The following is a 1,148,623-nucleotide window of genomic DNA, read 5'->3' on the forward strand; positions in this document are numbered from 1 at the left end:
TTTTGAGCATAATGTCCTCCAGCTCTGTCCACGTTGTTGCTAACAACAGGATTTCCTTCCTTTTTGAGGCTAGATGATGTTCTATTGTGTATATGCACCACGTCTTCTCGATCGGTTCATCCACAGAAGGACATTTAGGCTGTTCCCGTGTCTTGGCTATTGTGAATGATGCTGCAGTGAACATGAAGGTACAGATATCTCTTTGAAATTCTGATTTTAAATCCTTTGGATAAATACCCAGAAGTGGGATTGCTGGATCATAAGGCGGTTCCATTTCTAATTTTTCGAGGCACCTCCGTACTGTTTTCCATAGCGGCTGCACCAACTTACATTTCTACCAACAGTGTACAAGGGTTCCCTTTTCTTCACATCCTTGCAAACATTCATAAGCTTTTGCTTTTTTGGTAATAGCCATTCTGAGAGGTGTGAGGTGATAATCTCGTTGTGGTTTTTATTTATTTATTTTTGGCTGCATTGGATCTTCGTTGCTGCGCACAGGCTTTCTCTAGTTGCAGCGAGCGGGGGCTACTCTTCGTTGCGGTGCGCGGGCTTCTCTCTGCGGTGGCTTCTCTTGTTGCAGAGCACGGGCTCTAGGCGCGCGGGCTTCAGTAGTTGTGGCTCGCGGGCTCTAGAGCGCAGGCTCAGTAGTTGTGGCGCACGGGCTTAGCTTCCCCACGGCACGTGAGATCTTCCTGGACCAGGGCTCGAACCCGCATCCCCTGTGTTGGCAGGCGGATTCTTAACCACTGCGCCACCCGGGAAGCCCCTCACTGTGGTTTTGATTTGCATTTCCCTGATGATTAGTGATGTTGACCATCTTTTCATGTACCTGTTGGCTATTTCTATGCCTTCTTTAGAAAAATGTCTACTCAGGTCCTGTGTCTGTTTTTTAATCTGGTTATTTACTTGTTGCTGTTGAGTTGTATGGGCTCCTTGTATATTTTGGAGAGTAACCCCTCATCAGCTGTGCGGTCTGCACATACTTTCTCCCATGCCGTAGGTTGCCACCTTTTCACTGTGTTGACGGTTTCCTTGGCTCTGAAGAAGTTTCCCGGTTGATGCCACCCACTTGGCTACGTTTGCTGGCCAGCTCTTCATCCCTCCACCACACACCCACTAATCAGGATTTCTGAGGATCTCTCTCTCTCTTTTTTTTTAACATCTTTATTGGAGTATAATTGCTTTACAATGGTGTGTTAGTTTCTGCTGTATAATAAGGTGAATCAGCTATACATATACTTATATCCCCATATCCCCTCCCTCTTGCGTCTCCCTCCCACCCTCCCTATCCCACCCCTCTAGGTGGTCACAAAGCACCGAACCGATCTCCCCGTGCTATGCGGCTGCTTCCCACTAGCTATCTATTTTACACTTGGTAGTGTATATATGTCCATGCCACTCTCTCACTTCGTTCTGAGGATCTCTTGAAAGCAGTGGGCTCTGGTTTCACTTCTTTCTTTGAAAGGATCCCTTCCTCCCTAGCAGTAGAGTCTAAAAGGATTCAGGGCCAATAAGCTCTTCAGCTCAGAATGCCATCGACCTTGCCGTTGGCCAACCCCAGGGTAAAAGAGGAGGGAGGGCAAGGAGTTGCCCCAGAGACTCTGGGTCTGTATAAGGACTGGTCAGCCGCCACTTCCCAGCCCCCAGAGTTAGGCAACTACTCCCATTCATCCAGGGGCTCAGAGTTTTATTATTTGGAGAAATTGAACCAGGGAGACTCCAGACTGGCAACCAGGTGCATGGGAGGAAGAAGTAAGGTGCAGTTAGGACCAGCCAGTTAGGACCCAGGCAGTTAGGACCAACCTACCAGCCTTCCCCGCTCCCTGCTGCTCCAGAAAGGAGCATCCGGCGTTGTACCCTTGGGGCGGGAGCCCAGAGCATCCTACTCTGGAGACACTGAACTATACAGAAAAAGAGGTACAGATCTTCACCTCTGGGGGTTTCTGATGAAAGAACACAAATGCCACCAAATATGGAAGCAGTTTTCTAGGGACGAGCCCACCTTTGATAAACCATCTTCCCTTCACTCACTGAACTGCCAAAAGGTTTTTTAGTGGCTTATTCAGTTGAATGGACAACCAAGAACATTATGGGATGCTTCTAATATGATAGAAAGAGGTAAAAACAAGTGAAATGCTAAAAGGACCTCAAGAAGAAACAGAGACAATGGAAGGAGTGGAAGAAAATTACCAAAGAAATGACAAGCTCTTCATAGTAACGAGATAAAGTACTACAGCTTTAAGGTACAGGAAAGGGATTTCCCTTGTGGTCCAGTGGGTAAGAAAGACTCCATGCTCCCAATGCAGGGGGCCCAGGTTCGATCCCTGGCCAGGGAACTAGATCCTGCACGCATGCCGCAACTAAGAAGCCCACCTGCTGCAACTAAACATGCTGCAGTGAAGATGCCACGCGCTGCAACTAAGACCTGGTGCAGACAAGATAAATAAATAAATAAATATATTTTTAAAAATCCATTAAAAGAAAGAAAGAAAAAAAAAAGCATAGGAAAACTATAAATAAAAGTCAGAGAACAGGAAAGAGAATAATGAACACGCAGATAAGAGAAAAGTTGAAAGAATTCGCCCAGAGAGTCTGCAGACACAGAGAGGTGCTCAGAGAGAGACTAGCAAGACCAGAGGGGCACCTGGGAGCCCAGTCGCAGACTCTGTCTCAGAAATACGAAGGCAAGGAGTGAATAATCAAAGAAATAATTAAGGAAGTTTCGCAGAACTGAAAGATTCAGACGAGTTTTGAGACTGAAAGGGGCCCTTTCAATGCCCCCACCTGGTGTGAATTTCAGAATATTAGGGGTGAAGGTCCTAAACGATTCCAGAGAGAAAAAACCCACAAAGTTGGGACTTCCCTGGCAGTCCAGTGGTTAAGACTTCACCTTCCAATGCAGGGGGTGTGGGTTTGATCCTTGGTCGGGGAGCTAAGATCCCACATGCCTTGGGGCCAAAAAAACCAGAACATAAAACAGAAGCAATATTGTAACAAATTCAATAAAGACTTTAAAAATGCTCCACATTAAAAAAAAAAAAATCTTAAAAAAAACCACAAACCACAGAGTTGTGCGCAAGGGATTGAGGTCAGAGGCTCCTCAAATCGTCAAAACCGTCATGGAATCAGTGTCCCACATCCAACCAAACTATTATATTAGTCACACGAGAGTGTCGAAAAAGACATTCACAGACATTGACGACCTCACAAAAGCTATTTCTCTTGTATTCTTCCTTAGCAAGCCATTGGCAGATGCTTCCCACCCAATGAGGGGTGAGCCAGGCCAGAGGAGATCACAGTCTTTCCGGAGAAATGGCTGTGAAGCCCCTGGAGACTTGTGGCTTATGGGCGTGGCTATATCAATAGCTCCTTGGGAACAATGGGACATATTTTATAGGGCCATTGGAGGTGAGGACACATTTCAAAGAAAAAGGAATGTATAAAACCGTAGACAGTTATTAACTCTAGGAAAAAAAGTGACCTAAGAAAGGAAATATATATAATCGTAGTATAGATTTATTGCGCTGTCCAAATGATAGCTGCGAGACGAGAGTGGCTATTTAAATTTTAATTAATTAGAATGAAACAAAATTCAGTTCCTCATCTGCATCAGTCACAAAAGCTGACTGCCACCTATGTCTAGTATTAGCTCGGATATAGAACATTTCCATCAACGCAGGAAGTTCTCTGGGACAGCGCTAGCATGGAACTTTGGGTCAGCAGAGACAAATATTTATCATAATGATGAAAACACTAAGCATGGCTGTAATATAAAGTTGTGCTGTATCTGTCTGGGGAAGATGGAGGAGGGCAAAGGGTATTGGAGAGCTGAAATCCTCATCTGTAATGTCATGTCGTCACGATGTCAGCGTGTTGAAGACTGAATCGGGAGCTCTCTGCATATGCTCCTTACACAGAACCAGAATTGAAAACTAAATGAACTGAAGTGGCGACCCCTCGGATTGGAGGTTGAGGCGGGGGAGGGTAGAGACCTAATTTAAAAGAAATGCAAAAAACTTTACATATTTAATGCATAATGTCCCCCAGGTTTGTTAGGGGAGACACTGACTGAAACCACCCACCCTGGCTAGGCACCACAGTAACCACTTATGCATGAGTTATCTTTCAACAGGAGGTCCTAGTAAGGAACGCGGAACTAACAAGCCACGACCGACCGGAAGAATTCGGGAAACGTCAAAAGGAGAGAGGAGACTCCAGTCCATATGTCCTACCAACCTCCCAGAATCCTCCTCGCCGGAATCCATCTTGGCTGAGAGATGTGCACGCCACCAGGAAGGACCCTGAGTCAGAGTGATTGGCCAGAGACACCCTAGAAAGTAATCCCATCACCATAAAACCCGAGACTGTGAGCCACGTGGCAGAGCAGTCCTCCTGGGTTCCTTTACCCGCTGCTTTCCCAACAAAGTCTCCTGCTTTGTCAGCACATGTGTCTCCTAGGACAATTCATTTCCAAGTGTTAGACAAGAGCCCACTCTCGGGCCCTGGAAGGGGTTCCCCTTCCTGTAACAGGTTCGTCCATGATGTCACAAATGACAGTATTGCCTTATTTTTAAAGGCTGAAAACATCCCATCACATATACGTATGTGTATAAATACATACATATGACATATACAACTATATATATATATCTATTCATTCATTGAAAAATGAATGTGAATAATGCCCTCAATGAACTTGGGAGTGCAGATAGCTCTTGGAGATCCTGAATTCATTTCCTTTGGGTAAATTCCTAGAAGTGGAATTGCTGGATCATTTGGTGGTTCTATTTTTAAGTTTTTGAGGCACCTCCATACTGCTTTCCATAGCAGCTGCACCAATTTACATTCCTACCAACAGTGCACAAGGGTTCCCTTTTCTCTACATCCTCAGCAGCACTTATCTTTTTTTTGGTTTGTTTTGATAATAGCGGGACTAACAGGTATGAGATAATATCTCATGGTGGTTTTGATTTGAATTTCCCTGGTGATTAAGTGATGTTGAACACCTTTTCATACATCTGTAGGCCATTTTTTAAAAAAAATTTACTTTGGCTACGTTGGATCTTAGTTGCGGCATGTGGGATCTTACTTGCGGCGCGCGGGCTTCTCTTTAGTTGTGGCGCGCGGGATCCAGAGCACGTTTGAGGCACACAGGCTCTACAGTTGAGGCGCATGGGCTCAGTAGTTGCGGTGCTCGGGCTTAGTTGCCCTGCAGCACGTGGGATCTTAGTTCCCTGACCAGGGATTGAACCCGCATCCCCTGCATTTGGAAGGCAGATTCTTTACCACTGGACCACCAGAGAACTTGCTGTAGGCCATTTGTATGTCTTCTTTGGAGAAATGAGTATTCAGTTCCTTTGCCTTTTTTTTTTTTAATACAGCAGTGTTAATTATATTTATCGTGTTGTGCATTACATCCCTGGTACTTGTTTATTTTGTAACTGGAAGTGTGTACCTTTGGAAGGCCTTCATCCAATTTCCCCTCCCCCACCCCCATCTCTGTAACCACAATCAGATGTCATTTTCTATGACTTCGTTTGTTTCTTTTTGAAGTATCATTGATCTACGACACTATGTTGCTTCCTGGTGTACAACATAGTGATTCGTATTTCCATACATTTCAAAATGATCCCCGTGATAAGTCTAGTTATGACGTGTCGCCGTACGAAAACGTTAGGTCGTTGTTGACTGTACCCCCTACTCTGTACATTCATCCCTGAGAATTAAGTAATTATTCTTCATTTCTTTGGGTGTGATAACAGGACTGCGGCTATTACGAAAAAAATCAGTCCTTGCCTTTTAGTGATGCATCCTGAAATGTTTACGGAGGAAACGATACAGTGTTTGGGGTTAGCTTCAAAATAAAGGCCTGGGAGGAGGATGTGGGGGAGGGGAAGCAGATGGCCTGCAGTGGAAGCAAGGTCAGCGATGAGGTGATAACTGTTGAAACTGAGTAACTGGCACATAAGGATTTCTGATATTTGTCTTTCTACTTTTGCATATGTTTATTAAAACTTCCTCCAATAAGAAGCATTAAAAATTTCCATGATGTCACCTGGGCAGATAAAACAGTAATTCATTGCCACTTATTTCCAGATCAGCGGCTAAGACTAGGGATCTAGGAAATCGGGGTACAGGACAGATGCCCTTGACAGAGAGGACTTCCTGGCATTGTCTGAAGAGAAGCAGACCTCTGGCCAGGGCAGTACGCTCCCGGGGCCCTGGGCAGGCAGCCTGCTCAGCCAGTTCTTGGTGTGCTTTGCTAAATGTCCTCCCAGTCCTGAAATGCAAGGAAAAAGGTTCGCTTTGAAACATGATGGAGATAATTTTAGGATAATAAACAAAGGCATCGTGATATTAATGTAAAGAATGAGAACTGGAATTTGCACCCATTTGGGTAATTTTCTTGACTTCTCTGAGTTCAGATTTTCCAATCTGTGAAATGAGAGGGTTGGACAAGATCCATGGCTATCAATCTTTATTCTATTTAATATTGATCTATTTAATATCTGTATGTCAGTCTTTGCTCCTCAAAAAAAAAACATAAAATATTTTAAAGTAATCACATTTCCTCAGGAAAAATACAATCATAAACCTACTTACCAAATTTAATTTGAAAGATGAGCCACAGGTGGGTTAAGGGAGCTTGCTTTCTAGTGGGATAGTCATGGCTCTGCATTCATTTATTATTATACTTTGGTTTTTGTGTAGAAGTGGCTGTAAAACCCAGATTCCAGGATATGATTAGCTTGTCATTTGAAAATTTCAAGTTTAAATCTCTATTGCACATCAATTCCATATATTTTTCTTATTACAAAGTCCCAGGACTCATGCTCTTAAATAAACTGTGAATCAGTCACAGCTCCAGTTTGAAGACGAAAACATCTGTGCATCTGAGGCCTTGCATTGCTTTTCTCCACTGAGCCAGTCATTTTCTCTTTTTCCTTTTCTTTTTCTTTTTTTTTGGCTGCATTGGGTCTTCATTGTTGCACGCAGGCTTTAGTTGCGGCAAGCGGGGGCTACTCTTCTTTGCAGTGCACGGGCTTCTCGTTGCGGTGGCTTCTCTTGTTGCGGAGCACAAGCTCTAGATGCACGGGCTTCAGTAGTTATGGCACGTGGGCTCAGTAGTTGTGGCTCGCGGGCTCTAGAGCGCGGGCTCAGTAGTTGTGATGCACAGGCTTAGTTGCTCCGCGGCATGTGGGAATCTTCCCGGACCAGGGTTTGAACCTGCGTCCCCTGCATTGTCAGGCGGATTCTTAACCACTGCACCACCAGGGAAGTCCCTGAGCCACAGTCTTGCAATTATCCTCTGAGAAACTGCCTTGGGTGGAAAAGCAGTCACGTCAGCCTTTGTTTTCTCACGCGTACAAGATTTCATGTTTTCTTTGTGTTGCTATGATTTTGCCATAACAGAGAAGGTTGTCTTCACAGTTTAGTTTTAGTCAGCTCCTAGCTGTGTGCCCAAAGGAGCTGAAAATAGGGACTCAAACATGCTTGTACACCAATGATCAGAGCGTTGTTCACAGTATCCAGGAACAAGGAAACAACCCAAGTGTCCCCCAATGGGTGAATGGACAAACTAAGTGAGGTCCATCCTTACAAGGGAATATGATTCAGCCCTAAAAAGGGAGGAAATTCTGACACCTGCTATAGCTGGGATGAACCTTGAGGACATTATGCTCAGGGAAATAAGCCAGATACAGAAGGACAAATACTATATGATTCCACTTACACGAAGACCTAGAGTGATCAACTTCATACAGACAGGAAGTAGGTTCCCAGGGCTGGGGGAGGGGAGGGAGAGTTAGTGTTGAATGGGGACAGAGTTTCAGTTTGTTAAGATGAAAAAGTTCTAGAGATGGATGGTAGGGAAGGTTGCCCAACAACGTAAATGTACTTAAAGCTGCTGAGCTGTACACTTTAAAATGGCTAAAATGGTAAATCTTATGGGTCTTTTACCACAATAAAAAATCATGAATAAATAAAAATTAAGCTTAGCTCATTCATTGGACTCTAGCACTTCTTGATTGGAGGGTGTGTGGAAGATTCTGGAAGAGGGACTGGAGATTTTTCTGTGGCCATTTTTAGACAACAGCCTGCCACCTTTGCATTAACTTGTTTGTAACATTGATAGACAGTAGCTCCCTCACAGTAGAAATACACTGAGTATAACATTCAATGGTTTGTTGCTCAGAACAGTCTTGCTTTTAATTTAGAGTCTAACAGCGGGCCGGGGGAACAGCTGACAGAATCCCGTCCTCTGAAGGATACTCATCTACTGGTTGAGAACGTGTTGGCTCCATTGGGTAGGATCCTGGCTGAATTAGCTAACCAGACAGTGGAGAGCATGGCCTGCATTTTTTGGGACGTGCAGAGGTGAGGAAGGGTCCGTGAGCCTGAAAGAGATGGAGGCCTGTCGACTCCGAGGCAGAGGTCAGCATGTGCCCAGGACAGGCCTGGAGGGGGCTGGGGGGGGGGACAGGGACAGCCTGGAAGTGGGCCCCACGGAGAGGCCCGACCTCAGCAGGGAGGGAGTGGGTGGGAGGACGTCCTCGATGGAACCACCAGCAGGTACAAAACCACCTGCAGTCCCGACACCTGCTGTGCGGCGTCCCAAGAACACGGAGTTGCCAGGTTTGAAAGAGGTTCCAGGACATCTTCTCCCTGAAATGCAAAGCCCCAGTGGAGGTCTGTGCGGAAGGTGTTTTCCTTCATGCTTCTCCGCATGTGTTCCTGTGAACCCTCCATGTGATGGGAAGGGAGCAGGGTGCCCTTCTCCAGCAGCCCGAGAGGGAGGGTTACTCACTTGAGCAGAGCTTCTCCTATTCATGCTGCAAACCAGAGGACACCAGCTCTCGAGCCATGGCGGTATAGTTTTGTTATTCTGGGCCTGGACAATATGTTAAGGGAAAAAACTGGGCTCAAAATATGGCACATGTGGCCATGTTTCAATTATGTGAGCAAAGGCAGACAGGGAAGGGATGGAAGGTAAGACAGGCAGCAAAACCAGACAGGACACACGGACACAGACTCCCCTGCGTGCCAGCGTCCTTATTAGTCTTTTAAAAGTAACTTTTTCTGATAAAATGAGATTGAAGATTCACAACAGCTAAGTGTAATGCCTGTTCTTCAACTGGATTCCGAACCAGGGAGAGAAGAACTCTGCAACTTATTCTCAAATGGCTCGGAAGATAATCACAGAGAAGGATAGACAATGAGTGCCTTGGGGTGAATGGCAAAGAGGACTTCTTTGTGCTCCGCTCGCAACTTTCCTGTAAGTTTGAACATTTTCAAATAACTTTAAAAAGTTAAAATTAATCCAACCCACTCTGAGACACATTGTGTCCACGTGCCCACTCCAGCTGGTGTGGAAATCTTGGGTGGCTTTGCACGTGTGACAGATGAGCTTTAACTGACCCATCACTGTTCGTTGATCAGAGTCACTTATGACCAGTGGGATTGGAGGTGAGTTGAGAAGAGCAGGCATTTTAGAAGCTGTTGAATTATGAAATTTTCACTCCTAAAAGAACAGGCTTTGGCCCCTGAGTGTCAACATGGCCCTGCGGTGACGCATGTCACAGTACAGGCTTGGAGGCATGTTTGTGTCTTGTTCAGACCCTCCAGTTAAGGAGGGCTCTGTGGGCACTCAGCCCCCTTCTCAGTCACCGCCTGTTTCAAGCCAGGTGGACATCTTTAGAACAGAGCAGAGCATGGATGTGCAGTGTTCCAACCCCAGCGCATCCATCTGGAAGTCTCTGGAAATGACTAGAAATTGGTGCTGGCACTACCTCTGGAGACTTGTATATCAGGCTCTAAGGACTATAAGTGGCACTGCCAACATCCAGCTTGAGTGCTTCTCCTCATGTCAGACCCAGAATCCCGGCCTTCTTCACACCTCACAGACACAAATTTGTGTTAGTAAAGTATTGCCAGCTAACAAGCTGCCCAACACTTAGTGGGTTAAAACAATAAGCATTTAGTGTCTCAGCGTCTGTGGGTTAGAAGCTCGGGAGGGGCTTAGCTGGGTGAGTCTCCCTCAGGTTCTCCCGGGAGCTTGCAGTCAAGATATGGGTTGGGGGAGGGAAGGATTGGGAGTTTGGGATTAGCAGATGTAAGCTTTTATATATAGGATGGATAAACAACAAGGTCCTACTATAGCACAGGGAGCTATATTCACTATCCTATGATAAACCGTAATGGAAAAGAATATTAAAAAAAGAATGTGTATATATGTATAACTGAATCACTTTGCTGTACAGCAGTAAATAACATAACATATCATTGTAAATCAACTATACTTCAATTAAAACAATAAGTTGTGGAAACAGAAAGAGATGGGGGCAGCCTCACTGAAGGCTCTACTTCCAAGACAGCACCTGGTCCAGCTTGCCAGTGCGAGGATTCAGTCCTCTGTAACCTGATGCTCTGACATCTGGGGCCCCCATGACCCTGGACGGACTGCCTGCCCCAGGTAGCCAGTTCCTAGAGAGAGTAAACCTTTGTCCACTTGTGAGTGCACTTCACAAGTGCAAACCGGCCAATGTAGGGCCCACAGCCCTGTCATCACCTCCTCTATCAGGTTCTCACACCCCAGGCCACTCTCCACCTGCCCTAATCACTCAGGACCAGGTCCCAACAATGAGGGGCGGCCCCTCTGCCCCAGAAGCAGCTGAAACTATTCACACCAGCCAGTCCTGCACCTGTCGCCGCTGCCCCACCCATTTCTTCCTGCAGAAACCACAGGCCTGGCGCCCCCCTCTCCGCCCCAGACCTCCTGACTTGCCCTGGTGCTTCCCCTGTGGCCCTCCTGTGGTGGGGCACGCCCCCTCCTCTTGGGATCTAGCCTGACTGTCCATCTCCTGAAGACACTCACTGCGTGTTGTCGCAGACCTCGGTGAGGGCATAGCTGGAGGCCTCACCCGCTTAGATCTTGTTCACATTGCGGCCGATCGTGTGGCCGGGCGGCACATGGCGAGCTCTGAACAAGGTGTCAGTGTTTCTGGATTTTCTTTCAGGCTCATCATGCCTTAGAACCTTGGCTCTCAGATGAGTTCTTTGTATCAGAAGAGATTTACTACCCTAAGTATACCTGTATCTCAATTTAATGAAAATGTTAAGGACGCTTTGATGGTCCTGCGCCAGTGTAATTTTAAATAAAATGTCTTCGTTCTTTGGCAGCACACACGGCCCTGCAATTTTACTGTCGGGAGGCACTTAGGCGGAATGCTCTTTACAATATTGTCTTTACAACACTGGCTTGTTTTACTGCGCTTTTTTTTTTTCCCCGAGTAAACAAAAAAAAAAAAGTTTTATGGAGATCTTTGAGGCGAAGTCTCATTTATGTTGCTAGAAATTAAACCCGGGCTGACTGTAGATTATAAAGTGATGTGCTTTAGGGGAAACGCCAGGCTTTGGAGTGACACAGGAGCTCTGAATTTGAATGCTAGCTGTGCGCTGACCAGCTGTCAAATTGCTAACCCTCTTCCTGTGTCCACTCTCCGCATCGGTCCAGCGTGGGGACTGACATTTGCATCACGGGGCTGCCGTGAGAAGTAAGGGAGTAAAAGCCTGGGTAGCACAGAGTGTAATACCTGATAGAAAGTGAATGCTCAGTAAAGAGTAGCTCTCATTTTCCACCACGGCGTTGCTGTACTCCAGCACTTCATTATTTTAGGTGACTTTGAACAGAAGTGTAATTACATCTTTCCAAAGCATAGTTCGCTTGGAGATTTAACGCTTGAGCCGAGCTTCGGGAAGAGGAGCTCTCCTTGGCCATCCCGGCGGCTCACGTCTCTGCAAGGCCTTCTGGAGCTCTTGCAATTTGGCCTCCTGCTTCCCGCAATGGACTGGCTGCCAAGCACACTCTTAATTGTCTAACCTTTTAAAATGATTAAAATGATGATGAGGATAATGCATAAAAATAGTATCAGTAGAATGTTAACAGCATATTAATACTCGGGGTTGCGATATTGTTTGCTGTTAAAAAAAGTTTTTTTGGCCTATGAACTTAGCAAAATGCTACAGACATTTCGTGGGAATAATCATCATCTGAAACGTCTCAGCTTATTCAACGTGTTTGTGTCACCAAAGCAAAGGCCTCGAGGGCCACGTGGACCAGGCCTGTGCCTTCAGGCTGGGGAGCATTTGGCCCACCTGGCGGATGAATTTGGTGAAGGTCACTGATTGACCCAAAGTCACACAGTTAGATAGGGCGGGGCTGGGACCCAAACCTGTCTCTGAGCAGTGCTTGACCACGAGAACACACTTTTGTTTTTTTAAATTTTATTGAAGTATAGTTGATGTACAATGTTGTGTTCATTTCTGCTGTACAGCAAAGGGATTGTTATACATACATACACATGTACATGTACGTCCTTTTTCATATCCTTTTCCATATGGTTTATCACAGGATATTGAATAGAGTTCCCTGTGCTCTACAGTAGGACCTTGTTGTTTATCCATTCTGTGTATGAGTTTGCATCTGCTCATCCCAAACTCCCAATCCTTCCCTCCACCCTGCCCTTGGCAACCACATGTCTGCTCTCTATGCCTGTGAGCCTGTTTCTGTTTTGTAGGTATGTTCATTTGTGTCGTATTTATTTTTTATTTTATTTTTTTTGCGGTACGCGGGCCTCTCACTGTTGTGGCCTTTCCTGTTGCGGAGCACAGGCTCCGGATGCGCAGGCTCAGCGGCCATGGCTCACGGGCCCAGCCGCTCCGCAGCATGTGGGATCCTCCCGGACCGGGGCATGAACCCGTGTCCCCAGCATCGGCAGGTGGACTCTCAACCACTGCGCCACCAGGGAAGCCCATGTGTCGTATTTTAGATTCCACATATAAGTGATATCATATGGCATTTGCCTTCTATGAGAACACATCTTAAACTTCACTTTCCTTTGAGTGTTGAGAGCAAGCGTGGATACCTGTGACTATTGCTTAACCTGCCATGGACAGTATGAATATGGTTTTACTGAAGAATAACAGAGCATCTCTATAGTGTACCTGGAAATGATGAGGACGCAGGCCATTTTGTATTGGACATAGTCCAGTTTTTAGTAGAAAAGAAAAAATCAGTCCTTCATTGTAAAGAGCTTTATGACAAAAAGAAGAAAAGGTAACCACTGATGAATGCAAGCCTGCACATGTGGAATCAGCTTTCTGGAGCTTCCCTCTCCACAGCACCTGCCTCCAACCCCCGTGTGTCCCGTCCGCCTCGGCTGGTCCTGCACCCCTGCGCCTCCAGGTCCACGCTCGGCAAGGACTCCTCTCTCCATGAGGTCCTGGTTTCTACATTAGGTTATAAATGCACCTCCGAGGCCTGGGAGCACAACACAGGCCTTGGGCACAGGGTCCTCCCCAGGGTGGGGCGCTGGCGGGGCCTCGGCACGTGCCCCTGGGCTCCGGAGCAGCACGCTGAGCCTGGGCCCAGTGGGGCTGCGTCGCTCACAGCCTGCAGGGCAGCTGCGTCTCGCAGCTGCGCAGCCGGCTCTTGCTGCTGCAGGGGAAGACAGCGCTTGTCGGGGGCCAGGCGAAGCATTGGCCTGACCTGGTGACTGCCGCCGACGGTGGGTTTGCCCCCATGTGAAGGCCGCGTGTCCCAGACCGTGCTGGGGCCTGCAGCAGGTGAGACCCTCTGAAGAGGCCTGGCCCGGCAGGGCATCTTAGCCCCCCAGCCAGGGTTCTGGGGAGGAGGGCCGTCCAGCAGCTGCTGCCGTGTGGCCTCGACTCCAGCGCAAGGCGTGGACTATGTTGCGTGGAGGAGGACAGACAGAGGGAAGGGCTCCTGGCAGCTCCCGCAGAAGCTTCAGCTCGGGAGTCTCAGCTGCACCCAATGTAGGGGAGCAAGCGCCTTCCCTAAGCGAGCGGCCCGGCGTGGACTCTGGACGTCCATCTTTGTGAACCCCAAGGCTCCTCTACCCGCCTCTTAAATGCCATCGAACTCCTGCTGTGGGCTCTGGTCTGTTACCTTGATTTGCGCTCACCTCACAGGACTTTCTGGTTTCCCTTTTGATTTCTGCTTTGACCCAGGGGCTATTAAGAAGTTAATTTCCACATTGGTTAAGTTTCCCAATTTTTCGCTTTCATGGGTTTCTGACTTCATTCCATTGTGGTTGGCGAACCACTTGGTACGATTTCTGTCTTTCTGTTGCAGGACCCGGCATGGACTCCATGTGCCCCTGGGAGGAGTGGGTGCTCCGATGCGGGGGATGGGCATGCCCCAGAGTCTGTGAGGTCAGTTGCTGAGAGTGGTCTTTAAATCTTCTTTCCTTGTTGACCTTCTGTCTAGCTGTTCTAGCCAGTATTCAAAATGGGTATTTGAAGTCTACAACTATTATTGTCAAATTGTTAATTTCTCCCTTCATTTCTGTCAGTTTTTGCACATCCTGATTCTTTTGGACGTTAATCTTGCAAAGCGATTTAATGTTTGTCCTCTAACGTCCCCTGGAATATGATAATGGAAGAGGAGTGTATGTTCAAATTAAGGGCGTTTTACTGTTGCCATTTTATTAATGAATGTTATGGACTGTGTCTCCTCCGCCCAGATTCATATGCTGAATCCTAACCCCCAATGTGATGGTGTTGGGAGGTGGGGCTTTTGGGAGGTGATGAGGTCATGAGGTGGAGCCCTCATGAATGGGATGAGGGTCCTTATAAAAGCGACCCCAAGAGCTCCCTCATCCCATCCCCCAAGTGAGGACACAGAGGGAAGGCACTAGCTATGAACCAGGAAGTGAGTTCTCACCTGACACCAAATCTGCCAGGCCTTGATCTGGAACTCCCAGCCTCCTGACTGGGAAATAAATTTCTGTTGTCTATAAGCCACCCAGTCTGTGACATTCTGTCAAAGCAGCCTGAACTAAGACAATAAAGCTTCTTTTTCTGAAAGAAATTGATCATTAAAATTATTATACACACAGAAAGTATATTAAACATATATCAACATTTTAAAGAATAATACAAAGCAAACACCCCTGGGAAGGCCATGCAGGTTGAGAAACAATGCTGCCAGTAACTTTGAATCTTCCCTCCAAGGTCTTCTCCCATCAGTAACTACTATCCCCCCTTTTTGTGTGAAAATTTTCTGTATATTTCTTTATAGTTTTATTCATTGGAATTTTCTTGGTGTTTTATTATTGGAGAATCTAAATGGGATCACTTAACCACATTGCATGAGTTCTAGTGAATTGTACCAGACAGTGTGTCAGGCATGATTTGGGACAGTAAAAGGAAGGAGTGAATTTCCAGCCTTGGGTGTACAGCGGCCTTGGTGTTAATTTAATGAATATTCTCTTGGGACCCACTCCAGCGTCTCCGGAGGCAACAGTTACGTGGCTCACCAGCAGCCCCAGGGTGATCTCAAAGGAGAGGGGGTGTATCCTCTGGGGACGTCAAGGAACAGACCCATCAAATGTAAGCCTGCTGCCCTGCAACTCAGCCACGATGCCTTAGGGTGTCTTTCCTGCAGAAAGAACTCATTCCTGTGTGTGAGAATGTGATTGCAGCAGAATTTGTAACATCAACAAAATGGTGTTAACCTAAGTGCCAAACAACAGGGGAATGGTGAGATAATAAATGACGGCCCAGGAGGGACATAGCCCTGTAGACACCTTGATTTTAGCCCAGTGAGACTTCTGACCTGCAGAGCTGTAAGATAGTAAATTTGTGTTGTTTAAGCCACTAAGATTGTGGTGATGCGTTACAGCAATGATAGGAAACTAAGACAGATAGATAGATATGTTCTTAGCCAATTTAGAAAATTCGAAATATACCCAGCAGATGGAGGCAGCACACCTTAATTACCAACAAAGCTGATATTGGAGAACTAGTTAAATGGGCTTTCCTGCTCCTCACTCCTGGCCTGGACCTTGGAAGAGTTTATTTGGGGCAAAATCTGAGACCTCAGAGTAGAGTCACTTACTGAGGGCACATACTGGATATTACCAATATTTTAAATCTTTGCTCATCTGACAGGTTTAAAAAAATGATGATTTGTAAAATCTGTAAAATTTAAAAATTGATAAAATTTGTGTATTTTTGATGAATCAAGGATTTCTTGATATATCAGAGTAGCTTATGTGTTAACTGGAAAACTGCACTAATCACTGGCTTTCAAAGGTTTTTGATCCTGACAACTGTGATCTAATTCTCATATATATATATATGAGAATATATATATAGTATGTGTGTGTATGTGTATGTGTGTGTGTGTGTGTGTGTGTGTACATGCAGGATGTTTCAAACTGAGATTGAAACCCATTAGTGGGTTGTGAAATGTACGTACTGGTTTGCAGCTGGTATTAAAAAAAAGACAACAGAGTAAAAAAAATAGTGCGTCCCACATAGTAATGAAAAACAGTTTTTATGATTTTGATTTCAGTCGTGTGTATATGAAATATGTGTGCATATATCTATTTACGTATATGTGTACGCGATATATATTTCTCTGTGTATATGTGATATAGATGTATGTATATATGTGTGTATATGCTATATATTTGTGTATATATTGATGTGCATGTGACAGTTATGTTAACTGTATGTATGCATACATGGTATACTTTTATACATGTGCATGTATGTGATATACATTTGTATCTATGTGTGTATGATATATACGTGTATATATTGAAATATGTGTGTATGAAGTTCACACATAACTGGGTCACAACGTTAAATGATGCACTCTCTACGGGCATTAAGTAATAAAGCTGATATTTTTCCCCCCAGATCACTCAAGTTTGGTATCATCGAAAGCGTGGAGCCCGCTTCCCAGAAAAGTGCACAAACAACATCCTAGTCGCACCGGCGCGCAGGCGCCCACCGACCCCTGCAGCCGCCCTCGGCGCACTGTGGAGACGGGATTCATCCACACCACTCGGGACGCGCACGCGCGCCTGCCCCTCCGCGCGCCCCCTCCCCGGGCACCAGCGCCCCCGCGGCACCTGCGGCCCCCCCTCCCCGGGCACCTGCGCCCCACCTACGCGCCCCGGCCCCGCCCCTCACCCCTCCCGCCGCAGAGCCTGGCACCGCCGCTTCTTCCCACGCTCCGACGCGCCGTCGATGCGGGCGCGCGCACGCGGGCGGGGCGCCGGGAGCAGCGCCGCGGCGTCGGTGTCGGGCGCGCGCACGCCGGCGGGGCGGCGCACGGCAGCGGCGGCGGCGGCGGCCATTTTTCCTCCCGGCAGCTGCTCCGGGTGCAAGTGTGGGGTCAGCGGCCCTGCCGGCGCTCGGGCTCGGCCGGAGCGGCGGGGAGGCGTGGATGAGGGGGGAGGTGGCCGAGGGCTGCCCCCAGTGTCGCCGCCCCTCCCCCCACAGGGCAGTCCGGGCGGCAGAGCGCCGGCGGGCGCGGGCTCGGGGTCACTTCCTGGCGCGGCCTCGTCCTCGCCGCTCCCCTCCCGCCGGGACCTCCCCCGGTCGCTGTCCCCGCCGGGGACCCTCCCCCGGGGCCCGCCCGCGCTCTCAGTGTCGGGCCCTCCCAGATGGGATAGGCTGTAAAGATGTTTAGTTTTGAAGGGGATTTCAAAACCAGGCCCAAGGTGTCCCTGGGAGGCGCGAGCCGGAAGGTAAGAGCGGCCTGCGTGCGGCAGTGCCGCGGGACTGGGCGGGGCCAGCCGCGGACTCCGGGCGGGACGGCGGGCTGGGGGCCGGCTTGGGGCCGGGAGGGGTTCATCCCGGCGGAGGGACGCGCGAGGGGGCGGGCTGCGGGGTCACCTGCTCCTACGGCTCAAAGCGGGTCTGGAAGGAAAGCTGATGGGGAAAAAGGGCTTTGTGGACCGGAATCGCCCGGAAGCTGCAAGGATGCTGAGGGTGGACGGCCTTTTATACTTAGGTAGTGAAAAACTCTGGGCAAAGGACACAGTGTTTCTTTCAGAAATGAACTTTAGATACTTTATCACACTTGACTGATGGTGATTGCTTTTAGAGTACTACGTGGGGGTCTTGTCTGTTGTAGAAAGTAAGTAGAATGTATTTGTTCATGACAACAGTCTCTGAAGTTGAGGCGGAACTCGTCATCATAGGCCACGTGTTTGAATCCAAGGCCATGAAAGTCGTCCTTTACCAGCCTTGGAAACGCTTCTGGAGAGACTCTAGCACTTTTTTTCTGTTACAGCTGGTCGCATGATTATTCTTAGGATAACAGTGTAGAATAAGGGCGTACAAACTAGTTACTGTGCCATCCTCTCTGATGACAGGCATATACTGATGCGGTGGAATTGCTGACAAGTAGTTCAGCGTCAGTGTTGCTTCATTTATTTGCTTGCTTTTTACCACTTCTCCACTGGATCCCTTCCCTGCCTGTTTTAGTTTTATCAGACTAAAAATAAAGTGGGGTCGCCCTTGCTTAGAGTGTTGGAAAAGTTCAAGTGAGTATAATTAGCAGATTGTTTACTAAATAATTTTCTAAAGTGTTCTTTCAGTGGTTCGTCTATTCTTCTGTGTTAGTGTATTCTGTATGTTACACTTAACGACGGGGTTGGCACATGACTGAGCAGATGCTCGAGTCCACGTACGAATATCCGCTTTAAATTGTACTATGGGGGTATGGGCATAATGGTTTCTGAGGGTCGAGGAGGGGAACCCAGCAGGGATTTGGGCAGGAAGTGTGCTGATAACTTACAAGCTTTAGGTTTTGCATGATGGTGATTGGTTGGAGGCTGCAGAACTAGGTGCTAGACTAGGTGCTGTGTAGGTGTCGTGCAGGGCTGGCGGGGGTCACATTCAGTGGCTTGGGTATTCATGAAAATTCCAAATGAGATCAAAGGACTTACGCCATTGGAAGAACCTCTGGGCCAGATTTAGTTTACAGGTGGGATAAAGAGCTGTTGAGTGATAGCACAGCCACATAGCAAGCTGGGGGCCGGTCACCACCTTAGAATCCATGTCACCTCACTTACGTAGGACTTTGTGACTTCTGTTACAGACAGGAGTGCCCTGGCAGGTCCTGCTAGGGTGTTGATCCTGTTTTCTCACCAAGTAACACACCTCTTCTTTAAGGAAAATAGTTATCTGTTGATCAGAATCTCAAGGGGAGATTGCACGTCTTGCTTTTCAGCTGTGCGAAACAATTTTTCCCCCTTTTTACCCCCCTTTTCATTGAGGTTTAGACTTAACATACAGTCAGGGTCACAGACATTAAGTGTCTGTGTCTTAGGCCATGTCCCTTAGAAGCCTGAGGAGGAAATCCTTGTGCAGGTGAAATTGAGGAGGGAAGAGGAGAGGGCAGGGGACAAGGGGTTTTCTTGTTGGAGTTTATCTTTAGCCGGATCCCACCGACAACTCTGGAGCGTGGCTGGCATCACAGAGTTGTCCCGTCTTGAGGTGGGGGGGCTGGCATTTTGTATCCCCGTGTCATTTAGTCGTTGTCTGCAGGCTGCCCCTGGGGTGGGTGGGAGTGTAATTCTCCAGAGAGGGTGGCAGTAAGGAGCCCACCGCAGTCACTCTGCAGTGGCTGGGGGGTGGGTGCATTGGCCTGGTACCGGAATCTGGGCAGGGAATTAACTGTAGGTTCGGCTGGAAGGATTTTTACAGCCCACCACTCCCATCAAATAACATGCCCAGCATTCCAGAGGCCCCCATCTGCACCCTTCCATTCTAAGCCCTCCTACCCAAAGGTAACTACTATTCCGACCTTTATTACCACAGATCAGTTCTGCCTGTTGAACTTCTTGTGCATAGAGGCCACCCTTTTTGGACTGGCCTCTGTGGCTCAGCATTTGGTCTGAGAGGTGGGATCCATCGTCTTATTCTGGTTGCATCGTCTGAACGTACATAGCCCAGTTGATCCGTGTTTGTTGTATGTGCCTCTGGGTGGACACGTGCTCTCACGTGCTGCTCACACATTGCACGTGGGTTTAGCTCCAGTGCACTCTGCCTCGTTCTCAGCGTTTCAGTGGCTCCACTTCCTTGCCAACACTTAGCGTTGTCAGTCATTTTAATTTGGCAGTTCCGGGGGGTATGTAGTTTCATTGTAGTTTTAATTTTGTTTCCTAACAACTAATGATGTTGCGCACCCACATATGCTTATTTTCCTTAATTCTCTTTGGCTGCAACATAAGTCCTTTGCCTCATTTAAAAAACAAAAACTTAAAATGATCTTTCCCCCATGTCTTAAATTATTGTTTGAAATTTTCCCTTCTTAAGTTTAGTGGAAACTGAATAGTTGCTACTTTTTGGATAAATTCATCTTCCCCCCCCCCCAAAATTAAATGAATATTTAAAATGTTTATTTGTAAAGATTCTTTGAAGGATCTGAAACATTGTAAGGAAAAGTTCATGCCCTCATTGTAATCTTGTTGGGGAGATAAGACTTACACAGTTAAGCATTAAATAACAATAGAGAGAGCAATTACCACATTCTGGGTTTTCCTTGGGCTGATTCAGGAAAGAATAGAGTTGGTTGGGGCTTAGTCTTGAAGGATGCGTGGAATTAGTGAGCTGGGAAGCAAGGGTATTCCAGGTGGGTGGAAGGGTATACATTGAGTAGGTATATACTGGATTGGGTAGGTATATACTAAGTCACATAGGTTTCCACTTTTTAATATTTCTGAAGTCAGGATACATGGTGGCATGATAGTTTATTGGCAGTATTTTTTTCTATTCTTGGTAGTGCATAGAAGAATATCTTAATGGTAATTTGATTACAAGTATAGAAATCCACTGTTATTAGCATCTTGCCTTAATGTGGTTCATTTGTTACATTGGTGAACCAATAGCAATACATTAAGATTCATTCTTTGTGTTGTGCTTTAAGTGGGTTTTGACAAATGTATAATGACATGTATCTGCCATTACAGCATCATAGAGAATAGTTTGTTGCCCTAAAAATCCACTGTGCTTTACCTATTCATCTTCTCCCTTATCCCTCACACACCGCCGCCCTCCTGCCCCCAATCTCTGGCCACCACTGATCTTTTTACTGTCTCCATAGTTTTGCCTTTCTAGAATGTCATGTAGTTGGAATCGTATGGTGTGTGGCCTCTTCAGATTTGCTTCTTTCACTTAGCAGCATACATTTAAGGTTCCTCCATGCCTTTTCATAGCTTGCTAGCTTGTTTTTTTATCCTATTTTTTATTAACAGACTATTTTTGTAGAGCAGTTTTAGTCTTAACAGAAAAAACTGATGGGAAAGTACAGAGAGTTCTCACTCCATCTTCCTAGCACATTGTTTTCTCTATTATATCCATCTTGCCATAATGTGGTACGTTTGTTACAATTGATAGACCAATATTGATACCTTATTATTAAGTCAGTTTATGTCAGGGTTCAATCCAGGTGTTGTACATTCTGTGAGTTTTGATCTTTTGAGACTGGCTTCTTTAACTTAGGAATATGCTTTTAAGGTTGTTCCAGGTCTTTCCTGGCCTGATGGCTCTTCCCCCCCCCGCCCCCCCCCCCCCCCCCCCCCCCGCCACTCTAAATTGCTGAATACTGTTCCATTGTCTGGATGTACCACAGTTTATTTGTCCCTTCACCTGCTGAAGGACATCTTGGTTGCTTCCAAGTTTTAGCAATTATGAATAGAGCTGCCATAAACATCCACGTGCAGGTTTTGTGTGTGGACATAGTTTTCAGCTCCTTTTTGTAAATACCAAGGAGCGCGATCATATGGTAAGGTTATGTTTAGTTTTGTAATTAACTGCCAAACTGTCTTCCAAAGTGGCTGCACTGTTTTGCGTTCCCACCAGCAATGAGAGTTCCTGTTGCTCCACATCCTCGCCAGCATTTGGTGTTGTCATTGTTTAAATTTTGGCCATTCCAATAGGTATGTAGTGGTATCTCATTGTTTTAAGTTGCATTTCCCTGTTGACATGTGATGTGGAGCATCTTTTCACATGTGCTTATTTACCATCTGCGTATCTTTGTTAAGATGTCTGTTCAGGTCTTTATCCCATTTTTTAACTGGGTTATTTGTTTTCTTACTGTTGAGTCTTAGCAGTTCCTTATACACATTTTCAATGTATTTGTATATATTTTGCAGATATAAACTCTTTTCAGAGAGGCCTTTTGCATATATCTTCTCCCAGTTTTGAGCTTGTCTTTTCATTCTCTTAGTCTTTTGCAGAGCAGAAGTTTTTAATTCTAATGAAGTCCAGTTTTACCAGTTTTTTTCTTTCATGAATTGTGCTTCTTATGTCGTATCTAAAGAGTCATTGCCAAACACAGTGTCACCTGGTTTTTCTCCTGTGTTAACTTCTAGTAGTATTACAGTTTTGTATTTTACATTTAGGTCTGTGATCCATTTTGGGTTAATTTTTGTGAAAGGTGTTAAGGTCTGTGTCTAGATTTATTTTTTCTTTCTCTTTTGGCCTGTGGATATCCAGTTGTTCCAACATATTTGTTGAAAAGCTGTCCTTTCTTCATTGAGTTGCCTTTGCTCCTTTGTCAAAAGATCAGTTGGCTGTATTTTTGTATGTCTGTTTCTTGCTATTCTGGTCCGTTCATCTATTTGTCTGTTCTGGATTGTTTTGTTTTGCTTTGGTTTTGCCAGTGCCATACTGTCTTGATTTCCGGAGCTTTATGGTAAGTCTCAAAGTCAGCTAGTGTCAGTCTTGCGACTTTGTTCACATTTTTCTTCAGCATTGTGTTGGCTTTTTTGGATCTTTTGCCTTTCCATATCAACCTTAGAGGCAGTTTGTTGATATTCACAAAATAACTTTTATATATATGTGTGTATATATATATATTTTTAAGCCACTGTATTTTAGGTGTATTTGTTGCATTTGTTTTTATTGAAATATAGTTGATGGTACAATATTACATAAGTTACAGGTGTACAATAGTAATTCACAGTTTTTAAAGGTCATACTCATAGTTGTTATTAAAATATTGGGTATGTTCTCTGTGTTGTACAAACTTATTGGGATTTTGATTGGGAATGTGTTGAATCTGTAGATCAAACAAGTTAGGAAGAATTGATCTTGACAGTATTGAGTCTTCCTATTCAACATGGAATGTCTCTCCATTTGTGCAGTTCTTTGATTTTATTCATCAGACTATTGTAATTTGCCTTATATAGACCGAAGTATTTCTTTTTCGGGGGGTGCTAATATAAACAATACTGTGTATTTAATTTCCAGTTCCAAGTGTTCATTGTTGGTTTACAGGAAGGCAGTTTTGTTTTGTATTTACCTTTTACCGATACCTCCCTACTTCCCTCACCCCTGTCCGCCCAGCCCCTGGCAGCTACTTTTTTACTCTCTTTTTTGACTTTGACTTGTTTTCATTTTTTTTAATATTCCATGTATAAGTGACACCTACAGCATTTGTCTTTCTGTGGCTTATGTCACTTCGCTGAAGGCTCTTGAGGTCCATCCATATTTCTACACGTGGTAGAATTTCCTTCTTTCTCTTGGCTGAATAATATTCTGTTGTGTGAATGCACCACATCTTTATCTGTTCGTCTGTTTGATGACCACTTAGGTCTTCGTATCTTTATTATTTTGAATAATGCTGCAGTGAATATAGTGGTGCAGATATCTTTTCAATACCTGTTTTCATTTCTGTTGTATAGCTACCAAGAAGTGGGATTGCTAGACCATAAGGTAGTTCTATTTTTAATTTTTTGAGGAATCTTCATATTGTTTCCATAGTGGAAATGTTATTTATTTATTATTATTATTATTTTTTAAATTTCAAATTCCAGTTGTTCATTGATGGAATATGGAACAGCAATTGACTTTTGTATGTTAATCTTGTATCCTGCAGTGTTGCTATAATCACTTATTAGTTCCAGGAGTTTTTCGTTAATTCTTTGGGATTTTCTACAGAGACGATCATGTCATCTGTGACCAAAGACAGTTTTATTTCTTTCTTCCCAATCTGTATAGCTTTTGTTTCCTTTTCTTGCTTTATTGCATTAGCTAGAGCTAATGATGTCAAAAAGGGGTGGTAAGAGAAGATATCCTTGCTTTGTTCCTGATCTTAGTGGGAAAGTTTCTAGTTTTTCACCCTTAAGTATGATGTTAGCTGTAGGTATTTTGTGGTGGTTCTTTATCAAGTTGAGGAAGTTCCTATCTATTTCTAGTGTGTTGAGAATTTTTGTCGTGAATGGATGTTGGGTTTCTTTAATTTACTTTTAATTTTTAAATTTTTATTTTCTTTTTTGGCCACACGGTGTGGCATGTGGGATCTTAGTTCCCCAACCAGGGATCGAACCTGTGCTCCCTGCGGTGGAAGCACGGAGCCCTAACCACTAGACTGCCAGGGAATTACCTGGGTGTTGGATTTTGTCAAATGCTTTTTACTGTGTGATCATATACTTTTCCTTAGTCTGTTGATGTGATGGATTACATCAAGTGTTTTTTGAATGCTGAACCAGCCCTGCATACCTAGCATAAATCCCACGTGGTTATGATGTATAATTATTTTTATACGTTGTTGCATTCAATTTGGTAGTATTTTGTTTAGGGATTTTTGCATCTGTGTTCCGGAGAGAGTAGCTTTTATTTCTCGTGGTGTCTTTTTCTGGGTTTTGTATTAGGGTACTGCTGGCCTCGCAGAATGAGTTTCACTGTAGAGCGTACCGAAACCAGCTACTGTAATTTTAATTTCCCCTTTCGGTAAGTCTAGAATACTCTTAGGATTGTAAGCACTCTGACTCGTTAGTTTTATGTAACTGCCCTCTATTGTGTAATTGGAGGTCTTACCTAAAATATCTTAACCTGAAGAAAAGTCCATGCTGTTCCGTTTTGAAGAGCTGGCAGTTGGTATACATGTTGTCATACGACTCTGTGTATGTTGCAGTGGAACATAAACTGTTTTTTACGTGTCTGACATGAAGTAAAGTAGAAACATTTTCCAAAATCAGATTTTAAGATTTACTGTCAGAACTGGTATCATTACCTTCCTGTTTTATCTAGCAGCCCCACATCTGTTCTCTTGAATATGATTTTCCATACTCTTCACATACGGGACCAGAACACTGTAGTTCTCTGTAGCATATAAGGTCAGGAATTCTTGATCTGGTTCCTAGGGAAACCAAGCAGAATGGAAGGGCTGAGACTTTGTCTAATTCTCTTTGGACTTCTAATCAGGGTCTAGGGTGAGGCAAGCAAGGCACGTAGGGCACAAAATTTAAGGAGGCTCTGACTGGAGATGCATAGGTGCAGGTTGCTTAAGGTGGCACTCGGGTTCATGGCCCTGAGGTGAGTGCCTCCTTAAATTTTGTGCTCAGGCACCTACCTGGCTTGCCTTCCCTAGTCCTGTCTGGCTTTGCACACTCCAGCGTGTGCTGATTTTCTGGAGTTACAGTTAGTTGTCAACTAGGTCTCTTAGCTAAGGTAATAAACAGGTCACCTCATAGGACTGTAGAAGAGCCCTCAAAAGAGGTTATTGCAAAAGCAGTAAAGAGTTTTCCTCTGTCTCTTCCCCTTTTTTCTTATAACTTTAAAGAATGCGGGCATCTAGGAGTTTGGAAGTTAAGCATTTTATTCTTTGACCATGACCCTTATTTCATTCCGCTGTGTCCTTGTTCTCCGGCCGCGGCCTCGTCACGCCTTCTGTTGCCTATGGCGCTTGTGAGCGTGAAGGCAGGGGCAGGAGCTTCCTTCTGGCCGGGTGTCTCCGGAGCCCATCACCTTCAGTGGTGACCAAGTTAAAGTTGGAGACGCCTGCTGGGGGGTGTGGGTGGCAGCGTAAATCAGCACAACCTACCTGGGGGATGGTTTAACAGCACGCATCAGGAGTCGTCAACAGGTATGACCCCTCTAAATCCAGTAAGTCTACTTTTAGAAATTTATTCTAAGAAACTAATTTGACAGGTGCATGGGATAGATGCATGAGATAGAAAAGATGATGTTTGTGGCATTACTTGTAGTATTGAAAAATTCAAAACAATCTAAATGTCTAACAATAGGAAATTTGTTAAATGGTATAGCAGTGCGGTGGGGCACTATACAACTGTTTAAAGTGGTCATGATCTATATTTGTTACTATTTATCATTTATTGATGTCTACTCATTCTATGTATTAAACTGTGTCATTGTTAGTGGAAATAAGTAGATTGCAAAACAGCAGTCTGCATTTAAATTATGTTAATCTGAACGGTCATGATCTCTGCTTTACCAGTGTCCTAATTTCCGATGAACAGAGGTCTAGTTCTCTGTGCATCTAGTGGCTTAAGCAGCACAGTTTTGTCCTCTCACTCCGCTCTGTGGGGCAGGCATCCGACAGCAGCGTGCAGGGTGGTTCTGGCCTGGGGTCTCTGGAGGCTCAGGCATCGGAAGCCTTGCCCGGTGCTGGGGGAGCCACTGTGGGACCGGCTCATGCCTGTGCCTGGAGGCCAGTGATGGGTCCTGGCGGGAGTTGTCAGCTCCTGCCACTCGGACATCACCTTAGGGCTGCTTGAGTGTCCTCCTGACCTGGCAGCTGGCTTCCCCGGAGCCAGTGACGGAGAGCAGGGAGAACGAGGCAAAGCCTGTTACGAGGGAGTCCTGAAAGTCATACGTTGTCACTTTTGTCCTATTTTATTTGTCAGTCCAGTCCACACTCAAGGTGAGAGGAATCAAACTCCACCAGTTTGGAAATGTAGCAAGGAAAGAAGTTGGTAAACTAGGAACAGCTTAGAAAACTGGTGAAATAGAGAACTGACTTAAAATTCCCTTCTCCCAGGTGAGGCTGCCTGACTGCGAGCTGGCCTTTCCTGTGAGCTGTTAAGCTCTTGCGTTCCTGCACGGTCTTACCTGAAATGTTATCTGTTAGGCAGTTTATTTGAGTTAAGCATCTTCCTCAAAAAAGCCTCAGAATCCTGAGAGGCTGCCATTTATTTGCAGCCATTTGAATTCACTTAGATCATTTACCTTTTTTTTTTTTTTTTTTTTTCATTTACCTTTTTAATCCAACCACCCTTGGAGAAAAGGGGAGAATATACAGGGGAGTAAATAAATGGGAATGAAAGTGTTTGGCTTGTCGCTTTGACAGCCATAGGGCAGGAGGTAGATGCATCAGGCCATTGGAGAGAGGGAGTGAAGTAGGAGAGCATCGAAGTAAATTTCTGGCCATCTGAGAGCTGCTCGGGGCGCCTTGTGCCGGAACGGAGGGAGGAAGCCTGTTTCCCTCCTTTTCCAGGGCCCCGGGCGGGCAGCATAATGTCAGCGCCCTCGGCTCTTGTGTGCTGGACTGCGCTTCTTAGCACTGCTTACAGGTGGAACGCTGTTGCCACCAGTTAGGAGGATCCGCACGGACAGAGGTGTCCACCCTGGAGAGGTGGCAGTCACCTACAGACTGCAGCTGGCTGGAGTGGGGGTGGGCCAAGAGAAGGCTGGGGAGATGGGCAGTCAGGGGCCAGGTCATAAAGGGGCACCTTGGGAGCCACTGACGGCTTTTGAAGCAGTGAAGTGACCCTGAGCAAACTCAGGTTTTAGAGGGACGATTGTGGGGCAGTGCAGGGGCTGGACACCAGGCGAGAGACAGGCAGCTGTAGTTGTGCAGAGGAGTAGTGAGGGCCTGAAGCAGGCAGCAGGAACTGAGTGGAGGGGTTCAGGGCTGTCGAGGAGCCAGAATTGATGAGCTCTGGGGGCAAGCATCACGTCAGGTGTCAGTCTGGGGTGACAGGAGTGGACAGTGACCCCATAATCCAACACGATGCTGAGTTCCTAGGGATGTGTTCAATGTAAAATGCTTGGGTTTGCTCAGTAGGCAGGTGGGGCGCTAGTCCGGAGCTTCAGGTAGAGACTGGGAGTCCGTGGGTCCATCAGTAGGTAACAGTTGAAGTTGTGAGATGCTCTGGAAAATGTTCTGCTGAGAAGACATGTGGGCTCAGGACAAAACTCCGAGGGACGCCAGCGTTTACAGAAACAGGAAGAGGGGCACGCAAGGGAGAGGTGCTGCTGGGACCAGTGCGTGGCCAGCCAGCAGGCGTGGCAGTGTGCGCAGACAGTAGTACTGACTGAGGCCCTGAGCAGAGCAGAGCTCATTAGAAAAGCAGGGCTTGTCGGAGGACCTCAGACCTTTTGTTCTGGTTTTGAGGTTTTATTTGCTATAGCTGTGACTGTATCCTGTGTACTGACCATAAGACATTTATATAAACTTTAGGTTATTCCAAAGCTGAGGATCCAATCGTTCAGTCTATTTTCTAAAATTAAAATTTCGTTTTCTTTTTAAAATTACCATGCATGTTCTTTGTATGAGCTGTGTATGATGAAGTATACATGTTCATCCTTTACTTTTGGACATTTAGGTTGTTTCTATTTTGTTGTGAACAACATCTTTATAGCCAATGATTATAATTATTTTTTAGGAAACATTGCAGAAAGAAGCTGAATTGCTTGGTCAGTGTGCACATAGGCTTCTGATATGTTTTGTTCTCTAGAAAAAATTATATCAATTTCCATTCCCTGGTCTTAGCAGTTAAGTGCTGCCTTAGCATCTGTGCAGTTGCAGGGAGCCTCCGAGGGCACTTTGTCTCCAGGGTGTTTCTGTTTTCTCTCCTTCTTTGTTAGTTACCTACACTGCACCCCTCAGGGTTTGTCCTCCTGCTTGTTGTATGCTCTCACCTCTTCTTGACTCCTTCTCTGTGAGGCGGAGGTGTGGCATCCCGTAGAGGAAGAAATCAGGGCTCAGAGATTCCAGATCATTTAGTGGAGTGTGTGAACCCTGGTCTGGATGTTGGATGTTGTGTAGCCTGCACGTCTTGTGTTGCTTCTCGCTTTGCTTAAGCTCTCCCTTAACTGCTTGACAAGTTGAGGACCATGTCCTGCAGGCACTGAAAGGATGGCTTTAACAATCCTCTGTCTTTTTGAATTAATTTTTCTTATGATATGCAGCTTTAGTGCTCTCTTTAACTTTTTTAGGAACATTAGTAAACTCCAGTGTGTTGGCAGGCAGCACAGTTCATAGCACATCTTTACTGTGAAAGGTGAAATGTGAAAAGTAAAATGTGGGCTTGAAAAAATGCTTATCTTCCTAACCAATTGTCTGCAACTTATTCATCTCTTCTGGGCTTCTCGTTTCCACATCTTGTAATGGGAAAGTCATAATTCTTGATAATGAGAAAGTTAGATTATCACTAATCTTCCTTGGTCTAATAACGTTTCCATTTCTAATCTCCAGTCAGTGGCCTTTAAAACAAGTTATCTTTTTTTTAATTGAAAAAGTTATAAAAACAGACTCTTTTAAAGGGCATATAATGAAGTTTTCCTCTCACTGAGACTCCAGACGTCCTCATTCTTACCAGTTCCTCAATCTTTTCAAAACTAGATTAAATATAAATAAACATGTGCCCCTAGCTTTTTAAATAATAGTGAGAGCTACTGTTCTCCTCAGCACTGTGTCTTAGTGACGATTCCACACCAGCACCTTTAGATGTAGTTTCTCTTCATGGATGCATAATATTCCACTGAATGGTTTGTATCATAGAACCACTTTCCTATTGATAGATGTATATGTGCAGGTTGTTTCCAGGGTTTTGCTAGTAAAACAGTGCCATAATTAATACACAGTTTTGGTGTAGGAAAAGAAGGTCTTTAAAAAAAAAAGAAAAGAAGGTTTTTTGGAATTTATTGTAATGAGATATAAACTATTGCATTTTATTTTGGTACTTTATTATTATTTTAATAAATAAATTTATTTATTGGCTGTATTGGGTCTTCATTGCTGCGCATGGGCTTTCTCTAGTTGTGTTGAGCAGGAGCTACTCTTCACGGTGGTGCGCGGGCTTCTCCTTGCGGTGGCTTCTCTTGTTGCAGAGCACGGGCTCTAGGCACGTGGGCTTCAGTAGTTGCAGCACGCGGGCTCAGTAGTTGTGGCTCACGGGCTCTAGAGCACAGGCTCAGTAGTTGTGGCACACGGGCTTAGTTGCTCCGCAGCATGTGGGATCTTCCCAGACCAGGGCTCGAGCCCGTGTCCCCTGCATTGGCAGGCGGATTCTTAACCACTGCGCCAACAGGGAAGTCCTTTGGTTTTTAAATGAGCTCTTTTCACATTTTATGCTCTTTACACATGTTAATATGTGTATAAATTTTGTTCTAGTCTTTTTTCTATATAGTGTTTGAATTGGGAATCATATTGTACATTGTTTTATAAATATGATTTTTAGTAACTTATTACTGTATTTTGATGCACTTTTAAATATTTGCATGTATGTGAAGTTGGTTGCTGTTATATTTTCTTAAAGTTTCTTTTTTTTTTAACATCTTTATTGGAGTATAATTGCTTTACAATGGTGTGTTAGTTTCTGCTTTATAACAAAGTGAATCAGTTTTACATATACATATGTTCCCATATCTCTTCCTTCTTGCGTCTCCCTCCCTCCCACCCTCCCTATCCCGCCCCTCTCCGTGGTCACAAAGCACCGAGCTGATTTCCCTGTGCTATGCGGCTGCTTCCCACTAGCTATCTATTTTACGTTTGGTAGTGTATGTATGTCCATTCCACTCTCTCGCTTTGTCACAGCTTACCCTTCCCCCTCCCCATATCCTCAAGTCCATTCTCTAGTAGGTCTGTGTCTCTATTCCTGTCTTACCCCTAGGTTCTTCATGACATTTTTTTTTCCTTAAATTCCATATATATGTGTTAGCATACGGTGTTTGTCTTTCTCTTTCTGACTTACTTCACTCTGTATGACAGACTCTAGGTCCATCCACCTCATTACAAATAGCTCAATTTCGTTTTCTTTATGGCAGAGTAATAGTCCATTGTATATATGTGCCACATCTTCTTTATCCATTCATCCGATGATGGACACTTAGGTTGTTTCCATCTCCTGGCTATTGTAAATAGAGCTGCAATGAACATTTTGGTACATGACTCTTTTTGAATTATGGTTTTCTCAGGGTATATGCCCAGTAGTGGGATTGCTGGGTCATATGGTAGTTCTATTTGTAGTTTTTTAAGGAACCTCCATACGGTTCTCCATAGTGGCTGTACCAATTCATATTCCCACCAACAGTGCAAGAGTGTTCCCTTTTCTCCACACCCCCTCCAGCATTTATTGTTTCTAGATTTTTTGATGATGGCCATTCTGACTGGTGTGAGATGATATCATTGTAGTTTTGATTTGCATTTCTCTAATGATTAATGATGTTGAGCATCCTTTCATGTGTTTGTTGGCAGTCTGTATATCTTCTTTGGAGAAATGTCTATTTAGGTGTTCTGCCCATTTTTGGATTGGGTTGTTTGTTTTTTTGTTATTGAGCTGCATGAGCTGCTTATAAATTTTGGAGATTAATCCTTTGTCAGTTGCTTCATTTGCAAATATTTTCTCCCATTCTGAGGGTTGTCTTTTGGTCTTGTTTATGGTTTCCTTTGCTGTGCAAAAGCTTTTAAGTTTCATTAGGTCCCATTTGTTTATTTTTATTTCCATTTCTCTAGGGAGTGGGTCGAAAAGAATCTTGCTGTGATTTATGTCATAGAGTGTTCTGCCTATGTTTTCCTCTAAGAGTTTGATAGTTTCTGGCCTTACATTTAGGTCTTTAATCCATTTTGAGCTTATTTTTGTGTATGGTGTTAGGGAGTGATCTAATCTCATACTTTTACATGTACCTGTCCAGTTTTCCCAGCACCACTTATTGAAGAGGCTGTCCTTTCTCCACTGTACATTCCTGCCTCCTTTATCAAAGATAAGGTGACCATATGTGTGTGGGTTTATCTCTGGGCTTTCTATCCTGTTCCATTGATCTATCTTTCTGTTTTTGTGCCAGTACCATACTGTCTTGATTACTGTAGCTTTGTAGTATAGTCTGAAGTCAGGGAGCCTGATTCCTCCAGCTCCATTTTTTGTTCTCAAGATTGCTTTGGCTATTCGGGATCTTTTGTGTTTCCATACAAATTGTGAAATTTTTTGTTCTAGTTCTGTAAAAAATGCCAGTGGTAGTTTGATAGGGATTGCATTGAATCTGTAGATTGCTTTGGGTAGTAGAGTCATTTTCACAATGTTGATTCTTCCAATTCAAGAACATGGTATATCTCTCCATCTATTTGTATCACCTTTAATTTCTTTCATCAATGTCTTATAATTTTCTGCATACAGGTCTTTTGTCTCCTTAGGTAGGTTTATTCCTAGATATTTTATTCTTTTTGTTGCAGTGGTAAATGGGAGTGTTTCCTTAATTTCACTTTCAGATTTTTCATCATTAGTGTATAGGAATGCCAGAGATTTCTGTGCATTAATTTTGTATCCTGCTACTTTACCAAATTCATTGATTAGCTCTAGTAGTTTTCTGGTAGCATCTTTAGGATTCTCTATGTATCGTATCACGTCATCTGCAAACAGCGACAGCTTTACTTCTTTTCCAATTTGGATTCTTTTTATTTCCTTTTCTTATCTGATTGCTGTGGCTAAAACTTCCAAAACTATGTTGAATAAGAGTGGTGAGAGTGGGCAACCTTGTCTTGTTCCTGATCTTAGTGGAAATGCTTTCAGTTTTTCACCATTGAGGACGATGTTGGCTGTGGGTTTGTCATATATGGCCTTTATTATGTTGAGGAAAGTTCCCTCTATGCCTACTTTCTGGAGGGTTTTTATCATAAATGGGTGTTGAATTTTGTCAAAAGCTTTCTCTGCATCTATTGAGATGATCATATGGTTTTTCTCCTTCAATTTGTTAATATGGTATATCATGTTGATTGATTTGTGTATATTGAAGAATCCTTGCATTCCTGGAATAAACCCCACTTGATCATGGTGTATGATCCTTTTAATGTGCTGTTGGATTCTGTTAGCTAGTATTTTGTTGAGGATTTTTGCATCTATGTTCATCAGTGATATTGGCCTGTAGTTTTCTTTCTTTGTGACATCCTTGTGGGGTTTTGGTATCAGGGTGATGGTGGCCTCATAGAATGAGTTTGGGAGTGTTCCTCCCTCTGCTATATTTTGGAAGAGTTTGAGAAGGATAGGTGTTAGCTCTTCTCTAAATGTTTGATAGAATTCGCCTGTGAAGCCATCTGGTCCTGGGCTTTTGTTTACTGGAAGATTTTTAATCACAGTTTCAATTTCAGTGCTTGCAATTGGTCTCTTCATATTTTCTATTTCTTCCTGGTTCATTCTCGGAAGGTTGTGCATTTCTAAGAATTTGTCCGTTTCTTTCAGGTTGTCCATTTTATTGGCATATAGTTGCTTGTAGTAATCTCTCATGATCTTTTGTATTTCTGCAGTGTCAGTTGTTACTTCTCCTTTTTCATTTCTATTGATTTGAGTCTTCTTCCTTTTTTTTCTTGATGAGTCTGGCTAATGGTTTATCAATTTTGTTTATCTTCTCAAAGAACAAAGGTTCTTTCTTATAGGTCTATAAAAGAAGGAAAAATCCACAGATCATAGGTTGTGCATTATTTACAAATAAAACGTTTGGTAACTTTTAACATTTTAATTAACTCAAAGTATTTTACTTGAATATTCTTCAAATTGTGTAAAACTATTAGTATTGTGTTAGTGCATGAGAGTGGGAAAATATACTAACTTGAAACAGATGTGAAACTGATTGTTCTATTTACATTGGTAAATGGAGTAAATTGCTAGTGGAAAATAATCCAAATATTTTGGAAACAAAGGAAATCTCACAGTTTTTAAAAAATCAAGGTATTAATAAACATGCTAAACTTATTTTTATAAGTGGTTAGCAGTCAATTTGAGCATTTGATTTTATGGAAATTGTCATGTTATGTACATTTACTTTGACCTATACTCAAATTTTTGACCATAAATTTTTTTTTGATTCTGATGGTTAATGAAATTAATTTAAACTACATATGGCTTACTTTTTAAAAAACTTCATTTTGTTCCCACTAAATTCATTTGCATGAAGAAAGCATTTTCCTCCCTTTAAAAAACATCTTTGTTAATGGTATTTGTGAAGTTTGGCCATATTTAATTTTCAGAGTAGATAAGATAATGTGCCGAAGGCTCAAAGATCAAATAGAGAAGTTTGCTGTAATTTACTGTTGTTTACATATTGATGAATAGGGTTAGTGTCACAGCTGTGGAGGTGAGAGATTAGCATTGAAAGCAACAGGTTTGCTATAGGAACAATAGGTTTAGTCATTCCAAAAACAGTTGATTCAGTGTACTTTATGAAACCGGTATATAACTGGGCTGGGAAACCCTAACTTGTCTAGGCCTGTAGACTCTAAAAGGTAAAAGCTATTTTCAATTATAATAAATTGAAACCAAAAATTTGTTAAGAATGAAAATCTAATTGTGCGTTTTACTGGTACCCTGTTGTTCTCTTCCTCCCAGCCACTTAATGAATGACTTATTCTTGGCTTTGTTGAGCTGTTTTTAAAAACTTACATTCTGGAGTAGCTTCGTTGGTATCTTATTCTAAAAAAGTGAGAAAGTATTACACGTACTTGGATAATAATTCAAGCAGTAGAAAATAAAGATTCAAATAAAATGAACATCTCCCTGCCTTTCACCCCACTGCTCACTCCCCCAGTCCCTGATCCTTGTAATGAGTCTGTGTTCCCAGGTGCTTCCCTGTCCTCTCAGAGCTGTTTTCCGCGCGTGGAATCACTGAGATGTGCACTCTTCTCTTGTTTGAACACACGCTAGAGCGCGTTGAATAGACTGCTGTGCTTCTCCCTCCAGCACTACGTCTGGGCATAGTTCCAGATCAGTACAAATAGATCTACTGCATTTTTCAAAAAGCTGTGTATGGGCTTCCCTGGTGGAGTAGTGGTTAAGAACCTGCCTGCCAACGCAGGGGATATGGGTTCGAGCCCTGGTCCAGGAAGATCCCACATAGTGCAGAGCAACTAAGCCCGTGCACCACAACTACTGAGCCTGCGCTCTAGAGCCCACGTGCCACAACTACTGAAACCCATGTGCCACAACTACTGAGCCCATGTGCCACAACTACTGAAGCCCTTGTGCCTAGAGCCCGTGCTCCACAACAAGAGAAGCCACCGCAGTAAGAAGCCCATGCACTGCAACCAAGAGTAGCTCCCACTCGCTGCAACTAGAGAAAGCCCGCGTGCAGCAACAAAGACCCAGTGCAGCCAAAAATAAATAAATTAAATAAATTTAAAAAAAAAAGCTATGTACAATACTCCATGTAATGAGGGTTCTGTTAAGTTATTTAGCTGTCATGTATTTTAATGGCCATTTAGGTTGTTCTCAGCTTTTTTGCTAATTTAAACAGCACTGTGGTGCATATACTTGTATATGTGCCAATAATATTTGTAGGTTAAATTTCTAGCAGTGCTAGGTCAAAGGCTATTCTTATAGATATTTCCAAATTGCCCTCTAGGGAGATCATATCAGTGTAAGAAAGTGGCTGCTGTCCATCTTCATCTCAGTGTTATCTGAGGTTTAAAGTTTGCCAGTTAGATGGGTTAAAAAGCCTGTCATTGTGTTTTTATTGCATTTTTTCCTAAAAATGAGTAAAGATGAAGTTCTTATGTTTAAAATATATTTTTGTTTATTTCCCTATGTACTGTTTATAGCTTTTGCTAATTTTTCTATTTGTTGATCTTTTATTTTAAAAATAAATTTATTTATTTATTAACTTATTTTTGACTGTGTTGGGTCTTCGTTGCTGTGTGCAGGCTTCCTCTGGTTGCGGCGAGCAGGAGCTACTCTTCGTTGCGGTGCGTGGGGTCCTCATTGCAGTGGCTTCTCTTGTTGCGGAGCGTGGGCTCTAAGGCGTGTGGGCTTCAGTAGTTGTGACTCATGGGCTCTCTAGTTGAGGCATGCAGGAAGTTTATCATTCTTAAATAAGTTAATAGACTTAATGTGTAGTGTGATATTTCTTTCTTAAAAAAGTCTTCCTCCACACCGAGATTTTAAAAACAATCCCCACATTATTTTCACGCATTTTTATTGTGCTGTATCTGTGTATAAATCTCAGGTCCATCAGGAATCTATTCTGATGTGAAGACTTAGGGATACAGTGTCATTTATTTAGGCTACTCAGTTGTTGTGACACTGTTTATTGAATAATACATTTTTCTCTGCAAATTTGAAATGCCTACTTTATCAGCGGCTGAATCTCCTTGTTTGTTTATGTCTCCCCAGAGACCCTCTGACAGTGACCTGTCTGCTCCTGCTTTAGCCTTATTAGTGTAGGTCAGTGTTTGTCCCAGAGTATGGAGTGGGATGATTCCGGTGGTACGTGAGAGAACATTTAAAAACATGGTAATTTTTTTTTAACTTTTTTTAACAACTTTTTTAAAGTTGTTAAAACTTTAAAAAAGTTTTATTTATTTGTTTGTTTGTTTATTTATGGCTGCGTTGGGTCTTCCTTGCTGCGCACGGGCTTTCTCTAGTTGCCATGAGGGGGGGCTACTCTTTGTTGCGCCGTGTGTGGGCTTCTCATTGTGGAGCTCTAGGTGCGAGGGCTTCAGTAGTTGTGGCATGCAGGCTCAGTAGTTGTGGCCCATGGGCTCTAGGGCGCAGGCTCAGTAGCTGTGGTTCACGGGCTTAGTTGCTCCGCACCATGTGGGATCTTCCCGGACCAGGGCTTGAACCCGTGTCCCCTGCATTGGCAGGCGGATTTTTAACCACTGCGCCACCAGCTAAGTCCCATAGTAGTATTTATTTCAACACCCAATAGAAAAATCGAGCTAGGACATCGAGTCTGTGGCTTCCCTGGAGTGCTTGTTCTTTTTTATTATTTATTTTTATTTTCTTTTGGCTGCGTTGGGTCTTTGCTGCTGCTTGCGGGCTTTCTCTAGTTACGGCGAGAGGGGTCTCCTCTTCATTGCGGTGTGCGGGCTTCTCATTGCAGTGGCTTCTCTTGTTGCGGAGCACGGACTCTAGGAGCGCGGGCTTCAGTAGTTGTGGCACCTGGGCTCTAGAGCGCAGGCTCAGTAGTTGTGGTGCACGGGCTTACTTGATCCGCGGCACGTGGGATCTTCCTAGACCAGGGCTCGAACCCGTGTCCCCTGCATTGGCAGGCGGATTCTTAACCGCTGCGCCACCAGGGAAGCCCTGGAGTGCTTGTTCTGATGAGGCAGGCGTGGGCGCCAGGGATGGACTGCTTCTCTAGCCCTGGTCCACACGGCTAGGGTGAGTTCCTGGATGCTGACTCCCATTGTGCACTGTGGTGGGTTTGTTGTTTTGCTCTTTTAGCAGCCTGGTGAAATTTCACTTTGAGAAATTAATAGTTATTTACTGGTTCGAGCCATGTGTAGGCACTCAGAATTGCGAGTTAGGATCAGGCCTATGCCTTTATTTTTCCCACCTGACTGCTGGGCCTGACATACTTTGATCATTCATTACTGCTGTTTTAAGGGATTGGGTTTGTTTTGTTTTCATATTTTCTGCTCTTCTTCAGAGTAACCACAGCCCGACTGGTCCTGTGGGGCGTAACCTGCTGAAGAGTGACCTTCCATGGCATTTGGTGGCCACATCTTTGAGGATGGTGCCCGTGTGGCCTCCAGGATTCTGACTAGTGCAGATACAGTCGTTTTCTGCATGTTGAGCCCCGTGTGCTGGGTTCCCGTCTGTGAACGTGAACTCACCTGTTCATTGTGGGGAGGCATAGGAGTTGAGGTCATCTTCTCTTCATGGAAGAGAAGACATTTAAGCTGAGTCTCACCTAAGGCGAACTGGGGCTTGCCAGGTGTGTGTCAGTGCCAGGAGGGAAGGCCCGGCTGGGGAGGGGTGGGGCGTTTGAGACTTGAGGGTAGTTGGGGGGCATGCCGTGCTGCTGGCGCAAGAGAAAGAGGAGGAGGTGTTTGACCGGAATATTCCTGCGCCAAGGCTGTGTTTGAACTTGACCCCTTAGAACACACTGGTCGTTCTCCAATTACGGTCTCAGATAGGCTACCATGAAGTAGGAAAATGAGACCAGCGTGGTAGGTTTTACATAACTTTGGTTCATGTAAATAATTGAGCATTGAGAAGAGATGGTTCCGTCTAGTGTCCAGTGGTCTTTTAGGAAATGAGTAGAGTAGATATTGCAGTTTTTGTTTGCTTTAAAGGCGTAGCAGCCCCCTGTGCAGGTAGAGGGTGGGAAGCCACCGAAGGAGTTTAAGCTTAAGTCATGGGTGAGTTGCACTCTGAATTTTCAATCCATACTTCTTCCCTGTTCTTTATTACCTGTTGACTGACTTGTCGATCCCAGAGATGTCTCAAGGTCAGTGAACTTTAACTTCGTCGTTCTCTCCCTTCCATCCCATGCTGTCTTGGTGTATGGCTCACCTAACCAGAGATGGGGGTCTCCCGTTCCCTCTCGATGCTGGCCTCGAGGTCAGCCCAGCCTCTCCCTCCAGCCCTGCTTCCTGCCCAGCGCCCCCTCTCGTGCCTCTGCTGGGATGCTTTCCATCTTGTCATCCTTCTGAACACAGCCTTCCAAGATTTCTTTCCAATTCACCTTTTCTTCCGAGAGTTCTCTGGGTCGCGGAGGCGGAGTGCCTGTCCTTCTCTGCGCTGCCTCGTCCCCGGTGCCCACTTGTATTGAGGTGTGCACTCCCAGGGGCTGGGCCGCTCCTGCTGACTCTGCTTTATTGCTAGTGTCTAGAATTGTGTCTGGCTCATGGTGGGTGCTCAATTCATTGGCTTCTTCTGCTCCCACCAGACTGTGTGCTCTTTGGGAACAAACGCTTTTATTACTTTTAAAATAGCCAGTGCCTAGCATGACGCAAGAGTTAGCCAATATTTGTTGAGAATAAATTCCTGTCCTGTGCCTCGTTTGAATGTCTTTTGCACAGAGACGGTCTCTGAGTTGGGGAATATAGGAAGAAGCTCCGGTTCTGATGTGGAATTTGGTTGCTAGCTCAGGTGCTGCATATGATAGGGTACATAATTAATAGACAGCGATTAAGTGCTCTGTCACACTTTTCCTTCTGTGCTGAAGGGGCTTTTTGTGGCCACCTCTGGGTCCCAGGCCTTTGCGATTGCTCACTGCGCCTTTCCTGGGCACTCGGGGCCCTTTGTCGCTCACCCCCTGCTGCTCCCCGTGCCTCTGAACTCGTGGCACATTTGGGTGACCCCAGTTTTTTTCTGTGGCCTCTGCTCCCCACCAGCGTCCTTTCCGATATATCTTAGGGAGCGTGAGTGCTCTTTGAAAGACGTTCACATCATTTTAAGCTACAGTTGAAGTCATGTATAAGGGTTTCCGTATGTGTGTCCAGGACTTCGGATTTGCCTGCTGTGCTTATTTTATAATTTTTGAAATGAGCTGTTTTAAGTAGGAAACTTTACAGCTCCCGAGCACAGGTAAGAGAAGTGACCTTCCATTTATATGGTGTCCTCTGTCCAAGGATTTTAATCTATAGGTCGTCAAAGGGTAAGGATGTTCATCCTCAACATTCAGCGTTGCCTCTGGTGCGTTCATAGCCATCTCATAGCGTATGCTTCAGATTTAAAGTATTCACGGAGAATCCAGTTATGCTTCTTGATAATTGGTACCTATTTTGATTTTTAAAGTACTTCGTCCTCTGTGCTGTGTTGCAGGTATTCAGAAGTGCTTTTCAGCTGTTATGGTTACTCCTTTTAGACTCCTTTGCTGTACTTAAAGGAGATGTTCATTCGTTCATTTTGTAAATATTTCTTAACTCCCTACATGTGGCAGCCATTGAAGCCAATGATAGGGACCTGGTGGTCAGACAGGCCAGGCCCTCAGACCCCAGGGCTTTTACATTGGTGACAGCCAAGCTTATGTGTGAAGTCACTTTGGGGACTGCTTTGCTGGCATGTACCATTGTTTTAAAAGTAAAATGTGGGTTTAATTTCAGACATTAAGTATATTTTCTCATAGTTGTAACAGCATGTATCATTTTAAGAAATCTTAGCTCTTTAACTATAACCAAGTAATGAGCATATATTAAATCTGATTAAATGGAATAGAAGGAAGAGAAACTACAGACATATATTTACCTCCTATTCATAAAGATAATGACCAGAAATATGGCTGTATTTTTATCTAGAAGCTTTCCATAATTCTGAGCACTTTTTTTTTTTTTTTTTGCGTTACGTGGGCCTTTCACTGCTGTGGCCTCTCGCATTGTGGAGCACAGGCTCCGGATGCGCAGGCTCAGCGGCCATGGCTCACGGGCCCAGCCGCTTCGCGGCATCTGGGATCCTCCCGGACCGGGGCACGAAGCCGTGTCCCCTGCATCGGCAGGCGGACTCTCAACCACTGCGCCACCAGGGAAGCCCTCTGAGCACTCTTTACTTTAGATTTTTCCATTGCTCCTCATCCTTTTAATTAATCAGTTAAAAACAAAATACTTTTCTGACCTTTGACATGTGATAGATAAAGACTTTTTATTTGAGTTCAAGAAATGAAATTCTCTGTAATGGAAAATATCTGGAGGATTTATTTCTTTAGCTGAAAATTTTGTCAGAAACTTTTCGCTCTACACGTTATGTATTCCCTTCACATATCAAAGTATTATTTTAAATTGTCTTCATTACTTTCTGACTCTATTCTGATGAGTTGTATGTTTGTGTTAAGAAATTTAGGTTTATTAGTTTTTCTAATTATTTATATGTTGATGTCTTAGGCCTTTAATTTTATTTTGGATTAAATTTACAAAAATAAAATGCCCATACAGTATAGACTGGAATGGTTCTGGGGCGGGAGGAGGGTGGTCTGTAAGTATTTTTATTTTATTTGAAATGTTTAACTTTCCCATTTGTTATTTCACTTCCTTCTACATATCAAGTAATTTTATTCGAAATATAGTTTTACTTATGATGAAAAGAATTTTTAAAATTTTGATAACAATAAAAGATTGATTTTTTTCACTGAAATTTTTGAGATAATTGTCGACTCCCATGCAGCTGTTAGAAATGATCCAGAAAGGTCTGTTGTTTGCATTGCCTAATTTCCCCTGGGGGTTGTATTTCGCAGAGCTGTAGTATGTGCTCGCAAGCAGGATATTGACCTTGATACAATGCCCTGATCCTTACTCAGGTCTCCCCGGTTTTACCTGAACTAATGTGTGTGTAAGGAAATCAGATTTTATTCTTAGAAAACAACTGAAATACTACAATTAGATCTGTGCCCCGGGGGTGGGGGTGGGGGTGAGGGAACCGTTTAGCCTGTTGTGCCTCAGATTTCTTACGAAGTCAGACGGTTTGATTGGATGATCTCTAGAATCCTTTGGGTCACAACATTCTATAATTTTTGTATGAGAGTATTTTAGAGTTTGAAATTATAACCTTTATCTTTTCTCTCTTTTTTGTGTTTAGGAAGAAAAGGCTTCTCTTTTACATCGTACTCAGGAAGAAAGAAGAAAGAGGGAGGTAAGAACAGCTTTGTAATAGTCCCTGTAGATAAACGTTTTCCATGCCATCTAAATAAGTCTTGGTTTTCCTGTTTTATATATTAGGTACGTGTATGTTATATGTGACATGACTTAAGTACTTACATGCATGTTAAATTTCAGAAACATTTCTGGATTTGTTGGATTTTATGGTAGGTCATCTATTCTGGAACCAATGTAGGAAAGGTGGACTAAAAGAGCAGTTTCCAGAATAGAGGGAGAAAATAGGCTTTCAGTTCACTTACTTGCTTACGATACGGCTTCCAGAAGGTGTAGAAAGTCTTCGTGTATAGTGTTCATGTTTTGTCAAGCAAAAGGAGAAAACTCCCTGTCAAGGCAAGTTATCTTAACTATTTGTGAAGAAGCTGAATAAATGAAAGGAGCTGTAGTGACATTTGGCATTTTAGTCTTTATTTTACATTTTATCTTTCGGAGGTAATTTCTTAAAATGGCTTTACTTTGTTGATTAATCAGCAATTGTGGTGTCCTATGGCCTGCTTTTCTAGGTCATTTTTTGTTTTGTTTTTTAATAATTCATCCATTCCTTTAACAAATATAAATTGAGAGCTTGCTATGTTCCAGGTACTTTTCTGCTGGCTGGGTATATAGACAGGGAATGAAACAGTGTGTCTGCTGCTGGGCGGTGGAGCACAGGTGTTCCCCAGGATCCGGAGGTGGGGACTTGGAAGGTCGGCTTTGGATGTAGGGTGTGAGGGAAGGTGTCCCTGAGCTGGTGAGAGCCCAGCGGATTTCCGAAGGATGGAAAAGAAAAGCTGTGGAAAGCTGGAAGAAGGGCATTCTTGGTCAAGGGAACAGCAGACGCACAGACGCTCAGGCAGGGCTTCTTAACCTTCGCATTTCTGACATTGTGGCCAGGTCATTCCTTGTCGTGGGGACTGTCCTGCACACTGCAGGGTGCTTAGCAGCGTCCCTGGCCTCTCCTAGATGCCGGAACACTCCCTACCCCTGCTGAGACAGCCACGATGTCTCCAGAAGTTACCGAACGTTCCCTCGGCGGGAGTTGCCCTTACTTGAAAACCACTGCTCAAACAGGAGAACTGTGTATTGGTTGGTGTATTTTATCTTTTCTGGAAAATTCTCAATCAGCCACCTCTCCCAGTTGTGTCCCTGCTCCATCCTCGCTCTCCTCCTCCTCTTGGACTCACATGACAGAGGTGTTCGACCTTTGCATTATGTCCCGTTTGTCTCCTGTACTCTTTTCGGTATATTTATTCTTTTGAATACCTATGCTTTGGTTTGGCTATTTTCTTTTGTTCTAACTTCTGATTTACAAATTATCTCTTTTAGTGATGTCTGATTGTTAAGTACATCCATTGAGTTCTGAATTTCAGTTTCTATTTGCGTTCTAGAATTTTCTTTGATTCTTTTATTTCCCAGTTCTCTCATCTTTTCATTTCTTGCACGTAACTGTAGATTTTTAAAGATAATGTTTCCTCTCCAGTGTTTGGAATTCCTGTGGGTTCATTTTTATTGTTTGTCCTCTTGATTTTAAATTCTTGTCTTTGCCTCGTTATTTTGGTTGAATACCGGACATTGTATGTTCCAAACTGAAGCGATATCTTCAGGCTTAGAATATGGCCTCTTCTTTTTGGAGAGTGTTGCATTTGCTTCCGGCAGGCAGTGGGCGAGGGATGAATCCCCTTTAAAACAGGGATGAGCTAATGTGAAGCTGGCCTCCAGGCCTCGTGAGGACTCACTCACCTGTCCTCAGCGCACCTGCCAGAGAGCGGGAGTGCTCCTGAGACTTCCCCAGCAGACAGCTGAATGAGTAAAAATAAGTGTTTTGAAAATGCATGGGATGTTATATGAGTGTTTAATTAAGTGCTGTTAGAGTCATCATAGTTATGAATAGATTCCCAAACTAGGTTTAAGCTCAAGGATTCCCTTGTAACCATTTGAAGCTCAGAAAGTACACTTTTGTGACCTGATGGTATGTTCTCTAATCCCAAGATTGCGTGAATGTGTATGTGCCTTTCAAGCCTGGTAGGTGGCATTCATAGAAGATGTGAAACATTGTCATGTGATAAGACAGTACAGATTTTCGTGTCACACCTGAGTTTGCTCTCTGACTCATATCTCTTGGCATCACTTAATCTTTATGGAAGTCTCGGTTTCTGTGTCTTTAAAACAGGAGTAATGCTCACCTGTAAGGTTATTGTATGAATGCATGTGAAGTGTCTCTCTTAGGGCTGGCACATAGTAGGCTCTCAAACACTGTTAGCTGCAGTGGTTATAATGGTGATGAAGAATATATATTTTTGCTGGGTCACTGAAAGTTTGTTTTTTTTTTTTAACATCTTTATTGGAGTATAATTTCTCTACAATGTTGTGTTAGTTTCTACTTTATAACAAAGTGAATCAGCCAAACATATACATATATCCCCATATCTCCTCCCTCTTGCATTTCCCTCCCACCCTCCCTATCCTGAAAGTTTTAAAGACAGAGTCGAGTTGATAAAAATTGGAGTTTTCTGCTTGGAAACAAAGTGACCTTTAAAATAGGTGCTTCTGTTGTCTGTATTTTTTTTAAATACTTAAAACAAAAACTTTTAAAAAAAGAAGTCTTTCTATGCTGGTAGAATTGTAAAATAATGTAGCTGTTTTGGAAAACAGTCCAGCAGTTCCTCAAATGTTAATTCCATGCCTAGATATACACCCATGAGAAATGAAAACCTATGTCCCTGCAAAAGCTGGTACATGAATGTCCACAGCAGCATTATTCATAATAGCCCAAAGTGGAAAGAGCTCAAATGTCCATCCGTTAATAAGTGGATAAACAAAATGAGACATCCGTATTGTGGAACAGCCATAAAAAGGAGTGACGTACTGATACATGGTACAGCGTGGATGAAGCTTGAAAACATCATGCCAAGTGAAAAAAGTCAGACACAAAAGGCCACATATTATGATTCCATTGTACATCATGTCCAGAATAGGCAGTTCCATATAGACAGAAAATTGGTTAGTGATTGCCAGCAGTGGGGGGTCGGGGTGGGAGGACAGAGAATGAGGGATGACTGGGTAAAACCCCTGGGTACGGGGGCTTTATTGGGGATGGGTGATGAAAATGTTCCAAAATTAGACAGTGGTGATGATTGCACAACTTTGAGTATATTAAAAATTGGTGAATGGTACACTTAAAAGAGTGAATTTTGTGGTACGTGAATTATGTAGCTGTTTTTTTTTTTTGAGTCTGAACTAGTATTTGTCATTTTCACTGATCCTGACCCATTGTTCCCTCCTCCCTGCATTATTCAGGAAGAAAGACGAAGATTGAAAAATGCAATAATTATCCAGTCATTTATTCGAGGCTATAGAGACAGAAAACAGCAAGTAAGTTTGTTTTTAGACTGAGAAGGAATTAGAAAGGTATGAGAGAGCTTATTTTATTTTATTTATTTTTATTTTTTAATAGATTGATTGATTGATTGATTGATTGGCTGCGTTGGGTCTTCCATTGCTGTGCGTGGGCTTTCTCTAGTTGCCGCGAGCGGGGGGCTACTCTTTGTTGCGGTGCAAGGGCTTCTCGTTGCGGTGGCTTCTCTTGTTGCGGAGCACAGGCTCTAGGCGCACAGGTTTCAGTAGTTGTGGCACGTGGGCTCAGTAATTGTGGCTTGCAGGCTCTAGAGCGCAGGCTCAGTAGTTGTGGCCCATGGGCTTAGTTGCACCGCGGCATGTGGGATCTTCCCGGACCAGGGTTCGAACTCTTGTCCCCTGCGTTGGCAGGCGGATTCTTAACCACTGCGCCACCAGGGAAGCCCTGAGAGCTTATTTTAAATATGGCCTTGGATTCTTAGAAGTGGAATTCATTTTGTATGTGTTTTTGTGTGTACTTGTTTAATGAAAGTTAATGTGGATAATAGTATTTTCCCCAATAGTTAATTGTATTAGTTTATATAAAGATTTATAGACAGATGAGTTTTTTGGTGATTTTTAAATTATTAAATGCAAACATAGGCCAAACCACGGCTAAAGCTCACAGTAGAAGGAGGTGATGGAAGACTCCTGCATAGGGCGTTCATGGCTCTGTCACTACATTCCAGGCTTTTCGGGTTTCATTAACCGTTTACCAATGATAACTTCTCAGTAACGGAATCTTAATTGTCCGTTTCCACTACTCCAGTTTAAACACTGAGTGACCATTTAGACCATACGATCATGTGATCCTGTCTTTATGTCTTGTTTTGTTTTCAGTATTCCATCCAGAGGAGTGCATTTGATCGCCGGGCCGGCTTGTCCCAGTCCGGTGGCGCTTTCTCCATCGCCAGTGGCCCCACCCTCACCCTTTTGGTGAGGCAGCTTCTGTTTTTTTACAAACAGAATGAAGACTCAAAACGCTTGGTGAGTGTTGGCTACATTTTCACTAACCCTTGTTAACGTGTTTTCCAGCTTTTGGTTTAATGGGATCAGAAACCCCTCCAGCGCGTCTCACCCTTGTGACTTCCTCAGCCAGCGGTGATAGGTCGTCTTGGTGATAATGTTTTACCTCTTAAAAATCGATACAGATTTTCAGTAGGCTTTTTCATGTTTTCATTAAGGCAAATTTCACATATAAGAAACAGTAGGCTACTCTGTTGTGCTGCCCCCATTGCCCAGTCCGCACGGGCAGCACCTTGTTTTGCACAGAACCCTCCACCCTGTGCCTGCATCCCTGGGACGTGCATCCTCAGCGTCATAGCCTGTTTGTTACCTGTAAATACTGGAATGTAAATCTCGGAACTCTAGGGCCTCTCTCTTGAAACATCTAAAATATAATTGTGTGACTCAAAAAACGTTCTAGGTTTTGATGTTATCAGTGATGAGGACCGGTGTGTGTTAACGGAGGAGATACGTGGGTGAATCATCTTTATAAAGTGGAACTTGTTACTGTGTCCACTTTCCCAGGAAATACTGAGATTCATTAGGTTAAATATGTATTTATTCTTAGACATCCTTATTTACCTGGATTAAAAATTTCTAATTAAAACATGGGTATACAGTGAAAAGTAAGTCTTCCATGCTCCAACCGTACGTACTAGAAGGATCCTTGTGTGGACTGTAAGTACAGAAGACATAGGAATACTTTATCGCTTATCTGGTGTTTGGCTTTAACACCCATCGTTGCTTCCTGTATTGAGCTGGGCTGGACCGTGGGAAGAACTTTCCATAAATCTTTAGAGGCAGTAAAGATGGCTTTCCTTAAATGCAGGCTCTTTTTGAAATTAATTAATTAATTAATTAATTTTATTTATTTTGGCTACATTGGGTCTTCGTTGCTGGGCACAGGCTTTCTCTAGTTGCGGCGAGCAGGGGCTACTCTTCGTTGTGGTGCATGGGCTTCTCATTGCGGTGGCTTCTCTTGTTGCGGAGCACGGGCTCTAGGCGCACGGGCTTCAGTAGTTGTGGCACTTGGGCTCAGGAGTTGTGGCGTGCGGGCTCTAGAGCGCGGGCTCAGTAGTCGTGGCACACGGGCTTAGTTGCTCCGCAGCATGTGGGATCTTCCCGGACCAGGGCTCGAGCCCGTGTCCCCTAAAGGCAGGCTCTTTCTAGGCTTTCTATCTGAAGCCTGTGAGAAGAAGAATGAGAAACGTACAGCAGCAGGTCATCTGGCTCTCTTTCTGGAGCAGTCTGTTCCTTCCTCATGTACTCTGACCTTGCAGATTGAAGGTCAGACGTGGAGCACAGCCACGTGGCGGTCAGAAGGGCCGTCAGTCCTCTGTCTCTCCAGAGCACCCTTCCCTTTGGAGAACTGCTTCTGCCCCACTCTGAGGTCTGGTCAGTGGTTCCTGCATGCTTTCTGGACGTGGCGCAGCCGCCCAGTCCTCCAGGCCCTGTGTAGGATTAGAATTAACCAGGTCCTCAAACCTGGTTTATATGAGAAAAGCAAACTGGATTGTTTATTTAGTTTGCACAGAAAAATGCAAGAACAATAAATCAGTCATATGTGGAGGGAAAGTCTCCTGCCCATCTTCAAGGACCCTAATTCCTACTTTAAGAGCAGGCGTGATGCCACTTTTAATAGTTTTTCTAAGGTGCTCTGTGCAAAAGTGTGCGTATATGGCTCTCCCTTCCTCACCCACCCCCTTATTTTTTATTGTAATGACTGTAAATATGGTCGCTAAAATAGTGTACCGTGATTGTATTTTCTTTTGTGTACAGTTTTCTTGAGTTACTCTAGAGTGAATTGTTGTGTCATTTCTGTTCAATTATCTTTGAGTCTCTTTATGATAAAGTCTTCTTCCACCTCCTGACAGTAAAATAATTCTCAGTACAGTTTTCCGTGACTAGAGAGAGGGTCAGGTCACTGGTGCTCTTTCCCCGCTGAGCTGTTCCTTCTGCGTCCTGGAAACTTGCTGCACAGTTTGGAGTGGTTGCTCTCCATGCCTGCCATGTTCCTGGGAAAACCTCCGCTTTGCTTTGCTTCCGTTTCAGTTCCTCTTTCCTGATTCCATATCTTTTTGCTTTCTTGGTTTACTCCCTTGTTTTATTGATATATAGCCTCAGTTAACTTCCTGAGAAAGGATGGATAAGATGGAAAGTTTTTGAAACTGTACTTATCTGAATTTAGTAAATAACAACAAAAAGTTAGGCAAAGCAGATGTTTAATGTACTTAGAACTTTTGGGATGATATTGGTGCATTTGTCAAGAATGTAAAAAGCAATATCAAAATCCAGTCCACTATAAGGATATATTGTACAGCACAGAGAATATAGCCAATATTTTATAATAACTATAAAGGGAGGGTAACCTTTAAAAATTGTGAATCACTGTGTTGTACACCTGAAGCATGTAATGTTGTACATCAACTATACCTCAATTAAAAAAAAAATACCAGTCCAGAAAGTGTTCAAATAAAGTGCTTTGAGGTTTTTTTTATGTCGTTGAAACGTAATTACTTGATTAATGTATTTACAGCCTTATTCTTGTACTTCCTACAGTTGGCCTTCAGATTTTTATAATGTTCAGTTACTGTACATCCTAGTTTTATTTGTTAATGGGTATTCAGTACAAATTCTAGAATGAACTGCGTGTCACATAGTGCAGAAAACATTTGTATGATACTGGTTCCTGAGAAAATAGGAACAAGTAGCTCCAAATACCTCAAGAAGAAAGATTGTGTGTAGGTAAATTAACATTCGGATTGGGTCTCAGAGTTATTTCCACCCGAGTTAGGACACACTCGAATTTATCATGCAAAACACATGTGTTAGTACTTTAATTGTTTGATAACATTTTATATCAAATAAGTGTTACTCTCAGAGGAGAAACTCTGTAAAAATGACAGGTAAAGAAAAGGTTCTGTGGCACATTTAAGAAGCTGTCTTAATTTTAACGCTTCTAAATGGGTCTCATGAAATGAACAAATAGCAACAAAAATATCGTAGAGGAAGTATAAGAGATGCCTGTTTGGTATTGTGCTTTCAAAATCACTTCCGGTAGCTGTATCCACACTAGAGAGGCCTCCTGGATGGGAGCTCGACAGAAATCTAACTCAGCATTTGCCCACCGCGATGGCCCATCACCGTGTCCGGGACAGCGGGGGTTCTGGTCATCCAGACGCGTCTCTGACCTTTTTTCCCTCCAGCCGTGTGGACGTATAATTGACAAATAAAATTATAAGATACTTCAGGTGCGCACTGCGATGGTTTGTATAAACATTGTGATAGGATTCCTCCTGTCTAGTTAAGTGACACATCTCTCGCCTCACATGCTACACACCTGGCCTTTTATCGGGAATAGTGGGACTGAATGATTGCCTTTTCTACCGAAATTTCATTGAGTTAGGGAAGGAGAGTATCCACAGGAAAGGTGCTGGAAACTCAGAGGAGAAAGGTAAAAAGAAGGAACTGTTATCCTTCGTAACTTATGATTGAGATTGTGATTCTCGTATGTTTTTATTGTGGTTTGCTGAGTTTTGCAAATGAACTTTCTGCTTCACACTTACATGAGTTTTAAGTACTTTTAGTGATAAATGTAGTAATTTAACTCCGTGCCAATGTGCTTTCTTAAGGTGGAAGGTTCAGGACGTGTGTGCTACTACCTAAAACCTGACTTAGAAGATTTACTTCTTCTTAGCATGTTTCGATTATTTTGATTAAGTATTTACCAATTAAGGAAATTTTGGTATGTTTGTAATTAGTAAATAATTAGCTTTTTATGGACTGAGAGTTATAATTGTATGTTTTGCTGTTTCTTTCAGATATGGATGTATCAGAACCTAATTAAATATAGCGCTTTGTTTGTCCAGCAGTTGGATGGATCTGAGAGACTTACGTGCTTATTTCAAATAAAGAGGTTGATGAGCCTCTGTTGCAGGTAAACCCATCGTTGTCAGCAACTTGTGCAACGTGGTGGTCACTTTGTCTAGAGGAATATACCCTTTGGTCTTCAATGTCTGTGACAGTGGTTTTCCCCTTTTTTTCCTTTTTGAGACTGGAATGTTCTATGTATTACAGTTTTCACTCCTGTGATTCTTCTCCCTGTAGAAATTAAAATGTAGGTATAAATACCTTCCAGATGATGTTTTCTTTCAGGTAGGCTCTGGAATTATCTTGTGGCGTATCAGGGGTCCTGGTTGCTAGCGAGTGGATGGGCCACCTGGAAGGACTCCTGCTGTGAGGAGGCGGGCTCCCATTCTCCTAGGGTCGCTACCCTGGGGACAGGCTCTTTAGAGCAGGCCTTTCATCAGGCTCTTGTGATTTATGTGTGGACTTGAAATAAGTCACTTCCATGACTTTGCTGGATTCAGTTTACAAAGCACATTTAGGTGATGTGAGCAGTAGTACCTGAATGAGAAAACAAATTAACATCTTCACTGTTTTTCTCAAAATTGCTGGTATCTGCACAGTAGCAAACTTTCAAATGATTCTGACCCTTTAATATAATTTCAGCTAATTTTCTGGAAGTTGCATGTAGTAAGGTTTATTTAGGATTGCTATCAGAGCTAGGCCTTGTTAACTGACTTCCAGAATCCTGAGCTGGACTAAAGGTAGAGAAGAACCTTTATGAAGAGAGAGAGTCTGGAAGATCACCAATCCCAAGAAATCTTATTTTTTTCAAACCCCTTTTATTTCTTGGAAAAACTTTTACTTTGAAAAACACATTGTACGCATTGATTCGCTGGAGCGGGAGTCAGCAAACGTTTTCTGTAAACACCCAGATGGCATGAAGTGTGGCCTCTCTTACGCATACTGTGTTTTTTCTCACAAGCTTTTAAAGGTGTCAGGAGCACCCTTCACCTGAGAGCCACGCAGCCTGTGGCTGGTTCCGCGCACGGGTTGTAGTTTGTGGACACTTAATGTCCTTTCGAAGGTATTCATTTAGCAAGTAATTTTAATAGATGATAAATCCAAATGTAATTTCTCCTTGTTTTCCCCAACTTTTTGTTTTGGAAAATTTCTAACACCAGTAAAGTTGAAAGAATACCATATATCCTCCACCTAGATTCAAAAGTTACCATTTTGCCACATTTGCTTTTTCTCTCTCTCCACACGTACAGTGTGTTGTTTTTCTAAAGCATGTAAAAGTAAGTTGCAGACATCATGACGCTTCACCCGATTCACTGTGCTTCTCCTAAGAAAGCACACTCTCTGATAACCGTAATGCTATGTTCACATCTAAGAAAATGAATAGTAATTCTCTTAATATCATGTGGTATACACACTCCATATTCACATTTCCCCAGTTATCTCAAAAATATCTTCTCTGTTTTGATGATCCTAGGCTCCATTTGTTTCACTTATTCCTTTGTCTCCTCTCTTTCCTTTAAATTGGCTGTCAGTTCTAGAGGAGAGTTTTTCAACCACACCGTCTTCATGTTTGGGGCTGAACCATTCTGTGTTGTGCACGTGGTCCTGCGTGTTGTAGGGGTTTAGCAGGATCCTTGCCCTGCACCCGCTTGATCACACGCGTCTCCAGACACTGCCGAGTGTTGCCCCCATGAGAACCACTGACATCGGGCTGTACTTGATTCAGTTTAAGCGTGTTCAACAAGAATGCTTCATAGCAGATAATTGTGAGAGCCCTAGTGCCTCACATGAGACACAGCCCATTCTCAGTGAGGCTGAGTGAAAGTAAAAACTCCTCTCTCTATTGTGCAGGTACATTTCCTTCCGTGTCATTAGAGTACCACCTTTCACCCAGTGGTTTGTTTTTGCATTTGATGATCTACGCCTGAATCAGCTGTTATATCCATGGTTTATAAAATGCTGATTTTTCTAATTCTGTTGTTTCTTCAGTGTTTGTTAGTTGGCTTTATTTCTGAAGAAGACCCTGCCTCCTTTTCTCTTTAGTCTCAGTCAGGCCTCGTGTATCTTTAAATGCTGGGTAGAGGGAGCCCTTATCAGAGCCCCATTAGTGTTTTGAAGCGTCTTTGCTTTCTGGGACCACACCGTGTTGGGCCCTATTTAACACCTCCCCTGAAAGCCCCGGGTTGGGGCTGTTTTCTCTAAGGAAGCTGGTTCCTTTAGAGGAGGAATGAAGTTTTAACAAAGTAAAATTAGAATAGAAATCTGTTAGAAACTATTTCACGTGTGTGAAGTTAATAAACCAGTGAATGGTCTTCCCTGCTGCGTGCAGGGCATTGAACTTCAGGTGCTTTGGCAGGTTGCCAGAGGAGGGGGCGTGTGCTTTCTTCCACTCTTTTGGTCTCCGTGGGAATTTAAGATAACTTTTTCAGAGCTAGAAAAGTAGTTTCATGTGAAAGAGATGATGTACCTCATTGTGTATAAAATACGTGAATGAACAGATAACACGGAAGTCGATGGCACCTGAGTTGAGGATGAGTGGAACTCGGGTCAGTACAGTAATGAAGTAGAGGTCAGGAGGCTGGATTCTAGTGCTGCCTCTGTGTCCTGCTAGCTTAGGGCATGACGCAAGTTACTGGATCTCGTTTTCAGCTTCATTCTAAAGTGAGGAATATTGGATGAGACTGGTCCTTCCAGGCCCAGTATTTCAGTGCTCTGCTGGGTGGTTGGACTGATGGGTACACCTCTGCTTAAAAGCAAATGGTCTCCTGGTCACCTCCATCCTTCAGAGCCGTCTTTTTGCCTTTCCTTGGGCACTGGAAGCACCATTGAGGGCTCAGGGCTCTAACGGTGCAGAGGTCATTGTTGGCATCTAGTACAGCTCTCAGAGTACACACTTTCTGTCATTTTTATTTAGTGCTAACACTGTTTGTAAACAGCTGCTTATCAACTTCAGTAAATTTATTTTGAAAATAAAGATAATTTTTTTTAAAAGTAATGAATACTGACATTACTTACATTTTTTCTTATGTGAGCATCCATTAGGAACAGAATTGGGATTGGCTAATCAGTTAATAACTTCGTTGATTAAAAAAGTTTATGGGCTTCCTCCTAAGTGCTTGGCCCAGTTCTCAGCACTGCATGTGACTGTGACAGGCAGAGAAGGGACCTGCTCTCCTGGAGACTGTCTTCTGGGAGACTGAGAATAAGCAAGAATAAGTAACATAGGAACATCTTTATGTGACAGAAATAAACGGTAAATAATGAGGAGGATAAAAGGAGGAAAGGGGGGTTGAAATTTGGGGGTGTAGTTTGACTTTGGAGAGTCTGGCGGGAAGGGTGGCCCTGAGCGGGGAGGATGGACAGCTGTGCAGGGACCAGAGTCTCCCCAGGCTCTGGTGGGGAGGCAGAGGGAGGACCCTCTGGGCACATCCCAGGATCTGGAAGGGACTTGCTTTTTTTTATTTATTTATTTTTGGCTGCATTGGATCTTCTTTGCTGTGCACGCGGGCTTTCTCTAGTTTCGGCGAGCGGGGGTGGGGGGGTACTCTTTGTTGTGGTGTGCGGGCTTCTCGTTGCGGTGGCTTCTCTCATTGTGGAGCACAGGCTCTAGGCGCGCGGGCTTCAGTAGTTGTGGCTCGCGGGCTCTAGAGCACAGGCTCAGCAGTTGTGACGCACGGGCTTAGTTGCTCCGTGGCATGTGGAATCTTCCCGGACCAGGGCTCGAACCTGTGTTCCCTGCATTGGCAGGCGGATTCTTCACCCCTGCACCACCAGGGAAGCCCTGGAAGGTACTTTCTTTAGGACTTGGGCTTTCATGCTGAGAGAGGAGAGAAGCCAAAGCAGAGTTCTGAGCCAAGGGTGACATGACTGGAATTTTCTTTCTTCCCTGACTCTTACAATGTTTTTATTATGAAATTTTCAAACATAAAAGAGTAGAAGAGTGGCACAGTAAGCGGTCATCTGCCTGCCATCCAGTCGACTGTTTCTAACATTGTTGACCACTGTTAACATTTTGCCGAGTCATTTCAAAGTAACATAGTGACTTCCCACTCCCAAAATGCTTCAGTGGCCATCTCCCCAAAGGACACTCCTGCAAACAAGCGTTTCACTAGTACACCTTTAAAAATGGTTGAGAGTAATATTAACTGTCACTAGGAAACCAGTCTAGTTTGACAATCCCAGTAATAGCAGCCCTTGTACTTAGAGATGACTCAGGTTGGTCTAATACTACGTCCATTTTCAAATTTCTCTTGTTTTCAAATTACATTGAATAGCTGTTTTTCTTTCTTTCTTCTTTTTAAAAAATAAACTCTAATTGACCACACATAACCTTGGATGTCTCTTGAATCTTTTCATCTGGAATAGCCCCTGCCACCCTGCATCTCCAATTTATGTTTTTCTAGAACGTTCTCACTAGTGTGCTGCAGAGACGGGGATCCGTAAGAGACAGCAGTGGTCCATTCCAGAAATGATGGTGTCTTGGGCCATGGTGATCGCAGTGGGAGTGTCATGAAGTTGGTTGGAAACTAGAGTGCACAGGATTTACAGACTGGATGTGGGGTTTCAGAAAATAAAGCCAAGGATGCATACCAGCTTTTGGTTTGAGCATTTAGAAGGAGGAAGTCGTTTTAGACACTAAGGGACTTAAACACGCGTGAGATTAAATGAATTGTGTAGAAAGAGAACCAGAGACTGGTCCCTGGGGTCCCCTGACATCAGGATGCTGTGGGGAAGAGGGGGAGCTGGTGATGGAGGAGGAGAGTCCAGGGCCCTGGCATCCAAGTAGGGAAAGCACGGGGGAGGGGGGAGGGGCGGTCAGGAAGTGGCCACCAGCATAAACAGAGTCAGAGAGTTGATCATTGAGTTGGTAATGCTCAGTATTGTTTTCCAGGAAAGGTAAAATCAGGATTCCCTCTCTGTGAACATGTGTCAGTAATTTTATTTAACTGGTTAATTAAGGAGGGAACCGAGATGTTACAACTGATTCAAATAAGGATTTGCCTTAGGGAATTTATATTCTCTGGCAGAAGCCTTTTGCATTGCCAGGAACAGGAGTAATTTGTGTCGCTCTGTATGGGAAACGTTTGCATTCCTGTCAGTTTTCTACAAGTTAGCTTCTGTCTCTGCGGAGTTGTAGATCAGCCTGGTGGAAGGCGAGGATGGAGGGTAACACAGTGAGCGAGCTGGGCTGGCCACCAGTCTTTTCTGCCCAGTTCACAGTCTGGCGGTTTTCCCCGCCGTAGCACCGTTGGTCATCTTGATGAGAGCAGCGGTGGGGAAGGGCCGGTTGGCTCGGGCTTAAGAGGAATTGTGAATGGTGAAGAGCTCTGCACAGGGGCAGGGACGTGGGCCAGGACTGGGTGAGGCAGTGGGGTCTGGAGACTAAGGTGGGAAACCTGAGAGTGCGCTTATCCAGGATCCAGGTGGGAGGGGAAATGGGCGCCGGGGAAGGGGTTGCTGGAGCTCGGTGGAATGAGGGCCAGGCGGTGCGGCCTGGGTGGGCACAGACAGTGTTCTTGGGTTTTCAAGAAACAAAGGGCCCACTTAAAAGGTGGAGCACTTTTGAAAAGCAGACACACAATGAACAATAAGCACTTGAAAAGGTACTCAACATCGTAAATAATCACAGATGCAAATTCAGGTCACAGTAAAGTTCAGTAATGCAGCCGTTAGCTTGGCTAAACCTTGAAAAAGGGTTAATACCAAGCGTTACCGGTACGGAGCAGCTGGGACTCTCACTAACTGCCCTTCACACTGGACGGTTTCTTGTCAAGTTAAATACTGTCTGGCCAGCATGTGACCCAGTGGTTCCTCACCTAGGAATGTACCCAAGAGAAATGAGACAGGTCCACACACGCTACCCTTGAACGTTCATACAGCTTTATTTATAACGAGAAAAGTCTGGAAACGACTCGTGTCCATCAGCATATGAATGCATGACCAAAACATGGTCTTCCCATGCTGTGGAATGCTACTAGCAGTAAAAGGACCGTGTTTTTAACATGTTGGATGAATCTCAGAAAGATGCCGAGTGAGGAATCTGGACATTAATGTGTACATACCGTACGGTTCCTCGTGTATAGAATAGTAGAAAATGCAGACTAGTCTATGTGACAGAAGAACTGGGTTGGGGGTGGGGGAGTTGGAGGGAGGAAGTTACTAGAGAGGGCCGAGAGGAAGCGGTGGATGGATGTGTTGTGTCCTCATTGTGGGGTAGTGTCGGGGCTCATTGCGTTGCATACTTCAAATGAGTGCAGGTTATCATGTGTAAATTGTGTCTCTGTAAAGCTGATTCTAAGAAAAGAGGGAGGGGGGTTATATGTTTACATATAGCTCTTTGTTGTACAGCAGAAACTAACACATCATTGTAAAGCAATTATACTCCAATAAAGATGTAAAAAAAAAAAGACATTCTCTGTTTTTAAGTAAGACTTAGTTTTGTGACAGCTAAGCCTTCCTTTCTGCCTGTAGTTCTCATAGTAAGAAGGGAGTCTTTAGTCAAAATGCTAGATGACTTAGGATCAGAAATATACTAAGTGTTCTTCTTGGGGGCCATTGTGGGCATGGAAAGTCTTGCAGACACTTGTGGAAAGATGCTTATCTGAGTTGTAGTAGATGTAGCTTAGGTCAGTGGATCATACCCTTCCCACACGGCATTGGCGATCTTTGATTTTCCTTGTCTGTTTCTCCCTCTCTGATGGTGCATTTTTCCTCTCTAAACCAGGCGCCATCATTCTATTTGGCACATAATAAGGACTCAAAACAAGTGTCAGTGACACGATGCTTGGTTATTTCCTGTCTGTCTTGGAGTCGCGTCTGTTTTCAGGGATATTGTAGTGCTAGAACAGAACGGCTCGAACACTTACCGTAGCAAAGAGAAGAATTTGACGAAACTTGCGGTGACACTTGCCATCTAGTAAGTATGTGAATACTTTTTTTTCGTTTTTACAGGTTACTGCAGAACTGTAATGATGACAGTTTGAATGTTGCACTTCCAATGAGAATGCTTGAGGTGTTTTCCTCTGAGAACACCTATCTGCCTGTTTTACAAGATGCTGGCTACGTGGTGTCCGTGATTGAACAAATTTTGCACTACATGATTCAGAATGGTAAGTAGCGGTATTAAGAACGGGGGTGGCGTGGTCGTGAGCAGTCGGCACCAGCCAGGGCCCCTCTGGGGTGGGAAGCGTTGTGTGAGTCACAGATTCTAACGTCTGTCCTCGTCTCTACCCACCCTCAGAATTTGGAAATGTGCCTTATATCTTTACCGCACTTTTCCTGTTGCTTGAAAATGAAGTAAGTTAGTGTCTGCTGTCGGAAGTTGTTCCAGGTGCTCTGGGCCCGCAGTGCAGGCCTGGCTGCCCTGGCTGAGTGCCGCGGCCCGGGTGGTGGGCACAGTCACGCCGCAAACACAGTGCCACACCGACCCGGGAAGAGCCTGTCCCAGGAATCACAGTAGTTCAGTAGAGGAGAGGAAGGTGCTCAGTTTATTTGAATTTTCTTACTAACTCGGTGACACACGTCTTAAAGTGACTGCATTCTGTCAGGTATAATAACCTAGATCTGAAATTCCTCTGAGAACGTGTTAGTGTTGCCGGCAGAAAGACCATGAAGTGCATATGATTTTTAAAACTTCTATGATAATTAAGTAACATAAAGTAAAAAATTTGATTCCCAGGGAATTCCCTGGTGGCCTAGTGGTTAGGACTCTGTGCTTTCACTGCCGTGGGCCCTGATTCAGTCCCTGGTTGGGGAACTGAGGTCCTACAAGCCGCGTGGTGTGGCCAGCAAGGACAACAACAAAAATCTGACTCCCGGTGTTCTCACAGGTGGAGAAATCAGATGCTGCAGGGCTCCTGGACTTCCGGAGCATTAACGTTAGAATGGGTATGTTATGAGTCGTAAAAGGAGCTATAGGATGTTCTAGAAAGCAACAGTGACTGATAAAAACATAAATAATCTTGCTTTTGTTTTTTTTTGAAATGGACTAATCTGTTGACTGGTTAAATCTAGCTAATTTAATTCTCAGGATTAAAACTAGAAATTAAATTCTTATACATCCAACCTTACTGTTTGGTTTAGGTTTAAAAAATAAAGAAACCCTACTTAGTTCATTGAAAAATTAGGGAAACTACTGAGTTAATTAAAAGTAAATTGAAATTTGTGGAATTTGATCTTCTAAAAAGCAAATTAATGGGCTTCCCTGGTGGCACAGTGGTTGAGAGTCCGCCTGCCGATGCAGGGGACACGGGTTCGAGCCTTGGTCTGGGAAGATCCCACATGCTGTGGAGCAGCTGGGCCCGTGAGCCACAACTACTGAGCCTGTGCTCCGCAACAAGAGAGGCCACGATAGTGAGAGACCCACGCACCACAATGAAGAGGGGCCCCCACTTGCCACAACTTGAGAAAGCCCTTGCACAGAAACGAAGACCCAACACAGAAAAAATAAATAAAATAAATTACTAAAGTCCTACCCCCAACATCTTTAAAAAAAAAAAAAAAAAGACTAAGCATTCAGTGAGAATTTTTACCCTTCTTGCTTTCAGAAGTGTAAAGATGATAACTAAGAAATATGCGTTATTTTAAAATGTGTCTTGAACTAGGAGATGCTTCAGAATCTTACACAGAAGGTGCTGCTTCCAGTATCTGTGGTATAGCCATGTTTCATCTTTTTTGATAAATTGCTTCCTGACATTACTAGTCTGTAATGTTTTAGCATCGTGTTCATTTACTAGTTCATGTTATTGTGCACTGTATGTTGACTTAACATGGAGCTTTTTAACAATTGCAACTAAACTACTTAATGCTCTGTTCATGCTGTCAATCTACACATATTTGTGTTAATATATTAATAATACGCTACTTTAAAATTTTTTCTTGATGTATTTACGTCTTTTCAGTTTTATAGCGGAAGAGCTTTCAGGCTTTCTTGTTGTGCCGTCGCTGGTGATCAGTGTGTGTGAGGTTAGAGCTGGGGTGGTGGCGGAGCAGGTCTGGGGACCCGTGCGGAGACTCTCCGTTCAGCGACCGAACGTCGGGTGCAGAACTGGAGGGAGCAAACCAAGCAGGTGGAGAGCGTGTTAGCGTGAGCTTACAGTAACGGGATGCCTGCAGACTACGCCCGAAGATGCTCTTACTGCCGTGCAAGAAGGGGGCACACGCTTCTATAGGACTGCGTGACATGAGTTGTTAGTGGCGGCAGAGTTATGTTCACCATACCCCTAGAAAGCCCATCAGCAGCTTTGAAAGGCCATGCCAGGTGTTTCTGCTTCATAGAGGTCGTCTTTAAAACATGTGAATCCCTCGGTGCCCACATTGTGGTCTCCAGAGGCATCCTTTCCTTTAAAAGGGATTTAAGAGTCCCTGGTCCTGATTGGGAGATGGGAAGGTGAGACTGGGCCATCTTGTCCCATCAGGAAGCAGAGATGCTCACCTGACTGCAGCCCATCAGCAGTACGATGATGATCACGAGTATCAGCAAGGAGAACAGCTGCGACGGGTGCAAGTCTACCCCGGGGTTAAAGTCCTGGGTTCAACGTGATATTGTTTAAAAAACCACAGAACGACTTAATTACTTGAAGGATGCTTAAGAGACATTTAAAAAATCACAATGTATGGGATTTACTTGGATCCTGATGCAGGCAAACTAGTTAAATAAAATTTATAACATGAGTCAATTGGAGACTTGAACACTGATAGGTATTTGTGGTATTGAAGAATTACTACTAATTTATTTTAGCTGTGACGATGGTAGTTTTAAGAAAAATAAAGTCCTTTGATGATATACTGAGATAATTATATCTTGGATTTGCTTCCAAATGAGTGGAGGCATAGATGACTGGCTGTAGTTGATAATTGTTGGTGCTGGGTAGTGGGTACGTGGACTTTATGCATCACTTCAAGCTACATGGGTACCTAAAGGTTTTCTTAATGAAAACTTGAAGAAAAATTAGCTTGAAGTTGTACCTGTGGAGATTTGTAAAAAGCATTTAAAAATTGACAAGTTTTTTTTCCCCTCCTTATAAGAAAAGGTATGAATTGATACAAATTATAAATATGTTTTTCTTTTCTTTTAGGGTATTATAGATCTCTCTATTTGTTAATTAACAGCAAACTTCCATCAAGTATTGAATATTCTGATTTATCTCGAGTTCCTATAGCAAAAATATTGCTAGAGAATGTTTTAAAACCATTGCACTTTACTTACAACTCCTGTCCAGAAGGTGCAAGGTGAGAATGGAATCAATTTATTGATTTTGTAATTTCACAAGATCGTCTGTATCCAACAATAACTTTGACATAGGATGCCCTGTTAAATATAGACTTGAAAGTCAAATTTTTGCTTTATTAGTGTGACTCAGTTTAAAGAAAAATGTACTTTTTCTGTCTGTCCTGCACCCTAACATAAATTTATAATTCTGATGACCTGGTTATTTTCTTGCTTTCTAGTAGCTATCAAAAGTTAGCAAAAACACGGCCGAGTTTTTTTTATAGGAAAGACACAACATGAAGTTCAGGGTAATCTAGTTGATACTGAAAGCTTAACATTATTAGGAAGGTATTTTGTGACCAGTGATTTGAATCAATGATTTTGTGAACAGTGTGTTTTGGTTTTATTAAAAGCTTCCATTTTTCTTTTTAAGGCAACAAGTTTTCACAGCCTTCACGAAGGAGGTCCTGGCAGCCCCCTTCACGGAGCAGGTCTTCCACTTTGTCATTCCTGCCTTGGCCGACGTGCAGACCGTCTTCCCCTATGAGCCCTTCCTGAATGCACTGTTGTCCATAGAGGGTCCACGCTCCAAGACCAGTGGTGGAGCGCCGTGGCTCTTCTACTTTGTTTTAACTGTTGGTGAAAATTATTTGGGTATGACATGCAAGATGTGTCTTACGCGAACTCACATGGAGGTGGTATTGGCGCGTAAGAGCAGGGGGTGTGGTGGCGGGTGTCCCGTTGTCGAGGTGGCCTCTGGGGTAGGGATTTCTGGAAGGGTGTATTTGCTGAAGGACTGTGGCCTGGGCAGTGTCCCTGGGGAAGGTTTCCAGGCACAATGAAAAAGTCTGCTTTAAATACATATTATAAGGCCACACAGATTACGAAGAATTTTTGAGTTGAACGGGAGAACTCCTGGGAGTGCGGGGATGTTTTCCCCATTCATGCTAAACTGCTCATGTGCCTATTGTAGAATTTTGGTATCTTCCTCTAGTATATTTTAATGCACACATCTATATAAGTCCTGGTCAGAAATGCCTCCCTGAGTACAGGAAAAATGTGAACCTGAGTTTTCCAGTTTCTTTTTGATCCCTTTTAATTAACGGTTGTAACTGATTGTTTTACAAAGGGACCCTGTCTGAGGAGGGACTGCTAGTGTATTTGAGCGTCCTCCAGACCCTCCTTTCTCGGTTGCCGGTTTCACCTGCCAACACAAGCTGTCAGGATTCAGCCAGTGACTCTGAAGATGAGAGTGGAGAGACAGACACGCAGACAAGTGCTCCAGTAAGCTCCCGGGTCCTGTGCGTCCGAGCCCAGCTTCATGTGACATCGGAAGTCAAAAGCTTGTGTCCGTCCTTATTTCTAGTTATATAAGTAATACATCAAGACATTCTTATTGTAAAGCCTTCAGCTGTAGAGATAAGGGCCCCTCACCTACACTGCCATCGTGCCCTTCCCCAGAGAGAGCTGTCCTCGTGATTGGACACGAGCTCTTCCATACCTTTTCCTTACGTCTGTGCAAGGTTATGTGGAGACACATGGTTTTGTGTTTGGTTTTTAATGTAAAATAGGTCATCCTGTATATTAGTTCGATCATTACTAGGACGTAGTCCCTAGGAGTGAAATGATTGGGTTAGAGGGTTGAGCTGCTGTAGTTCTCAGGAAGCGCACCTACTGTGTGTCAGGCGCTGTTCTACGTTTTCTTTTTGTAAAGAATTTTTAAAAAATAACTTTATTGAGATACACTTCACCATAAAATTCACCCTTTTCTTTTTATTTTTTAAATATATTTTTATTTTTATCTATTTATTTTAAAAAATATTGTTGTTTTTTTTGGCTGCACGGCATGTGGCATCTTAGTTCCCCAACCGGGAATTGAACCTGTGCCCCCTGCAGTGGAAGTGCAGAGTCCTAACCACTGGGATGCCAGGGAAGTTCCAAAATTCACCCTTTTAGAGTAATACACAATCCAGTGACTTTTCGTATAGTAACATAACGGTGCAGCCGTCCCCACTGTCTAATTTTAGAGCATCTTCATCACTCCACAGAGAAACCCCAAATCCATTAACAGTCAGTCCCTTTCCTCCTCCTCCTCAGCCCCTAGAAGAAAAAATAAGGTTCAGTTTCTTCTTACCCTGGCTTGTGAACAGCACACAACATCTTTTGTCAATTTTCGCAAATTTTATAGATGATAAATACTATGATTGGTTTTTAAATTCATTTTACGAACAGTGTCACATATTATCTCCCACTTCTCACCGAGCGTTGTTTACTGTGCATTTTCAAGGAATAAAAAGCTTTATGTCACTTATACGCACAATTTGCCTGCCACTGACGTCTTTTTCTCTTAATTACACAATGGAAATGGCTTGAGGTGTGGCTGTACTAGGTTTTAGATATATATTTTTTTGGTTAGGAAATTTCTCTTCGGTTAATAACGAGCCGAGTCTAGTCCCAGGAGCCGTACACTTGAGAGTGACTCGTGCTGTGTGGGGTGGGAGCTGGGGGGTTGAGTGAAAGGGCACAGGGCTCCCTTAGCAGAGATGAAAAAGCCATAACAGGAGGTCAGGGGGAAACAGATGAGTGGTTGCCAGGGCTTAGACCAGGACAGGGTTGATTACAAAGAGACAAAACAGAGTTTTGGTGGGTGCTGGAACTCTTGCATCTGTCAAAACTCAGAACTGCACACCAAAAAGTGTGAATTTTATTGTATGGTCAAAAAAAGTGGGATCCTGTAGATGAGACGTAGATAAAACTTCTGTTTTTAGAAGACAGAGAATCTGAAATTTAAATTTTATTTGTACGGGCACACCTCATTTTATTGCACTTCTCAGATGATCCACTTCTTACACATTGAAGGTTTTTGGCGGTTGTTTGTTGGCAGGTGATGGTGAGCATTTCTTAGCAATAAGGCATTTTTAAATTAAGGTGTGTACATTGTTTTTTTAAAAGACGTAATGCTATTGCATTATGTATTTAATAGGCTACGACAGAGTGTAAACATAACTTTCATATGCACTGGGAAACCAGGAAATTCATGTGAATTACTTTATTTCCACGTTTGCTTTATTGCGGTCTGGAACCAAACCTGCAGTATCTCCCAGGTGTGCCCGTACAAAATGCGATTTGTATCTTAAGTGAAGAGAGAGATATATATATATATATTAGATACACCGCTAATACAGTTTTATTTGGTAGATTGTTGTAAGTTACATAAATTATATTCATCCAGGTTTCCAAACAGTACAGTCAGTAACACCCAGTGTTGTATATATAGTCATTTTTATATACTCATATATATGTACATATATGAAAAAAGTATGTATCTTTGGTTAATATCCCAAATAGGTAAACTGCATCGAGTATTAGCTCAGCTTTTAGTCGGTGAGTCAGATATTCTAGGGACGCTAAGCTGTAAAATAACAGGTCTATGTATTTCATTTGATGCTTTTTAAGTTCTTTAATATTCTGACGATTTTGCTTAAACTGTGGTATCTTAGATAATTTAAAATGAAAGTTTTATCAGATGGTAATACATTTTCACACATGTGTGCTTAGTATAATGCAATCTGAAAAATATGAATTAAATTTTTCTTAAATTGTAAGGACTAAACATACTGTCACATTAAAGCACAGACTGAGTGTTCACAGTTCTGTGTTGTCATGCTGGGCAAAATTGGCACCTACCATGGGTAATGACTTAGGGTCTCCAGAGGATTTCAGCTTACTTTCACGGGGGACTTGGTAGAGATATTGATATGTTCGTTGTGATGTGGATAATTTTTAGGTAACGCCTTTCTTATGTTTTCAGTTGAAGGAAAATAAGATTTTACATTATCTTTGTAGTGTTGAGCTGAGTTCTAATAGAATATGTTTAACTCAGACTAACCCATCTGGTGTGTTTTAGGAGGATGGTAGACTGTCAGTACCGTACATAACCGAGGAATGTCTGAAAAAGTTGGATACGAAACAGCAGACCAACACCCTGTTAAACCTGGTCTGGAGGGACTCAGCCAGCGAGGAGGCCTTCACACTGATGGCGGCCATCTGCCATACACTCATGGTGCAGCACCGAGTCATGGTACCCAAGGCCAGGCAAGTCTCCTGGGCGTGGGTGCCTCGGTCCCCGGCGGGTTCTCCTCCCTGTGCTGGCCATGCGCTCCCTCCAGCCAGTGTCATGGAAAATGAACGTTTGTTTGTTTTTCTTTTCTAAACCAGCTAATACTGTTTAAGTCCTTTCCCTGGTCTTTGACATGTTAACCAATCCAGGAAGGTCCTCTTGTGTGCTGTCTGGGGTGAGGGGAGCTTAGTCCTGGCCACCCCTTTAAAAAGTCTGACTCGTGCCTGGATGATAGAACCAACGTATTACTTGTCTCTCTAGGCTTTTTCATAGCACTCTTTTGGTCAGAGTGCCCTTGACAGTTTACTTTGGTACCTGAAAAATTTTTGTTTTTCAAAACTTTGAAATGAACTTTTGAGACGGACAAGAAACATAGGAATTTAAATGTGGCTGATGAATGTGACAGTAACCTTAAACTATTGATATTTTTTCCCTCTATTTTGAGTGATAGTTGAGCAGTTTCCTAGAATTTAACAGAACAATGCTCAGAGGAGCGCAGTGAGCCCGAGTGTAGTGGTTCCACTAGGAACTGAGGGGCCACCCTCTGTGATGCGCGTGGGTGCCTGAGTCCTGTGTGACCAGACAGAGCCCCTCTGTTTGTAAAATGCTATCCCGTAACATGAAAAGAGCTGTTTCTTTTGCTAGGAAAGCGTTCTTTGAAACGGGCTGTATGCAGGGAGCGCATCACCTGCAGCTGCCTTGTAAACACTAAGGCAACCGACTAATGAGGTGCTGTCCTCGCTCGCTGGTGTTTATTAGCGTCGGACGCAGCAAGATGCCGGGAAACTGCAAGCCCGGGGTTAGGCGATTAGCTCTCTGGGGGCTAATTGCGTCAGAGCAGGATGTGAGATCTGAGGATCTTGCAGCTGAACTAGGCCCCTTGCTTTTATTGGAGCACAAGGTCCATTGCTCTGGGTGGTAATGACTGGGTTTGATGCGTCGCTGCCCTGGCCTGGGGTTTACCGGTGAACCGCTTCCAAAAGGTGTTTAATGGTAAAGGAGCTTTATATGTAGCCTTGATTTTATGAGTACAGCACCTATTTCCTCTAAGAAAGTACTCCAGGAATTTTATTTATGGCCTAAATATATTAGGTTTTGAGTATTTAGAATGTTTTTCATAGCTCATAAAAGAGCAAATAGGCTTATTTTAACTGTTGTAGATTTTAACTACTTGCAACTTTTTTTAAGGTGTTTAAAAGATGATTAGTAAATTCCTAGGCTGATAGCTCACTCTCAACTCTTCCCAGGCTCATATTAGTCCCTCTTATTTTCAGGGTTGGAATTTGAGGTTTTAATTTCTGTTTAACATTGATTGTCAGGATGTATAAAGGAATTTGGAGGCCCTTCCTACATTGATATGGAAAGATTTCTAAGATATATGTTTAAGTAAAAAAAAAGGAAGATATAGAGCAGTGAATATCTCTTGTGTCTGAAAGGTGGAAAAAGTAAGAATGTGTATTTGCATAAAGAAACTTGGAAGCGTTCACAAGAAATTCATAGAAGCGATTACTCACACGTCTGGTTCTGCTGGGGAGGTTGAGGGAGGAGGAGAGGATGGACTTTGAACCATGTACTTTTTAATATGGTTTGAGCTTTGGATTATGTGAATTATTTTAATTTTTAAAAATTAAGCAATGGACTGCCATCTCCTTTTATGAAAGAAAATTTGTAAATCTTACCATTGAACTTGGAAATCTGAATAAATTTTTGGATTAAAAATTCATATTCACTAATTTTAAATATGAATAAATATTAACTGGTTGTATTGTGGGAGGGGAGAAAAAGGCAGGCACTGTCCCAGTATCTAGAGAACTAAGCCTAGAAAGTGGGATATTTAAGTAGACCCTTGAGGACAGCCTGTGGGCAGGCGCTCAGCTTTACCCCTGGCTGACTCGGAATCAGGCTTAGCGGGCAGGGCTCTGGTGTTGTGTTGGGCGGATCCGTGCTGTTAGGAAGTGTTGCCCACGCTGGACGAGGGCCTCACTCACTGCGCGCTGCCGCCCGGTCCCCTGGGGCCTCCCGCTGCTGCCGGGGCCCCTGCGCCCGTCTGCCCCTCGTCCTCGTCCCTCTGCTTGAAACCCTTTTGCTTAAGCCACGGGATTCTCGAGAATTTCCTTGTCGTCACAGGCTTCTCCTTCTCAGTGCTTTCTGTGGCTTCTTCTTTGTCTCTGTTACAGTGTTTCCTAACCCTTAGACTTCTCTTCCTGTTCAGTTCCTCAGTTCCTTTCTGCTCAGAGGATTCTCTGGGTGATCTCGTCCACACAGGCGGCTTCACCTGCTTCCCGGAGCTCCAGACTCCCATGCAGCCACTGATTAACAGGGGCCGTCCTCACGCTCCTTTCCTGCTGCCTGAAATTGAACTCCGCATCTTTCCCCTAACCCTGGGGGTCACGCTGGGCCTGCAGTGTCACTTTAAATTAACTAGAATTACATAAAGGTACAAACCCAGTTCCTCAGTCACACCAGCCACATTTCAAGTGCCCAGTAGGCATGTGTGGCCCGTGGCTGCCACGTTGGGTAGCACAGTGTGGACCAGTTCCACCATCACAGAAAGTTCTGGTGGACAGCGTTGCCTGCGAGTTTAGGCTCTCTCCGTAGTTCCCTGTATGCATTGTCACCGTGGTATGTGAGTGCTGCGTACTTTGTGTTGTGTTGCCAGACTGAATTGTCAGAAATGTAACCCACGTTATTTCACCCTCTTGCTTGAATCCCTTTGGCTCAGGACAGCACTCGCATCTCCTTGCCTGGTGCTGTGCAGCGCCCTCTCCTAATCCAGTGTTTGGTTACCCCTCTGACTCCGTTTCCAGCCATAAAATTAGGGCTTTTTGCCCCAGCCACGCTTCATTACTTCCGTTTTCTTGCTATTTTTTACGCCTCCAAGGTATTTCATGCCTCTCTCCTTTTGCCTGTGCTGGTGTCTGTCCAGAGTGCCTCTGCCCTCCTCCTTGTCTTTTCTTGGCTGAATTGTCTCTTAGAGTCATGCACAGGTGATCATCTTTCAGAAACCCTCCTGAGTTTATATCCTGAGATTTCGCCTGTAATTACAGCTTCTAGTGAAATTTTCATTTTACGGTAGGTACTCCCTTAAAAGTTGATTTTAAGGAGTTTGGGTTTACACTTCAGGTGGGTGGATGAGCTATTCTTTGGGGCTTGGCTCTTCTGTTTCATTAACATCTAGAGACTTTGAAATGGAATTTTAAAGGTAGTGTTTTAAGGATCGGAAAGGTTGGTGTTACAATTTTCCTCTAGTTCTCTTGTTCATACCTCATATGGTAAGCCATCAGAATCAGTTTTATTGTATCAGGTGCTTGATTTTTCTACCAAAAATTAATAGAATGAGCCAGCTTAATTGTGTCTTGTGTTATTAATCATTGTGATTTGGACAGTTGTGTGCCCTGGGAGCGTATAGCCGCTTCCTCATCTGTTTTCTAAGCACTATTAAGTAAATGTGAAAATGAGTACCCCCTTACCTCTTTGTTTGTAAGTTCATATCTTTAATCATTTGAGATAGAATGATTGTGCAAATGACTTCAGCGGAGAAAAATGCAAATTTGTGTTACATGGGTATTCCAGGAGTACTACATACTGTTCATGTTTTTGTAAACAAATTTTTATAGTATTTTAGAAAAAATACTGAGAATGTACCTACAGAGAAACTATTATTATTATTTTTGCCTATGGTTTCATGCTTGCTTTTATTATCAGTGATATTTTTGGTATAAACAATAGATTTAAGCAGCTATTGCTATAATTTGCATTCTTAGGAAAGTCAGATAAAATTTGTGAGCTTTTTGACATTTCAACACAATGACTTTATTATTGCCTATCTTGAAATCATATAGATTATAAATGAATTGGCAGTAGTTATTGTTAGAGGCATCAAATTAATAAAGCAGGCCTGCTTTAGTCAAATTTAGGAATATAATTTGTAGTGAGTTTTGAAACTTCTAAGAATTTTCTAAACTTTTGAGGATGACAGTCCACAGGAAATACGAGTGAACTTGGAAAAAACATTATATACACACAGGCTGTTTAAAAGTTTTTTCAAGTTTTCTTGAAAGAAGTAAAACGGAAGGATATCAAGGAGGCATCTAAGGTGGCGAATGCTGCTTCCTCCCATTTTAGTTTAAACTAATATGAGGGAAGGTACGTTTTTTGAATCGGTTCATCTTAAAATTAAAGAAAATTAATTATCAGGGGAAAGGGAACTGTCTGTTTACCCTGGTCGTGGTTTCAGCACTGGGATGTTAGTTTAACACAGCTGTATGTCTGAAGCTTGTCTTCTGCTCTTAATTCCTAGTTTGTGAAGAAAATATGCTTTAGGTTGCTTCAAGCTGAAATACGCCTTAAAATTTTTATTATCAGTAAGGCAATTCGGAGCTTACTTTTAGTCTTGCGTTATTCACAGGTGAAATTTATATGTGTATTTTAATATTGCTTTTGCCAAAAAAGTGATACTTTCAGCAGGAAAACACAAAGTATCACATTTGCACTGTGTGCGGCAAGAGCAGAATGGTCTTTGGGTGGGTGACTTGTCATATTTCTCTTACGTGTGACACCTTTACATACAGAGGAAGTCTCTGAGAAAGCCTTGCTGTCATGACCTTTACTGCCTGTGTGTGAGCGGGAGTCTTCCACTGTGTTCTCTTTAATAACTTGAATAGTCCTTTACTAATTAACTCATAGGGTTGTCTCAGCTAAATAAAGCTTAATGGGTAATTTTTAATATATCCCAGTATATGTAAAGAATACTTCACTTCCTTACCTTTTAGCAGTAAAGTCCCAAATAACCTTTATTAATTTATAAAAGGTTTAATAATTTGTTTTATTATTGCCTATTGAGTGATTAATTTAGGAACTGTAGTTGTTTCAAAATTAACTAGAAAAAAATTAACTTGAAATATAACATGAAACGTGTAGCCATTAGAATAATGTTTCAGAGCTGTGTATATGTATTCATGTGGAAAGATGTTAGTTACATTGTACGTGAAAAACTGTCTTGTAGGAGAATGTATTGGGAGAACCCATTTTTGTTTACATCTGTCCACCGTGTCTGGATGGTTTATTCCAAGGTATTAACTGATTATTTTTGGGAAGATGGGATGAAATGTTGCTAAAGATCTTTTCCCTGTGTTGTTGTTGTTAAAGAAAAAAGAGCAAAGGAAACACCTACTTACAGTACGTTGTTCCTCAGACCTCTGAGGTGCCAAGTGTTAGTATTTATATTCAACACAAATTTAAGAAATCGTGTCAGTAAAATTATACTAGATAGTACCCTCTTTTAAAAGACCTTAATTTCTTAATTAAAGAGAAAGAAGGCAAGCAGATACTACCTTCTAGAATTCCTTCATGTTGAATGTTCATGTTTTTTATAGCTTTGTTTTTATTCTGTTTTCCATGGTTTATTTAATTGATCTCCTATGATTTATTGTGTTCTTACCATTTTTTGTTACTCCAATAATTTTTGTTTTAATTTCTCAACCTAATGAATTAGTATAGTGTTGTTACCATCTATGAAGTATGTACTTGTGACAAACATAACTCACTTTTGTAGAATCCTCATATTTTTAAGCTGGAAAAGACCTTAGGATTGATGTACCACAATCCCCTCGTTTTCTCATAAAAACAGGTTGCTTTTGGTCTACATGACACTTGAAGAGTGGTTGGGCTAAATGATCTAATAGATTCTTTCTAGCCTAAGATTCATGATTCTAGGTAAATTTCACATATTCTTTTATGCTTCCACTATTTTTTAAATGATTATGCTTTTAATGCCATTTGAACATCTCAAAATGCACCACACTGAAATTGGATTGGATTTTTAAAAACCAGTACTCCATAATCACTGTTGTAGACCTAGAAATTGCTAATGCTGAAGAACGTATCTGGTGTTTTTGATGGAATGCAGGAAAATAAGCAATTAAATTCGAGACTTTTAAATTGAAGAGTGACTTATTTATCTAAACCCTATTCCTTTCTCTTCCACTATGGGCATTTAAATTAATACACTTTTTGCAAAATTTAGTCTATTAAAATCTTTTGTATTATACTCAGTACAGTTTACAGTAACTGTGGTAATTAACTCCATAGAGAATCGGGATACACACTGCATAGTGCTTTTATTTAGTCAGATCGTCCAGTTACTATTAATGGCCATTTCTCAGGAAAGGACCTGGGGGTGGTCTCAGGAGACCCCAGGGCTGGTGGTCGCGCTGTTGAGGAGACAGAGGCGCTCTCTCCTAGCTCCTCAGGAGCCTGGGGGCTGCTACGTGACAACTTTGGGGGTCAGACATCCCATAAAAAGTAGATAGGACTAGATGATACATGGGTATTAAAAACACGGGATCCTGTCCTCAGAACACTTTGATCTTCAGGTTTGCATTCCAGGATCGTTCCTTGTGCATTCTCTAATACCACAGTGAAAGCTTCTGTGCTCTTTAGTCCTGCTCGCTAACCAGCTTTGTCTTTGCCCTTCTACCTTCTTGTTCTTCTGAGATGGTTCTAAAGTAAGATCACATCCCTTTCTTAAAACCGTATTTTCCTACCATCCTAAACCTTTTTTACTGTGATGTAGTCTCATAAGTTTGAAATTTGATTTTTGACTCCTGCCCTTCTAAAATTACACTAGATAGTACCCTCTTTAAAAAAGAGTGTAAAAATGTTTTACACAGGTTTTTTCTCCTGATTATAACTTTGTGACTAAAAATTATATCCTATTACAAAAATGCAGTATACTAAGTAAAGCTAGTTTAAAGTTAAACTTGGTTACCCACAAAGTTCCTTAGCCTTTTTAATCAATTTGATATTATACAGGAGGGGTCTTTAAAGCCTTTAAAATATATTTTTAGATTTAAATTAGTTGTGAGATATTAGTTAACATTAAAAAACACATTTTTATGTGTTTGTTTTAAAGGGGGGATGTTAAAATCAGTTAAATATTAAAATATTTTTAAATTATTTAATATAAAGATTATTAAAATATTTCTAAAATTTTAATGTGTCTTGGTAGTAATAATACATAATATTGTGATGTAGTAATGTGTTGTGATACGTACTCAGAGGGGCAGCAAACTCAGCTTGTGCTTGAAAACGGCCCATCCGGTTCTCTTTGGGGTTGGTCTCATAGGCACAGCTCAGGGCCAGCTTAGCTCCGTAACAGTAGACAGTGGCTCTCACAGTTGGGGTGCACGGACTAGTTCTCATTTGTACTCCTTAAGCAGCCTGCTGTAGGAAGGAAGTGATTTGTGGTGTTAATACAGATATTTTCTAAATAGTACATTATCTTCAGTTTATAGCTTTCTTCTTTTTGAAGAAATATATTGAATGAATATTTGCTAACTCTTTCTTATTTCCCCTGTTCCTTTTTAGGCTTCTCTACAGTTTAGCCTTCAATGCCAGGTTTCTGAGACACCTTTGGTTTCTCATATCTTCTATGACAACACGGATGATCACAGGGTATGTGTTATACAGACTTAGAAATTGAGCTTAAGGACATGGAAAGTGGCGATCTAATAAAAAGCACTGTAAGAAGGTATTTTTAAGTACTGCTTATACTTAGCTTATTTCATATTAGAAGAAAAATTCTAGATGGTCTCAGTTTCACAAAGTGAAAAAATTAATGCCTAAATTTACAGTTGTTTATCTGTGTATATTATTAAGAGTATAGCTTTATCTGAGGGTAAATTTGTTTTAAAAATCCTAGTCGGGACTTCCCTGATGGCCAGTGGTTAAGACTCCTCTGCGGGTGGCGTGGGTTCAGTCCCTGGTTGGGAGCTACGATCCCGTGTGCTGCGTGGCACAGCCAAAAAAAAACGAAAACAAAACTAGTCATGTTTTGAAAATCAGAAACTTGAAATTTCTTTGCTTCATATGTCTTTTCCCTGCTTTTGATAGTGAAAATATAGATTTGAAGCAAATTTACCACGAATACAAACATTAAAACATATAAAGTATTGTAGAAATTGGTTTCTAAACCTTTTTGTTGAAATAATTCGATTTTTTATGTGAATCATGTAACTTGAAAGCTAAAATCTTTAATATACATATTTATTGAATGCATAATATGTAGAGAATTTAATATTCAAAAATCCTTCACGGTAAATGGACGGAGGCCATTACCATGATGAATTTCTCCTGTCTGGGGTCTGAGCCAGTCCTTCTGTACTGTAGTGTGAAAAGAAGTGTGTGACTCAGTTCACTGGAGACTCAGCTTCTAAAGTGCCCTTGCACGCGGTGGAGATCACAGCCAGCACCGTATTGCCTGCAGCCGTGAACCAGCCTGTCCTGGGAAGGAAAGCACTTCTTTGTTTTAGGGCCAGCCTTTGGAAAGAAGAGGGTTTCCGTTTTTTTAATATATGTATGTGTGTATATATATATATACACACACACACACACACACACACACACACATATAAAAATATTATTTACTTATTTATTTATTTTTGGCTGCGTTGGGTCTTCGTTGCTGTGTGTGGGCTTTCTCTAGTTGTGGCGAGCGGGAGCTACCCTTCGTTGCAGTGCGCAGGCTTCTCATCGCTGTGGCTTCTCTTGTTGCAGAGCATGGACTCTAGGCACACGGGATCAGTAGTTGTGGCGCATGGGGGCTCCGCAGCATGTGGGATCTTCCCAGACCAGGGCTCGAACCCGTGTCCCCTGCATCGGCAGGCAGATTCTTAACCACTGCGCCAGCAGGGAAGTTCTCCTTTCCTCTTTCAAACAAATTTTATATTCTTTTGAGACAAGAAACAGAAAGCCTTACTGGTGGGTGAGTTTGGGGTGTCCAGCATTTCACTGTGCATCCACCTGCAATCTCCCTTGGTCTGTGACACAGTACACATGTGGTGCTCTTTGGGTCTCAAGCTTGTCACTGTGGTGTGTGGAGGACGATATGGTCCCGTTGCAGCACCTTCGGGTGGGTCCCAGCCAGCTCTGTGCCAAAGGAGCCCAGGTCCAGTCCTCTTCCCACTGCTAGAGGAAGGGCAGGGTACTCATAGCGTAACTTTGAGTTACTTTCATGTTTTTTTCATGTAATTTTAATGCATCTTACATGACTGAAAGGAGTCTTGAATGACAGCACGGGAGCTGATGCAACGCAGAAGGGTGGAGCCATGTCTCTCGTCTCAACAGTGAGCGGCAGCAGTAGAGAGGAGAGAGAGATAACTGAAGGTCTAGAAAGTATCTTTATATCCTGTGATTTTCAAATTAAGATGTAAGGTTTCTAGGGTGTGTGTGTGTGTGTGTGTGTGTGTGTGTGTGTGTGTGTGTGTGTGTGTGTGTGTGTGTGTGTGTGTGTGTGTATTTCAAACACTTATGACTATGCCCGCCTTGACATTCATGAATGACAGCTTTGTTTAGGGCAAAAAAAGATTGGGGATCACTGGAACGGGAAATTATCCTTGATCTCCAAGTGTCTCAGCTTAGCAGCAGCGGTCCCGCCCGGGCTCTGCCTGATGATTGCCTGTTTGTCTATGGCATTTGCATCCTGGTGAGGAGATGGAGTCATGGCGTGTGAAAAAAAAAATGAGATAGTATTGATTATATTAAATTACTAATATTATAAGTTAGTGAAGGTATACAAATTTTTAAAAACTCATTATTTCTTAAAAGCTCATTTGAGAATGAATTTCTTTGTGATTTAATTTATTAAAATAAGGTCCCTCAAGAAGCTTACAGTGTATTAACACATTCCTAATGTGTATCTGATCATATTTACTATTGGAATAAAATTAAGATGAAATGCCTGATTTTCCTGAAAATGGCGTGAAGCGTAACTTGAAGATATCAGTGGTTTCCTAGCGGGACTTACGCAGCTGGGGCTCCTGAGCTTCAGGGAGCGTAAGGCTCTTGAGAGGAGTGTGTCGAAGTGTAGACTTCTTGGCCCCAGCCCTGGGGCTTGGCTTCGGGGCCTGGGTTAGAAGCCCGGAGCTGTGGCCCCTCGGTGATGGGGATGCAGGTAAAGCTGAAGGAGAGTCTGGGCAGCTGGTTTCTGTTTTCTGATAGGCCTCCTTTACCAAAACCTAACCTGAGGGTGTTTTGCCCTGCCACGGGCCTGCGTGGTGAGGCTGGTGTGGTTCGGTTATTGTCTTTAACTCACTAGGGCCTGTTTTGAGAATATCCTGCCCATTCCTTTTCACATTGGCTCCAGTGGTTAGTAGTACTTACAGTGGCCCTCTTAAAGCTTTTCAAGGCAAGAATGCATTCACTAGAAGCTTCTAGAGATGACGAGAAGCTCTTTCACTTCAGGGGGAGGGGGGCAGTTGCCCGGCCCCCTGTGGAAACCCCTGTTCTGAGGGTGTGTACAGAGGTGAGCGTTTGTCCGAGGTCTCGTCGGTGCCCCTAAGCCAGCCAACTCTCTGCGTCGCGAATCGGTGTCTTTCCTTTCATTACAGTAAATTGCGGACTTTTTATTTGCACAGAAGTCTTTGACCTGTGTTGAGAGGAGTATCTGAGTCAGTGTTGATGGCAGGAGCAGTCAGCAGAATCAGGAGGCATGTTTCATTCCAGTCCCAGCTGGGTGAGGCCCCAGGCCCCAGCTGACCCTTCTTGCCGGTCGCGCTTCCTGCCATTGGCGTGAACGTGGTTGCTTCCTTCTGCTTACCTCACAGGGGGTTAAAGAGAACAAATAAACTAATGTTGCATAAGTGCCCTAATCTTTTTTTTTTTTTTTTGCGGTACGCGGGCCCCTCTCTGTTGTGGCCTCTCCCGTTGCGGAGCACAGGCTCCGGACGCGCAGGCTCAGCGGCCATGGCTCACGGGCCCAGCCGCTCCGCGGCATGTGGGATCTTCCCGGACCGGGGCACGAACCCGTGTCCCCTGCATCGGCAGGCGGACTCTCAACCACTGCGCCACTAGGGAAGCCCAGCCCTAATCTTTTCTTAGGGAAGCAGTGTAAGAGTTTTATGCGTCCTGACATATACGTGCATAACTGACGCCGATGCTGAATTTAGACCCGAGGACTATTGACGGGTCGCAGCTGAGAGCGGCTTTGTTGTCCCCTTAGATTCAGGAAGTACTTTCTCCACATTGCAGCTGCTTAACTCCACCTGTGCCATGTCCCCCTAAATAGTGTTTGTTTGTCAGTATTATCCACTGTTTTTGTACTTCTGCTGTTAGTGACAAGGGAACTAAAAGATACAAACTATTAGTTTTACCAGTATCAGCAAAACAAATGACCTTACCCTTTTGTTCTGCTGTGTGGATGGCACAGGGCTAGGCTTGGTGGGGGCGACCTGGGGAAGATGGGGGCTTCTGTCCTCTTGGGACTTGGCCACTGCTGTGCGATGCCCCAGGCACACAGCCTTTTTCTGTGGTCCCCAAGTTGGCGAGGGGGGAAGACGGCGTGCTTGTCCCTCTGTGTCTGCCCTCACTGCACTTTTACTTTGCATGGATGGCTTTCTCTCAGCGTGGTGCTCTGTGCTGAGAGCTGGGGCCGCGTGGGACACTGGCCCGAGTGTGCTGCTCCTTGGCGGGAGCTGCACCCAGGCTGCACAGCCGGGCCCTGCGCTTCAGCCCCGGTGGTGGCATGCTGTCCCCTGTACTGTGCCCCGTGGACACCCTAGAGCTCCAGGTGGCTCATCCGAGCTGACCAAAACCCCCAGTGAGGACAGCGCCTCAGGCAGGCCTCACCTCCTGCTCTGCTCGCCCATGTGACTTGGGGCAGTGGTGGGCCGGCCCCTGGGGAATTTGCGGCCGTGACTCCTCATCACATGTCGCCTCCTAGATAACTGGTTTGGGGAAAATTGATGTTCGAGGTGCAGGTGCGGATGGAGGAAGATGAGAGATCGATCTTGCCCACAAGGTCTGTGAACCCAGGACCACCCGGACATACTGGAGAGGCCGCGGGGCTTTATCGCTGGGGAGGAGCTCACGGGGAGCCTCTGGGAGCTGAGTGTTCAGCGAGAGAAGGAAACGCATTTAACCAGGAGGGAGAAGTAAACGTGATAGCTGGCAGCTCTTGGGAGGGGAAAGAGACCAGCTCGCTTTAGAGCTGCGCCAGGCGGTCTCGGGACTCCTCGTAACAGTTACGGGGCTGGTAGGTGGAAACAAGGCCCAGTATCTAAAGGGGAGACAACCTGAAGGTTCTAATTTGGGCTCAACATTTAACTGTTTTGAATGTTCCTAAATGTAAGTGGCTGGATAAATTTTTCATGAGACCAGACCCATCTGCCTTCGTAGAGGGGAAAGGGCGTGGTTTTCAGCATAAAAGTAAAGTGTGTGTCTTTAAGAGTGGCGTTACTTACTCTCTGTTCTTCCGGTGAACCTTGGGACCACTGGTTCGCTCTCAAATTACTAAGCTTATCCAGTTGAAGATAGTAGCAGGAACATTAATAAAGAGTGGTGGCTTGGTGGCCTGTTCTTTAATTTATGTTATTTGTTAACCTGTATTGTTAGAATGACTTTGCCTCCCCTGGAAGTAGTTTAGTTGCTAATGTAAACGTTATTTTCCCTGATTATATTTGTCTGATGTCATGTCTTAATTTGTTCCCAAACTAAATCATTGTGTTTTTTTTCCTCCTTTTTCCCAATTCTAGGTCTATGGTACCATTGCTTCAGGTGATATCAAGGGGTTCTCCTATGTCTTTTGAAGATTCTAGTAGAATCATCCCACTCTTTTACCTTTTCAGCTCCTTGTTTAGTCATTCACTGATTTCCATACATGATAATGAATTCTTCGGTGATCCCATAGAAGGTAAGAATTTTGAGGAATTGGTTTGTTGCTGGCCTCATGGCCTGTCCATTTTCATAGGTGATAGAAAAGTTTTAAGCCTTTTAAGTCTTTCAGTGTGTTAAGAAATGAAAAAGAAACCCAAATGTGATAGAAACTTGGTTTATGTTTTCCAGTTGTAGGTCAGAGACAATCATCAATGATGCCTTTCACTTTAGAAGAGCTGATAATGCTGTCTCGGTGCCTTCGAGATGCATGCTTAGGGATCATCAAGTTGGCTTATCCAGAAACAAAACCAGAAGTTCGAGAAGAATATATTATAGCCTTTCAGAGTATTGGCGTTACCACTAATTCTGAAATGCAGCAGTGTATACAGATGGAGCAGAAACGGTGGATCCAGCTGTTTAAGGTAACGAGTGTATGAAGAGCTTTGCTTACTGAGGTGAAATGATGTGCAGGTCTTTAGAAGAACAGAAATAAGGTTTGTTTCAGGCACAACTGTTAGTTTGAAAAACTTTGAAGAAAAGTCATTTTCATTTTCCATTTGCCTCCTTCTAAAGCCTTGTTTCTACGTTGTTACATGTATCTTTTATAAATCGCCCCAGGTACTTCCAATGACAAGGTGATGTATAGTTAAAATTTTTTTAATGTTTTCAGTTTTATTTTTCACTAAAAAATCTCTTACATATTTTATGTATTTAATCTTCTAAGAAATTGAGTAACAAAGGTAGAATAAGATCATTAACTTGATGCAAGTTGAATATAAATTATTTTAAAATATCTTCATTTTTAACCATGCAGAAAGAGAAGTTATGAGTTACTGTGGCTGGAATGTTGGCAGGAAACCACCACCACTGAGAATAGAACTACTGGGGCAGAAAAAAAGAAAAGAAAAAGGGTGCTTGACTTCCCATGAAATTTCTGCAGCAAACACATCTAGTCAGCTAAAATCGCTCATTAAAGGAGTGAGAGCAGAAGAAATGCATTTTCCAAATTGAATGCTAGATTTACAGTCCGTTTAATACTAGCGACCTCTCGCACGCTAATGTTCAGTTCGAGTCATCAGCTGTCCCTTTAGGTCTTTTATCACTGCTTTTGTCAAGCTATCTATTTAATTGAAAGAAGTTAATTGAATGAAAATGATCAACTAAGCTTGTATTAATATTGCTAATGGAACTTTCTTCTTGGCCATGTTTGGAGAAAGATGTCAAGCTAGACTTTAGGAAGGGCCCATTAATGCTTGCACTTAACCTGATGGGCTAATTACGGACTGCTTATTCATCCTAGGAGCACACGATAGGCTCTGTCCAGCCCATTCTGCCCGATTTTACAACACATTTCACTTATGAGCACGAGCATTAGTAGCAGTGAGAGTAACTGATAATGTTTTGATTGCACTGAATACAGTGCTAATGCATCCCTGAATTTATAATTTGTGCAGATTGATGTAATATATGTTTGCACAATTTATTTTAATTACCTATCTCTGTATTTCTAAGTAAACTTTTAGGGTCACTTGTTGAGCCCTTTAATATATCCTTGCTTAAAGACTGACACTTCTGCATCTTTTCTAAGTTAAAAATAAGCTATATTGACCATTTAAAACTTGTAATTCTTATGTAAGCTTTTCCTGGATAGGGGTATTAATGGTAGCATGTATGTTTTTCTTTTAAGTATTTAATTAAACTCTGGGATCTTTGTTAGTAAAACTTTCCATTATGTATGTTATCAGGTTTTGTGTACAGTATCAGATAATTTCATTATTTTATAGCACCTATACAGAATTTCATAATTTTCATGACAGGCTTATCTTTAGGACCCAGAAATGTCTGAATTTAATAATGCTGTATAGGGCTTCCCTGGTGGCGCAGTGGTTGAGAGTCCGCCTGCCGATGCAGGGGACATGGGTTCGTGCCCCGCTCCGGGAAGATCCCACATGCCGTGGAGTGGCTAGGCCCCTGCGCCATGGCCGCTGAGCCTGTGCGTCCAGAGCCTGTGCTCCGCAACGGGAGAGGCCACAGCGGTGAGAGGCCCGCGTACTGGAAAAATAATAATAATAATGCTGTATAAGGTGTTTTTTCCCTGGTCCTATTTTATTTTGCTTAACCATTAGATGAAAATTTTGTAGTGAATTTTTTCTTATGACTCATTACTACTTTATTAAGGATTGAGGGGTTTTTGTGGTTGGTTTTTTTTTTTTTTTTTTTTTAAAGAATTAGGGTAAAAATTCACCTTTTTTGGAACAGGATTGTTTTAGGTTTGAAATTGAGTTGTTATAAAGATCTTCTGAGTTTAGAACAGACTTATTTGAAGACAAGTTTCTGAATGAGATTCCTGTTCTTTGAAAAAGATTTTTTTTTTTGTACTGCCTGCTATTGAGCTGAGCCCAGAAAACGAAACAAAACAAAATCAAGGCAAGTCTTTGAAAGGATTCAGCTGCTATTAGTTTTTCTTTTAAGAAAAAATTATCCTTAATATGAAATAATAAGAATTTAACCCTCAGTGGTTGCTATGTTTCAGACAATATTCTAAGGGCTTTACATATATTAGTTCATGTAAAGCAGTAATTCTGTGAGGAGGATACTATGATTATCCCCATTTTGCAGATGAGGTCACATAGCTGGTAGATGATGGAGGCAGCATGTGAACTCAGCTGTTCCTCTCCACTGTCCCTCTGAAAAGTACGAAAATAAACGTTTAGCATTTTATGTATATTTCAGTGTCAGATTTTAGCTGAAGGATTCAAGGTAGAATCAACCAAAGAAAGTAGTAGCATTTGGCCAGTGGCTTCCTGCCTTCTGGTGATTCTGCCAGAGCTGCACATGATGAGAGCCGACTCCTTCAACCACCAAAACCACTTTCATTTTTCAGCCTCCTGGTGGCCCCTCTCAGACTGATTTCTGAGAGAGGCCCTGGGGGCTGGTCACAGAACACAGACTTTTAAGTGGATGGAGTCATCTTTCTTGTCACTGAAGAGTTGAGGCCAGTCTCCAAGCCCTGCACTGACGCTGCGAAAACAGTTTACGCATTTATCAAATTTGTAAACTCCTCCTGAAGTGTAATTTACAGCTATAATCGCTTTAGCCCTGTGAGGCGATGGGAGCCCCTGTTGGATTTGCCTTCTGTGTGCAGCTGCCAAGCTGAACTGGAGCCGCCTGAGAGAAGGGACTGGGAGGGAGGCCTCACACCTGCCTTGCCTGCGTGCGCCGGACAGACGGACACACAGGGCTGCAGTACGAGGGAGTTTCGCTTTCCTGGTGGTTGGTTTGCATTTTTCAGTTTTGAAAAGACTCTTTAAAAGAGTAAACCGTAAAAAAAAAAAAAAAGAGTAAACCGTGAAAGCCACAGCAGTGCCTCGTTGGAACGGAAACGTGCTGCTGTTAACCGTCGGTGTTGGCCAGTGAGGCGAACCCAGGCTCCCTCGGAGGTGGCAGAGCTGCCCCGTGTCCTTCTCTGTGTTTGACTTCAAGAAATAATTTTGTAGTGTTTTAAACATGCTGCAGAATACTTTGACTTTTAAAATACACCAACTTTAACAAATAGTCATGTTGACAGCAGGAATCCTTACACTTAGTGACTTTTATAGGCTAGGGTGTCGTTACTGTCAGTATTTAAACACCCACTGTGTTTATCTGAGAACATTGGCTGCACCCTGTGCTGGGGAATCATAAATGAAGTCAGACAGAGTCCCTGTTCTTTGAGTATCACTATATAATGAAAAAGAGAAACTTTCAACTGATGATGTTGAGCGAGAACAAAGCTAAGAGTACGCAGGATGGAAAAAAGAACGGCTAAAGTCATTCTAAACTTTGGATTACACTAGGAAAATCGTCATTCTGGCCTTTTATGAGATGATAATCTTAAGAGCTGGTACTTTACTGGTTTTTCTTGTATTTCTTTTTTTTTTTTTTTTTTTTCCCGGTATGCGGGCCTCTCACTGCTGCGGCCTCTCCCGTTGCGGAGCACAGGCTCCGGACGCACAGGCTCAGCGGCCATGGCTCACAGGCCCAGCCGCTCCATGGCACGTGGAATCTTCCCGGACCGGGGCATGAACCCGTGTCCCCTGCATTGGCAGGCGGACTCTCAACCACTGTGCCACCAGGGAAGCCCGTATTTCATTTTTAAAAAACATTTATTTATTTATTTTTGGCTGCGTTGGGTCTTTGTTGCTGTGCGTGGGCTTTCTCTAGTTGCAGTGAGTGGGGGCCACTCTTCGTTGTGGTGTGCAGGCTTCTCATTTGCGGTGGCTTCTCTTGTTGCGGAGCACGGGCTCTAGGCCTGCGGGCTTCAGTAGTTGTGGTGCGCGGGCTTAGTCGCTCCGTGGCATATGGGATCTTCCTGGACCAGGACTCGAACCCGTGTCCTTTGCATTGGCAGGAGGATTCTTAACCAGGGAAGCCCTGTATTTCATTTTTACATATTCTTCATTATGAAATCAAAATCGAAAAAATTCTTTATTGTATATTTATCACATCACACATTTACCACACTTAGGTACCCATAAATTATGTGCTGTGTCCTATGCTTTGTTTTGAAGTTTTAAAATAATTACCTAAGATGTTCGAACTTACATAACCAAATTTAAGACAAAAAGATTATTACAGTTGCCTTTCAAAATTTGGACTCTGTATTTTTTTGTTGCAGTAATAAAGCTAAGTATCAGTGGTCTCCATTCAGAAATATCACAGTTGAACATTTAAAGTCTTTAACTTGGACCGTTGTCAGGTGGGATTTTTATGAGTCATCTGTGTGCTTCTAATCAGTCATCTGCTTGGTCCTTTTAACATTGGGGTTAAGGGAAACCTGCTTGTAGGTGTCACCTGTTCTGTTTTTTGTTGTTTTTCTTTGGTCTGCGCGGCTTGTGGGATCTTAGTTCCCCGACCAGGGATTGAACCCTGGCCCTCAGCAGTGAAAGTGCAGAGTCCCAGTCCCTGGACTACCAGGGAATTCCCTGATATCACCTGTTTTTTATTTCAATGGCAGATAAACACGCATAACAGTTTTGTGCATTTCTGAGTATTTGCTTCAGTAATTTTGTTAGTTTTTGAGTATTAAAGTTTACATCCAGCGCGGAAGAAGATGACATGGGAGATAAGAGTTAAACGTATCATGTAAAATATAACACTAATATGGTTTATAACTGTTAAAGTCTGCCAAAACTGTGTACTGAGTGAGGGACATGTAGTTATCCCAGTGTCTGCTTGTTTGCTGTTTTATTTCATGTTTCTTAACACACTGGTTCTCAAGTCTCACTGTGATTCACGACCTCCTAGGGATCAGTTAACAATTATTGACGGGCTCACCTCAGGTGAACTAAGTTCAGTTGCTGTTGGTGGTGCCCGTTGGGGTGTTTGTCAGCAGGAGGTTCTGAAATGCAGCTGTGTTGACCCACAGGCCTGACCGTGTGGTGAATTCCCTTTGGGCAGATCTTAGTAACCTCTGATCTCAGATTGCAGACTTGCACCCCAGGACTGAAGTTAATCCTGCCGGTCTCTCGGTGCTGGTCCTGTCTTCTGTAGTAGGCATGTCTGTGCGAGGAGCTTTGATAAAATTAACTGAAAGAGAAACTGTCTTTTGATCTCGACACTGGGCGTCTGTATTGATCCAGTATAAAATCGTTACTTCAATTTTCTTTACCTGTGACACTCTTCAGTTTACGTGGTTTTTTAACAGTTACCTATGTAAACTTTGCGTTTTCAGTACTAAATATTCCTAACAGTTTGTGATACTGAAAATGGATGCAGAGGAAGGGAATGTGTTTAAAGGTGTTCTGAAATCACAGAATGGATCCAGTTAAAATTTTCATGGTTACTAAAAATTTGTGTTTTTCTCTAAAACTTAGAAGAAAACTAGTTTAAAGGAGAAGAATGCTCTTAGGGGATCTGACATTTCTAAACTATTTGGGGAATTGGTCCAGGGCTCATATTGCCAGAATTAACACGTAGAAGTATGTGTCACCCAGTTAGACTTGGATTTCAGATAAACAGCAAATGCATTTTAGATACAAGTATGTCCTGTGAAATATTTTGGATACATTTATGCTTTTTAAAAACAATATTTGAGACATATACTTTGAATAAAGCAATATTTGGGTCATATTTATACTAAAAAATTCATTTGACGTTTATCTGGAATTCAGGTTTGTCTAGGTGTCCTGTATTTTCTCTGGGAGTCCTAGAGACTGCATATATTGAAACTTTATAATGTTTCATTTCACAGTAATTTAAAAGAGGAATGTAAATTATGGCATTAATTACCTCTTAGATAGTTTGATAATGTTTGTGACCTATAGAAAAGAAATGTCCTCATCAGCATAGATCGGATCGTGGTGAATACCGGGAGGTGGATGACAGCCTGCTCCTGGGGGTTAGGCACCTGTGAACTTGAGCGTGTGCAGTGGGGATGGTGTCAAGAGTCTGGGGGATGTGTGAGAGCCATAAGTTAATGGGTGCAATTAAACAAACACACATAAGTGTTTGTCAGAAAGCACGTCTTTTGTCAACAGTTGTGGTGTGTTGTGGGTAAATTTCAGCACAATGTCTGTTAAATCCAAATTTACTCAAAATACCGATGTAATTGGTTAGGTAAAAGGAGAGATAAGACATAATGTGCGTCCTGCCACAAGACTGTGCTTCACTCTCCACTGTTGAAAGAGCATCTGTTGGTGCGAGCTGCGTGGACCCGACTGAGTTTGTCTCAGACCCAGAGAGCACATGGAATGAACTTACTGGGATCTCGTCTTTTCTTCTGAAGAGCAGTACCGAGAGACTTCCCAGAGTTGGTGCCGTAGGTCAATGGCCTTACTCTGTTTATGACCAGCGGTTAACCAGATAGAACCAAAGACTAGGCCTTTCTCAGTCTACCACAGCTGCACTTAAAATCAGTCATCGTAAAACATTGCATGTGTGTAAGCTGACCCCTGAGCAACTGATTGCTTACCTATGCTAGTTTCTGCTGATTCGAAAAGGACAGTACCATAGTATTACAGTAGGCTTTAAAATACCACAAGGTAGACGTCACAGCTAAATTGGCAAGATATATCCACCAGTGTACAAGCTGTGTTCTAGATCTTGAGAGGTTTTTGCTAATGTGGTTTTGTCTGGATGGCCAAACCGCTCAAGCATTACTTTTTCTCTGTCACTGGGCAGATCATCCAACCAGTGTTGGTGTCATAGTGGCCTGAGATATCAACCAAGGACCCTTTCTTACCCACTTTCGTTGGACACACAATGACATTTCCTAGTTCTTTATTCAAATTATATTTTACTGAATTAGAGGCAATGTGTACAGAAAGCCTGGCTGACTTTTTCAGAAAATACCATCATAGTCATTAACTTCATAGTAGTTGTCTGATCAACTCCTGGTTGTAAAGGTTTAAAACTTTGGTTTTACAACTTTGTGTTGGTTTATCTTTGTTTATTACAAAACACATTTCTATTTAATGTATAACTTCATGTCTTTTTTAAATAGACAGTACCATTAAGATCTCTTTAATCGTACATCACAGAATTTATTATACAGTCGTCCACCATCAGGTACCTAGTAGGTTTCTAGGTAGGTACTTGGGTTCTGTTCATGGGGGGCTTACCACACAGCCAGAGAGGGAAAACAGCAGTGAAGGACTAGGCTGTGATAATGCGGTGTGGGGGGTGGTAGCCAGAGCGTGCGGGGAGGCTTTCTGAAGGACTTTACGCTGAGTTTGCGTGGAATTGCACTGGGACGCAGACCTAATTCCAGAGGCTTGTGTAAGGGAAATACTGAAATGATCTTTCTTTTTGGAAGGTTGACAGGTGTGTCTAGGACACTGCTTCTCACCCCCCACCCCTCTCCCGCTGCCAGCAGCCTTGAATAGAGTGTTTTTCAGAAAAATAAGAAATGTGTTTTACCTTAGGGAAATTGTTGTACTTGGAGATGTCTTTTATTATAGCTCAAATGGGCTAATAGGTTTCCCCATTTGTGTTTTAAAACTTAATTACTGCCTCTCTTGCAGTTTTTAAGAAATCAGCCCTTGCACACATTTGTGTTAATAATTTTTCTCTTTGCCGGTAGATATTAACCGCTTTGTACCTAAAGCTAACTCCTGTAATCACAGAACGAGGTGCTTTTCTGCAGACAGACCTGGTGGCGGTCTAGCCAGCTCTTCACCACGGAAGCCCGCGTCCTCGGGCACGGAGGTGAAGTGGTGCCGTGGCCTCTCACTCCTGACCGGAAGTGTTGCCGTAGTTCCCGAGCCTGCGTGTGACGTGTTCCTGTTCTCCCTCTCAGGTTATCACCAACCTAGTGAAAATGTTGAAGTCCAGAGACGCAAGGAGAAAGTTTTGTCCTCCCAATCACTGGCTGTCAGAGCAAGAAGATATTAAAGCAGATAAGGTGTCATTTTTAAATCTTCTAAATATTTTTCATTAAACATATTTTTTCAGCTTTTATCTTTTGGGGGAGAAGAATAAATCCTTTAAAGTTGTTTAACTTATTATGTAACTAAACATTAACAGTAAACTTTTGTGTTACTAACTCTTAGGTCACCTAGTAGAACGTAGAGCAATATCGTTGGCTCCCACATGCATCCTGCATTTGTTGTTAATCCTAATTTGCTCTTAACCACAAAGTATGTTGAAGCATAATGGGGTTTTGGGGGGTTGAAAAAAAATTTTTGCTTTTATTGTTATTTTCAGTATATATTTAGTACTTAAGAGGTGGAACTTATTTCTGGTTTTCTAAAGGGACAGAGAGAAATGTGAATATTACTAAGATCTAGATCTAAAGTAGATTAAATAGTATAATCTATTTCAAAATAAATTAAGATAACATTAACAAAGGACACGAGGTGTTTTCATTGTTGTTTGTCAGAGAAACGCATGACTGGATTCATCTCAGAAACTTGAGGCTGGGGGCACAGGGTGGTGGGTACGGAGCAAACAAGATCACAGAGATGTTAAAGAAAACAGGGCTGTTTTAGAAGCATCGCTTTGTCCGCATGGAGTATTGTCTCTTTGAGTTAAGCATGTGGCTTGAGCTCTGCCCACTGGCCAGGCTGAGATGCTGTGGCAGGTCCTGTAGCAGTGCAAGCCTCTGGGGCCGATGTTGGGGTTTCTGAACATCTCCCACCGAAAAGAAAGGGTCCTCGGCACAGTGGTTCGTGGTAGGTCCAGGGAGGAAGTGTGCGAGACAGTGGCGTGTTCTTTCACCTGAGAGCGGGGGCCACGGGAGATTGTGTGAGGGCCGGGGGCCGCCTCAAAGGGCTTTAGCAGCCAGAGGTGGAGGCGAGCGCCAGCAGCATAGGTGCAGAGGACTAACCGTCAAGTGTGTTTGAATCTGTGAGTTCATACGGATGCTAAAAAGAAGAACTTCATTCGCCATCTTTGTGGGATGCAGAGGAACCACCCTCGTTTTAAACACTGGTAGGAAGAAGGAAGTCATCACACCTTTAGCCCGCCTTTCCTTTGTGAACTGTTCGTGGGCTAACCGTGGAGTCGATGCTGTGAGAGCCTTCTCGACGTGGAAGTGTTCCAGCTGACAGCACGTGAAGACGGTGTCTAGCCTGCCTGCTCTGATGAAGTTCGGTGTTGGCCCCCCGCTGAAGTACAGTGGATACGTGGGCCGGAGGCCTGGGAGACGAGGGTCTGTGCTGCTGCTGTGCTCCAGGGAGACGGTCAGCTGAGCCAAGCAGTGTGTCTGGTGCCTGTTGACAGTTGGCTGCTATTTTCCCACCAGTTCCTGCTCTCATCGCTGACCTGCGACCAGCGGTGCTGAGCACGCGTGCCTCTCGAGGAGAGAACACCGTCCACCTCCGAAGTGTTCCTCCCGGAGACCAAGCCTGGTGAAACTTCCAGATGTAACGACAAATTTATAGGAAATGGAGGGGCTAGAAGTACATGTTGACACCATGATGCTGCAATTAGCAAAATCCACACAATGGGGAAGATTACGGGACAAATGCTTCTGCTTCCTCATCAAAGTCACAAGGGCAGAAATGAGGGCTGAAGGGACCTGACAGATGAAAAGGATTCAGAGACAGTACACACTATACCAGCCTTATTTGGATGCTCATTCAGACAATTTTTTAAAAAATTATGAGAGTGAATATTTGGTAATAGTGAGAAATTAATTTTTTAAGGGTGATGTGGTTTTCTTCATAAAGCAGTCATATTATGATGATTTACTATGTCCAGATATTATACATCGTTAACTAGAGCACCAGCATGGGACAGAGGTTATGAAGAGGTCTCCTGAAAAGGACAGGAGGTGGGAGAGAGGGACGCAACTAAATAAATGTGAAACACCGGTGCAGCTCGAATGAGGCAGGGTAGGCGTGTGTGCTGGGACACAGGGAAGGGCTGACTAAGCAGGGTGTCTGGTCCCCACAGGTCACCCAGCTCTACGTCCCGGCGTCCAGAAGTGCTTGGAGGTTCAGGCGAATGGGGAGGATCGGCCCCCTGCGGTCCACCCTGGACGGTGAGCTCCCTGGGGCCTCGTCGCTCTTCTAACTCGAGTTTACTGAGGTGTAGTTCACATACTGTGAAGTTCGCTCTTTAGTCTGCTGGTCTGTGATTTTTGACCATGATCGGCCAGATAGAGGAGTTTCATCGTTCCAGAAAACACCTCATGCCTTGTAGCCAGCTCCTTACCCTGGCCCCTGGCAACCACAGGTTGGGTTTTTTGTCCCTGTATATAGTTCAGCTTTTTCCAGAATGTCTTTAAATTGAACCATACAGAGTGTAGCCTTGTGAGTCTGGAAAGGAAGGTACGTACACACAGTAACGAAGGTTTTAAACTGTGTTGCAGTAGGTCTGGAGTCCCCGCCACTGTCTGTGTCTGAGGAAAGACAGCTCGCCATCCTAACAGAGTTGCCCTTTGTGGTTCCGTTTGAGGAGCGAGTAAAGGTATGGAATTTGGTTTCTTTCCATGTGTTTTGTGGTTATTTATATCATCTCAGAGTTAAAAAGTAACACCAGGCTTCCCTGGTGGCGCAGTGGTTGAGAGTCCACCTGCCGATGCAGGCAGGGGATGCGGGTTCGTGCCCCAGTCTGGGAAGATCCCACATGCCGCGGAGCGCCTGGGCCCGTGAGCCATGGCTGCTGAGCCTGCGCATCCGGAGCCTGTGCTCCGCAACAGGAGAGGCCACAACAGTGAGAGGCCCGCGTACCGCAAAAAAAAGTAACGCCAATGGAAAAAATCTCTATAAAGTTGCCTAGTGCCTATCTCATTAAATAATTTATGTTTTTCTTATTAGATTGTTAATAGTTGACCATGATTTATAAAAGCATAATCCAATCAAATACCTCTTGAAAAAATGTTTTGTTTGTATTCACCAACTTATTTAGCAATTTCTAAAAACTACTACACTTCTGGCTTCAAGAGGGTGTTTTTTAGGTCTGCCCACTCTTTTCACAGGATGAACATTTAAAGCTATTGACATTTCTTCATTAAAACACATACACACTCACGTATACACATGGTGTTGCATAATTCCTGAGTGCCCTCTACTGGATTTTTAGCATAAAAAAATTACTTGAATTTTATCACCATAGAGATATTCCTACTAATATTAATGTACAGCTTTCCAAAGCTACTCTTCTTCCTGCCACCATCTGGAGTTTTATAAAAGGTTTCCAAAAGGAAATATTGAAAATATGACATAGCATGGGATTTTTAAAATTTGTTGTAAAGTGGGGAAAAAGAACAATATTACAAATATATAAATAGTGCACGTTCACTGATAAGGCATAAAATCAGTATCTGATACCTTGGCCTTTAAAATTTGTTTCAGAGTTTATGGAGATAACAGAAGGTAAAGTGAAGGTTTATTTTGCGGTTTTTCCTTTTGGTTGCTTATGTTCATAACGAAAAATCTGTTGTTTTCAAGTAACCTTATGATTTCCCCTCTGTTAGATCTTTCAAAGGTTGATTTATGCAGATAAGCAAGAAGTTCAAGGAGACGGTCCATTTCTGGATGGAATTAATGTCACAATAAGAAGAAATTATATTTATGAAGATGCTTATGACAAACTTTCCCCAGAAAATGGTATATATAATTCTCTCTGTATGTGCACCTGTGGCAGTGGGAGGCTGGGGGATTATAGGAAAAGGTGATCATTAAACAATTAGTGTTGATTATCTTGTTCTGTAATGACTGTTCAAAACAAATGTAGTAGGTCAAATTTGGGGGATGTATATTATCAAATAATAATTCTAAGATTAACAAATAATTATTGCTCCAGAAGCCTTTCAAATATTGATTTGTTTTTTAAGGAAAGAGCTTTTCTTTCCCCCAAATGTCTGTCTCTAAAATTTAGTTGACAAAAAAGCTATGATTCTAAAAATGTCGTATATAACAGTCTATTTATATAAACATCATAAATTGTAAGCCAAGTTAAATACACTAATATAAACACCATTGCAATCCAAATTTCTTTATCAAAGGTTAAGTGTGCGTCAATGACACTGCTATTAGATAAAAGAGAATTATATTGTAACAATAATTGGGACAGCATTTAGAGGTCAGTGACACATTTTGTCTTATGTTAATCTTTGACACCCAGTGTTAAAAGTTTTAGTGTTATTAATATGTATATTAATAATTTTAACTTTACAATATGGTATCCGTGATATTACATTAAATCGGTGTTATATCAATGCAGGTATTAAAAACGAAAGCCTGGCAGGCTCCAGCTCACGTCTTTGGGAGGTGCTGGCAGGTTGTCAGATACAGAATAACGGTTGCCTTTTCTTCCAGGGGAGTAATTTCATTTTCTTCTAGGAAAGCAAAACCTCTCATTTTGAATACTTTTCTTTCATATTGTGGAACAGTGGAGGAACGCTAACGTCACTTGTTCCCTTACTCTGTTCCAGGTTTTGTGTGCAGAATTTTTGTCTTTAACCCAGCTTAGTTTGGTCGTTTAATCTGTGCCATTGCCCTCTGAGGTCAAGTATCACAGACTGAGACAGAGTTTTAACTCAAGTCTGACACAGGCTGTGAGCTCTCCTCTATCCCAGGTTACTGTTGCCTAGGATGTCGTGCTTTCAAAACTTTTTGTATGAGTGGGGCAGATATCGGGTATTCTGACACCTAGTCTAACATATTTTTGGGGGAAAAAAAGTTCTCCCTCCTTTGGGATCTACAGTCCTTCATAATCAATTATAGTAGCTGTTGTATTGTGTTATGTGTTACTGTGTTAGCAGTTTCTGTGTCTGTGTCTCCCACTTGACTGAGGCCCTCACGGTCTAAGATGGGATCCTGAATCCTTGTTCCTCCCACCCAGCTAGCTAGTGCTCAGTAGATGTTTGTTGAATTTGTGATTGAAAACAAGAAAGACAAGAGCTCTGACGGAGTCATAAGTTGGCAGACGGCTGGCATCTTCAGAGAAGAGCTGAGACGTGCTTGATGCTGGAGGGCTTCCTCAGATGCAGGGCGTGAGCCAGGTCTTGGGAGCCGTGTCTCCCAGGCTGGGTCACTGCGAAGGGCGTGGACGTTCACAGCCGACCCGGTTCTGCACCTGGTGGGCTTGGGCTTCCTGCAGGTCCTGCTTCCTGCAGGCTAGTGTATGTCCGCGAGCTCTTCAGCCAAAATGAGAACATGTGCTTAGCAGCGATTTTCAGTTAACTTTATTTCATGGAGATTAAGACATTACTGCTCAGTGATAACAAGCCCCAAATTTCCTAATGAACCCTTAAGCTTAAAAATGATTTAAAAGTTCATCACACTCCAGCTCTCTAGTTGTGCAGGCTGATAATCTCATTGAGTTTAAAGATTTTGGAAAAATCTTACAATATTTATGTTATAATGCCTTAAATCTTTACAAGTGTTCTCTCAGTCAGGCCTTCTTAATAAGAATTTTTAAACCATATGTCAAAATCGTTTGGTATTTTGCTATGCAAATTATAAAATTAAATATCATCTCAGAATATTTAATTTACTTATGGAAAATTGGTTTGAAGTGCTTCGTTGACTGATCATTTACATATAATCAATTAATAGGATTATTCCATACATCATCTAGTCATTAAAGCAGGTCCATTCTTTATGGGCTCTTATATCTCGTATCATCTCAGAACAGTTTTCTAAAGTGTGGGTTTCGCCCCATCTGGCAAGTGAACTGACCTGGTGGAGCTCAGAGAAGTTGAGTGACTTCTTTTTGCAGTAGGGAGCTAAGCAAGCAGAGTGGCACGGGTCCTGGTGCGGTGATGCCACGCACGCGCTCTCCACCGTGCCTCCACCCGGCAGCACTTTACCTGGGGGAGAGCGTGGCTTGTTCATCTCTCCTTGTGGTGACTATGGAGAAGGGACCGTATTTGCTCTCAGGAGTGTTGTGAGGGTTAACGTCTCGGTGAGCTCTTGGTGCCATCCATTGTCTGGGATGAGATTTGCTAGAGCTGTCGGCTCTGAGCTGTTCTGGACTCCGTTCCTGAGAGCCTCACTTGTGCTCTTGTATGTTGGTTCGTTGGATTCTGTCTTGCTTAATGGGCAGGGTTTATTATGTTGTTTTTCTGAAGAAGAAGTGATAATAGGGTAAAATCAAAGTACAGTTGACCCTTGAACAATGCAGGTTTGAACTGTGTGGGTCCACTTATGCAGATTTTTTTCAAGAAATATATTGCCAAACTTTTTGGAGATTTATAACAATTAGAAAAAACTTGCAGATAAACTGCGTAACCTAGAAATACTGAAAAAATTAAGAAAAAGGTATGTCATGAGTGCATAAAATATACGTATTGATAGATACTAGTCTGTTTTATCATTTACTGTCAGAAGCATACACAGATCTATTATAAGAAGTTAAAGTTTATCAAAACTTACAGAAACACTTGCAGACGGTGTGTGGCGCCCTTCACAGTTAGGAGAAATGTGAGCAAACATGCAGGTGCCTGTAGCGCACGCTGTCCTGCTTCAACGATCTCTTAGCCGCCTCCCGTTGCTCCTGCGCTGAGTTCAGTGTGGTGTGGACCCCCTTGAGACAAGCGTGACCCTCATCACCTCCGCCTGAGCACACGTCCCCTCCAGGAAACTGCGAACCCAGTAAAAAGTGGTGGCTCGTGGTTCTTGTGTATTTTCCCTTGTGTCTAGTGCAACCCTGTGAACCTTAGCGAACACGGGGGACCAACACAAAGTGCTGCAAGTGATGCTGGACGTGCTCCCAAGAAGCAGAGAAAAGGCGTGACGTTACGAGAAAATGTTGGGCTGTTTGATGTGTACCTGCAGCTCTGGTTACTGCCACTTCAAGACAAATGAATCCACCGTGAGGACTGGTGTAAAAAATAAAAAATAAGAAAAGGAAATTTGTGAAGCTGTGGCAGCGGCTACACCAGCAGCACAAAAACCTTGTACTTTTTGTGACGTACCTTTTTATTTCATATTGAAAATGCATGCAGGATTGCTGTAAGAAAGGCACATCTATAGACTTCAATATGATTTGAGGAAAAGTAGTCTTTCTATATGACTTTTTTTTCTTCTATACATGTTTTATTCTCTAAATGTTTAATTTCCAATGACATTGATGTCATTGAAAATTAGTAAGAAACTGTGATGTATTATTTTCGTAACATAATATTTTAAGTTTACATATTTTATTTATACGAAAGCCAGATATGTTTTCAGTTAATTTACTTTTTCTAAAAAATTTTCAAAGTCAGAAAATGTATCCATATGTTTTGTTAAAGGTTTGCATTTCCCTTACATACTTTCAAATTTACTTTCTCTTACTGGTCGTAAAAAAAAGAATAAACCATCTAATAACCATGTTACTTTAAAAATTGTCAAGGGGCTTCCCTGGTGGCGCAGTGGTTGAGAGTCCGCCTGCCGATGCAGGGCATGCAGGTTCGTGCCCCGGTCCGGGAGGATCCCACATGCCGTGGGGCGGCTGGGCCCGTGAGCCATGGCCGCTGCGCCGGTGTGTCCGGAGCCTGTGCTCCGCAGCGGGAGAGGCCACAACAGTGAGAGGCCCGCGTACCGCAAAAAAAAAAAAAAAAAAAAAAAAAAAAATTGTCAAGAGTTTTCAGGAGAGCCTAAAAATTGTCAAGAGAGCCCTAAAATTTATTTCCAGTTTGTTCAAAATAGTGTGTTATACTGCTACTTCGTATCTCTTATGACAACTTAAAGCAAAAGGAAGGTGAAGGATCAAAAGCTGAAGAATTTAATGCCAGCAAAGGATGTTTTGATAATTTTAGGAAGAAGTGTGGCTTTAAAATTGTCAAGATAACAGCAGAAACACCAACAGGCAGCAGATGAGCTCCCAGACGCTGTTAAGAAAATCGTTGAGGAGAAGGGACATCTGCCTGAACAGGTTTTTAATGCAGGTGAAAGTGCCCCATTCTGGGGAAAATCTGCCACAGAGGACATTTTTTAGTGAGGAGGAGAAGTGAGCACCAGTATTTAAGCAGGAGGGGCAGGAGTGCAGCTGGGTGTATGGGCAGGACTGCCCTCATCTAGAGAGCTGCTCACCCCAGCCTCTAGGGGAAAGGTAAGCACCAGCTGTCTGTCTTTGGTTGGACAACAAGAAGGCCTGGGCAGTGAGAGCCCTTTTTCTGGATTGGTTCCATCGGTGCCTTGTCCTTGACCTCAGGAAGCACCTTGTTGGCAAGGGATGGCCTTTACAGCTCTTTTGATATTGGCAAAATGCACATAGCCACCCAGAAACCCATGAGTTCAACACCAAAGGCATAGAAGTGGTCTGCTGGCTCACAAAACACATCTCTAATTCAGCCTCTAGATCAGGGGGCCATAGGGACCTTTCAGGCTCATTACACATGGTGCTCCGTGGAAAGGCTTGTCAACTTGGTGTCAGAGAACCCAGCAGAGAGAACATCGTGAGAGTCTCCTACCATTGATGATGCCATAGCTGTTATAGAAAGAGCCGTGAAAGCCACCACGCCAGAAACAGTACAGTCCTACTGGGGAAAAGTGTCCAGATGCTGTGCATCACTTCACAGGATCTACGTCGGAGCCAATCAAGGAAATTGTGAAAGAGATTGTAAATATGGTAAAAAAAAAAAAAAAAAAAGGTGGGGTGAAGGCTTTCAAAATACGGATCTTGGAGAAAAAAGGCAAGAGCTAGTAGGCACCAGGTGAGAGGAGCTGACAGAAGACGAATGGGTGGAGATGAGAGCCTCTGAACCACAGCCAGTGATGAGGACAGGATGCAGAAGAAGAGCACCTGGCGGCAAGCAGGCCACCTGGCGGGAGGGTTCTGATTGCTCGACGTCGCTCCTGACTTTTACGCCTTGGACCCTTCTGTGATGTGGGCACTGGAACTAAAGCAAACAGTGGAAGAAGGAGTGGTTCCGTAGAGAAACAGTTCTAGAGAAATAAAAGAGCAAAAAAGTCAGGCAGAAATTATGATCTGTTCCCGTAAAGTCACAGCAAACGTGCCTGCCCCTCCTGCCTCCCCTTCCACCTCCCCCCCGCCAACGCCTCCTCCTCGGCCTAATCAGCGTGAGGACGAGGACGAAGGCCTTTGTGCTGATCCACTCCCACTTCGCAGTGAGCAGCTTAGCTCTTGTGTGTGTGAGTGTCTTCCTGGGAAAGTCTAAGAACCGTGTGAGACATTTCTGTGTCATCATCATCGTGGCCCAGGTGTTCATTGTGTAGACAGATGACAGTTCATCGTGTGCAGGACTTGTACTGAAGTGGACAGCCCATGCTTACATAAGTGCACAGCGAGCGATGCTAACTGTAAAATTAACGATGTGATAGCTTTCTTACTCTCAAAACATTGCTTTCAAAGTAACGTTACCGTACAGTATGCCTCCCTCTCTCTTGTAATTGGAGAAACTGCTTATCGGCCTATCATCACAGGTAAGTGATTTTTAGAAACATGTAACAATGCTACCAATACTGTATTATGGGTATGACTAATGGTGTATGCCATAAACATGCTGTAAGCATTCATTCCTTAGTGTATAGGCGAGGCGACCGTCAACAGTCATGTTCTTGACGCTTTGTTACCAGGGCACGAATCGTTATACCTGTAAACAAATAGGAATTTCGTTTTCACGTTATCTTTTCATTTTCGATGTCTAGTGTTAGTAATGTGTATAACATCTGCAGTGTTCTGTATCGTGTAAACAGTGTTGGTGTAGGTTCTGACAGCCAGGCGATTCATCTTGAAAGCAGATGATGTAAACTTGACATGTCAATTAATACAGTACAGTACTGTGAATGTATTTTCTCTTCCTTATGATTTTCTTAATAACATTTTCCTTTTCCTAGCTCACTTTATTGTAAGAGTAGAGCATATAATATGTATACCATACAAAATATGTGTTAATCGACGGTTTATGTTGTCGGTAAGGCTTCTGGTCAACGGTGGGCTATTAGTAGTTAAGTTTTGGGGGAGTCACAAGTTACAGCTGTGTGATTTTCAACTGTGTGTGGGCCCCTAAGCTCTGAATTCTTCAAGGGTCAACTGTAATATACGACTTAGGTCCCCCCACCCCAACCTTACTGTGTAAGTAGATACTTTTAATCTGTCTTTTGAATCAAGTAGTGGCAAGATACCTAGAAGACTAGATTTGCTTCTAAAAATATGGTGCTATTGTATATTGCTGTTTACAGAAATGAGCTTCAGGGAACCACAGAATCTCAGTTCTGGCCGCAATTGAGGAAGTGACATCTGTGAGTGGCTGTGGAGCCTCTGAGATACAAAGACCCGCCCCCTGCTTCCCCCCCCACACACACAGAAGATTAGTGCTGCGGTTTGAATGAGAGGGTTAGCGGTTTGGGTGAGAGGGTCAGCGGTTTGGATGAGGGTTAGCGGTTTGGATGAGAGGATTAGTGGTTTGGGTGAGAGGGTTAGTGGTTTGGATGAGAGGGTTAGTGGTTTGGATGAGAGGGTTAGTGGTTTGGATGAGGGTTAGCGGTTTGGATGAGGGTTAGTGGTTTGGATGAGAGGGTTAGCGGTTTGGGTGAGAGGGTTAGTGGTTTGGGTGAGGGTTAGCGGTTTGGATGAGAGGGTTAGCGGTTCGGATGAGAGGGTTAGCGGTTTGGATGAGGGTTAGCGGTTTGGGTGAGAGGGTTAGCGGTTTGGGTGAGAGGGTTAGCGGTTTGGATGAGGGGATTAGTGGTTTGGATGAGGGGGTTAGCGGTTTGGATGAGAGGGTTAGTGGTTTGGATGAGGGTTAGTGGTTTGGATGAGAGGGTTAGTGGTTTGGATGAGGGTTAGCGGTTTGGATGAGAGGGTTAGCGGTTTGGATGAGGGTTAGTGGTTTGGGTGAGAGGGTTAGCGGTTTGGATGAGAGGGTTAGTGGTTTGGGTGAGAGGGTTAGCAGTTTGGGTGAGAGGGTTAGTGGTTTGGATGAGGGTTAGTGGTTTGGATGAGAGGGTTAGCGATTTGGATGAGAGGGTTAGTGGTTTGGATGAGGGTTAGCGGTTTGGATGAGAGGGTTAGCGGTTTGGATGAGAGGGTTAGTGGTTTGGATGAGGGTTAGCGGTTTGGATGACAGGGTTAGCGGTTTGGATGAGGGTTAGTGGTTTGGGTGAGAGGGTTAGCGGTTTGGATGAGAGGGTTAGTGGTTTGGGTGAGAGGGTTAGCGGTTTGGGTGAGAGGGTTAGTGGTTTGGATGAGGGTTAGTGGTTTGGGTGAGAGGGTTAGCGATTTGGATGAGAGGGTTAGTGGTTTGGGTGAGGGTTAGCGGTTTGGATGAGAGGGTTAGTGGTTTGGATGAGAGGGTTAGTGGTTTGGATGAGGGTTAGCGGTTTGGATGAGAGGGTTAGCAGTTTGGATGAGGGTTAGTGGTTTGGGTGAGAGGGTTAGCGGTTTGGATGAGAGGGTTAGTGGTTTGGGTGAGAGAGTTAGCGGTTTGGGTGAGAGGGTTAGTGGTTTGGATGAGGGTTAGTGGTTTGGGTGAGAGGGTTAGCGATTTGGATGAGAGGGTTAGTGGTTTGGGTGAGGGTTAGCGGTTTGGATGAGAGGGTTAGCGGTTTGGATGAGGGTTAGTGGTTTGGGTGAGAGGGTTAGCGGTTTGGATGAGAGGGTTAGTGGTTTGGATGAGAGGGTTAGTGGTTTGGATGAGGGTTAGCGGTTTGGATGAGAGGGTTAGCGGTTTGGATGAGGGTTAGCGGTTTGGATGAGAGGGTTAGCGGTTTGGATGAGGGTTAGTGGTTTGGGTGAGAGGGTTAGCGGTTTGGATGAGAGGGTTAGTGGTTTGGATGAGAGGATTAGTGGTTTGGATGAGGGTTAGTGGTTTGGATGAGAGGGTTAGTGGTTTGGATGAGAGGGTTAGCGGTTTGGATGAGGGTTAGCGGTTTGGATGAGGGTTAGTGGTTTGGATGAGACGGTTAGTGGTTTGGATGAGGGCTAGCGGGCGGGCCTTGGCGGAGCACCACCGCTTACAGAATGTTTACACTTTGAATTTTTCAGAAACCTGCCGCTGCTCACTGTTGACGTTCAGTCTGAGAAATACTGTACATGACAAATAAATGCTTGTAGTTTATCCTGAAAACTGAGTGTTGAGAAGATATATGTAAAGGCCACAGAGAACCAACTGTGCTTTTGTGTTGCATCCGCGGTTGTCTGCTTAGAATTCTTCCTGCATTTAACCTAGGCCTTGAGGGTGAACATGCTTGGTAATTGTATTGATCAAAATAGATGCAGATAACACTGTGGAATTTAATCATCAGTGAAAAGCATGTTCTTCATTTAAGTGTAGTTAAATTTTAAAAATAAAAGAATGTGTTTTAGTAGGAAAGAACCTATGCTTTGTAGGTGATAGACATGTTTTAAAATTACAGTACTACCCTTTACAATATTAGCTGTATGTCCTTGGGTAAATCATTCAGCCTTCCCTGTCCTTGGATTTCTCACACGAGAATGGGGATTATTCTTAACCCAGAGGTTGTTAAAGGGTTGGAAGTGATTAATGTATGTGAAATTCCTGGCGTGAGTTCTGCCAGCTCGGGGTAGACGTCAGCGGTGGTTATTCCCTCACAAGCACGAGCGCAAGAGGGCGCTGCTGCCGCCTCTGGTCGGGTTTGTTTACTCCTGAGAGAGGTGTGGGCACTGCACTGCCCTAGAGGAGAGCTCGCCAGGCACAGCTTTTGTCCCTGTGGCAGGATGGGTGGGCGGCCCTCTCCTGTGCAGGCGCCGTGGGCCTCAGTCCACACGTTAAACTGTCGGCCCTGTTTGAAGGGTAGCATAGAATATTCACACCCCAGGTCCTGTGACCTCAGTACTGACACTCGCACATCACAGTGCTGGGGTTCAGCTGAACCGACATTCTGCTAAACCCCTTTCCGGGGTGTTTTCTAGAGCTCACCTGTCCCCTGAGATGCTTTGGGTCAGATACGTGTGGGCGACTGCACACTGCTGGAAAGACAGCTACAGCGTGGACCCGGGTGCGGCCCTGCGACCTGGGTTCAGTCGCCCTCCACCTGCGGCTTTTGATGTGCAAAGCACCGAAGGACATTGGTGGGAGACGGTGAAGGACGTGTCAGTTACTTTGTCAGACCTGTTCCCTGATTAAGCCAGGGAGCCCCTGGTTTTGACTTGTGGTAGAAGCACGTCTACTGGCCCGTATTTGGGGCCTGTGCCCTGAAGCCTGTGTCGGAGGCTATTGCATTCATTGCAAGTGAGTCCGGGGCCTGACATCCCTACTATTCAGTGCTGTCCTTATGAGGACCTGTGTGGAAATGCCCCTCACGTGCCAGGCAGACTTCAGCAACTTAAAAATTGCATATTGTGGCACATTATGTAACCAAAAATGTCCCCCATTTTTCAGCCGAACATCGTTTTAACTGATGCAGATTCTGGTGTTCTGACTCGTGTCCTGCGCCTCTTTCCAAGGGTCTTTGTGATGTTAACTTCGTTGACATCTGCTTTGTTCGTTTATCTTTTTGCCTTTCTTGGTAATAGTTTTCTGTTCCAGTATTATCCTTAGGTCCTCAATTCCGTTCCCCTCTTCCTGGTATTTGAGTTTGTTACATCCTTTAGCATATGTGGGATAACTGTACTTTCTGCCAAACACACCTCCCCCGCCTCACTCCATTCTTGGTCTGTCAGTATCAGTGCAAAGGAACGTCTCTCTTCTTCCCATTGTGGGCTCTGAGGGAAATACTGGTCAGTCTGTCTCATTGTCTCTTTTTAATGTTGATTTTTTTTTAAGTCTTGCATTAAAATATTTTTAATATTCTTGCTCCCCTTACCTAACTTCCTGTAATACCAGCTTATTTTATTGCTTTTTAAAAAAATATTTTCTCCTTGCCCCATCCCCCCTCTTTTAACAGAGCCTGATTTGAAAAAGCGGATCCGTGTGCACTTACTCAATGCACATGGCCTGGACGAAGCTGGCATTGACGGTGGTGGTATTTTCAGAGAGTTTCTAAATGAACTACTGAAGTCGGGGTTTAACCCCAACCAGGGCTTCTTTAAGACCACTAACGAAGGGCTGCTGTACCCCAACCCAGCTGCCCAGATGCTTGTGGGGGAGTCCTTTGCCAGACATTACTACTTCCTGGGCAGGATGCTTGGAAAGGTAAAGTAAACTTTATATCAAAACGGGTCTCAGACCGCGGGGTGAGGAAACGCGGTGCCTCTGCGTGGCTACGCCTGTCTCGTCGAAGGTCCTTGTTCAGAATTGCTTGAGCCATTTTGATGAGCCCCTGAACCGTGTTTTCTTACGTAATAACTGCTTTGTAGCATCATGCACTTCATACACAGTTACGCACATTTAAAAGCTATTGATACAGCGTAGAAAACATGGGAAGCATGATATAAAATTCTGTTTATCTGCTAGCACAGGTATGAGTACTGTAAATATTTTGTCTTTCCACAGTTGCTCTTGTTGATAATCAGTGTTAAAAGTGATTCTTTTAAGGTTCTATAAAATTTTCAAAGTGCTGTGAGGTGGAAGGCCATAGTTACTCAGTGTAGTTTGTGTTATATACGTTGTATGCAGATTCTTGAAAATTGGCCACTTAAGGATATTACGGTAATGCTGTAGTAACCAGAATGTTACATCTGATGGTATACACCATCTATACAAACACACCTTACCCTTCATTGTAAATGAAAGGAAAACTTAGTTATATAACGTAGTGGAAACTTCCTAGTTAATGGTGAAACTTTCAAAGCACACCTTCCCATGAGAGTCAGAGCAGGACGAAGGTACCCACTGAGGCCAGTCCCACTTACTGTTGAACTAGAGCAGTGCTGGCCTTAGTCTGTTCAGGCTGCTGTAACAAGATCCCACAGACTGGGTGGCTTACAGACAACAGAAATTGACCTCTCGCAGTTCTGGAGCCTGGCGTCTGAGATCAGGGCACCGTGTGGTTTTATCTGGTGGAGGCCCCTTTCCTGGTTCAGAGCTGGTGCCTGCTCCCTGGGTCTTCACATGGCAGAAGGGGGCGAGGGAGCTCCGTGGGGCTTCTTTGCAAGGGCTCTACCCTCGTGCCCTAAGCACCAGGGGCCCCACCTCCTGACGCCATCACAGTGTGCAGGGTTTGGGGGAAACGCAGACGTTCAGACCGTGGCATAGCTTGTGGGCTGCCATAGGCGGGGCGTAGGAGGTGGGGCTCCAGTTACGTTGGGAGGGGCTCTTCCCCACAGCTCGGGCCCAGTCCCCCAAGAAAGGGATTCTTCTTTTTTTTCTTTTTAATTGATTACTAGCATTTTAAGTTATGGAAACATTTACATATAAGGTTATTTTGTTTGCTTCTTTGCACTTAAATAGTGTTGATAATTACTAATCCTAACAGGATGTGGCTGGCAAGTATCCCACTAAAATCAGTAATTGAAACTTATGCTGTTGCAAGTGAGGTGGAAAATCATCTGGTTATTCCCATAGGAAATTGAAAATGAATGATTCTTGGTTTTTGAATGAATGAATGAATGAATTCGTTCCACCAGTCGTAACTTACAGAGCATGGTGTGTTTGGGGACGTGTGCAGGGATTCCCCGGTACTCAAACTAACTACCAAGTACTCACGGTCATGACAGACAAAAAGTTTTACCCCAAGTCCACCGTCTGAGTCAGCAGCCCATTGCAGTGTCTAGTGGGTGGAGGTGGGAGGATCGTGTGGGTGCTGCGGTCCAGCCTCGGGCCTCCTGGCCAGCCCGCCTCGTCAGAGTGAGGAGATGTCTTCTGCCCCCTTCCTGGCTCCCAGCACCCACTTCTGCCAGGCACCGGGCCCAGTTCAGAAGATCCCTTCCTCAAGTTAGTTCCCGTTTCTCTTCATACTGGGATGTTTCTTGCAGTATAGAAGGAAGATGTAACTTCTCCCTGGTTCTGGAAAGTATCGTGCACAGTGCACACACCGTGGCCACTAACTACTGAGATTGATGATAAATGAAGTTCATGCTTTATGTTGCCCAAGAACCTGGGTGTGTTGTTATACAGATAGGTAAACATTTTTCATGGTATTTTGGGGAAATTTGTTAGGGTTTTTGGATCGTCTAGGAATGCATTTTTATTTCCACTGTTTGAAATAGTAGAATAGGAACGCCTGATATTTAATATTTACTATCCAACACATTTTTAGAGACGGGCTGGATTATAACACAAGGACTGTAATCAGTACGGCTTCTGAAAGTCAAAGGAGTGACCAGAGGTGACAGTCTGAACCTAAGGGCAGCGAACTACAGCCCCTGAGCAAGTCTACCCGCCTATTTTATTGTTTGTTTGTTTTCTCTTTTTTAAAAAAAAGGCTTCACTGGAATATCATTTCCATATTGTCTGTGGCTGCTTTCCCCGGGGGCAGAGCTGAGCAGTGCTGAAGTATGTGCTGCTGGGCCCTTTCCAGGACAGGTTTGCCAGCCCTGCCGGGGGGCCAGCCGCCAACCAGACCATAAAGGGCCGGTGTGTCCCATGATGACAAGTTGGCTCTTCATCCCGTGGGTCGTGCAGAATCACTGTGTTCAGCAAATGGCTGAGGTGACAGACTTTGTACATTTTTAGGGAGACCCTGTGGAACCCATGCGGAGAATGGCTTTTAGAGACGAGGACAGCAATCCGGTCCTGAGTGACGGTGCCCTGATTACCTAGCGTCATGCTGTGAGGTCAGGTCAGCTGAGGACTGAAACGTGACCACTGGATTTATCAGCAAGTGTTTGTTTTCTGGGTGTTTTTTTCTTGTAACGTTTTATTGAGATAGAATTCTCAAACCGTGCAATTCACCCGTTTAAAAGGTACAATTCAGCGGTTTCGGTGCATTCACAGATTTGTACGACTGTCACTGCAAATTTAGAACCTTTTCATCACCTGTGTCCATTAACGGTTACTCCTCCCTTCCCACCCCCAAGACCTAGGCGAACACTAATCTACTTCTTGTTGCTTACTCTACTATTAATTAATCTGTTAAGGTACCGTTTGTCTCTTATTTGTGCCTTATTCTGCACATTTCCCGTAAATTGAATCATGACATGTGGCCTTTTGTGGTTGGCTTCTGTCACTCAGCATGTTTCCAGGGACCACTCACGTTGTGCCACGTGTCAGTACTTCACTCCTTCTATTGCCAGTTAATATTCTGTTGTAGGATGTAACCACATTTATGTAACCATCCCTCAGCTGGTGGACATGAGGGGGGTAGTCGGTGGTGATGTTTTTAGTGGGGTGGCATGATAGACATGAGTTTGCTTTGGGGTGAGGTAAAGGAAATGGAAGGGTTACAGGTGGAAAGAGTGTCGGTGGCCTTTTCAGCCGGCTTGGCTCCCGAGGGAAGGAGAGAGAGGATCTCTAGAGAAAGCACAAGTTCCAGAGAAGAATGGGTGGGTGGTTTGGTCGGTGTTCAAAGATAGGGTAGCAGTCTGCGGTGAAGTGTCCATGGGTAAAGAACCAGACGGGGGGTGGTCTGGAATCCTGGGAGAGGCACAGCGAAGAACTGATGAGCAGGTGTGACCCAGAGCTGCACCCCCTGCAGGAACTTGCTGCGATGGCGCAGATGTTGTCTGGCTGCCCTGGGGCTGGTGCAGGGAATCTCCTTGTGATGTCGTCGTTCTCATCAGCTTGGGTGTCAGCAGCCGCTGTGGCTCGGGGCTGCGGCGTTGAGCAGCCCTGGGGCTGGTGGAGGGCCGGGGGCCATCTCTGCTAGACGAGGTGAGAGGGGGCAGCCACTGGTGAGCGCCCGGCTGGTGCAGGGCTGCACTGTGGTGTCTGGAGAGACTGTGCAGAGTGAGCACATGGGGAGGAGGGCCCAAGGAGGTGGAGTCTCAGTAGGGAAGAAAGTGTACCAAGGAGGAGGAGTGAGCAATGTGCTGAAGGCAGCTGGGAGGTCAGGAAGGTGGGGCTACGAGGGGCGCAGCTCTGCTCGGGGCGGTGACACTGAGCCAGCAGCAGGCGGAGTGCAAGCCATGCTCAGAGCTCAGTGTCCAGGGGTGATTACTCAGCAGCTTTACCGTCTTTGAATAAGTAAGTAAGAGACTAATGTTGCTACGTAATCATTTTCTATAAAAACTAATCAGAACTGTAATCATTTTCAACTTTACAATTAAATTCCTTTATTTGTAGTTCTGTTCTCTGTGGTACGTATTATGTTAAACAGACCTTCCCTTGAAGCTTAGTGTATGGAGTTGCCCATTTGAGAAGCACCTTAATTAAAAATTGATGCCTGCAGAGTAGGTGACGCTCTTGTGACTTATTTTGAAGTAACAGTTTTTTTGAAGTACAATTCACATTCCGTAAAATCCAGCCTTTGAAAGAGTACAGTTCAGTGGGCTTTAGTACGTTCACTGAGTTGTGCAGCCATCTCCACTGTAATTTCAGAACAGATCCTAAAAAAGGAAACCCCATGTTCATTAGCAGTTGTTCCCCATTCTGCTCCAGTCCTATCAGCCCTGGGCCACCACTAACCTACTTCCTGTCTCTGTGATCTGCGTGTTCTGGACATTTCATATAAATGGACTCACACAATATGTGGCCTTCTGTGACTGATTTCTTTGCCTCGGCGTAATGTTTTCAGGGCTCCTCCATACTGTAGCGTATATCAGCACTTCGTTCCTTCTTTGTCTCCTGTGAATACGTGCTGTAGTTTATCAGTTCGCCATTTGATGGATCGTTGGGTTGTTTCTGCTATTGGCTCTTATGAGTAATGCTGCTGTGGACACTCATGGACAGTATATTTTCATTTCTCTTGCCAAGAGAAATACATACCTAGGAGTGGAAGTGTTGGGTCATATGGTGACTATATCAAAATGTCCGCACCCTTTTACAATCCCACCAGCAATGTATGCGAGTTCCATTTTCTCCACATCCTTGCCAACACTTACTATTGTCTGTCTTTTTTTGGTAACACGCGTCCCGGTGGGTGTGAAGTGGTGTGTCATTATGGTTTTGATTTGCATTTCCCTGATGATTAATGATGTTGAACATCTTTTCGTGTGCTTCTTGTCTTCTGTGGAGAAATGTCTATTCAGGCCCATTTCCTAAACTGAGTTGTTTGCCTGTCATTAAGTCCTTTATATATTCTAGTTTCAAGTCCCTTATTAGGTACGTGGTCTGCAAATATTATCTCCTTTTCTTTGGGTTGTCTTTCATTTTCTTGATGTTCTCCTTAGAAGCACAAAAGTTTTTAATTTTGTTTTTCTTTTGTTGCCTTATCTAAGAAACCATTGCCTAATCCAGGGTCACAAAAATATATACCGGAGGGCTTCCCTGGTGGCGCAGTGGTTGAGAGTCCACCTGCCGATGCAGGGGATACGGGTTCATGCCCTGGTCCTGGAGGATCCCACATGCCGCGGAGCGGCTGGGCCCGTGAGCCATGGCTGCTGAGCCTGCGCGTCCGGAGCCTGTGCTCCACAGCGGGAGAGGCCACAACAGTGAGAGGCCTGCGTACCCACCCCCAAAAAAAAAAAAAATATATATATATATATATATATATATATATATATATATATATATACACCTGAATGTTCTTCTAAGAGTTTTGTAGTTTTAGCTCTTATATTTGTCTTTGATTCTTTTTTTTTTTAACATCTTTATTGGAGTATAATTGCTTTACAATGGTGTGTTAGTTTCTGCTTTATAACAAAGTGAATCTGTTATACATATGTCCCCATATCTCTTCCCTCTTGCATCTCCCTCCCTCCCACCCTCCCTGTCCCACCCCTCTAGGTGGTCACAGAGCACTGAGCTGATCTCCCTGTGCTATGCGGCTGCTTCGAGTTTATTTCTGTAGATGGTGTGAGTTAAGAGTTTCCTCTATATTCTTTTTCGTATGGATGTCCAGCTGTCCCAGCACCATTTGTTGAAAAGACTGTCTTGGCACTCTTGTTGAGAGTCAGCTGACCACAAATGTAAGGGTTTATTTCTGAACTCTTGATTCTATTTCATTGATCTCTATGTCTAGCCTTATGCTAGTGTGACACTGTTTTGATTACTGTAGCTCTGTAGTAAGTTTTGTGTTGTGTGTGTGTGTGTGTGTGTTAATGACAAATGGTAATGGAACTCCAGGCCTAACAAAGCAGCGGCGTAGTGAGAATCGGTATGTCCTGGATATAAAAATCATGCTCCTTAAAAAAAAAAAATCATGCTCCTTTATTTGTATCTCTTTGAGATGCATCATTATAGGCCCAGTTATTATTTATTTGTTCAGATTCCAAATGTCGCTATTTTAATAATACAGACTTTAAGCGTTCTTCAACTTTAGTAATGGGCTTCAGCCTGACCTCACCATTTTAACAGTATGTTTTCTTCAGGCTCCCCTTATTTCAGTGACAAATTTCAGACATTGACCTGATGTTAGATTCCTTAGCATAAATTTCAAACAGATCATTTTCTCGCCTTAATTCATTTTAAGGCATAATGTGTCTCTCCCACCTGGAGCTGTGTGCTGTCCTTGGTGTCAGTTCTCAGGGAGATAGTATCCCTCCCTGTCAGTGGTCCCTTTCGACTCAGTCTCAGCTTCCTCCCAAGGATGTCAGTTTCATAACCCATTGCACGAAAATCTTTGAAAGGATGAGCTGTCGTTCTTTCTGTGAAGATGAGCCTTTATTTTGATAGCCTAACCTGAAATACTCCCTAAATTCAGTGGTTCTTATACAGTGCAGTGACAGACAGCAGAGTAATTTTATTTGCATAAATTAAAACTTATTACCGTTCTATATTATTTTTCCTTCCTGAGTGTATGAATTGTCCAATCTTGATTCATGTAGAGGCAGGGTAAGTACGAGATGATCCTGGCTCGCGGAAGCCTTCTGGCTCACTGGTAGCTCTGTGCGTCGCTGGTCAGTGACGTGCTGCTCGCATTGAGAATTGTCCTGACGACACAGTCTTGGAAAGTGCTGTAGATTCAGAGGGGATAACAGATCGCTCTCACTGCTGTACTCTGGAATATTTTCTTTTTTTATTTTATTTATTTATTTTTGGCTGCGTTGGGTCTCTGTCGCTGCGCACGGGCTTTCTCTAGTTGCGGCTAGCAGGGGCTACTCTTCGTTGCGGTGCTCGGGCTTCTCATCGTGGTGGCTTCTCTTGTTGCAGAGCACGGGCTCTAGGCACGCGGGCTTCAGTAGTTGTGGCTCGTGGGCTCTAGAGCACAGGCTCAGTAGTTGTGGTGCACGGGCTTAGTTGCTTCGCGACATGTGGGATCTTCCCAGACCAGAGCTCGAACCCGTGTCCCCTACGTTGGCAGGTGGATGAATAACCACTGCACCACCAGGGAAGCCCTGGAATATGTTACCTCTTTAAACCAGATTCCAGGGAGAAAAATTTGGCATCTAAACCTTTCTCCTAAAAATGAAGTTTGTATAAATTCTATCTCAGAGCTCTTTAAAATAATGAAGTTTAGACAAAACCAGTAACAAAACTATAGTTATTTGAGGATCGTACTTAATTTAGTTCCTCACTTTAAGGATTTTACTCATATAATTTTCTGCATGGAAATTCCTAAGGGAGCAGTAGTTTCTAAAACATATCTGATCACAAATGGTTAAACTTTGTACCAACATGTTAAAAATTGTCCAGATCTAAGTGAGTGTAATAGTATAGCACTAATAGTGTGGTATCTGAACATTAAATCTTTAAGAGAAGAAAATTGTATATTGATTGATTATGATATTTATTGGGTCATAATGTATTTAAATTTTCTTTAATGCATATGTTAGTGATTGTTTACTGTGATGAAGTGCAGAGAGGTCTTCAGGAGCACTCCTACATAGGAAGAATTACCTCATGTCACTGGTCACTTCTCCATTAAAAGTTCCATTAGCAGATGATTCCTGCTTTGGTGTGGGTTGTGATTGCATTTTATCGCCTGTAAATCAGGCTCTAGACAGGGAATAAATAAACAGCTCAAGGATGTGGTAATGTCATCTTGAACTTTTTTTTTTTAACAGTTAGAAGCACCTACGTCCATTTAAGCCGATTAAGTTCAGAATATTTATTGAAGGAAATCTTTCATCGTATTTGAATTCTATTTGGAACTAGCTCTTTTTTTCTTGCTTCAGAATATTGATTTAATTGAAACAGAATGCCTGTAAATCAAATTATTTGATAATATCTTGATCATATATTTCAAATTTTTAATTAGCAGATGGTGAAACTTCAGCATAGTTTATAATTTTGTATTGAGTAGAATTCAGCACTTACTGTATCATAGAGTATAATATTGGCAGTTAACAGTTTATCCTGAGATTTTTGAGAGCTGGGAGAATTTATTTTTCTATTCGTTAGAGTCCTTTTATAAAATGCTCACAGATTTGCAGAGGCTTTAAAACTGTTGATTGAGGTGAGTAGTAGTCATTTAAGTTACTTTGGTCCTCAAATGGCAAAGCTTCTCTTTTGTAATATCTTGTTTTGAACTCTCAGACTCATTAAGGGTCAGCATCCGATTGTCATCAGACTGAGTGCTCTGAGCCTAAAGTTAATATATCTTCCCCTTAGGTCTTCTTAAACATAACGTTCAGTAAATAGTTGGGCATTCTGTGCTTAGCACAGGCCTTCCAAACAATGTTAAGACTTTTTTTCCTTTGATGTCAGCAAATTTCAGAAGCAAGCTTTCTCTGAATCTCCCTGTTAACCACAGGGGACGATTCATCACGAGTTTGCTCTTGTTGACCTTCAGCTTTTTTTGGAAACAGAAAAATCAAAGATCATAATTTATAAATATGAACAACTTATAATTTACAAATGATTATTTTGTTTGAACCTTATCCCTTCTGAGAATTGTACCTGCTTTTACAGCATTCTAATCACAATTTATATTCTTTTCCATTAAAAACAAAGCACTGCCAAATCTGGAGATGATTCTTCTTTTTGCTAGTTAAGGTCATCGTTTTCTATGTAAGTTTATTTCTTCAAAATTAAACATGAGGGCTTCCCCGGTGGCGCAGTGGTTGAGGGTCTGCCTGCCGATGCAGGGGACGCGGGTTCGTGCCCCGGTCCGGGAGGATCCCACATGCCGCGGAGCGGCTGGGCGCATGAGCCATGGCCGCTGAGCATGCGTGTCCGGAGCCTGTGCTCCGCAACGGGAGAGGCCACAGCAGTGAGAGGCCCGCGTACCGCAAAAAAAAAAAAAAAAAAATTAAACATGAAATTAAAATAGTTTACAGTAAAAATGACAGGTGTATTCCAGAATTCAGTTGATTCCAGTACCAAAAATATTATTGTAGTTTTAGCCATTCTGAGATACTCACCAAAATTCTTTCTGCTCCCACATAAAGTAGATCTTGCTTACTATTGAGATATCCCTTCTCATATTTTTTTAAGCACTCCCAAACACTAGTTTAACATGGGTCACTATTAACACTGGGGCCATTTTCCTTTTTCTAAGCCATGTTAGATTCTCACCAGGAAAATTAGGAACACAGACTCTTGCTGGTGCTGCGTAAAGTGTATTGCATGTCTTTCCCTGCCTTTATTTGTGCAATAAGGGCAATAATTATCTAAAAATAAATTCGGCCCATTTAAATCCTTCTAAACACTTAAAATGAGTAAATTTCCTTTATGAAAAGGTAGCCAAGTGAAGATGTATATTGCTGCTCTTGTTTCTAAAATTGGGATAACTTTGTTTGGGAGATAGCAGTAGGTTGGTGTTCTCCTCCGTGAGTGAGACAGACCAGGCTGGGAGTCCTGGTTCCAGCAGCGGGGATCTGAGCAGAGGAGTGATAGCATAAGAGTTATGTTTAACAGGCCTCCTGGCCTCTGCTGTTAGTAGCCCAGGGCGTCCCTGGTGGCGCGGTGGATAAGAATCCACCTGCCAATGCAGGGGACACGGGTTCGAGCCTTGGTTCAGGAAGATCCCACCTGCCGCGGAGCAGCTAAGCCCGTGTGCCACAACTACTGAGCCCACACGCCACAACTACTGAAGCCCGTGTGCCTAGAGCCCGTGCTCCGCAACAAGAGAAGTCACCTCAATGAGAAGCCCGTGCACCGCAACTAGAGAAAGCCCGCGCGAAGCAACAGACCCAACACAGCCAAAAATAAATAAGTAAATAAATAAAAAGAAGTAGCCCAAGTGGCAGCAGGAACCCAAGGACTGGGTGATGTCACCCAGGAGTGGGTGTGGCTACAGAAAAGGCCTTTCCGAGACTTAGAGTTCAGGGAGTGAAGGAGAATTTAGCAACACAAGTTCAGAAGAAGCAGCCAGAAAGGTCGGGAGAAAACCAGGAAAGTGTTCTTTTGGAAGGGTTTATCTGGAAGCCAAATGAAGACTGTTTCAAGGGAGAGAGAATGACACGTCGGGTCAGGTGCTACCCGTAGGTCAGGTAGATAAGGACCGAGAGGTGACCATTTCTGCCAGCAGTGTGGACAAGCAGCTTTCCTGGAGTGGTGGAGGCCAGAGCCTCTGCACACGGGTCGAGAAAATGGAAGCCGTGTCTTCCAGAAGTACCTACCTTATGGTGTCCTGGAGCCTGTATCCCTACAGAAATAGTGCGTATACTCGGCAAAACACACGAGCTGGAGTGTTTATAGCAGCCCGATACTGCACAGCCCGAACTGCAACCCGCAGGGGCCCCGGGGCCTGCCGGCCGCGCCCGGAAAGTCGCGGGGGTTGAAGGGCGTCTCGCGGGGGTGGGTGGCAGCCGGGCCACCAGGGTCGCCGGCCAGGCAGGTGCCTGCGTGCTTTTGCCCTGGGTGGGGGGCTGGGCTGCAGCCTGTCCCACAGCTGGGGAGGGGCTGGGAAGGGGGGCCGGCAGGCAGCAACCCCCAGTCTTCTAAGGGGTGGCTGCCGGAGGGAGACGTGAGCCGTGGCTTCAAGGGCAAGGAGGCAGAGCTGCTGCCCTGGCGGTGGGGAGGGAGGGAGGGAGGGAGGGGAGGGGAGGGGAGGGGAGGGTCGGTACTTTGGAGCAAGGCTGAGCTGGCAGGGCTCCTGGGCGGCAGTGCACAGCCTGGTGCCCAGACGGGCGCGTCCCCGCTCGGGATGCCTAGGGACTCTGAGAGATGGAAAGCAGACCCTTGACTGCCCGGGGCTGGGGGTGTGAAATGTTCAAAAACCAATCGTGGTGATGGTTGCTCAACTCTGAATATCTGAACCACTGGATTGTTCGCTTTAAATGGGTGAATTGTCCGGTACGTGAATTATATCTCAGCAAAGCTGTTACTAAAAAGTAGTGCTGTAATATGGTAGTTTGGTAGAGCCTTAATGTCAGAGGGATTAGGGGAGGGGGAGGTCAGTGTGAGGTGGGTTCGTGGGTGGGGCATGTCACAGATATCATCGCCCTCGTTAGTTAGCAAGGGTCCTCAGTACCTGGCAGTGACGCCTCCTACCTTTGAGGGACACCAGGATCCTCACAGTTCAAAAGTCTAATATTTTATTATCCTGCTGGTGAAAGTAGAATTTTTAAACCTGCAAAATGTGTTCTTTTAATTACGGAGAAAAGTTCTTGGTTGTATGGGGTACCTTAACGAGTGTCTTTCCAGGAGCAGGAATATAACAGCTGCTCTAGAACTCCCAGATATTTACTTCTTTTTTTCTTTTGGCCGCGCCGTGCGGCATACTGGACTCTAGTTCCCTGATCAGGGGTCGAACCCGTGCCTCCTGCAGTGGAAGCGCAGAGTCTTAACCACTGGACCGCCAGGGAAGTCCCAATATTTACTTCTTGTGGGTAGAAATGGGAGTGTGGGTTTTGTCACTTTGGCTGTGGAGACGTGAGTGCTTTATCGTCTGGAGACCTTCTGGTGGGCCCAGTGGGAGGAGCAGAGCAGCCTCTGTGGAGCCTGAGCTGGGGGGAGGGGCCTGGGGGGCGGCAGTCGCTGGACAGAGTCGCTGTCACACCGTGGGTGGGTTTCTGGATACCCAGTGAGGAAAACAGGATTGAGGTGTGAACTCTCATCCCCTACCCGTCTAGCATCCTCACAGGATTTCAGGAGTGAAAGAGCTGTTTTTGAAAATAAAGCTGTCAAACCCTCCGTGAGAGTTATCAGTTGCCATGAACAAGTAAAAACCTCTCCTTCGCTTCCAGGGCTGGTGGGACACCTCGTCCCCCTGGGTGGCAATGGCGCAGGTGAGACCCGACACACAACGTGTGCCGTGTTGCTGAGGGTCAGGCAGCGGTGTGGACAGAGGGGTACAGGAGTAAGCGGTGCGGAAGGGTTTGAAATGAAGCCCCATACACATAGTTTTGCATAACCTGAAATGTCTCAAAAGAGAATAAATGGTTTTTTGCAAACAAGTTCATGGATGCAGAATTCCATCCTGCAGATCAGCGGTCCCTAGCACACAGTTGGCATTTGATAAATCTGCCAGATGACTAGGCGCTGTGTGTTGTACGTGGACTTGCACTGAAGATCAGATGTGTCTCCTGCCCTGCAGGGGCTTATCATAAAAACCAATAGTAGCCCCAGAGACCATGTTTTTCAACTCTCAGTTATTAATTCTGAAGCCTAGTTACTAAATTAAATAGCATACTGCTGTCAGCTTGCATTCTTATTTTACATACCTTTTATTTTTCAAACTCCAAGGCTAGCATGATCTGAAATAATTAAAATTATCTCCTTGCTCAATTAGAGTGGCTTTAAAACAAGACATCTCTGATATAGTTTTTAGATTAAGTTATAAATGTTCACTTTAGAACTACCTGAAGATTGATAGAGATGCATTTGAAAAGCATTATTTTTTTTTATTGATTCTTAATGTAGTAAATTACTGGAGTTATTTGGCCACAAACAAACGGCCTGAGATGCGGCTCACGTTGACTCTCCCGGTAGGGCCATGGTTTGCATTAATTGCATTGCGACTGCACTTACTTATATTAAAAGGCTTCTACCGTAATTAATCCTTTTTATTTCAAATCATTTTGGCACAATTTCTAGCTATAAACACTCATAAAGGACAGTTGAAAAATGCGTTATAGGGTTTTTTTCAATATACCTATTGCTATTTTTTCATGACAAGTAGTTATTGATATGCTTCTAGGAACAAGTGTGGTGCAGCTGACTGAGAATTAAGGCCAGTATGAAAAACGCTAAGTGGATTATTTTGCATAAGAAATTGGCAGTTTTGAAGTTGTATAATTAACCTGTGTTTAGAAAATACCTTGATTTATGCTTACATTTGTATCTCAGTTGCATACATTATGGAAATTTAATTTATAACCCATTTAGCTGATGCAATCATAGTTTTTAGTGCTATCATTTATTAGTGCTTGTATATTAAATGCTCTAAGGGTTTAAACCTGCCTCGTGTAAAAAATTATACCTATGCATTTACATTTTATGAGTCACAGTGGAATTTCTGTTTAAAATTCAGGTAGCTCTGATAGATTTAACAAACTTCACAGGTTTATTGTTACTAATGCAGAAATGGCAAACAATGACCTTATATATTGAACATCGGATGATTTACACCTTGAGTTTACTTTACAGTCCACTGTACAAATGAGGCTTTTCTTCAACACCTGGGATCAATCACGTCGTCTTCTGCAGAATGCTCTCCTTGGCTTTGAAGGCATCATTCATTTAGAAGTAATGGGGTTTATAAGTGCTTCAGGTTAATAGTATTAGCCATTCTTAACTTGAAGCAAACCGTGGCTTCTCCAAACAGCTCAGTCTTTACATTATCAGTAGATGACTTAAGTGCCAGTTGCCATTTTATTACTCATTCTCTAATTAAGAAGTCCCTTTATGCCATCTTTTCAAAATTAATTGGGTCATCATTAGTCTTCAAATCAAATAAGAGCACAGGGACATAACAGTCCAGTTTCCCTGGCACAGAGCATCTGTGGTCTCCACTGGGGGAAGATGGGGAGCCTGGCCTCCTGAGACGTGGTGACGCGGTGACGTCCCTCGGGAGTGTGGCTCATGGTGCCGGCCAGTAGCTTCTGAACCGAAGCCAGTGCACTCTGGGTGTTTACTTCTGGGAGGATGTTTCATAGCTGTTTCCTAGTTTCCTGCAGTCATATTAGGGGGTGAGAGTTTGAAATGTGGGTCTCGGGGGGTATCTGAGCTTTCTCTGGACGTTTAGGGGGAAAGGGGGAAGCATGCATATGAGTGCGCAAGGGTCAGTGATTATAGACTGCCACCCGAGTATGAGACAGAACAGCGGTCCCCAGCCTTTTTGGCGCTAGGGACCAGTTTCGTGGAAGACAGTTTTTCCACGGGGCGGCGGGGAGGAGGGTATGGTTCAGGCAATAATGTGAGCGATGTGGGGAGCGGCAGGTGCAGCTTCGCTTGCTCGCCCATGCGCCACTCACCTCCTGCTGCGCGGCCCGGTTCCTAACAGGCCCCGGACCGGTACCAGTCTGCAGCCCGGGGGTTGGGGACCCCTGAGATAGAGGGTTCAGCAGTGCAGTAGTGCTGGAAGCTGTGACCATGGAAGGGTCCCTCCCACGGTGCACAGTGGCACAAGGCTGCCATCTTTAATGTGGGGAAGGTGGGAGGGGCAGTGCCAGCTCACTCTGGCATTAGTTACGTCACACAGGTCTGTCTCACTAAACCCTGTGCTTAGCCTTTAGCGTGTGTGGGTGTGGCCAGGTGGGTGGCCTCTTGGAAGAGTGACTTCTGAAGTTAATTTCATGGCTGAGAGATCACCCCTTAGATTAAATTTTGCTTTATTTTAGTTGCATGCGTAGCATCATAGCACTGAATCCTCACACGTGGTTTAAAGAAGATCTGAGTGTGTCACACAGCATAGCTGATGGTAGGGGTCGCTAAGGCAGAGTTAGTCCAACCCTCACACCCTGTCTGTCCTTCTGGGGTCACAGACGGCCCTGCAAACAGAGAAAGGTCCCTGATCCCCCGTGCTCAAGGCGACGCTTCCAGCTCTGCATTTACCAAGCGAGGGACTGACACCCCTTCTCCCCTGAGAGCGGGGGTGACTACAGTCATGGGAGCTTCTCAGAGGATCCGTGTCTCTGCAGATCAGATGTATGGTAACAAAAATGGCCTTTGTGGGGGAAATCCAGATTTCCCCTTGACTTGCACGTAAGAATCACTTACCTTACAGTCAGTCGGATCTTCCAGGGGCCAAATGGAAATGCGGTCACTGATGCTGCCTGCTTAGCAGAACGCCTGTTACGTAGCAAGCGTTCCATAAGCGGTAACTATTTTCATTAGAACATTTTTGACAAGAAAGGTTTGTTGGGGCTTCTAAGTCATCTGCTACAATAGAATAAGAACGCCTCTGAGAACCACAGCGCGCTTCTGATGCCTTGTCGCATTCTACAGCCTCGGGCCACAGGGGTACTTATCGTGCCAGGGGAACCCGGACATTATGTTGGAAAACTTTATATGATTGTATTTCCTACCCTCCTTTGCTGGAGAATCTCTGGAGATTAATATAGTGATACTAACACTTAGTGTAATCCACACTGGTCATCAGGGAAATGTAATTTAAAACCACAATGAGATTAGATTACCCCGTTGCACCAACCGGAATAACTAAACCTTAAGAGTGACAGTACTGATAGTTGGTGAGAATGTAGACCAGTTAGAACCTTCCTGCATTGCTGGTCATGACGAAAAGAAATTGTGTTTTGGAAGACAGCATGTCAGTGTCTAATATAGTTAAACCTTCCTTGTGCTCCAGTACTTCCACTGTCACCCAGCCTGCTCAGGTATATAATAAAGAGAAGTCAGAGCACAGACCCACAGAAAGGCAGGCCAGTGACTGATATAGCAGCGCTATGATCGTAGCCGAGACTGGAGACCACTCACCTGTCCATCGTCATGTGACTAGGTAGAGCTGTTAACAACGGTAACATAGGTGAATCTCAAAAACAGTATGTTGTGAGAAGACAGATATGAAAGGACACATACTGTATAGCCCCAATTATGAAGCTCCAGAACTGGCAACACTTATCTGTGGTGACAGTAGAGTGAGGGTTAGCTTGAGGGAGGGAGGGTGTTGACTGAGGACTGAGGGGGCGCTAGGTTTGGGGAGGGGGTGTAAGTGTTCTCTGTTGTGATCTGAACGGTCGTTACACAGCTGTGAGCAAGTACTGGCGTGTTGTACATTTCACTTTATGTAAATTATACCTTAATATAAATAGTTGCAAAAATCATGACACATTGCCATCCTTAGACGTAAAGGTAGACAGTAACTTACAGGGAAAACACTGATCTGGGCATCAGGGAATCTGGGTTTTGACACCAGTTTTGCTGCCTACTAACTCAATACTGGACAATCTCCTGAGTTCTAAGGCCCGATCTCTTCATTTTACAGTATGTGTTGGCAAACTACAGCCTGTGGGCCCGTAGCCTGCCACCTAGGTTTGTATGGTCACCGAGCTAAGAATGCTTTTTTTTTCCCCCATTTGATGGTGAAAAAAAAATCTAAAGAAGAAGAATATTTCTTGACATTGGAAATGACCTGAAACCCAGCCTTGGCACACATTGTGCTCCTTTTGTGCTAAAGGGCAGAGTGGAGGGGTGGCCACCGACGTGGTCTGGCCTGCCGTTGTGGGTGGAATTGTGACCCCCCCCAAAGATGTGCTCAACTCCTAATACCCTTACCTGTGATGCGACATTCGGAAAGATGGGTCTTTGCATATGTAGGCAAGCTCAGGTGAGGTCATATTGGGTAGAGTGGGTCCCAGAATCCAGTGACTGGCATCTTCATAAGAGAAAGGAGAGGGACACACACAAGGGGAGACCAGCACGTCCAGAGGCAGAGGCTGGAGGGGCACAGCAACAGGCCAGGGCCCAGCAAGGTGCCGGCAACGCTGGAGCTGGAAGAGGCAGGAAGGACCCTCCCCTAGCGCCCGCCCCGAGAGCGTGGCCCTGCTGCCACCTTGATTTCAGGCCTTCAGACGGGGAGACGGTAAGTTTCTGTTGTTTGAAGCCACCCGGTCTGTGGTGCTTTGTTACAGCAGCCCTAGGAGACTGATGCACCTGCAGAACACTTCACAGAAAGCACCTGGCAGGCTCCTGCGGCATGAAGGCTGTGGCTCTTAAAAACTCCCATTGGCGTTTCAGCCCCAAAATCCTTTGGTAGTCTGTTCTAGAAGTTTCTACGTAGTGAATGTATGCATCGAATGCTTAAACTGTGGCCTGGCACGTGGTAAACGCTCACCAAATACTAGCTTCCACCGTCCTCCTCATGGAGGAGAATCGTCTGCTCTCTTAGGATTCTGTTAAATATCAAATTGGACATACGTTTTCTCATTTTTAGGAAGTATGAAGAAAGAGTTCTTATGAAATGCTAATCAGTGGTCTTTGCTCTCATTTGAAGGCTCTCTATGAAAATATGCTGGTGGAATTGCCCTTCGCTGGCTTTTTCCTGTCCAAGCTGCTTGGAACCAGCGCGGACGTGGACATCCACCACCTGGCGTCCTTAGACCCCGAAGTGTATAAGAATTTGCTGTTTCTCAAGAGCTACGAAGGTGACGTGGAGGAGCTGGGGTTGAACTTCACTGTGGTGAACAACGACCTCGGAGAGGCACAGGTGGGTCGGGGCTCTGGTGTGCAGAGACGTTTGCGTTCGCGGTATGAGCTTGTGCGCATCTTCCTTGGAAGAGTCCCGGGGCTGAAAGCAGAGCTGGGGGAGTTCTGGTGGTGAGCGCGGCCCTCGCCACCCCTCGTGGTGCCAGGCTGCCAGGCACAGCAGCCGTCCTCCTGTGACGGTCACTCGCGTGGCTGTGGGCTAACCTTGCCTCTCGCCTCACTTCTGGAGCCTCGGGGGCGGGCAGTGCTCCTTTGTCCTCATCCAGCCGGGTGGCCCTCGGCAGCTCTTAACGCGGGTCGCAGGCCTTCACTGTCCACCTGCGTGCTTCTGTTGTTTTTATCCTTGAGAAAAGTAAATAACATACCAGAGAGTCAAGCTAAGGTTTTGAATAGCTGCTTTATTGAGATACGATCCGTGTACCATGAATTCCGCCCTGTAGCCTGTACAAGGTGGGTTAGTACGACCAGCTCCAGCATCCACGTTTAGGACACTGTTATCACCACGGAGACACCGTGTGCCCAGTAGCACGTCCCGCCCGTCCTCAGTCTAGGCGAGCACTGGCCCACTTCCTGTCGCTGTGCACTTGTCTCTTCTGGGTGTTTTTCACACCTGGAACCTTAGGGTGTGTGGCCTCTGGTGCCTAGCTTCGTTCACTGGGTGCTGCAGGTGTACTTCACTCTCTTTTCTGGCCAATTGATGTATGTGATGATGTATATGTGGAAGTAGCACATATCCTTCACCAGCTGATAAGTGTTCGGGGTATTTCCACTTTTTGGCTCTTAGGAGTAATACTGCTATGAACACTCATGTACACCGTACGTACTGAACGATTTAACACCCAGGATTTGCTTCGGATGTTGTGAGAACCTGAGAACCGGGCCGGCAGGTGAAGGCACAGGTGGCCTAGATTGGCCACGAGGTGGAGCTTACTGAAGCTGGTGGTGGAGGTGGGCGTGGGCGTCATCGTACAATTCTGTCTACTTGAACACGCGCGCACGTGATCCCACAGTCTGCAGACCTTTAAAAGATGCACACAGGCGAATCGAATTGTTTGAGCACTTTGGAAGTCATATTTGTTAATATCTCGTTGGATTTTTGAAGTAACCAACTGTTACTATAATGCTGATTGGGTCTTCGTGTTTCCGGTTACTTTTAAGTGCCTCTTGCTGCCCTGTGCAATAATAATAATGTCCAGTTAATTCTGGATAAAATAAGGAAGATAATGAGTGACCCTAAAGGTTAAGATTTAAGATTGTAGAGCAATTTTGACTAACGGAAGGATAAAACGTAATTTTTTCTCCCTGATTAAAATAGTTCCATGTAGCATTTTCGCTTTATATTTCTCCGTATCAATGAATTTCTCTTTTCCTATTAGTTATACTCCATCACCAGTATTCCCATTTTCGGAAGTCTTTTCTCCGTTCTGCCATTTAATATGAACGCTTTATTTGGTAAGAGTTTAAGTGAACTGTGTACATCAAATATAACTATATTATGTTACAGTTTCATTTAACATTCTAATGAGGATGGATTGTGATGGTCATGTAATATGTTAATGAGATACACTAACATACTAGGAGAAACGATAGAATAAAAATCAAATGTTTAAGAGTAGTCGTGACCTGATGTCTATTTGAAACTTTAATATTGTCTTACTACATGTATATTTATATTTTCAGTCAGATTAAAAACATTCCAACTCTTAAAAAAAAGAGTAACCAACCGTGCTTTTCTGACTTATATTTGGTTTTCATAGAAGTTGTCTCTTTCGCAGGAGAGATGCATCTTTTCTGCTGTTCTTACGTAGATTGATAATCTTTTCTGAATCTAGTAGTTGGACTTTAACTATGAAAGTATTGTTATCTTTAAACTTTGTACTTGCTTCTCTAAGCTTCTGTTACTCCTTGGTTTCTAGTCCAGGCTTTCCAAGGTTGTCGGCTTTGCCAGCTTAGAAGTATCTGTGTGTCCAGCAGGTCCGTAGTGTCCAGTCCAGGCCGCGTGGACCACGCACTGACCCCACGGGTGACTGAGCCCTGTGGCGCAGCGCTGACCCCGTCTGGATCGACGCGGCTTCGAGTGTTTCCTGTGGTATCGCCTGCTTGCCTCCATGCCTGTTTTTCCCTCCTTCATCGTTCAGGAGGGGTTGGTGGCGCTCTGTGCGCCGGCCAGTGGGCTGTGCGGAGGAGATTGCCTTTAACTGTAAGCGCATACTCATTCTAACCGGAGGCAGATATGATCTGCCTTGTGAGATCTGTAGTTAGTAGTAGCTCAAAAGGAGTGCTCTCATCCAAGTAGATCAGGGAGGGCTGCCCGGAAGAGGCTCTGGGTGGGTGATGAGGGGTCACCAGGTAGGTAAACAGATGGATTTGGAAGTGGCTGAAGTTTCACAGGCTTGGAGGAGGGTAGGTAGACAGAGCCAAGAAGTCTGGGCTTTATCCTGTCGTCCATGGAGAACCGTTCAGGGCCTTGGGCTTTAGGAAGGCTAAACGTACGCTCAGGAAGAGAGCCGGTGTTTCATTTAGCTGATTTGGGGGTGTTTCGGGGTAAGAGAGCCTAACAGGTGCGTTTCAGAGCTAGTAGGAAAACTAATAATAAGACACTTGCGCCTCCTGTCAGCGGAAGCTGAGGTTCTGGTTCTGTGAGTCAGGGCGGGTCCTGGGTGTTCTCTGGGTCAGGTGGTTCCAGGATTCAGAGGAACCACAGTTTGGTTAGGCAGTGAAAAAGCTTTTAACGAGAGCAGTTTGACTGTAATTTTCATTTGTAAAATTACGTTCTGTGGGTCAGTGTCTTGGACTAAGTAGATTTTATTTGAGTCGGACAAGGGGTGGGGCAGGCAGGACATTCCAGAGTTTCTTCTTTTCCAGACTGATGAACATGCTATTGTTAGGTGTGTCACGTTTGTTTATCCATCTGTTGATGGACATTACAGTTGTTTCAGCTATCGTGAATAACGATGCCATGGCTGTTGCTGTATAGATATCTTTTGGGATCCCTGTTTTCAGTTATTTTGGGTGTATACCTAAAAGTAGAATTGTTGGGTCACATGGCAGTTCTGGGTTTAACTTTTTGAGGACCCTCTGTACTGTTTTCACATGATGTTACATTCCTGCCAGCAGTGCACAAGGGTTCCGATTTTTCCACATACTTGTCTGCACTTGTTGTTTTCCGCTTCCTTTTCTCTCTGTTTTTTAATAATAGCCCTCCTAGCGGGTGTGAAGTGCCGCTTCACTGTGGTGCTACACATAGTGCACAGTGCTGTGCTGTAGTACCGGGAGTCCCTCAGGAAAACTAAGACTTAGTGTCTTTTCATTGGCTTCCCCCCTTGACTACAGAACTGTTCTGTGGTTTATTCTCCATCGTGATGTCTTCCAAAACTGAAGCAAAAAGCGTACACAAGGGCTTCCCTGGTGGCGTGGTGGTTGAGAGTCCACCTGCCGATGCAGGGGACACGGGTTCGTGCCCCGGTCCGGGAAGATCCCACAGGCCGCGGAGCAGCTGGGCCCGTGCGCCATGGCCGCTGAGCCTGCGCGTCCGGAGCCTGTGCTCCACAACGGGAGAGGCCACAGCAGTGAGAGGCCCATGTACGACAAAAAAAAAAAGCTCCCTGTTTCAGAAATAGGTGACTAAATCCTGAACAGGAATAAAGGAAATAGTGCTTCCTGAGACCTCCTCCTTCCTCCTGCTTGGTCGCCTAGGCATCTTTGAGAACTGGCATCGATGCTGTGAGATAAAAGGATGAGGGGCTGAGAACCAGATTTCATTTGCTTGTTTTGTTTTGACCTCTTCTTCCATCTCATAGAGCTGAAATTTCAGCACTGCAAAACTGAGATGTTTTTTTAGAGATGGGATTTATTATTGTCCGAAGGAAATGTCAACATGCAGACAGTGATGCTGCTGTTGCCTCGCTCCACCTAGTGGCACAACTTAGAAGAAACGAAATAAAAGCTTTGGGGCCGTCGCCGAGGCCTTTGCTAATGGGGGTATTTCCCATTTTCCTTCTGAAATAGACGGTAATGGTGAGATGTCGCATATGTAAGCGTTCCATTAAAGCGCCACTGATAATACTGGAATCTGTTAAAAGCAGAAGTGTGAAGTCAGGATGTTCCAGTTATTCATAGAAATTCCCACTGAGTAGAGAGATTATAGATGATAATGCGTAAGAATAATTATACTAAAGAGTCTAATTGGAAAAATTAAAGTCACTGGTAAAGTACCTAATTTGGGGAGAGATCGTATGGATTTCTGTAGAAATATATGTAAAAACCTAGTTCTCATATACAGGTTTAGGTTTATAAAACATCACGATTTAAAGATATGTAATATGCAAATACTCATTATGCTGGCAGGTTATGTTAATGAATCCTCCCTCTTAAAATAACGTGTTGCTCTCCAGTTTCTTCTTTAGTGTAATCAGTGTGGCTGCTTGTTAGCCTACTCAGAAGTGAACCTGAGACTTTAGATTACTAACTTATGCACGTGTCTCCCTTGAAGAAATGCTCAGGGTTTAAGATGGAGCCATAAATAATCGTCTGTTCTGTAGACGAGCACTGAACTTGCATCATGCGAGCCTGGCTAAAGCCCTGGTTATGCTGCTTTGCTGTGTGACCTTGGGCGAGTCACAGACCCCGTGCTCGTCTTCAGAAGGGGATAAGCTGCCGTGAGGATGAAATGAGCCCCTGTGCTGAGTGACGGCTGCGGGGGGCGGGGGCAGAGCGTGCGGTGCCTGTGCACTCCCAAGGGCCGTAAGGTGTAGACGTCCAGGGCGGCAGAGAGGAGAGCTCTTGCTTTAAAGATTCCGTGTTTAAAGATTTAAATATGCCCCTCAAAACGGAACTCTGAGGACAGATTTGACGTGATTTAAACATACATAGCTTTTTAGGTGTAGCCTGAGAGAGGAGCTTAAATTACCAGCGTAACCACTTCACAGTTACTAGAAATGTCAGTGCTGTCTGATTACTCAGGTAACGGGGGCTTTGGAAGCTCTTTAAACGATACCTTCACGGGTCCTTTTTCTTCCAGATCACACAGTACATCATCATTTATTATCTGCTTTTAATCCACTTAAAGGAAGCGGGGTGGTGTCTTAGCTGTGGAAACAGAACCGCAGCTCCTGTGGCTCGGGTGACGGGAGGCCTGTCAGGAGAGCGGCACAAGAGACAGCGCGGCCTCGCCCCAGAGCCCCTCCTCGGACCTGGCGGTTCCAGCCCTGAGAACGCGAATTAGTGAGCAGTGAAGCGTCATCTGACACAGCTGCACAGCTTTGATAGCACTAGATGGTTGTATAACCATCAGACAGAGGATAATTTAAGTAAAGCCATCACCAGCTCTTAAAACAGCCCTTTCTGTAAAGTGATAAAACAATTGGGGTAAAATGGCATCACCCCGAGGGAGGGGGGTGTCCTTGTTGCACTTGGAATATAATAACTACCAAGAGCCTAAAGGCTGTGAAGGAAATCACGGCGGGGGGAGGGTATCGGTCATTTTCCCATGGTCCATAATCTAAGCATTCCTCTGCCTTTACCCCCCAAGTTTGCGCTCTACTTACTGGGCGTATTGAGCCTGTTTTGAATGTTACCCAGTTTCCACTGGCAGCAGTCCCTTACTGAATAGCTCCTCCACTCTGGAACGTCTTTGTTCGCTATTTCGGATGTGTTTATATTTCTTTATACTTGGCATACATTACCTCATCCACACGCATTGAGAATGCATTTCTTCTGTCTAAGCACTAGTAAACGAGGATTCCGAAGTCTACTCTGGTAAATTAGGCTTACGTATTTGTAGCTGTCTGTGGAGTTTTGTCTAGTCAGCTTTGCTTTTGTGAGTTTACATAGTCACAATTCCAGGATGGACAAAGCAAGTGTCACCGTGCCACAGAGTTCAGGGCCGGGTGACTTCTCTGTGGCACACAGTGAAGTGAGGTGCGGGGCACCCGAGTCCAGGCTCCCCATCTCCGCTGCGGCTCATTCCCCCCAACGCTCCAGGGATGCTTCCCAGGGGTTCCTGACCCTGCGATTTTCTGAGTGTCGTTACACAGTGATAAAGAAGTTCTTTCTAATGCTTGCAGATACATGAGAAATGGAGTTATTTCTAGTGATTACCACTACCCTTTATATCATATTCAAAGTACTTTATGGTAGTAATATGGAAACAGAGAAGTATATGCTACCTATATGTGCAAGTAAGAGTACTCATTTTACTACAACCTTAATTCCTTAAGCTGCGTTTTCTCCAAAATGAATCCCTTCTGACTTGTGCTGATCATTCGGTTCATATATTTATTTGCACTTTGTGATTTCTTTTTTGTTTAATTAATTTTTTTTTATTGCCCTGTGTGATTTCTCATTATTATTTTTCTAATGGAATTGCCATGATTACATTGTAGCATCATTCCTTGGTACTTTGGAGAAAGCCAGGGTGGTTAATGATCTTAAAGACGGAATAAGATGCCAAGCTTTGGAGGGTCCAGAGGACTCTTCCATCTGTGAGGCCACATGTACTGGTTTTCACTAAGATTGTCGTGTATAGAGCAACACAGTCAAGTTCCCTTGAAACAGTTGTTCTTACTCTTGTTTTACCCTATACTTTGAGAAGTTTTTGACTCTTATTTTCATATTCACAGGTGGTTGAACTAAAATTCGGTGGAAAAGATATCCCGGTGAGCAGTGCCAACCGGATTGCGTACATCCACCTGGTGGCCGACTATCGGCTGAACAGGCAGATCCGCCAGCACTGCCTGGCGTTCCGGCAGGGCCTGGCCAACGTGGTGAGCCTGGAGTGGCTGCGGATGTTCGACCAGCAGGAGATCCAGGTCCACTTCTTGCACCTGGGGACACGGGTGTTTCCTGATGTGAAAGGCCTTCTTAAAATCTGCCTCCAGTTTTATAACCTGAACTTTTGTTTTTTCAGGTATTAATTTCTGGTGCACAAGTTCCCATAAGTCTGGAGGACTTAAAATCCTTTACAAACTATTCAGGTATGTTATCACTACTAGTTATCCATCCCTGAAATGTTACAGATGGTCATGTTTCCAAAGTAATTTCTAACTTGCTTTTTTACATGGGTAATTCATTCATGATTTAAAACCCAGGCTGTATGGGGTTACAGTGAACTCCTCTTCCTGTCTCATTTCTCACCATCCCATTCCTCCCCTGCCCGTCCCCACCAGGAGTAACCACTGTTCTTGGTGTCTTTACATATTTACATATAAATACAAATTTCATTCTTATTTTCCTTGTTTGTATACACTATTCTGCAGCCTGCTTTTTTCTCTTCACAACTTCCCTTATTAAGCCTCTTCTTATGGCCACTGGGTTGCCTCCAGTCTTCTGCTTTGAAAAATAGTGCTAGACCAAAAAATAGAAGAACCTAAAAACTGAACCTCATCAAAATATTTACTTTTGATTAAATTAAACTTAAAAGTTTTTACTCTTCAAGAAAATGAAAAACCAGAAAGAAGACATATAAATGGCCAGTAAGCACGCAGAAAGATGCTCAGCAACATTAGTCATTAACGAAATAGCAAAAGCGTAACTAGGTTGTTCCGAGTTGGACTGGTGTACTCTTTGGGCGTTTGTGAGGTTTTTTTGTTTTGTTTTTTTTCTTTTGGCTGTGCCGCGTGTCATGCGGGATCTTAGTTCCCCAACCAGGGATCAAACCCGTGCCCCGTGCAGTGGGAATGTGGAGTCTTAAGCACTGGACCACCAGGGAAGTCCCATAAACTTTATTTTATATACTTGGGAGCAGTGGAAAGGAAAAAAAAAATCATCCTTAAAACAACCACTATTATTTCGGTTTGTTTTCCTTAACCATAGTCTGTTATTCTGGTATTTTCAGGGTTTTTGGTAAACATCAGCAGACTGGTTTTAAAATTTATATGGAAATGTGAAGGACCTAAAGCAGCCGAAACATAGAAACAAAGTTGAAGGATCATCACCCTGATTCAAAGCTTACTGTAAACCACGGTAACTAAGACGTTGTGGGACTGGCACAGGGATAGACACATCGATCAGCGGAACATGATTGGGAGCTCAGAAACAAATCCTTAGATTTACAGCTAATGATCTTTGACAGTTCAGTGGTACGAGGAAAAGAATGAATTTAGACCTTGACCTCACACCATACGCAGAAATGAATTCAACAGGATCAGAGACCTGTAGGTAAAAGCCAAAACTGTAAAACTTCTAAAAGAACATATAGGAGAAAACCTTCGTGACTTCTGGACTAGGCAGAGTGTTTAGCTGTACAGCAAAAGCATGATCCAGAAAAAAGAAATTGATAGAAATTTGGACTTTCTCAAAATTAAAGGTGTTGCGCTTCGAAAGATACCATTAAAAAAGTGAAGAAACAAGCCAGAGATTAAGAGAAAATATTTCCAAGTAATATATCTAATACTGGCTTATGTCCACAGTATATAAAGAAGTTTTGCAACTCAGTAATATGAACAACTGAAGGTTAGGGCATGGGCAGAAAATACAGTGTTTCGCTTCAGAGGGTGTGTGAGAATGTCTGGTAAGCAAATAAGCACATGAACAGTTGTTTTAGCACCAGTAATCATTAGGGAGATGCAAATTAAATTCTGATGAGATACCACCACATGCCCACTAGAATGACTGTTCTCAAAGAAGACAATGCTAAGTGCTAGTATGTGAAGACATTTGAACCCTCTTGCCTGGTGGCAGTGTTAAAATGGTAGAACCTCTTTGGATTTTTGCAAAAGAATGAGGCTGTACCCCCCCCACACCATATGCAAAAATTAACTAAAATGGATCAAGAACTTTAATGTAATACCTAAAACCATAAACTCTTAGGAGAACTGGGATAAATCTTCACGGCCGTGGATTCGGCAGCGGGTTCTTAGATACGACACCAAAAGCAGGAGCACAGAGGAAAGTAAATAAATTGGACCTGATCAAAATTACAGGCTTTGTGCATCCAAGAACATTATTAAGAAAGTGAAAAGACAGCCTTCAGAATGGGAGAAGGTGTTTGCAAAGCATATGTCTGATGAGGGTCTGGTATCCAGAATGTGTAAAGAACCCTTAGAACTCAACAAGAAGACAAGCCGGTTCAACGACGGGCAGAGTGCTTGAATAGACATTTCGCCAAAGAAGATATTACACATGGCCAGTACGCTCAGAAAGAGGCTCAGCGTCACTAACCACTACGGAGATGGAAACCAGCCCAGAGGGAGATGTATTCACATCTCTTAGGATGGCTCTCCTTACACACACACACACACACACACACACACACACACACACACACACACACAGAAAATAACAAGTGTTGGCAGGGATGTGGAGAAATTGGAACCTCATTCACTGCTTGTGGGAATGTAAAGTAGCCAACATGGAAAGTGGTTTGGTGGTTCCCCAAAAAGCTCAACATAGAATTACTATGTAATCCAGCAATTCAGGACTTCCCTGGTGATCCCGTGGTTAAGACTCCGCCTTCCGGGCTTCCCTGGCGGCACAGTGGTTGAGAGTGCGCCTGCCGATGCAGGGGACACGGGTTCATGCCCCGGTGGGGGAAGATCCCACATGCCGTGGAGCGGCTGGGCCCGTGAGCCATGGCTGCTGAGCCTGCGCGTCCGGATCCTGTGCTCCGCAACGGGAGAGGCCACAACAGTGAGAGGCCCGCGTACTGGGAAAAAAAAAAAAAAAAAAGAATCCGCCTTCCGATGCAGGAGACGTGGGTTCAATCCGTGGTCGGGGAACTAAGATCCCACATGCCTCACACCACAGCTAGGGAGTCTGCGTGGTGCAGCTACTAAGCCCGCACACTCTAGAGCCCGTGCACCACACTAAAAGATCCCACGTGTCGCAGTGACGATCCCACGTGCCGCAACTAAAACCCGACGCAGCCAAACAAATAAATAAATATTAAAAAAAATAATAATCCAGCAATTCTACGCCTAGGTCTATATCCCGAGGGATTGGAGGCAAGGACTGAAACACCTGTGTTCATGCAACATTGTTCACAGGAGCCAAAAGGTGGAAACAACCCCAGTGCCCACCTACAGGTGATGGATAAACGAATGTGTTGTAGACATACAATGGGAACATTATGAAGTCTTCAAAAGGAATGACGTTCAAATGCACGCTACAACGTGGATGAATCTTGGAAACATTATGCTAAGTGAAATAAGCCAGACACGAAGGGACAGATACTGTATGATTCAACTTCTGTGAAATACCCGGAAGTGGCAAATTCCTAGTCACTGAAAGTAGATGAGAGGTTACCAGGGGCTGGGGAGGGGGCACAGGAAGTTACTGCTTAGTGGTTATAGGAGTGCCTGCTTGGGGTGATGAAAACGTTTGGGTTGGAAACAGCAGCGATGGTTGCACAACAATGTGAATGTAATTAACACCCTTGGGTTAAACACCTGAAAATGGTTTAAATGGTGAATTTTATGTTACATGTTTTACGACAATTTTAGAAAGAAACCTATCCAGACTCCTCTGTTCTGTGGAGTGCTGTTTCCCAACCTTTCCTCCAAGGTAAATTTTGAAAAGGTTTTGGAAGTGGATCGTAGTGAAAGTTGCACGGTATCGTGAGTGTAATTTCGTTCAGTGAAACATCTTTAAGCGCACACTGAGAGACAGACCAGATCGTGGTTGTCTATGGGGTGGACATGGGGGTCTTTTGAGGAATGGATATGTTTTAAAACTGGATTGTGGTGATGGTTTCAGAACTATAAATTTACTAAAGTAAATTACGTATATCCATGTGTGTATATCTATATGTATATAACTGTGTGCCTGTGTCTCCCCTTTCTGTAATTAATTTGTATTGCTCTAATGAACTCTAATGCTTCTGTAAAGGCAGGTAATACCTAAGGTCACACTGTCCTCACTGTCAAGTCGTCTGTTGAAAAGAATGAAATCAGTCCAAGCTTTCCTTGCCAAGGAAGTGGTCTTGGCTTCTTTGCATTATCCTGTCTGCACTGAAAGCGTATGCCTTTAATGATCCTAGCTATTCCTATTCTAGTAAATAGCTTTAAAATATTACCATGTTCATTTCGGTGCCAATTAATGCACTTAAGATATTTTATTGATGGTATTTCTGTAGTATATTAACAATGAGGGAACAACATATAGCAATTATTTCCGTTTTAGGAAGCACTTAACTAGATTAAAAGCTGTAGGTAGCAGATATCCCACTTCAGAACAGTGGTCTAATTGAGTGCTGGGGTGGGTTGGTAACCATGGTCTCTACCTTGTTGTCGGAAGGATGGGTGATAAATTTAGATACTAAGATGTGTTGGCAAAGTAACTAGCTCTATTAAAAATAAAAATCCCAGTGTTTCTGCTATTTCTAGATGTGTGACCATCATGTAAATCCTTTGTTATTTAGGGTTTGCTACTCAACAGAGGCTGATTTTTGACCCCTAGCAGAGTTCTTAAAACTCAGACCCCTTTGCAGCATCTTTTGCTGCTAGGGTTCGCCTTGTAGCTGCAGGGTGTTTGTTCCTCATTCTGGCCTTTGGTACTCTACCTTCTGAAGCTTCTCTCCCTGCTGTGTACTTGCCCATCATCTACCAGGACAGAATAAAGGTGTTTCTCTAGAGTTGGCTTTCAGCCGTGAGCTGAAAGAAGAAAAGACTGTTCATCACTGGACAGGCACGGCGAAAAGGAATCCCTCTTAAAAGTTTGTTCCTCTGGTGCCTTTAGGAGAATCTTGCTTCTGCAGTTACCTCGTTTTTAATACAGACGTCTGTTCCTTTTGTCATAGGCGGCTATTCTGCTGATCACCCGGTGATCAGAGTCTTCTGGAGAGTCGTGGAAGGCTTCACGGACGAGGAAAAGCGCAAACTGCTCAAGTTCGTGACCAGCTGTTCCCGCCCCCCCCTCCTGGGGTTTAAGGTGCGCAGGCTCGCCGGGCCTTTGAACACCAGCTTGTAACTAGGAGAGCCAGCGGGTAGCAGGTGGGGCTGGACGAGGCAGTGCGCACACATCGTCTTCCGAGAATAGCGCTGAGGGTGTGTCGCAACACCCGGGTTATTAGTTCGGTACTGTTCTTAGCCTCATTGACTGAGTATTTCAGCTCCATCACTGAAGGATTGGTTATTATCTGTGTATCCTGGTGCTGGTTTTATTTGGGGTTTTTCCCCTGCGTTCACAGCGTCGACCTATTGCTGTGAGGGTTGTCAGTGTGTTGGGGGTTAAAAGCGAAGAGCTGCTGCAGCCGGGCGGGCGCACGGTGACGTGACTGATTAGTACCACGCGTCTGTGCAGCTCAGGCTGGTTTCACTTCCGAACTGAAGAACACAGGCTACGAATGTTGACGGCGGGTGTTTGGGAAGAATGATGCATGAGCAGTAGTATATTTTTTCCTAGTTGCTCACTGTTACTTATTTCATGTTACCTGGCCTTACTGTGTCGTTTCTGGTAATTCATGTTGATCTCCTATAAACTGGCTTAATATTTTTAGCAATTAAAATTGGTCATGGGGGGCTTCCCTGGTGGCGTAGTGGTTAAGAATCCGCCTGCCAGTGCAGGGGATATGGGTTTGAGCCCTGGTCCGGGAAGATCCCACATGCCGCGGAGCAACTAAGACCGTGCGCCACAACTACTGAGCCTGCGCTCTAGAGCCCGCGAGCCACAGCTACTGAGCCTGTGTGCCTAGAGCCCGTGCTCAGCAACAAGAGAAGCCCCCACAATGAGAAGCCCACGCACCGCAGTGAAGAGTAGCCCCTGCTCGCCACAACTAAAGAAAGGCCACGCGCAGCAACAAAGACCCAACGCAGCCAAAAATAATAAATTTATAAAAAAGATAAAATAGGGCTTCCCTGGTGGTGCAGTGGTTTTAGAATCCGTCTGCCAATGCAGGGGACACAGGTTCGAGCCCTGGTCCAGGAAGATCCCACGTGCCGCATAGCAGCCAAACCCGTGAGCCTAGAGCCCGTGCGCTGCAACGTGAGAAGCCACCGCAGTGAGAAGCCCGCGCACCGCCACGAAGAGTAGCCCCTGCTTGCCGCAACTAGAGAAAGCCCATGCGCAGCAATGAAGACCCAACGCCGCCAAAAAAAAAAAAAAAAGCTTGATCCCTGGTTGGGGAGCTAAGATCCCACATGCCTCGCGGCCAAAAAACCAAAGCGTAAAACAAGCAATGTTGTAACAAATTCAATAAAGACTTTAAAAAATGGTCCGCATCAAAAAAACCTTTAAAAAAAAAAAGATAAAATAAAATTGGTCATGGGACAATTTATGTTTTTCTTATTAATAGTAAAAGAAATAAAGCTATATTTAATAGTTTAAAGAGGCACACAGTGGTGTATATATAACATAAAATAATAGCAAGTTAGGTAGCATTGTATATTGCGTCTGCTTGTGGAACCTAATGGATTGGCATTCCCTTTCCAGTAACCTTGCATTGGACACTGAGTTATGTATTGCTTGTTCTTTTCTTCAACTTTTACTTTGAAATTATTTAAAATGTATAGAAAAGTTGCAAGAATTGAACAAAGAACTTATTAACCCACTTTGACCCATCGTTAACATTTTGCCACATTTGTTTTATCATTCTCTCTATGATATACATATATTTCTTTCTGAATCATTTTGGAGTAAAAGTTGAAGACATCATGTTTCTTACACATTTTTCCTACCACCTCAATGCTCTCTTACACAGACACAGTTAAGTGATCAAAAGTAAGGAATGCACAGTGATGTACTGAGCTTCTCTGAGCCTGTGCTTCAGAGTGTGGTCCTGAGACCAGCAGCTTCAGCACCACCTGAGACCTTGTTGGAGTTAAAACGTTCTCCGGCCTCGCCCAGACCCCCTGAGTCCACTCAAGGAGGGGGTTCAGCCCTCCTGTTTCTACCTGCCCCTCGGTGTCCAGAGCACCTGCAGCGGCCCAGCCGTCCCGCAGTCCTCCGTGGACTTCGACTTCCCTGGTCTGCAGTCCAGTCCGAGGCTGCACACTGTTTACTAGCCGGTTTCCTCCAGTTGTGGCTCGCGGGCTTCAGTAGTTGTGGCTCACGGGCTGTGGAGCGCAGGCTCAGTAGTTGTGGCTCATGGGCTTAGTTGCTCTGCGGCATGTGGGATCTTCCCAGACCAGGGCTCGAACCCATGTCCCCTGCATTGGCAGATGGATTCTTAACCACTGCGCCACCAGGGAAGCCCCCACAGGGATTGTGTAAATGAAGTTTTTGTTTGCCAGTAGAGAACCACGTGAAGACTGATGATAAGAAGCATGTAAGTCTCTGGAGTCAGCAGTTCGTGGCTGTGCTCTCGCTGCTCGGTTTTGCCCACGTCATAAACTATGTGCTAAATTCAACATGTAGATGAAACAAGATCCAGTTGAAATGCAGTTTCGGCCGTTTGGGCACCTGTTGTGGGCTGATGTGCCACGTGCTCGGGGTCCCAGTCAGGGCAGGAGCTGCACTCCTGTTTTGTTCTTTCTTTTCCTCTACAGTGGTTAGTAGGTAATTATTTTTTATGCTATTCTTTTTTTTCCTTGTAACAAAATTAATGTTTTCATTATAGAAAATTGGAAGTTGTGGTTTATAAAGAAGAAAAAAAATACCTATAATTACTCCCATTCTAACCATTATCGTGTTTGTATGTGAATGTGTGTTTGTATCTATCTATCTATATATATATACATATGGGCATGTGTTTATGCAGATAGATATGATTTTAAAATATAACTTAAGCTGTATCGTGTTCAGTTTTACAGGCTGCTTTTTTCACTCAACATTACATCAGGATCATCCACATATTAAATAGTCTTTGAAATATTTTTAATAAACTTCATAATGTCCCATCATGTGAGTCTACAATTTACGTACTTTTTTTTTTTATTAGTTGTTTACAACTGTTCCTTCCTAATAGTGCCGTCAGCATCCTTGTGCCTAAATCGTCTGCATCTCTGATTACTAGGATCCGCTCCTAGAAGTAGAGGCCGTGGTGAAGGATGTGAATGTGTGTGAGTTCCTGCTGCTTCCTGCCAGGCTGTCCCCACAGAGTTACCAGGTTACACCCACAAGAGGAGGATTTGGAGCCAGTGTCCGCAGAGACCACTGAATAGACTCGCCTCCGCAGTGGCATTTGAAGCGTTTGCGCTCCTGTCACAGCTTTAAGGAGGGAGCGTGCTAGTGTAACGGGCGCCGACCAGGCCCACGGTCCTGGTTCTCACTCCTCCCCAGGCACCAGCTGGGCTGCCGTTTTGCTCTTCTGTCACCGTTTTCTGCGTACATTTGGCAGAGAAGTTTAACTAGCCAGGCTTCTGAAACCGTGCAGCAGTGGAAAGGCGAGAGCACACAGGCCCAAGAGCTAGCAGACTGAGGCTGTCTGGGTAAAGACAGTCCCCACTGCATTGTGCTCCTGCTGGAAGGGAATGTATACATCACATCTTGTATCTAATGATGTTCATGTATCACAGAGAGAGTCACTGGTTATCTGTAGCCATCAAAGGACCTGGCGTGTTCGGTCTGGAACAGTGTCTAGGAGTTCAGCCTGCAGATACTTTTGCCCAATGTAAAATGACTTGAGGACATGGTTACTTATTGCATCATTGTTTGGAAAAAGTGGAAACTTTTCCACTGGGCCCCGTGCAGCTACAGAGAAGCTGGGGAGACCAGCTTGCTGTGGGAAGGCCACAGAGACGCATTATCAGATGGAAAACCGTCGAGGTGCAGACGGCGTCTATAATGTGCTAGCGCCTTATGCTTGTTAGGTGGAGGAGGGAGAAAACACTCTTGTCTCTGTGGAAGGTCCTCAAGACACCCACAGCATTGCTGCTCATGGGGTGGGAACTGGGCAGCTGGGGGCATTTTTACACTATAGCTGGAAAAAATAGCCAGAACGTCATTATTATGTCTAAAAAATGACAGCGGATGCCCGACGCCATCCGTGCTGGTGCTGCGGACAAGCCGCAGTCCAGACGCTGCGTCTGCCTGGGCGTCTCTCTAGCCTTTTCTGGCCTGCAGGCCCCGCCCTCCTCAACTCTGCCTGTGGTCCAGTCAGTGGGGGAGCTGGGTTGCTTCTTTGCGTGTCTTGTAAACTGGTCGCTAGAGGCTTCACCGGATTCTAGATGTGAATGTTCCCTTTGGCAGTAAGGCTGCACAGACGCTGTCGTGATGCTCACGTCCTCTGGCTCCAGCATCAGACCCCGTGGTCGTGAGTCGTCTCTGCAGCGCGGCTCCGTCTGTTTCCAGCGTCCTGGCTTTCTGCATCTGGGCGTCTGAGGGGCTGAGCGGTCACAGAGCTGCGGTCGCCGCCTAGATCCATTCTTTGCTGTGCTTGAAAGCAGCCATCTTCCAGTTGTATCGTTTCTTCCTTTCTTAGCTGATTTCTCTATTACGAAAAACTTTATATTTTCTCATCAGCTCTTTGGTTACCCTGAGGACTGTTTGTACAGCCAGGATACAACAATCAAGGAACTCTTGATTATTCCTCATTTACAAGTTATCAGAACATTGAGGGGGATAACTGGCATCTTCTGAAGTACATTTTGGTTCCTTTCTTATCATTATGAACTTTTCACAGTTGATGTGTTTCAGTCCATTGCAGTCGCTCTTTGATAGTGCCCCATCCGTGGGCGGGCGAGGGCCTCCAGGTGGGCTCCAGGATCCCAGGTAGCTTTGCGTCGCTTTCTTGCTTTCTGGTATGAGAAGATAGTAACACTTGTCACGTACATTTCCTGGCCCACGTCTGGAATCGGATGTTTTCCCAAGAAGCCCTGTTTCCTTTCTTCAAGAATAGGTTGGTAGAGACCAAAACCCAGGCACTTGATCTGTTCATTGTCACAGGTGGTCATTGTGTCCAGGCCTTTTCAGTGGACAGAGCTAGGAAATGGGCGTTCTTTTGTCCCCAAGAGAAAAATTCATCACAAGTTCAAACTGCTATTTCAAATTGCAATTTAGGCGTATAAGGTTTCTACCCCTTTGATTTTTATATTGGGGTCTCTCTGCCTATGAAAACCGTGGCTCCTGTTAGTTCATTTGCTTCCTCTGATAAGTTCTAGGGCCCTGCTCTAAGTTATAGTTGTCTCTAATACTTACATAACAGTGGGGCTTCCCAGTGGCACAGTAGTTAAGAATCTGCCTGCCAGTGCAGGGGACACGGGTTTGAGCCCTGGTCCGGGAAGATCCCACATGCCACGGAGCAGCTAAGCCCGTGCGCCACAACTACTGAGCCTGCGCTCTAGAGCCCGCAAGCCACAGCTACTGGAGCCGCATGCCACAACTGCTGAAGCCCACGTGCCACAACTACTGAAGCCCACGTGCCACAACTACTGAAGCCCACGCACCTAGAGCCCGTGCTCCACAAGAGAAGCCACCGCAATGAGAAGCCCGCGCACCGCAACGAAGAGTAGCCCCCGCTCACCGCAACTAGAGAAAGCCCACGCACAGCAACAAAGACCCAACACAGCCCCAAAAATTAATTAATTAATTAAAAATTAATAGCCATAAAAAATACTTATATAACAGTTATACATCATACTACAGTGGTTTTAGAACAATACCAATAATTTGCTGTGACAAAACCGTTGTGAGATTTCTTTGCAATTCTAAAACACTGGAAATATTCCTCTCTGTGTGATTAAGCCACCAATAAATAGGTTTATTTGTTTCATTTTGCTTTCGATATTTAGAGATTGCCTTTTTCTCTCCTGGATTGAAATTGTTTTACGTTCACTGTTGCTGCATCCACGTGGCCCCTGAGCCTGATCCACACGGTGTGGTTCATTTGGAGAAGACGGGCTTCTGCCCTTCCTGTGGTTTGGTATAAGCAGAGGTTTATATCTTCAGCTCTTCACCCTTGTACCTTTCTGAATTTTAAACACATTTTTAAAAGACTAAAAAAATAAAAGCTTTAGAGACCCTGCTCACTGACAAGGCTATGTCTCCCACGAATTAATGCTATTCTTTATCCCTTTTTATGCGTGGAGCCCAGGGTACAGGATTTGGTAGAAATTTAGAGCTGAGTCTTGAGCGCAGTGCAAGAGCGAGTGTCCTTTTGGGGAAAGGTGACTAGGGGCGGCAGCTTTTGCGTACGAGTCTGGAAAGCTCATTTCAGGCCGTGCTTGTTAACCTTCTCCTGCACACCCGCTGTCTTCCAGGAGCTGTACCCCGCGTTCTGCATTCACAACGGGGGCTCTGACCTGGAGCGGCTGCCCACGGCCAGCACCTGCATGAACCTGCTGAAGCTCCCCGAGTTCCAGGACGAGGCACTGCTGCGGAGCAAGCTGCTCTACGCCATCGAGTGCGCCGCGGGCTTCGAGCTGAGCTGAGCTGAACCGGCGCGGCCGCGGCCCACCCTTGACGGCGAAGGCCAGGGCCTCTGCGCGGCACCTCCGGCCAGCAGGGCGCCCAGGCTCTCCTGGGTCCCTCCCCCGCCACCCCTCTTCCTGCATTTTTAAATGATTTATTAAGTTGTGCTCTCGTATTTAGATGGGCGTTGCTTTTCAAATAACTTAAAATAACAAATGTTATGTGCCACGTGGCTAACTTAGTAATTTTGCCAAGAAGAGCACAGTTTTAAGACTGGTGGCAACTCAGTGAAATTAACCAAAGATGAAGCTTTGGCTTTGCTGGTGGAACCGAGCGCGGCCTGGGCTCCTGGCAGAGGCGCTGCTTGTGGCTCGGCCCAGCTCCGGGTCTGCAGAGAGACAGGCCTGAGGGCGGAGAGGCTCGCTCTGGGGGCCACTGCTTCTTGTGTGGTTGAATTGTTTACAGGCCTAATTGGTAAAACTAAAGGCTCCCCCCCCCCCCCCCCCGCTGCCTTTTCCCAGAGTGGTTAGGTTTGGAAAGTAGATAACAACGGTAATATTTTATTTGTGTTTTTTAAGCCATTTCCCCAAAACGGGACTAGCATGCTTGTTTCCGGCCTGCCGCTGACCTGCATCTTGATGGTTCGGACGTTACTGTGTGGGGGTGTGTGTGAGGCGGGAACTTCCTTCTGTTTCCATTTCTGTCTCCACCTTGTGCCTGGAGAGCTTTCAGGGGAGGGGGTCCCGGTCCAGTCCCTGCGGCGTGTGTGACCCACGAGGGCTCGGGGAGAGGAGACCCTGCAGCGCCGTCTCAAGTCACTTGAACCAAAGTGGTCCTGTGCCTTTGCACTGCGGCCCGGGCTCCGCGGGCCGGTCCTCCTGGATGTGCGGGGATGCCGCGCTCCCGCACCCTCTGCCCCCCCATCGGTGCTGCTGTGTAGGAGGGGCGGGCGGCCCAGGCGCCTGGGGCCTGGGTGATTCTCTCGGGATTCGGCACTTTATCAGGACCTGGGTGGTTTCAGTCTCCACAAGTCTCCAAAAGCGGAGAGCGTTTCAGAGCATCACCTGTGGACACAGATGCTGGGGCCGCGGAGGACTCTGGACCGTGCGCGACTTCTCTCCCACGGCTGGTGTTTCGCTGCCACTGGAGCTCTGAGCTGTCGTGTTGAACTGGCCAGAATTAGCAATATACTTCTAAATGTGGGAGAACTGAATGACACTTTCAAGACCGTGACCGTCATCGAAACAAAATGTATAATTTCTTAATTTGAAGAATAAATTAAGTGTTTAAATGCTGTTTGTAGTCTTGATATACAGAAATAAAATAAGTAGGGTTTGTCCTTGGTTTTATTTTTATTTTAGGTCGTTTTGTGTTGAATGTTCTGTAGCTTCTTACTAGTTGATGTGTATATTTTATCATCAGTATTTTGGAGATGGAATACCTGGGGCTGAAGAGAGCTGGGCAGTTACTCTTACTCGGGTTGCTTTCCTCAGCTATTCTGAGCATATTTATTTGTGTGTTCCAGTGGCTAAATATTTGCATTAAATTTTTTCCCAAGTCCATGTTGGAGTCGTACCCCAGATCATTGTAATTAGTTCTATTCTGCCCTAGTGAAACCACAGCTTCTGAACATTAGTTTTATCAGGCTTGTTTAAATGTCATCGGTTCATACAGGGTACAGCCACCTGTGCTTCGGAGGAGGTGTACTAGGCAGTAACGCCTGCCGTCTGAAATGCGCTGAGCGAGGCTTCGAGAAGGTTGGCCTGTAACAGCCCTTCCCGCACGTGCTCTGGTGAGAGCCAGGCCCTCCAGGAGTGACCCTCACCTTGCCAGTTCTCATCACTGAGGAAACTGTACTTCAGGAAGGTTCTCCTTTCTCCATCGTCTCGTTTGCCGTTCCTGGTTCTGTTCTGCTCTGCTTGGCGCTGGTAGTTTTGTGCTCACACCATGGGAGAGGCTGCAGACATTTCTCACAGGCTGTGTCTGCGAACAGACTTCTGCCTGGTGTCCCAGGAAAGCTGATTAGGGCAGTGGTATCACACCGCGGTGCTCACGCCGCCCTGGTGCCACTCTGATACTGGCGATGTGTTGGTTCCGTGGCTCTTGGGGGCGGGGGCAGGTGTGCATCTGCGTGGCTCGGCCCTGGGTACCGCGGGGGCCCAGTGAGGTGGCCCCGGGCGGACCAGGCCTGCGGTCTTGTTAGTCAGAGGCAGACAGTCGTGCTGATCACAGTGTGACCCGCACAGACCTGTGATGCTCGTGGGCTTGGAGCCCAGGCCGGGCTCTGCCAGGAGCAAGCTTCCTGAAGAGCGGAGTGCAGAGGTGGAAGTAATTTAATATTTAAGAAAGAAAGTAATTTGATATTTAAGAAAGGTAAACAGCTAGAGGTGCACATTAATGCAAATAAAATAGAAATTTTATTTGAGCTAGCCTAAATGAGCTATAGCCACACTAATATTTAGCTGAATTCCTACAGTCGCCTCTTGCAAACTCGTCTGCTCCCGGTCTGAAAGTGTTACGTATAATAGCTTAGTAATCTGTGCCCCAAGTAACAGCCACGTCTGCGCCACACAGGTCAGCAGATCTCTCCTGGGATTTGTTTTAGGGGCATCACCCCCACTCCCCAAACAAAGGGTGTCACTGAGCCCGACCTTGGCTTCCAAAGGCTTCTTCGTGACACCACAGTGGTGGCTGGAGTGGACGACCGGAGGCCGGGTGACCAGCAGGTCCAGGTGGGAAGTTGGGCGAGAGCTGAGAGGATGGAGGCAAGGTCCAGCGGGGGCTCCTGTGGCCTCAGAGCATCCCGGACCACCCAGAGGTCTCTGCTTCCAGGAAACTGTGAGTTCTTAGCCTGAGTACTTCGTGCCTCAGCTTACACATCTGTGAAATGGGGATAATCTAGATGCAGGTCTCCCCCATTAAGAAGGACTCACTTCAGTACCTGGTTTTGCTAGCCAAAAGAAATTTGGAGAGGATTGGCACTTTTACCAAAAAAAAAAAAAGGTGAAAAGGGAAAATCTCATTCAGCTCAGCGTGTTTTGCAGCGAGCGCTACAGAGGCAGCGCCCACCCCAGCAGTGAGAGCGGCCCACCAAGCTCCTTCCCGGAAGCACACTCAGCATCTCAGCGTCAAGCTGCTACAACTGTGAACCGTATCGGTGAGCACCTGTGCTTCCTCTCGATTGACTTTGTGCGTCCACGAGCAGGACGGGTCCTCAGGTAACTGCTTCTTGGCCGCATGCCTTTTCGGCTCAGGAAGGGTTTCCTCGGATGCTCTGTTTTCGGAGAGTGGTGGAACCTGTACTTTGGCTTCACAGGGATGTTATACCTGTTTGATGAGAGTTGTGAACAAGCTTTTGATGTCAACATATTATAAACCCACTAGAACCTTATTTTAACTCAGGTGGTTTGATGTCACAGGTTGCAAATGTCACATTTTGACATTCGTGCCTTAATAATAACATCGTCGGGACTTCCCCGGCGGTCCAGGGGTTAAGAATCCGTCATGCAATGCAGGGGACACCGGTTCGATCCCTGGTGGGGAAAACTAAGATCCCACACGCCACGGATCAACTAAGCCTGCGCGCCACAACTGCTGAGCCTGTGCGCCGCAACTAGAGAGACGCCAGCGCACACACCACAACGAGGATCCCGCGCGCCGCGACTAAGACCTGAGGCAGCCAAAAAATAAACTAACAAATAATTTTTAGAATGATCGTAACATTGTTGCCCGTAGGCCATGTCATTCCTTTTTCCTCTGCGGAGATGGGCAGAAAAGTCACCCTTCAGCGCGCTCCTGTCCCCTCCCCCACTCTCGCTGTGAAGGGTAGTTGTGCCTGGTGCCTGTCACGCGCCTCTGCGGCTGGGCCCCTCCTCCATCGCCTGCTGCACGGCCGTCGGCTTGTGTGTGCAGGCTGATGACTCGCTGTGTCGTTCCCGAGGTGCCTTCTTCGCCTTGGAAACGTGGTGAGCTGAGGATCTGCTCACCTTCCCCTGCGCTGCAGTTCGGGGACCGGCGCCCACCCTGGCCTCCTGGGCCTGCCGAGCCTCCCCCAGAGGCCAGAGCCACAGGGAGGACTTCGCCTGCGGAGGGCATGCGAGGTCGGGCGGGCGGTCCAAGCACGGCGCTCAGTGCAGGGGCCGGGCCTGGCTCAGGATGGCGGCATCAGGACGGCGCGCCAGCTGGGGACGTCCTACAGCAGCTTCGGCTCCGATGCAGCACGAGGTGCTGGCCAGGGCCGTCTGGCCGAGGAACCAGGAACCGCAGGGACCTGTGAGAGCCCGAGCCGGGGCAGGGCCTGGCTAAAGGCATTCACGTTGTGTGACGTCGTTAGCTGCCTGTGGCTCTCGCGGCTCTGGAGGCCGTAAGTCTGAAATCGAGCGTCAGAGGCCCCGGGGTGGGGCGGCACCCGCGCCCTGCCCCTCCCGGCCCCGTGCTCCCAGCCCTGCCGTCCTGGACACGCCACCGCCTCTGTCGGCGTCCCACCTCCCTCTGTGTTTCTCCTATGAGGACGTTTGTCTACTGGCATCAGCCCGCATAACCCACAATGACCTCACCTCCAGGCCCTCAGCTGAGTTACATCTGCAGAGACCTCCTTTCAAGTAAAGTCAACTCGTGGTTCTAGGGACTGGGCCGTGAACATAACCAGGGGGTCGACCGTCCCCCCACTACACGTGTATTTCTAAGAGGCAGAGGCTACCACGCCGTCTGAAAACCGGAGCAGCGTGGAAGGTGGGCCTGCTCGTGGGAAGTTGGGGCCGCCTCATTCAGGCTCCACCGTGGCCACATGGCCTGGAGTAGGTGTCCTGATGACCCTCCGTGAGATGAGGAGGCCACGCCACGTCCATGTTCCCCAAAGCTGCCTGAAGATGTTCCTTTCCCTATGGTGCTGGGCTCATAAGTCTGTGTCTTGAAAGCGTCCCAGGCAACCCTTCCCAGGTAATTATTGGAAAACAATTAGGTAACCTCCAAACCTCCAGTCAGAGGCAAAGAACTTGCCAGGCGGAGCCACACAGCATTCCAGCCCCGGGAACCGATCCCTCTGCTGGGAAGTCCTGACCCTCTGCCGCTGGGGCAGAGCCTTGCCCCCAGCTGAAGTGTCTCGGCCCCCTGCAGGGTGCGCAGGGCCGGGCTCTACCTGCAGCCGCAGGCACCCAGGCGCCTCTGCCCCTGGGACTCGTCTTCCAGGAGCTGAGTGCGGCCCACGGGCTTGTGGCTGCAGCAGGAACTGCCCTGCACCCCCCATCCACCTCTGCACCCCACGCTGCACCCCTGCCAGCCCTCCTGAGGACACGGCCAAGGCTGACAACTCCTGGCCACTTTCTCGGCCACCTGCACGTCCCAAGCCATCACCTCGGGGTTGCCTGGATCTGCGGGGTGGCCTCCAAGTGTCTCCCACCCCCGACCTCACTAACCTTTGGTCTCTTCTTAACTCAGAGCCAAAGGAAGTCCCTGGCCCCACGTCAGCCCCTGCCACTCCTCTGGCAGAACTTGCCAGGGTCTCCAGCTCAGGAAGAGCGGGAGCTCTGAGGATTCGGCACCCAGCGCGCGCCCTCCTGCTAACGGGCTCCACTGGCCGCCTTGATTTCCTCCCCGGCCTCGGGGCCTTTGCACACACTCCTCCCCTGGGAAGGCTCTACCCACAGACGCTCAGCTGACCTGCCCCCTCGCTTCCTTCTGGTGCCCCTTTGCCCAGTGTCACTTTCCCTTCCCACCGTGTTAAAAGTGGTGACTTGTCTGCTCCCTGACTTACACCTCTCTCCATGGCACTAACTCTGTCTGATCCAGCATGGATTTCACTCATTGATGTTTTTTCTCCCCGCCCCCTAGAACGTGAGTTCCATTACCAAGCTCCTAAAGTAAAGCCTAGCGCACAGTGGGTGCTCGCTCATTATCTGTCACATGGATGGGTTTTCCTGCGCAGTTAGCTTTGGCTAAGCAGGGCGAATGTTAAGTTAATGTCTGTACAGATGTTCAGATTCTGAGCCTCCGGGCCGGACCAGAACCCTTTGCCCACGTGGTAATGAGCCTGCTGCCCCGCGCTATCCAGCCCCACCAGTCCAGCCAGGGCGGCTTTCCTGCCCTTCCGGTGCGTGACGGCGCACAGGCTCCAGCGGGTGGGGTCCCCGGGGGCAGCTGCGGCCCAACAACAGGTCTGTGCGACTAACACCGTGACAGGTGGGCCCCGCCTGACCTGGCCGTGAGTCGCCCTGTTTCTCTGGGTGATCCCACCAGCCAGCGGCTCCATCAGGACAGCGGGTGGCCGTGCCCAGCCGGCCCCAGCACTTAGCGCCACGCCTGGCGTGGGTGGACGCAGCTCTCTCTAAGGAGAGAAGGCGGTGGGAGGGAGGCTGGGAATGAGAGAAGAAACATCTGTGAAATCAATATGTTGAGGAATTTATATTTTACTTTTTAAAGGGTCAAACAAATGAAAAGTCGTTCATCCTGGAGTGCGGTCACCTGAAGAAGAGGCCCAGGCCGTCTGGGTAAATAATTGCTGTCATCTTAACAGACCAGATGGATGGCTTTCCTGACGGGCGAGCATCTCAGATCCCACCTCCAGGACAGACCTCACAGGCACCTTCCCTTCCCCACAGCCATGCCCACCCTCGGCCCACGGCACCCCAGGCAGGCCTGACCCCCCCGGAACCCTCAGGAGGCCAGGCTCACCGCGGGGAAGGGTTAGGGTTAGGGTTTCGGGGAGGGGGGAGAGGCGCACAGTGGGACCAGAGGCCCAGCGCCAGCCTCTGGGGTCCCCGCCCGGGGGCCGCACAGCACAAGCAGGGCTGCCCGGGGAAGCTCACTGGAGTCCAGCGGCCAGGATTTCGGCGGGTCGGTCACGTGGGCACACAGCACCCCCATAGCTCCCCTGACATGCGCCGCCTGCGGGTGCAGAAGTGGCCCAGGCCGGCCCGCAGAAAGGGGCACCCAGGCCCGGGCATGAAGGCTCGTCAGCCAGGATGGTCCATGAGCCGCCTCCTGGGCACACGTGGTCTGCACACCCGCCGTCCACACCCAGGGCCCTCCGGGGACCCCAGCCTGGACTCCACAGGCGGCATGGAGAACCTGCTCTCTCTCGGGGGGGTCTGGGGCTGGGTCGCAGCCGGCAGGGAGGGGAAGGGTCTGCCGGTTTCAGTCGGGATGTAAATACTCCCGCCCTGTTTTCAGGCTGCTGGCGGGACGGTACGCACCTCCCTGCGCTCCTGGAACTGGACAGACCCTCGGGGGGACACAGCCCAGCCCGGGGGGCTTGCACACACCGGGACATGGGGGCGGGAGGGGCTTCTGGCCAAGAAGCCAGGTCAGGCTTCTGAGGAGGCTGTGGGGTTTCAACTGCCGGGCTGGGAGGGGAAGCGCTCCGGGAAACGGGGACCGCTGGACGGGGCCCCTCCAGGGGTGGCCCGGGGGTTCGGCTGTCTCGGTGGGAAGACTTGGGGCCGTGTTGTGTCGGGAGCCCCGCGGCGTCTGGGCGGAGAAAACGAGGACCGGGTGGCACTTGTGGCAGGTCAGCATCACCACCCAGACCGGGGCGCCCAGGATTCACAAAGGGCTCTCCCCTGGGGGGCGTCTCTCGTGACAACGCCCACCGTTCCTTCCCCGCGGGTCGGGGGACACCTGGAGGCGACTCTGATGGAGGCAGAGAAACAGCTCCCGACACTGGAGCAGGAAGGCGGCTTGTGTGGGATGTGGGGATGGAGGGCCGGTTCCCAGCGGACCCTCAGGGCCCAGGAGGGAGTGATGACCTCTGCGTCCCTGGTCCGCCGAGCCTCGGGGAGGACTGCCTTTGGCCTGTCTCAGGTGAGATGTCCAACCCCAGCTCATTACCCATGGCCAGAGGGGTGGGTCACATCTCACGACGGACTGCTGGAACCCTACTCGGTCATGCCCACGACTGAGGGGACCACCACTCCTAGCTGCCCACGGACACCACTTGGGAAGCGGGTGGGAGCCCAGCCCAGGCTGGGGCAGCACTCGCTGGACCTAAAGGAAGGCCGAGGGTGGCCTTGCCACGGCCCGGAGAACAGCCCAGCTAAGGCCCCGGAGGGTAGGGCCAGGCCTGCCAGCCCCCAGCGTGCCCGCGGCTTCACCGGGAAGGGGAGGCAGCGAGACGAGAAGCACAAACGCCAGGGTCAGGAAGGAGAGGCGCTGGGCATCGTGAGGGACCACTGCCCGCAGCTCACGCTCAGGATTTAGGGCTTAGAAGTGGAAGCATCACAGTTCTTGAGCTTCGGGAGGTATCTCTACCTGCACCTGTGTTCCCAGCTTCTCGGCCTCACAGAAAACAAGGGCTTCGGAACAAAAAGGGAGCCCACAAGTATGGGGCAGTTCTGGACGGAGCTGGGACTGGGTGCATCCGAAAACCCGGGCTCAGGTCCAGAGGAACGCTGTCACCCCAGGCAGGGCTGCTGACCGTGGGGGGAAGGAGGAGACCCCAGGGTCAGGCGCTGGGGACGGTTCCCCGCGCTAAGTGCCGTGCTCTGCGGGATGAGCCCGGACCCCCAGAACGTGCAGTTGGCATTGCTTCTGTGGGACCTGGTGAGGCAAGGGGGAGCCTGGGGCCGGCGCCCGCTATCTCGGCCCCTGTCCCAGTTCCGGGGCCCCCCAAACCATCGGCACAGAGACCCAGCCCACCTTTCCCTGGGACCGCCAGCCCCCCCGGGTCGCCAGACCTGGGTCACACGCCGCCATTCCCCATGTGGCCAGCAGGGGCCGCTGTGGCTGCACACAGCACACACGGGCCCAAACACACAGCGCCCAAACGTATGTACATGCGCACACTCATACACAGTCACACGCAGAGCGTGGACACATGTATGCACACACCTGCCCCTGCGGAGCCAGCCTGGTGGCGGGGGTTGGGCGGTGGAGCTGGACGAACCCCTTCCCAGGCCTCAGTCCTGGCACATGGGACCACTGACCAGATGCCACTACCCACTTCTGTGCCCAGCACAGCCGCCCCGGGCCACCCGAGCCCCCTGCGGGTGATGCAGATGGAGACACTCCCTGAACTCTGTCCTGGGGGGCCCGAGCCCCAGAGCCTGGGAATGGCAGCAGGAGGGAGGAGATCCCTGAAGGGAGGGAAGTCTCAGCCCAGTGTGGGTGTGCAGAGGACCGACGGGGACAGACAGGGGACAGATGGGACAGGCCAGGGGACAGGCCAGAGGACAGTCCAGAGGACAGATGGGACAGGCCAGGGGACAGGCCAGAGGACAGACAGGACAGGCCAGGGGACAGGCCAGGTGACAGATGGGACAGGCCAGGGGACAGGCCAGAGGACAGATGGGACAGGCCAGGGGACAGACGGGACAGGCCAGGGGACAGACAGGGGACAGACCAGAGGACAGATGGGACAGATGGGGACAGGCCAGGGGACAGGCCAGGGGACAGACAAGACAGGACAGGGGACAGACGGGACAGGCCAGGGGACAGGCCAGACAGGAGACAGGCCAGAGGATAGGACCTGGCCTCCTCACCCACCTCCCCTCCCAGACCTGAGGACAGGCCCACGCTGCTCATGGCTGGCCCTGCCCTGGACGGGTAGGCAGTTCCCTGAGGGACACCACTTTACCATATGAAGTAACATTCACAGGTTCTGGCATGAGGGACATGATGCCTTCTGGGGCCGCCATGCAGCCCACCACAGGCAGCCCTGATACATATTTTTTGGGGCCGCACCGCGAGGCGTGTGGGATCTTTGTTCCTCGACCAGGGATCGAACCCGCATCCCCTGCAGTTGGAACCTGGAGTTGGAACCAGGCTGGCCGCCGGGCTGTGCTTCCTTTGGTGTTTAGGCCCCAAAGACGGCATTTCCGCTGGGCTACTCCTGGGGGCTCCCGGCTGGCCCGCGGAAGGGTCCCACCGCCAAGGACAGCGTGGCTCGGTCTGGCCTTGGAGGGAACACCCCAGGCCCAGCGAAAGTGGCCTCCCCAGACACGTGTGCAGCGGGGTCTCTGCCGTCTCAGGCACGGAGCGGGGTGTGTCGTCCCCCGCCGCCCGCTGGCCTGTATGCCGCTAGGCCAGAGGCTCTGCGGTGCCCCCAGGAGACATCTGGCACCGTCTGGGGACATTCTTGGTTGTCACAACCAGTGGGGGAAGGGAAGCCCGACAAGAGGTGGGTGGAAGGCATGGCCGCTGTGACCCGCCTCCCAGGCTGGGACGCCCCGCAGCCCAGAGCAGTGGAGGCGGCCCGGCCCCTCTGATGCACGGGTGGCCGCGTGCCTAAACGTTTCACGGCAGAGACACTCGATCTCAGGTCTCATCCTGCCAGCCGATACCCTCCTCCGAGGTCGCCGGCTCGTGGGCGCCATCGACATTCAGTTTTTATGAACAGGGGGCACCGGCCGGGCTGTGGGGTCTGTGGGACACATTTCCTCTGTCAAGTAACTGAAGTCTTAGTTTCAGTTACTCACATCTCCAGCAAAACCATCGGCCGTATTAAGTGATCTGCCGTCTGTGCAAACACCTCTCCCCACAGGACGGCGCAGGTGGCCCAAAGGAGGGTGGAGAAGAACGCGGCTTCTCGGACCCTCGGCCGGGGCCCCGGGAACCAGCCACACGGGGAGGTCACAGCCGCCCCAGACCAGCGCGAAGGGAATTTCAGGCTGACAGTGAGTAGCATCCCGGAGCCCAGGTGGGCCCCGGATCGTTTGCCGGGACGGTCCACCTCCCCGAGTCCTGTGTTTTCTCTGGCAGCCAAAGCAGGGGGAGCGCAGTGTGTCCACAAGTCAGCACGGGATGCGCAGGTGGGTGGGGTGGCAGCCAGGATGACCAACCCCACTGCCAGCCTCTCCGGGCCGCGTGGCGTCTTCCAAGTCCTCCTTTGGGTCACAGTGGGGTCCGGGGGCAAGGAAGCTGGCCTGACTAGGAGGGCCCCAGCTCGGCAGAGGTGGGCAGCGGAGGGCAGAAGTCATCCGCCCAAGGTCCAGATGCTAAAAGAGCCCAGGGTCAGAGGTTGGGACAGAGCATTCGGGACAGGGTGGACTCTGCCCTCTGCCCTCTGTCCTCTGCCCTCTGCCCCAACCCCGCCCTGGGGGCAAAGGGCCAGAGCCTTAGAGGCTGGAGACAAGAAGGAAGGTGAGGGCTTCCCTGGTGGCGCAGTGGTTCAGAGTCCGCCTGCCGACGCAGGGGACACGGGTTCGTGCCCCGGTCCGGGAAGATCCCACATGCCGCGGAGCGGCTGGGCCCGTGAGCCATGGCCGCTGAGCCTGCGCATCCGGAGCCTGTGCTCCGCAACGGGAGAGGCCACAACAGTGAGAGGCCCGCATACAGAAGGCAGGTGAGCACAGCCCTGGAAGGGCGGGGCTGCGCATGGGGAGAGGGCAGGCCCCTGAGTCACCTCCAAATAGCACTGGGGGCTGCCAGCTGGGTGGGGGTCGTCCCCTCCACCCCCGGCACCCACGCCACGGTGCACACTCCACTGTCCCGAGGACTCACGTGGGAACTGGACGCCGCCCTCGAGACGGCTCCGGGTCACCCAGGCAGGCTTCACCGCCGGCCAGGTTCACCCTGTGCCAGGGTCAGGGTGGCCGAGAGGTCTCAGAGCCACCTTCCCGTGAATGACCCTCTTCCCACCTCTGACCGGCGCCCTGATGCCCCCGGGCTGGCAAAGCCTCCTCGGATGTCAGCCTCCTCGGATGTCACCCCAGCCTTCCCAACAAGGGTGAGGTGAATTCACATTTGCGCACACCTGTGTCTACACCCGAGGCAGTGCTACGGATCCAGCTGTGAGCTGCTCTTCCCATCCCTTCCGAGGGACGCCGGGAGCCTCTGGTCCCCGCAGCGAAGGGCCCTGGCCTCCTGAATGACGCCGTGTGCAGGATAAATCTGTACAGGGGAGACCTGGGCAGAAGGAAAGAGCAGGGGGATGTGGAAACGTGACCTGGGAAGTCACCCCTTTGCTGCCCCTCCAAGATGCGCTGGGCAGGGAGCGGACTGGGGGGCCTGCAGAGTTGGGGGGGGAAGACAGGCTGCAGGAGGGGCCCAGAGGCCAGAGGCCCCGAGTGGAAAGTGCTGGGATCTGCAGGGAGGGCTGGGGACCAAGGCGGAGGAGCGGGCCCACCGCAGAGACCTGGACTTTGCTCCCTCACCACGGAGCCTCTGCGCCAGCCAACGTGTGTGCCCAGACGCCCCGAGTGGCTGTGCCGTCGGAGCCCTGGTGGTGGGCGCGTGGTGGCTAGAGGGGACTGCGTGCACGCCCGAGCTGACGGACCGGCCCCCGAGCCCGCCCACTCATGTTCTGCTCCCCATGACCGGGTCACCTGCCTACATGCCCACCACTATCGCTGACCCCCAGTAAAAGCTCTCCTTAAGAAAAAGAACGAAAAAAAATAAATTAAAAAAAAAAAAGAATAAGAACGTCTTGTTACAAACCGGAGCACAGACGTGGGGCTTGAGTCATTACAAAGCGAGTGTGGGGTAACGGCTGCCAGGCGCCGGGTGTCTCAGCACGCAGAGCCCGAGGGCTGTCCCCGCAGCCCCGCCTCCTGCCCGGGGCCGCCATGCCACTGTTCTGGCAACTTCTTCCCTGCGCGGGTCATCACTTCTGCTGGTGTGAGTTGTTCACATCCTTCATTCTGAGGGATCCTCCCCTGTCTCCCCAGATTTGCTGAGGAATCAGATCCTCTGACCTGTGACCCCAGGTCAGCCCAGCGGATCACAGCCTCTTCTTCCCGGAGAGTCAAGGCTGCGGGACGGAGCCCAGGGGGCCGGTCAACACCCTGTCCGAGAAGGGACCCAGGCCAGGAAGCAGGGCCCTCGTCCTTGAACGGTCTCTGCTGGGGGCGCAGAGGGGTCCTGACGGTCCGTGTGTGAGGGTTTGCCTTCCGTGCACTCCTCAGGAAGGAGCCTGGGCTTGGAGCCAGCCCGCCGGATAGCCCCACCCATGCTGTCCCCACTATCCGCACCGCTTAATCCTCTCAGCCGCCTTGTCCTCACCTGTGATGAGCTGCGTGCCTGCGACATGGGACGCCCCACCAGCAGAGATGCCCCGCCCAGCGCCGTCCCTGAGAGCTCAGACTCCACCTTCGAGATGCTCTCTCCAGCCTCCCGGGAGGAAAGCCTGGGCCCCTGGGTCTCTCAGGGTCCCCCGGGAGCGCTGGGGCCGCAGAGGGGCTGGGTTGGACGGGGTGGGGCGCTGGGGCTGAGCTGGAGGCCAGCCAGGGCCAGGGACGGGGAGCGGCTCTGGGGCTGGGGGCTGCCAGGCCGCCCTTGGAAGTGCTCCATGGGGCACTAACTGGTACAAAGCCCAGGTAACGACAGGGATGCCCACCCTGGAGGGCCGCCCCTACCGGTGGAGGCCTGCGAGCTGCCACCAGCCCCTGCGGCAGGACCACACCCAGGGTGGGAGCCACGGGCCCAGCCACCACCGGGCAGGTGCGGGCCCCCCGCGGGCCTGTTGTGAGGCCCCGTGGAGCTGAGCCTGGACACGTGCATGGCAGTTGTTCCCACAGTGGTCGCAGGAGGAGGTCCACCCCCCGACCTCACCAGGCAGCCGCTCACCCTTCAGGCTCCCGGCGTGCCGCCTCACGTGAATCAGGCTGCCCAGACGGGTGGGGCCCCAGACTTGATGACCTAAGGGTGTTGTCTCTGATTGTGCGCACACATGCGCTGTGCACGCGGGTAGGCCCGGCCCACGGGCAGGAGGCGGGCGTTCCCAGGCTGTCTGCCGGTGGTGCCGGGAGGGCGGCCCTGGGCCTGGAGCTCTCGGCGCTGACCTCGCCCCTGCTCCCCTCCGCCCCTTCCTCCACAGAGCTCCCACCCACCCCACCTGGGACGCACCCTCCTCTCAGGCCAGCCTACCTGGTGCGTCTCCTTGGCCTCTTTCTCTGGGCAGCAGTAGATAACCCATCCCGCTCTAAACACCTGTTCACGGCCACCCCTGCCTGTGTGCCCTCCTGAAGGGCGGGGCCCATGTCCACTCACTCTGCATACCAGGGCCCTGCCCTGGGCATCGTCAGAGTTCAAGAAACGTTTGTTGAATGAACAAGGGGCCCGATATAGCTGGGGATGGGCAGGAGGTGGGCTCGGGCTGCCCGTCCTTCATCCCAGATTCCTGACAGGTTTGATGAGACGCGCACGGAGAGGACAAATGTATGGATACCAAGGGGGAAAGGAGTGGGGTGGGAGGGACTGGGAGACTGGGACTGACACATTTACATTATTGATACTATGTATAAAATAGACAACTGACGGGAACGCACCGTACAGCACAGGGACTCTACCTGATGCACTGTGGTAACCTAAATGGGAGGGAAGTCCAAAAGGGAGGGGATATCTGTATGCGTACGGCTGAGTCATTCTGTTGTGCAGTGGAGGCTAACGCAACACTGCAAAGCAACCATACTCCAATAAAAATTAATTAAAAATTAAAAAAAAAAAGACCCGGGATGAAAGTCAGAATTCCTGATAATTATCAGAAATTCCTGAAATCATGAATTAGTCTGTACTTGTTCTATAACACTTTATTTCCATGTCTCTGATATTGATTGGTTAAAACGAGTGACTAATTTTCCTATGATAGGGTCATGTTAAAAGTTTGGGGGCTTTTCTTTTCTGGGGTACACGGGCCTCTCACTGTTGTGGCCTCTTCCATTGCGGAGCACAGGCTCCGGACACGCAGGCTCAGCGGCCACGGCTCACGGGCCCAGCCGCTCCGCGGCATGTGGGAGCTTCCCGGACCGGGGCACGAACCTGTGTCCCCTGCATCGGCAGGCGGACTCTCAACCACTGCGCCACCAGGGAAGCCTGGCTTTTCTGTTTTATTTTTATTCTTTTTGGCCGTGCCGCGTGGCTTGTGGGACCTTAGTTCCCCGACCAGGGATAATTCCAGGCCCTCAGCAGTGAAAGAGCCAGGGAATTCCCTTTCTGTTTTGAAAACATATAACAATAAATGCTATGATCTAGTTGATTTCTTTTATCATTCTTAAAATACTTGCACCATCTCTCAGACTCTCTGCATCGTTACGGATCTCTAAAAAGTTCCGTTTAATAAGGAATATTAGGTTTAGCCGCACTTACAAGTGTCCACAGCCCACAGCAGACCCTCGAACGTTCTCGGGGAGTGCTGGGATGATGTGACGCTTGAGCGGCCAGCGAGGTTAACACCCGACACTGACCGGGAACCAAAGGCCTCCCAAGTACACTACTCCTCAACACCTCTGGCAGGATTTGAACAGTGCGCTGGGTGTGTGTGCTGACTGGTGTGGATTTTATACGCAGGAATGACTCACTGCCAGCAGCGCCGGCCCTCTCGCCTCTTACACCATGACAGCCGCTGGGAGCAACGCCGCCCCATCTCTCCCACACGCCAACCACAGCCCTGTTTCCCAGATGAGCCGCTCCACCGTCAGCACTTCCAGCTTCCGACTGGACACCAGGGGCTTCCCCAGCTGGCGGTGTCTTTGTGTTGATTAGTAAGTTCTAACTCTTGCAGAAGAATTATAGTCGTTTTTCCTGTCGTGCCAGTTTCTCGACTGCTTTCTCTTGGGATTCAGAAATACATATGTATTTCTTGAGAACTGCCTGGAAGGAAGTTCTTCAATCAGGTTTAGCCACTCGCCGGCCAGGTTCAAGTTGATGAACAGGTCGCCGGGGCCAGCACGGCGTGGGGGGGCAGGTGGGGCACAGCCGAGTGGCCACGGGAGCTGGGGGGGCCCTTCACCTGGGTCCCTCCTGGCCCAGGGACCAACAGTTCTCCTGTCGGGTTAATCAAACAAGTGGGCACTGAGACATCTGTTTGGCACAGGGAGAAAAGAGAGGTTCTATTCAGATTTAACTTTTTAAAAAAATATTAAAAACGTAGGCTTTATTGATATTTCACAAATAGATCGACTTTAAAAAAAAACAAAATTGGCTACTCATTAGCACGTCAGCTCTTAACTGGGGACAACGCTTTAGCTTGGGTTTTGAAGCTGTCAGCAAGGAACGCCCGTCTGCTCCGAGCCTGCTGGGGCTTCACGCAGCGTAGACTTTACAGACGCGCGTCATGGCGCGCACACCCCTTTTATCCATCGGGGTGTCAGACACTGGAGGTTTGACCACTGGCCAGACCAGGAGCGGCAGAACACTGCCGCCAGACCCGGGACGAGCCACGCCTGTCGCTGAGGGGCTTTGAGAGCGCAGGGGCTGGGGGGATGCCGCCGGGTCCACCAGGGACCCTGCCCGGCCTGGTACTGGGGCCTCGGTGCCCTGCAGGCTGGTTTTGGCCAGGACTCGTGGGGTGTCCCTGGCTTTGGGGCCACCAACCGGTCCTGCTGAGGCAGCGGGCTCAGGCAGGGCCGACAAAGAGAAAGTAAAGCGCTCACTAAAGACCCAGCTTCCCACAGAAGCTGTGGAAAGTGGATGTAATTTCCCTGAGACACTCTCAGAGGCTCTGCTCTACAGGCTGCTCAGGGACAGGGGCGTCCCGGGGCTGGGCTTCCTCTGGGCGTCCCTGAGCTCCCCTGCCCCTCCTGCTGTCCTGGCAGCTGTCCATCTGGAACCTTCGGGGGACCACACTGTCCTTGTTTTTGTTAAGGGCCTTCTTAGGAGAAAGTGGTTTTTGTTTGTTGAGACTTCTCCCCTGGACACGCCCGCGTTTTAGAACAAAAGGACAGCGCTTAACCCAGGTGACCAGACCTGGGACAAGCCAGAGGCTTCACCCTCCTGCAGGCTCACGGGGCACCAGGGCGGCACCAGCTGACCTTTGTGCCCAGCAAGTCCTTCTGTGTCACCAAGGCTGGCGCTGTTCAAGCACTGTGAAAAGACGGCCGGTCGGAAGCAAAGGCAGCCAGTGTCCCCGTTCACAAAATGGGCAGAAACCTGAGACCCACGCGGGACTTGGCCCCTGACAGGAGGAGCCGGGGGGACTAAGCAGTACATTGAAGTGAACTGGAGGTTTCTGTTAGGCAGTCACCTGGAGGGGACATTTGGGAGGCTGGCCCGCTGGGCGGTCAGGACTGGTCCCCCGCGCCGCCCCCCCGGGCTCACTCAGACTCACAGAGACCATGACGTCCCGGGTCACAGGGCGGCCCTGGACGAAGTGGGGGGAAGCAGGCCTTGCTGCCGGCTCGTGCCGACCCCGGGGAGCGGCCCGGAGCAGGGCAGGAATCCTGAGAAGCCCTTCCGCCCTGCTTCTCCCCACCTGCAGGCCTCTCTCTGGGAACCTGGGGCCTTGGGGCCGGGCCCCTCCCAGCCCCGCTGTCTGGGAAAGAATGGTCCCTCGGCCCTGAATGGTGCCTCTGTCTCGCCAGATATCTCATTGGCACAGATGCGTAGCCAGCCGCAGCCTCGGGCCTAGCAAGGCAGCCTCACCAGAGGGTTTCCTCCAGGGCCGCCCGGGGGATGCTTCTCCCCCAGAGAAAGTGTGCGGGGGTGGCCGCCTGGGCCGGGGTGGGGAGGGCTCGGGGGCTGGAGCCCCCCTGCCTGTGGGTGGCGGCAGAGCCGGGAGGAGCCTAAGAGAGGGACGGGAGTCAGGCAGGACGTCGGGCAGGGGCCAGAGAGGCATGGGCGCATCGCCCGGCAGAACAGGGCCGCCTGAAAGGGCTTCTGTCCCCAGCCATCGCCCCATCTGTGGGCCCCATGCCCGCCACCCTCCCCATTAGTCCTGTCGAGCAAGGCCTCAAAGGCTGCCGGTGAAAATGGCAACGTGTTCCCAGAACCAAGGTGAGTGCCCAGGGCCCAGTCGGTTACCTGGGGTGCCTGTGGCCAGGAGGGCGTCGCCTGGGTGCCCCAGGGAAAGTTCGGGAGAAAGGCCAGGTCTCCTGGCCTCCGAGCCTCCCAGTGAGGGAGGGGCCCCTGCAGCACGTCCGCCCTGGGATGCAGATGCTGAGGGGAGCAGTGGGTGTAACTGCAAAGCCCTCAGAGCAGCTGAGCGACAGATAAGAGTCACTTGTTGTTTCATCGTCCCTTGCAGTGAGCCTCACCCCTGTTTGGGGCCCAGGAATGGGAATTCTGAGTTGAATTCTGCAGTGTCTGGGAGGGGGGCCCCTGACCCAGCACCAGGTGGGCGTACAGGGGGTAAAGGAGAAGGGGAGCCAGCAGGCCCCTACCTTGGGTCGCGAGAGCCACGTGGGAAAGAGTCTGAACAATAATTCCCAAGTTATTCAGCCTCAGCAAGGGAGGAAATCCTGACACCTGCTGCAACGTAGATGAATGATAAGGACGAGAAGCTCACGGAGAGAAGCCAGATGCAGAAGGGAAAATATGGTTTGGCTCCACTTATATGCGGCCCTAGAGTCGTCAGAAAGCAGATGGTGGGGGCACAAGGGCTGGGGAGGAGGACGGACAGTCGTGTTTAATGGGGACAGAGTTTCGATTTGGGAAGATGAGAAAATTCTGGAAATTCTGGAGATGATGACGGTTGCACAACAATGTGAATATGCTTAATGCTCCTGAGCTGTGCACTTAAACCTGGTTACAGTGGTAAATTTGTAATGAGTATCTTACTGCAATTAGAAAAAGAAGAAAAGAAAAAATCCAAAAGTAAAGATAAAAAACATATCTGCAGGGGCTTCCCTGGTGGTGCAGTGGTTGAGAGTCTGCCTGCCGATGCAGGGGACACGAGTTCGTGCCCCGGTCCGGGAAGGTCCCATATGCCCCGGCGTGGCTGGGCCCGTGAGCCATGGCCGCTGAGCCTGCGCATCCGGAGCCTGTGCTCCGCAGCGGGAGAGGCCACAACAGTGAGAGGCCCGTGTACCGCAAAAAACACCACCACCACCACCACCAACAACAAAAAACATATCTGCAGGCAAGGGCAGATGAGAACAAACATGGGGTTCGGAAGTAGGGGGTCAGGAAATGGCACTTTGAGAGCCTGCTGTGAGCAGGTCTGGGCCCCGTGCCAGCCTGCCTTCCAGGAGGGGCAGTGGTCCTCCCGTGGCAGGTGCTGGCTGGGCTGCCTGAGGTCAGTGGCCCTGATAGATAAGGGAAAGGACAGTGATTGCCTTTGGGGTGGAGGACTCATTCGTGCTGTTTGAGTATTTACTTTGGGCTTATGTTAATGTCACAATTTAAAGCATTATTTTTAAATGTGACATTTAAAAATATTTAATATTAGTTATTAAATAATATTTATATTATTAACTAATATTAAAGGTTAAGATGCTGGGACTTCCCTGGTGGTCCATTGGTTGAAACTTCGCCTTTCAATTCCGGGGGCACAGGTTTGATCACTGGTCAGGGAGCTAAGATACCACATGCCATGCAGCCAAACAAAAGCAAAAATATAAAACAGAAGCAATATTGTAACAAATTCAATAGAGACTTTAAAAATGGTCCAGGGGCTGCCCTGGTGGCGCAGTGGTTAAGAATCCGCCTGCCAGTGCAGGGGACACGGGTTCAAGCCCTGGTCCGGGAAGATCCCACGTGCCGCCGAGCAGCTAAGCCCGTGCGCCACAACTACTGAGCCTGTGTGCCACAACTACTGAAGCCCGAGTGCTCTAGGGCCCGTGAACCACAACTACTGAGACTGCCTGCTGCAACTACTGAAGCCCGCGTGCCTAGAGCCCATGCTCTACAGCAAGAGAAGCCACTGCAAGGAGAAGCCTGTGCACTGCAACAAAGAGTAGCCCCTACTCGCTGCAACTAGAGAAAGCCCACGTGCAGCAACGAAGACCCAACATAGCCTAAAAAAAAAATGGGTCCACATGAAAAAAAAAAAAAGGGTCAAGATGCTCCATTGCCGCAGGTCAAACATCTTCTTTGTCCCCAAACCTTCAATGAAGGGCGATGTGATTCACTGTGAGCAAGCATGCGTGTGGAGTGAGTGTGTGTGTGTAGGAATGGGAGTGTGTACATGAGTGTGCAAGTGTGCATGTGTGTACCTGTGGTCCTGCAGCACCACTGGCCCAGGCCTGGCCTGGAGGAAAATCGTCCACGGGGCACGGGGGGGTCTCACGCCTGTGAGAGGGGCTCGCTTCCCCTTGCCCGTGGCACTTGTGCCCAGAGCCCCGACCTTCCACGTCCACACTGCAGAGAGATGGGCCTCGGCCAGGCCCACAGGGGGACTGGCAGGAAGGGCTGCAAGGCCTTGGGTCAAGGCAGCGGAGCACCGCCTGCAGCCCCGGCACAGGTGAGTGCTGAGTAAGGCTGGCTGGGACCTGCGGGCTCAGCCCTGGGTGGGGGACGGCAGGGCAGGGCTGCCAGGCGGCTAACTCCAGGTCAAGCCCTAGAAAGCTCCGGGCCTGCGCTGGACTGTGGCCCAGGTCCCCGTGGGTGAGGGGGCAGCCTGTCCACGGGGTGTGGCTGGGCCTGCCATCAGCAGGTGAAACCCAAGGTGCGCAGTCTCCTGGAGGCTCACAGAGGCCCACGGGGTCTTATCAGGACCCTGCCCTGTACCTGCTTCAAGCTGTGTGCCCCACCCCCCACCCAGGAGCCCTGACCCGGGCACAGTGGGCCCTGACCTCCACCTGAGCACAGGAACCTTCTGGAAATGTTCTGATCCATGGTGGAGCTGGGGCCCAGGTGAGCGCACTGTTACCTGGGCTCTGAGGGCAGGAAAGCCCTTCCCACAAGAGGGACGTTCGTCCCCACTGCCCCGGGGGCACCGTATTTCCAGGGTCACAGAAATAGCACGAGTCCGTTTCACGAGGGGTGTTTTGTCCTGCTCCAGGGGCCCTTCTGTTAGGACTCACCTCTCCAGGTCTGAAGACATTTAGGCCAAAAGGCAAAAATGTCCAAGTTGCAAAGACGAGTCATTGATCACAGTGTGAGCATCCCATTCAGTCATCAGCCTAAGAATTGTCTCCCTGGTTTGTAGCCCAGTCGCTGCGTGGTGACAGCCTCCCGCCATCTCCTGGCCACACATTCAAGTGCTTGTTCATCATTTATCCATGCAATGGCCTCCTCTTGGGCACCTGCTGTGTGCTGCCCTGTACCGGCTGCACCACACGGGTCATGCAAAGCCCCTGACCTCACGCAAGGACAGCGCAGTGGGAAAGGCAGACCCTGCGCTCGTGGTTCCACCAACAGGCTTCTAATTAGAGCTCTGGAAGGTGCCACGAAGGAAACCGATGGTCTCAGCTTGTAAGGATGGACCTAACTGTACTGGACCGAACTTGAGTCTGCTCGCCTGACACAGCAAAGCCAGTCTTCTGACACCGGATTGTGGTGAAGGGAAGCGCAGCGTTTATTGTCGGTGCCAAGCACAGAGAACAGGCAGCTCGCGCTCAAAAGACCCAAACTCCCCAGTGGCTTTCCGGGAAGGGGTTTTAGAGGCGACACTTTTGGGGAGGGCTGCGGGCCGTGCACTTTCCTCTGATTGGCTGGTGGTGAGGTAACAGGGTGGCGGTTCAGGAATCTCAGTCATCAGCCTCTGGGGGCTATAGTGCTTGTGGTCAGCTGTGGCCAGCACCACCCTTCACCTGTTTCTGCAGATCAGCTCAAGGACATGCCTCAGGTTGTTATGCGTATCCCTTGAGGAGGAGCGAGGACTGTGTTGTCACTGAATTATTACCATTACTTCCTTGCTTCACTGCTTCACCTGTGAATCTGCATTCCCTCACGTCCGTAACTAGTAACTGCTTGAATCTGCTCTTTGGAACTCAGGGAAGGCCTAGGAGACTGAAGCCTTTCTCTACAAGCAAGAAACGGGGGATCACGGAGGGGCTTTTGTACCCGGGAGAGCCTCACAGGATCCTGCTCAGTTTCAATCCCCCTTTTCTTTTTGAAATTTATTTATTTTTATTTTTTGGCTGCGTTGGGTCTCTGTTGCTGCGCGCGGGCTTTTCTCTAGTTGCGGCTAGCAGGGGCTACTCTTCGTTGCGGTGCTCGGGCTTCTCATTGGGTGGCTTCTCTTGTTGCAGAGCACAGGCTCTAGGCACATGGGCTTCAGTAGTTGTGGCATGTGGGCTTCAGTAGTTGTGGCTCGTGGGCTCTAGAGCGCAGGCTCAGTAGTTGTGGCGCACGGGCTTAGTTGCTCCGCGGCATGTGGGATCTTCCTGGACCAGGGCTCAAACCCGTGTCCCCTGCATTGGCAGGTGGATTCTTAACCACTGCGCCGCCAGGGAAGCCCCACTTTTCTTTTTTTGTTTGTTTGTTTTTTTGGCTGTGCCACGCAGCATGTGAGATCTTACTTCCCTGACCAGGGACTGAACCCATGCCCCCACCTTAGAAGCAAGGAGTCTTAACCACTGGCCTGTCAGGAAAGCCCAATCCCCCTTTTCTTTGATATTCCTCAATCCTGAGGGGAACAGGGACAGGAATGAGGTTTTGGAGAGGATGATTATAAATCCAGCAGAGGAACTCGGTTTGAGGGAGACCTGGCTTCATAGCCTGTAGAAGTGCTAATAATTTGGACTGAACTGTGAGAAATGAGGACCTGGCCAGGCAGCGGAGGAGGGCTCCAGGCAGAGGGAGCAGCCTCTTAGAGGAGGGAGTGAAGGCAGGAAGACGGAGCTCCAGACCTCAGGAGAGCGCAGGTGGGGGCCAGCCGGCAGGGCAGAGTCCGGGGCATCCCGTCCCCGACTGGGGGGCCCCTCCCTCCCAGGGCCCTGTCTCTGTGCGGGGGGGAGCCGCTCCTGTGCATCACACAGGGAGGCCCCCGACCTGCCCCAGCAAGCCATCCGTGGGGCCTGCAGCGGCCTCTCGCTTACCTCATCGCTCTCGATCCCCAAAGGCTCCCTCTACGCTGCCACGTCTCACGGTTGCACACAGAGCCCCTGTCACAGCCAGCAGGTCCCAAGTCCTTGGCGAAAACGTCTGTGGACTGAACGGAGGCGAGGTGGGCTCCGGTTTCACAGACAAGCGCGAGATGTGGGGAGTCAAGGGGGCATCGAGGGGGTTGAGGGGCGCGCGTCTCCAATGGGGCCGGCCCAGGGCCGTGACCTCACGGCCCCCCTCCTCTAGCCCCTTTCACCTGAGCCTCCTGACTTGGGTGCACAAGAGGGGCTGCAATTCCCTTTCGGTTCTCATTGATCAATGGCCATCAATGACCCAATCTGAGGGCATTATTTCCCCATCTCCCCATTGGCAAGCTTGGAATTCCCCAGAGGTGCCAGATGATGTTTCTGTGAGGCCAAAAAGCAAAAACATCTTCCAGCAGCAGAAACCCCCAAGGCTCTGACTGGTGAGAATAGCTCTCCCACAGTAATTGTACCTGGGCCGGATGTCCTTCTCCCAGGTCAGGCACCCACTTAGGAGAGGAACTCCTTTCTTATGTAATGTGTGGGTTGTCCTAAAGTGTCAGCGTTTCCTGTTGACACCCTTGCGTCACCTCCTGACAAACAAAGGCCACGTGGGTCTGCCCTATGTCAAGTCTGGGGCCCCCGGCCCCATAGCAAAATGTTCAGTCATCCTGCTAAGGCATCGACAGGGTACCATATTGTTAAAGAGAAAACCAGGCCCCAGAGAGCGTCACTTGTGCTCAAGCCCAGGGCACCTGACCTAACAGCAGGCTCGACCTCCCCAGGAATGTAATCTTAATCCACCAATCTGGAATTTTCTTTAGCACCAATGAGGTCATCTGTCCCGGGGCCTCTCCATCCCCCGAGGAAGCAGTGTGATAGAGCCGCCACCTTCCTCCAAAGATGACGCCTGGCCTGAAACTAACCTGCTTTTCTTTCACTCACAACTCCTTGCCCCACCCTCCTGCCTAAGAAAACCTTTCGTTTCGTATGCGCCCCCCTCGGAGGCCCTGCTGTTTATCGGCGGCGGTGCTGCCCATCTGTGAATCGCTTCGCAAAGCCAGTTAGGAATCTTCAAATTTACTGGGCTGAATTTGGTTTTGTTAACAATATTTACCTTTGAAATTGAACACAACGGTCATGGCTCGTCCATATTCTGAGTATGGGAAGCACGTTTGACATCAAAACCTGACTGGGACCCCTCAAGCAGCAGCAACTATAATTTGGTTATTTACTGTAGGAGAGAAGTTCAGGAGCACTTACAATGAGTCTTATTTCACTAATCAGAGCCGCATACACGCTTCGTCTCGTACAATGCTAGGAGCCGTACTTTTCATCTACATCCGAGTTTGCTGTGTGCACGATGTCCCGGGGCTGCGGTCCCCCAGGAGGAGCCCCTGACCTGGGAGGTGCAGCTTCAGGAAGGAAAACCGGCCACCTTTACCAGATATCGGTTGTTGGGGGTTGAATTGTGTCCCCGCAGAAAGAGATGTTGAAGCCCCAGGACTTGTGAATGGGGCCTTATTTGGAAATAAGGTCTTTGCAGAAGCAGGAGAAACTCTGAGAACAGAGTAGAAATTTACCCTTTTGTAGGGAAATTTACATTTATAAGGGAAATCTCCATTTCTAACACATCTCCCCCTCTGTACCCGGAAAAGGAGGACGATTCTAAATCACAGAACTGCTTAACCTTGGAGAAGGCAGCAGACTGAAATCTGCATAACAACCTTACCCTTGTTTACTGCGCTTTTCCTTGTAACCTCCCGTAACTGGCTCCCCTCCCCCCTTCCCCCTCCCCCAACATCTTTGTCTTTATTTAAAGATGGTGTTTAAAATGATGGCTTGAATACCTCCTGGAGTTTACTAAATTTTCCTGGTGTCTCCCATGTATACCTGCGGTATACATGTTAATAAACTTGCATTTGTTTTTCTCCTGTATCTGTCTTTTATTATAGGAAGTCTTAGCTAAGAACTCAAAAGCAAAGAGGGAAAAAGATGTATATGTTCACACACACACACACACACACACGAATACGATTTTACAAAAATGGGATCACTATATCAATAACGCATCTTGGATACATTTGATGTTAATAAGTATAATTACATTATTATTTTTATGGCCTGCAGAGTATTCCTGATAAGGAGGAACTGATTACCTGCAAAGTTGTGATCAATAACCTTGCATGTACTTTTTTCTTTCATTCTCTGTTCTTGCATTTATTGCCTCAGGGCAAATTTTTACAAATGTTATTCTTTGATCACAGATAAATTTCGCAGTAGAGCAGTAACTGCTAAACTGTCTCAGTTTAGCAATTATTCGGGACCTTCACCTTCGGTTCCTGGACTCACAGGTGGGCTTGGCAGGATGTGTGTGCGTGCACGCCTGTGTCTACAAATTTTCTATCACTTGCACGTTTTGCTGGGGAGAAGTCCATGCCTTTTGTCAGTTTCTCTGAGAGGCCATAACACAGAAGAGCTGTGATTTACTGAGTATCTCTATGTGCCAAGCACGGAGCCAAGCACATACAATTAACCTTCACATGAAGCCTTTATCCCCATTTTACACACGAGGAAACAAAGTCACAGAGCCTCCCTCCTCTTCCAGACATCCTGCAAAACACAGATTCGTCACCACCTGGCTTCCCTTCCCTGCCAGGTAACAGCCCAAGGCCTTTCCAACTGTCTTCCGAGGCCAACCAGCCTCCCCACGTCTCTCCAAAGGCCTTGCACTCCAGATCAGATCCTTGCGGTTCCATGTTGAAGCGACTTCCACTGGAGTAGCGTTTCCAGCAGCACCGCTATCTGGGCTAACGCTAACTTTGGAATAAGTCTTTAATCTTTGACGATCTTCTCTGTTGTCCGCAAAGAGCTCCTTAAATATGGAGCATTACCTAATTTTCAGGGTGTTTGTTCCCCCGAAACGCCGAGAGACGCCTTGTTGGTACTGGTTGGTTTCTCTCCTGACACAGTTAACTCACTGCACTGGCAGACGTTTTAATAAATAAATATTTATTTATTTTTTGGAGGAAGACCAAGCTATTTGTGGCTAGTCTACTATTTAGACTCCAAGTCTCTGTGCTGTCTGCATACCGAGGTTAGCTCCCAATTGCGTTACGTAGGGACTCATTTAAATGTGAGCTGTCACACGACAGCACTGTCAACGCCGGGAGGGAAAGAAAACCCCGGGGACCGGCTGGCAGGTAGGGTTGCGTGCGGCGGAGCCAGGTGCTTAGGCGCTGCAGGAAATTCCAGCCCCGCCGAGGTCATCTCAGCTTCACCAGGAGTTGCTAACACCCAACACCGCTGTGCCTCCCCTGACCAGGGATTTCTATAACCTACCAAAGGAGGGAACGAAGAATTGACTCCGAATAAAAGTTTTCTTTTGCTAACTGGTCACGTGCTGGTCACCTGCTAAGAAGTAGGTGCGTAACACAGGGAGGGTTTACACAAGAAACGGCTCCTGAAAATACGGTCTCTGATCTCAAGTGGGAAGAACAAGACCCACGGCCCCCCCCCCCCCCCGGCTCTCCAGGGTCCCAGGCGAAGGGCGGGTCAGCGGCCCACCCCTTGGGCCCCGGGGACACCCGCCAGCCGCGCAGACCCACCGACAGGACCCCACGCGCACCGCCGTTAAGCGCCGGCGACGGGGCCTCGACTGCGCACGCGCGCTGCCCGCTGCGTCCCGGGCCACGCAGAACCTTCGGGAAGGCGGGGGCGGAGGGGGCGGCCGGGGCGGGGCGCATGCGCGGCGTCAGGGCCGGGCGGAAGTGTCGTAGCCGCGCCGCCGCCGCGTGACGCACTTCCTGTTTGTTGTTGGAGAAAGGAGAGAAAGGAGAGAAAGGAAAGCGCGAGGACCGTTGCAGCGCAGCCGCCGCCGTCAGCCGCGCCGCAGTGTCGGAGCCGAGGAGCCCCGGTCGCCGCTCCGCCGCGCCTTACGCCGCCGGCTCCCGTGTCCTCGGTGAGGGCCGCCAGCGGCCGGGGGGGCGGGCCCGGCAGCCCACCTGACCCGGGCCCTGGCCGCGGCGGGCCGGGGGCCGGGCTTGGTGTGAGACCGGGGTTGGGGGCGCGGGGGCGCAGGGGGCAGGCCGGGGGCCGTGTGTGGGGCCGGGGTCCAGCTCGTTCCTCGCGGCCCCCTCCCCCGGTCCCCTCCCCCTGTCCTGGGGGGTCCTCTCCTCCCCGCGTCCTGGGGGCCGCGCGCCGGTTGTTGCGGGCGGGGGCGGCGCTGCCGCGTGGGAGGCTGGGTTTTCACTCGGTTTTAAGGCCCCACATAGACGGCCTTGAAGCCAGGAGGAGGTAAGTGTGCAGGAAGAGTAGAGGTTCGTGGGAGGCCGCGCTGCCTAGCGCGGAGACCGTGAAGCGGGCGGGGGACGCGAGGCCGCGTGTCGGGAACTCCCCGCTGGCTTCTCCGAAGTGTGTCGGAGATGGAAAGGAAACGCCTGGCTTTCGGCCTACTTAAAAAGCCAGTTTGCTGGGTTTCGCTTCGGGGTGCACCGCAGTTTATATAGCTGAAGTTTCTGTCAACTTTTGCCCAAGTAAGGAAAGAACCGACGCAAGAAGTGGAAATTGGAAACTTGTGTTGTCTCGCGAAACGTTTTCAGAGCGTGTGGGTCGCTTGTCGGACGTGTACCTCTCCCGGCTACGCGGAAAGGCCACGGCGGTGGTGAAAAGATCTCACCACCACCCGGGGGGCTGCCTGGGAAGGGTGGACTGAGCGGCGCCCTTTGTATTCTCAGCGTTTTTAGTTCCGTTGTGGATTCGCAGTAAGACTTTATGGCTAGAATCTTGTAAGGCAGGTAATTGACTTAGTGGAAGAGTTCGGCCGAATGACCGAAAAAGGAAAGAGAAACAAACTCTTAGCATTTGAACTTGTGTGACGCTCGTTCAGGTTTTACTCTTTTTCTTATAGTTAGGCACATAGGAATGTTTTCACGATATCTGAAAGGCATTTTGTACTTCTTTCCTCCGCCCTCTCCCTAGACCACACCCTCCCCGGATTCCATCTGGGAAGTTTAATCCAGACTGTTCCTGATTCCAGAGACCTGAGCTCCTGTGAGTTTAGGAGTTGAGTATTTGTACGGGATGTAGTAGAAATATGAGTGCCCTTTGTGCATACTATCCAGGGAGCTGTGGAATTTTGGGGGTTATGCAGAGTCATGAGTTTGGGGAGTGAATTGGCTCGGTCTAGGTGTGGATGACTTGACAGGAAGTGGGAGGAGAACAAAAGGGGATGAGAAGTTGGTTTTTGAGATTTACCTAAGCAGGCTTTGTGTGGTGCTGTGCAAGACTAGGAAGTTGGGAATTTAAGGGCTTTCAAAGACTTTGACATGTGTTCAGCATCCTCTTCAAAGTATCAGTGTTTTACATTTTTCATGACCTCTAAGTGGTAGATTTGGAAAGTATTTCTGGCTGCAGGACAGAGACTCACCTGGAGGGCTGGGGTGGCATGCAATCGCTTTCCTCTTCAAGCAAACCCATTATTTTTTTAGGTGTTAAAATCCAGGGTAGAACCATTTTCCCTTGTATCAGCTCTATTTTGGACAATTCCAAACAAATATAATTGTACTCCTCACCAGCAACGACAGTTTTCAGCCTAGCAAACTCAAATACCGAGTTTGGGATGGAATGGTCTGTGCATTTTGTAGTTTTAAAGTGGGCACGGTTATTTTCAGTCCGGCTTTTCAGCATCGCAGTGTAATCCTGAGCGTGTCATCTTAGTGACGTTGGTGTTACCTCTTGCTTTCCACTGGGGTGCAGTCTGTATGACTGCGTGTTCAAGGTCAGCTGCTACCTTGGTTAGCGCTTAAAGGATGATTAGATGTCACTTCTGGTGTCTGTTGATAAGGATTGAATGAATGCAGTCAGCCTTTTGATATTTTAAAGAATTTTTAGAAAACTTTTTTTTTTTTTGGCCTTTTCACTTCGTTGGAAATGATCTAGAATTTAGGATGGTGTTCTGTGTTAAAATCTTTTTTGCTTAGAATTTGTCCAGGACACCACCCAGTGGCGAGAGCAGGTTAACTGCAGGCTTATTAGTGAATTAGGAAGGGATCAGTGGCAAGATTTAAGAAGTGCTGTAGTTCCTCTTGGGTGAACAGAATTTGAGAGAACTTCAAACTTGAAAAAAGTGAGGTAAACGAAGAAAAGTGAAGTTGGTGAAGGTAAGAATAGTGTATAGAAAGACAGTTTTGAAGCCTCATTGGAGAAAATGGCTTCTGGATATGTCAGCTAGAAAAAAATTTGAGGCTTTTATTGTAGATTATAATGTGTTTTTCAAACTTTTATATTTTTAGGGAGACATACAAAAAACAGTTGCTTCTTTTTGTTTCAGTATCCTACTTAAGAAAGAAGTAAATTTTGGAGAGTGTGCTTTAGAGTGTGAGCTCGCACCTGTCCATTCTTTGATCAGAGGATAAAACTTTTGTTTCTGAACTGAGTAAATCTTTTTAAAAAATACGTGATTTTTAAGGTGGGGGAAATTTCTGAAAAAAACAATGAAAGTAGTAGAAGGGTTGCAATGTACATCAAAGTAGAAAAGGTTCTAATTTATATTCCTCACCTTATTTCAGAAGTTATGTTGTTTAGGCATAGTTTGGTTTTCTCTTAAAATTGTTGTCCTATATAAAATTTGTAAGGACTTAGGCCATTTTAAGTAAAAGGTACCAACCATTGCATATGGCCGTGAGGCAGCAGAACTACTGGCTGTATGTCCTAATACTCCAGGTATTTTAGGGTTCCTAAGCTCACTTGCAAGGATCAGTTGTCCCTGGGATGGTGATTTCCTCGTGCAGCATGTGATTCTATGCACTCTGAAATTTTCATTCTGCCTTTTACCAAGAAAGACATTTAGAGCTTGCCTTGTGCGTGTGATGGCGCACTGGGGCCTTCCTGTGAGGTCCTTTGGGCAGGCCTGGAATTTTAATTGTGTGTGTTTGTGACTGTGGCATTGTCCTGGACCCAGAGTACTCAGAAAATATTGGTTGAATTGGATCCTTTTTCCCGGTTTGTCTGTTCCCTGATTACTCTCTGTGGTTAATAATGGAATCCAGCGTTTAGGAAGGTTGGACAAAAATACAGATAGCATACAAATTCAGTTCACAAGTACCAGGACTGAGTACTTGGCATGTATTATTTTATTTTAATGAAATGAAGTTAGTCATGCCTCCACGTGCCTAATAGGTGATGATTGCCAGTTGAAAGAATGGTCTTGGATCCTGAGTTATAGAGGAAATAACTTCTCTTGTTTGTTTCTTTTTTTTTTAATTTATTTTTGGCTGCGTGGGTCTTCGTTGCTGTGCGTGGGCTCTCTCTAGTTGTGGCGAGTGGGGGCTGCTCTTCGTTGCGGTGCGCGGGCTTCTCATTGCGGTGGCTTCTCTTGTTGCGGAGCATGGGCTCTAGGCACGTGGGGTCAGTAGTTGTGGTGCGCAGGCTCAGTAGTTGTGGTGCACGGGCTTAGTTGCTCCGAGGCATGTGGGATCTTCCCGGACCAGGGCTCGAACCCATGTCCCCTGTATCAGCAGGTGGGTTCTTAACCACTGCACCACCAGGGAAGTACCCCCCTTGTTTGTTTCAGGAATGCTTTAAGGCATATTGAGTAAGAATGAACTATAAGTAGATGACTTAAGTTCATGTGATAAGGATTGGTAGTTCACCTCTGTTTGTCCCCCTACCTCTGTGTGTGCGGGGAATTCATCAGATAATGAAATGACATATAGGAAATGTGGCCACATTTATCATTTATTTTTCTTTAAATTTGCCTCCTTCCATTCCATTAAGCAAGTAGTATTGCAGAAAATTAGTTTCATGACACAACATGAATTCAACATTTAAATGAAGATCTTTACTTTGATTTGTCTTTTTCTAAGTTAGAAGTAATGAGTATTTTGATTTGCTGGTTTTTTAAGCTAAAGACAGGGAATGTCTTCAATGGACAAATTGCATTATGTAAAACCGTGTGCAATATAAATAGCGATCTATGGGGTGGATAATAATGAAAAGCTTTCTGGAAGGAGGAAGGTTGTTTTTCCCCCTTCAGCTCCATTTTCAATATGGAGTCTCTTGGATTGGGAAGGAATGAAGGAGGATTTTTATTGCAAGCAGAGCAAGGTTTCTTAGATGTTAGGTGGAGAGATAATTTGAGAACAGACTCTTGGGTGGAAAGATGGTTATTTTTAAATTTTTTCAATCTTTTTAAAATACTCGGTTGTGCCAGGTCTTAGTTGCGGCTCGAGGGCTCCTTGGTTGCAGCAGCTGGGCTCCTTGGTTGTGGCGTGCGAACTCTTGGTTGTGGCATGCGTGTGGGATCTAGTTCCTTGACCGGGATCAAACCCGGGCCCCCTGCCTTGAGAGTGCGGAGTCTTCACTGCGCCACCAGGGAAGTCCCTATTTTTAAATCTTGTATTTGGCTGCGCTGTGTGGCATGCAGGAATCTTAGGTCCTCCACCAGGGATCGAGCCCATGCCCCCTGCAGCAGAAGCGTGGAGTCTTAACCACTGGACCACCAGGGAAGTCCCAAGATGGTCAGTTTAGCCCAGGTACACAGCTTATTTGTGTGCGTGGGCAGGGTTTGGGACAGAGTAGCCAAAGGTCTCAGGATTACAACAGTCATGTTGGGCACGTATATTCTTTTTTTTTTTAATTTTAGAATTTTATTTTATTTATTTTTTTATACAGGGAACATATATTCTTTAAGTGTTGTTAAGAACATGGGGCATGTGTAATGACTTGGAAATTCCCCTTTAGATAACTCATTAAAGTCAAAATTTTATAACTTAAAAAAGGGGCCAGTTAAGCTGTTCAAAAAACTTGGGTTCTTAGAGCTGACGCATCGTGGAGCACCTCACACTCCAGATGGATATTTGTGTCTGTCACCTGAGGTGCTTGTTGAAAATCGTCTATGAATATTTCAAGAGGAGGGAAGTAAACGCTTCTGCTGAGCTGTGGCCATTTGAAGTTGACTCTACTCGTCCATGCTGACATGCTCCACGGGGTGGGCGCCGCCTCTGATTCTTCCTTTTGTTGTAGAAGTGAAAATCCTGTTCGGATTTCTTGGGCTGGCAAAAACGAGGTATTAATGTGGGTCTTTTTAAAAGGTGAAGTGTTGTAAAGAGAACTCTGGAAAAGCGGGGGACACCTGTATCAGTAAAGTGGTTAAGGGGTAAGAGACTGTGCAACGACTGCATGTTAGAGATGATGTTTACACTTAACGACCACCTCTTTGTCAGTTGTGGAGAAAACTGTCTAGGCTCTCTCCTTCCAGTGTACCTTGAGATGTTAGCTAGCTATGATATGAAACCGTAATGCTTGGTAAGTACATACAAGTATTCTTAGTTTCATCATTTATAATTTTATTTTTGGTTTTGATGTACATAGTAGTAGTTCAGGTACAGGCAGACCTCGTTTTACAGCGCTTCTCTTTATTGCACTTCTTAGATACTGCCTTTTTTTACAAATTGAAGGTGTGTGGCAACCCTGCATCGATCAAGTCTGTTGGTCCCATTTTTCCAACAGCTTTTGCTCACTTTGTATCTCTGGGTCGCATTTTGGTAATTCTCGCAATAGTTTGGATTTTTCCATTATTATGTAATGGCGATCAGTCATCTCTGATGTTACTGTTGTAATTGCCTTGGGGCCCTGAAAACCCCGCCCAGCTAAAACAGCTCGTGTTCTGTCTGCTCCACCAACCTGCCATCTCTCTCGCCCTCCTCTGGCCTCCCTGTTCCCTGAGACACAACAATGTTGAAATCAGGCCAACTAATAACTCTACAATGGCCTCCAAGCGTTCAAGTGAGGGAAGAGTCGCATGTCTCTCAGTTTAAATCAAAAGCTAGAAATGCTGAAGCTGAGAGAGGAAGGCGTGTGGAAAGCTGACGGGCTGAAGGCTAGGCCTCTTGCTCCAAACAGCCACGTCGTGAAGGCAAAGGAACGTTCTTGAAGGAGATTAAGGTGCTGCTTCAGTGAGCACACGAATGGTAAGGAAGCAACACATCCTTATTGCTGTTGAGGAGAAAGTTTCAGCGGTCTGCATAGACGGTCAGACCAGCCACGACACTGCCTGAAGCCAAAGCCGAATGCAGGCCAGGCCCTGACTCTCTTCAGGTCTGTGAAGCTGAGACAGGTGAGGAAGCTGCAGAAGAAAAGCTTGAAGCCAGCAGAGGCTGGCTCACGAGGTTTAAGGAAAGAAGCCGTCTCCATAACAGAAAAGTGCAAGGCGAAGCAGCAAGTGCTGACGCAGAAGCCGCAGCAAGTTACCCAGCAGATCCAGCTCAGATCGTTAACGAGAGCGGCTACACGAAACAACGGATTTTCAATGTAGACAAGAGAGCCTTCTAGTGAAAGATGTCAACTAGGACTTCCACAGTAGACAGAAGTCAATGCGTGGCTGCAGAGCTTCGAAGGACAGGCTGACTCTCTTGTTAGGGGCTAATGCAGCTGGTGACTTTAGTTGAAGCCAGTGCTGATTTACCATCTAAAGATCCTGGGGCCCTTAGCATTGCGCTCCGTCTACTCTGCTTGTGGAACGACAAAGCCTGGTTGACACCATCTGTCGACAGCATGGTATACTGTATATTTTAAGCCCACTGTTGAGGCCCACTGTTGAGACCCACTGCTCAGAAAAAGATTCATTTCAAAAAACTACTGCTCCTTGACAGTGACGCAAGAGCTCTGATGGAGATGTACAGTGAGATTCATGTTGTCTTCATGCTTGCTAACACAGCATCTGTTCCACAGCCCACGGATCAAGGAATAATTTTGACTTTCAAGCCTTGTTATTTAAGAGATACATTTTGTAAGGCTGCAGCTGCCATAGATTGCGATTCCTCTGATGATCTGGGCAAAGTCGATTGAAAACTCTGGAAAGGACTCACCGTTCTAAATGCCATTAAGAACATTTGTGGTTCATGGGAAGAGGTCAAAATACCAACATTCACAGGAGTTTGGGAGAAGTTGATTCTAACCTTCATGGATGACTCTGAGGGGTTCAAGACTTCAGTGGAGGAGAAACAGCAGATGTGGTGGAATCAGCAGGAGAACTAGAATTAGAGCCTGAGATGTGACTGAATTGCTGTAATCTAAGGATAAACTTCCACAGAAAGCATTGCTTCTTATGGAGAGCAAAAAAAAGAAGAGGTTTCTTGAGATGGAATCTGCTGCTGGTGAAGATGCTGTGAAGATTGTGGAAATGACAACAAAGGATTTAGAGTAGGACATGAGCTTAGTTGAAAAAGCAGCAGCAGGATTTGCGAGGATTGAGTCCAAGTCTGAAAGAAGTTCTGCTCAGGGTAAAATGCTACCAAACAGCGTTGCATGCTGCAGGGAATCCTTATGAAAGGAGGGGTCGGTTGATGCGGCAAACTTCATGGCTTCGTTTCAAGAAATTGCCACGGCCATGTAGCCATCAGCATGGAGGCAAGATCCTCCACCAGCAGAAAGGTACTGAGAGCTCAGGTGATGCGTAGCATTTTCTTTAGCAATAAAGGTTTTTAAAAAATTAAGGTATGTACATTGTTATTTTCGACGTAATACTATTGCACCCTTAGCAGGTATAATGTAAAGTAACGTTTTATGTGCACTGGGAAGCCAGAAAACTGTGTGACTCACTTAATTGGCTTGATTGTGGTCTGGAGCTGAACCTACAATATCTCTGAGGTGCCTGTATGTAATTTATAAGTATGTGCACATGTCCTGGGGAGGTGCACACTTTTCTACTCAAGTGGTCCGCACGTGAGTTTAGGTACCATGAGACTTAAGTGTGTGTTCTGAAACTCCTAACATTGAAGGCGAATAAATTTATTGGAAGAAGCAGGGTTTGTTTTTGTTTTGTTTTTTTTGGCCGCGTTGCGTGGCTTGCAGGGATCTTAGTTCCCTGACCAGGGATTGAACCTGTGCCTTCGATAGTGGAAGTGCGGAGTCTCAACCGCTGCATGGCCAGGGAAGTCCCAAGAGGCAGTTATTTTTGGTTAATGGGTATTAGGCTACTTAGTGGCTTTACTAAAGAGGCAGAGTTAAACTTTTTTGACTTGATTAGGCCTGTTTTGTTGGAAATTGCATAGATTAACAAACTAGTCCTAAGAAACATTCTTTTTCTTTCTTAATTGAAAATCTGAAGCATTGGTTTCCTCCAGCTTCCTTAACATACAGTAGATTGCGTCAGTGGGAAGTTCAGAACTTTGATAATGGTTGTTCGAAACGAGCATCTTCCCACTCCTCACCCAGATTCCCTTTAAGTCTGAATCGATTTCCCACACTGGTCCTTTCCAGGGTGGGTGCCAGTAGTCACACTGGGGGCTGAGCCCTGGAAATGGGGCTTGTGCGGCTGAGGGGCTGAGTTTCCAGTGCTGTTTAGTTTTAATGACTGTAGGTGTAAGTGACTGTGTTTGGCTTGCGGGTCAGGCAGCTCGGTTTGAGGTGGTGTTTGCCAGCAGCAGTTGCCACCTGCCTGAAGTCCTCGTGGACACTGTGCTTTGAAAAAGGCTCTGTCTGCGTTTCCACGCAGCATTCTGTCACAGAAACTGTGCCTCGTTTTCTGCGGCTGAGGGGGAGATGTGCTGACCCTGGGGTGCGGGGTGTGGAAGCGCGCTGCTCCCTCCATCCAGGAGTGATTGAGAAGGGAGGGCAGGTCGAGTGGTCTCAGTCGCCCGAGGGCCCGTGTGTTCTGGTGTCTGCTGTCCCCTGTAGTGCCAGCTGAGCACGGAGATGACAGGGGTGGAGGTGGGCACTGGAAGTGTTTGCAGAATCCAGGCGCTCTCTCACCCTCCAGCCTTACAGTTTTCTCTGGGGAGCAGGACACCTGGCCAGTCTTAGGGGCTAGGTGACAGCCACTTAAAATATTTAGAAATACTGAATTCTGTAGAGAAATTCCTGATACAAGTGTGTAAGTGGCTTTTTTGTTTTGTATTGTTTTTTTTCGCTTGTGGGATCTTAGTTCCCCGACGAGGGGTTGAACCCAGGCCACCAATGAAAGCATGGAGTGCTAACCACTGGACCGCCAGGGAATTGCCATTAGTGGCTTTTTATTTTGTGTAAAACTCCGGGGTTAGTCAAAAGTAATTTGAATGCAGTTAACCATTTTGTCAAAACTTAGATTGTTTCTTTTATGCCTGATTATTCTGAAGCAGCAAGAAATGAATTAATCTGCGGCTGACACTGCATGGTGGTGGTTGTGGGATCAGTACTGAAGCCGACTTCTCAGGTTTCCAAGGAGGTATCCTCGGGATAAGGGACCTCATTTGGTCCTCTGTTTCTAGACCTTGGGGTATTGTCACTTTATTGTCTCTAGAGCACGTTTTAATTTGAGTTTGTATTAAAATTTGTTAATCTTATTGGCACTGGTTGAATACTAAAAGGATACTGTTGATAAGGGAGCGTGTCCATAGCGTCCAGTGCTTGAGCCCTGCCCTCGTGGCAGGGCTTGGTGGCGCAGGCTGACTCCATAACCTCTTTCCTGGCCCCACTGTCTCCGTAGCCTCTCCCCAGCACTCTGTCGTACTTCCTTAATTGTATGTGCCTAACTTGTTTACAGGTTTGTTTTTTCCTAAACTTGATGACGTGGTCCCAAGAGTATCATGATTGTTTTCAATATTAAATTTATGTAGTGAAATTCACTCAGAATTACATCGTCGTTTTTACTGAGCGTGGATGCGTTGATGGTGTAACTGGTATCCCAAAGGGTCGGTCATTTGGGACGATGGGCCGCCACATCCAAGGTGGAATTTATGGGCAAAAGCTGTGAACTTCACTTGTCTGAAGAGCCATAGTCGTACAGAGTGAGTAATAGGAGGCAGGACAGTGACCGCAGGCTCAGAAAGACCACGGCTTAGCCAAGTCTATGTTGGTCATTGGGTTCTGGTGTTTCCTAGGGGAGTCGAGAGGGAGGGGGGGCTGCGGTGGTCTTACTTTTTGTTGGTGACGGCTGGAGCGTGTCCTCATTGTCAGTGTTGGGTTCTGGGTACCAAGGAATTGCAGCTCTGGAGCTTGCTCTCGGCCGGGACCAGGGTAGTGTTCTTAGGAGTTAACTGCAAAGAAATGTGAGGCTGTGTTAGCCTAGAGAGTGAAAACTGCATGAAGGTAAAGCCCTTGAATGTTTGAGGACATCTGTGTGGAAGAGAAATTCAAATGCCTTATGTAACCTGAACAAGGACCTAGAGGGACAGTTCCCTGAAGGCTCCACTGTTCAGAAAGAAGAGGTGGTCGTCCAGAGCTAAGGTCTGCGCCCGGAGTCTGTTGGGGCAGAGAGAGTGTGGATTCGTTAGTGTTCATTGTAGTGGGAAGGCTTTATGCGGTGGTTTGAACTCGGTTTCTTAAAAGGTCATTTTTGTTTAACAAGATCGGGTTGATGCTGCTGGGCCAAGTCTGTGCTTTGAGAATCACTGTGTTGGGGGGTTTCAAGATAATAGTGTTTTCAAGTTCTGGCATTTCTTCTGCATTTGTCTGCTGGAATTCATCTATAAAAAGAAGGTTGGCTCATCAGCTATTTGGTTTCACGTGTAGTTTGCATAGGAAAGGCAGTGCAATAAATGCTTAATGTTTTTAATTTTATTGCTGTTACGTATGCTTTTAAAAAATTTCTTTATTTTTTTTGGCTCCGCCTTGTGGCTATGCAGGATCTTAGTTCCCTACAGTGGAAGCTCGGAGTCCTAATCACTGGACCCCTAGGGAAGTCTCTGGTATGTGTACTTAAAATGCACAACAGTCGTTCCAGTCATAAGAGAAATAAGTAGTAGGGATTTGATGTACAATATGAGAAATACAATTAACACTGCTGTGTGTTATGTGAAAGTTAAGAGTAAATCCTAAGAGTTTCCATCACAAGGAAAAATACTTTTCCTGTGTCTTTTATTTTGTATCTATATGAGGTGATAGATGTTCTCTAAACTGATTGTGATAATCGTGTCATGACGTACGTAAGTCACATTGTCATACTGCACACCTTAAACATGCACAGTGCTCTATGTCAGTTATATCTCAATAAAACCGGAGGGAAAAAATGCATGGCAGCCATTCTTTTTGAAACTCAGAATCCCTTCTGATCTGTGGATGTTTCATCAATTTTGCTCCGATGTCATTTTGACATGGTTGCACATATTTTTGACTGACTTTTGAACTTTTTACTTTGAAACTACTGTATATTTACAGAAGAGTTGTGAAGATAGTACAGGAGTTTTCCTGTATACCTCTTACCTAGCTTTCCATAACATGACAAATGTAACCCTGGTGTTTATCAAAACTAAAAAATTATGTGGGTACAGTGCTGTTAACTACAGACTTTATTCACATCCCACCAGTTTCCCCCCAAAGTGCTTTTCTCTCCACAGACACCAGCCCTGGAGCCCAGATGGCACTTAGTTATCACCTATTCTTAGTCACCTCCAAGCTGGCCCAGTTCCACAGTCGTGTTTTTCTTGACCGGGCCTGTGCTTTCTGCTGGCATCTTTACTTTGTTGATTGACAGCATATCCTGGGCTCATCCGGTACCTTTGCTGTCCCAGACCTAGCATTAGCTAGCGCAGTGAAGTGTCATTCCGTGACTCCCCAGGGGAGCCGACCGTGTCCTTTAGAGCTGGTTTGTTTGCTGCTGGACAGTAGGTAGTGTCTGTTGTGATAGCATCTGCATATTTACAGCTCATCTTGGCTGTGAGAAGGAGGCTGCCACAGTATTTCCGAGTAGGGTATCTGGTGCCACTGAAGATCAGGAGAAGTGAAGGGGTTTGAGGTATTTTGCAGGTAAACCAGGCAGAACAGTGGATTAGTTTGTTGTGTGTATGTGGTGGCGTAGCAGTGTCGGTGATGGTGAAGGTTTCCAGCCACGCAGCTTGGGGCAGAATTAATAGGGAAAGGCCAGGTGTGGGAGTGAGGAGGGCCGGGAGTTAAATTTGGTCATGTTCTATTCGGGATGTCTTGTCAGACGTCCAAGTGGCTACGTCAGTAGCCATCTGTCTGTTTGTGTCTGAATGCCAAAGTGAGATCTACGATTGGAGCTAACATCAGGGAATCATTGCTACATAAATGGTATTTAAATAACAGTGTGGATGAAAACACAGGAGTAGGGCGAGAAGGGGGCTTTGAGCCCCCGGCGTTCCCACTGTTTATTCACAGGCTGATTGAGGGGAGCAGGCTGGCAAGAGGTACGCAAACCAGGAGACTCCACAGCCAGAAAGCCCCTGGGTGCTTACGGCTTTGGGAAGTCAAACAGCGTGAGCCCTGAATGTGCGCGTTGGACGTTAATTGCGGAAGCTTTTCCTTTTGACTGTAAGTCAGAGTCAGCTTCAAGTGGTGGGCTGGCTGGAGCTGGACAGGACTGTAGTGAAGGCAGCGTTTGTGTCCAGAGTTGGCTGCAGACTGGGCGTCTGATGGGCCTCACTCAGTTCATCTGCATTTCCTTCTGAAGTCTCCATTTAGAAAGGGAGAAAATAGCCAGCATCCCAGCGTGGCTTGTGTCCCAGGCGCTGTTAATTGATGACGCTCACGTGCTCCCTCAGTCCCCGTGACGGTCCTGTGGGACAGATGAATCTTCCCGGGGGATGTGTTAGGTGGTTAAGCGGTCACAGCGTTCACCACTTGGCGGGCACGGCCAAGTCGAAGCCCATCTCGCCATGTCTGCGCCGACTGCGTTGAGGTTCTTGCTTTTCGCCACGATTGTCTGCACAGACACTGGCACATTATTGCAAATATAGGACAAATCGATTGGACTTAGGAGAACATGAGCTTTGAACTGGGAGCAAAGATGTCTAAGCAGTGGCATCTGACACACTGGTGACCTCTGGTCACATGTGGCTCAGGCAAGTGGTTCAACTCTTAGGAGAGGGCGGCTTCATCCTGCGACTTCTCTCCTTGTCCCATTGGTGACAGTGGTCTGGTAAGGTTTCCCCGCATTTTTGACACTGCTGGGCACTAAGATGTCCCCATGCAGCAGTAAGTGGAGCTCAAAAGTGAAGATACCCGCAGGAGTTAATTACTAGCCCTTTGCAGTGCAGATGAAGGGGTGCAGATTTTCTGCTGCTTTGCGGGTGTTCTTGCCAGTGTCAGGTTTGTGGTTCCAGGAGACGTGAGGTTGCTGTGCTCCTACGGGCCGTCTCTTCTGGGTAGGAATTTCCAGGCTCACTTTGCCTTGTGCATCTTGCCTGCCCGCCCCAGGAGTTTGAATTGTTTTTTGTCTCTCGAAAGAGTGTACAGTTGATCCCTGAGCAACGTGGGGCTTAGGGGTGCTGACCCCTTGCAGTTGAAAACCTGTGTATGACTCTTCGACTCCCCCAAAGTTAAAGTCTATTGTTGACCAGAAGCCTTACCGATAACAAAGTTGATTGATTGGCATGTACTTTGTATGTTATATGTATTATACCACTGTATTCTTACAGTAAACTAGAGAAAATATTAACAAAGTCATAAAAAAGAGAAATTGCATTCACAGTATTGTATTTATTGATAACATAAGTTTACATCATATTTTTACAAGATGAATTGTCTGTCAGTGTGACAAAAATGAAAAGATAATGTGAAAACAATTCACGTTTGTTTATAGATATGATAATTCGTACATCGCTAACGAAACAGCAGCAGTATGATTGCTTTACGGTAGCCTAGTGTAATCGATAGGATTGCTTCACGATAGCCTAGCCTATACACTAATGAATGAATCATAAAATTTTTATGACATACAGTATTACACTCATTCATAATACAGTATTGGAAACATTGTTACATTTTTAAAAAACCACTTGTGATAAGCTGATACTGGAGGGAGAGACATACTGTGTGGTTATGTAATTCTTTGAAAGCAAAGTTATAGAACAAAAACTAAAATGTTACTAATTTTGGATTAAATATCACTCACCTTATACCTATGTAAGGATGGACTGGTGTATATCTACATTATATCTTTTTCATTCGTGGTTTACCTAACTTTTTCTTAATTTTTTCAGTATTTCTAGGCTTCATGGTTCTTCTGAGTTTTTTCAGATTGTTTCAAATCTCCAAAAAATTTACCAATCTTTATTGAAAAAAATCTGCATACAAGTGGACTTGTGTAGCTCAAACCCATGTTATTCAAAGGTCATTTGCAGTTTTTTTAAAAAATTCAATTTTAATAAAATTAACATGCACGATGCACATCTTAAACTTACCCAAGGTTGTATGTCAGTTGTATCTGGATGAAGCTGGAGAAGCAAACCAAATTCAATTTTAGGATATCTTTGATCTTAATTTTCTTATTGTTTTACTAAAGTATTTGAATTAAATGAGTTAATGTTTATAGAATACTTAGAATTTAAACACTTAGAATTATGCCCACTATACCTGTTTTGTTAAATTTAAAAAATTTTAAAGTCCTGTTTTGTGCTTTCTCACAAAGATGCCTGTGCACTCCTCCCTCTCATTGATAAGGTTACATTTTATTTTTAAATTTTTATTAAAAAAAATGAGATATAATTGATTTGAGACATTGATTTCAATCATTTACGTCTTGCAACGGGATTGCCACCTGAGTTAGCTAACACCTCTTACATTATGAAATCAGCATTTTTTTTTTTTTTTTTTTGCGGTGAGAACGTTTAAGATCTAGTCTCCCAGCAACTCTGTGTATATGACACAGTATTGTTGGTGGTAGTCACCACGCTGGGTGTTAGATCTCCATAGCGCATTGAAAAATATCCACACTGGTCAGACGTACACAACGTGGGTTGTAGAGATACTTGTTTCTCCAGCACAGCTCTTTTTGCCTCCCCACCCTGGAATAGTATTTGGTGGTTTTGGAGCTTGGAAGCATTGCAGGTTAATGAAGGTAATGGGATTCCATTCTGCAGTTCCAAGGCTTAAGGCTTCGATTCTCAGGGGTGTTCCCTTTCCTCTCTCTTGCAGTTCAGTGGACAGTTTTTCTCGTCTCCCTTTCTTGCAGTTACAGCCTTTTGAGGAGACTAAATTATGGATTTTCATTGCAGCCATTAGTGCCACAGAAGCAAGTCTCGTCCTGAAAGTACAGCAACAGCCCCGCCCCCTCGGGGTCACCGTTCTTGGTGTAATTAATTCTCTGTTTCTGGCACTTTTAACTGCTTCAGCTCAGCTGGCTCTTCAGAGGTGTTGGTTGGGTTTTTACCTAACATTTCTAGAGATTTTGAGGTAGTAGGAGGGGTTTCTATTTTTGATTCCCCTGTGGTATGTTTGAGTTGTTTCTTGCACGCAGTCCCTGGACTGGCATGGAGGGGCCTTTTTCTCTGTGTTCTTCCTGACCCTTGTATGTGGAGTCCTCTGTAAATGTCCGATGAGGGCTGCACAGGCTGACGTGCGCACCTACGTGCTGAGTCGTGATGCAACAGATTCTTTTTACCATGGGTTGCTCCCCAGTGTTGAAAAGTAGGAGTATAATACAACGGTGCATCCTGTTTGAGATGGGGATATTTCCCAGTTGTGACATTACTTAACCCCAGCAGAGTGGCCTCAGGGAGGTCGTGATCTCATGTATTTGTTTACAGTCAGAACATTCCATTTGAAAATCTGTTCCTAGAATTTGGGGGAAGGCTATTGAAAGCCTAGCTTCAGTTTTTTTTTTTTTTAAACTACGCTAATGGTTTTTTGTTTGGTTTTGTTTAATATTTATTTATTTAGGCCGTGCCAGGTCCTAGTTGCGGCATGCAGACTGCCAGTTGCGCCATGCAGGATCTAGTTCCCCGACCAGGGATGGAACCCGCGCCCCCTGCATTGGGAGTGTGGAGTCTTACCCACTGGACCACCAGGGAAGTCCCCTAGCTTCAGTTTTGAGCACAGCTGCTTGATAGAAGAACTTTGCTTTATTGGGTGAAGTTACTTTGTACTCTTGTGTGGAATAGGCCTGTTTCTTGTAAGTTTTTGGTCACTGGCTTGATGAGGTGACTTAGTCAAATGTAAAGAAGTAAATTCGTTAGACTTCACATCTTAAGAGGGAGCAGATGTGTAGGTTGTGTTCAGTCTGTGGCACCTGAGGCTCGATCCTCGTAGTGGCGGTGGAAGCAGCAGGGATTCGTCATCCTGCGCTGTGTAGTGATGGGGAGAGCGCACCGCAGGTGTGCCCTGAAGGCCTGCTTTTGGGTGCCCTCTCACTAGGACTGCCAGCAGGGGCACCGTGTGTTTCTTTTCATGTCTGACGGATGGGCATGGGAGGCCAGAGGGGCAGTTACAGGAATAGCCCTGAGTCAGAGCCAGGGGCTGTGGGAGGATGTTGGCTGGTCAGTAGCAAGGGCTGCCCGGCTGTGGAAGGTGTCTGCCGTTCCTGTGTAGCGTCCCCAGGGCAGGGACAGCATGTTTGTCAGGTGGCCGCAGGCTTGTCCAGTGCCTGGCACAGGAGTGCAGGGCGTGAGGAGGGGACCGATGCTCTGGGCTGCTCAACAGGGGCCTGGCAGCTGGTGGCCGGCGGGCCCCGAGGCTGGTGCAGAGTCACCTGTCGGTTTTATTTAGTTGAGACTATTCTTAGCTCATTTCAGAGCGTTTTTTCCTACGTCGGGAAGGGTCTTAGGGTGTGAGCCTTGGAATCGGCTCCCAGATGAGGCCCCGGCCCAACAGGCTGGTGGTTAGTGCCCAGGCAAGGCGACACCCCTCACCCCTGCTCTGTCCGCCCCTGCCCCCAAGATGAGCCCAGCCTTGGCAGTCTTGTCACTGACCGTGGATTTCTGATTGCAGGACTCGTTTCCAGCAGCCGGTTAAAACATGGTGGATTACTATGAAGTTCTAGGCGTGCAGAGACATGCCTCAGCCGAGGATATTAAAAAGGCGTAAGTAATCGCACTTCTGAATGCGTCAGTCTGTGCACTAGTGTGCAGGTCTTTTGCAGTGTACCTTTATATCGCCCCTAGAAACGGCACTTCAGGTGGTGTGAGTCTCTGACTGCTGCAGGCTAGTTTGAATTGTAGACAGCATTTAACAAGTTAGCTTTTGCCTCAGACCTAGGCCCACCTTACCACCTGTCATTCAGGGAGAAGAGGGCACTTGGTTTCCTCTGTCACTTTGTCTGGGGACAGTGGATTCCATTTCTGCTGGAATCAGATCAAAAACTTGCTGAGGATGTGAAATCAGCCCAAAGAACTTTGATGCTGGACTTGGAAGTGGAGCTGCCTTGGTGCTCGTAGGGTTGTCGCCATAACATCCTTGGTGTAGTTGCTTAAAGATCCCCGTTGCATGACCCTGTCCTGGTCCACGTTCATGCTTGAGCCTAGCACTACTGTCTGTCCTTGCTGAACCTTTGTGACCAGGGCCTGGCCCACGGGAGGCATCTGAGGCAAGTCTCAGGTCATGGGCAGCTCTCAAGGTAAACTGGGATCGATTCAGTGTTAACGTACAGCAGAAGGTTGATAGATTTTTTAGCCTAGCTCCAGACTAATGCGTAAGCCTGGAATAATAGGGAATCAGTTTCCGGTTTGTGTTGTAGGAACTAGCTTTTTAAGGCTTAATGAAGTCTATACTACTAGACTCAGTAGGTGTGCAGATGGAAATGAAGGATTTTTGAACCAGGTTGTTCTTTTAAAAATGCTCAACTAATTCAGCAGGTTGACTGCTGTTGGGCATACCTGAAGGTGCTTGCAGAATATCCCTGTGTCAGACCTTGGCCAAGAAACAGTGGGGACCAGGCGGCCAAGGACGTACCTTAGAGCTGTGTCACCAGTGGGCTGTGGGGTTCCTCACACTCGCTCACGGTTACAAGCAAGAACAGTTTGGTACAGTTGGAAGTAATTGTACTGTTCTTAAATAAGTGTAATATGTGCACAGTACTTATATTAACTGATGGAAAATCATGCCTGTGTTGTGCCAGACACGATTCGAGCACGGTGTCTCTGGGTGACTAAAGCAGTGGAGTGCAGAGGCGAACACATGGTGCCCCGTAACTCGCTGTGTTACACCTTGAATCTGAAGGAATCCAGCAGCCTTTCACAAGGCGTAGATAACTGAACCTTATTCTGGACGCGTGTACATTTCTTCACTTTCACACGAGCATGCTAGTGCAAACCAGTTGTTTTTTCTCTCTTTATCCTTTCGTAGGGTTTGTCATTTTTAAATGGAGGGTTTGTAGCAGCACTTGAGGGGTTTTGGTCTGCTACTGCATGGTTAGGTCCACAGTGATTTAATGATAAAGTACTGTTTTATCATTAGATTCCAGCTTTAATCCGATTTTAATAAGTTAAGCTGAGGTTTTTGATTAAAATGCTGAAATTAAACTGAACCACAGCAGCCTTACATTAATAACTTGCCAAGTGTTAGAAGGACTGTTCGGTTCGTATTCTAGTCTTAGATTTTTAAGGAGCACGCCCTCTCCCCGTCTCGTGCCCCCCCCGCCCCGAAATGTGTTTAGCTAATTAGAAAAGAGGATTTTTTTTGTTATTTGGAAAGCATGTACTTGTTAATGTTAATTGGAACCATGGAGCAGACCGACCTTGGTCATGGAATCTTTTAAGTGAATCTTGAATTCAAATCTGAAGTCGTGAAAGATGCTGGAATATTCCACTGTGCTGTGGCCAGTGGCCCACCTTCACCCACTGATGCGAAAGTAATGGGCTGGTCAGGCGATGGGGACATAGGGATAGGGCCAGTCACGTTGGCTCCTTCCTCAGGGAGCAAGGCCTTTGTCTGCACACGCTCCATTTTCTCAGCCTTAGCACCATGAGTGCATGCTGCCCATACTTTGGTCCTCACACATTTTAAAAACTTTTTTTATCTCTAGATGTGGGTTTGTATTATGCTGTCGAGTTTAGAACCTTTTTTTTTCATTCTGGCAGAAAGGGAGATGTTACAATAGAGACTAAGGTTAATCTCGCTAGTTTGTAGCTGTCATTTTTTTGCTTAGTTATGTTTGAAAGTCCACTGGCTTTCTGGACATTGGATTGATCAGGACCCTTTTACTCCTTTTAAGATATAGGAAACTGGCACTGAAGTGGCATCCAGATAAAAATCCTGAGAATAAAGAAGAAGCGGAGAGAAAATTCAAACAAGTAGCCGAGGCGTATGAGGTGCTATCGGATGGTGAGTAGCCCAGCGTGGGGTGCGCCCTCCCCAGGGCCTGCGGACGGAGGGGTGGCTGAGTGAGCTGTGGGACAATGAGAAGGGTCTTTCTTGTGCACACTTGACATTCCTGTTCCTGGCAGCCACCTGGTAGGTTAGCCGTGAGTGCTGTGGGCACCCTGGCCTCTAGACTTCTCCTAGGGTGGCTCTTTTAAAGCAGTCCTGACCCCTGGTCTGGGGACTGACGGGACAGGTCAGGTCGCGGGAATCTGTCTGGGTCACTGTGGGTGCGGTGGAGGCCACCTGTGTAGTTGGTGTCGTGACCTCTCATCCCCGTTGCCCTACTGAACACCCTGTGTGAATGTGCTGGCTTCTGCTTGAAAGGATCTCCTGCGCGTCAGGAAATCAGGCATCACGCGTACAGCTGAGGTTCAGGCTTCGCAGCTTGTAGGTTTCCCTCCCCAGGTCTAGAGCTTAGGTATTGAATGGAACTGAAAGTCAGATCTGCTGGCTTAGTTTCAGGGGTCATGCGGAAGGTAGCTGTCAGCCAGATAGATTCCCTGGCTTCTTGGTAAGAGAAGCGTTGTGTGTGGGCCGTGTGATAGGGAGAAGACTGGAGAACTGCTGACACCACCTTGCCAGGAAGCAGTACAGGAGAGCCTGGTATGAGTCGAGGCGGAGACTGTAAAAGATGAGAGGTGGACTCACCGGCCACAGGGAGTGGACCCTTTGCTCCAAGTGTCACTACATGTAGCCAGGTTCACTGTTAAAAGAGAGTTCTGATTTTAGAACCAGCTCCATGTGAGCGTCACCCGTGTTGACAGCTGACCATCTCATCCCGTGGTGACACCCGTGTTGACACGGGACCATCTTGCTTATGTCCTAACAGCCCCTCCCACTTTATTTTGAAGGAAGGCCTAGTCGTCTTATTTCACAAGTTGCTTTTGTCCTTGTTGTCCTTGTCATTGTCCTGGTGTTCGTGTGCTGATTCAGCACTCCCAGATCTGCGGATTTCACGGACCAGGGACACTAGAAAAATGGAGGACTAAAGTCAAGCTTGATTTCTGGTAGAAAGAGAACCTTTAAACTCCCATAAAGATGCTGCTTTTTTGTTTTTTTGGTGAGGGGGAGTGTGTTTTTCACGTTCTCTTATTCAGCCTTCAGTCCCAGGAGTTACCTTCACAGATAGACAGTTACTGTTCTTACAAGTCTCTGATGACCAAAAACGGGCTGTAGATGCTTTGCTTCTACACTTGCTTCCCCGTAAACTCCTGTTATCTTAGCACACGGTTTTGTAGGACGTGAGATTTTAGGGGGACGCACATTGTGTATCAAAAGAACCTGTACGTCTGAGCAGGGCTGCATCGTAGTTGTCTTTATTCTAGAACACAAATGATAAGATGACCAGGGATAGTAGACCATCATCAAGGCTTGGGTGGGCTCTTGCCTTAGACCAGGGTGATCAAGCTGTAGGCTTTGGGTTGGCTCTTACTCTGGCTGTTACTTAGTTCGTCTCCTTTCTGACCTCACCAAGTCCCTGTCCTGTTCCTCTTTGTGCCACAGATCTTATCCCCCAGTTGGACTTTGTAGTAAGAAGGTACATGTGTAGGGTTGGAATCGTTTTGCAACTCTGTGGTGGGGTTTTGATGTAGTATTCGTGGGCGCAGTGAGCAGTAGAGTGAAATAAATGTTTTAAACTTTACAGTACTTAAAAACATTTCGAGTTGTTTTTAAGGGAGAGAAGCACTTAGATGTTCCCTCTTTTGCCTTTTCATCTACAGTAAGGGAGGCCTAGCTCTTTAAAATTGATCGTGGAAATTGAGAACCACAGCGGGTCTTTGGGTTTACAACTTTGGAAACACTTTATTGAATTTTGAGGGCAAAGAACAACTTGGTCTTTACTGACTTGTCTTTTTAAATTTATAGCTAAAAAACGGGACATCTATGACAAATACGGCAAAGAAGGATTAAACGGTGGTGGTGGAGGTATGTGTGTACACGTTGGTCTTTCTCTTGGCCTTGTAGTGACAAGAGGAGATGGTCTGACGGCAAAGGGTCTTATGGGGGTTCAGTGTGTTATTCCTCTTGGACACTCATGTTTCAGTAAATACAGATGCAGCCTGGAGGGTGGGCTGGATGGGGGAAGGGAGGAGAAATTGATAACACGGAAAAAGCCTATTAAAAATCTCGTTATACTAGGAAGTGTATATTGGTGTACATTTTGTAGATAGGAAGTACTGTAAAACCTCACGTCATGAGTTGGTACCCTGAGAGCAGTACCTGGTATGTCAAAATAGCCTCAGGGTTTAAAAAAACAGATTCTTTCACCAAAGTAACTGCCTCTGGTGGTGAGGCCTAGACGTGTGTATTTTTGATGAAAAGTTCCTGCAGTGATCTGCTGTCCTGCCGGCTCCACAGTGAGCATTTAGACATTCACGCTCCAAACTGACCGTACACACGTATGAGTGAACGTTTATGTGCTTGGCTTACATGAAGTTTCACAACAAAGAATAAAAATAGTGTAATACTGTGTGCTGATGACACATTTAGAGATGGTGAGACAGCCCTCGGGTGCTGTGTGCAGCTCAGGAACGCTGACGTCCAAGCACATTTCCCAGCTCTGGGCTCAGGTGGTTGTGATCTCGGTAGGCCTTGAGAGAACCTCAGGTTTATGAAATATTTTCCTTTTTTAGATCATGATTTATACTGAAATATAATGTTCTGTAGACAAGTGATTGTGTGTCAGCTGCGAGCAGGAATCCGTAACAGAGCTGTGCTTGCTTCTGTAGGTGGAAGTCATTTCGACGGTCCGTTTCAGTTTGGCTTCACATTCCGAAACCCAGATGATGTCTTCAGGGAATTCTTTGGTGGAAGGGACCCGTTTTCATTCGACTTCTTCGGTAAGTTCATCATCTGCGTCATTGGTTACATGATGTGTCCGTGACTCACGAAGACAGACATACCCGTTCTGTTTAATCACAGTTGTAGCTTGTCCTTAAACTTGCTGTCTGAGCAGTGCAGGAGTTTAACTAAACCCCTTTTCCTTCTCCCTTCAGAACACTTTTCTGAATTTTACACCTTGCGTCTTTACATAATAAAGGCTTTAATGTACTCATTTCCTTGGCTGTGTTTGGCTCTGCTGAACTACCTCTGCAGTGGGAAGGATGTGGACACTGGGGGCTCAGAAATGCTGTTCCTGGTCGGACAATGAATTCTGTGTGAACTTGCTGTGTAATAGTCTGGTTAAAAACACTAAGTATCGAGGCAGATATTGTTCAGAAGACATTTGATCTATAAACGTGTTTTTGTTTTTCTAATTGTGGTGTTAGGACTATTGAGTTTGCAGTTTTTGAAAAGAAAGGACACCTCTAGAGCAAGGCATCACAGATGTTCGTCTTTGAGCGAATAGCTTTGCCAAAGGAGACCGTCCTGCTCTAGCTGCTGTTTCATTGTAGGAGAGGGTTTCCCATCCGCTGCACCTCTTGGTCCTGGTGCCCGACTAGAGGCACAGTGTCGGGAGCTCATGTTAGGGTCTGGTGTCGGGAACGTCTGGTGTGCTGGGCGACTCGAGAGGTCAGGGTTCATTCAGCGTGTGCTGCTGAGGCCACTGTTGTCTTTGGCTCCTGGAGGGGGAGACATACCCTGTGTTTGCTCCCTTCATTGCCTGGAGCCTGGTTGAGAAGACTGAACGCCACCTGCAGCCCCTCAGGAGGGAGACAAGAACAGCAGTTCTGTCTGCAGCTAACACGGGAACCAGTGGATCCTGCCCGTCGCAGGCACGAAGAGGAGTAAGGCGCTACCGTGTCTGGTAGGTGTTGGGCCTTTTACATGGCGCAGTCCTTCAGTTTATTTCAGATGGGGATTCAGAGAGACTGTCCTTATTTATTTATTTTAACATCTTTATTGGAGTAAATTGCTTTACAACGGTGTGTTAGTTTCTGCGTTTCCTTATTTTTTTACTGTTGTCTGGCTTTACTTTTTAAGAAAGCAGCTTATGGAGGAAAGGTGTGTATGTATAGTAGCGTATGTTAGCGTTTTCACGGACAAATGTAACAACAAAAGCTAAGCAGGGGAGTGTTCCAGTGGGATGGGGGAGGAGACTCTCATCTTTTTTGAAGACTTTATTTTTTGCATTAATTACTGCTACCATAAGCAGAAATATGTATTGGGAAGGCTCCCTATAGATATGATACGAAACATAATTATGTCCTTTATTAATTTTCCCTTATATTGGTAAGATATCTTACTGTAAGAAAAACACAGTTTTAATGATCTTTCCCGTCTTAAAATTACCTTGTGTCTCATTACAACCTTTAGCAAGCTCCAGATGTGTTATTTTGGGGGAGCAGGGCAGTGCTGGGTGAAATTGGCCCGGTCTCTGCCACCTCGAGCTGCGATGGGGGTGGCAGAGAAGGCAGAGCAGGCTGCCCTTGCCAAAGGGCTGTGGCGGCGGCTCACACACGCTGCTTCATCACTTCCAGGGCTTCTCAAGGGAAGAGGCCCTTAGTGCTTGAACAGTAGCCAGGTTTTGTTTTCCTTGGGAGAAAAATCTGACAGGCCAGGCTTTCTCATGGAAAATGATTTTCCTTGAGCCGCTCTTTCTAGAGTGAGGAAGTAGAGATGATAGCCAGACGTGGGTGAGTTAAGTAGCATGTGGTTTTCACCCATCGTGAGTACTGATCTTCACACCTTCTAAATTGAGATTCGTGTATAGAAAGAAATCTTTATGTGCGTATGTAATTGGCTTAGAAGAGTTACAGATTGCAGGACGTACGGTGGAAATTTCTTCCGTTGGATTCAGAGTCCAGTTTAGGAGAGACCTAGTCTTCCTGTAGCTCTAGACTCTCGGGACCTCTGTTTGAGATACTGCGTTGCTCACGTTGTAGCACTAGGCGTTTCCCGTATGTTTCTCATGATTAGTGTGGCAGCGATAACTTGTCCAGTCCATTCTTGTAGGTGTTCTAGGTGACTTCCATTTTTAGGCTCTCAGGGTTTACAGACAGGAAGAGAATCTGCGCCACGGCTACTGCATGTATGAAGTAACAGTGCGGCCCGATGGCGGTATGTTCAGTGCAGATCCGAGTGAACGCAGGGTTGGGGGTTTTCTGCTTTAGCAGGGATTTAGTGGGTGTTTCTCAGTATCCAGATCAACCGGGTTATAACGTCCATTTATAGTGGGTGTGTTAGTTTTTCATCTTAATTTTTCACACGGCCAACTTTTTTCCGCTCCCGTTTTCCAAAACAAAAAGAGTAGCTCAGAACCTGTTAAAAGACATCCTGAGCGTCGCTTTGCGTTCATCAGAGTATAAAACTCTGACTTCAGACTCCCCAGATGAAAGGGGGGGAGACTTGAAGAACCAGAGCTGGTGGGAAGGACTGAGGCCTGAGGGGTGCTGCACAGACTGCCACGCTGCAAGGAATGTTATGTGGTGGGAAGAGGATGTGGGCCTGCAGGCCTGCAGATAGACGCAAGCCTCCTTGACAGACGCCTTCCCAGAGAGGGAGGGGAAACCACTTCTAAGACACTGAAGACTGGCTCTGCAGTGGGGGTGCAGGCCGACCTTTCAAGGCTGACTTTCCCGCATGTAGAGCATGCACAAAACTAGCCTTAGGAGCGTGTGAATTGGAAGAAATTAATGAGCAAGGATTATACTAATGTGAATCAGGGCGATCCCTTCATTTGTTTATTATTGAAGGATGCCGTTACTTGGTAGAACGATGTTCTAAGATAGAAAAGCTTTGACCATTACAGGCCTAGCAGGAAATGCTGTCTGGGAGGCCTTTCTCCTGACTCGTACCCTCTGGTTGGATAGCCAAAACCAGGCTCTGAAACCGAAAGCCTCTTCCCGAGCGAGAGTGAGTTCTCTTCGCTTGTGTCCCATCCATGTGGGCACGGGTCCTGCGTGGGCACCCGGCCGAGGAGGGGGCGTGGGTGCAGCACAGGCAGGCGGAGCTGCAGAGGGAGGGGCGCAGCCAGGCATGGGGGGTCGTGAGCCGGTCGTTTTGTTCTCCTCCAGGGTCGCGGAGGCAGCTGGCGAGGAGCTGGAGCCTGGGGAGGAGGTGGTGGTGGAGGCCAGTGAGGCCCTGGGGGCGGTAGCCAGCGAGGTGACGAGGAGCCTGGTGGGGTGGGGTGGGGCTGGGCGGGCTGGGCTCCCCAGCAAGGGCCTGGAGGTCACCTCCAGTGAGGATGGGCCCCCGGGGGCCTGAGGGGTGTGAGGACGCGGGCCCGAGCTCGAGGCCCTGCTCCTGCCCCGGTGGGCTGTGCGGTGAGCAGCAGCCTGACTCCCTGCCCACAGTGTGTCTGGAATAAAGACTTCCTGCTGCTAGTGCCTGACGGTCCTTGGGCAGCTCCCCGCGGCCGTTGTGGAGGTGAGTGGAGACGCACAGGGGCCTGGGACGCCCTGCAGACCACCCTCCACGGGGAAGCTGTGTCACAGCCCGAGGCAGCACCTGTGCTAGTGTCCAAGCTGCGGGAACAGCAGACCCCGAGGTTGGAGCCTGAGACAGGGTGCGCCTGGCTGGGTCCCTCCCCAGGCCTCTTCCAGCTTCTGGTGGCCTCAGATGGTCCTTTCTGTGTCTTCACATTGTGTTCCCTCTGCGTGTCCAAATGTCCCTTTTTATAGGGACACTAGTGACATGGGATCAGGGCCACCCGAGAGAGCTTGTAACTGGATCGTCTGCAGAAGCCCTACTTCCCACATGAGGTCACGGGTTAGGAAGGCCGCATGGATGGGGGCCCCGTTGACGGTATAACGTGTGAAGACTTGTCCTGCGGTTTAGGAGCAGCACATTTTGAGAGGGGAAGCCTTTGAAGTCAGGCGCGCCGAGAGGAGCTGGACGTGGGAGAGCGCAGCTGCGGCGGTGGGAGAGGCCCTTGGGAGAGGCAGGGCCCGGGTGGTGACCCCCCGGGTGGGCCTGAGACCTGGTGGCCAGCGTGCCCCCGTCCCGTGCACCCAGGCTCCACCTGCACGGACCTGCATGCGTGGAATTGGAAAGGCAGCAAGGAGTAAGGCTTCAGGTCCACACCAGCAGCGTGTGAAGTTTCCTGCTAAAGGAGTTAAAAGAAAAACACTTTGCACGAGACTTAAAACGACTACGAAGCCCCTGGTCCCCCACGCTGGGGGAGGGGTGCTGTGGCCAGGAGGACAGGAGGGTGGCTCTGTCCGTGTTTGGGAAGTCTTCTGTCGGAACGGGCAGCAGGCGTTCGAAGATAGTTGGGCGAGGGTGGGTGCCGTGCCGGCGGGCCTCGTGTTCCTCTGAGCCAGACCCCAGCCCATCCCCTGCGGGAGGGGAAAGGGTTTCCTGAAAAGGTCATGCTCGGTGGTTTTCTGGGCCACAAGAGCAGCAGCCCTGAGGTTTGGATCATCTCCCCCGGGGAAGCCAGCACCTGCCACGAGTTGATTTTGAGGGTTTAATGGAGCTCCCGGTGCCACCCAGGGCAGAGCTCCCCGAGTCCGTGTAGGGCTTGCTCACCTTCTCTTCCTCCTGGAGTTGTGCTCCCCCGGCCTCAGGTGCAGGGCGAGGGCAGAGTGCTGGGCGGGTGGCTCCCTAGTGGTTTGTGAGGGGGCGCGTGGCACCAAGAGAGAGAAGGGACCCTGGCGAGACGGGCCACACACTGACCCTCACAGACTCCTTCTGTGAGGGACAGAGAGTCTTAGGGAGCCCCAGACCTCCGCTGGCGTCTGAAATAGGACGGTTTGGGTCCAGTGTGTGTATTTGGGATCCTGAGAAAATACAGTACTCCTGCGAGACCTGTGATGAAACTAGAAATTGCATTTCGTAGCACAGTAGTTGCGTGCAGAATTGAGAGCATGCTGTTCGCTTGGCGTACATTTATTACCTGCTTACCGTTCAGTGCCAGCCACCGCCCAGATGCTGGTTCAGCCCCGGAGACGCGTCCCAAACCCATCCTCCCCAGGGTTCCGATCTCGTATCACGCTGTGGCTGTGTTTCTGATTTGTTCCCGTTTCTGTTTCAGATTCTTTTCAAATACGTTATTTTCTACTTCTGAATATGTGAGAAGAAAACATTTTAAAACTTGGAGTTGTCGTGAAAGGAGTGTTTTGGTTTTTATTTGTGGTGTTGGGATCAGCTGGGAGATTATCACGTTGAGATCTGTCTGCTCCCCTCGGCCTTTGAATTCCAAGTGTTTCCCCTTTCCTAAGGGTTGCTGTAGTTGAGCTTTGAAACTGTAGTACAGTGTGATTTTCCTTTGTTTGAAATGCCCAGGATGCTTTTTCGAGTTTATGGTGTTATCCTTTTTTGTGCAGTTTTTTGTGTGTGCCTGGGAACTTGATGGTGTGCGGCTGTAAGGGAGGGACCGGCTGCTGCCCTAAGTCACCAGCGCAGGCCTCTCCCTCGCTTGGGTTTTGTGTTCACTGAAATGTTTCCGTTGGGACAGAGGAAGAGTGCTCGGAATCATGGCACTTGGCTTTGCGTCTGTTGGCGTTTGGTGTGGATTTCAGTATTTGCCTTGAGTTGGTTTCAGCCAACCATTGTGGTGTGGTTACTGTTCTGTCAGATACTGAATTTTGGTAAAATTTAAGAAAACGTGTGTCTCTAAACGTCTTTGCACTTAGTTTTTTCCTTAAGTCTTCCTCTGTGTATGTATGCGTGTAAACATTTGTCCCGTTTTGCGCTTAATTTTTCACAGCATTCAGTGCAGTGTACTTTTTGTCATAAGTTTGACATCGTCACTTAGGGTGTTGATCAGTTTAGTGTTTTGCAAATATCACCTTCACGGATTGCATTCAGTACTTCTGAGAGAAGAGCAGGATCTTACCAAGTTGTAGAGGTGTGTTTGATCCAGGATGCCTGAGACACTGAAAAGAAAGAGTTAAATCATAGGCTAGGCATGTGCCTGTTTCCTGTAATATTTGTATCTCACAGCACAGCATTGTTACGGGATAAAGACCTGGCTAAAGACCCTTCTAAAATGACCAAGGTTACAGAATTTAGGAAGTCTTTTAGAAATGCATGTAGGTTGTCCAGAGAGACAGATCCAACAGGGTGTGTATCTCTCTCTCTCTCTGAAGAAATTTAGTGTAAGGAATTGGCTCATTTGATTATGAAGATGGACACTTTGAAAATCTGCAGAGCTGATGTCCCGGTTTGACTCCATCAGGCTAGAAGTGCCGTCAGTGTTCCGGTTCAGAAGCCATCAGGCAGCAGAATTCTCTTGTGTTCGGTGGGGGAGAGGGGGGGGAGGGTTGGCCTTTTGGTCTATTCAGCCCTTTAGCTGATGGGATGGGGCCTGCCCACATTGGGGAGGCCAGTCTGCTCTCCTCAGCCTACTGATGTGAACGGTCATCTCACCCGAGAACACCCTCGGAGACGCACCCAATAGCTGGTGCTGTGGCCCCTTCAAGGTGACACACAGAAGCTGTCCACTCCCTCCCAACTCGGCACCCACACTCGTTATCTCCTTAAACCATGCTTGATCTCCAAATAGAGACAATAGCAAGATCATAATCGTGCCTAACGCGATGGCTGTCCTGCATGTAATCGAGAATGCGCTAACCTTTCTCCCAAATAGGAGGTAAGGTCCTTGAACTTACCTTTCTCCTTGTTGTCCCACTGTGATGCAAAGCCTGCATTTGATGTGATGTGATGTGATAAGGGGGTAAAAGAGGCAAGAAGATAAAGCTGTGCTTAGTGTTTATGAATAACATGTATGCACGAAGTATTCGTAAAGAAATAAGGAGGAAATACACTCGGCACTTGCAACCCTTGTTTCTGTAACAGGGCCTGTGGTCGTAGCTGCTGTTTGTAACTACCTCCTTCTTCCACCTGGTCCATATTCCCTTTGCCCACCGGGCACCTTGGCTGGCTGTGTGGTTCTGTATCCCTGGGGGAGTGAAAGTAAAAAAGTACTCGGTAGAATGTTTGGTTCTGTTGCCATGTCTTATTAAAACTTACAGCAAGTGCAGTATTTGCCCCTTTTAACCTCAAAAATAATAATATAACACAGACTCAACGTAAGAAATTGGAAAACATAAATGAGATTAAAAGGAGGGAGGGGGAATCAACCTTTGTCTTACCACCAATTGAAAGTCCACATTTTTCAGATATTATAGTTGGGATGTGTGTGTGTGTGTGTGTATATATATGTATGTTCTCTTCTGCCTTTTTCTAAAGCGTAAGCTTGATGACCATTCAAATACTTGCATTTAACATGCTCTCCATTCATTTACTCTTTTGGAAAATTAGGTAAGTTTCAGTTTTCACTATAAATGCTTTGGACTCCTTTAGTATAGTAAGTTATTTCCATGTTTGATGAGTTGATTTCCCTGAAGTAGAATTGAATTGCTGGATTGAAGGGTCTTTAAAAATGGTATTTAGCTTGGGGGCTGAAGATCGTGAAAGCTCGTGGTCCATACTCCCCAAACCAGCAGCAGCCAGTGATGGGAGGCCTTAAGAAGGGTTTGCCTGACCTCACGGTGGCGCCTGTTAACAGCACATCACTACAATCATGACATTTTTTTTAACGTGTTGTTTGGTGTCACCATGACTGTTGCAAATGAGACTTTTCATTTTTAGGGTTAACTGTAATATCTGAAATTACACGTTAAAATACGGTGACTACTTGAATTGTAGAAAGTCATATTTAGGCTGTATAATAGAAAAATATGCAAGATAAAAGATTTTAAAAATAAAAATACAAAAGTACAAGAAAATGTAATTGAAAAGCTAGCTGGCCTTCTTACAACATACTACTCAACCATCTTTTGAAGTAGCTTCTGAAGAAGGTGATTTTATAATTATGAAAGGCTTAATTTAGCTTCATGTGAACAAATTAAAACCGTTTGTTCAGTGGTGGTATCACATGGACACTGGTTTAAGTTGGTCTCAAAAGCCTTGTGAACAACCTTTAAAGATTTAGTTGCTGTATGAACCTTAAATTGTAACATAACTAATTGTTATGGCAGTAATAAAAGGAACATTGCAGAAGGACGCAAACAACGTGATTCAGTGTAAACTAAAACTTTAGAGCATGTGCAGAACAGCACATCGTTTAGGAACTCATGGATAGTGAAAATCTAAAGCTGGTCCTGTAGGTTCTTCTTAACGGCTACTGCTTGAAAGAGAAAACTACTGCACTGTGAGTTTAAACTGTACTTGTCATATTACGCTTGTGTGTCTTAACGTGGGTGGTTGTAACATAAGAATGTTAATTATCTGCCATCTTGTAGCTCGGATCCATAGAGAATGTGTCACTGCAGGTGTGTAGGCCACGATAATAAGGTAAAAGGTGACTTAGTAAATAGAACACTTGTATTTTATTTGAACAGGATGAAGTCTCTGAAGAAATTTACAGAATGTCTCCAGCTCTAGATAAAGTTTATGGTCCATTTTTCTACTTACACTTCTAAATATGGTAATAATGGGACTGTAAGCCCTGTTCACAAGGTAGCTGGTAAATGAATTTCTTAAAGTTGTGTTTGAAAACAGTGGCGTTTACTGTGGAACGTGGGAATTAAGCGCAAGACCAGCAGGCCCTGGAGCTTTCTTGTTCACAGCAGAGGCCCTTGCCCAGTGCTGCGTGGGGCTCGGGCCCCCTTTGGGGCGGTGGACCTGGTCTCTGTGCACATGTTCACTCCTTCTCCCTCTAGCATTCCTTCTTTCTGGTCTATCAACAGGCCAGCAGTGACCAGGTTTTCTAAATGTTCGCTTCTTCAGGCCTGTTTTCGTGTACTTTGCATAGCTCTCTTATTTAAGAGAGGCCTTGTAGGTTTTTATTTTTTAAAAATTTTTTATTTATTTTTGGGTCTTCGTTGCTGAGCACAGGCTTTCTGTAGCTGCGGCGAGCGGGGGCTGCTCTTGTTGCAGAGCACGGGCTCTAGGCGCGTGCGGCCATGTCGTTTGGCCACCCCTTTCCTCGCCCCCATTCTGAGTATTGCTTAAGCTGCCTTGGCCTTGCCTGGCCCTTGGTCTTTCCTCAGGGTCTGTGAGCAACAGTGCACGTAACCTCTCGCACATCCTTTCAGGTCACTGCCAGTTACCCGGGGGGTGTGGCACGCTGCGCTGGTCACATTTGTCTGTAAACACGAGTGCGCCGTGAATCTCAATTTCTACTTGGTTTTGTGCTCACTGTGTGTTTATTTTTCTGTTTACTTTTATTTCTTTCATTTCACTACTCAAATGCATTAACTTCCTGCTTTGGTCACTCTTGCCTTGTCTTAAAAATATGCCGTGCTGATTCTGTAGTTTGTGTGTCATGGGTTGCTTTTCTCTTTCCCCAATGTGCATTTCTAGCTTACTCATCCATCAGGAGTCCTTGTTTTCATTTCTTAAAGAATTCCCGTTTCCTCGAAAAAAAAGTATAGCGCTGATTAATTTCATAGAACCTCAGTGAATTTTTTTAAAAGCTTGTATAATTCATGTTTTCAGCAGGTGCTCACTGATTGATAATAACAACCAAAAAAAGCTCCTAAAGTGTCCAGGCTAATCTTATTTTTATTTTCAGGAGCATTTTGGTATCTCCAGTAGTAATATGATGCCTATTCACGTTAGTAATTTTCTATTAAAGTATAATGTAGTGTCTGCCAGTTAACATTTATTCAGATTTGACTTCAGCTTATCCTTCCTAAATTTTTTTTGAGATGTCAGGCTTACAGAAAAGTCAAAGGGATTCCTTAGCGCCTGGCTCAGAGTCACCGGCTGTTCAATTTTGCCTCACTTTGCTACAGCGTTCTCTTGCGTTATACGTAAATACGGTAGAAAAATCCATTTTTGTTTTTATTCCTGAATGACTTTGGAGAAGGCAACCCAGACTCCATGCAGTACGACTGCTTAGGTGTGAAATCCTAACCTTTTAAATGGCATCAGCTGGGACAGTGTCTACCAGAACTTTCAGTAAAAAGCTGTGTTAAAACAGCTCTCTGTCCAAGTCTGTAGTGCAGATTGATGGCCTTGAGTTTTATATTTATAGTGTTGTGTTTTTTTGTTTGTTTGTTGTAAATCCCTGATGTATTCTAGCTTCAGTTGCGTTAAACAAGTAAGTAAAACTGCTGGTTAGATGGACTTCTGGCTGCTCTGTAGATACGCTACATTGTTGTAATGTCTTGGTAAGTTTTTTGTTCCTAATGGAACAGTGTATCATAAGGCATTAACCCTTATTGAAGCTCTCCTGTGAAAAAGCCAAATTGAATCAAGATTTCACAAAGCACTTTTGTTTGTTTTTAGAAGACCCGTTTGAGGACTTCTTTGGGAATCGAAGGGGCCCCCGCGGAAGCCGGAACCGAGGCACGGGGTCGTTTTTCTCCACTTTCGGTGGATTTCCCTCTTTTGGAGGGGGATTTTCTTCTTTTGATACAGGTACTAAACGTGTGATCAGACATCAGTGCGGTGCTCTTCTAGTTCGGGCACTTTGCAGTAGGTGTATAATGCCTTTTGGTAGAACAGCTTAGCAGATTTGCCAGTATTTTTTATGTGTACAAGGCTGTGCTTAGTAACCTACATTTTTTCCCTAATCTTCCCAAGAATGTTATACTTGAAAACCTACTTCTGATCTTAACTGTTAAAGGTGGCCAGCATTTAATGAAATTTCTGGTTAAAAGGAGTAAGGTGTTTTGAGATAAATAACTGAAATAACCCGCTTAGACAATCTCACTAAATCCTTTTTTATCTAACCTCAACAGTTAAAAAAAATTCCAGTATCTTAGGCGAGTCCAGGTTGATGGGGTCAGGAGGTGGGGCTTTAATGCGGTCTCTGTGTGACCAGAGCCAAGCTGAGTCCCCAGGTGAGGCGTGGTCACTTGTGTTCGCGCTGCCGCACAGAGCTCAGCTGTTGATGTACAGGCCGTCCGCCAGCTGCAGTCATGTGCACACGGCCTGATGCAACCCTGTGTTTCACCTGAAGAATTGTAATCTTAGCTTTTCTTTGAAGCTCACCCAGTTCCTCTTAACAGAGGAGCTGCTGTGTTTCTGGTGCTCATTTTTGTGTAAACGCTCTGTGGTGAGAACTGGCTGTGCTCCTCGTACAGGCCACCCCACACAATGCACCTGCGAGGGCTCTTCTCAAATGCCGCTGGACTTGACTACACAGGGCACGTGTCGGTGCACTTCTATCCAGCAGATCCTTTCGTTAGATGCCATGTAGTGTGCTCAAGTGTGAGGGAGAGTAAAATAGAGCTGGTTAAAAATATCACAACAGTACTTCATTTAAGAAATGTGTGTGGGACGCAGTCCTTACCTTTAAGGAGCCTCAGGAAGAGTTGTTAGGGAGTGTGCAACGTGTGCTGTGATGTGGGCCTTTTGGAGTGGGACAGGTAGGTAAGTTCTTTGAACAAGCAAGCAGTCTCGACATCGAAGTTGGCTTGCTTTGGTGTGGCTGTGGAAGTCAGTGTCCGTAGTCGATCACCATGTAATTGAGAATTAGTCTGTGAACTGCAGACCCGTGCTTTTCCAGATAAGTCTTGGTGGTATTCTTTCTAAAATTGTTTCAGCTTTTTAATAATTCAGATTTTTATTCCCTGTGGTCACAATTACAAGGGGCAAGTCAGAAGCAAGTTGGCTTTGCCCATCTGTGGCAGGAACTTCGCCCCATTCCTGTGAGATGCATGGCTCCAAGTTGCTCCCCTTCAGTAGGGTGAAGTGCAGGGGAGCCCAGCAGAGCCCTTTGGAAAGGGGGGGTTCCTCCTGCCCTGCAGCTCTGATGGAAGTGTGTGCATTAAATCAACAGTGGACATACCAGTCTCTAATCTTTCTTTCCTGTTTTCCTACAGGATTCACTTCCTTTGGTTCACTAGGTCATGGGGGCCTCACTTCATTCTCTTCCACGGCATTTGGTGGCAGTGGGATGGGCAACTACAAATCTATATCAACTTCTACTAAAGTGGTTAATGGCAGAAAAATCACTACAAAGAGGTACAGTGATCTTCTCTAGTTCATATTTCTAATAAGTAGGTATGGTGTTTCATTGGTGCCACATTTTCTTTGCACACCCTCCAGTGTGTGACATACGGGTTGTATGTTAAGTCTGTCTGGTACCATGAGAATCTTAATCTCCGATTTAGAGCTTTTCCTTCTGAATTTTTGCTCAGTGTTATATATTAGACATCACCCTTACTTAGAGCCATGTTCACGGGTAATAGTGTGTTGGATGGTAAAATGGAACCATTCATAGTGAAACCGGGACCGTTCTGACTGCTAGTGCCTGTGCCCGTGTTCAGTGTCAGATTTTAAGAAACGTCTGTCCTCAGCAGGTTGGCTTCAGCCACAAAATTCGTAATTGCACGTATATCTGTGGCAAGTCCTGTAAAAATATGCATTTATATTCACATACGTGTTTACATATTTGATAACAAGATTGTAAAATGCCTCTTATTCCGGCCCCCCCCCCCCCCCCCCCAGGATTGTCGAGAATGGTCAAGAGAGAGTGGAAGTCGAAGAAGACGGCCAGCTGAAGTCCTTGACGATAAATGGTAAGGAGCAGCTGCTGCGCTTGGATAACAAGTAGCTCGCCGCACGTGCGCAGCAGAGCGTCCCCTCTGGCGCGCGCCACGGGAGGATTGGCAGGAACATTTTTTTGAAGATTTCACATGAACTCGACTCTCAGTGTAACTGTACTTAATCTAAAGTATTTATACACAGCTCATCGGAGCCCTGCTTGTCATAGACTTTTGAGTTTATTGTTGGGACCACATGATAGGACCATTTTTTTTTTGTCTTTAAAATTGTTGTAAATCTCTGTATGCACTTTGCTTTTTTATTAAACGTAATCCAAGGTGGCCGTGACTCTTCCGTACACTAACACCAGCACGGACCTGCTTTTCCATTGTGTTTGAAACATGAGCCAAGTAGTGTCAGCTGCTGTGAAGTTAACGTCGCCAGGGCGCATCTTCCACAGAGTAATTTCAAGTTTTTTCAGTATTTAGTAGTGAAAGATATTAATGAATTAATGGTAATACATTTCTGGTTTAATATAAATTGAGGATGTTTTCTAGTTGTGCATGAATGCTGGCAACTTAGTAAGTTTTGACGATTGTTTAAATATGTAACGTGTTAAGCTTAGGTTTAAAAAGTTAAGCTGGTAAACTGGGTCTTTGTCATTTGCTTAAAAAAAAAAAAGAAAATAAATGCAAATGTGTTTGGTGCATTCTTTCCTGAGTGGGGCGAGGCCTCCTGCGTGTGTGTGTGTGACTTCGTGCCTGGGCTGCCAGAGTCCTTTCATTCCTGCTGTGTCCGGTCGCTGAGGCCGATGCTGGACTTGAGTTGCGTGTGTTCTTCAGTGTATTTGGAGGGCGTATGAAAACTTTCCTGTCAGTGTTGAATAATGATTAGCAATTTATTGAACATTTCTTTGGTGAGGGAGGAAACGGCTGTCCAGTTTTCCATTCTTCAGAATATGTTGCAGTTTTCGAGGTTATGTTTGATGCCAGCTCGTTTAAAGATAATATGCGTAGTAAAGTCATGGAACAATACAGATGTGGGCACAGGTAAAGGTATTTCTTTTGGTTTTCAATCAGTATAATCTGTCACGATAACCATTGATAACTGGAATTCCAGCCAGAGGAATATTAAATAAGAGTTTGATTGTATTTATACTACCCCACTCGAGTTTGTTTTGGGACTAAGCAGTGTGAGACTGCTAGAAGAAGGTGTTAAAAAAGACATTGCAAACTTGAATGTAAGTATTGGAAGACAGCTGGACCCAGGAAGACAAGGAAAGGGGCTTCCGTGTGCCCCGCCGTCTTAGCTCACGGAGCCTGTGGAGAAGGTGTAGGCACACCACACGCTGGGAAACCACATTGTAGAGTCTCCTTTCACAAACTAAAACCCTAGTACCAGAAAGTCTGCTTTCGTTGTTGCTGTCAGGATAGGTGGTTTCTCTGTTACTAAGTGAGAAGCTCACAGGAACGGCTGCCAGTTCCCTGACTTGGAGATTATATTTCTCATTGGCGGGTGGAACGAACCATTCGGTAGAACAGGCTCGATGGCCCCCTCAGGACACCAGGTAAATGAAGAGAAGTCTCGTCCAGCCCACAGTTGTTGGTGTCCAGGAAGCGTTTTATTGGCACCTTGGCTTTACACGTCTGAGTGTGCTGGGATGGTCGGGTTTAGTGCAGCCCCGGCTGTGAGCAAGTCCCTCCACTTGAGGGCGCAGGTGGAAGATGAACCTCTTCTGGGGACATGTTTTGAGGGGAGCGTCACAGTCACACGTTCACCATTCCCACTTTGAAAATTGCCGTTATTCTGCACGTCTGGTGATAGGAATGTTAATTAAATAGGAAAGAGAACTTGTTGTCGGGTCTTGTTTGCTGAGTATTTGGAAGCAGTCAGGTTCGTTCCCGCAGCCTTGGGTCCAGTGTGCTGTGAAACAGCTGTGAACGGTTAGGTGAGTGTTGCTGCAGCACTGATAGTGACACCACGTAAGGAGCGGCTTGGGACAAGAGCATTTAATTCACATTACAGGTCTGGTCACTTGTTAGTCCCTGTGCTTTCCGATTAAAAAACCAAAAGTCTTCCTGTAGCCCTGAATGCCTTTGCAGCGGAGCCCCACCGTCTGGGAGAGCCTGCCGCGGGGCTGTCACATCATGTGTGCGCTCGTCTCCTCCATGCTCGGGGGGTTATCGTAACAGTCGCTCAGGATGGAGGTCTTCTGTTCAGCTCCCCGGAGCACAGTCTTGAGGGGGCAGCAGTGTGCTGTGCTTTTCTCACTTATGCTTTGTTTTCTCGTTCGCTGCGGTTTGCACCTCCGTTGCTTTGATGTAGTTCATTGATGGCCAGTTGCCTCATTCCTGCCTTTTCGGTTCAGGTTCCAAAGGTTCCAGGTTTGCTTTTAGCAGCCCAGGTACTGCTTCTTTGTGATACAGATGATACCACTGGTCACACCTGCCCCGGTAGCTCATCTTTCTTCCTCTTGAGGGTCCACAAAGGGCACATTGTAGAAGTTTGCAGAGGTAGCTTTAGACTTCCCTGAAGTTACTCTTGTAACCTGTGTATCTGGCCTGCTGGAGTCTTCAGTACAGATGTGGGGAAGCTCCAGGGACATTATTATAACTGACTTTCCAGTCAGTTTTCACTTTGTTTATTGTCTACTACAGCCGCACCGTTCCTGCTTGATTACCCACTAGCTGTCCTCAGCCTCTTCAGGGACTGCTCTGGTTTCTCCTTTCAGCACTACATAATCACATGAAAATATTTTTATTTTTAGAGAATCCAACAGTAATTTGTAATTCATTTAATTGTCTCTGCTATTGCTTCTCAGTGGTTAGCCATCAGCAAGTTTAGTAATGGGATAATTATTACTATTTCAGGAGGCTGTCAAGCCCAGAATTGTGGAGTGAATTTGAGCACTTGATATGGTGTGGTCAAGTGGAGGTTGCCCTGTACGACCCAGTGGCCTTTTTTTTTTTTTTAATGAGGTACGAGATTCTGCCTCCTTTTGAGTTATTTTCGAGGTGATTGGTACTTTCAGAGTGGGTGGTTTAATGCTGCAAGTCTAGAAACATTTGCTTCAATAATCAGATTCTTCCTCAGTCACCGTTTCTTGCGTCCTTAAAGTCAGTCTAAGGCTTCTGCCTTTAGAGCTGGTCACGGGTGACTTGTCTCAGCACCTCTGAATCTGCTGTTCCTTGCAGTTCTGTTCTAATTAGATGGAGATTTGGTACTGAGTATGACTGGTGGTTAAAATGGGGTAAGACAACTTTTGTTCTTTCTTTTTTTTGGTGACTAAATTAGTTATTTCATCTTGCTACTTGAAAAGGTCAGAGGAGGGAAGGTTACAACAGCTGTTTCTCTGTCAATCAGAAATCTAGGAATCATGGTGATCATGGATTTCCAAAGACTAGCCCTGGCTGGGACTTTGGAGAGAGTCTTGTTTACTAGCAGTGGAATTGGGCGTCAGAAGACCCGGTGCTTGCCCTTTGCTTAGGTGCATCTCTGCTCCTTGCTTCGTGCGCTCTGTAAGTTGTTCTTACCAAACTACATACAAAGGCATTAACTGAGGTTTTGGACCCGGGTGAGTTCTGCACTTTGTGGAGAGCCATGACTATTTCTCCTTTTCCCTCTGGCCCCAGCATTCAGGGAACAAAGACTCCTCTTCTGCAGTCCAACCTCCATAGGAATACAGACCCCACGAGGGCAGGCTTTGCCCATTTTCTTGCTGCTTCTCCCTAGCCCGTGGTGCTGGAAGCATTCCCTAAGTATCTGTTGTATAAATCATCCCATGGCACTCATTTCCACTGTGCCCCTGGAATGCTGCCTGTGAGCCTGGGAGCACCGTGTCTCCCAGTCCGAGAGTGCCGAGTAGCCACTAGGTCTGGTTTGGGAGGACTGGGGGGTGCATCTTGGTTCATGACACTTCTTTGTTCTTTGGACCACTGAATAGTCCATGGTGGTGGAGTTTCACAGTCTAGTAACTATAGCAGCTTATTACTTGTCCTTTTCTATCCCAGTAGGATTGATTTGCTTCTTGAAAGGAACACAGAGCACAGCAGCATCGTGCTGTTCTCCCCACCCCTTCCCTCGTCCTGTCCTGGTCCCCAGAGGCATTCAAGGCATCGGTAGGACATCACGAGAACAGGACTTTCTTACCTGGAGCACGTCCCAGGGCTGTAGGACCCAGAGCTGGGCCTGCTGTAGCAGAAGCAGCGTTGCATCTTTCCTCCCGTCGTCTCGTAGGGAAGACCACATTTCCTTAGCGTGTGATGCGGGGAGTTCCCTGCCCTTGCGGAGCTCCACTCAGCTGGACGGCAGCGCGAGCCCGCGGGCAGGGTGTGGACGTGCCTGAGAGTACTGCAGGCGGTGAAGCCGGGAGGGGGAGGTGGCCTCTTTGAGGCCTTCCTGGAAGTAGTGGTCAGACTTCGGTCCTTCCGGGGGCCGTCCCAACGTTCTGGTGGCCATCCCTCCACCCCAGGTAGGTGCAGCGGGCAGGCACAGTGTGACCACGGTCTTAGGAGACTAATACTAGGCTTGTTCCCCTAATTCTTTTTCAATAATCGGGATTTATTGGTTTTGAGGATCAGTACACAGGACATTCCAGTTTGCACACAGTTCTTGATGTGTGTACCAAAAATCTAAAAATTCATGTAGATATTTTTCTTCTTGAAACAGTAATTCCAGCGACTTTCCAGCTTAAGTTCTGGAGGTAGCATTTCCTTAAGAGGATGTCAGGTACCAGTATCTTCAAATGTGGACAAAGCTGTTACACCCCGAGTTCCACTGTTGCACAGTTTACTGTCATACACACTGTACCTACATACATACATATGTTAGCCGACTCACTAGGGAACCTGGTTGGACGGCCACCAGCACAGGTGTCTGAGGGCGCTGAGCTCTGACTGGGACGGCCAGCATCAGGCAGAAGCCAGCGGGGAATAGGAGTCATTTACGGTATTCAAGACGCGTGAACTGTATGAGTGGGTTTATATCCAGTTGCCGCGTGATGTGCCGTGTACTACAGCGTGTGAAGACCACCCCCAGCATCTTCGGAGTGTTAGCTGACACCCATTCAGAAACCACTCTTTTCTGGTTGTACCAAAAAAATACCGCCAAATGATTTCCCCTCTCTGAGTCGTTTATACTTGAAAATGGGATGATGTGGGATTTCTTCCTAATTAAAAATGTTTCTGGAGCTCCTAAAAAAATCTTGCATTTACCAAAGAGGTGATAAATACACCCCTGTGATTGCACAAGGGGGAAGATGGGGACCACCCACGGGGCGCGGCTGTGCCCCTCCCAGCGCGAGGCAGCCAGACGCCCGAGCTTCCTGGTGAGCCCCTTCATCCACTGGGCTTTACACCTCCCTCTCACTCTGGTTTGCATTTGCTTCCCGGGAAGAGTTACCCTTTCCTGCTGCCGTCTTTCCACTTTGGGGGAACATTTTCCCCTCTGCCGCCCCTCAGTCAGTGGCAGTGAGGAGGTGCCCGGAGCCTGCACCCAGCTGGGCTGCACTTGCTGCTGTCGGCCCCAAGCCGAGGCCGAGGGCTCTCACCTGACACACCGGCGTGCTGGAGGTGACGCCAGGCCTCTGGTAGCACGGGCTCCAGGACCGGGCAGGCGGGCAGGCGAGGCGGTCTCCGCGCGTGACGCCTGTGCTTCCCCGTGCCGCGGGCCGCCCGAGGGGACCGTGCGCAGTCGACCCGTGCTCGCGTGTTGGAGGAGCGTGGCGGAAAGGGTCCTGTGGAGGCCCGGTGCTGGCTGCTGGCCGCCCTGCTGGGCAGGGTCTGGGTTCCAGCTGCTTCTGGAATGGCTGTGGTCCCGTGCGCCTGGCTGGGGCAGCCGCCCAGCCCGAGGTCTGTGCCTGGGGCTGTTGGCGCCCGTCGCACCTCTGGCCTGAGAGTCTCGTGCAGCCTGGGGAGCGTCGGCGCTCCTTTGTTCCCGTGACTGTTGAGGTGTTGGCGTGCGTGCGTGTCCTTGGAGGAGGAGTTCTGTTGAATCGGGTGCCTAGAAGAAGTTGAATAGTCGGGTGGAGAAATGTGGGCATTTAAAGCTGGAAGCCATAAATTGCTTTCCACAGAGAGTATGTGCCTACCAACGTACTTGTCAATACTGGCTGATAACAGTTGTTAAACTTCAAATTTCTGGTTAAATTTCTGGTTACTGTATGAGGTGGAGCCTCTTGGTTGTTGGCGGCATCCCTGTTTTTCTGCAGTTGTTCCCTGATTTCACAGGCCCCTGTTACATCATTGTTCTGTGAGTCCTTTGCTTGCTCTGTTAAAGTGATTTTCCTTTTCAGTTGTCATGTTTTCATTTGACATACTGTGTGTTTTTTTGGGGTGGCCTTTTGTTTAATGTCCTACATGTTCCACAACTAAAAAATTTTCATTTTTAAATTTTTTTAAATTTTTTTGTGGTACTTGGGCCTCTCACTGTTGTGGCCTCTCCCGTTGAGGAGCACAGGCTCCAGACGCGCAGGCTCAGTGGCCATGGCTCACGGGCCCAGCTGCTCCGCGGCATGTGGGATCTTCCCGGACCGGGGCACGAACCCGTGTCCCCTGCATCGGCAGGCGGACTCTCAACCACTGCGCCACCAGGGAAGCCCAAAAATTTTCATATTTTTTTATGTACTTTCACTTGTATGTCTGTTTGCTTCTTTAATTTACTTGGAACGTTTGTATGTGTTAAAAACACCCAACTTTCTCCCAGATTTCTTGCCAGTGTTAATACCTACTATATCTCATTCAACACACAACTGTTCAGGACTTGTGTTCTCTTGTCCTTTGGGTCTTCTTTTCGGCCCGGGTTGCACTTTGTCATGTGGTGTCCGCTGGTGGAGTGCTTTGATGAAACAACTGCGAGTTCATGGCACATGGCCGCTTAGTCTACGTAATACGGTTTTTTAGTAAGTCTTTAACGGATGTCAGTATCGAGAAGAAGCTAGAATCACTCGAGATTTTTATGTGGATTAAACTGTGTCTTTAGGAAAATAAGATTTTGTGAATATAAGACCCTACCAAAATTAGAATGTTTATTCTTTTTGATGATTTATTTCAGTTATTGTTTATTACGACAGCCTTCGGTCATTTTTTTATTTTTGGCTGCGTTGGGTCTCCGTTGCGGTGCACGGGCTCCTCATTGCGGCGGCTTCTCTCGCTGCCAAGTACGGGCCCTAGGCGCTGGGCTTCGGTAGTTGTGGCGCGCGGGCTTAGTTGCTCTGCGGCATGTGGGATCTTCCCAGACCAGGGCTCGAACCCGTGTCCCCTGCATCGGCAGGCGGATTCCTAACCACTGAGCTACCAGGGAAGCCCCTTCGGTCATCTTGATGGAAGTCGTGCTTCAGCCGCACGGTCCAGTCCCTGCAGCCTGAGTGAGGACTGAGCAGGAAAGCCTGGTGGCTCGCGCCTCGGGGCGGGCCTGTGTCCCGCGGGTGCTCAGGGCATCAGAGCATTACTTTGTCCTTTACGGAGCGGGTGGTAGGAGTGCCCCCGACAGCACACAGCCCTCGCCCCTGCTTCCTCTCCGTAGGTCCTGATCCTTACCCTGCTGCTCTCGGGGCCTTTTTCAGCCAAGCGGGCACGTGGCCCCAGAGACGGTGGTCTCTGCCGGAGGAGTGTGGGCCTGGGGCTCTGCGAGCGCGGCCTGCTGGGTTCCTTCTCCCTCTGCTGCTTCCCCTTGTGCCGGGGGCTCGGCGGCTCCTGGGCAGAGTGACGTGCCGGGGTCGGGAGGCCGGGGGCAGAGGCTGGCTCTGCTTCTGCCTCCCTGGGTGGGTTTCCATGTCGTGATTGTTCTCGAAGCGTACAACCCCCGGGGGTGTGTGGTGGTGAGATCCGAGCTCCAGGCGCTGTTGGCCAGAGCTGTGACACCCCTACTTTCCGGGTGAGTGTGGGGCCCCATCCGCCCGAGCCCGGCCGGCCACGCCCTCCATCCCGGGGTGCTGTGATGCCTCAGGAACTCCCCATCCGAGGAGCAGGTTGCTGAACTGCCTGCCCCGCAGCTGTCTCCACAGACGTTAAACGAGTGAAGGGAGAGGCGGGCGCATGCGGGGCTGGCGGGTGCCTCAGAGCAGGTTAAGGGGCTCCACCCTCTGTGACGTTACCATGAAGGACGCTCGCAGCCGTGGTGCTGGGGGGAGGCCAACCCCACCAGCCCCTGACGGGAGCTTTCGACCCTTGGTGTGGATTCTGTGCAGGACTTAAGTTCAGAGGGGCTCGGACAGGAGAGTTCCTGCTGTTGTCTCCTTGACCTTTACCCTCGGTCCGTGATCCTGCCGTGTCCGCACAGCCGCAGCCAGCACCACCGCCCACCTCCTGCCAGAGCCTGGGCCCCTCCTGACTGGGTCCCCCTTCGCGTGACCGCCTTCTCGGTCCGTCTGATGGTCTGTCTGACGCGTCGCCACCGTGTCGCCTGCCCGCAGTCTGGCAGCGAGAATTAAGTCGCTCCCTGCTTAGAATCTCCTGCGAGGTGCTGGCGACTTGGCCGTGTGCCCGCTCTTCCTGCGTCCTGTCCCATCCTTGACGCCTGCCCTGCCGCACCCGCGTCACATCGTGGTCTGTGCCGCCTCCCGAGGCTTCCCCGCGAGCCTCTGTGCCTGGCTTTCTTCCCCATCCTGGGAGCGGCGCCTGCTCTTCCTCGTCTCTGCCCCTGCTTTTGTCTCCGCGTCCTCCGCCTTGTTGTGTCATGGTTTTCTGTTTGCGTGTGTCCAGCACTGAGTCCCTGAGAGCGAGGCAGCATCACGTGTGTCAGGCACTTATCAGGCCCTAAATATTTGAATCCTCTCTTGGGCCGGTGATGCATTTTTGGATGTCTGAGTCATCTACATTGGTGTCAGTGGTATGCATGATAGGAAGGAGTGTGGGATTAACCCCTGCCCCGACCCCTCAGAGAAAGGACGCAGCAGCCACCGCGCGGCCTGCTGGGTTGCGCGTATTTGGAAAGAAGCGGCTCTGTTTTTATATGAGGAAGTTTGCTCTCATTTGCGTGTTATCAGCCAGATTCCTGCTGCGCGTTGGGGCTCCACTTGGGGAAAGAAGCGGAGCACGGGGGTTGGTGGTTGTGCCCGAGGGACGGCGGCTGGAACAGCCCTGCATAGTTCCTCGGTGACCTCAGGGAGCTTTGCCACAGGGGCACGGGTGGGTTGCGCTTTGTTTTGAAATTTTATCTAACTTGGTGCTACAAGGCAGGATGTTTTCTGTTTCCCAAATGAAAAGGATGCTTGAATTGTATCCCACGTAAACTTTAGTTAAATTCATGTGCGTTAATAACTAATTTCTGCAGAGGAAAAAGTTAGCAGAAATTATGCCAAAACAGTAAATTCTGTTTGGGTTGTAAGAGTGGATGTGACTTATTTATTTTTCTTCAAGTCATGTGTTTCGCCTTTATATGGTAAATCGCTGAAACAATTAGTGAATCTTCCGTAGAAGAGGACTCTTTCAGCAGTTACAGAAACGTATGGAGATGTTGGAAGAGGCTGTAGAAAGAAGCCCAGAATGTGGTTGGCTGTCAGCAAGCGTGATGTTGGGAGTGGGGGGGTGGGATGGGAGTGGCGGTCATCTCTTCTTGGCGTCAGCTCTTGGAAGTTTAGGTTGTACCAAGAGGCCCCACGTGGATCTTTGACGGCGGGTGTGGGTGGCCTGCGTGGGGGCCTTCTCTTCTCATGAGGGGGGCGCGTCCTCCTGTCCTTAGCAGGTGCTGGACGTCGCTGTCACCTCCTCTGACGGACTCAAAGCGTCTGCCGTGTGGCGGCATTTTGTGTCCCATGACCCTTGGTGGGCAGCGCCCTTCTTTTGGAGAAGGTTTTTGTTCAGAGAAGAGCCAACCCTGGGACGCCCACTCCACCATCCACATGGGGCCGGGGGGCGGTCTGGAGGCACGAGGGGTCCTGTGAGTGCTAAGACCACCCCTGCCCCTCCCTGAAAGTGGTTGCCGCCGATGCTGAGTTCAGCAGCTGAGCATCGCAGAGCCCGAGGCTCCTTCTTTAAAGTGGAGGAGCACTGGCTGCAGGCGTTTTCTTGGGCGGGTGGTGGAGGCACCTGGGCTGTTGTCTGGGTGTCAGAGGGATCCTGTCTTTAGGGAAGAGTGTCTCGCTGAGGAGCGCCTCTGTGGGCCTCCCGGGCAGCGTCCACCATCTGGGAACCTTCCTCTCCGCTTCGGGAACCACAGGCTCAGGAGTTGTTTTGGCGACGGGGCTTGGGGCAGCGGTGTCTCCTCACGCGGCTGGACTCACAGCCCATCCTCTGAACCTGGAATGGAGCTGGGCCAGTGGCGTGAGTCCCTCCCTCCTGCCGTCTGAAATCAGGGCCCCACGTGCTTAGCCAGGGCGGCTGGGCCTCAGAGGACGGATCTCCGCATCCAGGACCCCCTTGCCCGAGGTCCGGCCTCCCTGCCACACCCTCGAGGCCCGAGGTGTCTCTGCTGCTTCAGCGGTTATGTCCCATAGCCAAGGGTGCCTTGCTGGGGGCTGGGGAGGAAGGGGGTCTGAGGGCAGAGCGTGGCACAGTCCGGCTCAGTCCTCCCCACGCCCACACCTGCAGGGGAGGGAGATCCCGGGCTCTGCTCTGCCTTCAGGGAGAGGCCTGGTTAGTCCCCTGTCACGGGTCACGTGGTCCAGCCCCCTGGGCCTCCCCGGACGAAGAAGCCCTTGGAGCTGGGGCGGGTCTTGTGGGAGGACTCGGGGCGTGAGGGACGCTGTGAGAACGAGGAGCCCCAGGCGGCACGACGGGGAAGCCCTGGAACAGACTGGGACGCACTGGAGCCGTCAGAGCGGATGCGGGAGAGGCCGCCAGCAAGGCCTCTGTGGAGCCCTCACCCAGGCGTCGGCGTCTGCCTCTGGAGCTCCGGCGCTGCTTTTCCCGGGGCCTCTCACGTCCCCTTGAGACGCCTGCCCTCCGGGGGAGGGGCTCCCCCTCCACCCAGGTGCTGGGCCGGGCACTGGCGTCCCTGGCCCCGTCTGCCCTGAAGGCAGAGCCACCTCTGCCCTTGAACAGGCCCGGGGGCGTCTCCGGTGCCCGGCTTCGGGGTGCACACGACAGCCGCTGGGGGCCGTTTCCAGACCTCTGCCATCTGCGTCCTGGAGCAGCTAGGGCAGCTCCTGGGGCGAGCCGGGCTGCGGCGCGGGGAGACGCGGTAGAGGCCTGTGTCGGTTCTGAGACGTCAGCTGGGCCCGGGGACAACGGCGCTGGGTCGGGGCAGGACGGCCTCCTTCCCTGCCCTCCAGGGCTGCCCGCTCTCCTTCTCCCGCTGCACGTCTGCCGAGCCTCCTGTGCCCCTCGGCTTCTCGTCTCCTGCTCAGGAGCCGTGGGACACAGCGGGCCGCATCGGTCCGCTCACCCCCGCTGTGTGCAGTGAGGCCAGGTCCCTGCAGGGCAGGCACCGTCGTGAACACGTGACGTGGCAGGAGTTGGCTGTGCTGATGGCCTTATTCAGAGCGGCAGCAGCAGCGGGCCGTCTTCTCGGACCAGGGGGTCCCGTGTCGCCCGCAGCTGGTTGCGCTTGTGGGTGTGGTGACCGCCCCTTCTGTCCGTCTGTCAGTGCCTGCTGGTATTCTGTGTGTAGTGCAGTGGGTTCAGAATGAGCGCTTGAGTGAACACAAGGGATTCCTTCCAGAAGGTGTCCAGCGGAGACGCTCAGATAAGCTTCTCAACAGCCATCTTTCTTCTTTTCCCCAAATCCTTTTCCCGGCACTTGAGAAATGGAGGAGCTTTATGGGGGGGCCTTGTGGGGTCTGTGGCTTGACCACCCTGCTCCAGACCCAGGGCCTCTGGGGCTCGTGATGTTGGAGGGCGGGCCTGGGCCACAGAGGTGACGGTGTAGGTGACGGTGTCCACCAGGGCCGGCTCGTGCGACAGTGAGGCAGGCACCCAGCTGTGTGTCCATCGCAGCTTCTGAAGGGCTCGCCTCGGAGCCTAAGCCCGAGAGTCCGGCTCTCAGCTGTGGGCCCTGCATCCATCCCTGGACAATCCCTGGTCCAGAGACGGTGCGGCTGGGCCCTCAGGGAGGGGTCTTCACAGAGGTGAGGCCGGAAGTGGGAGGGCGCCAGTATTTGCCCGGGGCGGCTGCCGGGGGAGGGGGTCCCCAGGACCCAAGAGTGTCCTCACCTTCACCCACAGCGGGTCCCAGTCTTCGGGGAGGTCACCAGACCCTGAAGGCCTGGAGTGTATACTGTGCTGTGCACTGGGAGTTGTTCCGGAACGCCAGGAGGAACGTCTTAGTGACCGTTTCGTCCTCTGACCAGACGGCAGACACGGAGCGTGCCCAGCGGCCCTGAGAGCTGGGGTGGCGGGGGCCTGGGGACGGGCTGGTGTGTGCAGCCGGGGCCCCGGGGTGACAGCACGGCTGAGGGGGCACGCTGGGCGGATGCGGGTCCTACGGGAGCCACCCGGCCTGTGCGCTGGCGCCGCTGAAGACCGTCAGGGAGCAGGGCAGGTGGCCGTGCCCTGCGCGGGACGCAGCCGGCGCTGTCCGTTCACCGGGCCTCCCGCGCCCGCCTGGCAGGTAAGTGTCGTCTGTGCCCACGGCCGTGTGGTCCTGCAGGTGGGGTTTCCCTGGGCGGAATGGGGCAGGGGGAGCACCACCTCTTCTGAGCGGCCGACAGGGACCCTGTGGGTTTGAACTGACCTGAGGTGAGTAACATAGCGGCGGGCCGGCCCCCGGGGTGCCCTTACCTCCTGGGATGCCCACCCCTACCACGTCTAGGCCCGTCGCAGTCACGCAGCCACTCAGAGTGAACACGCTGATGTGTGTTGTCCAGCACCTGGGATGCTCAGGCTACACCTGTGGGCAACGTGTCATCCTTAAGGTCTCATCAAAGCCACGGGGCGTGGTTGCGTGGTTGCGCCTGGAGCCCGGGAGGGGCCGGCTGCTCACCCTGGAGGCCTCCCCAGGTGGAGACAAGCTGAGCCTGTGGCTGGGCTGCTGGGTGCCGAGCTCCCTGGCCCTGACGCAGGGGCCGCGAGCCTGCAAGACCCTGCGGCCATGCTGGGGCTGCCCACGCTGCCCCACCTGCCGCGTCCAGTGCGGTCAGGTCGCCGTGGTGGTGTTCTGTTAGCCGCGGCTCCGTGGGGCCCCCTCCCCTGGGAGGGCTTCGTGGATGGGGGAGTCGTACCTGTGTCTGGACCCCGCAGAGCCCCCGGGGGGTGGAATGGCCCTGAGTGCCCCCAGCCCTGGCCCTGCCCTGGGACCCTCGCTCGCACACGTTCCTCCTTCAGACAGGCGTGTTCTGGGAGCGCTCTGCTCTCGAGTAAAGCCTGCGTCCAGTCGGTGCTTGATGACCCCCCTCGGCGGGCACAGGGGCGCCCCTGCTCGAGGGACGGGGAGCAGATGTGACGGCCGCGCCCGGGGCCTGCTTCCTCAGCTCAGCGGTCCGTTTGACTCTGAGAAGCCGCCGTGATGGTGGCCATAGGTCCCCAGGGGACTGCTAGGGGTGGCATCTGGTGTGACGGTGGTCAAGGCCACGTGCGCCGACCGCCAGGTGCTCTCTCCGAGCGCTGGCCGCACAAGCGGCTCGCGCACGTCTCTTGGAGGGAGGGGATGTGCTGTTGGGAAAGACGATGAGCCCGGGGCACCCTGCCGAGGAGCAGTACTGGGAATGTCGGAGGCCCTGCAGGGCGAGGAGAGCCTTAAAATGCACGCCCGGGGTCACCATACTTCTTTGCGGTGTCAGAGGAGGTATCCTCTGCGGAGCGGGGGCGCTGTGAGCGCGGGGTGGGGGGGCTGGCGTGGGTGACTGGGGGTGGGGTGAGCTGATGTGGTGAGAGGGAGTGCGGTGAGCGTGGGTGTGGTGAGCTCGGATGCGGTGAGCGCGGGTGCAGTGAGCGGGGTGTGCTGAGCGGGGGTGCTGTGAGCTCTGTGAGCTCGGGTGCGAGCGTGGGTGTGGTGAGCTCGGGTGCCGTGAGCGGGTGTGCGGTGAGTTCCGGTGCGGTGAGCGCGGGTGCGGTGAGCGGGGTGTGCTGAGCGGGGGTGCAGTGAGCTCGGATGCGGTGAGCCGGGTGTGGTGAGCTCGGGTGCCGTGAGCGGGTGTGCGGTGAGTTCCGGTGCGGTGAGCGCGGGTGCGGTGAGCGGGGTGTGCTGAGCGGGGGTGCAGTGAGCTCGGATGCGGTGAGCTCGGATGCGGTGAGCCGGGTGTGGTGAGCTCGGGTGCGGTGTGCGGGGGAGGGGTGAGCTCGGGTGCGGTGAGCGGGGTGCTGTGAGCTCGGGTGCGAGCGTGGGTGTGGTGAGCTCGGATGCGGTGAGCGACTGTGCGGTGAGTTCAGGTGCGGTGAGCGGGGTGTGCTGAGTGGGGGTGCTGTGAGCTCGGGTGCGAGCGTGGGTGTGGTGAGCTCGGATGCCGTGAGCGGGTGTGTGGTGAGTTCGGGTGCGGTGAGCTCGGGTGCGGTGAGCGGGGTGTGCTGAGCGGGGGTGCAGTGAGCTCGGGTGCGGTGAGCGGGGGTGCAGTGAGCTCGGATGCGGTGAGCGGGGTGCTGTGAGCTCAGGTGCGGTGTGCGGGGGAGGGGTGAGCTCGGGTGTGGTGAGCGGGGTGCGGTGAGCGGGGGTGCGGTGAGCTCGGATGCGGTGGGCGGGGGTGCGGTGAGCTCGGGTGCGGTGAGCGGGGTGCGGTGAGCTCGGGTGTGGTGAGAGCGGGTCGGGGCCAGTACTTGAGCTCAGGTGTCTGGAGGAGAGGGAGGGGAGGCCCCACGCCTGTACCCAGCACTGAACTTGGCGCTCAGGGTCGTGTAAATGGTGCGGAAATGATTGTAATCGCGCACCCCCATGAGAGAGCAGGTCTTCGTTACAGGGAGCATCTCTGCAGGGCTGTCGTCCTCCGCGTTGGCGGGGTTTGGGGGGCGGGGGGGGCCCGGCAGCGATGGAGGGAGGGTCTGCCTGGGGAAGAGCTCGAGTGGGCGAGCACCTCGGGTCACACTGGCTGTCACCTGCTTGGGGCTCAGCGGTGTGCGCCCTGGACGTCGTCGTTTGGGTGACGGGCCTACCCACCTTCCGGGGAGCAGGGTTGTTGAGGCACAGGAAGGCTACCGTCTGGTGTCACTGCTCCCATCAGACGGGTTGTGTCCTGCCTGCATTGTTACCAGGTTTCTGACAGCCTTTCCCTTAAGCCCTGCCAACCCGCCGTGTGACTGCTGGTCAGAAACCCCCCAGAGAATGAAATTTGAAGTTATTCGGTAACTATTATCATTCGTTTTTAATTTTATTGCTGGTTTCCACCTAATGTGCAAAACTTCTGTTTTTGGAAAGACCGAGAGAAACACGATGTGGAGAGCAATGAGCAATGTTCTTGGCTGTGTGTCTGGTGAAGGGGACCGTGCGTGCGGGTCCCCGGCCCAGAGCTCGCAGCCGCCCTGTGGCACGAGCGGGCGGGAAGCAGGGTGGCCGCAGGGCTGTGCAGGTCCTGGCATCACAGCTGCCTGAGAGAGAGACCAATGGCTGGCCCGGAGCCCACTCCTCCGGGGTGACACCCTTGTGCCGATTCTGAGGGTGAAATTTGTCATGGGGGCCCCGTCCTCCTCCCTCCTGAAGGTCGAGTGTGCTTTCAGGATTCGCTGCCGACCCCCTGGGGGCCGGGTGGGGAGCTGCCGCTGTCACTGGATTTCCACGCTCCTTTGGTTTCCTCTGTTCTCTCTGGGAAGATCCGGTTGAGGCACCAGGACCTCCTGCTGTGCAGCTCATGCCCGTCTCCGTCCTGTGCTTTCAGGTGTGGCCGACGAGGACGCCTTCGCAGAGGAGTGCCGGCGACGAGGCCAGCACGCGCTGCCCGGCCAGCCCGCCAGCACCAGTGCCCGTCCTCTGAAGTCCCAGCGGCCGGCCTCTGTGCCCAAACACGCGCCCCACCCCCCGGGTGAGGGCGAGGACCACCGGGCCGGCAGCAGCTGGGAGCCCCCGGCCGCGTTCCCCGCAGGTGTGCACGGGGTGTCCGCCGCGGAGCCTCCCCGCGGGGCTGCCTCCCGGCCTTCCCGGGGCCCCCGAGGACCGAGATGGCACCTGTGTTGCTGCGTCCTGGCCTGACGGACGGGCAGGCGGGTGGGGGGAGGCCGCGTGGAGCCCACATTAAAGCGGGGTGCCGGTCTCCCACCACGGCATGCAGTGTGTTGTTGTGGGCAGCAGCTGAGCCCCTTTGTGTAACTTCCAACTTCATACTGGGAGTCTGATCCCGCAGAGCGGCCCGCCCAGCCTCTCCTGGGGGCCCTGCGGCTGCAGCCATGCCTCCCTGCCTTGCTGTTGAGTTACAGGCAGAACCTGACACCCGCCCCCAGGGGTCCTGTGGTCAGGTGGATGGGTGCTGACCCACCCTTACCCCAGGGGAGGTTTCCCACCTCTGGATGCAGTGAGGCTTCGTGACCCCCTTTCTCCAGACCCTGCTCTGCCCTCTTCCAGCTTCTTGACCTGTAATTTCTTAGCCCAGATGGGTCTTCGAAGTGTGTTCCCTGTAGAAAGTTCTGGATTACTTCTGACGGCATGGCTGTGCATGCAGGCTGACCCCGGCTGAGTCTAAAGGCCGATGTAAATCTGGTTTGAGTTACTCATCAGTTTGAAGCGTTTGTGCCCGTCTTGACTCTCAGCCCTGGAAGTCGCCAGATTGACCACCGCAGGTTATGTGGAGGAAGAGGTGGATCCTTCCTTGGTCCCTTGTTTCAGGGTGACGTCTCTGTGTACGTCGTGAGGTTAGTTCTGTGAACCTAGGGCAAGAAAGCATCGTCTGCACGGGGAACTGGAAGGATGAGGTCTATCCCTTTCTTCTCCCAGAACTTTCTGTTGGGAGCTCTGTCCCTTCAGTCCCCTTCTGGTCCTTTTCATGTGGAGCAGGGTGTGTGTGTGTGTGTCTTGAGGAGGACAGGGGATTTGTCCCATCCACCCCCCGGAAGGCGGGTGTCCTGGGTTCTGAGCCAGGGTGCAGAAACCCGCGGGACTGCGCGGACCTGGCCACCGGCTGCCAGGGAGCAGTGCCACCCGAGGCAGATGGGCCATTTGGGAACGTTAGCCTCTTCCTGGGTAACTGAAAGAAAAATAGAGGTGATTGGAAGGGCCGTGTTCTGCCTCGAATGGGCGTGTGGCTGTTCTCCCCAGATTTACCGTCACCTCCTGGTCCTGGCCGCTCGTTGGCTGGACTTGGCGAGGGGCAGGGTTGTAGATGCAGTTTCCCTGAACAAATACGATTTGAACAGGGACTTCACGGGCTGTCCCTTTGGTTGGAAGGTTACCATAAACCTGGGTGTCTAAACTGGGTGCGAACATCCCAGTTCCCAGGAGTGAGGCACGTGGGCTCAGGCCTGCCCGGAGGAGCCTTGTTGAGACACCTAGCTGGCTTCCTGAACGGGAAGTGGACCTGGGGTCACAGTGAGGCCCGTGCTGCCTCTCAGCGCCAGAGACCAGGGCTGTGGACGGAAGGAGAGTAGCCACTGCTGGGGAATCAGCAGAAAAGAATTCTTCTTTGTGAAGTCTTGTGCCTTGTCAGTTTTTACCATCAGGTCCCTCCCAGGTGTCGTCTCCAGGTGGGGAAACTGTTGACTTACGAACCCCGCACATGCTCACACACGAGGGCGAGCAGTGGTCTTGTGCGTTTGCCGAACGCTTCCTGCCCGTGTTCCACAGCGATGTCGGGCGGCCAGGGCTCGGCCCGGCAGGTGCTGGGCGCTGCGGAGCACACCTCTTTTTTGTGTGTGGTTTGTTTCCTTCTTTCACATCAAGCTACGAGGCCTTCAAAAGAGTGTCAGAGTGAATCACCAAAGAATTAAAGATACGCTTTTTACATGACTAGAGTGAGCTCGTTTGACTTCTTATCGAGAGACGATAGAGCTGCTCCGGAGGAAGACTCCAAAACTGGGACAGTGGAAAGGCTGCTGGGGTAGCAGGGCAAAGCTAGGTGCCCGGTGGGTCAGGGCCTCCAGGGAGCAGAGTGATGGGCCCCCGTCCTGCCCCGCCACGCCTGCCCCTCCAGCGGGCACTCTCCGCGTGGGCTGGAGGCTCCCGCGGCCACTGCCTGCCAGGCTTTCACATTGCGGGCAGCTTTCTTAGAAGCGTGTGGTGAAGGGCTTGGTTCCCTACAAAGTGTCCGGTGCCCCCAGTTGGTGCTTCAGCCATGTGAGCAATCGCCGGGCTAGGTGCCCCCGGGGCTGGCGGCGTGGGCAGTGGCCTGGCGGGTTCTGAGGATTTTAGGCTAAAAACGAGCTCTCGCTTGTGACGCGCTCAGGCCGCAGAACATGGGCTTCGTTGCTCCTGGGAGCATCTCCCGTGTTGACGGTGCGGCCCGTGTGGTTCAGGGTCCGGGTGCAGCTGGGGGAGCCTTGGCCCGTCTGCGGGGGGAGTTCTGTGTTCAGCCCGACGGTGCCTTCTTGCCGGCATTCACTGTGTTGTTAACCTGCTGTGAGACGGGGTGACCGCCCCGGCTTTATTTCAGAGGACGCATCGCACGCCTCTCGGAGCCCGTAAATTAGACGGCGAGATGTGGATAAAGGATTAGTGTTTTTCATTTATGGATTCCACACACGCTGGAGGTCTATCGAGAATGTGCAACTGTGAAAAAGGAAAAATTATTCAAAGTGAAAAAGAAATTCACGAATGAAAGGATAACATTGATCCTTTAACTTCCCAGCTCTGCCCGGTGTGTGCCCGGGGGCCCCTTCTGGCTTAGGAGGTTCATGAGTGGAGACGGGGCCGGGGCCTGAGTATGAGGCAGGAGAGGGTCCCGGCGCCCCCGTGGCCCCCTCGGTCGGTCGTCGTGGTCGAGTGTGAAAGGGACAGCTGAGAGGAGCAACTTCTGGCCGGAGCAGCCTGGTCACAGGGACGGGGCTGCCGTGTGCTCGCGGTGGGTTAGCAGGTGTTTCTTTTCCTTCCTTTTGGCTTATTGTGCAGGTAGCTGAGGCAGGCAGGAGGACGCTGGGCGTGAGGACCTCCAGGGCCCCTGCCACGACCCCCGTGTCAGGGCCACTTCCGTACAGCACGTGACCCGGATGGCTGTGCTGCTGGGAGAGCAGGCAGGACACAGGCCGCAGAGCCCTGGGGGCCGCGCCAGCCTCCACCCTCTGCGAGCGGATTCCCAGAGCGTTTGAGTCGGTGGTGAGGCCGGGAGGCCCCGGCAGCCTCGTTCTGTTGGAGGCATATGTGTGTCCTCAGCTTCCCCCCCGCCCCACAGCGGGCATCGTGATCAGGTCCCGGTCGGCTGTCGGCGCCCACCTAACTGACCCCGGGCCCGGGCCACCCAGGGGTGGTGCTGTGTGGACACATGCGTGTTGTGAACAGACTGGGTCTGGGTTCCGTCTGGAGAGAGACCGTGTTCTAAAATGGCACCTGCCTCAATTTAAAATCTCGAGGATGCTTTTATGTGCTCTTCTCAGCAGGCTTAGGGGCCCACGTGCATGAGGTCGCAGGCCTGCCATGACCCTGGCCTGGTTCTAGGCTGACGGTTCAGAATGATCCTTTGTTACCAAATTCAGCATCTCGCTCCGCCCACATCTGTGTGGACTAACGCAGCGCAAGGTCCTGAGCTGTGTTTGCAGAAATAACCTGGAGCTCTTCTGGCTCTTTGGACAAAATCTCAGGAGGGTGAGCAGGTCACACCCGCCTCTTTCTCCCCTGGCTTCGGGCAAGCACACAGCACAGGGGAAAAGGTTGGCGTGGGGCATTGGTTGAGCCCCGGACCCTGTAACAGCTGGGCTTCTCCCTGCAGAGGGGGCCCCGGGGAGGCCCATGCCCCGAGGCGGAGCCTGCCCTGCCTTGTCTCCAGGTGACCTGGGGCTGGGTCGTGGGGACAGATGATGGGCGGGCCCGCGGGGCTGGGATGCTGGTTGGATCATGTTAGAGCTTTACATCCGCCAGGTTTGAAGTCCGTCCATGTTTTTGTTGAGCCTTCGATACAGAGCAGGTAGGAGTGAGGACACATAACTTTATCGCGAGGTTGGTTGGTTTTAACCGGGGGGATATCTAGAGACACGTTTGCCACTTGGTGGGGCCGCAGCTGCTCCTCTGCAGTGTTTCACACGCCTGTTTCCTTAGGATTCAAAGAAGGTGGCAAGAGGAAGAAGCAGAAGCAGAGAGAGGAGTTGAAGAAGAAGAAGTCGACCAAGGGCCGCCCGTAGACGGGCCGCAGTGGAGCAGCGGGCGGCCAGCCGAGGGGCTGCACACACGCGCTAGGTGCCGTACCTGCTTCTCCACCGCCCCGAGACCACACCTGCTCGGTGCTGGGGACGCTGGGGGCACACCGGTCAGGGCCCGGGGGGCGGGAGCATGGAGCCGCCGCACCGTCCCTGCTTCTCCAGCTCTGCGGCCGAGGCCACCCCTGCTTGCCTGGTGCGCACCTGCGGGGATGCTTGCAGCTTTGGCCGTGTGGCGCTCCCGACGGCGCGTGCATGCTCGCGACACGGCCTTCGCTCCTCCGCTGAGTGTATGAACCTAGACTCAAGCACAGGGCGACGTAAAGGTGACTTCTGACCCCGGGTGACCTTCTCTTCAGTTTCGGGGGAGCCAGACCTTCACTGTGACCTGGCCGCTCGAGGTGTGGAGCCCCCTCACGGTTATGGTTTGACTTCTAATCTTCTCGAATAGCCCGTCTTTCCTTGGATCCGTAGTTGTTTGGGCAGGGACACAGGAGTCTACAAAGTTCTGTTCAGTAGTAGCACCTCTGGCTTTTAGGTTAGGCTCAGGCTGGGGGGAAGCAGACGAGCCCCTCCCACATGCAGCTCGTGAGGTACTGAGCACGGGCGCCGAGCCGGGTACGGGCTCCAGCACCGGCTCCTTCAGAAGAATCGCTTCCCTTGGGCCGGGGTCTCCCAGCTTCCCGCAGCGACTCCTCCGCAGGATCGAGGCCCCCAGCCCCCTCCCCGCCTGCCGTCAGGGCCCCTCCTCTCACTCCCGCACCCGCCCGAGTCCCCTTTCCCTTTGCCTCCGGGCACCGAGGGCATCGTGAAAAGCTTGGATGGGGTTCTCAAACGCCAGCAGCTTTCACCCAGCAGTGTTGGGAGCCCGGGCACTGGGGGCATAGCTTTCATGGCCGAGCCGCGGGCTTGGGCGCCGGGAGCGAGTGTGGCGCGTGTGATTCTCGGGTGACTGTGCAGTTTGCTCCGTGTGCCTGCTTGTGGTGGAAGGTGGTGCGGACTCTGGTGTTGGATGCTTAGTGTGGACAATGTAACCATGAAAGCGTAACGGATTTTAAGTGCTACCCACGTAAATAAACTGTAAGCGTTATTGACTGACACTTGCCATCGTTTATAAACGCCAGTTATTAGTAATTAAAAAGAAAAGCAGTTCTTCTCTGTCATTTCAGTTATGAGAGATCAAGTGATATTCTGGGGGCAAAAGTCGATCCTGAGATGCATTACCGTAGGCTGGAAATGTTGTTTTAAAGATGACGGTGCCACTGAATGTACGATGTATGAAACCAGCGGCCTTGCTGACACCATGGGAAGCACGGAGATGAGCCGGGCGTTCCTCCAGACTCTGTCTTGGGCGAGGACAGTGTTCGCGTCCCGGGGCCGTGAAAGGAGGCTCCCTCCTAGACCTCGGAGCCTCTCCGAGTGGCGACCACCACGCACGACGCCCTGACATGGTTCAGCTGCTCTCAGCCCAGCTTCCCTGCTGTGGGGACCCAGGGGGAGGGCTGGCCCGACGCGAGGAAGGTTTCAGGTCCTCAAGGCCGGTCCCCCAGGATAGGACAGACACAGTGTCCGTGCCATGGGGCGGAGCCCCGGCGGTCATCAAGCTGCTGGGGACCGTCTTCACACAACCCTGCCCTGCAGGCCGCTCCTGAGTGAAGAGGGGAGGCCCCTGGAGGGGAGGCCCACAGGTGGGTCCCGCTTCGGAGGAGAGGGGAGAGGGGGCAGAGCCACACCAGCCCAGGGGTGGGCACGGAGCTTGTGGGGCCGGGCCACCTCTTCCCCCGTGCTAGGAGGGTTAAGGGCTGCAAAGCTCACGGAAGAAACGATCAATTTGAAATGCATACACTTTCATAGGACATGGCATGTCCCGTCCCCAATCTGATGTGGGGCAGCATTGAACCAGGAAAATGCTGTGGAAACATCCACAGGGAAACTCTTTCAAACTCCCGTTTGGAGCCTTCAAAAAGTGGGGCGTATGACATCAATAATCACACCTGATTCCTTTTTCTTTCGCTTTTGCCAAAATGAGGTTTTATTTTGAAGGTCGTTTGACAGTAGGGAGACCCAGGATTCACCGGGCTCGGAACCCAGGTCACGTCTCTGCTCACGCCGGTGGTGCTGGTCACCCCCGGTGGCTTCCGCGGAGCTTCTGCACCAGAAACTGCCCCCCCCCCGGCGCCGGCCCCTCCCTCCTTCACCATCTGAGTCTAACACCCAGAGGCCATCCTTTCCGGTCGTTTGCTCTGCAGTTGCCCACGTGGAGGACCCCTCCGGGCACACCCCTGTCTGCCGCGCCCTCTGGTCCTCACAGGTGTCCTGGGAACCTGAGGATGGCCTGGGGCCCGAGTGGACGAGGACCGCTGGGGCTGTGGCTCTGCCCCTGCCACGCCGCCCCCTCCATCCGGCACGGAGCAGCCGGGCAGCTTCGAACACCACACCGGAGGTGACGAGTGCGCATGAGAGGCAGCGTGCCCCCCTCCTCGCGGACAGAAGAGCGGACGGCACCGCTGAGCTGACGGAGGCCCGGCCGCGGGACGCGGGTGCCCGGGGTCGGGAGGGGCCGGGCAGGGCAGCCCCGCGGACGGCCCTGGCTCCAGGTGGGCAGGAGGGAAGGGCGGCTGCGGAGCTGCGTCTGCCCAGGAGGGCGGGTGGAGGCCCACTTGGTCCTGCGGGTGGATGGGCCTTTCCCCCGCCTGGTGCGCAGAGATGAGACCGGGTTCTGGAGAGTGCGGTGTGTTCTTGTCATCGCGCTGCCCCCTGGGGCCCTCCCTTACCCGCGGCTGCTGCCTCGGCCCAAGGACGGTCCACCCGCCCTCGGCACCCTGCCACCTCACGGAAGAGCCCGGCTCGCTCGGGCCCCTGCAGAGCCCACTGTGCTGGCCGGGCCCGGGACCTGGGGACAGCCCCCCCGGGATTGCGGGCTCTCCAGGGGAGGTGGCCGGTGTTCTCAGCCGGGTGACTGCTGTGAGCTTCGGGGATGCCGCAGACGTGTCACCCCAGGTTGAGAGCAGGGGCCCGTGTCCCACGCAGAGGTCTGGGCTGCCGGCCCCCGCACAGAGGCCTTTTGCCCACACAGAGAGGGGCTGTCCCTTGGGACTCTTCCCCCACCCCCGGGAGCCGCTCCCGCTTGGGTTGAAGCCTGGAGCGTGCAGAAGATGCTCGGGACCCGCTGGCCTCCCCCTCACGAGGCCCCGGCCTTGGCCGACAGCTGGAGACCACGACAGCCCTGCCTTTATCGCGGAGACGGCGGAGAGGGGGGCGGCCTGGCCCGGGGACCCTCCCCGGCCACCAGCGTCCAGCCCCGTGCTTGGCAGGGAGGCTGCTGAGTACGCGTATTTTGAAGAAGTGAAGGGGTGAAGAGGCTGAGGAGGGGGCGCCGGGCTCCCGGCCTTTGGAGGAGCAAAGTCACGGGAGGCTGCCGTGGCCCCGTTACCGCCTGTCCCCAGCTGTGCCGTGAGCTGCCTAAGATGCCATGTTTTTTAGTGCTGGTGAAATGCAGAGAACATGAAACGGACCATTTAAACCATTTTTCATTGCACAGCTCAGGGGCGTTCAGCACAGTCGCACTGTTCTGCCAGTATCACCACCACCATTTCCAGCACTTGATCTAATCTTCCCAAACTGTCCCCGTGAAACATGACTCCTGTCCCCGCCCCCCCATCCTTCTTCCTGTCTCTGGTTCGGTGGCTCCAGGACCTCGTGTGAGTGGGGTCACACGGGGTTTGTCCTCCTGTGACTGGCGTGTCTCGCCCAGCGTCCACGTTGCCGTGGGCGTCAAGATTTCTCTGCTGAATCACATTCCGTGGTGGGTGACCACGGTCCCCGGAGGGGCGGACACTTGGGTCGCTGCCGCTGTGCTGCGTCCGGCCTGCGTCCTGCTGTATAAGCAGCAGAGGGTCCGACCCTTCGGGGAACGTCCCATCCTCTGGCGAGGCGTGTGCTGTGTCAGCTCCCGCCCCGCACGGTGCGTGGCAGGGCTCTTCTGTTGTCTGGGGGTCGGGAGGCAGCGGGGGTGGACGGGCCCGTGGCGCGTCTCGGGTACCAGGCGAGCCCCAGGCTTGGCAGGAGCCCCAGACACAGGGCTCCTGACCGGGCGCAGCCGGCGGAGCCTTCGCTGCCGCTGGGGCTCGGGGCCTGCCCGGTGCCCGCTGCCTGCGCTCCGCTCCTCAGGCCGCCGCCTCCCAGTTTCGGGCGATCCTCCACGGCAGGCCCCCGACTTCCTGCCCACCTGGAGCTGCTGATCAAGGCCGGGCAGGAAGGGCGTCCCGGGCCCGCAGCCAGGTGGCTTTGGGTGGACGTGTGGCACCAGGCCCCTTCCTGGGCCTGCCTCCCTGCCCCCTGCAGCTCGCGGGCCCCGTTGCCAAGGGCCCCCTGGGTTTTCCGTTCACTCTTGCCCGTGCCTGGGCCACCTGGGCACCTCCTCACACCTGCCACATCCACCTGGCTCTCAGCTGAGTCTGCCTGGGGTGGGGGTGATGGGAGTGGACACCAAAGGCACCCCAGTGTTGGGTGGCTGCAGGACAGGCCCTGGGGTGGGTGTTAAGGTCTCACCAGGCATGGTTACCGCCCGGGGCCGAGGCCCTCGGCCCAACTAGAGACCCACTCTTGGTAGAGGCCACGTGAGGGCAGAGGGGTAGTCCGGCTTGGCACCTGCACCAGGCCGCTGCCTCGGACCCCGCTGCCGGGCGGGCGCCCAGCTTCTCAGGTTGAGCCCGACGCCGTGAATATTTGTCAGAAAATGGCTCAGTGTTTGTTTCATCCGAATTCCCGACTTCTTCCCCAGGAAGCCGTGGAGTCGGTGTGGATGGCTGGCGGGTGCCGGGGGCTGGGTCTGGAGGAGATGCCGGCGCCGCGTGCCTCCCCGCCTGGCGCTGCCCCCGCCGCTGCGGCTCCCCGACGCGGCGCGGCGGACGCGGCTCGTCAGGGCCTGTTGGCAGCCGCTGCGTCAGCGCATTCCTTGCCTCTGTCTCTGGGGTTTTCATAGGTTTCGCTTGATCAACAGCATTCATTCTTAGTGGACAAACAGAATTCAGTTTTGTGGCTTAGAAATTATTGTGTCTCTGGCCAAGTAGCCGTTTAAACAGTGACTGGGTGGCCCTGGGAGACCAGGACGATGAATCTGCCCGTTCCTGAGAAAGCCAACGTCGTGCGTGGGTGTCGGCCAGGCGGCTGGGTCTGGAGTGAAGGCAGGCCTGGCAGAAATCCTGTCAGGAGAGGGCGGGGCTGCGGGAAGCGGCGAGCCCCTCAGTCCACCGGCCAGGCCTCCGAAACACTGCCCGTCCCTGGGCCGGCACTCCCCAGGCCCCTGCCTCTTTCCTTGTTCTCCCCTGAACCCAGGTCGGGGTCCAGGGCTGGCGCTGCGATGCCCCCGGATGGGACACCCAGGTGCTCTGGACTGCTGGTCGTCAGGTGCCTGGCTGTGTCCCTGTCCTTTTACAAGGAGACCACAGGCTCCAGGATGTCAGATATGGTCCCTGATGTGCACAGAGAGAGGAGAGGTGGGCTCTGAGCGATGTCTGTCTGACGTGAGGTTTTTATGCCCCGACCCACCAGGTCACGCTCAGCCAGGGCCAGGGGTGTTCCGTGCAAAGCTGGGCCAGCTCGCCTGCCTTCAGGGTGGCTGGGGGCACAGCCTCCCCGAAGCGTCGGCACCTCTTTACGATTCCCTTCCGGGCGGGGGTGGTCCTGGGGGCCTTGAGCCACCTGCCCTGCCTGGGATGCCGCCCACTGGCCTCCCCACTGGGCGACGCCCGGATAGGCGGCCTGGGCCTTATCAACCCAGCCCGGGTGCTTTGAGGGTGAAAAGGGCTCAGGACTAACTTCGCCAGGGTGTCGGGCGTGTGTGCTTGGTTCCAGGCACCTCACGTACCAGTTGCCAGGGAGCTGAGCATCCTGAGTTCGGTTTGGCTTTTACGGTCTTAACTTGGTAGCAGGGAGATGTTCCTACAGAAAAGCAGCTAGATTTGACAGTCGTGTGTGGGTGTGCGATTTGCAGACCATTTTAAAGTAAATCAAACACTTTGTTCTTAAATACTTCATATGCATCTCCAAAAATACCATTCTTTGCACAACCTCGATACCATTATCACACCTCAGAAAATTAACAGTAATTCCCCAATGCCACGAAACTCCCAGTCATTTTCAAAATGATTTTTATAATGTTTTAAAATCATGCTTCACTCAAGACCACATCCTCTTTTGTGGTTATGTCGCCTAACTCTGCATTCTTACCTTGTATGACGAGAAGTCTCCGTCACGTGCAGTGTGTATTTGAATGGACAGAGTACATGGCACCTGTCGGTCTGTCTGGTCCAGATCCTCCCTTCAAAGCCTGACATCCTCTCCTTTTGCCTCTGAGTGTCCACCACGGTCTCCCTCTGTGCTCTCAGCTGCAATTCTGTGAATGCGGATTTTCCCAACCCCACTCTGGGACCCTGAAGTGCAGTTTGCACAGAAAAGACCTGATAAATGTGGTGTCCTTTCCCTACTTTTCAGTTCTCAGAATAATGCTTGTTTTCCGACTTCCTCCTCGGACACCCAAGGTGACCAGTTACTTTCTCTTTTTAGTCTCAGATATCTGTCTTGTGTTTTGTCCATTGAAGCCACGTCCCAGGGCGCTCTGGGTGATTCTGAGGGATGTGTGCATTTAACCAAGGGTCATCCCAGGACTCAGAGTAACTCTGGGGTGCTGGGCTAGGCCTGGTGTGTGTGTGAGTGAGTGACAGAGACAGAGACTGAGGCCGAGATGCCGCAGGAAGCTCTGGCCTGTGGACTGCGTTCCTCAGGAGGGCACCGTGGTCCCCCGCAGAGACGGCAGAGGGCTGGGGTGCTGTGCTGGGAGAGGGAGGTCCATTTGTTATCAGGGCCCTGAGATGTTAAAATCCTTTGGGAAAAGCTCACAGGGCTGAACGGATGGGATGAGAAGACAACACGGCCTCTCCCGTGGCCCAGAGTAGCCCAGGTGGGAGGAATTGCAGGCCTAGCTTCCAGTGACCAGCAGAGGCCGGGCCCAAGGCTGCCCTTCTTCCGTCCTGGGCCGGCTTCTGCCACCAGCTCCTTCCAGATTCCCACGGCCGTTGGTCGTGGAGGAGAGGCCACCAATGGTGGTTGGTCCACCCACCCCCCATCATCCATCCACCCACCCACCCCCATCATTCATCCTTCCATCATCCTTCCACCCACCATCCATCCTTCCATCATCCTTCCATCATTCATCCGTCATCCATCCATCCATCATCCTTCCATCATCCTTCCATCATCCATCCATCCATCCACCCATCATCCTTCCATCCATCATCCTTCCACCCATCATCCTTCCACCATCCGTCCATCATCCTTCCGTCATCCACCCATCATCCTTCCATCCATCCATCCATCATCCTTCCATCATCCTTCCATCATCCATCCATCTATCCACCCATCATCCTTCCCTCATCCTTCCATCCCTCATCCTTCCATCCATCCATCCGTCATCCATCCATCATCCTTCCACCCACCATCCATCCAGGGCATACCAGTCATGCGTCTGGCGTGTGCAGGCTTGTTGGGGGCACAGCTGTGCGAGCTGCAGCCTGCCCTGCAGATGGGACCACATGCACTGTGCACAGGTAGGAGGAGTCACCCCCGGTCCTGCCTTCTCAGGCCCCATCCCGGCAGGGGGCTCAGACAGTGCAAGAGGAGCTCCGAGGAGGGGCATCTGCTGCGGGGGGATGGTCCCGGTGAGGAGAACTCGTGGGAAGGAGGGTCTGGGCCGAGTAGGGCGGGGAGCAGTGGGCTGGAGGAGCCAGGTCGGGGCAGCTTCCAGGACAACAGAGTCTGGGCTGGGCGCTGAGTCCAGCAGAGCAGGCCTGGCCTGAACACGGCCGTCCGGAGGAGAGGGCGCCGGGCTGGCTTCTGCCACCTGCCTAGGCCCAGGCGCCCTGCCGATGGGCCGCGATGGACCTGTCCTGAGGACCACGTCCGCCCATGGTGGGCAGGGAGGCTCGCCCCATGAAAGCCCCTCCCAACGTCAGAGCAGGTCCTTTGAGCTCAGGCCTGACCTTGGACCACGGAAGCAGCAGGAACCAGGTCTGGGGATGGGTGGGGGGCGACAAGGTGACTTCCCAGGTGCCCGCCCGCTCTTGCAGGAAGTGGCCGCCGCTTCAGGACGGGCGCCATCTGTGTCTCCTGGCAGCCTTGAAGTTGCCACCTGTCACCTGGCAGCTCACCCCTGGCTCCAGGTGCGGGTCCTGCCCCCAGCCTCCTCTCCTCGGCCGTCATCTCTGGACGCTGTGAGAGGTGCCCTCTCCCCACCGTCTCGTCCACCCTCGAGCGGCCCCGAGCAGGCCTGAAGGACGCGTGCACAGGAGAGGAGTCCAGAGGGAGAACGGGGGTGTGGGGCAGCACCGAGGACGCCCGCCGGGCAGAGCAGCCCGGGCACAGGACCAGTCAGGCCACGAGCATCCTGTGGCCCATGGCCACAGCTGACTGCCCGGCCCCGCCGCCCAACTCCTGGAGACCCCACGTCCCGGCAAGGGGGTCCACGTCCTAGACTGGAAACTGTGAGGAAATCGGGTCTTTGCAGACGCCGTATATCTAGCTAAGGACCTGGTCTGGCGGGCTAGGGTGGCCCCAGTGCAGGGGTTGGCGTCCTCTAAGACAGGGAGGATGCCTGAGGCACAGACATGCTGGGAGGAGCCGGGCGGGAGCTGGGGGCATGGCCGCCACAGCCTGGGTCACACCCTGGCCCCATCCGTACATCAGTCCATCCATCCATCCATCCATCCATCCATCCATCCATCCATCGCCTGTGGGCACTGCCCTGGGAGATTCAGCTTAGGATGCGGTTTCTGTGATGTAGCACTTCAGCATCTCAACTTAAAAAACCCACATCAAGTATTTTCTGAAGATTCCCGTGTGTCTGTGCAGTTTGGAGGGAATTTTTCCTTATCCAGGGTCTTCAAGGAGAAAGGTCCGCGTGGCAAGATGGCCTTGTATGGCGCAATATTTTCTGTGGCCACAGGAGGGCGACCCCATAAAGGAAAACAGGACTGTGGGCAGGAGCCCCACCTCTGCCCCCTCCCACATGCACCTGTACACGCCTGCACACACAGACATGCATACCTGCACACACGTGCACACAGGCACACATGGTAGAGTAAATCGGTCGTCCTTAACCTTTAATAATGTTGAAAATAATCAAGGCTAAAGTGAGTTGGAGGGGGAGGGGACCAGAGTGGTTTCCTCTCTCCTCGGTGGAATAAAACAGCTTTACTGGAGAGCTGGAAGCTTTTCTTGTTCAACATTTACCATCTAGTCTCATCATGTTATAAATAACACGTCAAAGGATTCACAAGAACACAACTTTCAAAGATAAAATTAGGCTCTACCAATGGCTCCAGATTTTTTCCTACACTCACACACCAAGAACATCTCTACATCTTTCACTCAGATAACATCTGACAAATGGTGATTTGTAGTTTCCTGGGATAATAGAGAAAAATAAAATCTGTTGTTAATATTTCTAGCACCTTCTGGCTAAAATAATCTCATGACCTGCTGAAGCCTGCACTGGTCCCCCACTAGTAGGTGATGGGGAGGAAACGTCAAGCCTGCCCAAACTTGCACCAGAGCCCCGCCATCCCGGCTGCCTGAGAGCAAATGGGAGGCATTGCATCTCTGCCCTTGAAAAAAACCCGTCTGGGAATTTAAAAAAAAATTTTATTGGAGTATGGTTGCCTTACAATATTGTTAGTTTCTGCTGTACAGCAAAATGAATCAGCTATACGTATACATATGTCCCCTCTTTTTTGGATTTTCTTCCCATTTAGGTCACCACAGAGTACTGAGTAGAGTTCCCTGAGCTATGCAGTAGGTTCTCATTAGTTATCTATTTTATACATAATATATACGTACATAGTGTATATATGTCAATCCCAATCTCCCAGTTCATCCCACCCCCCTTCCCACTTGGTATCCATACGTTTGTTCTCTTTGTTTGTGTCTCTTTCTGCTTTGTGAATAAGATCGTTTATCCAATTTTTTCAGATTCCACATATATGTGTTCATATACGATATTTGTTTTTCTCTTTCTGACTTACTTCACTCTGTGTGACAGTCTCTAGGTCCATCCATGCCTCTACAAATGACCCACTTTTGTTCCTTTTTATGGCTGAGTAATATTCCATTGTATATATGTACCACATCTTCTTTATCCATTCATCTGTCGATGGACACTTAGGTTGCTTCCATGTCCTGGCTATTGTAAATAGTGCTGCAATGCACATTGGGGTGCATGTGTCTTTCTGAATTATGGTTTTCTCTGGGTATATGCCCCGTAGTGGGATTGCTGGGTCGTATGGTAGTTCTATTGTTAGTTTTTTAAGGAACCTCCATACTGTTCTCCACAGTGGCTGTATCAATTTACATTCCCACCAACAGTGCAGGAGGGTTCCCTTTTCTCCACGCCCTCTGCAGCATTTATTGTTCGTAGATTTTTTTGATGGTGGAGAATTGTTTTTGAAGCTCTTGGTGCGAACATGCAGCTGTTTCATTAATCCTGACTTTTACAATGAGTCATTTCTCCAAGGTGTGGTTTAACTTTCTAATAACTAGTGGAAGTCTTCCTGTCCCCTAAGTGTGATGTGACACTTTGTGACGTCAAAGAGGGTGACATCTAGTGTCCCCCGTCCTCTACTCCCTACCAGCCTGTTACTGAAACCGAGGTGAAAACCAAGCTGACGGAAGAAATAAAACAAAGGGGAAGAAGACAGCGGCCAAACCCGAGCTGCCCCAATCCTAATAACGCCCACGAGAAGTCATCGCCCCTCCCCGTCGGTCCCCATTTAAAACGCACAGGGGCGAACTTGAAATACGTGCTGTGCTCTGACATGCCTGCTGCAGCCTCTTCCTCCAAACGACCCCCCTGATCCAACCTCGGACCTAAGAAAACCTCCGGGGTCACCAGCCAGTCTAGGAAACGACATCCTCCTAATGGACTGGCTTCCATTCTGATGCAAAAGTCAGTTGATTTCTGTGACTCCTTCGTGAACTTCAGTCTTAGGCGTAAAGGGGTTATGGTTTGCGTTGGAAGGACAGCGTATGACAGTAAGCGCGGGGTTTCAAGTGTCCTTCCATGTAGTCGTAAAAACCTCGCGTCAGTCGGGGGCTGGGAGACTTTACCGACACCACACCCCAGCTGAGGCTCCAATCAGACGTTGAGAGGGCGGCTGTGACAGTCACACTGCCCTGTCGCCCAGATTTAGGAACTAGGAAATACAGGCACGGTCTAGAAGAATTCATCTCTCCACCCCTTTTATGTGCCCGTAAATCTACTTCCTTTTCATTTTTAGCTGCATTGACAAATACTTCGCTGTAAGTGCAAGCTTCTTGGGGGAATATAAATATTATTAGATCTGCCTTTCATTAGAGCCAGACACCCAATTTCATTTCAGAGTAAGAGGCTGTCTGCACGTTTCTGGAATTCTACTTTTTATATACAATCTCTACCGCTTACGTATTTTTAATGCAGTGTCCGTTGTCAGGTCAGAATAACAGGACCGACCCGGTGCTGATGACTCTGTGGAAGTGAGTTTCCTCGCGTGTGGGTCTAACCTTGGGCTGTGCTGTGGATTTGCCGGAACTGACATTATGATCTCCTCAGCACCGTTTATATTTATCACAGCCAGTTTAGAAAGAGTTGGAATTAATTAGGGAATGTTTCAAATGTCAGATCGTTAAATGAAACTGTAAAAAGTAAATTGTGGTCTTTGGCAAGCAAGAATTTCATAAAATAAGATCCCTGGAATGAAAGGGTCATTGCTCTGAAATATATGGTTTTATTACCACTTTTAGGGACGCGGATCAACAATCCAAGAGTTTTAGATCTGATACGAAGAGTGATGTATTATAGCTGCCACAGGAAGTCATGGGGTTTGATGTCTAAGACATCACCAGAGACTCGAGGACGTATTCAATCAAAACGTGGCGTAGTTAGGGGTGTGTGTGCGTGGGGGGGCACCTGCCGGTTGTTCTTTGCATTTTAAAAGTCAGTTACAAAGCGCTCAGAATGATAGATAACGTAGAAGATATTGACAGCTGAAGTTAAAAATACAGGAATCTTCTTTGAAACCAATGATCAGGCTGCTGGGAGGTGACCTGGGGCGTCCAGCAGGAGGGACGCTGCCTGTACACCGGCTGCCTCGCCTTTGTCACATGCCATCTGTGGTGACTAATGAGGACCACGGGTACCAACAACTTCAGAAATTCCCCCAAACTGAGAATCTTGTCTCCTTCCTAAATGTGGTTCTGATGACACAGAAACAGTTTCTGTTTCGATGCGTTGATGTTACTCACAGCGAACAAGCTGTGACAAGTAAGTCTGTCGGGGAGCACTCCTGATTTTTCTCTTTTTTTTCTGGTTGTTTTTGTTGAAAACGCTTTTTTTTTCAGTGTGGAAGGAGCTGGTAAGGAGGTATGAACAGCCAGCATCTGTGAAAGCTGCTCTTGAAGCCGGGAGCCAGGACGTGAATGTTTGCTGGGTGGTGCACACGGTCTGGGGGCGGCAGGGGCCCCGAGGCTTTTCACAAAAATGCAGACAGACGAGGCTGAAGCCAAGAAACCCTCCTCACGGTCAGAGGGAGAACTTCTGTCCCTGGGGGGCAGCGTGCAGACTTCTACGTGGAGACCGTAAAGCCCTGGTATGCAGTCATGTCTGTGATCAAATCCGTCTGGTTGGTCCGAGCCGACGGCCGCAGCTGAAATCAGTCCACTTTCTTTCTTTTTTAAAATTATATATTTATTTATTTATTTTGGGCTGCGTTGGGTCTTCGTTGCTGCGCATGGGCTTTCTCTAGTTGCAGCGAGAACGGGCTACTCTTCGTTGCGGTGCGCGGGCTTCTCTTGTGGAGCACGGGCTCTAGGCGCGCGGGCTTCAGTAGTTGTGGCACGTGGTCTCTAGAGCGCAGGCTCAGTAGTTGTGGCGCACGGGCTTAGTTGCTCCCCGGCATGTGGGATCTTCCCTGACCAGGGCTCGAACCCTCATCCCCTGCATCGGCAGGCGGATTCTTAACCACTGCGCCACCAGGGAAGCCCTCAGTCCACTTTCATGTACGAAGTTCTCACGCTCCTCGGGGGTCAACCCGACACTGGCCTTTGGCTGCGTGAAGCGGGCAGGTGGGGGAAGCGCACTGCAGACAGCACGCCGTTGCCATAGGGAGCCGTGGTCCCCGCGCGGTCACTGCTGGGTGCTTCCGGAGGCTTCTCTCTGAGATGGAGCAGCAGGAAGCCCTGGGTTTCCCGCGGCGTCTCTCGCTGCGCTGCTGCCTGGACGAGAGGCGCTCACAGCCCCTGCCGGTCCCAGCCCGTGTCCGCGTGTCTCATGCGCGCACACGCAGTCACGCATGTCACACATGCAGACGTGCTGCCCTCAAGGCCGCCACCTTGGGAGGGGATGTTTACCTGGTGATGCACCAGGAAAAATGCTGTGGGATGGCATGGGGGGTCTCTGTGCTTTGCTGAGAGTGTTTGGTCCTGGGAACAGCTGGGAGCTCATCAGGGGAGCCTGGTGCGTGGAGGGGAGGGTGCGGCCGGATCGCGTCCGGGAAGTGGCCGGGGAGGGTGCGGCCGGATCGTGTCTGGGAAGTGGCCGGGGAGTCACGTCCGGATGAGCTGTTGATGCCGTGGGCGCTCAGTGGGGTGACCCGTGACGGGGAAGCAGAGATCTGACCTGACCTGATCAGCCATGACACTGGCTTCTGCAAGACGGTCCCTGAAGTAGGAGCCCACAAGTGCCTTGTGTCCCGTGTCCACCATCCGCCACGAGGGCCACTTGTGCAGGAGAGCACATCCTGGTGAACACCAACAGGTGTCAGATGTTCACCTGATGTGTCACAGTCGTGGCTCAAAAGTTCAGCCACATGCGTGTGCGTGCACACACACACACACATGTGCTCTCACTCCTGGTGACTCTGAATCTTCTCCCTTCTGCAGGGTCTGGAGCAGCGCTGCCCACCGGGGAGCCCCCGTCACAGCATCCTGTCTGGAGACCAGCTCAGCTTCACTCGTCCCAACCTTCCTGAGTCCTCATTTACCTTCACAGACGGTCCGGGCCAAAGACAGGTGAGAAGAGCCCCCGGCAGGGCCCCCCGGGGGAAGTGACTGCAGGGCTGGACGCTGGCCAGGCCTCCAGACCCTGGTGGGGGGGGACAGGTGGGCTGCCATGGCCAGCGTCCAGCGCCCTGGGTGCCCCAGGCTCACGGCAGCTGGGAAACCAGGTGGCCGCTGGCTGGCCTTGGAGTGGGACCTGGCCCAGGGGTTTAAAGCCCTTTTCATGGAGGAGCGATACCCACTCCAGAAGCACCCTCGGCAAGGGTGTTATGGTGACTTTTCACGCCCGCACAGCCAGCACCTGGCCACCCTGCCCAGCTCCCGTGGGACTGCCTTCCTGACACCTGCCCCTGCCCTTCGCTGCGTGAAGCTCGCGCTCACACCCACACGTGTGCCCCTCGCAGGCCGGGGGTGAGGGGTCGGGGCTCAGCTGGGCCCCCGGGCGCGTGGAGTCTAGGTCTCCAGGAGGACGCGAGGCTGTGGCTGGCCCTGTCCCGCAGCCCCAGGACAGGTGTCCCACTTTGCCCCCAGAGGCCACACAGTTCCTCCTAGTGCTTCCCCACGGCCCCTGGCAAGCTGGCCTCGACCTCCCAGCCTCTACTCCTGCCCCCCCCACCCCAGCCCGAGGAGGCCGTTGGCCTTCCAGGGGAGCGTCCGTGGCCCCTCCCGCCCGCAGAGCAGAGGCCCTTGGCCTGGGGTCCGCAGGCTCCAGCGCTCAGTGGTAGATGTCCCTGGGGGCGTTATTCCGTCACAACCGCTACGTCCCCGTGTTCGGTCACCGCCAGTTGGTGCTGCACACGTTCCCAAGCGTCACTTGGTGGAGACGGGACTCCTGCCGGGCGCCGGCCATCACCTGGGGGTGGGCGGCCCGTCTTCCGTCCTGGGCAGTCACTTCAGTGGGGAAGCGGGGGGCCTGGAGCAGCGTGGGTGCCGGACAGGTTGGGGAGAGGGGGGCGGAGGGGCGGGGGGCCAGGCCCACGGCCGCAGCCGGGTTCCTGAGGGACCCACGTGCGGCCTTCGTCAGCTGCCTGGGGGCAGCCCTGCACTCTCCTTCTGCCACTTTGGAAAGTGTAATGATGGCGGGGGGGAGAGAGAGAGAGGAAGATGGAGGTGGTGGGGAGAGAGTGAGGGGGGCAGAGGGGGGCTGACTACAGGACCCGAGGCTGGACTTGGTGGGTCAGGCGGCTGGGAAGAAGCCTCTGCACCCCTCTTTGCTCCTGAACTGTGGATGCCACCAAGGGGGCACCCAGCGCCCTTGGAACGGATGCGCCCTTGAAATGGAACCGTTTTCTTAATTTCATTTTCAGATTGCTCATTGCAGTTGTGCAGAAATACAACTGATTTTTGCATATTGATCTTGTATCCTACAATCTTGGTGAGCTCATTCATTAGTTGTAATACTTTTTGAGTGATTCCTTAGGGTTTTCTATGTTCAAGATTATGTCATTTGCAAATAGAGTTTTATTTCTTCCTTTCCAGTTTGGATGCCTCTTATTTCTTTTCTTGTCATATTGCCCTGTCCTGACCCTCCAGCAGGACATTCAGTAGTGGCGGTGAGAGCAGACTCCCATGTCTCGTCCTGATCTTAGGAGGGGAGCCTGCAGCCTTTCACCACGTGTGATATCAGCTGTGGGTTTTTTCTAGATGCCCTTTATCAAGTGGAGGAAGTTCCCTTGCATTCCTAGTTGTTTTTTGTTTTTTTGAGTATTTTTATCATGAAAGGGTGTTGGTTTTTGTCAAATACTTTTTCAGTAAATAAGATGATCATGTGATTTTTGTTTTTAATTCTGTTCTTCTGATGTGTTACATTAATTGATTTTCGGATGTTACACCAATCCTGTGTTCCTGGGATAAACTCCACGTGCTCATGGGATGTTCCTGGGATAAACTCCACGTGCTCATGGGATGTTCCTGGGATAAACTGCACGTGCTCATGGGATACGATTCTTTTTCTATGTTGGTGGACGTGGTTTCTAGTACTTTGTTGAGGACTTTGTTGTCCATATTCAGAAGAGATATTGATTTGTAGTTTTCTCGTGATATCTTTGTCTGGTTTTGGTATCAGGGTAATACTGACTTCATAAAATTAGGCGTATTCATGAAATAAGTCTCCCAGTCTGTGAAGTGTCTAGAATTTTGCTGGGGGGTCGACATGAAGTGTGCAGGTCCTAGAATCTTCAAGCCAGCTTTTTGGCTTAGAGTTTCCATTTGCAGATTAGCTCTGTCACCTTGCAAAGACTTCCAGAGTGAATTTAGACTGAAATAGTAGAACTTTGACCGTTGGAGGTGCTACATTTCACCTCATGTCCAGTGAAATATTTAATGAATGAATGAACGAGCTCCCCACCCTCCTCTGCAAATTCCAGGGTGGTCAGCACTCCATTCACTCTCCCAACTTTTTGAGACTTCTCCCAAACTGAAATTCCGTGTCTGCCAGATGCCTGTTTGTCACGCTTTTAGTGCCGCTACTAATGCCTCGTGGTCACTCAGCGCTTGCTGTCTGTAAACCTCTTGCACACGTGACCTCTGCAGGCGCACTTTCACTGCCTCCGTTTTCTGGACGAGGAAACTGGAGATGGCGGGTGACCTGCCACCGCCCCTGTGACGTCGGGTGACATCGGAGGGGACATGCGGACGGTCTGCACCCAGCTGGGGCTGGCCCACAGCTGCCCCGGCCTCCGCCCTCGTCACCCGCGCCTCTGCCTGCTCTGCTCAGAGCTCTGAGCCGCCGCAGGACGACCGTGTCCCTTAAGGAGGAGGAAGCGCGGGTGCTACCGAGGCTTCCTTGGCAATTTTTTCTTTAATCAAAACCATCACGATTTGCGGCTCCATCTTGATTACGCCTCTCCCGCAGGCACCCCTGATTCCCTGCCTCATCCTTGATTTTTTATTTAAATTTTCCCCACTCTTCGTTCTGATTTCTAGGTCAGAGACTTTGAGACTCATCCTTGCTTCAAGTGGGCTTGGCGGTTCTGCCCGGCGTGAGCTTGCTCGTGAGGGCGAGGGACGGGGGTGTCCGGAGGGGCAGTGGGCGGCCCCTGCGGTGCAGGCCAGGGGCCCGGGCGCCGTCTTCCTTGACCCCTCTCTCTCTCTCTCTTTTTAATAAATTTATTTATTTTTAGTTTTGGCTGCGTCGGGTCTTTGTTGCTGCGTCCGGGCTTTCTCTAGTTTCGGCGAGCGGGGGCTACTGTTCGTTGCGGTGCGCGGGCTTCTCATTGTGGTGGCTTCTCTTGCTGTGGAGCACGGGCTCTAGGCGCGCGGGCTCAGTAGCTGTGGCTCGTGGGCTCTAGAGCGCAGGCTCAGCAGTTGTGGCTCACGGGCTTAGTTGCTCCACGGCATGTGGGATCCTCCCGGACCAGGGCTCGAACCCGTGTCCCCTGCACTGGCAGGTGGATTCTTAACCACTGCGCCACCAGGGAAGTCCCTCCTTGACCTCTCTTGAGCCCTAACCCCTGCCGAGCCAAGGGCTAGGGGTCATGTTCTCAGCTTCCCTGGCCCAGCCAGGCTCACCCAGAATGCTGGGAGGCCCTTGACACGGCACTGTCCCGGGCGGCTGTGGGAAGTGGGGTCTAGGATCCCAGCATCCGCCTGTCTTGGGAGGAAGGGCTCCTGGGGCCTCCGGTCCTGATGCAGGAAGTCTTCCTCCTGCGCCCCCGGGGTCAGCTCTGAGGGAAGCGGGAGGAGAGAGAGGACAAGATCCAGGGCTGTCCTGGGCGGCGCATCCCCCTTTGTGCCTTTGAAGGAAGAAATCAGCGTCTGCACCACCGGTCACATTGCCGCCCGTGCGCAGGGTCAGCGAGGGTCACTTCTCCTCTCGGGTGGGGGACGGTGTTGTCTGACACCCTTTTCCGCTCCTTCTGGGGGAGGCGCTGACGAGGGGCCACCACCAGCCTCTTTCTCTGACGGGGATATTATCCCAAGGCTGCTTTTCCTTAGCAGAATCTGAGGGGTGGTAAGGCCGTGGGGCGCTTGATGGCCGAGATCCAAGGCCCCCGGTGGCCCACTTCCCTCCTTCTGCCACAGCCCCCGCCCCGTTGGTTCCCAGTCCTTCTGAAAGTCCCAGCATCCGCCAGAAGCTGCTCTCGCCACCCCCCTACCAGGCCATAATCGCTGGGACTTTCTGACCAAGTTTCCTCACACCCAGCCCTTGGTTAATGGCATCACACAAGTGCTCGTTCAGGAGAAGCTGGAAAGCACAGGAAAGTTGGAGGAAGGCTGCAAGAGTCTCTAATCACCCATCACTGAGAGGTCAGTGTCGTAAGAGCTTTCGAATATTTCCTTCCTGTTCTCTGACTAGTTCGCGGAGTTTGAGTGCGTACAGCTTTCATTAGAAACAAAAGTGAAATCCTCACATAGACTCAGTTTTGGGTCCTTCTTTCCCACTTAATAGTATGTGTCCTGGTCATTTTTCACATCATCAACACTTTTCAAGACATCATTGAAATAGCTATAGAGCCTTCCATCCTTTGGAGGTGTTACAGGGTGTTTGGTTCTTGTTTTTTTAATTTGTAAATTTTTACATTGAAGTATAGTTGATTTACAATGTGTTGGTTTCAGGTGTACAGCACAGTGATTCAATTATAGATATACATATACATACTTTTTCAGATTCTTTGCCCTAAATATGGAGTATAGTTCCTTGTGTTATGCAGTAGAAGCTTGTTGATGATCTATTTTATATATAGGAGTGTGTATCTGTTAATTCCAAACGCCAGATGTACCCCTGCCCCCTTCCCCTTTGGTAACCATAAGTTCGTTTTCCATCTGTGACGGTTCCTGTTTTGCATATAAGTTCATTTGTGCTTCGCTCTTGTTAAAGCTCAACATGGAAACAGCTCTGAACGTGGCCAGTTCTCCCAGAAACGTACTTCCAAGACGGGAGCTACACGCCCTGCAGGCCCCCTCTCTGGCCCACGAGGCCGTGGACGTGATCACCTCGAGGCACTAGATGTGTGTGCATGCGTGTGTGTGTATCTGCGTGTGTGTGCCTGTACGTGGTGTGTGTGTGCCTGTACGTGGTGTGTGTGTGTGTGTGTGTGCACGCGCTCGCGTGCCTGAGAGCAGACGCGGGCGCAGAGCTGGCGACACAGAAGTCCTTGCCTGGTTCTCTCTGGGGGCAGGAGGGTCCAGGCTTGTCTGGACACATGTCACAGCCACTAAAAGCCGACGGAGGTGATGCACGTGGGCCACAGAGTCCCCTTGGGATGGAGGTCACCGGGCGCGGCTGAGCTGGGTAGGGCCGCGGGCCATGCCGTGGTTGCCACGCCTGCAGACTGTGGATGAGAAACACGAACTGGGTAGCAGAGGCCCAGCAGAATCTGTTTCCCGTTTGCCATCACCGGGTGGAAGGGGGCAGTGGGGACTTTGGCTGCGAGCAGTTTCCAGTGTAAGGCTCACCCTTTCCGGGGAGCTGTGGCCTGTCTTTGAATGGTCGCCTTCACCACGTTTCGTCACGGACTACGCGCGTCCGAACTCTCCGCTCGCTGTGTGATCTCAGGAGGCTGCTCCGCTCACTGTATGATCTCGTAATGACAGGAGCTGCTGAGGATTATGTTGCTGCCCAGTTTTCGGGTCTTTGTTTCTCTTTTAGGGAACACATTGCGATAAATGAGAAGTGTGTAATGTTATTTAAAGTAACAGGTATCTTGGGATTCCTACTATAAGTTTTTACCAATATGAGAGGAAAACAAATGGACTAACTTTAATTTTGTGCTCCTAGTGGCTCTTTAAAAGCATGCTTTTCCCCAGAGGATGCCTGCAGGAAGCAGGTGCGGTGAGAGCATCCTTGGAAGCCAGTGTCTCCTCCAGCCACGCGGACCAGAGGGTCCTGGGGTTACGTTAATAAAAGGTCAGACCTGCTGTACACAGTCTTCCTTCCTTTGTGACTAATTGCAGGGCAGAAAAGATAGCTGCATGCCCCGTATACCGATGTCCCCTGCAGCCTCTTGCGTTTCCACTGCAGTGAACGTCTCTGAGTGTGTTCGTGTGCTTTTCTCTTTAAAGCACGATGAGCTTTGTGGAGCCCACTTGAACTCTGCAGAAACGTAATGTGGCTTTAAAGCTAAATCATTACTGAAGGAGACGTTTTCATTTGACTTGATGGGAAGCCACCCATTTCAACAAAGAAAAAAATACCACTTACTCTTCAGAGATGAATAATTTTTGCAGTAATATTCGAAGACCCATCGGCATGAATTGAGGGAGGGGATCACCTCTCATGAGATCTACTCTCAGGACAGTTTCAAAGGAGAGATCCTCCCACCTTCCAGAGGGGCTTCTAGTGGGACGGGGACTCTGAGCACCTTGCAGGTTCCTCGTCGTTCCTGGCAGCTTGCCCAGGCTCTTGCTAATTCATTCAATTCACTAGAGTTCAACGTGGGGCAAGGGGTCCCCACATATGGCTTGCAGCATCCGCAAGAGATTTTTTCGTCGCTCCCAGCACCTGAGCTACGCGTGCAGGCCTGTGGGACACAGAGGTCTGCCGGTGAGGGGCTCTGGGCTGTCCCCAGATCCGGTGCAGATCAATGAGCTCTTCGTTCAGGTAGAAGATAAACGCAGAAGGTTTCCCCTGAGCCTATTCCACGGCCAGCATGCCCGTCTGCAGGGCGTCAGACGGGCCCCTTGGAAAAGTGCTGTTTATGGCATGAGGCTGCTGGGTCGGCTTCTTTGTGTGTCTTCACGTGGGACGGGCACACTGAATGCTCCGCCACGTAGACAACACATCCTCGTAATGCCTTCGAGGGGAAGGAAGAAAAGGCGTCTGTGCGTGTGATTCGGAAGCTCGGAGCTGCAAGACTCGACAGCCAGGTTCTGCTGCCGGGTCCGGAGCTGACGCTGAAACAGAACCCTTCCTGCTTTCCAGAGAACCAGTGAGGACTGCACGGTGTGAGCTTAGCTGGTACCCCACTGAGAGGCGGCTAGACACCAGACAGTCCTGCTGCGGCGAGGGCGTCGTCCTAAAAGACAAAACCAGCCCATCACCTCCACGGCGAGACTCCCGCCTTCTGGATTTAGCGGGGGCTCCCTACCTGCGTTTCTCCTGGCCCGGGGAGCAGGTAGTACCACGCCCGTGCGTTGGTGCAGGCCCAGCCCAGACGAGGGGTCGGAATTGAGTGGTTCTGGCTTGGGGGTGGGTATCAAACAGTTAAGGGGCCACGAGCACTTCTCAGCAGTGTTCTGAAAGCAGACTGTGATTTGGAGATAAAGACGGAGGGTCAAACTAAGCTATTTTCCCACAGTAGCCCCCCCCCCCCCCCCCCCCCCCGCGTGCCAACAGAGCTCTCTCTCAGATCGGCAGTCGGGAGCCTTTGTCGCAAGTCACATTATTTTCGTGAAAACTGCCTTTGCTAGCGAGAGATGGCGTTGTCTTACGTTTAGCGACGCGGGCTTTCGCGGCCACCAGCTAGCGTGGCAGCTGCTGCGGCTCTTCGGAAAACCCAGGTCTCGCCCGGATTTTCGCTGATACTTTATGCAGCTCCAATTCTCCTGCCCGAGCCCGAGCCCGTGCTGCTCCCTCCCGAGTAATAGTTCATAAAAAGCCGATGCAGACGTGTGCCAGTCGCAGGCCCACGTCCTGTCACCGTCCCCTTCTCCCGCGGGCGGGGAGCCCGGCCCGGATTGGCTGCGCCGCGTTGCCAGGACTCCGTTGCTAGGATGCTGCAGCCTCCAGGCCTGCAGGGAACGCGTAATGAATTATGGATGGGTGGTTTTCTCCGAGAGGCCTGATCTGTAATGCAGATGAGCTCCAAGTCACCCCTCTTCTTCTGGCTTCTTAAGGAAGAAAAGAAATCAGCCTTTTAAATCAGAAGCTGGCTTTTACGAAGTCCCAGTTGCCACTGGAGAGGCTGGGCTGCCCATGTTAATTCTTATGCAAAGAGAGGGCTGGGGGTCAGTGTCTGTTATTTGTTCTGGAAAAGCTTGTAGGATTTTCACTGAACTCTGTGACCCTTCGGGGGCATCCTTTTGTGCATGTGTGATCAGAGACAAAAATGGGATATAAACACCAGAAGTGGCATTTTCTGAATATGAGACACTTTTCCTCTGGGCCTGCGGTGGCTGGGCAGTTATAGGACTCACCTCTCCCCCCGCCCTCTCGCTGGACCTCCGCCCCAGAGGCAAAGGAGACCCAGGCCTTTCTCTTCTCCGCGGGGCGTGGCTGGCAAACGCCTCTGTCATGGCCCGCCCTCCATCCGTTTGGGTTGCGTTGGAGAGGGTCCTCGCGCCCTTTTCGGAGGCTGTTGCGTTCGCAGGGGCCTTTGTTGCTGAGACGCTGTCTGCACGGTGGTCTCTGTGCTGCCCACTGCCCGGCCTGTAGTGGACAGAGGGGGACCGGGGGGACAGAGGGCCGGGCCCCCCGCCTGCCCCTTCCCTGCCGCCTGGCTCAGGCACTGGTGCTCTGAGCAGCATCTAAGGGCCGCGTGCTCCATAATAAAGAAGGGGAGTGTTCCAGAGTAAATGCCTCAGGGTTAGAGACCCCTCCTGCCCGGGGAGGGAAGGCTCCACCTTGGACCCTGCGCCCCAGACTCACGTTCCCGCCGCGTTCCCACGGCTCCCCTGCCCAGGCTCTTCCTCGGAGGCAGGAGGTGAGGCTCGCGAGGACGGACGGACTCACAGACACAGGAGGCGAGGCATGCGGGCGTCGGGGCTCAGCGCTCAAAACAACGAGCCAATTTTCTGGAGAGGCACTGAGCTCAGCGAGAATACCTGTTATTACCTGCCTCGGCCAGCAGGTCATCTCTCACCACCGCAGAGAGACCCACAATTATTACAAGGAAGAAAGGACAGAGAAAGAACTGTATTTCCAAGAGGCAAAGCCTTTATTCCAGAACGATGGAAAAGCGGTTTAGGTGAAAATTACATTCGTCACCCCCGTATTAGTGTTTATTGAGCGAGGCCCGGCTTGGCCCCGGAATTTCACAGAGACGCACGGTCCCAAAGACCAGGGGTCGCCCGAGACTCCTTCCCCAACGTCGTGTGTCTGAAGTTTGATCTCTTCCGTCTTCTTGTTGAGCGAATGGCGGGTGTGTGTGGTTTTCAGAATTTCGGGGACGGTTTTAATGAAGAGCCATGGGTCACCTGTTCTGCTCAGGGTCACCTAGAGACCATCACTGGTAATAGCAATTGTCTAAGAGTTGAAAAGACAGCAAAACAGAAAAGCCAGGGGGGCTTGGATCTCACCCCGTCCACCTACAGAGGTGGTGGGAAAACGGAGGCGGTTAATCAAAAGACGCCGCCAAAGTCCCAGGTGACGGAGGCAACGTGCCGGTGGCTTCCCCTCCCCCACCGAATCCTCCAGCCAGTTCCCTTCGCTGTGCCCGTGCAGCCGGCCTGGCCTCCCCGCAGGAAGGTGGAGGCAGGACCGAAGTCTCCAGGGGTTCCTGCAGCTCATGGGACTTGTGTGAGGGGCTGACAGCGCCCCGAGCTGGAGGGACGTGAAGGCTTCTATTTGGGAACATCTAATGCAGATGCGGCTTGTAGGAAAATGGTGTTTTAAAGAATACGTTTTGTGCCATCCAGTCTCTTTACAAGAAAAAAAAAAAGACAAATAAACAAACGCCAAGGAGAATTCACCCAGGATGGAGACTCAACCCATCTGCTAGCAGAGAGGTGACGCTTTAGCTGAAACAGAAACAAAGCCAGAAGTGCCTCTGCTTCTGCATGAGGTGAACTCAGTGCCGCTTCCAGGAACTAGTGATTCTCTTTGGTTGACCAGATCCCAGTGGTTTTTAATGCTTTATTAATTCCGTGGACACTGGCTTGTCGGGGCCACTGAGCAACGGGGTAATTGCTGGGAGGGCGGGGTCATCGCACCTCACGCCACAACCCAGACGAGGGGAGCGCACAGGACACGCCCGGAGTACGAGGACGGGCTGGGTGTGGCGGGCTTGTGCATGTGGCCCGAACAGCCAAGGGTCTTCTTAGCAGAGCTGATGACACAAGGAAAGGGAGGCTTTCCGACAGAGACTCTGGCTGGCTGCAGGGGAGCCTGCATCCGGGGCCGCTTCTGCTTGAATCGACGAAGCTGAACATGCAAGGGATGACTGAGATATTTGCCAGCTACCCACATGCTGTTCACAGGGACCTCTGGACACCTGGGGACCCGAGGTAGCCACCTGTGTGGGCGTTTCACGTCGAGGAAGTGCCGTCGAGGAACAGGGTGAGCGGAGGGGAGGCCAGAGCCCCTGCGGCCGCCGAGGTTCTGCCTGGAGGCCGGAGTCACGAAGATGCCCAGCGTGCTTTCAGGACATGACGGGACAATTACTTGGTCTAATTTTCCACACCGGCCCCTGCTCCCCTCGGCCCCGTCCATGCTCTGGCTCTCTGGGTCCACTCTCCGCACTGGGGCGTCCTCGAGGGTCACCTGGGTTTCACCTCGTCCCTCCGAGGGGCTAAGCCCCGGGGCGTGTCCTCAGCCAGCTCTTGCTGAGCCCACCCCTCCTGTTCCCACAGGACGCGGCCCTACTAGTGACACGGTGCTTTGTCATCTCCCAGGACAGCGCAGCCCTCCGTCAGGCAGGCTCAGGACAGCTGAGAGTTCGGCACAGGCACCTGGAGTCGAGCCCTGACTGGCGCGTTACTTGCATATTTTATTTAATCTTCCCAGCACCCTTATCCCCATTTTGCCCATGAGGAACTGAAGCACAGAGAGGTGGAGTAACTTGCCCATGGTCACACAGCAGGTCACCAGGGAAGCTCCAGGACCTGCATCCCGCCTGCTCGGCTGCGTTGCCTACATCAGGGAAGAGCAAGGACCCGCAAGCATGTCTTAAAGGGGAGTGGGCAGAGTGGAGACGGACGGCGTGGCTCCCGCATGACAGCAAAGACACAAACGAGAAAAGGAAATTGAAGTCCGGAAGCCGCAGCCTGCTCTGCGCTTCCTGAGCGACCGTGCGCACTGCTGACCGTCACTGTCTAGAGCCCCTCTGCTTCTAGTAGGGGCCAGACTGGGAACCCGGGGGAGACAGGGTGGGGACCGACTTGCCCCCTTGATCTCGAGGGTGGTGCTGACCTACCCCCTTGCACGGACCTTGCTCTCGACTCCTGCTGGCTTCAGAGGCTGCTGCTACCCTGACCCCATACACACAGTGGGTCTCAGCCACACAGGCCAAGGTCTGGTGTAGGCTCTCGTCTGGTAGGAGGAAGAAAAAGCGGGCATGTCCTGGATGCTTCCACGTGGCTTGTGGGTGCCGGCCCCAAAGGGACATCTGCAAACAGCCCGACTCAGAAGTGGCCTCCAGAGACCACCTGCAGGAGAACTGCGCCGACGGTGGAGCTTTCCCTGTGCACCTGTCAGCACCTGCTGGGGAGGCAGCCTGAGGTTTGAATGTGCGTAGATCACGGAGGGCAGGTCGGGAAATTGGGAAAGGAGTCTGGGCTGGGAAGGTGGCTGGACACGTGTGAGTGGACACCAGGTGTGGTCCCCCTGCCACAGAGTAACGGCCGCTGGACAGCATCCCCCATGGGAGGAGGACCAAGCAGCCCAGACGACCTGCCAGCAGTGGCCTCTGAGATTTGCCCGCACGGCGGGCCCTGGAATGAAGTGGCCACGGGGATGGACACGTGAATAAAGTGCCCACGGGTGTCACAGCGTGGACTCCAAATAGCCAAGGCCACCTGGCCACTGCTGACGGCAAAGCTGAGCCCCCGACACGGCGCCATCCCTCCCAGACGCCGGCCTGGACCTCGTGGGGGGCGGCCATGCTGAAGTCCTGGGACGTCCGGTCCGACCTACCGGCTGTCCCTCCCCCCAGCTCACAGGCTCACTTCCTGTCTTCCCAAAGGCCCCGCCCTCTGTTTAGCTCACTTCCTGTCTTCCTGAAGGCCCCGCCCTCCCGCCCGCCCTCTGTTTAGCACCTTGGCCTTGTCTTCGTTGGCCCCATCCCTGGTCATCTAGGACCCGCCAGACTCTCCGTCCTCAGCATGATTCCTCTCGGTCTGTGGTCCCTTCTCTGACCCCCCAGGGCGTGTCCTGTCACTTCTCTTCCCGTGGGGGTGGTCTTTCTGAGCAGGGCGTGTCTCGCCCTCCACTTGGACCGAAGACCCCGCGGGAGCAGGGCCGCCACGTGCCCTGTGGGCCGTCCCGCCGCGTTCCCCTCCGCAGCCGCTGGGCCATGAGGCGTCCTTCACACCACTCACCTTCGTCTCCTTCTCGGCGATTTCCGCCCTGACACACGGATGGCGCTCCTTCCTCTCCTCCCTCAACACGGAGTCACCTCTGCGTGTCACAGACGATTTTGAATAGAAGGTTGTCTACGGCATCCTCAGAAATTCTCCAGACCAGAAAACAGGCGGCCGTGCAAAACCCTGATGGAAGAGCCGGCGGTGGCTTCTCGCCTCCCCTTCCCTCCATCGCGGCTGGAGCTGCTCTCAGAACATGGGGTGCGGGGTGACGACCCCTCCGGTGACAGCTGCCCCTGGGACCGTCCACTGCAGTTCGGGTTCTCGGTCTCCTGCTTCCCACTGGCTTGTCCACCTCAGTCCAAATTCCAGGACAGAAGTTCTCGCCCCCTAAACACCTGTTTAGGAGGCAGGTGTTGGTCCGTGGAAGCTGGACGGCTGTGCCCCGTCTGTGGGGCGTGCAGCCCAGTGCCCACGCTGCCTGCACCTCCGGCCTCTGGGGGCTTACAGGGCCCTGGTGGTGGAGCTGGTGTCCGGGCGCAGTGGGGGTCTGCCGTGAGAGCTGCCGGTCCCAGGCCAGGCAGGCGGCCTCTGAGGGTGGAGGGGGTCAGGGGGACGTCCCGGTGCCTGAGCAGCCGGTGGGTGTCGTCGGCCACCATGGAGGCGAGGGTGGGAAGTGTGCGGTCGGTCTTGTGTTAACCTCTCTGCTCTGTGGCCTGGAGAAGTGATGCTCGCCTTGCTGCCTCTGGCCACGCAGAGCACAGACTGCAGGCTGGAGGTGAGGCGTGGAGGCCCCCGGGGCTGACACCCCCTCCATGCAGATTTCAGGAACCAGCGTCAGACCCGGTGGCTGAAGATGTGGAGGTGCTGTGGATGTTCTTGTAGAACGTGGGCTCCCGTCGGACTGCAGGCGGGCCCAGCCCAGCGCCCCGGGGCCGTGGGGACCAGGATGTGGGCCAGGCTCTGAGCAGCTCGGCGGCTGCCGTGGCCTTGGGCGGGGACACAAGAGCCGGTCCTGCGCGTGTTGAGAAGGGCCCGGGACACACCCAGCTGGGGGGGGGACGTCGCACTGCTGGGCCAGGAGGAAGGCCTGGCATCCGTCCTGCAGGCCCTGCGGTGGGGGGACAGCGCCGGCAGAGGAGTGCAGTGTGGACGGAGGGACACGAGCTGGTGTGTGTGCAGACGGGGTCCCTTCCTCCGGCCCCTTCCCATCCCTCGTGGAGTGGGTACTGGCAGCGTCTCTCGCCTCTTTACGACCTGATCCCCCATCTCTGGTCTCGGGGGATTTAGTAACTTACTCTCTTCTGGGAATGGCCCTGATCTCCCGCTGGCTCTGTGCTTTTCGGGGGACCGGGCAACATGTGTTCTAAACTTGGGGTTCCTATCCCAGGTCTTCACTGTGCAGCACATGCCTGGTTTATTTTTTGTGTTTCTCTACTTTCGGTTTTCAAACCGTTTCATTTTAGACATGTTCTTATAAACTGTATCTGTTTTCTTTAAGCTCCAATTTGAGATTTGGGATTTCTCTCTACAGTCTTATTTTGTGCTATTTATCATGTTTCTTTCGTTGCTTTTTCCCCCTCCCGCACTGTTTGCTGTTGGATCCATCAAGTTCCTTTATTCTTTTTATCCCCTCCAGGACTCCAGTTCTTCTGGAGCTACCTTCAGTAATTACCTATTTGAATTACCTATACTGAAGGTAATAGGATGTAATAGGATGGTAGCAGGTAATAGGATGCCTGACCCACACGCCTGCTGTGACGCCCCCTCCTCTGAACGCACAGGCCTCGGGATGGCTTCACTTTGATGGCCCCTGCCCTTCTCCCATGTCATTTTCATCTGACATTTTAATCCCGTTTTGTTTACAAGCCTACCCTAAAAGTTGGTCATTACGATCATTGCTTTTTACAGTCAAGTCTCCCTGAGTTCCTCCCTGGTTTTTACCAAGGTTCCTGTGGCTTCTGCTTCTGTCTCTTTGGCTTTTCACCATCTCCTACCGACGTGTTGTCTTCCTTTTAAATTTTATTTATTTGTTTGTATTCTCTTATTCCATTTTTTAACTTGGAAACATCGCAGACCCACAGGGAAGCTGCCCAATAGCGGAGAGACCGTGTTCGTGACCTTCGCCTGGGCTGACGCCGTCGGTTCCACCTCTCTCTCCGTTCTCTCGCTTCCTGATGTGTTTCCTCACAGGTGCATAGTTTTTTAAAAATTATAAAAGATGCCCTATATTTTATTATTTTTTTATGCTCAACTCTCATTTGTCTTTATTTTTTAAACTTTTGTTGGAGTATAGTTGATTCACAATGTTGTGTTATAATAGTTTCAAGTGTTCATCACAGTGAATCAGTAATACACATACATGTAGCCACTCTTTTTTTTTTTTTTTAGATTCTTTTCCCATATAGGTCACTACAGAGCACTGAGAAGAGTTCCCTGTGCTGTACAGCAGGTCCTGTAGTTATCTATTTTATATGTCCTAGTGTGTATACATCAATCTCCAGTTTATCCCTCCTCCCCTTCCCCCCTGGTAACCATAAGTTTGTTTTCTACATCTGTGACTCTATTTGTTTTGTAAATATGTTCATTTGTACCCTTTTTTTAGGTGCGTAGTTTTTAATTGGCTAAACCATTCGTGAGATGCGGACATTAAGACACTTGTAAATACTGGAATATGTATCTCTTAAGACAAGGTGCTGCGTAACCTCAATAAAATTATTGCATGCAGGAAATCTAAGATTTTACAATACACTTGCCATCCAGCCACAGCTAAAGTTGTGCAGTTATCTCAATAACTTGCTTGCGGTTGTTTAAAATCGAAGATTCAGTGAAGCCTTACTTAGTTTTCACGCCTAATCAGCACATTGGTTCCTTTCTTCCGGAACGGGTCACTCAGGCTTGTTTTCCTGCCTTCGGTGACAGTGACATTTGGAGAGGCTCAGGCACGTTTTCTAGAGCATCCCCTCAAATTGACCTCACGCCCCGGCCTCTCCGTGTTTCAGGGCCCGGGCCCGTGTTCTGGCCGTGAGTGGCCGGTGCAGGAGGGACCCGGCTGGCAGGGGCATCCGGCTGAGCGCGGCTCACCTCCTGCATCCCCCTCCCTCCACTGCGGGTGTCCTCACCTCATTCGCGCCTCAGCAGAGCACTGAGTAATGCTTGTATCGTTTTAAACACCTTTCTAGGCGTTTGTTAGCAGAAAGCTTTCCAGAACTTCCGTTTTCACAAAATGGGAGTTAAACTCTATTGGTTTTGTGAGACTCCCTGGTGTAAGTCCTGTTCTCGCCGGGATCGGGGTAGCTGGCCTGGGTCCCCGTCCAAGTCCTTTTCCGCTGGGACCAGGCAGTGGCGTCCAGGCCCCGGGTCAGCCCCGTGCTGCTCTCACACTGGCCTGTGACTGCAGGGGACGCCGGGTGCCACCCTGAGCCTCTCTCCTTGCTGTGTAGGCGCTGTCTTCTCCCCATGTCCTCACACCGCCGTCCCCCTGTGCGCGTCTGCGTCTTGGTCTCCTTATAAGGACACCCATCGTATGGGATCAGGGCCCACCCACGACCCACGGTTTTACCTTAATCATCTCTTTAAGGACCCCCATCTCCGAACGCAGTCACATCCTGAGGTCCTGGGGTCAGGACCCCGGCACGCGACTCCGAGGGGACACAGCTCAGCCTCTAACAGGCACAGGCCTCCGCGCTCCTCTGCTCAGCCCTCCGGGGTTGCCAGCGGCCACGTCACCGGGTCGGGCCGCGCAGGCGCGGTCCGCAGGTTCTCACATCTCCGCCCCCGCCCCCTGCCCCGACGGCTTCCCTGGGTGCCGGGCCTCCTGAGGCCCAAAGGCGGCTCCGGAGCGGAGCGCCCTCCTTCCCCCTGAGGGAGCCCGCCTGGCGGGGCCGTGCCCTCCTGTGGACGCAGGGAGCCGATGTGGGCAGCCTGGCTGCGGAGGCCGCTGCCGCTTCATCACAGGTGGCGATGCCCCGCAGCCCTGCGCCTGCCGGGGGTCGGGGAGGGCTGGCGTCGCCGGCGCCCGCTCCTACCTGGTGGATTGCTGGTTCTATAGAGGAACACAGGTCCCAGCCCCGCGTTTGTCCAGGGAAGCGCCTGGTCCCTTCTGCTGCTTTAGCCGGAAGAGCAGCCTGCCCCTCCCCCGCCCCTGCCCCTGGACGCAGCAGTCAGCGCACTGCTCCCCCAGGAGGTGACTTCCCGGCCATCTCCACCTGAGGCTTGGGGTGGGGGAGGGCAGGGTCCCCGGCCCCGCTGGACCCTGGTCCGGCAGGAGTAGCCGAGGCTCCTTGCACTTCTGTGGCCCCAAGAGCCCCTGAGGGATCATTTCCTGGAGGGCTTTGCAGAGGCCCTGGGTCGGCTCCCTTGACGTCTGCAGGTGTCACAAAAGCAGGAGGGAGGGAAGGGGAGAAATAGGAACACGTGGATGGTGTCTGAGACCCGAGGCCCGACCTCTGGTGGGTGAGGCCTCCCCAGGGTCTCCAAGGAGACAGGGCAGCCGCTGCCCGGCTGTGCCTCTGCTGGCCCAGAGCTGAGACCTGCCCCTCCTGAGTGTGGGGTTCGGGTGGGTGCCAGGGAGGGGGGCCCACACACACCGACAGACCTGAGCATCCTCCCTCCTCCCGCCTGACAGATGCGCCTTCATCTTGGCCGAAACCAAAGGGGTACATGAACAGTTAAGCTTTTTGTAACTGAAATTCGCAAACGTCAGGGATGAATCATTACTACTTCGTGTGTCCGATGATCTGTTGATGGGCCAGAGCTCTCTGGGTGAGACTTAGGAGACAAGTATCATTTATAAATTGTTACATATTTATTCCACAGAGTTATTTTTCTTCCCTTTATTTCAGCAGAATAAGGAATTATCATTTCATAACATTTTTCACAGAGCTTATAGTCTATTGACAGTTATGATTTAAAGAACTGAAACATGAAATGTAGTTATAGTTCAGTGTATAAAATTTGAGTTAAAAGTGTAAATGGAAGTAAATGTAAAATTTAAAGTATTAAGATTATACATATTTTCTAAAAAGCTTTTCGTTCCAGAGTGTTAAAATTCTCTCTTAAATCTGAAAGGCTCCATGCAAACTAGAATTAATAAATATAAAAAACTTTAAATCAAAATTATTTTCAAAAATCTCAAATTTTATTTAATTTTAAAGCACTTCAATCAATTGTATGTCATTCAGCATTGTTGTAAAGATACAGCTCTTCTCACTTCTTGCCCGACGGCCGTCTGGCTACCAGCGTGAGGGACCTGGCAGTTCACACGCGGTAGGTCTAGAACCGCACACGTATTCAAAGCTGAGAGTGACGTGATGTCACAAGTGTCTTCAGCTGCCGCGTGCAGCCACTGCTAACTCAGGGTTCATTTGTCACGACCTCTACAACCGCACGTTGGGGCACAAGGGAGCTCCAAGAGGAAGGCTGCTTGGTCCTGCCGAGAGCACCCTCCGAGTGCACTGCACGCCGGCCGTCTCGGAGGGAGGCTCAGACGATGAATCTGTGCGGGTCTTCCTCAGGTGGCGCCTGGCGTGGGCACGGGTGCAGCCCCGTGGTGGAGCGGCGGGGGGAGCTGCTCTGGGCCTCGTTCCGCAGCTGCCCTCCCTCCTCCCGCCTGAGACCCCGACTGAGGCCGTGCTCTGCCCATCCCTTTCCGCCTGTTCTCAGCTCTTGGTTTTACTTTGAGGGTTTCCTCCGCTTTTTCTTCCAAACGTTCTATTAAAATTTTTATTTCACAGGAGCTCTTTTCGACTCTTTGTTCTTTTCTGTTTTAAATAGCATCTTGCTTCCCCCCCCCCCCCCCCACCCATGGCTGTGATATTTTCTCTTATCTCTCTGGATGTTCTAATTGTATTTTCTGTGAACTTTTCTTCTGCCCGTAGTTTCTGTTCCATAACTAAACCCCCCAGGCCTGGGCAGCTCTGCACGTGCGTTGGTTTGTAGAGTCAGGCTCTTCGCAGCTGGCTCGGGCAGGTCCCGGCCGTCTCACGGCGGGGCCTCTGACTCCATCCCTGCAGACTCCTTCTTGGGAGGCCGGAGCCCTTGCAGAGCGGCCCGGTCTTGTTGGTGTGTGAGCCTTGCTGCTCTGTCTGGATGCCGAGGGCCAGGCCTTTCGTGGACGGCCCCCTCCATCAGGGCTGGCCCCTGCCCTCAGCTGGTCCTGGTGTCTCGGGCCAGAGACCTCTGGGTAGCCCTCCCCGGGGTGAGGCTGTCTTGAGCTGGGTTGGGGAGGGTGGGCTCCTAGCTGTGCAGCTGGACCGGGGGGCTGCAGGGACCCCATCCCGCGTGGAGGAGGGCTGCTGCACAGGAAGCGCTGGGGGAGGCAGGCGCGTCCCAGCCCTGTCTGGAATGTTCTCAGCCCCTCAGGGCCGCAGCTGTGTGTGTGTGTGTGTGTGTGCGCGCGCACACGTGTGTGTGCGGCCCCGCCCTCTCGGCCCAGCCTGTCAGCTCCGCGGGGCCATCTGGCTCCATCGCTCTCTGCTGGGCCGGCGGGGGCTCCAGTGAGACTGCACGTAGCCGGCCTCTCTCTTGCCTTTCAGGGTCACTGGCCCCAGGGTCACCCCCGTACATGTCCTGCCTGCTCGACTCCCTGGGGAACCCAGCGGGCAGCACCCCACCCCCGCCTTCTAGCCCTTCCCCCAGCCTTCAGTCCCGAGACTTCCCGTGTCTGTGATTTGAAAACAGCTGCACTGCACCCACTGCACCCCTGCACCCCCCAGAGACCCTGACACCCACCGCACCCGTCTGTACCAACTGCACCCACTGAGGGAGTCGCCTGGTGCAGTCATTGCTCTAATGAGTCCATTCCGACGAGTGGACGAGCTTTCCAGCCTCCAGAAGCCCCTCCCCCGCTGTGTGCAGCTGTGTCCCCTCCCCTCATGGATTAAACCCTCACAAGAACCCTAGTGCTCTTCCAGTGCTGTTCTGAGTTGCCCACTTCACATGTTTCTCCAGAATTCACCACAATTCACCCCAGGTAACTTTGAGGGTCATGAGGTTTGGGAACTGGGGGTGCAGGGCACTGCAACCCACAACCGAGGGCAGTGCAGGATGGAAGGGGAGACTCTCCGGTTGTTGTGGTGTTTGGTGTTGTGTAGACGGACACGGTGGGAGGTGGATAGCGGCGTTCACCCTGGAGACACAGCCCCAGACAGCGGGCTTGTGCGCAAGGGGTCACCGGGAGCCGTCCCTGGGAGGGGGTCGCAGGGGGTAACTGGGAGGGGGTCGCAGGGCAGTCCAGTGTCTTGGGACCGGTCTTCCCCCCGAGCAGGAACTTGGATTTACCCAGATTCTCAGCTGTCCAGCAGTGGGGCCGGGGCCCGCCCTTTCCCAGGCTGGTGTGCAGGGTGGGAGAGCTGCTGCAGGGCCACCGGGACAATCTCAGCCCCTTCGGGTTTGACAGGTGCTTGGAGATGTGACCCCCCTTCCTCAGGCTGGATTAGACCCAAGCTCTCTGAGACGTTCCATCATGTTCTGTGTTTGCCTCACCTCGTTCTGTCCCATATTCCTGGAATTAACACCCAGTTGTTAAGTCATCCATCCAATAAATTCCATCTTGTTCTTTAGGGTTTAAATGGTAGCGTTTTCTTTTTCATGAATCTGGGGCCAAATCCTGAAGGTGGGTGTGTCCCCCGCTTCTCCGGGGAGATTTGTGGATCAGGCGAGTTTGGTGACGATCTGCCCACATCTGAGGAGATGCAGGTGGTTTAAACCAGACTTGCTCCCTTTTAAACCAAGGTTGCAGGCGTGCCAGGTGGGTGCGCCCTTCGGGATGGAGTCTCTCGAGCGCCCGGAGGTGGGAGGGGTGACGGTGGCAGGTTCACGTGGACCATCAGGGGCTGGCGGTGGGGGGCTTCCTCTCCCAGAATCTTCATTCCCCACTTCCCTCGGCGGAGAATGACAGTGGCAGTCACTCCACACAGGGTCTGGGAGGAGTCAGGAGGGCAGGCATCAAACACGGATGCCGGAGCGCAGACCCAAGGGGAAGAGGCCCTACGACGGTGGGGTTGAGGCCACGCACGGTGCACGGACGCCCAGCGCCCTCTGCAACATCGCGGCTGAGGAAGTGCCACACGTTTTGCGGGGCTGCAACGTGCAGACGCGTCAGTGGGAAAAACACAGGAATTCCTTCAGGCGAGAACACACAGCTCAGTTCTGCAGACACACACGTTCGATGGGAAGGACAGCTTAGGATTACATACGGTGTATGTGGATTTTTTTTTTTTTTTTTTGCGGTACGCGGGCCTCTCACTGCTGTGGCCTCTCCTGTCGTGGAGCACAGGCTCCAGACGCGCAGGCCCAGCGGCCATGGCTCACGGGCCCCAGCCGCTCTGCGGCCTGTGGGATCTTCCCGGACCGGGGCACGAGCCCGTGTCCCCCGCATTGGCAGGCGGACTCTCCACCTGGATTTGTTTTTTAATCGCGGTTGAAGGTAGTGTTTTCCCAAAGCCCTCTCTGTACGACAGCTGGGGCTGTTGCGTGTGGTCCGAGGGACCAGCAGGCAGACGCCCGCCGTCAGGATGAACCTCTGCTGGCTGCCGAGGACCCACCGTGTCTGTGCCGCATCCTGGCCTGGGCGGAGGGGGTGCGGAGCAGCAGGGGGACAGCGGAAGTTCTGTGGGCCCTTCAACGGATACAATAACTAGGTTAGAACACGACGGATACATCTACCTAATGAACCAAATTGCAATACTGTCCCGAAGCCATTGTAACCAGATGTAAGATCCCGTTTCCGTCTGAGCACAGCCCTGTCCTGTGGTGGGAGACCGGCTGCCCCTGGAAAAACCCAGAACGAGCTCTGCTCCCCCTTCTTCGATGTGATGATTCCACATCCGATCACGCAGGGTGTTATGGGCAGGGTCTACCGGCAGGTGACCGCAGACTTTGTGTTTTGTGCAGGCTGGCCGTGGAGTGTGTGTGTGTGTCTGTGTGTGTGTGTGTGTGTGTGTGTGTGTGTGTCTGTGTGTGTGTGTGTGTGTGTGTGTCTGTGTGTGTGTGTGTGTGTCTGTGTGTGTGTGTGTCTGTGTGTGGCTGTGTGTGTGTGTGTCTGTGTGTGTGTGTCTGTGTCTGTGTGTGTGTGTCTGTCTGTGTCTGTGTGTGTGTCTGTGTGTGTGTCTGTGTGTGTCTGTGTGTGTGTGTCTGTGTGTGTGTGTCTGTGTGTGTGTGTCTGTGTGTGTGTGTGTCCCTGCAAGATTTCTCTGAGACAGGCTGCCGTTTCTCTGCATTCAGATACCAGCCTGATTAATTTTAATATCCGGCTGACTGTGCATCTAAGTCAGTTGGAGATGCGTCTCAAGAGGAAAGCTCTAACAGGCTTTGTGCCAATTTGCAGTTGAAGTAAAGGGTGCCTCTAATAGGAGCTGAAGGCTTTGTACTAACCCCCAACAATGGAGAGAGCAGCCTGGGTGCTGATTGCTTAGCCAGCCCCCAGATGCATTCACAGGCCTATTGAAATTCCAATCACTCCTTCCCACTCTTCCCACCTATATAATTGTCAACTGGCCCTTATCATCATTTATTATGCAAAATTGAATTTTTTGAAGCGTGGAGAATGAAGTAATTTCATATGCAAACAGTCAAAACTCTCGTGTGTATTCTGCTTCTGTACATGTTGATAAATTCACTTATGATGAGTGACAGTGTGAGATTTTGGGGTCGGGCCGGTCAGTCCGTGGGAGACACTGATGGAAATGATAAACTAAATGCCAGAAGTGTCCCCGACGCGTATTGGGATGAATGTGCAAAATGTCAGTCTGGCCGACGTCTATTAATAACTAAATATGATGGTGTGTGATGAGCAGAGATCTCCATGGTGATCGAAGGAGGGTTTCTTCTGCTCCTTCCAGCTGCGGCTGCTTAGAAATTCCTATCGCTTTTTTAATGCTATTTTGCATAATGACCTTTAAACCTTTTAACTCTTAAAGCTCCGGTTCTTTGTAGCCCCCGAGTGGAGCTGGGGGCTCACGTCCCCTGCACATTTGGGGCCAGCGGCCTAGCCTTTGTCACAGGTCCCTTTGCCCCATGTTCCCCGCCACACCCTCCTGTCCGAGCTCCAGGGTGGACGGTCCTGGACGCCTGTCTCCTGTTCCCTGGGGCCGGCTGCTCTCAGGGCCCGAACCGGTGTCACCTGTGGTCCCAGCATCTCGGGACACGGTGGGAGGGGAGGCCCATTCTAGACGCTCCCTGGGGAGAGCTCGCAGCTGCCTGCGAACCGGAGAGGAGTTCACGGAGGCCAGTCTCGCTGCTCTGGCGCCTGAGAGGAACTCAAAGCTCACCCCACACCCTACCGGGGCAAGGTGAATGCCAGGAGGGGCGGAGCTGACCGGCTTCTGGAGAAGCACAGGTCCTCCGGGGAGGAGAGCCCACTGGGAGCTGTCAATCAGAGCATCTCTGTGGTCGTGGACGAGGCACGTTTTTATCCGCATCGTTCCATGCTTGTGAGCTGTCAGTCCACAGATACTTTTTTTTTTTTGTGTGGTATGCGGGCCTCTCACTGCTGCGGCCTCTCCCGTTGCGGAGCACAGGCTCCGGACGCGCAGGCTCAGCGGCCATGGCTCACGGGCCCAGCCGCTCCGCGGCATGTGGGATCCTCCCGGACCGGGGCACGAACCCGTGTCCCCTGCATCGGCAGGCGGACTCTCAACCACTGCGCCACCAGGGAAGCCCTCCACAGATACTTTTATGGAGCATCTGTAAATGTTCCCAGTGTGTGCTGGGGGCAGGAAATACGCAGGTGATGCGGGCAGGGTCCCCCCTCCCCAGGACAGCAGACATGGAGCAATAAAGGCAGCAAAATGAGGTGACCAGAGTGGGGAGGCCCTGCCTCTGCTGAAGACCTCCCCAAGGGCTGATAGAACTGAGGGTGCTGCCTCCCTTCATCTGATCCTGCAAGCCCGGGTGGTCCCCGCTCTCAACCAGACACCCGGTGCTCCTGACGCCCTCGCTGCTCTGGCCACGGCGGGAGGAGTGGCGTCTTCCCTCCACCTTAGGGTGGCACTTAATTCTTGAAACACCCGTCCTAGGGCACATTCCAGGTCCAAGTTCCAATACAAAGTAGGGAGTAGACCCTTCAAAATGCATGTGTGATGCTCGATGTTGGTACAATGAACATTGTTTGATGAAAAAAAGAGAAAAACTTGAAAAGTTAAGCACAAAGAGATCCGCGAAGGCGAAGCCAACAAAGCAGGACACGACAGGACCACAGCCAGCGGAAGGGCGGGTGCTTCGTGGTGACGCAGCCTCCCTCCCACAGGTGCCTGCGAGGACAGAGGAGAAGTCAGTAAAACACGTCGCAAAGGCAAATTCCTGGGGCCAGTTGGGGGCTGGATTTTGTGCCCCCCCAATATATGTTAAAGTCCTGACCCTGTACTTGGAAGCAGGGTCCCTGCCGTTATCACTGAGTTAAGAGGGGGGCGTCCTGGAGGAGGGCCCCAGTCCGATACAGTCATCCCTAGAGGAAAGTGGAGATGCAGACCTGCAGGGGACACCTGGCGATGGGGGCAGGGACTGCGGAGACGCATCTGTGAGCCCGCCATGACCACAGAGGCAAGGAAGCCTCTCCCCTCAGAGCTGCAGAGGGAGTGTGACTCACCCACCCAACTGCACACTTCTGGCCTCAGAACCGTGCGGGACTCCGTGTGCACCCCAGTACAGCCCTTGCTACAGCAGGTTCTCAATTTCCATAAGGAAGTCAGCTGGGATTCTGGTAGGGATTGAGGTGAATCTGCTGATCAGCCTGGGGAATACTTCCGTCTTCCCGGCGTTACGTCTTCCAATTCATGAACATGGGATGTCTTTCCATTTATTTAGAGCTTCATTTCTCTCAACAGTACTTTGTTGTTTTCAGAGTCTATGTTTCATCTGTTAACTTTATTCATAAGTAATTTACTTTTCTTGATGTTATTGTGAATGTAACTGTTTTCATAATTTCATGTTTTAGATTGCTCATTGCAAGTGTAGAGAAATATAATTGATTTTTATATGTTGACCTGTATCGTACTCTTCTGCTGAACTAACTTATTAGCTGTGATAATTTTTTAGCAGATTCCTTGGGATTTTGTACGTACCGTATCATGTCACCTTTCCCACGTGGACGTCTTTTATTTCCTGTTCCTGCCTTACTGCCCTGGGTAGAGCTCCCAGCACCTTTATGAATGGGCAGGTGAGAGTCGACATTTGTCTTCATGATTTTATGGGGAAAGCGTTCAGACTTGCACGATGAAGTGTGACATTAGCTGTGGGTTTTCCTTTAGATGCCCTTTGTCGGGTTGAGGGATTTCCCTTCTATTCCTGGTTTGCTGAGTGTTTTTGTCATGAAAAGGTCTCGGGTCTGTCAAGTGCTCCTTCTGTATGTGTTGAGATGGTCGTGTCGTTTTTACTTTTTATTCTATTGATTTGATGTATTGCCTTAATTGATTTTCAGATTTCAGCCACTCTTGCATCCCTGGGATAAATCCCACTTGGTCATGGTGCCTAATTCTTGCATGTTGCTGGATTCAGTCTGCTGGTGCTTTGCTCAGAATCTGTGCGTCCATATTCACATGAGACGTCGCTGTGTAGTTTTCTTGAATCTGTGCGTCCATATTCACATGGACATCGCTGTGCGTCCATATTCACATGGACGTCGCTGTGTGTCCATATTCACATGGACGTCGCTGTGTAGTTTTCTTGTCTTGTGGTGTCTTTGCCTGGTTCTGGTATCAGGCAACACTGGGCTCATAAAATGCTGCGTACTCTTTAATAACACGAATACTCCCAGTCTGTCACTTAATAAAGTGCTTTAGAATTTTGCTAAGGATCAACGTGAAATTTGCTAGTATTGCAGCTGCTGAGCCTCCAGTCCTGGGACCGGGGGCAGAAGATGAGCTGGGAGGTGTCCTTGAGGTTGTTAAGGCAACGGTCAGCTGACGTCTCACGGCAGAAATGGCCCACCTGAGCGGGCGCCTGGTGTGGGACTGCGGGCCCTCCCTGGCTCCGTGGTCCTGGCCCGCCTCTGCCTGTGGGGGTGTCCCTGGGCCCACGGGGGTGTGCTGTCTGCTTACCGTGCTCAAGCCCAGAGGCCCCCTGTTTCTCTCCTGTCAGGCTGGTCCCACATGGGCGCCCCTCCAGGTGCGACCACATCCTGTTAGGAAAAGGCCAAGCAGCTGCAGGGGTGCGCTGGGGCCAGAGCCTCCGGGGTCCTGACGGTGGAGAACCCGGGACGCAGGGTGCAACCTGGGATGAGACGTGGCAAGCAGGACGGGCCGACTGGTTCCAACCTGTCCCGCTTCCCGCCTTCCCTGTGCTGTCTGCACATCCGGCCGCAGGAGGAAGAGGTGGCCACCCAACACCAACTTTGCCTGATTTTCTCCTCGAGGGCGATCCCACAGAGAGCAAAAAGCTGGGAATATGGCAGCCTTTTCGTGGGAAAAGAGCCTTGGAGGACTTCCCTGGTGGTCCAGTGGGTGAGACATCGCGCTTCCAGTGCAGGGGGCCCGGGTTTTCGATCCCTGCTCAGGGAACTAGAGCCCACATGCCGCAGCTGACACCCGGCACAGGCAAATAAATAAATAAATATTTTTTAAGAATTGGGTTGTTGGGCTTCCCTGGTGGCGCAGTGGTTGAGAGTCCGCCTGCCGATGCAGCGGACACGGGTTCGTGCCCCGGTCCGGGAAGATCCCACATGCCGCGGAGCGGCTGGGCTCGTGAGCCATGGCCGCTGAGCCTGCGCGTGTGGAGCCTGTGCTCCGCAACGGGAGAGGCCACAACAGTGAGAGGCCCGTGTACCGCAAAAAAAAGAAAAAAAAAGAAAAAAAAGAATTGGGTTGTCTTTAAAAAAACACACATAAAGTGCCTGAGGAGCTCTTTGTCTCTGAGATAAGTGGCCTCCTAGACTGTTCTAGGACCTGGCATCCCGCAGCAGCCCCACCCCGTCCGCGGAGCTGATGAAACGAGAACACTGACATTCGTGCTGGAATCCCCTGCTCGTTGCTCTCCCACCACACCCACCGCCCGGCCGGCAGCTCCACGGTCAGGGTGGTCCTGGGTCTGACCACGTCCCAGCACCTGCACCGTCCCCTTCAGGGGCCACCTCCCATCCCACCTCTGGGTCCTGACACCTGGCCCGCCCTCCGTCTGGGAAGCTGCCCCTGTTCCCCGGGTAGGCTCGGCCGCATCCTTCCTCCTCGTCCACCATCGCCCCAGCCTCCCCACCTGCTCCGGCCCCTCCACAGCTCCGTCACAGCCTCGTGAACGACTCTCCCTGCCCCGTGCTGAGTGTGACGTGGCAGGGTTTTGCCCACCCTGCTCACGGCTGCTGTGCCCCTCTGTCCATACAGTGTCTTTCAGGTAAGTATCCCAACAAACGCTTGCTGAATGAGTGGACAGACAAAGCAGAAACTGTCAGCGCGGCCCTTCCAGACCTCTGCTCCCTCAACCCCCTCCCTGGACCCTCCTGTGCGGTGGTCTCTTCAAAGAGGCCACGCGCATCCCTCTTAGCTGGTTTGCTTTAAGACGAGCAGCTCCACCCAAGTGGGCTCCCCTGCCCTCTCCTGTGGGGCAGTTTCAGAATCCCGGAATCCCAGACATGGGAAGATCTTGGACGGCATCCCGTCCAGGCCTTCTTTTTACTGGGGATAAATGTGGGTCCTGGATGCTGGAGCTGGCGGGTGGTCGCCAGGACCCTCCCATCACTCCCGCTTGGCCGGAGTTGCTGAAGTCTCTGGGAAGCTGGCCGTCTGGGATGGACTAACTCCTTGGAAAGCGTTCTCAGGATTCAAGGTGGGGATGAACAGAACTGGTGTCGTCAGCAGCTCTTCTTCAAGGAATGGATAAGAGACTTCTTGCCACCTTCCTCCTGGGATCATGTATAGACCATGGGTAGTTTTTGCTCGCACCCAAACCTCCCGTAATCAATGAGAAAACCTGAGCTTCCTGAGGATGTCTCGGGAGAGGCTGGACGTGGGGCTGAATGCATCCCCGGCACTTACAGCTGGATACGTATTTGTTGGTCGAATGGATGAATTTATAATTTTAAGCCTCTGGATCTCTTTGCTAATCCAGGAGTCCCGGCAAATGGGTCTTTGTGAAGTTTTGATCAAAGTGTCTTTAGATCCCTCTGGAACAAGGCAGGATAGAAATAATAAGAATTGTAAAGATGGTGGATGTCAGAGCCAGGGGAAGGGGAAGAGCTCATGGTTTCCCCCATTCAACAGACATTCACTGACTGCCTGACACATGAGGCTCTGAGGATGCCGAGAACGGGAGTATCCTGCCATAAGGCAGTTTACAGTCTCATGGGGGGAGAGGTGTAAGGAAACCCAGGACGGCGCTGTGGAGACGGATGCACGAGTGGTCGGCTGGCGGGCGGCAGAGGCTGGGAGGCTGAGGTCCCCACACTGAGCCCGTCTTTAAGGATCAGCAAGGGGTTCCTGGAGGGAGCGGGGGGCGCTGCCATCGTGGAAACAGCGTGGAAGAAGTGGGGGTCCGTGAGCTGAAGGAGTGGAGCACGACCAGAGAACAACCTGCACCGGATTGGGGGGGGTTGAGGGCCAGCAGAAGGGCAGCGGGAAGGGTGTAGAGGGCCTTGGATGCATTTATCAGGGGACGGGGAGCCGCTGACGGCTGAAGTGACACCATCAGATTTGCCCTTGGAAAGATGGAGCCATGGCGGCGCGGACGTGGATGAGGGGCCGAGGGAGACGGTGAGGGGCGGGCTGTCCCGTAGACACAGCAGAAGCAGCGAGAGGGTGGCCCCAGGCGACGGCGTGCGGATGGAGGGAGGGGGTCTGGAGGAACTTAGGATGGGGGGCAATGAGGAGGTTGGGGGGACAGAGAGGAAAGTCCAGGAAGACTTTCTGTGGGTGTCCTCTACTTTGGAGGCAAACAGGGGGCTCACGGGTAAGATGTTGAGTTTTGCCACATAGAGTCGGGGGTGTGGCAGGTTTTAGGTGGAAAAGTCACGTGGAGCTGCAGGTCGGGGAGATGTTGGGCGAGGACGGACGCTCGGCCAGCGTGTGTGTAGCATCAGCAGCTGATGTGGGGGCTTTCCGGGTGAAATGTAGCCAATTTGGAAAAAGGGAGACGGTGCCTGTGGTGGATGCCTGAAGCCGTTCCCAGAATCTCTGTCCACATCACAACAGCTCGTAGACGCAGGTAACGCCGTTCCGTCTGCACAGGGTCCCGCACACAGTGTTTTACTTGTCGCTGTAATTCGATCGACAGATGTGTTTGCATCCTTCCCGTAGCGCGATCCATCAATCTCCCACCAGCCCTTCCGTGAGAAAGGACCGCACTTGACAAGACTTCTCACACGAGTGAAGATGAGTCTCCCTGCCTGGATCCCCGGGAGCTTCCCAAGACGCGACCACCCTTCCAGGAACCTGGGGTGGATGCCGGGAGCAGAGTTGTCAGCATAGTGAAATGATTCGATTTGTGCTATCCGGAACGATACGGGAGCAGAGGAAGATAAGTCAGGAGAGGTCAAGGGCATCCCAGGCAGGGTAGATGTGTGAAGGCAGTCAGGAGAGGACCGCCCAGGTTGGGGGGCCGCTGGCTCATGGGAGGGACACGCCAGCCTTTCAGCTGTGGCCCCCCCGGCCCCCCGTGTTGTTTCTTCTTTGTCAAGATGGCTCAGCCCAACAAGGCCGTGTTGTTTACTGTGTCAGTCATCTCTGGGTAGGACCCTTAACAGCTCCCGATGGCTCCAGGAAAACTCTAAGTCCTTAGCCTGCTGCCAAGCCCGTTCCCTGTTGGAGCCGGTGCCCTGCTCCGACCCACAGGTCTGCCCACGTCCCCTGTGTCCCTGCTGGGGCAGCTTGAATCTCTCCCCAGGTGAGCACCCCTTGGCCGGACTCCTGCGCTTTTGCTGCCCAATCCCCTACCTTAGTTTTTAGGACACTTTTGGGTGACCTGCTCTGTGACCACTGCTGTCACTTTCTGAAGGGCAGGACCTGTTTATTTCACTTTGAATTCTGAGAAGGTGCTTACCTACAATGAATTAAAGAGAAAAAACCCTTTAGTCGTTTGGACACATTTCCCTTCTAGAATGAAATGTGTTGTGTCTTAACGGGAACTACTCTAAAGAGGGGCTGCTTTGTTTGTTTTTTTTTGCGGTACGCGGGCCTCTCACCGCTGTGGCCTCTCCCGTTGCGGAGCACAGGCTCTGGACGCGCAGGCTCAGCGGCCATGGCGCAGGGGCCCAGCCGCTCCGCGGCATGTGGGATCCTCCCGGACCGGGGCACGAACCCGCGTCCCCTGCACCGGCAGGCGGACTCCCAACCACTGCGCCACCAGGGAAGCCCAAAAGTGGGGCTGCTTTTACAGTCCCTCATGGGAGAAACGGGGACTGAGTCACGAGCAGCGTGGCCGCTGGGTCTGCACCACGGAGCAGTCTCAGCGGGGCCGCGCCACCACTGCCTGGCCGTCGACCGCCATGGACACACCTTCTGCGGTTCCCAGAGGGGAAGAAAAAGTGGAAAGAAAACCCCGCAGACGCAGACGGAGGCAGATGGGGTCGTGTTCGAGAGGTATGCATGAGGGGCAGTTGCACTCTTTTTCCTTTGATTTAGGGATGTGTGAGTATTTGGGGAGAAGGAGGGACAAGGGAAGGATGGGAGGAGAAAGACCCAGTCCTGGAAGGCAGGCCTGCAGCCGCCGTCAAGAGACACAGGGCCATGCCGCCTCTGGGCACAGGCGGGGCCGGGTGCTCCCTGCCTGCGCTGGGGAAGGAACGCAGCCGCCGGCGGGTGCGGGAGGGATGTGTTGGGCAGGGGCTGAAGCTCTCCCGGCTGAAGGCATATTAGCAGCATCAGTCACCGTGGTGTCACTTCCAAACGCCCTCTCCTCACCTAGTTTGCCAACCCTAATTCTTTATCGTACCCAGAAGCTTGGATGAGAGATGGGTGTACTAATGAGTGCTGGCTGGCGGGCTCTGCGGGCAGGACAGGGGCTGGGAGAAGGATGTCTTCTCCACCCGACAGGATGAACTCCTCCCTCCTGCGGGCATCTCTGCACGCCTCGACCCAGCCAGGGTTTGGCAGCCTAAGTGAGCCCCGGGGTTCTTCCCGGCCTCTCCAGAGGCCCGGCTCCCAGTGGCTCCCAGGCTTGCACTTGGAAGGCGCCTTTGCAGCTCAGAAAATCCTGGCGGCAGTGTCCCCTTGCTCGCTGTTTATGCTGTTGGGAAAACAGAAGGGAGGTCCACGCGGGCTCTGCGGGGATGGTTGGGGGGAAGTGGGGAGAATCCCTCATGGGCACAGTTTATGGTATCAACTCACATCATTGACCCTGCGAGCACTCACCGGCCTGTGTGAACCCCAAACAGTCTATAAAATTAGGAAAGATCAGGGGCCGTTGAAAACCATCACGTCTGACTCACCTGCCGTAGAACCCAGACTCGGGGAGTGCAGAGCCACTCTCGCAGCCGCGCCCACCCTGGCTCGGCCCCCAGCCCTGGCTTGACCAGATCCACGTAAAACAGCAGCAGAAAAACAGAAAAACTGCAGAGAATATTCGTAATGGCCGGGGTCCTGGGCCTCCGCTGGAAGTGACCCTCAGAGTCCAGAGGGGGAGCCTTCCAGCAGCTGACCCCCAGCAGAACGGACTCCCTGGGCAGTGTTAGCCGGCACAGCGGGGGACATGGTGACCCGGGCTGAGGGTGGGCAGGGCGGCCCCACACGCGGCGTCCTCGGGCTCCCGGAAATGGAGGCCGACGTTCCTAGTCTCCTTTCTGACAGAAGAGCAAGCGTGGCCAGGCTCCAGGTCAGATTTTCCGTGTCTGGGGACAGCAGAAGCCTTAGGCCCTCAGAAGTCCCGGAGGTTTGATTCTGCACAAAATCAGACCAAGCTCCCTGAGGACGTGAGCAAAGGAGGCACATGTGAGCTTCCCCTAAAGGAAAAGACCCAGCCCCCAGTGCGGTTGTGCTGGGCCAGGAGCCCACGGCCTGACCAGGTCGGTCTACACAGCCTTCGTTGCTGGCTGTGTCTACAAGGCCTGGGAGCCGGAGGGATCTGGATAGAAATGCTTTCACCGAGTCAATGCACGTGGGGCAGACTAGCTGTGACTCGGCAGCTGGTGCAGAGATGTAGCCGGCAGTGATCCGGGGAGCCGCCCAGATCTCTGCTCCTCCCAGCGTCAGGTCCCCAGCAGCAGGCTCTGAAGCGGGCGTGCCTGGGTCCAGCCGTGGTGTGTGCGTGGCCACCTCTGGGACGGGGCAGGGCACGTGCCCACCTGCACGGCGGGCCCTGCGTGTGCAGAATGAGAGCCGCTTCCTTTGTGTCCGGTGGACGTCCCGACCTCTCCTGAGCTGTGACCGGCCCCACGGGCCGTCTGGGGGCCTCGCAGGGTCAGAGTCGCTCCCACTGGCTGGTCCGTACAGCTGATTTCTCTGCAGAATCGACAGCTGACTCTCCTGTGTAGACATGTCATTGACCCGCCAGCCCTCTTCCTGGGGCGTTTCCATGTTGGGAAAGGGGGCCGCAGGCCAAGTGAGAAATCGTATGGAGTCCAAGTCTACGGGATTCTAACATATTTCTAGGCGATGGAGGACACCTGCAAGTTGCTACCTCATGGCTTCACACCTGTGCCTTGGAGGCCTGGAGGCCTTGGCAACAGTAGCTTCTATTGAGTGAAATGGTCGGGAAATGGGTCGTTTTGGTGAAATGAACAGCTTGGGGACCTGGAAGTTACTGCATTTACTACACGTGGAGCACAAGTCTCCAAAGAGTTAAAGTGCAGCTGGTGCCTTATTTCCAAACCGCAAATGTCTTAATAAGTCAGTTGTTTGAAATTCAGAATGTATTTCCTTCAGAGACAACGTCACCTATGGTGCTGCTGGCTCGAAAACACCTTTAGTGGCAGAAAACAACACTGCTGAAATATCAGGAATTGGACAAAACCAAAACCCACGGTGTAGCATGAGATTTTAAAAAATTCCTTTGATCCCTGGTGGGCAAAGGAAGGATGTTGGATTAGGGGGTCTGTGGGGCGGGGGCGGGGCAATGCCGCAGGGCAGTCTGGAAGCAAAGGGCTTTTGAGGGGCAAGTCCCCGGTCCGCGGGCAAGCCTGGCGTAACTTCAGATCTATGGCTTAACTTTGCTCTGTGTAAATGATCGTTAGCTTTTCAGCAAAAATTAGAGAGGTTTTCAATTTTCAAAGGGGATGAAAGGGGAGAATGAAATGGAGCAACTCTGTATGGACGGCGATTTCCCCGAGTGCAGAGGTCAGATCAGCAGGGCAGGTGTGATTAGGAAATTATGGCTGGAGAGACGGCCTCTTCTCAGCTGAGTTCACTGCCGGTCCCCCTCTGGGCGCTCAGGAAGCCCATATTTTCCCACAACCTCCCGCCTCCCCAGCCTCCCCAGGGCTTTGGGTGGGGCCCGGCCCTGACCTCTGGCTTCTAGAAGGTGGACCCAAGTCCTGGAGGCCACTTCCAGGCCTGTCCCTAAAAGTGCCCGTGGGTCCCTGGGACCCACAGCAGCAGTGGGGCTGCAAGGAGGTGGCAGGTTGAACCCACTTCCCTCTCCAGAGCGGGTCATTCTTACTAAACATGTTCAAGGTATTTCGGCAGGTTGACCGTAATTCACCCGGTCAAGTTCTTCTTTGCATCTGTCCAGCCTGGGGCTCCTTGAGTTTCTTGAAACTGTAAAATTGTGTCTTTCATCAAATTTTGGAATCTTTTTACTATTGAGCTTTGTCTCTTTTGCCCCCTTGTCTCTCTCCTCTTTGTCGGGCACTCCAATCGCGTGAATGTTTGACCTGGTGATGTGGTCTTGCAGGTTCCTGAGGTTCTGTGTTATTCTCTTCTTCCTCATGGCAAATGACCCCCAAATGTGGTATTGATAGATGAAAACAGTGGGCGAGGGATACACTAGGAGTTTGGGATTAACATATACACACCACTGTATATAAAATAAACTACTGTACAGCACAGGGAACTATATTCAATACCTTGTAATAACCTATAATGGAGAGGAATCTGAAAAAGAATATATATATATTTATATGTATAACTGAATCACTTTGCTGTACACCTGAAACTAACACAACATTGTAAATCAGCTCTACTTCAATGAAAAAAACCACAGGAATAATAGTGAGTTATTATGTCTGCACGGTCTCTGTGGGTGAGCAGTTTACACAGGGTACTGCGGGGACCACTTGCCTCTCTCCACTGCGTCCAGCGCTTCAGCTGGAAGATGGAGCCTGGACTGATCTGAGATGCCTTCCCCGCACGCCTGGCCAGCAGTGATGGCTGTGGGCCGGGGCCTGGCTGGGCGAATGGCAGGTCACCCACGCGTGGGCTCCCCTGGCCTGGACTCCCGCACACACAGTGACTGGGTCTGTGGGTGACCACGTGAGACAGAGAAGAGGGCGGAAGTCACCTGGCCTCCAGCGTCACCCCTGCTGCTTCCTTGTGGTGGAGGACCTTCCGAAGGCCAGCCAGGCGCCCGCCCAGCCGGAGACTCTGGCTTTCATGTTCCCGTTCATTTGTTTCAGCAGCAGCTCAAGGGTTGACCTCAGACTACAAACCCTGCCCCTGGGGCGGCAGCTCCAAACCCAGATCAGGAGCTCGTCCTCGGTGGGGCTGCTCTGAGCCCCGCGCTTGCCTCTGCGGGGGCTGCTGGGGATTGGGGCGAGCTTGAAGGCCCCCCTTGCGGATCCTCCCTCACTTTTCAGAGGCTGTGGTTGCCCTGGATTCCGGGATCTGCCTGCTCAGAACAGCTGCAACTGAGGCAACAGCTACCAGCTGCCCTTGGGATAAAATGAGGAACTCATTCTGGGCTGTTCTCTTGTTCAGGGGTCGACCCCCTCCAGAATTCTGCCCGCTGGATTTCACTATCTACTGCCGTGGGTAGATTCTATTTCCCCCCAGGGTTTGCAGTTAGATCTGCAGAACAGTCCACGTGGTAGGGACTCACGTGGCCCCAACGGAAGCAGAGTCCAGCGCCTTCCTCCAAAGACGGGGCCCGTGAAGCCCGCGCTCCAGCTCACGTCCCCACTCACGACCCCTCCCCCTCACGGCCTCCCCTCCCTGCCACGCTCTCTACTGGCCTGGTCCAGCTGCCCAGTTCAGGGGGCACGTTGACACTGCATGATGGGAATTGTGCAGTGCACAAGCTGCGCTGCTCTCTGGGTGGCCCCGCCCACGTGCTGTTCGACCTCCGGAACCTCCCTCCTGCTTCCTTCCCCCCGGAGGCTAACCCCAGACTTCAGCCAAGTGGCGGGTCTCATCCACCCTCACTTCCAGGCTGGGGCCCTATGTGCTGCTCTAATCCCCGCCGGCCCCACCCCTCTTATTATCCGACCACCTGGGAGTAAGATCACGGGTCCTGGGCCAGGCGGCCTGAACACTTGCCCCATCTACTGGCCCTGTGCCCTCGGGCAGGCCCCGCTCTGTGCCTCGGGGTCCCCGTCGCTGAAGGGAGGTGATAACGGGCGCACAGTGGCCGGATGCTCCTGTTACTGCCTCTACGCGCTCCCACCCCGGGGGCCGGGCCTCACGCCTCCCGGCTCGCGGTGTCTCCAGGGCCTGCTGTTGCCCTGGCTCAGCAGAGCTGGACGTGAACTGGGAGCACTTCCCGGGCTCCCGGCCGCTTGCCGTCCATGCCCTCGAGGGTCCTCTCCCAGCCGCTGGCACCCCGCGGTCGGGGGGTAGAGCGGGTCTCCTGCTGCCGCCCGAGGGCCCGGCCCTGACGCACACAGAGGCCGTTCTCACCGTGTCTGCTGAGAGCTGGTGACACACGGGCAAAGTCTCAGGGTAGGGGCTCCGGACCACACACCTGGGTGGTCTTCCCTCCCTCCCCCTTCTCTCATTCCCAAACCCTCCTTGGCCGTCTCCAGGCCCAGGTCCCTGCTGTAGGTGCCACATGGTGTGTTGTGGCCACACACGTGTTCTGTGTGCATCTCGGCTCATAGCTGGCCTTGCCCAGGATCTGCTGGAACCAGGGTCATCATGGGGTGGGGAGCGACAAAGGCATGAGGGACCTGGCAGGGCAGGTCACTGTCTGGGTCCATCAGGGCTTTGACCAGATGGACAAAAAAATACCTTCTGGCCAAACGGCTTATGACCAAACATTATAATAAGAGTCAGTCCATGTTGAGCAGAAGCCAAACAGCTCCATCACAGAAAGCGCTTTGGACCAATACTTCCATAGTTATAACTTTATTATTAGAAATCAAAGCAGTCAGTATTAAAGTTGTAAGAAGTTTGCATAGCAAAGCAATTATATCTCAGCACTGCCAGCTGCTGGCCCGTGCCTGCTGTCCCCGTGTCGCACGTCTGTCATGAGAGAACCTTTCCTCTGACCCAGGTCCATGGGAAGCAGGAGACTTTTGGTCCCTCGTACAGTTTTCTTTTCCTCATAATCACTATATGTTTCACATCTGAACCAAAGGTGACGTTTCTCTGGACTTAATTGGATGTCAATCTGGACATTTTCCTATTTGTGAAATTGTGAAATTGCAGAGTTGACATTCAGCTTTCCATTCGTTCTCAAAAGCTGAGAAGTATTCTCGTTAGAATTGTTTTTGACGTTCTAACACAGGCAGATCATTGAAGATTCTTAAACGTGATTTGGCTTTACTTTTATACTTGTACTCCAAACATTTTTATAGAGACGATACAGACGACCTAAGCTGGTCTCTGTTATTCTGCCTCGTGTTATCATTCATATTTTTATGCATATTTTTTGACCCCCCCCAAGGGATGTAATATCCCCCCGAAGTTTCCCCACTGATTCTCTGCCTGTTCACCTAAGTGTCAGTGGTCCCCGGCCCCCAGGCTGGCAGATGCCACGGCCTCCTTGCAGGACAGTCCCTGCGGTCCTGCACCCCAGTCCCCTCCACCCCTGCTGGTTGATAAGCTGTGACCTGCGTCTCGCTGGGGCGGGAGGGGTGTGCGGCCTGGGAGGCCAAGAGCTGCCGGGAGAAGACGGGCGTCTCCCAAACATGCCAAGGGCTTGTGGGCTCCGCCTCTACTTCAGATCAAAGAAGACACTTTTGATTTCCTATTTTTGTTAACACTAAATTGGAAGGTTGACCTTTAAAGCGACTTCTGTCTCCTGCTCAAAATGTCTCTGCCTCTTCGGGTTCCGGTACTGAAATCAAAGTTTAGTGAGTTGTGTGGAAGGATGCAGTCATTTCCGGCTTGGGCCAAGCGCCCACTGCGCTGGTATATCTTCTCTTACTGTCCGACTTTACTGCCCTTCGTCCAGTTTCTGGCCTTTCAGATGCTGTGATGATCACGTCTCCCACGATCGGGGGAGCCTGGAGCCTGGAAACCAGAAGCTCCCCTCTTGGGCTCACGGGGCAGGGGTATCCCTCCGACTGCACTCGGTAATCTGGGGGGACCCCCTTCCTGACCTTTTGTTTCAAAGGTTTCGATGCATAAACGTCCCAGCCTGGGGCTTCGCTGTCGGCCTGGTAACAAGAGGAGGTCTTTCCCCGCGGGAATTCCTGGTCCCCGCGGGGATCCCTGGTTTGTGGGAAGACGCCTTTGGGGGTGCTCAGCGGTAGAGCACAGGCAGCGGGGAGTGGCGTGGTCGGGCCGCCCCGTTAGCTGACTGCTCACACAAACTTAACGCACGACATTTCTGGGAAAGAGGCTTGTGCGCACCATTCCCCAGGCTGACCGAGAAAAGCTCCCCCAGAGCGAAGTCACCGTCTCGGCTCGGGGCCACCGCCACCAAGTCCCGCAGACTGCGGCAGAGGAGTGCTCTGCCCTGCGCGCCGCCACACGGGGTGCTCCCTGCCTGCTGGCTCCCCTAACCATTCAGGAAGGAAAGGGGAGGGGCAAGAGGCGCCTGGGTTTTGTGCCCCCCCCTACCCCCGGCCAAGCCACCTCGTGTGGAGCGGCCCAATGGGCAGAGGCAGCAGCAGACCAATAACTTCAAGGCCGCGCAGCCGTCCCTGGGGAACGTGTGCAGCTGCCGCAAGGGGCATGGCGCCTGGGCTCTGGGTGGGTCTCTACTCTTGAGCCCACAGATTTGTCGGGGTACAGCATGAGAGGAAGAGGGGCCACCACGGACCCCATCAGATCGCTTGGGCATCTGCACGTTGCAGCTGCCGCCATGGACACAGGAGGACCGAGGGGGCCACCGGGAGACTGGCTGTGGCCTCGTAAGGTCTGGACGGCAGCTGGACAGCGCCAAGGCTGTCAGGGCGCAGGCCCGGGCTCCAGGGACTTTACGGGGCATTTCAGGTGCACGAGAGCGTGTGGGAGGCGTTGGTCCCTGAGGGTCGCAGAACAAGGACCCATATCCGTGTCTGTCTGAACTTACCATCTGCTTCTCAGCCCTTCTGGGTTTGGGGACAGGACTGGGACGTGGGGTTGGCTCCTGGTAAAGGAGTCACTTGCAGACAACCAGCAGACCCTGGCGGGGGTGGTGGTGTCAGGTGGCCTCCGGAGCACGAGTTCTCTGTGTGATGGGCGTTGTCTCGAAGTGTTATTTCAGTCTTTTATCTTGTTCCAAAATAGAACTTGGAGCAGTTTGCAAAGACTGACACATGGAGGGGTCAGGGAAGGGATGACGGGGTGGGGAACGTGGCCCAGGCTGTGCGCCCCTGGTCGCTCGTGCGCTCTCTGCGCCCGTGTTCCCACCAAGCCCGAGGCTGAATGTTTCTCCAGACCTCGGACCCTGACGCTCCTGCGGCACTTGTTAACAAACCCTAGGTGCCCAGCTCCTCCCAGGCCCCAACTCAGTACGCTGGGCCCTGGAATCTGCCCCTTGGCTTCCCCATGGCCCTCACAGCTGGACAGGGCTCCCGTGTCCCAAGCCTGGACAGCCGGCGGGGGGTTCTCTGTGCCATCAGCTCTTGGCCACCTCCCTGTGCACGTCCAGCTGCTGGTCAGCCTCGTGTGCGGCAGACCTGGCAACATTGCTTCCTGCCGCCCGAGTGCAGTTGTGCATGTTGTGCGCTGCACAAGGGCCCTTGGCTAAGGGGACAAACTGGGGCTGAAATCCAGCCCTGGCCATGGGCTGCACGCAGCACACCAGCTGCCCTGGTGCCCGAGAGTCGTCCACGTTGCTAAGGAGCTTGACCACAGCAGAGGCCTCGTCAGCCTCCAGCACAGGGGCCCCGGGGGCCAATCCCACCTCCTCCATCGCCCACCCGCTCCGCTCTGCAAGGATTTTGCACTCTCTGCTGGGCCCGGCTTTCCTTGGTGCCTCCCCGACCCTCCCTACTGCTGCCCCCAGGGCCCCTTTTCTGGGCCTCTCCGCCCGGCTTCCCCTGCTCTTCTCCACCTGCTCACACTGACACACACGCACGTGTGTGTGCGCCCCGTCCCGCCTGCCAACCCCGTCTTCCTCCGCGTTCCCCCATCCCCGGCAGGGAGGTCTCCTGTGAGGTCAGCTTCTGAACGGGGGTCTCGCAGCCCCTTGGACAGCCCCCGTCGGGGTGTCCCCCAGCCCTGCAGAGCCAGCCTGGGCCTCCTGGACACAGAGCCCCCGGACCTGGAGGGCTCAGGGCCCGCAAGCCTTCCATTGGGTCCCGTTTGCTGTGAGACTGTGGGAATCGTCCATGAATCCTGATTTCAGGATTTGGGAGTTGTGACCAAAACAGCCTCGTTTCTCCTCAAAAATTTCCTTGTTTCTCAGGGATAAAGTTTTCTGATAATAAACAATACACACCTGAACTTACAAAACAGTTATCAAACGCTAGTAAACAGGGCATCGGCTGTCGTCTTGGGCGAGGAGTGGGGTGTCCTCACGCCCGCCACACGCCTGCCTGGCCACAGGCCCCCCCGGCAGCCCCTGCTCGCGGCCCGGCACATGGCGGGCACCGCAGGGGCGCCTTCTGCCTGCAGGACGCTGGGGAGGCCTGGGGAGACCCTGGTCCGCAGGGAAAGGCCCCCAGGGCCCTACTCAGGGATGGCTGCGGGTCCTCCTCTATGGGGACCGGCCAGTCCAACTGCTCATGGATCGATTTTCTGATTTCCGTGAAAAGGAAAAGAAAAAGAGGATGTGTAAGGCCCTCAGAGGCCCGAGGAGGAAACAGTCTGGGCAGCTGAGAAGTGGAAGGGGGAGCCCCTCAAGGGCGGGCAGGTGGTGGCAGAGGGGGTCCAGGCGGCCCAGGAGGAAGCTGACCCCAAGCTCGTGTGGCCGAGGCGGGTGAAGGTGGGCCTGCCTGCCCGGGGCCGGGCTGGAGACGTGGCCGAGCCCCCGTCCTCCCGGTGAGGAGGTGACGATTCCCCCATTCTGTCTCAACGTGGGGACAAACGAAGGGCTCAGGCTGCAGGCAGGGGCCGGGGGTGAGGACACAAGAGGCTGCAGCTTCGCCCTTCAGCGGCTCCCACGTTAGCAGACGTGGGTGGCTCAGCTCCTGGTGAAAAGAAAGAGCCCCAAGTATCGGGCCGCCAGGCTTATTAAAAAGTCGGTCTGATGGACGCGGGGTTTGACAAAACTGCATCTGTGGACGGGAGAAGCTATTTCCAGTGACCCGATAAATTAAACAAGTTATCACTATATTGTAATTACAATTATGTCAGGAAATAAAATAGAGATGGGAGGAAAGGTTCAAAAAAGATGGTTTGGAGTTAGAAGCTGTGCCGTTCCAAACCCCAAGACTTGTGTGTAAGTTACTCCTTCAACGTAGACGCCCCAGGAGGGAGGAGAGACAGACAGAGGACTGAGCACGTCCCCCAGCAGAGGCAGCAGAGGGAAGGTGAGCCCCGCAGGCGTGAAAGCGAAGTTCAGGCAGAGGGAGGCAGCTGCTCCGCCAGGCGTCTCCATCCTGTCTCTCTCCCCCGAGAACCGGCCTCCTCCTGCCTGGTGGCCTCGCTGGAGGCCAGGCTTCTCTCAGAGCCAGAAGCAAACCCGCCAGCCCTCGGCGTCCCCTGAGACCGTGCAGGGCGGACTCTGGAAGCTTCCGTGCCGCTCAGGTTCCGGATGGGAGGGGACTGTGCCTGCGGGTGGCCCTCACCGCGTCCCCTTCCTGCCCCGGGACCGAGTCTCCACCGTGGCCTGGCCCGTCCCCGGGGACAGGCGATCACGGCCCCATGGGAGGGGAGGGCGTGGTCCTGGCCTCTTGAGAGCACCGTCCAGAAACGACCACAACATCCATCCAGCACGTTCAGCTACGAGGACGGACGACACACGCCATATGGTCTGTCTAACAGAGCGACCTAAACGGCGAAGAACAGTCTCGAAACAAGTACCCCGAACAAAATGGAAACCAGCCGTGGTTTAGGAACAAGCGTCATCAAATGCTCATTTCTATCCCAGCAACATCTGAGTTAGCGCCCAGCCCACTAATGACGAAGGTTTTTATTAGCGTTCTACTTATTAACAAAGCGCGCACCTTGCGTATAACGCTGCTGTCATCCCCCTGGGGACGCACGCGGTGGTTTCTCGATCGCATTTGAAAGCAAGAGCGAGAGGGGGAGGTGGCTGGGAGCACAGAGGGAGCAAAACGGCTTTTTAGAAGTATGACGTTAATTTTGTAAGAAAAATAAAGCTTCTTAGACGGATCCTATCAGGTTACACCACCCAGTAAAGCAGAGGAACAGCATCGACTCACACGGCAGGGCCCAGCCCGGCGGCCTGGAGGCCGCGCTCGACAGCGCGCCAGGCTGTGGCCGAGGTCTGGGGGGAGGTTGTAACCCGCAGCGTTCACTTCGGACCCTGCAGCGGAGACGCTGCTCCCAGCCATGGAGACGGAGCGGGAGGACACAGGGTGGACACGGGGGTGGACACGGGGTGGACACGGGGCTGGACACGGGAGTGGACACAGGGTGGACAGGTGGGTGGACACGGGGTGGACACGTGGGTGGACACGTGAGTGGACACGTGGGTGGACACGGGGTGGATATGGGGGTGGATACGGGGGTGGACACGGGGGTGGGCCCTGAACCCCGGCCGCGGGACCTCAGCCGGCACAAGGCCGAGGTGGCAAATGGACTCAGTGTGGGAGGAGAGGGCAGTGCTGGCTCCCCGTGACCTGGGGGTGGGTCTCAGGAGAGGATGGAGAATTTGTTCGAGTGCCTACCGTGCCCGCCCGAGGGCAGGTTGCGGTGCAGAAACGATGCAGTTAGTGTGGGTGTGGGTGGGGCTGGAGGCTGAGAGCAGAGTGTGATAAGACAGGCCCAGACTCGTAGAGTCAGGCTGTGGGCTGCCCCAGGGACCGCCATGTCCCCACACGAGGGCTCAGAGCTCCCAGGAGAGCGAGGCATTTTTAACAAGGCTTGATCTGCCAGCTGGTGCACGGAGGTGGGCCCACGTGTGCGTTCTCCAGGAATTCCAGGGAACCCACTCCGGCCCCGACACAGACTCACGGTGTCGCGGTGGAGAGACACACTGAGCACGCCGTGACGTGCCTAGGTGACAGAACTGCAGCACGTAGAGCTTTTGTTTTCTCTTTGTAAGATCACATCTAACCGCTTGTAAAATTTACCTTGGTCTCAAGCAACAATTTCATAGGAACGCATCCCTAAGTCGCTTGACGGTTAAGCCCCGTGGTGTCGCAAAGGTGAACGGTCAGACCTCCCCACCTCAGGACATGCTCTGTGCCCAGAGAGACACGCCGGGGGAGTGGCCGAGGGTCGGGACGAATTCAGAGCCTGTGCCGTCCACGTTCGCTCTGAGAGCCACTGGGCCCCGCCCCCTGTGAAGCGGGGTGACTGTCCCCTGCCTGTCCCTCCTCACTGGCACCTGGTGAGGACTCGGGTCCAGGAGGCCTCACAGGCTGCCCCGTAGCCTCCCGAGTCCCCGTGTTTCTAGCTGGTCTTGAAGACCAGGGGCGGTAGCTCCCGCTGTACCCGCGCCCCCCTGAGCGGGGTATACCCTTGGTGCACACTGTCAGTATTGTCGGGGAGGAAAGCCCTCCTGTGGCTGGGAGATGCACAGCCCGGGTCTCTGGTGCCACTTGAGAAGGAAGTCTCATCTCAGTAATAAAACTTCAAACAGGTGCCCACTGCGGGCTCTGACCGGGAGCTCCCGCCGGGATGGGTGCCGAGGTCCCAGCTGTCCTGGCTGAGCCGGGCCTGGGACGGAAGCGCCAGGAAGCGGAACGGGCGCCCTGCCCGCCGAGGAGACCGGCCGCTCCTCAGACCCTCGGCGCCACGTTCAGGTCGCGCCGTGTCTGAGCCTCTCCTGCACGTTCTCACCTCGCGTGTCCAGCTCCGCCTTCCGGTCCACCGTTCCGGCTTCAGCGGCTCCCAACCCTCCGTTTCACCCGGACAGCCTGTGTCTCGAGAGCGAGCTCTCCTTCGTTTCCCAATAACTGCTCCCCTTGGGTTTCACCTCTAAAAGTTTGGTTGGGTTCTTTTACTTTTTCTTTCCCGTTTTATTGAGATATAATTTACAAACAGCATGGTGTAAGCGTAAGGCGTGCAGCACAACGATCTGACTCACATCCATCACGCAACGACGACCGCAGTAAGTTCAGTGAACAGCCCTCATCTCAGGTAGACGCAAAATAAAAGAAATAGACACATCTTTTTCCTTGTGATGAGAAGTGTCAGGATTTACCCCCTCAACGATCCTCCTCTACAGCACACAGCAGCGTTAACTCTACTTCTCGTGTTGTACATCACACCCCTAGGACTCATCTACCTTATGACTGGAAGTCTGTGCCTTCTGACGGCCTTCATCCGACTTCCCTCCCTCCCACGTCCCGCCCCTGGTTACCGCAAATCTGATCTCTTTTTCTGCGAGTCTTTCGGTTTTCGGAGTATAGCTGACCTTCAGCGCTCTGTAAGCTCCTGTCACACAACACAGTGATTCGACATTTCTGTACTTCAAAATGATCACCACGGACGTCTAGTGACCACGCGCCACCATACGATGACGTGACCTAGTTCCTGACTGCACTCCCCACGCTGTGCGTTTCAGCCCTGTGACCCACTTACTTTGTAACTGGAAGCTTGTCCCTCCTCATCTCCCGCACCCATTGCTTTCTTCCCCTCTGGCAACCACTCGTTTGCTCTGTTTCTGTGACTCTGTTTTGCTGTTTGTTGGTTTTGTTTCAAAGCCACTTGCTCTTTCGCGCTGTTCTTCTTCTTTAAGCCATTTAAGATGCTTAAGCCCATCACCACCTCCCCTTGTCGTGTTGCCGCGGTTCTTCACAGCAGTGACCCTCGCCAACTGCGCTGCATCTCCTCCTGTGCTTTGCGACGTTTCATTAAGAGCTGATTGTCATGCGGGCATCTCCTCTGGGGGTTGCACAGGGTCCATCCAAGTGGTTTTGCCTCCACTGAGGTTGGGAGCTCAGGGTTTTGTCGGGGTCGGATCAGATTTTCACCCCGCTTTTCAGCGAGGACTCCCTGTGCCCCGTGGACGTGGGGAACCAGCCCTAGCCCCGCAGACAGCGCCTGTCTTCTTCTGGCTGGACGGCGGGGCCGGCCCTTCTTCAAACTCCTCCCTCCCTTCTGTGGCTCCGAGGCAGGGGCATATCACAGCCAGCTTGTGTGCACTTGCAGGACCAGACTGTTAACTTTTTAGGACTTTTATGAGCTGGTTGTTAAATATAGCCACTATTAAAATTCAATCATATTAACTGACAAACTAGATTAACACACAGGTAAGGAATACTCAAAACTTATCGCTTCCTAATTGTGTGAACTACATTTCACTCTCACGACTCTATAGCTGTCTTCTCGTGTAATCCTTTTCATCTAGGGAGTCCACATTAAAGTCACTCATAGTGGGTGTGTTTACATCACAGAAAGGAGCAAATATGACAAGTCAATGCTTTACGTTTGTCCGGTTGATCGTCTAGACTTGAAGTAAGGGCTGGAGAAGACACCGCTAATGCGATTAGACTTAAACGCGAGTGGTGTCTGCAAGGGTCACATCTGAACAGCACACGAAAACAGAGGACACATTCCTCCAGGCCCCAGAACCACGATCCAGCTCCACGAAGAGGTAGCTGGCGCCACTGGTGAGCAGGGGAGTTCTGACCACACCACCTGTTAAGGTGAAAACAACCCGTGTTCAAGCTGGAACCACGGGTCGGCCACGGACGCAGGAATCCCACAAAACCGAAGCCGGCCTCCCGCGAGGATCCGTTAGCTCCGTGGCATCCACAACAGGGAAGGCTGTGTGTTTTTACTGGTGCCGGTTGCAATGCATTCCCAGCACCCCCTGCGCTGACCCCAAGTGGACCGCGTGGACCCGGGCCTCCGCCCCCTCGGGTTCAGCAGCGATCACGCTGCCCACACAGGTCCTTCCATATCCCACCTGTCTTTAGAGCTGCCTACGCACAACGTTTGCAAGGTCCATTTCTCCCAGCGTCCCTCGATATTCCTGGCCGGAGGGGCATCTTTATGTCACATGCAGATTCTGACACGTGTTTATCACGAGAAGTGTCACCCATTGCTATGTGCGCTTGTATGAAACAGTGACAGCAACTTTCCAACACACGGAAAGCAGAAGCTTCCTGGATGCCTGGGCAGGATTCTAACAAGAAGCAAACTCGGGCAAGGAGATGCTGGAGGGGCCGAGCTAGCAGAGTGCAAGTGGACGCCCATCGGTTGAGATCGGGGGTCGGATTTCTTGAGATACAAACACCAGCATTTAGTCGGACACCACAGGCCACGTGTCTTGCTACTGCCAGCCGAGACAGACCAGCACAGGACAAGAGGGAAGCTGCCAGATCACACCCAGCAGCGCTGTCCTTCCGCGGCCAGGGTTTGACTGCTCCCAGCGTGTTCTCCAGTTTTGAGGCTCCTGGGACAGCCCGTGTCTCTGTGAAGTGGTGGAGGGCCCCCTCTCTTCTGAAGGCAGCAAAGAAAGGGCCACCGCCGCTCCCCGACACTCCCTGGGCAGACACGCACTAGAGGGGACAGGGACGCCCAGAGCACAGACCACTCCCCACTTTTGACTGAGATTCTTTAATCACTTTTTTAAAAACATTTTTCATTTTATTTATTTTTTATTTTTTTGGCCGCGCCGTGCGGCATGCAGGATCTTAGTACCCCGACCAGAGATCAAATCTGCACCCCCTGCAGTGGAAGTGCGGAGTCTTCACCACTGGACGGCCAGGGAAGTCCCCTGTTTAATCACTTCTTTTTAAAAATCACTTTTTAGTGAATAAAATCTCAGCGACACTCGACACCCCCCTGTACACACCCAGCTCTGCAAATAAAATACCAACTCAGTATAGAGTTCTAAGGAATGCACACACGTTGTTTCAGGAATCCAAACGCCCGCACCTTCGGGAAACAGGATGGGAAAATACTGCTCTCTCATCCCAAATAACGACCATTCAAATGTGAAATCAGAAGTTTAATCGGACACAATTAAATATATTTATATATCTCACACTGAAGAAACATAAGAAGTTAGAAATTACAAGTAGGTATATGCTTCCTATATTCAGATAAACTAGTTTCTATTAATTATTTAGATTCCAGATAGAGAGAAACAACGTTGGGAAAGAAATTATAGATATTAAAGCAGATATACATGACAACACCATTTAAAGACACAAACAACATTTTGGCATTTTTCTCCCCATTCAGCCGGCCGCTTTCCCTATTCCCCTGTCTTCTGAGACGTAACACCTATTTAAGATGGAAAGAACGGTGTGCAGCACGGGAAGCAGAGGTCCCAGGGTGACCGGGGAGCGTCTTGTTCCCTAAAACGAGACCAGCGACACCCAGGGCCGCCTGCACACCTTCCCAGATGTTTACGCGTCTTCAGTTTAAGGAAGTGTATTCTCTGTTTCGGGGCGGGGGTGGTACATTTGGCGCTCAAGTGGTATTTTGGCAAATCCAGATCGTTGCTAGATGTGTGTGTCTCCGTGACATCAGACAAGGGGTCAGGCAAAGAGATGAACAGTCTGGGCCCTGGGGGGAGCCCGGGCCATCCCTCTTCCCCAGCTGCTACGATCCCACATGGGTAAAAAGCAAAAAAAAATGCGGGTCTCCCTGCGTTCCTCCCATGGTGAAAGCACCCCTGGTCTTCTCTGGACGCCAGCAGGGCCCGAGCCTTCCCGGAGAGGGGACCACGGGTGCTGCCGGGAGCTGGCCGAGTGCCCAGCTTTGCCCCGCACCCCCTCTGATTTTGGTCGCCCTGCAGGGAAACGTTTAGCTGCGTCTGTGTAAATCCCTATTTGTAGTTCATAACCGTGTCTGGAGTTTGGGGCTCGCCCCCTACCTTGCCCAGGTGAGGCGTCCCTGCGGCGGCTGGCCTGGGAGCAGGCACTCCGGGTGGGAAAGTGTTTGCCCCCAGCGGCCCTGCCCATCCTCGGGGGTGGAAGGTCGGGAGGGGCCATCGACAGTGCTGGGCGGGGAGGCTGTTGAGCGGCGGGATCAAACGAAGAGCTGGGACGACTTTCTTATTATCTGCCCCAAAGCTGCAGAACGTCACCATCCTGTCCACCTAACTCCTGAATAAGCCGCGGTGTCTCCAGTGATAAACGGTTGGCGAGACAAACGCCGACTGAGTTTCTTACAGCCGGTGGCCTCCATGCGGTGCCTCATGGCCTCTCCGGGCCCCGCCCTGCACAGCTGACACTCCTTCAGGAAGCGACAGGTCACGAGCCAACTCTATTCCGGGGCCCACGCTGACTGCACCATCAGTACGACATGATTGTGGTTAAGGATGTGGATGGGTGCTTTAAGGAAAAATAAACTTTTTTTTCAAGAAAGTGAAAATAGATGAACTGATTGCCCCCGGTAATTGCATCTTCCCACAGATCTCTCTTTATTATTGTCTGGTTGAACAAAAATACACATTGTAACTGCTAAACTGCACTGACTACAGAGTCGTAAGGACCCGATTACGAGGCAGCTGCACTGGGAGACGTGGTTAAGTCGTCCCGTGACTGCAGACGGCTTTCCCCGGGGCCTCGGGAAACGCACTCACTGGGGAAAGGCTTTGAGGATGGCGTTCACCTCCTCGGCCACGGCCGTCAGCGCAAACTCGAACTGCTCCTGGAGGGACAGAAGGAAGGAGATGTGAGCGGGGGTCCCTTCTACGCCAGCCTTGGGCTCCCGTGTGTTATTCTGCAGAAAGAAACTGTTTAGGAGAAAAAGGGAAAGGTCGCAGATTTCCGTGGAAAGGAGAACAGGGCACTGGTTTGCAGGATGAGACCCAATGCCGACGGGCCACACTTCTCGTGTGGGAAAGTCTCGTGCTTTATGGCTGCAAGAAGCTGCCAGTAGACACAGGAGCGGGACAGCGGCTGCCTGAGGCTCCACGCACCCCGCCAGGCTCCTTCTGGCGGCAGCGCCCAACGCGCGGACCCCCCGATGGGTGGGGCTGGATGCAGCTGCCGGTCCTTCCTAGACTCACCACGAAAACGGTCACAATCACGACCCCTCGGGGTTTCCTGGCCTCAGGATGTAAAGGGTGGTGCTTTCGCTGCTCTGGAAATCCACCCATCACCCAGCTCAACCCGATTCCGCTCCGTTTGCTAGGAACCCTCATGTCACCCTCAACCGTCCCAACTTAAGACATGCGCGCACACGTGCTCACAGACGCCAGCGCACCATGGACGGGACACGCCTCTCGTGCAGCTGAAACCTGCCAGGACTGTTGGGTAGAAACGAGGGGCGAGTCCAGGGTGTCGGGACCGTCCGCTCCTCCAGAGACCAGGGCGCGGCAGACAGAGGATGAGCCCACCTCTCCCGCAGGGCTTCCCGGGCTCCTGGGTCCACCCCTGCTCCCAAACTCTGCATGAAACACTCAAAAGTAGTGTTATCAAGCACTTCCCACTACACCAAAGAAGTCACAAAAATAATAAACTATGCAAATGATCACCTAGCTAAGGATTTTTGATGAAGGAAAGCCCTACTGATGGCTTAAATACTTGATAATTCCAGTCATAAATAGACTTGAGTCCAAAGCCCAAAAGAATGATCAGTTTCCACTTCGAATGGCCAGTTTGTAATAGAAACATAGAAACTAGCTCCAGTTGAAACAGCAGACACAAAAGAAGCAGACTCACGTATGTAGAGAACACACTTGTGGATTCCAGCGGGAGGGGAGGGGAGGGGCAACACAAGGGCGGGGGTGGCAGCTCCATCTGCTGGGTGGAAGGGGCTCAAGAGTGGACCATACAACACAGGGAGCAAAGCCAGCTCCGTCACAACTGCAGGTGGAAAGTAACCTTGAAAATTGTGTAACAATTAGAAAACTGACAGTAAATAAATAAACTAGCTAAAAACATAAAACAGCGGAGGCAACCTAATGTAACGCTCACTTTGGGTCAAAGGCCAGTTTCTCACCAGTGCTCCCCTGACCTGACACTGAAGGGATGATCTGCTGGGTTCTAACTCGGAGCCTCTGCTGGCGGCCACGAGCCTCCCACGGACACGGTGGACCCTCCCGCGGAAGAGCCTCCCGGCCCGTGTGCAGGGACCCCCTCGGGGCTGGCGCAGCAGGAGGCGCGCCCACGTGGGCCCAGCACACCCCAGCACCGTGTTCCCGCACGGACGGGCCCTCTCCTCCCCTCGAGGCCTGGTGCTCAGGCCTGCTGCCACCAGGACCGACGTGCCCTGGGGAAGCCGCCCCGCGCCGCCGTCTCTTGAGCCAGTGGTCGGCCCAGCAGGGTGTGTCACATGCAGGACTTGGTCCAAGACACGGGAGCAACCCCATCGGACGCCTCCTCCCAAACGATGACTTGCCGATGGGCAGACCAAGGTCCGTGATGACTCAAAAATGTGAAACCATGAAGGGGGCTCTTTGGGAATCTCACTGTACATTTCCCACGCGTGTTTATACGGGAATCCACCCCAGAGCTTGTCTTCAAAGGGAGAAACGGACAAGCAAGAGATACGCACTGTGGCCTTGCTTATACAAGACACCGGAAAACACCCAATGCCAAAGAGAAGTAAATTATTTTATAGAAAAGTGTCTAATAAGAAAGCCAGCACTCCTGCTACCACGTGAAGTGACAAAGGCGGAGGCAGACCTGCCCCTGTGTCTTGACTGTAATCATTTAAACACTCTCCGTTCACAGGACCACACAGAGGACCGGGCTGTGGGACGAAGCAGGTGCAGTTTACGCCGCTGCTGGGGAGACCGTGGGGCGGAGGGGACGCAGGTCCGCGGGGTCCACGCGATGGTCCCCGCTAAGCTACCGAGAGGGCTCTGACGGCAAAGCCCGGAAGGCGGGGCCCTCGGGGCTGGGCCGCGGCGAGAGGGGCTGTCAGCGCCCGGCCGTCATCCTGGAAGCTTCTGGCGCCAGCTGCCCCCCAGCTGCTCCCCTGTCACAGGTGGGGACTGTGTGTGGCCCACATTTTGAGCAGCGTCGCCTTAGCTGAGATGCCTGGGTGGGGACGCCAGAAATCGGGAAGAACCTAGCGTTTGAAGTCCTTTTAAGACAGAAATTTAAGAAAACCGTTAACATAAAGGCAGAAGCTGCACTTAATGAATGCAATTCAGTAAGTGACAAGGTGACCATTCTGGCCTGGACTCAAGCTCAGGACAAGAGCCGCCTGAGCAGGGAGGACTCGGGGCGTCCTGGCTGTAACACCTCTGAGCTGGCCGCGTTTGCAAGGATAGGACATCAGAGAGAGGGCTGGGGTACTCTAAGCAGGAAGATGTGCTAAACACAGGAGACCCGCGGGACACGGTCCGCTGTCTCTCCCAGGGTCCCTGCCCCTCCGCGTGAGGAGCCGCCGAGGCAGGACGTCCGAGTCCTGCGTCCACACAGGACTGGGCAGTGCGGCCCTAAAAGGGGTCAGGACGGAATGCCCTCTCCCAGCTCCACCCCTGACCTCGGACACCAGAGACAGAGATGGGGCACAGGGCCCACGTGCCGTGTGCACGTGTGTACATGTGTGTGCACGGGGAGGGTGGGAGACAGAGAGACAGAAGTACAGAGAGGGATGAAGAGACAGAGACAGAGACAGAGAGACAGACAGAGACAGAGACAGAGGGAGAGACAGAAAGAGACAGAGAGAGAGACACACAGAGACCGGGAGGCGTAAACACGCCTCCAGGAAGGGGAGTAGGGGTGTCAGGGGCAGACCCGAGCAGCGGGAAACACAGCGGTGAAGTCAAAGTGCAGAAAGGGGACAGGTGGGGGGGGGAGGCAGTGCACGGAGACCACATGGACACACCTGTGTGTATCCCAAGGGGGCAAACGTGACATCATTACTTGGAGGTGACTGAACACACAAGTCGAATGGCTTTTTTTCTAAGCGACAACTGTAAGAGGAAATTTTATGATGGAAAAGCAAGTGTCAAGGCCTTTGATTAAAAGGGCACGTTTCTTTCAGGAGATGCACTGAAGGGGAAGGAAGGAGTCTGTTTACAAGACACACACGGAGGACAGCTTCACTCATCTTCTGAAGTGTGTTATTTTAATTGCAGCCCCTGACTTCACCTCTCTTCCTAAAAATGAGCGTTTTGCTGGGCCTGTCATGGACGTACAGTGACGGGGTCGGGTGGACGTCACGCACCCACGTGACACCTCTGCCTGATGTCCTCTTGCCCTTGTGCTGCCTCCACCCGCAGGGCTGGGTCTGTCCTCTGAGTGTCTGACGGGGCACAGCCGTCCACCAGGCATCCGTGGTTGGTTTGACTGAGAGCTTGCTTCCGGGTGGAAACACAGCTCTCTGTGACTTTTTCCAACCTAATGAAGTTCTGTGCCCGGCTAGGCGTCGGGGCTCCGTGGCTGCCCCAGGCCCCAGCCTCAACGAGCTCAGAGCTTGTTAACTGTTCTGACCGTATTCAGCTCAAATGATGCGATTTGACTAAATGGGTTCAAATGAACAGACCGTGGTCGACCTTCTCGTGGCTCGTGGGAAACAGCATTCAGGTTTACGGCGCCGTTTTGTCTGAGGAAACCTCCTACGTTTTTGTTAAACTGAACTTCAGGGAAAGCTCAGTTTCACGGAGTGAGATGCTGGGCAGAGCAGCCGTCGATGAAGAAAGAACGGGGGCGCCTGTGTGTTTACTGTGCGTTACCCCTGAGGCTCCAGGAGCTGAATTTCTGCTCTGCCCGGCAGCCTCAGAGAGCTCGCACGCAGCCCAGGAAAAGGGCGGGTGTCCGGGGCAGTCCGTCCACACAGGAGGCCACAGCTTGCCAGCCTCTGCCGTCTGGGAGCACCAGAATGTCGGGGCAAAATCCTCTGGCCACTAGTGTCCCTTTGTCACTTAAAGAGATCAGAATGTTAGTGACCATAAGGTACGTGACGCTAACACAGGGCAGGGCCCCTTCCTCCAGGCGGGGCTGGAAAACCACCCGTTTGGGCTCGTTCTGGCCAACGGGCTGCAGACCACAGAGGGCTGAATGGGGTTTGTAATGTATTAGGAAATTTTCTGTTCTGTTTTAGAGAGAAGCTCCTCTTCTCAATAACTCTGCCCAGATCCATCCCAGAGTCCGTGTGTTTTGAGGACCCTTGGGCCCTTGGGGGGCGGACGGGCCCGCCTGGGAGGGGCCCAGCTGCAAGGAGGGAAGCGACGGGTTTGAATTCAGGGTCCTACGCACTATTCACACAGCAGTCAACGGTGTGACATGGAAGGCAGATTTGACCAGAGATAGAATCAGCTCTTCATTCCTGGCTGTAAGTCGCCCCCGCTGCCCCAGCCCCGGTTCTGGGACGTGTGAAGCTGTGCAGCTGCCGGTGGCCATGTAGGGCCCAGACCGTCCAGGACAGTGAACCAACCCCGCATTTCTGGATGACCAGGCCACTACCCCCAGCACGGTCAGTCCCACGGGCGCTAAACCCGTGGGCTACGGGGCACTGGGACGGCATCGCGTGTGGTAAAGCTGAACCGCAAACAAACAGGTGTGAGCAGGGTCCAGTTCTCCCCGGGACGCCACCACTGCCAACGGAGAAAGAGTGACCAGCGGGGAATGCTGGCGGCCGCGCCCTGAGCCCAGGGGCCGAGCTCACCTCTCCAGCGAGGTCACACACCTTCTCCGGTACGCTCCTGTCAAGACGCACACCCGGACCCCATCACAGGACCACCAGACACACCCCAGCCAGAGACAGTCCAAGAAGCACAACCAGACCTGGCCGGTCCTCAAGGCCACGGTGCCGTCCACCAGAGGCGGCGAGGGGGACGTGACCAGTGAGCGCACCGTGTGCCTGCTCCTGGAAGGGACCCTGCTCCAGAGAAAGGCCCCTGGGAGATCTGACGCGGGCCGTACGTGAGTCAGCGGCATCGGATCCGTGCCGGCTTCCTGGCCTCGCTTGTTCCCCGCGGTTACGAAGCGTAACCGTGGGAAGCTGGTGAAGGGCACACGGGAATTACTTGTATTTTTTCTGCAAGTGTTTGCAGGTCTGAAATAACTTCAGATTTCAAAAAGTCTAAGAAAACATGCAGTGTGCAGTGACTCTCACAGGAGGGTCTGGTGACAATGCTGCACGTTCTAGGGCCCGAAATAAAGCGGAGGGACAGAGGGGCCGTCGGTGCTGGTGTCGTCAAACCACTTCCCCCCGCCCCAGCCCAGACGCGGGAAGAGATCAGGGCAGCTGTGATCGCCAGCTGGACAGGGCAGGGCTGGGCAGAGATCCTGACCACGGAGTGTTTCCTCTGGTCCCACTCAGAAGAGGTTTCTGATTCTACAGGAGAATAAGCTGGTTTTGCCTCAGTGCTTGGGGCTTCGACAACGCGGAACCAGCCAAAGGGCCCTTGCAGTGATCTCCAAGGTCACAGCGTGCTCGCTGGACTCACCAGGCTCCTGGCTTCTCCCTCCTCAACGGAGTGGGCGGCACTTACTGTTCTCTCTCCCTCAGGCTCAGACACTGCACTGTCCTGCTTGATTTCGCACAGTGACAGCGAGGGAGGGACGGCGTAGAACTGCTTGCCCTTTGTGGGGGACAGTGAGACCCCGAGGCGGGATGACTGGGGCCCCAGAATCGTCACCACCAGGCACCAAAGCACAGCCCAGCTTGATCTCACAGGAGAGCTTACGGTAGCTTGAAGTCTCCTCAAGTACAGAGCAGCGGTTTTGCAAGGGCATCTTGCACGATTTGTGGCCTTTGGTGGAGGCGCTAACGGCAGCGGAGGGTCGGGACTCCACACTGAGAAGAAGATTTTCTATTTTACGGCTGCAGGGTGTGTGGGAGTGTTTGTGGCTGGACACAGATATGTCTGGAATGCTGAGAGAATGGGTCATCACAGTGACCTGTTTCTAGCTCTGGTTAACCCCAGGCCAACCAGGAATCTTTTGTCTTTGCTCTTTTGCTGCAGACTTGGCCTTTTTAATAAGTATGCACACGAGCTACTCAGGGTGCTCAGGGACCCAGCAGCACCTGGGACGTTCTGGTGACCACTGTCCTGATGACCGCACGGCAGAGCTGCAGCTGTGGGAGCTGGAAATACGGGAGGTGGGCAGAACGTTGCATGAACGCAGAACATTCCACGCAGGGGTGCCGGCGTTTATCACCGACCTCTGACTATAAAACTGCAACGTTCTCCCTCCCTCCCCAAACCTGGCACATGGAGAGTTCCCAGGGCCTGAGGTCCGACTGCACCTGCTCAGGCTGAAATGTGTGGCTGCTGCCGGAGCTGCCCTCGACCCTGCAGGGAGGCGCTGCCCGCGTCCTGCCCCGTGCAGCCCTGGCCTGGGGGGGGGCCAGCCGGCCTGACCCTCGCTCCTCTCGAGAAAACCTCCACACAAAGACCCACCCCCGCAAAGCCCTGGCAGCCCCGAGGACTGGCCGACAGTACCTTTGTCTGAACCATGCGTGGCCTCTGGTCCCTCAAGTGCTCCAGCGTCGCGGCGATGTCGATCTCTTTAGCGCCTGCAACAAACACAAACGGGGCTCAGCCCAGGCACAAGACAACCCGCGCTCTGCGTCCCTCGCCTGCTGCCGGGTCCCTCAGGGCCCAGCGGCCAAATGACAACGACAGTCATCCCTCAGCTGCCCGGCTGGCAGGCAGTTTCAGGGTTCACACAAGAAAACAGGGCAAGGCGGCTTTCATTAGCATTGATTCAAGAAGGCTGGGCTGAAGAATGTTATCAGATGCCCATATAGGTACCCACAGCAAGCTGTCGCCAGGAGCGACTAAGGCTTTCTTGGTTGTTTTGGCTGCGCCGCGCGGCCCGCGGGATCTCAGTTCCCCGACCAGGGATTGAACCCGGGCCACGGCTGTGAAGGCCCGGAATCCTACCCACTAGGCCGCCAGGGAACGCCCACGAATTTTTTTTTAAAGATATTTTTGATGTGAACCATTTTTAAAGTCTTTATTGAATTTGTTACAATATTGCTTCCGTTTTATGTTTCGGTTTTTTGGCCGCGAGGCATGTGGGATTAATTAATTAATTAATTCCCTGACCAGGGATCGAACCCGCACCTCCTGCATTGGAAGGCGAAGTCTTAACCACTGGACCATCAGGGAAGGCCCCCAACAATGTTTTAAGTCATAGGAAGTAGCATATAAACTTTAATTTCTATTGCATAGGATTTTTGTTCAGAGAACTAATCTTATACATCTAGATGTTGGCTTCTAAAGGCAGAGTTCCCTGCCTGTTAGAAGTGTGTTCCAAATGTTAAGAAAAGGTCAGGACGCCCCACGTGCTCACGGGTTAGTCGTGTGGCCTAGATCCCCTCCTACAGACGCACCCACCTGACACCAGGTGACTTGGGTGCCACAGAAATGCTACTATTTGAGTTTAAAAATGTAACCTTACGGATTCCGCGTATGTTCTTGCTTTTGCATCTCGCTAGGCCCTCTGGTAGCTGGACAGCAAACGAGACCGGGTCCCGAGCTCGCGAGCTTCTTACGGTTCGAGGGGAGCATCCCGCGTCTGCTGCGCAACCCTGTCAAATGCTGGGGGCTTGGGCGGGGCGCACCTCTGAAGTCAGCCGGGGCCCCCACCAACCCCCAGTAAGCGCATGTCACGCACAGCATTTTGCCTCATGCTGCCAGAACTGTCGCCACTCCCTGTTCAGGGGAAGCTGAGGCTCGTCCCGGTCACGCAGAGCAGGCAGCCATGCTCATCGGACCCAGATGTGGAAGCGAGACCGGGCTGGTGGCCACCAGGACGGCTCTGGTCTCCCACTTCCATCCCACCTGCGTGTGCACAGCCCTGCCCTTGGCCGGGAGCTGGGAGGCGCGCCTGAAAACGCCCAAGGCCGCGGCAGCCTTAGTGCCCTGGTTCATCCTGGAGGCCTGAGGCCCACGTGGGTGACAGCTGAGCCGCCAGAGCCTTTTTCCAAGTGGCAGGGAGATGCCGCTGGGGACACGGACGAGGGTGGGAGGGAAGGTGGGGGGACCGCACACTGTCTCAGGGAGAGGGTGCCTGAAGTGGGAGGGGCTGGCGGCTGGAGGGAAGGTGGGGACGGCTGGGAGGGAACACATTCCAACCAGGTGCTGTGCTCGCATCAGGGAAACTGCCACGAGTATTGGGAATCCGGCAGTAAGTCGCTGAGACCGGGAGGCCAGGATCCGGGCTGACCCCCCTCGGCCAGCACGGTGGCCAGTCCGAGTGCCTCGAAGTGTGGGGACAGTGTGGCATGAGCTCATCACATCTAAGCTGGCCATCCTTCCAGACAATGAACGCCCTCCGTCAGGTATGGGAACACCCCAAGCCCCCCCGACTCTTAAGTCAAAGTCTTTCTAGGAAGTCTTTCTTTCTGGGGGATCCGCCGAGAAACTCGTCCAGGTGGAAGACAGGGTCTCCTTCTGTTCGCCTGAAGGCTCCTCTGAAGGTGTCAGAAGTTTTCGAAAGCTGACAAGGTCACAAGATGTACAGTCTTGTTTGGGGGGGACCTGTGAGCCCAGAACAGCCTGAAACAGTGGGTGAAAGAGGAGCTACGGGGGGGTCCCCCGGCCACGTGTGCAGCGGCCCCCCGAGGAGCCCCTGTGCCAGGAACCTGCCTCCTCATCTCCCCAAAGGAACACGGAAATGGGCTTCTTCAAACCACAGGTTTGCCTTAAGAAAGTGAAGTCCTACGTGGAGAGCGAGCAAGGGAGGGGGTGTCTCACCCGAGACCTGAGTTCTCGTCCCCCCAGAAACACCCAGCTGCCGGGTCAGGGTGGCCCCTCTGGACGCAGCACGGAGCTGCTGCTGCTGCAGTTTAATTCCAAGCGTGAAGAGGCCCGACTGTGGGCAGGACACAGCAAACTCCACCTGGGCGCGTCCGGGGCGGGCGCGAAGCTCCAGTGGGAGCAGAGCAGCGAGGGGCCTCGCGGGGAGCCGCGAGGCAGCGCGTGGTGACCGCGCGATGCACAGGACGTATCAGCTGCTCAGTGAATGTGACCCCGCGGATTCTGTGAGCAGAGCCTTCTGGGAGAAGTGCTATCTCTGGGCAGCTCTGTCCTCCCGTCCCGTGGACGCCAGGAGAACGAGGTGTGGAGTGGAGGTTGATTCATCAGCTCAGAGACGATCCTAGTCCTTTAAAAACAAAATCTGAGGGGTCCAGACTTAACCCCCCACTTTTTAAGGTTGCTCAGGGCAGCGTTTTTAGTCCTTGAAACTCGTTTGAAAGACTCTTTCAACAGCCCTTTTCCTCCGAAGGGCTAGTCTGAACAAGAGAACCAGCATGACGTCCCGAACCCCCCCGTCCCTCCTCCGTCACCCTGGAGCGACTCTGCAGGGCTCTGCCTGGGGCCACGTGCAGGTCCCCTCTGAAGGCAGCTCCGTGGGGAGACTGCAGGGCCACCGGGTGACGCTCTGATCAGGTGCTACGGATGAAACCTCTCTCTTCGGACGACCGCTGACAGAGGAAGGAGAAGGCCTACTTAGGTTTTCCCTAGACAGGGTCTGGGGAACGCGAAACGCCCGGGGACCACGTCTCAGATCACGCTTAGCCTGAAGCCAAGGCTCAACAGTGGAGGGAATCAAATTGAAGCTTATGAAACCGTACGGCGCTGCAAATAGAGAAGCAATGGATTCATCAGGTAGATCAGTGTCCGGCGTGGACGGCCGCTGTCTCCCCGCGTGTGAGGATGGAGGAGAGTTAGTCATCTGAAGTGTGTGTGGAGAGAGAAGTTTTAACAGAACACACACGCAGGATCTTCTATGAGGGGCGGGAGGCACGGCCCTGCATCCTGTTCGGTGACCCCGGCAATCCTGGTAACGCTGAGGTGCACGAGACACACAGTCTGCGTTTGTAAACCAGAGCCTTGGGGCTGCAGGGAGGGGGGTGCGTCCTCTTCACCTTATAACAGGCTTTACTGAAGGCAAAAGGATTTATTTAAATCCCCCAATAGCTAGGAAGCTCCCTCTAGTGCTTTTAAAATGGAATGCTCTCTACAAATCCCATTCTGCTGATCGCATGTCAAGGTCCAGGCGAACAGACACATGAGGTGCGGTGCTCAGGTCGAAAAGCATGTGACTAGTTGAGGAATTACTTATAACAGATGCAAATAAAACCCGGACAGAAGATGGGGTGTGATTTCAGGGAGAGGTTTCTGGCATTTTCTACTGGAGAAGCTATTTGGATGCGAGAGGAACGTATGTGCTTATTTAAGTCATCCTGCGGTCGGTCGAAGCTGATTCCATGAATGTACAGCATAGACAGAGGCAGCCTGAGCACTTGGGCCCAGCACCGCACAGGGCGCCTGTGAATCAGTCTGACCCACCTTTCCCAGCACCAGTGACCCAGCAGGTGCGCTGCAGACTCGAGGCCGGAGTGGCCGGCGGGGTCCTGAGAGACACTGGCCCGGCGCCACCCTGAGCACCGGCCAACACACACGAAGGGCTGCCGCTGCGGCTTCCCAGTGTGCTCGGTGCGGTGGGGGGCATTGGCGCCGAAGTTCACGTTATTGGTTAAATACATTTTTAAGACAACAGGGGTTTTTAAGCTTTAGATAAAAAAGTATTCGTCATCAAACAAGAAACACTGAAAGAACTTAGTATTAGCACAATATTAAAACAGTTTCTTAGGATGCGAGAGCCAATTCAGAGTGAAAGAAAGCCAAGCGAACGGGCCCCTGGCACCTCCTACGAGGCTTGCTCTGACTCCCCCGGTGACTGCTGGCTAGTGCACGGGGCGCCCTTGTCTCTCCCCGTCCTCTGCGGCCACAGCGTCCTCAGCAACGTCACGTAATAAACAGAAATACATTTCGTTGCAGAGTTTTTACCAGAAGGTCTTGCAAACCGCAGGGATGCAATGTATCCTTTTTTCTTGTTAAAAAAAGCCCTCATGCGTCAAGCGCACGAGAGAGAGAGGCCTTTATTTTGCAGGAGGAAATTGTCTCAATTCCACCCTCTGGGAGAACTGAGGAAAGCTCTGCTCCTTGCTAAACACACCTAAAGGGGCGAAGGAAGAGCGGTGACGGTCGTGAGCCCGCAAGGGGCACCGCCTATGTCCCAGGACGAAGCCAGAGCTGTCTGGGCGCCGAGCTGGGTCCCGAGAGTCTGTGGTCTTTGGTCGAGCTCCGTTTGGGAAGGAAGGGCTGAGCAGGGGTGGGCAGGGACAGCGCGAGGCCTCACCCCTGCAACCGGCAGGGCTGGATGTCACAGCTGGGGCTCCCTCTGGGTCAGCAGGATGACCGAGCCTTGACCCCAGGCACCGCGAGTCAGGGAGCACCACAGCCGGAGGGCGGCCCTCCTCCCGCCTCTGGGTGTCTCTGGGTGCAGGTGCCGCCTCCAGACCCTGGCCTCCCACTGTGCACACACGTGGGCGCGTTCCCACACACTCCCCCACGGTGCGCACGCACACACGCACACGCACACACTCTGTCCTGGGTCTTCCGTGCCGAGCAGTTTCTACTTCATGTTTCCGGATGCTCTGAATCGACTGAAGAGTCATCAAAATTAAAAAGGAAGACTTTTTGCTGGCTTTCTAGATTAATGATCATCTCCCTTTCACAAGGTTTCACTGGGATCAAAGGAGACAAACTGGCATCATATCCACTTGAAAATCAAGTACCTCAGAACCCAAACAAACTAGGTATTTTTCATGTTTTTAAAAACAAATTCGAAATCATTTTTCAGGAGAAGCTAGGATGCCTCCAGATCTTTCTAAAAAAATACAAGGAAACAAAAGCAGGACTGGGTGTACGCCTGTAAAGTTGCCATCACTCACGCTCCAGGCGGCGTCGGAATTGTGTGACGCATCCTGAGATGTTCAACGAGGCGCCAGAGCACCTATGACGCTGCGCAGGTACCGGCAGCATCGACGCTGAGAACCACCCGGCACCCAAGTGCATGCGAGTGCACAGCGGTTAAGAAAGAGGGCGTCAAAAAAAAAAAAGAGGGCGTCAGGAAGGGGCGACCGTTAAACTTGTAAGAAGAGATGGACGTGACGGCCACGAGCACGCCGTTCAGATCACCACCCGCCCCGGGAAGGCAGGCGTCGTGGACACAGCGCGTGCATGGGAAGCTGATGGCGGGGACCTCACTACCTCCCGGTTCCACCCACGTGACAAGGAACCACGTAGGACGCACAAGCCCCAGGACACACTCAGGTCCTCAGTGGACGGGTCAGAGTTACGAAGGGGACGAGGGGTGGGTCATCCGGGTGATGTCCGTGGCTGCAGGGAAGAGGCTGGGAGCCCACAGTGACACGGGAGTCTCAGGGGAGCAGGGGGGCTCTGAGGCGGCCCTCCCGTGCCGCCCAGGGTCTTGCACTTGGGGCCACAGACACACTCCTGAGCCCCCATATGATCAGAGCACAGGGGCAGGAGGGCGGGCAGGCGGCCGGGCCTCGTGGGACCGATGGCCGCCCCGAGGGGCTGGGCCCTTGTTACCCTTGAGCCGAGGCCAAGTGCTCCAGGGGAGCTGGGCTCTCAGCCACTCACAAAACCCCCATCGAAGGCTCTCGGTGCCCCTCCTCCCACCTCGGCCCCCGAGTCTACGTCTGGTTCAGAAACTGAGGGTGCGGCCGGCCCCGTGGCCTGGCCGGGACGGGGCTACTTAGTTACCCAGCTGACGGCAGCACGGGGACCACGGTCCTTGGATTCCTCGCACCGCCTCCGCCCAGGAAAGGAGAGGCAGGGTCCGGGGAGGCCTCATCGGGCACCACGAGGTCATAAAGACGACACAGACGGTCAGCACTTGTCCCAGACGCTCTAACACAAGTTCACGCGACTGTGGCAGGAGTTTTCGGGAGGGTCACTAATGCAAAGTGACAGAGGCGTGGTCCTCAACGCCACTGCCCACCCGCAGAGCGCGGCCGCTCAGCCAGGGCACAGGCCTCAGGGTCCTACTTCACAGTGTTTGAGCCGTCGCTGCCCCACGACCGGGGTTGCTGTGCACGGGGACCTCCTGCCACCAGGGAGGGACGAGGGGTCTTTGGCAGGAGAGGGGATGGACCCTCACTGTCTGGGGAGGAGCCGCGAGCTGCTGCTGAGAGGGGCCAGGGCAGCTTTGCTGGGCCTCCGGGGCCTCCGGGGTAGGGAGACTCTGGGGCGGCGGGCAGCCAGCAATGCTGAAGGACTCTCGTGGCCTCCAAGCCGTGGCGACCCTGCCAAACATGGCCAGCCAGGGGCCAGCAGGACGGACGGTGGCGATGCTCACGGGGACGGGGTGGGGGGCCAGTCTGGGTTTGGGGACCAGAGAGAGGAAAACCTGGGCGACAAGCTGGCTGTCGCTCTTCCGGGCAAAGGAAGCGCGCATGGGAGGGACGGCCCTGGACCGGCATCGGGTGGGGTCCAGCCAGGTCTCCCGGCTTCTCATCGGCCGCGTGGGACCGTGTCCACGGGTGACTCAGGAGGGAAGAGAAGCCACGTGAGCAGATCTGACCCATGAGATGCAGGGGGTTCCACACCGGCCAGGAGTGCCCCCTGCGGTGCCAAAGTCCACGGGGCCCCTGTCCGCCCATCAGCAGGTCAGAGAGCACAGAACCGTCAGCTTTACCTGCCCAGGAATGAGCCACAGGATAGAGACCATTTAGGAGGCAAAGTGTGCGATTACGGGCTGCACTGTGGTTCACGAGAGGACCCGGATAAGACGGGCTTAGGATGTTTTCCAGGAACAACTGTCCCATTTTGTCTCGTGTCTCGCCTATTAGTCCCTCATCTATTGTGTCACCGGGCCTGGGTCACACCCCCAGCGATACTGCTCCCGGGACCCCTGTCCCCACCCGAGCCTCAGCTCCAACTGGCCAGATGAACAGACCAGGGAGGAAATATCCACCCGTCACCTCATGGGACACAATTTCTCCAGGTAAAGGAAAGGCCTCCCCACCCCACCCTGTTCTGGACACTTTTTTCAGCCTGAAACCTGCATGCGCTGAAGACGAGGCGTCACCACCTGGAAGCCACGCTGGAGGCAGACTGGTCCGTAGAATTCATTCTCTGCTGGGTCTTCATGTTTCAGCCACAGACATAAAAACAAGACGTTCCCCCTCGACGTGCCTTGCTCTGTGCAGCCTGCTTCTCCCAGTTAGTCTTGTCTGTAGAAGCGCCGTCCACGTGCACGGTCATGGCCAGGGGCGGGCTCGGCCCTTTGTGCAGACCCCTGTGCACATAGACCCCTGGGGTCCTGCCCGCTCCAGCCCTTGAATCCAGCGGCACCAAGTCGATCCTGCTGGGACCCACTGCACGTCCTCCTTCCCCAGCGGCTCCAGATGGATCCGGTCAGCGAGCCTGTGGTTCCAGGTCCCCGTGGTCTGACCTCTGTCTCCCCTCCCTGGCGGAGTTTCTGCTCCGCCCCTGTCCCCAGACCGCGCAGCCTGGCCGTGCCTCTGTAGTGCCGCCCCCTAAGCTCTTGGGCTCTGCCATTTGCAGAAAGACCAGGCTCCGCATCAGGCTGGCCAGCTGGTTGCTTTCCGGCACGTCACCAAACCTCTGGGGATCTGCTTCCTCAGTTTGCAACCGAGTGTCGGAATAAATGAGCCCTCAGGGCCCCTTGGGGCTGTGAGGAACGGGCTACAGACGCGTACGGGGCTCTGTGACAGGCGTGGGGCGAAGTGACCCTGCCACTGCCCCTGCATCCCGGGGCCCCAAGTCACAGCTGCAGCCCCCACCTGCTTCTCCGCATGGAGTGTAAAGCCCAGGAGGGCAGATCGTTCCCTTGCTCACCATGTATTCTGGGTGCTCAGTAAGTACTAGGCTGGAACACACTTCTGTGGTTCAGCCCGTATTTGCCAAAAGGGGGAACGATACCGCGATGGTGGCCGAGGGGGACAGCAGGGTCCACGAGTGGGGAAAGGGAGTGGGGGGCACGTCCCCCGCAGACCAGGGCCGGGTCCTGGGTTCTGCAGGAAGGAGCCGGCGTGGCCCAGAGAGAGGGGCTACGAACACGTGGGGCCTCCCGAGATCTCTCTCTTTAACATCCTGCTGACCGCTGTGTGCAGAAGAGACGGGCACAGGAGCGAGCGGGGAGGCCAGTCCAAGGCCACAGAGGAAGGGACGGAGGGAGCAGGGCCGAGAGACAGAAGAGATGGAGGACCGGACACACGTGGACGACCACCTTCAGCTCTGCTCCCTGGAGCACGGCCACCCAATGGGACTTCCCGTTACGGGCGCGTTTTCCGTCTGCACCGCCTGTTTGGCAGCCCCCGGGCACCTGTGTATTGGGGCGCCTGGCACGTGGTCAGCGTTTCAATCTTATCATGTAAGTTGCCACACGTGGCTGATGGCTAATGCCCTGAACAGTGCAGCTCTGGGGGAGTGCTGGGTTTTAAAAGTTCAACGAGCCACGAAGTGTTACTTCTCCCAGAATGGGAGAAAATATTTGCAAATCACACATCTGATAAGGGTTTAATATTCACAATATATAAAGAACTCCTACACCTCAATGACAAAAAACCAAACAGCCCAATTAAAAAATGGGCAAGGAACTTGAATAGACACTTCTCCAAAGAAAATGTCCAAATGGTTGACACACACGAAAAGGTGCTCAACATCTCTAGTCCTTAGGAAAATGCAAAGCAAACCCACAGCGAGATGCTGCTTCCCAGCCATGAGGATGGCTACTATCAAAACCCCAGAAAATGACACAAGTGTTGAAGGGGGTGTGGGAACTGGAGCCCTTCCTTATGCACTGTTGGTGGGAATGGAAAATGGTGCAGCTGCCGTGGAAAACAGTACGGAGGGTCCTCAAGAAATTAGAAATAAAACTGCCATGCGATCCAGCAATTCCACACGGGGTGTATAACCCCAAAGAACTGAAAGCAGAAGCTCAAAGAGATGTTTGCACACCCACGATCGTAGCAGCATTAATTCAACAGCTGAAAGGTGGAAGCGACCCGAGTGTCTACAGATGGATGACGGATAAGCTACCCGTGGTCCCCACCCCTGCAACGGAACGTCATTCAGCCTCAGCAGGAAGGAAATCCTGCCACTGGCTCCAACCCGGTGCCCCTTGAGGACGTGATGCTCAGTGACATAAGCGAGGCACAGAAGGGCACACACTGTCTGATTCCACTCATGTGAGGTCCCAAGAGCTGTCAGAGTCACAGACACAGGAGGCACGATGGAGATTGTGCATGAGGAGATGCTTACTGACGCCACCACGTGACAGGGACATAGTAAGGAAGACGAGCTTCCTGAGGATGGAGACCGGGAGCTGGACAGACGGCCACGCGGGCGCTGCACATCCCTTCACACTCCGTGCTGAGACCGCTTAGGACGAACTCGCGGCCGATGCAAGCTTAAGAGGCGTCTCCAGGCTCACCTGCCGACTCGGGCCGGCACCCCACGTCACACCATGAAATCCCAGTCCTGCTGCAGTTCCTGCCAAACGACAGGAACAGGCCCCCAGGACAGTCCAGGCCTGCGGACACCCCAGGAGCCGGGAGGCTCAGGGCGGCACGTCCAGCTTCCCAGAGGTGGGGCTTCCTCCGTGGCCCCCGGTGAGGGACAGCCCGTGAGGCCACCTCCAGGTGACCCAGCACATGTGGTCCTCGGGAAGCCCCACCATCCGCCTGGTGCTCTCCATTTGTTTGAAAAATTGTGGTGACCCTGGGCAAAGAGAGGTCACGGACAAAAACGTAAGAGGCACAAGCTTGGAGAATATCTCGGCTGCAAAACCAACATTGCTACGTCTGAGCTCAGTCCCTAGGTGAGAGAGGAACGCTACCGAACCCTGATTCTGACCCAAAATATTAGCCCGAGTTAGACGCGTGTTCGCAGCCACGGGAAAAACGTGTGGAAGAATTTTACAGGTTGACCCCTGACTTTCCCGCCACAAACCCGGGCAGAGAACCAGCCCCCCAACTCAGACTTCCAGCCGCATCCTGTCTGCTCGCTGACAGACCAGACGGTGCCGAAAGCCCCTTATGATTCCTGCTGCATCAAAGGCTTTACTCCCCGAAGCCCGTGTGCCCGGCCCAGGCTCCAGGCTGTGGCTGGCTGGGCTGCCCGAGTGTCCCCGGCCAGCCTCAGAGCCCAGGGCCGACGCAGGCGCCGGGCTGCAGGACAGCTTGGGAGAGGCATTCTTCGGTCCTCCTGCAATTCATTCCTTTAAGAAAAAGGGAACAGGAAGAAAGGCTTCGTGTCCAGGCCCAGAGCCTTTGATCATTTGATGAACGCGGGCCGGCAGCACGGGCCTCCGGCTTCTCAGGCCAGACAAAGGTGGCCCTGGCCGCCCGGCCCCGCGAGCCCGGCCCAGAACAAAACCCCGGCGGCCGCTCGCCGGGGCGGCCTGGGAAAGGCCCACCTCGCAGGCCGAGGGGCCGCCCTGCCCTTTGATCTGGCCCGAGACTGCAGCCTGGGCCCCGGGTCAGGGGGTTTCACAGCGCGGGCCCCCGGGCAGAGGGGAGCAGGTCAGGGGCAGAATGAGGGGTGACCAATCTCTGAAAGAGCCTGGAGACCGCCCTCCCGGGTCAGTTCCACATGGCTGGGCTCGCACTGTTGCCGCAGCCGAGCCTCAAGTGGGATTTGACAGGACGGGGCAGGCACCTCGGGCCCAGGGGCAGGCGGGGCAGGGGGCAGCCGGGATGGAGTCGGCCCCGCCCCCGGGGCTGCGGCACTGTCCTGCTCCAGGTGCCCTCACACCTGCTGCGTGGACACCCGGGTATTCCCCCCGCCCCGGTACCGGTACCGGTACCGCTGGGGCGCCTGTCCTTGGGACGAGCCGGGCGCCATGCCACACGGTGTATACGCAGTGGGTTCCTGTGTCACTTGCTTACACACAAAGGCGGCACCTCAAACACGCAAGGGGATCTGCATACTCGGAAGGCATTTGGTTTGATAGACGGGGAAACGCTACATGTGACAGCAGACAGGGGAGCAGGATGGGGGAGAAGCAGGAATTCCGCTGTGGGCTGCCGGCTCGGAGTGACGGCGCGTTTGCAAATGAAGAGACAGATACAGTCGATGGGACACAGAGGCATTACTGGACGAGGAACAAATGACCTTTCCGCCAAAAAAGTTAGCTTTTTGGATCTAAGGCCAAAACATGTTATTAAAAAGCACCGTCAGAGCATTTGCATTTGCTTCGTTGTTTCTTTGTTTGCACATCACAGCTCAGAGCTACTTCAGGGCGTGAAATACGGTCTCTGGTGGTGTGAGCCCGGCCCACCGTCCCGCACCCCCGCCTCCCCGCCCCGGAGCCGGCAGGGAGCCTGCGGCACAAGGGGGCCAGTCCTGGGTCCCGGCTGGTCACATGCTTACCAGCTGTAGGGCTGGAAACGCTCAAGCTCTCTAGTCCTCGTGTGTAACACAATGGCTCTTATTTTATCCTCACACGTCGATATCCTTGGGCTAAAGATGTGTTCTGTTTTTCTTTTAACCAGGAGAAATGGAGTAAGAAAGATGCCTATTTCAGAGCTGCTGGCAGTGGTGTGGCGATGTATAGATATCCATCTCTGTAATCAGTGTCTGCTCTCACCGCAGGCACAGGATGAGGGGTGGGCGTCCTGGAAGGTGGGCGCCCTAGCTAAGAGCACACGTGTGCGTGTGTGCGCGAGTGTGTGTCAATGTGGAGAGGAAGACGTTTTCACAGGTGGGAAGGAGACCGTAAGGCGTCACTCATCGCAGTGTTTCCTGCCCAAGTTCCCTGGAGGCTGACAGGCAGCTCAAGAACAAGGAAGCGCCTTTTCAGGCCAGGCTAGGGTCTCCCTGCTGACGGGTGCGTGGTTCTCCCAGAGGCGGGTCTGAGAGAATCTTCTCCCAGTTGACTACTGGCCTCTAAGGGGACACCTCACGGGTTTGTCCTGTGGACCACGCCTGGGGAGCCCCAGCCCCGTTTGGTCCCTGCACTCTCATGGGTTAAACTCCACCCAAGCCATGAACTCATCCCAGGTCTGTGCTCAGATCACAGCACTCTAACCCCAAGTCCCCGGACACTGTCTTTAGGAGGGAAAGGCCCAGGACCACGGAGAGCGATTCATGTGCTAAAACGATGTTACAAAGGGGCATCCAAAGGTGACCTATTTTAGAGACACTCACTCCAAGAGATTTTAGGTGGCTCTGAATTTTGCAGATATAGTTTGAATAACAGGGAGGATTTAAGGCTATTCTGAGCTGCTGAAACACTGGAAGATCAGGGCTGCCTTCTCCTCACTCCTGGTGTTAACACAGGACGTCCTCAGCGAGCACTCACGCGTCACCGACTGTGCGCTGAGCCCAGTGTGCGACCCCGGGCGGAGGTGACGAAGGAGGAACCTTAGAAATGGACGCGCTTTGCCGCAAACAGCCTTCCTGCGGCTCAGGCTAATTTTCCCCGAGGATTTCTGTGACTGCTGCACCGAGGTTGCCATGGCAACCCCAGCCGGCTCTGAGCCACACAGAGCAGCCCCGCTCCGAGCCTTACCTTTGGCCATCTTATTGAGAACCATGTCGATCAGGATGTAGGTGCCGCTCCTGCCCGCACCGTCACTGTCAATAGAAGGAGAGAGATGAGGACACACGCACCACGCTGTCCCCACTCCCCACACGCCAACGATGGCACCTTGCCTCTGTGCTCAAGGGGGGCCCATGAGAGGAGAGGAGGGCAGGGTGGAGAATTGGAGAGGAAGAGAAAGAAAGGGGGTGAGGGGGGTCAGGGTGGGAGAGGGGAGGAGGATGGGAATGGAGGGGGAGGGGAGGGGAGGGGAGGGGGAGGGGAGGGGAGGGAGGGGAGGGGGAGAGGAGGGGGAGGGGAGGGAAGGGGAGGGGAGGGGGAGGGGAAGGGGAGGGGGAGGGGGAGGGGGAGGGGAGGGGGAGGGGAGGGGAGGGGAGGGGAGGGGAGGGGAGGGGAGGGGAGGGGAGGGGGAGGGGGAGGGGAGGGGAGGGGAGGGGAGGGGAGGGGGAGGGAAGGGAAGGGGAGGGGAGGGGGAGGGGAAGAGAAGGGGAGGGGAGGGGGAGGGGAAGGGAAGGGGAGGGGAGTGGAGGGGAGTGGAGGGGAGGGGGAAGGGGAGGGGAGGGGGAGGGGAAGGGGAGGGGAGGGGGAGGGGAAGGGAGTGGCGGGGGAGGGGAGTGGCGGGGAGGGGGAGGGGAGTGGAGGGGAGGGGGAGGGGAGTGGAGGGGAGGAGGAGGGGAGTGGAGGGGAGTGGAGGGGAGGGGGAGGGCAGGGGAGGGGGGAGGGGAAGGGGAGGGGAGGGGAGGGGGAGGGGAAGAGAAGGGGAAGGAGGAGGAGGGGGAGGGGGAAGAGGAGGGGCAGAGGGGAGGCTGGAGCGCTTTCAGCCCTGAGCTAACAGTGGTGCGGATTAGCTGTTGTGCCTGTGTTGATTTGTTCCTTTCTTCCTTTTTTCTCCCCTCTTTGGTCAAAGATTCAGCAAATTTTGTCAGAAAAAAAATGAAATAAAGAAATGCCTAGCAGTGTCAGAGTTGATGGCATTTGTATTCAAAGTGTCTGCAAGAGGCCAGCTGTGAGCAGGGGAAGAAGGACGGGTGCAGGTCTCGTGTGTCCACACCCTCGGGGGGCCGTCTGTCCGTCCCTCTAAGGAGCAGGGTGCACATGTCCCCCGTCACTGCAACGGAGCCTCTCTTCATCCCCCCTCGTCCCCCAGCTGTAATGGGAATAATCACCACCTGGACGAGAGTTGTAAGAACGTTCTGAATTGTGGCTCGACAATAGCCAATGAGGGAAAAGGAAGGTGCCTCTTCTCGGAGGAAGTAGCCCTGCATCGCTCCTCCTGCATCATGTGCCCTGAGATGGTCCTTAGGTCAAGCAGGCTGTCCTCACGCCCACGGGCAGCATGTAAGTAAGAGGACGGTGTTACTCCTGGCAGAATCAGCCAACCTAAGGAGAAGACCAGCGTCTCCATTTCAGGACTTGGGGAGCCGTGTGAACGTGCTCTCAGTCTCGGGCCTGTGGGCCGGCCAGCGGCCCGGGAGCCTGCCGCTTATCCTTTCACAGCAAAGAGTCGCTGAGTTTGGCCTCAAACAAACGGTGGAAAAAGCCTCGGTTGGAAAGAGAATGATTCCGCATTGCGCTGTGCCCACCTGCGCTCCAGAGGTGGGGATGCCGCCATGCCAGTGTCGCCGACGCCCAAGTGACCGGCCTGTGGCCGAGGGTTTCCTCAGTTCCCTTCAGCTCACGTCACACAGCTCTGCCCAGATCTGCCTCAGAACTGGAGACGGTTCTCCACGGGCGGGTTAAAGGTGCTCTGGTCCAGCTCTCGAGGTGCACCCACACCTCGAGGGGTGCAGACCACACTCTGCACACCTCGTCTTCTCTCATGGCCCGACACAGAAACACACACACACACACACACACGCAGGTGCACACACACAGGCACACACATTCCACACCCACACACTCAGATACACACACACTCATGCAGGTGCACACACAGATACGCACACACAGACACACACACTCTGACACCCACACACTCAGACACACTCATGCGGGTGCACACACATTCCACACCCACACACTAAGATACACACACACTCATGCAGGTGCATGCACACACAGACACACAGGCACACTCATTCCACACCCACATACTCAGATACACACACACTCATGCAGGTGCACACACACACACACAGACGCACACACAGGCACACACACTCCGACACACACACACTCCGACACATGCATGCACAGACTTCTTGACTGACTGGACAGACTTGGTGTTTGATCTTTGGAGACCTGACTCCTTTTGATCCCAGGCAGAAAGGAATACTCTGCGAGACAGTTCTAGACAATGGAGCACACTTCTTCACCAGAAGAGGTGGGTAGGGAGCCCGGGGAAGAGCTCGCCCTCGGAGGGAGTTTTCTTCCAGTGGATCTTTCTTCTTGGTTGGGGGGAACCCACTCGAGGACACTTGAGCCACTGAACTTTCACCCGAAGGCCACTCGTTTGATTCCAGGTCTGTCCTGTTCATAACTGGCCCCAGCATCTGCGCAGGTTTCCAATGTCTGCGAGGCGTGCTGGGCCGAGAGCCCTCCACACACCACACACACTGTCTCACAGCGTTTGCGCAGCGGTCCCAGGAGGGTTTAAGACAAAATAAGTTTATCTCCTCGGTTGCCTTTAGAAGTACCAGTTAGATATACTTATTAAGCAATCAGGAGGTTCAGTTCCTATATTTAATAGTGGTTACTTTTGAGGTAGTGAACACTTCTTAATCCAGGTTAAAAGTTGTACTTGCCTGCAGTGGACAATTATTGGACAAGAACGGCCCCTGTAGCACTTGTTTACTTTTCTGAAATAAAGAGAGACACAGAAGTTATGATTATGTACCAGACTCTGTAGCAGCCATCCCAACAGCCCATACGCCAAAGCAAACAGACCGGCTCTTGGACATCATTTTGCAATACCCTGTTTTGACAAAGAAGATCAAAATTATGCACACATTTTCAAAGGTTTATTTTTCTTTTCAATATTCAATTCTTAAACAGAGCTTTGAAAACAATTCTTACATTTTCACAGTTTTCTTTTTCCCTTTACAAGTATGAACTCTGGCCTGAGGTCAACAGATCCATCAGTGTGAGCCTCCCCACTCCCCACCCCTTGCTCTGGTTAATTTGACTTCCGTTGTTGTTGTGATATGTCTAGATTCTTCACTTAAATTTTTGAGTTTTGCAATTTACACTCTGCGTTTCTTACAGTCTAGACGTCACATTGGAATGCAACATTACTGGGATGTCTCAAGACAGCATCTTAAAGACACTTCCTGATCTGTCAGCTTTGTAAGGATATCTAAATTACAGAGAAGCCTCAATTATGTCCAAGACGCATATTTCCGTTTTTATAAATCTGATTATGTTGCAAACAACTCGGTTGTGCAGATTTTAGGTTAGAATTTATGAAAATTAACAAGAAGCGTTGATTAAGATTTTGTAACCAAATCCTAAATCACGACAGAGCACTGCTAGGAAATTCACTGTATAAGCTTGATAGTTTTTGTAATTCAGTGAAACAACTAATCATGTTTACAAATTATATCCAAATTCTCAGTAAAATCTTTCTAAATAAAGAAAATTAAAGACAGAATTTTGGTTAATTGGAGGGAAAAATGTGTGAGGGGGGTGTGCTCTAAACTGTGCTGAGAATTTCTATGATATAAGACGCGAAGTTAAAGTTTAAAAAGAATGACAGTAGAGAAAAGTCTTTTCCTTCATATGCCGGAAATGGGAAAATGTCACATTTCTCTGCAAAGGCTCGTCTGCTCAGCATGGAAATAGTTGAAGTGGAAATTCAATCAGCGGGTTCTGTTGCTACGAACCCCTGAGACGGTGTGGGATTGGGAGGGAGTCGGGTGCTGTAGCTGACGGGTGAGCTGAGCGGGTATTTTAATGTCACATAAAATGACATTTATTGCCCAAATGTCAGAGCTCTGTTGCTTTCCTACTTCCGCTATGGAGTGAACAGAATAGGCGCTTCTGAAGGGAGACTCCACCCCCAGAACGGCACCAGGGAAGTGGCAGGAGGTGGCCGTGCGGTCCACGTAAGATGTGCCCGGAGACGGACACGCCCGGGGCCATCGGGGCAGCGGCACGTGCTCTGTGGCTGTTCCCCGGCTGAGAGCCAGGTTTCAAGCCCGGACCTCAGGGAGCCTGGGAGGTGAGGACCCAGAAACCCGGGTACAACAGGCGGCCCAGCGTCCTCGTGGCCACGGCACTGCTTCTGCTGGAGCCTATCCTTGCTTTTGACCTACACCCCAGTGTTAGGGTTTAAGGGAGAGGAAAGGGGAAGTGATTAAGTTGAGGGAACGTCTGTGCCAGGATTCCTGGAAAGTTCTCAGCCCTTTGAGAAGAAGAGATTGGAAAAGAGATCTACCAGCTCCTTCTAAAACCTCCCATTCTCCGGTCAGGTTGTCAAGGCAACGGTGAGCTTTAGCTCCGACAGAATAGATGCCAGGCCCCAAGGACTTGTCTCCAGCGTGAGCAGTGGGGAGCCCGCCAGCCCGATGAAGGCCGTGTGCGCGTGTGCGCGTGCGTGTGCGTCCAGGCGTGATGCACGCGCTGTGTGTGCGTGTGCGCAGCACGGAGCTTGCTCGCCCGTGAGGCCAGAGCCGGGGTGGCTTACTTTTACAGGACTTGCGCCTTCAAACAGAACTCTCTCCTGGACGCTTCTCAGTCACGGAATCTTTCAGGTGTGAACCACCTCAGCTCGGCACCTCCAACACCCTGTTATGTTTCCCACCTGCCGGGCCTGTCTGTGTTTCTAAAGGCTAAACTCAACTTTCGGCCAATGCCCCGGTTTTGCTCATTTTTTCTGATGGGGCCAAGCACAAAAAAGGTACATTGAAAAAGAAATAAACACAACAACAAGATGCCCTTCTTTGAAACGTGCTGGTTGCAGGAAAGGACAGCATAAGGAAGCAACAGACCAGCCGTGCTCCATGTACAGCCGGCCGGTCGGGCCCCCTTTGGCCAAACGCAGTAGGAATCACCTCCCTGGCTAAGAAATGTGGCTAGAGAGCAAATTACTGGCTACTTTGGCCGTGACTTGCTTCTCCAGACTGCAATTCTGGTCTCTATCGTACGACGCGTTTGAAGTGTTCTTTTCTCCAGCGTGCTGTGACCGCTGCCTCGGCAGGACCCAAGAAGGTTTCAGTGTGATTTTAACACCCGTGCCAGCCCCTCCCTGTGCTAAACCTATTTACCAACAGCTACAGCAGTCAAGGAGGCGCGAGTGGAAATCCAGGTGCGGCCATGGTTTCGAGTTTTATTTACACAGAACCAGTACTTGTATTGTTACCACATAAAGCATCACAAGGAGAAAAGCAGAGGCATCACACGGTCCACCAAAGCGTTCATCTGGTCGACCCGAGAGAGAGCTGCGGATTATTCATGAAGATGAGGAATGCACAGCTGTCTGGTTTTACTTTACTGGAACAAATCATCAGTATAGACTGCAACAGGAGGCATTCGCCGAGAAAGAACGATTAGTAATACAAACCAACCCATGGGTCACTGAGTGAGAAGGAACGCCATGCAACCAACAGCAAGCCAAGGTCAGAGGTCGTTAGAGGCTCAGAAAGGGGGCTTCCCACTCTGTCCCTGCAGTACAGTCACAGTTTCCAATGATCACTTTTGTGACTATGCAACTGGGCTCATATTACTAGCTGCAACATCACAAAAATGACACTGGCCACCGCTCATTAGCTGGCAAAGTAAGGGTTGTCCATTTTTACAGTGAGCAGCGTTAGTGGATGTCATTGCACACAGCCAGGAGTGAGAGAGTAGCAGAGAGAGAGAATTCTTCTACCGCAAAGCCCTCACATGTGATGCTAATTATCTCTTAGCTTAGCTGTTTCTCTTTAAAGTGTAAATGTGCTCCCTCTGGGCGCCAGAAATATTTAATTACACATCTCGGTGTCTGACGAACGCGCTCGGCCAGAACGGGAACGAACGCGGGTCTATTGTTCAGAGGGAGCTGAGCTGCCCCGCTGCATTGAAATGACCAGTGTCTGCAGAAGCCGGCTCGCCTTCCGATGGCTGACATGTGGGGCTGCTGGACACAGAAAACCACCGAGCAGCGATCCGTGTCTGAGCGCGATGTGCTCTGAGAATGTGATCGTACCCACGGCCCAGGTAGTACATGAGAGCAACCTTGTCCGCTAGTGAGGGCAGGACAGCTTTCTCTCTAACGAGATGCTCAAAACCGGGTCTGGGGGTTCGCGTTCCTTTGTATTTACCGAAACCTTCTCGGGCCCTATCTCCTGGGACTCTGGAGAAATGGAATTTGGGGAATCAGATCTTTCTTCCTGACGAACTGTAAGCACAGAGGGTGGGTTATGTATTGTCCAACTCCATATATGGATACGGAGCTAGAAACACGCCCATATGCATATATGTACAGACACACTGGATGAGCACCGACACGGCAACGGCCGTGTGTGTAGCTGCATCCGTTTTGCCAGTAATGACTGTTTCTTGAAGAGTCTATCTCAGGAAATGTGCCCTAAGTAAGATTTTTAGAAATAAATTCGTATTAAGGAAATGTAAGTGATGGTCAGGCAATCGGGATGGAGTGGGTCTGTCCAAGAGCGTCCAGGACCCCCTGCCGCTCGCGCCCTCTGCCTCCCTGGGTAGGGGGACAGGGCGACAGGCGAGATGCCAAACTCGCGTCTCTGCTGGAGCTGTTTCACATGCTATTTAACACACAGGGCTATTCAAATAAAGAAATTTGTTTTGTTTTTCAAAGTGGGCTAAAAGGCAAAAGAAATAGTATCAAAATAACCTTCTGTAAGAATCTGTAACACAAATACAAGAAATCCAGAGTTATACCCGAAACCCCATCTTTATGACAACACGCCGTTTCAACCTCCCTCAAGTTACGTACCCGTGACTGTTCAGATACAAATCACTTTACGAACACGTGCGATTAAAGTGGTTTAAAGAGCGTTTTGCCTTTATTCTCTAATTCCTTGTTTTGAATATTTATCTGTTTTCCATACTTGCTAGGTTTCCACTCAGCTAAACGTAAGGGAGGTTCCAGAAAGCTCAGAACGTGGTTATGGGTGGCCTTCGACACCTTCATTTTCTCTCTAGATATTTTTAAACTGTCAGCTTCCAAACCGCACCACAAATACACGGTACTGTGGGAACTCCAGCCAGGTGTTCATTCAAGGTCACCCATTTCAGAAGCTGGGCCTAGCTCTCATCGCCATAGCTAACCAGCTGAGCACCCAAACGAAAACCGGGCTCTCTTCACCAATAGCCTGTGAAATTCACACCCTAGGGTCCTTCACCACTTGAAGAACCTTATCGAAAACAATGACCACGTTTCCACAATTCTAAGGTACCCATTCCGCCCTCACATCTTAACACCTCTAAAGCCAGAAGGCGTCTTACAGTCAACACGTGAGTTAACGTAATCTCCCCTCCCCTCCCCTATACACAACATAATAGATGTATAACATACAAGTATTAGCAGATGACACGTCTTACAGCAAACGGCCCCTGGGACCCAGGAAACCCCTTCTCTCCGTGTCCGCACTCAGCACGCTACCCCGCCGGCGGGCCGTGGGTCTTACCTGCGGAAATCCAGAAGGGACCTCGTGGAGGCAGGCACTCCCTGGTCATACCAGCTCAGGAAGTGGAACTGCGTCACCGTGCGAGTCTCGTTGGTTTGAAGGTTCTTCAGATAAAAGCTCCTCACGAGGAAATCCTCGCACCAGATGTGTTCAGAGACCAGATGCACCTGGGCGGGGGGAGAGCGGACGGGGGTGTGTGTGTGCAGAAACAGGCGTTGGCTGGGGGCCCAGCTCAGCTGAGCGCGGAGCCACATTGTGGAGAGGGGTGGGGACCGCGGGGCACGTGGCGGGCGGGGGATGCTGGAGAGCAGCCCCGCCTACCTTCCCAATTTCAACGTAGGTTACGCAAAAGATCACTTGGTGTTTTTTTTGTTTTTTGTGTGTTTTTTAAATGTCACTCTGGGGCATAATAGTCAAATTACTGGAAAAACCTGTTACAATCCAAACGATTCATTTCTGTCTTTTCTAAGCCAGGTAAACCTTCAACAAAAATCACCCGAGAAAAATTATACTTTTGAGCACAAACGCCACACGAGGTTCCACTCTCACTGACATGTCATCAGGGAGGTACCACCTGGCTGTAGAAAGAGGAAACCAAAGGCTTACACAGATGCTGCCGGGCCCTGAGCTTGGAAGCCCAGGGCAGGGACCCCAAGGCCACGACCGGCTTAGGGGGAACCTCTGTGCTTCTAACGTGGGTCCTGCTGTGGGACTTTGGCATTCTGAGTAATTTTCATGCAAAACAGGGTCAAAGGACACACTCCAGTACTGGTTTAACTGCCCAAGTTTCCTTAGTTCCTTCTTGATGTGGGCAAAAATCCAAGAGAAATGAGCTTGCCTGCAGGGGACCCTCAGATAAAAAGGCCAAGCACCGTGGACACAGACCACCGGAGAGCAGCAGGGGCTGGGGTGCAGGCGGGATGCTAAGAATTAGGGACAGTGTCAACAGAGGCTTCTTTCTGAAAAAGGACCCACTAGGGGCCTGTTTTCCAGAACCAGGCTCAACTGACCACCCAGTGAGGTCATTTTTTGGCCCTTTCTGTCCAAATTTGGATTCATAAAATTAAAAAACTGAAAACCATTTCTGCCAGAGTCCCCATGGCATAGATGACTGGAGGGTCTTGGTGTCTGTTGACCACGGGCCTGTGGACACCTCCTATGGGGACCGACTGCACAGCAAGGCTTCAAGGGACAGTGGCTGGCGACCGCACACGGCAGGCCTGCCAGTGCCCGCCACAGCCCATGGCCCCCAAGCCCACGGCCCACGGCGGCCACCCGGGGAAGTACCTCGTAGACGTGGTAGAGGTTGGAGCCCTCGTCTGGCCAGTAGTGGTAACACTGCCTGACGCCGTTCTCCGAGAGGGGGGTCAGCATGACGATGACCACACAGCCGCTCTCCCACACCATCTGCAGACAGACAGAGACCAGTGTGAGTGGCTGAGCCCCATGACATGCGTAGTTAGTGCCCCAGAGACACAGTCCAAATCTATTCCATGCACAGGAAGTTTATTTCATTTCCATTAGACAGCGGACTCTGCAGCTGCCTTTGCATCTCCGGATATGCTGGCCCCATAATTTGCATGTTCCATGGAATATTAAAAAAAGAATCTAGTAAACTCATTCCACACCTTGTAAAACCTCCTCAGTTGTACATTCAGCTGCCTGACTCCCCCCGTGTTGGTCTGTAACGCAGGACAAACAGGTGACTGGTCCCACAGTGGGGTGGCTGGCCTGACTCGGACACATCACTTCTCCGTGGGACACAAACAGGAATTAGTGGACGTGTTCGTTTTCCAGTACTTGTCATTACTTGTGCGACTAGACAAACAGTTTGCTTTGTGGAGCTGCCATCCTATCGGAAACAGCCCTGAAAGTACTTCTTCCCAAGTGCGTTACAGCCACGAGTCCCCACCGGCATTTTGTTTCCTTCTACCAAAATACAGCAATACTGCCCAAAGGAAAGCGCACCCCAAACCGACTTACTCATGCATAACAGCCACACCAAAACCAGCTCCGAGACACAAGAAACAGACGGACCCATGTTTAAACACCAGACGTGGCAAAGACACAAAGGCTCTCGAACTTGGCTTCTTTTCAGACAAAACTCCCAACGTGCGGCCGTGAGCCTACGTGCTTGGAGCATTTTTGCTAAAACCGCTGATTCTATGGGTTAAACGTAAGGGATAGAAATAGTCAACATTCTTAAGGCCCCTCTTTGTGTATCATCTATAGTGGAATTCAAGGGGACTTGCTGCAGTGTTTACAGAAAAGCCCACATAAACGTGAATTACGCTCAAACCCACATGCTTTCCTTCTCTTTAGTGCAAATCCAACAACACGAGAATTCAAAGCCAGCCTTCAAAACCTCAGGCCTCCAGACCTACCCGCTGATCTGTCCTCCTAACGCGTAGCAGTTTAATGTGCCTGGAGAAGGTGCAGAAGCCTAGTGAAACCATTACGAAAATAGGAGAAACACAGATTTTATGAGTGTAATAAAAATACAATGATCCAGGCCATAAACTAATCATCGAGGCTCTGCTTGTGGCCCCCAGGAGTGGCGTTAGGAAGGCCCTCCCCCACCGAGGTCCTTCCGTCTGGGGACCCGCCTGGCTCTCTGAAGGTTTGGTTAAGAGTGAATCTAAATGAAATAATTTAAACGAACAGCCCCAAAGGCCCTCCTGGGGATAATACTTCTTCTGAGGTCACTGTGTGAAAGCAGACAGGGGAACTGACTAAATCAAACCGATCTCAGCCCGCGTGGGCACCAGCATCACAGGGCGGCTCCCACCCCGCCAGCCCTGCCCGTGGCCTGGAGCCTGTGCGCGGGGCGACAGCCGCCTTCGCCACCTTGTCCGGTCTCCCACCGCGCTGCCTGGCCAGCTGGACCCCCGAGCACGCCGGGAAAGCTGCGGCGGGTTTCGGAGGAGCTGGTGGAAACCCCAGCTGAGCAGGTTCCACTTCTGAACAGGAGACTGCACTCCCACTCTCTTCCTTGGCCTGGTTTTGCAGGGTCATGCCTGGCGTGAGGAAGACGCGATTTCTGTGCCCAATCTCTGAGAAACCTACTACATCTTTCTCTTCGAGGAAGTAAATAACGACCCGGATTCCCTACCAGATCTTGCTGCGGTCCACTGAAGCCAGCGCTCTGCTGAATTAAGGTGCGATGGTTGAATGCCAGGAGTGCTGCTTCCTAGCACTTTCCGTTTGGTTCGATGTCAGACAACACAGCATGCGCGGTCGCCTCCCGGTTCACTGGGCACCTAGCACGGGTCAGGCCATCAGAGGCCACGGCAGGGGTGGGGAGAGAGGTCCTGGCCATAACAGTCCTTTACTGGCATAAAGTGGGTTCCTTTTCCCGAACAGGAAGCAGGTGCTGTCAGCCCTGGGTCAGAAGAAAGCTGTCAGCGTGGATTAAACGTGGCCTTCCGTGTGGGATCCCGAGGATAAGTCCCTGGTGCTGCGTTTGGAGAAGAACCGGAAATGCCCCCCTTTTCGTGAGCTTCTCCTAGAACGCACCAGCACAGGCCAGGGAAGCCCACCCTGAAGACACGTTATCACCCCGCACACAGGGGTTGTGGGCAGGAGTGGCGGGACCACCGGTGGTGACGTGCCCACCGACTTCTTCACCGGTGGTGGTGTCACAGGGGTCGGGGTGGCCATCTCCGAGGTCCTGGGCTGTCATAAAACACTCCAGCTACACCCCGCCACCCATGCCTGTGCTCCCAGCCCCGAGTGGCACTCAGAGGCCACCCAGAGAAGGAACACGTGATGACAACGCAGCTGGTGCAGCTGAGCCTGGGAACCTGTTCATGGTCATCAGACCCAGGCGAGTGGAGAAGGTCACACGCAGCAGTAGTTCAGACCGTCGGCCCAAGTGACGTGAAATACATACTCTGGAGGCAATTTGATCCAACTGAGTAATTTACAGATTGGTGGTTAAAAAACAAACACCGTATCGCTCTTTGCAACCCCGCAGGGGTTGAACTTTGTCCCCTGAAAAGACATGCTGACGTCTTAACCCCTGGCACCTTATGAATGCGGCCTTATTTGGAAAGAGGGTCTCTGCATACGTCATAGAATTAAAAAGACGAGGTGATTCTCCGTCAGGGAGGGTCCTAATCCAACACAAGAGGAGGGAAACACCATGTGAACACGGGCTGGGACTGGGGAGACGCCGCCAGGAACACTCGGGGCACCTAAAAGCTGGAAGGTCCTCCTCTCAGAGCTTCCGACGGACAGCAGCCCTGCCGGTACCTGGATTTTGGACTTCCGGCTTCTAGAAGTGAGAGAATACACTTCCACTGTTTCAAGCCACCCAGTTGGTGGAAATTGGTTACGGCAGCCCCAGGAAAGGAATACACGCACTGATACCCGCCCTCTACTCCAGCCCCAAATCATCCACAGGGGTTGAAAGGCATCAGCACCAAGTTCCTTATATTAAGCTAATTAGAGCAGATGGAAAGAAACCACAGGGTCTCTTCATTCCAAGTCTTTCCTGAGCACCAAGTGTTTAGCAAACAAAACTCTTCCAAAGCCCCGCTGAGACCCGATTAAAGGCAAGGCAATCCACCTGAACGGGTAAAAGGCCAGGCTTTCTTCTGCAAAGCACTCTGGTCTCTCCCGGCAGGAAGCTTCTCCTCCCTTTACCTGGATCTCTTGTGATGAGCCCCTTTCCACCTTGTACTGGTCTCGTCTGTGTTGGCACGACTTTCTACTACCAGACTGTCATCTCCTTGAAGACTAGAGCCTTGTCTGGTTGCCATTTCTACCTCCAAGGCATCTGGCACGGGGACTTATTACAGTTGATGCTGAGTTGAAAACAATACATATTTTAAAAAGAGATCATTTGAATAGTTCTGTAAAAAGAGAACTCAAAGAAAATGCTGTCAAAGGCTCGCCTGACAGAAGTGCTCCTAGGACTCGCTCAGTGCAGAGAAAAGTGGTTTCTTCGAAGCGCACGCGCTGTCTGCACGCCCACCGCAGCTGCCACTGCAGGAAGTGGGGCAGCTTTTCTCCAGACCAGGCCGAGCATCCTCGCCACCCCGCCACACGACCCATTTCCGCTGCCAACTTCCTTTCAAAGGTTGAACGGAGATCAGCTTAAGCCTGGCGATGAGGTGCTGACAAATTTGAAAACGGTAAGGACTCAAAGAGGTCTCGGAGCACTTGCATTTTGTGTCCGTCAGCTGCGACCGCGTGCTCTGAAGTCTATTAAAGAAGAGAAGCAGCAGTGTCTATGGTGCCTTTCGCGGCGCAGACGCCCAGCCCCGCTCTCGCCCCGTCCAGAGGACGGTCGTAAGAAACGTGCCATCAAGCCCTTCCAGACTCTGGTCTGCTTTGGCTACACAGTCACAGGCCCTGAGTCAAACTGTGAACGCCGGGGGCGGCGGCCTGGCTAAATGAGGACGAAGGCGCTGAAATCTCGATCACGTCTTCCAGGCGCGACTCACACCCACCTGGTTTGCTTCTCAGTAAGCAAAGCTGTCAGCGTGGGCCTCCCTTGGAGACAAAACCCTGAGGTAACGGTAGCAAAGCCGATATTAAATGCTGACACCCAGGAAGGGCTGAGCAGGCAGGAAGGCACCTCCCAGCTATTAAGATCGGAGCCCAAGCCAGTCTCGACTCTGGATAAACTGCGGCAGCCACCTCTGGACGTTTTCCACCAGCAGGAAGGAGAAACCGTCTCCATGAGAGGTACTTGGCGTTTCACTGGAACCGAACAAAGACAGAACAGCCTGCTTGTGCGTCAGGCAGAGGCGATGTGGCTGGCGTGGCCATTCAGCGTTTCCACAGCGAGGCCACTCACACACCAAGTCGCCTGTTCATCCGAACTTTGTGCCGTTGCTGCAGAGGTGTTTATGTCAGGTATCTGGCTGTATGGGGAGACACCTGGGCCCGGACTCTTGTCCCTTAGAATCACTTACAGCTCCCTGGCCTGCGTTCGTGTTTCAAATTTAATGCGCACGTTGACTTCTTAGGTGAAGAAAGTGCTCCTTAGGCTGCCATCCTTCTTTTCAAAATCAGGACCTGATGTAAATGCATCAGGAGAAGGAGGGAGGAGAAAAAAGAAGAGAGAAGAAAAAAAACAAAGAAAGAAAGAAGAAAGGAAAGGCAGACTAAGGAAGCAGTAGTACACAGAAGAGCAAAGCGTTCTCAGCTGAGGTCCACAAAAAAGGAAACTCAGGCTGTGTTTCTTACCCGAGCCTGAGCGAAGGCTCTGCCCCGTGTCTGGTGCGAGGACGCCCGGCCGGGCTCACCATACACGACCGCGCACAGCCCTGCGCAGAGCACGGTCTCCAAACCCACGTTTACACGAGATGATCTGACAAAGGTTTCCTTTTATCTTTAAAGGTTTGTGAATTCATGTACGGAGAATTCAACCAGACTAAATATTTGAGGCAAAATATCCTGGAAAATCTAGGGCACGTGGTTAAAGTACTTGTGAACGCGTGGAAACGAAAGATCAGGTTTTTCCTAAGAAATTCACTGTCCTCAAATCCTGCACTCCTTTAAGTTAATCAGATGATGTGCTTTAACGTCGAAGTTCACAGGGCTCCTGAGTACATTTCTGACCACAATCTCCTAACACTCCAGAATCAGTAAAGGCTGCAAATCCTTCTCTTTCCCATCATTCGCTGCCCAGGGCTGGCGCCGGATGAACGTCCGGCAGTGACTCAGCATGAGCTGCGGGACGGGGACTGGAGGACGTCCTCCTACTGGGTCCCGCCTCTTAGAACACCCTGACATCACGAGCCCTGACGTGACCAGGCGTCCTGCCGACTGGGGGGCACTGGGGTGTCTGCACGGGCACGCCCAGCGAGGGTCACCTCTGGGTGTTCCAGGCTAGGCTCCTGGGGGCCTGGGTGACGCTGGCTGTCAGCTGACCTGCCCAGAGGTGGGAGCCCGGGCGCGCTATGGAAACGGGGCTGCCACCTTCCGGCTCCCTGTCTGCTGGACCCAGCGTGGCCCCGGCGCACGGCTCACTCCTGTAATTCGTCATGACCTTTCTACTGCATTTCTGCTTCACCCCCCTGCGCAGCAAGTCCCTGGAGGAAAAATCTTTATGTTCCTTCGGGCTTCCACGGTACTTGGCTCGGGCTTTTCCTTGACCATCCTAAGAACGATGATTGATGGGTGCTACGGAATAAAAACACTTTATTTAAATCAAGCCCATCCGTTTGGAAAAGTGCACTTCCCCAGTTAAGACTTCATAGCAGAATATACTTTCAGAAGGTGGGAAACAGAAATCAACAGGTGGACTACTTTCCTGGTAAAATGTTAATAATAATAATAAATGTCGACACTAGTTGGGCACCAGCTGAATTGCTGCGGACCTCAGCAGGCCTCTGCCCTGGAGTCTGTGGCCCAGCTCTCCAGCCTCTGATTCTGTCTGAAAGTTACCAAAAAGTCTGTCGAACAAGGTGGGCCAGGCTGGAAATTCTAGAGCGTCTCCCCTCACCCAGCCCCCAGTGAGCGGGGAACGGCCACCAGCCCCTGCCCTGGAAGGGCCCCGGCCCTGAGCTCAGCCACCGCTGGCTGGCTGGGGACCTCGCGCGCCGACCGTAGGGTCCACATCCGCAGGGAGTCCTCACGCACCTGAACCAGCCACCGCGCTGCCTGAATTTCTGCTTTGTCCGAAAATACAGAAGGAGAGACGGCAGACAGCCCACGGCCCACGTGGATGGGGCTCCTTGGAACGCGGGGGTGGGATGGTAGGGCCGGGGCCGGAGCAGCTCCAGGACCAATGGGTGATGCCCACCTGGACAGCCCAGGGCCGGGCAGCCTGCGCCCGGGGCTCGTCCTCCCACCCTGCTCACAGCCCAGAGGCCGCTGTTCTCCGGGAAGGCTGTCCCCAAGCTCCTGAGGCACCTGGAGCTCGTGTGTGAGCCCAGCGGGCCTGGCTCCTGGCGGGTGTGCAGGCCTCGCCTCCTTGCAGGGAAACCTCGGCTCCTGGAGAAGCCTCCCCCCAGTTCTAGCCTTGGACACACGCACGCACATGCACACGCACACCTGGGAGATGTAGCTCACACCCTCTGTGCCTGGAGGGGAGGCACCATGTCCCCTCCGTCACAGCAGGGGGCTGGCCCGCGAGAGCCGACAGTCCCCACAGCGGGATGGCCTTTCTCTCCTCTTCACGGAGACACACCTGCCCAGTCACCGCCCCCTCCTCGCTTTAAGGCCAGTGGGGCAGTAAGAAGCATTTCAGACCATACAGATCCCGTTTGAAACCCGCCTGCAGCTGCCGCGTGCATTTGGGGGGGTCGTTTGGAATCCCTGGGCCTCGGCTTTTCTGCTGGAATTGGGGTCCTGATTTTCGTTTATTCTAGTGAAACATACATAACATAGAAATACCTTCTTAACTAGTTTTAAGTGTACGGTTCGAGGGCTTTCAGGACGTTCACCTTGTGCTACCATCACCACCACTGTCCCCAGAACTTTCTCACCTCCCCAAACTGAGCCTCTGCCCCACCAAACACCAACTCCCCGACCCCTCCCCAGCCCCCCACCAGCCCCCTGTCTCTGCGGGACCCCGTCTGGGGGGGATCACACACTCGCGACAGCCTTACCCCAGGTTGTCGGGGGCGTCGGGTGAGGTCACGCACCCCGAGCGTCTGCCCCGGGCCCAGCACACGGTAAGCGCCCAATAGCTGTTGTCTCCCTCTCTCCTGCTTCTTTCCTCACGTGAACTTGGACCCGGACGTCGGCCTGCCTTCTCCCAGGGCTGCCACCTCAGGTCCCGGGGACACGTGGGGCTGTGTCCACAGGTCAGAACATGTTTCTACAGGAAGGTCGTGGGTCGGGCGTGCATTTGGTTTGGAATCAAATTCTTAGAACACGTCATGTGAATTCAGAGAAAGAATTCTAATCGCGGGACGGCGAACGGTGCTGTGTGTCCCGGCAGAGCCCTTGGGGTGGGGAGTCAGGAGTGAGGGTCCTGGCTGGCGCAGGAGCCCCCTGCCTCGTGGTGACCGCAGTCAGGGCGGAAGGGCTGCCGCTGAGTCACACCTACGATGGAATGCTCCAGAAATGCCGTGTCTGTGTGCAGACGGAGTCTCCCCGATCCCTCCTCTGCATGTTGCCCCTCAGTCCCGAGGCTGCCGATGACCTCGGGCGTCGCTGCGTATCCCTGGCCCTCCTCCGCCCACCTGCCCGCCCTGCAGCCTCCTGCTGCGGCCACCTGTCCTGTTGCGATGCTGCCACGTTCGGGGCTTAGTGTCTGTTTTCTTCTTTGCCATCGTATTGGGTGGAATAATGTCCCCCAAAGTCACGTCCACGAACCTGTGAACGTGGCCATATTTGGAAACAGGAGAAAGAACAACCTGCTGTCTTCAGCTCCCAGCCTGGGCTCCTTTGTCCCGTGGGAAAGGGGACACCGCCGTTCACGTGAACCCGCCTCACAGGCGCCTTTCCTATGGGAATTTGCTCATCACAGACACAGAATAAGCCCCCGTGAGCTCGTCCCTGGGAGGGGCTTCAGAGCAGCACCCACGAGCTCCAATAAGAGGAAGACGCTTCGATATTTTCTGTAACAGGTGCTGAGCTCCTGGGTCAAAACTTATCAAAGGCCACGAATCCAGACGTGATGAGACATGAACCCTTGCCCAGGGGTTTCCGTTCAGCCTATTGCCTTGGACACAGGAAACTTCTTACGTTTCAAATCGGGTTCTCTTCTCAAAAGAGCTCGCACCTCACTGTGGCTTTTGAGAAGTTCTGCAAGGAGTTTTCAAGGCCGGTGCTGTTTCCTCCTCGCGCTTTCTGCCGGGCCCGAGGCGGAGGGGGCAGCTGGACTTGGAATGTTTGAGGATGTCGAGCCTGTGACCTCGTCCAGTTATTAATAAGAGCCATGCTTGCTAGATGCCCACTTCTAGAATATGATTCAGAGGCCAACCCAACCAATGTGACTGTGCTGGGAAGCCAATCACAAGCGATGAAGCCCCTCCGTCCCAAGGCCAACACGTCTTCCCTGCGTTCTGCCTGCATCCGGACGCCCGGAGGCCGGGTGTGGAGACCATGCGTCCCTCCCAAGGGCTGTGGAGGAGACAAAGTGAGGCAGGTCTTTCTGCCGCAGGACGGCTCCCAGGCTGTGACGGGCTGACGAGCCCCAGACATCCCGGGAGGGCCAGCCTGTTGGCCACAGAGTATCTGCTCCCACCTTGAGGGATGCCATTGCTTCCCGGACAGTTTGATAAATGCTGACTGTGTCTCAAAGTATCCTGCACTTCATCTCACCTTAACGCTTTTCTCCAGCTGTGTCATTTAGGGATATTTTCTTTCCATTTCGAGAACGTATGCTCCTTGATATCAGACCTCCATAAGTGCTCTAGAATCCTATTAGTATAAACACTGACAAATACTTGTCAGTATAAATACTGACAAATATTGATTATAAATACTGACAAAATGAATTGTCCCCAACAATGGCAACTACTCAGAATAAGCAGAAAGAAAAACATACCAGTGTTCCTGCGTACCAGCCACGGGCGCTGGGGCAGAGTATGAGCCTCTAGTCTCATGACTGCCAAGATTACAGGACAGAACGTGTAAAACCCTCGACACACGGCCTGGTCCACGGTAAGTGGTCCACGGATGTGAGCAATGAGTACGCCGAGCATCTCTACGCCCTCAGACACTTGTGATGCTGTTGGCAAGAGACGTTTTCACGCGTGAAGTTACAGCCGGGACCTGAAACCGATAAAAATGGACCTTCCCCTCTTTGGGGGCACTACACGCCCCTCGTAACTGTGCACGTTGGGACGCTGGGTCAAAGCACAGTCGAAGCTGCGGTGACAGTGGGATTCTGTGCGTCCCTTATTCTGCCGCACGACTCGGGATTTTCTTTATTCTGCTTGTCTGAGCACGGGGAGCCTGGGGTTGCCCGGGAAGGGGGCTGAGCAGACCCTGGGCCTCCACGGAATTCCAGTGACGCTCTGCGGGCAGAACCAGGACCAGCGGGCTCACGGCTCGGGAACACAGCTCCGCATGGCGTGAGGAAGACTCTCGGGCCCGGGCCCCAAGATCCCCTCCCGGAGCAGCTCCGCCTGGGCTGCGTGACCCCTCGGCAGGTTAGGTGTAATGGGGAGGAGACTCAGCCCTCAAGGGTGGAGGGACCAGCTTGTCCTCAGACTGTCCTCACGCCACAGCCTGATGGCTCTAGGCCATGACCACAGGGTTCAGCTCGGTCTTTTTTTTCTAATAGCGTGAAGCCACCATGAAAGAGCAGGGCCACGGAGACGTGTCCAGTCTTGGTTTCCTACTCGCTGGGTGAGTTATGCAATCTCCCAGATGCTCGCTTGTCTTGCCTGGGAACTGGGGATGTTGACACCTGTGCATCGATACGCTTACAAGGCAATGAGCCCTGGGACATTCAGCAAATCCAGGATCCCTTCCTGACTCTCTGGAAAAGCCTGCAGAGACCGTTCTCAAGGGTGGAGAGGAACACTGTCCCTCCTTGGGGTGCAGAGTCACGAGAGGGTTGACTGGAAAGTTGGGAAAGCGACTGTCAGACCACAGGGAACAGGGAACACGGAATTTGCTAACTGCAGCTAGTCCCTCTGTCGGGATGCACAACCGGGTTAGAGACGGCATGGCCACGGGACCCAGACAGCCCAGCTCTGTGGACCACACGCTGCTCCGGCCCCATTATCACCTGTGCCCCGGGACCCAGAAGGCACATCTTCCTCATCTTGTCCTCAGGGGCCCCTTTGTACCGGTTCCGGGGACACCCGATGTGCCCGACACACAGGAGGGGGTTGTTACAGCCGCCGAGCAATGACGTGACCTCACGCGCACACCCCACGGTGCCACCTTCCAAGAGCTGTTCCTACGGAGCTCTGCCATGCTGTGGACAATGGGGAAAAAGAGAGGGACTGGGAGAGGGAAGCCCACCGGCCTCCTGGTTTTCCTTTTATTGGCCAGTGTTGACAGGAGTTCTCAATGTCTGAGCCTCGTCTGAGTGTTTAGGATTTTGCTGAATGAAAAGAAAGAGACCAACCTGGCCTGTAAGATGCATCATTACAGAGTAGCCACAAAGAGAGAGACTGTAATCTGAGCGCCATCTTTTACCGTCATAAAATTAAAACTATAGACGAGAGATGCATTTGAATAAAATACAATAATTTAAACATTTATTATTTCATTTCTTTATAGTTCATAAAATAAAGTGGCTAAAGTAAAGTGGCTAAAAAGGTAAGAGTCTTTAAAGTATTAAATCTCTCAAAGGGAATTTTTCACACTCACGTTTTGGAAAAAAAGATGGATAATAAAAAATATGAAAGGGCTCATATAAATTCTGAAATCAAGGCACATCTGATGAACACCTGGAAACAAATCTCAATTGGCTTAATTGACTCCAAGGCGTTATTCATGATCAATGTGTTAAGATCTTATTTTCAGAACAAAATTTCATTTAAAAAGATTCACCTGCCAGAAGTCGGCCACGGTTGCAGGCAGCGGTCCTTGGGTGGCGATGTACGCGGGCTTCCTGGGGTCGTGGTCCATCTGCGGAGACAAGACCGCAGAAGAAAGATGAGCTGAAGAGCCAGGGAGTGAAGGGCCGGCTGAGGGGAGGGGCGCGGCGTGTCCTGTGCTGACAGTCCCAGCCCTCGACCCACACGTGTGCGGAGTGGGAGACGCCGCCGCTCCTCCCCACGGCCCCTCCTGACCCCAACCTGCCTGCGCTTTAGGCGGGGCCTGGGGCTCCCCGGCGCCTGGAGCCTGGCGATTGGGGCTGAATGTTTTCCTTACCCCGGGATGGAGGTAACTGAGCAGCGTCGGTAGGAAAGGAGGCCAGTGACCCAGAGACCAGATACCAGAGCGTTAACCCACGCACAGGCCGCGCTAGGCAGGGTGGTGGGGACGAAGCGAGGGCACCCGGGGCGGCACCCCGGCCACAACACGGTGACCCGTCCACGGACGCGTGTGAGCGCAGAGGAGTTCGGCCAGTGTGCGCAGGCTTCACGGCCACCACTGGCCATGCGCAGGGTTCGAGGTAACGCGGCCGAGGTTAGCGCTGAGGGCACTGTGCTGGGCAGAGGGCAGGGGCACTGCCGGGGGCCTGGAGGGATCTAGCAACAATGCCCCCCAGGATGAGTTACTCCCCTCCCGTGCGGGCTTGGTTCTCTCTACCCCGAAAGGGGCTAGGGCCCAGAGTCCTCCTGGGGCCTGAGAGCCAGCGTGACACACGCTGCCTAGTCTGCCAGCAGCTGACTCCCTGTTCTCTTTCCACCTCGCCAGACAAGGACCGAAAACAAACAAAGGAGAAGGCCGTGGGGGGTTACCTGGCTAGGGGATCTGTCCGAATGCAGCCTGCTGGCTTTGAGAGAGGGAGTTTGGCTTAAAAGACCTTCATTATAACATCTAATTCAAAGACTAAGCAGAAAAAAAGGAACATGAGAACGAAGGCTGGAGAAGCAAACAGGATTGCATCAGACGGACGGGGCTCTTTCCCCTCACGCTGGCGTCCCAAGAAGACAGGAAGGGACCGGGCGAGGTGTTATAGCCAAGACGCCCTTGCTGTCCCCGCCTTGAGGCCCGCAGAGGCCTCCCCCAGAAGGGAGTGGGCGGGTCTCCCCTTGGGGGCAGGCGGTTGCTCACTTATCAGACTGCACAGCATCCTTCATTCTTACCCATCCAGCACCAGCTTCTACGCTGCTGACACCAGCGTTTGATGAAAGATTTAAAATGCTCCGCACTTGAAGGTACTTGTTAAGAATACATCTCCCAATACAGTGAAAAACACAGAGGGTGCGACCACACATGATTCTACGGCGACATGTGAGGACGTCAGCTGTAAGCCCCGGGTCACCTGAAAGCCCCCTCCGAGTTTGGGTGTGAGAAGAGCCTGCATGAGGCGCGTCCGCCTTAACACGAATCCCGTGAACCCTCCCGCAGCGCCCGCCCGTCAACACTTTTGGGGCCGAGGGGTGTCAGCGTGAAAGGATGCCCCAGCGCACCTTATAATTATGTGCTCCATGAAAGGGGGAAAGGGCACAAAAGAACAGGTGTAAGTTATTGTCACAGAACAACATCTGACGCTAGCTGGGGGGGGAGGGGCAGGAGAAAAAGCTTATCGTGCATCTAATGTAGTGAGATTCATGACTGAAACCGGAAGTGCACGACACACACAATACAGGTAAAATTACGTTGCTCTGCAGCTGAAAGCCCCAATTAAAATGTTTCAGTAGAAAAACGCTTGGCAGAAATAAGGAGTTTTATGTTCAAAATATGCATTCGTTGGGGGTGACAGCTATTTATGGAGACCCCATCTCTTCCCTGCAAATAGTTCTGCATGAAAGTAAAGCCCCGCCTCCTTCTCAAGTGTGCTTTTCTGCCCAAACAATTCAGAGAGCAACACAGTTTAACATCGTGAGTACGTTCAGCCTAGCACATGTAGTGGCTTTCACAGTGAGAAATATGCGATTGAAAGTAAACATCGGAACAGGGTTTCGGGAGGGTAGATAAGGCCCCCTGTTGCGGGAGGTCCTGATGTCATGGTGTTCCCATCTTCCCCATCCACTGCTCAATCCGACACCGGGACCGGAGGACACGGGGCTGGGGTGAGGGGGAGGGGGGCGCTCATGGCCCATCACTCCCCTCCCCCTTGGCTGTGTCACGTGGCTGCCTCTTGGAAGGCAGTAAGTGATCACAGAGCGGTGACGTGCCACCAGTTGAACAGTGACTGAGATGACCACACCACCATCGCCTCATCCCGTGCACATCCTGTTGGACAGAAAATAATTCTGGGCAGAAGTACTCTGTGCGTGTAGCAAAGATGAGGCCACGGGAGCCTCAGCCCAGTTCTGTGCAACTTTGAATGAATGAAAGTAAAGCAAAAATTGAACTAAAGGCACTGAAGTCTTACTACACTTAGGATCTCCAAGGTGGGATAAGCGTAACTAGAGGAAATCGCGTCCGTTTCTACGGACACGACTTCTCCATCGGGAGCTCTGGCTGCCAGCCCAGCGTGGTGGGTGATGATGCCTCCACCTCCAGCTCCTGGTGGGGATGAGCATTGGCTTCTGCTGACATCTGAGCTGAATCTTCCCCCGTTCTTCCTTGTTGTTTCCCATGTCTCTGTAGTGTACTTTTTATCTATAGGACTGTTGTGATTATAAACACAAGGTCCAGCACTGTGAATGAAGTCAGGGTCTCTGGCCTCAGTCTTAGTGTCTGTAAAATGGGTGGGGCAGGGGCGGGGAGGTGGAACTTGGTCTCTACGGGCCCTTTAGCTCTGGGATTCTGGGATTTTTTTCAGAAAAAGCAGACCCCCAAAGTTTGTGTTCAGTCTACTGTTCATGTGGCTGGCTGAGTCTTATATGAAGATACCACATGAACTAGGTATCTTATATGAAGATACCACATGAACTAGGTATCTTATATGAAGATACCACATGAATTAGGTATCTTATATGAAGATACCACATGAACTAGGTATCTTATATGAAGATACCACATGAACTAGGTATCTTATATGAAGATACCACATGAACTAGGTATCTTATATGAAGATACCACATGAACTAGGTATCTTATATGAAGATACCACATGAACTAGGGGGCCCGCAAGGTATATCCCTATGAATTTCTAAGTGCATGGTTAAAAAAAAAGCTAGCGATTTGGTTCAAGCTGTGGAATGACAGTTATAAGTGAGCATGAGTAACTAGTTCTAATCTGCATTAAAAAATGTAGCAATATTTCCCCAATGTTCCAAACAAAACTCATCCTAAAAACTAAGCCTTCAGCATGTTAAGACCAGGGCGCCTGTGTTCTGAAGCCTTGAAGGGTGACAGGCGGGGGGGCTGCCGGCTGGTGCGCAGGTGAGGGCAGGGCCGGTACTGCCCCCGGACCACCTGGTGGCCCAAAGTCTCAGGGGAGGTCTGGGCCAGCCTCTGGTAGGGGGCCCACGGGGGTCACGTCTCCTACCCTGCAATCTCACTCAAGGTGAACACGCAGGTTATCTTCCTGTATTCCTATCTGCCCACCTTACACCTGCTTTTCCTAACATGTAAAGCAAATTCCACAGATACTTTCTTAAAAACAAGAGAACATCAAGCCTGAGTTTTCAAGTCACTTTCCCAGACACCAAGTCTTAATGTGAGAGTTTGCTGGGAAATGATAGCATTAGTAAAATCAGTGGGAGAGAGTCTGGCTTTTTCTTCATATTCTTATGAGTTGAGATTTACTTAAGAAAAGTATAGGCTATAAACCAGAATTATACACATACAGATGTTTGCCTGTAAATCCGGAAACCAAGGAACCGGCCCCCATTTTGGCCAATTTCTTAGGACGTTCAGGGCATCTGAGCAGCCATCCTTTTCTCAAGAGTCAGTTTGTATCTACTTAAATTTGTTAAACGCATTCTGAGTTTAAAAATGAAACCATTTCCCCCCTTCATAAACAGAGAAATGAAGAGGAAGTTTACTTTCAAGTGCTGTTGGGATGTTCAGACTTGCCCCTGGTAAGGGGACTCGTGTGCTGCTGTGTTGACGCCCGCCACCCCTCAGTCCACGCCTGGCAGTGACCAAGCTCCGGTGCGGCTGACGGAGTTCTCCCGCAGACGCCCCACGCGGGGAAGCAGACTCCCTGTTTACTTTCATGACCTCTCACTTCAGAGCAGAGGTTGCACATTATTCACTACTGGATGGCTTTCCTGAAATTTAGTGACGACTAAGTACAGATATGACAGACGTGGTTATCGTAGTTTTATTCTGCAGGGTCACGGGCTTCTTGGGCTCTCGTTGTAAGCTCCGCACTCAATTCTGCTAGGAAACTCATCAACATCGGACCTTCAGTCGTTTCAGGAGGAGGCACCGAGGATTTCTTCTAGCTCATGCTTCCAACCCAAATTTGCACAAAAAAGAACTGTGGCATGAAATAGAAGGAGCACATAAAAGACACCGAAAGATCACTCGCCTCTCCTGGCCTCACCTTCTGACTCAGGTCCCTGCCCCGTCAAGCCTGAAAGGCTGTTCTGAATTTCTACCAACAAGAGAGAGACGGGGAAGGCACAGGAGTAGGGGCTGCTGGTGGGCGGCTTCCGGGAGAGATGCAGTTTCTCACCAGCACCCTGTCCTCATTGAGTCCTAACTTTAGCCTGAAATAGCTCCAACGTCTGGAAGCCGGAACCCATAACATGGGGGAGGGTCGGGCACCCCCCAACACTGAACCCCCGTCTCTGAGACGTGAAAAGGATTGCTTTATTGCTCATTCTGGCCCTGTCACGGGGTTCATCCCAGGGAAGGAGCCCAGCAGGAGAAGGCAGCTCTTTCCCTTCTACAGACCATCACCACGACCCCTGTGTAGGGACCAGGTCCAGGCAGCTACAAAGCCCGCCCTCAGCAGGTGAAAGATGCGTAAATCAATGGGGCTTTGCCTTGGTTTTTTGAATTTAGAATTGATGGAAAAATACCAAACTCAACAAGTGTGTTTATTTAGAAAGACTGATTGAACGGCTCCAGTTAGGCCTCTGAACACAGACGGAGCCAACGTTTGAGGTCTACTCTGCTGGAGGGAAAGGAGTGCGTCCTTAAAAATAACCCCAGAAACAAAGGTCTGAGCTCAGACGGGTGCAGACAAGATGCTGCCCCCCGAATCCCTTTCGCGCCGCAAGCGTGTTACGCGGTGCCCTCGCTGTGTGGTTGTGCGGTGTCAGGAAATGGGGCCGACCCACGGCACGCTGGAGTCATGACAATAAGGTTTATACAGCAGATGCACTGAAAAATGGAACCACCATGATGACAGCCGTCTATCAGCGGTTCTGCTTGCGATCAGACGGCGAACTGTCTCAGCCAAGGTCACCACCGAGGACGGCAGGGTCTGTCGTTCACCCAGGGCGCTCTCACGAATCCAGAGATGACCCCATAACCACCTGCCCCCTCCCTCATAACCTCACAGCGCCGGAGCCCCCAGGACGTGCTGCGTCCTACACGCCCGTATTTGACTGAAGCCAATGTGAGAACTTACTGAGCTGCCCTGACGCTCCCCGGAGACCAGCGTCAAGAACCACGGTTTAAGGGGGACACAGCCCCACCTGCTCCTGCCTCTCTGCTTTGGGCCCAGGTGCGCCCACCACGTGCCCTGAGAACCCCTGGCAGGTTCCTCCCACCAGCTGCTGACCTACATTCACCCCCTGCCAGCCCCTCTTCCTTCCCCTTGGGCGGCCCCCGACTTTCCCCTGCGGCCTCTCCCCGGGTGCAGGGCGGGAAGCCGCGAGGGAGCGGCAGGCTGTGGCCGTGAGGGGCTCTCCGGAGGCTGGGAACACCTGCCGGCCAGAAGGTCTCACCTGCCCCCGTCCTCCATCACACCCGCTGCCAGAGAGGCGCTGCCGCACCCCCTCCCTCGAAGGGAAGACCCCGCCCGCTGCAAAGACCGGAGGAGACCGGCCTGCAGTTTCCGACCTACTTCTACGTCATCCATCACTTCAACACGTGCCAGGGTTGGGTCTGGGTTTTCCTGTTTCCCCCGAACAGGGAACAAGGGGGCCTAGGAGCCCTTTACACAACCAGCTACGAATTTCCCCAAAACCTCGGGTTCCAGCAGTAACTCGTCAGGGCGCTGTTGCTGGGCCCCTGGGGTGACCGGGCTCAGCATCCCGGCACCACGTTCCCTTTGCCTGGGACTCAGCCTCGCCTGGGGACCAAGGCATCAGGAGTGGGCAGGGGGCAGAGCGCCAGCCCTGGTCCCTGGTGGAGGCCGGTTACCCGGTGGACACAGACCGGCTATCTGCTATGGAATCAGTGCCCGGCCGGCCCGCTCCCGCCCGCCCCCCCGGGAGCCTTGGTGCGTGGCGGGCAGTACTCACGATGGGGCTGGCGTTGATGTAGTCAGAGCTGCCGTGGCTGTTCTCTGATTTCAGCCGGATCCGGGAGTGGTCGTCTGCAAGCCCCAAAGCAGAGCGTTAACCCGTGCAGGGCGTCATCCAGGGCCACCGCTGCCCCCTGCCCCCAGGTCCCGCTGAAGGCCGTCACCGCACCTCCTCCCTCCCTCCCTCCCCCACCGAGGGTCCTTCAGCCCACGAAGTGGAGCGTCAGGGTGTGCAGGGAACCTCGTGTTTTTCTTGTGTCAAGTTCCAACGCCAAGGCTGGGTGCTCCTGGGCAGAAGCTCATGTAGTGTTTGCCTTTAAATAACACGTATTTGCTAACACAGAGAAAAGAAACATCATCGTGCATATGAAGCTATTAGACCATCATTCAGTACATACAATTCTGTCGTCTAGAGAAGGTGAAATACTCGAGATTACAAGAATGTAGCTTTACAAGGAGAAAAGAGCAAAAGAAAATGCAGCGGAAGAGGGTGCGGGGAGCAGTGTTCACTGGGGACTCACCGACACAGAAACGTGCCTAAAACGGGCAAAACAATTTGACGGGTGTTGAAACCAGACGCTCAGAGGGGATTAAGGACATGTGATCGGTCACAGCTTAATGTGTTTGCTATGTGACTCATCCCTGACTTTGGTTCTGGACTAACCACCCTCCTGCGGTCAGTGACAGCTCTCTGCCCGTTTTCAGGAGCTTTCACGGCCAGCAGGGCACCCCCGAGAGTCCCCGTTTCTCCCACCTTCCTCCCCTTCCTCCGCAAGGTGCAAACTTGAAAATGGGACGCGCCGAGCTCCAGCATCTTGTACGGCAGGGAAAGCCTTCCGGCGGCCCCCATACCACCCGCTTCTGCTGAGAAAGCCTGGCTGCAGCCCCAGAGCTCAGGGTTTCCACGGCGATGAGTGTGTTACCCCAAGTCCAGGTTCCCGGCATTTCAGCCGCGTCTCCCCACTTCCTGCTCCCAGCCCTGGGAGCAGCTCGGCAGTGGGGTCAGGAGAGCACGCACGGGGGCTTTGCTGTGGTTTGTGTCTCCTTCCTTTCTCTGGGAGATCTTACTTATTTACTTATTTTTTGTTTTAAACAGTTCTGGGGCTTGGGAAACTTGGCGAGGCCTAAACTGATTGAACTTGGAAGGTATCGTCCACTGGAGACTGGACGCCATCCTATCCGTCTTATTGAGGTGTTAACGTTGGCTTTTTCCCAGTAGAGACAAGACAGGTAAGAAACATCTAGAGACAGGGAAGGGGTTCACGCCTGACATGTTTACCTGATCACAGGTGACACGGACCAGACGCTGTGGAATGTTCTGAAGGTGTTTACAATGGCAGCGGCCAAAGCCCCCCGCTAAGGTGTGACCAACGATTCAGAAGTCCCCTGGACTCAATGGCTTTGGGGTCCTGCACAGATCTGTTCCTGAGAGACTGAAAACTGGCTGTGGCAGGAAGTTGAAATAAAACCCACGAGAAAAGTCGGTCAACTCTGACATTCCAAAGCGCTACAAACACTCACCCCAAGATGGAGTTCAAGAGGCCCAGTTTTTCAGTGTATGTGTGTGGGGGCGTCCAGACATGTCAAAGCCAGAGACGGTGGGAGCCGCTCAGAAGCCGGGCCCTTCTCTGAATGGGGACCATGCCTTCTGCCTGCACACTGAAGCCTGGATACACAGAGCAGGGCTTCTAGCTGATTCCAAAGGGTTCCCGAGGGTCTCCCAGGAGCCCCCCTCACTGCAAATATTCTCCACAAGCCCACTTCAGGTGTCGCTAACAGCAGCAGTTGGGCTGCTCCCAGTGTCTGAGAACCCGTTACCCAGGGCAGGGCTGCTGGCCATCGCGACGGAGGGAACCAGGGAGGAGGGCCCGGAGCTTCAGAGGGTGCCGTTCACACCCAGGGCGGAGTGGCCCCCTGGTCGCACTGAACAGGCCCAGGACTGGGGGGCTGCCGGGTCCCTCTCATCTCCACAGGGCCCTGCAAGCAACCAGGCTCAGTAAACAAGGGCCAGCTGGATTTTCTAGTCGGAAAATCAAGAAAACGTGTCCTCAGTCTGGGAGTCTCGGTGAGCTTGAACCCCGATGGTTCATGGGAAAACCTGTTTTGAGCAGAGACGGAGCCTTAGCTCGCTGTGAGGACAGCTCCCAGCGTCCTGCGTCCCTGCGGGCACCGGTCCAGCCACCTTCATCCCCGCAGGGCACTCTTTCCAAGATGCCACTGAGCCTGGGACAAGGGCTTCCAAAGCTCAGAGTTCTACCTTCCCATCACATATTTCATATTGCAGCAATGTGTCGATTTAAAAATTAACAGTGGGGCTTCCCTGGTGGCGCAGTGGTTGAGAGTCCGCCTGCCGATGCAGGGGACACAGGTTCGTGCCCCGGTCCAGGAAGATCCCACATGCCGCGGAGCGGCTGGGCCCATGAGCCATGGCTGCTGAGCCTGCGCGTCCGGAGCCTGTGCTCCGCAACGGGAGAGGCCACGACAGTGAGAGGCCTGCGTACCGCAAAAAAAAAAAATTAACAGTGAACTTTTTTTTTTTTTTTTAGTGTGGGACCATCTTGAACCTCTCTCTGAAACACTGGGGGCCATCCCAGAAGGGCCAGAGTCCGGCGGAGGGTCGGCTGATGTAGCAGGGACGGTCCAGTGGACATTTCACTCGGCCGGGCAAGTCTCAGCCATTCTGTGGTTCACTGTTCCTGTTCTGAGGGTGGCTGCTGTGTTCTTTGTGATGCACAGGGGAGACAAGGCTGCCTGGCGGGATTACCGGTTCACTCAAGGTCAACAGCGGGGTGGAGGTGAAGCCAGGGCGGGGCTCCTGAGCAAATAATCCCCCCTCCTCTGTGGATCCGCGAATACCGTTCCTCTGTCTTCTCCGTTATAACCACAGAGCAAGAAGTTTTACAACTACAGCGCTTACATTTTAATGAAGAGCTGGGTGTGTCCTCCAAGATCCTGTTGTGAGACTTCAGTCAGACGCCAGGAAGCAAGGAAATTCAGGTAGTGTCTCCCGCTGTACCTGGCTCTACAACCCAGTTATTTTCCTCTCATAAGACCCACAGTAGTAAATTTTATCGAGGCGGGAAGGAGAAAAACACCTACTAAGGAGAAACTTGCTGAATTAACCCTCTGTGCCTGTTCCCTTTCTGAAGCCCTGAAGAATCTGTGTACCGTCCCCGTGTTCAAGAGCGGTGCTTGGAATGTCTGTAGCTTCTCCCTGTCCTAATGTTTCACGTGTATCGTCCTCCTGCTTCCTGGAACACTGTGCCGTAGACGGAACAGAGTCCCTTTTCCCCATTTAGGCTGAGAAACTGAGGCTCTGAAACATCCAGTAATCGACCTGGCAAAGACCCAGAGCTCAGGGTCCAGGCTTGACCCAGCCTGGCCACCTGCTGGCCCGGTGATAGTCGGGTAAATGATTCAGTATCTGGAAGTGTCAGATTTGTCACCTAAAATGTAGGAAAACGATATCTAACTCACAGGCTTGTTGTGATAAATGGCTTCTATAAAGTGCTCACAGAAGGCCTGGCAGAGAGCAAGGGATTTAGGAACCAGTTCAAAAGATGACAGAGGGACACACACCGAAGTGACAAAAAGTCAGCTGAACCGGCAAAACTCATTGTGTGGTATAGGACGAGTTGTAGTAAATAAGGATGGTTTTCATAAATGCCAACAGAAGGAGTAAGGTCTAGAACTGCTTCTTGATCATGACGAGGGCAAAGGAGCCTGGAGCGAGGGAGACGTTGGAGGACACTGTGGCTTAACGATTCAGGCTTCTTTCTAGCCCGTGCCGTGCGTAGCCCGTGCCCACGTTCCACCAGAACCCACCCAAGGAGAGTGTGTGGAGGCCTCCCCCGCCTGTGACATCGTCTCCTAACATGGATCTTTAAGGATAGCGTTTCTTTAGCCTCCCTGATCGTGTCCCTCACACCGAGTGCACCGATACGTGCATGAGTCAACATAGGCGAAGTCATTGATGCTGCCGGCGGTAACGCTGGCGGTAACACGAGTTAGGCATCTGCAGAAGCCGTGGGTGGACACTGGCACCTGCCATGGGATTTTTTCATCCAAGAGGTCTGTCAATATTCCCCTGGGGCCCTGCAGCTGTCTCAATTTTCTGTTAAGATTGAGATGAAACCATTACACTGGTTGATGGCATTTCCTCTACTTGGAGGGTATGGCTGGTGCAAGCGTGCGGTGCGTCTGTGACGGGCCAGCGCTCTGCCGGGAGGGCTCTGAGTCTTTCTTGGAGACCCCACACACCGGGCTGTGCTCACAAATGGCCCCAGCGCCACCACTTCTTTCCTGAATTTCCTGGGTCCCCTGACGGGTGAGCAAACCACAAACATCACCTGAACTTCTCCACCAGCTGTTAACGCCAGACGCATGTTCCCAGCCAGTGACACCTGGAAGCCAGTGACACCTGGAAACGTCTTCATTGACTTGGCCTTGTCACAGCTGAGGCAAAGCCATAAATGTTTGTATCATGTCTGTTGCAGGACTCTGAGAAGCTAAGTGTACGACACGTTCCTCCACAGACCCAGGAGCTGGAGGATGACGGCGTGAGCGCGAAGCACTTTTGCTCTGAGGCGGTGAGTCCTCCTTGGAGTTCAGCTCACACTTCTTTCCACCAACGCCCCTTCCTCAGGAAGCCCGTGAGCAAGGGCTCTGCTCCCGTGAAGAAACCCACACCTCAAACCACAGGACCATCAAACGTTTAAGGAGGAAAGCAGACACTCGTGCTCTGCGCCTCCACGGCTCAGTGCCGGGCAGACCGGGGCGTCTGGGGCCCAGGGTCAGCACACCTGCCGGCGCCCCGGCGGCAGGAAGACAGGCTGGTTCCGTCCCTACCCAAGAAGCTGCCCCGCAGGGGACGGCCCACAGCCCGAGGCTCACGGCTGGCTTCCTGGCTCCAAACACGCCCGAAGCAGGTCCCAGAGGCACACGCATGGCCTGAAACGTGGTCTGAAGACTTCATCTCGTGTCTCATTTCTTACTTTCACCAGCATCTCTGTGGATCTCTCAGAAAGCAATCCCAAAATAGGCTCGCCATGCAGCTCGGCGGGTGACTGGCCGTACAGGCGGGTGACGGGGCTGGAGCAGAGCAGGAGCCCCTGTTCCAACCTTGCTGCTCAGCACGTGCAAGGAAAAGGTCCCTCTGGGCTCGGCCTCCGTGCCGAGCAGAACAGGCCCAAAGGTTTCAGGAGGTGGCCTGGCACCGCCCTGCCAACCACTGAGCCGTCCAGGGGCGCCTGGTGTCGAAGGCTGAATTGTGTCCCCCCCAAAAAAAGATGTGTGGGTGCACTAGCCCCCAGGACCTCGGGATGTGGCCTTATTTGGAGACGGGTCTGTACAGAGGGGATGGAGTGACAACACGGTCATGTGGGTGGGCCTCAGCCCGTGCCTGGCGTCCTTATAAAAGGGGGAGTTTGGAATCAGACACAGGCAGAGGAAGGATGACATGTAGACACGAAGGCCGAGGAGAGGGCCTGGGACAGACACCCCCTCGAAGCCCTGAGGGGCCAGCCTTGTCATATCCACCCTTGTCCTGGACCCCGGCCTCCAGATGGTGAGGACACAGCTCTGTGGCCTGGACACTCCCGCCCCCGGAGTCGTGCCTCCGTCTGGGCCTGGCTTTCTCACAACGTCCTGTCTGCCCTTTTCACATGTCTAACGTCTTCCAGTTCCCTACGTCTTCAATGATGAGGCTGACCGAGATGACCAGAAAGTTCCTACCAGATAAAAAATGTTAGCTTTCTATGAGAAAATTAGCCAATAGGTGTGAGGTGGTCCCTCATGAACCTGGGAGAGGGAGGGGAAGGAGGGGGAGGGGGAGGGGAAGGAGGAGGAGGGGAAGGGGGAGGGGGGAGGGAGGAGGGGGAGGGGGAAGGGAGGAGGGGAGGGGGAGGGGAAGGAGGGGGAAGGGAAGGAGGGGGAGGGGAGGGGGAGGGGGAGGGGGGAATGGAGGAGGGGGAGGGGGAGGAGGGGGAGGAGGGGGAGGGGAGGGAGGGGAGGGGAAGGGAGGAGGGGGAGGGGGAGGAGGGGGAGGGGAGGAGGGGGAGGGGGAAGGGAGGAGGGGGAGGGGGAAGGGAGGAGGGGGAGGGGGAAGGGAGGAGGGGGAGGGGAGGGGGAGGGGGAAGGGAGGAGGGGGAGGGGGAAGGGAGGAGGGGGAGGGGGAAGGGAGGAGGGGGAGGGGAGGAGGGGAGGGGAGGGGGAGGGGAGGGGGAGGGGAAGGAGGGGAGGGGGAGGAGGGGGAGGGGAAGGAGGGGGAGGGGAGGAGGGGGAGGGGAAGGAGGGGGAGGGGAGGAGGGGGAGGGGGAGGGGAGGAGGGGGAGGGGGAGGGGAGGAGGGGGAGGGGGAGGGGAGGAGGGGGAGGGGGAGGGGAGGAGGGGGAGGGGGAGGAGGGGGAGGGGAGGAGGGGGAGGGGGAAGGGAGGAGGGGGAGGGGGAAGGGAGGAGGGGGAGGGTAGCTCTGCAGAGAGGTCCCAGCAGCCCTGGTGACTGCGTGGGAAGAGGCTCCGGGACCCAGCCCTGGGCCATGGTGGGTACAGCGGTGACACCAGGGCACCGTCCTCGTGCCTGGAGGGCAGGATGGCGTGCAGCACAGTGTGCAAATGTTTGCTGGCAGCACGCGTGTTGCACACACACAAGAACAACTCTGCATAATAAGAGCAGACACCAACCAAGCAAAACCGTGCCACCTGCACCGTTCTACCCAGAGACCATCAATCAACGGACCTCTGTTACGCATCTTCTCTGAGTGAGGGCCTGCATCCCCACTGCCCCCCCAACCCCGCTGAGCTGAGGAGGGCCGGACACAGACGGCAAAGGGCGTGGCCTCGGAGGGCCCCTGTGGGGGGCAGCTCACACATGTTGAAACAACGTGACAAAAGTCTGTGTTCTACTGAGCACAGTGTTGTCACCAGAAAGCAATCCCGGTCTCCATCTGTGCTGACCAAGGGTGGACGGGGGTGGACACAGGTGTCACCTTCAGCTGACAGTCACAGCACCTGACGGGGACCCAGGCTAGTATTGCTACACGTCTAAACTGAACTCTAATAAGGAAAGAATTGCTCGGTTGATGGTAACCTTGAGAGAACAGTGGCCAAACCACCTTAAAGTTTTGAGTTGCCAAGAAAGAGAATGCTAGGCATTTAACACATAACCAGATGAGGGAATTCTGTTCCAGAGACTCCAAAAGGGCGCTGAGCCAAAGAGATGGGAAACCCTAAACGTCAGAGTTCTGATGACACAGTGGTAAATATCCTGAGTAAGAAAACGAGAAAGACATCCAAAGAGACCAGGGTGGTCCGCAGTGTGAAAGACCACGTACGGAAGACGGAAGCGCGCACATAAGCCAGGATCATCAGAAAGGCTGACGTCCCGGGTGGGATGGTGCAAAATACACAGGGGATAACAGGGGAGTCTGTGCACCTGTGTTTGTTTAAACCGAATGAAGCCTCTGTCTGGTGTAGGTGAAATCGTTTTGGTAGATAACAAACAGAAAATCTACTCAATTACAGTTGCGCTGTGGCCATCTCTATCAGAGAATACCTTTTCAAACCAGCAAGGACAGAGAAGAGACAGTTAGGGGGTCGACAGACGCTGGGGGCCGATGCTCACGGGCAGGTTCTGGTCTCCGGTCCCGTGACCAGAATAGGTTCTGCGAGTCCTCTGGGTGCAGCGGCAGCGGGTGCTGGCCATGTCCATGGCGTGTCCTTGGGATGCACAGTCTGGCCACGGCTGGTTTCGACCTCACTGTGTCCCTGGGCCTCTGGGTCTCAGGTGCGTGACCAGAAGAGGGGAAATAGCGGGTCTGGGAACCAGGCAGTCAGCTTCCCAAGGACCAGGCCAGCCTCCTGACTGGAGAGCTTGTGAGGGTTTCGAGGGAGGGTGGCCGCCAGGAGAAGAGGAGCTTATTAGGATCAAGTCACGTCGGAAAACCAAGGGGGTTGTTCTAAAGTTACAGAGGCTAGAGAGACGCGAAGTCCAAAAGGCAGTTATGAACCTTGACTGCATCTAGTTAACTAACCGCTGTAGATGATATAACTGGAATATGTGGGAGCATTGGAAGATGGAGTGGAATGAGCGGCTAATAGGGGATTCCTGATTTTCTTAGTCGCAACAGTGGGGTCGTAGTTACGTAGGAGAAGGTCTTTACTTTTAGGAGACACAGGCTCACGTATTTAGATATCACGATGCCTAAACCCCACTTTGAAATAGTTCAGCCAGTAAAGAAGTAAAGCACACACACTGATCACACAAAAAAGGCAAAATACGGAGTGGCAGCTGTGCGGACTCTCGCTGGTGGGAACGTAGGCGATCGTCAAATGATCATCTCAACCCGAGCATTTTAAAACTTTTGCGATAAAAAGCGTGTGGGGGGAATTATGCCAAGCTGGCGACACTGCTTCTTTGCAAAGTGCCTCTGGACTGGCCGGCAAGGAGTCCCCCGGGGTCAGGAGGGCAGGGGGCAAGCCACGTCGCCCCCTGACGCCCCGGCTCACCTCTGGCTCCAGGCTCGTGGGTGATGGTGTAAATGGGACACTGCACACCTGGCCTTTTGCACGGTCTGCTGTGCGGGGATCTCCTGGGCTGCACGGGAGGGCGGCAGGCAGAGAGGGGCTCACGGAGCAGCCCCTGGAACAGTCCTTCCTGGATCCGAGTCTGCCTGAGGGGGGCCTTGGTAGGCAGCGCCCTGTATTCATCCCGTTGAATGTGGCTCTGTCCGTGACTCGAAGGCAGGTAAAACGTGTTTATAAAACGTGCGGATGGAAAAAGGCTGAGGGTGACCGTGGTGACCAGAGGTCAAACTCCCCTTGACTTTGAACAAGGATTCGTTTATCAGCAGTGAATGCAGAGTTCAATTCCGTATAAGGATGGACGGCTCGGGGCTGTGCCCTGTGATGTGCCCATTGCACGATGAACGGAAACCGGAAACGTGCAGGTCAAGGAGGAAACACAGCCCGTTGCGGCCCTTCTGAAGGCTGTGATCGGCCTCTGGGCGCAGAAACCAGAGCGGGTTCAGAAGAGGGGCCCAGCCCCGGCTCCCGCCTCTGCGAGCAGCATCGGAATGGGACGGGGAGAAGCACAGACACCCGGTGACAGGAGGTTGGATGTCTTACACATCCAGTGGCCCAGCTTCAAGGAAAGGAGTGAAGAGAGGGCAGAAGCTGAACCTGAGTGCTGAACTGTGCAGACGGTGGCGCGGCCCCCAGCCCGCAAGCAGCCCCTCTGCCCTGGGGAGGCTCCGGCGGGGCGCTCCCACAGCCCAGGGGCCCACCTCCAGAGGCTCCGCACATGCACAGCCCCACGGGAAGGCCCGGGCGCCTCCTCCCCGTGTCCCTTAAAAGCTCTTCAGTCTCCGGCAGCCCAGCTTCTGCTGTGATGTAGCAAAGGAAAAGCCTTCACAGAATTGGCTGGATAGTTTCTTGTCGCCACCAACACACCTACAGCCTTCCCAAATCCAGAGGCAGTTACTCAGCTGGTTCAGAGGCCGAAAAAAGGGAGTGACAAAAAGACAGCCAAGTCAGCAACTTCTCTGGACACTTAGCTTCTCGTGCAGCCGCTTTACGTGAGGGGAAGAAAATCCTGCTTGCTTGTTGGATTTAGGAGAATTTCCCACGACTGATGGCTAGAGGCTGAGCAGGTCACTCAGATGGGGCTGAACCAGAATACTCGCTGCGGGGGTTCTGCTGGGAGTTGGGAAAAATATGGAAACCAAAGGTTTGTCTGGAAGTAGATAGTTTTCTGTGTGTTTCAAGGGAAGCGATGCTTTGTCGAGTACCGTGGGCCCTGGATGTACTTTAGACGTTCCTTCTGTGGAGGTTCGAAGTCTGTGTTCCTGTTCCCGACTCAGAAAGTCTCAGGTGAGTCCACGAAAGCACAAGGGGTTGGTGTCCCGTCAGCACAGGGCACCCGGGCTCGAACCCCAACACCCTCATCTGCCCGACGGGGGGGAGATGCAGGAGGGCTGGGGGGTGGGCCCGGGGCGCTCGGGGGCCGCACTCGATGTGCTCAGCCTGGCCGCTGGCCTTTCTGTCACACGTGGCCGAAGCCTGGTGCCACCAGGTGGCGTGGCTCCCGGGAAGAGCCGGGCCAGAGTCGCTCTGACCCTCACCCGGCCCGTCTTCGGGGCAAGGCGGGGGGCCGAGCTGTGAGCTGGGTGAGCAGCAACGCCCGAGAAAGCTGAGCTGCGGGAAACGGCATCACAGACCCTTCTGTCCATCCTCACGTGCCTGTGTCTTCGGCTATACGTTCTCTCTGGGTTCATGTCTAAGTATTCCTGTGTCCGTGTGTCTCTCTCTTGTTATTGTAACTCAGAATCACAAACATTTTTCTGTTTAAGATTGCACACCAAAATAGCATCATATTCCTGTTTTTAATTTAAAAAACAGATGAGCGGAATATTGCATAATTCTTTTTAAAAAGGCAAAAAAAAAGAATTTAAAAATTAAATTCTTTAAACTTCTGAGCTATAGAATTAGACCTAGCGCATGGCCAGCCAACATCTCATGAACGCTAGCTGCCTTGTCCTTTGAAAGACAAGTCACTTGTAGCTAGAATCTCCGGGCTGTCAGCGATGGGAAAGTCGCTAGCCCGGCCGCCCTTGAATTTCCCACCAAACTGCCAACTGGGACGTCTTCCAGCCTCAGCTGGAACGGCCCTCGTGTTGGCGGAGGTGGGGGGAGAGACGTTTCGGGGGCAGCAGACGAGCAAAGATGTGGAGGGGCTGGGAGGAGGGGAGCCTGCACACTGCCGGACTGGGCGGGGTCCAGGTGGGTGGCCCGGGGGGCCGCTGACCAGGGAGCCAGGCAGTAACTCCCCTCTCCCGGGTGGAGGATGGACATGAGGAGAAGCGGGGCAGGAGCAGAGCTGCTTCATGGAGGGAAGTAAAGGCAGGAAGGTGGGGTCCAGCCAGGGGTAGGGGGGAGCAGAGTGGGCCGGTACCGTCAGATCCAGAAATGAGGGGCCTCGCTGGAGGTGACGGGAGAGGATAAGGGCAAAAGGAGCAAATGCAGAGAGAGATGGCCCCGGGGTTTCCATCCCAAGCCCCGAGTGAGGCTGAGTGACACGGGTGGGTGCTGTGGGGAGCACGTCGAACACACGACGCTGTCGTGCACACCCCACTGTCCCCGGCTGGGGCGTCGACGTCGGCTTCAGGGAGCGGGGCACGTGGAGGCCACCCTGTCAACGCCCTACGCTCCATCACGGACCATTTCTGCGCCATAAGGAGTGAACAGCCGGACAATACGGAGAGGTTTCAGGAAGAGGCGGCGGTTCTCCCTGGTGGAGTTTGGCGAGACCAGTAAGAGTTTAAGTGAGGCCATCGCCGGAGGGTCCTGCCTGGGAAGAGATGCCGGTGGAGATCTGAGGACAGGATTTCCTCTAAAAGTTAAGGAGGCAGGAGTGTGGAGGACAAAGGTGGGGACGCACTTGCCGGGACTGGACCTGCGCGTCTGGGGAGGCTCTAACTGCCCGCTTGTCTCTGCAGGGTACTGGCCCCTACTTCCTGCAGGACCCCGGACAGGCGACAACCTAGGTCAGGCTCTGGGACGGCCATGCCGGTCAAGAACAGTGGCCTGTCTCTAACGCCCAGCGCCAGAGTCCAGCCAGGAAGGCACTTCCCCTTCAGAGCCCTGGCTCCGGCCCACGTACAGCAGGCCCGAGGCCCTGGTCCCCGCGGGGCTGAAGCACCACCCCAAGGCTGAAGACAGGACACCCCACGTGCCTGAGGTCCTGGCCTGTGGACCCATCGCTGACTCGGCACAGACGGAGCCCAGCGGCCGGCCGGGCTGCAGGGCACGTAGACGGGAACGTGCCGTGTTGTGGTTGGCTCGGTGGAAGGGATGCTTTGAACTTGAGTATTTACCCTACAGGGCCTGACACCCGAGGAAGCCTCCAGGCCTGGGAGCACGCTGGATCCAGGCTGATGGTCTGCCCCCAACACCACATTATTTAGGGTGTAGTTGGAACACCCTCGCACCCCCTAACCTGGATCCTCTCTGAGGACAGTGGCCAAGCTTGGTTGACTGGGTGACCCAGCGTCTGTCAGCAGCTCTTGGCACAAGTAGGTGCTTAATAAACATGTGTCAGTTACTGTCTTTTCTGCTAAACATAAAACTTACAAATCGCAACAGCTCCTATTTTTAGAGCTCTTTAGGGAAAAGGCCCTCAGACGTCACAGAACTAGTCTGAACACTGACTAAACAGTTAGAAAAGACTTACACCCAGAAGCAGCGCGTTAAGATTTTACAAAGGTGTGTAATTCCCAGGCTGGGGCTAGAGCAGCACAGGAGTGTGTCTCTGCTCTCGCTGTCCCGTGAGCAGGCGTGGAGTCGCTGCCACTTGCTACGAGACAGGACATCTGCTGCTGCGTCTCCCAGGCCGGGGGGCGTCGGAATGGCAGCCCGGCCGCGCCTTTGGGTGGTGCCAGGCTGGTCCCCACTGGCTCCACAAGGCTGGGACGGGGCTTGTGACCCCGGGCGTGCTTCCCTGCGAGGGGGCTGGTCTTGCCTGTGAGCCCCAGCGTGGCTCTGCTGAGCCCTCGAAAAGTCAGCCCACAGAGTTCCTCCTGCCGTGTGTGAGGTCTGCACGCATCTCTCCCGTCTTCCGTCACCACGACAGTCACTCGTGCAGTCGGCATTTACGTCAGACACTTTGGTCACAGACACCCCCCAGATCCCCTCCCCCTGCAGGGGGATGTGTAGTAACCACAGCCCAGACCGGCCTGGAACCTGCTAGGACACAGGAGGCTGGTGTCTCTAGTAAAGTGACAGGAGGAGAGGAGGTGCAGGTGGGTGGGAAGACGCAGACTCGGCCCGCCCCTCCTTTAGTCCTCCGTGGGCCTCCGCACCTGTAGGTCACTCGTCACCTCACGTAGTGTGAGACTGCAGGGCTGGTACCTTCCTGTGTCCCCATCTCCTGGCAGTGACTCCTGGCCATGCTGGTGACACACTGTCGGGCTGAAGGCTGCGGGGGCACCTGTGTCTGCTCCTGCTGTGCCCACAGCCTGCCCGGCCCACGTGACTGCCTGTCAACTCCTCATGGCCCTAAGTGTTCAAGGACTACGGTGTGAGGCCAAGTACAAGTGAGGATGAGGCTCCAGGGTTCAGAAACGAGCCTCGCATCCCAGAGCAACGGCAAGTGCTCGCTGGGATCTCTGTGTCCCGCCCGTGGCTCCAGGACTCGGCCGCGGGGCCGGAAGGAAGAGACGGCTCTGTGTTTCGAGGCTGGTGTCGGGGGCTGGCTCAGAGGGTGGTGGTCTCCCTGCCCTTTACGTGAGATGAATGGATGGACCCAGACATCATCATACTAAGTGAAGTAGCTCAAACAGAGAAAGACAAATGCCATATGGTATCACTTACATGTGGAATCTAAAATATGACACAAATGAACTTACTTACAAGACAGAAACAGACCCACAGATATAGAAAACACACTTATGCTTACCAGAGGGCAAGGTGGGGGGATAAGTTAGGAACATGGGATTGACATGTACACACTGCCATACATAAAATAGATCACCCACAAGGACCTGCTGTACAGCACAGGGAACTCTACTCAGTGTTTTGCAATAACCTGTAAGGGAAAAGAATCTGAAAAAGAATATCTATCATCTGTCTATCTATCTACCTATTTATTATCTATCATCTATCTATCATCCATCTATCATCTCTCATCTATCTATCTATCTATCATCCATCTATCATCTCTCATCTATCTATCATCTATCATCTATCTACCTATTTATTATCTATCATCTGTCTATCATCTATCATCTATCTATCATCTATCTATCATCTATCTACCTATTATCTATCATCTATCTATATATCATCTATCTATCATCTATCTTATCATCCATCTATCATCTCTCATCTATCATCTATCTATCTATCATCCATCTATCATCTCTCATCTATCATCATCTATCATCTATCTACCTATTTATTCTATCATCTGTCTATCATCTATCATCTATCATCTATCATCTATCTACCTATTATCTATCATCTATCTATATATCATCTATCTATCATCTATCTTATCATCCATCTCTCATCTCTCATCTATCTATCATCCATCTATCATCTCTCATCTATCTATCATCTATCTATCTATCATCCATCTATCATCTCTCATCTATCATCTATCTACCTATTTATTCTATCATCTGTCTATCATCTATCATCTATCTATCATCTATCTATCTATCTATCATCTATCTACCTATTATCTATCATCTATCTATATATCATCTATCTATCATCTATCTTATCATCCATCTCTCATCTCTCATCTATCATCTATCTATATATCATCTATCTATCATCTATCATCTATCTACCTATTTATTATCTATCATCTATGTATCTATCATCTATCTATCATCCATCTATCATCTATCTACCTATTTATTATCTATCATCTCTATATATATCATCTATCTATTATCTATGTATCATCTATCTATCTACCTATCTACTTATCTATCCATGTATAACTAAATCACTTTGCTGTACATCTGAAACTAACATGACATTGTAAATCAACTACACTTCAATAAAATTAAAAAAAAAAATGAAGTGAGAGGACGTTTGCTGGCAGAGAGGGCAGACGGGCAGGAGGGGAGGACGCTGCAGCCGCGCGAGCGCAGCGGGAAATCCCGGGGGGCAGGTGCGGCCCATCCCTACCGCCACCGGCCGCCCTCCCGGCCAGAGCCCCGGCGGTACGTACAGGTGAGCACTGCGGGGCAGCGGTTCTTGGGCGCGTTCTCCTCCCTCTGCGCCACGAGCGAGCTGTCGGGCTCGGCCTGGTAGGCACACAGAGCCTCCCACTCCTTCTCCAGGCGGTTCTTGTTCTTCAGGTGGTCCTCCATGTAGGCCTGGAGGGAGAACGAGAGTCAGGAGCGCCAGCCGGGAGGGCGCGGGCCCCTGGCGGTGACGGGACGCCGGGCGGCCCGTGGGGTGCTGCCCACAGTTCCCCTGCTGAAGGGGGGTAGGGCTGGCTCGGGGCCTGGTGCAGGGCCGAGGGCTAACCAGACGCAGGGGGTGCGGCAAAGGCTGCCCCGTGCTTTGGTGGTTGGTTCAAAGGTGGTCACGCTGCGTTTGCCGCGGTGCCAAGGGGGGCGGTGAGAACACCCAGAGACCGTGAAAACAGACGCACACACCGCAGACCAGGTCTGATGCGCCAGCCCAGAGGTGGGATGTGTGTCCAGCCAGGAGCGAGGTCACGGGATGGGCGCAGTCACGGAGGCTTATGGCGCCGCACTTTGTGGGAAGAGGTTTAACACAGCGCGGGGGAGGGGCAGGCACGCGTGCAGGTGTGTCCGGTGCGGCTGGGGACAGAGAGAGCCCAGGGGCCCTGAATGTCTGGCTGGGCATCCAGGCTCTGAGGTCAGGAGTAAGGGAGGTTTGGGAGCCGGGTCTGCCTCTGTGCTTGGAAACACGCACAGGAGGACCCTGCTCTCTGCATCAAAGAAGGAACGTGCTCAGATACACGAAGAAGCTACCACCGTGCTACACGGAGGAAGCGAGCTGGAGCTGGGTTAAAAAGCAGGGCCCACAGAAACGTGTTTGTCAGTAACTTCAGTCTGAGAAAGCACCTCAGTTGTCATGCTCTGCACTCAGTCTCATTTTCTTTTTCCCCATCGCAGAGAACCACTGCTTACCAACAGATACTATGATGCAATAATTGTTTGAAATATTTTCAGTGAAAACTACGGAACACACTGTTTGAAAACTATTGTATTATCCAAGCAAAATCGTGTCCAAGTGGTTTCTCTTGGACAGAAACGGAAACCACACCCTCCCAAGATCCTCCAGAGCCTGGGCCAGGCGCTCAGCCAGGGGTCCCGGTGGGGACAGCCAGGAGGCGGGGGGACCCTGCCCGGCACCATGGCTGCCGTTTAGTCCCCAGATGAGGGCTGCCTATGCGCAGGCCCCAGTCCAGGGAGGGAGCACAGGTGTCACCAGCGGTGACGACAATCCCGCCACTCGCCACACAGTCGAGGGCAGGGAGCTCAGACGGGGCCTTCGCTAGGGCTGCCCCCGCTCCCGTTTCTGTTGGCACAGAAGTCATTTTTCTTGAAATTGGCTGGCTTTTCTGAACCCACCGGGGGTGCTGCATTTAAGACACTGGGCTGCTCTGATGTGCGCAGCGTCACGTGGCTGGCAGTGTTAAAAAACAAAAACAACAACCCGAGTATCTGACCCACAGCTGCTCTGATCTTAATTTGTCAGGCACTTGTCTGTTGGCAGCGATACTAGGAGGACTGGATGGGGAAACAAAGGCCTCCAGAACGTTCCCTCCACAAAGACTCCCAAGCCAGTGCTGCCTACTCACCTTATTGATCTGTTCAGTCCAGAAACGACTGTGATTTTAAGGAAGAGCATTTCAAAGGACCAACCCGGGTGGCTTTATCGCACCCAAAGGAGATAGTGGTCCCATCCTCTAACATCTTGCTTGTGGGTCTTCAAACATGCCCGCACAGCAAAATGAAACACACACACACACACGAGGCCAGGTCTCCAGCGGTCAGGCACCCCGATGTCCGGCCAAAGCTTACACCCGTCCCACATCACCCCGACCCCTCCGTCAGCCCCCTCGCCCACTCACTCCAGCTGACCACCCGGCTCGGATCATCCCCCCCACTGCTCTTGGCCACTCCGGCTCATCGGCACCCACTCCAGGGGACAGAGAGGCATGAGAAAAGGAAGGACAGTCCACCAGACAGTCGTGCTGGGGTCCCACACTTCTCAGGGAAATGTTGACTACAGCGACTTGAACTGTCTTGTATTATTCACTCAACAAACACCGACTGTAGTCCATGTTGGTCTGACTGGTGTGTGTATCAATGTGCGTGAGCTGAACCAGAGCTCGGAAGCCGGGTGCCTGGTGGGCGATGTTCCAGGGGAGAAGTCACCCTCGGGGCCGCCTGGCCCAGCAGCTGAGGGCCCCCCGGCAGGTATGGCTCCGGGAGGGCCAGCGACGGGGCGCTGGGTGACGGTCACATATCCCTCAGCCCCCTGCTCCAGCCGCTTAGGGAACCAGCAGATGGTCTTCTATGCAGAAGACCGAGAACTGTGACCATGAACCCCTTTTCAGGCACAGACCGTGAACCTCAGAAGCTCACCCTCATCAGGAACAGAAACATCGCAGCAGTTCTAAGTGCCCGACCACTGCCAGCCCCTGGTGCCCACACAGCTCACAGGTTTCTTTGGGTGGGGAAGAAGCAAACTTAAGGGCACAATCTAGAACATGTAAACAGAGAATGCTTTCTTTTGGGACAATCATTATGGAATATCAGATACATATTTCTTGTACCAAAGTTACCCTAATAAGGATGACACTTAAGTTTGGGGAAATACCAACTAGCTTATTATCTAGCTTAAAATATGGTGTGTGCGGGGGTCCCCGGGAAGGAGGGGTAGTCTGGGTAAAGTGTACAGTCTCAGTGCTTCTGTGGTTACTTTCCCCAAGACTGGTTAATGTACAGTCTTACAAATGGATGTAAAACTGTTTCTGGCAAAACGATTTGGGATCCTCACTTTTCTTTGGAAAATACTCTGTTCACAGAATCCATCATGAATGAATGAGCTTCTTTCAATAAAATGTGATGGATTCTAAAATGATAAACCCTGGCAGGTTGAATCAGGTCTCAAATGTCGTCTGCAAAAGGGGCATCGGATATTATCTTAATTCCTGTAAACTGCAGCTGTTTAAATTTTCACATTTATCTTAACTGTGGAAAGTGAAATCATGCTGCAAGTTGACTTGAATTTCTAAACTTACGGCAAGAAGCATCAACTGGGACTGCAGTACGCAAGCTTGAGTGACACAGGGAGGAAACAGTCGTTACGAACATTATTACTTTGTTTCATTGAGAATGAGCTCATCTAAAGATACACTTGATTATATGAAAACTGACATAAAGTTTTCATCCTCTCAGCACGTATTGCTACATTCGTCTGTGTTTGCCCTGCTCCGGTCATTTCAATTTGACCTATTCGTTGTTTCCCTATTAGTATTTTTACAGAACATCACTCACTGTGTTCAATGGACATGATTCCCATCCACGTCTGAGGAGCTTTTGCTCTTCCTGTTTGTGGATTAGATGTTTTTCTTCTGAGACATGAGAGTATGTTTCATGTTGTCTGTCAGGAAGCTAGGCCTTGGTAGTAAACTAACGTGTTTTATACAAATACAAAACCTGCCACCATAGCTCAATACTACGAGGCCCCTTCTCGTCAAGGGTGTGAGAACAGGTGTAGCGATCCTCCCCAGACACCATCACCGCCCGGAATAATTAGGTAAGTTAACATGAAATTTAAACACGATGCACGTTCTTCCCCCAGACTGTAGGTGTGCTAAAAGCTGACATTTAAAATACTTTCATTTAACGTGTGTGTGTGTGTGTGTGTGTGTGTGTGGTAGGAATGGGAGGAGGGCTTAGTTTAAAAGAACAACAACTAACTTTTTATTCCATAAATAGCACATGTAGAAAACGAAGGAAAGCGGAATGAAAACAGAAGCTGCTGATAACGTCTCCACCTGGAGCCAAACAGCAAGGCCTGGGATAAACTCCACCATTTCGGGCACATGTGTGAGCTGCTTTTTTTCTGTTCTGACAACCGTTGCTTAAGCTTTGGACGGCATCAATATTATAGACTTTTCTTATTTAAGTTGAAAAGATGCTGAGATGAGGGTCTTATAGACACAGAACTGCTGGTGTCCTCCTGCTGCCGTGGCCTCCTCCTCCATCCTCCCTCACATCCCCTTTCTGGTTCCTTCACAGGCTGGCATTTCTGGTCACAATACCACCTGCTTCAAAAGCCACCAATGGTGCCCAGATAGCATTGTCCTTTGTCCAGACTTCACTTGACTAACCTGCGACTCCGTCCCAATAAGAACACGTCCCACTGTTTGAAGCCTCCCCCGTCACCATCATTCTGGACGCCTTCTTCATGCCGATTGTGCTGTCATGAACCTACCCAGAAGTCCAGGTCAGTATGGATGTGTCCTCCTCCTTCACGCCCACCACTGCCTTCTCTCATCTTGCTTTCCTACAACCCACCCCCACCTCAGACACTAGTTTAAAAGCTGCATTTCCGTGACGTGGACCCCAGTCGGCTTTGTGGGCACCAGGCCCCCCCTCCTCTCATGAGATCACTTGTTCAGGGTGGGGCCCGTGTCGCATGCACTTAGCACACAGTCAACATGTGTTGAATGACTGATGGTAGCCTGGAAAATTCTGTAAGAAATTTGTGCTCCAGGTAAAAATTGTATATTGATGGCTGGCATGCCAAAAAGTTTGCCAATGAATCTTCTGAAACTTGGAAGAACTGCCCCCACAAGTACTAAAGGACTTCGGAACGTTTCATTAAATACTTCCTGCTGCTTTCCTCCTTTCTGCGTTAGCCAACAAACAGCTTCACAATTCATGTCGACGGGTGGCTCCAAGTCCTGATGTTCCAGTGACAGCCCCAAGGTCGCGGCGGTCTCACAGACCTGGAGGTGCAGCCCCAGGTCAGAAAGCGCTTCTCCCAGACTCTCCTCCGTTTTGGTCTTAACCATCCTCAGGGTCCAGGTCTGGCGCTGTCTCCCTGAGACGCTTCTGTGGACTCCTGTGCCCTCAACGAGTGGCCCTCACTGGGGACGTTCCATGCACTGTCACTAGTGTAAGAAGCCTGTCTTCCCCATGGGTCGTGAGCTCCTGGGGGTTAGGGACCCGTCTTATACCAACATCGTCAGCCTGCACAGAGGAAGCTCTGGGATACACAGGGCAGAGCAGGACGAATCGCCAGCACTGTAGCGGGGGGCCAGCCAGGTGAAGGGGATCCCCCGCCGTGTCCATGCAGAAGACCTCTGTCAAGTGGAGTCAGGGCTCCGCACCAGTTGGTTCAAGTTGAAGAGCTTATACAGATGAGCTATGACAGCTACCCTGGTTCTTAAAGAACGTCTGGAAGTAAGTCAGTCTTTAATGTTGAAGAGTTACTCACTCCACTCAGCTAGATTCTGGGTGACGGTGGTGGGGACTGCAAGGGTTCTCGGCTGGAAGGACACAGCGTTGTTGTTTCCATGCTCCTGGAGCCCGTCAGGGGAATTTCACTCGAGCTAATTCCAGATGAGCCCTGAGTGCAAAGGTTTCTAAAACCTTCTTGAATTGCGATACTTTTCAAGGGCCTAGGTTTGATGTACTTGCATAAAGATAATCCCCATATCCCGAGGTCTCAGAATATGGGTTTTCCAAGTTTGTAGCCGAACCGGCTGACACTGACCTCGTGACCCCCGACCACACAACACCATCATTTACAACAGGCTGAAGATGGACCTGCATTTCTTCTGAGTTTCTTGCCCCTTGAGGATCGCGTCAGCTTTCACAAGACCCATTTTATGAGCTGTTGACTCAGTCTAGGGTTTTCCTCTTTAATCTGCCTCTCATCTCCGACTTCATCCTCCCAGCTCCGCAGCTCACATCCCCTTTTCTAGCCCACACAATTCGACGGTTTGGGTAGGAAAATGACCAACAGTTTCTGGGGCAGGGGGACCACGTACCACCTGATGACTTTTCAGGAAATGCTCTCACGTGTTGAACAAACCACTGGCTTCCAGGTTCACTGGAATCATTTTACACAGAATCCCAGAACTTGTGGAACAAAAGTGTTACTGCCATTATAAGGTGGAGACTTGTGTCCACAATTTGTTATTATCACTCAGATATATTCTGCACTGTCTTCTGATCAAATTGTCAGCATCTTCAGGTCAAGAAAGCAATTCCTAGGAATATGGAATCTGGGTTGTGGAGCACAACAGAGTTTTGTTAATCACAGGAGCACTTTGTGTCTTTGGGAGGTTAATTTCACCCATCACTCACAGAGTCTCTGTGAGTGCCTGAGGGAGCTTCTCCAATAGGAAGGCAACTCTAATAAATGGAGAAGGCGTTCGGCTTGATTCTGAAAGACTTAACAGTGTGATAAACAAAGAGGTCTGGTGCCCACACGACGACTTTTTGGGCAGACCGTCTAACCTCACTGACCCTTAATTTACTGCTGCATAAAACCGGGAATCATAGCACGTATTTCTAAGGTGGTTCTGGCGCTTGACTGAGTCCATGTATCAACTATGCTTTGCAACTATAGAGTATACACGGATGGAAGGGATGGTGATTCTCACTAGAAAACCTCGTAATGTCTCTTCTGTATTCTGTGACTACACGGCTCTGGGGACATTGACCATTATCTAATGAAAACCATTATCTGATGAAATGTGATGCGTTAAGTCCGCAGCTTGAGTGGAGAACTTGAGGGGCGTCGCCGTGGACAGACGTTGCTGTCGGTGTGGTCAAGCTTGCTGGGTACTATTAAAGCGATGAGAAGCAATGCCACTAAGTACATAGCTTGTGGTTGCAACACTGCTTCTGATCCACAAGGGACAGTGGTCCTTCTCACAAGCCCGCAGTTTCCTCACCGCGTGGATCTCGCGGATCCGGCCCTGGAGCTCGTCCCTTCTACGTGCTTCTCATCGCTGGTTTAATAGGGAGGCGTTTCCTGACCAGTCTCGAGGAGTCACTGGAAATGCCAGTTTAGGAGATGATGGACGTGAAGCTGAGCTGCTGATTTCTGGTGTGGAAAGAGCTCGTGATGCCGTGTGGGGCTCTGCCCTGGCACCTCAGATCATGTCGGGATCTGGACTGTTTCACAGGCACCATTTTACTAGCGTCAACATCAAGGATCAGTTTTCAGGGTCACAAGGAAAGAATCCCACTTACTAAAATCTTCTATTTCACCACATGTAACAAGGGCTTCGGGCCATGATTGCTCTAAGAACAGCTGAGGGCACCTGGCTCCGCGGCCCCCCTGGCCGCCTCCGTGCTGCAGGACAGGCGTGCTGCTGTCCGCCTCCGAATGCTGGGAGGATGGGTCTGGAGAGCTGTGCAAGTTCGTCTGAATCCAGCCCGCAGAGCTGGGATCCCGGCTGCCAAAGTGCTCAACCAAACCCACGTGGGGGCGGCCGCGAGAGCCCGGGTGGACCACACGGTTTTAGCTCTGTTAAAGGGCACAGAAATGATGTATGCTGGCATCTCTTACCAACGAGAGGGTGACATACTGGGAGGGGCAAGAGGACTTATTAAAGAGAATAATGAAAATAACCTTTTAACACAAAATACTAGAACTCATAAGGATGGTGGACCATTGCTGAAAACAAGCAAACTAAGATCCAGTTGGAACCACGTCGCACTGCTCAATACAGCTGGAAACCAGTAATGTCGGCATCAAACCGTGTCCGCACAGATCTTGGGAGACTTCTGTTGCTTTGTGAGTCTTCAGACGTGAAACAAGTAGAAACTGTCCCAGTGAAAGTTCATTTCACAATGATGCTGCCAGGAACAAGCTTCTTCCTCTGAGGAGCAGGTGTAGTAAAGGAAGGTGGGTTTTTGGAAGATCCAATTATTATTAGGAAAGCGTTGTCTCTATTCCCTTCTCGGGTTGGGTGCCTATTACAACAATCAGACCTTTTGTTGGAGTAAGAATACAGCCATTTACGTTTCCTTTCCTTGTGAGGGGACCATAGGCTGGTGTTTCAAAGTCAGGCAGAGTTAGATGAATGCTTTTAAAAGCACCAGTAAGCTGATTCTGCTGCCATCTGGGGAGACGATGACCTTTTTTCCTTTAAAAATAATCATTGTCACCCGTCTTCATTAATACATTGAAGGGAAATGTTTATGCTACATGTTTGAATGCCAAAAGTAAGACATTTAAATTCCAAGCAAAAAATATGAAAAGATGAAAGGAGAAATTAGATGGGGTTAATTGTCTGGGCTTAGCACATATGGACACAGAGACGCGGGAAGAGCAAACTGCTCGATGAAAAAGGTATTTTGGTTGTCTCTAGATTGCTGCATCTGGCACATTTTAAATGTTATTTATTAATATTATGCATCAGGCAGGCTAAGATATTTGGAATTAGAAATTCAAAGTAGTCCGTTCAAGCTCAAGGAAGGACAGATACGGTTAAATGATCAGAGGGTAGTTTTGCTGTTTCTTAGCTTAGGAAAGATTTGCTTGAAATGGAATCACAAACCATACAATTGTATTCGAAACACCATCTGACTGCAATAAAAATAACAAGTGAAGCTCCGCCCCCGGTGACTCACCCTCTGTTCTCACACCTGCCCAACCTGCCCAACGTCTCACCTGTCGTGGGGCTCCTGGTCTCACCGGATAGTTAAACACGCACCGCTTTATCGCCTTCAAACGAGGAACTTAAGATGCAGAGCAGCTATGCACACATCACATTAAAAAAAAAAAAAAGAGGGAGGGCTTCCCTGGTGGCGCAGTGGTTGAGAGTCCGCCTGCCAATGCAGGGGACACGGGTTCGAGCCCCGGTCCGGGAGGATCCCACATGCCGCAGAGTGGCTGGGCCCGTGAGCCATGGCCGCTGAGCCTGCGCGTCCGGAGCCTGTGCTCCGCAACGGGAGAGGCCACAACAGTGAGAGGCCCGCGTAACGCAAAAAAAAAAAAAAAAAAAAGGAAAACACGCAGACCCAGACCAGGCCAGCTCAGCGCACGGTCCTGCGTTGGCAGCGTGGGGTCACGTGGGAGAAGTCAGCACTGTTTGGAATCCAGCCTCTGGGTCACGTGTGCTAAGCCTAAAGGAGCACGAACGGGAGCAAAGGAATCAGAAAGAGTAAATGAAAGACCTTCACGCGGCCTTTTCTCTTTTTATTACATTTTAGGTATCACCTCCGCGGAAATTTGCTTTTGAGGAGGAAACACTCCCACGTGAACTTGCAGTGGGCAACTCGCTTCCCTTATCCTAGTGAATTGGGACGTGGTTAGAAACAGATGAAATTGACCAGCAAAAGCCCCGGGCGTGGGCAGCAGAATTGGCTTCGCTGATAAATGGGAATCAATGCCGTTTCTTCCAAATCCTTCCCCCGAAAGCTCTGTTTCTCAAGCTGAGCTGTTTTGAAGACCGCCTAGGATCTTTGCGGGCCCAGCGACCCCTGAAAACTGTTCTCACGCTGCCTCAGTGTGATTTAGAAACGTGCTCCCGTTCTTTGTGTGGTAACCAAGCGGGCTGTGCAGTGATAGAGATTTTAAATTGTTAAAATAGTGGAGAAAAGTTCATATGCTTCCAAATGCAAAGCCTTTAAGAGTAAGTCCCCAGCTTAACACTCATTTTAGGCGGAGACAGTGAGCAGGAAAACCCCAGGACAGAGAAGCAGCATAGAAGGAGAAACAGAATACGCTGCGCTGGTTTGGAGGCTGTGAACCGTGGATCATCTTGTTTTGTTTAAAATCCTTTTTCTAGTTGAAAAATAAAATATGTGGAAGAGCTAAGAAAACCAATAAAAGCTTTAAAGCAGCGGTCCCCAACCTTTTTGGCACCAGGGACCAGTTTCGTGGAAGACGATTTTTCCACGGATGGGGTTAGGGGCATAACATTTATTGTGCGCTTTATTTCTAGTATTATTACATTGTAACATATGATGAAATAATTATACCACTCACCTTCATGCAGGATCTGTGGGAGCCCTGAGCTTGTTTTCACTTGCCACTCACTGATAGGGCTTTGATACGAGTCTGCAAGCAGCTGATTTATTATGGTCTCTGCGCAGTCAAACCTCTCTGCTAACGATGGTCTGCATTTGCCGCTCCCCAGCGCCAGCGTCACCACCTCAGCTCCACCTCAGATCATCACGCACTGGACTCTCGTGAGGAGCGTGCAGCCTAGATGCCCCGCGCACGCAGTTCACAGTAGGGTCCACGCTCCTATGCGAGTCTAGTGCCGCCGCTGATCTGACAGCAGGTGGAGCTCAGGTGGTCATGCGAGCGATGGGGAGCGGCTGTAAATACAGATGCAGCTTCGCTCACTTGCCCGCCGCTCACCTCCTGCTGTGCGGCCCCAGCCCCTGACAAGCCACGGACTGGTACTGGTCTGTGGCCCACGGGTTGGGGACCCCTGCCTTAGAGAACACCACGTGTTTTTACAAAGTACTGCTGGGACGGTTTCCCCGAGAACAAGTTCCTTGCTCCTATGTGGCACTGAGACGGGGTGCATGCACCCCACGTGCTTTTGGAAGAGTGAAGAGAAGGAAAAGGCAACTCCTCGCAGAGCAGTGAGTTAAGAGGACATGAAAACGAGTTAAATCTCTATTTTGTAGAGCTTAACTAATTGGAATCTTCAATTACTATATTTTTATTATAATGATTTTGAGTTTTGGTATTCTAAGTCTAGAAGAGTCCAGCCTGTGAGAAAGCATACCGATTGTAAGAGACAGTTTTCTGAATGACCTGCAGGGTGTTTCCTGGGGTCAGGAACCCCTGAGCCTACCCTCCAGGTCGTCTCCGTGGAGGGCTGTGCCTGTGAGAGACGCTCTCAAAGGCCCTCGTGCACTAAATCACGTGCCCATCAGATCTCTTTGTGACCGGCACTCGACTTAATTTATAGATTTATGGAAAAGGAAAATCACAATTTTATGAAGACTCACAACTGAAACCCTGGTGGAAAGTGTTAATAATGGACACATTCTGTTCCAGAAATGTTCTAATTAGTAAACTTTAAAAAATAAGTAATTTTGTCCTTACCACCTCCTCTTCCTAAATAAGGGAAAGGCTCGTTCTTTTATACTACTGAGAGCTTGTTTCATGCTGGGTACTTCAGTGCGATATAATTTCGGGTGTGTGCATAGGAGAGGGTGACAAAGGTCTTCTGCAGAAATGCTGAGAGAGAAGCCACGTGATAATAGTAACGACAACAATAACTTCACTTCGTACTTTCGGGCTGTCATTTTCAAGAAGCTCAAAGAATTTTAAATGAGCAATTTGATGAACCTTATTATCTTAGTTAACATCTTAAAAATTAAGGTTATATGAACATAGGCAAAATATAAAGGTGAATACTTATAAGCAATGGAAAATAATTAAGAGACTTATACCCTATTTCCATAAATGTACAGCTATTTATATTTAAACGGAAGACAAAAGAGGTTTGCCTGGCATTATGAGTGAAACCAGGATTCCGCCTCTAATTCGGAAGAGAGAGTTAAGAGTTGCAGTATTATTTCAGGCTCCCGCTCATTTGTTGGTGGGTTTGGCCATTTATTTGTTCATTCAACTAACTTCATCAAAAGCATATCGTATGAGCTGGGGATGTCGTATGTTCTGAGGATCCAGCAGGCAGCTGGTCGGAAACACTGTCCTCATGGGGCTGATGCTTTGGCTGGAGAACAGACCACATACCAGTAGCTAAACAGAAAGATAACTTCAGACAACAGTAAGTGGTAAGAGGGTGTAAAACAACAATGTAAAGGCGACTGGGGTGGAGGGTGGTTGAGGAGTCCAGGAAGGGAGGTCCCTCCTGAGAGATGGGAAGGGCCCGGAGGCGCAGAGGACGGTGGGTGTGTTCCAGGAGAGAGAAGGTCCTGGGGGGGAATGGGTCCAGCAGTTGTGAATCAGAGAGGAGGCCAGGGTGGCCTGGGCCAAGGGAGCTTGAAAGCCGGGGTGGCTTTCATACAGGGAGGGCTGTGAGGCTTATTTCAAGAGCAACGAGAAGCCCGCGGGGAGCTTCACGCAGAAGAGGCACGTGACGATAAAGATGCTTTGAAAAGGTCACGCCAGCTCCGGGCAGGGACTGAAGACGCCAGCTGGACGTTCCCGCAAGGGAGCTCAGGGGCTGGGACCTGGGGGACAACAGTGCAGGCAGAACTACCAGGATTTACTAACGGAGCAAATTAGAGGATTTGAGTTGGTTTAATACAGATCCTGTGCATTTCGTTATCCAGCCTGATTCCTTAACCTCCTAAACGTCTGCAAACTTAGCAATTGTCTAAACCCCCGACCCCTCACACAAGCACAATGAGGAAAGGCTTCACCTCAGAAACAAGGTCGCAGCTTAAATTCACCAGAAGTCAAAAATCTGGGTAGAAATCTGAAAATTCCATCAACAACCCTGATATTTCTAACAATCTTCATGCTTTGTTGCCTGGATGAAATGTTCCGATATTTGATGAGACTCGTTTTTATCTTAGCTGTTCTACAAAATCTCATTGAAGATCAGTTTGCCCAAAGTACCACAGAGAACTACCAGCCAGTAGCTCAACCCAAACCTAACGTGTAAACTCAAGCGAACAACTAAAGCAATGTGGAATATTCAGATCTACTTAGACAAATAAGGCAACTATTGAAATACAAAGGTGTGCGAGCACGTGTGCATCTCCAAACACAAACACAGCCACGTCAGAAGCACGAAGTAACCAGTCACAGTCCTGGGAGCAAATTCTCCCCGGTGGGTGGGAAATACTGATCAGCTCTTTCAGATCACCTGGGTTCCACGTATTCAATTCCCACAGCAATCATGGACTGGTTCCCAGATGACAAAAAAACAGCCTCTGAGAGAGTCGCACATTGGAGTAACATAGGCCCAGCGCGTTCAGACATATTCAGATGAAACCAAGATGATCCTAGGTTTGAGAAAACGAGGACTTTTAAGGCACGACAAGAGCGCACACCTGTACAGTGTCATCTGCTGCTCGCTCCCCTTGGGTGCCGCGTGGGAGGGAGCCCAGCGCTCCCAGAGAACCACCCGGAGCTCGCGCCCAGCTGCTCTCTCCAGCCTGCGTGGGGCTCCAGCAGGACCGTGAGCCCAGAGCACGCGTGGGATCCGCCCCAGGCCCTAAAAGCGACGTCCCTGCCAGACCAGCCTTCCAGAGCTTCTGGAGATCTGAACACTGCTTTTCTCCTGTTCACAGGACACCGGGCTCTAACTGGGTGACGCTATAAACTGGGTATTATAGTCCCTGCCATCAACTCAGTGGGAAAAACCAGGACAAAGAAATAAAGGTAAGATGCGTTTCCAGGCGCTGACAGTGCGCCCGTTGTTTTACCCCTTATGGCCTCTCCAGCATCTGGTGCAGAGCCTGGCACGGCCTAGGTGCTCAAGAAACGCTTCCCGGATGGATGAAGGGTGCGCCACCCACTGAAGCCTGCCTGGAGAAGAGGCTCAGCTCCCGCAGCCTCTGACTCAGCCCCGGAGCCAAGGCCAAGGCTGCACGGCGGACATGTGGGCGTAAGTGACCACCAGGGTCACCTTGAAAGACATGGAACCACGGAGGCCCTGCCAATGAAACCCTTTTGGAAAAACGGGTCTCAGGGCTTCGTTTTACAGTTTTCCTCAAGAATATTTACTGTTTACAATCTTAAATCGAATGAGCACTCAGCAGGGGGAAAGGCAGACTTCTACGCTATTAAACAAATTTTAACCTCTTGCAGAATACTCTCATAGATTGTCTTTTTTCTGCCTCGCTGTTTTCTCTGGCTACCTTACCAACCCTCTCACCTTCGCCAGGATGTTTGGGGATATTGCATAATCTATTCCTGGGATGCACGAGCAGCTCTGGAGCCTATAAAATATTCATTCGCTTTCAAAAATATTTGCACCCTGCTGTCAAACGTGGACACATTCATGTGGAGTATCGGAAAATGGCTATTTTAACGGCAAATGCTTTCCTCAGACCTCTCTTGCCACTAAAACATTTTCTTCAAAATTATTTTCATAAGATGAACCATTTCAACATTAGCGGCTAATCCCATTTCATTTAAAACTCTGCTGATAAAATTCTTTGCTTGTCATTCAAATAGTAAGTAATAATTATAGATTCGAGGCTCCCATCTCTGGATTCATTAATGGTAAATTGCATGGAAATCTGAAGCATAAGGCAGCTTTGATACATCTCAAAATGCAATTTCCATAGCCTCCCTTGGCCATGTACAGTTAATTATACAGTTAATATGGGAAACATGTTAATGAAAGAAACATTATTCATCCAGACCACCTGCCTTTACCAAATATCTTTTGTGTGCGTCTCTTCTTTTTGTACTTTTGGTCTAAAACAGTAAAAAAAAAAAAAAAAAAAAACCCTCACAACTGATAATGTGGTGATTTTAAGCATCAGTCTGCCAGGCTGCAGCTACTTCCATTAACACAAGTCGAAAGAAAAATTCGTTCAAGTTTGTGACATTTCTACTAATTTCTGCCTTCTAGCAGTTTAAGATGTCTATCCATGGCGTTTTAAACGGCTGAAATAGCTGTTTATCCAACAAAAAATTACTATTAAGTTGTCTTATTCCTACCAACGATGTACTCGTCTTCATAGATACACAGAAAACACTGGAAAACTGAGAAGAAACTGCAAGAAAGAGGAAGAGATAAACCCCAATCATTCTGACTAGATTAAACTCTCCTAAATCATTTCTCATCCATTGTGAACCTCTGTGTTTAACAATAATTAAATCCTCTCTTCTTTGGATAATCAAAGTTCGTCCATAGATGGTTTAGTGCAGAAGCCAATGTTAACCTTTACAAAGAAAAGTTAATGTTTCTGAGACTTTGATGTGGAAGAGAAATCAGAATAGTTTAACTAGAAAAGTAAACTCTCTGGCTAAAGCTACGTTTCTGTTTCCTTTTTATAAATTAGTCAGACAGTATGTAAAAATGAATTTGCAAATATTAGTTTTACAACACATTTTTATTAATATAGATTAATAAAAAGTCTTTATTCAATGAGGAAATAAGAATTTGATTCCAACCTCCATCATGTCTTTTTGACATATGAAAAATCCTTTCAGCCATGAGTTATTCAGAAATCCCATTAATGTTCAAAATGCAGCTGGAAACCAACCTTAGATTCCAGAGTTGACAGGAAATAAGAGGAAAAAAGAATCACGATAAGGCAGTTTTAAGATCACCAACCCTCAAAGATCTTCTAATACAGAAACAAACTGTAGGAGACAAAAGAACCTCCAAATCGACCTCCCTGCTACCTCTAGCATGTGGGGGAGGAGTGGTACCTGATGGGTAACCACCCCAGACAAGAAGCTGAGTGATGAAGAAATCATTTACATTTTCACTGTCGTTCAGTGAAACATTGGGCAGTGTTTCCTTAAGATCTTCTTGAAAAGCAGTTTTGAATAATGTTTCTGTATGTGTGTACCAGCAGATCCATGTGTTTAAAGGGCCATCCACCCATGCCTCCCCAACCAGATGGTCACCTACAAAATTCTAGCAGCCAATTCCAAGTCACAATTATAAGAGCAGATCCTCTCTAAGACCCAACACCTTCACTATCACCCAACTGACACGAAAAAGCCCAGAGGAGACAATTTTCAGTCGAAAGATGACGACAGCGGTTTAACAGGGAAACCTTTCAGGAAGAGGAAGGAGGAGGGATGGTTGCCTAGCAACACACAGACAGCATCTCGCGCACCACAAAGCAGTAGGTCTTTTCTTAGCAGCAGCCTTTTCTGTTCTGTACCGATGATGTACTCATTATGATTTTCTGATGAAGTTTTGAGGAAGAACAAAGAATTCCAGCGAGTGCGGTAAAGGTTACCTAGGACAGCAACACAGGCACGGATTTTCTCTTCCATATCCATACGGGAAATTCTGGATTCTACAGCACATTACTGGAAAATATTTGCAGACGTTCTAAAAGTGCCCTTTGGAAGTAGAATGTTTGGTTTTTAATTTCCTAAAACTAACAGGCTACATGCTCGTGAGCAGTAAGACGAGAATGGGGGAATAGAAATGGCACCAAACAGGAAAAGCTCATACAAGACACACAAATTTATCTTCTCTTCACCAAGCAAAACCGTTAAAAGGGAACGAAGCCTAGATGTCCATCTCCTCTCTTTTCCCAGCCCTTCCAACCAGCAGTGAAACAGCTAAAATACAGTGAAGAAAAAGGGAAAATGAAGATTCAACAGTCAGCCACAACAGCCAGGAGCTGGCTGACAAGCGTTCTTTGCGCAATTGCTTCGAAATGGGGAGTTCAAAGTAGAAGAGAGAAGAGTTGATCTATCAAAAATTATTTTCACTTTTTAGGGTGAAAAGTTAAGAGATAAGACTATCAAATGTATTTTTCATCTCTCCCCAGTTCAGCTGCCAATCATACTGTGTGCTGCCCAAGTTACACGCCCACGAGTTCTCCAGGTTTGATGGGTGAAGCGGGAGGATTAGCAGCTGTCACCCATCTTGCTCTTCCGTTCCAGCTACAGAACTGGTACCCACCCCTCCTGACAGCTGCCTTGAGCATCACTGCGGAACACGCACCACTGGAATCTCTCCATGGCTACCAGCCCCTAGCATTCGGGCTCCACTCACCTGCCCACCTGCCCGCTGACCAAGGTGCCTGTCAGTGCACATCCACAGACAGCTTATGCTGCACACTCGGGTGCACAGGCACCTCCAGAAGCAAGGTGACCCCTTTGCCCACGTACAAAAGGGAAGTGTGGGAACCGGCCTGAACGAGGTGGCTGACCACTCTCTTTGATCACAGGGACCCACCTTGAGGTGTCTTTCTTTATTATGCAGAACATGAAGTTGGGTCTTAGATATGACTGTCAAGGGGACATGAAATTAACTGGTAGCAGCATCTGCACTGTGTTTAACCTGCGATGAGTCTCACGTTCCCGGAGACAAGAAGAACCGGGTAAACTGAAGGGCCTCCTCTATAAGATGTCTAGAGACGCTGTGTAAATGGCATGGTCTGCCTTTCACAAAATTAAGGGAAATCCCCAGGAATCTACATGAAGAGGGAGGCACGTGACCTGAAGTCACTCAAGCCTTTGAGGGAGGGGGAGGGGCAGGGCTAAACGATTTCCTGTACCTCAGCCCTGGGGGTCTGCGCTTCCCCTGTCCACGTGGGGCCTTAGGGAAATCTGGCATGCAGGAGTCAGGGGGCTGGATGTGAGACCACACACGATCCAGGACCCTCAGAAGACCACGCCGTCAGTGGAAACATTTGTTCAGGCCGCAAGAAAGCTTACCTGTCTCCACGTGGATTCAAGATGGGAAGACTTTTGGACCCTGGGCCTCCCCTGGGACCGAGGGTCAAATTTACAATAGATACATCATCTGCGAATCTCTGAGTGGGGAATTGATGTAAAGATCGTCCTGGTTTCATGTCAGCCTGGGGTGGCTAGAATATCAATCTCAAAACCTCTCTTTTGAGGTTAACACAAAATTCCGAGAGATAGAGCCCCACTCACGAGGAGCTTATAATCCGACACTACAGAACCCACCAGACGGCAAACATACCCACGAGCAGCTTTCGAGTCACAGGAACTAAGAAAACAGAAGTATTAGATGGAAACAACCAAATGGACATTTCTAGGAACTGAAGATGTTAAAGGAGGATTGACAAGATAAGACAAGAACAACATAGCAGACATTTAAAAAAGAGGAACAGAACAGCTGCAAATGAAAAATGTCCTCCTGGAGATTACAGACACAGTGGATGGATTACACAGTAGACTAGACCCCGCCGAAGAGAAGCAGGCGTACTGGATGACAGGTCTGTCTGAGGAAATTCGCTGCAACGCAGGGCAGAGGGATGAAGAGAGAAAATAGGGAAGGCAGAGTAAAAACGCCCAGCATTCTCTACTGGAGGAGAGAACGGAGGGAATGGAAGACAGTCAAATTTAAACTGTAAATGGTCTGTCATTTTCTAGAATTGATGGAAGATAGCAATTCTCTGATTCGGGAATCATAGTTAAGTCCTGAGCCAAAAACAAAACGAACTGAAAATCAACCCCTCCCCGCCCGCAAAAAACCCACACAGAGTAAAATAGGTCCACACCAAGGCAAGGCACAAAGAAGTTCCAGAACAGCGGAGGTGTAGAAGTCAGGAAGAAGTAAGAGGACCCACGGAGGAGCAGCCCCTGGACCAGCAACGAACAGCCTTTTCAACAGCTACGGCGTCAAAGGCAAGAAAACAGGATTTTTAAAGTCGTGAGAGAAATTAACTAGAATTTGATCTTGTCTAATCTATCATGCAAGTGTGAGGACGAATTAAAGACATTTTCAGACAAAGACAGGGAGACTTTCCTATTAAAAGACTGAAAGAAGGATATAGTTTTGGAAAAGAGGAGATTTTAATCAAAACAAAGAACTGAGAAGTAAGGCGTGACGGTGATGAAAAAAAATAACAGTCAATCTGAACAAGTGCTGACTATGCAAATCAGTAAGAAAAATGGTTAATTTAAGGGTATAAATGTTAAGGTGAAACTAAAATACCGGGCAATGACAATACGTGTGTCAGAGGGAGATGCCGGGTTCAGAGTCAGAGATTCTGAGTTTACTTGGGAGCAGGGCAGAGCTATGCTCGGCAAAATGATCAGGACAGTTATTAAATTATAACTGCTGAGCCGGTAGAGGGGAAAGAGGGGATAAGGCCAGCGCTGTCACCCCAGCAGTGGTTAGGAAACGAGGCCACAGGCACACCGTGATACCGGCACCTCACCTCCAGCATCTCTAGTTCTGAGGACGTCTGGACAGCACTGAAGATCCTGAGCGACTCTCTTTCCCCAACAACCGTACGATCACGTGGGCTTTGTAAGCCGTCATGCTCTATGGTGGGGAAGCCCGAGGGGACGGTTTTGAGCCGCCCCAGGTGGCACCCTGGGGAGCAGCCTGTGCATCTGGGACCACCTTTCATCAGTGTCTCTGGGTCCCTCCCCTCTGACTCCGGAAGAGAAAACATCAGAGGACAGTGGTCGCGACCCACTCAGTTCCTGCTTGTCTGCCACCAATGCCCTCACCCTCTGGCAGACGCACTCGAGTAAGTGAACAAACGAATAACCAGGTGCCACTTTTCTCGTTCAAGAAGCCGCAGTGGCCACACACGGATGGAACACAGCCCCTCATGCTGGCGCTCCAGCCACCCAACGTCTGGCCCAGGGTCACAGCCACTCGAGGCTGCGTGCATGTCCTGTTTCTCCCACAGACTCTCACCCTGTGAGCGGAATCAGGGTTCCTGGAGGCGCCGTGACCTTTCCTGCTGTCTCCTGCCCGCCCCAGGACAGCTGCTCCTCCCCGACCAGGAGCCCCAGGATGGAGACGTCTCCCAGCAAAGGAACGTGATTGGCACTTCGCTGAGTCTAGTGTGTTCTAGCCACGCCCCCCTCCTCGTTTCAAGTAGATTGAAAACTCCTCAGGGGTAACACGCCGACCATCGACTTCACTCAGGCACTCAGGAAACTTCTACTGAAAACCCCCTGCGTCCAAGAGCTGCGCCAGAGCCACGTGTGGAAAGGTGAGCAGAAGTGGCCCATGGATGAATTACTGGTGAAACGCCTGTGCTTCAGCGCAATTCCAAAAGCTACGTGTTATATACTATCCATTCTACGCACGAGTCTGTGCAGGAACGACCAGATCATCTGCCCTGGGTCTGCACTGGTAACTGCTCTCACTCAGTTCCCAGGAGCCCGAGGGGCTGGAAGAACGCAGCCTCTTTCCTGGGCGTCCCATCGGGTTTACCTGAGGGGTCCCCGTGGGCCACCGCGCACTCCGGAAGCGTTCCTTGTCCATATGTATGAACGGACACTTTCCAAGTGCTATTCGGACACCAGTTTCAATTGTTTCCCCTCAGAAACATTAACTCACAGACTTGCTACCAAGTCTAGTGTTTGGTTATTCCATCTAATTCAACAAATACCAACCGGATGCTTGATCCCACTCTATCTGACCCTATCTTCTCACCAGCAGAAGGTCTAACGTGCAAGGAAACCATTCTAGCATCATTCTAGCACTTTAAACGATAAATCAGATTTTTAAAAATAACACGGCAAGTTACATCCCTCACCAAAAATATAATAAGTAGTTCCGCACCCCCCAAGACTGGGCAGTGGAAACGGTACTCGCTGCCTTGTGTCAACACCAAACTGTCAAGAGTCACTGACGTGGCAGATGCCAGAGGAGCCCTGGTGCCGAGGGGCCGGCCGAGTGTGGGCAGCAGACACGATCACAGCCCCGCAACACAGGCTGCACCCCAGCGGCCAGGGCCCTCAGGAGGGGCTGCAGGTCAGCTCTCCGAGTCCACGGCTGACTCTCACGTGTGGACTAATAAATGGGCACGGAAGACAGACAAGAGTGAACTAGTTTCATTCCGACACCAAGTTAGTAAACTCGCGCTGGCATCCGTGGTTGGTGCCGTGTAACACGGAGAATCCTACCCCCGGGGTGGGCGTCCCCGCGGGACACTTCAAAAACCATTCCTGGAAGGAACAATAAATGGCTCCCCAAATTATGACAAGTCACACACGGCTAGAGAAATGTAAACTAAACTACTCTGAAATGGCGTTTCCACTCACCAGTGGAAGATCAAAGCTGGCCAGTACCCGGGCCTCAGGAGGGTCTGGGGGTACAGGGCCATTTTCTGCACAGCTGGTGGGAGCATCGATTAGTCAAACGTTCTGGCGGGAAGCTTGGAAATGCCTCTCAAGACCTAGGTTCTTCCAGAAATTCAGCCCACAGCTATTTTTACACTTGCTGTGATGCTGCGGTGGCCACGTTTGAAAATTGCCTACATGACCTTTACTACCATACGATAAATAAGTGACTGCACGTTGAACAACAGAATAATATAGACCGTTAAGATGAGCAGAGTCACACACACTCACGTGGAGCTGTGTCCTAGACACAGCGTCGCGTGAGGGACAGTGTGTGGTTCCCGGTGACAGTGTTGCCTGTCGGGGGGGGCTGGGATCCCAGAAGTCGTCACATGGACGGAGGACAAGCTCTCCACGGCCTACCTTCCCACCAGCTGTGCAAGTCGTTATTAAAATGTTTCCATGAACACAAACACAAAACACAGTCCTGGAACCTGGGTGGCTGGGACTCAAACGACAGGAAAATGCTGAGAGAATGGTCAATGTAGGTCACTGTAAACTTGGTTTACGAAGATGCAGGATGCAGAGCTAGTTGCTGCTCTCGATTTGGGGATTGCTGGATGACTACCCTCCCGTGACGATGAAGATGGGCGGCCACCCGAGAACTCCAAGGAGGCAGAGGAAGGGTCCCGAGGACTGATTAAACGCCTGCTGTGTGCCAGGCACACGCTGGGCACCACACACACACACACACACGCGCAACTGTCCTGTCTGAGTAGCTGGGTCCTCCTGGAACCTGGGGGGCCGTCAGCAGAGTCGGAAGTGGGTGCCGAGCGGTTCTGGCCCCCAAGCTCACCTCGAGGGCAGGTGTTTCCGGGTTGCAGACGTAGTGCCCGGGGTGAGGAAACGCACGACACGGGGCCTCTAGAAAAGCCCCCCCGACGCGGGAGCTCTGGGTTAGGGCCTGCCCGAGGCCTGCCGAGGCCGCCGCCGGGGGTCAGATCAATTCTACGGGAGTGGGACTCGGGTTCACCGCACGACCCCGCCAGCAGCCCACCCGAGCGGACGCACCTTCCTCTGGCCTTGACTCCATCACCTCCTGCCCCGTCTCCCTGCTCTGGACAGTCAGTGCAGCCCTGGACCTCTGACCACATGCCCTGTGTGGCTGGCCTGTAAGGTTTCCCACGGCCATCCCCAAAGTTCTGGGAGGGCTGGCGGCCGAGAGCATAGCGTTTGATGCATTTGAGCCATTTTACTCCCAGGACGGCTTCTGTCTCAGCCTCAGGCAGGGTTCACGTGGCAGGAAACAGCTTCCATGCGAGTTTGCACTCCTCCAAGCGCAGACCACGGAGAGCAGCACCGCGGGCGGGAGCCACGGCCTCAGAGCTCCGGGTGCCTGGACGTGGGTCCCCGTCTCAGCTGGACCTGACACCCTCGAGCAGGCACATGGCCGGAGGAAGCCCGGCCACTGCGTCAACTTCTCGGTGGCCCCGACACCCTCACCACGAGGACAGCGGCCAGCTGAGTCTCAGACGCACATTCGGGTCACAGAGCAGGACCAGGGTGCACGGCAAGGACGCTGGGCGACACTCTGAGGAATATAGGTGCTGAATTTAAAGACGAAGAAAACGGGGTCGCCCCCCCGGAAACAGACCCTCGGCCTCTGGGGAGACACGTTGCTTCCTGGTTGAGCATTTAACTTACTATACCCATGGGTATAAAAGTACCAGCTAAGGAGGCTGACGCCAGATAGAACGAGAGCGTCCACCCGGTGCAAATGTCCACCGATCAAGGAGCGCAGGAGGCGGACACCGTGGAGAGGCCACGAGCCCTGCGGGTTGGGCTGTGAGGTCGGAGGTAGCCTGTCTCCTTTGTGGACACAGCATCCTTCACCCCTCGCAGGTCCAGGGCAGCTGTCTGTCACCAAACCCTTCTGCTTCCGTAAGTTTCCTCCCTTCTGTGACGATGGGCGGCTTGGTCACATTTTGCAACGTGGTAACTTCCCATTTTTCAGGTGTTTACATCACTGCTCTTGGTTTTCTTGTCTTCGTCTGTGAAATGGGCTGAAACCAGTTCCTACCTCATGGTTTCTCAGGACAGTGCTGTTACATAAACGCTCCGTGACGCTCATTCCTGTTGTATCGTACTTTGCAAGATCCAGTCCACACCCTCGCCTTCAACTTGGATGAAGGCGTGGCCCCTCCGTCTACACAGCTGCGTGCCGTGCACTGCCCCTGTGACCAGCGGCTGGCTTCCGAGGAACCAGGAACCAGGACGGACACCTGCTCTTGCCACCACCCACAACGCTGCCGTGCTGCCACGCCAGCCTCTGGAAACAAACGTGCTCCGGAAGCAGGTCTTTTCGAAGGACAGGTTCAAACGTGATCCTTTACCTTTCAAAAGGACGGACGGCAGTTCTCATGAAGCTGAGTCCCACCACTCAGCTTATGTAAAGCACGATGTTGACAATAATTCCATGGAGTCCCTGGAACGAGGCCACCTGTTTCCAGAGCTCTGCTCTGAGCCTGGTCAGGCCTGGCCACGTTGCCTTGGAAAACGTGTCTTCAGAAGCCGACCAGGTTCACAGCTGAGGGTGTTTCCCTTCCCGTCTCCCTCCTCTCCCGGTGACGTCGTTCCTTCTGCAAACGTCCGGGGGCTCCTGCCTCGCCCCAGGCCTGGGCGCCGCATGGCTCGGGGAGCCTGTCAGGCACAGCCTCCCGGGCACCCCCTTCCTGGGCTTGCAAATGCCCCCAAAGCACCGTCACCGTGTGCCCGGGGCTGCAGTTTCCAGGGCATGTGCCATTTTCCCTGTGGAGGCCCTTTTCCCCTTAGTCTCATCAAAGGAGAACTGGTTCCATTTTTTTGCCACGATCCTTTCAGCCTTCATCATTACAACTGTAGGTTCCACAGATGCAGCATCTCACACTCTGTCTCGTTTAACCCTCACAGGGATCTCGAAGGAGGCGCTATTACTAAGCCCGTCCTGGGGATGAGAAAACGGAGGTCGAAGGATTTGTCAGGGACGTGGGACCAGGAAACCGCTGAGCTTCCAGCTTCACCCCGGTTTCTGGGCCGCAGCGTCCGTGCCGTCAGCGGCATGCTCCCATCTCCAGACCGACCCCTTGGGCCCTGGCAGCTCGGAGGCCGTGCTGGTCTCGGCAGGAGGACGTGGCTCCTGGGAGGAGGGGCTCTCGACGGCCGGCCCTGCCCCTTCCCACGTGTCCACCGGGCAGCTGCCAGGACCTCCCCCTCCCCACTTCCCGGCACCGGCCGACACGCGTGTCCCTGAGACCTCAGTGCCTCTAGGCCTCAGTCAACACCTGCTTCCCTGGCCGCTTCCTCTGTGTCTCGTCCACCTGCTGGGATCCCTGGCTCAGCGGTAATTAGGTCCCTCCCTGCGGTTCAGCTACGCCCGGCCTCCACCGCCGTGAAGACCGCCCGGAGCAGCTGGGCTGGCGGCAGTGGCTTTGTCATCTGCACAGCGGCCTGCGACCTCCCGCCAGCCGGAGACCTTCGTTCTTCCACGGAAAGCCCTGCCTCCTTTCCAGGGGAGGGCGAATTCTGCTCACCCCTAGGAGAAGCGTCTGTTCCGAGAGTCCTGAACCACGGCTCCCAGCGCGAAGCCACAGCACGTACACCAACATGACACTGCAGTGGGCGGAGCGACAGCGAGCAGGGGAAGGCGCTCGGGGCTCAGGGCGCCTCCCAGGCCAGCCCCCGACAGCCCTCCAGCGACAGGTCAGTATCTGGCTTCTCGGCTTCCTACGCCGCTCGTTCCTCCAAGGCACCTCCATCCTCTGCCGAGGAGAACGTTCCAGTTCTGCACACTGGCCTCTGAGCTACTCCTCGCTTCCACCCAGTTGTCCAAACGTGAGTAGCTTGGCGGTTGGTTCCACCACGTCTTTAATTTGAAATGTCACATCTGTGTCACGTTCACGAGAGCAGTTAAGCATCAGGGACGGCAGGTTCCTGGGACCTGCCTGGACTTTGCATAACTTATGTCGGGCCTCTGAGACCTCAGCGCGTGCTTCAGGGAGACGGCCTTGGCGGCTGTCTGATGACCGGGACGGTCCTGACGGAGGGCCGGATGGCTGAGCACCACACGCCGGTCTCCCTGTGGCCTTCATGAGTCGGGAGGTCGGGGCTCCCGTGTGTCCTGACGTCCGGCACAGGCGGCTTCGCTGCAGCCCTTGCAGATGGGAAGCCAGCATCCACGTGCCAGTGACAAGACAGGCCCTGTGAACGTGGCTCTGGTCTGGTTGAATGTGTCCCATGGCCTTTCCCGTGAGAAAGGGCAGCAGTTTCGGAGCCTAAAAGACGAGCCATTTTACTTGCTTTCGTGGATGAGAAGGTGTAAAAATGCCAAGCGGGGCTCCCTTCTGCCATGTCTCCACACCTCGGGGTCCCGTACGGGGGGGCCGAAGACCACGGTGGGGCCGAGAAAACCCCTCTGTAAGTGGGTGAGAGGGCAGAAAACAGGGCTGGGGCGTGAGGGCCGGACGCTGGGGCGTGCACGGTGGGGTCCCCGTGGCTGGGCTGGACCCCCTCCCCGGTGCCCGGCACCTGCTCCCCACTCAGAGCCGGGAGGAGTAGCCGGTGACCCCAATTCAAATGAAGCGTCGGTCGGTTAACGAGAAGCAGCCTTGAGTCCGGGCGGCCAAACGCCCTCAGGTTTCTGGGTTGGTCGGCGGTGGACGGGGGTTTGGAAACCGTCGCCGCCATCGCCCGGGGGACGCCTCGCGTTAGGCTCGGCCGCGGGGTGGCCTGCGGACGGCGGGTCAGCTCTGTAGTGTGGGGACTTCAGCTGAGAGGCCACCACCAGGCTCCCTGTCACATCTGCCATCCCACACGGGTACCACAAAACACAGTTTACTACGAAAACGACAATGTGTTCGCGTCCCGTTTGGAGGTGAGATACCGTCGAGCTGTAGCTCAGTCGTCTTGACATAGGAAGACACCAGAATGTGATGAAGGCTCTCGAGACGCATCTCGCCGCCACCAACCTGTCAAACGCTCCTGGCCGTGTGCTGGCCCCAAAACCGGATCTCATTAGAAATCTGAATGACTGGTGGAGTTTCCTTTTCTAAAAGCGACGCACGTTGAAACGTTCTCTAAAACGTCAGCTCTAAACTAACATAACTGTTATTTGTCCGGAGAAGAGGTGCCTTCCGAGTTCCTGGCTGTGGGTGCACAGTAGGACGGCAGCACACGTCTGCGACCTGAGCGATGCGCCGTCTCCTCCAGAAACCGCGAACCCTGGGACTCAGGCCCAGCCACGCGCGACCACGGTGGAGCCGTGGGAGCGCCGTGTGCTCCCAGCCCGGGCCCTCCGTCCACGTCCGCGTGGGGAGGAGGCAGAGGGAGGCATCAGCTCAGCCGCACTGATCGGCCGCGCTGAACCTCGACTCCGGCTTCCCTCGTCTGTTATCTCTGCTCTGAGGTGCCCCTCAGTCCCCACGTCTGGCACCTGTGCCTCCCGCCCCCGGATCAGACATCCCAGGAGTGGGCGTCTCCACCCCCCAACGTCCTGGGGGCGTCCCCAGACCCACCTCCAGGCTCCACACTGAGGCTCTTCAGTGCCAACGTGGTTTCCGAGCTGCTCTGGGGTGACTGTCTGTGTCCTCCCACATTCTCGTGTGGAATCCTAACCCCCAAGGTGATGGTGTCACGAGGTAGGGCCCTCATGACGGGGTCAGTGCCCTAATGAGACCCCACAGAGCTCGCTGCCCCTCCCACACGTGAGGATGTGGCGAGAAGCTGCCGTCTGTGAGCCAGGACTTGGGCTCCCACCAGAACCCAGACCCGCTGGGCCTCCATCTTAGCCTTCCAGCCTCCAGACAGAGAGTTAATTAAGTGTCTGTTCAAGCCGCCAGAAGGGACCAAGACACTGGCCTTCCCAGTCCCTTCCCCTTCCTGGGAAGTTAGCTGTGCAGAGGAAACTCTCCCCTGACCCACGAGAGCCCGGATGCTCCGGGGGTTAGTGACTCAGGCTCTGCCCTTCGTCACCCGAAGCCCCATCCCCAGTAGGAGAGACTACGGCCAGTGTGACGGTAACTGAACGGGGAGAGAGAGGCCTGTGGCCTGGAGACCTGGGAGGGCGGTGTCCACGCAGCCATCAGCACTCGTCCACACAGCAAGAAGCGCTGAGTTGTGAACAAACCCTCTTAATAAAACTTGGGCAGTAATCACGCACCACGTGCTCCAGGATGGGCAGGGGGCGGGTTCATCCCGGGGAGGGGGCTCCCTGCCAGGGAGGCTTCTGCACCGGACAGGGCCTCTGAAGGGCGTACGAGGCAGCTGACCCCGCCCGCGTCACTTTTAACGAGAAGCAGCCTGTGAGCGACATGCGTTCACCGAAGGCTGCTCAGTGAGCTGGGGCTGGGGGGAGGGGAGGACTGCGTCTGGGGTCGGGTGCACACGGCCGGCGCTCACCCGTGCGCATTTCCAGGGTGGGGGCCGAGGGTTCTGTGCAGAGCCGGGACGACGCTCCCTCGGGGGGCCCTGGGCAGAGGGGCTGGACATGGGGTGCCCTCCTCCTGCCGCCTCGGGCCGCATGCTAGGGAGCTGGGCCCCCAAGCCTCTCACAGGCACTCCCTCCCAACCCCGCGCAGAGGGTGCAGGCCTTACCAGGACCATGTGGCCGGTGGAGATGTCCATGTTGGGCTGCACGGGCTCCTCCGACCAGGACGAGGTGCTGCCCCGCGCGGAGGGGCTGGGCATCGGCCCGTCACTGAACTGGGAGGACACGCTGCTGACGCGGGACGTGTGCGCGGTCTCCGGGCGCTCGGACGGGCGCGCGGCCATGCGCTGCCGGCACAGCTCCTGCAAGACAGCGGGCGCCGGTCAGAGCCTCCCTACCTGCGTTCCCAGGGCCAGGGCCGACGGGATCCACCCGTGACCACGCACAGATGTACACACACCACACAGAGACACACACGGGCACATACGCAGTAGACACACACACACCCGACACAGATATACACACAGATGTACACAGATACACACCACACAGAGACACACAGATAGATACGCTATAGACACACGCAGATATACACACATAGATACACACAGATACATACACGCCACACGGAGACACACAGATAGATACGCTATAGACACACACAGATATACACACATAGAAACACACAGATACATACACGCCACACGGAGACACACAGATAGATACGCTACAGACACACGCAGATACATACACACGTACACAGAGACACACATAGACACACACAGACATAAACAGATACACAGACACACACAGATAGACACGCACAGATTCAGAAGGGGCCGCTGGGCCAACTCCGGCCTCCCTGGACCCTCAGAATGGCGTGTCACGTGCACTAACTCAGGCCCCTTCCTTATCAGAACGTGGGCCCAGGCGGGAGGGAAGGGAGTTTACACTGTGGACTGAAATACAGAAAAGGGCACCAGGCTCAGGATGTTTGCAGAAAAAACCCTCTGTTTGGTTCTCCTTGTTCTCAAAACATCGCTCCGACTGGAAAGCCCACACGGGAGGGAATCCAGAGAAGCGCAGACGACAGGGAAAGTGCCGGGCGGATGGGGAACGCGGCCCCCTGCGCGGACACCAGACACGGGGCTCGCGCTGATGGACGAGCCCCCCACCCGACAGAGCTCGGCTGGGTCAGTACGGAGTCTCGGGCTGCCTCGTACAGGGACGCGTGACCAGCTGGCCGGGGAGGCCCCTCCGTGCCTGTGGCCCTGCAGCCGCCAGACTCGGGTCTCGGCCGCCACGCAGCCCCCGGGAGACTCAGCCGGGCGCCCTGCTCCCCCCACTTCTGAGCGACCAAGCGCCCTGGGGAGAATTCAACAGTCACGATTCGGGGACTCCCAGCCTCTGCCCAGTGAACACGTCACCGTCACCCAAGCCGTCGAACAAAACGACGTCAAGAAGTTTGAGCATCTGAGCCCAAGAGTTGAAAGCTTGCTCAGGGGCGAAAGGACTCGTTGGAGGTCTGAGGCCCCACACGCCCCTTGCTTTTCACCTGGTGCCATCAGGGGGCCGCAGCCCGCTCGCCCAACCAGCGCCGCGTGCCACAGGCCTCTCAACTCCTGCGGGCACGGCCTTGGCCACGGGCTGGTCCCCGCTTCCTGTCCTCTCACGCGGCTGCCGCTTACTGGGCACTAAGGGTCGTCGTGAGGCCGCTGAGGTCTCGCTCTCCCCGGGGACGCGGCGCCGGCTCCTCCCCAGGTCGGAGGACGGCTCAGGCACTTTGAGGGGGGCCGGCTGGATGTGAACCCCCAGCCCCGCTAGAGCACCTGGCGACGGGGATCAGTGTGGGCACCTGGAGGAGGCGGCGGAAGAGACGAACTAGAAGAAAACAGGGCCAGCGGTGAGGGTGGGGTCTCCCTGCCCAGGGCTCAGGAATTTCACACGGCTTCTAAACAACAAATGTTTGAAATTCCACCCACGTTTCCTCAGAGTCTTAAAAACAAAAAGAAACCCAGACACGTCGGGTGATTGTAATAAGGCAGATGACACTAGGAACCAAGTCCGCGTCTCACTGATTCCCGCTTCCGCATGTGGAACATCACTTGATTCTGGGAGTGCCCACCAAAAAATGCTTCTGCAGTAATTTCTGTGGTTTCCTTTAGTTCACCCAGAAGAACAGGCCCGAAGAGCTCAGGCTGAGAGAGCTCAGAAAACGTCCTCCAAGAACCGGCTTCTCTGGTGAAGATGTGAGATGTCTGCGATTCACCTTCTGAAAAGCGAAACATTGGAGCAGCTGGGTGTCTGCCCGTGGAGGTGCCAGGGATGAAGAGTGACGGCCAGGCCTGGATCCCCATCCCTCTCCGGTCCCCGTGGAGAGTGGAGTGCCCTGGGCGGGGTGAACCTGGGTCAGGCGCTCAAGGCCCCCAAGCCTGAGTGCTGTCACTTAAAAATGGAAGGAACAGGACAGCACAGAAGATGAAAAGGGTTCATGTGTGTGAGATGCCCGGTGCGGTGCCTGCCACGAGGTCCCATGGTCAATCAGTGCAACGGTGGAGGTACTGGTGCAGTGAAGGTAAGAATGATTCTTTAAACCAGAACAAATTCTCGACGGCTTGGCGAGTTCAAAGATATTTCTAAAGGAAGCAGGAATTTTCGAGGTGGAGGTGCCCACAGAGCGTCCGCTCAGGCCTCCTCACCTGGTAGACGATCAGGACTGACTTGCAGGCTCGGTGAAGGCCTCACAGGCGCCCGGTGGTGCCCGGGGACTGAACCTGTGACTCAGGCCCAGCACTCTTCCCGCTGCTGCTGAGAGAGGATTCCCCTTGTGGGTCTTTGTTTTTTAAAAATAAAAGCTGCAGCAAAGATCCAAGAAAAACCCGTCACCCCCATTTCCAACAGCAAACAATGCAGGACGTCGGGGCCTGGACTGGAGAGAGGAGCCCGGAGGCTGGCAGCCCGGGTGACGGTGCTTTGCCTGTGCACAGGGGAGGTTCCCGGGCTGCGCAGGGACCCCGGGGGTGGGGGCGTGCGTCAGGCCTTCACCACGTGCTTCCATCTGCAAATAAAAATAGGTGCACCTGCTGAGGTGGGGCGCCTGACCTCCAACCGACCGTAGTCCCGTTTCTACCTCTGGACTACCTGAGAGGTGGTGAAGCCAGGGTCTCTGGAAGGGTCAGGCGGTGGTGGGACCCCCGCGGTGGAAGCACTGCTCCTGGGAGGCCTGGGGGGGGTCCTGCCCAGCCCCGGTGGCTGGGTGGGAGGGGGTGTGACACACCTGGGGCACAGCAGCCCCCGTGCCCCAACCTCCCATGAGCCACCAGCGGAGGTGTGTTCCGAGGGCCGTGAGGAGACATTAGGGGAGGCCCTGCCTCCAAAAAACTGCCCGGGACACGCCCACCAGGCCACCCAGGCTGCGAGGCAGGTCCTCCTAGAACCTGGCCCAGGGTGCACCTGTTCCTCCAGAGGCTGCAATGAGAAGGTAACACATTTCACGTCGATTCTTTCTTAGCTTCCGGGAGACTCCCATATGCTCACATCCTGGAGTCTTGGCGATGCCTGACCCTGAGTCCCGGCTGCAGCTGTTACTGGCTGTGTGACCTTGGGCAAACCACCAAGCCTCTCTGGGCCTCAGAGAGGCACCAACCTGGCAGCTCTCGGCAGACGTGTCTGGGTGACTGTCAGCCCTCGTCGCTAACCTCCTCAGCAAACCACGCGTCCAACACTGCGCTGGATGCCGGGTACGCCGGCCAGATGCAACCAGGGCCCGACTTCCGGGGGCTCACAGGCCAGCAGAGCTGAGCGGTGACAAGGGGTAGGGAGGCGTCAGGACGGGAGCCCCGGTCAGCGTGGAGCCGTGGGCGGGGACCCGGAGGGACAAAAACAGCTCTGGAGGCTGGGATGTGGGCGGTTAGGGCCCGCTGGGCTTCAAGAGCTTCCCCGTGGGTGGGGCTGCAGGTCGGGGAGCAGGGGGACGGGACCGTCCCATGTCACCCCTGGGGCGGCAGTGCTGGTGCCCCCGTCCCGCACCTTCGCTTTGCCCCCGTTAGTGTGCTTGGGTTTCTGGAATTAAGATGCTGGAAGCAAGCCGTGTGTGTGTGGCCCAAGGCCCACCTGCGCTGATGGGCTCTGGACACCTCGGAGGGAACCGTTCACCTGCGGGTGGCATCTCCCTGCACCGCGCCTGAGGCAGCGTGGCTCGTGGCTGTGGCTGAAGTTTTCCTGGTCCCTTCAGCCTGCAGCTCAGCTCGCCCACGGGGGTCTGCCTGCCGCCCTCCACGAGGCCGGGGTCCGAGCCACATCGTCCTGACCTGAGACACAGGTTGAACGACGTCTGGCTCAGATTAGGCTGTTGCACGAGCGGCAGTTGGGGAGCCAGAGCAGGGCCAGAGCTGCCACTGGCTTCAGAACGACAGGGCTGGGGGAGCCAGGCCACGCACACGCCTGGACCGCAAGGTGGCAAGGTCCACCTCCACTGCTGCCCTTGAGCTTAACACAAGAAGGCCAGACCTATCTGTTTGTGACAGAAACAGGGATCACTCGAAAGTGGTTCAGTCTGAGAGCCAGTCTGGTGATCACGCCCCCCAGGAGGAGACACACCAGTCCTGCTGCCTGAGGAAGGGGCTCAGCTGAATCTTCAATCATGGCTTGTTCTGCTTGGTCCCAGGCAGAGTCCCTCCGTGTCCCTGTGGCCGCCGCCTGACCCCGAGCCCTGAGCTCTCACGTCTGGACACGCATCCTCCCCTACCTCCTGCCATGTCACCCTCCTCGCGCTGTCACAGGACTCTCTAGGTGTCCCCAGAGAGGCAGGCACGATGCAAAGAGAAGCAGAAATCTCTGGGGGAGTCACTGCATGGCCTTTAAATTAGTCCTTTATGTTGATTATAGCTTCTAAATTAATAACAGAAATTCTATATTTTGTCCATGCTCTGCACTATTGCTTTAAAATTTCTAAGGAAAAATGAACTTCTTTTTAGAACATTACTACCTGCCTTAGTAATGGTCTGGCCAGGACACTAACTGGATAGTTTTGAAATCCCTTAGGTTTATGGTTTTGTGGGGACGTTTCAGCCCACACTCCGCAGATCTGGACCCCTCAGGAGGGCCGTCAGCCGTGGGTTTACCAGGGAGCTCTTGCTTCCATGCCTCACCCCTCCCCAGACCAGACGGTGACGCTGTGAGCCTCCTTCTTCACTTAAAAGTATCATCTCTCCCTAAAAAGGCATCTGCAGTCCACACGGCAAGGTTGACGGCACGACCCCACTGACCCCTTTGAGCCACGGGCTGGGCTGAAACATTTATTTTAAATGTAATTTGAAGTTCCCATCACGCAGGGAACTGCTATCAGGTCAAAGCACTTTCCTGAGCTTACTGCCTGCGTTTATTACTGATAAGGGCCACGCACGATAGGACAGGACACTCATGTCATCGAGTGACAAACACCGCCATCAACCGGATCAGCCTCGTGGAAGTAATGCCCTGTGGGGGCAGTTTAAAGTTCAGAGCCGTGATCGCCCGCGGAGGGCACCTTATCTGAGCAAAAGGTAACTGACGACGCTAAATGAACTACACAGCCTGCTCTGAAGGAAACTGGAGACTTAAGTTGTGAACTCTTCCTAATTGATAATCCTGGCAGCAAGCGGCAAGGGCAGGATCCACACCCGGAACACCAACTGCCCGGGTTAGGTCATGGAAACCCCAAAATGATACCAAGCCCATCGAGGTACTAATTAAGGTGCAAGTTCACTAAAGTCGTAATTCCCTTCGACTTCACAGATGCAGCGCGTCCTCCGCAGGGCCTCGTCCTGAGCTCAGAGGAGAGTTTGGCAAAGAGTCTTTACCTGGCTGGATAAAGAGGTGCGGCACCTTCCAGCTCCTCCATTGAGAAGAATCTTTTCAGGTGTTTAAGACCCGGACTAACTCGCCTTTAATTAAAAAATGGCTTTGCTTCTGATCTAGGACGGCACTACCTTCGTAAAAATGATCCTGAGCGTTTAGCTCGATGACCTTGAGTTGATAAACGCCAAGTACCATCCTCGTGTAGCGAGTGGTTCACACACCCAATGACCAAGAGGCAGACCTACACGTGGGGTCAGCCAGCCATCCATGGGCTCCCTTCAAACGGCTCTTCGCTCAGGGCGTCCCCCGTCCAGCGCTGCAGACCGCCAGCCGCTGAGCACAGAGCCGGACACCCTCTGGGCTGCACCGCAGACGTGGGGCGCCTCTCCCACCCAAGCGCTCACTCGGGCTGTGAGCCGGTGCCCTGGGTCCCAAACCACTCCCACCAGGAGTTTGGCCAAGTCTGTTTTCTCATCCAGTGCCTACACTTGAGCAGGAAAGAGAAAACCGATGTGTGTGTGAATGGAAAGAAAGTCGTTTTCCGACAGCAGAAGGGAAATCACTTATTTGGGGGCCGTGGTGCTTCGGTTTCCAGGATGTCTGTCTCTGAAGAGGGGCCTCGGGCCAGAGGTGACTCATCTCAGCGTGGCTGTGCCTTTCTAGCTGCTGGACCGTCGCAGGTGTGGAGAAAAATCACTGAGGAAAACATGCAAGTCATCCCAAGCTCCCGATGAGGACGCTCACACGGTCAGGGGCAGATGCTGCGATTCTGCTGCTGAGCCCACATTTGTTCCACCAACGATGGTGGGGCCTCTACGCTTGGGAAGCAGGCGCTCTAGGGCCGCCTGCGTCTTAGGAACAAGTCCCAGGGAGAAGATGAAATCCATCAGTGGGAGAGAACGCCGCCCGAGACAGACCCTGGTCCACGCCGTGCACCACGGGTCGAGGCAAGGACTCGGGCCCATGTCACCCGGGTCTGAATCCCGGCTCAGCCACTCAGGAGCTGCGTGACTTTGGACGCGTTGCCTGAGTGCCTCAGTTTCCTAATCTGTGGCGTGGGGATGGCTGCACAGGGCTGCTGGGAGGATTCCACGAGCGAACATGTGAAGCTGTTAACACAGCGCTGGGCGTGAGGCCAGCAGGCAGCCCCCATCCACACCTTCCTCCTGCTGGACGCAGCCTCCCTGCCGAGCTTCCTCGCCTGCAGCCGGGTGCGGGAAGGGAGTCGGGACACCAGGTGAGGTCCTGCTCCCAGGGCACCAGAACTAAAAGACGCGGATCCACTCGGGCTGTCCCTCTGCTCCACGGCACCAAGGGCCGTGGGGAACCCAGTTTGCCGACCGACCGCTGTCTTTAGCAAGAAGAATCTCTCCCCTCCCTTCCTGGGGAAAGCAGAGGTTAGAAGTTTCTAAGGAGAAAAGAACAGCATTTTCACAGTCCCCCTAAATTCAGATGCTCAGTCACAAAATAAACGCGTGAAGCCTGTGCCCCGCTATCTTAAAATATCCAAATGGCGCCTCGTTGGTCAAGAAAGGTGAGACAGGAGCACAGACCCCCCCATCAAGAAAATGTGACTCGCCCATCTCGGTGCCGCTGGGGGCGCTTCCCGGAGGTCCAGCCAGCGCAGCGGACACGCCAGCCCTGCCGGCCACCCCTGAGCGGGGGCAGGTCCACAGAGCAGAGTCACTGCAGGATCTGTTCAGGTCCGAGAGCTTCGCATTTTCAGAGGCAGTCCTTAGGGTACGAGGACGCGGGCTGAGAAAACAGGAGCACACGGCACGTTCCGATGTGCCGTCATCATTTTCTGCAAAGCCGCCTGCTTCTCTGTTACCTACGGAGCCCAGGCCCTGGGACGTGTCTGCAGAGCCTCCAAGTGTCTTATGGTTCTTTGTAACACAATTTGCAAAGTAGGTTGACTCGGACTCCGGCAGAAGAAATCCATCCATACACATAACAACAAATGTGTGAGACAAACAAACGTCTCATCAAATGTCTCATCTCTCGAACCTTCATCTGATGGGGGAAATTGCAGAGAGTGGGACTCACTCTGAGAGAAAAGACTCGCCATCCCCAGATTCTGCCCAAGGACAGACAGGACTCCACAGGCTTGAGAAAAACCTCTTTCTTTGTACCTTTCAAGGAACAACGGGAACAAAGCAGTGGACGGCCTGAGTGCGCACACAAAGGCGGCCGGGTTTTTAGGGTTATTTGGGGAGCGTAATTAGTGGTAACAGGGCAAAACCAAGGCAGGATGCACAAAGCCGGGGAGAAAGCGAAATGGGTTCATTAGGGGGTGTGCGCGCGGGGGGGGGGGGGGGCAATTACTCTCCAGATGGAGAAAACGCTCAAAAGGAGCGGCCTCCCTGGGAGGGGCCTGAGCCCAGCTCGTAGGGCGCCAATAGCGGCCACAGAGCCGCTGTGACAGAGAGCAGTCACACAGACGCCGGCGGTGACAGTAAATACAAGCACTGTGGTCCACGCCCCACAAGGCAGGAAGCGGGCCCTGGCAAGTCCCCTCGGGTGGGGCACAGGTGGGGTTTATATTGTGCTCAATTTAGAGAAGGCGTTATTTTTGTAAAACAAAACCCATACAAGGTATGTTTAAAATACAGCAAATTCTACACCGAATATGATTAAACTTGAGTGAAACGTCTGGGGGAAAGCAGGGGACAAAACATCCCGGATGGTCAGGGGCCAGGAACGTCTCGTCAAGAAAAAGCGTAGGAAGAAAAGCAAAGCCTTGTCTGATCAGCCGGCTCTCCTCCAATAGCTGTGAGTGCACAGCAAGTGCGACACGGAAGGAACGGCCTGGCCGTCGAGGCCGGCGGGGTGGCTGTGAGCACAGAACCGGGGACACGTGAAGCGGTTTAGGGGAGGGATTATACGTGAACGTTCTCACTGCGAGTAGCTCACCTGCTCAGTGTTGGTCTGGGGAGTAAACACGGGCGCATACTCTGTGCCCTGGGACGGCTCCCCCCGGGGTCCTGGGGTCCCGGTGCCGCCTCCTAAGGGATTGGGGGCCACGGGAACACGGCCATTTCTGCGTAAGAAGCAGAGGACACGCCCCCGGAGGTCAGAGCCGCAGCAGGTGCACTGGGCGGCCGTCCTTAGGCCGGCCCAGCCCAGATCCTGCTCCCAGGATGGGGCGCTCGGCACTCAGCCCGTCTTCACCGTCACTGGCGTGTGTCACGAGGTCGCCACCACCCGTCCTGGGACGCTCTTCACCACCTCCACCAGGCTGCTCAGTGATGCCCAGATAGCGTTTACCTTTCCACAGCGGGACAGCACGCTCACACGTGCTCACACACCCGTGTGCACACGCAGGGGAGAAGCACTTCTCCACGGTGGACGCTGAGCCGGGTTCCAGAGCCTCCGTGGGGCGGTGCTCATTCAGACCTTTAACTAGGGATGAGGCACCCTCACCCGCACCCCGACACCCTAATGACAGCTTCGGCCGCAAACCCAGGCTCCTCTGGCCGGACTGCAGCTGCATTAAGTGCCTGGTCCCACGGCGTCAGTCAACTGCCCAGGACAGCTCCACGGCCAGCAGTGTTTACCAGGCGACATCGAGTAACTGTTCCCATCTCGTAAATGTCTTCTCAGAATAAAAGTTATAGACACATTTCAACTGAGAGAGGTGAACGTGATGTTCAGCTGGCTCCTAAATCCGGAACAGTCTACCGTCACAAAGCCAGGCCCAGGACCCTGACCCCATCTGCCCCTCCCAGCCACCCCGTGCTCGCTCCCGGCCCTGTCCTGCTCTGCAGTCATCGCCACGTGGACGGCCTCTCACCCCCCAAACTGAGGACGGCGGTCACTTTCCTGTTCTCTGCCTCCCTCGGCGTCCGGCACAGATCGGGGAGGCTTCGCTCACTGGTGGGCATCACCTGCAGCCAGCAGCCCCTAGGGGACCAGGTCCCCAGCCTGGGCAGCGGCCGAGATGCTGCCGGAGCTGGAATCAGGCCCCGCGGCCGGAGGCGGAGGCTTCCTGCTCAGACCAGGCAGGGCTGGGAGGTCATTTGTGAGCCCGAGCTGGCAGCTCGCGTGTTCTCGTTCTCCAGAGCTTTACGGTGCAGGGTGCACAGTCAGGAAATCTGCAGCTGACGTGTCGCCTGAAGGGGGCTTGGAAGGTGCGTTACTAAGTGCACGGACTTCCTCCAGAACGAATGGGACGCGCCCACCGTGGACCAGGTGCCCCCGCACCCCACCTAAGGCCTGTCTGTCCTTTCAGACCTGAGACACGCTCCGTCTGCTCTGCCCCCGATCAACCTCAGGGCGAAATCGGGAAAGAGCTGTGACAACAAAAACACAGACTCCAGCGAGCATCTTCCCCCTCCCCAGCCCGTAGTTACCGTGGATTCCGTAACCATCTTTAACGCTTCGGCTGAAAGTTGGAATCTGAGACCCAGGGCAGAGTGTGTCTGACACACAACCCCCGCAAGACCCCAGCTCTCACAGGAGGGCTCCGGTCCAGCTCCAAGCCCCCTGGCAGGGCCGCCATCCGTAAGACAAATAAAACAGTAAACACCTGGACTCCTGCGGCGGACGACTCACCAGACAACTGTGCTTCCAGGGTCCCCAAAGTCAGAGATGCCTCACAGCTCATGGCTCAGCTCGGCCTCTGTGAGCGAAGGTGGCCTGGAGCGGCCCCACCTGTGTGCACCGGCTTTTCATTTCATGTTTCATATTCAGACGATTAAAAATAACCAAGTCAGGTGGAAATAAACCGCCCGCCTCTTCACAGCAGCCTGGGCCTGACGTGGCCTAAGAGCATTAGCAGCTGTTTTCTGTGAGAGACTTTTGTCACCTTCCTAGTTTTCTTCTTGCGCAAAAGATACTGAATCCTCATCACCTGTCATCACCACCATCGTCACTCTGGTCCACATCTTCCGAGCTCAACGCTCCCTGTGCCCCGCGCTCTTCCGGACGCCGGAAATCAAGGGGGATGGTTTTCGCGAGAGTTCTAAACGCTTCCCCCAACCAGCTCCTCTCATATCGATACCTTAGATTCACGTGTCAGTTAGCTTTTATTGAGCACTGAGAGGTCCCTGCTGGTGCGGTGTGTTCATTCTACCGACCCGGCGTTTCAGGAAACTTCCTCGCCTTCCAGGAGGACACGCCGGGTAAGGAACAAGCCGAGTTCTGAACCCAGGTCTGTCTCAGCCCCTGATGCGAAAGGCCCTCCAGGTGTGAAGGGTAATTCCAGGCACCGGAAAGGGTTCTCGGCAGGGGCCCGCGCGGGGTGGGCGGAGGGTGTAGGGTCCAGGCTGGCGGACAGATGGGATGCTCTGGAGAATAAAGCAGGTGGAGGGCTTTCAGGGTGTGGGCCGCGGTCTGCACAAAGGTTCCGAGACAGAAGCACACAAGGGAGAGTCCGGGGGCGATGCGGACCAGCCAGGAGCACAAAAGGTATTCACAGCTCCCCATTCTGCGGCCGCTGCCTCATTAAGGCAAAGGGCAGGGCCCAGGCGGGGCGGAGAGTAGGAAGCAGCTGCCTCTGCTTCTCAGAAACAAACGCACACCATTCTGGGACCCAGGTGCTCCACGTGAAGCCGCTGTGAATGGCGATCCTGCAGCACGACGCACAGAGCTCTGAAGGCCTGGGTCGGGGGCTGCACCGCTGATGAGCTGGTGACTGTGGGCAAGTCACTTTCAGTCTGTTTTATCTCAGTTTTCCCAGCTGTGAAATGAGGGCTCTGACCTCTAAGGCCCGCAAAATCTGTCACCTACCACCAAGAGGGGACAGGTGCCGAACTGCCACAGCAAGTCCGAGTCGGCGACGGCCCTCGAGTAAAACCAGCGATGGGGGTGTCCTGGGGCTCAGGAGGAGAGGCTGGGAGAGGATCCAGGAGCAAGTGGACGCTCGGGGCACTGCTGGCCGGGGACAAGAGCCATCTGTCGCGTGCAGGGCACCAGCTCTGCTTTGCTGCCTCTCTTGAGTTGATGTGAAATCTGTAGACGCAAGACGTGCCCGGGAAACCCACCTCCAGAGGCAGGGGCTGCGGGAGCGGGCGCTGGGGGGGCAGGCTTCCCTGGCGGCGCAGCGGTTGCGAGTCCGCCTGCCGATGCAGGGGACGCGGGTTCGTGCCCCGGTCCGGGAGGATCCCACATGCCGCGGAGCGGCTGGGCCCGTGAGCCGTGGCCGCTGAGCCTGCGCGTCCGGAGCCTGTGCTCCGCAACGGGAGAGGCCACAGCGGTGAGAGGCCCGCGTACCGCAAAAAAAAAAAAAAAGAAAAAACGCACCATTTCACAGTTATTGTCCGGGAAACCCGGGGTCCAAGGTCAGAAAAGAGGCAGTTCAAAAGCAACCGACCAAAGAATCTGAGATTTTTTCCCCCTAGTTTTCTCCCTCACGTTTCAATTTCAAATCTGTGGTCACTGAACTCGGTATTTTTCTTCTTGAAGGTGGGGAAGGTAATCCTGAAGCAGGTGAACCAGCTGTAACCTCCCTGCCAACTGACGACTGTTTTACAAACAAATCTGCGTTTGATTTCCTCCCACTCAAGACCCTCTTGGGTTCTAGTTAAAGTGTGTGTTGCGCTGGCTCATGAAAGATGTAATTTAAAAAATATTCCTTTGTCGGTTATTCTTCTGCTTCACTGTCTTTAGAAAAAAATGATAAAATGCTTACCTATAGAGCAAATCCAAAATTTTAAACTTTAATTGGATGATTTGCATCTAGTTACATATTGACACTAACACCCCGTGCGCGCTAAGAACCCCGCACCTGTCACACAAACTCCTCTCGCTGATTTGCGATTAAACATCGCAAAGCCGATCCAAGTTGAAACCTGTGCTTCGCGTCCCTAACCCTCAAGCACCCTAGAGACTGTGCGTGTTAAAGCATCTGGACTTCCTTCCTGATATAATCACGTGTGAATCTTCCTTTTCCTACTTGCCAAATAATCACAAGCACAGACACACACAAACGTACCCAGACACCTCATTTTGCTGGTTGCAGTATCTTTTACATTCAGAAATCTTAAGAGAATACCTTTTCACAACTGTCACCTCCCTAATCGGAAATCACCTTTATGAAAATCTTGCCCTTGCTAATAAAGAAATAACCTACCAAGATTCCATTTTTAATTATCAGCAAGTCTTCCAAAGCAGAAAACCCCAGGGGAGACTTTAAATATTTTGAGCAACAAAGTTTATGAACAGTTAATCAGGTGAAGAAGAGAAACACTGTTACACAGCTTCTCTAACGTCACAGACGCCGTTACTATGATGTTCCTGAAAAAGTCACTGACCGCTGCACAGACCCACGTGCAGCACAGACAAACCCTGCCTGGTTCCTGAAATTCCCTCTATTCCATTCGTCCGTGACCCTCTCAGATCTGGGCTCAAGCTTCCCCATCGCCTCTCTCTCCTCAACACAGGCTTCAGCTCCAAGAAGACGTCTGTTTGTTGCCCAGCCTTCTGGCTTTGCTCCATCCTCTCCCAGGCACCCCCGCCTCCATTTCTCTCCGTCTGAGTCCCTCGCTCACCTTCTCTGGGAAGCCCTCCCTGACCACCCCAGGCTCGCTGGGGCCCATCACAGAGCTGCTTGTCTCAAGCACACGCCTAACCCAGTGTGAACTGGTCCTGCCTGTAAACTCCAACGGGAAATAAAGTTCTCTTCTGCCCCTATTGTTTCAGAAACTGTGACTCTATCATTGGAAGAAATAAATTCTGCAAAAGACACTTTCTGGAAGAGTTCGAAGTTCAGCCACGCAGCCTCCCCAAGGCTCTCTGAGGTGTTCATTCCTCAAGGGTGACCCGCACGCCAACAGGGCTGCAGACACAGACGCAGGCTCTTGGGGCCACACCCAGGCCGGGGCAGCTGCCGGCCAGGGGTGGGGAGAAGGGAGGGGCAGTCCCGGGGCTGAGGCACAGAGACTCCAAACCAAAGGGGCCTCGGGAGAAAGTGACGCTGACATCCAGTCTACCCCTGGGTGGGAGAGACGGCCTGCATCGGGGGCTCATGCTGGAGTTGTCCTCCCCCCCCAGGTCGCTAAACGTTCCTCCTCTGACGCCCGGAAACTGCTGTCGCCGCCCGAGGCTCCTGGGCCGGGCTGTGCACCTGCTCTTTCTGAACCCTGCTGTCCTCGACATCCGCGACTCCTGTTGCCCCTGAAGGTCCGAGCCGTCGTTCCCCCTCTGACCGCCTTCTGTAATCTCTCAGCCTCTCTTACGCCAGGTCCGTGCTGTGCTAGGAGCTGGGCTTGGCCAGTTTTGACAGGCTAGTGCATTTCACTGCAGGTGATGCTACGCGGCACAGAGACGTCCCCTGGTACCCATCAAGTCCGCCTGAGAGTGGATGGTGCCCATCGGGGGTGCGTGAGAGTGGAGTGCCCTTGGGCCAGCCTCCGGGAGCAGGCACCGGGCAGGTCTGTGGGCTTCTGCTGTCAGCGGCCTGCCCCGGGCCGTGGTCTGCAGACGCCGCCTGCAGAGAGCTGGGCTCTGGTTGAAGAGGCCTCTGGGGAGCTGCCCTCACCTCTTCCTGGGGACAAACGCCGTCCCGGGGGAAACGGGTGAGCAGAAGCTAAAGAAGTTGGGAGACAAGCCCTCAGAAGGGGAGACGGGTCTTCCGGGCCTGTGTAACTTCGCGGACAACCGTCTTGCCCACTTACAGTGACCCTCGGTCTCTGATTACCTGCCTTCTAGAATTCCTTCCCCACCCTCCTACCATTTTGGTCTAAGTCCCCGTTTAATCCATTTCTCACACTTCCCTTTACTGTTTCAGGCTTCTCCTCCCAACGCCCACCTTTCAGGATGGCTCAGCACCCTCTGCGAGAATCCGACGGCAGCAGGTCTCCAGGGACACCTGGCTGCACACAGGCTACCTCCCCCACCAAGGGATGCCCAAGCTGTGCCCCTCAACCGGGCAGGGGCGACACTCGTACTAGGGCAGGCCTGGGGGGCGGGGAGCGGGGGCTCCTTCTGACTGAGGGTGGCCTAGACCCAAATTCGCACCCCGGGTCCACCTTCCCCTCCAGACAGTGGACTGATGACTTGACTGATCTCTGGTCCTGGACAGACGGGGGAGAAGTGCTCCACAGAGTCCCTGGAACACTGTCTCCACACCTGGCCTTCCCCACGATGACTGGATTTCCTGGAACAGTCCAGATCTCCAGGTTTCTCTCCGGTTTTCCCTAGAGGTACACTGCTTTCGTTGCAGACTGTATGTGCCAAGTTTTCGTTTAGAAAACGCGCCTGCATCTCTGGACCAGGGCCTGATGGAGAGAAAGCAGCCCATGCAAAGGCGAGGAGGTCATAAGTGCACACTTGGGCTGGGAGGGCTGGGCCCAGAGCCGAGCAGCTGAGACGAATCCCACACCCACCGACAGGCGCTCCTGAGAGCCACTGTCACCACGAACAGAGGCCCCTTAAACAGAACTTAGACGTGAGATGCACTGGCCCCTCCACGACCTTCTCTGACCCTCAGGAGCCCAGTGAAGAGTGCAAAGCCCCTTCCTTCCCATCCTGTGGTGAGGAGAGCTGGGCTCAGAGGAGGGCTCGGCCCAAGTTTCAGCCGATGTCACGGCGGGGGGAGCACGGGCTTGAACGAACTTAAATATTGGGAGAGAAAGAAATTTAAAAAATGGAAAGTGTAGCAAAAGGGAAAGAGACTCGGAAGACCCGCCCCGCACTGTCCCTGCGGCCCCGCCCAGCTTCCCTGCCTCCAGGCCCTGCTCCACAGGTCCACCCTTACTGGGTCCACAGCCACAGCCACGAGGACACCGGGTCTGAGCTCATCCTCCTGCCCGGCACGCCCCCCATGCAACCAGGGGGCCATCTTTGCGGGCCCCCATGCCTTCTCCACCCGCCGGCGGGCTTTGCGCTCCTCCCCGTGACCCTGCAGTGTTTGATGCCCACGCCGTGCCAGCTGATGCCCACGCCGTGCCAGCTGCCTCCTGGTCACTCTGGGACGTGCTGCTTACCAGGGCTTCACGTGGGTTTACAGCAAATGAAATCATCAGCAGAGCAGACGAACACTGCCGACTCTTCCTAAGTCTCCCCCCACGAGGAGGAAGGCGGGGCCGTCAGATCCGGGGGCGGGGGAGGGGTCACGGCCTACCCCAGGCCACTCCTCCACGCGTACAACGAGCCCTGCTTGCCCGGAGCGGCCACGCGGTGTGGACCAGTGGCCACAGGCGGCTTTCGAAGCACGTCCGTGGGCATCGCTTGGAGGGAGCCTGTAGCTGGGGGCGGAGGGCAGGGACTCTCAGGGGGTCTTCCCGGGCCCGGGTCACCATCTGGGCTGCTCCTCTGGCTTCTGCAAGGCGGAGGGGTGCTCTGATTCTGACAGCGAGTGGGTAAGGCAGACTAGAACCTTCCCCGTATTGGAGTCGATTAAAAGGATGCCCCTCCCCTCGTCACCCCCCAAACTGTCCCCCACCTAGCAGCCGGTGAGAGCCAGACCTCCCTCTCGGACACACTTTCTCCCCTTGGCTGTGACAGAACAAAACGGGAGGACCTGGGAAAGGTCGCCGGACACAGAGGAGGGAGGATAAGCCCCCCTGCTGCCCCCGCTTCCCAGACGTAACTTCCTGGCCAGCCTTGAGAAACACTTATTTGAGTAAAATCCAGATCTGCTGACACACCAGGAAAATGAAGACAGACCAGAATAAGTAATGCAGGATCCAGAAGAAGCCGCAGAACCCAGGCCTCAGAAATCTTCGTATTAGAGGCTCCAGTCCTTTATTTTCAACATATCTCACCGAGGGGTCTGTTATTTTCAATTAAGTCTGATCTAATTATCAATGTCTGATCAGGGAAGTGGCTGCTATGTTAGGACGGCAACATGTTTTCTTTACATGTTTAGCTATTTCTTTGGCAATCTTTCCAGACCTCAGCCTCTCCTAGAAGATCTGTCTGCAAATCTCAGGGGCTACTTTTGAGGAGCGCGTTGCACGGAAACCAGAGAACGAGCATGGAGTTGCTGCTTTTGGAAACCACATGTTGGAAAATTTAAGATGTATGAGCAAAACACGCTACACATTCAGGTCTTCCAGAAACACGTTCAGACCCAGAGTAGAAAGGGATCCGGAAGGTTTCACTGAGTTTGCAGAACAGCTTGTCGGCCCTGGCCCTGATCCCCTGACACTGAACACACAGACGAAAAGCAGGTCCCGGAAACGCTCGAGGCGGACAGGTCCCTTTGCTCTCATCACCCCAAAAGTGAGCAAGTTTTCCTTGGGTTCTCACAAGGCTGCCTTGACGAGCATGGCGTGACTTAAAGTACGGGGAGCCCGGGCCTGTCTGGGGGCTGTGGAGGCAGGAAGGCCCCGGGCCTCGTCTTCAGCAGCCGGGCTCCTACCCGACAATACGCCCCCTTGCAAAACCGATCAGAACTGGGAAAGTTTCGAGTGAATTCTGCCTGTGGACGTTGGTACCGCCAGCTACTTCTGCAAAGGCAAAACCTGAAAGGTTCCAGTTGTCAGGCTCGACTGGGTCATCACAGAAAGAACTGTTCTTTCATAGCATTTCAGGGCACCCTTCCATGTTTGAAGCAGGACACATTTTGCTTATTGGAAATCTGCACACAGAAGTATTTTGACCTGAGAATCTAAACATAAAGCCAGGCCAGGGCACCGTAAGATGCACGGCTGACTGAAGTGGGAAGGGCTATGGTGGAAACTGGTGGTGGGTCAAGTATACCCCAGGAGTTCACCGTTTTCCACCTCAACTGGGAAACGCTTCTGTGCCAAGTGCTACACCCAGCAGGGGAGATTCACCTAGAAGGGCCCCTGAATCAAAGGCAAGGAGAACAGCCTACGTGGGACCTGCCCTCTCTTTGACAGCCCGGCTCTCCTTGCTCTCAGGCGCGAGGACGGGGGCCTCTGGGCTCCCAGGTGCGTCAGCCCGAGTCGGGGTGAGGGGACCGTGGCCGTCGTCTCCCGAAGAGTCTGGAGCTAGTGGGCTGGGCCCCGGGCGGCTCTCTGCAGGGCGCCTCCCGACCGCTTCCTCTCCTCTCCTCTGGGTCCGCTTCCAAAGGCCCCCAGGTACCCAGGGAGCCTGCGGGCATTGGGAGAGGAACCATCAAAGAGGCCTCGCCGGCAATTCCGCGGGAGGCTGTGCCCCCGCGCGGGGAAGGGGAGTGGCTGCTGCTCTGGGAGGATCAAAGCCTCAGAGACACGGACTCAACATTCAAAGAGACTCGGGGAGAGAAAGGCGGGGACGCCGTCTAGTCATCCAACAGCTTGTTTCTGCGCAGTGTTACCCAATCCCCGTGCACAGAAGTAGGACAGCGACGTGACAGAACACAGAATGTGCTGGTAGCCTCGCCTCACAAGCCCGCCGGATGCCCTTGGGGAGCGCGCGTGTGTAAATACACACTCACGTGTGCGGACAACATACGGGTCACGTGACATGCCAATTGGGGGAAAACAGGAATAAAAGTAAAGAGATTGGCTTTTCAGATCAGGAAATACAGACGTAATCCAAATACATTATGTTGCTCTATGTAGAGGACAAAAATAACATTTACTAAAACAAAGGGGAAAAGTTTGGCAGCGGAATTCCATTAAAACATGACCTTTAAAGATGGCTTTCAGCTCTTCTACAAGTTAGCATACCCAAATCTTTCAAGTTTGAGCAAATTAAACTTTGATAGATTACCTGGTGAAATTGATACCTTGTTAAGTGTTAAAATAAGAGTTTATTAAGAAAGATGTGATTTTCCAATAGGTAAAGCAAACAAAAATATCACACACTTACGCGTGTAAACTAACTAAGAACCTTTAACATGCTGACTCTGTCTATGAGATAGCTCTATTTTAAGGGAGAAGAGAAAAAAAAAATGTTTAAACGTGTTTGCATTCGAAGCTAATAATGCAAACTACTCACTGTTTGGAAACAATTTATGAAAAGCCCACTGATTTTTCAGGAACCCTCCACGAGTCCGCTGGAACCTCAAACCCCAAACCACGGATTACGCGCATGCAGGGGCATGGCACGGACCACCGGGGACCGCAGGGGATGGATACTGGAAGACGCAGACCAGAGCTTCCTGAAGGGCCAACCACACGAGGGCCTTCCCACTAGAAGAATCTGGCAACGACACTACTGCTGTGCAGTTTAATTAGGACACGTGGCCTCTCTGGCTCTCTGGGAAGAAGGAATCACACACCCAGTCCCTCCTCCAGACCACCAGCCCCTCCCCTCCCCTCCCCTCTCTCCCAAGGCCTGTGCCCTGCATCCTTCCTGCATGGGAACACTCAGGTCTTTCGTTTAAAGGGTGACCTCATATGCCAGTATCGGTAAAACCTATGACACTGCCACCTACCATTCCACCGTTCACTTGCTTCTATACTTACACAATACTCTTTTTCTCCTTCAGAAACTTTATAAGATGAATTGAATATTTCCATCATGTCCCCATGAAAGAAAGCACAATATTAAATTGTTCAATTTTCCTTGTAACTCCATGATGAGAATTACACTGAGGTTATCCATAACCTCACCTGCATTGTAGAATCAGCAAAGTGCAGAAGTTCAATGATTTGAAAACGAAGCGTGGAAGCAACAAGATGCTGTCCTAAAATTACTGTTTTGTGCTTGAAATACTTCAAAAAACTTTTCAGACAGGTTTTTACACTTGAAGGGGGTCTCCATGGCAGTTACAGAAAAACCTAAGAAAGTATGGATACATGAATGAACGAATACCTGCTTCGTTCACAAATGTACGATCTTCGACGCGTAACTACACTCTTACAAGTCCTTAATCCATGACTCAGCTAAATGGAGAGCTAAAAATCATGGCACCCTTATCCCCGAGTGTGTTCTGCTAAAAACAAATCAAAACAACACAACAGCCTAGTGCCAGCATGTTCTCACCGGTAAACAGGCCACTTTGAGGGGGCAAACCTCCACATTTAATCAAAGTAGTTCCCACAAGGGTGCCCTGTAGTAATTTCAAAACTAAGCCCACCAGAAAATCTTTACAATAATTTCATTTCCAAATTTTCCTAGATCCTATTTTTAAAGGAAAAGTTTTTTTCTGTGTTCTCCCCCCTACCTTTTTTTTTTATTATTATTATTAATCTGGATTGAAGAAAAGCACACATTTCATTTATTGTCTGGATTACAGATTCTTATTAAACAAACCAGAGCTCATTATAAAATCAATATCAACTTAACCACCATGCCCCCAGGAGAACCACATAAAGGTCACTCCAAGAAATTCAAACAATTTTCCTGCTGGAAGGGCATGATTTTAATTACAGATACTATTAATTAGAGCTGTCACTGGGAAGCTTTTTTTTCTGTTAATTATCACAAACTCAGTCCTAAGTGTGCATTTGCAACCTGCACTTTTGTCAGAATTAGTCACTTCTGCATGCAAGTCCAACCTTTCCATTCTATCAATATTTTATATTCAAATTTCAAAGCATATCAAAGGATGCCGTGCTTTCTACAAACCTCCGCCCGTACGATCTGCCATCTCTCACACACCTAACAGAACTAGTGTGATAATTTATTTATGTCCCGCACAGGCTTGGCCCAGAAGAGACCCAAACGCCTACACTGGTTCTGCTCAATAGAATTTCTGGATACATTCTTACTAGTTTGTGTGACATTTTTCCCCAGGCTGCTTCTTCAAATGTGCTTTTTCTTTTGCTTTGAAGCAAAGCTAGCCCCTGAAATGCCATCTCCCACACATTTGAAGTTGCTGTTTCTTTATAAGAAAAGATCGTACTGACCAGGCTTCTGACCCCCTCCAGAAAACCAGAGGTTTTCTTCATTCAACAACACCACCGAGAGTTTTGAAGTAGGGAAAATAGCACTTTCTGGTCTCTCTTAAGCAGAGCGATTTTATCAGTTCATCCCAGCACCTTATGTGAGACAGGGTCAGGGCGGCTCTCAGACAAGCTCCTGGGGGGGGGGGGCGGTGTTCTAGACAGAGCTTGAGCCGCTCCCCAGCAGTGCAACTGTGATGACAGAATGATAACATTTACAGCCGTGACTGTAAAGCAGGATGCATTATTTACATGACACATTCCATGTCACAGTCATGTGACTTCAGAAAGCAAAGACTCTACTCCAATGGGAGAAACGCTTTACAAAATGTATCTATTGAACTTCAGGAAACGATGATTAAGTAAATTACCTTCCCAAACGGGAAAATATACTTGGAGTTGCGTTATATTTTATGTTAGAAGAAATCAAGTGCCCTGACTGGTATATATTCTGGGCTTGCGTGAAGATGTGTTTTCATTACGAACATTATTAAATCTGGAGTGCGTGCTACGGAACTCCCAAACATTCTGTGAATTTTTTTTTTATGTCCAGTTTCGTCTGAACCTCCTCCCCTCAGTCTCATTGGTTCCAATTTTTTTCCAGGTGTGTCTGGACCGTTTCTGCATCACCAGTGCATGGCTCCACCACTGCTCTCCTGAAGACATCCTTGGTTTACTTTCCATCTATCGGCCTTAGATGCCACTTTATCCAAATAACAGCGAAGGTGGCAACAGATCAGGTCAGAGGATCTTTTCACATGAGATCCTGAGGAAGCCGATGATTTAAGAGACACCTTCATACATCTACACAACCAATTTATCTTGCAACTCCGGCATTTTTTATTAATAGTGGCCAAACTAAGGAAGATAACAGATAATACATAATTCATGTATTATACTTTTTCCACATTTCTAATTAGCAGCCCGCTTTCACAGCTAACATGAGACCATCCCAGAACAGCATAAGATTAATTTAGAGCAGGAAAACTAGGGTTTCAAGCTATTTACGTGAATGCTAATGAGAAGTTTCAAATCGTCATCACACAAGAACCCAAACTATGAATAAATGAACAACTGCTGGGAATGGGGGAGGGGCCAAAGACGACTTAAACAATCCGTCCATTCCAGTGGTGAATGGAACTGAAACAGCACTTAGAAAAGTCTCTTCTTACCTGGTAGGCGTTGGTGGCATCAGGGTCCGGGTCGCCCCCAGGTCCCGAGAGCTTCTCCTTCAGCCTGTACTGAGAGCTGTGTCGTAGGCAGTAGATGACGCTGGACGCCAGCAGGACCGCCACGATGGCGACGACGGAGACCAGAGTGAGCACGATGAACTTGGTCGAGTCCTCTCGTTCTGCCTGGTGAGGCAGAAGCTTGGGTTTGCTTTTCTGCAGAATAGGAGAGGGGGCAGGTTACTACCCAGTGAATCATGAGTCCTGAAAACCAGCCCTTCCAAACGCAACCTAAAACGTAAAGCTCTGGGCTGGCACTGAGACAACGGGAGGGCACCCAGGAAAGCGGCCCTCGGACCGGAAGCTACAGCCATTTCAACACAGCGCGCCGCAGACGGCAATGTTTTCACAAGGAACGTCATTACAGGCGCCACCTTTGTTTCCTTAACGGCCGCCGTTTTTCAAACTTAAAGGTATAAAGTATTCGGCAGCTCATGCACTGCCTTAAGTAAAATAAAGCCTTCGCCCCTTCTCAAGAGGTACGCGGGGAGCGGATGCCTCACAAACGGTGGGGCTGGGGTGGATAGACCGGATGGGGGTGCCTAGCTCCTGCTGTGCGTAAGGGTACCAGCAGAAGTCCAACCACTGAGCCTGCTTCTGTGAAGCGTCAGGCTAACATTCTTGCACATATTGCAGGGAGTTGCCATCCCGGAAGCCCCTCCGCTCGCCTTCCAAGGCACGTCCCCTCGTCCCCTCGTCCAGACCTCGGACCTGGGCCGCGTCTACACCCCGCACAGACCCCGCACTTCGCACCTCGGCACTTTTCCTTGAAAGGAGCTGCGAGACAGGGGCGCACTATGGTCCAGGAGTTCACTTCTCGGCGGGTGAAAGGTAAGGGAGCCCAGGTCCGTCGGGTTCTCCTGCTTCGGGGGGCGGGATGGGGGTGGGTAAGAACATCCTTTCGGCGCGTTGCACGAGTCTCCATGCACACAAAGTTGCACAGTGCGCGCCCTCATTAGCTTCATTATAAGGAATATCAGCAACAATTAAAACGCCAGGGGACGATGGAGACTCGGCCAGCACACCCTTCCGCAATTACTCGGGGAATGAATAGAAATGCACGCCCCCGCCCCAGTCCTGGTTGCTACAAGATGAGAACAATTAGCAAACTCCTTTCCACCACCTAATTTCGCGTGGTAACAAAATGGATTTTTCCCCATGAATGCCTGGCCGGCCTATTCATTATCTCTCTTCTATTAGTAATTTTCTGCTCCGTATTCAGCCTCCCAACTCTTCATTTCCTCCTGTCTCCGAGTGTACACAGGGCCTCTTATGTCAGGCCGGGCCATTTTTATCTTGTAATCATAAAGGCCACCAAAGCAATTATCGCCGGTCCTGACTGGAAAAGCTGGTCATTAATTAGCCTCCTTTTGCCTTCGGTGCCGCGGATTAGCTGGTGCCAGGACTGGGTTAATGGAAACGCGGGTGAAATGAGAAAAGACGCCGGATTTTCTTGCCTGGATGCGAGGCTCCGAGGAGGACAGAAGGTCCGCCAGCGGCGGGAGGGACGGAGGCGCGGGGACGCTAGGGGGAGACGCGGACGGGGGGGGGGGTCGGGGGAGGGAGCCGGGACGCCCGGGCGGTGGGGCGAGCGGGGCGCGGGGGCCCCCCGGCCAGTGCGGCCGGTGCGCGCGGCCCTCGGCCTGGAGGGAGAGGCGGGCGGAAGACCCCTCCCCATCCTCTCTCACCCCTCCCCTCGCCCCTCCCTCCCCGGCCCAGAAAGAAGTCACCCGGAGGGCTGCCGGCTGCCAGCCCCGCAGGCCCCGCTTCCCCCCCGGCACCGTGTCCCCGCCCCGCGCGGCGACAGGCCGAACCGCAGAAATAAACCGGAGGGACCCGGCCGCGGTGCCGGAGACGCGGGCGGACTGGGAGGGGGCCCGACACCCACGTGCCCGGCTCCTCGGCCCCCGCGCGGTGCCGCTGGTTCACGCCCGTCCTCCCGCGGCCGGTTCAAGAAGAGCGCGCCCCTCTCCAAGCCCTCCGGCCCGGGACGCTCCCCTGAGAGGCCGGCGAGGCTCCAGCCGCCCGGGTTCCCACCCCGCCGATGCGCCCCTCCCCCCACTAGCGCTCCTCCGCTCCCGGGAGAGGCCGGCTCCGAGCCTCCGCAGACGAGCGGGGACAACAAAGGAGGGCGCGCGGCCGGCGGAGGGGGCGTACCGCTAGACCCCGCTCGGCGCCCCCAGCCGTCACTGCATCCCCCACTCCGCCCCGGCGCAGGCGACCGGCGGCCCCCGCCCCGCCCCCCCCCAGGGGAGCCAGTCCAGGCGTCGGGGGGACCCCGCGCGCCCACGTGGCTGACCGCGCCCGGGTACGGGGACTTCCCGAACCCTTCTGCCCCGCGACGTGAAGCGCACACGCGCGCGGTGACCAGCCTGGCTCCGAGGGGACGCGCAGCGCCTCGGTGGGTGGCCACCACCTCAGTGCGCAGCCGACGGGCGGTCGCCAGCGCGCGGAGGACTGAGGACCTGAACAGGGTCCGGCCCAGGCGCGGGGTCTCGCTGGGTAAGAGGCACAAGCGTAGCCCGGTTGTCGCTCGGTTCCAGGCGGGAGGCCGTGAACGCGCAGAGGCCCTCTAAGGAGGCCGGCAGCGGCGCCTGCACTTTACCCTGGCCCGGGTCTGGGGCGGCAGGAGAGACCCCGGCGGGGCGCTCCCCCGGGAGGGAGGCCGGGCAGCCCTAAGTGTCGCCGCCCGGCCGGCTCGGCCCTTTTTGCCGGAAACCGACGGTCACCGTGACCCGTAGGCTGCGCTCTCGGCCGGGGAAGCGGAAAGGGGCCTGCCCGGCCTCCCCTCACGCAGCGCTTGGAGTTTACTCAGAGGTCAAAGAAAAATGTCAAGGAGAGTGACTGCCCGGGTCCCTCCTCCCTGGGCCCCGCTCTGTCTCCGGCCAGCTGCGCAGCCCCCGCTGGGTCCCAGGTGCTCCCGGGGAAGAGGACGGGACTCCACGTCCACTGAGTCCCACTTTCTACGGTCCCGTCCAGCTCCCCGCCGCCTGGGCCGGAGCTGCCCCGCAGGGAAGGGGTGGCAGTGGTCCTCTCGCATCCAGGAGAGGGGTCTGGTGAGGCTGGGGAGGGCGAGCACCGGGTCAAGGAGGGGCCTGGACGGCGGGCGTGGTCGGGGAGGAGGGATCTGACCAGGAGAGGAAGGAAGCCTGTTGGGGACAGAGAGGGATGCGCCGGTTTGGGCCACTGCGACGCTGCGGCCGCAGGATCTTAGGGCCCGGCTGGGAATCCTGCCTCTCGCTGGCCCCTGGGCACCTCGGTTGGAGCCCGAAAAGTCGCTCTTCCTTGGGGCGCCCTCAATGACTCCAACGTCCTACCTAGTGCTGTCGGGAGGGTCACGCGGGGAGGAAAAACGCTTGGCTGCAAGTCAGGACTGAGGAATCCCGGAAGAAATAAAAATTTACACTTTTTTTAAAAAATTAAAGAGCGTGAACTCCGTCCTCGGCACAGTGATTGAGTTTAAATAACTATGATTATTGTATAGCCTTTCTTTATTGTAGAGTTAAAAAAAGTCTTAAGGGACCCCTGCTAACCAGGAGATTTAAGAGAAAGCAGCGGGTGCCTTTGCTTAAAAGCGAGTCCGACCCTCTGTCCTGCCCAGGAGTGGCCTGGGTCCTGCTCCCCCAGGCCGAGGGGCTGTAACTACATGCGCTTTCCTGCAGTCTTGTCCTGGCGCTGAGCCCTGCCCAGAGCCCTCCACTAATTAGAGGCATCTTGTCAGTCTTGACTTGAAATTGAAAGAAAATAATGTTTAAATATTTATGACTTTGACATTTACAGTCAGGCCGCCTCCTTCTGTACAGTGGCAGCTCCCACCCCCCGGAAAGTTTGGAGCAGGGGAGGGGTGAGGGGGAAGGTGGAGGAAGCAGCCGTCCCAAGCAGCCTGGTCACACAGGGAGCACGGGGTGTCTGTGTACCCCAGGGTGCAGGCAACACATATACAAGCACTTAATACTAAGTTGCAGAAGCAGGAAAAGTATGATTTTTTATAAGAACCAGGAAGAGTAAGTCAACTTTATATCAGGTTAGAGGCACCGAGAGTAAACTGAAGCACATTGCATATTTCTTCCACTCAACCATCTCCACCTGCAGCTCCTTGAACTTAGAATATAAAATATTGCAAAAGCTGTGATTTGAAATGCATATGTGACCACAGAGGCAATCAGTGGAATTGCTCTTAGAATCTGCAGACATTGTCCTGACCTATTTAAACTATTTTGATCTGTGCTTATAAGTGAAGGTGCCTGGGGCTTCCTTCATCTTCTTTGCCATTTATGGCAAAATACCTTCAAAACTTTTTTTTTAAGCTGTCCACGTGGTAAGCCTAAAATAAAAGAAGAAAGAAGAAAAAAGAACATTGTATACCCAAACTCGATTGTGAGGCAGCCACACCAATATATAACTTCATGGTAAAAAATATTTGTTGACGGGTAGAAAAATGTAGCATTTTCCCAAGGCTGTGCTACGCAACCAGTTAGCAAGAGCAATTCATTATCGAAATCACTGGCTTCAATTTTAAAACGCACTTGTACCCAAAAACTTACGGGCACAGGCATGCAGCAATTTCATTGATACTAAACTTCTAATATTGTGGATGTTTTCATTTGCATCATTTCTAAAGAATCTGATTTGCAAACCCAGCCGTATCCCGTGTTCCTCTGCACTTTTATGTTCCTATAATTGTAAAGATCTTTTTCTCTGTAAAATTTAGAAATTAATTTCAGAGACTAATGAATGGTTAAAAACAAGTCTGTCTTTGGTTTCCCAGATGAACCATCTTAGAATTATTTGGAAATTTCACGCTAAGTTTACTAAGATATATTTACTAAGATATAGTAACTATCACTTTAAAGCCGATCAAAAATTTTAACAGCTTTCAGGCCACAGGAATGACCAAACTTAAAAATATTGGGGGGGGGTGTCTTAAAATATTTTAAAAGTATTTTTTTAAAGCTGTTAACTGAACTATTTTTAATTTGGAACTGGCCACAGAATTCTAATAAATGAGAGAAGTCAGGCGGAAATAATCATGTATTAATTCTCTGCATTACAAAATCTTTTCAGAAGCTATTATCAGAGCAAGAGGCATTGCGGTCTGAATTCAGGGTGGGAGGAATCCTTTGTGCAGCTGAAGGCTATTGTTCGTTTGTGCAGATGAAATTGTACTTGCAAATCTGCCATTCAAGTAGCCAAAAAAAAAAAAAAAAAAAAGCTTATATGGGCAAAAGAAAACAATCTCCAAGAAACAATTATTCTTAAATATAAACCTCAATGAAAATAAAGTAGGGATACGCTGTTTTAAAATCGTCTATTTATGAGGTATTGTTCAGGCATAGGCGTAAAAGTAAATACACAGAAGATTATAAATTGTCTGTTTGCATCTTTAAGCACTCCTAGAAGATCAGTTTGGGGGAAATACTCTGTTTTCAGGTGTCAGGGAAGATTTACGATATTTATGTTGAAAGTGGGAAAAACACCCCCGTGTGAACTAATTTTTAGCAGAGCTTGATAAGCAGCAAATTGTCTCGGGGGAAACAGAGGGCGACCCTCCGAGAAGGGACCGACGTGGCCCGACCAGGGAGAAAGCCGGCCCGGCCACCTCTCGGGCTCCGTCGGCATGTTTATCGCATCCAAACTCAAACCCGACCAATAAGCTTGAAGCGCGGCCGGGGGCCCGCGCTGCAGAAGCGTACAGTCGGCCCGCGGCCTGCCCAGGCCCGGGCGCGCGCCCCCGGGGTCAGGCGTCCCCTGGGTCACCCGTGCTCTGGAAGGAGTTTTCCCTCCGCAAGAATCAAGCCCTTTTCAGCACTGGGGTTTCTGCTTCTCTCCTTCGCGGAGGCTTAGAAGTCGCCTCTGGGAGGCTCGCCTGGCGTCGCGGGTCAGGACCCTGCCGCGGCGCCGCTCAGAGCGCGGGTCCCGGGGGCGCATGGCCGTTTTCGGCCCCTCCCCCTCGACAGGCCCCGGCTTTCTCACTTCTCGTTCCCAGTCCCTCCCGCCTTTCTCCTGTAGGCGATCCGCATCGAGGTGGGAAAGATCGGACCGCAGCGCCGGACACAAAGGGTCGAGGGTTCCTGGGAGCCGCGGTATTCACAGCGCGGAGGGGTCCCCAGGCGGCCCCAGCCCGCTTCCCGCGGGGACAGTGCGGGGGGCCCAGCCCCTCCCGCCACAAAGCGCGCCGGCCGCGGGGCAAGGATCAGTGTGCCCAACGACGCCCGCCCACCCCGGGCCCCGCGGAGCCGCACAGGTCCCCTGCCTCACCTCGCCGCCCGTCTCGGGAGCCAAGCGGGGTGTGCTTAGCTGCGTGCGGGCGGCCCCTCCGAGGCTGATAAAGAGAGGGGAGCTTCCGTGTCCCTCCTGCACGCAAACCTTCACCGCCTCGCACTTTCGTTCGCATTCATCCAGAGAAGGCCGGTTTGCCGAAGACCACTGGGCCCCGCAGCGCCCTTGACCCCAGGCGGGGAGGCTCCCCGGTGCCGACCAGGGGCCGCTGTCTGCGGACTTAGCGGGGCCACTGGACCCCAGAGCAGGAGGACGCGGGGGCAGGGGCCGGGGGCCGGGCCGGGGAGCTGGGCGGTTGGCGGGGGCACCGTGCCCGCTGCGGCCGATGGCTCCTGGCCACCCTCCGGCTGTGCGTTTGGGGGTGCAGTAGGCACTGGTGACTGTGACAGACACCCCCAGCCGTCCAGCGTGGAGCGACCTCTGAGCACTGATGACACAAAAGGGCGGGAGTCCGGCTCCGGCTCCACAGGATCTCTTCTGCTGAGGTTTCAACCCCTAGTTCGGGGTCTGCCCGACGGCCCCGACAGAGACCGAGGCTTCTGTAAAACCCCGAGGCAAGTCCCACTTCAGAACCACACAGGCAGTCAATAAAGTCCCTCCTTCAAACAGCTCCGCGTCAGAAGTTTCTCTGGCAAGCGCGCGGCCGCCCCACCGGGGAGGGCGCCGAGACAGCGCCGGTTCCTTTTGGGGGAGGGGAGGTGGCCGCTCGGAGGCGTTCTCCACCGGACCGGGGAGATCAGAGAACCCTGCACTCCCACACACGGCCCCACCTGCCCCTGGCACTCTCCTCCCTGGGTGCCCATCCAGCGTCCTCTAACTGGAACGCCTCGACAGCACAGAGGCGCGCTCCGGCCCCGATAAGGAGGGCGAAGAGCGCCCCAAAACGGGCTGCGAGGAAAATGCTCCCACGTTGGTTCCCTTCCACGCCGGCTGCTCATCCCGTCCTTCATCTTTTCCCACAACCCTCCCCATCTGCGACCCCCGCCCCCGCCCTCTTGCTGGTCCGAACCGCCCGGAGTGGCTGGCGATGCGGAGTCCGAGAGGCAGTGGCCCCAGCCCAGCCCGTCTTCGCGGGGAGCTCTGGGGTGGGACTGCCACCGACCGGGTCACCACGGGATGTCCACCCCTGTCCCACTTGGGGAATGACCTCAGACGCAGACCTCCCCGGCCAAACAGAGCACTTGACAGGCAGCCTGCTGCGAGTCAGTTAGCCCCAGGACTGGGCTCTCCGACGCCCAGGTCGCCCATCCGAGCCCCTCACCCCGCCCCCGCCCCCGCCCCCCGCCCCGCGCGCACCCTCCACCCTTACCAGGCTCCGGTTCCTCGCCGCGCCACCTACATGCCTTGGCGATGCCCTCGGTGGGTCTCTCCCGCTCCCTCCGGCCCCCAACCCGGCCCCTGTCCCTTCTACGGCCTCACCAGTGCCCACGCCCCGGCCCCGCGCCCCTGGTTACCTGCAGCGGGGCGGGCGCCGGGCGCCCAAGCCGGAGGAGAGGAGGACGTGTGCCCGGCCGAACGGCCTCGGGGCGCGGCGGCCGCGGGCAGCGGCGGCGCCATCACCGCCGTCAGCCTTTTTCCCTGGGCCGGAGCCACAGACGAGCGGGGCCATCCTGCTTCTGACCACAAACTTCTCCGGCAGCCGGCGGAGACAAAGGTGCCGCGCGCCGCAGCTCCACGGGCCGTGGCGGCGGCCGCACCAGCTCGGAGCCCGCAGCTCTGCTCCGCCGCTCGGCCGGGCTCTGTGCGCTCCGCCGGGGCCCGGCCCCAGGGCAAGGCGCTCGGGTCAGGGCGCGGAGAGGGTGGGCGCGGGGCCGGGCGCGCGACGGTCCCCGCAGGGCCACCGGCCGCGCGCGCAGCTCCATCCTGCGCGGCCGCCGCGCCCCGCCTTATATCCGGCCCGGCGCGCACGCGGCCGGCGGCGGCGCGGCTCGCGGCCCAGCCACCGGTTGCTATAGCGATGTCCCCCCCGCACACACACAGGTTGCTGACAGCAATTGGCTAAGGGGCCGCGGCTCTCCAAACACCCTCTCCCGCCCGAGACTATGAATGGACATCGGCTTTGTCAGTCATTTGTACAGCGCGGCAGCCCGGGCCTTCGCCTTTTCTTTCTTTTCAGCCTTTCTCCCTTTCATCGTTCGAGTCGCACTTCAGACTGGGCAAGTTCAGGGTAGCACCCGGGGGAGAGGGGACACGGCAAGAAATGTCAACCTGCACGGCCCTGCTGTGACCTCTGCTATGGGAGGGGTGGCGTCGAAACTCTTTGCAAGAGAAAAACTCAGGATACATCCTTCTTCCGAGTTAGTTTTGACACTTTTGCCCTGGGGGCCTTTTGCTCCCTTTCCAAATTGAAGCTGGCCAATGACGCCCGGCAAATCGCGAGTAAACGCCCCCGCCCCCCGCCCCTTATAGGAATCCCGCTCGAGTGTTTAGGTCTCGAAGGCGCCTACAAAGCGCCTTGCCGGACGCAGGAACTACTGAGAACTTTGCCGCCATTTGGTCCAGGCGAAATGCGGGCCGCCAGCCCAAAACGTCGGGACGGGATGGCGGGGAAAGGAAGGAATCGAGCTGCGTCCTCGCTTCCCCAGGTCAAAGGCCCGGCCTGGCCCACTGCCCCGCAGAAGGAGCGGAGCGAGGTCGCAGGCCGCGCTCTCAGTCGCTCGCTCCTCCCGAAGCTCCCCGACCCCGGGCGCGGGCCCAGGGCGCGACTCTAAGTCGGGCCGGCGGCGCCCGAGGCCAAGCAGGGGCCTGGGGGGCGACCAGACCGTCTGGGCCTGGTGAGCGGCCTCCCGCGGACTCGCGGTCGCTGCGGCCGCTCCCCCGCCCTTTCACCCCCACTCTCCCCGCTCCCCGCTCTGGACCCCTGGTCGCAGCCACAGGTCGGGGCACCCCCGCTGCGCGGCGCCCCCCGCCGAGCAGCCTAGCGCGAGAGCTGAAACCCAACATCTGTGCGTACAATGCGCTCTCGAGGCCCACAGCTGCAGGCACAAGGGGAAGAAAGAAAGGAGTGGGGGGGAGATCTTGTCACATGCAGATGACAGTCTGTGGAGGGCTCTTTAGTTTCTCCTTTTCTGGAAACCCGGGCGCCCTCCTCCCAGTGCCCCTCTCCCACCGCCTCCCCATTGTTCCCGCGCTCGGGACAGCTGGAGGCGGCGGCCGCTCCTCGCCCGACGCCCCTTCTGCCCACACCCGGCGGCCCCGGGGCCCGGGAGAGCCGCGGCCCCCGCCCCCAGCCCGGTCGGCCCCGCGGGCGAGCTCGCACCGCTTCCCCCCTCCCTTCCCCCGGGCGCTGCCCCCAGACCTGCCCCGCGCCGAGGGTCCCCGCCGTCGCGCTCCCCTCGCGGAAACAGAAGTGCCTAACCGCCCGGCCCGCCCTCCCCGGGCCAGGGCTCCGGGCACGAGTGCCTGCGAGGTGCTTGCCTCTGTCTAAAGTGTCCGAAGGACTCGCTTCCTCTGACCGAAGGCCTAAGCTGAGATCTACTTGCATTTGCTATTTCTAGGGGCCGGGAGTCGAGCGCTTCCGAGAACCCGGGCTCCGTAGGCCTGAGCGGCCCGAGCTCGCGGGGGCTGGAGGCCTGCTGGCCGCTTCGCCGGGCTTCGAGAAGCTCGAGGGGAAACTCAGTTCCGGGGCGGCCAAAGGGGCACCGCGGCTCCACTCCAGCGACCCACCACGGCGCACACCGCCCGCGGACAGCCGGCAGGCCAGGAAGGGGGAGCCACCCCTGCTCTCGCATCCCCACGCCGGGTCAGGGCCTACAGACCCCCCGTCCTCTGTCCACCCGCCGGGCCTCCCGCGAGACGCCGGATCGCTCCCATCCCCGGAGCCCACGCCCCGCGCCACCTGGGGACCAAGACCCGACTGGCTGTTCCTCCCTGCTGCCCTCCGGGGGGCCCGGGTCGGCCCGGTACCTCCTGGAAAGAGGAGGGGGAAGGGGAGGAGGCGGGAGGGGCCCCGTAGAGCCCCGGCCGGGGGAGGGGGTAGGACTGCGGACAGAGGGGCCGGCAGGGAGGGGAGGCCTGCGGCAGGGGACCTGCCGCCCTCAGCCTGGCTGGGAACCGGCCTCTCCATAGCAACCGCCTGTGCGCGCGCGCGCTCGCTTGTGTGCGGGGGAGTGGGCTCCCGGGCCGCCTCAGCCCGCGTGGGGGGATCTCAGGACGCTGGGGGCCGGGGCCGGGGACGTCCTCTCCGGGACGGGAGGGCCGGCCTTTTCTGAGGTGCTGGGGACTCCGGGCGGTCAGGAGACGCCGCGCCAGGCACACGGCGGGCAGGGGGGACGGGGGCGGGCAGGGGGGGACGTGCCCAGGCCCCGTGCTCGGCCGTGGGGGCACCTGGGCGCCCGGCCCTCGCTGTCGGCCCGCCTGCCTTGCGAACAGGGCCCTGGGACTTGGCGGGAGTGAGCGCGGTCGGTGCATCTTCACGGAGACCCAGCGCGGTGCCTCCCGGGGCGCGGCGCGCCGGGCCGGGGCCGGGCGGCCGCTGCGGCCGCGCCTCCCTCCTCGGCTGGCCAGAGGTCCGCCAGGCGCACCTGGGGTTGGCGCGGGGGCAGCGGGGCTCGCGGGGCCGGGGACCGCGCCGCCTCGGGGAGCGCCCGGCCTGCTCACCCGCGCTGGAGGGGAACCTGCGCGAGCTCCCAATCCGCGGTGAGGCGCCGAGAGGCTCCGGGAGCCCGCGAGGGGCCCGGCCTCGGCGGCACCCTCCTCGCCGGCCGGCCGCCCGCTGCACGCCCGCCCCTGTCACTCTCCTTGCCCTCGATCGCCAGGAGCCACAACCGGCTGTGAGGACCCTGCTCGGATGGCCAGGGGAGCGGCCCGAGGGGAGGCCCGACAGACAGCGCGAGGAGGACCCCAGCCGCGTCGTCCAGGGCCCCTGGGGGCGGTCAGAGGGTCGGCGACCCCAGAGAGGGCGTGCAGCTCGAAGTCAGATACTGTCCTGCTTTCCGTACAAACACGATATGACATGTTAAATAAGTAAATAATAAGCAAATACATTCATTTTATTTAGCTAGTTTTTCAGTTGTCCCAAAGGGTTTCACTTCCAACCTCAAAGCAGCACATTCCCGATTTAATCTGAATTTAATGCCCTGTCTTTCTTGTGCGTTCAGGAAGGGTGGGTGGCACGATGGTGGCACAGTTCAAGTTTGCCTGTGGTCACTTTTTAAACAGTTAGAAGGGCCTTAAACTCTTAATGCAGGTTTTTATGAGCAGAAAAGTCTGTTTTCTCACCCACGCCTTGGTGCGCACCACAGTGTATTCTTCGTGGGGCAGCGCTTGTCAAGTACTCCCACACCTTCCTCCCCGCCCCCCCCAGGACGCAGCGTCTGAGTCCGGAGCCCTCGCTCCCAGAGCTTCGAGATGAACGGGTTGCCCAGGAAATTCATTAAAAGAATGTATTTGTATTTTAGGTTCTGATCCTTCAAGTCTGTTTCAGAAACGGATAAATTAATCCACCAGATTTTCACTCTATTTCCCTTTATTTAAAAATGCTTTCTTACATCCAGGGCAGGAAAAATGTGTCTATCTTTTAATTCTTAAAAATACTTTAGTAGGAAAGTGTTTTGACAACAATGTAAGACTAGGTTCAGCTAATATCTTGGAGAATGAATGGTGCTGTTAGGATTTTTTTTTTTTTGTCATGAGAGCTTAGACTTCATTTAATAATAAATTTCAATGACATTTTCAGAGAAAACTTTTAAACATGATGCAAAATGTTTTTGAGAGGCATGTTGATTGAATCATTTATATCTGATGCGTATATTATTCATATAGAAATTAGGATTGTTTAGCTGATGAATAAGAAGTATATGTAAAATTCACCCAAACCTACAAAATATCTAAACAATTTAGTTGAAAATGATATGTTGATCTTGCTAAGGCTTCTTTTAAAGTGCAGTTCACATTTGTTATGTGTAAACCTAATGTTCTGTGTTAGAAATCTCATTTTCAACTTAGGGAGCACCAAACTGTTATAGATCACACATTTAACTGATCAGAATAAATTTCCAATGAACTAAATTATCAGAGAAAATGTATTTTAAAACAAAATAGAGAAAGACTGTCATGGGAAACGTCAGGAATTCTCAATATTATGGTAAGATAGAAAGCGGCAAAAAGACCTTCTGGGATATTTGCTTGATTTCAGAAAATCTGAAGCAATTTTGTTTAAAAAATATAATGGTACATGAATTATATTTAAAATACTTTGATTTGTAAATCCATTTATAGAAATGGTTTTAAGTTATAAAAGTGAAATTTGATCCTTTTCATACTGTAGCTATGCGTATACTGTATTTTCATACCGATATAATGTTAAAGAAAATAACATTTTATATCAATGAATGAATTTTGAAAAGCAAGATGTTTTATTGGTCAACCTCCTAGTGAAACAGTAACTGTCACTGAGATAATTTTCTAAAAAGGATGCTTGCACAGGTCAGTATAGATGACTCAATTGAACCGCATTAGTTGTGAAAAGCAATATTTTCAAGGACAATATTTGGAAGAGTTTTAGACACTAATGACAAGTCCTTATTCATGGAGACAGAAGCCAAGTCCATTGCAACAAGAGGGGCTGCATTTGAGTAGATTCCTCACCAGTCTCCCTTGCATATTGGAAGCAGGGCAATCAAATTCACCAGCTGGGGTGACACCTGAGCCACTTTAACATATTGCGATAAAATCTTTAAAATGGAGAGGAATGGAGAAATAATAAAATTATTCGTTCAAATCGTTTACTTTACTTCAAGAAAAATCTGAATTCCTTCCTCAAAACAGAGAGAAAATCACCAACATAATTCAGCTTTTATTATTCTCATCTCAGCTTATATTCAGATCGATCTAGAATTTTCAAAATACAAAAACAGGAACTCTGTTATGAATAGAGGTGCTACTCCCTCCAATGGCCTAACAGGGTCACATGAAACCATTGTATTAAAACCAAAAAATGTATTTCAGCAAGAATTTATGCTTGAAGGACTGGTTAACAAATATGCAGGAATTTGTTTTAGATTTTCTTTTTCAAACTTGCAATTACAGTTCCTGTAAGGACAAGAAAAGCTTCAAAACCTGATTATTACTATTAATGGTTTGTCCATTAAAAGTAGCATTTTGAAAAACTCTTCATACGGACAGATGTTTACAAACAGAGCAGTCTCCCTACAGTTTAATTTGTTTTTTATTCTCTAGATTCTAGAGTCTAGAAGATGTATTACTTTCAATTTCCCTCTTTGTAAAGATCTAACCTTTTATTACTTACAAAATAAAGCTATAAAATACATATTTAATAATTGATGTCCAGTATAGTAAATATATTGTATGTTCATGACTAGATTTTATTCTTCTTCACAAAACTGAGCTAAAATTCCTTAGAGCGAATGTTTGCAAGAAAGACTCATTACCACTTGAACAAGAATCTAACTTTTTTGAAAATGGCTAAATCATGCCGTTATCTACAGATGAAACACAACAGTGCTATGAAGAATGTGTGGGTTCTCTCTCTTTTTGGGTTAAAGGTGCTTCCACATACTTTGTCAATTACATAGTACATGTCCACTATAATTGTTTGGAAAACAGTTTTTTTCCTGAAATTACTTTGGAATTAAAAGTAGAACAACAATTCAAGCAAATGTTTATTTCATAATTATGCACTTCAGCTTTCTCCTGTTCACATATACTTTTAAGGAAAACACTGACGTGTGCCTTAATGTATGAAAATGGGCTCCCATTAAATGTAAAACTGTCACAGCCTGACAAGTTGGCTTCGTACCTGAAGCCTACGGAAGATGAATCACTATAAAGTGATAGCTTCTGATTTTACATCGCAAACATGTGTACAAGTATCGAGATCTAATGGGGACAAAGTTTCTGGAAAGAGCCAGCGGCTTGTCTTTCTGACACAACATGGAGCAGTCCCAGAAGGTTCAGGGTTAGCTGTCACTCTGAGAAATCCAGTGATGGCCCTTCAGAATGCCGTATGAATTCACCCACAGCCGCCCAATAGCCAACTGAATAAAAAATGGTCGAATCTCCTCTGTGGATGCAGCGTTATGTGCATTCACGTTTTAGCAAGTAGGGTACAAATGAGCAGGTAATCTTACATAGGGTGCTACCATGTACTGAGACAGCTTTAAAAATTTTTGCAAAACTAATATATATATATATATATATATATATATATATATATATATATATATATATATATATATATATATAGTCTCCTGAGATCTTTCAGTTCAAACACCTTAGGAAGTTACATATTTACTTCGACCTTTCTCTGTCATATTTGAAGTCCTCATTCAGAATTATCTGAAGATACGCTCAAACAAACTCGAAATCTAGTTTTACGTTTTCTAACATTTTGTGCTTCTGCCTCCTCCAAGACCTTATTATTTAACCTGATCACCCCCTATTTCATGGTTCTTATTTCCAAATGGCTCTTGAGTATTTTTAAGAATAAAATAAACCTTTAAAGAAAGATCACTTCTGACCATTAAGAATATTTTTTAAAAGGCCATTTACAAAAGCAGTGCCTAAATGTGGCAGCCACACTGGCATGGTGGGGAGAAGGGCGGCTTCCCCAGGTGACAGTCGGGAGAATAAGAGGCCCTGTGGGCTCAGCACGTTCAGAATAGACTCAGTTCCTTCTCTCCCATTGGGTGTCCCGGTTTCCATGACAACGGCCTCTCTGTCCTGAATGTCCTTCTTTGGGGTGAGGCTAGAGGCTTTCTTATCCTTCGACCTCCCGTGATCAGGTCTGTCCCTTCTTTCAGGCCACGATGTGCTCTGACCTCACTCCTGGCCCCACCTGCACCAGTGCAGGCTCGTCCTGTGCCCCGTGTCCTCGGGATCCTCACCTCAATCCATTTGACCCCCTTCTCTTCTCACTCTGACCTGCACCAACTCTTCCTCAGATCCATCGAAGGTTGGCTCCCGTTCCTCCAACCAACCAAGCTGGTGCGTTCAGAGCACCTGCTTCCTGGCTGCCCACACCAGGCCCCTGTGTCGGCTGCCAGTACCGGCTCCGCATCTAAGAACCCCTGCCCCTGACACTGCTCCCCCAGCCCCTGTGCTTTGAGCTCAAAGTTTCTTATTTGAAACCCTATGTTGAATCCCTTGCCTTCAGAATAACTGGGTGCTCCTGATTTGTCAACCTCTCACAAACATGTGCACACCTCACCTCACCTACACGCACACACGCAGGCTCACCTACAGGAACACACACCATCTCACCTACAGGCACACACACCATCTCGCCTACAGGCAGACACACCGTCTCGCCTACAGGCACACACCACCTCACACAGCCACACACCGTCTACAACACGTGTCAGCCATGTCACATGCATGCAGTCCTCTCACGTACATGTACACACATCACCTCCCATGTGAACACACATCCTCTCTCACACATCATCTCACACACGTACACATATCTTGTACGCAAGTGCATACAGCATCTGACACACGCCATCTCACATACATGTGTGCACTTGTGCACATGGAGAAGAGAACCCCATGATGAGCAGGGCTGAGCGACCTGAGCCCTGTTTGCTGCCTTTCCACGTGGGGCTCATGGAGCCCCCGGAGGCCCCCCAGAAGCCCCAGATTTGTGCATTGCTATTTCTATTTTCACAGATGAGAAAACCAAAATTTTGAGAGGTAAACTAAGTGTCCCAAGCTGGTCAAGGCTAGAACATCAGTAAACACACACACACACAATCACACACGTGTGCACGTGCACGCACAGACTTGTGCACACACCATTTTACAGGGAGAACTCGATTTCTCACCACGGACCCTGCGAGCTCCGGGCGAGCAGTGAGGGCGCCATCGGCTCCTCCCAAACTCCCCGTAATAGTAATAACTGTTCATTCAGTAATAATAATTGTCTTTGGAAAAGACAGCTGGCGCTGTCTCAGTCTTCTATGAAACGAGACTGCGGGCATCTCACAGGCTTTGCCGTTGCTGTCGCTCTGGCACCCGTCACCTAAGGATCGGCGCCACAGATGCCACTTCACGTGCCCGTCCCTGCGCCCTCTGACGCGGCCCCCTGGCCTCCGCCACCGCATCCGGGGCCCCAGCGGCGCCCACGGTCCCGCGCGGCCCCTGTCCCGGGAGGGCAGGGGTTTTGGGCAGGATGGGCTCTGGCGCCGGGCGGCATGGGCACTGCGCTCACCACACAGGAAGGTCCACGGTGGGCAGAGGCGCCGTGTCCTCTTACCCAACTGCCCTGCGTGCAAAGCCTCCTGCCCCCAGTTGGGGCCCTCGACCCCCGCAGACGCCAGGCGTGGCCCAGCCGTGGCGAGGGCCCCAGGCCGCTGGCTCCTCCTGCGACTTCCAGCAAACCCGGGATGGCCCGTTCTGACAGTGTGAAGGGCACACTCGCTCAGGTCACGGTGTCCTCTCTTGATCACGTCTACATAGCTGCGGCTTTAAAAAACTGATCTTTGTCAAATGACTGCTACAACAACGCACACAACCAGGAAAGAACAGCTGCGCCACTCCAGAAACACCTGCCCTCCGCTCTCTGCCTGCTGGAGGGGACGGGCGCCCACGGGCGTCAGGGGCCCTACACGCCGCGTGGCCGGAATCGCTGGCCTCCAGCCGCTGCTACTGTGAAACAGGACAGGTCCTAGGAGAGGACTGGCCCTGGACTAAAATTAAAAAGATAAGAATATAGCTGCATTCCAGAAAGTTTGGTAGAGACTCCTCGTGAGTCTCTACCTGTGGAAAGTAACTGGAGTCCCACTAGGCCTGCTTCTCCTGAGCTGCCGGCGCCGCGGGCCGCCCGAGGGGGCTGGACCCGGGGACTGGACGCCGGCGGATGGAATCCGGCACAGTGATGGGAGCTGCTCCAAGGAGGAGGTGACACATCTTCCCGGCCCCCGGGAAGCCGGCCTCCCTGTGACAGGAACGGCCTCCTTAGGCGGGGGGCCAACGCTCTGGACCCCCAGAGCCGTGAGTCGGGCCGGGCCCACAGCCGCGGTCTTCAGATGCCGCGTTCAGGCACCGCTGTGCCGCAAAGGACAGTGACGGCGTCAGGAGGCTCTGCAGGCAAAGTCCAGCCGCTCCCGGAGTCTGGAAGAGGCCGACTGGGCGCGTCCCCAGATGGACCTTCCTCCAAGGCCTGCGTGTGGGTCCCAGCTGAGACAGCTGCCTCTCTGCGAGTCCTGGCCCACGCAGGCTGGCTGTCCCCGCAGGTCAAGCCCTGTCACTGCTCAACTCCCAGCAGCTGCCCCCTGCCCGCCCATCACACTGGATGCCAGGGGCCGACGTGGAGGGGGCCGGACCCTCCACATCCTGCCCCCTCGACGTCAGGGGCCCGGAGAGCCGCTGGCTGGAGCGGCCTCCCGCGAATCACCTTTGCTCTCTCCGTGATGCTGGTGCGGCCGAGTGCAGCAGCCGTTCCGAGCCCCTCATCACGACGGGCTCTGGGGTCCCCTGAAGAGCTCAGCTGGCGTCTAGCTAAGTGGCTGCTCTTACTTTCGAACTGGAATTTCTGTTGCCGTCCTGCGTGGGGTGAAGGTGACCGGGACGGTCATTTCTCTTACATTTCAGTGCTGCCTGCTGAGAAACTCCTGATCACATCACGGGGCCCGGGGGCAACCCCGTGTGGTGTTTAGAGAAAGGATTCCAACCCCTTTCTGACACTTCCTGACTCTGACCCGAGCGAGGGGCTCAGTTTCTCGCTGCCTCGGAAACGATGATGAGGTGGGACTCGCCTCGTGGGCTTGTGGGAAGGGTCAGAAGAGAGGTCCAGCCACGGAGGAGGGCGGAGGTCAGCGCCGGGCCTGCCTCGCTACTTGTTATTATCATTTTCTCCACTGTGTGGGCTCCACCTTCATTTCCACGGAGGGAAACGGAAATTCTGTGTTCAGACAAATGCTGAAGCTGTAGTTTAAGGAGATATAATTCAGTAGTAAAAATACAAAGAGGAAAAAACATCTGCAATAAAGGGGGTGCACCAGCCCAACGGTATGCAGACACCGAATGTCTGAACTGGGAAGGACGTGTCGCCCCAGCTTCGGGGACCCCCCTGCACCTCCTGGTGTGGCAGCTTCTCCTGGGGCCATCCGGAGGAAGGAGGAGAGAGCTCAGGTCGGTGCACTAGTTCCTCCTGGGAAAGCACATGCCGGGCAGGTCCTGGAGCCTAGGGCCCTGCTGATGCTGCATTTATTGGGGTTTACCGTGTCCATTCCATCGCTCTGTCACTTTCAAAGTTAAACACCTGCCGTCTAAGAACAGCCCTTTCCCGACCGGAACCTGCCCTGACCACGCTTGTGAACCATGAACTCTGTGCCAACGTCCCAGCCCACGGGCACTGCACGAGGCGTCTTCCTTAAAACTGACAACGATCCTCTGTGGTCAGATCTGTGCTCACCTCTGCTTTCCAGACAAGGACACGGAAGCCAGTGTGGCCGTGTGTCTCGCTCGCGGAAGCACTGTGGGCAGGATCCACTCGAGGGTGTGGGCACTAGTGCTTCTTGCCACCTGTGCTTGTGCATCTGGTGGGTGATGGGACCCTGAGCGGTCACTCGTGTCTCCCCAGATCCAGGGACAGGCCAGAGGCACAGAGCGAGGCTCCACCGCACGGTGCAGGTCATTGTGGGGAGCGCGTCCAAATCACACCGCCTGGACGCCATGCGGTGGCAGCGACAGCAAACGGCTGCGTTTGGACAGGATCCCTGAGGCTCCCGGGCCCCCGGCATTGGTTACGGCAGCAGATAACTCTTCCTTCCAACAGCATCAGACCCAGAGCTCCTCACGCAACTTCAGAGACAAAGTACCCGTGAGAGATCTAAGACCTTTGGGTTTTATTCTCAAAGATAAAATCCTCGTGGTTATATCCAGTTTCTGCAAAGGTCGCTGAAAAGGTGGGGAAACCACAGTCCCTAGGACGCTGACATCGACTCTGTAGAAGCCGAGGGGAGTGGCCGGTGCCCGTCCTCGGGCTCTGCGGCCGGCTTCCCCTGAAAGCCAGGCCTTCCCTGCTGTGATCGTGCCCCCTGATTGCACGGCTTCCCTTCCCTCCACGCCTGGTTTCCCCATCCAGTGAGACTTCCTGCCCTTCCCCTCGAGAGGGTGCTGTCTGTGATCCACCCTCGCCCACGTCCCTCCTGCGTGTCTGCCACGATCACTGCGGGAGCTCATCAGGGTCGCCCCGCGGGCCCCCGGGAGACCGTGTGTAGAGCCCGTGGGAGGGGCTCTGAGAGGGGCCCGGGACAGTCATCGTCCCTGGTTGCATCTGAAGTGCCCGTCGCCGGGCGTGCCTTCCGTGTGTGACCACAAGCGCTGTCGGAAGTGAGCGCTCTGCCATTACACGTTCTCAAGCAGTTTAGGATTCGACGCTTAACGTCAGCCATGAAGGTGCCTTGTGACGGATAACTCTCTCTGTGGGACTTGGAGGTTCATAAACCGAAGAAGGCAACGTAATCACCCGCAGGTACATGATATCTTTATCCTTCTTTCAGACACATTACGGGTCATAGGCACAATTTAGCAACAGACCAAGTGGGGCTCAATAGAGATGATCGTCAAGAGCTGGAAGTGTTCTTCCATGAATTTTCTCCGCCAGGGTCTGGCTCTCACACAGGGTCCTGGATAGAGGTCGACTGTCACCTGAGAACTGGCACCCCTCTCAGGGCGACGAGAGGCCACCCACGGCCGGATTCTGAGTGAGCCTGGGAGGGTCACCTGCGATCCCACCTCCTCTGACGGAGGGAGGCCACGTGCCGGAGGGAGATGCTGCCCTGCGCCGAGTCCCCCTCCGGACGGAGCCAGGCCTGTTTGCTGGGGCTGCACGAGACGCTCCCCGCGCTCCGCGTGGCAGAAGCGATCACAGAGGTCACGGACATTCTGTATAAACGTTCCTAACCTGATGGGTGTGGAAGGAGCTGCTTAATTTTATTTCCCAGCAAACGACAAAGACGATTTTGACCTCTGACTACTCTTTTAGCCCCTCTCCTCCTGCAAGGAACTAAAAGCACGTGTGAGGCATGGAAGGCAGTGTGCTGGGTTAGAAAATCCTCTCTGACAGACACGACAGCTGGATTTCTCAGCGATCTAGGAGACGCGGTGGTGGGAGGGCCAGCGACCCTCTCTCCCCTCCACAGAGGGCATCTCTCTGGTAGCGGCCAGCCTCTGCTTCCTCAGGGGTCTCATCCATGGCAGTGCAGCCACGGGGGTATAGAGCTTAGAATTTCACACACCTGCTCCCGGAGCTAAATGTCACCTCCTTCTGTTCAGATCCCCCCTGACTGTGCGGGCTTTAGAAGTCCCAGGGGGCAGAACACAGCCCTGTCCCTAATTGGGCTGGGGCGTCCTGGGACGCTAGAATTCAAGGAGGAACAATGAAAACCCAGAGGGGAAAATCACCAGAAGTGAACAAAGAAGACATCCGGCAGGGTCTGCTCACCTGGAAGGCGAGGCCACGGGGCCAGGGCTCCGGGCAACCTCTCCAGCTGCGGAGTCAGGGCTGGCCGAGTCAGGAGAGTCAGGAGAGGGGCTGGCAGGGGGGGCAGAGGAGGGGGGCGCCGGGGCAGAGGAGAAGGGGGGGCTACGTGGGAAGCAAGCTCAAGGCTCCCAAAGGGAACCGGGAAGGGGAAGGAGCTGCGATCCCGGGTTGGCAGCGGCAGGCACCGGGCCAGAGGGTGCTGGACTCTGTGGACCGGGAGACACTGAGCCTCCACACGCTGGGGGAGCCAGGCAGCTTTTGGGCCCAAATGTGAGCCCCCTCCACTTCCCCCGGCCAGTTCTAGCTGTGCTTTCTGGAACGTTCGGAACAAACGTAATCCCCGTCTCTCCTTGTCTGGCCTTTCAAACAGGTGCTCCTCAAAACTTATTTCCCCCAATAATTCCGATGCAGGGTTATTAGGACCTGAATTAAGGCAGTGGCAAGAGGGACGGTGAGAAACAGAAGAAATATATTTAGGTACTAAAACAGACATATTATTAAAGTGATACGTAAGAGGTGAGAGAGCAGAAACTTCAGACTAATTTCCAGTTTTCTACTTGAGGGAGAGAGTAGTCAAGGTAGACTAACTGCTACAGCAACTTCAACATCTCAGGGCACTTGACCCACTAAAGACTGCTTTCCTCCCTGTGCCGTCCAGTGCACGTCAGTCGTGGTGCGACTGGCCCTGCTCAGTCACCCAGGGGACCAAACTCCTTCTGTTTCTTGCCTGCACAGCCCCACGGGGCCTCGGCACCCTCCTTGGTTCCCCCTCCAAACGGCTGACCCAGAAAGAGACAGAATGCGGACGACCGCGGGGAGGCCGTTAGAGTCCATCCCGGGAATCGTGTAGGTCGCTTCTGCCACGTCCCGCGGGTCTGAGTGGATGCGCGTGGGCACACACAGCTGCAAGGGCGCCTGGGAGATATGGGATCTCTGGGCATCCAAGAGGAGGAGAAAACAGGCTGTGCTTAAGAGACACACACACATATACTTATTTTTCCAGCACTGTCCCCAAGAGTTTCCGGTCCTGTCGCGAGGGGCTCGGCTGTCCCCCGAGGCGAGGAGGGCTGGCGGTGAGCATGGAGGCCTAGTCCCACGAGGAGCACAGAGCCTGAGCTTCCGGAAGACACCCAGGACCCCTGGGAAGCCAAGTTCCCAGAAAAGCGGAGACGGCCGCCAACCCCGCTCACGGGAACAAAGCTGACGCTGTCGCTAAACTTCTGAACGGGTCGGGGGGGCCGGGAGTGAGCCTCCCACTTTTAGCAAAATGACAGAAGTGGGGAGATGGATCTCTTTACCAGCCCATAAGGAGTAAACCCTGGTCTTACACGTCCCCTGGAAGATGAAACTGGGCGTGTTTTTATCCTACCAGACTTCTGTCGATGTTGTGCGCTGACAATTTCTTCAGCATTTCTCTTGGGTGAGAAAAATACCTAGTTGTCTTGGACACAACCCAGCAGCGACAGTGCTCTGCACTTTCCGTTTCTGTCTCCAACCCGATGGAAGGCAGGTGCATCAGGACGGAGACCCTGTGTGAGGCCACGTCGCCGGCGGGGCTTGGGGTCTGAGCACGGCCCAGCCTGACCCTGACGTCCCCGAGTCCACTGGTCCAGGACCCCGTGCTGGACTCCTGTGGGAGGGCCGGGTCCTTGTGGCCCCGCACGGGCAGAGCAGCGGGTCTCGTGTGCGTGTGTGCGTGTGTGCACATGTGTGTGATTTACCCCTCCCCCCCGTCCGGGGGGCCTCCACCACGTCTGGGGACAGCGTTGGCTGCACAGCGGGAGGGGAGGTGCTCCTGGCACCTGCTGGGCGGAAGCAGGGACACAGCAGGACGCCCCACCGTGCGAGAGGCCCCTGAGTGTCCTGTGTCACAGTCGGGAGTCCCGTGTCATGGAACAGCGGGCTCGGAGCTTGTGCGGCGCTGTGCCACCCTGTGCCCGTCCCCACAGGTCTCCCAGGCCCCCCGTCCCATGACCTCACGGCCCCTCTGAACCCTGCCACCTAGGAAACAGCCTCATCGGCATGGCCCTCCCCTGTGGCCTGGTGGACCTCACCACATCCGGGGCGGGTGGTCCCGAGGCGGCGGCTCAGTGGAGCGGCCCTGATGCCGGGAAGCCGGTGCCTGTGGCCGAAATAAGGCTGTTAGTCCACACGCTGTGACGTTCCTGCCCGCGGGAGCAGCTGCCACGCTGCCAACCTGTGACCTGAGGCGCTAACCCACCCCCTTCCTCCCGTCCTTTCCTTTGCCCCCGGCCGTGCAGTCCCTTCCAGTCCGTTCCCTTTGGTTCTCCTGACTCTCACGCGGCCGCTTGAAGGCAGAGCTGAGCAATGAGGGCCCCCCTCGGAGGCGGCCAGGCCAGCGAGTCCTGGGGCCGTGGACCCCTCCGCAGGACACCGCGGTTTTGCCCGAGGACGTTCAGGGCGTGCTAGCATGTTTCTCTCTCTACTTCTTTTTTAATTCCATCATTATTTCAGGGCACATATTCCTTTGACGAGATGCCTAAAGGCCTCCTGGGGCATGGCGCGGTGGAAGTCAGGGGCTGTGACCGCCACGCGCTTGGGGGCCGAGCCGGTCCTGTAGGTGGAGTGGCCGGTGTAGCCAAGGCGGGGTAGAGCCTGCCCTGCGAGTCCCCCAACCCCCACCCGCTCGGCAGACGCGCCAGGAGGCAAGGTGGGCCTGGTGGTAAACGTCGGACATCGGAACTAACTAAGTAAAACTTCTCAGTTTTGGAAACACTAAGTGGGCTGTTATGGGCCAAACTGTGTCCCCAGATTCACGCGCTGAAGTCCTCACCCTCGGTACCGCAGAACGCGACTTTGTTTGGAGACAGGGTGTTCGTGGAGGCGATCAAGGGAGGTCACTAGGGTGGCCCTGCTCCAGGTGGGTGGTGTCCTTATAAGAAGGGGAGTCTGGACACAGACGCACGCAGAGAGCAGGCAATGGGGAAGCACACGGGGTCGGATGCGGCTGCCAGCCGGGAGCGCCCAGGGCCGGCAGAGGCAGGGAGGCTCCCCGAGCGCACGGCCTGTGCGCACTTGGTTTACACTCTGGCCCGAGACCACGAGACAGTCCCCTTCTGTTGTCTGGGGCTGTGGTTTGTGGTTCCGTTACTGCAGCCCTGGAGACTGACACCGGGCACGCAAAGCACACGTGTGGGTAGCATCCGCCACGGGGCCAGCGTGTGTCCTCCGGTGTGGGTAACCGGTACGGCGGCCTCAGGGAGCTGCGGAATCCCATGGTCCTTCTTGCTGACCTGTGCACTCAGGGTGGGCGGGTCCTCACCTTAGAATTCCAACGCGAGACGGACTTTCATCACACCTTCTCTGTTCCTACTGCCCTCCTAGCCCGAACCATTCAAACATTCACTAAATCCAATTAGATGTCCTTAACTAAGTCCCTGGCAAAGACGTTGAACAGAACAGAACTCAGGTGACACACCCCATGGCCCGATGTCAGGGGGCCCCCTCTAGAGAGTCCAGCTTTCCTCATTGGTTGTTATTTGATTAATCACCTGTCAGCACAGGCTGGTTTGGCGCTATCGCTCTACTGCTCTATCTTTGCTTTTGGAGATTTTGTAAAATAAATAAGTAAATCCCCGGAACCCATATTCTTGGTCAGCAGCAGTTCCTTGACCCCCACCCCCACCCCCAGCGAATCACAGCCTCAAGGAAGAGGCCAGCAACCCCTGACACCCACCCTGGAGGGCTGGGAGCCACCTGTTCAGTGATGGGTCTCGGGTTTTCTAGAATCACAGTGAGCACATTGGCGGGTGTCCCCCGAACCCGCCCTTAACCCTGGGCGAACACTCGCCTGACTCTGCCATCTGCCACCCCCCTGCTCTCTGCTGCTCTGTCATGGGTGACACGGGCCCCAACCCAGCTCCCTCCAAATCCTACCTGAGACAGGATTCACTTGGCGAGACTTAGACCCAGGACGGAGCGGATCACCCAGGCCGCGTGGGCTCCGTCCACCTGGTGAAGGAGCCGTAACGACGTGGAAGCGGCCGAGCTGCAATCACCGTTAGGACGCATCCCGCCCCCAGCTACAGGTCTGGTGATTAGTCTTAAAGAAAAGAATGACGTAAGGGCTAAAGGTCCTCGCCTGAGGTGTGCAAGTACCAGTCGGGACTAAGGCACCCCTTGCGCGTCTCGTCCTCGACCGGAAGGTGGTGGCTGGTCTTAGGTAGCTCGACTGCCTGCGTGATTTCACGAGTGACATTTAACACCGCGGAAGCTTAAATCAGATTACTTTGAAAACTTATGTTCATGATCGAGTCTGACGGAGACCCTACAGATGCAGGTTAGTCATTGTCGCTGCCAGCGTAGTAGGCCGGTTAAACGCGGGTGTGTTTTCGTTGATTGTTGGCTCAGGCTGGCCTCACGACTCAGGCCGGGGTGATCAGAGTGGTCCCTCCTCTTCCCGCAGGGCGGGCTGTGACCACCCCGGGAAACCTCGCCGGTGGTCGCGAGAGAGAGGTGACCCCTTCCGCAGGGAGAACCAGCTGTGGCGTGATGCAGGCTTGGGGACATGAGAAGGACACCCAACAAGGCTTAAAATAAGTGGAAAAAATCATGAATTTAGAAACTGTGGTACGTAGTTGCCATTGAGCACAACGTTCACACTATTTTCTTCCTCAGAAAATCAGCATCTTGAAGCCCTAGAAAAGCCGGCGTGGGCTCTCACGGGAGCATTCAGACGGGCGACCGTGCGGAGCCCGCCTCCCAGGGAAACACGTCACCCAGCCTGGCGAGCTCCTCCTGGAAGGGCTACGCGTCCCGCTTCCACATCTGCATCTGGGGCCTTCTGTGGCTCCTTTGTCCTGACGAGTGAGGCTGCTCACGATAGCTGTCTCCCCGCAGGTCGGGAGACGCACCCTGTGAAGCCAGAGGCCTGGGGGTGGGTCCACGACGGGACTGCCTCGGGGACAGCGGACACCCACGCGGGTGCCAGGGGCCATCAGGGCCTGGAGCCTGGCGAGGACGGGGCCTGGGGTCTGTGCGTGGGTCCCAGCCGCCAGGTCCTTGGGACACGTGTTCTCCTCCTGCGAAGGCCCCGAAGGAAGCAGGATAGGAGAAGGGGCAGGGCGGGCGGGGAGCACAGACCTAAGGCTGCTGGCGTAGCTCCCAGGAGCGGGCCGGGCCCCACGGGTTCTGCACGGCGCACAGCCTTCTTCTGGCTGGTTCCGGGTTCTGCTGACCCCAGCTGCGACCTGAACAGGGACCAGCAGTTACAGTACAGGCCCTGCCTCGGTATCAGGTCCTTCCTCTCGGATATCCTGACTCTCAGCCACTCCAGGAACCATCGGCCCCGGATGCTGACGACAGCGGCTCCCAGCAAATCCGCCAGAAGCCGGCAACGCCAAGGGGTGTGCGGGCTCGGAGGACGTGGCCCTGCCATCCGGGGGGCTCCTACCAACTGCCCCCAGAACAAGGGATGAAGACCACACAACCCCAAGAGCCTGTGGGGACCCAACAGCCCTGGCAGAGGCAGAGCCCACGGGCTGGAGTGCCCGGCAGAGACCCCGTCGGGGGACCCCGAGGTCCCATACAAGAAAGCAGGTGATGGAGGGACACACTGGCCACACTGCCCACGTGTAAACGCCACGCTTCCACGGGACTGGAGATCAGGGCCTTCTCGGCGTTGGCAGAAGTGATGCCTGTGTGTGTCGGCGAGCACAGCGGGCTGGCCGGTCAGCGTCACCTGCCCGCAGGGCTGAGCTGCTCTGCGTGGACGCGGGAGGGTCCAGTCACCAGCACTGGCACAGCCACACCCCGTCCTGGCCTCACAGCTGCGCTGGACCCGCACCCGTGGCCTGACATCACCGTCTTGGGGGACGCCGCGCAGGAGGCTGCCTGTTCCGGGTCCTCGGCCCATGAGTTCTGCAGGGACGAGCGCCTGGACCTCTCCGCTCAGCCCCTGGAGGACCCCGGTCACTTCCCGCGGGTGGACGGCGCAGCCCGGCCTCCCAGTGGGTGTGGCCCCGTCCACTCAGCCTCATCCGTATGTCTCGCTGTGACGCCTGCTTGGCCTGCTCGGGGCCTCCAGGTGCCAAAGCGCCGCACATGGCTTTAAGGTGCTGCCGCGAAGCCATTCGTCAGCGGCCATGACACACATGTCACCCACTTCTGTCTCCCACTGGCGGCCACCAGGACCCCACGCACCTCCCCGCAATCCACGCCTGACCTCGGGCGAGAGGCTGCTTTGCCTGACGTTGCGGGGTGACTGCTCTTTTCTAACCTCTTATAAATGACCTTTTGTAATCTCTCCCCACCACACAGAGGGAGGCAGCAGCAAAGAATAAACAAATCTGCAATAAATGTGGGATTTGGGAAGAATGATAAAATCAGAATAATCTGAATGAACGTGTCCAGTGCATGCAGCATGTCTGAACTATCAGCTAATTCGACACATAACCACGTGTAGAAAGGGAGGCTGTTTTTAAAAACAGCTCATCGTCCCTGCCTTTACGTGTGTACGTACAACGGGGATCCTGAGGGCATCGTCCCGCGCTGACCTTCCCTGAGAGGTGGGTACAGACGCGGCTAGAAACACACGGTCACTCAAGGCACTGCACAGGGCAAGGGCTTTCCTCTGCGGTGCCGGGGCCTCCCCGCAGGTTCTGGTTCTCTGCTCTGGGTGGCTCCTGGGTGGTACACAACTGCTGCGGTCCTCGGGGACAGTGCAGAGCGGTCTGTCCTTTTGTAGTCTGGCCGGCGGCCCCTGACGTGTGATCCCTGTGCACTCAGGCCTCCACACCCACCTGAGCTCCTGGCTTCCTTCCTCCTCCGGGCAGGCACCCCTCCTTCTTGTCCTGGCCTCTGACCCGCTAGGTGGTGCTCTCTGGGCCTCGCCCTCCTGCAGGATGTCCCGAGCCGCAGGGGTCCCGAGGAGGTATCCCCAGCACGCGTCCATGGTGCCTCTTCCCTGGCCTGGCTGCCCACACGGTTCTGCAGCCCAAACCAGAGTCCCCAGGTCTTTCTGATGGAGTTTCTCCCCCGAGCAGAAACCCTCCTGACCTGGGTCCTGGGCCCCCTGAGGTCATGGGAGCCCCCTGCCTCCTTGCCCACCGGCAGCCACGGTTCCAGCTTTTCAGTCCAGTTCTCCGTAAGCCTGTGTCCCCCCAGTCTCCACTCCAGCTAGGGGGTCAGGCTCTCCAGGGGACCCCAGAGCGTCTGTGGAGTGGGAGGAAAGCGCTGGCCACGCTCTTCCTGGGCCCCAAAGAGGTGCTTCCCCATATTCTGCAGTCCTGACCAACCCCCAGCAACTACGCTGGGGCCTACCGGCCCCTTCTCTTGGGATGTGGGACCACTTCCCCCTTCCTGTCTGCTTCTCAGCGTTTAGGAGCTTCAGAGAAACAGAGGCAGAACCCAGACCACACTGACAGGCCTGGAAGCTGCAGGAACAAGTTTCCCCCTAAGATAGCAGGGGGGAGACCACGGGAAGGGCCACGCAAAGAGGAGGCTGATGGTTTGAGCAGGTCGACGGAAGAAAAATTTTTGGAGGGTTAACGAGAATTTTTTCAGAATGAGAATTCAGGACACTCATCAAGTATTGAGGCAGGACCTCCGGCATGAACCCCTCCTCTATCTTGAGAGGCAAACACGCCGAGGTGTTAGTGCGTGATGACGTGTGAGTCGACTTCCTCCAAATCCCTCCAGCGACGGGGCTTCACGTGTTGGTGGCGTGGGCAGGGAGGCTGCTACAGAGCAGCCCAAGAAAATCTTCTTCAATAGCTTGTCTTCTGGAATCCCCCCTTTAGCTCCCCCATTTCTCAGAGGCTTCGTTAATCTGCAGTCTAACTGGACCAAGAGGTACGTTAGACCCGTTACCGAGAAGGTCTCGCACGTTAGCTAACTAATCCGTTAGCGTCTGTTCAGCAGGAATTTGAGTCCTTGTAAGTGCGAGGGGCTCCATTGTGCCGCGAGGGCCGTAAACACAAGGGAGACGTGGTTCCCTTTCTGAGGGTCTTTTCACCCAGGGAGGTAGGTAGACTGCCGTCAACATAAACGACCCCGACGTGTGGAACAGGTGATAAATGCTTTAACAGGTAAACTACTGACAGACTCTTGGATTTTAGAGGAGACGGTAATGCCTTTGGCTGGGGGCCAGGTATTCATTTCTAGGACTGATTTCTCATCAGCCACCCAGTACCGCAGGGGCCATTCCCAAAGTGGCTGGTTCCAGACACGGTCACTGTCCAGCAGGCCAGGCAGCCCACCCTGACTGCATCCTTGGCTATTACCCAGCTGGGTGTCCCTGGGTCCAGAGTGAGGTTCGGGTTGTGGGGAGGGCAGCGGCTGGTGAGCAGCTGGGACCTACCCTTCCCACCCACCTGAGAACAATACAAAACTCTCAGAATACATGAGTGAAGGTCTCTCTCTCATGCGAAAGTAAACAGCACCCTCAGGTAGTGTTATGGGTCCAACTGTGTCATCTCCAGAAAGAGAAATGCTGAAGTCCCAGCTCCCAAGTTATGGACTGAGTTTGTATCACCCCCAAAATCCATCTGTTGAAATCCTAACCCCCAGTGTGATGGTATTCGGAGGTGGTACCTTTGGGAGGTGTTTAGGTCAGGAGGGTGGAGCCCCTATGATGGGGTCAGTGTCCTTAAGGAAGAGACCCCAGAGAGTTCTCTCATTTCTTCCTCCGCGTGAGGACACAGCGAGAAGACGGCCGTCTATGAACCAGGAAGCTGGCCCTCACCAGACGCCGAATCTGCTGGCAACTTCGTCTCAGACTCTGGCCTTCAGAATTATAAGAAATAAATGTTCGATGTTTAAACCACTTAGTCTATTTTTTTGTTACAGCAGCCTGGATGGACCAAGACATGCCAGCACTTTAGACTGTAACCTTTTTGGAAACGAGATTGTTGTACATGTAGTTAGGCCAAGTCAAAGGGTGGCCCCTAATTCAATATGACTGGTGTCCTTATAAGCAGAAGGTCAGACACACAGGGAGAGCACCAAATGTTGATGGAGGTGAGACGGGAGTGAGGCACTGTCAGGCCAGGGAGCACCACGGATGGCCAGAAGCACCTAAAACTAGAGAGACAAGGAAGGAGCCTTCTGAACAGACACTTCTCCAAAGGAGACATACAGACGGCCAACAGGCACGTGAAAAGATGCTGCACGTCACTACTCATCAGGGAAATGCAAATCAAAACCACAGTGAGGTACCACCTCACACCAGTCAGAATGGCCATCATCAAAAAATCTAGAAACAATAAATGCTGGAGAGGGTGTGGAGAAAAGGGAGCCCTCCTGCACTGCTGGTGGGAATGTAAACTGGTGCAGCCACTATGGAGAACAGTGTGGAGGTTCCTCAAGAAAGTAAAAAGAGAGCCACCATAGGACCCAGCAATCCCACTCCTGGGCGTACATCTGAAGAAAACAAAAACACTAATTTGAAAAGACACATGCACCCCAATGTTCACAGCAGCACTGTTTACAATAGCCAAGACGTGGAAACAACCTACGTGTCCATCGACAGACGAGTGGATAGAGAAGATGTGGTGCGTATATACAATGGAATATTACTCAGCCATAAAAAAGAATGAGATAATGCCATTTGCAACAACATGGATAGACTTTGAGGGCATTATGGTTAAGCGAAATAAATCAGACAAAGACAAATACCATATGATCGCCTTAATATGTGGCAAAAAGAAATCAAACTCACAGAAACAGAGAGTAGAACGGCTGTTGAGGGTGTGGGTGGGGAAATGGGAGCTGCCTGTCAATAGGTACAAAGTTTAGTTATAAGAGTTTAAGGTCTGAGGATCTAATGTACAGCATGGTACAGTTAATAAAACTGTATTAAATACTTGAAATTTGCCAAGAGAGCAGATCTGAAGCATTCTCACCACAAAACAAACAAAAAACCCCATATGATCATCGTCTAGAGCTTTCAGAGAGCCTGGCCCTGGACACTTTGATTGCAAACTTAGCCTCCAGGACTGGAAGAGCATCGATCTCTGTCTTTTTAAGTCACCCAGTTTGTGGCACTTTGTTACAGCAGCTCCGGGATAAAGATACAGGCAGAGAAAAAAGATCTCTCTAGCACGTGCCTATTTATTGAGTAATTTTGTGATGCGTACAGCCAGCTGAAAGTCCACAGTAACGGTCACCTGAAATTCTTCAAGTGGTTTAGTGCTGGAATTCCTAAATGAAAACGGTTTATTTAGTTATTTAAAATTTAAGCCGGGGCTTCCCTGCTGGCACAGTGGTTGAGAACGGCCTGCCAGTGCAGGAGACACGGGTTCGAGCCCTGGTCCGGGAAGACCCCACATGCCGTGGAACAACTAAGCCCGTGTGCCACAACGACTGAGCCTGTGCTCTAGAGCCCATGAGCCACAACTACTGAAGCTCACGTGCCACAACTACTGAGCCTGCACTCTAGAGCCCACGAGCCAAAACTACTGAGCCTGCGCTCTAGAGCCCACGAGCCACAACTATTGAAACCTGTGCGCCTAGAGCCCGTGCTCCACAACAAGAGAAGCCACCGCAATGAGAAGCCTGCGCACCGCAATGAAGAGTAGCCCCCGCTCTCCACAACTAGAGAAAGCCCACGCACAGCAACGAAGACCCAATGCAGCCAAAAATAAATAAGTTTATATAAATAAATAAATAAAATTTAAACCTTTTAATATGTAACTTCCCCCCAACCCCCAGAAGTTTCCTTGGTTTGAAAAGCCCATAGAAGAAAACTAAAGTAAGAAAGAATGACCAAAACCAGGAAATATTCGGTTGGACATCTTTTCAGAACGTTGACTCATGAATCGTGGTGTATGATTTTTACAGGTGGGACCCAGTGTGACCCCCAGGTTGAGAGAACGTGCGTTGAAGGTGCCTGAGCCTCAGCTTCTCGGGATGATGTGCCAGGGATCCTGCCCCGAGGCCCCAGGGGCTCAGCTGTCCATGTGGGGTCCTGGTCCCCCCGTCAATGCCACCCTCCCTGGGGCCGCGTCACAGGCGAGGGCAAGGTTCACGGAGCAGAGGCCCAGGGACCGGGGCCAGCCCCCACTGTCCCATGAGTATGGGCCTGTCCCTCTCGGCCTCACGTGCTGGTTTCCTCCTATCCGTCAGTGGACGTGCGGCCTGCCTCACCCTCGGGGTCTCCTAGAGGACTTGGTGGGCTGTCCTCCCCGCCCTGAAATCCGAGCAGAGGTGACCCGTGCCTCTTGGGCAAGTCCCCCCGCCCCGTCCCTTCGTCTGCAAGCTGCCCAGCTCCAGGCCGAGGCCGCGCTGACCCCCGAGGTGGGGACCCTAGACGGGCATGCAGCCCAGGCAGAAACCCCGCCGCACCTGCCCCGGTGTCTGTGACCGCAGCGGTCACTGCCCTCAGGTTAGACAGGGACAGACGCCTTTTCCTGTCCAAATAACATGCACGTTGTTTGGCCTCCCCAAATATGCAGGTCAAAGGTCGCTGGACCGCCCAAAACGTGCATCTCCGGGGGCAGCCGTGGGGCGGGTGGTGACTCCGCCCTCCCGAGGCCCCTCTGGCGTCTTCCAAGAGGCCGGCCCGTGTCAGGGGCTCTCATCACAGGCCCCCACTGCCATCAGGGCCTCTCCGTGGGCTGGTCTCCACTGGCACCCCGAGCCCCATGTCTGCAAGGGAGGTCGCCCTCGCTCCCGTCAGGTCCACACACGCGGAAAAGCTCGGCCCCGCAGCCCAGAACTGCGGGGAGACCCCGGGCAGGGGCGCCGCTTGTCCCCAGCTCTCCTCCAGCCGAGCGGGGTGGCGCTGTCCTGCTCCGAGGCCCGTGGGCTCTGGGGGACCCAGCCTGCGGCCACCCCTGCTGTCCCCCCGTGGCACACAAACCCCTTTATTGCAAACGTTTGGGGGGCGAGCAAGGTTAGTGAGGCCGAGAGACGTGAGGGCCAGGGACAGCAGGCACCCCCCAAGGGGGACCCCGTCCAGTTTGGCAGCCTGGGGTCCTCGGGCAAGGCTGTGACGAGGCACGGGCTGTGCCCTGCGAGCTCAGGAGTCACCCGTCGGCCAGGTCCTCAGCAGGAGGGCGTCCCTCACCTCCTGGGGCATCAGGGAGAGGCTGTGTGCGAGTGCCCGTGGCCACGGGTGTCTGGGGGCTCAGGACACGGCCTTGTGGAGGGACGGGTCAGGCGGGATGAGTGGAAACGCAGGAGGGGCTCCTCTGCTTTGGGTGTGGGTGTGACGTGGGCTGGACCAGCTTCACCAACTTAAAAGGCCCCTGGAGGATGCTTGGGGAGCAGCTGTGGGATCGAGACACTGGCCGCACACACACACGCTGTCCTCGCCCCCACCCGTCAGACGCGTTGCCAGTCGCGGGTCACATGCTCTGTCTACACTGCAGGGAGTGCCTCCTCGAGCTCTGCAGAGACCCTCCTGGTCCGTGAGGCAGGGCTCAGAGATCCTCTCTCAAGCACGAGTCACTGGACCAAGCTGAAAGCTAGGCGCTGGGGCGGGGACCACGGCGCTGTGCCTGGACTGGGGGCCCCTGTTAGCGGACAGCCCCCCTGGTCTCTGTCCCTGGCTTCCGGCACCTGAGCGCCCCAAGTTCACTCTCTGGTTCCAGCCTTGGGCCGGGCTGGCCCGACATCTCCCCTGGCGTCCCAGGCTCGTCCTCACAGGGCTCAGGTGCCCCCTGTTCAGCCCCTCATGGACAGTGGCATGAGTCCCAAACCAGCACCTTGACCTCTGCTCTCCTAACCCACATCCAGCCCGTCGTCCCGTCCTGCCGCTTTCATTCCCAGACCCTTTGTCCCCCCCGTGTTCTTGCCTGGCCCACCAGCTCCGTCCCCTTCAGACACCGTCCTCCCCCAGAGCACCCTCCCTCAGACAGCCCGTCTCGGCCCTTACGCTGCCGGCCAGCGTGGAAGGTTCACACACTTACAAGCTCTAAACTTTCCGCTTTTCTACTGAGGGGCAGGCAGCGAAGTCGGCTCCCAGGATGCAGAACTGGCAACAGGCAGGACCTGGAAGGATGGGCTCCAAGCGCATCTGCGAGTCGCCCGCTCCCAAGGCCCCTCCCGCCATCCTGACCCCCCCAACTCCAGGGACACGCTCAGAGCTGAAACTCCAGGCGACTATGTCCAACCTGGCTTTTACTTTATTAAGAATTCAGACCACCCACACCTGAAATGTGTTTATTTGCAAAGGCTTCCTCACCAATAGTGGCCTGAAACTTTTCATTTTATCTTGTAATTCATAAATAAAACATAGAAATTATGAAAATATACCATTTTTTAATTGAAAAAAAGAATTTTCACACATCAGGTCATTAGAGCATTTTTGGTCTAATATTGGAGTCATAACACCGAGTTAAATTTCAATTTACATTTTAATATGTATTCAGTTCCCAAACTAAACATGACATATTATTGTCAAGTTGACTTTTCATGAATTATACTTTTTCTTACATAATTAATTTAAAGCCAATTGAATAGCATGCGATGTGTTAGGCGGGGCAGTCAAAATTCAGCTTTATATGTTATCAATATTTATAAGATAATATTAAATTAATTTTATAATATCATTTTTTAAAAATATACCAACATGAAATAAAACTCTTGAACTTAAAAATTACCTGTTTTTTCCCATATATTATACAGAAACAAACTGACTTTTAAAAATCCTTTGAGGGGAAGGATAGTCTTCTCAAGAACTTGTGTCGGGAAAACTGGACACCCACATGCAAAATAACCAAGCTGGACCCTCACCTCACACCCGATACAACAATTAACTCAAAGTGGATCAAATACCTAAAGGTAAGAGGAAAAACTACAAGACCGTTAGAAGAAAACATGGGGGAAAATCTTCATAACGTTGGATTTGGTCATGATTTCTTGCATACGACACCAAAAGCACAGGCAACCAAAGGAAAAAATAGATACATTTGACGTCATCAAGCTTCAAAACTCTTATGCATGAGTCAAAGGATGCCACTGAGAGAGTGAAAAGACACCCACAGAACAAGTAAGAATAATTGCAAATCACGTGTCTAATAGGGGATTCACATCCAGAACAAAGAACTCCTACAACCCGACCACCAAACAACCAAACAACCCAGCTGAAAAGCAGACAGAGTTGAAAGGTACACAAATGGCCAATAAGCACATGCAAAGCTGCTCTGCTGTCGGCAGTCATCAGGAAAATGCAAACCAAACCAAAACCACAAGGAGACTCCACCTCACGCCCGTCAGAATGGCTACTATAAAATAAAACAGAAAATAATACAATTTGGGGAGGATGCACTGCTGATGGGAACGTCAACTGGTGCAGCCACTATGGAAAGCACTATGGAAAACACCAACAGCTTGGTCATTCTTCAAAAAGTTAAACATAGAATTGCCATACCGTCTAGCGATCCCACCACTCACTATATACTGAAAATAACTGAGAACAGGGACCCGAGCAGATCCTAGTGCACCCTCGTGCACAGCAGCATTATTCACCATAACCAAAACATGGAAGCAGCTCGAGGGTCCCTCTACAGATGATGGATAAAGAAAATGCGATACACACAGACAAGGGAACAGGATTCAGCCTTAAAAAGGAAGTCAGTTCTGTCACCTGCTACACTGCGGATGAACCTTGAGGACGTTGTGCTCAGTGAAATGAGCCGGTCACAAGAGGACAAATATTGCATGACTCTACTCACATGAGGTCCTTAGAGACAGAAAGGAGAAGGGGGACCGGGGCAGGGAGTCTGTGTTTAATGGGGACAGAGTTTCTGTTTTGTAAAATGAAGAATTCTGGATGTGATGGTGGCAATGGTTGCCCAACAACGTGCATGTACCTGATGCCGCTGAGCTGTAGCCGAAAATGGTTAAAATGGTAAATTTTAGGTTATGTATATTTTATCGCAACTTAAAAAAAAAGGATGTAAGCGTGGGAAAAAGATCCAACCTACAGAGCTTCTAGGGATGATCTACTCCTGGCAAAGTCTCGAGAGGGCCATGAACATGAGCGAAGTTGCAGGTGGTGAGCTGCGAGGCCCTTGTGGCAGACCCGCTGCCCGGCCTCTGCCCACATCCAGTCCAGCAAACCCCCTGGGTCAGACCCCTGTGCTGCGGGGCTGCCTCCTGGGTATCTGGGTGTCTCCTGCACCCGGTGGGCCACCCTCTCGCCAGTGCCGGGGCCTCCGCTCAGCCCAGCTCTGGCCTTGTCCTGCCCCGTGGGCCTCACTCTGTCCACGTCTGAGGCTCACACAGGCTCCCACGTGGCGCCTGGGACCCCATGGGCACCCAGGGAGTGTCCCGAAGTCCTGTGATGGGCGGCTACTGCCCCCAAGTGGAGGCGCCCTCTCTCTGCCCTGCCAGGGGCCCAGGCAAGGACGGGCAGAGCGGACTACGTGAGGAGCAGTGGGCGCAGGGCCTGTGCTATCCCGTCAGTGCCCAGTGACCTTCTGATGGTGCCAAGGTGGGCCCAGGTGTGTCTGAGAGCGGGGCAGCTATCACACTGTCAGACTCCTCAAGGCCACGGGGAGGGAAGCTTAGCAAAGTCTTTGTTGAAAAGAGACAAGCGCTGTAGCTTCCTGAAGTTGTGCCATTTGCCTCTGGACGGCTTTCCTGGCGTGTCCTCGTGGGGGTCAGGAGGGGCGAAGGAGGCCGTACAATGCTGTCCATTGTACGTGTCACATGATGTCTTTTGGTTCAGCCGACAAAACAGCTTTCAAGTTCAAGGTTAATTCAAATTGGATTTTTAGAAACACAAAGTCTTAAAACATTTGTACCAAACTAAGGGATTACACTCTTATCTTATCCTCAGAGAAGCTTTTGAAGAAGTGGGGGAAAAAAAAAGGGAGCTCAAATTTTAAACTGGTCTCGCAATTTGCCTGTCTGCGGCTCCCCCCTCAGGCAGCCTGCCTGTTATCAAAAGGTGAACGTCTTAACACGATTGAAAAAAGGATTTGTATAAATTGCTTTCACCTGCTTCTTATATGCGGTTAATGAAATTGGAACAAAAAGGGATGAATCCCCCAGCCTGGCCCGGACCCCCAAAGCCCCCGATCCCAGCCTGGAGACCTCCCTCCCAGTAAGTCTGGAGTGGTGACACCTTGGTCACGCTCTGCCCCCATGAACTTCCCCGGGAGACCAGGAGGGCCCAGCCTGGCAGAGGTCCCGTCTGTCAGGGGTGGGCGCCCAGCCCAGCGTGATGACGTCTGAGCCTCACGCGCCAGCACTACACAGAGAGGCTGCCCCGGAGCACGGATGGCAGATTCCGGGCGGCTCCCTGGCCTCTGGAATCCAGGCGATAACATCGGGAAATGAAAATAAACAGGGAGGAGACTATGCAAGGTGGAAGGTCACTAATTGCTTTGACGGGGTAGAAGCTTCGTTAAAAGTAATATCGAGTATTTTATTTTCCCTCCGCCCAATTTTAAATTTCCATGCATTGGGCGGAAGAAGAAATTGAAGATGCTAATCTTTTGGTGCAGATTTGTTTAGGTGCACGTGGGAGCCCAGCGCAGTGTTTTCCAGAACCGTGACTGGAGTTTGCACACTAGCCCAGGGCTCGGGGGCTGGACGCCTGCCTGGACCCCAGCTGCGCCTTGAACTCTGTTGTGTATTGGAATTCCTAGAAAGCTGCTTTTTGCAGAAAGGTTTCCGCTGCTAAAACTTGTGTAAACACTGCCGTTGGTTTAAAGGGCAGACTCAGGAGGTTCGAGAGTAGACGGGACCGTCACACCCAGTGACCTTGTAAGCCAGGTGCTGAGCTGGCCCCGGGACTGTGACGGGTGAGAACAGACATGGTACCTTCAGCCTGTGGGCTGGAACAGTGGGGTGCGGGGCCCCCGAGCCCAACCAGCCCCACGGCGGGTCCAGGTGCCTTGGGGGTGCGCCGGGAGAGCAGGGGCGCAGGGTCCCAGGGCTCTCCCTCTCTCTGCCTCTGCCTCTCCCCCTCTGTCTTTCTTTCAGGAGAAAACAAAAGACTCGTATTAGAGAGCCTGCCTGTCTCCCAGAGGTGTTCGGAGCTTCAGGATAAACGTGTCATTCTTCCTCGAAGGTCAGTTTTATTGGAAGATTTGGGGAAGTTATTTTTACGTTAAAACCCAAAATGGCCCTGTCGTGTAGTGAATGCCCAGTGCACACAGCATTCTGAGCAGGCAGGGGACAGAGCCCCACAGGTCTGCAACCTCAGGGCCTGAGCCCAGCCCCCTCTCCCACACCCACCGCCGAGGTCCAGGGGCTGCGGCCACCGTGGACACCTCACCCCGGACCCAGGGTCCCCCGTGCTACCACCGCAGCAGTTTGCGCGCACCTTACAGACCAAGCTCAGAGCAACTCCTGTGACGTGTGATGACTGTGTGGGAGGCCTCCTCTTCTGGGGAGCGGGGATGGGGAGCTGAATCGACCCCGTGGTAAACGTGACGGGGCCCCGCTGAGCCCGGCAGAGCCCCCTGCCGTGTCCTGGGGGCCGGGAGGTCACAGGCCGTTCCCTGCCGAGCGCTGAAGCCAAGGCCACGCCTTGCGCAGTGACCCCTTGCCGAGGTTTCAACCCTGTCTACCTTCCCTGAGGTGCCGAGGTCACTCCAGGGTGAGGTGTGCCCGTGCGGGGTTGAGGTGTGGTCTAGGGGCGCCTTTACGGAGGGCCCTGGGCTCCTCTGAGTCCACGTGTGCGTGCGCCGCCTCGGCCTGGAAGCTGTCCCGGTGACGTGGTGAGGCCCCGTCCACACGCCCAGCGTGGTGCCCCAAGGGTGCAGCCCTGGCCTCACTGGTCCCCACCTACGGCAGCCTGATCACGCCGGGCTGCGCCCGTTCGTCCCACTGTGGGCTGCGCAGCTGCTGGGCAGCGTCTGCCACGTAACAGATGCTCAGTGAAAACTTACTGAAGGAGGGAGTAAGTCAGCGGGATGTCCTCGGGCACAGAGACTGTCGTCCTCCTTTTCGTCCCCGGCGTTCGGCACGGCAGCGGACGTACAGGGAGCACGCCGTGACTGTTTATTCCAGGAAGACACTACCCAGTCCTTAAAGGAGATTTATAACCCGCTTCAGTAACACACGTACTTTACGGAGAGCGGTACCCTTCATAGCGAATCTCGGCTCCGCGGGTTTGCAGCAGAGACGAACTTTCAGCATTTCAGGCCCAGAGACGTACAAATATTTTAACAACATCCCAATGACTGACTAAACAGTGGCTCAGCTAACACGCCCTGAGTAAACAGCTTTCTATTCTTAACTCTGCTCCCGTCTCACTGAGTGTCCCAGGGCTATACTTACATCTGGGATACGAACGTTTCATCTGGCTTTGAAATGATACCGCGAAACCATCGTGATAATCTGGACCTACCAGGGCCGTCCCTGCCGGTCACTCAGCCCCACCCACATCACGGCTGGACGTGCAGGACGTGGGGCTGGCCAGCTGGAGGCAGGGACAAGCTGGGACCCACGGGCGTCTCCACCCCAGCCGTTCCGGCTGCTCTTAGGAGGTGAGTGTGTGAGACCCTGCGATCAGCCACTTACTGCCCCTGTGGGGGGTCGTATCCGCCCACCAGCCGTGGTTCTGACACGCGGTGCAGGGGGGACCCACTGTGTCTCAGGTGCATCCACCTCGGTGGGCCTTGGTGGGAGCCATGTGCACAGGGTGGCCCCGGGGGGGAGGCTGGCAGCCTCCGACCCTGTGATGGGCGCCTTGTTTGCGGCATTCTCAAGTGGCCGCGGTGGAACAGTCACGAGTTTCACGTATGACAGGAAGCCTCTTGCCGAGTGCCGTCCACCCCTGCATCTGGATGGGCAGACAGACGAGCTGGACCAGCCTTGACTGGGTTTGGCCAGGAACCCCCCAGAGCTGTGGCTACTGGGTGGCCGAGGCGGTGGGTGAGAGCATCCCCTTGGCCGTGGGGGCCCAGGCAGGCTCTCTGTGCCATCTGTCCAGCGCCCCGGGCAGCGGAGAGGTCGGAGGGGATTCACCTTTCCCGGCAGCGATGGGGGCGTTCAAAACACAGGAGCGCTGGGGCTGGCTGAATGAAAGTCTAGTTAAAGAAATATTTTGAAGAAATATGAAGTGGTCGAGTGACCTCATAACACTTGAATTTACAGAACACGATTTAACTTCTCAGGGCAGAGGTGTGTGTCCTGATGCCCCATCTTGATGTCTTTTACGTGGAAGACGCACAGCAAGTGCTGGATATGAAGGATCCCTTTGCTCCTCTGTTTGTCCAAGAAGCATCTGCTGAGTTAATTCCCGGTAAACACGTGGACCGTCATGACTCTGGGACATGCTTGGATCTAGGACGGTGTTGAGAACGATCAGCTACTCATCAAAGCTGTCTCAGGAGGAGGATGCTGTGCGCTCACCCAGGCAGCTCAGAGTGGGAGGGGAGGACGCCGTTCTTCAGAGAGCTCCCCGGAGGGGTCTCCCGGGAGAGTCCGAGACGGCCTCGTTCCCCTGCTCTTGGACCCTGAGCTGCGCGAGAAACGGGTGGAGACCAGGCTGTGACCCGGGTCTGCAGGGTCGGGAGGCCCTTGCACTGCCAGGAGGGCCTCTTAGGTGGTAAATCTCATGGACTCCAGCCCTCCCCTCGCTTTCCCTTGCAAGGGGACGGGATACCAGCTAGACGGCCTGCGTGCTGCAGGCTTAAACCTGCGCAGGACTGAGGGTGTAGCTCTGGCTTTGCTGTTTCAGAAGGAGCTACAGACCGAACTGTGCCCCCCAAGTCCACGGGTTGATCCCCATTGTGGTTGTGTTCACAGATAAGGCCTTTAAGAAGATAATTACGGTTAAATGAGGTGACCAGGGTGGGTCCTGATCTGATAGGACTGGGGTCATTGTAAGAAGAGGAAAAGGGGCTTCCTTGGTGGCGCTGTGGTTGAGAATCTGCCTGCCGATGCAGGGGACACGGGTTCGAGCCCTGGTCTGGGAGGATCCCACATGCTGCGGAGCAACTAGGCCCGTGGGCCACAACTACTGAGCCCGCGTGTCTAGAGCCTGTGCTCCGCAACAAGAGAGGCCGCGATAGTGAGAGGCCCGTGCACCACGATGAAGAGTGGCCCCCGCTTGCCGCAACTAGAGAAAGCCCTCGCACAGAAACGAAGACACAATACAGCAAAAATAAATAAATTAATAAACTCCTACTCCCAACATCTTCTTTAAAAAAAAAGAAGAGGAAGAGATACACCAGAGATCTCCCCCTGTCTCTGCACGTGCCCAGAGGGACAACCACGTGAGAACAAGCGAGAAGGTGGCCATCTGCAAGTCAAGGAGAGAGGCCCCAGGAGAAACCAACCCAGCCCACACCTGGATCTGGGACTTCCAGCCTCAGGGCTGTGAGACAATACACGTCTGTGGTATTTGTTACACGGCAGCCCGAGCTGACGGAGACAAAGGGTGCACTGGGCATTGGGCAGCTCTAGGAATGCAGTGTCCACCTTTGGGTGAAAGAGTGTCTGGCATCTCCTCGGGACCATTAGAGCCACGTTTTGCAACATCTTCCGTTCTCTGCTTCACGTACAGTGTGCTGCTCACCGACTTTATGTGCAGTTCCCTCCACTTTGAGAGAAAAAAATCAAGAAGGACATAATTCTACCCATGCCAGGCTGGCCGCATACTGCTCTCGGGGCCGAGGGGCAGCTCTTTCTCTCCACAAACAAAGGCTGCTCTCTGTCCTGGTGAAACAGGGACGTGACATTTTTAAAGGGTAGAATAAATTTGCTTTGGCTTTGGTTGCCCTTTGCGGAGGCCACAGGAGCCCCCAGGGTGACACATCCCCTCAGTGAGAGGAAAGCCTGGCAGACAGTCACACAGGTGCGTGGACAAACACAAGTGGGCTGAGGCCCTGGGTCCAGCTATGCGCACCACGTGTTCATTACAAAGTTAATTTGACAAGTATTTCATGAAGCCTCAGTACACGCTTAAGTGGCTCGCGGTTTATTTTTTTTAGAGGGAAGGGTTATTTATTTATTTATTTATTTATTTATTTTTGCTGTGTTGGGTCTTCGTTTCTGTGCGAGGGCTTTCTCTAGTTGCGGCAAGCGGGGGCCACTCTTCATCGCGGTGCGCGGGCCTCTCACTATTACGGCCTCTCTTGTTGCCGGGCACGGGCTCCAGAAGCGCAGGCTCAGTAGTTGTGGCTCACGGGCCTAGTTGCTCCGCGGCGTGTGGGATCTTCCCAGACCAGGGCTCGAACCCGTGTCCCCTGCACTGGCAGGCGGACTCTCAACCACTGCGCCACCAGGGAAGCCCTGGCTCGTGGTTTTTGTCTTGGTACATTTTTCCTCCGCTGGATAGCCTGGCAAGGCTTCTCCCAATTACAGCTGGGCCGGGGTCCCCACAGGGTTACCCCACAGCCTGGTGGCTGTCCGTGTCCTGCACTCAGAGAGAGTGAGCCCTGGCACCTCCCATGGAGGGGGCGTGGGGGGCACGCAGCCGCTGCCCTGTCCCTGTGATGCTCCAGCTCTAGAGGGGGCCCCCCGGGCTGTCGGCTCCTGTGACGCAGAAGCCCCGCGGGCAGGTTCCAGGGCCCCTTGACTCCCACTCGGGGTCGGCACTCCCGTTCTGGCTCCGCGGTCCCAAGTTAGAGCTGACGGAAAGGACCCCGTGCTTCCCTGTGTGGCGGTGTGGTAAGCACGGGACCCGGGCATTAGTCTTCAGGCGCACTCAGTGTCCTGGCCAAACAGCTGCCCGTGATTTCCAGGGCAAGATACCCCGAGTGCCGCATCGCCGGCTGGAATGTCTGGAGTAGACCTGCCTGTGAACCAGGACATCGTGTGTTAACCTACACACACCCCCACCAGCAGGGAGCGGCCGCGTCTGAGGGCAGTGACGGGGGCTCCAGGAGACTCTCGGTGGCCCAGATGGCTCAGGGTCACAGGCCAGAAAGGAGAAGGCCCTGCCACCAGCCCTTCTTCACCCAGGCCCACCCCGGCCCTCGGTTGGGGCCCTGCTCACACGTGCCTTCTGGGAGGCAGCTGTCAAGGGCCGTGTCTCTGACTCATTCATACCCGAGGCCCCAGAGGGCCTCACTTGTCTGGACTGTCCTTTAAAATTTTTATTTTGTCAGGAGTGCTTTCACTTTTAAACAGTATTAAGCCCTCTTGGTACTGTATTTCTTTAAAAGTCTGTTTATTGACCGTTTATTGCACTGATTAGAATGAGGCTGTCACAGCCAGCTAACCACAAGCCCGTGACGCACATGCCAACCACAGACGGCACCCGCGGAGCCTTGGGAAGGCGGACGTCACACAGTCAGCGCACGTGGACCCTAACGTGGCAGACGAACCGCTGGAGAGAAGAGAGGTACCAGGGGCAGGGCGGAGGGCTGCTGTTGGCACGAGGTTTGCCAGCCTGGGCAACACAGAAGCAGGTCCGGGGTGCCCGGATGTTCCGTGGTCTGTGGAAGTCCTCGGGCCCCCGGGGAGCATCTCCCCTGCTCTGAATCCGACACAAGAGGACAAGCAGAGCGGCGGGTGGTGGACGGGGCTCTGTCTGCAGCCGCCAGGGGTGTTTCCAGCGTGACCAGCGCCGCCTCCCACGAGGCAGCCCCAGCGTACGCTTAGGACCCGATCACCTGGTATCTGATGCGTTGAGCATCTAAGTCATCGTCATCACAGGAACGATCAGAACACTGTGCTGTTTCAAGACTTGTTTTATGGTTTCATGCTGTCATTTTAATTACACGAAGCGGGAAGGCAACCAGAGTTTTAAGATGTTACCAGGTCAAAAGAGGGCTGTTCGGCCGGACGTCTGCCCTGGCCCCGGTCAACTTCAGCTTGGAGGAAGGGTGCAAGGCGTTAAGAGCAGAGAGAGGGAAGCAGAGGAAAGGGACGGCCCCCAATGTCTGAATTTAAGGTTAATTTTGCATTAGGTTATTGTTTTCATCGGCGCCTCCAACTTAGACCGCGTCCTCATTCCAGGGAGCTCTGAGCACTTTGTGCACAAGGGTTCACTTCTTGTCCTCAAGTCCCCGTGACGCGGGGACACATATCACTTTGTAAAATACGGTGGAGAAGCAGCAGCAAAGCCCAGCGGGAGACTCGACTTGCCCGAGGTCACATGTGACCGAGATGCGCCTGGGCTTAGAGCCCAGTCCTGGGTTCTCAGCCGGGTCTGAAGCTTCCTTTCCCAAAATCACAGCAGCTCAAAGCAAACAGAAGCAGCAGCGGCTGTAACGCTGCCTGGCCCTGCCCCAGGGAAATTTACAAAACGTGTGCACGTTCGTCGGTGGCCTGGCCTCCTGTCCCCGGTCATCCCTGACTTCCTACATCCACTTCCCGAGCGCTGGACGTCTCTGGGGAGGGATCCACGCTGAGTCCTTCACCCCGAGGAGGGTGGTCCTCAGATCACCCCCAGAGCACCTGCATCCCATCCTACTTTTTCCTTAGGGGAGGAAACATAGGCACCCGTAAAAAGCCTAACGTGGGGATTAGAAGCCGCGCGAGCGTTTGGATGTCGTGACAGCCCTTCTGCGGCCTGCGGTCACTGAAGTGGCCCTGGCCTTGCGGCCCAGGGCCGACTCAGAACCCTGAGCTCTCCTCCACGTGCCAACCCTCAAGGCTGTCATTGAATCAGATACTGGATAAGGAAGATGATAATTTCAGTCACTGTGCAAGCAACTCTTCCCTAGAGTCGCCATGTTGGTTTTTGTGGGATGTGCTCTGATGTTGCTGGACAGCTCAGAAGTGATGACACGAGGTCTGAGCTCGTTCACATACACACCCAGTCTCTACACACGGCCTCGTGGGGGATGCCCGCCGGTGGCCTCCGGCCACAGACAACATCCTTCCCACCAACATCTTTCCCATCTAGAAGCGAGGGCTCAGCAGGTTCCAGGTGGAGCCGGACCACTGGGCCCACCCGCGCGCTTACACTTTGCACAGCCACGGTTTCCTTTACTGACTTCTCATCTCTGTGTTTGTTCAAACATGTATTTTAAGGGTGCTTTTCTGCCGGCCCACAGGCCCCCTTCCTCCACAGACTTTCTACCCCTTTAGTTTAACCCTACTGTACACACAGACACGCTTTTCTTTTAACGGTGAGCTACCTTAACTGCTTTTCCTGGAAGTAGGTATACTATAACTTATAAATTTCTTCGTTTAACATTTTCTCCGAGATGGTAGGTTCTCATAGCGCATGAGACACAAACCTACCCGATCACTGTCGGGGACTCAGCCACAGACAGGCCACTAGACAACCACTGAAGCATGTTCCTCAGCCGTGGCTCTGGAAACCCCTCACTTCCCACGACATGGTGGGGTTCTCGGCCCAGCAGAGCGGCCCCATGGCCACCTGGTGGGGGCAGATGAAAAACGCCAGTCCACTAAAATATCCTCCTCGTTCTGTTTTGCTGGGAAGGTGTTGCCTCTGGAGGGGCTCCAGCCCAGAGCCTGATTGAGAACAATACCGCCTACCCACCCAGTGGCTTCGGGAGGGATGGTTCCCACTGCCCTGCTTCCATCACCCACCCTCCTCACACTTAGGTGAGATGACTATTTCCCGGCTGACCAAGCTAGGTTCCGGCAAGGCCCCGGCAAGGATGCTAAGGAGATGCTAACCTGCCTTCCCCACTGGCCCCAGTGGGAACCGTGAGCTCCTGCCACGCTGTGTGTCCACGTGCATCGAGAGGACCACCCGACGGCAAGTCAGGCACCAGCTCCGTTCGGCTGTTTTCTGGGCTGCGTCTCTGACCACGGGGGAGAGCTAACGCTTGATGCTGTCGGGATGCTTTCTGTTTTCTGGTTTTGTGCCGAGTCCTTAACTCGACGAATACTTACTGCACGTGTTAGTGAAGTCTGGTGGAGACACGAGCACACACGACTGACGGAGAAGCAGTCCAGGCTGATGGGACAGACAGAGGCCACTGAGACGGAGGATGGAGTGGGACATCCCAGGGTGGGGGCGGGCGCTCAGAAAAGCGTTCCTAGACACCGATCTGGATTAAAGAGTTTGGAATCCAAAGAAATGGAAGATATTGGAATATCCACCTAAGTGCAGCTGACTGGGGCCCCCAGGCTAGTTTTTAGGGAACCTGACCCCCGTTCTTACCATCCAGGCCATCTGTGGATGTGTGGCAACAACGGGATCTACTCTGGGGATGATAAACGGCTCTTCTGTGAACATGCCCAGAAACCCATTTAATACTGAAATGTTACAACGAATTCTATATTTAACACATAAGCAGAGCTATGATACTGCAGCCAGCTACGGCCTCGATTTAAGATGGGAGGTGGGTCTGCTTTCGAACTTCAGGAAACAATGAAAGTCTGCTCTTTGCACGTGTGAAGCACCTCAGAACGTCCAGGAAAGAGGAGACGCGGCAGGCAGTGCGCGCGGCCGGTTCACGTGGAATCCGGCGGGGCTGGGAAGCCAGTCCATTGCCCTCACGCAGACGAGCGGGCAGGACCAGCGGACTAAACGCCTCTGACTGAACGTCTGGGGCTTGCTCCCGGCCCCTCGCTGTGTCGCGAAGCCCCTTCCCCTCCCAGGGTTTCCGGGGGGCCCAGGCTGAGCGCCCCCCTCCTCGGGCCACACGGTCCTCGTGTGCACCCCCGTGCTTCTGGGCCCCCGACACTACGTGTGAGGGGGCGGACCGAGCGCTGCCCTGCGTCCCCGAGGACGTACCACGGGCCATGCGGCCTAGCGTCGCGCGGGGAAGAGGCAGGGCCCGATGGGGGCCCCCTCCCCCCACCTGCTTCTGCCTCTGGACACCCAGGTGGGCACAGCAGCTCATACGCTTGGAGAGGAATTTCTCCCGTGAAGCTGCCCCTCCAGACCCCAGACACCTGCTCTCTCCCCGAGGAGCGGAGGGGCGGCTGGGGAAGGGGACGGACTGCGACCGGGCAGAGCTCGCGACCCCCACCCCTTGCTTCCCCCGCATGGATGGCCCGGCAGAAGAGGCGAGGTGGCGTGGGTCTCTGTGGGCGCCCTCGGGGGCTCCCCAGGCAGCGAGGGCCCCTCTGTTCCTGCTCCCACAGGGCAGCAAGCGGGGCCCGGCCGTCCACCCTGACCCCCGGTCCGCGGGGTCGTAATCAGCGGTCTTTACGCACGAAGCCGCCAACGGCTGCTCCCCTGGCTGGCGGGGGAGACGGAGAGGAAGTGAGAAGCCCTGCCCTGGCGAGAGGAAAGGCCCCCTTTTAACCTGCTGGGAACGAGCCCCCAGGAACCATGCAAACCCTCCCCCCTCGGCCCCGCCACATCTGCAAGGACTCTGCGACCGGGATCCGGGGCTTGGAGGAATCGCGTGTTTCCAGCCAGGGCCCGTCCCTGTCTTGGGGCGGGGGGTTGGCTGTGATGGAGGGAGGGGCCCCTCCAGCGACGGGTGAGCCTGGGGGGCTGCCGTGGTGGCCGGAGTCTCAGGGAACGGAGGTGCGTGGGGCTGGGCTTCCACGGTGGCTCAGGTGGTGCCCGGCCAGGTAACTCGCTGAAAACCGCTACGCCCATGGGTCCCTGAGGACCCCAGACTCCCCAGACTCTGCCCAGGACTTGGTGGAGGAAGTGCAGCACTGAGGCTCCCTGCACAGAGAGGGTCTGGGGGCTGCAAGGCCCAAAGGGTCGCAGGTAAAACTCCAGTGTCACAAAAGGGTTACAGAATCCAGCAAATCCATTAACTGCTTAAAGAGACGCTCCTTCTCTGGGCTCACTGACGATGGACTCCCCAGGCTGGGTGTGGGCGCCGGCACAAGGGCTCCGTGTGCCTGGTGGTGGAGGGACATTAACGGGACGACGAGGGAGGGACACGCTGCTGTGCTGGGAGGAGAGGGGCTCGGCATAGGCCTCGGAGAGGAGCAGAGACCCTGAACTACAGACGTGACGGCTCCTCCCAGCAGCTGGGGGGTCCACGATGCACCTGCTGTGGGCCAAGGCTTATGTCTCCCCAAGTTCACGTGTGGAAGCCCAGACCCCAGCGTGCTGGGCTCGGAGACGAGGCCTCTAATTGCAGCCGAGCGAGGCCTTGAGGGCGGCCCGGCCCGATGGGATTAGTGTCCTTCAAGGAGAGACTCCGGGAGCTGCACACAGCAAAGGCCACCTGTAAGCCCGGGGCCCCCATCAGACGTGCAAGCCACCAGGCCGTGGTGTTTCGCTGCTTCCCGGGCAGGTGCCAACACGGCTGTAAGACGACGGCCTCCCCCACGTGGCCCGCGGGACCTGCCCAGAGACGTGCGGGAGGCCCAGGTGCCCCCCCTCCCCCGCCAAATGCCTCTGCTGCTCATTCGTCTGTGGTCTCAGCTAAGCCGTCTACCCTTGGGTCTTGGCTCCTCCACGGTGCCCACGACCCGCACGTTCCAGGGCTGGGGCCCCAGTGGTTGTCAGTGCAACGCTAAGAGCGCCCCCGGGGCCTGCTGAGCCCTGAGCTGGGGGATGAGTGAGAAGGGCTTCTGCTCCTCGGAGAGTGTCCTCCCCCCTCACCTCCTCCCCGAGGCCGTCACTGGGGTCGAGAAGAGGGACATCGCTCAGCCACCAACAGGTGACCTGCCCCAGGAGACCAGCTTCAGGGTGCGGACACCTCGTGGCTGCTGACGGCTCTCTCCTCCCGCCCCCGGGGCTCCGGCACGGCAAGGGGAGGAGGAGAGCCGGGGGGGCCCTAGACGCCCTCCCCTTCCCTGGAACGCACCCCAGTTCATCTGGAATTGATCGGGGTACGTCTCCATTTCTTCTGAAAACAGGTTCTGGCGGCTAAACAAACGCCTATGGCTCCCAGCGCATCCTCTCCCCTGGCTCCGCGGCCGAGAACCTCACCACCTCCTAAGAGGGATCTGCTTAAATATGCCGGGGGCTGGAAGCCTCAGTCGACTGGTTTAGAAGCAGCCGGAACGCGAGTGTTCTGAGACGAGCAGACCAACCAGGATCCAACCTGCAGAGATGCTGTCTGCCCGCGACGTGGGAGGGGGGCAGGGGGGCAGGGGGGGCAGGCATTGGCCCATCCTGCTGGATGGGAGCGCTCCGGACCACGTCTCACGTCTGCATGGAAAGGGTTCGTGGACGGAGACTCCCTAAATAAACGACTCGATGATAAGTACCCCACCCCCGGGTGAATCCCCCCGAGCTGGAGCTCCCCTGATTCCGAAGGCGCCGGAGCAGACAGCCTCCCAAACGCCCGCTAATGGCGCGGGGGCTGCGCGCGCAGCCCTCCGGGGAACTGGTTTCTTTCTCGGTTACAGGCTGCAAATGGACACATTCTGCCAGGCGCAGGGAAGCCCTGGGCGCCCAGAGTAAAGAGACAGCTGCATGCGCCGGGGAAGGTGAGGCCGGGTCAGCGAGGAGAGCGGGCGGAGAGAAAGAAATCCACACCGGCAGCACCCCGGCCTCAGCGGCTGCCTTTACTTTTGAATGAAGGCTCCGCGCATTTAAATTAAATGTCAGATATAATTTCGCATGGAGGCATCACGCGGCTGCGGGTGCGCGCGCGAGGCCGACAGCTCTTCTGAGTGGTTAATTGCTGCACCTCCTCTCGCGCCCTTTCCGACACCTCGGATGGGGGGCGGGGGGGCTTTCCATCTACTTTCAGGGGAGGGTCTCTGCAAAGGTGCAGACCAGACACGGCTGCTGGAATAGATGAGATCTCAGTGCAGGAGATTCTTCCCTGTTTCTGCTCCACCGCCGACGTGGGCGTCCGTAAATGCGGGTGGAGGAGAGCCACGCAGTAACCGCCCTTGGGTTTCCGTGCCCCCCAAGGAGAGGGGACCATTTCCTGTGGGAAAAAGTGGCTTGAACACATTCCTGCCCTGGAAAGAGGCCTGAGGAGGAAGGAGGGAGAAAGAACAGAAGAGAGAAGCAGGAAGGATTGGGGGTGAGATGGGGGTAGGTGAAGGGGCCCCCAACCTGCACACAGCTCGGCTCCTTGACGTGGACGGACGAGCGCGTGCGCCCACGGGGACCTGAAATCGCCCGGAGAACGAGGCCTTGAGAGCGATCCTGACCCCCGTGGGCCAGAGGAGTTGCAACCAAGCCCAGCCTCAGGCTCTGAGCTTCAGACGCCGGTGCGCTGGGCCCGCGTCTCCTCCCCGGACCTTCCGAATCCCGTGGCCACTCCCTCTGCAGCTCCGCTCCGTGGGGCTACCTTGTTTCCGGGGCAGAGACACCAAAGCGGCCAGGCCAGCGGGATGGGGAGAGGTTGGGCGTCCCCAGCAAGGCGGGGGCGGGGCTCCAGCAGCACGGGGGCTCCTGCGCATCGAGCCCTGCCGCGCAGCCGCTTCCAGCCCCTCCCAGTTCCAGGGGCCCGGGTTGCCTGAGCCTCAGCCTGCCCGCCGGCCCCTCCTGGGGCAGCCGCCCCGCCCTCGGCCCGCGCAGGCCCTGCCCACCGCGCTCTGCCCCTTTAGCCTCGCTGTTTTCCAGATGCTTCTCATCCAGACGTCGGCTCCTGCCTCATCGAGTGCCCCCTCTGACCGACTGCAGACCCCGCCTGGTCTAAACCCCCGTGCAGGCGCAGTCACACTGCTCTCGTTGTTGGTGTCCAGGCCTTTCCTTCCTGCCTGGACTGCCGGCTCTGATCGTTTCTACAGTATTTTAGGACAAAAGAACTACAGTCAAAGGCAGCGACTCGTCGGCACTGGAAACACGGTGACCAGAGATGAGACGGCTCCTCCTCAGGGCCGGGGACGAGGCCCAGCCATCGCTCAGAAGGCCCCGGGCCTCGGCTCACACCCTTGTCATTGTGGAAGTCCTGCTAGGGACACGGTCCCAGACGGCTTCTGCCGAGGCCAACGGTGTTGGCACGCAGGGTGGTCCTCCGTTTCCAGGTCAGGGCGAGGCGCACCGACCCCCCGTGGGTGGCCGTGCCAGGCCTGTGGGGACGTGTGGAGCCCCCAGAGCACGCGGCCTCCCTGTGGTACCACCAAGGGACCTGCAGGGTCACCTTCGAGGAGCTGACGTGCAACACACACCCTCGGTGATAAAGCCGTGCCGACTGTGCCTTGAAGGACCCTTCGCTCTGGACTGTTACAACATACAAACACAAAGTACCATCTACTGCACGTCAGCTCATCTTCCTGCCAGCCTGTTCCCCCCTCGTGCCATCAGAAGGCCCTAGAAAAAGCCCATATAATGGGGGCTTTTCTGTTCCATCAGAATCCAGGTGGACGTCCCAGCTCCTGGCCGTCCAGTTTCGGGAGTGTCCACCTCTCCGGTCTGCGAGAGGTCTCCTGCTTTGCGACCGCTGATGTGGACGTTCACCTCCGTCCTGTCACCACCCTGCTCACCTCCAGCTCACACCGTGGGCTCCCTGGAGGCCAGGAGCAGCTCCAGCAGCGGTCGGGCCTTGACTCAGCATCCTGCGTGCACACGTCCGCTGTGGCTGAGCGCTCACTCCAGCCGGCTGCCTCCCCCCGACGACCCCCATCCTTGGAAAGCCTCGCCCTCCAGCCTCCTGACGCCCACTGGGTCTGTGAGTGGGCGCTGGGAGAGGCCGGGCTGATGGGGCCACGAGGTCAGGAGCCGACAACCCCGGGGTCAGGGCAGACGGTGAGGGCAGTGCAGGCCCCCTCGGCCCGCACCCTCCAGGTTTAGGAAGAACGGTGCTTGGTGGGCAGCCTGTGCTCTCGGGTCCCCCGAGCTCAGGCTGGTCCGGGAAACGCTGCTTGCTCTGGACAGGGTCCTCTGGACGAGGACCCTGGTGCCTGTCCAGGCCTGGAAACAGGCAACTCTGGCTATACAAAGTTGACCGTTTCAGAGAAAAATTGGAACAGACATTTAAGTTGCACTGAAATTAAGGTCTGTGATGGAAAGTCTGCGGTGGGGTCTGCTTCAATGGAAATAAGGTCTAACATTATGAAATGTTACTTTAAAAAATTCTTTGTGGAAAACACAAACACGGAAATTTTAGATTATGCGAGCTGCAAAGACACTTCCCCGGGAAGCTGATACCTTCCAAACGTTGAGGAAACTAGAAAGAATGTAATTCAAATGACTTCTGATGGGTTTTGTTATTTTTACGTTATCATTTAGCGCTGGGGTGCTGACGAGGGTACCAAGGGCCTTCCTTTGAGAAGCTCCTCAAACTTCAGAGCTTCATACTTACAGCTTTCGGTTTGTGGGTGAGTTTCTAAAGCTGGATCATCTCCATTCGACCACCAGAAAAATGGGAGAATTTTCTATTTTCAAGACTGCTTCCCATGGTCCTGTCTTATGCCCAAGCCCCCAGGCAGCGTCAGGGGTGAGCATCGCGGACATAAAACAGCGTGGCGCTTAGTGGCTGACCGTTCTGACAGTTTATGGGCAGGATTTGTGCAAACACACGAGAATAGTTTTTTTGTTTTTTTGTGGTACGCGGGCCTCTCGCTGTTGTGGCCTCTCCCGTTGCGGAGCACAGGCTCCAGACGCGCAGGCTCAGCGGCCACGGCCCACGGGCCCAGTCGCCCCGCGTCATGTGGGATCTTCCCGGACGGGGGCACGAACCTGTGTCCCCTGCATCGGCAGGCGGACACTCAACCACTGCACCACCAGGGAAGCCCCCTACACGAGAATAGTTTTAAGCAAAATACCCGGGTGAAAAATGTAGTGCCGAGATAAGACTTATTTACGTTAGAAAGTAGTAATGCGTGCGTGTGTGCGTTTAAGTGGAATTCTCTGGAAAAGTGGTATTTCCGAAAAGGAGTTTCCATAAACGAGTAAACTTTGGGCACCGTGGCTGGCTCCGGGTCAGGGTCCTGGCTCTGTCCTGCTTGTGGGGGACTTGTAATCGTAACAACGTCACTGCCACCGCGTGAGGACCACAGAGCTGCCACAGCAATCGGACCAGAAAAGGCCTGGAAAGCTGGGAGCACAGCGACTCAACAAACACTGGCCAAGGCTATAGTTTACAGGAGTCACGAGAAGCAATGTGTCGGGAGAAGGGAGGCAAAAAAAAAAGAGAAAAATCAGCCTGCTCCTGATGGACGAGAACGCGCTCAAGAGAAAGAAGAAACGGCTTCTCCACTCCACCATTCTCCGGCCAATGTGGAACGGACCGAGTGGCCGGTCAACAGTTCAGACCCAGGAGGTGGTCTCCGCGAGAGCCCAGGAGCCTGCGTGTGCAAAGCTCTCCAAGGACGGGTCACGTGGAGGAGTCCATCGTGGTCCAGGGCCAGGGAGGGGGCAGGACTCCAGTGGGCAGGCGGGCACGGGGCTCCCGGCAGGAAACTGGGAGACGCCAGCAGAGCAAGGGTGTGAGACCCCAAGGGCGCGGGGTGTGAACCTTCCGGGCGGGACACGCAGGTGCGCACAACAGAAGCAGCCTCTTTGTGGGGACGGCGCTCTCCCAACTAGACACAGGAAGGCCAGGCCCTGAAGGAAGTTTCACGGAGGGACCCCGCATCCCCCAGGCAAGCCCACTCGGCATCCCCAGGGTGACTGATGGCAGCAAGGAGGGGCAGGCGGGCGTGGGGGCCAGGCTGAGCTCTGCACGAGCCCCTGGCGACCTGGGAAGTGGGAGGAGGACGGACCAGTGTGAAGTTGCGGCACTCGGAACGTTGACTGTTTCTGGGACGTGACCTGCTTCAGAGCAGGCGTAGTTCACTTCAGAGCAGGCGTAGGGTGCCTATCACGTCGCCCGTGGAGGGGAGCAGAGACACTGGACATTTCACTCGTGGATTAGATTGTTTCCTAAATAATGTGGTTCTGTTTTTTTTTAAGAATCCCCCTCATCACTGTATTATTAAAAGAAAATCTAAACTTGCAAAACGTATTTCAAGGAATAAGAGAAATAATTACCCGAAGACCCCTTTGCTCTACGAGCAGATCGTTGCAGAGACCTTCAAATAGAGGCCACGTGACTGGGCTTGAAGCAGGGTCTCAAGGGACCTGGCTCCACCCCCGCATCCAAGACCCTGGAGCCCAGGCAGCACGGTTCCCGGGTGGCCCTAAGGGACCTCTCTGGTCCAGCCTTTCAGGCAACCACCTGCTGGACGTTGTCTGAACTCAGCCCCTGGAGTCCAGCGGGCATGGCCTGTAGGGCCGATACCCCGAGGGGAAGAGACACGGGTGCGGAACCACGGCGGGTCTGGGGGAGGGGCAGGGAGAGGTCTCCTCCACTGGCTGCTGGATACAGACCAGGGAAAACTGGATCTGAACGCGGACGCTCGCGAGTCCTCCCGCCCTCGGGAGCCCCGGGTGCCCCCCCTCTGCGTCTCCCTGGATCCCAGCTGCCGGGAGGGCCAGGGTAACCCGTCTCCACAAAGGATGCGGCCACAGGGAGGCTAAGCGGGCGGCCCGAGGCCACATGGGGGGCGGCGCCCCGGCCCGGCCTGCGTGAGGCCCCAGACATCATCCCTGCGGTGACCCTGCATAGGTCCGAAGGGAACCAGCGAGACGAAGTGGCCCCTTTGCGCTGGGAGGGCCGGCGGGGACAGGCAGCCCCACGCACAGGCACAGCGCAGACGCCCTCCTTCGGCCCGCTGAGTCCTGTCTCTCCTGCAGGCCCACGTCACTGTCATTGTCATCAGCTCAGATGCAGGGAGAGGAGGCCTCTAGCGCTTCCTGCTGGCCGCCTGCCCTGCAGGGGCTCAGGACCCACCAGACGCAGAGCCGCAGCTGCCACGCTCCGCCCCGCCCCGCCCCTGGTCCCCGACGGCGGATCCCTGTTTCCTATCCCGTCCCGTGGTTCTGCTCCAGCTGGGTGGCCCGAGCTGGGCCCCCGCTTCCAGCCAGGCTCCCCTTCACTCATGTCGTGAGGTCCTTGTGGAACAACTGAAGGAAGGAATCATTCTGGAATTTTTGCACTTAGAATTGATGTCGCACGTTCAAAGTTACACAAGTCACGAGGACTAGTTTTGATGTCCTCCTTGGGTCTAAAAATCCGGTAACCAGAAGCCTTTGGGACTGACGGGGCTCCCCCTCTCTGGCCGCTTGGCCTCCTTGCGCTCTGGGGACTGGACGCGGGGTCTCGGGTCGGGTGTGGGCTGCTGTATCTTCTCTGCTCGACTAGCGTAGGCTCCTGCAGAAAGGCCGAGCAGTGTTGACAGCCAGACACTCCCTGGTGTTGCCAACATTCCTGCACATTTGGGGAAATGCGGGGAGGTCTGTGGCTTCGCCCCAGATGTGGCAGCTCTGCACCTCCAGGACGGCCCCGGTCTTTACCCAGCTTCCGTCAGCACCTCGTCGGAACATAACAGCCTCATTCATCGCGCAGAGCTGAAAGCCGGACCTTAAGGAACACGGTGCTCCCCTTTCAAACGCCTCCTTCCGGTGGAAGCCAGGACAGCGACGGCTCTCCCAAGGGGTGGGCCCGGCTCCACCTGGACACCCTTCATTTTCAACGCTGTGCTTTATTGGTCGATGACTTTCACACTCAGATCTGCAAGCTCTAGGCTTGTGACTTGCAGGTTTAAAAAAATGCTGTTTCGAATGTCGGGCACCTGGGCAGCCATCCTAGCCGAGGGTGCTCGTGTGCTTTGGGACGAGGCCACCGCGCGTGGGCAGGCTCACCCGCAGGGGGCACCTGTCCTGGTCCAGCCTCCCCGCGCCCCTCGGGGTCTGGGCGGACCTCGGTCGGACGGCCGTGCAGGCCTCCTGTGTGTCTGCGTTGGCAGCGCCGGTGGGAACCATCATTTCTTGAGGCCAGGTTGGCAAACTGGGTCGCTCTCAGCCCCGCCCTGCACCCCCCCCCACCCGGGTGGTCCTCGTCGTCCCTTCGTCGTTGGACAAGCGTCAGTCATTCTGCTGTGGAGCCGCCTTAGGGACGTAAGACACGGCCCACCAGAACCCTGGGCGTGGGCAGTGGACACACGGCCGCGCCAGGAGCACCGCTTTCTGACCCAGGTACCCCTACATGTGCACTGAATTCCCACAACCTCCCTACCAGTCGTGGTCATTTCCTGTCTGCCGGGGGCTCAGGATCTCGCCCCCACCCCCTACTGACGTGGGGCGGACGTCTGACGCGGAGCACGGCCCTGGTGAGGCTGTGACCCGGGCTCCCACAGAGAAACGAACTCTGCGTGGTCGGGGTGCAGCGTCACCAGCCACGTTCCCTCGGCCTTAAATCCTACTAAGCACACGTGGCCCCTGCTTCCTAAGTGCTCATACTGCAGATAAAACCACAGCAAGCCTGGCTCTTGAACTGACAGTTATCCGGACCCGGGGCCGACTCACAAGAAAACCGTGAAGCAGGAAACCAGTGGCGGCTCCCCTGCCCCGTCCGATCTGGGCCCGTGGCCCGGCCTCACCACCTGCGTCCGGCAGTCGGGCTCGCCCCCCACCCCCGACGGACATCCTGGGATACCTGCCTGTTACCAGGGCACCAGGAGGCAGGCAGTGGGGCAGCCCCTCAACGTCCTGCTGCCCTGGAGCCTGGCCCTCCCCCGGCCCATGGGCACAGGGCACACTGGACGGGGTGCCGGGCAGTCGGAGCCGGCGGGGGCCCGGCCCTCCTCATGCCTCCTTCCCTCCTGTTTCCCAACAAAGGAGCACCTCCTACGTGCACGAAGGCGCCGTGACGCCCAGAGGCTTGGCTCTCGCAGCTGGAGAGGAGGTGGCCAGCGGCCAGTCGCCGTAACTGTGACCCGCCTGTCGCCCGGAGCACAGCTGGCCGGCTGGCCGGGCTGGAGCGGGTCTGGTGGCCGGGGCGGCCGCCCTCCCCACGGCCCCCAGGCCCCCCTCCCGACCCGCTGGGCCGCACTGAACGGGAGCCGCGGCCTCCGCGGCCCAGCCTGCAGGTCAGCACCCAACCCGCCGAGAGGGCTCTTTGCTGCAGATGAAAGTCCGCTTAAGGGCTTAGCGCTCGGTCGGCTGATTTCTCTTCATTAGGAATTAATTTTTCACTCGGCTGGCCAGGGCTGGTGGCAAGTCCTCACGCCTGCCACGTGGAGTCGCCAAGGGCAGGAAGGCGGGGAGCCCCGCGGGGGACGGATTTGTGCCGGGGAGGGAGGGCCGGCCCCCGCTGTCCGCACTTCTCGCCCCGGGGGAGAAGCTGGCCGGGGGCAGGAGGCCCTTGTGGGCGCGCAGGTCTCCTCGGGGTGGGAAGCGGGCCCCGGTCGGTGCGGGGCTGCGGTGAGGATCCGTGGCGGGCTGCACCCCGGCTCCCTGCTCTGCCTGGGGCTCTCCCCCCTCAGCTGTGCTCGCGGGGAGCTGATTCCACCCGGCGCAGCCCCGGCTCACACCAGCCCGCCCACACCTCGGAGAAACCACAACACCTACCATCTAATCTGACCCGTGACCTGCCCCCGAGCTCTTTCATGCTGGGCTGAGCCCCGCGTTGCCCCGAGCGTGGGTGGCCTTAGTCACAACCACTCAAGATGGAGCAGCAGTGGTCAAGACAGGCTGCGTGCCCACCCACCAGCGAGGGCGTAATTGTAAAAAACAACAGGAAATACCCAGTGCTGGCGAGGATGCGGAGAAACTGGAGCCTTGGGCAGTGCTGGTGGGACTGTAACTTGGTGCAGACACGGCGGAGAACGGAGCGGAGCCGCCTCAGGCACTGAACGTAGAGCCGCCTGTGACTCAGCGGCCACAGGTCTGGGTATTTACCCAGAAGTCGGGGACTCAGATCTGTGTACACCATGGTCTCAGCAGCACTATTCGCAAGAATGAGGGAGAAACAGCCCAAATGTCCACTGAGGGATAAGCGGATAAACAGTGTGGCCCAGCCATGATTCAGTCTTAAAAAGGAAGGACACCCTGACACCTGCTACAACATGGAGGAACCATAAGGACGTTATGCTGCGTGAAATATGCCATTCACGAACGGAGAAGACCTGGGTGACCCCACTTCTGTGAGGGCCTCGGGGGGCTCAGAGTCACAGACACGGAAAGCAGAGGGCGGAGAACGGGGCAGGGGAGGGGCTGGGGAGTCAGCGTTTAATGGGGACAGAGCTACAATCTGGGAAGATGAGAAAGTTGGGCAGGTGGGCGGTGCGGATGCACCTAACGTCCCCCTCCGGAGGGGCCGAGAGGTCGGGTGTCTGCAGGTGGGGACTTTCCCCTCCACATGGGACGCCCGCACGCCCGGGCACCAGGCTCCTGACCCAGCTGCCTCCCCTCCCCTGGCGTGGAACCTGCCGTGGAGCCTCAGCGAGTCCAGCGCGTCTCCCCCGGCCGTGGTTGCTCCCCACTCACTTTTATCCAACACGAGACGAGGGCCGTTCCCACGCCCACGCGTGAGGGCTTTGGGGAGCGTCAGGGGACTAGCCTCTGGGATCCCTGTGCCCTTGCCTCCCGGCCTGTCACCGCCACCCCAGCCAGACCCCAGTCAAGGGGACAGACTCACCGGCCCTCCCCCAGAATCACGGCTGTGGGCATCTTCTCGGGGCCCAGAGCCCCCTTCTTCGGGGCCCAGGGCACCTGGCCCAGCCCAGCCCCGGGTGTCTTCCTGTGCCTGAAACCGTCGGCTGAGGGGCGATGCTCTCCAATCCCGGGCGTGGGGAGTTTCTGTCCCTGTCCCCAGGAAGCTGCATCCGACCCTGCTGCTGAACGCGGCAGGGCTGGTCTTGGGGCCCTGGCTCCCTGCCCCACCGGGCACGCAGCCCCCTCAGGACCCAGGCTGCCCCCGGGCCTGCCTGCCTGCAGGACACAGTCTGACTGCCCCTTCTCACCGAGGTGTCGACACAAGTCCCCAGGGTTCCCTCAGCCACTGGGGGGAGAAGGCGGGTTGTTCTGAACCAGGGACGGGGAGGGAGAGCCTGTCCACGTGCTCCCGGCCTCGGAAAGCCCACAGCAGGCTCGTGGGTCTGGTCCAGACAGACCGGCAACGTCCCAGAGAGGCAGCACCGTCCCATCCGGCACAGGATTGTTACTTAGCCTCTGCCTAGTCAGCCGGCCAGCCGGTCACCAAACATCCCACTGCAGAGACAACAGCGGAGCAGATCCCGGGCTCTGCGGGAGCTTCTCCTCCAGGGCACTTGCTGTCACTTCCACTTACAGCGTGTGTCCCAGGCTGTGTCCCGAGGGCTCGTGTGGGACCTGGGGTCCCTCACCAAGACCCTGTGTTGTGGGCCCTGTTCTCAGCCCAGTTCACAGGGAGGCGCAGCTGAGTCGAGGGCGCTCGGGGCTCAGTGACTAAGAGGGATTTGCCGCTGACCCTGCGAGGTTCCCCGACCACCGCCCCCAGTCCAGCCTTCTCAGCCTCTTCACCAAGGACCCTCCCCTGCTGCCGCCGCGGTGACACAGGAGTGAGCCCTGTGGCTCCGACTCGCCCTGGAATCTGTTCACGGGGTCCATGGCACCAGAATGCCCCGCCCTGGTCCACGCCCGGCTCCCCCCACGCTGGAGCCCGGACGCGGGTGCAGACCTGTGGCCCCGGGGCATGCGGCGAGGAGCAGGTCGATGTGGGATGTGAGTCCCCGCCACCACTTCCCGTCGGAGACGAGGCGCTTTGGGTCGGGGATGCCCCTCCCGTGTTTACAGCGGGGGCACGACGGGCACCGCCTGCTCAGCTGTTCAAAGGTCGCGAGCCTGAGGTGGCATCCCTGCCAGGGTCAGCTTACAGATCGCTGTCACGCACATCCACCCTCCGACCTCACACCCACAGCAGGAACGCTGAGGCCTGAGCCACGAGGGAGGGGCTCCATTCTCTTCCTGCATCCGGTTTTAATCATTAGACTGACCGTCCATCCATTCTCTTCCTGCACCTGGTTTTAATCATTAGACTGACCGTCCACGGCACTTGCTTCCTCGGAGTGACCACCTTCCCTCTCCCACCTTAACCTGCCCCAAATCTGTGCGCTTTACAGCGCTTGCATAGAAACGTTTGCGAAGCCCTCACACGAGCCGCCTGACGGGACGCCCGAGCTGGGGATCATTCATGCTCATACTTACAAGTTAGGAAACCCAGTTCCACGAAACAGTGCCATTTGCAGAGAGGCGGATGGACCTAGAGACTGTCATACAGAGTGAAGTAAGTCAGACAGAGAAAAATACCGTATTATACCGCATATATGTGGAATCTAGAAAAATGGTACAGAAGAACTTATTGGCAAAGCAGAAATAGAGTCACAGATGTAGAGAACAAACGTACGGACACCAAGGGGGAAAAGGGGTGTGGGACGAACTGGGAGATTGCGATTGACGTATATACACTATTGATACCATGTATAAAACAGATAACTAATGAGAGCCTACTGTATAGCACAGGGAACTCTACTCAGTGCTCTGTGGTGACCTACATGGGAAGAAAATCCAAAGAAGAGGGGATGTATGTGTACGTATAGCAGATTCACTTTCCTGTACAGCAGAAACTAACACAACCTTGTAAAACAACCATACTCCAATAAAAATGGATCAAAAAGGGAAACCCAGTTCCAGAGGGTGGTGACTGTCACGGGCACCCACTTCATGACGGAGCCGGGTTCAGCCAGGCCTTCAGAGTCAGGCTCAGCTTTGTTTTCAATCATCAGACGTCAGTTCCTGGCCTGGGCTGCAGCGCTGGCATCATTGGTTCTTGCATATTTAGAAATCGGGGCGGGAAGGGGCCGCACAGGAAGCAGCGACTTGCAGCACTGTGGAAAGGCAGGTAGGACCTGACGGGAGCTCAGCTGGGGCATCGAGGACCCTCGGGCACGGTGACGGGGGTGTGTCCTCCTGCCGCTTCTGCTGCTGAAGACGAGCAATGGACAGAGAGGTGCTGTCCTGCGTCACAGACGCCAGCACGGCCCCGGCGCCGTCCTCCCAGACACACCCAACCCAGACGCTGGGAGGGCAGACGCCACCCGAGAGCCCGACTATTATACTAACCGTGAGCAAAGGATGTGGTGAACAGGGTACAGCCTCTCTTTGTGCATCTCTGTGAAACCCCTAAGTGGCCAGAACTTCAAGTTCAGGCCACAGGAGATGCTCAGAGGACGGTCCAGCAAGTTCATCTTACAGTAAGTGAATGGCTGTTTGCCCCTCCGAGTGCCTCATCTGCACACGTCTGTGCCACCTGAGCGTCCACGGCAGCTCGGCGCCCACGTGCAGAGCACCCACTATGTCCACACGCCAAGAAGTGACTACAGCCCAGTGGCAGAGCGTGGCCACGGCCTGGAGGCCCACCGAGCCCGGCCACGCAGACGTGTGCCCTCAGCCTCAGGGCTCATTTTCACAAGGTGCCGTGACGGTGACAAGTACGAGGTGCTTGGGAGGTGCTGGTGGGGGGGTGACCAGTGATGACGTGCCAGGGACGGTGACAACCCCGCCCCAGCCCAGCCCGGCCCAAATGTTTCAGTCCAGAGAGAAAAGCAGCTAAAAAGAAAAAACTAAAAACATTACCCCACAGGAAAAATAATTTGAAAATGATACTGATTTCCTTAAAAATTTTTAAAAACATTTTCATTTATCTTGATCTCATCGGTTCTGCTGAGGGGAGCAGTTTGCACTTTAATTACAGCGTCTCTTCTTTAGTAAACAGTGAAAAGTGATCAGCGATGTTTCTGGCACCCGCAGGCCAAGACCACCTACCGAGGGTTCGGAGAACAAAGCAGGGTGTCATCGCAGAGATTACTCAGCGGACTCAGTCCTGCCTGAGTCAGACGTTCCCCGGCATCGCGGCCCCGTTTGTCAAGGCACAATTACTGTCACACTGTGCGGTGCCGTTGGGCGTGAGGCTGCGTGTGCCCGTCGGCACACAGCGTGGCCTGGTGTTGGCACGACTTTTCACGGTCGTCTTCATTAAGCACCGAGAGCGGGAAGCGCTTGCCGGCGCCCCGTCATCGTCATGACAACGCCTGGCGAGCTGGCTGCCCGCGTCCACTCTGGAGGAGATGCTGAATGTCCTCATTATCTCGGCTCCCGCCTGCCCTGCCCGTGCCAAGGGGGGTGCAGGGCACGGGCCGGTGATTTATCCCCCGCGGTTGCTCTCGACAGCCTGGTGTGGTGTCTGGGCTTACGGCCCTGGTCTGATTTCACAGTTTAATTACTGCTAATCCGGCCGGGGGCGGGGGCGTGCTAGTGAGCCGCCAGCAGCCCCGCAACAAAGGCCTCCGCAGCCTCCCTGCGCCCGCCCGCCAGCCCCGCTGTGCTCCCTGGAGCTGTCGGCCTCCAGGTGGGACAGGAGACTAAGCAGTCGTGCAACCATGAAGCCTGCAAACCTGCAATTTCGAACATGGTCCCAACCACACCAAGGGGTGAACATCAATAAGCTGCAAACGTCTGGGGGTTTTGCTCCCACAGGCCCCACTGGGTCCCTGACAGACCCCAGGCCTTGGCGGACGTGGGCACGGAAGCCCACGTGGCTTCAGCCACGTCATGGGTTCCCGGGGGCCGTGTACTCAGCTCCACGCTCGACACCTTCCCTCGGATTCCAGCCGGCAAAACAGAGCCGTGAGCACCTCCTGCACGTGGGGCCCCCTCCAGGGTCTCCCTGACTCCCGTCTGCCCCGCTCCTCCCCAGGGCCTGCCGCCTGCGTCTTAAACATGGAGCTTCCGCACCAACCCCCCCGCCCCCACTCTGCTCCCGCCCCTTTGTTCTTCCCAAGACCGCGGACAGTCTGAAAACTCCTATCAGATCGCGTTGCCTGACCTCCATTAAACTTGCAATGGTTTACCGCTGCTTTTAGGGTGAAGACCGTGAATCCCCAGCGCGGCCTGAGAAGTCCCACTCTGACCTGCGAGGACTCTCCACGGTTTCCGGGCTTCGCCTCCCGGCCATTCTTTTGGGAAGGGCTGCATTTCCCGCTGCCGCAGCCTCCGCGGTGGCCGTTTCTTCTTCTAGAGCCCCGTCCCGCACCCCTCCTCCACCCCCTTGCTACCTTCCTGGCCTCCGTGCATCTGGGCAAGGGCACCTCGTCCCACAGTGAAGACTGTCCCTTCCACTAGATGCTAAGCTGGGACCTGGCCATCGTCACCCGGGCCAGGCGTGGAGTCGACACACAGTAATTATTTGTTGAATGAATAAACACAAAGTAGGCTCTTCACACAGCATTAATTTCACACCCATGTCACAAAATATTAAAGGTATAATGTGTACCTGATCCTCCAAACTCCTCATACAATGAAAGCCAACATTTTATATGTTTACTTATTTATCCATTTATGTGTGCACTAAAATTGATTTGTAATTTTCCTAAAATTTATTTGTATCTTTTCCTAGTCTACAAAAAAACAAAAGAATACAGATGATGAAATGCAAAAATATCTAAATAAAAAAACAAAACAGGTCTAGGGAAAATATTGATAAAAATAAGACAGGAAAAAATCCTGGCGGGAGATTAGAGTGCGGACCTGCAGGCGGTACGTCCCCTCTGGCTGCTGAACCTGACCTGCGGACTTGAGCCTGAGCTTCCCGGAGGCCAGAGTGAAACCCAGAAATAATCAGCCACGAGAGTCACAGCATCCGTGTGGACGACGCACGTCAGCTGATGCGATTCCACGGAGAATGTCGCCAGTGGCGGCCCACGTAGGTGCTGCAGGTCCCTCAAAAAAAGTCAAGGAGATACGATGCCACGATGGTTTGGGGAGAGGCTCAGGTGCTGTCTGACCCAGGGACCCCAAGTCTAGAGGGATGACGCAGAGGCCTAATCCACTTCAGAGCTTTCGCAAAGACTCTGCAGCCCCAGACTGTGCGACTGTAGGTCACGGCTTCTTTTCAGGGGGAAGAGTATAGAGACTCAGCGTGTAATTTAGATGTGCAATCCTGTGCCCTAATTCTATCTGTTTAATCCAGTAATTTAATTTCAGAAGTGTGTTAGGACGAAGCTTAGCTCCAGAGCAGGGTTTACAGAAATAGAACTGGTTTAAACGCATCAGTCACAGACACATGATGTCGTTGTGACAAGCGATTATTGCTTAATGATAATGCTAATCAAGTATTCTTAACCGCGACACATGGAGGAACCACATCTTCGGTTAAGAACTTCTGGGTGGAAGAGCTGAGCAGCTTCCCTGTCTTCAGGTTCCACCACGAGGGTCACGGCGGCTGCCAGGCTGGTGGCTTCTCATTCCCTGCAGTGGTCTGTGGGTTTTTGCAGACACTTGCTCCAGGGAGACACTGGGCAGAGACGCTCCGCAGCACCATGGGGGCCGAGCAGCCTTGTCAGGGCAGAGATGCTCGGCCGGCACAGCCTGCGCACAGCTGCAGGGCACTCGGGGGTTATTCCACCGTCGGGGGGACCGAAGGGTGACTCATCCCCTGACACCCCTGACCCAGACATGAGGCCTCTGTGTCCCCAGTAGATGCAGCAGGAGTGACAGCCGCAGTGCCTGGCGTCGGGGCCCAGGCTCAAGGGGCTCGAGGTCCGTCCCCCGGGACTCTCCCCTCCATTCTGTGAGGAAGCTCAGGCCACCCTGGGGAGGCAGCCCCTTGAGTAAGAGCTGAGGCTCCTGGTCAGCAGCCGGGCATCGCTCCCAGCTGACCGCCAGCCCCACCTGCCAGCTGTGTGAACCCGCCATCTTGGGAGTGACCCCTCCAGCCCTGGTTGGGGGGCCCACCTCACGCCCACCCCCACCATCTCTGCCAAAACTACAGATCTGTGAGCAACTCAAGGGATCATGCAGCCCCCGGGCTTCGGGAGAACTTGTTTGCTGTGTAGGAAGATGGCCAATCATGACCGTGAGTTCCGGGAGGGCCCGAGCTCCCAAACCCATGACTCCGGGGGCCCCAGGGATGGGGAGCACTTCCTCTAGGGTCAGGAGCCATCGGGTCCCAGGGACTCGCCCCTCTGGATGTTCACCCAGATCCAGCTCTGCAATGGAGGTGCCACCATGGGCCGCGGGCTCCTGGAGGGGTGGGCAGGGGCCTCATCACATCTACCCCCCCCCACCGGTGGCAGCATGACCCTCAGCTTCGAGTTGGGGGGATGGAGGAGGGGGAGGGGGGATGGAGAGGGAGAAGGAGGGGGAGGGGATGGAGGAGGGGGAGGGGATGGAGGAGGGGGATGGAGGACGGGGGGTGGAGGGGGAGGAGAGGGAGGGGTCATGTGGCCTCCAGGAGGTGTCCCCACAGTGCCTGGTGTCACATAGCAGGCGAGGCTGCAGCTGGAGAACAGAGGCCCCGTGTCCTAGGCTGGGCCGTCTCCTGAGTGGGTTTCAGGACCCAGGCCAGGCCAGGCCCGCTGTCTCACCTGGCGGGGCCCCCAGGCCGGAGCACCTGCCCTTCCAGGCTGTGATTCCCACGGCACTCTGCTCACTGACAAGCTCTGAGGTCACTGAAGCTGTACTTCTTGGATGGTGCAAGGAGTTTCCATTTATAACCTACAACAGAGCTGCCACCTTCCGTGCTCCTGCCCCACGGAGGTCAGGCCGGGGTGAGGGGTGTGATGCTAACCGTTAAGCATGAGAGACAGTCCCCAGAGCTGGCCTCTGGCCGCCCCACCCAGACCTCCGCCTCCTGACCGGAGGGAGCGAGTGAGACGCAGAGTCTGGACCGGAGGAGGAGAGGGCTGCAGTGTCTCTGGCGTCTGGGAAGCCAGGAGCCGAGCACCAGGTGCAGTGGAGGGTCCCAGGGCTGATCCCAGGGAGGGTGGCAGTTCTGGGAGCTGTGGGTGGGGTTGGAGGGGCCCTGACCAGGTTTCTCCACCTCTGTGCACCCAGCTCCTGCGGGCCTGCACCCCAGCCCGTTTCCTGACCGTCCGCTTCTCCTCCCTCTCCGTTAGGACCCATCACCACTTGGAGCTGCTATGCTTTGTGTGAGCCACACGTCAGGAATTCTGAACTGAAAAGGGGATCGTGCAGAAGAGACCCAGAGGGGTAGGAGCTTCTGCCAGGCCACAGCCTGCTTTGTTGGTCTCTCTACCACCCTTCCCCTGGGCCTGCTGTACTTTGCTGGCTGCATAGTAAGTATTTTCTCTACTGTTTGTCCACCACCAGAGATGCGTTCATTGGGGTGTTCCTCTCTTATAACATCCCTGAGAGGTTTAACACGTTACGCCATTGAGTTTTTAGGCTATGACACGGACGGCCTTTTGCCATTCATTTAAACTGCACACTCACAAAAACTCCCTACAGAAAAAGGCAGCAGAAGTGGGGAGGGGGGATGGCAGGTTCAGAGTCCGGAGAACACCGAGGCCTGCTTTTGCGCAGTCTGTCCACAACCGCGGCTCGCTCCGCGGGCTCTAAAGTGCTTTGGGAAATGGCCACACCACACTGAGTGACCTGCCTGCTCTCTGCCTCACAGTCTGGGAGGGAGTGCCCAGGGGCCAGGCCGCCTCCGTTACCTGTGTCCCCAGGCAGGGCCACCATCCCTGGCACGCACGCCATGAAGGCTGGGCATGGGGCGGGGATGAAATGCAGCACCTCCGAGGCCCCGGAACCCGGCCCCTGAGCAGGTGCTCCTGCACACGCGGGTCCGGCGGCAGCATGGCCTCGAGGCCCAGACGCGTGAGTCCCCGCACAGTAGCTTCCGACACCCTTTACTGAAACGAGACAGGGGCTGCCCTCCTGCCAGGGTCTAAGTCACAGGCATGGCGCGCAGGAGGCCGGCAGCCACTGGCCTGCCCGCAGCACCGCCCTCGTCTCAGCGCTTCTCTAGCACAGCGTCAACCCTGCCCTCTGCAAACCGGGGCCGGGGAGAGCGAGGACAATCGGTGGGCGAATAGGGGTTTGGTTTTACTAGCGTTTCTCCAGACCCTGGACGCACTGGTGGCAAGGAGCCTTCGAGCAGCTCCTGGGGGCGTAGCCCGGGCTCGGCGGACGCACGGTGTCCCGTCTTCCTGGGCGTCCGCCCCCTGAGAGCCCAGCTCCCGGCACGGGGACAGACCCGTGTGCAGGGGTGCCGGGTGGAGGCTCTTGGAGCTGAGAGCAGGAGACAGTGTGGAGACCCAGGCAAGTCAGGGTCAAAGGTTAGCAGGCGTCCATGCACCTGGCTTGAGCTTTATTTCAGCAAAAGCCCCGTTTCCTTCACCTCCCACCACAGAGCAAACCCTTTCCCCTCCAGGTTAGCTGGTAGCTGAGCTACCACCAAGGTTAGCAAGGTAGCTGAGCTACCACCACGGTGCATTTTAACATCATTGGACACCATCTCCTGCCCCTCTCCTGCCTTCTCCACGAAGGGGGTCCCCAGCTTGATAAATGCTTAGAACATGTCACGTTTGCCCAGCGTAAGGGTCTGACACCTAAACACAACTGCTCCCCTGCGAGGCACCTGCTCAGATTACTTGCGGGCACTTGAGAGAGATGGAGGGTCTGGGGAAGGTTTTGCTGGAAGAAGCTGAATAGAGGCAGAACTTTCAGAGGAAGATGCAACCACGAGGGGAGGAGGGGGGACGCAGGTGGACCTGAGCTCAGCCATCCCCTCCAGGCACGGACCACGGGCGCGTCCTGGGGGCACCTTGAGCTCTCCAGTTCCACAGCCTGGGGTCACATGACGCGCTGTCCAGGAGCTTCCAGCTCACATCTTGTAAGAGGCACCGCTTCTCTTTGGATGTGTGCGCAGACTCACTGGGCGGAGCAGCCCCAAGCCACCCGCCCTCCTGGGGGAGGGTGGTCTCGCCCCGGCCGCTGGGATCTGCACACACGTGCAGCACAGCCGCCAAGTAAGGGTACTGAACATGGCTTGAACATGGCTTTGAACATGGCTTGAAGGGTTTGAACATGGCTTTCAAAAGAAGCTATTTCTTTTTGATTGAAAAAGAAAAACCGAAAACTACAGAAAGTTATAATGGAAGTAAGCCACTTATCACTAGGGATATTCTTGCACATTTTTTCTCTAGGTTTTTTCCCTATTTACACGCATACACACCCCTCCTCATTTATAAACACGAATGGAGAGGGACCACTTCAGGGTGCTTGTGAAGATTTTTAAAGGTCGTTTGGAGTCCTCACTCTGGAACCTTCTGTGAGCATTCATGAGCTGGCCCTTCTCTGCTGGTGCCTGGGAAATTCCTGCCCTGGGAAAGGGAAGGAAAGGACCCAGGGACACCCCCCTCCCCCGACCCTGGGGGCACTTAGGAATGTCTAGTGCGAAAACAGTCATTTGGGTTTGTCTGCCTGTTTTCTCATTACTGGGTTCAGGTTAAACATCTTCAGCAAGACTATTATACACAGGGTGTCCCGTGCCCCCCACTGCACCAGCTTAGGGGGCTGGGTGCTGTCCATCGGACCCCGCTGTCAAGGGTCCCTCCTCCACCTGTGACGAATAAGCGCCTGCTGGTGGTCCTGAGAGGCTGTGACCCCCCCCCTTCCCCAGAGACCTCCCCGTGGGGGCAGCTCCCGCTGACCCGCCTCACCCGCTGCGGTCAACGCACTCGTTGGAAGCCCCCCATCCCGCATCTGAAAGAATTCTTTAAAGATGGAAGGGAAGAGCCTGAAGAAATAAAAACGTTCGAGATAAAGGAAAGACAGGCTGTGTAGTCTGACTCCGTCTTTGAGAAGAAGCCCAGGCCCAGAGGGGAAGCAACGGGAGGGCATGGCGCTTCCTAGAGGAGAACCCGACGGCCTGCTCTTTGGAAACGAGAGGGAGGCTGCGAGGGCCACCCCCACCCCCGGAGCACCCGGAGGACAGTCCTGCCGGAGGAAGGTCCGGCACTCGAGGCCTGGATGATGCCCCTCCCCGCCTTCTCGTCCCAGTATTTCCCCCTCAATCTCTCTCCACACACAGCGCACCAGAGAGGATGGCTGCCTTCCCTCAAGAGCGAACAGATCCACGAATCCTTGTTGGAAACAGCAGCGTCACAAACACGCTGGGGGGCGTCGTGGGATTTCCCGGCAGGGGCCGCTGCCCCTCTGCCGGCTCCCCATGTCCCGGGTGAGTCACGCCCCAAACTGGCGAATGGGGCAGCAACGCGGGGCCTGCCCAGCTGGTCCTGCCTCTTGGGAAGCCCTGGCAGGAAGCTCCCTTAGTGGCCAGGCCCATGGCCCACAGGCTCAGACCGAAAACAGCATCCCGACCTGCGTTTCGGGCCCGGACAGCCCTTCCCTTCCTGGACACGACTGCCCGCGCTTGCGTCCCAGCGTGAAACGCAGCTCCGCCTACAAGGGACAGTACCTCTGACAATCCGTCCCTATGTGACACCCAAAATTAGATCTCGAAACAAGTGGAAATTTGCTGACTGTTCTTTACTTTTCCCTTTAGCTTTGGATGTAAAGGAGAAGCAGAGTGCAGCGTCTACCTGAAAGTTGGTTCTTCTCAACCACCGCCAAGGAAAATGTTTTGATCAATAATATTGATACACAATTGACTTTTACAGTGTTAAAGTACCTCTAGACAAATGACCACAGCACGGTGCAGAACACCCAAATTCAAACCAAATTAGAGTAAAAATCAACTCCGACAAGGACCACCTAAGGAATTAAAAGTCACGGAACAAAAGCTGAAAGGGAATGAAGCAAACGCGGGTGAAAACCGCAGCGTCCAGCGGTGACCCATGTTCTGATGACCTCGTGAAGGACGGACGAGGAGAACAACCAAAATGTCAAAACCAAACCTCCCCGTTCGGCTCCGGATGGCGGGTTAGAACCTACCCTGTAATGTGGGTCTCGGAGTCCCTCCGGGAACCAACAACTCAGTGCTTTTAAGCTGCTCTTCCTTCTGTGAACCGTCATCACACAAGCAACAGCCCATCCACTGGACCAGCTTCCGGTCAGTCTGCTGCACTCAACTCCCACCTCGCCCGGAAACAGACCGAATCGCTCATGCAAAGCCCCAGCTTGAAGCGATGCTGTGTTTGAGGAAAATGTCCATCTGCCTCATCAGGGCCTCGGAAGGCCCCTCCCCGGGCTCTTGGGCCCCTCAAACAAATGCCACTTGAACGCAAAACTTTCTTTTTTTGGTCACCAGGATGCAAGCCTTAAATATAACCGTGGCGCCAACTAGCTTAGGACACCTCTTGAGTTTAGGTAGCAATGCTACGTCGAAAATGCCAGATAGTGGCTGACAGTCCTGGAGGGTCGGTGACTCCTTGATATGGGAAGTCGAGCCCTGGGTGCCCAGCTCCTGCCGACGAGGGTCTGCCCGGCACTCAGTGGGTCCCGTGCCCCTCAGGGGCGGCCCGGGGCAGAAGGGTGTGGGCTGGTGTCCACACAAAGCACTGTTTCTCAGCTGACCAGTCAGGGAGGGCCGGGTTTCTTTGGGGGCCTGCAGGCGGCTAGAATAACCCTCCTCGCGGGCCCACCACGTGACGTGGCACGTTCCCGTCCTGCTAGGGCAGGGGGGCTACCCCTAGCGAGGATCTGCCTTCACTGCCCCGGGAGCCTGCCCCTCCAGCGACCCTCACGGCCGAGGGGCGAGAACCTGCTGCCGGCGCTACTCCTGGGGCCTCAGAAAGCCAAAGACAAGCCCTCGACTCTGAACAGCAAGATGTGTGGGGCTAGGAAGCCGGCCGGGTGTACATTCTGAGCCGCAGGCCACCTGGAGTGGCCTGACGCACAGTATTTCCTGGGTCACAGCGGATGAAGACTTCGGCCTAATTGACCGACCAACTGGGCCCCCCGCCCCCCCGAATTCACCCCTGAGATCGACCAGCCTGTGGGCCATTAACCTGCCGACTTGATTCCCCGCGGTTGTTAAAAATGAGCGACGTGCGTCGCTTAAGCAAGACGCTCGAACGTGAACAGTAAACAGCTTGAAATCGTCACCCTGGTCCACACCCATCAAAGCGTCCACGGCACCGGCGGCGGACGGCCAGGCTCGCGTGACTCTGATCTTCCCCACCTGGCGTTGCCGCCACAGGTGCTGAGTCAGGGGCTGGGCTCCGCGTCTGTGTCGGCGTCGGACAGGAGGCTTCCTGGGCTCTGCAGCGAGGCAGAGGCGTGCGGCGGAGGGGAATGGGCGGGTCTGGGCTCCGTATCCCCAGAAGTTCTCCTCAGACAAATGTATTGATGGTCACTGGTTCTCCTGCCCGTCGAGAACAGAGGGAGGTTGGCTTATAAGTGAGGAGCAGCTTTGTTGAAATTACTGTTAATTAAAATGATCAATATTATGTCTAAAAAGGATAGCTTTCAGGGAACAAAGTCGTCCTCCAGCTGCCGTGTCCACAGGAGGTCAGCAGGCTCACGGTGCCCTCGGGGGTGGGATTTGCAGACTCATTGGTGACCTGCTAAGAGCAGGAGGCGTCCCTCAGCCGTGTTTGGAGCCAGAGGGAGGGAGTCAGCACGAAGAGGAAAGAGCCACAGCTCCTACCCCGCAGGAACACGGTCATCCAGGCACGGGAGCTGCTGGGGCCGCCCTGCAAAGTCAGACGTCCGGGTGTGCTCTCTACAACCTCAGCAGAGACAGCAGAGACCAGCTACAGACTCATACGTGTGCAAGGTCCCCACTGGTCCCAGCTGTCCCTCAAAGAGGGAAACCAGCGTCCGCCCTCAAAGAAGGGATTCGGAAAATGACGATCGCACAAATTCTCATCCATGTCCAGCACTTCCTTCTGGCGCACAAATGTCACGTGCAGAGAGAGGCGTCAGGAAAGCGGGCGATGAAAGCTTCGTTTCCTTTCCTTAAAGAGAAGAGGTGTCGGGTGGTGGAATAACCTGGCTCCTTCGCTAAGGGACCCCAGTGCACCCCGTGCTGTTCGCCTGGGATGGGGCCGCCGGAGCTCTCGCTTTGCTGTGATTTACGGGATTATGTTACTAGGATGCGTTACGGTGGGAACTTCCAAAAGGACACATGAAACCCTCCCGGCACCCTCGACAAGAAGGGGTCATCACGCGTATCTGAGCTGGTGTTACGACTCTGAGTACCACACCGTGTTTATTTAATTGGGTGTAAAATAATCTTATTAATAGGAACTCCGCTAATTCAGAGCTTATGGTGTCCACCAGATCCACACTGAAGCTGAAAAGTCGCCGTCAAAAGTAAGGTTCCGGGGGCTTCCCTGGTGGCGCAGTGGTTGGGAGGCCGCCTGCCGATGCAGGGGACACGGGTTTGTGCCCCGGTCCGGGAAGATCCCACATGCCACGGAGCGGCTGGGCCCGTGAGCCATGGCCGCTGAGCCTGCGCGTCCGGAGCCTGTGCTCCGCAGCGGGAGAGGCCACAACAGTGAGATGCCCGCGTACCGCAAAAAAATAAAAGAAAAAAAAAGAAAAAAGTAAGGTTCTGGGATGAGCTGAACAACCTCACGGATCGCGGCTCGTGCTGTCACGTGCAACCTCGGTTCAGACCTTGGCTTCTCGTCCGACGGCCGACCTGGACCAGCTCTCCCGAGTGATTCTTGGAAGACGCCGTAGGATTCTGCTTTCGGACCACAGCCTTTGGAGTCTGTTCACATCTTGTCTTGGCTCCAGGCCCCTGAGGCACTGCCCTGTTTCTGTCCAAGTAGGAAATGAAGCCGAGGAGAGGCGCATCTCCTGGAGCGGCCGGGAGGGCAGGCGTGTGGTCGGGCCACGCGGAACGGCTGCTCTCTCATTCTCTGTACGTCCCCGCCTCACCGACGCCCCACTTGTGACCGTGCCTGGCCGGCTCCTGGCCCCCCGCCCAGCGACTGTTCTGATCCTCAGGCCAGAACAGCTCCACCTGCTAGTTTATTAAAGGGAAACATCTGCCCTCGCGGTGATGGTTAACCTGAGGGCGGGGAGGGACCTACCCAGCTGCTGGTTTCCCTGGTAACGGACATCAGCTCCCCTGTAAGCGGCCTCCTTCTCCCGAGTAGCTGAGATTGCTGCCCTGTCCTGCCTGCTGTCCACGGTGGCGGGGGGTGTTATTCCGGAACCCTTTGCCTCTAACGCGTAAGATCCCCCATCCAACAAACCACTGTTTTCCCTGCCGCTGCCCCCGGGCTCTGCCTTGGGTCTCGAGGTGACGGCAGGGCCCGCAGGCCTGCGGGGTGCAGCCCAACGGGGCTTGAGCTGCAGGACTGGCCCTCCCACCCCTGCCTGGGGCACATCCTCCGTCAGCGTGGGAGCCCTTCTGGGGGAGAGGCTGAGTGTCAGCTCCTCCGTGGTGGTGAGGAGTCCAGCCTTGTTGCCGCCATGGTCCTGGTGTCCTGTTGCTGGCCGTGCGTGAGGTCGGCTTCCCAGGGGGCACGGACAGAGTGGCCTGAGCCCGAGAGCTGCATGGCTCGGGTGCCCACTGGGGTTTCTTTTTTAATAGGAAAATATAACTTTAATAAGGAAACTCAAGTAGGGTAGGAGTGATCTGGGGACACTGGCGATCCCCACGTGATGGTCTGCTTTTCCTGGAGCAAAACACTGCAACCAGAAGACGGACAAAGGGTCCAAGAGCCCAGTAACCTTCACCTTCCGAGGAAGAGAAGGAGGGATTGGTGAGTCTCTCAGAGAAGAAATCAGGCGTCTTCCTTCCCCTGGAGCTGGCAGTGGGCGCAGGGCATGTGGGGTTCTGGCATCGGGGGAGGGCTGCACCCCATTCTAGTGACCAGTGAGGGTGGGGCCCCTAGTGCCCACCCACCTCCCCCAGGCCTGGCTCGAGCCCGTGAGGCCACGACCAAGCCCCCAGGGCCTGATGGCCAAGACCAGGTGAGGCACTGGCGCGCACCTGCCCTTGGGGGCGGGTACGGGGGCCCCAGGGGCACAGCCCGGAGCACGGGAGTACTTGGCCGCATTGCTGTTAAAGTGACTTGACGCACAGAGTCCAAGGTCAGAGAGGCTGTGACAGCAGCTGCCTCTGACGCCCCGCCTGCTCCACGTCTCGACATTTTAGCTGTTTCCTCTGGATTCAGGTATCTGATCACTCAGAAATCTGACTGAATTGTCAAGGAGCTCTTTCCTAATCTATCCATTTTTAAATTATCTGCGGACTCCTTGCACCTGGAACCCTGGCCTGACTGGTTCCATCATGCTTGACCCACAGGAGGTGCTGGACGCACAGCAGAGGGACAACACACCCCGTGGTGACCTCATTTCTCCAGTGTCACATGGCCAGCAGCTGAGGGAGCTGCGCCGGGGTCCAGAGGTCCTGGCGGGCAGCCCCCACCCCCGTCCTGGCACCGGGCTCAGGACGGCGCCCAGGTCCCTCTGGTGGTCCCAGCAACAGATCCCGTCTTGGGTGCCCTGGACCCCCTTCCTCTCTGTCCCACCTCAGTCTCCAAACTCAAACCCAGTTCCGGCAGGAGGAGAAAGGCAGGAGCGGCAGGAGGAACAGCACTAACCTGCCAGCAGCCGGGCTGGATGAAGGTACCATCCACTCTGCCCTCCAGAGCAGGCTCTGCTTCAGAAAGGAGCCCAGCACGGGCCCGGCACTGCAGTTACCAAAGCTCTGAAGGTCCCGCCTGCGGAACCCTAAGTAGCCACGTGCAGGGAAGACGCCCTAGTGCAGTTTCAACCATGGGAAGCCCGGCTGGTGGGACACAGGCGCCTCCAGGTGGAGGGTGGGGGCGCAGCCTCACTGGCCCCGTCACCTGTCAGCACACGGTCACACAGGGGCTGCTGTGGCACCTGCCCTCACTCAAGAGAGAAGAACCCTCTTCCTTCTTCCACAGACGCACAGACAACCTCATCCGGTCCCACACGAGGCCTGCTTTGTTCCTGCCTCTGCTTCCCCAGCTTTCTTACCCAAAGGAGTCGCGGCAGGAGCTAACACATGTGTGAAAATTGTGGGATTTAGGAAAATTGTTAAGCCTGGAAAGTGTGACAGAAATTCTAGGGCAGCATCTTCTTCTAAGTAACGCTTACATTTGGTGGGGGGAAAATCACCATTCTCTGGCTAACTGACCCTCTTTGGTGACATCGCAAAGTCAGATGGTCCTGGGACTAATTTTATTACCTCTGAATGACCCCTTTACAACAACAGAAACGACCGCCAGGCCTAGTTCTCCACAGCCTTCAGATGTGGCCCCTCTCCTGGGAGGGGAGCCATGAAAGTGCTTCTGAGGAGCAAGTGCACGGCCACCAACGGGATGCAGGGGGGCTGACCGCTCCCCGGACGGCACTGAGATGGAGGGTGTTTCCCAGGCCCCTCCTTGGCCCGAGGAGGCTGGACGAGGGGATTTTAGCATTTGGGTTGCCTTCTACCCTCAGGACAGCCGGCACCTGGTGGCAGAATTCAGGACCCAAACCCTCTGGGATCAGATCGAAACCAAAGCCATGGTGACCAGAGGGTCGGGTCGGCGGGGACCAAGGTTCAAAGGAATCAATGGCCCGAGTGCTGCGGCCTGTGTCCCCGTGTCCCTGGTCCCATGTCCCTGAATGTAGGCTGCGCGTCTGGGTCACCGCCCTGGGCTGCTCTGAGCAGAGCCTGACCTCGCCTCCCGCCACCTCCTGGAGGTCCTTCCCTACCTCCTTCCTTTCTGACGCTCCCCGGCCTGTCACCCACCTTCCACCAACCTCCCCCGGCTCTACGGGCAGATGACCTGAGCCCCATGTGGACAACCAGCTGGACCTGGTCCACAGCGGGCACATCAGCCCCGTCAGCCCCCCGCCAGCCCCTCCCTCAGGGCCCCCTGTCCTCCCGTCCTGCCTTGTCTTCACCCCACACTCTGACCCCCTCTGAGTCCTGCTGGGCCCCCTGAGGGCCCTCAAGTCCGGCCCCTCGTCCTCTCCCGCCGCCTCGCCCGCAGTCCACCCTGGACGTCTGCCACGCTGGCCCCACGGCCGCCGGAACAGGCTGAGCTCCCGACATGGGTGCCTACAGAGTCTGGGTTCAGCCACACCGCCGCGCTCCACGGGCGGCCTCGAGGGTCCAGGGCTCCACGCACTTTCCAGGCTTTCTGGCAGCTGTAATCTTACCTGTGACCCTCAGAAATCACCCGGCTGTCACCGCTCTCAGGCGCTTAGAACCAGACGGCACCACACAGAGTTGGGGTGGAGGCGCGGGGAAGCAGTCCCTTCCTCCCGCGACTCGGGGTGTAACCGGGAAGCCGGCGCGGGGCTGTGGGGCCTCGGGGGCCACGACTGGGCGTCACAAGTGGGCACTGCACGTGCCACTCACAGGTTCAAGCCATTGCCGTATGGTGACGCGCACATGAACACTGAAAACTACGAAGTGACTATTTGGGGAGATACAACTGGGCATCCGGAGAGCCCCAGAGGCCCCACCAGACACGCTGGTGCTGACGGGAATCAGCGTGACCAGTGGACGAGGCGACATCCGGTCAAGGGTGTCCCTTTGCCTCTCTGGGCAGGAAGAAACTGAACTGGGGAAAAGTCCCACCCGCAGCAACAGCAACCAGAGAAACCCAGGCAAGGTGGGCTGTCTGCGAAGAAAACACAGAGCTTTGCTGAAACACTTGAAGCGAGTCCTTCAAAAATGGAAAAATTAATTACACTGCTGGACTGGAGGACTCAGTGGTGAAAAGCCACTCATTACAGAGAGCATATAATTTAATACGTTCGTGATGAGAATCCTGATCCGGGGAGTCTCGATAAGCTGGTTCTGAGAGATCCTCGGGGTTCAGGTCTTAGAAGAATAAATATGTAGGAACAGGCAAGAAATTGAGGGGAAGAATGAACAACTCGCTCTGCAGATATTAAAACACATCGTCAAATACCGAGGTGGCATCATGCCGGCGCGAGAACCAGCATCTGCATCGGTGGAATAAATAGATTGTCCAGAAACAGAGCTGATCACACCAGGGAGTTTAGTGATAACGGTGGCATTTCACACCCATGGGTAATGAAGGAATGATCCAATAAACACAACTGGGAAAACGAAGTATCCTTTTGTAAGACAATAAAGTGAGATTCCTATCACATTCCACGTGAAAAATTAGATGGCTCAAAATCTAAATGTAAAAAACAGTGAACCACAAAGCAATTAAAAAGAAGAGTGAAATACCTACCTTGGGGCTAGACTGTCACAAAACCTAAGCTATTCTTACAAATCCGTAAGTCTTAAAAGAGTTCTATTTCCAACGTGCAAATGGCTTCTACAAATCAGCAAAGAAAACAATAAAAGAAAAATGAGCATCGATTATGATCGAGTAAATGGTAGAAGACATGAAGGGGAAATCAGTGCGTGAAACGATGCTGAACTTTGTAATAATTACAAAATAAACACTAAACAATATTTTGCCCACCGCACTGGCAAAAGTTAAGAAGCTTGATAATATCTTTTTTCCCCGTATACTTCTATTATGTGTATAAATTGGTAAAGCCCTTTTGGAGGGTAATTTGGCAATAAAAATGCACATACTCCATGAGCAAAAAAATCCCATTTCTTGTAATCTAATTTACAAAACTTATAGCACAAATGCCTATATTTGTACAAGAAGAGCAACTCCAGCATTGCCTGCAACGGCAAATAAACAAATAGGAAACGAGCCATCACTGAGGGTATTTCAACGTTTCGTTCTTAAAAAGGAGATGTGTCTCTAGGTCCTCATGGGAAAGACCCATACGTGACTGCTTGTTGGTAAGTCTTTAAGCGAATCGTGGAACAATAGCCAACGCCCAATCTCACTTCTGAAAACAAAACAACAAAATCTAACAAGAAACAGTGACCCAAACCCATGTATCTGAGCACTGTATGCATGGAGGGAACCCAGACACACATCCCAGTGTATGCTTCTGGGGGCTGCAGTGGGCAGGGGTCACGGGGTGGGACCCTCAGAGCCTCACGCGCTCCGTGGAGTCTGACCGTGAGGGAGGGTGAAAGGCTCATCTTCTCCTTCTGTTTGTTTTTGATAGTTTTTGAGCCACAGAGAAGCCGGAAAGGACAAGTGCTCGGCTGGCTCAGGTAAACGAGTGGTGTGAGCGGTGTGGATGCAGGTCCCGCCCTGGGGAGGCGGCCGTGTGTGCAGAGACACTGCCTGCCTTCGCGGAACAGCGGAGGTGGCACTGAGTGTGGCTTCAAGGCCAGGACGCGCGTGGACGCCGTAGCCTGGGGGGCGCTGGCCCCAAGGGCGCGTCGGGCTGGGCGCGGGGCAGGCGGCCCCTCCCTCGGGTCCCAGGCGTCTGCCTGCTGGGCTCAGGGGCCGAGATTCCGCGAACGCTTTCTCCTGCTCCCTCCAAACCTGAGTTTCACCCTGAGCCCAGCTCACGGGGACAAGAAGAGCTAGAGCCACCCCTCGGGCTTTCTTTATTTTCAGATAAACAGCCTTTCCACCAAGACCTTCTTGGCTTTTAAGTGAATTTGGCAACGAAAAGAGTATTAGCTGTAACCTTGCTCAGAACTTCAACAATTCTTGGTTTTGCTGGAAACCCAGATTATTATTCTAGGAGCTTTCTGTTGCAGATCACCTTTCTCGGAGACCTGACCTTTGAAACAGGCCTCACACCCAAGCGTGCCCTCACCTGCTGCCCGCCTGCCCACACTTCCCTTGTTCCACGTCCCACAGTCAAAGTGGGTGAGGGCACCCCCCCCGCCCCGGGTGCCCTCCCCGTCCGGGGCTCCTGCAGGCTACCGGCTCTGCACCGTGGCCTCACCTCCCACCCGCCCCCGGGGAAGGCAGCCGAGCTCGGCCCACATTCTCTGCTTTCCTGAGGCTCAGAGCGGAGCCCACGCACCGATGGAGAGGCTCAGAGGTACCGCAGGGTAGGGCGGGACTGAGTCGCCATCCCAGGCCAGCCCCTGGCCAGGGCCTTAACCTCCCCCTACAGAGGCGCTCCCTCTCCTGGGCTGTCTGTGGGGGGGAGAGGAGAGGGGGCTGCGTGTGAACCAGGAACAGACCACGTGCCCGTGCCAGGCCAGGTCTGAACTTCAGCACAGCGGGGGATCCTGGGGGCTGGAGAAGGGGTCCGGCCAGGGCACGGCTCCCCGAGCAGCCAGGGCGGCTGTGAGATCCCTGTGCTCCCCCAAGCCCACCAGGAGGACCTGGGGAATGCCAGGTGCTCACAGAGCAGCCCTGAAGTGACTGAATGAAGCTGCCCCTCGGCCTGCCAAGCCTGCCGGAGCCCCCCCTGCTCCCGCATCCGGATGTGGGGCCCTGGGAGGCGTGACTTCCCACGGGAGAGCAGCGGGGCAGGAGCCTGTGCTTTTCAATGACCGCAGGAGCTGGGGCGCTTCTTACCCGTGGGCTTTACGTTTTAAAGCATTGCTGGTGATTTAACACAAGAAATCAATGAACACTCCGTTTTAACCACAGAGGATCAATTTCTCTGTCATGCTCACGCGGCCACTGATGCAGTTTTAAAACCCATCACTTCTTTCTAAAGCAGAGCCAGGGACTTCGGTTTGGGATTAATCAACAGTGATGAGCTTAAATAAATGAGATGAATTTTCTATATATCTTGTAGGGTGAGTTTTGTTTCAAATTAATGGAAGCCCTTTGTGCCGTGCTGGGTGGAGGTGGGGTGTGCCTGTGAGCTGCTCTCTGGGGCCTTGGGGACAGCGCCCAGCTGCACGTCTGCAGTTACATTTGCACAGCCAAGCACTGTGTTTACTGAAAGTGAATGTCATATATTAATAAAAACTGCAAGGTTTTCTGGAGAAGTTTAACTGGTACTTTATGTGAGACTGCAGACCTCAGTCTCCAGCTCAGAGATGACGGTGGTGGTGTTTCCATTTGGGGGCTCCCCGGGCTCCCCTTTTGTGCTAGCGCTGCAGGTACGTGTGTTTCTGCGGGTAGAATTTCACCCTTGAGCCGTTCACGCGTGTGAAAATCCCAGCATCACAGAAATTCGGGGCAGGCAGGGCTCCGAGGGTCCTACATGTGACACGTCCGTTTCGGTTTCTCTTGGGGAGGTGATGGGAGGGGCACGCGTAGTTGGATCCGCGTGAGATTCCATCAAGCCCCCCTGAGCTAGGAGAAGCAAGAGACCGCTGTCCTGCTCAGAGACCGAGCCGTGGCTTCCGGGGGGTCGCACGTGCTGTCAGCAGCCCCAGCCTCGAGGACACACCGTCACTGCGGGGTCGCTGGGCACTGGCGTCTGAGCCCAGGAGCACGTCCATGGCCGCGTCTTGGCCGGCAGGCCTCCCACCGTCCCGCGGAGGCCACGCACTCGCCGCCCCCGCAAGGTGGCCTTTGCGCGGATGCCCAGCCTGAACCCACCAGGGTGTCTGAGAACGCACGTGACCACAGACGCTGTCCTCATCCCCCGCCCCGCGCCGGGCTGCTTGGCCTCTGTTGGCTTGTTTCTTTCTCTTTCTTTCTCTCTGTGAATTTGCTTGTCGTTTATTCTAGAGCCTTTAAGACCGCCCACCGTGGGCCAGGAGCATCGCGAGGGGCGCAGAGAGATGAATGTGGCCCCTTCCCGCGTCCACCCGGGCTGGTGGTGGAGGGCAGTGCTTGGGAACGGCTTGGTCTCCGAAGGCCCCTTGGAGGCCGCGGGTCGATGTCGGAGGCGGACAGGCCTGGGCTCCAGCCCTGCGTCAGCGCTTCCAGCCGCTCAATCCTCAGAAATGCACCCAATCTCTCGGGGCCTCGGCGTCCTCACCTGTGCCTGACGGAACCTATCTGGCAGCACGGCGTGGAGGAGAAAGGGCACCCCTGTGCAGCCCGGGCCACGGTGCGTGCGGGGGGTCCGCCCCCTCCTCCCCCTCCTTCCAGCCGGGGCGGAAGCGGGGCCCCTCCCACTGGAGGTGGGGACGCTCATCTGCCTCTCCTGGCTCCACGGCCACCGCCTTGCTGCCTGGCAACCAGGCCCAAGGTCAAGGCTCTGGCAGTTTCTGAGCCGCCCGGGTGCCCCGACATCCTCCAGGCCCGTGGCGCCCACAACTAGCGGGACAGAGCCAGGCGGGGGGGGCCTCACACGCAGCTCCCACGTCTTCGGGGCCCGCAGGTGTCTGCGGCACAGTCTGCGGGGAGGGCGCTGTCGGGCGGCGTCTCGGGGCTTCTCTGGGCTTCCTGGCCCCGGGTCCCATGACCAAGGGAGTTCGCACCTCCCTGCTCTAGAGCCCCTCCCCTCCTGCCCCAGCTCCACCCCGGGGTCCCTGCCACGCCCCCGGGGCCAGCTGCTCGAGCTGCCTGTGGGCGCTGGGGCACCAGGGGCACGGATTACACGCCTGCGGCGGCGGCGAGCTGTCTCCCCCGAGAAGCCGTCGTGTCGTTTGTGCTCTTTGAAGCCGCGCTGCTTTGGGGTGAGTGTGGTGACAGGAGCCCCTCCCGGCCCCGTGAGTGGCGGGGCCGCTAGCCTCAGGACTGTCGCTCAGCTCCGCGCCTGCCCCGCTCACGTGTTGGGATCTCACCTCTTCACTGCTGATGTGAGCACACAGGAAACCAGGACAGGAGTCGGCGCCTGGCGCATTTTGTGGATTTTTTATCACGTTAGTTACTCCAAGGTAGCCCAAGGAGCATGAAAAGCGCCCGAAAGAGGAAGGGGTCTGCTGTGGGCTGCGGGGCGCCCTCGCCAGCAGGGCGGCGGCGCCTTTCTCCTCAGGCACCCTTCCCAGCCGAAACCTCTCTGAAATAACACAAGCAGAATCACGAAGCACTTGACAACCCTGCCTGTCGTCCTGCAAAGGCTCAGCCCCACCGTCTCCCTAGAAAGGTTTCCAGGCCCGAGACACCAGTGTGTCCGTGACTGAGGTGGTGAGACACACCTGGCCACACCTGGCCGCCTGGACCCCAGAGCCAGGGAGGGGCTGGGCTCTGTCTAAACTTCCCAGGTAGCCGCACCGGAGCCGAGCTTGGAAGCAGTGTTCCCCTCTCACTTCCTCCCCAGCTGCTCTCGGCGGACCACAGGCCACTCCTCCCGCATCCCCAGCACAGGGGCCCAGGTGGCAGGAGTTTCCAAAAGAAGTGTGGCGGCGTCCCTTGGGGGAGGGGTGTTCCCGCTGGTGCGGTGCGGTGGTTCACGTGACGACAGCTGCCCAGCTCCTCCGTGTCCCACCTGCTGCCCCAGCCCCTCGGCCTCGTGGGAGGGGCCGGCCCACGTGCAGACCCCTGCTGGGCGGTGCGAGGGGCCCACCGCCCGGCTCCCAACACGGGGCACAGGAAGCGGGGGCCGGGAGCACAGCTGCAGTGGGAAGCAGAGGCTCTGGAGGGCGTCCGCAGAGCCCTGGGAGAGCTCTTTCCAGGGGGACTGGGTGCCTCTCGGGTGCCACGGGTGACCGGACAGGAGGACGGGTTCCCGGGTCTGCGCTGACGCACAGCCGGCTTCCCTGGGTTCTCAGCAGGTACTCAGCCACCCGCCCGGGCGTCCCCCCTCCCCCCAGCCCCTCCCTGAGACGGCCGGTGCACAAGCGCCGGAGTGGCAGGCAGAGCCCGGTGGCCTCAGCCCCCGGGGAGCACCAGGCAGGCCTGTGATCCCTGGGCTGCGTTCTGAGTCCCCACCGCAGGGGGCTGGGGGGCCGGGGGCAGTGCGGCCCTCTCACTCTGTGCGGTGAGCTCAGAGCCACGGGAACTACACCCCCATCCCACTCTGGGCCCGAGGGGCTTCATCTGGGGGACAGGAGGGTGTCGCGACTCCCCAGGAGACTCACGGGTGAACTTCAGGGATTCCTGTGACTCCTAAGACTGTACGCAGGGTTTTGCTTGTGCATGTTCCTACGAGAGACCATAGCTTTCATCAAAGGGACCCACGGCTCTCCTTCCCCCAGATTAAGACTCAGAGCCTCTCCCTACAACGAACAATACTCTATCCAGCTCTCATTCAGATCTGACGAAATCAAAAGCTTTACAGACAAGCGAAAGCTAAGAGAACTCAGCAGCAGCAAACCAGCTTTGCGACAAACGCTAAAGGAACTTCTCTAGGCAAGAAACACAAGAGAAGCGAACAAAAGAGGAAGGGAAGAAAAAAGACCTACAAAAACAACCCAAAATGATTAAGAAAATGGCAATAGGAACATACATATGTATCGATGATTCCCTTAAATGTAAATGGATTAAATGCTCCAACCAAAAGACACAGACTGGCTGAATGGACATGAGAACAAGACCCGAACGTATGCTGTGTCTACAAGAGGCCCACTGCAGACCTAGGGACACGTACAGACTCACGGCCACTCAATGAACCAGTAAGTCAGCACTCACTCCGCACAGCCCAGGCTTTGCCGCCGGCAGTGACGCTGGTCTTCCTCAGAACAAGTCATTTGAGACCGATCGACGTCCTTCCTTAGGATGAGAAGGAGCTGCCCTGTCCTGCCGCTGCCACGCTCTCCTCCAGGACCTCCTGCCAAGGCTGGCCAGCACACACGCCGCCTGGCGGCCCGGGTGCCAAGCTCCCTGCTGGCCTCGCAGACACTGCCCAGCTCCACCGGCCCCCGAGCCTTAAGAGTTGGGGCTGAGTCCCAGAAGGTGAGCATCTGGGGACCCCTCGGGGGATGCTCGGTCCCGCACAGGCAACACCTTCCTGGTGGTGACCGGTCCAGGGCTAGGACTGCCAGCCCTCGCCCACTCACCAGGGTGAGCCCCCAGAGGCCTCGGGAAGCCCACTGGTGTAAGTGAGACCTGCTGGGCGAGGCTTCCGGGCCGAGGCACCACCCAGGGCAAAGGACAAAGGGCAAGAGGCTCCCAGCAGGGTCGTGGCTGCTGCCCTCACACCCCTGACACAGGGAGACGGGAACACAGCACTCGGGGAACCAAGCGGACAGCCTCTCTGACCTCCTGAGAAATCCTGTTTCGTCTAAGGAAGCATAGTGACGGCGGGTGACACGGCACGGGCACCGGAAGGGCTGGTGCCACCTGCAGTCTGCAGGGTGACCGAGGGCGGGTCAGCTGGGGGCCGAAGTGCATGCAGCCCCCAGTCCCCCAGCCCCCGTCCCTGCTGCAGACAAGTGGCCAGCACAGCGTGGGAACCAGTGAGCACACGTTCCAGCTGGGAAAGAAGGTCTCACCCAAGTTACGGGGAACGCCAAGTCCCATGGGTTCTCCCTCTGAATTCCGTAAACCTCCTCCTCAGACCCGGGACCGAACAGCAGTCTCAGGTTATCTTCTCTCCACAAGCACTGGTGAGGCATTCATGGCTTTTTTCTTTCCCACCGAACCTTCCTGACGGCGACAGACACGCCAAGCACGTCATTTTCCGATCTGCTGATGGCTCACCCAGTCTACGAGGTCTACGAGGACGACAGCCTTGCTTTGGGGCGTTTGGACCCCCAGTAGAACATCAACTAAGGCTTTTTTTGTTTTTTAACATCTTTATTGGAGTATAATTGCTTTACAGTGGTGTGTTAGTTTCTGCTTTATAACAAAGTGAATCAGTTATACGTATACATATGTCCCCATACCCCCTCCCTCTTGCGTGTCCCTCCCACCCTCCCTGTCCCACCCCTCTAGGTGATCACAAAACACCGAGCTGATCTCCCTGTGCTACGTGGCTGCTTCCCACTAGCTGTCTACCTTACGTGTGGTCGTGTGTATACACACGACCTATATATCGCGTATAGATAACGAAGGCATTTAACCCTCTGCCGCAGACAAGGCTGCTGCTTCTACAAGGGAAACCCAAAGGTTCAGGAACCGGCAGCTCTGGGCCTGTTGATGTGAAAAACCCTGAGGCTGTAAAGTACGACAGGCTCTTCTCTACTTGGTGTTCTCACAGGTGACCGGCCCAGTCAGGGGGCTGCAGGGGCTGCCAGAGCTCGGGCTCCACACGGCCACGTGTGAACGCCTGTAAATTATACCGCCAGCCTCTGAGATGGTCACCGTCGTTCCCATTTATTGCAGGGGAGACCGAGGTTGGAGGATGAACAGGTGAAGATGTGACGGCTGCTCCAGGGAGCGGCTGGACGGGCTCCGGGAGAAGCTCTCCCGCCTGTGCTGTGTCACCACGCGAGGACGCCCTCCCTTCACTGGCCGAGAGGCTGGCAGTGGCCGCAGCCCCGCCTGCTGGCCCCCGCTGAGGACGAGACCCACCTGTCCACCTGACCGAGCTTCTGAACCCCAGGCCGCCTGGCATGGCTGCACTTGGGCTGACACACGCGTGTGAGACTCCCAGGAGGCCCACGGGGTTGGATGTGCGAGGAGGACGGGAAAGGCCTGGGGTCCCGCTCGAGGCCTGACTCAGAGTCGCGAGGGCTCCTGGCTGCCCGACGGGACGGTCTCGGGGGGCACTTGGGTCTGCCCTTCCCTGGTCAGGAGCGTGGAGCCCGTGGCGGGAGGGGGACGACTGGCTGCAGCCTCATCAGAGCCGAGGGGAGGGCAGCCCGGTCTCGGGGTCCTCCGTTCTCTGCTGGGCAGTCGCTCGGCCCCATCCAACGTGCACCTGCTGTGTCCTCCCTACACTCCGTCCCTACGGTGGAAGCCCACTGATCTTTCGAAGTCATCATTTAAACATGTCCCTCTGCTAACTGACCACCTCCTGGCTCTCAACCTGTTGGGACAGAACCCGAAGCCCTCGGTGCTGGGCAAGCCTGGTGGCCTGCAGCCGCCTCCCGCGGACCGCCTGCCTTCCGGTCCCAGCTGTGCCCGGTCAGACCCGCCGTGGTCTCGGTGCTGCCCATCCTTGCTCTTCTCTGGGGGCCGGGCTGCTGCTTCTCGTCACCTGGTCGGGGGCTCCCGCTGCAGGCAGCCTCTGTCTCATCACTGTTCTGTTTTCTTTGAATAGCTCGTTATCTGAAATAACCTCACCCGTCTGCTCGTTTAGAATGTGAGTTACATGGCCAGGTAGGCTCACCTGATGTGTCGCCACCTGCCCCCCCCACCCCGAAGGCATCTGGCATCCGGCAGCGCTGTCCCTGCGGGGTTGCCCGGTGTAGACGCTCTGCGAAACAGGCTGCGTTCCCTGCTTTCCCTGGTTCATTTTAAATTTAATCAATACTTTGTTAAAGAGAGGACTTAAAAAAACCTTTAAAATATGAACATCCAATTCACATTTTACCCTCACGGTGGTGTTACAGTGCGATCTGTGCGTCTCATGTGATTATGCGGTGCAGGTAGAAGTGACTCCAAACCGGAAAGTGAACAAAGTTCAGTTTTGTTTTGTTTTTTCAAAGCACTTTGCTTTTTTTTTTTTTATCCTTGTGAGAGAGAACATTTTAACATCAAGTGGGTATGTGACTTGTGCGGAATTTCCCAGAAACCAGAGAGAGAAAAACCAGTGCTCAATTCTGCATTTTGAACCAGTAATTAACATTTGATGTCCCGGTCTTCATTCACGAGATGTCTTAGAGATATCAGATGGCCCCCTCTGGGGACATGCGAGAGAGTTATCTCGGGGTGTTCAGGAAAGGGCGTCACCACCCGAGGACCTGGCTGTTCTGGCATTACTGCATTCAGTCGTCACCTGTGGATTGCTTTCCTTCACATCCTTCAACAGCTTCCGGATTTCCACGGTAGACGTGTCTATCTTCAACCCGAGTGTCTTTAGGGGGCCATTCTTCTGTGTTAAAGCCTCCAGGAGCACCACTACTCCACTCTGCCCCAAGATGTCCTGGCCCAGGTCCAGAGCTTCCGGGCTCTGCTTGCTAATAAGAGCAGAGGCGAGATCCTGGCAACTGAAAGGGGTGATGGAGCAGCCCCAGAGCCCTACGAACTTCAGGCTACAATCTGGTTTCTTCAAAGCTTCAGAGAGAAAACACAATCCAGTGGCTGTGGGGTTGAAACCCAGGTCCGAGTTTGTTAGGCTGGAGTCTCCCTGGAGAAGCTTTGAGATGTATTTGCAGCCATGTCTGTTTATGTTGCAGTGACACAACACCAAGGTCTGTAGTTGACATTCGGGGTACAAAACGTCCCCTCACACAGAATTTTCACCCCGCCAACGCCAAGGTTGTTTTTGGCCAAGCACAGGTGGGTCAGCCTCTAGTTGACAATCAAAGCAGAAGACAGCTCCTCACAACAGGCTTCTGTAAGGTGACAGTTTTCCAATGACAATTTCTGCAGGAAACACACTGGGTGTCTCAGCAACACAGCAAGTGAACACAGCAACTTGACCCCCTCATCCGGAAACTCACTGGCTGTGAGATCCAGGCATTTCAGGGACTGGTTGATTTCCAGGGCCGAGGGCCGAGGAGAAATCAGCCCACTGCTGAGTGGTGTCAGAACAAGATCCCAACCTCAGATACTCAAGTGTCATCGATTCCGCCGGGTGCCCCTCCCACATCAGTCTCCCAGCTTCTCCATCGTCCGGAGCAACGACAGTGAATCAGAATAAACACCACCGCTTAGTGAGCACTGTTTCCTCCTTTCCAGAGAGGACCATGGCGATTCATTCACTGGGCTCTTTCTGTCGTGAACGCGTCGTGGGAGTGACTCATTAATCCTCTGGAGAGAGATGCCAGGCTGCCCTGGGGGAGGAGCCGCATAGATTTTTTTAAATGTCAAACTCCACATGCAAACAGCGCAAATCGCCATTTCTGCCCCACTGGGCTGAGAAATCTGTGGGTGACAGGGTGTCGTAAGGAACACAGGTTTTCAGCCTGCTCGAAAGCCAACGTTCTCTTGGAAGAAGGGAGGAGTGCATGCTTTAAAGGCGCACAAACGATTATTGACTCTGGGGACACTTGATGGACGTGGTATTATCATTGCCAAATGCTATTTGAGAAGGGTTCACAGGAGGAGAAGTGGCGGTTGACGCCGTCATGCAAGGCGGGTGTCACTGTGTCGCCTGGGACAGAAAGGGCCCCAGCGGCTCAGGTAAAGGGCACGGAAGGTGCACGGATTCCCTCCAAAGCAAACCGGCCTTACTGGAAACTTGCACGCTTTTATCACTGTTGTATAGTTATTCTCACCTAGTTTTGGAGGCCAGACGTCTCAGATGGCTTTGCTGCAGAAACTGCGGGGCTGGTTTCCCTCTCCCAGCTTCCGGGACTGCCTTCAGGGTTCCCTCGCCCCCCCTCAAAGCCAGCGCCTGGCTCCCCTCCGACTCCGCCCCCTCCCGGCGGCCTCTCCCATGTGCCGTGAGGACACGTAACCCGGGATCTGTCTGCTTAGCACATGTTAAGTGCCATTAACCGCAGGTTCAGGGTCGCACAGCAGGTCTCTGGAACTCGTCCGTCTTCATGATTGAGACTTTATGCCGCTGACTACTAACTCCCGTGTCCTCCCCTCGCCCCCGGCCACCACCGTGCCACCCTCTGCTTCTGTGAGTTTGACTGTTTCGGATACTTCACAGAAATGCAATCAGGCGTATCTGTCCTGTGGCTGGCTTATTTCCCTCAGCATCACACCCTCCAGGTCCAGCCACGTTGGCACCTGTTGCAGGGCTGCCTCCTTTGGGGGCTGAATCACAGTCTGCTGCGTGGGAACACCACGTTCTCTTTATTTGTTCACCTGTTGATGTTTCTATATTTTAGCTTTTGAGAATAATGCTGCAGTGGGCACGGGGGTGCAGATATCTCTTCAAGATCCTGATTCCAATTCCAAGCCTAAGTGGAACTGCTGGATTTTACGGCAGTTCTATTTTTCGTTTTTTTAGGAACATACACGTTTTGCAATATTTTGTACCATTCTGCATTCCCACCGAGAGTGCACAAGACTTCCAATTTCTCCATATTCTCGCCAACACTTGTTATCTCTTTTCATTTGGATAATAGCCATCCTAACAGGTACGAGGTGGTATCTCATTGTGGTTTTAATTTGCATTTCCCTGATAATTAGTAATGTTAGGCATCTTTTCACATACCTGTTGGCCATTTCTATGTTTTCTTTGGAGAAGTATCTATTCAAGTGCTTTGCTCATTTAAAAATCAGATTATTATGATTATTATTTTGCTATTGAGTTGTAGGAGTTCCTTATATATTTTGGATACTAACCCCTTATCAGATGTGTGATAACATTTTCTCCCATTCAGCAGGTTGCCTTTTCACTCTGTTGATTGTTTGCTGTGCAGAAGCGTCTTAGTTTGACGTAATCCCACTTGTCTATTTTTGCTTTTGTTAGTTGAGCTTTTGGTGTCATATCCAGGACATCACTGTCAAGCCAAATGTCATGCAGCTCTCCTCTGTTTTATTCTAGGAGTTGTACAGTTTTATGTCTTACATTTAAACCTTCAACCCATTCTGAGTTGATTTTTGTGTATGGTAAAAGATAGGGGTCCAGTTTCATTCTTTTCCACGTGGATATCCAGTTTACCTAACAACATTTATCGAAGAGACTGTCTTTTCCCCATTGGCGCCCTTGTAGAATGTGAGTCAACCATATACATGTGGGTTTATTTCCAGGCTCTCTATTCTGTTCCATTGACCTGTGGGTCTGTTCTTATGCCAGTGTCACACTGTTTAAATTACCAGAGCTTTGTAATGTATTCTGAGATCAGAAGCTGTTGCAGGATCTTTAATTGCATTCTGGGCAGGTTTTTCATGAGAGCAAAACATGCCAACTGTTTCTTTTGGTGTAATTTCTTCATTGCCAACTCACATTTTCCTTCGACGGTGAAATAAACATCTTCTAAAAGCCCCTCGAGAGGAGCTGTTGAAATCATTTGGTATAAATTGGTGCAAGAGTGGGTAATGTTGATGTATCCTTAACCTACCGAAAGTTGAAATAAAAGACCTCATTATGGGAAATTTGGAAATTGCAGTCTGGGATTCCCTAAGAAGCAGGCTCAAGCCCTTGGTCTCCAAATAGCCCACAGATCCTCGTCAAGTACACACCAGCCCACTAGAAGAGGCTGCAGTGTCATAGCTTGGTAGTGGCCAGCGACAAAGGTCAGAAAAGATGAACTTCCCAGGTCATGAAACAACTTGATACTTGTTGGGAATTGCTCCCAGAGGGAACTTTATGTTCCCAACTAAACAGCTCATGATGAGATCATGACACGTGTAGGTGTGTACACACACACACACACACCCTTCTCCCTCCTGCCCTTCTGACCCTACCAGGTGGCCGGTAGAGACCAACAGCCATCATTCGCTCAGAACTTGAAGACCTGACTCCTTTGCAGTCGTGGTTTTTCCTGAGAGCTCTGATGTCACCCCCTCCCCCGTCCCACCTGCAGCCCCAGGTCGGGGCCTCATCCAGGTGAGGGTTTGTTTTCTCCCCACTGTTGTTATTGTGATTCATGCTCTCTGTCCTCATCCTGGCTTCCGCTGTCCTGGCTGTCAGAGTGACCAGAGGGTCCTGTTGGCCGAATCATCACAGGGTGGTGGGGGCATGTGAAGCGCTAACTACCAAGATCCCGTCCCTTCAGCTCTTGAAAACAACAGCAAAACCACAGGACGCAGCCGACAGCCGTGCCCATACGCTCAGACACGTTTTCCACGAATTCCAGAAAAATGCAAATTCCATTAAGAATTAAGGATCAGCTCTCCCTCTTTAATAATAATTATTAATTTCCCTTCCACACGCAGAAGGTCTCTTAAAGACCTTCTTGTTTTGTTAAGAAGTGAAGAAAAAAATAGACAGAATATCAACAATTCAAGGTTTAAAGAAAAGGAAAAGGACGTCAGCTTCTCAAGGATGAAAGATGGCTTATTCTCCAACATCCTACTTAAAAGTTCAAAGCACATTTTTCTTATAAATTAGGCGAGTGTAAAATTCAGGGAGATGGGAAAAGAAGAAATAAGATTTGAAAACATGCCAAGAATTTCAATGGGCAGCAGGGAGGAAAATCAGACGCACGGAACGTGCATCAGACGTGCAAAGCTTGGCATTTAAGGTGCAGTAGAATTGTCAGCTGGAAGGTCTCCTGGCCTCGTTCACCAGGGGAGGGGGGCAGGGCGCAACATGACTAATATTTAAGAGAGAAATCTTAATTAATTAGCTCAACGATGGAACTTTAGTAAAAGAAACATATTTTGCAAAGGTGGAACAGAAGTAATTAAACCGGGAGGGAAACAGCGATGGGTAGAGGCCTATAGCGTGATCCCACTGTGGGCGCCACACACAGAGGGCCCTGGAGGGCGGGGCTTTGTTCAAAAGGGCCAGGAGGGCCCAGATGCGCCTGGCGAGTTCTGACCTGTTCTGCCACCTGTGAGGACACCATAGGCTCCAGAACCCTGGGGACCCCAGGGCTCCCGGATGGTGCGGTCACGTCCAGCTGGGAGCCAAGGCCTCAGCGCACAGTCCAGGCCATGGCAGAGCCCACATGGTTTGTGCCGGTCGCTGTGGCTGTCCCAGGGCCCATGGAGGACCACCTGGCTCGCCACGCGGAGAGGAGCACACGCTGGAGAGCAGAAGGCGTGAAAAACGTGTACACACGGGTGTATGTTTATATGTATGTGTGTGTGTATATATGCACACGTGGATAAACGTGCGTGTACACACATGTACATATGTGCACGCATGCAGATGTGTACAAATGTACGTCTGCACATGTGTGCGCATGTATATGCACACGCGTGTATATGCGTGTATAAAGATGTATGTGTGCGCAGGTGTGCAAATGTATAGGTGTGTGTCCATGTGTATACTTGCATATATGTATACATGTGTGTATGTGTAGAAGTGTATATGTGTAGGTGTGCATGTATATCATCTATACACACGCACACACACACACACACACACACACACACACACACACACAGCTCAGATGAGCAAACTGAGGCCGAGAGCGGTTCCGTACCCTAACCCAAGCCCCTAAGTTAGGGAGGGCAGAGCTGGGGTCTGAGCCAGGCCTGTTTGGTCCCAGAGCTCATGGCCTTTGGAATAGTACACGGGCCCCCAAGTCTCCTCCCACTGGACGAATCCTGGGCCCGGAACGGCCACCCCTGGAAACACCTTTGTGGAACGAGCTTCTGACGAAGGGCAGCTCTTGCCTAGGAGGGGTCACATTTTAGACATTCAGCATCTAACCACCACTCGTACTTCCTGAAGTATGGAACGTCGGTTTTAGGTAGACTGTGGACAATTGTTTTCAAATATGTGCTTCTTTTAACATGTATGAGGAAAACATATTAGTGTATCAGAAACACGATTTCATGGACACTCCTGCTTAAGACGAGTACCAAGATTCTCAGACCTGAGCCAGTTTAAAGAGAAGACGCAGCAGAGGACCAGGTGCTTTATGATTCAGGGCAGGTGGGACGCCGTGTCTAAGCGAGCAGTGTGGGAACCAGGCGGGCCGGACTCGGGTCCAGATGGGCGGCTCCCCGTGGGACGAGGGGGGTTGACTTCAGAGGACCGTGTGGGTGGCACCGTGTCCCCCAGAACCTAGGCCGGCATCCTAACCCGGGTCCCTGTGAAGGACCTTGTGTGGAGAGGGGGTCTCTGCAGGGGAAGTTTGTTAGGGTGGGGCCATCACAGCAGGCCCTGATCCAAGAGGGCTGGTGTCCTTACGGGGAGGGACACACAGGGAGAAGGCCACGTGAGGCCGGAGCAGAGACTGGAGGGAGGCGGCCACCAGCCCCCGGCCGGCCACCCCGAGGCTGGGCGAGGCAGGAAGGAGGCTCCCTGGACCCTCTCGGCAGCGTGGCCCCCGACCCCGTGACCTCAGACTTGCGTGCCCCAGACCGCGAACTCGCGGTCCCCACGTGGGAGGCAGAGCCCGGGGTGGGGCTGGGGAGGCCGCTGGGAAAGCAGCTCGTGGGGCAGCAGGACAAGGGGGGCTGGAGGGGCCCGAGGGGCAGCAGGGCCAGAGGGGGACTCTGGCCACGTCGTGACCCTGCCTTCCCGCTCCTGCAGCCCCGTGATGGGAAGGCTCCCCGGGGGTGACGCGGAGAAACACTGCCGGTGGAGGGGTGGAGAGGCTCAGCCTCACGCCTTGTGACGTTTGCTGAGACGCAGCCTAGCAGCCTCACTGTTACCAGTGAGATCCAAGAGGGACGCTCTGAACAGTTCCCTGGTCGGCTGCCGACAGCCAGGTGCGGGACGGTTCTGGCGCAGACGCCCCCGGACGCCCCAGGGCGGCCGTCCACAGTACGGGACCCGCGGGCAGACCCTCGGGAGCCTGACGCCCGCGGGGCCCAGGGCTGCTCGGCTGCTACGTGGACCAGAGCGGCCTGTCCGGGGCTCGGGACCCTGGGGGACGTGGATTGGAGTCCCATCCTTGATCTGAGAAGTCGGAGTGGCTTTTGCAATCTGCCTCTAATACAACTATGTATGTTTTAGTATCAAATTAACTTTACCCCAAAGCTTCATGTATACAAATATCGAACCATTACATTTACACCTGAAACTGACATGACGTTCCACGTCAATTATACCTCAGTAAAAAGCAAATGTTTGTTACTTCCAGTTACTGTTGGCGCGGCATCGCGTACCCGGGCAGGTGCCTCGAGCTTGTCCTGAGAATTCCGAGCTTAAGGGCGAGACATGGCCCGTGGCGCCCCCCGAGCCCAGCCCTATCAGAGTGCCTAGTGTCGGTGGCGCCGGCCACTGCGTAGGGGACGCACCAGAAACACCTGCTCCGCGGTAAACGCCCACAGGCCTCGAGTTGGACGAGCTGTGTGTGCAGACCAGCGTTTCACGTGCTCCGAAGCCCTGAGATTCAGGCTGTGAGGCCTAGGTCTTCTCCAGGGACAGCTTCCCGAGCGGAGATCCAAGTGGCTTAGGTTCACTTTCCAAACCCACTCTCTCCACCTGCAGGAGGTAAGTCCTGTTTCTGTGCTGGTCCCGACTTAATGAGCCAACGCCCATCTGTGCGCTGAGAGGCAGGCCTGGCCGGAGGCCTGGGTCCCACCTTCTCTCCTGCCATGGTCCCGCCCAGGCTCCAGGACCTGCGGGAACGAGGCCGCCCCCTCTTCTCCCACCCGAGACAGAGGACCCGTGTGCTGCCTGCAGGCGGGGGTGAGGCAGGGCCTCGGGACAATAGACAGACTGATGCCCATGGGACAGCAACCCTGCGTCGGCTCTAGTCGCTCACAATTGCAAATTTCTCTTCCTGTCAATTCTGCTAAGTACCTCGAGTCTCGGTTTTTACAGATAAAACACCCCCGACATCCAGACGGGTCAAAACATTTGCCCAAAGTCAGGCACCATGGACTTTCAGTCCCTCCGCTCTCCGAATGTCCAGCGAGGGCACCGCACGGCCCTCACCAGCGCTTTGCCGACATGCTGAAACCACCTGCCCCGAGAATGGGTGAGGAGCTTTGAGGGTGTCATGGGCTGAACTGTGTCCCTGAAATTCACATGCTGGAGCCCTGACCCCCCAGGACCTCAGGAGGTGACTGCACTTGGAGAGGGTCTTTAAAGAGGTGAGGAAGGTAAAATGAGGGCATGGGTGGGCCCTGACCCAGTGTAACCAGTGTCTTTGTAAGAAGAGGAGATCAGGACACAGATGCGCACAGGGGGACGGCCGCGTGAGGACACGGGGAGGAGACGGTGTCTACACACCGAGGGGAGAGACCCGGGAGGGGCCGCCTCCTGACGAGGCCGAGGTCCTCTGCAGACAGTCAGGCCCTCCGGTGTTCTCAGAAGTTCAGAGATGCTTCAAACACCCGCGACCCCATCATTCCATCGCCCCCACGCCCCCCACCGCCCCCCAGGAGGACGAGCCTGCGGCCTCACTCTGTCTCCCACCCTCACGTGCAGAGGGGTTTAAATCTTCCAGGCACCTCTCAGTTCAGGGCTTCCATGGGGTGGGAAACAAACGCCTGTGGAGGTCGGACAGCACCTCCGAAGGCCAGGGAGTGCGGGTGTCCCCAGCCCTGAAGGCCGGAGCAGAGGCTTCGAACTGCTTCCGGTTGCTCTGGGCCCGGGCGCCGCCAGCTCCACGCAGAGCGAGCCCAGCCCAGCCCCTCAGATCTGCCCTGAGAGCCTCCTGCTGAGCCCACAGTATGGCGGGAAAATGGAAGCTGAATGGATTTGCGGCTGGGGCTTTCCATCTATCATTAAACCGCACTTTGGGGAACCCAGAGAACCGCTCTTATCAGGTCAGTGTTTCCCCCCAGGCAGCAAATCACCCCAGCAAACCCAAACCTCATCCCCCAAGCCCTCATCACCAGGCCTTGGGACCCCGGGTCTTAGTTCTCAAATCCCTGCTCCTCCCCTTGGGGCTCTGTCCTCCTGTCGGCCTGTCCCGGGGCCTCCCGGCCTGGTCTCTCTCCGGACCCCACGGCCCCCTGGGATGCTGACCCACCTACCAAGTTCAACCTGCCCGAATCCACTCCTGCTTCCCCGACCCCCCCGCCCTGTCTCCATCCCCCAGACCCTCCGTCTACTGTCCAGGCCCAAACGCAGAGCCGGGGAAGCAGAGGCCGTTCCAGGTCACCATGGAGACCAGTGCCCCTCCCTCCCCAAACCGGCTCCCAGGACCCTGATGCACCGTCTGTCCTCATGCTCAGCTTGTGGGGAGCAGCGTCCTTTTTAAGGGAAAGATACCCTTTGCCAGCAGACATACAAGTCTTGCTGAGCTCGGCCCCCGTCCTCAGAACCACGCACGCCCAGCAGGGGCTGTGCATCCAGGGCTGCTGTTCTCCGGCCCAAAGCGGCGGGTACTTTTGACACCAAGTCACACAGGAGCGTCCGGTGGCCGCTGTGCCCTCGGGAACCCAGAGGGGCCGTGCGAGACCCCTGGGCTGGCGAGGCCGGGCGCCCTGGGTGGAGCGCACTGGTCAGAGGGAACCCAGAGGGGCCGTGCGAGGCCCCTGGGCTGGCGAGGCCAGGCGCCCTGGGCGGAGCGCACTGGTCAGAGTCGAGCCCACGTCTCGCTCAAGAGCCCAGGCGGGCCGGCCGAGGGCCTCCCAGGCTGGGGGGCAGGAGGCTTCGCGTGCGCCCGCCCGGGGCCCAGGCCCAGGAGGCAGACACGTCGGGGGCTGTGGCGGAGGGTGTGAGCCGACACTCCTGCCCACCTTCCGCAGACGCCAGGTGGCCCCTCGGCCCCCAGCTGTGCTCCTCTAGGAGGTGGGAGACCAGAGGCACCTTCCCCGGGGTCCTGGAGGGACAGCAACACCCCTCCCAAGGGGTCTCGTGAGCGCACGGGGAAAGAGCTCTTTCAACGCGCCTGTGCACACAGCATTAATGCACAGCCGATCGGAATGATTCGGAATTTTTCCTAATTGTAAAAAGAGAGAAACTGCCAGAGGAAACCGGGGGGACTGTCTTTTGGCCGAGAAACTTGCACGGGAAGAGATGAGAGATGCCCACAGTCCTCCACGGTCAGCCCACGACCGCCAGGTATCCAGCCAAGTTCCATTTAACTTCTAGTAAAAGAGGCCTGTAATTTCATCCGTCTGACCTACAACAGGGGAGAGACGGGGGTTCATGGAAATAGCAATTGAGCTCAAGGAAAAGGAACCCAAGGCGTTTACTGTCATCTTCCCTTTGCGTTGAGATTTCCCTTTGGAACCAATACTGTGCAAACTGGCATCAAAATGGGGAAAACTTGTCCCCGCCCCCCAGCCAGCAGCCCTCCATCTTTTGCTCAGAGTCACAAATTCCTGTTCGCTTTCCACCCTCATCCTGGCTTATCATTTGAATCCGGCCCCTCACCTCTAACGAGCATCTGTGATTTTAAAAAGGAAAACAGGTGCCTGAAAGGAGATGGTGAGGGATTACAGCAGCGACTCCGGCACGGCCGTCGGCCGGGCACGCGCTGAGCTCCTTGCTCACATGCGTGGTATTATCCCTCCAACAAGACAGCAAACCCGTAAGCACGCACTTTAGGGCCGCGAGTTGCCTCAGAGAAGGTGGGACGGGCCCTTGTCTCCTCTGGCTGGTCAGGAGTGGGGTTCCCGCCGGGGCAGCCGGTGCAGGGGGACAGCCTGGATGCAACAGAGAGGAGAACTCCGAGGGTACGAGAGCAGGTGCACACACAGCACGGGAAACGTGAGCTGTTTGTTAAATTCCGCAGCTCAATGCGCAAAACCTGGTGATCCCACTTTTACACAAAAAGCCCAGGGAGATGCCCAGGAGGAAGGTGAAGCCGCTTCCTGTGGGGCGGGGCGACAGGTGACTTTCCTTGTCCTCGTGGCCTGCGGGACTCTCTGAACGTCCCATGAGGATCCTGCATTACTCGGTGGTTAGATGGGGTTAAGGATCACGGCCACAGGGTGCAGGGGGTGCCCAGGAGCGTGGAGGAGGGGTCCGTGTGCTCTGGGTGGTGGGGTTGCCCACCTTCCCCATGTGGCCGTTGCCCCCTCCGTCTCGGCACCAACTGCGGGGCCTCCCGGGAGGGCTCAGCTCAGCTCATCCCGCCCGGGACTTCTGCAGCACGGCCGTCTGTTTTATTTCATTTTCTTTCCAGGAAAATCTCAGCCCGTGCAAGCAGCCTCTCCAGGACATCTTCCGTAGGAGCTGGGAGACGGGTGGCTTCCAACAAGCGAGGCCACGTAGGGGGCTCTGACAACGGGCCTGGGACTCAGCAGACTGGGTCCAAACCCGCCACAGCTCAGCTCTGGGCTCGGAGGGCTCTGGTCCTCATCTGGGACGGGCACCGCCTTTCCCTGAGCCATGGGGAGGACACACGGACACGGCCCTGCTGGGTTAGCCCTGTGCTGACCACATGGGGCCGAGTGCAGGCAGGACGGGAAGGACAGACGTGGCGGGGGGCTGAGCTCGAGGGCAAGGTGCCCCTGCCGCGATGGTGGGCGCTGGGTCTGAAAGGTGCCGCGGGCGGGCTCGTACCGGGCAAGATCCGGCCCCCGCTCATCAGAGAATGTCCCGCGCCTGGACGCGCCCCGGGCTGGCCTCGTCTGCCAGCAACCACTGGTGAGACCCAGGCCAGCGCAGGACCCGGGTTTTCTTCCATTCTGTCTAGTTGCCCGTGGCAACGTGAGTCAGTACGGAGAGAGGTCACACAGAGGCAGAAAGATGCCCGCAGAAGTGCCAGGACAGGAGGACCACAGCCTCACGACGAGGTGATGCAGGAGCCGCGTCCACGGGTCCAGAGTGGTGGCTGGAGACGCCCAGGGCCCCCGGGGCCTCACGGCTCCCCCTGTGGAGGCGCAGGGCGCGGGGGTGATGCACACCCGGGCAGGGGCCCCAGGAGGAGGTGGTGACGTCTGCAGCCCGGTGGCCCGCCACCCCCTCCCGTGAGAGCGTCCCCACTGCCCCCGCCAAAAGGCCTTTCACGACGCATCTGAGCAGGAGTCACGCGGGGGCTGCTTTAGGGCCGGGGGTGGGGGTGGGTGGGGTGGGGTGGGGGGAGCGTCTCTGGGCTCAGGGCTCGGCTCCGCCCCGTCTCCCACGGCTGTGAAGACCTCACGTCCCACTGTCGCCCGAAGGCCCGGCACGGTCTGCAGACTTCCGTATTCTACCTTCCAGCTTCTCAGGCCGCCTCGCACGTCCGGACGTGTAAGGTCATCCTGCGGCTGTGACTCAGCAAACAGTCGACTGGTTTGGTGTCAGAGGCCCCCCAGTGGGGAGAGGGCCCCAGCCGGGCTGGGGATAGGCCGGGAGGGCGGCGTGTCCCGGGAGGACCAGCACCTCAACAGCTTGCCTGCACAAGGCTTCCGACTCCAAGGAGATTCTTTATTAGAAAATATTTAACGAAAATCTTCTTTGCAAACAAATATAATGGACGTAACTCGTTCCACGGAGCAAGGATCAGCTCCATTTTAAAGTTAGGTCTGACCTGTGGACAGCTAACGTGCGTGTTTTCATGGTCACTGCTCCGAAGCTGCTACCGCAAGGCCCTGGGCCTGCCCCGGGATGGGAGGGGCCGCTGGAAGTCAGAGCCGCTTGGCTGGAATTCTCACGAGATTGTTTAATATTCACTGAACATGCCGTTCTAAGCTCACCCTGCAGTCCCTGCTACTCGGGCCCAATGGTCTTGGGTTTCCACTGCTTGTTGTTTACGACGAGCTCTATGGTGCCCAGGGTTGGCGAGACGGCATGTGGCTTTCGAGGTGCGGGCAGGTGGGGGGATGCGAGCTGGGCCAAGGGCACCACCGTGAGCGAGGGGCACCAGAGCGACCAGCAGGCGTCGGAGAGGAGACCCTGTGGCTGGTCCAGCACCGGGATCGCAGTTACAAAAACAAAGTCCCCAAGTCCCTCCTTGCATGGTGAGGCGCTACCAGCTTAGACTCGAGGCCCCAGGGGACCCTGCTGCCCCGGCTCTGGGCCGAGGCCTTGCTGCTCCGGCGCACAGGGCGGAGGTGGCAGGAAGTGCTACGGAGGCCCCCCGTCGTTGCTCCCATTTCCAGTGAGATACCTGACCGCCCTCACGGCCCACTACCTGCAGCCAAAGGCATTCCTAATGCGTCCAGTAATGACAGTGACACAGTCACGGGAGTCTGCACCTGGGAGGCAGGACGACTGAGAGGTTCAGGCAGGAAGGGGGAGGTGCCTGGGGTCACCATGTGGGAAACCCGGCCGGCAGGCAGCCCGTCACCGCTGACACACGGGCCTCAGCACCCCATGGCCGCTGCTCCGAGCGGACCACCCCTGCACTGAGGTTGTTCCCCGTGTCACTGTCTACACGGTGAGCACACCTGCGGCAGGTGGTTCTCAAACCTGGCCATGGCTCAGAATCACTGGACGCTGGTTAAAGCACCGATGCTGGGCCCACCCCAGAGATGCTGGTTCACTGGGTCTGTGGTGGGGCCCGAGACTCTGCATTTCCCTCAAGTTCCTGCTGCTCCGGGGACCCCCCCCCGTGAGAACCACTGCCACACGACACAGGTGTCCAGAGGCCGCCCCTCCTGTGCGTTGGTGCAGCTCTGTCCTTCCTAACAAGACGGGCCAGCCGGGGCCACCAGCAACACGGCATTTCTGGGCCCAGCTGGCCCGGGCTTTGTCCCCAGGGAAGGCGCCGCACGCGGCCGGCGGCCCTAGGGGTCTGCTCTGCCTCTGCAGCCATAGCTGGAGAGCTGCAGCCCGCGACCTCCTTGGGACCCCCGGCTTCCCCTCCGTCCAGTGGGCAGACGAGGGCGTGCCCTTGGACCCCGTGCCGGCCCCGCGCCCTCTGCTCGTTCCCAGAGCACATCTATGCAGCACAGAGTGTGCTCATCCCTGTGGAGGAAGTACGGCCAGTCAGTGGCCCCCAAGTAGTGCCAAATCCACATGACGCGATCTGCCCTGTGCTGGACGCCCTGAGGGTTTGATGGGAGGTGGGAGGAGGTGACAGTGCGGACAGGGACCTGCTAGGGGCCAGGGCTGGCAGAGCGGAGGGCGGGGCCTCGGGCGGGGTTAGGGTCCTGCACAGGTGTCCCTCCCGCCCTCACCATCGTCACCCTCAGACCCCCAGCCCCACACCCACGGGAATTCCATTATTCAAAAAATGAGACATGAAAAAAGTGCAAACTTCTTTCAATCTTCAAACTGGTTTGGGGTCATAAAACAGTGCGAGACTCAGGCACTTAACTCCCAGCAGAGCCAGCAGATAGAAAGCTCTCTCCCCAACTTTCAGTATTCCTTTCAGTACGGCTGAACGGTCACGTGCAAATCATCACTGTTAGCACCTGACAGTGGGTGTGACCTCAGGAGACTCCGCCCTTGAGAACGGGGTGGGGGTGGGCATGACTCGCTCCGGTGCGGATCTCCCTCTCCCTGATTTTGGAAGGTGGAGGCGTGACCACAGGCTCGGCTCTGTGGTTTTCCTTTCACCTGGGATTCACCAGCTCCACCCGTTCTGCCCTGAGGTCGCCCACAGGCATGTTTAGGGGACATGTCTGGCTGTGGGGTCCCGAAAGAGGCTGAGAGGGTGGGGTGAACTGCCCGAGGGGCCTGGATGGAGGGCTGTCCTGGCCCCAGCCCTTCCTGTCCCAAGGCAGCAGTTCTCCCGGCCCATCACCCGCTGTGACCTGGGCCTAGACGTGGGCTCTGTCCGTGGGAACTGAAGGTACAGCCCGACAGTTCCACTGACGTTTTAGTATTTATGGATCAACTTGGAGAAAACTTGTCACCAAGGCGCAAAAGCCAGTGTCCGTGGGTGTCGTGGGTTAAATTGTGTCCCCTCGAAAGATGTGGCATTTCTAACCCCCAGGTCACTGACTGTGACCTCATGTGGGAAACTGGGTCTCTGCACATGATCAAGTTGCAGTGAGCTCCCCCAGGTGGGCCCTGATCCCACGTCACCAGTGCCTATAAAAAGGGACATTGGGACACGCAGAGGGGACACGGTGTGGAGACACAGGGCGACGACACTGTGCTGCGGCGGCCTCTCTCGCTCACGCGTGTATGAGCACACACTTACACGCACACGCTCTCACACGTGTTCCTTCACGACCCTGCTCGCGCGTGGCTGCACCTGTTTCCCGCCCCTCTCGTTTCTTCTCCTACTGCCCCCATTTCAGCGTAAGACTTAAGACCATATTAGGCCCCTATTCATGTTAGTCAGAGAGAAAACATGAAAAGAAACCACCAAGAGAGTAAAATCTTAGCAAGCTCCCACCACAGAGCACGTCAGGTCCTGATTCCCCTCCTCCCACCACAGAGCACGTCAGGTCCTGATTCCCCTCCTCCCACCACAGAGCACGTCAGGTCCTGATTCCCCTCCTCCCACCACAGAGCACGTCAGGTCCTGATTCCCCTCCTCCCACCACAGAGCACGTCAGGTCCTGATTCCCCTCCTCCCACCACAGAGCACGTCAGGTCCTGATTCCCCTCCTCCCACCACAGAGCACGTCAGGTCCTGATTCCCCTCCTTCCTCAGGTTAAGTTTCCCCAGCTTCAGACGAGCTGGGACCAGCCTGATTCTCTGGGTTAGAAGAAAACAGCCTCTAATCATCACAGCGTCTCACACACACTGAGGCGACGGCTGTCCTTCCCCGTGCGCGCTGCAGTCCAGCTCCGGCTCCTGCAGGATGAGGGGCGGGGAGAGAAGGGGCCTCCCACCCTGGAAGTGGTCCTTCAGTCTCACTCAGAGCTGATGCAAGAGACAGACCCAGGCTTGCAGGGATGTAATCCAGCCAAAGAAGTTCAGATCCAGTCTGCTCCTGCCGGCAGGAGCCGCCCAGGGTGGACGCCGTGGAAGTGGGCCCCTTTCTGAGCGACGCTGAGCGGCGACGGCCAGCTGCTCTAGGCCTCGGACCGCACATCTGAGAGACGGGCACTACCTCACGGACTCGGAGAATTTAGTCCAGCGCTGGCTAAGGGCTGCCCGTGGGCAGCAGGACACATACGGCACAAGCAGCACAGAGAAGCGATCACGGCTGGTCAGAGCCAGAGGCCTTGGTTTCAGGGAGTTCGAGGTGAAGAACCGGAGGCTGGCTGCCTTATTTGGAGCAATTTAGCGAGTTTCCTGAACCATAAACCAGACTTCCAGATCCCGAGTGCTGTGAGCGGCAGATTCTCCAGGGGAGAGGCGCCGAGAATCCCAGCAGTGGCGGGGCTGGGATGCAGACCCAGGAGGGTCTGCTACCCCTCCCGGCAACAGGGCTGGCAGCACACATGCGGACACGCTGATAACCTGTTTATGACGTTCTCCACCCATGAAAACCCGTGAATAAAGAGCCAGAACGCCCGTCCTCCTCCCTCCCCTCCCTCACTAATACGTCATCAAGCTCCCATCGCGTGGGTCCCCGGGGTAGCCACTCGGGTTCCCTGGCAGACAAGGCAGACGGGTCCTGATCAGAGCAGCTGCCGTCCATGGGAGATGTCTTGAGCCCCGGGACAGACCACGGGCACCACCGAGACCTCCCTGGACCTGTGGCACCGCCCCGGCTGGGCTGAGGCCTCTTACCAAACCCTCCGGAGCCCCAGCCTCCGTTTCTGACCCGTCTGGATACTGGGGGGTCTTCTCTTCGCCTTGGACTGCGTCTGCGTTTGGACACGATCTGCATTTCAGGGACTCACGTCAGAGTTCAAGTAGACAAGGAGCCGGCATGTGTAGCGAGCGGGCCGTCAGGCAGGAGGTGAGCCCGTGCGCACCCGCTCCTGGCCTGTCCGCCACCTCTCGGACTGGCAGCCCTGCCAGCCCCAGAGGGTGGCGCGAAGGGAAGTGGGCAGAGGTGGTCCAGAGCTCAGGCAGATGCCGGGCGGGGGTTCTGGTTATTGCAGATGTGAAAACTTGAGTCAAACGTGTGCTTACGAGAAGTTAAACAAAACCATGCCAACTTCACTCCATGGCAGGTACCAACTTCCTGCCAAACAGCTGACAGGTTACAGGGGAAGCTCCTGGGTCAGGGACTCCTGATTATGCCCGAGTCAGGGGAAGGGGGGCACAGCAGCAGAAGATGCATCCACGCCACGGAGAGGGGCTCGTGCAGCGCTGCGACCATCATCTCCAGGGGCAGGTGCTTCGAGTCATGAATTCATACAAGATGGCATCACTGTTTCTTCAAAGCACATTTCTCCCTGCATCTCAGTTCTCATAATTTTCTAAGGGAAATTGATTACATCCTCATCTCAAGACTAAACACTATTTTAATTTCAAATGTGTCTGGAGCGCCTCCCCACGTGTTGCTCTCCTGAGCCCGGCGTCCTCATGAGCCGCTTAATTTTGAAATACGTCATACATTTGATAAGGACGGCTGAACTTGTTGCCTTAGATGTGTACTTTGAAGCATCCATAATAAACTGACTTCTACAAAGAGAAGCCATTTGAAGTCAAAAGCGAACATGTAAGGCCTCCATCCCCAAAGCAGCTGCTCGCATAGGCACTACCTACACCCTGACTAAGGCCTCCATCCCCGAAGCAACTGCTCGCATAGGCGCTACCTACACCCTGACTAAGGCCTCCATCCCCGAAGCAGCTGCTCGCATAGGTGTTACCTACACCCTGACTAAGGCCTCCATCCCCGAAGCAGCTGCTCGCATAGGTGTTACCTACACCCTGACTTTGTTGGCGCACAAAAGAAAGACCACATTTTACAGTGATTCACAAAGTTGGTTGGTAAGTAGGTGTCTTTAAAAATGACAAACAGAGCTTCTTCACATCAATCAGGCTGTGATCTGGGGACCCTTCCGCGGTCACGCTGCCCTAAGGCACACACGTGACTACGTGTGCGTGGGCAAGACCTCACATGCCCAGGGCGTGAGAACCACCTGCTGGTGAGTCTGTGCCCCACAGGGTGTCCCCAGAGGAGGGCCATTAAATGGCAGGAAAGCTCTGCTGTTCAGCGGCTCTAGCAAGACTAACAGGGAACTCTGGTGGAAGGTTACGTTTATGCAGGCCTCATCCAAACACTTGAAGAGGACCACGCCTCTGAGCTGTGCCGCGTCTACAGCGGGGCCTGGACGAGGCTCTACCGCAGGCCCTTGCTTGGGCGCTCGCTGAAGAGCCCAGGCCCCGACGGGACGGCCGTGTCCCAGGGTTCCCCCAGAAGGGCCTGTCTGGTCCCCTTCGAGCACCTGGCCAAGGACACAGATTGGGGAGGTGCACACCCGGCCCTGGGCAAAGGCCATGCCGTCCAGACATCTGCCTTCTGTAGCATGATGGTGTCCTCCGCCCCTTGGAGCCCCTCCTCTCCCGAGACGCGACCGGACAGGCTCTCCCCCTGGGAGGACAGCCTCCCCTCGGGGACACTCTCTGTCCTCCGGCTCCAAAGCGCCATGCCTTCTAGACCCCAGCGCGCCGGTCTGCAACACTCCTCCCACCTCCACCGGCCGGTCCCCTCGGTGTCCTGCCTGGGCCCCACGATAGCTCCAGCCTCCGTGAGACGAGGTGCTGGCATCTCTGTGCCTGCACGGCCGCCGGAGACGCCACTGAGAACCTCAGGGCCGCACAGGCAGTGCCCAGCCTCCTCCGCGTAAAGGTTCCCCACTCGGCCAGAAACAAGAGGCGCCCGGGGAGAGGTAGCAGGGCACCAGGGGGGCCCCACTGTCCCAAAGTGTCTCCGAGAATACTGGCTAATTACCAAGGAGAGAAGGTTCCTTCCTAGCGGAGCAACGTGCCGGACCCCACACTCCCCAGCAGGCCCACTCGGCGCTGCCCAAACCTGGGGGAACTCGCGCCATCCACCTCCCGACGTGGCGCCCCGGGGGGCACACGCAGACCCACATGTGCAGCGCTCTTGCCCAAACCCTTCCTCTGCACCTGAGCCCTGGGGGACCATCAGACAAACCCAGATCAAGACGTATTTCACAGGACAGCTGGCCCCGTGTCTTTAAAAACCACTATATTAGGAACGACTAAAAATAAAACAGAATTAGAAGGTAGGAAGAGTGTTCCAGAATAAAGAAAATTAAGAAGGTGTGACAACAGGAAGCAGCACTGCTCCTTGATTGGAGTCTGGATCAAAAGTGAAAGAGTAGCTATGAATAGCGTAATTGGGACAAGGCGGGGGAATCTGACCACAAACTGTGTTAATGACATGACTGCGTCAACGCTGTGCTTTGGGCGATGATGTAGAAGAAGACACACGTTTAAAAACTTACTTCACGGTGGAGTTTCATGTCTGGAACATACTTTCAACAATTTCATCCAGGTAGCAGATGAGTGACGGGGTGGATGCTAACGACTGGTGAATCTGGATGAACAGGAACGGGGGTTGACTTCACTCTTCTTTCAGCTGGTCTGCAAGTTTGAAATTTGCAAAATAAAATCGAGGGTAAAAGGAGAAACGTGCAGAGGGACTCCTCCTTTTTGCCATGAGCCCGGCTGGAGGGGGGAGGTGCAGGGCACGGCTTCACGTCCTATGACAGCGCGGGACAGAAGCCACCACCGTAGGGACGGCTGGGATACCCGCTTGCGGGGTCAGCCCTCTCCCTGGCTTTCCTGTTGTTTCTTCAAAGCGTCTAACGGTGCAGATTGATGCTTTGAGGGAAGAGCTCTAAAGGGCTTGGACATTGGGAGCTCTCCTGGGGACGGGGGATGGGGAGAGAGTGTGGGGGAACCTGGAGGGGCCAGAGCCGCCTTCACCAGGTCAGACTCGGGGAGACACTCAGCCCTCAGGAAACCACCCTGAGAAACGAACGTCCTCTACTGAGTTCCTCTCGGCTTCGGGGCTGGAACAGAGGCCCAGGGAGGGACGGGTGCAGCCCCCAGGCTCACGTCCCCTTACAGGTGTCACATGTTGGAACACACAGTTCGTCCCACGAGGCAGCGGTTGCCGCTCCTTGGAGGGAGCCCTTTGCAGAGCCGGAATTGAACCTGAAGCACAGTGAGGGCCAAGGTTTGAGCCAGCGGAGTCCTGAAGGGGGCACGGACACTCGCCCCCGCGGCGGGCCGTGCTTGCTGACCAAGTGGGGGACAAGCTTCGGCTCCTGCTGGCATTTGTATGGGCGCCGCGGCCGGGCAGCACGGTAGTTGTGCTCGGTGTCCGGCGCCTCCGTTAATTCCCTAGGATGGAAACGGCTCCCACAACCATGTGATTAATTCTCCTCCGGTCTCCCCAGAAAGGGACCATCCGGGCCTGCCAGGCGGCTCCGACGCTTGGCCAGCCCCCAGGCGCTGGGGTTTGGGAGCCACTTTAAAACCATGTTACCAGCGTAACTGGCGTCAGGCTCGGTGCGCCTCTTATGTTCTGTTTTATAAACAGGCGGATTATTTCAGATTGATCAGAGGCGACTGCATTTTGCAAATTACCTTGTGCTGTGACTGTTTCACACTTTGCTAAGTGGGCTCTGCTGATGCAGCGGCTCTAATCCATTGGGGGCTGTTAAGGATGGCTGCATCTTTGTAAACTGGAGACGGAAGGCTTTTGTTTTTATTTTCAATACGAATTTGAGCAGCAGGTGGAAGGCAAGGAGGTTTGGGGGCTCAGCTGAGCTGATCGATGTCCCCACCACGTCCAAGGACCCGTATTCTGCCCGACTGGCGCATGCTCTCAAGCTCTCCTGAAACCCAGAGGTTTACTGCGCTTGTCTGCACAAAAGTCGCCATTAAAAAAAAGGAAGGAGGAAACCAAAGCACACGAAGGAGACGAGGGGTGTGGGGAGGGAGGGCGCGAGGGAAGATGCACGGTCTGTGGCAGTTCTCAAAACCACGTGTTTCGAGCAGGACTCTGGGGTTGATTTGGAGGCTCTCTTGTTGCTGGAGGCCCAGCCTTGATGTTTCTGAACCTGGACCCGCTCTCCTCCGAGTAGTAAAAGCAGCCGCAGAGAACCCGAGCTCTGGGGTAAATTCAAATGTGGCGGCAAGAAAACTACCAAAGGGAAAGTGGATAAGTCGTCAGGACAACGTCCGTCACCAGATTCCTCAGCAGGAAGGCGGACGGAGGCGTCTGTCCCGAGGGACCTCAAGCGGGGGTGGTGGGCGGATGGACATGACGGCGGACCCGGGATCCGGGTGCAGGGCTGGAGACGATGATTGGCCGTGGGTGCTTTTAACCGATACACCTGGATCTCTTTCCAGATAGAAATCAGTATTCCACATTTCTTCTGGTCAAACTCTTTCTTATGGAAACTTGAGGACTAACAAGTCGCTCAGCTCCATAAAGCAGCAGGTATTCGCGAGCCAAGTCAGGGCAGAAAGCGGGCAGACCTGACAATTCCATTTTCCACTGTGCCTGAAGAATGCTTGTGCTCAGGAAAGTGGACGGGACTGGGGGCTGGTCCTGCAGCCTCACACCCTCCCTCCACCTGGAGCCCAGAGGGGCGGAGGATGGGCTCCCACTGAGGTCCTGGACCCTCCTGCCCTGTATCCCCAGCTCTGTTGGTCATGGGATTGGGCCCAGGGGGCTCAGCTTGGCCACTCCCCACAAGGAGCCAGGTGTGTCGGAGGCGCAGGGACGGCCTGGGTGACGCAGCTCAGAGGATGAGAGACCCTCGTTGGCTGAGAAGCCCCATCCCAGGAGGAAAGAGCCGCTGAGACGAGCCTGGCTTTTTCTCATCATCCAGGGCGTCCTGTAAACGCGTCAATACCCTCAGTGTAACGGCCCAGAAGAGGCATTAAACATGAGGGTTGTCTTTTCGTCTTGTTTATGGTTTCCTTTGCTGGACAAAAGCTTTTTAAGTTTCATTAGGTCCCATTTGTTTATTTTTGTTTTTATTTCCCTTACTCTAGGAGGAAGGTCAAAAAGGATCTTGCTGTGGTTTATGTCATAGAGTGTTCTGCCTACCTTTTCCTCTAAGAGTTTGATAGTGTCCGGTCTTACATTTAGGTCTTTAATCCATTTTGAGTTTATTTTTGTGTACGGGGTTAGGGAGTGTTCTGACTTCATTCTTTTACATGTGGCTGTCCAGGTTTCCAGCACCACTTATTGAAGAGGCTGTCTTTGCTCCATTGTATATTCTGGCCTCCTTTATCAAAGATAAGGTGACTATAGGTCTGTGGGTTTATCTCTGGGCTTTCTATCTTGTTCCATTGATCTATGTTTCCGTTTTTGTGCCAGTACCATATTGTCTTGATGATTGTAGCTTTGTAGTATAGTCTGAAGTCAGGGAGACTGATTCCTCCTAGAGACTGTCATACAGAGTGAAGTAAGTCAGAAAGAGAAAAACAAATACCATATATCAAGACATATATGTGGAACCTGAAAAACTTGGTGTAGACAGTCTTATGTATAAAGCAGGGATAGAGACACAGATGTAGAGAACAAACGTACGGCTACCAAGGGGGAAAGCGGCGGTGGGATGAATTGGGAGACTGGGATTGACATATATACACTACGTACATATATACTATGTATAAAAGAGATAACTAATGAGAACTTGCTGTATAGCTCAGGGAACTCTACTCAGTGCTCTGGTGACCTAAATGGGAAGGAAATCCAAAAAAGAGGGGATACGTGTATATGTATAGCTGATGTACCTTGCTGTGCAGCAGAAACTAACACAACATTGTAAAGCAACTATGTTCCAATAAAAATTAGAGAAAAACCCCCAGGAAACCCATTAAGTGTGAGTCGTGTGTAAATACGGTCTCGTGGCCTCACTTTTGCTCTCTGGCAGCACCCGACCAGCGTCAACCTGCAGACAGCCGGCCTCGGGGCTCAGGATCGCGTGTCCCTGGGCCCGGGGAGCCAGGCTGGAGGGCTGCACGGCCTCTGGACATCATGTGGAAGGCGGGGGGTGTCCTGCCCCCTAACCCACTGCTCCTCATTGGCCTGAAGGCACAGGGAGGGGGGGCACAGGCCACCCGCTGGTCCTCAGGCTCTGCCCAGAGGAGGAGAGCGCCCAGCACCTGCCCCACGGAAAACCCCAGAAACAGAAGACTGGATCCCACACGCTCCCACTTTTACGAAATTCCACAACAGGCAGGACTAGAGTAAAGAAAGCAAGTCGGTGGTGGCCAGAGCCCCGGGGGGGTAGGGAGAGGGCCCCGAGGGGCTTGGGAAAGTTCTAGATCTGGATCAGGGCTCAAAGCTGTACATGGTTGTCAAAACTCATCCAACTGGTGGATTTTATCATCAGGAAAGCTGACCAAACCTGCCTTGGAAATGGGGCCTTTCTGCTGCAAACGAGTGTTCTCCCAACCCCCAAGTGAGCAGTGCGTCTGGGGAGGGGGCTCTACCAGAGCACAGGACACGGGCCGGGGCTGGGGAGCCACCAGAAGGACGGGTCTCCGCCTGGGAACAGCCAGGAGCAGAGGCAAGAAGCAGCGCCGGGGTGTCTGGAGGAACGTTCTAGACCAGGGACAACCGTGCCGGCCTCTGGCGGAGACACGGTCTCCACGGCGCGGGGCAGAGGCCCAGGCGGTGACTAAACACGGGATGAAATGCAGGCAAAGCAGGTGCACAGTCAGGAAGGCAAAGAGCGGGCCTGGGGGTGGGGACAAAGCAAGGAAAGGGAGCCGGTCAGCTGGGACTCTTGTGGGTGGGGAGCGCTGCCCCAGCACGGGGAGGGCGCAGCTGCAGGGCCCAGGAGGCCTGGGCGTCACGGGGAAGGAGGCCAGGCTCGCCAGTAGAGCAAGGGGAGACTCGAAGAAGAGCCTCCAGGTCTGAGAAGACGCCGGCGTGAAAATCTCAAGGCTCTGCAGAAGGGTTCAGCAGATCTCTCCACCGGGCAGCCTCGTTTTAGGCAAAATTAATGACACAGCTGCCGGAAACGTAGCAAATCACCGGGCCAGTGATGGGTTACTCAACAAACGAGGGTCTGTTTGGGGGAAAAAATCCATGTTTATCCCTCACTTCACAATATATGACGACAGCAACCCAAGACAACCCAGATGAATTAAAAGATTAACTGGAACAACATGAACCATAAGAAAACTAAAGGAAGAAATCCCTATTGAACTGACCAAGAAGATCAAGAACCCTCTGAACGTGACAGCCAATTGGTGAAAATCTGAAAGGAAATGACAAATATATTTGAATGCACCAAAGTTTCATATTCTGCACTTCAAACACTTACAACAAAGAAACTGAGATGCAGAGACCCCAGGACGTTTGCCACAAGGAAGAGAGACGACAAAGGTTTCTGAGCAGATCACTCCCAGAAGCAGAACAATTCATGAGCGAGCATCAGAACATATGTTTGCCTTTACAAGAGTTCAAACCCACAAATCAAAGCAACGAAAAACGCCATAATTCGCCTTAAGGAATGCCAAAAACGCAAGCTGAATGGCCGTCTCAGTGCTGCTAAGAGCACATCAGAGGTACCGCCTTCCTGGACGTCCTGGGATCTGGGGAGACAGCGGCTCCCCTGGATAATAAGAACCAAGAGACTGTGCACCTCTGGACACAGTAGTTAAATTTCTAGGAATGTGTCCTAAAGAAATAAGTCACAGAGATCAAACTTATGTATAAGGACTTTAATTGCTGCAAGGTTTATAAAAGTTCTGGAAACAACCTAAACGTTCAGCAAGAGCAGATTGGTTAATAGATAAATTAAGGTTCCTAAGAGTAATGTTCTAAAGACCATCTGATAATGCCACACACGCTGAGTAAAAAGCCAGATAAAACTCTCTGTGAAGTGTGTCTCATACACGTCTTCTTAAAGAAATACCAACTCGTGAGCAAATCTGGATGGCTTATTAGAATATTAGTGACTTTATTTTATTGTTTTACTGTAATTTTATTGTTTTATTGCATTTTCTAAGTTTTCCATACAAGTATAAATAAAATAAAACAAGTGTTTTAACAAAAATATGCATTTCCTGACTTGGAAGATGTAGAAAGCTTCCTATGGCCCATGCCATGACACAACGTACTGGCCTAGACCATTTTTATCTCCCCAGGGTCTTTCCAATACTGTCACCAAAGCTGCATTTGCTTGTGTGGTTATTCCTTCATCTGACAACCTGATCACCCACCCACCCACCTGTCTATCCGTCTGACCATCCACCCACTTATCCACCCATCATCCATCCATCTCCCATCCATCCCCCATCCCCCATCCATCCCCCTATCCCCCACGTCCGCATCCTCCAACCCTCCATCCCCCCATCCCCCGTCCATCTCTCATCCATCCCCCCATCCCCCCATCCATGCCCCCATCCCCTACGTCCGCATCCTCCATCCTCCATCCACCCGTCCATCCACCCATCCATCTGATCAGATGAACTTCCACTTGCAGCGCACTGTGGGCCAGGTTTAAGGCGCACTCCTGGGGTCTAAGGACGGCTAGGATGCAATTTGCGCCCCTGAGGGATGCAGAGGGTAAGGGAGGAGGTGGCTGCACGTGGAGCCGCAGGAGCCAGCCAAGCAGAGGGTGTCACCGGAGCAGGGCAGGGGACCGCCGCTAGGGCAGGCGGCTGGCTCTCCCTTGGACACAGACCAGTGATGCCTACAGCCCTGGCTGCAGCGTGGTTCACGCTCCTCTTGCCCTGTGTATATGTCCTCCTGGGCCAGGCCTGGTCAGCAAATCCTACCAAGCCCCAGGCCCAGAGCAGAGGGCTCCACTGTGACGTGGGGACCCGCTCCTTCCATCCACACTCTGCCCACAGGCCGCAGTTCTGAGCACTTGCTGCCCCTAATTGCAAGGCCAAGGGTATGCGTCTGTCCACCCGTTAGACCGGGAGCTGCAGGCACGGGGCCGGGTCCCACACATCTTATCCCCCACGTGCTAAGCCCACGCGTGAAAGTGTTTCCTGGCACTTACCTGCCCCTCCTGATGTCTGTGCAAATCCCTCCCTCCCTCCCACGAGCCACGAGCATCCACTGCCTTCCTGAAGTCACCGCTGGTGGCGCTGACCCGGCCAGACTGTGCGAGTCTCTAGAAGCCAGTGGCTTTCACACACTCGTGTGTGACTGTGAGTGTGTCTGTGTGGGGTGTGAGGGTGTCATCGCCCAGCGGGGCTGCCTCTTCGTCCCAGGCTCATTTTCCTTCACGTAACAGCAGGCATTTGTGAGTACTGATGCTTCCCGGCTCCAGGCGGGGGCGGCCAGGAGAGGACAGGCCCTTGGGGGCCGGCCGGGCGTGGGGGCCCAGGTCTCACAGGGTCAGAGGACAGCGCTGAGTGAGAGGGGAGTCCGTTTAGACTCTGCTCCAGACAAACACGCCGACCAAAGGTGGCTCTGCTGTGCATCCGCCCCTGCTGCTGGTCTGGCCGGCCGGCGCTGGCCCGGCGCCAGAGCCCTCCCCGTCAGACTCTCCTCTGCTTGAGCGGTGACGGGAGCCCGGGGGAAGGAGGGGTGGGCTCGGTCCAGGTTCCTGGGGAGCAGCTGTGCCCACCCCGGAGGGTCGCCAGGCCCTGCCCCTCTTCCTGCTGCGGGCACCGCGTCCCGCTCGCCTCTGCGCAGCGGTCAGACCAGGTCCCTGCCAGCGGCCTACATGAAGCCCAGGGATGTGGGCCGGTCCGAAAGCAGCTCTGCCATCACCGGCAAAGCTGTCGGCCCGCAGGACAGGAACTCTTAGCTCCATCTGGATGTTTTCTGGACGGGCTGCCGGGTCCCGAAGCGTCTGGGCCCCGTTCATCCTTCCTGTGCTTCCAGGACCCTGGGGGAGCTGGTCAGACGGCTGCCCACTCAGGACAAAGTCCCACACAGGCACCACCTGGGGCCTCGGGACGGCTCAAGGCCGGCCGACGGGACTGGCCTCTTTTCCTGATAGATTTTTTAACTTACAGTATTGTACTTGGGTTTTAAATGAAACCCAAGTTTCATTTAAAACTTGGGGGAAGGCTCCCTCCCCTCCCGCGTCCACTCCACATGGTGGCTTCTCCCAGCACCCCTAAATTAGAAACCCTAAATTAGCCTTAGACGGAGACGCAAGTATATGGGGCAGGAAGCGGTACTGACTCCCAGGCTGTGGAGGGAGGGGTCGCTGAGCCCGAGAACCCTGCCCCAGGGGCCCTCTGTGCCCCTGTCACCTTTGTGACAGAGCCGGCCGGCTCATACATTACTCGGGGCTGTACGTGAAGCCGGCCGGCGTTCAAAAGAGAGAGACAGTGTGGTTACGGAGGGAAGCCAGGAGTAAATAAATGCTACCCAAGAAACCCTACAATTTCACCTGCGCTTCAGGAAGAACTGCAGCTCGAGGGTGCAGCCGCCCCCCGTTACCATGGGCACCTTCCAGCCCCCAGGGTGCCCGCGGGACGCAGGGGCTCCCAGGGGCCTTCCTCCCCTTCTTGGTCCCCTCCCTTTCCCTCCACCAGAATGCAGAGCTCTGTCAAGCTGATACTTCAGGGCCCAACATCAGAATTGGAACTCTGTCCTTCCGTAGCCACATCCAATTAGAACCACCTTAGACCTCCAGCAGCTTCCCCTGCTGGGCGGCCTGGCTGTCAGAGCACCGGACCCACACGTACATTTTAAACCAACGTGAAGGTCTCCAACCCACACACGATATTGTAAACGGCATTATTCAGCGGCCCCTTTGTGCTCGAAGCTGTGAATCGATCGGCTAAATCGCACGGTTAAACTCCCTCCCACACGTCCCCGCTCGTGGGGTCTTCAGTGCACCCAGTGAGGCACCACGTCCCCCTGCCTGGCCGGTGATTACAGATCTATTTGCACTTCTTCTCCTGCGGGAAGGGGGAGATCTGGGAGCGGATAGGACAAGGGCCGCAGCACCGTTGAGAGAAGGAGGTGCGGCAGCTCCGTCCGCAGCAGACCCCGGAGCCCCACGCTGGGTCCCCACGTGGCACTAAGGTCACGCTCTGTGGGCATCGTTGTGACAGCGAGAAACAAGATTTCTCCCCTGTAAAATTAAACGTCACTCCTGATAGCATAATATCTGAAACGTCGTCTTCCCAGGTCCACACCAATACTTTGCACAGAAAATTAAACTCTCTCTGTTTATTGAGTGGATAATGTAGCCTTCAAATGTGTGAGATCCCCCGCTGGGTGAGAAATTAAAAAGCTGCACTCTAAACCGTAACGGCATGTAGGAAATACGAAAGAAGGTAACTTAACTGGTAATCAGAAGAAATCATAAAACTAATCATGCAATTAATGTCTTCAAAAGCAAGTGTGGGAGGTGGGTGTGATTACAAGGAAACAGCGCAGGCTGGCTCGGGCGCTAATGAATGAATCGTCCCCGGGGGGTGGTGTGCCGGCTCCGGGTGGCGCGCTGCTTCCTGGGTTTGCACCCACCTGCCTCCACCTGCGGTGCTCCTGCGAGGCAAGGTCACCTTCCTGCAGCACCACCTTCCCTGGACACTGCAGGCAGCGCCCCCCGTGGGTTGGGTGAGGCCAGGCGAGAACAGCCACGTTCTGGGGGCTGGTCGCTGAGGGAGTGTTAACACACGTGGACGCCCTCGGGCTCTTCCCTAAGTGCTCCACACAGGCTGACACACAGCTCCCTGCTTCGTACACGTAGTTTAAAAAGAAATCCCTGCCTCGGTGCTCATCACCCGCGGCCGAGATCCCTCCGCACGGACCGACGGAGATTTGTTGATAAAGAGGGGAAGGGCGAGGAGAGGCGGCCTGGTGACAGCATCCTCTCCAGACTCCCGGGTCACAATGTCTCCGCGTCAGGTCCCTTTGATGCCGGGGAAGAGCTGCCTGCTGAAGGGCCGAGGACTCGCCGGTGGAGGGGCGGGGGCCAGAGGGGGGAACCGTGACCCCCGAATGCAGACGCCGAGCTCAGGTCCACAGGCCAGGGAGCAGACGCTGGGCCAGGACGGGTCACCCCCAACACCTGCATGTGGCCATGCACCCCACGGGCTCCGTTTCTCTTGTTTTACTGTTATTATCATGTTCTTGTGGGTTCTGACGGTGGTCCAGCGGGTGGTCCCACAGGAGCCCGGCTTTCCCACCCACCCCACAGGAGAGCGGACACCTGGGTGCCCTTCAACGGTCTGGACTCCGTCAAATCAGACAGGCGAGAGGCGGGGACCTGGACACGAGGGCATGGTGATCAAGAAAGACAAAGAGGGACCAAGATTCTCTTTCCTGTTTTTCAAGTGGACAGTTTTCCACCTAGAGGAGGTGCACAGACAGCCATGGGGAGAGCGGGAAACAGACTCGTGAGGCCCAGCCTGCGCGGCTCCCGTGTCCCACGCCTCACAGAGGCAACACACAATACGGTCACTCTCGTGTGGATGCCGCTGAAATTTGCCCTTTTTCCATTCACTTCATGTTTCTGAGGCTTCTCCCTGTGACACGCAGCTCTGCGTCATGTGTGTTCACGGCCGCACAGCCCACGAACAGAGACCATCTGACACACAAGGCGGGGAACACCCCCCCACCTGGACAGCCGGGGCCTCAGTGCCCAGCCGCAGGACCCCAGGTGGGCACTGGGGGAGGGGCACGGGGGGACCCCAGACACGCGAGGACGTGGCGGTGGCACCACGGGCCAGAGGGCAGGGAGGGCCACGCAGCGGGAGGGCCACAGGGGGAAGAAGAAGGCTTCGCTGGACCCGCTTTCCTCAACATGTAAAAAGCAACCCTGGGCAAATGACAGCCTAAATGTGAACATGGAATGGTAACCGCTTCAAAGGAAACACTGGAAAACATCCAAATGCCGCTCTGAACGCAGGGGAGCACAAACCACAAAGGAAAAGGGGAACAAAATGTGGTTAGACTCATGGAGGAGCCTCTGGGCCTCACAAGACACTATGGGAGAGTCGGGAGGGGGGTGGGCATCTCAAGGCAGGAGGAGAAACTCGAGGTCCCCGGGGCAGAACTAGGGCTCCTGCCCCCCGTCCCCGGGCAGCGAGGACACTTAGAGGAGGAGACGCCGGTAGTTTTACAGGACAAAGCAGGCATCATGGGAAGGGCTCTTCAGAAGCTTCCAGTTATGACTCACGTCTGCATCCTGGGAAATTAGGTAAAGGGTCAAAAACTGATCTTGAAAATGGAGAGCCTCGTAATTTACTGCGGGAAGAGTTGGGCTCTCAGGGGGCCCTAAACAGCCCAGGTCTCCTTCAGGGCGGCTGCGGGGAGTGAGGGGGAAGCTGGGGGCCGCGAGCAGGCCCCGGGCCTCCCCTCGGCGACAGCGTGAGCCGGCAGGGGCCCACCACGCCTGGGAGGCCAGCATGGCTGGGGCGCTCCTGCCTCCGGTCCGTGGGGCACAGCCTGGGCCCAGCACGGCCGGGGTGATCACTGTGAGGACGGGTCAGCCTACGGGGACTGACGGGACCGTCACGGGAGCTCCTGCTAGAGTTCACGGACTTGGGCCCCGTCCTGTGAGTCACAACGGCACACTCACAGGTGAGAAAACAGTCCTGACCCTCCAGGAGGTCGTCAGCAGCATGGCAGCCTCCAAACTGCAGGAAAACGAGGCACGTCTCAGGGTCACACTGAGGCCCGCCCTCCGACGGCCATCCCCGGGCCCCGGGCCCCCTGGGTATATCCACGGCGCACACACTGGCCGGGGTGGCCGTGGAGCCCAGACCTGCCCCTAACCGGCGAGGCCACAGCGCGCTGAGATGGAGGGGAGGAGGCTGGACACGCACAGCCCCCAACGTGGGCTCTGACCCCAGCCCCACATTCTGGCCCAAGTGCAGGTCCAGGGGTGAGGCCCGTGGGCAGGGCCACTCGGCTGGTCTCCAGAGCCTCAGGGCTCTACACCCGAGTCCGCACCCTGGACACATGGTGGTCTCTGAGGTGATGGGGTGATTCTCTGGCTCCCTTCCCAAGGTAAAACCTTAGGAGGTGAGGGTCCCCGCTGGGTCTGGGGGAGGTGGGGTGGGCCGGGAGGAGGAGTGCAGGAGGTCCAGAGAGGCTACGTGTCTGCTCCAGGCTGCACAGCTGAATCCTGAGGAAGGTCAGGCCCCCCCTCCCCCCCGTCGGAATCCCTGCCGGTGGCCCCTGCACTCGGGAATGAGCATTCTGGGCTGGCCATCGTTTAGATCCAGGCATGGTTCAGGGCTGTTTCAGCTGCACGTAGCAGGAAACCTCTATGGAGCGGGCCGGATCCCAAGTGGTCAATTCTCTCCTGCACAGAACAAGCCAGGGCCGGGCGGGGCAGCCGGCGGCCCCCTCCACCCACTCGGCCTCACTCCTAGTTTCCGCCCCAAGCTCTCTGGCCGTCTTAGACGCCGGCTTGAGTCCTGCTGTCTGTCCTGTCCTGGCGGCCACGGGGAGAAGCGTTCATCCCCATGCAGGGTCCGTCCACGCTGACGGGACGTCCATGTGGCCTCGAGGTCAGATCTCAGGTCGCAGACTCCAGGGCAGCGGCGCGGCCCTCTCCTGGCCGCGGGGCGGGGCCCCGATGAGAGCTGGGTCTGTCTCGGGAGGGAGGGAAGGCGCAGACTGCGGGAGGCTCCCCTGCACCTCGGACTGTCCTCCAGGAACCGACATGTTTAAACTCTCCTTGTTTTAGTTTATACCACCTACTCAAATGCCCTTGGTTTAAATAAATTATAGATCAAATGTGCTTGGAAATATTTTATGGAGGGAAAGGGATATTCCTAATACATAGAGACAATGCTACTCTCTGACGGTGATGGAGCCACTGCTGGCCATTTCCCACATGGGGACCCTGCATGCAGCCCCAGGGGTCCTGGTGTTTCACAGCAGCTCAGTTTGTGAGCCACGTGCAAGGTTCCCCCAGCTGGGCTGCTGCAGGGAAGTTGGAAGAAGCGAACAAGAGAGAAAGAAGCACGGACAGAGGGAGGAGGAGGGAGGAAGGAGGACAGTCGGGCACGGCATCCAGCGTCTTTCCTGCTCAACCCTCCGGGTCTGGCTTCGAGTTCCTTCACTAGGCTTCCACTGTGGGGCGGTGGAGGCCCCCGACCCTCAGCTTCTCCAGAGACAACGGAGTCTAGACCCCAGGCCGGGGCCAGTGGAGCCGCCCTGTAGCAGCAGGTAGACACCTGGGCGCAAATTCACGCCACGTAGCTGTGTAGAATGCTTTTCTTTCAGGAAAGTGAATGATCACCTCTGAAATGTTCCATAAATTAGGGTTTTCAGAGCTTTACTCTTCTTGATTTGCCCCAAGCAAGGTGAGTTCCCACAGGCGCAGGGCGAGGGGCTGAAGAGATGCAGGGCTGAGGACGGAGGTCCACTCGAGGGGCGAGGCTTCCTCCCGCTCCCGCCCCTTGCCCCAGTAAACGCCGGTGGCCGCAGGTCCTTACCGCCCCTGAGGAGGGGTCTTTAACCAGGGCCTTTGAATCATCCCTTTAATGAGGCCATTTTGGGTCCCGCCCCCTACGCGGTGGCAGGGGATGCTTGATAAGCGCGTGTGCTATTCAAGTAATAAAAAGACTATCGGCTAAGAATCTAAACCATCCCTTAACTTCTCAGAATAATCACAACACGCACTTGAAAATCCACACAAATACAGATCATGAATAAAAATGCGCCTTTGTTTTTTAGCCACCAACCTACACGGACCGAAGTTCCCTGACACCCACCTCTGGGCGTCCCCGGCCCTGATTCCGGGTGCTAGGAGCAATTCTTTTGTCCAGGGGCTTCCCCGTCCAGAATCTGCTCGAGCCAGGCTGGGTCACGGCAGACGAGCCCATCCTGAGGAGGCACTGTCCCAGCCCGCGGGCCCACACCCAGCTGCACCCCCCTTCCTGCCCCAGGGGGGCAGAAGCAGCAGGTGTCCAGCAGGCAGGAGGTGTCGGTCATCACGAGCGACTTCCAACAAGGAACCAGACCAGACCCGGGAAGCAATCAGGCCGTGGGAACCTCTCAGGCAAGACTGATGTGTCCTCAGATCCTCTGACGCGCTGGATTCTCCTTTACACGGGAGGCAAGACGCCTATGTTGCAAATTTTCTCTTCTTTGGCACAAAACCTCAAGGCCCTGTATTTGTAATTGAACAAAATCTCCTCCCCTTGCGGTGCTGGTGCACACACCCGCCTGCCGGGCTCACTGTAGACAACACACATTTCCCCAAATTACATTCTAAATGTGACGCGTACCTGCCTGGTACAGACAAAACAGAACCAATAACCTCTGTGTGGAGTTTATGTGGTGCCGAAACCTGCGGAGTACAGGGTCATCAGCCTTTAGGGTTGAGTTTGCTTAAAATGGCGCCGCCTTTGTGTCTAGGTTTTAAAATATGCTAAAAATATCCCAACATCACAGTGACAGAACTAAGGAAAGTCGTATTTCTACGGAGATTATTTTGTTAAAAAAGTCTAAATGTTGGCAACCTCTCTGCCCAATTACATAAGCTTGCAGTCAAAGGCACCACCATATTAAAAAAAAAGAGTGAATTTGTGCATCTCTGTTGAAAACAAGTCTTAAGCAACCCATTGCTTAAAAATGCACAGGGAGCTCCACTGACGCTGAGATACATTTATGAACAGCATTCAGGCGACGAGGCCATAAATGGATGAAGAAATGTTAATCTCACGGTTTCCACACCAAGCCGTCTTCTCCCCCCAAATGATTGCTTTTAAGTTACATGTTGGAATCAGTTTCTCTTGTGGGGCTGTCGGTGCTCACGAAGGGCAGGTCAGATTTTTCAGATTCTCTCCTGCTTCCTTAAAAGCTACGGGTAGTGACGCAGATGTTACTGATGACCGAACGAACCATTCAGAATGTGAGGTTCAGAGTGGTTCACGCTAACCCATCAGTTTTGGAGGGTCATTCCTCCCCAGGCCCACAAGAAAAGCGTTTATTTTGGAAGGGAGGTGTCCCCATCCTTGGGGGGACCACGGGGGCAGCAGCCTTCCTGCCCAGGATCCCACCCACAGTCCATCCCCCACCCGCCAGGCGCAAGGGGCAGAGAGGGGCTTGTCCAGGAGAGCGAGACGAGGAGTGACCAGGGGGCCTGGGGGAGAGCCCTGCCTGGCTCTTCTGGGGGGAATTTATTCCCGCGTGGCAGGGAGGCCGCAGGGCTACCCGCCGCGTGCCAAGCGCGGGGCCGGGAGGGAGGCGCGTTTCTGTTAAGATCAGCCCAGGAAGGAAGGGGAGACGGGACCCTCTAACCCAGGGGACAGGGCTGCAGCCCAGGAGAAGGGCCTGTGCTTTGTCTGCTCCTCTTCCCCACGCACTTCACTCGGCGCCTTTGTGTCTGCCTCTGTGTAAATGTGAAGTGGAAAATCCTCCAGTCAACACCCTAAGCCCTTCCCGATGGGCAGGCGGCCCTTTGTCACGGCCGCGTTTCCTTGGTGATGCTGCTTTATCAGAAGCGGGCCTGGAAGATCAGACGAGAAAAGGAGGGGCCGGAGCTCTCCCCGGAAGTTCCTTCACAACCGAACGGGCGTTTCCATCAACAATAACAGAAATATGTGGAGAGAGTTCCATCCTCTGGTGTCTGTAGGGAAATTGGTCTTGAAAAGGAGACATCACTTCCCACACGTTAGGGCTGAACTGTGTCCCCGAATCACGTGTTGAGCCCTAACCCCCAGGACCTCAGAACGCACTTGGAGGAGGGTCTTTGCAGAGGTAATCAGGTTACGGGGTCATGGGTGGGCGCTGAGCCCAGAGGACTGTGTCCTCATAAGAAGAGGAGATCAGGACACAGACACGCACAGAGCGACGGCCACGTGAGGACACGGGAGAAGACGGCGTCTACACGGCAAGGAGAGAGGCCTCTGCAGGGCCCAGCCCTGCCCTCACCTGGGCCCCAGGTCCCCAGAGCCCGGGCCCCGGGTGTGAGAGATACACGTCTTGCTTAACCCTCCGGGTCTGCGGCCGTCCCAGCAGCCTTGGGAAATGTGGAGACACCACCCTCCTCCCCCTTCGCTGCTCCGGGTCAGGGCCCAGCAGGGTGCCGGCTGGCTCGGGAGGGAGGCCTGCGTGGAGCCGCTGGGACAAGTCCCTCCCAACCAGCCATGTCCACGTCTCCTGCTCGCTATTCCGCCCAGGAGACGGCAGCGCCCTGCAGAGGCCAGAGGGACCAGGCCGCTTCTTGGCTGTGCAAAAGTAAGAGAGTACCTTCAAGTGCCCTGATGCCTTTGAAGGAAGAGGTGCGGTCCCGCACGTGGAAACCTGGGCTTATCTCTGGGCTGCACGGGAGGCTGGGAGGTACGGGTGGGACCTGCCCACATCCCCGGGAAAGCTGCGGGGCGCAGGCTGGGCCAGTGTCAGGCCACGGAGCCCTCTGGTCCTCACGGTGGGACCAGGACGTGGCACTGAGTCCACCTGGGTGGGGAACCACGGACCCCACCTTCCTTTGTACTGGGGGTCTGCCCGTGAGTCCCCTGGAGCGGCTCCGTGGACGGGGCTGAGAGCAGAGCGGGCGCCCCACGGGGCAGCAGGAGACACAGAGGCAGAGGAAAGACCAGAGGAGAGCTGTGAGGCCTGCGGAACGTTCTGGGCAGCAAAGCCTGGGTGGCCTGCCCTGGCACTGACGTTGCAGGCGTCCACGCAGGCAGGTGGGCTGAGAGCCGTGGTTCCATGAGGTCAGAGCCACGGGCCGTCTGCTGGGCGGCAGAGTGGTGCTGGGGACGCCTAGCCTCACGCTGCCTGGCCTGAGCCAGACAGAACCCGGAGCTTGCTGAGCGTGAGCGCCTAAGCCAGACCATCGACCAAAGCCGCCTTGCCTGCTCCATGTCCTGATGCCGGGGAAGGAGGTCTCCCAGGGTCCCCACCGCGAGCGTACCAGCCAGACAAGGGCAGGAGCCCCGGGGCCAGTCTCTGGTGTCCTGGGCCTGCCGGGCTGCTTCTGTGTCTGGACTGTGGACCTGGGAGGCCGGGACCGTGGCTGCACGTGGACTTGATATGGAGACTGTCCACGTGGACTGACCCAGATACAGTCGGGCCGGGGGTCCAAGTGTGGCTTTCCCGGGAGGGAAGACAGGAGAGGCCCCTGCTGGGGATGATGCAGGATGCCGTGCCGACCGCCACTGGGGCCACACTGAGAAGAGCAGGGGCCGGGCCTGGGGAGCTCGGCCAGACAGGGGGCTGGCGGGACGCAGGCGGGACGCTTACCTTTGCCCCCAAGGTGATGTAGGTCGGAGGTCTCGGAATCACAACGGTCAGTATTTTTTTGAGAAACAGCAGAGATAGAGATGAACGAGAAAAAAAAAAAATTCCAGCCCTCAAACCACCATCAATCACCTGGCTCTGCTTTGAAATGTTCTCTTGCTACAACCTTTGAACACCTGCCAATAGTTATTGATTTATTGGCCACGTATCCATCTACTATTGTCCTAGTACATGGTGTACACTGTAGAGAATTTATTAACTAACTTTCAAAGGACGAGAAAAAGATGAAATAAACAACATTTAAAAGTAACTCCCTGTCTTACGTGATGGTGTGAAGATCATTTTGCTCTCTCTGAAATGCACTTCAGTGACAGTCATATGGTTGCATATGCTTCATTGTTTTTGCTAAGATTGGGTTTATATTTTGTCCTAAAGATATCTGAAGGTCTACATCCAGTAGTATTTTGACACTTGTTTTAACGGCTCTTGAAGCTGTAAGGTATCACACAGAAAGGGAAATATTTCCGAATGCCTCTTTCGCTCTGAAGGTTTACCTTATCTGCGGACGTTTTCTGGGAAGCATCCCATCCACCCAAGTCAGCGCCTGTGGACACATGCTGTGGACACGGGTTCAAACGGCCCTTCAACTCTCTTAAAATATTTTGCCACATAACAGGCAAATTGTGTGGCACGTGTTTTCTGGTTCCTCCCTGTTTTATTACGAAATTTATTACAAAGGTTGTACAATCGTTTAGAGGTCTTGTTTTATAAAGTTTATAAAACCTTACAAATACATTAAATATATAAGGCTAAGCTACTGCTGTATTAATTGGAATAATTCAGGGAATGGATCTCACATGTGGTGTGAGCTCTGTAACTTCACCCCAGAATCTTTCTGAAGTATTTTTCAGCCACAGCGGTTACTTCACCCACAGTTATTCCAATTTTAAGACATTGTTTTGCCCATAGAGCGTGGCTGTTATGAGGGATCGTGTCTGCTCTGTTGAACTGATCTTATTTACATCTTCCCTCTGGAGGGTCACAAAGTGTGCACCTCGAGATGTGCTCAGCACCGCTCTGAGCACAGACCCTCCAACCCACGGTAAGTCCATTTGGCATTTCGCCCCACGACAAAGCTGGTGAGCGGCCAGCCTTGGCAGGGAAGCGGTGCTCGCTGGCAGGGCCGGGGGCGTCCACGCGAGCGGCAGCACAGCCCGGCGGCACGTCCAGGTCCCGGTTGTGGGTGACGGTCGCAGGCTGGGCAGTGGCTCTTCCCTGGCACCCCGGTGTGGGGAAGCTGCCTCCTCACGTGCCCTGTAGGGAGGGCCCCCTGGCCGGGTCAGCGTGTGCCTGCCACCTGCGGGAGGGGGCGCCGCAGGGTCAGGCCGCCCCAGGACTCACGAGGCCCAGGGCCATGACAGGTCGCCTCTCCAGACGGCGTGGACATGACCACGGAGCAGCTGCCCTGCCCCACCCTCCTCCTGCCCCCTCTCCAGGGCTGGACCATGTTCTGCAGACAGAATCCCTCAGCTGTCTCATCACCCAGCACTTCTGGGACATCCATAGCATTGCAACTTTTTAAAAAATGGCAGAGTTCCTATGTTTTGGACGTAGTCACGAATTTTCACCTGTTCTCCTGTGCGGATTTTCCAAGCTGGGGCTCGATATCTAACCGTGTCCTCTGTGGACGCATTTCCGGTTTGGAATTAGACATCATCTATGCAAATTTCATTTCTGTGTTTTAGCGACGCTTTTAATACCTAACCTTCTGCTTTAATATCTCAGTCGCTAGCCGTGTTGAGATAATTAGGTGACAGAGCTAGACAATCACTCTGTGGGCAGAGAGCAGACCGTCCTTTACATTTATATAAATACGCAAGCTTTAAATAAAGCAACTGAGTGCATTCGTGGCGTCTCACACCCGGCGACTTGAGAAACCGTTTGATCGCACGGGCTGGTCGATTCCATCAGCAACTGGCTGGTTCGGCTCATTTTTATTTTTTCATGGAACTGACCAGGCAATTCAGTCGACAGTTGTCAAAATTGGAGTCCAGAGCAGGCACAGCTGGACCAGCCTAAAGTTAATTAAAAATCAAGAGGAGGATAAATGAAACGCGGCTCCTCCGAGGCGGCCGAGGAGACAAGGGGGAGCGACTTCTTCTCTCTTAAAGGGGCCCCGGACGAGCCGCCACAGGGGAAGCAGAGCCCCTTCTCCCAGCGGAGAGGACACCTCCGTGAGGCCCAGGCGCTGAAGTCTCGTGTTCTTCGGGTGAGTGAAGCTGATAAAACTAGACAACTGCCTGGAAGCCGTCGGGTGTGACTTGGTCGGGGGGCGGTGGCGGTCCACGCGTGGGAGGCCAGCGTCCTGCTGGGAGCAGGTGCAGGTGCTCTGATGGGCGCCTGGGGGGACCAGGCCTCTCTTCCCGCGTCCGTCCAGTAGTCAGTCCAGTGGTTGGTGCGGTGGTCAGTCTTGGGCTCGGCACGGCCCCATCAGAGCAGCCCCATCTCCTACCATCTCCCTGGGCCAGTGCTGGGCTCCAGACCAGCTTCCTCACCAGCTCCCGGGGACCCCTGGTTGCTGTCCGTCCCCCGTCTCTGCCCAGACACCTCGCGTCGTACTGACATCCAGCTGCGTTCGTCCTCTGGGGTGGCCGTCGCTCATCACCGCACACCGAGTGCCCAGAACAACGGAAAATTATTCTTTCAGAGTCTGGAGGCTGAAGCCTGAGGTCAGGATGTGGCAGGGCTGCCACCTCCCACCCCACGGTCCCTGGGGAGGGGCCTCCTGCGGCCTCTGCCTGGTCCAGGTGCTGTCCCCTTTCTAAGGACACGGCCGCACTGGATTAAGGGCCCACCTGCCCCAGCATGGCCTCATCTCAACTGAAATAGTGACACTGGAGGCACCCTAGCCCCCAAAAAGGGGGCATTCTGAGTCCCGGGGGTGGGGACTTCACACGTCTTTTCATGGGACGGGATCCGACTGTCCACAGCAGCTTAAGCACCTTCTCTGTTCCGAAGTTCCATGGAGGGACTAGAGCCCACGCCCCCCGAGTCTTTTCTGAACACAAAGAATTTCTCGTTTGTTTCACACACGCTAAGTCATCACAACACTGTTGACTTGTCTGATTTTTACGCATTCATCATATTTCTCCCACTAGATTATAAGGTAACTGAGGGCAGGATCTGTGACTTTTCACCTTTAAATTCACCTCTATTTTCAGAACAGAAATTGGTGCCCAGATGTTGCCTTGCCTTGAAAAGCCTTGAGAATGAAGCCTTCAGTGTGTGTGGTTCATGGTTCCTGAGGTTAACAAAATGCTTATGGGATGAAAGAATGAATATTTAATACTCACAAATAGGCAAAAAAAAAAAAAAAAAAAAAGCGCCAGGGCCTCTTATCCAACATAAAACGCTTTGTACGAAGGATCTACAGAGCTGGCATCCGGGATGTGCATTGTTCAGACGCGGGTCCTGGGAGCACAAGGGTGGCGATGGGCAGAGCTTTGCAACTGCAGCCGTGAAAGTCACGCCCCCCGCTCCCAGCCTGGCAGTGCGTACGGGCCGGTGGCCAAGCGCAAATGCTCAGAAAACAGCCGCTGCAGTGAGGAATCTGGACGGCAAGCGATGGGGCTCCAGGCAGACGGGCTGTGTCCTCACAAGAAGGTGGGGGGTCCGGTCTCCGGGGTCACTCCTGGCTCCAGAAACCCTCAGCGCTCTGGTTGCAGTGGGCACCAGAGGTCAGGGGATTGTCTGTTTAAACTTCACCGAGGATTTGCAGCCGAAACAGTGGCAGTTGAGGACCCCCAGGTGGGACATCGCCCAGCATACCTGCAGAGCCACGACCCCCTTTCCCGAAGGCCTCATATAGAACCAGGGTTCTGGAGAACACACATGTGAAATGCCTCAGTGGGCCCTCCCCACAGCCCCCCCTCACAGCCAGCATCACAGGAGGCGCACCCGCATGTCCCTCCTGAGGACACGGCCTCTGCTCCCGCGTTAACACACTGAGAGCAGCGGCTAGAAGCTGGGGGCCGGGTGCACTGCTTCAGTGATGGACACGCTCCAACCACAGGGACCGAGGCAGCCGCCTGTGGGCTTGAGTTAAGTACTTAGGACAAGCCGAGGCTCTGGTCCCCCTGGTCTGATGCACCCCTGTGTCAGTGAACCGGCGAAAAGGAAATTACGCTGTACACGCTCACACACACACTGCACACGTATACACACACACGCACTATACATGTGCACACGCATACTGTATGTGTGTACACTATACGCACATGTGCACACCACACACACACATGTATTTATAACACACGTGCACACAGTTCATACACATAAATACACACACATAAAATACACGTACACATGCACGCACATATATACACTATACCCACATAAAACACACAATAGACACACATACATACATACCACACAGAGGCAGACTGCACACATACACACACACTGTACACATATTCACGTGTACACACGTACTATACATATACACATATACTATACGTGATGCCCGATACTATACGTGTACACATATATACACACGCACACACAGATAAAACACACGCACGCACGCACGGCGCCCACCACCTCTGCTCTCGTCCCCGCCGCGTGCGCTCCTCCGTCCTCCCAATGACAAGGAGGGCCGTCACTCGCAGAGGCTCCCACCTTCCTACAGTCACACCGCCCGTGAGTTGCAGCATCAAGGTTGGCAGCAGGGCCACCAGCTCAGCGTGGCGGCCTCCCCTGGGACCCACCCCTCCCCATCCGCGCATCCTGAGAAGCCACAGCTCCCGTGCCCAGAAAGACGCCACCACAGCCCCGCTCGTGACACCGTGGGACAGCTGGGCCGTTCTCAGGGTGGATGGGTTAGCTAAGACTTGCATTTAACCCGGAACCTGACGCCAGGGCTGGAAGGACGGACCGGATCCCCGTCAATTAGCATGAATGGATCTCAGAGACTGAATGGGCCTGTGCAAGGCGAAGCGGGCTGGCGGGGAGGCAGGGAGCGGGGCGCCGGCCCCGCCCAGACCCCCGGAGGTCCGGGTCCTGCTGGTGCACGGTTCAGTTTGAAGCTCAGCGGCCCGGAGTCCAGGGGAGTGCAGGACAGAGCCGTGCCGGAGGCCGGGCCCTGGGGACACAGCCTGCAGAGTCTGCAACAGCAGGACAAGGACACACATGCTACCACCTCCTGGGACCACTTAGGGACGGCACCCAGGAGCCCTCGCCGAGGTAACTGAGGGCTCAACGCACAGGCTGGGAGACAAACGGGTCCCGCGGGGGCCGAGAGCAAGCGCTGGTCCGCCCGATGGCTCCTCCAGGGTCGTCCGCCCCATTTCCCCTCTCGGTGGCGAGGGAGCAGGGCCGGCAGGACCCTACCGCTGGTCCAGCGTTCCCAGGGAGCCGTGGGGAGCCCCGGCCACCATGCCCACCACAACCCCAGCTGCTTTCACACCAGGCTCCGCGCAGGGCCAAGCCTAGACTCATAAAGACTTCGAAGTCAAGGTCATGGACTCCCAGCACCGCTGCAGCCACACCATACGCAATTAAAAATTAGACATATTAGGTTTCAGAAGGAGTATGAGGTTTTTCACTGAGACATCAGATCCTCCGCTTCGCTGGGGCCCGAATGAGCACTTCGCACACCTGCCGGGCACCCAGCCCGGCCCGTGGACGCCCGGGAGGCTTGTGAAGGGCCTGGAGCCTCTGCCGCGAGTGGGGGTCTGGGCTGGGGACTCGCCGCCTCAGTTGTCCCTTTTCATGTGGAATCCTGTGAACTGCTTCAACTGACAAGAGAGGTCCAGGGCTCCCCACTCAGCGCCAAAGTAAAGACCAAGCAGTTTACATTTTCCCTCACTTAGTAGACAAATATGTCACAGACCGAGATGACAGCCTAAGTGTTGGATGAACTCAGAGAAAGGACAGAATTGGGACGAACACGCCAGGCCCGCCCCGGGGGCCGTGGACGGGCCGCGATGCTCTCCTGGCGCTCCCCTCCTGCCAGGCTCGCGGCCCCTCGGGGCGGAGCCGTCTGCCCTTGGTCACCGGCCCTGTGCTGCGCCCGCTGGCCTCGCGGAGTATTTCACAGCCGGTTTCTCCGCGAGGCCTGCGGGCGGATGTGCCATCGCGCTTGTTGATGCCAGACGGTGGGGAACAGCTCACCTGGGCTCCAAGATGCCAAGAATGTCCCCCAGCTGGGGCCTCCCAGTATGATCTGCGGGGGGCAGCTCTGGGGACTGGTATGTGCCACACGGTGCCCTTGGCTGCGCAAGACACCACTGGTCACGCAGCGCCCCCGGGAGGAAGCCAGGCTGCCCGGAACCCTCGAGGTTGACTGTGAGGTGGGGACGGCTCCCCTCTCCTCTCACCTGCTAAGACCCGGGTCCCGGAGCGCTGCTTCCCAGCTCCCGGGCCTGGCCCCCCGGCCCCTGAACCCCAGGCCCTGGGCGGCTCAGAGCCTGTGCCGAGCGTCGGCGCTCCTGCCTCGGTGACGGGTGAGAACTGCCCGTGGGCGGCTCTGGGCCGACCTGCTGGGGAGGTGCATGGAGCGCCTGCAGGGGCGCTGCCCCGTCCGCACCCGGGCCTCAGGGAGCAGCCCCGCTTCGCCGCATGACTCCCCCACCCCCCCCTCCTGTCACCGAGTCCTCGAGCTCCTCCGTGACTTCACTGGGGAATATTTTCCACGTACGCTGGAGTGTCAGGGGGTTAAAGTTCCCTTAAACACAGGCTGGAGCACGCGCACGCACATGTGCGCACACACACGGGGACCGTGCTGTCGAATCCCGACTGTCTGGGGCCTCTGGGATGCATCCCAGGTGGGACACAGGGTGAGATGCGTCCCTCCCCCGGGCCTCTGCCCCCGGCTCCAAAGGTTAACTTCTTCCCTGATTCACACCGCGGTCTCTCCCCTCCTCCTGACCTGGCCGCCCACCTGCCCCCAAATCCAGACTTTCCTCAGCGGCCTGTGTCCAGCTCTGGGGCCTGAGGAGAGGGGTGACGGGGGGAACTGCGCCAACCCACCACGTGCGCGTCTGAGCAGCCATCGGGTCGGGCGGCGGGCCAACCTGCACTCTCTCCCCGCCCAGCCCCGCGGCTCCAGCCCTCCCCGACCCCCCGGCATCCCCGGGCTTCGTCTTCCTCCCTCTACTCCCGGGCCCAACTGGACAGGCTGCTGCCCACCCAGCACTCACCACCCCCGTGGCTGCCGACCCACCTGGAATTCCCTCGCCTGGAACCTAAGGTCCCACTGCTTTCCAGCCGTGTTCTGACAGCCACTGGTGTCCATTAGGCACACGAACCTCCTTTTCTCCTCAGACCCACCTGCTTCCTCTGTCCCCCAGCCCGCAACTCCCACCCCACGGCCTCCAGCTCCGGCGCGGCTCACGTGTCCCCACCAGTGCACAGTGTCCTTCTTGCTTCTGGTATGTTCACAACCACTTTTCTCTCAAGGAATTCCCATTTTTCCCTAATGGAGACTTTCACTTTAGAGAAGCTGCAGGCCCACCTGACTGCCCCTCGATCAGCAAACTTCTGAGCCCCCAGGAGAAAAAAGTGGGGAGGACGGTCCCACAGGCTTCCAGAGCAGCATGGGTCTGTGTGCAGGCAGCACGCTCTCACATGCGCACACACGCTCTCACATGCGCACACACGCTCTCACGTGCACACACGCTCACACATGCGCACACGCTCACACGTGTGCACACACGCTCTCACATGCACACACACGCACACAAACAGAAGACCGGGGTTACGTGCAGGAGCCCCTCGTAGGAGGGCAGCGCCTGTGCCCTGCGGCCCCGGCTGACCCGCCGTGGGTTTCCTGTCCAGGCTGCCGGTGGGTCCCACGTGCTCTCCCGGAGCCTTTAGTTCCTCAAGCCCGAGGAAACCAGACAGCAGGCAGGTCTTCCACAGGCACTGGGGGAGCCCCTCCTCCCCTTGGCTTCAAGTACCTACAGCAGAAGGGGGGAAAATACAAGCTAGCGATTTCTGACGACCTTGCTGAAGGTCGCACATCACCTTTCTGCGGCGGTGGCGTCAGCGCGAGAGGATAAGTCCCCGTAACTCCTTCCACCCACAGCCTTGAGCGCAGTCCCGGGAGCCTTAGTTCTGGAAAGCCGGGTTTCCCCGAAGACAGAGCTTGGACACGTCCAGGCTGTCCCTCTGCCCCCCCTCAGATCCCGGTAGAGTCCTGCCAGCTCGCGGTAGATGGAGCCCCCCCGCCTTAGGGCCCCTGTGACTCTGGATACAGGGGTGTGTGACCCTAGTGGTGCAGCCGCGGCCGCCCCGCGGGGAGGGGAGGTCAGGAGAGGCCAGGCCTGCTCCCCCCGGAGGAGGGGCCTCGGCCACGTCTGCGGAGAACGGAAGCTGGTCCTCATCTGGGGAGACACCCGCTACGGCTCCTCCCCACAAGGTCAGGATCCTGATTCCTGCTCGCTCACCCACTTCCCTCCTACACTCGCTCTGCCGTCCCGGGCCTCCTTCCTCCGTGGTAACGTCTGGACGAACCACACCTAGCAAACGGGTGCCCGGGGATTTCATCAGAAATTCCTCTTTGGCCCCCCCCTGCCGCGGGGACCACTTGCTAATTGTGCTGAGTCCTCTCCCGCTGCATTTCTGGGGCCAACTCTGAGAAGCAGCGCTTCCTCTGGGCCAACATCCCGCCAACTCTCCCCCGGCCCCAAGGAGACGGGATTAGCGAGCAGTGGTGCTGGGCCGGCAGCGTCACCAGAAGCGCGTCTAAATCCAACACTATTTTCTTTTTTTCCTGCGGCAAATTATCCCTGTCCTTGAAAGGACAGAATTCATATCAGCGCCACCACAAATAATCCCAGTTACGCCAAGTTCCCCTTCGAGGACCACGGTCAACGGCGATTTCACCCTGCCCCCATCCTTCTGCTTCTCTCCCGGGCCGGGCGACCGGGCTGTGCAGCTCTGCTCGGCCCACCAGGAACAGGCACCCCGGAAGCCTGTGATGCTAAGTCTTTACCTCCAGGGCAGGATAAGCCTGGAAGTCACAGGCCTCTGTCACTCCTAACTCAATGAGGTCGGCCCCCCACGGTCACGCGGCAGCGGAAACCCAACCTGGAAGCAGCACAGTGTGAGACACAAACTCCTGCCCAACCCCAAGCCCTGGAACTGCCCCTGCCCTTCCTGGGGAAGCAGGAAGCTGTCTCAGTGTCTCAGGGCAGCCGCCGGGAAGACGAGAAACTTTAGGAGTGTGCCAGTTAATTTCACGCGTCACCATGGCCGGGCTGAGGGACTCCCGGCGGCTGGGTGTGTCCGTGCCCGTGTTTCTGGAAGAGACTAGCACGTGAATCAGGTCACCCACCACCGTGGGGGCATCAGCCCGTCTGCCGAGGGTCTGAACAGAACAGGAAGGCGGAGGAAGGTGACTCTGCTATCTGCCTGGGGGCACTTGTCCTTTCTTCCGTCCTTGGCCACGGTGCTCGGGGTCTTGGCTTCAGAGGTGGGCTGGGACGTGCACCTTCGCTCCCCCGGGCCCCGGCCTTTGGGTCTGGACCGGAACTGACACCACCAGCGGCCCTGGGCCTCCACCCTGGAGACAGAGGACTTCAGCCCCAGAATCGATGGCCAGCTGCTTCTCTCGGGAGCCCTGACTGACACAGGGTTCCGACCGCTGGCCCAGCGCTGGAGGACACCGCTCACCGCTCGCCTGCCACGTGCACGGAAGACCAGGTGGCACCGGACGGCGGCAGGTCCTCGCAGGCAGACGCCTGCTGACGGGTCGGGAAAAGCACAGTCTTCGAGGAAATCGCAGGAACACACACACAAAGCAGCGTCCTGCAGTCACCATCTTTTCTTTTTAAAATCATACATATTTCATTAAGCTTCATGCAGAGTGTCTTCTGATTTATGGTAATTGTCAACAAAAGCAAAGACACAGACGGTTTTTAACCTTGCAGTAGCTAGGAGTTAACCGGCATGAAATTATGTTGTTTTTTCCTTAAAAAAGGGAGGGAGAGTCCCAAACACTGCACACATTAAATGTGGAGCACGCTGAGCGGCGCGAGCCGTTGGCAACGGCCATCGCTCAGGTGGAGGTGGATGCCAGCAGCCTGTGCCAGGGCCATACCTGACCCAGCGGACACCCTGCCCCGTGAGCCCTGCGTGCTCACGGCCTGGAGGACTCCAGTGAGACGAATTTCCATATCAAACCCAATTTAGATGAAACGTCTTGGTTAAAAAAAAAAAAAAGCCAGCGCCTCAATAGCCCCTTGATTAGATTTCCATCTCCTGAGCAGACAAGTATGAATATTTATGACCACGGATGCGGACTTCCCTCTTTCCATCACTCTGATCTTGAATATCATCCACTGCTAATTTTTATGAAAATTTGGGCAACATAATGTTTTCACATAAACTGACAGTTCTTGAGATAATCCCGTTATTGTCTGGTCGAAAACGACAGCTTCCGCTTATTCATGTGTTCACGAGGGATTAAATATTGTTTTTCATTCCCATAATCTACGGTGGACTGGAAATTAAAAATTGAACGTTGTATATGAGCAGGGCTTTGCGGCCCTCAGCTTGTTTGCACTCACTTAGAGAAGATCTGTAAATTAGCAGTTTAACACGCAGGCCCTTCTCTGCTGCTGCCAGAGGGCTACTCACAAAGCCCGCCGACACCCCCGGGGAAATTCTACAACAAATTCTTCAGTCTGCCTGCCGCACACCCAAACGAAAATGTGCCAAAGGAACAGACGCCCTTTGCCAAATAAATAAAATGGCAACACAACTGACTGTCTCAACGTCAAGAATTTTTCACCGCCCTCTCAGCCCTGTGGAGGGGAGCGTCCGCACCCACCCCGGTCCTCACACCCCGAGACACACCTGCGCTGCAAAACCGCCCCGGGGGCCCGGCCAGCGGCCAGCACGCCAGCCCTCTCACCTCAACGCCCACCGGCAACGGGGACAGTCGCTTAGCTACACCCGCGGTAGCTGCTACTTCAGTGCTGTGACTGGTGTCCCAGGTCAAACCACGGATTTGATGGGGTTTTGGACAAGACGGTCCCATGATGCTTCTAGCCATACACACCACATTTTAGTTAGTCATGTTTATGTCCCTGACGGGCACGTAGAAGTCTCCAGTGTTTCAGTTATTGTCCGGCATAGTGTAGAGCACAGGACACATAGATTTCTTAGAAGCTGAGCTGTCCAAGCGCGATCCTTTGTAACTAACCCTAGGGTTGGGGTCAGCGTTAGGGACTGAGCCATGTCCCCCCAGTTCATACGCTGAAGCCTTAACCCAGGACCTCAGGATCTGCCCACATTTGGAGATGAGCCTTTAAGGAGACAACTGACGTAAGGTGAGGGCATATGGGTGGGCGCTGATCCACTGACTGGTGTCCTGATAAGAAGAGGAGGTCAGGACACAGACACACACAGAGGGACGGCCACGTGAAGACATGGGGAGAAGGTGGCAAGTGTGCCCGAGGAGAGAGGCCCAGGAGGGACTGCCTGGCCGACGCCTGGGTGTCAGATCCCAGCCTCCAGGACGATGGGTGTCTGTTTCGGCCCGACTGTGGGACTCCCTGAGGCCGTCCCGGGAAACCAGCGCAGGTGGCATGGAGACACCCAGCCCTGGCCGCCCCCTCTCCGTGCTCGCGGGCAGTGTTCCCCTGCGATCATGGTCTTTTACCTCTTAAAACACTGCTTTTTGCTTTATGCTGTCACTCAGAAAACAGAGCTGTGGTTCAGGGTTTGCACACACAGAAGCCCAACTTGCCTCTGAGCGTTCGTTCCACAGGAACAAAGGTGAAGTCTGTGCGGACAGACTGATGAAGAGTTGGTGTCCCTGCCCCTCCCCGAGCAGCTTGGGGTCACCACCCCAGGGAGGGGCTCTCCCTGTGCCCGCTGTCCTGAGGGTCCCCTATGAGTGACGGTAAGGCACATCCAGCAGACGGGAAGGGCCGTCCAGATGCCGGAAGGACAGCTCCCCGGGGCTCTGGTCCAGGTTCGGCATCCGGAGGGGCCCCGTGTGGGGCAGGACCGCCCGCCTTGTCTCCAGGTGCCGAGCTGTCACCTGCCCGGCGGCGGGGGCCCGAGGGGAGGTGCCGGGGGCTCAGGAAGGAGGAACGTCTGGAGGCACCAAGGATGAACCTGTGACCCCGAGACCAGACCGGGGGCCCCGCTGCCCCCAAGGGCACTTCCCGAGGTGACCGTGGGCCCCGCCAGGCTCGAGCAGGCGTAGTGTATACGGAAGTTGGGAAATTAGGGTTTCACACTTGTCTCGTGAGCTCTGCAGGTGAAAATTTTATCTGTGCAGTTAACCTACCACCTAGTTTAAAAATACGTCCTATTTGTGGAGTACAGCAGGTGTCAATGTGCCTCAGGGGTGTAACTAAGAAAATATTTGCAAACGAAGCAACTGACAAAGGATTAATTTCCAAAATTTACAAGCAGCTCATGCAGCTCAATAACAAAAAAACAAACAACCCAATCCAAAAATGGGCAGAAGACCTGAATAGATATTTCTCCAAAGAAGATATACAGACTGCCAACAAACACATGAAAGGATGCTCAACATCACTAATCATTAGAGAAATGCAAATCAAAACTGCAATGAGGTATCACCTCACACCGGTCAGCATGGCCATCATCAAAAAATCTAGAAACAATAAATGCTGGAGAGGGTGTGGAGAAAAGGGAACACTCTTGCACTGTCGGTGGGAATGTAAATTGATACAGCCACTATGGAGAACAGTATGGAGGTTCCTTAAAAAACTACAAATAGAACTACCATAGGACCCAGCAATCCCACTACTGGGCATATACCCTGAGAAAACCATAATTCAAAAAGAGTCATGTACCACAATGTTCACTGCAGCTCTATTTACAATAGCCAGGACATGGAAGCAACCCAAGTGTCCATCGACAGATGAATGGATAAAGAAGATGTGACACATATCATATATACAATGGAATATTACTCAGCCATAAAAAGAATCAACTTCCAAGAATCTTGAGAAAAAGACAACAATATGACAATACAGTGAGAATTAGCTAATTTTATAAAAATAACGAATTATTTACTTTTCATGTTTTCTTGAAAATATGCAATTATCAAAAAGGCCTGTAAGTGAACCGTTTCCATGTCTTTCTCCCCCAATGAAGTTTAGCAGGACAGCCGAGATGAGTCACAGCCCCAGCCCTGGGTGTGGACCTTAGCTGTCTCCTTCCTCAGCCCCAATCTGCCCACCATAGTTCACACATGGCAGACGGGGGGCGGGGGGGGGGGTCTGGGGAGCGTGCGCGTGCATGTGTGCGTGTATGTGCAGGGGGCCTGGGGAGGAGGGGACCCAAAGTAGCCTGAGGTCCATTCAATCAAACTTGACTGTTAACCGGGAAACCCACGTGGCTAGGAAGGCGAACTCTGTTTATGAGTCACTGTAACCCCAAAAGGAGAGATTCAGCTGTAGGTCAGTTGATAATCGCTCCTGGTGCTTGGATGACACCTGTGATTTTCTGGTGTTGAGGGTCACACGGTGTCTCCCAGAAAGGTGTGTGCACCTCCCAACCCGCAGTCCTGGGAAGGAGCCTTACTTGGCAATAGGGTCTTTGTAGATGCGATCTAGTTAAGATGAGGTCACAGTGGGGCAGGGTGGCCCTAATCCAACATGACCCATGTCCTCAAAAGAGGAGATGCACAGGAGGCCGTGAGAGGATGGGGCAGAGGCTGGAGGGATGCAGCTGCAGACGCAGCAGCCCCAGGAGCAGAAAGAGGCAGGAAGGACCCTCCCCCGGAGCCCCCGAAGGCGCCTGGCCCTGACGCCTGGGTTCTGGACGTCTGGCCTCAGAACTGCGAGAGAATGTGCATTTCTGTTGTTTTCAGCCCCCAGTTAGTGGCGCTTTGTTACAGAAGCCCTGGGATCCTGACACCCAGGTCAGCGGTGGCCCGGTCTGGGCAGCAGGACCCCAGGGCTGAGGGCCACCCGCCAGTTGTGGGCAGCCCTGCAGGACAAGGGCAGGTCACGAGGCCAGTCCCGCAGATGCTACCCCTGTAGTGACGTGGGGTAACACGGGCACCGAGGCTTATTAATAGGGTCCCATTTGGGAGGGATGTGGAGACACCACAGGACCTGTGGCCCCGGTGAGGGTGGGGTTTCGTGGACCGATTTCAGGGCCTGGAGTGGAGCCACCGAGAGGGCACTGTGTCCCGGAGTCCAGGTAAAGGGAGTGGTGGTTCTGCTGGGTCCATGGGGCCTCTGACCTCCCCGGACGCTGCCCAGGACCGAGCCCCGGCCGGGGCCACCGTCCCAGCGCCAGCCGCCCTTCCCACCTGTACCCACTCTGCTTAGACGCAGGTTGAGGCATCTGACTGCTGGGGAAACACCAGGGGCCTTGCCGGTGCCAGGTACACCCAGTGTCAAGGAGACGCCTGTGTGGTGGGCCCCGTTCTCACTGCAGGAGACGTGTGGACCATCTTGCTAAACCACGCTCACCTCTACCGCGCTCGCCACCATGGCACTGGCCGCATATCTGTTCGACGTGAGATTATTTTAAATGTGGCCCTTGATTATATTTTGTGTTACACTGATTACTAATTACTTCACACGGGTGAAAACCGCCTTTTTATCTTAACCCATGGATGAAGCAGAGGGGAAGTATTCAAATCAGCAATTGAGGGATTCATGTCAGTTGCCATGGAGATGTGGCCTGGGGTGCTTGCAGTCAAAGACAGAAGGGCCACAGCTGCCTTGGGGCCAACACAGAAGAGGCGGCCCTGTTATTTCAGGGATGACAGAGAACGCGGGCCCGGGTCAGCAGGAAACCTTTTCCAGAGCAACGCAGCTTTCAGGGAGGCTTCAAAGCAGCAGGAGAGCTGTCGAGTGACCCAGGAAGAAGCCAGCACGACGAACCGGCGTGCGCCAGGGTGGGCGTCCACCTGCACCCCAGGGCTCGCGATTCACTGGCCCAGCCAGGGGTTCCCGAGTTCCTGCCACGTGTCAGGAGGCACCGGGCGACAGACACACATGGGGCTCACTCCAGAGCTCACAGGCTGAGAGACAGACCTGAACTCACGGGACTCAGCACACTCTGGGGAACGCCACGGAGGGGCCGGGCAGGAGGGAGGGGACGGGGGAGCCCTGGGTGACACGCACCTTCTCAGCAATCCACCCGGAGCAGCTCCCCCATCCCCCGACTCCGGGATCCCCGGGCGGGGGGCGGGAAGAAGGTTCTGAAAGCACCGTCCTCAGCGCGGCAGGAGGGCTGGCACCGCCGGCCTGCCGCGGGCTGAGCCGCGCACCCCTCGGGATGGGCACAGTGGAGCCCTGACCCCCAGGACTTCCGGACGCGGCCTTTACAGAGGGGATCAAGTGACAGTGAGGCCACTAGGGTGGGCCTGAGCCCCGGGTTCCTGCAGCTCCTGCGAAGTGACGCACCCCCGATACGCCCTCCCCTACGGGAATCTCGGGCAAGAGTCCGAGGACGCGTTGGCAGCTGGTGTGGGGCTTCCAGGGGGACAGGCATCTGTGGGCAGGAGACTGGAAGACAGCTCTGAGGACTCCAGTGGACGCGTCTCCAAGTGACAGACGCCGCTGGGACCCTTTCGCTAAAGGCGGAACTCAAGACTCTCTGATTTCAAGGCCGGCGAGGCTCCGGCTCTGGAGGTGACCACCCGGAGGGCGTTTTAACCGTAACTCCTCTGTGCCTGGCTCCCCATACGTGAAGTGTGTCCGCCTGGCGGGACCCTGGAGGGGATGCGCGTGGGGCGCCCAGGACGGCTCGACAGAGCTGCTCTGTAGGAAGCTGGGCAGTGGGAAGGGGTGTGCCCTGTGTGCCTGCCTCTAGTTTTCTTCCCCTCCTTCAAGCAATTCCGAGTCTTACGGGTTGAGGATTGAAAAGGGGTTTCTGGAATATTACATTCCGAGGGCTCTTACGAGCGTCCCCAGAGTTCAGCTTTTTACATGGAAATTAACTTCTGCTTCCACGCTACCGGCTGCGTTACTGAGACGGACGGCCCCTCCGTGTCTTAGGGGGACGACGGTCCAGTCCCAGCCGGACCACGGCCACGCCTGGCAAGGAGACACACATCACGCACTTTCTAGATAAACGTGGCTGAAATGTCAGAAAGGGGGGGTGGGGGACACCTGAGCTGCCGCTGCCACCGGCAGACGATACTTATTTCATTTTCCGTGACTATTTACCTTGATATTGAATAACAATCGAATCTGTCACTATAGCAACTGCCTCATCACACGGCACCTCGCCCGCTTTAATCACGAAAAGGACTGAAAAGACACCCGCGGGCCCACGTGACAGGCTGCTTTATGCAGCATTTCAGAAGAAAAGGGCGCCGCTTCGTAATAAGCCCATATTTGCCAATATGTCAAGCGCGGTTAATTATACCGAACGCATTTGCGTGTGATTTTCTTCACTTTTGAGAAATAAGAGACGGGTATGAACAGCGGTGGCTAGCGCTGCATCGGGCGGAGGGCGCTGAGCCCCGAGGGGGCCCCGCCAGCAGAGGTGGGGGTGTGCCACCACGGAAGGGCGTATGGCCGCCCCTGAACTCTGACCTCTATCACGACACCTCAGCCCGTGTGGGGAATCCTCGGGGCAGCTTCGGACAGGCCGCTGCAAATATTTTAATGCAATTTCATGCAGATTTCCCTCTTTAAACATAAATTAGGAATACTGACAAGTAAACAAGGACTGATGAACATTTTGCACTGAGAAGAAAAAATATCAATGTTCTCTGTCTAGAAACACAGATGTGAATAAAACAAGGGGATGGGCACACAATTACAACGCTGAGGAGCCAGGGCCCACGTGCACGGGCACAGGGCAGGGCCCACGGTGGCCGAGGACACCCCTCGCCCCAGGTGACCGCTGGTGTCCACCTTCTGCTCTCTGGGCGCAGCCGGCCTGAGGCTGGCAGGGGTGCGGGAGCCGCCGGGGTGGAGGGTGGATGGCAGCCCCGCCGAGGAGTCCCGGAGTCCTCACGGTTCCAGCGCGCACTTGGGAACCCAGCATCATCTCAGACTCAACTCGGAGTCCTCACCCAAGAGACCCTGTCAGCTCCAACACCGTCTCCGTCTTATTCGTTATACTTAACTGCAAACGCTACCGACTTCTCCTCCACGCGCTCTTGAGTCCGCGGCTCTGCCTCTATCTGACAAGACCCATCCTCCACCTGTCACAGCCCTGCACCTGCCCGGGGCGTCAGGTGGGATCCTCCAGGCCTCTCCTTCCCCTCTGCTGTCCACACACGCCAGGGCTCCTTCTCCTGAATTTCTAAATATGGGCCTTGATCTGAACCCAGGATATTTCTAATTACTTATTGCATCCTGCTTGTGCATACACACACAGCACCGTCTTCATAAGTATGCGAGGACTCAAGTTATTTGAAACGTTCTCTACAGCCACCTGGGAGCCACGCCACGCACACGTGGTGGTGTTTCCTCTTGTGTCTTCACTTATTTAAAAGCAAGTATGTGCACAGTTACTTTGGTTGCATGTTTTTTCTTCATTAAAACTAAAAATGGTATTGAAGATAAAACGACAAAGAACTATACACACACATTGAACCGATATCCATCTCCCAGTTTGACTCCAGACCTAGAATTATGTGGATGTAACCACAGGGGAGACTTGGTGAAGTGTGCACGGACACCTCTATACCGTCTTTGCAACTTCCAGTGAATCTATAATGATTTCAAAATAAAAAGTTAAAAAATGGGGGCTTCCCTGGTGGCGCAGTGGTTGAGAGTCCACCTGCCGATGCAGGGGACACGGGTTCGTGCCCCGGTCCAGGGGGATCCCACATGCCGCGGAGCAGCTGGGCCCGTGAGCCAGGGCCACTGAGCCTGCATGTCCGGAGCCTGTGCTCCGCAACGGGAGAGGCCACAGCGGTGAGGGGGGGCCGTGTACCACACACACACACACACAAAAATGGTACTAACAAAAATTTTGGAAAAGGAGAGAACTCGCTTATAATCCCACCAACCCCGTTCTAGAGCTGACCTCACACTTGCATGTGGTCCTCCAGCCCAGATGTGTGGGCACAGACAGTTTTCACAGCTGCCCTTAAGTTCAGAGGTGTCACAACGATTTTGAGTGAAATCACTGAGTCCGTTTATTTGATTACTATAATATAATTAGTTACCTTCCTCTGTTTTATACTTAGGTCAGTTTTGGTTTTTCCAAAGCTCTGTTTTTTCCTTTTCTTAGCTAGTGAATGATACTCTTAAGATAAAATTCTGGGAGTATGATTACTGATCTGAAGGGTAAGTGATTTTTGTTTTTGGGGTTTTTTTGCGGTACGTGGGCCTCTCACTGTCGTGGCCTCTCCCGTTGCGGAGCACAGGCTCCGGACGCGCAGGCTCAGCGGCCATGGCTCATCGGCCCAGCCGCTCCGCGGCATGTGGGATCTTCCCGGACCCGGGCACGAACCCGCGTCCGTTGCATCGGCAGGCGGACTCTCAACCACTGCGCCACCAGGGAAGCCTGAAGGGTAAGTTTTTTTAAAGCAATAGATTCCCACTGTCATGCTGCTTCCTAAGAGTCGAGGTTAAGTGTTAGCACTTTTGATTTTATTAAAGAACCGAGACTATTACCCGTAAGTACCTCTGTAACCACTTCCAAGGATGAGGCTTCGGACTGGATGCCGGGATGTTACCAGGTACCCGCAGGCTCCTTACTGGAGGGTCCTCTGACGCGTCCGCCCCCCGGCCCCCAGCTGCCACGGGGCTTCCCGCCTCACTGCAAACTTATCCGCCCCCCAGGCCCGAGAGCCAGTCACCCACTGACACGGCCACAACGCGCTCCCGCAAGCCAAGTGCCCCATCGCCTGTGAGCCCCGACTGCACACCTGCTGGTGTTTAGTAAGTGTGCTAAAGGCAGGTGCCGGCTCCGTCCGCGCGTGAAAAGCGACACGTGGGGGGTGACAGCTTCCCCTCAAACTGCGGACCACGTGGAGCTGCGTCCCACCGTCTTCGCTGGGGGTGGGGTCACTCCGTGCCTCCTCCACACCGTGGCAAAGGGCCCTCGACGTCAAGTCTTCCCCCGAGTCCATCCAGACCTGTGGTCGGGTCTCCGGGGACTCGGCTGGACACTCGCTCCCCCGAGGGTCCCCGTGACTCGGGCCATCCCCGCCTGCATTTCTCTGTCCACTGACGTGTGATGCCCAGTTGCTCTCAGAAATCCCTAAACCACTGGGCTCAGGTTTTGGTAACGCTCATTAAAGCAGCAGCATCCCTTCCAGCAGACGGGCGATGACCAAGTGGGGTTTGCAGAGGAAACGAGCCATTTTCTCAGACATCCATCACGGACCCCCGTCCCACCCGCTCGGCCTCATGGGACGGCCGTCAGGCACACACACCCACCAACACACACATCGCACGACAAAGTCACACTGACTTGTGGGGGCAGGAGCACGACCATGGATTCGTAGACTCTGAAGGGGCTCTGGGGATTGACACAGCCTTGGCCACAAAAATCCTTTCTTTGGACAAAATCCTACCCAGGACCCCAAACAGTGACTGAGCAAGGGAAGCTCAGTGGGTTAAACCAGCGCGTGGACGGCGGTTTGCTGGGGCCCCGCGGCCTCCCGCCCCCATGGAGCAGAGCTCTGGAAGCCCAGGGCTCTTTGAAGTACCTGAAACCAGGTCTGACATCCCACGGCATGAGTGGTGGGTGCAGGACACGCTGCCCCAAACACGACACCTCGGCCGAAGGTGTCTCCAACCTTGTCCACCCCCTTCTCCCCGAAGCAGGCCTGAGACCCTCGTGGGAGCTGTGCCCGCCCTGTACCCGGTTTGCTGCAGACCCACCTCGGGTCCCCACGCCCCCCGGCCCTCCCCACCAACCCATTAGAAGGCGGCCGGTCTACCCACGTCTGCAGGCTTCACCCCCTCACGTGTCCCGTGAAACTCAGATTAAATAAAGGTGCTGCTTCGCTCCTGTTTTCTGTCTTCATCAGTTTACCTTTTGGAGCCGAGGACCCTCAACGGGTCCAGGAAAACCTCCTCCTCTCTCTTCCAGAACCTGCATGGAGGCCTGTCCCCTCCTGCCTGACTCTGCCCGGGAGGCAGCCCGTCCGGGGCTGAGCGGGGCGTCTGCACCGGGAACGCGCTGCTTCTGGGTTTCCCTGTTGAAGCCCCGAGCCTCCCGCGGCTGCACTGAGACTCCTGCTGAAACGTGGGCAGGTTCATCGTTAATCATACCGCGTTTATCACACTATCGAGAACTTAGGAAGTTATGACTTATTTCAGATACACCTTGGAAGCCACACTCATGGAAATGCTCGCCTGGGGACAATCATCTATTTTTCTGCCAAATATTTGAGTTTTTCTTGGTAATATCATAATCTCCCTTTGGAAGAAACATGACTTTATTCATCTGAAAAAATGTGAATACTTTCAAGATATCAGAAATTAGATTTTGAAACACGTCAAAATACCAAAATCTATCAGGAACGTGCGTGTCTACTGTAGCCTCTCATTTCCTTTAAATTTTGTTTTGAGATGTTTCCATTTGGCTTAAAAGGTTTTAATTCCGCTATCTGTCATCACATGTGGAATCACAAGCACCAGGGAGACACGCGGTAAATGCTGCTAGATTTCGAGGAATCAAACTCTGCTTTACTTTCCAGAGTCAGGAATTAGCAGAGACGTTCATATCAAATACGTTCCAAAGAAAACCAGAAGCGTCAAAGTCAGGCTCAACACTGCAGGAGGCAACTAAAGTTAGAAAAGAAAGTATTGGTAGCTTTTTAAAAATGTCTCTGCTCCCGTTTTCACGATCCAAAACTCACTTCAAATATACAAACGCTCCTTCCCTCCGTCCAGACTGGAGACCGGTCAGGCAAAGCTGCATGAATGTGGGTTCTGGGCTTGAGAACCCATCAGAATGACCCCAGACAACTTCAAAAGTGACAGCAGAACTGCCTTTTGAAATGGAAAACTGCCACGTGGAAGAGGACAGGAGACTGGAGAGCTGGTCTGCGTGGACCAAGGAAACCCCTGGGGCCCTAAGAAGGCAAAGGCGGCTCAGGGAGAACTAGGGTGGACAAGCTTCTCACCCACGTTTCCATCGGTGAATGAAGTACCAATAAATGGTCTGGGAGGTGGCCGTTTTCTGCCCCCAGGGAGGGTGAGGTCAGGCTCTGGCCACTTGGGGACCAGAGAGGACGCGGGTCAGACTCGATGAAAACGCAGGAGTGGCGCAGTGGGGATTCTGCTCTGCCCTGTGCCCACCGCCCGCCTCCCGCCCCCAGTCTAGCCGGGACCTCCTGCCCCCACGTGAGACGGGCACCTGGAACAGGCAGAGGACGTCCCTCTGAGGTTAGGTTGTCATCTTCACAGACAAGCCGAGAGCAACCCAGGCTCCCAGTTCCTGGACAGCACGTCACCAGCTTCCACTACTGGGCCGAGGAGCCGCGGCAGAGCCAGGTGGTGGCGGGACGTTAGGAGCCCTGCTTTGCCCGGGCTCGGGGAATGCGTCACAGGTCTCCAAGGACAGAAAGGCAGGGGCCGGCGGCTCTGCGTGCCTGGAACACAGCGACTGGGCCCGGCTGCAGGTAGACTCTGGGGTCATCCCCATACAAACGATATAAAGCCCATGGCCTCAGGGAGACGCAGATCCCACAGAAAGAGGCGCTCAGAGCAGCCGGGCTTCAGAAGGTGAGTCAGCAACGCTCAGGACAGTGACCACTGCAGATGGGCCGACAGCTGAGGTTCTGGGGCTGCAGACGGTGGACCGTCCAGTGGACAGCGGGGACCAGGCCTGGCCGGGTGTCAGGAGCAAACAGGTGCTGATGTGTCCACACGAGGGATACAGACACACGTGAGGGTAGTTTTGTGTTGAAGGAGACGGGGAGCCAGTGGGAGGCAAAAGCGCTGACGTGGTGAGACCAGCGTCCCGGGAGCTCTTACTTTAGTGAATCAGAAAACACTGGAGCATATCTGTGTGCTGACCGGATGGGGCCAGGGAGATGGAGCAGTGGCGACGCAGGAGAGGGGACGAGAGGACAGGAAGGAGGCCGTGGGGGGGCACCGTGCCCGGAGGGAGGGGGTGTGGGCTCCCCGAGGGAGGCGCGGTCTCCGCGCAGGGATGCAGGCGGCAGGTCACAGATGGGGCGGCCGTGTGTGTGTGCGCTGGGCGCTGACTGCTGGGCGCGAGGAGGGTGGTGGGCGGTGAGCATCCTCTGGGATCTGTGCCTGTGACCTCTAGTGAGATGAGTCTGCGAAGTCCTAGCACACCGCCGCCACCCTCCCCGCTGCCCAGGAACCGCAACCACGGGGCGGGCGGAGGACCGGGCGGCTCCAGGCACCTCCCAGCCCCCGGCTCTGCACCTTGCCCCCCGGCCCTGCCTGCCCCCTGCTCCAGGGCGGCCCAGCCCGCCTCTATGGAACACACTCCCTGCCCCCCGCACAGGGAGGGGTTAGGGTTAGGCCCAGCGTCTGAGCTTCCTCTGACCCCAGAACACCAAGGGCCCGAACCCGAGTCAGTCTGGACTTGCCCCCGGCCGCTGGGCACCAGGGCTGCTCCTGAAGGAGGGACACCTGCGGAGGCCAAGGGACGAGGGGGAGGGGAGGGGCTGTGGGTCAGAACCTTCTGTCGCGGGCCCGGATCCTCCAAGCCCTCTGGCCCTTCCCGCCAGTAGTCACTGCACCCCATGTGGTACAGATGGTCTTAGGGACCCACAGACTCCCGGCGCCCCCCTCCCCCTCCCTGGCCGCCAAAGTTACTGTGAGTTTCGGGAGAAAAGACCAGGATGTCCTCAGCTGTCAAAGCCTCATCAACCCAGCCCCACGCTCTGATGAGTCTGTGGTCACCGAGCTGCCCGCCGCGTGCCGGGAACACGGTGACTTCAAGGCCAGCGCCCCCGGCGAGGCGCCCCCGGCGAGGCGCCCGCCCACTGCCTGCAGCGCTGGAGGCTCCGTCTGCGGAGGACCGGCCACTAAACAAGTTCTTATTCCAGGAGCCGGGACCGTGCCGGCCGAGCGGAGCCCCCCCAAAGGCAGCGGCTGGCCTTGGAGTGGCTCGTGGGGGCATCTCCGCCCTGGGCGAGGAGCGTCGTAAGTGAGTGCCCTTTCTAGTTAATTACCGTCACGGCGGGCGCCGTGACATCTGGGATTTCAGACGCGCGAGCACAGACAGCCACCCCCGAGAGGAGTCGCGTCCGCTGCTGTGCGTACAACTCATCAATTGCCCACGATGTGGGGCTCCGGCGTCCGCCAGGGCCTGGGGCTGAGTGCCAGCGGCTCTAATTGCGGATGGAGAGTTTGGTCAAGTACCTGCTTCTGAGGCCAGCGCAGCGACGTGGGGACACGACGCCTCTGAGGGTCATTAAATCTATCAGCAGTCCTCCTCTCATACCCCACCCCATACGCGCCTTTAGCAAGGAAGACGGAAGCGTGCCCACCAGACCCAGAGGAAAGAGCAACTTCTTTTGCTATATAGACTCAGCCACTGAGAATCGTCTGGAGGAGGAAGCACACGTTTCCGAAGCACCCAACGTTTTCTTAGCCACGACCGCTTTTCCTTGGGAGACACCGAATCACGATTTCAAAGGCAACCAAACAGTGTCAGGCGAGCCTGGCGTGGCGCGTCAGCACCTCTGCCGACGGGACGGGAGGACTAACCCGGCCCAGACGCCGGGGCCGCCGCCACCACAGCCCCCCGCCTGGTGCCGACTGGCCTCTGCCCCCGGCCCGAGCCTCAGGCCGCCCGGGCCACACTGCCCGCAGCTACTCACCGAGCCGACGCCGGTCCGAAGAACTCTCAGTCCAGACATTTTTTCCAGTTGGTCCTTGTTGTCAACTGTTAGGGGAAATTAAGAAGTAAGCGGTCAGCTTGGAGAGGCAAGCGTTCTCCAGACACCCTGAGCGTCCCCCTCTGCAGACACTTCCATAGTCACTGCCAGATCGCCGTTTTAACGGGTGCTGTGGACAAGCCTGGGGCGGAAACCGGGGCAGGGGGCTCCCCACCGAGGGGCCGGCAGATGTAGGACCAGGACGTGAGTCCCTCCAGCTTTGCCCACAGAACGTCCATAGGAAATTCACAGTATCCTTGTGAAGACTGGTTGAGAAATGGTGGGCAGACCTGCTCTGCAAACTGTAGAGCTTTACTTTGGAACGATATGATGGTTACAAGTGTATAATCATTGGGAACTGGGTTCCATTCACACGCATTCCGCGTTCACAAGATAGACTCGCTAGCAGGCGAGACTGAACGGCGCCTTCGTTCCGTGAGTCCTGGGAGCTGCTGTACCCCTTTTACTCCTGCCCCAGGAGAATATCCTATAATAATTTGCCTCCACCACAATCAACCGTCATCCTAGTTTGCTCCTGACTTAGAGCGAGGAAGACTGTCCGAGAATAAGTTACCCTCCGTGTCCGACCAAGCGGATTGAGCCCTGGAAGCAGTTAGCAGCCGGAGAGGAAGCCCAGTTAATCCCGACGCCAGCACAGCAACCCGCGGTCCCCACCTCTTGGAGAGGAGTGTGTCACAAAGCAATTGACCTTGGCTTATGATTCTGCAGAAGTATTCTTTCGGATAAAGCCCCTGTCGTTTTGGAAATGAAACCCAGAAAAAAATAGATTTTATTGCAAACCCTAAGAAGGAAGAGTGCATTGCAACTGTGATTAATGCAGAACGAGATAGCAGGAAAATAGCAATTACTTTCACCTCTTATTGTAAAACACCTACGTTAGTCTTGGGTAATGAAATTATATCTTTCAGAGGGATACAACCCGGATCCTGCTATGGCCTGCCTCCCCTGCCTCTGGGGCTCTCTCATCGTCTGGTAGAAAGTTTTCCTATTTCTTACATTTAGGTAATTATGCAAGCACTGGGGCGGGGCGGGGGGTGGGGCAGACGCCAACCTGGGGTTAGATAGAGCGCCAGCACTTTAAGAGCTCTAAGCTGGGGGGTGCCGAGGGGCAGGGAGGGCCAGTGGCCCAAAGGTAAACCTTGAATGGAGGAGAATATTCTTAAGAGATAGAGTATAAAGCAATTGATTTTCATGTTCCCCTGTGAACAAAGGAGGCATTTTGCTGAATGACAGGCTCCTTGGGGATAATAGTGAGCCTTTAATAGGCGGAGGGACACAAAGCACAAAGTAAAGATGGAAATGAAAGTGCTCCGCCATTGCTGCGAGAAGCGACAGGCATTCCAGGCTCAGGAAGGAACAAACCAGCCGGGCAGTAAGACGCAGATGACCCAGTCCAGGGGTCAGCAAAGCTGCTGGGAAGGCCAGGTGGAGACACCTGAGGCTCGGCCGCCATGGGTCCCCAACCGGGCGGGCAGTGTGACGGCTGCGGGGACGGGCCTGAGGGACAAGGGACAGGTCCTGACTGTGTCCTGCACAAGCCCGCGGAGCCCCGAGGTGACTGTGGGCCTCGCTCGCTGCCCGAAGACCCACGCCCGCTCCCGACGCTGTGCAGAAGGCTCTGTGCCTGGGCCCTGTCCCCGTCCCACACGTGGCGGGAGAGTCAGCCTCAGCACAGCTCCCCCGTGTCCCCCGAGCACCCCTGCCACAGGCCAGTCCAGGGTCCGCGCGGGCTCCTCGCCCCAGGCCCTGGCAGCCGCCTCCCCGCCAGACACGCCCCCAACCTCTCCCCTCTGTGACCACGGCTCCGGCCCCCCGTGGGGTGCGGAGGGGGAGGGGAGCCGCAGCGCCCGGCAGTGGTGAAATGTACAGGCGACTGGCTGGGTATCGAGGCCTCTTGTCTTTAACGTAATTAACTGCAAGTGTGTGAAACGTAATTTTTCCTAACGGCTGTTTAATAACCGGCTCAAAATTCCTGAAAAAGTAAAGACGAGCTCCAGTAACCGGTCCAGCCGGCTCCAGCCCCATCCGTACAGTACTTTGTTTCTACCCAAAGTCTAGGTCTTAACATGTCACGTTTCCTCGATTCTAAAATGCGTGTTTCCCCGCATCTGAACACATCTGCAGTCGGGCTGCTCCAGCCACCGTCGTGGGAACGGGGCCCACTACTGACCGACCTCAGCTCATGGCCTCAGAGGCTGTGGAGGAAAGACACGCGTCCTCGTTTCTACCAGAAAATTTCCCACGGGCACCTCCGACAAAGCAGACACTTCTAGAAGGGGCATCATCTGCTTGGAAGGTCACCCCGGAGCCTACCTGAGCAACGTTCCTGATGGCGGCATCATCCTCGGAAAACCATGGGCGTCGCCTTGGAAAGTGATGTCATTTCACCCTCATGGTGACCCGTCCCCAAGTGCGCCACTGCGGACCCTCCGGGCTGACCGCCTCTCAGGGTCCACGTCCTGCCTGAGGGTCCAGCCAGGGAGCCCAGGGACCCAGACTCGTGCTGACAAGGGGTTGCGTCCATTAAGGGTTTGTCACTGAGAACTGACACAGCACTCCATGGAATTGTCCCTGAGAAATGAAAACCCTGGGATGGATGGGACAGACGTGCTGGAGGTGCGTCCTGAGGGCAGTCAGAGCGTCCGGGATCCACTGGAAAGTGGCCTGGACGTGACCTCGTCCCTCCAGCATCAGCACGAGGGATCGCTGTCTTCCCGGTCATTCCATTAACCGCTACGGGAGTCCCAGGAGCGTCACCTGTTCCGCAGGTGTGACAGATCAGGTGGGCAGGCGGCCCATCACTGTCACCTGGGTCAGGACGCCACGTCTGTCCCCGCTCTGCTCCATCCTCCGATCCTATTATGTTCCTCACGTGACGCAGGGTGTTAACCACCCCTCCCCAAAGTGGACCTCCTCCAAATAACTGCACGCGTGGGCGCTCACACACGGGCACACACACACAACAAGGGCAGACCCAGGAGCGGCACCCTGCGGGGGGGACCGGTCACCACTGTTCAGCTTTACATTAACCCACAGGTTCTGTTCTATAGAGGCTGTTGTTCAGCAAGTGGTGAATCTGCCCCCAAAACCCCACTTTGTCCACGTTTCCTTGTATTTTCCAAGGACAGCATGAGCCTCTGCATCTCGCTGAGGCTGTCCCCACCAGGGGCTGTTTACACGAGGAGCCTCTGCCGTGATGCCCATGGGAGCCTCCTGAGGCCGTGGCACCTCCTAACAACTTGAGCCGGAACCGTGAAGCATGCCACCTTTGCATCCACCTCTAGTCCACCTCCATCCTCGTCCAGAGAGCGACAGTGCCCCGAGGGCCTGCCTGGAGCTGGGGTCCTCCGAGAACCCACCCAGGGCCCCCATCTTCCTGCCCTCAGCCGGAAACGCCCACAGAGACGGCTGATGCGGTTTCCAGTCACACCTGCAAGTCCCCTTGGCGGCTGGCACACGCGCGTCCGTGGGACTTCAACCCACTGCTCGTGGTTTCGTGCTCTTTTGCGAACTTCTCAGTCTTGGGCATCACGTCCTTTCAACAAAGCCCGTCTCGCTCTTTATTTAAGTTTTTCGTTCTCTGAAATTTCTCATTGGTGGGGATGGTAGCCAGAGACACTGTAATGGTGCCTTTTCTCCAGCGTGTGTGAAAGGTACACAATTTATCTTAAGCACAGCCCTTTGGGTTTTTGTTTGTTTATCTGTATTTATTTATTTTAGTTCAAATTGACCTAAAAGAGCAACAAGCCCAGTAGTCCTGAGCACGTTTTATAACTCTCAGGCCATTCCGGAATCTTCCCCAGCACCCTTCTCACACATTCACCATTGTGTATATTTCCTCTGAGACTTCCCTGCACGGCTGCATGGACTTCCTCTCACCCATCCCTTCTGCTCAGTGGGACTGGATCTCATACGTTCGTACGTGGTCTCCCTCACCCGGATGTACGCCGTGACCTCCATCAGGCATTCAGACTTGGTTCACGGGCACCAGCCCCCAGGCTCCCCTCCCGGCCAGCAACCACTCCTCTCTGGAAACCCGTTCAACTGCAGCATCACCCTCCACCGGGGCGTGAAACTCACTGCCACTTTTTCAGGCTTTGCTGAGGCCTCTGAGAGGAAAAGAAAAGCTCTGCTGTGGCTACATGTTCTGTCGAATGTGGGCTCCAAGTTATTTCATGGCCAAATGCAGACCCGGAGCTGGTGGGCGTGAGCCACCAGCAGGCCAGGACTGAGAGACCCCAGGAGGAGCTGCTTTAATAAAGGCGAGAACAATGCTAAAGCCCATTCTTATCTTCGCGGGAGACAAAAAGGGTTTCCAAACACAAAAAGAAGTCCTTTAAAATTAAATTCACTAGATGAAGGATATGCAAATTAGCCGGAGGAGCAGAACCCTACAATGTTCTCAAGATTCTGCAATAGCCTATTTAATTAGTATTTTAATTTATCAGAGTAATTCTTTGCACTTGACAATTTATGCAGCATTCCATATAATTTAAACACGTAGCTACAGTGGAATAATTTTGCCTCTTTCTTTATCCTCGTGATTTTAACCTGAAAGGGTGTGCAGAAGTCTCTTCTGTGATCTAAATTGCTACAGGGACAACTTAACGGCCGTGGCCCGTTAGAAAGCCCGAGGGCGGGGAGCGGGGGTGCAGGAGGTGGGCAGACACCAGGGGGCTGGGGTCCTTGGGGAAAGGGTGGAGCCGGCTTCTGGCACAGCCAAAAGCACTGCTCCTGGGGTTACCGATCTGCATCCCCTGCGTATTTCCACCCCGAGACACATGCATCCGCTCTGCACCTGGTCCCACCCAGAGGCGTCTGCAGAAGTGGACAGTCTAGACCGTTCGGGGGCCAGCCACTGACTGGACCCACTGTCCCCCACGCCCTGGGATCAGCCTTATTGAAATCGCACGGCCTCCGGTCACCAGCCCGGGAAGTGACTCGACCCTCCCGTACAGACTCCCACTGCTCGGAACCTGTCGGGCTGAACTCAGTCCTGGGAAGGGGAGCAGGCTTGAGAGAAGGCTGACCCCGACGCTCCAGCTGCCTGGCCCCTCATCGGCGCTCTGGGCAATCTTGCCCGCACCTCCCTTTTTTTCTCTCAGGGCCAAGCGTGTGTTTCAGAGCAGGCGGCCACACGAGCAGCGGTCCTCCCAGGACCAGAGGTGAGCTGCCCGACACCTGCCCGAGGACAGGTGGAAGGCACCGGGCCGAGCCCCCGCTTCGGGCTTGGCCGCACTGAGGCACATACCCCAGGGGCCCTGGCAGCTTGTGCCCTGCAGACCCGCAGGGTGAGTGGACGGGGCCCCAGCAGGACCCGAGCGGAGGTGCTGACCCCGTCATCGACAGGGCCACCCTGGCTGAGCTGCACGCCCTCGTGTCCTCTGGGCAACACGCTGCTGCCACCTAACGCCGCGAGGGTTTTGAGCTGAGGAGGGGCCGGGGAGGGTCTGAACGGCAGGGCAGGAAGGAGTGCAGGGCGAGGGGCCAGGGGAGAGGAGACACAAATTAATTAACTTGTCAAACCTGCCTCTCGGCCAAAAAGCAAAGGGTTCGTGCCCGGAGAGGCCCCGTTTCCCAGGGGGCTGCATGCCCAACTCTCGAGTTTCCCTGCATCTCGGTTTGCGGTTCTGCAAGTTTCCACGGACCGTCCCAGTACCTGCAGCAGCGGGAAAGCATGTTGCTCCTGGAATGACACCTGTTGGTTCCCCGTCTCCGGTATGTCAGTCTGGACGGGACGCCACGAACTGTGCTCCTGGCTCATCGCGTGGGCAACCAGATGCACGTTGAAGCTAAACTGCACGTACTTTATTTTTATAAAAATAACTACAATTCGATTACATGCTCAAAAAATAGAATAAAAAACTCAGCTTTATTTAAATACTTTAGATTTAAAGCTTTGCTGTTTATTAATTATATTTTGTTTTTATAACGATAATAGTTCATTTAGAATTTTTTTAAAAATGCCTTTTTGAAGGCATATAAATTTAATTTGCAACTTCATATGTATTTTATATTTCTGATGAAAATACTTGCACATTTTATATACTGTGTGCAGCTGGATCATTTCTGTCTAGATGCACAGATTTTATGAAAATGTTCTTTAAACAATATTATCAGTGATTCTGTGAAACAAAGGGAAGAAAATACATTTATAAATAAATGCGCTATAATTTAGGGATTGTGTATGCTTTAACTCATTACCCACCCAAATTCTGCTAACTCACTAAGACAATACCCAAACATGCAAGACAATAATTCAATCCAGCTGTCTTTTATATTTGGCTGCAAAACCCATAGAGCAAACCCCATAGCTTTATGCATATTTAAACATTTTTTCACTACGAATATGTATTTTTCAAGTATAAAGGTAGAATGTCAACAGCTCGTTAGCCTGACGCAGACTTTTCACTGTTAGAAACCCAGTGCAGGGCCTTGGTTCGTGCTTGGCCTGGGTCCCCAGCACTGGGGCAGCTGATTCCCAGCAGGCAGCCCGGTGGCCCCGTGACAACGCGAGCTGGTCACATCATCCTCTCCTGGGGGCACCCCTCACTCACAGTCAGGTCTCAGGCTCCTGTCACAGGTGCAAGGTCTTCACGCCCAGGTGGCGCGGCCCTGCGGGCACCCCTGACCACCGCTGCGGTGCCCCATCCAGCCTGAGCATTCCCGGGGTGGGGAGGGGCGCTCCGGCCGCAGGGCCTTTGCACTTGCCGTTTGCTCCCGGGGTCCCTGGGTCCACGTGACTCGCCTCCTCCACGCCTTGGTTTAAAGTCACCTTACTTCCACCCAGTATCAAACCGCCCCTCACCGGTGTGGTCCTCCGCTCCCCAGCCGGCTTTGCTTTTTTCCCCAGAGCCATTATCCCCAGACAACAGAATGTGCGCGAACGTAGCTCAACAGACAGGACATTCCCTGGAGGCAGGGTGGGCCCAGGCTTAGGACAGCGTCAGCACACAGGAGGCGCTCGGGGGAACCGGGACGCGATGCGTACAGCGAACAAGCGAACTTAGGCCCTACTGGTGTTTTCTGCCCTGTTACTCTTACCAGGACCATGAATCACCAGGTTATCACCGTCACACATATGTGTGTGTGTTGGGGGGAGCTTTTCCACACCCACAGTTCCAGTGTTTGAATAAAGCGTCGACCCAAAGAAGTCCGAGGATGCCTACTGGACGGAGCATGCTCACGACGGAGGGTCTCCCCTCCCCGCCCTCCCCCCGCCCCCCACCCGCTGTGAGCTCTGGCTCAAGCTTGCACGCAGTGCAGACGCCCTCAGGCTCCTCGGCTCAGGCTTCCCGCTTCCCACGCGGCACCCACTGCCCGAGTGTGACGCGGACCACGCGGGACTGGCTGTCCAGACCCGGCTGAGCGGCCGCAGGAGGGCGCTTGGTGGCTCTTGTGATCGCAGCCCCACCCGTGACAGCGCGGCCCGGGAGGTGTCCTCTGTCCATCACTTTACGTTGAGTCACCTACAGTAGCGTGCTGCCACGATATTTGGGGATTTGATTTTGCTAACTGTCAGAGAGAATTAAAATAATCCCGGAGCATAACTGCTTCCCTGACACGAATATACCAGAACCAGAGACAGCACTTAAGGCTTCGTTCCCAGGGAGGGAAGGAGGAGGGTGGGGGAGTGTTGCAGACGGAAGTTACAGCAGCTTCCTCTGCACCTTCAGTCTGGTCTCCAAAGGGGGCGGAGCTGGCCGTCCCCAAAGAACCTGCATCATCGTGTCCCTGTGCCCGCGGTGAGGCCTGGCACCAGGGACGGGCCTCCAGGCACCTCCCCATCAGGGGCCGCAGCGCCCTCTGGCTTCCTAAAAGGGTTTCTGTTTTGAGGAGACGCCACCTGACACATTTACACGATGCAAAAGGGCTCGTTTCCACATCACCCAAGGCTCCCCGTGCTGAGAGAGAAAAGAGCAACATGGTTGATAAAGAGATAAAATAAATGAGTATTGGTTTACGTCCGTACGAAATACACCACATGTTTACATGTGTGTCACAGGTTCCTGGAAAGCATCTCCCTTGCCGACTCACGGGGACGGGACGTTCTCTTGACTGTTAGAAATATTGTTTTGTTAATTTGTAATTCAAAAATATCAATATTTTATATCGGTATTTAATTAAAGATTAGACATTTTATAAAATATATATTGGTTATAAAGAATAATAAGCAAACGCCCAGTTACTAACCCACCCTCTGCAAAAGAAATGCGGCGTTTCCGTCGCACCTGGTACTCGCAGCACCCATCATGGCCCTACTTGGTCCTCCCCATCAGACGCAGTGACTCCTCTGAATTCTGGGGTGACGGCTTCCCTTTCTGCAGACTTTCTCTCACACATGGGCACAATGTTTGCTTTTGCTGGGTCTGAATTTAATGAGATGAAACGTCATCAAACAGGTCCTCCTCCAACTTGCACCTTGCGCTGACCCTGGCGTTTCTGAGGCCCGACTGGGTCCTGCGTTGGCTGTGGTTTGTGTGTTTTCACTGCTCTCTGGCTGCATTAATACATTCAGCACATCCGGACTGACTTTTCCGGCCAGTTGTCCAATCAAGGGGCCACGGGCCTGTTTCTTCTTCACCTGCCTCTCAAATGGTGTGGCCGTGAGCATCCCTGCCCAACTCCAGGCAGGTGGAGAGAATGCTCTCTAATAGAATCGCTAGGACATAGAGTCCCAAGGTGATTTCACCAATTTACACGCCTGCCATCAGCTCACAAGCGTTCCCCCTGCTCCAGACCCTCACCAGTTTGTAGATGAACATTTTGGCCCATTTGGTAGCCGTTACATTGTATCTCCTGGTGCTTTCAATGTGTGTGTCTTCCATTTCTGATCAGGTTGAGCCCCTTGTGTGTCTGTCTGTTCACCATTCGTGCTTCCTCTTAGATGAAATTTTTGTGGTGTTTTTTGCCCATTTTTCTGTTGGGCTGTTTGTCTTTTTCTTATTGCTTTGTAGGGGGTCTTGAGACATTCTGCACACGAATACTTGGTCAGTTACATGTGTTACTACCTTATCTCAGTTTGTCATTTGGCTTATTTCACATTTCCTAATTTTAATACAGTCTAGTTTATCATTTTCTTTAAGGTTTGCACTTCAGGTATCTTGTTTAAAAAATTCTCCTCTACCCCAAGATCATAAAGATATCATTGTATATTTTCTTCTAAAAGCTTTAAGATTTGCCCTTCACAGGTGAGTCCTACCTCTGGGAGCTGATTTTGTGGATGAGGAGAGGTCGTTTTCTAAGCAGACACCTAGTTTTTGCCACACAATTTAAAGAGAAGGCCCTTCTTCCCTCCAGTCTGCAATGCCAGCTCCATCGGCAACCAATTCCACAGGAGGGCCCACTTCCGGGCCTCCTGGGCTCGGGGTCCCCCAGTCTCTGTGCGCCCAGACCCGCCCCGTCCCACACGCCCCAGTACCTGGTACCTGCTGCATCACAGCACGGCAGCCTCTCACCCCGCTGCTTTCCTGCAGGGGTGCCCTACCGGTTCTGGCTCTTTGCATTTTCTAATACACTTCAGAATCAGTCTGTCAAGTTTCCACATAAATATAAAAAATAAAACACAATAGAAAAATAAATCTGAGATTTTTGTTAAAATTGTATTGAATCTGGAGGTTTGGGAGAATTAACATCATTATTCTCAACCTGTGAGCAGGTAAATCTTCCCAGGTGTTAAGGCCTTCTTTCACATCTTTCAATAAAGTTTTATAATTTTCTCCATAAAGGTCTTGCACAGAAAAATATTTATTCCTGGTACCTCTTTTTCATTCTATGGTAAACAATTATCATTTTAAAAACTATATTTTCTAAATTTTTGAAGTATAGAAAAAATCCAATTGAGTTTTGCCCATGATTTCATACACAGCAACCCTCAACTACCTGACTAATTTATCTGGATTTTCCTTGGTGTTTCTGAGTAAACAACAAGATTGCCTGTAAAAAGTAATGGGTTTGTTTCCTCCTCTCTAACCCCACCTTCTCTTTTTCCTGCTTTACCGCGAGTTGACGGGACCCTCCCGTAGAACACTTCATAAACGTAGTGGATGCACGCATCTTTGTCGATTTCCGGTGCTAAAGGGGATATTTTCAATGTTTCACTATCAAGTATGATATTTCTGTAGGATTTTAAAATCAAGTTAACAAACTCATCCTCCTTTACTAAGCATTTTTTATGAATGAATGCTAACTTTTAGCAAATGTTTTTATCGACATCTACTCAGATAACCACGATTTTTCTTCTTTAATCTATGCATGTGGTAGATTACATCCATTATTTTTCTAATATTGGACCTTACATTGTTCATGATGTATTTTTAAAATAAATTGCTAGATTTAATTCCTTGTATTTGGTTTAGTTTGTGTATCTGTGTTTCTGAAGGAAATCCATCTCTAATTTATCTTCCTTGCACTGTCATTGTCGAGTTTGGTATCAGGGTTATCCTAACTCATGAGTTGAGGAGACAGGGGTGTTTTGTGTAAGACTGGGTTTATTTGAATGTGTAGAAGGAACGTGTACTTATAAAATATGTGGGCCTGGCGTTTTCTTCATGGGAAGACATTTACCTATAAATTCAATTTCTTCTTTGGTTATAGGACTATTAAAGTTTTCCATTTCTTCATTATGGTTATGTTATCTAAATTTTCAAATGAACTACCACAACATTGTCCACCCTCTTGCTATCCTTTTATACACTAAAGCATCTTTATTTACATTCCACTTTTAATTCCCAATATAGTGTTTGCTTTCTTTCTCTTTTATCTTGACCATTTATGATAGAGATTTTTCAATTTTATCAGTTTTTTCCAAGAAGAAATATTTTGCTTTGCTTATCCTCTCTGTTTTATATTTGTTCTCTATTTCAGTCAGCTCTCCTTTTATCTTTTTTATTTCCTTCCTTCCACTTTGCTTGGGTTTATGCCATTGTTCTTTTTCTAACTCTTAAATTAAAAACTTAATTAATTTAAGTCTTGTTTCTTTTCTAATATGAACAGTTGAAGCAATAAATTTCTCTCAAGTTTCTGCTTTTAAAGCAAACTCCCAAGTATTAAAATATACTTCAGTATTTCTATTATTCATTATTATTGATTATATGTTTTAAATTTCCATTTTGATATATATTCTCTCCCTCTCTCTCTCTCTATATATATATACATATATATATGTATCTTTTTGTATTCTTTTACCTATGTCTCAGAAAGAACATATACCTATATATATTTTTTTCCAGTCTGTAAATCTCTGTTTTTTACTGGAACTTTTGTTCGCTTACATTTATTGTGATTTCTGACATATTTGAATTTATTTCTAGCATCCTCTGTTGTCTTTATGTTTGAAAGTAATATTCTCTATTTCTATTTTTCAGTGGTTTCCCAGAGACTATATTACCCACAGGCAGCGAACGCTCATGTTAGTAAAGATCTATGCTCTCTTCCTAAACATTACAAAGACCCTAAGTGATCTCAGTTTAAATACTATTGCTTTCATGATCACTATTTCAATCCTCCCTTGTTTTGGCCTCACAAAACATTTTTATTTCAAACAGTATACTTTGTTTAGCTGCATTCCCACATTTACTGTTTCCCTTGCTCATTAGTCCTTCTGCACTCAAGGTCTTCCTTATGGGGTTATTTTCTTTTGCTTGTAGTAAATCTTTTAGAATTAGCTTAAATGAGAACCTCTTGGTGACAAACTCTTTTTTTTTTTTTTATAAAGTATCATCATTCAACCTTATTTTCTGTTAAGCCCTCATTTTTGAAAGATGCTGTCTCTTGGTACAATTCCAGGTGGACAACAATTTCCCTTCAGTAATAGGAAGACACTACTCTCCTGTCATCTGTTTCATTTTGGCTGCTGAGAAATCAGCCATGAATAAAATTCTCATTCCTTCCTGCATCACTTGTCTTTCTCCTTGGCTGCCGTTCAGATCCTCTCTTTGTTTTGGGTGTCTTGCAGTGTCACTGTTATGAACCTACGTGTGGAATTGTTTTCACGCTAATAGGCTTCTTGAATCTGAGGACTGGTGTCTTCCATCAGTGACAGGCTTTTTCAGTCATTATATCTTCAAACATTGCAGCTTGACCACTTTCTGCTTTCTTCTGGAACTCCTAGTAAGTGTATAAAAGATTATCTTCCTTTGTGTTCTAGGAATACTTACCTTTTTTTCTTTTCATATTTTCCATTTCTTTCTCTCTCTCTAGGCTGCATCCCGGATAATTTATTCAGTTCTATCTTTTAGTCCATTAATTCCCTCTTCAACTAGATTTAATCTGTCATTAAACACGCCTCCTGAGTTTAAAATGTCTATAATTGTACCTATCATTTAAAAAATTCTATTCTTTTAAAAAGTATTTTTGGTCATTTTTAAGACAAAAATGGTCATTTTTAATATGACATCTTTAGGTCATATTTTCTCTCTCTTGTATTCCTCTAAACAGACCATGATTCTTGAATTCACGTTCCATGTCTACTAGTCAGTGTCTGAGGTTTCATTTTGTCCGTGCTTTCAGGTGACCTTTCTCATGGTGCCTTATTCTCCAGCATGTTCTGAAATTCCTATTTCTCGGGATTTTAACTGTGGGAATCCTTTGAGGACAGAGAAAATGGAGGATTCTTCAAAGGATTTGCATTTCCTTCTTCCAGGCTTCTGGAATCCCTGTCAACTTGGGACCAGTTTAAACTGAATTGCGAGCTTGGGGTTTGGGGCCACCAGGGGGTGTGCAGGTGGACGGCACACTCCTGTGGGGCTGCGAGCACCCAGTGCCAGCCCCATACCCGGTGACAACTCGGGAAACAGGCAGTTCCCATCCTCAGGGTCAAACGGGGCAGTCAGGGGTTGCTGTCACCCCCTGTGGTTTGGAGGTAGCCCTGGCTGCTTGTGGTGGGTCCTCACCAGCCTCGCTGTGTTAGTCCCACCCTGGGTCTTCCTCCTGTCCTCCACAGTCTATGGGGTCATGAATGTTAAAGTTCAAGTTCACCTGGTTTGGAAACTACCCTCAAGATAAAGGTCCACATTACTCTCCCTTACGTCCCAGGCTCCTGCTTTCACTTAACTGGGATCTCTAAGGATTTCAATGTTGCCAGATACCTAATATGTTTGAAACTGTCTCTTTTTATCTTCATATTCCGGCATTTTTGCTTGTTTTCTGAATGACGATCAGTCCCAGTATCTAGTTCTCTCAGTGCACTGGTGAAGCAGGGAAACCCCAGCCATCCTCTGGGCAGTCCCCACTCCCTCCTCCACTGCTCCAGGCTTAAGTGAGTTTGAGTAAACCTCGGGGAATGATACATACAAGGTGCGTAAGACATCAAATGATCAGCAGTTTTCTGCACCTGTATGTAAGTGTGGCTATAAAATCGTCAGATTATTCAACGTTTGTGCGCAATCTGCTGCAGGAACTCCTGTTTGGATTGCGAGACGGAGCATATCAGTGACCCCTCCCCTTGGCGTGCCCAGAGTCCGGTCGACGTCCCTCCACCCACAACTGGCAGGGTCGTGCAGACTCTGTGTCCGCCGCCTCGGCCCCAGGGAGCAGCCTGGGGCTGAGGCACACCCTGGAACGCCCCGGCGCACAGACAGGTGGACGCGCGCTTCCTCCCCGAGGCCCTCGGTGTGGCTGTAGGCCCTACAGGCAGGCGTCCAGACTCCAGGCCATCTTCCGCTTCAGGACACCCGGGATCACGAAGAAGTGCGCGTTTCAACGCCACAAACGGCTCCCCTCCCATCATCTTTGGTTCATAAGCAGAGATGCGCGGACGGTCCCAAAGCGGCTGTGAGAGGAGCAGGAAAGACACACCAGGTGCTGCCCCGTCTGCATCCGGAGAGCGGCGTGGTACCCCGTCCTTGGAGCCCTCACTTGGCACCAGAGAGCGACGCCCCGCGCACCCCCGGGCCACACATCCTGCCCGCTCGTGGGGTTCCTGCAGCGGGGAGCGGCCTCAGCACTCTGCCTTCCAAACCTGCCCTTTCTCTCCTTACTGCCTGTGTGAAGCGAAGCACTGAACCCGTCCAGCCTCAAATGCAGAAATGCACGTCTGAGAGCCATCCTCCCTTGGAAACAGAGGCCAGTGTGTCAGACCCCCACCGCGCGGTCCCCAGAAAGGTCCTTCAGGCCTTGTCTTCCAGCCCTGACTGAGTGAATATAGGCGGCTTTTTTCTGCCCGCTGTCCTGTGAAGTCTCCCGAGAGCGGGCTGGGCTCGGTGAGGACAGAGCTTCACCGCAACGTGACAACAGTGACAAGCTGGTAAAAGCTCTGTCAGCTTCAATTTCCAACTCATTTTTCAAATTATTTTAATTAGATATTGTTTCAATCTCACTTATATTAATTTAATATCTGATATCAACATTTCAGTTTTCAATTTGTTCCAATGATTTTTTCCAGTCTGCCTGGTTGCCTGGAGGAATTTAAAATACGGTGTTTATCTTCAGCAATTTTCCACGCATGGATCCTGGCGAACTGCTCGTTCAATAAAAGTGACGGGGGAGGGAGGGACCCTGGTGCTTTGGAGAGATGGAAATTTGTCTTATCGTTTATCTCTAGACATTAAAGTAAGCAGGTACAGCCAGGGCTAGGAACTCATAATAATAAGATTTTCCACCAATTTCACTGTGTAATTGGCTTTCCTGAAGCAAATTTCAGTGAAATCTGACAAAGCTGTTTTTATTAAAAGGCACCTAAACAGCCACATTCCTCGTCAACACATTTTCTGATGATTCGCGGCCACAAGGCCTTCAACCTGCCCCTACAAAAGCTTCTTCCAGACACACTGTTGCAGTTTTAGGTTCTGCGCTTTCTTATAATTTTTTTTTTTTTAGCTATTAGCACGGACACTGGTAAAGGCATGCTTTTGCTAAGGTGAGCATGAAGTTAACCAGGCCTCCATGTTATAAAATATGGGTGTCAGATGTCCTCAATGCCCTCTTAAGGGGAGATAAGTAGTTTAATTCCTGAAGCTGATAATTAGAATTATGCAGATCAAATTGTTTTTGAAAAGTCTGAGGAACATAAAAGAGTGAAGATCAACTGCAGCTCACTTGAGAACAATATAAAACGAACACAATCTACACGGCAGAAGACAAACAACAGAAGAAACAGGAAGGAAGCATAGAAAGTGGAAAGCACAAAACAAGATGATAAATTAAAATATATATCATTATGACAATACATGTAAATAGGTTAGATTATACTATTAGGACAAATTCTCTCACTCAGGCCAAACCATATGTTACCTACAGAAAACACATCTATAACACAGCAGTTCAGAAAGATTAAAAATTGAAAGGGTAGGAAAACATGAGGTACATATAAACAGATATGAAGGAGTGGTCATGGCGTTAACATCAAGATAATGTACAATGTTTTTTTAGTGAAATAAATAAGGTAATTGTATATTAATGTTAAAACAAATCCAGGGGGGACCTTCAAGATGGCGGAGGAGTAAGACGTGGAGATCACCTTCCTCCCCACAAATACATCAAAAATACAACTACATGTGGAACAATGCCTACAGAACACCCACTGAACGCTGGCAGAGGACCTCAGACTTCCCAAAAGGCAAGACATTCCCCATGTACCTGGGTAGGGCAAAAGGAAAAACAGAGACAAAAGAATAGGGACGGGACCTGACCCTCTGGGAGGGAGCTGTGAAGGAGGAAAGGTTTCCACACACTAGGAAGCCCCTTCACTGGCGGAGACGGGGGGTGGCGGGGGTGGGGAGCTTCAGAGCCACGAGGAGAGCACAGCAACAGGGGTGCGGAGGGCAAAGCGGAGAGATTCCCACACAGAGGATCGGTGCCGACCAGCACTCACCAGCCCAAGAGGCTTGTCTGCTCCCCCGCCGGGGCGGGCGGGGCTGGGAGCTGAGGCTCAGGCTTCGGTCGGAGCGCCGGGAGAGGACTGGGGCTGGCGGCGTGAACACAGCCTGCAGGGGGTTAGTGCGCCACGGCTAGCCGGGAGGGAGCCTGGGGAAAAGTCTGGACCTGTCTAAGAGGCAAGAGACCATTGCTGCGGGGTGCAAAAGGAGAGGAGATTCAGAGCACGGCCTAAACGAGCACCAGAGACGGGCGCGAGCCGCGGCTAACAGCGCGGACCCCAGAGACGGGCATGAGACGCTAAGGCTGCTGCTGCCGCCACCAAGGAGCCTGTGTGCGAACACAGGTCACTCTCCACACCTCCCATCCGGGGAGCCTGTGCAGCCCGCCACTGCCAGGGTCCCAGGATCCAGGGACAACTTCCCCGGGAGAACGCACGGTGCGCCTCAGGCTGGTGCAACGTCACGTTGGTCTCTGCCGCCGCAGGCCCGCCCCACATTCTGTACCCCTCCCTCCCCCGGCCTGATGAGCCAGAGCCCCCGAATCAGCGGCTTCTTTAACCCCGTCCTGTCTGAGCGAAGAACAGACGCCCTCAGACGACCTACACGCAGAGGCGGGGCCACATCCAAAGCTGAGCCCCGGGAGCTGTGAGAACAAAGAAGAGAAAGGGAAATCTCTCCCAGCAGCCTCAGGGGCAGCAGATTAAAGCTCCACAATCAACGTGATGTACCTGCATCTGTGGAATGCCTGAACAGACAACGAACCATCCCAAATCGAGAAGGTGGACTTTGGGAGCAACTGTACACTTGGGGTTTGCTTTCTGCATCTAATTTGTTTCTGGTTTTATGTTTGTCTTAGTTTAGCATTTAGAGCATATTATCATTGGTAGATTTGTTTACTGGTTTGGTTGCTCTCTTTTTTTTTAATTATCTTTTTATTTTCTTATTTTAGTTATTTAAAAATTTTTTTAATTATTTTATTTTATTTATTATTATTTTTTCTTTCTTTTTTTCTCCCTTTTCTTGTGAGCCACGTGGCTAATAGGGTCTTGGTGCTCTGGCCTGGTGTCAGGCCTGAGCCTCTGAGGTGGGAGAGCCGAGTTCAGGACACTGGACCACCAGAGACCTCCTGGCCCCACGTAATATCAATTGGCGAGGGCTCTTCCAGAGCTCTCTGTCTAAACGCTAAGACCCAGCTCCACCCAACAACCAGCAAGCTACAGTGCTGGACGTCCCATGCCAAACAACTAGCAAGACAGGAACACAGCCCCACCCATTAGCAGAGAGGCTGCCTAAAATCATACTAAGTTCACAGACACACCAAAACACACCATTGGATGCAGCCCTGCTCACCAGAAAAACAAGAACCAACCCCACCCACCAGGATACAGGCACCAGTCCCCTCCACCAGGAAGCCTACACAAGCCATTGAACCAAACTTACCAACTGGGGACAGACACCAAAAACTATGAACCTGCAGCCCATGAAAAGGAGACCCCAAACACAGTAAGTTAAACAAAATAAGAAGACAGAAATATGCAGCAGATGAGGGAGCAAAGTAAAAACTCCACCAGACCAAACAAATGAAGAGGAAATAGGCAGACTACCTGAAAAAGAATTCAGAGTAATTATAGTAAAGATGATGCAAAATCTTGGAAACAGAATGGAGAAAATTCAAGAAACATTTAACAAGGACCTAGAAGAACTAAGGAGCAAACAATGATGAAGAACACAACAAATGAAATTCAAAATTCTCTAGAAGGAATCAATAGCAGAATAACTGAGGCAGAAGAACGGATAAGTGACCTGGAAGATAAAATAGTGGAAATAACTACTGCAGAGCAAATTAAGAAAAAAGAATGAAAAGAACTGAGGACAGTCTCAGAGACTTCTGGGAAAACATTAAATGCACCAACACTTGAATTATAGGGTCCCAGAAGAAGAAGAGGAAAAGAAAGGGTCTGAGAAAATATTTGAAGAGATTATAGTTGAAAACTTCCCTAACATGGGAAAGGAAATAGCCAATCAAGTCCAGGAAGCATAGAGAGTCCCATACAGGATAAATCCAAGGAGAAATATGCCAAGACACATAGTAATCAAACTATCAAAAATTAAATACAAAGAAAAAATATTAAAAGCAGCAAGGGAAAAGCAACAAATAACATACAAAGGAATCCCCATAAGGTTAACAGCTGATCTTTCAGCAGAAACTCTGCAGGGAAGAAGGGAGTGGCAGGACATATTTAAAGTGATGAAAGGGAAAAAACCTGCAACCAAGATTACTCTACCCAGCAAGGATCTCATGCAGATTCGACAGAGAAATTAAAGCCTTTACAGACATGAGAAAGTTAAGAGAATTCAGCACCACCAAACCAGCTTTACAACAAATGCTAAAGGAACTTCTTTAGGCAGGAAACTCAAAAGAAGGAAAACACCTACAATAACAAACCCAAAACAATTAAGAAAATGGTAATAGGAACATACATAGCGATAATTACCTTAAATGTAAATGGATTAAATGCTCCAACCAAAAGACACAGACTGGCAGAATGGATACAAAAACAAAACCTGTATATATGCTGTCTACAAGAGACCCACTTCAGACCTAGGGACACATACAGACTGAAAGTAAGGGGATGGAAAAAGATATTCCATTCAAATGGAAATCAAAAGAAAGCTGGAGTAGCAATTCTCATATCAGACAAAATAGACTTAAAAATAAAGACTATTACAAAAGGCAAAGAAGGACACTACATAATGATCAAGGGATCAATCCAAGAATAAGATATAACAATTGTAAATATTTATGCACCCAACATAGGAACACCTCAATACATAAGGCAAATGCTAACAGCCATAAAAGGGGAAATCAACAGTAACACAATATTAGTAGGGGACTTTAACACCCCACTTTCACCAATGGACGGATCATCCAAAATGAAAATAAATAAGGAAACACAAGCTTTAAATGACACATTAAACAAGATGGACTTAATTGATATTTATAGGACATTCCATCTAAAAACAACAGAATACAATTTCTTCTCCAGTTCTCATGGAACATCCTCCAGGATAGATCATATCTTGGGTCACAAATCAAGCCTTGGTAAATTTAAGAAAACTAGAAATTCTATCAAGAAATCCTATCAAGTATCTTTTCCGACCACAATGCTATGAGACTAGATATCAATTACAGGAAAAAAACTGTAAAAAAAATACAAACACATGGAGGCTAAACAATACGCTACTAAATAACCAAGAGATCACTGAAGAAATCAAAGACAAAATCAAAAAAATACCTAGAAACAAATGACAATGAAAACATGATGACCCAAAACCTACGGGATGCAGCAAAAGCAGTTCTAAGAGAGAAGTTTATAGCAATACAATCCTACCTCAGAAAACAAAAAAAATCTCAAAAAAACAACCTAATCTTACACCTAAAAAAAACAACCTAATCTTACACCTAAAGCAATCAGAGAAAGAAGAACAAAAAAACCCCAAACTTAGCAGAAGGAAAGAAATCATAAAGATCAGATCAGAAATAAATGAAAAAGAAATGAAGGAAACAATAGCAAAGATCAATAAAACTAAAAGCTGGTTCTTTGAGAAGATAAACAAAATTGATAAACTATTAGCAAGACTCATCAAGAAAAAAAGGGAGAAGACTCAAATCAACAGAATTAGAAATGAAAAAGGAGAAGTAACAACTGACACTGCAGAAATACAAAGGATCATCAGAGATTACTACAAGCAACTATATGCCAATAAAATGGACAACCTGGAAGAAATGGACAAATTCTTAGAAAAGCACAGCCTTCCGAGACTGAACCAGGAAGAAATAGAAAATATAAACAGACCAATCACAAGCACTGAAATTGAAACTGTGATTAAAAATCTTCCAACAAATAAAAGCCCAGGACCAGATGGCTTCACAGATGAATTCTGTCAAACATTTAGAGAAGAGCTAACATTTATCCTTCTCAAACTCTTCCAAAATACAGTAGAGAGAGGAACACTACCAAACTCATTCTACAAGGCCACCGTCACCCTGATACCAAAACCAGACAAAGACGTCACAAAAAAAGAAAACTACAGGCCAATATCACTGATGAACATAGATGCAAAAATCCTCAAAAAAATACTAGCAAACAGAATCCACCAGCACATTAAAAGGATCATACACCATGATCAAGTGGGGTTAATCCAAGGAATGCAAGGATTCTTCAATATATGCAAATCAATCCATGTGATACACCATATTAACAAACTGAAGGATAAAAACCATATGATCATCTCAACAGATGCAGAAAAAGCTTTTGACAAAATTCAACACCCATTTATGATAAAAACTCTCCAGAGAGTGCATATAGAGGGCACCTACCTCAACATAATAAAGGCCATATATGACAAACCCACAGCAAACACTGTTCTCAATGGTGAAAAACTGAAACCATTTCCTCTAAGATCAGGAACAAGACAAGGTTGCCCAGTCTCACTGCTATTATTCAACGTAGTTTTGGAAGTTTTAGCCTCAGCAATCAGAGAAGAAAAAGAAATAAAAGGAATCTAAATCAGAAAAGAAGAAGTAAAACTGTCACTGTTTGCAGAGGAAATGACACTATATATAGAGAATCCTACAGATGCTACCAGAAAACTACTAGAGCTAATCAATGAATTTGGTAAAGCAGCAGGATACAAAATTAATGCACAGAAATCTCTTGCATTACTATATACTAATGATGAAAAATCTGAAAGAGAAATTAAGGAAACACTCCCATTAACCACTGCAACAAAAAGAATAAAATACCTAGGAATAAACCTACCTAAGGAGACAAAAGACCTGTACGGAGAAAACTATAAGACACTGATGAAAGAAATTAAAGATAATACAAACAGATGGAGAGATATACCATGTTCTTGGATTGGAAGAATCAACACTGTGAAAATCACTATACTACCCAAAGCAATCTACAGATTCAATGCAATCCCTATTAAACTACCAATGCAATTTTCACAGAACTAGAACAAAAAATATCACAATTTGTATGGAAACACAAAAGACCCCAAATAGCCAATGCAATCTTGAGAAAGAAAAACGGAGCTGGAGGAATCAGGCTCCCTGACTTCAGACTATACTACAAAGCTACAGTAATCAAGACAGTATGGTACTGGCACAAAAATAGAAATATAGATCAATGGAACAGGATAGAAAGCCCAGAGATAAACCCATGCACCTTATCTTTGATAAAGGAGGCCAGAATATACAATGGAGTAAAGACAGCCTCTTGAATAAGTAGTGCTGGGAAAACTGGACAGCTACATGTAAAAGAATGAAATTAGAACACTCCCTAACACCATGTACAAAAATAAACTCAAAATGGATTAAAGACCGAAATGTAAGGCCGGACACTATAAAACTCTTTGAGGAAAACATATGCAGAACAATCCATGACATAAAACATAGTAAGATCCTTTTTGACCTTCCTCCTAGAGTAATGGAAATAAAAACAAAAATAAATGGGCCGTAATGAAACTTAAAAGCTTTTGCACAGTAAAGGAAACCATAAACAAGATGAAAAGATAACCCTCAGAATGGGAGAAAATATTTGCAAATGAAGTAACTGACAAAGGATTAACCTCCAAAGTATACAAGCAGCTCATGCAGCACAATATCAAAAATACAAATAACCCAATCCAAAAATGGGCAGAAGACCTAAACAGACATTTCTCCAAAGAAGATATACAGGTTGCCAACAATCACATGAAAGAATGCTCAACATCACTAATCATTAGAGAAATGCAAATCAAAACTACAATGAGGTATCACCTCACATCAGTCAGAATGGCCATCATCAAAAAATCTACAAACAATAAACTCTGGAGAAGGTGTGGAGAAAAGGGAAGCCTCTTGCACTGTTGGTGGGAATGTAAATTGATACAGCCACTATGGAGAACAGTATGGAGGTTCCTTAAAATATTAAAAATAGTACTACCATATGACCTGGCAATCACTCTACTGGGCATACACCCTGAGAAAGCTATAATTCAAAAAGAGACATGTACCACAATGTTCATTGCAGCTCTATTTACAATAGCCAGGACATGGAAGCAACCTAATCGTCCATCGACAGATGAATGGATAAAGAAGATGTGGCACATATATACAATGGAATACTACTCAGCTATAAAAAGAAATGAAATTGAACTATTTGTAGTGAGGTGGATGGACCTAGAGTCTGTCATACAGAGTGAAGTAAGTCAGAAAGAGAAAAACAAATACCGTATGCTAACACATATATATGGAATCTAAAAAAAAAAATGGTTCTGAGGAACGTAGGGGCAGAACAGCAATAAAGACGCAGATGTAGAGAATGGACTTGAGGACACGGGGAGGGGGAAGGGTAAGCTGAGACGAAGTGAGACAGTAGCCTTGACATATATACACTATGAATTGTAAAAGAGCTAGTGGGAAGCAGCTGCACTGCACAGGCAGATCAGCTTGGTGCTGTGTGACGACCTACAGGGGTGGGAGAGGGAGGGTGGGAGGGAGACGCAAGAGGGAGGTGATATGGGGATATATGCATACATAGAGCTGATCCACTTTGTTATACAGCAGAAACTAACACAACATTGTAAAGCAATTATACTCCAACAAAGATGTTTAAAAAAATAATAAGATGGAGAAAAAAGGCAACACCCCCACCCAAAAAACAAACAAAGAAATCCAAAATGAAGTTATAGTATTCATGCACCAGCATGTGACAAGAAATAAAACAAAACATTGAAATTAATAAAGAAGAGTAGACGTGCCTCTCAGGCTTGGGAGACAGAGCCCTTGCTGACTAGTTACGTCATCCTGGGAGCCGAGCCCAGCACTTTGCATGCACAGTACACCCTCACGGTGGTCTCTGGGGCAGACGCCTTCCGCTGCCCCAGGGCACTGATGAGGAGACCTGAGGTTTACAGGGCAAGTCACGTCACACAGCTGGTAAATGACAGGCCAGACTTGAAACTAGTCTCCCTAACCCACATGGGGGACATACAGAGAGTCTTAACAACCTAATTAATAAAGATAATTCGGTAGCAATTGCTCAGACTCCATGGTCTAGAAACAACATCATAACTGATCAGATACTGGGCCTCAGAGAAGGCCTTCGCAATTTCCAAGAGTAAAAATCACACAAATTGCACCTCTCATCATAACCTAATAAAATTAGAAATTAAGAACAACAGAAAATAAAACTCTCCAATCAGTTGGGCATTGAAAAGTACACTCTTCAATAATTCTTAGGTTAGAGAATAAATCTAAACTGTGATTACAGAATACTTAGAAAATAATGATGTGAGAACTGTGGGGGTGCCAGGGCGCCCCCACCATGGTGGGCGTGGAGCACCCCTGCTGTCGCTGCCACGTGAGAAGTAATGAACACGGCAGACCAGACATTTGAATTGAAGAGTCCAAAGTAAAATAGTTAAAGCTTGACGGAAGAAACAGAAATAAGTAATAAAAATATAAATTAATAAGCCATACAAGGGAAACAGGATTGATGAATAAACCCAAGAGCTTGATTTCAGGGGGAAAAACCCACAAAAACTCTTACTGGACGTCTAATATGGGGAAAAATAAGACCCTCTCATCCAAAAATTACCAAAAATTAACAATGAAAAAGGAAACACAGATACAGTGGAAATTTAAGAGTTACAAGGTAACGATACTGCTTAGTGTATAAAAATTTGGAACTCCTAAGGAACAGAATTATGAATAAAGAAAATACAAATTACTAAACTGGCAAAGTGTGAAGACGGAAACTATGAAGAAATAGAAAAGACCGTCAAAGAAATTTCCTTCCGGAAAAGAATGAGGCCCAGACTGTGAGGAAGCAAATTGGCTTTGTAACCGAGCAGGACCCTATGGGGACTCCCCAGAACAGACCCTCTACCCCTGTCCTCCGCCTGCCTTCTGTCTGTAGAAAAACTTCAGTCAAAGAATAAATTTAATCAGAAAAGTGAGAAAATGCAGGAAGAAAGGAAAACAGTCAAGCAGGACAAAATAATAGTAGTTCAGCCATTGAACAAAGTCAAGGACCTTTGGTTCCTCCTCGAGATACTATTCTGAGCCGTGCCCTTTGAGCTCTTTTGCAGATACTGAAACCCCCACCAGGCAGAAGAAGTTGAATGCATGCTGCCCACAAGCACGTAGACCCCAGACTGGCTGGAACCAGAGAGTTAGGGATGTTGACCCCCAATTACCTCACCACCAGTCAATCAGAAGAACGTCCATGAGCTGATCACACACCCTGCAGCCCTCTCCCTAACCCTGAAAGCCTTCGGGGAGGTCAGGGCTCTTAAGTGCTAGCTGCCTGGATTCTTTGCTTGGCGCCTGCAGTAGACGCTGTGCTTTCCTCCACCACAACCTGGGGTCAGCAGACTGGCTTTACTGCGCACAGGTGAACGGACCCAAGTTTGGTTCAGTAACACCTTTGAGACTCCAAGGAGTGAACGACCCCTAGTCAGCCCCTCACAGGGCTGCGGCCAGCACGGAGGCCCGTGGAGTGAGCAGTCAGGGCCAGAACCCCCACAACAGGGAAGCGCTGACAGCCGAGGGCAGCCGGGGAGCTCGCCTAGAGCACTGTGGCCCGTGGCTTGTGAGCTAATGGCCCTGCCTGTTTCTTCTTCCCTTTCAGTGTGACGCTGTGGACACAGGGTGCAGGTGCTGACACTCCAGAAGCTCGTGAGTGAAAGGTCCATCTCCTCCCTGCGTTTGCAAGTCAGAGCTGCACAGGCGGGGCTGACTGACCTCTGACAAAGCGGCCACGGCAGCTCGCAGTGGGAGGCCGGCGCCTAACAGGTGGTGCCGGGGCAGCCGCCGTCCACAGGCAGAGGGTGGATCTGGGCACAGACCCCACACCTCGCACAGAAGTTAATCCAAAGTTAGACGAAAATGTAAATTGCAAAACTAAATAACTTCCAGAAGATAACAGAGGAGAAAACCTAGGTGATCTGGGGCTGGGTGATGGCTTTTAGACACAGCATGAAAATCACAATCTATAAATGGGAACTTGTTGCAATTAGAGACTTCTGCTCTGCAAAAGACAAGGGTAAGACAAGCTAGAAAATATTTCAAAAGATGTATCTGACCAAGGATGTGTATATATACTAAACACATACAAATACATTAAAAATGTATACAGAGGACTTTTAAAACACAACAGTAAGAAAACAAACAACCCAATTAAAAGTGGGCAGGAACTTCCCTGGTGGTTCAGTGGCAAAGACTCCACACTCCCAATGCAGGGGGCCCCAGTTCAATCCCTTGTCAGGGAACTTGATCCCACATGCTGCAAGTAAAGATCCCGCATGCCACAACAAAGATCCCAGGTGCCGCAACTAAGACCAGGCACAGCCAAGTAAATAAATACTTTTTTTAAAAAAGTGGGCAAAAGAACTGAACAGACACCTCAGCAAAGAAGATAGACAGATGGTAAATAAGCATATATGAAAAGATGCTCCACATCACATGTCATCAGGGAAATGCAACTTAAAACAATGAGATACCACTACATACCTATTGGAATGGCCAAAATTTAAACACTGACAACACCAAATGCTGACGAGGATGTGGAGCAACAGGAACTCTCATTGCTGGTGGGAACGCAAAACAGTGCAGCCACTTTGGAAGACAGTTTGCCGTTAATTACAAAACTAAACATAACCTTACCATATGATCGCGCTCCTTGGTATTTACAAAAAGGAGCTGAAAACTATGTCCACACACAAAACCTGCACGTGGATGTTTATGGCAGCTCTATTCATAATTGCTAAAACTTGGAAGCAACCAAGATGTCCTTCAGCAGGTGAAGGGACAAAGAAACTGCGGCCCATCCAGACAATGGAACAGTATTCAGCACTAAAAGTTAATGAGCTATCAAGCCATGAAAAGGCATGGAGGAACCTTAAATGCACATTGCTAAGTGAAAGAAGCCAATCTGAAAAGGCTGCACACTGTATGATTCCAACTATATGACATTCTGGAGAGGACAAAACTATGGAGGCAGTGAAAAGATCAGTGGTGGCCAGAGGTTAGGGGAAAAGGGGAGGGATGAATGGGGGGGCACAGAGGATTTGTAGGGCAATCCCATAATAGTGGAGACATGACATCACACACTTGTCAAAACCCACAGAACGTGCAGCGCCAGGGGTGACCCTGACGTAAACTGGGGGCTTCAGTCGATAATCACGTGTAAACAGTGGCTCCTCAAGGCAACCTATGTACAGCCGGAGCCAGGTGTTGGCAACAGGGACGCTGTGGGGAGGGAGGGCAAGCACGTTCACACAGGGAACTCTCTCCGCTTTCGACCGTCTTTCTGTGAACGGACAACTGCTCTAAAAGCAAAGTGAGGAGTCAGCTACTTTTGTCTGAAGCGTAGATGGCCCTGGGCAGATGCTCAGTGTCTTAAGAACTTTAGGAAAAGGGCATCCTCTCCTCCAAAGATGATCACCGCAGAGGAAAGTGAAGAGAATTTTGAAGAGTGATTATTATTTTCCAACTCAACTGACTGGTGTTCTGTGTCTAACATCTCAAATATGGGATTTTTAATTCTTTAAAACCGGGGGATTGGGCAGAGGGGAGAGGCGCCACACAGAAGGCTGAGCTCTGGCTGCCGCCTCCCCCTGCGCCCCGGGGCCCTTGCGCGTGCTGGCCTGCAGCAAAGGAGGAAACAGACGTCCGGGCCACGGTCCTGCAGCCCGAGAGGCCAGTGGCGGAGCATCCAACCAACTCTGCAAAATTAGGGTTGCAGAGAGAGTCATGGGTGGGGAGACCCGTGCCCACAGCCAGGTGCTGATTCAGGTGTGGTGACCTTGTCTCAGCGGGAGGTGGCCTCGCCCCGTCACTCTCGCTCTGGGAGCCCCTCTCGCTGGGGCCAGGAGGCAGCGTTAGTGTCAGGTTAAGTCCTTCCCTTCGAAACCGTGTGAGGCCAACGTCCCGCGGGCACAGCACTGGACTCAGCTGAGCAGGGAAAACACTGTCAATATTTCAACTGACGGCTTCCCCAAGTCACAAATAACACGGCTCATCCACAAGCCCCCTCGCTTACAAGCGTCTGTCTGCTCTGCTTCAGAGCAAACTGAAAATATCTATTACGAGTGATGCCAGCAGTATTGACCGGCCCCGGGTCCAGGCATCTCTGTGGCTTCCGCTCACTGGCAGTTAAAAAATTCCTCTCTCCTTAAAGCAATGTTAAAAAAGACCCCAGAGACTGTTGACTCAGATGGACACGTTTATTTGTCACCGGGGCTTCACATAAAATTTAGCCTAAATGGTGTGTGTTTCAAAGCAGGTCTGTAAATAAAACATCACTCTGGGTTTTTCATCTTTATTCCAACACTCTGCAGAGCGCAACCTTAGAGCAGTTCCACCGGGAAATGCTTCTAACCCCAAGCTATGAAAATCAGATAAGCCGCCAGGAACCTTCCTACGAGCCAGCGCGGGTGTGGGGGCCGCAGCTGGCGATCCACTACTGTGACGCCTGCGCCCGGAGAAAAGACCAGCTGGGCGTGGCCGGGGGGGCGGGGCGCGACAGGGGCTGGACCCGCCGCCGCTCGGGAAGTCCCGGGGGAGGCCAGCCGGTTCTTCAGAGGAGGCGGAGAGTGGGACATGCACCCGCTCTTAGCTGGAAACTCAAGGAGCATCGTCCACACCTTCCCCATGTGCCAGCTGGTCCAAACTGAGGCCAGAACCGAGCTCTGAAGTCTGTGCACATTGTTTGGGGCAAAGGCAGACCTCGGAGGACCTGAATCCCATCCCCTGAACCACTGGACAAAAAGCCAGAAACTCAGAGAGGCCACATCCCTTCTGCAAAGGGCCCTGACAGGTAGAACTGCTGCTCGTCAGGCCAATGAGAGCGGATGGCAAAGGATAAAGTGAGATCACTGCCTCTCGGTTAAGACAAACCATCTGCATTTGGTTTTCAATTCCGATGGCAGCTCTTCAGGCCCCCGTGGCCCGTGGAGGGAAGGACCACCGGGAATGGAGGCGTCTGGAAACCTCATCATGAAGGTTGTGTTGGAAACGGGGAGGGGCGGGGGGCTCAGAGCAGCCAACAGTCCTGAGTGTTTTCCAGTCTCAGCGGGGACCCGCCTTGCAGGGACAGGACAAGAGCACGAAGGGGGTCGGGGAATCCACGGGGCTTCCTCAGGGGCCGCTCGTGGGAAACACCCTCCCTTTCCTCCTCCTTCTCCCCGGCAGGAGGGACTCTCCGCTGAAGCATGGTAAGGAAGAATCCTGGGCTCAGAGCGGAGGCGTCCTCTTCCACTGCAGCCGACAAGGCGGGCGGCATCGGGCGAGGCAACGGCTCCTTCTGAGCGTGGCTCTGAGCCGGGACCCCTGTTCCGGGAGGGCCTCCGGGCCCCGTTCACAGGGACCTGCTTACGAAGGCCCCAAGTGTGGGCCCGAGTCAGAGCCAACAGGGGTCCCTGACCCCGTGATGGCCATTCCCATCCTTGAGCCCAAGAGGAGACGGAGTGTAGACTCCCCAGGCTTGGAGAGGCGCCTCTGGTGTACTCGGGTGATGCCGGGGGTAAGAAGCCCTCTGCCCCAGGACGCTGGGGGTGGAGCAGGAAGCCACCAGCACCTGACTCAACTCCCCAGCTCGCCCAGCTTCACTTAATGAAGGTGTGTAATTCTCACTGTCTAGGTGATGAAGACATTGCAGCCGAAGTTCAAAAGGGCAGATGCAAACGCTGACGTGCCGTCCGGACGTGGGGCCCTGTGTCGGCTCTCACTCTACTGGGCTAAATCTTAAATCTCTCCCACGATCTTCTGGATCCTGAACGTCTAAACGCCTGTGTCTGCTGCGCCCGACGCTGCTGTCAGAGCGGCCAGCGATGGGTTCTGCTCCTGACGGCCCCTGCGCCCCTCAGGCCAGCCTGGCCTCCACTCTGGAGCTGCCGGGCGGGCCCGTCTCTGTGGCTGGGGGCTGGGGTGTGACTGCCCCCTGGGAGGCAAGTGGGAACCATGAGACACCCTGGGTGGTGCTTCTCGAGCTGTTATGGGCATAGGGGCACCTGGGATCTTGTTAAAATGCAGACTCTGACTCAGGAGATCCTGCATTTCTGGCAAGCTCCTGCGTGGAGGCCACAGAAAGCTGGCACCTAACCGCCCCGCCCTAAAGTAAAAGGAGCAGCCGCATAGCACAGGCAGAGCAGCTCGGTGCTCTGTGACCGCCTAGAGGGGCACCTAACCGCCCCGCCCTAAAGTAAAAGGAGCAGCCGCATAGCACAGCGAGAGCAGCTCGGTGCTCTGTGACCGCCTAGAGGGGCACCTAACCGCCCCGCCCTAAAGTAAAAGGAGCCGCCGCATAGCACAGCGAGAGCAGCTCGGTGCTCTGTGACTGCCTAGAGGGGCACCTAACCGCCCCGCCCTAAAGTAAAAGGAGCAGCGCACAGGCAGAGCAGCTCGGTGCTCTGTGACCGCCTAGAGGGGCACCTAACCGCCCCGCCGTAAAGTAAAAGGAGCCGCCGCATAGCACAGCGAGAGCAGCTCGGTGCTCTGTGACCGCCTAGAGGGGCACCTAACCGCCCCGCCCTAAATTAGAAGGAGCAGCCGCATAGCACAGGGAGAGCAGCTCGGCGCTCTGTGACCGCCTAGAGGGGCACCTAACCGCCCCGCCCTAAATTAGAAGGAGCAGCCGCATAGCACAGGGAGAGCAGCTCGGCGCTCTGTGACCGCCTAGAGGGGCACCTAACCGCCGCGCCCTAAAGTAAAAGGAGCAGCCGCATAGCACAGGGAGAGCAGCGCGGCGCTCTGTGACCGCCTAGAGGGGCACCTAACCGCCCCGCCCTAAAGTAAAAGGAGCAGCGCACAGGCAGAGCAGCTCGGTGACCGCCTAGAGGGGCACCTAACCGCCCCGCCCTAAATTAGAAGGAGCAGCCGCATAGCACGGGGAGAGCAGCTCGGCGCTCTGTGACCACCTAGAGGGGTGGGACTGGGAGGGTGGGAGGGAGACGCCAGAGGGAGGAGATATGGGGATATATGTTTATGTATAGCTGATTCACTTTGTTATACAGCAGAAACTAACACACCACTGTAAAGCAATTATACTCCAATAAAGATGCTAAAAAAAAAGGAAAAACCGAATTGATATTAAAAAAAGGAAACTGTAGAGGAAAAAAGGGCAGCTATTCAAAGCATTCTTCATCAGACTTCTCTTACTCTGAGTAATTATAAAACCTCTTCTCCCAGGGATGAGAGGATTATTTCCTCACAAAACATATTTTGTACTTTTGTCATAATTTTCAATATATGCACTATAATTATGGCATATTGGGACAGAATTTATTAAGCTATTGAGTACATCTGTGACACGAATGGATTTGATTTACATTTATTTATTACATCTATCTTTGCATCTGTATGTCTACCATGTATTATCTCCATGTCTATTTACCCATCATCCATCCGTCCATCCATCCGCCCACCATCCATCCATCCTTCCATCCATCCTTCCATCCATCCATCCATCCACCCATCCTCCCATCCATCCACCAGCCACGTGCTCTGCCTGCAGAGGAGAACAAGGCTCAGTCAGTGTTCACAGTTCAGCTTCCCCAGAGCGTCCCATAACGTGAAGCAGGAAGAAGTGACCCAACACAGCTGCCTAGAGACAGGAAAACCGAGACCCAGGAACCCAGGTGACTTGCTGAAGGTTACAAGCGAGCAAAAGCCTTCCTTGCACCCCACGTTTCCTGCTGCACATCGTTCAGCCCCATAACCAGGCCCCTCTGCTCCAACCGAGACAGGCTGGGACTCGGGACTCTTTGCTGCAGTGTTGCAATGCTTGCACCCGGACACACCTCTCCGTGAGCAGCAAAATACAAAGAAACTGTAGGCTACTAAAAATAACGGTACGCATGAGCAGCTGGGGCAAATTCTAAACCCCAAAGATGCAAAGAGACAAAAAGACCCAACTGCCACTTTTGAAGAGCCTGGAGCAGAAACAAGCAGGGAGCCGAGCATGCCCCCTGCACACACCACCACCAGAGGGGTGGGCAGAACACCTCAGCCACTCCTCTGCCCCCCGGACACACCCCTACCCTCACCCCACATAAGGAACAAGCTCGCCCCTCTGCGCGGGGGAGCGAGCAAGCCAGGGAACCCGTTGTTTGTTCTCACTCCCCCCGGCTGCAGCAGGGGCCCCAATAAAGCCGTGCCTGAGTTTCTCGAGTGGCCTCTAGTCAATTTCTATTGACTGGGTAACGTCAAGAACCCTGGTCGGTAACACAGGCACTCCGTTGTCCAGCACCCCTGCTCCTTCCTGCTTCTTTGGTGGGGACCCTGGCTGGGGTTCAGGAGACCCAAATGCCAGTTCTCTAGGGGGCGCCCCCCATCACTGGGGGCACGTCTCCTGCAGGCTCTGGGCCTCAGCTTTCGCTCCTCTTGTGATGAAGCCGCTCCCGGCTCAAGCTCAAAGAGCCGCCACTGTTGGCCCCGAGGCTGGTCACGTTTTACGCGCGGAACGCCCCCTCTTCCACACCTGCCACGTGGCGTCCCGGCCGCGCGGGGCACCCCTGCCCTCCCTAAACACATCTGTTCACGGTGCTCCGACCTCTCTTGCCACGGAGACTTTCCCGCCCCCACACGTAGAAATGCGTCGCACCAGAGGCCAGCTTCCGCAGAAGACCTGGATGCAGGCTTTCCCTGCCCCCGTGCCCTGGGGGTGCCCACCCGCCGCCCCACGTCCGCCTGGGCCGGTGAGGAGCTCCCCTGGGCGGCCGGGCCCGCGTCCCAGCTCAGAGGCTTAGCCCGGGTGCTGCGGCCGCAAACGGGCACCAACGGTGCCCGCACGAGCCTGGGGACGGATCGGGGAATCGCACCGGCTTCGCAGCTGCCCCGGGTGAACCCAGACGGCCCTGCGCAGGCAGCCCGGGGGGCAGGGAGCCCGGGGCGCGTGTGCGGAGGGATGCGTCCCGGCGCCTGGCGGACGCCGCACCTTCTCGAAAACGCTTCCTCATGGCCCCTTGACCACAGTTCTGAAATATTCATAGCACACGCTGTGTTAAATGGTAGCCCTTAAAGCGGGTCTGATTTATTAATATTTGATCACAAACACCTCGGAATCCAGCGGCCCTGCTGGCTCTCCGGGCACCGCCGCGTTCGGCGCGAGGTCCCTGCTCTGCTCTCCTTCGTGGGTCGGAATGAAGGGGCTTCCCTGGGCGGCACGCACCAAGGGGCAGAGGCGCTGGACACCTTCCCGGGGCGGCCGCACCCATGGGGAGGCCACATCCTCGGAAGCGCGCGACACGGAGAACCAACGTGTGTCTCCCAGGGCTGCGCACGGGACACGGCTACTTGGGATGAAATGTCTATGTCAGTGCGAATATTAAGTCTTTCTGTCGCCCACATGTCTGCTGGCCTTCCTGTGTTTAGACATTTCTTTTGGCAGAACGCAGAGGCAGCTTCCTGCACGCAAGCCCGGATGCTGACAAGAAGGCTTTCTCCCCAGCCGGATGGCGAGGGTGCAGGGGCCAAGGCTGGCCCTCCCTCCCGCACGGACCAGGGCTGGGAGCAAAGGAAGCCAGCACTATGCTGGCAGCTGCAGGGGCTGCAGCCAGAGGGGTCTCTAGACGCCGTGGTGTAAACAACAGCGGCCACGGCTCGAGGACATGGTCTCAGCGTCTCCCAGGCTGTAGGGCCTGGTTCTGGAGCTCTCCCGGCAGGCCTCGGGTCTGACCAACACCTTTCAGAACGAATTTGCTGCCTACACTAGGTTCTGCTGCTTATCTGTACGAATCCTGACTGACCAGATGCTGGAGGCGAGGGACAAGGTCTCCAGAGGTTGACGCTCAAATAACAGTCAATGCTCTTTCTAAAAGCCAGCTCCAGGAAGGAGGTTTTGTTCTGCTGCAGAGGGCGTGCAAGTTTGGGGCCTGAGCAGAACTGCCAAGGCAACAGCGGTCTCTGCTCTCCACACAGCACCCAGGCTTCCTCCAAACAAACGTTGAACACTTAGAGAAAGGCAGTGTGAACGGGAGCTGGACTGCTCGTCTCCCCTGCTTACAGAGGCCCAGGCATCTGGGGTGAAAACACTCCTCACACCAACTCCACGGCCACTGGGGGAACTTGACAGGCATCTCAATGGGTCATGAATGAATCCAAAAATGCAGGTCCTTTTCAGCATTTTACGGATAATTCCGTAAACTCTGGTTTTTGTATATGACTGAGGGCTCTTTACAGCAAATTGTTTGGTAAACTAAATTCAGTAAATGACTGGAGTTTACCACTGATTCTGACCCCGGGCTCAGCAACGTTCCAGAGCTCCTACTGTACACAGTCGGCCCTCCCTATCTGTGGGTTCCACATCTGCAGATTAACCAACCGAGGATCAAAAATATTTGAAAAAAATTCCAGAGATTTCCAAAAAGCAGCCTTGAATTTGCCACGCACCAGCAACTAGTTACACAGTGCTTACATTGTATTAGGTATTAGAAGTGATCTAGAGATGATTTAAAGCGTACTGGAGGATGCGCACAGATTATACACAAATACTACAAGGGACTTGGGCATCTGTGGATTTTGGCGTCAGCAAGGGATCCTGGAACCAGTCCCCTGTGGATACCGAGGGCCAACTGCAGAAGCAGGTGCCTAAGATGGGAATTCTCCCAATTCCACCGTTAGGAAACTGGTTTAGGTTGGCCTTGGTTTTCTATTGCTACACGTTATTTTGCAATATGTCAGATTTATAGAAAAGTTGTAAGAATATCATATTAGAGTCCTGTATGCCCTTCATCCAGATTCCTCCTATATTTTATCACACTGTATTCTTCCTGCCAACCTCTCTATATATTTATATTTACACTTATATTTTATTTTATTATTCTTAACCAATTGAGAGGCAGTTGCAGACATGATATCCCTTTAGCCCTAAAAACTTCGGTGTGTATTTTCCAAAAACAAAGGCATTCTCCCACATAATCATAGTACAATTATCGAGATCACGAAATTAACATTGATAGGGTACCAATATCTAATCAATAGAATTTATTTGGATTTGTCCAATTATCCCGATAACATTTTCTATGACAAGATAAAGCCTAGATCGCACATCACATTAGGTGGTCGTGTCTCCTTAACCACCTCTAATTAAGAACAAGTTCTCAGGGTTTCCTTGTCTCTTGTAATATTAATATTGATATTGATATTTTTACCATGTGCCGGTCCATTATTTTACACTGTGTCCCTTTATTCGAGTTTGTCTGAGAGGCAAGTTTTGCACTTTGGCAAGAAGACTGCAGAAGGGCATGCGTCAAGGGGCAGGGGTGCTCCCCGTTCCTCAGCACTGCAGGTGCTGCGGACGTCTGTAACGTGCTAGGGTGGCACCGGCCAGGTCTCTCCATGTAAATGTCACCATGCTCCCGTTGGCGTCAATACCTGTGGCGGGATCCACCCTGTTATCCCTCAGAATTGTACCCGCTTATCTTCACAGGCATTGGTGATTCTTGTCTGAATCAAGCACTATCAAGATTTATTAGACTTTACTACAAAGAATATCAAATGGGAGGAGATTTTAGGTATCAATAGCTATGGATGTCGAATATGAGACGTGCCTTTTACTCTCCCTTCCCTGGAGTAACCAGGGAGGAGGGGAGGGTCTGAGCAGACGAGCCGTCTGCGCCTGTCTCTGCTGCTGTCGTGTGCCTGCGACAGGCATGTGACTGCGGTCTCTGCAGGTTCCCCTCTCCGTCTCCTCTGCCCCCACCTGCCCAGACTCGCTTTGGTCAGACCCTCTTCCCGGGGCAGCAGACGAGCATGGCACCATCACACGTGGGACCCTTCCTGCCCCGCTGCAGGGTCATCTCCCTGTCCTCCCCACTGCATCCTGAGCTCTGCTCTGCGCCTGCGTCACCGAGAACCTGCCCTTTCCTGGGCTCCCCATCCTTCCTGCAGAGCTGGGTCTCCCCTTGCTGGGTCCTCCCTTCAGTGGGAGAGCTTCCTTTGGCATTTGGAGAGTTATGGTCCAAACCTGCAGATTCTCTCATGATAAGCTGTCATGAAAATGCTTTTATTTCACCCTATTTGGAAGAATATCTTTGATGGATATAAAACCCTGGGTTGACTTTTTCTCCCTCTCGCAGAACTTTAAAGATGCTAAGTTGTCTTCTGGCCTCTATTGTTTTTGGTGTGAAATGAAGTCACCTGTCATCCATGTCACTGCTCCTCAGAAAGCAATGTGTCTGTCTTCCCAGTGGTTTTTTAAAAGATTTTCTATCTTAGACATCTTGGTTGGACTGTGATGTTCTTAGGCTGGTTCTCTCTTCATTTATCCTGCATGGAGTTCTCTGAGCTGCTTTTTTCACAGATTTGGAGGGGGGTGTACATTCTTTCTTTTTCCCCCTGTCCCATTCCATCTCTCTTCTTCCTCCTCTGGGATCCCTCTTACATGAGTGTTAGACCCCCTGGTAGTGTCTACATATCACCTTGGCTCTGTGTGGTTTTTTCACCATTTTTCTCCGTTCTTCAGATTGGATATTTTCTATTGGTCTTTCTTCACATTTGCCAATCCTTTATTCTGCAGTCTTGAGTCTGCAGTGAAGTCCATCGAGTGACTTTTTAAAATTTTACATGTATTTTTCTTTTCTAAAATTTCTACGTGGTGTTTTGTATGGCCCTCATTTTTCTGCTGAGTTTGCCCATGTATCCAATCACTATGACCGTATTTTCCTTTTAAGTTTTTGGACGTATCTGTGATGGTTGTTTTACAGTCCCTGCCTGGTTTATCTCAGAGTTTGTGTCTGTTGACTACTTTCTTTCTTCCTTTTTTCATTTTGGGGCACGTTTTCCTGCTTCTTCACATGTTTAGTAATTTTTGGTTGTATACTGGACATTTTGAATGGACATCATAGAAATCTAGTTACACCTATTAGTTGCCTTTTAAATTAGAAATAACTGTGAGTTACTAGTGTCTGCATTCACTATTATCTGTTTCTCTTTTTCTAGAGCTGTTTAGTTGTCCCTAGAATGTCCACCAACACTATTTTGACATGTACGTTTTGCAATCCAAAAGTGAACTAATCGTATGTCTACCACTAAAGTAAATGCAAACGTGTTCTTTTTACTTTAACTCACTACCACAATTTCTTGTACAGGGATGCTTACTGGCCATCGCTGAATCTTACTACTACCATGACACTAGCACATGAAAGTCTGAAAAGGTATTTTGCTTCCACTAATTAACAAAAAACAAACAACAAAAAACAAGACAGATTTACTGGGCTAAGCTCTCTGTCTTCCCGGGGAGATAGCACACGAGATCACAGGCTCCGTGGGTGCTGCTGCCTCCACACGATGCCCTAGAACCTGTGGAGCTGCTCCCTTTCCCTTCTCCCCACACCCCAGTCACTTCACCAGATCTTACGGAACTTCCTACTAATTGCTCTCCCATCACCCCGCCGTTCCTCCCCAACCACGATGCCTCCACCTTCCTGGATCATGACACAGACTCCCCGCTGCTCTCCTCACGCCAGCAATTCTCACTCCAGCACTTCTTCTGGCTCTGAAGCCAGACTGAGATCTCTGAATCGCAAGTCTGCTCACGCGACACCCTGGGCAGGACTCTTCAAAGGCTGCTCACTCCCGTCTGAGAATTTCCCAGTCCTCAGGGAGCATCAGAGTGCTATCCTGATGAATGAGTCCTTCAGGTTCTTACTGCCATGATCCCATCTCTCAGCCTGCCCTCCCACCAGGCCCCACCACGTGCATCTTCTTAAACGCACCGTACTCTCATTCACTTTTGGACCTTTTGCGTGTGATTGCCTCTCTCATCCCCACACTGACCTCCTTTACTTGAGTAATTCCTCCTCATCTTTCAGAACCCATCCCAGCCACCTTCTCCAGGAAGGCCTCCTGGTGCTCCGTGTACCTTAGGGCAAAGGATCAGGCCTGAGGGTATCTTGACACTCCTTCCACATCTAAAGAGCTGAGGTCCTCTGTGAGTGCCACTGCTGCAGGTCCTAAACATGAGTGGCAACACGAATGTAGAACTCATCACACACCTGTGAGTGAGGAGGGGAAGGCGGGACCTCTTGCTACCTGAGCGTGAGGGGATCTGAGGATTTCACGAGGAGGTGAAAAGGTATGAGAATATGCTTATCTTTGAGCTTTGGAGCAGCTCGTGTGGCCACACTGAACAGATGAACTGACATCGTCTACACGGTGGAGCCCGACCCAAGGGTCTGACGAGAGGAGACAGCCTTCTGCGGTGCGGCTCTGATGGCCTCACTTTCCAAATGCAATGCTCTACGGTGACCCAGGCACAAGGCACCGAACGGAGGGCTTTCACCTTGTACACTCGGGGGACGACGTTCAAAGAGCCAGAGAGGGGCTGGATGGGCTCATTAGTCCAAAGCTTCCGCTCCCAACTGCCACCAACCGTGTTCACCGCTGGGAGCGAGGCTGGCCTCCGGTTCTGGTGTGAGCGAGTCCTGAGCCCACGGAGCTGCGAGGAGGTGGGCGGATCCACGCTCACAAAGGGCTGCAGGGGCGGCCCGAGCAGCCCTGCGCTTTGCGCTCTCCTCCATCCGTCCTCTCCCATCCGACAGCGGGAGGCTGGCAGTGACCTGGGCTCCTCAGCCCCGACTACAACAGCGGTGACGGGGGCCTGAGTTACTCTTGGACACGCTCCCTGTTCTCTCTCCCCTGCTTCGCTTTCCTCTGATGGCGTCAAGCTAGAATCTGGAAACAGCGTGACACACGGAGCCTTCAGACCGGAGGCCAGATGCGTGGCAGGGCTGTGCCACGTTTCCACACACAGCTTGGCCCCAGCCGCGCAAAGCCGAGAGCCACTCTCTGCGTGGAGCAGAGGGCTCTGGACAGTGGGCAGCTCCAAGCTGCTGGCCACTCAGGCTGCCAAACGCACACGACTGCATCTGCTGGGAGGCGTCCTCTGTTCTGAACAGTTGGCAGTTTCAGAAAAGCTGGAGCACCCACCGCGTGGAGAATCCCACGTGAACTAAAGTGGGAATGCAGGGGAACGGGGAGCCGTGGAGGAGAAGGACGTGGGTGCAGTGCTGAGTGGACGAGTGACGTGTCATCTGGGCGGGTCTCGGGGACGCTTGGTTTCCTGGGGTGATGCGATCGCTCAGCCACGTCTGCTCGGGAGAGGGGAGGGTCAGGTATGAGAAACAGGCTGCCGGGCACAGCCACCCTCCACGCCCCACCACGTGCCGGGCATGGGGATCAGACGCTGCCCCTTCCCCTGTCAGATGGGGACGAGGGACCCGGAGGCCGCCACACACAAGATGCAAAGGCAGGACGTGGACCCGGGTCTGTCTTGCACCAAACACTACCACGTTCAATATTAGACCTACCACAGCAATACGTTAAACATTCAATGTTCGGGTTGTGTCAGAGTGCTGGAACTACGAGAAACTCTCCTCCCAAAGTTCTATTTAATATCGAAGATACATCATCTTTCCGACCCACGGAACATGTCACTTTCTAATGAAAACAACCACCTTGGGGGCTCCACCTCGTCATGCAGGTGCTCTAACCTCTAAGAGTGAAACGGAGAGGTTTTAAATCTATGGATTTAGCCGACAAGAAACACCTGCCTGGTCAAGACGGTCACACCGGCACTAAAGGCAAATGAGCCGGGTCCTCAAGACCACGAGAACACCCAGGCACACCCAGGAGCCCCAGGGCTTCACCACTGCCACGGCAGCCCCACGGTTCACATTACGTCAACTGGAATCACAATTACGGTCCCCAGTCACACTAGCAATACGCCAACTGCTCAGTAGCCTAACCAGCGGCTGCCACATTGACAGCAAAATCTAGGACGTCCCGTCATCCCGGGAAGCTCTGGGCCAGCGCTGCCCTAGGGACCGGCCGCTGGTTCCTCTAAGTGCCGTGAGTATGTCTGCATGGAACTCACTGAGGATTGGAAGCCTCTGTACGGGCAGAATGTGCCAACGGGAGGAGAATCAGCTCAGGGGCCACGGTGCCCCCACCCCCTCTTGCCTCCTGCCTGGACCCCTGCGCGGGTGGCACTCTCAAGCTCCACAGTGATGTCTGTGCCCTTGGAGGCTCCTGCCAAGAGGACACATCCCTAAGACACCAACCCCCGTCAGATGACGGTAGAGCTGCCGCCGCCCTGAGCCACCGGGGGAGAGGAAGCCAAAACCAGGCTCTGAGTGAGCCCCACCGACAGATCCCCGCAGCCCAGGGCTGTGGCCGTGGCCCAGGCGGGGTGTGGAATGGGGCGCCCGTCAGCAGGAGCAGAGAGTGGGGAGGGGCAGCTGAGACTGTGGGGCCCCCCGCGTGGGTTCAGGTGCCCCTTCCTGCCCTGAGTCTACCAGGCACGTCACCAGCTCCCATTTGGTTTTGTCCACGTGCTGTGGTCACCACATCAGGTCCACAGCTAAGAAAAGCCGCCAGAAAAGTGTGTGACTGCAGGTGGGCTGTCTCCACTCCCGGGCCCCCGCCCGCCCCACCAGAAGCCCGAGGCTCCCCGCTGCCAGGTCCCAGGCTAACCCAGGGCTCAGGGCAGGGGTGCAGCTCCCAGAGCAACAGGAGAACCAGGACACAGCTCCCTGCTGGAACCTCCACAAGCCTGGGCTCGCCTCTGAGCACGGGGACAGGAGCAGGAGAAAAGGAGAGAGAAGCCCTTGAATCATTTCTCAGAACCACAGAGCGAGCAGTTAGCTGCTCCCAAACTCACTTCCAGGGAAGTGGAGGAAAAAACCCCAACTTTCTGCTCTTGTAAAATAACCAAACCAGCTTTCTGAAGTCTCATCAGTGGCTCATGCCTCATGAGAGCTTTTTTTTTTTTTTAAGTAAATATATTTATTTATTTATTTGGCTGTGTTGGGTCTTCATTGCTGCAGGCGGGCTTTCTCTAGTTGTGGTGAGCAGGGGCTACTCTTCGTTGCGGTGGCTTCTCTTGTTGCAGAGCATGGGCTCTAGGCGTGCAGGCTTCAGTAGCTGTGGCGCGCGGGCTTCAGTAGTTGTGGCTCGCAGGCTCTAGAGCACAGGCTCAGTAGTTGTGGCGCATGGGCTTAGTTGCTCCGTGGAATGTGGGATCTTCCCAGACCAGGGCTCGAACCCGTGTCCCCCGCATTGGTAGGCGGATTCTTAACCACTACACCACCAGGGAAGTCCTCATGAGAGCTTTTATAGATCCTTTTTCCAAGAAGACAGTCCAAAAAAAAAAAAAAAAAAAGGGTAAGATCCAGCGAGTCCTTAGAGAGCAAGTTTTCTTCATCCGGGAGGTTCTGCTCACGCACTGACTGAGGTCATGAACACCAAGAACACCATAAACCACTTTTTTCTACACCGTTTCACACATGCCTATTTTTGTCCCGAGGCAAGGATTCTGTACTTCACCACTGTGACGTATCTGTACACAAATGAGCAGCTTTTAATTACTAACTAACCCAGATGTTGAGGCCCACAGCCAGCAGCGGAGGGTCCTAACCTTGAGGGACAGGCACAGGCCCCCCGCCTGCCGCCCCAGCCGCCGGCGCCTCTGCTGAGCGGGCGGCCAGGCTGACTCCACACACCGTGGCACTTCTGTGGATTCAACACCTTCCACAGAAACAGATCCTGGAATAAGGATGTGGGGACCTGTGGTTAGTCTGGGAGGGGGTCCCAGGAGACAGCTTGAGGGGTGAGGAAGTGAGACTGGGGAGGGAGCAGACAAAGGGGATGAATGCACTGCAGGGTCCTCGGGGGGACTCCAGAGCGCGCCTCAGAGCTGTCTGAGGGGCAGAGAAGCAGGGTGTTTATCCGTCAGCTCTCATGCCTCATCCTCTGAGGGTCTTGGAGGAGTTAACCGCTGAGCGGCCCTGGCCCACCCTGGACATGGACCAAATGGGCTTGTTCAGCCAGAGGGACGCAGGGGCTTAGGGCCCGAAGCCGTCGGCATAACCAGGAACTGCCCAGCAGAGCTGCAGGTGGGCCCACGTGGGTGGGGGGAGGTGGGTAGGGCTGAGGGTCTGTTACAGAGTTCTTCTTCCAAGACGGGCTTCTATCAGACTGATGGTACCATGGTGGTGCTGGAGTGGGTGTCTTCAAGGACTGTCCCTCCACTGAAATAACCACTAAGGCCACAAAAACAGACAGCACAGTGTAAACAAACATAGCACCAGAGGACCAAGGGAGCGTTCAAAGGAGAAAGTGATGACTAACTTTGGCGAGAAGGCACTGTGGCATTTCTGCTTACCCATCTATTACCCTTGGCTCCCAAGTTGACAGAGGCCATGGGGATGGTGGCCTCCTTTCCCAGTGTGACTTGCTGGTGCCAGGAGGCTACTGACCTCATTCTCAAAAAGCTGTGGTCGTGTGTGTTGACCTGTACTGATTCCCTGAGGGACCCGTACAGGGTGTAACCTGATTCCCTGAGGGACCCGTACAGAGTGTAACCTGACTCCCTGAGGGACCCGTACAGAGTGTAACCTGATTCCCTGAGGGACCGTGTAACCTTTGATTAGCTGGACTGGCTTTCTGGAAGGCGTCTGCTGAAAGCATTTAGAGAGATCCCGGCTGTGACCACCTGGAGCAAAAGCTGGCCAAGCAGAGAGAGACCAGAAGGCTGGGGGAGGGGGAGGCTGAGAGGATGTTCTTGGGGAACGAGGGCTTTGAAGGGCTGAAGCATGTCCCAGGGAATTCGGAGTGTAACACACGTGCCGAGGGCCAGACTCATCCCAGAGAAGAGCTGAGGGGATACTGGACTCACACCTCCAGCAGATCTTTGTACTCTGCACAAGCAAGAAGTGAGGAGCTACGGGTGGCCTGGCTGAGTGATGGAGTGGTCAGCTCAGAGCCCATCTGCAATCCCTCTCTTAGCCTCAAGCACTCAAGGTAACCTCTGTCAGGTTACTGGCTGACTGTGAAGAGAAGGAAACAGAGACTGCAGTGACCATACATGGCAAGGAATACAGTCTTTGCAAAAAGAGTTCGTTAAAAGTCATTAAACGAATGGATGACCACAGCCCTCAAAAATCAACAACAGCAAACTCTGGGGAAACAAAACAATCTGATTTCCAGAGTTACCACGTTATAATATTCAACAAGTCCAGTTCTTAAAAAAAAAAACCCTATGAGGCATACAAAGAAACAGGAAAGTACGGCTGATTGACGAGTGAAAAAGCAACTAGAGAAACTGTTCCTGAGGAAGCCCACATTTTGGGACCTGTGCCCACCGCCAAGCACATCAACATATGCATTACAGGAGTCCCCAGAGGAACAGAGAGCAAGGGGCAGAGGGAGTCTTAGAAGAGATAATGGCCAATAACGTCCCACACTTGGTGACAAACGTAAATGTACACATCCAAAAAGCTCCATTAACTTCACACAGAATAAATTCAAAGAGACCCACGTTGACACATCCTAGTCAAACTGTGACAGAGAATCATGAGAGCAGCAAGAGAGAGGCGACTTGTCACGTACAAGGGAGCCTCAATGAGATCGAGACTTGACTTCTCAGCAGAAAGCATGGAGGCCTGGAGGCAATGGGATGACATACTTAACGTGCTAAAAGAAAAAAAAAAAACCTGTCAACCAGGAATTCTATATCTGGCAAAACTATCTGAAAATGAAGATGAAATTAAGACATTTCCAGATAAGCAAAAACTGAAGGAATTTGTTGCTAGTAGAACTGCTCTACAATAAATGCTAAAGGGAGTCAGTGAGGCTGGCATGGAAGAAAAGTACACAGTGACCCGAGGCCATACAAAGAAATCAAATAACTGCATAGATAAATATGAAACCCAGTGTCATTGTATTTTGGGTTTGTACCTCCTCTTTTGTTTCCTAATCGATCTAAAAGCAGATGCATGGATAACACAATAATTATAAATCCATGTTAATGGGCAAAGGACCATGAAGAGGTAACTTGCGACAATAACAACGTAAAACTGGGTGAGCAGCTGTACAGGAGCTTCTGAAATTAATTTGGTATTATTTCAAAATAGATTGCCATAAATATGGGATGTTCATTGTAATCCCCATGATAACCACTAAAAAAAAAAAAACAAACTAAAAATTTTACAGAGAAGGAATGAGAAGGGAATCAAAATGGTAGACTAGGGCTTCCCTGGTGGCGCAGTGGTTGAGAGTCCACCTGCCGATGCAGGGGACATGGGTTCGTGCCCCGGTCCGGGAAGATCCCACATGCCGCGGAGCGGCTGGGCCCATGAGCCATGGCCACTGAGCCTGCGCGTCCGGAGCCTGTGCTCTGCAACGGGAGAGGCCACAACAGTGAGAGGCCCGCGTACCGCAAAAAAAAAAAAAGAAAACGAAACAAAATGGTAGACTAAAATCAATCAATCAAAAACAAAAAAAGGAGGAAGTGAACAGAAACCATGTACAATATAGAGGAAAACATAGCAAACTGGAAGAAGTAAGCCCTTCCTCATCAGAAATTACTTTAAATGTAAAGGAATTAAATTCGAAAATTAAAAGACAGACTAGCAGAATAGATTTTTTTTTAAAGTCTGATCCAACTGTATGCTGTCTATGAGAGACCCACGTTAGATCCAAAGACACAAATAAGTTGAAAGTGCGAGGGCGCATCTTGGATGACGCATGTTTAGTGAGCAGACGGAGGGGCTGGATGCACATTACGGTGAATGTACTAAATGCCACTGAACTGTTCACTTTACAACGGTCAAGCTCATGCCATGTGAATTTAAGCTCAGTTGTTTTAAAGGCTTCATCAGTTTAGCTGTGCTGCGTTTATCTGCTTCCCAAATATTTGCTGCCGTGGATTACGGGTGTTTTAAGAGCATGGATGGGGCCGTATTCCTCATCTGTGGTGTCGCCACCTTGGTGCCTGGCCTGAGAAAATCTGTCGGCGGCACCAGTGAGCACGGTGACATCACCGAGTGACCCACACTGCTGGCCACACAGTGGCCGTGAGGGTCAGCCTGCCGGCACCTCCAGCTGCAGGAGGGGTCACGGCCCCCACCCCCCGTGCCAGCACTTCAAGCTCAGAGAGCAGCGGACCCCCGTCCCGTCTCCTTGCACCGGTTCCTCTGCAGGTTGCGGCTCCCCCATTGTGAGGAGGTTCTGGAAGGGCCACCTTCGACCACTGCTGACAAGCTTTGTCGCCCTCACAGCCCCGGGACAGGCAGGCCCTGGAGCCCTCGGTGAACGGCTGCTGAAGGACCGAGGGACAGAGGTGCCGGGTGGCCCTGTCCATGCTCGTCTCCCCGAGGACCAGGTCACTCTGGATTTCTCTGCCTTTGTGACTGACGTTGGTTGTAAAAACAAGATTGAAGAGACAGCTGCTCTGAAGCCACCAAGAAGGCAGGCAGGCCCTTCGCGGAAATGTCCCCTGACACACTCAGGCTAGGGAGGTATCCTATGCTTTTCCTACAGATTATGTTCATTTGACAAGACTCCCTTCACTCGGAGTCAATATACTTGGAAGCTACAGAGAGGGGGGAGATTCTGTTTCTCCAGACGCCCCGCTTTGCGTCCTGCAGATTGGGTCTCGTTTTGTGGTTTGCTGCCATGTGTCTCCAAAGCTCACGGCCGACACCCCAAGCCTGTGCCCCTCTTCCTCGGCCGCCCGCAACGCTCGAGGGTCAAACCGCAGAACAAAATCGAGGCTGAGCTGGAGAGCTGGCAGAAGAGGAGACACCTCTGGCCAGAGCTCCCCTGAGACACTCACTGCCTGGGCCTCGCTCGGCCCCCTTGGGCGTCGCAGGTGGAAGGCAAACCTCAGAGAAGGAGAGGCCTGGATGCAGGGGGGCGGCAGAGGGATCAGAGGGTGTGTGTGTGTGTGTGTGTGTGTGTGTGTGTGTGTCTGTGTCTGTGTGTGTCTGTGTGTGAGAGAGAGACAGCGATAGAGATGGAGAGAGGCAAAGACAGACGGGGCAGGGAATGAGCTCCGAAACGAAATATGAACGAGAAACTACAGCTTCCTACACCCAAAGCTCAGGCCCAGGAGCCCAGGGGACCGACGGGTGACACTCAAAGTAGATCCCCGGACGCTCTGGAACCTGGGCTTTCCTCCCAGCGGAGTCTCTGGCAAGTCCTGTGTTAATGGTGAGGTCAGATCTGACGTGACACTCGCGGCCGCCCCCCAGGTGTGTGAACACGGTCCTGAGCGCGTGCGGTGTTGGCTGTGACCGCAGCCGGGGAGGGCTCCACGCCCAGACCTCGGGGGACGATGCGACCAGATGGGACCCTCCCCGGCGGCCTGCCACCTGCTCCAGCACACGGGGAGCTGAGTGGAGATGCCGGGCGAGAGCACCGGGCACGCGTACCTGCTGACCCGGCCGGAGAGCCCAGCCTGGGGGCTCAGGAATCCATCCAACTTAGTGCCACCAGATCCTGATGTGAGGGTCCCTACCTGCACCCACGCTGCAGCCTGAGTTCCCGTCAGATCTCCGCCATCACCGCTGCCCCATAAACCCTTTAGGACGGCCCAGAGCCCCGTCTGAGGGACCCCAGTGTCCAACCTGGTCCTTCCCCTTCCACGCGGTGCAAACACGAGCGGAAGGATGGTCTGGTCGGTCTGATGCTGCAGCTGCCCCGCGACACCACCTGCCATGGCCGCGTCTTTCGGGGTACGACTCACCTGCTTGCACTGCTGAGCTCTGGTTCTCCCCCCTGCCCACTCCGCTCTGCTCCAGGCCTGAAGAAGTGGTCCAGCTCCTGTCCACAGCCTGGTCCTCAGAAGGTCTGAGGGCAGCTGTGGACGGTGGCGTAGCCTGCATACCATGCTGAGGTCCAGGGGCTGGGCAGGAAGCAGGGCTCAGACGTAGGACTAGCCCAGGGAAGAGATTTACGGAGAGACAGAGGAATGAAGGGGCGTGACAGCACTGAGAAGGGGATGCCACAAAGCAACACTGGAGGAATACAGGAAAATCAGCATTTTGAAGCAGAAACCACTGGTTTGAGTTTTCCCCTTTCCCTGAGCCGCAGACGCTACCCTTTGAAGACGCCTGCTCACAGGGGCAGCTTCACCCAGAGGACACTCTTAAAAGGCAGTTCGAAGAGTATTTTTTTTAAATGTCACATTAGTGGAGGTTCCAGCGACAGTGAACCAGTTTCAGTTTCTGGGCTAAAAAGTGAATGTTACGCGTTTGATCTTAAATTGTATTTCATTCCTAATTGCCTGAAGGACCTTTAGATAGTGGGGGGCAAGGGGAGGCCAGTGATGTCAAGACCAAGAAGTGAGGAGAGGTGGGGACAGGAGTGGGGGACTTTCGGTGCCCTCAGGGGGCCCACGGCACCTGTGCGCCAGTCGGGGGGTTGTCACACTCTGAGCCCCTGGGGGGACCCAGACCAATTCCTTCTGAATCTCTGGAACCAAGTCAGGCGATGGGTTTATATATCCCATGTGCTTTACAGTAATTATGTCTATTTCTACTAAATTGTCTTTTAAAATAAATAAGAAAAATACAGCAAAATAATAGATTTAAAACATAAAAATCGGGGAGTCTCTGGCATTCTCCTTGAGCTTGACAAAGCTCTGCTTCTTTGTTCGATTTCACATTCTGCCCAGGGATGAAGCGGAGTGCCACTCGGTCAGCGTAAATAAATCTTTTTTCTGTGAGAGGAACACCCTCCACACTGTATTCCAGAAATATCGATTCTCCGAGGCCACTCCTGTGCACTGAAACAGCACACACACAAATGCTCTGGTGTGAGCGCCACGTAACTCAGAAAAGCCTGGAATTTTCTATCCTGGCATACTGCTCACTACCGATTAGGCAACCTTTCTCTGGCAATAAATATCTTGAATTTATGCCAGGTCATAAGTACTTTGGTGGAGAAAAGTAATTCTAAGCACTACAGCCAAAGCTGTATCATGTTTGTGATACTTGAAATTCCTTGCAGCTGGAAACCTATCACAGAACATGAGACAGGCTCACATCTTCCCCGCGCAGGGCTACTTCTAGATCTAATCAGTGGACGGGGAGGCCCTGCCAGGAATTTCTAAACCACGTCAACTTCTCTAAAGGCAGAAGCCGGGCGGGCACCAGCAGGCAGTCTCAGGCCCCTGGAGGAGAGCAGCACGTCCCCACCTGGTCCTGCGCCCGCGTCGGCCTCCCACAGCACACGGCGGGGGCTACTCGAGCACTGGAAGGAAGACACGGGCTGCAGTCACATCCCTGCTTCAGACACCCCCCAGTCAGTCTGGTTTTAAGTGGCAGGGCGCAACTCCGAAAAGAGAGATGGGAAGGGTAAGGTCAGCACAGCAGCCCAGCACAGGGGGCTGACCGGGAGGCCCCGAGGGACAGTGAGACTCCTGGGACCCCCTCAAGTCCCAGCGCCACGGCCAGCGGCGCAGCACGCTCCCGGCTTGCGAAGCACAGGCAGGAGACTCCGAAATAACACCTGAGCAAGCCCTCAAATGGGTGCAATTTCCAGCAACAAAAAGTGGCCTTTGCATATTTCTAAGGGGACTCGTGTCAGCAGGAACCCGGGAGGCCAAGAAGGAAACATGCAAGTTGTGACAAGTGTGTTCTCTAATCCCGACGTCAGCTGCTGGGACATCGTGTGCCCTGGCACCACGATGCATCTGTGCTGCGTTGGTAGGACGTTTTATCGTTCCTCATGCTGGCAGTCAGTACACGGCTACTGGCGGCCGTTTTGTGAGAAACGCTAGGGCACGCTGGGTTTAAGCTAAGAGCTTTCCTGGGGGTCTCTGGGTCGCAGTGCTGGCAGCGTGGAGCCAGAGCCGCGGACGCGGGGTGCTGCACATCGACACGTGTGACCAGTAAGAGACGCAGCAGAGTCTGTGGACTGCGGGCCGGGCTGCTGTTGGGGCAGAGGTGGCTCCTGCCCACAGCCGGGTTCACAGGGCAGGTCAGCAGGACATCGATCGACAGATTCTGTGTGAACCGCCAGAAGCACACTGTTCCTCAGGCTCGGTCAGTGAGTCTGTGACGGGCGGGGCCCCTGGTTTGAGAAACACCACACAGTCCTTGGGCACCAGCGAACACGAGAGGTGTGTGATACGCACACATGTGAATGCTGGGCCCTCTGTGCTCTGCCTGTCCCGGGCGTCAGCCTAATTCCAGCCTTTAGCCGTGACGTGTGTTTCGGCGCAGCTCCGAGCCCCCGGGGGAGGAATGACCGCAAGGCACTGAGACGCCATGGGCGTGAAAGGCCCACAGAGGTGGCCAAGTGTCCTGGGTCACTGCTTCAGTTTTTAATAAAAATCTTGCTTTCCCAGAGGATACATTTGCACATACAGGGCCTGCTGTCTTTGGCTCCTGGGCCTGAGAGTTGGAATTAGTCTGTGTGACTGACTCACATCAGAAATTCACAGAAAGGATTTGCTTATTGCCACAGAGCATAGGGGTCATTTAAACGTGCGTCCCGGCTGGAACACCTTAGCCACACCATCGTAAAACCCCGTGTCTGAGCGGGTTCTGTTTTCTGTGAAGGTCCCCTAAGGAGGAACAGGATAGACGACAGGAATGTCCTCCCTGGGGTGAGAGCAGGGCAAGCGGCCACTCCGAGAACACAAGTGTCTGACACTGACATCCAGAGAGCAAGCAGAGAGGTGGGCGAGTCTGTAAACTCCTCTGGGGGTTCTGCACTTTTGATCCCATCACAGCACTAGTAGGGGACACGAGGCCAACACGAGAGGGCTTTAGGTCTCCGCAGACGCTCTTGGTGCTCCCATCCCAGAATGGTGGCGCCCACACACAGCGCCAGCTCCCCCAGTACAGCGTAACCAGCATCGCAACTGCGCCCCTGTAATGTGCTTGCATGCCGCATGGCAGCTGGGGTATTAATCCGTACGGGGGAAGCCCGCAAACTACATACTAGGCAGTGAGTGGATAAGAGACTTAAAAGGGAGTATATTTATAGAATGAAATAAGCATCAGAGTACGGTGAAATAATCTCTAGAGAAAAAGATTTATAATACCTTTGGATAAAAGATGAAAAAAATCAAATTAAGTAATGCTTTAAATTAGTAATATTTGACACTTTCAAAGTATGCTAAGAAATAAAAAGTATTACAGGAGAGTACTACAAACAAATTCCTAGGCAGACAACCTACCAAGACTAAATCATGAAGAGGTAGAAGATATGAACTGACATACAACTAGTAAAAATACTGAATCATTCATCAAAAACCTCTCAACAAATAAAAGCCCTGCATCATATTTAAACATTCAAAGAAGAATTAACACCAAACCCTTCCAAAAAAATAAAAAGTAAGGAACACTCTCTAACTCATTCTATGAGGTCAACATTATCCTGATATCAAAGCCAGATAAAGACACTGCAAGAAGAGAAAAATATAAATCAATATCCCTTAAAAATACTGACGTATAAATCCTCAACAACATGTTAGCAAACATAGCTCAGTGGGGTATTAAAAGAATTATACACTATGACCAAGTGGGATTTATTCCTAGAATTTAAGGATGGTTCTACATACAAAAATTGATCAATGTAATACAACGCTTTAAGAAAATGAAGAGAGAAAAGAAAATTACAGGATCATCTCAATTGATGCAAAAGAAGAATTTGACAAAATTCAACACCCTTTCATGATAAAAAAAAAAAAGAACAACACTCAGAAAACTAGGAGTAGAAGTAAACTACTTCAACCAAAAGGCCAAATATGAAAACCCACAGGAAACCTCATACTCAGTGGTAAAAGACTGAAAGCTTTTCTCCAAGACCAAGAAAAAGACAAGAATCCTTGTTTTTACCACTTCTATTCAACACAGTATTGAACATTCTGGCCAGAGCAATCAGGTAAGAAAAAGAAGTAGAAGGCATCTAAACTGGAAAGGAAGAGGTAAGATTAGCTGTATTTGCAGGTGGGTGACATGATCCTATATGTAGAAAAACCTTAAAATTCCACAAAAATTTTAGAACTAATAACACGAATTCAACAAAGTTGCAGGATACAAAATCAACATGCAAAAATCAGCTGTGTTCCTACACACTAACAATGCAAAATCTGAAATGGAAATTTAAAAAAAACAATTCCAATTACAACAGCATCAAAAAATAAAATACCTAAGAATAAACTTAACCAAGGAGGTGAAAGATTGTATGGTGAAAACTACAAAATGTTGCTGAAAGAAATTTTAAAAGACACAAATAAATGGAAAGACATCCCATGTTCATGGACTGTGATATTTAATAGTGTTAATATGTCAATACTACCCAAAGCAACAATTCAATGCAATCCCTATCAAAGTCCCAATGACATTCTTCGCAGTGCCCCCACTTTCTGCAGTGCTCCATTTATGAAAAAAAATCCATCCTAAAATTTATATGGAATCTCAAAAGACCCCGAATAGCCAAAACAAACTTGGAAAAGAATAACAAAATTGGAGGACTCAGACTTCCTGGTTTTGAAACTTACAATAAAGCAGCAGTAATTAGAGCAACGTGATATTGGAGGAAAGACAGAAATACAGAGCAATGGAACAGAATAGAGAGCTCAGAATTAAACTCTCACATGTATGATCAAATACCTTTTGACAAGTGTGCCAAGACCACTCAATGGGGAAAGAACAATCTTTTCAACAAATGGTGCTGGGACAACTTTATATCCACATGCAAAAGGATGAAGTTGAACCTGTACCTTACCTAATATACAAACATGCAATCAAGATTGCTCAAAGACCTAACTGTACGAGGTTAAACCATAAAACTCTCAGAAGAGAACGTAGGAGGAAATCTTCATGACACTGGATTTAGCAATGATTTCTTGGATATGACATCAAAAGCAGAGGTAACAAAACAATAAAGGAGTAAATTAGACTTCATCAAAATTAAAACCGTTTGCACATTAAAGGACATCATCAAGAAAGTAAAAAGGGAACCAAACAATATGGGAGAAATACTTTCAAATCATGTATCTTGTAAGGGATTAGTATATGGAATATATCAAGAACTCTCAGGCTCAATAAAAAAAAAAAGAATTTAAAAATGGGCAAAAGATTTGAATAGGGCTTCCCTGGTGGCGCAGTGGTTGAGAGTCCGCCTGCCGATGCAGGGGACACGGGTTCGTGCCCCGGTCCGGGAGGATCCCACATGCCGCGGAGCGGCTGGGCCCGTGAGCCATGGCCACTGGGCCTGCGCGTCTGGAGCCTGTGCTCCGCAACGGGAGAGGCCACAACGGTGAGAGGCCCGCGTACCGCAAAAAAAAAAAAAAAAAGATTTGAATAGATATTTCTCCAGAAAAGATATATAAGTGGTCATTAACACACGAAACGAAGCTCAACCTCACCAATCATTAGGAAAATGCAAATCAAAACCACAATGAGGTACCACCTCATGCCCCTTCGGATGACTATTACCCAAAAAGCCCAGAAAATAATACGTGTTAGCAAAGGTGTGGAGAAATTAAAACCCTCACCTGTGGGAATGTAAGACCACGCAGCCACTATGTAGAACAGTACAGCGGTTCCTCAAAAAGTGTTGAAATCGTTGAAATTATTGAATTACCATAAGGCCCAGCGCTTACACTTCTGAGTATCTACCCTAAAGAACTGTAAGCCTTTCTGGAGTCCAGCCCAGGCTGGGAACTCGATAAACATCTGTGATGGGAGAGGAGGGATCTCCAGGAAGCCATCTGGATGGCAGCCCATGGAAGAGGAAGGTTCCTGACCTCTCTCTCTCTTGCTACTGACGCTGTGGGGAAAGTTCACGACTGAGCCGTCAGGAACGATCTCAGCCATGGTCCGAAGGGATTTACGGAGGTTAATGTGAGGGGCCCCGTTTCTGGACAGCTATTACCATCCAGTCTGGGGACCGTCTGTTGTGTGGACCATGGGGTCAGGTGAACCACGTGTGATGTGACAAACCACCTGGCAGCGTGCAAAGTGGACGGGCAGACAGGTCCCGGGCTCTGTCTGCAAAGTGGGCGTGATATGCCCTCCCCAGGATAGCAGGCGGATGCGGGCATCTTCAGTTAATACCCACCCGCACCTCCCAGGCCACGTGAGTGTAAGTGTGGCCCCACGGGCAGTGCTATAGCACAGACGGGTGCACAGGCTCCACCGCTGAGTCCAGCAGGGAGCGGACGAGAAACAGACAAGTCTGTCCCCGGGAAACGGGAGATGAGTTACTGGAACCTCAGATACAAGGCTTTGGAGCCATCTGTGGATTTCACTTATTGAAGGCATCCTTGTGTTCTAGGACTGAAATAATTAAGAATCGATTCAGTCGTATTATTTCTCTTTAAGCACTCTGGCTGTGGTTAAGACTCAGTTCTTAAAAAGAATTATATGGGATACACATTAAAGACATCAGTTCAGTTGCTAAATAGCCCATTAGCTTAGACTTAATTACTTCACACTTTCTCCGGGAATGTGTTCCATAAACATAAAGAATCCGCTCCCAACCTGGCCTGAGGACAGTTCTGTCTTGGGGCACAAGTCCTGACACCCGACCTTTGGTTAGGGCCTCACGCTCACAATCAAAGGGCATGACGCCTTTTACAGCCAAGACCACTTCATTTAGCACCAGGAGAGAAAGTCCACGATGAAGAGGCCAAATCAGTATTAATTCTAGTCACTAAGTGGTTTCCATGTACCTTTCCAATTTGACAGCAGTGATTGCCACGTTGATGAAATGTAATTTCTATGGTTACATCCTATTTATATGTTATTTGTCCTGGTTAAGTTTGAACAACGTCTGTCTTTAAGTGAAGACTATTCTTAACAGATCCTATTCCACATCTGTAAGAGGCAGTTAAGGGAACTATCATTTGGGAGAAACTCATCCTCTCCTGGCCTTCCCTCGGCGGTGCCTCACCAGTTCCCCACAGCACTGGGGGGCAGAATGCTGAGTGCTGTGCTGGCTCCCCACCCACCCCCTGGGCCCCAGCGCCAGGGTCCTCAACATCCTCGTTCTGTGAGGATGCCAGACTAGCCCGGGCTCCAGCCTGTGTGCACAGTGGGATCACTTGAGAGTTTTGGGAGGCAGAAGCTGAACTCCACCGCCTGCAGCCTGATTCATGAGTTTGGGGTCTGGACGTCAGCATTTTAAAAATCTTCCCCAGCTGGACAGCCGCATGTAAATCAATGAAGTTAGAACAGTCCCTGACAAGATACACACACAAAAAAAACTCAAAATGGCTTAAAGACTTAAATATAAGATAGGACATCGTAAAACTCCTGGAAGAGAACATAGGCAAAACATTCTGTGACATAATGTGTTCTTAGGTCGGCGTCCCAAAGCAACAGAAATAAAAGCAAAAATAGACACATGGGTCCTAATCAAACTTTTAAGCTTTTGCACAGCAAAGGAAACCATAAGCAAAACCAAAGACAACATACGGACTGGGAGAAAATATTTGCAAATGATGTGCCTGACAAGGGCTTAATTTCCAAAATATACAAAGAGCTCTTACAACTCAAAAACCAAAACAAAACTCAAAAACCAAACAACCCAATCAAAAAATGGGCAGATGACCTAAATAGACATTTCTCCAAAGAAGATACACAGATGGCCAACAGGAACATGAAAAGATGCTCAACATCTCTAACGCAAATCAAAAAGCACAGTGAGGTATCACCTCACACCAGTCAGAAAGGCTATCATTGAAAAAAGTCAACAAATAATAAATGCTTGAGAAGGTGAGGAGAAAAGGGAACCCTCCTACACTGTTGGTGGGAATGCAAATTTGTGCAACCACTGTGGAGAACAGTATGGAGGTTCCTTAAAATACTATAAATAGAGTTGCCACATGATACTGCAATCCCACTCCTGGGCATATGTCCAGAGAAAACTCTAATTCGAAAAAATACACGCACCCCAATGTTCACTGCAGCACTATTTACAATAGCCAGGACATGGAAGCAACCTACGTGTCCATCGACAGATGAACAGGTAAAGATGTGGTCCATACATACAATGGAATATTACTCAGCCATGAAGAAGAGAATGAAAAGTGCCATTTGCAGCAACGTGGATGGACCTGGAGCTTATCAGGCTGAGTGAAGTGAGTCACACAGAGAACGACAAATACCATATGACATCACTTACATGTGGAATCTAAAATGTGACATAAGTGAACTTACATACAAAACAGAAACAGACTCACAGACATAGAAAACAAACTTACGGTCACCAAAGGGGAAGGGTGGAGGGATAAATTAGGAGTTTGGGACTAAGATATACACACTGCTATACGTAAAACAGTTAACCAACAAGGTCCTACTCTATGGCACAAAGAGCTATATTTAATATCCTGTAATAACCTATAATGGAAAAACAACATGAAAAAGAATACATATATACGTACGTATACCTGAATCACTTTGCTGTACAGCAGAAACGAACACAACACTGTAACTCAACTACACTCCAAATAAATAAATAAAAATAAATAAAGTAAAATAACTTAAAAAGTCTTCCTAGGTGATTCCTGAGAGCAGGAAGAGGTTGGTCATTACGACATTAAGACGCTCGCTGGCTGGAACTGGGTTCTGACCACTACAAAAATGAAAGGGTCTTTTGAATTAGTCAAGACAGTAACAGCTGAGGACAGCTTGGCCTTGAGAGGAATTAATCAATTTGGAGTTAAACTGATTGCATTTGAAGCCTTCCACGGTGGCGATCAGTTAGCTTGGTCAAACGGTCCAGTCAGCGACCCTGGGCAGGACAGAGTGGCCTTGGGTATGTCTCCCCCCGGCCCCCTCCAAGTCCAGAGCCGACCGTCTTCCCCACCGGGAGCTGCTTCCACCCACACCAGCCTGGGATGCAGCTACCTCAGTCCCAGCACGACTGTCCCGCCCCCTTCGGCTGCCCCACCTCCACCAGCCCTGGCAGCCTGTCACCACCTGCACTCTGTGACCGTCCTCCTCTTGCCGTTTCTTAACCATACGTGTAGGTCTGGGATTGGGTTTGCTGGCCCTTTGTTCTCTGCAAGTCAGGTCACAATACGATGCATCTTGCAAAGAGGGGACCTTTGAGAGTGGGTGCTGCCCAGGCCTGAGACAGGACCGTCCCCCCGAAACTGGACATGCGGTCACCCCATCCATAGGCGACACGTCTTCACTCAACAGGAAGTTCAGGAGTCACCTGCTGAAACCCGGAAAGTGAGCTCCATGGAGGAAGTTTAGAGTAAGGAGGTGGACCTGGGTGGGGGGCACGTGGTACAGGAGCTGGTATCCTGCAAGCGCCCCCTCTGCGCTACATGCTCGTCTAGCGCTCACATGGGAGACGAGCACCGTCACACCTCATCACTCCCGACCTGCAGCTTTGCACGTTTTAACGTTTCTGCACTCAAGATGCATCTTACTGTCAATGGCAAGACAGTTTGGGAATGGGAGCCCTTCTCTTGAGGGCACACGAAGTGCAGGTGTGTCTCACAGATGGCCGAGCTGGGATTGGGTGAGCTACGACGACCCGGACAAACATCTCACGGCGAAGGTCAGGTAACTTCCCCAGGTTCACACAGTTAAAAGTGGCGGAGCCAGCGTTCAGATCCAAGTCAGCCCTGCCTGGAAAGTTGGGGTGTTTCCCGTGATGACTCTGGGTCCCACTCAACTCACCCCACCCCCTTGTTCTTCAGGCTGGCGGGTCCCTGGGATTCAGAGTTAGGGGCGATCAGGGCCCAGGGAGGTTTCCAGTTCTCAGAGGATGGAGTCATGGTTTATCATCTTTGTGCTCTCCATTCTCTTCCGTGCGTACATCACTGCGGTGCTCCACCCCACACCCCTCTGACGCTCAAAGAACACAGTCTTACTTTACGTCTTTCTGAAGAATTCCGGACTTTAAAAACAGGAGGCCCCTAATTACCAAAATCTTAAAGCACACTTCCCCAAACATCTCCTAAAGAAGACAACGGAAAATCCACACCCCCAGCACCTCCACCAGCCCTGAATCCCTCCCGTGCGCTGGGACCTTGGCAAACCCTGGGGAACGGCCTCCACTGGGCCACGCGTGAGGGTCTTAGCCTTGCGGTCTCACCACCGTGGACATAGGGAGGTTGGGCTAATTCACAGGCAGGTGACAGGAGAGCCAGTTCACCTGGAGGCCGCTCTTGAGAAGGGTCACCCGGTGCCTATAACATCTCCTGGAATTAGCCTGCAAGCACGTTCCGTCCGTTTTTCACCGGGCAGCTCTGCGTGGCCGCGGCCCGCCGGCTTTCCTGGAAAGAAGAGTCTGCGGCCTGGTGCCTGACCACACCTCCCCCTGCCTCCGCTTCTTATCATCACCCTCGGCATCCTTCCCCAAAAGGCCTGCATTCGAAAAGTCCCGGGTTTGAACGTGTGTTCGCACCCTAACAAATTACTGCAAACCTAAAGCAGCAGAAACGTCTTGGTCTGCAGGTGCGGCGGGGCCGGGTCCCTCCAAGGCGCCAGGCGAGAATCCACGTCCAGCCTTTTCCACCTTCCCCAGGTTCCCGCATTCGGGGGCGCCTGGCCCCACCACTCCACCGCCGAAGCCGCCGAGGCTGCATCTCTCGGGGCCTTCCTCCCGCGGCCTGGCCCGTCACCCGTAAGGAGCCCGGTGCTCGTGCCGGCCTGTGGGCATGACCCCGATCACGGGGCCCCGCCTGAGTCACACCTGCCGAGTCCCACGTGCCACGTGCGGGCACCCGCTCTCGGCTCCCGGCGATCAGGGTGAGGGCGCCGGCGAGGTGCTTCTCCCACCCAGAGCGAGAGGCCATTTCGTGGACAAAGCAGATGTGCTGCCGGTTCCTGAGCGCGGGGTCCTGGTCCCCCGAAAAGGAGGTGGGCAGCCACGCGGCACCCTCCTGCTCGTCCGCTCACGGCAGTGGGGGCTTGTTACTCAGTGGACAGTCGTTCCTCCAGGCGTGAGACAGAGCCTGGGGGTCAAGGACACACGGCCCCTCGGAGGTGACGAGCGCCAGGCGGCCTGCCCGCTCTCAGCCCCCTTGATCACCGACCGAGCTTCGCGCCTCCAGGGCCTCAGGGACACGCCGATCGCAGACCGGATGGGGAAGGGACGTGAAACCTGTGTGCGGAGCTGAGCCCCACTCGTGTAGCGGGAACCATGGTGACGACGTGAGCCGCTCCCGTCTGTTAGACCTTTAAAAGGCGGAGGATTGGCTGGGACTGGATGCTGGGCAGCGGGGCTGTGGGCCGAGGCGCCCGCAGGTGGACGGAGGGGCAGGGCGCCCGCTGCTCCCGACCGAGCCGGCTGTTTAGCAGGAGACCCGCCGCCTACTGCGTCAGTTACGCCCCCAAAGCTGCTGGACGCAGAGAGGAGGCGGGACAAAGGAACGAGGCAGGGGGTGGAAAGGGAAAGGACAGCAGCAGCCTGCCTCCTGTGGTGAAGACAAACATGCCTTGGGCTGAATTATCAGGAGGGATAAAGCTAAACACAAACACTACGGGACGCACATGGCCTCCTCCGCCGAAGCACTGGATTTCAGACGCGCCCTGTTTTTCAAGTCCCAAACCAGCAGCAACCTAGGCGACGTAGGATTCTAAGCTGCGTAATGAGATACAAGGCGGGGGCGGGGCTCGCTGGGTCAGCTCTTTTACAGGGTGCTCAGCTCCAAGAGTTTTAACGCCACATCATTCAGAGCATTCGTCTTTAACGTCTCGGACACCCAGCAGGGGCAGTGAACTGTCGGGCAGGGGCGCCCTCCCGGCCTGTGCGGGTGTCCTCAAAGGCAGATTAAAAACAGCTGCCTGACCTTCCGTGGTTTACAAAGCACCTTTGCCCACCTTACACCGTTGAACTCAAATTAACCGTGAGAAGTCGGCATTACAGGCCCAGCCCTCATCTCCAAGGCCCGGACACCGTCGGGGACACAGAAGGTCCTGGGAGGCACGGTTCCACCCACCCTCAGCATGCTCCGTGGGCGGAGGTCTGGGCGCACCCCAGACGCCGGCACCGACTTCCCTGCAGCAGAACAGGCCAGGCTGTGGGCCACAGTCAGCACGGAGCTCACGGCAGCTGAGGGCGTTTGCTGCGCGGTGGGCCCTGAGAAGATGCTCGGCTTCCAGGGGCTTCTCGAGTAGATATCAGGAGGACAGGGCTGCGCGTGAGGGCAGGGCCAGGGCAGCTCGTTCCCGTTTCCAGAGGCGCTAACCAGGCCTCAGAAGTCAGGGCTTCTCCAAGGTGACCGTGATCTGGGGTCAGGGCGATCAGAGCCCATGGAGGTTTCGAGTCCTCAGAAAAGCGGGTGACTTTCTTGGCCTCCATTTCTCCTCTTTCTCGGAGGCTGGAGACTGGGCCAGGCCCTCCCAGGCCCTCACCCGACTCTCCAGCTCTGCGTGCCCAGGGCCATCAGCAGAGACGGAGGATCTAGGCCCTAGGATGTAGCCTAGCAGTTGTGTTGTTTTGTTTTTCCAGGTGAATCCCTGATGTCGTTTCACTTATTTTACTTCCATGCATCTAGTGAAGACAGAAGAAGACACGAAGGGCCAGGAAGACGGCGAGCAGATGCTCTTTCGCGGGAGCTGCTGGTCACATCGCGGGGAGTTCAAGCCAACGGCAGCCGAGTCCCTGCCCGGCCCTCGAGGCTGCCCTGGGGAGACGCCTCCTTCCCGAGCTCGGAGGAAGCTGCGGAGAACAAGCGACAGACCGCCCTGTCCCATAAGCCCCGTAGTCATCTCCCTTTTAAATCTGTTCTTGTTTAATCTTTTAATCCAGGCTAAATGATGAGTCTACACACACCCCCGCCAAGAAGAGGCGCATCAGGGCTGCCCCCCGTCCCCCTCCCCGTCGGGTCCCCACTGTCCAGCCCTGGGCTGCCTTGGGCTGAAGTGGAACCACAGCAGGGAAGGTCTGCCCTGGGTGGGTGGGCACCGACCGGCCAGCGCTGGGGCCGGGACTGCCTGCTTTTCATCAGAACGCCTGAGGAGATCTCTAGGGACCAGGTGGTAACCATGGAAACGAGGAAGCACGAATAGAGCGGAGAGAGTCTTGGAAGGAAGGTTTGAGAATGTGGCCTGAATGTGGGGACCGGAGTGGGCAGCCCTGGGGCTCCCGTCGCCAGTGAAAAGGGTTCCTGGAGCAGCCCCGGAACCTTGGCGGGTCAGGTTTCAGGCGGATCGCACAGACGGCAGGGAGGCAACCCAGTGGAAATGTCCATAAACGGCCTGGAGCTTGTAGGTGCCGAGAGGGCTGGGGGCGCAGGTCTGGAGAGCAGTGAGGGGTCCCCGCAGGGCTGAAGGGAGAGGGCCGGGGAAGGACCCAAGGAGCAGGCAGGACGGGAGGATGTGAATGGGGGTGTCCATGGAAACGGCCGCAGGGCGACTGCAGAGGCAGGGCTGGGCCCGGAAGCACACAGCCTGAATTAACATCCTGCGCGGTCACGGCCCGACCCACTCAGCTCTTCAGACGAGGCGCAAAGCAGAGGAAATCACAATCTGGGCATAGTTTCAGCGAATTCGCCACCTCTGCCTCAGGGGCTCCCAGAGCTCAACGCACGTGCCCAGAGACAGCAGAGCCGGGGAGATGCAGGCCGAGCTCCAGGCCCTCTGCCCAGGGTCCTCACCCTGACTGCCCAGGAGGTGAAGGTCGCCGCAGGCAGGGAGTCCCCGTCTCCACTCCCGACCAAGGACACGATGTTATGAGGAGAACCGAGCACAGGCGGGCTTGGAAGAGAGCGGGCGGGGATCACCTTCGGCCGGTGAGCCGGTCCCACCAGGCCCGAGGGTAGAGCCCCGTCCACCCGATGTCTGGGTGGCCGTCCCTGCCCGCACGCTGCCCCCCTCCCACCCCCACCCACTGAGTTCAGATGGTGCTTGCACCCCAGGCGGGCGCCCAGGACAGCAGCTCGGAGGTCCCGGCACAGCCACCGTGGCGTCTGCTCTCGGCTGCTCGGGGCAGCTGCGCGGTGGGCACAGCCCCTTTAGTGCTTTTGTCCACGTGGTTTCTGCCCCCATTCAGAGGGGCTGCAGCTCAGTCCCCGTGGCAGCCACACTGCCTCTGCAGAGCGCCCTCTGGCGTTCCCGGCTCCACCTGCCGTGCAGGGTCCTTCCCAGGCCATGTCCAAGTCGTCCTGCCCTGAAGACATCAAACTCCAGGCCGCCTTCTGGCTCATCCGCCTGGCAAACTCCCCGCCATCGCTGGAAGCTGGAGAAGTTTCTGTCCTATAGGCCCCAAGACAGTCCTGGGGTGTCAGCCCTGGCCGCCCCCCGCCTCGCCCCAGGCGTCTCCATCTCAGCTTCTGTGCCATCTGGTCCTCACTTACCTTGTGTGTGGTGCTTCCTCCTTGGGTCCTCCCAAAAAGGGACCATGTCATGTTCGACTCTGCGTCCCCTGAATACCTAACGCAGGGCCTCGCGCACAATAAACACTCGAATTTGCATTTAATATTTTTTGAAATGAATAAATGAATTTTTAAACATCAACCCCTCAAAAAACATTTTTTTTCTGACCCATCATGATCCCGAATTTGAATACTTCTGGGAGAAAAAGGAATCGAAGACCAAACGCCAGCTGTAAGTCCGGGGACTTGTTTCACTCAAGTTCGCCGAGTTCAAATTGTACACTCAGAACAGAGACACTCAAGTTGGTGGATTTTTCGAAAGCTCTTGCTGTAATGAGTAAAGATCTCTGAGTTTTTAGCACCACTTGGAAGTAATGGCCTAATCATTATTAATTCCTCTGGTATTTCCTATGATAACATTAATCACAGCAAACTCATTTGGTGTAAATGGAAGATCGCAGGCGCTCCTGCAACATTCCACAGCAATCCCGCGTTAATTAACTGGCGCATCTTGTAACAGTGTCGCCATGCCTTACGATTAAGCGTGTTTCTTGTACACTCTGATTAAGACACAAATCCCAAGCCAATAAAGAAGAAAATCAGGGAGAAAAGAAACACACACCCTATTGGCGTCTGGTGAGAAAAGCCTCGGCAAGGTGGCCCAGGCTCCACCACCTGCGGCCACGCTGGCTGCTGGGACTGAACTCCCCAAGGGAGGCGTAGACCGAAAACACCTTTTCCCGGACTTTAATTTATTAACTTCTTATGTACAGAAGCAGTTTAAAATGTGTAGTGAACACTCCAGTGAAATAGAAGAGGATGATTCACAAGGACACACGCTCAGTGGGCGTGAACGGTGTGCACGCAGGCAGACATTCACATGCAAACTTACATCAGGGTACAGAAAACACCTCTTCACCACTTACGGTAAGTGTTCAATTTCCAGAGGATAAATTGCACATGCCACCTCATTCAGGAGCACGATTTTCCCCAATGACTGGCGTTTGGCTGTCGAGGTGCAGAGAGGAGCGTATCACGGGGCCGCACAGCTGCAGTGCAGAGGCATCATTACGAGAGGGTCCCCAGCAAATGGCTGCCACAGCCCGCACAAGAGCCGTGTCAGAAGCCACGTCAATCATCCCATTTCTTTTTTCTGCTGGTTCTACGCGCCTCTTTCACATGCGCATCTTTTTAGGGATGACAGACCCTCAGCACCCGGAATACATTCCCCCGCCCTCCAGCGAGTCATGCCCCAGATCTTAGAGGGCGAACCCGGAGCCGCCTGACAAACACCCGGGACGAGGATAGGCTGATACCTTCCAGACAGCAGAGGGAGGCTGTGGTCCCTCTGGGGAAACCCCTGGGATGTCATAGCATGAGAACGGGGGCCCCGCAGAGCTGTACCCCGGGCAGCAGAGCGGGATGGATGCCCGAGCCCCAAACCTGCTTTGGGGTCAAGGAGTGGGAGGGGGCTTCCAACAGGACCGCCCTGCCTGGCCTCCTCTGGCTGATGGGCCGATAGGATGGACGCACGTATCTAGTTATTGCTGCTAAACCCTTGCTGTGCCGATTTTACAAATTAAACTGTGTCACAGGTGTGCACCCGGGAGAAACATAGTATATGTGGGGTGGGTACCACCATCTGTCTCAGGCAACCACAGGGGCTCTAGGAACCATTCCCCTGCAGATAAGGCAGGAGGCTGAACATCATTTAGAAACTTTACAAAATAACCATAGGCTTTACAGAGAAGACTTGCATAGGGCCGGGGTCCCCGTGAGAGATGTAATAACCGTTAGGCACCACTTATTCCTTAACGAGCAACCGGTTTGCAACAGCCGAGGATGCTGGGAGGCTGCCCCTGGGTCTCACTCAAAGCTACAACGGTTTCCTTAAATATCGAATGCCCAGCTTCCAGGTCACGGGCAGGTGCAAGCGTATAAGACGATAAAAAGCGTTGTAAGGTTTTTCAAATCTGTATTTATTTTTGATGCCAATGGAAAATAAAACAAAGATAAAACAGTTTGTTTTGAAAAGAAGATGACGAACGCAAACCGGAAGTATATTCCGGACGGTTCACTTGCCAGCTGCGCTAAGCGTCTCTGGCCAGCTTCTCTGTGAACGATTGCTGACGGACACACGCGTAACGAGACCCCTCCGGCGGCCGCTCTTTACGTTGGAGCCCAGCGCCCCGGCTTCACGGGAAGCCTCGGCCGCCCTCGGGTCTTCCGGTGGGCATGCTCCGGAGACAGGCCCAGTGCGGCCAACCTCGGCCCTGATCTGCGGGCGGTTCCCCGAGGCCGCCCTGGGGAGTGGGCCCTGGGCCTGCGCGGCCGACCTCCGTGAGGCGGCAGGACCCGGGGCGTCTGCTTTGGAGACGGAGCAAAGGTCCGAGGACGAAGCCCTTTGCGGGCAGAGAGTCGGGGCGGCCCCCAGTCGGCACTGCCGTGACGTGAGAGGGACATTTGGTTTCAGCCGCCAGAGATCTGGCTCCTTTGGGCGGGACCTCGACCCCAGGGGATTGGGAAGGGCGGGCAGAGCTTGCTGGGGGGGACCCGGCTGTCTGATGACAGAGAAGGTCCTGGGGAGCGTCGGTGCCCAGGCGGGCGGGGCCCCTGGACTGGGGGACAGGGGAGCACCTGGCCGGCAGGGGCGGGCCTGCGGGTGCCTAGGCGTCCTGAGTGTGAGAGCCCGTTTCATTCGTTCCCACCTGCTGGGAGGCAGGCCCTGGGGGGACAGAAGAAGGAGTAGGCACATCTGACGGAGGAAACCCAGGGTGCCCGGCCCTGCAACGGCCTGAAAGGCTCCGGAAACACGCAGCCTCCACGGGGCTGGCGGGCGAGCCGGGGCCGGGGGCCGCGTGCGGGCAGATGCAGTCTGGACATTCCCCCCACCCTCCACCAGCCAGACGCCCTCCGCCCTGGGGCTCCTCACCGGCTCTGAGCTCCCCCCACTCCCGGGTCCTTGACTCGGCGTCTTGTCCCCAGGGCTTTGGCGCTCCCCCGACCCCGTCCTGCCCCCCGTGTCCACCACCACTTCCGAGCACCTCCTCCCCTGTCCGCTCCTGAGCCCCCGCCCTCTTTGAGTGACCACTCGGCAGTGCAGGCCCAGGCCTCCCCTCTGAGGGCCACATGCAGCTCCAAGGCCTCAGAACAGAAACTCTCTGCGCCTCTTTCATCTGAATTCACCCATTTCCACTGCCCTTCTTTCCAATGTCCCGGTGCCTGGTGTGTGCCTGCGTACCAGCAATGCTGAGAGGGCTCCTGTCCAGAGGGGTTCACAGACAAGACGGAGACAAAGACGCCAGAGGCCTGAGCGCACGACGCAGGGCATCAGAGCCGCGGTGGAGCAGACGCACACGACAGGACAGGGAAGCAGGGACAGGCTCCGCGGAGGTGCTCCTGGGCTGATGTGAGACATCAGGGGGCACAGGCAGAGGCCCAGACGTGGGGCTCGGTGGCGGGGGCCCCTGGATGGCCCGAGCCTCCATCAGCCTGGCCATCTGAGGCTGGCAGGGCGGTGGGGGGATGAAGCCTCACCTCCTGACCTACTGGTAGGTGCCCCTACCACTTAGGTATGAACTGCACAGCCCGGGAGCCATGGCCTCCCCTTCCAGCCTCTCCTCAGTGTCCCCACACGTGCCCCACCGTAAGCGGCGGCTTCCAGTCCCCGAGCGCCGTGCTGTCTAGTCCCCTCGTCCGCGTCTCCGCCCTCACGGTCTCCCCAGTGGCCACCTTCTCCCCCAGGTCTCCGGGGAGCCCCGGCCGGGAGTCAGTGTTCAGTGCTGGTGGCACCTCCACAGCATGCTACAATCCCTGCCTTCCCCCGGGTCCGTCGTGCACGTACTGTCACTTCCTTACAGCGCCCGGGACCTGTTTCCTCCGCCCCGTGTCTTCCAGACCGTCTAAGCGATGCCCCGAATACGACTCAAGCACTTGATAAACGTGTACTGAACTGAGCTAAATATTCTTACATCAGATAATTAAGATAGAATGTTAAGATGTAATTAATAACAACCCTAATCTTTTGTTTTTAAAGGCATCTAAGCCCATTTTACCTCGTTTATGCTAAACTGCATGGTCGTGGGGAGCATGTTACAAAGTCAGTAGATAATATAACTGTTTCTGCTTGAGCTCCAGAGTCACCAAAGCCAGATTTAGGGCAAGAAAAGTGAGTTGAATCAAATCCGAGGTCATTAACAAAGGTCACTGACATGTTACGAACTGTTACAGATTTCACCAAATTTCAAAGGCATATATAATTACTCACAGTAATACTTTCGATCAAAAACTGTTAGCAGTTACGGAAAATGAAACAGATTCAAGGACATGAACCAGAGGCAACAGTCCTGGCACCTAATTCATCCGTGGACTAATTAACGAAGGCGCATTGATCAAGCACAGCTACGACAGCAGGTGGACCCCGAGGGCAGGTGGCACCGAACTCCCCGTCAACAGCACCCCTGATCGTCAGAGAGCAGATCAATAACTGAACAAGACAATTTCAGATCCTGACACGGCTCTGAACCGAGTGAGGGCGTTGATGAGCGGGGCCGGCGGCCTGTTTGAGACACGGGAGCCAGGCAAGGCCTGCCGAGGGGCTCTGGGGCTGACGCGCCAGTGACAGGGCTCGGGGCGGGGGAGGGCAGCGGGGGAGGGGGAGGCAGGTGTGGGCATGAGGTGTGGGGTCCCGGCTGCATCTCAGGAGGACAGCACGTGAGCTGCTTGTGCTCCAGAGATCCCCGTGGCAGCCACGGGCGCAAAGCGAAAACGACCTCGCCCGGAAGCTCTGCCGCGGCTCTGACGAGGAGGTGACTGGCGGGCGGACCCGGACAGGTTTTTAAAAAGAGGTGAATGCTGCTTCCGGTGGGTTTTCATTGTTACCACCGTTTGGGATAACAGGGCGGACGGGATGCCACGGGAGGCTGCAGGCAGCCCCGGGGTTTCCTGCTTCTGTCTGGTCACGTCTCCCCTGAGGAGGCTCCACGCTTTGCTTTCCCGGCCCGATCCTCAACCAGCTCGGCTGGGAAAGGCTCGTGCCGTCGGTCCGCGTCGGGGCGCACGGGACGATAACCCATTACGTTCATCACACTTTTCTTGACCTTCCTTTTCAGGGGCCAAGCCTCTCCTCCTAGATAATACAGATCAAAATCCTTCCCCAACAAAGAGAAATCACGGACCATCGGGGAAAATGCTGGTTGGCGCCCCGAGTCCTTCACTCCCAGAAGGCTTTGAGCTCCCGTGCGTCTTAGTTCCCGGCAAGGCAGCTGTTCCTTCAGGCCCACAGCTATAACGTTTGCGAGAATAATGGGAAGGTATTAATTTTGGCAACTTGAACAAACCCCTCAAAGTCACAAACCCAGAAGAACAGAAACCGGAGCTAACCTCTCAAAGCTGAGTGCTGATCACACCTCATACATTTTCAAGGACTCACGCTTTGTGAAACAGGAGAGAATTCTTCAGCCTTCCCGGATTCCCTCCGGAACCACACGCTTTCTTACTCCTTCTTCAAATATGTCCTCCTGCCCTTCCCTCCCACTCCTCTCAGGGCGCAAAGCAGTGCTCCACACTTGATGAGGTCAACGCTCGCTGTGCGGAACGCCCATCGTGCTTTCTCCATGCCCCTGCAGCACAGCCACTAGGGACGGAGCCTCAGGGTGGGCCTGGCTCCATGCTCTGAGCCACTCTGATCTGCACGAGCGCCCGGTGAGGCGGGACGTCTCTGCTCTATTATACACAAAGGGGCCTGATGGTCAGGGAAGCACGGTGGCTTGCTCAAGCTTACCCAGCTAGGATGCTGCTACAGCCAGAAAATGGACCACGTGTGCTTGGGCTTATTCCTTCCCGAGTCCCCGGTGCACCCCAACAGTGGGGGTGACCTGGACTTAAAACCTCACGTCCAATGAATAGAATAAAACGGAAGAGATCGGGTCGTAAGAGGTGCTGGGCTTCCTGTAGCTCTGTTTCTCTCTCGGATCACTTGCTCCTGGGGCAGCTGGCTGCCCTGCCACGGGCATCCCTCTGGAGAGGATCGTGCGGTGAGGAACCATGGCCTTCGGCCGGCAGGTGTGTGAAGGTGCCGTTTCGGAAGCAGATCCTGAGCCCTGGTCAAGCCCTCGGGGGAGACTCCAGCCTAGGCCCGCAGCTGGATGACAGTCTCCTAAGAGGCTCTGAGCCAGAATCGTCTGGCTTAGCAGCTCCCGGATTTCTGGCCCACAGAAATGATCTCTGTGAGACAATAAATGCTGGTTTTAGGATGGCAAGTGTGGGATAACTCATTATACAGCATCAGATAACCAATACAGTATATTCCTTAATGAATGAAGAAAAGCTTCTAGAAAGGGTTGTAAAGGTCACTATTGAACATTCCTTAGCCTTTGTAACGTACTCTACTCTCATTAAAGTTCAACGGCCATCACATTTTGATAACCTGGTAAAAATTCAGCAGTGTTGAAAATGATGAGTGTATTAGCACATCACTGAGATTTTCCTGCAAAAGATGACACTTCGTAACACAGTGATCAGGGTATTCCTTTTCTGCAGTCTGTGACTCTTAGACCAGTGGGCGAAGCTGGACACTGACAGTTATCCAGTATCTCTGCCCCTGGGTAGGAAAGTTCTTAAACCACACACTCTTTTTATTCCAGGGAAGAATATTCTTCTAAAATCTTAGAAATGCAGTCGTTTTCTCAAAGGCCAAATTAAACTACCCTAGCTCTTTGCAGAGGGGGAAGGGAGACTCCTAGGCCTGAGCAGCTCTTCTGTTGTGTGCGAGGGTCAGCACTGAGCCTACAGTGACCCCGAGAGACAGGCGGCCTCCCCTCCACGCGGGTAGCTGAGAGCCAGGCAGTGGCACAACTGACCAGCATCCACTTTTCTGAGGTTAACAAATCAGCTAATACATTAAAATAATTTTTTTTTATTGGAGTACAGTTGCTTTACAGTGTTGTGTTAGTGTCTGCTGTACAGCAAAGTGGATCAGCTCTACGTATAACATATCCCCTCCTTTTTGGATTTCCTTCCCATTTAGGTCACCACAGAGCATTGTGTAGAGTTCCCTGTGCTACACAGTAGGTTCTCATTAGTTATCTGTTTTCTACACAGTAGTGTATACATCTCGATCCCAATCTCCCAAATCATCCCACCCCCTCTTCCCCTCCTTGGTGTCCATACATTTGTTCTGTACGTTTGTGTCTATTTCTGCTTGGCAAATAGGTTCATCTGTACCATTTTTCTAGATTCCACATATACGTGTTAATATACGATATTTGTTTTACTCTTTCTGACTTACTTCACTCTGTATGACAGTCTCTAGGTCCATCCAGGTCTCTACAAATGACCCACCTTTGTTCCTTTTTATAGCTGAGTAACATTCCATTGTATATATGTACCACATCTTCTTTATCCATTCCTCTGTTGATGGACATTTAGGTTGCTTCCATGTCCTGCAGTGAACATTGGGGTGCATGTATCTTTTTGAATTATGGTTTTCTCTGGGTATATGCCCAGGGGTGGGATTGCTGGGTCAGATGGTAATTCTATTTTTAGTTTTTTAAGGAACCTCCGTACTGTTCTCCACAGTGGCTGTATCAATTTACATTCCCACCAGCAGTGCAAAAGGGCTCCCTTTTCTCCACACCCTCTCCGGCATTTACTGTTTGTAGATTTTTTGATGATGGCCACTCTGACCGGTGTGAGGTGATACCCCATTGTAGTTTTGATTTGCGTTTCTCTAATGATTAGTAATGTTGAGCATCTTTTCATGTGCCTCTTGGCCATCTGTATGTCTTCTTTGGAGAAATGTCTATTTAGGTCTTCCACCCATTTTTTGATTGGGTTGTTTGTTTTTTTGATATTGAGCTGTATGAGCTGTTTGTATATTTTGGAGATTAATCCCTTGTCAGTTGCTTCATTTGCAAATATTTTCTCCCATTCTGAGGGTTGTCGTTTCATCTTGTTTATGGTTTCCTTTGCTAGGCAAAAGTTTTTAAGTTTCAGTAGGTCCCATTTGTTTATTTCTGTTTTTATTTTCATTACTCTAGCAGGTGGGTCAAAAAGATCTTGCTGTGATTTATGGCAAAGAGTTTTCCTCTAAGAGTTTTATAGTGTCTGGGCTTACATTTAGGTCTCTAATCCATTTTGAGTTTATTTTTGTGTATGGTGTTAGGGAGTGTTCTAATTTCATTCTTTTACATGTACCTGTCCAGTCTTCCCAGCACCACTTATTGAAGAGATTGTCTTTACTCCACTGTATATTCTTGCCTCCTTTGTCATAGATTAGTTGACCATAGGTATGTGGGTTTACCTCTGGGCTTTCTATGCTGCTCCATCGATCCATATTTCTGTTTTTGTGCCAGTTACCACACTGTCTTGATTACTGTAGCTTTGTAGTATATACTGAAGTCAGTAAGCCTGATTCCTCCTGCTCTGTTTTTCTTTCTTAATATTGATTTGGCTATTCGGAGCCTTTTGTGTTTCCATAAAAGTGTAAAATTTTTGTTCTACTTCTTTGAAAAATGCCATTGGTAATTTGATAAGGATTGCATTGAATCTGTAGATTGCCTTGGGTAATATAGTCATTTTCACAATATTGATTCTTCCAATCCAAGAACATGGTATATCTCTCCATCTGTTTGTGTCATCTTTGATTAATTTCATCATATAGTTTTCTGAGTACAGGTCTTTTGCCTCCTTAAGTAGGTTTATTCCTAGGTATTTTATTCGTTTTTTTGCAGTGGTAAATGGGATTGTTTCCTTAATTTCTCTTTCTGATCTTTTGCTGCTAGTGTATAGGAATGCAAGAGATTTCTGTGCATTAATTTTGTATTCTGCAACCTTACCAAATTCATTGATTAGCACCAGTAGTTTTCTGGTGGCATCTTTAGGATTCTCTATGTATAGTATCATGTCATCTGCAAATAGTGACAGTTTTACTTCTTCTTTTCCAATTTGTATTCCTTTTATTTCTTTTTCTTCTCTGATTGCCATGGCTAGGACTTCCAAAACTACGTTGAATAATAGTGGCAGGAGTAGACATCCTTGTCTTGCTCCTGATCTTAGAGGAAATGCTTTCAGTTTTCACCATTAAGAATGATGTTTGCTGTGGTTTTGTCATATATGCTATATGGCCTTTATTATGTTGAGGTAGGTTCTCTCTATGCCCACTTTCTGGAGAGTTTTTATCATAAATGGGTGTTGAATTTTGTCAAAAGCTTTTTCTGCATCTATTCAGATGATCATATGCTTTTTATTCTTCAGTTTGTTAATACGGTGTATCACATCGATTGATTTGCATATATTGAAAAATGCTTGCATCCCTGGGATAAACCCCACTTGATCATGGCGTATGATCCTTTTAATGTGTTGTTGGACTCTGTTTGCTAGTATTTTGTTGAGGATTTTTGTCTATATTCATCAGTGATATTGGTCTATAATTTTCTTTTTTTTGTAATATCTTTGTCTGGTTTTGGTATCAGGGTGATGGTGGCCTCATAGAATGAGTATAGGAGTGTTCCTTCCTCTGCAATTTTTGGAAGAGTTTGAGAAGGATGGGTGTTATCTCTTCTCTAAATGTTTGATAGAATTTGCCTGTGAAGCCATCTGGTCCTGGACTTTTGTTTGTTGGAAGATTATTAATCACAGTTTCAATTTCATTACTTGTGATTGGTCTGTTCATATTTTCTATTTCTTCCTGGTTCAGTCTTGGAAGGTTATACCTTTCTAAGAGTTTGTCCATTTCTTCTAGGTTGTCCATTTTATTGGCATATAGTTGCTTGTAGTAGTCTCTTATGATCCTTTGTATTTCTGCAGTGTCAGTTTTAATTTCTCCTTTTTCATTGCTAGTTTTATTGATTTGAGTCCTCTCCTTGTTTTTCTTGGTGAGCCTGGCTAAAGGTTTATCAATTTTGCTTATCTTCTCAAAGAACCAGCTTTGAGTTTCATTGATCTTTGCTATTATTATCTTCATTTCTATTTCATTTATTTCCACTCTGATTTTTATGATTTATTTCCTTCTACTAGATGTGGGATTTGTTTGGTATTCTTTCTCTAGTTGCTTCAGGTGTAAGGTTAGGTTGTTTATTTGAGATTTCTCTTGTTTCTTGAGGTGGGATTGTATTGCTATAAACTTCCCTCTTAGAACTGCTTTTGCCGCATCCCATAGGTTTTGGGTCACCGTGTTTTCATTGTCATGTGTCTCTAGGTATCTTTTGATTTCCTCTTCGATTTCTTCAGTGATCTCTTGGTTATTTAGTAGCGTATTGTTTAGCCTCCACGTGTTGTGTTCTTTACAGTTTTTTTTTCCTGTAATTGATTTCTAATCTCATAGCGTTGTGGTCAGAAAAGATGCTTGATACAATTTCAATTTTCTTAAATTTACCAAGGTTTGATTTGTGACCCCAGATGTGATCTATCCAGCAGAATGTTTTGTGTGCACTTGAGAAGAAAGTGTATTCTGCTGCTTTTGTATGGAATGTCCTATAGATATCAGTTAAGTTTATCTGGTCTAATGTGTCAGTTAAAGTTTCTTTCCTTATTAGTTTTCTGTCTGGATGCTCTGTCCATTGGTGTAAGTGGGGTGTTAAAGTCCCCCACTATTATTGTGTTACTGTTGATTTCCCCTTTTGTGGCTGTTAGCATTAGCCTTATGTACTGAGGTGCTCTTATGTTGGGTGCATAAATATTTACAATTGTCGTATCTTCTTCTTGGATTGATCCCTTGATCATTATGTAGTGTCCTTCTTTGCCTTTTGTAATAGTCTTTATTTTTAAGTCTATTTTGTCTGATATGAGAATTGCTACTCCAGCTTTCTTTTGATTTCCATTTGCATGGAATATCTTTTTCCACCCCCTCACTTTCAGTCTGTATGTGTCCCTAGGTCTGAAGTGGGTCTCTCGTAGACAGCATATACATGGGTCTTGTTTTTGTATCCATTCCGCCAGTCTGTGTCTTTTGGTTGGAGCATTTAATCCATTTACATTTAAGGTAATTATCAATATGTATGTTGCTATTACCATTTTCTTAATTGTTTTGGGTTTGTTTTTGTAGGTCTTTTTCTTCTCTTATGTTTCCTGCCCAGAGGAGCTCCTTTAGATTTGCTGTAAAGCTGGTTTGGTGGTGCTGAACTCTCTTAGCTTTTGCTTGCCTGTAAAGCTTTTGACTTCTCTGTTGAATCTGAATGACATCCTTGCTGAGTAGAGTAATCTTGGTTGTAGATTTTTCCCTTTCATCACTTTAAATACATCCTGCCACTCCCTTCTTTTTTTTTTTTTTTGCAGTACGCGGGCCTCTCACTGCTGTGGCCTCTCCCATTGTGGAGCACAGGCTCCGGACGCACAGGCTCAGCGGTCATGGCTCATGGGCCCAGCCACTCCGCGGCATGTGGGATCTTCCCGGACTGGGGCACAAACCCGTGTCCCCCACATCGGCAGGCGGACTCTCAACCACTGTGCCACCAGGGAAGCCCGTGCCACTCCCTTCTTGCCTGCAGAGTTTCTGCTGAAAAATCAGCTGATAACCTTATGGGGATTCCCTTGTATGTTATTTCTTGCTTTTCCCTTTCTGCTTTTAATATTTTTTCTTTGAACTTAATTTTTGTTAGTTTGATTAATATGTGCCTCACCATGTTTCTCCTTGGGTTTATCCTGTATGGGACTTTCTGTGTTTCCTGGATTTGGGTGGCTATTTCCTTTCCCATGTTAGGGAAGTTTTCAACTATAATCTCTTCAAATATTTTCTCAGACCCTTTCTCTTTCTCTTCTTCATCTGGGACCCCTATAATCAAATGCTGTTTAATGTTGCCCCAGAGGTCTCTGAGACTGTCCTTACTGCTTTTCTTTCCTTTTTCTTTATCCTGCTCCTCGGCAGTTATTTCCACCATTCTATCTTCCAGCTCACTTATCCGTTCTTTGCCTCAGTTATTTTGCTATTCATTCCTTCTAGTGTATCTTTCATCTCAGTTGTCGTGTTGTTCATCACTGTTTGTTCTTTAGCTCTTCTAGGTCCTTGTTAAACATTTTGTGTATTTTCTCCATCCGTGCCTCCATTCTATTTCTGAGATTCTGGATCATCTTTACTATCATTCCTCTGAATTCTTTTTCAGGTAGACTGCCTATTTCCTCTTCATTTATTTGGTCTGGTAGGTTTTTACCTTGCTCCTTTTCTGTAACATATTCCTCTGTCGTCTCATTTTAGTTGATGGGTGGGGCTGTGTTCCTGTCTTGCTGGTTGTTTGGCCTGAGACATCCAGCACTGGAGCTTGCAGGCAGTTGGGTGGAGCCGGGTCTTGGTACCAAGATGAGGACCTCTGAGAGAGCTCACACCGATTAATATTCCCTGGGTCCCAGCTAATACCTTTTTAAAACATACAAAAATCTGACTCCAATCATAGATAAAATAGGAGATGTTTTAAAAACAGTAATTTCTACACTGGGCTTTTTGGGTTGAAAGGAAAGTGAAGAGATTCTCTTCTTCAAGGACTTCACCTGCAGGAGGTGTCATTTCTGAACCTGTACAATTAACACAGACAAAGATCTTCCCACAACTGGAGCCGACCTGAGAAGCAGGAAGAGACAGGCTGAGGTCGGTGGGGTCAAGGAGGGCCATTTGAGCCCAGCCCCCCATGCATGCCCGGGATGCATGGACCCAACCGCCAATCTCCCCTTCTGTCCTCTGGCGAGAAGTTTAGACCAGGAACATGCAGCAGATATGCACCAGTGTTCACTGGACAAAGCGGCTCTACCCCGGCAGTGACCTCGGACCCTGCAAGAGCCCCTCCTTTCCTTGGTCTTCACAGACTCAGAGGAGGACCTGCAGACAGAGGTGCACCGGGAGCGCCACCGAGACAGCGGTGTGCTGGTGGAAAACGGGGAAACTTCCTGTGGTGGACAGATGTCTACTCCAGTACAGATGGAGCTCACTGGGATAAAACAAGCTCACAAACTTTAAAACAGAAAAAAATCTGACTCCAGTCACAGATAAAAGAGGAGATTTTTAAAAAATGACAACTTCTTTCTAAAAACTAATAATTTTCTTTTTTAAAAAAGAAAAATTTCCCTTTGACTTTATTTAACTAGGGAGTTCTTCCATTTATTTCTTTATTTTTTAATAATCCAGTTTTACCAAATTAAAAAAAATCAGTACATCAAATGACTTTATGATCCAATGTTCTAAAATCCTATTGGTGCATAACTTATCAGGACCTCTATCCATTGCAGAAGCAAGGCTTGCTCTAGAATTGCCTTTGGGTATTACGTGTGATCTGTGTCCAAGTTAATTAATTGACAATACTTTCAGAATGGCACAGTTATGAACTGAATACCTCAAGTTGATGGAACTGTAGCTCCGCTACCAATTGAAGCAATTCTCCACGGGTTTCTTAAAGCAAAGGTACTCCAAGTGTAGCCCCTAGACCAGGCATCACCTGGGAATTGTTAGAAGTGCAAATTACAGGCCCACCCGAACCTAAGGAATCACGATGGAGGGGGCAGGAGTCATCATTGTTCTCACAAACCCTCCAGGTGACTCTGACGCAGCCAGAGGTTGAAATACGGTTTTGAAGGATGTGCCTCTTCACCCATTCACTACCTTCCCAAGAGCAAAGGGCCTCCAGCCACACATCCACACGGTCCCCAGGGGGCCTGCAACCCAGCAAGAGGCAGCCAGCCTGTGAGCGTGTGTGTGTGTGTGTGTGCGCGTGCGCGGGTCTGAGGTGCCCATACACGTGAGTGTCTGCACACAGACACGGGCTGAACACTGCCCCGATCATCTCCATGTGACTGCTGCACTGGGATGGGCTGTTTGCCTGTGACGACTGGGAACGTCATGGGTCGTGGCAAAGGTCACTAGCCCAGCAGGTGCCAGCGCGGCCCTGGAGATTAGAACACAGAGCGGATTTACAGGCACTTGTGTAGCCAAGTGCAAAGAAAGGCAAGCCGTGGGTTCAGCCATCAGCACCGCACGTCTGTATTACAGCTCGTGCGCCCTCATTATTCGGAAGGTGGTGCCCAGGTGAGGATGACTTCCTCTAAAAGAGCATTACCTGCCTCTGGGTACGCCCCCCAAGGCTAAGCTCCATGTGACAGAGACCACCCGCTCTGGCTGGGAGTCTGAGAACCTGGGGTGCACATGTGGGGCCCTGGACACAGCCCCCAGACCCGGCAGGGAGGGGCTGGGCCCTCAGGGTTTCCGGCCTGCAGCCCAGGTCCCTGGAGATGGGCTGTCCTCATTAGCATTAGCACCCACGCTATGTGACCCGCTTGGAGGCAGCAGGGTCCTCCTGACCCCTTCTCCATGGCTCTGGCCTCCCCCCAGTCTAGCTGCAGCCCGTCTCCCCCAACTCGAGAGCGGTGTGATGCCCGGGATGGCTCCCAGCGGAACAATGCGGCAGGTCCAGCGCTCACGTCCGCCTGCGTGACTCTCAAGTCTGGGCTGCACTCAGCACCCCAGCCCCTCTCCACCGCTCCCCGGCTCGAGCCCTCGGGGTCTCTGCCACAGCCCCTCACAGCTTCCCTGCCCCACGTCCTCCAGGCTCGTTCCTGGTCCACAGCCCCTCCCGTGCCTGAGACGCGCTCCTTGCTGAAAGGCCCACGCCTCTCCGCCCCAAGTCCTGCCCATCTCCGCAGGTCCCCACGGCCTCCCTCTGTCTCTTCCCGGACACCCACCTCGACGACAATGCTTTCTACAATTCTGGAAACGTGCTATTATATGTTCACTAAAAACTCCCTTTTAAAAAATTAATAAGATGTCCTGGGCCCGATTTACGCTTAAACCACTCAGTACGTTCTGCATAAGAAGCCTGCGTCTAAAGGAAACGAAATAACTTAATCACCACCAATCAGTCTTTCCTCGCGATGAAGGCAGAAGCTGTCTCATTACAGACCAATTTACAGCTCTAAACTAGAGGGGCCAAAGCCAGCCATTTGTATCTTGCAAGTTTTAACATATCTGCCTGTCGACACCCACACTTATGTAGAGGAAGTTATTCTGAGCACGTGGGGTGCTTTTATAAATAATTTCTATGGAAAACAGCAGTCAGACAGTAATACAGGCCCAAGGTGACCTCATTACCAGAATTTGTTCTAGTTGTCATTAGACATATCACACTGTGTCACTCAGAATGGGAAAGAAATAAAAGATACTGACATGTAGCACTAGTGATTAGAGATGAGAAATGCAGTTATGCTGGAAGGGAATATGTAGAGTGCTGAAGATTCAATCACCCTCAGACCCATCACTGTGCTCCGGAAGGCTCTATCCTTCTTCTATTCTTTCAAATGTTTTCTTCTGTGTGGGACACAGCAAGTGTGTCTTCTGCATATTGCAGAGCCAGAAAAGTGCTGGGACAGGTGTCGGTAAGAAGCCATCAGCCCAAAAACTGAGAGCAGGAAAAGCAAGCCAGACCCCCCACCTGGTCCATCCGTGAGGATGACTCCTGACCAGCCTCCTCCGAGCTCCTCGGAAACCACCCTCGGATGCGGCCCTCCCTGGGGCATTTGGAGCTGAAATGTGACAACTGACTCCAGTACTGACAAGAGGAAGGCGAGAATCCCCGTACGCCGGCCCCACGCAGGCGGTGGGGGGGGGGGGTGGGGCTTCGCCCACCCCATCTCGGGTTCTCAGCTTGAGGAGCTATGAGATGCTCTAATCCGCAGCCCGGGCCACCACACGGGTCGGGGTGGGGGTGGGCGGCAGGAGGTCGTGCAGGAGGCCCCGCAGAGTCCGAACCGTTTGATAAGTTATCAGCTGGTAAGCAGCTTGCAGCTTCTACCATGAGGCCTCAGGCAAAACCGCCAAGTGCTGGCTTTGGACAGCTTTAAAATCATGGAACTTTGGAGCAGATAAAGGCCAAAGGGGTCAGCTCGTCCAATTTCTTCATTTTAGAGACACAGAGGCTAGTCTAGAGACACAGAGGTGCCCGTGGTCACGGCACATTGACGGGCACTCGGGAGACTTGGACGCGTGCTTACAATAAACGAGTGGTCATTGTTCCCCAGGCCTATCGCCAGCCACCTGAGCTGTTATGTACAGGAGCTCTTTGAAAGTCTCACTTTTTTGGGGGTGTCATGCCACATGGCACACAGGGTACCATTTCCCCAACCAGGGATCAAACCCGTGCCCCCTACAGTAGGAGCAGAGTCTTAACCACTGGACCGCCAGGGAATTCCCTTAAAGCCTCGCTTTTTATTTATTTATTTAAAGATTTATTTATTTTTGGCTGCGTCGGGTTTTAGTTGTGACATGCCGGATCTTTGTTGAGGCATCTGTGGAGCGGGCTCTTTACTGTAGTGTGTGGGCTCCTCTCTAGTTGTGGCGTGCGGGTTTTCCCCTTCTCTAGTTGTGGCGCGCAGGCTCCAGGGCGCGTGGGCTCTGTAGCTTGTGGCACGCGGGCTCTGGTTGAGGTGTGCGAGCTCAGTAGTGTGGCGCGCGGGCTTAGTTGCCCCGCGGCATGTGGGATCTTAGTTCCCTGACCAGGGATCGAACCCGTATCCCCTGCATTGTAAGGCAGATTCTTTACCACTGGACCGCTGGGGAAGTCCCTAAAGTCTCACTTTTTAATTGAATAAATTAGCATTATAGGAAAAGTGTATATCACTATTGTAAATGAAAACCAGCATTGTTGCTACAAGAAGGTGATCCTAAAGATAAGAACAATGAAAACAAAACACAGTGTTATGTTAAATTAAAAAAACAACAACAGTAAAATACTGCAAGAGGACCCGTCCTTCAACAAGAAGAGGGTGGGTCGTGCTAACGAGTAAGAAGGGTCTGGAGCTGATCCCACGTGAGGGTGTGGAGTCGGGGGTCGCAGGGCTGGTGCCCTTGGTGGCCGCCACGTCTGAACAGTTTGGGTGGGAGGCTGAGCTGTTCAGGGGAAGCAGGACACGGGGTCTGTCAGGAAGACCTTGCAGCCCTTCATTCCACACAGTCCTGGTGAAATCGCAGTTCACATTGCGAGGTTTTCTCACATTACATAACGCACAGAAACTAAAATAAAAGCCAGACCCGACTTTCCCTGGAAGATACCCGTCGAGGGAGGCTCAGCTGTCAGCTGAGGGTGGGCCGAGAGCAGAGGCCGGAGACGGAGGCCAAGCTAGACCAGGCCAAGCTAGACCAGGACCAGGACCAAGCTAGCCTGAGGACCCCGGATCACAGCCTATCAGTGTCGTGTGGTTTCCAGATAATTGTTCAGGTGTCTCCAGTGTCTAGGCTTAATCACTGCGAACAGCTAAGCGCTAAGAATGAATAAAAGGACCCCTCAAGGTCTTCATTTAGGAAGCGTCGGAAAGTACTTTCTGTATCTTCCACACGGGCACCCCTGAAGGAGAATAAACAGACCAGGAGTCGGCAGTTCCCCACGGAGGAGCCGCATCGCCCAGGGAGGCAGGGCTCCCTTACCGGACCACGGCCCCTCCTCCTGCCAGCACCCAGCTCTCTCGAGGAGCATCCCGGTGTGCCTCCAACAGCCGTGTGTCACAGCGCCCGTCTTCTGATGGCCGGCTCAGACTTATTTTTCCCACAATATATTATGGGCTACTCGAAAGGTTTTCCATCACACGTAAATAGACCCAGATTTCTCTGCAGAGCAAGCTTCCCATATCACTGTACTGGTCCAGCTTAAGATTAAGTCCAAGGACATAGAGGAAAACAGACATTTTTTCTAGGTGGTACAACTTGACGTTAAATAATATTAGTATCTGAGCAGCAACGAGCATCTGCGGAGGAAAAGACCTACAAGCCCATCCCCGAGCTGGGGCAGAGCTGACATGCTCGCTGTGGGTGTCAATTTTCTTTTCCTTTCAGAAAAGTAATTTCCATGATGTACCCACCCAGGACCTGGGACTGCGAAAGAGAAAGCACAGCAGGAAACCTCCAAGGCTCCCCTAACTGCTCAGGAAGATAGGAAAGATGCCATTTTAATCACCTGTCTGTGAATCACAGCCCCCCGCCAAGAAGAGCCATTTCCTCCCCAAGCCTACCCGCATGCAGAGCGGGTGGGAGGCCTGGGGAGGCTCCAGGGCCGCCAGGGAGCCCCGGGGGCCGGACCCATGGCCGGCCCAGCACCAGAGGACTGTCCCCCGAAGTGCCCAGGGCTGGTGGGAGACGAAAAGAAGGTGGTCTCGGTGACAGTCCCCGGGTCGCATGTCACACGTCACCACACGTGCAGCTGTTGTTTCACTGCCCCAAGTTCACATGCACGGCTACAATTTACACAGCAAATGTGACCTGAATATTTATTGTTAGGGTTGTAATATTGTCAAACAGCATGTCAGGTGTTTCTCTGAAACCAGCAGAACAGACCTCATATTCCAATGTTGGCTTCATCCTCTTTAAATATTTTATTGGCGGCAACACTACCCGGGCCTCCAATAGTCTTCTGCTTCTAGAGGGAAAGTGATCACAGCTTTGGAGCAGGCGACACCTCTCTGACCACCGCAGCCAGCGTTCCTGGGTGGCAATGACATCCTCCCCTGTTTGCTGTCTGATTTATTCCAGTAAGAAGCCCAGTGAAGTTTCCCAATGTTTTTGTCCTTCAAACTGATGAAACACAAACAGGCCGACAGAAAGCCAGCATCCAGTCCCAGAAGAAGAACTCAGGGCGCCGGAGCGCGGGACACTGGGGCTGGGCCGGCCTCTCTGATCAGTGGTTCCAGGTCTCCACAGCCATTCCTCCCGCACATCACAGGTCAGCCTCCCGACTTAGAAACGCTGAGTCGTGTTCTACCGCTTCTGTCCCGTTTTATTCCCGTCTGCCTCCCCCCGGGGCCTGACTATTTGGCCAGTCTGGCCACATTTGGGAGATAAAAATGACCATCTGCACTGTGGAATTGCCCGTCTCAATTCAACTGGCATTTACTAAACATATTCTGACGTCTGGGACCCCGACCCCAAATTCCTGTAGGGCAGCAAGCCCCCAGTCTCAGGGAATCCGGAAAGCACGAGCTGACCCTAACCTTAGCCCAAACCCTAACCCGCAGGATGTGGGGTCCGCCCTGCATGCAGGGCTCCAGTCCCTGATGGGAGGACGGCATCTGCCTGCTCGCCCCTCGGTGCACACAGGAAAGGTCACCCATCGAAACCTGATTTCTCTGGCACAGACTCAAGTTTCAGGAAAAATAATTTTAAAATTAGACCATCCTTCAAAATTCTGGTTAAGGTGAGTGGAAACCCATTGGTTCCACGGACAGCTTTGGTGTGGGTCACCTACTACTGATGCAGATTTTCACGTGTGGACATCGTGTGTCCTCGCTCTGCCTGGACACAGGGAGCCTCCCTCCCCCGGCCACGGCCGAACCACGGGCACGGGAGGGGCCTGAGCTTCCCCAGCACCTGCCACGTCCTCGGGGCCCTCTGGGCTCCACACCAGGTCCCCAGCGCCCGTGGGGCGGCCCCCTGCCTCAGGTGCTCCCGCGTCACTGGGAGGGACCTGGGCCCCGGCTGCCCCCCGGGGCTCCCCGTGCCGTGCCGTGCCGTGCCGTGCCGTGCCGTGCCAAGGGCTCCAGGCAGCTCAGGCCCCTGAGAGCTCCTCCCCCAGGGAGGAGTGACTCTGGGGTCCGGACCACGCCCGTTCCGCACAGAACACTGCGTCACAGTGGGGCGGGGGCAGGGGCTTGTGAACCTCCGCGCCTTCCAGCCCCTGTTCTCGGGCGAGTGGCTCTGCCTGGATGTTGGCTGCAAGTCAACTCAGTGAGATGCAAGGAGAAAGGCTGCTGGGGAAGCGGCCGGCCCCAAAGGAGAACCTCGGCCTCTCCGCCGGGACGCCGCCGTCTGGGGGAGGAGTCCCGTCCGTGGCCTCTCGGCCCCCAGTGTCCCAGGCATGCGCCTGGGCAGCCGCAGCTTTTCTTTTGATTACGAGGACCGGCCGAGGGCCCTGGGAGGCATCCACTTGTGGCCCCCTCGCCGCCCCCCACCCCCGACGGTTGTGCCCCAGTAACTGGTGAACCAGGGGAAGGAGCCTCGGCCTCGGGCAGCTTCTGTTTAGAGGGGAGACAAGAAACAGCTGACCTTAGAGTCCCCGTGGGAGGTCCCAGGAAGGAGAGTGACGGGGAGGTCGGGAGCCGTCGGGGGCTGGGGGCTCCCTCGAGGAAGGGGCAGTAAGGCCAGGGCTGAAAGGAAGGTTGGCGGGACTGCAGGGAGAGGGGCGGAGGGGGTGTGAGAGGCCCCGGGAAGAGCCACCCCGGCCGTGGGGTCAAGACTGGCTGCCCCTCACCTCCCCTTCAACAACTCCTGGCTTCCAGAGGCCCAGCCTGGAACCCTATTGTGACCTCGGGCTCAGCCCTGGAGAGCTTGTCATGAATTCCAGCCAGCTTCCCCAGCCTGAGCAGATGTTCCGATGAAATGGGGGCATTAGAAAGATCGTACAGCAGACTGCCAACAAACACATGAAAGGATGCTCAACATCACTGATCATTAGAGAAATGCAAATCAAAACTACAATGAGGTATCGCCTCACACCAGTCAGCATGGCCATCATCAAAAAATCTACAAACAATAAATGCTGGAGAGGGTGTGGAGAAAAGGGAACCCTCTTGTACTGCTGGTGGGAATGTAAATTGATACAGCCACCATGGAGAACAGTATGGAGGTCCCTTAAAAAACTACAAATAGAACTACCATAGGACCCAGCAATCCCACTACTGGGCATATACCCTGAGAAAACCATAATTCAAGAAGAGTCATGTACCACAATCTTCATTGCAGCTCTATTTACAATAGCCTGGAGATGGAAACAACCTAAGTGTCCATCAACAGACGAATGGATAAAGAAGATGTGGCACATATATACAATGGAATATTAGCCATAAAAAGAAATGAAACTGAGTTATTTGTAGTGAGGTGGATGGACTTAGAGACTGTCATACAGAGTGAAGTAAGTCAGAAAGAAAAATACCATATGCTAACACATATATATGGAATCTTAAACAAACAAACAAAACGTTCTGAAGAACCTAGGGGCAGGACAGTAATAAAGACGCAGCCGTAGAGAATGGACCTGAGGACACGGGGAGGGGGAAGGGTAAGCTGGGATGAAGTGAGAGAGTGGCATGGACATATATACACTACCAAATGTAAACTAGATAGCTAGTGGGAAGCAGCCGCATAGCACAGGGAGATCAGCTTGGTGCTTTGTGACCACCTAGATGGGTGGGAGGGAGATGCAAGAGGGAGGGGATATGGGGATATATGTATAGGTATAGCTGATTCACTTTGTTATACAGCAGAAAGTAACACACCATTGTAAAGCAATTATACTCCAATAAAGATGTTAAAAAAAATCAAAAAGAAAGATCATACAGGACTCACGGCCGTTTCTGGTCTGAATTAGAGCAGCACGTCTTTGGCCCGTTACACGAGGGAGCCGGGTGGGACTCGCAGAGCTGTGGCCCAGCTCAGTCCTCTGCCTTCCCAGTGGGGAAGCAGGAGAGCTCAACCTTTACCCCAAAGCAAAAGGCAGGCCAGCGTTTGCACCAGTTGCTCTATCTTTTGTTTTAGGCGAAGCTGAGGGCTGGCGAGGCTGGGGCTACTCTGGGTACCCGACAGGGGCTGGCCCAAAAGCCCTATGAAAATAGGGGCTATTGGGAAAGAAAACTGATTAAATCTTTTTGTCTCCAATGTCACTGACCTGCTTCAACCATTTGCCCCGACCCTGAGAACCCAGCATCTTTGAGGCTTTCTCTCCCATGAGTGGGCTGTGAGATGATGAAAACCGTTTTTGTGTCTGTGCCGTTCAGGGTGATGAACTACCTGTGGCGGCTGAGACGCGGCTACTTCGGCGTAACGTTTTGATTCATTATTTGTTCATCTGATCAGAAGCCTGGCGATGAAGCTGCCTAAAAGGATCCCAACATTCAGAGAACCCGTCTTCTTCATGGGTAAAACCCCCTATAAAATGGCCTTCTAGGGGCTTCCCTGGTGGCGCAGTGCTTGAGAGTCCGCCTGCCGACGCAGGGGACGCGGGTTCGTGTCCCGGTCCGGGAAGATCCCACATGCCGCGGAGCGGCTGGGTCCGTGAGCCATGGCTGCTGAGCCTGCGCATCTGGAACCTGTGCTCCGCAACGGGAGAAGCCACAACAGTGAGAGGCCCGCTTACCGCAGAAAAAGAGGGGGGTATCTGTTTCCAGTTCTGAGCTGAGAGCTTTTCCCCTGGACCCCGGAAGTCACCCAGGCTTTACCATCAAACGTCAAAACAATGACAACAATACTGGATACCAGGAGGTCCTGGGTGAGAACTTGGGCCCTACACGGCCGTGGCTCTGCAGGCCACTCACTTCCCCTGGTGGAGACAAAGCGCAAGGTGCCTGACACGACGTGTTCACCCTCCCCAGAGTCCTGTGCAGGCCCCTCCTCCCCCCTCCCTCCCCCTCTCGCTTCCTCCCCTTCCCTTCCCCCTCCTCTCCCTCCCTCACCCCCTCCCTCCTCAGGACGGGGAGAGGAGACAGCGAAGTCCAGTGGGTCCACCGGTGCAGGCAGCTGGCTGGTGAAGCTCTAACGCTTTCCGTCCACAATCTTAGCTCCAAACGCTTCCCTGTATAAAACTGAACCGCAGGGCCTGTCCTATTCGTTCGGGGAGCCACAACCCACACGCGGCTAAAGTAAAGTAAGAATTAAGTCCCTCCACCCGACCAGCCACATGGCCGGTGCCTAACAGTCACCTGTGGCGAGAGGCTTCCTGCTGGGCAGCGGGGCCGTGGGACCGAAGTTCTCCTGAACGGCGCTGCGGACATGCAGCAAGGCGGCCGATCAGTAGCACGTGGGCACCTCTGACCGATGGGAAGCTCGGCTTTTAATGAGGTCGGGGCGATGAGACGCAGGTACGTTTAGATGTTTTGGGGGGAAAAGCGGAACAGATGAGAATACAATGAATGACATACTTAGTGCTGAAAGCACATAAGCTGTGGACGCCGGGCACGCCTCCCACCTCTTCTCCACCTTTTTAATTGTTGGACCCATTTAACTTTAATGGGTTAAAGTTGGTCCATTTGTGTCCGTCTGCAGGATAGGAAAGGGGCCACGCAATCCTCCCAGAATTACAGCACAGGCTCTGCAGGGTCGGGTCCCCCAGGCGCAGGCGGGGGCAGAGGTCTGGGCGGAAGCAGCCGGCTCCCTGGGAAATGGAGCTGAGGGCGGCTCGCTGAGAGGGCAAGTGCGCGCTGGACGGAGACACACGGCCCAGCCTTGCACGGGGAGCTCAGCGCGCGAGGGTTCCAGTCCCGATTCCCAGGCTCCGTCCCACCCATGAGGCGTGTTCCCATGCACAGGCCGTCTCCCCACTGTCCGGCCGGGCTCTGTGGGACGACCCGGGCCCCCGAGGGCGACGGGCCACGGCGGCACCACGCCTGGCACCGCTGCCCGTCACTCCCCTGCCTCGCCACTCCGCGGCCCCGCCAGACACCCGCCTCGCGCCCCAGAGCCACAGCCGCCTGCTCACGCGTCGTCCCGCTCAGGCCTCGGGGGTCGAGTGGGCTTGTCCTCCCTCGTCTTCCATTCAGAGGAACGGCACCGTCTTCACCGCGTGTCTCCCGAAGGAGGCCGCTTCTCACTGGCCGAGCGGCCGGCCGGCCCCGCCAACTCCACAGGCCGCCGGGCGATTGATCTCTCCTCCCCACGCCTCGGGGCCTCCACGAGGCCGGGCAGGGCGGGCCGGGCGGCCTGGGGGTGTCTGGGCGGCAGAGAAGGAGCCCACGTGGGGGACACGGTCACCCCGTGAGTAGGCGCATTGGTGAGGCTCGCGGGCTGTGACCCGGGGGTGAGTGGCGCCCGTATCTGAGCTCAGCGTTTACCTGATGAACTTGACCTCTGTTTCCTACTTTCTGACAACTAAGTGCTCACCTCACTGATAAACTGTTTTCCACAGCCATAGGGTAGCCTCAGGCTACAACTGGGGAACAACTACAATTAAAGAGGAAGGCGAGTCATCAGTTCACAATCATAAGCAGGCAGGCAGGTGGGTGCGGAGCCCAGAGACGCCGGGAAGCAGGGGCCCCGTGAGAAGGCGCCGGCCGATGTGCCGAGAGCCCCTGTCGATGCGCTGATCCTCCTCCTGTCCCTTGTCCCTCCCTCTGCTCCACAAGGAGCAGCCTGGTATTCGAGACTGTGCTCTGCGCACCTTGCACGGTCGCCCCTGAGATGCAGAAGTTGGAGTCTGCTTGACGAGTATGGCGTCTGAAGCTCAGAGACCCACATGATTTTCCTCAGCTCACACAGCTACTAAAACCAGAGCCAGAATTTGGAAACAGGGGCAGCCGGAGCCAAGGCCATTTCCTTGGGGACGGACGGCTGCAGGGCTGACTCCCATCCTTGCTGGGTGCTTCGACCTTGCAAACAGATGTAGGCAGTGCCGTAACTGGTGGGATACGAGCTGTTTCAAGCACTGATGAGAGTTCAACCACTTTCGTGATATAATTCTCAATCTATCCTAAACGTGCACTACCGCTGTACAAGGTCTGTAAAATTGCTCATGTGTGTAGGCGGCAGGCCTTCCAGAGACTCGGTCTTATTTGCTGCCGTATCTCACCCAGAACCAGACCTGTTTGAACGACACCATGGGTTGCATCACATCTCAGACAGTCTGAGCACAAACGTCCTGGCACCGTGGATTCCGAAACCAGAAACACCGTAAACTAGGTAAATGGTCTCCAACTACCAGGACGGGAACTTATAAATAAAGCCATGGGCTGTGAGCTTCCTGCTAAGAAACATCTGCTGCCATTTCCCTGTGCATGAGACGAGGAGCCGCGGGGCACGCCCACCGTAAACACGGGGCGAGGTGGGAGCCGCGTCCTCGCTCACACCCCCTGACGGGAAACACGCCCACCGTAAACACGGGGCGAGGTGGGAGCCGCGTCCTCGCTCACACCCCCTGACGGGAAACGATGTAGGAACTGGCACTCAGGGCCAGGCTGCCCGGCCACCCGAGCAGGAGTGGCCACGTCCAAGACTGAGCTGAGACCACGCACCACAGGGAGAGCCCACATCATGGAGGCGGCGTCCGGCCCGAGCGAGCTCTGTGCTGCTGCGTCACTCGCTCGTTCACAAACTCCCTCCCTCCCTCCCTCACTCAGGGGCAGCTGTCTTAAGCAGTGACTCAGCTGGGGACGGAAGGCGCAGGAACCAGTGCCTGGAGAGTGGAAGGGGCACCGGGATCAGGGTGACAGGTTAAAAGGCTTGTGTTAGACGGTGGCGACGAGAATGCTGGACCTGCAGCCTCTCGGTGGACCATGCATCACACAGCAGGCGGCACTCAGACAGCTTAAAGATGCCAAACAAACGCACAGACGACATGGATGAAGAACCCCCTGAAATCACCATGCAGCACGAGAGGCCCAGACCAAACACATACAAACGTGGAGGGTGTAGGAACAGGGGTCTCCTGCCCAGCCCCCTTCCGGGAGCTCACAGCCTGCTGAGGGGCGAAGAGGGGGACGGTGATTTGGGCCATGTGCTCGAGGTCCTGCAGTTGTTCAGAGAGGCACCTAGGGGTCTGCGCAGGGGCCACGGGGAGCGAGAGGAAGGGACGGGGGACGGAGAGGGCCAACTGGGTCAGGCCCCGGAAGGCCACCACCAGCCCACGGGCCTCAGAGACACTCCCACCTGAGCGCGGAGCCAGGCCTGGGCGCCCTCCCCTCACTGGTCACCGATGGGGGTCAGCGGCCCTGGAGGTGCTCGGTGTGGCCAGCTGGGCCACCTCCGGGGGTCGTGGGCTCTGTCAGGGCAGCTGGCCAATGCAGGACGGACTCCATCTCTCCGGCCGAGTGTGGCCTGGAGCCCCCGCAGGGGGCAGCGGCCTCCCTTCTGGGCGCAGCGGCCCTTCCCTTCCCAGATGTCCGAGGTCACTGACCAAATGCACTACGGTTTTCCATCTCTCTCCTGTTTAAAGAATAGCTTGCTTGTCTGATTACTGTGAGAGTATCTATTAACTCACGCTGCCGACTTAATCAGAAGCTTCATCTACAATTCTACAAACTGCGGAACTCGTTTGCCACTTACTGTCGCATATTTTACACCAAACCCGTCAGCACCGCCATCCCGAGCCGATGCCTCTCATCTCCCCGAGTTCGGGAAGATCTATATTGAGCCAGAAGAGTGGGTCCGAATAGAAGCAGGGCTTCAGCTCCTCATGCAAAACGCCCCGGGCCTGGAGCCACGGAAAAGGCACAGACTGCTCTGTTATGCTTCCAGTGCCCAGCCTGGGGGTGAAGGATGCATGTTGGATGTTATCACCTGAAAAAGAGACCAGCAGTGATGTTTCTGCCTGAGATAAGTATGCGGGGTTTCGGCGGGCTCGAGCCATCTCTGTGCGTCTTCTCGAAAGGTCCGCTCGCCCCATCTGGCCCCGGGAGAATCCTCGCTCTGACCACGCCCGGGGTCCCCACCTACACCTCGCCGCCGGCCTCTGCCTCCTCTGGGGGTCCACCGCTCTCAGCAGCAAAGGTAAAGTCAACCCCGGGTCTCTTACTAAAGGGTTGTGTGCAGTCCTCCGCTGTGATTGACGCCCCACCTGCCACACACGCAAAGGGGTTAAACGTCAAGCTTAGTTTTCACTATGGTTTTGCTGCTTGTTTCCTAATATTTCCCTGAGATAATAGAAATGGGCAAATTGCATCACTTTGCTGACAGTTTAATTTCAGGACCGCGGCTTCCTGCGTTCCCTAAATTTGTTTCCATTTTAAAAAAATTCCTGACGATACACTCCTGACAACACTCCTGGAGGCTTTGCTAAACCATGTCCTTCAAGCAAATGAATGTAAATTTCACCCTGACTCTGAGTTCATTTTCAAAGAACGGGTTGAGAAGCGTTGCCTCCACTCCACCGAATTTTATCTTTAAAATGCTTATTTGCGCTTTTCTCACAACAGAGATGCTCGTGATGATGGTTTTAGAGCCTCTAGGAGCATAAGATGTGCTGCAGAAATGCTAATGGTCTCATAAACAAAATGTGAAAAACAATCAATTTCCTGTTTCCTTGGAAGCAGCCGGATCTCCAGATGGAAAGGGGAGGAGAGGCGTCCGGTGTCCAGGCCGCAGTGAGTGCCGGGACCCTAGGCTGCCAGGCCTCTTCTTAAGGTCCCTGCAGCTTATGGTAATGAACGCAGACAGGTCACTATTGTTGTCTCTGTTGATTTCTTCTAGCAAATGCGGAGAGAAAGGTCAGTAAGTCATGTCTGGAATCCAGTGATCCCACACTGACGGAAACACAGAGCTGCTAATGGGGCCCCTTCAGACGTGTTAACGGGATGGGAGGCCGCTGGGTCCTCACGTCCCCTTTCAGGGAGTCAGAGACTGGCGAGCGGGCAGGGACGTACAGACGGAGCTCAGAGCAGCGCCCTGAGCAGCCGCTCAGACACCCTGCGCCCCGGGGGCGCGTCTGGGCCGGGAACCTCGGGCTGGGGCACACCCGGTTCAATGTGCCTCCGCCCAGGTACCTGCAGCTGGAGCCCGTCCCGGAAGCAACCGCTAGAGGCTGAGTGGGCTCCCGCGGGCCTGACTGCGGTTCCGGAACACTCACGTCCCGTCCTCTGGACGGAAAGCCCGGCCCTGGCCGCCCCGAGGAGCACGCAAGGTCGCATCCTCCAGGCCCCGCAGGCGGCACGCGCTCCCGCCTGGGTTCCCGCGGGCCCTGCTCCGCTGGGCGCGTCCTTCCCCGGCGTGGGTGTGCCCGGCCCGCAGGCGGCCGCGCACCTAAGGAAACGACAGCACTACGTTTTCTGGGCAGTGACTGCGTTCGGCACCCATTTCCTCTTGAAAGAGAAAAGTCCAGGTCTCTGCTCGTCCCGTGCTCGGTGTGGCTCCAGCACTGAGGGGTCTGGAGTCAGACCTGGGGGCTCCCTAGGGCATCTGGGGCGGGAGCCCCACGTTCCTGAAGCGCGGCTGCCTCCCGTCGTGCCAGCCTCTCGGGGTTCACCCGCTGCCTGGTCCCGGGCAAAGCATAAGGAAGGAAAAAGCTGTCTTTGATGAGGCTGCTTTTTTAAAAAAATTATTTTAATTTATTATTTATTTATTTTGGTTGCGCTGGGTCTTCGCCGCGGCCCGCGGGCTTAGTTGCAGTACGTGGGATCTTAGTTCCCCGACCAGGGATCTGGGATCCAGCTCGGCCCCCCTGCATTGGGAGCGCGAAGTCTTAACCGCTGGACCAGGGAAGTCCCCAGTGTGACTGTTTTCATCATTCACGTTCCCTTTCTCGAACATTCTTCCCTGCTCTGTGCCCCTTGCCTCTCTAAGGGTCTCACTTCTCTTTTAAAGTGGTTCCTGCAACTGGTGCAGAGACCAGGCTGCAGCGCCGGGCGGTCAGCTGTCCCGTGAGACCTGCGCGTCCTCATTGGGACAGGAGGCGCGGTCAGACCGTCTTGTTTGGGTCACTGTAGCGAGGGATGCCGACCGTGGGCCTCCCCGACTGTCACTGCTTTTCCAGGAAGAGACACTGAAGGTCGCAGGTATCAGAGACACGAGCCTGAGAATCCAAGGCTGCCCCGCGGTCTCGGCTGGGATGGCCCCCAGGTGCAATCTGTGCCGTGTGGGCGGGTCCCTCGTCACCCCTTCACAGCTGACATTCAAACGACAGAAACATCGCCTCACACCCTGGCGGCTGGAAGCCGAGATCCGGGTGTGGGCAGGCTGCTTCCTCCTGAGGCCTCTCCTTGGTATGTGGACACTGTCTTCTCCCCGTGTCCTCCCCACGTGGCCCTCTGTGTGCATCCCTGGTGTCTGTGTGTCCACATTTCCTCTTCTTGGAAAGACGCCAGTCAGACTGTATCAGGGCCCAGCCATATGAGCTCATCTCAATCACCTCTTTAAAGACCCCAACACCAAATACAGTCACATCCCGGGACACTGGGCTCGGGGACCTCAACATACAAATTTCAGGGACACACAGTTCAGCCATAACCGGAAGATGAGGGAAGTCAAGGAAGCGGAGCTGGCCTGCACGTAGGGCAGGGGGTCCCGTGCTAATGCTCCAGGGCTCCTCTCCAGCCTCACGTGAGCCCACTCGCCACTGGCGGCCGCGCTGAGGGCGGAGGTCAGAGAGGACGACCTGACAGACGGGAGAGTCAGAGACCCCGAGAGGGGCTCCCCAAAGTAAGTGGACCTAAAATCGCAGCGAGTCAGCGCGGTGCTCCCAATCAAGAGGGCCCTGACGTAGTCCATAAAGGAGCTGAAAGGCACAGGGTGGATGTGTGAGGGAGAGGGGCAGCTGGGCAAGACACGAGGCAGAAAACTAGGAAGGTGCGTGATGTGTGTGTGTGAGTGACTGTCACGCACACAGGGTGCCTGGTGAGTTCTGGGGAGCGAACGGACCAGACAGTCAGGGATGACACCAACCGGAACTCCTCCTGAGAGCACAGAGGGGAGACACGGGGTCCTGGCGCTTCCCAGTTTCATCCTCCAGACAAAGGGGGGCTGGGAGCCCCGAGCAGGGGGCCGGCCACCCGGCCTGCGCACGTCCAGCGCCGCCTCTCCTTCAGCCTGGGTCTTACTCTACAGACTGCGCCCTGACCGCGAAGCCTGCGGCCGAGGGGATGCCTCCACTCAGGGCTGTGAGGCTTCCGAGCCAGCGCCTCTTTCTTGCACACCTTTGCACAACGCCCGGGGCACTGCAGGCACTTACCAAGTGCCCAGAATTTAAATAAGCTTCCACAGCACTCCTGCTTCTCTACTCTCCTGTCTCACGGGTACGTTGCTCTCATGGTCTAGTCGCTCTAAGTGTTTTCACTCTTAAGTACATACGTAGTAAATGTGATAAGTAAATGTTTGATGTTCAGGGAATTTTACCACAAACACTGACCCGTGACCTTCTTCTGAACTTACAGGCACAGACCCTCTCCTCTCGGGGCTCTGAGGACCTCGGAGCCCAGCACGACAGGCCTCCCTGCAGGACTGGTCCTCGCGGAGCAGCGGGAATTCTCCTCACTCCTCCGGAGCAACGGTCCTGGCCCAGGTGCCCCGAGCACCTGGCACTCACGCCCTGCCCGGTGTTTCCGTCGTTTTACAACCACTCTCTCCGGGCTGGACTTGAAAACGCCTTCATGAATCACCAAATCTGTATCCACCCAGTGTGGGCCGGCGCTTCTGAGGCACGTCACACCCACAGAACTCATTCCGTTAACCGCGCTGCTCGTCTAAGTTCTGTGCCAACGAGCCTCCACCTTACACAGTTACCTGCTCTGTCCGTGGAAAAGTTACCCTTTTATTTTAAATGCAGATAAAGTCAATTCTGCGTGGAGAGTGGGACCCACACACGAGGGAAACGGTGGCGATGTGATCTGAAGCAGCAGCACAGTAAAATATACAAGATTAAAAAGCTTCCAGCGATGAGGCCATGAGTCTTAACGAGAACTGGGTATCTTAGCCAAAAAGCTTAGACAAGCCAAATTTTCCCACTTATGTGAAAACCCTGGTGTTGTGCTGAGTATCAGGACACATTTAAATTCTGACCGAAAGCAATTCTGTCCACAAGCCTGGGACCCCCAAGCGCCCACCGTGCACCCTGGAGCCCCAGCCCCCTTCTCCAGTGCCCGCCGGGTTCAGCTCTGCCTGGGCTGAGAAGAGCAGCGGAGGGGGTGTCCCTCACAGGCAAGACCCCCAAGGCAGTGGCAGGCGGGAGTCTCCAATCTGGAATCACGAGTACCGCCGCTGACACCCTCCCCACGAAAGGGACCCTCCCCTGAGGCTTCACATTCTTCACGTAGGAGCCATTCTTCACGTGGTACCATTTCCGGAATCCCATGCCCTCGTCCAATCCCGCGCTTCTGCACCAGCTCATGCTGCCAGGGAGACGCCGCCCCCCAGCCCCAGCGGGGCCGCTTCCCCACCTCCCCGTCCTCCCCGTTCCCTGCATGCCTGTGCCTCTGGTAGAGACTTCCTCCCATCTGCACTGCCGCCTCCCATCCAGGCACTGTGGGAGGACGGCCCTGTGCATGGGCATCCCCACTGGTCCTCAGGGCGAAGTCTCAACAGGGCTCGTGGGGGCGTCTGTCTGCTCCCCAAGAGCAGAGGGTCCTGGGGGTGAAAAGCCTTTGCTCACTCACAGGTGTACCCACCAGCTCAGCACTCACCCCCTGGTCCACAGATGCCTAAAATGGACCCACAGATACACAAACCCTCGATTTTTAAAGTTGAATTAACAGCATTGGGTGTTTTCCCCGTCGGTTACACACACAACGTCTTTTCTATACTTGAAAAAGTAAGAATCCCAAGATCAGTGGTGAAAGTGGGGAACAGAGGTTGGTGCCAATTCCGTTTCACAGTGACTCCCATGCGTGCAGGTAACAGGCAATGGAAGAGTCTTGCAAATATTGAAAACCATAGAAAAGTTCAGGTTTCAGAGAAGATATGGTAGCACCTCATTTATTTAGCATTAATTAGGCAAAGGTCATTCCCAAAAAATATATTTCCAGGGTAACTTAAAACATACCTACATAAGCGCCCATTTGAGAGGTTTCAAATGGAAGTCTATTTTGTAAAAGTATTGCTTATTTCTCTGATGCCTTAAGCCTGGTAGAATGAACAGAGACTATTTATTCTTGATGACTCAAGAGTCCTCATTTCAAATATTAGCACAGTGCTTTCGGTGCCAAACCCAAGGCCTGAGACACTGTGGGACAAGGAGGCTGCTGCCCCTGTTCCAAATGGTTCCATCTGGCTGTGGAAGGGAAGGAACACCCCTACTTTAATAGCATCTTTCTGCTTTGAATAAAACCCACTTCTACACACAGAAGATTTTAGAAGTTCACCAATTTACGAACATAGATGGGATCACGGAATGTGACAGCAAAAGGTGTCCTTGAAAATGATCAAAGATGTTCATTATGGGATTTCCATGGTGTCTTTACCAACACAAGATCCCGCCTGCATGTCATTGCTAAAGAAAACAGAATGGGCCTCTGTGTGACATTGAAAATGACTCTCACGGTGGCCTCTGCTTTCCCATGATGCTTAAAGATGGGGAGTTTTATAAAAGAACAGCACCATAGTCTCTATCTCCCAATTATCATTAAGAGCTGATAGAAGCTCTTCTCTGTTATCTTTGTTTCTGAAATCCTTTACTTGAATGTTTTTTTAAAGTATTAATACCCTCAATCACAGGTGTACATGTGTTTGGTTCCATTCCAGTTCAAATCATCTTCCAACCAGAAGAGGGAGCACATGTTTAAAAGACCCTGAACAATCAGATCGTCATCACGACCAGAATAACAGCATCCGGTAATAGAAAACTACAGAGTAGGCTAAGGACATATTATGATGCTTCGGTTCATAAGAAGATGTGAGCCAAGAGAAATAAAATTAAAGAATACAAAACGAACATAACCATACAAAATCTACAGGATGCAGCAAAAGCAATTCTTAGAGGAAAGTTCATAGCAATACAGGCCTTCCTAAAAAACAAGAAAAATCTCAAGTAAACAGCCTAACCCACCACCTAAAAGAATTAGAAAAAGAAGAACAAACAAAACCTAAAGTCAGCATAAGGAAGGAAATAATAAAGATAAGAGAGAACGTAAATAAAATAGAGATTAAGAAACGATAGAAAAAATCAATAAAACCAAGAGCTGGTTCTTTGAAAAGGGAAACAAAATTGACAAACCTCTGGCCAGGCTCCCTAAGAAGGAAAGAGAGAGAATCCAAATAATTAAAATAAGAAATGAAAGAGAGGAAATCACAACTGGTACCACAGAAATACAAAAACCCATAAGAGAATGCTATGAATAATTATATGCCAACAAATTGGACAACCTAGAAGAAATGGACAAGTCTCTAGAAATATATAGCCCACCAAAACTGAATCAAGAAGAAATAATTTGAACAGACTGATCACTAAAAGTGAAAAACAATCTGTAATAAAAAATAAAAAAAAAACCCTCCCTGCAAACAAAAGTCCAGGACCAGATGGCCTCACTGGGGAAGTCTACCAAACATACAAAGAAGAACCTACACCAATCCTTTGCAAGCTCTTCCAAAAGACTGAAGAGGAGGGAACACTTCCAAAGTCATTCTATGAAGCCACCATCACCCCGATACCAAACCAAACAAAGACACTACCGATAAAGAAAACTACAGGCCAATATCTTTGATAAACATACATGCAAAAATCCTCAACAAAATATTAACAAACTGAATCCACCAACAGATAAAAAAAGATCATATACCACAATCAGATTGGATTCATTCCAGGGTCACAAGGACGGTTCAATATAAGCAAATCAATCAATGTGATACAGCACATCAACAAAAGAAAAGACAAAATCCACACGATCATCTCCATAAATGTAGAAAAAGCATTTGATAAAATTCATCATCCGCTCATGATAAAAACTCTTACCAAAGTGGGTATAGAAGGAACATATCTCAACATAATAAAAGCTTATTTATGACAAACCCACAGCCAACATAATACTCATTGGTGAAAAGCTGAAAGCCTTCCTGCTAAAATCTGGAACAAAACAAAGTTGCCCACTCTCACCATTTCTATTCAACATGGTATTGGAAGTCCTAGCCACAGCAATCAGATAAGAAGAAGAAATAAAAGGTATCCAAATTGGAAGAGAAGAGGTAAAATTGTCATTATATGCAGACAACATGATAATATATATAGAAAACCTTAAAGACTTCACACAAAAACTACTAAAACTGATAAACAAATTCAGCAAGGTAGCAGGATACAAGATTAACATACAGAAATTGGTTGCATGTCTTTATACGAACAATGAAATATCAGAAAGGGAAAGTAAAAAAAAAAAATCCCTTTTAAAATTGCATCAGAAAATAAATAAAATACTTAGGAATAAACCTGATCAAGGAGGTGAAAGACTTATATGCTGAGAACTATAAAACATTGATAAAGGAAACTGAAGATGATTCAAAGAAATAGAAAGATATCCCATGCTCTTGGATCGGAAGAATTAATAGTTAAAATGGCCATATTACCCAAAGCAATCTACAGATTTAATGCCACCCCTATCAAATTACCCATGACATTTTTCACAGATGATAGAACAAATATTCCTAAAATTGATATGGAAACACAAAAGATTCAGAATTGCCAAAGCAATCCTGAGGGAAAAGGACAAGGCTGGAAGCATAACCCTCCCAGACTTCAGACAATACTACAAAGCTGCAGTAATCAAAACAGCATGGTAGGACTTCCCTGGTGGCGCAGTGGTTAAGAATCCGCCTGCCAATGCAGGGGACATGGGTTTGAGCACTGGTCTGGGAAGATCCCACATGCCCTGGAGCAACTAAGCCTGTGCACCACAACTCATGAGACTGCACTCTAGAGCTGGCGAGCCACAACTACTGAGCCCCCGTGCCACAACTACTGAAGCCTGTGTGCCTAGAGCCCGTGCTCCACAACAAGAAGCTGCCGCAATGAGAAGCCTGCACACCACAACGAAGAGTAGCCTCTGCTCACCACAACTAGAGAAAGCACATGCACAGCAACAAAGACCCAACGCAGCCAAAAGTAAATAAATTAGATTAAAAAACTTAAAAAAACAGTGTGGTATTGGCACAAAAGTGGACATATGGATCAGTGGAACAGAATAGAGAGCCCAGAAATAAACCCACACACCTATGGTCAATTAATCTTTGAAAAAGGAGGCAAGAATATACAACGGAGAAAAGACAGTCCCTTCAGCAAGTGGTGTTGGGAAAGCTGGACAGCTGCAGGTAAATCAATGAAGTTAGAACACTCCCTCACACCATACACAAAAATAAACTCAAAATGGCTTAAAGACTGGTTTAGTTGGTCATAGGTAATTATTTTACAGTAAGGTACCTTTTCCAGCTCTTCCTCAGTCTAATCATAGTGTAGAATTCTTTTTTTCTTTCATTTTCTCTCCCTTCCTCCTTCCTTCCTTGCTCCCTCCCTTCTTTCCTCCCTCCCTTCCTTTTTAGAAAACTGTAACAATAAGAGAGCAAAAATAGCAATTTCATAACTTACCAAGGATTTCAGACTCAACCTGGGACAATGAGCAGAAGCCTTTTACTCATGTGGATGAACCCAAGATTACTAAGAAAGTCACTCAAATTTCTGCTTTGTAGACAGTCATTTATTGTGTAATTATGAGATAACTGTTCCCTGTCTAGAACCTTCCCTAACAGACTGTAGGAGCATAGAGGGCAGGGCCCACAGCTGTGTATTTTTCATAGTGTTTGATATACAGTTTTTACAAAGAGGATGTTTAAAAACATCTGCTGGGTGTGTGAGTGGATAAATGGAGGAAGAAGGAAGAAACACCTGTGACCACGTGTGATACGCAGAGGACGTAATGATAATGTCGTACCCAGTAAGTCACAGTGAGGCAGATGCAAGAAAGCCTGCAGAATTTAGGCAGCAATGTTTAAAAAAAAAACCTATGGTGTTTAGTTAACCAGAGTAGAAAATTACAAAGTAAGGGATACTAAATCCCCATGGAAGAAATACCCAAATTCACAGAATGTAGAAGGTGGACTTTTTAAGGTGTAGCAACTAATCAGCTTGGGGTCGGGCGAGTGGGGTTCCCTTTACACCCACATCAGCGAAGGTCACACGCTGCCTCTGGTCTCTGCTAGCACTGACTTTGGTTGCGAGTGACAGGAGAGACCCAAGTAACAACACAGCAGATTGTCTCTCACATAAAGCTTGGAAGTTGGCAGTTCAGGGCTAATATGTGGGCTTGGGTTTGTGAGCCCTCCTTTCCCTCTCTTGCTGCTCTCGTTTTATGGCCTCAATTCCCAAGTCACCTCATGGAACGTGGTGTGGCATCAGTTCCAGCCATCCCATCTGTCCTCTAGAAATGGGAGTAAGACACAAAAATGAGGGAGGAACAAAGAATGTGTGCAGAACACTCTGGCTGACGCCAACTGGCCAGGACTTAGTCCAGCGTCCTCTCTTAGATGAAGGGGAGGCTGGGGAATGTAGGTTTTACTCTGGGGTGAGGCATGTGCCCAAACTCAACTACGGTTCTATGACTAAGGAAGAAGACAAAAGATGCTGGGCTCAGAGCACCCATGTGGGGGTGGGCGTCAGAGCACAGCATTCTGTATGTGACGTGGTGGCGAGCGGAGACAAATAAACCCAGGATCAGCATTTGTCAGCTCGGCTGCTCTAACAGGACCGCAGGCAGGGCGGCTTAAACCACAGACGATTACTTCTCAGGGTTCTGGAGTCTGGACGTCTGCGGTCTGGTGCCAGTGCTGCCAGGGTTATAGTGAAGGCCCTCCTCCTGGCTTACAGATGGTTGCCCTCTAACTGTACATGCTCTCATTATGGGGAAAGAATGATCTTATGTGCCCTTCTCTTTTTTAAGGGCACTAATCTCATCAAGAGGGCTCCACCCTCATGACCTCATCACCCCCAAAGGCCTCACCTCCTAATGTCTCACCAGGGGTTAAGATTTCAGCATCCGGGATTTGGTGGTGCACCAACATTCAGTCACAGTGATCAGAGACTTAGAACCGTTTCTGTACCCATCTTCCCCCCACAGACCTTAGAACAGCTTCTGTACCCATCTTCCCCCCACAGACAGTGGGCCAGGCCCTTTTACATTTGTCCTCACATGTGGTTCAGAGGAGCATGTACACCTGCAGTGCTCTGAGGGCAATGCCCATCTGCAGGACTCATTGTTCATAACCGCCTGCATTTTCAACCCATGATGCTCATGATGGAGATCAGGATCTGTCCTTGGGTCCTGGAGAGCTGCTTCACTGGACAGGGGGAAAGGCACAGGGTTGCCAAAAACTTAGCCAGACGAGAAAAATTAATGTTACCACTCACGCTCCAGCACACCAAGGCTCCCATCAGCTGAATGGCATGCTTCTTGAAGGAAGACTCTTCCCTGAATTCCACTTCAGAATCGTAGCCCAGTGCCTTCTCTTTCACCCAGTCAGCTCCCGAGCAGACTGGTCAAGTTTCCAAGCTAACATTCCATTAGGCAGGATTTGTAGGGGTGTTGGCCACTGCTGTACATGTTCCTTTCATCCAGTCTTCCATCCATTCATCTATCCACCCACCCACCATCCATCCATTATCCATCCATCAATCATCCATCATCTGTCCATCACCATTAATCCATCATTCATCCATCCATCCATTCACCTGTCCATCCATCCATCTATCCATCCATCATCCACCCACCCATCCATACATACATTCATGCACCATCCGTTCATCCATCCACCGTCCACCATCCATCCCTCAATCCATCATCCACCATCCATCCATCTATCTATCCATCCATCATCCATCCATCCATCATCTGTCCATCCATCCATCCATCCACCATCCACTCTATCCATCCATCACCCATCACCCATCCATCCACCATCCATCCATCAACCACCATCCATCCAATCTGAACATCCGTCACCCATCAACCTTCCATCCACCCATCCATCCATCATCGTCATCCATTTGTCACCCATCCATCCATTATCTACCTCTTTTCATCTATCTTTCCCTTTGTTCCAAAACAAAAAAAAGAGTTAAGGCTATTGTTTTCCCTGAAATCTCTTTTTTAAATTCAAAAACTTACTTTCAGTTCCTAATTTTTAACATAATATAAACTTTTCAGAGTCTTTCTTCCTCTTCTACTCTCTCATTTGTTTCTCTTTTTCTTCCCTTTTATCTTGAAAATCCCACAGGGAAAAGTGGATAGCTGAAATTGGAGGCTTGGACAGAGCAGAGGAAGAAGATTGTGGCTCCAACTGCCCAGGACGCTCACGCACTTAGCCGACCTGTGCTCACAGGCACGGCCGAGTGCCAATCCACACCCCATCTGTGTTCCCTGTTGGATCCAATGACTTGACTGCCTGTCTTTGAGTTTCTCTAAACCATAGTATCTTGTTACCTTTTCTCCATTTGTCCTCATTTGTTCATTTTATTTCTAACCTAAATACTAAAATGAGTGAATCCCCAGTCTATTGATAAAGAAGTATTCAAGGTACTTTTAGAAAATTTGTGACAAGTGAGAGAGAGGACAGGGCTGAAGCATGAGCTGTGTCTCTAGAGGAGCTGGGGTGGGGGGCACTGCCTTCAGCGTCTGATGGGGAAGCACGGGTGCTGGAGTCCCCCGTTTGCCTAGTTTGGTTCGGCCTGGTTCTGCGTCCTTGCACTATGACCCTGTCTCTCAATTCCTTTCACTCTTACCTGCTCGCGACAGGGAGGAACACCTGCTATCTGCACCCATCCCCTCCCCTTGCTCTCCATCTACATATTTATAATCCACTTTCAAAGGAAGCTGAACATATGGGGTCTTTCTTCCTTTTCTCTGAGATCAAGCAAATAGCTATTTATAGGAATTCAAAACAAATAACAAATGCGTCTATTGCAATTGTCTGACAGTCCTCAGGGTAAACAGTAAGGGGAAACATCTATTCCTTAGGGCCTGGTAATTAACACAGAGCAGCCAGAGTCTAGGATCTAGGAGGAGAGGGAGGGGAGGGGTGAGGTAAAGGAGGAGAGGAAAGGAGAGGAGAGATGGGAAGGAGGGGGGGAGGGGAGGGGAGGAGGGGGAGGGGAGGGGAGGAGGGGGAGGGGAGGGGAGGGGAGAGGAGGAGGGGGAGGGGAGGGGAAGGGAGGAAGGGGAGGGGAGGGGAAGGGAGGAAGGGGAGGGGAGGAGGGGAGGGGAGGGGAGGAAGGGGAGGGGAGGGGAGGAAGGGGAGGGGAGGGGAGGAAGGGAGGGGAGGAAGGGAGGGGAGGGGAGGAGGGGAGGGGAGGGGAGGAAGGGGAGGGGAGGGGAGGAAGGGGAGGGGAGGGGAGGAAGGGAGGGGAGGAAGGGAGGGGAGGGGAGGAGGGGAGGGGAGGGGAGGAGGGGAGGGGAGGGCAGGAGGGGAGGGGAGGGGAGGGGAGGGGAGGAGGGGAGGGGAGGAGGGGAGGGGAGGGGAGGAGGGGAGGGGAGGAGGGGAGGGGAGGGGAGGAGGGGAGGGGAGGAGGGGAGGGGAGGGGAGGAGGGGAGGGGAGGGGAGGAGGGGAGGGCAGGAGGGGAGGGGAGGGGAGGAGGGGGAGGAGGACAGAGCAGAGAAAACAAGGGTCTAATTTTAAGGCTAGCGGAACCTCCTGTCACTGGGCAAGTTCTGAGCGCCTCACAGGCTGCAGGGAATGACCCTGAGTGGACTGTCGCCCCTGCCGCTCAGGCTCTGTGAACTTCCACGGAAAACATGTGGCACGCGGGTCGCACAGGATGGCCCCCTACTTGAGGAACAAGAACTGCTTCCGAGACCTTGTCCGTTCAAGCCAACAAGCAGCATTTCTCTGAGAGAAGGAGAAACCAAGCTTATCTCTAAGGCGCCACCTGATGCTGTGAAAGGCTCGCGAGCAGGGACGTGGACAGGAGGGGACGGCGGGTGGCGCTCCTGCACAGGGAACCGCGTCTCCGCGTGGGACGTGTGCGTCTCTGCCCGCAGTGCTGCCACCTGGGCTCACACACGTGCAGAAGGGTAGTGTGCTGCCAGGCTGCGCTGGGGCAGAGAAAGGACGTGGCTAAGAGGCCCAGAAGTGGCCCAGGGGGTCCTCCCTCAGCGGCCGAGGGCATTGGGCCCTCAGAGCCCACTTCCTCTCTCAAGGTCATTAGGGACGAATCCCAGTAAACACACACACCCCCATCAGATTAGCAGACAAAATGGTTTCCATGGCAACTACTGGACAAGAGAGTTGCCTGTATTCGGCATTAATTTAAAATACTTTCCCCCAGTCTCCTTGGAGTCGGTCCTGTGAAACACGAGTGCTCGCAAGCTCTCTCATCTGCAGCAGCCTTTGAAATTCCATCCAGTGTGTGTTGAAGCTGTGAGCCAATTAACGCGAGGAGAACTGGGTGGATTGCAGAGAAGCTGGCAACACTGTGTTTACCAATTAGTTGTTTTTTTATGATGCAAATGCGCACAGCACGCAGCAGAAATAAAAGCTGGCTAAGCTGAATGTGAAACTGTTAATTGCATTTTCGGAGACACAGCTACAAGGTGAAACTAATCATACGAATGATAAGTGAGTCTCACCACCTACAGTGCTTCCCTATTGCACTTGGACTAATCTGTGTTAGAACAGCCCTGTGTATCTTTGCAGGAAAGGAAAACACAGCATTTGGTATAACCTCCCAACTTTAAGGGGAAAATGTGCGTATGGGGGAAGCAATATAAAGGATAATTTTTACTTAAATCAGATTAATAACGTTAACAAACACAATGACAAAGGGCAGGACGGTGCTTCTTGAAATGAATTTTCTGCCTGAAGATTACAGAAAGGTGCATTTGCAAATGAACGCCAGCGCGTCCTGACAAGTGTGGCTTAAACCTGTTAGAGAAGAAAGGTCATGATAATTATTTGCTGTTGATTTTCCCAACAGGGAACATCAAACAGAGAGGCCGTCCTCAAGTCAGGGAGAAGGAACGTCCTGAGAACCCCGTTGAGTCAGCACCCGGCAGCCAGGCTGGGGACGGGGTGGGGACCTCCGCGGGGGTAAGGACCCAGGCCCAGGGCACGGGGGGCTCTCTCCCCCAGGTCTCCTGACTGCGCTGGTGCCACCCCAGGGCTCTGAGCAGAAGCAGTGCTGGAAGGGGTGCTCACGTTGTGTTAGGTTTGGTTTGAAAGTGCCTCAGAAGAATTTATGTTCTTTTTCTCATTTCTCAAAATAAACTGCCCCGATTCTGCCTAAGTTCATGTTAAAATGCATGGGCAGTAATCGAGGAACAAGGCAGCAGCCAAGAAAAGGGCTGGGTGAGGGGAGTTACCCTCCTCCCAGCAGCCGGGCAACAGGCCCTCGTGGGAGGCCCCTTCCTGGGAGCGAGGCGCAGCGTGTTCTGAGGATGCAACACGCAGTGTGGAGGCCGTGGCTCGTAACACCGTGTCATGTCCCTGAAATGGGCTAGTAAGAGGGTAGACGCAAGCGTTCTCACCAAAAAAAGGGGAAAAACGGTAACTAACTAGCAGCCATGTGCTAGTTAACTTGGTTTGGGGAACAGTTTCACAATGTATACGTGTAGCAAATCATCATACGTTATAACGTTACTTGTCAACGATTCCTCAGTAAATCCGAGAAAGTAGAAGGCCATGGAGGTGGTGGGGAAGGAAGGTGTGAGGGACACAGCCCCACGGTCCCTCCACCTTGAGCGACGGCAATCCGACCCTCACGCAGAAGCCCCCAGGGCCCACCCACACCAGGTCTGCCCCATGCCTGACCCCACGTCTTTTCTAAGTACACGCCAGCACCTGACTGGCCAGCCGACCTGCCACGCACAGTGGGGCACAGACATGACTCCTCTGTGCCAACAAACGGCCTCTCAGAGAGTCCGTCCCTGTCTTCCTTTATCTCATTGCAGCGACATCACCGCGGACACACGAGTTAAGTGGACTTGAGTCCCTGCTCCACGTCCATCCCTTTGGTGGCATTGGCCCCGACAGCACACCCTCCCCAGTGTCCCTAAGACGTGGGCGCTTGCCGGGCGCGGCCATCACCAGCCCAGAGCCCTTGGGAGGGTTCCTGCGAAATTCTGCTCATCTGGCCAAGATGGAGAAGGCTTTGCCAACATTCAGAGCAGGTGGCGAAGACAAAGAGGAGAACCAGCCTAGTTCCTCTTCGAGGAGACACGCTGGGACTGGAGGGTGGTGGGGAGGCGTGCACGCCCAGCACGGGCACTGAGGCTGAGGAAGCACCTGCAATGGGCGGCCACCTGACCATCAAGACAAGTCACTGCGCTGTAAGGTGTCACTGCCACACGGCACGGCAGCACTGAGGGCCGCGTGCACGCTGACGGGACCTAGGTGGAACCGTAACTCCTGGGTAAGGAGACGCTTCATTGTTTATGTAAATCTGTAAGGCTCGAAGATTTCGTAGCCTGTGACATATGGTGTGCCTCGGACTTCAAATTTTCTTCAGAAAATGCCTGTCTCTGTGGGAGCTTTGTCCCACGTGTTGCAACATCACCATGTTTGGTAGAAACCATCTCTACTCAAAGATTCAGTCGGTTTCTCTTTGAGAATATAAGAAACGTAGAGAAAAGTCAGCCAAGATGGAGGAGGAGAAAGACCCTGAGCTCCCCTCCTCTCAGACCTAAACTACAACTATTTACAGAACACCTAATGACGAAAAAGACTGAAGCCTACCGGAAAAGATCTTCTACAACTAAAGATATAAAGAAGGAACCATGATGAGAAGGGTAGGAGGGGCAGAGTCACGATATAGTCAAATCCCATACCCCTGGGAGGGTGACCCACAGATGCGAGAATAATTACAACTGCAGAGACCCTCCCGAAGGAAGGAGGGGACTGAGCCCCACATCGGGCTCCCCAGCCTGGGGTCCTGCACTGGGAAGACGAGCCCCCAGAACGTTTGGCTTTGAAGGCCAGCGGGTCTTACTTTCGGGAGAACCAGAGGACTGTGAGAAATAGGGGCTTCACTCTTAAAGGGCGCACACAGAATCTCACAGCTCAGGGACCCAGGGCAGGAGTACTAATTTGAAAGGAGCCTGGGTTAGACACACCCGCTGATCTGGGCAAGTCCGCAAGAGGCGGGAGGCGACCGCAGCTCCCCCTGGGGAAGAGACGCCGGCACAGCCACCTTGGGAGCTCGTTCTGCCACATGGACACTGGAGCAGGCAAGAGCCACTGTGGACTCCTCCCTCTAGCTCATTAGCACCAGGACCGGCCCCACTGTCAGCATGTCAGCGCCAGTACGGGGACGCCTCAGGCCAAGCAGCTAGCCAGGCAGGGACACGGCCCCACACACCAGCAGAAAGGCCACCTTCAGACCCCTGAGCCCACAGCTGCCCTCGGCCGTGGCCCTGCCCACCAAGGGCTCAGGACCTAGCCCCACACCCCAGGGCACAGGCAACAGACCTCGGACCCCCAGGGCCCTGCAACCAGAGACCCTGGGCCCCAGCCCAACCACCGGGGGGCAGCGACCAGCCCCAGAATCCCTGGCTCTGTGTACCCGTGAGCCTGCTCTAGCCAGGAGACCCAGCCCACCCACCAGCTGGGCCAACACAAACTCTGCGACAAGGTAGATCCCACAGTCGTCTGTGTCAGGAAGTGGGCCCACCTGCCAGGGGTCCAATACCCCCGGACATTGCAGGCAGACCCCAGGACCTGGCTTTGCTCGCCAGTAGGCCGGCACTAGCCCCAGGACCTGGCTTCACCCACTAGTGGGTGGGCACAAGCCCCAAGGTATCCCGGACCCCAACTTTGCCCACCAGTGAACCAGTACTAGCCCCCAGGACCCTGGGGTTCCACAGCCAGCTGCCTCATGACCTGGCCCCAACAACCAGTGACAGGCAGCCTCTGCGTATTTAAAATGATGAAAGGGAAAAACCTACAACCAATAGTATTCGGCTAGGCTAGGTTCTCACTCAGATTTGAGGGAGAAATCAAAAGTTTTACAGACAAGCAGAAGTTAAAAGATTCAGCATCAGCAAACCAGCTTTATAAGAAATGTTAAAGGGACTTCTCTAAACAAAAAAGAAAAGGCCACAACTAGAAACACAAAAATTATAAAAGGAAAAAGTTCATCGCTAAGTGCAAATATACAGCGAAGGTAGTAAATCATCAGCACACAAAGCTCTTAAGAAGGTTAAAAGACAAAAGTGGTAAAGTCATTCGTATCCACACAAGTAGTTAAGAGACAAACAGAACAGTCAGATGTAAAACATGACACCAAAAACAGCAACCAAGAGGGGAAGAGAGCACAAAGGCAGGGTTGTTAAAATGCACTTGAAATTAAGAAGTAGCAACTAAAAACAATCACTATATCAACTGATGACTCTATATGAACCTCACGTAACCACAAACCAGAAGTCTATAATAGATACACACACATAAAAAGAGAAAGGAACCCAAATATAACACTAAAAACAGTCATCAAATCACAAGAAAGAGAACGAAAGAAGAAGAAAGGAACAAAAAAGAACTATAAAAATAACCCCAAAACAATTACCAACATGGCAATAAGAACATACATATCAATAATTACTTTAAATGTGAATGGACTAAATGCTCCAACCAAAAGACACAGACTGGCTGAATGGACACAAAAACAAGACCCATATATATGTTGTCTACAAGAGACTCACTTCAGCTCTAAAGACACATACAGACTGAAAAGTGAGGGGATGGAAAAAGGTATTCCACGCAAATGGAAATCAAAAAGCCAGGGCAGCAATACTTATATCAGACAAAATAGTCTTTAAAACAAAGACTGTTACAAGAGACAAAGAAGGACACTAAAAACTGATCAAGGGATCAATCCAAGAAGATATAACAATTGTAAATATATATGCAACCAACATAGGAGCACCTAAATACATAAAGAAATTATTAACAGACATAAAGGGAAAAATTGCCAGTAACACAGTGATAGTAGAGGGACTTCAACACCCACTCACATCAATGGACAGAAAATCAATAAGGAAACACAGGCCTTAAATGACACATGAGACCAAATGGACTTAATTGATACCTATATTCCATCCAAAAGCAACAGAATACACATTCTTTTCACGTGCATATGGAACCTTCTCCAGGATAGATAACATGCTAAGCCACAAAACAAGTCTCCATAAATTTTAAAAGATTAAAATCATATCAAGCATCTTTTCTGATCACAATGCTGTGAGACTAGAAATCAACTACAAGAGAAAAGACTGCAAAAAAACTCAGACACATGGAGGCTAAACAGTATGCTACAAAACACCTAACGTATCACTGAAGAAATCAAAGAGAAAATTTAAAAATACCTGGAGACAAATGAAAACAAAAACACAATGATCCAAAAATCTATGGGACACAGCAAAAGCAGTTCTAAGAGGGAAGTTTATAGTGATAAAGCTTATCTCAGAAAACAAGAAAAATCTCAAATAAACAACATAACATTATATCTAAAGGAATTAGAAAAATAAGAACAAAAAAACTCAAAGTTAGTAGAAGGAAAGAAATCATAAAATCAGAGCAGAAGTAAATGTAATAGAAACTTAGAAAAAAAAAACCAAAAACAAAAAACAATAAAAAGATCAATGAAAATAAGAGCTGGTTCTTTGAAAAAATAAACAAAATTGAAAAAACTTTAGCCAGACTCATAAAAAAAAAAAAAAAAAAAAAAAAGAGAGGACCCCAATCAATAAAATCAGAAATGGAAAAGGAGAAGTTACAACCTACACCATAGAAATACACAGGATCATAAGAGACTATTACAAACAATGATATGCCAAGAAAGTAGACAACCTAGAAGAAATGGACAAATTCCTAGATTGTACAATCTCCCAAAACTGAATCAGGAAGAAATAGAAAATATAAACAGACCAATTACCAGTAATGAAATTGAATTAGTAATTTAAAAAACTCCCAAGAAACAAACCAGATAGTTTCACAGGTGAGTTCTACCAAACATTTAGAGAAGAGTTAATGCCTCTCCTTCTCAAACTATTCCAAAAAATTACAGAGGAAGGAATGCTTTCAAACTCCTTCTGGGGCCAGCCTCACCCTGATATCAAAACCAGTCAAAGGTATCACAAAAAAAAAAGAAAGAAAGAAAATTACAGGCCAACATCACTGATGAATGTAGATGAAAAAATCGTCAACAAAATCTTAGCAAACTGAATCCAACAATACATTTAAAGGATCATTCACCATGGTCATGTGGGATTTATCTCAAGAACGCAAGGATTTTTCAGTATCTGTAAATCAATCCATGTGATATACCACATTAATGAACTGAAGAATAAAAACCATACGATAATCTCAATAGATAGATGCAGGGAAAGCTTGTAACAAGATTCAACATCTATTTACATCTATTTACGATAAAAACTCTCCAGAATGTGGGTATAGAGGGGACATACCTCACAAAATCAAGGCCATTTAGGATAATCCCACAGGTAATATCACACTCAACAATGAAAAACTGAAAGCATTTCCTCTAAGATCAGGAACGAGAAAAGGATGCCCACTCTCACCATTTTTATTCAACATAGTTTTGGAAGTCCTAGCCACAGCAATCAGACAAGATTAACAAATAAAAGGAATCCAAATTGGAATGGAAGAAGTAAAACTGTCAGTGTTTGCAGATGACATGATATTATACATAGAATATTCTAAAGATGCCACCAAAAGAACTACTAGATCTCATCAATGAATTTGGTAAATTTGCAGAATACAAAATTAATATACAGAAATCTGCTCCATTTCTGTACACTAACAATGAACTATCAGAATGAGAAATTAAGGAAACAATCCTATTTATAACCACATCCAAAAAATAAAATATTTGGGGAAAAACATATCTAAGGATGTAAAAGACCTATACTCATAAAACTATAAAACACTGATGAAAGAAGCTGAAGACAACACAGACAGATGAAAAGATATACTGTGTTCATGGATTGGAAGAATTAATATTGTTAAAATGACCATAATACCCAAGACAATCTACAGGTTCAATGCAATCCCTAGCAAAATACCAGTGGTATTTTTTCACAGAACTAGAACAAAAAAAATTTAAATTTATATGGAAACACAAAAGACCCTGAAGAGCCAAAACAACCTTGAGAAGGAAGAACAGAGCTGGTGGTATCATGCTCCCTGACTTCAGACTATACTGCAAAACCACAGTAATCAAAACAGTATGGTACTGGCACGAAAACAGACACATAGATCAATGGAACAGGATAGAAAGCCCAGAAATAAACTCAGACACTTATGGTCAATTAATCTACGATAAAGGAGGCAAGAATACACAGTGGAGAAAAGACAGTCTCTTCAGCAAGTGGTGCTGGGAAAACTGGACAGCTACACGTAAAAGAATGAAATTAGAACTTTTTCTAATACCATACATAGAAGAAACTCAAAATGGATTAAATACCTAAATGTAAGACTAGAAACCATAAAACTCCCAGAAGAAAATAGGCAGAACACCCTTTGCCATAAATGATGGCAATATGTTTTGGATCTGTCTCCTAAGGCAAAGGAAATAAAAGGAAAAATAAACAAACAGGACCTAGTTAAACTTAAAAGCTTTTGTACAGCAAAGGAAACCACCAACAAAACGAAAAGACAATCTACTGAATGGGAGAAAATATTTCCAAATGGTATGACCAATAAGGGGTTAATATCCCAAATACATAAACAACTCATATAACTTACAAACTCAAAAAAACAAACAACCCAATTAAAAAATGGGCAGAAGAGCTGAATAGACATTTTTCCAAAGAAGACATACAGATGGCCAACAAGCACATGCAAAGATGCTATACATCACTAATCATCAGAGAAATGCAATTCAAAACCACAATGAGATATCACCTCATCCCTGTCAGAATGGCCATCATCAAAAAAGTCTACAAATAACGAACGCTGGAGAGGGTGTGGAGAAAAGGGAACCCTCCTACACTGTCGGTGGGAATGTCAATTGATACAGCCACTATGGAGAACAGTATGGAGGTTCCTCAAACAAATAAAAATAGAGTTAATATATGATCCAGCAATTCCACTCCTGGGTATCTGTCTGAAGAAAATGAAAACACTAATTTGAAAAGGCACATGCACCCCAATGTTCACAATGGCACCACCTACCACAGCCAAGACATGGAGGCAACCTAAGTGTCCAAGAACAGATGAATGGATAAAGATGTGAGGTATGTATAAACAATGGAATATTATGCAGCTATAAAAAGAATACAGTTTTGCCATTTACAGCAACATGGATGGGCCTGGAGAGTATTATGCTAAGTGAAATCAGTCAGACAGAGAAAGACCACTACTGTATGGTACCACTTATACGTGGAACTAAAAAATAAAACAAACTAGTGAATATAACAATGCAGAAGCAGACTCACAGATACAGAGAACAAACCAGTGGTTACCAGTGGGGGGAGGGAACTGGGGAGGGGCAAGACGGGGGTAGGAAGTTAAGAGGCACAAACTACTGTGTATAAAATAAATAAGCTACAAGAATATACTGTGCAGCACAGGGAACAGAGCCTATGTTTTATAATAACTATAAAGGGAGGGTAACCTTTACAAATTGCGAATCACTGTGCTGTACACCTGAAGCATGTAATATTGTACATCAACTATACCTCAGTTCATAAAATTATATAAAAAATTAAAAATATTTTAAAGACTATAAGAAATGTATAAGTCAAGTGAAATTAATGCACTAAGATTACGAAGTAGAATACATTACAACGTGAGCACGATCGCACGTAACACAGAACGAGGGAAGCGGCTCTGGGTCCATCTGAGCTGTGGGTAGAAACACCGTCCCACCCACGGTGCAGCTCCCAGGAACAACCTCAAGGGCCAAGGGTCATCCTGACCCGCAGACAAGATGCCACATGGGTCCCAGGCTCAAGGGAAGCTTTCCTGATTCTAGGGCTCTCTGTTGTCGCAACAATGTGCTTCTCACCATATACTATGTATCTTGTATCGAGTATTTTCAGTGTACAAATATAGAATAATGAGCTTTGTAATAAATAGCATACGGATCGGACACAGGATACGTGAGGGAAACAGGGAGACGGTGAGTGTCCGTAAGCCCCCTCTCCTCTAGGTGTGGACACAGGAGATGGGGTGAAGACGTAATGGGGGTCGGAGGGTCACGGAGGACAGACCCCTGGCTGGAGGGCAGGATGCAGCAAAACACACTGCCTCATGACCGACAGATTCAGCTTGTTTATACAATGACTCCTTTTTCTTCCTTAGTCTCTTTCCTCTAAAGAATTCCAAGGATGAGAGAGGGAGCTTAAATAGCATCAAATAGAAAAACCAGAATTTCTCACGAGCCCCTTGTACAGAAGACGTGTGTTTAGCAAACAACCTCAGGAGTTAGTGACAAGCATCTGATGGGAAAGGGGGTGCGGGTCCTATCTGCTCCCTGCACAGGCCCACTAAACACCTCTGCAGGCCCGGTCAGCTCTGAACCAAGCGGCGGAGCCTACCATGCAGGAGCGCTCTGCCCAGTACAAAGTGTCCCTGGAGATCAGCCCTGCTGCCTTAAGCGCCAGCCTCAGGCTGGCCAGGCACAGGAGCTCTACTGCTCGCACTGTCCCCCCAGCCTCTCCAGACCATCTCCTGCAGGTTGGACCCCACGCCTCACGTCCTGGCTACTGCCCAGGGCCACCAGGAATCCCGACACCGTGCTGACCCTGGACTTCTGTGTCACTCTCCTCCTCCCAGAGGGCCCGGGGCTGGGGTCCCACCCTTGTTCAGTGTGGTTTGGACCGAGGGGCATCCCTGAGGGTCCAGCGCTGCCCTCTCCTACCTAGAACATCATACTATTATCACCACAGTTCGATGCAACTCCGTTCCTGCATCTTAATCCCTTGTGGGTGCAACGCTAGAGACACGGCGAGGACGCGGGGCCCAGGGCGGCCCCCTCAGCTGCGTCTCTCAGGGTCTCACTCAGGGGAGGGGGAGGGGGCCATTCCAGGCAGGAGACCTCCAGTGGCAGAGCCTGGCAGTGAGAAGCAGAGTGTGAGGCTGCCAGGAGCCTGTGGGGCGAGGCAGGGAACAGCCGGAAGGACCGCGGGCTCTGTCTGCGTCCAGTGGCCACTGCGGGCTCCGACCTGGCGAGGGATGGGCCCGGACTGGGTTGGGGGGACGTGATGGGCCTGCACGGGGGATGCAGTCGGCAGCCGAGTGGCTGGAGCAGACTCCAGGGTCATCCTGGAGGTGAAATCGGCGCGGCGTGGTGGTGTCTGACGTGGCTGGTGAGGTCCCCAAACCCCGCCTCACTGGCACTCCCAGGACCACGGCAGAAATAGATTCTCAAATGGAAGGAGGGATAGAGACAGGCAGAAGCCAAGTCCAGGCAGAGGCCACCGAGAAGCTGCACTTTGCTAGACACAAAGGGCAGAAGGTCCCCTACTGCCTTTAGGAGCCGATGGGGGACGGGGCCTCGCTCAGCATGGCCGTTACCTGCCCGCCACCTCACATCCTGCCGCATCTGGTCTCTCCCCACCTCCTCCTTCCCCTCCGCCGGACCCAGCTTCACAGAAGACCTTCCCCCATCGACCTCCGGTCAAACGGCCCCTAAAATAATCCTCTCTCCTGGGATCGTTACACTCAAAATTCTCAGCTGTGCTTCTGCCCATCTTGGTCACTGCTTTTCCAAGGCAAACACACTCAGCTCCTTTGCACTTTTCTCACAAGTAGATCTTCCAGCCTCTTAACCATTTCTGTGCTGTTCTCTGAATTCCCTCCAATTTGGTGACATCCTTTGCCTTCTCAAGTTTTAAACGCCTGTGTTTACTGTGTTAGGACACAGCGGGTATTAGGAGGGAGTTGGATGAGATTCAAGCCACCGTAGTTACAGGAAAACAAGTTCAAAAGCCTTGAGTGAAAACAGCAAGTAAGAAGGGAAAGAAAGAAAAAAATCACAATAATGACCGACAGACAACACTTTTCTAATTCAGGACGAGACAGTGAGAAACTCAATCAATGATGATGGCCCAAAACAACTACGTATTAAGAAAGAGTATTAGGAAGTCCTTAAGGAAAACAGACGGAAGGACATGTAGGTAATTGATACGGAATATACATCCCTCTCCCAATTATACAGTCCTGGGTCTTTGGAGGTTTTAAGTCAACACAGACTCAATACTGAATGTCTAGGGGAACAGACTTCTAACTCTGATGTGCTGTTTTAGCTTCTGTACTGTGCTCAAAGCGCTGGTCCTGGGAACTAATGACAAATTCCACATCCTTCTCCCAGGGCGGTGGCTAATTTTTCATGTGAACTTCAAAAGGAATTGGGGTTGGCTTCAACTCATTCAAGCCACTGTAACATGCAGACAGTCACAGGCAAAGTATACACGAATGGGTATGACTAGGTTCAAATCAGGGCTGTCAGGTAAGCTTTCCCGTTAAACTAGAATTCCATATGAATAAGAATTTTAAAAATAAGTGTTTCCTATGCACAACTTGCTATTTATCTGAAATTTAACTGTTGTCCTGTAGTTTAACTGCTAACTCTGAAATCATGGGCTGAATTGTGTCCCCCCACATTCAGGTGCTGAAGCTCCTGTCCCCAGTATATGAGACTGTGACTTATTTGGAGACACGGCCTTTAGAGGGGTGATTAAGTTAAAATGAGGCTGCTAGGATCGTCCTTGTACGAAGAGGAGATCTGGACACAGGAAGAGACAGCAATGTGCACACACAGAGGGATGACCTGTGGGACACCGCGGGAAGGAGGTCACCTGAGGAGAGGGGCCTCAGGAGGAACCAACCCTGCTGACACCCTGACCTCTGGCTTCCAGCCTCCAGGACTCTGAAAAAATAAATCGCTGTTGTTTAAGCTGCCCAGTCTGTGGTGGTTACAGCAGCCCTGGAGACTGATACGTCTAATAACAAAACTAATTCCAACAAAAGCTGTATTTATAAAAACTGGCGGCCAGTTCACGGGCCAGAGTTTGCCAACATCTGTTCCGGAGTTAAACCCGAACCGCGCAAGCGGTCTCGCAAGGTGCCCCGGGAAAGGGAGGGATGGGGGGAGGGGGTCGTCGGTCTCCGTGGTCCGGCCTCGGCCCCCGGCTGCCAGGCACCACAGGGGACTGAACACACACTCCACGTGGCCTCTCCTCCGTGGCACCCGACAGGTGACGGGCTCCTGAACCCGTCAGCCTTGGCTTTGCACCAGCAGGGAAGCAGCGTCTGGAGGGGCAGGGAGAGGATGCCGCCTGGGGAGCAGGCCAGGGCTGGGGGTGCCTGGGGAAGAGGCACCGGGCGCGGCGGCTCCTCCTGACTCCAGTGACTCAGAAGCTTCCCACCTCGGAGCGCAGCCCTTCCTCCCAACGGTCTCCCGTCACGGGGCCTCCGGGGGCCCCTCCCCCTTCCCCCCAGTCCTGTCCTGAAAGGGGTTCGCTGATGGAACAGAAGCCGATCCCGCAACGCGCTTCTCTCCGAGGAGGAGATGCCCAGCGTCGTGTCTGGGGGCGGCCGGCTCTGCGTGCGACCGAATCACAAGGCCCGAGTCCCGTGGAGACTTCAGGCAGGGGCGCAGCTGCCCCCCGAGCGCCCCCCAGGGCAGGGCACCGTCCAGTGGTCTGCTTGTGTCCCCCCACATCCATGCTGAATCCTCTCTCCCAGAGGCTGAGACAGCAGGAGGGGGGGCCTTCACGAGGCGGGAGCCTTGGTGACGGGATCAGTGCCCTCAGAAGGACCCCAGAGGGGACAGGGGAGAACAAACGCCTGCTGTCTGCACGCAGGATGGGTTCTGTTACAGCAGCCCCAAAGGGCTGAGCCAGAACCTTAACCCTCGGAGCAGAGTTTCCACCCCAGGCCGTCCACCGTCTGCCCCCAGAGAGCTGGTGGAGAAGGCAGGGGAGGGCCCCAGAGGAGCGGCTCACAGCAGAGGCACCTGCGTCCCCGGGCTGCATTCTCAGTGCAGGTTCATCCCTAATAAATAACACCACAGCCTAAAGCCCGCCGGTGATGAGCTGAGGTCCGTCTGCAGAAACTGCTGCTGTTCCCTTGCGACTCCTTGCCGATTACCAGCGTTCACTGTGTTGGTCGCTGTGCAAAGCTGTCCCCGGGGCTCACTCGCGAGGGCGCGCCCTCCTCCTCCGGCTCCCAGGATGGCCGCCGGCTCCAGCACCGCGTCCTGGCCGAGCTCCCTCGGGTTTCCGCGGATGGCTGCTGGGCTTCTCCCTGGACGTGCGTACTTTTCTCTGTATAAGTAACACTTCAATTTTTTTCTATTTCTGGGCTCTTTAATAACTCATAGAACTTTCCAAAGGCACAGATCCCACGCGTGCGCCATCAGCACGGGAGCGGAGGGCAGAGAGCGGGTTGATCCCGGCTGGCTCATCCTCCGCCCTGTGATCTGCACCAGTGCATCCGCGTTTACCACGGCAAACGTGACCGTGGACGTACGGCTCCCTGACCTCGCGTCCCGTGGATACCCGCGTCTTTAACATGAAATTATTACCGCAGCAAGTCTCGACATCAGGCTGCAAGCCGTCACGTCCCGGGTGTTCACCGGATCACTCTTGCCCCTCGAGCCGCTCCCTCTCCCTCCCTGACACACGTGCACACACGTACACTCACAAACACTTAGGCGTGCACATGCACACACGCTCGCAAGAGCGCGGCACTGGGTACCAGCTGATACTGTAAACAGAACTGCTCAGTGCTTGTGTCCAGCAGCGTGTCAATTCCCCGTGAAGCGTGAGGGCCATTTTCGTGTTCTGTCCAAATGCCCCCGTGCGCGCCCGAGAAGCTGAGGGCTACGGAGCTCAGAATCCTCGCGGCCAGTGGCGCGATGCACCCAGGCCCTTGGAACCTGGACGGAGGGTCTAACCTAATGGACTGGTTGGTCTGGGCGAACCACCAAGAAGCAGGTCAATCACAAGCGCAGCTCACTGCCCTGAACGGTCCCCTCAACTGAAATCATCAGGCGGTGGCTCTGGAGTTTAACGATCTAGGGAAACGTGTGCATTTAAATTTTTAAAAGAAAAAAAACTGCCAGAAGATCGCCTGTGGCCACTGAAAAGGGCACAATAACACGACCTAAGCCCGGCCTTCCCGCGGACATGCATCCTGCATCTGTGAGCCCAGCCGTGCCCAAGGTGCACCTCCAGCCCTGTGCCAACAGGAATGACCAGGACAGGCTCTGGACCCGGCCGTCCCCGGCTGTGGGGCAGAAGCGAGGGCTCTGGTGACAAGTGGATAAGGAAGAGGAGGTCCCCTTCAGACCACGGGGGACGAGCCCGCTGGCCTGTGGCTGGGCTGAGGAAGGCCGCCCGCACTAAGGTGTCCCTGACCCCGGGTGCTGCGCATCACCGGGTGCCTTCCCACGGTCTCCTTGTGTCTGCCTTGTATCTGGACAAATGTCGTCACACAGTAGGTTCCCAATAAACAACAGACTTTACCTAGAAACAGAAAGCTTTAGTGGGCTTGGGGGCTGCAGGGTACCGGCCTGCTTAGTCGGTGGGGGTTGTGTGGCTTTGTGGCCGTTAGATTAGATTTCCCTTCCAAGGTGGTCAGGGCACCAGGGTCAGAGTGACTGTGCCCCCGAGGGATGCAGGCGAGCGTCACTGTCTGGGGAGGGGGTGGAAGGCCTGCTTCCAGAAGAGGCAGGGTGGCCCCCGCCCGCCCGCTGCCCGTGTGGATGGAGACCGCCGCGCAGGCACAATGCAACCGACCACACCTCGCCTGCCCCATTAGCTAAAAAGCATTCTTAACACTTAAGAAATGCAGGCCGAGGTCCCCAAGGTACACGCGTGGGCTGGTTTCTGATCTCCCACCCCTGAGAGCACACCAGTGGCACCTGGGGCTCCCTGTCCTGCGGCCAGTTTACCCCGCAAACAGGGTCAGATTTCAGACACTGAGCTGTAGCCTGCCGTCCACACCCGGCCAGCCCAGCGCACAGAGCAGGTAGCCAAAAACCCCACTGGGGCTGAGATGCACAGGGGACCCGCTGGGATGGTCTCGGCTCCTGTGCTCGCATCTCCCTACTCAGCTGATCAGCGGGGCATCGGCAGGTGAGATTCAGAAGCAGAAGCAAAACACAGAGCAAAAACTAAAGCTCTTCCACAAAGGCTTTGCCGTGAGGTGTGCGGGCAGCAACGGACACAGCAGAAAGCAGGCCCTTGGGCCCGGCGGCCGACACGGGGCCAGGGTGGCTCTGCTCCGGCGCTTTCTCCCCTGGTCTGGGTCGTATCTTTGCCTTCGGTTCCCTTTGTAACAGGCTGGGGGTGTTACCCCCCGTGATCGTGAACCTCCCGAGGCGGCCACGCTCTTGGGAAGCGGCGTCCTGTAAGCTGCTGTTGCTGCCGCCCAGCTGCGCTCACGCCTGCCTGTCACAGCAGCACAGGGCACGCCTGCCCGTCACAGCGGCACAGGGCACGCCTGCCCGTCACAGCAGCACAGGGCATGCCTGCCCGTCACAGCAGCACAGGGCTGGGCTCGGATGGAAACGGGGGCCGCGTGCAGGAGGGCTGAGCGGCTGACGCGACGTTGAGATGTCGTGGTTTCATCCAGAGCACATGCTCATTTAGGGAAAATCACAGAACCCACAGCGCTGCTGCTGATACGTTTCCCAGAATATTAATTTGCAGGTCAAACGCTAGGGATTACTGAACTGACATGTGCACAAAGTTCCAAAGAAGGTGCCCTGGTCCGGTGACCCGGGCTCTTTTGAAGAACGTGTGGCGGTTTCCGGCCAGCAGTCAGGTCAGGGTGGCGGGGCCGGGCTCTGTGCAGACGTGGGCAGGACCCCTCGGGGCAGCGCCTTTGCGGAACCAAGCCGGGCAGATCCCGTTCAGAGGCAAGACTCACCTGGTCTCAGCACTGGCTCAAATTCCTTCTGTTCTTCTCTGACTCAAACATGTATAAAGTCCTTACGTTTGCAGTTCCTATGTGATCATGAGCTAAAGCGACCTACCAGTTAGAGACAAAGGGCCCATTCGCCGCTGGCAGGTGCGCCAGGGCTCCTGACACTGAAGCGGCAGAGACTCCCAACCAGAGGCGCCGGGACCACAGCTGCCTTTGGTTCTGGACCTGCCCCACTGAGACCCTGCAGCCCGGCACCTGCATCCCCTGAGTGCTCTGCCCAGCCACACAGATGGTTCCACACACTCAACTCCAGGGTGACCTCGTGGTGTTTTCCATAAAAAGAGGCCTGACGACACGTCCGCCCTCTCCTCCAGGGGCCGTGTGGCACACGAGGAGCCCGTAGACAGCGATTCTACCAGGTGGCCCTGGGTGCCCAAGGCAGGGCTGCACCACGTAGCAAGCAGCCCCACCCACGGCCCAGCGTTCACACAGTTTTTTCCTGAAATCTCGGGCTCAGATTATGTTGACACTGTTTTGAATGCCAGTCAACTTGCAAAACCTACATGAACGAGACACAGGTGAAAAACCTGCTTGAGGAGAAAAGAAGGAGGAGAAAAACAAAGAAGGCGCTAAAAAACTGAAAACGAAGAAGAAAGTACAGAGAAGCCACTCTATAGAGCAGCGCCAAGGACCGGCCGGTCCGCCCCTCCCTAACGCTGGCAGAGATCCACTTAGATACGACAGGGGAGGAAGGGAACCATACCCAGAATACCAGCCGGCCTAAACCGAAAAGAGATGATGGCGGAATCAAATGAAAATTTGGAACAAGGGAAAGAGAAGTGAATTAAATTAACTGATGTTAACTGGGGGGTGGGGGGAGACTAAAGTTTTGGAAGGAAAAAATAGTTTTGAACAGCAACCTTAGGAAGAAGGCGCTGCATTTTCTGAAACACTGATTCACGGGCTGTTCTCCCACCAGAGCTGGGCGTCCTGCCCCAGGGTCACCATCTGAGGGACAGAGGGGCCAGCCCCTTGAATACTGGGCGGGCCACAGGGACTAAATCAGCACCGTCAGGGAAGAATCAAAATCCACAGAAGGGGGCAGCACAGAGCAGGGTGAGGGGAAGCCAGACCCCCTTCCTGTGCAGGAGACCAGGACCCCTGAAGGGGGTGAGGACCACGGCCCTGCCCATGCTGCAAAGCCCACCTGGTTGAAAATATCTCAGCCCCGTGAAAGCAGCCGTCCTGACACCCGAATCAGAACGTCGGGCTGCCCGCTCCAGCCAGTCACCCGTTCGGCGCGGTCGGATGCCCCAGCAAGTGGGTGGACAAGCCAGGCTGCTCTAGGCCGACCACACACATCTGTCTGTCCTGCTCACGGCCCTCGCCCTACCTCCCGGGACAGCAGGCCCCCGGTACCCCGTCCTGTCTCCTCTGAGCCCCCCTCGATGGTGATGCCCGTCCGCCACCTTCTTCCTCCTGCACTGCCCCACCGACGCTGAGGGAAGCACCAGGCCTCCTGAACCCCGAGGCCGCCTTGGCCCTGCACCCCACTTCCGGGCACAAGCTCCTACAAGCCCCACGTCTCTGGAGGGACAAGCACGGGGCATCTCTGTTCTAATGCGGCGACGCTTGGGCTTCAGGACAGGGCTGGTCACCAGAGAGACCCAACCGTGATTAGAGGCCCCAGCTTTCAGCCTCAACCCCCAGCCTCCGGGGGGAGAGGCTGGAAACTCTGAGCTCGTCGGCGACAGCCAAGGGTTCCGTGCAGCTGGACCCTCCCCAGAGCCTCCCTGACACCCCGAAACCGCGGGGCTGGGGGAGCGTCCGAGCTGGAGCCCTTCCTCTCTGCCCGTCCCTGAGCCGCGTGCTTCATAACGTAACACATAACCGGGGCAGGGGTGTGGGGAGGCGGCGCAGTTGGCCCAGGAAGAGGCGGGTGGTGGGGGGAGCTCAGCGCCACGTGCGCCCCGTAACCTCCTCCAGCACAGCCCGGCTGGGGGCTCTGTGGCCCTCCCGGCACGACCCCCGAACCTCTCCTCCCCCCGCCCCCCACGAAGCAGTCAGACACCCGACAAAACCCGGAGGACGTGATGTGTGTGAGCCATGAGCACACCCGTTCCAAAGACAGCCGAGGACACGCAGAGAGGAAACACACACACAAGTAAGAACGGTAATAACATCGCGTTAGATTGAAAGAAGCTTCCTAAGCAGAAGCAACACCCAACCAGGGCTATAGCTGAGGGACGAGCGGAGAGCACCCACGAGGACGTGCTCCGAGGCCGACTGCCACATGGGACCTCACCTGCCGATCAAGACTGGTTACCTTTAAAGGTCAAACAGTACAGACGTGAATCCCCCCAAAGAGGCAAGTCGCACGAACGGGGCAGACCCGAGAGGCCTGTGAGGTGAACCCGCGACCCACGCCCCGGCTCCGGGAAAGGGCGCGGCCGACACTGTGTGCTCGTGGCCCCAAGGAGACGCGCTGGGCTTAACTGCCAGGCCCTGTGACGGGACCTCATGTGGAAACAGGGTCTTCACAGTGGTGAGCGAGTTAAGACGAGGTTACAGGCTGGGCCTACCCCAGCGTGACGGTGTCCTCGTGCAAGTGGGAAATCTGGATGCAGACAGGGAAGACAGCACGTGGGGACGGGGGACGGGGTGATGCACCTACACTCGGGGGGCCCCAGGGACGCGGCAGCCCCAGAACCCGGGAGAGGAGCCTGCAGAGGGTCTGGCCCTGCCGGCGCCCACGGGCGGCGACACCATCATTTCTGCAGTTTTCAGCCACCTGCTTGTGGTGCTGCTTCGGCAGCCGAGGGGCCAACACAGCCCTGCGGCCGTTCCTCCCCACCATGCTGCCGGCCAGGTCGGGCCGCACCGGGGGTCTCCTCACGGCCCTCCGGGGCTCTCTCCCAGAGGCCGTCCCTCCTTTCCACCCTGTGGTTGCTAAGTTGGAAAAAGAAGACAAGGAATCATATTAAATAACACCATCTAGTAATCTGCAATATACGCTGAAGTCCAAGGTAACGTGTTTATTCAGCCAGGTGTGGGTGGAGAAGGCTGCAACAACGTGGCTTGGTCACTGAACCACTGCTTTCTTTAACGTCTTCCTTGTCTGCCCAGCTGTTCTAAAATTTAAAAGCGGAGCCCAACATCTGTCCTGGAAGATGTGTGCCTGACCTTGATCCTGCAATGATACAAACACCAACTCCAGGACAGTAAATTTTACGTTACAACTTTCCGGATTTTCTTGCATTCCTGCACTCAGAGGTTCCCACGTTTGATGTCTGGGGTCTATTTTGTTTTCAAGGGAGGACAGGTCTTGCCAAGGGTAGAGCGACAAACAGTAAAGTCGCAGAAATGCCCTTCATTACAGTAAGATATTCACTTATAACCAGTGTGTTTGCACCAAATGCCATCACTTTGTGATAAAATACTGTCTACAGATGAGAGTGTGAAAAAAAGCCCTTTAAGCTGCTTTATGTTTATTTTTTAAATGAAAAATTATAATATCAATGCATATTCAGGAATTGGGAAATTAATGCTTCTTCTGACTTTAGAAAAACTAAGTGAAGGGCAGGCAGAGTATATTTTGTGGGAATGGCGTCCTCACACACCTTCAAAAGGTACTTGAGTCCTCAATGGATGTTACTATTCATTTGTTTTAAAAAAGAAGGAACAGGAAGAGAGGTCAGGAGCCGCTAGATAACATGAGAGACGAAGTGGGGAAGACAAGGTCGACCGTACCGGAGAAGAGGGCCGGCACCTGGCAGTCTTTACAGCAGCGACGCGGGACCTGCTAACACTGCTGCAGGGAAACTGCAAGACACACGCCCCAGGGAAGCTGGGGCGTCAACCCCACCGAAACCCTTGAAGTTTCTCGGTTCCTCTGCTTCTCGCGCTGGGGCAAATGAGCTGGCTGTTCTCACCGCCTTCTGTAAGTACTGCCTCTCCTGGAGCTCGAGATGCTTTTGGTCAGGGAGGGCGGGGCGGGGAAGGCTCTGAGGCGGGTCTGGCCCTGTCTCCAGGCCCCTCCTGTGCCCCCGCCCCGTGAGTGTGGTGTGACGCCTGAGAGAGCAGGTCCTCCTCTGGCGACAGGGACCCAGAGGGAGCCCAGGACGGTGTGCGGCCACCACCCCACTCCGTGCCACCTGCCTCGGTACATCTGTAGGGAAAAGTGACCCCACCGGACACACCCCAGACTCAGGCAGGAAATCCCATCGCACGTACAATTAAACCATGGGGCCACGGAACAGGCGACTGCTCTCGGCCCCCAAGAGGACATAAGCCCAGGCAGACGCATACATTTACAATCCACTTACAATCCGCTCAAAATGTAGCTCTATGAGTCAATCAACTAAAAGCATATATTTCGTCTTTTAAAGAAGGCCTTATGAGTGTCTGTCGTTTAAATATTTACCAAAATAATCCTTCTAAAACTCATCTGGACACAGAGCAAGACACAAGAATCTCGGACAAGTAGGGCCTGTCCTATCCCTTAAGACGGCAGCAACGCTGCAGCCGTGTGTTTCCCTGAAGCATCAGAAATGCTGCTGAAGTAACTTACACGTCAAGTCACATTCTGGCTCTCCAGGTGCTGGGATCACCTCAGACTTAATTTGAGCCATAATTATTTCTAGAGGAAAACAGCACAAAGTTTCAATATTGGGGAGATATTACGGAATGGTAGCAAATCAAGTAACCAAATCAGCGTAGTAGCACGTACATGTGTGTGTACATGTGTGTGCGTGTATTTGTGTGTTAATTGTGTGTGTGTGTATGTGTGTGTGTATCTCAGAATTAAAATAAAGTTCAGAGGAAGGCAAGGTAAAGCAAATTAAAGGAAGGAAGTCTGTAATTAGAAAAGACAGGCTACGAAGTTCTGAATCACGTGCAGAGCACCTATGGGCACCTTTGGCAGGTTTTCACGCATTAGAATTAGATTGGGTCCTGTGAGGCTCCGACTACGGAAGTTCAGGATACAGGGCGTACGATGCTGGGCGGTGAGTTTGTGCGACTGTCGACACAAAGAGGTCCGACATGCTGGATGTGCATTCACGGAGAAGCAGCCATCTGTCTCCCGCTGGTCACTCGGGGTGACACCCGGAGGGCCGACAGTGCTAATGACAGGACCGAGCAGAACTCTGGACCTGGGAGGCCACGTGTCCAACGTGGCCTCTTCACACCCCCACCCCGAACTCTTCAAGGACGGGCCGGGGAGCTGGTTCCCGCACAGCAGAGGCAGACCGTCTCTGACCTCCAGGCTCCGCAGAGGACGGGGCCAGGCTCCTCGTGAGAAGCCTCTGTGAGCTGCTTCTCGGGACGCGTCTGTTCACTGCTTCTCCCGGGAAGGGTTCACGGGGGCAGCTGGCCAAGCTGTAGGTCCAGTGCTGGGCTGAGAGCAGAACAAGGGCCTGGGCTGGAGGCCAGACGGTTCTGGGCCAGAGGCCGGATCCGGGTGACATGAGGCTCGGTGAGGCCAGGCGTGAGGCTGGGGACCCAGCTCCCCTGCGGGGAGGGGAGGGCGAGGGCCGGGAGGCAGTGGCTGAGCGACGCCCACTTTAGCTGGTGGGCGGTTTAGAACTTGGCTGCTTTGTGCCAGTTCCTGGGAGAAGCCACTAAATCCTCGGAGTTTCCCTGTGATGGGCGAGTCCTTGGACCACACCTGGCGGTTGATGCCAACGAGGGCTCCGGATAGGGCTGCCCCCCAGAGAGACCCTGCAGGAGAGGAAGCTGGGGTGCTGGCCAGCAGTGCCCGCCTCGCGGCCAATGACTCAGCAATCTCGCCCACCCAGTGAAAGCCCATAAAAACCCTGGCCTCAGGCTCGGGAGCCATCGTGGCTGGCCGTGCCCTGCTGTCCTGACAAGTGGACGTGGGGGAGAGCGTGTCCCAGCTCCCAGGGGAGGGGGCACAGAAGCCATGTTCAGGGGCCCCCGGACCTCATCCTCTGGGTCCCTTCTTTCAGTGGTCCTGGTTTGTACCCCTTTTGGCTGTAAGGCTAGTGCTTTCCTGAGCTCTCCGAGTCGCTCTAGGGAGTTACTGACCCTGAGGGAGTTGTGGGAACCCCAAATTTATAGTTGGTGGTCAGAAGTGTGGGTGGCCTGGGGACTCTCAAGCCTGCAGCGGGGGTCTGAGCAAGGGCAGCCTTGGGGGCTGTGCCTTCCGTCCGAGAAGTGGGGTTCACCCCGGGTAGCAGGGCCTGATCCACGGCAGCCTCTCACGGCATCCGGTCTGTGACGTCTGCGGCTCAGCTGTTCTCCGCACCCCAGCAGGAGAGGGACACACAGAGGGACCGACGGGAGGCCCCACCAGACCTGGAACCAGAGCTGGGGGGACCCTGGACCCCTCACCTACCCCAGCTCCTTCCCCCTCCCCACTCCAGAACCGACGACGCCATCTGGGTCCCAGCAGAGGCCTGGCCTGTTGGCGTGGAGACCAGATGACAGGACGTTGCCAGCGCTTGGCGGGGCGGACTCCGGGCTCCGCGAGCTGCAGGAGGAGGTGCACGCGGACACCTGCCTACCAGCCACCGTTCCACACGGAACCTTCCTCACACCCGCGATGGACAAAATGCTCTCGCTGAAAACTGGGATCGATTTAGTAATTCTTCTCATAACTACAGTCACCCCTGTTTTGGAACTCCAATTCAGAACACGTGGCCTGTCCAGTACATCTGTGCTCAGGAGGACCGAAAATCTGAGGTCTGACTGTCTGGGAAATCTGACGTGCGGTTGTCTTTGTAAGCAGCCGTGTGTCAAAAATGTGCATTTCAAATACTCAATTTCATAGTCAACAAGCATCTTATCACAGAACTTCAAGAGTCAAGAGGAACTTCAGGCTGAAGCAAACGCTGTAAAAACAACATGGACGCTGCTCCCTGCCTGATGCACAAGCATGTCAAATAAAATGGGGCAAAGATCTTGATCCACCACTAAACTGGGAAGAAGCAGAGGGAAACCCCAGACGCCCCCAAACAGAGAAGCCCAAGCTCAAGCCACAGGCAAGCACGGCAAGGGGTGGGGTAGTTCCTGACAGGCGGGGCACGCAGACACGGGTCCTGACGCCCACACGGAGGACGGAACTGCTGCCCTGGCGTGCAGGTGGGTCAGAACAACCTGCCCTTGCTGGGGCGGGGGGCAGGATGCCTTGTCTTAAGACCCTGAATGGAAACAAAAATATCTCTCATGGGCAAGAGAGACCAAGAGTCTGCATCATATAGGGTGTCACACCCTAATACAGGAAAACTCTTGTGTACTTAACACGCCAGCTGGGATCACTCTCCTTAAAACCACTTTGGAGGAACATTCCCCACACTCAGGGTTCCTGGGTCTTCCGTACGGTTCTCCCAAGAGGAAGGGAGACATCGAAGATAAGTTTACAGTGAAATTTATAAACCACGTAGAAAATGATCCATAAGGAGGCAACGTTGGCAAAATGTAACAGAAAAGGCAAACGAGAGAATTTAACGCCATAAGAAACGGAGACACAATGTAATCATCTGAAAGGCACCACGACAGCAGAAATTAATGAAAAGGAAAACAACAGAGAACACTGACAAAAACCCAGAAGCCAGTCAATTGAGAAGTCTAGTAAACTCGGAAGACACCTAATCAAGATTATCAGGAAAGAAGAGAAAGCAAAAATAAATAACGTTAGGAATGAAAAAGGGTTGTGACAATATACACAGCAGAGATTCACAAAACCACAAGAGAAAATTATGAACAATATAAACATAATTGGAAAATATAAATGAAATGAATCATTTTCAGGAAAAAATACAAAGTTCCAAAACTGAACTGAAGAGAGCAGAACGCGACCGTTCCCACAACATTAAACGGCTGCCTCGGGATTCAGCTCCCAGGAGACTCCCTGCACCCACAGCATCAGCTATTCCCTGTCTTTCAAAGATTTTCCTGTAGTCAAGAGCCACCTTGATGCTAAAATCGGACAACAAAAATATGAGAAAGAAAAATAAGTGAATTTCACTTCTCAAAAAAGATTAGCAACTGAATCCAACAAAGGAAATCAACAAAACTTCAACCAAAAAGGGTCTAACCTGACTGCAGACTTCCTACAGCAGGACGTCTGTCAATGTCATTTGCTTTACTAAGAGCTAAAGAGAGAAAAGACCCAGTAACATCTCAGAGATCAAGAATAAGCATTTCATCCGTTCAAAATTTAAAAAATGTTAAAAACTAGGAATACAACTTCCTTAGTTCAATAAAGGTTTTCTAGTAAAATCATTCAGCAAACATCATCCTTGGCAAAATGAAATACTGCCAACTCGATGGGTCTCACGTCACTCCTTTCATTTAACACTATACAGAGGATCCCACATAACTAATAAAATAAGAAAAATGACAAGATGTGTAGGATTAGAAAGGAAGACAGCAAATATTCACTGCAGATGATACATCTGTGAAAATGCTAAGAGAATCTATCATCAAACAAGCATAACTCATACGTGATTTGTTTTAAGGATGGAAGACACAAGGTCAAAATCCAAAACCGTGTGCCTACATACCAGCAGCAAAACCAGCTACAAAATAACTTTACCTTGTTTGCCGTGGAACTAATGTTGATTATGTTTCCAGCTTTACTGAGATACAAATGGCACGTACCACTGTGTAAGTTAAGGGGTAGAATGTGATGGTTTGCTGCACGTATGCACTGTGAAATGACGACCGCAACGAGGCTAGTTAACATGTCCATCACCTCACACTGTTACTCTGTGTGTGTGTGGCGGGAATGTGTAAGATCTCCTCTCAGCACCTTTCGTGTTACTGACCACAGTCACCAGGCCGGCACCAGGTTTCCAGCACCTGCTCATCCTCTAAGTGAAAATCTGTGCTCTTTGACCATCTTGTGGCTTCCCCACCCCTGCCCTGGGAAACGCCAATCGACTCTCCATTTCCATGGGGTTGGTTTTTAAAATGCCACATGGAGGAGAGATTACACAGTAACTGTCTTTCTCTGTCTGACCTATTTCACTTAGCACAATACCCTCAAACTTGACTATATTGTTGCAAATGGCAGGGTTTCCTTCTTTTTATGGCTGAGTAATATTCCATGCATATACGTAAAGTAAAACATTATAAAGAAGAATATTGATAAACTTGATGGGATTAATTTTTCAATTCTATGCAATAAAAAGATACCATACAAAAAGATAAAAGATAAGCTATACCTTTATCTTTGTAACATATGTAATGAACTGAAAAAGTATTAGTATTCAAATATGATATTATAAGATTATATAACCAAATATTATACCATATATAAAATAGATAACATTTGTATGTAAATAATTATATTTATATATTTTAATGTAAGACACTTGACCCTTGAACAACGCTGGTTTGAACTGTGTGGTTTTTTTCAGTAGTAAATACTACAGGACTGTGGTTGGTTTAATCACGGATGTGGAACCGCCGATACGATGGACTGACTGTAAAGTTACACTCAGGTTTTCGTGCCTGTGTGGAGGGCTGGCACCCTAATTCTCACGTTGTTCACGGGTCAACTGTGTACATTTATGGAATATATAAAACGCATATGGCATTTATAACACATGTATAATGTAGTCCATATAATACACTGCAAATACCGTGCATGCACCATTCATGAGACATAAACGATATGTACATGCTCCCAATTCCAGGCCCCTCTAGACTTCACGCTCACTTAAGGGAGAGAAACGCTGAGAAGCGTGTGCGATGGTCTCCGCCCAGGCTCGCTGAGGACTGAGACCCGGCTGCAGACTAGGGGCCGGGCCCCTCCCTTCCATGCCTCACCACTGCATCACAGGGCTTCTGCACAGCAACAGGTAAAGAACTGAGCCTCTCAGACTTCATTTAAGAAGAAGTCTCTAGGGAAACCCAAAGAGGACACAGGAGACAAAACAAACTGAAAAACTACTAGGCTCTGACTCCCATGGTCACGTAAACAGTAAACACCGCCTGACCCACAGCCAGGGACATGCAGAGCCTCGCACAGAAGGCCCATCTACCCCATACATCGTGCCTGGCGTTCAGCAACAAATAAATCCCAAAGCACATTCAAAGGCAAACAAAACAAAACAGAAACAAAAATCACTGCCTGAAGAGGCAAAGTGAGATCAGAACCAGACTCAGACTCAGACAAAACACAGACTGGGGATCATCAGACCAGGGATATTAAATGATTATGACCAATATGCTAAGATTGCTAACAGAGAAAATGGACAGCGTGTAGCAGCAGATGGGTAGTGTAAGTAGAGAAATGGAAACGCTCAGAAGGAATCAGAAAGAAATGCTAGAAATTGGAACACTGTAGCAGAGACGGTGAAGGCCTAGGCTGGTCAGGGCTGAGGAAGAGGCCCCCAAACTGCTCTGCGGAGAGAGAGTGAAAAAGACAGAGGAGGTTACCCAGCAATGAGAGGGGGCTGCACAAGGCCTACCTCGTGTGATGGGAAAACCGGAAGGAGAAGAAACAACTGAAGACATGACGGCTGAAAACGTTCAAATGAGTGACACACACTGAACCACACGTCCAGGAAGCTCAGAGAGCACCGAGCCCGAGAAATTCCCACAAAGTCTGTACCTGCGACATCATATTCAAGCTACACGACACCACAGACGGAGAAGATCGTGAATGAGCGACAGGGAAAAGCAGCTACAGAGAAGCAAGGGCAGACTTGCACCGACTTTGCTTCCGGAACCACGCGAGCAGGAAGGGAACGCAATTAAACACTTAACGTGCGAAAGAAAAAGCACACGCACCAGCCGAGCAGTTCCGGATCCTTCAAAGGTGAAGGAGAAATAGAGACTTTTTCTGATAAAAGAAAAATGAGCTGATCTGCCTTGAAAGAAATGTTGAAAGAAGTTCCTTAGAGAGAAGGAAAGTGACGTAGGTAAGGAAGGAGCATCTACGTAAAGAAACAATGCAAATATCGAGGGAAAACACTGCAGGCTTCAGGGAGGCAGTGCAGAGGCCCCCGGGGGAGCCTGCCTGGAATGTGTGAGACGCAGCAAGAAAGCCGGGTAGCTGAAATGGACCTACTCGTTATTAAAGGGACGTCGAAAACAAGAATAAAAATACATTATCTGTATAAAAATCGTTGACTGCTTTTTCCCAAGTAGTTCTTAATACCATTAATATAAAGAAACAATCGAAAGCTACAAATAGTCGATATTTACTGTCTTGGAAAACCTCTGGCCAGACAGAGACCTGAGTACTTAGGTCCAGAAAGAGGAACTAAGTTTATGTGGATTTGGTTCGTTTAAGGTCAGCTCTCAGCTTTTCCTAACCCTTTGTCACGAGATTCTTCTCAATAACATCCTTTCCTACCGATGACTAAGCTCGTGTTTGAAAAGACAGATTGCCTTCAAGCCACGTCTAGCTCCTTTATTAATGCTTCTATCTTGCAAAGCTCTTATTAAACACATGGCTTGGGGGTCTTCCTGTATAGATATTACCTGTTAGAAGCCTTCTGGAAGGTCAATGTCAAGAGGAAGATGTCTGTGTTACAGGAAGATGCAATTAAACACGCCAAGAGTTTCTGAAGCTGGGCACGCGACCCGGGAAGACGTGCCTGCTGCATCCCAGGGCTCACACACAGGCCACACAGCCTTCATGAAACGTGCAAGGTTAACTTACTTCACTCGCTGAAAGGCGCGCCGAGCACCTACGTGCACAGGGGACGGAGGGAATGGTGAGGACTCCATGGGTGAGGACAGGCCCGCCACCAGCACTGCGTCTCACACTCCTGTCCCACACCACGGCACGTGCAACGTTCATAAAATTAATTAACCCCCAAAGCAACCCTGTAGGATGCTTGAGATCAGAAAATTTTAAAACACTTTATCTGAGTTATAGGATTTTATAAACCAACAGCCCATGAAATGTCCAGAGCAGTCTTTGGTTAAATAAAAAATGATTGAGTGGCACAGAAAACAGGAGAGAAATTATTAAGCTGGCTTATCTAGGGAGCACTTGACGAGATGAAGAGTGAAGAAGCGGAGAGAGAGGGGGAGGAGCTGCGGGCACTCTCATTATCCATCTCATCAGTGTCTGGCCCTCATCCTCCCCCTGCAGAAACCGGAAAGTAACAAAGCGAAGCCGCTTTCCAACACGTGTGTCCTTCCAGTTCCTACTAAACAGGGAGCCGGGTCTAAATTAGTTGCAGCCCCAAAGGGAGGCCAGTGGTCAGGGGCCTGGGAGGGAGGCACAGCCGGGGTCGCGGAAGACCCGGTGGGAAGGAGGCCTGGGGGAGCAGGGGCTCGGGACCCCGAGTCGTTGTAACATCACACTCGGCGGCAGAGGGCAAGGGGCACAGGAGCAGCTGAGTTAACGGCGGCCCCAGATGACCACGATGGGACCGGCCGGATGCTGGCCGCCCAGGAAAGATGCCCTTCCTGCACACAAGCCGCCAGAGGTTCAGCTTAATTACACGAAACACCGAGGAGGGGACGCAGGGCGGTCTTCCATTCTCACCAGGAGCAGCTGGAAGCCGAGAGGAGAAACAGGCTCGCAGGAGAGGCGATCCCCGCTGGGTGGCTTTTAAGCCAACTTCCCATATTAAAAACAAAAAGGGGCCCCTCGGTTAGACCTCCCTGTGCTGAAGCTACACATGTGCGTCGACCCCGAAATCAATGGGAATTTATGCTGAAACCACCCAAAGGTACACCTGGGGATCCGACGCAGTTAAAAAAGTCAAGGGCTTTCTGGAAAACAGGCACATTACGTGCAGCACGGCATCTGTCTCCGGAGAAGACGGCAGCGAACAAGCAGAGCTAAGTCAGCTGCTGTGTCAGGCGGCTCCAGGCGGCTGGAGAAATAATTGTTTTTATTTAAAAAAAGTAAATTGGGAAGATGTTTACATTCGTCAGATTTCCACTTCCAGTGGTAAAGATCCTGGCTGTGCAGGTAGACGCTGGCTTTGCATCCCGAATGCCCTGGTGGTGCTGGCCTGGGTCGGCACCGTGAATGTTCACGTCGGGAGGAGATGCAGAGGCAGAGTGGATGCTGGACGGAAAGCGGGGAGGTGAGTGCAGGGTGCGGACACGCCCTGGATTCAGAGCATCCTTCCGTCGGCAGAGATTCCAGAGATCACTTAGCAAACACCTCCTGTTTTATAACTAGGGGCCTGAGGAATTGAGAGAGCGAGCAACGGGTAATCATTGCACCACGAGTTAGCGACAACTAACACAACCGGTTAGCGACAGACCCAGGGGCAAAACCTAAACCCTGGGGTCCTGACACTGCCTTTCCAAGAGCCCCCTTCAGGTGACGAGGTCCGTCCTGGACTTACCTGCGAGCACGTTCCCGACACTGTCCCTGTGGTAATGACATAAGCCCCGCCGACACTGCAGGGTGTGGGCACCTGGTGCCTCTGGACGAGGCGGCAGAGCAGGGGGAGCGCCCACCCGAGGGGCTCTGCGCCTCCTTAACTGGGCATGAGTTTCCCAGCCATAATCCCTCACCCGCCACCTACAGACTGAGCCCTGTCCTCTGTGCACCTGCGGCCTGGTGCCCGTCCCGCCGACTTGCAAGAAGGCCGTCCCCACCTACCGAGGCTTATTTCTAATTTAACCTTGGTCCACCTGGATCGGCAGAGGGGCAGGCCATGAGGCTACAACCAACCGGGAGAGGGCGGGTGGCCCCCCGCTGGGGTGGAACCTCCAGACACATGGCTGACCCACACCGACCCCTCTGCTCCCAGAGAGCGTCGCAGCGCCTGCTCTGCACGCGGCACCTCTGTGGTACCAGCTGCTCTCTCCGGGCGGGGTCAGCCGTGGCGGAGTAACGGGAAGAGTCGGAAGGACTGTGTAGGGGCCAAGCACCACAAACAGCTCAGTGGGCCGAGGGCCAACGAGGGGCCTCCTTCCCCCTCAAGCGGCCTTTGGTCCGACAGGAAGACGAGGGACACGCATGATGACCAATTACGTCATCGTAGCCCCAGGAAAAGAAGGGCCGGAGTGTCCAGCCTGCCTGTCCCAGGCAGGGACACGCAGCCCGGCAGCGCGAGTGGCACCAGGGCGGGAGCCCGGGAGGATGCAGGTGGTGCTGGGGCCGGAGGGCGGGTCTGAGAGGGGGCCAGAGCCGGGACAAGGGGCCACGTGCAGACGGCTGGACTCTTCACCAGACACAAGGGGCCACCTGGGCATCCTGGCACCAGCACTGCAGGGGAACAGAGGGCGGCTGTGCCGGGGTCAGGGGCCCGGGCGGATGGAGCAGGGAAGGCAGGCCCCCGCCAAGCCCCCTTTCCAGTGCCCCAGGCCCGCCAAGTCCTGCCCGTCCCGCCACCAGGCCCCTTCCTGAGCGGCCCCGCCCGGGGCCTCGGCGGCTCCGAGGACTGGCCTCTGCCCGCCCGGCTCCTCCGCCCTCAGCTGGCCGTCCCCGCTGCCTCCTGGCCACCCCGTCTCAGCTCCCGAGGCCTTCGCTCTACTGGTGGACGCTGCCCTGTCTCCTCACCTGCTCATCGAGACCCTCGAATGGCTGTGTAAACACCGAGGCCGGAGGCCGGACCTGGCGCTCAGAGCCACAGCTGACCCCCGAGTTCTGGGGCTCGAGTTCCCGCACGCCAGCCCAGGGCTGCCCCTCGCTGCCCGGGAGATGCTCGGTGCTCAGCCACCTTCGGGGCCCCAGAAGTTAAACAACACAGGACACTAACCCACTGCGAACAACTGGTGGGTGCCCTGACCAAGAACACATGCCATTAAGATGTGTCCCACCAAACCGCTGCTTACGTCTCCTAAGGAAAGTTACAGTTAAACCTGCTGATAGACTTACTCCGAAGAGCAGAAGCATTCGCTGAGCGCAGCTGTTCATGGATCATCTTCTATCTTCTCTTCGAATCAAAGAAAAACCGTCCGCCACAGAGCGGAGCCTCTACCCCATGCCCCGTCCTCCCCGCCCGCGGGCACCGCTGCGCTTCACATTCCCCTGGCCCAGTGCCCTGTTGCTTAACCAGCAGAAGTAAGTGGAACTCAACTCTGTCCTGACTTTACGACTCACACCTGCAGGCCTGAAGCCACCCACCTCAGGAGGTTCTGCTGTTCTGGGGCCTCTGGGGGCTCACGGACAGGCTCCGAGGCTTCCCCTGGGGCTTCCTCACCACCCACAGGCCACGCGCCTGCATCCGTGGCCTCCCGCTTCCCCAGGCGCACACCCTCCCGGTGCCGACGGTCCTGTTGCGGCCTCGTCTCTGCAGCCAGGCTGGGCTCCTCTCTCCACAGGGTTCAGAGGCATCCCTGGCTGGGGAGCGGGGGAGGGCCCCATCCCATCTGTCTCTCCCGCCATCTTGCCTGCCTGTTCCCGGCTCCTCAAGTACCTGCCCACGGCAAAGGAAAAGCCCATTCATCACTCTCGCACCTCTGCTCCTACAAAGACGCTCGACGCATCAGAGGCCCCGCCAACCCCGTCTCCGTCCAGCTGCACTGACCGTCTCTGTCCACCACTGCTCCACTGGGTAAGTTTCGCTCCACCCACTGCTGCATTTACAAAAGCCATTCCTGCAGGGAACAGTCCGGGAAGCACCCCGCCCCCAATGACCGTGTGCAGGGTGCTGGTGAGCAGACTTATGAGGACAGAGAGGGTGGAACCCAGAGATGCTGCCCCCACAGTGGGGCGCCCAGGCCCAGAGGTCCTCTCGTCTGAGAGCTCCAGCCTCCCTCCGCCGGTTCCAGCTAAAGGATGAGAAGCAGAGGTGATGGTGAGCAGGGCGACCGTGGCTGGCAGCGCCTCAGAGGGTGTGTGTTTGGGGGAGCGAGGGGGCGCGTGCTGTCACCGTGGAGCCGGGCGTGGCTTCCCCGTGGGGGGCCCCAGGCTCTGACAGTGCTGTGCACGTGGAGGGCGGGAGCCCCGTCTGGTGCTCTGGGCAAAGCTCAGCGCCTGGGGTCCGGTGTGACGCTGGGGACAGGCCGGGGACGCACCCCTCCTCTCCACTTCTACGTGCCTGCGTGCTTGCTGGCATACTCCCTCACACCTGCACTCGTGTTTGCATGCTCACGCCCACGCGTGGCAGTGCTCTCACATTGCACGCGGATCCTTGCACACTCGCTTGCACACTCACCCTGTTTTGCACGCTCACACTCATGGTCACACACTCACACGTCCACAATGGCTTCACGGGTTGCCCTGGTGTCGGGTGCCCCCAGGGCTCCTGCAGATCAGCGCCCAGGGCAGTGACACGGCCCTGCTGAGGGTCCGCAAGTCACGCTGCGTCTCACGGAAGGAGGAAAGCAGCTGACCTGCACTGGGGCAGCCCAGGCCCCACGAGTACCTGGCACTTGACCTTTCGGCATTTTGACGACGCACAGCGCTGATTACAAAGTGTCTCAGCTGGTAATAAGTTCACTGCATTTTTCTTCAAATGTGTTTCTTATTCAGTTCACAGATGAATCCAATTAGCATATCACTGTGGCCGATTACATATGCCTCATGTAAATTTACATGTCAAAACACACACTGAACCTACACAGACAAGGCTGCCAGGCCTCGCAAACGGCTTTGCGGGCAGCGGCAGCTCGAAGCACAAAGGCTGAAGTTTCAATCTGCGACGAGTACCTGGCACGGTGGGAGGACAGCTACTAGCTGGCGTCACTCACGCCCGAGGGGAGGGGTGAGCACACACGTGGGCCTCTGTCTCTGACGAGAAGCCCTTGACAGGAGGGTCCCCGTCTGCATCGGAGGCTGTCACCTCGGACGAGCTCATCGGGAGATGGACACTCAGCCTCTGATCCAGAGAGGGTCCTGGGCAGTGAAGTCGAGAGGCTGTTCGAACAGACGGTATTCTCTCCAACAGCAGGATTAAATTCACGTGGAACGACTCCTACGCGGAGACTTTTTGTCGAGCACTGCTCACGTTTATCAAGTGCAGCATCTTCCTATAGTAAGTGACCTCCGCTGACAGCCCCGTCACTTGTTCCCTGGCTTCTGACGTTTTCTTCAGAAGGGAGCAAAAACTGTCTGGAAATTGGGCTTTGAAAGTTAAGGAAGGACTGAGGGCCCTCCCTGGATTCCTCCAAAAGCAATGACTGTGGAGTTTGTGGGTGACTGGGGGACATTCTTAAAATAATGAAATGGTTCACCGTCAGAAACGTCGGGGCCCAGGGGGGCTCTCGGGCTGACCCTCGCCTCCCTGCCACATGCGGGGGCCCTAGGGGCCCCCATCTCGGCCAGGGAAGCTGCTGCAGGGGTACAGCTGTTCCCTCCGAGCCCCAGGTCCCCAGGCTGCTGCCAGCCGGGGATGGAAGGCGTGGGGCTGTGAGCGCCCGTCCGGCTCCTGCTCCCATCAGCCTCGAGGCAGGGGCTCTGCTGAACGGCGCCCTCCTCGGAGCCCTGATGGCGGCCATATGGCAACACAGAAGTTCTGCTTTTTCACCACCACGTCGTCGGGGGGGGGGGGGCTGTCCTTTCAACCTCGGATCACGTCAGTAGAGGCAGTTCCCATAACCTCACCCAGAAGGTCCGCCTGGGACAGAATCTCAGGGAGCAGAGAGTGGGCGTCAGAGGAGCTCAGACCGTGGAAAAGCTCACGATGGGGCAGACGCGCCACAGGACCCGACGGAGGGGCGCCCGCGGGGTCAGAGCCACCGCTGCAGCGACGTCCGCGGCTTCCCAGAGGAGCAGGAAAAGTGGGGCGGGGGCTCTGCATCTCCTCATTAGGCCTGTGACACCGGGGTGGCTTCTGGGGGAAGGCCAGCACTTAGTGTGGAATAGAAGAAAACAGGTTATTCGAGAAAGAGAAAAAGAGAACACGTTCAGGACCCACTGCAGCATCTTACGCCCCATGTGCGGTGCTCCAAAGAGCGAGGAATATCGCGACCAACTGGGAGACAAACTTTGCTGCGTGTTTATTACAAACTGTTAACGCGATTAAATTTGCTTCGTGCGGTAAAAGAAAAACATTTAACCGTAACCGGCATGTTGTGGAGGCTGCATGTAAGGAAGTTTCCCTTTGTTTACAAAGTGTTTAAACCAACTGTGGAAGATTTAAGGAAACTCCAGAGAGAGAGTGGGATCCTGTGGGGAGGAGACGCCTTTCCAGACACTGGATGGACGGGGCCTCTGATCTGGGGTCCCTGGAGGTGGAGGCGCCCTGGCGGGGCGGAACCACGGCTGCACAGGACCTGGCCCACACGGCGCTGACGTGGCAGAGCTTCAGCCGGCCGCCCCAGCGGGGAAGGCGGTGGGCGGCCTCACGCACAGGCGCATGGGGAAAAGCCCCCTCCGGAGGGGCGTGCGCCCCATGCCAGGGCGGCCGCAGAAAGAAGGGCAGGTCGGGGGGCGAGCAGACCTGCCCACGGGGCCGTGCGGGGCTCACGCCCACGAGGCTGCCGCGCCCAGGGTCTTACGAGCGTTAAATTACCTCCGAGACGCGGTTCTTATCCTGCAAGCACTTCTGAACACCTCCCCGTGGCTGGTGGGAGGGGCCTGCCGGCAGCCCAGCTCTCCAGCATCCAGTGGCCACAGGAGGCCCCACGGGGGGCAGGGGGGACGGACTCTGCACCCCCGACTCACACCTCCACCTGCACGCGGCCAGGTGACAGAGCCGGGATCCTGCGAGCCACTCACCCCTGACGCTTCTGTCCCTCCGTCCAGGCCATCAGCTCCCATTGGGGCCCCCTGCTGCCTGCATCCGTGCCCCGAGCGCCGACCAGCCCAGGAGACGCCCTGGTTTGCACGCCTCTGCCTGCTCGGCAGCCCCCGTGGTGGTCGGCCGCCAGAGGGATGCTTCCAGCCGGCACCGCCCAGCCCTGCCTTCCTTGCAGCCTCGATCCAGCCACCTGCCTCCTCAGGCCCCTGTGGCCCGGCTCACACCTCTGCACGGGGTCCTGCCTCTCCTGCCTGCTCTCTGCCTGGAACGGCCACCCTCCTTCACTGGCTCTGTCAACACCATCAAACCCCACTCATCTCGAGGCAAAGGGAGGCCCTCCTCCTGCAGACTCGGTAGGTCTCCTCACAGATGCTCCGTAAATCACAGCCCCTCAGCGGTAGATGTGCGTCTCCTACAGACAGACGCTCAAGGACGGGGTGGGCCAGCCTTGTGCGCAGTGCCCAAGGGGCCGTGCTGTTCTCTCAGCCCCCGTCAGTCCTGGGAAAGTGTGCGGAAAACCACTTCATAAAAGGCTCTGTTGGATTTGTTTTCAGCACGAATTCTTGCCCTGTGCCCCAGGTGGGGTCAGGCACTTGAGGCCCCCAAGGCCCACTTTCTTTCCGATTCGAAGCACCCTTCTCCAGTGACTACGGTCAACCCAACAGGTTGGCTGCCAGGCGTCACCTCATCAACACCCTTCCAGTCGTCTCCCAACAGTTCACAAGCCAACGTTCTCACCAGGGAAGGTGGGAACTGCCTGACGTCTATAAAGCCAGGTGGGACGGGGCGTTGGTCAGGTGCTGGGGCTCAGAGCTCGGCAGCCCTCAGAGCTCCTCTGACCGAAGGTGGGACTGGGGTCCGGGGGCGATGCCCGCACGCGCTGCCCCGCGGGAGCCAGCAGGCCACACAGCCCTCCCGGCCTCACACACGCCACGTGCAAGGCGGGCAGCCGCACTGCCGCGCCTCCGTCCGCGCCCGGGACCCACGTTTCCTCTTTCCCTTTTCCACGCCCTCACCTGCTTGGCTCCCCTGCTGGCAATTCCAGAAGGAGCCGGAGACACCCCTCCTCTAGTCCGGCCTGCAGGGGCCTCGGTCAAGGCTCCGATCCCACCACATCCATTTCTCCAGCCAGAATCACGCAACTTTTGGGAAAGTGTGATTTGAGACGAACCTCCTCTCTTAAGACAAGCGCTCGGAAGTCCATGAAGCACGGCGTACGCCCGCCACTACCACTGATCTACGGAGGCTGGCGTCACTCTGTGCGATGCTCGGCCAGGCCCGCTTCCTGGCCCTGCGGCCACAGCACCCGGGTCCAGGCGTGAGAGAAAAATAACACACATGCCTGCGCCACGCTCTCACCTGCGTGTGGTCTGTGCGGGCAATCTAAGGGGCCCAGGCGATGGGAGGCCCAGCACTGACTGTGCTGCCGTGGGCGGCTCTGTGCCGGGGGCCTCATTTGCTTCCGCTCAGAATCACTGCTTAGCCGTCCACAAAGACAGCTCTCCACACAGAGCGCCGTCTACAGAGAGCCGTCTACACAGAGCTGCCTACACAGACAGCCGTCCACACAGACAGCCGTCCACCCAGAGAGCCGTCCACCCAGAGAGCCGTCCACCCAGAGAGCCGTCTACACAGACAGCCATCTACACAGACAGCCGTCCACCCAGAGAGCCGTCCACACAGAGAGCCGTCCACACAGAGAGCCGTCCACACAGAGAGCCGTCTACACAGGCAGCCGTCCAGACAGCCGTCCACCCAGAGAGCCGTCCACCCAGAGAGGCGTCTACACAGACAGCCGTCTACACAGACAGCCGTCCACCCAGAGAGCCGTCCACCCAGAGAGCCGTCCACCCAGAGAGCCGTCCACACAGACAGCCGTCCACACAGAGAGCCATCCACCCAGAGAGCCGTCCACACAGAGAGCCGTCTGCACAGAGCTGCCTACTCACTGTATCTGAAGGATGCCAATGGCTCCATCTTTCTCAGAACAACCCTTTTCTCAATGACACTGTCTTCCTCCACATAACCTTGACCCCACCCACTGCAGTGACTTCCCGAAGGCCATCTGCTGGGGGACACCTGCTGGTTATAGGCAGGGGTGAAAGGTCCCCTCCCATGAGCGGGACCGCCTGCCGGCCCATCGCGCTGTCCTCCAAGCGCAGCTGGACGGGGTCCTCATGGCCCTGTGCACGTGACCGTCCACAGAACTGCAGGTGGTCTGGTGTCCCCTAGAAAGTCAGGACCAACGGTCCACGTGGGGCACGAGTAGCTAGCGGCAGTGATGGCCGATGCTCTGCCTGCTTCCGAGGGGATGGAAAGCAGCTTCCAAGGAGCTTGGGGCAGTGACACGACATAGTAGGACAGTGTGAAACAGCAGTACAGGATGGGACACAGCAAGACAGGATACAACAGACATGACACGTGACAGGAAACTGTACGCCATGCTCCCAGGTGGGAAATGGTGAAGGCATGGGCACGGAGTCCAAGCGTGAGGCTCTGGGCCATCAGGGCGAAGAGAAACGATGGGCTCAGCAACTCTCAGCGCCTCCCGGTAGGAATCCTGAGAGCTCCCCGGAACACAGCCTTTACCCTGGCCGCGAGCTCCGAGGTGTATCGTGGAGCTTCCTGGCGGAGAGCCGCAGAGAAGCTCCCTAACCGGCTGCAGGTGTGCTGTCCCCCGAGGGCTCCTTTCAGTGGCCAGCATGGACACGTCTTGGGGAACCTCCAGGAGTGGCTGGTGAACCACCCTCGGCACTCAGGCCTCCAGCGCCAGCTGCTCTCCAGTGGTGTTCTGGCCGCATGAAGGTAAGTCTCAGGTAAGTGTCTGAGAGGCACAGAGGCCGCCAGCTGTGCCTTATGAGGATGGTGTCTGTCAGCAGTGCTGTGCGCGGGGGGGATGGGGTCACGGCAACACACAGCCGCAGGTCAAGTCCACGACGGTTCAGGACTCTTGCTTCCACGATGGGTGGACAGTACAGCAAGTGGAACCATTCATTAAACTGGCGCTGGGAACCGTTTCACTCGTTCATGTTTTTTTTTTGGCTGTGCCGCGGGGCATGTGGGATCTAGGTCCCCGACCAGGGAGGGAACCCGCGCCCCCTGCGGTGGAAGCGCGGAGCCCTAACCACTGGGCCGCCAGGGGACTCCCTCACTCAATTCATTTTTAGAACAACAAAGTTGAAAATCCACCAGGGCCTTCAAATAATAACACATTCTAGATTTAATTACAGATAAACGAAATCTGACTTTTCTTAAATGATGAGACATTTCATATTCAGAATGGAAATTACCCCAGAGCATGAGAATGTCACTGTTTCTCTGCATTATTTTAGAAGAAGAAAGTTACATGATCATTTGGTTCTTGAGAATGTTTCTTTAAAGTCGAGAAAAAGGAGGACTCGTGTGAGGGTACGCTCCACCCTCAGGTTCCAGCCCAACCCAGGTCGCCGAGTTCTGAGCCAGGTGCTTCCTCCCTCCTTCCCGAGGCGCCCGTCTTTCTGGCTCCAGGTGGGAAAGAGCCTTAACTGGGCGTGCGTCCCAAGGAGGCTGGGCTCAGACACCCAGGGCTGCGCTTCTTCTGCAGCGTCTTCGAATGTCTCCCAAGGTCTTCAACCTAGAAAGACCCTCAGAGCACTAGAAGGGGTCCCGCCTTCCAGGAGGACACGTGAGGCACTTACAACATGCAGTGGAGACGTTCCAAAACACTGTGAAATACAAAAAATGATTTCCACGGGAAGATGTTAAGGCTAAGGTTACTTCTAGGACTCTGAGTGGTCCCAGCTCTCACCCAGTGGGCCGCCGTCTGGAGGTGCCTGCCCTGTTGGGACTTCGGGCTGCCTCAAGAAAGAGCCGGTGACGGGAGCCGAGCGGGCCCGGGTCCCACTGGCAACCAGATCCCGTAGCAGGTCCCTAAGGCTGACCAGCGCGAAGCAGCCAGCAGACCCTCCAGCCTTTCCCCTCGTCCTGGGCAGCGTCACAGGGGAGCAGTCATCGCTACAGATGATGACCTCAGAGCTGGGGACAGAGCAGGCCTGTTCCCATCTCCTCCACCAGCAGCAAAGCCAACGCAGAAGCGCTGGGACGGCCTGGACAGTCAGAGGTGTGTCCAGATGGGCGGAGGGAGGGGAGGGAGGTCAGGATGAAGTTTCTATTTCCGTATAAACGCACTTTCAATCAGGACGCCTCCATTCAGGGCGGCTCCTGAAACAGGGCACGCACGTTTCGAGCGCCCACATTTCCCTTTTGTCCACATTACTGTTCCCGCCGACCACAGACACCGTCTGCGCCCCTGCATGGCAAAGCCCCAGTGGGCGGCGGGTCTGGAGACCTCTGCAGATTCAGGTGGGTGTCTGGGGATGTCTGTCTACAGCAGCCAGAGGTTCCCAAGTGCCTGCATCACAGCAGCCCCCGCGGGGCTGGTTCCAACACGGACTGCGCCCCCTCCCCAGAGGATGGGCTTCAGGACACCTGGGGACCCAGGAATTTGTTTTTTTTTTTTTTTTGCTGTACGCGGGCCTCTCACTGCTGTGGCCTCTCCCGTTGTGGAGCACAGGCTCCGGACACGCAGGCTCAGCGGCCATGGCTCACGGGCCCAGCCGCTCCACGGCATGTGGGATCCTCCCAGACCAGGGCACGAACCCATGTCCCCTGCATCGGCAGGCGGACTGTCAACCACTGCGCCACCAGGGAAGCCCAGGAATTTGCATTTTTAACAAGTTCTCAGTCGATACTGATGTGGTTGCTCTGGGGGACCACACGCTGAAAACCACCGTCCTAGGATTCTGCAAAGGGCCACGGAGTAAAGAGTGCAGCCTTTGGGGCCACACGGTCATTCTGCCACACCGCTCCGCTGCGTGGAAGTGAGAGCTGCCAGCCAGACGCAGACGTGGGAGCCTGGCTGGGCGCCAACCGTGGTTTGCCCAGGAGCTGCAGGAAGCCAGCCTGGCCGAGGGCCGCCCCTGGGGGAGGAGGGGGAGGCCTTGTGGGTCGAATGGGCAGTGACGGGTGGACTGGGCGGCTTCCTGCTGAGCTGGTGCGGATCCGGGGTCCGGGGTCCGGGGAAGAGGCAGGGCTGGGAGATGCAGGAAGGGCAGCACGGGGGCTGGAGGAGGAGCCGGTGGAGGTACATGAAGGGCTGGGCTGCAGGGGCAGGGGGCGGCGGGGTCCCGGGCAGCAGCCCGGGCAGAGCCCTGGCAAGCAGGCGGCCCCTCTGCAGCGGCTCCGGGCCTGGCCTGCCCTTTCCTTTCACTCCCTCACTGTGCAGGAGGAGGAAACGAGGAAGCCGGGGAAGCGCCAGGGGTGCTGCCCTTGCTGCCCCGTGGTTTGCTTGTCTCTGCCAAGGTCCCTAGAATCACGAAGGGCCCAGCACAGAGCAGCCCTGCCCCAAGCTCTGCAGCCAAGAGAGGTGAACAGCAGCCCCTGCAGGACGGCCCCGCTGACGGCGTCACTGTTCTCGTTCTTAGAAGTCACAGGTTAAATAAAGCACTGAACCCGGGTGAGCACCTGCAGGGTGCGGCTCCCCGTCGTCCAGCCGGGACGTCTGTATTCGCTCCTCATGACCAGGTTTTCTCCAAGTGGCAGCTTGGGTTACCTCCTCGAGGGGCAGTTTGGGGATGTCGATTTGGTTGTGACATTGGCAAGACTTTATCTGTACCATTCTATCCTGTAGGAGGGAATCCTATCATTGCTTTTGCTGAAGACTTTTCATTGTGAATTTGCTTTTTCATGCTTTGCAATTGTAATAAAACAAGGTGTTGACAGAGAGCAAACCGCCTTTAAATGGAAAAGGAGGAATTGTACAACCACCTTAATCAGCACGAGGGCATCGACCCCGCGGGCGTCCTTCCTGAGCTGCCTTCCCCTGGGCGACCATCCACACCGAGGCTCTGCCCTCACGATGGGGCCTCGGTCCTCGAGCAGAAGGAAGTCCGGGGCAGACGGTGGCCACACACCTCCCTCCCCCTCCAGGAAGACCTGGGTCCACGTTTAATGACCACGCAATGGTCCCATCAGCCTGCGACCCTCCCACAATCCTCACACACGGCCAGTTCCCCTTCGTCCAACCCCACGAAGCACCAATGCAGCTCCGGCCACACAGAGACCACCACGCACTCCGGGCAAGCAAAACTGACAGAAATCCAAGGAGGGCGGCGACAGCAGCCTGCCAACCCTGCAGAAGCAAAGTTTCACTCGCACCCAACTCCTCCTCCATTGTTTAATCCCACTGCGACCCCAGGGGCATAATTCCCAGTCCCGTCCCACAGAGGAGGAGCCGGGAGCCCGACAAAGGAGCCGTCACACGACGGAGCTGCAGGACGGGGGCTGGGACTCAGCTCTGAACCCTGGTCCCCACTCTTGCGGGTCTGTGTCCCCAACTTCGGCTGCCAAGAAAGAGCAGAGGGGGTGCCGGGCCAGGCTGGGACGGAGCCCGTGCAGACTGGCTCTTAGCGTGCGGGCGATGCTGCAGCCAGCTCGCCTGGGAGCCGGCGCCCACCGTGTGACTCCTCTTCCCACAGAGGGGGCCGTGGGAGCTGCTCCAGCTGGGCTCACACGCCATCCCGTGGAGCCTTTTGTTTGCTGGCTGATTTGCATGTCACATGTTCAGCATCACCCCAAGGGCTGCTGTCCCGTAACACAGCCACCCGCGGAGTTACCGCAGCTCCCCGAGGCACACGGTGCCTTTTCAGACTTGTGTCTCAGGGCCAGATGGACTTGGGGTACCAACATCCCCTGTGACTTAGATGGACTTGGGGTACCAACATCCCCCGTGAATTAGATGGACTTGGGGTACCAACATCCCCTGTGACTTAGATGGACTTGGGGTACCAACATCCCCTGTGAATTAGATGGACTTGGGGTACCAACATCCCCTGTGACTTAGATGGACTTGGGGTACCAACGTCACTTGTAAATTAGATGGACCTCAGGTACCGGCGTGCCCTGTGAACTACATGCCCTTCAGACACCGGCGCGCCCTGTAACTAGATGGACCCGGGGTACCAGCGCGCCCTGTAATTAGGGGCTCACTTTCAAGAATGGGCCATTGGAGCCTCAGTGTCGCTGTGCAGGAGGAAAATGGGCGAGTGGGTGGGAAACAAGCCCAGGAAGGCAGTGCTGGCCTCAGCAGCCTGCTAACAGAGACCTGCCTGTGACAAACGTCCCCACCCATTTCCAAGGGCTTCCTGCCCAAGTGCCAACAGACGAAGCCAGGCCCAGCCCCTGCCCCCTCTGCAGGGGGCCCTCAGCTCCTGACCCTCTGTCCTGCAGCGAGAGGTGCCTCTCCTGATCCCAGCATCTGCGGGACCTGCCCTGGGCCAGGCAGGTGACCGCCCGCGGCTGTGCGGAGGGACTCCATGCTGCAGGTGCGTCTAGGAGAAATGGTGAGGCGCTCAGACACCGAAGGGCTCGTGGGAAGAATTTGTTAAACAGTTAGGCGTCACAGGGCCTCTGAAATTCTAGCATCAGGACACCTCAAGTGTCAAAGCCCTGAGCTTGGCCGTAGAGCTGGTCCGACGGCCACCCAGGAGGAAGGAGGCCCCCAGGTCTGTGCGGGGCTCCAGGCTTACCGACCCAGCATTGTGGGGGCCAGGGAGGGTCTGGGCTGGGAGCCTCCACTCAGACCCCACCTGGAGCAGCCAGCCTGCAGAAACAGGGAAACACGTTCATGGCTGCTCCGCTGTTGCGCGCCCTCCGCCGTTGCCATGGGGACTGGTGCAGCCAGAGAGCCCCGGGGAGGAACACACTGTGCTCGCCCAGCTGTGCGGCCGGGGGCAGGGGGCCCGCTGGAAACTGCTGAAGGAGGCCCCGGCCACGGGCCACACTGTCCCTCCCCGCACGCTGCCGGTGGCCCGCCGTGCTGTCACTGCGTCTCCTCCCGCGGGTGCCTGTCTTGCACTGCGGCCACAGCCCTATTTTTAAAACCAGCCACCTCCCACTTAGGCACAAAGACGCTCAGGTTTGTGCTGAGAAGAGGAGGAACAGCGTTCACGTGCCGACGAAGCGTCACAACGATCAACTGTGGGAACAGCTGCGTGACTTGGAAGGACTGGGGTTTTGGACACTCACTAAGCAGAAGGGCAAAGGGACGGCGGCGCGTGTCCTCTGCATGTCGCCGGGGGCCCGGAGCCCCGGCACTGGACACAGCGTCCACCTGAGCCCTGCACGTGGCGGGTCACCTCCTCCAAGGGCGGCCGGCTATGCCCTGACCACTGAGATCAGCACTGAGCCCCCGGGGCCGAGGGCTGCGGCAGTGGAGGGGGAGGCCCACGTGTAGGGAAGGAGTCTGGCAACCACATCCCAGGGGCAGCTCACAGGACCCTGCCCACCGGGGGCCCGCGTGCCAGGCCCGCTCCAAAGCACGCCCTTACCCAGCACTCGACTGTCCTGCGGATCAGGGTTCCTGCGTCATTTTCACACGAGCCAACTGGGACTTAGCCCCAGAGCGCTGGGCCACAGGTCACAGGGCTGGGCGGGGCCCGTGTGACCGAGAAGTCTGCCCTCCGCAGACAGCAGCTGCTCAGGTGGCACCTGCCCGGCTCGGGTCAGCTCGGGGCCGCCGGGGCCGCTTCTCTCCAGCTGCACCTGCACGTGTCCCTCTTGGAGACTCGGGGCCCCAGACGCACATGGGCCAAACCGCACTTACCGCATCCCCATAACACGTCGTCCTGTCCTGAGTGCTTCCTGCCCGCCCCCGCCACCGCCCAGCAAACGCCCCTCTGCCCGGGTGACCCAGCCAGAAAATCTGGTGCCCTCAGCTTGGACGCTTCTCGCACACCCAGCACCGTCATCATATACCAGGTCCAGCAGACGTGTCCCCAGGGCCCGTGACCTCACCCACGACGTCGCCGTGTCCCCATCCGTGACGCGTGTCCCTCTGGACCACACAAACACCTCTAGCGCACCTCGTCTCCCCATACATCCCTCGAGCTGAAGCCGGGAGCTTTCAGAAGTGTCATGTATCACAATTAAAACTGCAGGTCTGAGCCCATCGCGCCCCCTCGTGAACCCCAGTGCTCCCGCGAGATGCCTCCTCCAGGAAGCCCTCCCTGCCTCCCCAGGCTGTCTGGGCCACTATGTCTCTCTTTCCAGCAGACTCCAGGCTTGGAGAGGACAAGACCTGTTGTGTATGGTTCTCTGTGACTCCTGGCACCAGCACAGAGCGGGAAGAGGGAAGGAGAAGGAAGGAAGGAAACGGGGCTTATAAGTGTGAGACTACAAAACCCACCTTGACAACCACAAACAGACCCCAAGGATGTGCTGGGCATCGTGTCGCCAGCTCCCAGATCCAGGGCCCCGACCCAGAGATGCAGACATCCCACTGCTCGTACGCAGAGGCCCGGCTGCCGGCGGCCTCAGCTTCTGTCTCTACGGCCGCTCGGGGCCTTGTCTGGCCACTTAAACCAGTTCCCGTCCCGACCCGTCCAGCGCCCACGCCCTGCCTGGTTTCTCTTCAGACCTCCACGTTCGCTGAGGTGATGTGACGTACAGTACACCATCGTACGGTGTACTGTCTTACAGTATGTTACATCGTACTGCTGCATACAACGCTATGCTGTAACACACCACACACCACGTCACGCTGGATCGTGTACTATACAATGTCAGGTAATATCAAATAACTACGTAATGACAAAATTATATCACGTGACGGTGCACGCGATGCGACACTGCCTTCCTGGCATCTTACTGGACGACGCTGTAGAGCGCGTCACATCACGCCACGCCGCGCCATGTTACATCGCGCCGCATGTTTACGTCCTCCTCCTCCATCTCCCCCGCTAGGCCGCACCTCCACCAGAGCCCAGTCTCTGTTCCGTCACCCCAGCATCCCCACTGCCGGCACAGGGCCTGGCACTTGGCCGCCCTGCGTTGGTACCAACCAATGACTGGTAAGTGGGAAACTGGCCTCGACTAAGAGCAGCTCCGTGAGATGCCTCGACCCCAGAGACACAGGACGTAGAAGTCCTCGGCGTGGACACCTCGAAGCTAAGCCGGCCCCTTCCCACTCCCCGGTTCTGCACTCGCGTTTGGCCAGGGAGTAAGCAGGCCAGCCCGGGTCCACATTTCCACCCTCGCACGCCCAGCCCCGGCCAATGCTCACAGCTTCCAGAACCCGCGTGGGTCTGGTCCCCCAGGACCCCCAAGCTCTGGGCTCCACTCCCGTCCCGACTCTGGCTTGACCCCAACTCTCTGCCTTTGCAGGATCGCATCGTGTCGGCATTTGGTTCTGACACTGACAGCTGCCCACGAACAGCCCTCGGCTCTGGGCTGCATCCAACTCCGGGGCAGCCAGCAGATCCCAGGAGGAGAGGGAGGCCCGTGCGCTGAAAACGCCAGGTCTCAGCCTCCCGTCCACTCTGCTGCGGGCTGTAGCAGTGGGGGGGGGGTGCCCAAAAGAAGCCAGAAAATGCCTTTCTGGGACCGAGGATGAGACAGGAGATTCGTCTGCAGACGGGTCTCCAAGTCTATCCGAACAGAAGCAGAGTCTGTCTTCACGTAAGTATGAAGAGGGAGCAGCCCCGACTGTTATCACAGGGACTTCTTGAGCTGCGTTCTCCAAAAACTGAACCATCCCCCGAGTGACAGCGTGTTTTCACTGTTAATAGATTCATTGTTTCCAGTAGCAAGAGCGGCACCTTTCCACCCGCCGCGTGTTCTGCAGCTGGTCGCGAATCCATCCAGGATGAAGCCGTCACCACCCCTGCTTCCTCCCGAACAGGCGTGAGGACCGCGGCTCTGTCTTTAGACTCCTTCCTCATCCTCAGGAAAAGCACAAGCACCCGCTAGAGCAGGGGCTCCAGGCCACATTCCCTCTGCGGAGGGGGAACGTTCACTCGGCCATGTGACCCCCGGCCCAGATGAGCCTCGTTCCTGGACGGCAGACACGGAGGGTGCATCCGACGGCCAGTGGGAGGACGGGCCTCTGTCGCGCACTTCACTTTGGAAACACACAGCGAAATAAAGCAAGCTCGTCCCTTCCAGGTAACAACACAGGATATACGACAGACAGAGCTGGAAAATTATTCAGATTCTTTTCCGGAATCGCCCTGTTGGAGTCTGAGACCCTTGCCGAGTCCCCAGACCCCCGGCCGGTTTCCTCTGCTGCCCGTCTTCCCGCCTCAGTCCTCAGGCGCCTTATCTGCCAACCCACCTGCTGAAATGGGAGCAGCAGGTGAGCTGACCCTGCAGGGCCCCCTGCCCGTTGCTGGTGACCCCCGAGGTTCAGCCAGGCTTCATGGGCCCTCGACCTGGAACCTGCCCGAGGCTGTGAGGCGACCGCGCCAGAACTGCCTGGAGAGCTGAGACCAGGCCGCTCCCCGCCTCTGCCACGGGCTGGTCAGCGGACCCCGCAGGCTCCCCGCGTCCCACCACGAGCCCACCGCCGCTCTGGCCTGTGTTCCTCATCTGTGTCACAAGGCACAGATCAGGAGGAACCCCGACGTCGCTTTACCTAAACATCCTCCGATTCTCACGTTACGTCTTAGAGAAGATGAGAGTCCCTGCAGGCTTTGGCTTTTCCCAGCTTTTAACAGGCGTCCCGCTCACCCGCAGAGAGCACGGTTTCTCAGCAGCTGGACTGCACGAGCGCTTCCAAAGCATCCTCCTCAGTCTCGCCGAAAAAGCACAGCCTTCTTTCCAGCTCCAGGGCTCACCAACCCCTCTACCATTTATTCCGGGCTCTCAATCACAATGAAAGCACACTGGGTGCAAGACCGGTTCCGGGCACCTACACGCACAGCCGCCGGCCCACACTCACAGGTGCAGGCACTGCATCCCAGGCGAGAACGGAGGGTGTGACCGCGGCAAGCAGGCCGGGCCGTCGGGGGAACCTGTGTGTGCAGCTGGCGCTGCCGCAAGGAGCCCCTCCTCCCCTGGGCCAGCAGCCTCCTTGTTCCGGGATTCCTTGTGCAGGTGCGGGCACCTGGGCCACTGGCCAAGCCCCTTGGGTGTCAGGAAGGCAGTGCTGACCCCACAAGCCGCCATGAACTCGCTGAGCCCTTCTCATGGACCCAAAGTCTCTGCCATGAGTTGAGTTGGGTGAGGGTCAAGCTGCCGGCCCCGCCCGGACCCGTGGCTGCCCCTTGCACGGCCCCCTTCTCCCCTCCAGCCCACCTGGCACCCACGCTGGTCCTCAGAGCCCCCCGACAAGCACCCAGGGGAGGCGTCCCCTCCTCCGAAGGCCGGGCTCTGCAGATGTCCCTGTGGCCTGGGCCTTGCGTGGTGCTCCCGTCAGGGAGAAGCCTGGTCGGCCGTCCAGACGGCTGCGCTGCGTGGGCATCACAGCAGGCGTCACTCCGATCTCCCAGGAGCGACAGCATCACACTTTGCAGAAGGACATGCCTGCCCCCTTCACCTGGAGGCTGGGCAGAGCTCACGGTCCGGGGTGGGTCTTGGCGTCCAGCTGTCCCGGTTCCCAGCCCTGGGCCCGCACCCGACAGTGTTTAAAGGCATCGTTCTCCAAACGGGAGATGCTAGGATTTAAAATCACGTGTGTTACTTGAAATGAGCCCAGAGGGAGAATGGAAGCCGAGTGCTGAGGCCAGAGCTTGGATTAGACAGGACGCAGCTGGTGCTGCTAAGACCCAAGGGAGACAAGCGGCTGAGCCCGGCCCATCACCTGCCGGACAGTCGTGAGTCAAACACCCCAGCAAAGAGGAGCTGAGGCCGAAAAGGCCCCCGGGAGGGGAGCAGACACGGCCGGTCTCAGGGCAGGAGGGACGCGCAGCGCACGCAAGAGGCCACGGCGCCGGGGACCACGGGGCAGGCGTCTCCGCGGGGCGCGGGGAGCAGCGCGTGTGCTTCCTCTGAAGGTGATCAAGCACATCCTCCCTGAAGGGAGGCGCACACACGGGTTAGAAATACGCTACCTAAGGATAAGCTACCGAGAAAACGAAGAGCGAGAAGAGGACTTTTCTGTCCTGCTCAACTTGACTAGATGACGTGGCCACGAAGACTGAACGTAACCACCGGTTTTCTCTGTGTGCTCTGAACGCAGGAAGTGTCTCCTGGGAACCACTGTTCACTCACACCTGACGTCCACGCCCAAGTTCACTAATGAATGCCCAGGAAAGAACCACCCGTATAAGGAAACCCACGGCATCCACCTTTCAGGACAAACACGGACCACGTCTGACGGGGACAGACGTGTCATTGGCTACACGACTGTTCATTAAGTTCTGTACCACCCTGTGCAGAACAGGCAAAGGAAATGCCCTTTGAACTCATCACAGGGTCACGTCTCCCTCGTTGGTAACAAGAGGGGCGCACAGCGCAGCGCCAGGAAGCCCCACGGCGAGAAGCAAAGGCAAACGGTCCTGGGAGCTGCAGGGGCACCGACACGCGGGCGGAAGGCTGTGCGGTCTGTACGCGGCCCATCCTGCCGGCCCCGCCCACACTGCCACAACAACACTAGTAAGATTCCACATCATCTTCTAAAACTGGAGCCACAAAACGTCCTTCTAAGTTCAAACTCTTCCTGCTAACACGGGGTCACGCCCACCCCTAGGAGGACCCCGCACTGGAGGAGGCTGCTTCTCCGGGTGGCAGCAAACACGCCCTCAGGGTGGCCGGGGTCGAGGTGCCACTACAGTTCGGTATTTCTGCCGCCAAACGCTCGGATCCTATGGTCACAGACTCTTCTCCGTAATCCTTTCCCTGTACAGCATCAGGTACGTCCACAACATCACAAAATTATTTAAAATACAAAAGAAACGAAGTTTTAAAATCATGCACGTGTGTCATCCATTTTGCACAAGCAAGAAACACCCTGGCTGGCACAGCTGTGCTGGTTCACGGAAACGTAATTCAGAAACTTGAGTATTTAGAGGGTTGGCGATACGACACTCAAACCGCACGTGCAATTTCCCCCTCGGTACCTGACGTGAACACATTTCAAATGACCAAGGAAGCAGACTTCAAATAATCAACCTCATTTCCCACAGAAAGCAATAAAATAAATGAAATGCCATTGTCGTGAATCTATTGTCACAATTCTAAAAGATAAAAAGACTTCGTTCCATTTTATTCCATTCAGAGCACCCTTAAGTTCCAGCAAATCCAATTTTGAAAGTATTACTTCCCAGCACTGGAATGAATTGCCAATTATGGAACAATTGTTAATGCATTTCTGGGTAAAAAGTGATAACTGATTTGGTCTTAAATATATTCAATAATCTCTTATGCTGAGGAACGAGGACCATAAAATGGGTGCTGTGCGGGGAAAGAGAGCCCGTGGTCACACAGGGTGAAGCCATTGACACGGAACTCCGCTCCTTTTCAGCCAGCGGAGTGTTTAGAATGGAATCTGCTGACTTCCTTTCTCCGGGACCCCGGAGAAAGGCTGCTCTGCTCTGCTCTGCTCTGCTCAGCTGGACCCCGAGCTCCACCCGTTACAGTGAAATGAAGCCTAGGAGGCATGTGGGCTGGGGGCGTGCGCGTCAGCTCTCCACAGGCTTTCTGGGAAGTAGCACAACTCCGCAAGGAATTCTTCTTTAACCAAAAATTCTGTTCCCCAAATCATTCCTTTCAGCAAATCAGAGTTCCTAAGGGCATCAAAATATCTTACAAGGAAAAGCCAACAGCAACCAAAATAGAGAAGAGCTACAGTTTGTTCCACCAAAGAGGGTGTTACAGCTATTTTTATGCCCTGTTGACCGTCACTGGGTAAAGAAACTTTAACAGACGCCATAAGGTGATGCCTCAATGGACGAGAACTGAACGCCCAGACCTCTAAGTCAGCCCAAATACCGTGCTGCGTTGTACACTGGGGGGAAGGTGTAGGTTTCATTAAAAATAGTTCATATATTTAGCCACATACAGGATTGGCGGAAACAAAGAGTCATTTTCTGCTGCGTCTGGGTCGGTGCATTCAGCCACTGCGCTTACCAACGACCATAAAGCACGAGAGTCCTTCCCACTGAGTTACTGGAAAACGTGAGGCTCAGGTTCTGTTACGTTTCCTATATTTTTCTTACTGGGCGGAAAGACTGTACATGTTACACGAGTTTTCAGTAGCTAAAAACAAACGTGGGCTGCAGGGGAAAGCAGCCTCCGTACACACCCCACGCTCTGCGCTTTGCGCTTTCCATTCAGTGACACACACCAACCACACGCTGGGACCCCCCCACCCAGAAGATCTCAAAATGCGTGAGCGGGTGACGGGCCGGGCTCTAGGAGGGACGCCGAGGTCAAGCACTGGGCTACTCAGACCTTCGTCCCGTGCTCTCGTGGGCCAGGTGGACACGGTGAAGCCCGTGCGAGCTGCTGGGCTGGGACGGGACGGAAAACCTCAAAGCACCAGGGCATCGTTTTGTCCACACGGGCTCTTCGCAGAGGCCGGAGCCCCGCCCCTACACCACCTTCTATCCGAGCGAGCAGTGCGGTCGCCACCGCCCACCCCCGGGAGGCCAGCCACTCCCCTCCGGGCCCCACCCGATGAGTATCGGGGTTCTGGGGAGACGGCTGTCCTCGGAGCAGCTGGCCCCCTTCCCCTGCCCGGGCGGGTGCGTGCGCTTGCGCGGAAGCAGCCTCACCTGCCGCCTTCGCGGCGTCCGCCGCTGTCACGTTCTGGAGGTTGGCGCGCACCCTGAAGGTCACCGCTGGTCCCGAGACCCTGGAAGAGACCGTTTAACAGGCGTGAGAACCGCTCAGCACACGGGCCTCCTCCCTGAACGCCACACGCACCCCAGGCGCTGCTCGTCCACACGCGACCTCCGCGGGGGTGGCTTTGCGGGGTCACTGTGACTCTGTTCCCAGATTCCAGGAATTCTATCCACAGGCTTCGCTTTTCTAACACACACACGGCAGGGCGCTTACAAAAAGTTCAAATCAACCCCAATATCCAACAATAACAAGCAGATATTCTTGCAAGGGAAAAAGAAAAATTGTTATGGAAACTGTTTTCAGTATTCTGTTCCCAAGGGAGCCACAGGAACCAAAAGCAGAAAGGAAAGAGACGGGTATTTTTAAAATTCTCCTGAAAGGAGCTGTTTAAAAAACTTATTGAAATCTTTAGAACTACTCAGTAAAAAAATAACTGGCAGGGGGGTTTCCCTGGTGGCGCAGTGGTTGAGAGTCCGCCTGCCGATGCAGGGGACACGGGTTCGAGTCCTGGTCCGGGAAGATCCCACATGCCGTGGAGCGGCTGGGCCCATGAGCCACAACTACTGAGCCTGCGCGTCTGGAGCCTGTGCTCCGCAACAAGAGAGGCCGTGATAGTGAGAGGCCCGCGTACCGCGATGAAGAGTGGCCCCCGCTTGCTGCAACTGGAGAAAGCCCGCATGCAGCAACGAAGACCCAGCACGGCAAAAATAAATAACTTAATTAATAAATAAATAATAATTAAAAATGAACATCTGGTAAAAAAATTTTTCAAAGCTTTTTAATTACTGTGTTGCACATGACTTTGAAAAGTACATCCCCAACTAATTCGTCTGAAGGGGGGCAGGGAGGCCGCCTTTGTCAGGACTGTCCCAGCTCCGCATCTCCTGGGCCATCATCTCCCGGACACAACCCCCAGGAGCTGGTGTCAAGGGGGCCGGAACGGCACGGGCCGCTCAGAGGTGGCCCTTCCCGGCACACGCGTGGTTTCCAGGGGCTCCTGGCCGTCACCATGCCCCTGGCAAGGCAGTGCTCTTCTTGGTGATCGGTGAGGTTCCCCACAACAGGCTGTGTTCAGTTCGACTGCCCTCCCCTGGTCCAGGGGCTGGGCCTTCCTCGCTGATGCCATGGAGTCTTATCAGTATGCACAGATTCAACCACCGAATAACACCGCCGAGAACAAAACCACGTGCCTGCCATCTGCTGAGCCTCCGTGCGCACGGGAGCTTCGCGTGTACCGTGTTTAATCTCTCCAGCAAAGCAGGCGCCGTCGCCTCCATTTACGACGAGGACCCTGAGGACCCAAGGGCTGTCCTCCCTTAAAGGGAGCCCAGCTGAGTCACAGGTGACGCCGCCAGGCCGCCCGTCACCTGCATGTTCTAACCCGGCCCTGCCCCCTGCTGGGCCTCCCACCCACTCCACGCCAGTTCCAGCGTCTATGACAGGATCATTTCAAAGGCGCTCCTAATAAGGGTGATGTAAGGAAAAGTGCACGAGAGTGAGACTCAAGTGAAAGGGACCACGCTTGAGAAGAGTTACGTGGAAAGGACAGCGACACTCTCAGAAACGGCAGAAACGCCGCTAGCAGGAACCAAATCACCAAGTCAGGCGTGCGCCACGTGCCACCTCCTCTGCATCCACTCTGTCCCCTCCCCTCCTTCCCGAGCGCGTCATCCAGAGGCCGGCCCGCTGCTCCAGGTCGTGGGAGCTCAGACCACGCGTCCACGAGCCTCAGGGCTTCTTGGCATTCAGGGGCTACCTCCACTCGTGACCCTCAGGCGGCCTGGGTCCTGTCCCTCAGGCGGCCTCTGGCCCAGCTCCCTGGCCAGCCGAGTCCTCTGCAGAGGGAACTGCGGAGCCCCCAGGGGTAGCATGGCCGTCGTTCCAGCACCTCTGCTGTCGGACGTTCCACCCAGGAGCCTGGGCCTCGCCGCAAGCGCAGCGAGCGCTCCTGAAGCAGCTCCTGCCGTGGCGCCCACAGCTCTGGTGGCTCATCCAGCCACGGGGCCTCCCGGTCACCTCCCTGTACAAGGAACGTCACCACGTCCGGCAGCAGCGCCACCCTCCCTCTCCACCCCCGCTGTCGCGGCCGAGCTGAGTCTTCCCGGGTCCCGCCCCCCCCCCCGCGTGTGGCACCCGGAGGACCTGTCCGACCCTCCGTGCACGTCGCATGCAGCACCCTCCATGGACTCCCCAGGCCCCAGGGTCCGAGGGGATGCAGCAAACCCCTCCCCGGCCCCTGCTGGATGCTCCCGGGGTGGACAAGGGGGCCTCCCTGCCCCTGGAGACTTCCTGCCGCGGCGTCTTCCCCCCTCGCCGTGGGAATTGGGTTCCGCCCCCTCAGTTCCAACCCCACTTCCACAAACGCTCTGAAAACCGTTGCTCTGGGACCTCCTAGCAAGTGCAGCGACTGCTCGATGTCTGTGCTCGAATTAAACGTTAATTATTGTACAGGTCACTCGTGCGACGACGCTTCCCGCCGGCGCCTGACACGCGTGTGGATGGTGGGGCTACGTCTGGGACTGAGTCCCGACATCTAGCGCAACTGCTTCCAAAACTAGGAGAAAGTCCTTCCCAACTCGAGCGTCCACACCCACCACCAACGCACTAACAGCAGACCCACATGGCACGGCTCTGGGTTTACGCGTGGCTTCTGGGACGTGTCTAATCTAAACCACATCTGCAGAGTTTGAGGCCCGTGGGACCCCCCAAATCTAATCTTCCCTCCGGTGCCGACAGTTTTCTCTAAAGATCTCACGGACGTCCCTGGATTCCCAAAGACGGAGCACACAGGGGTTGTTCACCTGCCCCAACACTTGCGGGACCAGCAGGAGAGGCCGACGGGGCACCAGGGCCCTCCTTCCTTCCGGGACGCCACACACATGCCTCTGGGATGCACACATGTGACCCCGGGATGCACAGCCGTGACCCTGGGACCGCCTAGCGTGGAAAGCACGCCCCGAATGGAGGGTCCGTGTTGCCGTCACCAACTCCCTACCTGACACCCGGTCTGTGACGGCCCAGCCCCTGTGCAGCTGAGCCCTGGCCCTGGCACCAGCGAGGGAAGGGTCACCCCGCTGCACGGGGCATATCCAACCCCTTATGGCTGAACACGACGTGGGCTCAGGTGCTCGCTCCCCAGCACCTGCTCTAACGCGCGGGGACGTGAAAGCCTCTGCACAGAGCCTCCACTGCACAGCCGCGTCCTGTGTCGCCATCTGTCACCCTGCTGAGCCTTAACCTCCCCGGCCTCGGTTTGCCCGGCTGTAAAACAGGGGCAGTTCTGGCAAGTCGCCAGGGAAACAAGACAGGAGGCAAATAAGTACAATCTCTGCTCCAGGAAGCTGAAACACGTCTTCCAGAATCCTCCAAACCTGCGGGGTCCTCATATGGGGAGGGAGGTGTGGAGGGTCGGCAGTGGGCACGGGACAGGGGGGCCGCATCCTCGCCGGGCTCCTGCAGGGTCCAGCTGACCTGGCCTGTGCACAGGACCTCGTGAACACGTCAGGCCGTGAGTTCCCGCTGCGTCTTCAGGAATCGCCCTTCGTCAGCGCGGTCGACCACACGGAAGGGAAATCACACCGCTTCCTGCCTCACGAGGACTCACGAAGGGGGACCCGAAGGGGGACCCGGGATGAGGCTGGCGCCTGCGTTCCCTGAGCTGGTTGAAGCCCCCACTGGCTGGGAGTCCGCGAGGCCCTGCAGCACCGCCCACCTGACTAAGAGCCGCATCAATCAGCACTGCCTCCTCGGACAGCCATGATTAGATTATAAAATCACAACCGCGGTCGTTGTGCGTCTGCCGGCATAATTACACCAGTGTGCTGATGCCGTTTTAATGGCCTCTAACGATGTAATAAGAAATAATGAAATTTGCTTGACAGCTACATAACCATTAACAAAACATATGAAGCATAACTAGTACTTCCATAAACACGCAGACAATCCTGGAAGTGCCGCCTCGTGGGGCAGATTCCTCTCCTCTCCTGCCACGATGACCAGCCCTGAGAGCATGCTGGCCACGCGGTCATCCCCCCAGGCCTCCCCAGGTCAGTCCCTACGGCTGGTGCGTGTCCTCACGTGCTGGGTCCTGGGGGCGACACACAGGACGTGCATGTGTGGCATGGGACACCACACACACCCCCGCAGACCACGTACAGCATTAAATACTCAGACGTGCGAGACGAGCGTTAACTGGGCAGGACGGGGGTTCCCAAGGGGCCTGGGCGCCCAGAAGCAGGCTCGAGGGCAGACGGGGGGCTCCAGGGCCGGGCGAGGCTGTGGGGAAAGGGCCGCTCGGGGGTTTAGTCGCGCGAGGGCCCTGGACCAGACTCCCAAAGGCTGAAAGAGCGGGGTGCAGCATGGCCCCGGGGGAGTCAGAAGCCCCCGTCCCCTGAGCAGGAAGGAGACTGGCAGGTGATGTCTACAAAAGAGCTGGTCTGGGAACCGGCCCAGCTTACGAGGCTGGAAAGCCCCCAGGACACCCGTGTCCCCAGAGTCTCCAGACCTGGAGGGACTGAGCCGCAGACCCAGGTGAGGGGCCAGAGAGGGGTGCCAGGCAGGCTAGGCAGCGTCTCCTGAAGGCCCCAGGCCCGAGCCGCCCCCACTGGAGCCCCCCAGGACTGACGCCACTTCCCACAACTCCCTTTCCTCTCCGACCCTCCCTCAAACGCTCCCGTGGCAGCAGTGGGGGGGCGCGCAGCCCCGGCCTCCATCCCATCTGGAAGGTTTCTAAGAAACAAGGAGAGGCAGGGGGGCAGCAAAGGGCACGTCTCCAGGAAACAGCCCGGGGCTGGGACCTCTGCCTTCCGTCACCACGGAGGGTTTTGCTAACGGAAGATGATGCAGGTTCAATGAACACAGCCCCGCGGGGGCCTAAGGAGTCCCACCCTAGAGCTCATTCGGGTGATTACTTCTGAGGTGCGAGGACGGTCTCCCAGTGCTGCAGGCCGCCAGCTGCTCCTGGAAGCTCCGGTCTCAGGACCCCTCTGCCTGGTACTTGAGGCCCTCAGAGTTCTCGCACGAGGTTCTTGCCTTTGACGAAGGAGGCACCCACTCCCTCCCTCCCTCCCTCCCTCAGCCCTGGGCCACATTCAATGTCCCCTCTACAGAGGGAGGGGTGCAGTGTCACTGGGGGCCGTCTGGGGTGCCAGACCCGCCTGTGCCATCACTCATTCCGCCATGCGTGTTCCGCCATGCGTGTTCCGTCATGCATGTTCCGTCATGCGTGTGTTCCGTCATGTGTGTGTGTAACACGCACCCACGCCGTGCAGTCAGCGTGCCAGGCGTGCTTATGCAGACATGCAGCAGGGAACCCTGGACCTGAGCTGGGTTCTCAGTGGCCAAGCCCGTGGGGACCCCGTGGTGTGTGCAGCCCAGGGGAGTTGCCCACAGGAGCCAGGAACGGGGCAGGAAGCTCCAGGGACCCCCTCCTCCTCTTTGAAGGGAACAGTCAGAACCTCCAGGTCAGGCCGTCTGTCCTGCTTACTGGGCCACGCGGAGACCGTGACAGGGCCAAAGGGCCTGTGGAAGTGGCCACGGGCAGCAGGAACGGCTCCCCGCTGGGCTGCGTGAGGCCCTCCCACTCCAGGGCCTGAGTCTGATGACCAAACCCTCCTGGAGGTCCTGCACACCGGAGCGGTGCCGGACGCACAGCCAATCAATGCGATTTGACAGAGGACAGCTGTAACGGACCCTTGATGTTACAGGTGGGAATACAAGTGGCTTCGGGGGCCCGCATGCGGCTGAACGGAACAGACATGGACCCTCTGCCAGCGGGTGACTCATCTCGCACCCGCCCCTCCCGCCGCCCCTCCCGCTCCGAGGCCACGGCCCGTACCCGGAGACCTCAGCAGCCTCACGGCACTTGGGCTCCACCTGGGTCCCCTGTAGTTCGTTCTCCAGGCGGCTGGAAAGGCGCCTTCCTGGAGAACATCCGCGCTGGCTCCAGCACTGGGACCAAGGCCACCTGGGCTCCGGGCCGGGCTCCCACGGCCGCATGACCCTCCCATGTGGACGTCCCCCCCGTGGGTGGGGTCTCCTGCCCCAGGTTCCTCCCTCTTGGCCTCATCCCTCTGTTCACGGGGACGGGACGGAAGGCGCCTGACCTTCTCTGGCTCTGTCTATGTGTCCATCTCTGCTGGCAGCTCAGCTCCCCAGAGCAGGAACCCTGCCTGCTCTCCACTCCACCCGGGCACTCAGCGCTCGGTAAACATCTGTGCAGCGATAACCGTCCCCGTGGACCACCACGTGCGCAGAGCTGTCAGAAGAGCCTCATTAGCTGAGGGCCCAGCCCCAAGGCCCTGGCTCGCCTGCGGGGGCCAGGCCGTCCTGACGGTCTAGAGCCTCCTGGGTGGTTCCTGGCGCAGCGGGAAGACCTGAAGCCTGGGGCGGGGTTCTTTCAGGGGACTGTGGTCCTTCTGATGATGCTCGGGTTTCAGCTGCTCTTACAGAAACAACTTGAGCCCCGCTGGGCCTTTCCTTCCTCTTCTTCCCTCACCAGTTTCTCTGTGACACAATTAACGAAGCCCACAAGCGCACGGTGGACCCACCAGACGGAGAAGACGCCCAGGGCCCCGCCCACACTCACGCGATGTCCGAGAAGACGCCCGCCGGCATGTCCAGGAGACGCGCCACGTCCTCCAGCACCTCCGTCCCCTTCTCTGGGCTCAGCGGGCTGCGGGGAGAGCACAGGGTTACGCGGCGGGCTTGTCGCACCCGAGGAGCAGGGACCCCCGCAGCCCACCCTCCCGCCCTGCCCTGCTCGGAGAACTGCCCCGGCTGTACCCCTGTCACATCAGGGCTGGGCTGCAGCCACCCGGGAGCAGAGGCCTCCAAGCCGTGATGAACCACCTGCATTTTCCAGCAAGAAGACCAACACCACAATGCGAACGGGGTTGTCAGGGGAGCGTGATGGGCCCAGGAGCCAGCAACTGGCTCATCTCAGCGGGGAGCGGGGGAGAGCGGGGTGGAGGTGGGAGAGGAGGGCGGAGGCCGGGAAGCCAAGTTCAGGAGGGGCGTCAAACGTGCGGAGGGAATGCATGTGTTTAAGTGGATTCGGATTCATTTCTAAAATGAGTTATGCGCCAGTGAGGATACTGAAAAGTCACACTTTTAAGGATGGCAGGACAGCGCAGCAGCAGCGACTCCCCAAAGGGGCCCATGTGCCACAGCATGGAGCCTCGGACCCCCAGCAAGGCCAGCGTCCCCAGGGGGGCACCTCCAGCAGCGCATGTGACTCAGGTCCCTGAGCCCAGCCTGTCTCGCACCCCAGGCGCTGCCCGTGAAAGCCCGTCAGAGCCCTTCAGAGGAGAACTCGCCTGCGGTTACGTGAGCACCGTCGACAGCTGCGGTTTCTGTCCCAGCCTATCATTCATTCATCATTCAGCAAATGTGCAAGAAAGCCACTGGGTGCCGGGCGCTGTCCGGGAAATTCAGCAACAGACACTGAGCTGCTTCTTGGGGTTTATATCCAAGTGGGGACACAAGCAGCAAAGTCACCAACAAGGGAAAGGGCCTGTGTCGTTGGGGGCTGAACTGTGTCACCGAAAACGCACACCTTCACGTCGTAAACCCGGAACCTCAGAATGTGGCCTCACGCGGAAACAGGGTCCGTGAGGTCATCAGGTGGTCCCTCATCCACCACCGCTGGGGTCCCCATGGCAAGAGGAGGTGGGGACACAGACACGCCCGGGGGACGGCCGCGAGGACCCAGGTGCCAAGCCCGCTTGCCCCTCCCACCCCCCACAGAGGGCGGCACCGTGTGAGTGGAAGGTGGTGAACATGCAGGGGGTGCCCGATGGGCTGTCCCAGGACCGCGTGACTCCAAGAGACAGCAGGGGCGCAGGGCACGAGAAGGAACCAAGGGGGGTCCCAGAGGCGGGGGCCGTGGAGGTGGGCGCCGGGCAGGCCCTGCAGCCTGCTGAGATGGTTCAGGTGTGCGGGCAGGAGGGACCAGCAGGTGAGCGAGACCACGGGCGAGCGGGATGCCTCCGTAAGGGCGGAGGCAGAGTCCCCGCGCAGACGCGTCGACAAGGGCTGTGACGTCGGCTGGCGTCAGGGGAGGGCTCCAGACGCCTCTGCGCCCCGAGGAGATGCGGAGAAGCAGGCGCAGCGACGGGACTGGGGGCGACTGCTCTGAGATTCCCAGGCTGACCACCGCGTCCCTCAGAAGACGCTGTCACCCAGTGGAGGAAGCGCTCGGGAGGCTGCGATCAGCGCGTCCCACCGCGAGCTGGCGGCAGGTCTGGGCCGGGAGGCACGCCGCCCACCGCGGCGCCTCGCGCTACACCCACCTCTTCCCTGGGGGGAGACGGGCCGCCAGCCCAGCCAAGGAGCTGGAATGTGCTCTCTGGGTGGGGACACCGGTTGCTGCCAGCGGCGCCACTTTTACTGACTGTGCCAGGCCCGCTCGCCACACCCCTGCTGGTGACTCCAAACCCTCTGCAACCTCCAAGCCGTTCTTCCGAAGGTGAGGAAGGAGAGGTCGGTCCCGGTCTGCAGCTGAGGGGCTACCCCCCACCCCGATCCTGCTTCCTGAGTAAGTAGCCCTCAGGGCTGGGGACCCTCCCATCAAGGGTGGACGAGTCCCCCAAACCTCCCAAACACGCTCTCCAGAGGTTTTAAAATAAGAATGTTTTTAAAGAGGTGTGTGTGCATGTGGTGCAGACACGGGCCCTCTACCCCGTCCCCTCACTCACGGAATCCCAGGGACACCTCTCAGAGCTGGCATCTCAGCCCCACCGGGAGGTCAGCTGCCAACCGGGAAAGGAGTCCACGCGGAACCCTGGTGCCTGCCTCGCCGCTGCCTGCCAGGAGCTGCAGGTCAGGTCCGTCTGTCCCTCAGCCAGCCTGGTGCTCCAGCACGTCTGCATCTACATGAAGTCTGCTGGGACCCCGAGCTCCGCGCGGGGACAGGCCTGGCTGCACGGCAGCCCTGCGGGCACCTGTGCCCTGGTGACGGGGCACGGGTCTCGAGGGAGCTATCCGGTGCTGACCACAGCGCCAGCTCAGTGCGCAGGAGAAATACCGCCACATCGGAGGGGGACGAGTCCCACAGCCCGGCGTCAGGAAGACAGGGCCCTGTCCCCCCCTCCCCGGCTTCTGGCCACTAAGCAGGCCCCACCAGCTCTCACCCCTAAGGCCACGAGCTCCTTCCTTTCCCCGAACCCCCCTCTGCACGTTGACTCCAAGCCACCCAGCACACCACTCATTTTCAAAGGTCTCTGAGGATTTTGCGCATTTCGGTCCTGTCTGTCCACGAGCTGCAGGCTTGCGGAGGGCGTGACCAGCTCTTATCTTTTCCTTTCTCTCCAAAGTCCGGACACAAACCAACTTCCCTACCAGGTTGCTACGAGATTCCACGAACCCCGTTTCCTAGCTTGTCTTCAACAAGGGGTAACGTAAGGAGATGCGGAGTCCGGCGCCTCCGTCGTGGATGTCAGGCCCACTGTGAGCCTCCTGGCCCTACCTTCTTCCACCCTCACAGCCCAGAAATTGAACATTTTCCTCCATTACGAGATTATCTAAAACAGCCTTGAAGATAATGATGAGGTTCGCCAGCCCAGAATGTTCTCAGTGGCCGGCTTGCTCTCCAAGGAGACACCTCGATGACCGGAGCCGCGCGGTGACCCCGTCGGCCCCTCCCGTCTCGCTGTCACAGCTCCGGCAGGCAGATGGCTCAGGACAACAGCGGCTCCGTTCTCGTGCAAGTCGGACAAACGAGAGGTGCTGACTGTACTCAAAACGAGCACGCAGTTGTTTCTGTTTTATTTTTAAACTATGTGGCCATCAGCTGTCATGTCATGGTCTGAACTTCCTCAGAAAGCAGTTGGGGTTCATTTCAAAAATCAATGGACGGATACAGCACGTGCAATTTCAGGGGCCCGCCTGTGACAGCTGCCACCCTGATTGCCTGGACGCCCAGCGCTGCCTGGAAGAGAGAGATGGCGCTTTTAGCAGCTTGAGGTCAGAGCCGGCAGCGGCCGTGGGGTCCCCTGCCTGCCTGGTTGTCAGCGGCAGGAAGGATTTCCTGTCGACAGCTGGGCCGGGCCTCCTCACTAAGCCACTTCCTTTCTGAAGCCACACGTTCCTGCTGTTCAACCGCGTTAAACAAGGCTGCTGCCGGGAGCTACCAAGTCAGCAGAACGGGCGAAATGGACTGCGTCGGCGTCCTGACCTCGACGGAAGCCCGCCGAGGGGCAGCCGCGCCCCGCTCTCAGGAGAGCCTGATGGCCACACGCACAGCCCCACGATGGCCGCAGTGTCCTGAGTCACTGCTGGACTAGAGGAAGGGGCCAAAACGAGGAGGTGATGAGGGAGTTTCGGAGGCCACTCTGAAAATAAAGACTAGTGAAAACGGCGTAAGGGGCAGAAAGCTTAGGACCAGTGCAGACTTCTGGAAGGCGTCCCTCTGCCCTCGGCTGTGCGTGACTCCACGGAAATTCTCTCATTCACTGCTCACACAGACCTGGGAGGAAGGTCCCGTATTAACCTCACTCGAGAGAGGTGGAAACTGAGACTCGGGAAATTAAATCCCTTGCCCAAGATCGTGCTAGTAAATCCCCAAAGAAAGATGGAAACGGAAAACGTCAAGGTAACGCTGGGATGTCGGCTTCCCAACTGCTGCACCTCTGCCTGGATTTTAGCCCAGCCGGACTGAAGAGCGTCTGCACCCGCAACCTCTCCAGGCCTTATTTTCCCAAGTGCTATCGTCTCTTACTTACGAGACACGTGAAACCAAGCAGAGAACGGGATGCGGCGACGGGGCCGGATGCCCCGCCAGCCCCACGCTCGCGTCTAGGACTCTGCATCCAGGAGCCGACCGTGCTTCCGCTGCTTCACTTCCTCACTGCGGACATCTCACTATTTATTTGAAAATTCACCGAAGGTTGGGAACCAAATGAGTGATGGGTCACAAAATGAAAACGAGTCAACCTTGATACAACGCTTTTTGAGATGATACTTGAAATCAATGAACAAAATGAGATTTTCACGGGACTCACCGATTATTCCAGTTATCCGCACCCATCACTACAACACAAAATGATGCTTCTCTTTTTAAATCATCCTATAAGGTAGTTACAATTTTTGCTAACCCACAGGAATTCTCCCCGATGCAGAGAAGTGACGCTTCTGATGAGGACAATCCTGCTGGCGTCACAGTGATTCAAGTTCCCAACTCCCGTCTGGCGCCACTATCCTCCCTGCAGGAGTCGAATGAAGGCCCCGTTTTTCAGAGCGTGAGTGAGTGAGCCTATGACAATCTGGGCAGACACACTGAGCTCCTGTGAGGGCTGAGCTCCCCGGCATCGCGGAGCACAGGCAAATTCACCCCGAGTCTCTGACAACCCTGAATTACTCTTATTAAAACCTGCTAACAACCTGCTAACAACCATCAACTCTTCACAAGTAAATCATAAATAGATAAAAAACTGTTGTATGCTAACAACTTAGCATTTTTTAACATCAAGATGAGACTGTGCGTCTCAACATAAATATATTCAAAATTTTAACAAATATGTTCTCCATAATATATTTGAATAAATATATTCTCCAAAACAATTTTATTCTCCAGGAAAAAAAAATTTGCCAACCGCTTAATACAAATCTAAGTATACAACGTCTTAGAGTGTCACCTTTATAAAAAGTGCATTGACGTCAAAAACATAAAAATGTAAAGCTTTTGTATGCAAAGTGAAGCTGCTATCCACTTAAAAGGGACTTGTAAAGAGAAGATGTTTCATGTAAGCCTCATGGTAACCACGGAGCAAGCCAACAGCAGCACAACCTAAGGGAAAAAGCTTTCAGCTTTTCACCGTTGAGTGTGACGCTACCTGTGGGTTTGTCATACGTGGCCTTTTTACGTTGAGGTATGTTCCCGCTATGCCCGCTTTGTTGAGAATTTTTATCATAAAAGGAAGTTGAATTTTGTCAAATGCTTTTTCTACATCTCTTGAGATGGTCATTCTCATCTGCTTCCAAGACATTCCATGCAGCCCAGACACGCCGTGTGTCCCATACAGCGGAGCGCAGATCAGGGTCCGGGAGGAGTGGGGGCCGGGAGGGACCATCTCCTCCCGGGAGCCCCTCTCGTGACTCTCCTCCCTGCCCCTCCTGCGGCCCTAACCTCCAGCGGCACCCACTCGTGGGGACCCTCCACCGAGCCCCCTCGGGACACACGGCCTCCGTCAGCGCAGCCCCGCAGCGAGAAGCAGCGCGTGGCCCTCTGCTGGCTCCCCCGTCCCACCCCCGGGCCCCGGAGGCTGACCCCAGACCTCGCCAGGGCGGACTCCTCACCCCAGCAGTCGTGGTGCAACTGCCGAGCTAGATTTCCGTCCAGCCGAGGTCACAGCACAGACGATGCCCGCGGCACAGAGGGCGAGGCGGGCACGGTGCTGACGGCCAGCATGCCCACTGGCCGGTCTCCTCCATCCACCGCAGGTCCCCTTATCCCTCCTCCACGGGCAGCAGAGGATCCAGCAGAGCGGACCCTGACCTCGCCACCCACCCCTGGCGCCTGCAGGGCTGTCCTACGTCTGCTGGGGAAGACCTCACCGCTCACTGCCCGTCCTCCAGCCTCATCTCAGCCCCTGAGGTGCCCACGCGCCTCCTGACGCAGGCGGGGCCTTTGCTTGTGCCGCTCCACCCGCCTGCCCCCGCAGAGCTCCAAGCAGGGGCCCTGCAAGCTCATCTGAAGCCTGAAACCAACTCCGACGTAACCAGTATCCACAGCTAGCGTTCTAGTAAAGCTTTCAAGTCATCGTTCTACGTAAGCCTATCTGCCTCAACCGAGTCTCCTCTCTGGATACTTTTTTTCTTTTTTTCCAGTTTTCTTTTTCCCTCTGGCTTCATTATTCACTTGCAGACTTACTACTATTTTGACAGCAGGGCAAATCTCATCTTTTCATATTTTTCTCCCTCTTTCCTAGTCCTTCATACGTAGGAGTGGAATTTAAACTGCTTAACTTCTGACAGATTCAAGTCTTGGCCCATTTATAACACAGCTGAGACACTTTGCAAAAAATCAATTGCAGGTGTTAGGGTGTGAGGGTCTGTGGGGATCACTGTGGAATTTCAGGGCATCACTGAAGACAAAAAGCTAAGCTTCCCCGACGATTATGGAAATCCAACAGCAAAGCAGCTGGGGGGCTGCGTAGATACAGTTATGGATGTAGATGTAAATGATACAGATGCAGGTATAGATATATAGGTGTAGGTGTAGATATACAGGTGTAGGTATAGATATACAGGTGTAGGTATAGATATACAGGTGTAGGTATAGATATATAGGTGTAGGTGTAGGTTAGGTGTAGCTGTAGATGTAGACAGACAGATACAGACACAAATAGATGACGCAGATGTGAGATGTACAGAGGTACAGACGTAGGTATAGGTATGAGTGCAGGTGTACCTGTAGGTGCAGACACGCAGACACACATATGGACGTAGATATAGATAAATGTAGGTGTAGGGGTAGATGTCGGTACACAGATATAGCTGACACAGACCTAAGCAGACGACACAGATGCAGGTGTACAGACACAGGTATCCGCGCAGGTGCAGCTGCAGACACGTACACACAGGTACAGGTCTTCATGGCTAAACGAGAGCAGGGTCCCCACGTCACCAGACGCTCCTACGTTCCGCACTCCCAGGCTGGGCTGTAGAACCAGCCGGTAGGAGTCGGGCTCTAAGGACAGCCATGCGGCGGACAGAGGCTGGAGGGCCAGGCTCCAGGCCTGCTCGGCGCGGGCCGGGCTTCCCTCCCCGCCCGGCCCCGCCCACCAACAAACATCTCGCCCTTTGCTGCAGCAGAAGGATCCCATGCGGGAAGGGGGCTCACAGTCAGAGACCATAAGGGTCCCCTGGCACCATCGTCCCTTCTGGCACCTCTGGGCAGCCAGACATGGCCAAGCTGACCTGGAAGGCGCTGGGCCAGAGAGGCACTGAAACTGTTTTCAACACCCATCACATTTGCACCTTTATGGCATTTTCTCACTTCGTCCACCACCACGGTTAGAGGCCAGGCAAATGTGAGATATCCTCCAGGTCTAGAATTCCAGCCAAGAGCAGACGTCAAACTCCAGCACGGCTCTATAACCTCAGCAGACGTGAGCCAACAAGCTAATAAACGAAAACAAAGTTCTGACACTGATGTGACAACTGGAAATTTGAACACAGACTACATATTTGACGACATTAAGGGATTTGGAGTCCTTTGTAGGTGTGACATGGCATTACGGTATGTTAAAAAGAAAGAATCCCTCTATTTTAAAGATATTTCATGAAATGCTTCTAAGACAGTATAACTGGGATTTGTTTCAAAGGAGGAGAGCTGGAAGTAGGTGGGGTGTGACCGGCCTGGGCTGTCTGGGTCGCCGGGCCTGGGTCAGTATCTTGCTCTTGTGTGTGTTCAAAATTCTGCACAGGGAAGAGCAAACACAGATCTGCTGCCTCGTGAAAAATACGAAACTGACAGCCCGGGAAGCCTCTCGGACGGGGGCCCCGCGGCTGCATCTCGGCACCCAGGACGCCCCGGCCCTCGAGCCGAGGCCGTGGGGACACCGCCCAGGCCCCTGGAGCGCGGCCACCGGCAGGTTATCCTCGAGACCCCCAGGCTCCCTTAGATCATCACTGAGGATGCGGATGTAGGGCTTTCTAAGCAGAACCTCTGTTTAGAGGCAAAAGCCTTGCCACTGGCGCTTTTGAAGACTCAGTTCTGTGACTCGGATTTCTGTTACCATCGGAGCCTCGAACTGCCTCGGGAAGGACTCTCACATCAGCTACAACCATCTTCCTAGCATTTACGCACAGCCCGCCCCCAGCGGGCTGATCCTCGAGCGGAGGCCTCAGCTCCCGGAAGTCCCTCCTCACCCTGTCACTTACTCCCCCAGCACCCCCAGTGCCTGTCTGGCACTGGGGGTCCAAGACGGACAGAGCAGCCGCCACAAGAAGCATGATGTCTGCGTGAAGGCATGGTCTGCAGCTAAGTAAACAGATCCAGAGGGGGCTCCACAGAGAAGCCCAGCCCAGCCCACCTGAGGAGTGAGTGTTTTCCCGTAGCGATTCAGAACCACGAACATGAGAGCCCGGGGGTGGCTGGAGGGTGGGGTCCTGAGGTGACAGCAGCCGGGTGGACGGGTGAGGGCCTCGAGCCGGGGAGCCTGCGTGATCTTACAGCAGCACTGGGGCTACATCAGGAAGGGAGGGACGCGTGCGGGGAAAGCAGGTGGGGGACTGCAGAGGGTGCGAGGGGGAAGGAAAGCACCGCAGACCACCAGCGCCTTTGGAGGAGCCAGGCGCCAGGGGCTGGGACGCAGCTGAGCAACTGCTGGTGCGGCCCCTGCTCGAAGCGGAAGAACCCCACAGGGTGTGTCATTCCACCTCCAGGTAAGGTTCTGAGGGGAGGGCGGCGCCCTGGAGGAGGGACCCTGACCAAGGAGAGCTGCCTGGAGGAGGTGGCATCTGAGCGTGCTGGGCCAGGAGCAAACCCAAGGCCTCCTGTCAGGACCCCTCACATTCCAGAGCGGAAAGGAAGCAGGCTGGGGAGGGAAATGGAGCTGCAGGGCCCAGGCCTGGGCAAGGCCGTCGTCGTCGGGGACAGAATGACACGGTCACGTTTAGGTTACGGAGCGCTCTCCTGAGGGGGAAGTTTGGAGGGGATGCGGGGAGACCTGGGAGGGGTCCTGCAGGGGCAGGGCTGGCGTGGAAACGTCAGCGTCAGCGTGGGCAGAGCCTCCCGGACAGGAGAGGAGCCGGTCAGCTGGGGGCGGGGAGGGAGGTACCTCACCCCAGGTGACGGCAGAGGAAGCGGGCGGGGGTGGGCTGAGCGTCGTCCCTGGGCTCCTGCAACCTGTACGAGGAGAGCGACGTGGAGAGAGCTGGGTCGGGGTGAGACGTTTACAGGTAAAGATCTGTTTCGAGCTGTGACACGGGATCGCGGGCGTGGGGACCCACCCGGCTAACACTGCTTACGCCTTCATTAACAACACAGACACCCCGGGGTGTCTGAATCTCACAGCCTACTTTTGTACTTTCCTCAGCTGAATTTCAAAACAACCCACCAAGCTGAACGGAGATATGTCTGACTGCCTCAGGGGAAAAATTACACCGTGTTACGTCCAGATCTCTTTCCTTTTGTGAGCACCTCCTGTGTCTCGGTCATTGTGGGTCCTCAACACTCGTCCCATTTCACAGCTGGGGCGCCAAGTCCAGAAGGGCCGGCAGGAAACAGACAAGGCAGAACTGGGCCACCCTCTGGGGCCTGAAGACCACTGTTCACCGTCCTTCTCACTGACAGTTCCCAGAACTACCAACTATGCAGTCAAGAATTTTCGATTTGGGATATTTTTTGTTTCTTTTTCTTACCATTTTTTAATACACAAAGAATGATTATTTTCACTCCTTACGGCATCCCCCCGCCCCCGCCAATCTTAAGTGATAGTAAACCCATCAAACCGAAGACCGTCTTTTAAAGACAAACAAACGAAAGGATGGATGGTGTCATGGGAGGGCTGTCCAGGAAGGTTCCGCACAGAGATGCGGCCACACCTGAACACGTCATCGAGACACGGCCTGAGAGTGGCGCCGAGTAACTACAGTCTGCGCTGCCACCGTATACACAGAACCGCCCCCCGACATTCTGGAGGTCTCCTTCTCCAGCAAGGGAGGGAGAAACCGCAGAGATGGGCAGGACCCACTCCTGGCTGCCCACGAGCCCAGAAGCAGCCACGTGAGCTCTGAGGGGCTGCTCGGGCGGGGCGGGGCGGAGTGGAGGGTGGAGGGAGACCAGGGCTGGACACCCCCCTCCCGCGGCTGAGCGGAGCCCCCCTTCCCGCCCCCCCCCCGCCGGCTGCCAGCGCTGGCGGCTCTCCCACTGTGGTGAGGGGTGGCGGAGGGCGGGCAGGCTTCCCCGAGGGCTCGAGCGGCAGGTGTCTGAGAGGAGAAGGACGGCACCCGGCCCGGCAGGGCAGCCTGGTGCACAGGCCTGGGGCGGCACACGCTCCCGAGGCCTTGCCCAAAGGGGCCCCTTCTTCCAGACTCCACTGCCCAGGCCCTACCCTTGCCCGGAGGAGGGAGGGCGCAGCGCGGCCCGACGCCCCTGGGCGCCCTCCTGACAGCCTCCCCCGACCCACAGCCTTTGCTCCGCTTCTCCCCGGGGGCAGCCTCCCCGCGGCGAGCGCTGCAGCTGACGCCCCGATCTGGTGAGCGTGCCCCCCCATGCGTTCCCGCGCCGCCGCCGCCACGACCCGGGTCATCTGCCGCTGTGGGATTCCCACCCCGAGGCGGCCTCCGCGGCCTCTGCACTGAGCCCCAGGGGGCAGCCACCAGTGGGACCCGGGCTTCGCCCCACCTTGGGGGTTCCAGGTGATCCGTGAGGGCGCGGGGGCCGCGGCACGTGCTCACGCAAACTCGGTCTGCGCGGCTCGGACGACCCCTGTACAGGAACAGGTCCCTGCAGGACACGAGGGCTCGTCTCCTTAGGGGGGCGTCCCTGCCCAGCACACCTCATAGCTCCCAGGTTTTCAGCTGTAAAAGCGGCTTGGCCTCTGCTGACAGGTGAGCGTCCCCTCTGCTTCACATGCAGCCTCCGTCCCGTGGTCACTTCCTGCCAACCTAACTTGAAATTACGTTTAAATCGTCCTCGGAGGACCTGGGATGGCTGCCCTGCCCTTCGCGCGTCTTGAATAATCCATCCAGTTTGTAGAGAGGATGAAAATGCAAGTGGCAAAGGATTAAACGACAGCCTCGCCCACCAGGAAATGGAGGCGCGAGGCCAGCCGCGCCATGCCTGCCAACGTCAGGGAGGAGACGGCACGCTCCTCCTCCTTTCAGGAAGAACCAAGCAACTAAAATAAGAGAAGAAAAGAACAGTGTCGGATTCCTGTCAGTAAATAGTTGATCCATTAAGGCTTAAACTGAGATCTGGGGAAATCTTGCCGCCGAGAATCCCAAGTTACCAGTTACTCTGACAACAGAGGCAGAAGCCTCCGTCCGTCCGTGGAGGGAGGGTGGGAGACGCTTCTGGAGCAGGTCTCCCCTGTGACACACAGGGAGTTCTGGACATAAGGCTGTCGGCTGCACCACAGAGCTTCCATCCGACAGAAACAGCAAAAGAGAAGACGGGAAATCGGCCAAGATAAGATAATGATCCTTTTCTTTAACCCGCGCTTGTAGCAGGTAAGCGTTCAGGCCCCAAAGCTGAGGCCAAGGAAAAGCCCTCAGGAAAAGGAACTCTGGACGCAGAGAAGAAACGCTCAGAAGTGGCTTCGCGTTACAGGAAAGTCAGCAAGAACAGGAGGAGACACCCGACGAGATGGGTCTCCCTCCATCCACGTGTCGTCCACTCACGCTGGGTTTCCTGTGATGCTGAGAACGGTAGGCCTGGATGGTCCTGCTCTAAAGTTCATCATCCTCTGTTCTCCGTTGTTCACGCAGACTCGAAAAGTCTTCCCAATGATCAGAATCCTTTCCCAGCACTTCCATGGGGCCTCGGTCTCCTGTGTGCGCAGCTAAGCCCCAGGCCCCAGACAGGAGCAGCCCTGTACCCTGCGCCGGGGACCAGCCCTCCTGGTCCGGGCATCAGGACATCCTGGCGGGAGGAAAGGTGCTCAGAGCAGCTGCACAGGGGTCCCTCCAGTGACCACGCACACACACACAACACAGAGATGCACACACACACACACACACAGGAACACGTACATACTACACACACGTGCACAGACACACGTATGCACAAACGCATACACACATGCACACAGACAACCACACACAGACACATACATCCTACACACACATACATGTGCACCCGTGTATACATACATGCACACATACACAAATATACACAGCCATGTGCACACAACACAGATAGACACACACACAGAAACATACAATACACATACACGTCACACACACACACACACGAGAGCAATGTCTGCTGAGAAAGGGAAAACCCACGGCACAGGTCAGACCGGGCAGCAGGCTGCTGGAAGGGTCTGACGCAACAGCACCATCCAGGCCCCCGTGCGCGCTGGGTCACGTGTGACTCTGACACACCCAGCGGGAGTTCCAGTTCTGAGCAAAGGGGCTCAAGGCAGACAGGGTGCGAGGAACACGGCCCGGAGGTGTGGAGGCCGGAACGGGCAGGCGCATCTTCATGAAAAGGCTGGAGAAACGAGGCGTCAGTGCTGCAGAAGCCTCCAAACCCAGGCGAGACACCACCTTCAGCTTCACGGGGCCTTGACACAGGGTCTGGGTTTGCCGTGTGCGGTGCAGCGACGGTGAACGCGCGCGGAGGCGAGAGCGCAGAGGCGGCGGAGTCAGCAGGAGAGACGGTTCCCGCTCTGACGGAGCCCCTCCCCACGGGGAGTAACCACTGAAGCACACTCGACGCCTGACCAGAGGCACAGGATGACGCAGAAGCAAAACCGCGGGTGGACGTGTGCGCACACCTGCACACGCACCAGCGCACACCTGCACACACACGCACGCCTGTGCATGCAGCCAGACACACGTGTTTTCCCTTGGAATCCCCACTTCCATTCCTTGAAGGAAACGCACCGTTACGAAGCGTCAAACGTCAGGTTCGTTAGTGAGATGACCTGAAGAACAAGGCCGACCACCTGTCACTTGCTGGGCACGTGACATTGATTCTGTCCCTTGTTGCGCTCAGCACAAAATTAAGGAGAGGACAGAACACTTCATGGTGGGCGGCACGTTTTTCCCTCGGAAGAGTGACTCATACCCTAGTATACGGACGACTTGAAGCTTCTGGAGTTCTAGCCAATGTGGGCTGCCCGGGGCGCCCCTTGCACCGCCCATCCTGCCTGAGACACCCCGGCTCCAGCTCCAACAGGCACCCTGTGGCCTGAGCTGCAGGTGATGGCGCCAGGACCAAGGAGCCAGGCAGGGCTTTGTTTGGGGTTTATTTGGTGGAGAATCACCCTGAAGCTCGGGTTCCCGGTCCAGAACACGGGGTCAGGGGGACGGCTGGTTCCTGGCTCCCCTCCCACACCTGCAAGACCAGGGATGCCCACCCTCCACCTCCAGGTGAAGATGGGGAAAAATATGAAAGCGTTTCCCCAGCCTGCGCAGGGCCAGGATCTCACCCACGGAGAGATGAAAAGCTCCCACTCACTCGTTTTCCGTCACAATGTAGCCGTACTCCTCCTGGGGAGGTTGGACTTCCAGCCGCAGGCCTTGGCCGGGGGGTCCCCGGGCCCCGGCGCCGGGGCGCTGGTCCTCCTGCGGGGCCGCCGGAGCCCGGAGCTGCGATGCCCCAAGTCCGCCCGGCCCCGGCTCCGGGTGCAGCGGCCTTTGCAGCAGCTCCTTGGAGTAGGTCTGACTCTTTATGTTCTCCACCCCAACGCGATCCTCCTCTGAAGACGGGGAGGCCTCAGGGTCCTCCGATTTCTTGATCTCCGTCTTGAAAGACCCGGCAAGATGGGGGGCTCCAGGCAGGAATGGAGACCCAGGACCCTGCAGGAGGTCCCCGAGTTTGACGCCCAAACGGCTGACCTGGCAGAAAGGAAACCAGCCTAAGAATGTGCCCCAAGTCACAGAGAGGCATCAGCACCAGACTCTCGGGGGAGCGGGCACTGGCGTACGTAAGCCTGGGGCTGGAGTGGGCCACACGGGGCAAATTCGGCGTCCGGCCGAATGCATGTCGTCTGGAGAGCCCAAGCTCTGCTGGCCTCTCCCTCTGCGTCCCAAATTAGAAACGTGTCCCTAGACCCCATGGCTCCCTCCGCAACTCGGACAGCCGAACCCTCCACTTTTTATTTCTGATGGACATTTCAAAGAATTGTTGGTGTTTTCTTCACCACGTGCTAACAGGCACTGAACCAGGAACCACTAACATAATCTGACAAGAGAAGTACTAACCAGAAATTCTTCTTTTCCACCCACAAAATAGAGTTTCGTAGAACCACATCACTGCCATTGCTTATGAATTGACTTTCTGCATCCTTAAGACTAATACAAATGAGCAAAAGTTCTCCAACAGGGAAAACCAACAAAGCGCTCCGTGGGTGGACGTGTGCGCACACCTGCACACGCATCAGCCTGTTCCAGACCCCTCTGGACCAGCACACTGTCGAGGGGCCCCTTGGCAACGACAGAGGAGCAGTGGTCTCCCCATCCCCCCACAGTTACTAGGGAGCATGGGACGTGTGGCTGGCACAGCTGGGGAACTGAAGTCTTATGGACTTAATTTTAATGGGTTTAAGTTCAAGCAGCCACATTTGGCTGGTGGCTCCACCATGGACAGCGCCGTGGGTGTACATGATCCAGAGCCTGTGAACGTCTGTTAAATGAACCTCAGAAACCAGGACACGCGGGACGACCTCAACGACACAAAGTGGGTGTGAAGTCTTATCAGGCGGTGTTGTCCTCCCGTTTCCCTGGGTGGATGGGGGGGTGGTTCTGAGGAATATTAATTTGAGATTATGAGGGTTTTTCTATCTTTTTCTGGAAAAATTTTTTTTTGTATTTCACGTACGTTCCCAAACCATGGACAAGAAAACTAACGCGACTCTGGGTTTCACGGGACCCGAACACGCCCCATCTTACCTCCTGGTAAAATCCTGCACCGCCGTCTCGCACTCTGTTATCTGTGAAAGACACGAGCTCATCAAAATCCTGGCCCAACATATATACACTAGCAAAGGTAAGGCAGATAGCTAGTGGGAAGCAGCCGCATAGCACAGGGAGATCAGCTCGGTGCTTTGTGACCGCCTGGAGGGGTGGGAATGGGAGGGTGGGAGGGAGGGAGACGCAAGAGGGAAGAGATATGGGAACATATGTATACGTATAGCTGATTCACTTTGTTATAAAGCAGAAACTAACACACCATTGTAAAGCAATTATACTCCAATAAAGATGAGAAAAAAAAATCCCGGTCCAGCATGTCAGCACAAAGGTCACAGGACATACAGGGTGACCACCGAGTAGGTCAGGCACAGTGAAACTGGCCTCATTCCCACGACAACGAAAACCTCCGCTTACAGTACAGAGGTGGAGCTCCGTAAAGTCCACGACAGAGGAGGGCTGACACACTAACTCAGACACGAAGTCAGTCAGTCAGTCACGATGCCAGTTCCAGGGAGCCACGTATTATCCTCAGGTAGCTCAGAGCAGAAAGAGCCGCTGGGCCAGGCGCAGCGCGCAGTTACAGAAAGGAAAGTGAAGTGTCGACCCACACACCTCATGCTGAGATGCCTCCAGACTGGGTACTTTCCTGTGGTGGCCACTCCTCTGAAGACACACGCAGGAGTCGGTGTGTGGCTCCTGTGCTCCTGCAGACCCTCCCAGCCCCGGACAGGGACCATCTCGTCCGAGTAGCAGCCCAGCATCTTTTCCTGCATCGGTCAAGCCACGCTTCCAGCTTCCAGGCAAGCGTCGTCCCAGCCCACAGAGGAGGGAGAGACATGCACCTTGCGCCTGGCATGTTCCTGGGTGCCTACTGTGTGCAGCGCACTGCGTTACATGCTTTATAGCTTCCGCAACTCTGAGAAGCAGTCAGGCGGGGAGACGGGGCCTGCCCTGCTCGGCCCTCGCACAAGGCTCCCTGGCGGCTGTTAGTGGGCACATGTGTGTGAGTGGGTTGGGGTGTGTGAGCGTGTGTGAGTGTGAATGTTGGGATGTGTGTGAGTGTGCATGTGCTGGGGTGTGAGTGTGCATGCACTAGAGTGTGAGCGTGTCTGTGTGTGTGAGTGTGCATGCACCGGGGTGTGAGTGTGTCTCTGTGAGTGTGTGTGAGTGTGCATGTGCCGGGGTGTGAGTGTGTCTCTGTGTGTGAGTGTGTCTCTGTGTGTGTGTGTGTGTGTGTGAGTGCATGTGCCGGGGTGTGAGTGTATCTCTGTGTGTGTGTGTGTGTGTGTGTGTGTGTGAGCGTGCATGCGCCGGGGTGTGAGCGTGTCTCTGTGTGTGTGTATGACTGTGCATGTGCCGGGGTGTGAGCATGTCTGTGTGTGTGTGTGTCAGTGTGCGCCAGTGGGCGTGTGCCAGGGGGTGGGGATCTCTGCTTTCTCCCTGGAGCAGCCCCAGAGGCTGATGTGGCCTCAAGCAGACATTTGAATGAACCTCTTTCACTTTATTATTCAAATGTTTGCCTCCATGTTGTACTCGCTCACACAGTCCGGACAAAACCTCTTTCTCTCCTGTTTTTGCTCACCCGGAACCTCACCCGGAGGCATCACAGCCCCCTCCTCCACAGAGCAATTCGCCCTTCAGCGTACGTGCTCTGGAAGGCTCAGCCTGCGGAGGAGGCTTTCAGAGGCAAAAGTTCAGACACCCACAAATCGTTAACATGAATCCCACCTCGCAGCAGAAAGAATGCAGCCCAGCGCACCACGCGCACACGCGGCGAGCGGCCGGGAGGCACTCACCTGGCACGCCGTCTCTGTGGCGCACGGCCCCCGAGCGGCCCGCCTGGCCTCTCGGCCCTCCGCCGCCTCTCCCGGCGCCGTCCTGCTCCCCTTCCGCGCGCCCGCCTGGCATCGCGCTCGCTATCGCACGGGCTGCCTCGGCCACATCGAGGGCGCTCAGACCCTCCACGCTGCCTGGGCGCTCCTGCAGGTCCTTCAGCAGAGCCTGAACACGTGCCCCTAGACGGCACACACGAAACAGACAAACCGAGACAAGGGACAGCGTTAGAACAAGGACACGAGGATGCAGATGGGTGGCAACGGTGAGCGCAGCAGAGGGACGGGAGCAAAAAAGGGCCAAATGGAATTCTGCAAGTGAAGAGTTCAGTATTTGAAATTTAAAAGCTCCCTGGATGGGCTTAACCGCAGATTGGATGATGGAGAACAAAGAGCTGGTGAATTTGAGGACAAACAATGGCAACGATTCTCATCCGTGGAACAGGGAGAAAGGACTGGCCACACCTTGGCAACGCGGTACAGCTCCAGGCGCCACGAGTGTGACTGGGTCTGAGAGGGAAAGGAGAGAGAGAAGGGGACAAAGAAAAGAAAACAACCTCCACAAGTGCCCTGAGATCGGTGAAGAGCATTAACTCAGAGATTCGAGGCACTCGGAGAGCCACACGACGGCCGCTCCCAGACGAGCTCACAAGGCCGCACAGAGAACCGAGGTGCCCCAGGACACACCCAGCGCCCTGTAAGCACGACATACGTGACATGATACACAAGTACACACTGGATCATTTACATATGAGGATGCATCTGAACCACTAAAAGAAAAGGTGTCTAATTCAGAAGTCTAGATTACACAGCGAAAATATCCTTCAGACGTGAGAGTGGAAGAAAGACATTTTCATATTATTGAAAAGAAAAGAGTTACGATGGTCCCTCACCCTGGACCTGCAGTGCAGGAGATGCTAGGAAAAGCTCTGCTGGCTGGAGAGCAGTGGGGTGGCCCGGAGTCCCCCACAAGGTTTGCTGCAGGGTGGTGACAGCCCCGGCCTTGATTCCGTGTCAACCAGGAGCTCCTGAGGCTCTGAGCTCTGGGCCTCGCCGGTCCCGGAGAGACTGACGTTCCCGGGGCCGCCCACATGTACAGACAGCAGATGCTGCTTCCAAATGCCAACCAACCAACCCAGAGCCCCGCCCCGCCCCCAGGCGACTGGCCCCCTGCCCTGCGCACCCCGGGCCCGGGTCCCAACAACTAGGGGCTGCCCCTCTGCCCCAGAGCCGCTGACGTTATTCACACCAGCCGGTGCTGCCTCGCCTGCTCCTTCCTGCAAACCCACAGAAAGGCCCTGCCTACAGCTCCCCTCCCTCTGCCCCGTCACCAGCCTGGTGCTTCCCCGGGTGGCCCCCGCCTCTGGGAAACAACCTTTTTCACGATAACCCTCTCCTGATCTGTTGGTCTCACCACACCTGAACGGTAATAGAACCTGCACTTTGAAACAGCTTCCCGTGGAAGGAAATGCAGACGGATGACTTCCCTGTGGCTGCTGCCTCCGTGGTCCTTGACCCCGACCTGAGCCCCTGGGGAGGGCACTGCCCCCCTGCATCCCCACCTCCCCCTGCATCCCTCCCCCCACAGCCCCGTAGACACGTTTAGGGACCAAACGCTTGCCTTCCAGCAGTGAACCTGGAAAAATATTTCTCACTTCCTCATAAACAGAAACATTGTAAAAACAGAGAAGCAAGCCTGACCCAGACCAGGGCAGGAGGCTGAAGGCTTGAGGGACCCCGACCCCACACAGCGTCAGAGTTCCTGCTTCTCTGGGACGACAAAGGGCACAGGTTGCTTCGTAGAAAAGAGAAAAACTAAGGTAGAGTAAACAGTAAGAGAAACAACACCTAGCTGTTTATTAAGCCTCTAGCATTATAGACACATCAACTTTCAGGGGTCTGTACTGTCGCAGCCATGGCCTAAAAGGCGAGGAAACGCAATGCCCTGAAACTAGAGGCCGAGGCTTGGCCCCTGCAGGCGTGGTCCCTGCCAGGGGCCACAGCACGGCAGGACCCACCATGGCGTCCCAGGACACCGACCAAGGCAAAGGAAATGGATCAGTACGTTTACGAGACGTTTTTTAACAAGTGTTGAATCCAAAATGTGTTTCTGCGGAACGCAAACTTAACCAGGAAATTCCGCTGGGAGAACGCTCCATTCCCCAGGGCCTTGGTTCACCGAGGATCTGCTCCTGTTCTCCGCCGGGCCATCCTCAACGCAGAGCTGTGTCCCTCCTAACAAGGGTCCAAGGTGGACTCCCTGCCCCGACTGGGCCCCGCGAGGATGTTTCACCACCTCGCGGTTAAGCCCCTGAGTCGCACTGTTGGCCGGTTTCAAGGGGTCCAGAACATGTCCTTCTAAGAGTCCACTTTCTCTCCGATTCCAGATTTAGGAACAGGACCAGTGGGATTACTGCGCTAGAACCGTCATGCGAATGGGGGCACACGGGTGTCAGGCTGACAGTTCAGACCCTGGGTAGCAAGTCGCCGCGGACCGAACTGTGGCTGAAGCAGGCGGACTCTCCTGGGCACGGCCTGGCCTGTGGGCGGCCGGGTCCGCATCTGCTGACGCCCTGGTGCTGTCCTCTGTGCAGGGGGCCAGGGCCTGTCGCCGCCCTGTGACCTTTTTGCCCACACACGCCCCTCCCCCCAGCTGCTCTCAGGCTGCCTGGGTGGGAGACACACATTCCAGGTCATGAGGGAGGTGGATAATCAGTGAGGGATTCAGGCCTCCCAGAGGGTCTCAAACCTAAACGGCAGAGCTCAAGAGCAGGAACTCTCCTCCCACCCTTCGTTCTTTCCTTCCTTCCACAAATGTTCGCTGCACATTTTCTGTGCTCAGCTACCTGTCAAGGTGCAGGAATAATGCAGTTAGCAAAGCACTTGCTTCCACGGAACGTTCATCTATAGTAGAAGAAACAAAATAAACAATTTAAAACAAACACATACAATGTCTGGTGGTGACGGGGCTGTGGGAACAATAATGCAGAGCGTGGAGGATGGGGCAGTGGGGAGGGACGATGCTGCGTTAGACAGGATTGTCGGAGAAAAGCTCAGAGACCCAAAGAAGGGAAGTCCTGAGCCCAGGGACTATCTTAAGGAAACGCTCTGCGGGCAGAGGACACAGCAAGCGCAAAGGCCCTGGGGCAGGAGCACTGGAAGGAAGGAAGGCGGCCAGAGTGGGTGACCTGGAGCAACAAGCGGGGCGTGAAAGTAGGGGGCACTTTACAGGGTCTCAGACCATGAAAAGGACCTGGATTTTTGCTGAGTGGGATGAGAAGCCCTTGCTGGGTTTTGAGCAGTGAGTCGTCATCTGGTTTACAATTTTAAGAGGTCTGCAGGCTTGAGACAAGGTCAGAGCCGGGAGGCCGGAGGCGGCTCCTGCAGGAACCCAGCTGGGGATGGCGGTGCAGCAGGCAGAGCTGGCGGGAGCCTATGTGTTTCTATGGCAGGTCCAGATGGACCGGATGTGAGGTTCAGGGGACAGAACAGAGCCCAGGTGGGTGACAACAGACAACAAAGCTGGAGGAGCTGTGTGAGGTCAGCTCCCAACGTTGGGGGAGCCTGGGAAGGGGTGGAGGCTCTCGGCAGCCCCTCAAAGCATCCCACAGGGCGATGTTTTGTTTTGTGCAACCCAGGGCAGGAAGGATGTTGGTCAAACACAGGGCAAGTCAGAAATCCTAAAAGACCCACCACAAACAGGGGGTCATGATCTGGACAAAGTGTGCTCTGCAGCCAGCCACACCCAGGCTCCAGTCTCGGGGTTTGTCTGTGTAGATGGGTCAGTAACTCCCACTTGAAGGGGTTATTGAGAAAGCGAAATCAAATGTTTAGACTGTCTACCACGTCTAATAACCAAATAGCTAAGGGGAAGTTGTGCCCCTCCTCCAATAATCTGTGCTGACATTTAATAACTCAGAGAAACCCTCCCTACAGTTACCTCATGTCCTTTCCCTTAACTTCCCTCAGCTCTATTCTCCTTATTTGGAGGGAAGAGCAGAAACAGACCTGCAGCGTGAAAACACTCACGTTCTTTAAGATAAAGAGCAGAGAACGGGAGAGACTTTCCGTGGGCCTCTCTAACTATAAGACGACACATCCATCTTCAAAATGGTATAATAAAATATAATTCCTAAAACTGTCTCCTCTCATCCAAAAAAGAAACTTTTCAGATTACCATTAGTGAAAAATAACTAAAAAACCCATAGGTATACAATGGTAGATGCTAAGCGGCTGACCACTTAGGAGGAGAGCAATTAACTCGTGTCAGCGATCATCTCCCGCGTAAGTGCGGTTGACCACAGTGAGTCAGCTCAGAGGCGCCCACTGTCAGTCCTCTGAAGATGAGGAGAAATGAGGAAATCCTCTTTAAAGAGTGTAGCCAGCCCTGGTGGACTGGAGGGACCGTGGCGCAGAGCACAATCAAATACCACATGCATCAAAGTGAGACGCTCTGTTCCGGCTGCCGCACCATGTAATTCCGAGATCCGGCCGGCTTATAATGACATTTTAAGTAGCTTTCAATGTGCCAAGTGGGCTCTAGCAGAGCAATTACATGAAATGTCAGGACATCAAATATGTAAGGCCTGGAGTAGGAGATCAGCTCCCATGAACAACTGCTGCAGGCCTGACCTACAGAAATTATATGTCTTAATAGGGTCCCCCAGACAAATGCTACAAGCTTTAGAGAATAAGCAATGGTGTGCAGTTAACCTCACACAAATCTGCTTCCACAAAGAGGATGTGATCATACACAACAGTTTCTGCTCCTAAGTGCCTTTACCACCACGTGTACATGAAAGTACACAGTTTAGGCACATACGAACGCACACATCACCACCATAATCACCACCATCACCACCATCACCATTACCACTCTCATCACCCTCATCCTCACCACTATCACACTCAGGGGAGTAGCCTAGACACGGGCTGGGTGGCAAATGCAGACCCCACAGGAGGAAACTTCCCAGGAAGGGCTTCCGGGGCAGCCCCTGAAATCCGTCTACATTAACTAAATGGGCTGAATCAGCAAGGCATCTGGATCCCATTCACGGAAACACCCTTTGAATGTGAGAACTGCCGAGCTCCCTCCCCGCAGCAAAGGTTGGATGGGAGATGCCCAGGTGTGCACGCTTCATGCTGCAGTTCTGCAGACAGGAACTCAGTCTACGATCAGAGCCAAACCAATGTGTATTTGCCACAATTTTTAAAACTTTAAATACAAAAGTGGCCTCGCACTTTTTATTACCTAAGAGTGACTGGAGTTCATGGGACTTGCCTGAATTTTAACCCAGCGATGGAGGAAGAACGAGCCCTGGCGAATGCACTGCAGGGACGTGCAGAGGAGAAGCAGCAGCTGCGCACGGCCACACCCGGGTCAGCCGTGCGGTGCCAGGCCTCACAAACGCACACGGAGCACCAAAAGGCACACCAGCGCTCACAACACCTGCCTGGTGGTGATGAGATCCAGGGTGTCTTATTATTCTGGTATTGCATGGTAACCATTTACTACTTCTACAACTGATAAAAAGCACAACAAATAATCCTTTACCCATTCCGGTTTCCATAGAGAACTGATCACAGAATACAGGACAACACTCTAATGAGGGGCATTGCCAGCTGGGCCACAACCCAAGACACCGTGTCCTAAACAGGAGAAGCTGGACCAGCCGTGTCTGAATCCCACACTTCACACTTTGCCGTTTGCCCTTGCCATTATCCTACTGCCCACTGGTCTTTTAATTTTATGTGAATTAAAGCTTTTTCAAAGGCGACACGGTGTAAATAATGAATAAATGAAGGAAGAGGGTCTCCTTTCTAAGTTTTTACCAAATGAACATTTGCCATGCACATGAAGCCAGTGGCCTGATTTACTGATTCGGGAGCAGGGATGGGTGGGTTTTCATGAGCCCTGAGGGCTACATATTGGTCTCGACTGTCCTGCAGAAGGGCAGCCACTATCTGCGTCACCCACGTCTCTGTCTTCCGCACTACACCCGCTGGGTGCCCGGCACAGCCAGCTCTCCAGAGCTGCGCCCCCCGGGAGGTCACACACCCTGGCCCTCTGGGCCTCCCTTCTGACTTTCTCGCTGGTGCTTTCAAGGTGAAACTGGGTTTTGAGGACAGGGCTGCTGTGTCTTGCGCCTTCCTAGGGATCCTGTGCTCGTGGCCCACTGAATCTACCTGAACGCTCCCCGGGGTTCTGAAGGATATTAGACCGAACGGCAGGGGCAGTTTTCCAGGGGCGAGTGGTGTGGAATGGCCTGCCTGGGACTGGTCCGGACAGGTAACCCCAGGAAGCTCTGGGGCTTTAGAGGAAGGCTGGTCTTTTCTTGCCTTGTCCTTTTTCACTATGTAAGAAGAGAGCCCTTCCTCCTTCCAGCCCTGGCTGACATCCCTGCCCCCAGGTGACCCTTCTCTACTCCTCTGCTCACCCTAAAGGCTCAGCACACAACTTTGCACACAATGAACAGTCAGAGAAAGCTAGACTTTGGAGCCGAATGGCATTTAAAGCATTAGAGTCCGGGACCAATAAGCCCAAGAAATAAAGCAAATTGTGTTTAAATCTGCATTTTAGACGGTTCTTAAAGGCTTCCATCCACTTTGCCTTAAGTGACCTGACTTTGGGACAAACGCTATCACCTGCTGTCTCAAGCTGCAGGTTCCTCATCAGGAAAACGAGGCTGACAATAACACCATCTTTCACGGTTGACGTGAAGAGCAAATGATACCATTCACCCACTCAGCAAACACCCTGCAAGGCACATGCTGAGTCCCGGGTGCAAATGTGAGAAAAGCAGCACGGTTTGCTGGCTTCCGTAAGCTGACGGTCTACAAGCGGAGACAAACATTTATCCAATACGTGCGAACGCGTGAGTCAGACTGTGAGACACGCTCCAGAGAAAAGTACAGCCCTGCGAGGGCTTCCCTCGAGGTGGGTAGGGTGAGGTGAGCTCCTCCTGTTGGGGGCCGTGCGAGGGCTTCCCTCGAGGTGGGTAGGGTGAGGTGAGCTCCTCCTGTTGGGGGCCGTGCGAGGGCTTCCCTCGAGGTGGGTAGGGTGAGGTGAGCTCCTCCTGTTGGGGGCCGTGCGAGGGCTTCCCTCGAGGTGGGTAGGGTGAGGTGAGCTCCTCCTGTTGGGGGCCGTGCGAGGGCTTCCCTCGAGGTGGGTAGGGTGAGGTGAGCTCCTCCTGTTGGGGGCCGTGCGAGGGCTTCCCTCGAGGTGGGTAGGGTGAGGTGAGCTCCTCCTGTTGGGGGCCGTGCGAGGGCTTCCCTCGAGGTGGGTAGGGTGAGGTGAGCTCCTCCTGTTGGGGGCCGTGCGAGGGCTTCCCTCGAGGTGGGTAGGGTGAGGTGAGCTCCTCCTGTTGGGGGCCGTGCGAGGGCTTCCCTCGAGGCGGGTAGGGTGAGGTGAGCTCCTCTTGTTGGGGGCCGTGCGAGGGCTTCCCTCGAGGCGGGTAGGGTGAGGTGAGCTCCTCTTGTTGGGGGCCGTGCGAGGGCTTCCCTCGAGGCGGGTAGGGTGAGGTGAGCTCCTCCTGTTGGGGGCCGTGCGAGGGCTTCCCTCGAGGTGGGTAGGGTGAGGTGAGCTCCTCTTGTTGGGGGCCGAGCACTTTCTAAACAGCCAAGGTGAGACGTGCCAGAAAGGTTACGTGGCCGGGGCTGCTGGACGCTAACGAGACACAGGGAGGCGGCGTCCCCCTCACAGAAGGTCGCTGTCCCCCTGAAGGCTTCTTGCTGAACGCTGGACACGCTGGTCACATCTCCGAGCTCCTAGCTCACAGGGCGTGTGGAACAGAGGAACTAGTACACGTCCTCCTTGGGGTGCAACCAGGAAAGTACAGGACAGCATCAACAGGCAGGAAGGCAGAGAGGTGGTCTCGCCAAGAGAACACCCACTGCCACGGCGATCCACAAACCGCCAAGGATCACAAAGGGTGAAGCTCTCCTGTGAGGAGCGAGGGGTTCGAGCTCCACAGGAGGCTCTCCAACCCCCAGATCCTGCACAGGAGCGATGAGCCCCCAAAACACCTGGCTCTGAAAACCAACAGGAGATACATCTAAGAAAACCACAGAACTACAGAGAATGGGAAATTCGCTCTTAAAGGGCCCTTGCGCAGACTCACTCGACTCAAAACCAACGCAGACGTGCCTGATTGCAAGGCACCTGCATCACAGAGGAAGGAGACCCACTTACTAATCTTGAAGTATCTGCTGGAGAAACAGGGACCACTTGGGATGCTCCCCAGGGACTGAGACACTGCAGGCGCCACTGTGGAAATCGCCACCTAACCTGTTAGCCCCCTACCGAGAGCGCTGCCACCCCTGCACCTCAGCAGGGCTCATGACCAGTCAGGCGATAACCCCACCCGCCAGCGCCCCTCCGCAACCCTGACCTCACCACAACAGGAGGGCAGGTGCCCCACACGGGCACGCCCCTTGAGCCCCGGGCTCCGGTGGCCAGTGGGATTGCACCTCTGAGCCCCACAGGATGTCTCCTACAAAAGCCACTCCTCAAGACTGGGAGAGGTAGCTGATACACCTAACACAGAGAAACAGACACAGAGAATTAGGCAAAATAAGCAGACAAAGGAACATGTTCCAATCAAAAGGACAAGACATAAACCTCTGAAAAAGAACTAAATGAAAGAGAGAAAAGCAACTCAGCTGATAAAGAGTTTAAAATAATGGTCATAAAGATGCTCACTGAACCCAGAAGAAGCATGGATGAACACAGCCAGAACTTAACAAAGGGACAGAAACTATAAGAACTACCATATGATCCAGCAATTCCACTCTTGTGTACTTATCCAAAAAAAACAAAAACACCAATTCAAAAAGATATATGCACCCCCATGTTCATTGCAATAGCCAAGATATGGAAGCATCCTACGTATCCATCAACAGATGAACGGATAAAGGAGATGTGGTGGGACTTCCCTAGCGGTCCCGTGGTGAAGACTTCACCTTCCAAGGCAGGGGGCGCAGGTTTGACCCCTGGTAGGGGAACTAAGATCCCACATGCCTCAGGGCCAAAGAACCGAAACATAAAACAGAAGCAATATTGTAGCAAATTCAGTAAAGACTTAAAAAAAAAAAAAAAAAGGTCCACATCAAAAAAAAATCTTAAAACAAAAAAGATGTGGTACATACATATATACAATGGAATATTACTCAGTCATGAAAAAGAATGAAATTCTGCCATTTGCTACAACATGGATGGACCTAGAGGGTATTAAGCTAGTGAAATAAGTTGGACAGAAAAAGACAAATACTGTGTGATTTCACTCATATGTGGAATCTAAAATAAAGAAGAACATAAAGCAAAACCTCATAGATACAGGGAACAGATTAGTGATTACCAGAGAGGAAGGGGCTGATGGGGGCAAGATGGGTGAAGAGGTCAGCTGTATGGAGATGGATGGTAATTAGACCTTTGATGGTGATCACTCTGTAGTGTATACAGATGTCAAACTAAAACGTTGTACACCTGAAACAATATTTTTTTTAAAAAAATGATGCAAGAGAATAAAAGAGGGAGGAGAAAGCTTTTGTAGTTTAAAAGGCGCTTAACAGGTACATCCACCAATTCAGTGGACCGTCTTCAGATACTGCCTTCAAAGAACCGACTGTAAAGAAAATTTACAAGTGAGAAATTTAAACACAGATTAGATACTTGGTGATATGAAGACATTAGTATGAAGGTTAACATGGGATAAAGCTGTTTGGTTAGGTTTATTCAAGAGTCGTATCTCTGGCAGTGCAATACTGAAGTGTGACAGGTGAAACCTGACAGCGTCCGATTGAATCCGTCAGCGTAGGGGAGGAGGGGGTCACAGAAGTAGCGAGAGGAACCCAGCAATGCAAGTGTGGGCGTTCATCCTACAAGTCTCTCTGTTTGCTCTGAGACTAACATTTTACATGACTCTTTAAAGCATACAGCGCAGTTGGGAAGACAATATATATAAAAAGATAACCCACATTGCAACGTAGCCCAGGAGAAAACGCCAACCAAATGATGCCGCTAATAAGGGTCCCTGGAGAGCGGAGGGAGCATCTTCAGAGGATGTTCCCCGAAGAGCCCCACCAGAGCGGCCCGATCAAGCCTCCACTTACAGACAGGGAGCGCGAATGGGGACGGACACTCAGTATTTTTTTATCTGTTACCTGCTTCATGTTATTATTTGTATATCTTCATAGGAGAAGTCATATTTTATCAAAATCGCACTTTATATTTTACGGTCTTAGGGAAAGGCTGTTAGAAAACAGATGAGGCCCCTGGGCATCTCACAGAGGCTAGGACCGGCCAACAGCCCTCCTCCCGTGGGGCGACCACAGCAGGGGTGACTCACATCAAGGGCCGAAGCGGCGGCCTCGAGGGCTGGTCACTTCAAGGGCCCAAGTACACTCACGGCACTGGGGGCAGCGTTCGTTTCAGGCCGGTCTCTGGGGACCAGCAAACACCCATAAACCAAGGAGCTGGGCATGAGTCTGACCACAGGAGTGGAGAGGCAGAGACAGAAGGAAAGGGCAGTGGACTCCTAAGTCGTTTATATTCAATTTATCAAACGCTGGGCGGGGCCAGCTTTGGCCTGTGAGTCGTATTCCCTCATCATCTCCACCAATAAAGTCATGAAATAGCGAGACTGTCGGGGCAGCGAGAACTGAACGTGGAGGGCGCCTCCCCCAGGAGATCCGAAGGCCCCTCCGCCGCAGGCACTGGCCGCCTGAGTCCCCGCGACCCAGGAGCAGGACCAGGACGGACGGCCCCTCCCACCCCTCGGCCTCTGTCCGCTCTATGGCGGAGCCTGGTGCGCGCGTGGAGAGAGCCTCGGAGGCCCGGCCTGGGCAGCCGCCCGAGAGGCAGAAACAAGCCGACGACAAGCACGCAAAAGGTACTTACCGTCGTCCGTGCCCAGGGCGTCCCTGGGGTCCGGAGGCGAGGGCCATTTCTGGGGGGCCGCCGGTGCCGAAAGGACCCTGGGCTCTCGCCAGGGCGCGCGCACGAGCTTGCGGGTTGCGGGGTCGCCATCCCTGGGGGGCGCGGGGGGCTTCCGGGCCGCGTAGGCACCCAGTGCGGCGACCAGACTCTGCCTGTCCGCGCCGCCGGCCACCTTGGGGCTGAGCTCGTCGGGCTGGAGCCTGCGGAGCGTGCGCAGCGGGCGGTCCCCAGGGAAATCGGCCCGGGACGCGGGGGCATAGGTCAGGGCGGACGTCCGGGCCATGAAGGTCAGCACGCTGTCGGCCGGGGGGTCCTCACCCTGCAGGGGCCGGGGGACAAACAGCAGGTGAGCGCCCATCGACGGGCAGGCCCTGAAGTGGCACCGGGTCTGGACCTCCGGGCGCTAAACAGCACCTGGCACCCGGAACGCGCACCCCAGACAGGCGCCACGGCTTAATTCACCGATGGGCCGGGTCCCACGTCCACATTCCTCCCACGGTGGTTTTTTCATAACAGCTTTATTGAAATACAGTTCGCACGCCATGAGATTCACCCCATTCAGTGTTTTTAGCAGATCCGCAGAGCGGCGCAAACATCGCCTGGTACAGAACCCTCTATCACCCCATTCCTCCTCCCCCGGCCCCAGGCAACTGCTCATCTACCTCCTTCTCCGTGACTTTGCCTATTCTGGGGCATTTCACGTAAACAGAATCACAGTGGGGCCTTTGTGTCTGGCTTCTTTCGATGAGCGTGATTATTCCAAGGTGCATCCGTGTCGTAGCACGTTGGTACCAAATTCCTTTTGACGACTGAAAATTGTTAAGGACAGAGCACATTTTGGTTTCTTCATTCCTCAGCTGGTGAACATCTGGGTTGTTTCCATTTGGGGGCCATTGTGAATAACGCTGCTGTGCACCTTCGTGTACAAGTCTCTGTGTGGACCTGTTTTCATGTCTCCCAGGCACGTGCCTGGGAGTGGGGTGCTGGGCAGTGGCCAGCTCTGCATGAACTGCCGAAACGTGTTCCCGCGAGGCTGCACCACTATCCCCGTGCCGGCAGCATGTGAGGGCTCCATTTCTCCTCTTACTATTTTTTATTTTATAGTACAGCTGTCTTCCTTCGACATGGCCATGCACTGGTGTGTACTGTAACTCCACAGAGGAGCTCCCCCCGCGACGGGCTCTCTCCTTCGTCTGACGGTTTTTATTGCACTCCGGCTGCTGTCTCCACTGGCCACTTAAACCCCTTTTCCATCCATCCAATCCTTTTTGCAGTGATATTCTGGCCGGTGAAGCTGCCAGGGGCCTCTTGCTTTACAGATGATGTCGGATCCATGGCCTTTCCCTCAGCCTCCACCCACTTTGCCTCCTCACTCATTTAGTAAACGTTCCCCGGACATGATCTCATCACACTTTGTTTTGCCCACTAGACAAAACGAGGCCCAGTTTCCTCACGTCTGGGACAGCTGTAAAAACGTTAGAAGTCTCAATGTTCTGCCTCTGACGACGGCACCGTCAGAATTTCATGGACAAACAGTAATTTCCCACTCGGAGATGACTCAGGGCTGCTTTCATGCAGGGACCACAAACTTTTAAAATCTCGCCCGTTCATATTTTCTACATGCACCTCCCTTGGGGCACAAATCGGTGTTTAGTCAGTGGGTACACACCTGGGGATCTAGCTAAGATGTGCGGCCGTCACTGAATTTAAGACAGTGGCTCAGACTCCCAAATCTGTCATTTTAAAAATACCTGCGTTCAGCCTTGCAGGACAGATTTTCGCGTAGCCAGCCTGAAGCAGGAAGCTGGGCTTGACATGGTGCTACGTTCCGTTCTCACATATGAGCGTGGGCAGGTCACCTGACCTCTTGACACTCGGTTTTCTCCTGTCAGAGGAGACTGGCCATTATCTCCAAGATTGTTTTTAGCTCTAAATGATGTGATTTTAGTTGTCATCCAAATGGTATAATTTTGTTCAAGTGCTGGCTGAAATCAACTGCTTTTCCTTTAGAAGAGAAAAAGTAAGATTCATGAGAGAGAGAGAGGGAGAGAGAGAGAGAGAGAGAAGGGATGCCTCCACAACAAGCAGCCCCTCCAGCAGTCTTGCACAAATTGGGTGTAAGTGTCAATCTTAAGTTCAGCCTGAACTTCCGTGGAGAAAGGCTGTCTCTGAACACCTGGTCGGGCCCCAGCGCTGGAGGCTGGGACGGCCTCCGAGAGCCTCATTACGGTGTCACGAGCACCGACCCTCTTTGCCGCGAATGCACCTTCTACTCAAAGGGCCTTTCATTAGAGTCGAGTGGAGAGCTCGGGGGGCGGGCGCAGCAGGCCGCACACAGCGCAGACAATCAGTGCTGAGTGTGATCCGTGCAGTGGACCAGCGTAAACAGTCTGCGTGAGGTCTTCTATGCTCTGAACCAAATTAAGGTGAAGAGGGAAAAATAATGTTTCAGTCGGCAGACTGTAAAAGTAATAATTAAAAAAAAAACTTCAGTTTTCACAGGTGACCCCAGGTCCTCTGAGAGTGGGAGAGCTTAGCGCGGCCCCGGGTGAGGGTGCCCAGGTCACCCAGAGCCTGGGGGCGGGGGCAGCAGCGAGGAGGGTATCCTCTCGGTCGCTTCCTCTTTGAGGCTTCCTATCCGGACGCAGTGAGCACGTAGAGGGAGCTGGCCTCCGGGCAAGGCTGCCGGGCTTGGGTCTCACCTCTGCTGCTTAGTGACCTTTGCCTTGACGAGTTATTTAGCCTCTAAGTCACCTGTAAAATGGGGATGATGGGCGTAGCACCTGGCACAGAAGCGCTAGTAGCCCCTACTTACTAGTGGCTTACCGCTAGCCTACTAACAGCGAGTGGCTGTCACTCACTCGCCCGTGTCATAGCCGCATTTCCGTTAGAGCAGTGGGACCTGAGCACCGGCCCTGAGGGAGCCATCCAAGTGGACTCTGTCCCACCTCTGGGTCTAAAATTCTACAACCATTTTCAACCCCCTATTCTGAAGACGTTTTAAACCTCAGTCCAACAAACTACGATGTCCAGTTTCCTAAGATAATGCTGAGTAAGTGCTACGACTGCAGTTGCCCAAATCTGGAGACTAGCAACCTGTGGGAAGCATGAGGACTGGCTGGTACAGCCACTTCCGGCTTGTTCACCCCTCATACCGTGTGTCATCCCGGTCTAGTTTGGGTGTCGCTGGTGTGGTCTGCGCCATGTGTGTGAAGCAGCTGAGAACTGCTGCCAGCCTTCCTGGAATGTACCCTGGGACGACATTCCTCAGCCCATGGTGTTCCACACGAGACGGCGCAGATCCACTCCCTGCACATCCCACAAGGGTCTGCTGAGTAAACCAAGGGGACAGGAGGCTCGGTTGGGAGACTGACCCAGTGCTGTCAGCACAGCTCTGCGTGACCTTCAGAACTTTCTAACCTCTCTGAGCTCCACTTTTGCCCCTACAAAACTGGGCGGGGGGTGGAGTCCTTTTTTTCTTGAAGCAGTTGTATTAGGGAGAGTACAGGTACCTAGCTCAGCACATGGCTCAGAGGAGGGCACTGGATAAATGGTAGCATCAGCGTCATTGCTACCAAGCGCCGCCACCACCAGCAGCATCACAGCCACTAGTGCTGCTGTGTGCTGAGCTCTGGACCACATTCTATGTTCTCCAGGGGAAGAATGCCTCCAACATGGACCTGTCCTCAAACAGCCTGCAGACTGAAATGGGAGTTAAGTCATAGACATTAGTAACTGTAATGGAAAGTATATCAAAGAGGTTTGGGGATACGGAGCTTGGAAGGAAGTGACCATAATCAGCTGGGGAAATCAGGGCAGCTTCCTGGAGCCAGGTGACACCCTTCCTAGAGCCACAACTTGCATCACATCCCCTGCCTGCGTGGCTCCCAGCCGTGCCAGGGCCTGGGCACTAGAGCTGAAAGTCAGGGCCCCTTCCTCTCATGGAGATGCACCTGCCCAGTCCCAGATTGCACAATTATGAGCTCCGACTGCAGGCCCTCCGAGTCCCACTTGCCAGCGAACACCGAGTGGATGAGACTTTTGTCTATACATTAGTCACTGTGCTCATCAAATATTCTCTCGTGCCAAGGATCCAGAACAAATTAGGAAACCCAAATTGAGCCATCTTTCGACCACAGAGCAAACATTTCCTCCGGTGTGTCTCACAGCCCGAAGGCAGTGTTGACAAGCACATTGATCAAGACACACTTGCTGCCGGCGTGACCGAGCACACGGTGGTGGGGCTGTCCACAGGCTTCCTAATGAGATGGCCCCGTGATGCCGTTGGAGGCGGCAAGATTGGGGCGCTGGGGGTGGGTCTCGGCAACCCTCACCTCCGGCTCATTAATGGAGAGTTGGGGTTAGGCTGCTCTGCCTTTTTGGGCTCGGGCCGTAGAGGGTTATTCTGGCAAGCTGTTCTGTCTGTGTCTCCACACAGTGGGAAGGTTGTCAGTGCTCAGTCCTGTTCAGGCTCTCGGATACCCGCCCACGTTCAGGGGCAGTAGATTGAAGGTGTCACTCTTACTGACAGCACTGTCCCCAGGACAAAAACATTTCTGCATTCAGAGGAGCCTCACACTGGTCTAGCTTTGACCACGACAGCTACGCTGTCTGCTGCTCACATACAGAACTATCAGTTAGAAAAATCAGTCCCCAGTTTCTAGGGTTCACAAAATCTGAGGTTGAAGAGGTGTTAAGTTCTAAACCACAGGATCAGTGAATTTTGCAGCAAGTTGACAGCAGTACAAAGCGTGGATGTGAAGTTACGGATATCTGCAAACGATGCCCCATTACACAGCTTGGAACTAGTCCACAGAGACGGCTGACGACAGGATGCGCGCTGGTTCTCGTCTCCCCGTGGCACTACCTTCTCGCTGCGTCACCACCTTCTCGCTGCGTCACCTCTGCTTCGCTGGGTGCTCCTCCCGCTTTGCACTTTGTCCTTTGCAGCAGCTGCACCCCACACCCTCATGCCTGCAAGCAGAGGTAAAGGGAACGGACTGAGGCAGAGCTGCAGTCCGCCCTTCTGTCCAGCCCGGGTGAGCACGAGGCGTGGGGTTGCAGGTCAGCTGCCTGCAGCGTCCACCCGGAGGACCTCAGGATAACCATCCCACGTGGGTGGTGTGTTCTGAGTGCCAGCGCCAGGCCATTCTTTGGCTTCATGCGTTTTTACTTCTTTTTGACCCTCTCAACAGACATGACATTTTGGTGTCTGCAGACTCCTCATTTTGTGGGTAAGGAGACAGGATCTCTGGTGAGTAGAAGCAGAGCTGGATGTGGCCCCAGGCCTGGCTTCAGGCAGTGCCACAGAGAAGCAGGCCCATCCTGCAGGCTGGCTGACGGAAAACGCAGAACTGTGCTCAACTGGCTTCCAAGAAGGCAACTTGGGGACCTTCTTTTTGGCTTAAAAAACAAACATGAAGAAGTTGAACAAGAATTCCAGGGCCCTGATTTCAGCTCTACCACCAATTAAGCATCTGAAAGTGAACATTTCACTCTGGCTTTTTCAGCCTCGGTTTCCCTCTGTAAACAGAGGTGTCACGTCTATAGGACAGTTTGGGGGAAGTTGCCACCCTAGCACTGCTGAGTCCTCCCACACGTGGTCACGGTGTATATCTCCACGAATGTAAGTCTTCTTTAATTACTCTCAACGTTTCAAGATTTTCAACGTTTAAAGCCTTACACATATTTTTGTTAGATTACGTCTAGTTGTTTCATAATATTTGATGCTATTACGAATGATATTTTTATAATTCCAATACCTAATTGTTGCTGGTATATAGAAATACAATTGATGTTTGTGTATTTACTCTGCATTCCACAGCACTTCCACACTCGCTTATTCGTCTGAGTAGCTTTTTTGTAGATTCCACCAAATTTTCTACAAAGATGATCACGTAATCTGGACGCCTTGTATTCCTTTTGCTTGCTTTACTGCACGAGCTAGGCCCTCCAGGGCAATGTTGCACAGAAGAGGTAAAAGCAGACATCCTTGTGGAATTCCAGATCTGAAGCAGAAAGCACTCATTCTTCCCCATTCAGTATGGTGTCAGCTGTAGGTCTCCATCATGATGTTGGCTTTTGTCAAGTGCTTTTACTTTTGAGACTATCATATAGCTTTTCTCTTCCTTGTTAATATGGTAGGTTGTACTGATTAAGCTTCAGATGTAACCAGCCCTGCATTTCTGGAATAAATCTCCCTTGATCATGATGTATTATTAGTTTTTTATATTGTTGGATTTGATTTGTCTAGAAATTTTGTTTCTGTATTTCTGAGATAATCATCTGTAGTTTTCTCTTCTTTTAATATCTTTCTCTGTATGATTTTGATCCTTTGACATTTGTTGAGACTTACTTTATGTCTCAGCACATGATCCATCTTGGGAAATACTCTATGTGTACTTGAAAATAATGTGTATTCAGCGGGTTTTAGGTGTATCATTCTATAAATATCAATTAGGTTATGTCGGTTGATGGTGTTGTTCAAATCTTCTGTATCCTTACTGACATTTAATCTGTTTGTATAATCAGTTACTGAGAGAGGAAAGTTGAAATCTCTAAAAATGATTGTGGACTTGTACATTTCTAATAGTTTCATATTTTTGCTTTATGTATTTGAGGCTCTGACATTAGGTTCATAAAAAGATTTCTATGTCATCTTAATGAATTGACCATTTACTCATTAAAAAAGTCTCTATATCTAATAATACTATTTGTCTTCAAGTGTACGTTGATTAATATCAATACAGTCACACCAGTTTTCTTATATTTAGAGATTCCATTGTGTATATTTTCCATACTTTTGCTTCAACCTATATATGTCTATTTCATGTGCGATGGCTTTAGTAGAATATAGCTGAAGCTTGTTTTTAAATTTTTATTCAGATTGAACATCTCTGCTTTTTATTGGAAGGGCTTAATCCGTTTGTATTTAATATAATTATCGATATGGATGGATTTAACTCTACTTTCTTGATATTTGCTTTATATTCAACCCATCTGATCTTTCTTCCTCTCTTCCTCCTTGCTTTCCTTCCTATGGACAAATGAAGCATTGTTAGCATTCCATTCTATCTCTGAATTGACCTTCAGTAATACCTATTTTTAAAATGGTTGCTGTAAAAATTATAATGTGTCTAATTTATCACAGTCTACCTTCAAATAATATCACAGAACTTCACAAATCAACAAACAGTTACAACAGTATAATTCCAGTGTTCCTACCTACTCTTTGTGGTCCTGTTGTCATGTAGTTTTCTTCCACGTAAGCTAAAAACCCCACAAATACATTTTTATTATTTTGCTTCAAATATCCAATAGCTTTTATCCAAAAATTCATATATGTTATGTGTGTGTTTCTTTTATATTTACTTGCAAATTTACCATTTCTGGTTCTTTTCATCCCCTTTGTAGATATTGGCTTCTATATGATATCATTTTTCTTTAAGCTAAAGAACTTCCTTTAGCATTTCTGGAGTATGAGTCTTCCAGACACAGATTCTTCCTGTTTCTCCTACAGTTTTGAACAATATAAAAGTCTAAATTGACAGGATTTGTTTGGTCTTTTTTTCCTTTTCAGTACTTTAAAGAGTTCTTCCATTGTTTTATGGTCTCCTAATGAGAAGTAAGACTTCATTCTTATAATCATTCCCCTAGATGTAAGGGGTCTTTTTCCCCTGAGGATACCTTTAAGATTTCCTCTTTATCTTTGGTTTTCCCCCAATTTGATTATGATATGCCTAGATTTGTATTTATCTTGCTTGAGGTTCACTAAGTTTCTTGGATCTATGTTTTGATAAGTTTTGTCAATTTTGGAAAAACCCCAGCCATTATTTCTTTAAATATTTCTTCTGCCTCATTCTCTTTCTCTTTCCCTTCTAGGATTCCAATTATACTTGTGTTAGAGTTATTTGAAATTGCACCATGTATCTTGGATGTTTTGTTCCATTTTGCACTCTTTTTTACAATATAATCTTTTTTAAAATAAATTTATTTTTAAATTTTTGACTGCGTTGGGTCTTCGTTGCTGCGTGCAGGCTTTCTATAGCTGCGGCGAGTGGGGGCTACTCTTCGTTGCGGTGTGCAGGCTTCTCATTGCGGTGGCTTCTCTTGTTGCGGAGCACGGGCTCTAGGTGTGCGGGTTTCAGTAGTTGTGGTGCACAGGCTCAGTAGTTGTGGCTCAGGGCTCTAGAGCGCAGGCTCAGTAGTTGTGGCACATGGGCTTAGTTGCTCCGCAGCATGTGGGATCTTCCCGGGCCAGAGCTTGAACCCGTGTCCCCTGCATTGGCAGGCGGATTCTTAACCACTGCGCCACCAGGGAAGCCCTACAATATGTTCTTTTTGTTTCACTTTTGATCATTTCAATTGAGCTGACTTGAAATTCACTGATTCTTCCCTCTACTCTCTCTAGTCTATCATTAAGCTCCTCAAATGAATTCTTTACTTCTGATCTTATTACTTTAATTTGTAGCATTTCCATTTGGTTCTTTTTTACTCTTTCCATCTCTCTGCTACAATTTCCCACTTGCTTGTTTATGCTTTTCCACCTTTCCCACTCAATCCTTTAACGTATTTATCCTAATTATTAAGATATCCTTTTCCAATAATCCCAATGAATGAGTCATACCTGGATCTTCTCCTATCGACTCTTTACTCTCTTGACCAAGAGTGACATCTTCTTGTTCCTTCATGTGTCTCCCACTTTGTTATTGTACGCTGGAAATTTTGTTTAAGAGTAAAGGAGGATGAAGTAAATGACATTTAACCCTAGAAAGCGGAGGGTCCCTTCTTTTCTCAGCCTGCTGATGTGGCGGCTCAGTCCATGAAATCTGTCATTGAAGGTGGTGTGGATTCTGTTGCAGAGGCGGTCAGATTCAGTCACTACTGACTACAGTGATGTTGAGGGCAGGACTGGGGCCCTTTCTTCAGCAGATCCAAGCCCTAGTGCAACCTGAGGATTGCTTCATGCTCTGCAGACAGCTGCCGGTTTTCTGAACCAGGGGAGCTCTCTCTGATTCACAGCCCAGTACCGTTGTGAGTCGCTGAAGACTTCTTTTCCTGGCTTTCGGCATGCCATTCACAGACCTTTCTCCACCATGCAGCCTCATCCCAACCCTTCGGAGGGCTGAGGTGTGCTCAGAAAGGCCTGGAGCTCCTTGGAAGGACCTCTCTCGGTCCTTGTCCCCCTCTCCCACCCTCCAGTGTCCTATCTCCAGCACTCAGTGCTCTGTGCAGCCTGCCTCTGGGCTCTACCCTTGCACCAGGCTCCGCTGCCAACAGTCCTTAAACCCTAGGCCGCCTTCTTCCTCTCCCCGCTGCGGTTCCTGCCTGTGGGAAAGCAGCGGAGGTCTTCTCTCCCCTAGAATGAGCTCATCCCTTTCTGAATTCGGTTCATTCAGGTTTCTTTGTGTCCTAGCTTTCTGGGTTTTGTTTTTGTCTTTGAAGGCTGTGGTTTAGTAGCTCACTTGGCTTATTCCTGCTGTCGCGGTAGACCAGGGGGACTTCTTGACATGCTGCACTTTGAGCTCATCTGAGCATCTTCAGCTGCCGACTTCTGGTTGCTCTTCCAACGCCCAGCCCCTGGGAAGCCCTTGACCCCACGTGCCTTCCTGGTTCGAGTTCAGCCTTCCCTCCATTACAGCACCTGCTCTACTTTTAAATGTATCTTTGTGTCTCCCTCATTCAGAGAGGTTGTAAAATCCTGAGGGCAGGAATGTGAAGTCCCAGCACCCAGCACAGCTTCTTGCACAATAAAAATGCGTAAAACAAGGATTCCAAATAAATCGGTTAATTCATGGTATTTCCAAATGATGAATTTCGGTTTAAACCTCCTCCAAGGCATAGAATAAACTGGGACCTGCAATGTTTTCTGTAATGAACCAGCGCTACTGTGGTTGATAAAAGTGGGAGCTGGTTTCCACCACTAACAAGGCAGAAGCAGTAACTGCATTGATTTGGTGATGACAAGAGCACAGCTGTGCATCAGGGCTCGGGGCTGGGCGGTTCTGTCGAAGAGGAGTGTGAGTTTACACCCTCTGGCTTCTTTCAGGAAGTAATTAGTACTAAACATCTAAAGATGGTAAGTTCACAGCATCCCTCTGTCTATGACAGCTAGGTTTTCGATGACACATACATAGAAAAGATGATTCATAAACAAATTCACTGCAAATTGTTGCACCTTGAAAGATCATCAGTGTAGAAAGCTTGCATTTCCAACTGAAACACTTCATCACCCGAGAGCGGAGGGGATCAGAAAACACTGCCCAAATCCCGGGCAAAAGTCTGCACGAAGAGCTTCTTGGACCTTATCCTGTCTCAGTTTATTACAGGGACGATGAAGAGCTTTCTCCTCATTTAAACCCTGGACAGAGAAAATAATGAGTTCCAGGTTTTCATGCATTTTTAAATATTGAGAAGCATCCCTCTTAACACAGGATAAAAACACCTAAGCCAAAGTGCCGCCAGGTGCTCATTCTCGAATAATCCTGTGACTGTCACGCTGAAACCGCTGTGTGGTGAGGTGACCACAGAATTCATCATTCAAACTGGACATTTCTGAGAGGGAAAAGGGGCTTGTTGGTAATTTTGACGGGGCAGCAGGCACAAACCGGCACGGTCCAGCCGGACCACGAGGTGTGGTCATTCCCCTGGGTGGGAGTTTTAAAGATTACGGAGGGCAAACTTGATGGGCGGTGGCCGTTGCTGACGGAACGCTGGACAAGACCAGGGACAGCCATTTGTTTCCCCATCAATGTTTCCTAGAAGGGAGGGCAGGTCGGGATGTGATCACTCCTGTCCGAGGCAGCCCGGTGCCGAGGGTACAGTCTGGGAGGAATGCACGGTCCTGGCAAAGACAGCAGTCACCTTTCTCCTCCAGTGGGGAAGGCGTCTGGAGAACACGCGCAGGGCTGGGCCCACCGTGTGCACGAGTCAGGGCTGGAAGGGCTCTGCGCTAAGCTCCCCGGGTCCGTGTGAGGGCCCGAGCGCAGCCGGAAGAGCAGCACATCTGCCCCCGGAGCCGTGTCGGCGGCTCACCTGCGTCACCACTGCACCTCCCGGAGGCTCAAAGGCCCCGCCGTCAACAAGTCCCTACAGTCGCTGCAGCTCATTCCTAATTCCCGCGTCTCGCGGGCGCGGACAGCAGGCGAGCGTGGCGGAGTCAGGGGCCCACTCAGGCCCCTCCAGCTGGCTTCAGGCCACTCTTGGTCCAGGGAGCTAACCGAGCTCAGCCACCCCGCATGGCCACCACGTGTGTGCCACCCACCATCCAGCCCAGAGCTGGCTAAAGTGACAGGAGAGCGAGTGAAGGCGTGGCCCAAATCGCTCCCCCGGTGTCCCAGGGCCGGCCGCCTTGGGATGAATCTGGGGGGTGTGAGAGGAGCGAAGCGTCCCGGGCTTTCATCCATCTTCCAGCACGGCATCAGGCTTAAAATGGTCAAATTCCATTGGCGGAAATAACCTTCCGCAGAAAGAAGCGTGAACGTGGCTGCCGAACACCCCACGTGCCCAGAGCGCCTGGACTTCCATGCTTTCCCCAAGTCCACCCTCAAGATGCATGAGGGCCTCTGGCCCTGGACACCACTTCTAGACCCGTCTCTTCTAGGCTAGTCAAAAGCTGGCAACTCTGGTTTAACCGGTTGTCATAAAATCATGCGTACTTTCCCATCTAGAAAGTTATGAGATTTCTCATCGTTTCTATAAACTGTTCTTTTCAATGGGCTTCGAGTCCCGGATGGCTCTAGAGCAGACTGGCCTTGGTACAGAATGAACCTGCACTGAGGACCTGACAGCTGCTGCACACGGGGCGCCCCCGAGGGCAGGCTGCGTAAGGAGAGCCGCCCTGGGACACAGGACCTCAGTGCCGACACCAGGACAGTCTCGGGCAACCAGGATGGCTGCTCACCCTGTGCCCACCGACTTCCTGCTGTCCTGCCTCACAGTGGACCCCGCAGCCGGGTCCCGGGTCCAGGTGGTAAGCGCAGGTCCTCCCGAAAGGGTGGAGACGCACCCTGTCTCTCTCCAGCTCCCCCCCCCCCCCCGCTAGCCCGAGACACAGGAGAAAAGCCCAGTGATGCCACAGCCATAGGAAACATTCCCTGTGTGTGCCCGGAGGAAGCCCCCAGCAGCGGCAGACACACCCCAGACCAGAGAGGGGCTCTGAGGGTCACCTGGGCCGGCGGCCTGTCCGGCTTCAGCCCGGGGAGCACATCAGGGACGGCGGCCTGGGACAGGGCCTCCAGGTAGGGCAGGTAGCGCTGAAGGGCCTCGGCCAGCACGTCGCCCTCCAGGCTGAGGCTCCGCTTGTCCTGGACACTCTGCTTTGAGCTCCTGCAAAGCAAAAGGAAAGCGTGAGCCAGTCCATGGGGCATGGCGTTGATTCCACTGACAGACGCTGCCACGGCGAGGGAGGGTGGCCGCAGGGACCACGTGGGGACCCGGGCGTCAGGCCAGGTGGCGAGAGCCCGGCCCCCGCTGCTCTCACCAACTGCAGCTGGAAACTTTCATGCGCCCCCCTGAGCCTGGCGGCTGGACACTGTGCGGACTTGGTGAGTGACCCTGAGAAGAGGGCCAGCCCTAGAGTATGTTCTCAAGAAGCGTCCCCGACCACCGGGGACAGGAGACAAACTAGAATGTGGGGAGCAGCTGGCCTTACTCAAGCCCAGCAAGAACCTGAGTGGCAGAGAGGTTTCCTCAGTGTGGGGAGGGGCAACTGGAGAGCCCTGCTCCTACCCTCCACTGGCTCTGGGACCCCACCATCTCAGCCAGCGCCCCCCATGTGCAGAGGAATGGGGTAGGGGCGCACTGCGTGAGGGGGTCGTGCTCACGACGGCACATCCCGACTCCCGGAAGCTGTGGCCGCATGGGGTTCCATGGCATGGCGCGGCGGGGGGCAGAGCGGGGGGCATCAGCCTGCTACTCAGCTGACCCTAAGGTGGGGGGCCCTCCCGGTACCCCAGTGTGACCACAAGGTCCTTAGAAGAGGAAGAGGGGATAGAGGGCTGGTGTCAGAGTGATGTCATGAGAAAGACCTCCAGCTGTGAAGGACGGGGCGCGAGGACCGCAAAAGGCAGGAAGCGATGCCGAGAGCCTGCTTGGAAGAAGGGACCTTGTTCTTGGGGGTTTCTCTTGTTCATTGCTCTGCCCAGAATCTGCATAGAGACCGAGTCACCGTCGGCACTGAGAGCAGCGTCCACTGAAAGAACAAGCCTGGAAACACCTGGCAGGCTCTGGGGTGACGCCGAGTCAGCTTCACAGCTGTAGCCTTTCCCACCGCTGACCTCTCAGATGGCACTCTTCCAGCGTTAGGAAAAGCGTCTCTGTGACTAAGATCGTTTATCACTGGGAGTGAACTTCGGAAAACAAACTGATTATTGTGGTGAATGGCAGTGATGCAGATTATGGACTTACTTGGAGAAAACATGTCTTGTTTTCTTTTTCTTTTAAGAAAATGCACTTTTTAAATTATATAAAACACAGTACTCAGTCCCTGTCGAACTCTTTGACAACCACAGACACTGTTTGTGGGGAAAGTGCTGGACTACACACGACCTCAAGCTGTGCTCTGTGCCGGGGCTCAGTAAACGTGCGGTGACTTGTGAATCATAAATAACTGCACACAAGTGCTCCCTGATGTTTACATACAGTGTACGTGGGGTTTCCTCGCCTACTAAACCCATTTGATCTTCATGTAAGCAGATATGGGGCTTTAAGTTTGTTCTATTTTCTATTAACCGCCGCAAGTGCCCTAGATGTGAACAAGAATATCCCAGACCACCAGAAGAGGAAGAGCTTACACGCCGTTGATGTGTGGTTTCGGCACGTGGGAAGGACAAGGACGCATTCGCTGCTTTCTTCATTTATTCCCACCTTTTCTCTGACTTTGTATTTGGAGAGACATAGCTTTTGATCTTCACTTTTATTTACAAATGTACCAAGTGTGATAAAAGCCATGCTAATTGTAGAAAAGGAGGTGTTCTTACGTGAAGAAGTGGACGTCCTGCGGCTTCCTGGCCTGGATGGGGTGGGGTAGGTGGGGATGGAAAGGCCGTAAGCGCGGGCAGAGGGACAGAGGACGCGGGCAGCCTGCGGCTACCCACAGCCTGAGAGCTGAAAGCAGGGCCGCGTCCAGCACAGCAGGGCTGGCTTGCTGTTCGGCCGCTGCCTCTCGCTGTAGCTAGAATACAGCCCACGGCCTGTGCCCGGAGGGGGCCACCCGGCCTGCCCAGGTCACCTCAGAAGATGTGCGCCAGCCCCAGGCCCGGGAGCCTCAGGGCTCCGGAACCTCTGTTACTGCGGCTGCCCGGCCTCTACTCCACTGCACACCGGAGCCCATGTCCTGCGCAGCTCAGGACCCAAGCGAGACAAGCTCCCTGGGTGCCCCAGGTCAGGATCCCGATGGGCTTGGGTCTGCTGCCCCGCCGGCCTGGTGTCGTCTCAGACGACAACCTGAGGACGAAGAATCATCGCCCCATCGTCCAGCTGAGGGGACCGAGCCCTGGCGCATCACTGGGTCACGTGGCGAGGCCAGCTCTGGTTGCGCCCAGAAACCAGACAAATAAAACCGGGCTTCTTCCCAGTCGGGGATCTATAGGGTCAGCGGCCCCGGCCACACCCACTCCTCATGGGGACGGGACGTCCGTGGCCTCTTCAGGTCTGTCTCCCAGGCTGATCCGGGCACTCTGCCGCAGTCCAACAGTGAGAACGGTGCTCTGTAACGGAAGTGACCTCCATCCTGATGGCAACGAGGCGTCTGCAGTGACCGAGGGTGGGGTCACCACGCGTGCATGCCTGCATGCGTGTCTATGAGGGTACGTCTGTGTGCGTCTCTGTGTGTGTCTGTGCATGTCTGCATGTCTGTGTGTCTGTATGTGCCTGGGTATGTATATGTATTTATCTGTGTGTGTGTGTCGTGTGTGTGTGTGTCCGTGTGTATCTGTGTGTGCCTATGTGTGTTGCAGATGTTGGGTGAGGCTGTGTTACTACAAATAAAGTGCCTGTTTGCTAACAACCATATCCACTTCCAGGGACCAGGAAACAATGTTTTAAGTATTTTATATCCAGACATGACAATCTGTTCCTTACATGTGGGCCTTTACTGTGATTTAGGGAATGTACTGGGGTTTTAGGCGGGTGTGTACCTCATTGTAGATTTCCCACTTGGAGTAACGGAGAACAGGCTCCCGGCTAGTGTTTCCATGTAGAAAGTCTCACTTTCAAGAATGTTAGGGGTTTGATATCTGTACGTGTTTCATAGAAGCTGGGACTTACAGAAAATCTTCACGTTTGTGTTTAATTATTGCGATTGATAAAACTGTCCTGTTTTTATTTCTGATGCACTTTTCAAGTTACACTGGCTCAGACTTAACAGGCATATAAACGATCAGGGGCTGCACGGTTCTTTGCACCTCAATCACGGCTACGGCTTCCTTGACCACTTTTTAATGGATGAAATTTCATGTTCTGGGTGTAATTTAACTGAAGTCAATTTACTTTTCTGGTACTTTATCTATTGTCCTCACTAATTGCTAATCAATGCAGATAGAACCACCTCATAAATGTGTCTTGAAATTGTCTCATTCATCTTCCCTGCGTGTCCGCTGCTGGAGGACTGTTTGTGACACTGTAACACGTCACAGCAGCGAAGAGCGCGTCCATCTCTGGGTGTGCGACACTGTAGCAGTTAGCTCGCAGACTGACTTTTGCCCTGTCGTTCGGCTTGAAGTAGGTCACAACTTTCTAAGTGTACATTTTCTCCCTCAAAAGACTAAGAATGCAGTCCCTACACGCCGGTCTCCACTGGTCCCTTTCCCACTTCCTTGCACTGACCTGCAGGCTCCAATAACATGGGGTGCTTTAAGCTGTCACCCAATGTGCTCAGGAAAAAAAAAAATCCGAGTTATAAACAGAATCTTTGCAAAGAGCACACAGTGACCTGGTTCTCACTCCTTTCTCCATAATCCCAACCTTGTCTAATGATCATTTCGGTGCCATTTTATTTTTCACGTAAACAGAATTCACGGCTCAGTCAAGTCCTCCCTAACATTGCTGCCCACCCCACCCCCATCTGTTCTGGCCATCAGGGGCCTCAGCAGAGGGTGTCCCCAGGCTCCCGGCATCTGTCCCTCACGCAGCATCCACGACACGGCTTTGCCTCTTCCAGGCTCTCAGGCAGGCTTGCTCTGCTCCCCCCAAGACTGGGGCTGGGTGTCCTGACACCACACTCTGAGCTTACTGCTACCTCCTGAATGTGTCACTGGTTTGGGGCCAGTTCCTTCATCTCTTTTCAGGTCACCTGTTCTGTCACAAGATTGCTGACGGTGGATATCCGCACATCTACAGGGTACAGAAAGCTCTGGAAGTACCCTGTGGAATGAAGGTCAGGCAGGATTCTTGGTCGGTGTGGTTACCCACGTAATAAACAAAAGTGTCATAAGACCCTTCATGCCTTCCTTCCTTCTTTAGTCCACAGCTCTGGGCTGGACACCCACCTGTACACGGCATGTGCCAGGCGCCAGGGATGTGCTGGGAAGGGGGTGGGGGTCCGAAGGTGGGATTCCTCCATGAATAGTGACTCAGACCTGTCGCTTCAAAAACTGCCTGGAAAGCCTAAAGGTGATGGCCACGGACGGAATCTGAAGTAAGATACATAGTTACAAACACTGAAGATGCTGAAAGTAGACCAGTCACAGGCCAGAGAGGGAAAGAAAGCAGCAGAGAGATCAGGGGCCTCTGGCCAGAGGGGCTGTAAGAAATGCCACCTGACGTCATTTATAAACGCCGCATGCAACGTAAGAGGCTCCGAAGGGCTGCATGCAACGTAAGAGGCTCCGAAGGGCAGAATTGTAAAGGATTACTTAGACGGCAAAACAGAGACAACACAGGAGTGTAATACCGAGTTTAGAAAAGTGGGATCAAGACGAAAAGCACTAAAGATGATGCAGTCTCCACTTAAAAACGGCAGCAGGTGTGATGATCCGCCGTGAAGGAGAAACGCTGCGAGTGCGTACGGGCTGAACGTCAGAACCCAAAGTGCGTAAAGCAAAGTATGTTAAAAATGGAAGGAAAATTTATGGAAATAGTTTCTGTCTGAGAAATTTCAATAAATAAAAATATAAATAAGGATATTTGATTTTGAGTAATTTATATTTATACGTAATTATAAATTTTATATATGATTATAAACTATATATAAAAACCCGTACACTGTAAATAGTGGATACAATAGTTTGTTTTTGTTTTTTGTTTTTTTTTTTTACGCGGGCCTCTCACTGTTGTGGCCTCTCCTGTTGCGGAGCACAGGCTCTGGACGCGCAGGCTCAGCGGCCATGGCTCACGGGCCCAGCCGCTCCGCAGCATGTGGGATCTTCCCGGACCGGGGCACGAACCCGCATCCCCTGCATCGGCAGGCGGACTCTCAACCACTGCGCCACCAGGGAAGCCTGATACAATAGTTTTTTGAAGTATCCATTGAAAATTAATAAAAGTGTGGTATAAACTAGGCCACAAAGAGAACCCCAAATTTCTAAAAAGTAAAAACTGAACATGTCACATTCTCTAACTAAAATGTAATAAAACTAGACACTGATTTAAAGTCTAAAGACAAGAGCACATAAATATGAACAAAGGAAAGAGCCTACACTTACTGCTCCCAAAGGATATAAAATTACAATTACAGATAATTTAGAACAAAAGCAAATGAGCCCATCAACATTACAGGATGATGCCAAAACCAAGCTCATAGGCGAATGCATAGCCTTAAGTGATTTCACTGCTTTTTAACAATGAATAAATAAAATTAAGAACAAAACTTTCAGTTCAAGAAGTTTCATAAAAACAATGAATCTAAGAATGGTAGAAAGAGAAAAGTCCAAGAGATAATTATCGTTAAAAATTGTGTTAAAAGGGTAAAGAGAAAAATCAATGGCAAAGGTGTGATAATTACACACATGGTGAATGATTTTTTAAATTATAACACAGTACTGTGACTCACACTAAGTTAACAAATTTGGAAATCCCTATGAAAAGGATAATAGTTCTCTGCAAAAATGTAAAGCCTGTGAGCATATCTCACCAATAATCTCAGAAGACAATGAAGTGCTATGAGATTTACCCACAAAGAAAGATCATTTAAAAATATACACCAGGCAGCAGACATTTTCAACACGAAAGAAAGTTTTGCAGAAGGTTTTTGAAAAGAAGGAAAGCTATTACGTGTGTATCATGACAATCCTGTAACCTTGACAAAAGCTGAGGAAGGAGAGGGTGGGTGACCAGGATTCCTGTCACCAGGCAGAGGCCCCATAGGACACACGGCATCTCCAAACGGGACGTCCAGCAGTTTCATAAAGGAACTGTTCGCAAAGACAGAGCAGGACCAAGAGAACCGACAGGCTGACGGTGGAGAAGGGCTGGGTCTATGGGAGGGAGGAGTTAATGGGTCACAGCGGGGGTCCAAGCAGCCATGACCTTGGCAGAGCCCTGGGTGCGATGCCTTCCCGCCCTCCCAGCCAGGGGTGCACCACGGCCAAACCCACCCAGCCCAAGGCCAAGGACCTGCTGGTGCCGCCCAGGAAGCCCATCTCTCCGGGGCAGAGCGGGCGAGGGGGGAGGGAATTAACACCCTCAAGGAAGAAATTAGAACTCCCACCTCGAGAGGGCTATGAGCTCCCTTTCCGCTGGCAACTGTACCTCATGCCATCTACGGAACAGACCGGAAAGCTACTTCTATAAAATATGGCACGTGAAGAGTTACTAGCCTTAAATAACAAGACTATGCAGAAAGAAACCAAGCAGAAAAATACAAAAAATACTTTGTATGTGGACAAAGGTCACGCACAGGAAATCCATACAGAGAATTCCAATCCCTACATATGTGTACTTGTAAACTTTTAATCTCACTTGTAATCTAAAACAGTGAAGTAACCATTTTTCATAATGAATGGACAATTATTTTAAATGACAATATTAACGCTGGTAAGAACGTGGTGACCCAGGTGTCTGTCCGTGGTCTCACAGTGTCTGATTTCTCAGGGCTGTTCTCTCTGGAAGTGCTCTTTCCCTGACGACAGTCTGGCCTTTCCGCCGTACTTGCTGACTGTCTAGACTATGTAAAGAGTTGTTCCTGCTCCGTCTGCCCAATTCTCCTATCCCTCTGCCCTCTGGCCTCCTCAGTGGAGGTCAGGGCTGTCTGGGACAGTGCACTCCACTCAGGTACATCTTCCCAGGAGGGAAGGAGCGGCGGGCGGTGCTGACATGCCCAGATGGCATTGAAAGACCAGCGTGACGAGTCTGAACTCACCCAGATGAAAATGGAAATTCAGGACAGCTTGACTTTGGTTTTTGTGTTTTGTTTTTACAGAACAGACTACAGTGGCACACTCTCCTTGTTAAAGCTCAGTATACCAGCAAGAAAGACCAGCTCCGACCCTCAAGAAACTCACGGTCTGGCCAGTGAGAGCCGCCACGGTGAACGTGCTTTCACGTTTGGTGCGTTTAATCCTGCAGGACCTGGTGGCCCAGCTGCTTCCTCAGGCAGCACGGGCAGGAAGGCAGACGGCTGACGTTTCTGTCACTGAGATTATTTTAACTGAGGCTACGGACAGAGAAAACTCACTCTCTGAGGGAAGAGTGGACTTCCAAGCGAAGCCTGGGGGGAAGGTTGTCTCCCTGCTGTATAAACGCCGGCTCGGGGTCGAGGCGGCCCGCGCCCGGCGCTCTGTCTGTGGGCCGAGTCCTCAGCTGCCGGGGTCTGTGTCCCCCCGCACGAGTGGGCAAGGCGTCTGCACCTCCGCACGTGTGCAGAGAGGACGAGATGGAATGTAACCAGCTCACACGGGCTGCCGTGCTTGGGGAACGGCACGCCTTTCACGGTTTAATTTGCTTTTTGTACTGAAGTGGACATAAATTCTTACTGGGAAGTGAGAATTACTGACTCCTCTGCTTTCCACCAAGGCTCTGAAGATGCAGAGCTTCCGAGGGTCTCAGGAAGGCAGGGAGGACCTTGGGGCACATCTGCTGGTGAGGACGGCCCCTTGTGGGCGGGTCGCTCCTACAACCTTACCCGGGGCAGGGCCAGCAGCCCGTGGGGGGAGTCCCTGCTGCTCCCTCACACACGTTCCAGCCTCCTGGAACGTCTACACAGAAAGACAGGGCCCTTTGCCGCGTGAAACAAGGAAAAGGGCTGCCGGCGAAGCGCCGTAAACCGAGCCCACTTTACCTGGCTGCGCCGGAGGCCTCTGGGCGTCGCGGGGAGGTCTGGGGAAGGCTGGCGAGCTCCCGCGCCATCACGTGCTGGGTGTAGCCATCCTGCCACGTGAGACCTGCGGGGAGAGTTGCAGGAACTGCGTTAACGACATGGAAGTCGAGCCAGAGCTCCCGTTTCCGTCTCTGAGTAACCGCTGCTGTTCCAGGTGTTCTCCCACAATGTCATCCATCGGGCAAGGTCCCGCTCACTGCAGTTTATTACGAGATCTTCTCCTTACAGAAATTCCAGCCCTCTGCGGCCCCTCCACCTGAAATGCGGTGGGTGCTTTGCTGTATGCAGGGGCCGGCTGCTGCAGGGCAGGGGCGCGCGCCGCCGTTAGAAGAGAGGCTCCAAGTCAAAGATGCAAACTCTTCTACCTGGAAAGGTCTGGTCACAGCAAAGACATTCCTAACCCAGAAGCCGCCTAGTGGCCGCCACTCAGCGCCACTCTGCCTCCACGCCCTGGCGACTTGTTCTTCGCGACCCCGCCCTGCTTAAGAGCCACGCGTTTGAAGTGAAATAAGGGCTATTGTTACTGTGAAAGCAATTATCACGGGGCTTAATGTACTGTATCTGGGAGCCAATTACATTATATTTATACTCAAATGTTATGACAAAGAGCTTTATAACAAGGGCGAAGTAGTTATGAAGGCAAAATCCATGTGATTATGCATTAATTACATGCACTGCAGATCACATGATAATTATGCTCAGAATTACCAAATAACCCCTAAGAATAATTATTATGCAATTTGTACATTTTAGATCTTATGGTAACACTTTAGCACTTAGAACTACCCCATGCAATTATCCGTAATTATCTAATCACTAAATATCATGTAATTACAGAGATATATTTTTATGCCTTGTACGAAAACACATTACCAAAATCTTCACATCAGGACCGCTGTGCTTGTTTGTGTGTGTGTGTGTGAGCGCGGTACCAGAAGGTCCAGAACTCACTGAGAACACATATTCTGGGTGGAATGAAAAGCACGGCTCTTACACATAAGCTGCCTTCATGAACACACTGGAATATGTTTTCAAATGCAAATCTAACTTTTTTTAAAATTTACAAGCGGCAAGATTCAAGCAGTTGGAATAGTTCTGAATCTCAGAAGGTTCGATGGCATTATCCAAAGTGGGAGCTGTGGGGAAGTTCGCCTCCCCCCGCCCCCGCTCCATCCACAGCAACCAGCAAGCGGCTCAGTTTGCGACGTGACGTTTCGAGCGCGGGCCGTGCAGGGAGACCCGGCCCCACTGGCACCGCTACCCTAACTTCAGGACTCAATGTGCTTAATAAGCAAGTTTGTTCCATCTGCCAACAGCAACTAGAAAACGCCCCACGTGAAATGTGTTTGTGCGGCTATTATCGGTCCATTCCCAGGAGTATTCACAATGGGAAGCACATCTGCAATAGCAGCATAACATCTAGCACTGCTGGCTCAGAAAACAGGCGTGGTTTAACCACACCATTCCCTAAGGGACGGTCTTCACGTCAACATCCACCAGGAAACAGAAAAAATCACGAGCGCAAAAAGAACTTTCTGTGAAAAAGAATCATTTTTACAATTTAAATAACAACTTCAGTAATATTTTCATCTAAAGAGCACAGAAGTCTAAGCTGTGCCAACTCTGAGGCCTGTGAGGAGGCCTCAGCTGCAACAGGTGCACCTGATCGAGGTGGTCTGTACGGGCCGTGAGGGGAACCTGAGCCCCAGCCCAGATCTCTCAGCTTTCCTGGGAGCAGGCAGGAACTGGGCACTTGGATAGAAAAACAAAGGAAGGTGTAGGTCCGGGAGCCTAGACGTCCTCCCTGAAGTTCTCTCCAAGGCCAGTCAGAGGAGGTAAAGCCCTGGGGAGAGGGGGTCCGTGCCTGGAAGATGAGAAGACACTGTTCCCACCAGGTACAGCCAATCCCTGGAAACTATGCATGTGGAAGGCTGTGCAGTGTGGAAAGAGACTGGCTAGGGACCCAGGGACCCAAGAAACAGGTGCTGGGCCCCCTGGGGTTCCCTTGGGCTGTGATCTCAGATTTGGAACTGAACCAGCCACCGACGCTGGTGTCAATGAGGCCCAGCTGCAGTTACCTCTCTCCAGTTGGAGGGCCCGGGGAGAGGTGACTCAGCACGTTGCAGACAGTACAGCTCCACTCCCACCAAACAGCGCAAAGGCCGACAGGGAGCCTGGGCGTCCTCCCTTGTGAGGCCAGAGTGACTCTGCCAGCGTCATCAGAGCAGCCACGTGGGGAGGGGGACTTCCCTCCCCACTGCGTGGTAACCACCCCCTGGTGTGCCAGTGGAGACCGTGTGGGGAGTTCAGACTCCCACCTACCTGCTGCCCAGCAGCGAGGACAAGAACCCTCCCTCAGGTGCCAGCAGAGACCTGGTGGGGAACCTGGGCTTCGACCTCCATTGCCAGTAACAGAGCTGCTACCCCAGCAGAGCAGAGCCAGAAAAAGCCAGTTAAAACACAAGTTTAAATGAGATCCAGAGACTCACAACATAATACAAAAATGCCCAGGTTTCAACAGAAAACCACTCTTACCAAAACCAAGAAAACCTCAAACTGAAGGAAAAAAGAGTCAGCACACACCAAACCTGAGATGTCAGCCTTATCTCACAAAGACTATAAGGCAGCCGTGACAGAAACACTTAAGTGAACATTCGTGAGCTGGAGACAAATGAAACAACGGGAAAAGCCTCAATAAAGACACAAATATTAAAAAAAAAGTGAAAATGTTATAATTTAAAAATACAATAACCAAAATAAACAGCTCACTGCACGCACTTAATAGAAGGATGGAGGGGACAGAGAGAAGAATCAGTGACCTGGAAGAGAGAACAACAGAAATCACCCAATTTCAACAATAGAAGATAGTCTGAAAAAAAAAAAAAGGGACAGAGCCTCTGGGTTGTGGAGCTATAACAAAAGATCTAACTTTCATGTCATCAGAATCCCAGGAGGAGAGGAGAAAGAAAGCAGGGCTGAAAAGGTACTCAAAAAAATGATGGCTGAAAATTTCTCAGTTTTGGCAAGAGACATAAACCTAAAGATTCCAGAAGCTGAGCACCCCAAATGCAATAAACCCAAACCTCCTCCAAGGCACATGATGACTGTACTTCTTAAGACCACATGCAAAGAAGAAAATGTTAACAGTAGCCAGAGAAATGACACCTTACCTATGAGGGGAACATCATTCAAATGACAGAGGATTTCTCATCAGAAGCCACAGAGGCCACATGAAAGTTCTGAAAGAAAAAGCTGTCAATCCAGAATCCTGAAAGTCTACCAATCCGGATACCTCGTGAAAACACTGTTCAGGAATGACAGGGAAATGAAGACATCCTCAGATAAATGCAAATGAGAGCATACTTTGCCAGCAGACCTATCCCAAAAGAATTGCTATATGAACTTCTCTAAATAGAAAGGTGATGATAGAAGAAACTTGGAACACCAAGACGGAAAAAGAGCATGAAAAGTAAAGGTGTGAGTAAATACGATAAGCTTTCCTTCTTCGGAGCTTTCTAAATTATGTTTGACAGTTGAAGCAAACATGATAACACTGTCTGATGTGCTAAATATACGTAGAGGAAATATTTAAAATAATTATAATAAACGGGGAAAACCATAAAAGGAGGTAAGGTTTCTATACCCCACTCAAAATGGTAAAATGATAACACCAGTAAACTACGATAGTTTTATATATAATGTATGTACTATCTATACCAGCTACTAAAAAGGCTATCAAGAGATACACTCAAAAACAATACAGATAAATCAAAGTGCATTTGTAAAAAACGGTGAACATAACCTAAAGAAATGCAGGAAAAAGAATACAGACAAAAAAATAGAATAGAACAAAAAGATATAATAGGAGTTTAAGTCTTAACAAATCAATAATTACATTAAATATAAATGGGCTAAATATACCAATGAAGACAAACATCGATTGAGTGTATTAAAAATGCATGACCCAACCATATGCTGTTTATAAGAAACTCACTCCAGCTTTCAAGTTGAAGTAAAAGGATAAAAAAAGATATATCATTAATTAAAGACAAGTAGCAGTGGTTATCATAATAGCAGATAAATTAGTATTCATAACAAACAAAATTACCAGGGACAGGACATAACATAATGATAAAAGGGTAAATCTGCCAAGAAGATATAGCAATCCTAAATATATACACACCAAGCAACAGGGCTGTAAATATTAGAAGCAGAAACTGACTGAAGTTTCTACATTGCCATCATCCCCATTACCCTCCTAAACATGTACATCTTCACCCAGTTAAAGTGGACCATATCCTGGAACATAAATAAAACTCAGCAACATGAAAAGGGTCAAAATCATTCCGAGTATGTTCTCCAATCACAGTGGAGTCAAACTAGAAATCAGTAACATAAATATAGCAAGAAAAGTCTCCAAACACTTGGAACTTAAACAACACTTCTAAACAAGCCACAGGTCAAAGAGAATCCAAGGGAAAAAATACATTGAACTGAGTGAAAATGAAAATACAGCATATCAAAATTTGTGGGGCACAGTTAAAGCTGCACTGAGTGAAACTTTTAGCACTAAATACTTACATTAGAAAAAGTCTCAAATCAATCATCTAAATTCCCACATGAAGAAGCTAGGAAAAGGAGAGCAAAATAAACCCAAAGCAACTAGAAGGAAGGAAATAATAAAGAGCAGAAATCAACAAAATTGAAATTTAAAAAATAGAGAAATCAGTGAAAACAAAAGCTGCTTTCCTGAAAAGATCAGTAAAATTGGCAAACCTCTAGCAAGACTGACAATGAAAAAGCGAGACCAGTCACAAATTATCAATAACAGCAACGAAACAGGGGACATCAGTACAGACCCTGCAGACCTCATAAGGGAACAAACAAGTCTACACACATAAACATAGCACCTTAGACGAAATGGACCCATTCCTCGAAAAACACAAACTACTACAACTCATCCAATATGAAAATAGATAATTTGATAACCCTATAACCCTTATGAAAATTCAATTCGTAATTTAAAACCTCCCAAAAAGATATTTCCAGACCCAGATGGTTTCACTGGATAATTCTACCAAACATTTAAGGAAGAATTAATATGAATTCTATACAATTCCTTCTGGAAAACAGAAAAGGAGGAAATAGTTTCCAATTAATTTTATGTAGCTAATATTAACCTGATACCAAAAGCAGACAAAGACAATACCAAAAAAAGAGAAAAAGAAACCTACATACCAATATCCCTCATGAATACTGACATAAAAATCCATACCATAATATTAGCATATAAAATCCAGCAATATATAAAAATAATTGTACACGATGGGGTTTATTCCAGGGATGCAAGACTGGTTTAATCCAAAATAAATCAATTAATTCAACACCTTTTCATGATGGATATTCTCACAAATATAGAAATTGAGAGGAACTTCATCAACTTGGCGATGAACGTCTACACAAGCCTTACAGCGAACATCATACTTAATGGTGAGAAGCTAGAAGCTTTCCCACTACAATCAGGAAAAAGGCAAGGATGTCCTCTTGCACCACTTTTACTCAACAGAGCCAAAAGTTCTCAATAGTGCAAGAGGGCAATATAAGGAAATAAAAGTCATGCAGGTGAAAAAGGAAGAAATAAAACTGTACCTATTTCCAGATGACATAATTTTCCACATGGAAAATTCCAATGAATCTACAAAAACCTCCTAGAATAAATTATTTTTCTATATTAGCTATGAGCACACTGAAACTAAAACATTATTTACAGTCACTCACAAAGTAAAATATTTAGGTGTAAATCTAACAAAACATGTGCACTGAAAACTACACAATGTTGATGAAAGAAATCAAAGATCTAAATAAATGATAGACATAATGTGTTCATGGACTGGAAATCGCAGCATAATAATGATGTAAACTCTCCCCAAATTGATATACAAGTTTAACACAATTCCTATCAGAATCCCAGAAAAATTCTTTGTAGATACAGACAAGAAATTTATGTGGAACAGCAAAGGAACTAGAGAACTTAAAACAATTTGGAAAAAGAAGAATGAAGCAGGAGGAGTGATTCTACCTAATAATTCTATGCCTATAGCCTTATTAATAGGCACAGTAGTCAAGGCCGCGTGGCACTGGTGGGAGGAGACGCAAAGAGATCAACAGAACAAAACAGGGAACCCAGAAATGACCCACACAGAAACGCCCAGCAGATTTTTGACAAAAGTGCAAAAGGAACTTAATGGTCGAAAAATTGCCTTTTCAACAAATAGTGCTGGAGCAGCTGAGCATCCAGAGGCCAGAACAGGAGCCTTGACACAGGTTTCATGGTTCGCACGAAAAGTAGCCAAAACGGGTCACGGATGTAAATGCAAAACATAAAACAACAACAATCTTAGGGGACTAGAAAGATGAAAACCTCTAGAGCCTGAGGCTAAGCAGTAAGTTCCTAGACGTGACACCAGACATCGTCCATAAAAGGAAAACTGATAAACTAGATCTCGTCAACATTAAAAACTTCCGCTCTGTGAAAGGTCCTATTAAGAGGAGGAAAAGACAGAGTGGGAGAAAATAATTCAAACTACATATCCAACAAGGGACTCTACTATCTGGAGTTTACAGAGCACTGAGAATTAAACATTAAAAAATCCAATTATAAAGTGGACAAAAGACATGAGGAGACATTTCACCGAAGAGGATGTGCAGATGGCAAATAAGCACACAAAAGGCTGTTCCACATCATTGGCCGTCAGGCAGACGGAAGTTAAACACACGAGACATCACTGCACACCTCTCAGAAGGACTGAAATGAAACATCGCGGCAACGCCAAATTCTGCCGAGGATCTGGGGAAACTGGGCCACTGTTACATTTCTAGTGGGACTGAAAACTGGTACAGCCACTCTGGAAAGAAGTCTGGCAGAGTTTCTTAAACACGAAACACGCACATCATACAACCGAGCAGTTGGACCCCTGGCCACCGATTCCAGAGAAACGAAGACTTAACGTTCACACAGAAACGTGCAAACAAATGTTTATCGCAGTTTCATTTATAATACCCCAAACGGGAAAGAGCCCAGATACCATCCAGTGAGTGAGGGTTAAACAAACAGGTCCATCCACACCATGGACCAGTACTCAGCAGCAAAAATGACGCAGGGAGTAAAAGGGAGGGACTACAGACACAGCCACAACCTGGATGAATCTCCAGAAAATTCTGCCGAGTGGAAAAGCCAATCCAAAAAGGTTACGGTGTGCTAGGGCAGGGCTTGACACGGTTGGTGAGGGCGCGAGTCCAGCGAGGGCGCAGAGGCGGGTGGAGGGTTGGTGTGAGGCCACAGGAGGCCCTGGACACCACACGAGGAAGGGCTGGCGTTTTCTGCATGCAGTACGGAGCCTTAAAAACGTTCTGAGTAGGACCAAAAAAAACAACTCTGTCTTAGAAATATGATAAAATAACAACATGAAAAAATTTTTAATTTTAAAACAATAAAAATATCTACCCATGAGCCAGGCACTCTTCTAAGTACTTCCTGTTTTTATCCTAATGATTTGTGAATAATGAGTTAAAGATAGTAGAGAGAAGGAAAAAAGCATTGGGTAAGAGTTGTAAAAATTGTCTATTTTGGGCTTCCCTGGTGGCGCAGTGGTTGAGAATCTGCCTGCCAATGCAGGGGACGCGGGTTCGAGCCCTGGTCTGGGAAGATCCCACGTGCCGCAGAGCAACTGGGCCCGTGAGCCACAACTACTGAGCCTGCATGTCTGGAGCCTGTGCTCCGCAACAAGAGAGGCCGCGATAGTGAGAGGCCCGCGCACCGCGATGAAGAGTGGCCCCCGCTCGCCGCAAAGAGAGAAAGCCCGCGCACAGAAACGAAGACCCAACACAGCAAAAATAAATAAATAAACAAAAATTGTCTATTTCAAGAGACTATGAGGTTGGGCTCTCAAGGACTGATGGTGCAGGTGGTCTGAGCTGCAGTAAAGGGGCAGGTGAGGTCAAAGGCTGGCAGCTGCACCACTAGGAACAAAAAATCTTGAAGGAGGAGGACGGACCTTATGGGGGGGACCTCACAAGGAGAGGGGACCTCACAGGGGAGAGGGGACCTCACAGAGGAGAGAGAGGGGACCTCACAGGGGAGGGGGGACCTCACAGAGGAGAGGGGACCTCACAGAGGAGAGAGAGGGGACCTCACAGGGGAGAGGGGACCTCACAGGGGAGGGGGGACCTCACAGAGGAGAGGGGACCTCACAGAGAAGAGAGAGGGGACCTCACAGGGGAGAGGGGACCTCACAGGGGAGGGGGGACCTCACAGAGGAGAGAGAGGGGACCTCACAGAGGAGAGAGAGGGGACCTCACAGGGGAGAGGGGACCTCACAGAGGAGAGGGCACCTCACATGAGAGGGGGGACCTCACAGTGGAGGCCCTCACAGAGGAGAGGGGACCTCACAGGGGAGGGGGGACCTCACAGGGGAAAGGGGACCTCATAGGGGAGGGGCCATACAAGAAATCAGTCTCGTTATTATATATTCACACTTCATTTTCACATTGAAAACTGTGATAATCAACTTATTTATTGAGTTGGTTGTAAATAACTTATTCATCCCACTCGGTAGCAAATAACTTTCCACCTGAAGGTTCCCAGGAGTCAGGGAAGCAGCCTGCCTGCGTTTCCCTGGCCAAGCAAACCCTATTCATCAATTTAAAAGAAAGTGGAGACTTCCCCGGTGGCTCAGTGGTTAAGAATCCGCCTGCCAATGCAGGGGACGAGGGTTCGATCCCCGGGAAGATCTCCCATGCCGCAGAGCAACTGAGCCCATGTGCCATAACTACTGAGCCCGTGCGCCACAACTACTGAGCCCGCGTGCCTAGAGCCCATGCTCTGCAGCAAGAGAAGCCACCACAGTAAGAAGCCTGCACACCACAATGAAGAGTAGCCCCTGCTCGCTGCAACTAGAGAAAGCCCGTGCACAGCAACAAAGACCTAGTGCAGCCAAAAATAAATAAATACATTTAAAAATTAAAATATTTTTAAAAACAGAAAGTGGGTTTATCTGGCAGCAAAAGCAGAGCACGGCAGGACTCAGGCAGGGCAAGGAGTTACCCCAAGGGTCTGCTCGGCCCACCTGCCCACTGCAAATGCGTTTTTCCTTCCCTGGCTCACCGTCCCTCTCAACCCGACATGAGTCCGAGCAGGAGTCCTGTTTGCTGGAAACTACCTTATTCCAGAGCTCAGGTTTCTGACTCATTGCTCTGTGGCTCCCTTTCCCCCATTCATTAATGGGAACTTCCTCCCTACTGTACTGCAAGTCCCCAGGAGGGGGCCAGCTGGGGCCTTTCCCCCGGGACATGCGCTCCACCGGCCCAGCAGCAGCCTTAGCATTCCAGCGAGTGACTTAGCAGCGAGAGGGCCTCTACCGCAGGCCTTGAGTAACAAAGGACCTGGAAGAGGCCACAAATCAGGGACCCAGTGACATGGGATGTGGGACAGAGGCAGGGCAGTGCTGTGACAGCAGGTGCAGAGCCCACGCAGCATCTGTCCACGGGTCACCCGATGCTGAGCCCAGGCCGCATCACGCCCCTCCTGGAAGAGGCTGCAGGCGTTCGTGGGCCCAGAGACCCCTGTGAGGCCACCACCTCCTCTGCCGTCAGTCACAAAGCAGTAGGTCCTCCGTGCCTTCCCCGGATATCAGGAAACTTCACAACGGGGAGTGTGTCGGCCTCACAGGGCTTGCAAACCACACCGGCCAGACAGGAGTGCGCAAGTCCACTTTACTGGAGCGACAGAAACACGGTTGCAGCCACGACCCTCACAATGAGCCCTGGAGCCTGGTTCTCCTCTCCCTCCCATCTTCCCTCCCCTCCTCCCTCCCCTCCCTCCCCTCCCTCCTCTCTCCCTTCCCTTCCCCTCCTCCCTCTTCCCCTCCCTCCTCTCTCCTCTCCCCTCCCATCCCCCTCCCTCCCCCTCCCTCTCCCTCCTCCCCTCCCCTCCCCTCCCCCTCCCTCCCCCCTCCCCCTCCCTCCTCCCCTCCTCCATCCCTTCCTAAGGCTGATGCTTTATTTCGCTCCTTGCAACACCTGCGCCCTGGCCATCATCCCGTCAGGAATGTGCGGGGCACAGGTGAGCGCTCTCGCCCATTTTCACTACTGGCGGGTCAACACGGGGACCTGACTATCCCCAGCGCTGCTCCACGGTCCCCAGCCACCACCCTCATCTCACCGCAGACTTCCATTTCCAGAATAAGGACACATCAAATGATGTCTGAGTCACTTCACACGGCTCTCCTAGCTACTGCCTGGGCGGGTGCACAAAGTGAGACTCGTGTTGCCACTGCTGGACAGGGCAGAGATGCAGCGCAGCCACCACCCAGCGAGATGACAGCAGCCCCGAGTCTCCCTCGGCCGCCTGGTGACGCAGCCTCACTAACCACAGGCACCTGCTCGCGTGAAGAGGGCGCAGTGGCAACGTGGAGCTGGAGAGTCTGACCCGACAAGCAGGCCATCTGCAGTCACCAGGGAAGGACAGGGTCCCCACCAGAGCTACACGTTCCATGCAAGAGGGAAAAACACCAGCGGGAAGTTCAGGGAGCCAGGCGGGCTCCCGTGCCCCTTCAGTGGGACTCAGAGCGTTCGTCTCAGGCCTGCGACTCCGGTGGACACAGAGGAAACTGGCTTAGGGTAACTCCACTTCTCCCCTGTTAACAGGCCCAGTAAAATGACTGGGGAATATATGAGAAAAAGGGGGAGTCACAAGGACATAAATCCAGCAAATTGGTCTTTTAAACAAGTATGAGAAGGGAGGTAGAGAGAGCAAGGAACCGTATTCAGAGCTATTAAATAAAAACCCCAAACACAGCCATACCAGAAAGGCCGGTGTGATTAAAGGCTGCATCTCCTTCAAACTCTGCACTTACCAGAGCCTATTACTCTGCTGAAGACCCATTCAGCGGGGAACCACATTTTTCTAACAGCAAATGAGAAAAACCCCATTAAACGATTGAGATAAAGTCCTTATTCTCGACCATTCATGAACGGAGCAGGGAGTGAGTGCAGGCTGCGTTGACAGCCTGGTGGAGGGCCCCGTGCAAGTCCAGGAACTCTTAGGATGTCACTTCCAAAGCAACAGACCCCAAGCACATCTGTGGTGCTGGCTCACGCAGTCTCGCGCAGGCACCCTCGGGCTAGAGCCCCCGTAACAGTGGTCTCTGTGCTGAGGACCGGCAAGCACGCAGGTCTACCTTCACAATGGAGACTTCACGGTTTTCCAGCTCATGGGATCTTATCAGTTCGTTCCAGCACCAGGCTGGGCTTGGCAATTTCAGAGCAGACTGTTGATGGACTCCGCCTTTTATTTCACATCTTTCACTGCCCTCGATACAGACTTCAGAGTACAAGTCACCCAGCCACACTCACCATGACACTGTCTCCTGAAATGCTCACCCCTCTGGTCTGGGTCCACCGGCGAAGGATTCTACCGGAATCTTGTGATTGATCTTAAATTCACATTCTATGGCCCACAGTTCCCCTGATGAGAGATCACAGCTTCAGGGCCCCTCAAGTGCTTGCTGCGTAGGAAAATATTTCGGAACACTTTTAAAGTCAAGGAGATGATACACCTTCAACGTTCCTAAAAATGCACGTGGACCTGCGAGAAGAGGGGCCTGCAAGGCTCCAGCGGGATCTGCAATCTCTCAGACACAAGATGTGCCTCACACAGGAGACCAGATTTCCACTAAGCTGCTTGTCTTGTCGCTTTTGCTGTGGAGGATTAAGCACTACTGAGTGCTAAGTACCTGCTCAGCAGCTGTCTCCACTGAGGACTAAGTACTACTGGGTACTAAGGGGACTAAATACGGCCGGGGACTAAGTTCCTCCTCACAGCATCCACTGGGTCCTGACCCTGCCTCTCAGATGGCACCTGTCACTGCCCTCCCTCCCTCCTTCCCTTCTCCCGCCGTGGCCCACGTCCCCCTCTGACCATGGCTGCAGCACCCGGCCCTGGGCAGACAGCAAGTGGCCTCCTTCCCAGGGACTCGCACGGTGGTTCCTGCTCAGTCAGGAGGGCAAGTCGAGGCCCCACCCAAAGGGCATCTCGAGTTCAGACAAACATTCCTGGTCCCGGCCGGCGTGGCATCCTCCCTGGGACTTGGAAGAACTCCCATAAGGGCTTTTACTTCTTAACTCAGAAGTGCAGAAAATGAAACTAAATTTCAAAATGATGCTTTAGGGCAGGGGGTAGCACGAAAGTACCTCAAAGTAGAAACAAATGAAAAGTGAGAAAGTCCAGGCACTGAACTGAAGCAGAGGCTGAAAATTTCCCACAAACGTGTCTTGCTTACAAGTGCCAAACAGGAGACAGAAAGAGACGTGGAACATTCAGACACTGTGTTGTCTGATGTGCGTATGAGTGTGTGAGTGTGCGTGTGCATGCACGTGAGAGTGTGGGTGTGTGCTTGCATGTGTGTGCGTGTGTGTTTTAACAGGAACTGAACTTTCTCTGAGCCCGTGTGTGGCCGATGTAACAAATGTGTCGTGGGTGCTGAGGGGGGGAGAAGGGGAGGGGGAGGAGGGGGGGAGGGGAGGGGAGGAGGGGGAGGGGAGGGGGGAGGGGAGGGAGGGGAGGGGAGGGGAGGAAGAGGGGAGGGGAAGGGAGGGGAGGGGAGGAAGAGGGGAGGGGAGGGGAGGAAGAGGGGAGGGGAGGGGAGGAAGAGGGGAGGGGAGGGGAGGGGAGGGAGGGGGAGGGGGAGGGGGAGGGGAGGGGGGGAGGGGAGGGGAGGGGGGAGGGGAGGGGGAGGGGAGGGGAGGGGGGAGGGGAGGGGAGGAGGGGAGAGGGGAGGGGAGGAGGGGAGAGGGGAGGGGAGGAGGGGAGAGGGGAGGGGAGGAGGGGAGAGGGGAGGGGAGGAGGGGAGAGGGGAGGGGAGGAGGGGGAAGGGGAGGGGAGGAGGAGGGGAGGGGAGGAAGAGGGGAGGGGAGGGGAGGGGAGGGGAGGGGAGGAAGAGGGGGAGGAAGCCCCACCACCCTCAGTCTGCCTGTTCCAGGCAGTGACGTCACCCATTCAGGCGACCGGGTTCCTCACATGTAAGAGGACCGGCTCAAGTTTGCCTCAAGCGTTAAAGCAGACAAAATGTTTCATTTACACCTGGAATGCTGCTGTCCTGTAACCCGGGTATCCATGGAGACGTGTAACGTGGGAGGGGAGAACCCATGTGACCGGAAGTCACCTTTCAAAAGAGGCCAGGAGAGCCCCACATGCCAGCTGTTCCCACGCATCCTGGGGGGCGCAGGCGAGGAGGAGCTCGGGCGCCTGCCGCACGGGAAGCCTCCCGGTGGGCGCACTGTTTCAGAATGAGCTCGGTTAACGGACTGAGCGCTGTGGCCCGTGGCCTTGACTGATTAGCTGGTCAGAGAGCCGCGCCCCGCCCCACCTGCGTGGCCGCAGAGCGCCTTCACCCGAGCAGATGCCTCGAAGCAGAACAGAGGCTCCTCAGCAGGAACCGCGGATACGAATGGAACTCCGCACGTCCAAATTCAGGGCGGTGGGACCGGCTCACACACCCTCGGTGCTGTTCTCCCAGGCTTGGACAGGATCCATATGGCTGTTGGCAGGACTCAACGAGCCGGCACAGGAAGCAGTGGGCACAGCACGCACGGCGGCCCTAATGCTCAGTCCTCGTTACCATCCACCTTGCGCCACGAGCACCCTCAGGGTAGGCGCCTGCCTGACCGCCCCCCCCCCCAGGGGGGAAAGCCTCTCGGAGGAAACATGATTTCCAGCTACATCGAGGCCCAAACCGACAAGGGTGGCAGCAGCGAGATTTTCTGAGACGCCTTCTCCACCTGTGGGCATAAATACTGCATGATGCTACCTCCAGTGATGACACAAGACCGTGTGACATCAGGACACATTAAAAATGGATAATCCGGGCTAGGCTGCAGCCACAGATTGATGGATTTATTTATTAGACTTACTTAAAATACACATTTCTCCTAGCCTCTGCGTACAGGTAGCAAAATATAAATACCCCACAAAAATTAAAGTCGGCACTTAAAGGGGGAAAGGGCGCAGCGTGTGGAAACGAAAGTGCAAACCCGTGCGGGGGGTCTCCTGATGACCCGGAGGCAGGTTCCTTGAGGGGAGCGATGAAGGGAAATACAAGGTGCATGGGCTGCGGGCTTGTGTCCCCAGAATCCATGAGCCGAAGCCCAGCCCCCAGGGGATGTTCCTGGGAGGAGGTGAGGCTTGGATGTAGTCTTGAGGGTGGAGCCCCCCTGTTGGGATCAGTGCCCTCAGAAGAGGAGGAAAAGACTCTCGCTCCCTCTCGGCCCTGAGAGGTCGCCTGCAAAACAGAATCAGCGCCCTCACCACCAGACAGGCATCTGCAGCACCCTGACCTTGGCCTTCTGGCCCGCAGATGGTGAGCAGTGAACGCCTGCTCTTTCAGCCCAGCCTGGGCGTCTACCCAGAGCCAGAGCAGAATGAGACAGAAGGTGTTCAATAAACAAGGAAGCCTCTGCTCCCCACCCTCACCTCTGCCCTGGTTACCACGGGCAAAGGGGACTGGCGTCCCCCAGCCAACCCCCTCGAGGGACGCAAGCCCTGCCCCCAGCCCGAGGCAGGGGCTCTGGGGAGGCGGCCGGCAGAGCCGTGGCATCACATAATGGGACGGATCGGGGTGCAGTCACAGCTGAGCACCGAAATCGAGAAGGGCTAGGCAGTTAATCCAGTGAGGTCGAGTGTTGGACAGAAAACAGCACGAGCTCCCTAAAGGATGTGGGCAATGGGCAGACCCAGTCCGGGGCCTCCGCCTGCCCTCGACTCCATGCCTCCCACAGCGCCAGCCACAGATGAGGTGGCTTAGACGCTGGGCAAACAGACCTGCTTCCCAGGTGGACGCCATTCATTCAGGGCGGTCTGCTCCTTCTTGCCTGAACTGAGGCCTGCCGGGTAGGAGCCAGTTTGATCCAGAATTCCTTACTTCCCACTCACGAGCCAAGAACCAGAGACAAAGGGGAAGGCACGACTCCCTTGAGTGGGAATTCACTGTGCAGAGCAAATCAAACCAGAATCATTCTACCTTTTATTTCCAAGCGCTTTAAATATGTGTTGTGCGCTAACACTGGGAGACTTTAAATAAAATAAACGCGTGCATCTCTGCTCCCATTAAACTGACCGGATCGTGCAGACCCACCTCGGCCGTGTCACTGTCTGGGTGACCCAGACCTGGACGTGCGTAGCTGAAGCTGCCCAGGCCGAGCGAGCAACCAGAGCGGGGCCTGGTCATCAGTCATCAGCGAGTAGTTAAGTTAGTTAGTTGTCAGTCCATTCCTGTCACAGGACCCTCTTTTAGAAAGGAGAAAGGGATGCGCCGAACGCAAGCCTCCTAGCCCCGTTCTTGGCAGGTCCCCGTGATTACGGTCACGTGTGTTCCTTCTACAAAGAACCCTGCACAGAACCGGACACGGCGCCCCCCGCCCCGGCCAGCACAGGACAGCCTGCCTGCTGACTCTGCTTGTGTTCCTTCTACAAAGAACCCTGCACAGAACCGGACACGGCGCCCCCCGCCCCGGCCAGCACAGGACAGCCTGCCTGCTGACTCTGCTGCTGCCCTTGGTGGCTGCTGGGTCCACAGCTGGGATCTGGGACTTCTCCGAACAAAGGCGCCCAGTGTGAAAAATGCTCCAGAAAGAGGCAGACATTGAGAAAATGGCTCAAAGAAGGGTGGACCGACTCTTGAAACGACACTGCAGAGGTTCACACACCTACTGGGCGACGGCGAACAGCCCCAGCGAGTACCTAGCTGGACACTAAGCACCACAGCTGTCTTCAGAGGAGCACAGACCTTCTGCTTCCCGGAGATGCAGATGGCCTTTGACCCCACATTGACGGAGAGGGTGTGGGCTTAACTCCCCACGGGACAGGGGGCAACGTCAGTCACCTTTGCTCCTGGAAAACCAAGTACTTCAACTTCCTTGAGCCCTGAAATTTATTACATAGACAAACCTGCTTTATCTAGCAAAACAGACCTGAAAACTAATAAGAAATACAAATCGTAGAGTTACAGGGAAACATCTGAGATGTGGGCTCATCCCAGGAAAAAACTGAAAAGGGGATAAAATTAAGGCTCCGGCTGTTTCCTCGGCATCCCCTCCACACCGGCCTCCCAGCCTCTCCTTCTGTGGGGCTCCTGTCCATTCCTGACACCCAGTGTGCCAGAACGTCCAGGCCCTCCCAACTAGGAGCCCACGCAGGCCTGCTAGGACACACATACGTGCACACGTGCATGTACAGAGACGCAGGCGTATGCTTCTTTAAAAGAACCCGCTCAAGGCTATGGTTTCCCCACCAAAAGAACACCAATAATGGGGTTTCACCCGAGCATATTTGGGAGAAATACTGGGGCCTCTCTGACCCTTCTCGCAAGCGTCCCGCAGGTCACACCACAAAAGAAACACACACACACAGACCTGCCCTGTTTGAATGTGTTCACCCCGAAGGGCCAAGCTCCTAGAGAAAAAGAGGGTTCACGCCCAGGGCAGCCTCGAGAGGACCCCCCGGACCTCAGGGCAGGGAGGTCCTCTTCCTTATCGGGATCACGTCAGTTGTCACCGTGAGGAGCTGGCAACGAGGCGAAGCCGCCCGCACCGCGCAGGGCAGCGGAGGAGAGCGCGCACCGGGGCTCGGGCGCCGGGCGGCTGCGTGTGGGCGCGCGCCCCTCCCTGCCTGGACGTCCAGCCGGTCCTCCCAGCGGCTCCGGGCCTGCTCTGCCCCCGCCCCTGGTCTGCGTGTGGCTGTGCGCCCCTGCCATCGGACAGTTCTCAGCGTCACCGCCTCACGTCACCCACTGGAACACGACGGGTTGGAACAGTTGCTGCAGCACCCTTCTGACTAGTCTCAACTTTGGACGCTGCAGCCACGGCCCCCAGCGAGTCGGCGGTGATGTTTCATCTCATCCGAGGGCCCTGGTCCCTGTGGGACGCAGCATCCGACGCTCTCGGGGAGGAGCGGAGGGTGGGCTGGCAAGGGGGTGGGGCTGCCTGGGGCGCCCTGCAGGAGAAGAGGAGGGGTTGCGCCGCGGAGCCCCAGCCACGGCCCCCACAACCAGTCTTCAAGGACCTTCCACTCAGCAGGCGCCGATCCAACCCGCGCCGTGGTCCCAGGTGCCCGGCGCCGCCTCGGCGAGCCCGCGCCGAGCCCTCCCTGCCCTCGTGAGAGCCACAACTGCCGGAGGCTGCGTCCTCCCTCCCTGACGGCACGTTCACCGCGCTGCCTGGCTAGGTACACGGCCAAGCTCCAGCCGGGGGCCCGGGTAGCGGGAGCCCTCTTGCTCGAATGGGCGGCACCCCTAACCCTTTAGAATAAGCCGTGCTGAGCCCCTCCTGCTCAGGATGCCCTGGAGGGTCCGCTCTACGCGGAGAAACGCAGACCTCACACCTCCTTCGGGAAGGCCTGGCGGAGCCCAGGCTGGGACCTGGACCCTGACCCCGTCGCGCACAGCAGATCCGAAGTCCCGGGAGTCTGTGGGCAGGAGATCAAGGCGAATCAGAGGCGGTGTAAGCAGGAAAAGATGGGCCCTCCTTCCAGAGCAGAGGACAGTGGCACAAGCAGGTCCACACACGGCTGCCCCCCACGGCCCAGCCTTCAGGGGAAGGAGGCTCCCTGGGGTCTACCCTGGACGCGGGGTCAGAACAAGAGATACTTCGGATGGGACTAAAGGAAGTGTGTGGGTTAGACAGTCAGAGGGCAAGTCGGGGGAGAGGGGGACCTAGCGCAGGGCTGCCTGCCACCTTCGGGGGGTAGCAGGAGGGAAGGGGGCCTAGCCGGCCTCTTGAGGCCCTGAGTGTGCGGTCGCGAGGCGCGAGGCCGCGAGCGGGAGGGACGGGAAGCGTGCGCGCAGGGCGGGAGCTGCACCGCCGCGGGAACGTCCGCCGTCCTAGACACCTGGCTTGTCTCCGGCTCCTGTACCACAACAGTGCTGAGCAACCCACACAACTGCAAGGATGCGCGCAGGTCGCTTCCCACGGCGAGGACGCCGGTGCAAACGGTACCTGAACTCGTAACTGAAGAGAGAATGACAACTTTTCCTCCCAGCAAGTTGTACCGATTTAAATCCCCATCAACTCTGTATGGGAGTTCCTTTTTCCACACCTCTCCCTGGCACTGGGCACCACCAAAGGTCTCATTTCTTGTCGATCTTAGAGTGAGGAATTCGGTCCCTTTGTTTTTGCCTGTTTCTCTGATTACGAGTGAGGCTGAGTTCACACACCTGCAGCTGGCGCACATCCCCTGTTCCCGTGAGCCGCCTGCTCACAGCCTGGGCCACTTCTCAGTCGCTTGTTTCTGCTCTTCACGCCCATTTGCAGGAGACGTCAAGTACATGAGAGGTTAGCTCTTGTCAGTCCCACGTGTCTCGCAACTTTTCTTATGATATTTTTCCATTCAACTTTTTTGAAGCTTTATATAGTCAATTTATCACTCTTTCCATTTATGGCTTCTTAGATTTGCATCACAATTAAAAAGGGCTCCCACAACATAAATCAAGTTCACCCATGCTTTCTTCTACAACTTTTTTGTATTACTTTCATTTAAATTATTGATGCGTTTGGAATTTATTTTTGCCAAAAGAAATAAGAACTCAAACGTACTTTTCTCCCCAATTAGAACACAGTTTATTGAACAATTTGTCTTCTTCCTATTGATTTAAAAATCTACCTTTACTAGACTGAAATTCCATACGTATTTTAGTCTATTTCTGGACTCTCCTTTGTTTTTCTCATAAGCTATGAAGCATGATGCTTAACTTGAAAACCTTCAATATTTATCTATATTCTGGAATAGCTCACATAGCACTGAAATTATCCATTTCTTCAAGATTTGAAATAATTCACCTCTGAAACCAACTAGCCAGTTACTTCATGGGTGGTGGGTGGGGCTGGGTGTAGAACGGATCTCCCCCAGTACCAGCAGTCTGTTTAGGTAGCCCTCACCTTCTGTGATCAGATTTAATAACTTTTCTTTTAAAAGAATTTATTCCGTTCAGATTTTGAGTGTATTTGTATGCTTTTGCAAGGTGCTCCCGTTCTCTGTTTTAATGACTGGTCTTTTTTGCATCTGGCTCTGTGGCTTTGTGTCTGTCATCGCTGTTTTTCCTTGATTAGCTTTTGCACGTTTACTTTCTTGTTCTCCTTTTCTCCCAAATAGCTGGCACTTGATGTTATTTGTCGATTTTACTGACTTTCCATATTTAATCCATTAATTTCTGCTTCATCTTCGTCTTTGTTTACTTCTTATGCTTTCCTGAGTGTGTCTTGTTCTTCTTCTCACTTCTTGACCAAACGCTTCACTCATTTCCCCCACCCTTTCTGTTTCAGACATCGTGGGGACACCATGCATGGCCAACCCGGGCCATCCCTTACTAATCCTGTCAAGGCTAGAAGAGCTGACCACATGCCTGGGGGTCGGTGGTGACCAGTTCTGACCACTGAAAAAGACGGGAGTCCAGCCAGGGAGGGTGTGCTGGGCTGGGGTGGAAATTACTTCATTTGCTGTAAAAGGAAAGAGCCACTCAAGGAAAATTCCTTTCATGTCTGGTCCTCCCTCTTTCATTACAGATATGGTGCCTGGAATGCAGGAGACATTTGGGGTCATTAGGTAACAAGGACAGGGGTGAGAAGGTTGAGAAAGAATGTGCTGAGAACTCTGGAGCACAGACAAGGAATCTAGGTCTGAGCCAGTATCATGGACCAGTTAACAGACGTCTACTTCCAACTTCCTTGTGTGGAGAGATCAGAACTACCTGTATTGCTCAACCCACTGTTGGATTTCCTTCCTTTTGGCTAGAAGCACTCCTGCCTGTCATGTGGGTGGTAAGGGCTATGGCTTTTCCCCTGAGTGCTGCTTTAGCCATACCCCACCAGTGCTGAATGTAATGCGTTTTTTATTCTTTGCCATCTAAGAGTCATTTATGGGGAAGTTCTTCCTTTCCAGGTGGAGCACTAACCTACTTCAGGAAACCAGCCATTTGCTGAGAGACCCCGCGTACAATTTGTCTTCAAGTAGGCTTATCAATCTCCTTGATTCTTTCTCACTTGCTGTTCCTGGTGCAGCTCTGCTGAATGTCCTGCCTGGCATCTTCTCCACTCTCTCTGCCTTAGCACCTTTTCCCAAACCCAGCCAAGCCTCAGACTCTTCCAGAAACGCCAGCCAGCAGCTTCCCCACCTGTGGCCCAGCATCTCCCCTGCAGCCCCTCCTCTGCGTGCAGGCTGGTGAGGAATCCGGCAGGGAGGCTGCCCACGGGGACCCTCTTCTCTGTGGGCCTCCCTCCTGCTCCAGTCCTCACAGATGACTTTTCTTTTTCCTGGTGTTGACATGGATTGGATTTCTATTGGCTGCTGCAGAAATGTGAATCTGTGCGTTCAGCGCCCTTCTGCTCTGCACCCCTGCATCTCCACCCAAAGGGACACCCTGGGTAGCAGCTCAGGTAAGACTCTCCTGCACGCATTTCCGGGAGGAGGAGGAGTGACCCTGAGCGGGCCCACTTCTGTGGGATCGCCGGGCTCCTCGAGGACTGCCCACACCTGTGGTTTTCTGACTCTTACTTGTCTGTTTCTGCTGCTTGTTGTTCATATTGTTAAGCTGTGGGGAAACACCTGGAGATGTGGTTTCACGTGACCCCTAAACCAGGAGCCATGGCCGTGAGAGTTCTCCCATGAGCGGGCACTGGGGTGCACGCGGCGCTGACTGGTGGGTGGACAGCACCCTGTTGGACGTCCCGGTCCCACGAGGAGACGCTGTGGAGGCGGTGACGCCAACGAAACAGCTCTAACGTGGAGTGAAGGAGGCACAGGCGGGACAGGAGACCCAGTGGGGCCCGCGGCCCAGGGGGCCTCCAGGCAGCCCCCTGCAGAGCCAGGCCTGGAAGCACACACGCTGCTCTGACAGGCCCCTTGATGCCTCTTCTCTCTGATGCTGGATATTCCATCCAGACGGAAGCCGCTCGCAAACCCCAGTCTGGTAGGAGCAGAACCTGTGGAGACTTCTGGGAGCAGAAGGTGCTCGGGCAGGGGCTGTGAGAGCATGAACACATGACAGCTGGCGTCTGCACAGCAAGGGCGGCAGCTGAGGTGCGTGCGAGCAGGCGGGAAGGCAGCGCAGGACACGGGTGTCCTCTGGTCCCTCAGTGGCTCCTGCAGCCCCCACTGCATTACGGGAAAGGGCAGTGAGGTCCCAATGCCCCTCAGTCCCTGAGACTGAGGGATGAACCTACATGGACCACTGCGACGGCCGCCTAAGTATGTCCTCACCAACGGCTGGAACGTCTCGCTCGGAAGCTGGAGAAGAGTGTTTCTACCGCCCCGACCGCTGTGCGGCACAAACACTTCCACGCCTGGCACGGAAGAGCCCAGGGGGGCGGGGTGACTCCTCTCTGTGGACCCCACCCCTCCCACTCTGGGATGAGGGTAAGGCGCCCCTTCAGCCTCTGCCAGGGAGCGGACACAACTGTGTGTGCACGTGTGTGCATGCATGCGCACGTGTGCATCCGTGTGTGCTGGCGTGTTTGTGTGCACATTTGCATGTGTGGGCATGTGCGGGTACATGTGCACGTTTGCATGTGTGTGCATGGGTGGGGCATTCGAGTCTGAAAACGGGAACAGAGTGCCTATGCCTGATGGCCAAGACGCCGGTCTGTCCATCCGTGGGGCTTGGAGGCTCACACCTGTGCAGCCACCAGACATTCTAAACCCAGCAGAGCTGAGGAAATCACCGACGTGAGAACCCCGGAGCCAGGATGCTGCCACGGGCTGCCTGCCTGCATCCACCACAGGCCTGACAAAAGGTTTCATATCAGTGCCCGCGAGGCTGCCTTCTCAGCACTGCTCACACTTTATTAAATAATCCCACGGAGAAATAAGGCTTTATACACAAAACTCTGCTTTATAAATAATTTGCCCGTAATATATCGTGATGCATACATTCCTAAATCATGGTTTAAGAAGCCATGAGCCCAGCTGGATATGACTTTTTCTAAAGGCCCAGGGAAATCATCTATTTGGATAGAGCCCAGAAGGGCTAGAAAATCCAAAGTGTATGCTCCCACAACCTCCAAAACAAAACAGCCGCAGCACTGTATCCTGTCGCCGTTCAAACTGTCAGGATAAGGTTAAAATCCCTGCCCGCGGAGCAATACTCAGCACCTGCACCGAAGAGCGATGCCGGCAGGTGCAGGTGCGGCTTCCTCCTCCTAAACTCTGAGAAGGAAAAGCAGGCTGGGGAAACCCACAGGCTAAAACGTTAGAGGCGGCCTGTCAGCAGGCCGGGCAGGGAACAGCGAGGCCAAGAACGCGGCTCAGCCTCACGTGAGCCACGGGCAGACAGCGGAGCCGAGGCAGCAGCTCCGGGGTCAGCTCAGCAGTCCAGCACCCGCGGCGTGAGGGCAGGAGTCGGTCCTCTGAGCAGCTTCATTCCAACGGGGACCTGGGCGTCTCACCCAGGGAGCCACCAGCCCAACCTGGACGGCTCACATTTCTGTAAGTGGCAGAGACAGTGGCCCGGAGAGAAGGACAAGCAGGCTCTTCCCCGACGGCGCAGAAGACGCAGCGCAAGGGGGAAGCTGTGCCAGCCGGCAGCTCCCTCACCCCAGCCCCGGGTGGGTGAGGCCAGAGCAGAAGAGCCGGCAGCTCCCTCACCCCAGCCCCGGGTGGCTGAGGCCGGAGCAGAAGAGCCGGCAGCTCCCTCACCCCAGCCCCGGGTGGGCGAGGCCGGAGCAGAACAGCCGGCAGCTCCCTCACCCCAGCTCCGGGTGGCTGAGGCTGGAGCAGAAGAGGTGGCCCAGGAAGGCGCGGGGCACAAGGGAACCCCCAGGATTGAGGTAAACGTCGCCCAGAAAAGAGTGACAGCATGTGGACTCGAGAGACGCTCGTTCCCTGCGCCCACCACGTGGCCCTTGCAGGAGACCGGGCACATTCCAGGAGTACTGGGCCAAGGCCGAGGGGCATGGGGCATGGGGCGCGGGGGCAGTGAGGCAGGGGCAGCAGCTCTCAGCTGGGAGCTCAGGACCCCAGCAGCCTTGCCTGAGCGGAAGGCCGAGGTGGGAAAGACGGGCCCCTAGACACCGGCCACCCCCGGAGATGCAGGCGCCGGCACCCAGGCAGACGAGGACACACGGACACCTTTCAGATGCGACCTCCAGGCTGTGCAGACGTGTTCAGGAAACGGGTCTGCTGCATTTTGAATATCCCGGTGGGTTTCCCACAATTTCAGGACAAGCCAATTCTGCGTGTAGCGCTCAGGACTTCTGGGGCACGCACGGCCTCAAACCCCAAACCGCACGGCGGTTCACATCCTGCCCTGGGAGTCCCGGGCCCCCTACTCTCAGGCCAGCAGCACCAAGGGCCCCAGGGCCTCAGAGCCCGAGACCTGCTGCCTGACGGAGGAGGGGCCATCTCCTCAGGCCCAGCGGCTGAAGTGACTGCCCCAGGGCGCCCTGGGCTCTCCACACACGGCACACACCCTCTTGCCAGGACCCTGCCATCCAGCTCGGTGCCTCTCCCTGCACCATGTCCGGTCACACTGATTCCACAGACATTCTCGAGGACCGCTGACCCAACGGCAATGTTTTCCCAGCACATGCTGTGCCTGTTCACTCGACTAACGGTGACCTGCAGCCCACTGACCAGCTGAGCGGTGCTGGCTTTCCCTCCCTAGAGTCAGACCAGGTCTGGCCTCCCCACTTACCCTCCGACATTCGCATCTTGCACCCTGGGAATGGCGACGTGGGAGGAGGCCGGAGGCCCAGGCGTGACTCGCTCCTACCTTCCGAGCCTCCTGACATCGCTGGCCCTGGTCAATAGATGCATCCTGTGCAGAGTCAGTGCTCATCTGCTCAGAGGCGACAGCTGCCTCCCACTCTGGGAATAAAACCACCCAACTCAGCAGAGGAATTAAACACGGGCACGGAAATCCAGACTTGCAGAGTTACCTGTGGGCGCTGCTGGCCCTCGTGTGTGAAGTCGCGTCCTACTAGAGGCGTGTTTACTTGTTGGGCTCTGACTGCACGCAGCGCACTGCAGGCCCCACCGCCTGGCGTTGGACTCTCCCAATTCTCAGGGCACCACGGCCTCTCTGGCCCTGCTCACGGCAGGAAGGCTGCCCAGCAGGTCCTGTGCAGAGACTTCGGCAGGCAAGGGCAGCAGGAGCGGTGATTTCAGGGGCTACTGCAACAGTCCAGGCCAGAGAGGCCGCCTCTGGATGGACACCTGACACGGTTCCAGATCCCCTTGTCAGGACGGGAGAACAGGAGGGGTGGGGGCCAGGGGCTTCTCCCCAGGACCCCTTTCCTCACCAGAGCTCCAACCCATTTTTCAGCTGGGTGCTGCAAAGTCCCGAACTCTAAAGGTGGGCTTATGCTCTGTGCCTTCCTGGTAGAAAGCCCTGGAACGGTGCCCAGCACACCCTCTCCACAGCGTGACCGCCACCCAGCCAGTGTCATGTCCACGCCAGGGCCCCGTCCACTCTGGGCACTTCCCTCAAAATCTTGGGAGGTGCTTCAGGTCCCAAACTTTGCTTCTTTCCTCCTGCTTCTCCCTGTGTGTAGACGGCCCCTGCTCCACCCTCTCACGTGCGGGTCAGACAAGACACCGTCTCCCTCCACGTGCCTCCTTGCAAGCCTCGGGCTCTCTGCTCTGCGTGCCCCGGCCCGGGGGTCACTTTCCTATGCACTCAGCATAGCCCTCCAGCATGGAGCCTGTTCCTGACCATGGGGGATGTGCTGTGGTGACTCCTCAGAGGCTGGCGGGCAGTGGTCTCAGCTGAAACCCCAGCGGCCTCGGTTCCACACCCACACTGGCTATTCTGCTGGGGACCCTCCAGGCGGCGCCGAGGCAGGCGCCGAGCACTGTTCTCCTGCTGTGGTTTAGGCTTCCCAGCCTCTGGGCGGCCTGCTGTCCGCATGGCGTCGCCCCGGCACACGTGGCCCTGGCCAGGTGGTGGCACAGGCGGCCGGGAAAGCCGTACCCGCTTGCGGCGGAAGCCACGAGCACTGGTGGACGGAAGGAACGAGAAGGTGGGCGGTGGTCCAGACACCTCTCCAAAGGGCCTTGGCCTGAGCACCAGCTCCTCCCCGAACCGCGGTCCTGCCAAGGCCTCTGCACTGAGGCATACGTCTCCTTGGCTGCCAGGTGGCCCCGGGGCAGGAAGGGCAGAGGCAGCGCTCCCTCCCGGGGGAAGCGTTCAGCGGAGGAGGGAAGCCCTCTCCCCAAGCTGGGGTGCACCTTCAGAGCCTGAGCGAGCTGGGTTCCCCCCTCCTCTCTTTGGGGGGTGGGAGGGATACACGTGTCCCAAACCCAGCACTATTCACCTGGGAACAGTCCTGAAGGAAGACAGAGTGGGACGCTCACCCCCTGTTGCCCATCACCACGGTCACTGTCAGCGGCCGAGCCTGGGCTCCACAAAGACGGATGCAGGGGCCACATGCAGGCCGCGCTCACCTCCTGCCTGGCTCCCCAACATTCCTGGGGGAAGGTGAGTGGGACAACTGCGGGGCCTGCTGGAATCAGACAGACGGGACAAGGAAGAGGGAGGAGCCAGAACATTCTGTCAGGTCCAAAGCCGCCCTGGGGACGGCGGGGCGCAGAGCTGGTGCATGCGGGGCCATGGGCACCTTCCTGGCTCCGTGATGCGTGGCAAAAGGAAGCCGCGTGTGAGAAGGGCTGTAGGCAGCGCCTGACTCTGTGCAATTAAGGGGAGGCGTGGGGAAGGCACCTCACAGACTTGGCCGCTGGAGCAGGACTGCACTTGCAGTTAGAGTGGGGGTGAAGTTCTGTCATCTCTGAAGGCTGAATCCACAGTTCAATCACTCAAAGGACCATCGTCAAATGACACCGTCACAAAATGGGGCTCAGGGACTTCCCTGGCGGCCCACTGGTTAAGAGGCCATGCTTCCAAGGCAAGGGGTGCGGGTCCGATCCCTGGCTGGGGAGGTAAGATCCCACCTGCTGCGTGGTGCGGCCAGAAAGAAAAAAATCATTAAAAAAAAAAGAGATGGAGTTCAATTACGCCAGATTTTTAAAATTCTCATCCATTGGCCAAACGAAAGGGAAGAAATAGGCTCCAATTGTCATGACGAGCGGTGGCACTCTTTAAACGGCTGTTAATCAGGGTGCTGACAGGGAGCCGCTGCCGGGGGACCTGCCCTTCGGACTCCGGTGGGCCGCGCCCAGCCTGCTCCCCTCTGCATCGGACACGTGCAGCTTTTTTCCACTTCCTTTGCTGCTAAAGGGCAGAGGAGCTGCAGCAAAAATGCCTCGCCTACTTCCAAGCCCCCTTCTAATGATTTATACATTATACAGCCGCGACACCTGCCACAGCTCCCGCCTGACACTCAGGAAGCTCTTTCATTTACGAGGTTCAGAAGCGCCGACACCTTGCTGTGGTCTCGCCAAGTGCTTAATCAGGAACGAGCCACAAAGACCCAGGAGAGCAGCGCCGGCTTCTCGCCAGACCACGGCCCACACTCCCCGGCGGTCAGCACCTGCCGGCGCAGAGCCACCCATGGGCGGGACGCCGCCCTCGCCGGACACCCCGCGAGGACCCGCTCCCCATCTCCGTGTCTTCAGGATTCGAGCAAGTGTGTCGGCAGTGACCGTGGGCAACGCCCTCCCGGCCACAAAGCACCAGGTGCCAGAGCCCCGTCGGCACAGGAATCCTCCATCCCGGAGCCGCGGAGACCCTGAGAGGAGGTGGGGGGGCTCCATCGGGACCCCTCACGCTAACGGCGGTGAAGCCAGAGCTAATGGTGGGCAGCACAGGGCTGTCGGTGCAGCCAGCTCGCAGAGGACTGAGGACGGCAGACTGGGGGGCCTGCTTCGGTCGGAGCTGAGCCCCTACCTGCCCTCTCTGGACAAAGGCGTCCAAAATCCTGCGGCCCCTCCTCCCCCTTTCCTTGCACAAGTTATGTCCTCATTCCGTAAGTTAAGGTCAAAGTTAAATCACTGCGTGGATGACTGCAAGCGTGCCCACTTCTTAGTGCCCTCAGTGCCCGGGCTGTGAGGACCCACGGGCAGCAACGGAAGTCCAGCCTCTGCGACCAGCCTGGCTCTTGCTCTTCCCGTCTCCAAGGCAGGGCTTTGGGCACTCCTCTACATTAGTGGTGCCCGTGGTGCCAGAAATATTATTTCCTGCTCTGTAACATCCCCTCCCCTCCTCTGCTGCAAAGGCCATATGAAAGCTGCTACCGTGGACTCCACCCGCCTGTCACTTCAACACCTAGGGAGCTGGTGACACACAGACCACTGGCCCAGCTGAGTGCACCTGGGGACGTTAGTGCTGCAGCCGGAGGGATCTTCAGGGCACAACAGACCCTGAGGTGCGGGCAGAGGGTCAGCAGCCATCCTACCGGCCAGTGACACAGGTCAGCCCGTGGGCAAGTCACGAGCCAGGCAGGGGACGCCTGGGGACACTGTTATCGGGACACCCGGTGACGCTGTCACTGAAAGCAGCGGCCAGCCCGACAACTGCAGTGGTTCCAAAGTGCGTGCTGCACGTCCTGTTGTCAGGAGGGTCAGGGTGGCCGTCGCCAGCTCTTTACAGCAGACCCAGGAGGGCTCAGGTGTGGTCCCTGCTCACGCCCTGCCCTCACATCTCCTGTCTGCCCGTTTTCTAGGTAAATACACTGAAGGCCTTGCTTACCGAAGACACTCAACGGGTTTGCCCAGAAGATCCAGTCCCTGCACCCCACGGTCAGGACGTCCTTCCCCGTCCCCACTGTGCTCCCCTCGCTCTCCACCAGCACGTGGTCCCACCTCCGCGCACTACACACAGCGCACCGGGGGTGAAATTCGAGTCTGGACACGAGCCACCGTTACAAGGGCGTAAACCTCTGAGTGCCGGGCGCCAGGAATCTGAAATAGCTGCTGTGGGCCGGGGAGCCCTTTGCGATGACACCTGACTTCGCTGGATCTCCTGCGTGGAGCGGTGACGAGAAGCTCACAAGTGCCCGGTGAGGGTGTCCTAGACGTGGATGAGCGTGATGGAGAGTGCTAACCAGAGGGGCCAGAGGACTGGCCAAGGGGAGGGCGGAGTCAGGCCGCCGACGGAGGAGGAGGACTTAACACGTGTACCCGCCGGTCGCCCCCCGCTGGTCGCCCCTGCCGGTCACGCCCCCCAGGGCGCCCCAGCTGACTCCACCGGCAGCAGTAGTCCATCGAGTCCTAAAACTGCTCCAGATCAGGCAATTATCAGCGTGGGGAGGAGGGAACTCGCTCTGGAGGATGCGCCGCCCCCGCCGCCTGTGCTGTCTGCCCTGCTCTCCCCTCCCCCTGCTCTGCCCTTTCCGTTTCCTGGAGACCCGGCTGATGTGCGGAGTCCGGAGCTCTTCCCCAGCTCCGGGTCGCGACTTCACCTCGACACACCGTGCATCTCACCATCACCATCAACATCATCACCTCCACCCATCCACACGTGTGGAGCCAACCTCCGACAGACCCTGCTCATCCCTGCAGGGGGCGAGGCACTGAACTGCACTGAGTAATGGAACAATGTGACACGGTTTAGTTTAGCGGCAATATTTCTGTATCTTTATTTAAACTTCCTTAGTCCTATTCATATAGAATCACTGAGGCTCTGAAATTTTCCTTAGTTTCTTAAATTATAGTTTTACCATCTTAAGGAGTACATTATGTGCTGTTACAGAGTTAATTAATAAATTTTGGCATTCACGAGAATCTTATTATATATCCACCGTGAACGCCAAGCTTTTGTTCCAGTCATCACACGGCAGCATTATGAGTTGTTTCTAGTTTCTAGACTCAATCTCCTCCGTATTAGGTTTTGGTGATGCTACCGTGACAAACTGACCTCAGCACGTTCGCAGTTAACACACAAAGCTGGACGCCTCCCTCCCAGCAGAGACTCTGGGTCCAGGCCGCTCACCCGGCAGAGGAAGCAGGGGTGTTAAATGCATCAACCCAGACCTGAGTTAGGAGCGAATGGACACGCGCCCTCAGGCAGGCACTTCCCCTCAGCCTGGGGCCAGGCCCCGCTGTGTGCTGGCCACTGGGCAGGTGCTGCCCCTCAGGGTCCGAGGCCAGGGCCACGGCGCGGCTGTGGGTCCTCCTGCCACTCTCTCTTCGCCTTGCTCGTGTGTAGAGCACAGGCGGCTCCCTGTTCCCTCTGGTCACGTTTGTAGGAAGGGAACCTACCGCCCCTGCTTCCTTCCACCCAGACCGCTCTGCCTGAGAAATGCTGGCAGCTAAGCTGAAAAGGTCAGTGCCCCGGGCTCCCCCAACAAACGACGCGGGAAATGCACTGGGCGCTGCGGCTTCTCCACAGCTTGGAGGCCCTCCGGCTGGTGCGGCTACTGAACCCTCTCTCAGTGACCCCGCCGCTGCTGCCTGGTCCTCGGGGAGCAGCCCACCTCCGCCTGGGAGCCGGGGCTCGGCATCAGGCCTGCGAGCAGAGGGCAGGCAGGAGAAGACAGGGTATCCGGCCCTCTTCCCCGCTGGGCCGCACAGGTGACCCCCGGGAGCCCGGCCTCGCCCAGTCCCTCCGGGGACACCGCCCGCCTCAGCTCTCAGGTTGCCCCCGGCCGCCAGGAGGCAGGACCTGAAAGGACCCACCGCAGAGTGCGCCTCCGGATCCTGGTCACCTTTGGAGACTTGGGCAGGACTGCAGCTTCCAGAACGTATTTTCATTCGTCTGCTCGTCATTTACGGGGCCCTTGCTATAACTCAGACTCAGTGCTGGGCCCCACGTCACCCAGAGGAGCACACGGCCCTGAGATTTGCACCAGGCACTCTGTTCCACCCTCGGCCCTGCCGTGCACGGGCGCACACAGATCGAAACCTGTGTCGCGGGGGCTTCCCTGGTGGCGCAGTGGTTGAGAGTCCGCCTGCCGATGCAGGGGACGCGGGTTCGTGCCCCGGTCCGGGAGGATCCCACATGCCGTGGAGCGGCTGGGCCCGTGAGCCATGGCCGCTGAGCCTGCGCGTCCGGAGCCTGTGCTCAGCAACGGGAGAGGCCACAGCAGTGAGAGGCCCATGTACCGCCAAAACAAAACAACAAACAAAAAAACCTGTGTTGCTTTATCATCACCCGTCCTTCTCCTGCCTGTCCTTTATACCACAGCATTTCATTTTTCAAAATTCTTCTGTGTTGGGATGCTATTATCATTTCAGGGTAGTAAAGGGGACATGACAAAATATTTCACATACAGAGGCCCGGATCTGAGAAGGCTGCGCCCCACCGCGTGGGCCAGGTGTGGCCCTCCCGTGGCTCTCCGCCGTGGCTGTGGGCTCGGGCTTGAGGAGTCGGGTCGCCAGGCAGGGCGGGGCTTGCAGATTCATACAGAGGCCCGGATCTGAGAAGGCTGCGCCCCACCGCGTGGGCCAGGTGTGGCCCTCCCGTGGCTCTCCGCCGTGGCTGTGGGCTCGGGCTTGAGGAGTCGGGTCGCCAGGCAGGGAGGGGCTTGCAGATTTGGCAAGGGAATCTGAGCGACAGGAGGAAGACAGAGGGTGGGAAGCCTGGGCACGCGTGGCATGGTGTGGACGGCAGCAGCTGCGAGGGGAGGGGCAGCCCTCGTCCCCAAGCCCAGGGCACCGTGTGTACGGTATGAACAGCACTGCCGTCCGGGAGGGGCGGGGGGGGGGTCACCCCAGTCCGGTTTGCCCTGGAGAAACGTGTGTAACCACGGTCACCTTTCATCTCTTGTTTTGGGCTGCTGGTACCACTGTTCCTGACAGAAAATAAACACAGGAGGGCAGGAACCACATTCAAGGTTCAACTACCACCCGGGACACAGAAGTCGTGCACAGTTAAGATGACTAATTGGCAAGGTTCCCGATGAGCCCAAGTCAGTTAATTTCTGAAGAATTTACTCAGAATATTTATCTGCTTCTTGACAAAGGAGGTGGAAGATTTTATCAGGGATAAGATCCCCTCTCGGGTGGACAAAATGGTCTCCTGCCTGCCGTCCACAGGCAAACCCACCATGAGGAAGTTATCCTGGTGCGGCCAGGGTCTCCCGCCCTCGCTGGCCCCAGCTCCCCCCCAGCACCCTGCCTGCGGAGTCGAGAGCTCAGTTCGGGATGTTAAAGGAAGAAGTAAACAGGAAGACTTGGGGCCTGTGCGGCAGCACCTGTGTCCTGCGCTGCCCTGTGCTGCCCTGGCTCCAGCCTGGCTGTCGAGAGGGCCAGCGGCCGCCCTGGACTGTGTTCTGGAACCCAGCGAGCGGGTGGGTAGGATGCGCCCGCTGGACACTGGTTCGAGGGCCGGCCCCGTTCTGGGGCTCTTCACCAGACCAGTCTCCTGTAAGTGACTCTGAACAAAGCCAGAGGGGGTGACCCAGTGGGGAAGACCGGGCGGGCACACATCTTTCACACCCTCGGCAAACGCGGCCTTGCGTTAGTCAGATCAACCCTTTATTCTTGCTTCGCTTCCAAGGCTATGGTTATTTTGCTCCCCCAAGTATCCTACCCAGCAAATTTTACTGAACAAAGCGCCTGGAAAAAAGCCGCAATAGTACAACTCAGAGGCACCCCTTGAAAAAGGCATCCCCCAGAAAACACACTAAGCTAGGATTTAATTGCCAGAAATTACTTTCAATTACTAAAAATCATGACAGATTCCTTGTTGAATAGACACATTATTTCACCACCATTAATAATTTAAAATAGCTGACTGCATGTAATTGCGAGTAGTTTTTGCTCTTTGGTGAGCGGCAAGGTGCTACGTTATGCTGCTGCCTTGCCAGGGCTGGGCCCCTACTCGGGGCACCTCCGCGGGCAGCCGCCTCCGGGCCAGGTCTCCCAGGACAGAGGAGACAGCCCGCGGCCGGGAGGGACCGGGGTGGCTGCTTCCTCGCCCTCGAGGAGGGTGTGGCCCCCCAGAGAGAGATGTGTGTGGGATTCAGAGCCTCCCTGGGGGCCCAGGGCCGCTCCCCCAGCCTCACCGAGGATGCTTCCAGAAGGACGGGACACCCCTCCCAGGTGCAACTTCTCTCGGATGAAGTAGCGGGAACTACCTGCCTCCCGCTGGGTCGCCTCCCCCAGAAAAGAGGGGCTTGAGGTCACACCCACCCCTGAGTCAATCACTGTGCTCAGGGAGGCCCTCCTCCTGACTGGACCAGACTTCAGCGAGCAGGACCTCCCCGTGTGCAGCCACACGGACAGGCAGGGCCGGCCGAGCTCCTGCCCCGGGGAACGTCCAGGCTCGGTTGTGTCCGTCCAGTCCGGCCTCTGCACTGGAATCCACAGGTCCTGGATCGCAGCCTGCCCGATCAGGGGCCCGCGCAGAAGCTGGAGCTCAGAGAGCTGGTGCCGTGTCTTCCAATGTGCCAAGTGGCTGCTGGAGACACCCTGCCCGCTGCGGAGGGGAGGCCCCACGCAGGAAAGGACGGGGCCCCTGCGGGCCGCGGGGCTCTGACACTCTGCTGGGGAGGTAGGGGCGGGGCTGCAGTGTCCCGGCTTCCATGCTCCACGTGGAAGTTCCAGGCGCTCTCGTGACCCCAATCACTCCAGCCTCCCCCCAAGCCATTTGCATGTATTTAATTGGCTCTCTCTGCAGGATGCTTTTGAAACGAGCTCTCTGAAGACCTTTCACTGTGGCACTGAGATAAAGCCCGAAAGAGCAGGAGTTTATCGAGAGAGGAAAGAGCAGATAAAATGAGAAGCAGGAGATGACGTGGCGAACGGATGACAAAAGAAAGCGCGTGAGGACACCGCGTGGACGGGCTCCGGGCTGCCCCACCCCCGGGGCCTTGGAGCGGGCTCACTAGCTCAACGAGGGAACATCACAGACCTCTTTCCTTCGAGGGCCATATTAGCAATTTGTTTTTTTGCGGTACGCGGGCCTCTCACTGTTGCGGCCTCTCCCGTGGCGGAGCACAGGCTCTGGACGCGCAGGCCCAGCGGCCATGGCTCACGGGCCCAGCTGCTCCGCGGCATGTGGGATCTTCCCGGACCGGGGCACGAACCCGTGTCCCCTGCATCGGCAGGCGGACTCTCAACCACTGCGCCACCAGGGAAGCCCCATATTGTCAATTTTTACATTTTCCCGAACGTTGAACAATGGAAGCATTTTTTGCGGAGAGCTTTTAAGAAATGAAAAGCCAGGCCTAATGGGGGTGGGGCACGACAACGGGCGAAGCAGAGGGGCTGTGTGAGGACAGAGCAAACCTCAGAAGCACTGACTGTATGTGGGCCTTGTGCCCTTCACTTAGAACCCAGGGTGGCCCGCAGACACCGGAGTGGCACACAGATCCTACATAAGAACACACGTGCGAATTCCCTGTCCTTTCACAGAGAACGGGGTCACTAGCCGACCTCGAGCTTGGACAGGAACTGTCACCCTCCAAGCACCATCCCGCCCAACCTCAAGACTCTGGTGCTTGACACCCCTAACCTGACACACCTGAGGGGCAGCGGGAGGGAGCGGACCTGGAGCCCAGGCCCTGACAGGAGAGGACTGGCTTTTCCTCCCCCCACGTCCCCCGAAGGACACGGGAGCCCTGTCTTGGAAGCCGAAGTCCTTCAGGGCCGCAGCCCCCAGTCCACGCTCCTGGCAAAGACGGTTCTCCAGGCAGGCTTGCGAATCAGTAACAGGTGAAACCCACAGAAGCCCTGACCGTTTTCCTCAGGCTTCCATGGTCTCAGATGCCCCGATCCCACACAGCTCGTTTCCGCTAACAGAACAAGGGGATTTATGGTTTCAAGGGATGCAAAGCCCAGCCACGGTCTCCCAGACGTTGTGGTCTCATGGAAAGTGCACACCTGTCCAGGGTGAGGACTCCCTCCTCTGGATTGGTCTGGGGGGCTGCTGCCTTCTGAGCGGGGGCTCCGGTCTCGGGAGTCTCCCCTGAACGGTTTTGTACGGTCCGACCGAGCCTGTTGACACAGGGCCTGTGGTTCATAATCCAACTACCCTCAGTGGCGGCTCTTTTCTCTTGTAAAGCGGCAGAACAGAAGAAACAGGCATCTCTGCCCGAGAAAAGCTTCAGGACACCGGCTCTGCCCCAGAAGCTTCAGGGCACCGGCTCTGCCGCTTCTCGACAGTCTCCCCAGCACCCTATTCTCATAGGCCACACAGAACCCGAAACACTACAGCTGAGTCACCTGTCTTTTCCCGTCGTCTTGGGAACATGATTCACCGAAAGTGGAGGGGAAAGTACATTTCGGTTTTGAAACGTAAGGTGAAGCAGATGACTTGGGAACACAGTGGGCAGCTTCGTAGCGAACACGGACGCAGTTATTACTGGGCTGTGGGCACAGAGCGTGGGCGGGGACTGCAGACCCGGGGTTCACAGTCCCAAAGCCCCGAGGGCGGACCTGACCCTTCCTAAGGCTGCGGCCGTAGCTGTGAACCTGGGGAAGCCGCACTTACCTTATGAAACGTGTTGAGCGTTAAAGGGGACAACACGACGGAAGTGAGGGCTTCCCCCACCTCCCCGACCCCCAGACTCGGGGAGGAAAACACCCTGACGGAAGGAACACAGAAAAGAAGGGCAGGCGGCCAGAAGGAGGGTGCAGTCGGCTGTGCTCCCGGCAGCAGGGGTACCCGCACCTGCGACTGTGTTTTACATTCGGCACAAGAAGAAACCAGCAGTGTCCTGCTCAGGGACTAACGGGAGGTTGCCTCGGGCCCAGCCCGCCCCCCGAGGCAGAGCCACACTCACAGGCCGCTGCCTAATCACAGGCCCCTCCCACAGAGCCCACGCCCCCCAGAGGATCCCGGAGCACCCAGAACCGCAGGAAAGGTGAGACACTCCACCAAAATGCACTCTAATTGTCTCCATCTTCACTGCCGGGTCCCAGAGGAGCAAACACGAAAATGGACCAGTTTCTTCAAAATGATTCTCCTGCTTTTAAAAAATTTTTGACTTTAAGAAAATCAAAAGCAGATCATATGTTAGTCAATGACATGTTTAAAACATGCTTTAGAGAGGTGACCATAGCTGTGTTTTGAGGCCACTGCGTTTCCACCATCAACACTCTCAAATCCCCTCGCACACGCTCCCCGAGTACGGACGGGGAGCCCGAGGCCTAGACGGCTCCACGCATTCTCGCCCAGTCAGGCTGCGCAGGGGGAAGGGCCGTTCTCCCAGGTGCCCCACCACCCGCAGTACTGATGCTCAGTACCCGGCCGTGCATTTCCTCGTGACCACTTAGGACGACTCCCAACTGATCGCGGCCTTTCCTAGAACACCAGGTCCTTCTCTCTGTACCCCCTCCACCCCCCAGGGTTCGCTTCCTCCTGGCCGCCCCCCCCTCCACCTCCCCGTGTGTCCTCCCATCCTGCTTCTCTGCCAGAACGTTCCTGAGCAAACAGGTGAGGACTCTGAGTGTGCAGCCGTGAGTGCCTGTGAGCACCGCTCCTGCACGTGTGCCACACAGCAGTACCACACAGGGTGTGAACACGCAGCCCTGTCCTCTGCCCACACCCGTCCTCTACCCCTGCTGCGCCATGTGGCCTTCTCTGTCCACGCCGACGCTATCTCCCGGGAACAGTCCACGGGGTGACGACATCCTCCGACGAAACAACAGCCAGCTCCGTAATTCCGCTTTGGCTTTTGTTCGTTTCTGGTTTTGGTTTTGAACACTCGGACCCTGTCCTGTTGGCGTGCCACTGAAAACATAAGGTGTTTCCGACATGCTGAGTGTGGGCGTCCCCGTGAGGGTCACGCTCCTGCAGGGACGGTGTGGGGAAGGGGCTGAGACCCTGGGGCCGAGCAGGAGGGCGCTCGGGTCCTCTGCTGGGGGAACATGTCCGCGCGGAAGGGGCGGAAGGGCACGCCCGGGCTCCCCTTGCGGCCGTGGGGTCAGCGTGCACTGCTGTGCACTGCACGGGACGAGTGAACCAGACCGGCTCCTGGCGGCTGTGCAGGGAGAGACGGCGCAATTGGCCTGCGACGGCCAGGAAGACCACCCTCCCATGTCCTCCGTCCAGAGAGCACCTCCCACTGTGCCCACAGAGCATTGTGCCCTTGTCACCAGCCTTCTTTGCTCGATGGCGAACTTCCAGAGAGAGGGTCTGGAGAGGCCCATCTCCGTGTCCAGTAACCCTGGAACATTCCAGAAATGGTGGCTGATGGACACGGGAGCACCTGCCAAGTCTTCAAAGGGCGTCTGATTCCTAAGGCAGTAGGGACTCGGTGGGGGAGGAGGTGACCAGCTGAGCAGGAAGTGCCTCCCGGACGGGGAGGGGGTTCAGAACTGCGGGGGGAGGAGAGGCATCTCCACTGCCCTCCCCCCTCCCCCGGCAAGGCTGGCAGCAGCCCCACCCACCTGTTCTGTGGTCCTCTGAGCACACCTGCCATCCGTCTTGTCGACTCTGCTGTGGGTCCGGCCGTGTTACTTTGCACAGTTGACCACAGCCGACCGTCCTCATGCCTGAGGGCTCTAGGCAGAGTTGGGAACAGAACTGCACATATTTGCAGATCTGGGAAATAATGGAGATTTCATTTACTGGAGTGTGTTTATTTTTGTTTTGTTTTATTTTGCTTTTTCAGTCCAAGGTCTGGGACCCTCCAATTCCCCCATTTCGTTTTGGTGAATAAACTAGACTGTGGTTGGCTTCTAATGTTTTACGAAAGGTGTTTATCCATCTGCTTTTTGTCCTGAAACTTGAGATTTGCCGGGTTGAGTAAAATAGAGTTCAGTGTCAAGAACACATCCCAGAGCAGCTGTGAGGGACGATGGACCCTGCCGGCACCACCGGCTGCCTGGTTTATTGCTTTCTGGTTGGTAATGGTCCTTTAGCGGCTGAAGACAGTGTTAAAAGAAATTCTCTCTCGGCACCAATGTTCCTGCACTTTGTAGTTCAATTCCTGAGTTCAAATAAAAGTGACTTCTTCATATAGCTTTGCCATCTACTCAGATGGCCAGCTAGCACCCCCAGAACCCTACAAACCACAAAGTTTCGCTGCGGAAGAGAGAAACGTAAGAGGAAGAGACAGAAGAGGTGGGCAAAAACCACTTCCAAGACGAGGGGCCCAGAAACCAGTCTGTAATCATGTGTCCACACGAGGCTAAAGGCTTTCATTTGATAAGGGAAGTAAGACACAAGCCTGTAACGCTAATTATTTCAAAGAATAAGAGCCTGATTGTCTCCATGACCCATATAGCTCTTAGTGAGGTTTAAGACAAAATTACAGCCCATACAGCCCAAAAATGGACACCCTCTCCCCACCTTCCTGCTGTTCCCAGAAATGCAGGTTTTCAGTGCGTCTGGGAAGCTTCCAGCTTTCTAGAGGTCTCAATTTCCGCCTCTGTTGCTACATCCAATTCTCTTGAGGGTGAAGGCTCTGCGTGTCTGACACGAAGCCCCCCTCCGGGTCATTCAAAGGCAGATGCCCGCCTGCCTTCCGTTTCAGCTGTTGCATTAGTGCTCAACAGTGCCCTGAACCAAGCCTTCAGCTTTTATGAAATTTTAGTGCAGATGAAATCTACCTGACCTCATACTTTAAAATTAAAAAGCAAAAATCTCTAGTTTGCATCAGAAAAAAATATAAGCTTTAAGAGTGTTCAAAGTTAAGAAATCTAGTTTTAATTACAATAGTATACAGTCTGTCAATGTTCCTTGAACCTACAGAGATACCTAGGCATCTCCTAAAAGAGAAAAATTTGCCTCTCAAATACATATAAATAAGAATGTCTGTGGCTTGCCCCCAAAGTGGTAACACTTCGTGGGAGGTTTTTGTCTGCATTTCTGCTTCCCATATTCGAAGTCTTCCGTGTGAAGTAAAGGGTCGCCCCGGTGTCAGCTAATGGCACCCCAGCTCGGGTGACAGAGCTCCCTTTTCTGCATCTCCTCTGCGGTGAGAATAAGTCGTGCAATACCAGCCATCCGCTCCAGAAAGACACACTGTGGCCTCAGAAACGTGTCCGCGTCTCTTCTGACGGTTGGAGGAGCCACCCGGGGCCTGTGATGCGAAGGGGCCGTGGCGGAAGCCTGCGGCGGGGATCCCCAGCGGCAGAGAAGCTGGCTGCACCGCGCCGCCGCTGGGCTGCCTACCCGGCTGAGACCCGGACGCGGGGCGTCCACGGCACCTGCCCTGTCGGCCCCTTCCTGCATTTCCACGACAACCAGCTTGTTCACGGACAGCTGGTACCAGTTGCAAATCATCATACTGTCGGCTCTCAGATACATGACAGAGGTGGTCAGGCAGCTAAATAATCGGAGGGTGAACTTGTGTTGATTAATCTAAGCCCTCTCGGCCCATCCGCTCGTGACCGCTGTCCATCTTTCTGCAGCAGCTCGTGGGGCAGAGCGTGTGGTCTGTGGCGCAGAGGCCGTGCACCTGCGCTGTGGGGTCCTCCTCACATTCGTGCCGCTGAGACCCCAAAAGGCCAGGCTGGGGGCCGGGCAAGTGCTGGCCAGACGGCAACGTGCTGGGAGTCCTCAGATGTCACAGAAAATATGAGCTCTTTGTTTTCCTGACGCTTTGCCTTTTCCATCTATTTCTCATTTTCTGCTCTTTTCTTCATTATTTCCTTCTTTCTGTCTTTTGCTTGCTCTGTTGGCCTTTTTATTACTTAATTTATTATGAAACGTTCCGGGGGGGTCACAAAGGAATGAAGAAACCTAACGAAGAGCCCGTTCACACCGCTGATTTACGGAAGATATAAACCATTCCGTTAGCGATTCCTCTCTGACTGTGCCTCTGTCTTCACCTCACCCGGAGCTGACAACCGTCCTGCTGCCGTACTCGCCATCCCACACTCCCCATTCCACGCTCACTGCGTGCGTGAGGTCTCGTAAACGGCACACGGTATGGTTTCTCTTCTGACCTCACACGCTCTCCACCCGTGTGCTCTGTGCTCTACCTGCTCACCTCGCTTGTGAGACGCAGACACGCTGATACGTGTGCCTCCGGGCGGTTGATGACCGTTACTCTGTGGTGTTGAACTGCTCTCCGGTTGATGGGTGTTCGGGGAACTCCCATTTGATTGCTGTTAAGACGGATGTGGCATGGCTGTTAGGCACAGGCTTCCTAGTGCCCCGAATACCTGGAGTGAATAACTACAAATGGAAGAGCGTCCATGTAGGACTTTCATGAAATCGTTTTTGTTGTTGCCGAAACAGCATCGAAAACGGTTTCACCAGCTGTGTCTAAGAATCTCCAGTTTGCCCTAGATTCTGCCCAACACTTGGGATTGCCAGATTCTTTCATTTTTTCCAACCTTACAGGTAAGGAAATAACACCTTGTGATTTTTAGCTTTAACTTCTCCGATGTCTAGTGAGCCTGGGCAGCCTTTATTTCTTCCTGACTTACGCATGTTCTTCGCGTGCTGGGCATTGACGTTTGCCTGATCACGTGTCACAGAATCCCCATCCTGCCTGCGCTCTGCTCTGCACTTTCCTGTGCCCACACACAAACGCTGTCCGTCACGACACTTGGATCTCTTCCGGTCTCGCTCCCCTGTGGCTTGTACTTCTGTATCTTTTCTGTATCTTGTCCCTCCTGAAACCCATGCTTTGGAAGTCCCTTGAGTTATTAGTGGGAAACTCAGTTTCCATTTGTTATTTATCCCTTTGCTTTTAATTATACTTTAGTGGACATACGATTCCTGCTGCCAGTTATCTTTTCTCAGGATCTGCAAGAATCCCCACTGTTCCTGCCTCCCTTGCTGCTGAGAAAGGTGCAGTCTAAATATTGTCCTTTCTCACATATTTTGTCTCTTCTCTTGGACTCTGGCCTCCCACTGACCCACTGCGATGTGTCCAACCTTGACTTTCCAGTTTGCAACACCCTGCTGGGGACCCGGGCACTCCAGCAGCACGCAGCCTCGCGCCTCCTTGCACTTCTGGGAGCCCCGTGGCCACCCCTTCAAGTACTGCCTCTCCTGCACCCTCCCCTCCCCTCCAGGAACGTGCCCGTGATGCCATGCGGACCTTCCACCCCTTGCCTGTCCCTGTCCGTTTTCCATCCCTGTCGCTCTTGACACTGCACTTTGGGTCACCTCCTGCGATCTGTGCTGCAGCTCAACAACCCTCCCTTCATGGGTGGGCGTCTGACCAGCCGTCTAATCCATCCACAGAGTTTCTAGTTAGCAGGACCATATTTTCTATTTCCACAAGTTCTGGTAACTTTGTTTTAACCTCTCATTCCTTTTTCATTCTGTTGCACTTTTATTATTGCTTGCATTATTTCCTTAATTATTTCGAACAGTGAACAGGCAGCCTCTTTCAGCCTATCCCATGATTTCAATTCTGAGCGTCTGATTCTTTTATCTGTTGCTTCTTCTGGCTCATCCTAGTGGGTGATTTCTTCCTGGGATCTCGTTTGAGTCACGGTTTCCAGCTTGTCGCAGATCTGAAGTCAGGGAAGTATGGCTTCCATCTGCCTCTGGGATCTCAGCGGTGCTACAGAACCGTCCTGATAAACGCAGTCCCCTGAGATAGGAGCACATGAACACTCACCTAGCAGTGCCAGCCTTCAGAATAACTCCGAAACTTTCCTTCAGGGACTGTCTTCATAGTTACACATAAACAGTCCAGTTTTTTGCTTGTATAATGTTGTTTCTCACCAAAAATCTTCCTGATTGTTGTATTTAACTCCAAAGCACATTTAGATGTTCTAAAACTCTCCACGTATTTTTTCCACGTGTAAAGTGTTCTGCTTTCAGTGAATATTCAAGTAGGCGCATTAGTCTCTGATCACATTTTCAAAGAGTTGACCCCGCAGTGCCATTAGCAGAGGTAGCTTAATCAGAATAAGCATCCAGGGGCTTCCCTGGCGGCGCAGTAGTTGAGAGTCCGCCTGCCAATGCAGGGGACGCGGGTTCGTGCCCCGGTCCGGGAAGATCCCACATGCCGCGGAGCGGCTGGGCCAATGAGCCATGGCTGCTGAGCCTGCGCGTCCGGAGCCTGTGCTCCGCAGCGGGAGAGGCCACAACAGTGAGAGGCCCGCGTACCGCAAAAAAAAAAAAAAAAAAAAAAAGAAAAGAATAAGCATATAATCTGAGGAACCTACTGTGGAGGTGACCGTCCTCAGATGTTTAACACCTGGATAGTTCGAGGGCAACACTAGTTTTGAAACCAATGTGAGACGGGGCTCATTAACAGGGGAAACCAATGCTCACCCCCACCTCCAGAAGAAGCCAGACTAGAACACAGTACCCCGTCTGAACTCATTTAACAGAAAATTAACTTTTCAAAAGAGCTCACGTTACTGCAGAGCAAATCATGTCGCCTAAGGATGTCTGGTAGACTGCTGGCTAAGCTTGGAAACGCTTCTGGGGAACTGACTGCTGAAGTGTCCCGGCTCCCGCGCTGCCCCGTGCGTTGAGTCTGAGCACGTCAGCCTTGCAAGATGGGCCTGGGCCGAGCTCGCGGCCACGCAGGAGGGCGCAGCACAGACACGCCAGGGGCTGGTGGCCGGGCCAATCCCATCAGCAGGGCCCACATCACCTCCACATTTGGGCCTCTTCCCATGGCTACCCACTCTCACCAGCAACATGTATGAAAACTCAGAAAGCCGGGGGCCTCTTTCGGGCTCAGAGGACCTGTGCCCACACCCGCGCTCAGGCAGCGGTCTTGTCCCCCGACCTTACGGCGTCTCCTCCCCACACACAGACCTTCGCACTTCAGGCCGGGGGGCTCTTACAAGCCTAAGGGGCAAAGCCCTGAAAAGCAGGCCCTTCCGGCCCCGTGGCCGGCCCCGCCCCTGTGCCTCCCGTGCTGCATGGCCCTCGTGGGGGGGGGGGGGGTGCCCCGCTCCCCCGCCTGCACGGAACTCGCGGTCAACCCGCCAGGGGATGAGCCTCCCCTCAGCATCCTCTCCAGTCCCTCCCATCTCAATCCCTCCTCCTTCCTGCAGTTTAAAGCCTGACTTAAAGCCACCCGGTGTGCACTGTTCCTGCGGAGGTCAGGGCGTGGGGCGTGGAAGTGCACGGGGACCTGGAGGGAGGAGAGCTCGGGCCTCAAACCAGGGAAGGCTGCCGGAGGGAGGCTGCGGCCAGACAGAGGCGGCCTGTGGGGCTCGGCAGCACCAGACACGCCGCCGCGTGGCCTAGAGCCGCCAGTTCTACGTCTGCCGGGCCGACTGCGGCCGGAGCGAGGGCTGCGCTCAGTCACCACACGCAGTCGGACGCACCGCTCACCACAGAGAAGCAGCAGCCTGGGGTCCTCAGCCACCTGCTGGGCACCCCGGTCGGGCCACCTCTGGAAAGAGCACCGGGCGAGCTCGGCCCTGCAGGGAGCACAGGCTGGTCCCCCAGCTTCCCGCCCAGGCCACAGCCCCCTTCGCCAACACCCCCAGCACGGGCCCTCATGCCAAAAATTTAATAAGAAGGGAACAGAAGACAGCGACGAAAGGAAACCAGGAGGCACGGGAACTTGGCAGGCGGGGAGCAGAAACTGCGGATTCCACCCGGAACCGAGCACAGACAGCAGCCGGCTCCACTTCACCCATCCCGGGCTCAGAGGGAGAGGCGGGGGCCGACCCCGGCCAGGGCTGTGTCCAGACGCCACCCACTACGCGGGCTCAGAGGGAGAGGCAGGGGCCGACCCCGGCCAGGGCTGTGTCCAGACGCCACCCACTACGCACCGTTTCCGCTTTGGAGGTTTATCGGATGAGCACGTGAGTACAGATGGCTGACCGGCTGCACATCTCCCTGTGGCTGGTGACGTTCCCCTTGCCTCGGTCCCTGCAGCATCCAGGCCGCCACATGAAGGAGCCCCAGCACTGCAGGCGGGTGTCTTTGTGAGAACTCCAGTCCGTCGAGTGTGACCGGGGGTGGGGGGAAGCCCCCTCCGAGCTGCGTCGATACCTGTGCCTCCTGTTTGCCCGGATGTCAGTTCTCCTTCCTGTGCGCCCCCTTTCTGGTGTGAAAGTGGTTCCCCAGAAGTCCGGCCACTGCTTCTTCCCTCTCACGCTCGAGGTGCCCCCTTAACACGTTAGTAAACACGTGCATCAGCGACTGCAATGAACACACAGGCTCCACGGCTGCCATGACTTCAGATGCCACTGGCTCAGCGCAGCGTGTGGAGGCTGCTTCCCGCCCGCCCGGGTGGGCCTCACGCACGTTTGTGGTCCAGACCACACGCAACAGAGGGACCAGGGCCAGCTTCTGAATTGGGTGCTGATTTCTGTTTAATAACTTTTATAGTTTTTCAGGAACAAAACAAAGGAAAAGGTCAACTTTTCACGTGGTCCTCAGTGGGAAGGGGCATGAGTATGGGATTTGAAACCAAAAGATACCTCCAGCTCCTGGTGGTATCAGGATGTTACCCTCTCCTGTGGAAACCAAGTGATCAAGAGCTCTAACTGAAATAACGCGTTAACACGCTGTAAGTGGAGTGCCTCATTCCCACGCAGAGAGATGAGGGAGGAAAAGCCACGGAGGAGGACAGAAGCCACTCCACTGTCCCCACTGCTAACGTCTGTATTCGGGGACCCCCTGTGTCAGGCACCACGCAGGGTGGGAGGGGCAGGACGAGGAAGCAAACCCACCCACCCATGTGAACGCCACCGTCCAGACGTGCGGGCGACAAAAAGCACAAACCCGCCCCAGGTAAACGGGGCCTGTGACGACACAGTGTGGAGAAAAGTGCAGCAACGGAAAGAGTCCGGAAAGGGGCTCCGACCAGGCTGAGGTCGGGGGCCGCGCCCAGCGACGAGCGGACGTCGCCCTTCTCTCCGCTGTGTGGAGGGCCCATCTCACAGCCCGGGCCTCAGCCTGCAGCCCTCGGAAGGAGCCCCCGGGTGCAGGGCGTGCAGCCCCCTGCCTCCTCGGGGAGATGCGGGCGCTCGCGCTGGCGGCTCCTCGGCCGCAAAGCTCGGACGCTGGGAATTCGCCCCACACGCTCTCCGGGGCGCACGGCACAGGCGCGTCCTCAGGGCAGCCTCACCACATCCCACTGGCGGGGGTATCCGTGGTCCTCTGCTGCTCCACTTTCAGTCCCTCCCACCTTCCGGCTCGTCTGCCTTCCACGGGCGAGTCTTCGGGTGCATCCCCCCCAGGCCCACACCCCAGGCCTGGCTTCCCCGGGCTCCGCCCCAGCTCCACAGGCCAGTTTCCAAAGCCTCGGTCAAAGTGCAGGCCTGTCCCGCAGAGGCCTTTCCCAGAGTCGGCATCCAGGGGCTCATGGGGTCAGGCGGGCAGCACAAGCTGCCGTTCCTCCCAGAAATACATTTTCCCAACGTCTGACCGTCAAAAGGATCTGTGTTCTACGTAGAAACCTGGGACGTTTCGGCAGCAAGCAATGGACGTCACTTTGAAGCACAGACACTGCCTCTGCAGCTATGAGGTGGGCTAAGGCAGAAGCTAACTTTCACAGAGACACGCGCTCGGCGACTGCCTGGGTGGATGGCTGGGGTGGGCAGGGCCACCGGTGGTGATGCACAGCGGTGACGTCGGCCGTGACCCGCTCAAGGAGAGGCTGTCAACCACACACCGAGGTCCCTCTCGTACCCACCCAGCCTTGAGGACAGAACACAGGTCTATACGCACAGGAGCTCCGTTTGCTCTCCTCCTCTACCGTCCCTGTCCTGAAACCGTCAACTTCATCTCTGAACTTGCGTTTTGCAAGCACGTCGGGCGAGACGGTGGGGGTGCATGCTGTCGGAGGGGCACCCAGTCCGCGTGCCTGCCGCCCTTCCTGGCCCGCTCACACATCAACTCGGAGACGCCCTCAACTCAGATCCCAGGGGGCCCCCGGAGACGAGCTTGCCTCTGCCCAGGACTCACTTCACACACAGAAAGCAAGCAGCGGTGTTCCGAGAAACACAGACAAGGGGGGCCCCGTCGCATCCTTTCTGGTTCCCGCCACTTCCCCGAATTCCCAGCCATCTATGCTGAATGATGACAGGGAAGGAGAGGGGATGGTAGGGGGGCCAGAGTTCCTCTCCCTCGGTCCTACGTATCCATGGGGGAGCCGAAGGCGGGCTTGGTGGGATGTGTCCGCGTCGAGAAGTGAAACAGAGCAGCGTCTCCGCCGTCTAACATGGACAGCATGTATGCACGTTCGAGCCATGAAATAGGAGTTGGATAATTCTGGTGATTTTGCGTGAGCATTAAATGCTCTTATACTTGCATTTAAAACCAGAATTGCACGATATAAAGACAAATGGTAAAAGTCCGTGCTAATAATTTCTTAATTTTTCTTGACTTAGAATGACGTGGAACAGCAAATAAAAACACCAGAATAGGTGGAGGGACACTGCAGAGGGAACGTCTGATGCCTTAGTTTCTGCTCTTCCCCAGCACTGGGCCTGCGGTTACGGAGCCGGCGCAGGCGGAGCATGCGCAGACTTCAGCTCCTGCTCAGGGCGGCTTTTAGGCTCCCCGCCGCGATGCTCTACGGCCCCACCTTCCTTTTTCGATCTGCTTGTGTTAATTTGCGCCCAACTGTAAAAAGCTGAACAAATGTATGTATTCAGAATCCCAAGCAGTTAACCACAGTACCCAATTCTGATTTATCATTTTAGCTCCTGAGATAGAATGCTCTAGAGTCATAACTGACCCACAGAATGGTCACACCGAGCCAGCAGTCCATCCCGCTGAGGACGTGCAGTCTTCCTCCCCGGCCGCCCAGCTCACGCCGGCTTGAGCTGCGAGAGTCCATGTGGAAGGGAAGGCTCTCCACAACTCAGTGTGGGTGACAAAGGGCTTCACCATTTCCTGAGCATTTAGTGAACGGCACCCCCCGCATCACCTGGGACTGGAACAGTCCTATGAGACGGTATAACTGTATTTCATCCACGCTAAGAAGTTTTGATCTTGAGACAGACCATCATTTCAGTATTGCTAAGAAAAAGCCAAAATGTTGCCGGTTAAATGACGGCGTGCTCTTGATGTAAGATGCACCCCTGATTTCAGGGGTGTTAAGATGTGAACACAAAGTGCGTCTGAGAAACGATGGAACACCATGCAGTGGCTGTGGGGTGGAGTCGTGCTGCACGCATGCCTCCCCGGGGCTCAGCCTCTGACACTGGCAGGCCGGCAGCTCTCAGCTGGGGCCTTGTCTGCTCCGTTCCCGCAGCCACGGGGAACGGCCTCTGCCTAAGTCACCACCCCGAGCCTCCTCCTGGGCAGAGCGTATCCCAGGGCCCTGGCCCTCCTTGGGCACAGAGGCCGAGCCCCGCGGCCCCATGGGGTCACCTCTGAAGGTTGTGCCCAGCTCCAGACCCAGAGCTCCTCTGGGCTCCGCTCCGCACCTCCTGCGCGGCATCGCCCTTGCATCCCCCCTCTGCCCAACCAGGCTCCCGTCACCTGCACAGGTGTTATGCCCTGAGCACTCTCCAGGGACCTGACCACAGTGAACCTCGGTTTCAGTGTCTGGTTCCAGGGCGCCCGACCAAAGGCGTGTGGTGCTGCCCACACTCCACAGGTAGGGAAACGGAAATCAGGAGAGCTTGGGTACTGTCACAACGTGTGTGCCGAGCTGATGTGGCCCGCTTGGAGCACAGCTGGAGCTGATGCTTCCTTCTGACTCCAAACCCACCCCCTTTTCTCTCTACAGCGGTTCTTAGAGTGTGGCCTGAGGGTCTCCATGGGTCCCTGAGGCTCTAAGGTGGGCATTAGGTCAAAATTATTTTCATAAAATACTAAGGCACTATTTACCCTTTTCATTTTATTTTCTCTTACACTGGAATTTTCCAGAGGCTATGTGGGTGGAAATTGCCTAGAATGAGTGCAGAAGCAGATAAGAGTACCCAACTGTTTTCTCTTAAGGCAAACGTTAAAGAAATATGCAAAAAATTAAAACAAAACAAAAACATAACACTTAACACATTTAAAAAAATGTTTTGGAAGACAGAGTTACCATGGTTATTATGTAACAAGTTTATTATGACTATTTTTATTTTAAACGGAATTAAAACACAGCTTTTAAAAATTTTCTCAATTTTAAGTTTCTAAGACAGTAAATGCAGATAGCACTAAACCCACAAAAATGCAGAAGCTCTTTGGGGTCCTCAATAATTTTTAATAGTATGAAGGGTTCCTGAGATCAGAATTTTGAGAACTACTGTTCTACACTCTGCTGTTGGGAGTTCTAACCCCAATTCTGCACCAGCTAAGTGACACTGGGAACAACCTTTGTGCCTCTGTTGTTGTTTTTTAATGTACTAAATAAAAAGGTGCATTCCTCTTACAGCAAAAAGAAAGCATGGGTGGAATACTGAAATTATAACTATTTAAAATTATACTCTTCTATACTATACTGAGTATTGCTATTCTCTGTTATTCTATGAAAATTATAACAAAATATATATTTACTGTATAGGGTTAAAATGATGTCAAACGTGCAATCTGAAAATCCTAAAACATTCAGATAAAAAATTTAAGACACACAATTTGACAGCCGTCAGAATGGGAGAAAATATTTGCAAACGAATCAACGGACAAAGGATTAATCTCCAAAATATATAAACAGCTCATGCAGCTGAATATTAAAGAAACAAACAACCCAATCCAAAAATGGCCAGAAGACGTAAACAGACATTTCTCCAAAGAAGACAAACAGATGGCCAACAAACACATGAAAGGATATTCAACATCACTAATCATTAGAGAAATGCAAATCAAAACTACTCACACCAGTTAGAATGGGCATCATCAGAAAATCTACAAACAAATGCTGGAGAGGGTGTGGAGAAAAGGGAACCCTCTTGCACTGTTGGTGGGAATGTGAATTGACACAGCCACTATGGAGAACAGTATGGAGGTTCCTTAAAAAATTAAAAATAGAACTACCATATGACCCAGCAATCCCACTACTGGGCATATACCCAGAGAAAACCATAATTCAAAAAGAGTCATGTACCACAATGTTCATTGCAGCACTATTTACAATAGTCAGGTCACGGAAGCAACCTAAATGCCCATCGACAGACGAGTGGATAAAGAAGCTGTGGTACATACACACAATGGAATATTACTCAGCCATAAAAAGGAAAAAATTGAGTCATTTGTTGAGACGTGGATGGATCTAGAGACTGTCATACAGAGTGCAGCAAGTCAGAAAGAGAAAAACAAATATCGTATATTAACGCATGTATGTGGAACTAGAAAAATGGTACAGATGAACCGGTTTGCAGGGCAAAAGTTGAGACACAGATGCAGAGAACAAACATATGGACACCACGGGGGGAAAGCCGCGGGGGGGAGGGGATGGTGGTGTGATGAACTGGGAGATTGGGATTGACACGTATACACTGATGTGTATAAAACTGATGACTAATAAGAACCTGCTGCATAAAAAAATAAAATTTAAAAAAACAACCAACTTAACTTTCTTTGGGTTATTTGTATGGAAATATGTTAATATAAATGTTTCAGACATTACATGAAATTCCTAAAAATCTTAAAAAGAAAAAAAAATTAATACGCGAGAGAACAATGTGTCCACCTATGAAACACTGCTGCCTGCAGGAGACAAGGATAGTGAATAAAAGTGAACATATTCTGCTCCTTGACGTACGTATTTACATTGAAGAAGCCAGTTGCACGATGAAACCCCATTTCCCCTTCCTTCTTCAAGGGGAAGGCCCTGCAAGCTGCCGTCTGTCACTGAGACCGGACCCTCATCTCTGAGGAGTGGCCGCGACGAGGCCGAGCGATAGCAACACGCAGCCGACTCTGCCGTGGACGCGGCTGCCGAGGCTGCGAGATGGCAGGGAGGTTGCATCCTGTGATTTTCCACACGAGAGGGTGAAAACATGGGTCCCAGGCGTCAGACTCTCCAGTTGGATGATGATTTCCCCTGAGATCCCTCATTACGCCCCATAACATCTGCAGACCTGACCTCCAGAAACTGACCCTCACACCCAAGGACGATGGGCAGTTTGGAGGGGAGCCTACCTGTAAGGCCTGGGGCCGCCACCTCCAGCACGCTGGCCAGCGGGGGCCGAGGCAGAGGAGTCCCGGAATCAGCCGCCCGCGGAGGGGGAGTGGAGCGCGGAGAACTGCACCATTAGGCAGCAGAGGGGCCCAGGGAGAAACACAGAATCATGTCCAGAAGGTACTAGAACAAGCAGTTTAGGAGAGCACAAATGTCCCCATGATGCTTCTTTTCAACCTAGCCTATAAAACCTTATTTCACGCCTACACCTCCGGGCTTACTATGGCAAGTCCTCCACTGCCGCTAAGACAGAAGGAAATGCAACCTGCTGCCAGGTACAAAGTAACAGAGCGCAACGCCACAGGCCTGTCCAGCCACTCGGACGCGCCCTCTAGTGGCCCAGCAGCAAAGAGCCACCAGCAGCAGAAGTCAAAACACCATCCCCAACCAGGACCCCAGGCCCAAAAGAACTCCTCCAGCTGCTGTGCGAGGCACCACAGGGCTCCCGAGACACCGAGTGCAGCCTGCTCAGGACTGGCCGGGGGAATCAGCTTAAAAATAGGGTGTTCGCGGGAGGGACCAGTCGGGAGGGGCTGAGTCGGGCTCAGGAAGGACAGGAATGCGGCTCCAGGCCCCAAATGTCCTTCCTGCCTGTCCCCTCGCATCGTGATCACAGGGGACCTCCAGACTGGCTCCCATAGGGCACAGCCGTGCTCGTTGGTCAGTGAGCGGACCTGTGGTATCATCATCATCCTCACCACTGTTCTAAGGAAAGAACTAGAACATATCCTCATCCCTTGGAAAATGGCTGTTTTTCTGGCCTTTGAACTGATGCACAGAGCTAACCAACTTAGCAGAAACTCTGCAATAATTCCACTGGAAAAAAAATAGGTGGGTATGACCTGTGTGATAGCTCCATAAATTGGAAACAGGGTATCAAATAAATAATATTTAACACTTGGAAATACTTAACGTTTATAAAAGGGTTTAAAATATTTTACTTGATTTCAGCGTTTGACCTTCACAACAGCCCTGTTTGATCATCCACATTTACCAGACGAAGAAACTGCCCCTCAAAGAGGTTTAGTAACTCCACTCCCCTCCATACCCGCTGCCGGGAGACAGGCAGGCAGTGAATCACAAAACTAAACGTGCTCTCACCAAACGACCCGGCAATCACAGTCCTTGGTATTTACCCAAAGGAGCCGAAAACTCATGTCCACACAACCCTGCACACAGACGTTTATAGCAGCTTATTCATAACTGCCAACACTTGGAAGCAACAAAGATGTCTTCCAGTAGGTCAACTGATAAATAAATCGGTCACTCAGCAATGGAATATTATTCGGCACTAAAAAGAAACAAGCTGTCAAGCCATGAAAAGTCATGGAAGAAACGTCAAAGCATTTTACTAAGTGAAAGAAGCCAATCTGGAAAGGTGACATACTGTATGAGCCCAACTACACGACATTCTGGAAAAGGCAGTTAAAAGATGAGTGGTTACCAAGGACTGGCGGGAAGGGAGGGGTGAGCAGGTGGGGCACGGAAGCTTTGGAGGGCAGTGAAACTACTCTATGCTGCCCTGCTGACCCTGCACCTCTCTGCGCATCTCAACCCGCATCTGGACGGCAGTCCCAGCAGGCCCAGAGGGTGAGGCGTGGCCACAGAGAGAGTGCAAAGCACATGAAAGAATTGCATGATGTTGCCAATTTGTAGCAAAAGAAACACATGTGGGGATGGATCTTCAGGATGTGAGGTCAAGGCGGAATGAACAGAAATTGGACGAGGCAGAGTTTATTGACATGGGGCCCTAGGCACAGATTCTCCAGCCAACGGCTCCAGCAGTCTCCACCGCTGGTTGACATAAATAGGGACACAAGGTCCCTACTGAAGTGAAGTGGAAACACCAGAACTCCCTTTTTACGTGACAGAGGCATGTGCCCAAAGGCTTAGAGAGAGCAGCACAATCGACCTGCCCATGACCCCAGGAGGGTCCAGAGAGCACGAGAAATAAGTTCATGGGTCCCAGCATCCTCGAAGGGCTCACAGAGATGCCCACGTGTGTCAGGAATACACTGGGAGTTGCTTCCATTCATCTGGGAGCCCTGAGTGCACCAGGATGATGGCGCCTTGGGGAGGCAGGGGCCAAGTGGGGGCACCTAAGTGCCAAAGAGAAGGGGATGTGGTCACCACAGAGCAAGTGGCCCACGAGGCCTGGCGCATTGGTTAGCTGCTGGCAGTGTTCCTAGAGCTGGACGAGATGGGCCTTCCACCAGCATCCAGGGACCTGCACCAGCAGGAGAGCTCTACATCTACTGAATCGCCAACATAGTCACAGCCCCTCCACCATTTCCACACTTGGAACCTCCATGTCACAGACCAGAGCCCCTTGAAGGGTGGGTGGGAGCAGGCCCCCTGGAGGAAAGACTCTGCCACGCGAGCCAGACACTCATCCCGTTCATCTCGCCCCCAGCCTCCAGCAGGGGCCTGCAGCCTTCTACCGGGGCAGCTGTGCGCTGAGGAAAAGGACGTCAGCACACTCCTCCGTGACCGCTGGACACCGGCTCTCAACTGACAGTAACACCAGAAGACCCAAAACATCACCAAGGCCCGCCAGGCACAGAGGGGCTCATGGGGCAGGTGAGCAAACCCATGCTGTGGTTACTCCCCGGCTCCGGAATGCACATACTCAGCGGCTACCAGAATCCCCACCCTGTTCCCTGACCTGCGGAGCGAGGGTATCACACGGGAAAGGCACTCAAAGCACCTCCACTTAAGGCCACCACACGCCGCAGTTTCCACTTACAACATCATAGACCAAAAGCAACACCCCACTCCTGGAGTGGGTGAAGCAGGGTGAGGACTCCCCACGCCCGTCCGCGGATGGCGGCGGGTCCCATGAAGGGACCCGCATGGGGCCGACCGCCACCGCCGCTGCCGCCACGTGTCTTCTCTGTCGGAGCGAGTGGCACAGCCCACGGCACCTGCTCCCCCGCCCGCGGGAGCAGTCATCAGAGGAAGCCCGCTCTCACGGGCCAGGCCAGCCACAGCGCCACGTGTCAGCGCTCCAGCCCTCGGCGCCGTCCGGGGCTCTGGGACCCTGATCGCCTTTCCTCTCACGGGCCTCATGCAGGGGACACCGGTACACTGAGGACACTGTGGGCAGGAGGCAGCCACGGTCCCACGTGCCCAGGGGAGATGCCTGCGCTCGGAGGGTCCACGGCAGACCCGATGCTGCAGGAGCCCGGGAAGGCCGCGGCAGGTGAATCACAGCGCAGACCCTCAGGGTTCATCCTCTGCAGAAAACGTCTCTCCCTGGGGAGGCTGCGCCTGGCCTGCTCCCGGGCCTCATTCAAGACTGCACACTTGCCCGTGGTCCACGAGCAGCCGGGCGGCTGGGCTGGGACACTAGGAACGGGGCTCCGGCGGTGCGGCCGTTTTGCAGCGACACACACGGCCACACCCCCACCCTCACTGACCGGCAGCGCCAGCCACGGCTGCCGGGACCACCTCAAACCCAGGAGGGACCCAGGCCGCCTGCCCCCGCCCATCGCACACTGGCTGGCTCGGCCCTTTTCTAACTCCTCACCACCTAAGAGGCCAAGGGCTTTTAAGAAGAAGCAACATGTCTTCCAAGCACTTGGCGCCGTAGCGGCCGCTGGCCCAGCAGCAGGGCGCGGACTGGGCCCCGGCCTGCGTACCTGTGCGGGAGAGCGCCCTCAGGGTGGCTGTCAGGTGCTGCAGGACCCCTGGCGACACTTCGTAGTGGTGCACGTCTACGGCTGGAAGCTCCTGACACCGTCCAAACGCTCCATCTGCAACAAAGGGAGGCAGGTCAGGTAAGAGAGGAGACAGACAGACGGCCAGGAAGCCCTGGCCACGGCCGGTGGCGAGGCTCCGAGGGGCTGCCAGGATCAGAAGCACCTGCAAAGTGACAGTGTTTTAGGTGAGAAGCAGAGCTTCGTGGAAACCACAGATGCAAAGGCTGAGCCCGGCGTGGTCTGGGTGTTTAGTCTACTTTCCAGCCCTCCCTGCCCAGCCCCCGCCTTTTGGTCATTTGCCAGCAGAGACTTTCACACTTTCCATGTGAAGCTTTGCTTCTGCCTGTCCAGTGACCAAATGGCCAATAGTCTTCAGGCCCGTCTTCCAGATGAGAAACAGGACGCCTAGGAACCTAAGTGCCCGGCTGCAGGAGGCGCTGGTGGCGGGGCCATGGAGCCCTGGCAGGGCTGGCTTCCAGAGGGCCTCCTCAGAACGCGGTGAAGAACGGGGGCTCCAGGAACAGTGAGATATTAATGGGGACCCATTATCCTGCTCTGTCCTATTTGTCTGAAATGACAGACTCTGCTCATCAACATCTTTTCAAACCGCACCTTCTAATTAATTTAGACCCTAATTAGTCTTTATTCAGCGAATTGTTCACTTTGAGACAAGCTTCCTATGGGGGTTCAAACATTCAAATCACCGCCTTGGGTACAAAAGGCTAATTCAGGACCCAGGGCCTCGCCCAGGGCTGGGCGCAGGGGGAAAGCGCTTCCATTGTTCACTGCCTTTCAAATGCAACCAGTTTAATTAGCAGGAGCGCTTTGCCCAGCGCCAGGCTGATTGCTGCTCGCAGTCCATAGTCCACGTGTGCTTAAGGCGGACGCCACGCGTGAGCAGCAGAGTCATCGTAAGTGTCCTCTCACAAGCACCTCCCGGATTTCCGTGGGCCTCTGCAAAGCCCAGAGAATCCGGGAGGTGACCTGCCGGACTGCTGGGCTGCTGGGCTGCTGGGAGCAGGCAGACAGCGGCCACGTGAGAAGTTCAACCTTCAGCTTCTGCCCCCGCTCGGTGAGCGCCGCTGAAATTAACCCAACTGCCACCAGTGATCCGGGGACAGTTGTCTCGGACGGAGGGTCTCCTCCCCACTGCCACCCCCCAGTAGGACGGACAGTCTGCTCGGCTGGAACACAGACGATAAGTGTCCCTGTTCTCTGATTCCGTTTCATGCAAAGAACTGCATGCCAGTGGGCGGTGTGCTTGGGGTGTGGGGCAAGGAAAGAGTGAGAAGCCCCAGAATACACCGGAACTTTCATGTCCCTCTTCAAGTGGAAACATCTTGAAACCAGGGAAGGAGCATTAAAACGGTCCAACCCAACGTTTTAGATGAGAAAACTGAGGCTGGGGTGTAGGGAGGGATCAGTAGCTGAGCTGAGTGGCAGGCAGAGAAGTCAGGTCCGTATCAGCAACCAGCTAAGCGCCTGCGGGTAGCCCCGCTTCCGGGGACGTGTCTGAGAGCCCCTCCCGCAGGAGACACCCCACCACTCAGGCTGTCACAGAGGAGAATACGGGCAAAGACATTGCCTCGCTGTTTTGGAGTGTTCCAGGTAAATTCTCTCCCTTCTCAAGTGTGACGGCTTCATTCTTTCAATCTGGTTTGTGGTGTACATGTTGTAAATATATTCTAAGAAAAATATTCATCAGATTTTCTTGAAACCTTTCTTTTAAACATATATTTATAGATAACGTGATACATAATATTGTTTGTGCTTTTAGAATCAGTGTTAGCTAATCATTTGTTTGGATCGTCTGAAAGCTAACCCTGGGCGCTCTTCACCCCTAGACTCCAGCCACACTGGTGAGGCAGCGACACTGTCCCCAAGAGCTTCTTTTAGTTAATAAACTTTGTTTTTCAGAGCAGTGTTGGGTTCACAGCAAAATTAAGAGGAAGGTACACAGGTTCCCCATAATCCTCCTCCTCCCCATTACCAACGTTCCCATCAAATGACGCATGTGTTACGGCTGACGAACCTACATTGACACGCCATCAGCATACGGGTGCGGAACCCATAGTTCATGTTAGGGTTCACTCTTGGCGCTGTACTTCTATGGGCTTGAACAAACGTACACTGACGTGTACCCACTATCACAGTGTCATACAGAGTATTCTCACTGCCCTAGCATCCCCTGTGCCCCACCTGTTCATCCCTCCCTCCTCCCTGACGCCAGCAAGCAGTGATGTTTTTCACTGTCTCCATAAATTTGCCTTGTCCAGCATGTCATATGGCTGGAACCATACAGAACACAGCCTGCTCAGACGGGCTTCCTTCACTCAGTCACATTCATTTCAGGTTCCTCCATGTCTTTCTGAGGCTCAACAGCCCTTTCTTACTAACACTGAACACTATTCCACTACCTGGACGCACCACCGTTTAGTTACCCATTCACCTACCCAAGGACATCTTGGTTGCTTCCAGGTTTGGGCGGCTATGGATAAAGCTGCTATAAACATCCGTATGCAGGTTTTTGTGTGGACATGTTTTCAGCTCCTCCGGGTAAATGCCAAGGAGCACAGCTGCCGGATCCTATGGTAAGAGTCTGCCTAGTTTTGTAATTGACCACCGAGCTTTCGTCCCCACCAGAAGGGAGGGTCCCTGTTGCTCCTCGCCAGCGTCTGGTGTCAGCGTCTGGATCTTGGCTGTTCTAGTAGGTGTGCTGTGCTCATTACTGTCTTACCCAATGCATTTTTCGATAATGTCGTTCATCTTTACCACCATATTTAAAGGCCACCAAGGTATAAGTGTACGCACATGTGTGCTATGTACTGTGTGTCTACATATGTGTGTGTGTTTTCACACCTGCAAATGTGTGTAGATGTGTGCTGTGTATATGTATGTGAATGTGTGTACATGTACTGTGTACGTATGTGTCTACCTCCATGTGTGTATGGGCGTATACGTGTCTACCGTGTACGTACATGTTTATGTGTATGTGTGTGCACTGGTGTCCACGTGTATGTATGTGCGTATAGATACACACAGCCTCTAACACTTGTTTAACTGCCAAACTCACCACAAGAACAAGGAAGCTGCTCTTCCAACCTCTAAACTCACCCCAGAAACAGATGTTTCTAATACCTCTGTCCCAGAAACCTGGTTCCCTCACTTATTCCTCAACAAACAACTTCATTACTTTTTTCTCTGCTTCCGCTGGAGGACGGCGTACACTCTCGTCGGCACACCTCTGAGCATGTCCGGTCCCGTGTCCACAGCGAATCTGTGAGGCCCCTTCCCTCTCCAATGAGTGGACTCGTCCCCATGCACGCTGCTCTGTGCTGCCCCTTGACCCCCGGACACGGCCCTGCTCTAACGTCCCGCTGGACCAACAGGCAGCACAGCCGTGGGACGTGCACTCGGGGCAAAGACGGACAACAGCGGCTCCACTCTCAGGGGCTTCCAGCTCACAGGGCAGACGGCCCCACAGTGCTAAGCACACGCAAATTATTCACCTCTAACTGTGACGTGGGCCACAGTGGACAGGCTACGAGGACAGCAGGAAGGAGGGGCAGCAGCCCCGTGCCACAGGCAGAGGCCCCAGAGAAGCGGCACCTAAGGAATAGCTGGCCCGCACAGGGCTGGCGAGGACCTGCAGGCTGGGGAGCTGGAGCTGCAGAGGGAGGGAGGCGCCTGGTCACTGGGGCTCCGGGACCAAGAGTGACAGAGCTCCAGGCTGGAGCGAGCTGCGCAGGTCAGGCAGACACAAGGGCATGGGGAGGGCTCGGCCTTCCTCCGGGAGCTGCAGGAGCTGCCAGGGCCTTGCAGGCAGGGGCCGCTTTCTGCCAGGAGCCACGGGGCTGAAGGGGGCTGCTCGTGCAGAGGGGGTGGCTCAGCGAGGGCGGTGGAGATGGAAGAACTAGCCAGACCCGTAGGCTTTTCGGAGGTGAGCCCGCAGGACACCGATGCTGCCCAGCTACAGGACGGTCCCACCCCCGTGTCTGTGTCCCGCAGAGGCTCTGGGCTCAAGGGGGTATTCTGAGAGGCGGCTCATAGAACGTGTGTTTATCCAAAGTAGTGACAAAGCCCTCTTGAGGCTGGCTGGCAGAGGTGGGGAAACAGCGGCGGCCTCCTGATGGCCCCTGGCCCCAAGCACTGCCCACGGGCCTCCAGGGGAGGGAGACTGCATCCCTCCAGGGGGAAGTCACCCCCCAGACCTCTGTGGGAGGTGACCACAGCAACCACAGATGCAGGCACGGACTTGGACTTCCCAAACTTGGGGAACTGGGCGGAATTCTGAAGCTGTCCCCACATCCCCCATTTATTCTGCAGAGCAGAAGACGGATCCCCACTGCCTCTGGGGACCAGAGATTGGATGGGTCTAAAGATAGGAATGGAAGGGATGTTTGAGGCCCTGAGAAAGCAGATGGCCATCTCCCAGCCAACCAAGCACCACAGACCAGAAGTGCTGGGAGCAAAAGCTCTGTTTAGAGACACTCTGATTGTCAGTCACCTAGAACTGGGAGGCTGATTTCTTCCGCTGTGAAGGGAAAACATTAACAAGTTTTTGGTTGGATTTTTGGAAGAATGTGAAAAAACTGCTTGTTTATCTTGTCTGTTCATCTGTTTTAACCAGCTCCCCTCAGAGCACTATCTCTACAGGCAAACGGCACTTTCACTCATAACCATCACTATCCCCTCAACACCGACGCAGGCCCGTCTCAAGGCCTCCTCCTGGACCAGCTTTCCAGATCACTTCCCCCTGAGAATGTGGGACTGCGTGTCGCCAGCCTCACCACCACATGCGTGTGCACACACATGCACTCACATCTCCATGTCGACAAGACCCCCCAACCCTTGGGCACCAACATACGTCTCTGGTCCAGGAGTGCCCGAGCTCCTAGGAGGCAGGCGTCACAGCTCCCGCCCCTTCAACCTCCCAAGCGTCTGACACTGCGCTCTGCAGCCACTGTGGATTAAATAAATGTCTGTGTCTGACTAACTGGTGACCTTGCGTTTGCCTGGAATGAAACAGAGATGCCCAGAGAAATGTGTAACACCACCAGCTAGACCCTCACATAGATTTAGAAGTCTTCAACTCCCAGCAGATGACCTGGCTGGATTAGGGACCCGAATCACTGAGGCAAACCAGGGCTCACAGTGGGGACAGCAAACGAGGAGCACGTGTCCCCATATCTTCTCAGCCAACACTGCACCTCCTCCCGTCTCATACTCAGGCTCAGGTGCTGCCACCCCCCCGCCCTGAGCACATCCACTTCCCAGCCTCACACATGGAGAAGGCGGGCCTAGTGCACCTCTGCTTGGGGGAGGGACACGTGGAGACGCTGAGCCTTCACCCTCAAGATGCCATGGCTTTCAGGGACTGCTGCGTGCTGGGTGTCTCAGAGAACGACCCAGAACCATCAGGTCAGGCCAGCGGGCAGCCATGGGCTGGAACAAGTCGGTTTAGGCTCCCCCTGAGACACCTGTTTTTGCTACGTGTCCCTTCAGTGATGTGCCTCGGGCTGGCGTTAAAGGACCTTCTAAGAAAAAAGCCTATGGAACCTAATCGTGCACCTGCTGAGAACAGTCACCCCCGGTTTCACGGCCATCTTTATCCTGAGACCATGGGAGGACCCCCCGCCCAGACCCCAGCGCTGGGATGGACTGCCTTCCACCTTCCAGGACCCTCTCCGCCTGGGCCCGGCAGGAGACCAACCTTTCTCAGTTGTGCAGGCTTTGGTACTGTTCATTTCAGTGAAGTAAATATTTTCTTTGCTCCCATAACATTCCATCCTCTTTCCTCCTTTTCTAAGGTCTTTGCCTGTTTTTGTTTGTTATATGTCTTTTTTTACATTTCTTCATTATCTCTTTGGGAAGAGATCATAGGACGGGGGATTAATAAAGACAATGTGATCACCTAACCTCGGCTCTCAAAGTGGGCTAATTAGCTGAGGGCACGTTTACAAATTATTGCAACGCACACAACTGCTCAGTAATTGTGTGAATAGTTTATGCGCGTACATAACACACGTGTGTAAACGTATTATCTTGGTTCCCTGGAAACCTCAAGATCAATGTTCTTGATTTTGCAGCAAGAAGAGATTAGGCAGCAGAGGCGCCACAATGATAAAGTCCTTGGAAATGAGGGTGCACCAGAGGCGGCTGTACAGTAATCATGGGGCCGGTGAGAGACACAGTATGAGTCACCTGCGTCAGAATCCCTTCCCTCACAGGGAAGAGGCCACGAGCCTGCGAGGCAGCAGCCTTGCCCCTTGCCACAACCGCAGGCGATCACACGCTGTGGCATCATGCAGTCCTCAAAACACTGTGTACAGTAGGCACCAAACTCATGTTCGTGCCCCTCGTGAGGGGACCAGCCGTGGGATGAGAGTAACAACAGGAATCTGTCCACAGCAGCCCATGCAAGGCAGGCGGGCACAGCAGACGAGGCCACGGGGCCTCCGGCGGCACCTTCAGGGGACCCGGCCCACGCCCGGCCCGCGGGCCACGCCCGCTGCTCCACGCAGAGCTGCCCGTCACACTTGGTAAGACGGCCTGCTTGTCCCCTCTCCCAGCGGGAAGGTGGCAGGAAGGACAAGGCGGCAACAGTGACCCCTCGCGGCTCCGCCCCGCATGCAGCGCCTGGTCCTCGGCAGCCTCGGCCGCAGCTCTGCCGCTCAGGCTGTGGACGCCCCCGCCGGACCCGCGCCAGCCACTGCGACTAGGGAGGCAGGGCAGCAAGACACACACAGGCTCGCACACACGCCTGTGCACACACACAAGCTGACACGCTCACGACTGCACACGAGCACGTGCGTGCACAACGCACACACCGCCACACGTGTGCACAGTCGCACAAGCTTCGCGCACTCTCGCCGTGCACACGCAGAAGAGCAGCTGGGAGCCTTCCCACGCCGACCCTGTGCCGACCCTCAGGGCACTGGGCGCACCGACCCGGCCTCGTCCCTGCGGAGCCCTCCCCAGAGCGGGGCGCACGCGCACGAGCCTCACCTTCCCCGCGCTCGCGGCTCCACCTCGGCCAGCCTGGGGCCTCGGACCCCGGGCTACACGGACGTGGGCGCACCTCACTGTGCGGGGCCCTGCGGGAGACCCTGTGGGTGCTCAGAGCGCAGGCTCAGCCTGACGGGCCGAGGGCACCTGTGCCCTCCCCTCTGGATTGGAGGCGCCCCTCATGCCCGGCGGGACAGCTGCCACCACAGAGGAAGTGCCAAGCACAGGCCACACCAAGGGCCCCACTGCAGAGGCATCCCTGCCCCTCAGCACCAAGCCCGCGGCCCGTTAATCAGGCCTCAGGCACGCACACACCCCTCGCCCCCGGAGAAGCAAAGCCAGGGTCTGCAGTCCCGCGTCTGCAGAGTCCACGAGCAGGCAGTCTCCCCGACTATCGACAGCCACCTGCACCGGGCTCGCAGGCCAGCCCGGGAAGCCCCAGGCTCCACTGTCCTGACGTTCCAGCCTGGAGTACCCTTTCATTCTCTCCTGATTCCCCTTCTGGGACCCCTCAGAACCCCAGGCTTTTCCCCACCCACCCCTCCAGGTGGAAGCTGCCCTACCGTGCTGCCCAGGGCTCCCTTGATCGCACAGGACCTCTTACGCTATCGTCGCATAGGAAGGAACCCACTGCTCCCTCAGAGCCCCAGGGGTGCAGCAGCAAGAAAAAAGCCCTCCCCAGACATTTCTGGAGAAGAGAAAAGTAACAGCAGCCCGGAACCACTGCCCTGTTGAAAAGAATTCTCCGGAGAAGAGAAAACTCTTTTCTTGGAGTTGATAGAATACCCTCCACGTACACTCGTGCAGCGAAGCCGTAAAATTGTTTCTGTTCTCGGGGGCACGCGGTTCCAGGCTCCTGAGACGGGGCAGCGCGCGCACAGCACGGCCGGGCCGCGGCCCCCGGGCTCAGGAGGCGGTGACACCCCACCACCCCTTCTGTAAATGTCCGTGGTCCACCTCCGCACCCTGCAAAGTGGAACGAGGTCCGGGAAGGTAAACTTGGTACTGAGCCCCAGGCCAAGGGGCCGTGCTGGGGGTCAGGGCACAGCCAAGCAGAGGTCAGGCCCGCCCACGTGGGGAGAGTGTGAAGATGGCAAAGAACAGAGCCTGCTCCCATCCAAGCGCGTTCCTGAGCATTTTACTTGTAATAACTCGTCGAGTCCCAGACATACTCCCAGGAACGTGCTGCACATGGGCCCCATCAGCCCACTGCACACAGAGGGTCGGGAGTCACCCAAAGTTACAGCCCCAGCTCCCACCGTAATGCCTGCGGGTCCAGCCAGGATCCTCCAAATGGCCTCCCTGCACTGTCTGGCATCAGCAGAGCACAAGCCTCCTTTCAGAACGTGATCCCAGTTTTTGACATGGAAAACGTGGTCGTCATAGTTGCGCTGCAGTGATGGAGTGTCTTGTTCTCTAAGATCCCTGTGGTCCCGTGGATGTCAGCTCTCAAAGTAAGAGTGAACGTTTACGGGCGGTTACGGGGCGCCAGGCCCCGTTCTTGACACACTCAGCCCGGTTAATCCTATGACAGTCCTCAGTGGTCTAAGCGATCACGGTCCCCTTTCTCTGTCGGGAAAACTAGGGCCCAGAGAGGTTGAGCGACTTGCCGCAGGTCACACAGGAAGTGGCAGGCTGGCTCCAGCGTCCATGCTCTTTACTACCGTCACGCCAGCTCTCTCGCGTGGCTGCGACGAGAAGCACGCAGCCAGGGTGTGGGGAGCAGGGCCAGCTGCTCCAGGTTCAGGCAGCTCAAGGACCCTCGCCATTGTGACTGCCCGAGCCCACATCCAGGACGGAAGGAGAAAGGGGGCTGGCCAGCACGTGGCTCCCGTAGCCAGTGGGCACCAGCGACAGCTCTCTGTGGACTCCGCACCTCGGCCAAGTCGCCCCCGCGGCCACAGGAAGCGTCCATGGCCTTCTGGAGGTCGTTCCCCACCCCTGTGCGCGGCCATCCTGGAAGCGGCGCCTCCCACCCACTGGGCTCAGGTGAGCGAGGGCAGCTCCACCGTGGTGACCGCCGAGACGCGGGGTTACTGAGGCAGCTGGGGCTCCCCCGATTGAAAAGGGACCCACAGACCGGTGCTGCCTCCAGACCTGCGGTCAGCCCTGCCACGCCGCCACTCCCAGCTCAGCTCAGGGCTGAGGGCTGGATGAGGCCAGGACGTCCTCACTGCTCAGCTGCTTCCGTGTTTCCCAAGGAAACAAAATCAAAGGCAAAGCATCCGATAGTCGCCGTGACTCATGGACGTGCTCAGCGTCTGACAGATCGGAGAACTCGACGGAACCCGGACCTTAAGAAACTAACAACCTAGGTAAAGTATCAAGACAGATACGATTTTCCTTCAGGAAGCAAACAGTCCACACAGCTAGTCCCCGTGCAGCGTTGCTGGGAAGGTACAGAGGTGCGGCCGCTGTGGAAAGTACGGAAGTCCCTCAAAACCTTAAATGTAGAATTAGGGCATGGCTCAGCAGGCCCGCTTCTGAGGGCTCCCGGGACACACACGGGGAGGCGGAGGGCTGGGGAGAGCCCCCAGCCAGCAAGGAAACACTCCTCCGGCTTCACTTGGGCCCCTCCTCCCAGCGGGACCCTGGGGTGAGAGACGCCTGGCGGCTGCTGACCCACCCACCCGCAGGTGTGAACTGTACAGCCTCGTGCTGAGGCAAGCAGGGCCCATCAGAACCAGCTTCCAGGACCCACGGGGATCCCATTAAACAAAACCAAAGCTACCTTTTGGGGACCCCGGGGGGCATCGCACTTTTCCGGGGTAAACAGCCTCAGGAACGCACTTGGGGAGGTGGGAGAGGGCAAAGCCTGCAGCCTGGTGGGCGCCACGGGCCGGCGGGGGCCCTGCTGCCCATCCCCCAGGGGTTGCCCCCGCACAGCCGGACCCCGACGTGGAAGGCCGTCCGCGTGACCTGGAGGCCTTCCTCAGCGGTGGTTTAGGCTCCGGCCGCGCAGAGAGCCAAGGAGAGAGCGCACAGGCCCCCCCAAACGCCGGGAGCCTCGTCCGCTGACCCTGCCGCCGGCTCCGCGCGGTGCTTCCCTTAGAACAGCCCGGCCGATCACCGACAGCCAAGGCGGGGCCGGGTCTGTGCAAGGCCGCCACCCACACCCGGCTGCAGCTAAACTCCTCAGGGACTTCCGACCCCTGAGACCGAAGTGTTTGGGGCGCCGGCACAGAAAGCTCTGGGTCTCCAGAGCCAGCGGTGGGAGCTGGCATCTGGGATCCTGAGCACAGCACTGACCGTCAAAGGCGAATCACACCTGCGCCTCCAAAGCTCAGCCCTTCCTGCAAAGAAAACCCGACTCAGCATCACGGGGACGGCTTCCAGCTGCTGGAACCGGACCGTCTAGGCGGGGCAGCAACAGATCCCCAGTGCAGGCGCTAACCTCTCTGAGCCGCTTCCTCCGTCCTCCTGGCTTCTGCTCTCTTCCCACCACGGCCAGACCCCGGCCTGGCCACCTGCCCGAGGCTCGCGCCCCAGCGCCTGGGTCTCCGCGCCTCAGCCCGCAGACCACACCCCGGGATTCTGGAATACACGGGGTTTTTTAACCAGAGCTGAAGAGAGCAGCAGCGTGTATTGTGTTCAGGCCCTTTCGTCCTACAGACCGAAAGGCTGAAGTCCTGCGGGGCCGGGTGACCTGCCCGGGTCGCCGCCGCCCTTGCCCCCCGCTCACCACCAGGACACGCGCCGCCTGCAGCCACCCTCACCCTTGGCCCTGGTCTGATGCTTCGGCGCCCACGGTTTTCCGTCAACCAGTGACAACAGAGTAAAATTTAAAGTCTGGGTGGAAAGACAACACACCACTCTGGGCTAAGTCCTAAGAAGATCCTGGTCGGACGGCTTCCACACTGCTGAGCACGACGTTGAAGCTGCAGTTCATGCTCGCTGCAGGCCTGAAGGACTGCGTCTGCCTCATACCCGAGTTCTACTAAAGGGCGAGGAGACAACAGCAGGAAACAGGCTCCAGTCCCAGCTTTGCCGCCAGCCTGCTGTGCAACCCCAGGCATGCGACTTCCCTTCTCTGTGCCTCAGTTCCTAAAACACAGCAGCTGAATTAGATATTTTCCAAGATCCATTCTGGTTTGAACGCTCTGGGCTTGCGTGAAAGCCCGTGGGGCACCAGGAGCCTCTGCACTGCAGGTGCTCTGAGACCAGGAACTGCCCACCTTCACCCCTTCCGAGAGTGGCAGCCAGCCCCCGCCAGCACCGGCTCCTCCCTGCACTGGGCCCGTCTGTCCACTTGTGTCTGAACAGAGAACTGAACAGAGGCGGCCGCCACAGCCAGAGACCTGCGTGGTGCTGCCCTCGAGTAGCCGGGGGCCTCGGCCCGAGAGCACCCGGCGGGCGGAGGTTCACTCCAGTCCCCAAAGCACCAGGCTTTGCAGAGCTGCTCAGCCACGCTCAAGATCCAGTGTCCACCACCTGGACGCCACGGGGACTGCTGTGCACACAGGCGGCCCGAGGGGACGGAATCCAGAGGACCCTAGGCGGAGAGGAGTGCCGCGCCTGTGGCCCCTGAGACCGTGGAGAAGGAGCCGGCTTCCGACGGGGGCGAGCTCGGCCCCTCGGCCGCTGCCCCGCTTCCAGGACCCAGCACTGACCAGCCTCCAGGCGTCTCATTCTCAGAACTGAGGTCACAGCCATTGAGCCTTACGTCCAACCTTTTTTTATGGTGGAGAATCCTTTCACACACATACACCCATGCCAGATGTCTTTGTGGCTCTGCCTCTGTGGCAGTTCAATAAATTATTAAAATCCCCACTGTTGGGATACAGACAGCTAATGTAAAAGATGGTCATTTTGAGCATACGGACAATAAAGCCGGTTTGACTGCAGAATTGTGGATAAAACCCTCCCTGGACTCTGAGTCACTCGTCCCTCTTTGTTTCACCTCATATGTGAACGTTTATATTTCTTAGAAAACCGCATACAGCCTATTGTTTCCCCCTTTTCTCCCACAGGCCAGGGACTCCAGGCAAGTGTAAGAGTCGGTGCAGCAGCCTGACTGCCGAGGGCAGCACGGCCGCTTCCCTCTGCTCCTCGGCTAGGATTTCCCATTTCAGCTCCAAATTCATCCGACTCACGCTACAGCTCTTTGCTGCTTCCTTACTTTTGTTGCTACTGTCGTCAGAGGAAAGCAGAACATAATTAAAAATCATGATAGTAAACTCCCAACTGAAAGGCGCCCAGAACTCTAGCGTAAACCCAGTGCTGGCCTGCAACACAGGCCCAAGGCACGCCTCTGAGTAAGTGAATGAGAGGCCTGTCTCAACGCGCACCAGCCTCGCAGACGTGGAGATGGAGCCTCATGTCTTCTCTAGGAGTCAGATATGTGGACAAGCGATGACATCATGAAAAAGCTAAAGCACACCTTCTAATAGCCACGTTGTCTTTGCATTTTCTGTGGGGAAGTTAGATGCACTGTCGCGGGGAAAGAATGTTCACGCAGACCAACCAAAACGCACCATGGTCACCCTCGAAATCGCTGCTGGGAAGCAGGAAGCGCCTTCGGAAGCACAGCCTGGAGGAGCCCAGAGGGCTGTGTGACTTTCACCCTATGCTCAGCCTCTCTGGTCGTCAGGGGCTTGGGGTTTCAATTTTGTTGGTTTGTTTCTGAAAATAACAGAGAGGAACCAAATGATCTGAACCTCTCTTCCAATTGTACAATCCCACGTTCTTGTACAAACAACCAGGAAATAAAAGCCAAGATTCAAGGGCAGAGGAGAGTGGAGTGGACGCGGGGCTTGTGTGCAGGAAGACAGCTCCCAGACGCTGGCAGGGTCTCAACTACACTAAGGGGCATTTACTGGAAGAAAGACAATTAAAAGATGAAGAAGCAGGGCTTCCCTGGTGGTGCAGTGGTTGGGAGTCTGCCTGCCGATGCAGGGGACACAGGTTCGTGCCCCGGTCCGGGAAGATCCCACATACCGCGGAGCGGCTGGGCCCGTGAGCCATGGCCGCTGAGCCTGCACGTCCGGAGCCTGTGCTCCGCAACGGGAGAGGCCACAGCAGTGAGAGGCCCGCGTACCGCAAAAAAAAAAAACAGATGAAGAAGCAAACACCAAACCACTGACTGCGCCCGATTTGCAGGCCTCAGCTGCAAGCTCTTGGGTGGGGTGTCCCTGCCCACAGGCGGGGGCCGGCCTGGGCTGACACACCGGCCAGGCTTTTTTGCTGCCGTCTGTCCTGAGCGCACAGACAAGCAGCAGGAAGCAAGGTGGTTTATCTGAGGCAGCTAATCTCCCACCAGCAGCTCTCTGCTCCAGCCCGTTGCCAGGGAACCAGGCTGCCTCTCTTATCAGCCCGGAACGTTCCACTGACTATTCAGAGAAGAACAGAAAGGCCTTGCGCTTAGGGCTGTGAGCAGCACCGAATGAAAACGGCACATTATGCGGGATACGGGGACGGAATCTGCAGCCCTCGTCTTATCTGGACGGTGACAGTTACTCAAAAACAGCCACCCATCACTTGCCTCTGCACCCACTCCTGTCCCACCTACTGAAGAGGGTCTTGCCCACCTTCCAGAGGGAGGGAGGGGAGGGAAGAGGAGGGAGGGGGAGGAAGGAGGAGGGAGGGGAGGGATGGGGAGGGGAGGGAGGGGGAGGAAGGAGGAGGGAGGGGAGGGAGGGGGAGGAGGGAGGGGAGGAGGGAGGGGAGGGGAGGGAGGGTGGGGGAGGGAGGGGAGGGAGGGGGAGGAGGGAGGGGAGGGGGGAGGGAGGGGGAGGGAGGGGAGGAGGGAGGGGAGGGGGAGGGAGGGGAGGAGGGAGGGGAGGGGGAGGGAGGGGAGGAGGGAGGGGGAGGGGGAGGGGAGGAGGGAGGGGAGGAGGGAGGGGAGGAGGGAGGGGAGGGGAGGGAGGGAGGGAGGGGGAGGGGGGGAGGGAGGGGGAGGGGGGGAGGGAGGGAGGGAGGGAGGGAGGGGGAGGGGAGGGAGGGAGGGAGGGAGGGGGAGGGGAGGGAGGGAGGGAGGGAGGGGGAGGGGAGGGAGGGAGGGAGGGGGAGGGGAGAGGGAGGAAGGGACTTGTCCATACCCAGGTTTATCGTAAGGATCCCTCACCTCTCCCCCTCCCTCTCTCTCTCCCCTAACCCCTCTTCCTCCCCCCTCCCCACTTCCCTGCCCCCTCCACTCTCACAGACAGAGGCAGCTCCTCAGAACGGAAGGTCCTGCATGCTGAGTCACCCACATATATGCCCTCCAGCCCAGGGCCACCCAGCCGAGCCACTCACAGCCCCGAGTCTGGGAAGCCCAGAGGGCCTGCCCCTGGCTCCAGCCTCAGGAGGATGCCCCAGCCAAGGTCAAGCCCACCGAGACCCTCTCCCCGCCTTGTTCCCAGCTCTGTCCTCAAGCTGGTGGAAGGAGGACCACGTGGCCAGGGAGGCACACTGGGGAGGGTGGCTCTGTGGCCACCAGCCTTCCCCTCAGGGGGGTCCAGGAGGCGCAGACCCCAGGCCAGAGCCTCGCCTCAGGGGCCTGCCCTCTGGCCCGCCGGGAGCCCAGCTCTCCTGGGATGGCGATGCACGTGTGGGCGTGCCTGCCCCCCAGACCCAGCAAGGCCCCACGTGCTCAGGGAATGTGTTAGGGTGCATCCTGAAGATGACCCCACCCTCACCCTCCCGACGTTGAAAGTGCAGGGTCAGGGGCTCTACTGCCCTGGTCTCCCTTCCCTCAGCGTTCTGCGCGTTCGGGGGGGGGGGGCAGTGGGGCCCTGCTGTACTGGAGGTTCCTGTTTCACCTCACCCCTCCCAACAGTCCCAGGACGCTCTCCACGTCGCGGGGTCCAGTCCGTGCAGCTGGGAATCGGCTCACCGCCCCCCCAGGTCTCAGTCTCCTGGCCCCTCCGACCCCCGGCATCACCTACCCTCCCTGGCGCCCAGTGAGCCCTGCATTCTGAAACCACCATGTGCCCCCCTGTCCCCTTGCAGTAGGGAAGGTGGGTCCCACTCACCAGAACGCCTGGCCCATGGAGATTATTTAATAATAACGTACCAAAATCTAAAGAGGGGCGTGAAGAGATATTCGCACCTGCATGTTCACAGCACCCAGGAAGCAACTCAAGTGTCCACTGACGGATGAACAGATAAGCAAAATGTGGTCCACCCATGACTCAGCCTGAAAAAGGAAAGAAATCCTGACAGCTGCTACAACAGAAGGACAAATACTGTATGATTCCAGTTACACGAGCACCTACAGTGATCAAATTCATACAAACAGAAAGTAGACGGTGGGTCCCAGTGGCCGGCGGGGGGGCAAGGGGAGTTGTGTTTAATGGGGACGGAGTTTTAATTTGGGAAGATGAGAAATTTCTGGAGATGACGGTGGTGATAGCTGCACAACAATGTGAACGTACTGGATGCCACAGAATTATGGGCCCAAAAGGTCAAAATAAACAGCACATTTTATGTTATGTATATTTTACATTTCTAAAGGAGCAATAAGAAACTTGGCGAACGAACGAGAATGAGAGAGTAGCCCCCCACTTGGAGGAGGGTGATGGCAGACAGGCCTGCAGACTCACCAGGCTGTAAATTCGAGACGGCGTGAAGTGATGGTCAGAGAGCTGCCCAGAGATAAGGAAGAAGCAGCGCTACTCCCCGAGGCCCGCGATCCAGAACCTCGTGGGCCAAAGCCGTCCGTGTGTGGGTTAGAACGCATCATCAGAACCCAAGACCTCATTAGGGACAAGCATATCCAGGGGAAGAGCCCATGATTTAACTCGAAAGTGTCTTGGTTTTGATTTGAACAAGATCACCTCCTGGGGGGATGAGTTTTTTTATTTATTTTTTTTAAGATTTTTTTTTTTTATGTGGACCATTTTTAAAGTCTTTATTGAATTTGTTACAATATTGTTTCTGTTTTATGTCTTGGACTTTTATGTCTTGGCCGTGAGGCATGTGGGATCTTAGCTACCCGACCAGGGATCGAACCCACACCCCCTGCACTGGAAGGTGAAGTCTTAACCACTGGACCACCAGGGAAGTCCTGGATGAGTTTTCTCAAAGAGTGGATTTACAAAAGCAACTTCATTTGGTTTCCTGTTGGCAGAAAGATCTCTGGTGAGGCTGACAGCCAGTCTGGTCCCTGCCAGACCCCAGACAGACCTCCTGAGAAGAGCCAGCTGGACCCAGGAGCCTCGTCCAGTCAAGGTCAAGGACAGTCCCCGTCCTCACATGGCCTTCACAGGCTTCCATCAAAAGGACCAATTTCAGCAACTCTCTACGTCGTTTTCTCAAAGACTAAAAAATAATAATTCCCATAAACCAACATGGATCGCCCTTAATTACTGCACTGCAGCCGAGGCTATTTAAAAACCAAGCTCAGAGAAGAGCTGACAAACATTAATGAGCAGCGATGCACACATGGTATAGGAAATGAAAGGATAATGAAAGTAATTTATTTGAAAATTAAAATATGATTAAGAATGGCAGCCCTGCAAGAGCCCAGATGCCTAAGGAGAGGAATGTGCAGCCAGCTCTCATTAGCTGAGGCCCTGATGAACCGCTTTCCTTTCTCTGACAGTTTTAATATCAAGTAACTGCACTAATAGACGGGGTGTCCTCTCAGAACCCAGGACCTGGGACACACACAGAAGCAGGGCGCCAAGGGCACCACATCTAGTGAGGCCTCACCGAGACCACACTCAACAGAGGGTCCCTCAGATGGGGGCGCGGAGCCCAGTGTCCACCCACACCCAGGACGCTGCGGGTACCGCTGACAGAATCCTCAGAGTCTGGGCTCTAATTCTCAGACTCTAAGACCACACACAGTAGCCACAGGAGACAGACAGCAGGTTCTTAAGACTTTACAGCAGGGCACTGCCTGACTGCAGCTCAGGTGCTGCCCAGGCAGCCCGGAGCCGTCCAGGGAAAGTCACACCAGGTGACCTTACAGGTGGCTCCTGAAGCAGGTACGGACGTGAAGGCACTGAGAGGCTGGACCCTAGTGTCCCCGCTGGCTCCACAGTTGACCTCACGAGGGCCTCGGGCAGGAGGCTCCCAGGGCATTCCCTGTCCACGTTCAGTCCCCCGGGGCTCTGGCACAGACTCGGGCCCTCCGGGGCGTCTCGAGCCGGCACAACCAGTGCCGTGCTGACAGCGGCGACGCAGAACCGTGCCTGGCCTCTTGCGCTGGCCCTGACCTCCGGGCCGTTCCCGCTGTGACCCTCAGGCGCCTGCTCCCCGCTCGCCACGGTTTCTTTCCTGCTCCCTGAGCCTGTGCCACCTGATGCAGACCTTTTCTGTTATGCAATTTGAAACCCAGTCCCAGACTGGAGAGGTGAGAAAGTTGCGGCACCTCCCGCCCCCGCCCCCCGTCTCCAAGCTCTTCCAAGGACACTGCAGGGACAGCGGTGTCCCTCTGCCCACCAAGGACACGGACGCACAGCCAGGCTACACCCAAGCGGCCACACCAAACATCAGGACCCCCCATGGGATCAGGCAACAGGGATGGATGGGCCAGAGGAAGGCTGGTGCAAAGAGCACACACATACCCGCGCACAAGTGCGTGCGCGCGCGCACACACACACACACGCGGGAGAAAAACGTTTTTTCTTCACCTATAATGAAGGAGGTGCCCAAAGGTCGGCGAAGGTTTTGTGTGGTGACGGTTCTGACCGCTGCTGTTTGCGGAGCGTTCAGGCTCATCCATTTTAATACCAAATAATGACTGTTGGGGAGCGTGTAAATGGGACACGCTCTTTCTAAAGGACAATTTTGCCATCTGATCAAAAGGTTTAAAATATTCAGACCTTTCTCTAAAGCGCCTGGAGCACTCAGAGCAGGACCTCGCCAGACGTCGGCATGTCCGTCGCAGCTCAGAGAGCCCACTGCTCGCTCACCGAGACAGCGAGGCGCACACACCAGGCTCCGCGCTTAATCGGCCACTGTTAAATGACCAGCGTGACCTCAGCTTCTCCTCTGCCTGTCACCACATTGCAGCTACAACAACAGGGTGAGACTGGCAGATCCAATAAAGTGTCCTAAATTCTTAAAGTCTCAAAGAACGTCACTATTATATTTCAATCATCATATTAAGACTGATGAGCTATTTATCGGCCTCAGTTTGTAGAGAATATTCAGTTATTTCAGAAAAACTCCTTTTGATTCTGTAGAAAAATAATAGCCATTTGCAAATGTGAGGTGTTGGTTTTGTTTCGGGCTTCAGGTTTGCATACCAGTTTTCTACAGAAAGTGTATGATAAACGTTTTGTGTTTAAGAATGTTTACAGAAATGAGTGGTATATATTTTCATAGCCCAGGTCTACACAGTTCTGTGTTCGTGAAAAGCAGTGGACTGTCTCTCCCTCCCTCCTATACCACACACGGTGCGATGAGGAACATCTCTGTATTCATTCTCCAGGGTAGGGGTGCAGGTCGAGTGTGGCCCTCGGCACCAGGAGCCTGTGCCCACCCAGGGCCCGGGCGTGTGTCCTGGTGGGACTCCTGCAGCTGGAAGGATCCCGTCTTGACTGGGTGCAAAGCACACGCACGTGAGCACAATCACTACTGGAAGCAGCAGCAGGACACACGTGAACTGCCAGGACCCCGTGCACGGCTCTCCCCCGCTTGACGGTAATGAGGAATCACCATGGCAACCCTGAACAAGCACGACACTGCTGGTTTCCCTCACGCAGCGCCAGGGAGGCATCTCCAGCGGCCGGCACCCATGCTGTTTGAAGGACGGGAGGCCACGTCATCACGGGCGGTTCTCCCGCCACGTTTGGTGGGTCTGGTTCAAGGGCACTTTCCTGCTAAATCAATCGTCATTCACAGCTGGAGGTCCTGCCCCTGGATTTTTCTCTTTGCCTCTGGTCACCAGAGATCCAAAGGCTGCTGCCACATAACTGATTTCTGTTTCCAGGGTTTGCAAATAGAAATAAACCTTGAAAATGACCGAGGACGTGCCAAGGAAAGCGAGGGTGAAGCCGTGCCTTTCCTGATTTCTGGTGCGTGTTCCTACTGCAGCAGCACAAACGCACCGTTGCTGCAAAGATCTGTCTTCTTCTTCTTGGGACTTGAAAAGGATCACTGCAGGGGCCGGGGAGCTGACTCTGCTCAGAAGAGTCCCTGTGGGCCTCCAGGAAAGGCAAGTTCACCCAGAAGGAGGGGATGAGCCTGTGCCTAGGCCACAGGGAATCTGCAGATCTGGTTTCTCCACCCCTGTGCTCTCATGGGAGCTACAGTTTTAGGACAAAAGCGTATGGGGCAAAGGTGAAGAAAGAGGACGTGAACTGGGAGCTCGTGCGTGGGAACAGCTGCCTTACGACCCAGCATCCGAGGACCAAGCCCTCCACACCGGCCAGCAGCCGGGGGCCGGAGCAGGACGCCCTGCCTGGCGGGGCCGAGAGAGAAACCGGTCACCACAGGCACGCGGGAAGAGGGAGTCCCACTGCCCAGCCGAGAGCACGCGTCTCTCCACCTGCACCCAGGAGGCCCACACATCCTGTTCTGGGAAACTATCAGCCTGAATATACGCTTCCTCGTGCAAGGATAAAAATAGTTATAAACAGCCACAAACAACATCAGAAACAAGAATGCGAGGGCTGAAAAGCAATTCTGTAACACAAAAAAGGTAAACCTGCATGGATAGTGCTAGGAAAATATTTTTAAAAATTACTATCAGAGGGACTTCCCTGGTGGCGCAGTGGTTAAGAATCCGCCTGCCAATTCAGGGGACACGGGTTCGAGCCCTGGTCCGGGAAGATCCCACTTGCCACAGAGCAACTAAGCCCGTGTGCCACAACTACTGAGCCTGCGCTCTATAACCCTCAAGCCACAACTTCTGAGCCCGTGAGCCACAACTACTGAAGCCCGTACGCCTAGAGCCCGTGCTCCGCAACAAGAGAAGCCACGGCAATAAGAAACCCGTGCACCGCAACGAAGAGTAGCCCCCGTTCTCCGTAACTAGAGAAAGCCCACACACTGCAACGAAGACCCAATGCAGCCAAAAATAAAGTAAATAAATTTTTTAAAAAAGGAGATAATAGCGCAACAGACCAGATGTAAAGGGAATTCAATGAAAGACAGAAAAAACGAAGTTCAATAAGAAAAAGTATGAGGAGAGAAGCAATAATGGAGAGTCTGGATCACAGACTCACAAGACAGAACTGCCCCACGGAAAATCCAATCGGTCACACAGAAGCCAAACATGGAAAAATAAAAACTATGTTAACGTGCAAAACAAAGTGCTGGGAATTGTGGTGAAGAAGGTGACATACAAAGAAGACTGAGAATGAGAGCCAGCTTCAGTATAAATGCCAAGAAGAGGAAAGGGAAGGGGGAGAGGAAGGGGATGAAGGACGAGGCGGAAGAGGAAACCCGGCGAGTGGAAAGGAAGCAAAATCAAGGCCGTAAGTCGGGAAGCCTTTCAGGACCAAAGGGTCTAGTCTGAAGATCGAAGTTTACTAAACACCACATTAAATTAATAATGTTTTTAAAGTCCTTATATGCAACTTTTTTGAGTTACAAAGAATTAAATGAACTATTAAAATTACAGAGTCTTGGTAAAGCAGCCCCATTGTAAGATGAAAGCTAAAAATATACAAGGAATTACCATTTAGAAAATGTAACGGAGAAAGATAATCTCATTCGCAAAAGTAAATCAAAAATTTAAATACCTAGGAATAACCTTGACATGACCAGCTACATAGGAAGGAAACAGAGGCATGAAGTGAGGTGTGTGTTACCAGGATAAGTTCTGTTTACCCCTGACAGCCAAATAGAGACAGATTAAATAGAATAAAATAAAACCTTTTAAAAAACTAGAAGAAAATTGAGGTGACTAGTCATCAGATCTTAGAATGAGAAAGTCTTCCAAGAAAAAAAGAAAGCAAAGGGGAGCGTCAATTTAATCTCATAAAGATTTACATTTTTATTAAACGATGTAAAGAATACAATCGACATCCAGGATAAAATACCTGAAACAACCTTCACCGCTAAAATTCACAAAATGAAAAACATACTTTCTCAGCACAAGAAGTGAAAACTAGAACAAGCCTGAAATACTAGGAACCCACCTTGGCACGCGTGTGAAGGGCGCCCAGGCCTGTGCTGAGTATCCGGAAGTTCAGTGCTCAGGGCGGTGCACCCCGGGGCCACCCCGTCTATCCCGCCCGGGCCAGCTCGGAAGGGCCCCCGGCCCCCTGCCCGAGGCTGAGCCGCCAGTGGCCTGCCCGTCCCCCCCGCACCCCGCCCCGGGGTCCCCTGCGAGCGCCCTCTCAACGTCCTCCTGGGAAAGCCCACCTGCTTTTTCTTCTGGTTTTTATACAGTTTGTGTTCTTTTTAAGTGCAGGAGGTGACATTACTAGGCAAGCAAACCCAGAGGAAATGCAGTGAGGGAGAGTGGGGCTCCCCTGCCCTCCAGACGCCCCGCGTGCCCGGCAGCCTCAGCTGAGCCGAGCCCCACGGTCCCGGCCCTGCACGGCCGCCTCCGAGTGCCTTTCCCAACGGCCCTGCTGGAAATGAAGGCGGCCGCTCGACCCGCTTCGACAAAGTGGAACCACAGAGAGCTCACCCAGTGGCGTCTGGACTCCAGGACTGTCACACAAGAAACTTGTGCAGATAGGAACCAAGGCGGCTCTGTCTGGAAGGGAATATTAACACAGCTTTTACGAAACTGAAACGGAAGCCCTGTGGCCCATCATAACACCCGTGCGCTGCAGAACTGCCTGATGCAAAAGGAGCCCCAGACTGAAGACGGGGCCGCGGCCCGGCCTGCTCTGGACGACCCCTGACGTGAAGCTCCCGCTACAATCTGCTCTCGGGCTTGCCGAAGGCTCGGAGGCACTCCTGTCCCGGCTGAGGGTGAACGCCCTGACCTCCACAGCACCACCCAGCGTGCCCTTAGCAAGTAAAGTTAGATTGATTTAAAGGAAAATGTTTCCTTTCAGTGAACTAGTGGGCTCAGAGGCGGCGAGGCCATTTCTGTAACGCACACGTATTTACTGAGAGTTCTTTTACTCCATCTCTTCGGAGGAAAAGCTACACCAGCTACCGAAGAATCAAGTGAAGTGTGTCTCTCCTGCACAGATATTTGGTTGTTTTGGTTTCGAGATTGCTGTTTTCTGTTGGGCTGATGTGACCCATCCATCTTTGAAATGGAGGGTTATACTGCAGCGGAGCCAATTCCCAGCAAATGAGACTTGAAGAAGGAACAGGACTCCGGAACATTCCAATAAAGGTCGCCTGAAGAGCAGAGACCAGCTTGGCAAGAAGGAAACGCAAAGTGCTTTGCACGGGAGAGGCCAGGGCCCCTCTGAACCCAGAGGTCCCCCCCTGTGCGGCCTGCCTCCTGCCCAAGGCCACATTCGGCCTTGCCCCAGGTGGCCCCCGAGGACCTCGGAATGAGGGGATGAGGGATGAGATGCAGCAGCAGTTCCGGGAAGAGCTGGGTTCCAAACGCTGACCTCTCTGACCCCAAGCTCTGGTTGAGATGGGGAGCTACGCCCCAGAGGGACGTGGCAAGCGGAAACTGAGATGCTGACCAGGATGCAGAGTGACCGGCTCCCATGTTCCTAGTAAAATGGGGTAGAAAGCCACTTTCGGGAACAACATGCAGTGTCTTATAAGATAAGCACACACCTACCCAATAACCCAGCAATTCCACTCCTGGGTATCTGCCCGGGTGGAATGAAAACATGTCCATAAGATAAACACACACCCACCCAATAACCCAGCAATTCCACTCCTGGGTATCTGCCCGGGCAGAATGAAAACACGTCCATAAAAATTACTGTACGAGAATGTTCAAAGGAGCTTCATTCATAACCAAAAATGAAAGAGGAAATGTCCATCAACAGGAAAGCAGATGTCGCATCCATAAACAGAATCTGCGTCCCTGTAGACAGAGCGCCACTCAGTGGGCACCACAAGAATGACCTTTACTGCATGCAAGTCACACACATCATTACCCAAGTAAACCCGACATGAGACACGCCGGCCACTCTGGGAGGCTATTGCTGGCAAGCCCACAGACCCTGACTACGGTGTTTCCACTTAATCCAGCCGTCGGGCTCCACATCCCAGTGCACTTCGTGATGACCCCTCACCTGCTCGGCCCATATCGGACGCCCGCCTGCTGCAGGAAGCCTGGCGCTCTTCACAGAAACGGGAAGTTCTGAAGGGTGGGCAGCAGGCGCCTGTGCAGCACACAGTCCCCCATCCCACGGACCTGCGCCCAGGCCAGCGTGGGACCTCGTCCTCTCCCAGAGCTGAAGGGCCGAGCACCCCGTCCACCTGGCCCCAGAGTCCTCATGCAGGTAACCTGCCGTGGCACCTCCACGCTTCCAAAGCAAGGACGCAAAACCCTGGGCTTTGGGGCCAGGGCAGACTGTGGACTTGAGGGTCTTCTGGTTGTGTGGGCCTGGACAGGTGCTTCATCTAAGAGGTCTTTTAATCAGTAGATTAGGATAATAGTACCACCTACCCTCACAGCACTGTTGTTAGGAACAGCTGAAATAATGCACACAAAATGCTTAGAGAGCTTCTCACCAAAACAGCGACGGCGGCCATTACGATGAAGGTGACGGCGTTAAGCTACTTGAGGGACTTTAATAGAATGGAGGCAACTCCGGCTCCAGAGCCCTCTCGTCTGTGAGTTCATTTACCAGTAAACATTTACCGAGAGCTCATGTGGTTAAACCCCTGCCCTCGTGGAGCGCATCGAAGAAGACGCTTGACAAGGGCCACTGGGGTGAGGCTGGGCCCCTGCCCGCAGACCCGGCCTAAGGCGGCCCCAGCCCGCGCAGCCGCTGGTGGGGGGGGAGTAGAGTCTAGGACAGAGGCGGCCCTGCCCCCCGCGGGCCCCGGGGCTCCGGCCGCCGCCCAGTGGAGCTGAAGCCGGAGAGCCACGGCCCCTACGAGCGCGTCTCCCCGAAAGGACAACGGGGGAGCTCCCGAGGGGCTGGGACGTGACAGCGGCCGGCACCTAGGGCTCCCCGGGCAGCATCTGGAGGAGCTGCTGGAGGGACCCGGGGTGAAGGCACGAAGGTTGGGGCACTGGGGTGGGGGGAGATGCGACTCCACTGCTCCACCTGACCTTTGACCTTTACTGGAGGCCACCGCTCAGCTGGGCTCAGGGGCGGGGACAGGGCTCAGCAAACAGTATTTGCTCAAAAAGCACTGTTGAAAGCAGGGCAGGAGGGAGGCAAGGTGGAAAGGGAAGAACGAGAAGAAAGCAAAACAGGAGGGGAGGGGAGGGGAGGGGAGGAGAGGGGAGGGGAGCCACCCACGACCCTGGGCAAAGCCAGGTCCACCCGGGAACTGCAGTGACTCTACCGGCAGGGGAAAGACGCCACGGTTCCAAAGCCAGGCTCCGCAGGGTGACAGCCGGCGCTTCGAACGGGCCCACTGGACGTGCCTAAGGTCAGGTGGGTGCCGGCTCCGCCCTCACCAGCCGGCCCTCCGAGCACCCGCCCCCACAACGGGCGCTGAGCCCAGGCTCCGGCCCTGGGGGTGGGGCAGCCTGGAAGCCCCTCAGAGACGTGGAGGAGGACAAGAAGGCTGGGCCAAGCCCCAGACTGACCCGCCCGGGCTGGGATCGCAGACACCGGGGTCGAAAAGCAGCCCCGCGGCTCCCTGGGTTAGGGCCCTGTGAGCCCAACGTAGGCGAAGCCGCACCAAATCGCCACGCCCTCTAAAAGTGCTAGCTCCCCACCGACGCCCCCTTCCTCAGGAAGCACCGCGGAAGAGAGCCTTCCTTCCGAGGAGAGGGCGTTTCCTCTCGCTCTCTTCTCCTGCGGTACATTAATAAATGCTACACACTCGCTTCACGCTCCCTGTAGTCTATTAACGTTTACCATCACATGCTACCTAGAGAATATTCATGTGCGTGTTAACATGCCAGGGTTTCCTTGAAGACACACCTCCTGAACTGAACATCTGACAAGAGCTCAAAGGCAAGCCTACCTTAAAATTCTTGTTCAACTGCTTTGAAGAATTATTTTTACAACTCACTTGAAAAAAGTGATCAGAGGCAAAAGGGGCAGATGGATCTGGGCATTTCCCTTCCAACCCTGAGTGTATCTATTTGGTACGATCTACGGGGCCAGCGTTTGCTTTGGAGCACACAGTGACATTAATAACATCACTCCCATCGACAAAACAGAAAACTGCACGTACTTAACTCTTCAAGTACAAGTGTCTCAAGAAGAGCTCCCTCCCGGCCCTCTGGAGCTGCCAGGGCAACGCGGAGAGTTTGCTGTGTAAGTTCCACGCGCCAACCGACCGCGCCACTGGAGCGAGACGGAGAGCTTGGCCACTGCACGTGCTTTCGGTTCTCACTACATGGCGTCAAAGACGCTAAATGTCCGGCAGGGAATCCAAGAAATGATTTTGAAGCGAACCCGCCAGAGCGTCGGAAGTTTAATGTGAACTCAAATGTCAAGGTGACAGTCTAAACAGAGCCATCAAAACAGGGGGGCAAAGGAAGGCCTCTTCATGGTCAGGGAAAACGGGCATCGACTCAGTCAACAGCCAGAGCGCGAGCTTAGAGAAGTGCCGACGAGAGGCCCGGGCAGCAGGGCCAGGCTGGGGTGGGCGCGGCGCACGCTCAGAGGCCGAGCCACCTCTGCCTGTAACGTGCAGAGACACCAACAAGCGTGGCCATTAATGTTTTTTCAATCCTTTGACGTGTGAGAAATACTATGATCCAGGAAGTCTGAGCACACGGAAGGAATCTGGCTTTGCTTGAACCCCTGGTCTGAAAAGCCTCCCTATTTTGTAGTGTTACTTTCTGTTGAGAACTCTTGACTCCTAACATTTCCGGAGACAAGAACATTTTAAATTAAGCACATAAGAGGCCGCGGCAAACAGGAGACTCTGAGGACTCACCCTTGGTGCCCTCTGCCTCTGTCACTGATCGTTCTCACGCGTCCTGCGCGGGTGACCCACGTGTGCCGCCTGCCGCCTTCCGCCTTCTCATTCAACCGCACCGGACAGGCCTGAGTCCACTGACGGCCCCCAGAGAGCAGCGTTTGGAGCTGAAGGAGAAAGGCAGCCAGGGGTCTGTGCCCACACATTCCAAAGCAGAGGAGTCCACTGAGCTCCAGGGTTCGGGGCAGCCTGAAGACCAGGAAGGCGCTCTCGGCAGCACAAGCTCAGGAGACAACACAGAACGAGCACCCAGGCTGCAGGGACCACGGGCAGGAAAAGCCACTCTTAGGACTGCGGAAGCCATGATCCAACTTCCAAAGGCTCTTCCCACCACGCCGCTGCCTGCGGCAAGGGCGAGGGTCACTGGCAGTCAGAGGTCCCTGCAGCAGAAGGCAGGGAGCACGTGCACCTCCAGAGCCGAGGCCAGGTGAGCTCTGGATTGCGGAGGCCACCGCAGAGGGGCCGTCGGGCCGGAAGAGTGTTCGTGAGCAAAGAGAACCTTCACCTCATCCCAAATCACCTCAAACTCTGTATCTGTATGTTTAAGATAAGTTTAATTTACAAAAGAAAAAAAACCAATGATATTTAACTCTGGAATATGCCTTCGTGTACAAGGCACAAAAGGCACAAGCACTGAAGTGACAATTCTCGGAGGACAACCAAGCCGTGCAGGGACGGGAGCAGAGCTCGCTGGACTGGATCCCACCGGAACCTCAGCGTCCCGGATGGGGTTTCCTTCCTCTGAGTTTTCTGTTCCCCACTCCCGAGTGCGCTGGGTACCCTGAATGGTGAAGAGGAGACAATTCATTCCTTCTGGTAACACAGACAAGGACCTAAACTCCTTCTGCGTAGGCCACCACTATTTCAGACCCACGATAACAAAAGCTGCTTTGATATGAAGTCCTGGGGGCAGCTCTGGCAGACCCAGCCGATTCTGTTTCGTCCCTTTATGATTAAGGTGAGACACCACAGAGAAACTTTTCTGATGGCACCCATGAAAATTTGCTCTGATGGAAGTTCAGCTTTGAAAAGGGACTTAAAGGTCAACACAAAACAACCAAAGTAGAATTTGACGTCTGTCTTTATTTCTGTGAAAAACATCTCGCGGCACTGCAACCAGAGAGAGCTGTTCGGAGGTAATCGAACTCAAAGACCACATTCGCCTGGGCGAACATGCAACACCCTAGTTAACTGAGAATCAGGCCACCGAGGCCACAGAAGCATTCTTCTCAGTGATTAGAATGCCAGTCATCTCATCTTTAATTTTCAAGCTTCAGAAAACATCCTCTTTCATTCAGGCAACAGCGGCCAAACCAAGTGGCCCCGCCATGCTGGGTGACACTGAGATACTGAGGTGGCATCTCTGGGCAGCCCCCAGCCTCCCAGGAAGTCCTACACCCTGTCCCCCCTTTCCTTGGGCCGGTGCCCAAGACAGGCAGGGCCAGGGTTACCACTCCTCTGAACTGAAGAGTAACTTGAGGCCATTCTCCGGAAAACTCAAATCCCCTATTTCTTGTCAAATGTGCTCCCAAAGTGAAGTGTGCTCTGAATTGGCCATATCACGGGTTTCTGTCCCCGGACTGGATGGACGAATTCCATCCCTCTACTTTGCCTGCACTTGCTTGGCGGGGCGGTGGGTCCTGCTCCAAGGGGTCTGGGCGTGGACCGCTCTGCTTCCCCAGGGCAGCCCTTCCTTCCAGCTTATTCTTTCCCATCTGATGGGATGACCACCCAGGGACCCTCAGACACTATAACGGGTTCACTCCCGAGAATCTGGTCAGATGTGTCCTTTGTGATGCGATTCAGCCTCAGCCCTGGATTAAATACTCCCTCAGGCCTAGTATTTACCTGTAAGAAAAACAACCCGTTGTCACCCAGTGTAAATCTATGACCTGCCAACGATCGCAGGAGGTGGTACCTATCCCAGCACTCCGGGTCCTAAATCTCAGGTGGTGAGAATCACACCTACAGCTCCTGCCGTGTTTGGGGCAGAGATGATCACTGTTTTCCCCTGTTTGTCGTGTTTCTATAGTAAGATGTATTACAGGGGTAGTTAAATATACACCTTAGTTAATATAAATATAAACTAATGTTTATATTTAATTACTCATGTAATAAAAATAAGCAAAAGAACGATTTGGAGACCAGAACGCTCGTAACGTGCCACTTTGGCGCTCTCTCACCCATAATTCATAGTTTTCCATTTTCCATTATGGTTTTATGAGTGTTTTTCTATCTTCCCCCAACAGTATCTATTACTAAATTGATCACAAAAATCCAACTAATGGATTCTTCCGGGACTGTCAGCCCACACCCTGGCCCTGCCCTCCTTCCGAGTTGTTCACGTAGACCCAGGTACGTTTAGAAGGCGGTTTTTCCACATGTTCATAAAACTCTCCCCAAGCCAAGACACGTAGATGAGGACTGTATCCCTCAACAAGTAACTTGCATTTAAACGCACACGACCACGTCTAAGTTTTCCTCTATTGCAGGAAGCACAGCCTGAGGCTCCCCCAACACCAAACGTGGCGTCTCTTCCAAGCCCAGTCCCCCGACTCCCCGACACCGACTGCATGTCCAACAATTTAACCCAAATCTGACACTCACACTGGCATTAGTGCAGACCCCCAGGTCACAGGTTCAGTCCCAGAGGCCACCCCCGCTTCCGACGCCAGCTCCGTGTGCCGGGTACCCACTCTTCTGACCGACCAGCTACAAACCGGGGGTTCCCACCAACCCCTCCGCAGGTCTGGTAAGTCGCCAGCACGGCCTGTGGAACTCACGGAAACACTTTGCTCCCTGTAAGGACACAACTCAGGAACTGCCGATGGAGGGGGTGGGGTAGAACTTCCATGCCCTCAGGGTGCCCAGCCTCCCGGCCCTCCATGTTTCACCAGCCCGAAGCTCTCTGAACGCAGTCATTTAAGGGGTTTTAGGGGCTTCTGCGGTGGCTCCATTACACAGGCACGACTGATTAAATCACTGGCCATTGGCAACTGATCCAACCTGCGGCCCCTCGCCTCCCCTGGAGGTCAGGGTGGGGCTGGAAGTTCCACCCCTCTAATCATGCCCTGATCTTTCTGGGACCAGTCCCATCCTGAAGCCACCCTGGGCCCCAGACACCAGTTGCCGCATCAGCCTACAGGAGACCCTTATTTGTCACTCAGAGATTCCAGTGTTTCAGGGGCTGCGAGTCGGGGACCAGGACAGATACCAGACACCGCACAGCCTGGGGTTCGCGGTCAGCCTCACCCTGGTCCTCATTCTGGTTATGACGAGTCATGACGCCGAGCGCCCAGGCTGACGCAGGACAGCGATGCCAGCGGGGCTGCCACACGTGGGAACTCTGCACGTCCGCCCAGTTTCACTGTGAGCCTCACACGGCACTAAAAAATTAATTGTTAGCTCAGAAAAAGAGACCTGAAGTACCTTTTTGATTACAGCACACACAGATTCTACTGAACTTCGCTTTACTCCCATCCCCAGCGCTGGGCTCAGCCGTGGTAGGTCTGAAGGGATGGCTTTCCCCCAAGGGTGACTGGAACCTAAGGGCAGGGTCTTAACCCAACGTGAGAAGAAACGGCTGACGGTGATGCTGCCGACGCGTGGGCCAGGAGGCCCCTGGGACTTGGTGTTTGGGGACAGAAGTTGCAGGAACACAGGGAAACTGGAGGCCGACACCTGGGGAGGACCTGCTGACGCACCCCAGACCTGGCCCACGTTTCAGTTAGTGATTCCTAAACAAATAAAACACAACACACCCACTTTTCATAAAGTTGTTTCTGTTGATATAATCAGTACACGTGTTAGAAAACTTGTGGATGACACATGGCTGCGTTCATTAACCACACGAAGTAAAACACACTTGGCTACAAAATTCCGTTCCTTTGGGTTTAAGCTCCGAAGTGCAAAGCCATTAGGAGAGAGACGAGGCGCACCTTCTCCTGTGGCGGCACCTCCGCCAAGTCTCTGTCACTGAGGGACAGGGAACGGGGACCCATGGCCCCTCACACAGGTACGGAGGTCAATGTGAACAATCACAGCTCCGATTCTGGGCCATGAAACAAACACTCCTCTCGTTCAGTAAATCAGAATAGCAGGTAGGATCTGTGAGATGGATCCGTAAGAAAAGCACACTTAACATGAAGAGACGCCACGTTCACAAACCTAATTCCGGGCTCTGGTTCCAGAACAGGGCCCTGGCCCCTCTGGTCCTGAAGGTATGGTAACGCGTCTGTCCATCTGTTACGCCCCTTACAGCCCCCAGGGCAGAAAGAGCCGAGTGATACCCACCCTCCCTTCCCGCTTTCTCCCCTCCCTCCTCAGCACGTCTTCTTCACCTTCACGAGTGGGGGCTACTGGGCAGAAAAGAGGTAGGAGTCAAGAGGTCTTCGGGCAAGGCTATGAAGTCTTCATAGATACATCCCAAACGCAGGAGACCTGGGCCGGGTCTCTGGCCGAGGCAGCGCACCCTGGAGACCAGCCTCCCTCCTGCAGCCACGGGGCTCCTGCTTCCCCTTCCAGGGGCTGGGTAACGACTCTCTTTACATCCCTTCCCAAGACCAGATGGGGCCTAAGAGGGGGCAAGTCTCTAAAAGCTATTCAACTCTCAGCCACTTCCATTCGAATCCACCGTCCCCACAGGCCTCCTTCCCTACCCACACCCCCATCACCCCGCTGCCAGAGGCACTGAAATGTGTGCAGACGCGGGTCCACCCGGACACCGGGCATCGTCCATCCTGGGTCTCGTCCTGTCTGACGGGTCCTGCAGCTGAGCTCAGCTCAGTTCAGATCAGCCTGCTGAGCGCGCCTCGCAGCCCTGGAGAAGCACGGACACGTCCTTCCTGAGAAGTTATTTGGAGGCAGGGACCACGGAAAGGTCAAGGCAAACTAATTTGCTTTATGGAAAATAGGCTCCGCCTTCAAAGAAAGTGCCAGGTGGAACCAACAGCTGGACGGGCTGGAGGGTGACGGCAGAGAGGAGCCCCTCCTCCACGGGATGGGGGACCCCAGAACGCCTGGCCCTTCCTCTCTGTACCCCTGCGAGATGTGACTTAAGTCAACAGAGACCCAGCACTCAGAGCCTGGGCACTGACAGCCTCGTTTCACGGGGTAACCCGGCTGAGCGGGAGTGTCCTCGGGGCTGTGCATCACTCCCTCCGCCGGGCACTGCCCTGGGGCCTTTGCGGCTACAGTCACCCCCCTTCCTGCCGCCCGCAGCGCCTGTCCCGCCTCCCCGCGCCCACGTCTGCTCTGCTGCTAAGCCTCACCAAGTGCAGCGTGCTTGTACTAACGTCCGAGCAAAAGACAGGAGGAAAGGCAGCTGGAAAACCGCGGTGTCCCCTCGCTGTCTACACCGCAGGCTTCCCGCAGGTCTCAGTGCTTGTGCTGCAAACCACTGAGCACATCCCCAGAGTGTGTGGAGTTGCAATGTTCCAACCACAGGCTAGCTTGCTACTCCCGCCTATGAGGGTTGAACGCAGCTGCTACACTTACAAGCTCCAGTGTAAAACTGCCAATTACCAGCCAGAACAAACCCTTCTTATCCAAAGGCCCTAACCCATGGCTGCTCTTCCTTCTAGGACACAGGGACACCCAGGCTTCAACGTCTGCCTCTGCAAAGCTTTCTGGGCAGGAGTGCTGGCCCAGCAGAGCCTCCGATTTCGGAGGAAGCGCCCTCTCCTGGCCAGTCCTTACCTCCTGAAATCCAGGTCCTGCTCCAGTCTCTGAGCCGAAGCCCCTCCTCTGGGACTCTGACTCAGGAGGCAGCCCAGCTCTGGGAAGGATCTCCACCCACAGCAGGGTGCCCCCTGCTCTTCCTGGAACAAAAGTCACCAGACTAGGGGATAAGATGGCTCATTGTATGATGAGCGACATCTAACCACCCACAGGAAAAGGGACCTTCAGATACCCACAGCTGGTGTTGATGCCCCCTGAGACCTGCCATGAGGGGCGAGAGTCCCGGGGGTGCAATGAGCGGAGGCCAGGTGGGTGCGGGTGGAAAGGAGGCCTCTCCGTGAGGGTGGGCTTCCAGCCCCATAAACCAGGGACGGCTTCAGACAACACTCTCCTGCCAGGGTGGGTTCCCTGGCCTTAGCTCCCGGGGCTGACAGAGCCCTGCCAGTGAGCTAAGACCCGCCCTGGATGGGCTCCGGACAGATGGCAAACCCCACCTGGGCAGCTACGGGATTTTAGTGGGGGGCCATTCCGAGAGCCGGGTTGGGGGCCAGTGCAGCACCGGGGTTGATGGGTTGTAAGGGCCCGTGAGGGGCCACACCCCAGGGACAGGGTGGGTGGTGTGGACAGGGCTGGCCTTCGCCCAAGGGCAACAGCCTGGCTGGGGCACCCATGGGGAGAGACCTGGGGGACAGACACTGGGGGCCACGCAGGAGGCACTCTGGTGGGACCACCAAGGGATGTGAACCCGGGAAGCTGAGGCAGAAAGGAGTCAAGGCTCACCTTGGAAAGAGTGGCTGAAAAAATGGGCAAAAAGAACTAATCTGTCAGCCCATGACCTCAGCTGGCAGGAGGAGGGTGGAAAGCAGGGTCATCCACGTGTTCAGCCCTGTCCCAGTGGTAACAAATCCAGTGGACGCTGCTCCCAATGTGAGGAGGGCCAGGTCAGGGCTGTCGGGTCAGGGACAGACCCCCCCAGCTGACCAGGGACCCAGGCCACAGCCTGCGTGGGGAGGGACTGCCCCAGCGCCCACCCATCAGCCCAGGTGCACCCGAGCTGCGGTCAAGCTGACTCAGGCGCCGGGACCCCATCACGTCGCAACGACGCCGAAACGTGAGCTGCCAGGGCATGAAGCCGAGCCGGACACCCTGCCGCCTGCCCCTCACCAACCCCCCCCCCACCGCCGCCTCGAGACTCCCCTCCAGCTGGACTCGCAAACTGGGCCTCCGTCCTGGCTTTGCCTCATGTTCCCAGGTCTCCCCTCGCGCCTGGGGGCGTCGCCCCATGCAGCCCCTTGGGTGGAATTCGGGACGTAAGTCTTCTGTTAGGGGAAAGGGTGATAGGGGCACGGAGGGCAACCTGTCAACATTGCTGACCTTCCTGCCCCCCCCGAAGTGGGCAGAGGTCCCTGCCCGCCAGGAGGGAGAGGGTCACCGGGCAGCCCCCCAATGCTGCCTCGCTCTCCCCACCCCCAGGGTCCCCGGAAAAGCGGCGGGGACCAGTCCTCACAGGGCCCCTGCACTCGACAGGGGACCGTGGTCCTACTGTGACCTGGGCCAGAAAGCAGCCAGGGGCAGGAGGGGAACAGGGAGCTGGCGGACGCCCCTCACGAGGGCTCGGCCACTTCCACGGCCCCTCCCCAACCCCGTGGCTTCTTTTAGCCCAAACACCTGCCTTTGAAAACCCTGCAAACACCTAAGACACCTAGTGTGGTTCTAAATTCAGAAGGTCGTGTGGACTCAGCACACGCCCCAGCTCCCACCTGGGAAACCACAGGGCAGCCTGGCTTCTCAGACACACCCACCGGGGGCACCTGGGGGAACCCATGCCACGAGCAACACCTGCAGATCTACCCTCAGCAGATGCCCATCACGGGCCCACCCAGACCACCCAGTCCCCGCCTTGCGGGGACAACGCGGCGGAAAGACGATGGTTAGGTCACAATTTGGGGACTGAAGCATTTCTGTGAGACAACGTGCGGGCCTCCCGCCTGGGTGCCTGCTCGGGACTTGACACTGCTGTGGCCTTCTTACTTTGGCGAATTTGCACCTTGGAACTGAAATTTTTCAAATGTAATTTTCATCAGGTAAAGCCTCTTGTTTTTCAAAGCAACTTCTCATGGCTTCCTGGGCGAGCCTTCCAAATGGTGTAACTACTCTACCGGTGTTCACTCTAACTTAATTACCTAATACTCGTAAAGATGGAGCTGTGATGTGTAACTGCACGCGCGGCAGCGAAGCGCCTCACGACGGCACATCACGCACTAGCTTCTAGGGAAAGGCACGAGGCGCCTCCCGCAGCCTCCCTTCTCCCCCTCCCCCACACATCCCCAACCATCAAACGCCACCTTCGTCCTTCCCCCAGGACGCGGGGAGTGACGCTCTGGGAGGGCCAGCGGGGTTAGGGTCAGGCCTAGAGGCAAGGAGGAATCTTCCAGGTGAAAGCCCGGCCCAGTTCAGAGCTGCAGCGGGCCCTGCAGGCAAAGGCCCTGGGGGGGCGAGGTCGTCGCGGTCGCTGCCTCCAGGACCGGGCTGAGCTGGGAGCGGGGCTGCTCAGGACCTGCGCCCCTGCCCCAGAGGTGCCGCCCACCACCTGCTGCGGGCCCCCAAAGCAGAGGGAGCGGGTGAGACAGAGGTGAGCTGAGCGAACAGAGAAACTTTCCTACTGGAGGAGAAAAATAAATGTCAAACCTTCCAATTCTCGGAAGAGCAACGAAGGCTGTCAAGGACAGACACGGTGGACGGGTGCCGGGTGGGGGGGGGCGCTGAAGCCTCAGCATCAAGCACAGCCCTCGGGCAGGCTGCACGGGCTCAGGACCCCGGAGGAAGCCCTGCTTCCCCTAACGTCACGTGGGACGCGGCTCCCGGGTTGCCTCCGTGCAGCCCCCAGGCCTGCCCCCTCCCCTTTGCCCCCCAGGAAGCATCCCCGCCCCGGGCTGCTGCAGCCGGCTCCAGGTAAGCAGCCTCTGTTTTCATCTGGGTGGTCGTCCTTGAGTTCCACTCCCCCTTCCAGGTGCTAGGGTGGAATTAATTCTACCCATTTTTGTGGGATCCTGGCTCCAGTGGGAGGGTTGCAATACCAGAAAGCGGCCACAAGATGGCATCCAAGAGAGGCCTTACCTCAAACCCCGGGCACAGCCTCGCACCTGCTACGGGAGGTGTGGGGAGCCGCCCCCCAGGTCCAGGTGAACCTGCCCCTCAGTGCCCTCCCTCCAGAGCGGGGAGAGCAGGTGAGGGAGGCGTGGGCTGCTTCCCCAGGGCTGCAGGGAGAAGGGAATTCAGCTCCTCCCTCCGGGCTTTCGCAGGGTTGGGGGGGAAGGCAGGTCCCCGTCACGGGCCCACCCAGACCTTCTGGCGAAGAGCCCAGGAGGGGACCGTTTCAAGCTACCCAGGTGGTTCCAGTGAGTCCAAGGTGAGCAGGTGGGGGGGCCATTCCGTCCCAGGTGCTGTTCACACTCAGGCTGGCCTTGGCCTCCCCGCACTGTGACCTGGCTACCCGAGCTCTCAGGCCGAAGAGGAGGTCAAATGCTGCCCCTAGACTGCTCTGGGGACAGCCGTGGGGACACTGCTCGGGGCCATGGGGCGGGTCACCAGGCCCACGGGGCTGAGGGCCCTCTTCCAGGGGAGATGCTGTAACCCACTGGGGCTGCTTCTCTCACTGTCAGTATCAAACGGCTTTCGAGCTTTTTCCCCAAAAAAAGCAGCTATGTGACACACAGAATGGAAGTACTGTGTGGGGTAATGACTACTATGTATATCTTTACTTTCAATCGGGCAGAATGGCCTGAAACCAAAAGTCCTTCAGAAATGGGCACCGAGAGGGTGAGACCTGCACGCGGGTCATCCCCTGTCCTCGCCCTCCAGCCGCAGACGTAGGGAGAGAACACCCAGCCTCCAAAGCCAGCCAGCAGCGCCCAAAACAACACGGCGGGAGCCCAGAAACAGCCCCCAAAGAGCTGAAACCCCAAGAAAAGGGGGACGTACAGGCAGCTGAGGCAGCTTCGGGAAGAATTCCAGCACGCCTCCCCTGGACACACCCCGTTCCACCAAAGGGGCCCCAGTCTCCTCGCTGATCCCGAAAAGCCTCCTGCTGTGGGCTCCCCTCCCGGGCCCCCGCTCTGCCTGCACCCCGAAACTCAGACTTCTGCCTTTTCCCTTCCCTGCATAACTCCCAAACCCAGCAAGGCTTAGAGAGACTCACTGCCTGAGTCCTGGGCCAGAGACACGGGCTCCACTTCTAGAGGCGGGCTCAGGACTGGAGCTGGGCCCTGCAGAAAACCCCACCCTGAGCTGATCCTACTAGCGGGGGCTGCCAGGATCCTCCCTCCAGACCTCCTGGAACTGTACCGGCACCCAGTAGTGCCCCCATGACGTAAGGATGGCCAGCGGCAGGACCCCTCCTTGGACCAGCCCTCGCAGCAGTCACTGGGGCAGTGAGGTTGGATGCTGAGGGCTGGCACCCGGGTCTAGGCAGTTCCTGCAGCCCCGGCGTCTCTTATGTCCCAGCACCTTTGCCCTCCTTCCCAGAGAAACAGCTCGTCGTGTCCCTGCTTCAAAGGAGGGATGAAACAGGACTCTGCCCCAGAGAGCTGGGGGTCCACAGGCCACACCATCTGAGCCCCTCACATCCTTCCAGCAATTCGCACCCGGGCCTCCCAGAAGTAGACTTTAGGGGAAGAGACGGAATGAAATCACGACACTGGTCTCGGAATCCCAGAGCTCAGGGTAGGGCCTCAGTCCTGCCCCCAGTGAACCAACTGCCGTAACTCTGAGCCTCTATCCGGGCTGCGTTCCTCCACCCTCAAGAGAAGAAAGGCCTCTTGAGGTATTTCAACCAAAAAGGAGCAAGAAACAAATATAGAATAAAAGTGTAACCACAGAATAAGAGCAACTACTTGACCATACAGACACACGTGCAAAGCAGACCGAACGCAGCGCCCTTGGAAAGGCACCACCAGGACGGTGCCGTCGGGAGGGCAGGACGGCGCAGAGGGCCTGCAAACGTGAAGCGGCCAGTGCGCGTGGCGCTGACGGGGGTGGGGAGGGGACGGCCGCTCACTGAAGCCTGGGCTGAGGAGAGCAAAGGAAAGGAGGCCTCACTTTCAGGCCAGGGGGCTCAGACGCTTCAGAGATGCTCCAGTGGGGACACTTTTATATATTCCCGTCGTCCTGAGGGAAGCAGTCAAACTCACAAACCTGTCTGGAAATGTCTGACCACAGTACAAAACGTCATTCATCGTCCACAAGCCGGCGCATTCCGCTCAAAGCGTCCCCCGCGTACTGACTGCATGTTTCCAGAACTAGTGTGACAGAAAAGCTGACAGCGCCCAATAAATACGCGATATTATTCTCCCATCTGGAGCAGGAAACGTCCCATCACTAGGCTGTCCTCCCCAAACAGCCTTTCCAAGGCGGGCGCCGAGGGCTGGCCGCTCACCTCCTAAGGCGCTGGCTGGCTCTGCGGCCCACACCGCTCGGCCCCGGGCGGAAGGTCGGGTCCATGACGCCCACCCATCTATCCCCAGTGATGGCAGAGGCCGATCGACGCATTCGCTGGAACGAAGAGCAGAAGAAATACATAAACCGTATTTGGGTTTTTGTTGCTGCGGCTGTAAAGCCTAACTCCTGCCTCTTATCTTAGGGTTTATTTTTTAACACCATACACAGTGTAGTTTGAAAGTCCAAGTCTTGTTAGGAAAACCAGCAAATCTCTAACCCTCTCACCCTCACCTTCTTCCTAACCCTCAGAGTCAAGCGCTCTCAACAATGAGTTGGCTCTTCTGGTTTGCATCTCCGCATCCCTGAGTGTCACACCCACATTACTGTTCCTCAGTTTCTCAGATTCAGGGTTACCTGCGGACTTCCTATTACAGGCGATGGGGCCTGGCTTCTCTATCGCACAGCACTGCTTCCAGCATTCTCTCCCTCCCTCTCCCTCCCTCTCCCTCTCCCTCTCCCTCTCTCTCCCTCTCTCTCCCTCTCTCTCTCTCTCTCTCTCTCTCTCTCTCTCTCTCTCTCTCTCTCGCTCACACACACACACACACACACACACCCCCTACTGTCCCACTTCAGTTATATGTAATTTTCATTAGGTCAGTATTAGATTAGAATTGCAATATTATCACTTTGTAAATGCTATTCCCAGCTAGGCCACGTAATATGCCGGGGTTCGTATCCCTTTCTCATACTCCTTCTCATCCTGGAGTTGTAAAAGTCCCACGTGTTTGCTTAGTTTTCAGCCTCTGTTTCTTTTTCACTGTCTTCCTCCATGCGTTTGTTTGGACTCCTGTCCCTTCCTACAGGTTTCCTGTAAGTGTCCGGTGACCCTGGACTGCCTGCTCATGTTTAATACCGAGGCAACAAGCAGCTGACCGGGAGCCGTGTGCACCTGGAGCTGCTGCCGGTGGTGTCAGTACAAGCGATCCCACTAGGCCGTTTCATTGGGCAAATTTTGTCCTTGTTTCTGTTCCCCCAGAAGCAGACTCCGAAATAAGAAATACTGGTGCTGCGACAGCGAGACGAGGCAAGGCAGGCTTCCAACAACAGAGGCACTGTCAAGCCAGTTATCACTGTGGGCGTCTGGAGCTTAACCTCACGGGGAGACTCTGGGCACTAAAGTGACCACACGCCTCAGAATCATCCCACCCAAGGAGGGGTAGCTGGGGTACCCCCTCCGTTGGCCATTGGTTGGGGGTCCTACAGCAAGAGGGGCGGGGAGCAGGGCTTATTAGTCCCCTGCATGTTCAGTCCCGAAGGATCGCAGATGGGGTCACACCCTTGAAGGGCCTGGGGCCGGGGCATGAGCTCTGCCAGGCAAGTGTCTCTAGGTGGATTTTGTCACACTACCTGGATATAAAAATCTGCTTTGATTGTAACACTTCCACTGTATCTACACGGCTCCTGTGCTCCCTTTCGTATTGGGGGTTAGCCAGAGTAGATAAACACCTTTTATATATGATAGATGCTTTTATGCAAATAATCCGAGAAATAAAGCCCAAACAGGAAAGAAATTCTAAAAATGTATCCACTGCCTTTCTGACAGCCTGAAACTTAATCTTAGACATTCTACTTAACACAACCAAGCTTAATGTTGACCCCATGAATTTTGCCCAAAGGAAAAGCTTAACTGATAAATATTTCTTTTGAAAGCGATGTCTTGATTACGTCTGGACCCACCCAGTCACATTTTTAATAGGAGCATGAATCGGGGCACTGCTCGCATGGACGGAGCATCTGTAACCAAAATTCACGCTTTCCTATTACCTCCACACGTGGGGTTTGTGCAGACTTCTGTTGTTGTTGTTGTTGTTGTATTGCTGTATGCTTTATCAGACATATAGCTCCTCAAAAACCGGACAGAAAGATCTCTTTTATCACCACAACAAAGTAAGACCCATAAAAATCAATGGGATCACTTTATAACCACTCGAGTCAATTTCTCTGGTATTCAAAGCCATCTTGACATCATAATGCTGCACGGGTCAGGTGGATGTAAATCCGATGAAAACAAAGGAACTGCATTAACCTCTGGTCTCTGGTTTCAATTAAGACCAAAGTGAAAAATGGTCGGAAGTTGCCGTCCCCGTGAGCTCCCAGTCTGCACTGTGGGCTGCATCTCTCCAGCAGCTGAAACTCACCTCAGGAGCCAGCAGACTTGGTGGCCACCCCTCCAGCCACAAATGCAGACGGGATGCGTTTGTTCATAACCCCTGAAGCACCTGACCAGGGTCGGGCTTTAAGTTCCAGGGAGCTTCACACCACAGTGTCCTGGACACACACAGAGGCACTGCCTGTGCCATGCCGGCCGTACCAGCCACACTGGCCACGCCAGCCGGGACAGGTCTCGGGGGGCAGTCTGGCTCTGGGTGAGCTCCCCAAACGCCAACCGATAACCCCCATCCTGCTCCTTCCCTCCCCAGATGCTGTGAAAAATGCCCTGGATCTGGGATATTCTCCCTTTGTGAGTAAATCTGACCAAGCAGTCAAACTGGATTTCCTCCAAACTGCCCTTGTGTCCTGCTCCAGCCTCTGCTGACCCAAAGGTGCACCATCATGGGGGGCGCTCTCTGCATCCGCTGAGAGGCACGGAATAAAAAGGGAAAGCAGGAACCCTTCCACGGGGACAGGGTGCAGCTGGCAGCAGCGATCCTAAGCGGCCTGAGGGTTCTTGGGACTCGTGAGGTTCTGACGGTTGTTCAGAAACAAGGACCAAAGACAGGCAGAGCCAGGCTCCTTCCCGGTGCGGCAGAGGAAGGCGAGAGACCTGCGACTTATTCCTCCTTTGTTGTTTCCACGCTGCTGCTTCCCCTCCTTCTACAGTGACAAGTCTCTAAACCCTCCACAGAGGAGAAAATAAGCCGGGAGCTCATTTCCCGTTCTGCTACCACAACGGAAGCAGCTGGACCCTCACGGCGCCGAGGAGTGAAGGCGGTGACCTGGAGGGGCTCGGCCCTGGGGTGAGTGTGAAGGTGGGGGGCCCCGGTACCCGTGTCACAGCTGTGACTGCATTCTACTAGAAAGTCACGAGTAGGGGGAGAAGTGCTGGCTTAACAGCCGACAGCAAAATCTTGTGGGAAAAGTACAGTCAGTAAAATACCTTGATGTATCTTAGAGGAGGAAAGAATAGCTAAGACATGGCTTGAAGGAGCCGAGAGGCAGACCGTGAGAAAGTCAAGTGGTTGCACTGATGGAACCCGGCAGACAGCAGACACCCCGCCCCGCACAGGGACGGACATGGGAGCCTAAGAACTGGGACGTGTGAGTCGTCTTGTGGGATGTCTGCCTCGGTCTCCACCTTCAGTAAAGTCAGCGGCACTTGAGAAAGGAGGATCTGGTCGGTGTCCAACAGGGCTTGGGGAAGGCCCAGCGCTGGGGATAGAGAGGGGCTGGGGATAGAGAGGGGCTGGGGCCGTCGGCAGGGTCAGCACCCACACCATAAACGGCCAGGAGACCAAGAAGCTCGGGAGAATCCCAGAGACCCGCCACGGAGAGCGGTCGCCGTGACTTCACTGACGTCAGGACAGGCGAGCAGCAGGCTCGGGGCCTGGGCACCCGGGGCTGCCCCGGGTTTTCCCTGCTAGGGAGGCTCGGACCTCGGTGCAGCCCACACGCGCTCGTCCAGGCGGGAAGGCGCGTCCAGCCGGAAGGTCACCTGTTGTCTCAGGAGCGGGCGGCCGTGCTGTGGGGTCTGTGCTAATGCACCCACACCCTCCGCTCTGCTGAGTTCAGATCAGTGAGAATCTAAGTGTCCTGCAGGAGTCCACGCACCACAGCGCCAGAAACCGATGTTGCAGCATGACTACATCCCAACGTCCTATATGCAGGGGCTCAGCCCACACTTTCCGATAAAAGTAAACCCCTCCCCCAGACGCAGAGGGTTAGGGTCGTGCAAGTCCTCCTGAGGCTGACTCGCCTTGGGCAGCCCCTGCTACTCCCTCCCGGGAAAGGGAAGTCTTGGCGGAGGGTCCTCGAGGTCTGACGCCGCCAGAGATGGAGGGATGGGTGGGTGTGGCGTCCACAGCAAACGTGTTTGACCAAGAAGCAGCTGGGAGGCGGCGGGCGGCGCGTGCCGTGCCAGAGGCAGGCTCTCCACCTCCTCGACCTAAACAAAGGGTGCGACCCCACGGCTCCCCTTCTGGGTGGATCTCTGTGCCTCAGTTCTTCACACACGCTCAGCCCAGTCAGAAAAGTCCCAGTGAGGTAGACACGCCATGTCCGTCTCAAAGGAGAGAAACAAGGCCCAGTTTAGGCTGCTCAAGAAGGGTGAGTTCAGGAAACACCGGCCCTGCCTTCCAGGGCTGAGTCGCACCCAGAGCAGCTGACCGTGTCCACGAGTCTGCGGTGTCGCGTGTGTGATGTCGCCTGTGCTCGGGTACAGCGAGCTCCTGTGTGCGGCCGGCTTGCTCCCTTTCGCCTCCGGGAAGACTGGAATCGGGGCCAGGGCAGCCTCGGGCCGTCACTGAAGCCCCGTCTCGTTGCCCCATTTTACAGGCAGGAGGCACGGCAGACCGACACCCCCGGTTAAGGCTTTTCACCACCGCTGCCGGATCCTCAAGGGCCTCCGCACAAGGCTTTACCCTCTAGGAAAGGAGGACAGCGTGCAAGGCTCATCGCTGACGGCCACTCCCCCCATCACCACGTCCAGGTGGGTCGCTGTGGTCGGTAGGACCAATTAGGCGGCCTCACTCATGCTCTCCCCTCCTCCATCTGTCCATACATCTTTGCCATGAATGACCAGACACCCGAAACTATTGAGATTTAAGGCCCTGTCAGTCATGATTCTCGTAGCAGACCAAGCAGAATAAACCCATTCCATCCCTAACGGCTTGTTACCTTCACAATTCATCAAAATCTGCCCTCAAAACCTGACTATCTCAGCACCTTACAATGGCATCACTGACTCTGTTGTTGTTTTACCATCTTAACCACCTTTAAGTGCACAGCTCGGTGGCATTAAGTACCTTCACATTGCTGTGCAGCCATCCCCACACCCACCTCCGTAACTTCTTCATCTTATAAACTGAAACTGTCCCCACGGAGCACTCACGCCCCATTCCCCTCCCCCGCCCCGGCCCCTACCACCTGCTTTCAGTGTCTGTGAATTTGACCCCCGGGGGACCTCACAGTATTTGTACTTTTGTGACTGGCTTATCTCACCGAGCACGATGCCTTCAAGTTCATCCATGTATCATGTTGTAGAATTTCCTTCCTCTTTAAGGTTGAATAAAGGTCATTGTATAGATGGACCACATTTTGCTCATCCATTCATTTATTGATGGACACCTGGGTTGCTTCCACATTTTAGCTATTGTAAGTAATGCTGCAATGAACATGGGAATGCAGATATCTTTCTGAATTTGTGTTTTTGTTTTCTTCAAATAAATATGGTAGTTCTGTTTTTAGTTTTTTGAGGAAACTCCATGCTGTTTCCCACAATGGCTGCACCAATTTACATTCCCACCACCAGTGCACGAGGGCTCCAGTTTCCTCGCAACCTCACCAACACCTGTTTCCTTTTTTATAGCAGCCATCAGTCTTTCACCACTTCAGTCTTTCATCTCTTTGTGTCTCTGGATCTCAAGTGAGTCACCTGTAGACAGCACATGGTGGGATCATGTGCTTCTTATCCATTGTGCCAATCTCTGTCTTTTGATTGGAACATTTAGTCCATTTACATTTAAAGCAATTACTACGAGGAGGGACTTACTTCTATCATTTTGCTCTTTTTGTTCTATGTGTCCCATAGCTTTTTGTTCCTCATTTCCTGCATTTCTGTCTTCTTTTAGGCTTGGCTGATTTTTTGAGTGAAATATTTAGATGCCTTCTTAATTTTCCTTTGTGTGTGTTCTATAGCAATTCTTTTGTGTTTACTATGTGGATTACATCTAACATCCTACAGTTATAACACTCTAATTTGAACTCACAGCACCTAACTTCAGTAAACATACAAAAATCCTGCTCCTTTACAGCTCCATCTCCACACCTTTTAGTTGGTGATGTCACAAAATTACATCCTTATACACTGTGTGCCTCAAAACATAAATAATAATTATTTTAAATGCATCAGTCCACTAAATTATGTAGAAAATGAGATTTGGAGTTACAAACCAAAGCTACTGTAAGGCTGGCTTTTGCACTAATTTTTTTTCCTTTAAATGCACTAGTCCCTTAAATCATGGAGAAAACAGAGTGCAGCCACAACCCATTGTTACAATAACACTTGCTTTTATAACAGCTCATGTATTTACCTTGACTGAGATTTCCTCGTATCGCCTGGAGGCACTGTTTGGTGCCCTTTCATCTCACCTGCAGGGCTCCCTTGAGCGTTTCTTGAAGGGCAAGTCTAGTGGTCACGAGCTCCCTCAGCTTTTGTTTATCTGGGAATGTCCTGATTTATCCCTCACTTTTAAGGACATTTTTGCTGGATACAGGATTCTTGGTTAATTTCTTTTCTTTTAGCACTTAATATCTCAGCCCACTGCTTTCAGACCTCCAAAATTTCTGATGAGAGATCTGCTGGTAATCTTATTCAGGTCATTGTATGTGATGATTCACTTCTCTCTTGCTGCTTTCAAGATTTACTCCTTGCCTTTGGCTTTTGAAAGTCTGATTATAATGTGTCCTGGTGTGGGTCTCTTTGAGTTCATCTCATTGGAGTCCACTGAACTTCTTGGATGTTTATGTTCATGCCTTTCAACAAATTTGGGAAGTTTTCAGCCAGCATTTGTTCAAATATTCTCTCTGCCCCTTTCTTTCTCTCTTCTCCTTCTGGGAATCCTACAGGGCGTATCTGATCCACTTAGTCTCTGTTCACTTTTCTTCAATCTTTTTTCTTTTTGTTCCTCAGACTCGATTTCTGTTGTCCTACCTTCAAGTTCACTGACCTTTTCTTCGGCCCATTCAAATCTGCATTTGGATCTTTCTACTTAATTTTTCATTTCAGTTACTGTACTTTTCAGCTCCAGAATTTCTTTTTTTTTTTAATTGAGGTAACAGTGGTTTATAACATTATATAGGTTTCATGTGTACAACATTATGTTCCTATTTCGGTTTTCCCTACAACATGCTCACCACCATACAACCATCCCCATACAGTTGATCCCCTTCCCCCATTTTGCCCTCCTACCGCCTGTCCCTTCCCTTCTGGTAACCACTACTCTGTTCTCTGTATCTACATGTTCATTCTTGTTTGACTTGTTCATTTATTTGTTTGTTTTTAGATTCCACATATTACTGAGATCATACATCATTAGTCTCTCCTTCTGACTTAACTTCACTTTAGCATAACACCGTTAAGGTCCATCCATGTTGTTGCAAATAGCAATAGATCGTATTTTTTCTAGAATTTCTTTTTAGGGTTTTTCTTTATCAATATTTCCATTTTGCTCACGTATCGTTTTCTTGACTTTCCCCACATCTTTCTTTAGTTCTGTCAGCATCTTTAAGACAGTTGTTTTACAGACCTTTGCCATTAGGCTTTTTTTCAGGACAGATTCTGTTGGGGTTTTTTCCTTCAACTGGGCCATACTTTCCCACTTGTTTGCATGCCTTGTGATTTTTTGTTGTTGTTGAACACTGGACATTTGAATCTAATAACGTGGTGAGTCTGGAAATCAAATTCTCTCCCCTTCCCAGGGTTTGCTGGGTTTTGTTATTGTTATTTTGAGTGTTGGGCTGGCTCTATGCTGAGGATCAGCCTGAGGTCTAAACTTCATGTCTTCTTAGGTCTTTTCTGGGCCTTTTCTTGGGCATTCCTAGTCACTTTCTAATTTTCCCCATATACGCAGTTGTCCTAGTCTTTAACATCTAGCTCCCAAAGGGGAAAAGTGAAAAATGAAGGGGTGAACAGAAGGATGCTGACTTTTTAAATTCCCCAGAAGTGGCTTCAGCCAGAGGGGGAGGGTAACGTGACAGCGGGGGAGGTGCAACAGCAGAGGCCTCCACGGGCTTAGTGCTCACCTCTGTGATCAGAAGCAGCAGCACGAGCAGAGCACAGACTCCCCACACCTGGAGGACAAGGTCCTGCTCCCCTCCCACAGTCAGCGCGCAGGCTGCCCCAGGAGCACACCTGGAGGACAAGGTCCTGCTCCCCTCCCACAGTCAGCGCGCAGGCTGCCCCAGGAGCACACCTGGAGGACAAGGTCCTGCTCCCCTCCCACAGTCAGCGCGCAGGCTGCCCCAGGAGCACACCTGCTGTTGGCTGGGGCGGGGGGCGGGCAGCTGCTACTGCACTAAGAGCTGAAAATGACCAAAGTTAACCGCAGTGACCGTCCAAGGCTTCTCCTGGAAGGTGCAAACCTTCGAGAGACTCCAGAGCTCCAAAACAGTTACACCCGAGAGATTCTGCCAGCACAGCTGCTGTCCAGGCGGAAGACAGACTGGGGTGCTTCCTGCTTCACCACCCCCTACCCCCCTGTTTGTTTTCATAGAACTTACCCCTCAATTGAACTTGCAATCCTCCCAGGGTCCTCAGACTTGAGTTACTACTGAACAGCCCTGGACAGTTTTTGCATGGGATTAAGTAGAATCTAGTTGAGTCCTTTGTGGATAGACATCCCATTAGTAATTTCCAATCAGTCCTGTCATGACTCTAATCTCTCTTTTCTGGGACTGAACTACCACTCTCTCTGCACACCTGAGGGGCTGGTGGGGAATAACAATGTGCCTGAGCTTCCCTGGTACTTGTGTCTTTGCACCGGCATTTGGCAAGCAGGTCCACGGACATCAGTCAGAATTTTCACATCTCATAACTGCAGATATAATTAAGGCACCGGGTCCTTCCTGAGATAACAAGTAACTGTCCTTCACAAAAGCCTGCCTATCGTTAGTGTCATTCCCTGCAACACACCTTACTCCCTCATGGCCAGATTCAGGTTAGCTGACAAACTGTGCAAAGCAAACGATGAAGTTCCCTCCTAAAGGCTTCCCTGCAACACAGAGCCCCTGTGGCACAGCGGGCCGGTGGCCTGGCCCTCCAGCGTGACAGCCGAGCCAGCGTGGCGGCTGCTGGCTGTGTGGTACAGCGTGCCAAGTCCCCAGTCTCCCTCCTGCAACTTCCAGGTCACACGAGCAGGTCTTCGATTAGGAGTGCCGATGGTTAAGCCACCTCCAAATTCCTTTCCCATCTGACCACCTTCACAGTCACTGCAGACAAGCAGGAACCAGATGCTCCTCTGCCACCCGATGACCTAGGTGTGGCCTCCGTCCTACTGGCCGTCCAGCAGGTTATCGTTACGGCGTCTATTCACGTCAGTCCACCTCAACCCCCTGAACGCCAGCATGCGCAGCGCTGGCACAAGGCGCCATCTGAAGCAGAAAAACAACTCCAGGTGGAAAGAGGGAACCTACGCCTTCCACCTCCCGACTCTGTCCACCAAGCAGACATGGCACTCTGCTCCAAGCACTACGTGCACCCCAGGCCACTGGACACATGCAAGGGGAAACGCTCCTTTCCATGGAGTTACGGCAGGCCACTGGACACATGCAAGGGGAAACGCTCCTTTCCGTGGAATTACGGTAGGCCACTGGACACATGCAAGGGGAAACGCTCCTTTCCATGGAATTACGGTAGGCCACTGGACACATGCGAGGGGAAACGCTCCTTTCCGTGGAATTACGGCAGGCCACTGGCGTTTCCTCCTGATGGCTGCACATTCTGGGCTAATCTCAGGGTTTGTAGCAATTGAGCAGAAAGGAGAACTGCGAGCCTGCACCAAACGGGGAACAGGCACAGCCGAGCCAGGGCTGCTCAAGGCCCAGCCTTGGAGGGACTATCCTTGGTCCTCCGCTCGGGCTCCCACAATGGGAGCTCAGTCCTTCACAGCTTGTGACGTGAGATTCAAGCCAGACTCCCCCACTCCTGTCTTCTCAAGGCAGGCACAACCTCATATGCCGCAGGAGACTCCAGGGCCGGCCCAGCTGCCTCATCTGCTACTTGTCCTTCCCCCCACAATACTCAACTCTGTATGCATATGTTTAAAAACACTCTGAGATCAGACTCCGAAAACTAGCTCCCATCAAACCAGCATGGATGTGGCAACCCTGTCAAGACATTATTTTTACTCCCAAGAAAAGTTCACAGGCTCTCCCTGTTCTTGTCACTCAAGACAGACTGGTCTGATTTTCAGGAGAAAAAAAGAGGCTACTTTTGGGCAAAGACCAAATGAGCATTTTTCTCCATCTGGCGCTCGAATGGAAAGTTGAGTTTTTTGGTTTCGGGGGCAGGGAAGCTGCGAGCTAGTGGGTGAGAAAAGGTGCAAGTCTGGAGTCAGAGATGCAAAGGCAGCCGCGGCAGCTTCCGAGCCCTGGAGAAGCCAGACGACAGCCCCAGAGAGGGCAGCGGCTGAGTCCCAGCTAAGGAGACGGGACCTGTATCAGTTTCCATAGCCAAGTCCCTCAGACCGGACGGCTTAGAAGAGTGGAAGCGCACTTCCTCACTCCTGGAGGCTGGTCTCTCCTGGGGCCTCTCTCCTTGGCGTGTAGATGGCTGTCTCCTCCCTGTGTCCTCACGTGGCCACCCCTCGTCTTACAAGGACACCTGTCATATGGGAGTAGGGCCCCACCCTATGACTCATCTCAATGCATTTCATTTTCAACAACCCTGTTGCAAGTAACCACCACGTTCTGCAGCGCCCGGGGTTCGGGCTTCAACACGTGGCCTTGGGGCACAGCTCAGCCGTAGAGGACGCGTAGGTCAGCTACTTCTTGGTCCGCTTTGTTCTTCAGTGCCTCCTGATCTCGTGCTGCTCTCCAAGCGTGTGGGCCCTGGACACCTCCTGGCACTCTGTCCCCCACACACCTCCCACATCTCAGGACGTCCCGAGGCAGCCAGGATGGACTTCCGCCCCTTCCTGGTTAGACGGTTTGGAGGCAGCTCAGGAGTTTCGGTCAAAGCCCCACGAAGGCGCTGTGGTGCCTTTCACGATCTGTGCGTGTGAGGCAAAGCACATCCAGCCACGTGACAGGGCCGGCCTGCAGCAGCAAAGGGCCGAGCGCAGAGCCAGGGCCGGCGGGCCTCTGCTAACAGAGGTCCAAAGGAGCCACCTCTTAGGCCAAAGAAGCCAGTGACACAAAAACGCTTTTTAAAAAATCATCCCAGGGCATGAGCTAGAGCAGCCCTTCTCCATCCCGGCTGGACGTGCGAGTCCACTGAGGGCTTTTATGTGGACGGTGCGGACGATGAGTCAGGCTGCCAGGCAGTTCTCCTGGGCAGCAGGTTGAGAACCAGGGCCCAGTAGTACGTGCACGTGAGGCCCAAACTCCAGACAGCGGATTCCTTCAGCACGGAGAGATTCACTTGAATAGATTAACTGGGGTGAGGGCAACGTGGCAGGTTGAGAATCACACTGGCCACCACCCACTTGGAGGAGCCCTACACCCACCAAAGTCCCTTTGAACGAGACCTCATTTGGATTCCCCGGAGTTCTGAAGCTGATGCTAGGATAACACACTTTGGAAAAATCAACAACTGTTGAAAGGGAGGAAATGGATATTTGCTTTTCCTCTTAGCTGAACGTAAAAATTCAACTAATCAAGGTAATAACATTTTAAATGCAGGTTAAAAGTCACAAAGTACATGATGATTTCACTTTTATGAATACTCATGCACCTACCAAAGAAAAGAAATACTGACAGGACACACACAAAAACAGTAATAGAACACTGGGGTGACCTAGACCTTCTTCTTATTGATCATTTGTATCCTCTGAACTTTCTAGGTTAAAAGGCATCGCTGTGTCAATAAGGAACATTAATTTCATAAAAGTCCGTTGCTCAGAGTGCACTATCCCCCCAAGAATTTTTTTTTTTTTTTTTTTGCGGTACGCGGGCCTCTCACTGCTGCGGCCTCTCCCGCTGCGGAGCACAGGCTCCGGACGCGCAGGCCCAGCGGCCACGGCTCACGGGCCCAGCCACTCCGTGACACACGGGATCCTCCCAGACCAGGGCACGATCCCGCGTCCCCTGCATCGGCAGGCGGACTCCCAAACACTGCGCCACCAGGGAAGCCCCCCCCAAGAATTTTAAATGTCAAATTTCCTGAGTATAAATGTGATGCCTAATGCTGGTGTCGAACAACAGACGCTGCAGCGAAGGCTGGACGTGGCCACGGAGGTTTCGGAGACTCTGGCTGTAAAGCAAAGCTTGGTCCGCAAGGCTCTGCGAAGCCCGCCTCTCCAGAACACTCGGCAGGAAGTGCCTGCTTGGCGCTGCGCTCAACGGCGACACAAGCAAGCTGCAGGCGTCTGATCCGTCCTCCTAATCGGCAGGTGACGAACCACAAGCTGCACGAGTTTGCAATAAACAGTGTTTCACCTACACAATTCTCCCTGTTGCAAAGTAAGATGCATCCAGTTATGTGGTAGCCGGTATTTCCCTGATCGTGCTCAGAACTTACTGTTCTGAACTCGGCCAGATCTGCGCTCTTTCCACGCCTGAGAAAGTGAAACTCCTCTGTGAAGCCTCTCCTTAGGAAGCCTGGAAAACCTCTGCAAAGGCAAAGTGGGAAGGCTGTGTGCTGAGGCCGAGGACGACAAGGCTCCTGAGATGTCCGGCTGAGGTGGGATCCGCGGGGCGGCACCCGTGACCCGGAGGGGGGGCTGCTTGCCCTGAGGGGCTTCACCACCCCTCCCTCCCCACTCCCGCCCCCGGCGGCCGGGGCAGCAGCTCCCGCAGAGGCCCGGCTGCCGGCCCCCGTCGGGACCCCGCTCGCTGCCTCCGCGGCTTCCTGCCTGAGCCTGGACTCCTCTCCCAGCGCCTGTCCTGCCGGGGGCCCTCAGGAGGCCACGTTCTCACCCACCGTGTTGCTGAACAAGCAGCTGGCTACTTCCGCACTCGGTTTCTGTGAACACCTGCTGTACCCAATAAATGCTCCTGAGGCGGGGGTCTCTTAGGTTTGTGTTTCAGCTGGCTTTGTTTCTCTCACCTGACATCAATCAGAGCCTAGACAACAAGGTTCTGAACCGGACAGATCAGTGACTTGAGACAAATTATTTCACTTCCCTCAACTACGAAATGTGGAGAGAAACTTATAAATATGAATTGGACAAAGCATACACAGCCCAGGGGTTCACCCACAGTTAATATTCAGCCACAGCCCTGGAAAGAAAAGGAGCCCACACACCCTCGACAGGCCTGTACACCCTCGGGCTGTAAGCAAGGGCCCTGGAGTGAAAACTGATTCGGGGAGGGGGGGCATCTCTGAGGAGGTCAAAGTTCAGACAAAGACCCCGAGACCCGGACTGAACCGCCTTGACCCTGATCCGGGGGCCGCCCTCCTCATCTGGAGCACCATGCTGCTGAAGCAAAGGAAATGGACTAGAAACTCTGCAGGGGTGATGGTGACACTCCACGACTCAAGTCCTTGCAGGGCGGTGTGCACAGTCCCCAAAGCTCCGGATTTCAGGTCAGCAGAGACCCCCTGACAGAGCAACACGGCGTTGAGATTTCATCCTGAGTTACACTGACATCTGCTGGTCTCTCGCTCTGTGATCTAAACACACATACAATCCAGACACGTCTTCACCTCTTCTTTGGGGCTGAAAGCAAACGCCACCAGAGGCAGTAGAAAACGCTAATAAAATAATGAAGAAATTATTAAGAGCTCATCTTTATGCCTTTTCATTTTAATAAACCAACAGAATAAAGCATGATTTTCCTGTTCCTGGGCCACAGCTTCTTAACAGCCAGGCTGGAGTAGCTCCGTGCACAGTGGAACTTGTCAAACAGAATTTAACAAGAAGTGGAGGGGTTAGAAGTCAGTCCCAGCGGCACCAAGCAGGAGACCTCTCTCCTCTGGGGAGAACCGCACACACAGAGGCTGCACGTTCCGGAGCATCTCCAGCAGTGAGATTAGGAGAAAGTGGATATTCATCACTTCCTTCCGCAAAGTGATGTGTATTCTGTGTGTGTCAAAGTTAAATTAATAAAGTGGGCAATTCAATGGGCTCAGAAAACTCCAAATCATAAGGAAAGGTGATTTCGTGGTGTATGTGTTTCCCGAGTTTGCAGAAATACACTCAAACATACGAGCACCCAACCCTTTCAATCTGACTGCGGTGGTAGCTGTAACCCACGGAGAAGACGGGAGGCCCGATCGAAATTTCAAAGTTGGTCAAAGGTCAAATATGTTTATATAAAATACTGATAACACAGACACGGGACCTCCCCAGTAACATCTGTATGTGTTTGCTTGTCTGTGCCTACAGATTCCAAACACAGTTTGAAACTCTGTCACTGGAAATGTTCCCCTAAAAGAAACAAAGTTAATCCCCGTATTTGCCACCCATTCTGGTAATAACTTTACTCTCTTTAATTTGTAAAACGCATCAAACGGTCATCATCCCTGCCCCCCTCACCAGGCACCATCCAATCCACTTTTTGCTGCACCCCAGGAGTGACTCCCGTCTCACAGATGAACCAGCGGCATCTCCAGGCAGTGAAGAGCGGCCGTCCATCCCAGCTTTCCTTTCCGGACCCAGGGGGCGTTTTCAGTTCCCTGGACGTGCGGCGTGGCCCCAGGGCCCGGCCCAGGTGTCCCTCTCCCTGCCGCCACTCCTCCCGGGCAACGCGCACTCCTGCGTTAACGTCGCCGTGGCTCCCAGGGCTCACGTCCACACCGTCACGAGGCTGTGCAGAGCTCGCTTCCCTGCTGGCTACTGTGGTCCCTGAGGCCAGTCCCACTGTCCACAGTCAGCACTGGACTGTCCCGCCATGTTCCTCAGCAGCTCCACTGGACAGCAACAGCCGGGTCACCCCAGAGGCCAGCAGGGTGCCTAACACTGGACACCCCGTCATCTCCTAACGTGACTGTGGACATTTGTATTTCGTGCTGAAATGATGCAAGTGCCTACCGCCCTCTAAAGCCTGGCTTGACCCCCTCCGCTCCTTTCCTGGTCGTGAACCTGGAAGGCGATGGGAACAGCGGGGAACCCAGAGCCCGGTGCGAATCGCACCAAGGCAGGAGTGCAGGCCCCGCCCTGCAGGCGAGGCTGGCTCTCAGGTACCACAGGCTGCAGGGCTGATAGCACTGTGACCGGCTGCGGAGGTGCCAGCATGCCCAGCACCCTGCGTGGTCAGAAGGGGGCCCTGCAGACCCAGCCGTCGGCATCTGCAGCTGGAGCCCCCCTTCCCTCACCCATCCCCGCGGCGGGCCCTCCTCCTGACCCGGCCCGCGCTGGGCCGACGCCCCTGCGGCTCCAGCCAGGCCCTGGATGTTTGGGCTACTGCGGCTTCTGAAGAAACGAGCAGGGCCACACCGGCTGAGAGGGGAAAACCCGCCGACCCGGACATGAGTCATGACCCCTGAGAAGGAAGCTCAGGCCGCGGCCCTCGCGGAGTCACATCAGTAATAAACGCTGTCGCAGGTCTAGAAGGAGGTGACGTGGCCGCTCTCCAGGTGGGGGGCTCTGTTTCTAAGCTGGATTCACCAAGATTCAGCTGCTGGACTAGGCAGCCACTCTCTCTTTCCGAGAAGAGAGACGCCGGGCGGAGGCTGGAGAAGACGGGGTCAGGCAGCGCTTCCCCTTGGCCTCTGTGCTGAAGCCGCTGGCAGCACACTGGGCTGGACAGGACGTCCTCATCCTCAGGACCAAGGCTCGTGCGCTTGCAAAGTGCGGAAGCCCACAGACCATCATTCCATACACAGGAGATGTCCAGAGCAGACAGAGGTCCGCGCAGGCGAGGAAGCATTGGAGAGCTAACCTGTGAGGGCCTGACGGAAGGGCAGGGGCATCCCTGGAGGTCCCGAGAGCAGGTAACTTCTGGCTGGTTTTAGACCTCGCCCGCCCAAGGCTTGCGGAGCGGGGTTGGGGGAGGTCTTACAAAAGTGCAGACATTCAGAATATTTCCTGCAGGATCTGAGGAGTATTTTAAGACTGAAGTAAAGAGCTAAGAAAAATGTGTTGACATCACCTGCCCAAAAATCCAGCGTTAAAAAGAAAGCTGGTGGCTGTCTGAGTAGATGCCACGCACCTGCTTCCCCAAGTCCCCTGGGAACCTGCGTGGCGCCCACCCAGATGCTCACCTCGCCGCCAGAGCGGTTTCCTGACTCACCCCAGGGTCTGGACTTCGCCCTCGAAATCTTCCAGGGGCTGCAAGCAGAACTCGAGAGCACTTGCTGGTGCACCGAGGTCTGTGGACACCCTCCCTCCCTAGCGCCGGTTAAGAAACACGCAGCCCGCCTCTGCAGCACCGAGGCCCTCTGCTCCCACCTCCAGGCACAGGCCAAGCACATGGCCACCCAGGAGCCCCATTCTCTTCCTGCAGCTCCTTCCCCATCCCCAGAGCGTCAGCCTCATCAGGAGCGATGAGGACGCACACGTGGTCCCCTTGTGGGGGGGGCGGTGAGGGAAGAGGACAGACGAAGGGCACGGCAGCAGGGCCCATCACTGCCCTGTTACCCAGCCGACCCCAAACTTCTGCAGAAGAAGGGTGATGGAGTGGATGCTCTCTAAGCCGACCTCCAGCTCCAGCCAAGGTTCCTTCCTGCCAAAGCTCCGGGATTCTGAGGCCCTGTGGGCACCAGGGGGCAGAGGTTCCCAGGGCATCCCGAATCAGCTGACGCCTTTGAGCGAGACCATCCTCAAACGGCGAGCAGCCGTTTCCTCGGCCCTAAAGTGAGAGCAAAGACGCCCGTGGCTTTTCACCCTTTCGGGAATAGGGTCCTGAGATGCGCTGCAGAGTCCCCACAAAATTCATGTCCACTCAGAACTCGACAGTACTTGGAAACAAGGTCTCTGCAGGTGCTATCAGTTAGGGACCTCAAGATGAGATCATCCTGGATTTAGGCTGGGCCCAGAACCCAATGCCTGGGGTCCTTGCAAAAGAGAGGCACACAGTGCACAGGGTGGAGGCCGGGGGTCTGGGCCGAGTGTCCTCTTCATTGGCCGGCGCCCCAAGATGAGGACCCAACTGTGTCTCACATGCAGCTCAGCCTCTCATGGAGTGGACACCAGATGGACCCCAGGGAGCTGGGGGACCCAGGGAACACAGCGCGTCACCGTGATCAAAGCTCCCGAGTTTCGTGAGCGTTTCCATGGGGCCTGTCTCTTCCAACCCCGCTGGGAGACGTGCGCAGCCCTGGGCCTCCACCCCGAAGACAGTCAGCCCCGAGCTCCTCTCGGCCGCAGGTCTCCCGGCTCCTTCTTCCACCCGACCGCATCCCACCAAGGTCCCCGTGCCCTTCCGGACCCTCATCATCTCTCCCTTCCACACGGCACATGGGGCCACAGGAAGCCACAGCCCCGGCAGCTTGTCCTGCCCTCTGGGGGTCGGGGGGAGACCTCACTCCACAGGCTCAGTCCTCGGCGTCTGCAGGAACTACTTCAGCTCGCCAAGGGGTCCCTCAATGCCCCCTACAGGCTTGGGTTCGACGGTCACACTTCCCTGGTCTCCCCAAGGTTGGGGGGACACAGCTCAGCAGGAGACCCCGAGCAACATGCTCCTTGAAGCGCCTGCCCTACGTTCTCGGCCCCGCGTGTGACCGTGCGTTTCCGTGCGTATCCATCTCAGGACCCGGCGGAGGGCCAGGAGCCATGGGGTTGTCGCCAGGCCCTTGCCAGTGGATCTGTACCCAGGAGGTCTCGCGTTTCCATCTCTGAAGCTCGCCTGAGCTGTGAGGGAGGAGCTGGCAGCAGTGGTGGGGCAATCAGGAGCCGTCACTCTGGGCTCGACATGTCCCGGATTAGCCGCTGCTGGGAAGCCTGCACTTGTCATCGTCACTCAGTACCTTCTAAAATCGACTGCTGTCTTCAGGCCTGGAGCCTGCCACTCATGCGTGCACTGCCCGTTAACAAACTCTCCTGTCCAGAGTGACAAAGCTCGTTACTTCTTAAATTACAGAGTCTATTTCTCTACCAGGCTGTGGATGTCAGCATCCCCTTTGCAGGATGGCAGCAGAGGCCGCTGTCGGCCCCACACCTGGGATGGGGCTCCACTCGGCCCATCTACTGTGCTCAGAGCCCCAACTCCCGCGGGTGCCCGGCAGTCTCCCCACTGTTCCCGCCAGGGCACCAGGAGCTCCACCATCATGACCCTCAGTCTATCCTAGGGGCCAACTGTGCCTGTGGAAGGCACCCCATACGTCCCCTTCTGGTTCCTAAGAGGCGAGTCCCCTGGTAGCAGCGGCCGCCGTCAGAGAACACCAGCGCTGAGTCACTCTCCTTACACCGTTCAAAGCACCTTCACTTCAAACTGGGACACTCGGCCACCTGTGGATCCACTGCAGTCCGTGGGGGTGGGAACACCACCCCCCAGGCTTACACTGCCCACCTTGGGCCCGCGGCAAGGAGTCGCCCACGGAGGTCGGGGCCCCCTGGAGTTCCAGCCCCCCACCCAGAGTCAGCTGACCTCCCGCAGGTGAGCCTCCCAGCCCGCCGGAGGGCTGTGTGACCTGGGTAGCAGTGAGCTGCCTCCTCAGGCTGTCTGTGACCCAGAAGGACCATCTCGTGAGGGTGACAGGAGACCACACATGTGCAGCCTGGTGGAGGGGCCCGGCCAGCACCCAGCACGCCGCGCCTCTGGGACTCTCCACAGAGCAGACGTCAGTTTTCCAGTTCCAGTCTAACAGAGGTGAGCTGGCTAAAGACCCATGACAAAATCTGCAGCAAGGAAGACAAACTCTGAACTGAAGTTTACTTCAGGAGAAAAAGAGCCCTCTGCATTTGATCTGTAACAAGTTGTAGGGCATTATGATAAAAAAGGAGAACTCAACTCCTAGTGTATGTTTAAATTTCCTACACAGTTCACTTAGCATCTGAACCCAAATGGAGACAAAAGTAAAAGACAGTAAGACGTTACCCTTAAGCAGACACGAGGTGCGGACCTAGCGCATCGGTTTGCTGCCCTCTCCTCCGCCTGCCTCCTGGACTGGACGCTGACGGACGGCGGGGCCCAGCCTTGGGGCTTTCCAGCCACCTTCCCAGAGGACAGTCCAGATGAGGAAACACAGCAGGCACTCTCCACGGCCTCCCAGCAACGACTGGTCGTTTTTTCTAGAGAAAACACCCTGGGAAGACCTCAGGTCAGAGATGATTCCCTAGTCCAGGGCCCTGGGCACCCACCTGGGGTCCCTGAGCCCTGAGTGACGGGCTTCCCCGCAAGCTCGGGGGAGCCTTCCTCTGCAGTGAGCAGTCTCCCAGGAGGCTGCAGGACGGCATGGCCAGAGCACCGGGTGCACGAGGACGGACTGAAGGTGAGGCGGGGCCCCACCCGGCGGGTCCAGTCGGGGAGGTGGGAGCCACGGACCAGAGAGCTTTCAAATGATGGGGCTTGTGTGGACTGACCCCTCATCACCACCCCCAGAGGGAGGCGGGCTTCCCAGCCCACGTGAGGAAGGAGGACGGCACTAACCGTGGGGTTAAGACAAAGGCGCTGACCAGGAGAGCCCACCTGGGAGAAAGTAAAGAGCAAATCAATGGGCTGGAACACTGAGGCCAGAATGGAGGGTCGGGAGGCGGGCAGGGTGTTAACGGTGGCTATTGGAGCCTGCCCTCCAGAGAAAAGAAATCACCTTAAAATAGAACCTCATCACATCCTCCTGGACCACACTTCACTGCAGTAATTGCGTCTGTGAGAAAGAGGAATGCGAAAGAAATCAGGCACCTCCGGACTCAGCCGCAAGTAATGTAACGGAACCACCTGCCGAGAATTCCCATTAAGAAGCTGGCTGCCTGTGCTGTGAATACCGGGGCGCAGTCCCCTTCCGTGGCCCACAGGGCCTCGCCCCTAGGTCCCACATCCAGTGTAACTGTCTGGGCTGCCCCGCTCCCCTGCAGGGTCCACACCAATGTGGTTAATGCGACACCGGGGTGGAGGACCTCCGTCCTCCCCAAATCCATCCCACTAACGGAACGGCCGGGTCGTTGGAAGGAAGTTGTTATGAGTCCTCCACACGCGAGAGGCGGGAAGGAGACTCCCCGCTGGACTGGAAATTAATGGGCTGCTCCGGCACAAGGCCCTTTGACAGGAGCCCAGCCGTTTACCTTCCTGACTGACGCAGGGCCACAAGCTGTACCATCTGCTTCGTGCCTCCAGATTCATTTCTCCCCTCCGGTCACCGCTCTGGGACCCCTCGTCTGCGTTGGTGCGAAGCTGCAGGCCAAGCAGCCGTGCCCCAGCAGGCCGCCCGGGAGCCCGCCTGCTCCAGCCGCGCAGAGGGCCAGCGCCTCTGCCTCCAGGGCCCGGGGTCACCTCGGCCGCGACTGCTGGCCCCTCGAAGCCCCTACCCACCTCCCGGGCCCTGGCTGACACCGGGACCACCTGGGACCGTGAGAGCGCAGGTGCCTGGGCCCTGCCTTGGAGGCTCTGATGGGACTGGTCTGGTGGCATCCACACTGGCTCCAGCACAAATTCCCCAGGAGACTCTACGGGCAGTAAGGGTTTAGAACCCTGGGCCGATCCCATGGACACAAATTAGATGCCACGGCGCCTACCCTAGAATTATTTCTGACGACTTCCTCTCCCCTGACCCCTCAGCAAGGACCCCTCAGCAAGGCTCCCCGGCCAGGCTCCCCGGCCAGGCTCCCCGGCCAGGCGTGCTTCCTCCTTGCTGCATGATAAACAAGAAAGTTTCTTAAGGAAAACTGAGTGGATCGGGTTGATTTAGCCTAGATTTAGTCACCAAGAGTTGACTTCAGAGCAGGCCCTACGATCGTGTGCACAAGGGCCTTCAGTGGGAGACCGCTAACCGGGGGGCTGGGTGTCCCCTCCGCGGCCCTGCAGCTGTGAGACCCAGGATTCCTGGCTGCTCTCTGGGCCACGCCCTGCGCCAGCCTCCTGGCCTCCATCTCAGCGAGGCCGCCCTCTGCAGCAACACCGTGTACTGAGCCTGGCCTGCTTCTCTGCCATGCCTGACTGTGGGGGGGGCTTCGTGGACACTGAACCCTGACTGTCAGTGTACCCCAAACCTGACTGCACGTCGAAGTTGCCTGAGAGCGTTTCCACGCGTGTACACGACCTGGCAGGTTTGCCTTGGGGCCCAGCAACCAGAGTTCGGTTCCACTCGGTAATCGCCGGGTCCGAGGCCCTGCTGTCCGTGATGGGTTGATGGCCATGCTGGCTTCACCCCCTCGTTTCGTTACACAGCGCCATCCCCAGGCACACGCTCACACTTCAGTTCCCACGGATGGTAACGGTCATGGTCGCCTAAATGACAAAGTCTGCTGCCAGGTCCTCCGTCCACGAATCGCCGCGTACGTGACAGAGCTGCATCGTGACCGGTCACCACTCACGGCTCTTCTTCCAAAGTCTGTCAGCGACACGCAGGCGTGCTGGCGCCCTGGCTCCCGGTGACAAACCACGTAACATTTCACAGAAACGGGTCATCAAGACAGGAAACTGACCAAGGAAGACAGAGTGCGGCAGAGAGATGAAAAGCAGGTACGGCCGGAAGTGAAACCTGAGTCATGGAGCACGGCAGCTGACCAGGGAATGCGGACACGGCCACCGTCTGAGAGACTCAACTCGGGGCCCCAGGAAGGTGGCGAAGGCCATTCATCCACAGAAACGAGGGACGTGTCTGCGAGGAAAAGGGCCAAGTGGGGGAGGCAGAAACACTCACAGTGAGGAACACTCGGAGACACTGCACGACGTTGAACATTCAAAGGATAAAACGCTAGAAGCTGAGCTAAACTCGGAAAGGTGCAGGACGAGTCGCCAAGTCGTGGAACAGCGGGTCCCTCCTCACAAGTCGTAACACAAGAAGGAAGCACTGTTGGAACCAGACTTAAGACGGCTGACCCTCAATGTGTCTGACGTTTTAAGTTACATGCATTCAATCAATATGACTGTTTCTGTTTCCATTTATACACACATAACCAGCATTAAGAGACTTCATTTTTTTACAAAAAAAAATGTAAAGGCGCCGGAACCACCGTGATGTTCCCCGCTGGTGGGTAATGGTCCTGAGTCCCAGTTACCCTGGTGGGGCCTCACCTGGGTCCAGCGCCTCTGTGCAGAGTGAGCACCGTGGGCTCTGGTCTCGTGAGTGCCCTCTGTGTTCGAGCACGTTGTTCAGCACAGCCACAGCATCGCCGCCAGGCGTGGACAGGGACGTCCGGCCTGAAAGCCTGTGTCTTGGGCAGCCTGGTTCCTACGACTGACCAGCATGAGCACCTCCGTGCACGTCCATCTTTCCAAAATGTTACTGGGAGGACAGCACGGGCCTGATAATTATTTTCTAACAGGAAGTCCTTCTGGCCAAGAAGGCCCCACTTTAGGAAATGGCTGTTTTGCAAACATTACACACAGTACACGCCAGGATCCATTCACTGCTTTAATTAATAATCACAGACTTAGGAAGTCTTTATCAAGTGCATCAGCGAGCCCTTAAAGTGCACATCTTCACAAAAACACTGTTCGAGTGGAAAGTCAGATGAGTGTCAGCTCTTTCCTTCCCAATCATTATTCCTCAGGGGCTGACACCGATCGGTGCAGACCTTCCTCTTCCGCTTCCTGCCAGGAGGCCAGTCGGCAGCGTACTGCCGGCTGGAATTAAAATGATATGTGAGGGTAAACGCCCATTAACAAGCCCACGGTTTCCTTCCTGTACCAATGCTCCCCACCAAGAGACTTCTACGGCTGCTCAGAAATAATGTTGTTTTGTTTGTTTGTTTGTTTTTTGCGGTACGCGGGCCTCTCACTGCTGTGGCCTCTCCCGTTGCGGAGCACAGGCTCCGGACGCGCAGGCCCAGTGGCCATGGCTCACGGGCCCAGCCGCTCCGCGGCATGTGGGATCTTCCCAGACTGGGGCACGAACCCGCATCCCCTGCCTGCATCGGCAGGCGGACTCTGAACCACTGCGCCCTCAGGGAGGCCCAGAAGTAATAACGTTTTAATGTCTCCAGAAGCTCAGCATTCCATCCCTCCACCACCTCCAAGTCCAGAGGCAGGTGGTGGTCTCTGTTTCAGAGGCACTCCTGAGGGAGGCCTGGACGAGCCAGCGTTGAGACGGAGCCCACCAGGGGGGAGCAGAGCACGCGCTGGGCTGCACAGACGTTTACCGCCTCTGCTGTTTACTCAGCAAATGCTGGCCGAGCACGAGCCACTGTCACGCTCTCTGCAACGTGACGTCATCCGTCTCGTCCCCAAGCCTAGGTGGGAATAAGCCACCTCGTAACGGGTTTTGCCGGGTTGGGTCTGAGCAGTGGGAAGACGGCAAGAACAGCGAGGCCGCGTCTCTCCCGACACAGCTACTGCCGGCCGTCCTCCCCAAGGCAGGCAAGGAGTCCACGGCACGGCGACGGCCTCGCCTGGGGCTCAGGCACAGCCAGCGGAGGAGCAGGGCCACGGCCTACCCGCGGTGGGCCCCGCAACCTCCTCACCCTTGGCGCGCCCAGGGGCTGCTTTCAGAGCTCGGGCCCTCGGCCTGCCCTCCTGAGGGTTCAGCCCAGGACCTCCCCCAGCAGAGGGTCCGCACAAGCCTCCCTCCTCCTCGAAGGCAAAGGAGAGCAGCGCATCTGCAAAGCTGGCTTTTGCTCTCAGTTCGAGAGGTCCTTCCAGGAAGGGGAGGCTTGAGCAACGTCACGCCATCAATTTACACACGGAGGTGAGGCTCCTGGGCTGTTCTTCCGTCCCCAAGACACGGGCTGTCACGGACGGGAATCAGGAAAACAACGTCTTCACTCTAAACCACACGGGCTTCCAGAGAAACAGGTTCCATCTCCCTCGTCCCACACCCCATCCTGAAGCGTGTGATACCGTAGCAGCCGTCGTGACCGGGGCTGCGGCAACCACTGCCTACGTCCTCCCTGTCCTTGTTAACGAGACGTGTCCACATCCCCAGTGCGGCTGAGTCACAGAGCGGGAAACCACGGGGACCGCGGCCCTGGGGAAGGAAACAGCCCAGGTTCCAGCCGAGCCGTGCGGAGAACCTCACCTCCATCCTCCCGTCGTTTCCAAAGCCGATGCAGGAGGCAGCCACGCGCCCAGTCCCGCCAAGGTCATCTGACGACACGACTGAGCTCGAGTTCACTTCTGGAGAGATGACTCATACCTCCGTAAGCCCCTGTGGCTCAGATCTTTACTTCAGGCTTCAGAATAAAAATAGACCAGTTATACCCATTTACCAGGTACGTGACCAATTACGAATACACTAGTATATACGTTACACACTAATTACCGTTTAGTCTCAAGTCTTCAGATAGAAATTTCAACAGAATCACACTTAAAAGGAAGAATTCAACCTGCTGCATATTATTGAGACCCACCCCATTAAGATACTTAAGACTTGTTTTGTTTCACGGAGTCTTCAAATTTATTTCTAAGCTGGGGTAATAGCACTGGGTTTCTGAACCCTAAGTGAAAAATATAACTTAATTATTTATGCAAAAATGCATTGACAAAACGATACCCAAAGTTTCTGACATATTTTCCTTTTTGTAGCTTCTCCAAGTGAGATATGTCAAGAAGCAGCTTTCCTGCGATGCGCCTCAAAAATAAATGCAGAGAAAGAAGTGTAACAGATGGCTTGGATTAAATTTGAACAGTGACGAGTAATGGCTTTTAGGACAGCTGGGTAATGTACTCTTTGCTCAAAAACATGTTTGATCTGAAACACAGAAACAATCTATGGTTTCCATGAAAGTGAAAGAGAAATGAAGCTGAATGTGGAGCAGGTCGCTGGTTTTCTCTCCAATATGTTCTGTGCTGCTCTGAGAGCCATATGCTCTGTTTGATGTATGTGGGATATAACTGGAATGGAAACTTTTTACATTTAGAAGTAGTGATCAAACATTTACGCCACATATTCATCAATAGCTGTGAGGCAACAGAGAATTACTATTGGGGATAAGAAAACAAAGTTTGTCTTAACTCTAAACAGTTAGGTTTCCCTTCCTTCATTGTCGGATCTGTGAAATCACCTCCAGAGAGGGGCTGAGGGAGGCCACGTGACCGTTAGAGAGGAAGTTTGCTCACCAGCAACTAAGGTTCACCACAGAAATACTTCAATAGAACCCACCATTCAAAGGACACCTACAGCAACGTGCCATTCAAAGGACACCTACAGCAACGTGCCATTCAAATGCAAACTGACAGGAGTGCATTCATTTCACAAGTTACCGCATCTTGCCTCCAAGACGGAAGCCTGCCAGAGCCGGTCTCCAGGGAAACCCCACGCTCCCAAGAAGAGCCCACAACATTTAGAAATGCACAGGCTCCCAGTCCCAGGAGGGCTGCTGAGCCCCGCAGACGGCACCCGCGGTGGGGGAGACGAGGCCAGGCCTGCGCTCCGGCCCCCTCGGCTGGCGGAGACTTGGGGCGCGTGCAGTGAGGGCCCAGCAGCGGCCGCCGAGCACCCTCTCGTTTGCTGAGCCACAGACCTGGGCACGGGCGCGAGCCGGGACGCTGCGTGCTGGCGGTGCTCACTTCACAGACACGTCTCAAAGAAAGCAAACTCAAAGGAAGCTGGAAATAAGAAAAAACAAGAAAAGCGCCCCCCCTCCTCGCGAAGCGGCAGGTGCCACTTGCAAGGCCGTGACCCGCAGCCCCGCCTGCAGGGCCTGTGGCCGACTCAGGCTCCAGGTGGCGCTGATTCGGGCTGGTCACTCCCGAGCCCAGCCGGCCCAGAGCACCCCGTCCCACGCTCCCTGCGCGGCAGCGGCGAGGACAAGACAGGTCCTGCCCGTCCCCAAAGAGGAAATGAGAGAGGAGGCGATGGCGCAAGCCACCTCCCCGGACGGAACTGGACCACAGGCCCCTTGCTCCACTCAGGGGCCCGAAGCTTTGAGGAAAGAAAACCGGAGGCTAGTGCCTCTCACGTGCAAATGTGTCTCAAAACCGCCACTTTTTAAGGTAACAAAGGCAAGGCCGAGTGGGGTCAGCTGGATGAGGCGAGCCTTTGGGAAACACTTAGACAAGCGGCCCAGACAGGGGGTGGGGGGGGGTGGCGGGGGGAGGCACGACCACCCCTCATCCCGGGCTGCGGGCTGGCGGCGCCTCAGCGAACCCTCAGCGTGTCCAGCACTGGGTGGCGAGGCCGTGAAGACCTCCCTGGACCCCCGAGGCCTCACTGAGCCCCAGGACTGTCCCGGGGGTCTTAGAAACGGGCCTGTCTGACTCCTCCTCTTCCAGACGAGGAAAGGGGAAGCAGAGGCCTGACAGAGGAGTAGGGCCAAACTGGAATTTAATCAGAAAGCAGCACTGAGCCTGTGCTCAGCGGTTGCACTATTTCACTTCATCCTCACACTTGCCTCTCACTTGCACTTTGTCAGTGAGGAAGGTGACGCTGACCCCTGCTCGGCTCTCCCACCCGGTGGTGCTGAGCAGTTCTCCTGAGCGCAGGTGCACACGTGCACGTGGCCCGGGGTGCCCATGACCCTCACTCAGGCCCCGCCCACGTGGAGCCCACGGCCCGGGCAGCAGGGTGGGCGGCATCGCCCTTTCTGCCGACTGGGCTTCTGTTCTCCACTCGGCTTCGTGAAGCGGAAGAAAAGCAGGGGCAAAACAGGACGTGGCATTGACGCCTCTCGGCTGTAAAGAACTCCGTCAAGGGGACCAAGTGGGGGAACACCGTCAGAACCCGCCCCGAGCACTTTGCTGCGCCTGAGTCTGTGATTAGAACCTCGGCTCAGAGCACCCAAGGGCATATCCCGCGTGGGAGCAGAGAGAGTCCAGGACCGCCGGAGACAAAGACGAGTAAAGAACCGACCCTCCTGATTCCGTTCTCAACGGGTCTCTGGCCCAATTTAAGCACGTGTTGAGCACACAGAACAGACTGCACACACGTCTGCAAGTGCGACGCCGCTGTCAGGAGCCCTCCTCCAGCAGCAGCAGTCCTTAGAGCAGGGTGTGGGCGCAGCGCTTGTTCACACCCCTGCACGCGCCGGGCAACCGGAGGGGCTCCCGCGCGGTCCTGTGCAGGTCCAGGCCGTCGCACTGGCTCTTTAAACAGACCCTAATCTGGGTGTGGCTGTGAAGGTTTCTGTGGATGTGATTACCATCCACAATCCGCTGACCGTAAGTAAAGGGTCCTCCACAACGTGCTGGGCCTCGTCCATTCATTTGAAGGCCTGGAGAGCAGGGACTGAGGTTTCCCGAGAAGCAGGAATTCTGCCTCAAGACTGCAACGTCCCCTCCTGCTGGGGCTCTGCAGCCTCAGGCCTGCCGCACGGAGTATGGACTTGCCAGTCCCACAGACACCAGAGCCAGTCCTTTAAGATAAATATCTGCACACGCGCGCGCACACACACACACACACACACACACACACACACAGTTTTTTCTGCATCTCTGGAAACCGCACAATACAGCAGCCGAGAGAGAGAGAGAGAGAGAGAGAGAGAGAGAGAGAGAGGTGCAAATATGTCATTACAACAAAATGTCACGAGACAGGCATTGACCTAGGGGTACGTGCAAGCACTCGGGGTGCAGAGGAGACGCACTAGGCTTTGTCATTGTGAACCTGGGATCAGAGAGACGCTCTTGGGAAGGTGGGCTGGACACACTAGGTGACCAAGCGGACACAGCAGGGTAAAAGGGGGAGGTCCAGATCCACACAGAGCGGGTGCGGGCCAGAGACGCCACACAGGAGGGAGGCTGGGTGGAGGCAGACAGGCAACCCCTCGGGGCCGTGCTGCCTGCTGCTAGAAGTACATGGGAAAAGGGCTTCGGAGAGCAGATCCCATCTGCTGGTTGCAGCTAGAACCTGGAACGATACACTGGAAAAGTCCTGTCTGATTTGCCATCAGGAGAGAGGCTGATGCCTCAGTATCTAATTCTGCCTAGACCTTAAGTTCTGCTTAGTCTCCAAATTTCAGTGGTTCTCTTAACCGATAACCAAGTGTTCAAAAGAGGTGTTATGGAACCCAACAAACCCATCTCTAACCTGGGGCCACGTATGAAACTGGCTCCTAAGAGAGGGACGCAGGAGCTGGAGCGCTTCGTTTTAGGCCAAAGTGAAAGAAAGTCATTTTTCCAATAGGGTAGCATAAGGTGGTTAAGTGCATACAAGATTCAGTGTAATTCACAGAGCATCCAAGAGAAAAAGGGTCCATTCCCTACGGCTCAGAAAGAGAGAGAGGTGGTGAGAGCCTTAAGGAAGGCTTTCCTGAAAGTCCTGTCAAAGGTTGTCCTTTTAAGGAATTTTTGTTCACACACAGAAAACTGTAAAGAAGAAAAGTAAAAGTATTCACAACCCCACCAATCTGAAGAATTGCTGTTACCATCTGGCACAGTTCCTTTTCTTTCCATTCAGGCTTTCTTCACATAGTTGAGGTCACGTTATTTGTACAATTGTACAGCTTCCTTTTTCATTTAGCATTATGCCACGAGAAGTTTCTTTTGCCCTTAGAAAACTCTTCATAACTATCATCTTAAAGGCACATAGCACCACCCTGTGCTCATGGTTACCCTGCCATGCCTCTCTTTTGCATAGGAAGGTCATTCCCAATTAGCAAATGCCCTCTGAGTGGGCTGAGGCAGATCTGCAGGGCCGGGCAGCAAACAAAATCCAACAGGAAGGGAGTTACAACTGGATTACAGCTATCATTCCTGATTTTGCTCAGAAAGTTCCGCCCATGTATTTACATTTTATTTAGTCACTTCTTTCAGAGTTCTTTCCAATAGAGACAGCTGGTTTTTTTTACAGCAATAAAAGGAACTATTACGGTGAAACAAGCTGACCTGCAACCATCGGCCGCTGTGTGCTCGGCCCCCGGTGTCAGCACCCCTCACTGCAGGCGGGAGGGCGCGCTTAACAAACTCTAACCGGGCCACGGATCCCTCTGGGGCGCGCAGCTGGTCGACAACAAAGCCTGGGCTTGTACTCAAGGGTCTGACTCCTAGCTCTGGCTATTTTAGTTACTAACTCGTAACGTCCTCACAACTGCTCTGCTCCTGGAGAATACTCTGTCTGTGGGTAACGGACACCTGAGTGAGCGGCCATCCCCGAGTCCTGGGCACCTGGGGGTAGGGGGTCGTCAGCGCCAAGAGCACCCAGAACTGAGTTTCAAGCCTCTCTCCACAGCATGGGCTCCCCAGCGTCTCCAGGAAGAGCATGTTTAAATCAGAAGCATGGCACGTTGCAGCAGACCCATGAAGAAACGGGGCACCAAGAAACCCCAGGGAAGGCCGTGTGGGCAGAGGGCACAGGTTGGAGGCTGACGGGAGCCCCCAGCGCTCGCTGGCTCCCGTGGTTTTCCCACCATCCAGCTCCTCAGCGTCTACAGATGTCTTAGGTCCACCCAGACCCCACAGGCTCACCCGTTCCCAGCCTGGAGTCCCGTCTACCTGTGGCTCGGGTCCCCCAGTGCTCAGATGCACACACACAGCCTTCCAAACACAGAGTCCTGTCCGAGGAAAAACGCTCGAGGGCAAAAGCGATCACTTACAGGGAGGTGGGCGAGGGGATAACAGGAAGGCTCCACAGGGCACAGAGACTAAGGACACCCCCAGACCCGGCGGACAACACGAGGTAGAAACACCTACTCGCGCAACATGGAGTTTTATCAAACAACAATATCTTGTAAGGACTCCAACAGGCAAGAGAATCAAATTGAATTGTAATTGCCCAAGGAACGCAGTCAGCCCCTGCTAAGGTGCAGCGTGGTCTCCCACCCAGAGGGGTGATGTCTAGGCCTATGTTTTATGTGGAACTCATTTAGCCGAGAAAGCTTCTAGCAACCGGGCTCGCGGTGGCTTGGCTGTCTGGGGACAGCTCTGGGCGCCGTGCACTGAGGCCACCGCACTAGAGGGCCTGCTCCTTGCACTTCAGTGACGGGGGTGGTTCAGTGGAAAGGGGCCTTGGATTGGGAAAAACATAAGCTCCAGTTCTGGGCTCTGCTATTCGTTAGCTGTGCAATTTTGAACAAATCAGAACCGATTAAAATTTCCGCCTCTGTATCAATTAAGACACTTTCAGTTGCCAATCTGAGAAAATGTGACTGAAACTGGCTTAAAATCAGGGAATGTGTTGGTTCACGTAACTAAAGCGTCCAGAAGACAGGGCTGATTTTAGGGAGCTGCATGCAACAGCTCCGCTGTGTTTTCAAGTCTGCTTTCTTTCCCTCTCTTATCCGCTCACTGTGTCACGGGGTTCACCTGCAGGCTCCCTCCTCTGGGTGATGACAGCTGCACAGCTCTCACACCTGCTGTCCTGTCCACCTGAGCAGAAACAGGGTTCTTCCCCCAGCATTCTCGGGAACTCCTACAATTCACCATGACTGGATAGTGGGGGTCACATGACCCCTCCTGACCCATCACTGCCGCCAGGACCACGGAATGTTCTCCAGACTCCCCAGAGGATCGAGTACCTTTCACGAAATGTGAGGGAGAAAAGAAAGATGGCCATGCCTGCAGTGACATGGAGAGGACCAACGGAAGTGATGCATGCAGGTGTCTGCACGGTGGCTGACACGGGACGGGTGTTCAGCAACAGTGGACTTGTTCCCTAAATGAGCACCCAAACTTAACAAGCTGGGGTAGACTACAAACAACAGTCCCTCGTAAAGGGAGCACACATCAGAATTCAAACATGTAGCCTAGAAAAAATGAGTCTGTCTGTGTGTTTCCAGGCCATGTTGAAGAGTGGGAGGGACGCAGACGGAGCTGGGGCTGGGGCTGGGACGCTGGAGCTGGCTCAGACGCCCCCTAACTGGTGAGAATGAAGGTCACTTAAAGCTTGGAGTCTCCTCCTACGAAGGTTTTTTGTGAGTTTCAGCTGAGACAATATATTTTAAGGCCCCTGGAATATGTTTAAAGTGGTATGAAAACAAACCACTTTTTATTAAAGTATAACATGCATTCCAAAGAGTGCACAAATGAGAAGCGCCCAGCCTGATGGCTTTCACAGAATGTACGCACACGTTCAGACACAGACCCATAATTCAGAGCACGCCCTGCCCCGCTTGGTCACCGTCTGCTGGGTATATAATTGGAGTGGAATTACTGGACCGTAAGAGATGAATATGTTCAGCTTTCACAGATATGGAACATCTTTGTATATGTCCTTTGTACAATTAAGTATGCATTTCTGTTGGGAATATTTACCTAGGAGTGAAACTGCTGAATCATGGGGGAAGAGTTTACATACCTAGCTTTGCCACTTTATCTGAATTTACAGGCAAAAGTTGTTCACAATATTCCCTCATTGTCTTATTAATGTCTGTAGGATCTATAGTGATGTCCACTTTTTATTCCTGGTATTGGTGATTTGGTCCTTCTCTCTTTTGTTGATTAGTCTTCTTTTAAAGTCTTCTTTTATTTTATTTATTTATTTTTGGCTGCATTGGGTCTTCATTGCTGCGCGCAGGCTTTCTCTAGCTGCGGCGAGTGGGGCTACTCTTCGTTGCAGTGAGCAGGCTTCTCATTGCGGTGGCTTCTCTTGTTGCAGAGCATGGGCTCTAGGCATGCGGGCTTCAGTAGTTGTGGTGCGTGGGCTCAGTAGTTGTGGCTCACAGGCTCTAGAGCACAGGCTCAGTAGTTGTGGCTCACAGGCTCCAGAGCACAGGCTCAGTAGTTGTGGCGCACAGGCTTAGCTGCTCCGCGGCATGTGGGATCTTTCCAGACCAGGGCTCAAACCCATGTCCCCTGCGTTGGCAGGTGGATTCTTAACCACTGCACCACCAGGGAAGCCCTGTTGATTAGTCTTGCCAGAAATAAACATTAAAATCTTTTTAAAGAACCAATTATTGGCTTTGCATTCTCTCTGCTGTACATCGGTTTTTTCTACTACAGTATTTTTTGTTCTTTATTATTTCCTTCCTCTGTTTTTTTTTTTAGTTAAATTTCCTGCTCTTTTTCTAAATTCTTGAGATGTATACTTGAATTATTTATTTTTAACTTTTCTTCTTTTCTAATAAAGCATTTAAGATAACTTCCTTCCAACCATGGCTTTAGCTGTATCCCACAAATCTTACCATGTTGTGTTTTCATTATCATTCAGCTCAAGATATTTTCTCGCTTCTATTGATGTTTCTTCTTTGATATACAGGGTATTTAGAAGAATACTGCTTAATTTCCAAACATTTAGGGATTTTCTACTTATCTTTATTGATTCCTCGCTTAATTCCTTAAGTCATAGAACTACTGTGAGTGATTTCAATCTTCAGAATTCTTTTGGCCCAACATCTGATCAGTTTGGGTAATACTCCACACACACGGGCCGAGTGGGTGTTCTGTTCGGGCGGGTGCAGGGCTCTGCGCGAGTCTGCTAGGCCAGGTGCGCTCATCCTGTTCTTCGTCTTCTTATCGTCACGGATTATTGTTTGCTCCATTTGTTCTACAGTTATTTACAGAAATATGCTAAAATCTGTAATTGCACATTTTTTCTGCCTTTGGTTCTCTCAATTTTTGCTTTATGCATTTTGAAGTTATATCATCAGGGGCATCAAATGTATAATTACTGCATGTTCCTGGCAGACTGACCCTCATGTTTTATTATGAGCTTTGTATCTCTAAAAATGTTTCCTACCTTAAAATCTACTTGTATTTTAGTATAGTTATGCCAGCTCTCCTTAGGTGAGTATTTTCATGGTATCCTCTTCCATTCTTTTATTTTCAATCTTTTATATCCCCGAAGCTAAAGTGGTAATCAGCAACATATAAAAGGGTTTTGTTTTTCAATGACAATCTTTAACTTTCAGTTGGAATATTCAGCCCATTTATTTTCAACACAGCTATTGGTGTATTGGGGTTTGCACCTCCACCTTATCATTGTTTTTTATTTGTCCCACCTGCTCTATGTGTCCTTTCTTTCTCTCTCTTATTGCCTTCTTTTGGATTGAGTATTTCTATTACTCCTTTTTCCCCTTTCTCAGCTTGCTAGCTCTTCTTTCTGTGGTCACCTTAGAAATTACAGCATGGTCCCTGACTCACTCCAGTGTAGCATGGTCATCATGTCTCAGGTGGTGCTAGAACCTGAGGACACCTTACCTCCCAGGAGGCCCATGTCTGTGTGTATTTGCCACCGGCCCCTCCCCACTCCTTCCTGCACCTCGTCATTTTCACATCCTGCTGGCAGAAGAACTCCCTTTACGTGTTACTGAGAGTCTTCTCCTGATGGAGTCTCTCAAGCTCTTTTTGTCTCGACATATAATTACGCCACCTTTATATCTGAACAATAATTTCAGAGAATATTCTATGTCTAGGCTGAGAGCTCCTTCTCTCCCCACACCAGAATTGTCTTTACACTGTCTCTGGTTTCCATAGTTTCTGTTCAAACAGAACAGAAACTATGGAATGGAATGTAAAACTAACAGAATGTAATGTCGCTTCCCAGATTTTCTCTTCAACTTTAGTTTTCACTAATTTTACTATGGTCTTCAGAGGTGTGGTTTTCTTTATATTCATTCTATGGGGTTGAACCATAAAACACTGCCTTTATTCAACCTTTTTTACCTGCAAAATGGTTATTTAGTAAATCTTTTAAAATCCAAGTTTTGGTGTCTTTCTTCAGTTTTGGAAAGAAATCTGAGACATCATCTCCTCAAGTATTGCTTCTGCACCACTTTCTCTCCTATTCTGTGACTCCAGCTACACGTATAGCAAACCTTTCAACATGTCCCATTTGTCTCATATACTCTTTCCTGTAGTTTTTATCCGTTTGCTCTGCCTGGTTATTTCCTTCTGACCTACTTCCAGTTCACTGATCCCCTCTTCTGCTGTGTCCAATCTCCTGTTACACCATCATTAAGTTCCTAAATCCAGTGCAAGTATTTCCATTTGATTGTTTTACTTCTAGAATCCATTCCTTCAGTAAAAGTTTATATCCTGTCACCTATGTTCCTGGACATATCAGTCACAGTTATTTTAAAATCTGAGTGTGATAAGTACAGGAACTGTGTGTGGACATTCTTCTATCACCTATTTTTGTGATTGGTTTTGGTCATTCATTCTTGACAACTGAACGCCAGATATCATGAATGAAACTGCAGCAGCTCTGGGTGATTTTATCTCCTTACCTTCCTCCTTGGTTAGGCAGCCAGACCAGGCGCAGGTCACTTAATCCAGTCAAGGACTAAGCCAACAAGACAGGACTGTCATCTTGTCAAGGGCCATTCTACCTCGGGGTCACACACACGCCTGGGGTGCAACTCTTCAGGAGTCTCAGCTGAGGCCTGGGTGTGGGCTATGACCTCTCCTCCTTAGAAGTCCTTGAACTCCAGTCTTGTCTATTTGGATATATGAGACAGCCAAAAATTCTGCTCTGCTCCTCTGTTCCTTTCTGATCAGGCTTTAGCCCTGCAACCCAATAATTGGGCAAACACCTGGAAGGAGAGAGCCACAGGCCCTGGCCTCTCTTCTCTGTACCTATTTCTCTTTGGGAGCCAGAGGACTTCACAACTGTGTGACATGGCAGGATGCCCTACTGGTTTCTTGCTGTCTTCCATGCCTCTTCCCCACAACCCCTGCCTAGTTTCTCAGCCTCTTCTCCCCAGAAACACAGCACCAGTCCTCCTCTGGCCCCTTCTCTGTGGGATCTCGGCCTCTTAAGTCCTGGTTGATTTAAAAGCTGCCCAATGCCTTCAAACAGACGTCCTATGTATTTTATCCAGGTTTTCTAGTTGTTCTCTGCAGGAAATCTGATCTGTTCAAACTTGCTCATCATGTCCAAGAGGAGAAGTGTGCAGTTCAATTCTGATTCTTGTAAAATTTCTTGGAAATTGACAAATATGAATACATGCTGTGTGAAACCATCCTTTAAAACTCTCATTGAGCTGGATGTACAGCTGAGTAACACAGGGCTCGGCTACCAGTAACTTCGTGGGAGAGACACTGACCAGGGTCAGCAAGCTAGAGCCCTCAGACCCAACCCTGCCCTTGACCTCTCCTTATAGGGCCTCTAGACTAAGGGTGATTTTTACATTTTTTAAGGGAAGAGGAAAAAGGAGTTGGAGGAAATGGAGGAGACGGTGACCTTACATGGCCTTCAAAGCCAAAATATTTATCATCTGATAATTTACAGTTTGCCAACCCTTATTCTATCCCATCTCCCATTCTTTCAATGTGAATTCTTAGTGTATGTTAATATAGATATTATATATTAAATATATTAGTTATAGAAAGTGTAGGACACAGAAATAATTTTGCTCTAATTGCAAGACATGTCTTTCAAAGACCAACAACAGGCCTACAGGGTCTGCAGAGCCCTCTGGGCTTATTTGAGGTGGTGCATCTCACAGTGTTCACAGGGAGGCTGGGTCTTTCGGAACTCATTTTGCAAAGTGGAAATACTGAGTCCTGGGAGTAACTGGGATTGACCAGACCCATCGAGGAAAACCCCAAGCGGAAGCTGGTTTCAGGTTCCATAATGTCTTGCTGAGACACCACCTGCGTTTCCTGGACATAACTAATTAAATCACTTAGAAAATAGCTTCATTTCTATGTGCTCACATGAGTCCTACTGGGTCCTGCCAACTTCCTGGCCTCTCACTCTAATGTGTCACCACTTCTGATCAGACACTCTCCCCAAGCTCAGTTGTAAGAACAGAGACCGATGCATTAACCCCACCAGGATAGCCTGGGGGGCCACAGCCGCAGAGGTGGAGAACCACACTAGAAACTGTCTCCTTGTAGGCAAAGACAGCACCTCAAACACATGCTCCACGGGCTTGATATTCAGATGCCAAACCCCTCCAGGTCCAGCCCCCAAGAGCTCAACACTCTCCAGAAAGGCCCTATACTGGAGGCCCTGGTGCCTGTGAAGGGCCACAGATTTCATACGGGTACCTTCAGGGTGTCAACACAGCTGCAGCCAGATTTACTCAACATGGGTGATGATGACGGTGGTGGCGGTGGTGATCAGAAGACCATTCTCTGAGCATGTGACATGGTTTAAAAAAAAAAAATAAAGTAATGGATTCCCCAAACCTGAGCTGAGAATATCTTCATATGGTAATGAAGGGGTTAAAGGGGCTGAAACAGAACACTGAAACCTAAGTTTTCATCACTAGAGAATTAGTTAAAGCCATAACAGCACTTCCCTACAATGGGCACTGCCTGTCAGTACCTGCCAGTGGAACGTGACTCAGCAAACTGGGGTAAGAGAGTCGGTCCTTTGATAAGTGACAAGAAAACTTTGCAGAACTACAGGATTCCATTTTTGTGCCAGAAAAGCATCTGAAAGGCTATTCACCGAAGTGTCCTTCATGATGATTATTTTGGGGTTTTAGGATAAGTGCGTGATTTTTCTTTTATTCCTTACACCTTTCTGTACAACCCAAAGGTCCACCATTTAGCATATTTCTTTTTTATTGTATATATGTTTTAATTATGGGAATAATTATGGGAAATATTATGGGAAACGTGCATATGAAAAAGGTATGAAAGGAAATATACTTATATTTCCTTTTTCATCAACAAATTAAATAATACATTTCAATTTTGGGAAAAATTAAAACAGATTCCATCTACTTCCATTTTTCCCAAATCATGGGAGATAAGAGGAAAGGGGCCCAAAGAAAACTGACCACATTCGTCAGTTAAAAGAAATTTTTTTTAAATATAAAATGTCAAAGGGTTTCCAGAAAGACAAGTAAAAAAGCAGGACAGGGGCTTCCCTGGTGGCGCAGTGGTTGACAATCTGCCTGCCAATGCAGGGGACACGGGTTCGAGCCCTGGTTTGGGAAGATCCCACGTGCCGCGGAGCAACTAAGCCCGTGAGCCACAACTACTGGGCCTGCACTCTAGAGCCCGCGAGCCACAACTACTGAGCCTGCACTCTAGAGCCCGCGAACCACAACTACTGAGCCTGCGCGTCTGGAGCCTGTGCTCTGCAACAAGAGAGGCCGCGATAGTGAGAGGCCCACGCACTGCGATGAAGAGTGGCCCCCACTTGCCGCAACTAGAGAAAGCCTTCACACAGAAACGAAGACCCAACACAGCCAAAAATAAATAAATTAATTAATTAAAAAAAAAAAAAAGCAGGACAGAGCTGTACCTCTTTTTTTCAGGGACATAGCTGTACCTCTTTTTTTTTTAATACTTTCTGCTCTGTTTAATCCTGGTCAACAAGCACAGAGCAAACCCCTTCTTCCCACCCGAGGGATGCCAGATCGCTGGACGGGTGGGGATGGAAAGCACCCACGCGCAGAACACGCTCCATCACCGCAGCTCCCCCCAGATGCTCACCTGTGGCTGGAGCCACAGCCTGAAGGGCGAACTCTCAACAAAGGGCACCTAAGGGTTCGCTCAGAGCCACCTCCTCTTGCCCGAGCTGCCCGTGAATCCGGGGGGCGGGGGTGGTTTACATCAAATCGATACACAAAAAAGTTCTTCCGAAAGGATAAAATGAGTCAATGGAGAATTAATCTTTAAGAGCTGTGGGCTTGCTCCCTGCCCACCTGGTTAATCCTGCCGTGGAGCTCGTTACACTGAGCACCTGTGTCGCTTCCAGCTGCCAGGAGGGCCCTGGGGGAGGGGGAGGAAAGCAGAGGGACTGGCCTGCTAGAGCCACACTTGGGCGAATTCCTCCTCACTGGGCATGGCAGCCACTTGTCCCTCAGGGGCGGGCCACCCTCTCCCCTTGAGAGCACCCACAGGGTCAGCAGAGACGGTCCCCACGGCAGAGCACCCCGTACCGTGTGAGGCCCAACGCTCGGCGGGGCCCGCGGGGCCCGTCCAGGGGAGGCAGCTGGCAGCCTTCGGGGGGGGGGGGGCGCGAAGTGCTCCTGGCGGGGGCACCTGTCTCCCAGCATTGCACGCCGCGCCTCCCGGACTCTGAGGTGCCCGTCGTCGCCATCGGGCACCACCCTCCTCCCACCCGCCACACGGGCCGGTGCTAAAGAAGAGAGGGGTCTGCTGGGAGGTGCCCTGGGGACGAAGGCCGGGGACAGCTGCCCAGGGCAGGCCTGCAGCCAAGCTCCACACCAGCCCTGCTGCTGGGCCTCCGGTGGGAAGCCCTGGAGGCCGGGCCCCTCCGGCGTCTCTTACTCGGCCATCCCTTCCCTAGAGAGAGCCAGGCTGCAGTCACTCCCTCCTCCCCTCGTCCCGGCCCAGCTGGAGCTTCAGCTGCTGCACAGTGACCTCCTCTGAAGCTGATCTCACATCCGCGAGAGCTGCACGCCCTGGACAGACGTCATCTCGTCCTGCTGGCCGCCGCCTGCCAAGCCGTGGGCAGAAATGCTTGGCCCCCGTGAACCTCCCCCGCAGGTGACCCTCCCTCCCCCATCCCCTTCCTCACCCCGGTGCCAAGAAGCAGGAGGCCAGCCCCGCCCCTGGCCTGAGCTGCCGTGCTTCCCGCTGTCAGGGGGGCGTCCAGGGCGGAGCCCCCAGGGAAGGAGCTCTGGCCTCTGCATCTGGGCAGAAGGTAACAGCCTCACAAGCCTGCCCGGTCAGCCTGGGGCTGGTTCCACCACTACACACGGCCGGGCTCGCCTGCGCTTCAAGCTCTCGTGAACGAGGGGACTAGTTTTTAGGCCCCGGGGGGACGCTCTGGGTGTCCGCAGTCGGGGAGAGACACGTGGGCGCGCCGTCACCGTGGTACGCAGGACCGAAACCCAGGTGACCAGGAGTCGCCTGACCCTGCAGCCTCCCCCACAGCTCCTGGCAACCCACGGGGCAAGTTCACGGTCCAGGAACCTTCACGCGGAAGGGGAAACAAACCGGCTCCCTCTCTTCTCTCCTCCCAACTAACCAAGGCAGGGGAACAAGCAGGAAGCCCGTGTCGCCCAGGTCATGGGGGCGGGCGGCAGGTCTCCAGTAAGACTCACCCAGTCCAAAGCTGAGCTCACACACTCGACTCACAGGAATCTTCCAGAAGTGTGAGCACCGGCTGAGCTGGCAGGACCACAGCTTCCAACAGACACTTTTATGATACGCTTGGTTTGCTCAAATGAGTGTCACTTCAAAAGCACGCCGGCTGGAGAGCCACAGGGAACGACAGAAGAACCACAGTGACCTGGTGATCGGCCCTCCCCCTCCAGCCCCGCTCGGAAGGGACGATGCCAGCTCCACCGTAACTCGCACCGTTCACCTCCTAGATCCTGAAACAGCAAGGCTCCAAAGGGAACCGCACCGCCTGGGACGTGGCAAAGGGAATCACCGTACTCAATCTTCACCGTCCCTAGGGACAGGGACATCCCCGAGGTCACGAAGGAGGGAGGAACCCACAGGGCCGGCCCCCATGGACAGAGACGCGCAGGGCACTGCCAGCTGAGTGGGACTGAACCACGAGGTTTCAAGTTGTGGCAGTGAAAGCGCTGAGGGCTTAGGCTTCTGCTTGGTCCTTTCTGAGATCACCCACATAGCCGTCACCGCGGTGAAGCTGAGAGCTGTGTCCTCTGCATCTCAGCAGCCTGACGACGCATCTGGAGCAGCTTAATGAAACTGTTAACAAGTCATGCTGTTTTCAGCAGTCATGTGACTTGCTGTGGCCTTTCAGCCATCTTTGTAACCAAGTAACCTTTTGGGATTTTCCCAGCAAACAGGAATACGAAACTCCCTTTTATTCCTAAAGTATCTGCTTTTCAAAATCATGTTATAATTGGTATTAAAATGAAGACGGCAGAGCTAGGACCAACCTGAAACGCTGCTCTAACAGAGGCGGAAACGTAGACAAGAGCGCTGTGCTTGCGTGCAAGGGCCCACGCCCCTCGGTGCCCCCTCCAGATACACAAGCAGGGAGACCCCGCTCCTGCAGCGCCACAGCGACGGCAGCGGGATCTGCCATCTTCCTTCTTCCTCTCACTCACTGCGCATCGGCTCATCGACTTTATCTACGTCACTCTGAATAACCTCGGGTTGATCTGGCAAGATCGCTGCCCACGCAGCAGGGAGGGTCTGGCCTGAGCTGAGAATGAGCTCACTCGGTGGGCCTGTGGGCTGGGGCTGACTTCACTCAAGTCCTGGTCTCACCTCGTCTCCTTCCGTTGAGCACTGGACCCACACGCTTGCTGACGGGAAAGACACCGTGTGATGAGGTCATGCTGCCTGTTAGGTGGCCTCAACCGTCTAGAGGGTAGGCTGGGAGGCAACAGCAGGCACCAGGTGGCCCACCCGGGAGCCATCCTCTGGCAGCCGTGTCCCAGGGAGAGCCCTGGGCTGGGCTCTGGGGAGACTATGCGTTCCTGGCTATGCGTCGGTCAACAGTCAGGCTGGTGGGCGTGTGCACTGCCCACAGAATCACCCGCAAAAAGGCAGTTCACACAGGAGCACGTGCTCTCCAGGGGTCTGAAGAGAGAGGGGCTCCCGAAGCCAGCCACGTGGTTCCACTCTGCTTTCAACAGCCTTTGGTGACGCAAGAGGAAGATCTTTGCCGATGCATTCACGTTGCACCTGTTTACGGAGCACTTCCTCTCCCCAGCCTTTTGTGGGCGGTGGAATTTCTGACGTGCCCAGTGTTCCGGCGTCTTGCTGCCGTGACGTACGCTCCAGAACTAGCAGCAGGAGAGGAGGACAGCTGTGTCTCCTCCCCACACTCTCCTATGCTCACAGCCATCTCCTGGGGGCAGCCAGCCAGGCAGCAAAGGGAGGAGCACGCAGTACTGGCCCTCAGCACCGCAGAGCGACAGTGGACCGCGGCCAAAGTCACAGGACAGCGCGTGCTCGGCAATGAGCCGGGCAGCCAGGGACACACCCGCCTCCCGCTGCTCCATCAGCAAAGGCGGCACTGCACCCACAATGTCGCAGGCTTTCGGAGCTTGTTACTCTTTTATTTGCACGTGCAAAAAAGTTTATTGTGATAATACAGTATAAAATTTCCTTAGGTTTCCACTTAGTTGAAATAAAGATCTTGAAAAAAAATTCTAAATAGTACCTTTCTATCACTGTTAACCCTAACATATGTCATATGAAATATCATAAGCATTTACTATGTATCCAAGGACAGTGACTAGATAGCTATGAGAAGCAATTTTTATTTTTATTTTTTATTTATTTTTTTATTTTTTTTGCGGTACGCGGGCCTCTCACTGTTGTGGCCTCTCCCGTTGCGGAGCACAGGCTCCGGACACGCAGGCTCAGCGGCCATGGCTCACGGGCCCAGTCGCTCCGCGGCATGTGGGATCCTCCCGGACCGGGGCACGAACCCGTGTCCCCTGCATCAGCAGGCGGACTCTCAACCACTGCGCCACCAGGGAAGCCCGATAAGCAATTTTTATACGGTGGTTTATTCCCACCCTTTTAAAGATGTGGCTTCTTAAGGCAAACGGTTTTCTATAATGATGATAATTTATGTGATTAGATGTTTCTTTATACCAGGTCATGAAATTAATTTTCATCTTAATTAGTGCCCATAGCAATGATTCTATTAATAATTCATTCAGCTAGCTGCATTTTGGTAAGTTAGTTGTGCTGCATTTTGGGCACTGCTAATATGCCAAGGTCAACACGTCTCAACAGTATCCAAGAACCAATGTAAGATAACAGTGAACATTAGCTTCTATCTGCAAATGCTAGGTTATCTGCGTACAGATTTCCTCTGGTGGCACATATCCTTGTCCTTAAAAGTCTTAGAGTTAATTACCTCAGTTTCAAGTCTTTTTTTCCATGATTGAAGGGTTTATTAGGCCCTAACAGCCTGCCATAGACCTACCAAATTCACAGAACACTAATTTGCTAAAGAGAAGGTCTATATATTCATTTACCATGGGAATTGTAACTACCTAGATAACCTTCCTCCTGTTTTCCATCAACGTATTCCTTTCCCATTAGAACAAACCTATCTATGAAGCCAAATTAAGGTCATGAAATTATTCTGAAGAACATAAAGTTAAAAAGAACGTGATGGAAGGAAGTTAAGCACGTTTCACAGAACCACAATTCTTCAAGGGGCATAAATAGATTAGGCCCCAATTTCCACTTTAGAAAAACTATATAATGCATACAAATCCTTTAAAAGATCACAATCCCTATTCTCCTTGAAAATTTGTAGGAATCAAAGAACCATCCTTTCATTTAGTATCCTGTTTCATGGCTTTGTAATCTCAGGTCCAAGTTATAAACATTCACCTCGGAACAAAAGAATTAAAATCTTTTTACCTTTCACCACAGGCTATACTGCCCATCTATTTCATCGTTTCAGTCATCGCTCTTCAAGATCTAGTACTTCTCTCCACTCTATCTTTGGTTCCCAGCAGCAAAGAAGGACCCAGCACACTGAGCTCTGGCCTGATGTGCCTGTAGAGGTTCTTGAAGCTGTGCGCTCCCATGTCCAAGTCTGCAGACGACTGTTCACATTGTCTTTAATGGCAACACTTGTCCAAGTTTGCGCTTTAGTGTGGTTTCTTTGTCTTTCATTCCATTCTTCTGTGCTTTTGTCTGGCCAATATTCCCATACTCTATGTTTGTTCTGCTTTCTGGTCCTTTTTCGAAATTTTAATCAATTAAAAATAGGAACAGGCAGACGATGGAGACATTACAGGTTCAGTTCCAGACTGATGTAGATTCCTATAGTTTCTCTCTCTTCGTCTTCTTTTTCTTACCCTTTCAAGAGAGAGCGGTGTGCGTGGTGAGTCTGGCCTCCAGCCGCTGGGCCCGACGCTGACGCCCCAGCTCCCGCTCCCGCCTCAGAGCCGGAACTTGTTATTCTCAGAACGGCAATCTTGTCATTTGTCAGTGACCCCCAGCCAATCTGAGGGCAGCTCTTTAAGCAACGTTCATGTTGAGGATGAATCTAACCTTCATTTGTTAAGTTCTACCACTTTATAGAATGAAACCACAAGCATATCCTTGAATTTAATTTTTTCTTCCTCAAGAAGGGAAACTTAGGTACATATTATCTCTTAATTGGAAAAATATTCATTACTGTCTGCTAAACACGCTGAAACAGGAGGGCTTTTAAATAAATTGTTTCACTGGGTGAAAACGGGGGAAGACAGACCACTCGGAACACTGCACAAGTTAGGAGGCGCTAGGCGCTGAAATGAGCCCAGTGCATGCTCGGGTGCAAGCGTCCTCCCTCCAGGGGGAGAGGGGCCTGAGTCCACGTCGGGCACACTTGCCTCCCTGTCAGAACGATCACACGTGCGCAGTACGGCCTTCAGGACACATGCCAAAAGTTCTGCCATAAAAGCCCCCAGAGGAGGTTTAAGCAGATTCTAGCTTCCCGCTCCACCTGGGCAGCAGCTCTCCTCCAACAGCGGCAGAAGCATCGCCGGGGTCAGCCCCACCGTGCGCGCCCGGCCTCGCCCTGCCCCTCTCCCCTCATATCTGAACAAATTAGATACGGTCTCCCAAAAGCTGCATGTTGGTGAATTTTTCTGAAATTGTAGGGTTTTCACATGCACTGTAGAAGTCTAAGGTGAGTTTTTTCTTTTTTCGTTTAAAAAATTAATAAGGAAGAATTAACAGTGGAATATAAATTTTCTTCCTATTCCAGTCCCCCAACCTACAGACGCCAGCTGTTTCTTGGGATCCTTCAGAGACTGTCTTCCCACACATGAGGACACACACACACTGGTTAAACACAACAGGGATTTATTCCTGCATTTTTTTTCAGTCTTCCTGTGAAATGTAATGAACATAGAGAAATGTGCACAAAAATATATAACAAACAATTATTAAGTGAATGTTCATAGAATCACTCCCCAGGTCCAGAAGTGTAATGCTGCAGCAGCCAGGAGCCCCCTCGCCGAGCACACCTGCCCAGGTGGCCGCTGTGTACGCTAGCCTTTCCCTTCTTAGAACTGGACACGCGTGGCATGGAACCTCTCGTGCCTTCCTTCTTTCACTCAGTTTTATATGTGATCCAGGTCGTCGTGGTTTGTTCAGTTTCACTGCTGTGGGCTGTTCCTGTTGTATGAAGGTAATGAATATACAGTACATTCAGCTTATATTCGTGAATATGGAAAGTATCCATACAATATACAAAACATATACATTTCATTGTATGAAAGATTTACTTCATCTCTTCTGCCCCTGAAGTACGTTTGAGGATTTCCAGACTGCGAAGAAGCTAATAAACAATCCTACCTATGGACGTTGTTGCATGTGCGTCTTCAGTGCCCCGGGGTGCTGCCTGCTGCCATCCGGGGACCTGCTGGAGCTCGGGTGGTGTTTATTCCACCACCAGGCCAGCCCATCTAGTCAGTGGGCCACTGTGTGTCACGTGGTTCCCTTTCACTTCTCTGATTCAATAACCAGGTTGAACACCATCGTATACATTTGTGTCACTGCATTTCCTCCTTAGAAGTTCCTGCTCAAGTGTTTCTCCAGTTTTTTCTTGGTTGTCTGCATTTTCCTTAAAGATCTGTTGGGAGTCTTTATGTTACTGACCGTGAGGCCTTTTCTGGGTGCACGTACTTCACCTTCTCCCAAGACTGTCGCTTGTCTTAACTCTGTCTGTATTAAGAGAGGTTCTTGATTTTAATGTAGTTGAAATTATCAATCTTTTACTCTGTGGTTGGTGTTTTTTAAATCCCGTTTCAAAAACTTTATCTACTCTGAGGTCATGAAAATGTTATGTTCTCATCTCATCTCTCTCACTTTCACTTAAGTATATAGGAGTTGACCGATGTGAAGGAAATCAGGTCCAATTTCATTTTTTCTAATATGGATTCCAGCTGTTCTCCATCTTCATTTTTTCATTCAAAGTATCTTCAGCTCTTTCTGTATCTGCACATATATAGTTCCATCTTGAGGATAAGCCATATCTTCAGCTCTTTCTGTACCTGCACATACACAGCTCCATCTTGAGGATAAGCCATATCTTCAGCTCTTCCTGTATCTGCACATATACAGCTCCATCTTGAGGATAAGCCATATCTTCAGCTCTTCCTGTACCTGCACATACACAGCTCCATCTTGAGGATAAGCCATATCTTCAGCTCTTCCTGTATCTGCACATATACAGCTCCATCTTGAGGATAAGCCATATCTTCAGCTCTTCCTGTACCTGCACATACACAGCTCCATCTTGAGGATAAGCCATATCTTCAGCTCTTCCTGTACCTGCACATACACAGCTCCATCTTGAGGATAAGCCATATCTTCAGCTCTTCCTGTACCTGCACACACACAGCTCCATCTTGAGGATAAGCCATATCTTCAGCTCTTCCTGTACCTGCACACACACAGCTCCATCTTGAGGATAAGCCATAATTTGAAGGATATTTAGGACGCTTTTTTTCTATTCCGATTTTTCGAAGAATCATTTTACACTAATTCTTTACGAACACACTTAAGCGTATTCATCATGGGCTTTCATGGGAGCAGGCCTGGCGAGTCTAAAGGATGCGCACTTTACGTTTTCTTAGATATTGGGTTCTCTGTCTTGCTTTATAAAATTAATTCCCTGTCAAAATTATTAAAAATGCCCCCAAGTTTTCTTCTAGTACTTATAAAGTCCCATTATACTTTTAAGTCTTTGAGCCATCTGGATTTTATTTTGGGGTAAGAAATCTGGGAGGGATCCAGCTATATATTTTCCAAATGTCTGGCCAGTTGTCCCCAAATCATTATTGAATAATACATCTTTCCCCGCTTATTTTAAATGTCATCATTATCATATACTAAATACTCATATGCACTAGGTCTATTTCTAGGCCTTCTATTCTTTTCCTTCAATCCGTTTGTCTGCTCATGATCACAGCCACTCGGGTGGAAATACTCCATCATCTCAGAGCACCAGGGGTGGGATGGTTAGCGGCCCCCGTACAACTTCCATGCTTCACGACCTTCCCGTAATTTCTCAACATGAACTTTAAAACTAGTTTGCTCAGTTTCAAAAGAAATTCTGTTAACGTTTTGTTGTGCTCACTTAAACATCAAGGTTAATTCAGAGAGAACTGATATGCTATCATGTTAAACCTTCCTACCCAGAAACACTGTCTTCCCAGCAATTCGCCCCTTTGTAGCCTGAATTTGGCGCAGTCCAGACGGGCTGTGAACATGCCTTCCCCATTGCCCCCCATGCGCTTCTCCCTCTGCTGCCATCTAGGGTCACAGACTTTCTGCCTGAAGACCTCCTGGTGATGGTTCTCTAGTCAGGGCAGCTAGCAATAAATTCTCTCTCTCTCTTTTTTTTTTTTTTTTGATGGCCTGAAAATGTCATAATTTCCCTTTCCTTTTAGAAGGATACTTCCTCTGGGTATAGAAGTTCAGTCTGGAAGTTATTATCTTTCAGTTCTTTAAAGATATCATTCCATTGTCTTCTAGCCGCCCCCAACTCTGTCAAAGCTGCTGTCAACTGCATAAGGAAACTCCCCCAAAACCCATGGGCTGAAAGCAACAACCACATGCAATTTCGCATCAGTCTGTGAACGAGCCAGGGGTCAGCTAGGGGTGGCTGTGCTCCCGGTGACCCTCCTCCTCCTTTGGGGCCAGGGAGTGGCTCAGTCATATCTTCATGACAACGCTGGAGAAGCAAGAGAGGCCCCCATGTCAGGACCTCCTTATTCCATCCTCATCTGGCTGACCAAGGCGAGCCAGCAGCTGGGTCCAGAATAAGGCAGTGGGAACGAGCACCATCTATAACCAGAGCTGCTTGGCCGAGGACACGAGTGCAGCGAAAGAGGAAGACCTGGGACTTACTGCTGTTTTCCTTGCCGTCTTCTTAGAACCTCTGAGGTTATACGTCTTTTCTCTGCCCTTTCTGGCTTTTTTAAATTTGTATTTTCAACGATTTCACTATACTGTTCCCAGAGTGCGTGCGTGTGTGCAGGGGGGCACGCGGGCACGTTCTTCTTGGGATCCGTGGTGCTTCTTGAACTTTTGTTCGACGAAAGTTGGAACAAAACACCTGCTAGTCTTCACCTCTTCAAACACTGCTTCTCCCCAGTCTCTGTGTCCTCCCCTCTGTGGACTATAATTCACAGTAAGCCACCTCCTTACAATGCTCATGGGGCTCTCCCTCTCTCTGTATTTTCCATCCTTTATTCTCTCTGGATGTGGTCTTCTGACCTCCTTTGCTCATCCCCACTTCCACTATGTCTGATCTGCTATTAAACCCATCGATTACATTCCTAAATCCAGTACGTGCATTTTTCAGGGATAGAATTTCCACGTGGTTCTTTTCTGCTGATTGTACTTCTCTGAAATTCTCCACTTATCAACTATTGCTTCAAGCACCTGAATCATCGTTATTTCAGTGTCAAAGGCTGATGACTTCAATACCTGCACCACTTCGCATCTGCCTGTACCGACTGCCTGTCTTCTCTCAGTCCGGTCACTTGACACGCGAGGCAGTTTTGACCAAATGCTGACCCAGCGTGTGAACAGTGGAATAGGCTCTCGCTGGTATCTCACCCCACACAGGGCTTTTCTTCAGCTTCCGCAGCCAGCAGCGCAGGGCAAAGGGCCTGGATGCATCGTGGGCTGGGCTGGGCTGAGACACTGGGCTATTTCCCATCCGCGGTTCTCCTGCTGTATTCACGGCCTTTCAGGGGCCCCGACTGAAAGCCTAGTTTGCCCGCCAGGGTCCCCGCACTTTGGCAGGCCCTGAACCACAGCTCTCCAGCCCCCAGAAGTCAACACAACTGCTTCGGAGTGGCTGCTTTCTCTCTTGCCATCCCTCTGAGAGCATCGATTACTGACGGGCCTCAACTGGCTCCTCTTCCTGCGGCCCTGGCCCTTCAAGTCCTGGCTGTCTTTGTAACTCCCTGGTGTCTTCTACTGGAAGTTTTCCCTACTTTATCCAGCTTTTCTATTCATTTTAGGTAAAATGGGTCTGCTGCAGACTGGCCATCACACTCAGAAGCAGAAACTTGCTCAGCAGAACTTGAGGGGGTTTTCATAAACGACCTGCACATTCTTCAGATTATTCCCAGATGGTTTAACGTTTTTCATTGTTGCTCTCTTCCACTGTGTCTTCTGTTGATTGTTGGTATTTAGGAAAATTCTTCATTTCTACATTAATCAGGTAGCCAGTCACCCCACTGAATACTGTCAGTAGTTCTCCCATGGGTTCATCGAGGTCTTCCAGGTAAATAATCATATCATTTGAAAACAATGATCAGGTTGTCTCTTCCTTTTGTTTTTGTTTTGTTTTTTTGTTTTGTTTTTTTGTGGTATGCGGGCCTCTCACTGCTGTGGCCTCTCCCATCGCGGAGCACAGGCTCCGGACGCGCAGGCTCAGCGGCCATGGCTCACGGGCCCAGCCGCTCCGGGCATGTGGGATCCTCCCGGACGGGGGCACAAACCCATGTCCCCTGCATCAGCAGGCGGACTCTCAACCACTGCGCCACCAGGGAAGCCCCTTCCTTTTGGTTTTATACCTCTTATGTTTTTCACATTTATTTGATTAGCTAATACAGAAATTCTGATTCCACTGATCTGGGGCAGAATGAAGACAACAGAGGCCCCTGAATGCTCCCAGGTGACACTAATGAGAGGCAAGGCTGAGAGCCCTGGGCTGGTGCTGTCGACACTGTGCTCAGTGACAGAACTAAAGTCACGTGTACAGCTGGTATGCATGTACATGTGGACGCTGAAATCTACGTAGTTAAGCTGGGTTTTGACACTCAATCTGTCTACCTATAAATCTTATCATGTCAAGGAATAGATGTTAAAGTTCTCAAATCTCATTTTGGTACTCTGCAAATAAACACATGTATTTCCCCCTTTAACCTATTAATATGGTAAAAGTCATATTAACTCCTTGCTATGGAATTATTCTTCATTCTTGGAATGAGCCCCAACTGATTCTGACATACTATTCTTCTAACGTGCTACTAGATTATGTTAGTCATACTTTATTTAGGATGTGTACAGGACTCTTTGAGTGGTACTGTACTATGATCTTGATGTTAGTAATACTTTATTTAGGATGTGTACAAGACTCTTTGAGTGGTACTGTACTGTGATTGTTATGTTAGTCATAGTTTATTTAAAGACTCTTTGAGTGGTACTGTGCTATGATCTTTATGTTAGTAATACTTTATTTAGGATGTGTATAGGACTGTTTGAGTGGTACTGTGCTATGATTTTTATGTTAGTAATACTGTATTTAGGGTGTGTACAGGACTCTTTGAGCGGTACCTGTACTATGATCTTTTTGACTGTGGGCTATCTTTTACAGCTTTTTGTATCAACGCTGTTTTGTAATAGAGAATTTGAAGGTTTTCTGTGTGCTATGCTCCAAAGCTGTTTAATTACCACTGGATTTATCAATGCTTTGGAAGTTGGATAGAAAGCTGGTGTTTTTATAAACAATGTCACTGTAATAACTTGCTCTCTACTGTTCATTTCTTCTAAAACAGACTTCTTAAGGCAAAGCCCCCCATGCGTACGCACACATATATGGATGGGCGGGCAGTGGTACCACACACAGCCCTCCCGGAGATGCAGGTCCGTTTGGACAGCAGCTGAGCCCATGGGAAAGCCTCCCTTCTCCTCAAGCTGCGTAAGTGGAGATGGTCAGTGTCGCCAATGGACTAAACACACTGACGCTTCACATGTGCCAGCACTGGGTCACGGGTGATACGAAAACTTCCCTTCCCCGGGGGTAGGGGAGGAAAACGGATACAAACAACCACTATGAAAGATCATGGAAGATTCAGAGAGAAGGCGACATTTAAACCAGCTGTAAAAGCTTAGTAACTCTTGCCTAGAATTTTTTCTCTCTCTCCACAATGCTACTCATCCTTAAACCTGTGAGCCTGGACCTTCCTGTTCTCCCACCATGAGGTGGGGTTAGATGCTCCATCTTTGGGACGGGAGGGTGTTTTCCCATTACCATTATTCAGATGTCTGCCTTCCCACGTCCTTGCATGCTTGGGGTGTTGTGAAACCCCAGCTCCAGCCAGTTTCTGGCACTGACACTCATAAATGAACGTCCCTTCACAAAACGGTGAGTGAATGAACTAATGAACAGACGGATTTCCCAAGCAGTGGTAAAGAGGGACTGTGATTTTGATATTAATTTTAGGACCCAAAACTGTTAGTCTTTTAAAGGTTATATTTAGGAAGAGAGAGAATTAGATAGAAAACATGTATTGTATACATTCAAGAGAGAATTATAGTAACAGTATGTTTATAAATGCACAAAACGTGCCCAAACGCAGGAAAAACACAGAAAAAGATCAAAGCTAAGTTGTCTCAGCTGACAGGACCACGGGCTCGCCTTCTTCCCAAGTTTTCTTTAATGAAGAATACTGCTTTTAGAATGGGAAATAAATAAAACCTCCATAAAACTCTGCGCTTTGGGCCTTACCAGTCAGCACCTTTCGCTTAAAATAAGCAATGCCTACACGCCACTGTGCCAACACCGAAGCCCTCAGGGACTCGCTGTGACTCCCGCCCGGCAGGCACGGGGTCCCAGGGAGCAAGGCCTCACCCTGCAGGGCAGACTGACCGCCTCTACCCGCGACTGGAGAGGGGCCCTGTGGTGGGATAAAGGAAATGAAGGAGAAAACCAAAGTACATTTTTTAAAACTTTGATCTTAAGGGAATCAGTTAAAATTGAGAACAGGATTGTGCAGAAGAAAAATCACTCTTGAATGACTTTTAATAATTATTAGTCTGTATTATGCTTATTACCTACTTCTGCCCAGAGGAGTATCTGTGGAAACTCTTCATCGAGTTTGGCTGGATCCCATCTCTACGCAAGTACCCAGCCTTTTCCCACGCCATCCTCACTGTCAGTGCCCATGCTTAGAAGATTAACTTACATTTTATGAGGTGCCATGAAGCACTGACACTTAAACGTTAGATAACGCTGCGTTACGCCCCGGGGGTTCTCCGCGCCCTGGATAACCAGGATCTGAGGGCACCGCTGTGTGGATGTGGGAATGGACGGCTCCGTTCCGTTTTCTGGGACGCTCAGGCAGGTCATGCGGGGACCGCCTCCTGCCCGCTCGGCCAGGCGTGGTCGGGGGGAGGGTCACCCTGTCTGCACGCAGGGCTCCCCACGAGCGGTGCCCCAGCAGCTGGCTTTGCCCACGGGCTGCACGCAGGGCGGTACTCGCTCCTGCTATCCGGGGCAGCAGCTCTGAGACCTAAGGAGAGGGCCCGGCAGTGGGGCCGGAGGACACCTGGCCGTCCAGGGCCTGGGCACTCCCAGCAGCTGGCCAAGCGGGCGTGAGGCCCCTCGGCCCGCTGGGACCCCGAGAATCGGCGAGAGAGCAGTCCGGCCCGAAACGCTCCCCATCGCGCGCTGCGCGAACCGGCCCAAGGAAGGAGCGCGGAGCCCCGCAGCCCGCCCGGCCAGGCGCCCTGCCGGGGAGCCCAGAGCCGCGCGCCCTCGGTGGGGCAGAGCCGCTCGGAGACCCCCGCGCGTCCGCCGCCCCACAGGGGCTCAGCCTGATCCCAAGAAGCCCGTGGGCGACCCTCGAGGAGTCGGGGAGGAATTACAAGAGGAATCTCCCACCTCCGGGGTGGGGGGCCGATTTCCTGGCTCCATCCCCCACCTCGCGGGATGCCTGCGGCCTGTCCACCCCGCCCCGCTGCTGGGACACACGGCAGGGCAGCTCCGACAGCTCCCACAGCCACCTTGAAACTGCTCGTGCAACGGTCCGACCGGCGTCGTCTCGATTGTTTTAATACAGTTAGGCTTCAGGTCCAGGGCAGTTCGCTGCTGTTTCTTCGAGGCCAGTTCTCGGACTTGTGGCAGCTTGTGTCATGGCTACGTCTGGTCGTCACGTAGTGAACCTAGTGGGGGCGCTTCAGGATCTACAAAGCAGCTCACAGGACGTGGCTCAGAATACGATGTGCGGCCCTGAGGAGGAGCTGAAGGGCTTTGACTTCAACGACTAAACTATTATTATTTTGCTTGTTTCACTGTTTTCCTTTGCTTCTGCATTTTCTGACTTCTCTGATTAAATTTATTCTTTAAAGTTTTCCTACAGACAAAAGGCAGGCAGAGGACATGGGGGGTCTGTCCTGGGAAGGCCCCATAGGGTCCTGCTCTGTTACAACAGGAACAAGAGAAGGACCAGGGGACCACGGTGACCGAGGGTGGAAGTGCCCAACGTGAATACACACAGGCAACCGCCGGACCTCAGACTGGACGGCCAGGCGATGCTCCTGTGGGAAATGCTACCCAGACAGGCAGCCCGGGGCGCGGGGGGGGCGGCGGGGGGTTGTTCTGCTTTTATTGGAACCTCGTGTTAATTGACTGTTCGAAACTACGTATATACATTGCTTTGATAAAGTTACCTGAGGGAGAGTTAAAAGCACCATGTCCCATAAACACAAAGTAAACACTGACCTCTGCTTCGGCCAGCCCTGCAGTGGGCGCTGTTGCAGATGCCCAGAAACATCAATTAGCCAGACAGTCAAGACCCTGCCCGTGCAGCTCACATTCCAGGGGCGGACAGACCGTAAGCCATACCCATAACCAGCATCCAGCCTGGTGACAGATGCCACACGCCAGACGCTGCCCTAAATATATGGCCTCCAGCAGATGCCTGCCAAGACCCAGTCACACGCCAGGCGCTTGCCGGACTTGGGCACATGGGCTCTGACTTCCTGAGTCTACAGCATAGAGCTCCCAGGGTCACACGTGCTAAGCTGCTCACCTGGGGACCTACTTTCAGATCTTGAACCCAGATCCCCTGCCCTCTCGCCCGGCGGTCTTTCTGTTGCATGATGATGCATCTGCATCTGTGCAGCAACAAAAAGGACGCACATAAGGCAAACACAGAATTCACCCCCTCACTTTACATAGCACATGTGTAAGTCACTGGCCTCCAAAACTTAGGTAATTCTACTGCCAAAGACCTGGTAGCCCCCCTCCCAGATCTGGCCTTGTTGGGTTGGGTTGTACTGAGTTGTTGCCAACTGTCTACATCCCTGCTTTCCTTGACACCCTACCCTATTTCTACCTGACCAAACAGCCATACAAGTAGTCAGTCTAGGGTACAACTGGAATGTTGTGGCTCAAGTGAAATAAAGTATGAAGTCTCCCATAAACTGTAAAACACTGTGCAGGTATTAATAATATTTTGTAGCATTTTTACAGTCTTCTGTGTTCTGGCAAGTCTCCTTAATAACGAAGTACAGAATGCTGTCAACTAATTGGACTAGGGCTACTTACCTAAGAGTTTTGTGCTGCGATCTGCGATTTCTTAAATGGCAGATCAGTCATTTGCACTGATTTGCATGTCCACGGAGAAATACATTCTATGCTAACGATGTTCTTTCTAACAAGCCATACAAGCGATAATGAGGAGACTGAACCCCCCTCCATTCCTCTGGCTCTGGTGCACAAAGCACAGCTGGCATTTCAGTGTAGATGTCATGGAATTTTTAGGGTTGGAAGGTTTCTTAGAAATCATCTGGCCCCGAGGTTCTCAACTATGACTGTGCGTTAGAATCACTTCAGGGAGCTTCCAAAAAAGAAGAAAGGAAGAAAAAGAAAGAACACTGATGCCGACAACCCCCTCCCCAATCCTGATTCGACTCTGCCAGATGACGCCTGGCCATCAGTTGTTTAAAAGCTTCCAGGTGTTTCTAATGGGCAGCCACGGTTTGTAACCCCTGATGTAGCCAAACTCCTCACTTTACAGGTGAGAAAACTGGCTCCTTCCACGGAGAATTCACTTAAGTAGAAGGTCAAGGAAATGTCTGCTGGTAGAGCCTAGACTGGCCCTGAGTTTTCTGACTTTCGGTCCAACATGCTCGTGCTTCAGATATCATGGCCACACTGTGTCCATGGCGGTGCACACGCACACGTGCCAGATGAACCAACGGCGCCAGGCTTTCAGATTAAGAAAATGAAAACATTAATCCACAGCGAGCAGACCCAAAACGCGTGAAGTTTGGGTCTAGTTGTTTTGTTTGTGATTCCTTTTAAAGAGTGAAGAAACGAAATACAAACTGTTGCTGCACCTTTGTCTGTGGCAGAGAAGAGCCCACCACCCTGCTGAGACAACGGGTGTAAGCAACTCAAGACTCCCCAGCCCCCAACCTGCCTGGGCCAGAAGGAGAACCGTGACCTGGTGGTTGAAGTCCACAGAGGCCAGAGCCAATCAGACTAAAGACAGGGCTCTGATGACTTGGGCTCCAGACAGGTGAGGCTGACGACTGGCCCCCGCCCCTGCCCCACGACCCACGGGGGTCTTGATCATGCTCGAGTGCATTTCTGTTCACTGAAACAAATAAGAACAAGAGAATCCTACCAGGTCAGCTGCCATGTAGGATTTGTTCAGGCCACTCGGCAAGTGAGAGAGAAAGTCTAGCCAAAGGAAAACATAAGGAATGGGGATTTTTCCTACCATCATAACAAGGTCTGACATATTGGAAAGTAATAAAGTAGAGATGGAAGAATTCCATTTGGACATAGGTTATAATCAAATAAGGTCATGGTGTTTCATTTCAACAACTGGTAACATAAAATTTATTCCACTTTGCTGAAGAACAAAGACCGACCAATAGGCAATCCTATTGTGTGTTTTCCCAACTGTGTGTTTTCCTAGTGGCATGTGTGATAATCTGCCTTTTATTTCTTTTTATTTCTTACATTTCTGCATCTTACCAGAATCTCAGGTAACCAGACTCAGGGGAACTCCCCAGGCAGGTACCCCAAGACAAGCCCTACCTCCTCCTCCACCCCCAAAGGCCCACACAGGGTGTTCACAGCAGCCTTCCTATGACAGCCAAACACTGGAAACACCCCAAACACGGCCCACTCATCGACAGAACAGGACTCAGCAACAGAGGAACAAACGTCTGAGGCGGGAGGTGTGGGCCAGAGAGGGCCGAGGTGAAGGGCGGTGCGGACGGCCCAGGTGGAGAGAAGCTCAGGACCCCACGTTACTTGGGGTGTAGCGCACAGAGAGGCAGACACACAACCCTGGGTGCGCATCTCGGTGGATTTTCGTGCATCACACAGAATTTAAGGAAGGGGTGAGCTGCATGCTGGTGGTGGGCAGAGAAGGCACGGGGGTGGGGAGGGTCTGCTCCATCCCCAGGTGAGCCCACCAGGCAGCCAGGGACTTCTGGAGGACAGGGCAACACTGCAGGGAGGGGCCAGGACCTGCCTGGTGACCAGACCCCCCCCCCCGACTCTGTCAGATTGGCCCCTCAAGGACTTAAAACCCTGGTCATCTTGATGAGGCCAGTCCACGTCTGGACCACAGCCCGGGTAATCACTATTCTAACGCATCCATTAATCTTGTACTACTTCCAATCTCTTCACCACGTTACGCTGCTCAAAACACTGGACTCTTGACCTTGAGCTGGCCTGACTGCTACAGACCCAGAGCAGTGGGAGGTCTGAGGAGCCTGAGGTCTGTCCAGGCCAATCCCACCACTGAGAGCCCTTCAGGCAATCACGCTTCTCCCCCTCCTTCTCTCCAAGCACTCTCAGAGGATCAGTTCTATTCTAAGCAAAAATCAGAGCTGTTATTTCTTTTCCAAGATGGAGGAAGAAAACAGGAAAGCAAACGGTCCTCCTGTCAAACCTCACAGCAGGGAGCTGAGGAAGAGCCCTCCCCCACCCCACGGTGGAAGGTGACTGAGCCGGTGAACCTCCTCCTTGGAGATGAAAGAAGAACCTTCTCCTTGGCCACAGGGCCAGCCTCCCTCTCCCTCTCCCGCCCCCGCCCTCCTAATAAAGCCCACAGGCCGGCCACAGCCTGATTTCCACAGGGTCTCACCCACACAGCATCACCAGTTTCCAGTCTCTGGGATTTCTTCCAATTCTGAGAACAAGTTTAAAACCCCGTTAACAAAACTGATTTCGCGCCAAATGAATCAAGGGGCGGCCCCTCCGCAGATCGTTTTCTCTTATTCATGAAAGTGAAGGCAATCAAGACCCTCCCAGCTGATGGGTTCCCCGGCCCAGGGTTTCTCCAGGGTTTGGGTGAGCGTGACGCTCCTGGCTCATCCTATCACCGGAATCTGTTTTCAGAGCAAAAAGACAACACCAGTCACCAGCTTGCCCAGCTGGTACCACCAGCCCCCGCTCGGCTCCTGCAAAGTGCTCGCGACGCGGTTATTCTCACTTCAACACCCATCTCACCATAAACGACCATTTCCTCACTTTTGCCGACATCATGAAGGGTTCACAAGTAGCAAATCGAGAACTTGCCCCTTGAAGGCCCATGATGGTGATCCCCCCGTGCTTCTGTGCAGCTGTGGGAAGCAAATGATGATTCAGTTGGAGGAACAGTGGGGCACCCCCGGGTCTAGATTCTGCCGCGTTCACCCAATTTAACATCTAAGTGACCAAGTTTACCACCCGTTAAATGAGAACGAAATTATCTCAGGAGAAAAGAATCGCTCAGGAATGTTGCAGAAATCCAAGAAGATAACGTGTGAAAACACTCAGAAAAGTACATAACCCGATGCAAACACACTGCTATCACATAACCCTGTTTCAGTTACAGAAGAGACATGCGGGGCATTAACCCTCTTGGACTCCCTCACAAGCTCTGAGCCCGGGGAACAGACCAGGCCATGTTTCAAAACAACCCCACGCCAAGCCTGACCTCGTGAAAATCACCCCTGCGTTGGAGACCTCTGCCATCACCCAGCCGTCAACTGACACTCAACAGACCCGCCCCTGTGGAACCTGTGTGCCCAAGGGTCCCAGGACGGGCAGACGGCACCTCTGAAACAGAGGCTCACCCCGGGATGGCCCCAGCTGCTGTGTCTGCCCAACGCCCCTGCGGTGGAGCCGGCTGGGTGGAAATCAGCCCAGGGGCAACATTTAGGCCATGGAAACTGACTGCAAATCAACATAGCTCCCAATCTCTTCCAACGCCTCCAGCAAAATGAACCAAAACTGAACGAGGATGTAGCACATTTCTCTCAAGATCGCAGCAATTCTAGACTCAGAGTCCTACTAACAGAGAAGGGGCAGCCACGAAATACATTAAAACTTTAAAACCCTTCCTGCCACAAACCCACGTCCATCCTCTGAAGAAACTGTGTCTGTAAAAAGCTGTTTCACAGGGTGGGCGTCCCCAGGGCCGGGAGGCGCGAGCCCACTCCTGGGACAGCTCCGTGGAGGCGGGCCGATCCCGCCCCAGAGCAGACAGGACTAATGCAACCACGGGGTCTGCGCCCCAGCAGGGGCTGCTGCCGCTGGGAGAAGGCCACACCCTGCAGACTGGACCACACTGCTGCAGCCCTGCCCCCGTTGGCCACACGTTTATAATCGCCGTGGCAACAGGGCGGGGGAGCGGAAAGGGTTCCCAGCTCCGAGCAGGGGATGCTTCCTAAAGTGCAAAAATGCATCCCCAGACGCAGGGCTCCAGAGGAGGGCACGGTCGTAGGCTCAGGGAATCTAGGGTGGTCTGAAATGAGCTCATTAAAACTCCAATCTCGGCTTCCAAAGACAGCTCAGACCATCCAACTGTCTAACAGTTGGTAATGATAAACTGAAAAAAAAATGTTGTTTTAAATACTAATGCAGAAAAAAACAGGCTGCCATAAATATCTTAAAAACCAAATGTTTTAGGCACTTGAAAGGAAAAGAAGAAAACTGCAGCGCAAATACCAGTCCAACATAAACCTCAAATAGTGACACTTCTTGGCTCTGATACAGTCTACTTGGCTGAACTCACTCCACCCAGGCCCCAGATGCTCCTGTACAATAGCGCTCCTCTTCACGTTGCTGACGTTCCTAGGCAGACACAAGAGCTAGGGCTTACAAGACCCCAACCCCAACCGCAGCATAAACAAATCAGCAGAGGCTCAGGCCAGAAAGAAAGCCCTGGTGAGCGCGGCTACCAGGGTGTGGAGGCGGGTTCTCATCCCCGCAGCCCCCGCCCACCTGCACAGCCAGGCAGTGCTGCCCACTGGCAGCGGGCCGTTCATCCCAGGCGAAGAGGCACAGGGCCTCCGGACTCCACACGGAATCTGCTCATTCATCAAGAAGCTATCACACACCGAGATCACCGGCGGATCCATGGACCCTGGACCCTGTAGGAGACACTGTCCATAACTGGCCCTTCGAGTTAACTTTCCCCCAGAGAAAGCTCTCAGCAGCTCTGGTTTGGATATAACAGAAAACCTGAAAATAGGCTTCATCTACTAGATAACTCATTATCCTCGACTGTCTTCGCAATTAGAGATTTTGAAGGGTTAATTCGAGTAATTGGTAAATCAATCTAGAAACAGGGACAAAAGGGAAAAATACTATTTCAAGAGCGTCTCCATACACACGCACATCCCCAGCTGGGGCACTGTCCTCAAAGCCGGTGGCCCACCCGTGAGATGGAGACACCGCCTCTCATTCTTGTTAATTCCTCCCTGGGGCGGGGGAGGGCCCACCAGGTGGAGGTGAAGACCCCCGGCAGGGCGACCCCTGAGGATGGGTGGGCAAGGCGGCAGCGGGGCTGTGGCGGAAGGACGGGCTGCTTGGCTGGAGGATGAGTCCTGCCGGAGGACGTCCTGGAGAGGCCTGGCGAGGCGAAGGTCCCCAGTGGGACAGTTTAACTGTTCCCTGTGGACGCACGATGACCGGGCAACTGGGAACTGCAGCAGGTCACCTCTGTGCCCTGGGAGCAGGGGACAGGGCACGGGGCCTTGGACCGTTACCCTGAAATTCCAAGGGGTGGGGTGCACTCAGTTGAGCCTAACCGAGTCTGGCGGTGGGCGCCCCGGGACGGGCTAAGCGAGGCTCGTCCGGCAGTCTGCTGGGGAAGAGGTGCGGGGATAGGCACGCTCAGAGCCATGCTGTGCAGGGACGAACCCCCAGGACTTTGCTTCCTTAACGCCCTGGCTCAAGGGAAGACCACAGACGGCTAGGTCTGAAACTACACTTTCACGTGTACCCTCTCGCTGCTTATTCAGAATAAAACACCCCCGTCGTTTCCCAGTATTGATTACTGTAGTTACAAAGCCACACCAGATACGACACATTAGGGTCGCCATCGACGATGCTGACGCGGCGCCCCATGAAGACGCAAAGAAGCAGAGTCCTCAGCTTCCGACGTATGAATGTCTTTTAATCCCCCCATAACTGCCAGCCCAGGTGCCGGAAGAAGCGGCCCGTATCTCCCTGGAAATTCAGGGCCCAGAGCCGCTAAGCGGGAGGGGCTGCCTGGCGACCTGCCGACCGCCCCGGAGCTGAGAGGAAGGAAAGCGGGTCACTTCCGGGTGCAGCTTCCTGCTTCCCGAGCGGCAAGGAGGTAAGAGGAGAAGCCAGGAGCCGGGTCCTGCCCCTCCCGCCTCCCCTGCAGGAGCCCAGCCTGGGGGACAGGCGCCAAGGGCTCTTTGGAGCCCTGGGCGCCTACGGTCGTGCCCGCGCTCTGAGCACGCGTGTGCGTGCGGCGGGCACGCAAATGGAGCACAATCAATTTTAACTCATCTCCAGTCATTCACGTGAGGCTCAAAATTGCATTTCTTTTCCTGTTAACATGCCAAATTAAACTCTGCTTCACACCATTTAACTCAGTAATTAATGCCCATTCCCTCTGAGCTTTGATTAATTGGGGTTTGGGAGCGGAACAAGCCTCCCGGCCACGCCGAGGGATGCAGTCCCACACCTCTGGGCTCCGGGGCTGCAGCTGGGGCCGTGGTCCTGCCCACAGAGCAGCCTCGGATGACACAGATGCTTCCATCACAGCACAGAACAAAGGTGGTGAGACCGTTCAGACATGCTCCCTGCTAGACCGTCTTCCTGAGGAAACGCCGGGCACGTTCCACGTCAGCATACACAGGAAACAGGCTGGCAGGGCGCACAGCAACTGGTAAAAGCCGTTGCCTCTCGGTGGGCTGAGATGCGGTGGACGAGGGGGTGTGGAGAAAACACTTCACTTTTTATTCTATGTATTTCCAAACTGCTCATTTTTAATGAGAATGTATTCAAGTATTATCAGTATAATCCACTTTGAATCAATACACGATAAGCCAAAAAGAGAAAAGCAGGTAAATACTCCAGGAACTAACGTTTTCCTTTTTTATACAGTAAGACTTTGCTGCCATCTTCTATCATCACAATAACGCAGAAGTGGGCTCAGGAGTAACAATGATGCTCTGCTTCTCAAGGGAGCCGAGTGCTGACCGCTGCCCACTGTCCTGTGTGCACACACCACACGCGGTGTGAAAACTTGAGAAAGAGATAAGAGAATTGCTTACGTGGAAGAAACAGAATGGAGCTGTGGTGTTATCTTCAGGGGAATTTTTATTGTGTCCTTTATTCTCTTCTATATTTCCAGATTTTGTAAGTTATAATTAGGAAAAATAAAGTCTTTATTTTTAAAAATCCACTCAACAGATGTGAAGATAAGCAGTGAGAATTGACACGCTGTGACTCAATGCAGAATTAGACTTTGCCATTTCCTCCTTGATCTCCAACAATCTCCTTCCTTCTGCCAACTGCCACAGACGACGCCCGTGAGTCAGGTGACACGCTGGGCCCCAACCTTGGAGCTTGTGGTGAGGGAGGTGCACACATGCACCTTGCTCAGGGCAGAGAAGGAGGGGTTTCTAAATCAACCAGGAAGACTTCCTGGAAGAGGAGATTTTTGGCGTTGTCACTAACATTCAATTAAATGGGGTATGTCCGCTAGAAAATGACAAAAGACACAATTTTATTTCTCATAAGCTTTGTTTTAAATAAGCTTCACAGCATGGTAATCCTTCTTAAGGACTCTGGGAGTGCTTTACTACCTGACAGTATGTCTCTGCAAAAACTGGTACACTAGAAAGTTCTGGAAACCATCGCCATTTACATTTTATGGGTAATACATATTTGGTTCCCATTTCCTACCCTCCGAACAGCTATTCAGCTTTAAACCAACACACATAAGTAAGCATGTTGTTGACTCAGGAGACGGTGCCAAACTCTCCATTAAAGCAAAACTAAAACAGACAAACGTCTTTGCCCTCAGTAATGCGCCCCTTCTGTAAGTTTCAAGGGCTCTGGACAGACTTTTACAGGCGCACAGCCCCTCGTTCCACAGCTCTGGTTCTCAAACGCACCGACCCCTCATTTCTTCCCCATCACCAGGGACGCCTGTGGACGGCCAGAACGGCCCTACGCTCTCCACCCAGAACCCTCGAGGCTGTATGAGAAGGAGGGCGGGTTAGCCCCACTTGGTGCTGCCCCTCCGATCACAGGCGGGCAGCAGCCTGGTCCACGCAGCAGGTGCGGATGCAGCTGCATTCAGATGCTGCTTGCAGAGGACTCGCCTTGGCGTCACGTGTCACATGAAAACCCTCCAGCGGGACAAACTGAGCTTGGATGGGGAACCCTACTTTCTTTCCTTAGAGCTCAACAGACGTGTAAAACGGAATCCAACGCTGGAGCAGGGGGTACGGGAGGGCTGTTGAGGGCAGAGGCGGACCCTGCAACGCGGGATGGGGGAGAGGAGGGCCCCCCCGTCTCCCCTGCCAACCACCGCGTCCAGCCGCACTTGGCCAGCTTCTCCAAGCCCCTCCTCCTCTGTTTCGCCATCCGCAGCCGGCAGGACCCATGCTCACACCCGAGTTAGGGTCTGGTCCCGGGAGGCAGGCAGGCCCTCAAGCGGGTTCCAGAAATGCCTTTTCCGGGACGAGCGCAAGTCCTGTGCGTCACCCCAACCAGCAGAGAATCCGAGTGAGGGCCCGACTCGGCACAGCAACGTAGCCCATGTGCCGTGCCTGTCCGTGGCCAGGATGGAGGTCGCACCTGCGGGCAGAAAGCAAGAAGGCCAGGCCAACAGGGGCCACGGCAGGTGGGCACTGCTGGGCGGGAACCCATGAGAGAGGCAAGGAGGAGGGTGGGTGGGCAGGGGTGCTCTGTGTGCTAACCCCACGACAGGTGCCATCTGACCAGCGCCCCCCGTGGGTCCAGGGCATGTCCTTGAAGAGGAAGTGCTGTGCTCCCAGCAACTGCATGGATCAGGAAAGGACCCCTCACTCAATGGGCCGCCACCGTTCATCTCCAACAGGCCTCCGTGTCTGGATGCAAACTGTCCAGAAATCAGTAAATACCTTCTGCATGCGCATGATAGCAGACCCCTAGCAGAGGAAAGGCAGTACTTCAAGACTCCTCGACAAACTTCAACCGAGAAGGGAAGTTAAAACACAAACCCTTGAAAACAACTCCAGGCACTGAGACCCGTGGCAGGACAAGGTAGGTGTTCTGGTGAACAGCAGGAGGGAAAGATCAGCGGGTGCAGGAACCGCAGGAGGAGGGGGCGGGGCTGGACGAGGGAAGAGGCCCGGGAAAGGAAGGAGAGCGAGAACAGCGCGGAAGGCAACCCGGTGAAGGGAGGTCACCTTAAAGGTAACCCGGCGGCGGCAGCCACGTGGCAAATGACCTCAAAAGCTCGCACTGGCCGTAGGGGTCTAGACGCGACTCTGTGGGAAGAGAGGCACTGAGGACCGCAGTCGAAGTGGGTGGGACGCACGGAGGGGGAGGGGACTTGGGGGCAGGTCCACCGGTCAGGAGGGAAGTGCAGCAAAGCGGCAGCACGGGTCCTTGTGAGCAGGAAACGCAGAGAATCAGAAGATACTGCAGAGGGGGAGCTGGCAGGACTGCGGGTCGCGGTGCATGAGGGGCCCCTTAGATCTAGGGCGACAGACGAAAAGGACAACTTTAAAGAGCAAACTGAAATAATTCTAGCCATTAGAGAACAAATGTAAGTGTTCCAGAAGTGACTCGAGAGAAAGATTAAGTCATCCTGGAACAGAAAAGAGAGTTTAGGTGTAATCCCATAGGTATACTAAATGTTAGGGAAGCAGGTTCCCAAATTTTTTAAAAGTAGATTTGATTCCATGGCCAATAACTCGAAATGGGAGACAGTCAAAAAACAGATGTTATGTCCTAAAAATAAATGCTGAAGGTCTAATTATCAACTACTCCATACATAAAGAAAAAAGGAAATCAAATTTGCAAAGATGTTTTAAAAGATCGTGCTTCGGCTGAGAAGTGAGATGTCTGCTTTCACGCCTGCCATGGGAGCACAAATCAGGACCGCGTGATAGAAGCCGGGTTGCCAGCACACGCCACGAGCCGCCAAAGCCCCGCAGACCACGACCCAGTACTCTGGGTGTGAGGATATATTCTAGGAAGCCAATGCAAACTACTGCTGAAAACCTTAGGCACAAAGCCCTTCTTTGCTATGACACTTATATTAATTTAAACAACAGTGGATGTATCCTAAATATTAAAAACCATGGAAATGCTCTTTAAAGTTATGTTACACCCACATGATTTGAATATTAGGCAGATATTAAAGAGAAGGTCTGCAAACAGTTATTCGTAGCATCAGAAAATGCAGGTTTAGACTATTGACTGCTCAGGATACAAAACTGTAGGTTTAATATGCTGGCGACTATGCAGAAATCTGCACAGGAAACAAGGCTGGAGAACTTCCATTAAACTATTCACACAGAGGCTTCCCCTGGGCAGTGACTTCTACTTTCCTCATATTTTCGGCTTTTGAAACTTTTTAATATGAGCCCGTCTCTATTAAAAGAAGAGAAGTGGGAGGAAATGACTAAAGAAATCAGGAAGGAGAAAGCAGAGGCACCGGAGCGCGGGGTGAGCACCCGGGAGAGGCGTGGCGACGCGCGCACACCCAGGGGGCAAGTTCACGTTTCTGCCCGGGGAAGGTGGGGAAACCTCAAGGGCAGGAAAACACTCCACCTGTTCACTCCCTGGTCAGCTGGCCAAGGCTGAGCCGTGCTGCGATGACAACATCCCCTTAGCTCAGTGAGCCGGGCCAGCTCGGTGTGCGTGCAGAGTCTGTGGCTCTGCTGCAGGGACTGAGACTCCCCTCTGCACCCGGGTGGTCGTGGCAAAAGCAGCTGCTCATGGGGCAGTGGCCGTGACACCACTCAGGGTTCGCTCCCCAGGAGGGGGCTCCTCCACACACGAAGCTCTCCTGCGGCCGGGACACTCCATCTTCCCCAAGCCCCTCCTCCACGGAAAGGGCAGGACATCATCAAGAACTGAGGACACAGCGAAGTGAGGATATAAGACTGAATGGCCGAGGACACAGCAGGAGAACTGTGCTTCCTTAAAGGAGTCGCTTCTCTGATGCAGACAAATGGACTCCCCCAGGTTACAAACGGCGGCCCCTCCATCTGGGCCAACTACACACAGATGGGCACAACTTCTCTCCCAGGATTCAGGAAGTTTTCAAGGAAAATCCTGCTCAGTGGGCCCAGAGCAACGTGGATCACAGAAAGCACTAGGGCTGCCCCCAAACTGACCGACTTCAGAGTACTCAAATCCTGAATTTCTTCCTGATCCTTTGGAGCCGTGTGGTTGGTCTCATCTGTAGTCTCCACCACAGCAAGCTCAGCGAGGGCTTCTGTGGGAAAGCGGGCACGACGAGGGCTGACTGGCCACTGGTCCTCATTGCCCAGCACAGGGACCTCCTCAGACACACCCCCAGGGCCTTGAGCAGAGGCCGACCTGCAAACACCGCGGCTGAACTCCCAAGAGCATGCTTCAGGAATTGGAATAGCCCAAGAGAAGCAAGAGAATGGTCCACTGGTGAAGATCAAAACCCGCAGACCTGGCCTCTACATCTTGCTGATAAAACGATCCTCAACATCTTTATCCAAGATTCAAAGCGCCATGAACCTGAGACTTGTCCAGACAAAACTATTATCAGCCTCTACCTCCCTGGAGTCTAGAAGCCCAATCAGGATATCACCGTCAAGTGAAGAACCAGTAATCTGATCGGTCCTCAGTGCTGCTTTTATTACCCAAACAGCAGAAGCCACAACAGGAGCATCATCTTCCTGGAAGGGGGTGAAAATGGTTCTCACAAAGTGGAGTTTGTAAAGCCATTCCACGGAAATCCCACTAAGCGCCGGAAATCGGCCTTAAGAGCCGGAATGCCGAGCCCGCCCTCGGGGCAGCCCCTCCGCACAGAGCCAGCAGCCTCAGAACGTCTAGATCACATGGGCCTTTTCAGGCTCTCCGGGTGGCCCATGATTCATACCGTGTTGATTTTATTGCTGTTACCTAATCTCTTTTTCAAACTGACTGTACTTTTTCATAGTCTCCAAGTTGTCAAATTAAAGCATCTTATTATTCTATATTTTCCAGTGCAATAAAACAGAATAGCTCCGTTTATCAAATTTGCCAGGGCATGCTGGGTACGCCAGTAGATCACAACCAGCAGCTGACAAACCCAGCTTGTGGTCGCTAAACACAAAAATGAAAAAAAAAAGAAAAGTGTTCTGAGAGCTTCCAACAAAAATACTGATTTGGTCTGCTTCTTTCAGACCTCAAGAAAGCTTTAGAAGGAAAAGAAGAAAAAAGGGAGGGAGGAGGGAGGATGGTTCCTTCACGTGCTCGGGGCCCAGGGGCCTGTGCTGCTGGGGACCGGCAGCTGCATTTCTGAGACCCCAGAAGGGCCAACTCAAGAAAGAGGCAGTGGGTGGCCCGGGACCTGACCCCAGGCCTCGTCCAGATTCGGAGGCCCGCCAGCCCAGCCAGGCCCAGTGAGGCTCTTGCTGTGGCGATGGACGCTGTTTAGGGGAGCGAGGCGGCCGTCCTAGAGGACCCTCCCCAGCCCCAGCGTTTGCTTCTCCACCCCTGGCCCCACTAGTGTTCATCGCTGGACTTAGGGGCTGTTTTGTGCCCAGGTTCTCGTCCAGTTGCCCACCCAGTGTTAACCCCACCTGAAGACCATCAGGTACCATCTGTCCTCCTGCCCACCCACCTCAGACACCCAAGACATTTCCACCAAGAAGCTTCCATCTGAGGCCAGAATGGGGTCTTAGGCCTCCCCCAGGGCTGCCCTCTGCATGGGAGCTGGGGGCTTGGCTAGAGTCCTGGCCTGCACAGGTCAGCACCCAAGGCAGCAGGCCTTAACCAGACCTGCCTTTTTTTTTCTTTTTTTACAAACTTATTTATTTATTTTTGGCTGCGTTGGGGTCTTTGTTGCTGCACGTGGGCTTTCTCTAGCTGCGGTGAGCGGGGGCTACTCTTCGTTGCTGTGTGCCGGCTTCTCATTGCGGTGGCTTCTCTTGTTGCTGAGTACGGGCTCTAGAGCACAGGCACAGAAGTTGTGGCGCACGGGCTTAGTTGCTCCGCGGCGTGTGGGATCTTCCCAGACCAGGGCTCGAACCCGTGTCCCCTGCATTGGCAGGTGGATTTTTTTTTTTTGCGGCGTGCGGGCCTCTCACTGCTGTGGCCTCTCCCGCTGCGGAGCACAGGCTCCGGACGCGCAGGCCCAGCGGCCATGGCTCACGGGCCCAGCCACTCCGTGGCATGTGGGATCTTCCCGGACCGGGGCACGAACCCGCGTCCCCTGCATCGGCAGGCAGACTCCCAACAACTGCGCCACCAGGGAAGCCCGGCAGGTGGATTCTTAACCACTGTGTCACCAGGGAAGTCCAAGATCTGCCTTTCTAAATCAGACTCTGAAATGTCTTTATAAGATTAGTTTTATTACAAAAGTAACACGATTGCTTTAGTAAATGAAGCAATGCAAAGGCACTTAAACATAAGTTAATGATCCTCCCGTCCACACCCGCTCCAAACTCCCTAGTTCCCTAAAAGATACCAGTGGTCCTCTTCACACCCTTCTTCCTGGGATCCCCCCATCCACACCCGCTCCAAACTCCCTAGTTCCCCAAAAAGATACCAGTGGTCCTCTTCACACCCTTCTTCCTGGGATCCCCCCATCCACACCCGCTCCAAACTCCCTAGTTCCCCAAAAAGATACCAGTGGTCCTCTTCACGCCCTTCTTCCTGGGATCCCCCCATCCACACCTGCTCCAAACTCCCTAGTTCCCCAAAAAGATACCAGTGGTCCTCTTCACGCCCTTCTTCCTGGGATCCCCCCATCCACACCAGCTCCAAACTGTCCCTAGTTCCCTAAAAGATACCAGTGGTCCTCTTCACACCCTTCTTCCTGGGATCCCCCCATCCACACCCGCTCCAAACTGTCCCTAGTTCCCTAAAAGATACCAGTGGTCCTCTTCACGCCCTTCTTCCTGGGATCCCCCCATACACACCCGCCCCAAACTGTCTCTAGTTCCCCAAAAAGATACCAGTGGTCCTCTTCACGCCCTTCTTCCTGGGATCCCCCCATCCACACCCGCTCCAAACTGTCCCTAGTTCCCTAAAAGATACCAGTGGTCCTCTTCACGCCCTTCTTCCTGGGATCCCCCCATACACACCCGCCCCAAACTGTCCCTAGTTCCCTAAAAGATACCAGTGGTCCTCTTCACACCCTTCTTCCTGGTCATACAGGGAGGGGGAAATGCAGATACATAGATGGGCTTTCCCAGAAAATTACATCATATTATAACCACTGCTCTGCAACTTACTTTTTCTACTTACTATATAATGGACATTTTCCTGGTCAGAAAATAGACATTTTACACATTTCAAGTATCTTTGTAATATTCCATACCACAGATCCACCATAATTTATGAAACCATTACCATAAACCATTCCCACATCACTGGATTTACGGCTGTCGTGCGTTTTTGCCACTATGAATACTGTTGGATGCCTTTGCTTTTATATGTGTGAATCTCAAAAATAAATCAAATTATCAGTGTATTTTTCATTCGGTAACTATTGCCAGATTACATTCTGAAAGAATGTCACCAAACATACTGACCATCTAAGCACGTCAGTGCCCATTTCCCTGTGTTCTCACCCGCACTGGATGTTATTCATCTTTTAAGTGTTGGCAATCTGATGGGTGTGGGTTATAATTATATTTCCTTAATTACTATTGAAGGTTAACATATTTTCACAATTTCCTCTTCTGTAAATTACTATTTTCACATCTTCACCCGCCTTCCTATGGAACTCTTTGCCTTTTTCTTATAATGTGTAAGAGTTCTTTGTAGTTAAGAATCCAAACCCTTGGTCTGCCACGTTGCTAATGGTTTTCCCAATCTGTGTATCTTTTTTATAACTTTGGCAAACTATACACAATCTGTGCCATCGTAACCACTGTTAAGTGTACAGCTCAGTGGCATTAAGTACATCCACACGGCTATGCAGCATCACCACCATCCACCTTGAGAACTTTCTCATCTTCCCAAACTGAAGCTCTGTCCCCACTGAACACGACTCCCCATCCCCCCTCCCAGCCCCTGGTGCCCCCCACCCATTCTACTTCCTGTCTCTACTAATCTGCTCCTCTCAGGACCTCAAATGAGTGGAATCATTAAGTATTCATCCTTTTGTGACTGGTTTATTTCACTCAGCATCGTGCTCTCCAGGTTCACCCATGTTGTAACACGTGTCAGAACTTCCCTGCTTTTTCAGGCTGGATAACGTTCCCGTGTGTGGATGAGCTACACTTTGTCTATCCATTCACATCAGTGGACAGCTGGGTTGCTTCCTGGCTACTGTGAGTAACGTTGCTGCAAACTTGGAGGTACAAATATCTGTTCTGAGTCCCTGTTTCCCTTTCTTTCGAGTATATACCCAGAAGTGGAATTGCTGGATCACACTGTAACTTTGTTTTTAATTGTCTGAGGAACCACCACAGTATTTTCCACAGCAGCTGCACCATTTTACATTCGCAGCAACAGTGCACAAGGGGCCCAATTTCCCCACATGCTTGACAACGCGTGTAATTTTCTGGGTTTTGTTTCTTTACAGTAGCCATCATAATAGGTGTGAGGCGGTGAGTCTATTTCTTTTGACTTTTCTTTATAAAGTATCTTATTCCATGCAAGCATTTTAATTGTGCTTAACAAGGCCTGTTGGGCTTTTTGAAAATATATATAAGGTTAGTAGGATCATATATTTCTACCTGTATCCCAAGAAAAGGGAGGGGAGAAGAGAGGGAGAGAGGGAGAGAGGGGGAGAGGGGGAGGGGGGAAGAGGGAGAGAGGGAGGGAGGGAGGGAGAGAGAGAGAGAGAGAGAAGAACCGAGTCTGACCGCAGAACATTCTGGACTCCACACGTGTCCTGGCTGCCGGGCCACACTCTCTGGCCCCACACACTGGCCCCGGGTGGTGTCCTGGCTGCCGGGCCACACTCTCTGGCCACACCCACCTGCTGCCAGGGTGACTCGTGCAGTCGCTCGTGGGGAGCACAGATCCAGGACAGCACCGCTTTGTGTTACTGCCGATCACCCCACGCTGCCACTTCACAGCTGGCTCTCAACTGTACTAGAGAACACATCAAATATTGCCTGTCTCCATAAATCAAGGCCCGTGTGTTTATACTTCCATTTACATCGCTTTCCTTTTCCAAAGAACTCAAAGCTATTACGTTATATAATGTTAATGTACTTCCACGCCAGGGCGGCCAGCTGGGGTCAGGGAAGGAAAGCCTGCGAGGACAGCTGTGGCCTCCAGGCCTGCGCGTGTCAAGGGCACAGGGGGCAGAGCTGCAGCTCTCATCCTGTGGGGCCACCCTGGCCTCCAATTAAACTAAACAGGCACACCTGCTTCCTTTATAATCAAACTTCTCCAAGCCAGGGCAGAGGACATATTTTTTTAATAAAATTATTTTTAAAGCTGCTTCCAAATAAAAGCTTCAGGAGGTACCGTCGCAAGAAGCCACGGTGGGACCCAGAGAGAGGCCCGGCCGCGCGAGGTTGCACCCCGAGGCGCTCAGGCCGGACAGCCCTGCAGCGTCGCAAACCCGGACAGCTCTGGTCACAGAGGCCACACCCCAGCCCAGGCCACTGCTTGTCATGATTGAACAGCACCCCCCCACCCAAGCAAAGACACGAAACCGAACCATCCAGCCCGTCAGCAGTTCGTCCCCAGGGCACGCGAGCTGCCGGGACACAGGCACAGAGTTGTTCCCAGCCCTGAAATCCGCACTGTCCGACCCAGGACTTTCTCACCCCGGAATGCCTGGCGCACCTGGTATTTGACCTTCAGCCCCTCAACAGTGTCCCCCGTGGGCCTGGCAAAGACCAGTGAGCTCAGCGAAGGTCAGGCAAAGGCCCCTTCACCCCGAGGGCCTCACTGCACTGGACAGAAGGGTCCCAGGGCCGCACGGCCTCCCACGTTGGGTCCACCCACAAGCCCCGCGTGGCGCAGAGAGCCGGGTGGAGCCAGAGCGCCTGTGTCCAGCCAGGCAGGGAAAAATCCACCCCAAACACACCCATAATCTAACGACGGGGACGGGCAGTGAGGGATAAGAAAGCCTGCCTCATGCTGGGCCACGATCGACGTGTGCAGTGCCCGGATCTGCTGCCAATCAAACAAGATGCTGGGTCTTCTTCTAAGGGGCAGCCCCTCTGAGCAAAGGCTCCAGAGCCCAGGCCTGGGAGGACACCCTGCTCTGACATTTTAGGTCCCCCATTTGTGGGCTACGAGCCCTACCTGAAAACACAAAGCACCAGACGTCTTCTCCTCCGCCTAATAAGAGAGGAAAAGAGGGGGCCGAAAGGATGAAGCTGCGGAAGAGGAGAGGTGGGAAGAACTTGAGAGTCTCCAGATCAAGCAGCCCTACTCCGGAATTCTGGGTTCATGGAGCCTTAACTACTTTCACTGACACTAGTCTGGGCAGTCACCTGTAACTTTTAAATACAAACAAACAGCTTCCCACGAATCAGCTTAAAATACTGGGGTACAGGTACAGATAAAGATACGGACACACAAACACACGTTCACAGAAAGAACCTGTTCTACTTCCATTAATTTCCCATTTCCTCTCCTTTTAGTAGTGTCCAGAGAAGTTTCAGCTCCACGACGCTCTTCGGAAGAATCAAACAAACTCAGCCTCACCCAGAACCTTCGCTCCACACAGCGAAAAGCCACGCTTGGAGTCACAGTGGGCTGGTGGGACAGAGGCAAACCCACACCCTCAGCCATGTGTCCGGTGGCACCAGCACTTACCGTTCACGCAGGTCTCAGAGGGTGTGCACAGGCCATCCTCGAGTAAGCAGCCTGGGGAGGAAACACAAAGGAGAAAGGAGTCAGAGCCTCAAGAGGAGCAATGCAGCCCTCGGGGCCGTGGCATCTGCTGACTCCTGCGTCCCAGAGAAGCAGTGCAGACCTGCGCGGGCTCTGAGGGTTTGGCCTTTCTGAGATGCTGCTGCATCATCTGGAAGCCAGAACAACGTGCCCCTGGCTTGAGTCAGTGAGAGGGAATAAATGCAGGCGCAGCTTCTCCGTCAGGAGGATGGTCACCGTCATCCTGTCCCTTCTGGCAACGAGGAGGGGCCGTGTGCCCGAGGGGACCTTCCCGTGAGCGGCAGAGGGGACGCCGGGTGCGGGCCCTTCAGGCAGACACCTCGTGGCGAGCTCCCCGTCACGGCCAGGCCCACAGGGCTCTGTGAGCAACATCGTTCGGGTAGCGCCCCTGGGTCCCTCTCTCAAACGTCCTAACACCCGCTACGTGCACGCCCGAAATGGACAGGCAGCCTGCGTTTGTGGCCAACGAATGGGAAAGAGGAGGGAGAGAGGCACAGGCTCCATAAAGAGACCAGAACGTGAAGCGAGCGCGACGCCAGACAAGTTTACCCACAAGCGGGGGGCGGGGGAAGGGCCCAGAAGGCGGGCCTCCTGCTCTGCCTTCAAGTACATCTGCGACGCAGGGAAAGGACAAGAGCAAATCCATCCCCGGTGGGGCGACCCGGTCAGGCGAGGGTGTGAACAACGGGAGCAACAGTCAGAGTGGTCCTCGGGGCCCCCCTCAGGGTGCCCCAGGGCGGCGCCCCCTCTGCCGCTCACGGTAAGGTCCCCTCGGGCACACCTGCCCCAGCGGAGGGCCGTGAGCCAACGAGCGCCAGGTGTACCCTGAACACACCGCACCTTTCAGCGACGCAGAGAACACATTAGTTTCAAAGCGTGATGCCTGCACTCCTGTTCCTCCAACTGACAAACTCCTATTTACCCACTGAAACCCAAGTCGATAGTGCCCCCTGGAAACTCCCTTGACTAGGCTGGCCAATTAGTTCTGTCCAGGCACCCGCTGTAGGACTCTCCACATTGTATTGTGATGTCAACTTAAAGGCATAACTTCTCTGACTATGAGATTCTCAAGGTGAGAAACCACATAAATTTATGTTTTTATCCTCTACCATTTCGTGAATGGCTACCCGTGTGTCTGGAGAACAGCAGGTGCTCAAGAGTAAACAGATGAGTGAAAGAGGATGACAAATAGAGGAATTAATCACAAGGGATTCACCCCCAGGGTCACTGTAAAGTTTCCAATCAGGGAACTGCTCTAAGATCCTACAGCCGAAGCACTCATTCCTTTAAACAGATACGGACTGAGGAAGGCCCAGAACCCGGATCCGCAGAGGATGCAAAATACGGTCCCAGAACCAAGGAAGAGAGTCTCACAGAGGATGGAACGGCCCAAATTCACGAGAAGAAGGAGTCTCACCCTGCCCTTGTGACAACTTTCAGAGCCGGAACTTACAGTCCCCTCGTTGCAGAGGAGAAGCCCTGAGAGGCAGGCCCAGGGTGCAGACCCGCGGCGAGCTGGACACTGCCCTGGGCCTCAGCTCGGAGCAGAGGTTCCATCCTCCTGAAACCTCATACCCTCGCGAGAAACAGCACTTCCTTTTTCAGTCTAGTTTCAACGCACACCTCTACCGCCTCCTTCACCGTGAACTGACCCCCGTGTTCAGCTCCCCTCTTCTCGCAGCTGCGCCCTCCTGTCCCACTCCCCCCTCCCTCCAGAGCCAGGCCGAGTGCGGGATAGGAGGAAAACACCCTAAGAGGGAAGCTGCGCGAATGCCCCCCCAAGACAGCCTGGCACAGGGAGACTTGGGGAGACTGAGTCCAGTCTGGTTCCCCCCAAAGCAGTGACCTCAAGGAGGTCACCTGGCCCCTCTGGTCTCAGCATCCCGATCACTGAAATCAGGGCCAGGTTAGCCAAACGCCAAGGCTCTGTTCATCCACCCAGAGGGAGACCCGCTCGGCTGGGTGACCAGAAGCAACGGCCAAGGGCCTTGCGAGAAGCCCGGGGCTCGGGCCGCCTCTCCCACGGCCCAGGCCCTCGGGGGGAGGCCGCTCTCCATTACCGCCCAGGACGATCGCAGAAGACCTCAGAGGAAGACAGGACAGAGGGGCAAGGGCAGCCGCACGGCTCAGGCCAGAGACTCGCTCACAGTAAGAACTCTGTGCTTGTCACGTGGAAGCGGCAGGTGACACTGCTTGAAAAGGCATCAGGAAAATGCTTTATTCGCTCCTCGTCCTGCTCTAATCACGGCTAACAGTGAGATGCGATCTGAATGGGACGTGCATCACGATTCACTCTTGAATCCCAACCTGGGAACAACAGCGTGCTATCAGAGTGTCCACCTGGCTTGGTCTACCCCAGGGAGCCGGAGAAAATGCGTCAGAGAGACCGCCACCGGCAGCATGTCAAGTTATTTACGGCCAGAGCTGCAAATGCTGTGCACATCTCACCCAGCCAGGCAACATGCTAATTTGACTGCTAATTTACTTGTGTCGTTATTTGCACTAAAATTAAGAAAGACCATATTTCATTTTAAATATCAGCCATAAACCATCAAGAGAGAAAGAAAGAGACATTCGTCTGACGGCGCTTGGTTTAGACAGAGTCCCATCCCCAGGTCGGCGCTGCCCCCTCACCCTGGGCGGTCACCGCTCACGCTGCTGCCTCAGGTCAAGTGCATGGATGGTCTCGGGTCCACATGCCGCTCTGAAGGCAAGAGTTAAATCCATGAAGAAAGCCACAGCCAGCCATCTACCCTGAATCTCCTGGGGCCCAGTGCTCAGACGAGAGCTCCTCACTTAAGGGTGTGCTGGGGCCCAGTGCTCAGACGAGAGCTCCTCACTTAAGGGTGTGCTGCACACTGTCCGTGAAGACAAGGAGCGCACGCACACGCACACACACGTGCGCACACACGCACACATACACAAACGCGCGTGCACGCACACACACACACACACACACACACACTCCTGAGCTTTTTTAGTTCAAATTCTCCTTCCTCTTTACTCTGTCTGAACACTGAGAGGTGCAGTGTCACCACCTTGGTGCCTCTTTTTTCTCATCCTTTTCAGAATCAAAATGGATCCAGCTCTTCTGAGAGGAGCCAGGCTGGCTCTGCCTCTCATACCCCACCACACCCAAGAGGCATTCAGAAAGGGTTTTGTACTTTGTGGTGGAAACAGTTCATGTGAGCCGGACCCCACCGCCCTGTCGATCGGAGACTCACCCTCACCTGCCCCAACCTGTCCCTTCCACTCCTGGGGGTCCCCGCAGGTGGGACTCCGCTGCAGGGGCCAGAGGCCCCAGCCCCGCCAACTCCATCACCTCCATTCCAACCAGCCACAGTGGAGCCATTCACCCACCTGGGTCTGGTCTTCTCGCCTGACAAACCAGAATCAAAAGAACTCACTCCCCTCCCTCAGGGTTTCTGCAAAAGTTCTGAGACAGACATAAACATGCACTAACATAATACAGAGGTTTTGTGACTGAATAATGTAAGAAAAAGCCGAATGTAAAGTGAATTCTCTCACCAGAAATAAAATAGCTTCCCTCTCAGATGGACCACAAGAACAAGAGCGTGATCGTGGACCTTCTACAAGGTAAGAGGAAGACTCAGAAACCAAGAGTAGTCTCACCCAATGTTGCTACAACTGAGAGCTGATAACGCTACGAAGCCAATGGTTTAGTATCACAGCCAAATAAAACTACAGCGAAATCCAGCGGCACAAGGACTGCATGGCATGCGTTAATGACAAGTATGTCATCCTTTTCCCAGTGGCAATTTTCCACAACATGTCTTCTCATACGTGGATTTTCCGTTACTTTGTCACTTGTCCCAAGTAAACGATACAATGTAGCGGCCTCCCGCTACCTTGCTCAGTTGTGCTCCTGAGCTTGTCAGCTGGACACTGCGACCTGTGCCTTCCATACACTGTGTCGAGTCCTAGGTAGCCCTGCAGTGCACTGGTTCCCATGTTACAGATGAGGAAAGCCAGGACCCAAAAAGCTGAGTAATATGCCCACAGCCAAAAGCCTGGTTTGTCCCTGCCCCAAAGATGCTCTTCCCCACTACTGCACGCTGTGCCGCGTAAGAGGGTGTGTGTTCACCAAGGTCACCTGAGCAGAAAGAGGCAGGGGTGCAGCCACCGGACTTTCACCTGATGGAGCGGCACGTCCAGGCCTCCGCCTTCACCCCTCCTGGAGAGCCCTGCAGCCACACGCTCCTCCCCTGCGGGGCTGGTCTGTTTTCCAGGCTTTGGTTTGGCACTGACTTGTCATATACTCAGCTTGTTCTCCACTCACTTGGACCATTTCTCTTTTTCCGGGAGCTGCTTCTTGGCTCCACATGTCTAAGTAGCAGCAACCTAGAAGCTGTGTGTGCGGCCTTGGAACGCGAAGGTTCCTGCCTGAACCAAGCTGTGAGCCGCTGGACCCGAGTGGCAGCGGTGCAGGCCCGCCCGGCGCAGTGCCTGCAGGCCAGGGGGTCCCTGCGGGTGTGGGTCCTGAGGGCCACCTCCCCGCGGCGAGTGCCAGGACAGCCGGGACGGCTCCGTGGCCCACGGGGTGCCCGCGCGCGCAGGTGGGTCCTCCGCCGGGCCCGCCCGGGAGCAGGGCCGGCGCGTGGCGAACCGAGCCCACCAGCCGCTCCTCTGCTGCTAAAGGGAGCCGGGCGAGAGCTCTCGAGGCCTCCAGCTCCCACACGTGAGGCGTCCACACTCAGCCTGTGGCTCGCCCGATTCAGCCGTTCCCTTTACTGGGAAAAGTGGCGTCGGAACACAGGTGGCAGGGACAAGGCCTCTGGTAAAGCACGTACCGCCCTCATCCCGTGACCGTCCATCCCCGGGGCCCGACGTGTCTCGAGTGCCTGGCCGGCCCACTAGGCAGCAGGGGGTGCCCCTCCTGACGGGGCAGAGGTCCTGGGCAGGGGCGGCTGGTGGACCAGGTGGCGACAGGTCCCCTCTCCCACCACGACTGCCGAGCTCTCCAGCCGGGGGGCGCCACCCCTAAAAGAGCAGAGAAGCCCTGCCAGGGCGGGGGTGGGAGGCGCAGCCCGGCTCCCTCCCTGACGGCCGTAGGGGCGCACAGGCAGCTCTGAGTCCGGCACTAAGCCCACTTCACAGACGCCCGTCACGCCCGGCTGAAGGGAGCTGGCGTCTGACAGCAGGAACCGGGCAATACCAGAGGCAGGTGTCACCTGGCCCGCGGGGCCCGGGCCGTCGCCCGCTTCTTCAGCAGCCTGTGCGCGGCTTCCTCAAGGCCCGCGGGCGGGAGCCTGCATGCACGCACGCACCCTCGCCCCTGAGCGGCTCTCCACGGGGCCCACGTTGAGGCTGGTACCCGGCGAAGCCCCGGAGCTGCCCCCATCGCCACACACACGGGGGACAGAGTGGTGCGAGCACGGAAGGCAGCCTCTCGGGACAGACACTCGAGCCCTCGTGGCCATGGCGTCTGCGAGGGCGTTTTACGCCACAGCCGGACCGGCTCTGGTACGGGAACACGGTGGACGTCACGACTTAACATCTACGGCAAAGTCACGTGACAGAAACCCCGCCTTCCCCTGACTTCGGAGACACCCGGGCACGGTGAGCGCTGCTGCCGGCACGGCGTCGAGCCCGCTGCCCACAGCCACAGGCCCACAGCCACAGGCCCACTGCTGCTCCCTGGCAGCGGCGTCGTGTCGGCCTGGCTCTGCTGGGCCTCAGGAAGCGCAGCCGGGCCGTGAGCCCCTGCACCCGGGGTACGTGACCGCTGCACCCACCGGCGGTGGCCGCCCCTTATCAACTTCTCATCGTCTCCCTCACGGAAAACACGAAGGGCTTGAAACCCTGAATTCTGGGGACCACATTATACCCTTTTCTAGCAACGAAGGCGTAAGAGTGAAAAGAGGTTCTCTTTAAAGCCGTCTTCATCTCTAATATCCCAAAGGGGAAGCAAAGGGCCTGCTCCGCTCGGTCTCCTCCGAGGTGAAGGGGTGGGTTCCCTGCACCCGGCACTGCTCTCCACGTCACCGCGCCCCAGGCACAGACCACACAAACGAGGCCCCCTGCGCCCACTGTGCTCTGCCTGGGTGCTTCCGTCGGATCAAAGGCAAAAACGTGTCAGGGCAGGGTGTCCAGGCAGCAACAGAAAACCACTTCCACATTAAAAATCCACTTCTCTTGGAACAAGACCCTGAAAAGCAAGCAAGAGATTAAAGGGCACCAGCCCAGGGGCTGCGCAATCCGAAACTGGCGCTTCCCTCCGGAGACAAGGGCAACAAGATCTCAGATCGAAGCCCTGATGGAGATTTCAAAGAGAGTGGGGAGGAAAAGGGGGAGAGGAAGCAGCGGGGCTGCCCGCCCCCCAGGACGCCCCAGAAGGAGAAGCAGCTCCCGTCACAGGCCCGTCCTCCCCCTGGAGAGAGGGGGGCGGGCATCGCCTCTGCTGTGTGCAGCCGTCCACCAGCATGTCTCTGTCCACAAAAGGGACGGTGCGGGGGCGGAGACAGGAACAAAGCCCTCCAGCCCGCGGCCCGGGGGTGGCAGCCCTCGTCCTCACGCCCTGCACGTTCCACCTTCACCTTCCCAGGTTGTTAGGTGTGGGCTCTGCCAGGGCCACACCTCCCACCCCAGGGCCATGCGAACCTCTCTCTGCAGCACACCTGGGCGGCTTGCTGCGCGGCGGGCAAAGCGCACCTGGTTCAGTAACATCAGCCCCGTGCATTCCCGCTCCAGCTGGACTAGGTGTATTCTGAGGGCATTTTAACTGTCTCTTTGCTTTTTGTTCTCAGACAGGTTTTCTGAGATGCAATAATATTTTCCCCAAAAAGGGTATTTGCTGAATTATTCTTTTGGATTTAGAAAGCATTTCTAACCTTGTTTCCATAGATACAAAGTTAAAGAAAAGCTTTGAAAAAAATATTTAACAAGGAGCCTTGAATGTCAAATACTGAGGGTGCAAATACACACTGCATTAGGAGAAAGAAATGGAACCCCAGAGACCCCCCGACTGGTGCAGTCATGAGCCAGGCCAAACACAGCAGCTCCCCGTGAAACAACAGCGTGGAAGTGAGAACAACTGACGGAGATCAGACAAAAGTAAGGCTGCGAGTGTGGTGCACGTGCGCTGCAGACCCAGCCTTCCGCGGCTGTGCTGGATGCATGGCCTAGGGACTGTCACAGTGCTGGGCTGCCTCGGGTCTCAGGTGAAAGAGCGAAAGGTTCGTTCAGTTTCTCAGCCATTCCTGATGCATGGGGCCCCTGGACAGTCACATAAAATCTCAGTACCCTCCTTAGGAAATCAATCTTATTCTGCCATCGTCACATGATAGAACTCACAGTTCTCAAACTGTAGTGCCCATGAATCAACCGGGGTCCTGATAAAATGCCACGTGGATTCCTGAGGCCAGAGTGGATCCCAGGTTTCTGCATTTCCAACAAGAAGGGCACAACATGTAGAAATAATTTTAATTTAAAATTTTTAGGACTTCCCCGGTGGCTCAGTGGTTAAGAATCCGCCTGCCAATGCAGGGGACACGGGTTCGATCCCTGGTCCAGGAAGATCCCACATGCCACGGAGCAACTAAGCCCATGCACCACAACTACTGAGCCTGCGCTCTAGAGCCCGCGAGCCACAACTACTGGGCCCACAAGCCACAACTACTGAGCCTGCGCTCTACAGCCCATGAGCCACAACTACTGAGCCCGCGTGCCACAACCACTGAGCCTGCGCTCTAGAGCCCGAGAGCCACAACTACTGAGCCCACATGCCACAACTACTGAGCCTGCACTCTACAGCCCACGTGCCACAACTACTAAGCCCATGCACCTAGAGCCTGTGCTCCACAACAAGAGAAGCCATAGCAATAAGAAGCCCATGCACCGCAACAAAAAGTAGCCCCTGCTCACCGCAAATAGAGAAAACCTGCGCGCAGCAACGAAGACCCAACGCAGCCAAATAACTAACTAAATAAATAGCAGCATATCCCCTCCCAAAAACAAGTCAATAAACTGAAGGAGCATATTATTAACGACTGCATCACACAGTAAACCTAACAACTGAATGAGCATATTATTAGCGACTGCATCACAAAGTAAACCTAACAACTGAATGAGCATATTATTAACGACTGCATCACACAGTAAACTTAACAAGCTCTTTACGGCTCATCTTCTGGATCCAAACTCTGTACTTTCCCAAGCACCAAGTGACATGCCTTATTCAAATTATTTTGTATTATCTATGAAGGAAAAAAATCATACATCAACTAACATTTATGAGTATCTTAGGTTTCATTTTAAGATAGATGTATATTTATATATATATATTTTAATCAGGATTAAAAGGCAAGAACTGCTCCTACGGCTTGATGTTTAGAATTCTCACACTACGAGCTCAAAAACATCAGAGGTCTTTTTCAGATAATTTTCTGGTTTTGTTTTTAAATGATGAGATAAGAAAGAACGTTTGCTATTTGTGAGCACCTGTCCACAAAAGAAGCATGGTGGTAAGTGTAGTCTTCGTGCCAAACATGAAATCCCAAATGAGACCACTGTCACTGCACATCCTTTTAACACTGACGCCTGAAGTACTGGGGACACGGAGACACGCTACAGAGGATGGGGCTGAAGGGCTAGGAAGGGTGTCCGGGTGAATCTGAGCAGTAACTGTTTTGTCCTCCTCTTTAACTTGTTGTATTTCAGCATCCTTGATCTCCTGCACCCTGCTGCCCACGGTAGGTCCAGACCACACAGCGGAACAGAGAAGAAAAATGACTGCAAACTGTGTCACAGTGACATGGATAAGCCGCGTCCAGTTGGCAACGGCACCGCAGGACACAGGCCACGGTACGTTAATACGCTTTATTCAGAAAGGGTTGGGGCCGCTACACTTGAAAAACGTGAGCTGACAAGGTTTCAGTCTACCTTCCCTGCTCTCGTCTATCCCCGTCTCCAGTGAGGCACGCAGTTCAGGGTGAACAGAGACCAGGAGCGACAGGCCACCTGCAGCGGTGGACACTCCTCTCCCTCGTTCCGCCTCTCCCCTCCCCTCACCAGAGCTGGAGCCCATCAAGCCACCCGGGGGTCAGAGAGAGGAGCCCCAGGAGCTTCAGGGCACCCGGGGCACGCAAAGCACGGCCACACGCTTGTGCAGGTAAAGTGCTGTTGGGACACAGCCCACCCCCCTGCTTACACCTCATCTATGGCTGCTTCTCTCCTACAACAGCTGAGCTCAATACTTGTGACAGACACCACGGGCCTGAAAAGCCTCAATTAGTTTACAGAAAACTGAGCTGGCCCCAGTCCCTTAGAAGGAAAGCAGGTTGCTCATGGGACCAAAAGGAGGTTAGAAACTGGGCTTGAAAAAATAGGCGGGAACCAAGACAGGACACCTCCAGAACACAGCACGAGGGACGCAGCGCCCCCATGGGACTCTGCAGCAGCCAGGCCCTGCACACTCCTCAGGCGCCCCTCCTCGCCGCACGGCTCAGAGCTCGGGCACAGCAAGGCTGGCCTCGCCGACGGCAGGTGGCCTCACGGCCCCAGCACAGTTCACACAGGGGCAGCCACACGCCCCCAAACCTGGACTGCGCTGCCCAAGAGCATGTGGGCCTTTCCAGGACCCCAGGACACCACGGACTCCAAGTTCACCTCAGAACACAAGCTGGTTTCTTCCACATTCACTGCTGAGCCACCCAGCCTGGACCGTCCTGGACCACTCCCACCACTGACCTCTCGACCCCAGAACAGGACTCTGTCCTCATCCTCGTGGGAACCCACACTTGTCGTAGCCACAGCCTAAATCTTCTGGACTCTACCTGTGCAGCTGCAGCTTTTCTCCAGCCCCTCCCTCTGCGTCCTGTGCAGATTCAATAAACCGGTCCATCCTTCCCGTCTATATCTAAGTCTTGGACAGGCAGGGTCAACTGAGGTCTGCACTGGGCCTGGGGCCACATCCAGGGCTGGCTAACCACCAACGTCGTTGGTAAAAGCTTGCAGCAAATGCCCCTACGAGCCTTCTTCCGCACTTGCCACAGCTGTTTGACCCTGCGGGGCAGGCCCGGGACTCTTCCTCCAGAGAAGGAAGCAGGACTGTGGTCAGTGTGCCATCCTGCCCCCCGCCCAGTAGGAGCTGTACGAACCTCACGGAGTCACCTCTGTGATTCAGTTCAAGGGCCCAACATCCAACCCATTTCCCCCTTCTATCAAGCAGAGTTAAAAGGTCAAGGTGACACAGAACCAAAGTTGAGTGCTGTTTCAAAAAGCAGGACCAGAACTGCATGAGTGGGGAAATGAACTCTCAAGATTTCTTTTCCTTCTTTCTAGTCTCCACGGCCTCATTTACATCTATATTATGGGTTCTGCTGACAACACACTATAGGAAAAGGCAAACTGCCAAGCAGCACCCAGCAGGCATGGCTGAGCTCATGGGCAGAGTGCCGCGCGGAAAGTGCGATGAGCCCTGTCTTTGTCTGGTGCTGGCAGCTTGGCCTGAGGCCCTGGGTGGCCACACATGGCGAGAACTGACGGTGGCACGGAGCAGAGCTGCCTACAGGTTTGCACAGGAGAAGTGATGGGTGACGCGCCCACCTCCTTCTCCGTGCCTAGCTGTGAACTAGGGGCGTCTTAAATTGCAATTCCACCCAGCAAGCATCCATTCAAGGTCCCTTATGGGCCACACAGACAGACACAAGTGAAATACAGAGACCCGTCCCCAGAAGCCACTAAGGGAAGTGCATCTGCATACCTCACATCGGTGATGATGACCCACCAGTAACGTTTCAAGGCCTCCATCCCCAAAGTGTCAAGGGCATGCCAGAAAATGGGCCCTGTCCTGTGCACGCTAGGGAACATTCCTCTGGGCCTGGTTCTCAGAGGGGACACTGGATGTTCTCAATGTGATGACTCTGTATCTTAGCTGCTCCCTCTGGGGTCTCCCACAGCCCCCATGACACAGAATAACTCGGATGTCCCCGGTGCGCTGACGAAAGTTTGCTTCGCTTACGCAACCCAGAGCAGGTGCTCAGTAGAGAGGAACTAAAAGCTCTGCTGCATTTATTCAGTAATAAATGAGTGATTTCCCCAACTCTCACCCTGTGAGAGCCTCACGCCCTCAAAGTCCCCCCCTTCTCATTCTCACACATTCAGAATAAGGCTATTTTATGTTTTCCAAGATTTCATTACAAAAAGAAAATTCTACCCTTCTTCGTATCCACTGTAACTCCCCCGTCTATTCTAGCCCAGGCTCCTTCTTTCCTATTGTAACAGTAAAGCAGTTCAGAGACATCAGAAATTCTCCCATTTGATGAAAAACACTGGAATTCCATGTCGAAGAAGCAACCACATTCTTACAAAAATGAGGAGAAGGAACAGAAGGAGAAAGACAATCACGAGCAGATCAGATGGGATGCGAAAAGCCACCAGAAAGGACACAAAGAACACGCTGACAGAATGAGACTGGATTCTTTTCAGAGACGATTAACGAATGAGAAAGTGACGGGTCCTCGTTGCTGTGCACGGGGCAGCAGGAGCCATGAGAACCAAGGCACTTTGCTGTCTTCCGACCCCTCCCACAGCAAGCCTTACTCTCTCGCACATGTGAGACCGTATGTAGTTTGCAGCATAACATGTACCATGGATGCACGATTTTCAATTTGTTTTTCTCAGGTCGAAAGGTTGAAAGCAGGTGCCTAGGACTTGGGGACAGCAGGAAATGCCAGGTTAATTTTCCTTCTGATGTCTGTGACTGCAGAACCTCCTCTCCTCCCTCCCTCCCCTCTCCACGTTTTCTCTTCATTTCCCCCTGACCTCAAAAAACAAAGAGGCGGTGGAGCGAGCTGATGTGTCAGGACTGGCAATAGCATCTCAAGGTCCGTTTCCAGGATTAGCATCCCCAGCCTCATCCTGTCCCAGGGCCCACAGAGAGCAGCATGGTTTTGTGATTCCACTTAAGTGACTGGACAAAGGCCACGCGCTGAGATATGAACGTGGAGGTTACATCAATTTACGTGGAATTCAGAAGGTAAGAGAACCCATAAACCACAGAATGATCTGTTCCTCCAACTCTTCTACACCGTGCACGTCTCGTACCCACGTGAAAGACCATACAAACAGGGTGCTGCCCTTTCCCCTGAACATACCTCAACAGACATCCACGACCTTGCTGAAGAAAAAGGAAAACTTCCACAGGCAAGTCTCGCCGCACAGCCTTGCCCCACAGATAACACGCAGAGTCCCCACACGTTTCCCAAGCATCATGTCTCTGCAGCCCCATGGGATCAGCTCAAGCATGTGGGTGGGAGCCTGTTCACTGGGCCCCTGGGTAGAACAGGGTTGTTATCGCAGTATTTAAAAAGAAGTCATCCTTAAGTGAAAGAAGCCAGTCTGAAAATTCTGGAAAAGATAAAACTATAGAGAAAGGAAAAGATCAGTGGTGTCCAGGGGTCCCAGGAGGGAGGGCTGACCGGGTGCAGCGCAGAGCACTTTTTGGGCAGTGAAGCTTCTCCGTAATTGTGGACACATGACTCTACATGCCCGTTGAAGCCCACTGAACTTACAGCACAAAGATGAACCTAAATGTATGCAAATTTAACGAAAAATTAACAGTGAGGCAGGAGGACACCGGGATGGAATGAAGACTATGACAAAAGAATGTAACCGTGTTACAAATGTGAGAAACCACCACCTCTCAGGGGCTGCGGGAAAGATGCTGACCTAAGTAACTCTGGAAATGAGGAGAGCCTACAAAACTACTGGCAAAAGAGACTGTACATAAGCCCTGTATTCTAGTTGATAAAGTTTCACCGGGAGCACAGACTAGCAGTTCTCACACTGAAGTCCAACAATTAAGTAAATAGACTGCAGTTGGTGGGGGCCAGACCTCTCACTGTTGCAGCTGCAGACGACAGAAGCAAAGGCAGGAGACAGGAGGACCCCCGTGGCGATGAACTAGGGCTGGAGACACCGATAAGCACCACTGTTTAGCCTGATACAGATACAGATGGTCACAGACAGAAATATTTATAAGTATGATTAGTGCACACACATGTGACTCCTCGCTCTGTTAGCTAAGACGTCCACAAGCAATGACACCACAGTAGCAATGAGCACACCCAGTGCTCAGATCCTGGCTTCTAATCCCACTCACAAATAAAAGGCACTGAGATTCCCTAGAGAAATGGCTAATTCTAAGATTCGGGCAGGAAATACACCAGATGAGCCTAGAGCATCATGTAGCACCAGAAAGTAAGGAAGTGCTCGAGACAACAGCCATACAGATGGGAGTATTCAAAGAGAGCCGACTGAAACAGCTCCTACTGACCAAAGCTGGAAATCGGAGCCAAAAAAATACAGTAGTAGTGGATTATTATCCAAAGTATAAAGGAAATTAGTGAACAACTAAACGAGGAAAAGAGACAAACCGCCTGTGCAGGAAAATTCCAAATAATGTGTGTAGATTTTCCTCCTCGAGGTGGGGAGCACAGCTCCCACTCCTTAGATGTGGGCTGTGCATAGCGACTTCCTTCCAAAGAGTACAGTGTGGAAAGGGGGAAAGAGTTCCTTCACAGGGACACACCTGGCAAACACACCTCAGCCAGGAGATCAAGGTCCACGTCAACAGGGATAAGTCATCTTGACAGTGTGTGCCCTTGACATGATGTAACGAGAACAGCATTTACCTCTGTGGTCTTCCTCCCAGAAACTCATAACCCCAGTGCAATCACGAGAAAAATATCAACAAAGCCAAACTGAGGGACATTCTACAAAATATCTGACCAGCACTCCTCAAGGTCAAGGTCACTAGAAACAAGGGAAGTCTGAGGAAACGTCATGGCCAAGAGGAGCCTAAGGAGACACGATGACTAACGTAACACGGTACCTGGATGGGCTCCTGGAGCAGAAAAAGGACACTGAGAAAAACTAAAGAAATCTGAATAAAGTGTGGAATGTAGCTAATAGTAATATGTCAATATTGGTTCATTAATTATCACAAATATATGTACTAATGTGTTAATAAGGAGAAACTGGGTGTGGGGTATATGGGATTCTCTGTCCTAGCGTCACAGTTTTTTGTAAATCTTAAACTGTTCTTTTAAAAAGTTGTTTTTAAATAAATTTAAAATATATATATATACACACACACACATACACATACACTTATATATATATAGTATGGCCACACAATGGAACATACGAAACCATCAAACGTTCTATAAGTTAATATTTCTTAGCATAATAATAGGCTGATGCTAAATGAAGCTCTGAAAAGCTGTGGCTGTAAATACAAAGGGTGTAGGAAGCAGCGCTGACACTTACACTGCTTCTGCGTTGGGCAGTGGGAATATACCGCCATTTTATTTTCTTCTGTTTTGTGAATCTGTGTTTCTGAATGTTACTGCCTTTGTAGTATGAAATATTCTACAGGTTTTCAGTTACTGGATTTACAAAAAGTCACTGGACAAAAGAAGCTGAGGAAACGATCCTGATTTCTTCACAGTCTGAAAGTGGTTTTGACTGCTCACTCGCTCAGCCCATCACCCCAAGAAAACCAGAAGGTCTGGCTCATCTTTAAAATGCCCAGAACCCTGTGTCAACAAACCTTGAATTGAACAACGCAGATACTGAACAGAGAAGCTGTGACCACATTACCTTCCTGATGCTCCGTCTAAGACTGATTCCAAGAAGGGTTACTCGACAGGCCCTAACCTTTCCTTCTGTCCCCGAGGGTTTCCTTACCCCACCCCAGGAATGTCGGGGCTTCTGGGCTGAGCGCGCTTGAACACATACCAGTAAATGGGGAGGGCTCACACAGAGGACACACAGCTGGTGGGGACGAGCCTGGGATAACGGGTGGGCGCCAATCAGGGGGACCTTCGGGGCTGTGAGCCCCACGAGAGTGGCCTGGCAGAGTGCCGCTTAGCGCTGGTGAAGTAACTAAGCCCACGTGGCCCCAGAGGAGACGGTCTCAGCTGTGTCCAGCTGTGGGCGTCCCCGAGGGACATAACATACCGCCGCGCCCCAGGGCAAGGTGATGGCTCCCACTGACAGAAGAGTCGCCATTTCATCGGCAAGAGCTCGCATGTGCGCAACAGCCACCCCCCCTGCCCCGCGCCCAGAGGGTGGTCAAAGCAACACAGGTGAGAGCCAAACGGCTTTCCAAACACAGCGGCATCGACACGCAAACACACCGCCGACGCCTGGACACAGCAGCCACCAACATGCAAGCAGCTGTCTGCTTGAGTTTGCTTCCTCCTCACTTAAAGCTATTCAAAGATTTGGGAAATATTTATGAAAAGAAAATATTAGAGGACAGATCTGCCCTAATCTGTTTCATTAAAAAGAAAACAGGAACAGTTTCTGTGGAATTTCAAGGTCAAAAGATATTTCCCTCTGAAACTTTACCTTTCAAAGTTCATACAATATTTTTTAAAACGAAAATAGGGACAGAAAACATCACAAATGTGACCACATGGCTGACCAGAACGACGACCACCTACCCGCCTAAGTCATGCTGGCGCGTGTCTGGTTTGGGGACCCAGCCGGGCCTGCCCTCTCTCACCACAAAAGCCTCTGGGGAGACAGTGAGAGGAAAAGCACCCGAAGGAAAGGAAACCATCCACCGGTGTCACTTCAGTTTATACCCGCAGTACCGCTTCTTGCCCGGATAACTTTCACCCAACGTTAAAAACGTCGCCAGCACTGCAGATGCTCAGGAAGAGCGCGAGCAGCAGCGAGAGCCCGAGGCAGGGGCGGGGGGGCGCGCGGAAGGCTGGGGGGGGGGGGGGCCGGGGGACGCGGGGGGGGGGCGCGGAGGGCGGGCGGCTCCAGCGCAAGAGCGGTCCTTGGCGCCTGTGGATGTTCTCCCTCCCACGTATTTAACTGTTAAATAACAGCGTCTTGACACGAGGAAGAACCTCCTCCCACTCAGTTCACCAGCCGCGTCCTCGGCGCCCACGGCCTCCGACGGCTTTTCCATCACCGCCTCCTCCGCCTGGTGCCCGACACGCTGCCTTGCCGTCCGCGCGCGGGTCTTCCTGCTTCTCCGCCAGCCCTCATCGCCCTCCCGCTGCGCCTTCTCCACACACCCCCGGCACATCCGCGTCTACCAGGCTTCTACTGTCGGCCCCGCCTTCTCACATTTTACACTCCTCCCCGGGCCCCTCCACGTGGACGGCCTTCATCAGTCATGAGTCCTAAACACATTCCCAAACTCTTCCAAGAGCTCCAGAGGCAGAATCGCGCTTCTCTGGACACCGTCACCTCCGCGGCACGAGCACCTCTTCCTGAGTGGCCCCACGCCGGACTCCTCTTCCGCTGCCCGTCTCACTCACCAATGATGCCCGCGCCCACGTCGGCTACATCTCCTGAAAGCCCCTCTTCCGCCTCCTCCTCTCCCGTCCATCCCCCCAGCCTCTGCCTCAACAGCCTACTAACTAGTCCCTCTGCTTTAAGCCACTGCCCTGCTAGCTCTTCTCTCTGCGACTGGAAACCGTCTGCGACACCAAATGAACTGCGTCCAGTGAAGAGAACCCTCCAGTGATGGGCCCTATAAAAAGCCACCGGGCCCCTTCGGCGGGCCTGTTGTCACCACCCACTCCCACCTCCCTCACAGCCCCACTGCCTGCAGCTCTGGGCAGCCGCATCCTCCATGCTTTTGCTCATGCTATTCCGGGGACCTGGAATGCCCTTCTTGCCACCGGCCCCTTTAGACCTCGGATCACTAACCCTCTCCCTGCCCGCTTGGCCCCTGGGCCCCTTATGGGTTTAGAAAGGAAAGAGGAAAAGGAATGTCAGACACGCAGACCGAACTTCCTCCAGCCCAAGCCCCGCTTCTCTGCAGCTGCTGGGAGTCGGCCTCCCCGCCAGCCCAGGGTGTCTGTTCTCCGGAAGCGACACTACCTGCTCTCCTGTCCCTCCTGAGAGGAGTCTCAGCTACAGGTCCTCAGGGACCTGAAGGCTGACAGCCGCAACGCTTAATTATTATTTAGCGTAATTCCGTGAATTACAGGATTTCAGAGATGCGTGTACCCGTGAGCACGGATTTCTCCAAGAGGCCCCCCGTGGAGGCAGGTCCGCCTTCCTCCCGCCCCCAGTCTCAGGCCAACGCTCTGCTGATCGCTCCCCCACAGCACGTCTCCTAAGCCCGAGGCCATGGCTCACGGAAGGCCTCCAGGGAGCCTCGCGGGGACACAGTGCCCCGAGAGCCACCCTGACACCGGGCCTCACATCAGGGCCCACGGCTCCATGGTGTGAAACCGGAGGCTCCTAGGGGCCTGGCAGCGGCGCCCACTCCTCACATGGCTCCCCACGTGGCCTGCAGGCCCCCAACCCAGGCCCTGCTCGGGACCCACTGCTCTGCAAAAGGCACAGACACGGCCCTCCTGGCGCCAGGCTTCCACGGGTTTCTGGGGAAGCAAGCGTGTCCTTGAGTCCCTGAGGGGGTCACAACTTCTGGAAACTTCTGAGCGGGGCCCCAGACAGACACAGGCGCAGAGACGTGACTTCCTGCAACAGCAGTTGCATGCCTGCCAGCACCAGGGGCGCAGGCTCTGCTAGGGGGAAAGGGGTTCCCGGACGGCGCAGCCTCCCTCCTCCACTACGCCCCAGGGGACATAGCTGACCAGATGCAGAGTCCCCGAGAGCCCAGAGGGGCTTTCCCACGCGACGCCCCAGAGGTGATCCGGCGAGACTCGCGTTCCTGAAAGCCACCGCCGACATGGGAGAAAGTGTCTCCCCTCCTGCCGCTGCTGAGAGGCCTGTGAACCCACCTGGCTCTGGCCTCGCCCTTCCTCTGTCTTCTGCTTCTCCACTTCTGGGGGCCTCACTAGGGCTCGGAAAACTGACTCTGTCCTCCTGCATTCCTGACCTCGTTTCCTATGTGTGGGTGCGATAGGCTGAGCTGTGTCCCCCTACATTTGTATGTTGAAGTCCTGACCCCAGGACCTCCGGATGTGACTGCATTTGGAGATGCGGGTCTTTAAAGAGGTGATTAAGTTAAAACCATGGGTCATGAGTGGGCCCTGATCCAATATGACTGGTGTCCTTATAAGAAAAGGAGGTCAGGACACAGACACACACAGGGTGACCACGTGAGGACACAGGGAGAAGACATCCAACTGCACACCAAGGAGAGAGGCCTCAGAGAAACCAGCCCTGCCCACACCTTGATCTGCCCACCAGGCAAACAGAAACGAACTGGAAATGCCCAGGAGGAGCCCAGCAGGAGCTCCCCTCAGATAACCCACAGGCGGACGACTGAGAGGTGCCGCTGGGACGGAGGTGCATGTTCACAGCACCGCACGTGGATGTGACTGCAAATTCGCTTCTCCTGAAGGGGCTACAGTCCTTTGGAACAACCTGAGTTCTCTACGTCAGGGATTTTGTGTGTTTTGGTTGAAAGAATCAGATGGGAGAAGGGGGCAGTGGGAAGCTGCATAGCAGGCAGCTCTGACGAACATGAGGAGATGCAAACGTGGGAGGGGGCCTCTCACCCCTGAAGACTCTCCCTCACTCTTACACCACTCGGGGTCTCCATGGGGGTCCCAACCATTTGGCAAAAGGGGGCCAGGGGGCAGGTAAGGAATTGAGCAGAAACACGGAATGAGCCCCTGTCATTCCCCCACCCCCTTCACACACGCACACACACGCAAGCACACCCCTCAGGGTTTCTGCTGCGGCCACGACGGAAACAGAGAACACAAAGAGATACTGAGATTCACTCTTAGGACAGACTGTCCCCTACAAAGAAGGAGAGTTAAGTCAGATATTTGGAGCTCAGAACTAGTGATCTGGTGGCCTGGCCAGCCCACGAAACCTGTTTAATCCAAAATACACTTTAAATACTACATATTTGCAATAAAAAGCAATGGAAAACCAGCTCTTTGCAACAATAATTAAGCAAAAACAATTGAATTGAACCCCCAATAAATGTTTATTCATGCTGAGTGCTGATTCAAGAACCTGAGGTTCAGTGAGAACAGGCTGAGGACCAGGGCGGTGATTCGGGGGTTCTGCAGAGCCTTCCGGGCGAACTCAAGCCCCCGACGTGTGGCACATGACTCACTGCATCTTGTACTTCGCCTCTCGTCGTCTTACTCCTTTTCCTTGCAATGGGGTGAATCAATGGCGCTGTTCTCACATTTACTGGCTGTGAGGGGCGCTGTGCAGCTCACAGTGTAAATGAGAAGGCGGGTAAGAGAAAGGGGTGCAAGGAGAGGGCGGGAGAGCTCTCCTAGGCTGACAGCGAGAGTCGGAAGAGAAAGGCGGGGACACAGCCACAGGGCGTGCGTGTGTGTGTGTGTGCGCGCGCGCGCGCGCGGTGAGTGTGAGTGCATGTGTGTGGGCAGGGTGTGTGTGCAGCTTTAAGCAAATGTGTGGAAAAGCAGAGCCAGGGTTGGAATTACCACCGTGAAGAGTTGGTAGCAAAGGAAAACGAACACTGCGCTCCTGACGCGCGTTTTACACCAAACCCCATCTCGCCACCCTTTCTGAGGGCGGTGCAGCCTCTGTTCACTCAGAACAGCGTGGGCGTTATGGTGGTAGCGGGTGATCGAGTGGGCAAGTCACCTCGAAACATAAGTGCATGTGTGCACGCGCGTGGGAGGGCATGTGTTGGGGGAGGGGAAATGCACAACCAACTTTATGTGCACACACAAGATATTTTCAATCAAGTCTCTGTGGTTTAAGCACCACTGCTTCCTTGAGTGACACAAGCAGAACCCAGAAGTCAAAGAACTTGCAGTTGTTCTGTGTTCCAGTTGTGTTAATTTAAAAAGGAAAAAATAAAGGCAAAACCAATAAGGAACTTTAGAGTCGCAGACAGAGCTCATTTCTCTCTCATTTTTCCTCAAAGAAAAGTCAGTGTTGCCGCCAGCTGGAAGTCCGTCGATGGAATTCACATGAACTCTAGTTGCCACCAAAAGGCCAACAACAAACTAAAAGACACATCAAAAACAAGACTGTGGGAGGACCTTCAAGATGGCGGAGGAGTGAGACGAGGAGATCCCCTTCCTCTCCACAGATACATCAGAAATACATCTACATGTGGAACAACGCCTACAGAACACCTACTGAACGCTGGCAGAAGACCTCAGACCTCCCAAAAGGCAAGAAACCCCCCCCCACGTACCTGGGTAGGGCAAAAGAAAAAAGAATAAACAGAGACAAAAGGATAGGGACGGACCTGCACCAGTGGGAGGGAGCCGTGAAGGAGGAAAGGTGTCCACACACTAGGAGCCCCTTCGCGGGCGGAGACTGCGGGGGGCGGAGGGGGGGGGAGCTTCGAAGCCGCGGAGGAGAGCGCAGCCACAGGGGTGCGGGGGGCAAAGCGGAGACATTCCCGCACAGAGGATCGGTGCCGACCAGCACTCACCAGCCCGAGAGGCTTGTCTGCTCCCCCGCCGGCGCGGGCGGGGCTGGGAGCTGAGGCTCGGGCTTCGGTCGGAGCGCAGGGAGAGGACGGGGGTTGGCGGCGTGAACACAGCGTGCAGGGGGTTAGTGCGCCACGGCTGGCCGGGAGGGAGTGCGGGGAAAAGTCTGGACCTGCCGAACAGGCAGGAGACTTTTTCTTACCTCTTTGTTTCCTGGTGCGCGAGGAGAAGAGATTACGAGCGCCGCTTAAAGGAGCTCCAGAGACGGGCGCGAGCCGCGGCTAACAGCGCGGACCCCAGAGACGGGCATGAGACGCTAAGGCTGCTGCTGCCGCCACCAAGAAGCCTGTGTGCGAGCACAGGCCACTCTCCACACCCCCCTTCCGGAGCCTGTGCAGCCCGCCGCTGCCAGGGTCCCGGGATCCAGGGACAACTTCCCCGCGACAACTCACCGCGCGCCTCAGGCTGCTGCAACGTCACGCCGGCCTCTGCCGCCGCAGGCCCGCCCCGCACTCCGTGCCCCTCCCTCCCCCCCCCCGCCCTCCCCGCCCCGCCCTCCCCCCCCGCCCTCCATGCCCCGCCCTCTCCCCCCCCCGCCCTCCATGCCCCGCCCTCCCCCCCGCCCTCCATGCCCCGCCCTCCCCCCGCCCTCCATGCCCCGTCCTCCCCCCCGCCCTCCATGCCCCGCCCTCTCCCCCCCGCCCTCCATGCCCCGCCCTCTCCCCCCCCCCGCCCTCCATGCCCCGCCCTCTCCCCCCCGCCCTCCATGCCCCGCCCTCCCCCCCCGCCCTCCATGCCCCGCCCTCCCCCCCGCCCTCCATGCCCCGCCCTCTCCCCCCCGCCCTCCATGCCCCGCCCTCCCCCCGCCCTCCATGCCCCGCCCTCCCCCCGCCCTCCATGCCCCGCCCTCTCCCCCCCCGCCCTCCGTGCCCCGCCCTCCCCCCCGCCCTCCATGCCCCGCCCTCCCCCCCCCGCCCTCCATGCCCCGCCCTCCCCCCCGCCCTCCATGCCCCGTCCTCCCCCCCGCCCTCCATGCCCCGCCCTCTCCCCCCCCCCGCCCTCCATGCCCCGCCCTCCACCCCCCGCCCTCCACGCCCCGCCCTCTACGCCCCGCCCTCCCCCCCCCGCCCTCCATGCCCCGCCCTCTCCCCCCCCGCCCTCCATGCCCCGCCCTCCCCCCCCGCCCTCCATGCCCCGCCCTCCCCCCCCCCCCGCACTCCATGCCCCGCCCTCCACCCCCCCCCCAGGCCTGAGTGAGCCAGAGCCCCCGAATCAGCGGCTCCTTTAACCCCATCCTGTCTGAGCGAAGAACAGACGCCCCCCAGCGACCTACACGCAGAGGCGGGGCCAAATCCAAAGCTGAGCCCCGGGAGCTGTGAGAACAAAGAAGAGAAAGGGAAATCTCTCCCAGCAGCCTCAGGAGCAGCGGATTAAAGCTCCACAATCAACTTGATGTACCTGCATCTGTGGAATACATGAATAGACAAGGAACCATCCCAAATCGAGAAGGTGGACTTTGGGAGCAACTGTAGACTTGGGGTTTGCTGACTGTGACTGACTTCTGATTTTTATGTTTTTTTTTTTTTTGATTGTGTTTATTTCTACCGAGTCATTTCCCCTCCCCCACAAACATGGAAGACAAGATGGAGAAGAGCAGTGAAGAGGAGAAATGCCGGGGCTGGGGTAACAGTCTAGCCTCAGAAGTTCACCCAGGTGTGGGGGAGGGGCCGGCCTGTGGCTCCGGCCGGGGCCCTCTCCTCTTGTCTCCCCAGTGGCCCCATGGCAGTCCTCTGAGCTGCCAGTTAACTTGGAGACTATGCTTTCGAAGGCCATGGAGGCACCGGATATCCTCTTATTTGAACCCCGTGAGTGAAGGCCAGGCAGGTTGCACACCTCCATCTTCCACTGCACAGCGTCCTCTCGAGGATGGGCCATGCACCCACAGCAGCTCAGCTCCCACCCACAGCTGTTTCCTTGCACTATCTGACTGGTCTCCTGCACCATCCCATTGGGCTCCATGGATCTCATGATCTTCAGACTCCACGTAAAGTGCAGGGGGCACACTTGACCTCCCAATGTGCTTTCTTTGATTTTTGTGTTTATCTTAGTATAGTTTTTAGCGCTTCTTATCATTGGTGGCTTTGTTTATTGGTTTGGTTGCTCTCTTCTTTTTTAATTTTTTTTTATTTTTTTAATATATTTTTTTAATTTTTTTTCCTTTTTTTCCTCCCTTTTCCTCTGAACCATGTAGATGACAGGGTCTTGGTGCTCCGGCCTGGTGTCAGGCCTGAGCCTCTGAGGTGGGGAGGAGAGTCCAGGACATTGGACCACCAGACACCTCCTGGCCGCATGTAATATCAATCAGCGAGAGCTCTCCCAGATACCTCCATCTCAACGCTAAGACAACGCTAAGAGCTCTCCCAGAGATCTCCACCCAATGGCCAGCAGACTCCAGCACTGGATGCCCATGCCAAGCAACTAGCAAGACAGGAACACAAACCCACCTGTTTGCAGAGAGGCTGCCTAAAATCATACTAAGTTCACAGCCACCCCAAAACACACCACCAGACACAGCCCTGCCCACCAGAAAGACAAGATCCAGCTACACCAACCAGAACACAGGCACCAGTCCCCTCCACCAGGAAGCCTACACAAGCCACCGAACCAACCTCACCCACTGGGGGCAGATACCAAAAACAATAGGGATTACGAAGCTGCAGCCTGTGAAAAGGAGACCCCAAACACTGTAAGTTAAACAAAATGAGAAGACAGAGAAATATGCAGCACATGAAGAAGCAAGGTAAAAACCCACCAGACCAAATAAATGAAGACGAAATAGGCAGTCTACCTGAAAAAGAATTCAGAGTAATGACAGTAAAGATGATCCAAAATCTTGGAAAGAGAATAGAGAAAATGTAACAAATGTTTAACAAGGACCCAGAAGAACAAAAGAGCAAACAAACAATGATGAACAACACAATAAACGAAATTAAAAATTCTCTAGAAGAAATCAATAGCAGAATAACTGAGGCAGAAGAACGGATAAGTGGCCTGGAAGATAAAATAGGGGAAATAACTACCGCAGAGCAGAATAAAGAAAAAAGAATGAAAAGAATTGAGGACAGTCTTAGAGTCCTCTGGGACAACACCAAATGCACCAATATTCGAATTATACGGATCCCAGAAGAAGAAGAGAAAAAGAAAGGGTCTGAGAAAATGTTTGAAGAGATTATAGTTGAAAACTTCCCTAATATAGGAAAGGAAACAGTCAATCAAGTCCAGGAAGTGCAGACAGTCCCATACAGGATAAATCCGAGAGAAACACGCCAAGACACATAGTAATCAAACTATCAAAAATTAAATACAAAGAAAAAATATTAAAAGCAGCAAGGGAAAAATAACATACAAGGGAATCCCCATAAGGTTAACAGCTGATCTTTCAGCAGAAACTCTGCAAGCCAGAAGGGAGTGGCAGGACATAGTTAAAGTGATGAAAGGGAAAAACCTACAACCAAGATTACTCTACCCAGCAAGGATCTTATCCAGACTCAACAGGGAAATTAAAACCTTGACAGACAAGCAAAAGCTAAGAGAATTCAGCACCACCAAACCAGCTTTACAGCAAATGCTATAGGAACTTCTCTAGGCAGGAAAGACAAGAGAAGTAAAACACCTACAAAAATGACCCCAAACAACTTAGAAAATGATAATAGGAACATACATACTGATAATTACCTAAAATGTAAATGGATTAGAACTTCCCTTGTGGCCCAGTGGTTAAGAATCTGCCTGCCAGTGCAGGGGACACGGGTTTCAGCCCTGGACTGGGAAGATTCCACATGCTGAGGAGGAACTAAGCCCATGCACCACAACTACTGAGCCTGTGCTCTAGAGCCTGCAAGCCACAACTACTGAAGCCTGCATGCCTAGAGCCCCTGCTCTGCAACAAGAGAAGCAACCTCAATGAGAAGCCCATGCACTGCAACAAACAGTAGACCCTGCTCGCCGCAACTAGAAAAAGCCCGCACACAGCAACGAAGACCCAACACAGCCAAAAATAAATAAAATAAATAAATTTATTTTTAAAAATGTAAATGGATTAAATGCTCCAACCAAAAGACACAGACTGGCTGAATGGATACAAAAACAAGACCCATATATATGCTGTCTACAAGAGACCCACTTCAGACCTAGGGGCACATACAGACTGAAAGTGAGGGGATGGAAAAAGATATTCCATGCAAATGGAAATCAAAAGAAAGCTAGAGTAGCAATACTCATATCAGATAAAATAGACTTTAAAATAAAGAATGTTACAAGAGACAAGGAAGGACACTACATAATGATCAAGGGTTCAATCCAAGAAGAAGATATAACAACTGTAAATACTTATGCACCCAACATAGGAGCACCTCAATACATAAGGCAAATGCTAACAGCCATAAAAGGGGGAATCAACAGTAACACAATAATAGTGGGGGACTTTAACACCCCACTTTCACCAATGGACAGATCATCCAAAATGAAAAACTATAAGAAAACACGAGCTCTAAATGAGACATTAAACAAGATGGACTTAATTGATATTTATAGGACATTCCATCCAAAAACAGAAGAATACACTTCCTTCTCAAGTGTTCATGGAACATTCTCCAGGACAGATTATATCTTGGGTCACAAATCAAGCCTTGGTAAACTTAAGAAAATTGAAATCGTATCAAGTATCTTTTCTGACCACAACACTGTAAGACTAGATATCAATTACCGGAAAAAAACTATAAAAAATACAAATACATGGAAGCTAAACAGTACGCTACTAAATAACCAAGAGATCACTGAGGAAATCAAAGAGGAAATCAAAACATACCTAGAGACACATGACAATGAAAACACTGTGATCCAAAACCTACGGGATGCAGCAAAAGCAGTTCTAAGAGGGAAGTTTATAGCTATACAATCCTACCTCAAGAAACAAGAGAAATCTCAAATAAACAGCCTAACCTTACACCTGAAGCAACTAGAGAAAGAAGAACAAAAACCCCCAAAGTTCCCAGAAGGAAAGAAATCTAAAGATCAGAGCAGAAATAAATGAAAAAGAAACGAAGGAAACGACAGCAAAGAGCAATCAAACTAAAAGCTGGTTCTTTGAGAAGATAAACAAAACTGATACACCATTAGCCAGACTCATCAAGAAAAAGAGGAAGAAGACTCAAATCAACAGAATAAGAAATGAAAAAGAAGTAACAACTGACCCTGCAGAAATACAAAGGGTCATGAGAGATTACTACAAGCAACTCTATGCCAATAAAATGGACAACCTGCAAGAAATGGACAAATTCTTAGAAATGCACAACCTTCCGAGACTGAACCAGGAAGAAATAGAAAATATAAACAGACTAATCACAAGCACTGAAATTGAAACTGTGATTGAGAATCTTCCAACAAACAAAAGTCAAGGATAGCTCCAGAAAGCTTCACAAGTGAATTCTATCAAACATTCAGAGAAAAGCTAACACCTATCCTTCTCAAACTCTTCCAAAATACAGCAGAGGGAGGAACACTCCCAAACTCATTCTACGAGGTCACCATCACTCTGATACCAAAACCAGACAAAGATGTCACAAAGAAAGAAAACTACAGGCCAATGTCACTGATGAACATAGATGCAAAAATCCTCAACAAAATACTAGCAAACAGAATCCAACAGCACATTAAAAGGATCATACACCATGATCAAGTGCGATTTCTCCCAGGGATGCAAGGATTCTTCAATATATGCAAATCAATCCATGTGATACACCATATTAACAAACTGAAGGATAAAAACCATATGATCATCTCAATAGATGCAGAAAAAGCTTTGGACAAAATTCAACACCCATTTACGATAAAAACTCTCCAGAAAGTACGCATAGAGGGAACCTACCTCAACATAATAAAGGCCATATATGACAAACCCACAGCCAACATCGTTCTCAATGGTGCAAAACTGAAACCATTTCCTCTAAGATCAGGAACAAGACAAGGTTGCTCACTCTCACTGCTATTATTCAACATAGTTTTGGAAGTTTTAGCCACAGCAGTCAGAGAAGAAAAAGAAATAAAAGGAATACAAATTGGAAAAGAAGAAGTAAAACTGTCATTGTTTGCAGATGGCATGATACTATACATAGAGAATCCTAAAGATGCTACCAGAAAACTACTAGAGCTAATCAATGAATTTGGTAAAGTAGCACAATACAAAATTAATGCACAGAAATCTCTTGCATTCCTATACACTAATGATGAAAAATTTGAAAGAGAAATTAAGGAAACACCCCCATTTACCACTGCAACAAAAAGAATAAAATACCTAGGAATAAACCTACTTAAGGAGACAAAAGACCTGTATGCAGAAAACTATAAGACACTGATGAAAGAAATTAAAGACGATACAAACAGATGGAGAGATATACCATGTTCTTGGATTGGTAGAATCAACATTTTGATAATGACTATACTACCCAAAGCAATCTACAGATTCAATGCAATCCCTATCAAACTACCAAAGGCATTTTTCACAGAACTAGAACAAAAAATTTCACAATTTGTATGGAAACACAAAAGACCCCGAATAGCCAAAGCAATCTTGAGAACGAAAAACGGAGCTGGAGGAATCAGGCTCCCTGACTTCAGACTATACTACAAAGCTACAGTCATCAAGACAGTATGTTACTGGCACAAAAACAGAAACATAGATCAATGGAACAGGATAGAAATCCCAGAGATAAACCCACAAACATATGGTTACCTTATCTTTGATAAAGGAGGCAAGAACATACAATGGAGAAAGACAGCCTCTTCAATAAGTAGTGCTGGGAAAAGTGGACAGCTACATATAAAGAATGAAATTAGAACACTCCCTAACACCATACACAAAGATAAACTCAAAATGGATTAAAGACCTAAATATAAGGCCAGACACTATAAAACTCTTTTAGGAAAACATAGGCAGAACATGCTATGACATAAATCATAGCAAGATCCTTTTTGACCCACCTCCTAGAGAAATGGAAATAAAAACAAAAATAAACAAATGGGACCTAATGAAACTTCAAAGCTTTTGCACAGCAAAGGAAACCATAAACAAGACGAAAAGACAACCCTCAGAATGGGAAAAAATATTTGCAAACGAAGCAACTGACAAAGGATTAATCTCCAAAACATACAAGCAGCTCATGCAGCTCAATATCAAAAAAACAAACAACCCAATCCAAAAATGGGCAGAAGACCTAAATAGACATTTCTCCAAAGAAGATATACAGACTGCCAACAAACACATGAAAGCATGCTCAACATCACTAATCATTAGAGAAATGCAAATCAAAACTACAATGAGGTATCACCTCACACCAGTCAGAATGGCCATCATCAAAAATCTAGAAACAATAAATGCTGGAGAGGGTGTGGAGAGAAGGGAACACTCGTGCACTGTTGGTGGGAATGTAAATTGTTACAGCCACTGTGGAGAACAGTATGGAGGTTCCTTAAAAAACTACAAATAGAACTACCATAGGACCCAGCAATCCCACTACTGGGCATATACCCTGAGAAAACCATAATTCAAAAAGAGTCATGTACCAAAATGTTCATTGCAGCTCTATTTACAATAGCCAGGACATGGAAGCAACCCAAGTGTCCCTTGACAGATGAATGGATAAAGAAGATGTGGCACATATATACAATGGAATATTACTCAGCCATAAAAAGAAACGTAATTGAGTTGTTTGTAGTGAGGTGGATGGACCTAGAGACTGTCATACAGAGTGAAGTAAGTCAGAAAGAGAAAAATAAATACCGTATGCTAACACATGTATGGAATCTAAAAAGCAAACAAACAAAAAGGTTCTGAAGAACCTAGGGGCAGGACAGGAATAAAGACGCAGCCGTAGAGAATGGACCTGAGGACACGGGGAGGGGGAAGGGTAAGCTGGGACGAAGCGAGAGAGAGGCATAGACATATATACACTACCAAATGTAAAACAGATAGCTAGTGGGAAGCAGCCGCATAGCACAGGGAGATCAGCTCGGTGCTTTGTGACCACCTAGAGGGCTGGGATAGGGAGGGTGGGAGGGAGACGCAAGAGGGAGGGGCTATGGGGATATATGTATACGAATAGCTGATTCACTTTGTTATACAGCAGAAGCTAACACACCATCGTAAAGCAACTGTACTCCAATAAAGATGTTAAAAAAAAAAACAACACATGACTGTGCTCCAAACCAGAGACGCCCCGTGGCAGGAGCACCCAGGAGGCCGGCCCGGAACCCTGCTCAGTTCTGCGACAGTCTAGTCACATCCGCGGGCGGCAGCCACTCCAAGAACGATCATGGGGGCAGGAAAAAGTCCTGATGTAGGTCTGTGAGCCAAGGTCAAACCGCAGACCCAGGGACGCCCCCGCCCACCCGTCGCCGCCCCACGGCGCCCATAGGGCCCAGGCCCAGCCTCCCACCCCCATCCCCGCACTCACAGAGGCCCCAGGGGAGCAGTGGGCAAAGGCCCCCCACAAAGCCACTGCGGGTGAGTGGAAGCTACAGTTTACAAACAGCCTCCTGGAAAGCAGCAGATGAAAATAAACTGTCCTGGCCAAGAGGTGCACAGCCTTCAGAGAGTTCGGGAAAGAAAGAAAAGCAATAAGCCATTAAAATACCACCTTCGGAGAAATAACTTATGAAAAGTGTATCCCGTGAAACCAACGTTCCAACACCAGCCTCCGTTCCACCACCTGCCGCCCCAACCTCGGGTAGAGAGTGAAGGAACACAATTGTGCAGCAGTGCACTTCCTACCGCTCTTACACAAACATGCGCCCACTCGTGCGTGCTGCCAGGTAACACCGTAAGACAAACAGCACCATCCCTGCCTCTGCAAAATCACCTGGAAGCTTGAGCTCCCCAGTGCGAACCTGCAGCCTACACATTCACCTGGGTGTAAGGGCCCAGGTGTGAGCCCAGGTGTGACAGCCCAGGTGTCCCAGCTGCTTGTTCTCCAGAACATGGGGGCAAAAGGCCACAGCAGTCTTGAGTCCTCTCATTCCACCAGTAATAAAACATGCTTATTTTGTTCTTAAAATAGGTTTTTGCTGCATTAAAACTGCACACAAACCACAAAGCCGGAAGGAAAGAGGGACAAGTTCACCCCAACCCTGGCTGGCTTCCAGCCTGCAGCTGCACGGGAGCACCGAGGTTCACAGGGGTTCGAGCAGCGGAGAACAAGCCAGTGTCAATCAGCCCATCGATGATGAAAGCTCCCAACTACAGTGGGTGCTGTTTTCCCCCCCACGAAGCCTTTACCAAGCTCTCCAAGGTGCCCCGAAGGGCTCTCCACAGAGTCCCAGGGATCTCCTCTCAAGACATGGACGCCGAATGAACTGAACACGAGCAACAGGGCAACGCTAACCCTCCCGCTGCCTGCATCCCAGGCTTCCCCCAGCTGGTGGGCCTTGCTGGAGGGATACCTCACCCAGACGTGCCTGGAGGCTGTGTCCCTGCCTGCCCCGCGTGTCCAGTGCCTGGTGTGGACCCATAACCTCCCCAGGCCCTGGGCTCCGGGCAGGGACAGCTGTGCTGTGGTGGACGTCCTGGAGCTGCCGCTGCATTTCTGAGTGGGGCTCTGCCCATCCTTCGTCCTCACGGCCTGGCACCTCCGGGAGCTGCAGGGCCACTGCTCAGGCTGCCCGCCACAGCCCCTGCTGGGACAGCCGGTCAGAAAAAACCACGGTCATGGATGTGCTTGACGTACAAGTTGTACCCCGTTTTCTTCACTTTGCATTGTGTAAGCGAGTTACCAAGTAAGCGAAAACCTCTTTATAACCTCGTTTTTAATGTCTGCCTAATGAGTATTTTCATACGTTTTGAACAAATAACCACCTGAATGCCGTGAGAGGGAGTCACCTATGCCATGATCTGGTCCCCAGGGAAGCCCTAATCACCCCTCCGGCTTTCTCTCTATAGTTAAATGTGCATTGACAGCAGTTCAGTTGCTGAAGGCAAGGTTTCAAACGCAGTTATGGGTGGGGAGAGAGGCAAAGCCGGGCTCCCAAGTCAACTGTTGTGCAGGTTCTCCCCGGCGCCCACAAGGTAGGCATCACCCAACCCCCATTTCACAGAAAGGAAAACCGAGGCACAGTCAGTGTGAATAACCTGCCCAGGTTCTCACAGCTGGAAGGGATGGCGTGGGGATTAAATCAGGTCCATTTGGCTGAAGCCCACGGTTCCCCACTGTACTGTGTTGCCAAGAGTACCAGAGCCCAAAGCTACTTTTTTCTTTGACAAGACTGTGGAAGGAACACGAACTGCCTTTTCTACAGGGGAACTTGGAACTTAGACCCTTCCTCGGATCATATGAGTACGAGCCACAGGAAGGAAGCCCCTGGAGACCTGCCGTTTCCAGGCTGGGAACCGTTGCGGTGACAATGCAGGAGGAGCGGGGCTCAAGCGGCCTGTGGGCGTCTCAGACCCCGAGGGTGTGGCGTGGGGCCTGAGCTCTGAGAGGGGCTTCTGCTCCGAGCCGACAAGTCCCGCTTCCAGCGCTGGCGCCTTCTGTGGCTCAGCCCGTGGGTGTGGCCTCTTGACGCCCGTCTGCCCTGAGCGTGCAGAGTGGGAACCGGTGCGCGGTCTCTGCTGACCCAGCAGCACGTCTCTGGGAAGGCGACCAGCGAGCCACACCCCTGAGCTCTGGCCAGGACGGTGAGGGCCAGCGTGGCAGAGCCGGCTGTCCCGGCAGGGGCTGTGGCGGGCAGCCTGAGCAGTGGCCCTGCAGCTCCCGGACGTGCCAGGCCGTGAGGACGAAGGATGGGCAGAGCCCCCCTCAGAAGTGCAGCGGCAGCTCCAGGACGTCCACCACAGCACAGCTGTCCCTGCCCGGAGCCCAGGGCCTGGGGCAGTTATGGGTCCACACCAGGCACTGGACACGCGGGACAGGCAGGGACACACAGGAGAGAAGGGATAGCAAATCTTAATACAGGGGCTATACTTGGTAGTATCACTTTTCTCTTCTTCATTCTTTACAGAAGGTCTAAATTTTCCACCATGATCCCGTGTTATTTTTATTTCAGAAAAATACTTCAAAAATGAATAATCAAAAAGGCCAAGCCTGAGGTAAGATGAACAGGGAAAATAAGATTTCAGTTGACACTCACAAGGCTGGGATCTTCTAAAGCAACTACACACCCAGCCCAGCCCCCAATCGACTTTTGTTGTGGTTGTGGTGACGCAGTGCCCGAAGTTTCACTGATCCAATCAATTAAAATAATAAGTTTGACAACATGAAAATTAAGACAGGAAGGTCTGAAATGCTCTTTAAGGTTTGCTGGAAACCTTCACTCTGGCTCAGGGTCCAGATAAGGATGGGTAAACAAGCTTGCCGGGTGAAATTGAAGATTTTAGATTTGAGGACGTTGATGACACTGTCCGGAAAAACAATAAGAAGAAACTAAATAAGTGAGCCTGCCTGGATGACGTCTGTTTTCTGCACCAGGTACGTATGAGACCAGCTGGGCAGTTGACTCGGCGTGGGCTTCCAGCTCCACCGCCAACTGAGCCGGAACTTGGAACTGAGCCAGACCTCAGGGAGGTCTACCAGTCAGGGAGCAGATAAGACGGTCGAGCTGCCGACAGCGCGGCTGTGTCCCCCAAATTCACGTTGAAAGCCTAGTCCCCCAGGTGATCACGGTCAGGAGGTGGGGACGGGGTCCTGAGGGGGCGCCTCGTGGTGGGACTGGGGCCCTGCAGCTTGCCTCTGCCTCCCCTCTCCATCACGTGAGGGCACAGCGAGAAGGCGGCTGTCTGCAAGCCAGGAAGAGACCTCTCACCAGATGAGATCTGCAGCACCTGCACCCTGACCTTGGACTTCCAGCCTCCAGAACGATGAGAAACGTCTGCTGTTGAAGCCGCCCAGTCCATGGTATTCTGTTACGGAAGCCCAGAGGGACTAAGACAGATGGCCCGGCCACATCAGGGTCACGTGGAGAGGGTTTAATAGAGGGACCACTTAAAAGGGTGTGTGGAGGACGCAAGGAACCGCTGGGGCTCCGCGGGAGGTCCCGGTCAGCGTCCAAGGCCCCAGAAGATGGAGACGCTGGGGGAGGGGCGGGGACCTGCAGCCCCAGGACAGGGCCAACTGGGAGGGGGTCCGAGGAAGGAAGCCCAGACACCCCTGCTCCTTCTCAGTGCCTGCTGGGCTCCCATTGCCAGTGGACCAGGGCCACTAGCCAGGGGGCTGCCAGGACGCCAGACCAGCCTGTGGCTCGAGCAGGATGGGGAGAGCAGACAGCACCCCTGGAAAGACAGAGACCACCAGGCCACGTCCCGCCAGCAAAGCGACCAGCCTGCTCTGGGCCCCTCTGCTGAACTCTGTTTCTTGCATAAAAATCTGAATATTGGGCTACGTTACCCTTATAGCAACAGTTTCGCCTGACAGCACTCTCAGTTTAAGTCCTTATTTGGCTCTCTGATGAATGACGGTCTCTTCTTCATTTCTGTTTATGAATGTTCTCTCCCTTGTTACATTTCCTAGTTTCACCTGGACCTCATAAATTTAATTTGTTGTTTCAAATTCTAGTGGCAGAACAGCTCTTCAAAATGCTGGAAAGCCGTCATTTTAGAGCTGGTGAGGGAAAATAATCGGTTTTGCTCATAATTTATTTCTTCTAGCTTTGGAAGCAAAACTCTGGCTTTCCAAGAGCTGCAATGAGTAAAAACGCCAGGGAATTTCCTATTCCCCCTGGGGCGATGGAGAAGTCTGTTTTGGACAGAGACTAAACACCACAGTGCAGGCAGCTCTGCATCAGCGTCGGTTTTTTAGGAAGCCCCATTAAGTTGCTTTCTTTTCATGCTTCACAGAGCACACGGCCAGGACTGTGAACCGCATCTCATTTTGATACTGTCTCTAAGGGTCTTCTTTTGTTTACCAAGTAAGTGATGAGCGCAATTATAAACATTGATTTTCAGTGGTTTCCCTCCTAGCCACTCATCGTTCCTGTGCTGAAGTCGTCCTGTGGAATCCCACTAATGGACACCTCGCATCTGTGTCTGACTGTCCTGTGTGTTCCACACCAAGCAGGGCATGACTTCGAGTTCCCGGAGGACAAGAGCGACCTGCCAGGCTCGTGATGCGCAGGTGTCCAGGAGTCCAGCACGGCTCACGCATATTTGCTTCAATTAATAGATGGGATTGATTCCCTAAGCTCTGCAGTGCTCCCTGGAATCCCATAGGAGGATCTCGCCGTTCCCTAAGCAGTGAAGACGAGAGCAGGCCCTCTGCTGCTCTGAACCTCCCGGACATGCCTGTGTCCACTGCATGCTTCAAAAGGAGGACACCAGGCAGAAAGGCCAGGCTGGGCCTGGGAAGAATGGCTGCTGGCATCTGTGAACACTGACCACGTGTGGGCACTGGGTCCAGCGCTTTACCTCATCATCTCGTAATTCAAACAATTACATGAATTTCTACTCAATTCAGCACTGAGTACTCAATGGGAGCATTCGACTCCCATTTTAGAGGTGAGCAAACAGAGGGGGCGGCAGGCTGGGTGCCCTGCATCCTTAGGTCTCACTCCCAAACCTAGGCCCACCCCTGCAGGCCAGTCTTTCCAAACCCAGTGGGGTGATCACCCTTCTCCTTCCCAAAGCTCTGCAGGGAACTAAATTACAGATTCAGAAATGTCCCAAGGAAAATAATGCTTCTGGCTGTTAGCTGTAGTTCTCCATAGTTAGACACTGCAAAGACCTACACTGGTAACGAGCTAGTAAACCGGCACATTTTCCCATGAACTATTTCTCCAAATTGCATCTAAAAATATGACTATGAATTCAAATGAGCCTGAGAATCTTGCGAAATTTATACTCAAATGCACTGAAGTGTGGACTTAACTATTTATCTTATTCACATTTTCAGTGCTTTTAGCCACAACTAATAGTAATATTGGTTGTGCGCATTTAATTAACATAGATTTACCCCGCAAACTGGCAAGGGGGTTGCTTTAAACACCCTTGGAGGTGCTCCTTTAAAAGCAAGTGTTTCGGGCTTCCCTGGTGGCGCAGTCGTTAAGAGTCCTCCTGCCAGTGCAGGAGACACGGGTGCGAGCCCTGGTCCAGGAAGATCCCACGTGCCGCGGAGCACCTTAGCCCGTGCGTCACAACTGCTGAGCCTGCGCTCTAGAGCCCGCGAGCCACAACTACTGAGTCCACGTGCCACAACTACTGAAGCCTGCGCGCCTAGAGCCCATGCTCCGCAGCAAGAGAAGCCACCGCAATGAGAAGCCCGCGCACCACAATGAAGAGTAGCCCTCGCTCGCCGCAACTAGAGGAAGCCCGCACGCAGCAACGAAGACCCAACGCAGCCAAAAATAAATAAATAAATTTTTTTTAAGTGTATGGGTTAAGAAAAAAAGTCCTATTTCAGGCTCATACGCTAATTACTCAAAGGCTCTAAAAACAAAACAAAACAAAAAAGCAAGTGTTTAATTGCCACAGAGATGTACGTGTGAGCAGCTCAGCGCCACACGTGGGAGCCCTGAGCCTGGCTGACCCGCTCCCGTCTCCCCGCGGCCTCAGTGCAGACTCCTGGGTGAGTCTACAGAGCTCGCCCTGACTGAGGACCCGGGAAGGCACTCAGCTCCAACCTCTGGGTCCGGGAAGAGAAGGCATCTCCAAGGGCCGCCCCTGGGGCGGGGGGACGCACAGCCGTGATGTGTGACTGGAGAGAACGGCGCCTCCGGTGCCGGGTCAGGGCAGCGCCTTCTCCATCTGGGCGGGGCCCCTCTGTCTGCACCATCTGTGCCTGCACCTGCAGTGCCCACACCTGCAGTGCCCGCCGCTGGGCCACAGGCTGGGGTAAATCTGACGAAGCCTGGTGTGGCAGGACCGCAGCCTGCGCGTAGCTGTGCGCATGGGCACTCCACCCCCGCTGCAGCTGCACTTCGTCCGGCTGGCCGGGGCGCGCCCTGGTCCGCATTTCCACGCTGGCCCTTCACACTGTGGGGTCCACTTCAGCGTCACCTGCTGTCTCCCTGCAGAGGGCCTCAGACTCCTAAGTCACTGACATCACCCTCAAACAGAAGACTCAGCCTGGAGCTCAGGCTACCAGCCAAGTGTCCCCGGGGCTGCGAAGGCACCTGGCTCCCTGCCTGAGTCTACAACACAAGGCACGTCCGCAGGTGGGGCCTCGTGGGCGAGGAGCTGGCTGCACGCCCCCTCCATCATCCGGGGAACAGGGCTTGCGAGCGCTGGGATTTCTAAGGAGGGCGCCCCTCCCCCGCGCGCCTGAGGAGGGCTGGCAAGTGCAGGGCTCGGGGACATCCGGCACAGCGCCCTCCCTTCTCCAGGATGGAGGCAGCACAGACCCTGGGACTTCGGGGCAGTGACGTGGTGGCCCCAGGCCTCCCTGTGCACCCTGGGGGTGCCCAAACACCTACCCACCACTGGTGCCTCTTCCACCCTTAAAATCTCACGAGTTTTTCCTTCCATTCAGATCAACCAAACAAGTTATCATGTGCCCGCATCTATCTACAGGGTTACACCTTCAGTTATGGCCATCTGACATCTAGTGATAATGTGTCACATTTATCAAGTATTTCCCTTTTTTTTGGCTGCGTGGGGTCTTCGTTGCTGCACGCGGGCTTTCTCTAGTTGCGGCGAGCAGGGGCTACTCATCGTTGCAGTGTGCGGGCTTCTTATTGTGGTGGCTTCTCTTGTCGCGTAAGGCACACGGGCTTCAGTAGTTGTGGCTCATGGGCTCTAGAGCGCAGGTTCAGTAACTGTGGTGCACGGGCTTAGTTGCTCCGCGGCACGTGGGACCTTCCCGGACCAGGGCTCGAACCCCTGTCCCCCGTATTGGCAGGCAGATTCTTAACCACTGCTCCACCAGGGAAGTCCCTATCAAGTATTTCTTGAGTTCCAACCACAGAGTGCTTTCCATAAATGACCTCATTTAATCCTCACAACCACCAGCAAGACAGAAGTCCCCATTTCACAGATGGGGAAACTGAGGCTCTGAGAGGTTAAATGATCTGTCTGAGGCTGCACAGCCAATAATCGGTGCGGGGACTGGAATCCAGGTCTGATCCTGGCTGTATGGTCACAAAATACCCGAGTAAACCATACCGTCAGAGTGCCTGGCACTATGGTACTTCATATGCCAGCCTCTCCTCTGGAAGATGGAGGGCAGAGTTTTGTTATAAATGTCGAAGTGACGTTCGTGGGCTCCTGTAGGGCTTTCCGCCACCATGTGCCACCTGAAGTGCCCACAGCCTCAGCTGGTGCTTGGTGGGCAGCACCGTCCTGAGAGTCAGGACTGCAACAGCAGGTAACCCACCGGGCTTGATCTGCCCAGAAGCACTGCAAGCATAATTTGTTTTCTAAAATTCAAGTCCAAACACCAGAAAAGCAGCAGTTATTCACTCAGTCCTGCCCAGTCCTTCCCCAATGCTTCACCCCAGGGTCGGGTGCCCCCTCCTTCCGTCCCGCTGTGTGACACAAGCGTCGCTGGCACAAACGGGGTGTCGGGCCCCCAAACCAGGTGAGCTCACACACAGAACGTCATCAAGACAGAAAACCTGCTACGGTTTCCAGAGTAAGACTCAGACTCCATAGCCATCTGGCTGCCATTTCACAAGCTCTCTGCAAAATCTGGCTATAATTCTACCAAGTTGTGAACAGTAGTTAATTTTTTTTAAGGTTTAGCTAAGTGAATTGAAGAAAATCGAAATGCTTGCTAAAGCTTGCCACAGCTGAGAATGAAAAAGGGCTGCAGTGCTACAAAAGGAGACGGCGTTGGAAGGGGGAGGGGGCCAACTTGGAGAGACTGAAAGAAAGACAGAAGAACACAAAGAAAGAGCAAGGCTTCACTCCCACACGGCATTTGCACAGAATTTAGGATTGTTGCTATGGTGTGGTTTGTTAAATTGATTTATGAAGCAAACTGGCCCAACCTGCTTGAAACCACGAGCACTGCTTTGCTACAAGCATGCACTTTCAAACTACCAATTAATATGCTAATTACCACCATTTATATATACACATGCTATATACATGTTATGTATGCGTATGCATACATATATACATAAAGTAAGGTCCCTAAGGAAGAAGAGGAGACCAAAAATATGTCTGTCTGGCTTTAGCTGCATTCTTCAAAAAAATAAAACTGGACATGTTTTCTAGATCTTTCATCAGTCCCAAGAAACCAGCTCCCTTATTTCTGTTGCTTCATCCTGACTTCTCTGGGGCACTTTTCTGGGCACACACACACTCGCCGGTGGGTGGTCCTCTGGCTCTGCGAGTGAGCGTGGCTCTCGGGCGAGGACAGACCAGAGCAGGCAGCAGCCAGCTGCCCACGGCCGCTTTCCGGCGCAGCCGGGGAGGAACGGCAGTGCCAGCCCCGCCGCCCTTCAGCTCCACGCTACAGCCCACAACCTCACTCTGTCAGAAAGCCTGCAAGCCTTCTTCTTCTTCTTCAGATATTAATGATGGAAATCTCTACAATCACGTTTTATGAAACGCTAACACTCGCTGTCGACGGATCTGCGCCTTCGGGTTCTGTGTGTAGAGAAGGGCTCCTTCTTGATTTATCGAGGCTTTGCTCTGAAGCCTCCAGGAACAGGGGAGCCGGGCCCTCGCGGCAGATACAAGCTCGCCGATCCCCGAGCTCTGAAGGTCACTGCTGGGCAGGCACTGCCGGGAGGCGACCCACGGCGGGTAAGCCAGGGCCTCCGCGGCCCCTGCGCGCTCCCAGGACAGTAAGCATGCTTTCCCTGTGAACGCTTTCATCAAATTTCGTTTGAAGAAAAGATTCTCCCACTTTAAAAATACTGGTCTGTTCAATCCATTCACTTTTCAAACAGGAAAACTGAGACCCAGGGAGCTGAGGGAATAGCTGCTGTCGGCCACTGGTCACAGCAGAGCCGAGCAGGGAAGGTGGGAGCCCTGCTGTCGGCCTCACCGGGCACAGCCCGCTGCACCCTCACAGCCTGCGGAGGTCGCTCGGGAAGGTGGGCGGAGCCAGAGCAAAGCCACTCCATCTATCCCTCTCATCACTGTTTCGGTTTCATAAAACCCTCAGAAAGGTCAGCATGCCACAAACAGCTCGATTTCTTTTTTTGTATCTTATTTCCCTTCTTATGATAACTAACAACACCCTGGTATGTGATGGAAAAACAGGATTGAGGGTAACTGCATCGTCTTAAAAAAAAAAACTCCTGCCAAGATGGCAGAACATTTGAAATTATAATATTTGCACTTCGGCACGTGCAGATACAAACATGATCTTACATTTAATCCAGCATTATCCAAAACCACACTGCACTTCTGTGTGAGGCCTAATTGCAAACGCAGTGAGCGCCAGGAAATACTTAACACAAACCAGCATCCGGGGCCCTGCACACGGGCCTGAGCCCCAGCCCGCCTTGCCTTGTGATTGTGGGGCTGAGCGCTGCCACAGGGGGAGGGGACAACCCCTCCCAGGCTGACCCTGTATGTGACCTCAGAGCGCCCGTCAGAAGAAAGCATCTGGATACCCTGCAGGGTAGACCTCTGGTGTCCTTCACCCAGTCCTTAACTTGAAGAGCCAATTTTAGTTCCTAGCTAACAGCTTCCCAGTCCTTTGCCAAAAGTGCAGCCAGGACCGTGGCTGATGTGTCTGGAGCCCTACCCACCTCCAACCTCCACAAGTCGGGGGAGCCCTCTCCCCTTCCCTGAGGGGCGCTCCTCGGCGGGCTCCGCGCCCACTGCCGGCGCGGCACACCAGGCCCCAAGACTCAGGGAGGCGTGTGGGGGCTGTGGCTGTGTGTCATAGACCGAGGGGCTTTCTGTGAGCCTGGCACACAAAGGGTGGGGCTGTGCGGAGATGCGACCCTGGGGGGCTCCGCCTTCCCCCACAAACCCACCCAGAACAATCACCAAGCCCAGACGAGCGCCATGCGAAGCGTTCAGAGCTCTCCCGCGCAGCTCAGTGTGTCACGGTCAGAAAGTCCGTTTCCACCTGAGACACCTGGCTGTCGTCTGTCACTGCTGGAGCCAGCAGCCTCATTATCCAGTCGGGTTTGGGAATTTGATGGTTTCCTCTTTTTCTAAGATTTTACTTAACATGTTTTTTTAACTTATCTTATCACCAACCCTTTAAAAAAGCAAATAGGAATAGTTTAACTCCCCAAATCTCAGTGCCTAACCCTCTACCCAGCTGAGTAACATCGAGGGGCAGTTAGACATGTAAAAACATCTGGCTTTTTGGGGAACCACCATCCTGTCTCCTGCCTGGCCTTTGTCACATCACGGGAACCCGCATGAGAATGCTTCCAGAAGGTGCTAGGAGCAGGCGGTGCCCGCACCGTTCCACTGCCAGCCTTCCCGGGCTCCTGGCAACACCGAGGCAACGCCAGGTGGAGCCAACGAAGGTCCGAAGAGGGGGCGGGTGGGGTGCAGCCACTGGCCACGTCAGTGCTTCCATCAAACTCTGCCCTCCAAAATAACTGCTCAGAACACACGCAAAGCCCAGAAAACCTCTCGCTCCTACATAAACCCTCCTTCCAAGTAAAATTCACATGTCTTTTCCTCCTCTTCCCTACACCCTTCCCAGGACTGACACGGTCACCTTCCGTCCCAGAGAGGCGTCTGTGGGGCCTCAAATTAGTGCCACCTCGAAACATCGCCAGGGGACTGCTTCCTGAGCCTTTGCACCAGCTACTGGAGTGGTGCAGACGCAACACAAGACCCCCTGAGGGGAAGCAAGGAGCCGCGGTCAAGGAGCCCACGACCAGTGGACTGTCCGCCGCTCCCGGCTGCTGTCCCCTCCGGATCTCATCACGCCCCCTTTTCCTTTAAGACCCTCAGATTTTACAAGACATAATTCAGCAGTAATAACAGCTGGAGACCAAGCCTGGTCAGACGCCCACACACACCTGAGCCAGGCCGGCTCTGCTCGACGCAGGAGCGGGACGGTGATGCTGGACCTGGCCCTCTGGCGTCCTCTCTGCCCTTCTCTGTGCGGCTGGACGCACTTCTCCCACTCAGGGCCCAGCTCTGACCTGAGGTCACTTCAGTGAACTTTCCCACGAGAAGCTCAAAGGTGATTCCCACGCCCGGGGCGGGGCCTTTGCCAAGACAAAGGTGCACATTCAATTTCTTTGCAACGCTTCCTTTGATCGGCAAATATAAATCGCGTCATCTGATGAGTTTTTGTTTTTGCTTTGTCTGCCAGGAAGCTCAGCACTCACTTTAGTATTAAGACATAACTGTGTCACCTCTGTTAGCAAAGCATTTACATTTTAATTGGAACATCTGCACTCTGGGCCTTTGCCAAAATGTTTGACCCCGAGCAGCTGGCAACTGAGCTCCAGCTGACCAGCTTGCTGAGTGACAGGCCGCTGATAAATTTAGCCTGCTGAGTGCCATCAGTGCTCGATGTTACTCCACGTTATTTCATTCACTCCTCCCGGCCCTATGGGGTAGGCACTGCACTGCCCGTTTTATATTTGAGGAAACTGACTCAGAAATGTAGACTTCCAAGGCACATGTCAGCCACTCACTCTCGCAGGAATTCCTGGTGCTACCGGAACATCCAGTAGATCAGAAGATACAAGCCTGAGCTCCTCACCAACACCCAGGGAGAGCCCACAACAAACTGGACAGCAACACGGCCAGAGGCTCAGGCCAGCCTGTGTCATGTTCTAGGGGGACTCTGAGACGCCAGCAGGGCACAGTGACAAGAAATGAGGAATCTGGGGACTGGGTGTGTCCTCCTGGAGCGAGAAAGCAAAAGGGAGTCTCGGCCATTGACTGCACCCTCTTGGGTGAGAGGCACAGAGGACCCGGCTTCAGTTCCACATACAGAGAACATTCCAGCATCTTGAGATTCCCACCTGCATCGGAGATGAGGGTTCCTGAAGCACAAGCTTTGAGCACAGCTTTGGACCTTTCAACAAATCGCCGCGAGCAACACGTAAAGACCCCTGGAGGAGTCCAGCTGGCTGCCCTCCAGCGTCACTCTCTGAAAGCACGTGCTCGCTGGACAGAGGCAGCCTCTGTCCCCGGAGAAATGAATTATCTCTGAGGTGCTCAGAGGGCCAATGCGGAGGAAGGAGACAGGCCAGAATGACCTTGCATGGAAGCCCCAGCTGTCACCCCCCACCAGTGCCCCCCTGTGCCAGCAGCCGGGAGGGCGTGGGCTTGATCAGCGCTCCTGTGTGTCTCCCACCGTCGCGGCCACTTGGTCACACCATCACTCCCCAGGACGCGTGCGTGGGGGGCAGTCACTGGCTGAGCGGGAAAGCAGCCCAGGCGTGTCCAGAGCCCTCCTCCCCCAGGGCAAGGCCACCAAGCAAGTGCAGGCGGGCAGGCCGCTAAGCAGGCCGGAAACGCACAGAACCGCCTGCTCTCCCCCCCGCGAACCTCAGAGTCCCCCGTCCTGCTCACCGCACAGCAGACACCCCACGGCATTCACCTCTGTGCAGGCAAAGGTGACTTTCTTCTTATTGGTTTATTTTTGCTTCCTTTTCTGGAAGACCCAAGCCCCTCAGAGCGGTCTTCTAATGGGTCAGACAGCAGATTCACCTTGGAAATGGAGGACCCTTAATGCAGAGTTCTGGGAACACTGAGTTCACCCCAGCGCTGCACCCTAACGTCCTCTGTCCACCTTCAGAGCCGTCAACCGTAAGTCTACCCACAGCCCTGCCCCGTCCACAGCGCTTTGCAGACACTTGTCAAGGGCTGTGCTTGGCTCCATGCACCGTCTGCAGCAATAAACGTAAAGGCTAATCGACCCCCTGGGAAAGCCACGGTCCCTGAATAAAAATGTCCGTTTACCTCGTGTGTGCCCTCGGAAGGGAGAGACCCACAACCAACACTTGTCGCTCCTCCCCCAGGAGTTTTCTCTGTGGATCCAATTCCTCCGTAAATAATGCAAGGCAGCAGATTCCCAAAGGCCGGCAGATCTACAGACTCCAAGGGAAGGAAACCCAGAGCGCACAAAACCCCGGCCTGGTATCAGTTATGACAACAGCGCTGAGCCAAACTTAAGACCGGGAGGAGCCGGGCGGCCCGTCCCTGCCCAGCGCCCACAGATAAAGCCCTGCTTGGACGCCCGCCGCACAGCCCAGGAGGATGGCCCGCCACTGCTCATCCAGGTCCACATGGAGCCCACTGGCTACTGGGATCCGACGAGAACATGGGCGATGGTGGGGATTAAAAAGGAGGCTGTCGTCGCTCTGCCCTAGACACGGCAGCTCCCACTCCTGCCCCTCTGCACCCGGGGTCCCCCCCAGAGGCCCCCGTGGCACCAGGTGACCCTGACCCCAGGTCCCACGCCACCCCCCAGCAAGGGTGCCGCCCTGCCTCTCGGGCCCTGCGTGGCCTCTGGCAGGTGCCGTGACTTCCCCTGGGTTTGTTCCCCGGATGCTGTTGTCAGGGAAGTGCTAAACGAAACAGTGGACCTTTGAAGCCCCATAACAGACCTGGCCTTGGAGCAAGTGGACAAAGCCATGGGGCCTGGCCATACCACGCAGTGCCGCCCAATCGCAGTGAGACCACTGGTGATGGCGTCTCTCGCTCCCAGAAGCACCCCGCCCTGAAGGCCTCAAGTGCAGCTGCCCAGCTCCCGCTCAGTGCTTCCCTTCATCCACGTCGGGAAGGCTCACTGACACCTGCCAGTAAAATCCTCGCACACGTGGGTGTTGCACGCACGGGAGCTGCACGGTGAAGGGCCCAGGTCTGCGGGCCAGGAGCCCTGGGTTTTGGTTTTACTAAATCCCCCCCTTGTAAACTTGACCAAGGCAATACATCTCAAAACTTCAGAAAGATTATGAGGCTCAGGGCACGTGTCCAACTTTGTCACAGTTCCCTGAAGCCAGAACTCTGCAATGTTCCAAAAGGAACAACGCAACAGCTCGGATGAACACTTCAGGGTATTTTTCAAAATCACAGATTTGCAACACCTACTGCTATAGAAAAGCAAAGCGCCTCAGGTCTGAGAGATAATGAGCCCCTGACAGCTGTTTGGGGAGGGGCTCTCAGCCCTTCCTTTGTGAGATGGGGAAACGTCTGCTTCAGCTGACCGTGGGCAACCTCCAATATCTGTGTGTTTTATTTGAGCACACCAGGCTTTTTAAAGAAAAGACCAAGTGGTCCAGCAAGTTTTAGTGTTATTTCATTTCTCTCTTTTAAAGCAAACTTTCTCCTGATCCCCAAGCAACATGGGGTTCCTTGCTTAGCCCACTGCTTCAACGGTGATTCAGACCTCACTTTCTAAGTGTGGCCCCAGAGGGTCCAAACCTGCAGCCACATTCTAACACCATCCCCGGTGACTCAATAACGTCTCAGTTTGAGCACCTATTTTAGACAACACGCTGCTCACGAGGCAGATATCCCCGGGGCGAACATGCCACGCCTGAAACCACATTGGTTTCCCCGTTGCGCATGCTTGGCTGGAATGCCACGGTTTGGGTGAGTGTGGTCACTGATAGAGGAGCCTGGAGGACGCCCGCAGACGGAAGTCTCCACAGACACATTTCAACAGGGTGAGACCTGCGACCGCAAATCTAGTGCCAAGGGCGTCAGCAGAGAGGCCGACGGACACGAGTCTTCTAAGGGGCTCGCGTGACCTCCAGCCCCCGTCCTCTGAGGTGGGGACAGGGGCGTAGAGCCTGGCTCCACCTTCCCTTCGCACGAGAAGTGATCGTGAAATTGACCACAGCAGCAAACAAAATCTGAGTCAACACAGTCACACCCAGGGCCTGTCTGCATTAGGACACCCCCTCCACCTCCCACAGACAAAGCCAGCGTTAGGGTAAAGTCTCCCGTATAAACAGTCGTTTATACGGGAGCTGACAGCAGCACCTCCAATCCTCCCCGCACGTGCTGGCACTCGCGCGGGAGGCCTGAGGAAGGACAGTGTGCTGACAGACACCGTGAGAGGGAAGCTCTTCAGTTACCACCGGCTCAGTAACTCACGAAGCGCGTCTTCTGTTGTACCGCCAACCCCGCCGGTCACACGGGGCTGGAGGCCTGCAGCAGGAATCCAGGATCGACGCCGTGATGAGCGCTGCAGAGGGCCCGTGCCAGAACGTGATGGGACCCAGCTCAAAACCACATATGTGGATGGAGCAGATTAACTAAACACCAAACCAAAGACATAAAAAGCCTTCTTTATACTGAGTACCATGTCCTGCAAAAGCACAGGATCTCTCCCTGATCTGTCTCAGCATCAGTGGATGGCAGAGGCTGGTGAGACCAAGCAGGACCCTGAGGGGCCTTCCTGGGGACAGACCACCGCCCTTGTGTCCCCCACCTCGTTTATAAAAAAGGTTTAGCCACCTAGGCCCTCCCCAAGTTCCAAAGAGCAAATTTAATCAGAAAAATGAGGAAGTGCAGAGACAAAGAAAAACAGTCAAGCAAGACAAAATAAGAGTTTAGCCATAAAACAAAGTCGAGGACCTTCAGTTCCTTCCCAAGGGCTATAGATAATGTCCTGAGCCATGTCCTTGAGCTGTTTTGCAGATACAGAAACTCCCACCAGGTGGAAGAAGTTAACTGCTGACCACCAGCCCACAGACCCCAGACCAGTTAGAACCAGAGGGTTGATGACTGAGATTCCCAAAACACCAACCAATCAGAGAACTGTGCATGAGCTGATCACATACCCTGTGACCCTCTCTCTTACCTTGTCTTTAAAAGCCCTCCCTGAAAGCCAGCAGGGAGTTTGGGTCTTCTGAGCACGAGCTGCCTGTTCTCCATGCTTGGCCCTGCAGTAAACACTGTATTTCCCTTCACTACAACCTCACGTCAGTAGACTGGCTTTGCTGCGCGTCTGGTGAGCGGACACAAGCTTGGTTTGGAAACACTGGTAGCTCGGTATTTCCCACAGCCGTTGTTCCCTGGGGCAGGGAGCGGTCCTCCTGGCTGCAGAGGAATTGCCCACCACGGCCAAACCCTCACGCACAGAGCGCCCCCTCTGCCTCACGCAGGCAAGGAAGAAGGCGCCCCCAGCGTGGCGTGACCCAAGAGCTGAAATCCCTGCCACCCAGGCACAACTGCAAACTCACAGCTGAAGTCCTGGGGGCAGCGGCGGGGGCGGCAGCCTGAAGTGGCCTCTTGGAAGAGGCAGAATCACTGACTGATCATCCAGCAGTAACTCTTCACCAATGCCCTTCTCTTGAAGTTCGACACAGGAAGGATTCAAACATGACAGACACAGGGAGCATCAGGAAGAACCAAAAGCATAATGAAATGCAAGGCTTCTTCTTACAGCAGTTTGCAAACTGGCCGTGATGTTTCATAATCTGAAGTCTGGGTGAGGCAGTGCCAACACCCAGCTGGTGCAAAGCCGGGAACCACTGGGCTGCAAACCCTCGGAAATACAACTTGATTACAACGAATGAACGCCTCCCCCAAGTGGAGCTAATCACACAGCACTCAGCTGCTCCCGGCAGCTTGCACGGGAGCACCGGACGTGCGTTCCTGTCTCCAACATTTGGGCCTCCTCGTCGGCTTGGGCCACACCCCTTCTGTGAGCCCCGTGGCCTGAAGCAGGCCCAAGTGCGGCAGGGAAAGGAGAAGGGGGCCCGAGACCCTGGGGGACTCTACAGGCCCAGTCTCACCTCCCTTCGTCTCATCCCCCAATAAGCTTTGAAAAGATGGTGACATCTTTCCTAAGATTCCTATGTTTTAATGAACGGTCTTTTCTATTTACAGGCTGTATGTATATATATTTAAAACCTGCCAGCGGGGTCATGCTTTACACCTGGCCACTTACTATCATTTTAAGAACTCGGGCCGAAGCCACAGTGCCTGAGTGTATCTATGAAACGTGCATCAGAATAGCTCCTCCATCACAGGGCCGTTGCGAGGACTAAACAAGACGACCAGGATAAAGGGCAGAGCAGTGCCAGGCACACGGCAAGCTCTCCATGGGAGCTAACTGTTACTCCAAGTATCATTCGCCAAAGCTCCAAAGACTCTTCCACCTCATTCTTTCTAACAGCTGCGGATTCTGTGGTACGAATACAGCATACATTTAACCAGTCTCTTATTATGAAAAAGTAAGTTGTTTCTAGTATCCTTTTCTTCTTTTAATTAATTTATTTATTTTTGGCTGTGCTGGGTCTTTGTTGCTGCACGCAGGCTTTCTCTAGTTGCAGCGAGCAGGGCTACTCTTCGTTGCGGTGCGTGGGCTTCTCATTGCGGTGGCTTCTCTTTGTTGTGGAGCACAGGCTCTAGGCACGTGGGCTTCAGTAGTCATGGCACGCGGGCTCAGTAGTCGTGGCTCGCGGGCTCCAGAGCGCAGGCTCAGTAGCTGTGGCACACGGGCTTAGTTGCTCCGTGGCACGTGGGATCTTCCCGGACCAGGGCTCGAACCCATGTCTCCTGCACTGGCAGGAGGACTCTTAACCACTGTACCACCAGGGAAGTCCCTCTAGTATCCTTTTGTAACAGAAAAATGCAGCAGGGAAGATCCTTGCACAACCATCACTGCAAAAGCTGAAGCAACTCTACTCCCACCAAGAGGGCATGAGGGTGGGGCACCCCACGCCCCCGCCAGTGCCCGCTGTGCTGTGTGAGGCTGGGAGGCGAACGAGCACATGAGCAGCACCCAAGCCCAGGGTGGCGAGCCAGCAGGACGCCAGGCTGTGTGTGGCTGCCAGGCTCCTGCCTGCCCCGTCCCAGCTGAGCCCCCCGGGGCACCTGCCCTGATCCCCTCACCTCCCACTGAGTCCCCCATCTCCGTTTAGAACCTTTTGCTTTAGCTGCACCTGGCACATGTTTACTTATAGGGCAGGTGAGGCCCGGACAGCACCAGCTCAGCCAGCAGGCCGCCAGTCCTCTAGCCCCAGGAAAGGCTCCATGACCTGCATCAGCCAGGGGCACGAAGGAGAACGAGGGTCTTGCTGGAGCAAGGAGAAGCACGTGCAAACCCGAGAAGAACTGCGCCGTGGGGCAAGCGGGGCCCACATCGCGCCTGTGTGCGAGTGCTCGCTTCTCCACGGGATCTGCATTCGGGAGAAACCACAGGGAGACCCAGGTCCAAGGCCCATGCTGTCTGCCGCAGCCCTGGGGCTGTGCGGGGCTTGGAACCCCGTATCCTGGGGAGAGAGGCGAGGCCTGACCAAACAGGCATGAGGCTCCCCCTTTCTAAAACCATGAGGTTCCCAGGACAGAAGGTGGCCCACGCTGCATCCGGTCTGGGGAACGGGATCTGGCGAGGGTTAACTTTCAGATGGTTAACTTTTACCTCCAAATACACGGTTCATACAGGCAATATTTGTGGCTACATGACATAGATTGTCAAAACAGCTAAATAAGCAACTTTCCAATACAGCCATCCGGAAGGGGAGCTTTGCAGATGGCCGAGAGCCACCCCCCACCCAACCGGTCATCTCCACCCCACGGGCCATCAGGCTCCGCCTGGCCCGGCACTAAGTGGCCACGTCCACAGAAGTGCAGCTTCCCTTGGAAGCCCAGTGTGGGGAGGGCCCCTAACTGGACGCCAGACTTCCCCGGCCTCGGCCGAGAGTCCAAGTGGAGCCCCCGGGAGCAGACACCTGGCCGCTGGGGTCCCGACGCCGCTCTGTCATGTCAGGACTCCACGCAATAAACAGGGACAAGCTGGCTGCTGTCTCACCGCCAAGTCCCCCTCACAGGACAGCGGACTGAGGCATGGACCCCAACCTAGGCATCCACCACAGCACCATCCCCTAAGAAGTTCCCTGCGTCTGAGCCATTTCCTCCTCCTGAAAAGCTCTCCCTGAGATTATAAACCGTCTTGAAGACGCTGAAGATCAACCACAGCCGTCAGAAGGTCCTGCTGGGTCCTCGAGTCTCCAAGACGAGCATCAGACAGCGGGTCACCCGTGACGCCGCAGAGCCCTCTCCAGGTCAGCGCACAGCCCCACGGCCCGCCGCCCGACACGGGCAGCCCCGACCTTGAACCCCAGGACACCCGATCCCTGTGCTCGTGACCTTCAAGGGTGGGGGGCCGAGCACTAGCGAAACTGGGGTCCTTTCTGAGCTTCTGGGTTTCCTCCCTTCAAACGTCTCCGAAGGAGAAATGGTTTTCTCCTGGTGGGAGAGGGCAGAGCTCCCCTGGTCTCTGCAGGTTACCAGACAGCCCTGCTCGTGGCCGGTCCCTTAGCAAACACGAAAACCAAGGAAGTGATCAGAAATTAACGGAAGCCAAATGGCCTTCATCCAACTGAATGAATGACATGTATCTCGCCCTGTGCTCCCCTGGATATTTATGGTGTTTATTCCCATCTTTTCTAGGCCTGAAGATTCCTGAGCTTTCGCCAGGCTGTCCTGTCACTGTGACAAACATGCTGGCTGAGGCCGCTGTGCCTGAGACTGCATTTCCCCCTCCAAACGGAACAGATCAGACATTACCCAGGCAGCATTTATTTTAGGAAGGCTTTTCATTATGGCGATGGAAAATGCCAGGGCTGAGGCTCCGTGGGCGCCCTCCAGACCTCCAGGCTCGCTCATTATCTGACACACGCACATGTTCCTGCCCTGTGCTGAGCGGCCTGGCCCACCCCCGAAGCCGGCAACCCAACATCCAAGTTGATTAACCGATGAAAGTTCTGGAGGAAGGACAGCCTCCGGATGGAGGCGAGAGGCGGGCGCTTCGTGCCGAAAGTGCTCCGAGGAGGAGCAGAGACATGGGGGCTCTCGGGGAAGGGGAGGCTCTGGAGAGGTCCCGGCCCAGATGTGCAGGGTGGGTATGCAGGTCGTCCTGGACACAGAGCTGACCCGCCCGCTGCCAGCTATGCCCACGACTGCCACTAGGACACGTGCAGAGGGGGGGACTCCCTTTACTCATCAAAAACTAGTGTTTATAAATTGTATACCTATGCATATATCTAGTTTCCCTGGACCTCAGGGAAACTGAGGTCCAGACAAAGTGGATAATTTGGTCACTCATAGTAGCGTGAAACCCCTTACTTTTTTTCCGTTACTCACAGATAATTTAATGATAGGGACATTAAATAACTCCTTCTGGGGTCCCTGGTCTGAGAGAAAAAACAACTTTTAGTCTCGATTTCCTTTTTCCAACATACTGAGGGAATCTGCAGTGTGTCAATCATATATGCCTCACTTATACTGCACAATTTGGGATACTTACCACAAATACCTCAACAAATGCTTCTGGAGCAGCTCATTCATTCACCTGTCACACTTCACACAAATACTGCTTCAGCGCAGGGGCCTTGGGGAGCACTGCTGTGTGGTGTATTTGAAAGTTGCTGAGAGAGTAGACCTTAAAAGTTCTCATCACAGGGAAAAAAACATTTTTTTCTTTTTCTTTTTTTCTTGTTATCTATATGATGGATGTTAACTAAACTTACTGTAATCATTTCACAATATATGTAAGTCAAGTCATTACGCTGTACACCTTAAACTTACACAGTACTGTATGTCAGCTGTATCTGAATGAAACTGAAATTGCAAACCATGAACATTCCTTAAAATAGCCATTTGTACTCTTTTAATCCTGCAAACTAGGAACCATTTTTTTCAAATTTGGAGAACGGATACAAAGTTGCCAATTTACAGTTCCAATTTAAAAGCTTAAAGAAAAACCCTCCCACCTGCTACCACAATCACTTCTTAAAAGAAAAATCACTAACAACAAAAAGAGAGAATATAATAAATTTTTTTAAGTCTTTCGAAGTGAATAGATCTGACCTGATGGAAACGAGTCACTCGTCGTCCCTTTGGCACCGGGGATGTCAGGTCTGCCCCGCCCCCACCAGGTGCTCAGACCCGGTCCTCGGGGCAGCCCAGGGGAAATGATCCATGCCAGTCACTGCCGGGGTGCACGTCCCCCGGCCTCTCAAGGTTTCGGGCTATAAATCGCGCTTTGTAAGGGAGTGTGGACTGACTTCCAAGAACTGGATCTTCACTGAGCAGCCTGGAAAGAAATCAAGTTTGGGCCTCCACAAAACAGAGGGCGCACCCAGCCCCGCCGTCCTGACACTCAGGGACCTGACGTGACATTCATCGCTGCAAGCTGGGGCAGAAGCCAGGGAGCCAGCGAGGGTAGTCCGGCAAGCCTGGGAACACTGAATGGTGTGTGTGCGTGTGTGCGTGCGTGTGTGTGCGCGCGTGCGCGCGTGTGTGTGCGTGCGTGTGCGCGTGTGCGTGCGTGCGCGCGCACGCGCGCGCGTCCACCTAAGCTCGCTGCCCACAGAGAATGTGCCTCGCTGTTCACAGTGACGGGAGAAACAGAATCACCCTGACCGGCAGCGGAGGATCAGCAGAGGCCCACTTGATGCTGACGCCCCCGCCGTTCTTGCTACAGAGGAGGCGTCCTCTCCAGAGACCCAAGGAACCGTGGTGGCCGCACCGCCTGAGAAGCCCCTCGGGCGCTGGCTGTCCTTCCCACTGGCCCAGACCACGCTGCTGCCCCCCTTGCTTCCAGCAGCGAGCACACATGGTCAGTCTGAATTCTAAGCCCGCCAATGCCACCTTGCACCTCACTCCTGTCAGAAAATTCAGAGCACCAGGCCCGCAAACGGGGCAGGCCAGGACAAGAGCGATGGGAAAAGCCTGCTTCAAAAGATCAGGAAGCCTCTGCTCAGAGTAATGTTGCCTTCCTGCCCCAGAGCTGCAAACAGTGTGTGATAAGCCCCATTTCCAGGGCATTTCACTCACAAAGCAGGAGGCCCGGGTCTGCCCTGACCCCCGCCTCCCTCTCTGGCTTCACTGTCTTCAGGTCTCAGGACCCGGGCTGCTCCGCCGGGTCTTATCACAGGGGTGCTGCCCCAAGACCTGGAGCCCCACATACCAGAAACAGGGGCAGCCTCTGAGCCAAACCAGAGCCGTCAGAGAGAGGAAGCTCACAACTCCGGGCCACAAATCTACCGCAGATTCAGATGCTGTCCACTCACAGCCTGGGCCGTGGGACCAGAAGGTCACGACTCGCCGAACATCACACGTTGGTCTGTGCGGTCAGGACAAGACAACTGAGCGCTCACACCCCTGCCGGCACCACCAAGTGTGCAAATCTAGACAAGAACCCCTCCTTCTCACTCTCGTTTCCTTTCCACAAACACTTCACTTTCAGTTTTTCCTAGTTGTTCATTTAGGACACAGCCCAGAGAAGCCCAAGGTCAATTCCAAACACAAGCCATGCAGAGAGCACAGAGCAGAGAAATCGAGAATATCCTTACAGGCCCCTGAACTCACTGCCAGTCAGCACAGGCGCCTAAAGAGGATGGGTCGCCTTTCAGCCACTCAGTGCTGATACCCGGAACACTTTATAAACTGCTAGACTGAGGTCAATGGTAGTTCGTGGCCAAGGGAACGATTCATAGCACAGAAGTTGAGACGTTTATATCTTTTTAGGGACGGCTCCTCCGTCAGGGATTTACAGAAGAGCTTTCTTCTCTCACCCCAGCAGCTACCCCGTGCAAAGCCCCAAAGGACCCAGACAAATCACAGAGGCCGTGAAGGACGAGCAGGTGGGGAGGAAGGCCAGGACGCAGGAGCCCTGCCTTTCCAGACGCCCGCCCTGGGGCCCCACGTTCATACAAAAGCGTTTTGCAAGGTGTGTTTTCAAGCTGGACCTGACACTCCGCCTGCAGAGTCTTCAGGTTCTAATCGGGTCCCTCTTTCGCTTCTTTTATTCCGCCTGTTGCAGGGTTTGGGATTTTTGTTTGTTTTGGCGTGCTGTTACTTTTTAGTAAGGCCCGTGTTCGTCAGCACAGCTAATGAGAAACATGGGAAACACCTATTTCTTCAGGGTCCCAAAAGGTAAACGTCAACTTCGTAAGTGCTACTTCCATTTCCTGGCAAGAATTAGGAAACAGAACAAAATAAATATCTATGGAATAAAAAAATGTAGTACTTACACATGGAGGTCTTCTCACACGGGAAGCCCTTTCCAGATAAGGACTTCCCAAACCAACAACGTGTGTGCGGCATGGAAAATTCTCCAGTTATTAAGTGAATTAACTTAAATAAAATTCCGTTATACGACAAGCACTGGGAATTTACAGGAAAGAGGCCCCGGTGATCTTCTGGAAGCAGGGAAGGTTCTGGAGGGCAGGAGAGGTTCTGGGAACAGGGAACACTCTGAAACCACGGGTAATTAGTCAGATCCATTTCACCCGCCTTCACTAATCCAGGTCGTTTTAGGATCTGCATGTCCTCCAAGCAGCACGTAGCCTAAACAATAAGATGTTTGCCTGAGTTGTTTTCCAGGAACCTGGAATCAGCTGCGCCTAGTTTGAGCTGAGCTGGTTGAGACAGGATAGGACCACCAACCCTCCAACTGGGCCTGCACGAGTGTCCACTCAGTGACCTTTTGAACATGCAGAGGCCTGTAGCCCAGTTACACCTGCGCAGAACTACGATTCCCGCACCTTTTCCCAAGCACCTTTCTCCACCCTCCCCATGCTTCCCAGGCTTTGGACCGCCGTCCTTCTTTCTTATCCCATAGATGCCCCCGAGCCCCTTGCCTTCGGAGAGGCCTGCCTTGCAAATAAACCCTCTCTTTGCTGCCAACCTCAGCATCTCAGCATTTTGGTTGAACCTGGTGTGGTAACAGTTTGGGAAGGCAGGGAAGGTTCTGGAGGGCAGGGAGACACTGACTTGTTTGTGTTTGCACGTCCAGTGCCCAGTATAGGGCCTGGCACACAGTACGTGCTCAGTCCACTGCAGCGGTAAGAGGTTTTTCTACATGGCTACCTGTATAGTTCAGAGGAAAACCGACACTCTGTGTTCATAATGAGAACAGAGAAACCTGACAAAGGATAAATATCTAAATTTTCCTCAAAATGTACCACTGTCCCTTGGTATCCATGGGGGGATTGGTTCCAAGACCCACCATGGACACCAAAATCCACGGACGCTCAAGTCCCACGTTTGGGCCTCTGTATCCGTGGTTCCTCGTCCATTGATTCAAACCACCACAGATTGTAGTGTAACGTATTAATCGAAAAAAACCCACATGTAAGTGGATCCACACAGTTCAAAGCCATTCAAGGTGGCCTGTCGTCTTGTTTAGTCCTGGGCACAGATGTGAACTGTGGCGCTGCCTCTAAGCTCTAAGGATGTCGCCTTCCTCCAGAGAAGCCTGGTTCTGGCTTCCGTCTGGTGACTAAGGACTGAGGGCCCCGACAGCCTTATCCAGCCAGGATAAGATGGTTCGCAGCTGGACCTCTGTCCCTGCGAGGCCTGTCCTCTCTCCATTGAACTGCTTCTTGTCCACAGCCCACTGGGTCCCAAGTGGCACCTCAGAGGCACTCCAAGGACCCCTGCCTGGGAAGCAGGGAGCCCTCCCCAGAACTGGCTGATGGTCTGATCCATCTTCTCCTAGAGTTCCACCCCTAACTCTTCACTCTGATTCTTTTTCTATCTCCTACCCCTTGTCCAGATTCTCTTGTGTTCTACTGGGTTAGTCAAACGCCTCAGTCCACCACTAATGGACACAGAACTCCCTGGAATCTTTGGCACTGAAATAGCTTTAGATTTGGTCTTCAGTGGAAAGCAATTAAGCTCACATGAAAATGGTGGTTTCTAGATGAAGATGAGAGCATGGTACGGGTCATTCAGCCCACTGATCGATGCCGGCAGAGGAAGCTCCCACATGTGAGTTTATATTTTCTGAGTGATTTACATTTTATTCCAACTGAATAAGCAAACCTCACTTCCTGACATTTTCTAAGCTGAAGACTAGTCATTCACTCATTTTGAAATGTTCTTAGAATGAGAATCTGAATTTTATAAAGTGTTCTTCTGGAGGTTAGAGTGATGCATAATGAATAGTAGCAAGAAAATCTGATGCTTATAATGTAGAAATGTATTCCCTTCCCTCGTCCCACTTTTATAAGAATAGTTGATAGGAATTAGTCATCGGATAATCAACAGTCCTTTGTATTTCACTGGCTTTTGATGCCAACCCAGAGAAGTGGGGTGGGAACAAGAAAGGGAATCTGCTTCCTGGAGACGCACGAACATCAGCTTTGGGTGCTGATGAGGCCAGAGAGAGGTTCAGAGAGTCAAGAAATTTTCACAAGAAGATTACGTATATTTGTGAAAAATAGTCATTCTTTTTTTTTTTTTTTTTGGCTGCGTTGGGTCTTCGTTACTGCACTCGTGCTTTCTCTCTAGCTGCGGAGAGCAGGGGCTACGCTTCGTTGGGGCGCGTGGGCTTCTCATTGCAGTGGCTTCTCTTGTTGCAGAGCACGGGCTCTAGGCATGTGGGCTTCAGTAGTTGTGGCACATGGCTCAGCAGTTGTGGCTCACGGGCTTTAGTGCACAGGCTCAGTAGTTGTGGCGCACGGGCTTAGTTGCTCCGCGGCATGTGGGATCTTCCCCAACCAGGGCTTGAACCCGTGTCCCCTGCATTGGCAGGCGGATTCTTAACCACTGCACCACCAGGAAGTCCCCAAAAGTATCACTTCTGAAAATAAAGAGTCCAATCCCAGAGTAACTGGAAGCGAGTCTGGAAGAATAACCAGGCCAGTGTCCCGACTTCCAGCAAGTGTTCGCCCACACTTCATGTCTCTGTTTATTCTGCCCGTAAAGACTTCCAGACCAAGAGAACCCCCCGTATCCCTCCTCAGGCTCTGTCTGGGCCAGTCTGGGAGGCTTCGTGACCACCACATCCCCAGGTCTGAACCTCCTTACTTAGAAGTTGTTTATAAATTGATGAAACTGGACCAGGGAATCTTCTCCAGCCTCAAAGTCTATAACTGGCTCATTCATTTATTCAGCAAATATGACTGAGTGTATATGTTCAGATATGCCCACCACTATACTGGCTTAAAACTAAGTGTTTCTGATATATGGGCTCACTCTGCAGCCGCACGAGGTCTGTGGCAAACAGGCCCGGGAGCTCTTGTGCAGAAGGGTGGACCACCCTCCACCGGTCCTCTCGATGTGCTGCCGCTCACGTGTGCCCGGTGACGTGATTGATGATCCATTTTAACTAAACACAATATGAATCAGATTTGAAGGGATTCTTGCAAGGAAATCATGGATTGTTAATGACGACACTATCACAGAAAATGGGATGAGCTGATACTTCTCCTAGTGGGAGCTCTTCAGACACAGTGAGGTCAAAGGAACGGCAATTTAATCAGACCCAACGAGGAAGCAGTCAGAAAGATGGAACATCATCCTCCAGACTTCTTCACATATGGATTTACACACATTATCGTTAATGGCGGACACTGTTCTAACCGCACATTGTGCCTTGAGACAGCAGGTATACCCTGAAGCCACTGAGATTGAAAAGACATTTAAAAAGTAAGCATCTGAAACAATATTAATAATTTTAGTGAGGAAAAAAAGTTTTTGTACCTTCGACAATAATAATGAATCATTGGCAATGTTTTATCTCTCATTCTTTTAAATTTATTTTTAATTTGTTTTATAATAAGCATTAGTTCAGTAGAGCATGTAGGTAATTTGCAAATATATATACGCATACGTGTATACCTCTACATAGACACATACACATGGCGTGGGCCATGTCCATGAGGGGAGGTTTCCAGCAGAACAGTGACAGGGTCAGATTCTCGGGGCAGGTCCCTGGTCACTGCACCAGAACTGGAGGGCATGCAGAGGAGACAAGACTTCTTTGTGTTACACTTTGTTCTGCCACCCCCATCAGCCCTCCTCTCCCTCTCCTGCAGGTGAGCACACAGCCAGCAGCTCCTCTCAAGCCCCCCATCTGCATCGGGGCTCCTCAGCCAGCCCAGCTGACTTTCCGGCCAGTCCTCCGGGGTGGTGGCATCCTGTGCACTGAAGGACATTCATTCAGCATCTCAGCCCCCTCTCTGGAGGTTCCAGCAGCACACCTCCCACCCCAGCTGGGACAACCAAAAATGTCACCAAGACAGTTGAGACCCCAGTGGAAAACCACTGGGTTACATAAAGGAACTGCATACCCGCTTCTCCATGGGGAAACTTAAAACAACCCTCCGCCTTTTTTCAAAGGACATATTCTTCCCCCTTTATTCATTTTACACAGCAAAGCAGCAGCTTTTGATATACTGGAGGAACTATTACACCATTTGAAACACGTACACCCATACCCACATCGGATCTTTCAAAATAAGGCTTTGATTTTGGAGTTAGGACCCATTTAATCTTCTACAATCTTTGTGAAACATCTTATTTTATGTAAGATCACCTCTAACAATCTGGAACATTCTTTTTTTCCCAGTGTTTGACTTTAAATGTACCCTGGATATCTGATGTTCTTTAGGAGTTCCTAAGGAAAACATTTAATCATTAAACAAATGCTACATATTCTTCAACAATATCAATTTAGACCAAACATATCATTTTTTAACATCACCAATAGACTGCTTAATTAATGTACTGATGTGTCAGTAATGTAGTCTCCTAGCACCCTAACATGGGTTTTACATCTATAGTTCACTCCCGCAAAGCCTTTGGAGAGTAAGAACAGGCATATCTGCATAAATATCCAAACTTTCAGCTTGACTGCACATTTTCATCTTCTCAGAATAGCACCAAATCAACATATTCCTTCAGAACTGCTTCTTCTCAGAGACAAAACAGATGTAACCAGGCAGGATCTAGTTTCATTGCTAAGTATCGATACTCTTTAACCCGTACACACTTACTATATTTTTTACTAACAAGGTTTTCATTCCCAGACTGTTCCTTTGATATTGCATTGGTCCATTCTCCTAGACATTTGCTTGTCATATGAATTCCGTACAATGGTTTTCAGCACACCACCCATGTCATTTACACCATCTTGGTTATACATCTGTATGTATGCATCCACATCTTCTATGATGAGGGTAAATTAAAATCTAAGTTCATTATGATATGTTAGGAATAAACAACCATTAGAAATTATCACAGAGATTGGCTCAAGATGGCGGAGTAGAAGGACGTGCTCTCACTCCTGCTTGCGAGAACACTGGAATCACAACTAACTGCTGAACAACCATCGACAGGAAGGCACTGGAACTCACCAAAAAAGACACCCCACATCCAAATACAAAGGAGAGGCCACAATGAGACGGTAGGAGGGGCGCAATCACAGTAAAATCAAATCCCATAACTGCTGGGTGGGTGACTCACAAACTGGAGAACACTTATACCAGAGAAGTCCACCCACTGGATTGAAGGTTCTGAACCACACGTCAGGCTTCCCAACCTGGGGGTCCAGCAACGGGAGGAGGAATGCCTAGAGAATCAGACTTTGAAGGCTAGCGGGATTTGACTGCAGGACTTCGACAGGACTGGGGGAAACAGAGACTCCACTCTTGGAGGGCACACACAAAGTAGTGTGCGCATCGGGACCCAGGGGAAGGAGCAGGGACCCCATAGGAGACTGAACCAGACCTACCTGCTAGTGTTGGAGGGTCTCCTGCACAGGCAGGGGTGGCTGTGGCTCACCATGGGACACTGGCAGCAGAAATTCTGGGAAGTACTCCCTGGCGTGAGCCCTCCCAGAGTCCGCCATTAGCCCCACCAAAGAGCCCGGGTAGGCTCCAGTGTTGGGTCGCCTTAGGCCAAACACCAAAAGGGAGGGGACAGCCCCACCCATCAGCAGACAAGCCCATTAAAGTTTTACTGAGCTCTGCCCACCAGAGCAACAGCCAGCTCTACCCACCACCAGTCCCTCCCGTCAGGAAACTTGCACAAGCCTCTTAGATAGCCTGACCCACCAGAGGGCAGGCAGCAGAAGCAAGAACTACAATCCTGCAGCCTGTGGAACAAAAACCACATTCACAGAAAGACAGACAAGATGAAAAGGCAGAGGGCTACGTACCAGATGAAGGAACAGGATAAAAACCCAGAAAAACAACTAAATGAAGTGGAGATAGGCAACCTTCCAGAAAAAGAATTCAGAATAATGATAGTGAAGATGATCCAGGACCTCGGAAAAAGAATGGAGGCAAAGATCGAGAAGATGCAAGAAATGTTTAACAAAGATCTAGAAGAATTAAAGAACAAACAAACAGAGATGAACAACACAATAACTGAAATGAAAACTAAACTAGAAGGAATAAATAGCAGGATAACTGAGGCAGAAGAACGGATAAGTGACCTGCAAGACAGAATGGTGGAATTCACTGCTGTGGAACAGAATAAAGAAAAAAGAGTGAAAAGAAATGAAGACAGCCTAAGAGACCTCTGGGACAACATTAAATACAACAACATTTGCATTATAGGGGTCCCAGAAGGAGAAGAGAGAGAGAAAGGACCCGAGAAAATATTTGAAGAGATTATAGTTGAAAACTTCCCTAACATGGGAAAGGAAATAGCCACCCAAGTCCAGGAAGCGCAGAGTCTGATACAGGATAAACCAAAGGAGAAACATGCCAAGACACATAATAATCAGATTGGCAAAAATTAAAGACAAAGAAAACTTATTGAAAGCAGCAAGGGAAAAACGACAAATAACATACAAGGGAACTCCCATAAGATTAACAGCTGATTTCTCAGCAGAAACTCTACAAGCCAGAAGGGAGCCATGATATACTTAAAGTGATGAAAGGGAAGAACCTACAGCCAAGATTACCCTACCCAGCAAGGATCTCATTCAGATTCGACAGAGAAATCAAAAGTTTTACAGACAAGCAAAAGCTAAGAGAACTCAGCACCACCAAACCAGCTCTACAACAAATGCTAAAGGAACTTCTCTAAGTGGGAAACACAAGAGAAGAAAAGGACCTACAAAAACAAACCCAAAACAATTGAGAAAATGGTCATAGGAACATACATATCAATAATTACCTTAAACGTGAATGGATTAAATGCTCCAACCAAAAGACACAGGCTTGCTGAATGGATACAAAAACAAGACCCATATATATCCTGTCTACAAGAGACCCACCTCAGACCTAGGGACACATACAGACTGAAAGCGAGGGGATGGAAAAATATTCCATGCAAATGGAAATCAAAAGAAAACTAGGGTAGCAATACTCATATCAGATAAAATAGACTTTAAAATAAAGAATGTTACAAGAGACAAGGAAGGACACTACATAATGATCAAGGGATCAATCCAAGAAAAAGATATAACAATTATAAACATATATGCACCCAACATAGGAGCACCTCAATACCTAAGGCAACTGCTAACAGCTATAAGAGAGGAAATCGACAGTAACACAATAATAGTGGGGGACTTTAACACCTCACTTACACCAATGGACAGATCATCCAAACAGAAAGTTAATAAGGAAACATAAGCTTTAAATGACACAATAGACCAGACAGATTTGATATTTATAGGACATTCTATCCAAAAACAGCAGATTACACCTTCTTCTCAAGTGCGCACAGAACATTCTCCAGGATAGATCACATCTTGGGTCATAAATCAAGCCTCAGTAAATTTAAGAAAATTTAAATCATATCAAGCATCTTTTCTGACCACAACACTATGAGATTAGAAATCAATTCCAGGGGGAAAAAACGTAAAAAACACAGACACATGGAGGCTAAACAATACGTTACTAAATAACCAAGAGATCACTGAAGAAATCGAAGAGGAAATCAAAACATACCTAGAGACAAATGACAATGAAAACACGGTGACCCAAAACCTCTGGGATGCGGCAAAAGCAGTTCTAAGAGGGAAGTTTATAGCTATACAAGCCTACCTCAAGAAACAAGAGAAATCTCAAATAAACAACCTAACCTTACACCGAAAGGAACTAGAGAAAGAAGAAGAAACAAAGTCAGCAGAAGGACACTCTTTCACATAAATCACAGCAAGATCCTTTTTGATCCACCTCCTACAGTAAAGGAAATAAGAACAAAAATAAACAAATGGGACCTAATGAAACTTAAAAGCTTTTGCACAGCAAAGGAAACCATACACAAGACGAAAAGACAGCCCTCAGAATGGGAGAAAGTATTTGCAAAAGAATCAATGGACAAAGGATTAATCTCCAAAATATATAAACAGCTTATGCAGCTCAATATTAAAAGAACAAACAACCCAATCCAAAAATGGGCAGAAGACCTAAACAGACATTTCTCCAAAGAAGACATACAGATGGCCAAGAGGCACATGAAAAGCTGCTCAACATCACTAATTATTAGAGAAATGCAAATCAGAACTACAATGAGGTATCACCTCACACCAGTTGGAATGGGCATCATCAGAAAATGTACAAACAACAAATGCTGGAGAGGGTGTGGAGAAAAGGGAACCCTCCTGCACTGTTGGTGGGAATGTAAATTGATACAGCCTCTCTGGAGAACAGTTCCTTAAAAAACTAAAACTAGAACTACCATACAACCCAGCAATCCCACTACTGGGCATATACCCAGAGTAAACCATAATTCAAAAAGACACATGCACCCCAATGCTCACTGCAGCACTATTTACAATAGCCAGGTCATGGAAGCAACCTAAATGCCCATCGACAGACGAATGGATAAAGAAGATATGGTACATATACAGAATGGAATGCTACTCAGCCATAAAAAGGAACAAAATTGGGTCATTTGTAGGGATGTGGATGGATCTAGAGACTGTCATACAGAGTGAAGTAAGTCAGAAAGAGAAAAACAAATATCGTATATTAACGCATACATGTGGAACCTAGAAAAATGGTACAGATGAACTGGTTTGCAGGGCAGAAGTTGAGACACAGATGTAGAGAACAAACATATGGACACCAAGGGGGGAAAGCGGTGGGGGGGAGGGGTGGTGGTGGTGGGATGAATTGGGAGACTGGGATTGACATGTATACACTGATGTGTATAAAATGGATGACTACTAAGAACCTGCTGTATAAAAAAATAAAATAAAATGCAACAATTAAAAAAAAAAGAAATTATCACAGATAGAAAGTAAGTGATTCGGCTTCCTAGTAGACTAAACTAAGAATCTAATCTTTATTCTGAAAAATAATTTTTCCATTTAAAAAAGGTTTCTTTACTCAAGTCATCAAAATGCTTCCTCCTGCTTAAATTCCCAGTGATGAAAAACTCACGTAAAAGAGCATTCTCTGGGCTTTCAGCATCCGCACTTGACGTGCCCTTTGAAGTGCTTGCCCCAAACAAGACAAAAGCAAACAGGAGACCCACGGCCTGGCATGGCCACTTCCGGGGAAACAGACGCTGGCACAGCCCGGGGCTGGGCCACCCTGCACAGGCACCCCGCCTGGCTCCTATCAGAGAGAAATTCAGCCCACACCTGGTTCTGCAAGAGATGGAAGCCTTGGCTTCTGATACCACAGTTTCCCTATTCCACCTACACTCTGCCGAAAGTCTTTTTTTAAAAGCATATTCCAGGCCCTGGGTGTGACACAGAAGTTGGGCAAAGAACTTGGAATCCTTGCTGGGCAAGGCCCAGGGTATGCCCCCCCAGGAGGACTCCACCAGGACCCCAGCCTCGCCGTCTGCTCCCCACGGGACATCCCGCTGGCACCTCTGCCTCCCCTCCCCACAGACACGCGCTGCGGTTTCCTCTGGGGAGGGACGCGCGGCGGAACCCCCGGCGAGGACAGGAGTGGGGTGCAGCCTGGAGAGGGCTGGGAGTGAGCTCCCGGAGTGGAGACCAGGGACCGCGGACGGGGTGAAAGTCAGACCTTCCTGGGGGGAGGTTTCTGGGTGGGGCGGCAGGGCAGCAAGCCACAGGCCACACGCGCTCACCTGCGGGGCACCAGGGCTTGTCCCTGGCAGGAACGGTCAGGCAAAGTGAAAGACAGCCAGCTCAGCTCCTGACCTCCCACCGCCCCACCAATGGGCCGGATCCCCAGAACCTGAGGAGCCTGACGAAAACCAGGAGCAGAGCGAGGGAGCGCCTGTCCCCACCGTCCTTCCTCCGAGAGAAAGGCTGCGGGGAAGAAAGGGTGGACCTGGGGAGCAAAGCACAGGAACACACTGGGGCACTGACCAGCGCCCAGCAGATACCTCGCAGCAGGAATCCGACAGCCCACGCAGGTGGAAGGCGCTGCCTTCCCACAGGCCTGCCAAACACGGGGCGGCGAGACTCGCCCCTCAAACTGCAGTTCAGAGGGCAGGCGACCGGCCAGAGTCACCGGGCTCCCCTCGGGAGAGCGGGGATGGGGTGGCCAGCGGAGCCACACAGGCAAGCAGAGAGGGACAGCCTGCAGTGACCGCCGGACACCGGCGGGGACTTGGTGGTGCCAGGACCACGCACCCCGGGTCCCAAATCCGAAGGCCTGAGGCCAGGGCTCACAGTAGAGACACAGCGGAGTCGGACCCGGAGGCAGCGAGGCCCCCGCTCCGCGGCTACCGTCACCGCCGCGGCCATCTTCTCCGACGGACCGTGCGGCACAGAACATCCCCAGGTGAGCGGCGCAGGCGGTGGTGGACTCGGGAGCCCTGCGCTGGGGGAGCCCTCTCTCCACGAGAACCGGGCACTGCGGGGCCGCCGTGGACACTGCGTGTGGTGCCCTCGCAGGGCGGCCACCGTGCGCTGTGTCAGGCGCAAAAGGCAGACGTGCTCAGCAAGTTGGGTCCCGAGTGCTGCGTGTGACCCCCAACGCTTCTGCAAGGTGTGTGAGGCCTTCAGTCTCTACCGTCAAATATGTTTATGCTTCGGTGACGAGACAAAAATCCAGACACTTAAAAACAGTGCCAACTAGGCATGTCAAATATACCCCCAAAAGTGCTCTGATTTCTGCATTTATCAAATATCAAATATTATTTAAAAGGAAGTGTTTACTGTGTTTGAAAAAGAGTATGGACCATCCCTTTTTAGTCCACTCTCCACTCAAACGTGTCAGAATTCGTGTGACTATTATTTACGCCCTCTTTCTTTTATTCAAGGGCCTGAAGCTCTTTGAAGGGATGACGTAACCTGCAGACGTGTTATCACCGTTATTTGTTCTCATTGGTACGATATAATGAGGAATGCATTCTAGCTGGGCTGGTGACTGTTTTTTAAATACGCTTCTTAGAAAACATAAATCATATGACTTTGTTTGTTTGTCTGGCCGTGCCACAAGGCTTGTAGGATCTCAGTTCACTGACCAAGGATCAAACCCGGGCCCTCTGCGGTGAAAGCACGGAATCCTAACCGCTGGGCCGCCAGGGAATTCCCGATATTACTATTTTAAATGGTAATGCTTTTGCAAAAACCTCAGTAGTCAATTCAGCTGAGACTTGGACTCAGCAAAGTCGCACTGTTTTCAATGATAACAATATTCCACCTTGTGTGGCCACCAAGCTGGAGAAACCTGGAGCTTCTAAAAACAAGTAGGGTTACAACTAGGACTGCCATTACCAAGGGCTCTCCCACCATCTCATAAAATCTTCTCAAAAACACAAAGAATTTGGCATTTTTATCATGGTATAAATTCAGAGTGGTTTAGGTGAAGTACTTTCATTTCTCTTGACTCCTGTTGTGCGTGCAAACTGTAAAGATTACCAGATGGAAAGATGAGGCAGGCCCTCAGTCAGTCACATGCCCCCCTGAAATGGTATCTTTTCTCCTGTAGTTTGTGTCCTGCACCCATATCCACTCAGTCCCCACCATGTGTTTGGAAAATACTGGAATCCTCTCTTGGTTCAACGTGGACCATGTCATGGAATCAGGGACCAGGATGCCCTGGGGAGACAGTATGAGGCTGGGGAAGGCTCAGGCACAAGGCTGGGCCCCGGGCTCCTGGGACTGACCCTGGGACTTCCCTGTGTTTTGCTTAGGCAACACTTAGCTCAGATGGAAGTTTGGTGATGTGAACCTTGGCCTATTTTCAGGCAAAAGCAGAAAAGGAGATTCAAGAAGACCCGAAGTATTGTTTGGTAAAAGCGATGTGCCTTTGCAGGACAGAAGACGGCTTGAGATGGGAAGGCTGGGGGACGGCAACTTGCACCACTTCTTCTCCAGATTCCCATTCCCACCCACCACGGAGAAACTGTGCTTTCTTTCGCTGGTCTGCCTCGTCTGGTGCCATTAAAATACCAGCTATTTCAGGGAACATACATATCACTGAATTGGCTTCAAGCCGTACCTCAGGTTAATTACTGCTCTGAGCTGGATTAAAGCCACAGCCCCAGATGGAAAAAGCATCAGCCTCCCAGGGCCAACTTTAGTGGCTGCTCCGTCCATTTATGAGTTGACTATATTTCACTGCTAGAGTCAGAACTGACTTGTACCATTAATGTCAAGCCCTCTTCCCTTTGGCAGCCAGGTCAGCCTTTCTTCTGAAAATTCCTTCCGCCAAACAAACTTCTAAACACATCCTTTGTACTGTACGTAGGACATTGCAAAATGGGCTTTTAGGACCACGAGGTGACACAGACTGCTCATGTCACATGAGGGAAGCTTCATTCTCTTACCTGCCAGCACACCTCCGGAAAGAATAATGAGTGACCAGAATGCCCCATCCCTTGCCTGTCTACCACTCTAAATGTCAAGCTTAGACGGAACCTACTCTTAAGTTTTTCTTATGAAAGTAATCCCTCCCTCGTGCCTTACTCTGAAGTATACCGTTTGGTGTAACAAGTCTCAAATGAGAGCTAGCTTCTTTGGTGTTTGCATTACTGCATTTTAAAAATCTGATGGAAACCCAGAGGCATTCTGAACAGAGTTTATGGACACGTGAATCTGTGACGCTGTGGCGGCACCTGCGCCCCTGCCATCTTGGGAAGGCTAAAGGTGTCCAGAAACAAGCCATCCATTTCCAAACATCAGAACTCTCCAGAGCAGCTAACCAAATAATCGAATCTGACACTCAGAACAAATCCCAACTTGGAAAATCAATGTCCCCCGCCCCAGACGTCCTTGTTCTTGTGGAATGAGAGGGACAAGTTCTAACGTCACACAGAATCCTTCTGCTGGGACCTGCATCCTACAGAGGTGTCCCTGCCCCATCCTGGGGTCATCTGCTGGAAAAGGTCAGAGGCCCAGGACCCAATCCCAGCACTGGGTGTCCTACAGCGTGCTTCTTAGCCACTCCAAGTCTCAGTGTTTCCATCTGTGAAATGGAGATAGAAACGCTTACCTATCAAAGCTATTCGGGGGCGTCCACGTAACCACATGTAGAGTGCTCCCGGGGTTGCCAGGGTTCAAGGGACAGAGGGAGGGCACGGGGCAGTGTTGGGGTTATGGAACTGGGCTACCTCCTGTCACTGGAATCTATACATAGAACCATATACCAAAAGGAAAACACCATTTCACTATGTGATCATTTTTAATTAAATTAGAAAGAGAAATCACCCCAATCTGTTTTACAACTATTAGCTCATCCCCCCCCAGCCCATCACACCCTCCAGCTGCCCTCACGGAAACCATTATTAGTCACACAGGCTGAGAGGGCGTGTGTTTGTGTTTTCTGAATCACAGTCAATACGACTGGAGAGAACAGATAAAACACAAAATAAGTAAACCAAATGCCCTCTTACCCACCTCCACACAGGAGAGTTAACGCCAAGTGATCATCACAAAACCCTCAACAGCTTCCTTATTTCTGCACATCACACACGGAGGGCGTTTTATAGGCCCTGATGTTTCACACGTCAGCACCTCTAGCCTGAAGTTCAGTTTCTTTGGCTAACATGGGAGTCACCTACTTACCACAACTAACAAAGGAAAATGTCACTTAACATGTGACCATGAGTGTTTCCAGGAGAACCACACCTCTTTTCACTTCCTGCCCTAGATACTTAAGTAGTGATCCTGGCCAAGCTGTCAGAGCACGAGTTAAAAGAAAAAATTTCCTTCTTCCTTCCACAAACTCTGTTTCCAGCCAGCAGAAAAGTGCATTGACTGTTTCCTGCTCCTCCAGTTCTCTGGCCTCCTATCAACCAAGATTTGAAAAATAAGTCCAGCTGGGTCTACATTTATGAAGGTCAATTTAGACTAATGTGAAAACAGCTGCCAGGTGCTTTTATGTGGCACAGAGAGTTATCGGCCATGAATTCAACTGTCTGCTTTCTCAGGAAACGGAGCGTCTTGTCAGGAGAGATAAGATAGGTTCTCAGTCAGCTGAGCCTCACGTACCGGGATGCATCTAGATTAAAAAAACCCTTCTGTCCACTTTCTTCTTAAGCTTTTCTTCACCTCTCCACACGTAAAGAATCCTTAAACTAGCAATATTTGCACCTAACCAGGCATATCTTAAATACCTACCACCCAAAACCAGAGGGTTCTTTTTAGTTTGGATCACATTGAGTTACAAACACCCTTTCATAAAATATGTTGCAATTCTAAGGTAATGCTCCAAGAGGTCGTGGTAATGGAAACCCTTCTTAATAAGACCATATGCGTAATGACAGCCCAGCTGACCCCACCTCTCCATACTTCACTCCACTTCCTCACCCCATATTCCTAACTTTCAAAAATCCTAAGAAAAGTGGATAAATAACTGCATTTTCAAGTTAGGTAATATTGCATGTAAAACACAGAACAAAATAAACTCAGAATGCATAAATTATTATCACGTGAAAGAACCAATGACTGCCACAGAGTTCATCAAAACATATGCCCTGGGGTGATGAGCCCTGGATTCCATCCTGCCTGAGCTGCAGATTCACTGTGCCGCTACTGCCCTTCTTCACGGGAAGCCAGGAAGCCAACAAGTCTGCACATCTCGTGGCGTACAGAAATTATCAGCGGAGACCAGCACCACCACCGAGAGGAAAGTAGAAAGCAGACTACTACGAATTTAGCACACCCCCTGCACCTCCTTGGTGGGCACCACTGACGGTGATCTTGGTAAGCAGGTGCAAAAAGAGATCAGCTTTTAAAAGAAGAGATGCAAGATGCTGGGACGCACAGCTAAGCTTAGCACAGAGAGGAAGCCATCTAAAAACCTCTGTATTTCCCTACACATTCCTCCTGAGTCTGACACGTTGAACTGCTGTCTCTGGACACAGGAGACAGCCGCACCACAGTTCCACCCAACACCTCTGCATCCGTGGGTGAGCCCACTGTCTGGTACCTCCCCTTCCCGGAAGCCTGGGGTTTTCCCTGTGCCCCAATCCTTCTGCATGGGGACATCAACCAGCACCTGAGGCTGCAGGAGCCGGACCAGGAGGAGGAAACAACAGGCAGAGAAAGGCTCACAGCCAGAGAGAATGCAGCAGGGCTCTCTCGGGGGGAGGGGCAGGCTGCTCATCACCATACAGCCAACAAAATCAACAGCTCCGGACCCCAAGGAGCAAAGATGGATTTGTGCTTTTGTGGCAGGAAGGATGCTTTGATTCAAAAATAAACGTCGTGCCATCTAGGTGACAAAGCAAGCCGACTCCTGCTCCGGGAGTGGGCTCACTAGCGAATGAAAACTATGTGTGGGCAAATCGAGAGGCAAAAACAAAGGAGAAAAAAGAAACAGCCGCCCATCTTCAAAGCCAGGTGCACTGGGTAGGTCTGACTTTGGATTCTCCAAGAAAAATTTGCACGAAAGGTTGACTCTGTCCTTTGGCAAAGGAAATTCATTTTTCTTTAGCAAAAGAGGAAGATCTTTAACATGACTGCCCTTAAACGTGGAGGCTGCTGGAGCAGGTTCACAAACTGGCCTCCCTGTAACTGAAGAATGGCTTAAGGACAAAAGGCTCATGTTCGCATCATCCTTATGGAAAAAGTACTGAGCACCTGAACAAAAGGACGTCGTAAAATCACAGGGAAAGGCAGAGGGAGGGAGAAGGAAAACCCAAAGATGGACTTATACGAAGAGAATCACTCAGCTGCCCAGGACAGCAATGCCCAACACAGCAATGGTGTTCTAGCTACAAACAAAGTTGAGTCATATCATTGAGAAGGGGTGCCTTATTCCTGCCCCATTCAACCCTGATAATAGTGTCACAAATAATGGGACACCTTGGGCCATAAGGGAGCCTTTTGCACCAGAAAGACATGGGCAGAATGGGTGGTGCAAGGTCAGGAAGCTTAAGTGATTAAGGTGGAAGGGTGCACTTGAAGAGAAAGGGAGAGGTGCAACACCCACTGTCAGTGGGAAGCTGCCATCAGCTGCCGTGGAAATAAGGCCTCGCCACGGCACGTGGCTCAGAGCAATGAAGTTAAACTCAGATGCGGTAGTTCTGTCAACCCAGGGTTTCAACAAGAGCTCCTTCACTGTCTAAATGTGAAGAGGCCCCTCGCTCAAGGCAAGGCATCCGGTGCAAAAAGAACTGGTCTTAGGTCTTGGTGACATTTGACCCTTTATTCTAACCTACAACTTCATGGTGCAAATGAGGAGCAAAAACGTGTTATCTCCTTGAACCACGTGTTGTGTAGGCCTTAACGTGAAGTTGAGTGTGAAGAGCTAAATTGAAAAATAGGTACGAGTGACATGGTTGGGGCCAGATCTAAGGTCTCTGGTGCATCTTTCCCTGTCCATCACTATTTGGAACACTGTAGTTGGTGCGACCACTAACAAACAAGTTCCAGATGGCTGAGAAAGAGAAACATAGTAGCATATGCCTTTCATGGGTGACCACGGTTCCCCGTGCACTTTCTGGAGACTGTGTATGTGAATCCTGAGGATAAGGCAGCAGCCCTCCGGGTGCGGACGGCGCATGGACATAAGGCTGGGTGAACAGAACCTTGGGAGCGTACATAGGTAGACACGGCTACATGCAAGCCCGGGTTGGGGCCCCAAATGGGAAGACCACACTTCCATCTGACTACCTGTATACTCTGCCATGGCAGTGTCCAATCATCCCTGGATACAGCAGGTTAAACGGATCACCTGGAGTCCCTGAGACAGTTGTAACAATGCCTGGGCCCCTAATGTTGTCCCACATCAAGACTGCATCCAGGAGGCTCCCTTGGGCCACATCGTGAACAGAGGGGGAATAAGTCACCCCTTCTCAGTGATATGACTCGACTTTGCTTGTAGCCGGAACTCCACTGCTGTGTCGGGCAGTGCTGTCCTGGGCAGCTTAGCGATTCTCTTCTCTTCACATGTGTCCGGCCCTGGGTTTTCCTTGCTCCCTCCCTGAGCTACCACCCCCCTCCCCACTTCCTCCTTTATCTACGATTTCTGAAAAATGCTATGAACTGGCAATTACAATGGAAAGAGGATAGTCGAGGACCAGCCTCCCCCGCATCTCGTAGAAGCTACCTTCCCTGCAACACTGAGTGGCCAGTGTCTGCTGATCCTGGCTCTCCCTGACCGTGTGTGTATGTGGAGGGTGGCATCTGGCGAGCTGAGCAAACAGCTCTCACGTGAGGTGATATGCCAGTTCCGGCCCGACAAAGGAGGGAACACAGCCCAGCCAAAGCAGACCAGCCCGCAGCTCGGCCTTTGTTGCTGATCGGGGGCAAGGCCCTGGAGCTCAAGGCAGAGTGAGCCAGGCCCCGGAGCCTCCCCAAGCAGGGTTCACCTGGCAAGGCTCACCTGTGCATGGAGTGGCCCCCAGGGCCCGAGGTGACTCTGACAACAGGACCCCAGGATGTGGCCAACCAGACACACCCTTCCACCCCAGGACTCCACCCCAGCAGGCGAGGACCTCCTCCTGGATCCAGCTCTGCCTCCAACTGTGCCACGCTGCCCACCAGGCCAGGGAGTGAGTGTGAAGACCCGGAAAGCAGAGAGGGACTCAGGGCAAGTGGCCGCATTAGCGAGGAGTCTGGGGAGACCGCCTGTCCACCGCTCGCTGCAGTTTCCGTTTGTTTGGGACAGCGACGCCCAAGGAGACCAGAGGCAGGAGGAGGCGGTGGGCGGCGGAGAGAGGCCCCCTCCACCACCCTGGACCTGGATTTGCGCTCAGTCTTGTAGCACCATTTATTCCGGCCTTGAAGCCGCGGGCACGCCGGCGGCTGGAAGGCCTCCTGCACACAAAGATGAGCGCGGCGGGAGGGAGGGGCCCGACTGCTCCCGGGGCGGAGTGTCAAAGGCCACGCCTGTAGGAAGGCGATTCGGGGCGCTCCCCGTGGCGCTTCCCACCCTCGCCCTCCCACTCCCGTCACGGGAGGAAAATGTCCGTGCGACTGCGAGCGCCGGCAGGGGGGAGGAGGCCGCTAGGGGCGGGAAGGACCCCGCGGGGGACCGAGGCCGGGGGAGCGAAGGCCCCGCGCCCCCCCGGGCGCCCCGCCCGCCCCCCGGCTCGGCCCGCGGCGCACGCGGCACGACCACGCGGGGGTCGCCCACGCAGAGCGCGCTCTCACCGCCCCGCGCCCGCCGGGGGCCGCAAACCGAGGAGGAGTACGGGCGGACCCGCGACGCCCGCGCGGCCCTCACCTCCTCCCCCACCTGCCCCTCATCTCCCAGGCGCCCCCAACACCGCCTTCTAGCACCGAGAAACCCCCGCCCCCACTCGGGCCCCCCCCCGCCGCTCCCCTCAGTCACACGGGAGCCCCTCCCCAACCTCGACCCAGACCCCGACCCCACTCACCGAGCAGCCCCGGTAGCGGGCGGGCGCGGGGCGCGGGGGCGGCGGGCGGGGCGCGCGGCAGCAGCAGCAGCAGCAGCAGGAGCGCGAGCAGCGGCCCCATGTCGGCGGCGCTCAGTCCATGGCGGCCGCCCCTCCCCGCGCTCCCGGCGCTGCCGCGGTTTCAGCACCGGACAGCGCCGCCGGCCCCGCCCCGACACGCCCGGCCCCGCCCATGCCCCGCCCCCGACACGCCGCGCGCCCGCCCGCCGGCCACGCCCACGCCCCGCCCCCCTCCCGCGGGGAGCGGTCCGCGAAACGTGCTCCGGCCTGCCTGGCCCCCAACCCCGCCGAATCTCTGCGGGCGCCCAGCCCCCCGTGCTCCGCCCTTGGCCTCCTGCTGCCCTGTGGCCGCCGAGCCTCCCCGGCCCGCCTGCGTCCCAGGGCTTCCTCGACCCCTCCGCCCGTGAGGGCGCCCAGCCCCCGCCCACCCCGTACCCCACGCCGGCCCAAGGCCTGAGTCGGAAGCGCACCTGCTGCGGGCAGTGCGGGCCTCCCCAGGAAGGGGCTGGAGCCGCGCAGGGCCTGCGGGTGTGGGGGTCCTCAGTCTGGGAAGGAGGGGCTGGGGGAGCCTAACCTGCGGGGTCAACGGGAACGGAGGCTGCGGCCCTGAGCTCCAGCCAGCGGGGCCAGGATTCCACAGTGGGGACCCTGCCCTGAGGTGGGGTCAGCGGGGGTCCTTCCCTGGTCCCTGTAGCCTGCCCTCCACGGGCCACCGTCCGAGGGTCCAGCAAGGGGCGCTGGGGCCCTTGCGTTCCTCCCCAGGAGACTTCCACTCCCTAAAGACCTGGGCACAGCGCGGGGTCCCTCAGCAGATGGGGGCTGTGTATGTTTGAGAGAGGAGGGGGGGGGTGCGTGTGCGGGGCTGAGCTGAGTGTCCCCCGTACCCTACCCTGGCTTATCCCCTCAGTCACCCCTCTCTGCCGACTGGTGTGGCTGACCCCAGGGTCAGCTGTGCCCACTCCCACCCGTCCCTGGCCCCTATCGGGCCCTCATCCAGGCAGGCTTCCTGCGGCCTCCCCACCCCAGGCAAGGCTGGGCTGCCCAGACGCTGGGGCTGGGGGTGACAGCTCGGCCAGCCCACCTGCATGTGGAACTGAACACTGGGCCCGACTGTCCCACAGACCCCAGGCCCGTCCGCCTCCCGACCCTGCTCGGCACCCTCCGTGCCGCAGCACCCAAGAGAGCACTTCCCCCTCCTGTCTCCTGGCCTAGCAGGCGGGTGGGTGGGGAGTTTTATCTTCTCTTTGGCCCAACGGCCCAGGGGACCGCCCCCCAGAGAAAGCGCTGTCCACCCTGTGGGGCCACCGTCCCTCCCCAGGATGCAGCAGCCGCCACCATCCATCGTGGCCCCACGGCACCCCACAAAGGGTGGCCCACCGGATGGGGAAAAGCACTGGGGAGTGGGCTTTTCAGGGCACAGCTTGTTCATCGCGTTATTCTCCGCAGCCAGACCTGCGTTAGCACCATGCTGCTCTCCCCTCAAAGCATACGAGCCTCCCGGAGTGGACGCACCTGCTGAGATGCTTCATCCCCAGACTCGTCTGAGAAAGGATCCAAGAGGCTCATTCCTCAGCCACGCTGAGCACCCCGCCATCCGCAATGGAAGCCCATGGGGCTGACCCCAAATGGGCGCTCTGGGCATGAGACCCACCCCGGTGAAGGCCTGAGGCTGACAGGACGTCTGTCCCTCTGATGTCCAGAGAGCTGACTGGTGATACATTTGCGACAGAAACAACAGGAAAAGGCAGGGAATAAGACCAGGGTGGGCTAGAAGGTAGAGCTCATTCGTGACAGGCTGTTAAGCGATTCGGAAGCACGAGGGCGGGGCGTGAAACCGCCCAGCAACGTCTGTGTGATACCGAAGGGCCTAACTCCACCTCTTGTAGATGCAGGTCTCCGTCGTCAGGTGCCTGCCTGACAGGCGAATCCGAGGGCATTTACAGGTTGGCCTTGGTGAAGGACCCAGAGGAGCCAAGCCCCTCCCGAGCCCGCGCCCTGCAGGACTGCTGCCGCTTGGGGCTGTGCTGCTCCTTCCCGGGCATCCTTACACGGGCTCCAGGAAGAGCGCGGAGGGGTTCGTTCTTTCCTTGTTTGCCCGGCTGCTGCTGACGGTGGCTTCCGGAACCAGGTCCTGCGTCACCGGTCCTGCGTCACCCCTGGGCCCCGGCTCCAGGACTCTGGCAGTCACAGCACAGTTAGAGGGAAACACCCCAGAAAGGGAAAGTGGGAAACCAGAGGCACAGGAGGGACCGCAAAGAAATCGCAGCAACAGGGCATGGGGAGAAGCACAAAACCCACGAGGAGGCGCAGGAGGTTGCCCTGCTCTGAGCAGAGCAGACCGTGCTGGCCTCTGCTTTGCCTGCCGCGCGGCCGAGTTCTGCTGACGGGACAGAGGACGCTCACGCGGGGAGAAGTGGAGCGTGAGGAAGGGAGGAAAGGAAATCTCGCGTGGGAAGCACAGGGCCGTTCCAGAGGCAGCCCAGATTTCTGATGGGCGGGAGGGCTGTGCACGGCCCTTTCTGGAGTGCCGGCCGGGTACGTGGGCACGGTAGGAATCCCCAGTGCTGGGCCCCGACAAGCAGATGTGCGTGTGTGCACACGGGAGCGTGTCTGCATGCGTGTGTGACTGCACGTGTGTGTGTGAGAACATGTCTGAGTGCTGTACAAGGCACGGAGACACATGGGTCTGTCCACTGTGTGCACAGCCTTCAAACACACGCTTATTACTCCCTGAGCCCTTTGGCTGGGGGGTGGGCGTGTCCTGCGTGGACTGATGCTCTGTGCCTTTCTCCTTATGAAACCATTCCGTCCGTTCCTGTCACACTTGCTGATATTTACGACAGGCAGCCATAGCATGCCAGAGTCTGTACGTGATGCCGTCCTGTGGTTCACAGTGAGAACATAGTTGCAGTCACAGGTCAAGGAATGACTCTTTCAAGGAGATTTTTCAAGACCCTTGAGCCATGTGTCCCTTCAGGGGCCTCCTGTCCACCTGAGGAGGGAGCAGAGTGAAACTCCCAGCGAGGACACAGGTGGGGCTCAAACCCCAGCCCTGTGCGCACCAGCTCTGTCGGCCTTCATGCTCCTGAGTGGTGACAGATCAAACCGTTGGCAAACCGGATGGTTCTGACTGTCAGTGCTCTGGATTACCTCGGAGCTGACCAGAATATCTGTGACATCTCATTAGGACCAGGAAGTATTCAAAATGGGGGAGCTGGGTTCCCACTCTCTGTGCTGAAAAAAATGGCCCAGCCGCAGGTGAGTCACTGGGATGGTGGGCATGGGAGCCGGCGGGAGACGGGCTCAGACACGGATCCCAAGGTTTTTACTGCGTCAGCAGCACCGACTGTGTCCTCCCTCATGTCGGTGGACGCCCAGTGTGCTAGGCTGGAATGCCCATTGGATTTCCACTTGATCAGGACATCTGATGGTCCCAGTTCCACCCAGGAGGGAAAGTGGGCTGCCAGACCCCAAGGAAAGGGGCCTCTAACGGGCCCTCGGCTGCTAGCCTGTGACGTTCACGGAGCCCCTTCTAGAGGGCGGGGAGCAAACGATCCCCATCCCACTGCTGCAGAGGCCAGGACCCCACATGGCTGCCCTCACTCAGCACAGGGACATCGCCCACCACTCCCCACTCCCGAGTACACCGTGCCTCCCTTTTTCTCCCCGGGGTGACAGCTCTGTCCCACACCGAGTACCACCTGACTCCAGGGCACAGCCCAGAGTGGGGAGGGAGGAGCTGCACCCCAAAGCTTGGAGGAATCAGGGTGAACATGCGATTGCAGGACACAGAGGATTCTGGAGACCCGGAGGATGGAAATCTCAAGGAGGGCCTCCCCGCTGGGAATGGCGACCCCCTCCCCACCCCATGAAGGGACCCCTGCCTGTTAGCCAGGAGACCCTGCTTTTATTCCGTGTGTAATGACAGCGAGGAGGGCTTTGTGAACGTGTGGGCAGGAAAGGGGTGGGGTGGACTAGACTGGAAGCCTGTCTTTGTCCTTTCCTCGTGCATCCGCACGCTGTCATCACACACGCGAGCATAAGGAATACAGCGTTCAGTTCTGCGTGCTTTAAACCTGCTCCCCTAGTGAAGCCCCAGCGCCCCGGTGCCCCGCCACTCCGCATCTGAGCACCCCGCTCTGTCCCCCGTGCACACGTGTAGGGACTTCTCTAGGGCGTATGCCTACAGCAGGAGTGTCTGAACTATTTTGACCCAATAAAAATGGAATTATATTTTTTCACAAATTGGATTATTTCACCCATCAAGTTTGACACAAGATAAAAGAAAACCCGACTATCCTAAAAACGTACACGCAAATTAAAAAGCCAATTAACCTCTTCCCACAAAGGGAACAAACACCAAGCTCCATTTTAGGGTGCTACAACAAATGCAAGGAACTACTTCTCATCTTGAACAAACTCTTCCAGGAATACCAAAAGACAGAACACTCCTCAGTTCATTTTATGAGGCTTGCCTATTCTTGAAACTAAAGCAAACAAGGAAAGGGCAAAAAAGAAAAAAAAAAATTCACCAATACAAAGTACGGCTTAGTTAATTAGCAAAGATGTTTAGATAGTCTTATGTTCAAAACCAGCTGAGTAATCAACCCCCCACCTCCCAGTCCTCAGATATCCCTTGGTAAAACCTTGCGCTAAATGCTCATGACCACAGTGCACAGTCCATTTAGGTACCTTCTTGGAGAAACAGAGGCACTGAGACATTGGCACTTCTCTCCTTCCTGCTGGGGGGCTAAGACAGAACACGCGTGCGTTTGAAGCAGCACCCCAGGCGGCAGGATGCTGACGGCCTCGACCTGGGCCGTGGCTGTCGGGATCTGAACGTGGAGACTCTGGCAACGGGGGTGGTGACGCAGGACGATGCAGCCAGGGAGCCAGGGGCCAGTCCTCCGTCAGCCGGGACAGCTCTCGGAAAGAAAAGGTGGTTCAGCTTCAGGCTGCATGACTGGACCTGTGTCCTGGCACTCACAGCCACAGGCCCCCGCGCGTGGCCCCTTTCCCCGCACCCACCCAGCCGCTCCCTGCGCTTTACACCTCTGCCCCTGGTAGAAAGGCAGGCCCGCCCAGAACTCAGCCCTCGTTCCTGCAGGGGAAAACTTGTACTAATATTTTTAAATCAAGTAGACAAACAGGTGTTGTCATTGCTTTATTACTCATAGTTTGCAAGCAATATTATATATAAAAGTCATTTTTAAAACAACTGGGTTTGCTAGAAAGGTGTCTTTTTTTTTTTTTTTCTTTGCTCTGTGGGTTTCTGCACCATTCATACCTGGAGCCTGTTACATTAAATGTATCATTTATGCAGGCGCTGGGCAAAAATGTAAGAACCTTTGAGTTTTCTACTCATACCCACCCCAAAATAAATCCTACCCCTTCTCTACTATATGGGTTATTGACATTAAAAACACTAGGAGGGCTTCCCTGGTGGCGCAGTGGTTGGGAGTCCGCCTGCCGATGCAGGGGACACGGGTTCGTGCCCCGGTCTGGGAGGATCCCACATGCCGCGGAGCGGCTGGGCCCGTGAGCCATGGCCGCTGAGCCTGCGCGTCCGGAGCCTGTGCTCCACAGCGGGAGAGGCCACGACAGTGAGAGGCCCGCGTACCGCAAAAAAAAAAAAAAAAAAAAAAACACTAGGAAAATACACATCCATCTCGCTTTCTGTAAGTCCTTTTTCTCTATTTTTAATGACCAAGATGTTGGCTTGGTTATGAATTCAAAAGTGCTCCCAAAGTTCTTGATGATGATTCATAGAGAAACCTGAAACACAGAGAAAGAATTAGCTACAGAAAAATGTGACTGAAGTATGCAAATTTACATTTTCACAGGATAAATCTAAAAATGGTTTGGAACAGAATACACTTAAAGAGAAAACTGAAGTAATCGCTGTTTCTCAAAGGTAAATGGAGTAGTAAGAATCGCCATCAGCAGAAACCTTAGCACGACACACGGCACACAGACAGAGCCATCCATGACTGGAGGCGTCCTCTGTCCCCAAGGAACACGAACAGAAGACCCTCTCGGTGAAAGGTGCTCACCTGGCCGTGCTTCCTCTTTCACTCACAAGGACTCTCCTCTAGGAGACACACGGCAGGCTCACGGGTATGGCCGGGCGCCCCCTTTTCCCACGCCCACAATCGCTAGCTCGTCTCCCTCCTTCGCGAGATCACAAGGTAAACGACAACTATTAACCCCCATGATGCACTGCTGCGACCATGCTTGCTCACTTCCTGCACACACACCTCACTTTCTCGTCCCACCCCCTGCACACCTGTCCCCAGGCGAGACTGGCTGGGCAGCCCGTCAACCACTCCCCTTCCTTCTCCATCCCCTGAGCTCCCCTCAGAGGGTGTGTGGGCCAGCCAACCTCTGAATTGCTGCCAAGACAAACCTCAACCTTTATCCCAAACGGCCTCTCAGCTTGATTCACTCTTCAGCCTGGAGCTGTTATGGGCACTCGGGTCTGCCCGTGTCCTGCCCTGTCCAGTATCAACACAAGCATGGGGTAACTTTACATTTTCTAGTAGCCACGTTCAAAGAGATGAAAAGAATGGGTGAAATTCGTCTTAAGACAGTTGGCCCTTGAACGACGCAGGGGTTTGGGGCGACGCGACCCTCCGCAAAGTTGAAAATCTGCGGATAACTTAGTCGGCCCTCTGAGAACGCAGCTCTTCCATATCCGCGGTTCTGCATCCACAGATTCACCCAACTACGACTGTGTGGTCCTGGGCCATTTACTATGGAAAATGTCTGCATTCAAGTGGATCCACATAGTTCAGACCTCTGCTGTCCAAGAGTCAACAGTGTATTTTATTTAACCCCACACACCGAAATAAGTCAACCTGTAACCAACACAAAAACATCACCAACGTATCTCACAGCCCTTCTGCACACCAGCCGCAGAGGCTGTGGGTCCTCACACCTGGGCCACATCTCAAGTCACACTCCCTTGTTCCACTCGTCACGAGGAGCCCCGTAGGGGCTAACACAGATCTAGAAAAGTTTTCATATTTTTCTCTTTGTCTCAAAATTCAGGAATTTTATTCAGACTTATGCATGATTTTTTTCATCAGTCCCATCTAAACTTTAGTTAAATAAACAACAACAACAAGAAATGAATCTTTAAAATTGCATATCTCTTTGGCCCCAGGAAATCCTCTCCCGTCGGCGGTTGGATCGCTGCTTCCCTGGGTCTCTCCCTGGTCTGCTTCCCCCAGGACCCTCATCGGTGTCTGTCCTGCTCGGGGGCACCCTCCACGGCGACCTTCTGGACCACCTGGGAGCTGAGGCTCCAGTGCCTCAGCAATGTTTCCAACTCAAGGGTTTTTAGTTCCAGATCATTCTTTTGGGCTACGATTAATTTTTCTTTGAAGACTCTTGTCATTAAGTGTCTGGCTGGCCCAGCACTGCTGCTTTACTAATGGTTGTCCTGTTTGTCTCTCACCGCTCCACCGCTGCACGTGTGCAGTCATTTTTGTCTGCGCCCCACAGACGTCTCAGGCTGAGCAGAGACGGCGGACGGTGGGAAGCACGAAGCCTACGGAAGCCGCCCCATCAGCAGCGAGCAGCTGTCTGCATCCGGAGAAACACCAGGAGACTCGGATGCCCCCCATCCCTTCCGGCCTCCCAGCATCAGTGCCCGACGGCACCACCCTCCTGCATCAACTCTTCGAGAGCTATAGGCTAGGACGCTTGCAAGGGTCAACACGCCAGCCAGGCCCCAGCTCCCTGGTGGCCAGAGGTGGGGAGCACTGTCCCACCCAGGAGACGAGACAGAGGGACACAGGACACGGTAAGTCACCAACGCTCCACAATCTAAAACTTATTTTTAATCACTCGAAAACATTGTCTCCTTATGTAAGAATTTTTAAACCCTTAAAGAAAAATGTTAGGTTACCTTGGCAAAACGACTTATTAAATTACTATAGGGTAATCAGCCTCTCATGCTGGCCTAAGTCCAGTCTGAGACTCTGGTCACCTCTGAACCGAGCACCAGGCCAGTCCTGGGCTTCCGGGCATCCTGACTTCTCCTTCCAAGGCCAGAAACCAAGGCTGAGAGGCAAAGCAACCTGCCTGGGACCCCAGCATCAGCAAAGGTACGGTGGGTACAAACCAGGCCTCTGACTACCCCACGGGGCTCGGATACCAACAAGCTCTTCTGCTCTCCTGTGAATTCAGTCATTCTCCTATTACCTGGGAAGAGGGCTGGATACACTGTATAGACCAGAGGAATCAGAATTATTAAGGGGCAAAATAAATGAGCATACAATTTCAGAGCTGGAAGGGACAGTGGCAGCCCTAGTCCAGGGTCCCCCATGTCACCCACTGAGCTCTGACTCCCCACGACCCGCCCACCTCCAGCTCCTACGGCCCAAGGCCGGCCGTGCTCATGGCTGGAGACGCCAACACAGGAGAGGCACAAAATCAGCCTTCCGAGAAAAACAATCGGTAAGATAAGCAACGTATGTTTTCTACTTAAAGAAGGGTTTTATTTACGAGTAGTTTTTAATTATCCACACCAAGGTCCCTAGGTTTCGATGCATGCTTCTAAATGAGCTACAAAAAGCATCCAGCCTCGAGTTCATTTTTTTACAAAGACTATGAAAATTACATACAGTGGAATAAGGTGATATTACGTATCCATACTTGATAATAAAAAAGAGGCCACTGTTTCAGGGAATACTCCTTTGCTTCAAGTCTAATCACAAGGTTTAACGTTGGGGACGCACATACACCACCAAAGCTGCCAAAACACAGTTAATGCTGGTAATTAACTTGTTTATAATATGATTCCAGTTCACTTAGTGGGAAAAATTCATGATATAACACAAGCCTTAAGAAATAACCTCTAATTATAGTGCTACTCGTACACTATGTATGAAAGTAATAAAGGCGGCACCCTTTGACGCTTAAATGCGCGAGTGCATTGGTGAATCCATGCTGTTGCTCCTGAGAAAACAGGCCGGTTTACACAATTTACAGAATTTACAGAGCGCTATGCCAGGTGAAGCACTGAAAGTGCAATGAGACAGCGCCCAACAGGCCAGCCAGCAAAATACTAACCCCGCTGCAGAGAAAGCTAGTGTATTTGTTAAGAAAACATTCACTTCTAAATTAATGCCCCGTTTCCTAAAATATTCATTGGACCAAAGGGTCCCAAGAGTCTTAAAGATGCAGACTTGCCTTAACGTCTCTACGCCAACAAAAATAAATAATATTCTAAAATAGAGTCTTAAATCTTAACTGCTTATCTTCCATTAGATTGATTTTTTTGTTTCATCAATATTTTTTAAGTTCTTTTTTTTTTATTTTCCAGACACTGGTTTTTGTACAGTGTGCTTCTTGCATATTTAAGTAAGAAGCCAATATTTCAGTCTCTACCTATTTACTTTTTTAGGATGTTTCCTCCTTAAAGGCAAGAACTGTTTCTTGCCATCTGTGTATCAGCTTAGCACAGAAAACTGCATAGTTGTAGAAACAATGAAGAAACAAAATATTACATGCCCTGCATTTAATTTCTGTGAATATCCTTTTCTTTTCCATGGAGTAAGTTCTGAACTTCTAAGGCCTTTATTTCTGTCAGTGTAACTAACACAATTCAAGTACTCGCCTTGAACCTCTGTACAAGTGCAAACGTCCCTCTTTCCTTACACCCTCAGAGCAGTTCATACCATTCTTTTCCAAAAAACTACCCTTACAGATGGTATTTCTAACAGAGAAATCTTGTAAAACGCTTGCATTTCCGAGGCTATGACCATGTCCCATGACAATAGCCTATCATTTACCTAGTTTGTAATTCTGATGGCCTTATTTAGTATTTGCACTGCACTGTGTTTTCAGAAACATACAAACACTCCTCAGTTTCCTCCAAATTAGCTCACTTCCCTCTTCCTCCCATACCTAGAAATTAAACAAGTTCATAACCCTAGAGTCTGTTGGGTTTCTCCCTCAAAGACCCTTCCTGAACTGCATAGGAAATAGTCAACAGTCTCTGCAGTAAAGCCTGTAACTGAACGCACGTCCTTGGCTCGCAGACGAGCAAGCCCCCGCTCCACGGCCCCGCTGGGGCTCATGAGGCACAGCACCAGCCCTAGCAGCAGGGGCGCCAGAGGGCTTCCCACAAGGTCCAGCCTTCTCCGGGGGGGTGCAAGCAGCAGAGGCAGCACCCAGGCCCCACAGGGCGGCTGCCTGACCCGCGGTGGGGCTCATGGGCTCAGCAGCTCCCCTGGCACCTCCCTATGGACAGGCCCCAACCCCCGGAGACCAGATGGCCAGCGGTCCCCCCAGAAGGCCTGAGGACTTCTCCATCCTGGAGAGGCTCAGCCTGGGGTGTGCGTCCTCCCTAGGGGTAGTGCTGGGGGAGCTGCTGAGCCCATGAGGGTGAGCCCACCCTTTACAGTTCGCTGTGACCCTCACGAGCCCCCAGTCCGTTGCACTAGTGCCCTGATGGGAGCTCCTGACTTGGAGCTTACACTGTCCCATCACCGTGGGGTTTCGGCCTCCTGACTAAAACACCACGAACGCTCCAGAGATGCTCACTGAAGGAGGCTGGGGAGCCATCTTCATACCTGACGAAATGGCTTTTACGGAGCAAAGCATTACTGGAGAAGAAGTGGGACCCCTCATAAAAATAAAAGGGTCAATCCAATCAAGAAGATATAATAGTTCTAAAATCATATGCTCCTAATATCAGGATTACAAAATATATAAAGGAAAACCCCTCTGTCAAAAATGGACAGATCCAGCAGGCAGAAAATTAGTGAGGACAAGCTGAACTCAACACCATCAACCAACAGGATACAACTGACATTTAAAGACTCCTTCACCCTACAATAGCACAATGCACATTCTTCTCAAGCTCCTGTGGAACATTCACCAAGACAGATCACATATTAGGCCATAAAACACACCTTAATACATTTAAAAGAATAGAAACCCATACAATGTCTTCTCTCAGACATTAAACTAGAGATGAATAACAAAAAAATAACTGGAAAATTGAGAGATTAAATAAGACACTTCTAAAGAATACATGCAGCAAAGAAGAAATCTCAAGAGAAATTTTAAAATATTTTTAACTAAACGGAAATGAAAACATAACATCAAAATTTGTGCCATGCAGCAAAAGCAGTGCTTAGAGAGTAATTTATAGCACTGACTATTAGAAAAGAAGAAACATCTAAAATCAGTAATCTAGGCTTCCGGAAACCAGAAAAAAAGAAAAAAAAAGTGCAAATTAAATCCAAAGCAGGCAAAAGAAAAGAAATAATAAAAATTAGAGCAGAAAGCAAAAAAAAAGAAGTGAAAAACAGAAATCAATAGAGAAAATCAATGAAACCAAAAGCTGGTTCTTTTAAAAGATCAATAAAACCAATAAGCCTCTAGCCAGGCTGGAAAAAAAAAAAAAAAGGGGACACAAATTACTAATATGAGAAATGAAAGAGAGTACATAACTACAGATCCCATGGACATTAAAAAAAAGACAGTTAAGGAATACTATACCCACAAAGTTGACAGCCTAGATGAAATGGACCAAATCCTTGAAAGGCACAATCTGCCAAAACTAACTCAAGAAGAAATAGACAATCTGAGTAGGCATCTGTTTAAAAAATTGAGTCAGTAATTAATCACCTTCCAAAAGTAGAAAGCACCAGACCCAGATGGACTCACTGGTGAATTCTAACCAAATATTTGAGAAAGAAGCTATACCAATTCTTTAGTCTCTTTCAGACGACAGAAGAAGGGAGGGAATACTTCCTAAGTCATTCTATGAGGCCAGCAATTCCCTAGTCGCAAAGCCAAAGACATTACAAGAAAAGATAACTACAGAACAATCTCACTCATGAGCATAGATGCAAAAAGTACTTAATAAAATATCAGCAAATTATGGGCTTCCCTGGTGGCGCAGTGGTTGAGAGTCCGCCTGCTGATGCAGGGGACACGGGTTCGTGCCCTGGTCTGGGAGGATCCCACATGCCGCGGAGCAGCCGGGCCCGTGAGCCATGGCCCCTAAGCCTGCGCGTCCAGAGCCTGTGCTCCGCAACGGGAGAGGCCACAACAGTGAGAGGCCCGTGAACCCCAAAATATATATATATATATATATATATATATATATATATATATATATATATATATATATATATATATATATTAGCAAATTAAACCCAACAGCGTATTAAAAAATTATACACCATGACCGAGTGGGATTTATCCCAGGTATGCAAGGCTGGTTCAACATCTGAAAATCAACTAACGTAACCTACCACATCAACAGGCTAAAGAAGAAAAATCCTATGACCTTGTCAGTAGATGCAGAAAAAGCATTTGACAAGATCCAACACCCACTATGATAAGAACTATCTGTAAATTAGGAATAGAGGGGAACTTCCTCAACTTGATAAAGAACATCTACAGCTAACATTGTGCTTAATGGTGAGAAATGGGAAGCTTTCCCACTAAGATCACGTACAAGACAAGTATGTCCTTTCACCACTCCTTTTCAATATCGTACCAGAAGCCCTAGCTAATGCAATAAGACAAGGAAAGAAAGGTATACAGATTGGTAAGGAAGAGATAAAACTGCCTTTGTTCATAAGTTAGCAATTTAGGATTTTGAAAGCCTTTCTCCAAAGGAGAAAGTAGCTATGGAAAGTGGCTTATTTCCCAGGCATATATAAAACTAATTACCTGGTTCAAAGCTCTGTAACACTTAACTGTATGGTGTTCAGAAAACAGCAGGAAAAACACTGCTTCTGTGGCTGGTCTGAGAGTCAAACACAATTCAGAAAAGAGTCTACAGGAAATTGCACAGCATGTCAAAAACATCATACAGCAGGAAAAACACCTGGCTGGAAAAATAGCCCAATGAATACATTCTTAGATAGCAGTCCCTGCAGCAGCAACAGCCTACCTGGAAAGTAGAAAACAGTGCACATTTCTTCAGTCTCTGGAGGGAAAGGTCCCTACTTGTAAACTGGTAATTATAACCGAGGAATGAATGTTCATGGTTTCAAAAATACAGCAAACCACCAAATATAATCTGTCTAGGTTTAAAACCATATAGAATGACGGGACTTCCCTGGTGGTCCAGTGGGTAAGAATCCGCCTTCCAATGCAGAGGCCGCGGGTTCGATTCCTGGTCGGGGAACTAAGACCCCACATGCCATGGAGCAACTAAGCCCATGCACCACAACTACTGAGCTCACGCACTCTGAAGCCCATGCACCACAACTAGAGAGAAGCCCATAAGGAAAGATCCCATGTGCCTCAACTAAGATCCGACACAGCCAAAAATAAATAAATAATAAATAATAAATAAAATAAAACCATATAGAATGAGTTTGTATGCCCTTCCTTTTCTAGGGCAGAATCTTGCAAGTGACAGTTTTGTTTTTGTTTTTAAAGACAGAATGAGGAAGTAATTAAAACATATGCTCAAAGGGTCTTGCCAACAGAAACACTTCTATCCCTTCAATCCCCAGTTTTCTACCTGGCTGTAACTAGCAGCAATGAAAACGTGTTCTAAAATATACCTAAGGAATAACTAGCAGTGTTCAGATAATCACACCTGGTGGGTATCTAGTGCCTTACCTTTCCAAGCTATCCTCTTCCAAAGTAATTTCCATGAATGTCTTTAGTTTTCTGTGAACAGTAGCTGCAACACCCTTCACTTTTGAACTCTTATGTTTACCTGTTAAAGACAGAAAAATATGGAACACAACTACACAAAAAGCACACAGACTCTCAATGCAGGTTCAATTTCAGTAAGACAGAGCCTCCTACCCTCCCCTCTGAGTCAGTGCATATATTGACCTGCAGAACAGTAATGATCCCTTTAAAGGGATGTTAGAAGATCCAATGAGTGATTACAAAGCACCTCATTGGCTCTGAGGTAGTTTCCAAGGCCGTGATCCCGTGAGTTCTGTCCATGCCATGAGACTTGATGATCACCAACACCTTCAACAGTAACAGAACTAACACATTTCAGAGTCATCATCTGTTTGGCAAATGTTTAAGTACCTATTAAGTACACGGTGGTCATCTGCACCCCAACCGCCATCCTCACACCCTCCACATGGAGAACGTCCCTCTTCCTGCAGATGTCTCCCCAGGAGACGCTGCCTCAGGCAAGTCTTTCCTGATGCTTGGCCTGGGTCAAACTAGTTACAAATTCCTGTCATGAATCTACAGCCGTACTATGCATTCATGCTTATGGGGAGAGCTTGTTTTGAGAGGATCACTCTATGAATAATATCTTAGAAAATAATTTCAACATTAGTAAAACTGGTCCAAAAATATAGAAACTTAATAGTAGTCCATCTGCAGGGACATTACCATATTTTACACTTAGGTAAGCACTTCCTAGGTATCTCCAATTATTTTTCCAATACTATTTCAACTGGCTGGGATACCCAGAATAGGCACAGTTAAAGTTAAGCAAAACACAGATACATTAAATATTAATACCAAAACACACCATCATTAGCAAAAATGAATTCAGATTTTTAAATGTACATGACAAAGGTAATAAATGACAAATCAATAGAAATTCAGTCTAAGGCACAGAGAGGCAGACGTAATGGGTCCAGTGGGGAAAGTGGACAGGAGCTGCATTAAGAAGCTACCATTATTCAAGCTGGTACGTGGCAGCTACACAGCAGATGCCCAGGCAGACGGCACACGTGTAGCGCGTGGAGCGCTTGGGGGAAAGTGCCGTGAGAGCCTAACTAGCAGGGGATTCACTCCCAAACATTCCACAACAGTTCTGTGTAAGATGCACCCAGCAATGTCCCAGACGACACCATAGAAAATTTAACCAACCTTTATTAATAACCAAGATAATGTGCATAACAGCTGTGAGACACACGATGCCTTCAATATCCTCAGAAATAACACATGCCTTCAGTTCATCTAAAAACGACCTGCAAAAAAGTAAAAAACAACTGAAATTACTCTATAGTATATCTTAATACTTTACAGAAAGACAAATATAGCCAAGATTCATCAACCACCATGAATTCTAGTTTTCAGCTAACATGGGAAGTTGACTAAACCCTTCCCATACTCTTCGCTGTAAGCATGCCAAATCATACAGGTGAGACACTAAAATCAGAGGGCGTTGCTAGAAAGAGAAGAGGGTTGTTCTGGTTAGTGAATAAAGCCACTCTGCATACTCGTAATGCCCACAAAAAAGATTTGATATGCTATTGAAAGATAATTCATAGCTGTTAAAAACAATGCTTTTTGAAGTTTTCAAGGAACATATGTACTATTAAAATTCCACAGGTATCAGGTATCTGCAAAACTATCCCTTTTGTAGCCCACCAGTCCTGCATGTGCCACAAGAAACCCTAGAAGCAGGTCAGGTGACACATGGCATGGAGAAATGAGTAACAGCTGTGTGCCGAATGAAAACCACATGGAATTTACCCAAGTCGTGTTTTGAAAGTGTCCATTGTAGGAAGTATTTCAGTGACATTAAAATTTTAAATGTTTCCCTCTAAATGAACTGTAGTTATGATAAAGCATAACCAGAGACTATTTGGATGAATATATCTTTCAGAGAGTTAGAATTTCACTTTGTGTAAGTATAATGCTAATATTTTTAATCTCTGATAAAATGAGAGAAAATTGTATGGAAATGTTTTCTCTTAGGAAAAAAATGCACTTTTGACAAATGGTGAGAGTAAAAGGAATAGAGCTAAAGTTACTGAGAGCTTACAGCCATGACAGGATTAAGAGAACAGCAAAGAAAAAGGGATTACCCGACGACGTTCGGAGATTTTATTATTATTCCTATTAAACACCTTGAAAATGGTGGAAGGGCTGAAAGACCCTCTGGGGGAGTAAGCTCTTTGGTATCAGAAACCTAAAAAAAAAAAAAAGTCGTCAGTACCGTGAATTGAGACTGAGACTGCACTGACCACTCATTTTACACTTCCAAACTTGAGAAAGGCTTTCCAGAAACTCAAAACAGTGATTTTTATTAACTGCTGCAATGCCTACCATAATTATGATTAACCTATTACTATACACAGTGGTGTCAATCAACTGGAGAGAAGAAAAAAGACACGTCACTCAACAAGCCTTCTGTCGAACACCCTTTAATTCTATTACCTTCTGTAAACAACGTGTTTCTACACTAAGCAAACAACTCGTTACTCTTATTAGTCCAGATCAGGTTTTCTCAACTCAAACTTTTTCTATAAAGTAGTAAATAGTAAATATTTAAAGAGTAAATATTTTCGGCTTTGTGGGCAGAACGATCTCTGCCACAATTACTCAATTCTGCTGTTACAGCACAAAGCAGCCATAGAAAAAAGGTAAATAAATGGGCTTGGTCATGTTCCAATATGAGTTTGTTTGTTTGTTTTTTCCCCAAAATAAGTTTATTTACAAAAACAGACAGTGGGCCACGATGGCCCACAGGCCATTGACGGATTCATCGTCATCAGCTGGGTAGCTCACAGGCCTGAATAACTTCCAGTTCTTGGGCTGTGTATAGTCCAGGAATCACGCTCCTAAACCAAAATGACCTCTCTTCAAGCTTTCAGGAGGGCCTTAAATGTTATCAATGTCTCAGAATTTTGTCAACTCTTTTTATATTTGTGATTTTATAATACAAAATTTATACAAATTATATGTTTGCATTTGTATATTTCAAAGATATCTCCTATCAGATTTCAGCTTTTCATACTGAGAAAACGCCTCATTATTTAACTATCTTAAGGCATTCTTCCATGCCCTCACTCGCTACCACCAGGATTCCATGCCGTGAAAGAGTGGTTTCTGTTGTGACCTGAATTACCATCCTGATTATGTCAACCTTGAACCAAGTAGGCTAATCATATAAAATAGGCTACTGCTAGGAAAATGGCCAGTCCTTTATAGAGCAGGGGCAAACAAACTATCTGTTTAAACTGATATCAGAGGTTCAAATTTCCTACGCGTAAAAGAAAAAGAAAAGTAAGGCTTATGTACAGCAAGGCAGTCAGAGATGTGAGCTATTCCAGAAACAGAGCCCAAGGTACTCGTGCACCCTGCTCGCCACTGACCAGGGCCACTTCTGCCTGTCAGGAGAGGGGAATCTTAAGAAATGTATCAACTCGCTTAAGCCTCTAAAATATGGCAAAAAGAAGTATTCAAGATGCAAGGAGCAGCTTGGTTTTAATGAAGAACGACAACATCCTTAGCATGGTTCCCCCCATGGTCACGTGATTCTAAACACAAACCAGCCACGGAACTGTGTAGTGAAGCTGCAGGAGAAGCAGACCTCCCGCTATACCTGAGTTCTGAAAAAATACTTGGAAAAGCATAAAAATGTGCTGCCAGCAGAAAACAGCCTCTTGAATAGTCAAAACAAGACACAGCAGTTTCAGGACAACACACTTCACCTTTCGGAGCCGGTGACTTATCTCGACCACGGACGCGGCAATCAGAGTGGAGAGCACGCCCCGGTGGACAGGCGTGTCCACGTGCCAGGACTGCACGGTGCTGATAAATTCATGAAGAGGGGTCTGAACAGAATAAAGGAGCTACGAAAAACACATCAGTCACTGTTAGTGCTTAGAAGACCACTTTCAAGAATGAGGCCTCCTCCTGCTGTCCCCCGGGGGCCCGGGGCCCGTTTCGTCTGCCCACCCTCACTGCCGCACCTTCCTCTCTGCAGCTGATGGGAACCACGACCAGAGGCGACACACAGGACTGAAGCCCGCCAGGAAGGACCTTTATGACACTCTTACCCCAGAGCAAAGAAAAATCCCCAAGAATAGGAGTATCAATAACATTAATAAAGTTTTCGAAAGGAGAGATGAAGAAACATCACTGACATTAAGGGAAGACACCCACTATGAGGCCACGTGTTCTGAACGAAGCTGTACAGACAATGGTGAGAAAAGAAAAATATTTTGGCACAAATTCCGTAAATAGATCACAGACACTTGAACCAACTCATCAAAAACAGGACTATTTCAAATTAACTCAAATATGAGCTAGGCTACAGAAAATATGGCCAATAACCTTCGATTACCTCTACCAGCTAAAAAAAACAGGACAAAATTGAAAGTTTCAATAGCTCATAAACATCCTCCCATTTAAGCATTTTTTAAATCTTTACTACTAACAGCTGGGCACTCACAAGCTACTGTATTCATTCTCTGCTTCTGTCCTGCTGGGCAGAGGAGCTCTCGGGTCGCTGGCCTACTGACCTGAACACGTCAACACTGTCCCCAGACTGGTGGCTGGAGGTGAGCCCCTGGCCTCCCTCGCCTCCTGCCCCAGAGCGTGCCACCCCAGGGAGAGGGCTGGCAGCACCAGCTGAAGGTGGCACCTGGCAGCCACTTCCTGTCTGCGTGGCACCTCTCCCCACCCGATAGCCCCAGCGTGTGAGCAGGCCTGGCTCCACGCACCCTGCTCCACCAGGTGGGCGCTGTCCCTCTAGTCCCTCTGTCCCGCCCTGGGGAGGCTCCAGTACCTGCAAGCCTTCTTCTGGTTGCTTCCTGAAGCTCCGCGCCATACATTCCAACATTTGCTGAAATACTTTCTGCACCAAATCAAACAGTGTTGAGACTTCTTTCTCTGAATCTGCTTTCTGCGTCAAGGAGCTTCTGGTTACCTCTTTCAGAATGCCAAGAAGTAATGAAACATAAAAGAATCCCTTCACTGGAAAGAAAGTTGAAAAAATCAGTTATTTAGTCACACAATTTAGTTGAAATTATTATATATTTTTCACTTAACACATGTATATTATGGTAACTTAAAAGAGACTGTTACTGGTGAGCCAATCCCAGGTTGGTCAGATTAACATAAAATCTAACAGACATACATACCTACGACTTGCTCCTTTTATTAAATATATGAAGCCGATGCCTTCAATAACAGTAACAGCCCACCTGGCTCAGGCACTGAGAAGCACTGCATGTGTGGACAGTGTGGTTCCCTGAACACCTGGGTAGAGGATGTGTCTTACTTTTTCACACGATGGTGACATCGCTGACGGGTCTGAGAGGAAAGGCCCTAGAGCTCTCAGACTATGACCTAAGAATCTCCGAGGCCAACTCTGTTAAATCCCCAACACTGTGTAGTTTGTTGGTGTCTTTCTCTCCTTTCCTGTGTGGCAATGATTTGGTAAAAATTTGGTAAAATGTTTTCAGAGTGTGAACTCAATTCTACAATTCATGCTGAGGACCTTCAATTTTCTTTTTTGTTTCTACGCAGACTGGCCTGTAAGCTGCACTGCAAACAGAGCCAGAGGCCGCGCCCTCCCATGCCCCTGCCCCACTCTGCACCCATGCTGCACCTCGCACTGCCCACCACTGACTAACCTTCAGGTCCGTATGCAGGGCTGCATCCCTGGTGGACTGGGCCGGAACCATGATTCTTCCTTATATACATTTAAAAGTATACACTATATAAACTATACATGTATATTTTTTAAAAATCTGTCACATAGAAAAGCACAGAAATAATGTTCCTCGTTAAAAGATTAGTATCTAGGGGACAAAGCGTTATGACCTCTCCTACCTTACATAGGAATCATGTGGCCCTAATAGGGAAGCTCCTTGATTTATGAAAGAGATTAATAGACATAGAAGCTCTGCTTGAGACAGAAGTAAGAAACTAACCCCAAATCCAAATCTATCTACTAAAGTAATGAAAGAAATGGTCATGTTCCAGTTGAGTTTGCCCCTTAAAAGGTGTATGGCACTACCAGAATCAACACAAAGTTTGGAGAGTCTTTGCAAACTTAACAGAAACTCTCAAGAAACAAATCTCTTTATCTAGAAGAAGGCAGAGAGATACATTCTCCACATATCAGTCATTTCAGTGAAGCAGGCAGTGAGGCAGCAGCTCAGCAGAGGCCAACACGCTGAGGGTGACGGGGCTCTGAGGACAAGGGGGCCTGTCCCCTTGCATCCACCCTCAAGGTCCTGGTGCAGTGGGAGAACCTCATACTAACTAGTGCCTTTACTACTGACAAAAATCTGAAATGTTGAAAGTTTTAGTTGAAAGTTATTTCATTACATTCAAGCCATATGTGCGTTATAACCAAATATATATAGGTAGTGGTTAAGCAGAGTATGATAAGTTACTAAGGTAGGTCAGGATTTGCAGCCATGGGAAACAGAAGGCCCTCACTTTGGAAGTTCTTGCTTCTCTAGAGTGACTGGTGCACAGGGATGGCTAAGCTGGGGGGTCACGCGGCCCAGCACCGACGGTCAGCATCTCAGGCCACCATGAGTCTGTACGCAAGGAGACGCTCACTAGCCCATCTCAGGGCAGCAGCCACCGAGAGCCACGTGGACCCAGGCCCCTTTCTGTCTCAGATGGGGTGTGCTGTCCTGCAAGCCCCTCCTGCCCGGCTCTACACAGGAGGCTGTGGTCCCCATCAATCCCCCTTTACCTTTGCACTGACCACAAAGCCCATTATTTACTGTAATATTTACTTATTAGGAATTCAACCTTCCTCGTAGTCGTGCTAATTACTTTTGGGGGCATTATCATTTCCTGGTGCTGTCACGCGGCACCGGCCCACAGTCCACCGCAGGCATCTTCTCTCACAAGCCCCGTCACTTCCAGTGCCTGATTTTGCAGAACACACAGAGTTTTTCAAAACACACATGTTGTGTTATAGCAGAAACACCTGCATTTTTGAACTGAGCTGTTTACATCTGGGTTATATGTGGGAACTCAGCTGTATTCAAGGACGTCTCTTCCAGAATATGCATTTCAGCATGGAGAACGCCATGCTCAAATGTTAATAATATAAATGTGACTGAGTTTTAAATTTAAATGTTCTATTAGGACTCTTTCAAGTAGAGCAAGTCCAGAGAACAGGCTCTGGGCTTACCTAGCAAAACTGCAAAGTATAATCTCATTTGTAACAGGACTACAAAGAATGAGCACACAGTTGATTCTCTCCTGGGAAATCCCGATTGTTAGAATGTATAAATACAAAGATCATTTCAGCTTGGTCGAAGGTAAGGTCAGTAGCTTACGGGCTACATTGGAGATCTAAAATTCTTATTAGCTCCTTGGAAAATTTTATAAATACTAAAAATAGATTTAATCCTTAGGGGAAAATAATTCTTAAATGATAAATTGAGTTTAACAATGCAAATCATCTTTAATGTTTCAATCATTAAGCTTAAGTTTAAAACGCTGTTTTCACAATAGAAAGTGAGAGTTATAAAGACTTAAACAAAGGAAAAAGATTTTAAAACAAAAAACATTTGTTCTATTTAATATTTAGTCTTTGTGGATATTGTAACCAAATGATGTAAAATCTTGCTTGTAATTACAGATTAAGGACACGTACACCCGAGACAGCGGAGCAGAGTGACTGCCACCCCAGCACCCATGCAGGCCAAGTGCCAGCCTCAGGGGCAGAACCATGAAAGAAAGAAGCTGTGGGGTTTGTGGCCAAGACTTCCCCGGGGTCTGCACAACGATAGTCAAGACTACAGCAAAAGACCCCAGAGAGCTAACTGCAAACTTCTTGTTGAATTTGGTAAATGATAATACTTTCAATCTCTGTTAGCAAATATTTAGGCTTAAAGAAATTCAAATTATGCATTTCCAAGCTTCTAGGGATCTCAGGAAGAACCAACTGTAGCAACGGGGTGTTCTGTGCCGACTCGGCTGCCCCAGGGAGGCAGCGGGCAGGGGTCACAGCCCTGCGGTGCCCTTCTCAGCCAGCCCATGACCCGAGGCAGAGGAGGCATCCTGGGTCCACCCACACTCCCCCCGCCACAATGAGACGGGGCTGCAAGGATCTGGCCCGGCCCCCCTGGATGCGATGCTCCAGATAATCGAAGCCCAGCCCACCTGGAAGGAGGCCAACTTCTCACTCACTCACTGAACACATTTAACTTGTGTGGACGCCATGGTATGAGTTACCAGGGATCCTGTCCTTGGGGTGACAGCAACTTCCCAGTGGTCTCGGGGGGCGGGGGGGGGGACATTAAACAGCTCCTGACTTGCACGCAGACGATGACAGACACCAGACAGGAGCAGCAGACAGGCTGGGGCCGTGCTGGTGACCACACGGCAAAGCAGCTGCAATCACGCAAACCACCGGGGGAGGAGCATAAGACCTTGCCAGAGACTCCGCACTTGGTCACGTCCGAGCCAGAAACACCTCTGAACTTCCTGGCTGCCTCAGCCTGTTAATTCCTCTTTTGGTGTCAGCTAGTTTGTGCTACACATCTATCACTTAAAAACAAGAGTCCTGACCAGCGAAGTGAGGGAGGGAGAGAGGGGCTGGTTCTGACTGCTAGTCGCTCTAAACTAGTCCTTTAATAAACGCAGTACCTGTTTGCATGATTCCCAGGCTCCGCTGTAAAAGCTGTGTCTGAAACATACAGTCACCAAGGCCGACCACAATGACATCCTTGCATACAGTCAGGTAGGTCTGTAAGAGAGGTAGACATGATGATGTGATTTCCCATCAAAAGCCACAGAAGGGACAAGAGGGGACATCCTGCTGGTCAAGGTCCTAACATCTAAGGGTACCACTAGGGGTCTCATAAAGCAGATGTCTACAAAGATGCTTAAAAAGGAATTTCCATGAAAATACATTAATTCTCATTTCTCTTTCCATAAGAAATCTAGAAACACATTTTATGTTATCCACAAACATTACTGAACACGTGTTACGTGCAATGTGTCAAATTACATTAAAATTATGCAGTTTATGCTTTGCAAAAAAATAAACTCTAAGACAGCCTCATCCACCAGAGGGCAGACAACAAAAGCAAGAACTACAATCCTGCAGCCTGTGGAACAAAAGCCACATTCACAGAAAGAAAGACAAGTTGAAAAGGCAGAGGGCTATGTACCAGATGAAGGAACAAGATAAAAACCCAGAAAAATAACTAAATGAAATGGAGATAGGCAACCTTCCAGAAGAAGAACTCAGAATAATGACAGTGAAGATGATCCAGGACCTCGGAAAAAGAATGGAGGCAAAGATCGAGAAGATGCAAGAAATGTTTAACAAAGATCTAGAAGAATAAAAGAACAAACAAACAGAGATGAACAACACAATAACTGAAATGAAAAATACACTAGAAGGAATCAATAGAAGAATAACTGAGGCAGAAGAACGGATAAGTGACCTGCAAGACAGAATGGTGGGATTCACTGCTGTGGAACAGAATAAAGAAAAAAGAGTGAAAAGAAATGAAGACAGCCTAAGAGACCTCTGGGACAACATTAAATGCAACAACATTCGCATTATAGGGGTCCCAGAAGGAGAAGAGAGAGAGAAAGGACCCGAGAAAATATTTGAAGAGATTATAGTCAAACACTTCCTTAACATGGGAAAGGAAATAGCCACCCAAGTCCAGGAAGCAGAGAGAGTCCCATACAGGATAAACCCAAGGAGAAAAACGCTGAGACGTATAGTACTCAAATTAGCAAAAATCAAAGACAAAGAAAACTTACTGAAAGCAGCAAGGGAAAAACGACGAATAACATACAGGGGAACTCCCATAAGGTTAACAACTGATTTCTCAGCAGAAACTCTACAAGACAGAAGGGAGTGGCATGATATACTTAAAGTGATGAAAGGGAAGAACCCACAACCAAGATTACTCTACCCAGCTAGGATTTCATTCAGATTCGATGGAGAAATCAAAAGCTTTACAGACAAGCAAAAGCTAAGAGAATTCAGCACCACCAAACCAGCTCTACAACAAATGCTAAAGGAACTTCTCTAAGTGGGAAACACAAGAGAAGAATAGGACCTACAAAAACAAACCCAAAACAATTAAGAAAATGGTCATAGGAACATACATATTGATAATTACCTTAAACGTGAATGGATTAAATGCTCCAACCAAAAGACACAGGTTTGCTGAATGGATACAAAAGCAAGACCCATATATATGCTGTCTACAAGAGACCCACCTCAGACCTAGGGACACATATACGGACTGAAAGTGAGGGGATGGATAAAGATATTCCATGCAAATGGAAATCAAAAGAAAGCTGGAGTAGCAATACTCATATCAGATAAAATAAGACTTTAAAATAAAGAATGTTACAATAGATAAGGACACTACATAATGATCAAGGAATCAATCCAAGAAGAAGATATAACAATTATATATATATATGCACCCAACATAAGAGCACCTCAATACCTAAGGCAACTGCTAACAGCTATAAAAGGAAATTGACAGTAACACAAAAAGAGTGGGGGACTTTAACACCTCACTTACACCAATGGACAGATCATCCAAAACGAAAATAAGGAAACAGAAGCTTTAAATAACACAATAGACCAGATAGATTTAATTGATATTTATAGGACATTCCATCCAAAAACAGCAGATTACACTTTCTTCTCAAGTATGCACGGAACATTCTCCAGGATAGATCACATCTTGGGTCACAAATCAAGCCTCAGTAAATTTAAGAAAACTGGAATCTTACCAAGCATCTTTTCTGCCCACAACGCTATGAGATTAGAAATCAATTACAGGGAAAAAAACGTAAAAAACACAGACACATGGAGGCTAAACAATACGTTACTAAATAACCAAGAGATCACTGAAGAAATCAAAGAGGAAATCAAAACATACCTAAGGACAAATGACAATGAAAACACGGTGATCCAAAACCTATGGGATGCGGCAAAAGCAGTTCTAAGAGGGAAGTTTATAGCTATACAATCCTACCTCAAGAAACAAGAGAAATCTCAAATAAACAACCTAACCTTACACCTACAGGAACTAGAGAAAGAAGAAACAAAACCCAAAGTTAGCAGAAGGAAAGAAATCATAAAGATCAGACCAGAAATAAATGAAACAGAAACAAAGAAAACAAAGCAAAGATCAATAAAACTAAAACCTGGTTTTTGAGAAGATAAACAAAATTGATAAACCATTAGCCAGACTCATCAAGAAAAAGAGGGAGAGGACGCAAATCAATAAAATTAGAAATGAAAAAGGAGAAGTTACAACAGACACCGCAGAAATACAAAGCATCCTAAGAGACGACTACAAGCAACTCTATGCCAATAAAATGGACAACCTAGAAGAAATAGACAAATTCTTAGAAAGGTATCACCTTCCAAGACTGAACCAGGAAGAAACAGAAAATATGAACAGACCAATCACAAGTAATGAAATGGAAACTGTGATTAAAAATCTTCCAACAAACAGAAGTCCAGGACCAGATAGCTTCACAGGTGAATTCTTTCAAACATTTAGAGAAGAGCTAACACCCATCCTTCTCAAACTCTTCCAAAAAAACTGCAGAGGAAGGAACACTCCCAAACTCATTCTATGAGGCCACCATCACCCTGACACCAAAACCAGACAAAGGTACTACAAAAAAAGAAAATTACAGACCAATATCACTGATGAATATAGATGCAAAAATCCTCAACAAAATACTAGCAAAGAGAATCCAACAGCACATTAAAAGGATCATACACTATGATCAAGTGGGATTTATCCCAGGGATGCAAGGATTCTACAATATATGCAAATCAATGTGATACAGCATATTAACAAACTGAAGAATAAAAACCATATGATATCTCAATAAATAAGAAAAAGCTTCTGACAAAATTCAACACCCACTTATGATAAAAACTCTCCAGAAAATGGGCATAGAGGGAATCTACCTCAACATAATAAAAGCCATATACAACAAACCCACAGCAAACATCATTCTCAATGGTGACAAACTGAAAGCATTTCCTCTAAGATCAGGAACAAGACAAGGATGTCTACTCCTGCCACTATTATTCAACGTAGTTTTGGAAGTCCTAGCCACGGCAATCAGAGAAGAAAAAGAAATAAAAGGAATACAAATTGGAAAAGAAGAGGTAAAACTGTCACTATTTGCAGATGACATGATACTATACATAGAGAATCCTAAAGATGCTACCAGAAAACTACTAGAGCTAATCAATGAATTTGGTAAATTTGCAGGATACAAAATTAATGCACAGAAATCTCTTGCATTCCTATACACTAATGATGAAAAATCTGAAGGAGAAATTAAGGAAACACTCCCATTTACCATTGCAAAAAAAGAATAAAATACCTTGGAATAAACCTACCGAGGGAGACAAAAGACCTATATGCAGAAAACTATAAGACACTGATGAAAGAAATTAAAGATGATACCAACAGATGGAGAGATATACCATGTTCTTGGATTGGAAGAATCAATATTGTGAAAATGGCTATACTACCCAAAGCAATCTACAGATTCAATGCAATCCCTATCAAATTACCAATGGCATTTTTTACAGAACTAGAACAAAAAATCTTAAAATTTGTATGGAGACACAAAAGACCTCGAAGAGCCAAAGCAGTCTTGAGGGAAAAAAAAGGAGCTGGAGGAATCAGATTCCCTGACTTCAGACTATACTACGAAGCTACAGTAATCAAGACAATATGGTACTGGCACAAAAACAGAAACATAGATCAATGGAACAGGATAGAAAGCCCAGAGATAAACCAACGCATCCATGGTCAACTAATCTATGACAAAGGATGCAAAGGCATACAATGGAGAAAAGACAGTCACTTCAATAAGTGGTGCTGGGAAAACTGGACAGCTACGTGTAAAAGAATGAAATTAGAACACTCCCTAACACCATACACAAAAATAAACTCAAAATGGATTCGAGACCTAAATGTAAGACCAGGCACTATAAAACTCTTAGAGGAAAACATAGGAAGAACACTCTTTGACATTAATCACAGCAAGGTATTTTTTGATCCACCTCCTACAGTAATGGAAATAAAAACAAAACTAAACAAATGGGACCTAATGAAACTTCAAAGCTTTTGCACAGCAAAGGAAACCATAAACAAGACGAAAAGACAACCCTCAGAATGGAAGAAAATATTTGCAAATGAAGCAAGGGACAAAGGATTAATGTCCAAAATATATAAACAGCTCATGCAGCTGAATATTAAAAAAACAAACAACCCAATCCAAAAATGGGCAGAAGACCTAAACAGACATTTCTCCAAAGAAGACATACAGATGGCCAAGAGGCACATGAAAAGCTGCTCAACATCACTAATTATTAGAGAAATGCAAATCAGAACTGCAATGAGGTATCACCTCACACCAGTTAGAATGGGCATCATCAGAAAATCTACAAACAACAAATGCTGGAGAGGGTGTGGAGAAAAGAGAACCCTCCTGCACTGTTGGTGGGAATGTAAATTGATACAGCCACTATGGAGAACAGTATGGAGGTTCCTTAAAAAAACTAAAAATAGAACTACCATATGACCCAGCAATCCCACTACTGGGCATATACCCAGAGAAAACCGTAATTCAGAAAGACACATGCACCCCAGTGTTCACTGCAGCACTGTTTACAATAGCCAGGTCATGGAAGCAACCTAAATGCCCATCGACAGATGAATGGATAAAGAAGATGTGGTCCATATATACAATGGAATATTACTCAGCCATAAAAAGGAACAAAATTGGGTCATTTGTAGAGATGTGGATGGATCTAGAGACTGTCATACAGAGCGAAGCAAGTCAGAAAGAGAAAAACAAATATCGTATATTAACGCGTACATGTGGAACCTAGAAAAATGGTACAGATGAACTGGTTTGCAGGGCAGAAATTGAGACACAGATGCAGAGAACAAACGTATATGGACACCAAGGGGGGAAAGCGGCGGGGTGGTGGTGGTGGGATGAATTGGGAGATTGGGATTGGCATGTATACACTATGTGTATAAAATGGATGACTACTAAGAAATAAATAAATAAACATACAAAAAAAAAAGATAAACTCTAGATATTCAGATGCCACTGTAAGTGTTTAAGAAGAGCAGCAGTACTGACTAAAGTTACAGCTTTAAATTAGAAAATAAAACCTGGAAGCACATCACAATTTGGAGAAGGGTCTCTGTGTCTAAAGACTTCTAACCTGGATAATCTGTTGATAAACGACCCTGTGAAGCTTCAGATATTCTTCTTCTTGATCTTGGATAAAAGATAAAACTTTGCTTTCTAACCAAAACCCAGTGTCTTCCAAAGTGGACAGGTAAACTTTGCCTTCTGAGCAGGACTGTCCAACAACAACAGAAGACAGGTTAGTCACAGAGCCGCTGGGCCAATTCGCCCCATGTCCTGACCCAAGCTGGTGGACGCACCTCATGCTGAAGATGGATACTCAACCGACAGTGGAGGCTGAAGGCTCGCAGGGCAGTGCCTTCACTCAGGTGGTGAGGGCTCCCACCTGGCGACTGCAAAATCGATTCCAGATCCACCTGTGAAACAGGACATCTGCAGGCTAGGTTCCGGCTCAGCAGGCAGCGCATGAAGTGAGGACACAGCTGCGCCTGGAGAGGGCTGCCAGAGCAGCAGGGCGAGTGTCCTCCCTCCTCCAAGCCTCCCGTAAAGGGACAAGAAGACACCTTTTCATAGGTGCTGCTCAAGGAGCCCTCAGGATCAAGCTCGTCCAGCCCTTGCCCCCTGCAGCCCCCGCTGCCCACCTCCAACCCGCCGACATCCGATGTCTCGTGCTGATAGGCGGGAGCCTCTGGCAGCAGTGTCAGTAACAGGCTGCTTCCGAGGGCTGGCCTGGAGGAGACGGCCGAAGAGCCAGGACGGGGAGAGGAGATGGGAAATTCACGGGACTCGCTCTCCAAAGGGCCCTAGAAAAGCCTGCCCAGGACTCAGGGGGCTGGAATTCCCTCGTCGATGAGCAGGGCCAGAGCAAGGGGACCTGGGGTGGCGGGCCGTCTTCCTGCTGTCGGGCCTGTTCCGACAGACCGGCTCATCCTCAGAGTTGGCCTCAACAGGACACTGGGCTCTGAACACGACTTGCTAGAAAGACCAGGGCCTGGAAGTGTTCACCCAGTCCCATCCCGCCCCCAGGTGAAAATTTTACACTATAAACGTGGAAAACTTAGACCTTACCCTATCGCTCAACTTCCACGGCATCTGCATCTGTTCTACAAAGTTACCTTGGATGTTTCAAGGGCTTTCAAAAGACGGTTCAGTTTCTTCTGGGGCGCGGAAAGCAGGCACTCGCGATTCTTCGGGTGGGTCAGCAAGTACTCAACGTAGACCAGCGCCAGCCCGGGTTTGACTGGGCGCGGGTCCTGGACCCGCACCTTCCGCTTAGACGCCGAGTTACCCTGAAAGCGCAGAGTGAGTGAGGCACATAGCAGGAAAGCACGTGAGTTCTAGCATACAGCTACCCTCCTTCAGCAAACTTTAAAAATGACACAAGTGTACCTTGCTCTGAGGCTGCTCTTCCGGCAGCGAGTCACAAACAAGCTCCAGGATGTGTCCCACTTGCCCCCAGGAGCAGAGACAGTCTAACAGAATACAGTAGCTCTTGTCGGCTGTTCCTTCCTCTTGGTTTCTTAGTGTGGAAATCACACCACAGCTGAAAATGCCACATATATAAAATCATATCTAATATCTCAATAGCAATTTCTCACTTTTCTAAAAGGCGGGGAAAATGAAGAAGCTAAAAACTGAGGGTACATAAGCCCTTCCTATGATGGGAACTCTCAGACGTTCTCCACCGCAGGAAAAATACACTGTTTTCCCACAATTACTGCGCAGGACAAGGTCCAGTACAAAATGCTGACTCTGAAAGCAGCTTCAGGGGCCCCTAGATGTGAGGCGCCGAGGACACACCAGGCGCTTACAAACCCTGGCCTTTTGTTTCCGTGTTGCCTCTGTCAGACTCTAGAGTAAAGATCCGTAATCTGGGGACAATACTTCTTGTTTAGCATCAAAACATTCTTTTTTTTTATAAATATGAATAAAAATAAGTAATTTTTACTGAGTTAATAACCAACACCCTAGCGCAATGCTGCCCAATAAAAAACACAATGTGAGCCACAAAAGCAGGCCACGTGTGTCATTATAAAGGTCCTAGAAGCCACGTCTAAAAAGGCAAGATTAATTTCAATAATGTGTCTTATTTAGCCCAGCCTACCCCCAACATCCTTTAAGACATGGTCACTGTAGAAAACTACTGATGAAACATGTTACATCCCTCTTTCACACCAGGTCCCCGAGTCTGCATCACACCAGGATGCACACACAGCTTGCCCCAACCCAGACTCCACATTCTAAGCACTCAGAGTCACGTGTGGCCAAGGCTCCGTGGTGGACGGCGGGATGGCTCACGTCTCACCATCTGGCACTTGAACAACGCCAGACTCTCAGTTTCCCGTGGTGGCTTCCTGTGTCCCTCAGCAGTCCCGGAGCCCTGGAAGCCACATCCCCTGCTCTCCCTGCCTCAGGGGAGGAGGCCAGGGGCAGGGAGCACAGCACTGGGGGCTTGAAGGTCACGCAGGAGTCGCCAAGTGAGACCAGGAGTGCACGGAGAGGGCGGGCACCTGAAGGTGGGCACAGCCGAGGCCGGCATCAGGGAGGCCAGCACAGACAGAGGGGTCTTGCAGCGATCATCCTGAAAGCATGAAAAGACACACAGCAACAGGGAACGTAAACAATGGGATCCCGAGGGCCCCATGACTCCCAGGAACCCATTTTCAAAGCTGCTTGGTAGGAATTAGAGTGATGCTCTCAACACACAACAGGAGGACTTAACCCCTTGGGAAGCATTAGGTTTGATAAGTCTTCTCAAACTTTTATAGGACACTTTACTACTTTCTGTGATGAATTATTTGAGCAAATATTTATTAAGCACCTACTGTGTACCAGGAGATCCTTGGAATACAGCAGTAACCAGAAGAGACAAAAGTCCTTGCTGTCAAGGCACTGACTGGTATTTGAAAAACAATACCGATGAAAGGAAAAAAAACCCAACTCTATATACTCAGTGTGTCCTGAGTATAAAACTCAAGGGAATGAAACTAGTCAGAAAAGTTCCTAAGTAAAATAATCAGAACAGAACACCTTAGGAAGACAGTGCAGTGCAATGGAGCTACCTGGCCAAACCCAAGTCCCATGAGATGCCACACCCCAACCAGCTGGTACAACACACGGAGAAGGGCTGGTCTCTGAGGGCGGGACTTTGGCAGGAACCAAGTGAGGATGCCACCTCGGGCCCCACTGCAGCTACATCACCACCACTAGTATTATCACAGTAACAGAGCAGACAGACCAGACTCCATCAAGATCACTTAATAAGAAACACCCTTGGTTGGATGAGAGGATGAAGGAAGATGGGCCCTAAAAGGAAAAGAAACAACAATTTTCTTGGACATATACATGAAACAGAAACAGGTGCAATGTCACCATCTGGCCTGTAATTAACCTGCATTCAGTCAGAGTGAACCCACCCTCACCCCCAACTCCCAATAAAGAAAATGTTTTCTTGATGTTACAACAGTCGGCTGGCAGCTACTCCTGATTCCACTCCATGTGTGGCTTACAGATGCCTTACCTACTTATGGGCCAACCACAAGGTTCTGGGAGGTACTGAGGGCAGAGAAGCTCTCTGGCCAGAATAATTCGGGATTAAAGACTTAATTCACCACCTCCCTTTTCCTGGACACACCCAGGCCACACTGTTCACCTGTCATCTCGTCTGGTATCCTATGGCCTCTATGTTTATCTTCTAATTCTCAACCCCATGTGATTATCTGAGCTTTTAAATGTCCTAGTGACTTGGGCAGCCTTGACTATTTACCTTCACAGACAGGTCACGTTTGCATTTCAGAGGCAGGATGGAGCTCGGAGACATAACAGTCACAGAAATACGGCTCAGAAAAGCTAAGAGGTCCAAGGTCACATAAGCAGTTGTAGAAGCACCAAAAGTAAACTTTACCAAGGGAAGGGTGATTCCTAAGACCTATGACCTTTCTATATTTAAGCCACGCTTTCTTCACAATTAGGAATAAATTTACATTTCTACATAGCAGTTTTATTTCCATCGGTTTTGAAATATGGCCTTTACTCAGAAATAGAAAGTCAAGGAATGAGGAGGTTTCCTTCCTCCAAACAGAAGTTATGCACACAGTTCTGTCTGTCTCAATAACACAGACACAACTCGGATACTTCAGAAACATGTGCTTGCCGGATGCTGTCAAATGCCTAAAATTGCCCACAAAACCAAGGTGCTACTACATCTTGATGTTCACAAACTCCCCTTTCTCAATTCCCAGCAAATCAAACCAGATTCTAAAATAGTGTCAGGCCATTAGAGATAGAAAACCAGTGCTCCCCAGACAAGTCTCCGGGTGAAGGGATGGAGGCTGGAGGACACGTGGCCTCACCCCGTGAAGGGCGAGAGGCCGAGCGTCCTGCGGGGTGGACGGTGGCTCAGCCCCCGCCTCTGCAGAGGAGGAGCAGGTCCAGAGGCTGGTCCTGCACAAATGTGACCTGGCGCGCCTGCCTTAGCAGGGTGGCCCGTCTTACCTTAAACGCTTTCATGTACTCTGGCAGCATAGAGGCGAACTTGCTAACGGTGTACACTCTGGCCTCTTTGTTATTCTCCATACTCCTGTGAATGCTTCTCCAAAGAATCACAACGATCTCTAACAAACCCGCCATGGACGCAGTATCACTTATTGACAGCGTTTGGTCCAGGGCCTAAGATACAAAAAATTGTACTGTGAAAGAATCAAATCATAATCACTCTGAAGAGAACAGCACTGTGTCTAACAGCACATCTCAGAATTCCAGACCTAAGGCAGAGATGGAAGGAGAGGCAGATAGAACCCCTAAGACTGTGGTGTGATGTCTGATGGGATCGACTCCCCCTCGACCGTGGGCTGCTCTGGTTTGTGGGCTGGCAGGGAGTGACAGCACCAGGTGTCTGCGTGTCTTCTAGCGAATCCTTCCTTGTCTGCGCAGAGGGGTGGGGCCGCCTCCCCAGCACCACACGCTCGCCTGCGCGTGCTCCACTTCAGATGCCAGCCCTGTCCGGTGACTGTGACAAACTGACAACTTGCCACACAGGCCATTTCCTGGAAGGGGCTACCTTGAGATGCAAAGCAGGATTCATTTCAGGTGCTGGTATTTTTGTGCTACTCAGATGTAATGGGAAAAGATACGGCGAACAAATTAACTTAATTAATGAGGGCACACAGAAAAAACAAAAGTAGTTGCTATATAAAGTTAGATTTTTCAATAGGCACTAAATACCCGGAATGACTTATGGCAAAATTTAAAAAGCAATGAAACTACTAAAGGCTTAGATACTACTATGAGAATGATATAGATAACAAATTGACAAAACTTCAATCTGTATTTAATTTTACTTTTTACATTCTAGTGATTAGCAGAGCACTCTTATCATTAAAGTCCCCTGAGAAAGCCACCATTTCTCCTTTACAAAAATATGCTAAGTTCCTAAGTAAGATTTCATTAAACAGAAAGCAGAGATTTTTAGTAGATAGCAATGTGAAAAGGTAAAAGAACCAATTCAAAAAATTATGCTTTAAGCCATTAAATATTCTTAGAATGACAAAATCCAGACGGCAAATTGTATTTTTTTTCTACTACCGGTTACAATAGAGCACCCTTGTGTTTTCTAACGGTACAGAAACTGACCTAAAATGTGAGAAGTGCAGCTTTCTCAATAATGTCTAGGTTCAATATGGGGGTGGAGGGTTCCTTCAGTATTTGAGAACTGTAACAGTTTTCACTTTTTGGCGAAACCACTTCCACCATCCATCCATCAGTGTGAAGGGGTGGCCCAGAGGCGCAGGGCCCCGCGAGCTGGCATCCCAGTGAGGGTTTCTAAAGTTACAGGATCACTTTCCTAAAAAATCCTGCCCACCCAACCCATATCCTGAGGGGAAAACTCTGAAAAGAGGAACTCAGATCCCACCAAGAAAGCAGAACGAGCTCCAGACGCTCCCGGCTGAGGGCTTCCTGAGCCCAGGCTGAACAGGCCTATGATGGATCTGCCAGGCAGATTCGGCCGTTAAGATGACATCAGGCTCTTCTCTCTCCTCCCCCTTCTGCCCCAGCGGACAGACAGGGCAGGGGATGCTGAAGCGGGGGGCAGGTGGGGTCCGGGGAGTGCTCCCCCCAGCCCCCGGGCAGGCCGACTGAGCCCCACACACCACCCGCCGGCGCAGCCCCAGCCTCAGCGCGGGGCGGCCCTGTAGGCTCCTGGCTCTCAAGGGCCGAGGGCCTGCATCCAGGGCGGGGACATGGAGACAGGAGCGGCCGGACAGCGCAGGAGCCTCACCCTGCAGCCAGCGTGAACCACGTTTCATCAAAAGGGCAAAACTATCTTCTGTGACTTCCTTTTTTTTTTGGTTTTAATTGAAGTATATTCAACATCTTGTGACTTTCTTTTAAAGGCCAGTACCCTAATCTACATAGCACCACAAAACTACCCAAAATTTTTACTTCAGAGGTACATACAAGCATGAGAGTTTGTTTACAAGCTTAAGATACTGCTTATAAGTAATACGTTTCTAAGTCTTAAATGTTCCTTTTTTAATGATATAATTGGTCACTTTGGATTCTGAAGAAATACCAGCTATATAGCTTCCTTGATAAATTACTTTTTCAAAGACAATTCTAAATAAAGCTCATTCCCAAAAATTCAACCCCACGACGTTTCTAGTAGAATCTTAGGGCAGTGGCGGTGAATAAATCCTTAAGAGCGCCACCACCCATCTAGTTGTAAAATACGGTAACGTCCAGACCCAATCTACGTGTGCCAACCCCAGGTCAAATTAAAATATACAGAAGCTTCAAAATGGAGTAAAGACCTAAATGTAAGGCCAGAAACTATCAAACTCTTAGAGGAAAATATAGAGCACTCTATGACATAAATCACAGCAAGATCCTTTTTGACCCACCTCCTAGAGAAATGGAAATAAAAACAAAAATAAACAAATGGGACCTTATGAAACTTAAAAGCTTTTGCATAGCAAAGGAAACCACAAACAAGACCAAAAGACAGCCCTCAGAATGGGAGAAAATATTTGCCAATGAAGCAACTGACAAAGGATTAATCTCCAAAAGTTATAAGCAGCTCATGCAGCTCAATAACAAAAAAACAAACAACCCAATCCAAAAATGGGCAGAAGACCTAAACAGACATTTCTCCAAAGAAGATATACAGACTGCCAACAAACACATGAAAGCATGCTCAACATCACTAATCATTAGAGAAATGCAAATCAAAACTACAATGATATCATCTCACACCAGTCAGAATGGCCATCATCAAAAAATCTAGAAACAATAAATGCTGGAGAGGGTGTGGAGAAAAGGGAACACTTGCACTGTTGGTGGGAATGTGAATTGGTACAGCCACTCTGGAGAACAGTATGGAGGTTCCTTAAAAAACTACAAATAGAACTACCATATGACCCAGCAATCCCACTACTGGGCATATATCCTGAGAAAACCATAATTCAAAAAGAGTCATGTACCACAATGTTCATTGCAGCTCTATTTACAATAGCCCGGAGATGGAAACAAACTAAGTGTCCATCATCGGATGAATGAATAAAGAAGATGTGGCACATATATACAATGGAATATTACTCAGCCATGAAAAGAAACGAAATTGAGCTATTTGTAATGAGGTGGAGAGACCTAGAGTCTGTCATACAGAGTGAAGTAAGTCAGAAAGAGAAAGACAAATACCATAGGCTAACACATATATATGGAATTTAAGAAAAAAAAATGTCATGAAGAACCTAGGGGTAAGACAGGAATAAAGACACAGACCTACTAGAGAATGGACTTGAGGACACGGGGAGCGGGAAGGGTAAGCTGTGACAAAGCGAGAGAGAGGCATGGACATATATACACTACCAAACGTAAGGTAGATAGCTAGTGGGAAGCAGCCGCATAGCACAGGGAGATCAGCTTGGTGCTTTGTGACCGACTGGAGGGGTGGGATAGGGAGGGTGGGAGGGAGGGAGATGCAAGAGGGAAGTGATATGGTAACATATGTATATGTATAACTGATTCACTTTGTTATAAAGCAGAAACTAACACACCATTGTAAAGCAATTAAAATATATATATATATATATACAGAAGCTTAAGGTGAAGAAAACTGGGAAAAGAGTGTCAGCAATAATAATTTTTCCTTTGTATTAAATCCTACTCAAACTCCACAGTGAACTACAAAGGATACACAGAAATTCTTTCTAGAAAATTACTTATGATCCTCCAAAATAATTAGGTGAAGTATCAGCACTAAAGGAATAAGTAATTTTATTGCTAAGGTAACAGCTTGTGGAAATAACACCTCTGCCTTGTTGCCCTGCCCTTCTCCCGCGGGAGAAGCACCCGTCCGGGTCCCCACCCCCGTGGCCCCGACCCCGTCCGCGTGGCCCTGTTCCCGTCCCCGTCCCCGTGGCCCAGGCCCCAGCCCCATGGCCCCAAGGCGGCGCCGGGCAGCGGCGGCTCGACTCACGCTCACGTTCTCCTTCCCCGGCTCCTCACTGCCCTCCCCGCATGCACTCAGAGCCCTCCGGATGCAGGCGTTCAAGCAGTGGCGAATCACATGAATCAGCTTTGCTAAAATGTGTGAGACACCCAATAATTAATTTACGTGTATCTTCAACAAAATTTTCTAACACTGAAATTATAATCCCAAATAATTAAAGTGTTACTTTACGGGAACTCATTAAGAACCACACTGAGCACGAAGCAAACACGCCAGGCTCACGGCGTGGGGCGGGGCTGGGTACCTATGTTGGTACAGGCCGTGTGCTCGTGCGCGTGCTGGTAGAACCTCCGCGCAGCCGCATGGTTCATCTGCAGCAGCGTCACGCAGCGCTCGCACCACACCTCCTCGGGCTGGTTCACGGGCAGGAAGGAGTTGAAGATAAGGCCCACCAGGCGCCGAGTGACGGGCAGAGAGTCCGACTCCAGACGGACCAGAATGTGCTCCATGGGGCATATTTTCCAAAACTGTGGATAAAGCACATGTGCAGAAGGAGAGTATAATCAAAAAGGAACTAATTTCTACATTCAAGGAAATTCATCTCAAATGATTATACCAGAATCTGTGACTCTTCCGCAGACAAATTAAAATAAACCCGTATTTTAAAAAGCACTGACACATAAGGCAGATAAGCACAAGGCTGCTGGGATTAATTATAATCCATCAGGACCATCAGTGGACCCTCAAATGACAGTTATGATTATCAGTCTAATAATTTTAAAATTTCCTAAAACACCACAACTTTGGGCCCATTAATATGAAAAGTGAATTTAAACATCTACAACAGGTTTGGCACAGAAAGCTAAAGTGAGTCTCCCGTTTCCCACCTCGGACACAGAGCCACCCCTCACGGTCACCCCTCCCGCCCTCTACTGAGTGCTGCCCGGGTGGCCACAGGCCTCCTCGAGCCGCCTCACAGCCACTGCCCACACCTGCACACGGCAGGACTGTCATGCTGCCCCTCAGCGTAAAAGCATCAAAGTCATCCACTGCCCACAGAAAAGGGCCAAACTTCTCAGCAAGAAATGCAAAACAAGGGGAAACACCACAGAATAATGGAAATAAAATAGACTCTGACGGTACAGTGTTCAAATCCTGTCTCTGTCACTTGTGCAAACAGTTAACACTCATCTGTGTAAAGGGGACAGCACCACTGACACAGACTTTCCTCAAGGACCTGGTTCTCATGACCGTCCCCTCTCTCCAGGACTTCCAGTGGACCTTTCTCATCAGCACTTAAGTATGCTCCCCGGTCTCCTCCCCCCCACCCCCCACCCAGGGACCGGTTCCCGCCAGCTGCCCGCCCCCCGCCAGCTGCCCGCCTGGCCCTGCCCTCACTCCCACGATACCTCAGTCCACCCTCCAGGTCAGAAGGACCTTGCGCATTCAGACAAACATACTCCCCCTCTCCCGAGGAAATGTCTGAGCATCCGACACTACGACCGTTCCCCGACATGCTCCCGGAACACTTCCATGCGCACACTTGGTGTTTCTGAAATAGTCACTGTAGTAAAGACAAGTGCCGCCCGACAGCCATGCCACCAGCTGAGTGTCAAGCCCGGAGCGGCCGGCACAGTGACAGACAGATCCCAAGAGGGAAACCGAGGCACTCAGGAGACCAGGGGCTTCTCAAGCCTCAATACCTCGCAGAGTTCAGACCTGCTGAAACCAATATACCCAAGAAACACTGTAGGTCACAGCACTGAGACTGGATCAAGGGGCAGTGCCTAAAAGAGAGGGTTTTCACATTGGAAAGGTTGGCTCCTGAGCCCTCATGGAGACCAGACGACCTTGAACAGAAACTAGCGATCGGCACTTACACCAAATGCCAAGGTTCCACGGGTTTTTCTTGCAGTGAACATTCCCCGCAAGTCTGCCTTTCCAGAAACTCCCCATTTTAACCTATTTTTCTTTGATTCACTTTTTCTAAAATAAAATGAAGAACAATTCTGATTAGTTTAGGGTTCTTCAATTACCTGAGGTTTTATTTTATCTAAACATACTACCCACAGGTTGATATTAACATCAGACAAGACCATAAACAAAATTGCTAACTGGTGTTTCATTCCTAATGTTAAAAATAATTGCATAGGGGCTTCCCTGGTGGCACAGCGGTTAAGAATCCACCTGCCAATGCAGGGGACACGGGTTCAAGCCCCGGTCCGGGAAGATCCCACATGCCGGGGAGCAACTAAGCCTGTGTGCCACAACTACTGAGCCTGCGCGCTTTAGAGCCCGCGAGCCGCAACTACTGAAGCCCGCGCGCCTAGAGCCCGTGATCCGCAACAAGAGAAGCCACAGCAATGAGAAGCCCGTGCACCGCAATGAGGAGTAGTCCCCGCTCGCCGCAACTAGAGAAAGCCGCGCGCAGCAACAGAGACCCAACGCAGCCAAAAATAAAATAAATAAAATTCATTAATTAAAAAATAATAACTGCATATAAAAAAAAACTTTTTTTTTAATAAAGACGTTTCAATATTAGTAACTGTTGATTTGGCCTAAATCTCAGGTATACAATACTAAAAATGGAGAATCTCGAAACCAACAGTAAACACCTTGAAACCCCCGCACTGACAATGACAATTATAAACAGAAGCCTACTTAACGAAGTTGGTAACTGCCCCTTGGCCACAGGACATAATTTCATCTAATCAGCTTTAATTCTCTACCATGTCATCGTGCCCAGGGCCTTCGCACATAAGATGTGGCTCCTAGATCCTGAGTGCAGCACTGCCAGCGTTCACCAAGGAAAGTAAGGAGGTATATATACCCCTCACTCCTTCAAAGCAATATGTAGGAGGCCAGGCTGCGCCAACGTGCACTAACAACGCAAGCACGGCCAGTGTCAGACACTGCAGTGGCACACTACCTGTCACGCCAACCTGCTGGATGATCGACCTCCTTCCTGTTAGCTGCCTCTCCACAGGCCTGTCAATCTCTGACCTTGATTTTCAAGGAGAATTAGCTGGTGCGCCCATAACAAACCTTTCCAGAGACCTCACAGCTAAATCACGCTCTGCCTTGCTTGTGCAAGCCAAGGATTGACATGAAAGAACCACCTCATTAAAACAATACTCTTCCTTTTCTGCTCTTACTACTCCCCCAAACCCCAAACTCTCCAGTCAGACATTTTGTCCAGGTCTTCCCTGTTCTCCTGGGAAGACCCACAAACCTCAGAACACCTGCTCTGCCCACTGCCTCACCAGCCATCACCTCAGTGATCCTCTGCAAACAGATGCACACTTCAAACAAAACACTAGCGGAAACTCCCGTTTCAGATTCAGAACTACACTTTCAACAGGCTGTTATAACAAAGCCAACCGAAATTGCAGCCAGCCTTTTTATTAACAAAATTGACATGCCGATTCTAAACTTTATATGGAAATACAAGCGCCCCAAACCACCAAGAGCTCTGAAAGAAGAGCAGAGCGGGAGGACACACACTGCAAGACTTCCTGCCAAGCTGCAGTGAGCTCGGAAGTACGGCCCTGGCCTGAGGATGGACAGGCAGAGTCCAGAAACAGACCACACACAAGAAACTGATTTTCAACAAACGTACCAAGGCATTACAACTGGGCATGACGTGGGGTATCTGTACCACATGGGTCACGTAAAATATTCTATTTTTCTCATGAAAAAAGTTCACAGTTCAAAATTTGAAAAGCATAAAATAATGCGTATCCTCTGCAGCGGTAAGGCCTCCCCAGCACCCTGTCTCTAGACATCCAGTCCCCTCCCTTCGCCTCAGAGACTGGTGCCGATTTCCTGTTTTCTGCCAGGGATGTGTGAGCCGTAGCTGAGCAAATGCACACATATGTTCCCCGTCCTATGGAGCCGGCAGACCCTACAGCTCTTCTGCACTCGCTCCCACGCGCCTCGCTGAGTGGCCCTTCCTCCTAAGTGCGCTCCTCTCTGTGGCCGCATGGAAGCATTTCCTGGCACGAGTGCACCCCAGGGCCATGCGCTGACCCTACGCTGACCGACACGTCAGCTTGTTCCCAAATCCTGGGCCTCGACACAACAGCACTTTAAAGTAAATTTCAGAGAGCTACTGTGCAGAGAAGAAAATTCAGTGTTAGCAAATAATAATGCAGACCCTTATAACTAACATTTTTAGCCAAAAGCTGAACAGAACTAGAGTTAAGGGAAAACACTCTCCCCTCAGTAGTTTACACCAAAATGCACACAAACCAACAAATACCTCCTTGCTTCCTCCTGTAAACGTGGGGGGTGGGGGTCTCATACTCACCATTTTCTCAAGTAATATTTGAAGTGCTTACTGTGTGCCAAGCGTTTAAATATTCCAACAAAAACGTTCATGTATAGGATAAAAATATAATTGAAGGTGGGGGCTGCTTGCATTAATGTCTTTCAAAAAGAAAACATACATTGACAAAACAAATAAAATTTTATGACACAACCAACTAGTAGAATATACCAGACACCAACTGGTTTAAAATGCAGTCACTGAAACTCTTGGAATTAAAACTGCTTTGTCTTTTTGTTGTTGAAAATAAATGTACTTATATATTTCGTGTCTTAAGTAAGAAAATCTCAGTTCACCTTACCTTAGCAGCCCTCACAGCCTTAACTTTCAGCAGCATATCAACAAAAGCCACTCTCACTTTCTCCGAATTGTCATGGAGACAGTACTTTAACGCTGGCAGAAGTTGCTCTAATAACGGGTGGCTTAATTTATTATCCAAAATTATCGGCAGGCACTACAAGAAAGGAGAAAGATAAACAGTTCAAAATTAGAACATAAACCACGAAAAGTTCAGGTAAGAAAAATTCAGTTCCATCTTTACTAAAACTACTAGTGAAATACACATACCCACAGAAAATAACTCTTTTCTAACACCTCTTCATATAAAAAGCATATTTTAATGAATTAGTATGGCTTCAGTGCCTGATAATCAGCTCATCCCTTGCTTCATTCAAACAAGCCTGAAGTGGTTACAAAATAATTTTTCGGTGCTTTCTCTGAACTACACTTTAAAGGGTTTTATTACAGTTGAAAGAAACCAGAGGACCCTGAGGGAGAGGCCCCAAAGCTGGAGTCTATGAGTCCTTTTAGGTTCTCTTAACATCCCAGATTCCCTGTATTTCCTGACTCGATGCTGCATGAAAACGAGGGGGCACAGGGCCCGCACGGCTGTGCCCACACCTCACACAGGCGTCCGAGAGACCGGCGCAAGCTCAGACCAGACACGCACGTCTGAAGAGCTGACGCACTCCACCACCTTCTCTTTCCATCTCTTAGGATATACATTTTTATGAGACTTTATATTTTAAAGATCACTGAAATGTTTACAGATGAGCTGATAAATGTCCTGGATTTGCTTCAAAGTAATGGTGTGTGTGGGACAATGGATGCAGCTACAGTGAAACAAGAGCAGGTGCACCCTGAGAACTGCTGAAGCTGGGTGATGGACAAAGAATATTCTGTAGGCTCTTACTTAAAGTGCATAGAGTGACACACAGTACACACACAAAGCCCATTCTAATGTATAAAAACGTTAAACAATTTTAAATACACGCAGCTACTACTCTAAAACGCTACGCCCTCCCCCCAACACATACACTAAAAACTAGTATTATTTCAAGTAGACTATTTTTTTAGAAACCACTTTTCTTTTGCTTTTTTAAAAGGTTACTTTGGATATACAACGAAAATGTCAATAATGCTATATTTATGGAGTAGGGCTACGGGTGATTTCTAAATTATTCTTTCTCTGTATTTGAGAACTATTCTACAATAAACAGGCATTGCTTATATAATTTAAAACCTTACCTTAAAGACAGAACAGCGCACGTCAGCAGAGCTCGTGTCAAACGCCAGCTCCTCAGTTACTTTCTTGAGAAGGTCAATAAGAATGGTCGGAGGCAACATCTCCCAGTATTTGGAAGTTATTTTACAAACACCAAGGATCCCTGTGGAACGGACCATCGGATAAGGATCTTCTAAAAGGCTCTATAAGTACAGGAGGGAAAGAGCCTTAATTATCTTATATTAGTTCGTTTTTTATCAATATTGGCTTTACACACGGGTACAGTGGGCAGTCACAACCTAACAGACGTTTCAAGTCATAGAGTCACACACAGACTCGGGGATCTTCAGTTTCTTGTCGTTTCTGCAGCCGAGTGTTTAAGGACATCCAGACGCAGGTTGTGCCTTACTTGCCAACTCTGTCTGCTGGACTCTGCTGACAGCAGGGCCCCCGACACAGGCCCTGCCATGCAGAGGGACACTCAGGGACTTCGGTCAGTCCTGTGAGACACAACCTATTAAACCACTCTCATGAATTTCCAAAATGCTGTAATGCACTAAGCCCAGAATAAAGGGACCCTGCTTGTAAAGAACCGATCCAGGCAGTGGGCGTCCGGGGTTGCTAACAACATTAAGTGGCGACGACGTTATGCACCCCTGATGGACGGACACAACAGCCGTGGAGCATCTAACACAACAAACGTGACCCCAGTCAACTCTCTGTTTAACCAACTTACAGGAAATACAAAGGGCAGAGGCACATATCAGTGACAAGCAGGCTAGGTTCTGTGGGAAATGAGAATAATTGGGCTTCCTCAACAACAACAAAAGCAAGCAAAATAGAAAGAACAAAAGAGAGAGGGAGAGGGAGTGACTGCTAAGTGGGAACTGATCGTCCAAGAGATGAACACACACCGGCCGACCACAACACAGGTCTCATCCGGACACAGACTCAAACAAAACTGGAAAAAACATCACTGAAATGTCACTGAAAAACAATGACTGGATATTTGATGACATCAAAGAATCACGATTCATCTTACTTTAGTTGTGCCAGTGGTAGGATTATGCTTTAAAAAAGGGTCCCTGGGGCTTCCCTGGTGGCGCAGTGGTTGAGAGTCCGCCTGCCGATGCAGGGGACACGGGTTCGTGCCCCGGTCCGGGAAGATCCCACGTGCTGTGGAGCGGCTGGGCCCGTGAGCCGTGGCCGCTGGGCCTGCGCGTCTGGAGCCTGTGCTCCGCAGCAGGAGAGGCCACAACAGTGAGAGGCCCGCATACCGCAAAAATAAATAAATAAATAAAAATGAAAGTAAAAAAGGGTCCCTGTCTTTTAGGGATACCTACTGAAGTAATTAGAGTTGAAATGCTTGCTCAGATCTGCTTCAAAACAGGGAAGAGGAAACCAAGTGGGCCCAGGTCAGTATCACCGGGACTGTCTGGGGGCACATGGGGTTCACTGTACGAGGCCCTCTACTGCTACATGTGAAACTTTCTAATTCAAAGTTTAAAAACAAAAATAACCCTTACTCCATGACTAGACCAAAAGAAGGCCGAGCTGGGGATGAGTAAGTACTTCCTTCCTCTCCTCCCTGGCGGTGTTGCAAACACCAAGGGGTCCTGTGGGAAAGAGCAAGCAAGGGACCGCTCCACATACCGCAGGACAGAGGGCTGCAGGCGGACCCTGCTGAGCCCACACAGAGCTCAGACCAGCCCCAGCCCAGGGTCAGGACTCGGTGGACACAGGGCAGCTCGGGCGTAAGCGACCTGCCGGGAAGGTCTCGAAACAGACGCTGGGGGCCAGGTGCACAGGAGAGCCAACAATAACTCCACAACCTCCACGAGAAAGAAGAAAGGAGAGGACACCACGCAGCAGGAAAGACCCCTCCTTCCCCACCCAGGGACGGTGCGCACCAGCTGGCCTGTTCCTCACGCAGAGCCCAAGGGGAACCCCGTCTGCTGACAAGCCCTGTGCATGGATGAAAAACCACGGCCAACTCAGCAGACAAGGAAGAAGCTACTAATACTCAGCTCTGCACAACCAGAGAAAACCCAGGCCAGCTGCCTCTTCAACCCAATCCTTTATTCAAAATAGGGATGGAAAAGTGAAGACGACAGGTCACTTGAGAAAATAGTGAGGAAAAAAGATAAACTAAATAAAATAAAAAACAGAAGAGAACATTAGGAATTCACAGGTTTTAAGGCTTTTGTTTTCTATGAATTACTTCCAACATTATTCCTCAAAAATAATTCTGGATAATCACCTTGCAACACACAGTCCCACAGGAGTCAGGGCCCACATCTGTGTCTCCAATCAATCACACTGTCACCAAGACGAGGGCACTTGACTTGTAAAGCGGTTTCTATGAGGAGAACCACTGCACCTCCCAAACCACAGGCATGCATGGAGGCCTCGATCTGCCACCTCCAACAAGGCCTCCCTCCACTCCAGCTGGAGAAACAGCAGAGCAGAAAGCGTGCAGGACACAGGGTCAACGCTGCCCTCACTTCCTGGACTCCCCCCACCCCGTCCACCCCACAAGACTTGCTGCCACCTACTCAGGCCCTGATCCAGCAGCGTCATGAACTCACCGCCAACCCACAGGCCAGACTAGCCCATGCCTATCCCTGTGTGGTCCACAGGGCGTGAGAATGGTTTTTCACTTCTGAATGGTTGGTAAAAGGAATAATATTCTGTGACACGAGACTATTACATGGAATTCACACTGGTGTCTGTGGATCGGTTTCATTGGAACAAGCCACCCCTGCTCCTCCCTGTACACGTGTGGCCGCCTTTGTGCCACAGCGGCAGATGGGACAGCTATGACCACGTGGCCCACAGACCTAAAATCACTTCTGTCTGGTCCTCTACAGAAACAACTCCTGCTCTTAACTACTACTGTTATTAACTTAACTACATTGCCCTGCTTCATAAAAGAAGTTAGAAACAAACAGACACTGGAAAGTAGAAAAGAAAAAGATTAAGAAGGTTCCCTTTGTCTAAGATTCAAACCAATGGACTGAATTTCATGCTACAGCAGCAGAAAAAAATCAAAAGATAAAGGAAAACATCCTTAAAGTTTCAGATACCCTCGACACTAGAAAACAATACAAAATATTTTGGCAGTCCTGGAATAAAATGATTTTGAATACAAAATTCTCGACCTGGACAAACTGTAAACTGTCACAGAAAAATAAAGAACATTTTAGGGCTCAAACAGTTAGAGGCACCTGCCTCCCCAAGGACGCCCTGCGGCAAGGTAGGACCCACCGAGACTCTCTCGGCTCTCACACTCGCTGGCTACCATCACCCCCTCAGCACGTTCACTGCACTTCCGAAGGTGATTCCAGGCTTCCAGAGGACCTGCTGCTTACACATGAGCCTTTCCCTATCAGTTTTCATCCCAAACAAGACTTAGAGTGGAAAACCTGTTATTGCTGTTTTAAATCTGTTTTGACAGTGACATCTCATTTTTCTTAGATTGTTGACTAAGTTTTGCTACCTGAAAAACATAACCCTATCTCCACTAAGACATATGCAACTTTAAAAACTAACTATAACATGTACATGTATAATATGTACATGTTATATTATACATGTACATGTATAACATGGTTTCTACAACCTATCATTTTTTTAATTTAAAGGAATTATTTAGAATTTAATATTTCTTGTTCTGAAAAAAAAACACTTAAGTGACTTTGACAATCTTTTAGTGCTTTTCTTTCCTTAAATTCGAACAAAATAGCATGCAATAATTTTTATTTTTTAAATAGGTAATAAAACAAATACAAAACTCACCGTGATTAATCCGAATATAGACTGCTCTGAGTTACAGAGGACTGTGTGTGACAGTTACAACCCTTTACATATTTTAATGTCCTTTTGTACAGCTATAACCACTGTCATCTTAGGGCTAGGGATTGAGCTAAATGCTTTATACACAAACTTTCACTGAAACCTCATCACAATCCTATAAAATATTATTCCCAGATTTAAAGAAGAACCAGGACTAGAGAGAGAGGAAGTAATTTGAAAGAGATCAGACTTCTTAGGTGGGAACCGGCATTCGGAACAAAATGCCTGACCCCACGCTAATCACTGTGCAAACTGCCATCTGCGGGCTGACAGGTGGCCCCAGTCCTGCAACGTCGTCCTCGTATACAGTCAGGTCAGCGGCTGGGGCCAAGCAATCACTGTAGGCAAGTAACACAACGGGTCCAATGTAGGAGGGGTGGGAGCTGGGCCACTGCCACACACTCCATCTTTGCATTCAAATGCAGAGACTTAAACACTCAGGCAAAAACAGAGGTGGTTCATAGATTGGACACCTGCATTAAAAAGAGCAAAAGTTTTTTTCATAGTTTTATGGCTAAAAGCTACCAAAATCTAGTTTTGGTTTGCCCAACAACATCTTTCCACAAAATTAACCATGATCCTCAAAGGGACTTGTAAATAAACATACATGTAGGTGAGGCACACATGGCAAAATACTAATGACTGTCCATTTTAGGGGTGCGTGTGTCTGTGTGTGTGGCTGGGTGTTTATGCATGTATATGTGAATGCACATATGTGAATGCATGTGAAGAGGTAAGTAGACACATACTCATTATACTATTATTTCAACTTTCTGCATGTGTGAGATTTTTCATAGGAGATCAGAAAACAAACAAACCAGAGGAAGTTTTTAGGGCTGCTACGGGTAACCATCATCATGGCATTTTTGCTATCACCTCCTAAAATGTTATTCTACTAACTAGGACAATAAGTAATATTTCTTAGCTTGTGTCAGGAGACCCTGCAAATGTAAAGGGCTGTAGAGAAAGAAGCAGAGGCTCACACTCTCCCACCAGGTGAAAAGATTCGAGATACCCCTTGGAAATAAATGTCGCATCCTGATGTCCTAACGTCTCATTCGAAAAGTCAGTCATCTGAAAAACATCCATTGCAACAGGCGTTACTTGCCTTAAAACATAACCAGTGTGTGTTTGTTCACAACGCTGCCACACAACTTTACAGCAGGCACTATCACCGTGCCCGCTTCACAGATGAAGACAGAAAAGTCAGTGCCCAAACTTGCCCCAAGCTTCACAGCTATCAAACGAGGGATGGAATCAAACACAGCGTCTGTCCTAACCACTGTTACAATGTCTCTCTGCTAGGGTGACGGGGACAAACGTAAGACGCTTAAAACTACCCACAATAAACGACTAGATGTCCTAAAGGAGACTGAGAGGAAGAGGAAACAGATTACGAGTCCACACTGTCACAGAGGTACCAGGGAGAGAATGGATTTCCTTGAAGAATGTCAAGATCTGGAAAGTCTGCCATGTGGGGTCAGCACAGGGCAGTTACGGGGGGATGGCCAGGACCCACACGAGGCCCAGATAGAGCTGAAGGCTTAAAGAGCTCGACCACATGAAATACATACATAGAGTTCTTCAAATTGTTTCTGAATTTCGCTATCCATCTCAATGGCATTAAAGTTTGGATCCCTAATAGGAAATGCTTCAACAAACAGCAGTGCAGCATTGGACCGGACTTCCGAGTTTCTGGCCTGGAATAGTTGAAAGAAGAGTTTCAGAATCCAAAGAGCGAGCTGACATTCAAAGGCTTCAGTGTAGAATTCCTAAAGTAATGCTTCTAGTGTCTCAATATAGACTTATCTACAAATTAAAGACAACTGTAACATTTAAACTAACCAAACTTGTGAGACCTTCCTTAAGTGAAGCTGAACTCCCAGCTCCATGTCGACAGATATTAAAAGATGTTTCCTTGCTTCAAAGCCCATCTTGTGTCATTAAGAAACAGTGACCATCATGTCCCGCTCCCAACACCAGAGTCACCTGTGTTGAAAATTACCCGTGTGCTCGTCTGACCACTCCTCAGAGTGCTGTCATCTTGTCCCCCAGTCACCAGCAGGAGGTCCTGAGGACCAGGACGGTACAGCCCAGCTCTGCCGGTTTACTTATTAGCATGTCTACCCTCCTTCCAGCTGTGCAGTCTGCACTAAACCAATTCAGATTCCCAGTTTAAGAAATGCTTTTAATAAAAGAATAAAATATTCACCCGAAATCTCACAGCATTCCCAGCCTCGAGTCTTACTTTTAGTGCCTTACTGCAATTCTGAATTAGAGTACGTGAAACTCAAAAGCATAATTAGCATTCTAAACAGAGAGAGACTATTTAAGACGTGTACCTTTAATCCTCTCCAAAGGATGGGCTTATATAATCTGTAAAGCATCTCTTCCACTCCCTGCCGAACTTCCTTTTGACGATGAAGATAACTCAGCACCTAAGAGCCAAGAACAGAAGAACAGAATGGTAACATTGGTGTTTTCAAAAAAGCATCTAAGATCCTACTTTGAGGAAACAACAGGGAGCATAGGCTGCACCTTATTCATAAGTCTTGACAAATCTTTCTAACAGGAACCACGGTGGAAAGACATGCTGACAGCACGGAACATGGAAATCATGCAAAAGGCATCTATGGTGGAGAGAAAGACCCATGGCCTTGGGCTGTACAAAGGTTTGGGTTCCAGCTTCTACTCTTCTACCAGTAGCCACAAAACCTCATAAAAAGTCACTTACACCTCTGACCTTCAGGGTCAAATGAAAAAGGAGTCAGCCTAAGTGCTTTCTACAACCCATTCTGATTCTACAATGCACTGGCTACAACCGTCTTTTGTTTTAAGAACCTGTATTGGGCATTCAAAAACAGGATATACAGTCAGCCCTTCATATCCACAGATTCTGCATCTGTGGATTCAACTAAGCCTGGATAGAAAATATTTGGAAAAAAAAAAATTCCAGAAAGTTTCAAAGCAAAACTTGAATTTGCTGCGTACTAGCAACTATTTACATAATAGTTACATAGTATTTACAACTGTTTACACTGTATTGGTTACTGTAAGTAATCTAGAGATGATGTAAAGTGTACGGGGATGTATAAGGCTCTGGAGCATCTGTGCATTTGGTACTCAATCCCCCGCAGATCCCGAGGGGTGACTTTATCTCAAACAGGTGTCACTGCCTAGTGATCCTTTCCAGGAGAAACTTAACTTAGATGTCAAGTTCATCCCCAAACTCATGGATAATCAGAAAACACACTGCTCTTTTAGCTCCATCCCTTTGTTCTCTTCTACTCCCTTTTAACCAGCCAGAATCTTCCAGCAACTCTTCACAGACTCCTGCCCCCAACAACAATCAATGTTGCCTTTTTCCTTAATTCACAACTCTTGGAGCTAAAATTATATTAATGAAAAATGGAAAAAAATTTTAAATTAGGCTATAAAACTACAGACTATACTTTAAGCAAACTTGAATCAATTTTGCCCTAAAAACTACAATCTGGGGATTATCTTTTTCTAATTGTTAATTTTTCATTTAGGAGATTTTAGTCTATCATTTGTTTTTCTGTGTACAATATTAATTTGTTATCAATGGTATACTCACTTCATAGAAAGCTTTTAAACAGCTGTACTGAGATACAATTCACATACCATAAAAGTCACTCTTTTAAAGTGTATATAGTTCAGTGGGGTTTAGTATATTCAGAGTTGTGCAACCATTACTACTACCTAATTTTAGAAGATTTTCATCAACGATATGACGATTTCTTACTTTCAAATGACTCCTAAGGTATTTCCTGAAGCTTCTTTCAATATAGCAATAAAATGACTTATCAGGTAAATTTGGTATTTATCAAAAAAAGGATTTGAGAAAGAAGCTATAATGTGTTATAAGCAGTAGGAACAATTACTTGGAGTCCAGGAATACATTTCATTTGAAAAGTGAAATCTAATATTCTGCCTTTCAATTCCTTCTGTGCATTTTTCCATAAATTTAACAAATGATGATACCTATACTTATAATACCTTAATCACTCACACTATCACAGCAGAAAATCAGGTATGAAAAAGTCTTTAGTTATTTGGTCCAAGAGTGAAGCAACTACATCACACATCTGTACAGTTTAACATGACGTTATTCTTTACGATTAAATAGAATCTGAAACGCCAAATCATACACATGAAGTAAGTGACCCCAACTGTCCTACAGCTTATGAAGCACCTGGGGCTGTGTGTGTGCTGGGGGCTTGGAAGGGGCACGTGGATATATTTATCCCTGGTTCTTTATCTTTGGATAATGCAAAGTAAATCATCAAAAACATAAAAGAAATGTTTTTTGTCCATTCAAACTTAATATAATTAGTAAATTTACGTCCTACAAATAATAGTTTCACTATACAAAAAAATGAAGAGGTAGCCTTTCTTCCCTTAGCTTGACACACAGTTGCCAAGACTAACAGAAAGCAAAGAAGGCGTCGCCCCTGGATTAGGGCACTGACCAGCACCACAGACCAGACCTTCCAATTCCTTCCCCAGGGTCACTGTGATCAGCCAACTCCTGTCAGTGTAAAAACCACACTGACAGCAGAGCCCTGTTTAGTCAGTCCAGGGTCACTGTGATTAGCCAACTCCTATCAGTGTAATAACCACACTGACAGCAGAGCCTTGTTTAGTCAGATCACGCACAACATGAGGATAAAATCCATATCCAAATTCTGAGACTACCTTTTAAAAATAAAATTGTATCAAGAGAAACTATCACAGCATTTACTCAATTTGGTTTGCAGAATACAAAGTGGAAATGTAATGTATGAGAGTAAATAACAAAAGATAATCTTGAATAGCCTTTCTTGGAAACAGTGGTAGCGGCAGTAAGGAAGTGACGATTCTATGCATTTTTATGTCGAATAATTCAATTAAAGTTGTTTGAATAAAGTTCTGATGTCTTAACAGTAGACCTTTGTTTTCCTAATCAAAACTTTGGTGGCAGGGTAAAAGTCCCAGGTTCCAAGTATCAAGATTCTGAGAAATCCTTTTAACGGATGCCTGTGAAAGCTTAACAAAATTTCACAAAAACAATTATCTGAAAACAAAAAAGATGAGACATGATTTTCAAAAGTGCTGTGAGAGTGTGGCTCACCTCGCGCACTCTGGTGTGCACTGGAGACTTCCGAGGAAGGTGGACCCCATGGTACAAGAAGTCCTGGATGCAGCCATTTTCGATGGCCTGCAACGACACCGAACGCGAGAACTTGGGTGAGTGCATTCCCACAGACGGCAGGACAGGCATTACAGTGGTTAGAGCACAAAAGGACCGTCTGATCTGTTCATCTTCTATTTCATGAGGGAAAAAGCCTGGATCCTTTCATCAGAGCTTTTCGACTTTAAGTCTACACCTCTTAGAATTCCTTTCATCTTCATATACCAAAGAGAACTTTTAGTTTCCTTTGTCTTATTTGATGAAATATCACATTTGTGCTAAATAGCAGGGCACTGGAGCCTGGTTCAAGCCAGACAGGGCTCAGAGACTGAGGGGGGCTGGGGAGCACCCTCTCCTGAGTCATCCTGATAATCTCAGAAGACTGGATATGTTCCAAGAGCCCCCCCAGAACAGACAATGAACTACCTCTAAGGTGGGGGCCATGATTCCAAACTGACCAAAACACCACCTTTCAGGGCTGCCACAGAGAGGGGCGGGGCAGGGGCGGGGATGTGGCAGCTCCTCGTTCAAGCCAGGACTGTGAAGGCCTGGTGTGTTAGCCTGCATTCTGCCTCCATACCCAGGATTCCATGGTTTTAGGGAAGGAGATCAGGAAAATTTGCTACTAACATTTTTACCTCTTCTCCATTAACTTTGAACTGTCTGACTTGCGATGACATGGGAGACACACGGCACTGCCAGTCAAGTATCTGGGCCACAGAAGTTGACCCCTGAGAGCTAACTACCAGAACATGGACATCCTGCAACTGACCCAGGCTTTTCAACATTATCAATGGCAGACATTTTTTTTTAAAGAGAAGAGTGAGGAATGCTCTAAGAGGTTTAAATGCTGTAACAAGCAAATGCAATTGGGAGACTTGCTGGATCCTGATTCCAAAAAAAACTATAAAAAGACATTTTTTAAACAAAGCAGAGAAATTTAAATATGACCCAATTAATTTTTTAAATCCGCAGGAATTATTGTTAATTTTGTGAAGTATGATAATGGCACTGTATAACCATACTTTTTAGAGATGCATACTGAAGTACACATAAATAAGGTGTCACGTCTGGAATTTGCTTTAAAAACTTGAAGGGACAGAGGGAAGAGAGGGAAGGGAGTGAAGCTGAGAAGTACAAATTGCTAGTACTAATTTGGTACAGATCTAGTCAAAATTAAATTTTAAATTACAAACTCCTATTTTTTAAACCACTATTGGAGAAAAGGGGAACAAATACTCCTTCCTGTGAACAAGTTTCATGCAGTAATAAAGCAATGCAAAAAATGCATAACAATTGTCCCAGTTCTGCCATTTCTCCAAAAAATTATACACTGTAAAACTATTCTACAAGTTGTCAGCAGGGGAACAGAAGTGGTAAGTTTTAGTTTTCTAGAAGTAGATGTCAGTGATAGACTCCAGTATAGGTAACCAAAGCTTAAGCTGGGCAGGAGAGCAGAGTGGGCAGAAATCAACTCCAAACATCCGGTGGTTAACCTCCCCTCTCCCCACCTCCACCAGTCCAGGACCTGCTCCCCCAGGAGGAAAGACCCCTTTATGACTTAAGAGTAAAAATTTTACTCTCAGAAGGAAAAAAACACATCTAAGAACCTAGTATGAGAAAAACATAAGGGATATCAGACAAAGACAGTTTCTTTTGATTTTCTTCCAAAAGAGCCTGTGAATGTTTAATTGTGACTGTGAATTACACAGCCAGAATGTAGGTGTTATAGTCATTAAAGGTTAGCTGTATTCAAACACAGTCTTTAAATTCTCAGATGATGTGAAAGAGGTGGCCAGAGGGTACCGAGGAGCACTGGCCAGAAGAAACAGGACCCAAGCCACAAACACAATTCTAAACTTTCTAGATGCCACATAAAAATCAGAAAAAGGAAAAGGTAAACTTGTTTTAATAATATATTTTGTTTAGCCCAATATATCCAACACACTATCATTTCAACATGCAATCAATATTCTTTTTTAAATAACCACGAGATATTTTACATTCTTCTTTTCCCACACTGTCTTCCAAGTTTGGTGAGTTTACAGCCCATCTCAGTTTGGACTGGCCACGTTTCAGAGGCCCGGCAGCCACATGTGGCTGGGCACTACAGGTCTAGAGCTGCCAAAATGCCTGGGGCAAAAGTCTTGATTCCACTCAAACTACAGAGCACAGTGAGTCACGGCATCTTGAGGCTGTGCTCAGGCACGGACGTGGCCTTGAATGCGCGTGGAGGACGCTCACCACGGGCTTTAGTGTGACAGACAAGCATCAGCACAGGTTTCAAATGGCCCTACTGCAGCTACTTATTTAGTAACCAGAACACAATAAAAACGTTAACATTTCATAAAACGAAAAGGAAATACCTCTAATATTTTCCCTGAAGCCTTTTTCCAAGCTCTGAAATAAACTTCTGCAATGTGTACCATCAAAGATCTAGAAGAAAAAATCAAAAAATTTTAATGCAAGTCAGAAGAATTATATTTTTAATGTGTATCATTTCAGGAACTCTCCTCTCCTAGGGAAGAAGAAACTGTTTTGGACTAGTGCTTTGCAAAACAGAGATATGTTATCCACCTGCAGCAGAAAGTAGAAAACAAAAGTCCAGAGAAGGAGGACTGAAATAGCAAACCATTTCTTCCTTCTCAGTCCGGCTTCCCCAGAACTTTATTATTTCCTATAAAACTATGACACATAGCCCAGAACCAAATCCTTAAGTAAAAAGCCTTTAAATATAAGTACACTTTTTGACTTGAAGTCATTTTGGACTTTCCGGACTAGTTCGCTCAGGTACAGGGAGCCCTAAAATACCAGGGTTGACTTAGATCCATAATTAGGAAAATCTGCTGGTTCAACCTAAACATTCTGCAAATGAGGGAACAGGAGAAAGCATTCTAGTAAACAATCAGAGATCCAGAATCACATCCCGGCTCAATACTTACACAGCTGCCTGATGTAACCAGGCCCACCTCAAGAGTTTGAGGATTCGGTTTTTTTTTTTTTAGATTCCATATATATGTGCTAGCATACAGTATTTGTTTTCCTCTTTCTGACTTACTTCACTCTGTATGACAGTCTCTAGGTCCATCCACCTCACTACAAATAACTCAGTTTCGTTTCTTTTTATGGCTAATATTCCATTGTATATATGTGCCACATCTTCTTTATCCATTCATCTGCTGATGGACACTTAGGCTGCTTCCATGTCCTGGCTATTGTAAATAGTGCTGCAATGAACATTGTGATACATGACTCTTTTTGAATTATGGTTTTCTCAGGATATATGCCCAGTAGTGGGATTGCTGGGTCGTATGGTAGTTCTATTTTTAGTTTTTTAAGGAACCTCCATACTATTCTCCATAGTGGCTGTATCAATTTACATTCCCACCGACAGTGCAAGAGGGTTCCCTTTTCTCCACACCCTCTCCAGCATTTATCGTTTGTAGATTTTTTGATGATGGCCATTCTGACTGGTGTGAGGTGATAACCTCATTGTAGTTTTGATTTGCATTTCTCTAATGATTAGTGATGTTGAGCATCCTTTCATGTGTTTGTAGGCAATCTGTAAAAAATATGGAACACTTCACGAATTTGGGTGTCATCCTTGCACAGGAGCCATGCTAATCTACTCTGTATCATTCCAATTTTATTATACGCGCTGCCAAAGCAAACACAAGGATTTGGTTTTAAAATGCAGCCTCGGGCTTCCCTGGTGGTACAGTGGTTAAGAATCTGCCTGCCAGTGCAGGGGACACGGGTTTGAGCCCTGGTCCGGGAAGATCTCACATGCCGTGGAGCAAATAAGCTCGTGCACCACAACTACTGAGCCTGCGCTCTAGAGCCTGAGAGCCACAACTACTGAGACTGTGTGCCGCAACTACTGAAGCCCACGTGCCTAGAGCCCGTACTGCGCAACAAGAGAAGCCACCACAATAAGAAGCCCGTGCACCACAACGAGGAGTAGCCCCCGCTCACCGCAACTAGAGAAAGCCCGTGCGCAGCAATGAAGACCCAACGCAGCCAATAATAAATAAATAAGTAAATAAATAAATAAATAAAAAATGCAGCCTCCTTCAGCCCCGGAGCAGATTAAGTACTTGGCCGTGAATCCAGCAGATAGCTCCAAATGCTCTCAGGGCCCAGAGGCTGGGAGCTCGCACAAGGGCATGCTTCCAAGCCCCTTCTCCAAGGGCTCTTCCCACCAACCACATAGCTCAGTCCACGGGAAACTGCACAGTGCACATTACGTCCAAAGGTATCAAAAGTGCTAGTGACATGGGCTTTACTATGATTGAAGCTGAAATTTAACTGGTAAATAATTTGACTATTTAAAGAACTACCACAAAGTAAAATCTTAATTTCAGTGTCACTACGGAAAAAAAATGGTTTCCTATAGCAAGGAAAAAAAATATCCAGTGATACAACAGTACATAATAAATAATAGTTTAAGAGATAATTTTTTAAGCTTCTAATGCATTAATATAATTTAAAAGTCAGGTCACTCGGGCTTCCCTGGTGGCACAGTGGTTGAGAGTCCACCTGCTGATGCAGCGGACACGGGTTCGTGCCCCGGTCCAGGAAGATCCCACATGCCGCGGAGCGGCTGGGCCCGCGAGCCATGGCCTCTGAGCCTGCGCGTCCGGAGCCTGTGCTCCGCGACGGGAGAGGCCACAACAGTGAGAGGCCCACGTACCGAAAAAAAAAAAAGTCAGGTCACATAGAAACTTTCAAAACCACACTAAGCACAAAATATTAATTACCCTTACTACTTACTTTTGTAATCCTTGTAACTGGTTTTTAATGGTCCCATGGATCATTTTAATGAAATTTATATTCCAGTTGAAGAGAGAACTAAGAAATCTTCTTCCCTATAAATTAAAAAAATAGAATATAATGTTAAAATTGCAACCAAATAAAAAGTTCCCAGGAACCAAAAAACAAACATTCTTTGAAAGTGTAGTAACACTGAAGTTTGCTACACCCAACAAGGAAGCATCCATACTTCTAAGTTAGAATCTACACACTGAAGCTGCACTCGAGCACAGTGCTTCCGGTGGCAGCCCTGTGTGGGGATGGCGGCGGGAGCCTCGGAGGGACCGAGCTGGGCAGCAGCAGAAGGTGGGAGGCTCCCCGTGGAGGGCGGAGCAGCAGGCACCTCTGGGCTACTCCTATCCGACCACAGGGTGACCCAGATAGCTACCCCACAGCCCAGTAGTCAAGTTAAATGATGCATCAGCACTTCACTCTGGCTCTGTCCTGATGTCTCCACAACCTAAAATCAAAGAATGCTTGAAACCTAGCATCTTGGGGTGGGAATGGAACTGAACATCACTTCATTTCATCTTTTATAAACGACAAAACCGAGGGCTTATGAAGTTAAGAGGCTGAGTATTTGCCAAGGTAGAATCTTCAAATACATATAGTCCCCATATATTATATGTAGTTATAAATGTCATACATATATCATGTAATATTAATTTTTATGCATACTACTAGATTACACATGTGAACCTAAAAAGGAAGATTATATTTACTCTCTACAGGGGGAATAAAATACATCTGCCCAGAGTTTGCCTGTGAAGGGCACCATCACCTTCTCACTGCTACCAGCACACCAGTGTCTGGAGTCCTACAGACACACAACACACTTTGATACAAAAGGCAGGGTAACCATATGCTTGCAACAGGTAAGTTTTTTAAAAAGTATTTACTGGGACTTCCCTGGCAGTCCAGTGGTTAGGACTCTGCGCTCCCAATGCAGGGGGCCCAGGTTCAATACCTGGTCGGGGAACTAGATCCCACATGCATGCCGCAATTAAAGGTCCCACATGTGGCAATGAAGATCCCACCTGTGGCAACTAAGACCCAGTGCAGCCAAATAAACTTTAAAAAAAGGTATTTACTGGAAGTAACTTGCCAGTAGAGTAGAGATTCATTGTTTACCAAGAATGACTGGAAACTGACATGACCAAATTAATGACTGATAAGGAGACTAAGTTTAGATATCTTAAATTCAAAAGAGCACATCAATTTAAAAAAAGAGAGAGCTTTAAGACACACACGTATATATTTATGTCTACACCTGCACATATGTATGTGTGAGACAAGCACACTTCATCCACTGCTATGTATAAGTCAATATAAATAAAGTCTATTTATCTGAATCCACTCGTAACTTCTTTACTCTCCCAAATTTCACAACCCTGGGATACTCAGGGCAGAGGCCATGCATCCAGCGTCTTCCCAACAATGATGATGGGAGAGTAGCAAGAGCACAATCAAGGCACTTCCTGTCCTGCAGGCACTAAAAGCTCTATGAATGGCCTCGTGTGCCGCTCAAGGGAATCCTGGGAGAGGGCACCTGCTGCTCCTATTTTACAGAAGGAAATACTTAGATTGAAAGGAGTGTGATCAAGGTCACCATCTACTCAGTGGACAAACAGGGGTCTGAACACAGACTTTCTGACCCTGAGAGCTGAAGGTCTTGGCCAGTGTGGCCAGTCATCTGGTACAGCCCTTTAACCTCGCCAGCAGAGACTGTGCGTGGGGAGTGGGCAAACTGGGGTCAAATCCTTCGCTCCCCTGGCCAGTTGTGAGGGTGAAACCTTGAGCAAACTCTTCATTTAGGGCCCCCCCCTCCTCTGGGAGGTCCTTCCCCACACATCCTTCGGGGGGGTGACAACTGCCTCCTTTTGCCTCCAATCAGATCTGTCAGGCCACAAGTAATCAGAAGAAGGCTACATTCTATAATAAAAAAATGGGCTTTGCATCCCCGCATGGAGATACAGTCGATCTACAACAACTACAGAAAACTCCTAAGACAACGGACCAACATGTCCAAGAGAACCAGACAAGCCACTCTGCAATTTTTAATCCTCTGGTAGCCACATTAATAAAAGTAAAAAAGATTAAATTAACTTTAATAATATATTTATATAGTCTAATATATCCAAAGTATCATTTAAATATGTAATAAATATATAAAAATTATTAGTGAGATATTTAACATTCTTTTCCCATATTAAGTTTCAAATCCGTGTGTAGTTTTCACTCAAGGCCACAACTGGACTGGCCACATTTCATGAGCCTGCTCAATAGCCACATGTGGGAGTCACCACCAGTGGACAATGTAGCACTGGGCCAGAAGTCTCTCTTTGGATTTATTGGATGGGTAGGAAAAAGAAACCAAGAATACTGTGTGATGATGGGTTTGAGTTATATGCCAATTAACCTGGAATTAGGGCAGAGGGTCAGATCCATGGGGAAGTGCTTGCTCAACCTTATTTTTATTCATTTTTAATTTAAAATGCAATCATGGTTCCCCCAGGATTCCCACAGCCACCTGTTACCTTCTGATTTAATGATGAAATACGCAAGGACTTGGAAAACGTTTGCTTAACACTGCCATGCAGTAAAAATGAATTGCAAAAAATACAATAGCTCTTGATAGTTAAGCTGACTCTTTTATTAATACACTGAGCATGATGCAAACAGCAAACACATGAACTTAAGAAAAACTTCCATTAAAAAGCAGTTCACAAACACACCAAAAAAGAAAAACCATTTACCTCTTCTTTTCTGATATAATGAACATTTATGAAGCACTCGAGCAGCATGTCTTTAATTTCTCTACTTTCCTCCAAATCATAATCAAAGCAATATAAAGCTTGATGGATACGCCATAGCCGACAGATGTCTGCACCCTGGGAATGACATGAAAAGAAAAACGCCTGAGTTTTTCTCTTATAAAGGGTAAGGTCACATTTCAAAATAACTATGAGACTATTTTGTATCATCAAAAAAAGAAATAATGACAAGAGAAAACGTCTTAAAATTTGCACATGGAGCTCTAGAGAACATTTTCTTAAAACCTAGGCAAAAGCAAGCAGAGACGTTGACAGACAGTGCTGCTCGCCAGTTTTGTGCGACGAGGATGAGTCTATGCTGGCCAGTGTGGAGCATCAGCCACGGCCGGCTATGGAGCAACTGACATGGGACTGGTGCCACCGAGGAAACAAAGCTTTAACTTTCTTAACTTGAAATGTAAATGGCCCTGTGTGGCTAGCGGCTACTGTGGTAAAGGCACAGGTGTAGAACATAAGGAAGACGTTAAATAGAGTCTTGATTTAAAAGCTGAACAAAAAGGGCAGTGAAAATGGATTTTAAAAAGGCAAACCAGTGATGGCTTAAGGCTAAGTTCTGACACAAACCAGGATTTTTCAAATCACTCCTATGGCCAGCAGAGAAAGTCAGAGCACTAGCTGAGGACATGGCCAAAAATGTTCTTTTCTGCCATATAACTGACTGCTCCTGGGAGACCACAGTGAGACGGACTCTCCCACGGGTGGTAAGAACGGGACCAGCTGCGAGCTTTACAGAAAGCTGTTGGCAATGTGTACCAAGAGCTCCAAGTCCAAAGCCACTGACCTACAAATTTCACTTTGTAGGTACCTTTGTAGGAACCTGTGACAAGTAAGTAAAGATGTGAGGGGGGCGGTCAAAGAGAAATCCCCAAAGATCCCTAGAATCACAAGGGTCACCTTGGCTGTGGGATTATGGACGATTTTTCTCTTCCTCATTTTCCCTCTTCTTCATTTGCCCAATTTTCTAAGATGAACATAAGTATCTGCCATTGTTTGATCAGGGAAAAATACTGCTCTTTTTCTGGATTTCTGAATTGTATACCAAAGACTGAAGGATGAGAAACAGCCCAAGTTACACTCGACCCTCACCATGCCCTCTGTTGGCCCCGCCGAAGCTTCCTCAGGCCTGGGCTGCAGTCCACAGCCCCACCCTGGCTGCCCTCCTGCCCAGCGCCCCCTCGGGTCTGCAGGCCCTCCCTGACCACCCCACCCCCTTCTGTCCTTCCCTGAGCAATTCCCACCATGGGGACAGCCTCTCAAAGGCCACATACCGAGGAAGACGGGGAGAAAGCCTGCGTACGACCACACGTGGAGCCTCTGCCCACCCTCGACTGCCCACCTCTGAATATCCTCCAGTGCAAAACCCTAACTGAAAGCCACTGGGCCAGGCCTCTGGCGAGCAAACACGATCACTAACTGGTATAAACACCTGCACTTTCAAGTAACACGCAGCATGTACTTGAGAAAGCAAACACACTGTTTTCGTCTTGAGACTTCTCCTCAGCAGCATGATGAAAGCAGTCTTCCCCATGTCCTCCTTGGCAGGAAGGCCTCTCTCCCACCACATCACACACAGATCCTGGATGGAGCCCTGTAGCTCTCGTTCAGACTCAGGTAGCGCGTACAAAATACCTACGATGGAGCAGTCATTGCGCGATGAGTAAAGTGAACCAGTGTTAGGCCATATTCAGCTGTGTAGAGCACTATGACTTAAAAGGTTTGCCAAGCAAATATTAGCTTATGTTTAACTTGCCAAAGATCTGTACACATTAGTTATGCGAAACAAATGGTGTTAATTACAAAATTGTTTTCCACTGTTATAAAAGCAGACCCAGGGCTTCCCTGGTGGTGCAGTGGTTGAGAGTCCGCCTGCCGATGCAGGGGACACGGGTTCGCGCTCCGGTCCGGGAAGATCCCACATGCCGCGGAGCGCCTGGGCCTGTGAGCCATGGCTGCTGAGCCTGCGCGTCCGGAGCCTGCGCTCCACCACGGGAGAGGCCACAGCAGTGAGAGGCCCACGTACCACAAAAAAAAAAAAAAAAAAAGCAGACCCAGTAGAACCGAGAATTTTAGAACTGGAAGACCCAGAGAGGGCCTGTTGTCCAAACTCCTAATCTACAAGAGGCAGACGCTGGGCTCCAAATCTGAGTGTAGAGACGCCCAGGGCAACGCTCAGCAGTAGTAACCAGCAACACACTACAACCACCCCTCAGTCTGTTGGCCTCAAGTTCTGGCTCACTGGTGAAAAACAGTAAAAGCAACTATTATAACGAATACAAAAGCTACAGTACTGTTATTAACAGAAGAGCTCAAGAACTAATTTAAGATACTGATAATGTGCTCATAACTGTAATCCACAGACATCCGAATGCCATTACTCTGATGTAAAATTCCTGAATTAATGGGGATTTTTTTTTTTTTGCGGTACGCGGGCCTCTCACTGTTGTGGCCTCTCCCATTCAGAGCACAGGCTCCGGACGCGCAGGCTCAGTGGCCACGGCCCACGGGCCCAGCCGCTCCGCAGCACGCGGGATCCTCCCGGACCGGGGCACGAACCCACGTCCCCTGCATCGGCAGGCGGACTCCCAACCACTGCGCCGCCAGGGAAGCCCCAGGGATTGATGCACAATAGTAGCACTCATCATTTGATAAAGCATGTAGGGAGACTGAAGATAAACTGGTGGCAACACCCACAAGCATTTGGGAGCCACTTCCATACTGGTTAGGGTAACTTCTTAATAAGACACATTATTCCAACACAAGAATTCTTAATAAAACAGCATACTACACAGATACATAAACCAAGTGGTGCTGAGAATCTGTCACATGGAACTAATCAGATTCACACAGTGGAGGTGAGGGTACTTGGGATATTTTTCTTAAAGAACGTTACTAAAAGTTACTTTTGCATCTTTTATATCTATAATTTTACACATATAATATTACAAAATCAGATCTTCTCATTAATTCAGACTAGTGTTCCCACTAAACTAATAACTACAGTTTTACACTTTAGTTAAAATTTGAAAAGTCCATGATATAAATATCAGTATAGTAAAACTCCCCTAAGAGTCAATAATTATTCCTCAGGTCATGTTCATAACATACTTAAAGAAACAAATGCAATGTCACAAATGCTGGGCTAACTTGAAATGTCTGGCAGTAATCACTAGCTGAGAAATTTATAATCAGACTGCTTCCCCTTTATCAGCTCTTATCCTTGGTCCTGAAGGTCAAATAAGACATCTCTAAAAGCCCCTAAACAGCAGTCAGTTGCTCAGTAACGCACATTTTCACCATGTGAAACATTTATATGTGGCTTACACTAAATAATTACTCAGGATAGCGCCTAGAAGAATGCTCTTTTGCTCATTTTCTTTTAGCTGAAGTACAAGAGCTTGACTGCAAAGTTCCGCTTCTCCGCTGCTGAAGGGTCCCTTGTACCAAGTGTCACTCAGACACCACTCATACACACGCCACATTGTAGCTGAGTCAACTTACCATTTAATATAACAGCACACTCCAGTAAGGCTTCATAATTCTCACTTTCATTTATAACAGACACAGAAGCAAGAATCACAGATGTAATTGCATGAATTATTTCTATGTTTTTTTTCTATAAATAAAAAAAATCAGAGTACAAGTAAATTAAAATCAACTTAAAATTTAATTTTTAAATGTAAAAGAAAATCAAGCCACATTTGACACTTATTCTAAAAAGTGAATTAAAGCTGAACTTCTGATATTCTTGACTTCTACCTTTAAATTTTTCCTTAACTTAAAATTCAATTATACACAAAAAACAATTATTTTTTAACAAAGAAAAAGGAAATTGATTTTTGAAAGACCAGTGCTACCATTTTTGACCCCTGCTCTGTTTCCATACTGCCTTCACCAGGGGCTTCCACTGGCTGCCACCCGTCCACCGGGCTCTCCACCAACACATCTGTTAATAAATTCTTGAGTCTTTGCCACAGCTCTTCTTTCTGTTTCCTTGACAATTCATCTAGCAATTCACTTAAGTTGAAAGGGTCAGAAGCATCTTTCTGCAAAATAAACAGCAACTGTTACATTCCAAATGCAAAAAATTAGTTCTAGCCTTGGCGAAAAGTTTATGCGCTAACTTAGTTACAAGTTCAAGAGTTTGGCTGTAGTTTTCACGAAAAGTTTATGCACTAACTTAGTTACAAGTTCAAGAGTTTGGCTGTAGTTTTCACAAAGTCCATTCTTAAAAGGGAAAAGCAAAGGGGTTATCAGGCAGAAAGTAGCAGATTCCTCCTCCCCCCAGTCAGTCCTGCTAAAGTAATCTTCACCCACTTAGCAAAAACCCTCCCTGAAATCAATCCATCCAGATGTCCACCATCTCCAGGTCTATAATTAGGTTACAAAAGTATGCTAGCGCTAAAGTAAGAACAAAAGCAACACCGATAATAATGCATCCACACCAAGGACTGCATGCTGAGTTTCTGGTCTCCAACCTAACATGGGCCATGACTTCGTCCCTGAATCCAATCTGGTACAATCTGAGCACCGAAATGGCGACAGTAAGGGATAGTAACCCTTTGAATAAGATAAGAATCAACGAGGCCATACTGATAATAGCAATGAATAAATACAGAAGCAATATGAGATTGGGAAATCACAATTTTGTAGCTATCATAGTAATAATCGATTCAGGCAAGAATCGTCAACTACTTCTACCCAGTGAGGAGGTCTTAACACCACTTATGTACGCAGTTCCTCCAAAACGCATAAACAAACTTAACCACATCAGCAAACAAGGGTAAAGGAAGGACAGACCACAGAACTGCTGCCTGCACTTCTCAAGACTGTCAGTCATGAAAAGGGATGCTGTGAAACTCTCTGGATTAAAGAGACCAGCAAGTCAGACAGTGGAGCACAGAGTGTGATACGGGACTGGGCAAAAAGACCCGCAAACACCCTGCAGGTGACCGTCCAGCTCCCTCTTTGAAGGTTTTACTGTGACTCTATGGGAGAGTGTCTATGTTCTAGGGAAACCCAGGGAAATACTGAGGGATAATGAGACATGGCCTGCAACTGACTCTCCAATGATGCAAAAAGAATACGGGAAGACTAAGAACGCTGGAGAGGAGGGGCAGGTGGAACTGGCAGGGCTCCTCACTAGGCAAGGGGCGGGGCAGCCCCCCAGGGCCCTCCAAGGCCACTTCTCCATCCTAATCCTACCAGCCTCCTCTGCTCACCCGAGCTGCTCAAGGGTCTCTGTCTTTCCCTTTTGTCCAGAATTCTCTCCCCAAGTCTCCACGCAGCCCATTCAGATCCCTGATAAAACTACCCTGACCCTCCCCATCCTTGTCCCAGCTTAGCCCTTACCCTGCTCTAGTTTCACGCCTGAATCCACCACAACCCGGGAGATAACCGAGGACAAAAAGGATGTCTTCCTCACTGTGCCACGCACGTAGCAAGAGGTCAGTAAAGACTTAAGTAATTAGAAGCACACTGCACTACACCACTTAGCATCCTTACAGCAACCCTCTTAAAAGAAAGGAGGGAATACCACTTGGGAGTAGTTGCCCATCAGCAGGTCTATTTGAGTATAGTTTTGTGTTACTTTTTTAAATAAACCTTAGACCCTACGGATTCACTGAGATGACTATATTTCATTTGTGGATATAATGATTTTAGGAAAATGTCTTACATTAACAGTCACAAACACAATAAAGCTAAACATAAAACTTACATCAAGTTGAATGAATTGCAAAAATTCTCCAATCAGCTCCTTAGACACTGCTTGTACAAATGTCTCACGTTTTTCCATGGCAGATCAAACTGTTTTTCATGTGGCATTTATTCTGTAACCCTAGTAAAAACCACAATCATATTGAAACTTGCATTTGCAAATATACCTTTCCCTACAAGATATAATTCGGTACATTAGTTAGTATCCAAAACTGCAAGAAAATCCCTGTACCACCGATGATAGACAGCTTCTAACAATATTCTGACATAAACAAGTTATAATATCTAAAAAATAACTTCCCTACCAAGGGAGAAAGGGGAGGGAGGGATAAACTGGGAGACTGGGATTGATATATACACACTACTATGTATAAAACAGATAACTAATAAGGACCTACTATACAGCACAAGGAACTCTACTCAGTACTCTGTAATGACCTATATGGGAAAAGAATCTAAAAAAGAGTGGACATATGTATATGTATAATTGATTCACTTTGCTGTACAGCAGAAACTAACACAACATTGTAAATCAACTATACTCCAATAAAAATTAATTTAAAATAAAAATAACTTCCATGTTTTCTTTCCTGAGAATAGTAACAACATAACATCATGTTTCCTTCGAATGTTAACGCAGTTCTCAACCAAGGAAAGAGAAACCCGACAGCTCTAGGAGGCTCACCTCCTCCCCCTTTTCAGCACCTTCGCAACATGCTCCTTCAGGTCTGAGTCAGCTCAGAACAGACCAAGGCCAGCTGCTAAATCCTGAAGACTCTCCTTCCTAAAGCACCATTCCTCCATCAAGAAAATCCCTGTCACAGTCACACTGTTACGCAGAGTGTGGCCCTGGGCTCACCTGGGAGCTTTTTAGGGTGTGCACCAGGTGCTCCCAACGACAGCACCCTCCTCCCCACCCCTGCGGGACGAGAGCTCAGGGACTGTGTGCAACCTCCCTCCCTGCCCGTGTTTCCCCTAACAAATCGTATTTTCCATTTACACCACCTAGTGCTAGCAGTGCCCAGTTTGAAAGACATCAGTCCAATGAAGTAATAGCAAAATGATGGACCATACATGTAACAGGACGCTCACTTTAAAAATAAGTGAAAACCTCCTGCGGTCATAAGGAGAGCAATATGGAAAATTACTGGTACCAACGGCAATAATTATGGGGATAGAGTCATCTTAAATACAGAACTCCAAGATCTTAGCATTTAAATTAAACCAACAAGGATAGAAAATAACTTCTCCACATAAGTACCACTGAAGTGTGGTAACCTCACCCCTCAACTCAGATGCCTGAGCTATGAGCATAACTTGTGACTGGCTAAGCGGGCAGGAGGGCCACCAGCAACAAGCCTGATGAGTGATAATGGCCAGTGCCATTTCAAGAGTTTAAATAAACAATATTCCAAAAAGGTGCGATCAACTGCATGGAATCATATACCTTAAACTGGGGACCCTCCTGGATTTTTTGTGATTCTGCTAACTTTTCTGGTTTGCTCTATTTCCAAGTGTAATTCTTCGCATGTTGGTCTTAACCACAGTAATCCACTGCCACTAGACTACCAGACTTATTGTCACACTCCCCACTGTCTCTCTGACTGTAGTTCTTCAAGGGTTACTAATTTCTTAACTTACGCGCAATCTCTCTCTCTCAAAGTGACGCACTACTATGTGCACAAGACCTCACCCTTCCAGCCAGAGCTACCTTCTAGGTGAGAGACCATCCCACCATGCAGCTACCGTCCCCATGGCACTGTGCTCTTCACACAGGAGGTCTGGCACTGAATTAAGATTAGCATTAAAAAGAGATCCCTGTCACACTGTCACCATGGAAAACCCTCGTCACCTGGATCAAACCATTCATCTCAGACGTAGGAGAGATACTTGAGGACGGGTTTCCCAGAGCACGGAGGCTCAGGGAACTGAGGTCAGTCCCAGGTCCAGGCTGGGGGTCCTGTCTGGGGTCAGTCGCGGGTCCAGGACTGGGGGTCCTGTCCGGTGTCAGCCCTCGGTCCAGGGCTCGGGGGGGTCCCGTCTCGGGTCAGTCCCAGGTCCAGGGCTCAGGGGGTCCCATACGGGGTCAGTTCCCAGCCCAGGCTGGGGGTCCTGTCCAGTGTCAGTCCCGGGTCCAGGCTGGATATCCTCTAAATTCAGTCCTGGAGGGAAGGCGCGGAGTGTGGCGCGCTCCCGGTCCCGGTGCCCACCTCCTCGGCCACCTCAGAGCTGCCAGCCGGGCCGCGGGCTCAGATCACGGCCCATGCGGAGGCTGTGGTGCTAGGGGCCCGACCTGCCCGACCCCGCTGTTTCCCGGGCCCCTGCCCCCAGCCCTTCGCGAGCCGGCACCGCGGCACTCACCTCGTCCCCGGGACCCGCAGTTTCCCGCGCTCGGACCAGATTCAAACCCGCGCGCCGGCGCCCTCGACGCGCTCCGCCAGCCCGCGCGTCATCACGCGCCGCTCTCGCGAGAACTGGAAGCGTCTGGGCGGGGCCTCCGGAGGGCGTGCGCCTCCGCCTCCCAGTGTGCGCCCGAGCCCCACCCCGCCCGTAGCCCCTCCCCCAAGGCCCACCACTCCCGGGCCCGTACCCGGGCCCCGCCTGTTCCACGCGAGCTCGGATCCTGACATTTTTTAGCCTGATATCAAAATCTGTCTTGCCTTAAATGACTGAAATGGATGCAATCTCTGACATAAAGATTGACTCAAAATAAAACTGTGACATCATCCTTTATATATATCAAGTGATGTCTGAATTCTCTAGCAACTGGACAACGAGTGTTCGTGAACGCATATGTCAATTCCACGTTTCCCACATAATTCTGTCCTAACGTAGCATCTACTTTTGCTACGCAGCTTCTATGGACCATGTCTCCAGCAAATATATATATATATATATAAATACATATACGTATATACAGATACATATTTAATATCTCGTGACCAAAATGCTCTAGATTCACACTTTTATTAATTAGGGATACAAATAGATCAAAGCCATATAAACTGATTATAAATTTGATATGTACTTATCAAATATAAAACTAAAATTTTGTTGAAACACACCTCTTAATGCTGTGGTTAAGACTATTTTTTCAATCAATTTATGTTTCTAAGAATAAATATTCTATTCTTATTTTTTAATAGATGTAAATACTGAGAAAACTTGTTCACACCAAAAAAAGCAGACAGAAATGAAAAAAAAATTAATAGAAATGTACCTTATTCCTTGAATGTATTTTAATAAAATGCCAAAAATCACATACTGATCTATCATCAATTTCTTTGAATTTAACTTGTATCAGCTAATAACTTGACTGGGCTTTCCTTCAATTTTTGTTCAAAAACTTGGAAACCACCTGAATTTCAAAAAGAATTTTTATCCAGTCACTTAAAATCATTTCTCGGTTTCCAAAAAACCTTTAGCCAGATACATTGAATTACTATTAATTATACCAGTTACTCTTTTATTTCAAGGCACTTTTGCCAATACAACTTCTTTTAAATAAAATCTTCTATTGCTTGCTTTATGTTTCTCTCACACCTTGAAGAGCTGCAGATGGCACTCACTCAGTTTATGGAAACAATGTGATCCATAAATCCAGACCTCACCGTTAAGCCAATCGGCCAAATCAGAATGAACTGTGTTGGAAAAGCCTCGGGAACTGTTTATAAACAACTGAGCAATACAGAGTGCATCTCTAAGATGGGGGCCATGGGTCCACTCGGACACCAGGGTCAAGCAGCAAAGGCCCCAGGCTCACCCCAGGCCTGTCCTCCACCTGGAGTCAGGGCCTGGAGGAAGACTGTCCCCAGGGGTCCAGCGTGAGCCCATCACCCCGCGTCCTGAGGCTTTGGGCTTTGCTGTGAGGGCCTGGCTGTGATGCAGGTGCCCTGGGCCCCTGCCCTGTTCAAGCCGGCCGCCATGCAAAGCTGCAGCCCACCTCCCAACCCCGGTCCCCATGAGACCCCGTGCTAGCCCTTCCCCACCCACCCCAACGTCAGAAATCCTTCCGCTGTGCCCTGGAACCCCCAGGCCCTCGCCAGCAAAACCCTGTCCCCTCCTGCCCAGCCGCTCTCTGTAAGGATGCAGCCCTGCAGCTGCCTTCCCTCAGGCTGGAACCTTCCGGAGGGGATTCTGGACTAACTGGCGGTCTGGGGAGGGGGAGGGTGGTCACCGCCGGCCCGGTACAGTGCTGTCCAATGGCAAAATGACGGGAGCCACAGCTGCAGCTGTGACCCCAGGGACCTCACTAGCAAAAATGAAAACAAACAGGTGAAATGAACTTGACCACGTGCCTCATTAAACCCATGAGATCAAAAATACTGTCGTTACAACAACATGAAAGCAGAGCCTTTGGGGGTGGTCCTGGTCTGTCAGGAAGCTTGCGGCAGTGAGGCAGGAGGGCCCCACCGGGCGCGTGGAGAGGCCGGCCGTGTCCCCGGGCGGTTAGCGCGCCCCTCCGCCTCCCCCCACCCCGTCGCCTTTCCTCGCAGCCCCGGCTCCCCGAATGCCACGCCCCAGCTCAGCCCCCCCTCTTCACTCTGGAGCCGGTCACCCCGTCCTAGGCGTCCACTCCCGCCTCGGAACCCACAGCTGCCTGCACGCGCGACGGGCTGCGGGCGCTCACGCCCTCCCGGGCGCCGAACCTGCTCCCTTTCCTCCCTTTTTCCATCCCCGTGTCCACTCTTCCGTGGTCCTGTCTCCTGGGTAGAAAGGGATAAAACAAGGAGGTTCTGAAGCCACAGCCCAAAGGGGGCGGGCTCAGGGCTAAAGAGGAGTCACGTGCAGAAATACGTCCTTCTTTCTGTGATTTTATACTGTACTGTCTCTGTCACTAAAAGTTTGAGGCTGGGAAACGTGGATGTATTTGAACAACAGTGAAAGAAAAAGCAGAAGCAACTGGAAGCCGGATGCCCACCCTTGCCCTACCCTAGGGACTGGGCCCCAGACTGAGAGACCCGAGTGAAACACCGGGGAGGGGGGGAAGGGTGAAGACAGCGCCCCTCTGTAGGCGCCATTTGCATGCCCCCTGCCGTGATGACCTTGGGAAGATGAGGGGAAAGGGGAGCTGTCCGCCTTCATCTTCCTCCCGGCTCTGGGCACGGGGCAGCTCTTCCCGGGGAGGCCACCGCAGAGCTGGGTGGGGTCTCCTGCATGGGTCACTCAGAGGACAGCGAGATAGATGGCCCAAGCAAAGCATGCTCCGCCAAGCTGCCGTTTGGAATTTAGTGAGCTGCTTATGAGACCACGAACCTATACCTGTGCAGACCAATTAAGTCAGACGACTGGGGGACACAGCGAGCATTAGTGTTTTTAACGAGTATTAGGATCCCCAGGTGATCCTAATGTGCAGGTTAGAAGTCGATAGCAGAAAAGATGGAGAGAGAGAAAACCTGAGTGGCACGAGCATAGAACCGATAGTGCTGAGCACACAGTGAGTGAGCATGGCCTGGGTGGGGGAAAGCACCCTGCCAGCACCCTTCCCAGCCAGACGTCCAACACAGGACGTGATCACTGTGCCCTCAAAGTGCACCAGCACCGCCGAAACTGGACACAACCCAACGTCCACCAACAAATGGGCAAACAAGACGGGTCCATCCAGACAGCAGAATATTCGTCAGCCTTAGAGGGAACGAAGTTCTGACACAGGCTACAACGTGGATGAGCTTGAAGACACGATGCCCAGTGAGAGAAGCAGACACAGAAGGCTATACAGAGTGATTGCATTCGTACAACATGTCCGGAACAGGCAGATCCACAGACAGAAAGTAGGTTAGGGGTTGCCGGGGCTGACAGATACGGGGGTGACTGCTAGTGGGTGCAGGGTTCCTTCTGGGTGATGAAAATGAACTGAGATCAGACAGTGGTAATGGTTGCACACAACCTCATGAACATACTAAAAACCAGTGAATTGTACACTTTAAAAGGGTAAATTTTATAGCATACGAATTGTATCTCAATAAAGCTGTTATAAACAAATTTCACCAGCGTGAGTACCAACACAGATATGCCAAGCTGGGGATTTGAATCCGAGTTAACTGGGGTGGGAAAGCAGGGCTGGTGTGGGAATATCTGCACAGCCCACAGCCCTGGGCAGTGCTCACGGGCAGCAGGACGTTGAAGAAGCCTCCGGAAGGGAGCCGCACCCGGCAACAGTAGTTCTCACCCCTGAGTCACACCACAATCACCCTGGAGTCCTTGACACCCAGCCTGGGCCTCCCCAGACCAGCCCGCTCAGGCTCTCTGGAGGTGGGGACGGGTCCCGCGTGCACCCAGGGGACCAGGGGAGAGTGTTGAGAAGGCAGGAATACGAGCTGGCCCCAAGGCCACCGTGGATCTGCCTGTTCTGGACATTTCCTAGGAATCACATGCTGTGTGGCATTTTGTGTCTGCTTCTCTCACTGCACAGCAGAGGCACGGGGTGGCCAGTTCCCGGGAGGTGGGAAAGGGGCCCCTGAGCACTGCTGTTCCTGCGGGGGCTCCTCCATGTGTCACTCACACTCAGCTAAATCTGCCAGCAATTTCTATGAAATACTCTACCCGGACCCCTTAGTCAGGAGCAGAGCCCTCTGCATAGCGTTTTGTCTGCATGAAAGTGAAGATTGCCTTTCACAGCCTTTTCCAGGAATACACATGTTAAGAGCACCTATAGTAAATGGCTCAGAGGTTAGTCTTGTCTTATCCAAATTAACATTAACTATCTATCTTGTTAAATCACTTTATACCATATACTCTGTTTATCTTATTTCTATTGGATATTTTCCTACAAGTCCATTTGTGAAAGAGTAAAGAAACTGTAATTATTGGCTGCTACTGAAAAATTAAATTCAAGGGATGGTCTAAATATTTTTGTGATATTGAGATAGTTTAGTAAAATAATAACTGAAGTAATGGACCATCAACCCATTTAATCTTGTGAGAATAATTCTACTGCAAGTATTTTGTTGTGTTTTGATTTGGCTATGCCTCTAGTTTAGAGGAAGCCTCCTTATTTGGCAAGTTTGTCATCCTGAGATGCCTGTAAGGCACGCTGGTGGGGCTTACCTGGCTCTGGCAATTAGCTACGAGATCCTGCGCAAATCATTTTCCTTGAGAGCCTGGCTCCTCGCCTGGAAAATGGGAGGCAGAGCTGTAACAACTAGCAGCTCCTTCTGGCTCTAAAATACACGCAGAAATGAATGAAATGGCTCCTTACGGGAACCTTTAAAAGCCGCAAGGCATCACAGTGGTGGCAGCGCCACCTGGTGGGACCAAGGCTTCTGAGGGAGAGGAGGCGTCAGTCACCAGCCCAAGACTGTCAGGTGACTCCTTTCTCGCAGGATGACACAGACATGAGTGTTGTGGGTTACGATGCGCAGTGAGTGCATGCTTCTGCTCACTTCCCCTGCTCCTAGCAGCTACGGGAGATAGGATGCAAACAGACAAAACCGAAAATGCATCTCTGTGCCAGTGAAGCATAAATGGTTCAAACACGAATGCAGAACAAGGTCCTGAGGCCACGAGGGTGCAGGCCACGGACAGGCAGGTGCAGCAAGTGAGGTTCCTTGGGCAAGTGGGCTGGGCATGCCCCACGGAGGACCGAGACCAGGTCTGGGCTGTCTGCTTGCAGCCAAGGGCCAGGCAGACCCACCTGCCCAGGAAAAGAAGCAGAAAGGCTCAAAACCCAGTGCCTCTGGCACAGGAGCCACAGACCCAGACACAGCTCCCGACCAGCAGCCACATCAAGTCCCTCTCTCATTTGGTCGCAGGAACTATCTCAAAATCTCAACTCTCCCCATGGAGTGGGGTCTCAGAACATCCTTTAAGACTTGCTCTGGATCAGGGGCCAGGAGGGCAAAGACAGGGGCAAGGGGATGAGCTCAATCTCCCCCCAAAGAATCAATGTTGTGTAGACATCTTCTCTGACCTCAGTGCAATTAAATTCATAACCAACACCAAAAAGGGGGGGTGGGGCATCATGCTTTGAAACTTACTCCTTGAGTTCTATGTAACTCAAGGAATAAAGAGTAAATCTCAATAGAAATTAGAACATGCCTAGATCTAGATGAAAGTGTGTACTTACCAAAACTTGGGAGGTGAGGCTGGAGCAGGATGTAGAGTAAAATTTCTAGCCTTAAATGAACGTAATTGTTTTAAAAGAAAGATGGAGGGCTTCCCTGGTGGCGCAGTGGTTGGGAGTCCGCCTGTTGATCCAGGGGACGCGGGTTCGTACCCTGGTCCGGGAGGATCCCACGTGCCGCGGAGCGGCTGGGCCCGTGGGCCGTGGCCGCTGGGCCTGCGCATCCGGAGCCTGTGCTCCGCGGCGGGAGAGGCCATGGCAGTGAGAGGCCCGCATACCGCAAAAAATAAATAAATAAATAAAAATAAAAAATATGAAAGATGGAAAATAAGTTTGATGTTCAACTCTGTAAACCAAAGAAGACAGAAAGGGAGGCAAGAGCAGAATTTAATACAAAAACAAAAATAATTGATATAACAAAATAATAAGCAAGGTCTTTACAAAACTAGTAAGATAAGTGGATTTCTAGCAAGTCTAATCAAGAAAAAAGTAGAAGGTACACATAAACAATGTCAGGAAATTAAAAGGAGATGCAGCTACAAATATAATAAAGATATTAAATTCATAAGAAATAGTTTTCCAATAAATTGGAAAGCATGAGGTAGATAATCTTCAAAACTGATTTGATAAGGAATTGAAAATAAACTAATACAAAATGTTAAAATGAATGGGTAATCAAAATCTTCTTAAAAGACATCAGGCTCAGAAATTTTTATAGGCAAATTTCACCAAATTTTTAAGAAACAGATGATCACTGTCTTATGCAAACTGTTTCAGAGACTAGAACAAAAGGAAGAAGTTTCCCTCACAGGCCCACATTCTGAACAACCACATGCACCCAAGCCACGCCTTAGGCTCTACTTTCAGGGGGATCCAGGCTGAGACCCTGGGCTTGAGAAGATGGTCTTGGAGGAGCTAAACATACACGTGCATACTTACACATAGACACGTGCACACAACATGCATATGCACACACAGTACATACATGCACACACACTAGGCACATGTATGCACTCAACGTGCATACGCAACACACATATGCGTGCCCACTCCTGCATGCATGTATGATGCACTTGCTCCAGGTCACATGGGGCGGGGCGGGTTGAGTGTGGGAGCCTCCATGCTCCCAGCGTGACCTGGGAACCTCGCTCTTAGCCCCTGGGCCACTCCAGGTAGAAACAAGAGGACATCTAACGAGACGTATGGATGCAGAGACATCCATCCCTTTAGTGGTTCTTACAGGGCAGGTGGGCCAACAACAGTGAAAAAAGAGAACCTGGGGATACCCACACCCTTCTTCATTCTGAAGGACTCTTGTTGGAGGTGGGGCTCTTCCACCACATTGCATCGTCACGCCCATCCCGGCCTCTGTGGTTTCAGGTAAGCAGTCAGCAGTATCTCATCGAAGAATCCTTGTGGGAGATGGTCTAAGATTGACTTTCCACCCTTTGGCTGAAATGTGCCTGGCGTGGGCCTCTCTAAGTTTATCCCACCTGGAGTCCATTGTTTCTTTACTGTGTAATGTTTTCCATCAAATCCGAGCATGCTTGCCCATCATCTCCTAAATGTAATTTCTGGCCCTGCTTCCCCCTCCCCTCTGGGACTTCAGTGTGTGTAAGATGGTGCCCTGTTCATTCTTCTTCATTCTGTTCTTTTTGTCCTCAGATGAGATCATCTCAGTGACTCATCTTCAAGTTTGCTGATTCTTCTGTCTGCTCAAATCTACTGTTGAACTTTAGTGAAATGTACATTACACTTACTGTACTTTAAACTCCAGAATTTTTATTTCCTTTTGATAATTTTTGTCTTTATTGCCATTCTCTATTTTGCTGAGAATCATTCTCATACTTTCCGTGAATTCTTTGGACACGGTTTTCTTTGAACATACTTACATAATAGCTGATTTAAGGTCTCCGTCTACTTACATCTGGGCTTCCTGGGGGCACTTTCCATGACTGCTTTTTCCCCGTGTGTGGCCCATACTATCCTGTTTCTGTGAACGTCTCATGTTCTGTTGTTGTTGAAAACCGAACATTTAAAATAATACCGTGGCAACACTGTAAGAGCCCTCTCCACAGCTTAGATATTTTTCGCTTAGTAACCTTCTTGGGTGAGTCCCCTAAAAGCTATATCCTTTGCTCTGTGCTGCCTCTGAAGTCTCTGCTCAGTTAGCCGACCTGGTCAGCTAGTGACTGGGCAGAGGTCTCTCTAGTACTTTGGACTCATCTCCCAGTATCTGCTGAGGGCTGGTGTGTGTTGGCGGGGGGGGGGGCGGGGGGAGTCTGTTTTCACATCCCCTCATGCGGTTGACACCTCTGCCGCAGCCTTCACTTCCTGCTTGCACGGTGCCTCAACACCAGCTGGAGGTGACAGGTCCGGGCTCACTCGCACAGGCCTTTCCTGGACACGTTCACAGCCCTGCACTTGCACATCTTTCTAGAGCCCCAGGAATGCCAGTTTTCCCAAGCCCCTTTTGGACATCAATTTCCCACGTTTTCCTTTAAAATTTTTTGGTCAGCCTCCTGTTGTCCCAACTTGTATCGCCATCCCAGGGACCTGATGTGTTAAACAACTGCCACTGTTTGTTTTCCACATGGTTTCCCCAGGAGCCAGCTGAGCCAAACAGAGGCAGATCTCTGGGGACGGGGCTCTTGGGAAGCGATGAACCCACCCTGCCCGCTCCCAACAGCTGCAGGTTTTCACTGCTATTGTGGTTCCAGGGCTGCTGTACTCTTTTCTCCATTATATTTTCTAGTCGCTATCAATGTTAGTGTATAAACCACAGAAATTTGTATGTTTTTATAACTGACCCTTTATTAAATACTTGTTCGATTCAAAAATTTTCAGATGATTTTCTTAGGTTTTTCACACAGGCAATCTCATATTTGAAAATGACCTTCTTTCCCAATACAAAATTTATAATCTTTTTCTTTCCCTATCGCATTGCCCAGGATTTCCAGATTAACACTAAATACAGACAGACCTCCTGGCTCATTTCCCACTTTTCTGCCTCAGTTGTTTCTCAATTATTTCTCAGACTATGGCCTTTGTCTCAATAGGGTGTACTCTTTACTATGTTCACCAGCACCTTTCTCTTTAGCCCGAACTAAGAACTATCAAAAGGTGCCCACCTTTCCTTAAATGGAAACTTGTTAGGACAAATTAATGTTATTTAAGGTCTGCCAGGTTTATTCATCCTTTATTCACCTGATATTCATTCACCAACTGTGTGCTAGGAACAGTGATAAACAATTGGAAAAGATTTAAGTAACACCCACATAACCTCTGCTTTGGACACTTACAGTCCAGGCGCGAAATGGTCTTAAATAAAGCTAGACTGGGATTAAGCTACTGTGATGGTGCTGAGTGAGCTGACTAACAGGGAGGCTGGCGCTAGACTCTTGAGACTCGCCTCAGTCACCCCGACCGTCGGCAGGGGATGCCAACAGCAGTGGCACCTCTAGTGGTTCCCCTCCACTTGTTCAAACCAGACCCTCTTTCATTCCTTCTCAGTGCTCTGGTTTTCAAGACTGTTTTTTCTACTCATGATTATCTTTCAGAAGAGCTGTTTTCAAAACTCAGAGTCTGAGGTAGGCAGAGAATAGTCAAATTAAGATGGAAACAAAAGGAGTAATATCAGTGCCCTGAGGTAGTTCTTCCGAAAATGAAAGAATTAACAACTAGCAAATATAAATACTATACTGTAACCACTTTTCAAATTATCTGCTTCCACACTAAAAATTTTACTCCAAAAGACAAAGAAAGAACAAATCACAAGTGAGCTAACAGAAACGTTTTATTGAATAAACACGTGCACTGTCGTGTAAAACTAGCTGAGTGGAAAGGGCATTCTGCAATAAACCTTCTGCTGTGTTCCATCCACAGCAGGCCATCCAGCTGGACTGGAGTTAAAGCAACAACCACAATATAAACACACACGCTGACTGCATCTGGCTTCAGTGCTTGACAAAGGAGGGCTGACCTCTGGATAAGGAAGAAACTGTGGTGAATTCAGCTGCAAGGCTCCTTCTGTTTTAACCTGAAGCAACTGCCTCACACTTCCTACTTTAAGGCACAGGATAAGCAACAAAGTAACAATTCAAATTAACCAACGCTAATTTCCCCTCCATTGGTTTGGCTCCAGGTAGAAAAGCTAAAGTTCCCTTTTCCCAGATGAATCAATTATTCAGAACCACCGGCCATGAAGGTTTTGAGAACGGAGTGTCCATCGCCAGGATCCTGGAGCCCGGCGGAGGTCTGGCCTGATACTGATTCTCAGCTGCCCAACTGGACACAAGAGGTTCCCAAAACACCCATCGGCCATCAAGACAGAATCCCACCTGGGAGGTGTTTCAGTGACCTCAGAGTCATCGCTTTCCTTTCAAAGAGAATGGAGCTGTTTGCTGGGTCTGTGTCCAGCCCCACGATCCACACAGAGGGTGGACATCATGCTGCTAATTGGCTTTGTTTGGGTTTTGTACCTTTCACGGCATTTATTTTGCCTAATTGCTTAACTGAAGTATTCCACCATGTAAAATACACATTGAACAGGTGAACCACGTGGCTACAAAACCCAAAAGCTGGGGATGTTGGTAGAAATCACTGGTATGCTACATTTCAGTGAGTGTTTCTCCTGTCTTAGAAATATGCCAGGAGCCAGGGGTCCCCAACCCCGGGGAGGAGGACCGGTTAGGAGCCTGGTCTCACAGCAGGAGGCGAGCGGCGGGCGAGCGAGCGAAGCTTCACCTGCCGCTCCCCGTCGCTCCCCATCGCTGGCGTTACCGCCCGAGCCATCTTCCCCCACCCCACCCCCAGTCCATGGAAAAACTGTCTTCCACGAAACCGGTCCCTGGTGCCGAAAAGGCTGGGGACCACTGCCAGAAGCCCTGCAACAAACTTTTTTTTTTTTTTTTTGGCTGCACCGCGTGGTTTGTGGGATCTTAGTTCCCCAGCCAGGGATCGAACCCGGGCCCCTGGCAGTGAGAGCGTCGAGTCCTAACCACTGGACCACCAGGGAATTCCCACAACAAACCTAATTTTTAAAAAATCTCCAAAGATCTAGTATCACGGGCAGGCAATTAGATTTAGGAATTACCTGTCTTCCTCACGCTGCTGCAGTACCAGAGTTAGGTGTTTCCCGAGCACACACCCCTGAGTGTCACCACGTTCGTAAGGCCCTCCCGCGCTGACAGAGGAGATGGTCTCTGCTGGGGCTTCGGAGAAGCTTCATGACCCAGGAAGCTGCGAGAGCACCGGGTCTGCACGACTGCATGAGACGTACCGCAAGGCTACAGGCCCCATCACACGCACACCCAGGGTTCAAGGTGTGCGGTGGACACCACTGAAACCCGCCAGAGGGCAGGAGCAGCGGTGGCGTCCACACAGGCACTTGGGCAGGCCGGTCACGCCCAGGAGTCCATGGCGGGGGCCCTAGTGAGGTCTCTGACTCAATCTCACAGCTCTATTTTCCCCGGGATTACTACGTAGCTGTAGGGTGCCCTCTGGCTAAGGAAGTCATTTGCACCACACGTCTCAGAATCCTTAAAGCTCTTTCTGCACACGTGCACCCTGTGCTCGGGGCATGCACAGCTGCCGCACGGCTATGGAGCCTCACCTTGTAAGAGGCTTGCGGCCTTTAAGTATCTAAAACATGCTTTTCATAATCTAAGAAGAAAAATATTCCCAAATAAAAGTTGTATAACAATATTCCAATACTGAGGTCAGTCATGGCATAAAGTGAGGAAACCCAGTAAGGGGTTCCTTACAACCAGCAGCCGCTGTGCCGGAACCCCGGGGCTGCGGTGGTGGCTGGCGCCGGCTCGGGGGCTCTGTCCTCTGTGTGCCTCACGCTGACGATCACGGGCCGGCGTCGGCTCCCGCCGCGACTTCCTAGCTACTCACCCCGACCTACCTCACAGCCTCTACGGGGACAACGTGAGTTTGTCTTTCTTTTCGGGCTGAAAAACACTGTAAATTTCACAACAGACTAACTGCTAACATTTAAAATCCGTCTGTATTACATTTCAGGAAAAGTATGATTATGTATCTGCACTGTTTCATGAATAAGTTACAACAAGCAACTAGAAATAAACTTAAGACATTCCATTTTATGTAAGAAATTTCAGATTAGTGCACTATGATTTATGAACCATGACAACTCTCTTAATATTTTATATAACTCAGTTATGTGACATTTTTCCTGATAAGCACTTCAACTGACTTCTCAATAATACATCTTTATATTTATGAAAGTGTAAATACTTTGAATACATTCTTTCATCATTCATAATGGGCAGAAATATACTAATATTTACTAATCTTTCAGCTTTTCTTTTTAAAAAGAAACACCAAAAAATAGGTCACTGAGAGCTTTTTCCTGCAGAGACAAAAACGGTTATTTGTCATAAGAATTTAATAAGTTTTAGAAGAAAAAAAATATATATTTCCTTGATCCATTCTCTTCTGAATTCAAACCAGCATGTAGAGATTATAAAAAATAGTCTATTTACACAGCATAGTGCACCTCAGTGATATACAAAACAAAGCAATAAAAAAGCACAACCATATATCGGCTTCCTAGGAGAGACAACTGACATACAGCTTTATGCACACAACGGTTGACCACTATCCTATGCACGCCGAAAAAACTGGTCAAATACTAGAGGAAATTAAACATACAAAACTTAATGCTAATAATGGCCAAATATGCCTAAAACGTCAATGTTTTATAAAACCACTAAGGGACAAGTAACCAAGTACATGAAATTATAAAAAGAGCATGGGTGCGTCTGTGTGGGCTGCGTGTCGGCACGGGGCTGGCGGATACAGCGGGGGCTCCTCGGCCAGCGCAGCCTACGTCACCACGTGGGGCCTCGTCCCATCCTCCGTGAGGTCGTACCTGAGACACAGGAAGACACACGGTCACAGGGGACGCGCTCCTGAATGGACGCACGGGGCTCTGCGTCTGTCTGTTGGGGGGCACTCACCACTGGGTCCAGCCTTTGGCGAGTTCTTCAGATGCCAGACCGACCAGGACCTGTGGTGAGAAAAGGCCTGCAACAGTGGGTTTCAGGCCTCTCACCATCGCTTCCGATCTTCTCTGGCAACACACTCTCCCTCATTTTCAGCCTCTCACTTTTCAACTTTTCTACCCTTATGATCCACCCATGACCTATACGGTCAATTATACCCAAGAGGCCCTTCCTGTATCCAACAGTCCTGACAGGAAGTTATCACAAAGTACCAGGGGGGGATAATTCACATTGATACCAGCTCACAAACCACTCACAGCAGCTTAGCTGACGTGGTTTATCCATGTACATAAATCTAGTCTAAAAAGAGTACTCTGGGTTAAGTGTTTAATTTTTACAAAGCGTAGGGTTTTTTTTTTTCGAACTTACTTTGCCGAGAAGCCCTTTGTCTTTGGACAGGAAGCCACCGCTGTTCTTCACGGCCACGTCCAAGGTTCTCCTCTGCACGTCCGGCAACGAGACACTGAAATCAAAGCTGAAGTGGAAAACAGAGGATCATCCTTAAATTTCTCCATAATTTTGCTCTGTTTTACCGTAACTAAAAAATGACATTGCTGCTTATGAGACCATTCCAAATGTGATGTTCATTTTTTATTATAAAACTGATCTCTCCTGCTAGATGTTTGGACCTGGCCCTTCAGGAAGACTCAAAGTGTTTTTTTTTTTCCATTATTCTCTAAACATAAGAGGAGACTGGAATCCTAAACATGCGAAAGGCTGACCCTGTGGCTCCCCCGTGTGGACACAATGCCTGACTCCCGGTGTAAAACGTGGGCCATGGTGTGCGACACACTGGGGGGCCCAGGGCAGTCCGCTCCCCCAAAGAGGGTGAGCTCCAAGCCTGCAAGTGAACAGAAGTGGGGTGTCCGAGAAGCAGCCTTACAGAGGAGGGGATCTGCAGGCACCTTCTGGAGCCTGAAACCGGATGCTGCAGAACAAAAGCCTCCAGAAGCGAAGGTGGCAAAGCAGAGGACAAGGTCGGAGGCCTTGTGGGGACACGGGGACATGTGGACATGGCCGGCCTTCCCAAGAGCGAGCAGCCTGAACCCCAGGTTTGCAGGAACTCTTAGAGGCTGCGGCTGAGCCAGACACCCACACCAGGACCGGGTGCCTGCCCATCGGTTTCTCATCTCCGCGTAAATAAAGTCACTGGTGAGAAGCCATGATTAAGTGACTAGTAACTGAGTTAATGGATATCAACACCATTCAACTTACTATTTCTCCACATGTGCACAGGCCAAGGCTGGTGGAGTGTGGCCTGAGGATTCACGATGTGATGCTCAAATGCCTATTTATTTATTTATGTTAACAAGTTTATGACCGCTCTTCGGGAGGCGTTTTTCACTCATGCTCTCACTGGTGTAAATGCCTCCATCATTCCAAGGCACCACCAGGCCTTCCTTGAGTGGTGAACACAACTGTCTACCCCACTGAGTGGACGCGTACCTCTGATCAAACACGGGGTTCAGCGTTTTCTTTGACACGTGTGTTTTTCTCCTTCCTGACCTCCTCTTGTCTGGTAACAAATACAGGCGGACGTAGGGATCAGAGCCGTCTTCAGAGAAGGCAATGAGATTTCTTATAACACAAACCAGAGAATGCTCGGTATTAGAATCTACCTAAGATTAGATACCTAATTAGATACCTAATCTATCTAAGGAGCACCACACTGGAACTTACTACCTGGTTTTACTTGCATCCCGTGACTGCCTCCTTCCCACGCGCACTTCAGTCAGCGGCTCTGCAGAGGTGGCCTCTGCCCCGTTTCCTGCGCCCAGGGTTTGGGGGATGTTCTGACCCGCAGAGAATCACCTTTCCACACTGCTTCACTGTCCCCTCCCGCGGCCAGCCTCGCGGGAGACCCCTCCCCGGCTCCTGCTCAGGCCACGGACCCCACCCTCTGCCCTTCGTCCACCCGAACGCTTCACAGACACAGGCCCACCTCCTTCACGCAGCTTCATGCTGCTCTCGTCCTCGGACAACTGGGCCAAACACGCTAGTATTTAATTACAGCCGACCCTTGAACCACGTGGACGTTAAGGGCTCCAACCCTCCGCATATGTGGTTCCGCATCCTTGAAGTCAACCAACTGCAAATCGTGTAGGGTGGTGGCATTTACTACTGAAAAGCTCCTCGTGTAGGTGGAGCCATGCCGCTCAAACCCACGCTGTTCAAGGGTCAGCTGTCCCTGCAACCACTTCCAATTGTTCACTTGTTGATGGACCGAAAGCCCACGAGGGAGAGTCCTCTGAATCAGACTGCTGCTCCGGAATCTCACATAGTAATTATCTCGGCAGCAGGAACATAGAAGGTGCTCAATAAATAGGTAGTGAAGCGAACTCGACATTTATATAATCATGTTTCTAAATGTTACTAATTTTACTTTCCTGTTTCCACGTCTTTTTATAACGTCCAAATATTTCTACCACATATCTCCATCACAGCTACTAGTGAGACAATCAAGTCACATAAAGGAAAATAATCAGCGCCACACCATCATCAGTCATCAAACACAAACTGAAGCAACACCGTCACATCACGTTATGTTTACTGAACCAGTACAAACCGCCCTGCTTGTGGGGAAAAGAGCTCGTGGGCTCTTCCCGAACAACTACAGCTATTCCTGTCACTATCCCACAGACTTGCCTGAATTCTCTGAATTGTTATAAATCCACTCCTGGAAATTGAATCCCCAAAAGACACTTCACTAAAAGAAAACTATGCTTATTATCATGTTGTAAACATTCAACCACAGGGAATGTTTTATGAACTGCAATATGGCAGTTTAAGGGAGTGTTGCAAAGCAACCAAAACGGTTAGTAACAGAAAATGTTATGAAACAAGGTTAAGAACCTGAAAACCAGGACTACGGTATCTAACTGCAGTATTGCCTACTTGCTCTCGTCTGTAAATGAAACAAACTGCTGTCCGTGACGCGAGAGCCGAGAGCCCGGCTCACCTGCAGGAGTGCACGACCACCACCAGCTTGTTCCTCTGCGAGCTGTGCCGGACGGTCAGCTGGATCTGCCCCAGCGGGGACTGTCCCAGGGTCGTCCCACTGAGGAAACAAAGCCGAGAGTGAGAGCACTCCTCAGACAGCACAGCGGCTGTGAGCACATTCATTCACTCAGACAAGCGGGAAGCAAAGCACCCACGAACATGAACCTAGTCTGAACTTCTGGGTATGAACGGACCAGCTGGATTCATACTTCCTCCGAGGGTTCAATATAACCCAATTGCTGACAACCATGTAGCCCAAAGTGAGAACAAGACACAGGCTTCTCCTTACAAGCATCCACTCTTCAGAGTTTCTGAAGCTATGTCTACCCTAGAACTGCCCAAATCTGCACTCCTTTCTCAGAGCCCCTTGCTGTGCACCTCACGGGTCGTCTGATGAGGTCACACCCCCTCCCCTCCATCCCCATCTCAGGCTGAGGCACCAGCTCCAGGACAACCAATGACGGCTCTGACTCAGCTCTGAGATCTTCTCGGTTTCTCCTCAAATTTAGCTCCTGGGAAAAACTGGTTTCTTATTTAAAATTCTATTTCTTTCTAGAGCAAGGGAGAGACAGGGATTGCTTCCTTTCTCCTGAAATTGCAGCCACGAGCAGAGCTGCTCTGCGCATGGGTTAAGGCCGCCTGCCCCGGCTGAGCCCTGGGCCACAGGCTCCACACCTCGGCCTCTGCTCCGTGCTCAGCACACCGCAGGGCAGCAAAGAGGAGACCGCCCCAAAGGGCAACCCACTCCCCCTGCTGAGAGGAAAAGGCTCACGTTAGGGTAGCTGCAGACTTTGTCCTTATCTAAGGAAACCACGGACACGCCCATGACTCAGGGGGCATAAGTGAGAAATCCACACAAACATCCACAGACAGACAAACCCGCTGGGCGGTGAGATGGGTGGGGGCCAAGCATGAAAGAGCAGGGCCTGTTCTCATGTGACAAACGTGTCCAGCTTCCGCCAAGCCTTTCCGCGTCAGGTCAGCTTTAGACTCTGCCTTCCTGGTCTGAGGATCCCCCCACTGTTCCTAAGCTTTAAATAAGCCAAATACTAGGCCCTGGAAAATGGCAGGTTTACTTTGAAAGCCAAAGGCTCGGTGAGCGAAAGGGCCACACTGCCTGAAAGCTGTTTGGCTTAGGACCGCGTTCCCTCCCCGCAGCCCGCGGGTCAAGAGCCAATTCAGCAAGAGCAAGGGGCGTCTAGTTACTTCTCAAGCTGCCGCAGCCTCTGTCGCAGCTCCTGTGTGGCGACGGGCAGCGAGATGTCTGAGGCGATGCTTGGGGTGGGCTCCTTGACGGAGACGTGGCTGGGGGAGCCGGTGCTGCCGGCCTGGAGGCTGGAGGAGCTTCTGCCCAGGTCCCGCGGACCCTGCGGGCTGGCCTCTGCGGGTTGGGCTCTCTCTTCCACACCTGGCTTATTATCGCAGCCCCCCATGACCGGCGTGGATGGGGCTGTGCTGCTGTCAGCAGTGCCTGGCGATGCAGACATCTGAGATCTGACAGATATTTTTCTCCCTTCCTTGGAAACAGAGGGTCGCTTTACTTGAGCTGAGTGCTGGTGGTCTGGAGACCTTTCTTGCTTTTCAAGGTGGAGTACCTTGAGGTGAAAATAGATACAAAATTAAAACGGGTGACACTGGTAACAGCCTCATACATGAACAGCTTTAGAGATACTCATTTGCAAACGTTTCTTTGAAGCTTGGCACAAAACATGAAAAACAATCTAGCCTCTCTGTTCAGCTATCCTACCATATTACAGAAAGTGCAGAAAAAGGCACATGCGGGTAAGCATCACAGCACCGCGTGGTGCCAGCCACACTTCTGTGCATCTCTCTCCGGCCTCCTCCTGTCCACTCTTCTGCACAGTGGTGACAGCTTGACAGTGGCAGAGCCCAAGCCACAAACCCCATCCTACACTGACCCTTATCCTACCGTCTCCACCAGCGACCGGGGCAGGGCGAGGCTGCCAGACCCCTAGGGTTGACATGGGAGCAACACCTCCCCGCTTTGCTTCCTTTCACATTAGCTCTGAGCGTGCACATGTACCTGAGCAGTCTAAACCCTGCATTGGGGGTCATCCCAACGGCCTGAAGCTTCTTCCCGCTTTTACCAAGTAAAGCTGCAGCCAACACCCCCAGTTCTGTGTTATTACCAGGAGTCAGATTTCCAGAGAAAGGGCTCTGTGGTTTACAGCTGAAGACACTGAAGTCCCTTCTGGAAAGGCTGTGACCAGGCACAAGGAGGCCGTTTCCATCACACCTTCCACAGACTAAGTTTGTTTTACTTTAAAAAAAAGTTGGTTCTGCATTTTAATTTGCATTTTAAAAATTAGAGAGTTTTAGCATTTTCCCGTATGTTTGCCAGTTTTATTTTCAGCATTTCCTTAGGTACTTACAAATGAATCATCGTCTATTTTGGACAATATTTTTCCTGTAATCTCTACCGTCTTGCAGAGTTTTTTTTAATTCTTTTTTCTGAATGACCTTTGAAAATTTAACATTAGCAGAAAACTTTATTGATCCAGATAGCAATACTTTCTGGACAAAAGGATTAAAAAAAAAAAAAAAAACGCTGGTGGGATTCATGTGAAAGCCCAAGGAACAATTCCGGGCCTGCTCAAGCAACCTGGAAACTCTGCTGCTGTTGGTGTCGGAGTCCAAGCCCTGGTCATCTCTCCCCTGAGCTACACAGCCAGCAGCAATGTGAAAACTCACACTCCCCGTAAAGCACGGCCCTGTCATCCCTGCCCCGCGCCCAGCACCGTGAGCACCACGGGCACTGCCCACCCAGGACCCTTCCCCCAGCTGCGCTCTGGAGACGGCAGTACCCTGAGGGCGAGCTTCATCTTCAGTGAGCTGTTGGGGCCTGAGTTACTGAGCTGGAACCGCTGGTTCAGGGTCATGTCCTCGCAGGCGAGCAGCTGGCTGAGAGGGATCCTCAGGTTCCCCAGGCAACACTGGTGCTGCTCATCTTTCACCTGCCAAACACGACAGAGCGCTCAACGCTGGGGATGGAGACAGAACACGCAGGAAGGCCCCAAACCCCATCTTCGGCCACCTCCTTCTACATCCTGTCGCCATGCACAACGCAGTAGGAAACCCCGTCAGGGAGACTCAAAACATTGCCAATAGTGATGCTACAGTGTAGCCATGTCACAGGGCCGGTCATCTCCCAATCACATAGTCATAATGAGCACGAAAAAGAGAAAACCCCGTTCGAGGAGTCCATTACAAGGACCCTGAGCTGAGAGGCAGCAGTCCACACAAATCTGAAGATGAGAAGGAAATGTCTTCAGTCCTGTGAAAACGGTGACAAAACACATGCCTAGTGGTGTGCCAAGTTCTAGTGGTGACACTTGTTCATGGAGAAGACCCATTTCTAAGTTTCTTTTAAGACTTCTACTCAAAATGTACAATATCTGCTTTAACTGCATGACAATTTCTGGCTCCTGAATAATAACCTTCAGCTTTGCCTCTGCAACAGGAACCACTCCTGTTAGGTTGCTGCGATACAGGTAGTTTAACCAAAAGGGGTAAGAACTTTGGTGGTTTCATAGGCTCTACAGCAATGATCAAGTAAGTTAACTACACGTAAAAACCGAACAGCCTGATTGCTTATTGTTTAAACTGTAATCGCAAAAGCATTTTTTAATGAAATAACTAAGTTTACAGAATGTTAAAAATTATTTTTTTAAATCCAAGGTCCAGTTACTATAGATTATTTTAAGAGGAGTGCAAAAAATTCTTTATTTTAAAGGTTATCCCATCTTATTTTTTTAAATTGAAGTACAGTTTATAATATTATATTAGTTTCAGGTATATAAAAGTGATTCATTAACTTTATAGACTGTACTCCATTTAAAGTTATTACAAAATAATGGCTCTAGTTCTCTGTGCTGCACAATATACCTTTATTGTTTGTTCACTTACGATGCAAAAATTCTTAAAATTTTAGCAAATTAAATTGAACACATAAAAAGGATACTGCATCACAAGTGGGGTTATGTCCAAATAAAGGTTTGTCTGCAAGGTTTTCTCATGTTAAATCTTGCAAACCAGTAAATGTTTGCAAGATTTCAGATTTAAAAGTCAACACTGCACTTCACCATATTTACAAACTTAAAAAGGAAAATCACGTGATCATCTCAATACTTGTAGAAAAGTCTCTGACAATATTCAACACCCATTCATTACAAAAACACTCAGCAAACCGGCAGGAGGAGTAGAAGGAAGTGAAACACAAAGGCTTTGCCCTTAGGATCTGGAAGGAGGCAAAGGTGTCCACTGACGCCGAGGCCGGGCTGGCAGCGGGGAAGGAACAGGAAGGGAAGTGTCATTACGAGCAGTACCCTGAGGTATCCACACGTCCAGCAGGGCTGACAGTGGTGCCAACATGTGAACACCAACACCCACTGCACCTCTGGACTCCAGTAACAGTCAGTCAAAAGTTGAAAATTAAAAACTGACAGCCCCCCGCCCGACACCTAGGGCATGAACACATCTGGTGGGCCCACAATGGCGGTTCTCCCTGTGTTGACTATGTGACGCAGAGATACAAACACAACCACGTAAATATGCAAATCACTTACCTCCACCTCGAGCTCCTGGCGCTTGGGATTGTGAACGAAGAAAGTGAAGTTTTCCTCCCACACAGGTTCATTGGTTTTGTACCGAATCTGAAAGAAATATCCAAAATCAGCTCTGGGATATTTGCTGTGGCAAAGCACTACCACACTGTGTTTATCGAGTATCGCACTTGGCAGCTACGGATGACACCCATCCTCTGGGCTGTCCTATCAAGAGTTAACTGTGGAAGGTCCGGAGCGTGTCAGCGGATGAGCTGCCAGCAGCTTCCAGCCTGGGTCCCAGGCCCCATGACAATGCGACATCTGCATGTGTGGTCCTCACTCCACGACCTCCCCAGGCCAGCGGACTACTGCACGTCAGGAAGTTTCTTAGATGAATGGTTAGCAGTTAATAAAAGGGAGGAATTCCTGAAATGTTTCCTGAAAGTAGCACATATTATAGCAACAGCAATGCCCTCTCTCAGTTTTTGAACAGAATCGTATTTGTTGAACAAGTAAGTCCCCTACATATGAACCTTCAAGCTGTGAACTTTCAAAGACGCGAATGTGTATCCGGTTCCAGAGAGGAACCAGAGCCTGTGTCGTGCACATCAGGCGGAGGGAAACTGCAGCCTGCCCTCTGGCTCCTGTTGCTGACGACCCCTCCTTTCCCTCCTCCAGTCGGTCACTCTTCTCGCCTGTTCCCTCGATGCCAGCCCCTGGATGCCAGCTGTTGGACTGTACTACTGTACTTTTCAAGGTACTGTACTGTAAGATTAAAAATGTTTTCTTTATTTTGTGTGTTTGTTTTTCATGTATTATTTGTGTGAAGAGTATTATAAACCTATTAGAGTACACTACTATATAGCCGATTGTGTTAGTTGGGTACCTAGGCTAACTCTGTGGGACTTAACGAACAAATTGGACTTACGAACTCACTCTCAGAAAGAAACTCGTTCGTATGTAGGGGACTTCCTGTGCACTGCTGGTTGTCTTTTAAACAAAATATTAACAGGACATTCAAAGGAAACTTAGAATTTGTCCCATGTCATCTACCCATGAAATCAAGCAAAAGCATAATTAACATATTCGTGTCACTTTTTAATGTTACTTTTAAATGAATATATTTGATACCAAATTAAGTAGCTGGTTATCCAACAACTGATTTGAGAAAACAAAAGAAAGACTCATAAATCAATGGTCTTGATGCCTACGCCACCCCCAACTGGTGACAGTGACAGCACGGTCACACGGAAGTGCCCCAGACTGCTGGTGCCTTACCTTGCTCTCCTGGGCCTTGTGACCAACTGACATTTGGACAAGAGGATTTGGGTTGCTGTTTATTTTCTTCCCTGACTATCCAAAAACAAAAAACAGATAAAAATCAATAAACACATCTTGAAATGGGGATCACTAAAAATGGGATTATTGGCTTATATTAACAGTCATTTCTATTTACTTCTGATACTTCAGTTACAGGGAGTATCTAGGCACAATTTAACTGGAAAACAATTAATTGCTAACACACCCCAAAGCCATACTTGTATCTACATAAAATAAATCAAGAAAACTTGTATTTGCAAACAATTTTAAAACGTTAAGGTCTTTTATTTTTTAAAGCAAGCAACTTTGGAAAAACGGAATCTTCCGAAAATCTTTAATGTTAATTCCAGCTCTCAAAACTTATTTTACTAGGGTAACAAAATGAATAAAGTACAACAAATGGAAACAGAAAAGCACAGGAAGGACAAATGTGAGAGTGTGTGATTCAGAACAGTCTTCTGGTTGGAATCATAAAAATAATAAAGTGTCAGAGGCACATTTTCACGTTTTTAATTTAGTATCTTCTGTTCAAACATGTACCTATCAGATTATCGAACCTTGCTTACCAGCTGCTAAGTAATTTTGACTGGAAGAATAAACGTCAATCTAAATTGCATTTAAGCAGATACAAATGCAATGAGAAAAATTCAGGAATAAGAAAAAATGGTAAGAAGCATACTTTAGCACAGACAGCTGATAGAAGAATACATAGTAAAATGCAACATATATGGGACATGAGGTTTATTTATAACTTAGCCCCACAAGAAGATGCTGTTAAATATTTGTGTTAGTGGAAATTAATTAGAAGGTCACAAAATGTTTTTAAGTTAAATAATTTTAGAGTCAATCCTCAACACTGCAACGATGACAGAGGCGTCAAATTCATGACTATTGGAATAAAATATTACTAGCCCAAACCTACTGCGATAATCTAGTTTCTGGTTCATCTTTTTGATGTGAATGAATTCTGCAAAATGAAATAAACACTGTTAAAAAAAATCCAAGGCTACAGACTACGGTGGGAGAATACTAATTTCCCCCCTAAATCCATTTCTCCTTCTTCCCTTAACACGAGAGTCCTAGCGTCATAGCTGAGCACACAAATCCTCTGTGACACAGATTCTATTTCCGAATCTCCCTTGTAGTCAGGTGTGGCCCTGTAACAGTCTGGGGAGGTCTGGCCTTTGCTGTGCCCCCCTTCTGGCTGGAGGCATTGAGCACTGTGAAGCCACAGGCCAGAATTCTGCGACATTCAAGGGAAATAAACTTCTGTCTTTACTTAAGCTACTGCTACTCTTGAGTCTTTGATACAGAAGCTGAGTTTAACTAATACACTTACTTAATCTCTGAAAAAGTAGCCATTCATTCCTAGAGGTTTACTGTAGCTCATCAGTTTCAATATACCCTCCTCCCCGCCTTTTAAACTTTCTAACATCACTGAAAACAAAATGAAACTTACAATTGATGACTTTAAGCGCCTGTTTTTGGGCAGATTACAGTGGAGCGGTAGTTATCACTGCCTTCATCAATTTATTTTGCTTATATTTTCCTTCTGTGTGTGCATGTGACATGATAAAAATCTATGTTTGTCCTAAGTCTAAAAATTCTTTCAGTAAGTATAAAATAAACACTATCACCTTACTTTCTTTCTTAGCAGTACATAAAATAATGGTGTACAGTCGTCCCTCAGCATCTGTGGGAGGTTGGTTCCAAGACCCCCCAGGATACCAAAATCCGAGGATGCTCAAATCCCATCTATAAAAATGACCTGGTGTTATCCTCCATATAATTTAAGTCATCTCCAGATTACATATAATACCTAATAAAGTAAAAATGCTATGTAAATAGTTGCAAACACAATGTAATGCTGCTGTTTGGAACTTTATCTGTAGAATTTTTCAGGATATTTTCGATCCTCGGTTGGCTGAACCCGTGGATGCGAAACCTGCATCCTAAAATGGATGATGTTTTGGATTCTATGAAATAAGGTTAAATCAGTGACTAAGTTTTCTATCAGGACGCAATATTCAAAATGCATGAGCACAAGTAAGACACACAAGGTATAATGAAAATATAAGCGTTTAAGTCAGACTGTGTTGAATTTAAATCTTAGCTTTTTACCACTTGATTACTGAGATTTACGTATTTATTTGAACCTCAGTTTTCATATCTATAAAATGGGCATAATATCATTTCCAGAACTCAGCTGTTAGGCTTAAATAATAGAATAGCAATTAAAAATATATATTATGCTCGCTACACTGGGCACTTTTACATGCATGTACTCAACATTTAGTTAATGTACTCAACACTCCCATACAGAAGAGAATATCACTACCACTCTGAGTAACAAACCAGGGAGGACTCAGCAGCCTGCTGCAGGTCCCACTGACGAGCAGTTGTGCTGGGATTCAAGCCCAGACAGTCTAGCCTAACTGGAGAGACTTCATTCTAACCATCACGCTCTGTGGGTCAATAATCTTCAGTTATTACAGAAATGGTGAGCGAAGGCTATGGATATGATTCCTCCCAGTGTTTTGGTGACGATCAGGTATTTCTTTTTTTTTAAGAACATCTTTATTGGAGAATAATTGTTTTACAATGGTGTGTTAGTTTATGCTTTATAACAAAATGAATCAGCTATATGTATACATATATCCCCATATCTCCTCCCTCTTGCGTCTCCCTCCCACCCATCTAGGTGGTCACAAAGCACCGAGCTGATCTCCCTGTGCTATGCGGCTGCTTCCCACTAGCTATCTATTTTACATTTGGTAGTATATATAAGTCCGTGCCACTCTCTCACTTCGTCCCAGCTTACCCTTCCCCCTCCCCGTGTCCTCAGGTCCATTCTCTACGGCTGCGTCTTTATTCCTGTCCTGCCCCTAGGCTCTTCAGAACCTTTTTGTTTGTTTGCTTTTTAGATTCCATACATGTGTTAGCATACGGTATTTATTTTTCTCTTTCTGACTTACTTCACTCTGTATGACAGTCTCTAGGTCCATCCACCTCACTACAAACAACTCAATTACGTTTCTTTTTATGGCTGAGTAATATTCCATTGTATATATGTGCCACATCTTCTTTATCCATTCATCTGTCAATGGACACTTGGGTTGCTTCCATGTCCTGCCTATTGTAAATAGAGCTGCAATGAACATTCTGGTACATGACTCTTTTTGAATTATGGTTTTCTCAGGATATATGCCCGGTAGTGGGATTGCTGGGTCCTATGGTAGTTCTATTTTTAGTTTTTTAAGGAACCTCCATACTGTTCTCCATAGTGGCTGTAACAATTTACATTCCCACCAACAGTGCAAGAGGGTTCCCTTTTCTCCACACCCTCTCCAGCATTTATTGCTTGTAGATTTTTTGATGATGGCCATTCTGACTGGTGTGAGATGATATCTCATTGTAGTTTTGATTTGCATTTCTCTAATGATTAGTGATGTTGAGCATCCTTTCATGTGTTTGTTGGCAATCTGTATATCTTCTTTGGAGAAATGTCTGTTTAGGTCTTTTGCCCATTTTTGGATTTAGTTGTTTGTTTTTTTGATATTGAGCTGCTTGTAAATTTTGGAGATTAATCTTTTGTCAGTTGCTTCATTTGCAAATATTTTCTCCCATTCTGAGGGTTGTCTTTTCATCTTGTTTATGGTTTCCTTTGCTGTGCAAAAGCTTTGAAGTTTCATTAGGTCCCATTTGTTTATTTTTGTTTTTATTTCCATTTCTCTAGGAGGTGGGTCAAAAAGGATCTTGCTGTGATTTATGTCATAGAGTGCTCTGCCTATGCTTTCCTCTAAGAGTTTTTTAGTGTCTGGCCTTACATTTAGGTCTTTAACCCATTCTGAGTTTATTTTTGTGTATGGTGTTAGGGAGTGTTCTAATTTCATTCTTTTACATGCAGCTGTCCAGGTTCCCCAGCACCACTTATTGAAGAAGCTGTCTTTCTTTTCTCCACTGTATATTCTTCCCTCCTTTATCAAAAATAAGGTGACCATATATGCGCGGGTTTATCTCTGGGCTTTCTATCTGAACAGGTATTTCGACTACTCTGCTAACTAACTAGTACTCCAAAGGAGTAGGCCACCTCACCTCCTCAGTGTGGGGTGGGGTTAAGGGCTTACTAAATGCTGCATCAAAGCAGAATGCTAGTCTTCTTCACTTTTGAAATTTAACTTATTCTTCTGGATGAAACTGATTAAAAACCATTCCTGATTCCTTTGGATAGAATTTTCTTAAAGCAACTACATTTAACCCCTCACCCCCCAAAATATTTAAGTCTAAAATGCTCAAAGAAATTAGAAAAAAATAATAAAACATTTGTAAGCCACAGAAAACCTTTAACAATTTAGCCAGAAAATACATGCTCATGTCGTTTTCAGGAGTGGAGCTTAGTTTTCAATATACCTCATTTAATGAGATTTAAAGCTTCTTAAAAGATCTGTCACCCAAACTAGCAGCACCAAAAGCCATGAGGTCACTGACTCAGAGACAGCCCTGACTCAGCATATTGGAAGAGGTGATTTTTTAATGGAAAGTCACAGTGCATCGGGCATACGTTTTAATCATAATCTAAAAACTGGTTAAGATTTTAAACAGAACTTTACTTCACCATTTTCACAAATTCAAATCCAATTAAAGTACAGATGATTTAAAACCACCTTAGATACTGCTGCCTAAGGCCAACAGGACAAAAGTCTAATTTACCATATTGGTATTTTGTAAAGTTTATTGTCAAAATCAACTTAAATTCTTCTAACTACTAATTCTTTGACAACAAAAATAGGCTCTCCGCAACTAAACAAGTAATTACTCTATTACTTTGGGAAGAATTTGTCAATAAACCGATAAAGGTTAGAGCATCATCTCTTTCAATATGTTTTAATTAACTTTCGAAGGGAAAACTATTAGTTTACCTTTAAAGCTTTCTGAATTGCAGCCTTCTTCAAGACATCAGGGTTAAATTCTAATGGGTTACTCTTTCAAGTCAGAAGAAAATGAATACACCAAGGGTTAATAAAACATGCAATGAGGAGTTTATGTTAAGGTTAATGACATGAAAATTTACGAAAACAACAACAAAAAATCTTTAAACAAAAACCACCAAGAATTAAACAAAGAAACAGTATAAACCATTTGTAAAAGTATTCTTATTGCCCAAGATTTTATCTTAGACTAAACCTTTATAAATATCAAAACATATTTCCTTACCTTCTATGATTACTGTTCTTTTACTCCCCCACCCCTCCTGTCTTTGGGATTTGAAAAATCCAAGAGTGAAACTTGAGGAAAGGGTTCTATTTACTATCCTTTGCTTGAACAAACCCCTAAAATATCAACCATTATTAACCTAAAGGTTTTACCTAAAGTACAAATGAATGGGCCACAGACACCCCAACTGCTCTCAAACCAAATCATATCCTATAACACCAAACCCTACTTTTCCTCCTTCTGAACTTTACCTTCTAGTGGAAAACCACAGCAGAGATGGGACCCGATCTATTTCGTCCCCCATTCTTTTCCAAGCACAAAATGCAGAGGCTGATTATTAGATCACCTCAAAAGTTCCTCCTCGCTTTAAAGTTCTATTATTACAGGTTTTATGTCCTACGTGTATTGATTTTTAAAAACTCATTACTTTCTTGCCCTCAAAAGGGCAAGACTGAGTTGTTTTGCAAGATCCTTTGAGGATTAACATTTAAGATGAAAAACTTGATCACTTCATCAAGTGATCACTTGATCACTTGAGTTGTAATTAACTTCAAATTGAATTCTATTCTTTGTGAAGCAGCCTGAAACACCAGCCCCAGCAGATGCCCCTAGAGTGGGGGGCCGGGCCGGGCTGGGAACTGCTGCCCTGAGCTGTGAGGACAGACCTTCTGCGGGCACCAAGGAAACTCTAACTTTGCAAAGATGTGACCTGTACTGTGCACATGTTATTCCAAGTGCATCAAGTGAAGTGAAACAAAGAAAGAAGCCATGGTGGGTGTCAGGGGTGCAAGAGGAGCCTGTGAGCGTGGGCGTGGGAAGCTGCACCGGCCTGGGGTGAGACAGATCAGGCTGCTCAGGTGCACTCGGTGAGGGCCCAGCGTGGGGCCTCCAGACATCACTGCACCGTCCACTCTGGGGCTGCTCACCGTAAGCAGGGGCAGTAACAGCAACCTGCACTTTTTTAAACTGAGAGCTAAAATCACTTTCACAGAGCACCTAGAAGCATCACACCCAAGGGTCTCCATGTTATACAGCCAACGTTTTTATGTATAAAGTGGACATTAGTGCAAACACCACTCCCCTCAGATAAACTCCATATACAGCACTATGAACTTACAAACTTAATGAAGTGGTAACAAATTCACTTTATACACGGATGGACCAGACAGGAGGGTGGAAAACGTGGGCTCTGGGTCACACAGCGGTGCTCAGATCCTGGCTCTGTGGCTTGCTAGTGGCAACCCTGGGTTTCTAATCTCAGTGCCTCATCTGAGAAAGGATCCTGCCAGCCTGAGACTCAATGAGTTGTGCACGCAGAGCCCTTGGAAAGCACTTGGGAAATGCATGTGGTCATGGAGGCCTCAGGGTCTGAAGCTGGCCTCCGGGGGTCAGAAATCACCCTCTCGTTCCTCTGGCCAGAAGGAGGAGGCCCGAGTGCTAAGGCCACAGGATAAAGAGGCCGTTCCCAGCTTGGGAGAAAGTCCTGCTGTGCTGAGGCTTCCAGACAGGACCACGGGTGGAAATGCACTGGTGAGGCTGAACATGAAGAGAGTTTTGAGCAGCAAAAGGTAAGAGAGCGACGGGCTGGCAGCAGCCCAAAACCTCTACTGGAAATAGCAACAGGCTCAGCCTTTAGGGACAACTGACAACTGATCTCACTTCACACTGACAATCAAAGGGGAGAAAAGTGATCAATCTATTCGAATTTATTTTGTAGGACATTTTGTTGATTCCTACAACTGAATCATCAAGCAGAACATGTGGTTTTGGTAATGTGGGAGGAAAGTTAGTTTGGATAACCCAGCCACATCTTAGCTAAATATTACAAAGCAATTTAAAAAATCCTGACACAAGTTCAGAAATATTTCCTTTAAAAGAAGCAGTTACAGAAAACAGTAACTCATGCAGCTGCGCAAGACTGTCATTTACAGCAGCTTACAACACAGATTTCCACTAGGAAACACCTGGAAGTGACAGAAAACAGCTGCTGATATGCATGACTGCCCTCATTCTGACCTCCCAGAAGGTGGGCAGGGGATGCGAGGAGACGCAACAGCAGCTCACCCACTCTTCAGGGGCTTGACTGTCCTCACCTATAAAATGGGTCAAAAATGCCTATACTTTCAGTTTTGCTCTCCCCCTTCTTTTTTATTTTTTAAATAAGAATAAACTGAGAATGCATGCAGAAATAGAAATAACAAATTAAAATGAAACAAATGAACTTTAAGAATCTCACTAGTTATTGAATTAAATCAATAATTAGTTTCTAGACTAATGACTAAGCCATCGGTGGCTTTCTCTGACCCCAAAGCAAGTGAAAATAACTGCTAAAGGGACCAAGAAGAGTGCCAGGAATCACGGCACCAGAGCAAGGCCTCAGGGAAACATATGAGATGAAAATCAGCTTCCCAGATAAAGGTAGAAATGCTCAATTACCCACCCCAGGAAATTCTTTAAGTTCCTTAAAAGAAGTGAATCATAAACTCAACATGTTTTTGCACCCTAGGAGCTCTGGTTAAATGCGGAGGGAGAAGGCATGTTTTCAGAGCAGCAGTGAGTTTCTGTCTTCACTGACTGTCCCCAAGGCCACGGGGGACTTCATGGAAAGCCAAGCTCTGACACTTCTGTGTTTGGTCAGGAGGAGAAAGTAGATTTAAGGAAGTTTTTTGAAAGCTTGCAAAGAAATATTTACATCTCACATTGAGATGAACCATAAGAAAATCCATTTTAATCATTATGGCTTCACTACTTTTTCCTCAGATGATTTTTTTTTTTTTTTAATTTTTTAAGGGCCAGGAGCAGCGTCAGAGCCCAAGGCTCCTCCATGGCTCATGGGGTTTGTCCACCTCGGTATCAGATGCAGTCACCAACATTAGTTACAGCAGTGTTACGTTTCACAAAACAAGCACGAAAGAAACATGCCCAGTAACTGAAATCATGCAAGAAACTGAAAAAGCATGCACGTCATTCCACCACTGAGCAGATGGCATTGAAGTTCCAGTCCACATTCTAGCAGTCTCCACCAAACAGAAGGAAGGAAGAACACTGAGAACTCACAAATAGTGCTCTACAGACTGAGGCAGTATTTTCACAAAACACTAGTCCCGACGCTCGCCTCTCTTTTAAGTAGCCACACCCAAAGTTTCCCTCGTAGATACTCTTGGGAAAATGGAAATGGGAGAAGAAAGCAAAGAATGGTGGATTGTGGTCAATGAAGGCACAAGAGCACTAATAACCAGGATGCAACAGGCAGAGTCAAAGAATCACGCAGAAACGCAGGGGACAGCACGCACTCCCGTGGAGACAGGCCCAACCGGGCAGTGGTTTTGTAAAGATCCTTTGCCTTTGACGGCCAGAGCATACCTTCATGCACAAAGTGCCCTTTTAACAGAAGGTTGTACAATCACTTTTCTTTCTGTCTTTTGCTTACATGACATTATTCAATTTTAATTTAATGTGACAAAACACACAGTTCTAAAGAGAGGCCAATTCCCCACCACTTTGCTCTATATCCTAAAATACATAACAAATTCACTTCCATCAGGCATTATGAAAGACTTTAAAACATTATTGTGGTTAAAAGCAAAAAGTTCTACCGTACAAGTAATTCTGCAGAAAGGTTAAACCTTCACTGAAAGAAAGAGTACAATTATATACATTTATACACACAATTGTTACATCTTCCCAATATGAAAAAAATACATGATCAGATTTTAATCGTTAAAAACTTTAAATAAAACATAGAGATGCCCAAAATACATTGACTCTGCTTGTGAACAAAGCCCAAGTAATGCACAATTTTAAACCCTTGAGAGGTGCTAAACAGAATCAGGGTGTGCATTTCACGAGGTAAAGGAACAGCATGGTGCGATCACAGTGAGGTGAGATGCCCAGACACCCACCCGCACCAAGGACACACCCTGGGGGACTGTCTACAGGTGCACTTGGGTGACCTGGAACCAGTATCATTTCAGGAGGAAACACCTTTCATCTGGAGGTAGTTGTCTTTCTTTCAACAAAACTGGCCTCCAACAGTGAAATGGAACAAGGAAGGCCATCTATTGAACAAGTGAATGGGCACTCAAAACACATTATCAGGGTTTCCCTGGTGGCGCAGTGGTTGAGAGTCCGCCTGCCGATGCAGGGGACACGGGTTCCTGCTCCGGTCCGGGAAGATCCCACATGTCGCGGAGCGGCTGGGCCCATGAGCCATGGCCGCTGGGCCCGTGCGTCCGGAGCCTGTGCTCCGCAACGGGAGAGGCCACAACAGTGAGAGGCCTGCGTACCGCAAAAAAAAAACAAAAACAAAAACAAAACCAAGCAAAAAAAAACATTATCAAAACGATAAACACTGATCACGAGCACACTAGCCTCAGTGTGGAGGCGAGCATCACACCAGGGCTTGATCGACCCTTCTCCACGCTTCTAGTCGTTGTTGTAAAAACTGTTCTCTACAGTTTTTCTGAGAGTGAAATGACTCTGACGCCCACGAGGAGAGGCACTGCTCTGGGCCAGAAGCCGTGTGTGCAGGGGATCACCCGACGCTGCCCCGTCACCCTGCTGTGCTACTTCCAGGATGATGCCAAAGGGATATAATTTTCATCTTTAGGCACTACATTTTAATAATTAGTGATTCTCTACAGAAAATCTTCTTCTCTAACTACTAGGTGAATTCTCTTCCTATGTACTGGAGATTTCTTCTTAAAACATGTAAGATAATTCTGACCATCCTGGATAAACCAATAAGATGTAAACATAAAATTACACTCATGGAGGAAATGCACACGTATCCCTCTCCACTGCTGCTCTCTTGGACTGGAGTGAAGTGAAAACACAGCAACAAGAATGGGGACATGGCGTGGGCGCGGCTGAACACAGCAGGATCCACTGCCAGGAAACGAGCACCCAGTGGGCTCTCGCGGAGGCACCTACCGGGAGGTTCCTGGCTGAGTCCAAGTACAAGACGAGCAGCGAGGAGGACAGCCCGTCATTGGCTTGATCTTTGTCAGCTCTGATGTCTGTCAGCACCTACAAGGAAAGGAAAAAGCTTCAGCAGGTGGGTTTCCAAGGTTCCTATTTCTTCCTGATTATGTCTATAATCCTCAAGAGAATAAGAAAAGTGGAGAAATAAGCATCTGATATATGCAATACAGAGAGAATGAACATAAGATTCTATTCAGATCAATCAAACAAAGCATTCGGGTCACGTGTGGCTCTTCAAATCCCTATACAATAATCAAGCACAAAATTTAAAGATCTCATAAAACAGGTGAGAATGACCTGTAAACTTCCATTATCTCTAATTTACCCCTGGTACTACTGTAGTGATTTACAGCACAGGAGTCAAAATGATTGCTGTATTTTTTTTAAGTGAGCAGCAGCACAGTTTAAAGGTACTAATCTTAGCGATCAGGAGGGCAGGCTGTCATGGGACCCCATCCAGCACCTTCTCGAGGTTTGAAGCGTCTGGCATGAGCGTGAGCCACTCCAGTTTCAAGTGCAGCTTTCCTCTGAGGACCTCGTCCAGGGTGAACCACTGCAGAGAAAGCAAGACAGTTCAGCCAAAGTCCACCTGGATCAGACACGCAAACTGAACAGTCTCCACAAACGCAGAAGGCCTGAGTCCTGCCACCTTTAGCTCCAGGCCTGAGAACCAGCTGCTGGCCCCAGACACCAACAGCAGTGGCCACTTTGCGTGTCTTAACTCACTGACTCCCAATTCCACCCCCGATTCACATGCAAGGATTCAAATGTCCTCTTATACCACCCAACACTGTCAGGCTTTTACGTATGGACTTCCATAGAATTTATGGGCCAAGAGAGAATATAACATTGATCCCAAGTCTGAATTTCAATATCAGACACATTAACAGGTCTGTTTTTCCTCATCACTATATACTAATAATTAGTATACACTTGTTTCAGCTTAAAAGCCACAAAGCAATTAATCGAGGATGGTCCCCAAACACTCAGTATTAAGAAGAGACTGCCCCGAGTGCAGGGCTTTGTCTGCTCTGCCTGTCACTGCACACAGCACCTGGCACACAACATGATAAACTGCAGATACCTGTTGAGTGTGTGCTGGCGTGCATGGGAAGGGAAACATGTTACTTTGAAGGCAGATCTCAGCAGTGATTTGGTTAATTACGCTTTACTTATCCAAATCTTACTCATCTTTTAGAAGCCACCACAAACTTCCTTTTTTATCCTTTTTATTCTGATAGCAATATCTTGCTTGAAGTACGTCTGTTGCTGTCAATTCATACTGTATTTGTGGGTATCTTTCATGGGACAATTTCTCATCAACTGCACTGTGCCAGCTCTGCTGTGAACTCCAACTATCTTTAAAATGCCTGTTATTGGGGAGTTTCTCCCAGATTCTGCCCTGACTCCGAAGGAGAGCGTGCCTGCCTGAAACAAAGTTGGTGTGTGTTTGCATCCTCAGGAATTTCGAGTGTCTGGTAGGTGCTGACTTCTTTTCACTTTGCTGTTACTAGAAGGCCTAAGTCCTCAACGTCTGTGAGCGGATGTTAAGTTCTCAGACCATCAGGTGGCGGTGGCAGCAGGTGCTCTGTCAACACTCATGAAATAGAACAATACTCAAAGGAAACTTACTTCATCTAAAAGGCGCTCCTTTTCAACTTCAATAAGATCAATCATAAGACTATAGAAATAACAATACAACAACTTTAGAACACAGAAACACACTTCTTACAACTGAAATAACCTTAAGCATTAGTCTATGAAAAGGTACTCCAGAAATGCAACAAAATGCTAGTTTGTCAAGAAACAGACTTCTTCCAAAAGCTTCTCCAAGCTTCCACCCACGAGAGTGAAGCGAGGTAGGGAAGAGCGGGGAGGTAGGAACACTCGGTGAGGCACAGCTGCGGTCAGAGCTGGGAGGGCTGGTCTTCCCCACACGGAGCTGCTCACACGCACCCCAATTGTGCAGGCATATTCCGCCCTGGGCCTGGCGTGCCCTCCGAGCTGCTGCCCATCGCTCCGGCTCAGCCACCTGCACGCTCAGTTAGGCCTTGACTGCCTCCCCAGACTCGCTCCTCAGCTCTGACCAGCGTCTCTGTGGCCACAGAGGCCTCTGCCTCATGCTCGGCATGTCCCCGACAGCCAGTTCCATTTCCCCCAATAATCCTGCACTGCTGGAAGCATGCAGCCGGCCCCCCCGAGCCAGAGACGACCAGGACGGGACAGTGACACCCCCTTCTTCTGCAGCCACACCTCCTCTCTGCCCCCGAGCTCTGCCCCAGGTCAGACCTGACATCTCTCTCCTGATCTATCCCAACAGCCTCCTGAAGGCCGGCCAGTCCCCAGTCTCGGTCCCTGATAACCTAACAGTGGCTTTACTGGAATGCAGGTCTGATCTGTTCGCTGCCTTGCTTGAAATCTTTTGGTTGCTCCTCATTAAACTGTCTCATGAATGAATTCTGAGGTCACAGCCTAACACACAGGCCATTCTTGATGAAGCCAGACATGTCCAATGTCATCTATCCTTATATCTTTTTTGCCACAAGAAATTCAGTTAAATAATAAAGGTTAGGCTGAAGTGTGTTTTTTGGTATTTTTTTCAGCTGTACAGGTTGTTCAATTTAAGCAAACAGGTCAATATTTGCTTTTCCAGTATATAGGCACAATATAAATTACTATCTACTCCCCGCCCCCATAACCCAATAACAAATCAAAAGTTAAAAAACCTGTTTCTATAACCTAGCGCACACCTGCCTGCGTGGTGTAAAGGCTGGAGAGCTGGGCTGGACTGGGGGCCATGCGTGGCTGCTGAGCACTTAAAATGGGGCAGCACAACTAAGAAAATGAATTTTAAACTTTGCTTAACTTTAATCAATTTAATTTAAATAGCAACATGTGGCTGCTATGATGGACACAGATCTAGCAGCTTTCCTTTACTTACTTAAATGTGAATGTTTTAGGAACAAACCGTGTTTTAAGAAATCTAAGGTGAAGCAACGCTACATCTAAGAGCCATTTTAAAATACACATAACATGTACATAATCCTGTTTTTGAAGTTATATTACATGTTTAACAGTGATTATCAAAGAAAAAGAGTCTACGCTCTCCTCAGTCACGAAGGATTTACCTTCCGAGGAAGTCGTCCTTGTCTGGGTCTTCGTCAAAGAGCTCGATCTCTAATTCTTGTCCGGGATGTTCATAGACCAGAGCCTGAAAGGTAGCAGCTCACAGTTATCTCACATTCTCTAGTATCGTGTCTACCGAGTACGTGACTGCAGTCAGCGGCAGCAGCTGCACAGCACTGAGGTCCCCGCTGCCGGACCCGACACACTTCTGGATGGCAGGGTCCCTGCTAGGGACCTGTATCTGCGCACATGGCCATGGGCCACTGCGCCTTGTCCCCAGTTGCCGGGGGCCACACGCTTGGATGTCTCTCCACTCCGGCAGCGGCCCCGGTCAGTGCTGGCTGCAGGGTGGCCGCAAGTGCCCCACTCACCACCACTCCGAGATTGAGATATTTGGCAACAGACCAGGCTGGGAGGACGGGAAGCTGATGGGTATAAACTGCACCACTTCTCAGTTCTTTCCAAACCGCACACCTTGTGATGCAGCAATTCCACTCTGAGGAGCGTAATGCGGGGAAAACTTGGCCAAATGCAGAAAACCCACGACACTCATACAGCACTGGTTACAATGAACCCAAAAGCCCAGATCTCTCTGAGTAAAAACATGATGGTACCTACTCAAGTGAACAGCTATATTTATTGACATGTAGAGATGTCCAGATGCATTAAATGAAAATTTACAAAATGGTAAATAACCTCATTTTGGAATACGTTTATGTGTATTAAGGGCTAATTATTTACTGTGATAGCTTGATGCGATTAAGGTTTAAAATTTTGTGTGAGGTAGGGATACAAGGTACAATAGTTTTAAAAATGGAAAATGAAAGCAAAGAGAATTGAGATTACCCTGAACTAAATAAGCACACCACGACCCCGCAGCAGGAGTGGAACAGAAATGTGGAGGGCACGGCAGCAGCACCCACCCCTCACCTCGTACACCTCGTTCCACTTTGGACTGAGGTTCTCCTTGATGACCTTGCTTTGGAAGATTTGGTTGCCAACTCGAATCACTCCATAGGGGTCTGACTTCCCCTTGATAAGTCCCTTAAGGTAAGTGTCTTTTCCCTGAAGATCCTGAGCTTCAATAAAGTGTATCCTCAGGACACCCTGGAAAGAAGGAAGACAGAGCAGACTGCTCACTGGCTCACCCAACAGACATGGAGCGAAGCCTGTGCACAGGGACCAGGCAGCTCCTCCTCCCTGAGCAAAAAAGGCAAACACGTGATGCCAGGAGCAGCACAACGGGGTCCCAGGGGTCTGACCGGAGCCAGAGACGGGATGGGCTAGCGTGAGCCACCACCTCTTGCAGACTTCTCCTGGGACGGGGGGTCCCAGAGCGGCACTGTACCCCAGGGACCCCAGGAGCCCAACTTGGGCAGGGCAGGACGGCAGGAGGTCAGATGGCACAGGGCCTCATGGGTCACCAAACAGTCCTGTGTTTCGGTAGTTGTAACATTAGTGGTAACTGCAGTGATAACCAGTGATAACTGGCACTACAGGATGCACGAGACTGTTCCTAAGTCCTTGATGTGCAATTATTTTCCAATTACTTCACTGAATTTTTACAACAATCCTGTGAAATACTGTCATTAAACCTATTTTATGGATAGGAAACTGAAAATCTGAGATACATATGACTCACAGACTTAACATAGTTATGTTTTTCAAAAATGTTGTTTAATTGATAGAATTAAAAATCTCCACTCGTATTTCTTTCAAGGCAAACACAACCTGTAAAGTTACCTTTAGGAGGGCAGCATTCTACACCACGAAACACTTTTAAAAAATTACCAGGTAGTATTTCTGAACCAACCAGCATAGAAAGATAGACATTTTTACAGATAGATACACTTTTAAAACCATAACAAAACAAAACCCCTGGCTTATATTTTCACAGGCCTAAAGCTTAGATAATGTGGCAACAAACATATCTGAGCAGCAGGGAGGCTGGATCCGGGCAGGCTTAGATGGTCACCTGTACTCAGAGAATACAAAGCCTAATGGCCTAGGAGCATGGGGATTTCTATGTGGAAAGGCAGGCCTGCGTTTCCAGAGATGAGAATCCTAAGTTAAGGAAAAAAAGACATCCCTGTCTCATACATGGTGTCCCATCACATCTGCTGAATGCCAACAATGTAACTAATTTGGGCATGAATGACTGGGGTGTTGTTACTTGAAAAAATACAGGAATGCTCATGCACGTTTGTTGGTTTGTGCAGTTACTGAGATCGAATTTACCTAGAAAGAGTAACGGGCAGTGGGGAAAGGCTGGCCACTTCTACTTCAGGAAACAAACACTGAACTAGGACCAGACACCACGTGACAGGCTGCCCACTCCACTTCTGGAGCCCAAGGTTGGTCAGACCAGACGGGTGGGGTGAAGCCCAGGGGGGAGAAGCCCTTGCTAACTGGGGCCAACCCTCCAGCTCTGTGCCCAGCAGAGAATTCCACGTCCTTGGCCAGCAGGCTCTCACAGTCTCAGACAGAGGTTGTTTAGTTTACTCAAACGAAGGTGACTCCAACATGTGTGACCCGCCTCTGTGTGCAGGCATCACCCCAACTTACAGATGAAGAAACAGCAGCCCAGACACACCAAGGAATATGCTCCCAAAGTGAAGCTGCTGCCTAACCCCAGGGCTGTGACTCAGCCCCGGCCATGCCCTTCCATCCCACCCAGGGCAGCTGTAACACTAACGACGTGCCTGCCACATCCCTCACTGAATGACCTCAAAGATGCCCACTTTGTCATATCTGAGGGGAGGCTTGTACAACGTTCCCAGCTTAGGCTGAACTGTTACATCTTGATACATACAAATAGGAAGTGCTTTCTGAGGCAATAAATAAGTTGTCATAGCTGTTCTTTACAACTTGCAATGATATCTGCAGAATTAAATCCCTATGAGCAGCTCTGAGGTTCACAGCTGAGGTTTAAGAACTGTCCTCAAGTCTCTGAAAGTTTTCGGCCAGATGCCCCTTAGCCAATCTCCTAAGGAACAGGGCAGGACAGACCACCTTTACTGCATCAAGATCCACGTGGCGGGGCTTCCCTGGTGGCGCAGTGGTTGAGAGTCCGCCTACCGATGCAGGGGACACAGGTTCGTGCCCCGGTCTGGGAAGATCCCACATGCCGCGGAGCGGCTGGGCCCGTGAGCCATGGCCGCTGAGCCTGCGCGTCCGGAGCCTGTGCTCCGCAACGGGAGAGCCCACAACAGTGAGAGGCCCGCGTACCGCAAAAAAAAAAAAAAGATCCACGTGGCAAGGCTGCTGTTAGGAGAAATACAAGAAGTCACAACACCCAAGTATGTGAAGAGTTCCTCCAGTCTGTCTGTAAGTGTTAATGAACGGATGCTTACCTTTGGTATAGGAAACCGCAACTGTGCTATTTGAACTTCGCTGACAAGAGGAACTGTGATTCGGTTGGGAAGCACCAGGTAGTTTGATATTATGTCCAAAATGATAGTATCTGACAAACCACTGTTAGGTGGGAGGTAAAAAACAAACAAACCAACTATCAGACACTCCAATACTAGTTATCTCCTGTTAACAGTGAACTTAGCATAGACATGACACAATGTCCCACTGACAGCGCGGAGCTGATCCCTCTAACACAGTATTTGAAGCCAGCAGTTTAATACTTTAGATGCAGCACTGCCACAGTGACCATTATGTGGGGTTTATTCTGAGAACACAAGATACTATTCTGGCTATATTTCACAACGTTCTAAATAACATCTCATACATTTCCACATAACTTTATCACTGATTTAATATTGAATAAGTAAGATACATTTAAATAAATCTTTTTTTAACATAAACTATTTCAAACACCCATAAAAGTACAGAGAATACCAAAACAAGCATCCATTTATTTACTCATTCCATGTTTATTACATTAAATTTATCTTTCCTGATATATATGCAGAGGTCCCAATGAAGTAAAGGAATTTACAGTTCATTCTTTCTTCACACTTTATTTGGGTACTGAATACTGTAATCAATTTGAAATACTATACACCACTGCACAGAGATCTCAGTAGCAAGAATAAAACTGTGGAGGCTAAAGAAACAAATGTACTTTCAATATGCTTTTTGTCTATTCTTCGGTGTAAATGTGAGAATCAAGCAACGTACGTGTGACAGCACTTTTGAAGGCATACGTAAACCAAGTTTCATTGCTATAGAAGGACACCTTTAGCCAGAAGTGCAAAGTTTTAAAAGAACCTTACTTCTTGCCAGTACTTCTCAGATGTTAACAGTATGAACATGCAGATGTAAAGTGACTACACACGGAACATCCACTGGGACACAGTGAAAGTGCGGTCATTCACTGAGTGATAACTGAGCCTCACTGCAGGTTGGGGGTCCAAATGCAAGGCCAAGATGCGGAACCTCAGCACAGCACCTTTCAGTCCGACATGGGCAGAAGACAAACCACACAGACAGCTCCACTCTACTGCTGAAGAGGCCAGTAACTCAGGCGCTAACAGTCCAGGGGGACTCAGAGGGTCTAAGCCGGCAGACACTGGATCAGTGTTCACCAAGCAGAGGATGAGGTGGCCCTTCAAAGCATTAAGACCAAGCATAGTCTTACTTCAGGCATTTCCCTGCAGAAGTACCAATTTTGTTTATATGGAAAAATCTGTTGAAACAGAAGACCCCTCACTGATGACATAAATGTTTCAAGAATCCCTTAGCTGCTATGGTGGTCGGCCACCGCCTCACCTCTCTCTAACGCCTACGGTGCCAGCACAAGGCTCAGCTAGGCAGCCCCACCCGCGGCCTCCCAAGTGGGGCTGGGCATCCCCTGAGCCGCTCTGCTCGTCCTGACCACGCCGGGGCTCAGCACACAGAACAGCTTCCACTGTGTCCCACCCTTCTGGTCCTTTGGAACCGGCCCTGCTCATCACCCTACTTCTGTTTCTGTCACAGCCTTCATCCCTCCAACACTCAGTTTGTGGCTCTTCGTTGCAAAAGGGTAAGGATAGCTAAACTCTGTGGTGAAGTGAAGTGACCCAGGCGCCACTGCTACTGTATAATGCCTTGGATTCTGCTCTGTAGTCAATGGATAGAGCTTGTAGATGTTCGTTTTGTAAAGCTCGGCACAAGATTTCATTATGTTAGCGTCAAAGTTATTAAATATCTATTTTTATAGGACAAGGCTTGCCACAGCTGTGAGATGTTTGACAAAATCTTTGAGAAATAGTAGCCCAAGTTTTACGTTAAGTAGGTATGTGTATATTGTATCACATAAAATTTACATAATTATGTATCATATACTATATATAATTTAAAAGGGATATTTTACCATATTTCTTTTATACCATAGTCTCATTTTTGAATGGTGTGTGTCTATTTCTGTCTGTATTTCTAATATATATGAGTATATATTGATACTTTTAATGACAAATGCAATCCTATACATAATGAATATAGAAGAATAGGTTTTATATACTGTATATATGAAAACCCATATATAAAACAACAGCTGGAAGTTATTACTATACAAAAAGAGCCTGCCTTCATATGAAATCATGCAATGAAATGGCGCTGTAGTTGTATGTGTGCGTCGTGCGAGTGTGCATGCATTTCTCCCTTCTAACTGAATGCTCTGGGACTGGCCCCCGAGCTGTGCTGCAGGCTCATGCGGCAGAGCCCGCCCTCTGCCTCTCTACAGGGAGCCAGCACAACACGGCCTGCAGCGCAGATGCTCGACAAACCCCTCCCAGGACGCAGGGGGGAGGAAAGCAGACCACACTCTTCTACACTAAACGACAGCAGGGATTTGTCGTTTTTGCCAGCTAAGCAGCACCCTCTCCTCCGACTTCTGGAACCCTTCCTTGGGGGACCCCCCCCGCCCACCCCCCTTCACTGGAGCTTCTTCAAGCACTTCTCTGCCTCCTCTCAGCGTGGGCACGAGGCCCAATCTGATCCTCAGAACCAGGAGGGTCTGTCCAAGGACAGGCAGACAAACAGAAGTCAACCCTAGAACTTTTGCTGGAACTCGTGGGAAAAGGTTTTTTTCCAACTGAGGTTGCTGAGCATGTGGAATAGAAGCTAGAAGCTGCTACTTCACAGCAAGAGTCTGCCTGGCAACAAAGCCACACACAGAAAAGCAGTCAGGAGCCGTCCTGTGGACGCCAGCACCTGGCTGTGCCTGGCTACCCCACAGGGCCACAGGCCTCTCGGCGACACCAGCCGAGGGTGCAGGCTCCACTCTGCTCACGGCCACGGCTGGCACTCACAGCAGGCACTCCGTACCCATTTGTCGGATGAGTGAATAGACTGTCTCTAAAAAACAGTATTTGTTTACTCAATTATTTACTCACTTAATGAAGACCAGGTAAGTTGGGTTTGTTGTTGCAAGCAAGAATCCTAATCAACACTTTAACAAAACTCTTTTAAAGTTTTCCTTTCGTTCCAAAAATCTTTTAAAGATAACAGTATTTTTCTATATCCAATAAACCACAGCACCTAAAAAAGACTTTTATTGTTATGACTATGCCTCAGTGTAGTCTTAATTTTTCCCTTATAATGAAACAAAATAAATTTCTTTCTAATGGCCATTTCAAAGGCATAAACAAATACACGGGAAGAGAAAAAAACAGATTGAAACCAAGGCTTTCGTATTTCAATTTTTAAGCTATTTTAGGGGGAAAACCCCCCCACAGATTAGCAGTGTCCACTAGAAACATATGTAACTTTAACCAACAAGCAACACACTTTAACCTTCAAATGCAACAGTGAAACCAGCAGAAGCAGGCTTGGCGGCTGCAGCCTCAGACCTTCCTGCTCAGAGGTGGCTAACAGGTCTGCCGCCACCACCTTCCACCTTGGAGGACAGATGGACTCTGTGACGCGACTGGGAAGCCTCACTTCTCTCACAGGCGGGACAAGCCCTGAAGGGCTTCACATGCTCGTGGTGGAAGGTTGCCTCGTGTTTCAGACACTAGGGTACACGGAACAATGAGGGCCTCCCAGCCACACGATGCAGCTCCCAGGTCCAGGGCTGACACCTACCCCTCCAGGGAGGCACGGGTCAAGGCACATAACGCAGAAAGGGAAGGCGCAGCACAGCTCGAAAAGATTCCAGAAAGGGCTACTTTTGAAACATCTAAGCTTGAAAACTTTTTAAAGTTCTCTTTAATTTTCTGGGATATCAAAACACCAAAACTGGAAAGACACCTCATGACTAATGAAAAGGCTCCATCTAGTCCTAACAGGGCTCTCATGCAGCTCTGACCCAGAGCCTCAGACGGGGCGACAACACCAGAGCCCAAGAGAGCCCGCCCAGAAAGCATGGACCATGCTCGGAAGACACAGCTCTCAAACATCTGTGTCGTCTTCGCGACACTGGAAACGCACATGACACCACCAGCAAGCTACCCACAGGACGTGACAGAGTACTTACTTCAATCCGGGGATATCGAGAAGATTAGTCAGTCCTGTCCAATTAATTTCTAAAAGCTGTTTTAAAGAAAGGGCAAAAATATTAAGTATGCAAATTATTTCCAATTTTCATATCAAATCATGCAGGCTTGTTTCTTTATAAATGAAATGGGTTAGGTACATAATACTGTCCTATACCTTGTTTTTCACTTTGTAAAACATCAAGGCCGTTGTCCCTTGTTGGTATAGATACCTTGCCTGCTCTTGTTTTGTTCTTTTGATGTCATAATTTACTCCAGTAAAATCATAATTATTTATATACCCATCCTCCTATTGACAAGCACTTAGAATATTTACAATTTCTCTTTTACTGTAAGTAATGAATCACTGAACACGTGTTGTTACATACACATGGAGACCAGCATTCAAAAAGTGGAAATTCTGGTCAAAGATACACGTTCATTTTTTATGTTGATAGATGCTACATAATTGCCCTAATATTGTACAAACTTACATTCCCATCAAAACTGTGTAAAATGTCCTTTCTTTACACCCAATTAAATATCATATTTTACACCTATATTAAAAATCAGTCTATCCAGCAGTTAAAGAATGGTACTTTATCACTGTTTCAGTCTGCATATTCCTATATTAGTGAGACACGTTCCATTCATTCATTCAACATCTGTATTTTATTGCTCATTTTTCTAGTGGGTATTTATCTTAGAATAATTCCTATATAGTTGGCTGAGATTCTATTAAATGGATGTGGACAGGTAAAAAGTACTGACTGGAAACACTGCTTTTCCTATCAAGATGGATACTGCACATAATGAAATTACTTGTGCTTTATATTGTAGAAGATGCTAAGTGAAACTGCATGACCTCTATTACCCATATAGCTGGAGTGACAAAGCTGGGGAGTAGGTGGTTATAAATATGAACTGGAAGGGTCAAGATTCTTTCGGACAGAGCAAAACTCAAAAGCAACAACTTTAATAAAGTCCTGAAACACTAACCTCCCTAGGACTCCCTATAGCACCCTGACTATGATCTCTAAACGCATTTTCCACTAAAAGGAACAGGGGATTTTGAAGAAATGGCTGATTCCAGGTCTGGGACAAAAACTGTTAACGTGAGCCTGGGGCATCCTGCTGAATCAGGAGTAAAGAAGCACTCAAAGGCCCTCCCAAAGGGCGGTCACCTGGAAGGGAATATAACCAGATTACAAACTCTCAGGTGACAGAGGGCCTACTTGCAGGACCCTGGTCAAAATGATAAGATATACCTGAATGCTACCCAAATTCTGAGAAACAAAATGCCTGGGAGGCAGGGGCAGAATTCATGGAAGGACAGATTCAGGTGAGTTTGAAAAGAAGAGATCTGAATGCAAGAAAGAAGGCCCCAGGGGAAGGGCCTCCACGTTCAAGGCCCTGAAGGGGGAGCTGGCCTGTCCATGAACACAGGGAGGCCAGGGGACAGAAGAGCCAAGCTGAGGGGGTGGGAGTGTGAGTGACCGTGTGTGGGAGGACGAGGGTGAGTGTGTGAGCAGGTGGACAGGTGTGAGGGCGGGGGCACAGGGGGGAGCCACCGGGAGGGGCAGATCCAGGCAGCGCTTTGGGAAAGCTACTAAAATTAGTGCCTCCCCCACCAAGTCTGGATGACTGGGATCTCCTTTCGGGAAACTGAAGAATCAGTGAGACGTGCTTCCAAAGGACAGGAAATCAGCTCTTTGGGCTGCCGAGGAACAGTGAGTAAGGTGGGCACGTTGCAACTGGAACCCCACCAGCGCAGCATGTGTTCACGGGAACCTCAGCCAGCTGCCCTCTGCCCTCCGTGCCATCTGCGGGTTGCAGAAGAGTCGGCAACAGCCACTGCTCATTTCAGCACTGACTACACGCCAGGCGTCCTACATGGGAAGTCTGTTAAAAACGGACTGGTGGAGACTTCCCTGGTGGTCCAGTGGTTAAGAATCCGTCTTCCAATGCAGGGGACGCGGGTTCGATCCCTGGCCAGGGAACTAAGATCCCACATGCAGCGGAGCAACTAAGCCTGCGCACCACAACTACTGAGCACGCGCGGCACGAGGAAGAGCCCGCCTGCCGCAACTAAGACCAGATGCAGCCAAAAAGAAAATAAATATTTAAAAACAAAACAAAACAGACTGGTGGCTCCGCCCTTCTCCAGAGTTTCTGAATTTTCTGATTTGGGCTGGTGGTAAAGGTCACGAATATTTTTCTTATGTCTTAAAGCTCCTAGGACTTCCAGCTTTCACTTGGGATGTAGAAAACTGGGAAGAGCATCACTCCTGGATGCATGGAGAGCTGAGGTGACAGGGCCATCCCAGGGCAGGAGAGCCAGAGTAAACCCTGTGAAATCCACAGAAAAAGGCGGGCCCGGGAGAGCACAGCTGCTGCAGGAAAGGCAGAAGCCCTGCCTTCTAGAGGCGAGGGCCCACAGCCACTCAGAGGACAGGAACAGAATTCACCCTCTATGCCTTGACCACAGAGATGCAGTATTGCTGGGGGCGGGTGCGACACTCTCTCCTGCACAAGACCCTCCAAAGACAGAGTCACAGGGAAGGGGCAGGGCCACTGAAAGAGCACCACAACAATGGTGGTGGGGTAAGATGCTCCAAAATGATGAAAGATATCAAACCCCAGATCCAAGAAATGCAGAGAACACCTGGCGGGATAAACAGCCGCAAACTCCCCAGTGGCTTAATGTGTGGCCTAAGACTGGACCTCTTCCGTCCAGTGGGCTCCATGGACCTGCCAGCCCAGCCCTGCCTCGCCCCTCATGGCCACCTCCCATGCGGGGCTGCAGGAATCGGTTTCAGGAAGCCTCATTCGAATGCTGCAACCTTCCTACTCCTGGTCTCGGGGTTAAGGGTCTGTATCTGATGCAGCTGGAATAGGGCAGGCAAGGACCAAGGGAAGACCGGGAGGCTCACTCCTGGGGGCACCAGCAGCCAGTGTTTCTGGCCTGTGGCCTGAAGGACCAGAGGAGGCTGGTCTCAGGGTGAGAGAAGAACGAAGCTGAGGCAGAACAGGCACAAGAGACAGTGGCCACGGCGTCCACATTCCATCCTGTTCCTGACTCCCAACTGCAGCCCCTGCATGGGTTTCATGAGACATCGATATATGCTCATTTTGTTTTTAAATAAAGCCTCCCCTTCTCCCCCTTCCTTTGCTTAAGGTACCTCAATTGCTGGAGTCCTAGCTAGTAGGCTTCAATTTCTTTTCACAATCACTCTAAAAGGAAGATGTTATTTACATTTTATAGATGAAGAAACTCAATCTGTGGATCAAAGCCTCAGCAGGCATGTCCTTTGCTAGTTGGGAGGACCCCTTTAGGATAAACACATTCAGAGTGAGCCCCAGACCATCTCCTGGAGAAGTTCTAGAAAGGACCTCCTGACTCAGTCTACTCTAATCCATACTCCTGAGACAAACCTAAAAATGACCTAAGGATTGTGAAACACCCTTAAGAGTGTATGCCAGAGGCAATCCCAACAACTGTCAAGTTAGCATGAGTAGGTGGCCGCCACTTCCCTGGGACACGTCCAAGGGCAGAGAGTAGGTCGCGCCCTGGCTCGTACCAGAACCTTAACCCAAGCTTCTGTGCTTACCAGTGCTCGGCCTCTGCTGTCAGGATCCCACCAGAATGCTAACCCTACGTACAGGAAAATATTTAATTTCTGAAACATCTGAAGACTCACTATGTGTCAGGTGCTATACCAAGTGTTTTACAGTTAATCGTCACCTCTAATCTTTTGAGGGAGGTATAAGTGTACTCCCCATGTTACCGATGGGGAGACTGAGGCTTACAGAAATTAAATACAGTTGGGCCTCCGTATCTGAGGGCTCCAGCTCTGCCTCCTCAGATTCAACCAAACACGGATCAAAAGTATTCAGAAAGAAAAAATTCCAGAAGTTCCAAAAAGCAAAGCTTGAATCTGCTGCACTAGGGCAACTATTTACATTGGACTTTCAACTATTTACACAGAATTTACACCGTACTAGGTGTTATAAGTGATCTAGAGATGATTTAAAGGATACGAGAGGATGTGCGTAGGTTATGTACAAATGCTACGCCATTTAATAAGGAACTTGAGCACCCACGGATTTCGGTCCATGGGAGTCCGGGAACCAATCCCCTATGGATACTGGGAGAAGATGGTAGTTTGCTCAAAGCACGCAGTTCAAAGGAGAGAAAGAACCAGGAGCAGAAAGTGAGGCTGTGTGGCGCTCACGTCTGTCACTTAACCTGAAATAAGGTGACAGTACATCCGCCCTGCCCCCACTGTGCTCAACGAGGTCAGCACTGCAGACACCTGTGGTTATTTTTTTAAAAACAAGTAGCACATTATCAGAACTAATCTAAACAAATAAACGAGCAAAAAAATGTGTGAAAGTTTCATATTCTTCTGAAGGTTGCCATGCTTCTAAATCATCTGAATAGTCAAACCCCCAAATCTTTCTGTTTTTCACTGGGGTGAGGAAGGACTTGGCAGCCAGCAGGGAATTCTGCTCTTACATTTTCCAGATGAAAGCGACTGAAAAAGTCCCTTTTCTCTGAAGCCTGTGCTTGGTGACTGTAATTCACCATATAAGGATACAAGTGATCCTCAACCTTTCACAGCCTCATCCTGCTTTTCTGAGTACTAAAATTTCATTTGGAAATTAATATTATGTTATTTTTATTTTATTTTTTACTTTTTGGCTGCACGGCTTGTGGGATCCTAGTTCCCTGACCAGAGACTGAACCTGGGTCCCCTGCAGTAGAAGCACAGAGTCTGAACCACTGGACCACCAGGGAAGTCCCTACAATGTTATTTTTAAACTAAGTATACCTAAGAAAGATCCAATGAAGAATATTACAAAGTTTTGAGGAAGATTTAAAGATTTGGATTTTGTTACATTCTGAGCTGAATAAAGAACACTTTCTTTAAATTGTTAAAAATTCCCTGCAAACTAAAAATACTTATCAACTTGCTAAGGATTAGTTTTTTATATTCATTAATGAAGGAATTTTTTAAAACGTACTGTCTTTTCAATAACTTGTATGTGGGGGAAAAAAACCCATGCATTTTGAATCTTTTACGGATTTCTTCATTTCTCAAAATTTTAATAAATTAAAATTTAACACAGATGTTCCTTAATAGCTTTTGAATTTTACCATGCTTTGTGTTGTTAAGATACATTCAAAATAAGCCAATTATTTAAGCAATAAAAAGCAAATGAGAACAATAATTTTAGTGGTAACAAAAAGTGATGACACTTACTTCTTATGTTTTTATGCAGAAAAGCACCACTTGTTTGGTCTAGATAAACTTGTATTTTAAAAACCAGCAACAATAATTTGTATTAAGTTATTTGAATCAAATTATACAAATGAATATCCCCATTTTACACTACACATGATGTTAATGACACCTCCAGAAAGGACTCATTGCAGGTTACAAAAATGGCACACCGTGAAGAAGTATCTGAGAAACAGATCCATTCATTCATCAGACATTTACTGAACTGTATGGAGACAGATATGGCTGTGGCTTCCAAAGATTAAGAAGTGTACTGTGAGGCACAGGGACAAGGAGGGAACCTGGCTGCCCATGTCCTGGGAAGGGCAGCATTCTGGAAGAAGAGAGAGAGAGAAGGAGGGAGGTGGAAGGGACGATGGGGGAGGGGGTGGGGGTGGTACTACCACTGCACTGGACAGATGACCATCTGCGAGTGAGAGCCGGCCCCTGGCGGGTCAGTCTGCCGGGGCAAGGCCCCTAGCAGTGAAGTCCACTGAGGACAGAGCCAAGGCAGAAAGCCAAGGAGAGGCTGCAGAAGCCCAGATGAGGAGCCTTGTAGGAATGGAGCCACCCAGGTGAGGATGGACAGTCTCAGTGAGGGGAGGGGCCTCAGCGAGGAGATAGGGTCTCAGTGAGGGAGAGTCTAGGTAGGTGACATGTTTGTTGTCTTACTTTTGTGGCTAATAATGAGTAATAAGTATTGACGACTTATAACAAAAATGGAATGTGAAATAATAATATCATGGTTTATCCAAGTGTTAAAATATAATTTAGTTAAAATTAATCTTTGTGACTCTTAAAAACACAGCATACTGTGTGCTTCATTCAACACACCCCGAGAGGCAGGCACTGGCAGGGTGGGGACAGCTGCAGGGAGACTTGGGGTGAGTATGAGGATAGCAACTCTGCCAGACCAGGGCAGGTCCAGGTGCAGATCCCCAGACTTACTAGTTTTGTGACTTGGACAAATCAGACTCCCAGGTCCTGGTCAGCAAAAGTATTTAGTGTTAGTTATTTAACTACAGAGCTATGAGGATTGAATGAGTAAATATATATCATACTCAGTGATAGGCGCTGAATGTTAGTTACAACCTATACTTTCTAAGGTCTGCTTTCAAATTTTCTGCAGCAAACATTTTTATAATGAGGAAAAAAGTTGTCTATCGAGAGATGTGAAGCCCTCCGTTAAGGACAGAGAGATGAAAGCACGCAGGATTCATGCATCAAAGGGAATAAAGTGAGTTAAGCTCTTTTTCTCCACTCTGTCTATTCTTCGATATGTACACATTCTTGTCAGTGAATGGCAAGAAAAGAATGAAATAAACATTGACTTACTGGCTTCCTAAGGAAGAAGATAGACAAAGCTCCCACTAAGGGCATGTCTCCAATCAGTGGTTCCAGGATCACCCGCATTGTACCATGAATCTAAATTCAAATGGGAAACCGAAACGTTAACAGAAAACAATTCCACAGGCCATTACAGACGCAAGAAGGAGGATGCAGGATCCTCTCAGTGATTCCTGAGCATCTGACTTCAGGTTTCTCTCAAGGTATAACCTATAAACAAAAACTTAACTTCAAAGAAATTCTGAGTTAATAAAAACCTCATGATTTTCTTTCTGAATAGAGCACAGAGAATTTGAGAAGACTATGAAACTTAAAAAAACCTTACCTGTATACTTTGCACACCAGCTCTACAAAAATATCGCTTGATCTCCAAATCAATCTCACAATTTCCTACAAAACTAGCAAAGAAAAAGTTCTGTATTACATTCTCTTAATCACCACAGACCTGCAAGCTATATAATCTGAATACAATGATAGTAAAGCAGCCAGAACTAGACTGTAGGCAAAGCTGTAACCTGCAGCCTGGCCGTGCCAGAGTGTTCTAGTGCCTGCGTTGGAGCGGTCACTGACACCAGTCAGGACCACCGCATGGGTGGCGAGGCAGGCAGCCTGGCCAGAGGCCTTGGTATAAATGTCACTTCTCAAAGTGCAGCTTCTGGAGCAGTCTCTTGACGGAGTGTAGTTTTCATTTGTTTTATAAACAACTATGCTTGTTTAAAACATAAAAAATGCTGAGATTGTGTTTCACCACAAATAAACGCTGCGCCCAAGCTCCCCGTACTGAGGAAACTAGCAGTGCTCAGGGCCCTCTGATGTCAAAGGTTAAAGACATTACATCCATCTGAGGTATCAATTTTACTCAACGATTAAGTCTTTTCAATCATTAATGTGAAACAAACATGAATACAGCATGATGCTGAATGTAAGGCTTGCACCCATCTTTACTGTGAACATGGCACGTCCACTACATTTTGCGTGGGATCCGTATGATTTGACTCCCACCCTTGACTCTTGGACTCTTGACTCCTGCATGGGAGCGTTGCGGCGGGGGCAATTTGATAATCATGAGAGAGACTGTCTAAGCACATGAGCAAAACAGTGACAGAAGGCGTCTGGGATGAAAGTCTTCCAATATTCACAGTTCTGATGTAAAAGTCAGTAACTGTAGGTTCTTTTGGTGAAGAGGGGACGTACAGTCAAGCACACATTTTGGCAGAAATTTGCTGCTAGCCACGAGGGGCAGACATCTGAGTTAATAACAGCAGTGCTTTTCTAGCTATGAGAAGATGCAAGAAATTGGGCTCATAACATCGTCTCCTGAATATATCTATCTGAAGACCTGTTCTGCCAGTCTTCCCAGAGCACAGAGGGCCTCATTCCTGATCTCTGCCCTGAACTCCTTTCAGGGTGTGTGGAAGGTCAGCAACTGCAGTGGCTGGCGGCCTCACCCTTGTAGAGGCAGATGGTGAGCGACAGGTTTTCACCCACACACACCAAGACTTGATCATTGATTTCCTCGTAGCTCTCAATTACTCCTTGCCCAACTCCATGGCCAGTAACCTAGTTACGGTCCTTATCTGGAACACAGGAAAAAGCAGAATGCAGACTTTTTAGAGACATAAATATCTGAGCTGCATAACTTGCGTATGCCGTCATGTCTGCTGAAACCACAAAAGCCAGGCTGCATCTTCAAAATGGCGTCGGGTAGCAGATTCACTCCGATGTTTATTTAATGAACGTGTATGAAGTGCTCCCTCAGCGCTGGAACAAGAGAACAAGGCTCCCACGCTCCTGAAGCTCACCCTCGGCCTAGTGGACAGCCCTCCCAGGGTGCGGCTGACCCGAAGACACACGCGGGGCTTCCTCTTCTACTGCACTGACAGCAGCAGCGTTTGCAGTAGTTCCAAATACGTTGAAGACGCAGAGTTTTCCGTATCACATCATCACGACATTCTATGCTCCCTTCTAGAACAAAGGTAATTGGTACTGACTGTTCATTTACTATATTAATATACTTCAGAAACTCAAAGATGATAAAATAAAACGATCCTTAGCCAAAACAACAAACCAAACCCTGTGGAGCCGTGTGTCAGTCAGCAGCTCAGCAGCGGCCTGCACACAGCTGGGCCGGGGCCTCAGGGAAAGCCGGAACCTTGGCAGTCACTAAGACACCAAAAAAGAAAAAGAAAAAAACGCCCACGAACAGTGAAGACAAGAGCCAGAGAAAACCTCTCTACCATGCAGGCAAGGCACCTGGCAGACCCCTAAGTAATTTTTTTCCCAATTATTCTTTATTGTGGTAAAATATACATAAAATTACCAGCTCAACCATTTTTAAGTGCACGGCTCAGTGGCATTAAGCACATTCAGATGACTGCGCAACCATCACCACCATCATCACTTCCAGAACTCTCTGCATCTTGCAAAACTGAAATTCTATACCCGTTAAACAGCAACTTCTGATCCCGCCTCCCCCAGCCCCCTGCAGCCTTCATCCTACTTTCTGTCTCTGTGAATCTGACTCCTCTGGGGGCCTCACATGAGTGGAATCAGACAGGATTTGTCTTTTCAGGACTATCCTATTTCATTTAGCGTAATGTCCTCAAGGGTCATCCCTGTTGTAGCAGGACGGACACTACACGCCGCAGGATCTCCTTCTTTATAAAGGCTGAATGAGACTCCACTGTATGTACATAACACACCTTGCTTACCCATTCAACAGTCAATGAACACCTGGGTTGCTTCCATGTTTTAGCTGCTATGCACACAAGTGCACAAATACCTCTTTGAGACCTTGTTTTCAATTCTTTTTGGTATGTACCCAGAAATGGAAGTGCTGGGTCATACAGTAATTGTTTAATTTTTTGAGGAACAACTATTCTGTTTCCATAGCAACTGTACCTTTTACATTCCCGTCACCAGTGCACAGGGGCTCCAATTTCTGCACATCCTCACTAATCTGTTTTCTGATAGGTGCCATCCTGATGGGTGTGAGGCGGTATCTCACTGTAGTCTGGATTTGCTTCTCCCTGATTAACAGTGATGTTGAGCACCCTTTCGTGTGCCTGTGTCCACTTGTGTATCTTCTTTGGAGAAACGTCTATTCAAGTCCTTTGTTCATTTCTGAATCAGGTTATTTGTTTTTTTGTTGCTGTTGAGTTGTAGGAGTTCCTTATACATTCTGGATCTCAATCCCTTATCAGATATATGATTATATGGATTACACTGCTTCTACAGATTGCTTTTAGTGTTGACTTTTAACAATGTTAAGTCTTCCAAACCACAAACATGGGATGTATCCCTATGTATTTATGTCTTCTTTAATTTCTTACAGCAATGTTCTGTAGTTTTCATTGTACAAGTCTTCCACCTCCTTGGTTAAGTTAATTTCTAAGTATTTTATTCTTTCTGTTTCTATTGTAAATGAAATTGTTTTCTTAATTTCCTTTTTGGATTGCTCGTTGTTAGGGTATAGAATGCAACTGATGTGGTTTTTTTTGGCATTGATTTTGTATCCTTCTACTTTGCTAAATTCATTTACTAGTTCTAAAACCTTTTTTTTGTGGAATCTTTCAGGTTTTCTACATAGATCATATTACCTGTGTACAAAGATAATTTTACTTTCTCCTTTCCAACTTGTATGCCATTCACTTCGTTTTCTTCATACCTAATTGCTCTAAAAGAACTTCCAGTACCATGTTGAACAGTAGTGGTGAAAGCAGGCATCCCTGTCTTGTTCCTGATCTCAGAGGAAAAGGTTTGTCTTTCACCACTGAGCATGCCGCTTGCTGGGAATATATGCCTTTTATTATGCTGAAGTAGTTTCTGTCTGCTTCCTGTTTAAGTGTTTTTATCATGAAAGTGTGTTGCATTTCACCAAATGCTTTTTCTGCATCAACTGAGATAATCATGCAGGGGTTTTTTTCCCCCCTTAATTCTGTTAATGTGGGGCATTACACTGATCACTTTTCTTTGTTGAGCCATCCTTGCATCCCAGGAATAAATCCCACTTGGTCACAGTGTATAATCCTTTTACTGTGTTGCTGAATTCAATTTGCTAGCACTTTCTTGAGGATTGTGGCATCAATGTTCACAAGGGATATGGGTCTGTCGTTTTCTTTTCTTGTAGTGCCTTTACTTTCTTTTATTTAACATGTTTTATGAATGATAGCAATTATCTAGGCTGCCAGGAACTAAAACCAGAAAGTAAATAAATTTAGGTCTTCAACAAGAAGTTAGTCCAATTCCATCAAACAGCAGGTAAGAAATGTGCTCATTATAACCTCCACCTTATGGGTAGAGCTAAGTGACATCACACATCATTAACTATGACATAAATACAAACTTACCTAATCTGAAGGTCCAAAATAATTTGCCTTTTGTCCACATTTTCAGTATACACCTTAACACCATTGATCCTGAGGGGCTGAAACAAGAACTGGCTTACTTAAAACGTAGGAAGGGTGAAAGGAAAACCAAGCCCTGTGACACAGCAGAGCTGAGACAACGAGCTTCAGCATCAGGCCACAGGAGTGAAAACTCCTCTGCTTCACAATGTACTAGCTGTTTCACCTCCAGCAAGTTGTTAAACCTGTCCCTCAGCGCCCTCATCTGTAAAACACGGTCAGGAGGGCAGCTCCACATGGGCAATAGCGAGGCTACAGGACACAGGACCATGCAGGTCGAGGAGCACGGCCTGGCACAGCAAGTGCTCACAGGCCACAGACACAGCTCCGCTATGACCCTGCTTCGCTCCTTCCCAGGAGCCTTGGGCGCTTGTCTCTTCCAGATGACTTTGATCCTTTCCCTCTACTCCATCCTTACTAATTGTTTAAAATATAACTTCCCTTCATTTTTTCTTTATGTCATAATTTTCCATTTCTTAAGATTTTAATAAAAATGGGGCTTTTGAGTGAATCAAAAATACTAGCTATAGTTTCAACACCTAATACATGCTACAAGGTCACAATCAAATGACTCTGTAAAAAGAAAAGGAAAACCTACAATAGATGCTATATTTCAACATCATTTCAAAACCTTTTTCCCATTGATTTGAAACCCCTCCTAAGAAAGTTTTCAACATGACATTTGAGCATTAAAAACTCAAGCTGAAGAACTACCGGACCTCTGGAGTCTTACTGCTCACTCTGACAGTGTGAGTGTCCTGAAACCTTATTCCTCAACCAGCTGCAGGAGAAACTCTAAGTCTACACTTCCTACCATCCCAGGTCCCGGGCTTTTCTGCTCGGGTTCTCCTGCCCCTCTCTTCTGTCCCTTCAATCAAACAGCCCGGGTCCTGTGTGCCCAAAAGAGGTCCATGCAGCCACGGTGACGCCAAGCTCCCCGACTGAACCCGCACTACTCTCTGCATTCCTGCCGTCTCCTTGATGATGATCTTACGTAGCATCAAACTGAAGCGCATGTGAAACAGGGACGTAATTCTTCCTGAGACAAACCCAGCTGGAGCGAGAATTCCAGATCTGCGCAAGCATGAGCTTACCTAACTCTGGGAGACACAAACGCCAGCCAGAGGGAGACAGTGACTGTAGGGCCGGAGGAGAAGGGGCAGGCAGGGGAAGGACGCGCCTCAGAGACCTTACACGGCTGTCGAGGCCTAAGCTAGTCACCATCCGCCCTTCACAGTCACGTGCATTCTAGCTTGTAGCTGTGTCTTCCCTCTTGTCGTGATCGTTTGAGGTGACTGAGGTAAAGTGAAAATTAAAGGTAGTGTCCCATGGTGGTCCTGTGCTGGCCTGGTGTGCTCAAACAAAAGGATGCCCACACCCCGACTCGCAGCGTGTTGTAGACCTCACAGCCAAGCGGGCAAACGGCCTGCACAACACAGCTTGGCAGGACACACACACCTGAGGCACCGCGGAAGAGACGGAGCATTCTCTGCCCATAGAAAATAGGCCTTGATGGGAAAGGGTGACTGACAGCCTGGGGAGTGTGGGATGGGAACGTGTCTGGGGGCAGTGACATGGATGGGGGTCAGATGGTCCTCAGCCACATTCACTAACACCCCGACAGGCTGAAGCACAGACATCGGGACGCAGGGCGTGGTGAGAGTGGGTTGTCGGGCTCTGCCCTGGTGTGTGAGTTTAAAGGACTACTGAACTCCAAAACAATGTTACCTTGAAACTAATGCTATGTTATGTGTCAATTACACCTCAACAGAAAAAATATTACCTTCAACTGTTGCTAATTATTGTAAACACTGACTTAAAAACATAAAAAAGGAAACTTGCCCTTAATGGTGGTCTTGAGGCTTCCTAGCAGTGTTGGAATTAGTGACTTTCTTTTGTATATAATGATTCCAACAACAAAGCCTACCTTTCCCTTCCCCTGTGTCACTACCGCCACACCGCAAGCCCAGCACTGGAGCCTGAGCTGCTGTTGTAAACGCTGTGGTGGAGCAGGTACCTCCAGCTTTTGTCAGTCTCATCATCCTTATACATCAAACTCCCTTTCCAGCAGGACAGATGGTAGAAAGCTGTACAAAGGTAATTCTAACAGAAGAACGTGGGGCAGAGACTCTCTGGGGCTGAGGGGACCTCCAACAGACCTGGACTGGCCGAGAGACCACAGTGGACGAACGAGGCGAGGCCCCAACAGAGGAGGAGAGGGCCCCATGGGAGGCAGACCTGGGGAGGACCCGCACACACTGCCAGCCTTCTGCAAAACAGCTTTCTCTAGAGACAGTCTCAGGTAGTTTACCATTCTTTTCAGTTGTGCACAGGTGAGAACACTTAAGAAGAAACAAACCTGCTGCCCCACGTCAACCCTCGTGAAGCTGAAGGTGCTGAGGTGGGTGTGTGCTCCCCGCACAGCCGGCTCTATGGTTTCTCGAAATAACTTCTCTATAAATTGGCAAATGAAAGGCCACATGTGTTTTACAGTCTGAAAAGGAGAAAGAGCTCAGGTTAAACAAGATGGTATAGTACTTAAGTCATCATGGAAAATTATGCTCCTATAGTTTACCAGAATTTTTGAAAAGCAAAGGACGGGGGGCGTCCTTTTTGCTACGCACCTAAAATTTTTAAATGTATTACAACTGTAAACTATTGATTAACCAACCAATATGTTGCAGGAATTAGTTATTCTAGTTAAATATGCTGTTTAATCATATCATCACATTTAATCATTGCTAAAAAGTCAGAAAATCCTGTGGTTTCAACTCACTGCTAAAAAACTTTCTAAAACTGTATCGTTCTCAACATTAATGAGCTTTCTTTAAGGATGGACTAACTTCTAGTGATTACTTTTTGGGTAATCATTATTCACATTAGTTTTTACTATATAACTCTAAGGATATATAAAACATAGAGATAAAAGAGATCTACTTCAAAGTATAATGATCTAAAAACATAACCTTTAAAAAAAAGATTATCTACCACTAGATTTCTTGGGAGTTATTTCCCTCTTCACAATAATGTTCCAAAATTTTCGCTTATGACTATCATAAAAGAGATCTGAGCAGTAGCTGATCAGAAAAGAAGACACAGGGCCAAACATCCAACTATGAGTATATCATTAACTTCCTCATGTCAAAGAAACAGTCTGCACTGTTTAGAAAAGGAAAGTAATGTCTCAGTCATGACCGAGTTCTTTTGAGAGCAGAAGCCAACCCGCTAAGTCCAAATGCGTGCACGTATTGTCAGCGTCCAAACCCCCAAATATGGAGATATGGCATGTCACCCTCTAATTCCCACTGCTATCTGGTGTTCAGTATTCTTCTCTTACCTTATTTAGCCATTCTGCTCTTTCAGTGTCTGGAAAATGAACCTAAGAGAAAAACATACACACGATTTACAATCTCCTGACCACTCTACGTAAAACGCCACACAGGCCATTTAGTATTCTTCCTGTATATCTACTGTTTGTAAAATGCTGTTTAAGCTCGTCGCTGGGAAGCCCTACACAGAACCACGCGGCCCTGGCTCTCCACGCTCTAAGGACACTCTGAAGCCCTTGCCTACCTTGCCACTGGGCCGAGGGGCTCCCGGAGCGCACAGTCTCAAGCTCCTCCTTCGCCACCAGCATGGCCCCTGCCTGCAGCACCTAGGCTCAGAGCCTCAGAAGCCCACCTTTCCCTCCCCTTCTGGCCCAAAGGAGCCAGCACAAATCTTCCATGTTCGGCTCCTCTCCACACCGTCTCCCAGATGAGGATTAGAATTCTAATGGTTCTCCATGATGGAGCCTGTATACTGGAGAAAATAAGCACAGAGGTAGGAAAAAACCTACGTGGTGTTAAAACAACCCCTGCAGAAAAAGGCTAAAGCTGTTTTGGGCAGGGAGTTCTCCTCTGAGAAATGCTCCGTACTCCCCCACCCCTCAAAGAAAGAAGAACACGCTGGCCACACTAACATCCTGAAAACTGCAGTTCTGGCACAGCTGCACGATGCATCTCAGGCAGGTTTGTACCGGTGACTGGGACATGGTCTGGAACTGCCACACCTACCTTCCTAAGTAACACAGATACTGTAGCCAGTAAAAGACAAGCCCCACCCCATCCTCTGGCTGAGAGGAGCTGGTCAGGGAATATTACTGTGGGGTGGGGTGTCCCCAAGAAGATGCCTCTTTGAGGACCAACTCTACTCTCAGGCTTGGGCTCTAAGCACAAACCATGGAATGGGGCCGGAAGCAGCCAGGTCCAGGTTGGAGAGGCCACCGTCATCATGTCTGTTGTGGTCACACCGCTTCACGGAGAGGCCACAGCAGGTTCCACCTGCCCCACGTCCACGTGCCTAAGCAGACCTACTCCTTTACGCTGCAGGATGTGAAGCTTTTAATTTGCTTGAACCCGAGGGTGGGCTAGCATGACAAATAAGTTTTTCTAAATTAAGTTAGTTTGAATCCATCCTGGGACAAAACCAAATGGATAGCAACCTTCCAGAATGAAGAAAAGGCTCAAGAGTTGAGAAAGATGACGCTCAAGAAGCAAGGGCTCAGGAAAGGACTGCTGGCGAAGCTTGCTCAGATCTGGAGGCCATGTCACTGCAGAGGTTTGACCGGAAGGGAACTGGACTGCACTTTCCCCCCAGAAGGCAGGAGGCATTTGGGGCTGGGGGTGGGGAGAACTGGAGGGCTTACCAGACTAGCTGGGCTAGGCCACAAGAGGGTTAGATCGCGGCATGAGGTGGCTGAGGAGGGCAAGCTCTCTTCAAGGCCTTTCAGCTGAAAGGTTCAGAGGAGCAGAAGGTGAGGGAAGACAGATGCCGAGGGACAGCCAACGGACAGATTGTAAATCTCCCCTGAACTAGGTTTCTGGAAGATCAATGAGGGCAACATGACTAAGCCACAAACTATACTTGTGTAAAATAATACAAGTAACTACCATTTACTTAGTATGCGTTGCTATCTATGCAGCAGGTTCTGTGCTAAGCTAGTCACGCACATAGTATCTGAGTTAATTCTTACAACAGATCTACAAATTTGAACTATTACTATCCCATATTTGCAGGGTAGCTACTAGTGCCAGAATGGGGATGAAAACCAGATTGGTCTGCTCATGTTTTTGGCCACTTCGCTACTAAGGGATGTGCAAAGTGCGTGGAGCTCGCCGAGCCCTCAGGAGGACACACTCGATCAGAGTAGAGCCTGAAACTCCGATTCCATGCCTTAAATGTACGAGGTCCTGAGTGCCAGCCAGAAGTAGAAAATTTTGTGTTTAATAGTGATTCATCGAGTAACTCCAGAGGTTACACAAATCCTGAAACAGCCGATGGCAAAGTTCAGCAAACACAATAGCAGTTCACAATAAAACACTGTTACCAGATCCAGTGTTCCACCCAAGACTAAGAAGAGAGCAATTTAAGACTGGTTTCACTCAACATTCAAACTCCTTCCTAGGAAAGAGCTAGTATCCATCAACACGAATTAATAATTAAGTAGTAATGACAAAATTCCATGTGCATCCAACCACCCTGTGACCCAGCAATTCCATTTCTGAGAATCTCTTCTAGAAAGAAGATGCATGCACAGCACTGCCCGTGGCAGGAGCGGCCAGGACCGCGGGGTGGAACAGATGCTGCACCCACACTTGAAGTGCTGCGCAGCTACAGAAGTGGGGAGGGGCTCCACAGCAGTGATTTCCAGAATTGTTTGAATACTTGCTGTGGAATAACTCCCAGGATTTTTTATTTTTTTTATTTATTTTTTTTTTTTGCGGTATGCGGGCCTCTCACTGTTGTGGCCTCTCCCGTTGCGGAGGCACAGGCTCAGCGGCCATGGCTCACGGACCCAGCCACTCCGCGGCATGTGGGATCTTCCCGGACCAGGGCATGAACCCGTGTCCCCTGCATCAGTAGGCGGACTCTCAACCACTGCGCCACCAGGGAGGGCCCCAGGATTTATTTTTAAGGGAAAGTACAAATGGAGAAAAGCAGGTACAACTGCTACCATTCATCTTGTGGGGGGCGGGTATATTAAAAAATTTTTAATAAAAAATGAACAAAAACTTAAAACACTGTTGCCCAGGGAAGAAGGGGACAGGGTAGAAGAAACAAGCGCATGAGAAGAGCCCTAGGTTGAATCAAGCCCCCCAACCCTGCCCAGTGCCCAGTGCAGCCCCACTGGAGGGGACCCCGCTCTGCTCCTGTTTGGGAACACGCCCAGCCATCCTCACAGCCACCACCACGACCATGCAGACAGGCCTCGAGTTACACAACCATGGGCAGGGGCAGACCCTCACCTCCTGCCTCCAAGTCCAACTCTTAAAATCCTTGGCACACTTACGTGGTTCCTTTCTAATCTTCCCAGCATCAGAGAATTCCTGCTGATATCAAACAAGTGATTTAATTTACCAACTGGGCCCGTATTAGTCCCTCTCTCTTCCAGTCAGTATGTCGTACCAAATTCATGTGTGCAAATACCATCAAATGAACTTCTACTTTCAATTAAAGCATTACAAGAAACTACTATGTTTGGTAATAGAAAACATTGCCAGACTTTCCAATTAATGAAAATTTATTAGTAGAGGCCATATATTCTTAAAAATACTGTTATGTTTTTATGTGTGCATATAAACATATACTTTTATATAAGTTATACAAGTTTATAAATGTACAGAAAAAGTTTGCAAGAATACAAGGAGTGGTGGCTTCCCTGGTGGCGCAGTGGTTGAGAGTCCGCCTGCCGATGCAGGGGACACGGGTTCGTGCCCCGGTCCAGGAAGATCCCACATGCCGCGAAGCAGCTGGGCCCGTGAGCCATGGCCGCTGAGCCTGTGCGTCCGGAGCCTGTGCTCCGCAACGGGAGAGGCCACAACAGTGAGAGGCCCGGGTACCGCAAAAAAAAAAAAAAAAAGAATACAAGGAGGGGACTTTCCTGGTGGTGCAGTGGTTAAGAATCCTCCTGCTAATGCAGGGGACACAGGTTTGAGCCTTGGTCTGGGAAGATCCCACATGCCACGGAGCAACTAAGCCTGTGGGCCACAACTACTGAGCCTGCGCTCTAGAGCCCGCGAGCCACAACTACTGAGCCCACACGCCTAGAGCCCGTGCTCAGCAACGAGAAACCACCGCAACGAGAAGCCGGAGCACCACAACGAAGAGCCGACCCCGCTCGCTACAACTAGAGAAAGCCCACATGCAGCAACGAAGACCAAATGCAGCCAAAAATAAATAAATTAATTAATTTTTAAAAAATACAAGGAAGGGGCTTCCCTGGTGGTGCAGTGGTTGAGAGTCCGCCTGCCAACGCAGGGGACACGGGTTCGTGCCCCGGTCCGGGAAGGTCCCATATGCCGCGGAGCGGCTGGGGCCCGTGAGCCATGGCCGCTGAGCCTGCGTGTCCAGAGCCTGTGCTCTGCAACGGGAGAGGCCACAGCAGTGAGAGGCCCGTGTATCGCAAAAAAAAAAAAAAAAAATACAAGGAGGGGAATGAGGCTTTTATAGTTTCCTCTATTTCTATATGTTTGAATTACTTGTAAGAAGCATAAACTACTTTTCTAGTTATTTTTGTAATTTACAATTAAAACTAAGAATTTTCTAACACAAAAGTACTACTTTATACAATAAATGACTCTGAAATTATGTGACAATAGACTTTTCATAAACTACATTTTAATTATATTAGCGAGAATGATACTTAGAAACAAGACGCTCTTATAAGTAATCTACTCCAAATCTGATTTGAAAAATTTTTTTTCTGAATCATCAAGTTTTAAAGGTAAAGTACAACTATGTTGAAACAAACACTTTAATGACCAAAAACAATAATGACTCCTGTAAAAAATATTCCAAAATGAAATATTCGCCTTCCCTAACAGTAGTTGATTTCTCTAAGTTCACCGGTATTTCTCAAGTTAGGTCTGCCAGTACACCAGCAATTCCTATTCATCCTGTCACACCTCAGGCAAGACATACACCAGTCCCACGAGTCACCTACATGTAATAATAGAGCTTCTCTACTCACCATCATGCACCAGGACAGAAATACAATTCGCCTGGTGTGAATTCTGATTCTGTTACTGCATTTTCGTCACTGTGCTTTAACCTACCACAAACGTATAGATTGTTCTTTTTGAAAAACAGGCTGAAGAAGCCATTTTTTGAGCAGTTAGTTGGGTCTGGCTCTGTGCCCAAAGCCAGGGACATGACACGGAATTGGCCGTGGTCCTGTCCTTGAGAGGCTCATGCTGGCGGGTGGACGGGCGTGGAGAGGTATGACCGCCAGCCTAGGAAGAAAGAACAGTGCGGGCTGGGAAGGGTCTGATGCTGCCTCCAAGGGTCCACGAGAGACTCAGGAAGACTACGTTAGATGGGTTTGAAAGGGTTAGCTGGGGGTTGCCATGCAAAGAGAATACACTAAGCAGAAATAATGGTGCATGCAAGTTACTCTGGTTGGATTAAGAGAAGAGAGGAATGGTAGATGCTGAAGCTGAAAAATCAGGTCAAAACCAGCCTGAAGTGCCTTCTGTGCCACACAAAGGAGTGTGGATTTTGTTCTACTGGCAATGGGTCAACGCTGGAGTTTTCAGGAGGGAAATTATGTAAGATTAATATTTGAGGAAACGTATTCTGGAACTACCAGAGGAGAAGGCAGAGAAACCATCTGCACAAGTAGGCTTCCAGTACAAGTGAACTGGCTCACATCACTATAGTTTATGTGAGATGAATTCTGAAAGTCAAGCCATCTCTTAGTGGAGAATCCCAGGACATTCAATAATTCTGAGGTTTTTAATTTGTAAGGGATGGTTTCAAAGTGCCAAAGAAAAAGAATATATCAAAATTGAAGACAGTAAATCTGTTACCAAATTTTAATTCTGTTCACTAAGTCAAAAATCTGCTTCTCACTAATACATATTCATAAACACTTGTTTATGTTCCACAAAACAGAATTTAAAGTAGCTAAAACATCACAGAGAAAGGTAGAGATGTACAGGGGAAATAGAAAATGTGTTCCTAAGGCATACAGGAATGATGAACACATGTCATTCGGTTTCAAATCTAATTTTTCAGCTGAAAAACAAAACCTAACAAACAAAACATCACCAAAAAAAAAAAAACCCACTCAAATCTCCTCTACAAGTCTAATTATGAAACAAGTTTTCATATTTATTCTTCATAGTATCTTTACAAACTAGAAATAACCATTGTATGAGTACTGAAATTTTGATTATTTTTAAGAGTTGACACTACCCAAGAAATCTTTTTTAATCTTTTCTTTAAAAAGAACAAAGGCATATTTTGGATTCTAATATGATATTGATATTATCAAAGTTGTTTAGAAAAAAATAAACCAAATAGAAAAGACAGAGCACTGGTTGTGTGCCAGAACCCTACCTACAGACAATGTCTTGTTTAATCCTCACAACAACCTTGTCCACAGTTAATGCCCCACCTAACAGATGAGGAAACAGGAAGGATAATTTGTTAAAATCACAGGGAAATAAGTGAACTAGAGGGAAAAGGCCCAGACCCACAGGGCTCTAAAGTCCTCCCTAAAGTATAAAAGATGGAACAAATTTATACATAGCTAAAATTTTCTACTTAAATCATATTTCACCCACTTCTGAACACGGGATAATGTTTAGAACTGAAGCTAAACAGAAGAACTGTCTTTCTTTAAACAGCATTCCCCTTGAAGACCCTGTTAATAGTCGGCACTTGTGCAAACATCCCTGCTCAGTCTAAGGCAACTATACAAAGTGCAGCTGCAGGGAGTCCTGCTGAAATCCCACCACCACTAGTGGTGGTGAAACACGCAGTGTAAATTAACCCATCCCTTTATTTTAGAAATCTAAAATAAGGTAGTCAATGTCTGGGAAATACAAGTGAAGATAACATATCTATTTCACCTGAAGCATTACTGATTTAATGTCTTTAAGTAAAATACAAAAGATAATGGATAAAATGATCATTTTAGAAACCAAATGTCATTAAACTTCGAATAGCAAACTGGCCAATCAAGTTCACTTGTTCATATTCTTCCTTATTCCAAGAAGGATTTGAGCTTTGCTCATTTCTACATTCCTTTAAGCAGTGTCTCAAAAAACCAAAAACTAAAAAATCAACATCAAAAATCCCAGTGGCAGAATTCACTTCATCTGGGACAGATGTGTGCCCTGGAGCCCAGAAGAGGTCCCTGCTGGGCAGCCGGCCCTCCAGGCGCTACCTCACCGGTCACCCAGCACACCAGAGTGTCACCCGCTGTCGTCGATCCCCTAACACCAATCTTCCTGCACAATGCAAAGAGTTCTACCTAAGTCCACAAGCTGAAAAGATCTAAGCAGGAGTTTTGTTTTCCTGTCTAAAACTAACACTTACATCTCAAAAATAAGAATAGATGAGGCATGGCCGAGGAAGAATGGGCCAATTGAATCCCATCAACCCACACAACCATGAGAGATAAAAACTGTGTTTTAAGCCACTAAAAAAAACAAAAAAAAAAATAGATGAGACAAGACTAGGACAATCGAACCACAGGTTCTATGAAACCATGAGAAGCCTGTACTTTATCATCTCACAACAGAAACTGTTTTCAGGAAGCCTTTAAGCAATCAACACATATCTCTACCTGGAAGTACACTGCAGTTTACTTAAACAGACCTGACTGCATTCAAAGAGTTCACAGGCTGGGGAGAGACTAACTAGAAATCTTCAAATGTTTAATGTTCCTTTGTCTGCATATGGATTAGTCTTAAAATCAATGCAAATGGGAAAGGACAGACTCACAGACAGTTAAAATTGCCCAGAAAAATTCAAAGCGAGTCCAAGGTTCCAACATATAGAAGAGCTCCCTGGAGAACCCAGGATTTGGGAGCTGTTGTCACTGATGGGGAAAGAGAGTCGTTCTCCCTCTCTCGACCTTGGGTCAACCGGCCATCTACAGCTCTCTATGCCAGTGCTTTCCAATCATGACAGACACAGAAAACCATGTGTATACAGTCTGCTGAGATAAACTAGGGGGACCTGGGAGCATCTGTATGGGTCTTAGAGGAAAGCCCCTTACAATTTCTTCATGCTATGTAATTATCATGGGAAAAAATCATTAGAAACACTAATAAATACTGACATTGGACAAGACTTCCAAATAAGAGGATTTAAACAAAGTTGCAATGTTAAGCCACCAGCATCTTGCAGCATCCATGCTACCCCTTTGTGGCCCCGCAGTGGGGAGCTCTGAGCACTCCTCAAGACTGGCTGGTGAGCATGTCAGGAGAAAACGACTCAAACGTAAACTGGCACCAACATAAATTTGTGCCCTCCAACCTTTTTACATTAAAATTTTTTTACCCATTAAACCATCTCCGTCTTTCCTCACAACCCCAATTCCAATCTGCCACCTCCCACCTTCTCCAGGGACTCAGTATGCATGGAAATTGGAAAAATAGGATCAAGAAGTCTTAATAGGATATGTTTTCTAAAATACTGGGATGCTTCCTCCTAATAGCTACTCTATAAAGAAGAAAGTATTCAAGGCTAAAAAGGTGAGAGAGGAACGTCTCTCTCAGAACCTCTATCAAATGGTAACAGTACAGCCAAATTACTCCTTTGGATGGTAAAAAGAAATTGCACAAAATAACTGGATTTATCTATTTCTAGTGTACATAAAAAGTAGGCAATCAATTAATTCACACAGTAAATACAGCAATTTATATTTTTCAACATCCACAGCATTACAATTTTCCCAGTGGTTTGTTACCAGTTTTATGTAGACTTTGACTACTGTGTAACAGGGTGATTTGATACACCAAGAACACTGTAGTACAAAGACATTAAAATAAAATTGGAAAAGCCATTTGTTTAAGGCCTTTCCTACCAGGAAACACTTTCAAAATTCTCTCCAAGGTGCTTTGTCGTTCATGAGAAATTTCACTAGGGAGTCTGAAGAAGCACTACTGTTCCTGCCGTCTTTACCTGAACCCACAGGTAGGGAGTGACCGGACCTCTCCTGCTTGCTCACTACAAATCACCAGAGTGAGGGTAAATTTGTTGCTTTCTTCTGTCATTTCTAAGAACTGGCTGCTGACAAGAGGAAAGATGGCTGAAACCACAGTGGAGAGCCACAGCTCGTGGACCCGAGGCTCTTCCTGGCTCAAGGATGGCAGAGGTGGCAGGAGAGGGGAAATAATTATATACAACTGTTGACAAATGCTTGTTTAGAGCATGTTTATCACCCAATAATTCATTACTATTTCTTTGTTATATAAATGACCACTATTTTTGCAAATCGGTAAACAGTAAAATAAAAATTAAAAAGCTAGCCTTGGGGGCTTCCCTGGTGGCGCAGTGGTTAAGAATCCGCCTGCCAATGCAAGGGACATGGGTTCAAGCCCTGGTCCGGGAAGATCCCACATGCTGTGGAGCAACTAAGCCCGTGCGCCACAACTACTGAGCCTGTGCTCTAGAGCCCACGAGCCACAACTACTGAAGCCCATGCGCCTACAGCCCCTGCTCTGCAACAAGAGAAGACACCGCAATGAGAAGCCCGTGCACCACAACGAAGAGTTGCTCGCCGCTAGAGAAACTAGAGAAAGCCCGCGGGCAGCAACAAAGACCTAATGCAGCCTAAAATAAATTTAAAAAAAAAAAAAAAAAAAAAAAAAAGCTAGCCTTGAGGAATCCCTGGCGGTCCAGTGGTTAGGATCCTGCACTTCCACTGCAGGGGGCACGGGTTCGATCCCTGGTCCGGGAACTAAGATCCTGCATGCCACGTGGAGCTAGGCTTATCCCAGCATACCTCCTATAACTAACAAAGCTGTCCAAATTATGTGAAAAACAATTCTTATTTCTAATTTGCTAAAAAGGAATGTTACTATGAGGCTTTCTATAATATATCTGCTATGTTAGATATACTATTCATCCATCCATTTATTTTTGAAGGTGGACTTAAATTTCAGTGCACGCATAGAATGAAAAGAAAATTTAAGCCAGGACTAAGAGTCAGTGGCAGGGTCAAAAGAGGGATACATCTAACTTCTACCCAGCAGAACAATTAGACATCCCTTCATCAAAATACTAATGCCAAGAGATTTATTTCATGCCTTACATATAGATGCATGTTTATGATAGTCTTCAAAGACTTGAAGTATATTTTAACAAAATTCTAAAGCATTTAGACATTCTTTCTGTAACTGCTAAAAGAAAAAAAAATCACACAAGGAAATTATTTGACAATCTTGATTTAAAGTTGAGGTTTTGGCATGAGATATATCAATCTCATAAACTAAAATGAGTCCAAGAATAGAAAACACGTCTTCTTATCTCCCTCACTAAACACATAAAAAAACTGGTTGTTTTTTATTTTAAATTCCAATCCAATGCTACTATTCAAATTTACAAGCTTAGGTCTTGACTGGGATGGACAAGAAGATAGAGATGTAACTGTAGCACTGAATTAACTGCACACATTCTGTGTACTATGTGGGATCCACCCAGCTTTGTTCTATTATAAAAAAAGGGGAGCAGAGGGAGGGGAGGGGAAAGTAGAAGGAAGGGAGGGAGGGAAGGAGGGAGGAAGTATGAGACTGTGAAGTTGGGATTAAATTTACAGATTACAGAACTGACAGGTTTACCAAACATCTACATGGAATCAGAAGTCACATCATGTTTGAAATTTTACTGTGAATTTTCCATTTTCAAGAAATAGGCTTAGTACCATGTAATATTTATTAAATTTTAAAATACTCTTCTAAGGAGAAAAAGCAACCCTATAAATGAACTTTAACATAGGGTGACTTTCTGCAGTATTTCAAACCTACAGAATTATCCTGGGGAAAAACTACCATTGTAATGAGTGTGGCAAAATCTTAGAGTTCTGAGAAATTATACTGGAGAGAATCTGTGTGGGAGTTTTTTTAGGGGGGGATGTTTATGGGGATGTTTATTTTGGTTTTTTTTTTTTTTTTTTTTTTGCGGTACGCGGGCCTCTCAATGTTGTGGCCTCTGCCATTGCCGAGCACAGGCTCTGGACGCGCAGGCTCAGCGGCCATGGCTCACGGGCCCAGCCACTCCGCGGCATGTGGGATCTTCCTGGACCGGGGCACGAACTCGTGTCCCCTGCATCGGCAGGCGGACTCTCAACCACTACGCCACCAGGGAAGCCCTGGTTATGTTTTTTTAAAGCAATTCAGAAAAGCTATGAATAAATCTTTTGATTTACAGTAAAGAAAAAAGAAATACGCTTATACAATATTTCTAAAAGCTTACTTTTATTCTCTCACACAGACAGTAAATATCTCAAAAGTTATGAGAACGAAGTCAGAGAAATTTACCAACCTAAAATCTTGTTTTCTCCTTTTATTCCTTTATTTGTATGCAATGGAGAAACAATAGGTAATCAGGCACTTGAAAACATTAAGATGTTTTTCCTGAATATAATCATTTATCTTTACTGGATGTTTGAGACCATGGTTCCAGTACATCCCCCATAGTGCTTGTTTGTCATTAACTGTGATCATGCAACACAGAAATACCTAAAACAACAACGAAAACAAAAAAGAAACCCTTCAGTTTTGGTGTTACAGTGATGATCCAGGGAGAAACACTATGGCTTTCGCTATCTTTCTTTGTTTTCCATACAAAAGAGTAAATAATAACAAGGTACCTCAGGAAAAAATTACAAAAATTTTTGTACATCTCTTGATCAAACCCCAAACTCTCTCCAATTCTTCCTAGAAGACCCACTAGTTTACTTACTATAAACGCATACCTCTATATAGAAACCAATAATTAGATCACAAGATCACCCTCAAAATTTTTTTCTTTTGAAATAATTACAGATATTGCAAAAGTGCACAGAAAGCCCCTGTGTGCACTTCACCCAGATTCCCCCAATGGTTACATTTTATACAGCTATAGTACAACATCACAGCAGGAGATGGATGGGGTGTCATCGATCTATCAATCCATCACCATTGTATCTATCAATCACGTCACCTCTCTCATTTTTTATCACCTATCTAGCAATCTCTATCATCTATCACACAGGTAGTCAAAGCCACAAAGACCTCATACTGTCCGATTCCATGTGCATGGGATGTGCAGAACAGGGAAGCCTTGAGACAGAAAGTGGACTAGTGGTTGCCCAGGGCTGGCGTGAGGAATGTGGAGGGAATGGAGAGTGAGTGCTACTGCATATGCACAAACACATTCTATTATAAAATTTGATTTTGGTGATGGTCACACAATCCTGTGAATATACCCAAAACACTGAACTGTATACAGCTGACCGTTGAACAACTTGGGGGTTAGGGGAGCTGACCCTCTGCGCAGCCAAAAATCTACATATAATTTACAGTCAGCCCTCCGTATCCTCGGTCCCAACCAACCGCGGATCATGTAGTATCTGCACTCGTGTGGATCAGATATTTCCCCAAATAATAAGAGACCAAATAAGTAACTCCAGTGGCCTCAAGGTAAACTAGTAGCTCGATTCAGAGCTGTTAGTCAATTAGTCAACAAACAAGGACACATTAGTGAAGTATTTGGCCTTAAAGGGCCCCTGGGATGAAGGAAGAGCAGAGTCATGCCATTGTGGGCCCCAAATGATTTCTGAAATTAAAAACCTATATAAGCATCGGAACCAAAATATTTGGTGAGGCCATAAAATTCCGTGAATAAACTGCCCTATCGTATGATATAGTGTATTAAACGACCAGGGCTTATGTTTCCCTCCTACAACTCCTTCCCACCCAATCTCTTGCTTCAGTCTCCTCTACCCTATTCAACATTCACTGCCCACTTCAGAGCAGTTTCTTACCTCATCTACGCTACTCCGCCTGCCCCCACCCCTCACTTAAGGTCCAGCTCCTGGCTCATTTTTTGTTTTATTGTTAAGAGCTTGCAGGGACCCGACAGATCAATCACTGCACTTCCTCACCCCTTTGCGGGTGAAGAGTCTGAGTCCCACGAGGTAGGCACTGGCCATGGAGCACGGGTGGCCACACTGAGACTGGCCTCGGACTCCAGATCTAACACCTGCACCAGGCCAACTCCTGGGGTCCCTGAGGCAGTGCTGGGCCAAACTGTCCCGTGGGGCGGCCAGATTTCCTGCCCCTCCTTACACAGGAAGGGGGCTCTTGTGAAAAGTTTTAAAATCCATTTTTCAAAACCTTTTTCCTCCTCTATTTATAACACTCCCAGTGTTCTCAGGCTGAAGCTATAAAGTATAAAATGAATGAAACAAATAATACTCACCACTCATAAAAAGATAAGTTCACTACACGGTCATGTTGAACAGGTATTTCCAGAGTTTACCTGACTTGTCAGGTGACATTTCAGAGGTAAAATAAGTGAAGGCTTAACTGGAATTTTTCTATAGCTGTTTACTTCAAGCTCCACTGCTTAAAATTTACAAATCACCTCACACATTGTGTTTAACAGTAATAGTATTTTCCTGAAAGCAACAATAATAGCAACAAACCCCCAAAACCATGAAACCCAGCTAAACTTAAAATATTTATCCAGGGAAACATTCTGAAATAAATTATACAAGGAACACTCAACACCTGCCCTCTTTCTCCTAAACCTATCTCCCCATTCCCTGTCCAAAGTGTACACTCAACAACAGGAAGTATCTGTTCTCCTAACTTTCACAGGGAAATACACTAGGAGTTCAAATCTATTTTTCCCTAAAAATAGCACTGGCTTCCAGCTATGATGATCAGAGCACCTTGCAGCAACCCATTCCGCTGAGAACACTGGGAAAAGCCAGATGAGACCCACTCACCAGCCCACGAGAGGACACTGGGCAACTCAAGGCGTGAAAGATGAAAACGCAGGGCAGAAGCCCCCAAGGGCAATGGTGTGACATTCTGTGGCTGTTTTTCCCCCATGGCTGTGGTACCAGAGGTTGAGAAATCCAGAGAAATGTGGCTAAGAAGCCAGCTAAGCTTACAGAAACCTCACCAGAGCAGGGAGACAGGAACTGGAGTTTGGGTCAGCTGAGTGACCAGACTTGAGAGCCCAGATCCTGGGAGGCGGAGGTGAAGCCGGCTGAGTTTCCCTTCAGGCATTTGCCAAATTCTTGAGCTATTAGGGCAAGAAGCTAGCCTATTAAAAAGCAAAATAGAGCTTTTACTGCACTGAGTAAGCACGGCCTGGACTCTGAGGTGGACTGAGGGGGCACTCGGTCAACACGGCAGGTCTTCAGTTACAGCCTCTGTTGGATGGAACCCTAGCATGGATGGGTCCAGAACACAGAGAGCTTTTCCCTTCAACCCATCCTCAGGCCAGCTCAAACCCTACTAGGTTAAGGTGATCTGTTCCCCTTCTGCCTTTAGAGATTGGGGTGCACCCTCTCTGGAGGAGGGGAACAAACATCATTCAGAGCAGTGGTATAGCCAGCTGCTCTGGCTATACGTGTTCACAACCAATTCTTTGAGACTGCCAACTTCCAGGGTGTAAATATTCCCGCCATGGACAATTTCGAGCTACCAAAAAAATCTCACTAAATGTGGAGCTGAGAGGAAATGCACATAAGTCATCAGGGAATGCAAGTCAAACCCACCATGAGACACCACTTCACACCCACTATGATGACTCAGAATCAAAAAACAGAAAATAACAAGTGTTGGCAAGCATCAGCAGGAATTGGAACCTTCTTACATCGCTGGTGAGAATATAAAATATTCCCACTATTATGGAAAACAGTTTGGCAGCTCTGCAAAAAGTTAAACTCATCAATTCCACTTCTAGGTATATACCCTACAAAACTAAACACAGGTATTCAAACAAAAATTTGTATATGAATGTTCACAACACTACTCATAATAGCACAGAAACAACTCATAAAGACAGAAACAACCCAAAAAGTTCTTCCAAGGATGAATGGATAAGCAAATTGGGGTATATCTGTACAATGGAACATTATTCAGCCATAAAAAAGAAACAAAGCATGCTACAGGGTAAAATCTTAAAAATGTTATGCTAAGTGAAATAAGCCAGACACAAAAGGTCACATATTGTAATGATTCCATTTACATGAAATATCCGGAATACATAAAATCATAGAGACAGAAAGCAAATCTGTGGTTGCATGTGGGTGCGGGTGAAGTGCGAGTGACTGCTCAAGGATACAGGGTTTCTTTTGGGGAGATGAAAATTTGGGGGACCAGACAGAGGTGATGGTTGCACAACATTGTGAAGGTACTAAATGACACTGAATAGTTAATTGCATGTTATTTGAATTTTATTGCAATAAAAATAAATGAACTCTCAAGCCAGGAAAAAACAAGGAATCTTAAATGCATGTTGCTAAGAGAGCCAATGTGAAAATGCTACACAGTATGATTGCAACTCTGACATTCTGAAAAAGGCCAAACTACAGACAGTAAAAAGATCAGTGGCCACCCAGAGGTTTGGGGATGGGGAGGAGGGAAGACTCGGGGGATTGCGGGGGGTGCAGGGGCAGTGAAACTATTCTACAAACAAGGAGAGACTCCTAATGTAAACCGGGAACTTAATAATGTATCAACACTGGTTCAATAATTACAACAAATATACCACACTAATGCAAGACGCTAATACAAGAAATTAGATGCAGGTGGGATATGGGAACTCTATCTGCTTGATTTTTCTGTAAATGAACACAACTTGAGAAAAATTGTTACTGTCCAACTTGCATTAAAAGAAATATTAAAGTGAGTTTTTCAAGCAGGAGGAAAATGATCCCAGACAAAAACTTGGAAACGGAAAAAGGACTTGTCCCAATTATAGAGACTGAAAACACTGACAGCCTACCCCGCTGCCTAACACTTGAGATACTTGAGACGGCTAGGCTAACGCTGTATAACCAAGTGAGCTGGGCCGAGGGGCAGTGGAGAGGGCGTGGCCAGCAGGGACAAGACCCCAGCCCGGCACTGCCTCCAGTTCTGTGTGACTGCGGTGACCGCTGAACCCCTGGGCCCTAGCCTCCTCCTTTGAAAAGTAGAAATTATCAAAATAACTAGATTAGACAATGTCTAATTCCCAGTTTCTTCCTCACCACCAAGAGACTTCCCAGTTCAAACTATGCCCTGGAACCAAAGACAAGTGTTAGGGTGGTCTGTCCCCTCACCTGTAAAATGAGGGTAACAGGTGTCTACGCAGAGTGCTTGGAAGAGAACCTGCACACAGTGAGCACTGAATGAATGAACCCTTTCCCTCATTTTCTTTCTTTCTTTTCCTTTTCTTTGGCCACACTGCAGCTTGCAGGATCTTAGTTCTCCAACCAGGGACTGAACTCGGGCCACAGCAGTGAAGCGCTGAGTCCTAACCACAGGACCACCAGGGAATTCTCTCCCCTCATTTTCCATCCCCTGATTTCCTCCAGAGTGCAAAGGTCTGTCCTGGGCCCTCTGGCCTTGTTATGCTGTCTACACATGCTTTCTCCATTTCTCCACTTCAAGCGTGATCTCAGCCACCCGTCACCTAGGAACTGAAAGTGTCCGGGTATGTCCCCCAGATCTCACCTACCAGCCGCTGGCTGCTGTTTGATAACTCCTCTTGGAACTCCCTTAGGGTTCTTAAACTTAACGTTTAAAAAACAAAATTAACAATTTCCCATCCTTATCTCTAGGCCTCCAAACTACTGTTCCTACAGAATCATTCTTGGCAAATATCATCATGTCCTCACCCAGGAGCCAAGCAAGTGACCTGGAGCCACCTTTCACTCCCGCATCCCGCTCCTTTCCTCCCTCCCTCCCAGTGTGATCCCATCAGATCCTCGCCACCACTCAGTCCCCTCAGTCCAGCTGGACATCACTGCCAGATTTACCTTGCTACACATGCCTTTTTAAAATCGGGACACACCACTCTTTTAAATGTTTTGGTGTTTTCCGGGCGTCATCCAGATCAAGCCCAAACTCCTGCACTCACAGGGCGTAAGGCCCCTCCCCGGGAGCCTCTCCTCATCTCCCAATGCAAACACTTTGGCCCAAGTGGGCCGCCCTTCGAAGATCCAATAGCTCAGCTCCTCTCTCTCCCCCATTTGCCGCTCCAAGACCACAGGTAACTCTCAGGCACCAGGGCTATGGCAGAAAAAGGGAACAGCCACAGTGCTGAATCCAAGAAATGACCAATTATAAGACACACCACCACTTTTGTGCCACTAAGAAGGAAAGAGTACACTAACTGAATCACACGTGGTCATGAGATGAATCTGAGACCAGATATGTTAAGTGGAGGGAAAGTGCCTCTCAGAACTGATGAAACAAAGCTGAGCCATCATCACTGTGTTCAGCCACCTTGGCTCCTGAGTACTCCAAGATGTAGGGCAGTGCTGGTGGCCCTTCAAGAGATATCCATGTCCTACTCCCTAGAACTTGAGTGTTGCCTTATGAGACAAAAAAAAAAAGGACTTTGCAGATGTGATCAATTAAGGATCTTGAGTTGGGGAAATTATCCTGCATCACCTGGGTGGGCCCTAATGCAATCATACATATCCTTTCAAGAGGGCGCAAAGGCAGAAATGACACAGAAAGAAAACAGAAAGCGCCGTGATGATCGAAGCAGCTGCTGGCTTTCAAGGTGCAGAAGGGCCATGAGCCCGGGAACGCAGCTCCAGAAGCTAGGAAAGGCCTCCAGAGGAGCACGGCCCTGCGGATCCCTTGGTTTCAGCCCAAAGGAACTGATTCCAGACTTTGGGCCTCCAGAATTGTAAATGATAAATTTGTGTTTTTTAAGCCACCAAGTTTGCCTAGTTTTCTTACAGTGGCCCCAGTGCAGGCAGCAAGCAAAGACGAGCTGTTACCTTTCCCTTCTTGCACCATCCACCATGAAATACAATCTACAAATAATTCCTGTTAAAACCGTCCTTCATACATACAGCAGTGTTCACTCCATTTCACCCAATATAAAACCACAATCTGATTCAAGCTATTAAGTAAAATCAACACTTTCTAATAGCTCTGGATAAATTTCAAGACCTTTCTTTATGTATGTGAAAAAATTGAGACTGTATTCTCATTTTTGTTTCAGATTATATTTGGGTTTTTGGTTTTAAAAACCCAGTAGTCAGATATTAACTTACTATTAACAGATCTTACGCATTTGCTTGCTAGGCATTTAAATGTTTATAGCACAAATGAAATAAATTAATGATCTCAGTAGGCAGCTCACCTCAAATATGTGTAATAATGGCAACACAAGCATTATACGACAATTTATAATTGGGTATAGACACTCCTAATAAAACAAGCAATTAGTAGCTCACTGTTCCAACAACTCACTAGGTTTACTGTGCAAACTCCATGCAAATACTGTTAGATGCTATGGCAGATATAAAAAGTCCCTGTCTTCAAACTCCTGATCCTACACACAATTACAGGACTAAGCACACTTAACTAAATGATTTAACAAATATGTAAGCAAAGTTTTGTAAGAAAACAGAAGGTACAAGTATCACTCAGAGAAATAATTTTAGCAATTTCATGCTGGTATCTCAGAATGAGTGGCAGACCCGAAAACCAGTATACAACACGTACTCCAGTGTAATATTTATGGCATGAAGCAAGTTGGACGATGTTCTCTTCCCACATTACTGGATTTATCTTCTGCAGATCCACCATCCTCTGGGAAACCTAAAACATATCTCAACCCCTCGGATGCAAACGGAAGGAAAACAACTCCACATCTAATATAGCTTAAATTAAACTATTACAACTGACCCAGAAATAGGATATACATTTTCAAATCCCCACTTTAGTCACTAACCAACACTTATTCACAAGATGAAGGAAATGACTACAAGAATTTAAAAATTTTACAACATGATACTGTCATAATGGAACTAACTACGGTTATCTACTGCATCGGGGCAGCTGCTGCAACCAGAGCAAGGAGAGATTAACCACAACCTCAGGACAGAATTTGTTTTAAGGAAGAAGCAGCAAGGATGAGGGGTAATTACTTTAGGGATATACAGAGAAAAAGAGAAAGAAATTACAAGGAATACTTTAGAGTGTGACTAATAACAAAGCATTACGGCAGATAAATTCTTAGCAACAACACCAGATAAACAAACCACAGTAAAAGAGAAGCTCTGATCTCATCTGCCCCCTCTGGCTGAAGTGGGGAGGAAGTGGCAAGGTGAGTCAGAGAAGCGCCACAGGCAGCAGGAAGCTGGCCCGTTAACACCAGTGCAGCTGAAAGGAAGCATCAGTACTGGGATCACTAACCCAGGGTACCACTAGCCACCTCTGCCACATCCCTGGGCCTTTCTTCATTCCAGCCTCACAACCACAACACAGGGTCGGGCTCATTTCAATGCCCACCTAACGATGAGGAAACTAAGGTTCTAAAAGGTGTGACCAACTTGCCCAAGTGCACAGAGTTGGGAGTGGGTGGGTCTCAGACAGGAACCTACATCTATCAGATCCAGAGCCTGCTTCTCGAGTGTGTGCCCAAGCAGCCATGCCGGCACGTGTGACATGGGTACCCACGAGGGTGGCCCACATCACTCAGTGCCCAAGGGCTGCCAAGTGACACTGACAACACCAATCACGCGGCTGCTGTTTTCAGATGAGATCAAGGACAGTGCAGTGAGCCTTCTCAGCAGTCTCCAGATAGCAATCCCAACATTGTGCTACACAAAGCCATGACTCCAACTTAACCAACTCTCACATCCCAACACAGCAGAGGAAGAAAAGCCATTGGAAGAGCGACTCTGCGTGGGAGAACTCTCTTCTTCCAAAGGTTATGTACGTAAGAGGGGATCTGGATAAATCTACTGTGCTTATTTTAACATCACACCATTCAAAAACAAACACTGCCCCCTAAAGCTAGACTTCTGTTTATAAAATTATCATGCTACTCTTATGAATTCAAAAATAGTTCATATATCCTGAACAATCTGACAAATAGTTCAAGCAAATAATCTTTTATAACTTGAAAAGAGTAGAAAATTAAATATCTTAAACTCTAGTTTTACCTTTTCTCAACATATAGTAACTAACAATCTGATTTTTGGAATCTGTCCACCAGACATAATTTAAATAAAAGATACTACTGCAAAAAAAAGAGTCATATTTCTGAAGAATAATGATATAACGTCCACAACATAATCCTTAGTGTAAGCAAATACAATATCCACGTACCTCCAGACACACTAAAGATTCAGAAAATCACCGAAACGTTAATAACGGCTATCACTGGTTAGTAGGATTCCAGGTAGCTTTTTTCCTTTTTACTCTCCAAAGCTTGAAATGTTCTACAATGAGCAAGTGTTCTTTTCATACTAGAAAAATCATGTTTTTAAAACCTGTCTAGTCATAACATAAGAAATAAAGGCAAACACGACGGCATGTTCATTAAAAGCAGAAAGATAAGTTCACTAAGTGACTGAACAAACAAAATAACTTCAGCTCAATTTCAATGACATTTTTACAAATAATAAAAAAGAAAGCATAATAAAAACTTCCATACTAGTATTTCCACATCTGCCATTTGTGTGGTTATCACCCATTCTCAAGTGTAGTCACCAGGTACAACAATGGCATTTTTTAAAAAAGGGAATCACTGCTGCTGACACACGGGGTGCACTTAAGATGTGCTATTACTCTGCATTGACACTTTGCTCTGGACATCCTGCTGTAGTTCATTAAAAAGACACCAGATAGGGCTTCCCTGGTGGCACAGTGGTTAAGAATCTGCCTGCCAGCCATATATGAGAAACCCACAGCCAACATCATCCTCAATGGTGAAAAACTGAAAGCATTTCCACTAAGATCAGGAACAAGACAAGGTTGCCCACTCTCACCACTCTTATTCAACATAGTTTTGGAAGTTTTAGCCACAGCAATCAAAGAAGAAAAGGAAATAAAAGGAATCCAAATCGGAAAAGAAGAGGTAAAGCTGTCGCTGTTTGCAGATGACATGATACTATACATAGAGAATCCTAAAGATGCCACCAGAAAACTACTAGAGCTAATCAATGAATTTGGTAAAGTAGCAGGATACAAAATTAATGCACAGAAATCTCTGGCATTCCTATACACTAATGATGAAAAATCTGAAAGTGAAATCAAGAAAACACTCCCATTTACCACTGCAACAAAAAGAATAAAATATCTAGGAATAAACCTACCTAAGGAGACAAAAGACCTGCATGCAGAAAATTATAAGACACTGAGGAAAGAAATTAAAGATGATACAAATAGATGAAGAGATATACCATGTTCTTGGATTGGAAGAATCAACATTGTGAAAAAGACTACTACCCAAAGCAATCTACAGATTCAATGCAATCCCTATCAAACTACCACTGGCATTTTTCACAGAACTAGAACAAAAAATTTCACAATTTGTATGGAAACACAAAAGACCCCAAAGAGCCAAAGCAATCTTGAGAACGAAAAACGGAGCTGGAGGAATCAGGCTCCCTGACTTCAGACTATACTACAAAACTACAGTAATCAAGACAGTATGGAACTGGCACAAAAACAGAAAGATATATCAATGGAACAGGATAGAAAGCCCAGAGATAAACCCACGCACTTATGGTCACCTTATCTTTGATAAAGGAGGCAGGAATGTACAGTGGAGAAAGGACAGCCTCTTCAATAAGTGGTGCTGGGAAAACTGGACAGGTACATGTAAAAGTATGAGATTAGATCACTCCCTAACACCATACACAAAAATAAGCTCAAAATGGATTAAAGACCTAAATGTAAGGCCAGATGTAAGGCCAGATGTACCTAAATGTAAGGCCAGAAACTATCAAACTCTTAGAGGAAAACATAGGCAGGACACTCTATGACATAAATCACAGCAAAATCCTTTTTGACCCACCTCCTAGAGAAATGGAAATAAAAACAAAAATAAACAAATGGGACCTAATGAAACTTCAAACCTTTTGCACAGCAAAGGAAACCATAAACAAGACCAAAAGACAACCCTCAGAATGGGAGAAAATATTTGCAAATGAAGCAACTGACATAGGATTAATCTCCAAAATTTATAAGCAACTCATGCAGCTTAATAACAAAAAAAAACAACCCAATCCAAAAATGGGCAGAAGACCTAAATAGACATTTCTCCAAAGAAGATATACAGACTGCCAACAAACACATGAAAGAATGCTCAACATCACTAATCATTAGAGAAATGCAAATCAAAACTACAATGAGATATCATCTCACACCAGTCAGAATGGCCATCATCAAAAAATCTACAAACAATAAATGCTGGAGAGGGTGTGGAGAAAAGGGAACCCTCTTGCACTGTTGGTGGGAATGTAAATTGATACAGCCACTATGGAGAACAGTATGGAGGTTCCTTAAAAAACTAAAAATAGAACTACCATAGGACCCAGCAATCCCACTACTGGGCATATACCCTGAGAAAACCATAATTCAAAAGGAGTCATGTACCAAAATGTTCACTGCAGCTCTATTTACAATAGCCCAGAGATGGAAACAACCTAAGTGTCCATCACTGGATGAATGGATAAAGAAGATGTGGCACATATATACAATGGAATACTACTCAGCCATGAAAAGAAACGAAATTGAGCTATTTGTAATGAGGTGGATAGGCCTAGAGTCTGTCATACAGAGTGAAGTAAGTCAGAAAGAGAGAGACAAATACCATATGCTAACACATATATATGGAATTTAAGAAAAAAAAATATCATGAAGAACCTAGGGGTAAGACAGGAATAAAGACACAGACCTACTAGAGAATGGACTTGAGGATATGGGGAGGGGGAAGGGTAAGCTGTGACAAAGCGAGAGAGAGGCATGGACATATATACACTACCAAACGTAAGGTAGATAGCTAGTGGGAACAGCCGCATAGCACAGGGAGATCAGCTTGGTGCTTTGTGACCGCCTGGAGCGGTGGGATAGGGAGGGTGGGAGGGAGGGAGATGCAAGAGGGAAGAGATATGGGAACATATGTATATATATAACTGATTCATTTTGTTGTAAAGCAGAACATAACACACCATTGTTAAGCAATTATACTCCAATAAAGATGTTAAAAAGATTAAAAAAGAAAAAAACCCAAACCCTTAGCTTTTTTAAGATTCAGGGTTTTCTATTCGCAGATTAAATGTCTTAAAAAAATATGACTAGGCTTTTAAGAAAAAAAATAAAACTGAAAATCTTGAAAAAAAAAAATCCGCCTGCCAGTGCAAGGGACACGGGTGCGAGCCCTGGCCTGGGAAGATCCCACGTGCCGCGGAGCTACTAAGCCCGTGCGCCACAACTACTGAGCCTGCGCTCTAGAGCCCACGAGCCACAACTACTGAGCCCACGTGCCACAACTACTGAAGCCCGGGCGCCTAGAGCCCGTGCCCCGCAACAAGAGAAGACACCACAATGAGAAGCCCGCGCACAGCAACAAAGTCCCAACGCAGCCAAAAATAAATTAATTAATTAAAAAAAAAGACACCAGATATTGAACTACAGGTCTCAGAGGCGTCCACTACGAGTAATCATAAGACTGCCTTTCACAAAATAGGAAAGACAGGATAGCATGAAACTGAGCTTACACGCACAGCTAGATCTACAAACCCTAGAGAAAAGTTTTAATCCTCATCAGTAAAATCTTTTACAATACACTGATTTAAAGAGTTGAGCTATTACTTCAATAAATGTACAAAATGCTCTAAAAGGCATAGTCTTTTTAAAAAATGAACATACCATTTCACCAAGTGAAAGACCTAATTAAGGTCTGCCTTTCTTTTTCCACATGTAGTTAAGAGTCCAGAAAACTTTTAAACGCTAAACCATATTTTTCTGAACAAATGATTTTTAGTATGGTTTATCAGTACAAATCGATGAATACACACTAACAATTCCATTCAAAGTTGTTATAGTTTTTACCAACTACTATGATGGGTGGTTTGGAATTATGAATAATGTTTTTATATATTTTTGGATTTAACAAAAATGAATATGTATTATTTTTATTTAAAAAAAAGAAAAAAACTACCGCTGCGTACTATGACTAAAACTAGGATTATCCCTAGATTTGTGTAATCACCAGCTAGTAAATTTTTGAGTTTGAGGCCTTGTCTAACTCATCACCTAGTTCAGTACCTGGAACACAGGAAAGGTCCAATAAATACTGGCTGAGTGAATAGATGAATCAATGAAAGCTCATTTTTGATCCCTGCACTTAAGCTGGGCTTGTTCCTTAAAATGTGATCTACTCTAGGAAAAATTCACCAAAATAGATGGTTTTCTTTAAAAAACTTACAGGACTTTTTTTTAACACTTAAGGGGGAAAAAAAATTAAGAAAGAAAAAACACTGAGAGGGCAAAAGACCATGAGAAAACTTGTGAATAAAACATGTTAAATGGAAAAATGGTTCCATGCAACACAACTACTGACAGTTTATGTAAGAACTATGCCCACCCAGTTTCAAAAGAGCAGGGGATGACGCAGTGTTTATGGCACAGTAAGACCCTTCAGAGTAAAATAAAAGTCTATCTGGGGGAGGTGGACAGGCGTCTCCAGCGACCTCAGGGGTGTAGAGCAGGGCAATCCAGCAGTAATCGGCACTGCACAGGAGCTTCCACCTTCTGACTTCACAAATTGGTTCTGAGTACATCACGATGTCCCCCTCCTCCCATGTCCAAACATGCCACGTCTCCCTGAGAAATGCGAGTGTTGCCCTGAGAGGTGGCCAGGCCCCCGTCTGAGCAGCTCTACTCCTCACCCCTGGGCCCAGCTGACAGTTTCTCACCTTCCCTACAGCTCCCTCCCGACGGCAGGGCCCAGGTACCCATGTTGCTGTCCTACTGGGCTCTGATGCTTTCATCCCCTGAGATGCCTGATTTCCCAATCCTGCACTTTTTTATCTTGCTGTTCCCACTTATTCTTCAATGTCCTTTAGTGTGTCTATACGCACGCCCCCACCACTGACCACCTTCTGACCCACCAGGGCACTCTTCGGCCATCACACCCCACCTCGTATCTACCGGGAAGTACACACATGAAGGCAAGGTGATCTCTAACACTTCTGTAGATAGTGGGTCCTCAGATCTTTAAATGGGGAAGGAAAATTCATCTGAGGCAGCATTGTCATGGACACCAAAAAAGGTAATGATTTAACAAAACATAACAAAATGCAAGAGACTACAAATAGTACATTCTAAAATGTATGGGGAATTCCCTGGCAGTCCAGTGGTTAGGACTCCAAGCTTCCACTGCAGGGAACACAGGTTCGATCCCTGGTCAGGGAACCAAGATCCTGCATGCCGAGCGGTGCAGCCAATTAAATAAATCAGTAAATAAAAATTCAAATTTTTTTTAAAACTGGGCCTTTAAAAAAAATAAATAAAGGGCTTCCCTGGTGGCGCAGTGGTTGAGAGTCCGCCTGCCGATGCAGGGGACACGGGTTCGAGCCCCGGTCCGGGAAGATCCCACATGCCGCGGAGCGGCTGGGCTCGTGAGCCATGGCCGCTGAGCCTGCGCGTCCAGAGCCTGTGCTCCGCAACGGGAGAGGCCACAACAGGGAGAGGCCCACGTACCGCAAAAATAAATAAATAAATAAATAAAATAATGCTATGATAGGATACATTTGTAGAAAACAAACCAATTTATAGGTTAAACTTCCCAAACGCACATCGTAATTACATATCAGTACTTGAATTAAAGTAAGAGTTTAGAATAACTCACACAAAAAACACACATTTAGGCTATGTATATCTCTGAAGCACAATTTCTGTTTGTTTAGCTAATGTAGTATTAATGCGTAAAGTAACATTAGGTTTAACGTAAAAACACTTACTTAGTTAACTGTTTTCATTCACAAGCCCTCCACTTTCATTAAATATTCTTTAAAATGTAAATGTCTCCAAATTTATATTGGAACAATAATTTTTAAAAATTATATCAGTTTTAGCTGGAATTCCATAAGCAAGGAGGTTTGTATGGCTTACTTTGTACTATAACTGTTCACCTGTTTCACTTCTTTATTTTTAAGAGAAATTCAATGCTTATAATTTTTTTTAACAGCACTGAGATATAATTCAAATACCATACAATTCACTCATTTAAAGTGTACAATTCAATGGTTTTTAATCTATTCACAATGTCTGTGATATCATTCAAGGTTAAATGTTGCAACCAATGTAGAAATCATGAAAACCCACAGAGAAAATAGGAAAGAGGTCCACCAGGCCTAAGGAGAACAATAACTCATGAGTCAGCTGTTCATCATCGGTTCTTCACAGGATCAAGGTCTATATTTTATAAACATATTTAATATAATTTAACACAACATGTATTAACTTAATATAATTTAACATAAATATACTACATATATTTTCAATTCCTGTATCTACTTAAATTATATATAGTTCAGTCCTAGCTCCCATCTTGAATGTAAAGTGAGGCTAATATTCATCTGATGCAGAAAAACCAGAGCACACAACCTGATGGATGCAAATATCCTAAATTTAAATCCAGTTTTTAGCTTAAACTAAAAAACAAATAGTTACTGCTTTGTGTCCAGCAACGATGGGGCATTCTGCTCTAACTTCATGAAGCATTTAGACAGCATAAGAGATGTTGAGGGTGACTGTCCTTTTTCTCTTTGAAAAACAGCAGTAGTGTGCACATAAACAAGAAACCCAAAGATTATCCATATCCCCTTCACAGCTCTGAGGAGGTTCTAACATCTTCTCAAAGCACATAACTGCTCTAGGATCTAGATGCTAAAGTTGCAACCACAGTTTAAAATAGCTAAACTGTGGATCCCGATTTAGCTGCAAGTCTGTTACAAGTGTTCACAAAAATTTTTTAAACTATAAGTCAATGATTAACACTGAGAATAAAAGTACTTGCCCTTCCTTTACATGAGACCAGAGTGTATTCTTTTCTTTTGTCCATTTGGTTCTTAGCCTATACATATTAAATTTTGGCTAGAGTTAAATTCTCCTGAACTTACCAGAAGAACCATGGGAAGAAAGCTCTCCCTAAAGAAAAGCTGGTGCATAATAACAAAAACAGAACACAGAAGTTCACTATACTTTAAATCTCAATCATCAAAGTATTAGAGGAATAAAAGACCAGTTGTCATTTATGACAGGTTTGGGTCTCTACTTATTTGCAGCCATGGAATCAGCATTTATTGGCAGTAGTGAAAGCAGGAAAAGGACAAACTTCACACCAAGTTCTAATTTTTCAAATAAACAAAACTAGCAGTGGACAATCACCCCTACTCACGTCTATAAAAGCTCTTCAACAACATTCTTCAACCACAGTCTAATTTTACAAGGGCCCAATTAACACGGGGAGACCACCGATACAACGAAAAGGCCAGTCCCCAATCTACCAACTCCAACCTGCAGGCCTTTTCCCTGTTAATGGGGGGGAAAAAAAAAAGTAAAGAATGAATAGTAATGTGGTACACATTAAAGCTGTAGGATCAAGGTCTTACAGAATTATCACGTTGAGAGCCATTTTTCATATGCTAATAGCCTTAATTTGAAACAGTATATGTATTTTTTCTCCAAGTATTCATATTTGTTAATCATCTCATTTTACAGCCACTATAAATTTTTACTTTACTAAATAAGCAGAAGAAAAATTGTCAGTGAACATATTCAAAAGGGAGGTTAGGAAGTGAGCCCCACATTAGTTTTACTCAGCAGCAGAGCTGCTGATTAGCAGCTCTGCTGCTAATCACAGCTGTCAATGACACACTATGAAATCCATACAAACATATGTTGTTCAAAGCAAAACATCAGCCCAAAGTTCTGAACCCCAAGAACCGAAGTATGTACCGTAAAAATCAAAGAACTACTGATACAGAAAACTTAGCTCTTCTTATGCACGGACTCCCTGGCTACAGCAGAACAGCAGGTCCACATCTAGACAGTGTAATTCACTGGTTTTGTCGTGAAAACAACACGTGGGTATTACAATTTAAAAAAGTATTAAAAAATCTGCCTCAAACCCCAGATTCCTAGTGCTTTTCTTGGATATGATCACCGTCAAGTTTCATGTGAATCCTCACAGTAGTTTTCTAAGCAATACAGGCATGTTTAAGTATACATCTGTGTGTGACGTGAGCACAAACACAAATTTGGAATGAACAAGTAAAAAATTTTGGAAAAAACATAAATTCTTTACTGTACAACATGAACACCACAGTTCATGAGTTTAAGTCACACCGAGGAGAAACCCAAGGAAGGAAGCTTTGGCTAATCACCCTTTTCTTCTGCTAAAAATAGTAATAATTTGCCCTGTCCTTCAATATGGTAACAACGATACTTGTTAATTCATTATGTGAAAATAGGCTGCATTTCACAGCTTTTACAAGCAAATTTGATGTTAGCCAGCTGCTCCATAACCGAGCATCTATGAACGTCAGCACCCCCAGTTTCTGTGAATCTCTGCCCTGATTATGTCTGCTGTTTTGGTAATGCCCCTACTCTGTTTTTAGCTACTTTCTGGAATCACTTAATTCGGTGTGACACAAGATACCAGACACCACTTGAAAGTCCTTCTGCGTTTCCAAAGTGCACCTCTGCTCTTGGCTTTTCGCACCTCTGTTACTGAGTTCCCGTTTTCTACACCACCCTCCTCTTTCCTGCTTCTGGCAAAAAGCTACACCACGCTGGTTACTGTGATTGCTCCAAGTAGCCCTGTGCCACACGTCCACCGCGTATTGACGGAATTTTAAATTCCCGAAGTCCCTGACTGTGAGGTTCTTACTGCAATTGCAACTTGTCACCACAAGGCAGTAGCCATTGAGTTCCTCCTGGCCGTGGGCACTCCTGCTTTGCAACCTATTTGCCTTGTGTCATGCACTCCATGCCTTGCTTCACAAGCGTCTTCTGATTGGAAACAGGGATCGTACTGCAAGCCCTTTTCTCCTCTAAGAGAAAACGACCCTTTTGAAACTCACTGGCTGGCCATCTTCCCGGAAGTTTACATCAAGCCTAACAGCAGCATCATTTATCTTAAACAAGCACTGTTTCCTACCGTCCGAAACTCTGGCACCTACTCACGGTTAAGAAAGAACGAGGGAACCAACTCCGTTAGTTTCCACGCTGCCTAACTAAAATATGCAGAGAACCGCTTGGGGCACAAACGATCAATACCACGCCTGCCCCACCCCCCCCCCAAATTCACCTGGGATTCGAGTTCACCCTACATAAAAGTTACTCAGCTTATAACGTTACTTCCAAAGAACCGGAACACACCTCCAATCATCGTACCAGCAAATCTTCTGGGGGACCCCCATTGCTCCTCAACTGTGCCAGAAACCACCAAGAACGGCTGAGACTTCGCAGGCAAGGAGGAAACCGCCCTTCTCCCCACACCGCTGGCCGCCGTTTCCGCAGGGGGCAGGGAGTGGCGTCCAGGCCCGCGCAGGGCACCCGGCGGCCGCGAGCTCACATTCCGCAGGCGGGAGTCACGGCACCGCACAGCGAGGCGTGACGACGTGGCCAAGGCAAGACAGCGCAGACAGCGCCTCACCTGTGCGGCCCTGCTCGGGACCCGCGCGGCGGAGGGAAGGCGCCAACCCAAAGGGGTTCGCGGGCCGAGAGCGGTCGGGAGGCTGGGCCCGGCGACAGCGGCGAGGCCCCGCAAGGTACACAGGCCCAGGCCCGACGCCGGCGCCCACCCAGGCGTACGTGCCGCCCCTGGTCAGGACGCCCCAACGTGGGCGGGTGGGCTGGGGCGTGAGCGCACCCCAGACCCGGGAGGACTTGGGGCGGGCGGGGACGCCTGCCCCTGCGGGGCCGTGGCGGACAGGAAGGTAAGGGCCGGGGGCGTGTCGCGGTCCGCGGCGCCCACTCACCCAGGCCGGCAGGTCGCAGGCGCGCACCCCCAGGCGCACGGCGCGCTCCTCGTCCTCCAGCAGCGCCAGCGCGCGGCACAGACGGGTGGCCTTGAGGCCGCGGCTCCTGCGGCACCACACGAGCAGCCCGAGCGCCAGCAGCACCCAGCTGAAGCTCAGGCCCAGGTAGCCCAGCGCGTACACCGGCAGCAGCAGCGCGAAGCTGCGCGCCAGCTGCACCAGCAGCCCCGCCACGTCCACGCTCAGCGCCGCGCCGGAGGGTTCGGCCCCGGCGGCGCCGGCCTCGGGGCCCGGGGCCCGGGCGCCGCTCATCGCCCCGCCGCGCAGCGCTCCGGTTGGCTCCGGGCCGACGCGCCTCAGCCCGCCCGCCAGCGCCCCTCTGAGGGGACAGCGCAGCCGCCCTGCCCGCCCGCCCGCGCTTCAGCCCGCGGCGCCGTGCGACGTCAGCACGCCGGGCGGTGCGGCGGCGGCGGCGAGGGGTCGGGGGCTTCTACTGCGGCGGTCGGGCGTGGACCCGGGCCTGGGCGCGGCCTAACGTTGGGTGGACGTGGCCAGCGTGGGACGTCATCCCACAGGACCCGGGAGCCCCGCGAAGGCTGGTGCGCGGGACTGGTGTGTGGCGTCATCGCGCGGGCGGGCGGGGCGCCACTGCCACAGGGTGGGCGAGGCCGGCGTGGGTGTCACCCCACAGGCCTGGCTGAGAGCCCCTGAGGCGGGTGGGGCGGGGCCTTGTGGCGTCATCGCGCGGGCGGGCGGAGCGCCGATGAGGCGAGGGGGGCGGGTCCTGCGTGGGCGTCCACACGCGGGGCGGGGCGCCCATAAGGTGAATGTGGGCGGGGCGTGCGTGGACGTCAAGGAGCGGAACTCACTGGCCGCAGGGTGTGAGTCTGGAAGGGGTGGTTTCTGTGGCTGGTGAGGGTTGGCTCCTGGGGCTGGACCCGCGGGCGGTGAGGGTTCAGCTCGCCCCGTCACCTGGGTCGCGGTTCGTGCAGGGCTGCTGTGGAAGGAGAAGTACACGCTCCTGAGTTTGCGCTACACTTGCCAAGTTTTAAGGTGTCACTGTTAAAGGCACTTCCAAGCTGTTAGAAAATCCGAGTGGTTCTGTGGGTCCCCGGCTGTGGTGAGAGCCCCCAGCGTGCAGACGTTTTACTGATGGAACTCTCTCAGCGGTTCCGGAGGCGTGAGGAGCGTGCGGGATAGGCCCCTGTGTGCGCGTGGGACAGGAACTGTCCTCGCCCGGCGGGACAGCGGGGACCCAGCGCCCGCTCACTAAGCAGGATGCTGTCCGTGCCCGAGAGCTTCTGCCGCGGGCGCTGACATCCTGCCCGCGATTTCTGAATCGCTTCTAGAAGCACAGACAGCTTTTGATCGCTTTGCTTTCCACAAAACTCAATCAGGGTAATTATATTTATTTTGTAGTCTCCTTAAAGCCAAACAGTTGCAGAGGACAGCCTAGGAAAGTTTTTTAAGCATATTAAGTGAGTTCCAAGGATATTTTAATTCAGTTTGTAACAATAGGGCTAGTTTTTTCCCCTCTCTTGCTCTTCAAATCTTTATGTTACTGGGAGCCTTGCGCGATCATCTTTAGGAGGGGCAGGGACTACTGGAGAGAAATGTAGCAGCTTACATGTTTTTAAGTTCTTGGTGGATGTGTTCGTGTCACATGGGCCCTTCCCTGCCATATTGTAGGGATTCTGGAATAACGATAACTGTGCAGTAGTTGCAGGGGCAAAGACTGCCATTTTCAGGACAAAACAGTGATATCCCACAGACCATCTTGCCGTGCAGACAGGAGAGTGAAAGGCTGAAAGATGAAGAGGATCACCAGCTGAAGAGAACTGCAGTCACAGCCCTGTTAGACGCAGTGAGTGAAGACTTGCTGCTCCCATGAACTTTGGGGGCAGTGGGAAGGCAAGCATCTGCGTGCATTGGTAACTTTGCCAGAGTCTCATTAATCATTCAGCTAGGCTTGAAGTCTATGAGGGCAAGAACTGTATTATGTGTATCATCATATCTTCACGCTAGCACAGTGCCTGGCACAGCAGGTACTGAATGAATAAAGGATACCTCCCCTCACCTCATCTGTGAGTCTGTATGTAATTATGTATGCATATATGTGTGTGTGGCTATGGAGATATATATATATAAACATATAATCTCATAAACATTGCCCCAGGGGGTAGAACACTCAGCTTTGGGCAAGGGCACTAAACCACAAGCAAGGAAAGGAATAGTTTTCCTTCCCCCAAATTACATGATGTGAGTTGCAAATATGTAAAATGGTGAGTCTTACCCCTTTTCCTACGCAACAGCTTAAAGCTCTAATGCCACCTTTCACTCAAGACCTAGTTACAACCTCAAAACAAGTAGCTGCCTTGTTAACACAGGAAGGAGCATGACCCTTTCTGTCTTGCAGTCTTTCCTCTAAAAAGCTGTAGAATCACATCCTATAGATAAAGAGTTGGGTGAACATGAGCCACACAAGGAATCCTGCATGTCTGTGATAAAGCGTTTGACCTGGGCAGTCTAAGGATGTAAAATACACTGAAGAGACAGGCCCATGCTGTGCACCAATCAGCCTCCAGCCTCTGCTGCCTTTGTGACCCCACTGAACTTCTGGCCACTTCCCAGCAAGGCAGAACCCATCTCATTCTTTGCTGAGTCTAATGGCAGGCCCGGCCTAGTTCTTAGGTTTTTGCTAACATTTTACTCTCTACCTCAATCTCCTGTGACCTCTTCATGTTACCTCTTTCCTTACCTTCTCTGCAGACAATTCTCCAGTGAAAGGCACTGCTTTCTCAGAGGAAAGAGGAGCATCACTGTGAGTGTTCCAGTGCAGAACTGTAAAGGTTCAGCCTCTGCGCTCCTCCTTTCTAGTTTCAGAGAAAAGTGCTGCCTTCAGTTTAAGTTCAATCCGTTCTGCTTTGTTTTAGATCCCCTCCTGCCTAGCACTGGGCCTTATCAACCCTTCGTCCACCTCTTCCCCTCTCCCTGTCCTAGCTCCTTCCCCAGCACCTCTATGTGGGCTTCAGTGCAGAGGGGAGGGGCACAGTCTGCCTCCCTTCCTTTCATGTTACTGTCGACTGAAAAAAATGCACAAAGTGAGAGTTGTGAGTTAAGTTTTATTTGGGGCAAAATGAGGACCATAGCCCAGGAGACAGCCTCTCAGATTGTTCTGAGGAACTGCTCCAAACAGCGGGCCAGGGTGGGGACGGAGGGTTGTTCAGCCTATGTGTGATTTTGGTGAAGGAGGTACACGCAGTCGAGCACACATTTTGGCAGAATGTGGCTGCTCGTCACGAGGAGCAGATGTCTCTGTAAATGATTTTAGTGCTTTTCTAGCTATGAGAACATGCAAGAAATTGGGCTCATAACATGGTCTCCCGAAAATATCTAACTATCTGAAGACCTGTTCTGCCGGTTTTTGCAGAGCACAAAGGGCCTCATTCCTGATCTCTGCCCTGAACTCCTTTCAGGGGGTGTGGAAGGCCAGCGACTGCAGTGGCTGGTGACCTCATCTTTGTAGAGGCAGATGGCGAGCGACAATTTTTAGTTGGCACTACCAACGAGTCTCATTTTTCCCAGACTCATCAAGACTCCTGTTCCTTTTTCTCAGATGCTTCTTTGGTGACACAATCACACATTCTTTACCTGAGTCACCTGAGTGTGTCTCTTTGCTGTGCAACTAGAGGAATCAGGAAAAGCTTGGTCCTTGCTTGCTTGCCCAGATTACTACAACATTTTCTTAATTGATTGGTATCTCTTTAATCTTGCCCTCTTTAAAAGCTCCCTAGAGACCTGTGCTCCCCAGCACGGAGGAGACAGTGTTAGGCCTAGTACTGGTGACCAGTCAGCCTGGTTATACTGGCAAATAGACACATACACTGGATAGTGCAAGGATAATGCGTTATCCAGGATAATGCAATTCAGGCTTCTTGCTGTTGGAGATCTCATAAGCATGCAAAGGGGGAGGTGGAAAGAGCCCTGAGGTGTTGGATTGGAGTTGGAGGGAGTATGAACTCGTGTGTTTTGATGTAAGTGTACAGGTAGACGTACATGTAGTTTCCAGATCTCACTTTTAAACACCATTCTGCAGCAAAAGGAGCCAGGGATCTTCTGAGAAACAGTTGACTTCAGGGCTGGAGCAGATGAGCCTGAAATATTTTGTTGTGCCAGAAAGTAAGAAAAATTTCAAAGAATCACATGATGCCAAAGGACATAGGAGGCGACGGGAGGGGTGCCCACTGATTAAATCTGGGGTAATTTGAGCAGCAAAATCAAGGATGATGTTGGCAGATTACAACCCAGTGAGTAAAACAGGAACCCACGAGTCCATACCGATGTAGGTGAACGAGCAAGTGAGGAATGCATGTGAAATAAATCATTGGAGTGACGGAAGCAGAAAATCGGCATTTAGCGGTCACCGTAGGGCTGGAGTGAGTTATCAGTGGAGGCTAAGGATGGTAGGTGGAGGTTTTAATACCTGCTACTAGGTACTCGTCAATCCCAAAGGGAAAAGCCGGCAGGTGTGACCCAGCTACATATTGCCAGCAAGCTAGGGACACGTTGGGATTTTGCGTCCTGACTCCACGAGCTGAGAGGAGTAGAGCAGCATGTCTGGGCGTCTCTACCAGAAAGCTTGATCCAGGTGTGGCCTGGGGGCTCACTGGACAGGTGAAGTGTTAGAGGCCCCTGTTTTCTTTTTTTTTTAATTTTTTTAATTTTTTATATTTTGGGGGGCCCCCTGTTTTCTTACTGAGGAACTGTAATTACCCCAGATTGCAGGAAACTGAAGAGGCACAACTACATGCAATGTATGTTCCTGAGTGGGATCTGGGCCACAAAGGAAAAGAAATATTTGGGGGACAGCCTGTGCATTAGACAGCAGAGTTGTATCAATCTTTACTTCTGGACTGGGAGGGTTGTGGAGCAGGGGCTGTCCTTGCTTTGGGGAAACAGGCCCTGGAGTATTTCAGGGTGATGAGTAATCATATCTGAAGCTTTTTGTCAGATGACTCAGAGAAAGACCAGTGATGATGGGTAAGTGTGTGTGTAGATAGATGATAAGTGTGAGTCAGGGACAGGCGAGTGGAAGCACATGCTGTATGATCTGGGTGATGGAGACTTTTGTACTCAAATATTTTCTCTAAATTTGAAATTATTTGGAAAACTATTTTTTAAAGTTCCTATTTCTATCAAATGGCCAATATAAAATGCAGATTTGATTGAATCTCTTCCCTGCTTATGAACTGTTTGTTTTGCTTCTGCTGTGAAATTAAAGATCCTCTGCAGGGACTTCCCTGGTGGTCCAGTGGCTAAGACTCCACGCTCCCAAAAGAAGGGAGCCCAGGTTCGATCCCTGGTTAGGGAACTTGAACCCACATGCCGCAACTAAAGAGTTTGCGTGCCGCAACTAAAGATCCTGCACGCTGCAACGAAGATCCCACGTGCCGCAACTAAGACCGAACTCAGCCAACTAAATTAAATATAATAATAATTTAAAAAAAGATCCGTTGCAGAACAAGCAGAGCTCTGACCCTGCATCTCACCTCACACGCCCCCCCCAACCAGGGTCTGTGCCCTGCACTGTCTCACTGCTTCTCACTCTCCCCAAACCACTCTGTCTACTCTCTCTGTGCCTTTGCACCTGCACTGCTGTTCTCTGTGTCTGAACTATCCTTCTCTTCTGTCCTTATGCAAAACTCCTATGCATCTTTCAAAACCTGGTTTGTATGTCTCCACCTGTGGAAAGCCTTCTGTGGCAGTGAGTTAATCCTGTCTAGGCTTGTCTCCATGATGAAACTTATCTACTGAGTACAGCTCAGGTTTCAGGAGCCCCGAAGCAGCTCTGTGCCTGTGAGGGGAGACCTGATGTTTGTGGAGGAGTCTGAATTAGGCGGTACCTATTAGAGTCCCCAACTGGAGCCGAGTACTGAGTCACAAGCCCTGTTTCAGTGTTTACCAATAATGAAGATGATACTTGCGCGGCCTGGCTGGGCCCGTCTGCTCAGGCCTAGAAAGGCAAGTCAAGCGTTGGCTGAGCTGTGGTCTTCTTGGAGACTCTCACCTGAGATCCTCTCCCAAGTTCATTGCAGCTGTAGGACTCAGGTCCTGATTTCTGGGGGCTGACATTCAGGGGTCCCCCTCGGCTCCCTCCACATGACCCCTCCTGATGTGGCCGTTTGCTTCTTCTCCCAGGACTGCAGGAGTGTCTCTCTGAAGCGTCACCTCTTTTGGTGTTAGGCCCACTAAGGACAATCTCCTTTCTGACTTAGCTGATTAGTAGGCTAGTCTCCGGCGTGAACTCATCACAGTCTCAAGGAGAGTGGACCACGGACTCGAGGGGCATTTAGGGTTCTGCCACTACAGTCTCTGTGGGTTAAGAGAAGAAAGGGGTGTTGATGGGCTCTCTGAAATTCCAAAATGTGCTCCAATTATGGTTTCATATGGTAGTGGATAATTTGTGAATTTACAAAGGAAGCCTATAATTTTGGTATCCCACCCATTTTCATCTCTAAATGCTTGTAGGTTAGGCGATAACCTATAAGAACAACAATAATAAAAGTGTTAATAACAACTTTTACTGATGGTTCAGTTTGCGCCAGACACAAAATGCTAACTATTCTACAGAATTACTCCTTCAATCCTCACAATCCCTACAGAGTAGGTACCCTGTAATTCCCACTTTTACTGCAGGCTGTAAAACACGCTGCTAGTGACTTCTCACCAGCCCTTAGTTAACATGGCAGGTAGGTTTCATATCCACACACTACAGTGACACTATCGTGATGCGACTTTTGTAATAAAGTTACTTATTACTGTGAAAAAAAAAAAGCGCTTTTGTTTCTATCACAACCTGCAATTGTACTGGTTTATAGTCTAGTGAAGGAGTTGGACATACATTTTTTTTTTTTTCCGGTACGCGGGCCTCTCACTGTTGTGGCCTCTCCCGTTGAGGAGCAAAGGCTCCGGACGCGCAAGCTCAGTGGCCATGGCTCACGGGCCCAGCCGCTCCGCGGCATGTGGGATATTCCCGGACCGGGGCACGAACCCGTGTCCCCTGCACCGGCAGGCAGACTCTCAACCACTGCGCCACCAGCGAAGCCCAGACATACATTCTTAAATTACACGGAAGAGGATATGGGAGACTGTGACAAGCGAATCAGACACAGGTGAAGCAGAGGAGGCTCTGGCGTGAGCAGGGGGTAAAGCTGCAGGGATCCGGGCAGAGAAGCAGCCTGCACAAAGGCCACGAGGCTGAACAGAGCCCAAAGGCCACCAAGCCGCCACCTAGTCTCTGCCTTCCAGGGCCCAGTCCCCCATTCCAGCCTTGTCTCCTGCCATCCCGCTCCACTCACACACCCTGTGTTCTGACCTGCACTGCCCATGTGGGGCTGTGAGCCCAGGAAACGGGGCCAGTCTGAACTGAGGTGTGCTGTCAGTACAAAATACACAACGGATTTCGAGGCCAGTATTAAAAAAGTATAAAACAACTCAATATTGTAAATATATTTTATATGACAAAATGATAATATTTTGTATATATTTGGTTAAATATTTTATTAAATTTGATTTCATCTGTGTTTTTCACTTTTTTAATTATTATTTTAAATTAATTAATTTTTATTTTTGGCTGTGTTGGGTCTTCGTTGCTGCGTGCGGGCTTTCTCTAGTGTCGAGCGGGGGCTACTCTTCGTTGTGGCGCGTGGGCTTCTCATTGCGGTGGCTTTTGTTGTGGAGCACAGGCTCTAGGCACGCGGGTTCAGTAGTTGTGGCTCGCGAGCTCTAGAGCGCAGGCTCAGTAGTTGTGGTGCACGGGCTTAGTTGCTCCGCGGCACGTGGGATCTTCCCAGGCCAGAGCTCGAACCCATGTCACCTGCATTGGCAGGCGGACTCTTAACCACTGTGCCCCCAGGGAAGCCCCTTTCACTTCTTAAGATGTGGCTACTAGATAATTTATGATAACCCCTGTGGCCCGTATTATATTTCTACTGGACAGCACTGTTACAGATACAATTATTACATTTCCTAAACTCTCCAAACCTCTCCCTCCCTCTGCACTTGCACCTATATTTCTTTTCCCCTAAGATGTTCTCTGCATGCCTCTGCCTGGGTTTTTTGTGCTTCAAGTTCCACCTGAAATGAGGCCCTTCCCATCCTCATTCCTTTCCTCCAGGCACATTTTGCCACTTCCTCACGCACTGCATTTTATGAGTAGCTCTTACACTTTCACATTATTTAATAATTGTTTGCATATTTCTCGCTCCTGGCGATTATGAGCAACTAGAGGTCCAGGCAGTGTTTTATTTATGTCTCCAGCACTCTAACAGTCCCCATGTCATCAAATGAACTTGTGAGTCATCTATTGAAGAAAGATGATAGAAGAAACACCACAAGATAAAATGTGATTGGCAAATAAGTTACTTAGAAAATAATTGTTTTAAGAAGTCCAAGGAGAGAAAGATCGTTTTAACTTCCTCTATTGACATTTTTTCGGCAAATATTGTGGGGATGGTGAGAGAGAGGAGATAGCCCTGTGAATATGGTGCATTTGGGGAACCCTAAATCATTCTGTTTGGTGACAAAAGAGTGCAACCGAGTGAGAGCCAGGTGGAGACAGAAGCAGGGGGTGAGGTGAGTCACCTGTTGGATTGCTGCCTGCAACAGAGGATGGATTGGTGGGGCTGGAGTGGAAAAAAATGAGGAAGAGACTCAAGACACATCTTGACAGGAGTTTTGACTGCACTCGGGAGGGGAAGAAGGGTTCTGAGGGTTCCAGGGCCAAGCCCAGCTCATTCATGCAATGTGCGTGTCCGTGACTTAATCTAATACTGTGGCTGATGACTTTGTCATTACAGTCAACAGTCTGAAGCTTTCCCAATATGAGCTGTTTTCTCAGCTGACAGAGAATGGACTTTGGCGTCAGACCATCCACCACCCTAGCTTTCTGAATTTAGGCAACTGAATTAATCTTTCTGGCCCTCAGTCTCCTCATCTGAAAAACAGTAACATGCCTATCTCACAGGGACGCTATGAGAATTAAATGAATTACCAAGGGGAAGGTTTCAGTTTGGTGCCTCCTTTGGAGCAGTTCCTAAATAAATCATAGCTATCACTGAAATTACCTTTCCTACCATCCTTTCCTGTTTGGTTCTTCCTAAGCCCTGCTGAGTGAAAATGAAAAAGGTAGTAGTGGAAACTCCAAAACCGGAGCACAATTAAATATAAAAGGACGATTAGATCTGTTATTAACTTCTCTAAGGCAAGGAGCTGAGTAAATGGCTTTTATGTAGATTGATCCATAAACCGTAATAGTATGTGACTCAAAAACACAACGTCTGAAAAATAGTGTCTACAGAAAAACCATGACATCAAAAGCACAGACCCCTAGTGACACGCTCACCGATGTGCTCCTTAGCACACGATTTGAGAGCCTTCTCTCTCTCTCGTGTGAAAACGGTAAGTGGAATCTTTTCTAAGTAACATTTGCAGGCTAAACAGACGCGAAACAGTTTGCAGAATCAGGGCTAAATGTCAGTTATAACGTGCAACACGGGCGTGGGACCCACACCTCTCCAGCCTTGCAGGTTTAAGGCTGGCTTCTATTTTAAGCTTTAAAGAAAATAGTTGTGGTAAAATAAATGTGAGATGCAGACCATGTGTCAGTATTTCAGTCCTCTCGTCTCTTGATTTGTATAAAAGCTGCGTCTTTCAACAATTACTTTTTCAGATACTTTGTGATTCCTACCAATCCTGCAAAATATGTCCTACGAAACGACAACCACAGGCAAAGTGACTCGAGGATCGAGAGCCTCCGCGGAAGGAAAGCTCCCTCCGCTCCCGCTTCGAAAGGCGGGTTTGCTTGTTTCCCTGCTGCAGCTCCGGTCCTGCCGGCAGCCCGCAGGCTCAGCCCGGCTTCTTCCCCGCCCCGAGCACCGCCGGGCCTCACAGCAGGCTGCAGACCCCGCGCCCCCGGAAACACACATCCCACCCGACGAGAGTCCCCGCAGCGCTCAGCCTCCTTCTGCACCTCCCCCCGCTTCCTTTGGGCCTCCTGGGAGTCACAGGACGGCGGTCGCTCAGCGCTCTGCGGCCCCGCCTGTCGGTTGCTAGAAGGCGGGGAAGCGCAGGCGCGCTGGGGGCAGCCGCGTGGCATGCCGGGCCGGCGGTCGCTCGGCGCTCTGCTGCCCCGCCTGTCTGTTGCTAGAAGGCGGGGAGGCGCAGGCGCGGCGCGGGGCATGCCGGTCCGGCGGTTGCTCTGCGCTCCGCTGCCCCTCCTACCAGTTGCCAGGAGGCGGGGAGGCGCAGGCGCGCTGGAGGAGGCCGCGGGGCACGCTGGGCCGACGGTCGCTTGGCGCTCGGCTGTCCAGCCTGCCGGTTGCTAGGAGGCGGGACGCCGGCCCGGCCAAGGGTGCGGGTGCTGGGGCGTCTCCTCCCGGGGCCTGGCCCTGCTGAGGGCAGCGTGGCCGCCCGGTCCTGCGCGCGGCGATGGAGCCCGGGAAGGTGAGTGTGAACGCCGCGCGGGGAGACCCGTCCCCGCCGGGACCGTCCACCTGCTCGCGGGCGGAGGTCGCACCAGGGCCGGGACTGGAATTCTGGCTGCGCGTGCGACCGTGGGAAAGTTACCGACGTGTCTATTTCCCAGCGAATAAATAGGGACAGTACTAGTAGGATTGGATGAGGTTCTACAAATAAAAGTGCTTAGAATGGTGTTATTAACTCACTAACTGAACTGTAGTCGTTCCGCTTGTCTGTGGATTCCCGCTAAAAGACGAGGAATTTAGTTTGCATGCATTTCTTCGTACCTTCCCTCCTATTCCATTTTTTTTCTATCATCCACTTTTATAATGTTAATAATATGGATTAGGAAGTTAGTGCCTTGGCTGCCCTCCATTTATTTTTAAGCTCACAAACTTCCTGACCGCTGTCATCTTCTACACCGGCCCCTTACATTTTCTTTCCTTTTTTTGAATTTTATTTTATTTATTTTTTTATACAGCAGGTTCTTAGTAGTCATTCATTTTATTTTTTTTCACACACACACACACACACACTGTATTTTATTTTTACAAGAGACAAATAAACTGACACCAAGCATTGTAACTGGATGACCACAACAAAAGGAACAATGATTGCAATTACCAAACACGAAACACACTCACACTGTGTCCTAATATTGATATTCAGTCCAGGAATCCTCCACTGTAACAGCTCCTTTACTTATTTTTTTTGTGTGTGGTACGCGGGCCTCTCACCGCTGTGGCCTCTCCCGTTGCGGAGCACAGGCTCTGGACGCGCAGGCTCAGCGGCCATGGCTCACGGGCCCAGCCGCTCCGCGGCCTGTGGGATCTTCCCGGACCGGGGCACGAACCCGTTTGTCCTGCATCTGCAGGCAGACTCTCAACCACTGCGCCACCAGGGAAGCCCGCAGCTCCTTTACTTTGCAGTGGAAATTGATTTGTATATTTTTTGCCTCTGAGTCCTTGTGGGATTTTTTTTTGTATTCAAACAGAAAGTAACAAAAATTATAATCATCCTCATCAGTTCGCTCAGTCCCATGTAATTAATTTTTTTTATCTTGATCTTTTGTTAGGACTTTTATGAATTCATCAGTTTTCCATTAGAGTTCTGAAAATGCTTATTCATTCAGTTCCGCAGTGTAGTCAGTTACCAGTAGTCATCCATTTTATACCCATCAGTGTATACATGTCAATACCAATCTCCCATTCATCCCACCACCACCCCCCCGCCGCTCTCCCCCCTTGGTGTCTGTATGTTTGTTCTCTACTTCTGTGTCTCAATTTCTGCCCTGTAAACCAGTTCATCTGTACTATTTTTCTAGGTTACATATATATGCGTTAATATACGATATTTATTTTTCTCTTTCTGACTTACTTCACTCTGTATGGCAGTCTCTAGATCCATCCACGTCTCTACACCTGACTCAATTTCGTTCCTTTTTATGGCTGAGTAATATTCCATTGTATATATATACCACATTTTCTTTATCTATTTATCTGTTGATGGACACAGGTTGCTTCCATGTCCTGGCTATTGTAAACAGTGCTGCAATGAACACTAGGGGGCATGTGTCTTTTTGAATTATGGTTTTCTCAGTGTATATGCCCAGTAGTGGGATTGCTGGGTCAATATGGTAATACTGTTTTTAGTTTTTTAAGGAACCTCCACACTGTTCTCCATAGTGGCTGTATAAATTTACATTCCCACCAGCAGTACAAGAGGGTTCCCTTTTCTCCACACTCTCTGCAGCATTTGTTGTTTGTAGATTTTCTGATGATGCCCATTCTAACTGGTGTGAGGTGATACCTCACTGTAGGTTTGATTTGCATTTCTCTAATAATTAGTCATGTGGAGCAGCTTTTCATGTGCTTCTTGGCCATCTGTATGTCTTCTTTGGAGAAATGTCTGTTTAGGTCTTCTGCCCATTTTTGGATTGGGTTGTTTGTTCTTTTAATATTGAGCTGCATGAGCTGTTTATATATTTTGGAGATTAATCCTTTGTCCCTTGCTTCATTTGCAAGTATTTTCTCCCATTCTGAGGGTTGTCTTTTTGTCTTGTTTATGGTTTCCTTTGCTGTGCAAAAGCTTTTAAGTTTCATTAGGTCCCATTTGTTTAGTTTTGTTTTTATTTCCATTACTGTAGGAGGTGGATCAAAAAAGATCTTGCTCTAGTTTATGTCAAAGAGTGTTCTTCCTATGTTTTCCTCTAAGAGTTTTATAGTGCCCGGTCTTACATTTAGGTATCTAATACATTTTGAGTTTATTTTTATGTATGGTGTTAGGGAGTGTTCTAATTTCATTCTTTTACATGTAGCTGTCCAGTTTTCCCAGCACCACTTATTGAAGAGACTGCCTTTTCTCCATTGTATATCCTTGCCTTCTTTGTCATAGATTAGTTGACCATAGGTGCCTGGGTTTATCTCTGGGCTTTCTATCTTGTTCCATTGATCTGTATTTCTGTTTTTGTGCCAGTACCATATTGACTTGATTACTGTAGCTTTGTAGTATAGTCTGAAGTCAGGGAGTCTGATTCCTCCAGCTCCTTTTTTTTCCCCTCAAGATTGCATTGGCTATTCAGGGTCTTTTTTGTCTCAATACAGATTTTAAGATTTTTTGTTCTAGTTGTGTAAAAAAGGCTGTTGGTAATTTGATAGGGATTGCATTGAATCTGTAGATTGCTTTGGGTAGTATAGTCATTTTCACAATATTGATTCTTCCAATCCAAGAACATGGTGTATCTCTCCATCTGTTTGTATCATCTTTAATTTCTTTCCTCAGTGTCTTATAGTTTTCTGCATACAGGTCTTTTGTCTTAGGTAGGTTTATTCCTAGATATTTTATTCTTTTTGTTGCAGTGGTAAATGGGAGTGTTTCCTTAATTTCTCTTTCAGATTTTTCATTATTAGTATATAGGAATGCAAGAGATTTCTGTGCATTACTTTTGTATCCTGCAAATTTACCAAATTCATTGATTAGTTCTAGTAGTTTTCTGGTGTCATCTTTAGGATTCTCTGTGTATGGTGTCATGTCATCTGCAAACAGTGACAGTTTTACTTCTTCTTTTCCAATTTGTATTCCTTTTATTTCTTTTTCTTCTCTGATTGCCATGGCTAGGACTTCCAAAGCTATGTTGAATAATAGTGGTGAGAGTTGACATCCTTGTCTTGTTCCTGATCTTAGAGGAAATGCTTTCAGTTTTTCACCATTGAGAATGATATTTGCTGTGGGTTTGTCATATATGGCCTTTATTATGTTGAGGTAGGTTCCCTCTATGCCCACTTTCTGGAGAGTTTTTATCATAAATGGGTGTTGAATTTTGTCAAAAGCTTTTTCTGCATCTATTGAGATGATCATATGGTTTTTATTCTTCAACTTGTTAATATGGTGTATCACATTGATTGATTTGCGTATATTGAAGAATCCTTGCATCCCTGGTATGAATCCCACTTGATCATGGTATATGATCCTTTTAACGTGCTGTTGGATTCTCTTTGCTAGTATTTTGTTGAGGATTTTTGCATCTATATTCATCAGTGATATTGGTCTGTAATTTTCTTTTTTTTTTTTTTTTTTTTTTGCGGTACGTGGGCCTCCCACTGCCGTGGCCTCTCCCATTGCGGAGCACAGGCTCCGGACGCGCAGGCTCAGCGGCCACAGCTCACGGGCCCAGCCGCTCCACGGCATGTGGGATCCTCCCGGACCGGGGCACGAACCGGCGTCCCCTGCATTGGCAGGCGGACTCTCAACCACTGTGCCACCAGGGAAGCCCATGTAATTTTCTTTTTTTGTAGTATCTTTGTCTGGTTTTGGTATCAGGGTGATGGTGGCCTCATAGAATGAGTTTGGGAGTGTTCCTTCCTCTGCAAGTTTTTGGAAGAGTCTGAGAAGGATGGGTGTTAGCTGTTCTCTAAATGTTTGATAGAATTCACCTGTGAAGCCATCTGGTCCTGGACTTTTGTTTGTTGGAAGATTTTTAATCACAGTTTCAATTTCATTACTTGTGATTGGTCTGTTCATATTTTCTATTTCTTCCTGGTTCAGTCTTGGAAGGTTATACCTTTCTAAGAATTTGTCCATTTCTTCCAGGTTGTCCATTTTATTTGCATAGAGTTGCTTGTAGTCGTCTCTTAGGATGCTTTGTATTTCTGAGGTGTCTATTGTAACTTCTCCTTTTTCATTTCTAATTTTATTGATTTGAGTCCTCTCCTTCTTTTTCTTGATGAGTCGGCCTAATGGTTTATCAATTTTCCTTATCTTCTCAAGGAACCAGCTTTTAGTTTTATTGATTCTTGCTATTGCTTTCTTTGTTTCTATTTCATTTATTTCTGGTCTGATCTTTATGATTTCTTTCCTTCTGCTAATTTTGGGTTTTGTTTGTTCTTCTTTCTCTAATTCCTTTAGGTGTAAGGTTAGGTTGTTTATTTGAGTTTTTTCTTATTTCTTGAGGTAGGATTGTATAGCTATAAACTTCCCTCTTAGAACTGCTTTTGCCGCATCCCAGAGGTTTTGGGTCACCGTGTTTTCATTGTCATTTGTCCTTAGGTATGTTTTGATCTCCTCTTCGATTTCTTCAGTGATCTCTTGGTTATTTAGTAACGTATTGTTTAGTCTCCATGTGTCTGTGTTTTTTACGTTTTTTTCCCTGTAATTCATTTCTTATCTCATAGTGTTGTGGTCAGAAAAGATGCTTGATATGATTTCAATTTTCTTAAATTTACTGAGGCTTGGTTTGTGACCCAAGATGTGATCTATCCTGGAGAATGTTCCGTGTGCACTTGAGAAGAAGGTGTAATCTGCTGTTTTTGGATGGAATGTCTTATAAATATCAATTAAATCTATCTAGTCTATTGTGTCATTTAAAGCTTGTGTTTCTTATTAATTTTCTGTTTGGATGATCTGTCCATTGGTGTAAGTGAGGTGTTAAAGTCCCCCATTATTATTGTGTTACTGTCAATTTCCTCTTTTATAGCTGTTAGCAGTTGCCTTATGTATTGAGGTGCTCCTATGTTGGGTGCATATATGTTTATAATTGTTATATCTTCTTCTTGGATTGATCCCTTGATCATTATGTAGTGTCCTTCCTTGTCTCTTGTAACATTCTTTATTTTAAAGTCTATTTTTTCTGATATGAGTATAGCTACTCCAGCTTTCTTTTGATTTCCATTTGCATGGAATATCTTTTTCCATCCCCTCGCTTTCAGTCTGTATGTGTCCCTAGGTCTGAGGTGGGTCTCTTGTAGACAGCATATATATGAGTCTTGTTTCTGTATCCATTCAGCAAGCCTGTGTCTTTTGGTTGGAGCATTTAATCCATTCACGTTTAAGGTAATTATCGATATGTATGTTCCTGTGACTATTTTCTTAATGTTTTGGGTTTGTTTTCGTAGGTCCTTTTCTTCTCGTGTGTTTCCCACTTAGAGAAGTTCCTTTAGCATTTGTTGTAGAGCTGGTTTGGTGGTGCTGAGTTCTCTTAGCTTTTGCTTGTCTGTAAAGCTTTTGATTTCTCCATCGAATCTGAATGAAATCCTAGCTGGTAGAGTAATCTTGGTTGTATGTTCTTCCCTTTCATGCTTTAAGTATATCATGCCACTCCCTTCTGGCTTGTAGAGTTTCTGCTGAGAAATCAGCTGTTAATCTTATGGGAGTTCCCTTGTATGTTATTTGTCATTTTACCCTTGCTGCTTTCAATTCGTTTTCTTTGTCTTTAATTTTTGCCAGTTTGATTTTTATGTGTCTTGGCATGTTTCTCCTTTGGTTTATCCGGTATGAGACTCTCTGTGCTTCCTCGACTTGGGTGGCTATTTCCTTTCCCATGTTAGGGAAGTTTTCAACTATAATCTCTTCAAATATTTTCTCGGGTCCTTTCTCTCTCTCTTCTCCTTCTGGGACCCCTATAATGCTAATGTTGTTGCATTTAATGTTGTCCCAGAGGTCTCTTAGGCTGTCTTCATTTCTTTTCATTCTTTTTTCTTTATTCTGTTCCACAGCAGTGAATTCCACCATTCTGTCTTGCAGGTCACTTATCCGTTCTTCTGCCTCAGTTATTGTGCTATTGATTCCTTATAGTGTATTTTCTTTTTCAGTTACTGTATTGTTCATCTCTGTTTGTTTGTTCTTTAATTCTTCTAGATCTTTGTTAAACATTTCTTGCATCTTCTCTATCTTTGCCTCCGTTCTTTTTTGGTCCTGGATCATCTTCACTATCATTATTCTGAATTCTTTTTCTGGAAGGTTGCCTATCTCCACTTCATTTAGTTGTTTTTCTGGGTTTTTATCTTGTTCCTTCATCTGGTACATAGCCCTCTGCCTTTTCATCTTTTGTATATTTCTGTGAATGGGGTTTTTGTTCCACAGGCTGCAGGATTGTAGTTCTTGCTTCTGCTGCCTGCCCTCTGGTGGATCAGGCTATCTAAGAGGCTTGTGCAAGTTTCCTGACGGGAGGGGACTGGTGGTGGTAGAGCTGACTGTTGCTCTGGTGGGCAGAGCTCAGTAAAACTTTAATGGGCTTGTCTGCTGATGGGTGGGGCTGTCCCCTCCCTTTTGGTGTTTGGCCTAAGGCGACCCAACACTGGAGCCTACCCGGGCTCTTTGGTGGGGCTAATGGCGGACTCTGGGAGGGCTCACGCCAGGGAGTACTTCCCAGAATTTCTGCTGCCAGTGTCCCATGGTGAGCCACAGCCACCCCTGCCTGTGCAGGAGACCCTCCAACACTAGCAGGTAGGTCTGGTTCAGTCTCCTATGGGGTCCCTGCTCCTTCCCCTGGGTCCCGATGCACACACTACTTTGTGTGTGCCCTCCAAGAGTGGAGTCTCTGTTTCCCCCAGTCCTGTCGAAGTCCTGCAGTCAAATCCCGCTAGCCTTCAAAGTCTGATTCTCTAGGCATTCCTCCTCCCGTTGCTGGACCCCCAGGTTGGGAAGCCTGACGTGTGGTTCAGAACCTTCAATCCAGTGGGTGGACTTCTCTGGTATAAGTGTTCTCCAGTTTGTGAGTCACCCACCCAGCAGTTATGGGATTTGATTTTATTGCGATTTCGCCCCTCCTACTGTCTCTTTGTGGCCTCTCCTTTGTATTTGGATGTGGGGTATCGTTTTTGGTGAGTTCCAGTTTCTTCCTGTCAGTGATTGTTCAGCAGTTAGTTGTGATTACAGTGTTCTCGCAAGCAGGAGTGAGAGCACGTCCTTCTACTCTGCCATCTTGAACCAATCTCTCTACATTTTCATAAGTTATTCCATAACTTAAGTTTTCTGTGATTTGTTTATAGGATGTTTTAAAAGTTGTGTTAACCAAAATTTTAGAAATGGAGACTTGATTGAGATAAAAACGTGTTTATTTGGCGTTTGTTATGACTGCAGCCCGGGAGACACAGATTCAAGCTCTTGAACTGCAAAGTGAGGGTGGCTTATAAAGGCAAAACGGTTAGCTCCATGAGCTGTTTGTCAAGAATGATCGTTGGCGCTTGGAAGAAGTGAGGGCTTGGCTGGGGTCCTCGCAGCTGGCAGGCGCTGTTCTGATGACTGGTAGTGTTCTTGGATCTGGTGCAGTTCAGGAAAAGTTCAGGTTCTCAGTGGCGCAGGTACGTGTCTGAGACCAGATCCTCAATGGCCACCGCTTTTGTTTGCCTGAACTGGGATCACTGCATTATAATGTCAGTCTGTCATCAGTTATCATACGGTGATTATATAGGCAGTGTCCACTGTAGAGCTATGTAGTGTGATTGCATCAGGAAGGACATCGAGCAGTGTGAACACGTACATATCTGTATGTACAGGTAAGTAGGAGGGGTATGTCTGTATTTAGGTTACCCTTAGATAAGGAGGTTGGAGGTTCTGCTGTTCAGGCAGCTCTCCTGGGGTTTTCTTTTGTTTTCAGGGTGGGGTTTCTTCCTCTCGCAGGAGGAAATGCTGCCTGCCTTCTTGGAGCGTCAGTTTTAATTTACTTGCCTGCCTGCCTCACAGGGCAGGACCCTGGCTGAGTGGAGGGCACGGGGCAGGGGGGCTCCTGGTCTGAAGTGCTGTGGTCTCACATACACGGGCTGTGCGTGGAGTTTCTGGGGATACATGTGACAAATGGGGCTGTGTTGGGCACGAGGAGCTCTGTGTCATTTTACAGCTTTAAAAATTTACAAGAGAAAAAAGAAAGGAAAGAAAGAAAAGCTTCAGGATGAAGTAAAGCCCAAAGCTGGGTTTTGTTGGTAAAAACGGAAGAGGCGGCGGGAAGCCCTGGGGTCTCTGGTGATCTGTTGCCTTCAGGTGTTTTTACTCTATTGGCCTCAGTAATGCAATCACAGCCGTTAAGAGCCCGTTTCCCACACACTCGTCACAGAGGCTACCCGCTCCACAAGCAGCGCATATGCTCTCCCTCGGGTTTGGCCCATTTGTTTGGAAAAGGTCAAGTATTAAACCTCTCTAAAGAGCCGTTAACTTGAGAGAGAAAACATTTTAAAGTTCAGCAGCTGCAGGTTATAGCTATGCTAACTGCCGCTGACCATCTTCACCATGTCTTACCGTGGACCCCTTTTGCTAAATCGACCGATTTATCAGAAAAGAATACGTGTTCCAGTGACAGCAGGGCACGATGTACTTTCTGGTTGTGCTTTGGTAGATTCTTGGCCTGGTTGCTTTTTATTTATTTCTCCTTAGAGTGTTTATGAGCTGTTGTGAATTTTTTTCTGCTTCCCTCATTTTCACATCAACAGGAAAATTTTTGGTGGCTGATCCGTGAATATGTTTTCATTTTCACTTGTACTCCATTTGCTTTAAATTTTAAACACACCAAATCGCCCTGTATAAGGCAGAGTGTCTCAAAGGGAAATGAGGTAGACAGGGTAGATTTACCTTGTTCTCTATGGGAAAACATCCTTGGTGGCTTTTGTTACTTATCACCCCGTGCACGTGGCCGGAGCCCCTGGTTGTGGGCTTGTGTGCTCTTAGCACCCGAAGAGGCACCTGCCCGGCACAGATCCCACCGAGGAGTCCACCCTGAGTCCGCTGAGGGGAGGTGGGGCTGGGTGCCTGTGGTGGGCCCGAGCCTCGGAGCAGCATGAATATGAAGTAGCCTGTGATCATTTGTGGGTAATTTTAAAAAATCGGTGTTCGTATTGCCTTTTATTCTTGTAGATAGACAGTAATTTCTGGCATACCGAGGATTGCCATTGACTAAAATGGTCTGATGAAAAATCAGCTCACTGGAGCATAAAAAATTAGATATTTTAAACTTTAAAAATTCTAACTCTATACTTTTCTTTTTAGAGAAGAACCAAAGATGATACTTGGAAAGAAGATGAGCTCAGAAAACACCTTTGGGTAATATATTTTAAAGATTTGGGAAAAAAGATTTGAGTTGGGGTCTGTTTGGACGCTGGATGGTAATCTTGCACAGTGTTACCGGGTTCTCAGCTCTGCACAACTTTGCTTCCATGTGGCTCATTTCAGAGGTGGTTTGACTCAGAGATAAAGCCATGTGGTTAATTGCTCTGGAACCCTCTTGGATCGGGTTTTCCGTCCCAGTTCGGCCCAGCATTCCACCAGTCGGGTTCCTGTCAGCGTTCAGAGCTCGGGCCTTGTGAGTGTGTGAGTGCGTGTGCGCGTGTGTGGTCTGTGTGCATGTGTGTGCGCGGCTGAGGGGTTGCGATCAAGACCTCCTGAGAGGGGGCTTCCCCGGTGGTCCGTCAGTGTTTCAGACTCCATGCTTCCAGTGCGGGGGGCTCGGGTTCGATCCTGGTCATGGAACTAAGATCCCGCATGCTGCGCAGCATGGCCAAACAAAAGACCTCCTGAGAGTTTCCGACAAGGGTCCTTGTTCCTTGAGAGGGGCCCCCGGCGGATAGTGTCCTGGAGACTTTCCCGCACAGCCTCAGCGCCCCTTTCTTTTCTTTCTGACTCACGTAGCGCTTTAGGTTTGATCTGCCAGCACACGGGGACGTCCCTGTAAGTGGGCGCCTCGCCAAGCACGGGCTGCCAAGCTGAGCCCGCTTCTGCGGGTTCCAGAGTCTGCGTCCCGGCCCGTCGTGCCGGGATGGGGAGCAGTTGACGCCAGCGCTTCTTAGGGCCCTTCAGTGAGTATGAGCCTGGGTTCAGAGCCCCGTTGTCCTTCTCTCGCGCAGGCCGCTCGATCAGCCAGTCCCACGGAAGAGACGAGGCCCAGAGCCAGGAAGCCGCGGAGGGAGTCAGAGGTGGACCGGGCGGACCGCAAAGAGCGCAGACCCAGCGCCGCAGACCGTGACGCCGAGTACAGAGAGAGCGCGGCCGAGAGGGACGGCCAGGCTGCCGGGGGGCGCCCGCGCGGGGACAGGGACAGGGACAAGCCGCGGGACAGCAGGAAGGACAGGGGCCGGCCACAGGAGAAGCACCAGGAGCGGGACGCGGAGAAGCCCCACGGCCGAGCGAAGGAGCGCAAGAGGGGCCGGGCGCGGCCGGCGGAGCTGCGGCAGGTGGCCGCGCACCGCAGCCGGCTGGGCGGCGACCGCGACCGCGACAGGGACCGAGACAGGCCCGAGCACAGGCGGGCAGGTCTGTGACTCGGGGGCACTTTCCTCCTTGGAGGTGGCCCCTCCCCGCTTGTTTTCTCTCCTGGTTTTTATGAAGGTCTTGGCTTTGACTGTGAAGTGGGAGGCCCCGGTGGTGCTCGCGTGTGCTCTTTGCACTCTTTTCTTTCGGGTTTTTTTTTTTTAGAAGATGTTGGGGGTAGGAGTTAATTAATTAATTTTTTTTTTTTTTTTTTTTTGCTGTGTTGGGTCTTCGTTTCTGTGTGAGGGCTTTCTCTAGTTGTGGCAAGCGGGGGCCACTCTTCATCGCAGTGCGCGGGCCTCACTATCTTGGCCTCTCTTGTTGTGGAGCACAGGCTCCAGACGCGCAGGCTCAGTAGTTGTGGCTCACGGGCCTAGTCGCTCCGCGGCATGTGGGATCCTCCCAGACCAGGGCTCGAACCCGTGTCCCCTGCATTGGCAGGCAGACTCTCAACCACAGCGCCACCAGGGAAGCTTTCTTTCGGGTTTTTTTAAAACTCATTTCAGTGAACAAAAGGAGTAACAGTTTTCTCACGATTTGCTGGAGTTTTACCATTGAAATATATTTTAGGTTTATTACCTCAATAGATCGTAATCCACGTTGTAAATAAACAAAAATAATGCTCTTTGATAAAAAAGAATTCCTCAAAAGTGTCAGTTTTAAGCCGTATTTAAATATTATTTGTCCAGATTCCTAGGCATTCTAAGGTAGAGGTACATAACTTTTTCCTCCCCAAAATGGAAATAAGTATCTTCATTATTTTTTATTATGCAAATAGTGTCTGCTTCCTATAAAAAAATTCAAACTAGCCAACATAAACAAAAAAGGAACATATGCGAAGAGCATGTGGTGACTCTTAGAATCCTCAGGCTGTGAACACGATGGGACTAGGACCTCGGTTTGTGGCCCCTGTTGGAGTGTGTCCCTCCTGTGCAGGGGCTCAGGCCCCGAGGACCCGAGTGTGCATCTCTGCCAGGCCGAATGCTGGGGCAGAGCTGGGGTTAAGAGGGTTATCTCTAATTAAGTTTAACACTGACTACCTGACTATCCATTGCCTCTCTTTAGGATTATTATTTTGATGTTCTTGGTATTTTTAAATTTAATTAAATTTTTTATTTTTAAAATAAATTTATTTATTTAGTTAGTTATGGCTGTGTTGGGTCTTCGTTGCTGTGCACAGGCTTTCTCTAGTTGCGGCGAGCGGTGGCTACTCTTCGTTCCTCTGCATGGGCTTCTCATTGTAGTTGCTTCTCTTGTTGCGGAGCACGGGCTCTAGGCACGTGGGCTTCAGTAGTTGTGGCACATGGGCTTCAATAGTTGTGGCACACAGACTCAGTAGTTGTGGCACATGGACTCAGTAGTGGCTCGTGGGCTCTAGGCATGCGGGCTCAGTAGCTGTGGTGCGCAGGCTCAGTAGCTGTGGTGCGCAGGCTCAGTAGCTGTGGCACACGGGCTCAGTAGTTGTGGCTCGTGGGCTCAGTAGTTGTGGCACGCAGGCTCTAGGTGTGCAGGCTTCAGTAGCTGTGGCACGCGGGCTCAGTAGCTGTGGCACGTGGGCTCAGTTGTGGCACGTGGGCTTCAGTAGTTGTGGCATGCGGGCTCAGTAGTTGTGGCACGTGGGCTCAGTAGTTGTGGCACGTGGGCTCTAGGCGTGCGGGCTTCAGTAACTGTGGCACGTGGGCTCGGTAGTTGTGGTGCACGGGCTCAGTAGTTGTGGCTCACGGGCTCTAGAGTATAGGCTCAGTAGTTGTGGCACACAGGCTTAGTTGCTCCACGGCATGTGGGATCTTCCTGGACCAGGGCTGGAACCTGTGTCCCCTGCACTGGCAGGTGGACTCCTAACCATTGTGCCCCCAGGGAAGCCCGGTACTTTTTAGTAATACAGTCTGTTTTGGTTTCAGATCAGTCCTTTGGTCTGCTGCCTGATCTGGATTTTCAGTGCAGTGTTGAGTGGGCTGCTCTGGAGAGACTCATTGCACAACTAGACTGACGGTCCTCCCTCCTCCCCTGGTTGTTTTCGTGCCTCTTCCCTCGTCTCCTCTGTGTCTCCCCTGGATCCCCGGGGCCCTCCCTTCCTTCCTTAGGTCAGAAATCCTGACGATCATCCTGACCCCCCACTCTTTCTCTCCCGTCTCTCGGAACCCACCCCTTCACTCCTGTGTCCCCCCAGGAGACCCCCACCGGTTGTTTTGATCTTGTGTACCCCAGGCTCCTAGAAAGTGGTCAGGTTTGGTGAATACTTTTGTTTTTTTGTTTTTTTTATAAATTTATTTATTTACTTATGGCTGCACTGGGTCTTCGTTGCTGCGCGCAGGCTTTCTTTAGTTGCGTCAAGCGGGGGCTACTCTTCGTTGCGGTGCGTGGGCTTCTCATTGCGGTGGCTTCTCTTGTTGCAGAGCACGGGCTCTAGGTGTGCGGGCTTCAGTAGTTGTGGCACTTGGGCTCAGTAATTGTGGCTCGCAGGCTCTAGAGCGCAGGCTCAGTAGTTGTGGCACACGGGCTTAGGTGCTCCGCGGCATATGGAATCTTCCTGGACCGGGGCTTGAACCCGTGTCCCCTGCATTGGCAGGCAGATTCTTAACCACTGCGCCACCAGGGAAGCCCCTGGTGAATACTTCTGGAGTGAATGAACTTTGTTTTGATGATCTCTGTATGTTGAATTTTGTCCTCACCTTTAAAAATGTGGACTCTTTTAGTTTTAAGCCTAATAACTTGGTGCAAATTCAAAAATGAAAGTCTAGTTTTTCACTATTGAACGGGGCTGCAGGCGTCACCAGTGACTGAGGTGGCTCTATTGGGCTCCCCCATGGCAGGGAGAGATCATGGGGTGGGGTGGGTGCACCCACCTGCATCACAGGGCCTCCTGCATCCATGTACCCCAGGCAGCAGGGCTGTGGGAGACCCGGAGCGGGGGGCAATCCCCCAGTCATCCGAAGCCGCCTTTTCCCTGCAGATGAATGAAGCAGTCTGCCCAGCCGGACTGGACTTTGCTTCCCTGAGCATCTCAGTCCAGGGCAGGAGCCCCAAAGGCCTGTGTTTGGGCCGGGGCTCCTCTCGGGTTCCCAGGCGTTCCTCTGACATGCTTTCCAGGTTTCCTTCTTCTTTATTCCATTTTAAGTTTAGATTCTAGAACTTTCCATTCTTGAGATTGGAGAATGTGTTTTAATTAAAGAATATGTTTTCATATGTGTTACTGTGTGATATCTACAGTAAAGACTGCAGCAGGATGTTAGAAGATATTTTTGCTGTGCTAAAGTTTGAGAATGTTAAAAGTCCGTTTTATTTTTGTAGTAAGTAAAGCAAGAATTGCAGAGGGGGAACGGAGAGATGAAGACTCTGAGAGAGGAGATGAGGAGAGAGAAAGAAGATACCGAGAAAGAAAGGTACGCAGGGCGAGGCCTGGGAGGGGCTCCAGCTGCAAAGCTCAGGGCGCTCAGGCACAGGCGTTAGAGGGCTTCTGGAAAATACTGTAAAACGGAATCTAAGACCTAAGACAGTTCTCAGGCACTAAGTTCTCACAGGCAAGTGTGTTTCTCCAATTCCAAGAGTAAACCTTGGTTATCTTGGAAAATTTACAAAATGCAAATAATAATAAGAGAAAAGATAAAAAACAGAGATAATTACTGATAATGTTTAGCTATATGCCCTATAGGTTTATGTACATATGTTCATATAAGTGTATGTGTTTGGATATGTACATAGAAACTTTATTTTCTTAAGTTGGATTTTTACTGTTTTATAACTGTTTTGATACATTTCGAGCATTTTTTCTAAGCTGTCATATCTGTCTATAGTATTTTAATACCTGCATAATACAGTATTCAATGATGTTTTCTGGACACATCTGCTTTTTTTTTGGATACTTACGTTGCTTCTAAATGTCTTTGGTAAAGACATCCATGGTATAAACTTTTTGCATTTATTCATAATTATTTCCTTATGATTAATTTCTGGAAGTGAACTTGCTAGATCAAAGTAAGTGTTACCCCATTTGTTTTACATTAGACTGTAATTGTTCATACATCAGAGTGTGATTCCTCATGTCCTAAGCAGCAACTGGGCATTATCATAATTTTTAACATTTGCTAATTTGATTCAGAAGCAGAGGGTATTTTTAAAAAATACTTATTTTTATTTATTTATTTGGTTGTGCTGGGTCTTAGTTGCGGCAGGTAGGCTCCTTAGCTGTGGCTCGCTGGCTCCTTAGTTGTGGCATGTAACTCTTAGTTGCGGCATGCATGTGAGATCTATTTCCCCGACCAGGGATCGAACCTGGGCCCCCTGCAGTGGGAGCACAGAGTCTTATCCACTGGACCACCAGGGAAGTCCCCAAAGGGCATTTTATAAAAGGGTTTATTGTCCTATTATTAGTTACTACCTGTGTATGTCTGCATACTTGTCTAGTGGGGTGTATTGTTAACTTTAAGAGTACTTTAAAGATGAACTCTCTGCTAGTTATATATGTCAGTGTTCTGTTTGTTCTACTGTGCAATCGTTATTTTTATAAGTAAGTTTAAAGTTATGAAGTAGTCAGGTCTGTCTTTCCTTATTTCTGTTGTTGTTGTGATGCTTGGAGAGCCCTCTTCCCCACGCTGGTGTCATGTAAGGAGTTGCCTGTGTTTTGTTCTGGGTCCTCATAATTTTTTAACGGTAAGTCTTTAATTCCCTTCGAATTCAGTCTGTGATGGGTGTGCAGGAATCTAACTTCACACCTGAGGAGCTTCTCCATGTTTCTCTTTGGGAAGGTTATCCTGGTGGCCATGAGCAGAGCGGGTGGGGGCTGGAGGGGATGGAACCACGGGGAACAGAGGCGGAGGAGGCCCTGAGTGAACGGAGAAGGACGGTTCAGTTTGGGTCCTGCTGAGACATGGTGGTGATGCTCCCCGAACCGGGCGCTCATGACCCACTGTGTAAGCTCGCAGATCGCTGCCTTGTGGCCTCGGCACCCGTGGTCCCTGGACATCCCTGGAGGCTTGGGAGATGCAGGGATGGCTGAACCATCTCCCTGCGGGTGGGGGCAGACGTGAGCTGTGTGCCATGAAGAGAGGCGCAGTGTGCGCCCACGAAAGCGGATGTCCTTCCAGACAAGTCACATGGCTCTCTCAGGAGGGCCTTGCGTGTTGGTAGCGCTCAGGACGCAGGGGAGTCGAGGAGAGGGCGGCAGGAAGGGAAGGGTGTCCGCCATGCAGAGGAATTGGGACGATGCTCCTCCTTAGGGTGAGGCTGCTGGCTGCGCTGTCTGTTGTCGTGTGTGTGTGTGTGTGTGTGTGTGTGTGTGTGTGTGTCGGGGGGGGGGGTGTCTGCGTGGTTTCCTTTCCCATCGCCAGGTGAGTATGGGAAGGTGCCCGCGGCAGGACAGGGGAGTGAGAGCCAGGTCAGCTCTGTGTCTTCCCCTGTGTTTGCTGTAATGTGTATATAAGACAGAAGGCGTCTGTTTTATACGCTCATGTGTTTTTCAATGTCACGTCCAAAGTTGCAGTATGGTGACAGCAAAGACAATCCTCTCAAGTATTGGCTTTATAAGGAAGAAGGTGAAAGACGACACAGGAAGCAGAAAGAGCCAGACAGAGAAAAGAAACATCGAGAAAAAAGCAGCACAAGGGAGAAAAGAGAGAAGTATTCAAAAGAAAAAAGCAATTCATTCTCTGACAAGGAAGGGGAAGAAAGGCATAAAGAAAAACGCCATAAAGAAGGCTTCCATGTGGACGAGGAGAAGCGCCGAAGCAGCGTGGGCAAGAAGGAGCACAGGAGGAGGGAGGCCGAGGTACCATTTCCTGACGCGTCAGCCCCCTCAGAGAAAGGCGCATCCCCTTTTGGTGTACCTTATTCATCTCCCTTATGTCAAGCCCCTTATTTACTAAAGAGAGGTTGTAAAAACCGTTATTTTAAGAGATGCCTGTAACATCGATGCTGTTGTTAAATTTTGAGCTCATGACTTCTTTTACAGAGCTCACTAATTATGGTTAATTCATTATGATATACTAATTAATGGTTATGGAATTTTTTTTGATAGAATGGTGAATGCAGAAATCGAGGTGCAAGTTCGAAGAGAGATGGGACTGGAAGCGAGTAAGGAATATTCGTCCTTTGGTTGTTTATTCTGTTTACAACACAGTTCTCACACAGTGCTTCAAAATGAATTTTTCTTGTTGGGCCTGATTAGGGCCAGTAAGTGAGAATAAATTATAGATGCACCTCATTTACTCTCAATGCAAGCCCTCTAAATTGTATTTTTGGTGTACTCGTGGAGCTTGGAAGCTTGTTATATCAATGAATCATTAGTCCTGTTCTGCCTTTTACATACTTGCTCATGCAGCATTAGACTGTCCACCCTCACGTGGGGGACCGATTCGCTTGGGAGTCTCTGCTTTGCGGGGGGAGAGCGTCTGCAGGTGGGCTGTTGGGCACCTTTTACCGGCCTGTGGTTCACCTCCCCTAAACACTAAGCGCAGACACGCCCGCAGACCACCGCTGCCCAGTGTTTGCAAGTCAGACAAAGGCCAGGGCATTGGCCAGGCCGCTGCACATCTGCATCTTCCCTGGGATGTTGGGTGGCCCTTTGGAGCCTCATCTTTTCTGGTGAAGCTTGGATGATACCTATTTTGTGCAGTTCATGAAGATTACAGATTAGAGTTTGTGTGTAAACCCTCATTTTGTATATGAGCTCTGCGTTATAATTTGTTCTTTGTGACAACTATATTTGGTAATTCTTTTTCGCAGATTAGGAAGACTCAGGTTAAATGCCTTGCCCAAATTCTTACAAGTTTGAACAAAGTTAGTACTTAAACCTGGGGGTGCAGATTCCTGGATTTTATATTGCAGATCTGCTGGAATGCACAGTGAAGCTTTTGCTTGGTTCTGTATGTTTTTAAACATATGCTATATTGAATTGGTATGAATGTAAGTTCCAAAAATTGAAAATCAACTTGCAATTTTGAAAGCCTTTATTTTAGGTCCCAGGTAAACATATAAAATATGATTAAAGAATAGAACATATTTCAAGGTAAATCTTTCTTTTGGAAATACAAATATTATATTAAACACAAAATAACATTTGGGAGATTCTCTAATAAAATTACAGGAATATTCTAGAACTCTTATAAGGATATAGAGTCATACACAAACACAAGTTTGTTAAAACATAGTTTCTTCTCTCTCTTCTGAAGATATTTCCTATCTTGTACTACTGCTGAAATAGTAAAAATAGTTTAAAAAAGGATTTAGTATTCATAGTTCTAACATAGCGTGCTTTGCAATATGCCAGACTACTGCCATTCTTAATCATATCAATTGCTGAGCCTTCACTGGGATGTCAGTGTTTTAATTTTCAAGTCTTTGTTTAAAATTAATTTTGATTTTGATCATATTTGCTTCCTAGGCATGCAGAGAATTTAGAGAGGAATAATGGGAAAGATGAAGACTCCAGAAGGAAGGTAAGACACTTCACACTGATTCTGTTATGCAGTGGGCGTGGTCCTGCGACTCAGACCCTGAGGCGGGCCTTGTTTGCGGATGGCTTATTTGATTGGCTATTCCAGGAGGCACATAAGAGATACATTTTAGATTAAAAGACTCAAGTGGATTGAGTCTTTTAATCAAATGGATTAAAAGTAAAAAGATGGACAAGGTAAACCATCAAACAGCAGCTGTAACAGAGCTTGAGTGGCTGGACTAGAGGTGGAGGAACGTATGGTAGTAATAAAATAATTAGCTTGCAGGAAAATATGACATTTATAAATGAACATGCACCTCACAAAAGAGACACAAAATACGAGAAGTAAAAACTGACCCAATTAAAGGGAGAAATAGAAAATTCAACAGTGATTGAGACTTCAGCACCCACTTTCACTAATAGAATGACAGCATTTCATGCTAACAGATTAGACAATTTAGATGAAAGGGAAATTCCTGGAAGATATAAATTGGTGAAATTGCCTCAAGAAGAAACAGAAAGTCTGAGTAGATCTGTGGTTAGTAACAAAATTGTGTTAGTGTAGAAAATCTCTCCACAAAGCGACCCAGGCTCAGATGACCTCACTGGCGAATTCTGTCAAACATTTGTTATTATCACTGACACCCTCATGGCCCTGCTCCTTATGTAGTTGTTTCATGTTCTGGACTAGGTGTGCGAGCACATGTTTGTGTGCGCGTGTGTGTATACTCGAGAAGCACATGCAAGTCATAAGATGTAATGTTTCATGTTCTGGACCACGTGTGCATGTGTGTATACTCAAGAAGCACGTGTCGGTGATACGGTGTCACTCAGGACACCACAACTCCCAGTCTTCATCTTGTATACCATTTTCATAATTATCATCAGAAGAGTCTTCATAATGATTCTTTGGTATCTCTAGAATTGTATACTGTGGTGTTAAAATTATTATCAAACCGCTTCCTCGGTTTTTGTCTTATAGATAATGCGGCAAGCAGATTTTGGCTTCTGTTACCTGTGAAGAATAATCGTTTTCTCTCTCTGATAGTTGTCTGAAACCCTGGCCTGTGAGATACCTGTCCTTAGTATCTCGTGCCATGTCTTTACAGACCTTTATTCCATGTACATACACAAAAGCACAGTAATCTTTCCTAAACCAGGTCATGCGGCATGTATTGTTTGATGTGAGGATGTTTTATTCACTCAGTTTGGGGCAGTGGTTGGATTCCTTACTGTCTAGCTGTAGCCACACCTTAGAAAAAAAAGTTAGCCTTACAAATAATTCTTCCCACATAATCTTTTTTTCTATATTATCTTTCACAATCCTATTTTGATATATATATTTGGGGGATTTGAATGCCTTTTTTTGTTTTATATACACATACACCCCATGCAGCATATACTGTTTTTCCTAATTTGTTGTGGAAACCCCTCCAGTTCTGATGATACAGATCTCCCTCCTACTTTTCGAGGGTAAATTTCTTTCTTTCTTTCTTTCTTTTTTTTTGCTTTTTAGAGAAGGGCTTTTATTTATTTTATTTTATTATTTATTTTTGGCTGCATTGGGTCTTCGTTGCTGCACGTGGGCTTTCTCTAGCTGTGGCGAGCAGGGGCTACTCTTTGTTGCGGTGCGCAGGCTTCTCATTGCGGTGGCTTCTCTTGTTGTGGAGCACGGGCTCTAGGCCCGCAGGCTTCGGTAGTTGTGGTACATGGGCTCAGTAGTTGTGGCTCACGGGCTTTAGAGAACAGGCTC

General features: G+C 51.7%; 6 protein-coding genes, 3 long non-coding RNA genes, 1 other non-coding gene and 1 pseudogene across 31 annotated transcripts in view; 5 read left to right on the forward strand and 6 right to left on the reverse strand.

The window, feature by feature from the left end:
- The first annotated feature begins 17,150 nt into the window (after positions 1 to 17,150).
- Positions 17,151 to 135,708, forward strand: UBE3C (ubiquitin protein ligase E3C). Of its 3 annotated transcripts, none has more exons than XM_067747589.1 (23): positions 17,151 to 17,564; positions 41,076 to 41,129; positions 44,429 to 44,503; positions 45,365 to 45,511; positions 49,351 to 49,466; positions 56,351 to 56,508; positions 59,476 to 59,629; positions 60,043 to 60,263; positions 60,739 to 60,893; positions 63,517 to 63,704; positions 71,098 to 71,184; positions 76,260 to 76,417; positions 76,570 to 76,802; positions 84,659 to 84,763; positions 86,758 to 86,845; positions 87,176 to 87,273; positions 88,283 to 88,415; positions 98,607 to 98,854; positions 115,920 to 116,132; positions 122,752 to 122,940; positions 123,039 to 123,105; positions 127,866 to 127,996; positions 134,203 to 135,708. In XM_067747589.1, the coding sequence occupies exons 1-23, from the start codon at positions 17,499 to 17,501 to the stop codon at positions 134,371 to 134,373; spliced, it is 3,255 nt and encodes a 1,084-aa protein (XP_067603690.1). In that variant the 5' UTR covers positions 17,151 to 17,498; the 3' UTR covers positions 134,374 to 135,708. The 3 variants fall into 3 exon arrangements, with proteins under 3 accessions (XP_067603690.1, XP_067603691.1, XP_067603692.1); XM_067747590.1 differs by having other exon boundaries at positions 87,179 to 87,273; XM_067747591.1 differs by lacking the exons at positions 17,151 to 17,564; positions 49,351 to 49,466.
- Positions 135,709 to 143,727: 8,019 nt separating this feature from the next.
- LOC137229518 (uncharacterized) lies at positions 143,728 to 147,959 on the reverse strand. Of its 3 annotated transcripts, XR_010945737.1 has the most exons (4): positions 147,851 to 147,959; positions 146,723 to 147,035; positions 146,040 to 146,176; positions 143,728 to 145,281 (listed from the first exon to the last, which is right to left on the reverse strand). It is a non-coding gene; the product is annotated as an uncharacterized lncRNA (long non-coding RNA). The 3 variants fall into 3 exon arrangements; XR_010945736.1 differs by having other exon boundaries at positions 143,728 to 146,176; XR_010945738.1 differs by lacking the exon at positions 147,851 to 147,959 and adding an exon at positions 147,287 to 147,817 and having other exon boundaries at positions 143,728 to 146,176.
- A 12,794-nt stretch (positions 147,960 to 160,753) lies between these two features.
- Positions 160,754 to 216,463, forward strand: DNAJB6 (DnaJ heat shock protein family (Hsp40) member B6). Of its 3 annotated transcripts, none has more exons than XM_067747592.1 (10): positions 160,754 to 160,912; positions 177,595 to 177,686; positions 179,816 to 179,925; positions 181,831 to 181,890; positions 182,694 to 182,804; positions 193,090 to 193,221; positions 194,631 to 194,772; positions 195,259 to 195,329; positions 210,971 to 211,174; positions 215,266 to 216,463. In XM_067747592.1, the coding sequence occupies exons 2-10, from the start codon at positions 177,622 to 177,624 to the stop codon at positions 215,346 to 215,348; spliced, it is 978 nt and encodes a 325-aa protein (XP_067603693.1). In that variant the 5' UTR covers positions 160,754 to 160,912; positions 177,595 to 177,621; the 3' UTR covers positions 215,349 to 216,463. The 3 variants fall into 3 exon arrangements, with proteins under 3 accessions (XP_067603693.1, XP_067603696.1, XP_067603694.1); XM_067747595.1 differs by lacking the exon at positions 160,754 to 160,912 and adding an exon at positions 161,200 to 161,247; XM_067747593.1 differs by lacking the exon at positions 160,754 to 160,912 and adding an exon at positions 177,359 to 177,496.
- A 1,508-nt stretch (positions 216,464 to 217,971) lies between these two features.
- LOC137229522 (uncharacterized) lies at positions 217,972 to 230,929 on the forward strand. Its single transcript, XR_010945739.1, has 2 exons — positions 217,972 to 229,460; positions 230,756 to 230,929. It is a non-coding gene; the product is annotated as an uncharacterized lncRNA (long non-coding RNA).
- A 43,813-nt stretch (positions 230,930 to 274,742) lies between these two features.
- Positions 274,743 to 965,424, reverse strand: PTPRN2 (protein tyrosine phosphatase receptor type N2). 2 transcript variants are annotated; one of them, XM_067747597.1, is made up of 23 exons: positions 965,283 to 965,424; positions 894,576 to 894,626; positions 786,974 to 787,087; positions 734,457 to 734,559; positions 726,409 to 726,568; positions 714,203 to 714,560; positions 703,270 to 703,488; positions 701,453 to 701,493; positions 700,020 to 700,399; positions 686,472 to 686,558; positions 679,816 to 679,895; positions 530,448 to 530,512; positions 385,819 to 386,031; positions 364,250 to 364,444; positions 337,188 to 337,335; positions 322,451 to 322,524; positions 316,071 to 316,148; positions 304,938 to 305,057; positions 303,651 to 303,817; positions 298,815 to 298,868; positions 296,041 to 296,105; positions 283,116 to 283,189; positions 274,743 to 276,415 (listed from the first exon to the last, which is right to left on the reverse strand). In XM_067747597.1, the coding sequence occupies exons 1-23, from the start codon at positions 965,380 to 965,382 to the stop codon at positions 276,344 to 276,346; spliced, it is 3,018 nt and encodes a 1,005-aa protein (XP_067603698.1). In that variant the 5' UTR covers positions 965,383 to 965,424; the 3' UTR covers positions 274,743 to 276,343. The 2 variants fall into 2 exon arrangements, with proteins under 2 accessions (XP_067603698.1, XP_067603697.1); XM_067747596.1 differs by lacking the exons at positions 274,743 to 276,415; positions 283,116 to 283,189; positions 296,041 to 296,105; positions 894,576 to 894,626; positions 965,283 to 965,424 and adding an exon at positions 862,732 to 862,970 and having other exon boundaries at positions 296,946 to 298,868.
- Positions 471,121 to 472,043, reverse strand: LOC137229555 (NACHT, LRR and PYD domains-containing protein 2 pseudogene; annotated as a pseudogene).
- Positions 965,425 to 970,472: 5,048 nt separating the features above from the next.
- NCAPG2 (non-SMC condensin II complex subunit G2) lies at positions 970,473 to 1,032,353 on the reverse strand. 3 transcript variants are annotated; one of them, XM_067747599.1, is made up of 28 exons: positions 1,032,240 to 1,032,353; positions 1,029,880 to 1,029,999; positions 1,028,018 to 1,028,206; positions 1,027,662 to 1,027,776; positions 1,025,638 to 1,025,792; positions 1,024,086 to 1,024,220; positions 1,021,291 to 1,021,385; positions 1,018,884 to 1,018,953; positions 1,016,458 to 1,016,544; positions 1,013,666 to 1,013,761; positions 1,012,898 to 1,013,023; positions 1,007,492 to 1,007,671; positions 1,006,266 to 1,006,418; positions 1,001,942 to 1,002,164; positions 1,001,665 to 1,001,768; positions 997,683 to 997,856; positions 995,699 to 995,769; positions 994,578 to 994,731; positions 994,304 to 994,477; positions 993,488 to 993,604; positions 993,262 to 993,402; positions 987,648 to 987,747; positions 983,809 to 983,996; positions 982,730 to 982,870; positions 981,101 to 981,204; positions 980,157 to 980,257; positions 978,927 to 979,026; positions 970,473 to 971,096 (listed from the first exon to the last, which is right to left on the reverse strand). In XM_067747599.1, the coding sequence occupies exons 2-28, from the start codon at positions 1,029,955 to 1,029,957 to the stop codon at positions 971,045 to 971,047; spliced, it is 3,423 nt and encodes a 1,140-aa protein (XP_067603700.1). In that variant the 5' UTR covers positions 1,029,958 to 1,029,999; positions 1,032,240 to 1,032,353; the 3' UTR covers positions 970,473 to 971,044. The 3 variants fall into 3 exon arrangements, with proteins under 3 accessions (XP_067603700.1, XP_067603699.1, XP_067603701.1); XM_067747598.1 differs by having other exon boundaries at positions 1,025,590 to 1,025,792; XM_067747600.1 differs by lacking the exons at positions 1,025,638 to 1,025,792; positions 1,027,662 to 1,027,776; positions 1,028,018 to 1,028,206; positions 1,029,880 to 1,029,999; positions 1,032,240 to 1,032,353 and adding an exon at positions 1,025,058 to 1,025,259.
- Positions 1,020,085 to 1,020,191, reverse strand: LOC137229612 (U6 spliceosomal RNA). The gene has a single exon (XR_010945769.1). It is a non-coding gene; the product is annotated as a U6 spliceosomal RNA (small nuclear RNA).
- A 9,365-nt stretch (positions 1,032,354 to 1,041,718) lies between the features above and the next one.
- ESYT2 (extended synaptotagmin 2) lies at positions 1,041,719 to 1,118,749 on the reverse strand. Of its 8 annotated transcripts, none has more exons than XM_067747602.1 (24): positions 1,118,412 to 1,118,748; positions 1,088,961 to 1,089,002; positions 1,087,983 to 1,088,117; positions 1,085,567 to 1,085,643; positions 1,081,543 to 1,081,615; positions 1,081,206 to 1,081,295; positions 1,074,588 to 1,074,643; positions 1,070,533 to 1,070,653; positions 1,068,110 to 1,068,286; positions 1,067,182 to 1,067,264; positions 1,065,686 to 1,065,734; positions 1,064,517 to 1,064,606; positions 1,064,003 to 1,064,098; positions 1,062,128 to 1,062,229; positions 1,058,776 to 1,058,838; positions 1,053,815 to 1,053,889; positions 1,052,558 to 1,052,644; positions 1,050,797 to 1,050,946; positions 1,049,178 to 1,049,566; positions 1,047,931 to 1,048,029; positions 1,046,418 to 1,046,549; positions 1,045,341 to 1,045,446; positions 1,044,927 to 1,044,993; positions 1,041,719 to 1,044,838 (listed from the first exon to the last, which is right to left on the reverse strand). In XM_067747602.1, the coding sequence occupies exons 1-24, from the start codon at positions 1,118,721 to 1,118,723 to the stop codon at positions 1,044,798 to 1,044,800; spliced, it is 2,712 nt and encodes a 903-aa protein (XP_067603703.1). In that variant the 5' UTR covers positions 1,118,724 to 1,118,748; the 3' UTR covers positions 1,041,719 to 1,044,797. The 8 variants fall into 8 exon arrangements, with proteins under 8 accessions (XP_067603703.1, XP_067603704.1, XP_067603702.1 ...); XM_067747603.1 differs by having other exon boundaries at positions 1,044,927 to 1,044,976; positions 1,118,412 to 1,118,743; XM_067747601.1 differs by lacking the exon at positions 1,044,927 to 1,044,993 and having other exon boundaries at positions 1,118,412 to 1,118,749.
- LOC137229527 (uncharacterized) lies at positions 1,117,969 to 1,120,492 on the forward strand. The gene is made up of 3 exons (XR_010945740.1): positions 1,117,969 to 1,118,201; positions 1,119,579 to 1,119,809; positions 1,120,101 to 1,120,492. It is a non-coding gene; the product is annotated as an uncharacterized lncRNA (long non-coding RNA).
- Positions 1,120,493 to 1,128,757: 8,265 nt separating this feature from the next.
- Positions 1,128,758 to 1,148,623, forward strand: part of DYNC2I1 (dynein 2 intermediate chain 1) — a 44,925-nt gene continuing 25,059 nt past the window's right edge. For 5 of the 6 annotated variants that reach the window (XM_067747610.1, XM_067747612.1, XM_067747613.1 and 2 more), the window contains exons 1-7: positions 1,128,759 to 1,128,914; positions 1,138,182 to 1,138,235; positions 1,139,036 to 1,139,441; positions 1,142,730 to 1,142,821; positions 1,144,912 to 1,145,202; positions 1,145,452 to 1,145,507; positions 1,146,817 to 1,146,871. In XM_067747610.1, coding sequence (XP_067603711.1) covers positions 1,128,900 to 1,128,914; positions 1,138,182 to 1,138,235; positions 1,139,036 to 1,139,441; positions 1,142,730 to 1,142,821; positions 1,144,912 to 1,145,202; positions 1,145,452 to 1,145,507; positions 1,146,817 to 1,146,871 — 969 coding nt within the window. In that variant the 5' untranslated portion in view covers positions 1,128,759 to 1,128,899. Of the gene's footprint in view, positions 1,128,915 to 1,138,181; positions 1,138,236 to 1,139,035; positions 1,139,442 to 1,142,729; positions 1,142,822 to 1,144,911; positions 1,145,203 to 1,145,451; positions 1,145,508 to 1,146,816; positions 1,146,872 to 1,148,623 lie in introns of all 6 variants that reach the window. The other variant, XR_010945741.1, reaches the window with a different exon arrangement.

This window comes from Pseudorca crassidens, chromosome 8 (assembly GCF_039906515.1).
Source record: "Pseudorca crassidens isolate mPseCra1 chromosome 8, mPseCra1.hap1, whole genome shotgun sequence".
NCBI lineage: Eukaryota > Metazoa > Chordata > Mammalia > Artiodactyla > Delphinidae > Pseudorca > Pseudorca crassidens.

Coding starts and splice junctions, on each gene's coding strand:
- DNAJB6 (XM_067747592.1), top strand. CDS start 177,622: ATGGTGGATTACTATGAAGTTCTAGGCGTGCAGAGACATGCCTCAGCC. Junction 179,926..181,830: donor GTATGAGGTGCTATCGGATG/GTGAGTAGCCCA, acceptor TTAAATTTATAG/CTAAAAAACGGGACATCTAT. Junction 211,175..215,265: donor CCCGGCCGCGTTCCCCGCAG/GTGTGCACGGGG, acceptor CTGTTTCCTTAG/GATTCAAAGAAGGTGGCAAG.
- ESYT2 (XM_067747601.1), bottom strand. CDS start 1,118,723: ATGAGCGGCGCCCGGGCCCCGGGCCCCGAGGCCGGCGCCGCCGGGGCC. Junction 1,074,644..1,081,205: donor TCTTCTTCCTTAGGAAGCCA/GTAAGTCAATGT, acceptor TCTTTAAAACAG/CTTTTAGAAATTAATTGGAC. Junction 1,058,839..1,062,127: donor CAGTCTGTAGAGCACTATTT/GTGAGTTCTCAG, acceptor CTGACTTGAAAG/AGTAACCCATTAGAATTTAA.
- NCAPG2 (XM_067747598.1), bottom strand. CDS start 1,029,957: ATGGAAAAACGTGAGACATTTGTACAAGCAGTGTCTAAGGAGCTGATT. Junction 1,028,207..1,029,879: donor TGCAATTCATTCAACTTGAT/GTAAGTTTTATG, acceptor TTTATTTTGCAG/AAAGATGCTTCTGACCCTTT. Junction 1,025,793..1,027,661: donor GTGTGCTGTTATATTAAATG/GTAAGTTGACTC, acceptor GCTCCATCGTAG/GTATTTTGTACGCGCTACCT.
- PTPRN2 (XM_067747597.1), bottom strand. CDS start 965,382: ATGGGGCCGCTGCTCGCGCTCCTGCTGCTGCTGCTGCTGCTGCCGCGC. Junction 894,627..965,282: donor CCCGCTACCGGGGCTGCTCG/GTGAGTGGGGTC, acceptor TTTCCTCCCCAG/GCTGCTTACTCGAGGATGGC. Junction 530,513..679,815: donor GGACGCCGCGAAGGCGGCAG/GTGAGGCTGCTT, acceptor TTCCCCTAACAG/TTGACAACAAGGACCAACTG.
- UBE3C (XM_067747589.1), top strand. CDS start 17,499: ATGTTTAGTTTTGAAGGGGATTTCAAAACCAGGCCCAAGGTGTCCCTG. Junction 59,630..60,042: donor TCCTGTCCAGAAGGTGCAAG/GTGAGAATGGAA, acceptor TTTCTTTTTAAG/GCAACAAGTTTTCACAGCCT. Junction 76,418..76,569: donor CTTCGGTGATCCCATAGAAG/GTAAGAATTTTG, acceptor TATGTTTTCCAG/TTGTAGGTCAGAGACAATCA.